This window comes from Xiphias gladius, chromosome 10 (genome assembly GCF_016859285.1).
Source record: "Xiphias gladius isolate SHS-SW01 ecotype Sanya breed wild chromosome 10, ASM1685928v1, whole genome shotgun sequence".
Taxonomy (NCBI): domain Eukaryota; kingdom Metazoa; phylum Chordata; class Actinopteri; order Istiophoriformes; family Xiphiidae; genus Xiphias; species Xiphias gladius.
This window is the reverse complement of record NC_053409.1, coordinates 21,136,369-22,241,682: the sequence shown is the minus strand read 5'-3', so window position 1 is coordinate 22,241,682 and position 1,105,314 is coordinate 21,136,369. Positions and strand designations below refer to the sequence as shown.

The 1,105,314-nt window shown below is 41.2% G+C and overlaps 52 protein-coding genes, 5 long non-coding RNA genes and 1 gene segment (V, D, J or C); 18 read left to right on the top strand and 40 right to left on the bottom strand.

Moving 5' to 3' along the window:
• The first annotated feature begins 2,214 nt into the window (after positions 1-2,214).
• paplna (papilin a, proteoglycan-like sulfated glycoprotein) lies at positions 2,215-30,189 on the top strand. Its single transcript, XM_040136349.1, has 27 exons — positions 2,215-2,296; positions 4,057-4,119; positions 5,071-5,174; positions 8,389-8,449; positions 8,758-8,860; positions 9,098-9,228; positions 11,089-11,212; positions 11,445-11,525; positions 11,661-11,833; positions 12,361-12,484; positions 12,631-12,757; positions 15,159-15,363; positions 16,919-17,095; positions 17,263-17,413; positions 17,881-17,961; positions 19,014-19,209; positions 19,491-19,575; positions 20,187-20,313; positions 20,895-21,411; positions 23,186-23,344; positions 23,453-23,580; positions 25,716-25,770; positions 26,015-26,161; positions 27,615-27,742; positions 27,979-28,087; positions 28,757-28,932; positions 29,456-30,189. The coding sequence occupies exons 1-27, from the start codon at positions 2,216-2,218 to the stop codon at positions 29,614-29,616; spliced, it is 3,774 nt and encodes a 1,257-aa protein (XP_039992283.1). The 5' UTR covers position 2,215; the 3' UTR covers positions 29,617-30,189.
• A 2,900-nt stretch (positions 30,190-33,089) lies between these two features.
• LOC120795118 (M1-specific T cell receptor beta chain) lies at positions 33,090-48,678 on the bottom strand. Its single transcript, XM_040136673.1, has 8 exons — positions 48,592-48,678; positions 48,067-48,369; positions 44,602-44,608; positions 35,560-35,609; positions 34,009-34,350; positions 33,875-33,898; positions 33,553-33,659; positions 33,090-33,420 (listed from the first exon to the last, which is right to left on the bottom strand). The coding sequence occupies exons 1-8, from the start codon at positions 48,638-48,640 to the stop codon at positions 33,394-33,396; spliced, it is 909 nt and encodes a 302-aa protein (XP_039992607.1). The 5' UTR covers positions 48,641-48,678; the 3' UTR covers positions 33,090-33,393.
• A 13,030-nt stretch (positions 48,679-61,708) lies between these two features.
• On the bottom strand, positions 61,709-62,937 carry LOC120795485. The segment is given in 4 exon segments: positions 61,709-61,902; positions 62,083-62,100; positions 62,352-62,675; positions 62,844-62,937. Coding segments are annotated over 4 exon segments (597 nt in total).
• A 4,945-nt stretch (positions 62,938-67,882) lies between these two features.
• LOC120795625 lies at positions 67,883-68,356 on the bottom strand. The gene is made up of 3 exons (XR_005708261.1): positions 68,314-68,356; positions 68,114-68,167; positions 67,883-67,969 (listed from the first exon to the last, which is right to left on the bottom strand). It is a non-coding gene; the product is annotated as an uncharacterized LOC120795625 (long non-coding RNA).
• Positions 68,357-71,671: 3,315 nt separating this feature from the next.
• Positions 71,672-77,366, bottom strand: LOC120795210 (solute carrier family 2, facilitated glucose transporter member 1). The gene is made up of 10 exons (XM_040136892.1): positions 77,352-77,366; positions 76,780-76,878; positions 75,633-75,793; positions 75,280-75,520; positions 74,568-74,730; positions 74,068-74,252; positions 73,600-73,701; positions 73,148-73,249; positions 72,560-72,763; positions 71,672-71,954 (listed from the first exon to the last, which is right to left on the bottom strand). The coding sequence occupies exons 1-10, from the start codon at positions 77,364-77,366 to the stop codon at positions 71,775-71,777; spliced, it is 1,452 nt and encodes a 483-aa protein (XP_039992826.1). The 3' UTR covers positions 71,672-71,774.
• A 7,392-nt stretch (positions 77,367-84,758) lies between these two features.
• Positions 84,759-141,203, bottom strand: smoc1 (SPARC related modular calcium binding 1). 8 transcript variants are annotated; one of them, XM_040136885.1, is made up of 15 exons: positions 140,817-141,203; positions 123,201-123,366; positions 121,466-121,549; positions 118,768-118,880; positions 118,423-118,522; positions 115,862-115,912; positions 115,201-115,248; positions 112,229-112,318; positions 111,643-111,711; positions 103,102-103,294; positions 101,197-101,279; positions 96,372-96,477; positions 95,267-95,511; positions 94,134-94,187; positions 84,759-86,947 (listed from the first exon to the last, which is right to left on the bottom strand). In XM_040136885.1, the coding sequence occupies exons 1-15, from the start codon at positions 140,916-140,918 to the stop codon at positions 86,931-86,933; spliced, it is 1,521 nt and encodes a 506-aa protein (XP_039992819.1). In that variant the 5' UTR covers positions 140,919-141,203; the 3' UTR covers positions 84,759-86,930. The 8 variants fall into 8 exon arrangements, with proteins under 8 accessions (XP_039992819.1, XP_039992821.1, XP_039992818.1 ...); XM_040136887.1 differs by having other exon boundaries at positions 84,759-86,944; XM_040136884.1 differs by having other exon boundaries at positions 94,154-94,187.
• A 10,623-nt stretch (positions 141,204-151,826) lies between these two features.
• On the top strand, positions 151,827-155,828 carry ccdc177 (coiled-coil domain containing 177). Its single transcript, XM_040137790.1, has 2 exons — positions 151,827-151,954; positions 152,619-155,828. Exon 2 carries the CDS (start codon positions 152,631-152,633, stop codon positions 155,178-155,180), a length of 2,550 nt encoding a protein of 849 aa, XP_039993724.1. The 5' UTR covers positions 151,827-151,954; positions 152,619-152,630; the 3' UTR covers positions 155,181-155,828.
• A 3,307-nt stretch (positions 155,829-159,135) lies between these two features.
• plekhd1 (pleckstrin homology domain containing, family D (with coiled-coil domains) member 1) lies at positions 159,136-171,056 on the bottom strand. Its single transcript, XM_040137857.1, has 13 exons — positions 170,902-171,056; positions 169,125-169,218; positions 168,825-168,914; positions 168,316-168,392; positions 167,786-167,877; positions 167,639-167,691; positions 166,928-167,022; positions 166,733-166,826; positions 165,390-165,616; positions 163,347-163,479; positions 161,550-161,694; positions 160,306-160,449; positions 159,136-159,502 (listed from the first exon to the last, which is right to left on the bottom strand). The coding sequence occupies exons 1-13, from the start codon at positions 171,054-171,056 to the stop codon at positions 159,345-159,347; spliced, it is 1,557 nt and encodes a 518-aa protein (XP_039993791.1). The 3' UTR covers positions 159,136-159,344.
• A 2,411-nt stretch (positions 171,057-173,467) lies between these two features.
• On the bottom strand, positions 173,468-181,003 carry slc39a9 (solute carrier family 39 member 9). Its single transcript, XM_040137800.1, has 7 exons — positions 180,409-181,003; positions 180,061-180,169; positions 178,344-178,547; positions 177,810-177,878; positions 177,321-177,406; positions 176,746-176,880; positions 173,468-176,410 (listed from the first exon to the last, which is right to left on the bottom strand). Exons 1-7 carry the CDS (start codon positions 180,502-180,504, stop codon positions 176,177-176,179), a joined length of 933 nt encoding a protein of 310 aa, XP_039993734.1. The 5' UTR covers positions 180,505-181,003; the 3' UTR covers positions 173,468-176,176.
• Positions 181,004-182,951: 1,948 nt separating this feature from the next.
• On the bottom strand, positions 182,952-195,842 carry rbm25a (RNA binding motif protein 25a). Of its 4 annotated transcripts, none has more exons than XM_040137058.1 (18): positions 195,646-195,842; positions 195,237-195,360; positions 194,577-194,626; positions 194,196-194,366; positions 193,668-193,725; positions 193,228-193,388; positions 192,918-193,112; positions 192,706-192,789; positions 188,236-188,510; positions 187,068-187,179; positions 186,838-186,927; positions 186,619-186,692; positions 186,382-186,532; positions 185,110-185,518; positions 184,704-185,008; positions 184,393-184,491; positions 184,091-184,138; positions 182,952-183,406 (listed from the first exon to the last, which is right to left on the bottom strand). In XM_040137058.1, exons 2-18 carry the CDS (start codon positions 195,340-195,342, stop codon positions 183,314-183,316), a joined length of 2,481 nt encoding a protein of 826 aa, XP_039992992.1. In that variant the 5' UTR covers positions 195,343-195,360; positions 195,646-195,842; the 3' UTR covers positions 182,952-183,313. The 4 variants fall into 4 exon arrangements, with proteins under 4 accessions (XP_039992992.1, XP_039992995.1, XP_039992993.1 ...); XM_040137061.1 differs by having other exon boundaries at positions 192,706-192,786; XM_040137059.1 differs by lacking the exon at positions 195,646-195,842 and adding an exon at positions 195,515-195,618.
• A 2,526-nt stretch (positions 195,843-198,368) lies between these two features.
• arg2 (arginase 2) lies at positions 198,369-204,658 on the top strand. Its single transcript, XM_040136834.1, has 8 exons — positions 198,369-198,890; positions 199,009-199,081; positions 201,811-201,985; positions 202,199-202,358; positions 202,899-202,993; positions 203,089-203,193; positions 203,391-203,527; positions 203,649-204,658. The coding sequence occupies exons 1-8, from the start codon at positions 198,777-198,779 to the stop codon at positions 203,837-203,839; spliced, it is 1,050 nt and encodes a 349-aa protein (XP_039992768.1). The 5' UTR covers positions 198,369-198,776; the 3' UTR covers positions 203,840-204,658.
• Positions 204,659-206,034: 1,376 nt separating this feature from the next.
• Positions 206,035-210,413, bottom strand: vti1b (vesicle transport through interaction with t-SNAREs 1B). The gene is made up of 6 exons (XM_040136836.1): positions 210,049-210,413; positions 209,914-209,972; positions 208,428-208,625; positions 207,764-207,937; positions 207,396-207,457; positions 206,035-206,984 (listed from the first exon to the last, which is right to left on the bottom strand). The coding sequence occupies exons 1-6, from the start codon at positions 210,143-210,145 to the stop codon at positions 206,894-206,896; spliced, it is 681 nt and encodes a 226-aa protein (XP_039992770.1). The 5' UTR covers positions 210,146-210,413; the 3' UTR covers positions 206,035-206,893.
• An 815-nt stretch (positions 210,414-211,228) lies between these two features.
• On the top strand, positions 211,229-217,950 carry rdh12 (retinol dehydrogenase 12). Its single transcript, XM_040136835.1, has 7 exons — positions 211,229-211,381; positions 211,983-212,101; positions 213,058-213,213; positions 213,310-213,414; positions 214,206-214,415; positions 214,898-215,087; positions 216,494-217,950. Exons 1-7 carry the CDS (start codon positions 211,308-211,310, stop codon positions 216,594-216,596), a joined length of 957 nt encoding a protein of 318 aa, XP_039992769.1. The 5' UTR covers positions 211,229-211,307; the 3' UTR covers positions 216,597-217,950.
• A 44-nt stretch (positions 217,951-217,994) lies between these two features.
• Positions 217,995-248,224, bottom strand: zfyve26 (zinc finger, FYVE domain containing 26). Of its 3 annotated transcripts, none has more exons than XM_040136831.1 (43): positions 248,120-248,224; positions 246,465-246,746; positions 246,277-246,352; positions 246,037-246,123; positions 245,619-245,771; positions 244,884-245,223; positions 243,764-243,888; positions 243,347-243,511; positions 243,117-243,205; positions 242,840-242,991; positions 242,509-242,721; positions 241,249-241,857; positions 240,834-240,998; positions 240,362-240,513; positions 239,659-239,902; positions 238,346-238,609; positions 238,039-238,158; positions 237,558-237,728; positions 237,013-237,246; positions 236,511-236,616; positions 235,024-235,871; positions 234,462-234,661; positions 234,038-234,142; positions 233,726-233,848; positions 232,879-233,055; positions 231,801-232,050; positions 231,299-231,397; positions 230,740-230,927; positions 230,409-230,545; positions 229,809-229,837; positions 229,397-229,533; positions 228,808-229,028; positions 227,536-227,683; positions 226,502-226,711; positions 225,201-225,416; positions 224,864-225,061; positions 224,074-224,154; positions 223,805-223,932; positions 223,405-223,579; positions 222,900-222,959; positions 222,243-222,425; positions 222,046-222,096; positions 217,995-221,735 (listed from the first exon to the last, which is right to left on the bottom strand). In XM_040136831.1, exons 2-43 carry the CDS (start codon positions 246,647-246,649, stop codon positions 221,523-221,525), a joined length of 7,827 nt encoding a protein of 2,608 aa, XP_039992765.1. In that variant the 5' UTR covers positions 246,650-246,746; positions 248,120-248,224; the 3' UTR covers positions 217,995-221,522. The 3 variants fall into 3 exon arrangements, with proteins under 3 accessions (XP_039992765.1, XP_039992767.1, XP_039992766.1); XM_040136833.1 differs by having other exon boundaries at positions 245,619-245,768; XM_040136832.1 differs by having other exon boundaries at positions 246,465-246,765; positions 248,120-248,191.
• A 1,838-nt stretch (positions 248,225-250,062) lies between these two features.
• Positions 250,063-254,412, top strand: si:ch211-10a23.2 (uncharacterized protein LOC567812 homolog). The gene is made up of 4 exons (XM_040137700.1): positions 250,063-250,196; positions 250,585-250,670; positions 252,266-252,446; positions 253,495-254,412. Exons 1-4 carry the CDS (start codon positions 250,170-250,172, stop codon positions 253,636-253,638), a joined length of 438 nt encoding a protein of 145 aa, XP_039993634.1. The 5' UTR covers positions 250,063-250,169; the 3' UTR covers positions 253,639-254,412.
• Positions 254,413-254,849: 437 nt separating this feature from the next.
• plek2 (pleckstrin 2) lies at positions 254,850-261,108 on the bottom strand. 3 transcript variants are annotated; one of them, XM_040137756.1, is made up of 10 exons: positions 261,011-261,097; positions 260,816-260,881; positions 260,551-260,715; positions 259,510-259,694; positions 259,260-259,351; positions 258,186-258,373; positions 257,905-258,006; positions 256,768-256,851; positions 256,342-256,420; positions 254,850-255,486 (listed from the first exon to the last, which is right to left on the bottom strand). In XM_040137756.1, the coding sequence occupies exons 3-10, from the start codon at positions 260,671-260,673 to the stop codon at positions 255,359-255,361; spliced, it is 981 nt and encodes a 326-aa protein (XP_039993690.1). In that variant the 5' UTR covers positions 260,674-260,715; positions 260,816-260,881; positions 261,011-261,097; the 3' UTR covers positions 254,850-255,358. The 3 variants fall into 3 exon arrangements, with proteins under 3 accessions (XP_039993690.1, XP_039993689.1, XP_039993691.1); XM_040137755.1 differs by lacking the exon at positions 260,816-260,881 and having other exon boundaries at positions 261,011-261,108; XM_040137757.1 differs by lacking the exons at positions 260,551-260,715; positions 260,816-260,881 and having other exon boundaries at positions 261,011-261,091.
• Positions 261,109-264,263: 3,155 nt separating this feature from the next.
• LOC120794948 (tandem C2 domains nuclear protein) lies at positions 264,264-278,759 on the bottom strand. 2 transcript variants are annotated; one of them, XM_040136356.1, is made up of 12 exons: positions 278,704-278,759; positions 277,267-277,358; positions 276,976-277,179; positions 275,651-275,815; positions 275,338-275,417; positions 272,487-272,559; positions 271,817-271,896; positions 270,907-271,029; positions 270,316-270,507; positions 267,116-267,230; positions 266,807-267,006; positions 264,264-265,827 (listed from the first exon to the last, which is right to left on the bottom strand). In XM_040136356.1, the coding sequence occupies exons 2-12, from the start codon at positions 277,331-277,333 to the stop codon at positions 265,717-265,719; spliced, it is 1,410 nt and encodes a 469-aa protein (XP_039992290.1). In that variant the 5' UTR covers positions 277,334-277,358; positions 278,704-278,759; the 3' UTR covers positions 264,264-265,716. The 2 variants fall into 2 exon arrangements, with proteins under 2 accessions (XP_039992290.1, XP_039992289.1); XM_040136355.1 differs by having other exon boundaries at positions 264,265-265,827; positions 271,817-271,917.
• A 748-nt stretch (positions 278,760-279,507) lies between these two features.
• fbln5 (fibulin 5) lies at positions 279,508-292,861 on the bottom strand. Of its 2 annotated transcripts, XM_040138234.1 has the most exons (11): positions 292,440-292,861; positions 292,203-292,257; positions 291,793-291,841; positions 291,293-291,574; positions 285,520-285,642; positions 284,384-284,500; positions 284,121-284,237; positions 283,415-283,537; positions 282,769-282,895; positions 282,386-282,581; positions 279,508-280,265 (listed from the first exon to the last, which is right to left on the bottom strand). In XM_040138234.1, exons 1-11 carry the CDS (start codon positions 292,481-292,483, stop codon positions 280,104-280,106), a joined length of 1,395 nt encoding a protein of 464 aa, XP_039994168.1. In that variant the 5' UTR covers positions 292,484-292,861; the 3' UTR covers positions 279,508-280,103. The 2 variants fall into 2 exon arrangements, with proteins under 2 accessions (XP_039994168.1, XP_039994169.1); XM_040138235.1 differs by lacking the exon at positions 292,203-292,257.
• Positions 292,862-293,126: 265 nt separating this feature from the next.
• On the bottom strand, positions 293,127-316,650 carry trip11 (thyroid hormone receptor interactor 11). Its single transcript, XM_040137222.1, has 21 exons — positions 316,512-316,650; positions 314,458-314,534; positions 312,624-312,734; positions 311,859-312,161; positions 311,148-311,216; positions 310,844-311,009; positions 310,249-310,572; positions 309,956-309,996; positions 309,738-309,836; positions 309,023-309,226; positions 305,565-308,609; positions 305,169-305,309; positions 304,382-304,575; positions 303,195-303,358; positions 302,963-303,066; positions 302,671-302,770; positions 300,157-300,238; positions 299,313-299,427; positions 296,111-296,233; positions 294,835-294,979; positions 293,127-294,705 (listed from the first exon to the last, which is right to left on the bottom strand). Exons 1-21 carry the CDS (start codon positions 316,648-316,650, stop codon positions 294,491-294,493), a joined length of 5,961 nt encoding a protein of 1,986 aa, XP_039993156.1. The 3' UTR covers positions 293,127-294,490.
• A 2,139-nt stretch (positions 316,651-318,789) lies between these two features.
• golga5 (golgin A5) lies at positions 318,790-326,351 on the bottom strand. The gene is made up of 13 exons (XM_040138067.1): positions 326,100-326,351; positions 323,721-324,359; positions 322,341-322,547; positions 322,032-322,251; positions 321,822-321,945; positions 321,484-321,687; positions 321,083-321,253; positions 320,787-320,915; positions 320,544-320,642; positions 320,128-320,350; positions 319,466-319,565; positions 319,300-319,363; positions 318,790-319,214 (listed from the first exon to the last, which is right to left on the bottom strand). Exons 2-13 carry the CDS (start codon positions 324,349-324,351, stop codon positions 319,134-319,136), a joined length of 2,253 nt encoding a protein of 750 aa, XP_039994001.1. The 5' UTR covers positions 324,352-324,359; positions 326,100-326,351; the 3' UTR covers positions 318,790-319,133.
• A 1,209-nt stretch (positions 326,352-327,560) lies between these two features.
• rtf1 (RTF1 homolog, Paf1/RNA polymerase II complex component) lies at positions 327,561-337,144 on the bottom strand. Its single transcript, XM_040137844.1, has 18 exons — positions 336,957-337,144; positions 334,780-334,890; positions 334,425-334,575; positions 333,064-333,265; positions 332,672-332,789; positions 332,262-332,373; positions 332,036-332,174; positions 331,754-331,931; positions 331,503-331,585; positions 331,286-331,373; positions 331,059-331,166; positions 330,899-330,976; positions 330,490-330,611; positions 330,158-330,215; positions 329,512-329,589; positions 329,295-329,396; positions 328,763-328,877; positions 327,561-328,617 (listed from the first exon to the last, which is right to left on the bottom strand). The coding sequence occupies exons 1-18, from the start codon at positions 337,038-337,040 to the stop codon at positions 328,511-328,513; spliced, it is 2,034 nt and encodes a 677-aa protein (XP_039993778.1). The 5' UTR covers positions 337,041-337,144; the 3' UTR covers positions 327,561-328,510.
• ndufaf1 (NADH:ubiquinone oxidoreductase complex assembly factor 1) lies at positions 336,210-340,846 on the top strand. 4 transcript variants are annotated; one of them, XM_040137847.1, is made up of 5 exons: positions 336,210-336,302; positions 338,422-338,964; positions 339,576-339,761; positions 339,960-340,034; positions 340,231-340,846. In XM_040137847.1, exons 2-5 carry the CDS (start codon positions 338,449-338,451, stop codon positions 340,369-340,371), a joined length of 918 nt encoding a protein of 305 aa, XP_039993781.1. In that variant the 5' UTR covers positions 336,210-336,302; positions 338,422-338,448; the 3' UTR covers positions 340,372-340,846. The 4 variants fall into 4 exon arrangements, with proteins under 4 accessions (XP_039993781.1, XP_039993784.1, XP_039993782.1 ...); XM_040137850.1 differs by having other exon boundaries at positions 336,219-336,302; positions 338,425-338,964; XM_040137848.1 differs by lacking the exon at positions 336,210-336,302 and adding an exon at positions 337,185-337,626 and having other exon boundaries at positions 338,425-338,964.
• Positions 340,847-340,926: 80 nt separating this feature from the next.
• Positions 340,927-344,561, bottom strand: nusap1 (nucleolar and spindle associated protein 1). Its single transcript, XM_040137845.1, has 12 exons — positions 344,331-344,561; positions 344,079-344,147; positions 343,770-343,985; positions 343,339-343,522; positions 343,062-343,154; positions 342,828-342,940; positions 342,657-342,707; positions 342,378-342,556; positions 341,951-342,114; positions 341,727-341,843; positions 341,524-341,635; positions 340,927-341,415 (listed from the first exon to the last, which is right to left on the bottom strand). Exons 1-12 carry the CDS (start codon positions 344,403-344,405, stop codon positions 341,328-341,330), a joined length of 1,461 nt encoding a protein of 486 aa, XP_039993779.1. The 5' UTR covers positions 344,406-344,561; the 3' UTR covers positions 340,927-341,327.
• Positions 343,951-347,715, top strand: oip5 (opa interacting protein 5). Its single transcript, XM_040137851.1, has 6 exons — positions 343,951-344,069; positions 344,738-345,077; positions 346,254-346,320; positions 346,521-346,643; positions 346,945-347,026; positions 347,460-347,715. The coding sequence occupies exons 2-6, from the start codon at positions 344,906-344,908 to the stop codon at positions 347,550-347,552; spliced, it is 537 nt and encodes a 178-aa protein (XP_039993785.1). The 5' UTR covers positions 343,951-344,069; positions 344,738-344,905; the 3' UTR covers positions 347,553-347,715.
• A 1,099-nt stretch (positions 347,716-348,814) lies between these two features.
• Positions 348,815-353,365, bottom strand: LOC120795726. Its single transcript, XR_005708272.1, has 2 exons — positions 353,026-353,365; positions 348,815-352,239 (listed from the first exon to the last, which is right to left on the bottom strand). It is a non-coding gene; the product is annotated as an uncharacterized LOC120795726 (long non-coding RNA).
• A 1,293-nt stretch (positions 353,366-354,658) lies between these two features.
• Positions 354,659-361,715, bottom strand: chp1 (calcineurin-like EF-hand protein 1). Its single transcript, XM_040138178.1, has 7 exons — positions 361,279-361,715; positions 360,034-360,106; positions 358,734-358,814; positions 357,963-358,090; positions 357,770-357,831; positions 356,814-356,936; positions 354,659-356,277 (listed from the first exon to the last, which is right to left on the bottom strand). Exons 1-7 carry the CDS (start codon positions 361,343-361,345, stop codon positions 356,224-356,226), a joined length of 588 nt encoding a protein of 195 aa, XP_039994112.1. The 5' UTR covers positions 361,346-361,715; the 3' UTR covers positions 354,659-356,223.
• Positions 361,716-363,647: 1,932 nt separating this feature from the next.
• Positions 363,648-375,464, bottom strand: lgmn (legumain). The gene is made up of 14 exons (XM_040137969.1): positions 375,376-375,464; positions 374,845-375,007; positions 374,491-374,588; positions 371,886-371,967; positions 371,619-371,701; positions 371,422-371,497; positions 370,581-370,643; positions 370,318-370,384; positions 369,539-369,657; positions 368,005-368,094; positions 367,552-367,761; positions 367,240-367,410; positions 365,242-365,309; positions 363,648-364,106 (listed from the first exon to the last, which is right to left on the bottom strand). Exons 2-14 carry the CDS (start codon positions 374,983-374,985, stop codon positions 364,064-364,066), a joined length of 1,311 nt encoding a protein of 436 aa, XP_039993903.1. The 5' UTR covers positions 374,986-375,007; positions 375,376-375,464; the 3' UTR covers positions 363,648-364,063.
• A 1,888-nt stretch (positions 375,465-377,352) lies between these two features.
• On the bottom strand, positions 377,353-415,027 carry pcnx1 (pecanex 1). The gene is made up of 36 exons (XM_040137423.1): positions 414,639-415,027; positions 412,648-412,862; positions 409,934-410,039; positions 408,096-408,132; positions 407,137-407,202; positions 405,304-407,031; positions 402,707-402,836; positions 400,282-400,475; positions 398,362-398,455; positions 396,995-397,052; positions 395,955-396,172; positions 393,865-394,018; positions 393,544-393,576; positions 392,179-392,350; positions 391,389-391,499; positions 391,101-391,192; positions 389,731-389,840; positions 389,179-389,284; positions 388,951-389,043; positions 388,515-388,665; positions 387,961-388,102; positions 386,857-387,034; positions 386,508-386,616; positions 386,061-386,190; positions 385,898-385,956; positions 385,382-385,597; positions 384,754-385,007; positions 384,439-384,669; positions 383,940-384,040; positions 383,517-383,667; positions 383,202-383,432; positions 382,825-383,099; positions 382,498-382,676; positions 380,294-380,724; positions 379,482-379,622; positions 377,353-377,370 (listed from the first exon to the last, which is right to left on the bottom strand). Exons 1-36 carry the CDS (start codon positions 414,789-414,791, stop codon positions 377,353-377,355), a joined length of 6,867 nt encoding a protein of 2,288 aa, XP_039993357.1. The 5' UTR covers positions 414,792-415,027.
• A 153-nt stretch (positions 415,028-415,180) lies between these two features.
• On the bottom strand, positions 415,181-420,602 carry med6 (mediator complex subunit 6). The gene is made up of 8 exons (XM_040136381.1): positions 420,508-420,602; positions 419,450-419,609; positions 419,094-419,185; positions 418,531-418,613; positions 418,316-418,424; positions 418,066-418,181; positions 417,900-417,927; positions 415,181-417,326 (listed from the first exon to the last, which is right to left on the bottom strand). Exons 1-8 carry the CDS (start codon positions 420,527-420,529, stop codon positions 417,196-417,198), a joined length of 741 nt encoding a protein of 246 aa, XP_039992315.1. The 5' UTR covers positions 420,530-420,602; the 3' UTR covers positions 415,181-417,195.
• Positions 420,603-422,913: 2,311 nt separating this feature from the next.
• Positions 422,914-426,634, top strand: LOC120795712 (tetratricopeptide repeat protein 9A). Its single transcript, XM_040137830.1, has 3 exons — positions 422,914-423,424; positions 423,783-423,965; positions 425,902-426,634. Exons 1-3 carry the CDS (start codon positions 422,914-422,916, stop codon positions 425,982-425,984), a joined length of 777 nt encoding a protein of 258 aa, XP_039993764.1. The 3' UTR covers positions 425,985-426,634.
• Positions 426,635-430,763: 4,129 nt separating this feature from the next.
• map3k9 (mitogen-activated protein kinase kinase kinase 9) lies at positions 430,764-443,887 on the bottom strand. Its single transcript, XM_040137695.1, has 11 exons — positions 443,497-443,887; positions 441,830-442,243; positions 437,826-438,006; positions 435,700-435,848; positions 435,303-435,478; positions 434,879-435,119; positions 434,051-434,173; positions 433,729-433,870; positions 433,389-433,501; positions 432,047-432,811; positions 430,764-431,218 (listed from the first exon to the last, which is right to left on the bottom strand). Exons 1-11 carry the CDS (start codon positions 443,885-443,887, stop codon positions 430,764-430,766), a joined length of 3,150 nt encoding a protein of 1,049 aa, XP_039993629.1.
• A 7,113-nt stretch (positions 443,888-451,000) lies between these two features.
• On the bottom strand, positions 451,001-553,309 carry slc8a3 (solute carrier family 8 member 3). 5 transcript variants are annotated; one of them, XM_040137288.1, is made up of 9 exons: positions 551,512-553,309; positions 487,699-487,783; positions 472,591-472,609; positions 459,759-459,776; positions 457,007-457,131; positions 456,512-456,611; positions 455,163-455,165; positions 453,562-453,834; positions 451,001-451,377 (listed from the first exon to the last, which is right to left on the bottom strand). In XM_040137288.1, exons 1-9 carry the CDS (start codon positions 553,290-553,292, stop codon positions 451,001-451,003), a joined length of 2,781 nt encoding a protein of 926 aa, XP_039993222.1. In that variant the 5' UTR covers positions 553,293-553,309. The 5 variants fall into 5 exon arrangements, with proteins under 5 accessions (XP_039993222.1, XP_039993227.1, XP_039993223.1 ...); XM_040137293.1 differs by lacking the exon at positions 472,591-472,609 and having other exon boundaries at positions 457,007-457,122; positions 487,677-487,783; XM_040137289.1 differs by lacking the exons at positions 455,163-455,165; positions 459,759-459,776; positions 472,591-472,609 and adding an exon at positions 472,480-472,513 and having other exon boundaries at positions 457,007-457,118; positions 487,653-487,783.
• LOC120794965 lies at positions 543,232-565,245 on the top strand. 2 transcript variants are annotated; one of them, XR_005708185.1, is made up of 4 exons: positions 543,232-543,369; positions 545,981-546,110; positions 549,846-549,887; positions 550,030-550,567. It is a non-coding gene; the product is annotated as an uncharacterized LOC120794965 (long non-coding RNA). The 2 variants fall into 2 exon arrangements; XR_005708184.1 differs by lacking the exons at positions 549,846-549,887; positions 550,030-550,567 and adding an exon at positions 565,073-565,245.
• An 8,788-nt stretch (positions 565,246-574,033) lies between these two features.
• On the bottom strand, positions 574,034-579,375 carry LOC120795767 (cytochrome c oxidase assembly protein COX16 homolog, mitochondrial). Its single transcript, XM_040137913.1, has 4 exons — positions 579,003-579,375; positions 577,386-577,463; positions 575,320-575,388; positions 574,034-574,588 (listed from the first exon to the last, which is right to left on the bottom strand). The coding sequence occupies exons 1-4, from the start codon at positions 579,060-579,062 to the stop codon at positions 574,475-574,477; spliced, it is 321 nt and encodes a 106-aa protein (XP_039993847.1). The 5' UTR covers positions 579,063-579,375; the 3' UTR covers positions 574,034-574,474.
• Positions 579,376-580,505: 1,130 nt separating this feature from the next.
• On the bottom strand, positions 580,506-675,163 carry actn1 (actinin, alpha 1). Of its 7 annotated transcripts, XM_040137900.1 has the most exons (29): positions 674,713-675,163; positions 673,123-673,266; positions 672,340-672,376; positions 672,024-672,163; positions 670,406-670,535; positions 668,337-668,550; positions 664,342-664,408; positions 663,243-663,370; positions 615,126-615,240; positions 614,078-614,197; positions 608,849-608,935; positions 608,141-608,228; positions 604,163-604,241; positions 603,264-603,345; positions 602,274-602,359; positions 597,109-597,201; positions 595,453-595,683; positions 594,255-594,402; positions 593,792-593,942; positions 593,074-593,182; positions 592,493-592,633; positions 591,363-591,545; positions 589,664-589,798; positions 588,950-589,129; positions 587,217-587,363; positions 584,571-584,651; positions 584,178-584,243; positions 583,631-583,789; positions 580,506-581,915 (listed from the first exon to the last, which is right to left on the bottom strand). In XM_040137900.1, exons 1-29 carry the CDS (start codon positions 674,918-674,920, stop codon positions 581,757-581,759), a joined length of 3,708 nt encoding a protein of 1,235 aa, XP_039993834.1. In that variant the 5' UTR covers positions 674,921-675,163; the 3' UTR covers positions 580,506-581,756. The 7 variants fall into 7 exon arrangements, with proteins under 7 accessions (XP_039993834.1, XP_039993835.1, XP_039993841.1 ...); XM_040137901.1 differs by lacking the exon at positions 584,178-584,243 and having other exon boundaries at positions 580,507-581,915; XM_040137902.1 differs by lacking the exon at positions 584,571-584,651 and having other exon boundaries at positions 581,757-581,915.
• A 2,295-nt stretch (positions 675,164-677,458) lies between these two features.
• pacs2 (phosphofurin acidic cluster sorting protein 2) lies at positions 677,459-741,243 on the bottom strand. 2 transcript variants are annotated; one of them, XM_040137908.1, is made up of 25 exons: positions 740,763-741,243; positions 701,932-702,019; positions 701,119-701,208; positions 700,311-700,436; positions 697,881-698,043; positions 697,492-697,565; positions 697,136-697,216; positions 694,694-694,753; positions 694,430-694,584; positions 693,101-693,191; positions 692,515-692,586; positions 692,012-692,136; positions 691,580-691,712; positions 691,198-691,302; positions 690,899-691,005; positions 690,533-690,687; positions 690,229-690,339; positions 689,908-690,016; positions 688,226-688,258; positions 683,842-683,884; positions 683,651-683,693; positions 683,227-683,362; positions 682,238-682,458; positions 681,743-681,856; positions 677,459-680,319 (listed from the first exon to the last, which is right to left on the bottom strand). In XM_040137908.1, exons 1-25 carry the CDS (start codon positions 740,879-740,881, stop codon positions 680,201-680,203), a joined length of 2,673 nt encoding a protein of 890 aa, XP_039993842.1. In that variant the 5' UTR covers positions 740,882-741,243; the 3' UTR covers positions 677,459-680,200. The 2 variants fall into 2 exon arrangements, with proteins under 2 accessions (XP_039993842.1, XP_039993843.1); XM_040137909.1 differs by lacking the exon at positions 688,226-688,258.
• On the top strand, positions 691,682-701,209 carry LOC120795768. The gene is made up of 5 exons (XR_005708276.1): positions 691,682-691,770; positions 692,104-692,175; positions 699,600-699,700; positions 699,979-700,018; positions 701,125-701,209. It is a non-coding gene; the product is annotated as an uncharacterized LOC120795768 (long non-coding RNA).
• A 3,021-nt stretch (positions 741,244-744,264) lies between the features above and the next one.
• srsf5a (serine and arginine rich splicing factor 5a) lies at positions 744,265-753,784 on the bottom strand. Of its 2 annotated transcripts, none has more exons than XM_040137911.1 (8): positions 753,577-753,784; positions 750,392-750,525; positions 750,220-750,290; positions 748,945-749,061; positions 748,492-748,561; positions 746,922-746,995; positions 746,730-746,834; positions 744,265-745,804 (listed from the first exon to the last, which is right to left on the bottom strand). In XM_040137911.1, exons 2-8 carry the CDS (start codon positions 750,515-750,517, stop codon positions 745,492-745,494), a joined length of 876 nt encoding a protein of 291 aa, XP_039993845.1. In that variant the 5' UTR covers positions 750,518-750,525; positions 753,577-753,784; the 3' UTR covers positions 744,265-745,491. The 2 variants fall into 2 exon arrangements, with proteins under 2 accessions (XP_039993845.1, XP_039993844.1); XM_040137910.1 differs by having other exon boundaries at positions 744,266-745,804; positions 750,392-750,528; positions 753,577-753,783.
• A 1,974-nt stretch (positions 753,785-755,758) lies between these two features.
• LOC120795765 (deubiquitinase DESI2-like) lies at positions 755,759-774,048 on the bottom strand. The gene is made up of 8 exons (XM_040137912.1): positions 773,814-774,048; positions 773,419-773,659; positions 772,686-772,822; positions 771,710-771,805; positions 761,643-761,715; positions 760,229-760,322; positions 759,989-760,130; positions 755,759-758,184 (listed from the first exon to the last, which is right to left on the bottom strand). The coding sequence occupies exons 2-8, from the start codon at positions 773,480-773,482 to the stop codon at positions 757,945-757,947; spliced, it is 846 nt and encodes a 281-aa protein (XP_039993846.1). The 5' UTR covers positions 773,483-773,659; positions 773,814-774,048; the 3' UTR covers positions 755,759-757,944.
• A 534-nt stretch (positions 774,049-774,582) lies between these two features.
• On the bottom strand, positions 774,583-781,257 carry lgals3a (lectin, galactoside binding soluble 3a). 2 transcript variants are annotated; one of them, XM_040136867.1, is made up of 6 exons: positions 781,080-781,257; positions 780,634-780,651; positions 779,814-780,527; positions 778,548-778,636; positions 778,147-778,303; positions 774,583-775,499 (listed from the first exon to the last, which is right to left on the bottom strand). In XM_040136867.1, the coding sequence occupies exons 2-6, from the start codon at positions 780,646-780,648 to the stop codon at positions 775,344-775,346; spliced, it is 1,131 nt and encodes a 376-aa protein (XP_039992801.1). In that variant the 5' UTR covers positions 780,649-780,651; positions 781,080-781,257; the 3' UTR covers positions 774,583-775,343. The 2 variants fall into 2 exon arrangements, with proteins under 2 accessions (XP_039992801.1, XP_039992802.1); XM_040136868.1 differs by lacking the exons at positions 774,583-775,499; positions 778,147-778,303; positions 778,548-778,636 and adding an exon at positions 779,061-779,404 and having other exon boundaries at positions 781,080-781,252.
• A 2,068-nt stretch (positions 781,258-783,325) lies between these two features.
• gmfb (glia maturation factor, beta) lies at positions 783,326-794,858 on the top strand. Its single transcript, XM_040136869.1, has 7 exons — positions 783,326-783,388; positions 786,809-786,905; positions 788,444-788,493; positions 788,592-788,641; positions 788,969-789,051; positions 789,193-789,266; positions 791,203-794,858. The coding sequence occupies exons 1-7, from the start codon at positions 783,386-783,388 to the stop codon at positions 791,272-791,274; spliced, it is 429 nt and encodes a 142-aa protein (XP_039992803.1). The 5' UTR covers positions 783,326-783,385; the 3' UTR covers positions 791,275-794,858.
• A 1,240-nt stretch (positions 794,859-796,098) lies between these two features.
• On the top strand, positions 796,099-803,246 carry cnih1 (cornichon family AMPA receptor auxiliary protein 1). Of its 2 annotated transcripts, none has more exons than XM_040138090.1 (5): positions 796,099-796,300; positions 797,498-797,566; positions 800,427-800,539; positions 800,646-800,789; positions 801,825-803,246. In XM_040138090.1, exons 1-5 carry the CDS (start codon positions 796,220-796,222, stop codon positions 801,850-801,852), a joined length of 435 nt encoding a protein of 144 aa, XP_039994024.1. In that variant the 5' UTR covers positions 796,099-796,219; the 3' UTR covers positions 801,853-803,246. The 2 variants fall into 2 exon arrangements, with proteins under 2 accessions (XP_039994024.1, XP_039994025.1); XM_040138091.1 differs by lacking the exon at positions 796,099-796,300 and adding an exon at positions 796,481-796,667.
• A 1,368-nt stretch (positions 803,247-804,614) lies between these two features.
• On the bottom strand, positions 804,615-810,496 carry cdkn3 (cyclin-dependent kinase inhibitor 3). 3 transcript variants are annotated; one of them, XM_040136384.1, is made up of 8 exons: positions 810,382-810,496; positions 808,419-808,516; positions 808,194-808,249; positions 807,981-808,025; positions 807,075-807,297; positions 806,085-806,116; positions 805,764-805,867; positions 804,615-804,760 (listed from the first exon to the last, which is right to left on the bottom strand). In XM_040136384.1, exons 2-8 carry the CDS (start codon positions 808,496-808,498, stop codon positions 804,671-804,673), a joined length of 630 nt encoding a protein of 209 aa, XP_039992318.1. In that variant the 5' UTR covers positions 808,499-808,516; positions 810,382-810,496; the 3' UTR covers positions 804,615-804,670. The 3 variants fall into 3 exon arrangements, with proteins under 3 accessions (XP_039992318.1, XP_039992316.1, XP_039992317.1); XM_040136382.1 differs by having other exon boundaries at positions 810,285-810,391; XM_040136383.1 differs by lacking the exon at positions 810,382-810,496 and adding an exon at positions 809,933-810,064.
• Positions 810,497-810,601: 105 nt separating this feature from the next.
• Positions 810,602-819,718, top strand: LOC120795566 (rho guanine nucleotide exchange factor 33). 2 transcript variants are annotated; one of them, XM_040137568.1, is made up of 15 exons: positions 810,602-811,153; positions 811,467-811,619; positions 812,164-812,208; positions 812,369-812,533; positions 812,758-812,858; positions 813,323-813,453; positions 813,979-814,099; positions 814,402-814,540; positions 814,656-814,760; positions 814,852-814,941; positions 815,316-815,461; positions 815,624-815,734; positions 816,715-817,393; positions 818,941-819,044; positions 819,305-819,718. In XM_040137568.1, exons 3-15 carry the CDS (start codon positions 812,167-812,169, stop codon positions 819,405-819,407), a joined length of 2,037 nt encoding a protein of 678 aa, XP_039993502.1. In that variant the 5' UTR covers positions 810,602-811,153; positions 811,467-811,619; positions 812,164-812,166; the 3' UTR covers positions 819,408-819,718. The 2 variants fall into 2 exon arrangements, with proteins under 2 accessions (XP_039993502.1, XP_039993504.1); XM_040137570.1 differs by lacking the exons at positions 810,602-811,153; positions 811,467-811,619; positions 812,164-812,208; positions 812,369-812,533 and having other exon boundaries at positions 812,787-812,858; positions 813,269-813,453.
• A 2,676-nt stretch (positions 819,719-822,394) lies between these two features.
• On the bottom strand, positions 822,395-859,243 carry sos2 (son of sevenless homolog 2 (Drosophila)). Its single transcript, XM_040137174.1, has 23 exons — positions 858,348-859,243; positions 844,289-844,414; positions 843,517-843,648; positions 842,967-843,131; positions 842,668-842,874; positions 839,239-839,382; positions 838,305-838,415; positions 832,212-832,310; positions 831,385-831,512; positions 830,530-831,185; positions 830,311-830,392; positions 830,048-830,170; positions 828,272-828,384; positions 827,227-827,449; positions 826,957-827,076; positions 826,674-826,836; positions 825,736-825,853; positions 825,357-825,529; positions 825,136-825,252; positions 824,612-824,876; positions 824,004-824,045; positions 823,681-823,784; positions 822,395-823,564 (listed from the first exon to the last, which is right to left on the bottom strand). The coding sequence occupies exons 1-23, from the start codon at positions 858,429-858,431 to the stop codon at positions 823,058-823,060; spliced, it is 4,002 nt and encodes a 1,333-aa protein (XP_039993108.1). The 5' UTR covers positions 858,432-859,243; the 3' UTR covers positions 822,395-823,057.
• Positions 859,244-860,474: 1,231 nt separating this feature from the next.
• l2hgdh (L-2-hydroxyglutarate dehydrogenase) lies at positions 860,475-866,184 on the bottom strand. 2 transcript variants are annotated; one of them, XM_040136706.1, is made up of 10 exons: positions 865,964-866,184; positions 864,514-864,629; positions 863,556-863,707; positions 862,838-862,969; positions 862,593-862,755; positions 862,424-862,458; positions 862,173-862,340; positions 861,904-862,061; positions 861,570-861,701; positions 860,475-861,317 (listed from the first exon to the last, which is right to left on the bottom strand). In XM_040136706.1, the coding sequence occupies exons 1-10, from the start codon at positions 866,053-866,055 to the stop codon at positions 861,122-861,124; spliced, it is 1,344 nt and encodes a 447-aa protein (XP_039992640.1). In that variant the 5' UTR covers positions 866,056-866,184; the 3' UTR covers positions 860,475-861,121. The 2 variants fall into 2 exon arrangements, with proteins under 2 accessions (XP_039992640.1, XP_039992641.1); XM_040136707.1 differs by lacking the exons at positions 864,514-864,629; positions 865,964-866,184 and adding an exon at positions 864,082-864,506.
• A 92-nt stretch (positions 866,185-866,276) lies between these two features.
• dmac2l (distal membrane arm assembly component 2 like) lies at positions 866,277-869,678 on the top strand. Its single transcript, XM_040136711.1, has 5 exons — positions 866,277-866,376; positions 866,520-866,608; positions 867,733-867,941; positions 868,554-868,725; positions 868,891-869,678. Exons 2-5 carry the CDS (start codon positions 866,529-866,531, stop codon positions 869,003-869,005), a joined length of 576 nt encoding a protein of 191 aa, XP_039992645.1. The 5' UTR covers positions 866,277-866,376; positions 866,520-866,528; the 3' UTR covers positions 869,006-869,678.
• A 538-nt stretch (positions 869,679-870,216) lies between these two features.
• cdkl1 (cyclin-dependent kinase-like 1 (CDC2-related kinase)) lies at positions 870,217-880,375 on the bottom strand. Of its 2 annotated transcripts, none has more exons than XM_040136708.1 (10): positions 880,267-880,375; positions 879,182-879,437; positions 877,525-877,646; positions 874,183-874,255; positions 873,688-873,778; positions 872,547-872,747; positions 872,140-872,222; positions 871,945-872,001; positions 871,358-871,519; positions 870,217-870,415 (listed from the first exon to the last, which is right to left on the bottom strand). In XM_040136708.1, exons 2-10 carry the CDS (start codon positions 879,347-879,349, stop codon positions 870,314-870,316), a joined length of 1,059 nt encoding a protein of 352 aa, XP_039992642.1. In that variant the 5' UTR covers positions 879,350-879,437; positions 880,267-880,375; the 3' UTR covers positions 870,217-870,313. The 2 variants fall into 2 exon arrangements, with proteins under 2 accessions (XP_039992642.1, XP_039992644.1); XM_040136710.1 differs by having other exon boundaries at positions 872,547-872,723.
• A 1,223-nt stretch (positions 880,376-881,598) lies between these two features.
• map4k5 (mitogen-activated protein kinase kinase kinase kinase 5) lies at positions 881,599-917,377 on the bottom strand. 7 transcript variants are annotated; one of them, XM_040137773.1, is made up of 35 exons: positions 917,303-917,377; positions 915,489-915,739; positions 910,741-910,798; positions 904,088-904,178; positions 903,097-903,161; positions 902,957-903,012; positions 902,801-902,848; positions 901,959-902,001; positions 901,780-901,852; positions 901,133-901,264; positions 900,803-900,865; positions 900,594-900,675; positions 899,650-899,766; positions 898,693-898,771; positions 897,906-897,977; positions 896,297-896,355; positions 896,060-896,127; positions 894,694-894,738; positions 894,551-894,593; positions 894,211-894,421; positions 893,834-893,919; positions 893,351-893,392; positions 893,000-893,084; positions 892,829-892,908; positions 891,472-891,532; positions 890,878-890,880; positions 890,483-890,597; positions 890,142-890,200; positions 889,715-889,818; positions 889,182-889,359; positions 888,602-888,670; positions 888,406-888,498; positions 887,976-888,046; positions 885,873-885,928; positions 881,599-882,977 (listed from the first exon to the last, which is right to left on the bottom strand). In XM_040137773.1, the coding sequence occupies exons 2-35, from the start codon at positions 915,594-915,596 to the stop codon at positions 882,890-882,892; spliced, it is 2,703 nt and encodes a 900-aa protein (XP_039993707.1). In that variant the 5' UTR covers positions 915,597-915,739; positions 917,303-917,377; the 3' UTR covers positions 881,599-882,889. The 7 variants fall into 7 exon arrangements, with proteins under 7 accessions (XP_039993707.1, XP_039993704.1, XP_039993706.1 ...); XM_040137770.1 differs by lacking the exon at positions 917,303-917,377 and adding an exon at positions 916,174-916,640; XM_040137772.1 differs by lacking the exon at positions 917,303-917,377 and adding an exon at positions 916,516-916,640.
• Positions 884,350-889,289, top strand: LOC120795685. 2 transcript variants are annotated; one of them, XR_005708269.1, is made up of 3 exons: positions 884,350-884,469; positions 884,917-884,947; positions 889,205-889,289. It is a non-coding gene; the product is annotated as an uncharacterized LOC120795685 (long non-coding RNA). The 2 variants fall into 2 exon arrangements; XR_005708270.1 differs by lacking the exon at positions 889,205-889,289 and adding an exon at positions 885,266-885,716.
• Positions 917,378-918,129: 752 nt separating the features above from the next.
• On the top strand, positions 918,130-927,614 carry atl1 (atlastin GTPase 1). Of its 3 annotated transcripts, none has more exons than XM_040137779.1 (14): positions 918,130-918,411; positions 920,110-920,360; positions 920,849-920,983; positions 921,617-921,721; positions 922,171-922,221; positions 922,515-922,571; positions 922,797-922,889; positions 923,089-923,227; positions 923,989-924,116; positions 924,420-924,476; positions 924,807-924,878; positions 924,968-925,399; positions 926,755-926,769; positions 927,482-927,614. In XM_040137779.1, exons 1-14 carry the CDS (start codon positions 918,378-918,380, stop codon positions 927,593-927,595), a joined length of 1,683 nt encoding a protein of 560 aa, XP_039993713.1. In that variant the 5' UTR covers positions 918,130-918,377; the 3' UTR covers positions 927,596-927,614. The 3 variants fall into 3 exon arrangements, with proteins under 3 accessions (XP_039993713.1, XP_039993712.1, XP_039993714.1); XM_040137780.1 differs by having other exon boundaries at positions 918,378-918,417; XM_040137778.1 differs by lacking the exon at positions 926,755-926,769.
• A 2,346-nt stretch (positions 927,615-929,960) lies between these two features.
• sav1 (salvador family WW domain containing protein 1) lies at positions 929,961-939,712 on the bottom strand. Of its 2 annotated transcripts, none has more exons than XM_040137781.1 (5): positions 939,207-939,712; positions 937,498-938,007; positions 934,232-934,502; positions 933,803-933,958; positions 929,961-931,694 (listed from the first exon to the last, which is right to left on the bottom strand). In XM_040137781.1, exons 1-5 carry the CDS (start codon positions 939,298-939,300, stop codon positions 931,481-931,483), a joined length of 1,245 nt encoding a protein of 414 aa, XP_039993715.1. In that variant the 5' UTR covers positions 939,301-939,712; the 3' UTR covers positions 929,961-931,480. The 2 variants fall into 2 exon arrangements, with proteins under 2 accessions (XP_039993715.1, XP_039993716.1); XM_040137782.1 differs by lacking the exon at positions 939,207-939,712 and adding an exon at positions 938,690-938,940.
• A 1,889-nt stretch (positions 939,713-941,601) lies between these two features.
• Positions 941,602-969,232, bottom strand: nin (ninein (GSK3B interacting protein)). Of its 6 annotated transcripts, XM_040137225.1 has the most exons (29): positions 969,097-969,232; positions 968,887-968,923; positions 965,121-965,333; positions 963,968-964,061; positions 962,436-962,608; positions 960,208-960,250; positions 959,942-960,117; positions 959,368-959,514; positions 958,911-959,078; positions 958,502-958,638; positions 958,137-958,277; positions 957,554-957,728; positions 957,206-957,316; positions 956,965-957,054; positions 956,649-956,784; positions 956,375-956,496; positions 954,803-955,926; positions 950,958-951,056; positions 950,794-950,863; positions 950,518-950,685; positions 950,317-950,433; positions 949,918-950,031; positions 949,567-949,713; positions 948,906-949,085; positions 948,658-948,792; positions 948,457-948,558; positions 948,112-948,204; positions 943,813-943,926; positions 942,497-942,712 (listed from the first exon to the last, which is right to left on the bottom strand). In XM_040137225.1, exons 3-29 carry the CDS (start codon positions 965,310-965,312, stop codon positions 942,497-942,499), a joined length of 4,584 nt encoding a protein of 1,527 aa, XP_039993159.1. In that variant the 5' UTR covers positions 965,313-965,333; positions 968,887-968,923; positions 969,097-969,232. The 6 variants fall into 6 exon arrangements, with proteins under 6 accessions (XP_039993163.1, XP_039993159.1, XP_039993161.1 ...); XM_040137227.1 differs by lacking the exon at positions 968,887-968,923; XM_040137224.1 differs by lacking the exon at positions 969,097-969,232 and having other exon boundaries at positions 968,887-969,033.
• LOC120795359 lies at positions 951,166-952,802 on the bottom strand. The gene has a single exon (XM_040137232.1). The coding sequence runs from the start codon at positions 952,549-952,551 to the stop codon at positions 951,460-951,462; it is 1,092 nt and encodes a 363-aa protein (XP_039993166.1). The 5' UTR covers positions 952,552-952,802; the 3' UTR covers positions 951,166-951,459.
• Positions 969,014-977,792, top strand: LOC120795360 (lysophosphatidylserine lipase ABHD12-like). 3 transcript variants are annotated; one of them, XM_040137235.1, is made up of 13 exons: positions 969,014-969,034; positions 972,015-972,256; positions 973,325-973,427; positions 973,658-973,777; positions 973,966-973,996; positions 974,076-974,121; positions 975,150-975,279; positions 975,415-975,452; positions 976,175-976,254; positions 976,822-976,904; positions 977,109-977,187; positions 977,291-977,424; positions 977,641-977,792. In XM_040137235.1, the coding sequence occupies exons 2-13, from the start codon at positions 972,145-972,147 to the stop codon at positions 977,666-977,668; spliced, it is 984 nt and encodes a 327-aa protein (XP_039993169.1). In that variant the 5' UTR covers positions 969,014-969,034; positions 972,015-972,144; the 3' UTR covers positions 977,669-977,792. The 3 variants fall into 3 exon arrangements, with proteins under 3 accessions (XP_039993169.1, XP_039993170.1, XP_039993168.1); XM_040137236.1 differs by lacking the exon at positions 969,014-969,034 and adding an exon at positions 971,677-971,771; XM_040137234.1 differs by lacking the exon at positions 969,014-969,034 and adding an exon at positions 971,716-971,746.
• A 449-nt stretch (positions 977,793-978,241) lies between these two features.
• On the bottom strand, positions 978,242-989,618 carry pygl (phosphorylase, glycogen, liver). The gene is made up of 20 exons (XM_040137231.1): positions 989,285-989,618; positions 988,610-988,711; positions 988,384-988,462; positions 987,762-987,865; positions 986,770-986,901; positions 986,160-986,271; positions 985,785-985,867; positions 985,373-985,510; positions 984,977-985,069; positions 984,408-984,554; positions 983,863-984,026; positions 983,247-983,361; positions 982,925-983,026; positions 981,483-981,630; positions 980,125-980,183; positions 979,861-980,002; positions 979,373-979,580; positions 979,147-979,281; positions 978,903-978,969; positions 978,242-978,543 (listed from the first exon to the last, which is right to left on the bottom strand). Exons 1-20 carry the CDS (start codon positions 989,525-989,527, stop codon positions 978,355-978,357), a joined length of 2,562 nt encoding a protein of 853 aa, XP_039993165.1. The 5' UTR covers positions 989,528-989,618; the 3' UTR covers positions 978,242-978,354.
• A 458-nt stretch (positions 989,619-990,076) lies between these two features.
• trim9 (tripartite motif containing 9) lies at positions 990,077-1,033,403 on the bottom strand. 2 transcript variants are annotated; one of them, XR_005708214.1, is made up of 11 exons: positions 1,032,555-1,033,391; positions 1,018,644-1,018,739; positions 1,017,138-1,017,260; positions 1,006,416-1,006,526; positions 1,005,156-1,005,309; positions 1,004,076-1,004,221; positions 1,001,000-1,001,138; positions 997,099-997,402; positions 996,008-996,170; positions 994,015-994,638; positions 990,077-990,171 (listed from the first exon to the last, which is right to left on the bottom strand). XR_005708214.1 is itself a non-coding variant. In XM_040136881.1 (10 exons), the coding sequence occupies exons 1-10, from the start codon at positions 1,033,389-1,033,391 to the stop codon at positions 994,561-994,563; spliced, it is 2,151 nt and encodes a 716-aa protein (XP_039992815.1). In that variant the 5' UTR covers positions 1,033,392-1,033,403; the 3' UTR covers positions 990,780-994,560. The 2 variants fall into 2 exon arrangements, 1 of the variants encoding a protein (XP_039992815.1); XM_040136881.1 differs by lacking the exon at positions 990,077-990,171 and having other exon boundaries at positions 990,780-994,638; positions 1,032,555-1,033,403.
• Positions 1,033,404-1,064,037: 30,634 nt separating this feature from the next.
• tmx1 (thioredoxin-related transmembrane protein 1) lies at positions 1,064,038-1,073,082 on the top strand. Its single transcript, XM_040136882.1, has 8 exons — positions 1,064,038-1,064,527; positions 1,064,920-1,065,035; positions 1,067,253-1,067,298; positions 1,068,635-1,068,763; positions 1,069,213-1,069,258; positions 1,070,787-1,070,888; positions 1,071,024-1,071,090; positions 1,071,260-1,073,082. The coding sequence occupies exons 1-8, from the start codon at positions 1,064,349-1,064,351 to the stop codon at positions 1,071,499-1,071,501; spliced, it is 927 nt and encodes a 308-aa protein (XP_039992816.1). The 5' UTR covers positions 1,064,038-1,064,348; the 3' UTR covers positions 1,071,502-1,073,082.
• The last annotated feature ends 32,232 nt before the right edge of the window (positions 1,073,083-1,105,314 follow it).

Sequence of the window (1,105,314 nt, the reverse complement as noted above, 5' to 3'; positions counted from 1 at the left end):
GCAGTAACAGTGCGCTATGGTCATTTCTGTATTTTGTCACCTTCGTCAAATGTGCAAGACCCAATTTATGCCAAAGGGCAGGGTCTGCTTATCCTGAAGACAAGAATGAATATTTAAAGAGACAAGGGAATGACTTTGCAATTAGCAATGCTGCCGACATGACCCGAGGGTCTGCAGTGGCAGGCTCTCGAGTCAAGCCCACCGCTTTGGCCCAGACTGAAATATCTCAAAAACTGGTGGATGGAGTGTCATAAAACTTTGCGCAAACATTCATGATCCCAGGAGATGAATCCTCGTAACTTTAGTGATCCCCCTAATTTTTTTTCCCCTTGTGTCGCCATCATTTCAAAGTTTTAACTTACCTGGTGAAATACTGATACGAATGCTAGCAAGACTAACTACGCTCCCATCGGCCTTGGCCACTACTTTGCGTTCACCAGCTAAAACCTAGCATGCTGGCATTAGCATTTAGCTAGACTACAGCCCGACGGGGCGGCTAGCATGGCCGCAGACTTTTAGTCTGGTTGAAGCATCGGCGCGTTTCCTGGAATTATTTGTGACACTTTGGGACAACTGCCGCGAACAAACCGAACCCACGGTTGACAGCTTTTAAGCATTAATGCAGCAGTTCTCAGAATTAGGAATCCTTTTGCTGCCCTTTAAGACGTCGCTATTTGGGCCACAGTGTTTCACCCCATGAACATTTATTTATGAACATTTATCCCCTTATCTGGACGGGTAACAAGAGCCCGCTTTGTGCTCATTGCTGGATTTTTCGCCAGCTGTGCAGGCCCAGTCAAACCGAAGGGGGGTTGCCACCTCCCTGCTTTAATGCTTCAACTGGGTTCTAAGAAAAGAAAAAGCACATTTGAAAGGGAAATAATTCAACACGTGGATTCCCCTTGAACATACAGTACAGTCCTCCTTTCAAAAGGTAAGGTAACACTTGGGACCCGCTCTCAGCTAAGGATTATAACCCAGCCTGCCCATTAGGACCCGAAGCTTTTTCTCCCGACTCGGGGTGATTAGACTGGTGTTAAATGGCGCGTTGGTCGCAGCGAAGTGGGAATAAAGGTCTTCAGATCCCGCATCCAGGAGACGCTCATGGGGACCGGACCGTGTGTGTGTGTGTGTCTGTGTTGGGGGGGGGTTACAACTGGGGAAATGGGCTGGATGCGCGTTGGTTAAAAAGCGCGGCGATGACGCCGAGGAGGAGGTTTAACCAACAGGACTTTCTCCCCCTTGTTGTCGGTTTCCTGTTGGACGTAAGACAGATAGAGAAAGACAGAGAGGGGGGGGGGACCAGCTAGATAACCCTCATATATCCAGGACACCGCTGCTCTTTTCAGACTAATCTTGAAGCCGGAGCTCCGGAGAGAAACCAGCTGTCAGCCCCGCTGCGACCCGCACGTTCCTCCGCTGGGATCCGGTCCAGCAGCCGTCCGGGACTCCGAGAGAGAGAGACCCCATTCAAAACAGCCGAAGAGGGTGAGGGGGCTTGTGATTTTCACCTAAATGATTACGAGGCTTTCCTTTTTTATGTCAGGCTTCCTTTAGGTGACAGATATCACGAAGGAAATATCTAATGTTTGCGGTCCTCGGAGGAACCGGCTGCGCGGCGAAAACGGAAATATTCATCAGGGGAGATTTAAAAAAAAAAAAAAAAAAAAAAAAGTTTTAGCGTGAGAGAAAGTTAAAATGAGAAAGATCGATCATAGATTAACTGAATCCTATTCCACATTTACCGTTGTTTTACGAGAAATGACTAAAGTAACCGTGTAAAGAAAAGGATGTCAGGACGCAGAGGAACATCAGAGGGAGACGATAGGAGGCGAAGGGAACCTGCTCAATAGACATCTGTGCTCATGGGGATATTACGGAGGTGCCAGATAAAACAGATCCTTGAGTTTAGTCGGTAGACCGCGGTGAGGGGCCCGCAGAGAAACTTCGGGGGATCAAAGGATACAATCGATTTGTTATTGGGTCTTCATAGATGTAAGGTACAGTAATAAATCCCCCCGATGCTTCTGTGGACTGACCAGGTGCCGGTGCATGACTCACCCCAGAGCACACGGGACACAAGACGCTGCTTGCCCTCGCTGGCTGACGAATAATCGTTAATTCGGTTGGATAAAAAGCTCCTGCAGCCCGAGGCGGAGGGAGCTTTATGAGCTGGCACCGTAAAAAAAAGAAAAAGAAAAAGAAAAAGCAAGTGATGCGGGGACCTCGCCGGGGATTTCTCAAGAGCCCAGTGGTCCAAGGTAGAGAACCCCCTCCGACCCGAGGAGACGTCAGGGTGAGTGCTCAGCCTCGGTCCGGGTCGGCGCCGGAAAGACTTGCGAATTCATTCCGAGCAGAAAACGAGAAAAAACAGAAACGGTTGCCGGTCCCGGGCTCGCAGATGTCAGGATACCGGAGGCCGGGACCGGGTTTTTAGTGGCTTCCTTTCACCCTGCCGCGTCCGACGGGGACGTGCCGTTCCACCGTTGAGCATATGCGCTGGATTGGAGGAGTTTGGCTCCGAAACCCGGACTAGAAGCCGAGCTAAACGACGGTTTCCCAACGTTTACTGCTCTTCATTTCGGCTACCGCAGAAATCAGCGATTTGTCGATGGTCCTAAAATGAAAGGACAACATTTTTTATTTTTTATTTTGTTGCCTCGGGTTTATCATTTAAAGTCACGTATCAAGCCAAAACGCCAAACCTCCACTGATTTCAGCTTCTCGAGGTGTTGTCTTGCTGCTTTTCTCTGCTTCATTTGATTGTGTATTGAATAACTTTGGGTTTCGGACCTCACCCTGGGCTTCACTAGGTTCTGACACTTTATAGACTAAACAACCGATAGAATAATTGGGGGTGTTTGTGTGTTGAGAGAGATGGACCGGGCGCGCTGACCGCCGGTCCCCCGTCCTCTCTGACACAGGCGGTCCCCCTGTCAGCCACGGGCAGGGGGACCTTCCTCACAGTGGGGGCATGTGGTGGCCATGGCTACTCGAGCCAACAAACAAACCCCCCCCCCCCCCCACATCCCCACCCCACCACCACACACACACACACACACACACACACACACGCAGGAAACCCTCCATTTGCCCCACTCCACATGCAACAGAAGAATCCAGAGCTGCAGGCAAAAAAAAAAAAAAACAATGTTTTCGTTATCAATTTATTTGTTGATCATTTTCCCCAAGCAACCGATTTATTGTTCGGTCCAGAGAAGACAGAAAATAGGGGAAAACCTCCGAGGGGACCTCTTCAGATGGACCGGCGGTCCGAAGCTTTACTGTCACAGGAGACTAACAAAAGCGGCATGGATGAAGATTTGAGGGTGACACTGTCACCAGTCATTTTTAGGTCACTTATGCTTAAATACGAGAGAAATAGAAAATTAAAAAAAACAATGACATTACCAAAAGTGTTTGCTGATTATTTTCTGTCCATCGATTAACTCAACGATCGACTAATAACTTGCTCCTCTGTGGACTGAGGAAAAAATCAATCTCTATATTTCCTTCTCTCCGAAACCTCCGCGTAAACTCGGCCTTGTGCGGCGGTCGAAAGAAGCAACAGCTGCGAGGTTTTCCCCCTGACACCCACTCTACCGACCAGACACCCCCCCCCCCAGACCTGAGCCAGATCCAGCCTTCTGATCATCCGCTCCGGTTGGTCGGCCGTGACAACCAACCGAACCCCGCAGAACAAGCCGTCGCATCAGGTCGAGTTCGCTGATCTACAATGAATCGTCGCTACGCGCTGATTTGTCCGCTGACTTTTGAGGAAACGCCGCAGGGCAACGACAAAAAGATGTGTCCAGCTGATTCCTTTTTTTTATTCTTTAGTTTTGTTTGGGGAAGTCCTGCAGCCCCTTCCTGCCCTTATACACCTTTTCTCTTTTTTTCTTTTTTTTTTTTTTTGCCCAAGTTGGCAGGTGGTGTCTCACATCAATTACTGTTTCCACTCGTGCTGCCCTGGCTTGCTCCTGAAAAAGTTGCTCAATGTGTAATAGCCTCTACCAGTCATAGTGACTAACTCTGGATTTCTTTCTTCTTCTCCAGGCAACAGTGACGATGCTCCTGCCTCTGGTAATCCTGCAGCTGCTCTTGGCCCCAGCGCTCTCGGTAAACTCCCGGCGGATCCCCTGAAAATGAATACACACGAATGAAAAAAAATAAATAAATAACGTGTGTTGCGTGCAAAAGTCGCCATCCACCAGAACCGCAGACATCAGTGTCTAATATAGAAATATAGTATCCAAACTTTCCTTTTTTTTTCTTTTAAATCAGTGCAGTTTGTGCAGCGTTACAGGGGTAATGTAGAGCTGCCAACAGGTAATCAAATAATCGATTAGTTGATCGATAGAAAAATTAATCGGCAGCTATTTTCTTTATCCGTTAATCCTTTAGGACATTTTTCAAAGAAAAAATGCCCCCCCCCAAAAAAAACAAATGATGGTTGCAGGTTCTAAGATGTGAGGATTTGGTGCCTTTCCTTTTCTTAAAATTGTTGTAAACTGAATATCTTTGGTCCTTGGACTGTTGAGCGGACAAAAGGAGACATTTAACGTCGTCACCCTGGGCTCCGAGAAATTCTGATCGACCTACAGTAATGAGTCATCGAGAAAGTAATCGGCAGAATAATCAATTGTAATCGTAAAAAAAAAAAAAAAATCAGTAATCGTTTGCTGTGGCCCTGGTGTAATGCCTGCAATTCAAATGGTCTGTGAGTGAGATTTCGGCTGAGACATAGTGGTTATATTTCATTACATCATGACAGATATTTGGCTTTTTGTGGAATCACCACAGAAACTCTACACATTGTCGTTGTCAACAGTCCCACCTCAAGGTCCATTTACAAGCCGCTCTGGAGCTTTCAGTCGTCCTCCCCAGCCGACGTTTAGCGTTCAGAGGTTTAAAAGGTCAATTCTTGATCCCCGAAACACCGGTCGAAACTTTCCAACCAGCAGCCAATGTTTGATTTGGTGTGAAGGCAAAGACAACAACTTTATATCCCACGTTCGTGTAGATTTTTCCACTGTGACCTCGTCTATAAACTGCTGTTTTCGGCTGCAGGTGCCTGGCGTGGATCACTGGGACTCGTGGGGTCCTTACGGAGAATGCAGTCGCAGCTGTGGCAGCGGTGTGACCATGAGAACCAGACGTTGTATCACTCACAGGTGGGTCTCCTGCCCACACGGTTATCTGTTTTCTCCATCTACATATGCACCAACATGTCCGCGCACGTGTACAAGCGCACACGCTCTCTATTTGACAAACCCAGCTCATCGTGAGGCCCTGAATTCACACGCACAGCTTTATTTATTATCCCCCCCCCCCCTGTGTGAATAAAGCTAATTGTGAGGTTCAGACTGTGTCTTGATTGTAGAAGAATGCCTTGGAGTCACAAGGACGTGGGCTTGTCTTACATCCAAAACAGATCTCAGGGAGGGGCCCTGTAACATTTAAAGGACCTCTCTTTACTGGGTGTTGCCCGTTGGCTGCTGAAGAAGGTCAAACGTGGGATGAACCTTTCTTTTCTTCGGCTCATCATTTTAATCTGCCGCAGATGTGTTTTTTTTTGTTTTGTTTTTTTTTTTTAAAGCATCACTGTGTTGAATATGGTTTCTGTCCATCTTGGGTTTGGTTTTGAAATGACTCTCTTCTTGCGTCTGACGAGATAGGACAGAGTGAGGAGTCATAAGGACGTGCTTTCGCTGTTGTTGCCAGCTTACATTGTAAATGCTCTGTTCGTAGCTGTTATTGCTGGAATCCAGCCGGCATGTTGCCTCTTGTCACACATAAAGCGATGTGTATTAATGATGTGAGAAGTGGTATGTCTTGCTTTGGTTGCCAAGTACCAATATATTGATGTAAAAATACTCAAGTAAAAGTAAAAGTCCTGTATTTTCATCAAAATATACTTTAAGTATCAAAAGTATTTAAAAAAAAAAACTACTAAAATGGCCCCTGTGAATGGTACATTGTTACATTTCTCTTTTTTAGATTGTTAATACTGAAACATCAGTGCATAAGCGGGACTTTACTCTTCTAGCTGCTGTAAATGGAGCTAAAGTTTCAACAGCTTCATGTACAGTTCAGTCCGGTTCGGTCTGGTCCAGTGGTCCCCGATCTAAGGCCGGGCCCATCCAAAGGGTCACAAGAGAAATCTAAGCTCTGCTACACACTTTTTCTCTATCTCTCTCTCTCGTCTTTGCTTTTATGGTGAAATGTAGGATAATGTAACTTCTTTGGGCCTGAATGAAACCGTTCGAAGTTTAAAGGAAGGACACAAGTCACCAGCCAAAAACGTTGGGAAACAGCGGCTCAATCTTTAAAAAATGTGTTGTGTTTTATAAGCTAAGCGTAAGTGGTTTTTTTTAATGTAAAATCGGATTCTGTAAAGTAGCTATAGCTTTCAGATAATTAAAGTGAAGTCAAAGTACAACATTTCTCTCTGAAAAGTAGCGGAATAGAAGTATGAAGTAGCATAAAATGGAAATAATCAAATATAGTACCTCAAAAGTGTACTTACGTACAGTACTGGAGTTATTGTTCTTATTACTTTCCATCACTGCCGTGAATGTCTAATTAAATGTCACTGCTGCTGTGATTTCTTCCTAAGCTTCCAAACTAATCCGATAATTTTCTGTTCAAAAGTCATCTGTCATTCATCAGCCGCGTTTGCTTTGTTTGCTGCGTTTTCTGGCCGTAAAATGCTCAGCAGAAAGTAGGTGTGCTTCAGTAAGTGGGAAATAAGTCTGAGGGGAATTTGATAAAAAGGACAAGTTTGATTTTGTTTTTTTTTGTTTTTTTTTTGAAGGACGATGCCCACTAGACACAACACGTCTGCATTAACGTTTCCCTAACATGCCCAAACAGTTTTCGGATTCACAATGTTTGATATTTGATGCATTTCTGTGCCGGCAAACCGCCAGAAAATGTTAGTTTCCTGGACAGATCTATGCTCGATGCACGTTTTGATGTTTGCCACCCGTCCGTTTACCCGTGCTCCATTAGATGCTGGTTTTCAACATGTCCATGCAGCCAGCCAGTGAGTCAGTCCGTCTGTTACCGACGCTGCTTCCCCTCTTGAACCGAATGATGAATAATTGGCGAGAAGTCCTGCCCACTCCTACCCAGCCGGATGAACTCTGTCACATCTTGTCTGCCAAGTTTTCCCTGAATTACACCTTTAAATACTATGATTTGACAGGTTGAATCATTGTTTGCTTTACAGGAACTCCCATTTCACCATACATCCACTTTAATGTAAAATACCTCACTCACATTTTAAGGTGCTTGTCAGTAAATTACTGTTGTCATTTAGTCTGTTATGGGCTGTAATCAATTTTTTAAACATTATTTGTGTGATCAATAATTTTGCACAAATATCTGTTGCTTTCTCCACCTTCCCGTTCGGTATCCTTTTAGACTGAAAGTGCATTTCGATGCTCCAAATGTTTTATTTTCCCTCTCCAGGTGGAAAGTTGAGGGCTGGATGTTGTGAACGACTGTTTCCGACGTGTTTTAGTTTCAGTTTTGTTGCGCTGACAGGACCGTGTCTGTGGTTTTTTTTTAGGCTTAAAGGCAGGTACTTTTGGAGGTGACTTAATCGTGAGTTATCAGCATGACTGGAAGGGAGGGCGGCAAAACAATCTGCTGCTTCACAGTTCACCGCTGTGCAAGGGCGCGGATGTCTGTGCAAAGTTCGGGTTCAACAGTGCTGATGTTGAGGCTTCTGCTGTGCTGAGGAGTCCGTTTTTTATAGGCACAGATTAAAGAGGAATGCCTCTTAATGTCAGAGCTGAGACTGGTTATTTCTGCACTCCCAGACGGTTTGTATTTGCATACGTGCGCTTGCAGTCTCACCTAGTCATTAACTGCTTCTGCGTCACGGTGATGACCCATAAAGCTTTAATGCAACGCTAGTCAGGAAAATATGCCAAGCTGGTAGGTGTGGAGTGTGAAAGAAGTGGGCATTTAGGAGGCATATGGGAGGTCTGATTAAAGAGGCCATCCTGCTGTATCATGGGAGATGAACTGTATGTCTGAAGTCCAGAATACCTCAGCCTTTGCTGGACGGATTTTGGCCACTCCTCTTCTAATCTGTCTCTCGCAAGTCCTCCAGCTTTATTTGAAGTACAATGCTAAGTCATCGGAGAGCCCCTTTAAAAACCGAGTAGATTGACATGTCACGTGTGGCTTGTTTTACTCGGACAGTCGGCTCTCGCAGCTTCGTAAAGAATATATCCGCTGGTGTCCGCTTTAGGAGGAACCACTTCATCCCCTGGTTGTTTAGACGATTCGGTAAAAAAAAATCTGCATCGGGGTTAATCTATGAAAACACAGGCCTTTAGTGTCTCATATTCATGCTCAATTTCCTACATACAGGACTGATGGTGGACACAACTGTGTTGGACCAGATAAGTCCTACCGCTCCTGCAACATCCAGGTGAGCGAACGTCGCTGAAAGAAAAATCAACTTCTTTTTCCCTTTGGCACGTTTAAGTGCCAAACTCTGCATCATTTTAGGATCAGTGTGTGGCCTATGAATGTGCCTATAGATGAATGACCGCCAACTTCAAAGTGAATCAAAGAATCATCTGTAAATATTGTACATCTTCCCTATTCAAACAGACCACACATACATTATTTTTTTTACAAGCTCTCTTTATTGGATGTTTTGCTTCATTTTAAGCCTGAAGTCTTTCTGCTTAATTAACCTTTGACCCCTCCGCTGCCTCCCACTGTGCCTCTCAGGACTGTCCAGAGGGATCGAGGGATTTCCGTGAGGAGCAGTGCTCCCAGTTTGATGGGACTGACTTCCAGGGGAAACACTACAAGTGGCTCCCGTATTATGGAGGTCAGAGGCAAGGCGGAGAGGAGTGGACGGTGTTCGGCCGTTGGTTTAGAACTTTTGTACTGACATGACTATAAAGCGGGTAACGTAAACTGCCCAAGATACATGTACGTGTGTACATGTACAAATGAAGCTAAGGTTCCGTGATTACAGAACATAGATAAATAGATGTTAAACAGTTACATTAACTGAAAAAAGAAACTTACTTTCGTTGTAAAAAGATTCTCGTCTCTCTGACAGCTGAGAACCCCTGTGAGCTGAACTGCATGCCAAGAGGAGAAAACTTTTACTATCGTCACCGCAGCGCCGTGGTCGACGGTACACCCTGTCACCCAGGGCGGAGGGATGTTTGTGTGGACGGAGTCTGCAAGGTAGGCCACACGGAAAAATGAAAACGCAAGTAATAGCTGACAAAATGCCGTGAAATAAAAAGTGGAAAAAACTACAAGAAGAATAAAAAAAAATTTAAAAAGGGGGAAGCGAAGAGGAGGTTTCAGGGAGAGTCCAGAGAGGTCTAGTCTCTTAATGTGGTAATCAGGATTTTCTGTATTTCACAATCCACCAATTTCTTGGATCGTTGGCCGAAAAGCTAGAGACAATCTTGCAATGGGATCACACCAGCCGCAACGCCCGCCAACATGTTGACGTTCCGACCCATGAGTGCTCAGCAGTCATTACTGCATTGTTACACGAGTGCTCAGTACTCACGAGTCGGGCTACACCCACCTTCAAAGCCTTCATTTTGAAATCAGCTACACACCTGTAAGGTTTCCTAACTGGCGCGGTGACACAATCTGTGTGTCACCGCACACACACACACACACACACACACACACACACACACACACAGACTCACACTGCTAAAACAGTACCACCCCCACTGTCGCGACTGGTAATAAAAGCTGCTTGTTGACATAATAGTTGCAAAATCAGATGGAAATCTTGGAAACAACCACCTTCAAGTCCACCAGTAGTTAAACAATGTGTATTACTTTACAATGTGACTACAATTACGTCTCGGTTCTTATACAGTGTGTTTGTTTCTGATGTGCACGGTTACCCGACAAAAATAGGATAGGAATAGTTTGAGATTGTGGGAAAATACACCTATTAGCCTTCCCGACTACTTCGTGGTAACTTCCTGGAGTCTCCCCTCGTGTCTTGCCAGCGTCTCAGAGCCAAGAAACAGCTCAGCACATAACCCGCTTTGGTTTTTGTGACGGATTAAACAAACAAGATATAATGTACTTGGTTAGATTCAGAGACGCTGTTAGTTAGATTTTCATACTGCAAAAAAAAACAAACCCATAAAAAACGACCAATTTCCAACATGGTGTTGCAGATTTCTGGACATGATTAGTCTGTTCATCCATATATTTATTGTTTCAGTAAATCAAAGTAACAGGGATAAAATATCTCAGAGGGTGAGTTCACATCTACACACAAACTCCTACTTCACCTCATTAATTGGAGTGGACACAGCCAGAGGAGCTGAGCTGCAGGATCAGAGATTAGTTTCACTATGTGGTAATGTCAAACACTTCATCTGTTCTCATTCTGCTCTTATGTAATTATTTCAGCCACCTGTTAACCTTTTCCTCATGAAACACCTCATCTATTTAACCTCTGACTTCCTGTCTTTAACACCTCCTCTGTGGAGAGCAGCTCTCTGAAATCCACCCTGTGCTCAAGACTTATTTTTGAACGTTCATTTTCCTCTCTTTTAAAAAAAAAATGTCTACAACCTCCAGCCCCAGAATTTTGTTGCTTGGTTTTAGGATTCATACTTTTTTTCCCACTCACATTTTATTCTTATCTTGATAAATCCGGTCTTGTGTTGGTCTCAGTCCTTGACCCTGCAATTCAGTGATTTTACTGTTGCCTTTTGGAAGGTTTATGTTGTAAAATTGACTAAACACCCGCTGAACATTTTAATGTGAAACTTTTATTTTCGTGCGGAAGGTTCCTTCTGGGCCACCTTTTCTTTTTTCTCTTTTTTTTCTTTTCAAAAAAATCCAATGAAGGTTTTAATCTCAGTGGAATAACATGTAAAGGCGATGACGCCGATGCATTTCTTAAGGCCAATACCAACATCAATAAACTGTATCAGACTGAATGCACAAAATTTGACGGATGATATTTTGCACTTGCATTTGATATACTGTACTGGACTTGACAGTTTTCATGTTGAAACCGAATCAGGTCATGCATACCTTTTTTTCCTTCTCCAGCGCCTGGGCTGTGACAACATGTTGGAGTCTCATCAGCAGGAGGACCCCTGTCTGCAGTGTGGGGGCAACGGCCAGTCCTGCCACAGCGTCAAGAACAGCTTTACCGTGCGCGACCTGCCGACCGGTACGATGCAGATTTTTAACGCGGACGCAGTCTGCCAGACGTTTTTCATTCACAAAATTTGTCGCAGCAATCAAACTGCCCTAACGCTGAGGTACCAGAAAGCTCTCACAGAGGCGTCATATTCTAAACTTGTGCCGGTGATTTGGCTCCTTTTTTTGTTTTTTGCATGGGTTTTGCAGCCATTTGTAGTTTATATGTGCGAAAAGAAAGAAATGTCTCATTTTCATCTCAGGCTACAACCAGATGTTCATCATCCCTGTTGGGGCCACCACCATCAGCATCAGAGAAACAGTGGCTACACGCAACTACCTTGGTAAAAGTGTTCGACTTTTTAGAAAACAAATTAGAAAAGTCAACAAAGAAATTTGTTTGAATTAAACGGTATGGACCCCAGTATGTTAGAATATGTACAATAACTGACAGAGGTTTAACTGCTCCGCATGGCCAGCTATCAAGAACCTGCGTGGCGAGTACTACCTCAATGGCCACTGGGTAATCGAGTTCTCCAGGGCAACGCCCATCGCTGGCACCATGCTGTACTACCAGCGAGGTGCTGAGGGTGACAACGTCCCTGAAACCATCATCGGCCGCGGCCCCACCACTGAACCCCTTGTTGTCGAGGTAAGATCACATAGGGTAGATATGAGATTGCCTTTGTCTGTCATGTATTTACAGTTTCTTTTCTTTGTCTGTCAAATCTTTAACTCCGGGTCTCTTAAGATGCCCTAAAGTCCCATATAGACTACAATGTTCATTGCAGCCTACATTATAAAATGCTGGACAGACTGAACAACAAATTGCTGACTTTGATTTTCTGAACATTACCATGCATTGTTTTTTGTAGAAGTGAGAATTTGGGCCCTACAGTGAGACTTTTCTAGAGGTCAGAAAGACACCAAAAACATTAGGAATCAACTTCTAGGGACCATGAACACACACCACATACTTCACAGAAATCTGCCCATTAGCTTTTGAGATATACTGTCATGGGCAAAGTTTTGACCTCAAGGCTGGGTTTAAGAAAAGACTGGGGAGTCAGTCACAACACAAGGGTTGATCCTCTGAGCACTGTTAATCTGAACCCAGGAACATGGCCGGGCGGTCAGTCAATTGATTGTTAATCTTCACGTACAACCCTCTTCTCTCAGCTGATCAGCCAGGAGCCAAACCAGGGGGTGGAGTATGAATTTTACCTCCCAAAGGGACGCTCCAGAGAGGGCTACTATTGGAGTTTTGGATCCTGGTCTGCCTGCAGCAGAGAGTGTGGATCAGGTTAGAGTCTCACACAGTTCTGTCAAAGCCTTTAAACATGTCTGGATACATGTTTAAAATCCTTATGTATTTCCCTTCCTTTCGGCTTTATAATCCTACCTCTTGGAAGATGAGACAACTCAGTTATCCGTCTTTTTCTTCATTAGGCTACCAGTCTCGGTTGGTCTTCTGCACCATTGATAATGAGGCCTATCCCGATTATCTCTGTGCATCTCTGCCAAGGCCACAGACCAACCGTACATGCAACCCCCATCCGTGCCCACAAATCCGCAGGTAAATTACAGTCAAATTCCACTGGTAAAATGTGTACTTTTAAAAGATTTTGGCGCCATCAAAGTTGATTTTTGTTCCACTGTAAGTAACAGAGAGAAGATGAGCTCATTGTTGTCCTTGTTACTTTTTTGTTTGTGCTCCTAAATTTGCTCAAGTGCCGAAAGTAACGTTCAGAGCAGTTTTTTGACTGTTGTTTGGTGTGTTACGACTGTCTGAAAGGATGGCGTACCTGTATCCACCACAGTTGTGGAGACCCTCAGAAAGACCCACATCCTATGTATTCAGGTAACACAGGGTCTGCGGTCGTAGTGTTAGCTTTAGGTGACTGCAAACACGGGGGGAGATCTGATCTGAATCATTACTGTCACTGATCACCGCTGATTTTTCCTGAGCATGCACAGAGGTTTTTAGTAAATCTCATACATAAAATCTGTCCTGTCCTTCACACTGACACCTGGAAAAAAAAAAAATTATTTAGCTACTAGCCTCTTAGAACGTGTCAAAATAGTCAAATAGATGTTGATTAAAATGTCGCAAACTCTCCTCCTTCAGATGTGTTTAACTCTAGTGTCTGTGTTTAGCGCAAAGCCTGTTCCTCCATGTGGGATGAGAACGAAGGCGTGGGGCAACCGTCAAGCTCAGAGATCTCCTTTCATCTTTTTAATGATCCTCGTCTGTCTTAGACACGTTCAACGTCCCTCCCCAGGGAGACCGAACAGTGATTTGACGCCGGGTTTCCACCAACGACCTCCTCCCTCTTTCACCTCCCCACACGTGGGCCCTGTACCTGATCCCTGAGCTGGGCTACTGCCTGATTGCTTTAGCAAACCGTAAAACTCTGTCCCTGTCCATTAATGTAGCTGATGTGCCGTGAGGTGTTCCTAGGTTAAAGGTCGTCATGCAGGGGGTGTTGGGGAGTGTGTGCGTATGAATGGGGCACAGCAGCGGTGGTGTGATAGTGAATAGCAGGGGCTTCAGTCAGTGACTCTCTGGTATTTCCTGCTTCTTTTCTTTGATGCTGCTGCTGCTCAGAAACCTGAGATGTTTATGAAGCTCGGGTGACACTAACTGCACCTTCGCTGTCTCTCGATTTAAAGATATCCTGCATGGAAGACCAGAAACAGTAGTAGTAACAGTAGCAGAAACAGTAATTTGAGCTGTGTGTGTGTGTGAGCTAAATTTGCAGCAGAGATTTGGGTGAGAGAATGCAAGCTTCTTTTTTGTTCTAGCAATTCTTTCCAGTATTTACTGCTTCTAGTAATTAGTGAAACTAACCAGGAGGTGAAAAATACTTTCTGTCTTTCAGCTGGGAGCAACTGGTGGCTGGGTTTCCTGGATTTTCTTTAACACTATAGTCTCCAAAAGGATGTGCTGTTTTTAACATAGCCACGAGTTCGGTAGTTTTATAGTAGCTGAGGATCAGTTTGGTTGAAACGATGCATCCTTTTATAAGCCTTTGCATTTTATTTGAAGGGTTTCATTCCAAAACACTGATTTATATCTGAATTAAGAACAGTTAAAAAATATATGTTGCTAAAACATTTAAATTTAAAATTCAAACTTTGCTGGAATGATGATTTGAAAAATCAATGAAATGATTTGTTGATGGACATATAATTTAACATTTCATCATTTTAATATTTACTGGTTCCAGCTTCTCAAATGCGAAGACTTTATGTTTTTCTTTCCGTTTTATATTTTTGCAAATGAATATCTTTGAGTTTTTGAATGTTAGTTGGACAAAACAAGCAATTTTTGGGCTCACTAGAAAATGCACTCATAGAGCACAGACCTCTGCCAAGGCCAACACCAAACAACATACACCAGACTTCAGAGGAAAATAATCTAATTCATAATAAATGATCCGGATCTGCCCGAAAATTTAATGGGTTCTTCCCTGGCCCATGCCCCATCCCTCCACCACGTTCAGTGCAAATCGGTTCAGTAGTTTTTGCGTAATCCTGCTGACAAACAAACAAACAAATAAACAAACAAACATGGCTGATTACATAACCTCCTTGGTGGAGGTAATCACGAAAATAATCTTCAGTTGTAGCCTTATATTCAACACAAGTGAGGTTTCAATAAAGAGCCGTCTCCCTTCATTGAGATGCTGTAGATTTTCCTGAATTTTCTGAAGGACATTCCCATACTGTGTATTGATGCTGCTCAGATATATTTACCTATAGGAGAAGGTGTCAATTTCAGCACCAAATCCGAACAGCAGCATCTGTCCAGAGAAAGTTGGACTCATCAGAGTTACATCTGTTGTCCCTCTCTCATCAGATGAAAACATATTTGTCTTTTGATTTTTGGAATGAAACCTCTTCCAGCATCTCTTGACTAGTACAACCCCTGACCTCTGCCTCCTGTCCCTCCTCCCTCCTGGTGGGTTTCCCAGCTGGAGAACTGGAGAGTGGAATACCTGCTCGGTCACCTGTGGCGGAGGCTCCCAGCTGCGCAGTGTGGAGTGCGTCTCCCATGATGCCTCGGGGCCCCGCGTGGTGGAGGATGCCATTTGCGCCGCCTACGCTGAGGCACCTCCGTCTCTGCAGACCTGCAACATGCACAAGTGCGCGGAGTATCGTGTGACCAGATGGAGTGCGGTGAGTGAACTGCGCTACTGCAGGCGACCACAGAGAGGTGAAGCAGAGTGAAATGGAATGAAATGCACCTGCAATCGAAATCATGCTTCTCACATGAGCTATATCAAATAATGATGTCAAATTTCCTGCAAAATACTTTTTAAAAAATTATTTCGCAGTTTGCAACTCTGGTTCTTGAACCAAACAAAGATCTCAAATGTAGCAGAACGTTCACAACCTATAGAGTAATCCTTCAGTTTATCTGAAAAAAATCAAACCACCGAAGCTGGAGAGACACGGTTTTCACTAGAAATATACAATAATTGAGGTTAGGTTTTTAGAGATAAATATGAGTCATTCCAGACAAGCAGTAAGATAGGTGACTTTGCTATCGTGTTCTTTCGGCTGAACAAAAGATGGGAAACATCAGGTTAAAACAGGTTAAAAATCGTCTTTGCTGAGCAGGAAGGTCGATGATTTTAACTCCAGCTGTTAGAATAATCCTGGAAATGTCTTCAAAATAGTAGTAAGTGTTTTCAAAAGACCTGTGGGGTTTTCTTTGTATTTATTTTTTTCAGAAATGAAATGCTTTGCTTCTCTGACTCAAATGCAAAAGTCTTAGATGTAAAACCGATAATTGCGTGAGAAGCCAAAGCGAGCCTAGAAAAGTCCTATAAGCCTAAAGCACACCACTAGACGCAAGGCGGGGACATATTTACATAGCGAGGGCAACCGATAGAATTACAGAATCTTAAAACGAAAGCTGCAGATTGCAGTCCAGATTTGTCCTCATTTGTCTGTCATGTTTGCAGCCAACCTTTTCGCATAAACTATGGTTATGAATTTAGCGAATAACGGTTTCCTCACTTTATTCTTCTCTTGCACCTTACTGACATTTCGGATGAGGCCAAAAGTGGTTTTGTCATGCTCACCCGCATGCTTTACGTTTGCCGCAGAGTAAAACAAATAAGCCGTGACACGAGCCGAATGCTTGCTCATTCTGCACGGATCCTCTGAAATGGCCCGGGCAAAATTATTGACACCCTGTGGCAGTGGTGATGAATAAGTGGATTGTAGTGATATTTCAAGCAGACTGTTGTCTTCAGTTAGTATCACAGGTGTCTTCCATCTTATAATCAGTCATTCAGCCTGTTTGAATAGAGAAAAAGTCCCCATTGTGCGGTTTGGTGTCATTGTTTGCACCACAGTGAACATGGACAAGAGAGAAAAAAAGAGAAGACAGTCGTCTGAGCAGATGAGGAAGATGGCAGTGATTGGCTCACAAAGGTGTGCCACAAAATATTAGGTTAAGGGTCCCGGCATTTATGTCCATGGCATTTTCATTTGTTTTATTATTTGAAGGTAATACGTTGCATCAAAAATCAAAAGCTATGTGTCTGTTTATTAAATATGGGATAGAGAATAGTGGATGCCGATTACTTCTGTTAGTTTCCACTTATTAAAGAGAAAATAGTTTTTTGGCCACATCTTTATATCATACAATATAACTCTAAGGTCTTAACATTCGAGAGGAGGTGTAGTATGTGTTTTAAAATCTCTGCCGCCGTCCCTGCAGTGCTCTGTGACCTGCGGTTCGGGTGAACGGACCAGACAAGTGACCTGTGTGGGCTCAGGTGGGACGAGGCTGGAGGAAACGTCCTGCAGCACGTTGCTCCGCCCGCCCGCCGTCCAGCCCTGCGAGATCGCCGCCTGCCCGGAACAGATCAGCTGGCACGTTGGAGAGTGGGGACTGGTGAGTCGGATGGGGAACAGCGAACACGAACAATACGTTGCAGTTATTTTGGCTGAATGTGAAGTATCATGTCATCATTTCTGTTGAGTCATCTTCCCCGCCGCAACGACTTGCGCGTTGAGTCGGACAGTTTTCGTCGGCAGTAATTCCTCTCCGTTTTCCGCCAGTGTTCTAAGAGCTGTGGCTCTGGTGCTCGAGAGCGCCAGGTGATCTGCTCAGACCGGGGGATGAACCTGTACCCGGTGGACCGGTGTAGCGCTCAACCCAAACCCGCCACAGTGGAGCGCTGCAACACACAGCCCTGCTACAGCCCACAGGGTGAGTATATACGAAATTGGCTCCTAAATTCTCATGCTCTATCATTTCTTTTAAACTTTCCCTCAGTCTTTATGGCAAGCGTGCACTTGGTCATGCTGAACGACGCGTTTCACGGGACATTTTCACGAGACCAAGTGTTCATTTACCGTTTACACTGCTCTTAACAGCCATGCAGCCCCTCCAGTTGTCTGTTTGTTAGCGGTTTCTGCTGTAACGATTGAAAACAAAAGAATAACTGAATGAGTCAATAAGAGCTAGGTAGTTAGCATGAACACCAGTGGTCGCATTTGTTGAAGAGACAAAAAAAAAAGAGTTATCACCTGCAGAAAATACGTGAGTAAAAAAACCTCAGTCTCATCACAGCATCATAGTTTCTGTCACTGTCAGCCTGCACCAAGATAAATCAACCGCTCACCTACATTATAAACTGAGCTCTTATTGGTTGTTGGTGTTTGTCCCGTGTGTAGTTGTCCCCAGCATCCAGGACCCACGAGGACATGACAGTATTCAGGCTGGCTTCCAGCCCTACGTGTCAGCTGAAGCTACAGGTCAGTCTCCCTCCTCAGTGTCCGTCTGTCGATCGGTAAGGTTTCCCGGACACGGTATCATTGATTTGTGTGTGAAACTAAGGGTGAGTTCAAAGCCAGCATGTTTTGAGTAGAAGGTGATAGGTATAAGCATCAGCTGGGATTGGCTCCAACCCCCCTGCGACTTTCTTTTTCTACCTCCTGTTTAATAGCTGTTTCATTGCCAGCTCCTTGTCGCTCCTGCTTGCTTTTTTGGCCAGCACAGACAGTTATGCCAGCCACTCTTTGGTTGGGGGGGGGGGTATTTGCTAAGAAGCTACTAACTTTTGTAACTGCAACCTGATCGTTTCACTAAAACGTAAAGTTTTCTCATCATGGTCTGGACCAAAGAAAACCAAACGCAGGTGTCAATGCACCCCCAAGAGTTCCCAGCCTCCACTTCCCCTGCACCCTCCTCCTCTCTGCTAATGTAACTCCTGTCACTTTGTCCCCATCAGCACCCCAGCCCACGCCCCCACACCCGTCCCCGTCCAGCCCCTGTCCCAGCACTAATTATCCAGGCCTGATTGACATGTTTTCAGGGGTCCACGGGCATTGTCGGCCTGATTAAAATATTTCCGAGGCACTGAAGTGTGCTAGTGCTGGCTGTGGTGTTTCTGGCATGTTCTGGCATTTTTCAGTGCCGTGTGCTGTCCCAGTGGTCAGGAATTTCAAGTTTGAGGTCTTGTGTGTGTGTTCACTTCATGTGAGATTATTTATTCTGAGCGCTTGTACTTCTTGTCCCAACGCATTCTCCACTGTTTTCTGCTTCATCCTCCCGTAAACAAATAGGTTGGTGAAGCTTTTGGTTTTAATATTTGTTCCTGTTTGGTTTCTTTTGTGTTTCAGCTTCATGTGAAATATCACCGTGTGGCCTCGAGCACAATAGCACAGACTCTATTGTAAATCTTTAAATCTATGTGTGACCTAGTCTATTGCTCCGTGTTGTCTTTTTCCGTTTGAAATGCGTGAACTGTGGGGTCTAGTCTGCATGTGCAACGTGTGAATTCTCCCCCTGCTTTGGTTCATCTCAGTCCGCAGGCCGGAGACAGATCCGACCCAGACGAACGCAGTCCACGACCCTCACAGCTCTGCCCCTGCCCTCCACTGTAGCCAGTCCTATTATGGCTGCTGCCCCGATGGACGCACTTCAGCTGGGGGTCCCCAGGGCCTGGGCTGCCCACAGGCCCCGGCTCCCACCCCTGTCCCGCCATCCTGCGCTCAGACGAGGTACCCAGCTCCGACCCGTCATTACTCTGTGGTTGAGGTTACGTATGGAGTCAGTTTTAGAGTCTTTGTCTGGGTGTCACTTTTATGGCTGTGTGACCACTCTAACCAGGGACCGTTTCACATTGCGCATGACCACATTAATTACCGCTAAATGACCGGGCTGAAGTTGAGGATTTCGTAGAAATGTCAAGAGTTGCACATTGTTTAGTTATTTTAGGCAGTACTTTCAGTACAAACAGTTTTATCGGTTGTACCTGCTCTCCTCCTGTCCTGTGTGCCAGTTATGGCTGCTGCCGAGATGGTGTGACAGCTGCTCAGGGCCCCAACAAGGAGGGCTGTGTGGAGTTTGTGGCCCCTGCACCCACTGTAAGCAAACACACATGAAATTGTTACAGTGTTTTTCAAATGATAGCAGGCTAGGACAGACTCTTCAAATTTACTGACCCGACCAACTATAATAAAAAAAAAAAGATGCCTGGTTATTGTCTGCTCAGAATAAAAAATGAGTACAAAAAAAAGTCCAGAATTAGATACACTTTTTGGGTACGGACAAATATTTTGCGTATTATTAGACTTGAATCATTTTCGGAGGGAGGGGGGGCATTTTAAGCCTTTATTAGATCGTGACAGTAGAGAGATGACAGAATGTGACAGAGTATGCAACAAAGGTCCCTGACCGGACACGAACCAGGGAGGTTGCAGTTAGGTAGCAAAGCTGAGTAGCAGAGCGACCTTAGCACTTTAGACAAGGTAACGGAAAGTGCCAGCTAATAAACATCAGTGACTGAAAGTCAAATACACAAAAAAGGAACAGCATGGAAAATACTGAGTAAATCAAATTAAAACATTGAGAAGAGATCTTTGAATTTCCTTCTCAGTATGTTTTAGTGGACATAATATTTTCTCTAACTTGTTTAGTGCGATGATTTTTTGTTCTTTTGGTTTTTCTTCTAATCTGTCATGACGCGTATCCTCAGGTTGCTCCTTCTCTCCCTACTGAGAATGCAGCACAGTGCCGAACCACCACCTACGGGTGCTGTTATGACCGCACTACACCCGCAGGAGGACCCAACGGAGATGGCTGCCCTAACCCACCAAACCACAGTAAGGGACTGAGGGAGCAAATGTACAGTCCCACACAACTTCTGGTTTTTTTGTCTCTTTAACCTCCTGTTTGTGCAGCGACGGTTTTTCTTCCTTCTTCGTCTTCAAATTACATTAATGAGCCAGTTCAGTACAACCACAGTCTTCCACTGTTGGTCATTGAGAAGCTCCATTTCAGAGGTCAGGTGTTTTGCTCACATGCGGTATTCCTCTAAAAGGAGAAAGAAATATTCACATTTCCTCCTCAAATTTTTCCAGGTGATCTGGAGATGTAACATTTGATCACCTGGATGTGATTAATATTGATATTATTTTTCTTTTGTAGTTATTTTTGGGGCATTTTAGAAAAGTAACCGGAGAAAGATGTGAAGAAATTGTCTTTTTACTACAAAAACTAAGGCTCAGATCCTAATTCCACTAGATAAAATCAGTGTTAGGAGAATAAATGTGTTAAGTTTTGTCTTTCCTCATATACTGCACAATAACATCATACAAGTCAAACCCTCCTTAAGGTAAAATGAGTGATTAAAAACAGATGAGTCAACATAATGACGACTTCGCCTGCTGTTTCTTTGCTGTAGTTGAGCGCTCGATCTGCTCCCTGCCTCGTGCTGCCGGCTCCTGCAGCAGCTGGGTATCGCGCTACCACTACGATGTCGTCACCTCCAAGTGTGTGCACTTCTGGTACGGAGGTTGCCACGGCAACAGCAACAACTTCATGACCCGGGCAGACTGCCAGAGTGCGTGTCAGGTGCCTGCGCCGAGCCAGCGGGGCCCGGGGCCGGTTGCTCCCGCTGGAGAGGCAACCTCTAGAGGAGAATCTACCCCTGGAAGGACCACATCTGGAAGGGGTACCACATCTGGAGCAGGCAGCTCATCTAGAGGAGGGTCTAGAGCAGGGGGATCCACTTCGGGTGGGTCAACAGGCGGGCAGTCACGCAACATGGGGAGGATTTTCACAGTCCAGGGAGGTTCGACCAGCGGCAACAGCAGACAGGCCACAAGCGCTGCCACACATGCCCACAATGGTAGAGTCTACCTGCGGGGACGCCGGCCTTCACCTGTCACTGCTGCACAGCACAGCGGCCCAGCTGCGAGGTAAGACCCCGAAGAACCAGGGAGCACGGCGAAAAAGCTCATTCCCTGCTCCAACCCTGCCGTCACTGGCCTCACAATGCTGTTCCCACCCCTGTCGAAGGAGCCCCAATCCACACCGCCCTAACCTGATTCTGAGTAGGGCCAAAGAGTGAGCTGAGGGAGATTGGAATACCGTCCGAAGACAAATTATGTGCATCATTCACTCACCCCCAGAATATGATGAATATGAGGTTGATGTTAAAGTTCTTTAATCATGTTTTACATTTGTACAAATATTCACAGCCTGCATGTCAAGACACGACAAACCAGATCTAGGATGCACCACAAACATTTTCAAATAATACAACAAAAAGTCAAAAAATGGAGGATACCAGTTCACAACTTGATTTTTAAATGTCTTCAGTAAAAATTTATCAGTTACTGATGAAGCATCTGTAAATGTAAAAGACTAAATCTTGGCTTCTTTTCCAAGCTTTTGAGACAAAGTTAGCTAACTTAAAGAGTAACTTAACACCCCCTGAAAAGTTTGGTTTAACTGACCGCCGCTGGTTTAACTTCTCACCTTTGCTGCAGTGATGTACAAGTGTACACCGGGACGTGTCAGTACACTGTGAGGCCACTGTTGGTTGTGGTTACACGTACGACAAAAGCACGCCCAGCCACACCCGACCCCACCCACCGGTAATACTTTCCGTGGTCAGAAACTCTGTCTTTCCAGGCTGGTGTTGAGTTACTCTTTAAAGACATTATATTAAACAACCATTTCCATTTTGTATCATCTGTACAAACAGAATATTTCATACGTGCTGTGCTGTATTTTACGCAACATGCTCTTCATGTAGACGCACATCATTCTTGTGATGCTAATATAACCTAAACCCTTGCTTAGTAATCACACTGCAGCTACTTCCAGCTCCACAGACTCTCACTTTCACGCCTGCTTAAGTAGAAACACCTTGTTTTTTCCTTTAACCTCGACAAAATGGCGGGGGACGTCGATAACCTTACAGCGACCCTAAACGGACAGCTCTTCTTTTTAATGCTTCTGGGACTTTTCACCGTCTGTCTTGAGTTAATCTTGGTCGTCTTGTGCTTATTTGCGCCTGCTCCCCTTACTGTGCCAGGCGGTGCCGCCTGTGGGCTTTGTGTTTTCACCTTGATGATCAAACTAATAAAGGTTCTGCTTCATGTCATTTTATGTGTGTCGTCACTAAAACCCTGTCTTTTTCCACCTTACATTTGTATAGTTTTGTGTATTAGCTACATTCAAGGATTAAGCCTTCATTGGGAGACATTCCTTGTCAGCTTCTTGCTGGGAACTCACTGTAGGTTATATTTGGTGAAAGGAAAATTACCCTTTGTCTCTTTGTGTGTCAGCATCACTTTTGATTTTTAACGTTTGTCGATTTGTAGTGTCTAAATTTGTGGGTTTGCGGCGCTTGTCTCGTCGGTTTTCATGTTGCGCGGGCCTTTTGTGTTCCAAAGCTGGGTTTCTTTTCTGTCTTTTCCCTCTGAGCTTTCTCTGACCAACTTCTGAAGCCAGGTTGTGGGCGCTCTTTATGCCTGCTTTGGTGACTAGTAATAAAAGTACCAACAGTAGAGCATAAAGTGACTCTTCTTCATTCTCTTCCTCCCTTCAATCTTCACTTTCTTTGTTTTCCATCTTTATTCCTTCCTTCCTGTTCCTCCCTCCTTCGATTCCTTCCTTCCTTCCTTCTTTCCCTCCTTCATTCCTTCCTTCCTTCTGTCCTGGTATCTCCTCATGTTTCCTCAGTTTGACCCTCGGTGAAGTGACCATCGATAAGACTGACCCCTCCACAGTGGAAGCTTTAGTTGGCCAGACAGTTGTGCTGCCCTGCAGAGTCAGCCCGCCGCCATCCTCCACTGTCATCGTGGCGTGGAGAAGAGATGGTGTCCCTCTGTCTACTAACAGGTCAGTAAAACACACACACACACACACCGTGGCTTACTATACATTTAATTTTGCTTTCTGTCAGTGTTTGTGATTATTCTTTTACGTTTTTATTAATATTTTCGACAGGCATCACCAGCAGCCCAATGGTTCCCTGTTGGTTGGTCCTCTCAATAAGTTAGACTCGGGTTGGTTTTTGTGCGTGGCCACTCGGGAACGTGAGCGAGACCACCGCTACATTTACCTCTCTGTCTCAGGTAACGTTGTACATTTGCATTCATTTAACAAATACATTATACATTAGATTCACTATAGAACATTCCCTAAAGGAATCGCTCTACAGTGAGATCTTACAATACACATTCTGTATATGCACTAAGTCATTTGATTGAAGAGCCAATTATGTTTACATTATTATTTATGGGATTAAGACATTTATTCTTTTAAATTCATGGTCAGAATTTGTGAACCAACTGTAGATGTGATACTTGAGGATATAAATGTTTTTTTATCATTTTCTTTTTATCATCAATTTACAATTTTTTACCAGTTTTTTTTCAGGTTTTAGTTACCAGGTTAGTATACATATATTAAAAAACACACGTAGATGTACAGTGCATTCAGAAAGTATTAAGACCCCTTCACTTTTTTCACATTTTGTTATTTTGCAGCCTTATGCTAAAATCGTTTTGATCCGTTTTTTTCTGTCTTCAATCTACACTCGGTAACCAAATAATGACAAACTGTAAACAGAACTATAAAATAAGACATTTTTGCAATTTTGTTTAAAAGGAAAAAGTGAAATATCACATTGACATATAATTCAGACCCTTTGCTATGACATTTGAAATTTAGCTCAGGTGCCTCCCATTTCTCTTGATCGTCTTTGAGATATTTCTACCCCTTTATTCGAGTCCACCTGCGGTTACATTAGTTTGACTGGACATGATTTGGAAAGGCACACACCTATCTGCATAAGGTCTCACAGCTGACAATGCATGTCAGAGCAAAAACCAAGCCAAGAGGTCGAGGGAACTGCCCGCAGAGACGGGATTACGGACGCCTCCGTAATTCTCAAATGGAAGAGGGGGAGAAGGGCCTTGGCAAGAGAGGTGCCCAAGAACCCAATGGTCACTGTGGCTGAGCTCCAGAGATCCTCTGTGGAGATTGGAGAAACTTCCAAAAGGACAACACTCACTGCAGCACTCCCCCAGTCTGGGCTTTATGGCAGAGTGGCCAGATGATCCTCTCCTCAGCGAAAGACACATTTAAGCTGCTTGTATTTAGCAAAAAAGCACCCAAAGGACTCTCAGACTGTGAGAGATAAGATTCTCTGGTCTGAGGAAACCAAGATTGAACTGTTTGGCCTCAATTCTAAGCGTCACGTCCGGAGGAAACCAGGCACCAATCATCACCTGCCCAATACCATCCCAACGGTGAAGCATGGTGGTGGCAGCGTCATGCTGCAGGGACAGGGAGACTGGTCATAGTTGAGGAGAGCTGAATGGAGCAAATCAGAGAGATCATCAATGCGAACCTGGTCCAGAGCCCTCGGGACCTCGGACTGGGCCAAATGTTCACCTTCCAACAGGGCAATGACCCTAAGCACGCGGCCAAGACAACACAGGAAAGGCTAAGTGGCCCAGCCAGAGCCCTGACTTGAACCCAATTGAACAACTCTGGAGAGACCTGAAAGTGCCTGTCCACCGATGGTCCCCGTCCAACCGGAAAGAGCTTGTGAGGATCTCCAGAGAAGAATGGCAGAAAATCCCCAAATCCGGGTGTGCAAAGCTGCGTCATACCCAAGAAAACTCGAGGCTGTGATCATTACCAAGCTGCTTCAACTAGTGTCTGAATTCTATGTCATTGTGATATTTCAGTTTTTTCCTTTTTTAATAAATTTGCCAAATATTCCAAAATCCTATTTACCCTTTGTTATTCATGATTGGCCTATTGAGTGTAGATTGATGAGGGGTAAAAATGAATTGAAACGATTTTAGCATAAGGCTGCAACATAACAAAAATGTGAAAAAAGTGAAGGGGTCTGAATACTTTGCGAATGCACTTATACATAGCAACAGTGCGGAAAGTCCAGTAAGTTCCAGACTGTATTTATAAAGATTAGAGCGCTGTAAGAAAGCTTCTGGAAACACTTTCACCCAGTGTCCAATCACCTAAATGGGACGAGATCCAGTCAAACCCTCATTTGACCGACTTTGACCCCAATTATTTCTTCACACGTAAATCCCGACGACTGGGGTGCAGCCCTGATGTCACAGATGATGTCAGAACACGCTGAGTCTTTACGCATGATGTGTTAATGTGAAATTATGTTAGTGAATTACGACAGGAGCGCACCCTTTCTGTGTCCAATCACGTGTGTGTCTCATAGAGGGATCACCTCAGCTGATTCCTACCCCGCTCCCCAGAGATGGTCCATTCCCTCGGTAAGAAAAATCTCTGTCGTCTGTCCACACATAAAAGCCTCTCTAAATGTTCCTTTCGTGAAACAGAAAGTGGAGATACTGAAGATTATAGACACACCCACCTTAAGATGTGGACAGTGTCAATGAACCTCAACATTCTGAAGTCTTTCTAGTGTCCTGTCTCACGTACGTTGAACGCGCGGAGCTGTAAATGATGAAGCGGCTACTGACGTCGGCTCTCCGTTCCTGCGGCCCTTTCTCTCAGGTTCAGCATCGACCGCTCGAGCTCATCTTTGCTGGAAATGCGAGCGGGACAAACTGCCAGACTGCCCTGCACGATTGTCCCTCCCTCAGCTCTGCAGTCTGTCAGCATTCAGTGGACAAAAGATGGACAGACCCTCAGTGACTCCAGGTAATTCTCATTCTACTCTACTAATTTATGCAGCTGCTATGTATTTTGGATTCCAAGGCATTGTCAAAAGTCTAAAAAGTAAAAGCAGATATTTTATGATGTGAAAGGTACGAGACGGCAAAAAGATGGTCTTGTAGTCAGAAAAATTGAAAGAAGGTTTCAATATATCCTCACTCAGAGTAAAGGACCCTGGTTTTGCCTCAATTAAAGATAAAAACTAAAAGATCATTACACAAATTTTGGCAATTCTAAATCAGATTTCAGTTGTGATTGTAATCCTTAAAGGTTGTAACTGTGACCCCAAAATAAATGGTTCCGTACATGTTTTTCAACCGGTGTTTGTCAGTCCACCACTTTGGTCCAGACTGAAATATCTCAAGACCTGCTGGATGAATTGCCATGGAATTTTGTACAGACGTTTGCGTTCCCCAGAGGATGAATCCCAATGAGTTTGGTGATCCTCTGACCTTTCATCTAGCAACACCATGAAGTTGATATTTGTGGATTAAGTGAAATGTCTCAACAACTATTGAATATATTGCCTCGAGAATCGGAACAGACATTCATGTTCTCACCTGGATGAATTGTTATAACTATGCTGGTCCTCATGTAGCGCCATCATCAGGTCAGGTCAGAATTTGAATTTATCCAATACTTTGGTTTATGACCAAAAACCTGTAAAATCCCATGGCATTCTCATCAGCCTCAGCCGCTTTTGGTGTTCAGGGCTAATTAACAGATGTTAGCATGCTAAGACTAAGATGGGGAATATGACAAACATTGCCTGCTAACCGTCAGCATGTCAGTCACACCCTCACCGTGACCGTGCTAGCAGGCTGATGTCAGCATTTATCCTAAAGAACCTCTGTGCCAAAGTACAGCCTCACAGACCTGCTAGCATGACTGTAGGCTCTTAGTCTTGTTTTAATATCAATATATATCGTAAAGTAATTGTGACAGTGCAAGAAGAGCCACGGTCGGGTCACGGTATGCCTCTCAGCATGTGTCAGCAGCCCTAGTGTCAGTTTTTCTAAAACGTGTGGCCACTGACTTGTCCTATAAACCCATAAGAGGCTGCTACTTGTCCACAGCGTGTCACTTCTTGAACATTTGTCTCCTTCGTTGTTTTCCTCAGGACAAACATGCGTATGCTTTACATCAGCCCCTCACTCTCGAGGTTTAGCTCCCGTTGTACATTAAAAAAAGCATCTTCCTCCTGTTAGTAGAAGCAGATTATTTTCGTTGTGTCGTCAAAATAAACACGGCAATAAACTACTGCTGTTAAAAACACTCTTTTCACATTAGGGCTGCATGCAATATAAACATTCTAGACAAGCCTTGCTCCTTGGTTGTGCAATAGTAATAATAATAATCATAATAGAACCACAGCGACTGCCCTTTCTGCTCTAGCTGTGAGTGTGGACAGGGGTCCTGACTGACTGCTGTGTTGCAGGTTTACCCAACACTCGGATGGTACCCTGATCTTTGGCGCTCTCAAGTCTGACGACTCTGGCGTCTACACATGCACGGCCTCCAGTCAGCAGCAGCTGGAGCAGAGGCAGCTGCAACTCAGAGTCCAAGGTGTGTTTTAGTGTGACATCCAATTAGCACATTATGTCCACTACCATGTGCCAGAGACGACAGATTGAGCTACTGGACTTTTTAGCTCTACTGATGTTGTAGTTTCACATAGTTACCGGCAGATGGCAGAAAAGGTCATAAGCTAATCATTATAAACGTTTATGAGGGTATAAAGATTTTTAAATAGAAAAGAAAAGTTAATTCTATCTGATCGTTTTTCTGACTTCACTGTCCAGCGGACCTGAGGATCACTACGGCTCCTAATAACATCCAGGTGTCTGAGGGCAGCACGGCTCTGCTCCCCTGTGTGGTGTCAGGAAACAACATCAATATCGGCTGGTCCAGGTAAAACTGAACGTGAATGTGCCTGCAGTAGTTATCTTTTTAGACCTCATGTTGAATGTGACACTTGGAGAGTTTGGTATCTAACAACTGTAAAAGGGACACAAATTTAAAAAAAAAAAAAAGTTTTTAAATGGTCTATATGGTCATTTTTATTTGAAAGATATTCGGGTGATATTTGTCTTTTCGAGATTGGAAAAAAAAACTTTATGTGATTCATATGTTTTCATAAACATTTACATGATCACAAAGTTCATAACTCATAAAGCCCAGTTATAACCATAAGACAAGAGAAGCTTGAACTCACAAAAAGTTATGTAGTCTTTCTGTGGAGTTACTCAAAAAGAAAGTCTAAGATGCTTAACAAGAACGGGATTTGTATAAGTTTTAATTTGTCTTTTTCTTCCGTTGAGGTTGGTGTAACCGGATTTTTGTAAAAAACGTCTGTAAATATTAATTCTAGTCAAAGATGACCCGAGCAGTGCCTCAGTTCTCTTACTTTAATCTTCAGTGTATCAAGTCAGAATCTTGTGGACCTCAAAAAGACAAGCTCGTTTCCAGGAAGAGGAGGATTTCAACGCTGCCATTACACAACAGCAGTTTAAAAAAAGGTACACGAGGCTCTTGTGCCTCAGCTGACTTTTCATTGTTAAACTTCTTCTTTTCCTACAGAAATGGTGTTCCGGTGCGTCCAGATGGTCGTAACATCCTGACCTCATCTGATGGCAGCCTGATCCTAAACAATGTAAAGCCCTCAGATGAGGGCACCTACACCTGTAATGCGTACACTGGCATCTACTCTGTGAGCGCCACGGCCGAAGTGAGGGTCATCAAAGACACACAACAAGGTGAGAAATGATGGTGTACGCATTTAGAAGAAAAAAAAAGAAATCGCTGTTTGAACTAGATTCACCAGATTCCCCCTCCATGCCACCGCACGAACATGAGAAACAATCAGAAAAACGATTGTCTGCGGATGGGTAAAATTTGTTTTAGCTAATGGTTTATCACTTTCCAATCTTCTTCTGTTCGGAAGATTGGAAAGTGCGTGGCGAAATGTTTTCACCGCCCAGGCCCAGCAATCGTACTGACCTGCTCATTCATTTCACTTCATTATTCTACTATTTGAATTGCTGAAAGAAAAAGAAAAAAAAAAAAAATGAAAAAACTGGAGATGTGCGCAGTGATTCAGAAGTCTGCAGCCGGGATAGTGAGGCCCCTGAAGGTGATGTTGGAACAAAAAAGGTGACCAGTGCAGGTGAACGAAGCAGGAGAAATAAAGATCAGCACAATGTTCTGCTGTACTGATCGGATTTTACGAGGCACGGAAACAAAACTAAAGCGGACTGCCTTTCATTACTGCCGTTGCAGGTTTTGATGTGCCGCCAGAATGCGTGGACCAGCCTGAGCTTGCCAACTGCGAGCTGATAGTTTACGCCCGACTCTGCTCCAACTCCTACTACTCCAGTTTCTGCTGCGCCAGCTGTGCCAGGCACTCACAGAGAAACGACAGGTTTGGTCAGCTGGGCTAAGGCCGCGGAGGGGTTTAAAAACTATGGGGCAGGCGGTTTGCGTTATGGACGACAAGCATTTTTAAAACCCCAACTTTCAACTCTGAACCGCTGCATTTGCCAAAAGGACTTAAAAAAAACCCCACTCATATCTGACCAGATTGTCATAATTCAAGGATGCAATATAAAAGGGACTGATTACTGTAGGTGTAGGTAAATCTGTGAACTAGGAGTCGTTCTGCAGTGAGTTCTTTGTTCAGGGAGTCTGTGCCTTAAAATGTTTGTACCATTTAATGTTGTAAAGTCTGTTGAATGTAATGAGGCAGAACTCAGACCTTCTCTTTCGTTCTTCTCTGTCACATTTTTGAAATTAAGTTATTACTCACTGGACCTACTGTACACGTTCTCTGTTTTTTAGAGAATCATATGGCTTTTTCTTTGAGGTCATTAAAAGGATTTAACATATTGTGAAACTACTCCATATCTGCTGTAGTTTTGGCTTCTATTTTTTTAAGCAATATTTTGACACTTCATTGATTCTGTTGCTGATTCTGTGACGTACATGGAGCTCCTACCAGACTGTGTTTATTTTTATGTAATTATTTGATAATAAAAAATCATATTTTGATAAATCCTCCTGGCGGTTTGAATCACTGAATGTCAAACCTAAAACGTGGCTTGCCGTCCCAGCTGGGACCATGAGGGGTCGTTCAACATGACAAACGAAATGTGTCAGAACGTGTGGGTGGAATTTTTTTCTTTGTGTCTGGTTGCTGAAGAGTGTTAACTTAAGGTAATCCTTGATATTCGATACGTCGAAGTAGGGCACGGGTCTAAATGATAAAATGAATGATTCCTGAACTCCGTTCAGCTGCCTCGGTTTCGGGGTCCTGGTATTGTGCATGCTTTCTCACCGTCACACTGTCCTGGCCTAGTGGGACACTTGGGAAGAACGGAGCCATTGCTTATATCATTAGTAACACCTGTGCTTTTCCAGCTCCGACACGTCAAAATGTCTGCCTTGAAAAAAGGCAGCTGACGTCACATGTGTGGACACAGGTGGTTTGTAACACTAATAATTATATAAATGAATTTCCCTTGAAAGTTTCAGGCAGGTATTCAAGTTATTTAAGAATATGTTATTTAAGTATATTTATAGCTTTACACACCAAACATGCCTGCCTGGGTTTCTAGTCTTTGTTTCAACTTTTCTACTTGTTGAAAATCAGTGTAACTTCTCTGTTTTTTTTGGTAATTTTTCATTTTTCATGACAACAGCATCAATACGTTGTAGTTTGGGCTGTTATTTAGCATTAAGGTTCTTGACTAAGGTTTTTTCTCAGTGCATTTGACCGTATGAAGTATTGAACAGCAGGAAGTGGCAGCCCTGGTCCAATACAAAACTCCCATATGAAAATCTTTAGATTTATAACTAACTGTCTTTCAGGTTGCACATTGCTCACTGTTCTTACATCCCACAATACGATTTGTGATAAAATATTGTGTAACATTTTGCACTGAGTTGCTGTTGTCCTGTTTTTATGAATTAATAATATAATAACCTTTCGATTGACCTGTAGGTGGTGGAGGTGTTTTTACCTTCATAACGCAGTTTGAAATTTGGGCATAGCATACAAAATGTGCTCATACTCACAAGTACTGCTTTGTGTTGAAGTTTTAAATAACCCCACAAGCTTTAGTCACAAAATTGCAAGTATGAAACTCTGTTTTCAAAAAGAGATGAAAACAGAAGCTTATAAATTAATCTAAAGGTCAGGGTTTGCAGGTGGAGATATGCTTCTGTTGCTGTCTCACACACTGTTTCCTGTTTATGTGACTCCAGCGAGCACAAACATGTTTTTCAAGGAAACAAATGGAGAAAGGAGAACATGGTCTTCCTCATTTTGAGTCCCGCTGGAGTCTTCACTGGTCAAAAATAAATTCACAGTTTGATGAGAGACTGTTTGGACAGAAGCATTTAGTATATGGCCAGGTTATGTTTCAAATATAGTAACATACAGAATAGTATCTCATATAGTGGTTCACATGGAATTGATAACCCTACAATATAATTTAAAGACTCATACAGACTCTCTTTAAATGAACTGTTGAAAGGCATCTTTACTCCACCTGATAATGTTTTAATCTCTTTGATTGCAGGTAATTTCATTTTACATCTCTCCTGTCACCTGCAACAAAAAACTTTCAAATGCAAATTTCTTCACCAGGTCACAGTAAACCTCTGTTGTTTGTATCTGTGTATGTATGTAATGATTCACATGAAGATAATTTACAGAGATTGCAATGAAACAGCCTCAGTTTTTCATTACTATTTATTAGTGTTGTTTAGTTTGCGACTGCAACAAAATACATTTTAGGTGTTTCTTATTTACTGCAACGTAAAACTTTCAAAAGCAAATTTCTTCACCAGGTCACAGTAAACAACTGTTGTGTGTAATACAACACATACTTGAGTTCTTTCTGGTGCTTCAGTTGACACACAAATGGAAGCTTTTCCCAGCTGTTTTGCGCTGAGATGTGCAGTGTGAGCGAGTTGGTGCAGAGATGCAGGTGCGTTCTGTCAGCCGGAGGTTGTGGTGAAGAGCAAGGCTGCACCTCCGTCTTTTTTCAGCACAGAGAACGATCTGCAGGATGCTCTGTGACCACATCCTCTCCTCTGCTGTTGCTCTCTGCTCCTCTGCACAGTTTCAAGCCCCACTCTGTCTTCTCCCCAGCACCAGCTTTGACCTTCTTTCGTACACAGAGGAGAACGTTGATCTCCTGTTGTTATGTAGTAGACTCACACTCTTAACGTTTACTGTCTTTCTGACAGTGTTTGAACTTTAAGGAAGAATTTCTGTGTTCACGAGGAGCATTCAAACTGTAACGCACTGCTCATGTTTGTGGAAAAACAATATATGACTCAAATAAAGCCACTTTAATACGCTCAAATGGTTTCACAACGAGAAAAAAAATTACATTTTAGTCAGTGGAATTTCATTTAGCAATTAAATTTACTGGCAAAACTTGAGTCACCATTTGGAAAAACTTGTTATGACTGAAATGAATCTGCTTGTGAAGTTTTCCTGAGCTGAGATGTTTCAACATAAGCAGGTGGAAAGTAGTTGGTTTCTCAGAAAACAGGCTGGTTGGTGAGCTGCTAAATATACCTCACACTATCAATTCAGTGTAGGATGAGATATGAGAACAATGAGGAGGCTGGGGGGGGGGCACCTAACTGCATATCAGCAACAATTTGGAGCAACTGACAGATATCGTAATTTATCTGTCTGATCCTTTCTTATTCAAATTAACCACAGTGTATGAATGATGTCTGATAGGAAGGTTGATGTCCATTTCTGTTTTACATACATACTGAACGTAAATAAAGTTTCCTGCTAGAAGATGCCATGAGAATCGTTATCGGGACAAACTACAAAACTCAGTAGGGCACTCAAAACAAACTTTTGAAGATGAATGACAGAACATGTTTGTCAAGATCCGTGGAAATACTTTTATTGAGAAGACAATTCAGCACACAAGCATTGGTCCACCACGAATAAACACATAGAATTATGAAGTGTCTTTAAAAAGGAAATGCCAGTTATAGCTTTAAAAAATCGTAACAAGAATAAGCACAGAACTGTTCATCTGCAGAATTTGAATGGTTCATTCATACACAAGTGCAAATGCAATGTAACGTACAGCTTTACGGAAATATAACCACTATCTTTTCAACTTTATTTACGGAAAGCACGATAATCCGTCTCCCACAGTTCATTTGCCTCAGCTCCACTCTCAGTCTTTCCCCTTTCCAGTTAAACCCTGAAACAGACAAAGGACACAATGTCTTATCGTCATGAGCTCTTTTCATTACCTGTTCATTGAAGGAATAAAATACACGGGAGCAGTTTTTATATCAAGGGCAGTCAATCAAAAGTGTTGGGTTTGACAAACCTGAAGTTTCCACACCAAAAACGTTACAAAGGCTCCATAGATGATGCTCTTGATGATAAAAACAGCGTAGGAGAGTTTGGCGCCCTGTGTAATCTTCAGATATCTCTCTGCAGAAGGTTCACACATTCGGACGAGTTACACGATTCAAAGAGGAAACATCCAGTTCACTTTGTCCAGACAGTTTATGTAAGCAGCTACTCTTGGTTTATATACAGTATATGAGCTTATGAATTCCAAGATGAACACACTAAACCTTTTTTGGTGATAACCTTGGTAGAATTAATGCACTGAGGTGTATAGAACCAAAGATTAATATATTTACCTCTTGTCATGGGGACATCTTCAGCTGATAGAAAAATAAGAGATGAATTAGACAAGAACAGATGATTGTTAACATGTATATTCAGGAGCAAACAGATCAGGTCTAGGTTATTTCGGAGTTCCAAATGAACATACCTTCACCATAAATGACATCTGAAAAAAGCCGCGTTTCGTTCCCAGTAAAGAAGCTGACAGTGCACGTGAAATTATTCTGGGGATTGAACCAATCTTCGGCAGAGACCCTCAACCTGCTGGTGATACTGTAGAAGCTGGCAGCCTTTAGGGCAGCGTTGTCAGTTGCCACACCTTTGGAGACATTCTTCCCATTAATCTGCCAGAACACACTGATATGGTCAGGGTAGAATTTACTGGCCACGCAAAGTATGGTCTTCTTCCTTTCATTGTCCTTCTGGTTTCGACACTCCTTTGATGAAGGTCGAAAAACTTTCACGGTTGGGTCGGTCTTTTCCGTGTTGTCTGCAAGGACGAAGGAAATAAATCCCTAAATTAAAGCTGCCTGTAGATCGATAGGACAACAAACCCACATCCAATACACAACTCTAAAGTACATGTGACTTAGGAGTTGATAGCAGAATTTAGACATGAACATTGGGCTCAAAAGACACGAGAACTTTTTCACACTGAACATTAACATCAAATACAACATGGTCATTACAGGTTACACAACTCACACTGAATTTAATCAGAGAAATGTGTGTTTTAATGAAGCTATTGCAATAATCTTACCAAGAACTGTTAGCCTGGTTCCCTCTCCAAAATAAGCAGGGTAACCGCCAGAGCACAGCACTCACTCACATGTAAAAAACTGACAAAGACCTAGAATACAGGTGCTGAGTGAACCTCCAACTACCTCTAACTTATTTTATCGCATTTGTGAGTTCCAAGCCAGTCCATACAGAGTGAAATCACTATCTCATATGTATCTCACGTATGAACTCATTATGTAATTTAAATACACTTTTTCTCCTCAATTTTTGATGCAAGGGAAGACATCCTCTGAATGCCAACTTTTACAGCTTTAAAATATTTAAATAACTATAACAGTAAGTCTGGTGTCTGAACTTAACAAAGCCTGTTAGCCATAGATTAATGGTATGTATTTAGGTTAAAAATTTTACATTTTCTTTTGCAGTTTTGACTTTAAATCTGCACAGCAACACAGGCCAGCTCCAAAACAACCCTATTTTTTTTCTACAGCCCTAAACCTAACTCAACAATAATTTTTGCACAGTTAGGTTAAAATAGCTCAGAAAACAAAAATTTATGTGTATGATTTTCATAATTTTCTTACCCAACACAGTCAGTTTGGTGCCACTGCCAAAGTAAGCTGGTTCATAGTTGCTCACACTGATACAAGGCTACAGAAAAAACTGCTCAAGCATTCAGCACCGAAAGCCGTGGCCTATCTTTGTGCTAATTTTTCAGAAAAACTAAAAACCTTTTTGCACACAAATGTGTAAAAATGAGACACATTCATAACAAATAAAATTAGATGCTAATGGCATTAAACTTTTGATTTAAGTTCCATTTAAGAGGAGAAGATTAAAAAAACAACAACCCTCAGCTCTTACATGGTAGATATCAAACCAACTGCTTTGCAAATATATCCTATGTAATATTATATCAGTATTGTTTATTGTAACTTTTAATTATTTTCATTCTTACCTAAAACGGTGAGTTTAGTTCCAGCTCCAAAGTAAGCCTCTGCCTGGTAACTCACAGTATTTGACAGAGCTGATGAGAACTCGCTGTGACAGTAATACTCTGGGCGTAGAGCCAGATGTTTTATTGCCACACTACTTTTACTGGAGAAAATAGGCAACGGTCTTTTCTACTGGCATAAACCTTCACCATAACTTCGTTTGCACTTTTGAAAGAGACAATACTTTGTTCAGTAGCATCAAATAAAAGGTCCTAAAGTGTATTTTTAATACGGAGCATTTGTTTATATTACAAGCTAAGAATCATTCTCTGAGAGATTATTTTTGCAGGTTTTCTTACCTATAACAGTGAGTTTGGTTCCAGCTCCAAAGTAAGCTTCTGTGTTAGAGCACAGAGACTTTCGACGGTACCAAAACCTCTTCCTAGTGCCTCTCTTTATCTGTCCCACTTTGAAATTATTCCAACTGTTTCATTCTTTGACATGTGAAAAACTTCCACTTTGATACTTTGAGACAAATCATCCCAGACTTATTTTTAATATTTAAACACCTAGTCACATTTTCTGTGGTTATTTTATGATTATTTATTCTGGTAGTGGGTATAAATATTAGTGTTGAGGAGGTGTTTGAGCCTTAGAGTATCTTTACATTATCAAAAGCATCTTAACAAAACTATACCTTAACAATATTTAATGAATTTTACAATGTTTTCTTACCTAAAACAGTTAACTTTGTTCCTCCACCAAAGTAAGCTTCATATCCAGAGTCACAGTGAACTTCATCAGTGCTCAAAACAGCCCAAGATGCTGCTTTTACTTTGTTAAACCAGACTGCATTACAGTCTGGTTTTTACAAGTTTTGCGTAAGATTCTTGCCAGACAACAGAGCTGCTTGGTTTTAGGTGGATTAATGAGAAGAAAGTTTGGCGTCTTACTTACCAAGAACAGTCAGTTTTGTTCCCTGGCCGAAATAAGGTTCGTACTGACACAGTGTTCAAGCTTAAGAACAAAAAGCTCGGAGCTGAGCTTAAACTATGGAGAGCTTGAATACAGTAAGTTTGTCAAAGAACCACTTTAGAATGTTTTTCACATTTGTTCTGATTTCTTACCATAGACCTTATCATAGACTGTATGTATTATGTATGTTTCTTACCTAAAACAGTTAACTTTGTTCCTCCACCAAAGTAAACTTCAGCTCCACCAGAGTCACAGTGAACTTGATCAGTGCTCAAAACAGCCCAAGATGCTGCTTTTACTTTGTTAATGTACTTTTTGGTTGCTTTTAAATTAAGTTTATTGTCTTAAATGTCACTTTTCTTTAAACCCAAAACATTTGCTACACCACGGTCTGTCTCTTTTTTTTCTTTTTTTTTTTTCTTCCCCAAACGACAGCCCTGCTTTAACTTGTTTTACTTCTTTTAGAGCTGAAATTCATGAGAAGACTATTTGATGTTTTACTTACCAAGAACAGTCAGTTTTGTTCCCTGGCCAAAATAGGCTTCGTAATTGACACAGTGTTTAAGTGTAACATCAAAAAGCTCGGAGCTGAGCTTAAATTATAAAGACCCAAGTTCATCGGGATCCTTAATGCACCACTTCAATCACAAAGCTTATTACATTTGTTCCATTTTAATACCCCTGACTTACCTAGAACAGTCAGTTTTGTTCCTTTTCCAAAGTAGACTTCATTGACATTGTCACGGTGCAAGAATGCTGACATGAAACTCATGTCTTTCTCTACCAGAATTATCTTTGGAAAGTTTTTACTAATACTTCTGTTTACACTAAGACTCTAAAGCAAAGTGACATTTACAAAAGTACAGTAATAAATGGAAATATTTACCTAAAACCGTCAGTTTGGTTCCTTGGCCAAAGTAAGCAGGGTCTGTGTATGTCACAGTGTTCTCTCTTCAGCTCAATATTTCAGCTTTTTCATCACAACAGTTTTTTTTCTTCCCTTTCATACCAGCATTTCTATTTTTTTAAGTTTGTTGCAGTCAACTGAAGTTGGGAGAGCTCCGACTTACCCAAAACAGTGAGTTTTGTTCCCTTTCCGAAGAAAACTTCATTTCCAGTGTCACACTGACGGTCTCCTCTACCAAAACGTCTCAAAACTTTCCATAGTTAGCATATTGAGACACAGTCTAATAATCCAGAGCATGAAGAAGGTTTAAACATGCAGGATGAGCTTCATAATGTCCAATGGTTTTTTGTGTGTGTCAAGTTGAGTAAACGAAGAATCCAAATGCTCTTAACATGATTTAAAAGTCATTTCTCAAACTTTTGTCCAGCATATTTTCTGCATATAAATTGACTTTTCAGTGTCAGTGTCCTGCCATCCTACACACCCTCAGAATATTGATGTTTTCTGATCTACCACGCTTCCCAAGTTGCATGTAGCCGTCTACACAATGGGTGTGAATGGGAGGAGGTTTTTGTACGGCGGCTCTATAGGATTGTATCACCGTGTCCCCCCTGTCCCCACAGTGAAAAAGCATCACACAAAAACCTGAAGTCTTTTTCGTTCTCTCCTCTCTCCTTCCCCCACCCAGCTTCGCCATATCTCAGCCGCCATCTCTCTCTGTGAGAGCAGCTGCACAGGTCGGGCTGACTGACGGCTGAACGGGCTCAAATCTGACTGCTGCTATTTCTGTTTCAGCTAAGAAAAGAAGCAGGACCGAAGGGAAGGAAAAGAGAAACTGGTTTATGTTTGGGTTTTGTTTTTGTTTTTTTGTAGTTACTCAGAGGAAGTGACATCTCTGCTGGTCACACCTCCTTATCCACCCAGTTATAGAAGGAAGAACATTCACTGACTAATTTGACTGATACTGTAGGCAATCCTTAAATTGCTCCGTTTGTCTGCTAATTTGGAGCTCTCAACTGGACACAGCATGAAATTTCCCTTTAGTGAGTAAAAATGGCAAAAACCAATTAAAACTTAACCCACAGACAGTTATTACCTGTCTCTGCAGACCCCCTCAGCTGTATGAAGCTTTTTAGCGTCTTTAAGCTAATTTTTTTTTTTTGTTTACGGCTGAAACTTTAATATTGTGGTCTGTCTCTGCACTCTTGGGTAGCTCTTTTTGGCGAAAGTCCCCTGATAATCTCACTTTGCACTACCTTCCCAGCACTAAACAGAAGACAGTTTCCACCCAGCTTGTGAGCATAGTGGAGCTGAAGACCCAGATATTTCTCTTCGGAGCTGGTAGAGACCAAAAATAGAGCTAAAAGAATGTGAAAATTGGACTCAAATTCACCAGGTGTCCAGAGGCACAATGCCAATTGAATGCTAATGCTGCTCTGTGTCTGCTGGATGGGTAGATAATCAACACTTTTGCAATTTCAACTTTACATGGTGCCAATATGTCAGTGTTGTGTTTACAGCTTGTTCTGTTGCCCCCATGTGGCCATAAAAAACTGACAATACAGGTTTAACAACGAATAAAATCTATATAATGACATGATAGTTGGCATAACAAGTTTTTAAGTTGTGTTGCAACAATATTAACTAATGATGACATAACTGATGAGAGGAAGAATCTTATAATCAGTTATTACACTATTGTGTAATTTAAGTTCTGATGTATATATGCGTCATTGCATCACTAGATTTTTTTAATACGGCTTTGATCTATTTTTTTGAAAAAGGAGTTTTATTACATCTTATTGCATCATCTGTCAATTAGTATATTATCAGAACATAAAGACGGTATATGCATGCCATATTTGAACAATATCTAACTATAAATGAAGAAATCTCTGTCTGTCTTTCTGTCTGTCCTTTGATTTTTCTTGATGACCGCCCATCTGATGGACTTCAAACTCCATGTGCATTGAGGACCCAAAGAAGTTCAGTGTTGACTGTGACTTCTTTGGATGGGCAGTTCCTCGACAAACAAAAAAAGAGAAACATTCAACAACAGTCAGTTAGAGCTGGAGCAACTCATCCACGTAACTGTCGTCATTAATTAGGACAAAGTTGCCTGTTCCCAGTCAAGCATGGATTCCCCGGAAAACAAGCTGCAGCTACAAAACCTTAGACGGTATCATCTAAAGTGTGGGAGTATTTTAGACAGAGACCCAAGCTCTGCAAATTGGAAATGGCTTATCACTGCAGTACACCAGCTATGCACGGTCACTTGGGGCAAAATCATTCTGGAGCACCTTGTTTAAGACGCCGCGGCAGCAAGACAGCACCGTTTTGTTTACTTTATATCTCCACCCAAACATGATTTATTAGGATTATTAACTGCTGGAACAAGTGATTTATTCACCGCAGTTGTAATGGAATGTTACGTAATGTTACACAATACGTCATCTAACGTTGTATATTTTCCATTTCCTTTAACTGCCATATGAGTGAGAAAATGGCCTAAACTAAAGTTACAGACTGTTGTAACAGACGGTCAATCATTTCAGATATTTTCCTTACTGAAGCAAAAATACATTTGCCAGTGATTTTCTGTACTGCATATTACTCCAGTGATGAAATAAATCTGTGTCACACCCATTTTAAGTTTTAAGTCAAGTTCTTCAGTAAAAAATAGTGATTCTCCAGGTCAGGGAAAGGGTTACTATGACACAGTGATTAAATTAATCTACACTCACCTGCCAGTTTATTAGGTACACCTAGATAAAACTGTCTTACTAATATTTTGTCAACCTTATTTCATATAAATGGGACGGACAAAATATTAGGAACACCTCTCAGTATAACCCAGTACAGTTCAACAGCACCACAACTTACAACCTCCAAAATGACCATTAAAATAAATCAACACCTTTTTCAGACAGATTCAATAAGAACTGAACATTATAATCCTTGTGAAAGGAAGATTTATTGCAGGCCTCATGTATTATACTGCATTAATTTTTATGTAGGTGTACCTAATAAATTGGCAAGTAAGTGTATGTGTCACAGCAGTCCTTTTGAATTTGTGGTCCACTGTTTTCTGTTCAGGTATATGACGAATACGGTCTATTATTATTATTATTATTATTATTATTATTATTATTATCATCATAACACAGCAGCGACGTGGAAACGGGAAGATGATGATTATATGATTGAATTATAAATGAGATACCTAGTGGCTGCTGAAATTTACAAAGCTTCTGTTAAGTAAAGCTGTTACATTTTAGGAGTGTTCCCACTTAAGAAAAATATCGTCGGCTGTTTTACCTGAAGACAATGAATTCATAATTTGGGTCATGACAAGTGTCTTCAAACATAAAATGATCGCCCATTAAACTTTTCAGTACTAGGTTAGTTTATTCCACCGTCAGCTTATATCTAAATATGTTTCCTCCAAATTTTATGAAAATATTTGATTTTTTGTTTAACTAAATAATACCTGATCTAAGGACAAGTTTTGCACATGAACATTGATCTTAAATGCTATGGCATGTGGCATTAGTCTGTTCACTGTATAATCTTATATATCTTTTCCTGATATAAAAAAAAAATCTTAACAACATCTCACTCTGTCAATATTATCAGTATTATATTATGGCAGTAAAATGTCCCCTTTTCCTACTTAATGCAGGTAGCTGCATAAAGATCAATGTGTGGACCTATGTCACATTTACTGTTTTACATACATACCACCATATTCACAGCACTATGAATACTAACTATGTAGCTCACTTATGATTTGACTTTCCAACTCTTTTCATGCAGTACTGACCTAACTTTGTAACTACCACACCTAAATGTATCTCACATAAGCCCTGTAGAAGTCAGTGTATGCTATCCTCTTAAATTTGATATACTTTCATCTTGTCAGGTTGCACACATACAATTAAATAATATAAGAAAGTGCAAAGTTGAGGACAGAGTGACACAGTTGAGACACTGTATAGGACAATAATGTTGCATCAACCTTGCCATGTTTTCACCTGCCCCCTTATCTGAACTGATCAGCTTTGTGGTGTTGCAGAAACATCACTGAACTGTGGAAAGGCCGTTCTTGTACCCTCCAATGACAAAGTGGAGTTCATCCAGTTTTCTGCTTTTAGTTCATATTCTATTTGTAATTTCTCATGTCGCATTGGTGCTGCAACTGATGGATATTTTCATTATCGATTTAATCTGCTGATTTTCTCAATGATATTGTTAATTGTTTGGTCTATAAAATGCCAGAATATTGTTTAAAAAAAAAAAAAAAAGCCCATTATACTCTCTTAAAGGCCAATATAACATAATTTGATTGCTAACTTTTTCCATAAGGTAAAGAAACCAGTTAATAATAATCAGGCTTTCTGAACCATTGTGCTCTACTAGAGGCACAGTAATACACAGCTGAGTCTCCAGCCTCGACATGGTGTATCTGCAGAGAGGAGTTAAGCACTGCAGGCCGGGACATGGTGTACTTGGATTCGTTGAAGGGAGCTTCAGTGCTCCATACATCTTTACCCATAGAATATGTTACTAGCTGCATTTTCCCACTGCTTCGTTGTCTGTACCAGCACATCCAGAAATATTGATCATCATCTTGTTCACACCGCAGAGTTACAGCTGTGTCTCCGTCACGGCTAAATACAAATGGAGGCTGGTGAATTTTTACACAAAAGGAGAAATCTGGAAAACATGAAAACACGGAAACAAGTAAACAAACAATAATAGGAGCAAGAAAATCTTTGATGAAAAAACGTTTTTCTTTCAACTCAATTTAAATGTTCTTACTGGAGAAGGTTAGAACTGCAACCAAGAAGATGTTCATTGTCACTGATAATCCAGTTATCCAGAGCAAAAGAAATCAGAGCTGTCTAGCAATCTTCATTGACAATAGTAACTCTGTTGTCTTCTCTCAGACTGCAGGTGTAACTTACTGTACTGCTACAACCAAAAACTCTGAAATAAGCTCCGATCCTCCCCTTGTCCGTTTTTGTTTTACCAGGAACTCTTTGCCCTCATTCATATTGTTTCATCGGTTCATACAGGTTTCTCTGTACAGCTGCAGTCTCCTAGGGGTCACTGAGCAGCAATAGCAGTTATTCAGTTCCTTGCTCAAGAGCACTGTGCCAACAGTTTTTAGGGGTCATTGTTGCTTCTTCAGCGGATCCGACTGTTCAGCGTGAAACAAATTGTCGGATTGCTGCAGCACATGGACAAAAGCTTCTCAGATTGGTACATTTTACCAACTAACCAGCAGATTTCTGTTTTTTTTTTTAAATTATTTTAATTATAATTAAACCAAACTCTGAGTCATACACATAAAAGAGGTATGACAGCAAAGTATTTTAACCAGCTTTGTGATGAGCCTTGCATTAGTTGGGCATCAATTATACATGAGTTAGTTTACATAGTATAAAGTGGTATCTGCACACACAACTGTTGTTATATTGTGTCCTTCATCATAGTTATGGAAAAGGACCATGATCAAACACTCTGTTAGGTGTGGTGTAGTGTAGCATAGTATACACTAACCAAGCACTTTATTAAGGAATGCCTGTGCACCTGCTTATTGGTATAGTTATCCAATCAGCCAATCATGTGGCACCAGTGCATAAAATCATGCTGATACAGGTCAGGTTCACATCAAACATCAGAATGGGGGAAAAATGGGATCCCAGTGACTTGAAATACTCTAACCACCCCCCCCCCCGTGAGGGGCTGGTTTCTAAAAGTAAAACTGCTGATCTCCTTGGACTTTCACGCACTCCAATCCTGTGGAGAGGAACTGAGATCTGAGGCTGCAGTAGGCACAGGTTCACCAAAACTGACCGGTTTTAGACTAGAACAAGGTAGCCTGGTCTGAAGAATTTGGATTTCTGCCGAGGCACACAGATGGTAGGTCAGAGTATGGCGTAAACAGCATGAATCCATGGACCCCACTTGCCTTGTGTCAACAATCCATGTTGGTTGAGACGTGGAATGTTTTCTTGACACACCTTAATTGGTATAATGGGCCCAATCATGGTTTGAATGCCACAGCCAGTATTGTCGCTGACCATGTGCAGCCTTTTATGGCCACAATTTACCATCTTCTAATGGCTACGTCCAGCATGATAATGCTCCGTGTCGCAAAAGTCGTCTAAAAGTGGTTTCATGAACATGACAATAGGTTCAGTGAACCTCAGTGGCTTCCCCAGTCAACAGATATGGATCCAATAGAACACCTTTGGGGTGTGGTAGAATGGGAGACTGGCAGCATGAGTGTGCAACTGACAGATCTTCAGAAATGATTTGATGCAATCACGTCAACGTGGAACAGAATCTTAAAGGAGTTTCCAACATCGTGTGGAATCAACGCCACAATGAACTGAGACTGATTTTAGAGCAAAGTTAGGCCCTACCCAGTATCAGTATGGTGATCCTAATAAATTGCTTGGTGTGTGCAGTGTAGTTATACTACAGTAGTGTATAGTATAGTATATTTGGTATTTGAACTCAGTGGCCACTTTATTAGGTCCACCTGTGCAATCTATTGCAATCCAATAGAACTGTTCCACTATAAAGACTTATTTTATTATACCTTTTAAAATTCTATTTTTTTTTTTTTTTTTTTTTTAACACTGGCATAAGGATGTCAATCCAGTTATACAGTATATTGTCTATATTTAATGAATACTAACTAAAAGCCCTTTATTGGCCCAGTATGTCTTAACCTACTTTCAGCACAAAACTTTCATTATCGTATAAAAACCAAACAAGCCACAACTCCTTCCTGCCTGCATATCATCAGTTACAGGCAGGCTTGTTATTTGTGTGACTGTCTGGTCTGTGTGCATCACTGTGACTGGCAGCACAGTAGTAGGTGCTGCTGTCATTCAGGTGCAGCTGAGGAATTTGAAGAGAGAAGTTGTTTTTGGATGTATCGATAGATGACCGGAAGCGCCCCGCAGTTTCGGCATACTCTTTGATGAGAAACTCAATTGGAGCGCCAAAGTGCCTTTGTCGGTACCACAACATGGTGTAGCTGGCCATGCTGAGCCCTGGACCCATGCTGCACTCCAGCATAACTGTGACTCCCGGGTGAGACATCTGATCTCCAGACTGCAGAATTACAACAGCGAGACCTGCAGCACATGACGAACAATGTTACCTTGTGTCTGTGTTTGATGTACAGAACTGTAAATTTAACACAAATATGTGATATGCAAATGTGAGACATGACCTTTCGAGCACTGTTTGGACAGTACAACCATTTTGAAACAAAACATAAAACCCACCTGAGTATAAAAGAAGTGACAGACAAAGGACGGTGTTGATCATGTTAGTGATGAGCTTTCCTCCAGCTGAATGAAGCACAGTCACTCATCACTCCTATTCAGCGAAGCATGAGGTCACATGATTATACAATTGGAACCTAAGGCTGACTGTAATTCTCATTCGCTGTGTACGAAATGAAACTTTGAAGCACATGAAAGATTAATTTCTCTCTCTTTGGTAAGGACTGAAGCCGCCAGTACTAATGCTGCAAATGTCATATAGCGATCAGTTATTTCCCCCAAAATTTGTATATCTGTCATAGTTGAAAAGTGCTTGAAAGAACATCTACGCAATCATGCAGCAGTAAATTCTACACTGAATCTCAGAGTAATGGGTTTTTAAGGGGTTATGCCCCTCACTCATTTAGTGGTGAAATAAACTGGGGCATATAAATGTATATTTAAATCAAGAATACATTTACCAAAAGTATTAGACCATCAAAAGTATAATTCTGTTAAACACTATAACGGGATAATATAGTTATTACAGTATTATCCTGTAAGGGATGTAACATAAGACATAATTACATTCTTCTTATCCTTCCATGATGTTGAATTATTAACCAATGTAATTAAATCATCATTAGTTAAAAATATGAAACCGTTCTTGTGATGTCATAATTTTCGGTTAATTTAATACAATGCCAAAAACTGATTTGACGTACTTTATTTATTTATTATGTTATATATATATATATATAATGTGTGTGTGTGTGTGTGTGTGTGTGTGTGTGTGTGTGTGTGTGTGTGTGTGTGTATATGTGTGTGTGTGTGTGTGTGTATATGTGTGTGTGTGTGTGTGTGTATATGTGTGTGTATATGTGTGTGTGTGTATGTGTGTGTGTGTGTGTGTGTGTGTGTGTGTGTGTGTGTGTGTATATATGTGTGTGTGTGTGTGTGTGTGTATATGTATATGTGTGTGTGTGTGTGTGTGTGTGTGTATATATGTGTGTGTGTGTGTGTGTGTGTATATGTGTGTGTGTGTGTGTGTGTGTGTGTATATATGTGTGTGTGTGTGTGTGTGTATATGTGTGTATATATGTGTGTGTGTGTGTGTGTGTGTGTGTGTGTATATATATATGTGTGTGTGTGTGTATATATATGTGTGTATATGTATATGTATATATACATATCATTTTATTTAATGTTAAAACAATTAGTAAATCAATCTACTGGTTGAACAACAATAAATTAATCAACAAATGTTGATCATTGAGTAATCAATAAAGTCCTTCTTGAAGCGAAACACTGAGCCTTTACTATTTTCAGTAACTCAAATGTGAAGGTTTTTCTGCTTTTCTCGGTTTTCTGTCATTCTGAATTTTATATCTTTGTTGTCCGGGCAATACAAGCAATTTAAAGAGAGCACCTTGGGCTTTTCTGACATTTTGTAGTTTAATGACCTGATCAAAAAGAACTTACAGATTAGTAGACAATGAAAATAGTAGCAGCTCTCTACTAAACCAAAATTCTATAGTAAAATGTTTTTAATGTAACAAATGTAGCTGAAACGATCTGTCACTTGAAGTCCAAAAAAGCTTGAGTTTTCCTTTCCTGCTGTAGCAGGTTGGGACACTTCTCGAAGACTTTACTCCTCTCTGAGATGCTGAAAGTTAGTGTTTTTCTTCACCACGGAAAGCCTTTCTTTCTTCTGCCAGCATGTAGGGCTGCAACTACAGTCATTTTCATCAGCGATTGATCTGATGATTCCTCTCTGGATTAATTGTTCGGTCAATAAAATGTAAGAAAATAATGAAGAATACCCATAAGAATTTGCTAAAGCCCAAGTTAAATTCTCCAAATAGCTTGCTTTCTCCAATAAACAGTGTGTAATCTGTATTGTATCCTTTTGTTAATTTTGTTTTGTGTGTTTACTGAGACAAATTACTTTAGAGTCATCACTTCACCGTGTTACTGGCAGTGCAGAAATACACAGCTGAGTCTGATAGATTCACACTGCGAATGATCAGAGCTCCTGTTTGGATGTCTTTTCTTGTAATCTCAAACTGTCGAACTGCTTCTCATATTTGGGGTCACCGGCAGTGTTGCTGTACCCATTCATCAAACCTCTCTGCTGGTACCAGAGCATTAAATAAAGGCTGTTATCATCGTGACTGCATTTAATTTCTACCCTGGCTGTTTCGTTGACTATTCTTGGATGGGACGGCTGAAACGTCACACTCTCTGTTTGATCTGTGGGAAAAACAGATTGAAAAAAGCAGGTGATACAGAAGCCATGATGCGAAAACAATTGTATAATTGCCGTAAAAAACCAAAAAAGGAACAACACGATTAAATAGCTGTTTTTTGTGGCTAATTTCATTACATGGAAGCAGGATGAGAAGAAATCCAATCACAGCAGCAGAAACTCTCCAGGTTTGTGCTGCTGCAGGAAAAACGCAACTTACTGCAGTGAGAGTCTGTTTAAAGAGAGATGTTGCCTCTTCTGTCAGTGTCTCATGTGCAGGAAAAAGATCATTTTGGGAGCTTTCATATCCATATCCAATAAGGGTCCTAGACAGACTGTCCTTTCTTTGCTGATACCAGAGCGTAATTATCATAATGGCTGCAGTTAATCTTGACCTCAGTTGCCCTCCTTCACTATCTGGGGATGAGATCGGTGAAATGTTACAGCATTCACCTGACCTGTGGAGAAAGCAGCAGCAGCAGACAAGAAGTCAATACATTGTCTTTTAAATGAGCAAGTTAAACATAACTTGTGATGAGTTTCGTGTAATTCAGGATGAAATTTGAGATCTTACATGAAAACCAGATGAAGGGAGAGCCAAATGTTTGCATAGGTGAAGACATTGTGAAGCACCGATGTCAGACAAAAAGTGTTGACTTTGGAAAAATAAGGCTCCGGGTGAAGAGGGAGGGAGTTGTGTCTGTCAGTTAATTCATCACCTCCGTTTCTTGACAAAAGCTTCATGCCATGTGCTGTGTCTCCACCTATCGGTTGAATCTAATTTGTAATTTGTAATTTGCACGACTGCGGGCAGTCTCTCGTCAGAAAAGGACAAACATGGAATATTCTTATGTGTTGAAACAAATGAACAATCATATATTCTCCTCAATTTTAGACGGCAGTTTATTCCTTATTCACTTTTTCTTCCTTCCTAACTTCCATTAATGTAAGTGAAATGACGTGCAGTAAAAGTCACCGATATCCTCTTCTCTACAGTGTGGTTGAGCTCCTTCTTTCACGTTCCTTCTTTCATCCTTGATGTGGGTCAGGTGTCAGAAAAAAGCCTCTCTGCTGCATGTTTTTGTCACAGACCTCCGCTCTGCCACAGCACTGGGTAGACTGGCGGCGCACAGATAAACAGCCTCATCTTTCCTCTGAACGCTGTGAATTTTAAGAGAATACTGCTTCTCATTCAATTTCACTGACTCAAAACCAGATTTGAATCCTTGCTCAAATTTTGCACTGCCAGCTACTACATAAACTACTAACTGAATATCTTTTCCTCCTAGCTGTCTGTACCAGTACAGATATTGATAGTCAGTGTCATTCTGGTAACAGTGCATTTCTGCCGAGCCATTGGGATGCCTGGAGATATAGCGGGGCCACTGAGTGATCAAGACGGACCGAGAAATACCTGAAACACAAAACAGAAAAACTATTACCAGCACGATTAACAGACTGTAACTGTACTAAATCACTTTAATATTAGCTATATTTTTAAAATGCTTTTATGGTGAAGTCAAAGGTTCAGTTCAGGGGCTACAATTTATTAAAATGTAGGAATATTTTTATCCCAAATTAAATGAGAAAAAGTTGCGTATGTGTGTGTTTTTATCTTTACAGATATTTACTTTACCTGCAGCCCAGAGTGTAAAGAAAGTCAAGGTGGTGATGCCTGGGATCATCTTGACTTTGGAGGAGGAAATAAAGTGACTGAAAATACAATGAGCCGAGACTTCATATCTGAAGGGAGGATATGACATCAGAATCTCCACAGTGTTAAATAGACCAAAGAGAAGGCCATTAGCACTGGGGAGTCATGGGACAGGTTGTGATTGCAGTCTTGAGGTGCACAGCAATGTATATCAGCATTTTGTCTATTTGGAGATTTATTTTATGCCTTGTTTGTCTTCTCATAGAACGGAGGCAGCTGAAATATGCTGCTGTGTGGGGAAAAAAAATGTTTGGGTCTCAAAAAACAAATGTCACTACTTCTTTGTCAAGCAGTTTTTAGGTTGGATGCAGGTGCATACTTGATACTATTGGCCGCCAGCTTTTTGTAAAGGACCCAGAGGAGTTGAAACACTGTGGTAACTGGTTGGACAGAAGTACTCTGCAGTGTCGGCTGGGTTTATGTCGAAGATGACAAGCTGGACTTTGCCCTTTGAATGGCCTGTTATATTGAAATGTACATCAAAGTTCTTCTCCTCAAGGTCTGGTTTTTCATAATGAAGCAGTCCGATGAGGTCCATGGTCCTTTGGCCCCCCGCTGCTGACCTGTACCGTTAAGAGCGTGTAGGGTTAGTTGTTGTCTCCACGGTGACATTCAAGACAGGCCTCTTCTTGTTCAGGTTTTAATTAGGTTTCATACAAAGCAGATCAGACAGCTCTCTGACTCATCTGAGAGAATCTGTTTAACATAAAACACGTTAAAACATTACTTTGACAGTGAAGTAACTCAATATACCCTTGTGACTTTATCTTTAGAGTAGAGAGAGCTCAACAGGGAGAGGTAACATTAATGTTTGGCTGTGGGGGTTATGCATTATTTAAAAAATGTGCATAACATCCAGTTAAAATTCTGCTGATCTCTAGAACCCCTTTTCTCAAACCGCTCTGAAATTATGAAATTATTAAAAGGAAACTTTCACTTTAATCACTTCATTTTCCATTAAAGTTACATTTTGTAAATATATAATCATTACTTTTCTCATCATTGTCTTGATTATTTTCTTTTACTTTTAAATTTACACAGTAAAATAAATCCAAAAAAACATCCTAATGGAGTAACTGATTTAGTGAAGACTGTGTCACATGGTTTCCTGTGGTTTTCTGTTGGTGTGCTGTTATCTGCGACATCATTCTGGAGGTTTTTGTGTGACAGAGTCGCTGTCTTTATTACTGTGCATACTTGCCGCTCCAAAATATTCTCCACTGTCTTCAGGGTGTCTCGGGTTCAGGATGTGCAGATAGGCTGTTTTCTCTCCATCTCCACTCACATTGAAAAGGTGTTCAAATGGACTCTCGACCTTAGGAACTTTATACCTCACATAGCCAATCAGCTTAAGGGAATTGTCTCCTGCTGAGCGCTGATACCAGAGAATCGTGTCATAGCTCTGGATTTTATGAGTGAAGCTCAGGTTGAGCTTAGCATTTGGTTCCCATAAAAGGTCAGTTGGAGTCTGAAACACTTGTTTTTCTTTACTGAGGTAAACTCCTGTAAAGAGATGACAAAACAATGTTAAGTTGTTGCTGTCATTTCTTGCTACTAGTGGATAGAACCCCACTGTGTATTTGAATTAAGTTACTGGGAAAGCAGCAGTAAGAAATAAGCAGTCAGTGAAAGTGGATGTAAATATTACACCTCAGTTCCTCCACTTAAAAAGACTTTTGAAATTTAATTTGCAAAATTAAATGGAAAAGTGGCTTATTGAATGAATGATACCTTTAATCCAGAACACAGTGATGATGGATATGATGAGACGAGATGGCGTCATGTTGAATATGAAGAACCAACTAGAGTCTCTGCTGTGCTTTGTGGATCAGGAGGAGGGGCAGGAAGTGATGTAGATAAATCAGAGCCTAAGTTGACACTAAAAACTATTTCATTTAGTCTGCCTGCCTTTCAGGCAGACTAAATGAAATAAAGTTTTCTGAAATAAAGTTTCTAGGGAAAGGCAGGAAAACTCTGCCTTTCTTTTTCTGTTAAATTACGTTAGTTACACTCAGGAGTAATTATAGAGTCTAATTGCACTAGGGAATTAGACCATTGCACAAACAAAATGTAACTTTATTTGGTCTTTGCTTCATTTTGGATACTACATAAATTAAAATCCATATAGATTGACCTCTCAGAAACACTCAAGTACAGTGAATGCTGTATGTATGTGTGTACATACATCACACACACACACACACACACACACACACACACACACACACACACACACACACACACACACACATATATATATATATATATATATATATATATATATATATATATATATATATATATATATATATATATATATATATATATATATATATGACATAGCCACAATTTTCAGAATTTTGCCTCTACACCACCACAATGGATTTGAAATGAAGCCATCAAGATGTGATTGAAGTGTAGACTTTCAGCTTGAATTCAAGGGGTTCAACAAAAATATCACAATTGTTTAGGAATCACAGCCATTTTTATACATAGTTCCCCATTTTCAGATGCTCAAAAGTAATGCTCATGCCATAACACTGCCTCCACTGTTTTTGACAGATGATTTGGTATGCTTTGGATCACAAGTCATTCCTTTACTTCTCTTTCCATAGTTCTGGTGCAAGTTAATCTTGGTTTCATCCGTCCAAAGAATCTGGTTCCAGAACTGGGCAGGCTTTTTTTTTAGATGTTTTTCTGGCAAAGTCCTATCTGGCCATTTGTTTTCTTGAGTGTTACCAGTGGTTTGCACCTTGTTGTAAACCCTCTGTATTTACATTCATGAAGTGGTCACTTGATTGTATGTGACAATGATACACCTGCCTCCTCGAGAGTGGTCTTCACCTGGGTAGATAGGAAAGAATTCTGCAATTATCCACTTTAGTTCTCTTCCGTGGTCTTCCAGGTTTTTTGGTGTCGCTGAGTTCACCAGTGCATTCCTTCTTTTTAAGAATGTATCAAATTGTTGATTTGGTCACTCATAAAGTTTCTTCCATCTGTCTAATAGGTTTATTTTGTATTTTCAGCCTAATGATGGCCTCCCACATTTGCATCGACGCGTCTTTGGACAGCATATTGAGAGTTCCCACGAACAAATGCAAATTCAATACCTGGAATCAACTTCAGACCTTTTCTCTGATTAATTTGTCGTGAAATAACGAGGAAACAGGCCACACGTGGTCGTGAAACTGATCCAGTCAACTGCCCAATTACTCTTGAACCTCTGAAAATGAGGGACTATGTATAAAAATGACTGTAATACCTAAGCGGTTAATGTGATGTGATATTTTTGTTAAACCCCTTGAATTCAAGCTGAAAGTCTACACTAAATCCATTGTGGTGGTATACAGAGGCAAAATTCTGAAAATTGTGAAAACTGGTAACTTTTTTTTTTTTAATGTTGTGGCTGATCGGTGTACTGCCGAAAGCTGAAATTTTGTTGATGACTGACTGGTTACCTTGTGTACTGAAATCGCATGACGGAGACCTTAACTGCAGCTGGCTGGTGACGGTCTTTTCAAGACTTTATACAAAACCACAGTTGATAAAGGATGGTGGTTATTTTTTGAGTTGTTCAAAGGAGATCTACCAAAATGTGCATATTTAGCTGCACAGTAGTACACTGTGCTGTGCTCAGACGCTTTTAGGTCCACCATAAACAGGGAACCATTCTGTGCTGTATTTCCATTTAAATCTCCAGGGATTTTGGAATGCTCTTTATAGAATTCCTCATAGGCATAGCCACATCTATAATCCACATATCCAATGAGTTTTAGTCTGGTGTTCAGGTGACTGCTGGTACCACAGCATTACTCTGTAGTCAATTTGTCCATGGGTACAGACAAAACTGCACATTATCACCAGCCTTTCCGATGACAGCAGAGGGAAACTGATGGACCTGGACCACCAGAGAAATACCTGCCGTAAGCAGGGTTGGACAGATGATTGATTTAAGACGTGAAGGTAAATACGATACATCTTACTTCACAGTGAAGCGGTTGTTACCTTTCACTAAAGTCATGAGTGAAATGCAATTTTAACTTACGACTAGGTCTCTTCTATTAGTGCTTTCTATATAAACTTGATCTCATTTAAGGAGGAGGCAAATGTGATGTAGACAGCAGTAGTGTCTTCACATGCTTTATCAATATATGGTCTTCCTTTCACCTGATACCCCCCCTCTTTCGACAGATTTCACCACATATTAGAAAATTTACTTGTCTGATTTAATTCATATTAAACCAACAAAAACCCCACATTACATTAACTAATGATGATTTTGTGTCAAACCGAAATCAAACCACAAAAACAGGTGTCTGGCAGCAGTTTATTCAGTGTCTTATTCGAAACCACTAAAGATAAAAGATTATGGAGAGTTTTTGTTAAGTTCAGATGGGATTTTTGTCAACGTGCTTTCATAGCTGCACAGTAGTAAACTGCGCTGTGCTCTTGTGCTACAAGTTGTAATATAAGAGAGCCATTCTTTGCTGTATTCCCACCCAAATCCCCAGAGATATTAAAGTCCTTATTATAGGGCTCTTCCATTTTGACATCGTTGAAGTTCAAATATCCAATGAGTTTCATAGCTGTGTCTCCTGGTGAGCGCTGGTACCAGAGCATAACCTTGTAGTCAGTTTTATCATGGCTGCAGAAAATCTGCACTTTGTCACCAGGGTTTTTGATGAAATCAGAGGGGGACTGACGGACGTCAAGACCCAGACAACCACCTATAAAAAGAGAGAATCAATAATCAATGCAGGAACTGTAGATGAAGTGGTATACCTGAGCAGTAAAAGGGATTACCAATGAGCCAAGATAAGAAGAAAATTGTTGGCATGTTGCCCTCCTGCCTGATTGAACACAGAACACTGAGTGGCTCTAAGTGGTTGACTGAATAAACATTTCACTACAGACTCTTTTATTAACACCCTCAAACATGATTTGTATTCCTTTTTTGATTAAAAAGTTCATTCCAACAAGTTACATGTTTATGCATTTATGTTGGGTAATATTTTAATGTTTTAGCTATTCAGTCATTATTTTCCTGCCCTGAATTTTTTGAATACTCACATTAATTTGCTTTGTGGGTCACGTGTAGATATTTGAAAAGATTACAAACATTAAAATATTCACTTAAGTCCAATGTAACTGAATGATTATTAGCCCAGTTTTGTTGTCAGGATTAGAGACTGTGTGAAGGTCTCCATTAGCCTATGTTTCCATGATGGTAAATACACAAAATGTACAATAAAACTTACACTCTCTCACACTGCACAAAATTAATTTATGTTCTTGTACCTTGAAGCCACAGAGACAAGACTGCAAATGTGACAAGTACTTGAGCGATAATAATGATCCTGATGAAGTGAAACGCTGAATGTCTGAGGCTGCTTTTTATAGTGGGAGGTGTGACATTAACGGCATTGCTCCACGCATTTCTGTGATCTTAATCAAAAGGAATATCAACACGAGTCAGAATGTTTGAATCCCAGGTGTAAGAGGCTGTGAGCTGTAATACAGAGAAAAATAAACCGTGTGATGAGGAGGTTTTTGTGCTGAGGAGCAGTGATAAGCAGCACTGTGTAAACTAGCAGCACAGAAGTAAACTGCACTGCTGTTCACGTTGAGTCCTTCAATTATTAATGTGCAGGTCTTGTCTTTATTTGCATCCCCTTCTATCTTTACATTCACTCCATTCTCCGGCTTTTTATCGGTTAAAAACATGTATCCAAGGAACTGTAGCTGTCTGTTCTTTAATTGCTTGTACCAGAGGATTTGATTATAGCTGTCGATACTGTGTGAACAGTTGATTTTGGCTGTTCCTCCTAGTTTCTTGTAAATGTCAGCTGGAGTCTGGTGGACTTGGTCACTGAGAGAAGAACCTGTAGGAAAGGGATCACAGAAGAGTCAGAATAAAATACAACGTGAGCATAAACACATTGAAATACTGATTAATGTATAATGTAAAATGATGCAAAAACAGCAGCAGTAGAGGAGACTGGCTGTACACAAGCAAATCTATGAACTGATTTTGTTGAAAACGTGAATTAAAATATCTTCTTCACTTTTGTTGACATTACCTGCAACCAGAAGAGAGTTAAAAGTAATGCTTAGGAAAAAAGAAAATAGGAAAATCATTTTGTTACACTGATACACAGTTACACTGATTATTTCCAGCCTCCTCTCTGAGTAAATTCTCCTGTCAGCAAACCAACATGGAGTCATTAGGTGGGTGGTGTGATAGTGCTTCCTCCTCCTCTGAACTTTATAACCATCATGTCAACCACCACCAGGTACCACTGGTTCAGTAGAAAGGTCTGAGTAAATACTGCCACCTAATGAGAGGAAGTAAAACAGGTGTAAGAGGCTGTGAGCTGTAATACAGAGAAAAATAAACCGTGTGATGAGGAGGTTTTTGTGCTGAGGAGCAGCGATAAGCAGCACTGTGTAAACTAGCAGCACAGAAGTAGACTGCACTGCTGTTCACGTTGAGTTCTTCAATTATTAATGTGCACGTCTTGTCTTTACTTGCATCCCCTTCTATCTTTACTTTCACTTCACTCTCCGGCTTTTTATTGGTTAAATACATGTATCCAAGGAACTTTAGCTGTCTGTTCTTTAATTGCTTGTACCAGAGGATTTGATTATAGCTGTTGATACTGTGTGAACAGTTGATTTTGGCTGTTCCTCCTAGTTTCTTGTAAATGTCAGCTGGAGTCTGGTGGACTTGGTCACTGAGAGAAGAACCTGTAGGAAATAGCATCAACAAAAACCACACAACATCACACAATCATGGAACAAGAGGGTGAACCTACATAAATGTAAAAAGTAAAGAAATGTTCAATAGGAGTTTTAGATGATAACAAATAGAATTTCTACATTACCTGAAACCAGTATGAAATTAAAGGTTATGCAGGAGACAATTATCATCATGTTGTCTTTAATGACTGACTTTAAGAACATTCTTGTCATTGGTACTGTGTTTTCACCAGTGTATGCAGTTCTACTGAATAATCCCGTCCCATCATTAAAAAAACAAAAAAAACATTTTTTGGTGGGTGGTGTCGTAATGCATCATCCTCTTCCTGGACTGCCACTACACACTACAGACATACTGTACCGCCACCTTAAGAAGGGAAACAAAATAACAAAGACCTGAAATGAACCCTGAAACTCTGGCATAAGGAGACAGTAGATTATACTATAGTTGTTTGTTGCAAGTCCAGCTCTGAATCTAAATTTTGCAGTTAAGTTGTAATGGAAGAAGCGGTTTTTAGATGTTTGTTTTTGTGAGAATATTACCTTTGTCCTGTCAAACAGGGCCTTAACTTTTCATTACGGTAATAAACCAGTAAAGTGAATGACAATCTGTTCACAATGCAGTAAATGTTCTATGAAGGATCCAATCCGTTATTTTTGACCATATATAGAACAAAGTATGCATACATATTTGGGAGATTCTGGCTTTTCAACATAAAATGACCATTTTTGTGTTTCTCAATTGTTAATCATTCAAAATATTATACTTTCTAACCTTAGTAGTTTAATACCAGGTAAGGCCGGGTCCCTGTTCTGGGATCACTAGGGTGGATTGACCCCTGCATTTAGAAATGTCACAGCTGTGTGGTGTAGGTCTGTCTATTCAATGACCTCAATTAAGCTTCCCTGTTTGAACGTTTCCCTCTTGTCACATTTGATGCATCACCAGGCTTACATTACGGTTCAGATCTTTTCAGTGTGATGATTGTCGTTTGGCTCTGCTGTATGTTAGCTTGTAACAAATGCATTCTTATAAACAATTTAATATGTTAATAGATGTCTGGACATTTTTGGATGTGTCTTTGGAGAGTTTTGGAACACTCATTTGAATGTTACAGAATGATACCATAAGTTTGAAAAAATCCTCTTAACTCAAGGTCCACCTACTAGACATTTTTTCTGGGGTTTTTAACCATATCTTAGGGTCTTAGGTGTAGTGTACCGAGGGTCCAGTAAGTGGCTCTTCATTTCAAATTATTTTATCAAACCACTCCATGGTCAAGAATTAACATTCATGCTTAAATAACATCGAAGTTTTCCAGCGCTCCTTTTTTTCCCGCCAAAATGAGGGAGGCCTACGTTTGACAGTTTAATGGAATTAAAAGAAGGATGGAAATAGAATTCAACATAGTATAAAATCAACAGGTAAATAATTACAATATAACAAACTCAAAGAGCAACTCTATAAATGTTCAGTGAAAGGACAGAGTACATATGGTGTTACAATTTCTGTATTCACTGCCCGTCATGTGTTGTAAAATTATCAGTAATGTAAAAGGATATTTCTTAACCATATGTTGCAACACTAGCAGTAACATCACACAGCCTCGATTAAAATAATACCAAATGACAACCAATATCCATAAGTGCAACTGTAAACACTCGGTCTAGCGCTCGTTCTGTAGCACATCAAGGAGACCGTTGTCTTTTATCAACCGGTAGTTGAGTTTTTGTTAAGTTCAGAAGGGATTTTTGTCAACGTGCTTTCATAGCTGCACAGTAGTAAACTGCGCTGCGCCCTTGTGCTACAAGTTGTAATATAAGAGAGCCATTCTTTGCTGTATTCCCACCCAAATCCCCAGAGATATTAAAGTCCCTTTTATAGGCTTTTTCCATTTTGACATCGTTGAAGTTCAAATATCCAATGAGTTTCATAGCTGTGTCTCCTGGTGAGCGCTGGTACCAGAGCATAACCCTGTAGTCAGTTTTATCATGGCTGCAGAAAATCTGCACTTTGTCACCAGGGTTTTTGATGAAATCAGAGGGGGACTGACGGACGTCAAGACCCAGACAACCACCTATAAAAAGAGAGAATCAATAATCAATGCAGGAACTGTAGATGAAGCGGTATACCTGAGCAGTAAAAGGGATTACCAATGAGCCAAGATAAGAAGAAAATTGTTGGCATGTTGCCCTCCTGCCTGATTGAACACAGAACACTGAGTGGCTCTAAGTGGTTGACTGAATAAACATTTCACTACAGACGCTTTTATTAACACCCTCCCCTCTAAACCCGCTACAATAAGTGTTGCATGTATTTATCTGAAGAGTATTTCTGGAGCTCAAGCACCACCTACCGGGAAGATGTAAGAGTCAAAATTTGGTTTTGAATAAACCAATTTTACAGGCAAGCAGTTTATGTTCAGCTGGTCGTGCTTCTCACATCACTGGGTTTGCTGACGGCACAGAAATACACACCGCTGTCTTCAAGCTGCAGGTTTGTCACAGTAAGAGCCCCGCGCTCAGTGTTATAGTTGACGGCTGAATATTTGGTTTGAGGGGGCCCCCCCCATAGTCTCCCCAGCATAAACCGTGTAGACTGTGTAGTTAGTGTCATGGTCTCCCCTGGACGCTGCCTGTACCAGTACATCCGGTTATGAGTAACATCTTTGTTTGTCTCTGCGGATTTGGACACATAATCCAAGCTGACTGCAGGGTATTGGGTCACATCCTGGCAGTGAACTGTGTGGAGAAAACTTTAAATTCAAACATGATTTGTATTCCTTTTTTGAAAAAAAGTTCCTTCCAACAAGTAACATGTTTATGCATTTATGTTGGGTAATATTTTAATGTTTTAGCTATTCAGTCATTATTTTCCTGCCCTGAATTTTTTGAATACTCACATTAATTTGCTTTGTGGGTCACGTGTAGATATTTGAAAAGATTACAAACATTAAAATATTCACTTAAGTCCAATGTAACTGAATGATTATTAGCCCAGTTTTGTTGTCAGGATTAGAGACTGCGTGAAGGTCTCCATTAGCCTATGTTTCCATGATGGTAAATACACAAAATAACAATAAAACTTACACTCTCTCACACTGCACAAAATTAATTTATGTTCTTGTACCTTGAAGCCACAGAGACAAGACTGCAAATGTGACAAGTACTTGAGCGATAATAATGATCCTGATGAAGTGAAACGCTGAATGTCTGAGGCTGCTTTTTATAGTGGGAGGTGTGACATTAACGGCATTGCTCCACGCATTTCTGTGATCTTAATCAAAAGGAATATCAACACGAGTCAGAATGTTTGAATCCCAGGTGTAAGAGGCTGTGAGCTGTAATACAGAGAAAAATAAACCGTGTGATGAGGAGGTTTTTGTGCTGAGGAGCAGTGATAAGCAGCACTGTGTAAACTAGCAGCACAGAAGTAAACTGCACTGCTGTTCAGGTTGAGTCCTTCAATTATTAATGTGAAGGTCTGGTCTTTACTTGCATCCCCTTCTATCTTTACATTCACTCCAGTCTCCAGATTTGCATCATTTACTAACATGTATCCCAGGAGCTGTAGCTGTCTGTTCTTTAATTGCTTGTACCAGAGGATTCGATTATAGCTGTCGATACTGTGTGAACAGTTGATTTTGGCTGTTTCTCCTGGTTTCTTGTAAATGTCAGCTGGAGTCTGGTGGACTTGGTCACTGAGAGAAGAACCTGTAGGAAAGGGATCACAGAAGAGTCAGAATAAAATACAACGTGAGCATAAACACATTGAAATACTGATTAATGTATAATGTAAAATGATGCAAAAACAGCAGCAGTAGAGGAGACTGGCTGTACACAAGCAAATCTATGAACTGATTTTGTTGAAAACGTGAATTAAAATATCTTCTTCACTTTTGTTGACATTACCTGCAACCAGAAGAGAGTTAAAAGTAATGCTTAGGAAAAAAGAAAATAGGAAAATCATTTTGTTACACTGATACACAGTTACACTGATTATTTCCAGCCTCCTCTCTGAGTAAATTCTCCTGTCAGCAAACCAACATGGAGTCATTAGGTGGGTGGTGTGATAGTGCTTCCTCCTCCTCTGAACTTTATAACCATCATGTCAACCACCACCAGGTACCACTGGTTCAGTAGAAAGGTCTGAGTAAATACTGCCACCTAATGAGAGGAAGTAAAACAGGTGTAAGAGGCTGTGAGCTGTAATACAGAGAAAAATAAACCGTGTGATGAGGAGGTTTTTGTGCTGAGGAGCAGCGATAAGCAGCACTGTGTAAACTAGCAGCACAGAAGTAGACTGCACTGCTGTTCACGTTGAGTTCTTCAATTATTAATGTGCAGGTCTTGTCTTTACTTGCATCCCCTTCTATCTTTACTTTCACTTCACTCTCCGGCTTTTTATTGGTTAAATACATGTATCCAAGGAACTTTAGCTGTCTGTTCTTTAATTGCTTGTACCAGAGGATTTGATTATAGCTGTTGATACTGTGTGAACAGTTGATTTTGGCTGTTCCTCCTAGTTTCTTGTAAATGTCAGCTGGAGTCTGGTGGACTTGGTCACTGAGAGAAGAACCTGTAGGAAATAGCATCAACAAAAACCACACAACATCACACAATCATGGAACAAGAGGGTGAACCTACATAAATGTAAAAAGTAAAGAAATGTTCAATAGGAGTTTTAGATGATAACAAATAGAATTTCTACATTACCTGAAACCAGTATGAAATTAAAGGTTATGCAGGAGACAATTATCATCATGTTGTCTTTAATGACTGACTTTAAGAACATTCTTGTCATTGGTACTGTGTTTTCACCAGTGTATGCAGTTCTACTGAATAGTCCCGTCCCATCATTAAAAAAACAAAAAAAACATTTTTTGGTGGGTGGTGTCGTAATGCATCATCCTCTTCCTGGACTGCCACTACACACTACAGACATACTGTACCGCCACCTTAAGAAGGGAAACAAAATAACAAAGACCTGAAATGAACCCTGAAACTCTGGCATAAGGAGACAGTAGATTATACTATAGTTGTTTGTTGCAAGTCCAGCTCTGAATCTAAATTTTGCAGTTAAGTTGTAATGGAAGAAGCGGTTTTTAGATGTTTGTTTTTGTGAGAATATTACCTTTGTCCTGTCAAACAGGGCCTTAACTTTTCATTACGGTAATAAACCAGTAAAGTGAATGACAATCTGTTCACAATGCAGTAAATGTTCTATGAAGGATCCAATCCGTTATTTTTGACCATATATAGAACAAAGTATGCATACATATTTGGGAGATTCTGGCTTTTCAACATAAAATGACCATTTTTGTGTTTCTCAATTGTTAATCATTCAAAATATTATACTTTCTAACCTTAGTAGTTTAATACCAGGTAAGGCCGGGTCCCTGTTCTGGGATCACTAGGGTGGATTGACCCCTGCATTTAGAAATGTCACAGCTGTGTGGTGTAGGTCTGTCTATTCAATGAGCTCAATTAAGCTTCCCTGTTTGAACGTTTCCCTCTTGTCACATTTGATGCATCACCAGGCTTACATTACGGTTCAGATCTTTTCAGTGTGATGATTGTCGTTTGGCTCTGCTGTATGTTAGCTTGTAACAAATGCATTCTTATAAACAATTTAATATGTTAATAGATGTCTGGACATTTTTGGATGTGTCTTTGGAGAGTTTTGGAACACTCATTTGAATGTTACAGAATGATACCATAAGTTTGAAAAAATCCTCTTAACTCAAGGTCCACCTACTAGACATTTTTTCTGGGGTTTTTAACCATATCTTAGGGTCTTAGGTGTAGTGTACCGAGGGTCCAGTAAGTGGCTCTTCATTTCAAATTATTTTATCAAACCACTCCATGGTCAAGAATTAACATTCATGCTTAAATAACATCGAAGTTTTCCAGCGCTCCTTTTTTTCCCGCCAAAATGAGGGAGGCCTACGTTTGACAGTTTAATGGAATTAAAAGAAGGATGGAAATAGAATTCAACATAGTATAAAATCAACAGGTAAATAATTACAATATAACAAACTCAAAGAGCAACTCTATAAATGTTCAGTGAAAGGACAGAGTACATATAGTGTTACAATTTCTGTATTCACTGCCCGTCATGTGTTGTAAAATTATCAGTAATGTAAAAGGATATTTCTTAACCATATGTTGCAACACTAGCAGTAACATCACACAGCCTCGATTAAAATAATACCAAATGACAACCAATATCCATAAGTGCAACTGTAAACACTCGGTCTAGCGCTCGTTCTGTAGCACATCAAAGAGACCGTTGTCTTTTATCAACCGGTAGTTGGGTGTTTGTGCAGCTGTCCAAGTCACCTGTATCACTGTGTCCACTCACAGCACAAAAAAACGCTCCACTGTCCTCAGGCTGCAGTTTCACCACCGTCAAAGATCCAGTCTGAGCTTCGCTCTTCTTTGCTGGAAATTTCTCCTCACTGAAGCCAGTTTCTTATTTACGTGGGGGGAGTGTGGTCGGCAGCTCTCCTGGCATTGAAGAACCATCGGTGACTAAGTTTTGTCATGCAGGCAGAATCATCATAATTTAATCATTACAATGAATTTGTATCTGCTATAAGAGTCAAAATTACCTTTTTTCTGTTCAGTCCCCAGCGTTATAATGTACAGTACCTGCAATACAGAGCAGAGCTGCAGAGAGTTTGATCAGATCCACTGTGAACATTGTGTTCTAAGCGAAATGAACTTGGAGACCAGAGCCACTGTCCATCTGTGTGATGGGACGTGTGACCTTACAACAGAGATATGAAGGGTTGCAGATGGGGGTGTCGCTGCTGTATGATGTTTTGTGATTGTGCTCGAGGTTCCCCTACAGTACAGGAGCAAAAGATTCTAGTAACAGTTGTGCAAACGGTGCACTGGGGTTTTTGTTCAGCTTTCACATGTGTCTGTATCACTGTGTTTACTAACGGCACAGAAATACAAGCCTTTATCTTCTGGCACCAGATTCTTCACTGTCAACGTCCCACTCTGAGCATCAGGTTTTGTGGCTGAGAATTTCTTTTTGCCTGGAGGTTCAAAGTCATGATCTTTTTTGACTGTTGATGTGAACACTACTAGGTTCATATTTTGTCCTGGCAGCTGTCTGTACCAGTACATCTGGAAGTAGTCAAAACCCTTGGTTTGGTTGCATTCTATTGTTGCGTTTTCACCTTTGTCTTTCCACAGTATTGGTGTCTGCGTGACATCACTCCCATCAATTAGACCTGTGTGTTTAACAATTAAAGTTAACAACTGTAAAATTGTAAAAACATTTTGGATTTGGCTGTTTATCCAAGATGATACAAATAAAATAACTATCAACCATAATGAAATGAAAAACATGGTCTAACGTAAACTTTTATCACTAAACAGTTCATTATATTTTAAATTACCTGTAGTCCACAGCAAAAAGACTGACAATCTGAGGAGGCCTTGTTTAATGATAATATCCATGTTCTGATCAAAACTGCCAGAGTCTCATGTAGTGACAGAGATATGAAGAGCTGTGGGTGGGAGTGTCACTGCAAATTAAAAAAAATTGGTGTGTGTGTGTGTGTGTACACGGTAGTATAACTGCTACTGTAGGTCCCCCTACAGTTCATCACTGCCATGAACAATACCTGTAATTCAGGTCCCTAACATTGACAAGGATGAGGAGGACAGATTTCTTTCATCTGATGTATTTGGTGAATATCTGAAAAGCAGAAAACGGAGGGTATTTCTGTCCTGACACTGCAGTACTAGAATCATGAGTAAAAGTATAACTGGTGATCAAGTCTGATTTTGATATTCTTGACATGGGTGTTTCTTTATCAACAGACTGAAGGAAGCAGAATAGTTTGGATGTCTGAGTTTTATCAATCCAAACATTATGTTCTGTTATGTTATGTTCATTCCAAGGATTACAGTGACTATATATTATATTGGTGGACTGTGGGCCCACATCATGACCTCAGGGGGGGGTCACAATTTTATCAACACAGTCGATAAAATCTTCAAAGGCTTGGATTAGACGGAGGCTGGCTGCAGGTGTTCAAGTTTTGGGCGTTTGGTATTGAGAGTTTTTGTAGTGACTTGAGGGGAATCTGCAGTACTGTGCTAACTAGCAGCACAGAAATACACACCACTGTCATTTAATGAAAGATTAGAGATGGTGAGACTTGAATGTTTTTGGCCATCTCCGTCAAAGCTGATTTTTCCTTTCACGTCGTCCTCGGGGTTTCGGAAGTTCAGATATAGATATCCGAGAAACTGTAAATAGTGTTTGTCTTGTTTGTACCAGAGAATGTTATTATAACCTGTTATGCTGTGTGAACAGTTGATCTCACTGGCAACAGATTCACCAGTTCTCACCTGTGGTCGATAGTAGCTCACAATCCCAGTATAATGAGAAGGGGAGGTGTCAGAGAGGCAGAGCCTTAACATTATCAGCAGGGGGGGATGGTGTAATCTTAATATCGCAGTCAGTGGAAGTGTAGGTTGTTTGGCTCATTTCCTTTGTTGAGGTTTGTTTCCCCCTGCTGGTGTGAAAATACTGTAGGTTGCCTCAGTAAAGGCACAACTTACTATGGCTGATAGTTATTTTTAGTTCAGTGCTGCAGTTTGTGGAAGTGTCACGTGATTGTGGAGCCTTCTCTTCTGGAGATAAGTATCTTTGGCCGGTGTTTGGAATATTTCATTCATTATCAGGGGAGAGCTTGTCACTTACCACAGACACATAGAAATAGAAGCTGCAACTGCTTTGTGTCTCAGTGTACTTTATTGTTCTGAATGTTTCATTTAGTCCCATGAAGGACGACTGTTGAGGTACTTCCAGAGCCTTTTCAATAATTACGCTTAAATAAGTTCATACTGTATGTTAACCATTGTTATTCAAGACAAAGAGGCATATATGGACCGTTGAAACAACTCTGAGCTGATAGACAACAACTATCCTATATAGCTCAATTAGCACAGCGGTCAAATTAGGTAAACAAAAACTCGTCATGACGCCTAAAAGAAAAACAAAACAAAACAAAAGTCTCCAAAACTGAATTTACTATGTTAACAAATCTTACCTTATATATGTTATTCTGCAGTTTCAGTAATAACTGTGTTGTCCTGTAATTACACGGCATTTAGAGAAACTCCAGTACAGAGGTTTTTGTGCAGTCTTGCAGGTTCACTGTATCACTGTGTTTACTAACGGCACAGAAATACAAGCCTTTATCTTCTGGCACCAGATTCTTCACTGTCAACGTCCCACTCTGAGCATCAGGTTTTGTGGCTGAGAATTTCTTTTTGCCTGGAGGTTCAAAGTCATGATCTTTTTTGACTGTTGATGTGAACACTACTAGTTTCATATTTTGTCCTGGCAGCTGTCTGTACCAGTACATCTGGAAGTAGTCAGCACCCTTGGTTTGGTTGCATTCTATTGTTGCGTTTTCACCTTTGTCTTTCCACAGTATTGGTGTCTGCGTGACATCACTCCCATCAATTAGACCTGTGTGTTTAACAGTAAATATTAAAGGTTTTTTTTCAACTCACATATAACAGAATATTTCCAGTGATTTAGAACTCTTGCTCTTTATCCTTGTAATTTAAGTTTAAATCAGTAATGCAGTGTGCTGCTCTTTTTGTACTTTACCTTTTATCCAGACCAAAAACAGCAACAAGCTGACGAGACCATGTTTGATAATGTCCATGTTCAGAAGGTCACACACATAAATGTCAGTGTAGTTACAGAGATGTGAAGAGTTGCAGGTGGGAGTGTCATATATTGTGTGGCATGTGATCAGAATGTAACTGGGAGGATACGTGGTCCTCGAGATCCCCCTACCGTACGTGAGATTAATAGTTTTGGAAACAGTTGTGCCAAGCGTACTCCGGGGTTTTTGTTCAGCTTTCACACGTGTCTGTATCACTGTGTTTACTAACGGCACAGAAATACAAGCCTTTATCTTCTGGCACCAGATTCTTCACTGTAAACGTCCCACTCTGAGCATCAGGTTTTGTGGCTGAGAATTTATCTTTGGTGAAATTTCCAAAGTCATGATCAGTTTTGGCCGTTGATGTGAACACTACTAGGTTCATATTTTCTCCTGGCAGCTGTCTGTACCAGTACATCTGGGTATAAAGATCACCCTTGGTTTGGTTGCATTCTATTGTTGCGTTTTCACCTTTGTCTTTCCACAGTATTGGTGTCTGCGTGACATCACTCCCATCAATTAGACCTGTGTGTTTAACAATTAAAGTTAACAACTGTAAAATCGTAAAAACATTTGGGATTTGGCTGTTTATCCAAGATGATACAAATAAAATAACTATCAACCATAATGAAATGAAAAACATGGTCTAACGTAAACTTTTATCACTAAACAGTTCATTATATTTTAAATTACCTGTAGTCCACAGCAAAAAGACTGACAATCTGAGGAGGCCTTGTTTAATGATAATATCCATGTTCTGATCAAAACTGCCAGAGTCTCATGTAGTGACAGAGATATGAAGAGCTGTGGGTGGGAGTGTCACTGCAAATTAAAAAAAATTGGTGTGTGTGTGTACACGGTAGTATAACTGCTACTGTAGGTCCCCCTACAGTTCATCACTGCCATGAACAATACCTGTAATTCAGGTCCCTAACATTGACAAGGATGAGGAGGACAGATTTCTTTCATCTGATGTATTTGGTGAATATCTGAAAAGCAGAAAACGGAGGGTATTTCTGTCCTGACACTGCAGTACTAGAATCATGAGTAAAAGTATAACTGGTGATCAAGTCTGATTTTGATATTCTTGACATGGGTGTTTCTTTATCAACAGACTGAAGGAAGCAGAATAGTTTGGATGTCTGAGTTTTATCAATCCAAACATTATGTTCTGTTAGGTTATGTTCATTCCAAGGATTACAGTGACTATATATTATATTGGTGAACTGTGGGCCCACATCATGACCTCAGGGGGGGGGGTCACAATTTTATCAACACAGTCAATAAAATCTTCAAAGGCTTGGATTAGACGGAGGCTGGCTGCAGGTGTTCAAGTTTTGGGCGTTTGGTATTGAGAGTTTTTGTAGTGACTTGAGGGGAATCTGCAGTACTGTGCTAACTAGCAGCACAGAAATACACACCACTGTCATTTAATAAAAGATTAGAGATGGTGAGACTTGAATGTTTTTGGCCATCTCCGTCAAAGCTGATTTTTCCTTTCACGTCGTCCTCGGGGTTTCGGAAGTTCAGATATAGATATCCGAGAAACTGTAAATAGTGTTTGTCTTGTTTGTACCAGAGAATTTTATCATAATTTGTTATGCTGTGTGAACAGCTGATCTCACTGGCAACAGATTCACCAGTTTTCTTAATGATGGAAGGAGGTGTTTGGACGACACGTTTGGTGTCAGAGGCACCTGTGGAAAAAGAACAGATGAGATTTCAAATTCAGAAATCATTAACTTTGCATGGTCTTGCTCTGGAGTATTCTTGTTTTTCTCACCCTTACTTCCTGGCAAATGAAGAAAACAAAATATACAGATCATGAAAATCATGTTAAAGAAGTTAAGAGGCGAGACTCTGCTGTCAGCTTTCCTTTCAGGTCCTGTCAATTCAGCACCTGTGGTCGATAGTAGCTCACAATCCCAGTATAATGAGAAGGGGAGGTGTCAGAGAGGCAGAGCCTTAACATTATCAGCAGGGGGGGATGGTGTTATCTTAATATCGCAGTCAGTGGAAGTGTAGGTTGTTTGGCTCATTTCCTTTGTTGAGGTTTGTTTCCCCCTGCTGGTGTGAAAATACTGTAGGTTGCCTCAGTAAAGGCACAACTTACTATGGCTGATAGTTATTTTTAGTTCAGTGCTGCAGTTTGTGGAGGTGCCACGTGATTGTGGAGCCTTCTCTTCTGGAGATAAGTATCTTTGGCCGGTGTTTGGAATATTTCATTCATTATCAGGGGAGAGCTTGTCACTTACCACAGACACATAGAAATAGAAGCTGCAACTGCTTTGTGTCTCAGTGTACTTTATTGTTCTGAATGTTTCATTTAGTCCCATGAAGGACGACTGTTGAGGTACTTCCAGAGCCTTTTCAATAATTACGCTTAAATAAGCTCATACTGTATGTTAACCATTGTTATTCAAGACAAAGAGGCATATATGGACCGTCGAAACAACTCTGAGCTGATAGACAACAGCTATCCTATATAGCTCAATTAGCACAGCGGTCAAATTAGGTAAACAGAAACTCGTCATGACGCCTAAAAGAAAAACAAAACAAAACAAAAGTCTCCAAAACTGAATTTACTATGTTAACAAATCTTACCTTATATATGTTATTCTGCAGTTTCAGTAATAACTGTGTTGTCCTGTAATTACACGGCATTTAGAGAAACTCCAGTACAGAGGTTTTTGTGCAGTCTTGCAGGTTCACTGTATCACTGTGTTTACTAACGGCACAGAAATACAAGCCTTTATCTTCTGGCACCAGATTCTTCACTGTCAACGTCCCACTCTGAGCATCAGGTTTTGTGGCTGAGAATTTCTCTTTGCCTGGAGGTTCAAAGTCATGATCAGTTTTGCCCGTTGATGTGAACACTACTAGTTTCATATTTTGTCCTGGCAGCTGTCTGTACCAGTACATCTGGGAGTAGCTGACATCCTTGGTGTGGTTGCATTCTATTGTTGCGTTTTCACCTTTGTCTTTCCACAGTATTGGTGTCTGCGTGACATCACTCCCATCAATTAGACCTGTGTGTTTAACAGTAAATATTAAAGGTTTTTTTTTTCAACTCACATATAACAGAATATTTACAGTGATTTAAAACTCTTGCTTGTTATCCTTCTAATTTAAGTTTAAATCAGTAATGCAGTGTGCTGCTCTTTTTGTACTTTACCTTTTATCCAGACCAAAAACAGCAACAAGCTGACGAGACCATGTTTGATAATGTCCATGTTCAGAAGGTCACACACATAAATGTCAGTGTAGTTACAGAGATGTGAAGAGTTGCAGGTGGGAGTGTCATATATTGTGTGGCATGTGATCAGAATGTAACTGGGAGGATACGTGGTCCTCGAGATCCCCCTACCGTACGTGAGATTAATAGTTTTGGAAACAGTTGTGCCAAGCGTACTCCGGGGTTTTTGTTCAGCTTTCACACGTGTCTGTATCACTGTGTTTACTAACGGCACAGAAATACAAGCCTTTATCTTCTGGCACCAGATTCTTCACTGTCAACGTCCCACTCTGAGCATCAGGTTTTGTGGCTGAGAATTTCTTTTTGCCTGGATGTCCAAAGTCATGATCAGTTTTGGCCGTTGATGTGAACACTACTAGGTTCATATTTTGTCCTGGCAGCTGTCTGTACCAGTACATCTGGAAGTAGTCAGCACCCTTGGTTTGGTTGCATTCTATTGTTGCGTTTTCACCTTTGTCTTTCCACAGTATTGGTGTCTGCGTGACATCACTTCCATCTGTTAGACCTCTGTGTTCAAAAGCAGAGGTTAATATATGCAAACTTTTATATTCACCAAAATTTTGGATTCTGTTGTTATTCTCCGGCATCACTTCCATTTCCATTTATAAACTCTTATGAATTATAAGAGCAAAAACATGAAAAAAAAAAAAGGTTATTTAAACCTTTTGAAATTACCTGGAGACCACAGCAACAAAACTTACAATCTGAGGACTCCTTGTTTAGTGATGATAATATCCATGTTCTGTTAAGACAGACAGTAACACAGTCTCACATAGTTACAGAGATATGAAGAGCTGCAGGTGGGGGTGTCACTTCTTTTTGTAATCTGATGTAGAGTATAGTAAGTGGTGGGGTCTTCCTACAGTCCATCACTCCCACCTGCATTATTTGTTATTCCAATCAGCAACACTGACAAACTGTTTGTCATGATTTATTTTTTGTGATGAAGGAAAGATGATAGATCATTCTGTGCTGGCAGGAATAAAAATCAAGAAAAACTGTAACATCAACAAAGTTTTATTTTGAGAATCTTGATGCGATTGTGTATCTGTCAATACTTAGACCCGAAACAGATCATAAGAAGAAGATACTTCCGTTTCTGTGTTTTGTCACTTTACTCTTGTTTCAGATTCTACAAATCTTTTAGCTGACGAGAGAAATTTCTAACCATAAACAGACCAAGTGTTTAAAAAAAAACAAAAAAAAACAACCCATTACTTTTGCTCCTTTGAAGCCAGTTTTAATAAGAAAGTACAACATGCCTAGATAAGAAAGTCCTCATAAAAATAAAAAGACAAATACACCTTAGTTAGATCTTTCTTTCAATTGAATTACCTGCCAGCACTGGCAGTAATAAGCCCCTCATTTCCACAGCGACATACTGTTCACACTCACTGTCGTAAATTTACCGTCTTCTCTCAGGCTGAACAGCTGTTAGTGGTAACCTACTGAGCTGTTCAACAAAACAGCAAATCAGCCTCCACATTTGGCGCCCTGAAGTCAGTTTCCTCCCCTCAGTCTGACCGCTGTGCAGTTCACTGAAGGCGCCTGCTCTCTCGCTCACTGAGCGTGGCTGGTAGCGAGGACGGAGGGACCAAGTGTGGATGCAGAATCGCAGAGCTGTGCTGGTGACTAAAGGGAAAGCACTGCAGCCATTTCTGCTTTGACATAGGTAGCTAATTCTGCTGCAAGGCTCCGTTTTAAGAAAAAACATTTCTAAAGGGATCTTAGAAGTCGAAATTGACTTGCTGTAACACAGAATTCCACTGTAGTTTGATTTTTACTGCTCCTATACAGTTTGGTCCAGCAGATGGCCCTGTGTTCATACTTTTGCAGAGAGACAGAAATCCAAAAAAAAAAAAGGAAAGAAAAAACAAAACAAAACAAACCCCAAGCACATGACAAACCAAACCCCTCTGAATCTGACTGAGTTCAGACCTAGGCTCCGTGTCATGAATTATTAGAAGCTGGCTTTGAATGAACAAGTACAGCAATTTACATTTGAATTTAATTCCACCCCCTGGTGTTTTGAAACCCAAACTCTTCCTGTGATCTCCTGGCTCCTCTCTCTCTGCGGTTTCCGCAAGTCACTGTAGATCATTTTGGATGCAATATTTCTTCTCGCAGCTGTGGTTGGTTTTCACAGACATCTTACAAGTGTACATAGTTAAGAGATATGTGAGATTTCACAGACCAGTAATGAACGGGAAGGCTGCTGCGTCTGTGCAGCAGGAAAACCAGATTGTTCCTCGGTGAGACTGGTTCGAGGGGGGATCAGGGACAGCTGTTGGTTTCACCTGACTCTCAACGGGTACTTTTACATGCACGCTTACTGTATAATTCAGTTTAATTTGATCAAGCTTAGATACACTTAACATTTAACGTCTTAACTACGATAATCCGATTGGATCACTCTAAAGATCAATCCAATAAACAGAATCAATAAAACTAAATAATCTCATAAACTCAGTCGATCAATCAAAGCCTTTTTTCATTCATCTGTTGTTATTCAGTTTTATAAAAAGTGAGTGAAGATCTTGGCCCACGTGATGTAACAGGATATTTATTTACAAAAATGACAGGGATATAATGTGGTAGTGACACAAACTAGCATTTCTGGAACGTCTCCGAAACCTTTTTTTTTTCAGGTCAACCCAGCGATACAAATGAGTATCCTCTGGATTTCGGATGAAAATTATGACACACAGGAAAATTTTTCCATGATGTTGTGTTCTGTGCGTCATAACAGTATTTGTGTTAAAAGCCAAGCCAGCTGTCAAATAAACCTTTGCGAACTTGGTTGCTAGGGAGAGAGCAAATCCAATTTAAGTCCTCATAATCTAAAACGAAAAAAATTACTGGGAGCCCCTCCTCGTTGCAGACGGTTTTCACTGTTTAACCGTTGGAAAGTGTCTGCTGTCTGACCCTGACAAGGTCCTTTTGCTTCAAGAAATAACAATACAATGGTTACAAAATGCCTCAAAAGATGCAGTATAAATATCACTCATTGCACACTTCAAGTCTCATAATCATAATGATGTTTGAAAAGCAAATGAACTGGGGCCACGTCAGCTTCTTCACGACGCCCAGAGCCTTCTGCTGTAACTCACTGGTAAAACAACTGTTTGTCCTTTGCCGTTACCATTAGGAAGACTAATGGGTCAGTAAATTACCACATGGAATTTGGTTTTGGTGCAATAGCTCCCTGACTGTTTTGAGGACGGTTTTTGGCATTTTTTTTTTTTTTTTACTTCAGATGCTTCTGAACAAAAAATGACAGTCAGCACAAACAAAATTCAAAAAACTATTTGGTTGAATACCAGTAATATTCGGTAAAACAGTATGACTGCGACCACATTTAGATCGGGCCGAAAGGTGCGTCAGGGGAAAGTGTTGAATCCAGTCTTATGGTGCAAAGGAATGCCCTCTGCTCCTCTGAACTCCTCTGCAATGTCATCAAATGTGCGACCTCTTGTCTCAGGGAGGCGAATCCAGGTGAAGGTGAAGGCGATCAGAGCCATGGTCATGAAGAGGAGGTAGACGTACTCACCGCAGATTTTCTGTTTGTGGGAGAGACAGACCAAGATTTTTTTTTTTTTTTTTTTTTTTTAAATCAGGGTATTTGACCTTTACTTAACAGAGAACAGTCTCTTGAGATCTAAATATTTTTCGAGCGAATTCTGGCCTAAATTACACCACGTGTAGTTTGGGCCAGAAAAAGAAGAATAAGAAGTCTTAGCAGAAGAAAAGAGGCAAGAAAAAAGAGCTCTAAAATATGAAAGGAGAAAAAGAAAAAGGTTGTTTGATTTGGTTCCTTGGTCTGAGGTTCAGGTTGGCTGCCATCTCTGCTCTTCAAGATGTTCAGATGTTTCCCTGGTTAACTGTTAATTTAATCCCTATTATTTAAACCTGATTTTAAGGGATTTAGCAACAGATTTATATATATTTAACATTTAACAGATTTATGCCTTTTTTTTTTTTTTTTTTTTTTTTTACAGTCGATACATATGTATATAACAGATTGAAGAGATTTATAGCCTGTATGCAGCAGCCATGTCTCTAAGGTGCAAGCAAACTGGCAAAAGCTAACAAGAAATCCACCCCTAAAGTTTCCCCCGAAGTTTAGCTCAGTCGTACAGCATGTGGGCCAACAGTATAAACCCACCAGTAATGGAGGAAAGAGGAGAGCCAGAACAAACTTCCCTCCCCAGTTGAGCATGCTGGTGAAGGCCATGGCGATGGGTCTGCCAGGCTGGTCGAACAGCTCAGCAGCGATGAACCAGGAGATGGGGCCAGGGCCCAGCTCGTAGGCTGAAATCAGGCAGAAGACCAGGAGGACCTGCAGGCTCCGCAGCTCTGGGGCCAGGTGCTGCACGGTGGATAGACAAGTTACTCTTGCAAGGATGGTTGTGGATTTGTCACTTTAAACATGTAAATGTGGCAGAGGAAAATCAGACTGATAATATAAATGACATTGCATTCCTTTTCATTTAAATCAAATGTTATGTTGTCTGTTTTCAAAAGTATTATACATTTATTTGAACACTACCTATTATAATTATTATTGGTTCAGACAACCAGGGAGTTAAGTTTCAACAAGGTACCATAGTTTGTTGTAATTTCACCCTTTTAACATTTCAGAAGCAAATGTCATCAGTCTCAAAAGTTGGAAGACTTGTGCATATCCAATATTACAGTAGAACTTTTCCTGCACAGATGAAAATAACGATCGCACTGAATGAAATGATCTTACCAGGACAGAATCGACTATGGTCATGAGTAAGTTGCACACTGCTATGGAGATGAAACCAGTCAGGAGCAATCTCCTCCTCCCTGCCCTTTCCATCAGGAAGAACTGGAGAGGAAAAATCAACACAGCGGCGACTGCTCACATTTCGTCCCGCTTTTTGAATTAAAATGCAACACTATCCTGTTGTGGTTAAAGCTGTAAAATCTTTCATAAGGAAATATTGACAACACTTTATCTTTAGTCCAAGATTTTGGTGCAGTTCATGGAAAAGTCAACAAAGTGGGACTCAATTTATATTTTAAGTAGATGTAACGTTCTTTGATCAGACTCTTGAGTTTATGCTGAGCAGCCAATATAAAAATATTATAAATCATATTGTTACACTTTAATAAAACGCCATATAAGGAGAACGTGGAGCTGTAATGTAAAGGCTGACCACTAGATTTTGTACTTACTGCTACCAAAGTGAAGGTCACATTGACGGCCCCCACGCCTAGAGTCAGGTATTTGGCCTGGTCAAACTTGGCCTGGAACATTCTGGTGGAATAATTGATGATCTGGAAGGAAAGAGCAAAAATTTACTTTAGTTAAGTGGGTTACTGGGACATCGATCTGTGTTTTTTTTTTTTTAGTAATGGAGGTACTGTACTGACACACTGCCCCAGAATCTGAGTGGGAGCTCTGGAGAAGTGGTCGGGTTGAATAATTTATAGAACAGATAACACAGAGCTGCTGAATATTCATCACAGATAGAGCAAGACATACAATAAACTGAGCTTCACTTTGAGCATATCCAGGCCATGGCATTAGTAGTAAAAAAAAAAGAACCAAATTTTTGAATTTTAAAACCTCAACCTTCAAATTCGTGAAAAAATAATGTTTTACCAGTGGGACGTTTGCCACATTCATTTCATACGGCTCACCGCGTTGAATCCGGACAGCTGGCTGCCTAAGTTGACGATGAGGACGATGATGATGGGCTGCCTGTAGCTGCGTTTTTTGAAGAACTCGTGGATGGTGACACCGGTCTGAGTGTGGGCGGCCTCTCCTTTCATCTCTTCCAGCTCAGCGAACACCTTCTCTGCTCTGCCTCTCAGCCTCAGCAGGGCTGCAGGGTTAAAACAACACCTTCTATAAAGAAGCTGTTGTAGTGTATCCACAAAGCTGAAGTGGTAGAGTGCATCAAAAGCATTCTCATGTTTTGATTCCTGGAAGTCAGCCAATGAATCTAAAAGCTGGTATTAAAGCTTCTTCAAGTCCTGACGATATCTATGCAGAAACTCCTCTCTGTAATCAATGGAGCTGTAGGAGGATATTTAACTGTCACATGATAGAGCTCCAGTTTACTGATTTAAACCGAATTAATGTGACCGATAATGTAAAAAGTGCAGTTTTATAAAACTCCAGAGACGATGGCACCCACCAGCCTCTGCCTTGCTCTCCTCTCCCCGGTTGATGAGCAGGTATCGAGGGCTCTCGGGGCAGAGAGGCAGGACCAGGTACTGTGTCAGGGCCGGGATGAGAGACAGAGACAGCATCAGGGCCCAGGAATGCTCTGTACCCAACACTGTCTCCAGACCGGCCACCTGCAGCAAACAAATACAGGATTGTTTAACAGTTTCACTTAGTATCCAGACGTTTGCATGTAATATTATTTGGCGGGGAAAAGATTTAAACAGTCCATCAGAAATCAAAATGAAAAACAAATTGCAAGGGATATTACAGTCGTAACGAATCTAGCTTTGCCTCCAGCTTCAAATGAAGACCAAAAATAACAAAGAAACTTCAACAGGGAAATCAAATGGGAGGAAACCCGAGCAACACAAGTCAGAGAGAGAGATTACTTACTGGGACAGCTGAGTCACCGGCAGTAACTACACATCTTTGTTAAAAAAAAAAAAAATGTTAAAAAAAACCTCTGGGATCTTTTTCCGCCCCAGCTGTTATACTTACAATTATATTAAAACAACACACAGTGAATTATGGAAGACATAAGAATTTGCTGAATTCCTACAAATGGCTTCTCTGTGCCACTTAAGCTATCATATCCTGTTAGACAGCCAGCTAAAGAGAGTAAACATCAACCTCAAACAACTTTTTCAGTCAAAACAGAAGGTTTCCAGCTCAGTCCTCACCATTCCCACTAGGATGCCCGAGGCGAAGGACACCTGATTGAGTGTAGCAAAGGCCCCTCTCAGGTTGGTGGGGGACACTTCCTGGATGTACAGCGGATTAAGACTCATCACCAGCCCACAGAAGAGGCCAAACACCAACCGTCCCAGGATGAGAACTTCAAATGACTCGCTGGCTTTGGATGCAGACATCAGACATGCGCCCACCACGGATAGACAGTTCACTATTAGGATGGAGTTACGCCTAGAGGGGAAGACGTGAAAAATGAAAAGACATTTAAAAAAAAAAAAAATATATATATATATATATATGATGGAAATGATAAGAAAAAACAAGTATTTTTTTTCTTTCGTACCTTCCATAAGAATCTGCCACATATTTCACTCCCAATGAACCAAGCAAGGCTCCAAAGTCCTTAATGCTAACAGAGAGGGACCACAGGAGGGTCAGACTGTGATCTGGCATCGACTGGTTGTGTCTGGCTCTCCAGGTGTGATTGAAGAACTCTTCGATGATCTAATCAACAATTGTAAAGAGAGACATTCTGCATCACAAAATACAGGATAAATACTTCTTCACATTTTTGAGAAATTCACCTTGAAACTGTCAGAAAATTGTTCTGTGTTTTTTTTCTTTCATTTTTTTCAATGAGCAACCAAGCAAGTTTCTAATGAAAATTTTATTCAAAAATCCGAATCAAATTTTTTTACACAGTCATTTAATTCCTCTGGAATGAAAAAAACCTTTTAGCTCCACTCAAAATCGCACTAGACGGAATGTTTTGGGGCTTATTGAAGTTTAGTGAGAATTGTAGAAAATCTGGAGGTTCGTTTAAAGGAAAATTCACATAAAAATTAATAATAAAAAAAAAAAAAAAAGCAAAAGTCAGCCTCACTTGCAAAAGTTTGGTCCAGACAACCTGTGAAAAATCCAAACCCTGCCAGCCCAGGGGAACCAGGCCTGGAGCTGAGCCGGAGAGTTTCAGCAGATTGTTAAGTTTATTCAGTGTTTTATTGAGGCTTGGAGATATTTGTTTGGCGATGAGAAGGTTTTTTTTTAGTGTTCCCCTCTGCATGAATGATATCAGGCTGATATTGTTAGTGCCTGTGCCTTGTGAATATGAGCATGACCGGGTTGTCTGCTGTGTTTATCTATATGATGAGGGTTCCATGTTGCAGTTCTGTACTTCATTTAAAGACTATTGCTCTGTGAGAATGCCTGGACACTTTGTGGGTTTGCTGCAAGGTCTTGATGAACGCATATGCATGAATTTTTTCATTTCATGTAAAGGAATTTGTATTTCTTTGTTGAGACAGATGTCCATGAATTTCTGTTCTGGATGGATCTTAATGTACAGTATGTTCACAAAGATAATTCTAACACTAAAAACACTAAAAATACTCTTAAAAAAAAAAAAAAAAAAGATGAGATATCATGAAGTTTGAAACTAGATACTGCTGAATGTGACATTTCTCCCCGTAGCTCCCGTCTGTCCTGCTCACCTTGGCTGGGGCGTTGACGTTGCCGGTGTGGTAGCCAATCTGCAGGGAGCCCAGCACCGCTGCCAGGATGGAGGTCAGGAGTGTGGCTGTCAGATGGCTCTGTGTTGGGGTGAGTGACATTTATTCCTTTACCTTTTAACCTATCTTAATAAGTAACGAGTTAACCCTTTCAAGTAACATTTAAATGCTTTATTCCAGACACTCTTACCTCTTTTACATTAGCAGCAGTTTGCCGCACAAGACGACCTTCCTCCTTTTGATTTGCGCAACAAAAAATAAAACCACGGAAAGTAAAATGGGACTGCAGCTGAAATAAACTGTCTCGAATTCCACTTATTTGAATTTTCTTTCTCTCTCTCAACACACAGTTATAATCTGCAGTACAGACTTAACCTCATGGTTCCCCCAACATAATCAACCCTACGACTATCTGTATAGCTCAAGGGTGGCAGGAACCACAGTATTTTCACACTCTGGCAAGATGTCCAGAATTGTAATTACCACATGTGAGTGTTAGTGCTCCTTCTGTCAGACTGTGTTCATTTGTAGGAAAAGGGCTAAAACAAACAAACCTCCTGTGATGCCATTTGTTTGGGTGAGACCGGGGTATCACTCCCTCAAGGTGTAGGCGCATTTATTTTCTTCTGACTTCCTCTGCTGCGAATAACCCAAACGATACCAGAATTAGAATGCACTAGGATGTACTGCACTGGATTTTTTTTCATTTACATATGATGACAAAGGTGCTGTACATGTGATAATATAGCAAGGAGATATCACGCACACATTCAATATTTTATAGACTTGTTGTATTTTTTGGGGAATCATTTTTTTTCTTATTTCATTTACACAAAAAACAATTTTTTTTTTTCGCAAATAAAATGCAATTTTATGACTTTATGTCTCGCAGCAGCATCACACGAAAACTTGCCAATTTAGTTTCTTAAATCCAGGTAGAGCGATGTCCTGAATGCTTCAAGACACACAACATGTTTTTGTTTTTGCTTTGTTTTAAGAAGAGATGTAAAAAAAAAAAGAAAAAAATGCTGTGCATATAGAAATCAAATAAATCAGAAAAATTTTATACATGTAATGTGCAGTTTTACTTTATTTTTTTGCAGGGGGGTTGTTTTTTTTTTTTTTTTTTTTGTTGTTCTTTCTTACCTATGCTGTGGAGTAAAGCAGATTGCTCATCTTGTCCGAAATATAAAAAACAAAAAAGTGAAGAAATCCAGTTAGTTGTCGCTGCGAGGAGAAAAAACGCTCCTAAAAATGTGCATTTAACTTGCAGACTCTGACATTGACAATGATAGTGTACCGGTAAATCACATATTTGATATTAAGGTCAGATTAAAATTCCGATTCAACAGGATGTCAGGAGGTTTTCCTCCCTATGTACCTAGTTTCATCAGTGCATTTGAAAACGGGCATCATGGCAGCTTTATTCTTAAACTTGTCCATTTGAATCTTACACATACAAAAAGAACAAGATAACTGAAACCATCAGAGCTTTAGTAAAGTCCTGATGGTAATATATACTAACACCTTTACTGACTGTTATCTATATTAACATCCGTATCTATATACTTTTTCAAGTTCTCACCACTGTTCCTGAGTGTACACGTAGATCCCTTCTTCATCCCTGAGTTTCAGATACGACTGTGTATATTTTCCTGCCTGAACATGCAAACACTACCGCTGGAAACTGTGCACACATACACACACACACACACACACACACACACACACACACACACACACACACACACACACACACATGGACCGGACCAGTGCGTCCAGTGATGAAGTCACACCCAGCTGGTGAATTTATGACAGGCCTGACAGAATGGCAGTCGTGGGCCTCCTGTGGTTCTCATGGGCCAGCTGATCCGCATCCTGAGTTCTCACTGACTGAGGATCAGTTTACCAGCTACATCCAAACATTACATGAACGTTGTTTTAAACAACACAACTTTTCCCAGGCCACCGTTAAGAGCGCTCTCTCATCCATTTGGAGCACTGAATAGATGTTTTGGCAATAACATAGTCACGTGCTTTAGCTGTGTGTGTGTGTGTGTGTGTGTGTGTGTGTGTGTGTGTGTGTGTGTGTGTGTAACTTTGTCTGTGTGCTGTGGTGATGCTCAGTAAAATGAAAAATTCAAGTGTGTCTGGTGACCTCGTATCTCCAAGTGTCTCTCTAGGAACTAAGAAAAAATTGGACCACTCCTTTCTTTATTTATTCAACTAATGCTAAGATCGTTTTATTAACCCAAGACCTCAAAGGATTTTCGAAACCTACTGCAAAACCCTATAACCAAGGACAACATGTGAGAATCAGATATTTAAGTTATGTATTCAGAAAACAAAATTGTTCAAACATTGTTCAAAAACGAAATGAAATGTGTTGTGTAGCTTTTAATCTTATACCACAGTTTATAATCATGTTTGTGAAAGATGAAAAAAATATAGAGAAGCCACTTAGTTTCACTGTATTAGTTAAATAACTAACTTTGTTATTACATTGGCATAAATGTATACGTTATTGCCACTATTCATCTTCTGTAGTATTTCCCAAAAAAAGCAGATCTGCTCATTTCGACACATAATTAAACACCTTTAGCATGTTAGCAACATGACTTTGATCTCTGTGCATGCTAATGCACCAGTGGTACTGACTGAGTGGCAGCAGGCTTAATTGCACAGTGTGGTCCAAGATGTTTGCTGACAGAGATACTGTGTGTCGCTTTCAAGGGTAGCCTTTAAAGACAACACCCATCACACACTGCTGTGACAATTTAGGGCCTCAAAGATTTAACAGACAGCCCCAGGATGAAGCATATGTGTGTGCATACGCTTCCCCCCTCTCTTCCTCCTCCTCCTCCTCCTGTGACGATGATGCTAATATTGGCCTAAAATGCTCCTCGCTCTAGAGAAGCTCTGGATGTATCAGTATCCAAAGTTCAGAGAAAATGATCACATAAGGGGGAACGATGACGCAAGGGTTGAGGCCATCTTGGCCTTATGTCTTTGTATATTTATTACATTTGTTCATGTTCATAGTAGTGAGGATGATCATATGTTTTTATGTTTGTGTACACATGTCTTTCCCCTAAATTTCCCACCTATGAAGTCATACAGTACTTAAAATCTTAAATCTCATGACTTCAGTTTTACGGTTTTCACGCTTTAGTTTCAGCTGATGAATTGCGTGGCCCTGCTGGCATGTCCTGTGTTTCATTGTTCACTTCTTCACGTGGATCGGAGAAGATTAATCCAATCCAGTCTTATCAAACGGACGATTAAACAGTTATGCGTGTGTTTTCGTTTGTGTGTGCGTGCAAATGCGTCTCTATGTATAAGCTATATGTGTGCACATGAGTCATATCCGCTAGTAAAATTAAGGTTATGAGTAAGTCTCAGAAAATGAAATCAAGGTTTTAGATGCACCCACACATACACACCTGCCTCCTGACCAAATCCAAATGGGCAGTAACGGCTTTTTGCCGCCGAGATGCACAAGCCAAATAAACACAAGTGTCGAGGAGAAAGATGAACTTAATCATGATGTCGGGTGAAGAAACATTCCCCGGCCCCACCACAAACCACATCATTTGTGAAGGAAAACCAATCTGCATCATAAAACTTACCAAAGTAAAATATGTAAAAAATTAAATATTAAGTGGCCCCGGAGGCCTGGAAGTGATGAAAAGCAGATCATTTCAATCCACAGGAAAAAAATGTGCCGCACTGACTCATACGTGAAATGCTTCCAAAGACCTCGCCTAAAACTTTATACTTCAGAAACAGTACTAGCTTCACATTTCACATTTTTATTTCTCATTAACTGTATTTTGTAAATTATGCACAGCTTCTTCCAAACTAATGATAGATGTCATATTCTTAAAATATTAGCTATCTAAACTTTTTTACTTGTACTTTGTGTATCATTTTTTTGTAATTTGTCAGACCTTTGAGAACACAAAATAATGTGCTTTCACATCACCTATATTAAATCTGAATCTGTCTGTGGTCTCAAATAAATGATAAATAAAATCCATCTCGAACAATTTCAGCAAACTGGGATTCATTTCTGGTTGTACTTTCTTTACTTGTCATAGTACTATATTTAAAACGAATCCTTAAACTCCTCAGATGTTCTTCTCGTACATCGGAGCAAGTATGAGCACAAAAAAAGAGAGGAAAGAATAGTTAGCATTAGGGGGTAAAATGCGTTGTCCACCTGCAAGCTCTGCTCTTGCAGCTGAGTTCTCAATCAGCATGTGGATACGCCTGCCTGGAACGTGATCTTTGACCCCTGAGCCCCGGCCTCCTGGCAGGCAACTCCCTGACCCTGCGCTCAGGCCGCTGGGCAGGTGCTGCTGCAGGCTCGGAGGGCATCAGGCACAAATGGTGAGCGGTGTACACCGTCATCCCCCCACCGCCGATGTTTAGCCACCACAGAAAACTAATGGTCCTCTCTAATTACCTGTAATGGTGTTTGATCGGTTTCTAAGTGTTTCAATGCACGGGGGGGGGGGGGTTGACTACACAAAATTACTCACCACAACCAAAATGTTGGAAATTTAAAATAGTAGGCCATTGTCCTGGGGAACCCCTACACATACCTATATTACACACCTTTCCATATGAGCTCTGTCAATTAGTTGGATTTTGGTTTAAGAAAAAACTTGTTGTTCTGTACCAATCTATGTATTTATAATCATGGACGCTCATTCTTTTGTTTGAACTGCATCGAAATTGTGATTTTAAGTTTCAAAATCACCAGTTGGTTTAAAAAAAAAAAAAATATGCACCTAAACTCTACCAGGACTCCAATTGCTTTTCAACAGATTTTCATTAACTATTTAACTGTCAATTACTATTTTTATGTTTAAATGATCAGTCGTTAAGTCTATAAAATGTCCAAAGTAAATGACCAAAGCCCAAGATGACTTCTTCCAAATTCCTATTCAGAAAAAAACACAAAAAAACAAATCAATCCAAAAGCATCACATTCACAGTGATATAAAAAGAGATAAGAACAGCAAATCCTCAGTGTTCGGAATTTGTTTTTTTGTTTTTCAGCCTAATTATTGTTTCACCACTAAATTCAGCTCTTACAGTTTGATTAATGGTAGAGCAATATGGTACTATAAACAGGTAGCGCAGACGATACAAACTAATTTATACATTGGAATTTCTGTATATACGCATGCTGGATATCTTTATTCATTTTTTTTAATGGGTAAAAAGTTTTTATATTAAAATCTGTCAATAATACCATGAAAATATTCTCACATTGTGTAAGTGAGTAGTGCAAAAAAACCATTTCAACGACCCCCATCAATGTTAGAAAAAACAAAGTTATAAATCTCCTTAAACAAGATCATGTAGCACCTGCACTGCCCGCATCTCACTTTCGAAACCCAAAATTCCACTCTTCACCTATGAAACCGCTCTGCCAGCCCACCTAACCTCCACCCCACCTTCAACAAAGGAGAAAACACACACACACACACACACACACACACACTCTCTCTCTCTAAAACAGACACACACATGCACCTACATCCCTAAGCAGCTGCGTCATTATAAAACTCTTTTGAACTTCACACTGGAAGTCAAATGCCACATGTGTCAGTACAAAACAGATGTACTGCAGCTGCCTCTTGGCTCCAATTTCATCTGTGATACAACCCTCTCTCCCCTCTCCCCTACCCGCCCCCCCCCCTCCACTTCCAAACCACCCCCATCAGCAGCAACCTCAGCCTGAAGCCCTCCGCCTCCCATCATGCACTGACAACATCCGCACCTTTGAAGTCTCATCACTAAATCAGAACGTCTCACACCACACACAAATCCACGGGCCAACCAGAGTGCATCTTTGTAGTCAAGTTCTGACAGTCAAACACGGGGGTAATTAACCTCAGCTATGTACATAACAACTAGAGAGTCCCAGTTTTAATCATCTGTAATGTTCAGATAATGGTGCCTGCAAATTTCTTGTCAGTTTGCATGCCGCACAAACTTGAAATAACTGACACGTCAAAAAGTGGCATGTGCCACCCCAGAAAATTTGAGAAAATTTCCAAACATAACGTTTCTTCAAAAATATTTATTGTCAGTTCATGAAACTCAGTTGGCCGATGCTGTGTAGTACGTGTGTGTATACCTGGCTAACTGGGTTCAGTGTGTGAACTTGCAGCCTGCAGTGAACTATCTTCTCCGTCAGGGGTCAGTATTGAACCCCCCCCCCCCAGAGGGCTTGTCTTCTGTTACAGCTCTAAAAGCTTTCCCGCTGCACGAGAGGTCCGAGCTGAGCGTAGTTTCAATAGATGTGGTATAAAACAGTGTCAGCATCCATTCCGTTTTGTGTTGCTTTTGTTGTCGTTTTCTAGCATTACTGTCCCACATGTACAAGTGTAACTAAGATGGCTTAATAGAGGTGGGAAGAGAGGAGAAACACTGTGGCTCATTCCAGTTTCATATTTAACAGGCCTCTAAAAGTACTTGAGCATTTGTAGTATTGCCAATTTGAGTGAAAACAGGTAGATGATTCTCCTCGTCTGCCTTTAATTATGACTTTATCCAAGGGTAAGGTGATCTCATCTTTTTGGTCCGTTCTATCGTTTTGTCTTGTATGTCTCTATTGTGACAGAAGTTCAAAAAGCTCAGGAATCAAGGGGCCTGTATTACAGTCGACAAGCATTTTAGTTTTCATTGCAGAGCCAAACAACGGCACCTCAAGCCACGTAATGTACACCGACCGACTGCGACCCAAGACGAAACGTCGTTTAGTTTTTTGTTTCCCAGCAGGTCTCATTTCTTCAGCTATGAATAAGAAGTATTGTGAAAACACCTTGAGATGGTCTGGACAAGCCGGCTGGGGCTTTGCGGCGGAAAAGTGGCGAGCGAGGAGAGAGACAATCGTGGCTTCTTGCTGTCAGACTGACAGTCGTCCGTGAGCCTCCTTCGCTATACGCCCCCCGTCGCAATTAGCAGTGACTACTAGCCTGTTAGGTTGTTCTAGATGCTGCATGTTAATCTGCAGCTCTGCGGCGTCTGGAAGCACTTCAGCAGAAACACACAAGCCTAGTGTTCAAACCTGGACTGAAACAGGCACTCGGGAGAGACTGCACAGCCCTCTTAAGAAAGACAGGTTTCTTTTCTCATTCTTGGCATAACTGTCCAGTTCAAATTAGACGTGGCCGGACTTGTGATTGTAATGGATTAAGCACCAGATACTGTATAAATTCTTGACCGTGTATAGCGACGATGACAGGAATCGTAAAACAAGCCGAAAAAGTCAAATAACCCCACCACAGATAAAATAAACACTGCTCTGAGTTGATAACATACAGTCTGGTCTAAGCATTCAATGTTGTGAATTAGCTACTGTAGAAGCCTAATTTTTGACATGATGTAAACATAGAAAAGTGTATTTTTTTTTTTTTTTTTTTTTTTTTACAATAAGCCAGAATGACAGTGAAGTAAGTGAACACCCATATGCCCCACAATGCAATTTAGTAAAACAAAACAAACAAATAAAGGTTATTGTACATATTTACAATAGGATCCTTTTTTGTCTTGCGTTCACGAGCCACTGCAGTGACTCTTAGGAACATGGTAAGAAACACACAACTCAAAACAAATACACAAGCATTCAGACCACAATAGCGACTCACAATTCTCCTTTCTCGAAACTCAAGTGTTCCCAAATATGAGGAGGAAATTTTATTTTTCACATTCCAAAGCTTGTTCATAAGATCTTTTCCTAGTGTTTTTCGTCCCTGCTCAGTCATGTTCATCTTAATCAGGCACCCTGGGGGGTATTTTAAGGCGTACTGCGTTGTCTTACATAAGGTGGCAAAGCTCCAAGTATTTGTGGTGGTAAGTGTTTCACAGAGCAGGACTGACATCAACTGTTGAAGGACAGACAAAGAATGTGCTTACATACACAAAATGTACTCTGATATTACTGGGCAGACTCAAATATTTATTTTAGGAACTGGCATTTGTAAATGCCACATCTTGTTTACAATAACAGGGATAAATGTGAATATTACAGCTGAAATGAGCTGATTTAATGGGATACTGACCCGTGTAAACATCTTTCTTACTTACATTTACTGGTTGGGTTCAGTCACCTCTTTTTTCCTGGTACTATTAATATTTAAAACTCATTTTCTGGACTGTAATCTCTTGAAAAAATAAACCGGGGGACCACTGACATGTTAATGCCGTTGCCATTTATAATGGTAACCAGTAGAAGCCAATGAACTCTTGATCACCACACACAAAATTCGACAGCAGACGGAATTCAACATTGACATGCTGGAAATACCAGGCTTTGACTGTTTTTCAGGTTTCCTTGTGTAAAAAATGAACATAAACATTAACTCAGTAGAGTGAGAAAACTAGCCACAATGTCTTGTAACTTCACATAAAATTACATAAAATTACACATGCTGTGTAAGATCATTGCAAAAATTGTCACTGTCCAAATACTTATATACCTAACTGTATGTGTAAACCGATGGCCTTTCTTTGTGCTTTCAACTTAAAGCTGCATTAATCAACGTCTTTCAATCATCCCCTTTATTGCTATTTTTTGTTTGTGGCAACTTTACTGTATAGTTCAGTCTCAGCGCTTTCATCAAACTGCAAAATAAACCCACTGTACACTTCCAGCTTAGCAACAAATGCCGGATAGACAAAGACAACAACTAGCGAGTGAACATAGTGGAGCATTTAGCAGCTAATGAGCCAAATATTTTTCGCAGGAGTTGGTGGAAACCAAAACAGAGCTAAAAGGGAGGTGAATATTAGACCAGGGATGGGATGATAATGTTCTATGTCGGCTACATCTCTAAGAAAGCAACTGTTTGCTAACATGTTAGCCATAATAATTTTATAAGGCAATAGTATATAATGGTTGTTTGTCTGTAGTTTTGGAGTGCCTGTCCTAAGCTTTAAGCAGCTTTAATATGTTCATACTGCCACATGTGTATAAGCATGCTCGATCTGCTGGGTGCTGCAGCATAAAGCTGCATTAGTATAAAGCTAGGATTGTGTATATACTGTACCAGTATTGTTAGGGGAAGATAGGGTGTAACAGTAAAAGTACTTTTATTCCAATTTTCAAAAATCTGTTGCTATTTGCATTTCAAATGTTTTTTTGTCCTGAACCATAATTATTCAAAATGTTTTTGTTTTCTTTTGTTTTTTGTTAGCACAAACCTTGTAAACCAGTAGCAAAACAACCTCAACGCATCTTGTGCAGACAACATGCTAATACACGAGAAACCACAAAGTACATACAACATAATGGCTGTGCATTGGTTTTGGGTTGCACAAAAAGTACTCTTATGTAAGCTAGTAAAGTAACTATTCACAGCTAGCTTTCCCCAACACTGGTATTTAGTGAACAAAAAACAGATATAATACATTTCAGTTTTTGTTCACAAACAAATGATTCTTGAGCCAAAATGTTAATGCTTCTAAAAAGTTCTTTTACAGTGCAAGGGGATTCATAAAGCTAATCCTGTGCTGATAAATTACTTTGTGATCACAGTTTAATTCTAATGCATGCGGTTCACTTAATATTGCATGTTCACATACAACACGACACATTCGTTTCAACTGGTCTACATCGCCATAGTTCTTCCTTTAGGACTTTGTGTGTATCAAGCAACATTTGGACTGAATGTGACTCAATGTAAGCTCCTCTTTAGTGGGCTGCCACTGCCTGCATGCTACTATATGTAACGGGACGAGTATGTTTAATTTTATAGCCACCAATTGTGGCAGACTGAACACATGGGGAAATGTGGTAACATGAACATACTTGCTCTTCCAGTGGTGAGCTGGTCATCTCTTTACAAATATATTCTCATTCTTACCTAGACCTTTTCAGTCACTTCAGGAGAAAAACAACACGTACAAACAGATACAATGTCAAACATAGGGAGGAGAAAGTGCAAATATTTTGGCGCCGCTTCGTTTTCTTTTCTTGATTTTCTGTTCATTTTTGTAAAACTCAGGTACTTCTTAATTTTTCTGCTCCATCTTTCTCTTTCCCGTCAGCAAGCGTACAGATGCCTTCCCTCTGTGCCCTCTGCTCTCGTCTCAGCTTATGGATCCTTCTCTTCTCACACCAGACGACCTACTGGGAACAGAAAGACAGGCAGTCGAGGGAGGGAAGGAGGAAGAAAAAAGAAAAGAAAATGTATTCACTCGTCAGTTTTGGTATGCAGCCTGCAGATGCGCTGTTGCATGACAGGACAATGGCAAACCCTTCAGCATGCATAAGCCTACTTGGACGGACCAACACACACACACACACACACACACACACACACACACACACACACACACACACACACACACACACACACACTTTAAATGATGTATGTAACATCTAATATCCATATTTTTAAAAATAAAATTTTCTTTAAAACCTATTAGTCATGGATGTTGTGCCCATGTGGAAAGCAGTTCCATCCTCTGTAGCTGATAATGTTTCTCTTCCACTAAAACTCATGACCTTTCCTTCACTAAGTAGCAACAGAATCATTTTCCTCAGTTTAACAATAAAACAGACTCCAGTCCAGACTGTGATTTTTAGTTTAGCTAAGACACAAAAATGAATGTAACTCTTTAACTCTTTCCTCATTTTGCATTTTTATCCCCCCCCCTATGTTTTTTCTGTCTCTGTGTTACTGACCTTAAAAGTAACTAGTTGTGTAATAAAGTAAATACCGTTTAAAGTAACTTGTTAAAACTTTATTGCAGTAATATGGCTTCTGCTACCGACTGTGTGGTTATTACTATTTTAGATTGCAATTTGTGGCAAAGGGTATGACTGTAAATCAGTAAAAACAGTAAATGTTTAATTTAACGACCTAATCCTTCTTCAACTAATACAGTAGAAGAAGGATAAATTCAGTGGTTACTAAGTAAAGACTGAAGGCTAAGCAGCTGTACACCACCAAACAATCCATGTGTGCCAACATATGTTCTGACATAATGTTTCAACAAAGCTATAACTCAACAGATCTCTGAAGTTGTGTGTTGTGTTGCATTCGTGCTGAAACCGCATGGGACAGTCGGTGTGCTGCACCAGAGAGACTGATTGCTCACTCATCAATCGGCAGGCAGAGGGGGAGAAGGGGAGAAGGGGAGAGAGAGAGAATGCGAGAAAGAAGGAACGGCCTGGGAGAAAAAGAGATGGGTAAAGTGCTTAGATTGCTTACAGATGGCTGTGAGAGGGAAGCAGATATCCTCCTGGGCACCGTGAGAGTTCAGGCTGTGTGTGAGTGTGTGCGTGCCTGTGTGTGCAAGTTTGTATGCACCTCTTGACATCTCTGTATTTGTTGATATGCATGGAAGGGAAAGTGTGTGCATGTATAGTATGTCTGTGTATCTTCATGTCGCATGTGTATAAAGTTGTCTTTGCAAGTTTGTATACATGCAGTATTGTGTGTGGTTTTGTCTAGACTCTCTACAGCCTGTGTGTGTGTGTGTGTGTGTGTGTTTGTGTGTGAAACAGCCTGTTGGGGTGGGGGTATGGAGGTTGCGGTCCCTGTCAGTGCTGGTTATGTTAACCATGAAATAGAGGTCCAGCTGATTTCACTACACACTCTGGATGCTTCTCTAGTCTGAGGTGAAGCCTTTACTCCTGAGTCAAGTATTTTGTTTAAGCTTTAAAGCATCACAATCTCTCTACAGCTCCATAAATCTCATGTTTTGTTCCACATGACTGATTCTAGTAGCGAATGTTTTCACCTAAACCTTAAGTGTATAAGATAAAGATGACAATAAAATATCATGGCCCCCTATTTATACTGTGACTGATTGGATCCAGGTGACTACTGTTTTCAGTTTCATCTGTGACATTTTTATGTAAATAAACATTTCATTTTGCTAATGCATATGTCTGTTGCAAAAAAAACAACAACACTGAATCCACCTGTATCAACACGGTGCAGAAAAGCTTTCACATTATGTGCTATAAACACAAACAAAAAAACCTTACAGACCAGCCCCAGCAACAGCAATTTGTTTGGCATGCATTGCATAAACATACAGACGGGTGAAAAATTAAAGGAAAAACCTGAATAAATGAGTGGAGAAAAATAGCAATGCTCCCACACAGGTGCAGTGCATGGTACAGTTAAGCTATATGGCATGTATAAAAATGCTTAGCAGGCCCAGTTCAGTTTTGTATTAAGACGGCAAGAGGAAAAGTGACTTTGAAAGAGGGTTCATTGTGGTGGTACAATGAACCCTCAGTCGCAAAGACTGCTCAACTGACTGGTGTTTCGAAAGGCACAGTGACTGAAGCGACATCTGCATCGAGATCTACGGGAAAGATGTCAGTAAATACGGACGGAAATTATGCTCGACAGCGCGCATTGTATGACCTTTAGCTCCAGCATTAGTGCGATTTGTGAGGAAAAACAGAAGAGCGACTCCTCCTAAGGTGACTGAGAATGTCAGTGCAGGACGTGATCAGACTGTGTCAGCACGAACAGGCCGTGGACAATTACAGAGGGAGGGATATTATAGCAGGGTTGCAGTGCATAAACCCCTCATTACAAAGATAAATGCACATTAGAGAGTTCAGTGGTGCAAAAACCAGAGGCACTGGTCTACAGAGATGAGGAAAAAAGTGATATGGTCAGATGAGTCCCACTTCACCATATTCCCGACAAGTGGGCGAGTGCATGTGGCCCGAATGCTTGACCCCGATAGCAAGGGGATCCAGTGGCTTTGTTATGCTGTGGGGGGCATTTTGCTGGCATTGGTTTGGGTCCACTTGTCCCTTTAGAGGGAAGGGTCACTGCAAATAAATACAAAGTTGATCTGAGTGATCACCTTTATCCCATAATGAAACATTTCTATCCTGAAGGGAGTGGTCTCTTCCAGGATGACAATGCCCCCATCCATCGGGCACGAGGGGTCACTGAATGGTTTGAGTATGAAAATGATGTGAATCATAGTCTATGCCCTTTGAAGGCACCAGATCCCAACCCAACTGAACAACCATGGGAGATCTTGGACCTACGTGCTACACAGCGCTCTCCACCACCATCATCAAAAGCACCAAATGAGGGAAAATCCTCTGGAAGGATGGGGTTCATCCCTCCAGTAGAGGTCCAAAGACTTACAGAATCAATGCCAGGGCGCATTGAAGCTGTTCGGGGTTTTTTTTTTCTTTGGCCACTCATCTGTATAACTGGCATTTTGACACTAGAAAAGGCTCTTGGGAATTTCTAAAATTGGAAGCATTTATCCCTCATGGATCATGACAACAATGCTCAACAAACTTAACGAAAATTTTCTCCTTCGATTTAGACATTTTTCATATACAAGTAGCAGATTTGGCCTGATCATGGAAAACATTACAATCTATCCTCTGGGGACCATAAAAAACCCAACAAATTCCACTGTAACCCTGCCATGGTAATTTCCAGTATTTGATTAGATATCATGCTCTTAACAATGTTGTTGGCCAGACAGACAGACCAACCGACATCAGCGTCCTTAGGCCTGGCAACTAGCTGGCCAAAAACATTATTTTAGGTGAAAATGGGATATAAAGAATCATTTCAATGTTGTAAGATGTTAATGGATTTTTAAATGAAGGAGCAGCTCAGTACCAGTAACCTTGGTGCTTTGTATATTCACTGTGATTTAGACTGTCATAACCCTGGCAGCATTAGTGGCATGTCCTTCCTGTTAAGATATGCAGTACTGCATTATTTCCTGATACGTCTTTTCAATGAAGTCATGCTGTTCCTCCCCTTAGCTCAGATAAATGTCTCCATGTCTCTGTTGTAAGTAGCTGAGCTACAGTAGTGCTCATGAATCCACTTTGCAATTACCAGGCTCCAGAACGACGAGCAGCCCTCTCCTTCCTCTCCTCCCAGTCACCGAGGACACTGTCTGTGCCATTGACAACACAAAGCCGCCCAGCCTCTCCCTGGACACCCTGGCCCCACTTGTGATAAAGAGCTGTAAGCAGATCCTGTCTAGAAGTGAATTGCCTAGCGTCACCTGGGAGCGGCCAATAAAGACACTTGGCTCGGGAGCTGGGAATTATGGTATACCTGTACGTGCAGGCAACTGAAGAGAAGGACTTGGCTAACAGGACAGATACACAGACTTGAGTTTACTGTTAAATTTTCGTGAAATAGCAATTCAATTTTTTTTTTTTTTTTTAGCAAACTGATGACCAAAATAACAGGTAGTGATGGTGAACAAAGCAAAGCTCGTCTACCTGTAACCGTCCTCTCTGTTGACCTCTTTTACCTTTTAACAGTAGTGTGTCTCGAGCTGATGTCAAAGTAATTAAAACACAAGCGGTGTGGAGTAATTGCTGTTGGCTCTGACAGGACAGGGCTCTGGGCTCTCTAATGGTCCCGTAGCCCTGGGGCCAGGCCTGCCTCATAATGCCCTCCTTTCATTCCTGCCTAATGACGAACACAGCCAGGACAAACAGGAGAGGACGGGTTGGCGAGCAGGAAAGGAGAGGAGAGGGGTTTGACACAAAACAGCAGAAAGGACACAAAAGGCATAACGCGTTGTGCACATCTGACTTTTTGTCAGAGCAAGCCTCATCTACAGAACAGTACAGGGTGTTTAAAATGGCCCATGTCGAGTGATAAATGCGTCTAAAAACCTTCAGTGACGAGATGGCGATATTCATCATATTCCCTCTTAGCCACTGGTACTTTTTACTTTTTACCGTGAAAGCTTAAAGAAAATTTTTTTACTTAAGAGGAGATCTTTGTCTTTAAAGTTTGCTTGTTCCCTCTTCTTACTGTCCCGCAAAAGTCAGGTTGCATACCTCGCTCAAAAACCTGAAAAATTCAAATTGCTTACCTAAACAAAAACAGAGCTTCTCCTGAAAAACCATTATACAACCCATTGTACTCTCTACACTGGATCGTAGAGACGTGCTGGACGCTCATGGTGCTGTCACTACCCTTAAACCAGTGGACGCCATTTACAACATTTGATTCATTACAAGAACGCTCACCACTGTCAGATATATGACAATATTGGATGTTTGTCTCCGGCATCTACAGAGCGTCATCATCCCTGTGTTTCATTTGTAAGGCCTTGCTCTCTAAGTTGGCGATATATTAATCAGTTGAGTTCAAAGTGAACAAGCCTGACACCAGATCCCTGGATAAGTTGGCCTTTTAAGTTCCTCATGCAAGCTAAACTGGGGAAGACTGGTCTTTGGTACCTTGCACTACTGGAATGAACTGCAACACAGCTTGAAGTCAAAGATGCTCAATCCTTCTGAGGGATTATATAGTAATGCTTACGGATACTTTCAATAATACTTGTGATTGCTTCCAGTAGAGTGCATTTGTCTCAATGAGACTTCGTGAATAAATGAGGTGACTGTCCATTCTTGACGCAACGTTTAAGAGTAGCGAGCGGTTCTGTCATCCGCCAGCAAACGGATGCAGTGCTCTGTAAGCAATCATAGCAGATCCTATTTTAAAGCTGTGTATGCCCATGTTTGGTGTGTTCCTGTGCATGCGAGCATTCATACATGCACACACTCATGTGTTTGTACTTATTCAAAAGTGTGTTTATGTCTCTCTAAATAGAATTAAGACTTCTGAAAAGAACGCCATGAACCCTGCTGCCAAAGCCCACAACAAGAGGTTTAACAGTGGCACATTTTTTGTCTTTTTCTCGTCACAGTGAAGGAGACAAAATGCTGGAACCATCCGAGCTACCAGACCTGCTGCTCAGCCTTGGCCTCACTGTTCGAATGGTTTACAGAGAAGACCAATGCCCTGGGCTTCTGTTACATATTTCATCTATAATGAGGTTTCCAGTCCGTTCACAGGATGGATGCCACCCTCTCCAGCAATTCAGAACTCACGCAAGGTATTCAGATGTTTCTCTTTGCTGGTGCCAATGTGTCGAGAGTGAGGAGCCTCATACAGATGTGCTCCGCGCCGCCCCACATGCTCACACCCCTACACCTAAAAGCATGTACTATAAACTGTAAATATGTCCAACAAGACTCCAGTGACGATCCGAAGCCGCGACAGATCATGACAAGATTTAATACCTGGCAAAGGCAGCTTAACTTAAAGGGTTCCAGACCATTAGGGATCAGTTAGGCATACCTGAGCACAATGGCCGTCTATCTTTGTCAAGTCAGAATGCTGCCATATGTTCTTACACACTCCTGCTTCTTTCAAGCAGGCTTTCTGTCTCTCTCTCTCTCTTTTTACATACCTCACTCTGTCCACAATCATCACTAAACTCAGAGTGGCTGAGTGGAAGCATGAGGAGCCGTATAAAGCTGTCAGGCCATTTAACTCCAGCTCTTGAGCATGAAGGTGAGAGATTCAGTGACTACAGAGAAAACAACCGGCCGAGGCTCCTTCCCTGCTCCTCCAATACCGGAGCTGTTTATCCTGGCAACCGTGCCCAGGGTCCGAGAGGCCTGACGTTATGCCCGCTCTGAGCCACTGTGCTCAAGGCACAGCGGGACAGCGCCATGGTAAACACATGACCTCAGTGCTTTGTGGCGCTGAACCAGCCTGGTGGCCAGAATCAACAGCATCAACGGGACCAATAATCACTCAATGGGGGGCAATCCTGACAGATCGAAAAAAGAGATCAAGATGAGAAGGAGACAAAAAGACTGAAAGAGAGCAAGACAGACTAAAAGATAGACAATCAGCAAAACAGTACGATAGCCTCTTTTTTAACATTTGATGGCTCTTGATAATTTCAGACCTGTTCAGCCAACATCCTGTTGTCCCTGTCAAAGTAGGAACACGACAAAGATTTTACAAGTGTCTAGAGGTGAAAAGAATAATTTATTAGTTGACTGACAGAAAACGAAGCGCTAACTATTTTGATAATCAATTAAATGTCATGTCAATGTTTGTCAAAAAAAATCCCAAACATTCCCTGATCTCAGCTTCTCGAATGTGAGTATATGCTGCTTTTCTTTGTCATACCGAGAGAAATCCACAAATGTCATTTCTATCTTGATGGTCATAACGTGAGGAGGAATATCACTCACTGGAGACAAAATCCGAGCCACTCAAAATATCAAAAGAACAGCTGACAATACACCAATACACTCCACACACCTCACAGAAGTACCACTCAAACTTAATTAAGTGTGCAGCACAAATCGCACAGGGCCTTGCGTGTAAATCGAATGCTGCTTTGCCAACTACCTGGAACTACTCCAAACTAGCACATTTCGCCAAAATGCAGGTTAATGGATTACACAATAAGCCAACTACAGCACTCATAGCCAGGGGCATGGTTAGTGGAAGCATATTAGTTTGCCTTACTGAACAAATTTGTCCCTTGCCTTGTCCCTTGGTTGCCACTTGTCGTTGAGCTACCTGCAAAAGAGAAAAAGCAAAGACGATTGATCGTCATGTTTTTTATGACACTAAAGAATAATTATCATAGTACCTTTGCACTAACTATATCAGAATATTTTCATTCATTATTCTTTTAAAATCCTACGTAACCAAGCAGCTTCCCGCAAAAAAGGATTTCCGTCATTACATTAAACACTTATCACCACTTGCGAGTGTCATTTTTCTGTCTTGAACTGAAAGTTACCCCGGTCAATTATATGTTGTATGTGTTTCATGACTATTGGCCTTTTTCCAAACCAGTTAAGACCTTATTTCAAAACCTTTAAAGACCAGTGTCAGCACGGAACATCCTTTTTCTCTTTAATGCATTATATGTGGACTGTAGCCGGCAGCAGCCTCTTACTGTGAGCTCCTTTGACGGTTGTTAATGATCTATATTAGGACCGGTCCGTAAACACATGATAAGTAGTTACAATTTTCCGGCCCAGACAGTGTCTAGGATCCACGAATACATTAGTCTTCTCTAAATATTCATCAGTGAGTGCTGAGTGGAGCAGGGTACCTTATTTAGCCTGCCAACACATCTGTTTGTCACATGCTCCACAGTTACTTCATCCTTTTCTCTAAATAACTGACTGGCTGTGACTGACTAGAGGTTGTTTTTTTTTTTAAACTATGACATTGTGAAAATAATATTAAAAATCTAGTGTGGGAATAAATGGAAATGTCTCTGCGCTGTAGTTTACGTTTGTAGCCTTTTTTTTATACAAATGGAAAATGATCATCATAGTACAAACAAGTACCATTTTTATGCTGGTACATCCTACATTTGGCATTTCTGTAAGAGAACTCAATCATTATAGTTTCACAGGTTCACAATTTACCAAATCTGAACCATTAGAAGAGCTTATTTACCATAGAAAATGAGTTCTGTGTATCTAACTAGCTATTAAAGGAGTCTCTGTATGTGGATTTTCCCAGCTGGCCCGAGGTTAATGCCAGGGTCATGACCCTACTCCGTGACCCTGCCAACCCACTCTCAGCCATCCTGTTTCCTCCCGCCCAGTTTTTCCCCACCTTCCCTCTTCCTCTCTTACCCTCTTTGCTGACGCCCAGGCAGCCTTTCAGCTCCTGCAGAGAAATGGCCCTGTCCTTATTCAGGTCACAGTAGTCGATGAACTTGCGGGAGCATTTCTTGGGTTTGGCTTTCCTCTTCAGGTACTTCTTGAAAGGTTTTAGCTCCTTCTTGTTTATGTCATGGCTGCCGTTGTTATCCAGCTGGGCGAAGTACCAGTGCACCACCCTCTCCTCTAAAGTGTGACTGGGGTCAGGCTCAACAAACCTGGTGAAGGTCAGAGGAACAGATAGAAGGAAAAAACATGGATGTTACAAACCCCAGAATAGTTGGGATAAAGGGACTAGATCTGTGGCTAGATCTGATGTAAACTGCTCGAACGAGTAATTTTAAGTATTAGCTTTTAACCATTAATCATAGCAACTACACAGTCAATTCAATATAGACCAGGCCAAAATAAACTGGAAATACAGAGGAGGATATTCAGATAAATAAAGTAGAGACAACATGTTGAAGTGCAGTTGAGACGGGCTGATAAACAATTCTCAATCCTGCGTCACATACTGCCATTTGATATGTGAGCTCATCACTTCACACTCAAAAAATACTTGAGGTATTTGTGGATTTCTAATGAAATGAAATTGCAACATGATGAGCAAAAAAGATGTAAGTCTGGTTACTTCAGGCAGTTTTGTTTTATGGCAGAAACTGGCAACTTATTTTATTGCAGCTTATCATGCAACAGAATTACTTTAAATCAAATTTGTGCTTTGCTTTGCAGAAGAAGAAAAAAAAAATCACCTTTTTCAGGTAATAACTAGCTCAGTCTACATTGACATATTCCATGATATGGACAGCTGTAATCCAAAATACCTCTCAGTCCCATCTGTATATATATAGTTCTAGCATTGATGGAAAGAAAACACTAAACCCTGTCGGTGTCTGTGCCAAAATCTATGTATCACGTGTCAGAGAAAAAATATTAGCATGCAATTCAAGAAGACCAGTGGGAAGCATTATTTGAGAAAAGCCAGAGGAGATGGACGTTTTGCACGGAGAAGCAGCCGTGGGGTACCGTGCCCACGTACAATACTCCTGAGTCTGCCGTGGTACGTGACACCACTTACCTACCACCACCAGAGGGGGCTGGTGAGTTTATGGCTTGCACCATGTCTGTGGTGAGGGCATCTAACAAGCTTGTAATGAATTCCACTTTTTTCCCCTCCGGGCAGCCTGGCACAAATCAAAAAACAAAAATACACCAGAATTACCTTCCACAACTAATCTGAGTCATTATGGCACAGTGAAGCCGAGGTGCCTCTAAAGCCTCAGCACCAGTGAACCAGCATGACAGATGTCAAACACAAAACGGCTGTTAGGCAGTAAAAGAGAGCAGGCAAACCTTGTCCAAAAGTTCATGAAAAACCAGGTGGATCTGTTAAATGACCTATGTTCACAGTTACTGATGAATCATTATGAATACGTTCTCGATGGAGATAAAATACATAGTTTGGCTGTTTTGTAAGACTTCAGTAAAAACAGAGCTGAGGCACATGGCGAGAGGTGGAACAGAAGTGTGCGGTGATGAGAGAGCTTTGTTGAGCAGTGCAGACCTGTTAACTTTTATGACACAGTTCTGAACACCTTGGGTAGCTCTTTTTAATTGCCCAGATGTATGGTTTTAATAGCATGCTAAACCAGTGCAAATTTTTCCCTCCTAATTGTGTCTCTTAAATGGAAACTTCAAACGCAGCTGCATAGTAAACTAATCTTCTTATTCTGTCTTTTTTTTTCTCAGTCTCTCCCTCTTTCTCTCAAGCCTTCCCGGTCAATCCCCTCCTCCCTTCCTCTCAGCGTTTGTGGCCTCCTCGTCCTCTGCTCTGGTCACTTCTTTTATTCCTTTTGTGCTGGTTTGGGACGTTCTGTGGGAGGTGGTCCGCTGCCCTGCCAGGTGAATCCAATTAGCATTTCCTACGACACGACAAGCTCGGAGAAGCACTGCCTTGCTGTGCCTTAATCCAAGTGTTAAATTGGGGTGTTATGAAGTGCAAACTTTTATGTTGCATGGAGCCTATGTGGCAAGGTGTCAAGGGCACAGTGTGGTGCTGGTCCACTGGCAGTGTCAAACAGGCTCTGGCCCACTTAGATTTTAATCCTGTTGATCTGAAGACTTGGAAACACATTAAAACTGCCCCCAAACGAGTTAAAAATACACATTATCAGGTGTAGACAGACAGAGAGTTTGCTATAAAGAAGAAATATCCCGTTGTGCCAAATCAACGGGTACCAACTTATTTGGCTAATAACCCCTTAAAACAAAGCAATATTCACCTGCAGCACCTTTTCACAAATTACATGTCTATAAACTATGAGTAGTTCAAAGAAAGAAAAAACTTGTGTTTTTAATTTGTTTCATCTGAATTATCTGTAGGGCCCTGAAGAGGTAAAAGTTTTCAGATGAAAAAAAGCACTGATTAGAGAACAGTCAATGTCAAAAAGCTTAATTTTGTGCAGGCAAAATGTTTTCTTCACTCAGAACCCTGACATTTGTCAGGTGGGGAGCCTGTAGATTTGCTTATATATCCAAATTAAAATCTGGAAGTTCAGACTTTTTTACCTAGAGAAAGTGATGAATAGAAATTATTTATGCATTTTTTGCTGAACAGCAGTATATGTCCAGATAAAGCTGGGTTTTACCAGCATTCGATGTTTTGTCTCTTTGGTATAAACTGATCGCAGAGCAGCCGGTTTAGTCAACCATAAATCCTATGACCTAAAACTGACAGGGGCACAGAGTGGGGCAGCCAGTGGGCCCCCCACCCAGTTCCGTTCAAACTACACTGGGTGTAGCGCAAACGTGGATGTGTAATCACACCTTGTACAGTCTGTGAGTTTGTAGGCACATGCAGTCCACAGAAATGAGCAGACGGCAAAATATACGTCACTCTGACCCTAACTACCTCATAGATGTGGAAAGTGTAATTTGGGCTTTAGTGTGTGGTGCAGTTTACAGAGTTTCCAATTTAATTATTTATTTCCACGCCACCACTGCGCCAAGTTCATCTCTAGGCATATAAAAAATTATCTTGAATGCAGCGATTAACATCTGATCTTTATAGCATTATGACCAGACAGAATTTTATTTTATTTTTTTTCTAGAAAACAGTGCCTTAATTTGTTGATAGACTAGATAACACCAAACTCCCCGCTCCCGCTGACAGAGGTGGTATTGTGGCTTTTTGTGTACCGTGAGATTGAACCTGTAGCTGCATGCTGTTAACAGCCTTCCCTCTTAAGCGTTCTTTTCTCCCCCTGCCTTGATGTGATGGCCATGAAATATTGTGCTTTGTTGTGGCAGTTCAGAATAGCCCTCTACAGTACATAAAAATATCTCCACTCAGCAACCCGCAGTCTCCATCACCCCTAGCAGCCCCCCACAGCCTCACCACCACACCCCACAACACTCACACCTACCATAAAACGTACCACACATCTGCTGCGCAGTCAGGAGTCATGCTTGACTCTGTAAACTCACCAGATGGGGAATTAAATAAGAGTTACAATGCAACCTTAAATGATGGGGAAACGGAGGGGCAACAAAAGTAAGTGAGCAGTAACCAGGGCAGAGGAGTTTGAGCCGAGGTTACGACCTCCAGTTTAGAGGAGAGTCTCTGATCTTTGCTGCCAGGGAATCCAACACCACAAAGTGGTTTCGTCGATTGTTAATCAAAATCCCTTATCTGGTCAGTTAACATGAAAAAAGAAATGTATGTACTGTAACAAGTGGGAATAAACACACTTTCCAAGTCTCAGAGCTGTAACGCCACAGCGGACCGTTCTTTAAACCCCTCCCCTGAAGAAAAACTGTCCAATCATACCTTAGCAGCAAAAACTAACCACGGCAGGTCAAGCTCTGGACTTCTCCACACACTGAGGCACTGTGTATGGGGTTGTATTAAGGGAGAAACTCCAAGTATTAAGAGTTTAGAGGATGGTGTCTTTTCTTTAAGCCTTTCGAAACCAAAATTACCAGAGCAAAAGTGTAAGAGATGCATCGAGCAGTGCGTTTTTGTGGTCACGAACGTTATCATATCCAGCTAACTAGATGACTACCTACAGTAGTGAGCTAGTGATACTCCCAGGGCAGTCATGGCCAGCACATTCACCATGTGCTATTTCACCGCTGTGTGGAAAACAGGCCTAGATAGATGCTATCAATGCTTAGGGCAATGTTGGTAGCTCTCTCCCACGCTCTACTGCATTTGGGGAGGTTTACACTACAGCCAAACTTGTTATTCGATTTAGGGGTTCGTTCGCCAAAACATCGGATAGTCCGTATCCTAAAAGTAAAAATTCGTGAAACGTAGGCTTGGAAAATGCAAACAATGAAGCACAAGTCTAACTGTTGTGTTGTTTGTCCAAGTATGAATGCTAAGCAGCCAAACAGGGTTATGTTACATTTTTCCTGTCATACTTATAGGACCACCTAATGCTACACCGCAATATAAGAACATTAAGGCAGCTGTCTCCCAGTTGAATCATCGATTCGTTGGTCGATATGCTCTCGCCCAACTGAATTTTCATTGGTCAGGGATATTGCCGGTCTTACATAGATCAGGAGAAAAGCACTACATTTTAATCCTTCCAGAATTAATGCATTATTTACTGTGGCGGTGGGAGGGACAGACTACCGGTGAAAAACCCCCCGTTTTCACAACTTGCCCAAGCTAATGGAGACTGCTAGGTTTTAATTTACTCAATGTTTAGGAACGTTTACTCTCAGCCGGCTCCAAACTAATTGACATCATGTCGAAGAAGTCGTGGGTGTGGCTGCATTTTGTTACAACGGATGACCAAAAACTCAAGTGTAAACTTTGCAGACAGCAGTTTGCATATTCCAGCTCAACAACCTACACGGCATATTATCTAAAAACGGTAGAGTAACTTGTCTTCGTTAGGATGCTCCGTCAACTTTCGTGTTTAACGCTGAAGGCTTTGCGTGAATGTTCCTCAATAGTTCTTGTGCTGGGATCACCAGCTGAGAGTTTCGTTTTCGGTAATTGTGGTCGTGTTATCATTTCAGTATAAAATAATTTGGTTAAAATGATTTAAATTGATGAAAATACTAGCTTTATTTTTATTCAAAATGCATTTAAGCTAGTAAGGCTACCAGGCAAGAAGGCACTCAGCGCACTGTGGCCAATTCAGTTTATCTAGAAAGAACGTGCAGACCCCCCCCCCCTGCAAACCAATCGATTGGTTGAAGAGTAGGTACGAATTCAGTTGACCAAAATTTTCTTCGGTTGACTACAGCCATGAAGAACATTGCTATAATACCTTATACCGTTAAATGGACCATCAACTGGTGAGGTAGTAGACCCTTTTGTCTGGGGCATGCATTTTAAACATAAGTCTTTTAGACGATATCGTGTATGTAGCCGTCATGTGCATATTTAACTCTTGTACAGGGTTCTAGTTTAAAAACGAGATGGCTTGAAACACTAAGGTCAGCCAGACATCGGGTTCAACCAACCCACAGAGCTAATGTTAGCTGAATCTGCCGACAATAGCAAAAGTCAGCAGTCAAATGGTCATCGGCTAGAAAGGAGAAGCCTGCTTTTCTTTACTAAAATCAAGGGGCCCACGGTAACAAAATTTACTAACAAGAGTAATTAGAGTGGTAAATCTGCCACGATTAACGTTATAAACCAAATTTGTCGTGCAAGAACAGAAAGCTTGACAGGCAGGGGAACAGTAACTAAGGGGGTTGGGGGTTGGCAAACAGTTAATGTCTGACTGATTATTTTTTCTAGGTTTTAGTATTATCCATATTTTGAAGGAGTGCTAGCGAATATTTCAGCCTCCTCATTTGTTAAAAATAAGGTTTGTTAAAAGACCATACATTGAATCCAAGAATATTTCTGCAATCCCAAACCCAAAAGTGGATTAAACCTGTCAGGTCTCTGCCCTGGAAGGGATCTTCTGTGTCTGAGACGCGAGATCGTGCTGTACTGTCGCACTCCGGCTTCTGGTACCTGTTACACAGAGAGGAGAGGACAGCAGGAACATGGCTGCATGAGTGAGAAACAGAAGAGGAAGCTGCAGGAAGAAAGACTAAACCTGTCCTAGCCATGGGTGAAAAGCCTGAAACATTTAAGATGCTGCCAGTCCATGTTGAAAAAATTTGTTCTTCCATAGAAAAATAAAACATATCAAGCGTGGCCTGTGACAAAACCACTCAACAAAACAAAAACACCACAAAAGATTTTCCTGTTTTCCCTCCACGTATAAAACCAACTGAGGTGGAGCTTAAAACCAGGAGATGTTAACGGTGCTGGACCAATTCTATACTGATTATACTGTCACAATCTTTGTTATGATCACTTGCAACCTTCTTATTCTCCAAACCGCAATCTAAAACCTATCGCACTTTGGCTTTAATCCCCTTTCAATCTGTAAAGAATTATTGAAAGTGATTAATCTTCCTTCTGATAAACGCTTAATAAATACATTTGTTTTGACGTGCACAAAGGTTTCTTTCAGAGTCATAACAAACTGTTCTGCATTAGGCGTGGCATGACTCGTTTTCTCCTGGCTTTTGTATCAGTGCTTCTTGGAAAATTGAGCATGTGTGTCTCATTTGGCTTTCTTTTTTTTTTTTTTTTTTCAAAGTAAAAGTGAGTTGTCATTTCTTTTTCTCACAGTCTGCATGACCACTGAACCAAGATGGGATGTCTGATGCATGACTCTGCACATTGCTGTCCAGAGGAAAGAAATTGGGATGAGTGACATGAGGTCCGGTGTAAAATGCAATAAATTCTTAGGTGAAGAAATAATTGCCTCACGGTTGTCATTAATATCTGTGAAATGCAGATGAGAATTTAGTCTGTAAGTTTTACTTCTATGCATTTGATTTATTTAAAGGTTTTATGGGCTGTCAGTTATTTTTGACTTAGCTTAATTGTAAACTGGTATCGTATTTATTTTAAACTAAATTATCTATCGAAGACACACAACATCCAATCCAATCTCTTTCCCTTTGTCTAGCACTGTGTTTCACTTTACGATATTCATGTTCTAGATGCAAATCCAGAAAACCTTTTAAAGAACCAAAACATGAGCAAGGGGCATCATTTATTTAACCTTCTCTATGTTGCCTCATCTCCCTCCCTCTGACATACAGCTCTTGCAAAAACCCATTGTGTCTTAGCCATTTCCCCAAAGGCAATATAAACAGTAGCAACTGCTCTGAAAACAAACGTCATACCAAACACTGATTGTTTATGGCCAGCTAAATGATATTCCCATCAGGGCTTGAGGCTATTTTTCTTTGCCAGATGAACTGGAGACAGCAGCCTGGATCCAAAACTCCTTGAGAAGATTACAGCCTTTGCAGCAAAAGTAGCCTCTAGCCATTGGCTCTAGGGATGGCAATGTTGGTCTGTTATTTGGTTGGTCGGTTAACCGCTTTGGTCCAGACTGAAATACATCAGCAACTATGTGATGGACTGCCATGAAATTTACTGCAGACATTCATGGTTCCCAGAGGAGGAATCGTAATGAATTTGGTGATCCTTTCAACCACAAGGTTCACATTTGTGGTTTTGAGAGAAATTTTTTGTGGGCGGATCGTCGTTAAATCTGGTTCAGAAATTAAGGTCCCCCTCAGGATTAAATCAAATAACTTTGGTGATCCCTTAACCTTAGCACCATCATCAGGTCAAAATTTTGCTTTGTCCGGTACTTTGGTTTGTAATCAAAAAACTACAAAATTAATGAGATTCCCAACCGCCTCAGTTGTACTTTTTGTACAAATGAAACAAAAAAAGTCTGCGTTATCTCTTATAATTATATTACCTGGTGGAGGTGCCAGGAATGGGCCGTCCCGTGTCCACCAGAACACACCAGCAGTAGCCTGTGGACTGGTGGCACTGGACTGGTTTGTAAAGGCCTCCGGGTCCACAGTCTGGGATGAAAATAGCCTCGCGAGGGTTCTGCCGATCCTCGTCCAGGGCGCTCTGTCTCTCCTGGTCACAAGAGGGAACTTTCTCTAAAACCATGAGAAACGCACTCAATACAGAGAGGCACAATCGGGGAAACCAGACACACACTGCACACACACAAAAAAACATCAAGCATCTTTCACAAGGTTAATACGTGACTGTGTAGGACGAAATTAAACCGGGATGATCAAATTGACTCCTTATCAATTAAGAGCTGAAAATGTATAATTGTTTTAAAATTGAAGTATAGTGCTGTGTTTGGTGTACGTCACTGTTTGGAGGCAAGTTGTTCAGCATTGCAGTTGGCTGTCGATCAACTAATTTCAATTGGTTACTGGCCAGCTACTAGTTGATAGATGGTGCTATCGCTATAGTTGTGTAGCTTTCTGCAGAGTTACTCTGCACAACATATATCCTATGGTTGGAAAAGCACTGTATGTGGTTAGAAGGGCAACAGAGTTACGTAGGATTGTAAGGTCTTTTGCTTCAAGATAACTTCTATACTGACTTCATCCCATGGGCATATGCAACTGGATGTCAGGTGTCACTCACCACATCTGTGATATTTTGAGCATGAAAGTTCAGTACTGACCTTGGAAATAGAAGTTTGACACAAAAATCTTAACCTAAGCTCCACTTTTGTGAGGTTTTACAAAGAAAATCTCAGCTACAACCATATACAATAGACATTCCATACTTAGGAGATGTGATGAAAACTGAACCATCTCTTTGACAACTAAGGAAAACATCTGCCGATGACTGTGAGATGCAACTAGGTGGATTTCCATACAAGCTTTTTTTGTCAAATCAGTTTGTGATGGTATCATCCAAGGTGGCTTGTTTTCACCAAAAGTAGTTTGGGTTCCAAGTACTTGGCTTCAAAATGTTCCCTTCAGAAACGTTATGCATTATGTCCATGTTGCTATGAAGTCTATGGATCCACCACATGTAGGGTGCTAACAGACAAACCACGGCAAGCTGTATCAACTAATCTGTATCCGGCAACATGTTCGACTGGTCCTGCTTCAAGCAGTTTGCCTTCAACGTGAAGGACTGCCACGATCTCTCATATTTGTTTGTTCAACAACAGCCACTCAGCCCTAAAGAGATGCACCTTGTCCCACCACGCTGTATTTACATTCACATCCATTTAGGCCATTGCTTACTCTTAAGCCAAGTACAACAGAGCTGCATCCTAAGTTTGTTACCATGGCAATGAAGTGTGCTTTTACCACCCCTGATCCATTCCTCATTTGACATTCAAGTGCACAATGAAGCATTAAGCTACAATAACAGAGTCACACTAACCGTTTGGAGAGTTTTTCCTACAGGGTGGTGGCATGTGGTATTTTCACATTGTGGGGCTGATTAGTGCCACGAAGTGCCGGTAGTCTCAGCTCATACAGTTCCAGTAACCGAAGCGTAATTAGAACAATGCGGTACAGTCACTGTCTGGTTCAAGACAACGTCAGGGAAGGAAGCTTGTGAAATTCGATATTGAACCTCGACTCTTCTACGGAGTAGAAGAGCATATTCTCTACGCCATGACAAGGCTGGAAGAAGGATTCACAGCCTTTACATAGAGCTGCACCAGTCAACATGTTTATATTAACAATAGATCAAATGACGATGTGATGTGAGAAGAGGTCGCTTGTAGTGACGATCCAACGGAGAATTATCCGCAATCTCTGCAGTTGCCCTCCGCTCTACAGGCTCTTTGTGTGTGTTTTAGGGCGTTGTTTTTCTTTGACGGCCCAGAAAGTTACTGTTTCGGTTCCGTCTCACCGCTCTCATCAACCTTGTTTCCGGACGCAGCAAGCAGCAGTTTTTTAGGCAACCAAACCACAGCACTAAATGGCAGACAAGTTAGCAACTAGCTGGTAAAGGAAGTAGAACATTTAGAAGCTAAGGAGACAAACGTGTTTCTCAGGAATTGGTGGAGAGTAAAACGGAGCTAAAAGGAGAGTGAATATTGGACTTACATTCACAAATGTGAATAGGCAGCTGTTACCTGACACATTTGCCATAAAAGCGTTGTAAGGTGCTAATATGATAATGCTCTATCAATAGCTTGTTGCGCTGACCTGAAGTGGTCAAAAAAAAAAAATCAATGAATGCAGGTTCAATTAGGAATACCACAATGTAAAAACACTGTATTAGCAGACTCATACAGTACATGCTGAACAAAAAAAGGAGTAAATCTGCAAGTTATTGTACCTTCGTGAAAATACGAGTTCACACGTCACAGGAACACTACGTTAGTTGATTTCATAATGATGAGCAGCAGGTTCAGCAGCAGGCCTGAGGCCTGGCTGAGGAGGGTGGGAGGTGTGTGTGTGTGTGTGTGTGTGTGTGTGTGTGTGTGTGTGTGTGTGTGTGTGTGTGTGTGTGTGTGTGTGTGGGGCTGTTCATGTGTCCTGAGCATGGCTGCCAATACACAAAACTAAATGTGTCCCTGCACCAGTGAACTTCTTCTTCTGTGACGACACACACTCAAGTGGTCTTAGCGCTGTGCCGTGGCTCTGGTCCCCGCCAAGGTTTCTTCACATCCAAATTATTTAGCACTGTTTATTATACAGAGGTTAAACTGGCGCCAGGAGCTATGATTCCCAAAAGAAAATTGTTTTTATACATATAAATGGAAAAAGGCTGGACGCTTGCAATGTAATCCCGTTTTGTGTGGCCTTGAAATTAAATCTACAACTTCTTCGCCTCCTTTGGATATCTGCATTTCTGCCCTTTTTATTTATTTATTTTTTGGTTTCTTTTTCATTTTCATTTCTCTTCCTCTGGCATGAACTGAATGATGAGAAACACAAACCTTCAGAAAACAAATATTATCTGGGAAAAAAATTAAAAAAAAACTACTGAAGTGGTTGCCAGGAACAGTTGTAACAATTTGCTCATCGTTGTGGTGATTTTCTTAAGGGCAAATTTATAATGGACAAAAGACGACCATCAGCAGTTTCTTTAATGAGAACAGGCCTGCCCCATTTTATGCATTTCGCTTTGGCCCTTGTCCTCCAGGCTCCAAGCCAAGTGAAACTATTTTTAAATCCTTTTATACTTTCCTTATTTCTCACTTTCTATTTTTCTCCCTTTATCATACAACCTCCATCACTCACTCAATCCCTTCCTCCTACCTCTCTAAGCCTCTCATTCCTTCACTTTCCTTTTCTCTCCCCCTCTCTCTGCCTCCCTCCATCCTAATACCTCCCTCCCTTGACTCACCCCCCACCCACCCGGCACTCTCTCCTCTTCACTTCACTCCAATGGCTTTCAGCTGTGGAGTAATCACTGCAATATTGTCTCTAGCAAGCCTTCTCTGCAGTTAAAATAGCGGAAATGTCAGTAATAGGGGAACTCTGTGTGGAGGTATGTAGGTGCATGTGTTTGTCTTTATAACCTAGAGTGCAACAAAACAGAGAGATGATGGAGGGTTCACTCATAAAATGGATATGTAATTTTTTGACATAACTGTTACTTTTCCACACATCGCTCATTAGCGTGTTTGGTCACAACGTGGTGCTCTTGTCACTCGTTGTGCCGAAAAGTAAAACACAAGTGCACACTCCATTAAACTATACACAAAAACGGGATTAAAAGAAACAAGAGTCCCCTTTTAAGACTCCAGATTTTTATACAACATCATGCTCTTAGTTGACATGATTGCACTTTATTCCTTCAACATTTTGTTTTTCTGTTGTTTGCCTCACCAGGGGAGAGGCAGCGGTTAGCGAGTTTCTGGTTCTCTACACTTTTGTAAATGAATTGCATGACAGAGCGCTTCCCCCTCCTTACAACACTGGAACAACAGCACGTCAAAGTCTGGCAACAAAGCTTCTGTGTAAAAACATGGACTATGCGTTGCTTTGCCTAAGCAAACAGGTTTCACTAAAACAATCTCATCATCGCTCTAAATCATAATTATGGGGTATCCAGAGACAGAGAGCCAGTAAATGAAAAGCGCAGTTTATGTGCACACAAGAGGGCTTCTTTGTGAGCACTCATGTTTTCCAGCATGTAGGGAAGGAAAGACAGAGAGGTTCTGATTCTGAGGAGTTTAAATGTCGAGCACTTGTTGCACCAAATCTCTAGCAAGGAAGGAAGAAAGAAAGCTCTGTATGATGATCTGTCTACTTGACGGCTAGCAGTTTCAGACTCTCTGGATTTGGGCACACACAAACTCACACACCGGTGATGGACGAAGTATTCAGAATCGGAATAACTTTAATGATGCCCCAAGGGAAATTGCTTTGTTACAATTGCAGCAGGAATTGAGTAAACATAGTAATGAATAAACATTACTATAAATGGTAATAATAATAAATACTCAGTAAGTGAATAGAAAACTTTACAAATGCAAATAACACTAAACTCACTACACTCACAGAAGTCCCTCCGGTTCCTCACTAGGGCCACTAGCTCATCCGGCGTATTAGTGACGGTACAACTCTCTCTACTAGCATGTTCAGAGAGGGTGCAGCTTAAATAAGTTACTAGTAAAAATTCAAAGATGTATGACAAGAAGAAGAAAGCCAACAAACTGAAAAAAATAAGAAGGCAAACAGGAGCAACGGTAACAGGCTGCATGCACTTCAAGTCCTTTCTTGAGTAAAACTAAATACTATGCTACAAGCAGAAGTCCTGCATTTAAAAGTTTGCTTGAAGCAGATGTAATTGATATTTTTAGAATAACAATGTATGAAAAAGCAATGCGAGAGGGGTCGCTCGTAGTGACGAGCCTACGGAGAATCTGAATCTGTAGTTCCGTAGGTCCCCTCGGCTTTACGGAGTTTGTCTAGCTGTACGGCCGAATCTTAACTCAGGAGCTGGTCGAGACCGAAAACAGAGCTAAAAGAGAGTGAATATCGGATTTACATCCACCAAATGGCAATAAACATGACTCCAAATGCGTAATTATGGTGCTGTAATGCTGCTGCCCCCAAGTGGCCAGAAAAATCAGTTGTTGCAGCGAGTTCAGAAATGTAGGGTTACAACTAATGATTATTTTTATTATTGATAACCTGACAGTTTTTTTTTTTTAATTGTTTTGTCTATAAAATTTCAGAAAATAGACATTTATTGTGATCTCTCTTTTTTTTTTAAAAACCATCAAATTCTCACATTTCAGAAGCTGGCACCAGGATTTTTTGGACATTTTTGCTAAAAAAAAAAAACGATTAATGGTTTTTTTTGTTGTTGTTGTTGTTTTTTCAGAGTGGTTGATTGGTCAGTTTTTTGGTGACCAATTAACATAGTAATAATTTTAGCTCAGAAGTAAAAGTACTGGCTGTGAAGAAGGGTTGGGTCACATTAAAGGTTTCAGGATTTTTTTTTTTTTTTTTTGAAACAGCCAAAGATAGAATGAAAAAAAAGGGGGATCGAAAGCTGGAAAGAGGCATAAAGAATGATTTTATGAGTTTATGTAAGGGTGGTTGTAAGATGTAAATCTGTGAAGTAGCTAACTCTACAGCTATCTTATAATTCTTGTAAAGTAAAAAGTACAATATTTCTTTCTGAAATTTAGTGGAGAAATAGAAGAGAGGTCTGCCAAAATAAAAATGTGGAAATGTAATTTGCAACTTTGAATCTCACACACACACACACACACACACACACACACACACACACACACAACACAGACATTTTCATGTACATATACATATTCAGACACACATGCTATCCACATTACACACATATATTTTCACACAGTCAAAGAAAGAGACATACAATCTTTCCCTTTCATGATTCGCACATCCGCAAACACGCCAACGGACCCTCACACACATACACACACGTACGGTTTGCAATCACATACAGATGCCCTGGCAGGCACACACATCGCTCATGTCTCAAACATGATGACCCCTCTCTCAGTCGGCCTTGTCGCTTGTCCTTTGAGGACACCGGATGCTAATTGGAAACAGGAAGCTGGCGTTTCCACAGAAGCTTCAAAGAGCTGTCACAGCAAATATGTCTCAGCTAAAATAGAATCCTCACTGCTGCCTTGACCACGGTTTCCCCTGCCACATCGCCACCATCCAGAAACTTTATATTACAATCAACTGTTTGTGCGCTCCATTGTGTGGAGGTCCAGCCTGTAAATAGGTGCACGAGGTGAATCTGGAAACAGTAAAAGGCAGTGGGGCCACTTTGAGCCCTGACATAACATGCATACAATAAGAGTGGGCATTCACATTTTATATATTCTCAATATTAATACATACTGATCAAATGTGGAAGATTTAAAATGTCCAGATTAAATCAGATCAAACAAATTAAGTGAAATACAATACACATTGTTTTATGTATTTTTTTTCTCATGCATGCATTGACTGTGCCGTAAATAAATGAAAAACAAATGTTGAAAGGACGATTATTTGTTATTATTATTTGTAGCAAATCACAGAACAGAAAACAAGGCGAGTAGGTGCGTTGAATTACAATAATACCATTGCAGTGTAAAAACTTTTTTTTTTAATTTTTTAAAAAAATTTTTAATTTTTTTGAAGGTCCATCAAATGATCAGCACCTTTATTTATTTTTTTTCTCCCCTTTTCACTTTTTATTTGTTAAGCACTTTTCTTGCTTATTGTAAACTGCTGTGATCAATATCTCTGGGACATAAAATCTGGGTGAACATCTCTTTAAACTGATCTGCAGCTTTTAAAATTTTATGTACTTTCATTAAAAATTAGTTACAAAAAAATGATGAACCTTAATCATGGGAAACAAATGATCTTTTCTGGACCTGCATCAAACATTAATCACATACAGTGAATTCAGAAAGTATTCAGACCCCTTCACTTTTTCACATTTTGTCTTGTCGAAGCCTTATCTTGACTTAATGACTAAGCGAAAACAGAATTTTAGAAATTTGTGCAAATGTATTAAAAAGGAAAAGCTAAAATATCACATTGACATAAGTATTCAGACCCTTTCCTCAATACTTGGTTGAAGCACCTTTGGCAGGGATTCCGGCCTCAAGTCTTCTTGGGTATGACGCAGCTTTGCACACCTGGATCTGGTGATTTTCTGCCATTCTTTTCTGCCGATCCTCACAAGCTCTGTCAGGTTGGACGGGTGAACGAGGTTGATGAGAGCGGTGAGACTGAACCAAAGCAGTAACATTTTGGGCCGTCAAATAAAAACAGCACAACTGCACTTTGTTCTGTTCAGCTCTCCTCAACCATGACCAGTCTCCCTGTCCCTGCAGCCCCACGCTGCCACAACCATGCCTCACCGTTGGGATGGTATTGGGCAGGTGATGATTGGTGCCTGGTTTCCTCCGGACGTGACGCTTAGAATTGGGTTAAACAGTTCAATCTTGGTTTCATCAGACCAGAGAATCTTGCTTACACCCCAATCAAAGTGTAGAAACATCTCAAAGATCAAGAGAAATGGGAGGCACCTGGCCTACATTTCAAGTGTCATAACAAAGGGTCTGAATACTTATGTCAATGTGATATATCAGTTTTTCCATTTTATTAAATCTGCAAAAAATTCTAAAATTCTTCTTTCTCTTTGTCATTATGGGCTATTGAGTGTAGATTGATGATGGGAAAAAATGAATTTTAACAATTTTAGCGTAAGGCTGCAACATAACTAAATGTGAAGAAAGGGAAGGGCTCCAAATACTTTCTGAATGCACTGTATATCAGCTACACAACACTCACACACTCACACACACACACACACACACACACACACACACACACACACACACACACACACACACACACACACACACACTCACACACACACATATACTCACAACCCCCACCACATTCACTCCTTGACTTGTTGCAGCAGCGTCAAAGGCGTCCAGCTGCACAGGAAAACATGTTACACCAAAGGAAAGAAACCAAGAAACATAATCCCGGCAGTGCAGGGCTGTCTTCAAACTGGAAATGTTTTACATTTCGTCTTAAACTGGTGGCTTGAAACTGGATGACACTGGAGACAAGTTGATGTACACTTTATTCAGGCCTTCCTGGTTTAGTTTTCAAAGTCATCTTAAGATCAATAGGTGGCTAATAATTGTAAAAACAATAATAATAATAATAACTGTATCCCGAAAACAGTGCAGTGGTGATATTTGATATCTGAGTAGGTGGTTATACTGAATCAGAATCAGGGGAGAGGTCGGTGTGTCAGTAATATGTTCAAGGACACGATCCCTCAGTGGCTTCCCACACACAAAAACTGCCAATTTAGTTTGAAAGGGCACTGTGTTGATAGCTTACTGCATCTACTGCATCGTAATAATTAGGAACTCTTGACTGTTACTGCAACACCTTTTTGTTTTAAACATTGTTTAAGCGTTAATTTTCGATGCATATCTAGGCTGAATATGTGAGTGTCAGAATAAGGAGGTGTTTCTTTCTCTCACCTTGCTTCCTAGAAGTGGAGCTGTTCTGCTTAACCAGCTGTTTTATCCACAGCGTGGGAGCAGTTATCTCTGCAGTGACAGGAGGACAAGAGGAAACATCAATAGCTGTCACACTTTTAAATGATCTCAACATAGCTCGGCACAGTTAAGTTAGCCCTGGTCGGCTCGTGCCAACACCACCAGTAGCTACATATTTCAAATACAATTTGTACAGCCAAGCTTTGCCCACAAAACCAAAATTAAAATTACATCCAAGATCCCATTATTTCCAAAAGATATCAAATATGTCATCTAGCATTTTTGACATCTGGACTTTTCCATTTGATGTAATGGTGCATTCTTAAGACGTAGCGTCTTGGGTTTCAGTATTAATTTCATAAAATGCTGTAGCTTCACTAAAGTCTTGGAAGAAGTTGTGTATCAAAATCCCAAAAGTACACAAAGCAGAAATAAGATGACATGCAGCAAATGTGAGCCAGCTTTTAAACCATGACGGACAGCCTAAATACACTGTATCGACCTTAGCTAACAAAGTTAATATCTTACCACTGTGCTACAGGTGGAGAAGTACTTAGAGGAGACTTACCATCACCCTCAGGGGGGACGTGAGTCTCCATGGTGGGTGTGGGCTTGGAGCCGTCATCTGGGTTGAGGGTGAGAAAGAAACGGAAAGAGACTACCATTATTGAGGTTAATACAATCTACTCTCCAGAACTGTTGAATGGTTGGGATTTGCACATGGCCCGGCCAAGACAGATAGAAAAACAGACAGAAAGACAGATTGAATTTTACAAAAACAAAGGACGACCACCCACATGACTTCTCTCTCACACACGTACACACCAATAAACCAACTTCTCACGCTGGCACTCTTACACTAACATGATCGGCCTGCACATTTAACACACTCCTTCACAATCGTACTGTAAACAACGCACGCATGCACATACATACACTCACATGAGGAGACCATCCCCCCATCGGGACCCGCATGATTGCAGTGCAGGTGTAGGATGTGTTGATAGGGACAGAGAGGCCTACCCATAACTATTCCAAACACAGAGGTGAACAAGCCTCCGGGACAAATGATAGAGGTCTGAACTCCATTATCCTTCGATTGTCACAATAAGACGATTTGTCGATGTCGCACCGGTCAGTCGCTCAATTGGCTGGTCCCCCCAAAACGCTGGTCCAGAGCACAGGCTCAACAAATAGACGGATTGCACTGAAATTTGGCGGTGTTAGTGATGGTTTCGAGAGGGTCATTTCAAATGACCTTGGTGATGGTCTGACCATTGTTCTAACGCCATCGTCACATAAAAAATTGTCCTTGACTCACGCCTCGGTCCGTCAGAGGGATATCTCAAAATGTCCTGATTTTGCCAAAATTTGTCGCGGATATTCATGACATTCAAAAGATTGAATTATAGTGTTTTTAGTTGTCCCCCTGACCTTTCCTCTAGGGCCACAGTCAGCGTAACATCTCAGCTATTTGTGCGTAATTTTTCATTTTGCAGAGAAGAAATATGAAAACTGTATTCTCCCAGATGAATTAATGCTGCGGGCTTGAACGACCCCATGGCCTTTCTTGTGGCATTACTCTCAGGATAAACTTTGTTTGTGTCTAGCACACAAATACAGAGTCTAGTACTGACTCTGAAAAAAAAGCACTGACGAGCATTCTGCCAGTACCTTTTTAATACAGTGTTTCTCGCCTGTATTTCGCCACATTTGAAACACATGACAAACTGTATAACTGGTAGTAGTACTAGAGATCACTATCTCCATATTCACGAATATTTATTACTATGAAACTTTTAAAAGGCTCTTTAAAGTTTGGCCGAGTTTCTAAGTTGCAGGCCGAATAAACCGTCGCTATCCTTTTCTCACCCTCAGTTTTCTTAGTCACTGTTGGGGAAAAACATTTCATCATCAAGTATATAAAATTATACAGTCCTCCGCATGAATGTTCTCATTTTGGCAACCAAAGACTTATTTGCTAGATGTTAAGAGGGTAAATTTTGGGTGAACTGGCATCTCACTTTGTGGAAAAATAGATAACAAAATTATAATTATTTCGTTATTACAAACCATATTAAATCGTATAGTCCCACTGTGTTGCCCATGTCTTACCACAGCTATACTACTATGTGATAAGAGAAAATTTACGTAACAGATTTTAAACATAATTGACTGTACAATTTGTGACCACTACTGAAGAATCGCCCATACATCACATCTACATTCTAACACAGGCTGAGCTGAGGAAAATATTCAGAGCTGAAAGAATCAATATCCTCCTAAAAATGCATAAATTGTAATCCATCGTATATAATGCTGTGGATTTGTGCTACCTAGAATACTCACCCATTTGCAGTTTTGTCGCTTCTGGAAAATCCCTTTGGAAATAGTTCAATCAAAAGCAAACCACAGAAAAAACTTTGATTGGAGTCATTCTACAAACACTAAAGTAAGTCCTCAAATCAAATGACGTATCAGTATGTTGGAACACTCGAGGTCAAACTGACCTGAGCTGGTCAAACTGTAAATAAAATACAATAGTTACTAGGCTAAGTGCAAACCTGGATCAAACACTAGTCGGAAATACCAGTGTTTCTTTCAACCTACAGATTTCTTTTCGACCACTGACAATGTATAATGTATGCTGAACACGATGGAACAACTTGTATCTTACAGTATTTCTCAATTACCGTTTGATCCAGGTCTGGACTTTGAGCTACAAACTGTGAGGGGAAAAACACAATTAATGTAATCATCGGCAGCAAAGCCCTTCGACTGTCAACCCCCACGGCTGTATATACGATAACACCCTCGGGGCTTGGAATAACTACAGTGCTTTACAATAGAGAAACCCTGAGGGGCTGCACATCTTTGCTCAGTTTAAATAAAGCCCCTCTGGATGTATTTTCAGTACCAGTTCTGAAGCCGAGCCAAAGTTTGACGGATGATCGCGTAAAACCCAGGAAAGAAATCTTTGCATCAGCTTTACTGTATTTTTTTTCTTGAACTGATTGAGTTACTTTTAATAAAACTACAAAACCACAGTACAGTCATTCTTTAGGATTCTGGCACATTTTACAATTTCAGCAGACACAGTACGAAGACATGACTGGAGCAAAAGTAGTGTGCCCATCGCTCAACGGTTCTGCCACTGATGCATGTACCGAAGGTTAACAAATACCTGAGGATTGGTTATGCTGCAGGGTCTGAGGTCTTATACCTCATATTGAGGTGTGATGTCTTACATCGGAAGAGCTCGGCGTAATTCTGACTCGCCAGAGAAAAAAAAAATGCTATTTTCGAGATGTGTTCATTAACTGGGTGCTGTTTTTCATGCACATCCCCTTAATATAACAAGTGAAAGGTCAGTCGTGTACCTTTCTGCTCTGCGCAAATAAAGTATGGACTTTGCACAGAGCAGATGGAGCAAAATCAGGTCGAAAGACATTTTGAACTCGTGCTCTCTTTCTGTCTCTCGCATACAAACAGAAACATTCACACGCATGCACACACAACATACAGCAGATCGCAGCTCACCTTTTCTACCAGAGCTCGATGGCCCAGGTGGTTTATCGGTTACTGACCCTGTGAAGAAAAAACAAAACAAAAAAAAAAAACGTATACAAAGCAAAGAAAGCTGCTCAGGAACTTTTAAGAGTTTGATTCCAGAATGCTGTTCATTTTGGAAACAAAAAAAAAAAAACCTTAAAATTTCCCACCTTACTGAAAATAAATTATCTTGCAAGAGCTTGACTCACTTGATAGCTATCTAAGGATTTCGAATTAAATTTGATAGCTCCAACTGAACACAGAACACACGCCAAAAGAAAAACATCACTCCCGCAGATTACACAACCCACTCATGTGCTGCCTTAGAATTAGATGCTGAGGTTTGTCAAAGTTTGATGAGTACATTCTGTTAGTACGTCATAGGCACACATTGAAACATTTGGCTTGTTGCATTATCTTAGTGTTGATTAACATGAACCTGAGTGATTTGCTACATCTGTGGAAAAGGATCCAAAAAAAAAAAAAAAATTAAGTTTCCAAATCTCATTCTCGTTTGCTGCATGCAGATAGTTGGTGTCATGCATGGATGCACGGAGGAAAAGAGCAAAATTAGACAGTGCCGCCAATTACAATAGAAGGACAAAGGGGAGATATTTCAAGTGAATGCAACTAGAAGGAAATTTACTACCTGACAATCCACTTGTCGCAGCATGAGTTCCCATAAATTCATGGAAGTTTCCTGCAAATGTATGTGAGATGATTGATTCGGGTCATAGTGTACAGGGGTGTCTGAGCATGTCAGTAAAGGTTATTTGTTGTCAGCTGAGAGGGAATGGATTGTACGGAAAGAAGAGTTGGGCATGTTCGACTGTAGCAGCTGTATATCACGTTTATTGTGCCCAGTTTCTGTTTCCAGCGTCATACATACCTTTGCAAGAAACAATGAAGATATTGGATCTTATGCAGGACAGAACAGAGATCGCTACAGATTGTGTTGTGCCTCAAACTATATTTCGGTATTTCATAAGGAGGTTATTTAACTCTGTACAACTGAAAAGGTTTCCTCCATTGAGTGCTGGAAGGTTGCAGGAACAGTCACTGCTGTAGAGGTCAAAAAGTCACCACACATGAGATTAAGTTTAACTTCGGCTTTAAAACTTGTCAAGTGTCTTCATGTTGAAATTAAGAAATTAAAGAAAATCTAATTCCAAAGGTTCAGTCACACCAGCATTTAATGTTTTGGTCAGAAATCATTTCCCTTCAGTGGAGCTGCTGCAATCAGTGGACTCACTTGCAGAGACACAGTAAATTGATGACTTTTGTGCAGAGTTTAACTATGGTAAACTTTCAGACAAAAATTATTGCTGTTGACTAATTGCAAACTATCTTGACAGTGCTTAACGGTTGAGGCGATGAAGGAATTATATTAGCTGATTCAAACAACCCCGTTTCATGTAGTCCTGCTCTCCCAGAGTGTGAACTGCCCCGCAAATTAAATGGTTTACATGCAGTTTTTCTTTGCCAAAAAAATGTTGTATCCTAACAAACACGTTCAGTGCATTTTCTTCCTCATAAAACATTTAACAAGTTCATTTTTAATATTTTAGAGTGCTGTCATCCAGTGGAACAGTGTGAAACCGTGAGAAGGGCTATGTATCACGTTGCTGTGCGCATATGTGTCCTTGTGCACGTAATAAAAACAAATCAGGGCCCCATTTGTAAAAGCCTCGCTCCCACCACTAAAAGCGGTCAAAACTCTGCGGGGTACCTTTAACTGCGTGAAGTCACTGTCCAGTTAGCAACAAAGAGTGCATGTAGTTATGTCAACAAGATTTCAACAGTACCTATTTCATGAAGACGTGACTAAATATTGCTGACCACACACTCTTAAACTGCAGCCGTTTCTTTTCTTTTTTAACATTTTGAAAATCCCTGAACACATTATGCACAAGCTGCCAGGCATTTTCTCTCTTGAACCTGATCATACACTTGTTGTGCACATTAAAGCCACTTTCTACATCTAAAACATGTCGTTTGCTCCTAAAAAGGCTTTATCATATCTTGCAGGAATAAAGAATAACTTGAGATCTGCACTTTTACTACATCTGAGTATGTTTTTCTAAATAGGAAAAATTATGTGGTTTCCTGGACATGCTCCATTTGTGACCTTACTGGATTCTGTTTAAGGGGCTAAAACACAGCAGGTGCTGAGGGCAGCCATTCAGGTGATTAGTGGCACAAGTGGGAAATGCAGAGAAAAGAGAGGGAGCAGAAGATTGAGGCAGAGAGAAAGATGAAGAAACCGAGAGAGGAAAAGACCCAGAGAGAGCAGGAAGCCTCTGGCTGTCTGCTGAACAGCTCCAGAAGGGCATGCGACCATTCTCGCCACACTCTCCGGACAAAATTTGCACCATATGCTCTAGTGACTGTGCAGTCCAATTCTGGCAAACACCCCTGTGTATTATCCTCTGAGGGAAAATGATGGTGATTATCATAAAGTGTTCCCATCCAAAATGAGTGTGCAGAGGCCCGCGCTCTCTCCTCCAGCCTGCTGAGAGCACTCAAACGAGGAGGGGGGTGGAAGGACTGAGGGGCCCCCTGGATGTATGGCTATTAGCCGTCTCGTTGACCTTGCACCTGCTATACGCCACATGACATGTAACACACATGTGCCCATAGTATGGCAAATCAGACCCTCTGTAGCTGTAATCCAAAGGTTGTGTTTTCTCTTTATCTTTCATCAGCACAATCAGGGTTCCTGAAAGTCATTTATTTCAGATTTAGGATCAGTTCACTGATAATTTACTCAATTTAGGTTCTACCTCGAATGTCCTAGTATAACTAATATAACCCATACATTCTCAGTCTTGTCTGTGATAGGGAACTGAGGCTATAAACTATCTCCAGTTGTTTTTGAATTCTAAAGACACTGAAAGTTAATTGGCACAAACCCCAGTGACTTGGCTTCCGAGCACTCTTGGCTCCAAGATCCCACAAATCTAGCCACCATTGAAACTTTTACATGCTTGTTATGCTACTTCTCAAACCTAATAAAAAATTTTCGGGAAAAATCCTTCCCTACTACCACAGTTTTAGTCATACAGCCCGTTAAACGTTACTCTGAAGTAGACCTGCTCTGGTTGCACAAAAATAACTAAGTGCAACCTCGTATAGGACAAACTTTGTAAGATTCTTTGAAAAACTCTGGACATTTCATCAACAGGTTGCCAGGCTGTTTGCCCCCAGTACCTGAACACACCGGGGTCCTGTTTTGCACAGAGGAGCCACTCACTGGCTTGCCATCACTGGTGACACACCAGCAGTAACCTGTCAGAGTATGGCACTGGACCTGCAGAGGCAAAAAGGTAAATAATACCATAGCTTTGTAATGATACGTGATTTTGGTTAGTATGTGTATATTGTAAGTGTAAATACAGCAGAAGGTGAAGAGTTTGGGCAAAGATTTCTGTCAGTTAAATTAGATTATGTGAACGGGGATGGTTCACAAGGGACTGAGGGAAAGTGGAAAAGAGAGAGTGAAAGTAAGAGTAAGAACATGAAGGAAAAGAACTCTGTGTAGGTTCAGAGACAGACCTGGGCAAACGTTCCATCTTCGTTGCATTCTGGGATAAACATGGACTCCTGAGGTCTCCTGGCTTGTTCCAAAGCCTGGTTCCTCTCAGCACGACACTTGGACTGACCTGCATCTGTAACGCATTGACAAGCTGATGTCAAACACTGCACACAAACCTCGACGACTGTTGTTGTTTTTTTAACCGCAGATGCATGTTCTTTTTCAACAGCATGCTGTTCACATCTGAGAGGTGACCAATACATAATTTACTACTGTTGGTCAGTGAGCTCCGTCTGAGGTTTAAATGTCTTACTCAAGGGCACATTTTGATAGTTGTACATGGAGGAAGGAGCAATTATTTATTCACTTTCTCTACTGTTTATTTTTTTCCAATCAAGATTTTTGGGCCATTTTTCCAACTACTAGGCTTCCACCGCTATTTTGCTTTCCTGATAACAATCAGCCTTCAAAGCAATAGTCCTTAATGTTTTTTTATTAAATCAAACGCCATTTTTGATACAATCTACGATCTGAATTTTTTTTGCATTATCCATTCAGTTTATTTACTATTCTTGAATAACCTTTCTATATAGTAATTTTCATCACTAGTGGCAGAGTCCGCCATTCTTGCCCTGGATTCAAATACCGCCATTCTACCTATGCATACCCACACCGTGAGTTGTTTGGTTCCACTGTGAACAGATGGACCATTTGCTTGTCTTTTGTACTTCTGACAAAGTAGCTGCTCGAGGAGCGATGCTTGTAGTATTAAACTGCACTTGCTGTTACCACAATAACCACAGTTTTTTAAGGATTGCAACTTTAACAAGCTTTTAGCACAGGACTACCTGCAGTGATGGTTGCTCATGATTTTTGAGGGAAAAAAAAAACTCTCCCTCCATACTGATTTTAAAAACCTTTTAAACTGCAGATACATCCAGCACAGACAAGTCAGAGACCTTTTATTACACTACTTCAAAATGCTAAAACAACACATTCCTCGACAAATTACACTGCCATTGACCATTGCCAGTGCCAGAGCTAGGCTGTGAGCCGCACATTGTTAGTGTTGAGGAGTGCGTCATGTGCTCTACATTGAGTTTTTGAAATGTCAGTGGAAACTGAGCTTGTGCTCCTGCAGCTCTGATGAGCCAGACCCGCTCTCAGAGGACAGAGATGGAAGTGGCTGAAAGGTCATAGAATGAAGTGGGCTCCCCAGCAGCTGGTCGCTGGTTCAGAAACCCCATCAGCGACTACTGTTTTTATTGCACTCACAGCTCCTGTGGAGCTGAGCTTCATCTTTGATTGTTCGTGTGTACACATTCACACCAGGAAGCTGACCGGGGAAACCACACTCCTCCACTTTTGGCAAACCTTCTCCCTAAATAAATAAAAGTTTTATAAAAAGCCATCTCTGGACCTGAGAGGAGACAGACATGTTGTCTCCTCTCAGGGTATAAAACTGACAGAGGCAGAACTGGGTGACCATGTCATCGAGGAGGACAGACATGGTTACGTGAATTTATAAACGTGGGCTTTATATGGACTGAATATATTTAGTCTTTCTTCAGAGACAAGGCTCATTAAATACTGTAGTGCTCGTGTCAGTCCAATGTCCTTTTGAAGACCCCTTATTTAAAAATTTGACTGATTAACGGGAATGTAAGAACAACTTAACGATCAGAAGCTCTTCGCGATTTCTTCATCATGTCTTGTCTTATGTTTGTCTGTGCTTGTTAGTTATGACAAGGCAGCAATATACGCACGTCTCAAGGTTTGTTTGTTTCTTTTATTTATTTTGTAAGATAAGCCAATGAGGTACTGTTGCGAAAGTCCATATAACCACCATTCGAAAAATCGACCCGTCAAGTTTGATTCACTGCAGAAGACACAGTACATAACCTGACTGAGAAAAAGATATCCCCTGATCATCTTCATTTTAGAGATTTTGAATAACGAGCTGGCTCGTGACGGGTTTATTCTCCCCATATTTTATCCATGTAAATAATGGATAAATAGCTCTGCCTGTTGTAATAGGCATAGTTTTGTGTTTGTTGTTGATTTTGGTTGTTTGTTGTACCTGTTAACACTTTCTGCGCCTTGTAGTCAAATTTATCCATTCTGTTTAATCTGAATGTCACGAACACCTCACTAAGGCCTGGCCAGGCTTTGCCATTGTATACAAGGATTCATCCATGAACTGCCTGCTTAAATAAAGCTGCAGTTTCATTACAACAGAACGGGCCTGCCGCATCTGCAAAGACTGTGCAAGCTTTGCCTGGCTTTCCTTTCCTTGGCACACCACTGATATTATGAAACAAAACCATGTATTACCATACAGAGGGAACAAAATTCACTCCAAAAATGGATTTGGTTGGGACTGCTGTTTTCCTAATGGGCAGGGGGGGCTGAAAAAAAGGGGGGGAAATGCCAAGTTCCAACCTTGACTCTAGACCTATCAATCTCTGCTGTTGTTGAGTGGCTGGTATCCAGAGACTGAGAAAGTGTGTGATCCTGGTCTGTTAAAACTTACACGCCTAAAGAGAGGCGGAAAATGAAAGACATCTTCTCATTCAGTTCCACTTTTCTCAAACTTTCTCGTGTTTTCTCTGGCTCCAGCCTGCAACATCTTAAACACACTCATTGCTTTTTAAGATTATAGTACATAGTCACCAAGAGAAGATTAGATTAGCGTGTCTGAGGTTTCCTGGTCCTTACCTTTGAGCTCCAGGTCTCTCCCCTCAGATGTAGAGGTTGGTGCTGGAGCCACTGGCAATTGATCGATTTTCACCCAGTTTTTACCTGAAAGACAAAAAAAAGTCACATCAAGCTCTGTGTAGTCTGATGATGTGTGTAAAATTTACTGTACCACTGAAGTTTTCTGTTTAATCCAGTATCAAAAATCACTTTCAGGCAGACATCGATCCTCAGCATGCAACCTGGCAACAGTGGCAATCATTTGTTATAGCATACCATATGTTTTTAGGCCCAGGAGGCAGTGGCAGGCAATATGGCAGTGTATACAGTGAGACAATATATATTTGTCGACCATCACAGACTTTAATATAGCATTTATAACATGTAGCTATTCCTTTAATGTCTCTGGAAGTATTGGGCTATTGTGATAAATTCTGGAAATCAGCAAACAGGACTGCCTTGGTGGCAATACTGGATTTTTACATGATTTAAGCATGAATGTGATTAAGTGCTTGGATTTTTCAGGTATTTGCAGGACTAGCCAAAAACACATATTCCTGTGTTGTTATTCCGTCCAATCAATTCTTCAGATAATCTACAGAGTACTGGAGGGATCACATATCTTTGTTAGCCAACCCAGAAGTTAGCGTCACCATGGCCCCCTTGACAGAAAGGCCCAATGGGATTTTTCCATTGGCTTTAGGATTATTGCAGAAAATAAGCTCTGTGACAATCAAAAGTTTATGATGATTATGAATCTTCACAAATGAACGCCCCTTTTACCATTTTTGAAACCTAAATACAATCGCCAGAAGTGAAAAGCTAATGTTAGGCTGTAAACAAACTACACCATGGTCATAGGATTTCAGCGTCACCACCACTAAGCTTCCAATTTGTAATTTGATTTAGCGCGCTTACCTCTTCTACGAAAGCCTTTCCTCTTAAAAAGTTGGTAATAGTTTGCAATAGCACAAGTATAAAAACAACGAGGCCGTAAAAGCAGACTGGTGAGTAAATCGGTTTTCGTGTTCGGTGTGATGACGTTTAACGTCCCCGACTACCTCTGTAGTCTCATTTAACTGCTTGTTAGCAACCGTCTTTTTTAAGACCACGGGTGGGGTATTTACTGAAATAATTTATTTTTTATTTTAATTTTTAGAATAGAACGGAAAAATGTCTTGAGCTCGGGTCCGAAATCCCATTCAAAAAAACCCATCGACTTTGGGACAAGGGAACTGGAAGTGCAAAAATTCTGACTTATTTCTGGGTTTTAGGACTCATTCCTGCAGCAATCTAATATATCACAATATATATTGATATCATGATATCAAATTACCATAATAAAGTATTTTATCGTTCATTTCAACATGTCGTGAAAAATTGAAGACTTAGTTATCAATTTTATCTCTCAAAGTAATATTACTGTCACACAGTAATGCAGCTTGAGCAAAGGCTGTTTGGAAAACCCTTTTTGGTGAATTCATGGAAACTCCACTGTTTTCTAAGACTGCAAGTGCCAGCAGCTGACAACTTTGTATAGAAATAAGACAAACAATGCGCCAACGTGAATTTCATGAAAATGCTAATTTGAATATATCGCAATTTTTTTGCATTAAAAAGTTGCAGATAAATCGTAGATCCGAGTTTCCTTGAATGCACTCTGACAGATTACGCATTACAAAAAAATTTTCATGTATCTGCAGGTAGTTTTTCTTAGGATACTGGCATAGATTTAAAACCAGAGCCCAGTACTTACCTCGACATCGGCCGCGGTGTGCCAGTGTGAGCGTCTTATCCTTGCAGCGCGCCCTCTGCAGTTCACAGCCGGTCTCATAGCTCCGCCCATCCGAGCCGCACACCGGCTTCCCCTGCGTCCGTGAGCAGATGACCCCACAGTGACTGTCTCTGTCTCCAATCAGCCACTGCGATGAGAAATATAATATTTTAGCATAAAAATGGTGCAATACAAGAGAAATTTAACTCACATCAGGTTTCACGTTACACAACAGATAGAGTTTATAGCTTTTTTTTCTCATTCCTTGAAAAATTGGTTTGTTCTTTCTTTTTGGCTCATTTTCTTTTCTTTCTAGTTCCCCTGTGTTTGAACAAAGGCTGCATTCATCTGAATCTGAGATTGTGCCAAACTAACGTACAAATTGGACTCATGGGTCGTTTGCCCATTTTACTCAAAACATTTCTGCATTCCTCAAACACTTGTCGGCTGCTGCCTTCCTTTGTTTAAGCTACTGTAGCAAGGGTGTGAACTGCAGTGAACTGAATCTTAGCCTAGAAGCTAATTTGTCTAATTGGTCTTTGGCTGAAGACAGGTTGAACCTTGATTAAGTTTTAAAGCCAAACCACACTCAGAGCAATGGGAATCCTTCTCCCTCTCCCCAAATCTTTACTCATGATCTATTAGTAAGTCGATTCTACTCTACTGTTGGACGACAGCCTTCTCTCTGACAGCAGTAATGGTTCTTGGCTTCACCACTGCCTCAAATATATTTAAGGTCTAAAGGATTTCAGGGAAGCAGAAACTATGCCAAAAAGATAGAGTTATGAGTTAGTGAGGAGAGAGAGTAGGCGTCCACTGATCAGCACCAGAATCATCTGCTATGAAAGTGGCCCCTACAGCATAACTGAGGCAAATCTTGGTTTAAACCATACACTATACACTACACACACACAAAAAGCCCTTGATTTGACGTATCTCGTGAGTGATGATTAAACTTTCGTGGCTGCTAAAACACCTGCTTCATAAAAGACAAAAAAAAAGGAAAATCTAGCAATTCTCAAGTAGGAAAATACTGCAAGCGAAAACCTCCTCAAATGCATTTTTCACCCAAGGTCTCTCAAGCAATTACCAGAGAGCTGGTTGGGGCCTGAGTCCGACACAGGAGATCTCATTAAGGGCAGGTATGGAGGGAAGAAGGTGTTGGAAAATGAGATGCAGCCAGAAAGGGGCACAGTTTCCATCCCTCTTTTGCAAACTCCTATCAGACGATCTGAGGCCATTTTCAAAATTATCCAGAGTAGAAATGCATGTACACAAGTACAACTTCTCTTTGTCATTCTGCCACTCCCTCCTCATCCCATATACCCCCCCCCCCCCCAAAAAAAGAGAAAAAAACTATTTTGAATAACATCAACAATGTTGCTGGGTGACAGATTTTCTCCAAACATATAAAGAGCAATCAGACAGACCTGAGTAAAGTGTAGATGGTAATAAAGCCAAACCACTGATGTCATGAATGAGCTGGTGCATAACTGGATCTCATATCCAAATGAATCACCAGGAGTTTTCATCTAGCATGCTGTAAACAGACTAACTGATTGGGGCTCTATTTTTTTCTCCACTGACACACTACTGTACATCTATCTGTGCCTAGGCACTGGTATTATTATTATTGTAAAAGGAGCCAGGCTCCTCCAGAAACCTTCACAATCCTATCCTATATGAATTCTTTGCCTTTCCACCTTTCCCTTTATAACTGCCAATAAAATCCTACTTTAAATATCTGCCTCTGACACTGTTTTCCTGGAAACTTTGAGTTTATTAGATCAGTGGGCACTTACACTGATCACCTAGAATCTGCTCTTTACAGACAGAGTTCAGCTAAATGTGAATACTATTTGGAAATATTATTCAAAAGCAAAATTTAAAAAAAAAATAAATAACATACTCTGTATGTTGCGAATAATATAAATTACCAAGACAAAGTTTTGATTTAAGAAAAGGCACAAAATAACAAGTCGAAGCTATGCTAGCAGCTCTGTAAGGCTGTACTTCGGCAGAGCGTCGCTGTGCTAAATGCTAACATCAACATGCTAGCATGCGCACAGCGACAATGCTAATATGCTGATGTTTAGCGAATATAATGTTTACCATGTTCACCATATTAGTTTAATGTGTCAGCATGATAACATATGCTACTTACCACTAAACCCAAAGTACAGCTGAGGTTGATGGGAATGTCATTAGTTTAGCAGGTATTAGGTCAATAACCAAAGTATTGAACAAATTCAAATTGTAGCCTAATGATGGCGCTAGATGAAAAGTCAGGGGATCCCCAAAGTCAGTACAATTAATCCTGAGGGGAACATGAATGTCTGTACAAACTCTCACGTTAATCTATCCGATAATTGAGAGATTTCAGTCACATGATGAAAAATCAGGGGATCGCCAAAGTCATTAGGATACATCCTCTGGGGATGCGAAGGTGTCTACAAAATTTCATGCCAATCCATCCGTCCAATCCACATATCTGTTCAGACCAAAGAGGTGACCAACCAACACTGCCATTTATTGAGCCACGCTGCCAGTGTGGTAGGCATCATACTCTTACTACTTGAATTTTATATTCTTTGTCATATCCTGGCTTATATATATCTCTCTCTCAGAGAACCTGGAAACAAGACACAAGTTTAAACTTGTTATAGCACAAATTACACATCCAAAATGTGGTGAGGAAAATGAGACGCAGGTCAGAAAATAATGTAGTTACAGTCCTCTGTGGTTTTTTGTACTTTACAGATACCAAATAGTTTCTGTTAGCGCTGACAGTTATGACAGTCATGAACATTAATTTCTAAATACCAGTAATTTAATCAAAAACTGAGGCCAAGATTCAAAAAGTGATAAAATCTGCCAACTGCTGAGCTAATATTACACGTGTCCAGTGCAAATTAACTGGTTTCAAGGCTTTCTTTGGATCATTTTCTTCATATTATTGAAGAGAACTGCCTCTTTCTGGCTTGTTTTAATACTTTTACAGAAACAGATGAAGCCTCATTTGGAAAAAATGTGGAATCATTTCACCCAATAGGCAGGATATTTTAACTGTCTCTGAAAACTGGGATTTTAACAACATTATATAACATAAGGTAGACTGTTTGGGATGTGTTTTGCAGTAGAGAAATGATCATGGTAATTATCATGGCTATCACAAGTGTCAGGATAGGCAGATGTTCCATTATCTGTAAAGAGCAAAAGATAGAGATTAGACTCTTCCTGAAATAGAAAAAGATACTGCAGCTTCAGTATCTGCCAGATAAAATCAGGGTGTGGGGTAACAGGGTGGCAGGGTGGTCTAGAGTTTAAGAACGTGTCCCAAATCTGCAGAGTCACAGGTTTAATCCCCATGTAAAACAATATATCTGTTAAAATATCCAAGTTCTGAACACAGAACTCCTCCTACGAAATGTTGATACTTCCCTTTAATTGATTTAAAAAAAAAACCTCATAAAACAAGGTGAAAGGAAATTCAAACAAAGGGGAAATAATACTTTACAGGATACAATGGGACACAAATCCACCTCGCCTTGCCATATTAATATGTCCGGAACAAGCCAAAAAGTTTAAGGTGATTTCAGCCCTGGCATTGAAGCACGGTAGAAAAGCTCTTGTCAGACAGCTCAGAGTAAAACGAAATCACGATGTGCCTCTTTATGAGAAAGTGCAGGCAGGGAGGAAAACATAGCACATCATTTCAGTTTTAACTTGCGTGTCCTCCTCTTGGCTCCAGGGAGGGAAAGGAATAATTCAGTAGTTGGAAAAAAGCATGTAACTGCATCGTATCCATTTTTCTCTTCAGACTAAAGAAGCATTCTGCCATTCTGTTATTTATTTCATAATACAGGCAGTGCCACCAGTTGAACTGTGTAAGCTCAAGTGTAAGAAAAGAACAAAGGAGTTATACGTTGCTTCCAGCAGAAGTGGTTAAAAAGAGTGGACTAGACTGAGCCAAAGTACTGTGGATGGAAATCACTTTGTCTATGCGATGAACTGTTAAATCAGTAAGTCAGTAACCAAAGCAACCCATTCTATAAAAGTGATTTAGGTCTATTCAGACACTCCTCCAAGTTAAGAGCCACAGAGTCTGGCCTCTGCCCACAGACTGACCCATGCTCCCCTTCCCTGACTCACAACCTTTATGGATGCACTCTCTCTACCTCTGCTGTCATAATAAAGCATTAAATCACAGATTTTGAGACTGCATTGTCCGGTAAGTGGAAATAAACACTCTTACCAAGTCTCCCACATGTATTCATTTCTTAGTCATACTGTCCCACCCACAGACTTGTCTCCCATAAAGGTGAAACCAGAGACTCTGGCACGTAAGAGTTTCTTTTACTTGAACTGAAGATTAAAATTTTAATGACGTACTCTTAAAGGGTAGTAATGTCATGTCTGTATGGTAAACATGAAGCTATAGCCAGCAGATGGTTAGCTTAGCTTAGTATAAAGACTGGAAATGGGGTGAAACTGCTAGCCGGGCTCTGTCCAAAGGTAACAAATTTCTCCGGCACCTCTGAAACTCGCAGATTATCACATGATACCCCAGTTTTTAATCCATACAGAAAACGAGAACTTGTGGTTTTTTGGGGAGTTATGTGCAAACGGCTATTTCTTGGAGGAAAAACACAACTTGTCGTTTTAAATTTTGGTTTTTCTGTGGTTTGAACAAAGGACATATTACGTGTTTTCTTTTCGACATAGCCAAGTAAGCAGTGCCCCCCCCAGTTTCCAGTCTTAATGCTAAGCTAGCAGACTGCTGGCTGTGGCTTCATGTTTGCCACAGACGTGAGAGTGGTACTGACTTCTCATCTTACTCCCTGTAAGAAAGCGTAGAGGCATATTTCCCAAATTTTCAAACTGTTCCTTTAAGAGTTGCTGCTAATGGCAATTGAGTGGCTGACGAAATCCTTACGAGGAGCTGTATAACGTGCTGTGTGTAATTTCAGAGAAATATCAATCTATCAAAAAAAAAAACCCTAAATTGCTTGAATAATCGCCAAAGTACAGTTTCAAAATATGACAACACTGGCAAAAACTAAAAACGAGCGTAACAGAAAAAAAATGCTTAAAAAAGTCGAGTCCCCCGGAGAGAATATCAAAAAGCAGACAATATGCTAAACTATCTCTAATCTGCTAACTCAGACTCACTCACAGCCACCTGTCAGGTCTGATCGAGTGTCACAACAGTTGCTTTACATTAACTCCTCACCATAATAAATCCGCACGTGTTTCACGTTTAAATACTGCCAAAATAAAGTTCACTCACACCAGCAGTGAACGAAAATGAGCCTGCATCACATGGTATCTGGAAAACCACTCTCTTAACCAGCAGGGGCAACCAGAAGAGTGAGGTTTGTCTTCTAGCAACAAAGTAGTTTGAAGCCAAACAGCAAACATTTGACAACATTCGTACACTTTTATGTGGTTTCCAGCTTAAGAAGTTTAAAGAAAGCACGCTAAGAGTTACTTTCAGTTAGTGTCTGACCCAGGTCTGTTTGACAGCAATCACCTGCTACAGTATTAACCAGGATGACGGCACCTGGCATTATCTCTTGAGGGAAAACAGCCGACGCTCCCGTCGGGACAATATTGGCTGGGGTTGAGACCCACCCGACATCCCATAATCAAAATCAAACAAACACATCCAAATTAAAAAGACTAACATGTAACAGCAGCTATTGCTGGATCTGCTGAGGAACACACGCTGCTCATAATAACACTAATTACCCAAACCTGTGGGGAGAAACTAGCTCATTCTCCCTTGTTGAAGATCATTATGCAAAGTTTTACATCACAGTGCAACAGGGAGCACATCAAAGTACAGAAATGCCAAAGCACCAAACAACATAATGGAGTATTGAACGCACCCCTTAGGTCACACATTAACATTAACACATTAACAACCGCTTATAGGCCCCTTTCTTTAATTTTCAAAAAGGACACCAAGAATAATTGCATATTTTTATCTCTAATTAACAGGGAGGCAGCTCATATAAATCCCCTAACATGGTGAGGACGTGGTATCCTCCTCTGCCTGATGGCCCACCAAAAGCGATGAAATCAAAGACGAGATGAAGGTAAAACACCAGGGGAGTTACATGATGGTTTGGTACTGATATCTTTACCGGGAAACAATGAGCACCGAGATTCTCACATTTAACAAGCCAAATTCCCCAGCCGCACACAAACACACACAATCACACACACACACACACACACACACATCTCCGTCAGAAGCACACAGAGCCCTGAGCTCTCTCTCCGCCACTCATAAAATAAGTGAAATGCAACCCCCATTGTGCAACCATTACAGCATTAGAAAAATGGTCTTTTTTTACCGTCACTGGGAGGGAATCTGTTCCAGCCCAAGCCACAGCAGTGGAGCAAGAAGAAGGAATATGATTAGAAAATAATCATTTTTATATATATGCATGCCGAACAGGCCGACGGGTAAAAAGCAGGCTATGTGAAACAGAACAAAATAAACAAATCTTTGGATTACATCTACAACAGCAAATGCAATTAAGTTAAACTTTCCAACTGGCTTTATGTGCGTAGGGGTAGACCTAATTCCTTTGGACAGATTTTGAGTAGAAAAAACAAACATATAACACAATGTAAACAGTTGATCCCATTTTTACCTTTATCACACTTATCAGCTCTTGCTTTGGTAGGGAACAGGCTTCCCAAACATCTGCACCAGATACCCCACAGATGTAGTGACAAGAATTGTAAAACTGTGGACAATTAGGCAGCTGACAAAACTAAGGCCCATTTCTCGAGTGAATGCAACACTAGCATCAAATTTATTTAGATTAGCTTTCTTCTCCAACTAACCATGTCGCAAATACTGCTTCAAGTTTACAGTTGCGCAAACTATGCTGTTGTGTTTTACAAAACTGAATCTAATGTTGTACCTTCCAGCCAGCCATCGGTTCTCATCTTTTTTCCGAGTGATATGAAAATCTATTAGCAGGCTTTTGAAACTTGCTCAGGTTGTGTAAGTCAGCTAAGTGAACACCCGGTCAACAGCTTTTGTCATGTAACATTGCTGTAACGTTTATGGGAACCAGTTGATGGCCGGAACAAAAGTTTCTTAAACACAACACCACAGTTTCTAAGTTCGCTGTGATAATTTGCAGCATTATAACGCAAACAAGTTTCAGGAGTTTACCTAGCGATTTTCATTCATACAGAAATGAATGGAAACAACTGGGTGCCTGGTATAGTAGGAAAAAATGCCCAACAGGACCTTAAACTCCATAAACTGCTTAAGTCTACATGATTTGGAGCCGAGGAGCTAAAACTCGCAAACCCACTGCCGCTGGTCCTTCTGATTTAGCATTTGGTGCTGTTAATAAGTACGGCTGTGGCAGCACTGGCAGCTTGAGATACCGTAAGCTAACAATGAGTCATAATGTGTTTTCTGTGTCTCTTTCGGTTATGTGGAAGGTTGTATAAAAAGTCAGCTGTGCCTTTGGAATGCTGGTACAACACTGTTTATGAGCTGCAAAGAGAGATATGTTGTACATGAGGCTGAGGTTGCATTTGGAAATCACTGGCCGTATTGCTGTCACTGTTAAAACTCAAAATTATAGCATACTAGTCCACAGGCATTACAGTTAATTTAATACTTCTGGTTAGTTTTAAAATCTTACTGCCAGACCTCTGAGTTTCATCTCCCAATAACTATAACTGAAGCATCTTTATTACTTAATAACACAAAAATATTTGTGGTGCGTACACTTTGAAAGAAATCTAAGCATAATGGACAAACATTTTCCAGATTGGATTTAATCGGTGCTTTACAGCAAAATTTCCTTTGTTAATTAGGTATTCTTTTTCTGAAGAGCTGTCTGTCCGGTCACGGAGGCGACGTGGCTGCTGTGGGGTTTAAAAAAACTATCATGGAGAGTTAACTCTGATGTTTGCCGCCTTAGCGAAACACTTTCAAAGTTTTAAAATGTATATGCCGAAAAAATACTGTAGGTGTTTTGCTTTGCTGTCCGATGTAGAACTGGACGCAGAACAATACAAATACAGGCCGCAATATGGTCATTATTATAAACTGAAATGGTCCAAAATTTGCCATTGTTTCTCCTGATTGAAACAACATTTAGCTGGAGAAGCCCACTGCAACGAGAAACCTCTCCACTTTGCTCTAACAAGGGTCGACTTAAGCTATTACCCTGACCTGATACCACAAAGAAATGGTTCAATCAGATCCTGTGTAGTGGAAAGAAAATGTCTGTTGCATTTAACTAACGGGAACATGCACCTTGACATGAAAGACACCACTGCTTCTAAGGAAAAGGCTTTTGCATGCACAGATGGAGATTCATTACAGGCCGGACTACATCGATGCGTGTGTGTTAGACAAAGAGACGGAGCTTTGTGTGCCAGCTCTACGCTAACGTGTGATGGGCTCATTATCCCCGTTGGGCCCAGCAGCAACAAACAACGCACCAACACATACATTAATACATACGTATATGGCCATCTAATGCAACCCTGTGTCATTAATCACCAAGCGTATGTGGGAATTCCCACCAGCCAACAAGTGGATTAGTCAAATAGAGGGAAAGGAGGATAAAAGTGAGCCAACCACAGAGGTAACAAGCCAATGAAAGCTGTCCACCAAAGTCAGGGCTAATTGTGTGCTGTTGTATACTTTTAACGGGCCAGGGTAATCACTTTTGTCCGATAATTAGCATTTAGTTTTCAGGAAATCTATAAAGCGAATGCCATCCTTCATGCTGTTTCAATCAACACACTTTACTTAACCGTGTTATAAAAAAAAAAAAAAAAGGGGGAGAAAACAATAAGGAATGTATTAAAAGTTGTGCCCTTCTTCTCCTCCCACTTGTTCCTTTTAAATTTCTAATTGGGTTTTGTCTTGAAAAAGAAACCTGTAATTTAAGATTTTCAAAGTAACCCTTTAAAACCTTTAAAACACAGTTGTAGCATGATGTGAACTGGCGAGCACACAAGGAGTTGGACAACTTTCACACAGGAGGTGCAAAGTGTGTGTGCCCCTCGCAGCAGGAGGGCAGGGATTGGGCTTAAAGCATTAAAATATAGTCCTCTACTCCACCATTTCTTTTAAATTGCCTTTTTAATGTCATGTTTCAGTAGATAAAGTTTTGGCAAAGTAGTGTTTAAGGGTGATTTGTGGAGAAAATGCAAAGCGATAGAATCAAGAAGGATGGAGACTTGAGCACTAGCGTTCAAAGTAATAACCTTTTGTTTTCTTTCATCTCTCCCCAAATAAGATTTCTGTCTTTATGTAACTTAAATGAAGTATCTGGCAATCTTTTTTAGACTCTGCTGATTGAAACGCAAACTCTGAGATTCATCTACAAGCTTAAAGGCCGTATTATGGCGGTATACTTACAGTAATAAATAAATACAAATGAAATAAATACAAATGAAAAATGTAATGGCATCATGAAGGCATAAATGCTTTTTGTGAACTATGCTTCCTTAACTGATTTTTTTGGCCATTTGGGGGCAGCGGACAAAAAGTGGTAAACACAACACTGACATATTCATAACTTTTAAGTGGATACAGCGAAAGTAGTAGCAAACAGTTGCTTTTTTACACGTCCAGCAGACACAGGGCAAACAGTAGCATTCATTTGAAGCTGTGTTTGTGTCCATCTGATGAATGTAAGTCCAATATTCACACTGCATAAACCCACAGTATAAAGCTGAGAGGAACTGCAGAGTAGGGTTTTAATTCTCTGAGGGTTCATCACTACGAGTGACCTCTTTCACATTACACAGTCACTCGATTCACTGTTATCAAATGTTACTTTTAGCAGCTTTAATGGAATGTTACATATTGTTATGGTTATAAACCCCATCAGATTTGATACATCTGATAAAGAGCTGATGAAAAACATTTTCACACCCTGCTGAAATCAGATTTCCTCTCGAGATGATGGTCAGGAGATTTAACACGAGATTGATGAGAAGGATTACTTCCTTATTTTCCTTTTTGAAGTGGTGTAAAGAAGTCAGAATGAAAGTGTGTGTGTGTGTGTGGGGGTCTTCCTTTTCGGAAATGGCTTTAAAACTGATTAACAACATTCCTTGTTTATCACTAATGCCACATCCTGGCTACAGAACAGTCAGCTGTCTCTACTGTTCGCAGGAAGTAAGTAAGTGTGAGTGTGTGTGTGTGTGTGTGTGTGTGTGTGTGTGTGTGTGTGTGTGTGTGCTGTGCTTTCGTGTGCCCATCAAACATCACAATAGATTCCACACCACCATTGCATGCCTAAGCTTAGACCACACACTTGCCCATATCAAAGGAAGTGATTAAACATGTGGCAGAGCAGAGGCTAATCTGCTGAGCTAGTTTGATAAGAAAGAGGAACTGTTTCTGCCGTCATGATAATCTGAGGGATTACAGAGAGCCATAACTCTTTCAACAGGGGAGTATTCCTCTCAAACAAGAGGCTGTATGTGACACGAACCCTCGGAATTTACATAGAGCAAGTTCCCATTGTGGACTAGACGATTACATAAATGCAAACGCACCCCATTAACCATGACTATCCGGAGGATCTGCAGAGAGAAAGAAAGGTTGAGTGAAGTAGCAATGATCCGTGCGTGGAGCTCACTGGCCTGAGGTCCCAGAGCTGGACTTTGACTGCGTTTCGTTACCCTGATTAGAAAGCCCCACAATTGAGCATGAAATGCGTTTGCTGATCACGCAGTCATCAGAGGGAATGGACATATGTAAGCAATTTGATTAGTTGCTTTGTGGAGTCACCCCTAAAGCAATCTGTCAGTGTCCTGTGAAATATAAGTGGAGCCTAGGTGTCTACTCATGTAAGGCCTTGGCTTGTGAACCTCTGATGTTTTTCAGATTAGAGTGTTGTGTTAAAGAGAATCAATTTGTTGACATTTAATCGAATTCAGAAATTATTTTTGGGGTTTAAGTTGTCATTTAATCTCTTAGCGTTCCCCATTCCCCTCAACTTGTCTCATTTATTCTGCTTCAGTTAGAAATTTGCAAAATGTCCAAGAAAGGCCATTTACAACCACAATAGAACAGCTGTTTTTTTTTGGTTTTTTTTCCTTTCGTATGATAGAGTTTTCCCTGCATGATTGTGTGACGCTGCGGCAAAATGTGAGACCAACAAAACTAAGCGTCTACAGCATCTCTGAGAGGCTGTAATGCCCATTGTAAAGAAAAACAAAAACTGCTTGATAGATAAACCATGGTAATGGACAAATGGCATCAAATTATATTGTAATCCATCCTTCAGTTGTCGAAACATTTCACTCCAATCCATAAAATGTCAACCTCATAGAGCTAAAGTCAGGGGATCACTAAAATCAGTAGGATTTATCCTCTCGTAGCAATCCATGTCTCCATGTAATAATTGTTGAGCTATTTCAGTCTGGACCAAATTTATGGACCCAACGACCAACCGAAATTGCCATCCACATAGTCACGCCACTAGCATGTCTAAAACGTTCTTGCTCTTTGACACTGGCAATGTCGATCTGTCTTCCAGTCCAACACTTTGGACAACTACCTGGATTGCCACGAACTCTGGTATAAATATCCCTAATCCCCGGAGGATGATTCCTAATTACTTTTCTTATTGTGACCTTTTGTCTTGCATTCCTGTCAGGTCAAAAAAAATCCTCTCCTCTAGCACCATCAACAGGCCTGAATTAGCACTTGTACACAAGATATAGCAGTACTATTAGACACACAGATATTTACTGGTAACAGTGCTGATACCCAGAGGATAAACCATTTAAATTCTGGACACTACGTTTGCTTCCCTCAAGCACCAACCTTGGGCCATAATGTAAATTTTCCACACACAAGATATTTAAAACCAATAGCCAGATTCGTTTGATATTTGTTGTGGAGGTTCATAATCCCCAGAGGATTTATTTTAACGTTCTGTTGCCCACCGGAGCTTTTCTGTAGTACCAGCCAGAATTTCAACTTCTACACAAGAAACATAATAACATAACATAATTAACATGGATAACATGATTGCATGAGGTTTCCTCTAGCATCTGGGTTAAGTCCATATACTGCCTTTATGCCAACTTTATACAAAAGAAACTTCAAAATATTACAACTAGATTAGCATGAAAATTGCTTTCAATATTCATAGCCTCCAGTGGATATAAAGTATTAGTCTGGCAGTTCAGTGGCTTTTTTTTGTTGCACCACCATTACATGTAATTTCCACATGCACACACAATACTGTGTAATGTAATAGGCTGGTTGTGGAGCGCATTCATGATCCCCAGAGGAAGAATCCTTTTGAATTTTCTGTTTCCACCTTCAGTTTAGTAGAACTATTCTGAACAAATTGGTTCTAAAAAACAGCAGAATCGTGCATATTCAAGTTGTCGTATCAGTGCACAAAATCACACCACCATACAGCAAAAGAACCCAAAACCTCAAGCTTCATCACCAATAACTCTTTGTAGGGTTTTTTTTTCCCCCTTAAGTGCCTAATCAGAAACTGCTGCTGAACAAAAAGTCAGGACAAAGTTAATCTAAAAGGTTTGTATTTCATGACTCTACACAAAAGATGGTGATGCCAAACTATGACCTTATCACTTTGCCAGGAATGCTTTTCCCCATAAAGACTAAATGGAGAAATGTTCACTGCACATCTGTGTGTTTATGGTCAACAGCTCTGCTTCTATGCATCTTGGTGGTTTCAATGGTTAATGGACAAAGCCCTTACTCTGTCCTCTTTTATCTCTCCTCATTTCATGCCACTGTCTACCAAATAGTATGAAATACATGCTACTGGTTATCCTAAACATAGGTTTCCCCTCCACGTACTTGTATACACTCAAGTGCTACTTCAAAACACAACATAAAGCTTTATATTTATTTTTTTTCTGTCTGTTTCTTCTGTGAATCCCTCATTTTTTGTATGAAGACCCTGATTTGTCCCTTTTTTGAAACCATTTTATTATATTCAGGGGTTGAAAGTAAGTAATGACAGCTTCTCTTATTCCATTGAGTATGTAGATTCTAATGTATATATAATTCAGTGTGCATGCATTAAAAAATCAGTAATTCTGCTTTCACTTACAGCAAGTAGAATGTTGCCAAAGTACTGTACCCAGCTTTTTTTGGAAAGGTACTGATTACGAAGAAGCATAGGTAATATATTGTCATGATAAAATAAGCAGAATAAGATCTGTAAGAAAGCTTTCACATTGACTGTATGTAGCTGTTACTCTGAATAGCCTCACTTTTACCCCTTATTATTTCAAAAATTGTTCTGGAGACCTCTCATTTGAGCAGCTGTCCCAGATACAGACAAGTACATTCCCAGCACATTGCAGGAATGGTTAGGATTCTTTAAAAGTCCAGTCCATTTGTTGCATTTCGTCATCATTATATTATTCTGCTGCTGCTCAGCCTGTCGATTGCAGATTGACAACAACACTGCTGACTTGACGGGTTTGTGAAATGCTTCAGATAGAGGCATCGACCGCGTGAATTTGCTGTAACTAAATAATCAATACAGCTACATGACTAAATCTCTGGACACTTGAAATAATAGAAGAAGAAAAAGGGCACTTCACGAGTTTACTCATCATGAGGGGGGCCCCTCAGCCTGTAAGAAAGTTGTGTAATGTCTTTTGTGGCTCTCGAGGAGCTTTGTCTAGTCTGAGTAAATGACTCTCATGACGTCATTGAGGTCATCTCACCTTGAGCTTGGAAACTAAAAATAGATATTATTGATGTCATTGGTTGCATTATGGAAATGAAAGATCCAGTTGACTAAAATACACGATTTTTCAACCTCTGCTGCTTCAATTTTGACCACTTGGTCTCTTGTGAGTTCCTCAACTTGTCTTATTGTGGTTTTTACTGCGTCTATATTTTATGTTTTTATGCTGCTTTGCTGCAAAAATAACTTCCTCTTGTGGGCCAGTAAAGATCTAAAGTGAACTGGAAGTGCAATACTAAATTGCCCCTCAGATTAAGATTATACAATATGTATATCCAGCCCCTCGTAAACAACATTTAAAGAAAATCCTGCGCTCCTTGTAACGCGAAACAGAACGCGATATGGTTTTATCGGTCTAGAAAAAAATACACTTTATTCTGCAGCTACCGTAGGGGGAAAACTGATATCGCTGCTGCTTTTTTTTTTAGTTTTCATGAGACACCAAAACCTGATGGGGTATTTACTGTTGACAAAATTGACCACTATGGCATACCACTAATACCCGTCTTGACCTTGAATTATCAAAATCCCCTTATTATCTGCTGTTTTCGTCTTTGGGTTTTTCTCTCTCACTTAAAAAAAAGAGGCCAGTCCCTAAGCCGCCATTTCTTCATGCACTGTGAGCATAATTAAGAGTCACCGGCAGACCGTACAACAATCACCCACAGGCACCTGCACCCTTACGTTACACGCAGACCACTCACACCTGCACTGTGGCTGTGATCTAGCTCACACCAATAAAAAAAGACTTCCCTGCTTTTGAACCAGGGCTCTACTTTTCCCCAAGCTGAAGGTATGCAGTCTTGGCTGCTTCATCACTCGGGCCCGGCTTGTTTATGTTTGTTTTTCAGTAAGTTTACGAGTCTTCACTGATGCTGTCTCTAAAGTATGCAGGTTGACTGCTCATCACATCCCATCCCTGGCACTAACAGGTCGATTCGGTGAAGGGGATTAAGGATAGGTGGCTAAACCTGGATGGCATTTGTATTTGTCCCCCCTGGTAAACAGATTTCTTAGTGAAAAAAAAAAAAAAAACGTTAGTGGAAACTAGACTTTGCCTGCCTGTCCACCACCTGCCTCATTAGATGGATCATTCCTGGTACTAAGGACCAGAAAACCTACAAAATATCTTGTTGCACTCACTAAGAAGTGCAATTAGATGTGAACTTTGATCTTCTCAGACTGTAAAGAAAGCATCGTTTTTGCATCAAGAAAACGTTTTTTTGGTGAGATCATGTTTTTTCTTCACTGCAATTTAATCTAACAAAAATAATTCCGCCTGTTACTTTGCAAGGGCAAACTATGCAGAGACAGTGTTGCACTTCCAACGTAGGAAAATGTGTGATTACCATCTTTAACCATCATCACACATCCTTATCATCTGAGTGGTGCTGTCCTCCCACCAGATGAAAAAAAAAATCACTAAAACAATAAATGAGACATTAAAGTTAAAGTCTCAAGAATGAGGACGGAGTGGGCAAGACAGACTTATCTGAACTTGCAAACAGCACAATCACAAAGCAAAAAAGTTTGAATTCTCCAAAGCTTTGTTAGTCTCCCAATTACTCGTCTGAGAAATGTTGGACTTGTGCACTTATTGCATCAGTGAGCCTCGGGGGAAATGAGAAAGGAGCAGCGCTATGCAGGGAAGTTAGCTCAGGCTTTCACCCCTGATATCAACGTGGAAAGTGGGGGTGTGAATGCTGGTATTACAGCAACTGTGAGCAATGTTAGAAGCATCTACTGTGGTGTGAGTGGGGTTGCGTAGCAGGCCTAGTGTGACTATTCCTCCAAGGTGCCTAATCCAGGCCAGGAGGAGGATGAGGTGGATGCAGAGAGAGTTTAATTTGATAGGGATAAAGTTAATAGAGATGCTATGATTGTTCACTGAGCCTTGGAAAAAGTTCCAGCATTTTATTGCTACTCTAGTGAAAAGCTTTTGTCTGTTTTTGAGGACTAAAAAGCCTTAGTTCCAAATTGACCGCTCTGTGTTATGGAGTTTATCCAGTGTGGTTTTGAAAGGGTTTCCCAAGGCAGAGGGTGATAGTTCTCAGCATGCAGAGGAGCATGAAATTATTCAAGGAAGAAAGTAGGAAAATGTTCACTACAGCGAGACATCTCTTATAGAACAGTCCAATATATCACGTTTCAAGTGTCTTTTCTTCGGTTTCCTAAACGTCCTAGCACTTGTTGTATTAATCTATGTGGCTAAACACAGACCTGCCACCTCAATCAGCCACACCAGATGCACTTGCATGACGGCAAAACCACACACTCCACTTGGATCTTTTCATAATTTGGCCGGTAGGAAAAAAAAATTATATAGTTATAAAGCGGGCAACAAAGAAGTGATTACACAAAGTATAAATTTCCTGTAACTCTTTCCATAGAACAGTCTTGACCACAGTGGCTTGTGTGGGGGTGGGGGGGGGGGCTTAAAGGCATTGTGAAATCATTCCAGTATGCGAGAGGGTATTACATACCCCCCCCCCCCCGAATCATCTTTCCCCCCTGACCACAAATATTACACTACATCTGTGGCACGAAACAATGCTCTTCTCCTCTGCCTCACATCCCTTATTTCCCTCTCTGTCTGGACACTGCCATGGGTGGTTGTAAAAAAAAAAAAAAAAACCTCGAACAAGAGAGAGAACAAATAAAGCAGTGTGTGTGTGAGAGGGAGAGAGTTCAAAAAAAAAGAGAGATGGAGAGACGTGACAGTGACAAAGATCTGTCCTAGAAAAAGAAGAGGGGACTAGAGCCGGGATGCTGTGGTGGTGAGGGAAATGCCGGGCAGACTCTGGTCAGTGGTCACAGTGAAGAGAATAACACTCATCTATCTTCCATGTCTTCGAGAGGAGCCTTCTATCATATCTTGTACCCTGGTTTCAGTATCATAAACGACATTTTGTGGACTTAGGTGGGTTGCGTCTGGCCCGGGGTCTCTTTTCTCAGATGACTCCGTGAGATCGGAGGAAAACTGTTGGAATAAGTCAAAAATTACAAAACAGCCCAGAGAGGTCATTTTTTTTGGAAGAGTGAGGCGGCCGATCACCGAGTGACTGACAGCATCCATGCACAGAGGCATTTTCTGAAAATAAATGAAATGTGGACCTTGAGGAGTCCTTGAACGTTGGTTGGTCATGGTTTGGGGTTTCAGGGAAAACAACACAAAGCCTCCAAGCATTTCAAAGTGAACAGGCTGCATTGTAAATATTACCTATCACTCATTACTTGCTGCAGCAGCAGCAGGATTTCTTTACTTGACAAAACATCAGTAATGAATGAGCCGTTTCATTTGTGCACGGGCTGGATGTATTTATGTCCCCCCCCCCCCCACGACATGCTATGCTTGAGTCCTTGAGTTTCAGTTTGGAAAGTCCTTGAATTTGACACCGATTGTTGACTTTATTGATTTCTTTGTGGCACGCGTTATCCCGCACAAACTTCCCCTTACGCCCTTCGTTTTTTGCACCTGGTTTGCTCGTGGACAGTCCGGTGAATCGCACAGCGCAGTTCCGCGCCCCGTTTACAGTGACATTTACGTTGTATCCGCGTATTTCTGTGCTTTGTCTCGCAGGACGTGGGGCTTTAAACGTCTGAGGATGGGCCGAAGCCTGGTTCATTTAACGGGGCGATAAACCACGTCGTCAAAAAAAAAAACAAAAAAAACAAACAAACGGCGAGAGCCAATCATCTCTGTCGGGTTACAGTTGGCGTCTAACCGGGCGCGGTAGGCTGCTGCTTGTGTGATTAATCCAAGGTTTATCCTGTATCTAAAAAAAAAAAACCCAAACAAAAGCTAAGCACTGGTACAACACAGGTACGTACTCACCCGTGAACCGGGCTTCTGTGCGGTGACCTGGGGCAGGTAACAGAGAGACAGAGGCGCCCAAAAGTGAGAAAAGGTGAGGACAAGAAAACTGGACAATAACATAATTGAGCGTCGGTGAGCGCGGAGCAGGGAGCGGCAGGTAGCTACTGGGCGCCCGGTGTCCCTCTGTCGCACCGGGGATCAACAGGTCCGAACGGCGGAGAAGACAAAACAAAACAAACGCTCCTTCACTCTCTCCGCTCTGTTTTCCGTCGGGTGACCGTCCTTCGTCCGCCTCGCCAACAACCGTTCACAGCGCCGTGCGTGGGACGAGAAGTCGTGACTCGGCGGTGACCATCGCGACCGGTTTTTTTTTATCCACTGCGGGAGGATCAGCTGTTCATCGCGGCCGCCACAGGTTGAGTCGCGCCTGCAGCCATCGCGACTTCATTTAAAAGCAACGGAGGGAGCGGAGGCGCCGACGGACGCCCCGGCTGTCCAATGAGAGCGAGGCCGAGCGTCGAAGTCACGCCCCGCCTTGAACTGGTCCAAGATTTCGCCCTCCGCAGAGGAGAAAAGAAGAGGAAGAGGAAGAAGAGGGAGAAGAGGAAGAGAAGCCGCTCCGCTCAGTTAAGGGAGAGGAGCCGGAGACTCGGCAGCTGCAGGGACACTCAGTGTATTATCATCACCCTTTGAGAGCAGGGACAATGGCCCAGCAATTGTGAGGTCAAATTTGAGGTTTTCATCCCCATTCAGAGACATATAATGCTGTATAATAGCCTGGTATCCTGCTGCCGTGACATTTAGCCTGTGTACTTGTGGTACAATGAAAAACATCTATTGAGTAAAGTCAATAGCTGTCACAAGCACGGCAGGGGGTCAGGCCTGTGGCTGTGTGTGTGTGTGTGTGTGTGTGTGTGTGTCGGTAGGGTGAGGATTCAGTGGTTGACTGGGCAAAAAAAAGCTGGCTGTGACACTTCTAACCATCTGTTAGAAAAAAATGACTGCTACTCAGTTACTGGTAGTAATTGACTACATTTTTAAAGAGTAAACCCTGTTATCTGGAAGAGGAGGGCAGCTGATCACGCTGAGGAACCCAGTACGGAGACTTTTTTTAAAAAAAATAAACAGTACGTAGTCCCTGAAAAGTCCTTGAGAGTAAGTTGATGTAGTATTTGAAGATCAACAGGTTGCAGTGCAAACACTTTTTAAAGTTATTCGAATGCACAAACTCATCATTGTAACTCAAGTATCCGGATTTCTTGATGTGACAAGATCATCGGCTATAAATAACAATAAAACAATAGTAATGATACATTCATGCTTGAGAGCTGCGTGATATTACCCCACATGGTAATATTTCATTTTTAAAACACCCACATCGGCTTATAATCCACAGTAATTGAATGTACGACTGGAGGATAGGGCCGAAATAAATATCTCATTTTCAAAAAGATTTTTCCAAAATCAGTATATATCACAATACGGCAAATGCATGGAAAAATACACAGAAAATAATTAAGTGAATGAGCGATGTCACAAACTGAGTTTCACTGTTATGTATTACATCAGACAAACCTCTTCTCGTTTGGTAAAACAAACACCTTCATAACTCACTGTGTTAAATTTTAACAAAGGATTTTTTTTACAACAATAACAAAATATGATTATATCATCACAATATCACGAGTACTTTACTTAAGTACAAATCTGATGTACATACTTCTGTCCCACTTTCAGGGGGACATACTGTAATTTTTACACTTTTACTACATTTATATAACCTAGCAACAGTATATAAAATAATTTCAGTCCGCTGTACATCAGCCAACTAGGACAGTTAAGTGATAATTACACATTATACATCAGTAATAATAATCTAATAATAGGCCGTAATATATGATACTCTATCAGTGACACGGTGACCATTTTCTGCATCATGGGTACTTTTACTTTTGTTACTTTATGCTGATTTTGCTGATAATATATCAAATACTTTTGCTTAAATATAAATTTTAATGGAAGACTCTTACTTGTAATGAAGTTTTTGTTTTTTTTTTAATATATGCAGTATTGCCACTTTTTCTTAAGTAAAGGATCTGAGTACTTCTCCTCCACTGATCATGTGGCATTAATGCCCAGCCTTACATCAAAGCCCACTAAATGAACTGGTCCCACACCGTAGTCGTCCTACTGACTCTCAACTTCTGGCTCCCACGTCCTCTTTCCCTCTGGGCTCTCGCTCTTTCTCCGTCTTTCCCCTTTCAGATAAATTGTGTGGCCCATTGAGAACGAGTTAAAAAGAAGGAGGAGAGACCGGAGAGGCTGAGCGAGGGGAAGCAGAGTGTTTAGTGCAGGTGTCCAGCTTCAGTTCAGCAACCCCTCAATCCACAGAAAAACTGGGCTTTTAAGAGCTGAAAAGGGCCATCCGGTCACCCTTTGCTGGAAGGGGTAACACCCCCACCCACCCACCCGATCCTTTTTTCTCAGTCTTTGTCCCCATAGATATTTTTTAATTGTTAGCTATGACAGTTCAGCGGCTTTTTGAGTGCCTCAGTGAAGAGCCTTGTAATTAGAGCTATTGAGCTGCTGGAATTGGCACAATTAGGGTCAGCATTAATGATTTTCTGTTTGAACCAGGCGGTTTCAGTAAAGGACAGTTTTCTCAGAAAGGATGAAGAGAATTCAAGAAGAGGGTCAGGCCAAATGGGAGAGAAGAAAAAGGAAGGGGCAGTTGGACATAAAGGGAGAAGAATCCAGGCCTGAACAAACTCGAGACAGCGAACTATCTGGACTCTGATTTATTAGACCACTGTAGAGGCTCAGCAAAGCATCCACGTAGCATCATTGTCAGAGCTGTGAGAGGTGGGATGCGCCTCCTCTCTTCTCTGTGCCAGCCAGTCCCACTCCTGTCCTGGTGTGAGCGGAGAAATGCTGTGGGAGGTGAGGAAGAGGAGCAGAGAGGGGGAACAGGAGTGTCTCTTGGAATGTTAACGAGATCAGTTAATATCTGCTCTTCCCTCTCGCTTCGACCCTCCACCCCTAACAAAGCAGACAAAGTTTTCTGGGGGTGCAAAGCTGTTGTAGGGAAAGCATGGCTCGACACTTTAATTCTGTTGTCATTTGGCCAAGCATGAAAGAAAACCTCTGACAACAAAAACAAAGAAGGAATGAATGGACACGCTGAAAGGAAATGTACTTCCCAATTACTGCAGCGGACCTTCCAAAGATGCCCCAGCCGCTGTCCCCCCCGCCGGATTACACCAACTACATACGGCCGAAAATTAGCAGGTGTCTGTAGACACAGAAACAGACGGGGCAGGACAGGGGCCACCCAGAGATCTGACGGCCGGGGGGGGGGTAGCACAGATGTTCAACTTGATGTCAGATGTACGAAAAGTACAATTTAGACACACACTCAGAGTTCAGATGTGGTATGCTGCACGCTGTGGGTGATGGTAGAGGTGCAAACTAGCTAGCTGCCCCATTACTTTTTACCACTCTTCACAGTATAACACTTAATTAACTACTTGCTTTTAAGAATGAAAGCTCTATTTACATCTATCCGGTGTCTTAGTACCTTCTTGTTGTTTGTGCATTTTAATCGCTCAGTATGAATTCTAAGAAAAACCTTTGGTAATCCTACTGTGACCTCTACTGTACTTGTAGACAAGGGAAGCAAGGTGTTCTGCAGAGGTGAGAGATCTATACTTAGAAAATCGGAGGTATTTGTACTTTATTTTCCATTTCGTGCAGCTTTGTACTTCAGCTCAACTATATTGTAGAGGTAAAATGTACTTTTTACTCCATTACATTTAGAATTACAGGTTACTGCAAATGTCTTTAAACCTGTTTGACATACAGTATAATCATCTCAAATAATATGATACAATGGTAAATGTACATTAAATTGTAGTGGTAATTATATTTACTCGAGCTGCACTGTATGTACAATTCTATTATGCTTCACGTGGGTATTTCATTTTTGTTACTTTATATTTCCAATCCACTATATTTCTGATTAAAAATATTATTATTATTCTACAGCAGCATTTTTACAGCCGTAGTTACCAGTTACTTTTTTCAAAGTACGATTTTTCATATATATAAAGTAATGGTGATCGCATAAAATATGCGGCATCGTTTTCAATAAAACAACCCCAGAGAGTATAAAGTTGTTGGAATTAGCTCTATTTTGACCAGCTATGGTGTTAAAATGCTATTTACATGTTGATGCATCCTTGCTAAATAATCCAGCAAAATAATAATATAACTGAAAGGGGTCATTCTGAGTCAAAAGCACTTTTACTTTTGATACTTTCACTTATTTTATTTCAAATATTTCCTTCATCATTGACATGAAACTGCATTGGCACTAATCTTAATTGCAGTTTTGAGGTACTTGCTTTACTATTTCCATTCCATGCTACTTTCTACTCCTACTTCGCTACATTTCAGAAGGAAATATTTCACTTTTTTACTCCACTCCGTTTATCTGACAGTGGAGTTACCGGCTACATTCTGAGATTAGAAGTTCACCTGCAAAACATATGAACAGTTTGTAATAACACGCTGCATGATGAGTACTTGAATTTTTGATCCTTTAAGTACATCTTGCTGATAACTCTTTCTGTACTTTTACATGGGTAAAATTTCAAACGCAGGACTCTCACTTGTAATCAAGTACGGTATTTTTACGACGAGGTATCGCTACTTTCACCACTCAAGTACAGTATCTAAATCTTTCCCCCACCGCCGCGGCTCTCTAATGTGTGTGTGTGATGTCTCTTGAAAAGTTATTATTGTCAAACACGAGCAAACACAATCACAGCCCTGAATGAAAGACAGACAGAGGGAAGGGGGCTGGGTGGTGCGCTGAATGGAAAAATCAGAGGTCAGATAGAAAGCCCTCTCCTTTTAAAGTGTCATCTGGATTTCATTTCATAAATTCCACATATTTTACATGTACTGGCCGCAATTTTCACTAGCTCCTGAAAATGAGGAGCTGCGGATAGCCCTTGACTGGCCAACAGTTCTGAACACCAGCAACCTAGCCTCTTATTACCCTCTTCAAACACACACTCGCACATAAACGCACACACACACACACACACACTCAAGCTGGTGTAGAGATATGCCTAGTGACGGAAACGCACAGCAACAAATAAATAAGCCCACAAAGCCGAATTATCCATGACATTAATCAGAGATGTGAGGGATTTTTACATAGCGAGAGAATGAAAGAGAAAGTGGCAACAGAGAGCCACGGGTGTGAAAAGGGCTATTGAGTCTGGACTGGGGTGTCCCGCACCTGCGCTGTCTATTCACCCCACTGTTTACACACTGTCATCCACAATTAATACCTCCTGGGGACTAGGCTGCCTGCCCTAAACAGGGCCCCTGGACCCATCCAGGGCCCTTATGGATGCCTAATTGAGCATACTGCTCTGCTGATTGAATTAACAGCTCTGTCTCTGGGACCTTTTCCCCTTCCACTGAAGAGGGGGACTATTCCACACCCGCATGGGACCCCTGTACCGTCCCAAAGAAGACAGAGCACAGGGAGGGGGGTTGGTGGCTGGAGAAAGCAAAGGGTCAGAAGGGGGAGTTGTTGAAACTGTCCAGAAAACGTGTCCCTTTTTGTTGGCAAACCAAGGCTGGAAATGTGAACGGGGGGCAACGAAAGGTCTCAGTCTTCACAGGACCAGTGAGTTCCAGCGGGGCAGCGAGTGTGCAGGACAGGGCGAGTAAAAAGACTGGATTGTTGAGAACACTCACAACATCATCATGCAATACTAGTCACTCACATTTGAGTGCTTATGTGATGCCAACTTTCTCACAATCCCCATCCATACAGTAATATTGTAGTTTGTCTGTCTGTCTGTCTGTTTGCCGTGCCGGTATTAATTGCTGGATAGATGTGAAATTTGAAAGGAAAGTCTGAAAGAGCCAATATTTTTGCTCCAGTAATCCACTGCCACTGGCTCTGACCAGTTTAGCCGAAGAGTGATTTTCTTCCCTTTTTGTTATGTGAAGAAAATCTGCAAAAATAAGAGAAAACATTGACAAAATAGACATCATTTGGTTTAGCACAAGTATGTGTTTTTAGCTTTAATGTTCTGTTAATCGTCATCCAACACACGCAGCCTTTAAATGAAGACTTGATCACAAAAATGTAGTTAAGTAATTAAGTCATTTAAAGATAAAATAGCAAAAGAAAGTTTCATTGCAAGCTATAGACACTGCCGTGGTCTCTTTATGGTCTAGCAAAAGTGTTTACTCATATTAGAAGTGAATGCCTAATGTCTAATATTTCACCAAAGGCAAATATCAGCCATCCTAAGCACCGAAATGATCATTTGTTATTTATACTTTTCTGCCACTGGATATTAGAAACAGACTGATACATAAAAAAAAAAATGAAATTAAAAAAATTTGACATGAACGAGCCCGTAGAAGTCATGCAAAAATACCAGGGATGTCATCACATTTGGTTCACTGAACTTGTCTGAGCAGCACTATACACTTGCTAAAAATGTTCCGCTCTGACCGAACACCCCTACGGTGTCCTCCTGGCACGACCCACTACAATACTAATAAAATATAATAATGTGGAAAATCAGAAGCCCTCTTGAGAAGTGGAAATGCACTGAGACCGACTGTATCCTCTCTATTTCCAGCTCTGTAAAAGAGTTTGCCATGTCTTTATCCGCACTTGTCAAAGTTCAGCGCACATGTAGAGCTGAGAATCAGATCTGCCTGCTGAGGAGAAATGAAATGGGTGAATTCATCTCAGCTGAGGCTATTGACTGTCAGGGTCATCCAGCCAAAAGTGGTTATTGTCTGAGTTTCTCTCCGTCTTTAATCGCTTGCCTGGATTCATGCGGTGCCTCTATTTAAAAACTGGCTTTCCTAAGTGGGGCGAGTGTCACACGGATTCCTCCAAACCGTGCTGATACCGTCCCAACTTTGTTATTCTAACTGCAGACTTCTCAATCTATCATTTGCTGGTGGATTTCTTAGTCATCTAACAGAGTTACCAAAGAAGGAGATCAGTGTGTATTCCTGGGACACGATAAATCCTTTTTTTTGTAATACCATGCATGTCAGTAATCGTGCATGAAAAAATGTTGACTTTTTAATGATGACGTGCACATGGGTACATTGTACATCTGTATTGTCATAGACGCAACTTTCTCTGTTCACTTTTTTGACACTTTTTGATGATGTACAGTGGGTGACTGGTTCAAGCCAGTTACCCCCTGGGAGGACTCATAAATGCCAAGGTAAAACTTATCTAACTTGGCCGAACTAGATTTCAGAGTCTTGTCAGGTAACTACAAACATATGTACCCTCACATATACTTTTAAATTAAACTTATTTGGATTGTTCATCATCAGAATCGGGATTGCGGCACCTCTAGACCGGTTCCTAGGACAAAATCAGCAGATGAGGGAATGCTCTAGGCCCTCACCCCCGGCCGGGCGTTGCAGTGGTCTCCATGACAGCACCGAGCGGCTCACCTCTCGATGAACCCCCAGTCCAGCTTTGCTGGTGGGGAGCATGCCCTACCAAAAACAAAAACAAAAACAGAAAAATTCTGTCGAGCATACCCCTGCACCAGTGAACTGTGCAGCAACCACACCATGCCCCGTCCCCCTTGGATCCCCTCCTAGACCCCATGCCCCTGGTTAACAAGCCAGCCAGCACGTTCCCTGTTGTCACTTGTTACCCACTGTCCTCCTGATACGGCTCACGGGCGGGGCCAATTAAACTCGCACTGTTCCCCCCACCGGGTCAGGAGTTTAGTGGGTCATCGTCGCTGCGATTTTCACCCAGAGTTATCTAATCCTGATTCAACCGCTCTGACTGGACCAAACCAGACCAGTCTGTCTTCATTAACTGGCTTTCAGTGAACACACTGCATTTATTCATGCAGTGGTAGTGTGAAGTCAAAGGAAAGTCACAGAAATACACCACGGAGGAAACTTCTAACGTTATAACCTCTACCAGTAATAGCAGACCTGTTAAAGCTGATCCTAGCGATAATTGCACTTTTACTGCTGCCGCCTCTTCCGCTAATGACAAGTAATAGATGAAGCAAGAGCAGAAGTAGTTGGAAGTGCTGTAAAGGCGGTAGAGGCACTGTAGCAGCAGCAGTAGCAGTAGTGGTGGTTGTTGGCATTTTAGAGGCAGTGATTGTGACAGCAGTGGTGGTAATGGCTGTAATAGCAGCGCATGTTATAGTAAAAATACAACGGTAAGAGCGTTGGCGGTAGCAACAGTAGTAATATTGGCCTCATTTTCAATGCTTTTAAAGTTTGCACGTCAAATTGCAGAATTAAAAGTGACTGGAGAAGTGTCTTGGATTATTGCTGGCTTTATATCAGAAGCGTAAACACCGCTGATGATTGGACGTTTGAACAACACTGAATCCTCACCAGCTCTGCGGTTGCTGTCCTGTCCGTGACCCCGACCTTTCACCCTCAAGCTAAACCTCCTGCACAGGGATCAATTAAGTGTAGGTTTGTTGCACCGCACATGTCCCAGTGTTCAAGTTTATTAAATAACTTATTGTCTTTTCCAGTTAATTCCTATTCAGGGTCAGGGGAGTTCTGGGGCTGTATCAGGCCTGTGGAAAACTTCGTAGCTCTGTAAGCTTGTGTAATGTTTTAGAAACCACACAGGGTAAAGTTAGTGACTTAGTCATTTAGAAAACCGAGATCGTTCAATAGAAGTCATTTATAAATTTAGAAAACTGTATTTAGACTTGAATAAATCAGCAAAGCTTTACTTTAAGACCTCATATTTAGCACTTATAGGCAGTGTATAAACATTTAATGGTTTATAACACATTATAATGTCGTTATAAGCTGATACGTGTGTTAATGTGTTTGTCAACAGCCATAAGTGGAGGCTGCTGTATAAGCAGATAATGAAGGACAAAATAATAAAACACAGTTGTAATAATATAAAATATGTATTTATAGAAGTTATAATTGATGAAGATGCTGTACATAAATAAACACACATATATCTGCTTCGTCCACATTAAAGTGTGTTATAAACAAATTATTAAACATTTATGTACTGCTTAAAAGTGCTGAACAGGGACACTCAAAGTAAAGTGTTAGCAAGAGATTTTCATTAAGGCAGGAAGTTGTTTTTGGAACACAACTGTTGCAGCCTATCCAAGTATATTCTAGATCAACAACAACAGACAGACAATCACACACAGTCTATGAGTCTCCGCTCCATCTGACATGAATGTGTTTGACAACGGGCCTTTTTTCATAGCAGACATTTTGACTTGTCATTGCAGGAAATGTATTTCTTGCTATTTGTGTGTATATATGTATGTATATATATGTGTATATATGTGTGCCTGTATATATTTGTGTACACGTATGTGTATGTATGTATATACATATATATATATATATATATATATATATGTGGGTATATATATATATGTATATATATATATATGTGTGTATTTGTGTGTGTGTTTATCCAGGCTTCTTTGAGGAGTGTATCTGTGCAGCAGAGATCGAGGCGAAGCTTCCAGCGATTGTGAAGAACGCTGTGTACCTCCACGAAGCTGCTGCTCGCAGAATCCAGAGCTGCAGAGTCCAGAGGAGAGCCTCCAGACGCCACTGGTGTGAGTCTGGAGGCTTCACGCGCTGCAACCGTCGGGACAAACGCAGAGTCGGGACATGTGTATTCTATGACTGAATCCATGTTGAAAATGTCTCCTGTAAAAAAGACTGTGACTGTGATGGCTGCCATGAATTACTGGCTGATTTGTAATTCACTTAAATCAACACTCTCACTCTCACTCTCACACACACACACACACACACACACACACACACACACACACACACACACAAACACACACACACACACACACACACACACACACACACACACACACACAGGAATACAGTACATGTTTCATATTGTCTAGGTGTAACTGCAGTCATGTTTTTCAACATCTATTGACCAAAACCAATGTCTCTACAGTACATTCATCATGAGAGTTAATAGATAGAACTGTAGCTTGTCTATAGAAAGAAAAAGAAAAACAACAGTGGAAAAAAAATGAAACCGGAATCAAAACGGCTGCATTCAAATGTTTTAAAACTGAAACGTGTTATGAGAAGGGGGATGTAGCGAAAAGTAAGGTAGATGGTAAATAGGCTGGGTCTGCTGTCGACGACCGGCTGCGGCCTCCGGCTGCCGAGAAGCCAGGTCACAAATCTACGATATAGGAGTGTCCTCTAGCGGCCGTGTCGGGTAATTACAGCCTCTTCGATTCCACGCACACAGCTGGAGCGGCGTGCGGCAGCTGTCAGGACACCGGGATGCGACCCCTTGACGGGCCCTGCCTGCAAGAAGACTGGACCCGACATTTTCCGACACGCTCGACGCCCATGCAGTCTTCGACACTGTACAGATTTTGGTACAACCTCGCAAACAAAACGCATCAGAAAGTTAGGTTTTGGTTTTTTTTTTACCACATTTTAAGTTGGTAAATAGTGTCGCAAACTGAACAAAATCGTTGTGTAGACGCTCTCACCTGTTTAGGCCCATTGGAGGAACCCTGCTCGAGGCGAACACGCCCACCCCCGTTCGGCCAGTGGTTTATTGTACGTTAACAGCGCGTGAGTGGATCTGGCAGGACCCGGGTTAACATCAGCGTGCAGACTTCTTTTTTTTTTTTTTTTCATCCAAAGCACATTTGCCAAGGGCGGGCGGAGCTAAGGAGGCTGAGATGGAGGGATGCTGCTGAATAGCAGGTGGGGACCGACCGCGGATGTTGACGGGATGCACTTCGCCGAGGGAGCAACGGAGGGAGCCGGATAGGAGACGTTCGCCGATGTGAGGAGGGGATTTCACCCCGGGGACGGTTTCCTATTTCTATTCGGGCGCGGAGGTCGCCGATCTGAGCTCCGACGGGCTGCGAAGGGCCCCGGCTCCGGCTCCGCCTGCGTCTGTCGCGTCGCCGCAGGCTGCGACGATGTGATGCTCCATCGCTGGGTCGACGGCCGAAGCCTTTCTCCCCGGGACCTGATATTATGCAGGGAACAAGGGGGACTGGGCGGAAAACAGGGGAACAAAGCACCGGTTTAGGAAACCATTCGCACACTGGCAGGTTAGTGGCTGTTTGTGTGGTGCGACACCGCATGAAATGCGACCGAGCCACGGGGTCGTCGCTGTAACACCACGGCAAACAGCAGCCGTCGTTTGGACAGATTTTTTTGAATTTTTAGCAAGAGTGCACACATCCTTTGCATGTGTCGAAAGTCTAGGCCTCCGCTGTTTGCGAGGTTTGAGTCCATGTTAGTGAGCAGAGCATAATAGATCCGTCCAGGGCTTGTTTATCAGATGGTATCTCACCCAGGTTTCTTTGTTTTTTTTTTAGCTCAAGCTTTTTTACTATCAGCTGGTTAATAATATATGTTGCGGGGCCTGGTAGGATTCGTAGGTTGAGTGTGTGATGTAGAGTGAAAAATATTGCTATGAGTAATCAAATTCTCTCAGCCTAGTAACTCTGCCAAAAATAGATTCTCTATTAAAGGACCGTGGTGTTTCTTTGTGTGTTATGTCACTTCCCTGAAGGGGAAAAGGTCTCATCTGGCGTAAAAATGAGTGAGTGCATGAATATGTGCTCATGCATGCATGCAGCTCTGAACCCGCGTTACGACCCTCCCCCACAGACCGCATCTCTCTCTTAAGCTCTGGACTGAATGCCATAATCCTCTAATTGAAACCTCTTCCAACTATTTTATCCATCCACCCCCCTCCCCCACCTGCAGCATTTGCCAACTATGGTCGACCCCTCGGAGGCCGAGGAGCAGAATAAGTGTAAAGGTCCAAAGCTCGACACACCAGCTGTGGCCACCGAAGACCCTCGACTGCCGGAGGAGGCCGATGGCACAACCACGGAGGAGGATGGGGACGCCGGTTTTGAGACACCACCCACCGGCAGTTCTGAGCCGAGCCCCCGCCACGCTGCATCCCCGGCGGGGCCAGGCACTGCCTCTCAGGGGGCAACACCACAGCAACCACAGACTCAGACAGAGCTGTCGCCCAAGTTGCACCTGGACCTGTACAACTTTGACTCACCGGCTGCGGAGGGTAGCCGCTATGTGCTAACGAGCCCCCGCTCTCTGGAGGCGTGTGCTCGATGTGGGGTCAAGCCCGTGGAACTGCTGCCCCGCCCGCTCACCGACTTCGCCCGGGAGGCTCCCGGACGCTCCATGCGCGTCGCTACAGGGCTGTTCGAAGTCCACGAGAGGGACAGGCACGCCAAACTGAGGCAGTGCAGGGAGGAGAGGGAGAGGATTGTTAGGGAGGAGAAACGAAGGATTCTGCAGGCGACGGTCAATAGCAGTAGCAGTCTATCATCCGCCTCTGCCGACAAAGCCTCTTCTGGATCCAGTCAGTCTCCCAAATCTGGGCCAGCGACCTCCAGCTCCACCCCTGATGTTGGGGCATCCACTAGAGCCACACCATCAGGTCCAACCTCTAAAACAGGTCCAGCTGTTGTCACTAAAGCCCCTGCCCCCACTCCTAATACCTCCCCTAAACCTGCACACGCAGGATCTCCTAAGTCATCAAAAAATGGTTCCACAACCACCGCGCCATCTTCCAAGGGTGGTGCACAAGGAGCTGCCAAGCATCCTTTGGCCTCATCGAATGAACAAGTAAAAACCACATGGCCACTCTCGTCTGGCCCTCCGCCGGTAGTCAGGAAGTCCCCTGGTGGTAAATCTTCAAACACTTTCCCCAGATCAACTCCCAAACTGCCCGCTTTCCCCAGGGCCAATTCCACGTTAACATCATCGGCGTCGAAGCCTGCAGTTCAGAGCTCTGGGACGCCTCCTAACGGTGTAGCCGGAGGACCGTTCTCTCAGCACAACGGACATCTCGGATCGCATTCCAAGGTGAGAGGTAGAAGCCATTCGCTGGAGTCCTTACAGCGAAAGTTGGATCCCATCTGCTCTTCCACCTCCACCACCACGACTACCACTACATGCACCTCATCAGAGTCGGGTGCTTCCTCCTCGTACAGTTGGGATGGCGCGCGAGATCACTGGGCCAAAGTCTCCAGCCCCCGAGCTCGCACTCTGGCTACTTTCAACTCCCTGATGGGCCGCAGCCTCAGCCTCGGTGACCTGAGCCACTCTCCTCAGACGACACAGAAGGTGGAGCGCATAGTGAAGGAGGTGAAACGTCGAGGCCTGAAGGCCGTGTCCGAGCGCGACCGCAAGATTGCAGCTTTGATGCTTGCTAGATACCAGGAGGAAGACATCATGAGTCAGACCCGCTACGTGGCTCACCTTCAGTGGGACAGTGAGCGCAGAATGGAGGAGCTACGGCGAGAGCAGGAGGAAAGAGAGAAGCAGCGTGCAGTGCTTCAGTGCCAGCGAGTGTGGCAGACACAAGTGTCAATACGTCAGCGAAGACTGAGCCAACAGGAGCGAGAATCAGCAGCCGCCAAAATGCGACAGGCTGAGGAGAACGAGGAGCGATGGAGGGAGCTTGCGGAGCAGCAGGAGCGCAGCCGCCTGCTGCGGCTACAGCAGGCGGCACGAGAAGAGAAGCATAAAAAGGTGCTTCAGGAACAAAACCTGAAGGCTCTGGAGGAGGAGAGGGCGGCCATGCTGGAGCAGGAGAGGCTGCTGCTGAAAGAGAAGCTCACCATGGCTGAGCTGAAGAGGCAAGAGAAGGAGCACCAGGCCCAGGAGGAGAGACGGGGTCTGAACAAAGCAGAGAAGAGACGTCACGCCGCCCTGATACAGGAAATAGCCCGCAGAGAGCAAGAGGAGCGGGAGGAGGCCAGGAGGGCAGCAGACGAGAAGCTCAGCCGCTCCCTGGAGAATTACGAACAGATAGTTGAGCGGCGAGGGCAGGAGCTGAAAGAGAAAGCCAAGCGTGAGGAGAAGCAGATCCAGAAAGCACGCAAGACAGCAGAGAAGCGTGAGAAGCAGCAGCAGCAGCTGCTGGAGGCTCGTGTGAAGGAGGCCGAGAAACGAGCCCAGCAGGCGGCTTTAATGGCCGAGGGGAGGGCCAAAGAGAAAGCTCAGCGGGCCGTCCAGAGCCGACAGGAGAAGGAGAGACTCCAGAAGCTCAACAGGCAGCGCGTGGAGGAGGAGGAGAAGCAGAGGCGCCTGGAGCTGCTCCAGTCCATCGAGAGGAAGCTGGAGAAGAGCGAACAGATCTTCCGAGAAAAGAGGGCGGTGCTGGAGAGCGCTCGCTCCGTGGCCCGAGCCTCTTTTCACGTGCGGGACAAAGTGCGGGAGGAGACCAACATGCGTACCTTTGATAAAATGGCCCTGGAAGCACAGCTGAAAGCCAGCCTGGACGAGAAATAGACCCTCGGCTTCGTTGTCTCTCTACTTCTGGTCGTGTGCTTGGCTCCTGCCTTCATTATGGCCCTCATCACTCAACAGCTTTACCCGTCTTCTCATTAACACCCACAGTGTTATTTTTTCTCTACATATCTTTACCCATCAGCTGGTTTGATCACATTTTCACCATTTTATTCCATCAAAGCAAAACAAATCATTTTGTATCATGGAAGCAATGAGACTACAAAGTATATCATCAGCTGTTATAAACGAACAGTAGAGCCTGTGTGGGACATGCAGTAGACTTGATATTAGACGAGAGCGTAGAGAGAGCAGCCTTGTGCAGCGACACAACCCCAACACTCTCTTTCTCCTCACCCTCTGCGCCCTCTGTCTCAGCTACTGGACTGAAAGCTGTGCTGGAATGAACAGAGTCACTGTTTACCAGGGAAGCACAACTCCATGACAACTGCAGAGGCTTTGGGAAAATTAGGCGTAAGACGAAATCCAAAGCAGAACGCAAACGCTTCTAGAAGCCCAAAGCAAATGAGGGATCACTTTGTGCGCACGCTGGGACACGGCTAGATGCAGCACGGGATTAAAGGCCCGGGCTGGACACTCGCACGTAACCGCTGACAACGCAGCGCAGGAGGACCGTGTGCACTCGCCATGTGCTGATGAAGGATCAGAAGACGGATGCTTCTGTGGCAGAGCCATTCTTCTTCCCTCTCATCTTCTTCAAGGACTCCCTCCGTCTCGCGTCCTCACGTCAGATGACAGTAAACAGTGACCTGCTCTGAGAGACAGCCGCCTCTCGACCCCCCCCCCCCCGCAGTCGATCCGCCACCAGCACAGCCACCTGGTGACCGTGCCAAGGTTGACAGGTACGAGCTTTTTATTGCTTTTACAGGTTACGCAGTGCCTTCTGTTCAGAGCTTGCAATTCAAAAAAAAAAAAAAAAAAATCTACTCGTGAGCCGACATGCAAGCCAACAGCAGGCTTTCAAGGCCTCAGGCTGCGCTAATCCTACAATCTCGCAGATTTAAAAAAAAAAGAAAGGGTTATACACTTTTTTTGCCCTCTGATGTAGCTGTTGCCATAGCAACAGAAATCAGGGGGGGGGGCAAGGGGAAGTGAATGACTGGGCAGAGGGAGACTGCGTGGGAATATGAGGGGGCTGCCTGCAGGGAGCTGGCTCTCTGGCCGCTCGTTCTGGCTCTTTCTTCGCCATCTGTTTGTTATATTTACATCTGTGTTAGGCAGAGAAATTACTGCAGCAATCCTTTAAAACCTTCAGCCACAGTCCCCGCGGCACATCTGTGGCCAGGACGTAGACTGGAATGAGCATTTCAGACAGTCCTGTGTCTGATACCTGCCAGAGTGAATTTGAAATGCAGCAGAGGACTCACGGGCTTATGGCACCGACTGAGCCGCGCTGCTCCCAGCGGATAATCAAGGGGGGCGGGTGATGTAAGGGTGGAGGATGAGACGGCAGATTCGTAGGTGCTTGTGGTGCTGACTGAAAAGATGAAGTCGTCAGTCCAGAAAAGGTTCAAAGTTACATTCAGTGGCTTTTACTACGTTACTGCAAGACTGAATCAAAGTCATGACAAGGTTACATGATATTTCTGTGTGAGCCGGGGACACAAGAACTGCAGACAGGTCGAGGGGAGTGACTCAGCACTTTTAGAGAAACTCAGGTACGTGCTTCATGGCTCCCCTGAAAATGTGAGGAAATAGGGCAGACCTTTCCGAATTAGGCTAATGGCAGGCTCAAAACTCTGTCTATTGAAGCAGACGGAGTAATGATAATCCTTACCATCAATTAACCGAATTTAAAAGAAAGATGGGCAGTTAATACAAGAGCGGATTTATCTGAAAATCCTAGAACTCTCTATCTAAGCAGAAGCCTCTTGTCATATATCTTCGTATCTCCAGTCAGCGAAACGTTACTCTGGCTCAGGCTGTTTTACCTATTGTGAAATGTAGTTTTACATTTTGCATTGAGTGGATTGATTCTGCAGTAAACCTTTAAGAGGCTTTGCTTCACCGTCAGCGCTGTGGTTCACTGCTTTCACACTGCTTTTAAATGACACTGGTCATTGGTATCAACACCCATCATATTTATTTATGTATTATAAAAAAACAAAACTGAAATGAATAAAGTTTATATTTAAACAGTAATAGTCAAGTAATAATTCATGAACCATCTTTTACTGTCAAACAAAATTACAGCTCCCCCACAGCCCTTATACGGTAGATGATGTTTTGTAAGATCTGTATCATTTGGGCACAAGTTAGTGAGACACACACACATGATACTAACTCATCTCTTTAAGATTGCAGAGGCTCTGGACAATGATGTAACACTTTATTCTTACCCCCCACTCAGCCTTTGAACCCTTGCGAGATGGTTTATAACACACTGTAATGCAGGTGTAAGCAGATCCCAGGACTTTTCCACGTCTGTGAAACGTGAACGTGAACATTTTTACACAGCTGTAATCATACTTTGTCTTTCTTGTTTTTACGTGCCGCAGGTCCTGGTGACGAACGGGAGCAGGAGATGTAACCCACAGTCCCCCCCCCCGGACAGAACTTTTCTCCCCACACTGAGCTTTGTAAGTGTACAACAAACGAGTCTCTCCTCTGATGGACATGCATCCATATCACAGTTTTTGCATTTACTTTCCACTGGTCACAGTGCCATGTATCGTGCTGCTGAGAAGGGGCAATTGAGAAAGCCAACCCAGATATGAACCTACAGCCTTTGACCTGCACAAATGAAATGACATTTACAAGGTTCAAACACAGCTTTATTAGCATCAAGGCATGCTGTTCAGTCCATTATATGTTCCCTCTTACCTTACCGTGACACGTGGGCTTCTTTTCCGCATCATTTCTGGTGTTAAGTTACCTAACGTTTGTACATTATCGTAATTTGCTTGCTTCCGTGATTTACATTGAGTTGTTTTGTCAAGAACAGATTTTCACATGTAGCAATAATGAAATGGTCATGGATGATATCGGACACATCTGCGAGTTCACTGTTTTCATCAACCCTCTGTTAAAGAAAAAGGACACAGTCTGGGCAAACAGTCAAAGCCAGAAAAATAAAAACACACATTTTTCAAGATGGATTTGCACTGTCTTTGCTATGCGCTAAACACACCGTAAATCTTTTATAGTAGTGCTGTTTTTCCAGCAAATGGTGAAAACACGAGAAACCCGAGGTACAAGGCTACAGACATCACTGTATGGTCTGCCGTGTAGTCTCGTCATGCGTTACAGTGTTTCTCAACGTCAGGTGACCTCGCTACGTCTTATCAGGTGGGGTCCTGAATGTTCAGCGGTGGAAGAAGCGAAAGTTCTGTTTTTGTGTATGTATCAATTTGTAAGACACATTTTCCTGTTGCAGCTGCTCAAGGTGGAGCCCGTTCGAACCACTTTATATACAGTGGTTCCCAACCTAGTGGTCGGGCCCCGCTGACAGGTCCCCAGATCTTATGTAGCTCTCAAGTAATGTGCAAGTACCTCAAAATTATATTCAAGTATATAACTTGAGTAAATGTACTTAGTTACTTTCCACCACTGCAGATGTTCAAGGTGTTATTCAAATATTCAGTAGTGTGAGTAGGAAACCACTGAGGTACATTGGATTTCAGATCACGTTATCCTCACTCTTTGCCAAATCAAATCTGAAGGTTTCTTTAAGCACTTTCACCCAATCGGTTCCAGGAAGTGCAGGACCACAGGAACTGAAAGGCTTTTAACCGTTTTAGTCATTTCCAGTTCAAGAACTTTTCCCAGAGGAACCAGAGACTATGGACTGATGGTCTCAGTCTTTGGGGCTCTTCAGAGGCGATGGAAACACAAACAGGGACTTTTAGTTCCCGTGGTTCTATGGTTCCTGGAACAAACCATTCAGTCCATAAGGGAACAGAGAACAAGTGCTGTTACATACTGTATATAAGGTTTATGATGGGTTTAAGTCAGTGTCTGTCTGCTACACTTTATTTTGACTCTGGCTGGAGAATCCATCAAACTGATCTCAGTGTACATTCATCTACAACATTTTAAAGGTGGGTTTGGGATCAGGATCTCTACATCACTCACTGTGCGAACTGAGGTAAAGCTAAGGACCATATCTCCTCTGTGACCTCGCTCTCTCTCTCTCCCTCTCTACTCTCAGTCCTCTGTTTTGTGCGTGGCGTCCTTGCGAGCGATGATCTTGTACACGCTCTCTCTGAAGCCGCTGTCAGAGGTCAGTCGTCGGGCCGTCTCCCTCAGGTCCTCCATGCTGCCGCCGTCAACGGTGGCTACGGCGAAGGACTTGGAGTGTTTCACTGCGGAGAGACGGTGAAATGTGGAGAACAACAGTTAATGGAGGGCTTAGGACAGGGGCTTCATTGAGTAACAAAGGAATAAATTAACATACTGATGCTGATCAGATCAGATGAATCGCTTAGTCAATCAACAGATAATTCATAGACAGCGTTTCTGATTATTAATTAATTGTTCTAGTCATTTAATGAGCAAAAATGCCAAACTTTCTCTGGTTCCCGCTTCTCAGATGTGACAATGTTTGTCTTTTCTCTGTTTTTATATCATTGTAATTTGAATATTTTTAACTATTGGCTGTTGGTCGGATAAAATAAGTAACTTGAAGACATTTGGAGCCCTATATATTACAAATTGATGACATACTGTGTTAATAACACTCATCTACATACCACAACTGCACCACAATTACTGCTACTATATCCCCGCCAAGAACTAACAATACTACTGCTAGTGCTATTACATCAACTGCTTCTCATGCTAATAATAAGAACCTCTTTTTTTGTTTTTTAAATCAATAACACAGTTCTTACATAAAATTTAACACAACATGCTTTCGATAACAGCAAATGGATCTTGACAGTCACAAACCCTCAGGCAGACCGTTACTTGGTTTTAGAAATGAACAAACATGACTTATACGTAGACTGATACACCATCTAACCATCTAAACTCTGTGCACTGGCAAACGGCTCAACCAGCGTTTTGATGTGGTCCTTGGGAGCACGGCTGGATTCAGCGATTCACATATGAATGTTGCCGGGCTGCGTTTGTCCCGACGGTTACAGCGCGTGAAGTCCAGACTTACACCAGTGGCGTCTGGAGGCTCTCCTCTGGATTCGGCAGCTCTTGATTCTGCGAGCAGCAGCTTTGTGGAGGTACACAGCGTTCTTCATTATCGCTGGAAGCTTCGCCTCGATCTCTGCTGCACAGATACACTCCTCAAAGAAGCCTGGATATAAACAAACACACAGCATATACGCATCATATATACAGGGTGCTCAGTGTCCCTTTACATTTTCATGTAATGCCATACCAGAGAGCCACAAATTTAACCGCCGTCACCCACTGGTTGCTGCTTTTCCTTACTGAAGACATGTTGATATGTCACAGAAGGAAAAACAGATGTAAATAATAAAACGAATGATGGCCGATTCCATGTAGCTGCTTCAGTTTCAGGGTCCTGGTATTGCTCATGCTGGCTCGCTGTCACGCTGTCACGGTTTCCTGGGACACTTGAGTAGAACAGGGCCATTGTTCTTCTTATTAGTAACAGCTGTGCTTTTTCTACTGTGACAGATCCAATTGAGTCAAAATGTTAGTTGTGTTATAACGAGAACAAAACAGACTCTGGTAACAGATATCAACTTGCTGTCGTTCACTGTTACAAAAGAACAGTGAACCGCTATGTTTCAACATTAAAACATCGGGTCCTGATTCAATGACATGTAGAGATAATAAGTGATAATATTAAGTTGACCAGAGTCAATTCTTACAGTGTTTAATTGAGATTATTTCTTGTGAGATAATTTATAGAACATAAAACTCAAAAATCGAAATTTTGTGTTTTATCTTCTCGAACGCTGAAGGATCCCTCACAAAGAACATGAACAAACACACACACACACACGATATATCTATATCATCGTGGACTGATATAGGTCAAGTGTGATATTATATGAAAATAAACATGTGATACACGTTCTATCCAGAGGGAGGCAGTCGCACAGCAGTACAAAGTGACATCAGATCAGATTATACACTGCAAATCTCTGCTGTGTTTAAGTGTGTTTACATGTGAGTAAATATGCTGAAGTAGAAAGATTCGTATTTGACTTGGAGATACTGATAAAAATCTCTACAGGCACCAACTTTACACCCAACTCCATACAATATTCTGGCAGACAAAAATGTGACCCGAATTTTGCCTGACTGTGTAATCCAATTTTCGTCTTCATTCAATTTTACAGCTCCCACTGAACCAAATACAATCTTGCAGCACATACTGGGTCTCCCACATTCAGATAGGAGGGCGTCAGCGAAAGCACTCACTCCTCAGCTGAGTCACATCCCCCTTCATCTTCTCGTCTCTCTCTTTGGTTCGTTCCAGTGAGTTTAGGCCCTTCTCCAGGTCCTGCAGAGCCTCTTCAGCCTGCTTCAGCCTCTTCTCCAGCTCCACCCGCGACTCTATCTCGGCCTGATACACACAATGGAAACACACAATGTTTGTTTTTGTTTAAAAAAAAAAAAAAACTACTCTGGCAAGATGACTTCCAACTAGGTAAGATCAGTATAATGTATCTGTTTGTGGGTACAGTTCAATTATAGGCAGATATCAATCAGTCCACGTTTCCCCTTGCTGATATAGTGGAGAAAAGCTGAGGATATCAGATTAAAACTGTCTCCTGAGGCTTTTGGTATCAGGAAAACCAACTCAGCTAAAGACACGTCACTTTGTCCGGATCTCAATGGACACCTTTAGTGTCAGATGATGAACTGAAAGCAGCTGTACAGGCTTTTCAACGCTCCAAAGAACAATATGCTCGGGGAAACACCGAAAACATAGATTTAAATATGACAAAGCTGAATTTACACTTACAGAATAAATACTGATTGTTGGCTTTAGTCCAAAAATATAATTGATATGAATATTAGCCTGTAGAACCTTGCTGAGAGCGTATTATTTACGGTACCAGCAGGTCCACGTTTGGGTATTTTGCTCATTTTTGTTCCCGTAAGTGTGAATTAGCTCTTCATGCCAGAGAGATTCAGGTCATCAGAGTGATAAAGGAGGAAGACCTGCAGCGAAGCAACTGAAGGTATCATAGACCTGATTTTTTTTTTTTTTTTTTTTAAATCTGAGTGGATGAGCCCATTTGATAACCAAATAATAAAGAAACAACTATCTATTAGTCCCAGCAGGGCCGTGGCTATCCACTGAAGACAGTGAGATCATGTGTTCTGTATTTTTCTGGGAACTCTGGAGGGAATTCTGGTTTTACCTGAGGAGGAGCTTAAATTCTACGATTAAAAACTACCACATGAGGGTATTTTAAAAAGACTACTTTTGGATCAAAAGGCTTGAAAAGCGCTGAAGGATCTCTCCGTCGACCTGTAGTGTAAAAGACTTTAATTTCGCCAGTTCCACGACCCTGGTTTTGGGGACGATGGCTCACTTGCATGAACGATCATTATTGTTGTTGTTGTTGTTGACTGTAATGCATGTAAACGTCGCCCATTACCAGCTGTCATTACAGTAAAAGTTTGTAAAGCAAATTACAAAGTATGGTGACCAAATCCCTTCAGTCATTTTTAAAAGGCTTGCGGTGGCTCATTAAACCTCTGCGCAGGTGGCGAGTCAAAGACCTCTCGGACTAAGAAGTATAAAAAAAGGTGTAATTAGTCCTGCCCTATCGGTTGGAACCAGCTAACGTAAGAGTCGGGGAGATGTCAGACGGAACTGACAGGAGGTCCAATCAACCTAAACAAGGGGAATCATCTCCAAAGGGCCTTTAAGTCAAATACAGCAGCAGTCACACAGCGGTTACAGGTCGGGCCCCATAAAGTTTCTGTATGTATACGTACATACGATCAAAGACACTGAATGAAAACTCTGTTGGGCGTGAGTAATTTCACGTAGAGGTTGAAACTGAACTAGATGACCTAAACAGGCCCGTTTAACCCATTTCAATTTGATGAGCTTGGGTTTCATCATTTGACCGTACGCTTTTACTTTACATCTTTAAAGACGTACCCCACGGCAGCGGATTAAGGTGCTGACCTCGGAACCGGCCTTTGAGCAGCGTTCAGTTGCTCCGGAGCGAGAGCAGCGGAGTCGTGCTGTGTTACCTTGAGCTCGGCTTCGGTCTGCCGCTTGTCCACGGTGAGCTGGGAGAGAGACTGCTGCAGTGTCCGGGCCTGAGACGAGTAATACTCCCTCTCCTGCTGCAGGACCTTGGCCCGCTGCTCGTTCTCCCTGAGCCTGAACGACAACATGCATGGAGAACATCATGCATCGTCCGTCTCCCAGTGGAAATGTCTACAATTTTGGATGATTTTAATGTTGAATTCCTTTTTAAACCCTTTTAAAAAAGCCCACAAGATCAAACTCATGCCGTTGTGTTGCAGAAATTTTCAGACATCATCGTTTCTGTCAAAGTTGCCCTTCGCAGGCAGGACGAAATAGATTGGCGCCATGCTGTGCTCACTGAGCTCTAAAGGACACAGATGATGAATGCACACACACACAAACACACACACACACCTGTGGTGTCATTTCAAGGTTAAAACAGGAACCACAGAACTCTATCTCAAAGCGACCAGTTGTCTGTGTACATAACATCGGACATTTTGCATTTGTGAGACACCTAAAGGAATAGTTTTGGGAAAACACTTAGCTTTCTGTCAATACAGTGAAACAGAATTTACCACAATGAGATATAGCATGTTAATTAGTGAGCTTTAGAGGATTTTGTTTTTCTTTGGTCAAAGCCAGGCCAAGTCTTTTCCCCCCGTTTCCAGTCTTCATGCTAAGCTAAGCTAACAGGCTGCTGACTGTAGCTTCATGTTTAACGGACAGACATGTGAGAGGTATCGATCTTCTGATTCAACTCTCTGCCAGAAAGCCAATAGGCATATTTCCCAAAATGTCTAACTATTGCTTTATGTTTAATTTCATTTCATGTTTCTTTATTGGTTTGAGTGTCCATGATGTTTGAAACATCTTTTATTGATTCTTAAGCCAACTTAAGCCGAATGTCTGCCAGTTGAGTTACAATCTTCACTTCATTCTTCTGTTGTTCTTTTGTGAACATAATGAGATACAGCAGACAAACTTCCATGTTGTACGGACAATAAAACCGCGTTATAATCTATTCCGTTTGTTATAGTTTGATATATTCTTTCATCGCGATATGACTGAAAGTGCAAAAATCTGATTTACAGAGCGACAACTATCTAAAATTCATCCCAAGTTGAGACATGAAACATATGTGAATGTCATTCATTTATATAATAGTTTGCACACTGTGCTGTTGTATCTTTGCATTATATTGTTGAGTGGAAAACATGTTTTTATACTAAATTCATTGTTACTGCATCATTGAATAAACATGTTTCCAATAGAAATAAGTGTAAACTACAACTCAACTGCCTCGAGAAGTATCATAGCATTGAGTCAACATGCAAAGTTATTCTATATGATTATGCTGCATTTTGTCCACACGACCCAGCTGTGTCTGTCACTGGAAACTGAAGACAGAGCTCACGGACACATAACGTGGTGAGTCGTTTATTTCCGTGATCGCAGCAGAACATTAGTGCTGCCTTGTCAATAACAGCTGCCTGTAATATTCCACTTACTGGTGCTGATTACCAGGCCGGCTGTTTAGGGATCGATGCACATTTCCACTGGCAGCTACATCCTCTGCGCCATTAGCATAGAGGTTCCCCTGGAAGGGCCCGAGCGTTTGGATGCCAAAACCCAATCGCATTCTAGATCTCGAATGTACAGTATTACTCTGCATTCTTACTAGATAATCATGTGGAGCAGGATTACTGGGATCTTGTTGGACAAAGGGTAATCGGAGTTTCTCATTGGACCAGGACAATTATACAGTATGTATATTAACACAGTCAGAAAGTCTTCAGGAACTCAAGTAAACAGCTGTGTTTTTATCTTGATGATGATGTACTAAATTAAAATATTTCAAATTATTATTTTTTTAAACCTGCAACGAACCATGTAACCTATGATATAATTTGAGGAATAAAAAAAACACAGTATGTTGACTACTGAGTACAACAGTGCTGTGCAAGTAATCCCAGTCTGATGTACGGACATCGGTTTGTTTCTGAGGTCTAAACTAAAGCCGAAACTAAAACTCGACTCACTTCTCGTCAGCCTGCTCCTTCTCCTTCAGCAGGACCTTCATCTGCTCCTCAATGTGTCGCAGGTCCTGCAGCAGCTCTCCGTCCCCGAGCTCCTCGCCGTCCTCAGGGTTCCTGCACGTCGCCTCCGAGCTCTCCTCCGCCGCGGCCGCCTCCTCCGCCGCCTCCTTCTCCTCCTGCTCCTTCGCCCCCAGCAGCTCAAGGGTTCGCTGCTTCTCCTGCGAGAGCTCCTGAGGGACAGAGCAAGGGATTCAGGTCCCGCTGAATTGTCTCAGTCTAGAATGGGGAGCATAGTGCTGCGTATTGCAAGTATAATGTCATAACATCTCGTGTTTAATTAATGACATTAACGGGAAGTTGAGTTAAAATCTTAACTCAAGGTCCACTTCCTGGCTTTGCTGTTGAATTTGCCGGAAAAGGCCAGAATGTAAATGGACCCTCGAGTTGTTTTTTTTGTTTGTTTTTTTGTCAAATTAAAAGGAAGGTTTAAAGTTCTTAAAATTTAGCCCTTTACTCTGATCACAAATGTTTGTTTCCATACATTTTCATTTCTTTTCAACTAAAATCCAAATCTGTGAATGCATGAGAGATTGATTTAGAATTTTAGTTTTACTATCAACAGTATACACATACTGCGAGATCATTTATTACATTTGTAAAAACTAAATTTTATAAAGAAAAAAAAGGTTTCTGTCTGAGGACAATTAGGCAAAAACCTGAAGAAAAACCTATCTGGGATTAATCTTAATATTCTGACTTTTAAAAAAGTCATTATTCTTTGCATTAAAAGAACAGTTTTGGGGAAATATTCTCTTTTTCGCTGAGAGTTAGATAAGAAGATCCACTGAGCTCTCATGTCTGTCTGTTAGATATGATAAATATTGGCATAGGGACTGGAAACAGGAGGAAACAGCTGACCTGGCTCTGTCCAAAGGTAACAAAATCCTCACTAATTAACATGTTATATCTTGTTTTTACAATCTGTACAAAAATTAGTTAAAAAAAAAAAAAAAGTGTCTCATTCAACGTCTGGCGAGGGAGAAAATAGCATTTTCCCAAAATGTCAAACTATTTCGTTAATTCTTGATTTTTGTTTATAATCTCAGAGTTCAGATTTTTTTTTTCTCAGTTCTTTCTGACTGAAGTTGTTTCACCTTGGCGATAATCCCAGAATTTCATCAATGTCCAATTTGTTATATCAGCCGGGTAACTGGAACATCAATTTTAAAGGGCTCATATCAGCAGCTGTAACATTACATGAATCAAGCACCGGTGTCCTTCCCAACTCGTCGTGGAGGAGTATCTGCGCATGAGCGGACAAAGAGCTTCTGCGCGACCTTACGTACCTCGATGGATTTCTGCAGCATGACCGTTAAGGTGCTCAGTTCCTCTTTTTCACTCTCGACACCTTTCAGGGACTGAGCTGTGCCGTCCAGGTCTCTGCCATCAGCACCCAACAGAAAACAAATCACGTGGATTTACAGGCTGCTACACTAGGATCAGTGCTGGCAAACATAAACAGACAAGAGCTGAGTTTTTACAGTTTAATTTGCTCCTGTTCTGCCTTCAGCTCCAGCAGCACCTCCTCAAACTTCATTTTCTCCTCCTCCAGAACCTGGTTCAGACGCTCCAACTCCTAAACACACACACACACACACAACTGTTACAGTGCATATGTAGGAACATTTTACTGATTATTAAAATGAAGAATCATACTCGTTGTTATTGCAGAGCCCCATAACTGAATGATGAACTAAAATATTAGTTGGCAGAAAGAAAAAAAAAAAAGATCTGCTTTACAAGAGCAGTGTGAGGGATCTTGTATTTTAATACCTAAATATTAAAAGGTAAAAGATTCAGTGACAACGTACGAATAGAACTGAAACAGTGAATCGATGAATCAACTGGCTGACTGACAGAGAATTATTTGGAACAATTTGGATGGTCGATTAAATTTAAAGTACATTTAAATCATTTTTCGAACAAATTTTCACTTCCAAACTTTTCAAAACTCCATTTTCAGCCTCTCAAATGGCAAGATTTGCTGCCTTTCTCTGTTTTATATCAATTTAAACTGAACGTCTGGGTTTTGCTGCTTGGGCAGAACAAAATCAAGAAAAGTAATCAATGATAATAATAATTGCAGCCAAAAGTTAATGACTATCTGAATGATGATTTGAGTTCAACATACAAGTTCTAATCTTTTTGTTCCATGCTCAAAAATCTCTCTCAACAACTAAAACATGTCTCACCTCTCTCTGTGCCCTCTGATGACTAAGCTCCTCAGTCTCTTCCATCAGTTTATCTGGTGGAAAAAAAACAAAAACAAAAAAAGCATTTCACAGAACCTGCTGTTGTTAGAGAGCTCATTTATTCTGGCGACGCTCCCCAGTGTTTACCCAGATACTCTTGCTTCTCCTTAGCCAGCTGCAGCCCCTGAGCCTCCAGACTCTCGATCATGGCCTCCCCCAGCTGGGCGTTCTTCCACGTGCTGTGGGTCCAACACATTCATTTCAACAAAACCAAGGGGTGATTGGCGGAGCTAGAACATCATGCAAGTAACTGCCCCCCATTATTTTTGCAAGGCTGCAGCTTATGGAGGGAGGGAGCAGTCTCTCAAGAAATTCCCCAAAACGCTCCTGCCTTGGCTGTTACAGAACCGACACGGTTACACGCTACACAGTGTGCTACCGCGACAGTTTTGTTCGCATCAGGCCTATAGCTGCCACATATACTACTTAAAGTCTCTGTGTACGATTTGAACACGGATGACTTTGGCAAGACTCACACTGCTTAATTTTCTGCAAAGAAAGAACCCATCACACCAGAATGGTGCGGTGTGGTATAAGAGTTATCTCCTGTGCCGTATGTGTGATCGGCTTCAGAAGAGCAGCATTTGAAAGGAGAACGCGTGTCATCGAACACTCACACTTTCCCTGACTCCTGGAGCATCTCCATCCACTGGACCTGCTCCTCCGCAGACTCAGCAGCCAGGACTATGGTCCCCTTGGGGACAGATATACAACATTTTACATCAGCATCTTGTCAGTAACGGGCTGTGAAATAGACAGTGGATTTCTATCTTTGGGCGAGAGAAAGAAAGTAAAAGGGGAAGTAACTCGGTCGTGTCCCAGTGTGCCGTTAAATTCCCTCCATTTGTGTGTCCCATTTGTGGCAGGACTAAGCTGATTCCTCACATTATTACAGTTATAAAAGTACAATTTAGGAAGGGCCATTTCAGCTTGGCTCTACAGGACTATTGCCTCTGAGCTGTCATGAACTCACTCATGTCTTTGGATTCATTTTACGTTGCCTTTTCTTTGCATACATTCGGTGTTAAATGTTGTCTGTCTGCAACTTTATGCCCACACCTGTCTTAAAAATGATATTTTAAACCTCTGCAAGGCTGAGAAATGTTCGAGGAGGCCATGTTCTTACAGTGAAATCTTCCAGGTTGATGACGATGGCAAAGGGCATCCCCAAGTCTTCATTAGCAGACACCACACATCCTCCCAAAGGAATAACTCCCTGAGACAGAAAACACGTCACACTGTTGTATACTGTGGTGATATTGTTGGTATGTTTCTGGATAATTACCGCAGGTACAATCTTTCTGTTTATAATGGCTAAAAGTTTGAAAAACACATAATTCTTCACCTAAATTTCCCGACGTGCAGACAGGCGTCAAGTTAAGAAAACAACCACAACTGGTTCACCAGAGAAGATGCGGCCGCTCACCTTGGGGTGGATGTTGAAGTACCTGTTGGTCTCGAAGTTTCTCTTCTCGCTCTCCGCATAGTAGAGCAAGAAGCTGTCTTTGATGATGAAGAATCTTGGTACCGGGGAAGACAACAAAGCAGCAGTGAGTCAGTCCTGCGGGGCTGAAAGGCACCAACGTCTGCTGATGTTCTCAATACAAATCCGATGAGAAGATAACCTGTATGATAATTCGCTGCCGCAGTGAGTACACCAAAGTCCACCTTAGTCTGCTTTTTTGCTCTGAGCGTCTGATTTTTTTTATTTTTTTTTTTTTATTCTGAACCCACTGACACACAGTTTTAGTCTCTTTAGTAGCTTTAAGGGGTTTTGAATCATCTTATTCTGTGGCTTTGAACAATGTTCCCGGTAGCAGCTGACCCGTCTGTGTGCTGCTTCTTGTCGAGGGGTTGAATAACAAGTGACCCGCACGGTTCATCCTGTGAAAAAGCTGCTTTTTGTTCTTTATCTACTGCTACGGTTGCATGTTGTGCTCTACATGACGGTGGCTTTTTCACGCAGAGGGCAGAGGAAGCCACCGTCTAAATGCACGTTACAGTAACAACCAACCGTAACGTTTAATGAAACGAGACAGAGCCTCACCCATATATTGGCCAGTATTTGGTTATGGCAGATATCGTTTTCACAGGCCGAGTCATGCGCTTCACGTCGACCGAACCGGTCTTTTATGTGCGAAATTAATTCCGGTCCTTAAATATGCCGCTATGTTTTGACTGAGGTCACTCGAATCTGCATTTCATCACACTTGTTGGCAAATTTGGGTAAAACAGCTGTGATAGCAACAAAAGGCACTAAATCACCGAGCCTGACCGTCTCCACTTTGGCACCGAAAACCCAATGAGCAAATTCAAAGTCTTTTGACCTTGATGACACAAGCAAACGGGAAAGGTAACACAGAGCGCGCTGCAAATGGACTCTCTGGATCCACTGTGTTTTTTCGTTTTAACTGTTATGTAAACTAAGAGCATTATCCTGACATAAGGTACCAATCCAGGCATTTTAGCATCCAAATATACACTCCTGTCTGGGTATACTGACGCTGGGATGTGAAAACGACTGTGGGTAAGAATATCCTGTCGTTATATAAAGCAATCCTCTAATACACAACATGTCAACAGTTGGGTTTTAAAATACCAGATTTCCAGTTTGGGGGGGAAAAGATGTTTATCATTCAACACCAGAGATCCAGTCAGCCATGGCTACAAGTTTTATCAACTGTTTCCATCAGGAACTTAAGGTACTGCCGTAAACTTCTGTGATTCGTGACATTGTTCTTTGAGCAAAATCACTACAGATGTTTCCAACTACGGCTATAAAGCAAATTAAATTGTTCTGCTCTCTAGACAGTGGAAAAAGGATTTTTCCTACGTGTCGTGTCAAAGAATAGTCAATTTAGGTTTTCTGAACTCTTGTCAAACATATTGCAGAACATAATAGCCTTTTGTTTGCTCTTTAACACTTATTGGTAGAAAAAGCCAACCAGCTACTGAGAATGATCAGCATTTTGTTGCCGTCAGAGGGAAGACTTCAACCTCCAAAAGGGCAACTTTTTACGAACTAAAGAAAAATCTGATTTCCTCCAGGCTTACCCTGATCTTCATCCACAAGCTTTTGAAAAGGTTTTATAAGCTCTATGAAGGCAGAATTTTATCCCCACCAACAGAAATGACCATATGATGCTCGTCATGAAGTTGCGAGATAAAAATGACCTTAGACAGAGGGCACATCTCAGCCTCACCTGCGGGACCATTTGGCCGACGGCCGTCCGAAGGGCCTCTTCCACAGCACGCCGTGCAGCTGCACTTTGGTGCTGAAGTCCAGCGCTTCAGAGTCCGACTGCTCCATGGACGTCCAGGGCGAGAACAGAGTGTTTCTGGACGACGATGAGAACATCCTCTCTGGATTCCCTCGCCCTGGGAGGTGGTGCCAAAAAAAAAAAAAAAAAAAAAAACCCCCAAAAAAATTATCAATAGATTAAAAAAAAAAAAATACAGTCAGTCAATAACAATTAGCCAAGTATCACCCGATAACAGACACACATAGAAGTGCATGTACAGCTGCAGGGACGGCTTCAGTACAAAGCAGGAAAAGCAGTGAACAAATTCCAATAACTCAGCAGGGTGGAATGATGCAGCTGCCAATACGTTCATCAGCTGGAAGCAGACTGACTGCAAAGTACAGCAGAGATGAAATCAGGGATGACGGAGAGAAAGTGGCTGGGCGGCGATGGGGGAGGGAAGGAAGCTTTAGGACTGAGTTGCTAAGTCTGAACCCGGGTCAGTACATTCCAGCCAGTAAAAGCCGTTACTCAGATTACTGTACTCGCAGAACGCAGCAGTCTCCAGCTCTTGGCAGGTATGAACTCTCCGGTCCCTCCGTCCGGCCGTAGTGAATCAGGAGAACATATGCGGCAGAGGCGTGGCTGCGCCACTCTCTAGTAAAGAGGATGGAGAGTCCGAGTGGCTGACGTGCAGCTTTGGCATCGTGTGCATCAGATCAATTTACAGAACATGTGTCGGAGTGGATGGACAGCAGATTAGAAAGATATTAACAGCTCAGCCTCAACAGAGAAGTGCATGAGCGTGCAGGCATTTTTTTTTTTTTTCCGGTTTGCATGAGTAAAATATCCTGTCAGGGTAGAAAAAGCCTCTGAAATTAAATGTTTAAACATTTAATCCAAGAGAAAAGTTGCATAATTTATTTAGAAATGTGACGAAAAGTAACATTAACACTCTATAAATTCTTACCTTGATGAATACAAGACAAATACTTCATATGTGGGAAGAACTGCTGTCAATAAACCAACATAAAGTGCATTAAAACCACAGCTGATGATGTTAAGGCTTAGCTCCTTCTTTCGAAATCTGGGGAAAACGCTAACACAGACATGTTACCGAGCTGCTGCATTTCTGACCGTACACGTGCTTAAATCATCACAATATACCCCGGCATTTTCACCAGTTAAAAAAACTTTAATTTAGTCGTCATAAAACACATTGCTTTACAACTGAACTCCACAATCAAAAACATGGAAATAAGGCGAGACTCAAGTCTGGAATGACAGAAAAATAAAAAATAAAATAAAAGACACACCTACCCCAACCGAAACTAATACAAACATGAACCTGATCCTAAAACTCTCCCGACTGAGAGTGAAACCTCCAAACAGCCCCAATATGTGCCATCATCCCTCTCTCTTTTTGTTTGTACGCAGGAATAGGTCCAGTTAACACTCACTAGTTAAACTACCGTACAGTTTAAAGAGCTTCTGAAGAACACTTTCTTATTTATAGACATGATCAAAGATGTTACATACAGGCATTGTGAAAATGATGTGAATGTGAGTAGTAACTGCATTTTAAAAATATTCCGACGAAACACTACGGACTTCATTATAATGGGCCAAACAACCACTACGAATCTTAAGAGTTAGGCCAGTTTTGAGTATTTGACCTGACACACATTGCAAATTTTGCTCTGGGCAGGTTTACATCATTTTAATTTGAAGGACAGGTAGTCCAGTATTTTGACTGGTCAGGATCTGAGGATGCACCTTTAAACTCATTCGATAAAAACACCTTTACCTATATCAGTAAACACGGTGATATATGTTCACAAACCAGTCTAAACATTATTCCTGTCCCGAAACATAAACTAAACTGTACGAACCCTGTCACTGTGAAAACCACGTATCACCAAAAACATGAACTTTTCTGGAGCGAAGGAAAACAGCCCTGTTTCAACTTTTCTGATACCCTTTTTTCCAGATATTCCAATGGGTTTTATTTATTTAGTTGGTAAGTCTATGAAGTAAATTAACAGCCCCTGAAAATATTGTTTTTGCCGACCTCCCGTACTGGAACTTCCCACCTTGCTGCAGCGATGCACGGGTAAACTCCAGGACCCCGGGACATCCCTGGCGGGTGTGGTTACGGGTGCAGCGGACCTGAAACTTTCAACCAGAGAAGGCACTGACGCGCTTTGTTAACCCGGTGGTACGTTACTCGTGAAGAAGAGTATGACGTTCTCAACCCGCATCACAAAACTTAATCTTTCAGTTCATCGATACATTGGTTTTCTCTGGACAGCGAAATGTTTGTGCCCACCGCTGAGCGCACTATGAACGATAACTTACCAAACCACATTTTAATTTCAATTTATATTATTGTTCAACTTTTATAATTAGTGCCAGAGTTGGAACATTTTTTGGTTATTTCACACGAGAGTTTTTAAAATTGTGTGTTTTTTCGTCTGTGTCTTTGACGTGGGGTTTTTGGCTTATTTTCCAGCACTGTCAGTCAAATCTGATCATCCTGCGCCCACACAGTCCTGATGAAGAAGATTATTTGAGTTTTTGATGCTAAACTCTTCATAAATGAAAGCTGAGGAATGTTTTTTTTCCCCTGACTTTAACTTTGATTGCTGCTTATTTAGTCATGAATATTTAATCTTATAAGGAAATACTTCAGATTTGAAACCAAATTTTCAGGGGCTTTAAAGGCATATTTCCTAATAAATGCAGTTTGGTTAATCATGCACATAACACATATGAGCAACGGGAAATTAATCAATTAGCAAAATTGTTGATTAATTGTTTAAGTAATTTTTCAAATAAAAATTCAAAGGTTCCAGTTTCTGAAATGAGAGAATTTTCCAGTTTTCTTAGACTTGTATGATAGTAAACTGGAAATATTTGGGTTTTAGGACCAAAGTAAGACATTCAAAGACGTCACCTTGGACCATTTTTCACAATTTTCTGACATTATTTTTTAGATCAAACTATTAAACGAAAGAACATTCAGCAGGTTAATAAATAATGAAAATAATCACATATACCAGCGAACCGTGGATTCATTTCAATGGTTTTTGTCGTAAGGGTGGAAAACGTGTAAATGCCACATCTAAGCAGCGATTCTGATTTCTTGGTTAGAAAGATGGAATTGCACATAATGGGGCTGTCCGCCAACATGCCCGGGGCGTAAAGCAACACTGTGTTGTGTTTTTCCCTTTTGTCTTACATTTACAGCGTTCCGTAAAAAACACAGAACAGTCATGCAGCTGCTGGTCTGCACGCGACCCACCACTTTCCTCTCGCATTCACGCAAAGAAGCTAAAACATCACGACGAGTTTCTTCTCGTCGTAGAAGTATGAAGTAATTGACGATGAGAGTGTAAAACCCATTAAGTTTGTACATACAACAGAGACTCCTCAGGCTGTCTGTTGCCCCTTGTGTCTGTACTGCAAACAACAGTCCGCCCATGCCCAAAAAACTCAAATCAAAAAAAATAAAAATGTATGTGTGAGTAAGCAGTTGCATCTCACACAAGAGATCGTGGTAGATTGTGGAAGGAAGAAGTTACTCTGTACAGTATACACACATATACATACACACGAGCTCTGCTGTGAGCAGGCACAGCGACGCTCGCATTATCCGTGCGTCCTGATAGAAAAGGGAGCAGCCTACTTAGATTTTAATTAATCAACCCGGTTAACATTTTTTTTTTTAATGGAGCAGAGACAGGGATGTCGGGGCGAGGCTGCGTTCAGGAGCATCCGTCTGACGGATCTTGATATGTGAATCAAGATCAACAGGTGCTTTGAAGATGAAGGCAAACCGTATGTACCCATTTCAAACTCAGCTGCACTCCTGAAAAAAGAAGTGACTTTGCCCCAGTTTCACTTTTTTTACAATTATTGCTCAGGTATAATTAATTAGTGAGGATCAAAGTAACTCAAAAAAAAAAAAAAAAATTAAAAAAAAAAAAGGTCTGTTCGAATTCTCACAAAGTCTGTAATATGTCTGTCCTCCTGAGCCAATGGTCCCTACACGAGTTCATCCAGTTAATGACCTCTATAAAGGCAAGTCATTCATTCATTCACACCTACTGAAATAACCCTCCACCTCTAAATAAGCTACGTTAACACTCTATAGATCAAAGCCACTTAAGACAATTCTATACAGATTTTTTTCCTGCAATCTCTATGATTACTATCCAGGTAAAACAGAACAGAAATCAACACGTCCCGAAACTGCTCAGGTAAAAGAAAAGTGACACATGTTGTTGTGATACATGGAGGCTGGATGCAGGGCTCGGGTTTAAGCTGACTGGACCATAAACCTAAGCATGTGGTTTTATAGGAAACACACTATCAGTATCCATCATAACTCGGCTTCCCGTCGGGCCAAGAAACAGCTGGTCACAACAGGATAAACCTCCGCTTTGCCGGGCCAACTCACTAGCCAAAGCCAAAACTGTGAGGGGCATCTGGCTGGTTAATTGCGCCGATCCCTCATCCTGCTTCATAGTCGGCTGCGAGAACAAGATCTCTGTCGCTAAGAAAATTAGAAAGATACGTCTTCTACAAACTGTAATGTCCGTGCGGCGCTGTTTCTTTAGGGGTCTGCTTCAAACCTGCTAATATGGCACTTGAAAACTCGTCCAAATCAGTCGGGATTGTTGCTAAGAGATCTGTACAATTACATAAAAAGAAGTTTAGCCTCCTCGATATCACAAGCTTGATCAAGACGACCTAAATCTCACTGTGCAACTGCCATCTAGCAAAACATGACCGTAATGAAATCAGGGTTGGCTCTCTGACTTTGGACAGGCGCGATAATGCAACACGGAAAACTCCACAGTGATCTAATTGAACCGGGCTAACTGTCCTCTGGCCTCTCAGAAAAAAGATCAACATATCTGGTGGCGTAAATGGACACGTACAGTAGCTGTGCCATGTTTCGTTGCCAGCGTCAGGAGGAGAAAAAAAAAAAAAAAGCATTGTTGTGTGCCTTGGTTGTCACTGCAACAACTCTGATTTCCCTAACATTATTCAATCCCTGTTTCAACTTCAGTTTGGGGTCACGAGATGTCCCCCCGCAACGAGCACCAGTCTGGTCCACGAGGTCCATCGGCAGACAAGCAATAAGACATTTAAATCCACAATGTTTCCAGTCTCCGTTTCTGCTTCTTTCCCCTGTACACCTGTCTTGAATCCGTCCTGAACTGTGGTTCTAATGGTGGTGACCGACAGACAGGACCAGAGGAATGAGGCAGCCCAACACCAGAGCTCCCACCTCCACCTTGCTCAGTCCCTTCCCCCCGTTCCCTCCCGCGGGAGCGTGACTGTGGCCGCCACCCCCCACCTCAGGGAGGACGTGGACGGTGGCCACGTAGAGGAAGGTGCCAGCTGAGAAGAGCATGGCGACGCCGGTGGCGTTGAAGTCCGACAGGGCCTCTTTGCTGCTCTGAGGGTAGAAGACACAAAAACGAACAATGTGAGGCAAAATATCTGGGTAAAAATTTTGTTCCCCGAAGAGGCATTTCCTCTCAGATGGATCACATGTTGATGAAATGCATTTGTTGAACCATTTCATATCTTATGTCTTGTAAATGGCTCTTGTAGAGAACCGCGAAGTCTTCCCAGCCACAGCGGTTTTCCAAGACAGAGCACGGACATAGTTGACGGAAGCTCGTTCTTTTTCATTGTTTAACACAGTCTAATAAGATGACAGCTGGTTCGGCTCAGGCCGGTTAACCTTTCAAAGTTAAAACACAGTTATAATAAAGTAATAATATTTACCTGACTGAGGCCTAAAAATGTGAGCATGGCGAGGACGGGTGCTGCCAAGGCGAAGACCAGGAGGTGTTTGCGGATGCGGTTCCTCTCAAGACCAGCATGCATCAGGAAAGACACCAGGCCAAACGCTGCTGGGGCCTGCAGGCGACAAAGCAGCAGAGCTCACATAGTTTCACAGTTAAGGTGTACCGCTGCTTAGGGCGCAAATTATTATTATGTTTAATTATTGATCAATTTGCAGATTATTTTCTCGATTAATCATTTGGTCTATAAATTGTCAGAACATAGTAAAAAGTGCCCATCGCAAATTCCTATATGCCTTTTTTCTATCAGTCAAACAGTGTAAAACTCAAAAAATGATCACTAACCAAATCAGAGACGAGGAAAAGCAGCTAATGCTCACGAATGTGATGTTGGAACAGCTGAGTGTTTGGCATTTTTGCCCGAAACAGTTATTTGTGTCAGCTCTACCGGTGCTACGTACGTTTGATTGGTATATACGTATTCAATAAATCTAAAGTATGAAAAAGGATGTTGAAAAACAACTGTTTGCCGTTCGTGGCATGAGCCACTATTACCTTATGCAGCATGATGGCTACAAAGACGATGAGCTGAACGCTGGTCTGAGAGGTAGAGGCAGCAGCTCCAAGCGCCACTCCATCAGCTGGAGACAAAGACAGCGTCAACGAGACAAGTGTAATCTTTGGTCATTAGTACAACCACATTAACAGAGTCCTATTGCTGCTTAGACTTACTAAATAAATCGCAGTGATATTTTGAATTTTCCAAATTACAGCCATGCTCGGGCTCAATTCACAGTGAGGTTCGCTTGTCGATCAACAAGTGAACTTAGTTGCACCAGAGAATAACTAACATTTTTAACAAATAACGGAAAATCTGAGTAAATGTTCAGACAAAGTCAAACACAACATCTGTCTGATCACACCTATATTGTCCATTTTGTATAAGCAAATCTAGTGGCGAGAGGACCATTCTCTGCCACAGCAGCGGTTTTGTAAGTCTAGTACCATCATGAGACATGAGACAGCGAATGAACCCGAACCCACCTGCAGCGTGGACCACAAGACCCAGGGTGGTGGTGATTTTTGAAGAGGTGACTCTTGCCGACTCTGGGTCTAAACCAGACAAAAACAACCAGTCAGAAAAAAAAAAACTTTGTCATTACCAATTATTATATGTTCGAGAAATATATAAATGTAGAACCAAGCAGTGATTACAGATCGTTATCTCCACACCGAGTAAGAACTGTGTGGTCTCACAGATTTTGTAAAAGGTTTGCAGAGCGTTAGCTGCTCAGATAAGAGCTCTTAAATTGTTTGGCGCTGAACGTGGGTGCATCCAGGAAAACAGAGTTTGCAGTTGAGCAGTCTGGCGGCGTTTTTGGTGTATTTCAGGAAACAATTTTCTTCCAGCGTCATTAGCACTAGTTGAGGCTAATGACAAAGCTGCTGTCGCCAAGCCCCATGTTTCCCAAACTAAGTCTCCACAAAGACGATCGGGACCTGGGTACTGGGAATTTCTAAGAAACAAGTCCTTTGGATGCTTTAATCTTTGCGTTTGTCGCCCCCTGTAATACTGACCTTCAGTGTTGTGCACATGAGAGCTTCCTATTTGGTCCACCAGTAGCATAAAGACAAAGCCCAGGACCAGAGACACTCCGATGCAGGCGTGAAGCTGCTCATGACTGTGCTCATGATTCCCACTGGCGCCAAGGGCGGCTTCCGCTTCACCCTTTGGCTCAGACAACTCCACGGCTCCAACCTGGCCGTGGCTGTGGTGTCCACCTGAAGACACACGGGTCAGGAGACCATCACAAACCCACCTCGCGTTCCTCTTAGACACAGTTACTATGCAAACGATCCCAAAACAAACATCTGTGTTTGACAAATTTTGTTGCATAACAGAAATAGACGTCAACTGGTTGCACTTATCTCTCACCGTACTTTGCTCTGTTTGAATACGATTCAAACGGTTCCAGTCTACATAAGCAAATGTGTGTATTATCTGTAGACGTTCACCGAGCACTTTATTGGGAACAACATACTGACACTGGGTAGGGCCTCCCTTCGCTTCGCTCAATTCCTCTCGACCTGGATTCCACAGGATGTTGGAAACATCCCTTTGAGATTCTGCTCCACGTCATTTCTGCAGATTGGTCGGCCGCACAGTCCTGCACCGAAGCTCCTGACCCTGTAATCTGCACGATTTTATGCACTGCACTGCCGCCACATGATTGACTGATTCGATAACTGCACGAATAAGCGGTTGCACAAGTGTTTCTAATAAAGTGCTCGGTGAGTGAATACGCTCTATTCTTAGTTTTCTTCCGGAGTCTTTCTGGCCTGCGGCACTACTGAAGGCGCCTGGAGCCCTGACAAAGCGCTTTTTTTTCTCTCTTTTTTTTGATCACATACAGTAGAGAACTGACACAAAGTGAAAGGAGAAAAATTTCAATGACACGGTCAACGTCTTTAACCTCTTGCCCACCAGGACACCCACTCTCAAATCATTTTAAATCACAGGACTTTACAGGACAAGAACCACAAACCGATGCTGAAATCGGAAAAGTACAGACGTATGCAAGTATCGTCTGTAACTTATGGAATAAATGAACAGGCTGATACTTAGAGCTGTGTTCAAGAGCACCGTCTGGTATTACTGTGGCATTATCTGGAATCAGCTGGACAGGTGTACAGGGGGAAAAAAGTAATCTATATCCTTTCAAACTGAAATCTGGACACCAGTACTCTTGATCAACAGAAAGTGCAAACAGTACAGTTTAAACTATGTTAATTTAGTTTTTAATAAATGTGCCCAGGAATAGCTGGACAGCAGTACTGATACCGAGCGGATAATCCTGGTGAAATCTAGTCGACTGAAACTGAATTTTTTCCACATTTAGTTTATATGTTTTTAAATTGAACATCTTTTCATTTCATTTTGGACTGTTGGTTGGACAAAACAAGCCACTTGAAGACATTGCTGTGGGTTTTAAACAGAGCTCTAAACTCCAGCAGCACTTGTGATACATTGAACAACTCTACGGTCAAAGTTTTTCCCCTTTCCACGCACCTCGAGGTGGGTGAAGTTTGCCAGATATCCCTACTTTGCAGCACGTTGGCGTTATTCACTGTTTTCTGATGTTTTACAGACTAAAGCAAGGTTCACCAAAAAAATAGGCCCCTCTAGCGACACTAAAACTGTCTTTCCCCAATTTATGCCGGAAGAAGAGACAAACTGTGGGTAGTCCTCATGGAACTGCACCCGGGCGCCCCAGTCTTTTTGGGGGAACTCTACCTTCAAGGATTTCCTCGTAGAGTGCGTGGACCCCTTCAGGAATGATAACAGCGAGCGCGGTCCCACAGAGCAGCCCTGCTCCCAGCACAGTGATCAGCTTCAGCTTTTCCTGGAGAAACAAGAGAGTCACAAACAGAGCCTCGGCACAAGGCAGCCTCATTGTCTCTCAGCCCCCCGTAGAAACAAAATGTCCACTGATAACACTGCATGCTTCATGGTGCAACCCTTGCTTCTGCTTAAAGGCACTGACAGGTGAACTTTTACCTCACTAGGATTGGGGAACGTGGCTACTGACAAAGTTAGCTCCCGGGACGCACCTGTACAAAGCTTCGCACGGTGGAAACTCACCTCTGAAAAGTTGACTGCCAAAGGTATTGTCCCGGCCACATAACATCCCACCAACATCGCAAGAGACAGCAGGCTGATGGAGCTAAAATCGTCCATGGCTGCACTCTCTCTTCGGTGAATCTCCCGCTAGGCTACACCATCAAAGGCGACGTCCACCTATTATTTTCAACACGGACTTTGATTCGTGCTCGTCAAGTTAAGCAGCATGCCCCGGACAGCAGTCGTTGGCTGGCGATGGCTGTTGGTCCTGTTCAGCCCGCTACCACACATCCACGTTAACCAAACAGAGAAGTTGCAGCCTCTGGCCTCGATGGCTTTAGCGAACCTAAGCTAACTGGGCTTCGGCAATTGTCCGGACCTCAAATTGCACAAATTAAAAAGCCGGGAACGCTAACCCCTCGCCCGCAAACAACCGATAACCCGCATCGCTCCTTCGAGATTCAGCTGTCAAGGGCGATATTGCAACTTCCCGAATTGGTCAGCAGCTAACAAAAGTTGCTAACCGAGCATCCTCTTGGTTGGTGCCAAGGAAGAGTGTTTCCGGGTCACGGTTCATCCGCGCGTCCTGCTGCCACGTCTCCGCGAGAGCCGGTGGAGGAGGAGGAGTATCCGCATGTTGATCGTCACGTGTCTAAAACAACAGAACAACATCTTTATTTGATTTTGTTTGGGGGGAAAAAAAACAAACAAACCCTTCATCTTGTAATGAGGAGGATGTGCTTGATTTTCTGGATTTCACCACAGTCAACTCCACCTTTAGAAACTGATTGGATCGGACGTTACTCGCTGTTTCCTTCTACTGCTGTTCTTAAGTTTACCCTCAAACTTTGCTCATTTCATAAATAAATGCTACCGGTGTGGTCATTCATTTACAAGAGAAACTTTAATCCTCAGATTTTTTTAAAATCTGGAACCATGAACGCAAGTGTGTACATTGATATAGATATATATTTTTTAAAAAATATCTTAGAATTATTCCTTACTGATCATATATACCCTCCATTTACATTACTGAAGGAAAATATACTGTTTTGATTCACTGGTTACGACAGGAAATCTTGCTCTTTCAATTAATTAGTTTATTATTTTGCTTAAGTTTTATCTTCTTAAATCAAAATTTACAAAAGAAAGGCCAGATTTATCTGAGCTGATTGTCCATAGAAAACAATACATTTCATCTACAGCTGAACGTACTCACAAAAAAGCTCTGAAAAATATAACCACTATAGACTGCAGTTTAATTTGCTCTCAGGGACCCACCCAGAAACCAACCAGTACTCAAGATATGAAATGATTAGTTGATTTTTTTTTTGACATAGAATTGGCAAGAGTTTTGATATTTGATTAATCTTAATTTACTTAAGTAAAAATGTCAAAAAATTTGCTTGTACCAGCTTCTCAAATGTGAATATTTCCTCGATTCCCAGTTTTCTAGGACAGTAAACTCAGCATGATTGGGTTTTGGACAGGTGGTCCTACAAAAAAGGCAATTTGAATATGTTAATATATCGTTTTTCCACTATTTTCTGACATTTTTTTTACATTGAACAATCAATCAATTATTAAAGAAAATAATTCTCGGATGCACTGATAATGAAAATGATCTTGTTAATGCCTTAAAAGTCTGTGATGGAATAATTCAACTTGCCTGAGGGTTTTTTGTAAGTTAAATACTTGACACACCGAAATTAATTTTTTTTTACAACAAATGCGCTCAAAATAAACAATTAAGGTCTTGAAAATAGATTTAGTCCTTCCTGGAGAAAAAGGCCATAAAATGGGAGTATAACGGACCTGACACAGCTGATATTCTATTTTAGGGGTGCAACTTCCTGACAAATTTACAATTCATCAAACTATATAAACCCAAATAATATAGTATAATATAGTAAATCTGCGTTTTGGGGCCCTTGGGCACTTGCCCGCATCGCCCAAATGTGTAATCAGTAAACATTTCAATAAACATTTCTGATATATATATATTTATCATTTACTAATGTTTAGAGATCAGTTAATAGCCATTAGTATTAACTTATGGGTTGCCAGGTTGTTGAAAATCTAATTATTCTACTAATTTTACACATGCAGAGAGAACACTGAATTAAATTACATTGCAGCAAAGGATTTGTGCAAAAGGTCCCTAGATTTTTCACCAGGCGCTTTGGGAAGAAAAATCGCTAAAATGGTGTGAAAAGACAGTAAATCTAGCGACAGAGACTCTAAGGTGGCAGCACTGTTTGTAAACACATCCCCGATGACGCAATAGACTGCAGCCATACAATTTGGAATCGTAAGGACCAACGGGGGAACTCCGACACTTAGTCACACGGCATCCGGCTGACCATCGGTGCAGCTTTATCACTTACTCATTTACTCAGTCACGGATGTTTCATTCACAGGGCTGGCCCGGCTGTTGCCATCCTGCCGGAAAAGTGAAGAAAGTGAAGAGGAATATAACAAAAAACTATTTCTCAAGCATAATTGCTTTTAAAAACCAGAGAAAGTACAATAGGTAGACAACACATTAAAGACAGACCACTGTCTAAAAAAAGCATATTTATTAGTTCACACAACGGAGCAGTGCCTCCACATGACAACAGTAAATCAAAGCAGAATGTGTCCAACTTATTGGAGAACAGATGGATGAAATGCAGCTGTCTTTTGCCTCAACAGCATCAACAAAGGAAAAAGATACAACCAAAGTTTTATCATGCAGTGTGTTTGTGCAAACCCTTTCTGTTCACAGCTCAGACTTTCCCTTCCAAACACATACACATACAAAGCAGCAGCTCCTTGCTTAAGGAATGGAGGGGTGTACGGGCACATGTTTACAGTCTGCTGGACCAGATAACTGCAGGTAGCAGAACTGTGAGTTGAGGAAGTCAGTCAGAGAGACATGTGGTCTCTATTTCACCAGTCCGATCTTCTTGGCCTCTGTTTCATATATCAACAGCCTCCACATTTTTACTATGAATACTTCTGCTTCTTCATCGAGAACCTAGAAACAAACCGACAGGTTAGACAACTTTTTCAGACAAACATTATATCGAACAGCTCAATAGATCTATGAAATGAATCACACTGGTTGCATGGAAGGTACATGGATTACTTAGGACCAACTATGAATTACTGTTCCAATTAATTTGTTCACCTATTAACACTGCTTCGTCTTACATGAGAGTCTCATGACAGCCGTTCTACTAGTCTGTCAGACTATAATTAGGGACAGTGGTGCTTGCAGCTAAATGCTGCCATCAGCATGCTAATATGCTCACAATGACAGCACTCAAAGATGTTAAGCAGGTATTATGTTAACCACGTTCACCATCTTAGTTTAGCATGTTAGCATGCTAACATTTTCTAATTAAAGCACTAGAACCCAAAGTACAGCTGAGCCTGATGGGAATGTAATTAGTTTTGCAGGATTTTGTCATAAACCAAATAATGGACAAATTGAAGGCACTGAAAATTGATCGGAACCAATAAATTTAAAAATCTATGTCATTTACTATAATTCAACAGTGTGTTTTCTGTACAAACTATCAACCAAACTTTCCCAGAGGAAATGTGTAAATTGAAATTATTTTGAACAAGTGATCTCATCAAGTTCAAATAACCAAAAACCCACAGAAAAAGATACATTTAAACAGACTTAGGTTTGGGATCCAAAATTTCAACTTACCATAGCAACATCATCAAGAATACCCTGAGGGGTGCTGTGTGCCATCACCTAGGGAGAAAAGAAAAAAAAAAAAAACCCATTTGATTACAGTGAGCAACATGCCCAACACTGGAACACCACAAACTTAAGAGGGCAGAAAAAAAAGGACTTAATACTTGGCATCTTCAGAAGAACTAATTTTTTCCAAAAGGAACCAAAATTTACAATACAGAATGCAGTCTGACACTTGAGAAACTTCATATCAGGCAAATTATTTTCTAGTTTTCTGTTCAGAGTTTCACAAAAAAAAAAAAATCACTGACCTTTGAACAGACAAAATCAACCAGAGTGGGCTCCTCCTCGCCGATGTACTCAATGATCTTTTTATTAATCCACGGTCTGATACGGCGATCCATCAGAGTCTGCAGAGAGAACAATCAGAACAACTCATGGTGGAATGTTCAGTTTCTGGTCACATTATGGCAGCAAATAAGCCAATGAATCACTAAATCGATTAATTCAGCTGGGGAATGACAGAATATTTACTCACTTCACTCTACCTTTTAAACAGCATTACAAAATATAGTAAAGTTAATAAAACAGCCTCAAATCCAAAATGTCACAGGCTTATTACCGAGTCAACCATAGTCCAGTCCAGAGGGTAGGAGAAGAGCTCAGGCCTGGCAGTGGGGATCTTCTCAATAAGGCTCTTTATGTGCTTGCGTTTCTCCTCTGTGTTGATACTGCCTTTGGCCCCTGAAATTTCAGCACCGTCCAGCCCCAGACTCTTGTCGTCATCGCCATAGTCCAGTGGAACCAGTTTCCTTTTGCGAGGCTGTTCATCAGCTTCCTCATCATCAAACTTGTTGAAAACACTTTCCACTGTCGCCAGTTTCTTTCGCTTTCCTGCGTTGAGCTGGCTGGGACTGTTGGTGGCACCTGGAATAGAAAAACCGAGGGAACAACTGTTTATTCTGGCACAAAGCAGTAAGGCTAAAGAAACAGATCCTTCCGTGTCCCAAATTTGCTACTGTACTCACCCAGTTTGAGACTGAGACCAATTTTGGGCCGATGCTCCTCGGGAGGTTGGACCTCAGGAGTGTTCTCGCCAGGAATGATGATGCCGCAAGGAGATTCGTTGCCAGGTGTGTTTGGAGTCGCATTCCCACTGGCAGAGGACACTGAGGGAGCAGTAGTGATTGGTCGCATGATGGGTTTGAGTTGCGGCTTGGCTTCTTGTGAGTCCTCTCCATCGTGGTAGTCATCCTCCTCCCCTTCCTCCACATCATCGTCCGAATGCTGTTGAGGGCCTCGAGGCGTCGGCTCCACGGGCCTTACTGACCCTCTCTTCTCCCGATCCCGATCCCTGTGAGCCTTCTCCTGGTTCACGTCCTCCTCGGGCTCAAGTTTCAGAGGTGGCTGTCGTCTGCGCTCTGCCTCCTCCTCCATCTGCACAAACATATATTACACATGAACAATGACCGAGTCTCTTATACATGTCAGGAAATCTTTGGTGACTGGCGGCATTTTAATGATGGATGCACTAGCGTCATTAGAGAAAACAAAACAGGGGTAGAAAACAGGGCAAATTGATGTTCGATTATTCCTTATTAAAAAAAACAAAAACCCACATAGGTACGAACCATTCAAATACCTATTTTTACGCAGTATGTCCATAAGAGGACAAACCAGTACAACAAGAAACATAACTACTTGGGTGCATATTTTTGAGATTTGCCCTCAGGTTGCTAGTGCTGGAATGGTAGGCTAACTGTAGCATACATAGCTTGCATACAACTTTATCTCGAGGTCCCACAATTGCCATCTACTGACCAAAATCTGGAGTATTTCCAAACGGGGCTTTTTAGATAGCTCGGAGTGCAAAGGGTTCTCTTCAGTCGAGTTGAGTTATGAACTCTCTGCCATCATTACCACACGGTTGTTGTTGAATTGTTCCCTCATTTCAGGTTGACCTACATTTAATTTTCAATCAGTGAAAATGACGTGTGATTCCTCTCCGTCATGCATTGCATTCAGTACAGCAGTTCAGACCCATGGGAGAACTCGCAAGGCAGACAGCCGTGGTAGTACTGCCCCCCCCCCCCGACATCGAATATTCATTTTCACAATCAAATGTCTTTTTTTTTTTTAATAATTCGATTATATAATCAAATTTAGAATATTGGTTGAAAGCCCTTATTCCTATAAAACAAAAAATAATCACACAAACATGCTGAAAGAAAATCGTCTGTGCCTCAAATAAAACAGTTCTTGTATGTGAAAGAAAATATATAAGTTCCAGGTGGACTCACCCTCTGCAGCTCGGCATCAGGGTCAGGGTGACCCTCAGCAAGAAGTCTCTGTCTTATCTCCTCCAGCTCCTCCTTCTCCCTCTTCCGGTCTCGCTCGTCCAACTCTGTCTCCTTTTCTCGGTCACGAAGTCGCTTCTGCAAAGCGCTGCCCCTGACAATGAAAATTACAGAAAGTGAAGTAATGTCAAAAGCGATAAAGTGTGCCCCACGCTCCTCAATGTTCGTAAAGAGGGTTACCTGTAGTATTTTGGGTCGTCTCTGTCGTCGTCATAATCTTCAAGGAATTCTTTCAGTCTTTTGGCTTCTTTCATCTGATTTTAAACATACAGTAAACAGTATATGAACATAAATCCAGCAAGTCATCCTCACATATCTGACATTATAACCTGTCTGAAACCAATGACAATAACTACTGGCTAACAATTTGATCTGGGGTGGGTATGTATTCATGTATACCATTTCACGACGCCTCTCGTCCTCCCTATCTGTTTCTTTGCTGTAATCACGAGCTTTCTTCCTCTCACGGATCTCCCAGTTTTTCAGGCGCTATAAGAAGACAGAAAAATAATTCACTGAGTCAGACATTGATTAATTTAATTCGACAGTCATTAATTTTTTCATGTGCAGTTATTTAAACTTGTGCTTAATCCATCATAAGAAAAATTTCAAGAGATTAATATACGTACTTCTTGGTAAGCTGCCTCCTTGTCTCGAAGCCTCCTCTCAAGTCTTCTTCGTTCATAGACGTCCTCCTCATCATCTTCACGGTCCCGTTTTTTATCTTCTCTAGCCCTCTCTCTGTAGAAGACACATTACTGCTGCTAGTCTCGTTTAAATATTATATTAAAGTTAAAATGAGAGGGAAAAATATCATGAATGGCAAATAAAAAAAGTCATGCACTTATTTCATTCATTGTCAGTGTTACTTTGAATGACACAAACTACCAAAGCAGAACAGCATTTTAGAACAGTGGTTTCATTACATTAAAGTTAAATGAGCCTCATCACTTGCTGCCTAAGGTATTTGCTACATTTAATGTAATGCAATACAACAGCTCTGGAATATATTTCCTTTCTTAATTAAGTTTCAAAGTTATTTCTGACCTTGGAAAACGAATCAAAAAAAAGATTATTCAAAGCTCTACAACTGCTACTAAATAGACATTGAGGTGAGTTTGTTTTATCAACTTCCTTTATGAAGACACACATTTTATTGAGACTGTGTAAGAGGACATTGATTGAACACTGGAAGCTGTAATTAAGAGGGGTTCTGTTGATTTGCTTCTATGGTAACCTATTTCTACTATTGTGTCCATCCCCATTTATATTGGTAGGGTAGCTTCATAAGTTTTATAAAAAGTAAATCGGAATTTTTACCGGACTGCATTTGATTTAGCTAGGCGCACCTAATAAAGTGCCAACTCAACATGGAGTATATCATGGTAAAAAAAAAAAAAAAAAGAAAGATACAAAAATGACACTAACTACCAGGGTCACCCTTTATTAATCTGCTTCCAGACCTATTGCCGTTTCCAATTTTTTCATAAGTTGAGATAATAAACGAATGAATAATGAAGTGACATGAAGACCAAATCTCGATTGATTATCAGGCCACTGATTTCTTACACTAAAGAACGATTCCGTTGCTCATAAAAAACGCAGACACCCCTTGGACCAATGTGTAGAAACACATCAACCTCTGAAATTTCATCAAAATTAGACTAGTGAGTAACTGTTCTAAAAATTCTGACCTGTATGAGAAAAGTCAGTACAGTGTCAAAACGAGTCATATGCTTTAACTGTGTGAGGAGGGCAACTGAGCATCAAGTAGGTCATCACTGGCCTATCACTGACCTCGATCTGCTGCGATCTTCACTCACGTCTCGACTCCTTTCCCTCTCCCGCTCCCTCTCCCGCTCCTTCGTCCTCTCCCGTTCGCGATCTCTCTCCCGCTCCCGGTCACGATCTCTGTCTCTTTCCCGCTCCTTGTCCCTCTCTCTCTCCCTTTCCTTCTCTTTCTCACGGTCACGGCGCTCCCTCTCGCGCTCCCGCTCTTTGTCTCTCTCTCTCCTTTCCCTCTCAAGCTCCAGTCGCTCCTTCTCTTTCTTTCCTTTTTCTTCTTCCAGTTTCTGCAGGAGCCCAACAGGAAGAAAGGGGAGAATGGGTTACTGGATTCAAAACATTCAAAACTCCATCATGCTTAAATACATAAATATAAACAGGTTAACAGCACAAGATACTGAAAAATGGTTTAGACACCCTGGGGCAGACATGCTCACATACTGCCATGACTCATTGCTTTGGAGAGGCTGGCTGCTGCGAGTGAGGAAGTCCTCTTAGCCCTGACGTTTCCTCCAGGAAGAGTGGTCCACTGCTTGAGCAGGTTTAATGTAGACACTGCTCAATTCGGGACACACTTACGTAAAACCATAAATTTCAGTTCATTCAAGACACCAAAAGAATTAAGGTAATTTGTGCTTATACGAGAGGTTGCAGCGGGACTAGAAGTTAAGACCATCCTCCGGTAAACTTCTCTGGGGTTTTATCAGCACTTTTTAATTTTAGACATTTACATTACTGTAAAACATTACTGTACACATTATTGTGTAAATCGAAGTTTAGTAGAGAGATCATTTCCTGTCCTGGCTCCAGTATTCAGGATTTGCCTTTTTCACATATGCTACTACTGACTGATTTTTTTCTCACATATGTAACGGGTCAACTTGTCCTCTGCAGTTACTATGTGTTCTATGGTGATGTGAGATTATGTTCTGATGTAATAAGAGGCCATTCCAATAATAAATTCAGCTGTAGGCAAACACGTAATGGTCAAACACACATCTGTCCACTTTCCAAATCAATGTGCACTCAGGCAAATGCAGAAAATTGATATATCTGACCTGGTGCAAGAAGTACAGTACGTTAAATGCATAGGTTTGACACGATTTAGTTAAGTTATGTCACAGCACCGCCATACAAATAAGTGGCAGTGACTACCTCACACTACAGAGGAGATGTGTAATATATATTACGTCTGAACACACATTAACTTAATGCTTGATTCACTCAGCTTTACTGAGTTAAAGGATTTCATTGGAATTGGGGCTTCTCATGCTACAAGCACGCTCATGGGAACATAAAGCACTTAAGATAAAAGTGTCCACCAGGTGCTAAGTCAGCTTTGAACCATCAGGTCAACAAGTTCACTGAGTTCTAACTACATACTTATATATAATACCTTAGTTTGGTCTTACCTATGGGTGCCAAGTGGATTAAAACGAGCCTTGGCTTAACATGGCAAATGGCCCAACTAAGTGAATTACACAATCAGCTCCCATATGTTTTCTACATGGTCATCAGAGAGGCAGGGGAGCAGTGCCAGACTGCAACGCAAGTGCTCCCCTGCAGCAGTGTGGGAGTAACACAGCCAGGCTATGAGTCTACATTTATATTGTGATTTTTTTGGTAAATATCATAATTCTAATACATTTGGACATCATTTTATTAGCATTAAAAACATTAAGCTTTGGAAACAAAGGAATGATGGTACTACTAAGGTGGATACAAATCCTTTTATTTTTTCAGTTTAGAGATTCTGTAGACTACTGTTATGCCTTGAGCATCTCCCTCAGGACAAAAACTGTAAGCTTTGAGTACAGAATATTTCCAATAGTAAGTGACAATATATTTTATGTAAGCCTATCTAGAACGCAGCTACTTCTAATACCTGAGAAGTTCTCTGCACCTTTAAACTGAATGTGAATAAACACGAAATGTAAACCATTTGTCCACATTCTCGCTAGCCAACAGAAAAATCATGGCATTTTCTACAGACCGTTTTGGAGCTATTGGTGTGCAACTTACAGGTGATGAACTACGGTTTCAGCGCTTCTCTCCCCCTACACATCCTACAGGCTACGTGTGGGAGGGAAAGCAGGTCAAGTGTAAAGTCAAAATGATGAAAAATGTCCAAATGATACCTGTAAAGCAGTTTATCTAATTACAGTTCATTCACATAAAAAAAAAAAAAACATCTATAAAAAACTTGTTTTAAATTTCATGGTTGAAACAGATCAGATACTGTATTCCATTTTACCACAAGGAAATTAGTGAAGCAGTCTTACCTGTAGGTTGTCTTCTGGTGTCTCTTTGGCCTCTCCAGCCCAATTAATGGTAAAACAAATCCTCAACAGAGTCAGACCCACTGTTCAAACAGTGCCCTAACTGATTTAAAAAATGTCTAAAAAGCTGTTAGTGTTCAATGCTATAAATCTTGGCTGGTTTACAAAATTCAAACGACACTGTCGGAAATGTAGGTCTGATAGCTCTTAAGCAAAAATAACTAAATAAATAAATAAATAAATAAATAAAAAGAAGGGAAGGATGAAAGATGTCTGAACTACCTGTTCTGCATGAGCTATACAGTACGTTTTACATTGTAATTTAGCTAGACTTGATTCAAATTAGTATTTGTCTGAAGGGAGGTGTTTAACACAAATGGAGAGACCACAAGGTATCTACCAGCTTGGTGGTATATTCTCTAGCTCTTATTGTATCGTCTAGAGCTGTCATCTCTACTCATCCCAGAACTTACCTCATTTTAATATTCCATTGTGAAAAAATGGATGATTTCTTCACTAATTCTGTATTCAGTTAATAAATCACTATTGCAAAACACCCAGAGAGGTGGGTTATATTTTAGTTGAATGCCAATTAGCAACAGTTGTCAATAGCCCACCTCCTATATACGGTGCTTTGTACTGTATACCCATCACATCTTCGTACATACATCTGTCATATTCTTGCTGACGCGGTGCGTTTGCTCTTCTTTGTTGATGGCAATTCTTGTCAGGGGTGTTTTGGCATCTGCTAACGTGGTTTTTATTTTGCCCCTCTGGAATTATTTTTTAACATTGCTTTTAAATATCACATATCAAAGTGTTCACTGATGAGCATTGGACATCCTTTTATACAGTAGCTCTAAATGTTGCTAATTGGTGTTCATCCTAATACGATCCACCTTTTGTAGCCGTGTTTGAAATTGTGATTAGGTTACGAGTTCAGAGGTAAAGTCCAGTTCCACGTTCCACGAGTGTTTTACTTTGTGTACCCCTGTAAAGAAGCTCAATAACCCTGCAGCCTTTTCCTTTTCATTCAAACTCACTCATTTCTTTCCTCTTTCTCTCATTGTTTAACTAGGGGTTGGGGGTGGAGTTACCACGAAGTCACAGAGGAGAAGAAAGAAAAATTAAACAGTTGTTTGAAATCAATAATTGGAGAAAAATAAAAGGGATTAAAAAACAACATGAGATGACTTACCTCATTAGTCTTCAGACCACAGAGTGCTGTGGAGGGGCGCTCCCTGCTTTAGTAATACTACAGGCTGCAGTTCAAATTACTGCAGTGGTTAGGCTCATTCAGTCTGTGTGTGTTCTTCAAACACAACATTCATCATCTGAGGACCTGCAGGGGTTCACTGAGCTTCCCAGCCTTCTAAAACCGGACTGAGTGCAAGCGCAACATGCTTGCTGAAGGGTTTTTCAATGCCGGTTGCAGCACTGATGAAGTGGCACTTTTCTCCCAACCACTCAGTTTCTTTAGTTAAAATCCAAGAACATTTATGACACTGTGGACTTAATCTTCAGGTTTGTAAATGCCAACAATTCTTAAATAAAAGTCAGGTAACTGAATTGAGAGCCAGTTGCCCCTCTGCAAACCCCCCAGAAGGGAGCGCCCAACATGAGTAAAGAAGAAATGAAAGATCATACTTACATCCTATCCTCGCAACTTTTTCCAAAGCAGAGATTCTGAGATTCATCTTGCTCTAGTCACCAAATGAACTCTACCATATTGGTGGGGTTTAATCAATAGATTAGCTTTAGATGGAATTTAACATTGTGTCCATGCACTCTGTGTGAAGAATTTAGCTTGTGCAGAGCTAAAACCTTTAGTCTCAAATCAGTATTATGAATAATAACAGCTCTTGCCCAATTCTGAAGTAATGAAAGATACCATAAAGCCATCTGAATGGCTGATGTAGTATTGGAATCGTTTAAGCCTTTAATAGATAATATAAAATGTTTGAATCAACATCAACTAATTCCTATTCCTTTAATGTTTGAATTTGAATAACTAATCTTTGTGTTAACAGACTACCTCCATACTATGGTTGACAGTAACAGAACAGTCTAAAGGAGGAATTACCTCCATAATCTATATAGATTGCAGCTCCATTTGCTGTTGAGGAATTTCTAATTACAAATGTGGAGGATGTCTCCCCCAAAACTTAAATTACAGATTAATAACAGCAGTTTGATACATTACCTTGTGTGTGTCCCGGAACTTGCTGATCTCTCTGGATATCAGGTCTCTCTTGTCATCCTCCATCTCCATAGCATTGATATCCTCCTTAGACAAAGGAGAGAAAGACAAGAAACAAAACACACTAAGCACTCACTACTAAGAATATGCTACAATCGCAGCACAAGAAAATGTTGCTCGGGGCTTTGTTTACATGTACATCATGCAAACGCTACCTCCTCTTTCTTCTCCTTCCGCTTCTTGTTGCGAGGTTGACTGTCAGGATCCTGCGAGGGAGCATTTAGCTCACTTGCATACTCTCGGATGAGGACGTCTATCGCCCCCTTCACAACCTGGTCCCGACGCAAGGTTTCTTCGTCAAGAACCTCCTCCTCATCCTCATCCCCATTCTTTGAGCCACCACTGGCCCCCTATATGTTAAAGCCAGAAAAATAGAAGAAACAAACTTACAAACCCAATTTAACAAGACGAAAAACATAAAAGAAATATTCGATTTATCTTTTACTCAACAGGTGAACAGTATACCCCATTGGCACTCCTCTTCTTGGCCTTCCACTCATCTAGCTGGGCCTTGGTCTTGGCATCTACCTTGACTAACAGCTTCTTATCACCTAAGAGCAACTCGTGCAGAAGTCTGAGAGCTCGCAGCGTAGATTCAGGCTCCTTATACTCACAGAACCCAAAAGCTTCCGGGAGTTGACAGGAGAAAACAAACAGTTCCACAGATGTTAATAACAAAACATCTTACTTACAATATTTGCTATATGAAAAATGAATGACAAAAAAGCCTAAATCCCATATAATTCAATGCAGTAAAATGTCCAGTGGGGTGAATACTTTTTAATACCCATTATATTGACCCTCTGGTTCAGTATTTGAAGTCTCGAGCTTCTCCTGAGTAACAAATATTTACATAAGGCGAAGATAGTTAAGGAAACATTTAAATGTGTTGCAACCGTTTTTACCTTGAAGTTTTCCAGAGGCACCTTGGACCCTTTTCCAGCTTAGAACAATGCCACATTTCTATATCAAAAGAGGACAGAAAAAAAAAAAAAAAAAAAAAAAAAAAAAAACTATTTAATTTGACATTACAGATGCTAATGATTCATGAACAATGAATTAATCACTGATACGATAGTTCCCGTAACAGTATTTACGTTTCCCTGAGACATTAGTTCCAAGGGATTTGTCAGTGGTTACCTGAGACGAGCTATGACAAGCTACGATCAAAACCAGTGATGCAGGTGTTGTGCAAGTGGTATTCTGTAAAAATCCAACTGGCAGGATACACGGTGCTGTTTACCTTGATGATGTCCTGAAGGTTTGAAATTGTCCTAACTCTAATAAGTGTTTGTCACCTGCGACTTTTAATCTAAGTAGTTCACTATTGCTGCCCATTCTTTTTTCATTCTGCAATACTTATAACTTGAGTGACCACAAGATAGGCAATTCTGATTAACTGGATTATTTCATTTTATGTACGGTCAACTCACCGCTAGAAGCTGTCTGACCAACATGTCAGATGCCTTTTCAGAGATGTTCCCCACAAATACAGTGGTGGTAGGGCCACCGCTGTCCTCTGTATCCTTGGCTCTGAGGGTTCCAGACTCCTTCTTTGGAGCCATCGGCTTCTGTGCTACAGCAACTGTGGTCGGGACAAGAACCTGCAATATTCGCAAACATGACAAGCGACCAATAATAGGTGTGAGGGTCAGTCTGCTTTGGGTTGAGCTGCACACTTCCCCAAAAACAAACTGGACAACTGCGTTGAACTCTTAAGACGTATAAGGAATATGTATTTAATGGCAGATCGGTCACAACAGCCGATGCTTCAATTGGGATGCAGTAGGTAGGAACTCCTGTTTCAAACTCACTGTGGGTGTTGGGGTCACTACACCCATATGAACCGGAATCATGGGAGTACCTGAAAATACAAACAAAATACAATCCTCAAACCATGTATTGAGGCACACAACTACAAACAACCACAGACAATGATATGATATTGTTGTATATGCATTTACCCAGGCTAATATTCAACAAGATCGTCCAAACAAATATTGGCAACAGTCTTGAAATTTGTGTTCTGTAATTAGCATAAATTGTGACTTGATTACTTCATCCGCTAAGAGTTTAATGTTATCTGGGTTTTAGTTTCAAGCATTTCCCCATAGTTTTCCCATTTCAACTTATTTCTCGCTTTGACAACAGTGACGTCGTGTTGGGTAATTTTCAGAGATATTCTACAGTTAACTTTTTTTTTCCAGTCAACTCAAAATATGAGACCAAAAGCCATAGCTTTGTCATAGAACAGTGTCACCTTACTTCTGCACTTTTACTGTCAAAGAACTGGCCTTAAGTTGTTGACGTGCAGGAGAACAAACACTAAACAGGACTCTTGGCACTTAAAAATGTAATTACACCCTCGGGTCCTAAGCGATTTTTTACCTTTAAAAATCCCACCAAGGGACCTAGAGCCTGATCTACAAACACACAGCTGTTACAGATTACGTGGCCACAACGGCGTTCAGTACCTGGCGGGACAGCTGGGGCGAACCCCCCGTACTGTGGAGGTGGGATCCTCGGGGGTAGCTGCGGGAGGCCAATCTGCTGGCGGTTGAGCGGAGGAGGGTACGACATCCTTAAATTTACAGGAACCTACAGGAGAGAGAGAGAGGACGTTCAACTCAAGACCAACGGAACATTGTTTTTCGGGGTTAAGCTGTGCCATGTCAAACTCATCACAGTGTCGAATTTTTAACACGGATAGGGCCACTGGCTGCTTACACTGCAAATTAAGTAGGTTGGATACCTGCTCAGTCTCAATTTGGCCACCCTCCACGTTTAACGTTAAGTAGCTAATTAGCTCAAGGAAGCTAACGCGGACTCTGTGGCCTTGCTAGTTCACATTAGCTGCAGCGGTCAAGTAGGGATGTTACTCACCTGCAGTCGCGTGTGAAATAAAAACCAGTCTCTGATAATCCTATAGATTGTCCAAATAAAAGCCCATTAAATACGGTTAACAGAAAAACGAAACGCTCAAGATTAGCGTTATAATTACCACCGGTGTGAACCCCTATGGATACAAATAACTGGAACCTATTCTTTTCGAAATGAATTATGGGACAGCACTGGTTTGGGTTTTTTTGCTCTAATATTGGTCTGTCAGGCGAGCACTCGCTCCTACTTGAAGGGATTTTTTTGCCCTTTTAATACATACTGACAGTGCCAACTCCTACACCAGTATTGGCATTGTAACTTGATCTTAATAAGAGCTATTGGCAAATGAAAATTAACTTTGCCAGAGAGATTTCCTGAGAAGCTTTTACATTCTAGTTAGCTTTTCCATTTCCTTAATCCTATTTTTTCTGTTAACCAAGTGGAACATAACGTTAGAAAACGTGGTACTAAGAGTTAATGATCAATTCAGGTCAAAACAAATGGTTTAAAAATTCAAGAAGACTGATTATACTGACACAATTTTCCTAAAATTTGCCCACTTGAACTCAAAAAAGCACAAAGGCACCTCAGAATATAGATTATTCATTTGGCAGGTGCGTTTATCCATAGCAACTTACAGTTACACAGACATAAAACACTTCTCTGTATATTGCAGTTCCACAGCACCACATACCAAAGCCTCCAAAATAATCAAAAAGTTGAGTCAACACCTCACTAAAAAAATTATCAACACAAACTGAACATTGTAGACTTCACGAAGGGAGGATTTATTGCAGGACACTTTGATATACACCAGTTACCAGTTTTAATGTTGTGGCTGTATATATGAAGTGTGTGTTTGTGTATAGACAAGAGGAGCTAGGGATGGAGACATCAACCCTGCAATCAATGAACCACCTGCTCTACCACCTCATTATTTTGCCCTATAATGCCCTCTGGTTCTCAGTTGGATGCTCTCTGAGGATTAATTACACCACCCTTCCAATGGCTGGTTCCAATGTTTTTCAATATTTTACTCCATTACTATCCACTTAACAGCACTGCTGTCTATTTTGTATAAATTATGTAAATTACGAAACAATTATTTTTGCGCCTGTCTGCGTTACCATGTGACAGCAAAGCAACACGACAATTACATATTTCCCATTGCAAAACTGGACCAATCAAAGTTTCAAATCTCTCTAGGTCTATCATAGTGGAATAAATTAAAATTGATGGCTCACAAGAATGTATTAAAAACATACAAGATTGCCTTGAACATGGCCAGCAGTTCTAGAAAGCGTGATTTCGAATAAATAGACTGAACATGCAAAGAAAAAAAAAAGCTGCAGTGGTCCTCTGGCCATAAATTCCCTAAAGTGTTTGATTGATCAGATTTTGTTCCAGGTGAGTACGCAGCTGTCTGTGAGGCATTACTCGGGGCAAACTAAAGTTCCTTTTCCATGGTCCCAGCAGTCAATTTTGGCTGGAATTCAGCCCCAGAAAATCGTCGCAACGGAGCAGGGTATGTACGCAGGAGGCGTTGAAGGTGTTGCCTGACATGCTGTACTCAGGGCAAGGAAACACTCCGTGCACACAGTAAATGCTCTGCGTTAAACACGCTGCATTCGTTTGTGAACGCTCGGTGGCGTCAGAATGCCTCCGCCTTGAACGTTGCAGCAGGAGTCCTGTCGGTGGCTCCTCCACTTCCCGGTCCCGATGTGTATGAGCAGAACCTGAGTTTTCCAGCCGTTGGCTGCGTCACGCCACGGAAACATGGGCTCGTTACGTAGGGAAAAAAAAAAAAAAAAAAAAACACTCGTGTGTTCGGTGTTGTTCGGCAAAACCACAACGTTCAGTTCGGGTTCCACGACTGTACTGACGGCAATGAAATGTTATAAATGAGATATTAATGTAAGTACCGAACATGGGTATAACAGCCTGTTACAGTACTCGTATTTGAATTGATTGTTTCCATTCTATGCCATCGTGCTCCGCTTAATTTATCTTACAGCTACAATGGTGAATTAACGTGCAGACTAATGTCACATGCAAAACACTTGAGATCATGAAAAAAAAAAAAAAACCTGTACCGTTATAAAGACCCAAGAGTTTCTAATGTAGGTCAAATACCTGGACCAGATCATTACTCAGTACTTCAGTATTACTGCCATTTCAAAATAGTTGATATGAATTTGGTTTGGTAAGCTCATAATATATATATATATATATATATATATATATATATATATATATATATATATATATATATATATAGGGATATAAAGAATAAATTAAAAGCAACAAAATAATAAATAAGTTAACCCTACTAACGCATTAGTGCATTAGCAATAGTAATCAAACATAAAAAAATATAACACATGTTCTGTATAACGAGTACTTTTACGTTGGTTTCTTTAAATACATCTTTAAATACAAATATGGAGAGGTGGTTACGTCTTTGCGTCTTGCCCCTGCAATCCGATATGTTATGGCCGGACCTCCGGGACACGTGTGAACACCCAAATGCTAAATGCTTTCATGTAAACGAGCCCATCGCGTCCGTGGAAATTTCCACCTGGACGAGACCGCAGTGAGAGCGCCTCACAACAAACGGTGCCAAAAAGCTCGCGCCTACGTCAGGGCCGCGGGCCACGCCCACGGAGCGAACCCACGGATTTCGCCGTCTCCCATTGGCCGGCCCGAAGGTGTGCCACTCAACCTGACGTCAGACGCTAGCCGCGAGACGGGACGTGCGGTTGGTCGCGTAAGTTTATAACACGTTACCGACGCCAAGTATCACAGGTCGTTTCGAAACGTTTTTGTTTGGTTTTGTTTTGTTTTGTTTTGTTTAAAAAACAACAAGAACAACCTTCGTTTTTCCGAGTAAATTACGGCGCGATGATCGGTGCCATTCACCGGACGCCCTCCATTTCCCCAGCTCATGAATATTAAACAGATTTAGGAGGGATAAGTTCGGTCCCTTGCTCCAGCGCGGCCACGTTCAGCATCCAACAGGGCAACATCTCGCGTCGCTTTCATCAGACTCGATCCGTCGGCGACTGGCGTCGGTTTGATTTGGGCTGGAACGTCTCTGACTTTTGAGAAGAAAGAAGAAAAGAAAAGAAAAAAAAATGGCTTTGAGAGGACCTCTCTTCCGTCTTCTCAGGACTCACCTCAGCCACACTTGCCAACAAAGCAGAGCCCAGTCCGTGGCTGTGCTAGGCGCTCCGTTTTCAAGAGGACAGGTAAGAAAAGCTTTCTGTGAACGGGATCTGTTTCATTTAATCACAGTTTTAAACCAGACCCCACATCTCCAACGTCCACTTGACTCCTTTCTGTTTCTTTTTTTTTTTTTTCTGACAGAAAAGGAGAGGCGTGGAGCACGGCCCTAAAGTCATCAGGGATGCGGGGCTCATCGACAGGCTTTCCGGGTTAGGTAGGTGGAGGGAGGCGCGGATAATAATGGAGCAGCCGGTGCCGCGGCGTTATGTAACAGCGGCCGGGTGTAACCTGTGGGGCCACCTGGGCAGCACAGGCACGCATTTAACCCCCACCTGCGGTTTCCAGTCACCCTGTTACATCATCGTGCAAACGTCCGACATGTAGGCCGGGAAAAGTTATTGCAGCACGCAACAAAGTGATCCCCGGTGTTAATAGAAGCCTCCCGTCTTCCTAGCATCACCTTTCACCGCGTATTTAAATAGGATTAAACGCCATCATCTGAATAATGTAAATCGCGGACCCAGTTTTTCTCGTCCCCTGTGTATTTTTCACGCGTAGTGTGACAGCGGAATAAAAACCCAAACCGGGCCTCGCCGAAACCGTGTAATGATGAAAATCCCTGAAGAAACGTTATAATGATGAAGCAATGGCGACGACAAAAACCCGCGATAGAGCTTCATTCACAGGCTCAGGACACTGTGGTAACTTTTTTTTTTTTTCTCATTGCGGGTGGCCACATGTCTGGTTTAGTCATTCTGGTCCCCAACACATGCTCGGAAGGGCGCAGGAAGAGGATGGCTGATGTGTTTCCACTCTGTCGTCACTGCAGACAGACTCATCCGCACTGGAACAGCACTTTTGTGTGCGTGTGAGCATGTGTGTGTGTTCTCAATGGAAACGCCTACGTTACCCGGCGGCGGGGGGGGGGGTCGTCAGAAAAGGGCAGTGCTTCTTTGCAGATGAAAGACGACACCCCAGGCGGAAAACAATCCCTTTCTTATCTCAGTGGTGTAGGTCACTGTGGTTGCATTGTGCCTGGAATTAGAATGACCCGCAGCAAATCCCAACAGTCACGACGGGAATTATGTAATCATAGTCTGCTGAGATTTAAATACACCACTTAGGACGGTAAGGTCGCTCTACAGTCAGCCCAGGCTCCGTACAGTCTGTCTACGGTCTAGACACAGATGCGTCTGCTTTAAAGCACCAAGGGACACTTTAGATTAATTTGGTACCACATCTAGTCCAATAAAATTAACGGGTCTTCAACTAATTATTTGTATTATGATTTATAGTAATTAATTGATCATTTATCTGTTTTTCTGTGATTAATATAATAACAAAATCCCATTAAAAATTATTCCAAAGGGATATTTAATTTGACTTAAAAAAAAGGGGGGGGGTCTTGTTGACTGCAGAAGATTCAAACTAGGCAAACATATGTATGTTAAAGTTGCTATAAATACACGCACTATAGAACATACCACAGGCTAAATATAGGCCTACTATCAAGTTCATATGAATACCACCTAGTTCACCAAGATCCACAGACTGTCAGTTCTTGTATGAATATAACAGAAAAATGTCAGTGATTGTTGGTGATATTTACACACTATGTTGGTGTTCCTACAGGGGGTAATCTAGGTGTGTGACAGTTAAGGACATTAGTGCCTGTTCCTGTGTTTTAGCCAATTAAATAGATCCATAGAGTTCAAGCATTTTCCAGGTAATCCTAGCGTGTCTGGCCCCCGGGCATCGGTTTTATCAGCTGTAAACAAAAGCCGCTGTGCAACGGGCGCAGCCCTCCCCATCTTCATCAAGCGTTCGACATCATTTTGCTTTTCTAAACCTGACACACAGGTACTAATGCATGCGGTTATTAGAAATGTGTAGTTATTATACTGCAGTGCTTGACAGTCGAATGGAATCAAATATTTTCCACAAGATTACAGCACCTAATATGTTAAAATATATTTAGAGTTAGGTTCCACGTGTTTAAACTTGGTCCAGAATAAAGTAAGGAAAGAATTCACTTTGTCATTTATTATAGTAAAAAGGCATTTGTCACTAACTGAGCCAACACCATGAAACCAAATCCTAACTGAACTACATACCATGATGTCTCGAAACCTTTACGCTCTCAGGGTTGCTGTCAGTTTGTACAAGCTGTTTCAATGTGATACTCATACATATACCCAAACCAATAATCACTGGGATTTAACTGCGGTAAACACTTATTACACTTAGCAGTTGTAAACTTGAATTTCACATAAACAGAGGCAGAACTTGCAGTTTTTCACCGCTATAACAGACTTTTTTTTGAATTGTCCTGCAATAAATCCTCAGGGTTGCAATAAGACAAGGGCTATTCCTGTCCTGTCTATGCATGGTAATGAGCCACATCGGTTGCCCTTAGATCAGCAGGGTAACACTACACGGCCATCAAGGCTCCCATGGCCAGACGAACACCCAATATGGTGGATTGCATCACTTGTTTACCTCACAGTCTATGTCCCAGACTAAGAGGACATTTTTTCAGTCTTTAACTTCTGCAACCAGCCTGGCATGATGTGAACCGCACTGACCGAAACCTGAGCCTAAGTGGGAAACGGGGCAAATGGAAAGTGCTGTGTCACTAACGTTCCACTGGCATCGAATGACTCGGTCTCATCAGACTGCGAGGTCGGACAGATGCACGTGAAGTCATGCTGAAGAATGTAGAGACTATGCAGGCTTTTCAACTCAAAGCGGCACCCGCAGTCTTCAAAATACTAATGTTTTTTTTATAAAACAGACATCAGGGCTGTGGTTCCTTTCATGCAACAGCTAATGGGTCCCGGGCTGAAACAATGAACCCCTTGCTGAGTGATCGTAAACTGCACCAAAAGAGTGACTCTGCACAACACGCCTTTATGTAATAACAGCTTGTCGTTGGTTCCCCAGATTACTCTGTCCACGACTTTGGAGACCTTAACTTCCACCAACTTGAGATGGACGAACCCTACATGGATGTGAAGTTCCCTCGCACTGTGGGTGCAGCAAATAAGATGCTGTCTGGGGCAGTAAGCAGAGCTGTCGGTGCTGGACACACCCTCGTCATGCTTGGAGGTGATCACAGGTGATTATCTCAGAATAAGGAATGTACAGACTGCTGAGTGCACTGCACATCAAGACGCTGAAATCATACAGTACAACTACTATAGTCAAAGGCTACTGTATATCATTTTACCGAATGTTACCGCTGCGACTCCCCTGCAAAGACACACCCAGTCCCTGAATTAGACTAATATAAACACCAGATACTTAAAAGGCTGTCCTTGTCCTTTCACAGCCTTGCTATCGGATCAGTGAGTGGCCACGCCCAGCAGTGTCCCGACCTGTGTCTCATCTGGGTTGATGCTCATGCAGATGTGAACACGCCCATGACCTCTCCATCAGGAAACCTCCACGGCCAGCCTGTGGCATTCATGCTCAAAGAGCTGCAAGACAAGGTGAGGAGAAGTATCAACAATATGCCACCCCCGGCGGTTTTCGGTCTGAGTTAATCCAAACAAAAGCTCTGGCCAAGAGAGCCGAGCTCTGCAGGCGCCTTCAGTAATCCATTCATGTACGCAAGTACTTGGATGTAAAAAGGTTCTGGAGAAAACAGTCATGTCAGTTAACTTGCATTGAGAGGGGCAGTTACTTGTAACACCATCCTCTATCGCGAAGGAATTACAAAGTACAAATGCATAAATTGCACAGCAACAGTAACCGGTAGTGTCCTATCAATTTTCTACAGTTATTTTCTATATTTTACTATAAAGCAGTAAAAAAAAAAATCATTATATCTTTTAAATTGAATAATGGAGAGTTTCTCTCATCTTTGTAAAGTATGGTTTGCCAGGTACTTTTGATGTACTAAAAATAACGTAAATTATGGGCTGACATTAAAAAAAGTCCAGACATCACCCAATGGTGGGCTTTTTTTTTTTTCTATCCCCACAGTTATCTAAATTCCATATTAAATTATCTCTTACTGTCTACCACAGATGCCAAATATCCCAGGGTTCTCCTGGACGAAGCCATTCCTCTCCTCCGGGGACCTGGTTTACATCGGTCTGCGGGATGTCGACCCCGGAGAGCAGTAAGTAGACACTAGCACCGATGTGAACGTCATTTTCCAACATGTAAGCACTATGAGAATAGCTCCTCATGCTTTTTTAATTTTGTTTATTGCAGCCATATCCTGAAGAACCTGGGTATCCAGTACTTCACCATGAGGGATATTGACAGACTAGGCATCCAAAGGGTGATGGAAGTCACTCTTGACCATCTTTTGGCAAGGTATGTCTAAGTGATAATGATATTGCCATACTGTTAAACACTTTAAATTATTGTATGATTCTTTTTAACGTGTAATATGCTTAACATTTAGTAAAAGTCAATGGTTTTTTTTAATTTGATAAAGCCAAATGAATTCCCATGTCTGAATAGAAGTGAACTGTAAAGTCACGCTTTAACTTTCTCACCTTCTTGAACAGAAAACAGCGACCGATCCACTTGAGCTTTGACATCGACGCATTCGACCCGTCTCTGGCCCCTGCCACGGGAACACCAGTGAATGGAGGTTTGACCTACAGGGAGGGAATCTACATCACAGAGGAAATCCATAACACAGGTACAAATGGTTGCAACAGTCTAAACAGACTAAAGATGCCTTATTTTTTCCGATTTTCTGTCCTTAAGAGACTTTTATTGTCAGTTTTTAGTATCTAACTTGTGATTGTGTTGATATCCAGGCCTGCTGTCAGCCATGGACCTGGTGGAAGTCAACCCTATACTAGGGGCCAACCCCGAAGCCGTGGAGGCCACTGCCTCTTTGGCGGTTGACGTCATTGCGTCGGCCCTTGGACAGACGAGAGAAGGGGCTCACGCGTCCATCGATGAGAATCCATCCGTGAAGGACGACACAGAGCAGCTTCGCCTCTGAGAGCATAAAGCGAAGCTATGAACTTTATCAACATCATCCCTGAGCATTCCGCAATTTTGAATACAAGACTGCAAAGACTAAATCTAAATATAAGCTTAAGTTTTGAACTTTTTGTTCCCATCATTTTGCTGTTTGGTATATTGTTTAACCATGAAAAAAAAAAAAGTCTAGATTTATAAAACCTGTGGCTGGAGCTTTACAGATTTGTGGATAAAGGTTCAAATAGATAAATCTGAGACAAAAGCCTTGGACATAATTTAGAAACTACTACACTTTTGGTGGAAACAATGCTCATTTTAAACAGCAATACTAACTTATTTTGCTCCTGTATGTACAGTTATAAGTTAAGTGTTAGAGGATGCAGCTGCCATGTATTTATTATGTGGTTGGTTTACAAGAGAATGAACCTGCCTCAGAGGTATGATAAACTAAGTCTGATTTAGTTTTAAGTCCGCAGTCTTAATACGGACTCTCAAAACTGTTCTGTGGCTGTGCTAGTTAGTACAAACTAGTAATGATGTGTTTGCACTTTTTGACCAGGTGTGGTTACTGTATTTTGTTTAGAGTTTACTTTTGTATCTACACCATGAACCTAGCAGTATATGTACTAGAATTTCCTGCGTGTAAAAATATTTACTGACTGCATCAGTATTATTTGGCTTGAAAACTGTAATATCCAGCTTTGCTCGCAAATGCTGGCAAAAAACAATTATTTGCATAATTAATCTGGATTTACTGTCTGGTCTGTATTTGACTTGAATGACTTTTCCTTGTAACAGAGTTTATATTTTGGTCTTCCATAAATGTGATTACATTTTTTGTTCATGTGTACGGGTGTTCATTTTTTACTCTAAATGAATACAGTACAATTAACCGGTGTCATTTCTACAGGACAAATTCACTACTTGAACGAGACTTGACAAGGGCCTGTAGCCGCATATAGCTAGCTCTGTGAGGCTACACTGTTAACGTCAACAGCCTGTAGTGTTGACCGTATTGGTTTGGCATGTTAACTTGTTAACATTTGCTTACTAGCACTCAACACTAAGTAAACCCAGGGGATGTGACGGAAATACCATTAGTTCCGCAAGTAAAGAGTCATAAACCGCATTACAAGACGTTTTCACCAGAACTCTCCGGCGACTCTGTCCGGTCTCCAAACTACGTTTTGTCACACGCGAGAGTTGACAAAAGTGAAATAACGCGATACAATGCGCCATTGTGTTTTGTTTTGTTTTGAATTAACGTTTATTGAGAGACATTTTTTGATTCGTAAACATAAGTCTTCGGGGAATGTCGTAGAATATAGACAAAAGAGTGAAAAACGAAAGAAAAACAAAGATTATTTAGTTCCGTGTCAGAAATATGAATAAAGAGATTACAGGTTTTTAAATGTGATAGTGTTCGAAAATATGTCCTTAGATCTGTTTGTATAAATGTAATATAAGAGGTAACTTCCTCAGGAATTTCATTTTTTTGAACGTAAAATTTGGTTAAACTAGGATTACTGAATGTTAATAACAAATCAGTTTTTAAATGAAATTTCCTTATTAAAATATGTTTAAAGATCCAACTAAAATTGTGTTGTGTGAACCTAGCGTAAGCCATTAGGATTCATCCTCTGAGGACCATGACTGGACTGACCCTCATTGCAATCCGCAGAGTCACACTACCAGCACTGCTGAAAAATGATGCAAGTACTTGAAAAGAAGCCATGGCCAATGTTTAGACTTAGAAATATAAAATTTATACAACTATAAACTGTTATTAGTACTGCTAGTAACATAGTTACATAATGATTAGTTGGATTAATAAAATGTTATGTAATTTACATGAGATTATACTGTTGGTATCTACCCTTTGTACTAAGGAATATCAAAAAAATGTGTGCTTTTTGTCACCAAACCTGTTTTTGTACTTGACATCACTCCAGGAAGGCATGATATCTATTCAGAAGAATAACGCTGTGGCAGATGTGCCACTTCATAAACACATCACTAAAAATAACCTTATCACCTATTAGTTGAGAATTAATTCCATAGTAACAGATGCTGTTTACCCAGCACTAAACTGACCTTGCCTGGGGCCTTAGCCTGTAAATAATTTTGGTGATGTCAGCTCCACAGCAGATGTTTTTGTTTTTAACTCTGGCCTGTTTGGCTGCCTTTCCTAGAAATAATCGATACAAAGGAAAGTGACGTTAAAGATTAGCTTTAATGATGTGAAGACTGTCAATAAGGAATACCTAAGCCCATTTGTAACAGTGATTTTTGTATTATACAGTGATTAGACATTATTAACTGTTAAGAACATTGCATCTGTGTTAAGAGTACTTTATTAAGAGACTAATTATCTCTCAGGTCTCAGTGCTCAGAATTGGAAAAATTAGCTCAACACAACCATCTTGATACCGGGCATGGACATAGTTCAAAAATGGATTTAGCTGCTGCCATTTCATCACATAGTGTTGTTTAGTTTTATAAAGATAATCAACAATACAACTGTCATGAATTCTAACAGAAAAGTATCCCAATCTTAGAATTTATAAACTCATAGAAGTCCTGTGCCAATGACTATCAGTACTGTAGGAGCCAAAGCTACCGTCCCAGGTACTGTCACCAGGGAATCTTCACATGTGGGAGTAAGGAGACCAGACTCTGACATGACTAAAACCTCACAGAGAATCATCTCTGGGATCTGCAGCAGCCAGCACACAAGTCCAGAAAATCCACCCACAGGACATCACTGGCATTAACAGTCTGATAAAACAGTGCAAATCTCAGATCACAGTTTGTCCATGGAGCTCCTGTAGGTTTGGTCCATTAACAGGATCAACAATTTGTTACTGCTGTCAAATGAACTTCACCTGCCCATGGACAGAATCCACTCTCAGTAAAGGTTCACTTTAAGACTGAATCCTCTCATTGTCCTTGTTTGCACTCACAGAAACAGTTGGCTGAATACAGCAGAACAGCATTATTGCTAGTGGATAGTCAAGGGAAACAGACGTAGAGGATCTGGGTTTGCCCTTCAGGTGGTGTAGTTTGCTCACCATCATCGGAAGAACTTCAGGTAAATCACAGCTCCCAGGATGGCCAACTCCATTAAAATGATGACACCTAAAAGTAACTTGTTCGTCATCAGCCTACAAGACATTAAAAAAAAAACAACAACAATAAAAAAAACAACAACAAGCAAAGGCTCTGGTCATTGTTCCACAAACATTTACAAAAAACACGGATAAGACGTCATGATTATTCTGACATTTTATTGATTAAATGATTACTCGAAAAATAATCGCCAGATTTGTCCATCGAAATTAACTATTCACAAATTTCGGTGTTAGCGTAATCAAGTGCACTATTTTTCCTTGTTAATGTACACAGGAGTACGATAAAGTTTTCTACCATACAAACTACAGAGTCAACAGGGCCTCACATGGTGGGCATAGATAACTCAAAAACATAAAGTAAGCATTCATTCATTTAGTGCATCGATAAAAATGAATGCACCGAGATAATTTAAATTTTTCTACCCCCTCAGGGGTAGCACTTACCGACGTGACATGGCACGAAGGATTTTTCGACTTCGACTGAGGTTCTCTCCAGTATTCACCAACTACACAAAAATAAAAGACAGGACAGATTTAACAAAACCATGGTCAGATTACGACACATTTAACAGCCTCTTCCAATACTGACATTATGAAAAACACAAGTAGTCTAAAATCATACTAACCCATACCTTCGCTATGCCATCATGTTTCGCCCCGTACTAAGTAAACTGCTGGAGTCTTTTCACGGATGTCATAAAAGACGAGAAACAGCTGAATCAAGTGACCAACATGTGTCACATATTTAAACTGAAGCTATTCAATCTAACACACCATCACAATCTCATCCCATATAATGATTCAAAGCTCACTTTGTTTCTGCTGCGGTCCAGCTGTTCTCGCTGCTCTCCCAGCTCCTCGATGACTTCTGTACCGATCTGCTCTGTCTCTGCAGCGATGCGTTGGCTTCGTTCAATACTCTGGCTGGCATTGTTCAGAGACTCTGTGCCCTGCAGTAGCAAGGCTCTCTGGGACTGCAGGTGTGTCTGCATGAGGGGGCAAAAATGACAGAGCAAACCAGGATAAATTATACTAATTGTGACAAAAGAAAAAAAAAAAAACTTTTTCCGGTACTCTTACTTCTTTATCAATTACTTTTATAGAATACATTCCAGGAGTCATTTCTCAGCAAAATTTCCATCTTAGTGTGATAACTTTCCCTCCAACGTCTTAATATATTTCTACATAATCAATTTGTTGATTTCCTACATTTCCCCGAGATTTTTGTTTATGGAAAAAGCATAGGACACGTAACATTCTAGCTTTCAATCTGTGGCTGACACAGCTTTTAAATGTCCTTGTCAAAGACTCTGGACGTGTCTCTGCATGTTGTCACATTGTACAATCAGCCACTATTTACAGGAATAAAAAAATATACAGCAAAACTAGAAATACAGAGGAGATAAGATATAGCAGTATTTTGACATAATTAAGGTGCTCAAACAGCATTTATAACATATTTGAGTCCACACTCACACTTTGCTGATTTTGTGTTGAATAGATGCTATGATGACTTCCTCCCACTGGCTGGAAAGAGGAGCCAAAGCTAGGAGCAGAGTTTTTCATGTCCCTCTGCAGCTTGCCCAGATCCCGGCGGTACAGGCGCAGCTTTGTGCTCATAGCATTTCGATAGGAAGAAGGGGCAGCACGCAGCTCTTCTTCCATTCCTTGTAACTGGAGATGGATAAGAAAATTAGGGAAGATTTTCCCTTCAAAATTTTGTGAAACCTGCTTGTAGACATAAACATAGTAAGCGTGGCTTTTCCATTTATAGTGCACTGCCAAAGCAATCAATGGATTACATGATATTATACAGATATCTTGATGTAGACAACAAGCAAAGACAAGAAGACGGAGGTCAGCGCAATTCACTGTGTTTTACTGTCTTGATGTCAAAGGAAAAATTGGACAGTTCCTGTCAGTTTGTCACTATAGTTTCCGAGCCAGTGCTGAAAAGTGCATTGACTGAAGTACTGTTCTTACATATAATTCTGGGGTACTTGTATTTTACTTGAGAATTTATATTTTATGTCACTCTAGACAACCACTCCAATACATTTTTGAGGGAAATATTCTTTTTTTTTTTTTTAACTTCAATTCATTTATTTGATAGTTATACTTATCTTGTACATAGATGTTTTACAAAAAAGGATTATCCATTTATACCCTACCCACATTCACATACATTTGGTGGAGAGAATATAAGAAAGACCTCCCAGTATGATGCAGTATCATTCAACAGCACCACAGAGCACAACCTTTCAAAAATGACCACAAAGTTGATCAAACACCTCTTTCAATCATGACAGCAGGATTTATTAATGTTGTATTAGCCTGAATTAGTTTGAGCTTGGTGTACCCCTTTCTAATGCGCCTCTAATTTAAGAGATGAGGGGCAAAATCAAGTGTTTGTTCCATGCAATAATATACTCCAATGTTGATATGGAGTTAATATGAGGCTTCAGCAGTATGAGTTAATCAAATCAAGTGGGCATCTTCCGAAGTCACAGTCTTTTAAGTCTAAAGCTCCCTCTCTGTGTTTCTCTGTAGAGCTGCAGTGGAAGATGCAACAAAAAGATGCAATTAACTGTCTAACTGAGACTGCTAAATCCTCACATTAGCTTCAGAAAAATTTTGCAATGAATACAAAAGAACTATGGATTTTGTCTCTAATCACTTACATTACAATCACATTAGATAGGGATCTTTTAAAGAATTATTACAATAAGCAAGTTTGAGGACAGACCTGAAAAACTGAACATATTGTTTAACTGCTATAAAAACGTTGGTGTTAGTATCTTGATTCTAACCACATTGTTTTTTAATAAACTGAGCAAAAGTGGGAAAATTCTTGTAAAACAAAATAAGTTTCGCTCAATAACAGTGAATATTACACAGAGCTTAAATAAATATATATAATAAATATATCCCATCCAAACCAAACATAAACAGAGCAGCTCACCACTTCCTCAGCCTCCCCCAGCCTCTCATCGAAGGTTCTCACCAACTTCTTCCTCTCCTCTGCGGACGAGACACAAGTTTCAGTTTTACAGCACATAACACATCTTCTGAAAGTACAACAACGCAGACTGTTTACCTCCGTGGCTTGTCAGAGCTCTGTCTGGCATTAGCTTGAGCTCCTCGTACAGTGATCCGTACATTTCGTGCAACTTCTCGAACTCCTCCGACGACATTTCGCATTACCTGTCCGCTGCCCTTTCTCGAGAAACCACGTTGTCCTTTGGTGTAAAATTAAACACTAAGAAGAGTGAGAACAGTAAATCAGTGCAGTGGTTTTTGCTTTGATGATAATCAGATCCCCGCGACTCTTCCGCATCATGGGCCTCGTGACTAGCTGCCTTAAACTCCAGACCAAAAATCAAATATAAACATATTTCGGTATACTTTTTTTTTACTGAAGCATGGAACGGGTTAAATGTCACATTTCACAAAACAACGCTAAGCCTGTGTAAAAACGACAGAAAAAAATAAAAACACCTCGATAACATTTTTATACAGGCGCTACGCAGACAGCTTTCTTCAGGGGAATGTACGGGAAAGGTTAATCAGTTTGGAAAATGAATATTTCAGTTTCTTTTTTATTATTCATGTGTAATATGTAATACGTGTTTCTACTGAAACTTACGTCATTAGAACGGGTAATACTACTGATAATACTTATTACGCAATGTATGTTACAACACCTAATTTTAGTTATTCGGTTAATTTTTGGTAGAAACTTTTTTTTTTCTTTTTCTTTTTACTAATTTATGTATTATGTGATATTTATTTATTTATTATATTTGTTTTTATTTTTGTCCATGGCTTCTTTTTTTCTTCTTCTTGGGTCTTTGTACTGTTATTGCTAGGAATGTGTTCTTCAAAGTATTCGTATCAAAACGTCAAATTAAGTTTCTGGACAAACTAAAGTTAATAAAAATACGAAATCTACCGTATTAATCAGTCCACAGTCATGAGGTAATTTGATTCACTATACAGATATTCCTGAGCTATATTTGCCTGAGCTATGTATTGCCATACTGAAATAAATTAAATGATCACAATGAATGTTTGCTTAAAAAAAAAAAAAAAAAAAAAAATCTAAAACACCGGGGGAAAAGAAAGAGAAAGATAGAAAGACGCAACGCCAGCATAAATCGGTGTAATCCTGACGTAAAACAATTAAACTGCCTTGTAAGCATCACTTCTTTCCTGGTCAGGCTGTAAAAACTACAATCCCGTGATTCCAGTCGCGGCGTGTCCGCCCCCCCCTCGATGCTTCGACATCAGCTGCTCTTCTCGCAGCACAGCGGCGTCCGGCTCGAAGGGACGGCACGGCGCAAATCCGCGGCTCAAATGTTGCTCCTATTAATTATCGCGGGCCTCGGCGTGGTGACGTTACTCGTGATTCTGTTTGCACCGCACATACGGTAAGCGGCACTTGACACCCGCACTCATCCCGACGGGAATCCGGGGTTTTTGTTTTTTTTAACACACCGCGGGTACAAGCTGTTAGTTGGCTGACAGCGCAGTACGCTGCACCGATGTAATTGTTACGATGAGGTCCATTTGCATGACCAGAGCACCGTACGCCCACTTCACCCGACTGATCCGTCATTTTTCATTTTTCGACCCCCCCCTTATGATCTCTTATTCCGCACGACGCTGGCGGATATTCTGAGAAGAGAAGAAAAAAAAATCAATCTCTCTCAATCAATTCTCCTCCCAGAGAATCAGTGAGACAGAATTGAGCTGCGGGAGTTCTTGCACAGCGGTGGGCCGGGTGACTTCAAGCTGAGCCGCTCGGGCCTATCGGGAGGCTGAGCGTGGGAGGAGCTATATTTGTGTCTATCGCTCCCACAGAGCCTATTGGTTGTGGGGCGTCCCGGCTCAGTGGCGCGGGTCGCGGGACCGGACCCTTATCCGGAGTTCCCCCGTGAATAATTAAGCCACACGTCCCCGTGTCCAGTCTGGACGCGGCGCACGGTGCGGCGCTGTCAGTAGTAACCTGTGGGCCTTGTGTATCAACAGAAAATATGCGGCGGGAGGAGTGTGCAAGTCCGCAGCCGGTCTGGACGGGAAGACCGTCCTCATCACTGGAGCCAACACGGGGATTGGGAAGGAGACTGCCCGGGACTTGGCAATGCGAGGTGACTTTTTGGGTTTTACCTTCCCAGCATCAGAAAAAAAAAACAGTAGTGTGTGATCACCGCTCTCTTGAAATAACTCATTTGGACCACATCCTCTTATGACACGGTGTCATGATATGACCGTGTCTTCACGATACGATTCTACCAACAAAAAAAACCCCCACGATTCTGATATTGAATTACAGCCCGTCCCAAATCTCCTTCCCACTGGATATTTCTAAAAGGCGTTACCTTAATGCATGTGTGTGTGCTGTGCCACTAAAACGTCTCCGACACATTTAGTTGTAGTGGTTTGGAGCTGACTGCTGGTAGTTGCCTGTAATGCTGGTGATCTGTTTGAATTTAATGTCGGTGTCCTCATTGTGGGTTTAGATGGGCTGAGAAAAAAAAATGGAGCATCGGGAGCAATTTTATGTTATTTAAAAAAAACCCAAACACTTTAAGGCTCTTTTCAAAGCTTTTTATTGCATTGCAAGATCAATGGATATAAAAAACAACTTAAGTTTGCTTTGCCCACTAAAGTACATGTAAATCCAGCCTTTGTGTAGTATTGCTTAGTGTATGACTCCCAGGTGAAGACTACACACACAGCATTTAAAAAAAAAAAAAAAAATCAGAAAAATGCATGAAGAATGTTTCAATGGTGTGACCACTTTTTTTTCATCCTCCAAGACCAGCCTAAGGGTCCCTGAAGTCACTGCCTGTGAAACAGATCGAGCACTTGGCCTCTGCCCTTCTCCTAATAAAAGGAAAACGCGTAGGAGTTCAGGATGTTTTTGGGTTGAACCGGCCACGTTATTAAAAAAAAATTTAAAAAAAAGCTGTCCAGTGTTTTACCCAAGGACTGACATAAAACGTGGTTCAGCCGTGAGTAAATGCCTTTTCCTCCACCGCAGACCAACAAGCCTAGACCAGAGAACACCTCAGCTAATGACTGTTTCGTTCACGCGCGACAGGGGCTCGGGTGATCATGGCATGCCGCGACGTGGAAAAGGGCGAGGCGGCTGCGGCCACTATACGAGCTGCGTGCCCCAAAGCGCAAGTGGAGGTTCGAGAGCTCGATTTGGCCGATACCTGCTCCGTACGTGCCTTCGCCAAGAAATTCCTCAGAGGTAATACATACATACAGAGCCCCAGTGCGTTGTTATTCAACGGGCATCGCAGCTGCCATGTTTCTTCTTTTTTTTTGTGATGTTCTCTTCTTTTAGACATCACCAATCTTCATATCCTCATCAACAACGCCGGGGTGATGATGTGCCCTTACACAAAAACCATCGATGGCTTTGAAATGCACATAGGAGTCAATCACTTGGGTAAGACCTCGCAGTAATCTGCCGGAATCCACGAATCATTCGAGCCTCAAACAGGACTGGAGATCTGTGGGATCCACAGATTCTCAGAATAAAACTTCATGCCCAATTAATCAGCCAAATCAACAGAAATGACCGTTGTTAAAGCTACTAATCCTGACATGTCATTTAACTTTCCATGTATGGAGATAACTGTCATTTAGGCAGTGGTTTTAGGTATACATGTACATTTCTTCAGCATAATCCGGAGTCGATTTTTGCTTAACCACCTTTGGATCCTGACTCTGAGTCTTTGACAAGGTCTGCTTAATAGTTTTTTGGTTTTGTTTATAAGACTGGCATATAATATGTGGCTACCTATGATGACACTTGACCAATTTACAGGGGCTATCAATAATGACAAATACCAATGGAATAAAAATAAAAATAAATAATGGTTTAAACTGTTATTTTCGCTCACATATGTTTGATGCCACTTACTGTAAGAAACTATAAATTGATGTCGCAGTCAGTCTCAAAACTGGGAAAACCCTCATTTGGAAAATAAAAATGGAAGGTAAAATGAGTTGAACGAAGAATACGCTCCACTAATTGTCGGCTGATGGGATCCATTGCTAAACTAGAAGATAGGGTTAAATACATGTACATTTTCAAGAGAATTTGAAATCTGAAATCTTGTTTTTTTTTGTTTTTGTTTTTTTTACAGTCCGGTTCAGTACCGGAGATTAGCTGATTAAATTCAGGTTGTATAAGTGTGAACGCTGCTAAGCGTACGTGTGTCTTACTTCTGGCAGGTCACTTCCTGTTGACGTCCCTCCTGATCGGGCTGCTGAAACGCAGCGCGCCAGCCCGCGTAGTTGTGGTCTCCTCTCTGGCACACAACTTTGGCTGGGTCCGTTTCCACGACCTTCATAGCCAGGGCAGCTACAACAGCGGATTAGCATACTGCCAGAGCAAACTGGCAAATGTGCTCTTCGCCAGAGAGTTGGCCCGTAGACTCAGAGGTACACTGACACACGCGTACGGACAAACGCGCAGAGCGCGGGAGGACGGACAGATGACCTGCTCCGGTCTGGCAAACAGAGTAGTAACAGAGAGAGGATCGGCGATGCCAGGGACCATGTAGTACAGAGAAATTTCTCTCTTTCTAACTTGGCGTTTCACACACGTCAATTTTGCCTGAGAATGTGAGCATGTTCTAAGCCCATTAGTTCGATACGAAATTCCAAATAGGACTATTTTCCTCAAATGTCAGATCTCTCTCCAGTCTCTCAAAGAAGACCCACATGGAGCACCAAAGGACTCATGCACATTGAGTTTCAGGCAAATTGTAATAACATAGCAACTTCACAAGATTTACAAGGAGGTGGAAATTTCGGCAGTGCACATAAACAACAGTATTTTCCAATGTTTAGCATGACACTGCAGAAACCACTGAGAAACCAGTATCTCCCATGGTGACCCTGACCTGTACCTGTTCTCACAGGTACCAACGTGACAGTGAACTCAGTCCATCCGGGGACGGTGAACTCTGACCTGACCAGACACTCGACGCTCATGGCGGTGTTCATGACGGTCTTCTCCGTGTTCGTAAAAACCCCGTGGGAAGGAGCGCAGACCAGCATCTACTGTGCTGTGGCCGAGGAGCTGCACTCTGTCTCCGGGAAACACTTCAGGTAGGTGGCAATGTGCTGGAAACGTGTTAGGTTCACCGCAGAGACCTGGGCAAAGACACCTGGAATGCAAAATTCCCCATTTTGTTGTTCTCATGGGGAATTAATAACTGTTACGTTTTAATAGCTGAAGGGAAATGTGCCATGAGGTATCGAATTGTACAACACACATGTGATCCTGTGGAGGCCATTTAGTAATCTGAGCTCAGCTTTTTTTTTTTCAAAATAGTAACAATACCATACAACACATTTAATCTACATCAGTGCCTCTAACCTGGTTTTGCCATTACAGGGTTTGTGATTTTTTTTTTTTTTTTTTTAAATATTATTATATCCCATTAAGGTAGATATACTTCTCCTCCTTGCATTCCTTATTGTTGCTTGCCTATAATATCGTCTACCTAAGAGATTAAGCATCCGTTCATCAAATGAAAATGTAAAGCTAACAAGACTAAGAGTCTGCAGCCAAGCCAGTTGCTCTGTGAGGTTGTACTGTAAATGCCAGCATGGCAACATGCTGACAATGACACTGCTAACATGCTAATGCTTAGCATTAACAGATTTGCAGGTATTTCGTTATAAACCAGAGTATTGCATAAACTTAAATTTTGACCTGATGATGGCGCAGGTGGGAAAGTTAAGGAATTACAAAAGTTATAACGCTTCATCCATAGGAGAACGTGAATGTTGCATCCAACAGTTGACAGGATATTTTACTTGAAAACCACTCGTCAACCTTATAGCAGTGCTAGAGGAAGGGTCGGGATCACCAAAGTAATTAGGATCTATCCTCTGGCAACCGTGAACCGTTATAAATTTCATGGCAATCCATCCATCCGTCCTGGACTAAAGTGGTGGGCCAACCTCCAGATCAACATTGCCATCCCAGTAGCTTAAAAAAATTTAACCCTAATAGCTAATTCGGTTCCGTTCAGACTTTCAAACTTTTCATATTAGGGTTTTTCTGAAATGACTTGAGGAAATTACACTCTGGAGCCAGAAGTTAAGCATCACTGCAAGTTGCCACGGATGGAAGTGACGAATACTTACTTGGAATTTAAACATTCTGTAGGGCAGTAGAGACAGTAAACAGTAGGACAGGTAAGAGGCCATTTTTAGCATGATGTTGCTATCTCACAAGCACAGCTATCCTCTCACTTATCTCCTTCTAAAGTACCCTTTGTTTTTGTTGTTGTTTTTTTTTTAATCCAGCATGTATCTTCAAGAGCTCAAACATGTTTCTGTCCAGTTCCGCCCTTTCCAGAGTGTTGACGGATAAAATAAATTATGATACCAAACGTTATTATCGTGCTCAAGGTGAAAGAGAAGTGAGATCCCTGCACCTAGAGAGATGACTCACAACATCATTGGCCCTCACGTAATAATCCTTCCCCCTCCTTCCATTTCAGTGACTGCGCCCCTGCCTTTGTAGCCCCACAGGGGAGAAGTGAGGAGACGGCGAGGAGACTGTGGGACGTCAGTTGTGAGCTTCTTGGTATTGAGTGGGACTGATGCAACTTTTAACCATCACCAACCCGGTTCTCTAAGGATTCATTATCCGCTCTTTTACCATTCATTTCATTTGTTTCATTATGGTTTTGATGTTCTTTACTTTGAATGATTCTAACCTAATAGGCAGTCAGGTAATTATTATCAGCGGTACTATAATGTGAAGTTGCTTTTTTGTGTAATAATGCAGTACAATAACTTGAGCATTTTGATGCCCTACAAAACCACATAACTGTATCATCATGTACAAATAACAAAATATGACATTATATTTTTGTGACACAATGTGACTACAGTGTAGGCAAAAAAGCAACTTGATGTATTGTAATGCTGTAGGATACTGTGAAGGGTGAAGCCAGGGTAAAAGACCAGCATCTTTATCGAATATTGTTTTTTGATTTCTCCAAAATTTGCAGCTAAATCGCTTGACTTCTGTGCCAGCATTTCTAAACAATTGCAGGGTTTCTTACAGTGTTTCCAGGTTGATTAAAGAAATTAGTGAACTATTGAAGATCAGCGTCAGTCTGAGCCACGATTACCACTTGAATTGCTTAAATGTATTTTGTGATAATTGTAGTACCCATAGGTTCAAAGAGTTTTTTCTATTTTAACCAAATCAGAGTTAGAATCATGTCATTGCAGTATTTGTGAAGATTTTTTTTTTTTTCGATTTCCATTGCCAAAAACAGCACATTCCTGGAGGAATTACAGTTGTGAATTTATAAGGATCTCCCTACTCATGTTTCCTTCCAAGCATTCACAAGCAAGGTTGCCAAGAGTTTACATTCTGTGTTTTATACAAGTGAAACATGCCTTTTACTACACTTACATTCATGTTAAGAGTTGAATGTTTACATCTGATGTAAATAAAACGGAAATATTACTACAAAAGGGGGCTGTATCAGTCCTTTGAAATCGTGATCCAAATGCTGTCAGCGAACAACTGCATTAGTACGCAAACACATTAGATAAAGTTGAATCATCAACACAGAGCAACTGTGTCCAATTTGATCACAGTTTTACAGACAACAAACATGCTGAAAAGAAAAAATAAAGGAAAGTTCCACTTATTGGGAAATAGGCTTATTCACTTTCTTGCAAGAGTTAAGTTAAGAGTATCGAGAGCATCAGTTTTTGTAAACATTAAACAAGATAAAATGTTTTCATCAGTAAGACCTTTAGAGGAAGCTGGACACAGCTGGGCTTGCAGCTGCCCCCGATTTCCAGTCTTTATGCTAAGCTAAGTTACAGGTAGCTTCATGTTTAGCAAACAGACTTGAGAGTGGTATAAATCTAATCATCGAACTACTGACAAGAAAGCAAATAATCATTTCTAATAATGTTGAACTGTTCCTTTAATTTAAAAAAAAAACTAGGCACCATTAAGCCTTTGTTTTATTATTTCATTTTATTTTACAAGGGATGGCGAAATCAATTACATTTCAATATCATCAGTCCCTGCATCATTAAAGCAGTTACTATAGTATTTGAAATTTTTTTTCCCCCAAAAGAAGTTTATTTTTTAAACTCGCTAATATAAAGTGCGGCAGTGATGAGACAACAGTCCAAGTTAAGGAGGATTAGAGTGCAAGAATGTCGTAAGCGTGCATTTCAGCAGTCTAAATTGGCTTCTTTTAATCTCTTGCCAGTCAACACTCACTATCACAAGAAGATCTGTTAGTTTCAGTCTTCAGACTAGCGTAGCAGAGGGGAAGCAAGGCAAAGGGACAACACAGCATCTCCTCTAATTACAGATGTACTTCTTGACCATGTGATCAGAATAGCTCTGAAATACTCATTCTTGACAAGGCAGCTTCAGCAACATGTGTGATTCTCATATAGGTGAATTAAAAGAAATGATTTATGGTGTCACTACGTTTGCACTGTTATCCTGTGTTGGCCAGGTTGTAGGTTTGCGAAATAAGCAGGCAAAAACAATACACAAAAAAAGATAGCATACGGCCACAGTTAAATCCCTTTTTTGAAACATTATCTGTATGGGTTAATCATTACGGATTTATGTAGTTCAGAAAGATATGGGTCATGTCTCCCATGAGAGCGAAGCAAAAAGCATGATTTTAAAATTAGCAACACTCATTAACAAAACATGTGATAGAAGATGAGACAAAAACATAAGCCACCCAGAGACAAAACTAATGACTAGAGAGTTAATTTTCTGGATAATGAATTAAACCTGATCAATAAGCGGATCCCTTTGTGTATCCAACCTAAAATCTTATGGTTTTTGTAAATTTCTCAACAACATCTTAAAATGCCCTTAAAGGTGCTATATGTGAGTTTTTGCTATCACTACATAAGCGACGTTAGCATCAACAGCTGTTTATTTCACAGTCTAGAAGTAAAGTTGCGAGTTCAGTATCAAACTTCATTCCTTTACTCACCAAGGGCTGTCTCCAGCAGGGGAAAGCAACTCTTGTTTTGCTTTTATTTCTATCACTTCTTTTCTGCTAATTAAGTTAGCATGCTAACCAGCTAGTCCCGGCCCGTCTCGTAGCAGTCACTGTAGAGTCCAGTCTGCCTTCAGTCCAACATGAGGGGATGAAGAAGTAGCACTGCTCAGAGGCCGTATCTAACCTCTTGTCTTGTAAACACAATGATGGCTGAAGCTATTGGTAAGTAATCAGCTGTTAATGCTAACGGTGGCTGTGTAGCAATAGCAGAAACTTACATAAAGCAACTTTGAATACTTCAAATTGCTTGATATGAATTTCTTTTATCAAAAGGGAATGTGTGCTGAAAGCTGACCAGAAAATGTGTTATACAATGTAAAACAGATAAACAGCTTCATCAGGATTACAAAAACAAGACAAAACAGTTTCAAAATCAGTTTCTTCAAGGTCTGAACATGTACCATTTTTTTTGCGGAGAACAGATCATTACATATTACGCCTGAATAAGAACCTTATCCACAGACAGACACAATAAGGACATAAAAATGGGGAAAAAAAAGACACACAACATATTTGTCAGAGGCTTTCCAGTCAGTTAAAGATATTTTCCCTTTAGGTTGAGGTAGGAGACAAATTTTAGTCAAATACTGAGTTACTATATAGATATGCTTATATTGTGTAAGAGTGACTGTATCTGTTTACGTTGCAGTTAGCAGTTCTGTTATGTAAGAGTTGTTGTCACTCCAGAGCAGTGACATTGTTCCCTCTCAAATGCTATGCGGATGAGAGATAACAGAAAACGTTTCCGGTATGGAAATAAAGCACAGCGGTGATTCGTTAGTTTTACAGAGAGGAAGGCCGCGCAAATTAAGAGAGAGTGATCATCAGGGTTTCTAGATGTTTCCACTATAATAGTAACTTAACACTTGGATATCAAAATCAGTGTTTCACTGTCCTCTCTGGTTGAAAGTTTTTTTTGTCTGTTTCACCTCTGACCACACCCGGTATCAGTGATGGGTGTGGTCAGAAGTGTGTTTTGTATCACACATAACCACACCAAACATGGAGGTCAGAGGGTCCTGGAGTACACCTGTACACCACTGCAGCAAGGTGAGAATTAAAACCACTGGAGCTCAGGAAAAAGAAAAAAAAAAAAAAACGAGATTTACGGGGGATGTTACGTAGCGCTTCAAAATAACACACATTTTATAAAACTTGAAAGGACTGTATCAAGTTTTGTAATTAATTGACCATTTAGTTAGATTTCAGCATAGATACCAAAATGACTCCAGTGCCCCATTGTGGCTCCTCAGCATACGAAGCTAAATCTGGTATTTTTGTGTCAGATGTTAGCACATTTTACAAATAAAACACAAGTACTGCCGAAGTAACATTGGTTGGTAAGAGGACCCTTGTATGAAGTAGACATAACCCACTGTGCAGTGGATGAAAACCTGGCCGCTCACTGGAAATAGTTGTTAAAATACACCTGGCAATACAGTATCAGATGAAATTAAGGTAAAATAATTAGTTTTTAAAATTTCAGCATCCACAGTCGATATAATACAAGATATTAAAAACTATAGGGTTAGTCTTCTTACTTTGGTTAATGGGGAACCAATTTTACCACCAATTTTACACATTAAATTCTGTTGCTATTGTATAGAGTCTTTTGTGTCTCCAGTGGGAGCTGGTTAAAATCTGACAAACTGCCTTAACTGATGTCACTTGAGTCAGCGTCAGCTGGGTCTGAAGACGACAAGTTTTAGTCAGTTACGAATTAGTAAGAAGTGAACGTACCAGGCCGCTATCGCCCGCTTCTCATCTCTGCTTGCGGCTAGAAGCTCAAGGCTACATTAGCTGCTATTAGCATAACACTTCCAAATCTCTGACTGAACTGTCGGCAGTCGAGTTGCATTGTGGGCAATGTAAGCATCAGGTTTTGACAAGGAAGAAGAATGCACGGAATAAAAAATGAAGATATTCCTGGTTCTGCAGCATCGATTCTGATAATTTAGCATTCTGTAATGCTAAAACGCAGGAAAACTCTTAATGCAAGACTAGATGCTAGCTACAAAGTTTATGCTAGTGTTAGTATGACACACCTGGAGCCAAAGAACAAGTGGGGAACAGTGTGACTACGATCTCATCACATCACAGATGAAGTGAGTTTTTGGCCTTTATCTCTCAAAAAAAAAAAAATTCTTTAATTTTTCTGATTTTACTAATCAGGTAGGTGAGAAATGTGCTGTATCAAATATAATCCACAGTAATCTGCCAAACATATTCCATGTTATGTGCTCCACATAACATGGAATATGTGCAACAGCTGCTCTCCTGTAACATACAACGCGCAGTCATATTGATGTGAAAGCTTACTAGTCACTCACCAGTCACACATTTCTAGAACGGTGTTACATCAGAAACCCTGGATCCTCTTATTTGCGCTTCGCTGGCAGCTCATCTGTTTTTCGAGTTTAAGTGCTTTGTGTAATCCCTTGTTGTCCCGACGGTGCCTTTACCTGGCATTGGGTCGGCCCTGGCGCTGCTGAGATGACTTGTTGTGATGTTCAGACAGCCACTGGCGGCAGATATTTTGCATCACTGAATCCTGTGCTCCCTCCGCAGCCTGAAGGACGTCCTGGACCAATGGGCCTGCCCGGCTCTGCTCCAGCTTGACCGCCAGCAGGTACGCTGGCCGCAGTTTACCGCACAGCAGGTAGGCTTTGATCTGCAGACAGAGGGATGATGTGATGAGAATAAGATGGATTTCAGATTTAAAGATTATAGTTTTTTTTTTTTTCTTGAGTGGGTCATTGTAGTCCACTGGCATTAATGTTGAGAACCTGGAATAACAAGATTAGTAGAAAACCGGCTCCACAGGAAAACAAAGTGATATCGCTGCTGAGGGGGGCGGACAGCAGGAACAGGGGCAGGGTCATTGTGATTTCTAAATTTGTAAAAGATGGCCTCAGGCAGGAAAACTAATGATGGTGAAGGGCAGAGGAGAATAAAACATGATGCAGTCAGTTTTACACTACCTTGCTTTCTGTGCTCTTGGCTTCCAGAATGAGACTTTCCAGCTCCTTTGCCTAAATTAGATAAAGAACAACAAAATTCTGACCAGAACAAACAACAAGGATCCAAGTCATGGTCATGCTTTCTCATTACACTACACTCAATTTCTCATCCTTATCCATCTTCAATTTACAATTCTCCAAATTCTTCTGTTACTCACATCAGCTGGTCCCTTATCTGCGTTGGAGACACAGCTGAGGATGAGGGCATCGCAGTCGTTCTTGGTGGCAGTGCCTGATTCACCGACACATTTGAGCAGCTGCCGTACAGCGCCATACTGCCTCTGTCTGACAAGCCTTTGGCCGGCCCGCATGTAGACGGCCTGGGCCTCCAGCTGGAAGTCCTGAGGCAGGAAGAAAGGGAGAGAGAGAGTAAGACCTTAAAACAGTAAACATATTTTGTTTGCCTTTTGAGGCAAATTTGTGATTTTGGCCAATACAAATAAAATCCACTTGAATTTACTTGACTATATACTGTATCTTCATTGTATCAGATTATTATTGTTGCTTTTTTGTTACACGGAGTTTATCAGTTACTGAAAGCTTAGTCTTGGTGTTTTTGTATGTCTAACTGCAAAGTATTAAAAAAAAAAAAAAGATCACGGGGCAAAGAAGAATTGATTGACTTTGGGCAAAAATCTGGCGTGGAACATACATATGCTGACAAAAGCATATATATTGTGTTGGCATAAGTATGCAGCATTCAAGGTCTAGGTTGCTTTTATTGTCTTAAAATTGAAATTGAAAATTGTATTCAACTTAAGGAATCCAGTTTTGACAGAAAAACGAATGCATACTCATCTCATATATGAACATACCTGTATGACTCTGTAGGCAATGCCAAACCCCTCTTCTATGTTTTTTCCTCCGAGCATGACCTGCAATTACGGGCAAATTACTGGATTTTATGCAAAACACAATCCCAACCGGGCATTTAATATATATTTATACATACAGTATACTTTATTCTTAGTGAGCTCAACTTAAACATGTTCAACAAAGTTCATTTTCATAACCCATTCATTCGTTATCCCTTATATCATCCCATTATCAGAGCAAAACGTCTCACTTCAAGCCCTTAAAATGTATGTAAAACTGATCTTTCCCTGTCACATACAGGTAAAAGCTCTTCTATCAAGATTCATTAAGGCATACTTGTATTATTTTATATAAACCACATCTCTAATCCAGGGTCTTAACACATGAATAAAGTCATTTGCAGGGTAGTGAGGCATTTTAACAACCTTAATCTATTTTAAGGGGCTTACTGATTGTTAAGTAAACGAAAGTTAAGTACTGGAATAATCACAACGGAAACCTCACCTTACAGGCCACCTCAACCTTCATTGGACTTCCCCCAAACAGTGTAGGTGGTGAATTGGATCCAGAGGACTTGGTCGAAGGTGTACTGGTCTGTGGAGCTTTGGAGGAAGCAGCGGTCTCACAGCGGTGGAGAAAACGGGTCACCTCCAGCTGGAGCTCAATTGTGTTCATGTGCCTTGAAAAAAAATGAGACAGCAGAGGTCCTTGCTTTTGGAAAACGAGACCAAAAAGTCTATTTGACAGGTAGTAAACAGGTATGAAGCAAAAGTGGTGGTAATGGAGCACAAAAATGAAGGTCCCAAGATTAAATTATACTTTCTTTTTTCTTTAATCGGTTCTGATAAGTAGGCATGAGCTTAGATTTATTTCCAAAATTAAAATAAAAGATATATTAAATAACCTGGATACATCACTAGACGACATCATCTTCCTTAGTGAGTTGACCTGAGATTTTCTCCTCCCGGCGCCTCGACCTTGCTGCTCCTGCAGGTATGTCCTCAGGTGCTCTTTGGCTCTGACCAACCAGCGCTGTGCAAGGTCAAGGTCAGAAACAAGGTCAAGGGCAGGGTACACTTTCTCAAACAAGCAGGGAATTTTTTTAAATTTTTTTTTTAATTTTTGCCAACCGCATAACTGTGGGGAAAAAAAAAAAAAAAAAAAAAGATATACCTGCTGTTCTCCCAGCTGTAGGTATGAACTGGCTCCATGTGTGAAGAATCGGATACAGGTCATGGCTGCACGTACATGATCCTGTCCAGGTAAAGAACATTTTACATATTACTAAAAAGGTATGGTTTGGTCATCTGTCAGAAATCTAACATCATCACATAGCTGTACAATGCAACTCTTTGTATCTTGTTCTTTTTTGGGATTTGTTTTTGGCATTTTTGCCTTTATTAGACTGACTGATACTGTGAGGCAGCGGTTCCCAACCTGAGGGTAAGGACCCCTCCAAACAGTCACAATGAATCTAACGTGTTCTGACATGACGGGGTAGAAAAGAAGAAAAAACAGAGCCCTGCAACACAAAATTAGCAATTTTTTCAAACTTCTCTCATCTTTGTTTTTTTGTCTTGCATAATACTGCACAGTTTGAACTCTTTAGGACTTGCACTAAGGAGAACCACTGGTTTAATCCATAATTTACGATTATATGGTACGTGTCTTAACCGCTAGGCCACGAGGAAGGTTGGTATTGGATATTAATATGGAAATATGAAGGCCTGTCTGACTGGAAAGAAAGAGTGACACTTTTTGAAGTTTGCTAACGGTGCACTTGTTGAGGCACTGACCCTTAACTTTTGATCTCCTGTTTTTGAATCAAGCCAGGAAATTTAGTTGAATTTTACCCTCTTTGCTCTCTAACCAGTCTTTTTACTGCAAAATGATAATTAAAATCTAAAGAGATCATAAATATCTTGAAAAAAAAGAGATGGAAAAAGCATTAAAAGACAGTAACCATCATGAACTGCTGGAGCTGGTAGAGTGTGTTAAAGTATCCACGCCGCTGCAGGAACTGGCAGGAGGCGATGAGGTAGCGGCTACATGTCTCCAAGCCAGGGTCCAGTTTTTCCAGTATCCCCTGCAGCATGCCAAGACGCCCCCGCTCCAGACTGGGCTGCAACACACCCTCTAGAAACACCTCCTCTGGGCAGTCCTGAGCCACGATAAAACAGGAAAACATACGTCAAATGTGGGGAAAATAGAAGTAATGGTACATCATATTTGGTCTTTTTTGAAGAAGAACAGTGCCCTTTTTCGCATTGTGCTTTCCATAACATTTTTGCCTGTCTCACCTTGTTGAGCAAGAATGTCAGGGCCTCTGTCATGCAGTCATGACGCATATAGAAGCTGATCAGTGCCAGGTGGGTGCCATATGTGTTCAGGTAGTACAGGCACTCCTGGTGGAAGATGCTGCTCTGCGTTTGTCCCTCCGGCTGCTCGACAGGACCTGCGTCACTCAGGGCTTCCTCCAGCTCCCGCAGGGACGCCAAGATGTCCTCGCCAAAAGACTGACACAAACACAGGAACAATCAGAAAACAAATAATCAAACAAAGGGTCGTGAATTTATACTGTATGTGCAGATGAGCGAGTGTGAAAACACTGTGCATATTTAATTCATACTAATTTAACATTACACATCTTAAAGCTTATTGTAGTTGTCCTTTTATTCAATGCACAGTATGATAAGGTCAGATAGCACAGATATCACTCAACCACAAACAGTAGTTTCTGAAGAATGCAGAACCCACAAAAACTTAGCAAAACTCCCTCACTGGAAACTCCCACATTATTCCCGGCCAGCGCACACATGGTATTACGTACTAGCATCCTCTCGATGTGTAGAAGCCGAGACCCCTGGCACCAAACGATATGTGGGAGATTCCTACGGTGTCGTGTACCAGGGGCTGGGGGCTGAAGTAGTATTGCACATTCTGTATGAGTCTTATATGTGCAAACCAGGGGAGTGACTATCTGACCTCTACTATATATTATTAGAAAACTACATTGCTGAAAAATTATAAACTGACAAAAGCGAATACAGTCAAAGATCTTCTTATGGTTTAATTTTTTTAGATGAATTTGGGTTTATTTTTTTAGTTTATTTTTTTAAGTTTTTTTTCTTTCCTTTTTTCATACAGTAAATTTTATACTATTCAGATGCATCAGTCAATATCTGGACAGCTTTAAGTTCCTGTTGTTGTGATGTACTTGGCTCGTACTTGTACGTTGCTCATTACTTTTAAATTAATTTACAAAGCAACAGTGCACACACATTTTTTGCTTCTCTATGGTATCTCTATTTGGTTGCTAGCCACATGAAGACACCACGCTTGTGTTAAAAATACTAGCATTTGAGAATGATGGTGTGGCTGATGTAGCAAAGATGACAGCTGGGAGAAGTCTAACGTGTATAAAGTGTAGAGCTCGTGCAGGATAAATTACGGTAATTACTTAGGGAGAGCAAGACACACAAGAACATAAATTCTGCCATTATAGCATGGGCTATAATGGAGGCCTTAGACAGTAGCATGCCTACCACTGGAGCTGTAATGCAGGTTAGATAACAACGCCTCAATGACAGTGCCTTCCTACCGTGGTCAGAGCGGGTCGCACAGTGGTTTCCAGGTGCTGGACAATCTCTTGCAGCAGTAAGGGACCCAAGTTGAGCTGGTTGCGGTCTAATGGAGCCTTCAGGCAGCGGGAAAACTTCTCCCTTGCCCCGGAAAGGTTTCCTGCCTTCAGAGAGGCCATCCCCCATGCTTGCCACACGCCACCAGGGTCCAGGCCACTCTTGGTAGACACCTAGCGCAGCAGCCAAACAACAAGACACAATGAGAACAGCCATGGAAATACATTTTTTTTGGGAGTTTGCATTTATCTAATTTAGGTTTGGTGGGTTAATAAGCTGCCTGACTAGAGGTTTTCTGCACCACGATGATACCACGATGTTTTAGAGGTTTTTCCACTTTGAAATGATAATAAATTATGGGCAAAACACTCCATTATGGCCCAATACCCTAAATATGTTTGGCATAAATATAATCTTTTTTGAATATCCTGAATGGCAGCCCAAAATATTTGTATACAAGTATAAAAAAAGGTGGTATGTGCTTTCGTAATCAGTACTATACTGGTCAAACTCCAAAGTTACTACACTGGCAACACATTTTTCTTCTACTACAGTATTTTACAATGACATTTCTGATAACCTCCTGTTCTGAAATGATGCTCTGTTTTCTTTGAAAAAGCCTAGAAGATACTGGTCATCTTGCATAAAAAACGTGCCTGGCTCATCAATGATCAACATCAAGTTAATACCAGTGGTGTGGTGTATAAAATTTGAGAACCACTGGGTTAAAAGAATCAGGGTCACCAGCCAATCCAAATTCTTGGCTGGTACAACACCTTTTAATTTGGCCTCTTTAAATCCAGTACGTCTGCATGCCAAAGCTGTTTGCAGCATTAGCTTACTAAACATAACCAGGGTGAGAAGGGTGCTCATATATCGCATTATAGGGCATGCTGCAGTTGGGCAGTTGCAGTTGTATTAATGCATTCTGGTACAGGGTCCGTGACAATAGTTGTAATAAAATAACGTAATATAAATGAACCACAATGTGCCTCACCTCCACTGCTAGCTGGTAGTGCTCGGCTTCAAGCAGCTGATTACGAAGACGTGTGACAGCCGAGGTCTCCAGAATGTCATCCAAAGAAGGAATATATTTGTAATTGGCCGTCACTAGAATCTTAAGCACGTCTACTTTACTGATGTAACTGTGGACAAAAGAGAAGGCAAAACAGTGAAAAAAACAGCGTTTGAGACGGACAGAGGACGAAAGACACTCAAGAGACCTACTTCCAAAATTGCAACAGTGAGTAAATTAATGGTGACACACAGGACCGTTCAATGAGTGATGACAAGTTTACGTCTGTCTCAAGTTTACTCATCTTACTCTCTTAAGTTGGTCACCCTGAGTCCTCCGGTGAGATAAGCACTAACAACTAAAGCCGCATTAATCAACCATGACTCAAATGACTTGGTGTCTGAGTGAAAGAGTGCACTCTTGTGAGCCTACCAAGAATCATCTGCCTCTGCAGCTTTATGGAGCAGTTTAGCCTCTTTCTACCTCATTGTTTACATTTTTACTGGCTCTACAGCAAGTAGATGATGAAGACGTTCAAACACCTAATCAGCTAAAGAAGATATTTCTCTTAGTGAATCCTGCACGTACGTCATTCACAACATGCCCAGAAACACAATTTCTACTGTATGATAATGTTGCTTTGTCGGCCAGATGTGTAAGAACAAAGTCGTTAGCCTTAACCAGTTTATAAGATGATTTTAATTTCAGAAGTGTGTGTTTCTCAGCTTCACTTGTTGTTACTCTACCTGCTAGTGGTTAAAAATTTTAATAAAACAGCTCTAAAAATACCTGCACACCCAGGGTCCACCCACACAGATATTTTTACTCATGTTGCCTCATAAGACCTCTTCTCCAGACCCTGTGCTGTCATTAACAGCTCCCTCACTCTCCTGTTGGTTTTGTTGCACCTGTAAGCGCGGGACAACTTACCCAATTATCGCTATTAATTAGTTCATAGAGATTGGTGGAATCACATAATTATTAGAATACCTGTACCAAATTTCAACCCGACTAGATGTCTGATTAGCAAGAGTAACTGAAAACAATTGTGTGAATGTGTAGGGCCTAGGAAACAGTCACGTGTTTAAATTCCAGGCTCTGAAACCACAGCCACGGATCACGTCGCACTTATATCTATCTATAGCGCACCTCCTTGCTCTCACTCTCACACCGTCTCAGCATTTCCCGGCGTCCTTAAAAGCACCCAAATGCTGCAAACTGTTTACATCACAGTGACCTAGGGTTGCATCTCACCTGTCGCACAACGCAAGATCCTGGCTGCGGCCAACCTTGACAAACATCAGCTTGGCACTGAAGAGCAGCTGCCGCATGATGTCAGTGAGGAGGCAGGCGTCCACCTCCGGGTTGGTCAGCTTACAGGACAGAGAGCGGCAGTGGATGATGAGCTGATGTCCACAGGCTGTTTGGTCACTGTGCAGAGACAAAATGGCCACGCAGAGGTATGCACTGGGAGCCTAGAGGGTTGGGGCAAAAGAACACCGTTAATCTTACTGTGTCCACTGGGCTAATTCTACTAGAAGACAACTGAATAAAAGTGAAGAGTTCTGTCAACTGTTAAGGATGCTGGAAATATGCAGAAAAATAACCTCAACTTTAGGCTTGCTTTACCATTTCCAATGATAGATTCTATTTACTGTTTAAGACAAGGACAACAACAGCAAGGGTGTGGAAACTATATGTGTTTGAAGCATTTAAGCTTTACTGCTGTTGTTGTCGATGCAAGTCACCGTCAATAAGCTGAAAATTACAAACATGTAAAGGCAACCCGCACACAGATCAGTGGCGTCCCATCCTGTGTAATGATAAATGTTCAAATCCAGACCTGTTCATAGTAAAACTCGCTCCGCAGCAGCTGGTTCTCTGCAGGGTTTGTGCTGAGTTGGATCTGTTGCTGGACCACTTCAGGCAGATGCAGAATCCCATTTAAAGCTTCCTCTGTCACCACAGGGCTACCAGCAACTGCACAAAAAACATAAAGAGGAGCAAAAAGGTACATCATAATGACATCTTTACATTACTGATTCGGGAATGGTTGCATTTTGCATGTTTTAGGTTTGCTTTTTCTTAATGTATGTATCAGGATTTTATACAAGGTCTATCCTACGTCCCGTTTTTACTTATAAATCAAACTTTTTTCCGAAAAAAAAATACAGTTTTTCTTTCTATAATATAGCAAAGAGGAAATTGTTTGCATGAAAGCAGCAACATAAAATTTCTGATGTTCTTTCAGTTACCTTCAGCTGGTTCCAGCTCATCATCAGAACTGCAAATGGAAAAAAAAAGCCAAAGTAAATTTCAATTCACAAGAACATGTCTGTTTTATATGTATCTGTTTATATGTACCTTCGTTGCAGGGTTCCCACTACGCTACGTAACATTCCATGATTTTCTATAACAAAGACTAACCCTTTTAAACTCCCAAATTTTATTCTGTCCTGTTGTTTGTCAGGTCAGACACTCTGAATCTGGTATAAGGTCAGGTTTCCAGTATAGCTGGATTTATCCAGGCCACTGCATTAGCAGCATCTACCTGTCAAACGATCTGAATGCGGAAGACAAGTTTTAAAATGAAAGCTGTTATATTCTCCTGAAATCACACTGCAAAGTTCCAATGAAATTTTGTGCCCTTTCTAGATCTTGCCACTGCAAATACTATTGTATTCAAAGCCTTCCAAACTACAGGAAAGCCCTCTCTTTGTTTAGAATACTGTAAATACCTGTGCTGTTAAAAATGCTCTGTAAACTATATTAGTTATAATTTGCTTTATAAACTATATAGACTAAGGTGTGTTTGAAAAGTGAGGTTTGTTGCAGGTAAATGTACAGGATCTTACTCTGGGTGAAAGTAGGTGTAACACTGGTCGCAGACTCTGACGTCGTCTCCTGGGCATCCCTCTACAGGCATCTTACGCTCAGAACATGCGTGACAAACCAGACGACCACATCTCCGGCAGTGATGCCGTCTGTTGAACTAAAGGATGAAGAAAAAAAAAACAAACAAACAAAAGACAAATAAACATTATTTCCAGAGCAAACTTAAAACATTGGAATTTATACTTCTTCTGTTTTTTTGATCTAGGCAGTCAGCCGCCTCACCATTACAAATAATGTGTGTTAGCAAGAAGTCCTTTTTTAATTTATGACCACACCGTTTCACCCACTCACCATGGTGAACCTCTCACGCTGGCAGACCATGCAGACATGCTGCTGGGTGTCAGGGACCCAGTCTTTACGGGCTGGGGGTTGGTCTGGAGGCTGGAACTTGGCAGGCGAGTGGCGTTTTCTCCCTGCTGAGCTTCGATCCCTCTCCCTGTCTGTGCTGTTTGAGGACGGGGTGTGTGTAGGGGTGCTGCCTGTAATTTAACATGAAATAAACAATCAGAGAGATGAAGAACACACACTTTAGACCAGAAAGTTTAAACAACACTGATACACCTAACACAGATTTCACACCATATAAATACATAAAAACCAAAAAAGAACTTCTTCTGAATTTCTTAAGATTTTGAGTGTATTAATCTGCAATTGTCCACTATGGTTTGATAGTGTCCCTGAACTGTGAAAGAAAAAATTGCAGGGTTAACTATTTTTCTGACTAAAGTGTCCTTGAGCAAGAACATATCAATTCCCACGGTGCTATTTTTATGTCTGACTACATACATGGAAATCTAAATGGGCATCATATTATCGTTTCATCACGAATAAACATGTGCAATTGCCTTACTTGTAGAGGGCGTTGGAGACTCGATTCGACTGGAGGACAGGGAGCAGCTGTCTTGAGCAGGACACTGCATCAGCGCTTCCTGGAGGCTGATTACGGAGTCTGGAAAACGAAATGTGATACATATATAAAAACACAGAACTCAGTGATGTGAATGGCTGTGTTGAAATGTGAACTTGAAAATGTTAGAGCATGGTGCATAAGCACATGTTTGATCCCAAAAGACCCCTTTTCTATTTACCAAAAGAAGCCACACTCAAATGTATCAGTGTATCTTAACTTAAAGCAGCCTTACAAGAACTTTTCTTCCATGTGAATTTAGAATTTTAATCTGATTGAAATATAAGTAAACAAGACTAAGAATAGGACCAAGCATTCAATGCCAGCTTTCAGTACGATGTAATTTTAAATTATTGGTATTATGTGATGCCCAGCTTTACCCAGTGTACGTACACATCCGTCTACATGTGTCATTGCCACCGTGTGTTGCGCACTCAGCACTGACCAGATCTAGACCTCTCTCTGGGAGCACAGGAGAAGTCGAGGGCCTTGCAGGCATAGTCTGCCAGAAGCTTATCGATGTCCTCGGCACCAAAGCCGGCCTCCTGACCGACCAGGAGGCTCCGCAGGGTTCGCACTGCCACGTCTGCCCAGTCCACCTTCAGATTCATCAAAAGCTGCTCGAGCATCAGCAGAGGCTCCGACAGGAGTGGGAAATAGTCCTGCCTGGCTGCTGGGGGCAGAGTCAGCAACACCTGGAGGAGGAAACACATTCACTGATATTAACACAAGCTGAGGATCTGAAGCAATTCAACTGCTGTTGGAGAACAACACTTTAATCGTATAAATACTGGCAGAACATCATTTCCACCTCGGCCGTATCACTTTGTATCAGAAGAATTTTCTCCGTAACTACATATTGTTGATGTTTGAACTTCACTGTGCAGTATGATGTATGTTCAGAGTTTGACACTAGAGGAGTGTTTTCACATTCATCTGCTGAAGGAGGAAAGTTATCTGTGCTCACCTTAGTTCGAGTTTAACACGTGGACATATGAACCGGATTTGTGACATTTCAACTACTTGAGAAGCCAGTTTGGGTCCAATAAGGAACTTATATAAGTGTATTGTGGAAACTTGAAACATCCAGTGCAGATACACTGGGAATGGACTATTCAGTGAAGTAGAAAACATCTCGTGTTTAGCTCCTAAAGTTAAGTTAAATGAAATAAAAAGTATTTGCATATCCATAGACACTGGATTTTCAATGAGGGAGAGGGAGAATTTTGAACTTTTTGTGGAAAAAAAACATATCAAACACGAATTATTATGTAAAGCTGAGTATTATTATACTGTATGTTTTCAGACATGTCTGGTGGGAATTGAAAAGTTGCAAAACTAGTTTCCACAAGCACAGATTCGTTTAAGCATGCAAGTTTTTGACCCCTGAACAATGATGACATGAGGTGTGCATGAAGTGTGCAGGGAAATTCCAATTACTGGAAAACACAAATAAGACTTACAATTCAAGTGCAAACTAAATTTTCTGTCCTTTGACAGGATAGTTATATCAGTGCACAAACCTTAGAGCCCAGGTGAAGGGCGTGGATGTGTCGTCGACGCGCTGGAGACACCTGCCTCTGAAAATGCAGGGTGAGGTAGTCAGCCAGGAAGTGACAGGCAGCCAGTCCGGGGCAGCGGTCCAGAGCACGCTCACAAACATCCAGGCCAACCACAAAATCAGAGAGGCCCTCGAGTAACTGAGGAATTAGGTAAGAGAGAAAAAGATGTTAAAAAAGAAAAAAAATTCAAAGCCATGAAAAACAAACCAACAACCTATAGGATTACTTCTGTTTGTCTTATGAACACTTGGGTATGGATGTATGTAGCTATTTACAGAATATGTACACTATCCACCATGTAGTGCTTGTATCTAGATGTGTGTGTAGAGTGAGTTTGTTTGTATGTGACTAGCTATATACTTTATGTTCACGTGTACAAATGTATATTATTTTTCCTTGTTAAAAAAATGATTAAAAAAAACAATTGAGACAATCACTGTTGAAGGGGGTAAATGTGTTTTTAAATGTTAAAGACCTTACAAACTATCGCAAGATTTCCTCCTTCTACATATAGCAGGGCACATTTACAAAGAAATGCTTCTCAAGGTAACTATAAGAGCATATTTCAAAAAAACTGAATGTTCGATTGACGCATAATTGCGGAAGCCAGCATTTCCTAATAACTGTCCTTTGAGGTTTCTTGAACACATATACAATAGCCTACTTCTACTTTTACAAAGATCAAAATTAGATCAAATTAGTGACTCTACGAACTCTCGACAGGTTCTCTGACAATTCTACAAATTTTCTGCACCGCTTAAACAATGGATTACAATGTTAATTTAACCGGAAGTTGAGTGGTCTAGACCTGGAAAGCATCATCTGTCTGCCCCTTCTCCAGCAGATGAAGCAAATGCTCAGTCTTTAGCTTCAGTCTCAGCTGGTCAGATACAGGATATAGCTCCACCCACTGTGCACAAAGAGCAAACTCCTGCAAAAGAAAGCAAAACAAAAAAACAAAAACCAAAAACAAACAAAAGGATTAATTGTATTATAATGTATAAATAAACAAATTTGTATTTTGGGGATTAAGGTGTTGTTAAGTTGTGGTAATACAAAGTTTCTGTTGACAATGTGTGAATGTTTATTAAGTAAACTGCCGCAGGTGTTCTGTACATACCTTTGCCTCCAGCATCATGGACAACATGTACTCAGAGTTTGTCTTAGACTCAGTCCTCAGCTCCTGCCAAGTAGCCCAGGGCAACGGAGGCTGTAAATTCAACATCTGTGACAAGGGAAAGGAGCACAAACAGTTGGCAAGTCGCAATAGAACGTCAAATTATGTAACTGAGGAATGTAATGCATAATCACGCCAGCCTCAGACGCTGTCAAAAACCTTCAAGGACCAACGTTGATACAGAACAAACAAGTCTTGACTTGTTTCAGTCAGTGAAAGCGTGACAGCAGGTATCTGTTACTGAAGCCTAATAACAATGTACTTATCTTTTTAATTAAATCTTAGTTGTTTGCTTTGGTATGATTATGTATAGTGTATTTCTCTCTGGGATTACTAAAATGAATCTCTGTTCAAGTCTAGGAATTACCCAGTGATAGACGTCCAGTTCCTTCTTCTTGAGCTCTAAGTCCATTCTCAGGGACGCCACCGTGTTCGGGTCATTGAGGCAGAACTCGAGCAGCTCCAGGCAGGCCGACAGAGGCCACCGCTCCAGGGCCTGGAGGGCAACACGGGCTCGCAGGTTCGCATCCTGTACACGGAACAGCTGACCTGTACCTTCACCTCCATCTGAACACAGACAATCAGATATACAACAAACATTTGTTACATTGGAAACAACTGCTGCATTAAAGGGATTTCTTTATTTTCCTGTTACATAATTGCGACGCCATTCTGGTTGGGATTTGTTTGAAAAAGGGGTTTAGATCTCAAGAGATCATCGTGTTATATAAAGATGAAAAAGAAATTGTTTTGTATTTTTGCATTATAAATGACTTATGAAGATGATCAATAAATGTTTGTTTAGTTACTTGTACTTGGTTAAGGTTGAGAAAGATAGATCATATCATCATTTATTAGAAGCATGCAAGTTCCAACTTAAGCTTCAATGAGCTTCCTTTCACTAAAGTGCATTTACCAGCATTCCTCACCTTCTAAAGCAGCACAGGCAAGTAGCTGGTCTCTTAGCGCCCCCTCCTGGCTGCAGCCTTGCCCATATAGCTCCAGCAGGCTGAGGGCTCGGCCCAGGTCTCTGGAGGTAAGAGCCTTCTGGAAGGCCTCAGCGGCCACAGCCTGGGCGACTTCTTCCTGTGGCCCAGACAGCAGGAGAGTGACAAGAGGTTGCCCACAAACAACCGCCCCAAGTCCAGCAGAGCCTTCCTCGCTCTCACTTAACGGGGTGCCCAGCACTGGTTCCGCCATGGTGTGAAGGTAGGCCCAGAGAATAGGGAACTCTTTCAGGAGGTTATCAGCTTCACAAGAAATCTGCTCACCATCTAAGACAACTTCTTTACGTCCAGTGCGGAAATACCCTGACCATCCGGAGGATTGTGTCCGGGCAGTTTCTCCTTTGCATGCAGTCAGACACGCCAGTGTGGCCAGTAAAGGCGAGCGTGACTGTAGGAAAGACAGGGCCGATGGCGTGAGGAGAAAAGAGTTCGAGGAGGAGGAGGAGGAGGAGAAGGATGAATGAGAGGGTGGCGAGGTGGAGAGGTTGGTGGGTGTAGCAGAGTGGTCTTCCACTGAGGCCTCAGACTCAGAGCTCGCAGCAGACTGAGGCTCTGTGAATCCCAGAATTGGCATGTGCTCCTTGGCATGCTGTTGGAGCAGGGCAGACAAACTGGCAACGCCGAACACTCCATCATCTTTTCTGGCCTGACTGGAGTCTCTTTCGGCACCTGGACACGACAACCACATAGGCAAAGTCTCACAGCATCGCTGGACAATCACCTGCTGGACACTCAGTCGCAGACCTTCCTGCTGCAGCAGGGACAGCACTCTGGAGACAAAAAGGGGACATGAAGTAGTAAGGTAAGCTGTTGCCTTCATACCACTGAATGGCTGGTTTAGTGTCTATCCAGGGGGAAATATTGAAGCTTAAAGTTGTAATTTTCCCCATTTTGCTGCCCTCAAATGTAGATAAGCCTCTACCGTGTGGCACCTTCTACCTCCTCTCTCCTCGTTCTTGTTGGTAGGAAGCTATAGTATCTAGCAGAGTAAAATGTCAAGTAAAGTTGATCTCGAATGTATTTTTTCTATAACTGGAATTGGTGTATCACAGGTGTGACCCAAAAACCCGATGACCATTTCCGGATAGCATTTAGAGAAGTGTGAAGAGTCTCTAACAAACCGTACATATAAATTGAAATATATATTACAGAGTTTGGATTTCAGTTTTATTCATGGAATCTGTAATTGCAGTGTACAACAATTTCTGCACTACATAGTATTTCTTTTAAACACTGACCAGCTGCCTTTCAGCAGAGCCATTCAACCTTCCACTTAACTGAGGGCTGTGGGCCACACGTATTACCTTCCGTTCAGCTAACCTTGCGCGACGAGGTCAGGACTAACGGCATGCAAACGACAGGCTTATGCGTCCTTGTTCATACTGATGGGGTTAAACCAACGTGCGTACCTGTCAGGAGACACCTGTCTGTCAAATAGCACGTGGGAGAGAAGCTGAAACGGGGCTTGAAGCAACACCAGCAGTGGATTCCCAAGCTTCACTTCACTGCTCTGGTCTAAGAGAAACAGTAAGAGAGGCAAGTCAGAACAATACCAGGTATATGAAGGAAGAGAGTCACTGATTGTCCTTGGTGACTGTACAGTAGCTTTGTATAAATGATAGCTTATTACCAAGTGCCTGCTGGTTTGATTCCCAGAAGCAATTGGGATAGTGTAGGTTGGGGTATGAGTGTCAAGATGCTATGATTGAGATGGGGATGTCTGAAAGTAGCAAGAATTTCTAATCAAACGGCGCTATGCACTTAAGCTAATTAAACTTTTGACAGTTGCCACCGTCTAATGGGTAAGTCAGAAGAAACTAAAAACTGCCACTTCTGTTTTTAGATCAGCATCCCTTTCACAAAAGGGACACAAAAAGCACATCATCTCTCCTCGACGACAAATCATTTTACCTTCTGAACCAAGGCTGCGCACCAGTACAGATGCTAGTGTGTTAACGTAGTCGAGGAAACTCCGCACATAATCTGATCTGGCAAGATCTCCGTCGGGCTCAAAGGGGCAGAGCTGGTCCAGAGAGCGAAGCAGTTGTTTCATGCCGGAACGCACAGGGTGAGCGTCTAGCTCTGAGTGCTTCAGACTGGCCTGCTCAGCCAACAGTGCCAGAATAGCGCTGCCCAAACTGCCCTCTGTCATGAGAGATAACATCAGACATACCAAACATTCGGACTTTCTCATAGAATGTTAAAAGCACTATGGTCGGTACAACTCTTCTGCTATTTATAAGCTACCAGAATCGCATCTAACATTACACAAGATGTGCCAAACAATCCTTACTGGTAAGCATACACCAAAGCTCCAAGACATGTAAATGTCTGAAAATACTTTTATTGATAGGATTAGGTTAATAGTATCGTTCAACATGATAGAAATCTGACTGGCAAAACAAAAGAAAACGTTAACTTTACTGCATCTGGAAAGCCACGGGGGCTGTGCCGACCTGTGCCATCTGTAGCAGTACTCAGAATGTGCAGGGTGGTCTCCAAGCGTTGAGCCAGACTGAGGCGAGCAGCGATGCACTCCTCACTCAGTGTCGGGTGGCAACACAGGAGCACTTCTTGAATGCAGCAACCAAATGGGCTGGCAAATACTTGGTCCTCCCCAACAGCATCTTTCAACAAGAGCGGATCAGTAACAAAGAAACTATTCAGTGGATTCAGTTCATTTTTCATATTAAATATCTGGTCACGAGAATAATTTTGCATCTGCAAGTATTTATTTGAAAGGCTATTTCCATCATTTGACCAGACCAATAGACTTAATTTCTTAATTTCTATAATTATATTCTCTATTGGCTAACTGTAATAATGGCTGGTGGGGTAGGGAAAAAAAACTCATTCTCAACCCTTCACAACTAACTGACTATTAATAACAATTTTTTCGTATTTTCACAATGAAAATGTTTGAACATTTGCATTCACCTGTTTTGACCAAGCCCTTATTAGTAGCAGAGTGGCTCTGGATCTTGTTGATCTGTTGTAATACCATGGGAAATCCACAGATCCCCTCGGAATGAGGAACCTTGGGGTCAACTCCTACTCCTGGAGAGGCAGACAGGGATTAAAGATGAAAACCAAAATTACTACCTGTGCAAAGCCTCTAAAAAACACATTAAATTGTAGCTGCTCTTGTTCCAATCTCCATGTTAGAATAAATCTGTTCTGCGGCCTTCATCATCATTCCTAAGAATTCTTCCAAAAAAAAGACCCTAGTATTCAGGCTTCATACCTCGAGTCTCCAGGCTGCTGTTGAGCCTACGCTCTGCTGTATCCAGCAGCTGTCGGGACGTCTTCCAAAGCTGACAGTGGCAGCAGGCCAGGTCAAAGGCAGCCATGGCTGCTGGGTTGAGCTCCTCCAGCAATGTGTAAAGGAGGCCAGATGGGTCCGAAGAGCAGCAGCTCAGCCAGTAGCCTTCCTCCAGTGAGGGCATCGGGTGAGCAGGGGTGCTGAGGAGACGGTCTGCTATGTCTGAGATGGAGTAGAAAGCCACACCTGCAGGGAAAAACACACAAAGTCACATCTATGAGTCATCTACTATACATGGTACTGTATTTTCTTTTGTAAATAATACTAATAATAATACTAATACTAATACTAATAATACTAATACTAATACTAATACTAATAATAATAAAATAATAATATAGAAAGTATTTAAAATGTAAAAAAACACAGTTTAGTATATGATTGTTCATATAATATATACAAATATGTATAAATAAATATGACAATAAAATTAAATGATCTTAAACTGTTATCCCACATCATATTACAGGAAATCAATGAGGGATCAAAGCAGTGAAGGCCAAGGAGTTAGATGTCACAGATCACCGTATCTGGGTCTCTGTAATGTAAAAGGAAATATCACCGGTAAACAGTCCAAACACCTTGCGATTATCGGCCCATTTTGTTGTTCGGTGGTGTGATGGGTTTCTCTGAATAACTAGCCAACTTAAACAACGTCACATTATAATGTTTCCAGCATAGCGACATGTTTGATAATTTTCTGCCGCCAAAACACAGTAAATGTCATATTTTAGTGTCTGCTTCTCAGAAGCAAGGAGAAGAGTGTTTTCTACCGTAGACGCGTAATTTTTGAACAAACACAGAAAATGGCTTCAAAGATAATGCTTTGTCCATCTACAGTTCCCGAGACGAGGAGCTCAACTTCTTCTGGCTCAAACTCAAATTTTTTTCTCAGAATTCTTGCAGTAACTACTTGCTCACTTCACCTACATGTCTATTCCACAACTGTCTACAACAGCTTTTTGCTTCTTCTCTGGGCATTTTTTAAAGAAATTCTGCTGTAAATACTATATAAAAGGGTTCAGCTAGACCCGTAAGCAGGTACACCAGGGTCCAAGCACACAACACAGCTCAGAATGCAAGGCGAGCTGATTTGGGGAAATGAGGAGGATAGGGCCAACGCCGAATAGGGCTTAAACTGCTGGTTTAATACAAATTTTATGCCTTAAATTAAGGGCAACATAGTTACCCGATAGTGATGAGTGGTAGGAAAAAAGAAAAGCAGAACGTCGAACCTGCAGCGGCAGCACTTCCGATGGCCTGCAGTGTTGACCGCCCACTGCTGCCCAGCCGAGCCCTCCCCGTGCCTGACACAGCTGTCGATCCCAAGCCCTCGGAGGAGGACGACGATGAAGACATAGACTGGCTCTCCATCTTCTGCTCCACCCGCCCCAACTCCACCAGAACTTCTTTGTAGCACTCCATGAACACCAACTCACCACAGCAGGCAGACGCCCCCAAATCGAACACCAGAGACACCTGCAGAGCAGCCAAGAAATGCACAGGACTCAGCTAAGGACACACACTTTCACAGCTCACAACCTGTCATGCTGACTAATAAATGTTAATCAATGTTTGCTGCAAAAGGTTTTCAAAATACAAGTAATCAGTCAATCTAATTTATACAAAACTAAACAACGTTAGAGATAACTATACTCTCCATACCTACTAAGTAATAATTAATCGTTTATTTCTGCCTTTTTAATTCTAGCTACTAATTTTGTTTGTACCATAACTTGAGAGCAAATAAACAATACTGATTTATTACTTGAAAACAGTGATGCAGAACATTTTCTAAATTATAATGTGTAAATTATAATGCAGTATTATGTAATGAGAAGTATTTTAGGTACCATTACAACTGTTTGACTGGTAAAAACCGAATAGTCTTTACACAAACACAAGAACAGTTTTTCGAGTCCAGTTTGCCACACAGACCTGATGAGCCTCCATGAAGTTTCCTCGGCGGATGCAGGACATTAGCAGAGACTCCGGAGGGGACAACATGGCGGGCACCAGCCAGCTGTGGGGACCCCTGCATGGACAAACCTCCAATTCCACACAACCGGCTGCTGTCCCTCCTCCACCATCTGGGAAAGGACAAACGATCATAAATCCACAAAAATAACTGACATCTTCAAAAAAGTTACTTTGAATTCCCCTAAGGGGCAAAGGCCCAGATTGGAGTCATCAGGATGAAGCACAGACGTCATCAAAAAAACTGGATTCACTGCCCCTAGAAGAGGAATTCACATCTTTTCTCAAGGAAGATGAAAGCAAACAAAATTGTTTGTGACCTCCGCTTTCTTCTGTAAAGCGAAAAGTAATTGGTGCAAAACACGAGTGCTTCAGTGTGACTTTAACAAACCAAATCGGTCTCCTTACATGACAGACAGTGTTTACGGCTTACCTGATGCACTCGTGCTAACTTCTCCATTCTGTTTCTCTATGGAGCTTTTTCTCTCTGTAGCATGTCTCCCTTGTCTCTTCCTCCTTCTCAGACTCGAGCTCTTGCTGCTCCCCAAAGACGGGGCAGTACAGCTGATCGCTGACATTTGGAGGGGGGTTTCTGAGCCTGCAAGTGAACTTACAATCAAGGCTCAAAGACTTCATACCTAACATCTATCTGAACTCCGTCCATCCCTAATGCTAAGTTAGGCATGGACACACAGACACATGTGCTAGGTAGGATATTAAGACAAGCAACCAGTCAAATGTTTGTAAATTTTAGTTGTAGTTGATTTTCCTTTGTTAATGTATGTCTTGCCTGTAGAAAGGTGAATCAAAGAACTGAAAATAAGGTTCAGGAAGCTTGTGCATCTCACCACTTCCACTGCCCTGGTTGCTGGTGATGATCTGCAGCCTCCACTGAGCCTCCGCAGTGCGTTTGGACAGCCTTTGCAGGCGAGCCCCAAATGTCTCAGCCGTCACCGAGCAGCCCAGACTTTCCACCGCCTCGGCCTCTCGTGGCAGCGCTCTTCCCGCCTCCTGCCCCTCCTGCTGACCCACGACGCACATGCCCTCCAACCCTTCTTTCAGCAGCTTCAGAAAACCCTCCATGGCTGTAACATCAACCACAAAACCCCTGCAGCCCTGGATGAAGTGTCCCAGGTCCAGTTGGCCACAGTGGGACGAGGTTAGTGAACTTGCATGCTGCCTCCGGCTCTCTTTCCTGCTGTGATCAGTCTCATCTGTCTTTGCTTTGGCTCCGAATTCTACATTTGTGTTTCGTGTATCTGATGAACAGTCTTGACTGACATTCACTGCGTTCAGATTTGAGTTTGTGTCTTTTTGAATCGGCTGCGCAAAGTCAGCGGTGGACAGAAAGAGAAGGGAGAAGATGTTCTCCAGGAGCTCTAGGCGGAACATGGCTGGCACAGCCTCCAGATAGAGCTGACACTCTGACAGGTAGTGCTGGAACTGCAAATGGTAACCTGGAAAAGACAAAAAACAGAGAAGAACGAGGTCGGGTCAGAATATAATTCAGAACTGTAAAGGCATAGAAAGGTCAATAAGCAAAGATGACCTTGTTAACTTTAAAAAAAAAAATCAAAAGATTCTTGAAGCACAATCAGTAAGCTGAAGAAAGGGGAAAAGTCATTATTAAAGAGTTTTGAATTGTGTCTAGGTGCTGTGATCAATTTCGTGTCTTTCAGCTATTAAGAGATGATTTTAATGAATGTTGTTTTGAAGTTTAGAAATTAAAGAATGTCTTGATCTTCTATTTTTCCTTCGTGTTTGCTTAGCATCAGTTTGCTGTGCAGATTTACTTAATTGGAATTACATGGGGGGGGTTAGGTCCAAATGATGTTTTTAATCTTACCTAAACAGCAAATTACCTGTTTTTGTCTTGCAAGTTTCGAGAGTTAGAAATGCAGTATATTTTAATTCTGTGTTGTTTTTAGTGTAATGCTATGTTTTAACAGAGCCAAAACAAACGACTCAGATATTAAAAGCGTCAACACATGACATCAGCGTCTGTTCTTTCTGCAAGCTAGATTGTAATCAGCTAAAATGAGGAAACCTTTCTACAGTCGGTCATCAAACTAAAACTTCCCTGCAGAAACGAAAGACAGCCTCCATACCTTCTGAGGAAGTTGAGGTTTCATTTTGGTCTGTTTCTGCTTCACTGGGCCGGTGCCGCTGCTGCTGCATGGACTCACACTTGGTGCAATTTGAGTATTTATGTACATTCACACAGAGAGCATAAATGGCATATTTCATGGCACAGAACCCCTGGAACAAAACTACGTTCCTCTGTACACCATGGCTGAGAGTAATGATGGCCTCAGTGTCCTCTGCAAGAAAAACAATAAGAACCACAGACAGGGCAACGTTACTATGAAACATCACATACATGGTTCTTTCGTGCAAGGATTTCAGAATCCACTGGACACACAAGTGGATGATGTAAACCTGTTCTTGGCGAATTTGGCAGTTGCTGCAGCAGATCCAGTATCCTGCGCTCTTCAAACTGAGGCAAAGCAGTTAGAGAATGCAGAATATAGAGAGCTGAATGATTGTCCAGAGTGTGAAGCTGTGTCAGCAATGCCTCCATGGAAATACCTCTGCACAGAGGAAAAAAAAAAAAAGGGAATCAAGATACAGATGAAGTAAATATTAGAAAAAAAAAAAAGATTAAGATGGAATTAAATGCCAGTCAAACGTCAAATATAAAAGAACAGAGGCTTACGGATTGTTGCTTTTACACCATTCAAGTATTCCAAGCTGAGAGGACAAAAGATTGGCGAACTCCTGCAGAACAGAGTCACTGGCTGGTGCCTAAAAAGATAATAAACGCTATCAGCAAAGGACTACACTTGAATGTTGGAATTATCAACCAGTGTTTCCACTAAATTACACTTAAATAGCCGCGGGGGGGGGGGGTGTACAGGTAGCTGTCTGAACAGGTTCAGTTCTGACCTGCTCACGGTGAAGGGTGCTAAGCAGCGTTTGAGCTGAGCTCAGACTGCGACACTGAGTCCATCCCAGCAGCAGCAGCAGACGAGACAATGGCTGGAACTCCAGCTGCAGTAAGTCTCTCAGCTGAGAGAACTCCTCGTGCTTAATCAGGTCAAGTGCAGTAACCTACAGGAAGGATCCAATCTTATTACATGATTGAATTTCATCACATGCGGCTGCTAACTAAGTTTACTTGAGGATTAGGATCTTTTACTAATTACAAATATTATACAATTACAAAGCTACTGACAGAGGACTGTCTACACTTTATTACTTCCTGTTAAATTTTGAATCTGGTTGAAAAACAGTGACTCAGCCCGTCTGAACTGTACATTTCAGTCAGTATTGAAATTTTTCCAGTGGTCTTGGTCCACTTACCAAGACCTGCTCCAAGAAGTGCTTCCCACTACTAAGGCACTCGAAATAGATGGTCTTCCAAATGGATGGACGGTCCTTGTGGCAACATAAAGTGAGAGCCAGCCTCTCTGCCTCAGGGAGGTCCACTACGAGGGTGATAAAAAAAAAATAATAATAATAATAATAGTCGAAACACGCCAAACAAAAATGTTGCTAAAACACTACTATTATTTTAAAAACAATGAAAAACTTTGTAAGGTAAAATAAAGCAAAATGATTCATGATGAATTCATAAAGAATAAGAAGGGACTGGAAAACTATTTCAGAAAAAGAAATCCCGTTGTTGCCTCTTAGAGACTCCAAATAATGTGACTGTATGGGAGACATTCCAGGACAAACTATTGCCAAACATACATTATGAACATTTTGGGTGATCGTTTTTTTTTTTACACCTTTTTCCTTTATACATTATATGATCTATCTGTGTCCTTAGTAAAATTTACCAGGTTGGACCAAGAGTCAATGATATTGATATGTACACGCTGAACCATAAACCACTCATTAATCACTGTTGGCGTTATGACATATTATAAGCAAATACACTCTAAATTTGGTGTCCGAAAAATGATCATAAGAAAATGAAAGAACGTCTGTGTAAACAATGACTAAACTAAAGCTTTGACGTGTACATTTTCTTGACACTCAGTAAAAACTGCCGCAGCTTTACAGCCACAGAAGCAGAAGTGTGATTATAACAGGAAAGGAGTGATGCCAGCGTTTCCCCTCTAGAACTGTGAGCAAAGAAGGACCAAACTCAGACTATAAATATCTTATCAATATCACTTCTATAAAACAAAAGTAAAACTGACCACAAAAACTGCTCAGAAGAGGAACGGATTTGTAGGAATACACTGCTGTTTAGCAAAGCAGTCAGTTTGTACTGATGAACATGAAAATCGTTTGCAGTAAATGGCCACATCACATATTCTAACTGAAGTCTGTAGTTAACTTCAAATATCTGACTCATCCTAGTGATCTCAAGATAATTATTAACGTCAAATAATGCTTAACATTTCTTTGTTGTGGTGGTGGTGCCCCACGATGCACTTCTCATTACCAGAGCTGAGCACACTCAGACTACCTTGTGTGTCAGGCGTGCTCCTCAGCAGATGATCCCTCTGCAGCCTCAGAGCAGTGGAGCAGTACACAGAGACGAGAGCGTCACACTGAGGGCGAAGCAGCGCGCTCAGGATCCTCTCCTCTTTCAGGGGTCCGTCTCTGGCTGCCCACAGCGCTTCGCACAGGGCCTCAAACTGCCCACCGCTTCTACGAGAGCTCCATGGCATCACGGCCAACACCGCGTAGATCTCCTCCACCCACTCCTCCAGCTTCTCCGGCATCCTCTCTGGCCGTCCCAGTTTCTTCATCAGGTGTCGGATGAACGTGTGCTGCAGAGTATGGTCCTCTGTGGATGACTGGTCCTGCAGGAGATGGGGAAAAGAAAGAGGGAAAATGCAGTTCATAGAGCTGATACAAGGAACAGCCCGTATTTCATAACCCATTGATCGTTTCAGTAGTTTTTCAAGCAAAATTTAATAAATTTTATATTATGTCCGTTCTTATACATTCAACTTAGCTCTGGCAGAATACAGTAATTATATATATTTAAACCCACTTAATATGATTAAAAAAGTCCAACTCCATCAGATACACTACTGTGTAGATTGTGATGGGTGCATTTTGTCTATACTTACTTTTATGACAATCAAAAATGTATATATTCATGTGCACACTGTACAGAAAATAGACAAGTGCCCTATTTACCCTACTTCATAACAAGTCTTTTGTAATTATGATACTCAATGATTGACTCTACCTGTAAGAAATGTGCTAGAGACTGGGCCAGTCTGGGCTTCTTTTTCTCCAATAAGGTTCGGAGGCAAGACTCAACAGAAGCATCTGTTGCCCTCGAACGTTCCGCAGCCTTTCGGTCACGCTGGATGTCCAAGAAGGCCTGGCGCAACTCCTGCTGAAAGGTAATTTATCTCAGTCCTATATTCTGTCCACTAACGAGGCACTCACAACACGAAATAAAACAGAACAGGTCAACTTAATCATTCTTGATCTGTGAGAATGTTTTTGTTCGCACAGGTCAAAAGATGACTTTCTAATCTTTTAAACCTCTCGTTAGCTGTGGAGTTAAATACTTATTAAGATTAAATACTTATTTAGTTTTTACTACTGCGCAGTTAACTGCGGGTTTGATTGCTGACAAGAGTAAAAATAACAGTAACCTTGAGGACAGTCTCTGTTATGCCCTCTGAGCCCAATTCCTCCAGGAGCAGCAGGAACTCCAACTCTCTCCTGATGTTAGGAGAAACCTGAAGTGAAGGGCAAAAAAGTGTTGGTCAGTTAACACAAACAAAGATGGTCTCAAATACTGTACCAGCATAATGCTGGGGGATGACACGACTGAACATGTTGTTTCAGAGTAAGTCGAAAAAGTAAACTAAAGAGAGCTGAATACTTGATACCTTCTCTTCTGTCCATTTCTCCAAAACCTGAAGCCAAAACCAAGCCAGTTTGTGTGGACTGCCCAGTAACTCCCATCTATGACATAAACACACGGTCATTGAACCCACATCAGAAATAACACGCAATTATATTGGTTTATATATAGGAAAAAACTGATGTCTTGTGAATGTACAGCTGCGTGGCTCACTTTAAATTGTAAGGATGGCAGATGATAGCTTTGATTATGTCTCGTAGGTTTTCTGAAAGTGTTGAGTTCACCAGCTGTGGCACACAGGCACTGGCCAGCTCCCACTCTCCATGCTGCAGGCACCTCTTGAAATATTCAAACAGGTCCTGAAGTGAGGTCTCAGCCTCACAGCTGAAAGGATACATGGCCACTTTCACTGTGACTCTCCTCTGCTCAGTGGTCACAACTGGAGAGGCACCTGTACTAACAAGCGGCCAAGGAGCGCCCTGGAGTTGTTTTCACCTGAAACAGAAAGACAAAGCTGTCGGAGGTTATATAGTTTCACAAAACAAAGAAATGTACAGTATACGTCATTTGAAACAAACAGAATATGGTGGTTGTCCTTTGTTGAAATTTTTGAAATGAAATATATTTATTTCTGTAAATAATCATACAAACAATTTGGGATAAATGACTAAGAAACAAACTTTCTTGAGACCAAAAAGGTGTAGGCCAAACCTACAAGTAAATGCGCTTTTTACCTTTTTGACAAAACACTGCCAATTCGACGTCAAAAGTAACTTCAGATAAAATTCAAACGCTGTCCCTAATATACTAACGCTTAAATGGCATTCTGGTCACAGATTTATATATTTGTCCATTATTTTTCAAGCAGTTTCTAAATATATAAAGCGTGCCACACTTTCTCAATTCGTCACTACAATTGTTCCAAATATTCACCCCTTTAAAAGTTTTTTTTTCCACTGGTCCTGACCCTTGGTTTCTCCTCTCAAATGACATTGACATTCTCCCTTTTTGAAAACTTTTGGATATGGTAAGGTAATAATTACGGTAATTATTTGTTTTTGACCTTATACATGACCTGTGTTGTTTTTAAAATCTGATTTGAATTTTTAGAGCCTTTAATCTAATAAACTGTGGGTTAGCTGTTTCTTTATATACACTTTTGTTTAAAATTCTTTTAGCTCTCTTTTGAAGAATAAAAATAGTTTTGTTTTATATGTATTTCCTCATATTTCCACACAGTGACTCATGTAGGTAGTAAACAGTAAGTGCACAATACAAAGCGTCTATGACGCTTGATTTTATAAGTCTTTATAAGTCTGTTTTTTACAGTATTACAATAGACTATCCTGCACTGACATTATTTATATGGTTTTCAGCAACAGTGAATAACTGCAATGCTTTGCACCACTTTGCTTTGTAAATTTGTCACACGATTACCAAAGATGATGAATTTAGTTTAGCTGTCACAGAATTTTATCGATGCGTATTTACTGACCCACCAGGCCATTCAGAGGCAGGATATTCAGGATGTAGATGTGAAAATGTTACACAACTTATTTCTACCATCTGTACCTTTAATTGTCTGTGCAAACAAAACCACGCACGTTGAGACAGAAACATGGAACAAAACAACTGTCAGCAGTGAGAAACGCCTTTCAACGGGCTTTTAAAATGCTAATGTTTCTATCTTCCCCGTTTGTGTCTTCTCAGGTTTGACAGCTACCCTAATGTTGAGTTAGCATTAGCATTAGCTACAATGGTACCTACTTGCTGTAGCTGAAACATTAAGTTAATTAGTTAAATTCCGCGACAACCATGTCCAACATGAAGCAGTTGGAAATTATCGAGTATTCAACATTGTCACTTACTCATTTCTTAGTGTCAGTTTCCCCCCTCCCGAAACTGGAGATTATTGAAACTCCTAGCTGCTTCTTTCTGTTGACCTGTTTTGTAAAGCGGCGGCTAGGTGTATGTTAACCAGGGTCATGTGACAAAATCAGCTGATTCTCCAACGCTGGTTGGTCAAAGGTTGGCACGAGGTGGGCGTTCCAGAACGCCGAGGAGCGTTCTTTTCTTTATTTTTTATTTTTTTTAATTTTTTTTTTTTTTAATTTTTCTTTATTTATTTATTTTTATTGCTACCTTCAGGGGCTGTCGGAAATACGAGAGACGCGAAGATTACTTAAAAAAAAAATGGTAAAGTCGAGACAACTCAATATATTTACAGAGAACTTTTAAAAATAACAAACGTCGACCAAAGGGCTTTACGGAGAGATTTAATCGCGTAATTATTTGTTTGATGGTTACAATCAAACCAAAACACACACACAAATAAGTAACTTAGAAAAACCATGGAACATCTGGATAAAAGCCTAATGGAATGGAGAGCAGTGATTGGTCGGCAGATCTGAGGGGTCTGGAGGGGGAATTGGGGGACGAGCAGTTCAGAGATAGAAACTGGTGCCAGGTTTATACTTGTATGCAAAATACATTTATTAAAGTATTTCAGTACAGTTTGGAGGTTCTTGTACTTTAATTACGTAGTATTTCCACTGTATGCTTATTTATACTTCTATTCAGCTACATTTCAGCTGAAGAAAGTGCAGTTTTTACCTGATGACATTGATTTGACAGGTAGGCTAGTTATTCTGAAAAGCAGTAATTAAAACTCTGCTTGGCCTCCATATTAATGACAATCCAATAATAGTAATGTAACACTGACAAGGCCCATTCTGTTGCCTGATGAATACTTTTACATTTTGCTGTTAATATATCTGTAGGCTACTTCTTGAGTATCATATATTGGACGCAGGACTCGTGGAGTATTTCTAAATTCAGGTGCTTCTGATATTGATCCAGCAGAACCGTGATGTGTGAGGGCAGCATCAGGTGTATGAGACAGGGGCTCCGAAGAGGCATGTATGGGGAACCAGCTGTGGCACACAGGCACACACACACACGCACACACACACACACACACGCACACACACACAACAGGCAACAGGCAACAGACAACAGACAACACTATCAAATTCAGAAACAAACAGCAAATACAGAAAACACAACCAAATAAAGAAACACACAGCAAACACAGAAAACACAACCAAATATGGGCCGGAGATGCAGAAATAGCTCAGACTACAATGGAAATATGGTCGGGACACACGAACATATGTGGGAAAGCTGTCAGTGGAGTTGTAAAAATCAGTCAAATTGACGTTTTTCCCCCTTTCAGATCTCTTCCCACATATTTGCTGTTAACCCTGCAGCCTTTCTGTATTTGGTTGTGTTTTCTGTAATCACAGCTAATTTCTGTCTTTGGGTCTATGTAGTTGTGTTTCTTCACTTTGCGAATTTTTTCCTAAACGCTGCGCATCTGTTGTCAAATTAGTGAAGATGTTTTCTTCATTCGCTTTTTTTTGTTGGTTTGTTTTGTTTGTTTGTTTGTTTGTTTGTTTGTTTTTTGTCTATTTGCAAGTGTTTAGTTAAGTTGCAGTGCGTTGAGCTCTCGGGGCCACCATAGGAAGCGCGGAAACGTGTGCTTCGTCCCCAGGCATGGGATGCAGACTAACTGGACTTGCCGAAGTCCAGCGACAGAGAAGCGCTTGCGGGCCACAGACTGTCGTGTGGGCTGAGAGGACCGTGAAGGGACGCAATCAAAAAAAAGGCAGTCGGCTGGACGCGTTCACATACTAGTCCCCCAAAAAAAAAGAAGAATCTTGACATGTGTCTGTTCCGGCTGTCCCCCCCCCCCCAATCTCTCTCTGCCGCTCTCCTACCACCATCATTACCAAACTGGGAGCCTGTCGCTATGACAACGTACTGCAGGCGGGGTCTTGCCAGCTGGAGGCAGAGTCAATCAGTCCTCAGTCGGCATCACAGCTCGAAACCTCCACACTGCATCACGCCCTGAGTGGAATGGAAGAAAAGGACAAGAAAGAAAATGTATGTAGCCGTCTTTTGTTTGCTTAGCGCCGCATGCATCGAAACGTTTTCTTATTTATTTATTGGGTTTTTGCAAAATTGTGATTTCATTCAAAAGCAATTTAACCGTTCAGCGTGGTAAAAAAATAATAATAATAATAATAAAATTAAAAAAAAAACTAAAAATCCAGAGGCATAGCCTGTGCAGCTGAGTCACTGGTTGCTGAAGATCCGAATCAATAAGGCTATTGTTCCCATCGGTGCCGTAGGCTCCAGCGCACCGCAGACTGCATGATGAGGGGCCAGCGGTTATTTCCTCCAATAATAAACTGTCTTGTCCCGTTTGGCCGCAGGCCTCATCCTGGACGACCGCTGATCTGTACGTGTATACGTCTCTATTGTTTCACAGGGGGAGTATATCGGAGAGATAAAGGGCGGGCTGCGGCCTTCAATGAAACTGGTTGTTATGGGAATTGTTAACAAGAAACCCAAGAGGTGAGTGCACACACCTGTTTCCATTCTTCGATAGAAAAGCGAAATTATGCATTGCTGATGTACTGTTGCACACTGGACGTGGCGGCCGGTCAAAGTGGCAAAGATGCCAGTGAAACAGAATTCCAAAGCGGACTGCACAGCTGCTGTCTGTGTTTGAGTGCGAATGCGAACCACCCAGTCAGTCCCTGCTCTGGGAAAATATCTCAGTAATACCAGTGCGTTTCCTAATTATGGGTTAGTATGTGAGTGTGCGTGGGAGAGCTGCAAATCCCATGAAAACCAAAGAGTCACCCTGGAAATTCTTAGTTGATAATATCATCTGGCTATTTACTCATTCAGTCATCAATTATGTCCAGTAAAACATAACAATTAGGTCACGCGAAAACATAGTGTGCAAAAATAAAACTTTGATGGAGAACTTTTTTTTTTTTTTAGTGTCAAGAAACTTATTTTTGGCTGCAGAAACATCCGGAGAGTTTTTAAGGACAAATGCTCTCAAAGGGCCCATTTCCTAGATACTGAATGTAAGAGGACAGTGTTTATTTTAGAAATTTTCGTCTCCATTTTATTCCTCTGGATTCAAGAGCAAGTTCAACTATAAATCGATCAAAACTTGACAGTGTCATCAAAAATGTGCGGCCATAAAAAAAAAACATTTTCTTTGTCAGCCTGGTGGGCAGATTGGGTTCAGATAAAATGTAAGTTAACAAATCCATAGTAATGCAACGCCAGTCGCCGACGTTACCAAATTCCCTGCAAAATGGAAAATTTGTGCACACATTTGTTGTCTGTAATGTTTTAGCTTCGCCGGAATCAGGGCCAAAGATAGAGCTGTGTTCATGATCAGTGTAAAAAGAAGTATTCAAACTATTTATTTAAGTAAGAAAAGTAGTTGTAAAAATTCTCTATGACAAGTAAAACCTGCTGGGTTCAAAATGCTACTTAAGTGAATATAGAGAAGAATTGGCAACAAAATCTACTCATTATTATTGACGCAAAATGTAAGAAGTATCCTTGTGTAGTGGTTCATCAAGACAGTTTTAACTTACACTGATTATATGTTTTGTTTTGTAAAATCTTAATCTATAAAGTAATGAGTAACCATAGCTGTTAAAAAAATGTAGTGGAGTGTAAGTATAAAGTAATATATGGAAATACTCAAATAAAGTATGACTACTTCAAAATTATACTTAAGTATGGCACATGAGTAAATGTACGCAGTTATTTTCCAGCGCTGAAAATTGGATACAGAAGTGAAGAGTATGATAGATTCTCATGCAGGAATAAGCTCGTTCACGCGTTTTTTAAGTCGAGCTCTTTTTCTCTCTTGATGGTCACAGCAGTGTGTTAAAAAGTCACCAACACTGATCGAGATCATTTGATATTCAGTCTTTGTGAAATGCCTCATTATTACATGACAGTTGTCATAAGCACCAGAAGATGTCACTGTTCTCTGAAGAATCCAGAAAGGCTGATAACCCAGTTTAGCCCAGAGAGAAGGAGAGAAAGTAAAAATCTAAGTGCCAGTCTTTTCCTTAAATGTTGTATTTCTGCACCGCTCTGGCTGTCCCTGATCTCTGTGTCGGTTTTCACAGCATTGAGGTGACTCTGTCCAGTAAGCCTCAGGAGGAGGACACAGAGGGCGATGTGGGTCTTCAGCTGAAGGTCAGCTTCATGGATAAGGCCGTCCAACGCAACGCCCGCCTGGCTGGAAAGTGGGGTCCGTCTGAAAACACCCTCTCCTTCTTTCCCTTCGCACCTGGAGAAGCCTTCAAGGTACTTTAATGGTCTCTGACATCTCTGGCGCTTAGACTGTCGGCACTGAAGTGACACTCCCGTGCGGAGCAAGTGACGTCCATTGGAACAGTCGGATAAGCTTGAACTCCTACATTGCAAACATTTCAACCAGACAGATGAGGGGCATTTTTACGGGAGTTCTCCCTGTTAATTCCTTGCTGTGTCTGCTCTGTCTTTTGGATGATTGTGATGTGTGTGATCCCAGAGTTACCGTTGGCTTATTTTTGCAGTCACACTCGCTGTGAATCACCCTGTAATACTTTCAGCATTTAAAGCTGCACTATAAGCAACTTTACATGTTTGGTTTCCCCAGTAATAAGCTATTCTTCGTCATTGTTTCACTGGACAGAGCACTAACTTGCTGCTCCTTAGAAGATACATCCATACTGTACATTTTAAAGGTGCCCTGGGAAGTTTTCTTGTAGACAAAGTCATACAGTATTTACATTCTGTGTTTTGTGCCTAATAAATGTGTTGAATGCATTTCTTGTCTTGTGTAGCGGTAGGCCAGTGTTACTCTGTACATACTTCCTGCCTCATAAAACATTTGCTAGCTGCACAAAAACCTGTTTGCTAGCTTTCAGTCTTCCCCTTTCCTGCCTCTGCTGGTGCATTACTAAGTTTCTTGGTGCGCGACTGCCACTGACTATTGATTGATGCAAAACCGTAAGCAGGAATACGTATTGCGTCGCTGCATGTTGGCGCGTGTGGATGACATGAAAACACAACAGGGATCCAGTCATGAAAACGTTGCTCCGTAGTGCTAATAGTAGCCTAAAACTTCACAGGGTACCTTTAAGTTGCATAATACTACTATGTTTTGGCAATCCCCGCACTGCAAAGGCAAATGAGACAAACCTATGACTTCTTATTTAGTATGAATGAGACTTGACTTGTTGACTTCCCTGTTGCAGGCCCAGTTTGTGATTTAGGCCTTTTTAACGTGCATTTTTGCATAAAGTTTGAAATGTAAAACGTAAGCATAAAAACTGACCCTCACCTCCTCTATATTCCCTCTGACTCTTAGATGGAGATTGTTTGTGAGCACCAGCAGTTTCGTATCTTGGTGGACGGACAGCCTCTGTGTGGCTTCACCCACCGTCTCTTGCAGCTCGCCTCCCTCACCGCCTTGCGAGTCTTTGGAGATCTACAGCTCACCAAGGTGGCCTAACACCGGCATCTCGCCCACAGATCAATAACATGAGGACGTCCTGGGACAGTGAACAATTAAATACGATTAGAATAGAGCTACGTCTTGATTGAATAAATTGACCCCGTGATGGGGATTGTTGTGTTTCCAGTTCCAAACAAAGTTTTACCTGCCTCGTAATCACGTGTTAAGACAAAGTGCCTTCACTAGATTACCTGTCTGGGGACGTGAAGATACTGACTGAATGTAACGGTCATCAGTGTCTTAGATAAACTGAGGAATGTGATTTGAACTGATGTGAATTGAGTTTTAAACAATGTGGTCTAAGCTACAATATTTTCCCTTGATGAACATTTGTACAAACATGATGTGTCACTACAAAAAAGGAGTGCGGCATCGGTCTTTGTTCACTGAAAAGAGATTTCAGACGTTTGGCTTTAATTTCTCTGAAGTTAACCTTTGAAAGCACTTACGTTTACGAGCGCCTGCATGAAGATGAATGTTTCTAAAATCAATTGATTGTCATTCTGTGGCCGACTAAGTACTGTAACAGGTGTAATAATGTAAAACAGTTTCAGTAGCCTACATTTGTGCATGTCAGTAATACACGCAGTGTTTCATTCCCCTGAGTTTGCCCCCAGAGTACAAACAAAGATGGAAGGATTAGGTCATGTCGCACTTTCTGTTATTGTACCATTATCTACTTAAGCTTTGAAAAGCTACTAACGCCCACTGTTTTCTGTACTTTTCATTTACCGCTAGCACTTTTTATGTGAATGTTATATATTGACTTTACTTCACTGCAATAAATCACTTTTGTTGTTGTTTCTTAGTTGTTTTTCACTTTGTGGTCATGTGACTTCTACTTGGATTTACTCCAGAGCCCGTGGTATGGCGTGGTTTTCATTTCAGGTATTGTGTCACTCACGATTTCACCGGAATAAGGCTCAGCTTGTGTTATTCAGATAAAAGCTTGGCTCAGCTTGCTGAGTGGGAGTGCCTGTCCGTGATTGCAGGGAGCGCCTCCGGCAGCCAGCCAGCACTAAAACTCGATGACTGTTACAATTTCCTCCTGAGGCTTTTCGTGTCTTTACTTGTACTTCCTCTTGCTAGCAGATCCTTTACCTAGGTAAAATTACTATGTAAGTCCATACAAAAATACTCCGACCGGGGTTTCTGAAGGTTTCACAAAGTAAAGTTTAAGACTTTTTAAGACCCTTTTAATACCACGTAGAATACAATTTACATGCAAAATATGTTAAACTAACACTACTGCGTGATGTGCGCAAAAGAAAATATTCAAGGCTTCTGTAAATGAAATGTAAGACTTTTTAATATATTCTTAGGCATTTTTGGTGGAAAATAAATTCAATGCTGTTTGAGACTTTTCAAGAGATGATGAAATCATGTTCACTATAAGTAAATGTCCTGCATTCAAAATCCTACTTAAGTAAAAGTATGTAAGTATTATTAGCAAATTGTACTTAAAGTATATTAAAAGTAAAAGTTTGGCTGAAAAATGGAAGTGCTAGTGCTATGTTATTATATACAGCACTGCATTACTTTCCCTTTTGGAAATTAGATGAACAGAAATGTTATGTCCACTATTACTTTCATTTCGATTGCATGGTCCCATTTTGTTACTGCAGTACATTCATGGAATGTGTAAATTCAGTCTTCTTCATAGCAGGTTAGGTGGTCTAGTTGACGTGTTAAAAAGTTTTCACTTGAACCTGCTGCTCTATGTCTGCTCTCTGATCGCATCTATCCAGTCCATCTTCTCCTGGTGGGTCGGAGCCTGGATGAAGTAATGTGTGTCTGTCTGCGTGATGATTTTGAACAGGTTTCCTTGAATGTTGCCTTTCACACCTGCGGAGGAGAAAAAATGAGGAGAGGGATGCTGATCAATAAAGTACAGCTGAATTAAGTTAACGATTTATAAAACTTGATTGACAAGGAAGACAAGTAGGTGAAAAGTGTAAATCAAAATAGAAACTAGAATGGCACTCAGTAGAGCGCATACCTCCGCCACGGCCAGAGTCAAAATTCAAATTCACAGTAAATGATCAGGATCGGCCCAAAAATTGAATGGGTTCCTTCCTGGCCCATGATCCATCCCTCCACCAAGTTCGGTGCAAACCTTCTCAGTACTTTTTGCGTAACCCTGCTCACATAATAAACCAACACGGGCGAAAACATAAAACTCCTATTTATCTCCCCATGGTTATTTCAGCAATTAATAAAATAAAGTAATTTAAAAAATGAAAATAATAAAATATTTTCCTATAACAGCTGGGTACAGTAGTTTTCAGCAAATGTAACACTGATTAAAACCGTGCATTTGTTGGGGACTATTTTCAGATGCGGATTGACACACATTTGGTGTTCTAGTGAGTATTTACAGCAGTAGGATGGTGTAAGTGTGACTGAGTCAAAATATACTACATCTTAATAAGGGACAGTGTGGCCCATTGTGGGTTTGTAACAGTTTTTGGACAACAATGCAGCTCTATGGCACAGAGGAACAAGAAATAACAGGTTTTTTAGATACACAGACAATACGTATGATCAGTTCGTTGCTGGTTTTGGTTTTTTTTTTACATGAGATAATAAGAAGTCCACCGCTCTCCCTTCCACATCCTGTCTTGCAACTATTTGTCTGAAAAACATTAAGTAGAAACGCAGCGGTTTCTGAGGTCACTGGAATTTGAGATGGTGACTCACCTGAGGGAACTCCATTATCATCCAGAGAAGATACCAGACAGCTTCGCAGCGAGAAGCCGCCAGCAGGGCTTAGGTCATCCTGACGAGTGATATAAGACAGGAAGTGGATCAGACTGACTCAGGATTGCGGAAGAGGATTACTGAGAATTATGAGTATTATGAGTAATGGCATAACTGGCCTGAGGCATAAGTAAAACAAAACAAGTGCTTTGTTTGGGTTAGGTCCTACTCTGTTCAGTTTTGTCATCATTTAAGTGTTTACTTAGGTGATGAAAACTTATGTCTTTATCCTGTTTATATATCTGCTCTGTCAATAAATTAAATACACTACGTTTAAACCAGGTAATTAATTTACTCTCCTGAAGTGATTTTAGTTGTAGTCTATTGCCTGGTGCTGGTCCTTCGTAGCATGGCCTGTTCGCTCACCTTAGTGGGATCATAGTAGTGAAGGAACGCAGGCTCCGAACGCAGTACGAAGAGTCGCACCTTCCAGTTCTTTCTTCTGTGTCCCTGTGTTTAAGGGTTATCCATGTGTTAGTTTGAGAAATTCAGTCAAACTTGATGACAACAAACACTCTGAAATACACTTCAAAACACCTCAAAGTCATGGTCCCACTTTCTGATAACAAGATTAGGTCAAAACCTAGTATGTGGCTGGACCGCCCTTTATCTGTTTGCTTCTCTCCTACTCTCTGTGCTCAAATATACAGTCATTTAATACAAACAAATTCCGAGCTGCTGCTCTGCACTGCTAAAATCCGGATTTTATAACTGCGTATGGTGTCTCGAGAAGTCACCATACGCATAAGATAAAGACAACGCCTTTGCTGTGATTTCGGCTTTATTTAGATGGAAATGATCACTCAGAGAGAAAGTTAGAAGCTCATTCACGTCCACGCAGTCCAGAGGTGTGCCTGCTGAGGGAAACCCGACCTCGCTAGGGGCTTTGTGAAGAGAAGTTGCTAAGAGGGTCTGAAAAGTCTGAAAATCTAGCGACAAAGGCGCTAAATTGGCAACACTTCCTGTAAACGACCCACTTATGACCAATAGAAACTGTTCAATTCACTTTGAGAGAGCAACGACCAATGGGGAAACTCCAACACTCGGCCAGCTGGCCAATGGTGTAACATGGGCACGCAGTCACTCGGCATTCAGCTGACCAATAGTGTAACTTAATCCCTCACTCAGTCACTCACTCAGTCACTCACTCATTCACGGACATTGGCGTTTATAGCCCCACTGTTACAGCCCCGCCAAAAAAGATTTGGATTTTTAACTAACAGCTTTATCAATAGTTAATAAAACATTTACTACTGTACTATAGAGCAGTTATAAGCCATTAATAAGAACAAATGTTTCTGAATGCGATTAGTCGAAGAGGCCAACTGGTCAAAGGTGTTTTTGCTCTTAAATAGCAACCCAAAAGATTTTGTTATTAATGTTATTAATTATAACAGATCTATTTATTAACCATTAATTATGCCATTAGCTATAACTCATTTGAAAATGGCACTAAATATTATTATCAGCATCTTAACACAGGGTTAACACAGTCCTGTTTACCTGTTTAAGCAGATATCCTCTCTTTATCACTTTTCCACTCAGCTCGACTGCAGACAGCGACGTCTCGGCCTTCACACTGCCTCTCTTCTTCAAACTGTCAGACTGTGGTTAAACATAACCAAGTTGTAAACCAGGTAGAACTACTACCTGCCATCTCAGATTAATGCAAGAAATGGATTAACAATGGAAACCAGTGTATAATGTGCCTAAATATTCTTAGCGTGGCATTCACCGGCACTGAGGTGTCAGGGGTCGATACGCTTAAACTCAGCGGTACTCACAAAGCTGTACAGCGCAGTGGAGTCGTCCATGAACTGCTCACTGAGTCCGGCGGTGCGGAGGGCCTCCACGCTCTTCAGGCCAACAGTCCGCAGGTAACCCTCCTCGAGCAGGGCTGAGGCCAGCGTCACAGCCTCCACACGGTTCAGAGCCAGCTGCATGAACACCAGCCAGTCCACCACGGCTGAACCTGCAAGGACATCACATGTTTATACAGTAGCAATACGTATACACATAGTGTATTCTAATATTAACATTCACACAGACAAGGAATCAGGCATAAAGCATACAAATAAATCCAGTAGATAGATGTAAACGTGCATTGGGATAGTTTGGGACATTAAAATAGAAATGCTGTACAAATATAGTAGATACAGACAAAGACGGATGGTGAGAAAAATCTATATATTTACACGTGAGTATTCATAAACACGTTGTTTACATAGGCTGGCACTGATATAGACAGTAGGTGATACAGTGGGTTTGCATAGATAGAGAAATATAGGGACATATAGCTATACCGTTTAAATACTGTAAATAGACAGACAGATAAACACAGAGATTCAGACATTAACGCAGTTAATACACAGACATATACAGAGCAAGGCATATATACATAGCAAACCGGAAATTATTTATCGTTATCAATTAAATTAAATGTAGTTCAACTCAGTTTTTTTTTAGCTTAGTTGGGAGAAGAACTGCCAAAGTAGAAGTAAAACAAAATGTATTGTATTTCCTGTCCTGTGTGTGTGTCTGTGGATAAAGCGATTTTTTGCCTTATGTATAGGATTTAGAGTTGTCTCTGTGTCTAAATGGTAGTATACAAATAAAGTCATTTAAATAATAATGATTGCTAAAGATGCAACATATGCTGTAAGTGACAGCAGGTCCCAGTTACACAAGCCTATAGGTTGTATGTTAACCAAAGTGACAGTAATCCAGATGGGAATACTACTCTACGGATTGGAGGCGATAAATTGATTGGTTTAAAACGTGTACAAGCAAATGTCATCTCAGATCAGATTAGACAGAAAAAAGGAGGAGAATATAGAGTGGACGTTTCAAAGACTCACCCGAGAAACAGTTGCTGTAAGTGTTGCCCTGCTCTACATGGTGGCTCATCTTGATTCCGCTGTGGACATCATACATTGAGTCCAACACTTTGCTTTAAGAAAGAGGGAGAAAAACCGGGGCTTAAGACAATTAGACAGAGATCTAAGTATGGTCATAAACAAACAGGGTGAGGCAGTGGAAACACCACAGGCTTAGGCTTGTGGACAATGCTGTAAAGTCTGTGGGAGACGCTTTGTTTACAAGGTTTACCTGAGATCGATGTTGTGTAACTGGGAACCAGAAGTGTCTTGCTGGTCCGTCATCTCCCCACCAACGGCCGTCCGCAGCTTGTCGACGGCAGCGGTGATTTCAGCTGCCCACTCATCTCGCTTTTCTCGGGAACAGGCCTCCAGAAAATGATCCACCCCATTTGCTGTCTGGAGCTTGAACACCAACTATAGAAGAAAAATAAAGGAGGGAAATTGATTTTTGGGGTTTTTTTTGTTGTTTTTTTTGCCAGAGGACATTTAAAAATCTAAAGAACATGAATAATGGAGAAGAAATTGTTCTCCAAAGTTGCTGGATAATGGAAATCAGGTCCTGACAAAACAGTAACCTGAGGCAATGTATTATCTCATCAAGCAAGGTGTGAGAGGATCTGAGAGCCTCCGCGGACGAGGCCCCTCCTTCAGTGTGGTTTCTACCAAATAAAAGATAAACAAAGGAAAGTACCTGCATGGAACATGTCCTGCATGCATGTTATAGCCAGCAGCCAGGACTTGCCACGGCGTAAAGTCGTCTATGCATTCAACAATTTCAATTCAAATCTGTCTCCATGTGTAGTGTTTATTTTTTGCAAGTATGTTACGTACCGGATCAATTATATTACAAAACCAAAGAATCAGATTCAAATCAAATCATGGAGGTATATTATTTAACTGGCTATTTGATGAGGACTTACTTCTTTCTAATCATGTGGTGAAAAGGGTTTTGTTATTTTTCTCCTTTAACATGAAAGTTCTTGACATAATTTTGCCTTTGGGTTTACCCGCTGATTTCATCAATGAAGACATCAGACATAGAAACTGGAAATGTCTGTATTGAAGTGTTTTAAACAGCAAAGGTTCCAAGGAAGAGCTGAATTTAAAGCCATGTAATTTACAAGGGGATGGGGGAATTACTCGAAGAGGACAAATTGAACTTTAACTCATTACACTGAACATTTCTACAATGTTTAGACTTTCCAAAATCAGTGATCTGAAACCCGCTTTTTTGTAATCTTGCAAAACGTTTGAGTCTGAAAGAACTCACCGGTCGATTTTCACACTCCAGAAAAGGACAAGTAAGCACACAGTCCCTGAGCAGGATTTTCCCTCGCTGACATGAGTCCCTTTTACCTCCTTCGTATTTGTAATACAGCAGCTTGTCTTGCATCAGCACAAACCAGCGTGCCTTCCAGTTGTGTACAACATGACCCTGTCATCAGATAAGATAGAACAGTTGTGAAAACTACATTTTGTCAGAGAGATGTATATACTCCTTTCTCCTTCAAAGACTCTGCCCTTGTATAACTTACATCAGGAGGACACCATACAGTGTAAGATACTTGGATTTCAGATCAGCCTGAGAAGTAGCCAAATCTCTGTTCCACAGATAAAAACCTGGATGAGTTTAGCCTCTGCTACATCCATTACTACATGCCACGCAGACTCATTGAAATCCCTATTCCACAGCATTTGCATTTTTATGTATTCCACAGAAAATACCTTACCCTTTTCACCAGGAATCCTTCTCTTAGAATCGTGTTTTTCTTGTCTGTGTTCATATTGTTCAGTGTGATCTTGGCAACTGACCGTTGCCTGTTCCGGCCTGCTCAGGTTTTGAACGTTGAGGGGAGTTTTTTTGGCTCATTCAATGCGTCACTCTGTTCACACCCAAACACACAGACACACACACACACACACCTTGCTCAACACCAAGTGGCCTATCCAACCCTGCGATTTTTGCCCGCTATCACATGAGGGCGCACTGACTCCTTCAGAGACCCAGCGCGGGTGAGGATGTTTTGGAAAAGACTCATGATTTCAGGAATGTTTTTTTAATCCACAACGACTTCATTCTCCATCATTTTCAGTATGTGAGGAATTTGCATCCTGGAGATGAAGCTCTAGGAAAAAACATCCCTTTTTTAAATCCCATTTTGATGAGAAACCAGCAGCTGCTGGTCGACAACCGGCCTTCTCCTCTGTAGCAGCTGTACACAACAGGAAAACAGCTGGGTTCAAGACTCCTTCAACTGTTAATTCCTGCAAAGTGCACATATACCCGCTTAATGAGAATACTGGGGTTGGTGTGCATGAAAGAGGATTGTTATTGAGACTCCTGCTTCTGCAACCACATGTGGCCCTGCAGAGCATTTTTCTGTGCTCCGTCTCCTTTTCCTGGTTCCCGGTTCTCACAAAAGCAAGAAGAGAGGAAGGAAGAGGTTACAGTCATTACTTTCAGCGTGATTAATGAAAATGACTGCGGCATCCTCTCAGCCTCCCTACTGATCTACATTTCTGATCCATATTTCATTCTTTCATTTACACTGCTGGAAACATGGTTTGCTTTGGAATAACTGTAGGATCGCCTTAATATAAAATAAAAACATAATAATAATAACAATATCTACGTGTTTTAAGTTAAGTATATTGTTTTTGCATTTCAAACTAATCTGAACAGCAAGCAGTATGGGACAAATCTAGCACACGATTCAGATATCATCATCACTGACAGGGAATTTAAAACCGAGGTGGTTAATCTATAGTATGACACCAGAACCGGGAACGCTTTCCATAGGCCTGTTTGTGAGAAGACTTTTTGACATGTCACGGTAGGGAAAGCACGTGTAAATAATAAAATTCATATTGGCTGAAGTCCATGTAGCTGCTTCATTTTCGGGGTCCGAAAATGCTGGCTCGCCGTCACACTGTCATGTCTTCATGGGACACTTGAAAAGAACTGAGTTGCATTCATTAACGTTATTAGCAACCACTGTGGTTTTCCCACTACGAGAAGTAAAAATGTCTGCTGCAAAAAAAGGCCTGTTGCTCTTGTACTGTTTTGGAGTGTTAATTACAGCTATGGCTACCATATAATCTCTTTTTCTGGGTGTTAAAATATGAACTTTTCAATTGAAAAGAATACTGTAAGATCCTGCAGGATTCCTCTATGGAGCCTTAAAAATCCAGCAGGAAAACGACTGTATAGATTATCTACCCAGAGAAATGTATGTGAAAACATAGAGCTACACTGATAAATTGGCCCAGCTGCTGTATTGTCAATACTAGCTTACTGCAGATGCATATGTAATTGTCAGCCAATAAGTAAGTAGAGTAAGTAAGTAAGTAGTAGTGCAATATAGAAACATCAAAGATGTTAGAGGTAGGTTCCACTCAGTAGGCTACAGAAAAAATTGTTTGTGCTGATATGTTATTATCAGATTTGTTCAAATATCAAAATCAGCGTCAGCGCTACAATTCCAGTATCAGTCAGGTTATGTATTCTTCTGCAGGATCCTTGCAGGACCTGAGGGAGGATTTCTGAAAAGATTTCTTGATTTTATTTTTCCTCAAGGACTTGATTTTTTTTTTTCCCCAACAGGCTGTCAGCGAGATTTAATAAACTCAGGGCGTCGCATGTCATGTAATGTCATATAAACCTTTATTTTGGACGAGAAACCAGAAAAAGGGTTCTCATTTGCTGAGAGAGGCGTGAATCTGACAGCTCTCGTCCCTGCTGCAGACTTCCGTAAGCTCTCCACTGTGTCTCCGAAGCGAAGGAACCTGCACATACAAGCATGCGGTCACGAGACAACTGGAATGTGTTGCGGACTCAGCGTGGCAGACAGCCAAATAAGTGTCAGGAAAAGAATCTGTCACACGCCTGAAGGAAACTGACCCCGAATCCTGCTTCGGAGACTCAGGGCACCTGTCTTGAGTTGAAGTCAAACAAAGTCCTCTGAGCTGAGAGCTGAGTTTTAAGTCAAGTCACAGGTTAAGGTGTGTCTTGAATGCCCTCTGTGTAACATTAACCATAAATCAAACATTTATTATGTAAAAAAAAAAAAAAAAAAAGACGATGGTGTTTTGGCACGCCAGGATATGAAGGGCTCTGACGCAGGTCAGCTCACGTGGAGGGCCCGGTTGCCCTGGTCACACAGACTAAAAACGCAAACACTTGCTGGACTCTGTTTTCTTGGTCCACAGACTTATTGTTCGCTGGGTGTGTGTTTGCATGTCCACGTCCACAGCTGGTTACACAGAGCTTGTCGCTGGTCAATCTCATCCTTTATGAGACCGCAATGGAGACAGGAATCCCTCTGGGATGACAAGCCTGAGGGCTTTATTCCCGAAAAGTACAAATTTGCCTGTCGAAATGTTTCTTTACGTTCAAAAATTATCATTTGGGAAGCAAAGAAGATTAAAAGAAAAAAAAAAAACTTAAATGTTTTGCTCCCAAAGAAGTAAAGATTCCACTCGTAGTGGATAATGACTAGTATGTGTTGTGTTTTTAAGTGAGGGCATTGCAATTTTCAAAACGTGGAAACTCCCCAACTTTCAGATTGCTGAAAAGGAGTTATTTTGATTTTTCTACAATCAACAAATGTCTTTTTTCTATAGTCACTCCTCAAAGGTTGAGGATGTGATGGCCCGTGTACGGTAGTTACATTAAATTGCATTTAAAATGAAAGGTAAAATGGAAAAACAAGATGTTCCCGAGTCGAGGAGGAGAAACACTGTGGCAGATTCTCTCGCTGTTTCCCTTGAGATTTCTCAATCTGTGGCCTCTTCAATAAAAACGGACATGGTGACACAGTGGTTTATGGTTGTTGACCTGTTTTACAAGCGCTGCAGACAGTGTGTTGGGTACATGCTGAAGAAGACCTCGGCCTGTTTTCCTTCCATGTGGCACTTTGACACAATCAGGACACTTAAAAAAGACCAAGCATTACTTGTTTTTAAATTTAAACTCTTGCAATACCAGAGATCCTCTTGTTTACTGGATTCAGTTGAAAATCAAAGGGCACCTACGGAGTCCTGCTCAAACATTTTATTTCACATTAGCCCTCTCTCCACTTCTTTTAATAAACACACAGACTAACTTGACAATTCCAAAACCTACTCTTAATCACTGAACTTTCAACATTAAACATCAAATAAATAAAAAATTAAAGTGCTTTTTATCAAAAGCGAACGTCTAAGGCTTGATACATCTGCTGCAGTATTGTACAGTAACATGACATCCTCTAAAGTTAAATTAGGGATAAGGGAAAGCCTTCTAGCTCACCTTTTATGGAATTAAAGGATAATTCTGGTGATTTTCCATATTTTTCTTATTGTCGACAAATCCCATGAAAAGACCAAAACCAACAGTGAACTGATCCTACTAACAAGGATCTGTTAATAAAAAAATAAAAAAAACTGATACAGCTCCTATATTTTATTGATCTCCATTCATTGTTGTCCAAAAACTATTCAAACGTATCAGAGAGAAACACTGTTGCAAAGGGTGACATGCTCCTTTTATTAGAAGAAGAACACGGGCACCGTAGTTTTTTCAGCCAAACGCCATCCTGCTGCTGGAAATACTCATCACCAACAGACCAAACGTGTATTCGTCCGCGTCTGAAAATAGTCTCCAAAAATACACAATTTACCCCCGTTCGAGGAATATTTGCTGAAACAATACACTCCCTAGCTGTTTTAGAAATTTTCATAGCTTTTTTAAAAACAAAAATTAAACTATGTATTCATGACCCATTTTTTAAGATTTACGTCTTCAGTAGGAACCGCTGGGGTTAGGCTGACAGCCAGAAACAGGATAGGAAAGTCGAAAAGTATCGAGAAATAGACTAGCAAATTGATGGTTTTGGTCTTTTTATGGTTTAGCTGATAATAAGAAAAATACAGAATTGATAGCGTTATCCTTTAAGATGGGATTTATTTACAGACTGGTAACTTGAAGTTTTTAATGCAGTACATTTGGCTGTATCATCACTTTCTCTGCCTGTAAACTTTCTATCCAGCTGAAACAAAGTGACATGGTTTTCACTAAAAAGCAGTTATATACACACGGCACGTGACTTACAAAATATAGCATTATATACAACTAAATGCTATGCGGCTCAATTATTGTTAATTAAGCAAAAGCTCTATTGTTGTTTCAGAAAAATCCTAATTTTCTGCACAAAAACCACATGAAAACCTTTTCCAGTACCTACACTTTGTTCAAAGCCCCTATTCACAAACGCTAACTGACCACCTGAACCATCTTTTGCTCTCCCGGTGCTTTTCAGAGCACTCTCAGTACTTTACAGTCCAGTCCATCAGAGTCAACTGTCTATCAGCGTACAGGACTGTGGCCGGCCGACTGGACCTGCAGCGCGAAAGCATTACATCCACCGTACATGAAGAGGGAGTCGGGAGAAGAGGTTTAGGTAGCGCTCAGCCTGTGCCACGCTGCCACCACTTTCTCTGGGTGAGCCATCGTGTCCTTCCACTGCTCCACAGCCTCGGGGACGGGGCTGTCGAATCCCAGCTGAACCTGAGAGAAACGTTGAGAGGGAGAACATTTCCTCAGTTTGTATCATTCAACCTCAAAACTTCCAATCTTTTCTAAAGCCGATGTCACAACATGTTTGTGTATAGATCTGGGGGTTGAAGGAAGAAGGAGGAATACGGAACTTTTAAAAGAAGAGATAACACAATCCTCTTCTTAGAAAACAATAAAACACATTCTCGATCAGTTTCAATGCACTCAGGGGTTTTGCTGTGGCAGCCTTACTTGGTCTGCTATGACCAGTAGCTCATGGTCGGTAACGTTGGCTAATGTTAGCAAACTTTAGATGGACGCTGCCGACGCTTTGTGCAGAAGGTCACAATCTTAACATCTTTCCACTTGAATGCCAGGAAGTTCGTAAGTAAGCTAGTCTAATAAGTAATTTCTTTGTTCCTGGATGGGGAAAGTCTTTAAAACCACTTAAAATAATGAGGTGCTTTCCAGTGTATTAGCAGCCTGGAAGCACAAAAACTTCATATATTATAGTCTTATTAGGAATTGATTAACCAAAAACAGTATTTTGCAATCAGATGAGTGAATAAAAAGCGAAAATATCAGATTTACAGAATTATTTTCTTGTTACTCTTAAGACAAAAAGTGGTTAAAGGTTTCATTTAAAAAAAATGGAATTTTGAACATCTGCATGACAATTTGACAACTGCTGATGAAGATCATGTGATATGACCGAAAGCTCCAGAACAACTACTTAGTGGTCCTTGAGGCGAGTCCGGGGCCATTAAGTAGTTAACAAGTAGCCACCGTCAATGGCAACTATTTAGCTTTGGTCAGGAAGAAACCTCCTCCACCCTCAGCAGTAATGACAACCCAACTCCGTCGGACCTACATAGTGAAATATTATAACAATAAATAGCAGTAAAGGAAGAAGTAGTTTAAATACATCATCACTGAAAGACAAGACTGGGCTTCATCTCTTCTTTTATTTCTTGGTGTCAGATGAACCCACCTGTCCGAGACACTGCTTCCTCCTGACCGAGCTGCGACTGTAGAGTTTGACTGACATCCAGCTGGCGTGGTCTAAAGCGGCCAGTTGGAAGTGAAAAGTCTCCGCCCACTGACACTGACCCCCCGAGGCCTTCATCAGCCGAGTCTTCTTCTTCATAATCATCTGCCCCAACTGGTGAATCTCCGCCTTGACAAAAAACACTTCGGAGGGGTGGAGCAGAGGCAGTCAACGACAGTAGTTGCCAACACGAGCCACACAGTTACTCGTTTTAGTTGTAAGACTTTCGAGACCGTTTCCAGTGCCGCCTACCTTGGGTGAGTGGCGAGGAGGATGCTGGGAGGTTTTGGGCAGTGAGGATCTGGATCTGGATGCGGCCGTTGACCGGCTGAAAGCAGGTGGTGAGATGCAGCTCAGAGTGGAACACCTGAAAGAGCATATTCAACTATATCTTTAATTGTGCACAGGAATCTCTGAATTTTTCACGATACAAAAGTCTGTTCTCTCTCTTCTCTCATAATGGATATAATACGATAATTTGCCCAAATTCAGAAAGTTTCACAAAGTTTTTTTTGGCGTTTCTCCTAAAAAATGCATTCGATAACAGGTGTACAGTGCGGAAACTTTACAAAACATTCAAACTCTTTTTGATGTTTATTATAGCGCTGGCTTAGGACATGTGTCGTTTACTAAGTGTATTTCCCTCTGGTATTATCAGGACTGTTGTTTGGTGTCGAATGGAGCTCTACTGCAGGAGTCTGCGATTTTAAAGCTACAACACAGTGACCTTAAATTAAAAGATAAAACTATGGAATTATTTCAAAAGGCCAGAGGAATATATAAAGTGCATCAGCCGTCCAATGTTTTGTCATCAGAAAAGCAGCTTGAGGTTATTAATATTGTGAGTTTTAATCTCGGTACCCGACCAGGCAAGTTACTGAATTTTCCTTAACATCAGGACAAAGTGGAGAAATGTTTGTCTCCAATTTGGACTGGTGATGTCTGAGTAATCACCTTAACTTTTAAAATGAATAATTACACTGTAGCATCCAGGTATGATGTATTCATAAAATAGCAATTAGTTCATTCCTGAAAATGTTATGCTCATGAGTTGAATTCACATTTTAAAATTTCAGAATTAGGCAACTGTCTGGTCTGTATTTCTAACAGACATTACACAGAGCAGATTAACACTGTGTTGATCATACTAATATACGGTATATTGTTTTTAGCCATACTAGCACTGTGGCTCTTGGTCTGTCGGTGGGGCCACCACTTTGGTCCAGACTGAAATATCTCTACAACGTTTTGATGGATTGCGACAAAATTTTTAAACAGACATTCACGTGTCCCTTGGTGAACTGTATTAACTTTGTTTATCCCCTGATTTCTTATCCAGCATCGGCTGGTCAAAATTTTAATCTGTTTTCTTTTGGACAAAAAAATATCTGCAAATCTAACGACTTTCCCATCAGCCACAACTGTAATTTTGTGTTTTGTGCTAATTAGCAAATGTTAATACCTGGGAACATTATACCTGCTAAACATCAGTACGTTAGCATTCTGATTTTTAACTTTAAGCACCACACCAAAGTACAGCTTCACGGAGCCGCTAGCACTGCTGTAGACTCTTAGTCTTGTTGTATGATTCATCTTAGAACACCAGCTGCTTCTTTTCCGCTGCTGATCTTCTTCTTATTGTAGACTTCCACAAATTCAGTTGTCTTGTCCCTTAAGAGCCTCTATTGAGTGACAGTGATTTGGGCAATTTTGGTCTTTTGTGTCCACCAGATGGGTAAAATAACTGACTAAATAAAACTGTCCTTCTGAAAACCTAAGGATGATTCACTGTCTGATCCCCTAAGTGCAGAAAAAGTTCGCATTTTACTGTCACTGGCCAGACATGCATCCATTTATCAGCAGAACCACTCTCTGCTGTTGAAATGGTTTGAGGTTTGACCTACTTTCCAGGTTTCATTTCCAGAACCTGCACTCTGGTTTCTTTTCGCCAATAAAAGCCTGTTTCCAAATTTCCCTTAATAATGAAAACCCTTTTTCTTTTTCCTGTGATTATGCAACAACATAAAGTCCGCATCAGCATTAATATTACCATATTAGGGCCAAGAGTGTAGTACATGCCAGTGGGCTACAATGCAACATAGGGACAGTTTTATGAGGAACACACAGTGCTTTGTTCTTATTTACTATGCAAATACAGAGGGGTGATAAAAGACAGCAGCCAACAGGGGAAAAGCTGGGGAATAAGCAGTAAAAGTCTGGAATATTCCCACACAGAGAGTTTTTCGTCTTGGGCAACAGCTGGATGGCAGGTATCAATATCAGGTGCTGCAACCAAGACTATATTAGGTCCATTGACAAGCAGCCATTAGGAACGTTGGACATCAAACCGAGCACTGATTATTTAGACTGGTTGACTTAGACTGCGTGATCATCATCAACATCATTCATTACTTGTTCCTCTGCATTTATTTTCTTACTTTCAGTGGAGTTAGTTGTCATGCTGCCATCATGTAACCCAAAATATGACTTCACTCTTTGCATTTTGAAGATCAACTTCCACGATCGAGATCGAGAACTAAACTGGGTAAATAACAGGTAAAGACTAAGACCAGAGGAACAAAGCTACTGTGCGTAGATTTTAAGATTGTCGGGTGGTCACTTGGTTGGTCCTGACCGAAATATCTCAACTAACAACTTATATGAATTGCCACTAAATTTTGTAAAGACATTCATGGTCCCCAGAGGATGAGGTGTGCTGACTTTGGTGATCCTCTGACTTCTCCTCTAGTGCTATCATTAGGGTAACTTTGCCGATCCCCCAACCTTTCACCTAGTGACATCATCACGTCAAATTTTCAGTTTTTGCAATATTTCGTTATGACCAAATCTGCGAAAGTAATTGCACCCACTGGCGTGGCTCTAGACAGTTTTAAAGTATTCGGATTAATTTATTTTATTTGCATAAAGTGTCAGACGGTGTCTCCTCTGATACTACCAGTAGAGGGTGCCAGAGTTGGAAGTTTTCAAGCTTTAGGATGTAGTATAAAAAATGATAAATGAAAAATTAATATACCAGGGTGTCCAGTATACCAATATCAGTATCGCCAATATCAAAACAATCAATAATTTAAAAAAACTTTTTCTGTATGTAAAAATAATGTATAAGGACTCTCTGAAGGATGAACACATGTAGATCATCGGATAGAACATGTGACCGGGGGGTAGACCAGGTTAAACGTTGATATTTTTCCATTGCTGGACTGAACTAATGATTATACTGATGAAAAGCCTTAAATAACTCCATTTTACAAATTGTTCCTGGGTTTAGACAATAATTCTTTCATTCCTGGTCATCTTTTAAATGTTCTCAAGCTGTGTTTACTATTTGAAATGTCAGTGACAGAAAAACAAGGTAATGGAAACAAAAAAACGGCCATTGTGACACCAAAAACAGACGTTAATGCCACAGGTCTGACTCACGACACACTCACAGAGGATTTGGACGGAGGGTTGAAGTCGAGCCAATGGTCTGTCTCCTGAGGACCGAGCTGTCGTAGGGAGAGGACACACTCCGCCACGGTACGTTTCCTGGGGTTGTGTGCCTGCAGCCGCAGCACTAAGGCACTGCAGCGCAACTGCTGGAGACGGAGCGCAAACACAAAGGTCTCCATGAAGGACACATCCTAAAGGGCAGAGGGAACAAAGAGCAAAGATTAGACTGTTTTTAACGCAACTCATTCAGGAATGATACATCCGTCTAATGAAAACTATGTAGCTTTTCCAACTGGAATGATAACTCTGGAAACTTACTCTCCCAAAGGAAAAGTTAATTTCATATTACTCTAAGAAAGGAAATGAGTAGCTAATAAGAATGTAGACTGTCGGTATAGAAAGGTCAAATTGTGATAAGTCAAATCTCGTCAAATTCTTGTTACAAAACTGCCACTTTAATCATAAACCTTCATCTAAAACCCTGCAGTTTTAAAACTAAATCTTTCACCATAAACAGAAAAAAAATTCAACCTTGAGATATCTCACGGAACATTTTGGCATTTCAAACGTGCATCAGGTTTAGAATATACCATTGCCCGACAGTACTCCTTGACTGAGCTCTTGAACTGGATGGGTTTGGGGACGGTGATGATTCCTTTAAATCCAATCTTTTGTTGTTCCACTCCATCCGGAGGAAGGTTGATGTCTGAACACTGATAAGAAAAGAAGAAAAAGAAAGTGTTAGTTGAGGCAGGTCAAATCTATTCATAGGCTCAAGTACTCTCAGGCAAACAGGTCTGGGACAAACTGCTCTACTTAGCAAAAAGGACATAAATACAAAAACACAAAAGAATCCAAAACAACAACATATCAATCATGAGTCCTTCCGCATATGTGAGATAAATGTTTCACTGTTATTGCTTTTAACAAAGTTAGAAAAGGCTACTTGAATGTTTCTTTTTTTAAACCTTTATTTAAGCAGAATGTACTCAATTTATTCTCTAGGAAAGGCTAAACTTCTGACATAGTGTCACACAACAAGGGTATTTGTGTGACCCCGATGCCCTGCTTGTTCAACCAAATGTTCATCCTAAAAAATGAACCAAACCCTAACCAAAACCGAAAACCTCATCTTGGGTGGGAAAGAGGTGGGCCTTTTCCATTTATTCCCCTGTTCCTTGAGGAATTAGAGCACGTCTCTGCATTAAAACCTTAAAGCTGTAAACAAAGATGTAACGTACAATGCATACACACTGTCGGCGTTGCCTTTTGAGTGAATGCGCACTATCTCAGGGTACACTTGAGCACTGTTTTAACATCAGCCAGGACATTTCTGTTCCTTAGAAATCAACTGAGCCAAAGGTTTATAGAGCAATGAGAGAAGCTAATACAGACCTGTATTCTGGACAAACAAAGGATCCATTGAGAAATGTCACAGAAGAGCACAACGGAGGTTTTTGTCCCCCTGTGCTCCCCTCTTGTCTCGGCACGTAACCTTACCTGGACCAGAGTGATCCAGACCTGCTCCAAAGCCTCCTGGTAGCTCAGACGGATGCATACCTTCCCCAACTCAGGTTCATCTGCAGGCAGGGTAATGGATTCTGTAATGTTTAGGAGTCCAGAGGACAGCAGCAGAATATGAACAAATGACATGATATAGTGTTATTACATAAATACGAGCTCGTACAGTGGGTATAACATGATGTTCCTAAGTGTTTAAAAAGGATTTAGAGGGAAATTTGAAAGGCTTTGCAGCGAACTTTATCTATAATGCAGGATTTCAGTTTTCTGATGTTCCCCCAAATGTGTTTATCTAACCACTCTTGCAATCGAAAGAAAAAAGAAGTTTATCTTTACTATAACAAAGCCGAATCTCTTCATTAAGTATACAATCTTTATGTAAGAAGGCTTATCTCTGAGACTGAATGGTGGACTGTAGTGAAAACATTTGGACATGATAGGTGTGTCTGCCTTATCGTGTTTGCACAATTAAGGGTGATCTTAATCACACTTAGTCATGTAGGGGTGGGGGTGTGTGGAGGGGGTTAAGAGGCCTTTTTCTTTTTTTTTCCTGAAGAAGAAGATGAAGCCTGTAGACAAAGGAGATCCAAACAGAAAGTTTGTAAATGAAAGTGTTGAGGAGATAAAGTAAAGTCTGTATTTCATTTACCCACGCTGCTTTCAACGGAGCCCATCACTGAGGACGTGCTGCTGCTGAAGACACTGGAGAAGGAGTCAAAGCGCTGCGGAGGGAACCAAACACACACGTAGAAAGTCAGAATGGGATGAAAGGTTCACTCACTCTTTCGCACTGAAACTCAAAACTTCATTATTTAACAAGACTGACATCTAGAGTCATCCCAGCATCCCCGTGAGGCTGTACTTAGACACAGCGGTGTTGAGCTAAACGCTAACTTCAGCATGCTAACACACTGATGGTAAGTAGGTAGACTGTTTCGCCATCTTAGTTTAGCATGTTAGCATGCAGGCATTTGGTCTTAAACCAGAGTACTGGACAAAGTAAAATCCTGAACTGATGATATTTCTAGATGAAAAGTCAGACGATCCCCACAGTTATTACAATTCACCCTGTGGAGGACATGCCTGCCTGTACCATGCCAAGCCACCGGGACATTTCACTCAGAACCACAAATGTGAAGCGCATGGTGGCTCTCAAGGAAAGGTCAGAGGATCACCTAAGTCATCAGGATTCGTCCTCTTCTGAACACGGATGTCTGTGCGAATGATAATAATGAAAATCCATCAAATAGTTGTTGGGAAATTTCAGACCGGCCAGAACGGCGGACCAGCCAACATGGCGATCCGTACTGCCACATCAAAAGCATGGCTAATAAAAGTCACTTAACCTCCTGTTCCCTTGTTTCCTCCTCAAGCCTGCCACAACTTTGAAAACACCATTTCTCCCCGGTTTTTATTCCTCTACCTGCACTTTTTATTTCACATGTTCATTCTGGAAACCCCCGGTTTATTTGTTTACTATTAAATGTACTGCCAAGGTGCTGTACCTGTCGTGCTTTTATTGTTTACTACTGTTTGCTCACAATGTTGGCGAGCTAAACGTCCGAAACCAATTTAACTGTGAGTGTGCACCCACTGCACGTTGCTCCGTTGCTCGCATCGACGCGAAAGTTGAACAGAGGTACTGTACATCCGTGTCGGTTCAGAGCACGCAAAACAGTGAGTGTGCTGCTGCAACGTTGCTCTGACCTTTTTCACAGTGTGGTCCCCAAATGAGCTATTGTAATGTTCAAAAGGCTTCTTCGTCAGATGTTAAGTAAAAAGGAGCTTTATCTGTCAAAGAAATACGCCCTTACTTACTCATTGTTTCCCTTGGTGTGTTACTGATTAAATACAACCTCATCCAAGAAAATCAACAGGTACCTTCGTAATCAGAAAGGCTGGAGCTGAATCACACATCGCAAACAGAAATATATTCAGGGATAGCTGCTTAACTGGAGAGCTGAATCTGAAATTGATCTCCAGTGACCTTGTCATCATTTTTAAATTGATTGCCATAATACTATTCACATCAATTTCAAAATTAAAGACGTGTATACACGGAAATCCAAATGAGAAAGAAAGCGGTAATAAACTTCATGAAAAGTTGTATGACTGAAAACATTTATCGATGACTGAATGCATCAATAAATTACAGTTATATAATTAAAATAGAGAGTAAAAAGACATTGTTTTAAAAAAAAAAAAAGCATTCCATCAAACTCAGATCAGTTGGTAAAAAATAAATTTAACTGATCTACTTATCTTTAAAGGAAAAGTTCAACATTTTGGGAAACAATCTTATTCGCTTTTTTGCTGAAAGTTAGATGAGAGGATTGATACCACTCTTACACCTGTACGGTAAATATGAGTTAGCTTAGCTTAGCATAAAGACTGGAAGCAGGGAAAAGTAGCCTGGCTCTGTCTAAAGGTAACAAAATCCATCTACCAGCACCTCTAAAGCTCACTAATTAAACATTATATCTCGTTTAACCAATACAAAAAACACAGTACTATGTGCCGGGGTATTAGCAAATAACTTACAAATAACTCCCCATACTGTAAAACCACAACACGTCATTTTTACACTCCTTTTTCAAATAAGCGAGATACATAATGTTAATTATTGAGCTTCAAAAGGTGCTGGTAGGTGATTTTTTTTACATTTTGAACAGAGCCACACAGGCTGTTTCCAACTGTTTCCAGTCTTTACGCTAAGCTAACCCGCTGCTGGCTATAAATTCATATTTAACAATCAGATATGAGACTGGTATTAATCTTGCCATCTAACTCTTCCTTAGAAAGGGTGTATTTAAAGAGAGAAAGTCTATTTCCCGAAATGTTGAACTATTCCTTTTAATCTCAAAATTGCTTTAAACTGAAGAGGTTTTTCATCTACCTTCAGTGAGATAATAAAATATATCAAACCTTAATTTATTTTACTCTGATTTTTTTTCCAACTACTTCTTTCTTTTAAATTTTGGGTCTGTGTACATGCTTATACACTTATTCCATGTTTTTCCCATGCAAAATGTCTTATTTTCCTCAACATTTCCAGTTTTCCCAACTTTTGCTTTATGTCGCATTTGGGCCCCCATACAGCCTCTACGCAGTTATAGTGAGTTATCCTACCAAAGGTACCACAACTTCTCGTGTTACTCAAAAAGTTTTTACTATCAATAAATAGTCATTTTTGAATGCCAAGAATGGTTTCAATTTCAAAACTTTCACATGCAGCTCATCTCAAACATTTTACAGATTATTAACTCCGTCCATAAAGCAGTACACCTGCCTCTGTTTCAACTCTTCAGGGCGAAATGACCTCCACACTCTGCCCCTTAAATCAAAATACCAGCTTGTGTGGCTTGTTTGCAAGTTTCCACCATGCCGCTGAGGACAGTGGAAACTAAAACACTATATTTAGTCTTGGTTGACACAGGGTAAAAAAACAAAACTGTGTGAAAAAACTGTGTGAACACAGATTAGATTGAGAACAGTCTCACCTGCATGTGACTCTTAGGGCTGGACAGATCAAACATGGAGCTGCTCAGGCGCTGCTGGCCGCCCGGCTTCAGAATCCAACCTGGGAGAAAACAATCGGTTTATAATAAGTTTATAAACTGATTTAATTAAGCTCTGTTATTCATGATTTTGTATTTCCATCTGTATTTATGTTATGAATTCAGGGTTACATACTCTTTCTTATCCCTACTTTCACAGCACTTTTCTCTCTCTCTGTTTGGTTGTGGATATCCAGACAAAAACTGAGAGGTATGGATGTAGTTGTGGTTGCTGCTTACAAATGGTCTGTGCTACCTGGGCTTTGTGGGCTGTAGTTCCTGTTCTTGTCGTGGCAGATGGAGCCAGGGGAGATGTTCTCGGCCATCTCACCCTGATGGAAGCTGGTCTGTGGGCTGTAGGTGAAGTGACTAGAGCCCAGAAGCTCTGCCTTCTTCTCTGCGTATGTGCACCGGGCTGAACCTGCAGACAAAAAGCAGGGCCGGAGGTTAGCACGCTTCCATTTTGACCAAGTCACGCTTTCAAGTCAGTAAACTGAAAGACTGCAGCTATTCATTTGGAAACAGGATATCCTGCTACTTGTCTCCTGTGCAGTCGGATAAAAGCTTATACCTCAGTAGCCTCTGAGCTGATTTTAATTAAACTTTAACGATGCATGAGGCGCAACTGCAGTTGAAACTGTGAGTCTTCACTTCATCCCGTGACCTTGGGTTGGTTTAGGTGGAGTAAAATGGGTCAGCCACTCTAACCTTCACCTCAACCCAACCCTGTGTTGAGGCAAGATTACATGTGTTATTCCAACCTAGTTTAACTGCGTGTTTGTGCTTCAGGCCGCAACATGAAGGATGCTTCCTGACTGACCTATTGTATATTAATTACATGTCATAATTTTCAAAATTTCTCTATTATCTTTAGCCTGACAGGATTCGGAGAGGCTGTTTTTGGAGGCTCAAATTTGATCCAGCCCAGACTCATGGATGGCTGCCCGAATTGGCTGGGATTTGAGTGAGATTTTGGGCCGATTTGAGGTGAGAATCTTTTAGCGGCAGTCGTTCAGGCCAGCCTTGGGCGTGTGTTCATATCAAGAATCAGACCATTGCACAGTGTACGCCTCTTCCGGCGAGTCACGAGTCATAGCATTAAGACTTATGTCACTAATGGGCCGAGCCTTTTTAGCTACCCAGGTTCAAACTGAGCCAGTCACCCCAATCAAATGGCTTCAAGTGTATGTTGCAGTTACGGTAATCTGGCAATCTAGGGATGACACATCAGAGAACGGTCTAATGTTTCCTGAGGTTTTCTCTTCCCCGATTTGACTAATTTAGCAGGACAGAAAACAAAAGTTTAATATCATTTCCGGAGAATAAAGTACCAGTTACATGTTGCATTCAGTGAAGCTTGGATGATGGGACTGGCATCACTTACCAACCCAACCTTAAAGGCAACGGTAACATCTAAGACTGGTCTCTACGTCGTTGCTCACCACCGCTTATTTGGATATGATGGTTAGATTGTGTAAAACCTAACAGAATTTAAATCTAAAACCTGATAATCGTTTGGCATCCTTAATGTTAAACAAAGGGAGAGCAGCCAGTCGATGTTGTTTTTCAGCAGATACGTACTCTGCAGCCCGGACTGAAAATTGGGGTAGCGGGAGCCTCTGGGCTGGATGTAGGAGGCCTTGAAGGTCGGCAGGACAAACGGCACCTCTCTGCCATCTGGGGGCAGCTTGGACAGGAGGTAATCTTCCGTCACCCCCCTCCTCCTTTCATTTGACTCCCATCCTGAGGCCACTGGCTTGTTAGGAGGCATCTTCAGTTTGATCACTTGAAAGCCGAGGAAAGTACACAATCAGAAACAAAAGGGTCTTTCAAAGCTGTTTGATTTGCTGCTTTGCCGAGGCATCAGTTTACCTTGGGTCTCCTGCTCCCTCCCCTTTTTCTTCATGAAGTTCTTGCAGCAGCTTTTGAGGCACTCCATGGCCGCAACTGGAAATATTTCCGAGCTGAAACAGTGAGTGGAGATTACAGTTCGCGCAGTAAACTGTGGTACCAACAGGGTACGAGCGGTGACGACACTCCAACCCCCAAAGTTTTTTTGGCGCCCTGTTAAATCCGGTATTAACCCATAAAATGCATTATTCGTTATAAACTGCTATAGTGCTCCCACATCACCAAAGTTTGACATAGCGCCCCCAAAACAAGTCAGTTGCTATGATCTCCTATTGTCCTCCAAAAATTGTGTTGGTATCAATAAAAGAGTCAGACTTTGTTCTTGTTCCCCAAAAGCCTAAAATTCTTTTTTACAAAAACCCAAAATTTGCTACGGTTTCCCAAAATCCCCCAGATTTGGTAAAATGCTCCAAATGTAGTTTGATAAAATCCCCTGATCCTAAAGTTTTTTTATAGTGCCCCTCCATTGCCAAAAAGTGGTATGCTCCTCTAAAATATGTCCTGAGATAATCCTAAAACTTGTTCTATTTACCCCTAAATAAGGTATAGCGTCCAGATAATTTGTTGTTATTGTGCGCCCCAGTCTCCAAATTTGGTAAACTGCCCCCCCAAAAGTTTTCATTTCATGCGATCCCAAACTTTGTTAAAGCGGCTTTAAATATTGTTCAACGGCCAAAATGTGTTGCTGTGATCCCGCAATCAGCTTCAGTGCTCCGAGACTCATCCAAAAACCTGGTGCGGTGCCACCGAAATTTCGCTGAAATCCTCCGAGCTCGGCAGCGTGCCCGCACCGTTGTTGATAGGATCCCAGAATTTGGCATCGCGCTCCAAAAATATGCTGGTGTACTCCCAAAAATTTGTTAAATTATTCCAAACCCCAGAATTTATAGTTTAAAATTTGATACACCCCCCCTCCAAGATAAGTATAGAGCCCTCAAAACGTGTTTTTGTTTTGTTTTGTTTTTATCTAAAATCTTGCTGTAGTGCCCCAGCATTGGCCAAATTATGTTTATTACCCCAAACATATCTTGTCATAACGTCAATTTCTTTTTTTTTAAACTATTGTTCTCCTAAATCCCCAAATTTGACACAGAAATGTACATCTGTTATAGATGTTTCTATATTTGGAATAGCCCCCAGATGTTGTGTCTTTACAAATCCGCATTGTCAGTTGTCTGTCCGGGGATCAGCTGGACGCCTGGCAAACACTCGGGTGCAAAGAAAAAGTGATCCGGGGTACGAAATGTTTCGTGAGCCCGCGACTCACTCCCGAACAAAACACGTTTGACCGAGCAAAGGGCTCGTTTCTCCGCGGGGAACCCTGGGATCCCGGCGTGACCTCGCCACGTTCAGAAAACGGGCGGAAAGTGCTCGGCTCGGCGGGAAACGCACACTCACCCGCGCGACGTTGTCACTGGCAGAGGGTCGGGTCCGCACGTCCGGCGGCGCAGCTCATTCTCGCGGGCCGACTGGAGAGAGAGAGCCAGCGAGCTCCGGTTTAATGGGCGCTCCAGTCACAGGTCTCCCGCCCCCCTCCCCCCTCTCCCTCTCCTCGTCCCTCTCTCACTCCCCGAGACTCTCCAGTTCCCGGACTCTGCTCCGTGCGCTGCCTTTCCCCCGACGCCGATGAGAGCACCGCTTCCTCGTTTTGATTTTGGTTCACCCCACTTATCATTACTGAGGGCTCGCTAACACCTTCTTAATAATAATAACCGAGCTCCTCTGATTTCAGCTCCCCCACATCCAAATTTCCATATTCATCGCTCAAAAATGTGTTGTCATAATCCAAATCGCCCAAATTCAAGTTTGTTAACTGTTAAAATCTTAGAGTAGAGTTTGCCAAGGTCCCCCGAATTGGGTGCAAATACTCAGTCCCCTCTATTAATAAAAAAAAAATTGCAATAGTGCTGATAACATCCCAAAATATGTTACAGCACCTCTACATCCCCAAAATATAGTGTTCAAAAATTCATTGCTATAATCATGATAAGTTGTTACTTATTATTACTTATTGCAAATTTTGGTGTGGTATCTCCAAAATGTGTTATTTGGTTTAATTAGAACCAAACTTATTATTTTTATTATTATTATTATTTTATTTTTTTTACGGTTTTCCCAAAAAATGACATTATGACCCCAAAACCTGCCGTAGCTTCAAGAGTTCAGGAGCCTGCTCACGCCGGGGACAGTGGTGTGGTGAAGACATTTATTGGTCTAAAAGAAACTGTGATCAATAATTCAGTTAATGACTGACTGTTACATCATTTCAAATATTGACACTCAAAATGCACAGTTACACTTCTGCTCTCCTCCTGTCTCATTCAAAAAAAAAAAAAACAAAACAAAACAAAACACATTGCTCAGGGGAGGCGCTCGTGATTCAATGACAGCTCTTGAATTCAGGCACATTCACAGCTTATCTGAGGGGATGGAGATTCACAGACAACTGGGGAAACGTGAGGACACACTGATGTCAGTGAGGGTAATTCCCATCATTTTCAGGTCATTTTTCTAAATACAGGATGTCAGAAGAAGCACGCCATAAATATCCCTCTGCGTCGAAAGTACATATCGCAGCCATAAAAGCTCAGTGTCCATTAAACCGGGGTGGGGATTCGAGCACGAGGATGCTTTTCCCATCAGTAGAGTCTTTATCGGACGTGTCTTTATTGAGGATGACATAACGTTTAAAAAAAAAAAAAAAAAAAGTGATGAGCTGTCTCAAACAACAAAGCATTACATCAGCTGCAGTCGAGCGCAACTTGATTCTTCGGGGCGATGAGGTTCGTTTGGGACACTCAGAACGGGTGCTCCGAGACAAATATCGTCAGGCGAATGATGGAGCTGCCTCTGAAGTTGATGACGTTGTTGACGGTCACCATCTCCAAATCCAGCACCACCTCCTTCGGCCCCTTGATCGGCCGCGACAAGACGAGAGTGGCGCTCACGTTGCTGGTTTGCTGCGAGAAGAAGGAGGAGGAACGTGAGGAGCGAAGACAGGGGACGTTTGTGAAATGTGACAGCTGCGTGATTGTTCGAACCAGCGGCTCGTTGAAACAAGGGTGGCCGAGGAACTCGGCAAGATACTGTGAGATCTCGTGCTTTCATTGTATCACACCACACAGAGTCTTGACACTCTGCTCCCCGTGTCTGTATATAACTAATGTGGGCAACAGAACCAACCTCCCACACCCGTTACACACACTAATTGCTCCATCTACTGGCTGCGCACTGCACAGGAGGCTTCATACTGCACCTCTTCTCATTTGTTTTTGTTTTGTTTTTTACAGCCACTGAGTCCCATGTACAGCTGTGTTTACCTGGTGTATGACAGGTTTCCACAGCATTCTGACTCATCATAGTAGGAGAAAAAAAGGTGTTACTAAAAACATTAACAACGTCAGTAAGTGTCCCAGTAATTCAGTCTTCATTATTTCTTATCATTGACCCCGGTGCTTGTCTGACTGTCAATATGTCTTCTGTGAAAAAGGCCCACGGTTACCGTTGGTTTACCACGGACGTTAGAGCTGAAGAATTTACATTTCCTTGGTCTCTATTCACAATCCGTTCATAATCACACGTTTAACAAAGTGTTTTATCTCAAAACTTGATCTAGGATCAAACAACTGCCAGCTTTCATTCCGGATGTGGGCTGTATTAACTCGAATCTGCTCAGGTGTATAAAAGATGTCACGGTACGGGGCGGACATCTCGTGATGCAGAGAGATTCAATATTCGGCTCAGTGATGTTGACACGAAGACGGATAGTGAGTCCTCCGGGGATCAAACGTGTGACCCTAAATGGATAAACCCATTCCTAAACTGTGTGCTTGGTGACACAAACAATAACCTAACACTCCCTGGAAATCTTGCTTTTTGCTGACCTGCGGCGGTTTTAGCCTCCCGCCACGCTGCGGCGGCGTAGACGTGTACCCCAGGGTGTGTCAGTACACTGTGGCGTCACCAGAGCCAGTGTGTCCGCGGGTGCAGCGGAGCAAACATCTGTCCGCACACCCATAAGAGGTGAAACAGATTTGAAACTTTCAGCCATAGGGGCAGCAAAACACTGCTTTTTCAGCCCGGCGTCACACTGTTGATTAGAGCAGGACTTTCTGAGGTTTTCATGTGTTTCTCATTCACCACAAAATTCACTTTGGCTCTTTGGAGTAGTCGCACACGATGTGGTGATGTGTGTAGGATTCGGTCTGGATTTCAAAGGAGTCTCATCCACGTTTTAGACTTATGCTGACATAACTGGATCACTATTAACCTTGTGAATAAGCACATGGATCATATAAGACTGTTTGATGATTTTGGCAACATCTTTGGTAACTAATCACTACAGGTTGAGTAACAATCAAACACGCGTGCAATTTTCTTTCCCGCTCGATTCTGCAATTTACTTGGATTATCTGGTGATTGAGTTTCTGTAGGTTGCACTGTTTTCTTTGTCTGTCAGTCCATGGTAGCTCATGCTCCCAGTTGTTACTGTCTTTCTTGCACATAAATTGCAGTTATTTTCTGCTGTTAGAAACAGAAAAACCATCGTTTTATACTTTAACTTCCCCCAATTTAGCATTTAATCAGTATATAAACATTCAATAAGTAGTTTCTAACACACTATAATGTAGTTTAAGCAGAAATAAGGGCATTTAAGGGTGTATTGATGTACACAATTTGTCAGCCATTATAGCTTCTCCTATCTATAAGGAAAGATTTTATATCATTACAACTTTGCTGAACTATATTGTCATTCATTACTTCTTTATATAACAGCCTCCACATATGTATGCACACAGGGGGAGTTACAGTTGCTGACAAATGCATAAATAAACACTTATATCGGCTTACAACTACATTATAGTGTGTTATAAACCATTCATTAAATGTTTGTTTACTGCATCTAAATGGTAAATAGAGGGACTTGAAATAAGGTGTTACCTACAAGAACAACTCATTTAATTCCTCTCAGGTGTTAATGTCTGCTTGTAGCATTTCAGCGTATTATACCTGCATTATGTTACATCCCCTTCGTATCTACAGGTGAGTGGCGTCCTTCATTCGTCCCAGAAGTACTCACCCGCATGTAAAACTCCCGCCCCTCGTTGCCCGACTTTATCTGGAAGATGTAGAAGGCGCCCGGGTAGCGCGTGGTGGCCTGCATCTGGAAGATGTCTGCAGGCACACTGCGCCCCGACGACAAGTCCATGTGTCGGTACAAAATGGTGAAGGGCTTGTCCCGGCAGGCAGGGTTCTCAGCTGAACACATGCACTGACTGCGGAGGGAGGAGACACGGGGCTGGTTTAGCTTTTCAGGAGTCGAACGGATCAGTAACTGATCACATGTAACTTTGCGTTAGGTACGGCCGAGTGATAACGAACACAAATGTGATGGAACACAGATGAGGGTGCATTCGAAGGATTGAAAACAGTTGGGACGGACACGAGCGGTGAAAAACTCACTTGTCACTAACTTCAATGTAAGGGGAGTGACACTGTAAAGGATCCAGGCATGTGTAGCCTCCCTGGAAATTGAAACATACTTGTGCTGTTGTACAGGTGTTGTTACCAGTGTCACATTCATTGATATCTTCGAAATCAAACACACAACAGTCAGAGTCAGTTAAAACATCATCAACATCATCAACAGAGAAACAACAACAAGAGAGAATCAACAATGCAGTTAGTGAGAATGGAAAAAAAAACAGAGAAAGCACGTCATAAGTCTAGATGTAATACACATGTGCAGCTAGTTCAAAGCCAGCTTAATTTTCCTTAAATGTCTTCAGGTTAGCTTTGTAAGTGCAGATGTGCCATTTTAAATGAGACACATTTTAGGTGACGGATGAGAAATTTTCCTGGCTAAACGGAACAAAGTAAAACAGGATTAAATTATGTTCAAAACTCGCCTGATAAATACATAATCATTCTACGCAACAAGACAATTCACAGCAGCCTTGTGAGTAATGTTTCCATTCAGATTTGCCAAAATATTTTTCCTCTGTGACACTGGATCTAAACTGCTGCTAATAAAAAAAAAACGGACATCTATTCAGTTCAGTCACCGCACAGAAGTGGCTGCGTCATCATCTTCCGTCCCGAACTTTACCTTCACAACTCCTGCCGTCCTCATAGACATAATATCCGGGCGGACAGATGCAGGAGAAAGAGCCGGGAGTGTTCACACATCTGTGCTGACACAGAAACTCAGAGAAGCTGCACTCATCCAAGTCTACGGGGAATAAAAGAAAAAAGGCAGTTTTAACACTCATCGGAAGAAGACTGCGAGGACCCTCTCAGTGTTCGGCACTACTGCCAAACATCGACAGGGTCTTGGGTTTGAACCCAACCAGGTCAACGGAGTTTGCCGCGTGGGGTTTCCTTTCAGGTGCTCTGGTTACCTCCCGCTGTCCACAGACATGCTGTTTTATACACGCTACAGGTGTGAATGTGTTGTTCTGTCTGAGTGTGTCCGCCTGTGATACACTGGCGGCCTCTCCAGGGTGCACCCCTGCCTCATACCCAACCCGAGCTGGGATTGGCTCCATCTCCCTGTGATGCTGCACAGGATAGGCAGTTATGCAAAACAGATGAAGGGCTATTACATAGGAAGTTATATGTGAAGGGAAAATCTGAATTTGAACAGAATAAATCGGTTTTACTCTACTGTTGGTCAAACTTTAATGCTTGCTGTATGGAGACTACACCAAGCATTAAGGGCCGACTGCATGGAAGTCATAAAATGGCAACTGAGTGTTTTGAAATGCTAAGATTAGACACCATCGAAATACAAAAACTCGGTCGGCTCTCCTTACCAATGCAAGAAGTGCCGTCGGATGCCAACTCGAACCCCTCGTCACAGTTGCACATAAAGGAGCCGTAGGTGTTGAGGCAGCCGTGACTGCACGGTTCATCTTCACACTCATCGACGTCTGAAGGACAAATAGTGGACAGTAGTAGTAGTCATGTGCACGCATTTGCTTTGCACAGGGCATTTATTCTGCTTCTGTGTTTCTGTGTGTGTGTGTGTGTGTGTGTGTGTGTGTGTGTGTGTGTGTGTGTGTGTGTGTGTGTGTACCTTGACAGGTCCTGCTGTCTGGGTTGAGGATGAAGCCAGGGTTACAGGAGCAGGAGTAAGAACCGGGGACGTTGGCACACAGCTGTTGGCAGTAACCATAGCGACATTCATCAATATCTGGTCAAAAAGAAAAAGACAGACTGGTTATAAACCAAAACATATATACATATACAGAATGTATACTGTTATATGAATAAAAACCCAGACTTACGACATGAAAATTGCGAAATCGCCTTCATTTTCTCATCGTGACAATTTATCATTTTGGTTTGGCAAGTTCTCCGCTCAGCAGAGTTCTTGCCAAGCCAAATTACAAATGACTGCTCTTCTAAAGGAGAGTTAAAGCGTTCAGAGGCCGCAATGGCATTTTTATTCAAAAAATACAAGAAGCAGCACTGACATTGTTACATTATCCAACACTGCTTCCTAATTTTAGGAAGCACTTGCACCGATATCCCTACTTGGACATGGTCTCATGTGTTTACAGTAACCACCAAAGTGTAATAGACCACTTTGCATGGTTTGGGGCCATTAACTACAAATCATGTACAATCTAGTTTAGTGCCAGACCCATCTTGGAGCTTCAAGGCTGCCATTACATTCACTGCAGTATTGTTATAAAAACCAATTTGTAGAAAAAAGAAAAACCTGCTTGATTGATATAATCCATCAAATCAATAAATAATTACTCCACATAATATTTCGCCACTTACTTTATTGTCACCAGGTTATGAAACTATCAGCAGGGGGTGTTATGATAACTCTTTCTTGTAGGTAAATTTGAAGGAAAACATCACAGATTTAAGACTAAACTCACATTATCATTTCACATTTTCATGTTTTCTCACCGTTGACCTTCCAGATTATATTTTCCAAACAACATTGCTTGTGAGTGCAAATGTTTGACTTTCAAACGTCAGCGCCTCCTTAAACGCCCACACGGTTTTCAACAGTTACTGTAAGTCACTGCATTAGTATACAACGACAATGTGGATTAGCTTCCTCAAGCTCAAATTCTCTGCGAGCTGATTTTCACAGCCTCCCAAGGGAGTGACTGTGAGGTCAACTCTGAAGTAAACTGGCTAAACGTTCACAGTTCATTTGGCAAACGTATAGAAATGCGACAGTTCGCTCACCCTGGCACTGTCCACCAATGAGCCAGTATCCCTCGGTGCAGGAACAGGTGTAGCCACCCGATGTGTTGATGCAAACCTGGGTGGGGTTACAGTGATGAGAGTTGGTCTCGCATTCGTCAATGTCTGCAACAGAGGAGAGGAAATGTTCCTGTAAATCATTTATTTTCCTGTCTTCGGTAAATTGGCTGATTCCTGAGAGGAGATTTAATCCACGGGGAAGGTCAGAAGTCAAAGTGTGCGACAGCCATTAAACCTGGGACTCGACATTCTCTAACTACTGAGGCATCAAATTAGATGCATACGGAGATAGAGAACGTTATTAACGCCGAAGCTCTAAAAACATCTATTACAGCATTATAATATACTTTTATGTCTCAGTGTGATTATATTAGATTGCACACATGGTTTTTCCGTTTAGGTTTGACAGACTATCCTTAAAAGCTACGCGATAGCGACACCTGGTCGACAGAGTTACTAACAAGACAGAAAAATACTTCATGTAGTCTTCTTTGATAAATGCATGAGTGAAAAGAAGAACATTGGCGATATTGATTTCCATGAGGGCGTGATGCTTTAGTTCTTTGTCTCTTTTTCTTTTTTGCTTTCATTCGAGGCAAACAGAGTGAAGTACCCACACACCGCATTCTGTATGGACTTGATGTTGTTTCGAACACAAATAGCTTTCCCTGGGAAGGACTTTATTTTGTTTGCGCATCTCATGCACCTGTAGTACTTTCTGGATGTGCACTGGCTTCATTCTACGCGAGCCACTTTGTATTTTGGTTGACCCCTCTACTACTAGCCTACGGATGTCAACTCCATTGCAGCAGTTGAGGGATAGGGGCCTTGCTCAAATGCACATCCACCAGACTAGATTTTTTTTCCTGCTGGCTTAGGGACAGACACATGTCCCGTCAAAAGTTTGTTTCTCCAGCGCTCAGGTTTTCAACACCCTGTATTTAAAAAACTCTTAACACAACAGTTAACATCTCAATCCATTATCAATTTACAATTGTTTTTGCACAGGATCAGAGATTACTCTGATTACAATCTGAATTCCTTGGACGCCCCTGGAGCAGCTCAAACACTACATCATAATAGCCACATTTCCTTATGAGGATATGACAAATGAAAAATTCCACCCTCTGTTTATGGTTCTCAGACCATGAAGTCACCGATCTCTAGAAAACCGGTGGGGGAAGTGGGTGGGGGCCTGGCTTTTTGTTTGAACAGGCAGCTATGATAAGCGATAACGTCTGTTGCTGGGACCGTTGCCCTTTGTGCCAACTTGGACCACTGGTCCTCCACGGGGGTGGAGCGGTCGGCCACCGGCCAACAGCTACAAGGCCCCAGCACCTGCTTGCTGTTACCAGTCAAAACCTCTCTGAATGACCCCTCATCTGCACCCCATGTGTAGCCCTACTCCAGATCTCCAACATACGCACACTACAGGAGCATTTCAGTTCAGCTCCTTATATAGACTGTTTCAGGAGCTGCCCACGAGCATCGGGGTTGCCGCTGGCAATCCTGATCAGCTTCAGAGAAGACATGACAGACGGGATTTGTTGGAAATGGCTGAATTGGAAAACTGAGAAAACTTAACAGTTGAAAGCTTTTGATACCAAATTTGTACACAAAGTGATTCCAACTAATCTCCATTGGCTTTAAATGAGACAAGGCCAGCTCCTCTTGGTTACACAGACATGTCAGCTAAGTTCATCATCTCCTCTAAAAGTACATGGAAAAAAACTGAACACTGAAAAGGGTTTATAAGCAATTTAAAACTGTAGAATGAGAAATATGTTAAAGTCTCGTTTTCAGATCAACTATCATGCATTTTTGAGTTTTTATCCGATGGGTTTTTATAAGCCCACAAATCTGGAAATGTTTCTCAAGCCACAGAGGAGCATGTAATCCTTCAACTCGATTAAAAACACACAAAAAAAAACCTACAACTGAGGTTATGAGCGGAAATGAACGGAGTCCCATGTGAAATGAAAAACACAGGACGAGAGTATCTGTACTCTAAAGGCATCATTTGATGTTTTTAATTTGTGAGACTGCTTCTGAGACGTGTGTAAACGTGGGCCTGATCAAGCTATGACCCACCTGAAGGGTCATTTCACCCGAATCACAAAAACATATTCTCTCTTTCCTACCACTATCATTGTCTGCTCACGCAAGTAGTTTACAGTCGAGTCTATAGCCGTACTACTGGCTCTGACGCCGTACTTAGCACTTAGCACGCTGCCATGCTGATGGTTAGCAGATATAATATTTATCCTGTTCACCGTCTTAGTTTAGCATGTTAGCATGCTAACATCTGCTAATTAGCACTAAACACAAAGTACAGCTGAGCCTGATGGAAAGGTTATTCAGTTTGAAGGGGGGTTGTCATTAAAAAAAGTATTGGACAAATTAAAAAGTTGCCCCGATAATGTTGCTGGATGAAAAGTTACAGGATTACAGGAACGTTTTTGCAATTCGTCCCAAGGGGGGACATGAATATGTGTACCAAATTTCATGGCAATTCATCCGACAGTTTTTGAGATATTTCAGCCTGGACCAAAGTGGGAGATGGACCGAAAGACCGGCAATGCCGTTCCTCGAACCACACCACACGTGCATAGCTTTAAAAAACAAAAACAAAAAAACACCTCAACAGCAACATTTCTTTCCAGAAACATTGTCATTTTACTCATCCAACAACTTTGGGATGAACTCCAATGCTGTTTTGACACCATGTCTTATCACACACCATCACTGGCCAACCTCAGAAATTCTCTTGTGGCTGAAAATCCCTGCAGCCAGCTTCAGATCAGAAATGTCTTGTGAAAAGCCTTCCCAGAAGAGCAGAGGTTAAAGTTTGTCTGCATGGCTAGAAACAAATCAAGGGAAGATTTTAAAAAAAAAAAGACTTTTGTGGGTGAACTGCTGCAAGGATGGATTATAGAAATCTGAAAAGAGAGGGATAATACCGTGACACACCATAAAAGAGATCACAGAATGCAACTCATAAAATGCCACACATGCATAAACACACACCCGAGTGCTAATTTCTTCTGCCCCCGGTGACACTGTTGGAGCATAGTGCCGGTAACTTAGAGACAAAGCCATGTTTGTTAAAGGTTCAGACAGGATGTCACAGTCTGTGTAGTTTCTGCCCCATAGCTGCATCATTCAGCAACTCATTACATCATCCTTACACACACACACACACACACACACACACACACACACACACAGGTGCACGCACGCACACACCAGCCTTCAGGGGTGTAAGGGCTCATTACGATTGGCCCCCACAGACGCATTGCCTGTTCTCCAGGCCTGGCCCGGGCACAGGTTTGGCAATAAATGACCTCATCTTTGGCATTGTGATGATGTAGTTTACCCAAACATGATTGTGATTCGATTCCCTGACAGGATTTCTCCCTTGCAAAAGAGAAACAGTCTGTATTTGTTCATTACCTAAACTCTGAAGCTCTCTTTAGAGGGAGAAAACTGTTCTGTGTGTGACTATTTTCCATTCATTACAGGGTCACGGCTGATTTATCCAAAATGACAGAAAGAACACCCCAAATGGACTGTAAGGAGGCCATTTTCAACAAGTTGTCCCTGCCGGACACACTGGGGTAATTATGCTAAGATGTATTTCAGACAGCTGGGGGGAACATCTGACGTTTGGTGTTTATCTGACAGCTGGGATCTCTTGTGGCTGCGAAATGCAACAGAATCAATCAGACAGTATAAATTTCCTCACTGTGAGGAGTTAAAGGCCTTTGTGCTCCAGCTGGTTGACGACACAGAGGCCACTGCACCGAGCATCAAATAACATCTGTCCCTGTGAACCGATGGCTTCGTGCGTTCCCCGCGGAGTTCAACCCTAATCTTCACTGACCTACGCTGAATTTCTGGCCTCTATCGCCTTTCCCTCTTGTCCCCACGTTCATCTAGTTTCACTGTGGCATCCGATAAACAGGATGCCACATCTCCGAGCATTCACATCTTTCAAGCAGAGTCACTGCAGAGATTTCAGGAAAAAAGGGCTGGAAACTGCAAACAGCTGCAGCAGAAGACAGACACCTTCCACCCTGGCATCTCTTGCAACCAACTGGACAATAGTACGTTTCTAAAAGGGCAACCAAAGGGTTTTAAGACAAATCTGAGGGGCTTATGAGATGATACACGCTAGAAAAAGAAGAGAAAGAGTTTTTAGCCATGGTAGCAGCTTAAGTCCGAACCTAAATATCAACAGATACTGGATGGATTACATCCTACTGACTTTGGTGCTCCCATGACTTTTCCTCCAGCGCCACCGTGCGGCTGACATTTGAGTGAAATATTTGACTGTCTGACTTAACTATCAGACGGATTTGCCATGAAATTCACAGGCATTCGTGTTATTAAAGTCTAATAACTTTGGTCCCCTGATTTTTCATGTAGCGCCATCATCAGGTCAAAAGTGCAGTCCGGTGCTTTGGTTTTCGACATTCCTACATATAACTTCCCCATCTTTGCTCAGTGGTAATCAGCAAACATGCTAACAGACTGAAATGAGATGGTGAACATGGTAAACATTATATCCTCTAAACATCAGCACGTCAGTATTTTGCTCAGACACTACTATGTACTAAGTACAGCCTGACAGAGCTGCTGGCAGATCTGTAGACTCTAAATCTCACCGTCCTTGCCAATTTTCTCATGAGCCATTGGATAGTTTTTACATGTTTAGGCCCCTAAAAGTAAAATAAAACTAGTCACCAACTGGTGAGGTATGCAAGCTGCATCAAAAAGGGTTGTAAGGAGACATAGCCTCATTTTGAGGGGGTCAGAGTCCCCCCTCCGCAGCCACTGTGGCTGCAGCAGTATCAAACTGAATTCGGGCTCATTGGCTGCGGTCACCGGCTGTGATGAATGGCAGTGCAAGCTGACCCACTGTGAAGAACCAAGCCAGGTCTGTGTGAGGCTGGTACAAGCAAACAGCTGAGAACAATGAGCAGGGCTTTTGGAAGAAAAACGTCTGATGACCGACGGATTTGGCCTCGTTTTGTATTTTAAATCTGCTCTAAAGACAAGAAAAGGGAAAGTTTGCAACACAACGGGATGTAATGACTGTTTGTAATGCCTGTCCTGAAGCAGTAGACTGGGACCATATCGAACATCTGAGGAGGTTAAAGCAAAGCACTCGGTTGCATAGAAAGTAAAAGTGCACATTTTATCAAGTACTCTACTTACGTACAGCATTGAGCTACTTGTGCTTTCCTTCTGCGTTTCCATTTTATTTCTACTGGACTACATGTCAGAGGGAAAACTTTTATCCGGCAGCTGGAGCTACTGGTTACTCTACAGATGAAGATTTTACATCAAAAACATGTTATAAGCCTATAAAACACTATGTATCGTTAAAAAATGAATACAGTTGTTCCCAACATTTCTGGCTTGTAACCCCTTAAAAGGGTCTAGTTGGGACTCCTTGGGATGATACAGATGTGTACGGCTTGTGAGCAGTTGCACCAAGGAGCCATGAACTCTTTCGGATGGTGCCATCAGTCACAGGGGGGAATCTCTCTGCAGGGCAAGCGCCTTTACTTTTGAATCTTTAGGTGCATTTTGCTGATAATACTTCTGTACTTTTATTTAAGTGGGATTTTGAATACATTGCTTACTTACATAGAGTTGGTTATATCGTTATATTTTTTACTCAAGTAAAGGATCTGAGTTCTGCTTCCACCACTAAAATCAGCGGGCATGTCTGCACACTCGGCCTCACCGTTACAGGTGCCATCCTCTGCTGGAGTATATCCCAGGATGCAAGGCGCGGTGCTCCTCACTCTGGGGTAGCTGGGCTCCACAGATCTGGGAGGACCGGGCAGGAAGGTGTCCGAAAGTCCAGCCGATGGGTCCGGGTAGGCTGGCTCGGGCAGAATCGGGGTGTCCGGTCTGTAGGGCTGGTTGTACAAGCTCCTGGGGATGCACAGGTAGCCTCCGTTCTGGTTCACGCAGCGCATGTCTCCTCGGCAGGCATCTGGCAGGGTACGGCACTCATCCACATCTGGGATACAGAACGGTGCACTGATAAGGACATTCCTGCATCCAGAACATCTGTTGGCTTGTGATTCATTTACCCCTCACTTTTAGTGTGGAAACTTATTCCGCCTCACACTTCAGTTTTGTTTTTTTTTCCCCCCAATCTGGATAAGATCGCTGACTACTTATACCAAAATGCAACTTTTTTTCACATTAGAAGACAGTAGAAGTCATGTTACCTACCTATACACTGTCTTGCCCTGCGGTCATATGCAAAACCTTCTGTGCAGGTCTGTGGAAAGATCATCCAGGGGTGGTTTGAGTGTGTTTTCCCTTTAAGCCATAATTCACGTTATCTGGAGCTGTTGAGATTTCTGACAAATTAACTATGAAGCTACTCATGAAATATGATTATTTATGAGGCAAAACAGCAGTACAACCGGTACAAGATTTATCTGTTTCATCCTGCCAAGCATGCGATTTTTTTACATATTGACTTTCTGACAGTTTAATCGCGGTTTTATTTCATCAAAGCCGTGTACTACATCAAGGTCAGATGGCACGACAACATTTGCAGGCTGTGACCATGACCTTGGGCTATATGAGTGAAATCCCTGGAAACGTGACTCCAGTGAAGGGAGGTGTTGTGTTACCTGTCCGTGTCCAGGCTGGACACAAAGCAGAATAAATACCAGAGCTGCCAACATCCTGCAAAGAGGGAATTTCAAGTTTTTAACCTCTTCTGAGAGAGCGTCGCTGAAAAACCAGGGACTCAGCGCGTCCCGTTGCATATTCATTCAAACACAGAACCAAAGCAAAAACAGCTCAACCAAGTCCGGCAAGCAAAGAATAAACCACGATTAAGACCCAAAACAATGAAGATTACTGACCTTGCGGAGGAGAAGAACCTGCAGCCACGTATTTCAAAACGCATGGTTTCTGTTGAGGTCTCTCAAAGGAATGATTTAGACAACCCGTAAATTCTCCCCAAATCCCCTCGCCACAACCCAGCGGGGCTCTCACTACCCCCCCGACTATGCGCCTTTACGCGAAGGCCGACACCAGCTTTTCATTAACCGCTGTCTGATCGAGCTGAAGCTTCGGTACATTGACCAAGTGTTGCAGGAATGCCTTTTCAAAATGGACTGTTCCGTTTCTGCCCTACGCTGTCGGCTCCACGGATTATTTAGCAATGCAAATTGACGGGCCCCCTTCCGAGCACTTCCACAACAGCTGGATTCAATCAGGGAGAGCCAGCCCCCTCCGGTCAGAGCGCAGAGACAGCGGCGCACTCACTCCACAAGGCAGCTACTCCTGGGCTGTTTGGGGGCAAAAAAAGGCATAAAGCATAGACAGTGAGTGTCTTGTTTTCCAAAAACAGACACCCACCCCCCCCACACACACACCCCGCCCGTCCTCCTCCTCCTCCTCCTCCTCCTCCTCCTCACAACTCCTTCCCATACAACCGAATAACTCTGAACATCTGGCGCGGCCAACGCAAGCTATCTGCGCAGTAGTAGCCACATCTGGCTTGCATGAAAGCGCGTTACTGAAAGAAATGACAAAATTAACACCAGTAAGGGGTCAGCAGTACCTTTATTTGAATTGAAATTCCAATTAAGTCACGGGTACTAACCTTGGTTAAAGATCATCCAAGCTCAAGTTAATCCAACTCCTTTTAGACACCACTGAGTTTCAGATTTGACATCTACAAAATTCTTTTACAGTGAGGATTTACAGTTTATACATTTTATCAATACACCTGGAGAAACGCTGCAACATTCCTTCTTCAGCAGCTGATTGATGTGCATATAAAAATGTAGAGCAGCTCACCTTAATGCTGGTCAGCTCTGGTCAGGTAAAACTTTTTGAATGTGCAGTTTTTACATTTTGTAAATATATATATTTATATCAACCATTTACAATCCTGATTATACAACTAATTAGCAAAAATGCAGGCACTTTACTTCCAGAACTTCCTCAGTGCCTATAAATAGGAAAAACGCCACCCATTTACATATATATAACTATATAATAGTACTGTACTTAAACAATGGAGCAGTCTCAAGCCTCTGATCAACTACAGTCAGCAGTTACAGCCATAATTACAACGCTTGTTGCATATCACAGTCTGTCTGGAGGACACAAGATTTAGCAAAAATGTCTTTATGGTTTTAACAGATGTACTGACCCACATAAAATCTCTACACGGGCTGCTGCCAGAGCGTTTTCAGGCAAGTCCTGGATCAGAAACAGTTCACTGCATTGTTGGAAAGAAAAAAAAAAAAAAGACCAAAAAAATTAAAAAATTAAAAAACCTAAAGAACTCAAAAGCCAAGAAAATAAAATTAAGTTGAAGGATGAAAACAGAAGGACATGAGATGTTTCCTCTTTCAAACAGAGGCGACGACTAGACTCAACTCACATGTATTGAACTGCACACAGTGAGTTTACAAGGTCACTTGTGTTCAGAACTGGTGCAATGGATAAAAATGTGAGAAGTAGCTCATAATCAAAAGGACAGTCTCTATGAAAATCTACTCCGTTGCTCTCTCTCTCTCTCTGAATGACCCACAACTTGAAAATGTTCTCACTCTGCCTCTTTTTTGCATGTGGAGTCATTTCATTGATCATTTCCAACTTGTATGTCAACACCTAACAATAATGTTGAATAGGATACATTTCCACCGATGTCTAAAGGGGGGGTCTGTTGCGTAGAACAGTAGTCGCAGGGACAACTGATTCTAAGAAACAAAATTTAGTTTCAATCCACACCCAAAAAAGGGAATATTAAACCTTTGTGTGATCATTTATTTTTGCAGGAAATTAAAAAAAACAGTAGGAGTTAAGTAGCAGACCTGCTCAAATATCTCAGTCTGTGTAGTGTAAAAGTCATGTTGGATGAATTAAGACGTCTAACTGGCACTCGTTGTGGGACTGATCACTGCTTTAACAAGTCTTTGAGCACAGTTCCAGCACTGGCCTCAGCGGAGACGGGCACAGGTGTGAAGGAGGGCAGGGCGTCCGAGATGGGCTTCATCAGCAGGTGACCTCCTGAGCCGCCGGAACCGGAACCAGCAAGCAGAGGCACCGCTGCCGAGCGAGGGGCCAGGAAAGGATTGGACTCGCCGGCTCGCTTGGTGGCTGCTGCCGCTCCTGAGAGGAGAGAGGCTTAAATTTGAATAAGGTTTGATGTGTTCGGGGATGTTAAGAGAATGAACAACAGCTCCTGGCTGACTGATTAATCACGTCCCGGCGGCAGTTATTGCCAAAGAGGCAGTTTACCTGCAGTGGTGCTGGAAGCAGCACTGCTGGGTCTTCTTGGAGGCGGGGCGCTCAGATGCTTGATGTCATGGACATGAAGCTTTGGTGCGGGCAGCGAGGGGGTCGATTCCATCTCCAGGAACTTTACAAACATCTCTGAGAAGGACTGCAACAACAAAGGACAGTTTGTGGTGCTGAATTCCTGAGATATTTTACCGATCCAAGCAGCGTAAATACCCTTTGTGCCCTAAACCGGGACTCCAGAGTGAAGAGGTAGCTTCACAACAGCATCCTGGTGAGGAACCAGTGTCTTGCTCAAGGATACTTCAGCAGAGCACATGCTCGCCAGTTGAAGAACGGTTCCTAACCAGCCACTCTGCTGCAGTAAATGTGTATCCCTGCACACTGGGATACACACTGGCATACATAATGGCCAGATGGATTCAAATTCTCTGCGTGCCTAGTAGTGTGTATGTTGTTGCCGTCTTTTTGTCATTTCCTTTAAAATGTGTAAATTCCTGTAAAATCGTATGGGGGATTAATTGGAGACTTTTATTATGAAGGATACATATTAACACATAAACAGTGACATATTTCCTATGTTTCCTAAAGTGTTGTTACTATATTTTTATGGACGTAAATATGTTGCAATGTACAATTCTTACACTTTTCCTGTAATATGAAATGTGCTGTTCAAACAGGAAGTGTAGCGCTTGTTTTATCTTACAAACCGCTCCGCTGTGTTGCACTTCTGCTTTACTTGCTTTTTCGTTCTGGACTTCTTGGACAGGTGTGCATTTTTCTTCTCTTTGCTTACTTCCAGTCTTCTTGGTGTAAAGGTGAAACTAAGCTAACTTAAAGAACTGTATACTCTCACGTCTGCTCTCTGCCTGTGTGACACCATAAAGAAACACTGTGAACGCCTTGTTTCGCTACAGTCGCAGGGGTGTGAGGTAATGTGTGGCTATTTTTTTTGTTGTTGTCTTTCCAGAAATAATGTATTTTTGTTATATTTTTATTTATTTCCTGAGAATTGTTTTCATCTTTTTTGCAGTTGTCAGTGTGCGTATCATGCTCTCTTCTCTTTTCCCTCTGGACTTTCCCCTGAGAAAGCACAGACACCCTGTAAATACTTTGTTCCTCTCTAATTGCAGGGAAGCTATGCTGATGCCATGTTCGGTGCCTTGACTGCTCATAGGCAGTCCCGGGAAGTGTGATCCTTGTACATTATACAACACAAGGCACAATATGAACTGTGTGCCTCTTTGGTAAAAGAACTTGATGTGATGTATATTACCGAGTTGAACCCTTGGCCACTGGTGGGCCTCTGTGGAGTGTTTGGGACACTTTGTGCTCCTCTGCCTCCCAGCAAGCTCGACACCCATCCAGTAACACCGTGTCGTCCATCGTCCTCCAACATCTGCACAGACAAGAGGTAAAGAAGTGCAGACAAAGGTTACGGGATTTCTCGGAGGGAGCAAAGTCTCCAAAAAGTCTCAGACTCCTAATATTCTATGATAAAATACACAACAGAAGTTATTTATCCTTACTTGACCAAGAAAAGCTAATGGTTCTGTCTCATACTGTTCATTCAGACTCTTTTGAGGGGTAGATAGTCTTCTGTTTTCAAAGAAGTGGCCGGATTATTTCAGTTTTAATTGCTCTCGGTTTCCTTTCTGCTTGCCACCACTTTCTGGAAAATGATTTTTTGGACCCACTCACTAGTTAAACTCATGTACAGGCAACTCTGGTTCTTTTCTGACAGCCCACACTCCTGGAAGAAACTTGTGGCTTTATCATTTACGGTCATTCATACTCCCTAATCTTCATTGTCATTTGCTTGGCAGGATTCAGCTGGATGGACCTGATATATAGAGTGTGTGAATCACAGCTTTGGGTTTAAAAAGGTACTAGAAGGGGGATAGAGGACGATTCCGAAAAGATGGCTGGTTTTGTGGGACACTTGGCACAAGTGGAAGTGGAAAATTTTAAATAGCATTAACAGGAGATGAGGGCGAGATGAAAAAAAAAAAAAAAAATGTTGAACAACCTCCAACTAAATGAAAATGGCTCTTCTGAGGAGTTGTAATCGCATTTGCCCCTCACCCTGTATCTGTTTTCCTTTAAGAGTGTTGGGTAATTTACTTTGGAATCACAAGGCTCCTGCCAGAAAATCTGCATAAGGAAACTCTTTCTTTTTCAGGTCTGAGCTCTGAGAGGATTCTCAGGGGCTGCTGGAGTGTAAAAGTAACTGTTGGGCAGTGAGTTTTCTGGTTGACTTTCTCTCAAGGATAACTAAATAAACATTTCAAAAACTAAAAAAAAAAAAAAAAAAAAAAAAGGTCTGTTGTCTTATATTCAGAGAGGACTGTGACGGTCAGATTACGTGAATAATAGAATCAAAGGTTAAACTAGACAAAACTGTACTTACTGTATTGGCAGGTGGTAGATTTCCTCTGCACAACCTTTTTAATGGTCATTGTGTCAGAAAAAATGCTAATGTGATGGCCCTGCCATAAATTTCATGGCGCGGGTTACACTTTCTATTATTACCCTGCCACAGCAGTGTTAATTTAACTCTGTAGTATTTCTGAAACTCAACTTTTGGCAAGAGAGCTGTCAACTGGAGACTTGGACTCAGGTTGGACTTACTGTAACTTGATTTGGTCTTAGCAATAGTCTAGAACAGAGTCTCCTGTAAAGCCACAACTTGTCATGTTTTTTCAGGATGTAACAAACAAGATGTAACGTGCTAGTTATCTAGCTGGTATGTTTAGCTTTCGACAGAGTCAGGCTTGCTGTTTTTCCTCGCTTTACGCTAAACTAGGCTAAGGGTCGCCAGCTTCATATTTACCGGACAGACATGAAAGAGTGGCGTCGATCATCATCGTCTCACCTAACTCTTGGCAAGAAAGTGAATAAGCGTATTTCCCAAAAAGTCTTAACTATTCCTTTCAATGCTGTGAGACTTAACCTACTTGAGGCCTGACCCGTTAAAGAGCTGATTTGGCATTTAAGGCTCCAGTTTCTTTGCCTGGTAAATATAAGACAGCAACTGGCAGGCCTTCCGTGGCTACACGGCTTCAATATTTAAATCTTAGGTCTACGAATCCGAGGGCCTCTGTCACTAAACTGACACAGCTTTAAAAGGAAAATGTCCAGACACTTTGTCAATATAACGGTCAACACTCAAGACCGAAAGACCTGAAAAGACTAGCAAACTACTTATGACTTAAAAACCGCTCCGTCTGCCTACTATTCCCACTCAGCGTCAGCCTGCCACTCTTGTTACTCTTTATACAGTTTGATCTGTGCTGCCATGACTTCTAAGACTTTTCTCTTTGATAGAACGAAACCCTCGTAGGGACTGATATGAGCTTATCGCAACCATATCGGTATTGGCATGCACATACGGTGGCTGATGGGCAGCAAGAAACTGGACAGAAATCCAGAGATTTTAGCCATCGCATAGGCTGTCCGAGATGTAATTGGCTGATGTATCGTTATTGGATTTTTTTTATCCCCTCAAATATCGGTATCAGCCTATAACAGTCGAGCTGTACTTTTTCATATTTTAAATGATTTCACAGTTTTGCGACCAATGTACCTGCAATTCAAACCCGCATTTTTACAGGGAAGGCCATTGAGATCAAGTTCTCTTTTTCAAGGACGCACTTATCGCAATACAAATATACTAAATAAGAAACAATAATCCACAAATGCAAAAACAATTATGAACGGATGAGCAATAAGCAATATAAAGTTTAGGGAAGAACAAAAGAAATATATAAAAGAAATAAAACACATAATATAGGACACATTAAGGCGATAAAAGCAAAATATGCATATAAAAGTTAAAGCTCAATTAAACCAATTCAGGCGTTCAGTGCTTTGTTGCCTAATATTACATGCTGAAAACTCACATTATTGAACTGGTCAGACCTCCTCCATAAGCTGATGTCAGCAGTTGTTGGTAATTGTGACGTGTTGATTTCGAAGTGAAACTGCTTTTTAATGTTGTGTTTCCATTATTTTGTCCACCACCTGCACTTCTTTGTAAATTAGTACATTGTGCACTTACCTACAACATACCTACAGTATATAGTGCCTAACTAAAGATACTAAAATAAATCTTTGTACTTATAATGTATTTGGTATATACTCAAAAAATGTGTATCAATAAATTAGTCATATATATTCTTTACAAATAAAATTAAGGTGCTAATAAGAGAATTAGAAAAAGAAAAAAAGAGGGTCGAAACATGGCTAATTTAAGGCAGATGTGTTTTTTTTTTTTTTAGTGTTTTTGTATTTACTAGTTGGTGATATATCATGTGTTCATTCCCAGTATGGAACAATGCCACAGACATTGCTCACTGACTGTTTAAGTCATCATACCGCAATCAAATATTGTATTATTTATACAAACTGCTGCCTAAACACATAATCCTATGATTGCTTGAGCAAATTCTTGGAATACAAGTCGAGAAATCACTCACCTTATCAACATCTTCTCGGCCCAGTCCCAGAACACTTCCCATGAGCCTCAGGACATCGGCACGCTTGGTTTTAGGTGTGTGGAAGTATCCCAGGAACAGGTTACGCATTAGGACTCTGGAAACAGAACAACACGAATACCAAGGCATGATGTAATTCGAGGTTTAGAGGATGAGATCTCGGTCCAGTTTTTATACAGCTGCATAAATTGTAAATAGACCCAAAGTGGATGAATTTGAATATTTGTTTACCTTTGTTTTTCCTGCGAAACAGAGGCCCATTAAGATTTACTTCTAGCGATTCGAACGCTTTACAGCAGTTACTTAAGGATGGGAAGGTACATCTCTTTCTTGATGCTGTCCTGTGAAAACCATGTGTCTCCAAAATGTCCACTTTTAACGTGCCAAGAAACACAGCCTTGCTTTCAGCTTTGCGACAATGCATTTATCAGGTATTTAAACGGGGTTTTCAATAGTTTATGCAGCTAAAGATGCAGGAACAATAACTCAACCCGTAAAAGGAACACTTAATCCTTCACTTTATCTGAAAAAAAAAAAAAAAAAAAAAAAAAAAATCTAAATCACCAAATTAAGAGATACATTGTTTTCATTGGACAGCAACAAACTGCCGAAGTTTGCTCAAATCACAGGCGTCAACACTTTGATGAGGTGATGGGATCGCATTTCTATATTGCACTGTTTTTTTTTTTTAATAAGCCCTTGAAACTGTGGGAGATTTGTCTTAGAAATGTTTTGAGTGCAATGAAAACCATATGAGTATTTAATCACAATCTCATTTAACTGAATAAAGGAGTGTGTGATTTAACCCAAGCAGGAATGAACTTACTTGTCTATCTTCCCCTCTGTGCTGTTCAGAAGGTTCATCAGTTTCCTCTGCGCCTCCTCCAGCATCTCTTGTCTGACATCCACTGCAGCGCGCGCACACGCACACGCACAGGCACACGCACAGGCACACGCACAGGCACACGCACACACACACACACACACACACACACACACACACACACACACACACACACACACAGTGAAGTGTTTTTTTTAACCTTTTTAAAGGTTAAGGTTCATGTCCCTGTTGCGCATGGCCCCAGTTTGTGCCTTTCCGGCATTACATTCAACTCACAGAGTTAAGCATCCGATCTCATGAACGATGAGATCTTTGAATAACCCTGAAGATCATTTAACAACTCTTACCCTTGTTCTGAAGGTATTTTCAAAATCTTCAAAAACTCTTCTATAACCATTTGAATGATAAAATATTCTGTCCGCTGCACAATAAAGATCATCTTTAACCTATACCTATACTAGAAAGTATATCAGTACATCAATATATACCAATACAGACTACCGGTCAAAAGCTTTAGACCACCCCCATTTTTCTAGTTTTTTTTTTTTTTAATGTATGCATTTCAAGTCCTTTGTACCTTAAATAGTACAAGGGTCAGTGGTAAACTGCACAAAGTTAAAAAAAAAAAAAAAATTCAGGTCTCAAAAAAACTGAAAAAAAAACATGTTAAATTCATAGAAAACAAGCCTTTTTAACGGATTGAGAAAGAGGTGAACAGCTTTCCTGCAGCAGTGGAAGTAATTTAAGCCTTGAAAGTTAATGCAAACAATTCCTACAGGTGCCCAAACTTTTGTTGTTTACTTAAAAACCCTCTGCCTGTACAAAGGTAGTGTTGGAACAAACTGTGTTGCTACACCCCCTGATGCATTATTAGGACAATACTGTACTGCAGGAATTAGGACTGTACATTGCCATCAGAATGGTGAGAAAAGGCAAGTAACAAAGGAAGACAGACTCGCTGGTCAGGGGTTTGTCCTAAAACCCAAAAATAGACGGTGGCTTCACGTGACGGAAGACCAGCACAGTCTCCAGCCTTGAAGCCCAGGGAGCTGGTTTGAGAAGAACTGCACAGAAAGTGAAAGCAAAGCAACCCACAATTGCAACACATTTGTGGGAACTTCTGAAACAGTGTTGGGAACAAACTTTCTGAGTAATATTTGAGCTCCATTGAAGAAAGAAACGCCACAGGTGCGTTTGGCTGCTGGATGAGTCAAAAATTCAGATTAAATGTAGGATTTAAGATTCCATGATTCCTTGATTTTAAAATCAACAGTTGTTTACTTCTTCTATGCTTTAATTTCAGAAACACTTTGACCTTGAATTATGCAAATTTAAATAACAGCTGGAAAAATGAGGGTGTTCTAAAACTTTTGACCAGTAGTGTAACTGATTACTAAATTCTTAATTTTGGTTCATGTTGTACAAATTAGGAAAGAGGATATGCAATTTCTCCAATCAGGAAAAAGGGGCATAACATGAGAAATGGGTTAAAAACCTTTTTTATTATGCAAGATGGTTTATGTTACTTTCCAATATGTTGTATTTTCATTCAAAATAAAATGTTAATATTTTGCTAATGTCATTTAACTTCCAGCTAACTGGGTAGGAAATACGATTAAAATTTGAGGAACAAGTTAAAAATCTTTTTTTTATTGTGCAGGGAACTGAAATTTTTTTCATCCAGGTGGTTAGAGGAGTCTTTGGGGATTCTGGAAATACCTTCAAAACAGCGGTAAGTGTTGTTAAAAGACCCTGGGTTTACAAGGACTTACAGGTATTTACTTTACTGAATATCAGATTCTTAGCTCTGTGGCTCAAATGTAATGCTAGCACACGATAAGCACAATGTTAGTCTCTCATTGGTAAGACTGTGGGTCAGCACATTCTCGCAGGTAATCAACTATTAATAGACCCAATGTAAATTTTCAATAGGTGACTGAGTGGTAAAGCAAATATGTATATCAGGCTTATATAAACAGAGTAAAAAAAAAACAGTCTAAGCATTTGCGGTGATGTAATGGTCATATCTGAGAGTGATAAGGGTGAAATCCGCTGTGTGACAAGAAATAATACAGGAGACTCTAACCAGTGAAGTTTCAGGGGGCTTATAGGTTCACTTATTTTGTCTGCTATTCAGCCTGATAAGAACACTAAAATAGAAATATGACCCTGGGAGAAAAAAAAAAGAAGTCCATGTTCAAAAGCTGCCAAGCCATCGAAAGTGACAAAGAATGACAGATGCTTTCCACAACCTTTGAGATAAATGGTCTTGAGTAGAGCCGAGGACTTTCAACCAAACAGACATATATCATCTTAAACGACATTTTTTAAAGACATATGGACATATTTTATTAAAACCTCATGAAGACACCTTTATTCTACTGTAAAACTGGAAAGCTGAAGTTTATGCGGAGTTTTCTATGAAAATCCAATCATTCCCCTTCAACGTTTGTAGGGGAAAAAAAAACCTGTGTAGATGTGCAGACGTTGGCTCACCTTGTTTTTTCAGGTCTTCGATTTGCTCCTCCTTCAGATCGAGCTGATCGGTGAGGCGGGACGCTGAATCTAGAGCAGCGTTGGCCTCATCAAGGTTCATCTGTCAGTGAGCACAGAACCGTTAAAGAACAATCGGTTATAATGGCTTTCATTCAACTGCAATATAAAACTGTCATCAAGAAATATGTAGGAATAGGACTATGAATTCACTTTAAGGTCTCGCTGTTGACAGCAAATGTTTGATATAATTACATTTAATGGATTCTGTTATCAGTTATTCATTGTTGTTCACCTGAAGGGCAGATGCTTGGTCTTCCAGCTTCAGAGCTTTTCTTCTCCACTCCTCCTTCTCCCTCTTGTGCTTTTCGAGCTCTGAAGAGTACATGGCTTTCTCTTCTGATAGGGGAAAGAGAGAATACAACTTTTATTACAATTAACATTGTCCAAAATACCTCAGCATACAAAATGCTATTAGACTGCTGGAATCATGCAGGGAATTATGAAGTTGAAGCCTGCCAACTCGCCTTGTTGAAATTGCTCTAGCACCATCTGCAGGTTGGAGAGCGACACTGCATACTGGTTGACCTGCTCCTGGGAAGTTCTGAGCTGTACGAGCGCATCATCCCTCTGCTTCACCGCTCCGCTCAGCTGCTCCTGCAGAGACTCCACCTGCATGCTAGCCTGTTGGCTGGAAGACAAGGAGAAACACAGGACAAATGACCTTAACAATGAAAAATTATCTTTTAAAAATCAGTTTAAGGAAACTCATCAACTCAACTCATGTGGCTCGAAATGTAAGTAAAAGTTAAGTGTACGAAAGCCATTTGGAAGGAGAAGGAGATAATTACAAACCATTAGTGAATAGGTGGTCATAATCAGACTGGATTGGAAAAATCAATTCTCATACTAATATGCAACCAGTGGAACACAAGGACCTCTTCCTCAAATCATTCAGTTGAAGGAGTTTTTTGACACCCAGTACGACTGTCAGAGAGATACGACATAATCCAGGACATTATGCAACATCTGTAACACTATGCTTTAGCTGGACATAACAGTCTCACGTCGTCTGTGTAATAGTGGAGTTCAGTTTTGTTATATTCCCCAAGAAGCACATATAAATGGTGAATAATATGGGGCCCGAGACAGAACCTTGAGGGACCCCAAAAGAGAGTGGGCTATCAGAAAAGGAGGCTCCCTATACCACAACAAATTAATATCTAGTGGACTGGTATGAACCAGTATAGTGCCACACCAATGATGTCAACAACATTTTTCAGTTGGTTCATCATAATATCATAAGTCAAGGAAATCAAAGCCAAGAGAGAGATCTCTATGTATACTAATAAAAGAGTTCCCATCAGTGATCACACCATAATTTCATGCAAAGAAAAATGTGTGATCCTACAGAATACCTAGATACGGCTGCTATAAACTCCTGTCATTATTTAGGGTAATAACAAAGTGTGATTCTTCAACCTTGCAAGGATACCCTGATGTAAGATAGTGACTAATATAAGGTTATTCTAGGTATTTCTGCCTCACTTTTCTCTCCCAGTAAGACACTGTAACAACGATTTAATCCAATTCTATCATTCTCAATTGAACGTGACAGGCAAACCCTGTATGTTACCTGCCTCTATTTAATATGAAACTGTTGTATTTCGGGATTATATCTAATACACACACTGCGGTTTTATTTTATGCTAACCTGGCATTCTCCACTGCACTTGAGGAAGTAGCCAGTTTCTGGTCCAGCATTGCCACCCTCCTTCGCAGTTCAGTCTCTCTGTCCTGTGCAGCCAGAGCTTCCCTCGTGTATGAGTCCTCGATCTCCAAGAGGTGATTACGCAACCTTTCCAGCTCCAAGTTGAGACGCTGTTCTTTATCCCTCGTGTGCTGAAGCTATGAAGAAAACAGAAACACTGTTACATGTGTAAATCTACGAGGATACCACAGCAGGTTTCAATTCCTTCGCAGTAATTCTATACTTCACACAGGCTTAAGTGTGTTTTCTGGATTTTAAGGTTTTGGAAAATATACAGTGTGATACATGACGGTATATTTATGCAGCTAGACAACACGATGAAGCATTATCACTTGATACTTGTGAACTAAAAGTATATTTACTGTGAACTACCCTTTTGAAAAATGGCCATCTGGAAATTAATAAATCCTCCATATTTTTGCCAGACATACTGTAAGTGGAAATCCTGAACAATATCAAGCCTATTTTATTTTTGTACTGGTATTTGGTGTAAACGTGATACAATAAAATATGCTATAATTACATAATATATAAAATATATATTTGTATTTGAACTTGACTTAATATTAAGTACTCTGCCGTCTGCAAAATAAATACTTAACAAGAGATAGTTACTTGAACTTGCATCTAATTTGTCCTGCACATAAAAGCCTAACAGTGAGCAAACACAGATGCAATGCCCACACAGTTAAAAGAAATGCTAGCAAGTGAATACTAGCTTTCCTCCTACCTCAGTCTGTACAGCAGTGGTCTCCATTTGTTTCTGCTTGAGTGCCATCATCACCTGATCCCTTTCATGCTGGAATGCCACAGCTTTCTCCTGCATGGACTTCAGTTCATTCAGGAGCTGATTCAGCTCCCCAGACTTACCCTGTGTCACATCATCAGAATAAATCATAAATCTATAAAACTAGTTGAGGAATAAAGAACAACACAAAATCAGTTCCCAGTTTAAAATGACATGATGGGTGCATTTATTCATCAGGAAGCATGAGTAATAATCATACCACTAACCCTGAAAATGTCATCTTGTATTGAGCTACAGAAGACACACAGTGGTTCATTACAAAAAAAAAATTATTCAACTGGAAAATAGTCTCTCTTTGAAGTCTTGGTTCCAACTGACCTGCTCTTTGTCCTTGAGCATCCTCTCCACAGTTGCAGCCTTCTCACTCATTGCACTCAGTTCAAACTCCTTCTCTCTGAGGAGGAGGGAGACCTGCATGTTGGTTTCCTGTAGCGCTCTGAACTCCGACTCTTTTTCTCGAGAGCGAGCAGCTACAAGCTCGTTCTCCTCCTTCAGCTTCTTCACATCCATTTCCAGAATGAGAGCACGCTCCTTCAGGTTGGTCACGGCCTGCTTCAGCACCTCGTTGTCATTCTCACGGTTACGTAGTGCCTCACTGACGTGAATTAGTTGGTCTCCTTTTGTTTTGATGAGCAGGTCTTTCTCCCTCACCGATCTCTGCTGAGCATCCAGCCTCTCTCTGATCTGCCGGACCTCCTCAGCATGACTTCTCTGCTCGTTCTCTGAGGCAGATGCTGAGTTGGAGAGCCGGTGGTTGTTCTCCTGAAGAGTCATGATCATGTTTTCCTTCTCAGCCAGCTGTCCTTGCAATCGTACAAGTTCCTCCTGCAGTTTCTCATTGTTTACAGGTGAAGCTGTCTGTCGGCTGGGAGCATCGGCTGTGAGAGAAGGTTCACTAGATTGAGCGACTACAACTTCAGGAGTCTGTGCTACACTGCCCAGTTTACCCAACAGGACATCTTTGGTGGAGCTGAGCTGGGTGATGGTTTGCTGGACCTGCGCGAGTTCCTGGCTCAGACTTCCCAGCCTCCTCTCCTTGTGCTCATAGCTCTGGATCAGTCGAGCGTAGTCCACTGACAGCTTGGAGCTACAGTCGCTATCAGCAGAGACCTGACCCTGCAGTTTGACCAGCTCCTCCTGCAGCTGGGCCGACTCGTGCTGCATGTTCTTGACTGTTGTAATCACCTGCTGCTTCCACTCTTCCATCTTCTTCACCTGCTGCTTCAGTGTGTCCCTCTCCTGCAGCAGCTCCTCAAACTGGTTGCTGCTGACACCTCCGGAGCCAGCACCAGACTCTCCTCCTGAGGACTGCAGGACGGTCACCAGGGTTTGGCACTTCTGAGTCAATGCGTCAATCTCTATATCCTTCTCCCTGATGATGCGGGACAGGTTCTGGATGGTCTCCTTGAACATCTCATGGCTTCCTGAGGGGTCACTCATATTGGAGAGGCGCTGATTCTCCTGCTGAAGCTTCGACAGAGCTGCCTCCTTCCCTGCCAAGATATCCATGAGGCGGTGATAGTCGGAGCGAAGCTGGCTGTTCTCTCTGGTCTTCTCATTAAGCACGGCTAGCACTTGCTCTCTCTCCACAGCGTAAGCCTGCAGCTGCTGCTGTAGGAACATGACATCCTGGCTGTGCCCGCCACCTCCTCCCATGGAGACTCTGGCATGAAGCGCCTGGATCTCCAGATCCTTCTGCAGGATCATCTGGGAGAGTTTACCCACTTCGTCACGAGACACCACCAGCTGATCCAGCTGTTTGGTCAAGGAGAGGTTCTTCTCATTCAGCTGGCTGATCTCAGTTTCCTTCTCCTTGATGCCTTTTACCAACTTTTCTATTTCTACCTTAGATAGGTCATGTTTCTCGTTGCCATTCTCCTGATTTAGAGTCTGGGTCTTGTCCTCCTGCAGGATGACCTCTCCCTGCACAGGTGGAGAGTCAGCACGGCCCTGACTCACACTGAGCCGATCTACCATCTGCTGGAGGCGAGCTATCTCTTCATCTCTAGCATGTATTAATGTGTCATAGTTAAGAGTGGTCTGCTGATGGCGAGCATGAGCTTGCTCAAGTTCATTCTGCTGAGCCTGGAGGGACTGCTGCGACAGAAGGAGAGAAGCCTGCTGCTCCTCCATGGTTTTCCTCAGAGTCTGGACCTCTTCTTCCAGGCCATTCCTGGAGGACTTGAGCTGGGTGATCTCCGTTTCCAGCTCTGTCATAATGTCCAGGGTCCTGGGCTCAGCCAGAGGTTGTGGTCTGCTCTGCTGATCTCTAAGGCGATCAATCTCTTCTTTTAAATGGCTGTTTTCCTCCTTCATACCCCCCAGCTGTTTATCCTTCTCCTCTAGTGCCTGTCTGAGAGCTTCGGTTTCTTTGGTCGCAACTGAGATACTGTTCTCCATTTCCATCTGTATGTCTGCAGCATTTTGTTTTAAAGTGTCCATGAAGACGTCCTTCTCTTGCAGCAAATCCGTCAGTTGCTTCTGCCCCGCAACTGTGATTGAAAGCATCTCATTGGTGTCTCTGTGATCAGAAGCCAACTGCTCCATGTCTCTCTTCAGCTGTGCTATCTCCATGTCTTTCTCCTGGTTGAGTTTGATGGCGCGCTCATGATCCATCTGTAAAGCAGAGGCATCCATGGAGCGAGCTCGAGTCAAGTCCTCAATCGTCTGCTGGTACTGTTTTGCCTGCTCAGCCAGTGTCCTCTCAGTCTGCCTCAATTCACCATCCAGCTGATTTTTCTCCAGCTTCAAGGCTTCAATACGAGTGTCCTTTTCTCTTACTGTCCTGTTCAGAGCAGCCTGGCTTTCCTTCATCTGCTTCGTGAGTTCCTTTACTTTACCCAGAGACTGCTCACTCTCCGCCTTCCACCTCCTGTTCTCCATCTTCAACTCATAGTCCGTGGACATCACCTTCTCTTGAGAGCTCCTCATCTCATCCAATTCTCTCCTGAGGTCTGACAACTCCCTCTCCTTTCCTGCTAGGTCCTCTTTAGTTCCCTGTACTTCAGTTCCTCTCTCCCCTGCCTGATCCTGCTCTGCTTTAGCAGTAGACAACAGCTCCTCTTTCTCCTGCAAAGTCTTCTTCAGCTCAGTGATTTCTCTACGTGCCTCCCTGCTCTGCTCATGTGCATGTCCAAGTTTGTCTTTCAGCTCCTTCACTGTCCGCTCCAACTGCTGTTTGCCCATATGCAGGTCATTAAGGGTGAAAGCGCTCTGTCTCGTTTTCTCTTTTTGGGTCTCCACCTCTTGCTCCAGTGTCCTTTTCTGGTCTTTGGCTGTGTTGAGCTCTGCAGTCAGCCTTGTCAGCTCTGCCTCAGACTCCTTCAGCTGTCCAGAGAGCTGCTCCTTCACTGAGATCATATGCTAGAGACAAGGAGAAGGTAGAAACAAAACCCAAAGTCACTAAACTGTTAAAAGGCTTCTACATATTTTCCTTTAAAAGTTCTTACTTTTCCAAACCTTAATATTTTGTCTTGATTTGAAAGGCTTGGTCATTTTTGATTGACATGAAGTGTCGATGTGCCAGAGTGCCAGTGGACTATAAAAAAAATCAGGCAGATTATGTATCGTTTAATACTTAAATATTACCATAATGTGACAGATCACAGTGGGGTTAAAACCATAAAAAAAACTCTGGTGATATGTACAATGGAAAATATTTTCTGCCAAATATTTGCAGGGTCTTTAAACCTGCATGTGAAGAGTAGAGAAATGACACGATATGCCATAATATCAGTGACATAATAAACAGAGTGGGTCACCATGATTAGTCAGACCTGTGTTGCCTCCTGGTTTTGCCGGTCTAGTTCTTCCAGCTCAGACATCAGGGTGTCCCGTTCCTCCTCAGTGGTTCTCAGGGCCTTTTCTCTCCTCTCCAGCTCTACCCTCAGATCCTCCAGTGACTCGGATTCCCCAGAATCAGACCCATTATTGCTAACTAACTGTTCCTCTGCCACTTTAAGTTTCTCTTGCAGATTGAGCTGTAAAAAAAAAAAGAAAAGAAAGAATTACCCTTCAGGATCTGATATAATCTAATAGACCTTACTTATCTAGACTGTGTACTTTTCATATCACACTGTTAACATCACTACATCAGGAGCCAGCAAGTGTAACTAAACTAATCAATACAATTAAAAAGATGTTTCCCTTTAAGTAAAACCAATATTTCACCTCAGTGGACACTAACTGGTCAAACTCCAACATTCGATACTCTGGAGGTTTATATTCTCTACCTGAGTTCTGGCTTTATTCCTGTCTCTAAAATAACTTTATACATGCAAATGTACTTTAAAAAAACTCAACAGACAAAGTAAAAAGTATTAACATGTTCTATATTGCTGCTGTATATGTTTACAAGTGACACATTTACTTTAAAATTAAGTACATATAGGCATTCAGTACATACAGTAATTACATTAATGAAGAAATTACAGACATTTTAGACACACAGTGGTAAAAACAATCTTAATTTTCTGCAACACATCAACAAACCTTTTCTTGTTCTAGGACCTCCTTTTCTTGTCTCATCACCCCAATAATGGTGTTCAGTTCTAAGATGTCTGCATGCTCAACTTCTTCCTTTGGTTCGGCCTGCAGTTAAAAGAAAAAATAAATTAAACTAGGGAGAAATATTAATAAAAAAACCTACCAGTACATACAGTATAAATATTTAACACTTTGTATGGTTAAGGATTTATAAAAAAACCTACTTCAGTCAGGTTTTTCAGTCTCTCTATTTCTTTTTCTGCAGCTGGAAAGTAGAAATTTAAGTTAATATGCAGGTTGATTATAAACGAGGACAATGTATGGTTTATAGTAAGGCGTCAACGACAATATTCTGTGTCTATACCATATTGATTTGAGGTTACTATAATAAAAAGAAACCAGAATCAGCTTTAGCAAAGTGAATTTCTGACAGCATTAAGGAGCTTTAATTAAGCAGATGAGAAACAGCAGTATTCAGTAGCTCTATTCAACATGAATCAAAACAATGACAGTATACTTGTAAGGTTTTGTCTCAACACTTGGATCTCGTGGTCTAGCTGGGCTTTTTGCAGAGCCTTCCCCTCCTGCTCTTGTACTCGTGTCTGGAGCTCGGCGACAGACGCCTGCAGGCGCATGTAATTCTGCAGCAGCCCGGCGTTTTCTTCCTGGGCTTCATCCCTCTCCAGCTGCAGCGAGGCCTGTTTCCGCTGTGCCTCCTCCAGGCTGGCAGACAGCTCGGCCAGCTGCTTCTCCCGCTGCTCTTCTGCGTTCTGCAGGGACCGTACGGTTTTCTGGAGTTCAGGCAGCGAGGAGGAGTCCGACGAGGAACTGGTTTGACCACCTGCAGAGAAGGAGGTGGAGAAGAGAGCTCATTGTTCTGTTGTACCTGAGTAAAAACAATGAGCTGTACTGTAACGCATTTGACAAAAGTGCCTTGTTATAACATTTTGTCTTGCAATCTTGGTTACAGCTGACCTTTGTAACAACTTTTGGTTTCAAATGTCATTTTTGGTTTCAAAGTCACAATTTACTCTCTTAAATCTCTGAACTTCTACACTGCCACGAGTTTTGATTTCTAAAGTCACAATAACAAATGCTGAAGTGAGGCTAACCACTCTGGATCTGTTCCTCCAGCTCCTCTATTCTCTCCTCGTACTCTGCTAGCTCCTCTCTGTGTCGCCGGGTGATGTCGGCCATCTTCTGCCGCTGCGCATCCTGCAGAGCTGCCAGTTCATGCTGGTGTTCATCCACCTCACAACTCATCTCCTCTCGCAGCTCCTGTTTCGGAGCAGCAATGACATCAACGTTAGAGTCTCAGTGTCGTTGCTGTATGTTGTGCTCACAGAGTATCTAAGATTTACATTCTGCTTGAAAACATGATTTATACTGGCAACGATAGGAATCCTTAATAATTACCTTAATAGTCCTTTGAAGTTTGAGGATCTCCCCCTGGTCGCCATTACCAGCTCCTGCCGCTGTGGATGCCTGTAATTAAAATGCAGGTATGTGACTCCCACTGATATAAACTTAATAGATTTGTTGACATGAAGACTTTGCTGGTCTGGCTTAGTAAGTATTTCTTAGCATTTATTTTAGAGTTTTTTATAGTATAGTTTTGTTTCATTGGTCCAAATTTTGAGATATTGGCCTCTGATATTACTGCCTCCACCCAAAAAAAAAAAAAAAAAAAAATCATACTTAAAGGTAAACAACTTTTCTTTCCAAAAACAATATCTGTTACTAGTGGTAAGACTTAGGTAAATAAAACCAAAACTGTCTGTAACTTTTTTTTAGGTAATTTAAAGAAAATCAAAAATTCGGAATTGATTTTAATAAAAATGCCTTTGCAATTTTTAGTTATTGCAAAATACAGTACACGGAAAGGGAATTTGAAATATTCTCTTGCGATTGTCATCTGAAACTGTTAAAATTAAACCAAAGAATTGCAAATGTGAGACTACATTTGGTCGTCTGTAATAACTAATGACTTCTTTATATGCTCTACTTTCAGGGCATCACGATGGCCAAATGGTTATAGAGATGGTTCTTCAATAGCATGACCCAGGTTCAACTCTGGATCACAAACTATCTGTTCTGCTAAATCAATCAATTCAAATTGTGTTTTACCTGAGACACTCGCCTCCAGTGTGCCACCTCCGCCTCCAGACGCAGGACTTCTGTCGACAGCCGGTTGATCTCCTGCTGCGACCAGATGACGTCACTGAGGTCCATTTCGTCGCTGTGGAAGCCCTGGTGGGGCCCCGAGGGCCGCGACAGGTAAGACGCAGCGGAAGACGAGGTAGTGGCGGAGGAAGTAGTGGGGACAGGCAGCGCTGCAGAGCCGACGGAGGCAGACTGGGCCGACTGCTGCAGATTCTGGACTTCTTCCTGGAGTCCACTCTGCCGAGCTTTCAGGTGACTGATCTCCACCTGGGAAGACACAAATGATGAATGATGACAAATGATTTTCGTGATGATTTTTGTGATTTCTGTTTGTCTTCTGAATGTTTATGCTTAGGTTTGTTCCTGTAAATGTAGGTACTACATTCAAATATAAAACACTACAATTCCACTATTTAAAGTGTGACCAACTCTAACCACCTCTTAAGCGGGTGTATTTATATGTGAAATTCTTTTGCTTTTTCTCCTATTTGTTTCCACTCTGATGACTTAATATTCATTAATTGACAGCGGAAACTACACCACTACTAAATGGTAATCAGATAACATTCTGATATATCCAGGCATAGTTTTTATGTGGGTGCATGCTAATACTCCATAACACAATTTCAAGTTACCGTGGATCATGTGTCCTGAATATTCCAGTTAGTGGAGATGACCTCAACAGAAATGTCATCTTAAAGCTTTAATTATAAAGACAAATGTACATACATCTTTCTGTTGCAGAAGAGTTCTGTATTCTGCAGACTGTCGTTTATTCTGGATCTCCGAAGCCTCGAGCTTCTCCTCAAGCTCTGCATGGGCCTTTCTTAATCTGTCATACTGCAGCAAAGCGAGAGAAATGAGGAAGTAAATGACACAGAAATATGCAAGAAATTAACATTTTTCTTGTCTGCTTTGCAGAAAGTTCAGACACCGTGGTCGTGGTACGAAGCAACCCTTGAGCTAGAAAGGACTGAGGTGTTCAGGGGGACTCCAGCAGGATGGATGCTTGTCAACAGGGGGATCTGCACCAGTCTTAAAGAATAAGGTTGACGTTATCGAGTGTTTTTCTTATGATCAACAAATATCATGAAAAAAGACCAAAATGTGTTAGTCCACTTCTCTGGCCTTGTGGCTCCCTGTGACTCCTACTGGGGCTTACCCCCTTATAGGACAACCCCATTTTTGTGCACAAGACCGAAAATAATGCCCTCAAAATAAAAGGATTACATGTTCTTCAACCCTTTTGATTCCATTAATAACCCTGGTCTCCTTTGAAAGCTAACACTTTGCATTTTACAACCAAAGAGGCAGAATGAGTAAAAGAGATATTGAACCAAAGTTACAGAGGCACAAACATGGTAGAAATGTAAGGTTTTTAGCCTTGCCTATTTTTTCTGGCATAAAAAAAAGGTATATAAAAGCCATATTGGAGCCATAGCCACAAGTCTGAACTGTTTCTGTGTCAACAGCTGTTGCAGTAATATGGCGAATCCTAAAACGCTTTACACAGATAGAATCAGCAGACTTAAAGCTTTCATACAAGGTATAATTTGTCAAGATCGTGTGAAGATCGAGTCTAGTACAAACCAAAACACACCTAAAGTAGCACTACCAAGGCCAACGTGTCCGATGGGTGGGGCAGTGTATCTTAAAAGATTATAATGGGTTAAAATATATAGTTTCATCTATAAAAGGGCTTTGTAATTTCCCCAAAAACTGCACTGGGAGCTGTAGTTTTTCAGCAAAAGTTACTAAAACAGGAGTAAGTCCAATTGCTGGGGACTATTTTTACCTGCGGATTAATACACAATTAGTGTTCTTGTCAGCATTCATAGCAGAAGGATGGTGTATGTGGGGGAGACTCAAAAATAAACCAGCATTCATGTTCATCTTAAAGGAAAGAACATATCACCCAGTAAAACAGTGTGCCTCACCGGTGTGTTTTTAACAGTTTTTGGACAACAATGGAGCTCTATGGTGCAGAGGAATAGGATACTGTACATCAGGCTCGGGTACAAAGACAATACTTGATAGTGGGTTTAGATTCATTGTTGCTTTGGGACTTTATATGGGACTTGCTGGTTGTAAGAAAAACTGTCCTTCTAGTGGTCTCCTTGCTCGTTAAACCACAAGATTTCAAAGCTTTGCAGTAACATGCATTATTAGGTGGAAACTCCCTTTCACTGCCCTTTACATTACTGTAAGTGCAAGCACTTTTTACAGTACACTTTCCAACCCTTTCTCACCATCAAGTTACACAGGAACTACTATAGATCTGGACCGCACAATCTTGGGGTTGGGTTTTATAGGGCGTTTTTCACAGGAGACACTTGACTTGTCAAACAATTCTGTAAATAATAACATTGAAATGGCTCGATTGTTTCGGGGCCCTTGTATTGGGCGATACCGGCTCACTGGCATGGCTTTCTGGGTCAAGGCCCTTGTTGCTGTTATTAGTTACCCCTGTACCTTTCCTATTATGACAAGTGAAAAGGTCTATGGTGAGAAAAAGCCCATAGTTCTACCTTTTGACCCGTGGTAAGCGAACAAAGGAACTAACCTCAGATTTCTGGGTGGAAAATGAAGCCTCGACTTCAGCCAACTTGGAATTGGAGACCTGCAGTTCTGTGGCAGCATCTGCAGTTACGTGGGATAAAAAACAGCGTTGAGAATATCACTAACAGGCATTAAGAAAGTGAGAATATTATATACGCTTGATTGATATTTAGAAGAAAAAACATGCAGCAGGAATTAAATGAAAGAATAATCAAAATACTTGGCTTATTGTTTCGCCATAAACACAGCAGAAGAACAATAGAGGCCTGTTTTTTTTCTTTTTTTCCAGATTTCTGATAACATGAATTTCAAAAAAATAAATGCTCTTCAGGTTTATTCACCATGGCACAGAGCACAGATAATAACTGGTTATACTTTTTCTCCCCATCTCTATCTTAGTCACTCTCTTACACACACACACACACACACACACACACACACACACACACACACACACACACACACACACACACACACACACACACACACACACATCTGCTTAGTTCTGCTGACATGACACACAAACATGCACGGCTGAGCACGCCAACATTTCTAGAGATCTTGTCTGAGCTATGTGATCTTAACAGCTGGAATAAGCTCAGCCACCATTCAATACTACGCAAACTAAAGCGAAGCATACAAGCAAATCCAGCGCCAGCTAATGTTGGCTCTTTTTAAAAGCTTACGTAAAACATGGGTTTAAGGCCTGGTATGTAGAATGCTGCACAACTGGCCCAGAGGTCCCTACGCAGTGTTAAGACTTCATAGTTTTTCTGTTTTTTTGACTGGAGCTGTGAGTTGGATATCTGTGGCCAAAGTTCCCCTTGCGTCATTGCTTTATCGCTCATCGTCTGTTTGCGTTAAAGTGATGCTCATAATATACTCACGAGCATCAAACACTAGAATCAAAACCAGCCGGTTACCGGTAACCGAAAAACCTTGGGACTCAAACCGGTGACGTATTCAATGTATAAATTTACATTACATTACTGAATTAAAGAACTCAGTCATATCGGATCATGAGCAAACTCTCAAAACCTGAATCATACAAACCGTCTAACCTGTGTTACCATCAGGCTGTTACCTACTGCTCTGCTGACAATGAATAAAAGAGGGACTGCAAATACGGAGAATGTTTACTTGAGATTTTACACCCAAATGAGGGAAAAGGGAAATGTTGCTATAGATAAAAATGTTAGACGTTTTCATGTAGTTCATACTTGATAAAAAAACAAAAAATAAAAACAAAACAACAACAACAGACTGAAAAAAACCCTCTAATGTGGAAATGTAATTTGGACATTTCAAGTGAAACCAAAGTACAGTATGTGGACCAGACTGACATATTGTTGGAATTGGGGTTAACAACGGCACATCAGCGTAAAGGTTGTAGCCTTGCCACGAGAAAAACAGCAAACATAAACAAATCAATAGAGGGACAAACAATAATTTGACTAAAAACAAAAGCAACTGGTGTTGTCGTGCATCCTCGTAAGAGCATCTTAACACTGCCGACCCAAGCAGAATGTCTTCTGCCTGCGTTGCAAATTCATTCTCTGGCACTATACAGTAAAGTGACCTTAACTGGAAAACACTGTGGAACACTGTTATGTGGTGTAACCGACTTGGAAGAAAGATATGCAGGGTATGCATGTCGGACCAAGACATTCAAACATGTCAGCATGGGCTTGGGCAAACTGCACTTTTGGAGGTTCCCTTGTTTATAGACGCCTGTCGACAGGTAAAGCGACTCCGCTCCGATTTTGGAGTAAATGTAAATGCAAGTTTTATGGGGACATTTTCCTCGCAAGCTGACAGCTGTATCTTAGTCTTCTATAAGAAAAAAACTCTTGGTTTTTCAGGCTTAAGACATAAACTGAGGTGACAGAGGGAACCTTAATAAGCGTTTTAGTGAAGGCAGGTACACTGGGACTATCAACCAGCCAATGCATATGTTTACAAAATGCAACACAGGTGTGTAATTTTAAAAAAAAAGCCCTGAGCCCGGTATTCTGAATGATGATGTGGACGGAGATAAAAACGTGAGCACACACTTACCTCCGACTTCTTCCACGCCTTCCAGTAACATGTCTTTGGTAAAGTTTGATATCTGCCCGGTGAAAGACGACAGGCTCCCGCCGACCTGGCCCAGAGACTGACCGAGGCCGGAGCCTATTCCACCCAGCCACGATGACATCCTCAGGAGGGGTAAAAAAAAAAACAAAAAAAAAAACCCAGACCAAAACAAAGCAAGGCAGGGGCCGTAGAGGACGAGGCGGGGCTAGCCTAGCTTTGACTCGAGAGGGGATAAAGGTGATGAAGTCAGCTCGGTCATCAAGCTCAGCTGTGAACCCTAGACCGCAGAGGCGCTGTTAACCTGAAAATCCACTTTTAATCCCCCGTAACACAGTCGCCTTCCAGGCTGAGAGACGCTCATGTAGCACAGACCCGGCTAGTGACAGCTGACCGTTTGCCTGGAGGAATTTATCGAGGCGAGCGGCCTCGGCGACATCATATCACAGTCAAACGGCTAAAAGCTCAGGCGAGGGGCCTTTGAGTTGAGGTCTGTGTCATCTGCGGTGGACGCGGGTGGTGTTCTCGGCAGTTTTCGGCCAGTCTAAACAACACAGCGCACAGAAAGTGCCACCTCAACTGCAGCCATTACCAGCTCGGCTGTGGCGATGGCTGTCAGGTTTGACGTGGACACAGAGCAAGGCAGTGGGGCATTGTGGGATACTGGAGGACCAACAACATCGAGAGGCGTTCAAGAGCCCCAACTGAGAGTCCGGAGCACTCTCAATCTACAGTTAGGATTATCATCTAGAATTGGTGTAGAAACCGTTTAAGATCATGAATGGTTTACAGTATATCCCTATGAGTAATTTTAAGACAACGTTTAAACCTCATTTACATTTACGCAGCTACTGTACAATTTTTAAGTACTTTTTACTTTACTTTTACTTTTTTTTACTCTACTGCATTTATTTGATAACCTTAGTGACTATATACTTTTCAGTTTCATATTATTAATACACATATAATAATATCAAAGTAATGTACACATCAATTCATCAATAATTATAATCCAATAATATAAAATACATTATTCTGAAATGGGCAGTTCTGCATAATGAGTACTTTTAATTTTGTTACTTCAAGTATATTTGGATTATAACACTTTTTTTTTTTTTACTTTTACTTAAGTCACATTTGGAATAAAGGACTTCTACAGAGTATTTCTATACTGGGGTATTTTTACTTTTACTTAAATAAAAGACTTAAGTTCTTCTTCCACCACTGTTGTTCATTTCATACTTTCATTTTCATGCAGTATGATGCAGTTATTCTGGATTGCTTTGAATAATTAGCTGATGTCAGTAGTTCCACCCTTCACCCTTCCCATTTCAAGAAATTATGACGGTGAAATTCTTCCAAATAAACTTTATTTTAGAAAATGATTAAGTTAACAAACTTACAGTATACTGTTCTTTCTGAATTTACATATTCCACTTTAGTTTTCCTCTTACATTGCTAATATACAATATGTTTATTTATATATATTACCTTTTAATCTTGTAAGGTTAATTAGATCACAAATATGACAAAATGAGTATATATCTAAATTAAACTGAGATTAGTTTTGGGAAAAAACAATTTCTAAATAAACCGCATTGAACCCATATGTTATATTTATAGTGTATATATTTTTAGAGTTATAACATTTTTGTCAAAGATTTGGAAAAAATATACAATATTAGACTTGGGAGTCAGTATATATCTTCTTATATTGGCTAATCTATCCTCACATAAAAAAAAACAACAGTACAAAGAAAAGTTTTTTTCCATCTGTTTGTACACAGTCTTTATTAGAGTGACCCCAGCAATTTATTATTGCACTTCAGTAAATTTGGGGGACTCAAAAGAGACAGATTTTAAAAAGAAAGGCAGGGAGGGCTGAAATGTCCTGTCTCCTCCCCCTGCAAAGCTGAATCCCAGAATAGACCCTCCCTGTCTGGCAAAAGCCTGTGTCTTTAAAACTCCCCGCCATCAGTTTTTCTGTTATAAATTTTTTAGTCTCCAAGCCCAAACCAACATAACCCGCTGACATTACTACAGCATCGGCAGCAGCTACTTTTTCCAAATTGAAAAAAATCCCTCAGAGACACAGAAGACAAGTTTCCTCAGACTGAGCAGTACTCCAAATGATCTAGTAAACGTACTTTTGTGTAAAAGCAATGAAGATCCTCTTTGCATTGTTTTACGACCTAGAAAATCTCAGAAAAGTGCCAGGCTGTGTTGTTTCTCCTAACTTGTTTATTAAAAGATTCTTTTTTTTTTTTTTACATAGTGTTAAATACAATCTCTTAAGGTATCAGATGGCTGAAAGCAGGTGATAAGAAGAACAGATGTGAGATCATGTTTGATTTAATGTCCTTTCAGCATACCAACAATACAATACATCACTCTGTAATTATTTTAAAACTCAACCCAGCCATCAGCTATCAATCTTCAGTTGGAAATTATAAAGAATCAAGAGCAAATGTCTTTAATTCATAGCATTTTTGTGCAAAACGGGGAAGGTGAGGTCCCAGATCCCATATTCCAGCAGCTTGTACCATCCTCACATTGAAGGCAATAGAGCTAACATCTTTAAAAACCCAACTGTTAAGTTCAAGCCTTCTATCTTCCGTCAGGATGACCATGGTGCATTTCTGGTGTGTAAGTCAGAAGAACAATCATGACCCACAGGTGCAGTACTGCCTGTAAAAAATTAGTTGAAGGGTTGTTAATTTCTTTGATTAATTAGTGTTCATCAGGATGGGAAATCTGTTGAATAAAGACCCACCATGTACAGGATAACGAAAACTCTGGCCATAGGGTAGCGTCTCAAGAAGATTCCCAGTCTGATGCTGAAATGACAAGATTTTTCTATTTATCGCTGGGGAAAGTATTTCCCCATAGTAAACAATGCAATTACAGTACCACAATGATAACAAAAAGTGACATCTTACCTGAAACGGTCAATGGTGCTGGCTGCCTTACGCACTTTTCCATACACACCTGGACTGTCCTGATCACTGAAGAGGACTGGTGTGTGTCTTTGCCGTGCTCCTGAAAACACACAGAGTAAAACACACATCATGAGTAAAGAAATCAGTGGAGCCAGAATGAAATCTGATCAACTTTTAAGCCTAATAAAAAACAAAAAATTGGATTTGGGAAACACTGAATTTTAAGTCAATAACTTGGTATATTCCATTTCGTTTTGGAGTCCACATGAAGCAGAACGGGGGAGTGACTTTTCAAAGTAGGACCAGAAATGCAAATAGCTGCAAAGAAAGAGGGAAACTGGATCAACTGTACCAACATGATAAATCAACTGCTATTTCAGAATTTTTTGTTTTTTCATCAAATCTGTTCTGCATGCTTAAATGACAGCTTTAGAGGGCTAATAGGTAGGGCTTCATAGAGGCCCTGAAAATGAAAATATTCAATTAGTATTGAAAGTCAAAATTGTGGTCTCATGACATGACACTCATGGTCTCATGTTATTAACTAAATGTCAGTATTCCTGTGGGGGAAATTTTGATCAAACTGCCCCATAATCACTTCCTCCTTTATCATCTGTCTTGAAAATGCCAATCATGTTGACCCTGACCTTTGTCTTGCCTACCTGGTCCGTCTAGGACGCTCATGTTGATGGCTGGCCCTCCGCTTTGTCCTCCCTGAGCGTTCTTCAGCTGCTGCTCCAGACGCTCCAGCTGGAAGACCAGGGAGTTTTTTTCTGTGCCCAGGGCCTCCAGCATTGTCTGCTTCTGGATCAGCGTCTCCGTCAGCTGGTGGAGACGATTTTCCAGCTCTGTTTGGCTGCTGCTGCTGAGAGTCTTGTTGGTCAACTTGAAGAACAAACACACACCAGGAATATGGATCATCAAAGGTGATTTGTCTCACAAAAGCATTCTTAATACAAATTCTTCCCAAAGACTATTTACCATCAACTACGCTCTCACAAAGAGGCATGTTGTCCAAGCCGTGACCCAGGAAGGGGGCTCTGCATTTACATGCCTGTATAATCATAAAGCGACTCACCTGGTTCCTGAGTTTTTGGATTTCATCTTCTCTGTCTTTGATTCGACTTTGCAGAGTCGTTTTGGCTCTATGTTGCTCTTCCTCCAGGTACTGCAGCTCCTATGATTTAAGAAAAATAAGAAAACAAAAATTAAGAGTTTGATCAGACATGGAACAATAATGAATGTAGTTTCAAGAAACATATCTGTGAAAATTTTTAATTTTTTTTAACTGCCATTTTTAGAAATCTTCACTCCCCGTTACCTGTTTGTAGCGCTCGACCTCAGCCTCCACCTCTTTTTTAACTCTATTCTGTAAGCACTGTTGCTCCTGTAACTGCACCTGCTGCTCCCGCCATGCCTCTGCCTCCGTCAGGGCCTGATTCTCCAAATCCTGAAAAAGAGAAAAACCTAGCTCACGTTAGCAACAGAATTGCCAACATCACAAACACAAAAGACAAATGCATTTAAACCTGCGAACACCCCAGTGAAGCCATCACCTAAGATTTTCCACACAGGACCGACATCATTTTTCTTTTCCTGCCATTTACAACATCTCACCTGTATTTCTGTTCGAAGCGTGTGCACTTGCCCCTGTAGTTTTTGGATCTCCTCCCTCTGCAACTCCTTCTCGTGACGCAGTTCCTCCAGCTCCAGAGCCATGGCCCCGCTGCCATCCAGAGTGTCGAGACCAGATCCCTCCTTCAGACTGCTGATCAGCTTCTCTTTGGACTTAAAAAAAAAAAAAATTACAACATTACTAAAAACAGTTCAGAGTTATCAAAAGAAAGCTAATCACAAACAGTGAGTACAAAATTGTATTTAAAAAGAAAAAGTACAGCTTGAAAACAATGGTAAAGCATTCTTGGCCAAGGTGTAAATTTTAGCCTGGAGAAACTCAAATAAGTGCTGATGCTACCTATGAAAAAACTGGTTTTCTAGTGATCCTCCTCAAGTCTTACTTGTAGGATGCGTGAAGCTTTGTGCTTGTAGTCTTGTAACTCCTGCTTGCCGGACTCAGCTGCAGCTTTGGCACTTTTCAGTTGCTGTTGGAGGTCATCAACCCTGACCTTCTCCTCTGCAGCTCGTCGCTCTGCCGCAGTCAACGTTTCTGCAAGGGTCTGCCTCTCAGCCTCCAGTTTGGACAGTCGACCAGCATACTCACTCTGCACAAGAAAAGAGGATTAATAAAATGTTACCATTTGCATAGGCACACCTAATCACTAACGGCAAAGCTGGCATGGGTTTTCTTAACTATCAATCATAAACATAGCAGAGCAAATAGCATCATACTATGTACCTGCATCTGCCGGTAGCTGTCCTGTTCCCTCCTGAGAGCCAGTTCAGTCTCTCGCAGCCTCTCCTGTATCGTATCGAGAGCTTGGGACTGCAGGCTGCTCCCTTCTGTGTGGTTTTGCATAATTCTACAAAGCAAAATAATACTATGATATCTAATTTTATAAAAAGCTGATTCTGATCTCTACTTCAAAAGATGGTCTCGAGAGTGTACCTTGACCTTTCATTCTGTGCCTCTTCTAATGCAACACTGCGGGACTTCAGCAGCTGATCAGCTTCACTGAGTCTGACTTTAAGGACTGCAAGTTGACCGTCTTTGGCTGAGAGAGCCTCCGTCAGGTCATCAACCTGTGACCGAAATTCCCGTAACGTCCGGTCAGTCTGAGACTGCTCCGAGTTCCATCTGTCTGCACGTAGTCTGGCCTGGTTCAATTCTGCAAGTGTGGAGAACAACTTAATCGATACAGAGGCAGATATGCAGAAATGTAGGCCATCATTGTTCTCGATTTATCTTTTTACTTGCCGTCTTGCAAGTCTTTTGCTCTCTGGATGATTGAAGCCATCTCCTGGTTGAGGGAGGCCACCTCACTGCGCAGCAGCTGGTTCTCCAGACGCAGACTGGACAAGATCTGGCTCTGTGGCTCCTCTGTGGGGGGAGGAAGCTCCTGCCTGCTGGACTCCTGAGGGACGGCCAAGCCTGAGTCTGAACTCTCAGGTGTGTCTGTGGCGGCTGAGAACGGGTGAAGAGAGAACACACACAAAAAACAAAAAAACCAAACAAACATTGAGATGTAAATGCCTGAAAAACAATACAATTTATATAAACAAGGCAAGAGAAATCTGGCCACCTGTGTAACTCTTGTTTTTTTTTTTTTTTTTTTTCTCTTAGTGCTAAAAGGCCAAATATTCTCCAGGTTCAGCTTCTCAAATGAGATGATCTGCTACTTTTCTTTGTCAAATATGACAGATTGATTGAATATCTTTGGGTTTTGGATTGTTGGTAAGACAAAGCATGCGAACTGAAGACATCACCGTGATCACCGAGAGCTTCTGAATGGAATTTTTTCAGAGTTTTGAATATTTCATGGACTATAAGATTAATTGTTTAATCGAGGAAATAATCAGCCGATTAATCAATAATGAAAATAATAGTTAGTTGCAACTCTGGACTGGACAGTAAAAAAAAAAAAAAAAAGTTTAATATAAATGAACAATATATCTAATCAAAATAGCATCTTTTAATAACAATACAATAGAGTAGCAGTATCTAAAGATCATTGAGTACATCTCTTGTTTCAGAATCTGCCATTTGACAGATATCATCTTATAAGTGAAGGAAATCATGCAAAATGAGCACTATATATCTGGTGTATCGTGAAAACTAAACATCTGCATGTAATGTTGAGATACTAAGCCAATACTATAGTTTGAATTTTTTAAACTGTTCTGCGAAATGGACTACCCAAAAAAGAACACTGAAAGTAGTGGTGGAGAGTAATGTTTAGAGAGTATCTGTTACTCTCTACTTACAATACAATTCTGAGCAAAATGTTACTATAAGTGTTGGACACCTTATGCATGTAATATAGATTGTCACTGAAAAAAAAAAGTTATAAAAACAAGTGATCGTATTTCAAACTTGAAAAGAAGACAAATAGCTAACCAACAGAAGACTAATTTAAAATCAGTGTTCCTATATGTGTCGCTTTAATATATGTAATTTAAAATAATTATATCCTTAACTTAAGTTGAATTTTTAATGGAAAAATGTTGCTATTACCAGAGTAATACTATATCCTAGAATTTCTTCTCCTATAAGTGTAAAGGAACATAGTACTTTTTCCATCGCTTACTGAAAACGATAAGATAACAACTATAACATGTAGGGTCTTGATAATCATACCTTGGCTTTGCTCTTTTGCAGAGCTCTCCTCTGATGTTTTGATGCTGTGAGCAGACAACGAGCTCATGCTTGAGGCCCTGGATACACCGCGGGTTGAGGGGGGCGTGGACGGGGCTGAGGGGATAGTATGAGGAGTGGTGGAAGGGGGAGGTGTTGGGCTCCGGGCCTCTGTAACTGGGACTACCACTTTCACAAGTTCCCGTCTTGAATCCCTCCTGTTGCTGGCTGGAGGGTCTGAGCTGTTCAGAAAGTCAAAGAGCATGTCATCGTCCACATCCTGCTCATTCTTTTTGGGTCTCACAAAGCCAGATGATGACTTGGCAGAGTTGGAAGCGTTGCTGCCAGAACCAGAGGGAGTACTGGCCACGTTGGCTGTACCAGCCAGCAAGGTTGCATTGGATCTCTTAATGTTGCCCGCTGCTGCAGAGATAAAGCTTGGTGCATCGTGAGATGATGCATAGGTATGATGTGTCACAGCTGCGTCAGTCCCTGCAGTGTTGTACTCAAGTGTGACAGTGGATTCTCCTCCATAGGGTAAGGACTGGTTTTTGCTGAGGGCAGTGGCAGCTCCCTGGTCCACTTTATTCAGGAAGTTCTCGGCTTTCCCAGCCAAGTCAGAAAACCAAGACATTTTGCATCCTGATGGCAGAAATGACAGCACAGTTTGAGGATGAAAAGGCCCAATTAGCAGAGTCCCATCACAAAAAAGTTTCCAGATGCTATGGTTTAGGTTTTTAAAATAGTAAAAAAAATAGTAGATACGTGCTGTATCACTAGTGCCGTCCTAAAGGATAAAATACGTATGTAATTCCTCAATCATTTGAAAGTGTGATTTTCCACCAGTTCAGGTTTCCACAGGTTCTTATCTTTCCTTTTAACAATATAACTAAGGGGCAAATGTGGCGTAAAGCATGCCACTTAAACGTCTGCACCGGGGGTATAAATCTGGGTCGGGAAAGTGATGGAGCAGCGCTTGCCCCTCCCTCATTTCCCCGACTAAGATCCCCTTGAGCAAGGCACTTAATCACTAACTGCTCTAATGGAGCTGCTCAGTGGCCAACACATCAGAATTTGGCTGTAGTGGGTGAGTTCCAGTTGTGAGGGTGTGCAACAGTGTGTGTGATAAGGGCTTTGCTCACGAAGAGCACTTGGCTCTCAGTGAAACTACCCTGAATAAATAAAGGTTATAATCAATGTATGCAAATCAAGACAGGTTGTAATTTCTTTTGTTCATATTCATGTAGAATATATATCCATATAAAGTCAGTGAATTATGATTGCTGCAAAGTAACAACATAGTCTTATGGGTAAATTAACAGTACACAGAGTCTGTTTCAAGAAGGGTCTTCTTTACCAATTATGTAGGTAAAACATTTAACAGCCTTCTTGCACAATGGCTGTAGTCTTGGACAGTCACTTAAAAAAATGTAATACTGTACCTTTTTCCTCCGTGCATTTAACACAAATCTGTGGAACATCGGGGAACACATGAGTTAGTCTGAGGGGAGTGAGATAACCATTTGTACTGTAGTACCTGTTCTCGTCTGTGGTTCCCTGATGGTGGAACAAGCTACCAAATGTTCTCAGAGCAAGGGTGTCCCTGTCTGTCTTCAAGAACCTCTTGAAGTGGTTAAAGTTTTTAAAATGAAAAACATTTACGAATTCATAGATTCTCAATTTTTCAATGAGGGAAGAGGAGGTATGGATGTCATTTCAAGAATTTCTAACCTGATAATTGAAAGAAGAGCAGTTTCATACATCTCCAAACATGTCTGTAGGGATCTTTAAATTTCGTAATTATTGACTGTGTCTCTGCCTTATAACATGCAATTTCCCAATCTGCTTCATGCACATAATCCTTCATATCTATTCTCCGTGCATTTAATTGTACATTACATTAATTGGCGTATACTTTTGTCCAAAGCCTCTTACAGAAACACGTAGGAGCAAGAGCTTCCGCAAAAGCAGAGTTATCCCTCTAAATAAACAGGATGCCAACGACAGGCGGCAGATAGTTAAGGTTAAGATTACATTAGGGCCAACGTCAAAGTCATAATATAATAATAATCTTCCAGTCATTGTGAGCAGCCTGAGAGACTCGACTCAGGACTGAAAACGCCCCCGTCCTTGCACAATTTCTGCACAGCTACCATGCTAACACAATAACTCAACAGTCACAGCCGGCTACTTAGTTCGCATACCGGCACCGTATTGTTTCTGGCTCAGATACACGGAAAAAATGGATTTATCACAGGAGCCATGGGCAGCTGGGCTCCCGTCATCAGAAAAACTTGTGTAAACACAGTTAGTTAAACATAAAGTCCATCATCGCTAAAGCTAACGAGCTAGCTGGTTACTAAGAGAAAGCCTCTAAATTACCGTTTGAAACGACGTCCAAGTCTCAGAATATCTCCGGTCACCTGGCTATCCCCGAGGTTTAACTGGTGAACATGAGAGAGAAAACCAGTTTGGATAAACACATTCAAATGTCATTATCTGTCCGGGGTTATGTTGGTGATATTCTCTATACGTGGACCAGGAAGTGCTGCTGGCCAGGACCCCACAACAGAGCGCCTTCAGAAGGGCCTGATCAAAAATGAACGAACGCACCGGCATCCTGCTTGTTCGCGTACTACAGTCACAACATTAAAACCACTGGGGTGCAGTGAATGACGCTGATCATCTCTTTACAATGGCACCTGTCCAGGGGTGGGATATGTTAGGCAGCAGGTGAAAGTCATAAGTCGTAAGTCATACAAAATGTAACCAAATAAACGGGTAAATTATGATGTATTATTATTGATTAAGATAATACTTTATTGATCCCCAGGAGAAAATTTTCCAAACTACGCCGAAATATATAAAGGAATTAAAATTACCCCCATCTTTACCAGCTGCAACATGAGAGTGATGAACACATTTACACACAATATTTATAATCTGATAATATATTATTCTGAAATAAATAACCATTGTGCATAATGAGTACTTTTACTTTTGGTACTTAAAGTATATTTGGATGCTGTTATTATGGTACTTTTACTTAAGTAAATTTTTGAATGTAGGACTAAGACTTGTAATGAAGTATTTCTACATTGTGGCATTGCTACTTTTACTTACATAGAAGTTCCTGGGTACTTCTTCCGCAAATAATAAGCAATAATAAACAAAGCTGATTTACTATTTAGTGCATCTGTATCTAAAAACAAACAAAAAACAAAAACAAAACAAAAAACGCAGATCCTTAAAAAAAAAATTCTTTTGTTGACCAATTGGTAAAAGAGGTTATTTACATTTCCAACAACTGTTGTCAAGTGCCATTTAATGGAATTAACAGTGGTAGAATAAGTACAAGACCTGTTGCAATATCATCATACACCTTTTATTTTAAAATTTCTTAAAATATACTTGAATAAGAATGAGTTGCCCCTTTCAGAAGTTCAAGCTACATTGTTTTCAGTGGCAAAACTGGAAATTTCAAAGTAAAGCATACAAAGTAAAACCAGAGCACTCTCTTTTTCTTCACTGATAATGTGTTTCCACACATCTATTTTATGACGCTTATGAAACTAACTCTGGTACTGTAATAATAGAAGCAATGTTACCTTTAGTGAGGTTAGGCAAAATTGAAAAAAAAAAAAATCCCAAATTTGAACAAACATATGCAAAAAGGTAATTAAATTACACGAATATGAGTAAAAATAAAATTAGGTAATTTCAGTCTGGTTAGTTATCTTCCATGCTTCCATATTAAAAAGATAAAATAACATCCTCAGTTAGTGACTTGTGTTGCTGCAGTCTCACCTTTAGATTAGAAAAAGAGACAAAATGACACAGAAGTTATGAAACAGTGCCTCTTTATTTTTTCCGCACTCACTCCAAAATGCATATTTACATGGCATGCCACATCAATACAGGAACTGACTATGGACACAATCGATAACACGTAGAATCTGCTCTGGGAGTAATTAAGGGCAAGGGAATCATCCCATGAACAACCAACCAATAGATAACAGAAATGAAGCAACACTTGTATAACCAGACCAGCCATAGAAAAGGGTTCCTCTTAAATTGGGTTGTTCCAAAGACTTAAAAAGTGATAAATGTCCAGTTGACATGTACTGAACTTTTCACATTGGTCATGGAGGGCCGGCGTCACTATCCAGTCAGAGATGGTGATCATCTACACTCTGCAAAAAAAAAAAAATACACGAGGCTGTTCAAATTTAGGATGGACTGCAAGGGCAGATGATCACACACTCTGTTGGGAGGGGGGGACATTTACAACAGTAATTCATTGCTGGTCAACTCCATTAGTTGTCCAATCTAAGTCCTCTAAAATAGTGTCCTCCTTGTTTAAAGTAATAATCCCCAAACGCCGTGTCCTTTTGAGAGAGAGAGAGAGAGAGAGAGAGAGAGAGAGAGAGACAGGTAGAGACAGGGAGAGAGAGAAAAAGGGACCGACTCCAGAATATCCAAAAGAGGGGGAGAGTAGTTAAATACATAAAAACACAACTCAATATACGAGTTTGTGTGAGATAATGCGAAAATAACAAAACAAGATTCTTCTGAGAGAGATCCATTGAGAAAAATGTTGTCTTTGCACAATCAGTATTTCCTCTGTGTTTGGATAGACAGTCTGTTGTATCAACATTCAAACACACATCCTCCTCCGTGAGTCATTCACACACACAGTCATTCTCACTCTCTCTCTCAACCACACACACATACTCTCTCTTGCACAGCCAATTACACATGCAGTGTGGTTTCTGAATAATGGGCTGGCCACATCAGATCAGCCCCCTCCTCTTCTTGTAGTCCTCCAGGTTGAGTGACCTGCGGGGAGCGCCGTCCTTCACCGGCAGCGCGTTGGAGCTCACGGACAGAGACTTTGCTTCTGCAGAACACAAACAGAAAATCAATATGTCTGTGCTAAATTACTATGATTGACATCAACAAGCACTTTGTGCAGCCATAAAGTAAATCTTCCTTCCATCATAATATCTTCTGAACCATAACACAAATGGGAAAAATCATCTTACCTGCATTGGGAACCTGTAGGTCAATCTTAACATCAAAATCATGAACTTTAAACAAGTCCTCTGAGAGGTCAGTGGTTGGCTTGGGGACATCTTTGTCTTTCGGGTTTGCTTGTCCCTGTAACAGAGAAACACACAACAAAAGATATTCAAACTCCTCAGGGTAAAGACGTACAAATCAAGTTCTTAGTGATAGCGCTAGTTTCCGATTGGACATTTCCCTCTGCAAAATGAGTTATTTTCTGCCTTACATTTGCACATGGTCAATAATTTAAAATCAAACAGACTAAGGAAATGTCTTTCCATTTTCTGTTGGCTGAAGACAAAATGCAAAACGTGTCGCAGCTGGAGCAACAGCACCGCAATGATGCAACGAGCAGGCAGTTCCCTGTTTGCACTACGTTCCACTTGAACAGGAATACAACCAGGATTTGGCATCATTTGCAGCTACCCAAACAAACTCAAGTGAAAGAGGTGAACAACCTATGAGGTCAATCCATTTTTACTGTGAGAGCACAGGGAGTGTCTTGCTTACTAGTTTGTTCTTCTCTGCACTGGAAGGATCTGGTGTTGACCCAGAGCCGTACTTCTGGTTGAGATGAGCAAGAATAGCTGCATGGACTGACGGGTCTCTGGCCTATAGAACCAGGAGGGGCAGAAATGACAGATTAGTTTAACAAACTTAGATTCAACAGTGTTTAAATATGTTGTACATCCAAAAATGGGCCATTAAGTAATTATAGAAATCTTACATTTGACACCATGGTGGGTTTGCACTGTCTTCGTGTGAAAGGGTCCATTTGTTGGTTTTTGGCATTTTGTCCTTCAGCCTGTGAGAGAATACGGGAATAAAAACGGGGTTATTTCAACAGCAGTATAGCTCGATTAAATGTTAGAAACCCCTTATTTTAGCGGCGCGCTTGAACAATGTTATGGAAACTAGTGGGGGCTCGTGTAACCGTGGGACACAGAACTCTCATCTCTTCACATGCACTGCTTAGAGTGGCCTGAAGCGAAACACAGCGTGACGGAACACTGTCACACTGGAGCGCTGCCACATTAGGAAAACATCTGAAGTGTGGCAACCACTCAACAAGTTGGAGGAGATTAAAGATATCATTTGCAACTAGTGAAAAAAGAGACCGTTTTTTTTTTTTTCTCTTCAGAAAACACAACCGACTGGTAAAGGTGGAGTCTACTTGTGTCACGCCCTTTGCTGCATACAACAAACAAAAACAACAGGATGTGAACAGGGTGCCACATGGATGTTTTCCACAAATCAATTTTCAAACACTTCCGCGTTCAGTATAAAAGTGCTAATATGTAGCCTATGATTGTGTTACAATTTATCAATTGCAAGCAGACGTATAAAGGGTGTGAAAAGAGGTGGACACTTACCACGAGAGCTTTCTCAGATTCAACGATATTCCAGCTTCTGTTCCTCTGATTAATGTAGCTGGATAATAAAAGATTTAAAAAGAATTCTGTCACAAAAAAAATTACCTCCAAAAGCAAATGGTGATAATGTTAAGGACTGTTAATTTTAAAATATAAGACGATCAAACAACTATGTTCTATCTACAATATAGATACATAAAGTGTCCTTGAAGCATAAAACTGATGCCACAAACTCCCCCAGGTTTTATCAAGAAGTCGCTGTAGTTATATAAAAAGGTCTTCAAATTCAAATAAAGTAATATAACAATATAAAATAAGTGTAGCTTGTGTACCTGATGGCAGAGATGTTCTTGGTCCTCTGTCTGTCAAGTGCTTCTGCCCTTTCCTCGAGCTCGTTCAGCTCGTCCTGGATCACTTTCACTTTCTCACCGTCGCCGCTCTCTTCTGCCATGGCCTTCAATCAAAACAAATAAGAGGAACATCGGTAAGAGCCTGACAGACAGACACAGATGGTTATATATTTAGAGGCACTACACATTCTGGGGCAAATTTGTGATATGTGCTTTAATGATTTGTGAGTGCGTTTCGGTCAAATGTTACCTGGTTGGGTTATTTGCTCACAGCTTAAGTGAATCTAGCAGTTCAATATCTTGACATTCAGCACATCATCAAACAACATCTTTTACATATCAGTTTCCCAGGTGCCAGAAAATACTGCAACTGTTCTTTGATTTCCTTTACCTTATCTTTGAGTAACTGCGTTTTCTTCATGGCATAATTCGGTGGTGCTTTTCGGAATCTGTCCTTCTCTTTCACAATCTGCAGAAAGTAAAGAAACAGAAATGTTTTTTTGTTCCTCTGCGTAATGCGCGAAGAAGCTGATTTAAAGAAACAGACTTACATCCTCTATGTCTTTGTCATTGAACTTGTAGTTCAGAGCTTCTTTGATGGACTGCTCCTTTTTGGTGATCTCATCCAGAGTTGGGACTTGCATCCCGGCAACCATCATCTGCAAAAGAGAAAATCAACACACAAAACTTTTACCTCACAGCCTGAATCGAATGTTCCCCTTTGTCGGACTTCACCGATCATTCAAAAAGAGTTTTCCCTCTTTTTGAATCCACTTACTGCCTCCTTCCACTTCATGAACTCGCTTTCTGTAAACTCCTGATTTGAGACAAACTCGAGCCTGAAAACCCGCGTGTCACCGCCATGCCTGAGGAAGATAGACAACATGGAAAGGGCCCATTTTTATTGAGCAGCGATAATGGAAAAAAGGGTTCTTTTAAGTGATTCTTGATCACCTACTTTAATATGTATAAGGTATACGTAACTGTTTACCTACCTTAATTGTAATCCCTTGTTTGTTCGCGTTGATCCAAGTTGGTAAACTTTCGCTGTCTCCACCACATCCACAATTTCAGCAACCTTTCAACAACAAAGGAGGACTAAAATTAAACCAAACTTCACTGATCAGCCATTATTTAACTAAATCTGTTTCTAAAGAGTCCCAGATCTTCCCCAACACCATTACACAACAGCACATTGCTGTCCAGTACTGAACAAAAAAAAACTTTTCCCAGAAGCCAAGCTCACCCTATAAACTGGTTTACTGCTGCTGTTCCCGATCCCTATCCTCACAAAGCAGCCGGTCACAGTCTTAGCAAAGAAGGGCATGTGGCACCAACGCTCCAGCTTGTTTCTGGACAGGCGGATCCGGTTGAGCTCATCTGGTAACGAAACAGGCTGCGACTTCGGTGGAGTCTCCTCTTTTCTATTAGCAGAAATGTAACGTAAAGAGTTAGGTGAAAAGCAAGAGGAAAGGTTAGTCTCAAGGTAAATCTTTTATTGCTTAATTATGAAAAGCGGGATACTTACTCATCATCATCATAAGACGATGAACGCGAACTCCGATCACTTTTGACTGACGACTTGTCATCGTCTTCCTCCTCTTCCTCCTCATCATCAGAATAAACCTCGCTGGTCTTCAGGGGCTGACGTTTGGCCAGCAGTTCCGCTGCTCGCCAAAGAGAAGCGGCGTCAGTATTGAGAACTGAATTCATTGTCACAACAATCACGTCACGAGCAAGTTAGAAACACCCACCCGTTTTGTTTTTCTTCTTCTCACGTTCAGCCTTCAGTTCTTCCATGGCCTGGGACTTTTTGTCAAGTTTTTCGTCACGTTTGGATCGTCTCTCCTTGTTGTGTGACATGACCTAGAGAGGGGTGCACATTAGAATCACACACGCAATGACATCAACAAACCAGTGTGATGCTGCAAACCGTACACTACATTAACCTGTAACTTTAATGTTGCTTTCAGTAGGAACACTGAAAAGAAATGGAGCAAGTGCAACACAATCAATATTCAGTCATAAAGTAATCTTAAAAGGGGTTGATAGACATAACCTGAAATTTTCACAAAATAGGTTTGTGCAGAGAAGATTGTACACTAGAATTTATTCTTTATTTTGATCTGGTATGTTTTAAAAATAACCACGAAACTGGACTCACCACTTGTGTGTCTTGAACCTGAGATTGCTTCCTTTTTTCTTGTTCTTCCTCCTGCTTCTTTTTCTTCTCTTCTTTCTCTTTCTTCTTTGCCGTCTTCAGCTTCTTCTTAATTTCAAACCTGCCACAACAAACGTTGCCTTGAATGAATAAACAGTGAGCTCCCAAACAGCAGTGTAAAGATGCCAGACTCTGACCAATGCATGAATGTTTTTGCTTTTTATTGCAAGGCTGCTGTTGAGAAATGTGATGAGGGAAAATGCTAAGGGTGGGGGTTAAAGTGGGATTTGGCAGCTGGGGGAACCTTAAAATTCAAAAACAAAGCACTAACTATTTAGGTATTGTATGCGATGTACCATTTTTGACATTTTTCCTCCCACGTTATCGCCACTCACCTTCTCTTTAGCACCTCTCTTTTCTCAATTCTGTTGAACAGCTCTTGCTCTCTCTCCTTCTCCGTCATCTGCTCCAGACGAGCTCTGTCCTCCGCGTCTCCCATCAGGTCGTCGTCATAACCATCCCTGAACACCTCGTCCTCAGAGGAGTCCGAGTCTGAGCTGGAGGAGGAACTGTTGCTCTCTGAATCGGACACCTCGCCTGATAAAGAGCAATTTATTGACACAAACAGGAATCAATCGGCTGGCTTCAGATCATATTCGGAGCAAAGTAACACTAAACAAGAACACTTAAGTGTGGGTATGTACTGGACCCATCTGTAAGTTGGTCTCAGAGCCGATCAAGACAATTATTAATTGATCAGTATTGGCTACATTAAGCTTGACCACATTCTATACCTTTAATTTAACCCACTGTGCTCTCCCTACACCGATTTTCAAATGTCTCCCTAAAAAGATTATGTGTATAACGTTTGGCAGTGAAAAATGTGTTTTAAAAACTTGAGTGGCTAAAAATAGGAGAGAAATGGAACTGCTTTTAAACTGGAGAATGAGCACAGCCTAACTGCTTCTTGTCATGGTTACAAGATCTAAGTTTCACCAAATGGCAATAACAACTTTTTTCAACATGGCTAATATGATAAAGTATCAATATAAAGTACACAATGAAGGTAATTTAAAAGTTATAATCTCAACTTTTTTTATATTTTGCAGAGCTACCCATATTTAATACTTTGTTTACTTAATTTTTTTTAATTAATGAAAGCAGTTAAAGAGAGGCTGTGATGCAGGCTATTTCTTGCTTTCTTGCCAAGCATATATTTATCATCGTGTACTGGATTTTGACCAGATTTCCGGAATTTTCCCCAAAGACTTTTCCAGTTTTTCCAAAAACTTGTGAGCCCAATGCAGGACAATGTAACACAAATAAACAAAGAGCAGCTGAGACGCTACACCGTGCGCCAGCTGGGATAAGGGGGATGAGTGAGTGAGTCACCTAATCACAGCCGCCTAAAATACCTGAGGACATGGCACCCTGTGACGTGTGTAATCACCGTTCAGAATATGTCTGGCCATTCTGCTTTGCATTTCTGTAAGATGCCGTTAACATGAGGATGTGTGTCGGTTTGTTGTGTGAAACTGAGCTGCTAGTTGACATCTGCACAACTTCCTCCACGACAAGTTCCTGAAATGTTTTATCAGAAATGCTTACTGAGGCAACCAAAGCAGCTGTGGCTTTTGAGATGAAATGGTTAAACATTCTTTATTGAAGACGCTTGTGGCAATGACAAAAGAGGAAATTAAGAAATCTTGCTTTCAGAGAATAAAGCATTTTCTCCGTGTATACTGAAGACACCTACCCTCCTCAGGTGCAGAGCTCTCAGCTGAGCTGTCTCCATCAGAGCTGCCAGATGCCGTTGCTTTATTAACCTTCTTCTTCGTAGCATTCTTCTTCTCAGACCCTTTCCCTTGTTTAACCTTCTTTTTGCCTTTGGTGCCACCCACAGTCCACTGGACAAAGGAATGAAAATAAATAAATAAATAAATAAATTTTGGTTGTCAGATAACTGTAACTGGCCAAAAATGGTGGCCTATTCTCTTGTGCCTGATAACAACGAGAGAACTCTGACATGTCTAAACTGTATTTGAAACATTTTTTAAATCGCAGACTGAAAAGAGTGAAGTCTTTTAAAGCAATTACAAAGGCTGTCATACCTCATCATCACTGTCAGATGTCTCGGAGTCTGTAGAAGCCGCAGGTTTGCTAACTGGCTCTTCCTGCTCACCTGAATCAACCCTTTTTCTCTTTGCCAAGGACAACAGCTCCTGAAATTGAGAGCACAGTGATGTGGTTCAGCAAGAACATCCAGTAAAACCACAAAGTTCAAAAAAATTTAACTGTAATGTCCTGTAACTGTAGCCTTGCTCATATGCATCATGAGAGGACATCTTTAAATACATGTGTGTATAAACCCAGACCGCACGGAGAATACACTGGGATCCAATACTGCAAGCTGCATTCAGACGTGAGATGCATATGACCTCATATACAGTGTGAATGTGTCCTTGGTCAACATTAAGGACTGACTAGCCAGCTTTGCAATGTGCATATAGTAGAAAAAACCTCCCACACACAGCTGATAGACTAAGACAATGGTATGAAGGTTGTACCTGTGGCAAGCTTCCAAAGGACCCCACAGCTCTTCCTGACCAGCACTACAGGCAGGAGCAAGTGTGTATTTTTGTTCAGCGGCAGTCAGTTTCCCACAGGTAAATTAACATGTGAGCAAGGAAGCAAAATCTTATCACAAGTGGTCATCAAAACACTTTCTGATGACGCAAATAGCAGAAATTAGTCTCAACTTGATTTTCTGTAGAACTTTAATTGAAGATACTAGCTTTAACAGGGCCAGAATGCATTTGAGCAAGATCGCACACAAAGGCAAGAATGTGAAGCTGCAGCCATTTCTGCTCTAAGAATGTGGAAAAGCACTGATCCTTGTGCACCGTATCGCATCAGCACTGCTACTGAGCTTATTAAGCTAATCGATTAACCGCCATGATGTAACCAATTCACATAAAATACAGTTTCTTTGCCTCTTTCATTATAAAATTCAGTGTCTCTGCTATTAGAAACATTGTATTTTGGGGTGCCGGTTTTTAGTGTCACAGCAATCCATGGCCTCATGTTACCTTTCTTAAATATGATGACAATTAGTTCCACACAGTGAAGTTTACAGATTACAGATTGGGGGAAAAAGATTTGGGAGCACTGGTATCGGACAGGTACTCGGTATGGCAGAGTTACAGTAGTGGAATCAATAGTGGGAGAGAAAAAGCTGGATCCCTACTTTGGACTCATAAGTCTGATCTTAACATGTGCAGACATCTGATATGCATTGCTGGCTTCCTCGTGGTGAACTTAAAACGCAATTGTAGAGAACTGACCAGCTCTTGAGACAGCAAAAACTGCTCATGGTCTGAGCATCATCTGGTCATCTGTTATTCCCTACGTGTGCATGAGTTGTCTCTGAATTGTCTCTTTCAGGCAATGGACATGGAAGTTCACTAGTGATCAAATAGACAAAAAAAAAAAAAAAAAAAAAAGAAATAGCCCGACTGATGATTTGAGAAACCAGGGCTCTCTGGACTCTGGACTTTTCTCTGTTCTGGTCATCTGCAATTCACTGCATGTGTGGGTTCGCTTGAGCGTCAACTACTTGGCAGTGCACGGTCAGGTAACGGACATGGGGGTTTTTATTGAAGCAGCAGTCCTGTGCAGCTCTTCGGACTGACATGCTATAGACCGCAGAGCTCCTCCGTCAACTTGCCAGCGCTTGTTTGACAACAACACCGAAATAGCAGTCCAGCTCATTGACGTCATGCAGGAGATAAGGTTCTCCGAGCTAAATCAAGTGCGGCTCCACTACGGTCTCTGTTCCTGCAAACACGTCCCAGTCTCGTTTGGTCTCAAAGCTACCTCACAAATCCCCAAACAGCGTACTACTCGAAACCAGAAAGAGGCCTATGGCGCGTTATTTTCGTGGCAACACTGCACGACTGCTAGCGTTGAGTGCATCTCTCGGAATGTAACCTTACCGTTAGCATAACTTAGCTGCCTGATGCTAAGACACTGCTTTCCGTACTACCTCAAACACTTTACCCGCGTGCCGAATACCTCACAGAAACACTTGAGAAAAACCTAACATTTGTTTGTCTTTGGGAATGGCGTGTTTACTCAGAAAATGAGGCAAAGATTGTGAACAAGACAGGCCTATTCTCAGCGAGGCCATACACAGCGCAGTCAGTTAGCAGGCATTAGCTTCACCTCAAACTGTGTGCAACTTAAGACGCAATCGCTTCTATCAAAATCAGAAAAAAAGCGCACCTACCTGATCTAAATTGTCGTCGCTAGCACTGTCTTCTGAGTCAGAGTCAATCACGACCCGACCTTTCCGCTTCTTTACATTCACCATGATTAGCTGCACGGCTAACCTGCTAGCTACCTCTGTGTCGTCTAAATGTTTGAGGCTAGCCGTTGCTACTACCTAGCTAGTTGGCTCTGCAGTCAACCACACAAAGGCACTACTGAGCATGCGCGCCCTTATTGATACTCTGGTTGCCGCTGGATTTTACATTTCTGCCAGTGAAATAAAAATTATAAATATGATGGTAATCGTCATGTCTTTTTATTAATTCGATCGAAATACAGAAAATGAAAGAGTGGCGTTCATAGTTAACCGAGATGGGAACTACGTATCTAAAGTGAGTGCATCGGTCAGGACAGTAATCTTTGGTGCACTAAGGCTGCACTCAGGTCCGCGACGATTGGACCGTTAACTGTTGTGTAGCATTTCTGTGTGAATGTGTGCTGCGCGAAAACCGAAACGCCTCAGTTGGATTTCCTGTGTGGACCCGGACAACCTTGGGTTTGTAAGCGAGTGCACAAGGGCAGTGTATAAAGTTGTTTGTGAGTTGTAACGGCGCTATAAAGACATATCTTTATGGCGTAATCAAGACGAACACGAACAAAGTCCTGCAACCCGGTACACCATGGCCAGAGTAAGTGGAAACAGATTGTGCCAGCCGTTTATTCGGTGTATCATATATCTTCAGAATAATGTGAATCCCCTTTATTGTAATGTATGGTAACATTGGCTATGTATTTTAGCCTTTTCAAAAATGTAGCCAGCCCTAAACAAGTGTTTTCATTATGGTTATCCCATTACCGTATAATAAACTTACACAACAGAGGTGTCAAAATGAGGATAACGCTCATTCAAAAGCGAGTGTTACCTGATTCAAAAACTGCTATAGTCTTCTTAATTAGTTATTACTGCGAAACAAAGAAAACGAAGCAACTCTGTACTCTTTATGTGTGAATTTAACTATTGATTAAGTACAACAACTGGAATAGATTTACAGTGTCGTCAGTTTTTCAGCAGCTGCGGAGATGGTTATGGTTACCACCAGAGGGGGGAGCTTGCTGGCGCAATAAACAGCAAAGAGACACAAGTCAGACACACGATAGATGACATATGGAAACATACTTATACCAACAAACAAGCTGACGCATATTTCAAGACGAAATCGGTGTAGCTGAAGAGCCTGGCAAGCCACTGAGTCAAGAGATAAAACAAAAAAGCAACTGATCATTTACTAGAAGTCCTATCATAAGTGATGCACCTGTGAACAGGACCAATAAAATAAGCAAAACACAGAATTTAAATATTGATCACAGCCTATAAAGTCAATGAATACATTTTTTTTTAAATCCAAGAGACTGAATCTTGATTATTCATTATCACCCGGTAACTCTAGTGTAATGACACCACTTTCCTATGTGATGTATCCCAGCAGTGAATCATCCAGATCAACGCTGAAATGTCCCTGCCAAAGACGACACGTCTCCCCTCACTGAGGCTGCTGAGCTCCATCCACCACCACCAGCAGCGGCTCCTCCCCTCCATCACCCCTCTCACTGTGCCCAGAAGAGCTGTGATCCAGGGTGAATACCGACGGCCCGGCCAGCCCAAAGAAGACAAGTTTCCATGGCAGAAGATTAAGTTTGACTTTGTGAAGGGTTTGGAGGGAATAAAGAAGCATTTCACGCTGCTGAAAACGGAGTTCTCTGACCGCTGGGTCGGTCCAGAGGGCAAACCAATTCTTGAGCACATGCTGGAGCAGAACAGAGTGATATGGGAGTTCAGAGGTCCGGAGAGTCTGGAGCAGTGGACGGTGTCCTCAGATCGTGAGATGGGAGGCCAAAGCGAGGTTTACCTGAAGCTTGGCAAAAACAATAATACCTGTTTTCTCTATGGGACTCTGAGCTCAACTCCTCCAAGGGACGGAGAAACACGCTACAGTGGCTACTGCACCATGCGTTCAAAACAACCGCTGGTTAGTATGCTGCTGTTCTTCCCTGTCTGAAGTTTGGGGAACGATACATTCACTTTTACTCAGGGTGGGAAATTAATAGCATCCAGGACCATAGCTATGATAAGGACACCGACCTTATGTCCTCTGTGTTTTGGGTTTTTTTTTTTTTTTGAGCAGTGGGGGGCAGCATCCTGCGAGATGTAGTAATTGTTTGACTTCTGCTTAGTCCAGTAAATAAATAATAAAGGTGTCAGTATTTCCCCGACCGGAATTGTATTCTTGGCCATTGAAGAGAAATCTTTGAAAACAGGCTTTGGAAAATAAAATTTAGAGAAAATGTAATTCAACTGTAAACTGAACTTTTTTTTTATTGCAATGGATTTGCTTGTAGCTGTGAAATCTTTCAGTCCTAGCAGAAAAAGCCAGGAAATGTATCAGTATTTATCATTTATCATTGGTCATGTATGAGTTTAAAGATTTGTAAATATTGCCAATCATGATGTTTTTTATTTTTTGTGTGTGTATGTAACTTCTCTGTGCCCAATTGTCCTTAAATTCACATTGTTGGGAGTTAGATGACTACTACAGCTGCACTAAAAGTTAACCACGCCGGACATTTTTGCCTCTCCTAGGCTTCGTTTGATAGGAAGAAGCACTACGACTGGACCAGCTTCAACACGCTGCATTTGCGTGTACGTGGTGATGGCCGTCCATGGATGATCAACATCGCAACAGAGACATACTTCTCTCACCAGAAAGACGACATCTACAGTTACTTTCTGTATACCAGAGGAGGACCCTACTGGCAAGACGTCAAGGTATGATGTATAAGGTACAATGTATAGAGCAAAAAAATATAAAAAAAAAAAAGTCCTGTGTCATTCATATGGGTTCTGGTGAGAAGATGTATGGGAGGAAAGGTCTCAGAATTCGGAGCACATTGTTACTGCATTTGCTGCCCTTTGACTTCCAGGGATAAGCAGTGATTCTAATGCTTAGGTGTTACTTATTTACAGATACCTTTCTCCAAGTTCTTCCTCACACATCGTGGGAGGATACAAGATGACCAGCATCCTCTCTGGCTGGACAAGGTAGAGCGAATTGAAAATGACAATAAAATGGCACCAAAGACATACAAGTAAACTAAGCCATGACAAAGTTACATGGTTTAGTACATTTGCATCATTGCCTAAAGATATTTTTAACCTGCAACCATAGCATTCTGATAAATTTTGTTCCCTTATACACCATTTAGTTTTGATTTACTACGTCTGTTTGTATTTATAGGTTAACACCATTGGATTTACCCTGGGTGATAAAGCAGACGGTCCGTTCCAGCTGGAGATTGATTTCATTGGCGTCTGTAAGGATTATGCACACACTGAGGAGTTTGCCTACGAGGTGTACAAGAGGAATCCTGAGGTTTGACGGCAACTATTACAGTACTGCAGGTGAACTATCATTGAATAAGAGCTGCACTCTTCTGATATTATAAATAAAGAAATATACCACACTCCTGCGGTGGACAACCATTTACACCCCACCCACCACTCTTGGAAATAAGACACTGTTTATCTGTATTCTAATACATGTACTGTGATACCTCCCTATCAGCTATTTCTTACTTGCAGAGTTTAGTAAAACTCAAGAAGTGCATTTCTGGTTACATGTGGTAAACTCTGACTGAATCAAACATTTACATTGTACGGTAATGGGGAGGTCCTTTATCCAAAATTACTTAAATTGATTGTCAGGGCTAGGTGAAGGAGATAAATCAGTCTTAGCTTAGATGACACTGTACCTTTAAATTACAGGACATTAACAAACGTTTGCTGCTTGCTCTCTTCATACAAAAAAAATCAAGTTGTTTCCATGTCCTGTATTTGTGACATGTTCCATTAACAATAAAAATATTTTCCATGTGAATTCTGTATTTTCTTCCTGTTTGATATATTTTGTTACAAAAATCAAATATTAAAAGCATTGACTTTGGAAAACTGCAATAGCAAATTTAATTGGAGAATGCAGACAAGAAAATCGTTTGCATTAGTGTTTGCATCATTTTAACCGAAAAGTAAGAAACAAAGCATCAAATTTTTAAGAACAAAAATTACACATTTCAAATGCAGCAAAAAAGGGACATCAATTCTCTACAGGTCAAAGTACGTAAATGCATCATTCAGAGCTAAAAAGTGTTTCAACTAATGCATGAGTCAACTTTAAACATTGCACAGTAGGTTGATAAAATGATAAAGGAGCTTGTCTACTTTCCTAACAGTAGGCTAAAAGAGACAGCAGACATCAATTTGCCAGTTGCAAACGACAAAATATTTACAGTGGAACAGGCTGTACAAATGTCTACAAGCAAGTTTGCCATGATATTTTTACATCATGGCGAGGCCTCTTCTTGCCCCAAGCATACCCTCTTTCTTTTGCTTCCGGTCTTCCATGTGTTTTGCTCTCCTGTCCTCCCTAAAATAAGATACAGAAACATGCGTAAGAGACTGGTATTGTAAGAGTTAATCTATTATGGGAGACAAATCAATATCCGAAAATGGACGTTTTTAATTTTCTACATACCTTGTTTGGACTCTGTGCTGTTTATAGTTTTTCTGATGCGAGTTTGAGATCAGAGACTTGTTTCCTTCTTTTGTCGGGTTTTCTTTGGTATCTCCAAAGGGCTTCAGTTTACCTAAGAAATGAATTTTTAGAAAATATCAGGGGTTTGTCTGTCTGATACTACAATATATTTCAGTTAAACGGAAACTGAAAACCATTTGTACCTTTATGAGGCTTGTAGGTGAGGGGACGAGACAGACTCGCCTTCAGATCAAAGCTCGGCTTCGTTTGTGTTCCAGGGGTTGTTGAAGTGCTTGTGTTACCGGTGAAAATGAATGGCCCTTTGGGATTCAGGAAAAAATTATTTAATTACGTAATTAAATTGAATCTATACAGTCTACACATGTCTAAATTCAGATATCACTCCAAGGATTTAAGGTTAAAGTACCTGGAGTTTTTGTGGCAGAGAAAGTTGAAGTCTTGACATTTTTGGCCTTTCCGACATCAGAGGCCTGTTTTTGTGGGGTGCTCGAGGTCACACAGGGTGACATACGTGCTGGCGTCTTCACCAACGACCTCTTATGCTCATTGTCAGGAGTGGCTTCCAAGAACCTGTACACAAACACATTTGGCTGTTGTAGTGTCGCATTACGTTTGACGGAATTTTTTACTTGTAAGGGACAAAAGCAAATATTTCTCAATTAACTAGAGTGGCTGAGGTCCAAAGCTTTACCAGATTGTCAGTACCGCTTTACCAACTCACTAGGCTAAACAAAAATGGCTGTATATATCTCAAAAGTTACAACAATAACAGTATTTGGCTACAGAAATGATTTCTCTCCTAGCAAAAGCCTGAGAAAGAAAGGGTAACTCACCAAACATTGATCCTGCGAGTGGAAAGGACAGACGGTCTGAATGGACCATCTTCCTTCCCAGCAGGTTTCTTTGGAGGAGCTTTACTAGCCGAGAGCAAAGTGTGTCTGCGTTTGTCGGCAACTGGTCTTTTATTCACTGGAACAGGACTGAACATGGAAGCACGACTATGACTTGCCCTCTGTAGAATAGATACATACTTATCAACTTCAGTGCACTCTGGAAGTAGTCAACTGTAGTGTCTGTACCATTATGGATGTTAAATAGGTGATGATACTTGCCGCTTGGGTTTTGCCATCCACTTGCTGCAGTTTAGTTTTTTCTGAAAGCTTCTAAAAAAGAAAATGGATGGAATATTAAAAACAAACAAACAAATAAAAGTTAATTTACAATTTACATATATACAGTTTTCTGAACAAAGTCAGTCAAGACTGTTTAAAGCTTCTGAGTACCTTCAGCTCTTTAACCGAATTTCTGTAGGTCTCCATCTGCCTGGTCTTCCGCTGTACATATGAGTCAATGGACTCCATCTTGTTAAAATGGGCCTCATGGAGTTTTTTGAAGTCTGAAAAAGAGACATAATTTAAAAAAATATTTAAGTAGCTTGTGATAGATTGTGGAGGAAAACGGCATCCTTACTGGATTCTTTTTGTGTGTGTATGTGTGAGAAAGAACAAAGAACTTACTAGGAGTAACAGGCTTCAACAACTGCTTGTTCTTCTGCTGGAGGCCTTGGTAACGAGGGATTTTACCAGCTTTGGCCACTTTTGTTGCCTTTTCTGGACACATATTTAAAATGTATGTAAAATAAAGGGAAAAAAATTTATCATAATTTTAGGTTAAAAAGAATCTCTGAAGGAGACATTACATCTAGGGCCGGAAGGAAAAGGCTATTCAGCATTAGAAATAAACATATAAAACAGTAACAAGTTTGCATGCTCTTTCACCAACAATGATACTAACCTCCATCACCGTGCACGGGTGCTTCACCCGTCATGTCAGCCCGCTGCTGCTCGCTGCTAGTGGCCCGGGGCTCCTCAGGAAGCTCTGTCTCCGTTTTGTAAGAGTCTTTCACAGAAGACACTTTTCTCTTCTTTGCACCCCGAGCACCACAGGCTGCATTGGATGCAGCCACTTTGGCATCAACCTGAAAGGAACAACCGTCGTTTAAGTCTTCAGTCCTCCTGAATATAAGGAATTGATGCTGCAGCACAATAACCCTGTGAATAGGGATCCTAGCACCAACTTTGCATATTTGTACCAAAGAGGAGTGGGGGTGCACATGCACAAAAACATGCACTAGGATGCGACCTGGATTATTTTTTCGTATTAAAAAGGTGCATGTTACACACTATTTAGTTGTAGTTCTGTCACTATGATATGATGTGCAATACCTGTGCAACACTTGCAGGTAACTTAGCACCACCCTCGGTCTCTGGCGCAGCATCAGAGATCTTTCTCTTGGTACCGTTTCCTTTGCCTCGACGTGTGTTCACAAACACGGCGGTGCTGGAAGCTTCTTCCTTGCAAGTCTCCTCTTTCCTCGCCTGAGCACTCTCTTGTCCTGCATTTTCGTCTTCTTGGACAGCAGCTGCATCCTTGTCTTGTCCCTGAGAAACAAACAAGATATTCACTTGAAAAAAAAGCCACTGCTTAAGACTGTTCTTGCAACAAGATAGAATCATTGGCCAGGAGTAAGTTACCTGCTCTTCCTCCTCCTTGTTCTTTTCTTGTTGGTAATGCTGCTTGATAGTTTTCAGGAGTTTATCAGCCTGTTTTCGAACAAACAAGGGGGGGAAAAAATAATCAGTTTAATTGAGTATATTCTTACCAATTACATACAACTACGATCATTAGCTTACAGTTACCGTTAACGTTACTCAAGCCTGACAAGCTACCGTTCAAAATAACATCCAACTACTGCTAGGTCCGTTGAAAAAGTGCAATTCCGTTACCTTCCCGGTTACTTTAATCCCGAGCTCCTTGGCGAGGCTTCGCAGCTCTGCATATTTCATGGAGTCCAAATCCATGTCGATGTGTTAGTATATCCCGTTCTGTGAGAAGAAAACCAGCATAGGCTCGTTTCGTTTCTGCCGCACCGCGAGCCGTGGAGGCGCCCGACGGTTAAAACTACCCCCGATTCAAAACACAGCGGCTGCGGCCGTCTGATTGGCTCCTGGATGAGACCGGATGTGTCACGCAGCCAACCAGAGTGAAGGGGCCCTTTGTCGGTGTTCTCCCATTGTTACTCAACGTTTTCGCTTGAATTTCGACGATGAATTAAGAAATCGTTATTTCCCGCATGATATTATTCAACATTCACTTGTTGATGAAAGTGTTTACAGCGAACGTTCTTCGGCAGTATACCGGCATTTCTCACGTCACTCCAGATGGTGGCAGTGTTACGCCGAGCAAACGCCAACGCGAAGAGGTAAAACTGAAGGACGCGACGTCCTGCCTCTGCGACGCGCGGAGTTCAAATTCACAGGCGGGACAACCGGCTGGCTGGACTGCGTGAAACTTCACCAACATGGAATATGACGATAGCCTCTTAATGCAACGGATCGACGATGGAAAACTGGCCGCGGAGGCGGTACACGGGCAGCAGATGACTTTCCATTGCGCGCAATGCAACACTGTCCTGGCGGACTCCCTCGGCGTCTGTGGGGAGATCGAACGTATGGACTCCATCGTGTGTCTGAGTAAGTTCAACTCATCTCTCACCGATTATTGTCGAGTCAGAAAATAGTACAACAGTTGTTTGCGTGTTTTACTTATTAAGAACTCCGCTAATGTTGGTAAATGTACCTGTGTTGTGTCTCCTGAGTTTAGCATAGTGATAGTTGGGTTTATGGTGGCCCTGAGATCCAAAACACAATACTTCGCGAAATACATTAATTTTTTTTTTTTTTTTTTAGAAATTAAGAAAATAGAGAAAAGTGGCATTTCACAGAACAGAATGTTAAATAATTTAACAGATGCAGACAAAATCAAGGTCCACCTATAAGCTTTTTCTGGACCTCTTCACCACATCTCACGGTCTTCCCTCAGTGATGGAGTTTAGTTAGTTAGTTAGGTAGTTAGTTGTCATGACCTAGTTTTCTAACACCTAAGTGGTCTCTAAGAAAATTGAGCAAACTGTCTGCTGTCCAAGACCTTATGAGGCAGTTGACAGCAATGCAAAAAAAAAATACTTCGCCCATGTGTGTGTGTATATGTATGAGTGTGTATGTGTGTATATGTGTGTGTGTATGTGTATATGTATATATGCATGTGTATGTCTGTGTATATATAAACAAATAAAATAGTTGTGAATAGTGCTATCATTTGGTAATGTTTTATGATATTGTTTTACTTTATGTGAATTGTAATTGGGTTCTGCTGATTTGTTTTTGCTGGATTTTATTTAAACGGTGCTGATTTGTTAATTTTATTTTCACACTGACATTTTAAAAAGGTGCTATATAATTAAAGTTTGTTGTGGATATTATTATAATTAAATGTTATTTTGAATTAACGTGGGCTAATTTACTTCCTAGCATGTTCTTTAATTTGTGTTTTGCAGGGCTACTGTTCACTTATTAATCACAAAATATATGAAATCTGCTAGATTTTGCACGCTAGTTTTACAATAATGTATCACAATATATGCATGGATGAGGAAAGCCTGCTGCATGACAAAATATTTAAAAATACAAATTGGTGATACATTTAATAAAACAGAGGTATTTGATGGCATCAGTGGTAGTGTATCCATAACAGTGTGATATGAGAATATATCATTCTGTATTGTTATTATTGCTACGTATATTATTTGTCCCAGCCCTACAGTACTTGATATGCACACATGCTGACATTGCTGCTTTGTCTCTCTTCAGGAGTAACCAGTGATGTGGTCATCAGTGATGCGATGGAGTCAGGACATAAAGGCGAAATGGGTAATTGGTGAGTGCATGCAGCAGTGGAGTTTTTGGTTTTTGACAATTTCGCAAAACGTTTTTATGAGCAAGCCGCTATCCTTTCGCCGTCACCCAATTGTTATTGACTGTCATTAGGGGACGTGTTCCCGGTCGGTTTGTTGCACGCTCATGGCTGAAAGGTTTCTGTCAGTGACCTATTTGTTGTCACTGCTCCTGCTTCTACAGCATCTACAGTTCTCTAAAATGTCGTGGCTGCCGCTGCGCCGTGGGCAAAGTTATTCACTCAGCTCCGTCATGTTTGGCCACGATTCGCTCCCTCTTTCTCCTCTACAAAGCAAACATCAGTTGGTAAGCCCTGCCGCTTCTGCTGAGCACACAGGCATATTGACTTTTTGTGTACAGGTTTACTGCTGTCTGGAGAGGCTAAAATATACAAGTGCCTTGTGAGTGTTTTCTATTGCATGAATTGAATTTTTTTTTAAAGCTGAGCTTAGAGATGAAACACAATCGATAAGTTTTTTTTGTTTGTTTTTTTTTTTAAATGTGACTGATTTCCTTTCATTCATTCTTCGGATAGTGATAATATGAAGTCATTGTAGGGTGCATTGAGTGATCTATCGAAACTCCCTTTTCTTATTTTTCTGTGCAGTTACATCCTCAACAGCAGCTCAATGGTGAAGGCATCCAAACTCACATTTGATCTGAAGCCCCTCAGAGAAAACATGAATGAGGTGAGACAACAAAAGCTAATACTGTGTTTATTCTGACGATCATGATTAACACCTGCATGTACAATTGCAACAGTTCATTCTTTTTTCTTATTTTCACATCATAATCTGAGTACTATCTGTACTTTAGTGACACATGATAAGCACTTACGTTTTCTATAAGTTAATTTACTTGACATGACCTGGCCATTTTCGAACGACTAATTAAACAATTGTAGATAATAAACAGATAATTAAGTGCGACCTTCTGGCCTGTGGGTGGCGCCAGAGATCTTGGGTTAAAACCCATCCGGTTCTGCATTCCAGCAAATCTAGTTGCCTTGATTTTGTAAAGTTTAACTGAACAAATGATGAGTTTGTTAAAAAAAACAAACAAAAACAAAACCAATTGCTTTCTACCAAGAAAACCAAATCTGTTCTTTCCTTTTGTGGGCAGATGAGACAGCACTTTGAAGAGCAGTTGGATCTGATGTCACGCATTAAGAGCAGACTGGCCGACAGGAGTGTTACCTGTGTATTGGATAAGTAGTATGCAAGAGCACGCTAGACTGTACCTTGTCCTGGGATTAGGGACCATGTGCTCTTTAATCTGCTACCTCCTGTAGGTTAGTTTGTGTTGTATGTTATTTCTTTTTCTGTGTTTTTGTGTCTTAATGTTTTCATTAAATGTTTTTTTTTGGTGATGCAGGCATTGATGTCTCTGTATATGTCCCTGCAGCTGGAACACTAATCTCTTATTTATGTTTTTTTTTTTTTTTTTAAAGATTCCGGCTTGTATTTAAATTGAAGTACATGCTTATAGTGGACAATTCCACACGAGCGATTTATGTCAAAATGGGTCTACAGTTAATATGAAATATGGACAGTAGTAATACAACCAGAGATTTCTGATTCCAGATACTGTCAAATATTTTAAGACCTCCATCAATCCTTTTTCAACTTTGCCAAATCTGTGAAGGAATGCTGGTAATGTTTTGCCCATTTGGTCCAGTACGTCCATCTGGAAATATCTTGACAGATTTTGAACAGACTGACGTAACATTAAGTACATTTAGACATTAATGGTCCCCAGACTCACGAGATCCCCGTGACTTAATCTAGCGCCACCAACAGGTTTAAACTCACATTTTCCAACACCTCAGTTCATGGATGCCTCCAAAACTGTTAAGTTAACGTGTGTAGGCCTCAGCTGTACTTTGGACACATGGTAGTGTTTTTATAATTTCGCATAAAGACATCTTCGCTAACTCTCAGAAAGAAAGTGCATGATTGTATTTCCCAAATTGTTGGAAGTGTTCCTGTGAGATTTCGATTCAGTTACGCTGATATTCTGTCCCCACCTTCAGAACAAATTACATTATTTTGTGCCCCACCAGTGGTAAGGATGTAGGAATAATGTATATGCTCTGCTTTTACTCAATATTTTGTTTTCTAGCATGTAACAATAGACTTTTGCTCTTGTTTCAAAAATGATAATGTACATTGTGTTATTCTCTTTGTAACTCCACTAAACAAACACCCAGCCATCCAATTGGCACCATGCTGCATTTTATTGCTGAATTTCTGATACAGATCCATATATATATATTTTTTTTTAGTAAATACAAAACCAGACAAGAGGCTCACACATAATAAGCATGCCCACTTCCTCTGTCTAGAGTGCATAGTTTCTACACAACCCACCTCAGTGGAAAAGTTGATCAACAAAGTAATGTCATTAATCTTCTTACCTAGGCTTGTGTGCATGTTTTTTTTTTTTTCCTTTTGTGTTTTTTGTTCGTTTTGTTGTTGTTTTTTTCTTCATGGGAACAAAGGTTGATCAGTGTTTTTTCAGCTGCACTGTGGCAGTACTGCCATGGTCTTGTTTGACACAACAGAGAGTGAGAGCAGGAACACTTAAAACTACTCTCCGTTACATCTTTTTTGGTGCTGTTTAGTCTGTAAAAACCACAACTGATGATCAAAACTACTTCAACATGCTTGCTGTAGTGTCAGAGGACCGTCCCCAAGTTGTCACAGAACATCTCATATGAACATTTCAATATCCTAATTATACTCATTCACATTACAAAGTTGGATTATTGCATGCAATACAAATCATTCATTATTTTACTAAGTCATGCATATTTTTTTAAACCCATATATTCATGTTGCTAGATGCCTACTTGCTTATAAATTGTGATTATAAATCCCCACAAAGAGCATTACAGGGTTTTTAGAACACGGTATTCAAGACAGGATGGTGATGATGATGGTGCAAGTCAGTACATAGAGAGAAAGTGCTTTTCAAACAAGTGTCAAGTTCGTTCAGTAAGTACTTTGCAGCCACAGAGTTACTGAAAGTCTACATTTCTAAAGGAAGGGGTGGGTTCTGAGGATGTAAAATGCTACGAGAATTGAATTTCAAAGCATCTCCCATGTACTGATTGGATACAAGGCAGGGAAAATACTCTCTGAAAAATAGAAGCATTTAGTTAAATTTGTCAATGTAATACCATCATGCTACAGCAGTCCTCACACACACACACACACACACACACACACACACACCTTGTTCTGCAGGAAGTATCCTAAACCTTCATAAGTAACACTGTATCCTAAAGCCAAATATTATACGACTCCCCAGAAAAGTGACCAATGGATAGCTAGCTACTATAAGCGTAAAAGGGGGGGGCGGGATCCTTTCCACGTGACGTCACAGAATCCTTTTAACACTTACACCCTGGCACTAAACTCATGCATTATTGTAGATTATTGCTTCTAAAACTCTAATCAAATACAATTTTATGGATTAAAATATAACGCTCTGAATCCCAAAACTATTATGAGGTATTATGTACAATGCAATGTCATGGTGGGATCTTAATTCTAGGACTCATACACCACGTCGGATCCCTACCAATTAGATCCGAATCCAGGATTAAAGTACTACTGTTTATATAACATCTCTCTGAAGGTTTCTATCATTGTCACGTCTGAGACTTGTTTCTTGGGAGCTTTTTTGCTGTCACTTAATAACTACCAAATTCTTTTGATGCTTGAGAGTGCACGAGTACCTTTTGGACATTTCTTAAGCTTTTTTTTTTTTTTTTTTCTTTCAAAAAAAGACAAGAGTCCTAAGAATATGCAGCAGGTCTGAAAGAAAGCACTAACTTATGCTGAGCATATACGCCTTTGTAAAAGGACTTGAATCAATACTTATAACTGCATATCCTGATTGGTTCGTATTTCATTTGTATTTTCATTACACAACCTAGATGCGGAATAAAGAGGAGATCTTGCACTAAGATTTTAGGGCAAAGCTGTATCTAGACGCGGTGTATTTAAAAGGTCGAGTACGTCAGCCTACTACCCTTTAATTTTACTGAAAATGGTTTCCACAGTTTTGAGCTCCGGCTAGAAATCGATTTCACTATTCTTTATGAAGCAAGCATCACTACTGGTCATGCATGGCTACTATAATGTTGGTACCACAGTCCCGCTAAATAAGCTAATGCACGAGTCTATACATATCTTAATGGAAGACATTGGTGATTTTGTTGCTTTCAAACAACTTGTCACTTGTTTATACAATATACAGTTTGGTCAACAACATGACAGTTAAGATCAAATATTGCACGAATCCCGGTAGATGTCTTTTTTTTTTTTTTTTTGGTTTAAAATCATATAAACGTTATCTAAGAAAACTGAAAAATGAGATCAGGGTTTCCTTCAGATAAGGACAAATACAAGGACAATTAAAGCTGATATTTCAGCACTGGTGTCTCTAAACTTATTGGACACATCGAAACAGCAGGTCAGAGACAAAAAAAATGATGTTTTTACTAAATTTTTGGATTATTTTGTCTCATGTTTCATTGAACAAAATCAATCAAACGGTCAATTCTGTCTCTACTGGCAGCATGTAAAAAAGGTCTGTTTATACATCTCATATGGTTATAGAACATGGACAAATGAAAGCTAATGTTAAGGGGGGGAAAACAACAATAATGGGAACATGTTAAAGTATGAAATGGATCAAATTAGACTATACGCAGGGGAAAGGGGGGAAGACAGACCAAATGAAGAGTATTTTAAGGGAGGAAAACTGGACTAGACTTTTGTAATAAAAGACGAACTTTAAATACCTTAAGTTGCCAAATGTTTGGGATCTCAAACATTAAGTCACAAGGGAAACATTAGCTATTCTGTCTCTACCTGCAATTTGTGAATAAACCTGCAGACTTGACAAAGGAGAGCACTACAAATCCGAAATGCAAAAATGAGAGCATGGATTAAAAATTCCATATCGTGACCTTCCTTTACAACAAATGCATAGGAGACCACAGTTTGAGTGAGTCAGTGTTTCTGTCAAAACGGCTGAACTGAAAGTGAAATGTGCATCGTGTGCTTGTGGGCTGACATCCCCACCTATTGAGCCTCTAAAACTAAAACCAAAATTCCTCCCGGAACAATATATAAAACTGCTGTGGCGCTGGACAACCGTTAAGCTACTTGTACTGATCACACTCCCTTTCTGGACTTGTTATGGCAATGAGGTAGTGCAAAAAAAAAAAAAAAAAAATTAAACACCCTTTGCATCTAATTTAATCACAGGCCTTGATCTTTGCTACAGTATCTTGTGTCTTTACTTGCCTCCCTAGAAAACAGGAGCAGTTAATTTGTTCATTATCAAACAGCTTTGATCCTATCCCAAAGAAAGTGGGGATTTTTTTTGTACTTACGCAAGAAAAATCAGTTACTACGTTTACATGCAGCCAGAAAAGAATCTAACCCAAACCTGACTGAAAATGCCCAAATCATGGAGACTTTCAGACAAATAGAGCGAGTGCAGAAACCCCGTGGCTTTTCAGCCAGCGTTAGGCTACATCTAGACATAGTCGGTGTGCGCGCGTGATGGAAGTCAGACTGGCCCAAAATCTTGGAAGATGTCCTCATTGATGGTCATGTGGCAGAAATGGGGCCAGGACAAGAGGGGATGCTGTGGAGGCAAGAGGGCCAATGTCCCAGCGACAGCAGGAAGGAGGACACCCGTGTCCCAAAACCCCAAAAGAGGTCATCTTCTCGATGACTCTTAGTTCTTTACCGCAGGTCTGGGTGGTGGTGGTGGTGGTGGGGGCGATCCGTCAATGGCGCCGGGGCTGATCTGAAGGGAGATGTTCCTCCAGTTTGGGCTTCAGCTGGTTTCCCGACTGCATTGACTGGAAAACCCACCCCTAGGATAAAAATGCACACGTTACTTCCATATTATTTCAATGTTCTGTTTGCAGATTGTAAATATGAAAATTCCAGGCGGGGATGATGAAAACTGAGCAGCTGAGACACGGGACCACGGTATGTTGAGGATGTCAACCAGGCATCTTCCTATAATTTTTCCAACTAACTGATTAAACTTTGGTCTTTAAAATGTCTGAAAATAGTGAAAAACGCCTGTTGAGATTTCCTAAAGCCCAAAGTGACGTCTTCAAATGTCCCTTTTCGACCGATAAAACGGAGAAAAAAGCCCCATAGTTACTGGAGAGCTGAAGCTGGGGAAGGTTTGGGGTATTTGCTTGAAAAATGACTTCAAAGCCGTTATCCGAATTGTTGTCAATTATTTTTCTATTCACCAACTGATTGATTGATTAATTGAATAACTGTTTCATCTCTACTATAAACGAACCCTGGACCTGCTCCACAGACGCTGATTAAAGCAAATAACTCCTCAGACAATTTGACAGAGCTCACTGTGATTTAACTGGAATATGGGGACATTCATATACACAAGATGTGACCTAATGACATAATAAATTCAGGTCTTTGATGCCTTGCTTCCGGCTTAGAGAGAGAGTTGCCTTGTTTTAGGGAAACTGACTTTTACTACCCAAAAATGACTGAATTAACACAATCCACATTCAATTTCTGGACGTATTCACCCTTTAAACTACCTTGCCAATTTCCAAAATAAGAAAAACGTGCAGGGGAATCTATAAGTTAAAGCTGGCAAGTAAAGAAACACTGACCTTGGTGTGAGTTGATCCGAAATGATGCAGGGACATTTCGGCTGTGGTTTGAGCTGCAGCTGCACACAATGGTAAACAAAAGCCGGGGGGGGGGGGAGTCTTCTTCTACGGTGACACATTTAGGTCTCCCAAACTGGACGTGTACCGGATTTATTCTGTAAAGAGGGACCGCGCCGCGCTGGGGACACATTTAGAAAAGAACAAACCGAATACCTCCGGGACCCCCTCTCTCACCCCCTACACGCCGGAGAGGAGAGGAGAGGAGAGAAGAGAAGAAGGTCCCCTCGTCCCCCTCGTCCCCTTCGCCACACACCCTCCGCTCTACGCCATTTTCGCTCTGCTACTATGAGCCAACGGAAGAGTAGGATTGTGCCGGTGACCTGTCAATCAAAGTTGGAGCCCGCCCCGGATGTGTTTTTTTTTTTTTTTTCTGTTCTCCAAGCGGACGTCGATCAAACTAATTAACCGCCAAGGGAACACAAGCATGACCAGAGTCAATAGAAATCCCTGAAATAATCGATCTAATTTAAGCAAAGGGGTTAAAATCTAAGTAAAAATATATAAGAACTAATACCAACACCCACTTAATTATCAAAAAAGTAAATCGCGATTTTTACGAACGTTAGCTAAAGAGGTATTACTCAATTATACGTTATGCTCGGTGGTCCAGCTAACTGCTCCAAATCAGTGCCAAAGCAACCTGTCGATTAATCGAGTATTTGATCAATAGGAAATTAAGTATACATTTTTCAATGAAATTCATCTTTTAAAAAAAAAAAAATCATTCTTAAAGCAAACGTGTCAACTTTCTGCTGCTTCCCGCTTCAAATTTGAGGATTTGCTGCTTCCGCGTAAATTTCTATCATGTTGGACTGTTTGTCTGACACCTTTCAAATGTTTACTGACTAAAGCCATTAATCAATTATTTATTATGTACAAAAAAAATCAATATCAATAACTTAGTTGCAGCCCTAATCTAATTCAATCACATTTCATTAATTTGTTTTTTCACGTGAAGTCTAATTTTTCGAAGTCAACTAGTGAGCAGCAGCAGAACTGGGCTAACGTGGATTCCATCTTTTCGTGAGATTTGTTGAACATAAGAAAAAGTCAAATTACACCAGCCTCACCGTTTAAAGACCTGTACGTTTTGCTACGGATGAATTAAATTGTTTAACACTGCAGTTACTGTGGGTAGAGTATTGAAAAACAAGTTATTTCATATTTCATTTGTATTTTCTCCTACGTCTTCCTTGTCATTCAGTATTTCTAATTAGTCAGTTTGCACTGTAGTAGTCTTCTTACAGAGTATTAAGTACATCATCTTCCTCAGAAGTGTAGTGTAGCTAAAGGTATTACTATTAATAGGTCTACTTAAGTACCATAGTGCTAGGTAATGGGTAAGTATTGAAATTGGTTTAATTTTGTTATGTATTGTTTCTTTATTTTGCAAGTTGGATTTCTCATATCCATGCTAAAAGTAACAGATTTAAGTCTCAACCTTTGACTTGCCCCTGACATGTTAAGAGTTCATACAATCAACTGGAATAAACCCAGATACAAAGGTAAAAAGTAAAAAAAAAACAAAAAAAAAACCAAAAACAAACTACAACTTCCCAATAAATGACACAAAGAAAGGATAGCACTTATTTTATTCGAATCAAATTCATGAATCACTTTGATAATACCTAGACCAACATCACATAACATGTGAATCATATCTGATTGATAATCACATAATGATTGACAAGATGGTTGAGCTGTATTTCCTGCACTCAGCTGCTGGAGGGTGTTCTTGTAATGATTTAACAAACTTAAATTAACGATTAAAAGGGTCAGACATAAGCACTCCAATTCATCGTACACTAGCCTGCACAGAAAATACACATTAATGCATCGGATTCTCTTTTAATCATATGGATCTGCTCAGTGGCGAAATAAAATGCACGACAAATCATGAGCAGCGCATAAATTAACGAAGACTTTTTTTTCCTTAGCCACAGGGAGACTGATCATATAAACAGAGGCATAGCACGTGATCATGAGTTTAACTGTTCTGAGTCAACAAACTAACTGGTCCACCGCCCAGTTCCCACCACAGGGCCTGATGCTGTTAGTCACGGCTTTATTACGTCTCAATCAGGAAGAAAAGACTGTTGAAAGCAAGCCCCAGTGGCAGTTAAATCCTTGTAACATTTTGCAAATATACTATCTTTACCTGTCAAATCCGGTGCAAGTGGAGACTTACATACTAGCCAAAGACATAGCGGCATTTTGTGTGAAACTTTCATTCTTGCCGCCACAATTTTAGCTTTAAATTAATAGGCAGTTCATTATATACAACATAACAAACAAAGAGATTCAGCAGTGCCTCCAACAGGCCCCGGGTGGTTACTGGCTTTGAAGGAAGGTCAAACTTGCTTTGGTTTTAGTCCAACAATTGAGACAGGTATTTAAAATCTATTGGAAGTAGCTAGGTTAACTCATGTGAAAAACAAAACACACAAACATGGCCATCGGTTCCTGTTTACTGTTGAGATAATAACTTACAAAGGAGAACCAAAGCCATTGCACTTCAGTGAGTAAAACACAAAAATCTGTGGAGCAGGTGCTGCTTTGCTTCAAGGGACAAACTTAGAGCTGGCTGGTCTAACTTGCTCTGCCACAAGTAAAAAAAAAAAAAAGGAGTCATAAGATCATGTTAGCATTAAAAACACTATTTGTTTTGAAGTGGCATCACACATCTTACAAGTTTCACTTTGAACAATTGCATATTTGTATGGACAAAGATGCAGCTTGTGATAAGTATCCATGGAACAGTATGAGTAAACGTACTCGTTGCAATAGCAAAAAGATTTACCATACTGTGCTATAAATCCTATTAATGTAAAAAGTGGAACAGTAGTGTTACTATCTCTCCATCTCTACAAGTTTTCTCATAAATAATGTTCCATTACTCGGAAAAAAATACATAGTGACATTGCATAAAACAACCCAAGGCACGCAACTTTTCCCTTTGTTTATAGAGCAGTGCAAAGGCAGAAACTCAAGATCTTTGACATTATCTACCTAATGCTTGGTCTGACAGTGTTTACTCATGGTGGGGGGGTCACAGCAGCCTGCAGAGAAGCAGGATGAGGTTGTGTCCTACATCAACTGACACGTTGAAGCTCCACTCAAACTTAGAAAAAATGAAACTCAGTGCAGGAACCGGATGCTCATTTTCTGCTCCACATCCACCTTCTCCAAGACCTGAGAAAAGGATCAAAAAAGATCAAGTTCAGCTACTAAAAATAACACTTTTATGTTGTGGTCCTGTAATGTTTAATAGGCACAGCGTTGCAATGTCACACACAAAAACAATGTATTTCTATTAACTCAAACACACAAAACATGAAATATGTCCCCCTGAAAAACCAGGGCTTGCATTAACTTAGAGGTATTCATCCTGTGTATCTTGCTTTTATAGTAAATAAACAAGGATACAGGTTCTCATTGAAAGCCATTCTGTACTTTGTAAAATATGTCCTGTGGGGAATATATTATTTTCCATTTCTGTGGACTTTCCAGGTGTCCACTAGGGCTTCTAATGCATAAAATGTACAGCATGTGCTCATGGTAGTGGTACATGGTCAGAGCTTTCATGAAGAGCGCACTTCACATAGCATTTTTTATGTAGTTACTAGTTTAGGTCAAAGACCGCAAAGTAAAGAATACAGTAGCATAAGTAAGTACACAAGATAGTTGTATATGTAAGATGACAGATGCCCTCTGACCACCAAACTTGCCTTGATGAATTCATTGAAGGAAATGGAGTTATCCCCGTTCGTGTCAGCCTCCTGGATGGTCCGGTCAGCAATGCTGCCAAGCTGTTCATCTGAAATGTTTACGCCAACCATCATCCTCAAGACCTGTAAAGAATGAACAAAAAGTCCTTTTATGGTTAAGGAATTCCAGTGAAAACATCTCATGGTAAAGATTAAATACTAATCATGATGGTTGCCCAAACAATATGGTGAACTGTTTTGAAAACAATGTTAATACTACAGGTATTTAAGACCTGCCCGAGATAATTTGTAGGTATTTCAGTTAAATGCCAAGCAAACCGCAGCCACACTTTACTGTAAGAATTACATGATGATAAATAACAGTGAACGCATATTTCCTGAAAAAAAAACAGGCAGACAAACACTACTTTGAGTTACATGTTTCGAGCCTTACGGGCTGGTGCATCACACGGAGAAGGCGACACAGAAGTGTTTTGCGCAAAACAAGGGATCTGTCTGAGTCATTTAACCCCGAGCTTATAGCAATTACAGGTCACACAATGTCACTGAAACCGAGAGGGCTTCCCGGAGGGACAACAAACAACACGGAGGGAGTGCAAAGGATGACAAAATACAGGATATTAGACTGTCTGGGAAAAATCAACCTGTAGTTAAGGAGCAATGTCACATCATAATCACCACAAGGGCAAAGTCCTCTCATTGACATCAAAATCCCTCTCTCTGTGGAGCACCTTAAAATAGATATTAAACAGTAGCATTTGTTCCCTTGTTAAGAAAAAAAATGAATAGCAAATATTTTCAGAGGTAATAATGGATTTCCATGAAGAAAAGAAAAGATGTCTTTAAAATGTAATTATTCACCATCTGGCCGATTGAGTTATCGTGTGAAGCAGCCGTTTCCACAAACCGTACTGTGACTCGGAGTCTTATTTACATGAAAAAAACCATCCACCCACCTGCAGCAGCTCATCCCGAGAAATTTTGTCATCTCTGTCAAGGTCATACAGGCGGAAAGCAACTGGAGAAATATAAAAATATGGAAGTCGTAAAAGACACAGTAAAGCGCATATTATGTAATCCTGGGAATTTTCATGATATTGGTCATAAACTCCACCCGGACACGCCTGTGTGACCGAGCTCCACACTCACAGAGCAGTTTGTTTGTCCTGCTGTTGAGTGGCTCGCTGGCAGTCGAGTTCTTGTTCTTCTCATTGTCCTCAATCGGTCTGAAGTGAGCCAAGGTCCGCATGAAGCCCCTGAAGTTTACCTGGTCCTCTCTAAAAATCACAGACAAAAAACAAACAAACAAAAACAAAAAAACCCATGAGATAAAGAATTTAATCCAACCTTTTGGATCTCAAACAAACACAAAATAAACTGACACTGATTCTTGTGTGTTGCCTTGCTCAGATTACCTTCATACTTGAAATAAACGTTGGCTGTGTGGGAAACACAATGAAAACTCAAACAAGTCGTAACCTAACACCATTTTACCAAGTCAAACACCCTCCACTTCTATTCTCAAGCTCTTCTAAAGCAAACAAGCCTAAACCAGAGCAACAGGAACCCATCCGAAACCATTAAAAGCCATGGCTAAAATTACGACGCCTACACATGTGACTTTTTGGGAATTTAATGATACATCTGCGAACATCTGGTTTTCAACTTCCAGACTGATAAAACAGCCAAACAACTGCCAAATATACATACAGAACCTGTGGTGCACAAAAACCCAAGTTGATTTTTTTTTTTTCTACGGAGAATTGGCAGAAAAGACCGAGCTTCTTAAGTCTGCGGTCAAGGAGCCACGACTAAAAAGCATGATGATCTGGTTCAGCTTTGTGGTGTCTGTGACTCAAACACAACCTGCGCAAAACAAAATCGCTCAAACACTGCAGACCAATAACCGGGACAACTCACCCCTCAGGAAAGAATGCATTGATTATTCGGTCTCCCAGAGGATTGATGGCCAACTCTGGGATCCTCTGGAAATCTTCTCGACTGCAGACATCAGGAGATATAATGGAAGTGAGAATGCAACATAACATATTTTAACGCAGGACATCAAAAGTTTAACCATTAAAAAAATTAAAAATGACAATTTACCACAGATCTTCGACTGTCATCTACTTTAAAAAGAACTGACACAGGCCATGTCTTCATTATAATCTAAAATCAGACTTGATTTGACTGCAAATATGAGAACAGGAAAAGGTGAAAAGAGGAAATAAGGATGTCAAATAAATCATTTTGATTTTTAAAATTATTTTTTGTCTGGGAAAATATATCACATGAATAAATCGTGAAATTTGAAAAAGTTTTTTAGTCCATCAGTGGGACTGGAAGTTAGCCTGCCTAGACATATGTTAAATTTGACTGTTGTACCTCTGATGGATAATAAGAAAGTCACCTTGGACATATATGACGCTGTACCTGACTGTGTGCTGTGACTGAAAGCAATGGAGCAAGAACAAGTGAAGCCAAGAAGCTGTTATGTGTAAACACAACGTCTCTCAAAAGAGTGAGTTCTGTGAAACCTACAAAACTGTATATAGATTATTTTATTTTATTTTATCCTTGGGAGGCTGGTCTGCAAATGAATCCTCTTTGCCGAATCAAAGGGCTGGGTAAAACTAAGTTTCAATCTAAAGTTTTAGCAGCTTTAATGATTACCAATTTCTTCACCTATTGCTTGTTCTGCCCAGACTGTGACAAGAGTTAACTAGAAGTTAATCAAGCACCAGAGAATTATCAACCTGAGGTCTCACTGAATACTGAGTTCAATAAGACTTCCTGTGAAACCCATTTGAAAATGAATGATATTTTGCAAAACTGTGGCTGACAGCCTTTATCAAACGACAACAGGTTGTCTTCAACCTTGAAGTGCATTCACAGAGTAAAATTTGTTTTAAAGTGCAACATAAAATGCCCAACTCCAAATTAGTAGAATCTATTTACAATCAAGGTCATCAAATCCATTGTAATATCTTTCATATTTGTCTTCAATGTAATAAGTTTACCACTACAAGCAGTCCCCAAAAAAGTGAGGCTTTTGCAAAATTCAATCACTTGTCATTTACCTAGCCAATCTGACCTGTATAACAGTAAATGGCTGGTCACCTGCCAAATTGCTGGGCAAAGGAACCTAACTTATCAGCCACATCTACTAGTTGGTGTTTAATGGGTTTATTCACACAATGGTGGTTATATTATTGCTTACCTGAGAGTGCCGTTTTCACCTTTATCCAGACTGGTGAAGCGACTGTACAGGCGAGTTATCTGACTGTGGGAGACTGTGGGTAAGATAACAAAGAGACATACGTTTTTACTACCAAATGACCAGAAGACAAGAGATATAGACTGCTTCCGGAAAAATAACTTTCCACCTAAATAGTCATCTTAAAAAGTCTTCCTCAGGGGTTGTATGTTTGAATTATTGCCCACAGTGGTGGAAGACGTACTCAGATCTTTTTAGTTAAGTAACACTACAAATATATTAATGTAAAAATACTCCATTCAAAAACAGTTCTTAAACTATCTAACTTAAAAAGGTCCTTGTGACTGATATATTATTATATATAACATCATTAGATTGTTGTTATTGATTCATCTGTGTTTAAGCAGTATTTTACTGTTGTAGCTGCTCGATGTTGAGCCAGTTTTAACTACTTTATATACACTTAGGTAGGGTAGTTCAGTGGTTCCCAACCATGAAGTCTAAAACAACAGTCCTGCAGTACATCCAGCCATAATTGAAGGTTATAATGTTCAGTTTTTATCCAAACTGTTTTAGAGAGGTGTTGGTTCAACTTTATGGTCATTTCGGGAGGCTGCATTTTGTGGTGCTGCTGAATGGTACTGCGTTAAATGGACAGGTTTTTCTGTTCTTTTGTCCAACCCATTTATATCACTGAGCATTGGCTAAATTACAGGAAAAACCTCTCTGTATAATCAGGAACACAAATTACATCCTTCAAATTACTTCCGTGGAGGTGGGATTTACTGCAGGACTGTTGTATTAGACTGCATTCATTTTATTAGGCTAAATAAACTGCAGACAGATACGTGCATATCGGTCATATAAATGTATAACAGTAAAGAGTACAAAATTTCCCTCTAAAAGGTAGCGGAGTACAAAGTAGCAGAAAATGGAAATAATCAAATAAAGTACAAATACCCCAAAATTGTACTTAAGTGTGGCAATTGAGTAAATGTATTCTGTTATTTTCCTACACTACTTGTCCAGTTACGGAGCTGAGAGAAAAGGCTCAGCAGCAATGTAAGTCACACAATCACCGCCACTGGCGCAACTTCCTATTGGTAAGTGATTTTGGGGTTTAACATAGGAAAAGAGAGGCTTTCAGTAACAGGCTAACTGAATTGAATGGCGTTAATGCTTAAGTACGGTGGCTGATAGTTTAGAGTCTTCATCTGCATCACGGGAATTAGTCTGAGCTCAACTTACAGCCGGTCTCCTTCTTAATTTCTTCAATTTCCTCTTCTCTGAGTAACGATGACGCTCTGGATCCCATGATGAAACGTTAACGGGGGTTTAAAACCGAGCAAAGTAACTATCCCCTTTTGCGCAACCAGACCAACTGTGAAAGAATCTCGACCCGGACCGACGTTAAAGTTAGCAAGCAGGCTAACTTAGCGAGCTGAAAACCTGCTTCCTGCCCTTTGGTCGTTCCGATATGAAAAAAGCAGCCGGGAACTAACGCAGCCGTTTTCTGTCCTCCTGTCGATGTAACTCTGCGGGTATTCTCTGTGCTAGTATTCCCTTTCTCTCCTCTGTCGTGTTTTCATATTACAACGACGGGGTTTCGGTCAGGTTGTCTTCCTGCTTTGTGAAACTGGTGGGCAGGTACTGAACAAGGCCGACCCCCTACCAGGGCCGCCCCCCGCGCAATTGGGTAGCAGAGTTTCCTGCCTGCTCAAAATTCAAAGATAATGTCTTGCACGCAAGTATTTTTCTACTCAAAATACAATTTTAGTGACTCTGTTAAACAAATAAACGTACTACTTATAATTCAAAATAAAGCTAGCGGACATCTATTATAAAGCTCATGGATTCCCTCCAGTCATGCCAAAGAATAGCTAGCTGCGACGGGGACCATCCTGCTACGGAAACCATCTCAACCGTAGCAGTGGGTGAGACGCTGAAAGTATTAAAATTTCCATAGAGGCCAAAAACGGACAAAATGTTGTATTGGGTCATTAGACGAGTCAGAAAATACAACTTAATACACTGATAAATAATATTGCTAGATAACTGTTTTATTGTTAGGTTTTTAAAAATACATATACGGTTCCTTTAACCTCCAATTATCTGTTTGAAAATTTTCATATTTTTTCCCTTACCATTAATCAGTTAAATAATAATAATAATAATAAATTAATTTCTACTTTAACAATTAATCGTCACATTTAATGATAAAATCTGAAATAATATATGACAGGCACAACAATAAATGCGTATATCATCAAAAAATAAATAATCACAGCAAATAGCAAAATGTGCAATGATTTGCAAAACATTGCAATAAATTCAAAGCCAAGTGTTATATAGAAAAAAAGTGTTGTAAAAAACAAAACAAAACTGTAGGTCAAATAATGAAAGGTCAGCTATCAAATGATAAATGAAGAGGTAGATTATTAAATAAGATGTAGCCCCCCCCAAACAACCAAACAAAATTTCACTCCTATGTAATACAGCTCCACGCTTAATATGTAAGTCAACTTTTTGCCACTAGATGTCGCAATTCGTAATTTCCCTGTCTCATACCGTTTAACGCAGTAGTCCTCGCTTGACGTGGTGGTTTCTCGTCCGAAGTCAAACAACAGAAACCCCCTGCCCTTTGCCGGCCAGCGGGATCTGTGGCACCGGGGCTGCGCGCAAAGCACGGCCGAGGCTGGTGGCAGTGTCATCGGTTTGGCACTAAAGGAAAAGTCGGTGAATAACCAAGGGTATTAGGATTCACCATTCCTTTAGCGCCATCATCGGGTCAAAATGTCAGCAGGTTCAATATTTCGGTCTATGGCCAAATACCTGCAAAAACTAATGCCATTTCTATTAGCTGCTAATGCACTCTGGGCTTAGTACTGGCTAGCAAACACGCATACAAGTCAAATGAAACCCTTTTAACATTAATAATATTCCCTGTTATTCATACTGCTGGTTTGACATCAAATCACTAGCTGAAATTTAAAGACAAATCCCCTTTTTGCATTTCCATCTCTCATTTTCAGTGAGCAAAATTCTCAAACTTTTGAACTTAAAAATGAAATGCAACAGCAAGAGAGCAAAAGTCTCAACTGTCTTGTCTGTCATTTGAAAAGGCCTCCTGTTATACACAGATATTTGCTAATATGTATTCAAGAAGAGGGAAAAAAAAAAAAAAAAGAGCACGATTCGGTTTTCCCAACTTGGGACAGAGGCTAAATAAAATGCCTAAATTCCTTCTTTTGGAAAGAACTATCATCCTGTTAAACGTACGAAGAAGCTCAAAGGGAGATCAAAAATCCCCGTAAAGCTGACACAGGTTCAGGTAAAAAGAGGATGTGTGTCGGTGTGCATGTCTATCAGGTGGCGGATTGCACACTTAAGAAGGGTTTTTGGTCATAGGAAAATAGGCTTAGGTAGAACTATTGGGACACCATAGAAATCCTCTTCTGAAGACTAGCTACTGCTAATGTGTAAAGAATACTACCATGTGAGAAAGTGTTTTTTTTTAAAAAATGTGTCCTTTTGACATTAAGGAAGAATAGAAACCTGCGCTGGATATCAACAAGAGGTAAAAACATTGGAAATAAGAGTCGGTTTTTTTCGGCCGTTTTGGTCTGTAAGATTTTATTTCAAGATCCCTGTGTTACAACACAGTCGGCTGAGGCTCAAACATTCAATATTTAGTGGTATGTCCTTTACATGTCAATCAAACATTCATGCCAGGCCTTTTGTACCACAAAGCAAAATTACATGATTTTACAGGTTTTATACATATATAAAAAAAAAAAATTATATTTTTATATATATCTCAGAAGCAGTAAAACATCACCCACAAATCATCTACAGTGATAGTGCAATTCATCATAAAACACTTAAAATTCTCGGTAAAAATTTAAAAAAAAAAAAACCAAAGTGTTATAGAGTTTTTTTTAAAACAATGTCAACTCCCAAGTCAGATTGATTCCTAAACTGTGCAAAGAGAAGCAGTCTAATCTGAGACGTTAATGGATTTGTAGAATGTCTTCTACTTGCTGAAATGACACACAGAGTCCATGGCAAGCTGGATGCTGCAGAGAGAAACAGGACAATATGACTTCAGGATCAAATAACAAAAAGATTTAAAAAAAAAAAAAAAAAGAAAAAAAAAACCTTTCAAAATGAGACAGTTCCTTTTCTCTTCACTTAACTGGGGTTACATTGATATTTTGGTAGAAATTAAGATTAATACAGGGCTGCAACTAGTCTGTTAGTGTGTACAATTTTAATAACTGGTAAAAAATGTTCCTATAGCCCAGGATGACATCTTCAATGGCTTCTTTTGTATAACCAATAGTCTTAAACCCAAAGATAATCCATGTACTGTGGTATACAGTTTTTAAAAAGCAGCAAACCCTCATATTAGAGAAGCTGGAACCAGTAATTGCATTTTCTAAAACACTGTAATTTATATGGGTTTTCATGCAAAAGCTTAGCATTATTTAAAGGAGGTCCACATGCAGTTTTAGAAGCTTTGCAATTATAAATACAAATTTGTGACTGAAACGTTTGAAACTTCTTCACACTCAAGTCTCTCAGGTAGATCCAGGGTATTGTACAGTACATGCAGTTTGTAACTTTGTAACTCAGATGCGTGTGTACAGTTTTTTTCTACACCTCTGCGCCTCACTGTGTTTCTTGCTGATGTAAAACTTCACACTTAATTTAAAACGCTTAGAATCAAAAAAAAAAGTGTTAGCTTATCTTAAAAACGGTCAAATAAATAAATAAATGCATGGATCATTTTTGCCTAAAAATATTAAATATATCAGCAATGCACTCTGAAAAGTCCATACTGGTCAAACCTTTTCCTTACAGGATAAGACATATTCCACAATTTGCTGTATATTTTCAATACACGCTTTGGTTATTGTCAGAAAAGACTAAAACCAGCTGATATGAATGTGGGATTCAAAATAAACTACAGTGTGTGTGTGTGTGTGTTCATGGTAATGAAGGAACATGTCACCCAGTGCAACAGCGTGGCTCACTGACATGTTTTCAATGGTCTTTGGACAATAACTGAGCTCAATGGAATAGAAGAATATGATATGTCAGGCTTTGCCCACACAGACGCTTGTTGACATTTCTCTTTTATGGACAAATAACTACATTTTCTGTTGCATAAACTAAAAAAAGGTTTATTAAGCAGGAAGTAGACCATACCTCTCTGCGCGGTATCCTCTCTCGCACAGGTTCACCAGAGCGTACAGATGTCTCAGAGCATATTCATACTGAAACACAAGAGGGCGTCACATGTCAGAAGAGTCACCACGGTCTGCGTTTCACAGCGTGCGACTCTTTAAATGTTAATGACCAAAGTTTTATTTCCCCTATGGTATTTGTGGCGCCTGTAATGAAGATTTACTGAATTAACCCATACAGCTGCGTGAAAGTATCTGGGAAAATACTGTGGGGTTTTTTCATACAATCAAGAATTTCTCATCAGACAGAATGAGACTAACAAACACCCCAGCTTTTATATACAACTTCCTTTTCTGGTCAGAACTGCACAGCTTCTCTCAGGCATTTCATCATCATACAGTATCTTATCTTATTCCGGATTCACAATCATCCCTACCGGGGATACTCTGTCTGATCTTGTTACTACTGAACTACTTCTAACATCTCTTTGACCGGGGGCAACCATGGGGAACAGAGCAATAACAACACCTTCTGTGTGGTTTTTACTTTTGTGCCTCGTCTACTTCATCATCACTTTTTTGATACAAGATTTTCACTGATTTCTTTTTAAATGCAAAAGCAAACTCTAGATCTGCAACTAACGATACTTTTCATTATCAGTTAATCTGCTGTTTACTTTCTTGATCAGCTGATCAATCGTTTGGTCGCTAACATGTCAGTGAATAATTAAAACTGGCCTTCGCAGTATCTGAAAAACAAAGAACGATTTCACATGTCTCATTGTGTTGCACCAACAGTCTAATCCCCAAAGATACTCAGTTTACAGTGATATAAATCAGAAAAAAAAGATTTTATACTGGAGCCGCTGGAACCAGAGAGGGTCTGATGTTTTTGCCTAATCATTTTAGCTCGACCAAAGCCACGTATCAGTTATATAGTTGCACTTACATGAAATTTAAGGGACTTGAGAGACAATGAATTCATAATGATTATTGTCCAATTCTGACTGTTTTCTGATCGACCAGGGCATACTTACTGTCTACGTTTCTCTCATATTTCTCTTTCTCCTGCATCGCTGATCTCACATGATCATCGTGGGTAGCAATTGGCCTCATGAACGTTTTCATACTAACAGATCTGTTCTTAGGTGCCACGTATGAGTGATTTAAGCAAATTCGTGGCATTTATTATTTTTTCTCATGTGTAAAGAACAAAATCAGCAAGTTGTCAGAACATGTCGTACGAGTTACAGGCAGACAGTCTGCCTCTCTCCACAGAGGGAAGAAAAATTCCTAGTTTGAAGAATTATAATGCTTTAACTTGAACGAATTTGGAGTTTAAATATGTTTCAGTTTCAGGGTCCTGGGATTGTTCACGCTGGCTCACTGTCATGTCTCACTGGGACACTTGAAGAGAACAGATTCATCGTTAATGTTATCAGTAACAAATGTGCTTCTCCATACTATGGAGTCTATGGCTGCTGAGCACAAGGCCTATAAAGCAGAATGGGCAGCCTTTTTATTGCTATTTGTGGGCGTTGGTTACGCTAATTGTGACATTTGTGGACGTCCAGCCCCCTCATGAGCAGGTGCCATTCATCAGGTTGAAACAAGATTAAAAATACAAAAATTATTTTACATGAGGCCTAATGTGTTAAGGAATAACACTTTAGAATATTGTTTTAATAAATTAATGATGTAAGAATTCAAGTTTATTCTGCTCTTACTGCATACTGACACTAATCTCTGGATTAGTTTCAGCTGAATGCAAAAAGGCAAATGAATGTAAATCTGATACCTACTTATGAATAGCATAGAAATAGAATGGGAAACAGATCTGGTGTTTACCCTTTTTCAAAAGCAGAACCAGACACTCGGCACGCGAGTAAGTTTAAACCATTAGCTACATATGAATCCTAGAAAAACTGACTAATCAACCGTTGCGTCAACCACCGACACTTTCTGAATTTGGACAGGACATCCCCAGTCTGATTTCAATGAGGAGAAAGCAGCTGTGCACCTCAGTTTTGTGCCAGTTGAAGCAGTTGTGTTTGTAGTGGTCGACTGCAGCCTTGTAGCACTGATGCTGGGACAGTTCGGCTCTGTCGTTGAGAACCTCCTCGGCCTTGAGCTTATTACCGGTCACCCTCTCGACCACTTGGTGCATAGTCTCAGCCAGCATCTCCCTGACCTGAACACACGCAGGTTCACACGCCGTTAGAAATCTGTAACGTGACCAACTGTCACGTCAAATGTTTAGTTCGTGCAGTTAAATCTTCGCGATAAATCTGATTTGCATGACCCACTTAAAGTGCGCTTTGTCACTCCTCACCTTGAGGTGGGCACTGATCTCCATCAGCAGGCCCCTTGCAACACTGATATCATTGGAGGCCATCAGCTTCCTCTTGAGGATGGCCAGAGGAACGTCAGGGCTCGGGGTCAGATCCAGATTCGTAACTGGCTGCAGGGTCATCGGAGGGGTGGGGGGGCTGTCTGCTTTGTGGTTACCCTGAAATGCTATCACTTTCATGTGGGCCATTGTCTATACAGAAAATAAGAAACTCAAGATGAGTAATTGAATAAGGGCAGGAAACAAACATTTTTTCACACAGTTCTCCTTCCCCATCACTATTATGCCAGTCATTGACATTTAAAATAAAGCCGTACATCCCCCAAAATGTTTCTTGGTTAGAAGAGACAAATTCTTTTGGTTCGTAATAGGTAGTTAACTCTACAGCCCCCCCCCCCCCCAAACAAACAAACAGTGTTCATTCTTTTCCTTCACCTTGTTCCCGTACTGCTGGACGTGGCTGGTGTTTGTGTGGCTCTTCACAATCTTGAACTGCCGCAGCAAAGTTTCTTTTGTCAGGTCCTCCTGGAAGCACGATGTCAGAAAATAAATAAGTAAAAACAACATCACAGACAGAACTGTTCTAAGCAACAAAACATTTCCAAAAAGATGGAATAATAATCTGTAAAACTGTACATTGCTCGTGGATTACAAATTAAAACACTGCGGCTGGTACTTTGTTTTGTTTTTCACTGATGAAGTTCAAGTTTCTGTTTTGTGATGCTCATATATACACGCACACAGTATTGTAGGCCCACAGGTGCTATTACATGCGTATGCAAACTAGCCAAGTCTTATTCTGTTGCTGCTGTATGGAAACACTCACCACTTCCTTTTCCTGCCTATTTGACACCAGGTGTTTGGAACAGCAAAGAAACCTTTATTGGACTACATATAGTAAGAGTAACTATTGTACTGTTTAATATCAGTCAACAACAGAGTGGTAAAATTACCAATAAATTGTATGAAATTACAGCTAAACTACAAGAAACTACACTTTCTGAAGAAAAATCGAATTTGCTTGCTTCCTGAAATTGCTCACTTACGCAATAAATTGTATGTGTGAACAGTCTGCACAGGTTTGAATGTCTAAATTGTTTTATCGTTGCATGCAAAAATATTGTGGGAAAGCAGCTGAAGTGTCAACTGAAGAAGCGCTGAAGGGGCTTGAGGTCTCTTTTGCACTGTAATCGCTGAAAGGATCTTAAATTTTGTTTCATGTTTAGGTTCCTAAGTAACCCCAGTAGGCACTGAATTGTAGTTTGTCTGTAAACACTGAAAACAGCTTAGGTAACATCAATGTCTAAGCCATAAAAGCAGCTCAGTTGAAGTGTAACAGATGAAAGCGGTAGTTTGATGTCTTGGAAAATCTGCTTATTTGCTTTCCCGAAGAGAGTTAGTTGACTTTTAAAATGTTATATCTTGTTTGATTAAATTGGTACAGAAACCAAAAAATAGTCCAGCGCATAACCCCTGCAAAACCAAAAAATAGTAATTTTAACACTTCATTTTCCATGCGGAATATATAAACAAGATGTCGTGTGTTCATTAATGAGCTTGAGAGCTGCTGTTGGGCGAATTTTGTCACTGCTGGGACAGAGCCGGACTAGCCCCGTTTTCCCCAAAAGAGTGGCATCCATCTTCTCATTTCACTCTCACCCAGAATGCATATAAGCATATTTCCCAAAATGTACAGCTATTCCTTTAAAGTTTCATTTAAAGAGTAAGAAATGAAAGCACTTGTAAGGTAAATTGAAATCCTCTGAAACTGAGTCACTGTAAAACATGTTACTTATTGTTGATGTCTCACAGGACGAGTTACTTTACTCTCATTGCATTCATCAATACAACTGTGATGACTTTAGATTTCAATTTTCTTAAATTTTAACAACTTTTTTTTTTTTTTTTTTTTTAAAAAAACATACAGTAGATGTCATGATTTGGATACAGCAGGGGAAACACCACCCACCACATCGGAGTCCTCCATCCAGTTAACGCTGTACCAGTCGCCCAGGTATGTGTCTCTCTTCTCGTCATAATAGCAGGCATAAGACGACTCGTGAGAGTTGGCTGCTGTGGTGGCGTACACTGAAAAACACATAGACATCCTCCTGTTAATGAGCATAATCGTTTGGTAGAAGGTTACAATTTGCCACTAGGCAAACCTTTTCATGACTCACACGTGTGCTTGACAAAACTACTTCAAAGTCAACACTTGAACCTCTTAAATGACCGATATGAGGTCACTAAGGGCTAAATGCAAATTAAAAAGTCAAGACTTTCTATATCCGAGGTAGGCACTGAAACCACAGAGGGAAGAGTGTAAAACAATGGGATTAAAAAAATTAAAAAAAAACAAAACAAAAACCATCTTTGATTACACACAATAAAACCAGAACTTTGATCTATGTCCCGTGCAGGTCCAGTTATGTTTAACATGTGAGGTCAGGCACATGACAGTGAGTTGGCCTCACAAATTACCAGAAGTCATAATGCTGACCATAGCGTTTGTAGAGACATGACAAAGAACTAAGATGAGAACTATGTCCACAAACCACAATGCTGGCGTCAGTCTGGTCTATTCACGACAAAGGATGTTAAAAAAACAAAAAACAAACACACTCTTCACCTTCTTAAGGAAATGACATGAGTTTATACTGTTTATGACACTTTTTTATTGATCTGTGTAGGTTCATTATCTCTTGGTTTTACTGGAAAGTGAGTCTGATGAAGTAAAGTTCAACTCACCGTCAATGTCAGCAGGCAGATGGTTCATCATTGACCCAGACTCACATGCCTCAATGTAGAACACCATCTGTGAATGTGTGTGTGTAGTTGAGAAAGGAATGGTTTTCATGGAAGATTTAAAAAGGACAAAAACAAGTGTTATGATCTGATCCTTCAGCACAGCTGCATCATCACCTGATTGGCTTTTATGACTGACCTACACACTGAAGGGCACGTATACAAATGTAGGCTAGAAGATTACACGGCAGCATGTTGCTGCGTACCTTTCTGTATTTCTTGTTTTTGTGCATGTATTTAATGGTTTCTTGGAGATCTTCAACATGGAGCTAGAGAGAGGGAGAGAGAGGGAAGACAATTTTACTTTTAATTTTACAGTTTCGGAGCAGGAAAACTTTATATACTTTGCCCATTCAGATGGATTCTACTTTATATAGAGACACATATAAAATACATATACAGTAGTAGTTATAATCATTCTTATAGTAATTATTGTCCGTATATGCCCTTTGAGCATCTCTGCTTAGAAATTAAGACAGGCTAGTGAACTGACCACATATAAACAGTGCTGGGTATCAAACCTTAATACTTCAAGGCACCGAGTATCAAAATCTGTCAAGTCCTGAAAGCTGGCACTGGTCAGATTTATGGCGGTATTTACTTATTCTTGGATAGGATACTGTTTTACTGAAGGATACTGTAATATATTATTATTTGACTCATAATTTTGCCATTTTGTCCAGACAAAGTTGTTGTACAGCTGTTTTCGTTAAGACACTTAAAATCGGAGAATTTTGGCTTCATTTGGTAAATGAACACGAGAATGGAGTCTACTCTCAAGCACGTGGCTCTGCAAGGCTGTTCCTGTGCACAGTGGTGCTTTGAGCCAACTATAGCATGGCCTCACTTCCTTCATACTTTATGGTGTCATATCAAGTATTAAAAAAAACAAAAAAAAACAACAAGAACAACAAGTTGAACAACTTAAGAAATGTTAGTGTCTGGTTCCTTTTTTACGGGCAAGACCCAGCTCATCTGTGTTTATTGCGGTGAGCTCATGACACGAGCGAACATTAGCGAGAGCAGGATGTAAAAAAACGTGCTCACTTCATCATTAGGAAAAGCCAGAATACCAGGTGCCCCGTGATCGGTGAAGTACACAAACACATGATCATTGGGGCCACTGCCAAGAGAAAGACAAGGTTAGAAAAGAAATAACTTGATAAACCAGATTTTGTGCTGTTCTAATGTCTGGAGTCAGATTCACTGTCCCCATCTCTTGTTTTTTTTTTTTTATCACTTGCCTCCTCAACACTTTTCCCGAGCCACCTTTGATTGCTGAGGAGTCACCTTTCAGCACTGCCAGGAAGTTTTCTGGGGTCACATCCTGCAGAAAAAAAACAAAAAAAAAAGACAAACCTAAAAAACCACCCAGTCAGAAGTCATTAAGTTTGCTTTTAATGTTAAAATCTGTTCAAACAATCTGCCTGAATGTCAAGAGCAAAAGCAAAATACTGATTAAGCGGCTCTGATTTGTACTCTTGTAAAAATATTTGCGCTGAAGCACTCACTTCCCCGGTGTAATCCTTAGGGACTCCCTTGTACACATCTGAGCCATTCGGCCTGTTGATCAGTATCCCAGGGGTGGGGTTTCTGGACACAATACGATACAGATTTACAGAGGGAAGTGAAAACGGCTGACAAAACACTTCGACGTGATGACAGGGAAACAGAATGAACAGCATGATTCACCGGTCAGGTGACACAGCCAGAAGCTCCACAGCACTTCAGGTTTTTCCCCCTTTCACCGCAGAATCACTTTCTGTAACTCTCAACAACAAGGCCCTTATCATATACAAGACTGCTGTGTTACAGAGTGAACATCATCTCCGTCGCAGAAATCAATATTTTGCAGGAAATCGGGGAAAACTGGAAATAGCTTCTGCTATCAGTTTCAGTGGACATTGATTCGTACAGTCTTTATGAGAAACTATGTCAGCTGCACTATTGTTTGCAATGTTATAAAAACAAGTTATTTATTAACCACAACCACATTCTGATAAAAGATGTCAACCGCACATGAGTGCGATACGGATATACGGATAAACAATCAATCTTGCATTACTTTTCTCCAAAACTTGACCTACATTATGTCAAGGTATTTTAAGACGTGATACGCCGGTCAATACTGAAGTGTGTAGACAGTTAGTAACAGCAGAATAACCATATTCCTCAACCTGTCATTGGTTATTACAATTAAATTAACCTGCAGCCTGAAAAAGCTTTCGTCGGTTCCCATCTAAAAAGTTTATATGTTTACATTTCTTTTGCTTAGCACATATTATCAAAATCATATCATAAAGCTGGCCGTCACTAAAAGCTTATGTTGACTGTGGTGCTGAAAGACACAGACTGTTTGTCGGACAACACAAGACATTTGAAGCCGCCAGCTTAGGTTCTGAGAACTATTGATTGGCTTTTCCCCACTACTGAGTAATCGGAAAAACAAAAAAACAAAAACTAAATCGACAGATTAATCAATTATGAAAATAACTGTTAGTTGCAGCCCTATCTAAGCATTTGGAGCTGTGTGTTATTAGCAAGCTGAATTTCCACTTTACTCTTCTTTTGCCTCTAAATTCCACTGGAGCCTTGATCCAGACAGACGATTAACTTTTTCATACATCTGAACAGGTTATCTTGATGAAATTTAAGCCCTAATATACATTAGCATTAACTCTGACTGAAACTGGTGGATGTGCTTAAACTAATACGCCTCTATCCAGCCGTCATGTCAGTAATATAACTCCATTTCAAAGTCCTGAAGGGGCACTAAAATTAGTTCCTTGTGACTCGTCTCAGTGGGTCTCCATAACGCGCCTGTTTACAGTGCTGCCTGCTCTGAATACCGCTGCTTCTCTGGCGATGTCCGACACGGGGCCGACAACCCACAGCGACGCCGGAAATGCCAGCATGAGTGTGCGATTACTCTGTGCCTCACAGACATGACTGCAAATTATTATTATTATTTTCATTTCGGTTTTATCTGCCAATTATTTTCTCGACTGATGGTCTGGTCAATGAAAATACGGAGAAAATGCCCATCACAGTCTGTTAGGGCCCAAGGTGACGTCTTCAGATGTCTTTTTTGTTCGTCCAACGGTCCAAAAGCCATGTCATTCAGTTTACTACGGTGTCAGACAAGGAATAGTAGCAAACTCTCCCATTTAAGAAGCCAAACTCAAAATTGAGAAGCTGGAACCACAAAATTATGGTATCAAATTAGTTAACTTATATTTTCTGTCAATAGAGCTGGAACCAATAAATAACTGACATTTCTCCTCAAACTATTGTCAAAGCAGTTACAGATTAATTAATTGTTTATCAGCTAATTAATTTAAACTATGCATTTCACCTCTCCTTACAGATGATCAGAACTTATTCGAAATAGTGAAATCATTTCAACTCATAATTTTCATGCCCTGACCCTATGAAAAGCTCATATTCGTTATTCACCAACTTTAGCGCTCAGTGCTATTAGGGCAGTGTGGAAAGTTTGAACAGTAACATGGCTTGTACATAATGACCAAAGTTGGAGCTGAAATGATTAGTCGATTAATTGAGTAGTCGAAGGGCAGAGAAATAAATGGCAATTATATGAAAAAAAAAAAAAAAGAAAGATAATTTTTCCACACATTCTCAGGTTCCTGCTTCTCAAATGGCAGGAATTGCTTTTCATCCTTGTCATGTATAATGACAAACTGAATACCTTCGAGTTTTGGACTTTTGATCAGACAGAACAAGCCATCTGAAGACGTCACCTTGGATTCTGTGTAGATGCGATGGGCGTTTTTTTCCACTAACTTTTTGACATTTCAAACAGCCCGAAAGTTTGAGATTAAAATCATGTAATCACACTCAACTGAACTTAAAAATGCAATACAGCATTTACAAAACTGAAGATTTTGTCACATATTTATCACATATAATAAGTGTGTTCAATGTAACAAAGGCTGACATTTATATAAACATTTGCAAATAGGGAAGAACGAAGGTCAAGAACCATCATTGTAGCGCTGTAAAGTCCAATGGGGATTGTTTTTAAACACTGCAGGGGAAAGAAGAAGTCACTCTATCACAAAGATCTGCCTCAGAAATACAAAGATGCCAACTCACTCTTCATTCTGGGCCAAATCATCGTACATCATAACCACTATCTGCTCATCTGGGATGCCATTCCTGTGGACAATCTGGTATGCATGGCAAGCATCGGCCTGAGAGAGAGGGAGAGCAATGAGTAGAGGTCAGCAGCATATTATCACAGTCACCCTCCGAGCCTTTTAAGAGGGTGGAAAAACTCCCGGAAAGCGCGCACTGTGAAGGGGCAGTGACTTATCTGTGGCTAAAGTAGATCTTATCTAAACCAATGCGGATTAGAAGAGAAAACAAACGAGTCATGAACAGTTTGCACTTGGCAAAGTGACCATGCGGCAGCGGTTTCGTGTGATTTCCCTGGTTGACACCTCTCACCTGGTGTCTGTAGTTGTACCAGCCGTTGGAGCCGGCTACGATAACCACCCAGCGTTTCCCATTGTCCTGCTGCTGGGAGGGGAATGCGTTCACCAGCCCGAGACTCAGGCCGAGCAGTGCGAGGAGGGCTGACTGTTGCATTTCCTCGCCTTCCGCGGGATTCCTGGAGGGGTGACAGGGAGAAGAAAAAAAAACTCTGCTAACACACGTTCGCTCATTGAAATAACGCCAGGTTTACGGGCTGGACTGTTGGGCGGCACCGAACAACGACGAACCCATCACGAAAACACCGCACACACGCACATGCCACCTGACGGCCTGGATGTCACATGACGATGATAGCCATTCCCGAGGACCTCGCTAGCCGGCAGCAAAACAAGCTAACAAAACGAGTGACTTTTTAACAGCAGAGAATGTGTTAAAGCTATAAAGAAACACTCCGAATAAATCCCAACGGAATTAAAAACCCATAAAGACAATAGACTTTTTTTGTTCCTCTTTCTGTTTCTTTTTTAAAATTATTATTTTTACCTTTTCTTTTTTTTTTGTGGTGGTGGATACGGCGCTGAGGTGACTACATCAACATCCTCCGCAGGAGTTGGTGGGACATTTATACGTGACGTCGGGAAAACCGACGTCGATGGGTATTCTCGCGCGGCAGCCAATCAGAAGGGGCGCGCGCCGAGGGGGGCGGGGCCTTACTGTCAAACAGCAACAAAATGTACGAACCTGTGAGTTTGCCGAAGATAGCGGGATCTAGATTATGATTCCTGTGAAAGTTAAAACTAATACAACAGTACTGCAAAAAAAAACAAAAAAAAAACAACCTGCCTTCCCGAAGGTCGTAATGTTCAGTTTGTGCTGAAATCGTTTTAGGGACGCGCTTCGCTCAGTGATAAAAGAAACACAAGATAATAGAAACACCTGTCCGCACAGTGCAATGAAATTCAACAGCGCCACAAACCGCAGGATCCAAAATGGCCATAAGGTTGAATCAGGACACTTTCAAGCTTCATGGAGGATTTGGGGTTTTACCGCGGGACTGTTTATAATGGACTGCGTTACTTACAGCTGGGCGGACCTAATAAACTGGTGTTGCCCTTTGGGGGGGTCAGGAGTAACTGGACAGATACACACCAAGTCAAACAAAATCATCATATTTGATATTTCGTGGCCTTAAGTCTTCGACCTGTAGACACCGGCCACCTCCAGCTCTCGTTTGTTGTGGGGGTTCGGTCAGCTGAGGATACTCCGCCTCTGCGCCCTGAAAACACCTTTGTTTGCTTTGGCTGGATGTTTAAGATCGTTGTCCTGCTGAATGATGAAGTGTCGTCCAATGAGAATGGATGCATCAGGCTGAATCTGAGCAAACAGGTCGTTTGCCATTTTCTAGTTTTCCTGTCTGCACAGGTCTACTTCTTTTTTTTTAAGAGTGTACCACACTGTTGATTTTGGCATACCAACTTCCTTTGATATCTCTCTGATAAAATTTTTTTCCTTGAGCCTCATTATTCTCTCCTTCACTCTCTCCTTCCACTTCAATCTAAAAGGCAATGATCTAATGTTGAAACGACTCACAGCTGCCCCAGAAACATTTGGCAGCCACGTGTCCAATTACTTTTGAACCCTTGCAATTTGGGCACTGTGTGTTAAAAGGGCTACATCTCACACAGTTCTTTCAATATTGACGTAAACCTGAAAAACAAAAAAAATGTCTGTCTGGCATACCTCAAACTTATCGGTCAAAACGATGCACTTGAAAACACAGTTTTGAACCTGAGACCTTAGTTTGGATTCTTAATGTGCTTTCAATGTGGAGAAAATTCCCTTTCTGTTCAAAAAGAAGGTCAAAATCTATCTGAAGCTAATATGAGGCTTCATTAGTCTGTATTAGACAAATTACGTAGAGATATTCCAACTTTTGTCCCCCATCGCTTGCTTTAGAACACTTTAGGAAAGAATCTATTAATGTCCAGTATGAACAGGAAGAATGATCACGGCAAACAAAAACTGTTCAGGTGTTCATATGGGCACCTGACTATAGACAGCCTTGAAAAATTGTGAACTTATCCTATAAGCTAGTATCTGTTAATTCTGTGTTCAGAGCTTGCAGGCGTAATCGAAGTCTGAACATTTAGTTCTCTGCCTGTGTCTGTTTTTACAAGTTTGTGCATTCAGTGCTTGGAAAACTTAATTTTACAAACTTTGAAGAAAAAAGAATATAACTCAACTCACAAAAGGTTTTACGGTACCACTTTCTAATAAGGCACAATTTATACAGGGTTTTATACAGGCTCAAGTAATGGTTAATACATAATTTACTAATAATTTATAGTTTGATTATAAGCCATTAATAAGAACAACTTTGAAAATCATATCAAGGAATTGTACTGTATATAGTTTATGCTGTGTGTTATAGGTTCTTGATTATCGTGACAGACAAATTAAAATCTGTAATTATTTTAATTACCTTGTACCATTTCCTACTTAATATTTTCTCATTTTGGGTTATTTACCAAAGGCAACCTAAAAAATACATAGGGGTCAAAAACAATTGACTGATAAAGCATAGTGTGGTAAATTCTGGTAATGGGTAAGTGTGAGATTAGATTTATTTGTAACTACAGCACTGATATTGTAATATAATTAATATTATTGAAACCAAAATATGCTAAAACCAATAAAAACGGTAGTATCAGGAAATATACACATACAGTGAAACAGTTTTAAAAAAGGATTGATGGAAGATAATGTGCTGCATGTGAATGTCATTATTCTTTGGATCTGAAGATTCTTCACACATGAACAGTGAATGGCTCCAGTTTTGCAGCACGTTGTGTAATAGCTACACCTAATAAGCTATTAAAAAGGGCATAGTACGGAACTGTCATATGATTTACTCTGCCATAATCAAATCTTACAGAACCACAGAAAAAAAAGGATCATAAAATACCGTACCTCTTCACTGCCCCTGCTAATCACAAGTTTCATAATAAAGTTCTTCTGTTATGCAACATTTTGTACATTTACCAAAAGTCCCTGTTGATGACTCCGCTTTTACTTCACCAACTGTAAACCCAGGCTCAAATGCTGACTAACACAACGGCAGCGACCGTCAGACATCAAAAATGACTTGGAGGGATCCATCAAACAATGCATAAACAATCAGAAGAGGCGCATTAAAGATGTCAGCAATAAATCAAACTTTTATTTCTCCATATAGAAAAGAATTAAGTTAAATAGTGAAACAGTCCATCAAAAATCTGGCATCTTGTTTTCAACCAATGGTCCTTAATACATTAACCTTTGTCCCAAAATTAAAAAAAAAAAAAAGATGTAGCAAAGTGTAAATACCATGTTCACAGTAATAAATATTGAAAACAAAATCTTTTATACATTTACATTATATATATATATTTGTGTAAATATATATATATATTATATAGATATAGATATAATCATACACAGTAAAAAGTTATTTTCAAGTTTATCAAACATAAAATAGTAAAATAAAATGGCTGAAAACAGAATGATTGCATTTTTTTCATTCCCAAGGCATCGGTAACCATGGCCATTCAGAGTCAGTAATAAATAAAATGTGATATTATCTAAAGATTGTAGTGCATCACTGTAAATTAAACAACAAACATTGTAGTGCAAGTTTTTTTTTCTTTGCGCAAAGTAATCTTGCAAATTTCAAACTAATCAAAACGGAATGACAACAATGTAACAGAGAAGTTCGTTGAACACTGCACCGTCAAGTCTCTGACTTCAGTCTGTTCCGCACCACAACTTTCTCTGTTGTCTTGGCAGCGAAAAAAAAAAAAAGCTTTCACATGTATGAAACCGTGGCAGATATTCAATACCAGGCTTATTTGGCAAATTATTTAAAGACCAACAAAACACACACAAGAAATTCTCCAAATGCTCATTACACTCAGCTTCGTCAGAATTGCCAACAAAATAGTCGATGAAATGCATAGAAATTAATTACCAGTAGCAAGAACTAACTTAACTTAAGGGTTGTTTCCTGTCATGCAGCATTTCTGAGACGCAAAGCAAGGCAGATACTGTGGATGTGTGTCGATGCAGTAAAGGTTGCTGGATGAATGTAGGCTCTGCCTCTGCTTGCACTTTTCCCTGGCTTCCTTTCCCCCTCAGTGATAAGGAACGGGGGAGGGGGGAGGACTCCCGTTTCCTGTTTGTCTGCAGGTTCCTGCATCCTGCTGAAAGCCAGAGAAGGTCTGGCTTCGTCTTCACACAGCTGTGTGTGCATGTGTGTGTGTGTGTGTGTGTGTGTGTGATGCGATGCGTGCGCTCGCTTGTCTCAAACCTCTGCACCCAACTCAATGATCCCAGTCTCAATAATGAAGCATCCAATGATATTCACAAAGCATTTATTATGGAGCTAGTAGGTCAAAGAGGGTGTTACAGGCCGAAAAACAGGACGGAAGTAAGAACAAGATAATCACAGCAACATCACATTCATAGCATAAGAGGTCAGAGACTGAGTGAGCATGTGTGTGTGCGTGCGCTGAATGGAGGTGACAAACTACAGCAATCTATTTATCTATGCGTTATATGAAAAGGTAAGCCCCCTGATATTGATGTGTTAACAACTGTAAGGAAGTACTTACATGTCCTTCCATGCCCTCTAAAGGGCTCCAGTCCCTCCAGCATGTCCGTCCTGCCCTCAGTCTCATTGTCTCGTCAGGCCACTGCAGCTCCTTCCTCTTCGACAGGTTGATGTTCTCCAGCACCTGACCCACGTCCACAATCTGGACGACATTATGGAACCACAACAATGAAATTAACGCCACGGCATTTCTGCGGGTTGTTGTTCAAAGAGATGACTGATATACAAATATATTTTATGAGGACAAACTCGGAGGTGTGGAGGCAAGTGCAGCTGGTTCGTCTATTTTAAAACTTTATTTCAGGGCGTCCTGGTAGCCTTGTGATTAAGGTGACATGCACCCAAGGCAACAGAAACGAGAATACAAATATACTAATACTAAAATGATATAAATATATAAAAAAAATACATATGCTTGATCAATACACATGCTTCTGCGTAGGTTTGTTTGTATACTGATATTTTTTCATTAGCTCAGTTCTTTGTTAATTTAATAATCTAAGTCAACAAGGTAAATTGATTTTTTTAAAAGTGTACACATTGCAGTTGTATGTTGTGACTGTTGTCCTAAATTTATTTAAACACATTTTTTTTGAGGTAACAATGCTGCTGCTGGTGCTTTTTACTGTAGGTCTATGAGCTAAAGATCTGAGACAGGAAAGCTAAACTGACAGACTGAACTGAGGGGAACACTAAAGTTGTCTGGCACAGCTTTCTGATTGCTGATGTGGAGTCATGCTATTTAATTAGTGCTCTTTTTGTTTTTCGTGGCAGGATTTCCTTCCAGCTTCTTTTTCCATAATATTTACAAACCTGCACTCTGTAGGAGATGTCATCTCTGCGCACGGTGGAGACGGTGGGGTTGTGCGGTTGTGGGTGGTGATGATGGTGGTGATGCTGGCTGAGGGGATCGGTCACGGTGCTGCACAGGCCGTCGTTGCCCAGGAGGCCCACCAGCGTGTGGCGTTTGCAGGGAGGGATGCTGTGGCTGGACTGGGAGGCGGAAGGGCCGGCGGGGTCGGAGGTGGAGCCCAGCCGGAGCTGCAGGGAGGTCGGGAGTGTGCGCAGCGACAGCTGGCTGGTGGAGGAACGTCGGCAGGGCTCCAAGCCTGTGGTGGAGGTGCGCAGGGAGGAGTGACGGCTGCTGCTGTAGCGGTAAGAGGACGACTGGCTGGCAACAGAGGCTCGGGCAGGAGAGTGGCGTACCAAACCCGACTGAACAGACTGGGAACTCTGACTGGTGCCTGACCACAGAAGAAGACGTAAACCTTATGAAATTAGACTCAAGGTTTGGGTACTTACGACAGACAGATTTCCCATAGTGTAACTCAGTAGTCTCTTTCAACACCGTAATCTTTATAACTACACTTTCCAAGTTCATCACACAATCTGAAATCTCAAGTCCAACCCAAGATATCCTTGATGGCATCATCAGAGTTAATTTCTCAGACTTCAGGGAGCTTTCCCAGAGCTACAGAATACAACACACAACTGTCTCTGCAGGCTACGCCACATGAGTTAACCAAACTTTATTTGCAAAACCAGCAGAGTTTTCCTTTAACATTGATGATGGCATTTTTAAAGCATAACTAGGTGGGAATTTATGTCTAAAGAAAAGACACAAGATCATTTTAAGTTAATTTTTTTCAGACATTTGTCTCCTTGAGTCATGGATGTCACACATAAAAACAAACTTCAACATTTCTAAAATCTGTCACATCTTGTCTCACCAAGATGCAGAAAAACCAGTCCATGCTTTTGTTACTTCTAGTTTGGACTACTGCAACTCTTTATTATCCGGCTGCACCAACGAGGCTCTAAATAGTCTCCAGCTGATCCAGAATCCTGCCGCAGCATTGCAGTACTGACAGGAAATAGGAAAAGAGATCACATTTCTCCTGTGTTAGCTTCTCTGCATTGGCTCCCTGTAAAATCCAGAACAGAATTTAAATCCTCCTCCTCACCTACAGAGCCCTTAATGGTCAGGCACCATCATATCTTAAAGAGCTTATAGTATCCTATTACCCCACTAAAACACTGTGCTCCCAGAGCGCAGTCTTACTTGTGGTTCCTAGAGTCTCCAAAAGCAGAATGGGAGGCAGAGCCTTCAGTTATCAGGCTCATCTCCTGTGGAACCAATCTTCCAGTTTGGGTCCAGGAGGCAGACACCCTCTCCACGTTTAAGAGTGGGCTTAAAACCTAACTCTTTGATAAAGCTCATATTTAGGGCTGGCGCAGGCTTGGCTTGAACTATCCCCTAGCTATGCTGCTATAGGCCCAGACTGCCGGGGGACTTCCCACGGTGGACTGAGCTCCTCTCTCCTCGTCTTCCTCTCCATCTGTACGCATTCATATTCCATCAATGCCTGTTACTAACTTGTGCTTTATCATCTCTCTCTTCTCTCCTCCTGTCGCTTTTGGCAACAATTTCTGCCTCTGGAGCTGTAGAGTCTGGATCTATGAAACCACTTACTGCCCCCATGATCCTGCTCAACACACACTGCTACGATTATATTGTTATTAGTCGTATTATCATTATCATTATTATTATCATTATCATTATTACTATTATTATTATTATTAGTATCATTATCAGCATTATTTCTCTCTCAACCCGACTGGTCGAGGCAGACTGCCACCCACCCAGAGCCGGTTCTGCTTGAGGTTTCTACCTGTTAAAAGGGAGTTTTCCTTGCCGCTGTCGCCAAGTGCTTGCTCATGGGGGAGAGTTGGGTCTCTGTAAATATAACTATAAAGAGCACGGTCTAGACCTTCTGTATATGAACAGGGCCCTGAGATAACTTCTGTTTGGATTTGGTGCTATATAAATAAAACTGACTTGATTTGACTGAGGTTGGCAAGACGTACATTTCTTCAGATAAGTAAATCAAAATGTGTGTATGCAGTATACTGCAAAAGTTTTAGGCACTTAAATATGTTTAGATTCAGAACTCAAAAAAATTCAATTTGGAAAAGTATTCTTGTTATTAAGGGTTATCAGATAGAATAGTTCTTACCCAGAGGGTGTGGCTGGTACGAGTAAGGGGGGACAGGTCCGGAGGTCCCTCCCTGTGACACTGAGCTCTGCTGAGAGTCGCCCCCTGTCCCATTCCCACTGCCACAGGACAGCCCCCCCGCATCTGAATCCTCAATGTTCCCTCCACTGTTACAACCTGCACCACAGCCTTTTCGTAACCTATGAGGAAAAATAAAAATATAATTCATCTAAAAAGATGAGTGAAATTCACAGGGGACCCGACCAAGGACGAAAATGTCCATTACCACTTAGTTTATGTTTCTACGAGCACCACACTTTACCTGCTGAACTATACTGAATTACACACCTGTGCCAGGTGCTGACGACAAAGTTGCGGATATTTCCGATGCTGATGGGGCCTCCCAGGATGTGTCCGAGCTGGGGGTGTGAGTTGCAGTAAGAGGTGGTCAGTGGAGATACATAGATTGGATAACCGATGGGCTGGTCGCAAGAAGAATTGATCATGTTACGCAGAGCCTGCTTGGCATTCTGGATGCTCCCGCGCTCTGGGTTTCTGTTTCTCAGGAACACCAACTCCTGCTGCTGCCCTGCCCAAAGACCTCGGACACATTCTTTATTTACCTGCAGCACAAGAGGTAAGTTCTCATTAAATATTGTGTCTTAAAACTAGCGACAATCAATGAATCAGACTTTGTCATTTTTAAAATCTCTCATAGTGCCCACCTTGATAACACGGAAGCTGAGGTATCGTCGATTGAGCATAATGATTTTGTACTCATTGGTGCCTTCGTCGAGGACGTGGCGCAGGGCGAGGAGAGATGGTGCGTTGGACAGCACAGCGCTCCTCCAGGCGGGGTCGCCCTCATGAGCGATGACTAGGTTCTGCTGGTGGGAGGAGATGGCTTCGAAAAGAACCGCCGGCTCATCGTACTCATCGGGGGATGTGAAGTGGTCCTAACCAAGAGTGGACGTGAAGCATTTTGTTACAGATCAAGTTTAAGCCTGAGAACGAGGCTAGAGTAATTAGCAGAGTCTTACCTGGTGTAATTTGAGAGACATTCGGATTCCAGGCACCACGACTTTCCTGAGCAGTTCCATGTCTGCAAAGATCCACTCATCTCGTACTGAAGAGATGCGGAAATCTCCTTTAAATAATGCATGAAGTCCATAAAGGAAAGACTCTAGATTGCTGTGATGAAAAGAAAAGAGCAAAGACATACTAAAAAGGTTACTAAAACTCTTTATCCAGAGCACAGACAGAAAGGAGAGAAGGAAAGAAAACATTAGGTAAATGAGTATGCATCTGCATCTAGGTTTTGCACAGATGAAACAGTCAGGAAGGCGAAGTCCTGTTGCTGTTCTGTGTCATGGTTGCTTGTTTGACCTACATAAGTGAACTTTCTCTAAATACCTCAAGTACTATAAAAGGTTGAATTATTATAAGAAAGATCACTAAATAACCTGGACATGTGATGGGCCGCTGTTCCCAGAGCTCTCCTTCCCAGCACACACAGGCCAAAGCAGAGTAGCACCAGAGCTGAATCTTTCTCGCTGTCCAGTGGCTACGAACAAAGCGATGAGAAAGATTCGTGAAACTCAAATCCCGTCTTTACACTACTATGAACATTTTGATTTATGAGTGAAAACTTAACCTTTGGCTCAGACATTTTTGTTGCCTTTCTTCACTCATTAAAACATGTCAACTGATAACAAATGACCAAGTACAGCATCTCTTCGGAAAGTAATAAGATGTATCATCCTTGAAGTTTAAAAAAAAAAAAAAAAAATCAAACTGAATGAAAATTATTTAAATGGGACCAGAGGTGTCAGAGACATGGGGAATCATATTTTAACATATTTTAATTATACCATCCATAATAAGTCAGACTGTATACACAGCTGAATGAGTGTAGCCTGTTTTAGCGTCAGTTAAACTCGGGGAACAATAATCCAGCATTACCTTGGCCCTCCGAGAATTGCAGTACTGGATCCAGCCCAAGTAGACCCCACAGAAGCTGTCCCTGGAGATGCCTGCGAGCCGATGGTCATAGTCCTCATCGATGTTGGGATTGAAGGTGGGATCCAGGTCAACGTAGTTCCTTTCACCACACCCTCTTAGGCCCTCTTTCATGGTCTCATTAGCTAGCCACTCTTCCAGTTTGGGGGAAGCGATCACATAATAGATAATACCCTGCGACCAGAGGGGGACGATGCATTTTCATCATGTAAAGATCCTGCAAATGTGCAAAAAATATTCCAGTGACACCCGACTAACCTTTACATAGTAGGTGGTGAGGATGCGTCGTAGATCAAACACCTGCAGCATTGAGGCGGCGCTGTTATCGGTGATGCTGTAGCCCTCCAGCACATATTTGGTGACCAGCACCTCCCACGCCAGCCAGCGCTGCCCAAAGGCAGCATTGAAGGACAGAATGTGAGGGAGGTGGCCCGGCTCACAGCAGCAGCAGCCCTCATCTTCCTCCACCCCCTCAGTGATGGCCTCCACTTCCCTCTGCTGGCAGTAAGTTCCTGAGGAGTAGAAAATCAACAGGTTGACAGTACAATACAGCTTTTTTTTGGGAACCTCAGGTCATTTCTGTAAACTGTGTAGAGACAAGTGAAAGGGCTGAACTTGTCTGAATCCATGCAACTCTTTACTGAGAGACAGAAGAACTATAAAAAGATCATTTTGGTTTTGTGAGAAAACGGTTAGATTCATTGTGAAAACTAAAGTTGCTGACAGACTACTGATGATGGGTCATGAGGAGCATCTCCAGTTCTGTAAAAAGTTCACAGCGTGTCACAGGTCTGTTGTATAGCAGCAATATTGGCTGGACTACAGAAAACAATGCCGATAAAGCACAAACGCGTTTGTTTCTGTGTCAAACTTGTTCTCTTCTCACCTCTGAACTCCAGCCCTCGCAGCTGAAAGGTGACAAGGCCGTTGCCGATCTCTATAAGGTGCACCAGAGCGTTCAGGTAGTCAGAGGCCAGGATAAAGCAATCCCCAGTGCTAAAGTTTCCCCAGCGGCCCAGGAGGAGGTCTCCACAGAGGCTGTGCTGCAAGGAGCGGGTAAGGTGCTCATAGAAGATGGAGTTCAAATTGTTGTCATCAGAGCCTGAAGAGGGAAAGAAAAATGACAAAAAGATTGGTGTTGAAACTTGTATGTTTAGTCATGACACCACTGGAATAGACTGAGGGTTTAAAGCATCCTCTTGTAAAAACACACTTGTTCTTTGAGCCTAAATCACATAGGACTTTAACAAGAGCGTCGATTCTCCACATTTGTCTAAATGATTCACAAATGACCAAAGGAAGTGAGGGATGTAAACTTATAAAAGAGTAACAGTGCAGGGAACAGTTGTATGTTGCCAAACAAACTTAAAAGGGAAAATTAAATTGAATATCATGTCATCACCTGGATTTCTGTCTAGCTGAGAGGCCAGGCGAGTATTAGAGTGATCCACTCTCTTGGTACTGCAAAAAAAGAATTTTAAAACAACACATTTAAGCAGCATATTCACATAAACTGCATTAGATTTGAGCATGGAATAGTATTTAAAATATTTTTTTCCCCCTACTTGTAGTCTCTCTCCCAGAACTTGACGGGACGGACATAGGACGTGATGAAGATGGCACTGCCCAGGAAGGGGTTGAGGGGAGTGGAGAAGACTGTTGACACTATGGCCTGGACAAACAGCATGGCGGAGTCTGGAGGGGCTCAGGTCAAGGATGACTTGAAAGATATGCATGTTCTTCTTCATATATTGTAGTATGTGCTATCTGTGTATTTAAGAGGAGCTTGATAAAATATTGTACATTTAAATACACTTAAAATACCATTCCCGACACATTGCACAAGTTTCAACACCTCTCTGAAACAATGTCAACACAAAAACTTGTCCTTATCAGCTTCACAAAGGCAGGATTTACAACAGTGCTGTAGTAGTGCAGGTGTGCCCATGAAACCGGTGACTCACTGTGCAGTATAGAGTATATTGCAATAAAAGACAGCAGTGAAAGGATACGAGGCACGGCAAAGGGCTGAGCAAAGGCGTGGAAAGCTGAGCCCCATGTGATCTGCCAGGGGGCGATGTAGGTGTAGACAAAGTGCAGCTTATAGAACAGCTCCCACAACTGTAAAAAGCAAAGAAACAGTTCATCAAAAAGGAGACACAGTGAACTTCTAAATAGTTAACTGCACGGATACCAGTACCACAGTACCATATACTTTGACAGTATAAACTGGGCAGTATGATTTATTTGTATAAAATTATAATGAATATTACAATAATTTAAATGAGTTTAAATACGGTATATCTATAATGTCTCGTGGCAGAATCAGAATAGTGCAAGTTCATTATATATTCCTCTCACCTTGCTGAAAACAATAGACATGAGGAAAAGGTCCAGCAGCAGTGTCTCAGACAGATGGCGGTAGTCGAAGGTGAAGAAGAGGATGGTGAAGAGGATCGTCACATACTGGTAGGTAGGACTGCTGTAGGACGAACGGAGCAGCTTCAGGCCTGCCACTGTGATCATCAGAGCGCCGACCCTGGAGGACATTTTAAACAGAGAAAAGTCTATCAGTGTGTGGGAAACATCAAACATGATAAGTGTGCATAACAGTTTACAGTAAAATCATGATGAAACCATTTAAGCATAAAAATATAATATAAACTATTCTTTACTATTTACATGGCTAGTTGTAAGCTAAACATTTGGGAAAAGGAATATATGTTTTCTTGCAGAGAGTCAGATGAGAAGATCAAAACCCCTGTCATGTCTGCGCGGTGAATATGTAGCTTGAGCAAAGCAGCTGGTTAGCTTAGCTTAGCATAAAGACCGGAAACCGGGGGAAACAGCTAGCCTGGCTCTGTCCAAAGGTAACAAAATCTGCCTACCAGCGCCTCTGAAGCTCACTAATTAACAATTTATATCTTGTTTGTTTAATCTGTTCCAAAACCAAAGTGTAAAAACGACTAGTTGTGGTGGTAAGGGGGTTAGTTGCCAGGCAACCGGTGGAAACTCCTACTACTTCTCCCAGTGAAGATATTTTGTTATCTTCAGACAGAGGCAGGATAGCTGTTTCCCCGTTTCCAGTCTTTATGCTAAGCCATTCTAACTGGCTGCTGGTTTTAGCTTCATATTAAACGTACAGACACGAGTGTGGTACCAATCTTTTTATGCGTCTCTTTGTGAAAAAGCAAGTAAGTGTATTTCCCAAAATGTCAAATTATTCCTTTATATATGTTTCAAAGGTATGTTACTCTTATTTGTAAAAGACAATTTAATCAATCTGCTTTACAGTTTTTGGGTTATCACACTATGAACTAAAAATCAGGTAGAAATATTGTTAGGAATGCTAGCAAAGAACATGATCAGCCTCTTCGGATTATATTTAAATATAAATTTAGAGAAAATAAAAGAGCACATAAGGGATTAGATAAACAGATGTTAGAAAATATTAAGAATACTCACTCTGTGTCAAGCCTCTTTGGGCTGGCGAGCTCTCTGGCGCTGCCACTCAGCTCATTAAGGATGACGAGAGGATAGAGCACATTCTTTTCCACAAACAGCAGCCACACATGAAGCTTCTCAAACCACATCACATGAGCTGCATCTGACGAGACAGACAGGTGAAGTTATGAGAAGTGTAATTATTCTACATCTAGTCAAAATCAATATGAGATACAGCGTAGTAAAGAGACACAAAACTATAAGGAAGCAATCGGGGGGAAAAAAAAAAAAAAAAACAGACAAAGAAAAACAGAGTCAACATTTTCAATCTGCTTTTGCTTTGTTCATATTGATGACTGAAATAACACCAAAGGAATTGTTCCACTTTTCATTTGTAAGTCTCGACACTCCGGTTATACATTATACATTTCTTTCCTAATGCAGCATAGCCGCTGTGACTGAACAGATGAAGAAAAATACATCTACAAAACATATGGCTTTTACATTCCTTTAGGTGTTATTTAGTGACAAAGTAGTGATCCTGAGAGCCAAGTTTCTGTTTCTGATGTACCTACCCCTGACTTCAAACTGATAGTACTCCTTTGTTTTGAGCAGCGGGTGAGAGAAGCAATACCAGGGCAGCTGCTTGCGGACTTGAGGCAGCAGGTAGTGGGTGAGCAACCCCACCGTCCCCAACAGAGCATACAGAACATAACTGAGGAAAGGCTAAGGGTCACAGAGACAGAGGAAATGAATCCTTAAACACATTGAGTATCTTTCTCCAAGCATAAGACCAGCCTCAAAAAATTTTCCATTTAGCAACCAAGTAAGTATGTAACCATTTGCTATTACTTTATTGTCTCTCGTCTTTTGTTTCTCAAAGCAGCAGACATCACAGTTGATCTTTTCTTGTTTTCCAAGTGTCACTGATCAATATAGAACAACTGAACATTTATATGAAAAATAAGACTGAGACTCAGCCTTTTAATGATAAGAAATTATTTCCTATACCTGCAGTGCAATGAACACTGTGCTGACGTGGATGGCAAAGTAAAGGACAGCAATGACCACACAGACGATCAGGTCAGACTGCAGACGCTCATTCTATAAAAGGAAACGCTGGGTATCAGATCAGCTTTAGGACGGTAATTGCGTATCTGATCATTTTAAATGACCATTCTTGTTCTGGTAATTATCCAGTCCTGGCTTTAATTAGATAAAGGATGAAGGTCGACTCACCACTGAGGCCCTCAGCTTCTCAGGTAGAGGATCCTGTACTTCTGACAAAGGGTCCTCTGGGTTTTTGTCTTTTAAATTGGGCAAAATCTTGGACTGTATCAGCGAGCTGTAAAGCAAGAAGCAAAAATATTAGCTGGTTCAAATACCATGATTCTCCTGTGGGCGATTTATCTCAGAGGGACTGCATAATCACTCACTGTTAACACTACAACCATTGTGTGAAGCTGGTTCAAGCTATTTGAACTGAGCCTTTTTGAAATGCTTAGAAAATCCCTATCTGAGATAATCCAGAGCATATCTACGAGCAGTAAAGTCACAGATTAATCCTTAATATGGATTTCTCTCTGTCAGACATGGGTCAAGCAGTTAATGGAAAATACTTTTGGTGACCTGTTTTTGTCAACACATATGGCCATCAGTGCCCGACTTTTTATACATGCTAAGGCAAGTATTTGAAACTCACTTTAATATTTATTTCTGTGTGAGTAACTCCAACTCAGATACTACTAAGACAATCTGCCTGAGGTCTGTTGTGCAAGGCTGTAAACTTACAGGAGGACAGAAGGGTCGCTGCTCTGCCTGCTCAGGTGGTAAGACACTGCCACCAAGAGGCCGCAGAAGACAGAAAATAACACAGGGATGTGATGAGGCTCCCAAGTCTCCTGAAACACAGATAATGACGAGGTTTAAACAGATTTATTATTTTGTTTTTTTCATTTTTCCACCAACTGCAATGAATTTAGGAATTTATCATGCTGATGGCGGATGTGTTATGATATATGGTTAGTTTCCAGAGCATCACTGTGCAAATTCACACACTTAAAAAGAGAAACAGGCTGCATAAACATATAAATGGATGATGCAAGATACAGAAATGTCCACAAGACCTGTCATACTATGACTTAGTGTCTCTCAAGTTTCCTGAAAGTAGAAGATCACTTTTGGAGGAGACACACGGTATTAAGAAATGTTCTAGATTTTATTTGCAAATTTTTTTTATTAGCCACAATGGTGAGGGGGTTGGTCCACCAATTTGGGTCCAAACTGAAATACTTTCAATACTACTGGATTTGGCACAAAAGTCTGTACAGACATTCATGGTTCCCAGATGATGCATCCTAATGACTCTGGTGATCCTCTGACATTTTAACTAGCGCAACCATGAGGTTGACAATGTTTCGACAACAACTGGATGGATTTTCATGAAATTTGATTCAAACATTTATGTCCCCCATCAGGGTGAATTGTAATAATTCTGTTGATCCCTCCACTTTTCATTCTGTGTCATCATCTGGTCAATAGATTAATTTTGAATTAAACTGTATTTTGCTTTATCCTCAGCTGTAGTTTATGTTTAGAGCTTATTGGCTAACTTTTAGTGCACTAAAACCCTAAACTAAGACAGTGACCATGATAAACATTATACCTACTACACATCTGCATGCATTTTTTTGGGAAACAGTGGTTTCTAAACCATAATCTAACAGAATGAATAGCTTAGCTTTTGTTTGCATCCACAGTACAAAAATTTACATCAAAGAAGATCTTGCTGGTGAGCAGACACTGCAGGTTTTAGGTGATAAAGAGCTATACAATATGCTGGTAATAAACTGTTGCTAACACTCAAAGGACCAGACAGAGTGAATTAAAAGAAAAAAATCTTATTCTCTGCCAAGAATATTTCTTGACTACAAGTTTCTTCTCCATCATTAAAGCAGCAATACTGAGGCACGTTTGCTGTGTTTCACGGACTTCAAACATCTTAATTTTTAATGCTGCTATAATGTTGAGGTCCTCTAATTTCATACATAGGACGTAGTTTTGCAGTACGATCAAACAGTTTTTTTCTCTCCAGAGTACTTTTTGATTACAGTTAGATGATATCTCGATTAGATTTAGAGGTGTGTTGGCTTTGCTCTCACCTTCAGAGCTCCATAGCAGAAGCCATAAAGCAGAGCGACTGTGACGATGCTGCGCAGGGTGCTGTATAGCGCTGACAGAAGGCTAGTGGAGGCTGCAGAGAGCACAGAGAGGATGTCAACAATGAGACTACTCCAACCGACAGGCACCAGGCAAGGCAGAATGCAAATCAGCACTTTGCCATATCATAATATATAAAGGTCTAAGAGTGTCTATGAGTGTCTGTTGTCTCTTGCTGTAGAGGTCAAAGTCACCCCTGCAGAGAAGTTGTGCATCTGCAAGTCACTCACCATTGCCCCCGAACACATGGACGTCCAGCTGCTCGAAGAGGTACATGACGAAAGTGTTTACTTGTGGTAGCAGCCCCACGAAGAAGATGATGGGAAAACACAGAGTGAAGACTGCAGGGAGACACACACAAGGTGACAGCTTGATAAAATTAAACATTGGTCAGTTAATAGATTTTTTTTTTTTCAATTCTCTACTTTTCCATATAAGACAGTTGACAATGACTTGGTGTTTATTGTTCAACATCTTTGACATTCCAACCATTTTGGTGGATGTTCTACTGATCTTGTAACCGAAACTCAATTTCCTCTCTTGTGCTGAGCAAGAAATTAAAGTTGAGGACTGAATTTTTTCATGTATCTTTTTTTGCGTGTTTTCAGAGCAAATTCCTAGCCTTTACTGATAGCCAAGAAATCTCCATCCAAAATTTAGGAGTTATCTTTGATTTGAATCTTACTTTTAATCTAATAATAAAAAAGTATAAGTCTGTTTTATCAACTTCAAAGAATAGATCATTTTTTCATCATTCTCTGACTTGGACAAAGTTATTTAGGAGATTTGCATTTGCTGTCAGGGCGGCTGAGTATACATGGGAACAAAACTGGGTTCCCTCAGTGGTACAGTGTAGACAAGAGGAGCAGATACAATTATGTTTGTTATTTTATTGTTTTGACATGTTTTTTCCCTGTTTTTCTGTACTATACAAATAAAGAATGCCGTTATCAATAATATCACTGCACATAAATGTCACAGGGGAATATGGCTGCCTTAAATACTTGGCTACTTGCTTACCTATGACAAGGTCCCTAGCAGAGGCCAGTACCAGGGAGCTGGTGAGTGCGACTCCGTACAGGGTGAAGCGGGATGAAGTGGTCTTCAGACTGCCGTAGTGGAGCAGCCAAATGAGGGCACAGCACAGGCAGAAGTAGACAGGCCGGCTGTACGCTATGACACGATTATGGCCCTGCAGGGACAAGGGTGTGATGATATAAATGGTTCATTATAATAGCTGGGTTTTCTCATTGTGGTCCAGTGCAGCTCAGTATTCAGAACACAAACCCTGTATATTAAAATAAGGAAAAAGGGGCAAACACTAAACTGCAAACAGCCTTTCTTCAAGTCTATTGTACCTTTAAGATAGAAAGTGGCCTCCCTCCTCTAATTTTGGAGCATGACACTGCCAGAACAAAGTAAACCATTCCCACCAACCCCTACCTTACCAGAAATGTGTGCCTTCACTGCTAATGAAAGCATGCAACAAATGACATTAACTGCATAATGCATTAAAATGGTCATTCTAATAAAACATCATCCCGAAAGAAATTCAGTAGTATTACTGCCATATGAACCACGAGGGCAGTGACACAGGTATAAACAGAAATAGCATCAAGTGTTAGGTTTCACAAGAGAGAGAGAATGCACGTCTGCTGCGAGCAGATTTCAGCTATGAGGCTATGAGCTGCCCTGCTTTTTCACCAAAGGGAGCACTGGCAGTTTACGCACCAACAATCAGATTAAATAGACCAGGTTTTCTCAAAATGTGTCAACAGTGTCTTGACAGAGGAAGGGGAGGATGTCCTTGTGGTGAGGTGAGGTGAGGTGAAGGAAAAAGGGGATGTCACAAGGGGGAGAGGTGGAAGGAGAGGGAGAGAGAGGGAGATACAGAGGAAGAGCAGGAGAGCGAGCTGTGGTCTAAACTCTGGGCAGCTATTTAAAGCTTGTGTCTGCAGCTGAGTAGGAGCTGCATTAATAAAAGACGCTGTTTCAGAGCAGGCTACTGACGCAAGAGAGGGAGGAACACACAGACTCGCAGGGGAAAAGCAACATCATTTTCAACAATAGACAAAGAAAAAAAACACTCATTAAGAACTACAGGTCATATTAGAGATGAAAGGACATTGATTCTCTTATTGTCGACCCTCAGTCTAACGTTAAGGTGTAAAGGCCATTTCATTTTCTTTTGTCTAAGTGCTATTTTTTTTAACATTTTGCACCACTGACTGGAGGTTGTTCACTGTGTGGGCTATCCTGGAATTTAAAGTTAATTACTCAGAATATGAGCATCAGCTTTAAGCCACAAACTCGCCAAAATGTGGATCCTTTAATGGCACCAAAAGTGTCAGAATGAAAAATGATTTGTGAGTAGTAATTACTTACATGTCGAGGGGAAGAGGAGTCCGGTTGGACACTCTGTCAATAAACAAAGATGCAGGTGAATTCACTACTATTGTCTACTATTTTCTTGGTAACAAAACTGTAGTACTAAATGTTTGTAAACAGTTCAAATGAAGTAAAGCATTAAACCATTTCTGAGCAAGAGCAAATCGCTTAAAGGCACACCAAACTTTGGAAAACCCGATATCATGTGTTTAATCACGGAAGTAAAAAATTCAATTGCTTCTTTGTAACAATGGTTCTCTGTTTCACTTCTTAAGGTCAGGTCTAACAAAGTGGTGCTGTTAACTTCCAAGTACTCACCTTTAGTAAGGAATACTGGCAACTTGCAATGACGAGGCAGAACTGAAAGACCCAGATGTCAGTGAAGAAGCCGTGGACCAGCAGCACGGAACCCAGAAAGGCCACCAGGACAGCCAGCACCACCGCAAGCACGTTCTCTAAAACTTCACGGTTCCTGTGACAGCAAAGGAAAGGAGTAAGTTCTTTAACATAAGGCACAGTTTCCCCAAAACTTACAATCAGGTTAGGTTTGAAAAAGACCATCTAATACCCACAGAAGTAAAAAAGAAAAAAATAATTCGTGAATTTTAAAAATATAGAAGCCCGATTTCACAGTCTCCTTCCATAGTACAGACAGCGCACAGTATTTGCAATCATGTGGTTGTGATAACATTCGTAAAGACTCAAATGTTGTTCTAAAAATTGATGTTTAGACTGGATTTACAAATGTCCATAAAAGGAGAAGATTTAAGGACAAACTGTTCCAGAATCTGGGGATAACAATGACAAATGCTCAGTCATTCTTGGATTTTAGCACAGAGCATGGAGTGATTGGTCAGTATGTCTGAGGAGATGGAAGGAAGAAGCTGAGGAGGTCCGAGATATAAACTGACACCAACACATGCAGTTCTTTAACAAAAAAAAAAAAAAACCCCAAAAAAAGCATCCTAAAATCAAGTCTGTGTTTCCCTTGTTGATATGATCTTTCTCCTTGGTGAGGAGTGAGGACTGTCTCGCCTGCAGCTGCATTCTGAATGAGCTGCAGGCGAGACAAGGATAACTGGGTGACTGACTCCCACATAAAGACAATCACAGTAATCAAGTCTGGAAGGGACAAAAACAAGGTCTTCAAATTCCTTAACAAGACAAATGATTTTAATTTTGCAATAGAGCTAGAAAACAGGGTTGAGCTGCTTGTCGGATGTTGAACCAGGATGAAAAATGACACCAACATTCCTCCTACTGGAGTTTACTATTAACATCTGAGGACATCCAGGGGTCCAGTAATGTTGGTTAATGTGTGGCCAGAATCTGTGGTGCCACGCAGCTGCGTATTACATGTCTTGTGTAGCTGCATGTACTGTAGCTACAAGCAGTGTAACAGAGTGAATGTTATATTTTCAAAAAAATAGAACTCATATAAAAAAGAATGAAATGGGGCCTAGGATACAATGTTGTGGTACTCCACAGGAGATAGGTGCTGAGGAAAACTCATTTGTTGTTTTAGGCAAGAGGCAAACTCCTGCATAGCATTACACCGATTGCCATAAACATGCATTACATATAGTAGAAAGAGCTTCGCCAAAGCATGTTTGTTTGTGCCTCTGAGTTTCAAATGCACACAGATAATGTCCAAAATTTACACAAAGGAAGGACAGTATAATCCAAAGAGTGATTTCTGATAAATCTCCCCTAAAGGTTTTTAAAGCTCAGAAAGAAGTGGATAGAAAAACCTATATTATCCCATCCACCTCTACATTCAATAGCCTGCAGGGAAATGTTGACATTTAAGGAATCTGTACAGTCTTGTGGGTTTTAAGTGTGATTGGTGAATCTTTTAGGATTTTGTTGCCTTAGGTTTATTTCGCTGTCTCATACTTCTGTTTCTCTTGCTCTTTATCTGTCTGTTACTGTACTGCAGGTGTCTTGGCCTGTCCTTGATTTCAGTGGGACTGACCTGCTTAAATAAATGGTTAATGCTGTGCTCAACCATGTAAAGCATACTGGAGCTTTGTTTTGAAGAGTGCCGTGTTAATGAGGTTTATCATCGTCATATTACTGTTATTATCCAAACAAGACTAGATAACTTGCTGATCATGTGCAAATTAAAAACTTAATGTAGGTCAAAGTGTTACAATCTGCTAACTTGCTAATTACAAGCAGCCTGTGGTCGAGTTGAACACTTACAGGGATGATATGTCACCTGTACTTCTACTTTTTTTCTTTATTTGACATAATTGCAACATATGATGGAGGGGCAATGAGTTTGGCAAACTGAAACTGTTATCTCCCGCTGCTACGTTGGGGCACCGCAGCATAAAATTACCTGGCGTTTTGTTAAAATATATTGAAATAAGATGACGATGATGATGACAGCGGTGCAGCCTTACCTGTCAAACAGTGCCAGCAGTGTGAGCCGGTCAAAGTGCAGGCCGACCCACAGGTAGGGGAGAAGCCACAAGCGGTAGTACTGCCTGGCTTTGCCAGCGGCAGTTGTGGCTACAGGGTCCTCTTGGGCCAGTGGTGCATCCTGGAGTTCTGGGCTCAGATCTCCATCCTGCTGCTCCAGCAGCTCCGGGTCCATTGTCAGCAGACGGTTCAGACGGATCTGAGGGAGGGAGATCTGTCTCACGGTTAGTCAAACATATTTATTCTGTATTTTGACCAATGGGAAAACTCAAAGCACTTAAACACGATTTTAAGTAAGAATAGTACACATAAATATTGAAACAGAGACATAAAAAGACTGTGATACAAAAACAGTCAGTTCGGTTGTAGATACAAACAAAAAGTATAAGGATACAATTTTTTCATTAAATAAGATTTGATTTTGGCTGCTACACAGAATAATGACTGGACCACAGCCACCCCACCCACTCCCCACCATCTGGATTCTCATTGCAAAAATGGTTAAAAAGCATGAGCCAGATTAGCGAAGATTTCTTTCTTGCTCACATAAAACCAATATATCAGATAGGTGCCTAAGTGCCAGGCTATAAATGGTTTTGAAATTCAATAAATAACTTTTAAAATTTGTTCAGGCGCGAACTGGTAGGCAGTGGAGGGATTTTAAAATTGGTGTTATAGGATTTGTTTTTGGTCTGAGGTAAGAAGAAAGGGAAAGAAAAAGGAGAAGGGGACGACAACTGACTCAACAAGAAAAGTGTTCGAACTAACAAGCATGAACGCCAAAAATAATATGCAGAAATATGCAACGGAGACATGCAGAATTAAAAGGACAATGTTGTCTTTGTTTCTGAATGTCCCCTGTTTCTGTCTGTCAGTCTTCTATCTTTCTCTGCAAGTCACGCTCTTTCCTTCAAAACACACACACACACACACACACACACACACACACACACACACACACACACACACACACACACACAAACACACACATATAACAGCAGCTAACTGGTTGAGCACTCACCAGGTCATGAGGGTAAAAGCGAACTGAGGTAGAGCTGGAGAGGTGGGAGTCAGTGTCCCTGCAGGGCATTAGACAAAATGAGAACACTGATGAGAGAAAAGACTCTGCTGTACTTACTGTATTAAATCATGATTCATTTCCTGGTGACCTCAAACTAAACAGCCAATAGGCTATTTTCTTTGCTTTTGTACCGTACGGTTATACTTATTTTAGTGTTTCGTTAAAAAGCTATGTCTCTCAGTCATGTCACAGACCAGCGGAGCCAGTGGAGAAGTGACTGCACAAAGACTTGCCAAATACGCAACACCACATTCCAGAAAAAGATAGAGTGCCTAACTGGATAACAGATGATCAAAGAACAAAGAAATTCGGTGCGCATGTTAATGAATTTAAGTCAAGTCGATTTGTTTATAGAGCACATTTAAAAACAACAAATGTTAACCATGCATCATTTAAACATGCAATATGGCCTCCAAATCCTTAACTGACTTTTAATCTATCAATTTAAGGTGGAAGAAGCTAAAAAATGTTCATTAAATTTTAAACCAGAATCAAAGATGTCATCTTGATTTCTTGCATCTAATTTAATTTCAGAGACAGTGGCCCAAGAATGTCGCTTGGAGTGCTGGAAGAGTCTGTGGGGCCAAAGATGAGCGTCTCAGTTTTATTCTCATTTAAAGTTTTTTGCCATCTAGGATTTGATGTTCAGCACCATTCTCCATTTTATTCTTTTAACAAAATTTAAATGGGTTCTAATATGGAACCTTGCAGTCCTCCACAGGGTGCAGAGGAAACAGTATCAGCTCGTACCAACTGAACCACTGTTCGGCAATGATACAAACAGAAGTGAATAGTCTAAAAAGGGTATATTTGGTCTCAAATGTAAAGCTGTGTGACAGAGTCTTGTCTTGTCTTATCTTTAGGTCAGTTCATTTCTCCCAAATACTGAGTCTAGATAAAGTTGAGTAATTGTAAATAAATAGTTAGCTAGTTAGCAAGCAGACTAATTCAACTAAGCAACTAACAGCATATGCAACCCCTGGCAAAACTACTATCCTCTACTATATGCATAACCTGACATGCCTTACATGCTACTGCAACAATGATGCATAGCTGACCAGATACGATGCTGAACTATTTAGCCATTGGACAACATCTCAACACAAATTTACACGTATCAGTGATTAAATGATCTGTTCCCAGTCAATACAAGAACAATACAGAACTAAAAAATCATTTGTTAAATTTTGGAGAAAAAGAGAAGTTGTCAGAGAAAACACAACAAGCTCATAACAGCAGCAAGAGGTGTATTTTGGCATCTGAAATCCCACTCAACAAATCAGATGAATTATCATTTTGACACTAACCACACGTTATTGGAGGCTCGTCTGGTTGCAGGTTCAAAATTGACCAGGGACATGTCACATCCACCAGCCTCATATAAGGAGGGAGTGAGCTTTCCTGGAAAAACATAACCACAGAGAGAGAAGCACAGTCATTTCATCGAAATCACAAGCAAAGCTTGACTTTGTCTACTACATGTTTGCACACAGGGAATTAGATGGCTTTGACAATATTACTGTGTTCACCTGAGCTAATGGGATTATTGAGTGAATGTGCTCTTTCCCAAAGAGGCTATAAGCAAGTCAGTCATTTCCCGCTTGTCTTGAAAAGAAGTCAGGTTGTTCTCAATGTATTTCTGTTGCTTCTGTGGAGATTTATTCCACTTAATCCTGTGATGAGGCATTAAAGTGAGATACAAACGCAGTAGCCATGAGGCTCAACAACTAAAGTAAGACAAAAAACCTTGATAGAAAGGCTTACTTCAAGGGTGTCCACAAATCCTACAAACAACATCTCACAGATTACAAAAATAACTGAAGTGACAGAAGCTGTGACTAGTTGCACAGAATTTCCCCTTTTGACTTCTCTTACGATATCATTTTTTCATTTCCAAAGATAGATTGTAGATTGTAGATTAATGGATTCCTAAAAATCTTAAAACACTGCATTATTCCTCACAGTCAAGGAGGATATAAAAAACCTGCTACAGTTACATCTATCCCACTCAGGTTAAAGTAACCTTGACTGTAATCCAAACTCTTTATGTTGTTTCTGTTTTTCATAGAATGGATATTAAAAAAAACGACGGGAGGATTAGAAAAAGCAGGCAAAACTCTAACTACCCCTAACTGTTGTTAGTTACATAAATTAACAAAAGAGATGTTGCACAACCAAGTATGACCAAAAAATATTGTCCAGTCTGAAGTAACAATTATGGCAAGAAGAAGTGGACAGAAAAAGTATCCAAGGTGTCTGCCTCGAAATATTATTTTTGGTACATTTTCCCCTTGTTTATCGGTTAAGGAAAGGAAGGTTTATTTCCTTATTTTTGTTGCTAGGGAGGTCTGTGCAACAAAAAATGGACTTTCAGGAATCTGTTGGAGCACTCCTATTTATTTAAGGATATTTGATAAAGCAGGGCCCATTGTGCAATGAATTTCCTATGAGAAAATCTTCAGAGAACCACAAAGGAAAATATTTTCTTGCTTTATGAAATTGGGGACAGGTGTTCAGTAAAGCCATGTTCACCTAATCACATGGACATCAGTGGTGCATGAAAACTCAAACTCTGTCAGTCAAGTTAAGTCATTCACGGATAGATAGATTATTAACACTCTGAGATTACAAGCACGGAAACACACACTCAGACCACTGAGTCTATCAAAACAACAATCAGCTCCAGGTCAAATTATGAGTAGTAATCCATTTACCACTGATTCAGAGGAAGGGTGTCATACACAACTACAAAACTGGAATTTTTCACAATCATGTACATTGATGTTTATGTATATGCATCAAGAGCAATCAGCAACACTCTGGCGTCAGTGCTGTGACCAAAGGGTAACACCTACATCCAAGTGAGGTCAAGTATTGGCTACTGACACAATATCAAAGACAGAGATAAATGGAGCATGGATAATTGTGCTCGGCTTTGACTGATTGCAACAGTCCACCGACCGTGGAAAATAGTGCTCTGCTATAACGTACTGCAACAGTCATATCTGTGACCAGCTCTCTTCAAGCAATTCAAGATCATCAAAGCCACTGAAGCAACTTTCTAACCAAAACATATAGAACCAGAACACCAGCCAAAACAACAGTCCTGTGATAAGACATTCAAATCTGCCATATGGAACCACCTGCCCACAAACTACTAGTGCAATACTCTTCCGTGAAAAATTCCTTTTATCTTAACATCCCGGCTCTCTTCAAGCGCTCCCTACCGAAGTCGTCCTGCAAGCTGGTAGCGCCAACGGTTGAAGCCTTGTCCTGAGAACCCTCCAGGTGTGTGCTTCCATTCCTGGCCAGCAGGGAGGTGCTTGCGCTCAGCACGGTCACCTGGGACGGGGTTCGGGATGGCTGACTTTTCACCTGGGAAGTAGAAGGCTGGGAGGCCTGGCTGAGAGCCTCCTGAAGACTGTTGGAGGAGAGGGGAGAAGGGAGAAGGGGAGGAAATGAGAAGTGGTGGAGGCCGGGGGGCTACTGTTGATATGTCATCACAGGGGGAGGGAGATGAGACAGGTAATTTCACAATTGAGGGATTTCAGGTGGTGTGATGAACAAGTTGGTTGCCATAGTGGAGGTCCCCAGCTCAGGGGCAAAAATGGCTGTGAAGTCAGGCTGACATAAGTGTCTTCTAATATTAATTCTTGACTTCTTTTAATCATTTAAGATTTAACAGACATTATGACCAATTTCTGTGTGATTTCTGAAAACAAATTTATAATCTTATTACTTTCACTCAATTTGTATCATGTTGGTGGTTTCTAGTGTTCACCACGATGCTTTAAACAGCCAGTTTTCACGTTAACTGCAAATTTTACCTGTAGTAGAGGCTAGAGGCTACAGCTTTTTCTCAGTAAGAGAAACTAAAATTTACCTATAACATATCACAACAACCTTTATCACTTTTGTTTCTTTCTAATGTTCCGCATTAAACCATTATTTCTATGCTGCAGATAGACCTCCATGATGGCACTAGACATGGATGAGATTTGTGACACGGAGTGTAAAGGCTACACATGAAATATTTAAGAAGCCTTTTCTTTTACTTTTATAAGATATAAAGCAAATATAAAGTGGTGCAAAAGTGACTAAGCTCTTCATAATTTTGACTAGAACGTGTTCAAATGAAAATCTACCCAGAGTGTATGTCCCCTCAAATTTTAGACTGCGCTAATCCTCTATGATGCTGATAAATTCCATCACTACTGGATCAGTGAATTCAGAGGACTTTCATCAAAATAGTGATACACAGATCCCTTCCTCTTTAAAATTAATGTATGAAGTTTATTTTAAGTAGTCATAAGACTGAAAAACTATGTGACAAAGCATAAGGTGTCCAGTTCACCTCTAAAAAGGTAAAAAAGTATAGGGAGTGAAGGGACAGGGGAGGGTGGGGAGATTCATGGAAGAGGGAATGATTTTGCATTTTTAAGTCTATTGACCCCTGGCAGGCTGCACATTTGTTTTCCTTGATAAACATTTTTCAAGGCTCAGCATTTAGAAAATGTGACCTTGTGAGATACATGCAGGAAAAAGCAGAGCCTTGGCTAGAAGTGTATAGCTATTGGCAGTTGAACAACAGAACTGGAGGAGTTACACAGACCTGAGAGGAACCAGATATACATCCACGGCATAAGATCAGTCGAACATAAGAACTGAGTTTTTGAGATATAACTCTGAGGAGTTTTACGCATTCTTTCCTAACTTCAGAGGAAGGGACACACACGAGCTGTTGCCTGTGACCTTCCAGTTATGGCAGGGTCTCTCTAATCAGGCTACAATCTCAGGAGTGACAGTTCATTTGATGTATTCTGCAGCACAGCAGTCAGGTCACTGTCATCTTGGATAGCAGAGATTAAAACACAACTGGTTTTCAAAGTTAGATCTGACATAAAGTTAGTAAAAGGACGGATAAGGGCCTAATTTCAAACTACACTAAACTGGTGTAGTGAGGCATTAACAGAACATTAGAATGACTGAAATGGTCTCACACCATTATTAATTTTTGAAAAATTTATGTTGAAAAACACTAGTGTCTGGAAATCTATATGTATCTTTCTCCTGCTAGTTATACTATTTAATTTATGCAAAATATGGGCTCTAAAATCTACTGCAGAGCAGCTAGGGACTCTCAGCTAAAAACAACAGTACACAGTAAATTCCTGTGGGGGAAGACTGCGGACTTAAACCTTTGATTTTTAAAATGATCAATAACATCTTCATCTCTTTCCTTAGAGGGGTTGCTCAAAAGGGCAAAGCCATGTGATACACCACGACGTCTGTATTATTGAACGAATCATGCACAGTTCTGAGAGGTGACGGTATGCCAGCCAAGTAGATTAGTCAGCCCGTGTGCTTTTGAGTTTGTAAGGACTCCATTCTTTGATCCATGCAAAAAATGTGGAATTTAAAAGATTAGATGGTATGATAACAGGATGAGAAGAGAGAGGTCTTGAGAAAAGGAGGACCAAAGACATCACATGGAGAGTGGAAACACCCATCCAGTGATAGATGATGTCTTGCTTGATGTCGTGCACAGCGGAGGACGCAAATTGGTGGTAATGTGGGACAGGAAAGAACGACACCTGGTAACATGCTCATGCCAGGCAACACAACTGATTCCCCGCTCCATGCACGGCGTACCTGAGAGGAGATCCAATGAGAGAGGTGGGTGGGGTGGGGTTACTCCCTGCGTTGTGTCGCCGCCGCACTGCCTGCCGACGAAACGTGCTACGCTCACGCCGAAATATGACCGTCTCCTCGCTCCCTGGGGCTGTTATGGTGAGAGACATCATTGGCCAGTCAGACTGGATGTTTCCTTTTTTTCAGACCGTTATGTGGACACTAGTGGGATGTGATAGTTCCATAAATTATTCTGGGGCTCAGCTACATTTAAAAAAACAAAGCAACAACAATTCGAATATCTGCTGCTTGAATTTCAGACCACTAATGAAGAGTTTCACTCCAACATGGCGGCAACCATTTAAAAATAAGACAACCACTACAATATGACTGACTGAACGACACTAAAACGTGGTTTACTGGTGGCCTGGTGGTTGAGACATGTGCCATGACATCCCTAATTTCATTCTGCTGGTCCTTTGTTGTCTATCATGCCCCTCCCTCTCTCTCATTATTGGCTGTCACTAACTCTACTGTTTCTATCAAGCAAAGGCAGCCCCCCCCCGAAGTGACAAATTTTCCACAATAGATAGGCAGCATTTAAAGCAAACTATTGTATTGTAACTTTTACTGAACAGCAGCCACTGTGGCCACAAGTGGATCTTGGATAATGGCACACTGAATTCCCCCACAAGAAGCCAGTAGCTTTAAAGCGAGACTATGTAGGTTTTGAATGAAGAAATAACACATGCTTCGTCTTACAAAGAAAAAGTTTAATTCAGAAGCAATAAAACACAGCCCTACTCAATTCACTACAGACAGGGGTTTTGCTGATACAGCTTTACTGGGTCTGGTATGACCAGTAGGTCATGGTGGCTAAATTTAGCTCATGTTAGCACACTTTAAATAGAAATTGCTGCATATACGCCATTACTGAATACTGACTTTGTGACTCTTCTCTACTTGTAATTCTGTTATGCCACATTTTTAGCATTTATCATAATAACATAACTTGTGACCACAGTGGCTGGTGTTGAGCAAAAGTTACATTGTCTCAGTGTAACAACATTAGCATTTGGCAGCCTGGAGAAGAGCTAGTGGAATACGAATGTGAGCACAGAAAAACAAACACGTCTGCTGGTGAGATACAGTGCGTTTAGTTCATATTTCATTCTTATGATAAAACCATTCACGCAATCTGTGACATTCTAAAATGCAGGGTAAGAGTAGCACAAACAGAAGACTATTAAAAGGCCACAAAATGACTCAACAGTCTGTATCTGAAGTTAGCCAACTCTAGCTGAATTTAGCTAACATTAGATACATTAGTCACAGTCAATAAGTGAGACTACAGGGACAAAACCCGGAAAAAAAGTGTATTAAATTAGGAAGGTAGTTAATTTGCTTACCAATTTTAACTTGTATGGGAAAGAATGTACTATTTATTCACTGAAAAGATACTTAAGCTTACTGCAATAAATGAACTCTTCAGTACAACAATCCCAAGTGGTGTAAGAATGAGTATACAAACATTTTCCATGTCTAACAAATACCCACCAATAACCATCACTGACAACTTTAAGTGAAGGAAGATTTTTACCAACCAAGTAATGCTATGATAGATTTTAATGTCAGTGAATGCACTCATATGTTTGACCGAGTTGACCTCAGACTCAGAGTGTGTGTGTGTGTGTGTGTGTGTGTATAATCCAAGCAGGGATCCAAGGGGAATAAATGACTATGAGATCTTTCTGGACAACAGCTGACATGTCCAGGCATATCCTGCCTCTAATATTGTATATCACAGAACGTGTACACTATAGAAACCTTAGAAACAATAAGCGCCAACAACATAAGAAATGTTAAAACAGAGAAGCCAAAGAACAAGAACCAAGACAGACAAGAACACAACAAAAGTGCAAGATATTAGCCTGCAAGTTTGAAGAATGTGGGGGAGGGAATGTCCATTAAACTCTGTGTGTATGACACCAATAAGAGAGCTCCTGTTTGTCTAACCTCAGCACAAAGCACACACTGTGCCATCATGCTAAGAGTGATCTACACAGGGAACACTATGCTTGGGTAAGGACTGTCACTCCATGGAAACTCACCATGGTTACACTGAATGAGCGAGGAAGGCAACATTTCTTATGCAGCCACACAGCCACACAGCCACACACACACACACACACACACACACACACAATGCAACGGCTCCTGCAATGGCCGAAAAGCAGTTTTCCAGTAAAGTGAGCATAATATATGGTTTCCGGTAAATGTATGCTGAATACACATCCAACGCATCATTCAGTTATTGCTTAAAGAATCCCAATAAAAGCAAGCAAAAAAAACATACCAGACTAATAATAGTGGCTGTACTCCGTCAGGGACCATATCAATAGAATACAGTTCTGCTGATAATTCACAAAAAAAGAGTGCATGTCTAACCCAGTGGAGTAATCTGTACCTTTAAATGTGGATAGGGCTGAACACAACCTTTCTTGTGATTCACGTCACTACATTGACAACAAAAAATGAGGACTAGTCATCAAACACTAGTAGTAAACCAGACATAATAACTGTGTATACTGTGTTAGAGAGCTGTGTGTGGTACATACCCCGCAGGGAAGCAGCAGTAGCATCCTGAGGCTCAGCGAAAGCGGCCTGGTTGGGCAGACTGTTTCTTGAGCGGGTCACCGACTCCAGCTGGGAGGCCCGACCCAGCAGAGATGCTGCATCAAGAACTTCCCCTTCTTTGGCTTCCAGGTCCGACTTGGAGGTGGTAAGAGGCCGAGGCCCAGCTGGAGCTCCTAGGCGGATGGGATCATTAAGGCAGGCAGCTGTACCACTGTCCAAGCTCAACACTCTGGCATGTGTTTTGGCACTACCTGTGCTGGGGGTACGGCGTGAGGTGCGACGTTTCCCTCCAGTTCGAACTCCTGCCTCAGATCCTGCTGCAGCTTTTACTGTGGAGGAGGAGGAGGCTGCACTGGCTGCAGTCTGCTTGGCTTTCAGGGCCCTGTAGCGGCCCTCTGGTGAGTGGCAGGAGCGGGAGGTGGTACTAGATGAGCTGTCTGTGCTTAGGTGGTGGGTGGAATGGAGACTGGAGGCACAGCTGAGTTCACTCTGATCACTGGAGTCCTCCTCTCCACCCCCAGTAAACACAGCACTACAAGGCTTAGCCATGCCACGTAAAGACATGTAGTCCCGGTGACGGCTGGCATCAAAACTGCTTGCCCTTTTCTTGCCTGTCCGCCGGCGTCCACTGCGCCCTGTTGACAGGGAAGAAGTCCTCTGAACAATGTTGGCTGACTTTGGTTGAACATCGACTTTCACCTGCTCCTGCTCCGTGGCTGCTACACACGTTGAGCCATCAGCACTGGTCCTGACGCCAGGCTCTTCCTGGCACCTACCAGGTTCTACCAGCTCCTGGGTTGCAGAGGACAGTGTGTCAGCAGGTTGTTTAGCAGTCAGCTCATTTGCATGAGGGTTTTTATTGGCCTCCCTGGAGGGAAGGTTGCTGAGCCCTCGAGAGTTAACACTGCCAAGGCTTGTAGTCCTGCCATCTGCAGGAGCAGATACAGCATCTCCTCTGTCCCGTACACGCTCATCCCCTGAAAGTGAGAGCAGGCTCTCCACATGTGTAGAGCTGGTCTGCTCACTGTGAAAGCTGCTGACAGTGCTGTTGGTGTCCCTGTCTGTACCACTGCAGTAGCTCTCAGTGGAGCCACTACTGCGAGTACTCAGGCTCCTCAGGCTATCAGCACTACGCTCCCCTCTGTGGGACTTCCCTCTTCCACCGGAGCATTTCCCACCTCCACCAACCTCCACCTGATACAGTCCTGAGCTACCTTCCCCTGCCTCCCTGGAGGCTGAGTGAGCAACTCTGCGTTGTTCTTTGTGCCTGTAACAATCTATTCCAGAGGTGGATGGCACAGCTTGGTCCTGCTGGCCCCGCTCGCCCCCCTCTGTGTCACACACCCCTGACCTGTGCGGTCTGGCAGTTTCCAGCTCGCACACAGGATCAAGGCCACCTCTTCTGGGTGGAGGGTATAGAGCAAAGTCGGGCAGACATGGGTCAGGGAAAGCAGAACCTGCAGAGCTAGAGGTCCGAGGCAGGCCCCGAGAACGGAGCTCCTTCCTTAAGTTCTGAGATTGCATGGATGCATGAGTGGTCACCTCTGTGTCACAGGATGAGTGTGACATGCTGAAGTGATAAGCAGCAGAGTTACAGATATCAGCAGGTTCCCTGGACAGCTCTGAAGGACACAAGGAGGTTGATGGCTGCAAGGAGGCGAAGGAGTCATTGGGAACAAGGCAGTACATCTTCGTGTCTGATAGTAGATCTAAATGGACACCGAGAAATTAACCAATAAGGGAGGGTGCAGAAATGTCACAGTCACTAACACAAAAAAGCTTCTTGCTTATATGTGAATGCCATGCATGTTTACCATGATCATGACTGCAGCTCTCAACAAGAGTCAAACTGATGTCATCTGAGGTCTTTCCCACATCTCCTGCAAATATAGGAAGAAAGAAATTAAGAGACGACAGGTTTAATCAATTATTAATACATTCACAACCACTATCCCTGGGCACCCATGCATAACTGGCTTCGACAGTGGATAAAGAAATAGATACCCCTTCCATCTCCTAAGAAATACTAGTTCTGAGAGGTGGCCTCAGTTGTAAACCTGGAACAGACAAATATAATGCAAATATAAGCTGTTCTGAATAGTTTCTTTGAATGTCCTGATGGCTGCAAAAGATAACCTTCGAATAAGGTGTTTTTCTGAGTGGTCATACTTTCTGGGTGTTTGTGATGGGCATTTTGAGTAGATGGAACCCTTGATGGGAAGAGGATTAAAAAGCTAAACCCCAGTAGAGCCTTTGTTCCAATTCACAACATTTCCTGTCATCACACGTTCCAGCTAATTAGAATGGCATTGAACAGACTCACTGAATTATTCAGACAACGCAGCCGCCTCACTCTAACACTCGCTACAACGGACCTAACGCAAAGCTACAAGTTCATTTATTGTCTTCTTCTAAGCATTCCAGTAAAGAGTTCCTGGAAAATGACTCCCATGCTGCGTCTTACAGTGTTATTACTTTTTCTTCCACACTCAGCACTGCCTGTCTAAAGCTGCCTCATCTTGGTGTGACTAATGAGGTCACGGTAATGCTGAGTCGGACTCCATCTCCTGGGTCAGCTGGGATCGCACGGTCAGAGGTGTGATGATTCAGAAAATAGAGAAGGCATTACAGGGTTGCAAAGAAGATGTGTAATGTGCCTGTAACAAGTCAGTCCTTTTCCCTTTAAAATGTGTGGAGTTACATAGGCATAGAGAACAATGATTTCGCAAATGATTTTAGCATAGATGACAGGGTAGTAGGTAGTCATACTTACCTTTGGCAACTGTTGCTCTTCCATGGGTGGAGGCAATCTGAAATGTGAATAAAAAGACAAGTCAAGACCTTTATCCTTTGAAAAAAAGTTGGTCTTGATATCACTAGCAAATTTCTGGAGCAAAATGTTCATAAAGGCAAAGTGACAAGTTGTGTGATCATTAAAGAATACAACATCCCAAGAAGACACTATTTGTGTATTATAAACAGCTGTCAGAAAGAAAAGTTTTGGCTTCCCTCCCTACTCGGTAACATGCTGGCTGATTAGCAAGTCAAGGACCCACAGTACAAAGACACGGCACCCATGGGGATTCAGAGGTTAAATATATCTTACAGAATAAAACAGCTAAATAACTTTGCATATTAAAGGAGAAATCTCCTGTCAGCAAGCTATGTGAGGATCATACCTAATGTAAACACCCCCCTACACACACACACACACACACACACACACACACACACACACACACACACACACACACACACAATGGCTCCTGCAATGGCCAGAAAGCAGTTTTCCAGTAAAGTGAGCACAATATATGGACTTTTACTCCTTAAGTTTCTCTTAGCTATTTGTGTGCACATTGGATGTGTTACAGTGAGCACAGGGCACATGACACTAAAATGGGGGGAGGTTTACAACCTGTCAGAACTCAGGATATGATGCTTGTTTGTGGGAAGATTAAACACTGTTCACCAGTAGCATTTCGCAATAGTTTACTGATCATTTATCACTTGTAACACAAGTGGTGGTTTACACCAACAATGTTGTGAATAAACTGGTGGTATCATCAACTGAAGGGTTTGAATGATTTAGATGTAGTTCAGTTTGAAATGTACAAACAATTTTCTAGTATGTACAGTATGTCGTCGAGTCAGTTTTATTTATAGAGCCCTTTATCACAGATCCTGAAGCCTGAACCAACAGATTTTTTATATCTTCCTCTTGATAAATGACAAATGATTAATCGATACTTTACATTGTTGCCAAATAATTTTCTGTTGAGCAAGTAATCAATTAATTGACTGAAATTTTCAGCACTATATTAAAAAGGTATCAATAGGTGGCAGTAATGTTCCAAGATGTGCAGCTATGAACCAACAAAGGCAAAGAAGAAGAAGAGTGCTAGCTAGCAAACATGGATGTAAACAATGCTGGGTTCAAACATTTAAGAAAAATCAGCTTTGCAAAGGTTTTAGGAGGAAGGAAATGCACTCGACACATTTGTTAGACCTCAAGGATACACATAATGCAATTTGGTGAGTAACACAAATGCAAATCCTAACTTTTGTTTGTTTACAAGGAAATTCCACTGCGTGCCTTTTAATAGGAAGTAATTTTGGACACAAACTTACAGAGTACAAGCCAAAATATTACAGGACCTAATTTTTAGTGGAGAAAAGATTTACTGTTTGACAGTAAGCTAACAGTAAATGGACAGTAAATACAGTGATGGCCTGAACATCAGATTTTGATTTATTCCCAGTAAATTAAATTTGAAAAAACTGGGTTATCTTACATTCGACAATCTCACCCTCTCTCTGTTTGTCTTTCTTTCTCTGAATTTTCACTCGACACTTTAAAGAACTGGTTAATGCTGATTCTGTTTCATATTAGTAAATGGAATTAGGAATACCAGTAGGCTAATAGTTTGGCATGTTTGCTGTATTTTATTTTAATTGAGTCAAATTTAAAATATGATTACTTATGTTATATTTTTGTATATTTGCCTACTCTTCCCTAAAAAGGAGGAGGAGGGGGGTCGTCTAATATTCAGGATCATATTATATTCAGCCCAGTATGGTATGCGGCATGCAGCACACCAGTGCTCTGCTTACCTGCTGGTTAGACTCCATCCCAATATAGGAGTTCCTGGAACTGCAGTCCACTGGCGGAGTCTCTTGCCTGATGAAGTCTGCCATCTCAATACCCCCTCCAGGGTCCCTGTGCAGACACACAAACACATGCGCACACTTGTATTAGCAGCACAGGCACGGTGCACTCCCTCCCCTAAATATGAATGGATGGTACAGAGCTAAATGTGCCACTCATCCTGCTTAGATCATTGGTACTCCCAGCCCTGTTCCATGTCATTTATCTGCTTCCATTCGAACAGTCAAACTGACTCAAGAATAAGAAACACATTAAACAAACAGACCTCTATTTTACATCCTTTATAAGGGGATTGAAACTCAACTGAAGGAGCAAAAACAGATGAAAGCATCCATGTAGATTTTCTCCAAGCCTATATTTAGCCCGGACGTGCTTGTTTAACCACTTGGTATGTCGAAACAAATAACTTGCCAGGGATTGTCTATAAATCATTTCCATATTCCTAAAATGTTTCATAACGGGTCAAACCACAACGCAAAGACTCCAAGAAATTAACTACAACACGTAGCGTGGATGAATGAAGACTGGAAAAAGGACCAGTGAGAGGAAAATGAGTGGGTGGTGGCGCAAAAAAAAAAAAAAAACACCTTAATCAACTTTAGCTCGGCTTGTCTGCTCTACTGTAAACTCAAACAACCTGGAATGTGACTCCAGATGTGTGGGCAAAGCTGCGACTGTGACTGCTCCTGTGGTCGAGAGCTCTCATTTTTCTCGTTGCCTTTCCCCTCTCTCAGTGTCCTGCTAAGCACTCCCTCTGGAATGTGAATATGAGTCACCTCTTCAAGTCACGGGCAGTTAAATGCCAGAACCTCACTGGCTTTTGTTTGTTAGAGCTAAACCTCTCTATTAAAAAAAGACATAAGACTGGCAGTGAGAGTTGGGGTACTGCATTGTTATGTACTTTGTAATATGTTACAGTACTTGACAGCACTTGAATTACTTTTTCAACTAATGGAATTAATTATTAGTCATTAATGTCATTGCTCTCTCATATTGTTTCATTTTGTTAAATGAAACAGGAGGCACCTTAGCAATTCTGAGTCCTGCAAAACAATGGTCATCCTAAACATAATCCTAATAATAATCAGTTCATTAATTTCCCTAATTAAGGCATTAATTAGCACGTTTCACACTTTTATAATAAGTGGGTTGCATATTAAACTCTATATCTTTGTGCGTTACGAATATTATGGTTTCAAGAAAATCAAGAAATCAAAAGAACAATTTCTCTAATAAAGATATTAATATTGTAAGTTTGATGTTTGCAGGTGCAAATTAGCTGATGAGCAACCCCGATACATTATCATTGACACTGTTAAATGTCAATGTGTTGATTCGTGTGTACTGTCCCCTATAAATACAATTGATGCAGTTAATTGTTATAAAATCTAGTCAGATCATCTGTTCTATAAAAAGGTATGACAAGTTCTAACATGTAATTTTCTGAGTTCATATTCATGTGTCTACACATGCACTGGGACATAAGACACACTAAAAGCCCTCACAACGTAAGGTTCTGCATAGCATGCACCATGGCAGCAGATTAGTACATAAAAGCTTTGTGATACAGTGCTAATAAATGAAAATCCAGTTGCATATTGGGCAGAGAGCATGCCTCCAACTGAAAGGAAAATTAACTTAGAACGGTACCCTGTGGAGTTTTTGACCACTAGTAGCGCTCAGGAACGATGTCTTTGTGAGTGGGCCCCCAGTTGGTTTGTTCTTATGCACAAGCACGTGGGCGACGCGATATATGTTCCTGCCAACGGGTTTCGCACTACAGTAACTCACCAGTCTATAGGTTGTGGTAACGCACCAGGAAACACAGCAATGGGCCAGCAAAGGTTTTATGGGGAAGGAAATGCATTCGTATGGCCTCAGTGATACACAGTACGTGTTTTGGTGCGAAACACTGAATGTAAACAGTGCTTTTGTTTGCTTACTAGAGAGCCCCACAGGGCATGATATATGCAAATGAGAACAGCTTTCCGTGTCAAAACCAAGCATTGATCTTGCAATGTATTTTAAAACGAAGCTCGACAACACACTGCTTATTACAAGCCATACTGTGGACAAATAAAATGTAATTTAACAAGTAAATAACAGATTACTTTGAAAAGTAATTTTCCCTGGGGGTCCTTAGCGGTTCTGCTTGCATGATGTATATCATCTAAGAACCTGAACTGTATAAAATGTATGTTACATTTGATACCTATCTCTATTTTGCTCCAAACAAGAGGTTAAAAGTAGCAAAAATAGAAATCTGACTAAAGTTGCTTTCCCCATCATTACGGCTGCTGATACAGCTGGACTTGGCCTATCTGGAAGCTTTTAAAGAAATATATCGATTTTCCTTGTAGCAGCCTGTGTCTTTTCACACGTCACCACTACACAACTAGACCTTTGACCTCAGCTCCAATGGACAACTCCAGATTACATCACCATAAGTGACTCGATTGCACTCCACAACCACGCTCCATGCGATCACTGATCAGGAAGCATGAGGTCCTCTACCTACTACACAATACCCCTACACAGACTTTACAGAATACTTTGTCTGTTTCATCATCTGAGCAACTTAGTCACACTCATGGAACGTCTTTGTCGTACGTCTCCAGATATCAAATCCACCATCAGGCTGTATAAGTCGTGAACTTACCCCGGGCCATTGCTGTCCTCCCGACGGGTCACACCTCCATCATTAGCCCCCTCAGTGCCACCTCTGCTGCCCTGACTCTCCTTGGCCCGGTGCTCCACCACTTCCCCCTCATCCAGGGCATGGTGGAGGCGGTAATTCACCGTCTTCAGCAGCAGAAACATGGCAGCAATCACACCACAGTAGATTCCCACTATTACCATGGTTGGCGGCAGAGCCTGGCATTAGAGAAAGAAGCAGAAATTAACTTATACTGTGTGTCTGACATTGTTGAGGAAACAGGTTGATGGTTTTATTATGCTATAATTTAGGTTTCTTTGCACCCTTTTTTCCTTCATGTTGTACCTTATGTTTATTTTCCTTTTCTTTAGTTATCTCAAGCGCCAAGGAGTGATATTGTAATGTCATATTATTATAATTATTGTACAAGTTTCTACTTTATTTTGTTAGTTTTAAATGACAGTAATAACAGGTTTAAAAGAGGAAGGAAAAGTGCATTTTTAAAAGGCCCTAACTGTTTTCTGACTAATGTTTTTATCCAAAATGATAATAAGAAAATATATAGGCAGATTAACAATGTCTTGCTAAAGGACATTATTTCATGTGTGACAGTCAACATATCAGGTGCCAAAGATCAGTCGATTAATCGATTAGTCATTCAACAGAAAAATATGTGCAACTATTTTGATAATCAATCAACTATTTTGATAATCACTGCTGAAAAATAAATGAATAGATTACTGGACCCATTACACCAATTATTTATGCCACATACTGGCAGTGGTTGAAAAATGGCTGTATTCATGTTATCATCTTAACATATCTTTTGATGGAGCCGCTGCCAAGGAAGCTACCAGCAACCACCTGTATGTTTATAACAAGGTGTCTGAGCTCCGGCTTCTGCGTGTCCGTTGCCCTTGAGACATCCCCCTGCATCTGTTTGCATTTTATTACAAACAGCAGCACCACTCTAACCTGTGGCTCAATATAAACCACAGACCTGACCGACATATTTCCACTTCAAGAATAGAACGGAAACCACAAACCGATATGAAACATCAGCTTCTCTAAATAGAAGTTAGTATGCTCGGCAAACAGCTATTTCCTGACATGAGAATATTTACAGAGATGTAGCTGAACAACACTATGATTCACTGACATTTGAACTTGTTCTGGATTACACATTTTGGTATAATGTTGAAATCCTTTGACGATCAGTCCATAAATAACATGCACAAGTGGACTATAACTGGAACTGATGTGTCAAGTCCTTTTTGGACAGTTTAGAGTGCAAAAGTAACCACAAAGCTATGCCTCTCGAAAACAAACGGGCAAACAAAGACCCCTTGTGCCTAATGAACTGAACCAATAGCCAGCCAGTCATTTGAGTCTGTTTCTTGGACATTAAAACTGCCAGATTGCTGTTACATCCTGGTCAGCTGTGCTCTTGCAGTCACAGCTGGTAGCCTCTATAAAACTGGTGATACCGCAAATCACAAGCGACAGGAGGAAAACAAGTAGATACCGGGGGTGGGGTGGGGGGGCAGAATTAAATTTACTGATTACAGCCTGGTACTGTGTTATCAACTGTTAATATCCTAGCGGATCTTAACTGTAGCACTGAGATAAACACTGAATTCAGACAAAAGAGCATTCTGGTCCAATCTAGTCTGTGGATGCTACATTTGAAAGGGGAGGCATTTAAAGATTATCCTGTTCCTTTCTTCACCCAAATAAGCTTTATCTGCTGAGAAATCCGAGAATTTGATGGGTTTGTAGGATATTTTTAGTGTAGTGAGGAAATTCCGTTACTTTCATGGGACGTTACATTGTCTCCGCTCCAGATAATAGACCGAGACCGACCGTTAGTATCCTGTGACAGCTAACCTAACGGACACTTGGTTTGTTAACTTACGTTGTTGTTAACAGTTAACGGCAAATGCGTCGAGATGATAAGGTGGTAAAAATAAATAAATAGATACAACACCGCTCACCATGTAAAGTGTGAAGGGGAAACATAGCAGAAACAGCCAAATGTAGAGATGTAAAGCGTTGACAAATGTATTCTGATCGGGGTCGTAGTACCATCCGCCTGTGACTGAAGCCCAGACCCCCTGCCTCAGGATCTGTAGAGTCTGCGACCCCATGTTCGTTTTATCCCCCTCCGACGAATCCGAGCGGAACCGACCGACGGAGCAACCGGGCTGACACGCTGGCTAGCGGTCGCCGAACATGACAAACGGTGCTCTGTTTTCAGACACTGGCCCGAAAATCCCCTCTGCAGCCATCTTCTCTGCAGCTAGCCAGCCAGCTGGGGCACTGTTTTCAGTCCTCCACCGAGGAGACTCCTATCCCACCACGCCCTGCGAGGAAGTTCTTCTTCGTGGCTTCGGTACGTGGTCGCCATGGATGCAGCCACTGTCTGTACTAAAGAAAGAAATAAAAAATAAAAATACATCGTTGCTTTGCGCTTTAATCCATTTTATTGTCCGCCTCCTCGCCTCTGTGAAAATGCACATTTCCTGAGTGACTGGGCACATCTGACCTGGACATGACTCAACACAGCGATGGCAGGGAGCACAAATGCACGAAACGACATGTATTACTAGGCAACCGGACCAAATGTGACCAAATGGCGACACCTCCCGATGAAACTCTCCCGTTTTTAAAATTCATTTGCTGCTTTCACGGAGACCATGAGATACGCCCATGACCATCGGAGCTGGAGGAGGTACTCAGATCCTCCGTTGCTACAGGTAGAAGTACCAAAACAACAATGTAAAAATACTCCAAGTCCTGCATCCCGGGCTCTCCGGAAGTAAAAGTGCAATATCAGCAAAAATGCACTTCAAGTATCAAAAGTAAAAGTACTGTTCTGCAGAAAAAAAAATCCCCTGTGACTGAGGTATTAATATATATGACATTTTAGACTGTTAATACCGATGCATCAGTGTCTACGCAGAATTTTATTGTTGTAGCTGTAGGCTGAGTACTTTTTATATTCAGTTTTGGTAGGCCCCATCCAGTGGTTAGCCAGATTGGTCGTGAAATGAAAAGTGGTACAGGAAAGAATCAAAAACAATGGTTCATGTTTTTTTTTGTATTCCCAATCTCTGCTTTTGTTGTGAAATATCAGACAAATAGCAGTTATCTCAAAGAAGCCTTCTGAGAAGTTTAGAGGGGAAATCACTCTTTGGTAGAATTGCAAACAACTCATGGACATCTGAAACATGACAAGGGGCCCCCACTAGAAACTGCTTTGTTTTTTTATAGAAGGGATCACAAGCCAAAAACGTTGGGAACCGCTGGATTCATTTTTTTAACAATGCATTGTTTTAGAAACTTGTCATGTGCTTTTGTAATGCAAAATGTCTGTTTGTAAATTAGCCAGTAACTCCAGCTGTCAGATAAGTGTAGTAGAGTAAAAAGTACAATATCTCCCTCTGAAATGTAGTGGGGTAGAAGTATTAAGTAACATGAAATGGATTTAATCAGGTAATGTACGAGTACTTTAGGAAATTACTTAAACACAGTAGTTGAGTAAAGTTGCTTTCCACTACTGAAACGGGCAAGTCAACAAGAGAGCCAAACAGCAACGGGGAATAAACCTTGTACTTTTCTTTCCATCTGCAAACAGATTACAGAGGTTTCTAAAGGAGAATCAGAGATGTAGATGTATCTGCATATCCGCTCGGTATTCTACCCATCGACAGCCAATGGATAAACGAATACAAGTTGGTTAATACATTTTGGTTTGAGGATAACTACAAACAAAGTCCAGGCTACCTTTAACCACAGGTAAAAGAAAAGGAAAAAAGCCATGACATGTATAATAAAGGCTTTGAGTTATGAGTTCTTGATTATGGGTCAAGAAGAAAATGAATGCTCTCGTAATAGGAAAAACTGATCAAGCAAGACTGAAAACTGTTACTTGTCATGAATTAAACACATCAGGATACAATAGCTGATACATTTTAATACAAAAACCCACAAAAGCAGAGTGTTGCTTTCAGACACCGATGAAAGTGTTTGTAATTAAAGACAGGAGTCTGGGTCAGGAAGCCTTTTTCTTTTCAGATGAGATGATGAATTATGACACCCCCCTGTGAAGCAGACTAGGAATTAAACTGTCCTCTGAAGTCACTAAAACACAAACATTATGCTGATGTCAACAGAAAGCTGACGCTGACGCTGATGTCAGCTTATCATCAAAAAACCTCATCCACTGTGGAACTTCTGCTGCCATCAAACAGTTAACCCCTGTTCGTAGTACAGCTGCCTGAAATGTCCGTGACTCCAAACCTATCAAGTATACAAGACTAAGGTTACAGTGAGGTAAAAGTAGTCCTGGCACCGACGCAAGCGACTGACACTTTTGTGCCAGTTCATTCTTAGAATCCTGTAAACTGATCAAATGAGCAGAGCAGCAAACCATCTTGCAATTCTGGAAATGGAACAGAAACACTCCCAATCCTGAACTGTTTTCCAGTTAGTGCTGTGGGACTTTTCACTGCATTGTGCCATCTTATCGGACTATGAGAGGCGTGGCTGTCACTGTAGCCTTGCTCTCTTCTCAGGAGGCGGTTTGCTTGGTGGAGCTGGGGCAGAGGACTTTGTGGCTGGTTCCCTCTCCTCTTGTTTTACAGTTTCTGTGGGTGGTTCAGGCTCCTTTTTCACCTCAACTGCAAGACAAGAACATATGATTATGGGAAAACTCTGGGCTTCTGTCTCCACTCCATCTACATTAAAACCTGAATACTTTATGATGTTTTGGATGTCATATTTATATTAATTCGTACTCTGAGTAAAGGTAAGGCAATATTCTGAGCGCACAGCCAGTTGTATACAGACCCATGATAAGAGTGTTAACGTTCCCACAAAAAGCACATAATGAAATATGGAAATAAGGTAGTTTAACTTTTAGTGTTTTTATCCTGCATCATTCTTCAATTTTATGCAATATACTATGTTTTATATGTTACTTACAGTTTGCTTTATTTTTTTTCATGTTGTGATTCTGCATGTCCATGTTTCCATGTCGGGCTGAATTTGTGTCTTTTTGTTTGTTTGGTGAACATTTGTACAAGTGTGAGTAAGTTGTTTTATGACGGAATAAAAATCAAACCAATAGGGGATGAATCTTATTTGCATGTACATTCGGTTCAGCGTTAAGCAAGCATTGATGTCCAAACACTGACACTATTTATTATGTAACTTTAGGATCTGAATATAATGTAATGACTTGAAGATCATACCTGGAATAGGCTTCTCACCAGGCTTAGGCTGAAATAGAAGAAAGAAAAAAAATTCTATTACTTGGATCCCATCTCATGAAAGAATTCTAATTTTATAAAAAAAACTTAAATGAACAGACCAAAATGATTCTAAATTAATAGCTGTTTTGAGTCAGTGTAATTGTACCTGGTAAAACGTTGGTGGAAATTTTGACCTAAGGTCCAAAAGGAGTGTGTCCACACGTTGCCTCTGAAACAGTGAACTTGGTTCCTCTTTCTTCTTTGTCTTAGGCTTGGCTTTTTCTGTAATAAAGCATTTTTGTCAATTAGTTGTGTTAAATATTTGTGATCTTGTTATAGGAACTATTCCACTGCTAATAAGAGTACTACCTCAGTGTCTAAACTCTAAAAATTTAATGAATTGCCAAAAACCTAACCTCGCTCCTCCTGGTCCTTGAAGTGCCACCAGTATCCTTTGGATGGGTGGTATCGGCAATATGACATGGCCTCATCAAACGCTGACTGGATCCCATGGACGGCAGAGAGCTAAAACAGATATGATTCATGTCACTCACAGTAAAACCCTTATCAATCCCACACATCAAAATATAATACCAAGGTTATTTTATAGGCTCATATCATAAATCCTCACCACTCTGGAGCTGATCACTGTTCCCAGGTCTGGGGCCTGATACACCACTCCTGCTATGATGTAGTAATCAGCCAAGGGTATCACTGGAGAATGAAAACATTCAGTGGAAGTGGGAATTAGATCTTCAGATAGACCCATAAATGCAAGATTATGTGTATATAAACATTTGTTACTTTTGATGCCAGTTATGTGTAGAATCACAAATCTATCACTGGCATTTAAATAAAATAAATATAACAGTTCAAAATGTTAACTCTTCCAGACTTTAGAAAAGGTCCAGACACTGACTTTCTTGTTACCAGCCACCACATTTATGCAGCTGGATGATAGAAAAAGGAGACATTTAGTCAGTCAATGCTGAAGTACTTTTAATTCAATTTCCCCTTTATTTCTAAGTCATATACTGTACATTGCATAATAACGTGCATAATAAAAACCACACCTACCTGTGATATCAAATCTGTGATATCACAAATAGATGCAGTGCACGTTGTCCAGTGACTCACCAGCATGCTGCAATATAATTATTCATTGAAAATTTAATCAGACGCTGTACTGCTCACCATGTGTCGGTGTCTGCCTCTGTTGTTTACGGATTATGTAAAGAATTGGCTCCTGAGCATGAAGAAGAATGTACTCCACTCCCACCATCTGACTGAAAATGAGAGTGAAACAATGTTTTTTGCTTTTCGTTTCGCAAATGTCACTTAATATTACAACTTTGCAGCTACTTACTGAATATATTTTTCCTGTATCTTGATTAGCAGGTCTTAACCATACCAGCTGATGACAATACACACAGTACACACCGATTACCCCCCCCCCAACTCTTGTCAAACTTTTTTTCATCTGTATTTTCATGTACATGCAACTATTTTTTTAAAGTAACACAAAATCAAACCGTGTAAGGTGAACTTACTTTAGATGTTCCAGAGTGAGCCGCTGCATCTTCACTACCTCATTATTACAGGTTCGGTCATAGAAAGGGTTGCTTCTCTCAGAGAAATAGTCCAGCACATTTCCAGGATTAAGGATCGGCACCCAGCCGCTGTCCACCCAAGATATCCCAAGAAGGTTGTCTGCAAATTGAACAAAAAATGTAATGTAATGTCCTGGGCTGAAGGCTGGTCAATTCTAGTAAATTTACAGTAACTACATGAGGCACTAATGTTATATACATCGTTATCATCACAGCCTCGAGTTTTAACGACTGGCTGTGTTTTAAAAATGATAATAAAAACCAGCTTCAATCAGGGCTTTAAGACCAATCGCACCACTTATTTAGCCTGTTTTAATATAGTTGGGTTTTTTTTTTATTTGTTTTGTATTGTTATGTTTTGTGAATATCTGGATAAGTGTGTTATGTGTAAGTTGCTTTTTGACAGAAAAAAAACAAGTCAAATCAAATTTTGCTTTGGATTTAGGTTTTTCCAAATTTATTGCCTTTGTTGTTGGCAGGAAGTACACAATTTTTATACTAGTGTTGGGTTCTGTATAAATAAAAGACTATTTCAAATGATGGTGCCTTCGAGATGAGAAGTGCTTGTAATTTTTCTTCGTACACTTCGGACTAGCAAACACTGATTGCCAGTTCACCATCAGTTGCTACAAACTACGCAACAATCACAGAACGAAAGGCGAATCATTTTAACAAAAAAATAAATAAATAAAAAACTGTATTAAAAGGATATCTTATTACTCTTTAAGTGAAAGTACCGGAGCTGTTATTGTCCATAATGTTAAGTGAATCGGACGTTTAATCAAAGCGAAGGAGATGCTAATCGTTGCTAACGTTAGCTTCTAGGTTAGCGCTAATACGTATACTTTAAAGTTGCCAACAGCGAATTACCACAACAGCTTTATATCGAGGGTTCAAATATAACACGTCAGTTGTTGACTTGTTAAATATGACTTCATATAAAAAAAAAAGTCCTGGAAATAACTTTCTAACAAATAATGAAACCCTATTTTATCTACCTCTGAAATCCACCGCCGACATGATGTCAACAAAGTGTCTCACAAAGATTGCGTCTTCACTAGTCTTCAGGTCGTAGTTTGATGACGTGTCTTGATCGCCTTAATTTGTTTAATCGGAGTAAAGTGTAGTAGAGGCATTTAATAAAACAAGAAACACTGTTGTTACTATTTTACCTCACTATCTTATTATGGTTCTTCACAGTGTTGGAAAGTAAATAAGTATATTTACCATTTACTCAAGTACTGTACTTACACAGCTACTTTATACTTCTGCTCCACTATGCTACATGTCAGAGGGAGTACACACACGCACACACACACACACAAACAAACACACACACACACACACACACACACACACACACACACACACACATTTATATATATACATAAATACAGTTTGGACTATTGGTTTAACAAGACAAACATTGGGAAGGTGGGCTCTAGGTAACTGTGAAGGACAATTCTATTTCACTATTTATCTATTTTCTTAATTTTTACAAACCAAATGATTGACTGATTAATCAAGAAAATAGCCAGGAGATAGATCAATAATGAAAGCATTCATTAGTTTTGTATAAAATATCTACAAATGAGCTGCACCTCAAGTAGCTACAACATTCAAATTCTGCATATACATTAATCCATCAGTAATAATCTTTTTGTATAATTTATAATAGTATAATGCTCACAAGGGATGTTTTTCTGCATTGACTACTATTACTTTTATCACTTTTTAATACTTTTTTACTACTAAGTATAATTTTTTAAATTACACTTATGAACTTTTACTTTTTAACATTTTGAATTCGGGACTTTTACCTTAAATAGAGTATTTTTACAGTGTGGTATTAGCACTTTTACTAAACTAAAGGGTCTGCATACGTTCACAACTGGTCTTTTACATTCCCATAGGCTACACATGTAAACACAGGAATCCAAGCGCATATTGATTCAAAATGTCCAGATTAATCTAAGTCACATGGTAATTTTTGTACCTAATCAGTCGATATTGTATCCACTTTTTCATTTAATACAAACCATTGAACTGAACTGTCTTAGGGAGATGTACTGTTTGTGCGTGTTTGCATCGTTCTTGGCATCACATGTTTACCTTGAACCCAATTGAAGGCACGTGATATTATCCGTTAGAGCATTACGCAACCAGTCCCATTTAACAGCTTTCATGGTTCGTGGTCTTTATTTCTGATCAGCGGCATTTGGTCGGGAGAAGCTGAAATTCCAGAGACACACCCAGACAGCTGAGTTCCCTGCCCTGTGAGCGTGACAGAACAGATGTGTTTAAGCATGGATGGATAAACAAGCAAACGCGCGCACACTCACACGCGCGCACACGCACACACACACTCACACACACTCTCAGTGTTGATGATAAAATGATAGTCAGAATGAGAATGACTCCTAACACCATTACCCTGCATCAACCCAGGTTTGAATGACATCATAGCCTGTCATCAGAGACCGTATCCTGCCATGGGTCTGTCCAAAGTGGCTGCGCAGTAAGCGAGCAGCTCGGGGGGGGGGGGGGTTGGCTGGATGATCTAGGCTATATCTGATTCATCTGAGTAGAGATGACTGCATTCCTTCAATCTGTGATAAGAGCGAGACACTGGCAGGAATATTTAAGAGGAAGGTGGGGGTTGATATTCGCTGCTGTCAAGGGCTCCTCTTGCTGTAAGATAGCCTGTTCAGTTTCATGAGGCCGAAATATTGGAATTTCCCAAATGAGTATGCATGGATGGCCCAGAGAGACATAAGTCTGATTAAAAGAAAAAAAAAAGATTCATTATCAGTAATTATGCTCTTCAGTTCAAAAACGTCTGTGGCTTTTATTTGGCTATAGAACAAAAATAATACAAGGCATACCAGAGAAGGAACACAAAATATACCGAGGTCTATTGATGCAGGTCTATATTTCTCTGAAAAGATTTACAATTATAAAAACGAATAACTCGCGAATTTTATGTCCATTAAAGACAAAATACATGAGTGTAATTTTTCCCTTTGTGAATAAAACATCATCCAAACCATCGACAAAGAAAAGCATTTCAAGTAGAACAGTGTCCAGTTTGCAAACTGATGATGAAATGATCTCCAGATAAACATCTAATGAAATCAAACCTCTCCTCTTCCTGCTGGATGACCCCCGTGGGACCGTTGGCCCTGTATTTTTCTACCAATCGGCTCGTCTGAGGGGAGAAAAATACGAGACCAGGCTACAACGGAGGAGCGCGCATCGAGCAGGGTTGCGCACAGAGAAGACGTAGCTGCGACACTGGCGAGGCGAAGACGCGACCGCGGCCGAGAGGATGCAGTGAAGGTGCCTCGGCTTCCCAGCTAATTTACGGCCGGGCGTCAGGGCAACGATACTAAAATAACGTCGAGATGAGCGTGATCCAGGCCGGGCACGACGGCAGGGTGGACGGCGGCAGGGGCAGCCTCGCTGACAACGGCGGAGGCTCCCCGAAGCTCCAGCAGTGCGTTCAGCCTCCCAACAGCAGCAGCGGCGGCGGCAGCGGCAGCAGCCGGACCAAAGATGCCAAGTACCAGCAGCAGCAGCTCCAGCAGCAGCAGCTCCAGCAGCAGAGGCATCATGGTGGGTCGATGTGGAAGCAACCATCCCACAACGAGCCAGCAGACGTCGTGAGGCGGGCGCTGGACTTCAAGAGCCAAGGCACCCAGTGCTACAAGGATAAGAAGTACCGAGAGGCGATTGGCAAGTATCACCGCGCTCTGCTGGAGATCAAGGGGCTGTGCAGGGTGCTGGGGGATCCGGACACCAGCTCCAAGTCCCCGTCCTCCCTCCTGCCGACCATCAGCAAGTCCACCACGCTGACAGATGAGCAGAAGGGGGCCATGGAGAATGCAGAGCTGGAGTGTTACAACAGCCTGGCCGGTAAGCGAGGTTTCTCTCTCACACATTTCACACACTCAAACGAGCTCACTACACTCATCTCTTCTCTTTTCAACAGGGGAAGAATAACCCAGAGCTCATGAATGATTCATATAGAATATGAGTCATTCTAAGGCTTACCCCACTATCCCCCTCACTTTCTTTTAATATTCACTTTATGTAGACGGTATTTATTCGTCCCTTGGCAAATTAATCATTACATCAGTTACTCAATAAAGATTTAACCAAAGAATCCTGACAGGACACACATTAGTACTTCTGCTATATGATGAAATCCAAACATTGGCTCATGCAGTGTTTTCGGTAACTTCACTCTCCCTCTTGTCTTTGCCCATTCTAGCCTGTCTTTTACAAATGGAGCTGGTGAACTACGAACGAGTGAAGGAATACTGTCTGAAAGTGCTACACAAGGAGGGAAAGAACTTCAAAGCTCTTTACCGATCGGGAGTGGCGTATTACCACCTAGGAGACTTCCAGAAGGCCCTGTACTACCTGAAGGAGTCACACAAACAGGAGCCATCAGGTCAGGACCGACAGTCCGCGGCACTCAGCTCCAGTATCTAAGTAGTCCTCCCGACCTCACTGCACTGATTGTTTCCTTCCATGGCAAACACACACAATTATAAGTCAGTGGCTCCTGAACTTTATTTATGCCAAAGGGCCCCCAAATAATGGTTGGATTAAACCCCAGACCCCGCATTTGATTACATGGTCTGTTTGGGCAGTTTGTTGACAATTGATTCGTTAATTGATTGGTAGTAAACTACCGCTAGGTGTGTTTGGTCATTTATAAAGTAACAAGACTGAGAGCCTACAGCCACACTGGTGGCTCTGTGAGGCGTTTACTTAAGCACTTAAAATGCTCACAATGATCATGCTAGCATGCTGATGTTTAGCAGGTATAATGTTTACCATCTTAGCTTTGCGTGTTAGCATGCCGACATTTGCTAATCAATACTAAACACAAAGTACAGCTGAGGCTGATGGGAATTAGTTTTTGCAGATCACGAGTATCCGATGAACAGACATTTTGACCGTGAGTTGTTTCATTGGAAAAACAAAAATGCAATCCTCATGGCGGTACTGGAGGAAAAGTCAGGGGGGACCACCAAACTCATTAGAATACATCATCTGGGAACCATGAACGGGTACAAAATTTGGTGCCAATCAATTAGATTTTGAGATATTTTATTTTTGAACAAGTGAAAACTTTGACCTGCGCGTGGCACTAGATGAAAGATGAGGGGATAACTAAGTCAGTTAGACTAATCCCCTGGGGGGAGGGGGAACAAATCCTACAGCCCAGTGTCATACCTGGGAAGGTGCAGTGTCGACCCCCCTGGAGCAAGTGAATATGAATGCTCAGAGAGGCAGGTAAAGGGCTCGCGTAGCGGGCTTGCTGTCTCTACTGTGTAAGAATGCCTTCTGCGAGAAAGAGCCGTAGACGAGCTGGCGGGGACCTGGGGGAAAGAGACAGGCATTTTATGCATGGGAGCTAATTAAGGGATTGGAAACAGATGATGACTGACAGTTGCAAACACTGGGGACTACTGCGGGACGGGGAAAAAACAGCAGGCTACTGACACACAGGAAAAAATGATGCAAAAATATAAAGAGTTAGTTGCAGCCTTGGCGATACCTTTAAAATAATGCTTTTCATGGCTTCTTCTTCTGCTGTAACATCTGGAGCGGATATTAAACAATTTTCTATTGCGGGGGGCCTCTTAGAAACCTCTTAGGGACCCTTTGTGGTCTTAAGGCCTCATATTGGGATATAGCAATGAGACACACAATGAAACTATGCTTGGCACTTTCAGTGTGTTACTTTTGATTAATTTAAACCACAATGTTTGTGACGTGGTCGCTTTTGAAGTACTACAGTGAATGTAAGTGCATTTTTTTGAGTTATCAATGTAAGACTGTGTAGTTTATTCAGAGAGATGGAGTAGGATCTATCCACATAAGATCTAGAAATGTGAAGGTGGAATTAATCACCTTGGGAAAACATATCTGTGATAAATTATTTTCAACTCAAGGTTCACTCAAACTCAAGGCTTTGGACCCTATCCCACAGCCCTTTTCAGCTCAGATCCTCAAATGGTTCATCTCTGTGCAATGAGTGCCTTGCTGTCGTCATATAAATGTCCAACAACTGCAGATTTGTTCATGTTTATGTTTCGCTTGATTTATAACATAATTGTCTTCCCGTGTTGGTCCTGTTAGACCATTTCAAAACCCAACAGGATAAGCTAAAAAAAAATGCTCTCCATGTGGAAAGAAAAACTTTTTTTTTTTTTTTGCAGTCTCTGAAACAATATTTGAAAAAAAAAAAAAAATTACTACAGCCACTTAACTGTCACACTGAGTTCAGTTTTATTGGATGGTTTATGAGCATATTGATGCACCATTTCCTTTCTGAGCAGGAAATAAATCAGAGTTTTCCTGTCTTTGTTTTCCAGACACCAATGTCATCCGCTACATTCAGCTGACAGAGATGAAGATTCGCCGGAATGCCCAAAGGGAAAAGAAAGAGGCGACATAAGCACTCGCTGTCTGATGACTTCTCACTCGTCATAAATTGCAGCCCTACTGTGTGCCAGTCAGATCTTACACGCCATGAGTCAGAAGCCTTGGTGTGAAACGATGTTATGTTTGCTTTTGCTTTGCACAACATCCGGCTGCCAGTTATGTGATTGAACTTCACCATTGTGTGCTTGAAGCATTTTTTAAAAATTGTACCAGATTTTGAGTTTCTGTCTCCAATCCGCCAAACTTATCCAGTACGAATCCATCTCGAGTATGTTTTAACCATTACAAACTGATGCACTGCCAGTCCAAACATTGCACATACAGGCCAACACTTGTGATAGAGACAGGAGCAACAAGTTCCACAGAGTGAATCCATCATGTCTGCAGGCAAGCGTAACTGTAAATTACCACCTGCCCTCGCACAAGATGTCTTTTAAGTGGCATGGAGTAAGTAACAACCACCTACACTTCTGTCACCATACTTTGATTTTGAAAGTACAACAAAAGATCCGGATTTTTTATTTTTTTTTTATTTTTTTATACTTTCAATGATATCTGAATAAAAGGTGCTTTCACTAAGTAGGTTTCTAACTCAAAATGCATAGGGAAAGACATCAAGAGCACATGGTTGCTAATTGCAGTATGAAATTTAGAGACATATCACAAAATGTAAATAGGCTACTTTATAGAAATCGCAAGAAAATATTATGAAGAGGCAAGCTACATGTGTTTAATAACGCCAAAACGAAGCACTTCATTCACAGCATTTACTGTATCGACAAATACTGTATGTTTACTGTAAAGGTATGCGTGTAATAAATGTGTCTATTGATTGAAATATTTTTTTGTGGTGCTGCTGCCGTGGATTTCCCTTCAGATTTTAATTGTCCTCCTGTGTTCCTCATAAGCTAAAACAGATCTGTGGCGAAATGCTGACGAAAGCATGGTGTAAATAAACAAGTGAACTGAAGCCGACTGAAATGATTGTGGGCTCTACCTTTTTCTCTCGGTAGTTGCCATGGTGAGGCCTTGGTAATAAGTTGGGTCATGGAGTTGATTTTTTCAGAAAATTATATAATGAGGCATGGTGGCATGAGGCAGAAAAACATCCTGATATAACACAGGCAATCATTTAAAACTGGTGGAATAACTAATACCTTAAACTCGCAATAACCGATTTTTTTGGCAACTTGGTGGCAGCGCAAACAAGCTGTGAATGTCACGCTGACATATTATCATGTTTTAAGTTGATATGGGGAAGTTGTTAGCAAACTGTTAGCATTCATTTGTAGGCTAGGGATCTGCATGATTAGTTGACTAAACGATTAAAGATTGCTACCCTTTTTTTTTTAGTACTGTTTTAGGTTTCCACCGGCTCTTGAGGGAAACGTGAGGCTCTGTAGCTGCTAAATGCTCCGCTATGTTCACCAGCTAACTGGTGACTATGTCTGCTGTTTGGTGCTGGATCGCCCCAGTCCCTCTCATCTATTAGCTTTAGCTACATTCAAGTCAAAGTGGTGGCTATCCGTTTCTAATCCAGATAATTACTTGGAAATGTTTAAAAAAAAAAAAAAAAAACCCCAGGTCATTTAACAACACTTACCACTGCTCTGAAGGTATTTCTATAATCCTCAAAGACTCTTCAAACCACCTGGATGAAAAAATATTTCGTCCACTTTACGGCTAAAACAACTTTTAACCTGTTTCCCAAATTGCGACTGTTTCCTAATCCAAGATGGCAGTCGGCTGGTTACCTGGACAGAAAATGGAGTTACACAACAGCATAAAAATCTTTTTTTAATTGAGCAGGGGAAAGAAGTTTAGTTTATCCACATGGTTAGGCTCTTTGAAGAATCTGGAAATACCTTTGGAGCCGCGGTGTCTCTTGTTAAACCAACCTACAGGGTTTTTAAAAATTATTTTACAGAGAAATGGATGCTTTGTTCTGTGACTGAACTGTAATGCTAATGCTAACACATGGGTGGCACAAACGGTTGCTAGTCGCTGACTTTGTGTGTGATCTGTTTGGTGTTTTATCAGAGCCCTTTTTCTGAAAAGAGGTGGCCTGCTGCTGTCAAAAATTACCTCATGAGAGCAGGCAGAGTGCACCAAAATAGTAAAGTAGGGGGTTGGAAAGTCAAAACATTGAGCTTAAAGGCGCAACAAAGCTCCTTCTAGCTGAGGGGAACTGCAGAGTAAGGTGATCAATCCGTTGTGGATTGATCACAATGAGTCACACCTTTCACATTACACAGTCATTTGATCCATTACTATTATAAACATATCGATTATAGCCGCTATCACCCTGTTACCCTTCCATTTATTACGGAAACACAGTCTTATAAAAGAATCTGTGACCCCGTTGGATTGTTTACTATGATTTTACTCAAATCAGTGTGTACCAGTGCAAATACAAGTCAAGTCAATAAGATATTATTCCCAACCTGAACAATGTCCATCAGCAACAGTAAGATAAGCTTATTCGTGGTAACATTTCAGACAGATAATGACACCTGGGCTACACCTCAGAGGGAGAGCTTTGCTTCAACTAACAGCCTCAGTTGAAATACTGTGTTTATACATTGAGCATGATCACATTCTGCACATCCTCAGAGAAAAAGCATTCACATTTACATGTATATCAGGTCACACTTAGGATAAAGACGGATAAAATCCTAGAGGATGCGGTTCTCCAGGCTGAGAGGTCACTTGACATTTGAAAATGAAATGAGCGAAACAGGCATTAGACCATAATGTTTCTATTTATTATTTTCAAATAACTGATAATTATCTCTTTTTACCTGCTAGTTTGACAGTTTATATGTAGGAGCTAACACCTCTTTCCATAATTCCCCTAATAGTAAGTATTTCCCTGGCAGGTAAAAATTATTTGAAAACAATAGTTAACGCCAATATGATCCAGACGAACCCAAGTAAAATGTGGAAACAAAATGAAACCCAATTTGCATGCCTTTAGCTTGATAAAATACATTTTTTGACAGTTTTTCTTTATGATTAATTTTTCGATTATTTTCTCGATCAAACATTTAGTATATAAAATGTTGGATAATAATGAAAAATGCCTGTCACAGTTTTCTAAAGCCCAACTTGTTATCATGGACTTGCTTGTTTTTTCTGAAAAATCAAAAAAAAAAAAAAAAAGTCAAAACCAAAAAAACATTCACTTTACTGTCAAATGAAATAAAGAAAAAAATGTTCTCACAAGTGAGAAGCTGGGACCAGGGAATGTTTGGCTTGTTTTACTTAAAAAATGACTAACAACTATTAACAACCTTTAATCGATTATCAAAATATCAATTAATCAACCAATCGCTTCAGCTCTAGCTGGATTGAGACTACTCGCACCCTTGCTGAAGTAGTCAGAAAAACCCAGAAGAAGACAAAACAAAATAATTCAATATTCAGTGAAACAGACAGAAATTAATATAAAGCAAGTCAAATGTGGCTGCAGTCATGAAATCTATTCAGTGTTGCATTTTCAGAATCAACTGGATTTTTTGTGCAAACACTCAAAACACTGTCAAAAATCAAGGCGAATACAATGAATTATAAAAATAAACCATCAGATAAATTAATCAATAAATAATATTAAACAAATCAATACAAATATAAATAGCAAGGACTGAACTTCCACATGCCACCAGGGCCTGTTTTACCTGTGTGCCATTCAACACTCATGCAGTTTATCGCTTACATATCCTAGAACATACTTTATATCCCTCATCCTATCTTGATCAACAATTTATGAGGCAGACAATTTACAGAGTTACAAATACAAAGTTCCCTTTTTTGTTTGGAGAAACGTTTCTAGACTGGTGGCTCGGGATCCAAACAAGCTTCTCTGTCGGGGCCACAATCAAATAATGAGGAATTAATGAGTTCCTTGATAAATTGTGACTTCCTGGCAGAGTTTCAGTCCCAATTCAAACCCGAGCTTTAGTGACATTCCTTTTTTTTAGTATAGTTCACAGTACAGAGCTCGAAATTATGTCAGACATTACTGTATTGACACTGTTTCAAGACTGTAGGTTGCAAATGCAAAGAAGTGCTCATATTATACAACAGCATCCCCCGTCCCTGGGATAGAACTCTGTACAAGTGATTGGTGATGACAAGTGCTCGGTACAAAACGGGAATTCATCAGCTAATAGCACAGGAGTTAGTGATTGATTAAAATAACACAATGCTTTTACAGACAAATTACAAATAAACAGAGACAGCGTTTTTTTGGAAAAAACCTGAAGCTTTACATTCATGATGCTTTCCAAAAGTGCACTTCATTAAATGCACAATCTTCAACTCAAGTTTAAAATTAAGAAAAGTATGTAAAGCTTTGTCAAACTGTCAATGCCATTCTGCTACAAAGCCGTTCATCTGTTTATTCCCAAAGAGAAAAAAAAAAATCCTTCACATCTTGAATGACAAATGACAGGGTTAAGAAAAATGGTTAATCTGCCCTTCTAATGCATTAACAACCAGACCTGGGTCGAATAATATTTTTAAATACTTCCCATGGTTTGTTTTAGCAGTTTTGGACAAATGGTAAGACAACAAATGTCAGAAAGGTAAAATATTCACAGTAAATGTCTACCTCTGATTTACTGACAATATTGTAGATGGAGAAAGGTGAACCACCACCATTATGTACCGATTAAAGCTAAAAACAGACTCAGGTTTTAAGTAATAAATGACCCAGACCTTTAACAATCCAAATGCTAACAGTAAGGACAATCCCCTCCTTGTGAAGGACCCGTGAAGGGTTGGGGCTGAGTTAGGACCAGAATCCAGGTCTGTAGCGGTAAGGTGAGTCTTTGGGAAAGCTGATCTCCAGTTTGCAGAGTGGGACGGTTCCATCCCGGTACTGTCCCTCATCCTGCTGATCCAACAGGTTTTCATTCCTGCGGGGGGAGTAGGGCGTCGGGGCCTCCATGGGGGTTGGCAGCACCGCCGGTTCTCTCCCAAACTCAACAGTGGGGGGAGTCTCTGTGCTGGAGGTGTGGGCAGGGGACTCGCCGTTACCCGGGTTTTGTCCATTTCCCCTGGGCCTCGCCTCTGCCCAAAACGCATCACAGCGCGCCCGTGGCGAAGGCCGAGGCCGAGCTACAAAGTCCAGGGTTTTGGGGCGTTCAGGAGCGCAGCGACGACGAGGTGTTGGAGGGAACACAACATTGGGATCAGGGAGCCGGGGGACCCCGTGACAGTCTTCTTTTAGGCCTCTGATACTACCTGTTGTAGTAAAAAGAGAAGAAAAGGGGAAAGAAAAACATTAAGAGAAAAGCCAACATCACATTTCCAGACTGGCTGTTATCAGTACAATATTGGCGATTTACTAAATATCGGCCACTAAAGTTGCACACCATTAATACTCTATGACTGTGGTTGTGGACACTTTTGGATTTCCACGATAGTTTGAATGCAGTTTCAGAAGTTTCAGAAGTCCAATAAGACCAATAAATGACAAAGAGTCTATGCTAGCAGCTCTCTGAGGCTGTATTTATGCACAGCGGTACTTTGAGCTAAATATTAATGTTAGCATGCTACCATTCTCACAATTTCATTGCTAACATGCCAATGTTTAGCCGGTATACTTTTTATCATGTTCACCATTTTAGTTAACAGCCTAACGGCATGCTAACATTTGCTAATTAACACCATACACAAAGTACAGCTGACCCTGATGGAAATGCCATTCGTTTTGCAGGTGTTTGGTCGTTAACCAAAGTCCTGGACAAATTGCTCCTTTGACCCGATGATAGAGCACCAAAGATATTACAGTTCATTTCGAGGGAACCATGAATGTACCAAATTTCATGGCAATCCGTCCAGTAGTTGTCAAGACATTTCAGTTAAAACCAGAAATATGAACGTCATGGTGCCGCTACAGGAAAATCACCAAAATCAGTAAGATTCATAGTCTGGGGACCATGAATATCTGCACCAATTTCATGACAATCTATCCAGTAGTTGCTGAGATATTACAAACCCCAAACTGGTAAAAACTCAAATTCCAATGACTATGCATCTATCTGAAATAAAGGAGACACAAGACTTTACCTGTGTTCTGTAATGCTGTTTTTTCGGGCAATGGTTCCAGATTATTAGGAGGGCAGCTTTTCTTGATGGCTCCGTCTGACGGTGTTCGATGTAGGCTACGTGAGGAACTTGGGGCGCAGGGTAAATGTGTGGGTGTGAGAGACTGGCGGGGGTTACGCTTGAAGCTCTCGAGGTGGGTGTTGACCAGCGGGTTGACCGGGGTTTTGATGGCCTGACGCTGCAGTTGGAGGGATGGCTGTGCGGGCGGTGAGGCAGGGCGGCAGACCAGCACCTCCTCACTGTCCTTGCGCAGCAGGGAGCGGGTGGAGTTGCAGTCAGACACTGATGATAAGGACAGCAGTGTGTAAGAAGGGGGTAAGCCTCGCTCAGGTAGTGAGGGTGCGGAGGTCTTCAGCGGGCTTTCCCGCCGGAACAGTCTGCGAGTGGGCGGGCTGGTGCCTCGCCTCTGGCCCCCTGTTTTGTGGAAGAAGCCCTCCCATCGTGATTTGATGCTCTCCTCTGGCTGGGCCATAGTTAACAAGTTGAAGCCCAGTCCGACGGCTGCCAGAAGGGCTCCACAGCCTAGCACCACCAGATCAGAGCGCCGACCCCCTCCCGGGCTCTTCCTGCACGGTGGTGTTCCTGGCGCCTGGCCACTGGGGCAGTACCCATCTCCATCACTGTCAGCAGTAGCAGCTGAGTGGCCCTCCTTGTGGAAGGGGATGCAGAGGTAGGACTGAGCAGGAGCTTCTCCTGGCTCAGTAGTGAAGCAGCAGTCTTCATTTTCTGAAAACAGGATCAGTCGCATGTTAATATCAATTTCGTTGTCCTATAAAGCTTTTGCGCTGAAGCACAGACATATCAAACCAGTTTTTATAGATACATTCACTCACACACACACCCTTGTTTTACTCAATTCGTGGGGACTTGTCATTGACATACTTCATTCCCCATAGCCCCTTACCTTAGCCTAAACCATCACAACTGAATGCTTAACCCTAACCCTAAAACCAAGCCTTAACCTGTAAACAGACATTTAAACTTTAAACCCAGCATTTTGGTCCCCACAAAGCTGTTGGACCCCACAAGTATTGTGGACTCCCAGGTTTCGGACACCACGAATATGGAAAAACAAGCCCATTCTCTCTCTCTCTCACACACACACACACACACACACACACACACACACACACACACACACACACACACACACACACACACACACACACACACACACACACACACACACACACACACACACACCAGTCTGCCACTTCTTGCCCCTTAAGACTATTTTCTATATTATCAAGTAGCGTTTTTTTATGCCACACCCACACAGACCCACTAAACTGGTCCTGCTTACCCATCTCCACAAGGCTTGGCACTCCAGGCACTGCTGGACTGTGTCTCGGGGATCTGCGAAGGTTTGGGGCGCTGCAGGACCGCTGCCTGCTGCCCTCATGGGGAGGCTTCACACTGTCAGGAGGAAAGGGAAGAAATAATAAACACCAGGCTCAGATTTTGTTTTCAGTGACACTTTTTTCATTTTAAAAGCAACAGTATGTGATCTAGTATATTAGATTAAAACATTGACATAAAAGATGAATGTAATCAGTAGAAGGTGGAGTAGTACTTTTTCTAGACTCAAAATTTCAGTAAACTGAGTGGACAGTTGAGTTGGTTAATATCTCCAGTCCTCTCACCTGGCATCAGCGCTGTGCTCCCTGTATTGGCCACACCCATGGGATCTGCCTTTCTTCCTGGACCCTTTCCTCTCACTCTCCTCATCATCCTGCTGAAAACCTGTGTTGCGACCCCAGGCTATGCACCCCTCTCCCGGAGTGACTGCAGAACAAGACCAGGCCAAGGCCAAACACTGAATTGCTTATAATGAAAAATAACTGTACAAGAAAACCCCAATAAATTTAGGCGTCCTTGGAGAATACACAAATTCTGCGCTCCTTGGTAATAATGATCAATAAAAATCAACATAAATTTTAAATATAAGATGATAACGGTTCTTACGCTGGATGGCTCTCAGGCGGGGCAGTATCGGTGGGCTGGTTGGAGGGCTGGAAGTGCTGCTGAGCAAACTCCTCCGCCGATCGTGGGAGGGAGATGCCTGCACTGTGATTTTGTGCTGAAAATCTAAAAAAAAAATATGTTAAAAAAGAAAACACATTAGCTTCTAAATTTAGGAATCTGATTAGCACAAGAAGAAAATCTAAGAGAATGTAATGCAATGCAATTATGTAACTTTTTAGTAAAATATAAATTAAATTAAATTGCATACTGTATATTATAGTAATTAGAAATAATGGTAATTAGAAAAACAGAAGAGAAAAGCTAAACGTGAATCAGATGACTCCTGCCCAAATTTATTTTATTTTTTTAATTTTGTCTTTATGTATAAAGGACAACACACATTAATCAACTTTTTTGTAAATGTTCAACTGTTAGCCAACCAGGAAATTTTCAGCTGCTGTCTAATTTTCAGTTGTCCATCTACAATGACAAATTGCCTGCATTCACACCATCTACATTTTTAAATTACAGTGTTACAGTTGCCAGGTACCTAATCAGGCGAGAGTCTGTTTAAAGGTGGACATACAGCTGATCTGAAATTTGATATAGAGCTTTTATACCTTTCTTCAAAGCTTGGCGACACTGACAAGCTCAAATATCACAGTGTTTTCGGATCATTTCTTTCTTGACATACAATATTGTAGGTATGGGTGTTGATACTCAAAAGGAAGTTCAACTCAAACTAGGGATTGGTGTGATATGTTTCTGAGAAACTGAAAAACTTGTGTACACTGACAGACACCGTGGCACTACAATTTGTTTGAGTACCTGAAGGCAAGCTGATCCTGTTCCCATCCTTGAGTTTAAGGCGGTTGCGGCGGAACTTGCCCTGCCTGCTCTCCACGTGAGGCTTTTCCTGGTAGAGCTGGTGAATGATGATGTTGAGCTCTCGCTCCAGGATGTGGATCTCCCGCTCGGCTAGTTCCTGCTCGCGCCTTCTCAGCGCCTCCTCCTGACACTTCTGCTGCAGTGCCGCGCGGGTCAGCTCCTCCTCCCACGATCGAAGCTCCTGAGGAAACAAGGAGAAGAGGCGATGGAAAAACCAATGAAACTCGTGGAGCACCTGCATTCAACTCCAAACCCTAAACTTCCCCAACTTCCTCATGCACATAAATTCTAATATATACGTCATCATAGAGGAGCCTGAGGTTTAATTGCAGGTTTTTACATCAGCTCAACCTCTCATGTTTACCTTTTCCTTGGTCCTCAGTTGATCAAACATTTCCTGGATTTCCAGTTTCCAGTCATCCTGCAGAGAGTGGAAGGATTCCGCTGGCATTTCAAAAAAGCCAGACTCCTCAATGGCCGTCAGATGGTCCAAAACAGATGTGAACTGTGGCCGGGAGTGAGGGTCTGGGCTCCAGCAGTCTGTGTCAAAAGATGAGAAGCAGTCTCAGGCCAACTTTCCCTCAAGCAAAAATAATTTTTGACACTTCAAATGGCTCCAGGAAAGTACTAAAATAATCTGTTTGGTAATTTGATGTAAGTAATTATTTATATTTCAGAGGCCTTTCTTTCTTCTTGTGGATACTCATCCTGAGGATAATAATTGCTATTGGGCAGGAAATATTTATATTTTTCTGTCTTACCCTCCATAAGACGTGCAAAGGGCTCAGGACAAGTAGAGGGAACGGGTAAAGCCAGTTTGTTCATCGCCACTCCATAAGCCACCGCAAGACCATCGATGCCCCGAAAAGGAACTTCTCCAGTCAGCAGCTCCCACAACAGCACACCGTAACTTTATAGTTAAAAAAAAAAAGGGGGGGGAAAAAAAACATACTAAATGATGATCTGAATGAATATATGAATGTCAAGCAGGATGTTTGCTGAAAAAAGAGTGTGAATGTTCTGCAAATCTACTGTATTTGAATAAATGTGAAAAAGGGATTAGAATGGCTGTACTCTGGTAAATGCCAAGATGAGACAGAGAAGGTCAAAATACAGAAAAAAATAATGCCATCAGAGTAGTGCAGTATCTGACAGATTCAGGACTAATGCCAAAACCTCCCACTGATGAGCTGTGGTAAATGATCAAGAAGACAAACACGTCAGGAATGAATGTTACAGATTCTCTATGGTGGGTTACTATACTGTCATATAAAATCATTATCCAAATTCTGGCAAATGCGGCTAGTCAAAATGACAGACGTAGATCAAATAGCACTTGGAAATAACTTAAAAAAATAACATTCTGATGCTCTGATGGGACTGCACTTCCTGTTGTACACTGTATTGTCTTATGCAAACCTCACCCTATGAAATTAAAAATTATTTAACATTATTGTTTGACCTAGGTGTATTCTTTTTAATCTTTAGTAGTGTACAAGCATTGATTAGGGACACAAAGTAGTTCCCCCGCCCTGGTTAGCACTCCTGATGACATTCACCTTCCTTTCATTAGTGCTTGAATGCACGCTGCCTTCTCTTGGCTCTCTGACTGATCACACTTTAATCCTGTTTTAGGGGGAAACCCCGCATTCAGCCAGGAATAGCCGGGCTGGACCGTTAATGCTTCTGCATGTGTGAGGACAACACAGCAGATTGTCAAGAGGAACAATTTGAAAAAAAATGACACATGGCACTGAAGCAAACAAATTATTAATCTCAGAGCACGACTGCAGTGTGAAACTGAATCACATTGGAATTACATACCTACATTAGATATTCATATAAGCAAGTGCATCTTTACTTTTGTGGTCTTACAACAGGACTGTGCAAATTCTTACTTCTAAAGTTGCCAAATATATTATTAGGATATGGGGTTCATATGCAGAGTAAACGCTATTTGGCTCCAGTGTTCTTAACTTGTTTACAGCAGGTTTAAACTGGAGTTATTGCTGAAATGAATGGTTATTAACATTATTGATTAACGTGCCAAATATTCTCACAAATTGTTGGGTCTATAAAAGATCATAATTTCTCAGAGCCCACGGTGAAGTCTTCAACTTGCTTGTTTAGTACGACCAACAGTCCAAAAACCCAAAGATATTCTGCTTGCTATACTGTAAGTATAGATAAACACAGCAAAGTTTCACATTTGAGAAGCCGAATCAATTAAATGTTTGCCATTTTTTGCTTGCAAAGTAACTTAAAAGATTAATAGAAACAGTTGTCGGTTAACTTTCTGTTGGCCGACTAATCGATTAATTGAACAGTCTTTCAGCTGTGCTTTCAGTAATAACAAATGAGATTGAAATGAACCAATCTTTAACATATTGCAACTCAATCGATGTATAGACTATGAAAGTGACGAATATAATATATGTGTACATCTGTGCTGCTATGAGCATTGACTATGCAGAAATTTTTTCAAATGTTGACCTATTTAATATAATTAAATTGAAGATGTCCTCTTTGAATCCTTTGCACTACCTTGCGCATTTGCATTTATAAAATTGCATCGTATAGTTTGCCATATATAGTCTCTTTACATTTTACATTTTATTCTTATTAGTATTCTTTATTGCATACTAGCCTTTTCAGTACCAACTTCAGTGTGGTATACTTAAGCCTACTGTAGTTTTGTACTCATCTCATAAAACACAATATTCTGTCCTTTTCTGTGTCTGTGCTTTGTTACTATGGAAACTGCTGCCAGAGCTGAATTTTTTCCTGTGCCTGGTGGATAAACTGCTTGTCTTTTTGGCTCAGTTTTTAGACCAGTTTTACAGCCTGGTGCAGTTTGTTTGCTGCATAAACCCCCTCCTCTGCCCACCTCCAAACGTCGCTACCCTTGGAGAATGTAGACGAGCGGATGACTTCAGGAGCCATCCAGGCGTAGGTGCCGGCGGCGCTCATCTTGGTGGTGCGGTGCCACTCTCGAGCCAGGCCAAAGTCTGTGATCTTCAGAGTCTTGTTGCTGAGGTCTTCCATCTCAACCCTCTCAAGGATTAGGACTGGAGCGGGTATGTGGGTCGGCAATGGTGGGAGTGGGAGGTGATTTGGGAAGGGGTGGATTTCAGTTGGAGGATGATGAGGAGGTTGCAGGATGTGGGGAGGGGGGGGATTTGTGCAAGTTGGCAGGAGGGTTGACGGTAAAGTAAAAGGTTTCAGGTGATCATCACCAGGATTGAAACGTTGGGAAAGGCAGCGGCAGGAGTCCAACGGTAAAACACAATGCACGTGGAAACGCAAAAAAATCAGACACATGGTGGATGAAAAAAACAGGATGCGGTTGGTGGGAGGCCACGATGAAAGGATTGGAAGCATAAAAGCAGAGTAGAGAAAAAGAGAGAACAGAGAAACCAAGAAACAGTCAGCCACTACAACACAGCAAAACAGAGATGAAAAACACTGACCTTGATTAATGCTAATGATCTCACTGCGTATTTTTACAGTAGAACATCTCAAACAAACACTGATACGACAGTTAAACTACTGAAATAGCCTGCTATGACACACCCATTTGCTGTAATAGGCTCTAAAAAACAACCCATTCCCAACATGCACAAGTAAAGCAGGACTCCTCCTAACCACATGCTCTCTCGCCCCCATTCAGCTCCATAATGCTGGGCCATCTGCTGTGGCTGTGCCCAGTGGAGAGGGTGTGTCTGCAGGCTGCGGTGCACATCAAGTGCCCCTTCATCAGCTGCTCATGTGGCTCTAATGCTACCGAAGAAACTAAACCCAAACATGTAACTAATGTAAATCCTGCTCCTGTGCAGCTCAGGAGGTACAACACGAAACAAACACAGCTGATTCCCCTCGAGGCCAATCATGCTCCAAATGTATGCACTCAATGTAATGTACGGTGCTGCAGATAAGAGCATCTGCCAAATGGCATGTTATGTGAAAAAGAGGCAGTAGAGATAGTTGAAAGGGTGGAGGTCAGTATTTCTTCACGGTACAAACAAAACCGTTGTGGATTAAGTGATTATGACTGCAATGTGACAAATAGCTGAGTGGGTTACAAATAATAACTGAGAAAGATAAGTATTAATCTGGTTCTATATCACAATTTTTGTTTCTGAAGGATAAATCAGAATAAAGTTGCAGGATTTACTGCAAAATCGACCAGCAGCAAAAGTCGACATATACATATATAGACAATGACCATGCTGCTGAAACAGATCTTTACCCAGAAAATGTCACTGCAATAAATCGAGTCACATGTTGATCAGATTAGGTAAAGTCGAGGGTATACAGCGTGTACTGCAAACGCCACTGTTTCACAGGCGGACCACGGTGTGATGTACTTATAGTACGAAAACTGCAGCTATGCTAGTGGCTCTGTGAGGCTTTACTCAGGCAAAATTGCTAGCATTAGCATGCTAACAAGCTTCAAATGACCATGCTGACAGGCTGTTGTTTACAATGTTTTTGAGCACACAAGCATTCAACCCCTAACTAAATAAACTATTATAACTATGAAATGTACTTTTATGTAGATTTATCCACCATGGGTATTTATTTCTGGTGTTTTTAGTAGTCGGTGTTGGTTGATTTGGATGTGCGCACTTTACTTTCAATTATTTTATGACTGAATAAATTGAACCTTGAACCTGAACTCTAACATTTGCTAATTAGAACTAAACACAAAGTACAGGTGAGGCTGATGGGAAAGTCTTTAGTTTTGAAGGCATTTGGTCAGAAAACCAAATTATTGGACAAGTGAAGATTTTGAACTAAAGATGAAGAGTTCAAGGATCACCAAAGTTATTACAGCTAATCCTGAGGGCAACATGAATGCCTGTACTAAACTTCATGGCAATCCATTCACTAGGTGTTGTGAAATTTCAGTCCGGACCACGTTGTCGGCTGCTTGATATTGCCATCCCTAGATCCACAACCCTTGCATAGCTATAAATGAAACGGTTTAGTGGGTAGGTCCCTATTTCTGAGCCTTTGAGAAAAAAAAGATGCAGAGATGCAGGACAGAAATCTTGACTTTCGTGTCTTTTTTAGGTACTGAGCTTCATAAATCTACCACAGACCATTTCACTACCACAGCGATGCGTCACAGGGTGGGGTATCAGTATGCCCACATCCTCCTCCTGAAAGCAAACGTGCGTCCTGAGCAACTTCTGTAACCACTGACTAGACCAGAGTTTCTTGAGTTCAGGGACTGGATGCCATAAGGTCCTGCTTAAAAATAAAGTTTCTTAAACTCAAATGCAAATCAAACAAATGTGAAATATATCACACTTTCCATATATTGCATTAAGAACTCCCACGATGCTCCAGTAAACAGAAACAAAAGAATGACATACTGTTTATAACTTCTTACAGTATAAGTTAAATATAGTGTCGCAGACAAGAATGGAAAGGAAAACTCTGGATTAGACACTTGCATGGATAGACTGGCATGCCGCACTGTCCCGCACTCCTCCTGTACTGTGAAGAGGGCATGGGTTTTCCCCACAGAGCCCAGGAGGGCAACTAGTTAGACCGACTTAACACTTTAAAGCAGCCTATTGGAAGTGAAGTGCCTGAGCTGATCACCAGGGAACGGGCCAATGGCAGGAAAGAAGCTGGCTGTATATGTTGGCGGAGCCTCCAGTAGGGAGGCTGGGGCAGAGCATTGGGCAAATCCTCAGTAATAGGCTTGGGAATTAGGGGATCCAGTTGGGTAAAATGCAAGATTACAGCTGCTCCACAAACATACATGCAAACGCATTTTACTTTCTGCTCTAATTTCTGAATGATATATAATCAGTGCAAATCACAGCTAGCTGAGCGTGGACTGAGCATGGTGTGATATATTTTGTTGCAATACGTTATTTTTGACTGTCCCATAGCCCAAAATGACCATGATATATCTGTGCAAGGTTGCTGTTTAATACCAGTGAGAAAGTCTTTACTATTCCAGATCATGACATTACTGGCTTTAAAAACACACACACGCACGCACGCACACGCACACACACACACACACACACACACACACACACACACACACACACACACACACACACACACAAATTTAGCCTGAATTTGGTTTGGAAATGACCTTCCTCCCTGCATTTAACTACGGAAAAACAACTGAAACTACAGGCAGCATTAAAAACGCTAAGAACTAGAGGCACATATAACAGTTATTATTATTATTATTGATCAATCAGGATGTAATTTTCCTTATAATTTGACAAAAATAGTGACAACTGCCCATCAGACATTGCCAGAGACCACAATGGTGTTTCAAAATTGTTTGTTCATGTCTGACTAAATACCCACAGTATATCTACAATGATGTAAAAACAGTGAGTAACACACAATTAAAGCTGAAACAATTAGGTCATTAATCCATTATTCAGTTTAAAGAAAATTTATTGGCAAATTAAGGGAAAAATTAAGGGAAAAATATCAAACATTCTCTGGTTTTCGCTTCTCAAATGTGAGACCTTGCGGCTTTTCTCTGTTTTATACCATTGCGGATTGCATATCTTTGTGTTTCGAATTGTTGGTGGGACAGAACAAGCACTTTGAAGACATCTCCCTGGTCTTTAGGAAACTGTGATGGGTATTTTTCACTATTTTGCTGTTTATTTTTACACAAAAATTGAGAAAATAATCACAAATTTGATGGATAATGCAAACAATTTTTAGTTGCAGACCTATATGCAACTCTTAATAAAATACTCATTGAAATTGGAAATGATTAATGCTCTGTTGACCCTAAAATCACTGAATCATTTTGGGAGCTCCCACTGAGATAAAGAATTTTCTTACACTGCAGAAATAACCATGTGACGTCAGTAACACGCAGATAGGGACTCTTACTGTTGCTGGACTTGAGGTCCCGGTGAATAATGGGGACGATGGCCTGGCTGTGGAGGTAGTGCATGCCCCGAGCGATCTGCACAGCCCAGTCCACCAGCGTGCAGGGAGGGATGCGTTTCCCCGCGAGGGCCCGGTTGAGGGGGCCACCCCGGGCGTACTCCATGACCAGGCACAGGTTGGGCTCCTGCAGACACACCCCCAGCAGAGCCATGATGTTGGGATGGTTGAGCATGGCGAAGAGCTTGGCCTCTTGACGCACACTCTCCAGAGTTTGCTCGACGTCCTCATCGGGGTCCCGTCGTGCCGCCTTCACGGCCACCTCTGAGCCCCGCCACACTGCGCGGTAGACTTTCCCAAAACCACCCACCCCGATGATTTCCTCCAGGGTCAGCTCTGAGAAGTCAATCTCCAGGACTGAGAGGAGATGCAAGAGAAGAGGACAAAGTGGACATTTAGAGCGACAGACAAAGAAAAAAATACAAAGCTGACATCATTTTGATCTTTAAAGGGGACTTCTACTTTTTGCTCAAAGCCATCCGAGGACATCAGAGGTCAGGGGCAGCCTGTCTGGACCTGGTAGGAATCCACAGTTTTACTCATCAGCAGGGCAAGTGCTTGCCAACAAGGATCTCTAAACCGGGTCATTCAGTCTAAGGATGCTTTCTCAAAGAACTAAGCCACACTGCTGCCCCAAACACAGAATCTGGTGGAACTATCCCTCCTGGTATTACACAATGGGGGAGCATCCCTCCAAAAATCTGGCAGGCACGTTTGGAAGAGCAAGGAAGGATGGGTAGAGAAGACGCAATGCCTTCTAGTGAGTGTTTGTGTGGGGATGCGAACAGGAGCCTCTGTGTCTTGTGTTTGGACTGTGGCTAGAAAAAGGCTCCTGTTGTGGATTCCTGTCAGTCTCCTAAGCAGACTGACCTTGATGAATATTTCAGGTGGGGTGGTATGTGAAAGTAGGCCAGCTGCCTCCGAGTACGAAGCGATGAAAGCCAACAAAAGCCCTGAGACAGCCAACAAAGACAGCTGAGGCGCAGTGGTCCACCCAAAGAGCTGGGTGTTAAAAGCAGTGAGAAGTAAGAGTGTTTTCCCTCGGGCCTTCGCAGTGCGGCCTGTTGGCATATAGGGGCTTTTGATTCTGCTTATTGTATCCAGCTTTTGGGCCTCACACTGGGCTGCAGGAAGCGTTTTCCTCTGCAAGCACTATCTGACACTTCTTTCTCTCTTGCTGCACGGTTTTGGTGCAAACACTGTCAGTCCCCATGAAAATGAGTTCAGACCAGGCCAATGGATCTCAGCACAACAGAGATTGGTGCGATATCTGACGACAATAGGCCATCGCATGTATAGGACTTGCGGTTACGTGCTCCTGCACACACTGTGCGCGGTAATCTGAGCACTGAGGCGGGGTGACCGCGGGCTGGCTGTTTGCTTGACAGGCAGTGGTGGCGAATAATGGTCCTGAGGCTGCGAGGATGCTCGGACCAGCCTGACTCTAGGCCAACGGGGGAGCGCTGCGCCTATCGTGACACAGCAGTCTCAACACGGGTTTCTCTGGCCTTCTAACAAAAGACGGGCGACGACGCTGCCCGCCGCCGCGATTTCCCGTGACAGCACATTAATTTCGTTAGCACAGTCGCGGAGCACAATGGGATACTCACGGTGCAGAGGAGGCACCGAGTAGTGCTGCTCCGAGGTGTCCCGCATTTCCTCCGGAATGCCATTCCCTTTGCTCACATAATTGGAAGGGAAAATGCCGACCCGGTCTGCTATCATACCGGTCCACCAGCCCTCATCCCCCGACACCAGGGAATCCTTGGACAGGACCTCCACCAGGTCGCCCCTCCGGAGGCTGAGCTCGTCGTCCGCGGTCGCCTCATAGTCGAACACGGCCGTCCAGAAACCCGGCGCGGCGGGTTCCGCATCCGGCGCGGCGCTGATGCCATTCTGCGGTGTCGGCCAGCGAAAAACATCTGCCTCTGCTTCTTCCGACGAGGAAACGCACGCCTTGGGACTCAAACTACTGTCCAAAGCGGGTTTGAAGACATCCATGGACGCGATCCATAGGGGCGACCTGGATCACTGCAGGCGCATCCACCTGACGCGGCTGGCTGGCTGGCGGGCGGCTCGGAGCGCCCCGCGTCTGCACACACACACACACACACACACACACACACACACACACACACACACACAAAGCTAAGTATCGGCTAATCCCACACACAGACCCTGTAGGAAAACGGAGGCACCATTCTGCTGCATCGTCTGCCTTTCAGTCCCCGGCCGGCCGCCATCAAACGCACGGCTCCAGCCTGGTGATTTCCAATGCACGTTCCCCAAACCCAGTCACCGCTGCAACTCCTGGGACCCAGTAGTCTTTATCTTAAGCCAATTGTGCCAACGTGCGAATCGTCGCCGTCTTCCTATTGGTGCACGGGCACGTCAGTAACAGCTCGACTCCCACCCTCCCCTCAGCGTCAAACGCCGGGTCGCCCATCTCACGGCGTGAACCTGCTCCATGCCAATTAAACACGTACAAGGAAGCATTTCTTTTTCTTCAAATTGTCTCCTTTATTTAGTTATAGACCCCCCCCCCCCCACACACCCACCCCCACCCACACACAAAAAAAGTAAATAAATAAACAAAACAGAACAAAATACTCAACTCAAGGTTAAATTCCATGCACAATTTCCCCGAAATAAAAACAGAATTCATAGCAAGGAGTAAAAAAAAAAAAAAAACAGTCTACACAAACAATCAAATGAACAGTTCCCACTATTTCAGAGATGTGACGAGAAGATGAAGTGCGTGTGGATGTGTGTGTAGTTGAAATTCAATCAATAGTCCGGCCATACTTGTTTTAAAACGCGATCTCAAGTGATTCCGTGCATCTAAATTTTCTTTTCACTTGATTAAATTTCAACTTGTTAATGAAAAAAAAACAAGCAAACAAAAAAAAACAACAACAACAAAACAAAACAACAAAATAAGTCCTAAATGTTGTGTTGTAAGACGCCAGGAATATACTGCAGCTTTGAGGAGAGATTCACGCCAGACGCACTATACAGAGAGCGGATGCGCAGCGACAGCGCTTCCGCATGTTTAGTCTGTGCGAGCGAGAGTGATCACGAGTGACACGACGTCCGAAACCCCCCCACCGTCACTTCAGTCCACCTCGGGGATTCGTTTTTCACACGCGGTGCCTGGGCGTAGATACAGATACTGTTATCTCCATGTCTTTGTGCACATACAGAGGTGGTGACAAAATAACATGTGGATTTGGGAAGACGATGACAGACGGGGGGGGGGGGGGGTCTGCGGAAGCACGTTTCTGCCAGGAAAAAGAAAGAAGAAAGAAAAAGATTTTGAAAGAGTTTGTCATGATCAAAACAAAGAGTCAAAATTTTTACTTCGTCAAAATTATAACTTATTAGGTCAAAATTATGAAATAGTAAGTCAAAGTTCTGGTATATCAGGTCATAATTTGACTTAAATTATTGAAATGTCAAAATTATGAGATAAAAAGTCAAAAATGATAGTTTACTAAAAAGAAAATGATATGTGGAATTTTGTGACAGTCAAAATCTTGACTTAAATTATGATAGTAAGTCAAAACTTTATGAACTTTAACTCAGACATAGCAGGTCAAATATGTAATATGACCTTTCATTATTATTATTCTAAGTTTTTAAGGTATTTGTTTCTTTTTCTGGCAGAAACGGGCTTCCATATGTGGGACATCGGAGGGCTTATGTTGCTTTTTCTTTGAGTTTTAATTCCAAAACTTGAATATTAAGCTCTTCTATTATTCAACAGAGTAATGGAGGTCATTTTTAAAAGGCTTCATTTATTTCTCCATTAGGCACCAAACAAAGATTTTAGTGCTCTTATGAGTGTGTGAGAGGAAAAAAAAAACTGTGTATTAAAGTGGAAAAGACAAGGAAGAAAGGTCGGAAAATGCCCTTTGATACTCAATTAAGCTTTAATGTACCTGAAAATGCCTGAGTAAAATACTGATATCAACAAAAACATCCATCTAAAGTTATGTTTCTGCAGTTTACAGGATCATTGCCTCAGTGCTGTTTTTTTTTTTTTTTTTAAATGTCAAATCTGAATTTGGAATATTCTGTGGTTCACAAAATGTAAACAAAGCAGTTCCCCTGCTTTGCATGCAGTCCAATCAACAGACATGGAGATAATTATGATATAAAAGTATGAGACACCAGACAGTGGACTGGTTTCACAGGAATGGAGCAAAATGTAGCTGCATGCTGAGAAAAAGACATTTTTCATGACACAAAGTGACTCCTTCACTTTGCCTGGGGACTGGATGAGAACACAAAAATGAAAAAATAGGAATCAGGGGTCATTTCGAATAAACATTTCTCCAGAACATGTCCCCTAAAAACAAATCCACACCTCCAGTTTGGGCTTGTGCTTTTTCACTGCAACACACAAGATTTTTATAGCAGCATGTTCTGCCACATCTCTGTTGTTGTGTGAAAAACCCTAATAACGCCAGTTTTTGTCCTGGCCGGAAGTATTAGGGTTTGTTTGTGAAAACTTTTTTTCAAGACCTGTAATGACAAAAATACAATGTGGTCAGGCAGTAAACGAGTCTGCTTTCCTAAATACCTGAAAAGTTCATTCTGTGACAGTGGCAATATGATGCAATTAACACAGTTTTTCTCAAAATCTGCAAGTAGACACATAGTCAGGCTTGATTTAAGTCAGTGAAACCAGTGTTTGCTTATGAACCAGAAAGTTGCTTTTATTCCACAGTAAAAGGACAAAACGGGTTGATCTCAAAACATCGTCAGCTTTGGAAATTTGCTTTTTTATTTTGACATCTCATTGCAGGCCAGGAAAAACATACCTATCCATAAAAATGTGCCCCTTTTCTGTTTCACAAAAAAACAAAAATTAAAAAAAAAAAAAAAGTTAATAGAACATTATTCACCTAACCACTGACGTTTTCCTCAGTGTCTCAAAAATTCATCAACCACAAGTCTAACTAGTGTACGGTGATATTTCACTTCCATCCTGCAGGCTGAGAAAAAAAAAAATAAATAAAAGTCTGGTGTTTGGAGAAGTGATGTGTGTGAAAAATGATTTTTTTTTTTCTTCTACGGAATTAAGACATGTATTTTTAAGACAAAATGACAGAACCGATTTATAGTCGTGCCCCTTGTGAAGACCAAAGACTCCGCCCGTGCACATGAGTGCAGAGAGGACGCACAGCCTGGCTTCGGCAGGCAACATGCACGGCACACAAACACACACCGGCCGACGTTCAGCCCAACGCATCCCGGCAGATAAAATCAAGAACACAACCAAAGAAACAATACAAGTAGCCACTAAAGGCAAAGATAAAAATTAAGAACACTGGCACTTCCTTGTCATTGTACTGTTAATACCTGCTGAACTCAAGACTCAAAGTATTTTCTGTCGCAGGATTTTAGCAAAGGAAAGGGTGACATAGTGACTCAAAAAAAGTAAAATAAAAACTTAAGAACTTCACACTTCCACTGACACTGGCTCAGATGAAGCGACTGCAGATAACCTGTAGATGAGATGTGAGAGTTGTGTTGACCCCCCCCCCCCTCACAGGACACCTATAATGTGTCTATGTAAACATACACTGAAAAATTATGTACATAATGTGGGTTTGTGTTGCCTCTGAATGGGACGGTCAGCCGCCCGACTGTCCTCCCTCTTATGTAGCAGTGGACCCGTTGTTCTACTCCGAATGTGTGGTGTGTGCGTGTGTGTGTGTGTGTGTGTGTGTTTATATATAAAAGAGATAGAGAGGGATAGAGACAGAGTGAGGTGAGCAGGTGTGGTCCGGGGGCCAGGAAAAGAACATCCCATTCAGCCACGAGACGTATTTACAACACTGCTCACCACAAAGGAAGAACACTGAGGAAGAGGAGGAGTGCTAATAGAGAAGTGGAAGAAGGGACGACCACAGGGACTGGAGACTGACGTCCCTCCTGTGGAAATACAGTGTCACTGCCACTTACTGTCACTTCTTTTTTTTGTTTTTGTTTACTTTTTTATTTTTTTATTTTATTTTTTTTAAACAGATGCTGCATCCCACCTCTTTGGTAATCTCTTGGGGTGATTTTTAAATTAGCCAAGAACTGACTGATTATATACTAACATACACATTATGCAAATTAAGTAATAATCACATTGTCTACTGCTCTTGGGAGTTTCAAACGTTTTCAAACGGAGTTTAAATTTTTTTTTTCTTCTCATTTTAAAAACAAAGCACCAGTCGTGTGTTAAACGGCATTCAGTATCAATATCAGGTTACTTTCAAATTTAACCTGGAGCTACCCGCTTCTCTGACACCCCCACGCCGGCGGCTCTTGACACTGCTTCTTCACTGAAGAGTTTCAATCCGAAATGGGGCATCACTGAAACAGATCTACTTTTAAAATAATGACCAGAAGCAAAGTTGTGATGAAAAATCATGGTCAATTATGAACATTTCTGATGATGTAATCACCTCGATTCTCTGCATTTATTTTACTCTGTTAATGCTACACTAATTGATTTTTGAATATTAACAATAAATCAAATATCTATGTATAATGATGTGAAAGTGGTTGGTCATAGTAGTGAACTGACGGAGAATTATTACCCAACTCTGCACTTACACTCAGCTGTAGAGAGCATTTAGCCTCTTTTAGCTGATTGTTTTGGACTAAAAGTTAGCTAGTCACAAACTTTGACCGACAAAGTTAGCAAAAATAGAGCGAATATTAGACTTAAGTTTATCGAGTGGCCACAAAAAAAACTCCGATTGGATGCTAATGTTGTTCCATATCTACTAAACGTATACAGTAAATAGGCGTTTGCTAACACATTAGCCATAGCGACTTTACAGAGAGCTGCAGTAAAACTATCACTATTGCTCTTGTAATAATGCAAATTACTTAAACGTCCATGTTGATTAGCGTGGCTGGAGCTAGCTAACACATAGCTTTAACAACTGCAGGACAGAAAGGGGCCCAACAATGTAGTCGCTTTTAGATGGCAGAGGTTACAACTAAAGAGCTGAAAAAATTACATTATAAGAGAATGTGTTTATCATGGATATGGAAGAAACCAAGTTGCAATGACGTAAGCTAACGCAATGGTACATTTTTGTTGGAGCCGTAGCCTCTTTGCATGCTACCAAATGAACTGTTGTTTAAGTCTGTTAAGATCAGAAAAGAGTTCAACTTAGTAGATACACTTTTTTTTTTTAAAGTGGATAATGAAACCCAATATAGATGAAAGAAACCTTAAATTAGATAGCACTGAGATACAGAAGCTAGTAGAACAGCAGCTAGCAGTTTGTGGCATCAGGACTTTGGCTTTATATAAGATTATAACATGGCAGTTGTTGTGTTTAGAGCTGCAACAATTATTCGATAAAACGATTAGTTGATTGACGGAAAAATAGTTGGCAACTATTATGATAATCGATTAATAATTTGACGAATTTTTCAAGCAGAAATGACATAATAATTGATGTTTTTAACCCCTCATGTGGAAAGATTTCCTGCTTTTCTCTCTTTTGAGTTACTCTACACTGAATATCTTTGGGATTTGGACAGTGGAAGACGTCACCTCGAGCTGTGGGACACTGGGTTTGACATTTTTCATAATTTTCTAACATTTTACAGTCAAAGCCCTTAATGGAGAAAATAGTTGGCAGAAAATTGATAATGAAAATAACTGTTAGGTACCACCCTACTTGTTATTTCAGCATGTTCAGCTGTGGCCAAAAATCTATTAATGGAGCTACAAAAACGTTTATCCACCGCTTTGGAAAGAAGCTCTTCAGTTTTTCGGCGGAGCGAATAGCTGGTCAGTGTGGGCAGCTGCAGCAAATGCCTCTACCTCCACAGGCACTCTGTTTCGTCCATAGTGACCCCTGTTATATTGGCCTTTTGCACATGAACAAGTAGAAGTCTCCATAAATAGAACTATACAGCAAAGTGCATGGATGGAACAGTACAAAAATACCTCTGAATTTATCTCTGCAGCAACACGTTGTTTTTTTTTTTTTTTTGTTTTTTTTCGGATTTCTGATTGAAAAGGTGAAAATTCGAGTGAGATCAAGATATCAGTAAATAAATAAAATACAATGTCATACTTTTACCTAGGCAAGATACATAACTCTTAGAAATGTGAAGACATCTTTCCAGTATATAGTTTGACCCCCCCCTCCCCCCCGCTTAGCCACAGCAATCCTCTGTTGTTAGAGCAGAAGGTGACCACATTTAAACAAATATTCAAAATATACAGAAAATATGGAAATATATTATATATAGATACGTATAGAGTACGGAAGTAATGTTCAGGGCAGTTGGACCATGTTCACTGTGTCCACCTCTTCCTCCTCGCCTGTTTGAATGGTGATTCGTCTGCCAGTATGAACTGTCACTGTCGCTCCTCTTCTCCTCTGTGTGATTTCTGAGAACTCTGCAGTGCTCCTTAGGAAACTATGCAAAAAACAAAATAAAATACTATGACTCCATCCCACTGTCACTCAAAAACATATCTCCATTTACGATATAATCTTTTGTTATCCCTTAACATAGATCAGAAAATAGTTCTTTGATTCCTCTTTTGTGTGGGTGTGTGTGTGTGTGTGTGTTTTGTTTTGTTTTTTTTTGTTTGATTGATTTTTTTCGTTTTTATCCCCAAAATACTTTTTAAAAAAAGTCGTTCTCGTCAGATGTTGAGAAAAATATAGACCTCTGATTAACTCGACTCTCTCCGGATATAAGACTGCAGTCTCTTCCAGTGGAATGCAGGACCACCTCTCAGCATCGGCATCTCCTGGATCTGGTGGTGACCCAATCCCAACTGTAAGCACACTCGCACGGGCTCAGGACAGCTCTCCTATGAGCCGGGAAGAACAGGCCTGTCGGCACTAGAGGGCAGGATACACACCTCCAAGCATCCTTACAGAGGGGGTTGAGGGAGAGAGAGAGAGGGAGAGGGAGGGAGGTGTCTGGGAAAACCCCGGGTTTACCTCTCCTGTTCTTCCATACCATACAAGACTGACCCAAATTCCACAGTGAGAATTCACTCTTTTACTTCTGAAGTTGTACTTTAAACCCTTTATTGTTTGTATTCTCTGATGCTGAGGTCTTTTCTGCTTAGAAGCCCTCTATATGACAGTAGGCCTCCAGACTGGAGAAGAGGATGTAAAGGAACCAGAGGCTGAAAAGGAAGGCTGATGTGGCCAGTCTGTGTCCCCGGGGCCCGCCCAGTTCTCCTCCGATGTGGGCCCGGCGCCGGTAAAGCAGCACCGAGATGGCCAGGAAGGCGAAGATGGTGAAGAGAGTGACAGAGAAGGCCAGCGAGCCGGCTTCCACCACGAACGGCTTCCCTTTCATGTGCCAGTAGATGGCCGCCACCGACCAGGCCATGCCGATTCCCAGGAAGACGTTGACGGCGTTGCTGCCGGTCACATTCCCGATGGAGGCGTCTGCGTAGGTGTCCTGGACTGCTGCTACCTTACTGGCAAAAGTGTCTGGGGGGGAGAGAAGTCAGTTGTCATTACTGTTACAGACTGATCAAATCATTTTAAATGCAAGCATGAAGGTTCATCCTTGTCTTTGTGAAAATAGTTTGAAAAAACAATCTTAGTTCAAGGTGCAATCAGTATCTCTCCATCCGCTGATGAAGGCCGTGGAATGTGGCTGAAAGCTCTAAAGGGCTAGAAAGTGGACTGGAGGGTAAGAATCTTTCGTCAAGCTATTTCAAAGGGATTTCTAATATATTTCTCACGAGATATGTTAGGGAAAAGTACTATTTATAAAAGTGAGCCTGGCACACATATACACAGATTGATTGTATAATATGTAAAAACACATCAAGGTGTAAACTACAGTGTTTTTAAAGCCCCAGTGTGTAGGATTTTAAGTTTTGACTCTGGTGACTCCTAGTGGTAGCCAGTGTTGGACAGTAATGTATTACTTAGCAAGGAGGGACAGTAATGTGATTACTTTTTTCTGCAACGAGTAGCGTAAGGGATTACAATTTGTAAAGCAGTCATTACATTACAGTTACTAATCCCATTAACGCTCTGGCACTTCAACATTTGGGGGCGGCCTGTTCGCTGTCTTACTGGGAGTCTGACGGAGTTTGGGCTCTCTGTTCAGTGGACAGTCTGGTCCGGGAATTGGTTGAGGCGCAGGGTAGACGGTGGCCTCTACCAAAAGAGGAGAAATGCGACTCCAGGTAATCCCCGAGTTGTCCTATTTATTCACCGCTTTTTTTAGAGTTGGAGGGTGTGTAACCGAGCGTCTGAGGTCAGGGCTTCCAGAGCACTGTGTGCAGTCACCGAGGCTAAGCTAGCTCCTGGATGGTCAGTAAATCCCTCCAATTTGTAGGACTCCCAGCTTGTTAAACTGCAGTGTCTTGGTTTCTATTTCTACATGTGTTAAACAGAATCAGAAGATGTGTGGGTGTGGACAATTTGGGGCCGTAAAAAGGCACCTTTGACAGTAATGAATGTGAGTATTTAAAGTACAATAATGAGTAATGCAACACATTTCTTTTGCTGCTGAATAAAGTAGGGAAAGTAATTACTCATCAATTTTATTAACTTTTTACTTTTTCAGTGAGTAATGTGTGATTAGCAATGGATTACAGTTTTCAAGTAATTGATGGTGCTACCAAAAGAGACAGAAAAGCTTCTGTCAACAGAACAAAAGAGATTTGAAAAGAAGGCACAGTCACATAGAACTTTTCTTCATGGGGGCTTTAAACATCAGATTATCGCTTGTTCCTCCACAGAGATACCTTGCAGTTGGTTTTTTTTGTAAACATAGGAGACAATTAAGATGATAATGCCACATTCGTGTCACATCTTTTAAACTGCAATTATGAGCAGCCCCAAACTGTTCATATCAGTCTTTTTGTAATTACAAGTCGGAAATATCAGGTATTTTTGACAGCGAGAAGAACTACAGACATGTCAACAACCAACAACCTGTGGAAAAATGGCAGCAAAGCCACCGCTGCAGGCAGTCCCATCGAAACAAAATCTGACATTAACACAAATACAAGCGATTCAGTTCATTTGAAAGCAGCCGAATCCTGTTTGTATCTGGTTCTACCTGTTGATGAACCAATAGCAATATAGTATGTAACACCCCAAACTTACTGTAGGTAATTTAGGCTGTTTCTCTGGTGTGACTACAAGGCTTGCAGTGGACTAACCAAAATACTCCATATCTTCCATTTCCGTCCATTGCCAAATCTGCCCGTTTCTCGCAAAGTAAATTGGCGTGTGAAGGCCAGCAGTCTTCTGCAATTTGGTCGTGCTTGTTCACAATATTTATAAAATCTTTTTTCCCCAAAAAAGAATGAGTAAAGATGTATTAATGTTGCTCATAGGACCTTTAATAACAGAAAATGCTGACAGAGTCAAACTTCTTGGTGACATATTATTCCTGTCGAGGGAAAGTGTCAGTTTGGAGGAAACAAGAATATCGGCCATCTTGATGACAAAGCACGTTTTCTGTTCGAAAATGTATCGAAAGCTCATGAAGTCAATTTTTTTTTCAAACTATAAAATAAATCATTTAATCCATCAACTGAAACAGAGAAACACTAACAGACCGATAGACTTACAAGTTAAAAACAGAAATGTATTCAAAATGACGTCTCCTTTTCAAAAAGTGTCCTCTCCTACCGCGGTTGGACTCACCTGGGACAGATGTACCGAGTGCCACAAACACCACAGCAGTGACCGAGTCCTTGAGGCCAATGGTGCAGCCGAAGTGAGACGCCAGGTCGCCGATGACGGCCGTGAGCAGGCCAATGATGATGATGGAGACGGTGAAACAGGCCCAGCCGTTCAGGTAGTCCGTGGGAGGGACGCAAGCGAACAGGACCTTCCAGAAGACGGTGAGGAAGTGCATGACGTAGTCGAAACAGGATGGCAGCCGTTCTTCCCCTGTGTCCTCTTCGTCCTCATCTCCTGGCGAGAAGTGGGGCCAAGTGGGGGGGAGACGGCGAGGGAGTCGGGGCGGGGGGTTGAAAGGTGGGAAAGATTGAAGTGTAATGGGATGACAGGACAGAGTGGAGCAGCAGAGGGGATGAAGAGATAGCAGAATATTTGGGCAGTGATAAAGAGAGAGGGGTGAGAGAGGGGAAGTAAATATTAAGAGACAGGACAGGGAGCAAGAAAGAACAGGGAGATAGAGGACGAGGAAGCAAAAGAGAGTATGACAAGGAAAGAAAGGTGACAGATGATGAAGCAGAAATTTTAGAGACGGCAGAGAGGGTAAGGAGTCAGAGAAGAGTTGGAAAACAGAGGCGAGATAAAGGATCGATAAAGGAGATAAGGGATGACGGAGAGGGGAAGGAAGAGAACAACTTCACTTAAAAAGGCACATTGACTTATTTTTCACTGTGAGGTATCATACAGGATCACTTCAGCCTGAGGTTACTGTTATATATCTTCAACACTGAATGTCCTACAAATACGCATCTAGATTAATAACGGCCTCAGGGAATGAGATGTTTTTAATTAATATAAGGGCTGCATGTTTTTGTCAATAGACAATGACAGAAATGAAGTTTACAGACAAATAAATGTCGCTCTTAATTTAGTTTGTAGGTTATGAACTTTAGTTTACTCTTTAGTGTACTAATTCATTATGAACGCCGGGTTTGTAAACCGGTTTCTCAAACGCTTCTCTATTAACTCACTTTGTGGGTGAACATCTTCCTCGGCTCTAGGCTTTTGGCTTTTGGCTCAGTTTACGGGTAAACAACTCTCACATTGTTTCCCAAATCCAAACTACAAACTAATTTCAAGCGGGTTCGGAGAATGTTGTGTGTTTAAACTGGAAAAGTGACTAAATCAAGTGTAGTCGAAGCAGACAGTATGCATACTGCAATAAATACGGGCGATTTTAGCGTGTGCCGTTGATGGACACTGTTCTTAGGAAAAAAATTTTGATGTCTGTTTGTGAAGTTGCATTTGCAGTGATGTTCCAAAGTTTATGATGTTGCACGTGCTGTATCATTTCCTTTTAGTATAAAATGATTAAATATGTTGATTCCTTTGTAAATATACTGCTAAAATGGTGTACTATGACGATTAGTATGAAGGTTATACTGTACACAGTTAGCAGGTGGTATGAATTTGGGATACAGTCTCTGTTTCTTCTGGCTTTAAGGCCGAGTTCACACATTTTGCAGTGTGATACACCAAACTGATTGCAGCAATTTGACGTACTTGGTGCACCTTGTTGGCAGGATGACCAAGTGTTCCTATAGGTACAGATTTAGTCCTTGCACCGGCTGTTTGTTCTGTCAAACTGCACTCGAGCACTGAGACCCTGCTCACTGTCTGGATAAAAGCGTCATCCCATGCCAGCTGAAAGTGGAAATGTAAATGGTCATTCTCCTCATCTGGAGGTGTCGGGCGTCTTCTGTGTCCCAGCAGCTCGCAGGAAACTCAGCAGACAGGCAGGGGAAACAGTGCTGATTCAAAGTGTCAGGCCATGTGAGCTGCATGCATTTTTCAACCACGAGTGGCTCATGAAAAAATAAAGCGCACCGCTGGATTAAATATTTCAGCACCCGAGTGGCAGACTGAGGCTTTCACGATGTTCACTACGCAGTGGCTGTGACTGCAGCGGCCGCTGCACTGCAGGCTGCAGGATGATCTGATGCTGCTGCCGCTTGACGTGATGGTTGAGTTTTCTCTTCCATACGTGAGATTATTCCAGAGCTTCAAGACCTTTGCTTTCCAGGAGGACTCCGCTGATATGAGTTTATGAAGGCTGATACTGGCAACAGTGTTTTTGGACTGAAGATGGTGATAGCCACTATTTTGAGCTGATGACACTCTATAGCTGTAAGTTTGACAATTATATGGGAAAACTGTTCAGTCCTTGTAGTCAAACTATTCGCAGTTTAGTGAATACTTTGGGAAATACACGTATTCACTTTCTTGCTAAGAGTTAGATGAGAAGATTGGTACCACTCTCATGTCTGTACAGTAAATATGAAGCCACAGCACGGAGACAGGTAGCTTAGTATAAAAATGGGGGGGTGGGGCTCACCTGGTTCTGTCCATAAGGTAAAATCATCAGCCTGCCAGCCACCTCTGAAGCTCACTAATCAACATGCTACTTGTCTTGTTTGTTTCATCGTTACAAAAAGTGTCGGTCTTCATTCTAAGCTAACCGTCTTTGGGCTCCACCTTCATATTTAACGGACAGACACTGGCATCTTCCCATAAGTGCCAAAAAAATTCACTCATCCTGTGGGATGATCACATTTTCCACGATAAATGCTATTTCAGTAAATAAATGAATTCAATGTACAAATAAAATAGAGCTAGTTTCCGCATTAACAGTGGTCATCATGTTGGCAGAGGACAAAACTCAATATTTACAAGATTAGTAACAACAATTTCAGCAATTTTTTGATAATAAATAACACGCCAAGACATTCTGACCCATAAATGATAAATGAATATAAACAATGACATGTTTAAGTGAGGAATATTGAGGGGCCTTCGTGGCCTAGAGGTCAACTAACTTAAACCTAATTTAAATCTCATTTTATGCACACATTTTGCTTTGCTATCTGCTGTAGAAAGGAGTCAGAGCGGAAAACACTGTGGATTTTTACAGTACCTGCGCTGACTGTAATGGCCTCCATGAACTGGTCCCTCCAGGAGTTTGTTCCCACCACCAGTGCCAGGTTGGTCTTCTTGATCAGCTTGTCCACCGTGCTCTGTGTGAGACAATGCCAAGAACAAGAATCCATCCATTACTAATTCCCAGTGTCTAGAACCTCCATTCATAGAGACTCCCGGGGAGAAATACATGAGCGTCACCACATGATGGCAGTGACATCCAGTTCCAGGCAGCAAACAAATATGGTGGGTATATTTTCTGGTTGAGGAGGTTAGACGATGCATATAAGCCATTTCTCATCCAGCAACGCAACTATGTGGGTTGGGATGCCTCTGAAGAGCCACAGTAACCCACTGAAATTAGAAATACGCTCTTTCACGCAAGGTGGCAGCTGGTTGGAGATCTGTTATCTGTTTGAAAACACTGGTTTCAGCTGTAATTATCAGGCGTCTTAAGCTGTGTTTGCTCTGTGTGAAGATGAACCTTTCCCACCTTAAACTCATATGATTCCTCAATAATGACTTCCAGCTTGGAGTGTTCCCCCAGCACCGGTTTTCCCATCTCTGCGATCCGCTTGGCTTCCTCCTCGTCTGATGTCAGCTTCCTGTCTGGCACATCTGAGCGGAGAGGTCGAGAGGAAGCAAAATAATAGGAAATCAAAAGCGAGAACGATGGCAATCAAAATAAGAGGATGCTCAGCTGATTATCATGTGTTTTACTTCACAGCGTACGAACAAAACATCTGAAGGTTGCCTTGTTGGTGACAGTTTGAATTTATTCAGCCTTTATAATGATCAGGCTTTACAAAGAGACGAGATTTTTCATTTATATGCAGTATTTAAGACACTTCTGTAATAGACTACAAGATTTATTGTAGTAATAGCTACACCAATAACACTTCAAAAAAAACTTTTACTGGGTCCAGTGGTTTGTTTGGCGTTCCAACTTTTGTTATGTCAATGTTAGACAAACTTGCATGCTTGATTGATCAAACATAAACACAGCGAATGCAAATATTGGGTGCAAATCTTTTTCTTTCTGACTTCCCAGTTTTCTATTTTTATCCACAAATGTTGGAGTTTACAAGGACTTTCGTAGCTGGCACGTTTTAGGCTCAGACATGACACTGCTTAAAAACGCAGGTCAGGCTGAACTTCTGGAGAAATCCGGTTAAAATCATTCATTTCAAAGACTCAGTTCATCCAAATCGCAAAAATACATGTTTCCTCACTCTTCCTAGTTACATTTAAGCCTACATTTTGAGATGCCACAAACCAATAAAATGTAGTCTGCTATTAGACGGAATTTTAATTTTGTTTCACTTCATTTATTCAGTCTGACATTCCATGTGACCATGTTAGTCAGTTTCTTGTTGGTGGGGAGTTCATTTTGTTTGTTTTCTCCGAACCAATCAGTGGCATGTGACTTAACTTTCCCGCCAACATCATTTCCGTTTTCCTCATTAATCAAAGAAATATGTTGGATTCAAGAGTTTTTACTTTCCGTAAGGCAACTTGCAACATTTCGTGCAGATGCATGGATCTCATCCACGCTTGTCGCCATTTTTCTGTCGCAGTTTTTCACGAATGTGAGTAGCTTGCTATGTAGAAAGATGGCGTTACCAATCTTAACCCCGACCCTCTGACTGGTCCACTGTTCCTCCAACCAGCAAAGCCATTTAATGGACACAACACCGGTCCAGACAGATGAATGGCTGAACAAACGTGTGATGATATGGGCAGAGATTCAGTGGTCTGGAACCAGGCAGTACATTGGAGGTGAATAGAAATGTTCTACTTGCGAATCACAAAGCACTGAAAATGTGGCAAATTAATAGACCTCATGGTGATATGTCTCCATGACAACTGACCAAGCTCCCCCTGCTGATGAAGTCCGTGTGATAAGGTTGAAAGCTAAAAAAAAAAAAAAATAGTAAGTGGAATTGGATATTTTGTCGAGAATGAGCTTTCATGCATTTGGATGAACTGACCCTTTAAAACTAATACTGTACCAAAATCACTCGTCACCGCAGGTTTTTAGTACAGGTCCAAAGCATTAATGGTAGGACGAGGCTGAACCATGCTGATGAAATTAGGCGTACTTTCAAGGCCTTCCAAACACTGTCAAAACTCTTTAAGGCCTTGTCTCAGTTTTTGCATATTCATGCTGATTTCTGAGGACTGTGGAGAACCCCAATCAACCCATCTATCTGCTCTTCAGACGTGTCCTGTGCGGCTCTGCCGTGGAAAGAAGCCACAATGCCTCACGGAGTGCCCGAGTGCACTGCAAACTGCAAAGAGCCCCATAACATCAATTCTGTGCTGTCGAACTGTATCAAGAAGAAGATGCGGCTGCGCATCCAAGGGTCTCTCATGCTGCTCCGTGTAGGACACCCGCGCCGAGCCACCTGGTGTAGAGGCCTTGTCATCTTTTATACGAGCCCCGGGTCCCTGCCTGCTGCTCTTTGCTGACAACACGCTTACCATTAAATATTAACACTGCCATTAAAGATCACAGCCAAGTCCCCTTGATAGGAGGACGTGTCGGCAAACGCACGACACACACACACACACACACACACACACACACACACACACAGAGGCATGCATAATATACCAGCACATGAGTGCCTGCATACACACACTTCTAAGCTAAATCAATTACACACCCAAGACAGTGTGTACCCTCAAGTCCTGATGGGATTTCTTTTTGCTCATGTTTAAAATTTGATTATCCAGCCATGCCCCTGCTCTGTGCTGCACCGCTAGATGCCAAAATTTCCTTGACAAGGATGGTGAAAAAAAATAATAACACAATCACAAAAAGGTAATTAAATTTCTAATTTCGGAACTGCAGGTTTTTATCTTGACGGTCATCAAACGTTTGTACCTTGCTCTAGATTTGAGGACATAATTTATGGATTTTATGATGAATTAATCCTCTGATTAGCGTGCAAATCATCATTAAGTGAGGGGAGAGAGCAGCAAAAGAGCATGTATAGTTTGTAACAATGTCAGTAGAGGAAGATAACAGAGTTGGCATGCAGTTTATTCATATCTAACCTCTCAGAAACATCAGTACTGATTTAAAATCTTCATCTGCACCAAAACAAACCCTCTAAACCATCGCGGATTTTATATCATGCACAGAGGCCCTCAAATTTACGGCCGATGTTTCAACCACACCATTCACGGAGGAGGTGATGTTAGTGGAGATGCTTAAAGAGCAGGAGTGGACAACTCACCGTCAGCTAACAACAGGGCTGTGGAGGAGAGGACACAGGGAGGAGGCAGAGGAAGAGGGGGAGGGAATGGAGGAAATATAAAAAGCAATGAGCAGTGGAAATGGAAGAAAGAAACAGTGATAAGGAGAAAAGCAAGTTAAGAAGAATGAAAGAATTGTGACGGCCTCAGAAAACGGCTGTGTATTGACCCCGAGGTGTAATGTATATGGCAACGATTATTTAATTGGCTGAAGAAGAGGAAAGAATATGGTATTTTGTCGCTTTTTATGGGCATGAGGGCAGAATCGAGGTTTATTAGGGGAAAAATGTCCAATAGTAATCAACAAATGGTAGAATATTTTGCGTCGTGAGCTCCAGCTAAGAGTATGACACTAATTCAAAAGTTTACTTCTCCCAGCTGAGTCAGATAACTGAGTTTGGAGGTAATACTTACACATAAACCCTTATTTAACAAGTTCAGTATGAAGTAGTGTTGGACCAATATATAAGAAAAGAACAGTTACTTTTATTTCCCACCCTATATCAGACACCACTTGCATCATAATTATAATATATAAAAAAAAATTCATAGTATTTGTTAATGCTATAATGCAGCTCTGTTATTTTGAATACATCTACTCTTATTATTAACTCACCTTATATCTGTCTTTTTAAAAATAAATTTCTCCCTTTTTTTATCCTTTGCAGTTTTTTCTTTTGCCCTTTTTGCTTTTTTCTTTAAGTTTCTGCTTGTTGTTGTTTTATTCCTGCAGCTGCATCTGTAACTTCTTTTTGAAAACTGCTAGGAGCAAATTAAAAGAAATATATAATAAATTGACACGAAAAACCAAACCAACACAGAGCTTGTGTTTAAATTAATGAAACCCTGAATGTCAATAGAGGAAAAAACAAGATGAAGCACAGCACAAATAGTATGATAAAATGTAACACCGATGACAATATAAAGTAAATTGCATAATTAAACAACTCACTCAGATCTCTTTAAATAACCCCTGAAGCAGATTAATTACATGCATACATTTCTGATTATTAATAAGATTAGCAGATTCAATTCCCGAACCCAGTAATCAATAATTACAAATCTGGGAGAGATTTGGAAAATCTGAATTTATGTATATGAAATACACCAGAGAGAATCGATGAGTTAACAGTTACAGTGATGTATTTTCTGGTTCTTGTTTTCATTTTGTGAAACAACTTTCTTAGTGTCTGCCTCAATTGTATAATTTGATTGCACAACAATTCTCCTGCTTCCTCCAGAGTGCTGTTGGATAAAAACACGTTTAATCGGGTCTTCTTCTTCGCTGGGGGCTTCTACAAATCTTGAAATTTAACAGGGTGGGCTATAAACTCTATTATGTATTAAGGCTGAAGATTTGTCTCCTTTTATTAAATCAAAATGACTTTTTTTCTTACACTGCACTGTAACTTTTACTCTTGTATTTCTTATGTTTTATTTTCTATTAAACTTTTTAATTTCTATCTAAATGTTTGGTTTTTTTGTCTCGTCGTTCGCTGCTTTTACATTTTGTCTTGATGCTTATGTAAAGCACTTTCAATTGCCTTGTAAGAGCCAGAGCTGCTACTGTCAATATGGCGGAAGTGAGGATGACGAGATTTCATTTGACAGCTTCAGTCGGGGGTCTGTGTATAAACAACAACAAAACCTGCTTCAACCCGCGGTGAATAGCTGCCAGCCAAACTGAAAACCTTGTTAGCATGTTAGAGAGTTTTAGTGTCTTGTGAAGGCCTAAATGCTGCTTGAGTGGCCTTTCTATTCAGTATCAGATTCATAAATAGAGCCCAAAATATCTGGCAAATAGTAGCTATTGGAAGCTGCTCTTAGAAGTCAACAGTCGAATCAGCTTTAAAAAAGTCAGTAAAACAATAAAATAGTCTTAATTACAGTGGGAAGGAACGTCTAACGCATTCACTCAAACACGCACACGCACACGCACGCACACACACACACACACACACACACACACGCACCCACACACACCCACACGCATACTTGCAAAGAAATGCTCAGCTCATTTGATTTGGGCTATATAAAGAACAGAAGAACATAATGCAATGCAAGACAAAATCTTACAGTGAATCACTGAAGAACAGGTAACGGAAGAAATCTGGGCACACTGACGTAGCGAACGGAAGTAAAATTCGACAAACCAATAAACACAAAAAAAATCCCCCCACAAATAAAATACAACTAAAAGGGGGCGTGCTTCTTATAAATTAAAAACTGAGATCAAACTTCATAGAAATCTCCCTGTTCATTGTTTGTCCTTTTGATGAGATATTCAAAAGCAAATCCAGGCTTATATCAGACAGTTAAATCAACACCTCTCTAAACCATTGTCAACAAAAACTGAACATTAGAACCTTCATGAAGGAAGATTTATTGCAGGACTGTTGTATTAGACTGCATTAGTTTTAGCTAAGTGTAATAAACTAATAAACTGGCAATTTAGTGAGAACTTTCTCTTTATTTTGTTTTATTCTTTTTCTCTTTACTTTTTTCACCTAAGTACTTATTTTAACCCAAACCGGGATCTTTGCCAAGTTGTTGTTGTGCCTAAACCTAACTAAACCTTTACCATAGCATCGTAACATTTTTAACAGTTCATCTCCTGCCTCTGCTAATGCCTCTAATTCAGGAAATGCTCCCATGGGTCATTTCAGAGAGTAGGGACGAACCTAAACCTCTTGGGTGGTTTACGTTGGAGGGCTTGTTGCGAAGCTGAGGGGATCTTGAGTTTGAATTTCCTCTGTGAGGTTTCTTCAATTTTTTTTTATTTTTTTTATATCCTTTGGGTTTTTGAGGAACGTTTTCTGGACTTTTGACTTCATGACTTTTTCAGTGGAGCAATCTGAGGTTGTGACTGAAAAGTTCAATTTAATGGTAGGTATTCGGCGGGAGGACTGATTTCTATTCACTCACTCAGATTTCCCATGCTCATCTGGTATTCTGACAACCCGTCACGGGCGAGGCTGCTAAACATCCAGCTAGAACCGGCCGCATACATCCACACAAAGAGAAATAAAATATGCTGATGATAAACGTGCCTCGTGTAGACGCTCAGAAATATCACAACCCTTTCTCAACATTTTGATTATTACTCTGCCCGATTGTTTATCTGCATGCTGCAGCTGCTGAGCAGATCAGAGACACAGCACAACACGCTCAGATGCCCATGGCAAAGTGTAAACCACAACTAAACGATATGATTAAGACTAAACAGAGGCTCAAAAAGTCATCCAGCGAGGGAGATAATTACATGACAGGATACGCCATAAGTGGATGAAGAGAGAGGAGAAGGGCTTCTCAGGCCTTTCAGCCTCTGGAGATTCACATTGACAACTCTTGCTTTTGACGTCTTCATCATCATTTCTCCTTACACTCATAAAACAAGGACAAAAACTGCCTAATGGATCAGAGGCTCTGAAGGATATAACCAAGCTGTTCGCATCCTCCGTGGATGGACCGCCTCCTTCTGAAACCTCTTTCACCGAGACATGATACTAATTAACCTGTTTGTGTTCGGAGGCAGCTTATCAACTTCCTAAATCAAATGCAGCCCACAGTTAATCATCATTAGCAGCTAAGTGCATTAATTGCTGTGGGAGACTTGCTTCATTATCCTTAGTACTAGCCGAGCCGCGCTGATCTGAAGCCAAGTGTGGTGTAAATCCAGCTGTGGTGAGTCTGCGTGTCCACACCCCAGTCAGTAATAGCAGCACGTCATTTACCAAAAGGGCTGGCAAGTGAGCAGCTAACGCATGCGTTGAGATAAAGAGATACAAAACCACGCAGCTCTGAACATACTGTATACAGGAAAGGAAATGGTGACCGCTGTGCGTTCACCTATTCACGATCATTCCCTAACCTTAAGCAAGTAGTTACAATAACGATATTTATATATGTAATATTTTAACCATGACAGCCAAGGTTCCCTTACTGTCAAGCGGCTAAAATCCGTAATTTGGTTGTCTCCAAATGAATGCTAACGTTGCGCTGTTTCTGCTGGATGTGTAAACTAGAAAAACTATTGATAAGTTCACTACATCCACACAAAAGGTGTGCTTACAGCTGGTTTTCTGCTGCCCCCAAGTGTGCCAAAAATCAGATACTGCAGGTTTAACAGAGTAGTTAACTACAACCCAAACCCCAATGTTCATCGAACCTAAATGGAGTGATGTTGTTTCTGTAACCCAGGAACAACATCCACAAACCTGACCTATGGTTAGGCACAAACCTAACCATAGCGTTGTAAGATCAAAAAACGGTCGTATGAAATGTTTGAATGTAAACATATTTCAGTTTGTGTGCAAGAAATCTCCACGAGGCACCTTTGATTTTCTGTGGACTGATAATCAAACAACCAGCTTGCACACTTGCACACACTTATGTGCCCAGACATACACTGAAACCAGACAAGAACAATGCTGGTAAAGGAACAAACCCCCCCACACACACACAAATCGACACACACATGCACATTTAGACAAACAGAGGTGTTTCAACGGCAGACTTATAGTACCGACTGCAGTCACAATCCAGAAGGTTGTCATTCTGCCAGCAGTACAATTGCGATAGGGAAGATTAACCAAAGGGATGTAATTGGAGGGGTGGAGGAGCGTGTGTATACATGTACATGTGTGTGTGTGTGTGTGTGTGTGTGTGTGTGTGTGTGTGTGTGTGTGTGTGTGTGTGTGTGTGTGTGTGTGTGTGTGTGTGTGAAGGGGTAGGGTGGGGTGTCAGTGTTTAACCGTTGTCATCATCAGCGTGTTCTCCTGCGCGCTCGGCCTAATCAGATCTGTCTCGTTACAAAAGAGTGAGTCCCTCTCTGGCTCTCGCACACAGCCGGGCCCTGAGTCACAGCGTCAATACGCAGCTAAATTACGCCTTCTCTCTCCACAGCTCATTAAGACGGAATCATCATCATTTGACTTATCAGTGCTATTCTGGTCGCCGAGGCCCGGGGCGGATCTGGGCCCGTGCCGGGAGCGGCGCGCGCGGAAGGGTGGAAGGACGGATGGATTGGGGACATAGGTACGGAGGAAAAGAGAACCTGGTGGGTGCAGAAGACGGCTGGATGGATATATGGAGCAAGGGAGGAACAGAAACAAGAACTGATGGAGAGATTGCCAGAGAAAGGAGGAGGAGGAATGCAAGGGTAGGATGTCAAAAGCAATGGAGGGATGAATGAAAGGAGGAAGCAAGGATGGAATAGGGATGAGGTATGAAAGGATGGGATGTGGAAGAGTGGATGGATGGACGCAGGTGTGGATTGGGAGGATGAATAGAGGGATAAAGGGAGGGGGCCAGTGTTTGTAAGGAGGAGTGGATGGATGGATGGATGGGGACATGTGCGAAAGAGGTGCAGAAGAAGGGAAAGTCTGGGGGATGGAGGAAAGGAGAAATTGATATATGGGTGAAGGGGTTTATGGACGGACTCAGCAATGGACCGATGGCGGGGTTGGCACAGGCAGGAGATCAAGAAGAAGTTATCGAAGAAGCGAGAATTGATGATGGGAGGAATATTAAAGAAAGGATGGGATAAGGAGGAATGGAGAGATAGCGAGTGGAGCGATGGTAAATAGATTCATGGAGGGATAGAGAATAGCAGCATGGATAGATGGATGGATGATTGATCGAGAGATGGGAGGATGCGGGGATCGGTGCAGGTACGAGGGGAGGAATTGAGGGATAACGAGCTGGGAGGAGGAAGGAGTGATTGAGTTATGGAGGAATGGTAAATGGACCATATTTAAATAAACTAAGCAGAAAAGTGCTACAAAGTGCCTGATATTCACCCATTCACACACACTCACACACGTACGGTGGAGGAGCTGCTGTGCAAGGAGGTAGATTAACTGTCAGGAGGAGCTCGGCGTTGCAACCCTGCAAGTATCGAACAACATGCTCCACTGTTTGAGCCGGAGCCGAAGCAAAGAATAGGGAAGGAACATGAAAGAAAAGATGGGATACGGAGGAATGGAAGAATTAATGAATTGTTGGGCACGAGGATAGAGGGATGAAAGGACGGACAGATGAGAGCTTGTGGGGATTAGGAGGATGGATAGCTGGATGAAGGGACTAGTAGATATATAGAAAGGTGGACTGTAAAGACTGAGTTATGCAGGAATTGGTGGAAGGATGGATGATGTGTGACTGGATGGGATAATGGAGTGATGGATGCATGGAAAGACGGGAGAAAGATGTATAGAACAAAGGAGAGAATGGAGGGAAGGGAGAATGGAGAGATTAGGTCAATAAATTTAAGAATGAACTGATCCATAAATTAATAGATGGATGGAGAAGTTGACAGAAATGGAATATGGAAAAGAGGAAGGACTGCAGGTTATAACAACAGAGGGATGAAATGATGGAGGGACCATTGGTAAAAATAAAACATTTTGGAAATCCACCCAACAGTTGTTTAAATATTTCAGTTTCGACCAAAGACGGGGTCCGACAGACCGACCCTGGCTGAAAAAGGAAGGACAGCAGGATGTGAGAAAGGAGAAGGAAGAGCGTGAGCGTGGCTGAATGAGATGATGGCGACGTTTGAAGTGAGGGATGGACAGATGAGCAGACAGAGGATGGATATGTGCAATAATGGAAGGATGTAGACAGAGAGATGGCGGTATGAGTGATGCTCCTCTGTTGTCTGCAACTGTCCAATCCAAGAGTCTTCATCACAGAGACATTATCTGCTGCACTGAGGATGTGCCATCAGTCTTCATAAGGAGCACACACACACAAATGCATGTTGGATGACATTTAGACTCCTACTGAACACACACACACACACACACACACACACACACACACACACACACACACACACAGGCTGTGAGTGAAAACACACCGCACAGGGACCTTAGCAGACAGTCACAGTGTTTCCTGCAGCTCAGAGTGAGGCGTTAGATAACAGCAGTTCAGAATTGCAGCTGAGCGGCTGCCGTCTCCGGTCCGCACTGCTGCTCAACTCGCACCAAACACACACACACACTGACAGTTGGCCCGTTAGAGAGGCGAGATGACAAAGACGGATGCTTCGGCTGCCTTTATTATCTTTCAATATGCAGGCCGTGCAACGCGTCCATCATCTTGTTATGCTGTATCCATGTTTCTGACGGCGTGGAATCGGAAGGAGTCAAAATGCTGAGTACACGCCGTGCTTAATCTTCCGTGGCAGCGCCGCTAGACTGAATGAACTGATAATTTCACTGAATGCTGGATGATTTCACTCGAGTATCCTGGTGAAGGCCTTTCACGGTTGAAAAGTCATGTTTTTAATCTTGCTAAGCTAATTAAAGCCGCTACGTGTAGCATTTTGACATCAATAAATCTTTAACACATTCATTTTGAGATATTAGGGTGATTAGTGTAAACAAATACAATCATTGCCAAGAAAATTGGCAGACTCTTCCATGCACAACACTGTATTTTCATATTGTGCACCAGTGAATTGAGTTTAGCTGGAGATCTGGTGGTTTGCATCAGGCAGGAAAAACAAAAACTTTTTATTTTTATTTTTAGAGTTTCTCCACTCTGTTTTTTTTTTCCTAATATGACCGAGAGTTGCTTCTCTTTTCTTGCACGACTTTCCTGCGGCTGGTTTCTCTCAGCTTTGGCATCCCTCTCAAAACAATAGTTTGAGATTTTGGGAAATATGCCTATTTCCTTTTTTTTTTTTTTTTTTTTTGCAGTGAGTTAGATGAGACGAGTTTCTCTCTCTGAAAAAAGGGGAAAAATAAAATGTACCAATAGCTATCAATCTGCTATTAGAGTCCATATTTGATTTCATCTTTGATGACGGCTGGTTGGGAAAGCCCTAAAAAACCCTGACAGACAACCTGCCTCTGGACACACCAGAGACTCTCCTAATCCGGCCATATGCTGCATTTCACTGGAGACAGTTTCTCACATTAACTGGACTCTGATTCCTCCTGCTATTTCCTCCCGACTCTCTGGTGCTTCTCCCTCCACGGCCTTTACTTTTGTTTCACTCTGGATCTCTCCCTTCATCCTCCCTGCGCCTCTCTCTTATTCCTCTATCTTTAGCTACCGCTCTCTGTGCCATCTCTGACTTGTCATTCTACTTCGTGGACCATTGCTGCATCTCATTCCTCATCTCTCTCTCCCCCATCGTTTCCTGTCATCTCAGTATTGTCAATAACCCATAATAGCTAAAAAAAAATGCCCAAAAATGCTTAAAAAAGGGACTAACTTTGGAAATTGTGGGCCAAATATAATGTTTTCTGTCCTGGAACTGAAAAAGTTTGAGGGCCCCGTGACCCTTTAGTCTGACATCTTATTTGAGGTAGATCTGCTAACAAATGGACTTTTAAGGATTGTTTGTATTGTTTAAATTAAGCTACTTTCCCCGAGATAAATCAAACACAGTACATTACTACATTTCAGCATAAAACAATAACAGGGCCCTGAAATTTTTCTGCCCCGTGCATTTCTGTTTTAGAGCAATATTCTGTCGTCACATATCAAAAACAAATACTTCCCAAACTCATTAAGGGTGTTCTGGTTCTGGCCCATCTAGTCAATGTGATTCTTTGTAGAAATGTATCTTCTGTATAGATAGATAGAGTTGCAGCAGCCACTTCACATAAATCAGAAACAGTGAACACTATGCAATTAAAGGCTAAATTTTATATAATAACTAAACAGACTAGACTAATTGTAATATAATATACTATAATACACTGTACATTACTGCAAGTTGGGTGGATATATATATATATACATATATATATATATATATATATATATATATATAGAGCCTCACAAAAAAGCTGAGAATAATATAATATATAAGAGATGTGATACATAATGTGATGAATAAAACAGTCCAGGTGAGCAGTTGAGCAGTTGATGGCATCTGGCAGGAATGACTTCCTGTAGCCTTCCTTGTCACAGCGGAGCTGAGGAAGCCTCCGCTGTTTGACCAGCAGGTGGTGGAGGGGATGCGAGATGTTCTCCACGAAGTTCAACAGTTTCGTGCAGCAGCACCCCCCACCCACAGCCAAAGATCCAGAGAAGTCCCCAGCGCAGAGCCGGCCTTCCCGATCAGTTTGTTCACTTTGTTGGTGTCACTGGCTCTGATGACTGATGACTGATGACTGATGACTGCAGCTAATGGCCACTGGTAAGAGATCCGCAACATCGTGCTGCACACATTAAAGGACCAAAGCTTCTTCTGGAAGTGGAGTCTTCTCTGTCCCTTCCCATAGACAGCCGCTGTGTTGCATTTCTTGTCCAGTCTGTTGTCGAGAGTGTTTAACATAAGGTAAGGTCATCATCTTCAGTCCACTTGGTGGCTGACTCTCCGAATCTGCCATCATCCTCTCATACTCTGTGCTTGTGTATCTATTTCTGCAAAGTTGCTACTTTTACATACAGATACACAATTTACGGGTAGAAAGAAACCAGATTTATTTCTTCAATTTGACTGGTTTTCTGAGTAATTCAACTCTTTATTTCGAGGAAAAATTAGTGAGTTGAATATATTTTGCAATGGAGTAATGAAAAAAATGAGGTAAATATCACAATATATGAAATCTGTGGACCTTAGCACCACCTCTGGTTTCTTTTTCTACATTTCTTTCGGTCTGTCACATGCTTTACTCCCCACTTCTCCCTTCTCTCTGCCTCCCTCTCCTCTCCCTCCATATTTCACTGCAGGTTTTATGCATCCCTCATTCCCAGCCTCCGCGCCTTTCTCTTGCCTCCTCTCTGTGATTCGTCCAGTCCAGATGTCACGCTGTGCTGCGTGGATCAAGTGGAGACGAGCTCCCTCTACTTGTTAACAGCCTGTTTATTCTGCAGCCATATCAGCCTCACTGCCGTGTCAGCAGCAGGCAATTACAGAACAGATCACCAACCCTGATAATGTCATCAGACTAGGCCTTACACACACACACACACACACACACACACACACACACACACACACACAAGTACATTTACTACTAAGTACAACTTAACAACTGTGACTTGTTACTTCTGTTTCACTACATTTCAGAGGGATGTATTGTACTTTTTACTCCACGAAATTGATTTGACAGCTGCAGTTATTAGTTACTTTTGAGATTCAGATTTTACGTATAAAGAATATGACCAACTGATAAAATCCGTACAAAAATAACATTGTTTTTGGAGCTTGACCCATACCAGGGGCAAAAATCTGAATATTTTGACCTCTGGTGCATCAATTTAGAAAAAAAAAAAAAGAAAGTCTGTGTCTTGGAAGTCATCCAAATTTGGATGACAACAAGTACGATATTAAATCAATTCAGTAAAACCAAATGCCCAGTACTCAGTGTGGGTAGTATTTATATACTGTATTACTGTTGGGTCACTGGATCAAAACAACCCTCGGGTGATTTTCAACGCGTTGGCACTGCGTAAAGATAACCTATTATAGTGTGTTGACCCAGTGATTTTTAGTGTGCATAAATTTGGGCGCAAAAATGACTTAGTGAGGCTTAGAAAAACTCAAGGTCTGTGTTAAAAATTACTACTTCATTAAGGTTATCGGTTTCGTCTTCATGGTTACACTGATAGCCACAAGGTTCAGGTTAGGGGATGATTGGAGTCATGGGTAAAAAGAAACAACACTGACTGTCAGTGGGAAACAGGAAACAAACAGCGATTTCCTTTGTTAAAGTCCAAGGTTTTCTTCTGGTGTCCTCCCTTTGAAGACAACATCAAACTATTTCCTCCTTTGCACCCAACAGACAAGAGTCATAATGACTACGGCCATCTAGAGGGCCGTCATTTGAACGAAAACACGTGTCGTTTTTGGCCATTTAACCGCCAATGCTCTCATTTTTCTTGTGCGGACAGTCCTTAAGAAACATGCACACACACACACACACACACACACACATACACACTCCAGCAGAGGAGTTCTCTCTGTCGAGACACTGGGCTGGACCTGCGCTGAGTTCACCGGGGTAGGAAGCGTCTGTCGTCTGCTCGGCGTGATGTATCGTGGCCACTGTGCCGACATCATTGATGTAACCCTGAGCGCTGATTAACGGCCCCGCTTGGTCGAGGTGCACAGATGGAGCCACGGCCGCCTCTGAGTCATCTCATTGGCTTTTCACAGAGGCAAAGCCCCAAGGATCCTTCTGAAGCCCCCAGTATCCACTTATCATACGCAACATTAATATCTGAAACATTATTATCCATTTTCCACTGAGGACTGCAGTGGAAGTAACTTTTTTTTTGTTTTTTTTTTGTTAATACTTTCATTTCTTACCCTCTGGGTACAAGACAGCCTGAGCATGAATATTTTATCATGTGTATTTAAAGAATTTTGTTCCTAAATGAGACATCCTCCAGAATGGCTGTTAACACAAAATTAAAACAAATGATTCAGCGATGTACGTCTTTTGTTGACACAAAAATAACCGCTTTCCAGACTGAAAGCTACTGTTTATTCTAGAAATATTGAACAAATACTTTCAGGTAATACTGTTCCATAGCGTTTGTCAGCAGGGGAAATAAACTCATTCATTCTTTCTTCGACCCATTTACAGTACTGCAGTTCACATGGTCAGACTATGAGACTATGGGCCCCTGGTCACAGACGTGTAAAACCCCTCTCATATAGGGGCAAGACATCCACTGATGTCTGTTTTGCGTCTCTTTCAGGGTGAACCTGAACTCTTTAAGTGCTGCTGTTGGTTCAAAAAACTGCACCCGAACCTCAGCCTTTGGTTCACGCTAGAGATGAAGAGAGGCAGTCTGACTGCTGATCAAAGCGTCCCGCCACATCGGATCCACAGTGACACTCCTCTGCACATACAAAATATTACGGCACGCTATACAAAATACTACAGAAGTGAGAGAAAGACTGAGATGCAGTCAGTATGCTGTGCAGCTGTGATATGAAGAAATAAATTATTAACAAAAATTTTGACCCGGTGATGGTGCTAGATGAAAAGTCAATGGATTATTTGAATTTTAAAAAAAAAAATGTTTAAGTTATAATATTTAGAGATTTGATGCTATATCTGTTTGGCGACTGTAAGGATTAGGCTTACGTTTTATCTATTTACATTCAGTAATTACCTCTCTATATAGTAGTTCTCAGTGTTAGTGGCGGATTCCGCCATTCCCACGCTGGATTTAGATTGCCTTCATGCAAGAGGGATTTAGGGGACATGAGGCATGTATTACTTTTTACTTATAACTGATATGAATACTTTTAACTGAGCTCCGTGAGTTTCCCACAAGAGACGTTAACAGTCATTTCAACAATCCACCCGCTGCCGTTCACAACAACTCAGGCAAACAACCGCGCACACTCCCAATCCACACCTCTGAGGTGCCTGCTGAGAGACCCAGAAATAAAGTGTTCTGGTCAAAATAGATCAAATCATCACTCGAAGCCTTCCAGAATGATGGACCGTCACTGCTGTAAGAAAGATGCAAAGCACCCGACTGGCCCCTCCCCAGATCATGGGGTGTGTCAGCGTGGAGTGAAGTTGGACGAGAAGGTCGTCACTGGCACCAACATTAATGAGAGCCCACATAGAAGGTTGGTGCCCCCTGCTGGCCCTCACCTGCGCGTTAAGACAGGCCTGACGCCGTGGTGTGCCGCTGGCATGGCAGGTAACTGTGCGGCTCATCCATATCTCTGTGCTGAAAAACAGCCCCCACACACCTCTCAGGAACAATTACTGCTCTTCCAGCTCCTCATCACAGATGGTGAGGGCTTTCAGAGCACCTCCCCCCTCTCCCTCCTCTCCCTCCTCTCTCCCTTATCTGGGTCTCATTGTCTCTTTGGTTGACTGTGTCTCCCTCTCTCCACCTCTCTCTCTTTTTTTTTTTTTAATGCTCAGACTATTTCTGTTGCTCCCTCCTCTCTCCGTCTCCACAGCCATCCTCCTCCTGCCGCACCACTTCCCCCCTCTCTGCCCCTCCCAGCTCAAAATTCAACAGTTCAATTTAAATCCATTACACCTAAGCCCCCGACAGAGTGTTGCATCCATGGTAACCGTTACCAGACAACAATCTTGCTGCGATTCTGCTCCCACGGCGAGGCCGCTGGTGGCAGGGAGATGCACTGAAGGCATGTGAGGTGGTTTTGACGTGAACGCTTGAGTCATTCACTAAGTGACGGGTCCTGTCCTTCAACTGAAACCCCGATCTGGGATGGGAAGGGCTCGCAACATAAATCACGTCAGGCTGACGGAAAGAAACGTATTTGTTTAAAAGCGGCATCGTGGTGATTCAGAGCACAGGAATGAATCTAATTTGATAACAATACGCCAGCCTTCTATTGCCATTCCCCATGCATGGCTGCCCCTGTAACCCTCCTATCGGCTGTGCATGATGCTATGTAAATGTGGATAAGAATGCAGCAGCAGTGGCAGCAGTGATGGCTGAAGTAGCCCTGCTTCATGGCTCTGTCCTTGAAGAAAGAGTAAAGACACAGTAAATCCCCAACACGGCGTCTCACATCCTACACTAACTACTGTACAGCAGCAGAGTAATCACAGCAGAAAAAGTCAGCTCTGACCTCCACTCTCAGGAGGCAGTGCTGTAAGTATACACTGCAGCGCCACCATTGTCTTGATTCATGGAAAGTTTGGCAAACAATGTACACAAAGATAAAGATGAACAACGAAAATATGCAAGCTTATAATCACAATCAGGGATAATTGAAGGGACTGTTCATGCAGTGCTTCCCACAATAACACTGCACCGCTGAATTACCATTTAATTGCATGTTGATACAATCAATGCTGCTTTGACAGTTAGCTCGGTGCTAGCAAAGGGGGAAAAACATCCCGTATGGAAAGACGCTGCAAAACAAGACACCTGCCTTTTAAAATAAGCGACAATGACTTTTGAAAAAATGATTGTTGCAATTAAAGCAACACCTATATTTGACCATTGCTGAGGTTATAAGATATCTAAAAAACATTTTATAATGTTAAAGTTACGATCCTTAAGATTTTCATGAACACAAACCCCATTTATGATGTTATTTATGGTCAGCAATTTGCCTGAAAGGGTTAGGGTTAGGCTTTTACATTCAGTAATTACTCCTCTATGTTGTACTTTTTATCGCTAGTGCCTTCACATACAAGGAATTCACGGAAGGGGGAATTTATCTCATTGATATGAGCTCTGCAGACCTTAGCAGTGCATCTTTCCGTAGTGAATGTTTGGTGGCTCGTTCAAAAAGCTAATGTGCAGGACAAGACATGTTCACGTCAGTAAGTTCGATGAGAAGGAGACTTTGGCAGGGAAGCTAATGTGGGTTGTTGTTCAGCCTGTAACTTTCGTGTCGTGTAGCAGGCTGCTGTCTGGCTCAGTGTGACTGTCGGCCTGTAACAGAAAGATGAGATTACTGCTTTGAGCAAAGACTTTATTGGCTGTATGGAAACAAGTTCTCCAGAACTTGTGGTATTCCAATGAATGACGGCAAAGATAGGGGGCGGCACCGAGAAACCCAAAAATATGATACCCTGTTGTCTCAAAGGAAACAAACAGATAACAGACAAAAAAAACCCCAAAATAACTCAATTTAATTTAAGCTGGACTTAAATGCAAACATAACATTTTCTGCTGCTGCTGCTTCACATTAAAGACGTCCAACTGGTTCGCAGTGACCACGTTCGTTCTTTAGAAAAAGCGTCTGTAAAACAAGGTGTGATTTTTAGCCTTTTTCATCAGTTTTAAATATTGCAGGGAGTGATGGAACAAGACGGAGCAGCCACAGTGAGCCGTCAGATGAACTCGGACTGTTCGCGACATGATCGTGTTTGTTTGGCTGGACTGCAAACATATATACCAGCTGCCCCTCTGTTGAATGTATGACAAATTAGGTGTTTAAGGAGTAGATAAGGAGTTAGATATCTGGGACCCGTAGTATTGAAACCACACTTGCTGATACTACCAGTAACCACGGGTGTTGCCAAATTACCCATGATTGACATTTTAAGGATTACAGCTTTAATAACTCAAGGTCACAACTTTTAAATTACTATTTTTCAATCAAAGGAAGTCCAGTAATGTAGAAAGTGCATTAACTCTTCATGACCTTCATTATCATGTCACACCCTGCCTCTGACATTCCTCCTCTTGACCCCCAAAAGAGTCAGAGCTTTAATGAAGTCAGGGTCTGCGAATGCATGAATAGCACCGGGCTCCCATTTGAATTAAATCTATTCATCCGTGCCAGTGTGATTTCTCCGTGGTACTGAGGCAACCGAAGGCCCTCCGAGTCGTGACATTTGTGCCGTGGCTGGTGGAGCAGGCGGGGAGGTGAACACCCATCTGCCTATATCCCTGACCACGGATTCCAAACCCAGTGCAATATGAAGCCTTTGACTGGAATGACCAAGGTAAGAGGTAAGAGAGAAGCCTGCAGCGAAAGTCAGATGTGGTTTTCCCGCAGATATTTATAAATTCCCTATTAGGACGAGTAAAGAGAGGAACAGACAGCTCTAGATTATGCAATTAAACACACGTGCAAACACAGTGTCAGACACACAAACAGACCTGCATCCATATCACGGACCTACTGAATGAATCCTGCAGGTCAGGTCCCCTGTGACACACAGGCCTTGGGGCGCATTTTACGATTACAAAATAATCTTTAGTTTAATCTATTTCTTGCATTGGGAAGAGTGCAAGTGTCACACCGTTCTAACTGACATATTAAGGTAATCCCTCTCAGCTATCCTGTGTCTATGCTTTGAGTCTTGAAAGTAAGCCAAGAATGAACCCAGACACTTTGCTGACAACAGAGGGGGGATTTAACAGATTTTTAGACTGGGAGCAAACTTCCAACCCCTCCCACCAGGACAGACGCAAGTTCATGAGGCAGGTGCACGATGCATAACACAGATCCCCGGCAATAAAGACGAGAGGAAATCGTGCATCAGAGATGTTCTCGGAGCTCGAGCTCACTTCTCAAATGTCAAAGTAGTGATTAAGAGAAAGACTAAGGCAATGCAACACAATACTCAAAGCACTGAATTGTATTTCCATTGAAGCTAATTGTTTTAAAATCTATCTCTACACTGGCCCCTGGTGTATTGTATTAAGGTTTTGTATCAATGGTGTACAGTGCAGACACGGTATAAACAGTAGAGGTAAAGCGACCAAATCCAGTGAACTAGAGGCTTCCTTCAAACCACAGACCTTTATATGTAACTCCAAATTGTGTCTCTTAATCATTTAATCGAGGACTGCTCATATTAATTCATATCTGACACCAATTCGAAGCAAGACAATAATCAAAAGAAACATTCACAGAGCAACAGTGATGAGAGACATTAATATTTGAGCCAGCAGCTGCCTGTGATTTGTTCTAACGTGAGCATCTATTTTTGACTGAACTAAGATGTCTGCCCAAAATACTGATCCAGTCTGTTATCTTGTTTAGGTACATTGTTTTATCTCATTGTTCCTATTGCAAACGCTGGGTCTGCCGAGCTGCAGGAATGTGCGAAAATTATGACTTGGATATGGCAAGTGGATATGCAGAACTAAATCTGATCCTGAGGTGGGTATTTGAATGCTTTTATAGTTTTACAATCAACATGGGAAAGGCGCTTATTTGCTTTCTTGCAGAGAGTTAAATGAGAAGAACAGAGCCACTCATGTCTGGATAGTAAATATGAAGCAACCAGCCAGCAGCTGGTTAGCTTAGCTTAGCAAAAAGAATGAAAACAACTGTTCTTTTTACACTTCAGCTTTTGTACATTAAGTAAAAAAAAAAAAAAAAAATATATATATATATATATATATATATATATATATACATAATGTGTTAGCTAGTGAGCTTTAAAGGTGCTGGTAGGTGGATTTTCCTGCTTCTGTGTCAGATTAAAAGCATCTCACTGGCGAAACATGGGGTTTCTTTTATTTTGAAGAAGCCCCAAGAAATGCTACGTATTTTGTCACCACAGCTGGCCCTGACCACAACGCCTCCGTTTTTGTGAGGATTTAACAAACAAGATATAATGTGTTCATTAGTAAGCTTTAGAGGTGCTGTCAGACGGATTTCAGTACGTTTGGACAGAGCTAGGCTAGCTGTTTCCACCTGCTTCCAGGCTTTATGCTAAGCTAAGCTAACCATTTGCTTGCATTAGCTTCATATGTAACGGTTTAGTTATGAAAATCATATCAATCTTCTGACCCAGCCTTCAGCAAGAAAGCTTTTTGTGAGCCTTTGGGGAAAAAAGATGCAGAAATGCACACAATTTATCTTGAATTTTTAAAGCTGATTTGCTGCTGGATGTGGCCTTACATTTACTGTACAGATATGAGAGTGGTATTAATCTTTTCATCTAACTCTCAACAACAGATGTTGAACGTTCAAATGCAGGCTGCCTTTACGTCACCTGATCCGGGACGTGGTCCATATTAAACTGTAAACATTGCTTAACTTTCCAGATGCCTTCTGAAGTCTTCAATGTCAGACCACTGTCACCATCCATCCTTTTTTTTTCTGCTCTTCCTAAACTGAGCTGTGGTTACGAAACAGGCCGAAGTCTTGGGGTCACGTCCCTGAGTCGCCTGCCAACAGGTGGTGAGGTTGCCGCCTCTGCGGGGAGCGACAGCTGTTCCCCCGGTGCTCGCTCACCCGGGTCTCGACGCTTCTGCTGTCAGTTTGCCGAAACAGAGGCAGAGCTCGACGAGCCTCTGGAAAACCGATTGGAAAAGCACCAGGAGAGCGCTAAAACGACAGGTATTAGCAGATCAGTGGCTCCTGTGTGTCATTAGCTAAGGTAATAATGGATTGCTTTGTGAGAGGTTCTGTTGTGTAATGATGCATATTATGGCATCGGCCCTCGTTTTAACGACATATTAGGTCTGTACTGACTACAGTTTAACTGAAACCCACGTAAATGGCATTTAATCCACAGATCTTTAGATTTTCACTTCCTTTCTGTCCTTGTGAGGATTGCAGCAGCTCGTTCTCCTCGTGACTCAGTCCACATACAGTTCCTCGGTGACGCAGGGTAACAGATGTGTCCTTACGTGCTGGTGCTGCTGTGGGAGGTTCCACTGTACAATCAAGCAAATGGCAGCATAATCCATCCCATACACACCTATACAGTACAAATGATTTTTTTTTTTTTTTAATCTCAATGGTCTCAACATGAAAAAACAATAAAGGATTGAGCATGAGGGAATTTTTCTGGAAAATCTACAGCAGTGAATGAGGTCAAAATGATGCTGAACAGACTAATCCAGTGTCTGTTGTGTTGTGCCGCGTTGCCGCTGCAACGTTTCTACACTGTAAAATGTTTCATAGAATGGTTCAGTTTAAAATGTACATTTCCCTGCTGCCTTAAAAAAGCGAGTTAACTGAAACTCAACACTAGCACTGTTTTCATTAATATGAAAATAAAATACTTATCTTAACATGTGTTAAAGATAGACAGAAAGTTTTCAGGGGGGTTTCTGAGTTGTTTTAACTCTCAAACAATTCATGCCGGAAAGTCTGCCGAAAATGTGCTGATCACAGAAACTCTCAGCAGTACTTTCATTCACATTTATTTACTTTAAATTAATGACAAAATATGAATTGATTCCACTAGATTTCTACATGATGTTTTACAGCGGATACTTCTGGTGCATACGCAGCAAACACTTCCTCCTCCTTGGATTACAGTGAAATTGGCAAAACCATCAGCAGCTTCGCTCTGACCTACTGGCACATCCACTGGGAGATCCCTGGTGCCATCTGTAATGGCTGGTGGGGCTGGTGATAAGGAAACGGAGTCTTTATCTCAGCCCAATTAGGCAGCTAATTGATTCAATACCAGTCATTTAGAGTTCCTCCGAGCCCAGGATTGAGCATCTCGGCCCTTTGAACAGGCGCGAGGACCCTTGAGGAGAGCAACCAGGGGGAGACTGTGTCCGACCCCACAAAGCCAGGGGATTACAGCGATCAGCCACAAAGTTAAAACAAGTTGACGGTTTTGATGTTGTGGCTGATCGCTGTATACTCCGGAGAGAAATAATCAGTTCAACAATACATCAGGGGTCAATCTGTCAAGAAATGGACTGATCGCTGATAGTCACAGAGTTCTCTTACCTATCAAATAGTTCATTTATTGAAGCTGTGTGTACTGAGGTAGCTTTCGTTTTCAGAGCTTTAACTAAAGCTTATTTTTTTAACTCGATCGATTATTGTTAAGTTTATGAAACAAATAAAAATAGTGAAAAATTTCCATTAAAACTTCTCAGAGGTGACCAAGACCGGAACCCAATGGTATTTAGTTTAAAGTGATATAAAACGGGGAAAAAAGTAGCAAATCTTCACACTGGAGAAGCTGCAACCTGAGAATATCTGAGTAATTGGTTATCAAAATAGTTGCTGATTAATTTTAGTCAATCATCTAAGTGATTATTGGAATAACGGTTGCAGCTCTGATCATTTTATTGATTGGTTATATTGGGCCACTTTGGCAAACCAATCAGCAATATTATGGAATTATTGGATTCACAGGATTTTTGTATCAATGTGATGATGTTCCTTAATTTTTTAGATATTTAATTCACTGGATTAACCAAAAACAGACAATCCCATTGGATCATATCATCTTTTAGAGTTTTTCAGTTGAATTTCTAGGATATTTTTGGTCCTGTTGTATTTTACATGTTCTGTAATTTTTGAACAATTTCCTCAAAAAAAGAAACCTGTAATTTGCTCCTGCTTAAATGGAAAATAGAGACAATGTTCTGAGAAAGTAAATTTAGTTACTTGAATTAAGTCTCTAATGTAGAATTATGATCAGTGGAAAAAAAATCCTTCGAAGAACTGCTAAAATTGTAATGACTGGAAATCCATTTAAACCCATGTAAATTTGAATTTATTACTGGAAACTTTACTCTCCATTTATGCTGATCTGTATGTTTGCCTGCAGACAAATTTTACACTTCCGCGCGTTCAGCTGATCTGCTGTGCACTCACTAAAAATAATCTCTCGGTTATGCCAGAAATTCATTTAAATTAATTAAATGAAAATGTACCAACACTGTTTTGGTTTTTTTTTTTTTAAATATATATATAATTAGTACCAAATTACAGATCACCAAATGTTAAGCCTTTTCCAGGAACCTTCCTATGAATTTAGACCAACATATCAGTTCTTAGGAAACTGTTAGGAAACTACGGGATCTGAAAAATAAAGTGTTACTAAATAGATGTTTACTAAAAGTGGTGGAATGCAACTAAGTAGATTTACTCAAATACTGTGCTTAATATACAAGCTTTAGGTACATCTATTTTACTTGAGTATTCCCATTTTATGGGAATCATATCCTGGATCCCTTGCACAAATAACTGGACTCATGCAGAATTAAATTTAAATTTTGTCTTCATCAAAGAAGACTATTACAAGCAGACATATTTTTCTAATGCCAGATTTGTGTTTATATTTTTTCCAAATCACCATGTCATTAAAAAAATCTGTAAAACCAACTAATTAACGTAAAAGTTTATGGCACATTTTAGGCACTGAGCTGAGGTATCGAGGCCGTATTTCCATCCACAGATGTGGTGCCATTTACAACGGTGGCTGTGGCCTTTCATTTCCCGTGGTGCTAATCCGCCACTGCCTCTAGCTTTCCATTTCACTGTTCGGAGGAGGCAAATAACACTTTTCACTCGGGTTTGATTTCATTCAAGGTCAATTTCAGGGTGACTGCTAACAAAGGGATGGTAAGCTTGACTTTTAAAGCAACACAGAGGGCAGGCTCATGGAAATCACTGAGTCAGATTCACGCCGCCCGTGACACCGACAAAGGGAATGTAATGAGCTCAAAGTTCAGGTGGCATGTGCTCCTGGTTCTATCGGTTTGGAAGAGGCAGATATTATTCATAAGCTGACGGAGAAGACCGTGTGGAGGTTGAGACTAAACCTCCAGTGGTTACTCCAGGTTTCATGTGGTTATGATAGTAAAACAAACCTCAGAGGGAAGCCGCTTTAATACTTAATCAATATTTAATACTGAAATATACATGGAAAGCCCTCCTCCCCTTCATACACACACTTACTCTTGTTCACGCGTGCAGTGAGGAGAGGCAGTCACTCCCTTGTACACATACACACTGATGCTACCTTCCTCCAAGTTGCATTTACATATACTGCATCCTATTCGATATACAGCGTAGCTTCCCCTCATCAGCAGCAGCGGGCTATCGGAGCCAGTGACGGAAAAGCGGGAGATTGCCTGAACTCATCCTCAAATGCAGTGGCTCCTAAACGTTTTGACCTGTGACCCATTACAATAAAGCAGTGTCTACTTTGTGACCCCCACGGAGGGTTGCATATGTTCATGAGCTGTGAGAAGTGACCGTTTTAATTTTTTTTTTTTTATGGGGCCCAACGGGTAAGAATCTCACGGAAAAAAAAAATAATTGAAAAGAATTAATTTTGTGCATCATAAATATGCTAGGTATATATTTTTCTTCCCCCTACACTGGGTTTATTATTGTCAGATTTTGAGTTTTTTCAACGTAAATATTTCACTTCAATAAATGATAAGGAACACTAAATGAAACTGGAAAAAATAGTCATTTTAACTTAAAATATTGAGTTGAATCCCTGGACAAAGACTTGCTTTAACTGTGGACAAATAACTTAAATTTTAGTGTAATGAACTTCAGTTGTTACTTTTAATCTTTTTCTAATTGTTTCTCTATTATCAATTACCTTATTTAATGCAGTTGCCCTAAATTTTTTAAGTGCAAGTAAAAATAGAGTATATACTTCTTCTTCCCAGGAACCCCTCATATTTCTCTTGTGACCCCTTGAGGAATCCCGCATCATAACCTTTTTTTATGGTTGTGACCTCTGACTTCTCAACAGAGAAGTCAGAGGTCACCAATACCAGTGTTGCGGTCCCATCCCTGGTTCCCCAGAGGGAATCTCCTCAGTTGCTTTTTTCTAGGATCTTCCACCAGTAAATTGATTCAATTGACGAGGTCACAGCCAAAGATCTTACTGAAATATAGCGTCTGCCGTTTGCCTACATGTACTGCTACTTCCGCAACTGTCAAAACAGACACTACTACCCACAGCTAGCATAACTACTGCTACACCACTACTTCTACCTCAGCTGTCCCTGGCACTGCTCCTGCTACGGCCACGACTACAGCTGTGCTACTACACTAGAGTGACTCTTACTACAACAAAAGCTGCCGCTGCTGCTGCTCCATACCGGCAACACCAGCAGCAGGAAGGAATGAGGCTAGCAGACGGAAGCTGGACCAATCAGCGAGTGTGTCTAGAGGCAGAGATGATGATGACCGTGAGCAGCACCATATTTATATACATTTTTAGGTGAGCACTGTATTTAATTTGTGGCTCAGACTGATTAAAGGCCAATCTAATTTCCTGCAGAGTAATTTTGGTCTATGCCCATTTACGATTCCCCACACCTAGTGGTACCAATTGGATACCTATTTTTACTCAACGTGAGGATGTAACGCAGTATAATGAAGACATAGTCGAAACATTTCATTTTCTCGTGGTGTGTTTTCAGTAACGTCCTAAGTGGTTCATTCAAGCTTCATCTCTCCTGGCCGTGGTGCCAATAGAGGACTGAAGAGTTACTTTGGTTTAAGCATCCCTCCATAATATGACTCACAGCTCATGTGGAGGTAATGAATGTGTGTGTGTGTGTGTGTGTGTGTGCGCGTGTGTGTGCCTGATGAAGAGGACTGGGAGAATGACCTGGCCTGGCTCAGACAATAGCATGTGAAGTGCCCTTAGATGCCATGAGAGCTCACTCCGAGCGGGGAGGCTGACAGGTGGCACATTTCCCCGCGCGAGGCATGATCTGAATGGAAAGTGGCAGGGTGGTGGGAGATGGAATACCACAGGGGCGAAAGGGGCCTTCATCCTACAGCCACGCACGCACGCATGCACAAACACACTGACGCATCCAGACACACGCACATCTCATACACGGAATACTCACTTTGGTGCGCTTCCTCATTCAGTTTTATGCACACATGGAAGAAAGACGCTCGAGTGAACAAGCCCATGCAACACAATGTAACACACCACCGTACATGAATGATGCAGACGCCAGCGACGGCTTTGCAGTGCACTTCTTGCAGTGTCACTTGAAGGTCTCACGCTTCCAAGCCTACCCGGTATCCCCCCGATACGTTCCCCTCCTCTCATCTAATGATTTTTTTAGACACTTTGGAGGTGATTTGGGTCTCCTTCTAAATCTCTCCAATCTTTTCACTTTTTCAGCACAAGTGTGTGTACTTCAGACCTCGCTATGACAATTTTTAGCCTGGGGAAGAAGACTCTCCGAGGCTCATCATTTATTTAGTATGTCTTATTCTATTTATTATCCATTACTCACAACAAACTAGAATAATAGGTAACTGGTCATTCAGCAGATTTTTATCTAGCCTGCTACTAGTGCTGAAAAGAGTGGTTGATCGATCGATAAGTTGGTCGACTAAGTCCTTATCGAGCAAAAAAAGCCAAACATTCAGTGGGATCAACTTCTCAAATTAGGGGATTTGCTGTTTTTCCTGATTTTATACGATTGTAATGACGCTGTAGACCACACTGCTCAGTGCCACCCAGCTACAGAATGACATGGTATTCATTGATTTCTTTGCAAGGTGATTTTGCTTCTGCCCAACAGAGAAGTCAGAGGTCACAGTCAGACACAAAGCGACCCCCCCGGAAGGGTACAGTGACCTGGCTGGAGGCACCTCAGCAGGATAGATACATGCTGACATCCTAACATGAAGTCCGCGTCCCTGGTTCAAGGATCATCCCTCATTGTGCCATCCTGTGTTAAATAAATGTACAGAATGACATGGTCCATGGTCCTTCTGTCCTTGTGCTATTTGTGTCAGGATATGGGACTGATCTAAACTACTAATCCGAACACAGCCACGCATACAGTTTTCCTTGGTTGACACCTTAACGGCAAAGTTTGGTAGGTTTAAAGTCAAACTGCTGCATTGTGAGAAAACCGGGAGTTGTAAACAAAAGTGACGTGGTGTCACAAGTAGCTTGTTCCTGAGTTTGATGATCCCTCCGTTCAGTGATGAGTTTACAGTACTTCCCCTAGTTTCCATTCCTGTTAAGAACACCTGAAAAAAATATATGAATATAAGCAGCACTGCAGACTTGATGTCGTGCTGTGTGTTTAAAAGTCGCACTATGCCTTCCAAGTCTCACAGTTCGAATGAACATCAACATGTCTCATCACCCCAGACACCAGAATAAATCCTGCCCTGTCCCTCGACAGACTCGCCTTGCAGCAGCAGCGGCAGTAGTCGAGTGGCTCGCCTGGCCACCTCACCAGAGGTGCTAATGGTATTGACCACTTCAGTGTAAGTTAGAGAAGGGCATAGCTGGAGCCGGCGGTAAACAACTCCAGACTGACAGGTCAGGGTGACTGTTGGCTTGATTGCTTTCATTACTCACACACTGTCCAAAGTCAGACCTGCCAGCCTGGGACTCACTCACATCTGCCAGACCCTGCTCTCAGCATCCCAGGGTATGAGCAAATCTAGAAACGCTGCAATGCCTGATTTAACTGCTACTAATGAATAAAAAAATCATAGAGTTAAAATGAGATCTGACAATTATTTTTGGGTTCCTACTTTGATCATCCATAATAGAGAGATAATAGGTAAAGAAACAAGGGTTAAGTTTTTTTTTTTTTTCGTTGCAAAATACTGTTGGTGAAAAGGCTGCTCGGAAAATAGAGCAAGGCAACAAAACAAAACAAAGACTCTCATAGAATATTCATTAATTCTGCTCCTCCACTCTGGCTTTAATAAGGAGAAAAACAAACCCAATCAGCCCCACATCAGTGGTTATGAACAACAATATAATTGCCACATTATATATGAAAAGTGAGAAATTATCATATCATTCACATCACTGCGATCCTGCAGCACCTACGGTGCAAACAGGAGAATGTGTGTAACCCCTCTGCTAAACACTGGCTTGTTTTTTTTTCTCTCATTTCAAATCAAAGCGATTTCATCAGCACGAGCACATTCATAAAAGATGATCCTGCATGGGAAATAATACTGGAAAGCTTTTTCATTACCTCCTCATCATATATAGATCAAACATTTATTACCTCCTGCATTTAAAAAAAAAAAAGAAAGGTAGATGAAGTAGATATTTCTCGTATTACTCATTGTCAACGCTGTCTCAGATTTCATTAGCGGCACAGTTGACGTTTTTCTAGTATCAGAATGAGCAAAATTTTAATCAGTTTGTTTAATAAATATACACAAGTATGTCAATAGGGAAGCGGTGCAGAGGTGCATCACCGACAGATAGATTAAAAGAAAAACAGCCTTCACTGTACATAATATATGTACAAAACGTAGGAAGTTACAGGATGTTCTGAGCTGTTGGAGACAGAAGAAAACAGAGGGTTTCACTTTCTTTTCCCTGTTAGTGTGTGAACCAAACAGAGCAGCTGTTTGATCTCTTCAGACCAAACCTGGCCATTGGCATGAGTCTTCCTTAACTCCACCTGTCGTTACCCATCCTCATCTTTCCCTCCGTCTGAGCAGATAACCCTCTCCCTCCTTCACTTCCCCCGCACCGATTCTGTCTGTTACAATCCTGACTTGTGTTCGCCGCAGTGAACTCAACAATCCTGCTGCAGAAACCTCGATGGCTGCAAGAAATGAAGGACACGTATGAAGAATGAAATGTGTGTGTTTGCACTGTATGTTTTTTTGTTTTTTTTTTGTTGGCACCTGCGGATGCAATGCAATTGTTTCACATTTTGATTGGCCCAAACAATATTTTCGGAGCGTTTTTTTCTGGGGCTACTGGGGAGAGACCGCAGGGCTACTCAACCAGCAACCACCGCACATACGTCCTCACGAGGGTAGAACGATGAGGAAGCTTTTCTTTCCTAAGATTTCAGAAAGCATTTGAAGGGAGCTTATGACTGTGGCTGAAATCACTCTCTCCTCCGCTCTTTCACCTCTGCCGATATAACAGACACTCAGTAGTTTACTTGATAGTGAGATTTCAGACACTTACTAACTGTCAGAATTTTGCATTGTCGCTGCCAGGTAACGCTAATTTTCACATCTACAGAATCCAGCCCATGGCATTGTGGGATTGTTAGCAGTTTTTATTTTTGCGATAAAACCACCCCCATGTTTATCTGTGACATAGCAACCAGCCATATCTGTCTAAAGTTTGTTAGCTAAGCTACTTGTCATGCCAGACCAAGTAGGACTTAGCCAGCAAAATCCCTGTGTGTGTTGTATTGAGCAATTGTGCGTTTTATTAATTATAGATTCAACTTTTCATTTCCTACAGGAATGGAGTCTTATTTTTTCTCTCAAAAGTTACATCATCTTTAACTTATGAGGAGAGTTCGTGTCTGGTTAGATAGAGACTTGGTGTTAGGGTTAAGATCAGAACTAAACTGAAGTTTAGCTCAAGGTTAGTATTAAGGTTGCAGTTAATTGCAAGGGTGTGAACACACACTAGTCACTGAAGATGCTAAATACCTTTGTGCATTTATAGGTCAGTATATTTGCAGCCGTTGACATAGATTTAGAGAATTTAGCAGCAAATGCTACAGTGAAATAGGTTTCAAATTCATGGTTCTGTAAGGCTATTACAAGCAGCCAAAATGAGATGTGTGACAGACAGTTTGTGTGTGTGTTTATCAGCATGTGTGCAGGTAAAATCTGCGCCAAATCGAGGGGGGGGCGGGGCAACCCAAGAAGTGTCATAGAGCAGCGGAGGAGTGTTTGGAGTGATGCAGCTGTCACTCATAAAGACCTGCACAGTAACCGCTCTTCATCATAACTCTGATTCTGAGACCACAGGGAGCCGGCACCACTCAGACAGCGCTGCCAGACCCAATAACGTAAACATAATGAGCTGTAGTGTTTGGAGGCAACAGCCAAGTGTTAGATTCTGCACCCTCCGCACCAGCTTGTGAGGCTCTCCCGTCCCCTGGCCCCGAGCGTGGTTACATAACACTGCATCACAGTGCGCGAATCTTAAGAAAATGCCTGTTGGCTTCTTTCCACAGACATTACCAATGACGAGCTGGGAACAAGACAACAAACAAAACTTATGATGAAAACTTGCTTTGATTTGAATTCTTCTACGTTCCTATTTTTATTTTTATACTCACCTTGCTGCAAAAAAAAAAAAAAAGCATAAAGACAAGCTAGTATAAATACAGTCTTGCAGTGAGTAACATGGACCCTGCCAAACAATACATGACCTCAATATAAGCTGCACACCAGATACTATCAGAAAAAAGATTCTGTTCTAGTTTCTATACAAACTAATAGATTCAAACAGCCCTTTCAGTTATACGTCTAATAAAACAAACCAATAATCTCATTTCACCAACAGCAATTTGCTTTCATTTTTCACCCAAGCAGGCGCATATACCATATGTAAAAATAGCTACTAGTCTCTGCATTTAGATAAAACGTGTCTTTACATAATAATGGCTACTTTCTCCGTGCAGATGGTAAATGATAGCAGCTCTTAGACTCCGTGTTCTCTTTTTATGCAGATGACAGCGCCGTCTGGGGAGACTGTCATTACGACGGGAATCATTTTGCAGGAGCTTTAGATGTAATATGAAAGCTATAGCCTAGCTATGAGAAAAATGATTCTCAGGTGCACAGAGGTGTAAAAGGAGAGGGTAGCAAGGGGTGAATAGGGCACCATACAGGGCAGCAGAGTAAAAGGTCAGGTAAAGGAAGTGGACAGAGAAGAGACAAAAAAGCCTGGGGAGAGACAGAGGCTACAAATAGTGAGAAAAAAGACACTGACAAAGTGTGAGAGTGAGAGACAGAGAGAAAGAAAGCGATAAAAGACAAAGAAAAAGGTTCAGTACTGCACCTTTCTGCAGACTCATGTCTACCATGCGCGGCTCGGCCAGCTCCAGGAAGAAGTTCTTGTTTTTCTCATACTCCTCATCGTCAATAATTTTCACGTGAATAAGTTTGCTGCAAAGGGAGAATAACAGGGGAGGAAAACGGGAAGGGGCGTGAACAGGAAAGGGACAGAGAAGGAAGGAGAGGGGGAAGAGGGAGAGAGAAGAAGAGAAAGGTTAATTTGCAATGGAGGGACTCAGGAAGTGCACTGTAAGTAGGATTAAAAATCAGCATGGAAGAAAGGTTAGGAGGTGAAAGGTCAGCTTGCTCTGGACCGGCCTTGTCTGTCAGCAGCTAGACTCAACACACCGACGGGTTCCAGCGAGCTCACTGGCTGCCACGGGTGTCATGACAACCACATTTATCACAGCGTCTGATACAAGTGGAACGGAGGGTGAAAAGCGCTCCACGGCGGGGCTGATAAAAGAACACAATGAACTGAAAACAGCAGCGTGTAATCAATCAGGTTGTAAAATGTGTAAACGGACATTTCACAAGGGCAAAAAGGTGAGTGAACGATAAATGAAAGAAACTGTCGCTATCTAAATCGATTTTTATGGCTCGATGTTTCAGTCAGAACACTTTCAATGAGACGGCTGGATGGACACTGCGAGGACTCCCCCTCCTCTCCGGGCACAGACGAGGTAGATAAGAAAGAAGCAGCTTACTGTGGAGTTTATTGCTCCCGTTTGAGGAGGACACCCCTTCAATGAAGTCAAATGTCTGGAGGGGTGAGGCCCTTTCTCTGGGAAAGAGCCGCGTCTGACATCATCACACAGAAACAGCTCAATATGGCACCTCAGCCCCAGCGGCGTTCTCACCACTGATCGCCCTAATTGATCTTTTTAAAGGGTTATTGACGAGTGCGGGCAGTTAAGTGGTCAGTAGGTACCCAGATGTCTCCGTGCCTCACCATGTCACAGCGGGGACTCCTCGAGGGATGGCTTTGTGGAATTCGACTGGACTCATGCAAACGCCTCACCACGCCACCTGCACATCAGGCGCATCGCACACACCTGATGCTGGAGAATGGAAATAGACCGGCGATGCTCAAGGGGAGTCATGACACTCGCTACATCCGCTCTCTTAGGCCTCAGAAAGCATTCCCTGCAAGCTGCAGACGAGTCAACAATAGTCGACAGCAGCGCAGCTAGCCCTGAAATAGGGATGACATACTTTATTATGGGTCTGACATCTCATGGGAAGACTCTTTTCCTCTTCACCCAAGCAAAAATACAATTTTTATGCATGTTATTTTGGAGAGCATTTGGAAAGCAGGGGTTCGGCTAATAAGATAAGTGGCACAGCGGCATTGCTTATGGATAGCTGCTCATGTATCATGTATCGAGTCAAAAAGCAGCTTGTTCCCTGACATCCCACTGATGTACTTCTGGCACCGTGACATATAGCGCGGCTTGCGTCCGTCAAAGCACCGACATGCACTTTCACACACTCACAGGCGTGCCCACACACACACACACACACACACAAAAGCACGAACTCGGTCTCTCATACACCCACACACACACGGATATTTATACACACAGACACTCATGCTGCACACACCATGTATATAAAAGTATTAATCCGAGCATCTCCAGAGGAATTAAAATGTATTTCTATCGCTGCTGTAATGCATAGCTAGATCCCTTTCTCTGGCCGGTGTACTGTGTATGTAGTTGGATTTGAATCCTGCCCACCGAGGGGGAGACTACTATCTAAGATCCCGTTAGTACACTACACGCAGCAGAACAATCCATCTCTCTTTTCTCTCATCGCATCCCACCAGCAGGGCTTTCCTCAGATTGCTGGGCGAGATGTCTGGATGTGCCGCCGCCGCCGCCGCCGCCTGGAGAAAGAACCTCGCTTTTCATCAGGAACGAGAAGAGGAAAACACTGGAGTCTAATGGACAAATGGGCTCAGGTAAACACGCACAACACCTAGCTGTAGTACTGAACTGCGGCCTTGCCTGACAGGCACATAGGCACGAAGAATCCGAAAATACAGCCTTTATGATAATGTACACATGCAAAATACAGCCATGCACATCACAGCGTGGCTGATTAACCTGCTAAGGTGCTCTAGGGAAAAAAATGCTGCTGCTGGACCCCTGTCCCTTCTTCCTTTCTGTTCAATATGTACAGTTTTTTAATAAAAGAATATAACCTGGCCTCAGTCTTTCAGTGTGGTAACTCGGATAAGCACATTAATTTAGGTATACGCAACAAACGGTCTCAAAAGTACTTTTTGACACGGGCATGTATCGAAATGAGTGATGAAAAAAGATTTTTAGGCGACTCTGGGAACAGCACAAGAAACTGTAAACACAACATTGACATACGGTCTTATCACCTTATCAAGTTGATGTGGTGAACATGCGTGCAAAAGTTGTTTATTTACACATTCAGAAGACATGAAGCAATGTTAGCATCCATTTGGAGTTGTGTTTCTAGACATCTGGCAAAAAAGTCTGATATTTACTCTCTTTTTAGCTCTGATTTGGTCTCTATCACTTTCTTAGGGAAATGCTATGTCTTTGTCACCTGTTTGGTGCTGGGCAGGCAGTGTACAGTGGGTTTTTCTGAGCTTTCTGCTGAAAACAGTGCTAAAACGATGCTGATGAGAGCCATATGACTGAACTACAACAGCACAGTTACAAGCTATAACCAAAACAATTGCGCTGAAAGATGCTAAAATGCGCCATAGAGCTGAGGGAAACGGCAGAGTTGGGTAATAGTTCTCTGTTAGTTTGTCAGTAAGGGTGACCCCTTTCACATTATTGTTAATATAAAAATATTGATTAAGACAGCTTTAAGACAGGGCCTTAGGGTTGGGTAATAAGGCAGGACTCACCTTGAGGCCCTTATCATGTCAATTAATATTGTAATTTAGTTGTATACTGTATATTACCAAACAAATTTTCTATAAAATTGGCACACACTAGTTAACACAGTAAACCTGGAGCTGTTGGTTCCCTTGGAGTTCTTGGCAATGGGGACAGTTGCCTGCTTTGATTGCTTAGTAATCTAACTAAGTTCGGTAACAATATCTTAGAGCAACATTTTTGAAAAATGTGATGTCATTAAAGACCAATTAGATTTGATTTTCTGCTAGAGTTTGGTTAGGCGGCCCTAATTAAAAAGGGACTCGTGGAAGTCAATAAAAACAATTAGTAAAAACCATCAGCCATTTTAGCATCATGGAGACGTTTGAGCAGTTGCACAGTTTACCAACACATATTGTTAATTATCTCTGGAGGTTGACAACATATTAAATGAACTTGTCACCAACATTTTACACTCTGGTGTACATGCAATTAGTTCTCGTGATATACAGTGAGCTAATGGGGCTCAGTGTTTCTGTAATTTTAACAGATTGTGAAAATAACAACAACAACATCACAAATATACATATTTTGTTTGTATTTGACACAAAAAAGTTAGATTGGCTTTACATTTGAGTACATGCGTGTTAAAATAAAATGCTGAGCAGTCCAGAGAAAACTTTATCAGTTGTGTCTGATGAGTGTAAAAGCATAAACAGTTCAAAGTTGCTGCTTTGAGCCTTTACGTTATTGTAGTGAATATTCCCACATGACATGAACGCAGCCATAACTAGCATTTCATATACAAAGAAAAAGGAAGGTACTGTGAAAGTAACTGTGACATGAAGGGAGAAAGAAATAAGAAAGAGAGGATAGAAAAGAAATCTGTCCACATCATGATTTTGACTGTTTCTGTTGTCAAAAGATTGCCAAGAGAAATTCCACCACATCCCCACACACACACACAGAATAGCAGGTTATATCCTGGATTTGTTAAGTACAGCTGTATTCTACAAAGTTGACCCCTTTTCTCTGATTCATCCTGGACAATATTTGCAGCCCTGGCACACAGACGACTGCTAAAAAGGACTGTTACATACACAAAGAGACACACACTCACTGACAACATGGACGTAACCACTGACACAGTAGCCATAGTCACAAACGCCCACAAACACACACTCACAAACACACACATGGAGCAGAGCGTGGGGGACATTAAGCAGCATTTGCATTTGACTATGACGATGATCAATAATTCATCCATCTATCCCAACATCTGGCAAGAGCCACTCTAAACGAAAGGAGAGTGTATGTTTGTGTGTGTGTGTGTGTGTGTGTGTGTGTGTGTGTGTGTGTGTGTGTGTGTGTGTGTGTGTGTGTGTGAGAGAGTGAGAGAGTGTGTGTGTTTGTGTGTGTGTAGGGTGTTAGGGACACAATCAAACACCTGCTGTGTACACAAACACAAACCAGAGAGTGGTGTTTACAGGGACTGTCCTGCCGTCGGTGGTGCGGATGGGGGCGTAGTATGGATGGTTTCACTGTGGTGTGTTGACAGAAAAGACACAGAGGGTGTGACAATGCTGCCTTATATACACACACACACACACTGACTCACAGGTATACACGCGCAAGCTCACATGTCTCCGCCGCACCCTTTTTATTTACGGTATCTCGATATGACATTGTTTTAGCTGTTGTGTCTGAGCTGCCGTGATATTGGTTCAGGGGTGTAACACGACCACGAAATGGCATCTTTACTTCTTTTGTATCATAAGATATGATAAGATAAACATTACTGATCACACGCAGGGAAACTGAAGTGTTACAGAAAAATGCTAAGTATATGAGAGTAACTATATTCTAACACTATACACATTATAATCACCTACTGTATTCTAGATACTAATGAAGGATAAGAAACAGAAACAACAGTACTAATTACTATATACACAAAACTAAATAGTAACTCTAAAGTGCATTGAGATAAAAATAGTCACATGTAAAGTGAGGAGACAAGGACACTTGAGGGAAAGGAATCAGGTGGTGGGTTAAGTGTCTTGTGTTTGCAAGTAGCGGGACGAAATACAGTTACTGCACTTTTAGCAGTGAAAACAAAGTGTGCGAGATGTGTGTGTTGTATCGTGAAGACTGTAGCGCAGACGGTTAACAGCGATTAGTGTGATTGACTTACACGATTTAACTCCTGCTTCAAAAAAAAAACCAAAAACAGGATGTTGCGGTAGCATAATCAGAATGGTAGGATGGCTTGATTCAATTTAACGATCGCACCTACTTGAGCAGGACTAACGACCTACTTTTTTCAGGAAGTGTTTTTTTCAGTTTTGTAGGAGCTTAAAGTGTCAATTTCATGGTGTCTTTAAAGCTCTATGTGATAACTTGTCACAGTAGTAACAGTTTAGAGGGAAGGTACGGCAGGACTTCGTAGCTGCACTCTGTTGCACTTTTGATGATGTTAGACAATAAACAGGCATGTGCTGCCTGGTGCTTGCAGACCACGGTGGATTGAGAAACTAATACAGATTGGTAACAACATTTAAAAACAAAATTCCTATTCATCACATCTACTAGTGCACCACTGATTAATTTGGCAATCTCAAATTGAGCAAAATGCTTATTTACACCCTGTATGAGCAAATTACAACAGTGGTAAGAATTAAAAGTGAAAATTTCACTAAGAAAAACTGATCACATTCGAAGCAATAGTTTGACATTGAGAAATACGTTTATTTGCTTTCTTGCAGATCAATACCGTACCAGATCGATACTTCCATGTTTGCATATTGAGCCGGGAGGCGACTAGCTTAGCATAAAGGCTGGCAGCAGCTAGCCTGGCTCTGTTCAAATATATAACAAACCAGCACCAAAAACTATGTAATTAACTCCTTGTATCTTGTTTATCTGATCCACGCACAAACAGAAACGTAAAACTCACAATTTTTATGTGGTTTTATGGAGAGTAACCCGCTGTAACTGCTGAACTATGGATAGAGTCAGGCTAACTGTTCCCCAATGCTTCCAGGCTGTTTGCTAAGCTACGCTAACCAGCTCTGCACTTAACACACAGACATGAGGGATCTAACTCTCGGCCAGCAAGCCAACAAGCGTATTTCCCAAATTTGTCCAACTGTTCCTTTATGGATGCTATGTGTAGCACTTTTGGAAGTTTTGGTAGTCCCGTTGATTGTTGCTATGTGTTGCAAAGAAGAAGTTGCATGCCTTCTCTGTTCTTCCTCTCCGGTAAGTACACTGTATTTGCATTGAGGGGTAACATTGACATGAGCCAGTAAGCCTCCAATATGAAAATCAACACAATAAGCTGAGGTCGAAACCCAACACTCTTCTGTCGCATAAAGCAGTCTCCCTTTGCGCAGTGGAAGTAGACTACAGAATAAATCCCAAAATATCCAACCTCCAGGAAAGTAAGAAGTACGTACAATGACGTCTTCTCACAGGTGTTCTCATCTGTTAAATTGATTTACACCAATGTGTCAAAATTAACGTGCTAACGATTTATTGATGCTAACATGCTAGACATAGCTCCGCCTAAGTTGAGTATCAGTGTGGGAAGTGCCACTGGGTAATGACAGGCGATTAGAGGGTTCACACCTCCGCTGCACTGGTCCGCCTGCAGCCTGCGGCCCTCTGCCTTCCCCAAGTCCAGAGCAGACGGGGGAGGGAAAAGAAGTGATGAAAACAGTGAAGGGAATGAGACATGAAAAGTGGAGGTGGTGCAGGGAGCCAGAGAGAGAGAGAGATGGAGAGGCAGATGCAGAGTGTCTTTGTCCCTCTGTTCTGTGGCCAAAAACCACACTGTGGCTGAAATTTGCTTTAGCTCTCCGCCTCCTCTCCACTTCCCCGTGACTCTTCTTCGACAGCAGATTTACTGTTTTGGTCTCCTCTCTGGCTTTCATTCCACAAACTAAATAATATAAGCGCTTGAAGTGTGAAACCACTGTGGTGGTGTAACACATCAGAGGAGGTGATATGTGATCGGTGTGATATCCAATCTCCGCTTCCACTTTTGTCTGTTTTGTCTGTTGTTGCAGACTGACCCTCGAATTGCTCGGCTTTTGCTCTGCAAAGTCTTAAGGTTTTCACAAAAAGCAGGAGGACTTATTGTAGGTACTCCACAGGAGCAGGAGCTAAAAGGGCTGCAATTAAATACAAACTTTCTCTCTCCCTCTGTATAAAACACCTGCTGCCACTGACCCGGGCCCTGGGCTTTCTGGTTTGAACTAAACAAAACCTTTCCAAATTCTCTTGAAAGTTTCCTCTGCCTACATCTCTTCCCTTAATCTACTGAGTGCTTTTCAGTCGCTTTCCACCCTCACGCAAGACTGCTTTTAACCACTGCTAAAGCACACTTGGAGGGACTGAAGCATGGTTTTTAAACAGCACACATTACTTCCGCTTCACCGCAGTATGGAGGCTGTGATGGTGGCGGGATTACGAGGGGTTCTGTTCCTAAAAATTTTCGGTAAAAAAGAACACAATCTGCATCTGGCTTGAAGTAAACCAACCTGAACAGATGGGCAGGAAATGAATTACAGAAAAGAAAATGTGAGATGAAACAATAGTAAGGATGATCAAAAAAAAAAAAAATCTCCTTTCGTAAGCCTGCACCATTTCATCCGCTTTCAGATCATGGGAACACCTCCATTCAAATTCCCAAATAAAGTCAAGCCAATAAAGAGGACAAGGGGAAAGAAAAGGCCCAGTGCCTCGTGGGAAATCAGTGCCTTAATTAAGCAGGCCTGGTTTCTGTCACCAAGTGCAGGGATTATGGGCCTCGCTCATTATAGTCCTGATTATTGCCTTACCCCAGCAATCACAGGAAAAAAGCCAGTAAACACATTTGTCAATGATTTCTTGTCAATCTGATCAGATTTAATATTCCACACCCACAAAGCCTATATGTCCCTTCTTCCCCTCACCCTCATCTCCTCTCGCTCCGTGTCCACTTTATTTCTTTTTCGTCCGGTGAGGCAACGAAAACAAAGCATACTTGACCAGCTAACAAGGAGCTCAACGTTTTATAACTTTTATAAACAAAAAATAAATATATTTTAAAAAATCCCCCTTGAAAAACGGCGGCCGAACTGCTGTAGACATCAGTATTACATAAACCAAGCTCTCCATTTGACGACTTGCAAATTTGCTGTCCAAGCTTGAGCCAGATGCAGTGGCTATGATTGCAAGTTGTCGAGGGGGAAAAGCATGAGAGTAAGTGCAGCGGTGCCAGATGCTGTTTGAATAATACATGTCTGCCAAAGTGAGTCTCAGTTTGAACACTCAATCCAGAGAGAGAGAGAGAGAGGTAAGCACCATGTATCCCAGATCTACCAATATACAAGATGCAAGCGCAAGAGTTCCTTGTTATGTTCAATCATACCGAGGCGACCGAATGGCCTTGTACCGGGAGAGACAGTCATTCATCCAGAGGACCCAAATTCAAGCCCCCACTCTGGCAAGCACCCTCCCCGCTGAAGTGTCCCTGAGAAGCTCATGAAGGGTGCGATCACATTGGAAGCAATTTTAGAAGCAGGGGTTTTTTTCTTTTTTTTCTTTCCTTTTTTTAGAGGGAGATTGATTTGTGCGCCGTTCGTGTACCTAGAGTTTGGAGAAACGCATCAGTTCACAGTCACTGTTGTTTTGTTTCCTGTGTCCAATCAGATCAGGTGACAGATGGGACTTGTGTAATGATTTAGAAATAATAAAACTGGAAGACAGACACAGGGTCGCCGTTAATGATGATTCATAAGTTACATTAACGTTAATTGAACTACGTGACAAACATTCACTTCATGGCTTCACCAAGAAGAGTTAGTATGATCTAAAAGAAAGCAGCACACACAGAGTTGATTTTAATTCCTTTCAATTATTTAATTATATATTTCTAATGTTTAGTGAGCAACATTACAAAATTGAAAGGTTAATATTAAGATTGTTTAATATTTTAATGTTCATGGCCTAATTTCTCAGTTATACCACTCTTAGTATGTCCGTGCTTTCAAAAAGTTACTAAGGCAAACTCGAGCCAACTTCTCAACAAAAAGTAATACATTTTTATGACAATTATTGCGTCACTTTATTTATGTCCAATTTTTATTTTTTATTTTTTCTAAATAATAAAGCCACAAAGAAAATATAGCACTGGGATAAATATAGCAAACATTTTCTTGTTTTAGTTTCTCAATTGTGAGGGTTTTCTGCTTTTTTTCTGTGTTTTAATTCACTGTAACTTTAGTATCTTTGGGTTTTGAACAGATGGTCCAACCCTATCGACATGATAAGCAAGAAAATAGACCTGATTATATTCACCGACAACATTTTACTTCCAGTGTTGCCATTTTCTATATACTTGCTTTCCACTCAATATATACGGTTGGGTTAAGGTAGCACAAAGATTGCAGTTCTAGAAAATAAAACATGGTTATGATAATTAAAAAAAAGGAAAATCAGCTGCAGGTCTTCGATGGGATGCGACCATCCTCTTCGGTAAGAAAGTCGGACGTGCTACTCCCTATCCACCACCCAACCATCACGCCCTTTCCTTACCACACACATTAAAAGCACTGTACACCGAGACATAATACCGAGGGGATACTGGGCGGGATGGTCGGACAAAACAAGTCATTTAAAGTGGGCTCTGGGAAACTGTGACTGGCATTTTTGACACATTAACAGATAATTAAAATAATCATTAGAAGTAGCCCTGCAATGAGCTCCACTCTGGATTCACTCTCTCCACCGTGCCTGTGACCTTGGCTTCACTTTGCCTGTTCTGGCTCCAAAAAAGCTGCCATAAATACCGTCTGCTGGCTTCAAGACAACCAGTTAGAAACCAGCGGTTGGTGTCACTCTCACCTCGTCCACGATCACTTACTGTCAATGGCTTCAACAGAAAAACGCGCTGTGTTCAGCCCCCAGCCTCGGCGATTGACCCCTTAAATCGCTACGAGCTCAAGGGACACAGAGCTGTGGTTGACTCTGGACGAAGGGGGGGGGTCACAGCATCAGACTGATCAATAAAGTAATATATGACTTCACAATATCAGTTAGAGGACATAGGCGTTGGATGGCTCATCAGCGGAGGATACTCACATAAACACTCAGATACACGCCTCCAGATGGAAAGGTGAAGCCTTGTAGTAAAGTGTGTGCTGCTGCGACTGACAACGTGTAACTCATGACGAGAGCTCGCAGCGAGAACCCGGCCAGGTTTATTAATACCGCCGCGCAGAGGAATCATGGGTAGTCAAGAAGCTGAAACATGGAGTCAAATTATCCGAATGCCACGACAGGACTGCAGCTGTCCCTCCTCGGACCTTTCACCTTTTTCAATGCATGTCTTAGACAACCTGCATCCATCTCTGTGGGAACAGTAAATCTCTCATGCAGCTAACCTAGTGGGCAACTGGTCAGATTACAGTGTGTGTGAGATTTCACCGAGGGGGAGCATGATTGAATGTGCCCTCAGTGACAAGATCACATTCTCAGGTCTAGGACTCGAATGTCTAATGCACCCAACCCGCTCCCATTTGCTGCTCTCGCTCTTACTTGTTGTCATGGATACAAAGCCCCTTTCACCAGCTCTTTTTCAGCTCTTTTCTAAATGCGACACATGACACACGACCACTTTCGGTAAAACTTCAACCTTTTTCCATTCATTTCTAGTCCTTCGGCTGCACCGAGCCAAAACAGCACAATGAAACCGTCCCTGGAGGGAATAAGGAGTCCTAACAGGTTTACCTCTGTCTGCTGACACACTGTCTATTACCTCATCCGTGTGCTTCTCTGACATGCACACACATAAACCTCAGCGGCTGATGCGCGCTGCAGGTGGAGGAAGCGGCGACCAGGAGATCACAGAGACACTGCACGCCTCCTGTGTCCTTTCAGATTCCACCGTTACTCCAGCCCTTAAACCCATTGTCCGAAGGAGCCAATAACACTAGAGAAAGGCTACATATGCCACCCTTGTGCTGCACCTGTAACTTTCTCCGGGACATCCCTTTCACTCCAAAGATGGATCACACCGTTAACAAAGGGATGCGGAGGATAAAGCCCTCTCGGCCCTGCAGAGGGACGTCACCAGCAATGACAAGTACACATCCTGCTTTGGATCAGCAAAACCGTGTTTAACAGTAAAAACAACACCCATCGGGTTCACTGTTTTGTTTTGTTTTTTTGTGTTTTGTCCTAACAAACAGTCATACATTGATCAGTTGATTGACAGAGAGTTAATCAAAAACAATGTTGATATAAGTAACTGCATTTTCATTTACATCACCAGATGATCTGTTAAAATAATTTAGAAGATGGCGAGATAAAATATTTTGGATCAAATTTCCCCCACTCTGGAGCTGCAATGATCAATCAATTAGTCAGTCTACAGAAAATTAATCAGCTTCTATTAGGCAAAAATAAAAAAATTTTTTTTTTTTTTTTTTTGCAATATATTATAGTAAATTGATTATCCTTTGGTTTTGGGCTGTAGGTCAGACAAAAACCAAAACAAAACAAAACATTTTATACTATTTACTGAAATTTTATAGACAAAAGGATGACTCTATTAATTGAGTAAATAATCAGTAGATTATTTGATAATGGAAGTAATTGTTAGCTGCAGCCCTAGCCCACTTATGTGAGATTCCCTCATCACTGAAACACATCACCTGATCCTTTGTGGCAAATACCTCCCATCTGAAATGAAGTGGGTTGAAACACACAATAACAATTATTTTCCAAAATAATTCAAACAGGAAGGCCAGTGCAAGAATTTCGGACAGAAGTCAGAGAAACAGAGAGCTCTGAGAAACCAGGAATACTAAGGACATAAGGGATATTGTTGAGAATAAAATGTACTTTCTGGAGAGGCAAGAGACTGTCACTGATCTAGACAGAGGCTTGGCTAAGGGAGGAGGACTGGAGTTGGTCGGTTTCACTTGTCATGCACCCTCGCAACACTGTCTCCATAAAAACACGCTGACTGCCAGGGCTGAAGGAGAAAAAGACAAAAGGAGAAGATGAAAAAAGGAAGAGGACACTCAAAGGTAAGGGAGAGGACAGGGGATGCAATTGAAAAAACAGACAGCCATGCTCCATATTTTCTGAGCCAAGAGCAAGGCGAGGAGGAGGGGTAGGAAAAGTGAGCTATATATTTTTTTCTTTTTTTTTGATGTTTGGAGCGAGCCCAAAGGTCCTCTTCTACAAGGACACAATGCAATAAAACACTCAAAGATGAAGTGTTTGATAGGGGCGACAAGGGAGGGAGAGGAGGAAGAGAGGGAAGTAATAGAGGATGCAGTCAGGCCTCCAAAGTGAAAGCTAGAGTAGCATCCTGTTGGGGATGAAGGAAATGTTCTGACTGAAGGCAAGAGATGCATGAGGGTACTCTGGGTGTTGGGCGTGGGTCTGTGACGGGTTAGAGAGTCGGATCCAGACAAGTCACACCGCCCGCAGCCAAATAACAAAAACGCCATCATATATGAATGACTTGGGAGAAGGACAAGCTCCCCTTTGCATCAGGAAACAGTATAGCTTAGAAATGTAGTGCACTAAAATAATAAAGCATAATTCTTCTTGTCATGTACAGAAACAAGGCTAAGTGTTGAAGGTCCAGAAATAGAAAGCTAGCTGTCGGTGTCATGTTCTACATGGACTGTAGGTCTTGTCCACGGCACCGGCGGCGTTAAAACTCTTTCCGTGGGTGGGAATTTTTCTTGCTTCAAACCTAAACATTTGCTTTTTCTGGTACCACTTTAAAGCATCAGTTCACATTTTGGGAACAACGGTGTATCAAGTTTTGTTACTATGTGTGTACCTGACCGCTTAAGTGTAAAAAAAATGACATGTCGGTGTTTTGGGCTGGACTCCAAAACGAGATATTACATGGTACTTCGTAAGCTTTAGAGGTGCTGGTAGGCAGAGTTTGTTGCCTTTGGACAGGGCCAGGCTAGCCGTTCCCACCCGTCTCCAGTGTTTAAGCTAAGTTAAGCTAACCACCTGCTGGCGTTAGCATACTGACAAGAGAGTCTTCTCATCTAACTTTGCAAAAAGCGAATAAATGTATTTCCCACAACATCGAGCTATTTGTTTAATTAAACCCTGCTATTTAAGATTTATAAGCAGTAAATGTGTATAACAGACTTTAATATAGTTATATCTGTATATAGGGACATTTTTTAAGAGTTTATTCCTTTATTTCAACTATTAATCTTCATGTGGAGCATCTGTGACGGGTGAAAAAAAATCAATGAATGACAATATGCAGTAATATAAGGCAAAATATTTTTTATATGAATAAAAAATATGGCGTAGGTCTTTATTATGTTTAATAATTATATTCATTTTATGAATTATGTTAAAGGTATATGTTGATTATAGTCTTTTCTAGAAATGCTAGAAAACCACTAGTTCATTCGACGTTTTGTTCCGACCTTGCTTAAAGGTAAAAGTGTTTATAGTTGTTCCGAACGGCCTCGCTGGAAGGCTGGTTCAAAGTCGGCTATGACAGAAAGGGGTAAGATGTGATAAGCTTTTAAATATGTGCATAATGGCTCACCTTTAAAACAGAAGTTCCTGGAAGGCATTCATGGTGTTGCACTTTATCTCTCTTCGGACTTTATTTCTTCAGAGCTTTCTTTCGTCTTCGTCATTTCTAACAGAAGAGTGAGTTCAACTTTATACATGGCTTCGAGTCTGAAGTCTGGAGCCCTTTGCTTGATTTCTAAGTCATATCTACTCCTTGTCAGGCTGTCGTACGAGCTCTATTTGAACAGTAAGAATTTTAACATTATCTTACTGTTCATTAGCGTCGAAGCTCTATCAGCTAGTTTCATGGATTTTAATTCATTCTGCACTTTTTATATAAGGACACAGAAATGCTCTACACCATGTACAGTCATTGCTGAAGACGTCGCAGTTTCTCACTCCACCGAAATGGTACAGTGGCTTATTTCACTAATTAATTACTTTTTTCCTGTGTTAATTAGTTCAATGAGCTGCTGTAGTGTTTGGGTGGAATATAAATCTGTGGGCTCTTGGGCTTAAACTCCACATGATTGAGAATCACTTCTCTACACTGTTGTGGTCAGTATCAAAGTTGTCAGACCAGATAAAAGGTAACTCATTGTCTCAATAATTCATTTTGACCCGCAATATTTCATTGAGATTGACCATAACTGCCTATAAAACATTGCTGTACCAAGACATTTGACTTCCATTGCACAAATCATAATTTACAAAGCAAATAAAGGTCATGATACTGTCCACAGGGGATAAATGTGATACATTATGGATGCCTGCGCAGAAACTCTCTTTTCACCTCTTCTCCAGGGAGAACACGGCAGAGGGTCAGCCACGGAGAACCACTGCAAGTGCAGGGAGGCAATCAGCGACTTGTTCAAGGACACTCAAGATGTTTTTCGACAAGGGGCTTGAACTTTTACGGCTCATTGTTTCTGTTAGTTTTTTCTAATTTCACAAAAAAATCCCCAGGTTTTTTTAAAACCAAATTTAATGTCCCCAAAAAACACCAATTTTAATTTCCTGTTGTGAGAACACGCTGACCACAGAAATGAAAGAAAAATATTAAATGAAAGAGAAAGTGCAAATATGCTGCTAGTTATGAACCAGAGTCCATGTAATTAAAAAAAATCTAACTTTTCAAATGGCACATTAAAAATCCTATTCCACACATTTTTCTAGGTAGCATTAAAAATGGCAAAATCTTGTGGCAAAATTATTTAATTTCTATGAAATTGGACTCGCTTTGTGAGGGTGAAGTAGATCCTCTGCAAATTTTTTGGTGTCAAATTCAACTTGCAAATTTGCGCTGTTGACCATTTGCAAGCTGTCACAGCGCTGACCTTTGAGAAAATACAGAATCCAACATGGAGGATGCTAATGTAGTTTAATCAGCTACGTTGCACCATCCACAACAAAGGAGTTGTTTCCAGACAGTTATTAGACAGGAGTCGGTGGTACAAACACGTCTTTGGGATGAACTATGTGAACTTAATGAGCTCGCTAGCTTGGACAGTCTTTTTTGATAACTCTTATCATTATGTGCAGTCCTGAGAATGAAATCTCTGGGGGGGGGGAGTATACAGCACAGTACAGGGAAAACACAACGAAGCATGTTCGTGGTTTGTTAGCGTGTTAGCCATTAGCTCACTAGCGACAGTAGTTCACCAACTAGCCCTGCAAAAAAAGTCCCCTCTTCACCAAACCTAATGCAGCGTCTGATGAATTTTGCTGTGCCACTTTTTCTTGTATGACCGGGCCTTTATACTTTTTTTCATTTATCAGAGTTTCATAAGTTTAATATACGAGATAAAAAATAAAGAACAAAAAATGGCCCAAAACCTGGGTCATCAAATTAAAATCCTCCGTAATTCCCAGGAAATCATTTCATGTGAAACGCTATATTCAGTATACTCTGTTATGTCTGAATTAGAGCTCACTGTCCTATCGCTATCTCCACTGCTGTCTGTCACGTTGGTCTCTCTGTGGCTATTTTGCTCTCCACAGGACCCGGGCAGCTGACCAACCCCCAGCACATGTTTCACGCGCTAGGCAGCCTTTTTCTCTGCTCTGCTCCGCTCAGCGCAATGGTGTTTCTACAAATGCGGCTATTATTTCTGCATTTGCAGACAGGAACAGAGGAAGGGGGAAAAAACAACAACAACAACAAAAAACAAAAAAAAAACAAAACACAGTGTCACGCCTCAGTGAATCTCTAATCAAGCAACAGGAAGCCCATCTATGAGTGTGACTATGTGAGTTGGTGCAAATGTTCATGTGGATTATGTCTTTTTGTGCTTTGGGCTGATACTCACTTGTTCAAAGGGCCTGTTTGAAGACTAATGTCACATTCATGTCAGACCAGGGTTTCCGTAATTGGTTCCCAGCTTGTTAATCAACAGCTGAATCGTAATTCTGATGGAGAAAGTCAGATTTTTATGAAAGCTCTGATGTATCCGACTTGGCTCTTAATACTACACAAGGGCCCTGAAAACCAGACAAACAGGGAAGCCTCACATCAACCAAAGTTATTAGTTCAAGGTAATTAAACCTAAATTTGATTGATATATTACTATTTTATCCACACAGAAGTTTTAACCTTCATATGCCGCACTCTCTGCAATCATACAACTGTCTTGAGTTCTTTGATGTAAATGTCTATAAGACTTGGTTTCAGGGTTAAGGTTAAAATCAGGTTTAGCGTGAGGCCACATTCAGACATTCAACATTAGAACGGCTTCAGAAAAACGCAACGTCCTCATTTCTTTCATTGTAGCAACTCAAATGACACAGCAACGCATTGCTCTAGCCGATCAAATGTGTGCACCATTCGCTTAGTAGCATGAGCAAGAATTCTCCTGTTTACCCCACAGTTGCCGAGAGAGGGGACAAAAAAAATATTGCTGCAGTGATAACTTTCTAAAGTTGTAAAATCCTGTCTTATGGTACTATAAACCACTCTGCAGCATGCGGTGATGACCGAGGGGTTTTAGCGGCGACCATGAACCATAACATCCAGGGTGCGCGCTCGGTCGTGGATCTTTGCTGGATGCCGCGCCCCATCGCTCTCATATTATTTTCATCATTTATATCCACAATCATAACACTGTTTTCACCATGTTAAGTACTGGGATCTGGGGATGTGGCAAGATCAGAATGGGTCATGGGCAGTCAGACGACCATACAGTGTTAAAACAAACCCAAAGAGACAGTGGTGAATGGTAAAATATTTACCGCAACTGACCGTTTACAGAAAACTTCCTGGCTTAACTTGGACCTACTTACTGTAGCGTGCAGTACAGTTTTTCCTGTGCACTGAGGGATTATTACCGAGGTTTTGATGAGCTCACTTTGAGTTTTACCTCCAAATAAAGACGTTTGGGACAGCGGTTCCCCACCTAGGGCTCGAGACCATCAAAAGGGTTGCAACATGAATGTGGATGAATAGTCACAATGTGATTACAAGGATAATAAATTCTACAGCAGAAGATTTACTTTTTTTCAGACATCTGTCTAATCTTCCTTTTTTTAGATTGTGAAATACTTTACAGTTTTACCACGGCAGGCCGATTATTCATTTGAAGTGCTTATAACCCATAGACACTACTCAGACAATGACGAGTGGTTGACAGTAGACAGGACATTGCTTTGTATTAAGAGGTTACAGGCAAAAAACATTGGAATCGACTGTTAGAGAGGCTTTATATGAATGAGGGTCCTCACAAGTACTGTATAGAATGGTAATGTATACAATTGTGTGTCAATGTACAGAATGCGTATTTGTGTGTGTGTGTGTGTGTGTGTGTGTGTGTGTGTGTGTTTGTGATTGGTTGGCAGCGGGGGGTATATTCAATTTGCTGCAGACACAGAAAGACATGACTGATTAAGAGGTAAATGACATAGGCAAGATGCATACAGCTCTAAAAATAGTCAGGGACATGGATTTTCTATGGGGGGGAAATTTGAGAATGTGTGTGTGTGTGTGTGTGTGTGTGTGTGTGCGTGCCAGCCAGAGACCTCGGCTTCTCTGACATTCAGGGGCTACAAGCTACAATATACTACAGCCACACACATAAACACACACTGACGCAAACACTCGGAAACACACCATGAAATTATGATCACTATTCACAGCCTGGGGTCCCGTACACACAATGCTCCCCTACACACTCCACAATACACATACATATCAAGCCTATAGCAAGGTTTTACACTGCAATTCTCTACAGTACATCACAGTTTTGTAACCTTAGGGCTGGCAACCAGTGTAGTGTCTTCTGATGTTAAAATGGGTCCCTTGATAAATTCCTAATTATACAGAAATGACTGTGGAACGTCTCCCAATGGCCTTTGGGCTGCATAGAGCCACTATAAACGTCACTCGGCTTGCCAATGATTTTCCATTGAGCGGCTTATGAGAGCAGCTTCATTTCTGTCCTCTGATGGATTAAAACACTACATGCAGACTACAGGCTCAACCTAAACATTTCCCCGTATAGTTATAGGGGTCAAAGGAATTTTTCTGGCCCCAACACATGGCTGCTTGCCAAAAACAAAGGTTGTGAACTCCTGCTTCATGCTTTACATTAATTTACACCCCCTGCTATTCATTTCTTAAACTGTAGCGCTGTGTGGCGTGCAGGCGCAAGGTCGACCGTTTTGTCAGTGGGCAAGAGGGTTGGGCAGAGGAATGGGGTGTTAACAACAAGGTTAACCTTCTCTGAATCATTCCTCCTCTATATTATATATGTTCTTGTGCCAGCAGGTGCTCAGAGATGAATCCGCAGGAAGAAGTCATGTCAGATGGTGAGTGAGAAAAGCTGTCGGGTTTGTCTCTGAGGGGAAGTACTGCAGGTAGCTGCAGGTTAGTTTAACCTTTTCAACTCTTTATTTTTCTTTAAATTTACTTACTTTCTTTACATTTCTACAGTATGAGGGTTTCACATACGGTTTTTATAGGTGCACAACATTTACCATATTACAAAGCAGGCATGCAATCACTGCAAATCCTCAATTAAAAATGGACATTTGCCACCCAATAGCAATAGTCATCATTTGCCACAACAAGCTAAAATAGAATGAAATTTCTCCCCTCAATATTCAGGGTTAAACTGACTCCAAAACACACTGGAGGCTGAGTTAATGTCTCCTGCTTCTTTTCGGTATTCACGTCAACCGGCGGTAGTGAAGACAACTGCTCTGCACTCGGCTCACGACCACCTGCCAGCTGATCACTCACAGGTCTATTCCACAGGTAAGACACAGTCTGTTGAAACGGCAGCATCGCTGATACACGTTAGATATAAGATTCACCCGTCTTTGAAAACTGGTGAAGTTACAGAATCCAATAGAACAGGTGATTATTATCATGTTTTCCAGTTATTGACAAGGGGGATTGCCCTGTGATGATCACTGTCTTCACTTCATAGCATCACAGCGTGCAGTTTTGTACACTAACAAGCCTTCAATTCCCTTCACACATTCACCTTACATGTACACTGTACATCTGACAGCTCCCTTGACACATTACACCTTTCTTTAATGCAGTGAACGATGCTTGCACACACACACACACCCTCAACCCACACATACAGTGAGAGGGAAAAGTGGGGTGGGTGGAGGAGTAACAGGAGAGGAGAGTGCTGAGATGAGCCAGGAGAGGAGGATGATTCAACATGTAAGGGAGGATCTCTATTCCATCACAGTCTATGTCCTCTGGTCTCTGATGAGATTATTGGACGGCTCCTCCCTCCCTCCTGGCCCTCCGCTGTGTTGTCTTAAAAAGATTAACCACACCATTGTCTCAACCAATAATGGCGGGATAAAAGGGCCACTGCCTCACAGGGAAAGTTTAAATGCTCAGCGCTAATTCCATCCCATGGAGCGTGTTGCCATCACCCGTCCCCTCCAATCCTCATTACCATTAGCTAACAGAGCGGGAGATGGGATTGGATGCTGGAGCCATGCAATCTGTCTGCTAAGCACAGATCAGGAGGGAATTTTCCAGTATTTTACCTGTTAAGAAAAAGCCTGTGCCTCTTATCTAAACACTATCAGCAGGTGCAAACAGTCGACGGACCACAGCGTTACCAGTATAGCCAGCAGAAACTCGGGCTGATTAAAAATAATTAGCTGCGTGGGCTGATAAGCTACTGATATCATGAACCTTCATCACAGCTTATCATAATGCCATGTCTGATTAGTAAAGTTTCAGTTCACAAGTGAGATCCAACAGCCTCTGGACAAAACAAACCACATGTGCCATTGCAGGAAAACTAGGTGCAACATTATCTTAAAAATAAGCGAACATGCCTCCTATGTCCCATCACTTACAGTACTTTATTTAACTCTCAAGTGATTTATTTGATAAAATCCATTTCCTCATAGATGGGAAGTGAAAATGATTAAAGAAAGTTGTTATAGATTACTATACTGCTGTCATTAAGATGACAGGAGATGTGTTCAACAAAGCCTCATTATATGAAAAATATGATAGATTACAGGTTCAAAAAAGGACTGAAGTTCTAATATGGATGTAAAACCTACATAACCCTAAGTTTCTGTGGGATTCCCAGACATCTAGCAAAAAGCCCAGGTGTCCATTTGCTTTATCACTCTTTCATGTGGACCCACTGCCGATTCCTGAGCATTAAAGCCTTCTGACAACCTCCACTTTGCTGCTGTTTAATGGAAAGTGCACTAAAAGGCTAGCTGGTGTGCAGCAGGACATCTAAAACATGCGGCCATGTAGAGGGAACATGCAAAGGGCAGGGGGGGCACAGTGGAGGAATTGAGGGGTGGTGGAGTGGCGAAGAGGTCTAATGCTGCTCTCCCTGCCGGAGGGTAGATGGGAGGCGCAGATCAGCCAGTCAGTCAGTCAGTCAGTCAGTCAGTCAGTCAGAGGGTGGTTCTAGTTGAGCAGCATTTAGGTCCTCTGGGACAGAGAAGGGGAGGCATGAATGGTAGGAGAGGTGGAGGAGGGGGAAGAAGCAGAGGGAACCAAAATGATCGATCGTGTCCTCCATCACTCTCCTTATTCACTGTGACATTTGTTGAAAACCACTCAAGGACGATCTCTACAGCTGTATGTGCCTATTCAGTTAAGATGCCTGCCTGATCCTTTTCTTCCATTCACCTCTGTTCTTCCTTTAACATCCCTACAAGATCTTCATCTCTCTTTCCTGCATCTCCCCAGTTTATTGCTCTTGTCTCTCCCCACCAAATTGTTCCAGTAGCTATATTCAGGAATAATTGCTGTTTGCCTCTCTACTGGATAGGATTAGGTAAAATACCATTTTTTTTTTTTTTAATAAAAGACAATACCTAATCACTTTATTGTTTTTTGTAATTTACTATTGTGCGGCACTGATGGTCGAATGGATGTGTAAAAGAGACCATAAAACAGAAAGTAAAGATGCCCTTTTTAAAAAAAAAAATTGTATGATGAAGTTTTGAGTATTTTTTTTCATGTTTTACATCTTAACTGCATTGAACTAGTCTGCAGATAAAGTTCAGTTTTGTTTTGCTTGCTTTCTCTCAGTTGCCCAACTACTATCTTTTTTTTTTTTCTAGAACAGTTACTAAATCTACTTTATAACTTTGTTTAAAGGAATAAATGAACATTTTGGGAAAAATTTCTATTAGCTTTCTTTTCAGGAGTCAAATGAAAAGATCAATACCACTCTCAGTGTCTGTGTGAGGCTACATCACGGAGCTGATTAGCCTAGTTTAGCTTAAAGACTAGGAAGAAAAGAGTTTCACGGTGTCACTGTTTCTTGACGGAAAAACAGTTTATCCATCCATCCAGTACTTTTGTGCAGCGTCTCCACTGGTCACCGTGATGACAAGACTCCAGCATGTTAATGCCCTCTGGTTATTATCTACCAAGAAAAAGTTATAGTGTGCAATTCCCCCTATAACCACAAACTGTCATTTTTGTACTACTGTTTGCATACAGGTTAAACAAACAAAGTGCTAATTAGTGAGATTTAGAGGTGCTAGTAGGTAGATTTTGGGCTTTGGAGAGAAAATTGATGATAAGCTAGTTAATAACCTCACAACTCTAGCTCTGTATTTAACACAGAGATATCAATCTTTTCAACTAGTCTGGTAACAAAAGCAAAAATGTAGATTTCCCCAAATGTTGAACCCTCCATTCCTTTAAACATCAATAAACATTACAAGATATTCCTGTTCCTAATCATTACGTTGATACTAATGGCAATTAGTGCTAGCTCATTATGTGAATTACTCCAGTACATAAGTAGCAGCCACCTCGACATCTGTGTTCGACTAGTCAGTGTCGTTTAGCTGCCAAATTGGCCCCCATAGCTCTTGGTTTATCAGGAAGTTATACCCACTGAAAAGACATTTTCTTGGGGGCAACAACTAAATATAGGTCGTGGTTCCTCTTACCGAAATGGAGATATAATTCCTGAGTTCTTCGAAGGGCTCCTGTGTTCCTGGAGGTCAAAAAGGGCTATCTGCTGCCTAGCATTTCAGTTACAGCATTGAAGAGTTGCACTTCTCTGCCTAAATTTATTCTCATGGTACTCGAGCAGTCTTCCACCCATCGTGCAAGCTAAAGCAAACACTAGGAAGTTTTGGCAAATACTGTCTGACCCAGGTCCGACGTTCTTTCGTATTCATGCCCCTCTTCTACTGTTTGAGCTAATCCCTCTTCAAAGTATGTGTCGTCTTCCTTCCTCTCTTGTTCGTCGAGTTTCTTCTTTGCCCACCCTGCATGACCGTGTAAGCCAGCCTGAACAATAGCTCCTCTGCTTTTCCCAATGTCCCCCCTACTGTGTTTGTCAGGAATACAGTGTGTCAGCGCCGGGGGAAAGTGGAGGGGGGGGAGAAAGGCACGATGCCTTAACAAGGTGTGGCAGGGACAATCATGGGAGATATGGTTTGCCTCGTTCAGCCAAATTGTCCTTTTCCTTTTTCATCCTCATCCTCTGTATCATTTTTCCCTCTACCTCCTACTCCTCCACTCCCTCTCTTTATGTATATCTTCTAACTTCCTCCCCCATCACATCCTCTACTTAAGCAAATGCTTCTGCTTGCATTTACTTTATTTTTCCTGTCCACCCACCGTTGTTGACACTGTTATTTTTAGACACTCTTGGCGGTGTGTAGCTATGTTTGTGTGTGTGAGTTCGGGACGCTGACCTGATTTCCCAGTCATCTCCATGCCAACTTCATTCCCGCCATCTCCTTCAAGAGCGGCCCCTGACAGGGGAATAACACCTGTTCACGGCCCCCTAGGACTGCCAGCTGGGCCGAGTTTCAGAGGCTGAGCAGGGAGAGGAGGGAAATGTGAGGAAGGAGGGAAGGAAGGAAGAGGTTGGGAGGAGAGAAGTTGAGGAATTTGGTGTCCTCCAGCTGCCCCAGCCCCTCCACAGTGAAACCCGCCACTCAGCTGGAGATGGCTCATTCAGTGTGCATGCTTCAGGGATTAACCTCTATCAAAAAGAGGTCGATGTCAGAGCCACTGGAACAGCGACAAGAGTTGAAAATAAAGTTGTGGATTTGGGTTTATTCCTAACTGACAGCGTGTCCGCTGCTGTGTTCAAAGTCACTGGCATCACAAGACATAAATAGATGAGTCATTTTTCAAGACTAAAATTCCAGCACTGACATTTAGAAATGCCATTATGTACCATATGAGACCTTTCACACACTTTACAATTTTTATTCTGAAAGTAAACACACGGTTTCCTATATACTGCTGCCAAAGAAAACTAAAAGACAAACAATTCAGCAAAACCACGAATTACGAATAAAGGCAGTTTTAAAGGCAGTTCGGAACACACATTGCTAATATTTTTAGCCATGCTTTCAGCATGACTCAAGAGGTTACAATGTCAGTCGGTTGGTTGGTCCACCACTTTGGTCCAGACTAATATAGCAGAACAGCTATTGGACAGATTAAACTTGGTACAGATCTCCAGGTCTCCTGAGGATGAATCCTGATGACTTAAGTGTTTTTCCGACTTTTCCTCTAGCTCTTCTTCAAGCTTGATATTTTGGGTTTTTCCAGAAATGTCTCGACATCTATTTGATGGATTGCCATGAAATTTGGATTCAGACACTCATGTCCCTTTCGGCATGAATTGTAATAATGTTGATGATCCCTTCGACTGTAGCGCAATCCTCATGCAAGCCACAATTTCAGTTTGTCCAATACTTTGGTTTTTGAATTAATAATTGCAAAACTAACCACAATTAATTTTTAGTGCCATTTAGCAAAGAAATAAGTTGGCATGCTAACACACTAAACTAAGATGGTGAACAATACCTGCTAAAAATCAGCATGTTACCATAGTAATTGTGAACATCTTAGCTTGCTGACATTTTACCTCAAAGTGCTGCTGTGCCCACTTAATTAATCATCCCTACAATACTCTGATATTGCAGTTGCATCATGGTTAAGGTATGCTGGAAGCAACTAAAACTATTACTAAGTTAGGAGAAATATCATCATCATGTTAGATAATTTTCTTAATAAGCCCACATACACGTTGGTAGTCATGAGTGAAACTGATTAAATGTCTTTGCCCCGCTTAATTCTGTTTACAGTCTCAGAGGCAGGTGGGCATCCCGGACAGGTCGACAGTCCACTAGAGGACTAACACAGGGAGGCATATGCGATATAGAGTCACTGATCCCCTCGACCTGCATGTCTTGCATCAGAATCCTTAAATAAAATCGTTAGCCTTGAAGAAGCCCAATGGGGAAGGAAGCGCAGGTGTACAATTTCTCAGCATTTTAGGAATAGGACCAGCTGCTCTCATGACTACCACTTAGATGCATCCAGGCCAGTTACCACAGTTAGAAACCTAATCAGAAAGGACTGTTCAGCTGTACCATGGTTCCTTTTTGCAGTCGGTACTACCCACTAGCCCAGTAGAAGATGAATTAAAATTAAAAGAAAAGATCTAAGAATAGACCCATGTCCACGACAGAACAGACCAACATCATTTTGGTCTCACATCAGGACAGATCTCCTGGAGTATAAAATTGCCTGGTGTCCCTGACCTCTCATCTCTTCCACTCTGCACTGTTTCCTTCCATCATCCCAAACCACTCTTTCTCCAGTGAGCAGCTGTTCACACATCCAAACCTCCTCCTCCTCCTCCTCCTCCTCTTCCAATCTACTAGGGAGGTACACAGACCGCCTGCCTGCTGTATGCGTCTGGCATGTGACGGACGCTTGGATTCTCCGCTCCTCGCTCACACTCACACGCACACACGCACACACACACAAACAGAGCCCTAATTCATTCAATTTTAGCCAAATCCACAACCAGGCATCTTTACTTATTTACCATTAGAGTTATATGTCTGTCTCTGAGCAGGAGGGCCGCCAGACATAGACTGATGTAAATCACCACAAACAGGGATGACATGTGACAAGGAGCATAGCAGGATAAAATGTGTCCCGTGGGGAAGAGCTGGCTGACATGTTTTAAATGACTGTCATCCGATCAGGGCGGAGAGTTTGTCCTTCAACATTGCTTCCCCCTTGGACACAACAGCGCTATGGATACCGAACAAACATGTTTAGTGCATTCAGTGAACAATTCTTCCAAAGTATTGTCTCTTACGAGCAGGATGATGGTGATGACTGTGGCTCTGCCGGGAACCCAACTCAATGGTCAACACGATCCAACAATGGCAGCATTGTTATTATACACTACACACTGAGATACGTAATCACATTGGCATAAAACCAATATTAGGTGGAAAGGAGTTTCATTCCTTCTTTATATTACAAATGTTGTGACTGGGAATGTATTATTTTTGCATCTCCTGCTGACACTAACTAGGAAGATGCAGGTCACCCTGAAGAGAATAAATTCTCACTGCCTTGCACAAGAGCACTTTATTAGAGATGCCTGTAGTTTTGCAAAGTTAAAACAGGATTCACATAATTTGGATTCAGAATAGAAATCCACACTCTCAACTCACTCTCCTTACTCCATTTAATGTAAAAGACAACCAGAGAATTGTTGTTGTTTTTTTGATAGTGTTTACACACTGTTTTCATAGTTTGTCTAATTTTATTTATGAAAGAACTAAATAATCACACACACTCGTTTACGATTTTCTGATCGTCAGATTTCCATCATATAGGATACAGTATGTAAACACAGCTCAGGACAACCTGCCTCGCTGTTCTGTAAAGAAAAGGTACGGGCATGGAATTTGGGCGGGGGGGGCAAAAAGCATCTGAAGGCCAAAAAGCAAAATTTACATCAAATGAAAAAAACAGTTTACATTTGAAAACCCTCCATCTTTAGTGCAGTACTGTTGACCACCATTACAACTTTTAATCATAAAAAAGAGGAAGAGCTATATTAACCTTTGTCGGGAATAATTTACCTTTCTCGTTATTATTTATGTGAGTTCATTGTTGATGTTTCAGGTATTTTATATATTCGAGTAAACTCTTTTCCGTGAGCTGTCCAAATCATCCATAATGTATGTTTAGTTGTCAGGTGTGCACTGTGTTTGACCGGGTCTGGTCTCCATGCTCTCCCCTTCCCACTTTGATGCAGCTTCAGCCAGCTCAATGCAGACAACACTGCACATCCACACACGTTGCAGGAGGACAACTTCACTCACTCACTCAAAGAAGGCTGGGTCGCCCCTCTCTCTCTCTCGCACACACACACACACACACAACCAACAGATGGCGCATTTCCTATCGTCAATATTTATGTCCACCTTTTTTTAGCCTGAGAAAGCAAAGGCAAAAAAAAAAATGCTCTGGCATAAATTGTTAATATAACCAACAAGATATGAATGAACGTTCACTGGGAGCCTCCCTCTCACAGCTGAACCAGCGCTATTGTCCACATAACCAAGATCTGAGCAAAACCACCATGACCACATGGACACCAGGGCTCTTATCTCTGGCCTCAGTGAAACAATCAACAACAGAACAGCACCTGGTGAATTTTAACTTTCTTATCCACAGTTTATGACACAAGTTGTGCACCAATATTTTGTCCTTTATTGCTATCTGACTCCACTTTATGACTCTTATTCAAAGCTAGGCAAGTCTATCCATCAATATATGCAGCCCTAAAACCTTGTTATTACTCCCGGTTTTCCCCTTTTTTCTCCCCACAGTCCTCGTCCCTGCTAACTCCCTTAGTTGGGCTGACCTGGTTGAGGAGAGCCAAGTGTATCGGTCACACCAGCTGCTTCTTTTCACGCAACAGTGAGGAGCTTTTACCAAAAGGATGTGACGTCCTCTTTAGAGGCAACCTGGCCAACCAGTAAGAGCTGGTAGTGCAGCAGCAAGAATGAGATCCCTCACTGGCTTCCCATCAGCAAACGCTGCCAACGGTTCTGCAAACCTGCGCCACTCTGGCGTCAGCAAATATGGAGGATGCACTTTGCAGCTCTAAACCTAGTTTGCTGTTTTGTTATTATTTTTCTCCTCATGAATACAAACGCTGATGACGAGGTAAAAAGATATTTCCAGAACAGTTACAGTGGAGTCAGACAGAAAAACTATCAAATAGTGCACGTACCAGATTATAAAAAATAGGCTAAATGCCAAGTTTTGCTTCAGAATGAAAGAGCTAAGGTGTCTTTCCAGACGAGCGAGTCTAACCAAGATCTTAAATTCTCCCCTGACAATATGTTCATTTGACCAGAATGCCAGCCACAATTTCTGTCTTTACAGACCTGTTTTTTCGAAAAGTAATAATCAGACACAGAATATCAGATCATAGTGCTCTTTTCACTCACCAGACATATTCTGCTATTTCCGCGCTATTGCTCTCCCCACCGACATTTTACATTGAACATATTTTACAGAAAGTTGTTGAGGTCCATTCTGGAAAATGTATGAAATCACTTACTGAAGGAGAAATACAGTAAACAGGGCGATTTGAGGGAAAGTGGGTATAAATCACAGATTAAACCATATATTACACTGTAAATATACAATGTTTTTTTACTTTAAAGCTGCACTATTCCCTGCTGCTAAAGTCAAACGTCGTGTGGGCCGCTGAGAAAAACTGCAGAAAAAGAAAAAATAATAAGCTAGGCAAAATGGTCATTTTTTGCTAATGACCAGCAACAAATCTGGCTTGGGACTTCACATCCTGACTCAGAGGGTGACACGATGTCATGTGACCAACAGCTAAATGGTAAAGAGGGGCAGAAGAGAGAGGAAGGCAAAGAGGCGGAAGACGAAGAGGTGAGGGTGGATGATGTCACTGCTAGTGACTTTTCTATTAACAAACATGAGCAATGGACTGTGTGTCTGATAATCCGAAGTAGAGATATTTCCAAAAAAAACACTGACTTAGAAGGAAGCTGAGGGGCCGGAGGTGGGGAGGTTGTTTCTTTTGACCAAACTCTGTGCAACCATGCGAAAGGTGTGCATGCATGATTATATAAGACTCTCTACTTGGGCTTACTTGTCCATGTACATACAGTATCTTCGCCTGTGTGTGTGTGTGTGTTCATGCTATATTCATTACATGAGCTCAGCAAGGAGCAGCAGCATAAGAAGACTCATTAGCATAATGCAGGATACAGGGAGAGATGCCATGTACTTCATTTTCTTTTTCCTGATCCTGTCTGATGGTATGTGTCATATACAACCCCCCTCCCAATCCACCCAACCCAACAATCTCTCACTCACACACACACACACACACACACACACACCTATCCACCCACTTTGTCCTCCCTTAGGTCCGGTCCTCTTTTCTTTCTTCTCATCTGTCTTAACATCCAGTAAAAACTTCCTCTCCTTCGCTGCTTTATTACTTCTTACTTCCATCATTCCTTCCTTCCCACCTCAATGCTGAAACAATTAGTCCATTAATCGATTTACAACAAACAACATAAAATTAATCATTGTCATTTGTCAAGTAAAAATATCAAATATCCCCTGGTTCCAGCTTATTCAATGTGGGTATCTGTTACTTTTCTCAGTTTAATATCATTGTAAAATTATTACCTTTGGATTCTGCACTTTTGGTCAGACAAAACATCCATTGTCATCTTGGGCCCCGGGAGCATGTGATGGGTATTTTTTTTTTTTTCCACATTTTAAAGATTAAAGGACTAATACATTAAATAAAAGGTACAATAACAACATGAAAAGCAACAGACAGTGGTAGAAGAAGTGTTGAGATTTTCACTGATGTGAAAGTAGCAATGTCGCACTATGAAAATACCAAAACAACATAAAATAGAACAAGTACAAAAGTATAGCAGCAAATGTAGCCTACTTAAAGTCTGAAAAGTAAAAATAGGCTTCAGAGTGGGGTTAGTCAGTGTTATATTATAATACTGGATTATTATTAGAGATATTAATAACAATATTATACATTACTGGGTAGTTTAATCTTTAAAATTGCATCATATTTTAAAATCTTCTCATATTTTGTGTGTCAAATGTTGATTTTCAAAGTAACCAGTATCTTTATCTCTCAGATAGATGTAGTAGGTAAATAGTAAAGTAGTTCTCTCTGAATTGTGGGGGAGTAAAAGTACAAAGTACCATTGAAATACTCTATGGAAAAAGTACAGAATTGTACATAACAGAACAGTACTGGAGTAAATGTATTTAATTGCTTTCCACCACTCATGACAGTTTAATCAATAATGAAAGTGATCATTGGCTGCAGGTCTAACCTGCCTGCCTCTCCCTCTTCATTCTTGCCTGCCACCTCTCCTCCTTCCCTCCTGTCTCATCCAGGGTCTCTTTCCCCATCTAATTTCCCTGCTTCCTCCACCGCCTGTCATGACCCATCTTTGTTATTAAAAATTAAAATGTTGTCTGCCTTTTTGCTCTCATTAGACAGTACGCAGTGAGACAAAAAGACAAGAGCGAAGGTAGGGACACACAACAACAAACAGCCATATGAGCCTGATTTAAACCTGCAACATTGCAAATACATGGCATACGCCTCAGTTGGCTGAACTATGAGGACACCCTCTCTAATTCCTATTGCTTCCATCGCTGCCTCCCGTGGCCCCTCTTCGTTATTAATCTGACACTTTCCTTCCCCCTGAGTCAACACTTTCCCCGCTCGATATTGCCTCGCCTCGCAGCCAGACTAGAGGAGGGAGAAACACACATATGCGCTTTGAATTTTGACAAAGGATGCCATCCCAGACCACTCACGTCCAAAATATTAGGTCAGCCCTGCTTGAATAAAAGGCTGGAAAGAAGAAAAACAGATAACAATGTCCTTGTGCGAAAATCGGGGTGAGAGACAGGAGAGACGTGTAGGGAGAGTGCTGCTGTGGTGGTAAACTGCCTCATCCATGTCCGTCACCAGCATCAATTTATGGTATTTTAAAGGAATGCTTTGACATTTTGGGAAACACGCTTATCGGCTTTCTTTTCCATAGCTGAATGAGAAGTTTTATACCACTCACATGTCTGTATGAAGCTACAACCAGCAGCAGGTTAGCAAAGCTTAGCACAAAGTGCACAAAGTAACAAAATCTACCTGCAGCTCTAAAACTCTAATAATCAAGAAGTTATATCTTGTTTGCTTAATCGGTACAAAAACTGAGGTGTAAAAATGACTTGAAATGAATTGTAGTTATACTGGGGGGTTATGTGTCCTTGTTGCCAGCCTTTATGCTACGCTAAGCTAAACTAACTGGCTGCTATCATATTTACCCAGGAGTGAGAGTGGTATCAGTCATCTCAGTTTGCCCTACTCTTGGAAAGAAAACAAACAAGTGTATCTCCAAAAATATCCAACTACTCTATTGAAATTACGTATGAGAGTACCTTTGTATTAATGTCTTTGTGAATCATCTGTTGTTTGATGCTTAAACCAGCCAGTGACAAAATGTAACTTGTGCTGTTAGCCAGGAACCTGTCTACATCATGACAACAAGGCGAAATAAATTTGTTTTCTGCTAACTTTTTTAACCCAGTTATCTATATCATGTGTAATGTTGATGACGTTGCAAGTAAGCCCTCAGCTACTGTCATATGTTTACAGCAAAGTGCTAGCTTTGTTAACATAGTTAATATAGGAGCTTGGTGGTTTTTTGAGGTAGGTAGCGGTTAGCTTGCTACTACTACCTCATTTGACCCCGACCTCTGTAGCTGGATACAAACAGGTGAAAGATTAAAGGAGAAACCTGAATAAATGAGTGGAGACACATAAATGAAGACGCTTTAATACAGATGTAATGCATAATACAGTTAAGCATTTAACATCCTGTCAAGCTTTGTGACATGTATAAATAATGGTCACCAGGGCCACTTGACCTGGATTTTGGATCAAGATGACAAGAGGAAAGGATTTAACGTAAATGACTTTGAAAAGGGTTTTACTTTTAGGGCACGAAAGGCAGGAGCTTCAGCCACAAACACTGTACTAGATTACAAGATACTAGACACCAATGGGAGACTTTGGACCAACATGTTAGCCAATGCTGTCCACCACCATCATTGTCAAAACACCAAACGGAGAAAAAAAAAAATGGTTTTCATCCCTCCAGTTCTTGTTCTTGAGGCTTGTGGTAGCCCAATACTTTCCTAAGAGATTTTTCTGCAGAGAAACGACAGACAGCCTACTGTGGTAAGAATCTGTCTGGTGTTAACATCATTCTCTAGTGTTACTGTATTTCAAAACATCAACTTCTCATTAAACAAGGCGTAAGACCATATGTTTCAACTTACTATATGTGTGCATCTCTGTGCATTTGTGGATGTGTCTTTGTATTACAGTACAAAGCAAAACTAAATGTAAAAAGGGCAAGATGGCTCTGGGATTCATTTGCCAAGGAACTATACAGTGTGTGTGTGTGTGTGTGTGTGTGTGTGTGTGTGTGTGTGTGTGTGTGTGTGTGTGTGTGTGTGTGTGTGTGTGTGTGTGTGTGTGTGTGTGTGTGTGTGTGTGTGTGTGTGTGCATATGGCCTAACCACTCATAATACACACATCAAAAACAGTGGTGAAAGCTAGAGGAGGCATGAACTGAGAAAGATCATTAGGAGCACATCATGTAGAGTAAATAGTACAAACACAAAATGCACATGAGCACATACATCCACACACACAGCTGCATTCACACACATACATAGACTTATACACAAGTACACATGTGCAGAGAAATCAACAGCAGCACAAAAGGTCACTGTTGCTTGCACTGCCTTGAGCAATATGTAATGATGTGTCACTGAGATGTCAGGCTCAAAACCACAGCCACTGGAAAACCCTCGCTGAGGCTGCCTGTCAGTCCCCCCAAAAAGACACGTCTGAGCTGCACAACAGCTGCACTCACAAACAAACAAAAAAAAAACACATTCATGCATTTTGCATAGTTTTTCACCATGCACACTTAAACCACACATGCATAATGCCTCGCTCTCCTATGCATACATACAAACACAGCCTCATCTGCAGCCGCCTGTGACCAAACATCACTGTGGAGCAGTGGAGCGGTCCCTCCATGACGCCCCCTAACAGGCGGTTTCCCTCGACTCGGCTGCAACACTGAACATCAAACCCAGCTTCGCACAACAACTGTGTGCACAACCTAAGCCAGAGCAGGGCTGCCGTTACCAAAAAGCTGTATCAACAACGGAGCATTAGGTCATCGCTCTGCTGCCTCTATCTGTAATCCGAGATCAACAATAATACTACACTGCTTTGTCCACGCCTGCCATCGTAATCCCTGGACAGGTTCCAGATGTAATTTCCTGATTGACCTGAGACGGTTTTCCATATTATCAGATTTGAGAGCTCGGGACAAGCATGCTAGGTTTGTACATTGGATGAGGTCAAGATAACAATGTTGAAACAGGCAGGTTTCCAAGCCTGCAATGCAGGAGGACAATCACGAGACCAGGTGGGATTGTAAACCATTTTAACTGAATTTACTCAAAACAGAAAAATGAAAAACCTGACTAAATGTACAAAGGAGCTGGACACGTGTTATTTACCTTTCAAAAGACCTACTTCACAACCACGCTATCCAGGATCTGCATGCAAAACAGACTGTATTCCCTGCGCTGCATGAGGCACAACTGCAATGGCTATGGAGTATCACCATGTGGTAGGAAGATGTCTAAGATAAGACTGGACCTAATTATGGTTGAAGAATAAATGTTTTTCAGACACCATAAGTTACAAATAACTGTTATTCAAACAGTAATTGCTCTGATTATATTTCAACTTGTAGTTAGGACCTGCTTCAAATTTAAATACAGTCATTTAAATATTGTTGAAGCAACAGCTATGTAGGACGTTTTTATTTTTATGCCTCGACGCCGCCAACAGCCATGGCCGGTGGCATTATGTCTCTGGCTTGTGCATATATTATATGAGCCTGGACAGACCGTGGATTTAAACTGCAACGTGACTGGGTGGTGGAGGCATACAACTGTCAGGTGGTAATTCTAGTGTTACTTTTCAAACAAATTTAGAGTGTGAATTGAGGCTTTAGAGGAGTAGTTCATGGTAGTAAATTTTGGAAATAGAAATACTTATTTGCTTTCTTGCCAAGAGTTAGATAAAAAGATCATGTCTCTGCGTTAAGTATGGTGCTAAAGCATTAGAAAGAAAAAGAGGGGGAAACAGCTAGCCTGGCCCTCCCCTAAGACCTGAAATATACTTACCAGCGCATTTAAAGCCTAGCAATTCACACACTTTGTCTCGTTTATGTAATTCATTCGCAAACAGAAATTTGTTGTCTGATGGGGAGTTACGTGCTGTAACTATCTGAAATTCTCCTAGCGTGTAACCCCCCGAAGAACGACGGCCTCAAAGTTAAAGCTTTACTGACCTGAACTAAAGTCATGTTGGACTTTTATGGAAGGTCATTTTATATGCAGGTTCTATGGCTGATACATATTTTCAATCATGCTGTACCAGTACCGCCAGTCTGTGTCAACCATCATTTGCATTGCTGATAAACTTTATTGCAACCACTCTAAAAGTAGAGGCCATTGTGTTTAGAACACTATATTAAAAAAGTATTTAGGAAGTGGGTAAAAGTGGGTATTGCTGTAGTTGGTGAAGAAAAACACATTTTCCCATGGTCTTCATACTGTAGATCTTGCAGGTATGGGGGGGTGGTGGCAGGTAGCAGCAGATTCTCTCTCCTCCCTGGCCGGGCCTGACAGCCACAGAGGAAGTGAAGTGAAACATGCTCCCTGAGGTGCCGACACATTTCTGTCTCAGACCTGTGAAGTGCTGGACAAAGCACACACAAACACACTCACAGATACAGTAAGCACAGACATGAATGTACGCAGAAGTAGACAGACACGCACACATTCGTACTAACTCCTGCTGATACTTACACACACCTGGATCTACACAGCGGGACATTTAATGCCCGCAGAAACACATAACACTTTTGGGAGCAGATCTAGCTTCTGCACAACAGGAGGTGCTATTGGTAAGTTTTAAAGAACCTTCTGGAAGTTTCAGAGTCCGTTCAGAATGCCTTGCCTGCGTCAATCCAGCTTGCAGCTTTCCTGAGAGCAACATCCAAACTACTTCACACTCGACACTCAACTTCCTTTGGTCCTTGGCAACACACCCACCATGACATAGTTTTGTCCCCCAGCAATGCTAGAGTAAGCACATCATTTCTGGAGTTGGCTGCTCCGCTCCGCTCCAATCTAGGTGATGGCGTTGAAAGTCGCAGTCAAGTTTCACCTTTCGTAAAACCCTGGCATGTGCGTGTTGTAAATTGTGCCGTTGCTGCAAAGCCCTCTTAGTCTAGTTTTGCCTTTTTCTTCACATCAAGTCTCATGTAGAAGATCGATGTTTGAAGGTTTCTCGAGAGCCACTCAGCCAAAAACTTCAGAGTTGACACTGCACTTCCTTGGGTCCTCAGCATTACAACCGCGAAGTTTGAAGTCGATCGGATGAGCGGTTGTTTCGAAAATCAAAATACAGACAGACCGATAGCTATTCCTCTGTTTACAGTTAGATAGCTTGCATGGTGGAGAAGCATGGCGAAGAATCAACAAGCGACACTTTAGATCACAGATAAATTAGACCTACAACAACTCTGTCCAAGAAGCACAGACCTCTGTATATACAGTGATTGTTTGTGAAGACATCTTTTATTACCACACGTAACTATGCAATTCAGCCATTTTGAATAGCTGCACATCAGCAGCTGCTTTACAGTGTTTCCCCTAACTACAGTGTTTGACTTCACGCGGGATAGTGGCACCACTGTGTGTCAAGCAAAAGTAATTAGAGGTTATAGCGTAAGCAATTTTCCACAAGGTAGTAGGATGCTCTAAATACAGGAGACACCATTAACTTTTTGATGACTCTTCAAGTGTTGCATTCAGCTTGTGTACCACTTGATCATATCAAACACACCTTGGCTATACATTACAGCAAGTGCCGGCAATCGGGAAAGCAAACCCAGACGTTCATCCATGGAGAGGCCATTTATGAGTGAAGCTGTGATTTCCTGAATGTAACAGGAGAAAGGCCAAGTCGGTCATTACCATTGCCTTGGCAGAGGGATTCCCGAAGCCCACTCCGCACTCTCCCACTGAGTAATCCTGAAATGTCGTCCATTCTCAAGTTACCCTGAGGAATGGGCCAACACGGATGAAGAGGGGGAGGAGGGAGAAAAAGAGGGGCTAAACAAGAGTACGGAGCAGAGCCCACGTGGGGATCAGAGTCTTAAAAGCAGCGAGGAAGCCTGTCCTAGAGGATCCCTGGTCTCCTCCTTTGGGGAGTAGAGCTGTCTCCCTTTATGCACTCTCCACCTCCCTCTTTTTTTCTGTCTGTTGTTATGTTCCTATCTCTTTACTCACCCGTTTCACTCATTACTTTCTCTGTCCTTCTCACCTGGTGTCTGTCTCATTCTCTTACCCTTATTTCGATGAATCTTTCACCCACTTTTGTTTCCACATTTGTTTTCTCTGTCTGTCTGCCCTCCCCTTTTCTCTCTTTCCCCTCCTCTCGCTGTCATGGCTGCAGAGTGTCATGGCAAAGGGAGATGGAGGTGAGGTTACAAAAGAGGAAAACAGATGACGGGTGTGGGAAACGAAATGAAAAAGGAGGGGAGCAGCAAAAGGGAAGCGAAGATGTGGAGTTAGATGTATAATGAGGCAGGGAGCACCAGGGAGAAAAGACAGCGACCGAAGAGAATGAAAGAGGGGTTGAGAAAACAAGAAAATGTAGGGGAAGAAAGACAGAAAGCAAGAGAAGGAAAAACAGAGAGCAAAAGCAGCAGATAGAGGGTAAAGGAAATGCAGGAGATGTTTTTTTCCCCTTCCTTTTATTTCCCCCCAGTGTCACCCTGATTATATAAGTGCCACGTGCTAAAAATAAAGCCCGCAGTACAAACTGTGAATGTGAGGCTGTGTGTGCGCGCGAGTGTGCATCTCCCTCTCGCACACGCATGCCTGCACTTGATGCTCATACAGAATCACACTCAGATACACACTCACGCATACACACTCACCGAGCGACAGTCACGCATCAGATGGAGGCACACATGCAGCGGCGATGAGCCGATGTGTTCACGCAAAACACACTGATGCATGCGCACGTACAGCCCAGCCCGGCGAGCCGGGAGACGGGCGAAGATTCTCTCCGGTTGCCATGGCGACATAGCCTCCTTCAGATGGAGAGGAGAAGCGGTATGACTTCCTGGAGGGACAGAGCAGAGCAGAGGCGCTCCCACAACCAGCTTGCATCACATCATCCTGCCTGCTCTTCTCCCCACTCTTCATCTTTTCTCCTCTTTTTGTTCTGCTCCTCTCCTCTCTCTTATACTAATTTCCTCCTCTCAAGCCCTCGCCAGGGTTTCATTTGCCTTATTTTCCTGCGTGTGTGTGTTCACTTGATCCCCTCCCTGCTTATTCATAAATCCCATCATCAGCCCTCAGGAGGGGCCTCGCTGGCTCGGGGCCGGGTGCCACAGGTCTGAGGCTGTGGTGCCACCGGATGAGGCTGCTGAGGCGGCCGCTCATCCCCCCCACACCTTCATCAGTAATCTCCTCATGTGCTGCTTGTGATGTGCTCCCCGTAATCCATCTCTGTAAGCGCCTGGCAGGCAGGAGACAAGGGCCCTTTAGAGCCGGTTTCATCTGTTTTAGCAGCACCACTCCTGTGGCCGAGGACCACATCACATCAACTTCCATCAGGAAGACGCCCGGGGAGAACGGGGGTGTGCGGAGGCTGAGTGGGAAGGGTACTGTTACTAAAAACATGTGATCCATCCTGCTGACATTTGAAGCTGTGGCGAAAGAGCACCGACCCAAAAACTACCTGGGGCTCAGGTGATATTTTTTTCCCAAAACGAGGGCACGTGCGTTCGCACAAGTGCCAACGCTCACATCAGTTAAACAGTACAGGTGATGTGCTGCATGTGCATTCCTCATAATAATGGTGAGACACATACAATAGATCTCTCACACTTGTTCACTCTGTCTCACACACTGTCACACATAGCCTATATTTACACACACACACACACACACACACACACACTTTATAGAGGTTTTGCAGTTACATAACAGATTCCCTAGCAACTACTGCTGTGCTGCTGCCATCATTGAGGTGCACTGGAGAAGTAGCTATGCTCAAAATAATGCCTAAATATATTAAAACAAAGCAAGAGAAAGGATAAATGTTGTAGTGTAGCTCAATTAACAATTTTTTCACTTTGCTGATTTAGTGGGGAAATCCACACATTTAAAGAAAAAGTCCCCTAATATTCAATATTTTTCTAATGGTCAGCAAATAAACTGCTCAGCCTGGTAGAAAGTAGTTCATTCCTCTGTGCCATAGAGCTCCATTGTTGTCCAAAAATACATCAATGCACCACCTTTGCACCGGGTGATACGTTTCGTCACTATGGAGAACATGGGCACTGTAGCTAATTTTGATCAAAGTGCACAAAAACCCTCCTGCTGCTGTAAATTCTCACTGGAGCACAAAATGTGTATTAGTACGCGGCTAAAAGTAGTTCGCAAGAAATGCACTATTTAGTCCTGTTTAAATTTAGTTTTCTGAAGACTACAATGCCCAGTTGTTTGTGTGGTCAGCTGTATTCAGCTTGGATGCACTAGATAAAATGGATACCAATGGCAACCCAGAGTCATGAAAATAGTTATACCGAGAGTTATACTGTACCTAAACAACAGAAAAGCGGATTATGCTGCAGGGATTGTTTTGGGGAACCTTCTATGGAGGCTTAGATACATTTTTGGCTGGACCGTAACAGCAGGGCCAGCCCTATAAACACGAATGTCTGTGACGGACTGACTGAGTGCTGACGTTGTACCGTTGGGCCGTCTGCCAAGTTCATGGAGTTTCCCCGCCGGCCGTTGCTCTTTTAAAATGAATCGGCGCAAACAGTTTCTACTGCGTAATCAGGGGCGCGTTTACAGGCAGTGTTGTGAACTTAGCGCCCTTGTCGCTAGGTTTTCAGACGTTTCACAACCTGTTATGGACTTTTCTTCACGAAAGCACCTAGCGACAACTCTAGAGACTTTTTGGACAAACTTAGCTACTTTCTGTGGAAGAGAGTCGCCAGTACTGCCCCGCGAGCGCGAGGTCGGACAGGCACACCTCTCTATCCGTCTCACTCAACTGACCACCTTCTGACACAGATGTGAATGAGCTGCTAACTTTCTCTGTGAGTGATCATTTTACAGGTAAATATAGCCAAAAATCCCAGCACAGCTGTTGTCTTTAACTAATGCGTGTGGGGCGATTTTTTCAGACAGCGTCGTGGTTATAAAATAAGAATTTTAGCAGTGCAGAGCAGCAGTTTGGAAATGGCTCTGAAGTGAATGCTGGTTAACATGTAGTCTTAATGGACAGCGTTTCAGTTACTATTTAATGCCTGTTCCATTGTCTGACAACAGCTTTATTGGGAATGTGGTTGAATTAAACTACTGTATATGTGAGCACAGAGAGTAGGAGACAAGCAAACAGATAAAGGGCGGTCCAGCCACATACTAGGTTTTGACCTATTCTTGGTTCCTGTGGGTCACCTTTGGCCACCTCTGTAACTGCTCTGAATCCAAGCTGACTGCAGCTTCCATACTGTGTGAATGAGCAATCTAAAAAACGTTTAAGAGCTCCCTTTCAAGGCTACAGGCAGCGAGTTTTTGGTGCTCCAAAAATAGATTTCTTTTAGTTGTTTCCTTCCACCAGATACAACAGTTTGCATGGTACCGAGGTGTAAAAAAGAAAAACATAAAAAAAGTGATTTTTACTTGGCCAGTTAATAGGTAGTTAGCTAACATTGCTAACAGGGTAAGATGATCAAATCAGCACTGATCAGATGTGTCAGTAGCAAAATGAGCAGCTCCCAGCTAAGTCAACACAGAAATTAGCCAATTTCAAACACAGTTTTCCCCTCAGACAGCCATGTCTTCAGTTCGGAAACACAGTCTGACATTCGCAGTCATTGTTGCCCGAGACCTTAGGAACCCATCATGGTCCCCAGGGAGGACATTACATAATTTGAAAGCCCCCTTATAAAGAAATGTTCAAATATACAAATCACAGAAAAATTCTGTCTACTGTGATATAGCCATTTCTATATGAAGGCTTTTTAAAACCACCATTGCTCACTGCTCACTCACTATTCGAGTCCCGCATACCACAGATGATGTTCATTGTGTATAATGTATCCTGGGGTAACATGATTAAGTCTTGGCATGAATCCAGACTGAGAACTCATCCACATATGGTCACGAGGCGACTTTGGACAGCTTGTAACCCTATAGCCTCCGAGGCGGCCCCTGGGCTATGTTTGTGGAATGTGCTGAGTTGACTCCATATTACTCCACATTGTAGGTGCGTCTAAATATCTATACCGTAGGCATTCACACGCGTGTCTTCTAACTGTAACCGTGTAGCTCACCTTGCAAAAAATCCCCTTCATCTCTTGTCACCTGAAATGAAAGCCTGGATGGAATCTCACATAACAGGTCAACTACATATTTTAATGCTCATACCACTCATACTACAGTCCGCAAAATGCTGCCACAGCAGCAAGCGCAGACAGAAATACTCGCAGGCCATCGGGGTACTTGCATCCCACAGCTCCTCGTCTCCTTCTACGTCTGTTAGTATTACAAGGCTATTCATTCAGAATTTTTCACAGCCTTTGAACAATGCAGACAGCCAGTTATGCATAAGTTGACATGGCTTGGCTGACATTATGACAGCCTGACAAAAATAAAGGAAATAAATGATCGGATTTTATTTACAGAAGGTCTAAAATTACCTGATTTGGCATGGAAAGCTTGTACCCCACCAGCAGGTCTTATTTTTCCTATCTCTACGTCTCTGTGTGCCTCCATCACATCACGTATTTCCCTCTCTCTCTCCCTGTGTTTCCCACTGTGTCACACAAGCCTGTCTCCAAACCAAATCAAGAGGCTAGAGAGTCCCATGAGCTTTCGCTTGTTGTTCCTTCCCTTTTGTCAATTTCTCCAATTATAGCCATGTTCAAAGACTGGACTCTCCACACAAAGAGCACTTTATACACTTTCATTTTCCATTCATTTTTATCCAAAATGACTTTGTGGCCCGTGAGATTTAACTGGAAGTCTTACATGTTTGTTTTATTCTCTTTTCCTGTGTGAGACAGAGAGCGCAAGTGGGTGTTCAGAGAAATGAAAACAAAAAAGAAATATGTGTGTTACACTGTATTTTTTGCTTTTATGTAGAAGTTTTAATAACAAGATGCCACATATGGGGAAGAAATCATCCCAATTTTGTGCGTATGATATCTTTAAAAACTATGGATGTCAAAAATAATGAGGCTTATGTGGTTAATACTGTTTCTGCTCACAGGAATAAATGCAAGTTGCGTTCACTAATTCATAAAATGAAAAACAAGAACATGGTGCTTGAATGAATGTGTTTACAATGACTGCAATTAACGATTATTTTCATTATTGATTAATCTACCAGTTGGTTTTTTTTTTCAGATTACCAGTTAATTGTATATTGTATAAAATATTGATAAATGCTCATGAGAAGTTTCGGTGAGGTCATGTCCTCAGAAGGTTTAGCAACCGTTCACCATGTTTAAGTTTCAGTTTTGGTGGACATAGACTGCCAGGAGAATGGTCACTGACTTAATCAAATTAAATTTTAGCATTTAGGGCCCTGGCTTGTCAGATTTTGCGGTATATATGGCCATGTGCACGATGGCCATATGAGAGAAAATGGTGATAGATGCTATATCTGAAAAATCTATCAAATAACTTATCGTCATCTTAGTTTTAAGGTGGTTGCTTTCTTTGCTTCGACGCACATTTTTAAAATAAATATCATATGTCAAAAACCATTAAAAATTAATTTCTTAAAAAAGAAATTTTTATGAAATGCGTGAAGAAAAAAATCAAACTAACTTTTTAAACAAAATCAAGAAATAAAACTCATCTTATCCATAAAACCACATACTAGACGTATGGCCTCATTATTTTTAAAATCATACCTGCAGCCCTGCTTCAGATTACTTATTTTGTCTGACAAATAGTCCAAAACCCAGTGCTGTGTACAGTTTATGCAGTGTATTAAACTGCAGCTTCATTAAAAGACAAAATTCCTGAACATTTACTGGACCTCAGATCTAAAACAGTAAGAGATAAAGTGATTAGTTGATTAAGTGATCTGTCTATCAACGGGAAATAAATCTGCAACTACAGTATGTTATGTTGATCAATTTATTGCAATTTTTTTCCGGCAAAAATGTCAAATATTTTCTGTTTACAGCTTCTCAAAAGTGATGATTTTCTGTTTTTCTCTGTTTATATCATTGTAAATTGATTATCTTTGGGTTTTAGACTGTTGGTCAGACAAACCAAGATATTTAAAGATGTCACATTGGGCATTATGACGGGTGTATTTTAACTATTTTTTGAACTTTCACAGAATAAACCATTGATCAATGGATCAAGAACATACCCGGCAGATTAAATGATAATGAAAGCTCATTACTTGCAGCCCTAGAAACAGTGAAAGTCAACATAAATCGTGAGCCTAGTGTATGAGCCGAAATCAAAAGCAAAACGCTTCCTCAAATGAACACTTGAGCTAATTCTCATGCATCGGCTTGCTGGAGATGAATCGTTGACACTTCAAAAATAACTTGTGTTTGCAGTTCACAGTGAAGATTAAACCACACCATCACTTTCAGCGCTGACAATGAAATTCATCAGCCTGCGCATTCTTGGGGTGGCAAACACCTGCACTAATCCAGGTCTGAATGATGTCCTCCATCCATTATACGATGATTAAATCATTGCCCCCACCACCACCCCCACCCGGTCCCCCAGTCACATCACTGTTATGAAGCAGATATTCATCAGGGCCTCATCGCTGTTTTTTTGGCAAGAAGGTGAACAGTGGGAGGCTGAGGACGGGGAGGAACATCCCTGCCGCACAGCCGAGCAGCTCCATAGAGACCCAGTGACCCCTCTGGCCACCGGTCATATACACTGGCCAAAAGAGAGGCCAAAACCCAGATATGAAAAAGTAGTCAGTGTTAAAGGGTAAGTTCACCCAAATTAAAAGAAAAAACATTTTATAAAAAAACTCAAAAGCAGCATCTTTTTCTAGAAACAGACATAATTTGATGTTTTAAGAGTTTACAGCATGGTGTCATTACTTTTAGCCTTTACAAAACCAAAAACGCAACAGCAAAAAGGCACGGAATTGATAAAGTGTTTTTATTTGCTCTAACATAAGCTACAAACATTAGCGTGTCCAAACTCTTTATTTGAGATGGCATTATGTTCACCAATCACATTGGTTAGTCCTAAAAAACCTCCTTTGCAGCTCTAATCAAGTTTATATTTATGACTCCTTAAGCAGCTGCAAATATTAAAAAAATCATCCGGAAACAGCTTTTTCCAACCAACTCGTGGAGCCAACGTTTGCTTAATTATTTGCTACAGTTGGTAAAATCTGCTAGCGACGGCCGTGGCCGCTGGCTAGAAAGGTTAAGCCGGCTCTTGTTTACCTCTGTCTAAAATCAGGAACCCACTATGATGACTAATTAGATCATGTAAACATTGCGCTGGGCCAGAACGGAAAGCTGGACAGACATAGCAACAGGGGGCAAGACTTAGCGGCTGGTTAAATGGCACTGGGGTGGAGGGCAGATAGCTCAAAACCAGGGCAATTAAAACCCAAAACTATCTGCAAGGCTAGACATCTCGTTTTTTTTTTTTTAATATTGTGGTTGAATCAACTATTTAATGTTAAAGTTCATTGCTCCTGTGTTTTTAAACATTGCGGATAAGACTTTTTTTTTTTTACAAAACAGCGATACAGCGTTTTGGAATGAAGCCTCTCAGCTGTTCCAGCTTGCTGCCACTCCCTTTCCTGCCTCTGAAGGCAATTAAAGCAACCCATCTCACTGAGGCTCCTGTTCAATACCGGCTCTTCCACAAGGCACTGCTTTGAAACTGTCACTACTCTGTGCGTGTGTGTCTGTCTGTGTGTAGCTGACAAAGACTGAGACAGACCGAAAAAAAAAAAAAAGAAAAAAAAAAAAACCCCTGAAAGACATTAAGACAGGCAGAGAGAGACATAAAGAGGAGAAGAAGGAGAGACAGAAAGTCTAGCCAAAAAGAGAGGGAGAAAGATCTCAGACAGAAACAGTTTGTTCGGCTTCACAACGGGGGGGGGGGCTGCTCTGCCAAAGGTGAATCCCTATTTATGGGTTGCAATTATCATTACATAAGACCTCAATTATTCAGCTGCAGTTCTTCCAGTCTTTCATCTATTAGTCATAGGCAAAAGAGCCCTATCAGCCCTCACACACATAACCGGTAAACGTCTGAGTTTCCTGCGTAGCCGTGGCCAAACCCTGCCGGTGCATCTGAATGGTAAACATCGGGGGTGTGTGTGTGTTTGTGTGTTTGTGTGTGGGTGAGGGCGTTGTGTAACTCCTCTTGTGACACAACTCTGTTTCATACCTGCAGCTGGAGGGAGAAAATCTACAGCTTCTTATGAAATCTCATTCCCAACGAACAATCCCTCATCAATCTATATCTCCCCCAAGTCGGAGCCCGCCTTGCCTCCCCCCTTCGGGCACCACATTTGTTCTGTTCTCCTTTTGCTTCGACCATGGCTGCATTCATCAGTAGGCAACAGAAATTCCTTACCACTTCTTTCTTTCCCCCTTATTGACATTCTGATGAAATGGCCTGGCCATAGATGACAGGCAGCAGATTCCCATTAGTCGGAGCTGCCATGCAGGGCGCTGCTTCCCGAAAGACAAGATATACCGTGTTTAACCCATCAACGGAGGAGCACCTCCACCTCAGCTGTCTCCCTCTCAAACACACACACACACACACACATTTCTATCTCAGACTTGCACTCCATCTTTAATCAGGGATGACTGAGAAGCAGGCCAAACTTCAAACATCATAAGATTAAAAGTGTCTGCTTCTGCCTTTATCTCGACGCCAAATTACCTTGTCAGAGTCCGCTTGGTGGTTCGCTCAAATGAGGCACCAGATCACTTTAAACTTATGGGGGGGAAACCAGTATAACATTACAACTGTTAATTTTGACAGATCGACACTGCAGTAATTGCTCAATTAACAGTGTCATAAATAGTGGCAAAAGGAATTAGAGCAATTTTGAGGATGTCAAAACATCAAAGGACTGATTTTCACAAGAGGAAAGATGAAAAACAACCCAGGCTTCAAAACAACCCGTTTTAAATATCTCGGAGGATTGACGCTTGCAAACCAGAGCACCGAAAGCGGGAGGGAACGTAAAGAGTGAAGGAGGGGAGGGAACATGCCCTGATGCCTGCGTTTCTCCTCGCTTTGATGCTGACATCTATAAGTGAAACAGAATGTGGAGTTTTTATCTTTGGTGATTGAGTGAAATAGTGAAAAAAAATTGAGTGAAAGTAAAATAACGGTTTGCCGTTCTCTAATTTAATCCCTGAATAATAGCCATGGAAAAATTATTTCGTATTCTGATCTATCATGTAAAGTTTGAAGTCTAATTACAGAATCCGTTTGAAATGGCCATTGTTCACAGAAAAAAGAATTAGCATCATTACTATACAGCAGGTTTGGAGTGAGTTCACTGTTCGGTTTAGGAAGTAAATTATCATCTGTTTAGAAACTCCTGAAGTTGTAATTATCATAATCAATTTAGAAAGAACTTACAATTAGTACATTGATTCGATTTTTGCAAAAACCAAGGTTCTCTGTCTTTGTTGCACTTAGTACAAAACCTTCAAAACCGACATTCACTTTAAAGGAATAGACTAATTTTTTGTGAATACTTATTTGCTTTCTGCTGGAGCGTTAGATGAGGAGATCGATAACACTCTCATGCAGTAAATATGAAGCTTCAGCCAGCAGCCAGTTAGCTTAGCTTAGCACAAAAAAAATCGAAAAACAGGGGGAGACAGCTAGCCTGGCTCTGTCCAAAGTAACAAAATCTGCCTACCAGCACCTCTAGAGATTACTAATTAACATGTTATAACTTGTTTCCACGGTTCAGGTTGGGCAATTTTGCCAGGCTAACTGTTTCCCCCTCTTACCAGTCTTCGTGCTAAGCTAAGCTAACTGCCTGCTAGCTGTAGCTTCATAACTAATGGTCAGACAGGGGGGTGGTATCGATCCTCGCAGTTAACTCCCTGCTAGACAGTGAATCAGCAAGTTTCCCAAAATGTCGAACTACGGCTTTAAGTCGCAGGCTCTCAGCCTTGCTAAGGAGAAAAAATCATAAGCTAACGTTAACAGATATACAGTGTGGATGGCTCTTTGATGTTGAAAGTATCCCAAGGGTCCTGCTCAAACGGATAAAAACTGGCGATACCGGTCTCTGAAAAAACGAAATAGAAATAGTTTTTACACGTGCAAAACTGATCCTTACAAATCTCTTCCCCAGAAAGCAGACTAATTCCTACTATGAAACTTGCTCGAATTAATAGAGTGACATACAGTATACCCATGAAACACAGTTACATCATATCATTCTGACGAAAATGACAATTAGGGAAAAGATACTGAAACAAAGGGAAATAGTGGGTTATAGGACAGAAGTACATAGGGGAATACAACACTGAAGCCCCTCCAATGGGACTGTGTAGAAAGATCAAAGAGAATTCATAGCATTGGAAGTTTTAATTAGGGCTGTCTAAAGCCTCGGTGCCTTCTCTTTATGAGGTCTTTGACAATGAGAAGAAGAAACACGTGCTGCCTGTCTGTTTCTGGTTTCAAAGACCTGGCTCTTCCCCGACACCCACGTTGGTACAGTCCTGTATAGTTCAATGGGAGGCAAGCCGCATTCATTTCCCACCGGAGCCACTTGTGGTACAAATGAATGCGCTCATGGCGCAGCGAGGTGCTGTGGATAAAACTGTCAACCCAATAACATCTGTTATATCATCTGTGTGATCAGCGAGAGGCCGCTGATTGAGGCAAGACCGAATCTCACATCCTGACTAGGTGGTTCGCAAGAAATGGCAGCCTCGATGTTAGGAGAGTGACGGGAATATGTCTCCTCCCGAGGATATATTTAGAGATGCAGACATGGCGAGCAGGCAGTTTAGCACCGAAACAGGCCGGTGAGGGAATATAAAGCCATGGGGGTTCAAGAGGTGAATGGTTTATATCTTTACCTACAGATCCAACAAACGGACAAATAAGTTCCCTCTGTAATTTCTCATTTTTAGCACAAGATTTAGCTAAACCGTGCCTTAACAGTTGTTTTAATTGACAAAGTCGCAGAGCTTAAGGCAAAGCTTTAGTGCTACTGTAACCTTTTTTAAATTAATTTAAAATAGGTGTCAATGACGGTTGATACTTTGACTTGTGATATGCATGTGCAGATTTTTGCGAATGCGGCGAAGATGAGATGGGCAGAGCATCAATAGCTTAAATTCGCCTTACTGCAAAGGGTGCATTTGACATATAGTAGCTTGCAGCAAGGAGAATATTTCCCGTGTAACTGTAGCAGCAAACACAAACTCACCACATTTACTCCATTTAATCCGTTAATTTTTATGTAAAATATAAACAAGTAAAATAAACATAGATGTGTTTTTATCTTTTCAACCAATAAATTGATCTACTATCCACTCCAGATTGCTATGATTTATTCCAACGCTATCCATCATAATATTAAAGTTCCTTTTTTTTCCCAAACGATATACGTATATCTAATTTTAGAGCCAAACTCCCCTCTCTCTCCGACAATCTGAAAAAAGGCCAGCCGAGTTTGAAATGTTGCTGAATAAATAACAAGGGGAGCCTCAATCTGGTGTGCAGGTTATTGTTTTGTGGTTTTTTTTAATTTGTCATCTACCAAACAATCTCCCACACATTATCTCGCTGATCTGGCCTGACCGCCTTCTTTTATCTCCTAACAACTGGGGATTTTCATGGCCTTGGCTGCTATAATCAATGCTTGTCGTGAGGTAATTCAATCCTTTCCACGGTAACCAGGCCCCTGCCTTCCCTACCTCCTCCTCCTCCTCCTCCCCTTCCCCACACCTGGTCAAGCCTCATCAAATCTGCCAACACTCTGCACAGAAATCTGGGGGCCTCAGCTCTCATTTTCTCTCTCATTCCTTATTCACTCGTTCTTTCTTCCACTCGTTTCCGCCTCTCATTTTGTCCCGTCCATCTCAGACGCTGTTTTTCTCAGACACACTCCACACTTTTCTCTCCATCGGTTTTTCTCTGCCTCTCATTTTGTCTCCATCATTATCTTCCTGCAGCTCGTTCCCTCTGATGCCGTCTCTTCTTCACACATCCTCTCCGCCTCACCCTCTCCGTCCCTTCTCCCTCTTCATCTGTCTCCCTCCTACTTTACCCGTTTTCCATCTCTTTTTACTGCCTGCATGTTTCATTTCACCACCACCTCATCCTCCCCGCTGTCCTGTTGCTGCATCAGTTGGTGGCATGTTGAAGAGCGCTGCTACAACTAGTTGGATGAAATCTAACATGACAGGTGCCACGACTGTGGCAAGAAGCCGAATGTATTTTTTGGAGTTTACATCCAGAAATGACATCCTCTCATTTCCTTTGACATTGGTCTGAAGGTTAGAAAGGTTTTATTCCCTATAAATACTGCTGTTCAAAAATAACCTGCACGTTCATAGGTTGGGAACACTTTGCACTACCCGGCTGTGTGCTGGCACATCATGTGTCAGCAGCTTTATGTCCTGTTAAATTTTACATTTTGTGGGCAGAATGGTGAAAGAGAGAAGATGAGCCAAAAAGAGGAACTAGATTTACAATTTAATAGATTTTAATGTGATTTAAAAGTAGTTTAACCACACCAAATTGTAAATTAAGAATTGTGAATTAGAAAAGAGTTAACGTTAAACTTCTAAATACATCATATCATAGTTTTAAACTATTGAACTTCTGAATTTGGAGCTGTAAGATTCAGAGTTGTGAAGAAGATAGTCCAGCTAGTCATTCTGTTGAGCTAGTGTTAACATTATCTTAAGCAGCTATCAACAGTTCTCAGCCAGATCTCAAAATATTGTCAGGAGTGACTTATCAGCAGTTTATTATCACCATTGGTGGTCAACTATGCAGCCATTATCAATAAATATGATGCCATTTTGAAAGTCATTATCCCATTTAAAGGTTTAGTAATGTCAAGTACTGTAATATCCTAATAAACTGAAAAAATGCAATTACATATTTTTTTCTCAAACACAGTTCTATGATTAATCATTTAAGTCATTTATGGAGGAGAAAGGCTGTTTTTTTTTCTGTTATGTGACATTGTCAATGGAATATTTGGTTGGAAAGGAATGGTAATAAGTCACCTTGGGCTATGGAAACTTGTGTTGGGCCTTTTTTCAGTATTTCCTAATATTTTAATGGCAAAAAAAATTAAGCAAAATACACGTTACCGAATCATCAGGACCTCCTCGGTAGGACAAGGTATTCAGTGCAATATATAGCAGAATATACATGCTACTCTGATCATGAAATTAAGCATTCTGTTAAATGTGCATAAGCAGTTTGAACCCCCAACTCTGACACCTCAACTGCGGCGCTGTGACACTCTGATGGACGTCGGTCCGGAGTTCTGAACAGCCCCTCAATCGAAAGCACAATTACAGGTTGAGACAGAATTAGGCCAACGTCTTTAAAGAGGGGAAGGCACATACGGACGCACTGCTGAAGGCTTAAATAATAAATATGAAGGATGGTGAAGGAAGAAATTAAACGGAATTAGAACAATTCAAATGAAAAGAAATTAACAACGACATAAAGGGGATGAGGATGGAGAGAAAATAGAAACAAGGATAAAAATCCAAGGGCGGTTGCTTGAAAATAGGCTGGGAGAGATAAAACCAAAACAAAAATGTGAGGAGGGGGAAAGCCAGTAAGTGAGCCAGGAACATAGGCCCCCCACACGATAAGAGACAAAGGAAAAGAAAAGAAAAAAAAGAGAAGGAAATTAAAGGGGAGATAGTGGAGGAGATTGAGGTTGAGTGTTAAAAAGAGAAAGAGGTCCCGCAGGCCTTTGGCAGAGCTGTGATCCCAACAGCGTAACCTCTTCATCTTTCACCAGCTCCCGCGACATGACAGCTCTACCCATCTCTGGACCCCAGAGGGGCAGTGCGGGCACATTTGTTTGCCAAAATGACCCTCCGCGGCCCTCCTACCCACACTCCACCTCCATTACCGAGCTTCCGGCAAAACTGCTCTTCCTACATACAGGCGGGCTTAGGTTGGCCACCTGCATGGGTCTAGCATGGGCCTGGATCAAAACCACTGCACTGTCAATGTGCAAAAAATGTGCCGGAATCTGTCATTTGAGATCTATTAACAGCTAACGTCACACACACTGACAAACCAAACCATATTAATGGATTAGACAATTGCAACAACAAAAAAATTGCAATTGGCTCTAAAGCTGCTTTAAATTATTTTAATTTTTTCCCACTTGATGCAACAAGCCGTAAACAAATCTTTGAAATATTTTCACCTTAGTTATTGTTATGGTGACCACACTAGGAAAACATTAGCACCATTAGCATTCATTTGAATAACATGTTTCTGGCCCCCTGATGAATTTAAGTCCAATATTCACTCTCCTTTCTGCTCTGGTTTGGTCTTCACCAATTTCTGGCAAAAATCTATGACTCCTTAAGTTACTAATTACTCCGCTATGGTCACCACCTAGTTCTTAACTTTGTATGGCTGCTGTTTGGCTGCCAGGGCTAAAAACAACACTGGTGAGAGCAGTGAGAGTGAACCAAAGCAGTAAGGTTGTGGGCCAGACAGCTAAACAAGTCAAAATTAAATGCAGCATTTTAGCATTCAGTGCAAATTAGCATGTTTCAATTTTTTCTGTAAAGTCAGGTTTTATTTTTCTCGATTGCGATGCAGCAACCTGCCTTACTATTTCTCTTTTAAAGATGCAGACCTTCAAGGAAATTCTTGAAACAAGAAGATTTGAATTGGACATATCCCTGCATTCTTTACTGCACTGGTAGATTAATTCACCTGTTTGAACAAAATAAGGGTTTAAGGACAGAATTCTTGTCAGAGATGATGTGATAGGAATTTCTTTTACAGTGCAGTAGTCAGATAAATTCAAGGTGCAAGGTTCGTTGAATGCAGAAACCCACACATTTGAATTGAAATTGTTGCAGGTAAAGTGAACAAATCTGAGGTCTTGGATGCTTGTGATATTGTATTATTTGAAAAATAAAATGCAGGGGGAAAAAAAAAGAAAAAACAAAAAAAAAAACAAACTCCATGGGTAAAGTAAAATAAACCCGAAAACATCCCAAAAGAGAATACACTAAAAGAAGAGGAAGAAGATCAGACAGGGACCAAACATACACTCTATCTCTACAGTTATACATTGAACATTCAAGCACTGTTGAATGTGGACTCGACAACCTTACGTTCACCAAAGCTTTCTAAACCCTGGGGCAGGTGAAGCAGATAAGACGTCTAATGGCTAAGATCGTGCAAGTCTTTGGAGCGACGGCTAAAGACGCATAAATCAGGAAAGGAACAGAACTATAAACTCTACAGGTGGGACAAAGAAACGCAGCGGGAATTATAAAAGGCAGCTCACCCCACAAAAGAAAAACTAAAACAAAGATAAAACTGACATCAAAACTCAACAAGGGCAAGAACAGAAAACCCAACAAAATGTATCGATAAAAGTTGAGGGGACTAAAAGAGACAGGACCGGATCTGAAGTTGCCTGGATTTGGACAGTCTCCTTCCTCTTACGCAGAGCTCGTGAGGTAACCTTTAACTTCGGCTTGTTTAAGCCTCCCTCCGGCTTCTGCTTACGTTCTTCTGTCAAGACACCGTGAACATCATCCTGCGCTACACTTCTCCTGCCATGACTTCTATTCTGCTTTCTGCCAAAATCCTCGGGGCCTGGATTTATCAGACATCATTCCCCCTGTTGTGAGCGCAAGTGGGAGGGATTGCTCCACTATTACCGCATTCATTTTCCGCGAAACGGAGGCACCCTCCTTTTTCATCCTCTGTTTTGAGTTTGACGTAAATATCATCATCATCCAGGAGAGCATGGAGTAACCCTTCACCTGCTGCATACGAGCATACGTCACCTTATAAGTCTGCCTCTCGAGTATCAACGGGGAGGATTAGATGGAACGGAAAAGATCCATTTCCCCTCCCGTGTTAACCCCTCCCTCCCACCAGCACAGATGAACACACACACACACACACACACACACACACACACACACAGACAGACACACGTAAGCATCCGATATGTGTTGAGCATGCAGCTTGGGTTCCACTCTGTCCTCGAGGCACCGGGGAGAGAGTTCGGCTAGCTGGTGCCTCAGGGGTCTGACTGTTTTCCCCGGGGAAGCAAAGTCGAGACAGACGGAGAAAAAAAAAAGAAGTCGCTGATGGAAGAGGGAAGATGTAAAATAAAGATTCCCCTCGACTGATTACAGGAGTCTCTGCACTGAGATTCACCTGCCTCTCTTTTCAAGACAAACCATCACACGAGCTCGTCAAAGTTTCTCCAGTCAGCAACTGGCTTTTAAGACAGGAGATGCTGCTCAGCAAATACAGTGAACCCATGATAACGGTATCTGAACCAAACATCCATCTATTTTTTTCAGCTTATTATTTATTTCTTTATAATTGCTTGTGCAGTGGCAGTATACAAAAATAATCTTACAAATGCAGCGGCAGAAATTAAGACAAAAAAAAACAGGAAAAATGTATTTAAAGAATAGATAGTAGATGGGTTCATTATGAGCAGAGTTACATTATGACACAACACTAATATTCACTTTTCTGTTTCATTTTATCCGTCTCGTGGGCCTGATGCCACGTTCATGTCATACTGGAATTATCATAATTACCACTTTACAAGACTACTTTATTAGACTTGTAAATAGCATTCGAGTCAACATCCAATTCATAATTACGACCGGGAAAGTCAGATTTTTCTGAAGCTCCGATATATCTGTCTCGGTGCTTCCATAATATGGACGTGCCGGAACCCAAGCACAGAGGATGCCGCACGTCAGCCAAAGTGCCTTGTTCAACGAAATTCAGCCCAAAATGAATTGATATAGCTTTACATGTTTTTATTGCACTGTATTTTTACCTCTAACATGACCAATTCTGCTATCACACAACTGTCCCCGAGTTATCCTGTGACGTGACCGTTTAGCAAGTCGTAACCATGGGAATCTTTCCCATCCATTTGACACGACACGAACACGGCATACGTCAGCATTTTTAATGAGTGGGTGCTATTTTTTTTCCAAATGTTTTTGTCTGTAGTTTCGGTCAGTAGGTAAAATTTTCCCATTTCATACACGTCCTTTAATCTGCTCGTCCACGTTTCTGTAGGAGGTGCATCTGCCCTGAGCCAGGGTCCACTTATACATTTCCTTGCGTAACCAAAGAAATTATTCATTAAGTATCATAGTCTAATTAGAGAAACTGCATTGCAAATAAAAGTACTTTTTTTAAAATCAAACTTGATTTCAGAGTTCCTGCTGGCTCCGTAAAAGTGCTCTTGCAAAGCGAGAGACACTGCCTAAAGTAATTTAGCTTTGAAACCCAAACCAAGTTATTTTTTAAAACAGATGATACATAATTGTTGAGGTAACACCTGCTTTTGCACCACACAGCTGCTTCCAAAAGAGGAAAACAATGAGAAAGGAAGAAGGAGGAGGAGGACGACGAAGAGGAGGCATGGGAAAGAGGACAAAGGGTGGGGGTGACGTGCAGGGATAGGACAGGAAAGGGTAGCGAGGAACTACTGATGCATTCTAGCGCATTTTCTGCTGCAGCACCCTGGGAATAATACGGAGGAGTGAGTTGCCCCTAAAGGAGGTCCCCTGAGCTGCCCGCAGAGCATGCTGGTCCGGCCTGACGCACGGAGAGAGAGGAGAGGAGAGGAGTAGCCCCGGGACTGTGGAGAGTATAGAGTGAAACTGGAGTGAGATCACAGCGAGTATCGGTTCCATGTGTTTCAAGAGAAAGAACAACCCCACTGCAGGGACGGAGGGGATGTGTGGAAAGAGGAGGCGGCTACAAGTCTGATAATCAAAGACGGGGGAAGAAAAAAAAAAAATCAGACTTGGAGCAGTACAAGATTTTGATTTACAACTGAACAAAGCGAGGAGCCAGTGACTCCTTTTCTTTGACTTCAAAACCCCACTTTTGTCAAGTCCACAAATCATATGTGGAAAAATAAATCCAGAGTCACTTTGCAGGGCCGAACGGGGAGCTTCTTTTAGATGCCGCACGGATTCACCGATTCATGACAGGACGGCACTTGTCTGAGGTCAGAGAGCGAAGAGTGGAGGGCATCAGCTGAGGCTCTGCCCACGTTCACAGCACCAATGCATGTCACTGAATGACTGACTGACTGACTGACTGACTGACTGACTGACTGACTGACTGGACCAGATGAGAAGAGTGATGGATTAAAGAGGACAGCCCTAAAAAAAAAAAAAAAAGAACAAAGCATTTCCCATCTAGAAGAAGATGGATTAGGGTTGTGAGGCAGCCTGCCTCTAAAAACCAAACTTCCTTACCCTCCCTCCTCTTATAAGAAAATGAACAACTGATTAATTGTTTGGTCTATGAATTGTCATTATCACCACTCATCAAAATTCTTGAACTGCGAATGACTTTTCTGTCGATTAACTGACTACTTGTTTCAGCTCTACTTCAGATGTCTTACTTTCAACAGCCGTTGGGACAGGTGATATCTGGGAAGTGTAGTGCGAAAAAGATACTGCAAAGATGCCATCGTCACAAGTAAAAGCTTTTATGGAAAAGGTCGTAAGGGGTCAACTTTAATGTTTAAAATAAAAATACCTCCACTTATTCATTCATTCAGCTTTACTGATGCTCATCTTCCATCAGGGTTGCTCAGTGAAACACTGTGTATATTGGTCAGACGTCAAGTGCCGTAAGCCGAAATCACTCTACATTCGAATAGCTGCAAACTCACCCCACACCCTCATATGCTTTTCTATTATTGTTTCGGGCCTGACAAATAAGACAACAGCAGAAAAAAAAAAGAAAAAAAAACCACCTAAAACTTGACAGCTTCTCTCATCTCCTGTAGCCTTTTGCAAATCCCCCATCCCCGTGCTCGGTGCAACCTTAGCTCCTCTCGCTGTGAGCTGTATCGATTACTAGTCTCAATGCGGCTGCGCTGTGCATGGAGGAAGGTGCCGTGGAGCGGGACTGACCTTTATCAAAAGCATGCAGATGCTGGACCTGGGTTCAGGGGCAGGAAGGGCACCTCTACCGGCAGCCCAGACCGTCACCCTGGCAGGCGGGGAATGCAATGAGAGCAGCAGCCTGTATTAAACCCACCACTCTTCATCCATCAAGTGCAAGCCTACAGCCAAGACCTTCGTATAAACAAGACGAGCTGTTGCGTGAAGCTAAAGAGACAAAGATAAAAGGCTTGAGGGCATCAGATTGGTAAAAATATAGTACCCATTAGATGATTGGTAGTATTTTAACTATAACTGTAACTATTTTGATAATTTAGTTAATTTGTCCGGCACAAATGCCAACAATTCACAAGTCCCCGCAGCAGGATCGGCTGCTTTTTAGTCATAAATTGAAAAGAAAAAAATAAATTGAAATTTCCTCAAAAAAGTAAACAAATATACCAAAGTTTTAGGTTTTGGACTGTTGATCAGATAAAAAGCAATTACAAGATATCACTTTTTATGACTTTCACTGTTTACTGACATTATATAGACCAAACGACCAATTACTTAGTCAAGAAAACAATCAACAGATTAATCAAAAATAAACAGTCATTAGTTGCACCCCTTGTCCTGATTATTTTCAAACTGGGCTTTATTTTAAAACACTTTGCCATGATGCTATTACAAAAAGTATGGCTGCAAGTAACAATTATTTTCATTATCAATTATTTACCTCATTAAATTGATCTGTTTTTCTATAATCTCTCCGAAATGTCAGAACATTGTGAAAAAAAAACCATTACAGAATTGATGTTTGGTATTTCTGTGACTTCAACTAACCGATTATAAAAAGTGAAAATGACTCTGACTATACAGCTACACACCTTTCTTCGTGCAGGCCATACGAGTGCATCAGATAATTTTAAGAAGCCACACAAAAATAGCTGTGAATTACTGGCTCTATCAATCTATCAAAATTTGCTTTTATTATTGTTGTTTTTTCATTTGTTACATTGTGCCCTGGTTTTTGAAAAGTGGTACTCCAGCAACGTAACATTGCAGTATTTCAGTAAATTGGGGAACTTTTTTTTTTTCTCAAGGACAAAATCAAAGTAGCAGAGGCTGAGATATCCTGAGCTTGTGTTCTCGGTATGGCTCAAGCTTGCAAAAATGCTACATCCTACATTTTCCCATGACGAGTAAACTGACCTACATGCGTAAAATCAGTGGAATAAGACTTAAAATGATGATTTTGAATGTTTTTTTATTTTATTATTATTATTATCATTACTTTCCTTGGTTTACCATTACTGTTTACACACTTCCACAATCAGGCTGTGGATATCACATCCAATAAAAAGTTCTTGTCAGCTCTAGGAGGCAGACATGAAAAATTTTTCCCGGCAGGCAGTTCCTATTTACAGCACATCTGATATGACTGAGGGCAGCATTAGAGTACTTGAAGTGTCTACTCACAAACTAGCTCGCACTCATTAAAGACACATATGTAATTCCCCAGTAACCTCAGGTTTCAGGCTGCAGATGATCACAACGTCAGCTGTAAGCAGCTCCCTTCACTGTGCGGATGTTATAGTGGTGAGTAGGACACATTTTGGGGGGATCTGGATTTTTGTTTGTGATATGTAGAAGAGCTTTGGATTCCAGTGTCTGTAAAACTGAGAGATACGGTGGGTTTACAGCAAGAATGGGAACAGAAAATTAATCGGCAGGACGGCAAAAAATAGGAAAATAAAGCAAATGTTTATTATATGAACAGAAGCATCATCTGGAGCCAATCACAGTTTAAAGAGTCGGTTCACCCAAGTTACAAAAAAATAAAAATAAAAAAATCAAATACCACCCTAGCCACGCAGATAACTTTGGTTTAAATTGCCCGCTTTTTAAAATACAGTTTGTATGTCTCTTGTACTTAGATCAGGTCTGAGATTTTAGCAGACAATTACTGTAACTACAGCTAAGCACGGAGGACTTGTCCCAGTAAGGACTCATTTGGTGATTTGCAGATAAAAAAATATGTCTAGAAATCTCAATTAAAACAAGGCGTAATTTGGTGGGAAAATTCCTGTTTTTCGGCCACCGAAGTTACATATAACTGTCTTTTCGAAGGCATTTAAATAACTATATATTATAGTCAGGCTTGTCAATAGTTACATTTGTCTTAAGTCTCTAGATATTTTACACTTTTCAACTAACAAATCACCAAATCAGTGCTTACTGGTGCCATTTCTATCTGGTTTTCTTACCTGGTAAGGACATATGAAGACCGAGCTGATTATGAAGTGAGGAATTAGTGGGACCAGTAGCCTACAAGCCATGGGGGCGTCTCTGCGGCGACGAACCTAGCACAGAGATGCTTTGAGCTAAATGCTAACGTCAGCGTGCTAATATGCTGACGGTTAGCAGGTATAATGTTTACCATGTTCGTCATCTTAGTTTGGCGTGTTAGCGTGCTAACATTTGCTAATAAGCACTAAACACAAGTACAGCTGAGGCTGATAGGATTTTCATTAGTTTTGCAATTAAACAAACAACATAAACCAAGGTATTGGACAAATTAATATTTTCACCTGATAATGGTGTTAGAGTAAAAAGTCTGGGAATAACCAGAGTTATTTCAATTTATCCTGTTTTTGTTTTTTGTTTTTTTTGTTTTTTTTGTTTGTTTGTTTTTTGCTTTTAATGCTACATTATATGGAAACCATCCCCTTAATGCAGCATTCAAATTCTCTAAAGGATCCAGCCTGGAAAAGCATTGAAAGTACTACCATTTTGTCAACTGAGCACTTAAAATAACTCACTTTACCAAGAAACTTACCGAAAGTTTGCACCATCAATCACTTTTTAAGAGCAGGCGTCATGTTATCTTTTCCAGAATCAAACCAAATTTTAAAACAGTGCAGTGTTTATTTGTTAAAACATTGTAGCTAAACACTTTGACAGTCAAATGGGTCAAGCTGATGCACTTACCTCTACCCTCACTATATCAGGCCTGAGAGACTGTCAGAAGTTTGGAGAGCCTGAATATATGATCCTCAGTCAGATTTACACACAAACACTCAGGGGGAGGCTCGGAACTGGCGACACGCCCTGCACTGAATTGTGTTATAAATAAGCTTTAACTTAATTGCATTCCCCCAACTGGGAGGAACAAACGCAGGGCCAGCATATTTATTGCCACTCAACCTGTCCATGAGTTAGTGCGTGTGTGTTTGTTTCTTTACAGTATTTGCAGGCAGGAGCCAAAGTGCACAAGCTACAATAAGTTTGCAAAGATAAGAAATGTTCTCATGAATCTTCCAGTACCTGTATATCCCTGGATGTGTTAGGTCCTGTTTCAAACAATCCTTTATATATTTATATCCATCAATCCATCTATATATATACCTATATCTATATAAATATATATCTATATCTATATATAGATATATATAGATATATCTATAGATATATCTATATATCTATAGATATATATATATCTATATAGATATATATTTATATAGATATCTATATATCTATATAGATATATAGATATATATAGATATATAGATATATAGATATATATAGATATATAGATATATATATCTTCATGCCATTTTCATGCCATTTATGGCCAGTTACTGCTACTAAGGATACATTCACTCCACCACAGAGGGTTTATATTTAGCCATGCTAGTAGGGTGGCTCTATGGTAATGTTGGTCGACCACTTTGGTGAGACCGAAATATTTCAACAACTGTTGGTTGGTTTGCCGTGAAATTTGATACAGACATTCTCTAGTCCCCAGAGTATAAACCCTACTGTAGTGATCCTCCGATTTTTCATCTAGTGGTATCATCAGGTCAGCATTTATCCAGTTCTTTGGATTATGACATTCCCATCAGCCAACTTTGTGTTTAGTTACCAATTAGCAAATGTTAGAACTGCTGTGTCTGAGTACGAGCCGTGCTGGCGGCTGTGTTGACGTTCAGTCTCGTTAGTTATTCATATGATATTCAGCTTTGAATGAAAATGTTTTAGGCATTGATGTTTCATGTAATTGTTGTTTTAGCATCATTTAAAGACCTATATTTAGAACCCGTTTCACTATGATATATAGTTATTTAAATTCTGTTTAAACTATGGCTAACATTAATACAGTATAAACCTGGTTTTAACCTGGGTTTTTGGCCTTTTTTTTTTTTTTCAGCATTTTCATCTTCACCAAATCAGGTGATAGAACAGATAAAGACAGAATGACAATGTGGGGAGAGACAGAAGAGTATGACAAGCAGTAAGAAAAAAGCCACAACTGAACCAGGGACCTCTGCAGTTATACGGTATGCATCCCAACCACTACGCCTCCAGAATGCTAACAACATGTTGATTTTTTTTTTTTCTTTTTACCCTCCTCACGGAATAAGGCCATCATGCTTAGCTTTGGTTACAGCAACTGAAATTTGATTTTTTACCTGCCAAAATCTCATACCACAACAAACCATAAAATGAGCCACATGTGAGTCAGTGTGACTTTTGTATACAAGCCCTGGTTCATGTTTATCCAAATGTAAATGAAGCAAACATAAAAAATACTATAAAACAAACTTCACCGCACAACAAAAGAAAACAAAGTGAGATTGCACCCCGAGGCACGGTGGAAATACAGAGATGCAATTATTGAGAGAACAGAAACTATGATGCTAGCATGAATAAAACAACAAAAGTCCATTGAATGTGCTTAGCTGAGCTGGAGATGATCCTGACTGTGTGAGAGAGCTGGCTGCAGGGTGGTAAGGTAAACCTCACTGGTCTATTCCGGGATGCCTGAGAAAGTGCTGGCAGGGGGAAAAGCTGAGCGGTCAGCAGGATGAAGATCAGCGTGGACATGTGTTCTGTCAGTCATGACGCCCAGCGGGGTGACAGTGACACATTCCTGAGATACTAAGGAAGAGGGTTGGGTGAGGGCCCTACAAGAACCGGAGGACGTGGGGCAGATAGCAGGGGGGGAAAAGGAAAAGCGTGTGCATCATATCATGAGCACAACGCAACCCCCTGCATGATGCTATTTATATAAAAATATAAGGCAGGTTTGAAAGCTCAGGCGAGTCATGCTCATACAGCATGACCACAGTGGCAGTTAGTTTAGCTGATTCTGGTCACACCACTCATTTGTTTATGAATCCATCAGTGCCTAGCTAAACATCCAACTCCCTGGGGATGGAGCTTCTCCACCTCACAGCTGTGTTATCTTCACTCGGTCAAAAGAAAACAGAAGCCTGCGACCTTTACCCAGTTAATATGCTCAGCAGGAGAGTGAGTATATACCAGTGGTTTCTGACCCCCCCCCCCCAAAGGGTTTCAAGATAAATCTGAGGGGTCACAAGAGGATTAAAACCTTTTCCTTTAAAAAAAGTGCTGCGTAGGGCTGCATCTAAAGTTTATTTTCACAACTGATTAATATGCAGATCCTTTTCTTGATTCGTTTTATCTATAAAAATGTCCATCAGAGCTCCCCAGAGTCCAAGGTGACGTCTTCAGATGTCTTATTTTATCCAAATAACAGTCGAATTCAATGTAAGTTTGTAGAAGACTAGGGAACCTACTATACCAAATAATCACATCGGAGAAGCTGTGACAAGACAATTGAGGCATTTTCCTTGAAAAATTACTCAAAACAATTAATTGATTGTCGATCAATCGACTAATTGTTGCAGCGCTATTACTATTAGACACAACTGGCGTTTTTGTCTGACTTTTGTCTATTCTTTATTTTTTTGGCTTACTTATTGTGAAATACTGGATTTTTTTTTTTGTTTTTTTTGTTTTACCTTTTCATGCCTCTGAATATCTTTCAAGTTAAACAACACAAGAAAGAAAAAACATTCTCATGCAGAAATGATTAAGTCAAGTAATTGATTAGTTGATCGAAAAATAAATAAATAAAAGGCAACAATTTTGGTAATTGATTGATAATTTAAGTCATTGTCCCTGTGTCCCTGTTAGCCTAACGTAACCTAGTAGGGAGCACTTCATAGGTTTGACTGCCATAAAATGAACATTGAAGAAGCTTGTGGGGGCCTAGATGAAGTTCATAACTGTTGGCTTGGAGCAGAAGCATTGCCACCAAAAAACTATTAAACTCCATCCTTCGCGCTGAGAACTATTGTCTGGCTAAGAACTGGGGTGATGTATTCCAGAGCTCCAGATTAGGACTGTAATAAATTTCCACTCTAGTTGATAACAATGGGCCCGAAGTGTGTCAAAAGAGATTGAGAGTCAATGCCTCGTAAAACAGAGTGAGAGAGAAAGGACGTGCGTGAGAGCCGAAGTATTATGTGGTCTAATTGACCTAAAGGACATCAAAAAAAAAAAAAAAAAAACTTTGCCCTTTTGACAGGGAGCACACCCTGCCCTCATTTAGTCGCCACAATTAGCACTGAATTAGCAGTAAGAGGGAAAAGCTTTTTTTTGTGCCAAGGAGGGAATCCTTATGTAATTTTAACAGCTATGCAAAGTGGAAATAAACATTTTCATTTTTCAATTTCCATACACACCAGTGGTGGAATATGAATGTGAAGTCAGCGAAGGCAAATAAATTCTGTATTTTTTCATGTCTTGAGCATGAAAACGACCCTGAGGAGAGCTTTCAAGGCAGCGGAAGAAACATCATTGTAATTATGCCTTTAGTGAATATTCTACACATTCATCCCCTTTGTTTTGTGTATGGAAATGTTCTCATGAATCTTCTAGTATGCTTCTGGATGAAGCTGTCACTTCCACTGCTCCCCTTTGTCTTTTTTTATGGATGCACAAAGAATCTAATTCATCACCATCCGAGTGTAATTATGGAAATTTCTGGAAATTTGTTGGGAGTTCTGTAACAGTAGCATGCCATTTCGACAAAAGATCCAGAAGTCTTTGGAAGGGGGAAGGGAAGACTCTCATAATAATATGCAAGCGTGTTCATGAATATGAACAATCTTCATTGTTTTAACTGCTCAACCGAATAATCTCCTGTATGTTTTTTCAGTAATCATATAACATTTATCATTACTCTATAGTGAATACCTGAATCAACACTGACTACTTGAGTGACCACTTGTGCTGCCCCTTTGCAGTAAAAGTCACATTTTGTTTATTTTGTTCCCTGTCTGTCAGTGTGGAAACTGTAAATTGGCAGCATGACTGCACATGTGTCAACAAGACTATTTATTTGAATTTGATTCCACAGATGGTGATTCTGACACTTATTATGTAGTTATCATATCATCTTTTTTCTTTGCAAGCACACAGCCTCCTCTTTTGAATGTCACTGGAAATGTCAGAGTTTGCATTTACAAATGATTTAAAAGCAAAACCATGATTTTATTTCTTGCTCAAAGGACCAAAGGTCAGACCTTATGACCTTTGGCATGACCCTTCACCCAAGTCTTTCAACTTAACAATTCAACTGCATGCAGTTTTTTTTGATTAAACCGTAAATCTCCACCAACCCAGCTCGAAATAGAGGTATGTTTCTACAACAAAAAGGACTGGAGGAGGTTCAGCCTAACTCTGCCTCATATGGCTACTCCATGGTTTGAGATGGAGAAATTGATTATTTCTTGGTCCAGTACCAGTATCTTCCCCGGTCTATGCTGGTTGCCTGGCAAGAAATAGCAATATTTTTGTATGAATTAAACAAATGAGATAAAAGATGAGCTTAAGCACTGCTGGTGGGTGGATTTTGTTACATCTGGACAAATATTTTCTACTTCTCTGAAATTAATGGTGAGGGAATTGACATGACTGAATAATAGGGCAGGCTAAATCTCTTTAGGGCCGGCCCTTACTCCTCTATGAAATGTTCAACATCAATAATTATTTGGCCATAAAATCTGATTCTTCCCCCAGATCTGTAGTATTTATCTTTTTCTTTTATTTCTCATAAACGTAAGATTAAGAAACTGACAAAAGTTAATAATCTCTTTCACACAAGACCTTACTGTTATAGTAAAATGTTCTGAAGAAATAATTATTTGACCATACAGTCAGATTTTTCTCTCAGATCACTGCTTGTATTTATCAATTCACAGCATGTCAAGTCGTGCACTCTCACGTCGGAGCAACGCTGCAATGTAAGAACATCCAACTCGCAGCACAATGCGCAACACAATGAAAAGATCGATAGACCAGCATTCCCTCACAATGCCAACAACATCACAGCAGTCTCATAATAATAGTCATTCTCCACATCTCTCCCCTCTACTCCCCTGGCAGCCTTCAGGCCCGGCCCAAAAAGCATCTCTCACATAAATCAAGCAAAACCCCGAGAGCGCAGCAGGCCCCAAGAGCATGCTGATCACCCCGACACTCATTCCCCTGCCACCGGTCTCCTGGGCTGCCTAAGCCCACAGGAACCCACACCCTGGAGCACAGACCCTGCCAGTCGGCAACAGCATGCAGAGCGGGTCCTGAGTGCTGGGGGATTGGGATGTCGTGGACGCATGTCACTTTGATTCAGTGCCTACAGACCGATGTTTGAGATGCAGAGAAGCGGATTCAAGCTGTGACATAAACAAATCAATATTTCTCAAGAGGCGCAATTCTCTACACATGCCAGTCTCCCAGAGCACTGCCTTACATGCATGGGACAAAAGGCTGTAGTGTCATACAATAAATGGCCCCGATGCTATTTGCAGTACCGTACAGTATGTGGCTATTATCGCAATACTGCCAAACATACCCACTCAGTTGTAAGTCTATGTGTTTTTGTAGTGCAGTATTATACACAGACGGTATAGTTGACAAGGCTACATTACATACGCAATTTATATAAGACGTCAGTACTACTCACGGAGGCTTACCACGAAAGCTTTTGTAGCATGGCTGTCCCCAGAAGGAATCATTCATCTTGACACAGTCTACCTACTGATCTAAAAGACTGTCATGTACTGATTATTACATGAACCTGACCCCGGCCTTTGACCTTTGTTGTAATTCTCCCACTCTTTTAATATCCTGTTTCTGTTCCCCCCTGCTGCTTTGTTTCAACTGAAGTACGCGTGGAACACAAGCAAAAACTAAAGAAAAAGAGCAAAAATCCAAAGTTCCACAAAACGAAAGCAGCAGGGATTAGAGAATCAAGGGGAGGGTTACTTGAGGACTTCCTGTTTCCACGGTTGTGTGACGAATCCCAAAGTTGAATCCCTATTGCATGCGACACACACAGGATTGCTACAAAAGCTCTCTGATGAGAGCAAAATCTCTTGACAGGAAAACAAGGGGATATAGAGTGCACGCTCAGATGAGACAGTACGCTGCCTAACCATCTGAAGAAAAAAGCATTTAAAATTCACAGAGTGATGAACACAAACATAACATGAACAGCTTACGAAAGTATGTTCTAAATTAAATGATGTCAAGAGGCAAAGAAGGCAACATATTTATATCAAAAACAAAAGAGGTATGTATCTGGGAGACTATCAAACAGCTTTGAAGCTAGCTATCATATCATATACATGTACTGTAGATGTCATTTCTTGACAGGTTTAGCACCATCAAACTGCAATTGTAAATCAAAAAAATACAAATCAATGGGATGCAAAAACAAGGACACAAAGAAAATAGCTCATTAATGTCTCCTGAATTCACCTCATTTTCAATACCCTTTGGTGATTAAAAATCAGATATTAGCCATATTAACTCATTAATGAAAAGCAACTTCCCCGCAACCATTAGAAAAACGGAATGCTGTCTTACCACGTCTCATCGTTTTTGAACTCAAGCTCTCCGTAGGTGTCTTCAAAGTCCTCTCCTCCTCCTTTGGCGAGCCCCTCCGTGGTGCGAAAAGGCACAATGACCGTCCCCCTTGCTCCAGAAGTCCTCAGCACTTTCACCTCCATAATACCGATGCTCTCACTGACATGCACTGAGTTGCTCTCAAAGGTGAAGATGCCCGAATGATCATCATCTAGAATGGTCACAGTGGCCACTGTGGGGAAGCCCAGCATGGCCTTTGGGTACGGGAGACTGTTGGGGGACAACACCTCGTCCTCAGTCTCCAGAACACGCAAATTACTGAGGCGCACAAAAAAGTGCTCGTCCTCTTCAAAGATATCATCGTCTATGATGCCAATGCTTATTTCCTTGATCATCTCTCCTGGTTTGAACACTACTGTACCCTCTGTGAACTCGTAGTCGGCCCCAGCATTAGCCGAGCCGTCCTCTGTCTTATAATCCACGTAGATCGTCTTGTTGATGTCGCCACCCTTTCTGGTGATGGTCAGAATGGCGGCACCACAGTTCTCGAGACACTGGTAGACAGCAGGCTCAAAAGTGATCCGAGACACGTATTCTTCTGGCTCTTCCACATGCACCTCCTGCACGCTGGCGCTCTTCTTCGCCTGTTCCGAGACGTGTTTCTTCAGGATATTTCCAGCGCCTGTCATCATGCGTGTGGCTTGGATGCGGTAGAAGGCACGGCTCTTTTGCTGGTGCGAGAGAGCATAGTAGTTGGCCATCTCAACCAGTTGATCCAACTCTTTCTCTGGGTGCTTCTGCTTCAGATCTTTCAAGATCCGGATCATGTCTCGCCGGGACTCATCTACCTCTTTGCTCTCAATTAAACCGATCAGATTGCTGGCCGCACCTCCATCCATGAAGTGAGAGTTGACCATCTTCCCGTCCATCTCAATCCCCTTGGAGCGTTCAGTCTCCGTCTCGATGATGACACCCCTGTGTTTGTCAGTGCGATACTTCTTGTGCATGAACTTATAGAAGAGCAGTCGTCTGTCTGCCACCCAGGCAAGGAGAACGCATATGGGGAAGAAGGCCAATGTAAGTAGACCCTCCCAGACCTGGACTACGTTGGGAGAAAACACAGCCAGGATCATGTAGAGCCAAATGTAAGCAAAGATGCTCCAGCCCGCAGTGACAAAGAACACTCTGAGGTGTTTGACCTTGCGTACCTCTCCTTGGGGAATGACAGACACACAGAGGCCAATGATGACAAACATATTGAAGGCTGCGCTGCCAACAATTGTGGAGGGCCCGAGCTCACCAGATTTGAACTCATGTCCACAAACCTCAATTACAGAAAGCATAATCTCAGGGGCAGACGAGCCTAAGGCCATGAGGGTGAGGTTGGAGACCGTTTCATTCCACACCCGGATTGTGGTGGTCGTCGTTTCCCCATTGGGCCTTTTGATGACAATTTCCCTCTCCTGGGAGGTGATCACTTCAATGGCCGCCATGAAGCGGTCAGCAATGATGGACACTCCGAGAAACATGTAGATCAGGGCCACAAAATACACAATGACCCGTGCGATCTTGTCTCCCATGGAAGGATCCTCTGGATACCATATGGGCAGGATGATCCCCGCATGACACTTGGAGTTCCCCTCGCAGGTCGCATTGCTGGGGCTGAGCTCAGGGCTCGGAGTCGTCCGGGCCTCTGTACAAAGGAAGGCTACAGCCACAGAGACCAGCCCCAACCAGAGGCAGGCTGACGACTCTGGCTTCACAGGCCTTGAACCCTCCATGCACCCTCCTTCGTCTTAAGGGTCCTTACCACACTGACAGTCCCTCTGGGATCCAGCACTGGGCTGTGTTTTTTCTTCACCCACCACCTAAAACACCAGACAGAAACAACAGAGATTATATGGATGTTATATTATATCTTTATTACAAAAAAAGAAAGAGTTTAGCCTCAGATGTTAGAAACAACATCCAGACGGGGACAACAGTGATAAAACAATTGCATCATGTTGCTTTGGGTCTTCCTGGTAGATGAATGAATGCATCTATTGCTTGATATATATTTATTGTACTTAGTTAATGCATTACTAATTAAAACCAGGTGCAATGCATTCTTTTTTTAGTCACATAATATTTCAATACTAAATACAATCACATAATGGAATGACTTTCCCACCTCGGGGTATTTCCACATTGTTTTAAATCTTAAGTTTGAGGAGTAGTAGTTGTACAAGTGTGTAAGACTGTGTGTTTGCATTTCACAGAGAGAAACACACACTGTGTCTGAAGCAAGAAAGGAATTTCTCTGTTTTATACAAGTGCACAAATTTAAATGATCCTATTATTCCTGTAAGAATTTCTGCCTCCTACTTTACAAACAGCATAGTCATGAGACCTTTGTGTTATCTAAGAGAGGTGGGCTGTAAAACACTTCCTTATATTCAGAAATCCATGAGATGTTCAGGCCTTTAAACCACTATGTGAACAATGTAGATAGCATTAGTTTAATAAAGTCATAGCCTTTTGGCTCATTCCCAATCATAAAGTTTATTCTCAGTTAAGATGTGGATATGTGCGCCCAATAATGTGGATCTGAGCATGATTGTCTGAAATCTCAGGTGTAATACACAGCTCTCAACCAAACAGCTCGCTCAGCAGGCGTGAAATGTTGCCAAACTAAGCGCTGTCCAAAATGTCGCATTGGCAAAAAAACAGCAGAGGGGGGCAGGAGACCGTCAAGAGGCAAAATAAAACAAAGGGTACAGATGTCCTGTCCAAATTCATTATATACTGAGGCCTAAATGCACACTTAACACTTCCGCAAGAGAGGGAAGCATTACAGTAACAATCTAGACATTGTCCGAATTCATAAAAGCTCAAGCTAAGCATCTTATGCCCCTCTTCGGCTCTCATGAGATAGGACTTGACAATTCTTTTGATCCTAACAGCTGAGGCCAAAGGCAATGGGAGCTTGAAGAACAGTTAACCACCTCAAACTTAGAAGATGTAACACAGGGGATTTATAACTGAGGCTCTCTTTTCAGTGGTATCTACGATAATTTAGTGGTTCAGGAGGTTGGGTGGGGCCATTCCTCAGCCTTCACCACACCTTTGGGACCCATGAGGCACACAGGCAGTTTAGTCTGAATTAAAATTATCTCTTCAGAGAGATACAGACAGTGGAGTTAATCATTCTGTCCTGAATTCACTGGAGGATTACATTTCTTTTATTACTGTCACATTAGTTTCCCTTTGGTTTTTTTGAGCTAAATGTATTCTGAGTCTTTTTTACATTTTGTACCAAAAAGTGCATTCTTGTGTTCTGATTTCTGGTTAAAGGGTTGATTACCTCTGAGGCTGCCCACTCTAAAATGTGTACAGTATGTACACATGCTACTTTAAGGCAATTTGGATAAAAGCACCCATTAAATAGCAGATGTTATGTTTTGTAAAGCAGATGTCTTATTTGATTTAACTATTACTTACTACACTGCATCTGAAGACTTAGAATAAGTCCATCTACTAGAACTCCCAGGTGATATTTTTGGAACTGATATCTATCACGCAGATGGACCATTGGCCAGTTTGGATAGCTGACAGAATTTCAAAGGAGGTGTGGATGGTCAAACAAGAGCTGGCATATTTGCAGCACTCACACATATTTAAAGGCCAAATATTGTCTCTGGAACCTGAGCAGTGTCAACAAACACCTAATGTCTGAACAAAAAACTAACAAAGTTTCCATCAACATCTTGTGTGCAAACTCAGGCATTAGCAAAACCAATTAATCTATTTTGGAATAAATTATTTCTAATATGTTCTAATTTAATGGCTCATAGGAACAAATAATTTCATCACTTGCAGTGTTATTATGATGCCTTTTGAGGGATCATAACCACAATAGCAATCAGAGACGTATGTATTCCCAGAAGTGCTTTTTTTAGAAGTGATACAACATAAAAAGGGAGGATATCTCAACTTGAAATTAAATTCCTCAGATGTTAAAAAAAGACGTAGATTGCAGAGCAGCACACTGAGCTGAAGGAAAGAAAAGGGGATGACGGCAAACGGCACCAGAGACAGAGACAAAAAACTTAAATTTAAACAAATCAGCAGAGCCATTTATATGGACACGAGCCAGCTATGCAATCCCTGTGAGAACCGACAGCGTTGAGCACAAACAAAATCAAAAGGGAAATAATTGAGAGACGAAGTTGCAACTTAATGAGAGAAAAGTTGAATCTGAAAAAGAAGGTTTTGCACTGGTTTCAGATTTTTATATCAGTCTGAAAGTTTAACACAGCAACTCACCTAAAGAGTAAACTTTAAAAAAAACCTGTGCATTGCCCAAATTACAGTTATAAAACACCATTAACATGTACTGTAAAATTTGCAAAGATGAAAAACTGACAGCAGGGATAAATAAGATATTGTAGGCGCTTGGAGGCTAGCGGAACAGCAGTGCTGGTGACCGGCTAGCTTCTCCGTGTCTTTTTTATTTCACGGTGGCTAGCCCGGTAGGATGGACAGAAACTGCAATGAGGCAGAAATAGGCAAAGCGTCCAGGATTTAAAGGCTAGGGAGAGCCGCTCAGTATGTTACAACCGGGGGACGGGAATGATTAAACGACTGGTCATTTAATTGTTAGGTGGTATGCTAGTGGAGGGGTAACCTGAGTGTAAAGTGTCAGGTCGAAATCAACTCGTACATTTTAGACTTACCGAAATTATGTCAGCCCAATGTTTTAACCTGGGTCCACCTTTCTATTTTTATACTAGTCAATTGAAAAGCAACATGACTCAGGATTACTGCATTAAACTGGTCATTTTAAGTTGGTATGTTAAACTTGTTAGCAAACAATTGCTAATATACACCAGCAGTTACAAAGCAACATTATCATTCAGTTGGAGTCGTGTTTCTGCTGACCTGATGAATGTAAATCCAATATAAACTCTTTTTTAGCTCTGTTATGGTCTCCAGCAACTCCCGAGGAAACAACTATCTGGCTCTCTAGCTGTTAAGTCCTGCATTATATTTACCAGCTAGCTAGCAACTTTGTCTGTCTACCACTTGGTGCTGGGAGTGTGGTGTGCAGTTCTTGGAGCTTAAACAGCTTAAAACTTAAAACAGCTGCCTGCCACAGCCAAAAACAGCACTATGAGAACAGTGAGAGTGAACCAAATCAGTCAAGTTGTGGGCTGAAAACCAAAACAGTGAGCCGAAAGATGCTACAAAGCTCTGTCAAGCTGCGGGGAACTGCCGAGTCTGTGGGTTCGTCACTAAAAATGACCATCTTCACATACAAACAGTATTGTTAATATAAAAATATTGATTATGGTCGCTTTAAATTAGATGAAATTCCCTTATCCTTTTAACAACTCACTGTGATTCCCTGCAGCTTTAATGGAGGCAGAAGGAGACTCTTGTGTCTCCATGCGTGAATGTGTGTTATCAGAGTATCGGAGGAGGACGGTGATGAAAAAGAGTAAAATGAGCTCAGTCAGCCTACCCTGGATAAACAGAGGTAAAACAAAATGGCAAACAAGCCAAATACCCATGAATCCAAGAGCAAACTACCGGAGTTGTACAGAGAATTTTAAAGATATAAGGCCGTACAGTAACACTGGACAGATGGAGTCAATTGCCTGGTAACTACCTCCTGCCTGGTCTCGTTTCACTAGCTGAATAAAATCATGCTCAGAAAGATTATTTTGAAACTGTAAACTATAGTTTCCAGCTCTCTCAAGAGACAAATTAGATAATTAACACTATTACTTATCAGAAGTAGTAGTCTTAATCATTTTAAAGATAGTGTACCTGATAAATTTATTCCTTGTGCGTGTAAAATGAATTCCTCATCTTTTCAGTTTTTTTCTCATTGCAGCCCTAATATTGATATCACTGTACCGCTACTACCTCCTCTGCGACTGTTATTACCAAAAGCATTCTACTACATACCGCCCAACTAAAACTACTGAAACTACTACTACTTCTACTACTCAGCCATTACTGCTTCTACTAATCCTCTTACAAAACCTACCATGGCCTGAAAAGACAGCAATAAGGGGGTAATACAGCAAATAAGTATTTCATAGCGCTTCCGTAACATAACTTGCATAACAACCTCGTCTCTGAGAAATTACATTTATGTACTGCTAATCTGAAACAGCAAATATATATTAAAGAAAACATAATGCTGCCCGGATTACATCGTTTGTATTATTTAACTATTTTATGCTAATGTTTAGGGACTCATGGTGGCTGGTTAAAGATTGTGATATTGGAGATTGTGATATTGGAGAGACTCGCTGCTGCAGTTTGGTTAAGTTAAACAACTTTTAGTTGCAGTTAGCGTTAATAATTGATAACATACATACGAGTTGGAAGAGTTTTGTTTATTTACTGTAAATGCACACAGGTAGCATTAACAGGATTATTGTAGTAAGTTAAGTACTTATTGATTTCATTATGTATCTGCTTTATGTAGCCTACACCTTAATAATTTGGGAGGATAATGAAGCATATTGTTCAATTTCCACTGGATACCAGTGTATCATGTTAGTGTGCCCTGTACTATTGTGGTCTGAAAGGTCAATACTTGAAAACTTGAAATACTGGATACATTTAAAGGTAAAAAAACAACACTTTGACATCCTGGCCAAAACATGGCCAATGTTGAGGGGGGTTTAAAGGCTTCTGTGACCCAGACTCATTGAACAGCCTGGCATCAGTGCAGAGATATTCCCTTATAAATTTTCTGAGTGAGTCTCGGGCCTTCTGGCCAGTCAGACAGGGCCAAAGTCAGGGGTGGGAGCTCACGACCGTCAATCAATTCGTGAACACGCATTTGGTCTACGACTCCTCTCGCAGTGAGGCTTCGCGCTGCTGGATGTCGTCGCTACCGCTGACTCACGGGCCAGCGAGCTCCCGATTCCTGCGGGATGTAGGTGAAGGGCCGGTTGGAGCGTGACGGAGCAGGGAGAGGGAGGGGTAGGAGATTAGCCTGATTTCCAGAACTTGCATATTGTAGCTTTAATTTCCAGGAGACACTGTCGTCCGTAAAATTGGGGGACTTGTGAGAGACATATTCCTTTTAAAAATGGTCCAAATCAAAGCAGCATCAGACAATATATCTTGACTTAAAGGCCCCATCTATCACCTGGTATTAACATGTTATCTGTATCTGGATACATTATCTGGATAATAACATCTGATCCACGGGCCTTTGCATTAACGCCTGGTGTTCTCATTATCTTGATTCTGACTTTCACTGGGATCAGTTCTCAACGCTCAAATCAGCGAGGCAGGGTTGGTGAAGTTGTCGACAAACATGGCGTGTCCCAGATTGAGGAAAGCAACGCCATGGATGGGCATCATTCAATTTTAAGTCACTTTTTGTGAGGAAAGACTTTCTAGCTACTGCCACTACTCATAGTTTATGCCGGGCAGCTTGAGATAGGAGGAGGAGGTGGAGTGAGGTGACCCTTTTAATTAGCTTTGTTTTCTCAAGAACTTAGTCAAACTGTACAAACTGCATTTACACCTGACTGAGAGCTGATCGCAGTATGAGCCAGATCACCTCTTGATGGGACAATTCATTCTTCGTGCATTTACACTCCGCATCAAAATGCGTTTTTCCCTATCCAGATATGATATGCAGATGCAGATCACATGTTGGTGACAGTGGTAAATGGGGTCTAAAGCCGCATTTAGAGTCGACTCAAGGGGTTAAAAGCGACTGTGTTTAGATTCTTTCATTTACTTTTTGATACAGAGCCATGGTAGGTTACACAGACAGATTTATAGAACTGGAGTTACACCCAGGTTACTTATAATGTCATTTGCTGTATCTCATTAGGGAAAAGGTGACAATCACTGTGTTTAAATCCGTTTGGTCATGCAGAGCAGCAATCGCCGTGAGCAGAGGGTTTGCAGCGTAATCGCTTTGTTCAAAAACTGAAATGGGGAAGACTACCGAGAGTCTCTCTTTAACTTCCTTTAACATTGCCTTTGCGCGAAACGAACTCCGCCGCCATCAGAAGCATGAAAAGGGGATAACACAAGCAGACGATCACAGTCCTGGCAGCTCCCACGCCAGTCTCCGCTGATGACCATGGCCCCGCACGTCAGCTGCGGCGTGAGCCTGGAGCCTAGGCACGTAGCCCCGGTAGGTGTGGCGTAGCCCCCTACCACAGAGGCATACACAGTGTCTATCCGCGGCGTCTTTCATCAGACCGGAGAATGCCCCCCCCCCTCATCTTACAAACTCCACGCCCACAGTTCGTAACACAGGATGTTTGTTATACACTCAGTCCCAGATAACCCTGCTGACGTCATCAGGGTTAGATTTTTTTCGACTTCTCCTCGGCAGCCACAGAAGACACTATATGAGGGTTCTCGCAGGCTGAGTAAGACTCCTCGTGATGAGTGAACTGACGTAAAATAATCCTTTAACAAAATCGGAATAGTACACAAACGCTGGCAATACAGCCAATAGGGATTGATTGACCGATCGACTGATTGAGAAATCACTTAACAAACACAAAATTTTTAGGCAATAATGTAAACTCATTAAAAAGATTGCATTAAAGTACTCAGACAGACCGTCCAGGTGTATGACCTCACAAGGATTTTGTATTGATTTTCTATCTCCATATCGATTTCCTATCTCCACACAAATTGCACTGAGTGCTGTTTGGCGATGGAGAGTGAACAATTCCATTACTCTGTGTGTATCACCATCAGAGCCATGACCCCCTAAATGAGGAGCAACATAAAACAATTTGCATACTAATTACCGTTTTAAGGATTGTGTTTTTGTGTTGCGAATATAGCGACGGACTGCCACTGGAATTTAATCAAGAATTACATTTCTGAATCCTGATTTAATTCAGAAGCAGCTGCCCAAAAAAAGTATTCAAATCGACTGAAAAGACAGGGACTTAAGAGCCATATTGCAACTGACATATCTAAATTGAGGGTGAAGTTCAGCTTTGACATGTTCCAATTAAATCCGAGACCTCTTGAACCACAAATAGTTGAGGGTGAACCTACTTAAACTCAATTTACACAACTTTTAACTACATTTTTCCTTAGGAAATGTAAGGAAGTAGAACTCAGTGATATTTACTAAATCAAACATCCCGGAAATTTGGCTAAATGCCTCTTCATTTAACATCCAGTGACATATATGATGACTGCTGAGGCCGACATGCAGAATTTAATGCTAAACCCCGGGGTGGAGGATGGGAGGGTGGAGGTCCCTAGGAAAATAACATGGTGTGGAGACGGGCAGTCAGAAGTTACCGTTCATTTTAACCCATCTATAACAGCGACCATGTAACAATGTTCGAATGACAAAATCCCAATATCTAGTTTTATATCACAATATTGATACTACTCCTTATAATATACTGTGTCTCCCAGCTAATAAATCCAACGGATAAAAATTCATTAATAAATCGGTTTACTGATTTTTCTTTTTTTTCCAAGGAAAAACTACAAACATGCAAATTCCAAAAACATATTTCGTGATTTTCCTGACTTCTTTTCCTGCCAAGGTGGGAAAAAATCCTGAAACAGCACGCAGACCACCGTCGGGGGGGATATCAGCACCCCCCTCATTTAAATCCAGACTGATGCAATACCTTCGGGGTTACGAGCTCTTAAGGCACTCTTACGCCATGAGAGCTCGATTTCTGGTAAATATAACCCTCGGCGAAGATCGAAGAATTTATCAAATGAGAAAACGCAAACGGGTAAAACGACCAGCCAGAGAGCTGAGTGAGTGAAGTGTGTTGGGAGGGAGACGGTGTGTTGCGAGCGTTGCGGGCTTCCGTGATCGGGGAGCGACCTCCAAGAAATCAGCTGGCCAACAGAGAGGTTTCGAGGCAAATATCACACGCTTGTCTGGCCTAGCTCTCGGGCGACTAGCAGATCGAATCGATTAGTCGATCGACAGATGATAGGCAACTGTGACGATAATCAATTAATCATTCAAGTCATTTTTTTTTTTAAATAAATACATAAATAAGATGAAAATATATCCGGTTTGCTTTTTGACCGTTGAACGAAACCAGCTCTTTGAATATGTCAGCTTTGGCTTCGGAAAATCTCGAGGGGGGGCATTTTTATTATTATGTGACACTTTACGGGGCCGAACAATCGACTGATCTTTAAAAAAAATAATAATCGATAGACAGGCAGCCTTAGTTTTTGCCCCTGATCCGTCAAACTCTAGAGGACTTACCACGCTAAGATCGCGGATTTGAATGAAAGGCGCACATTAATGTTTCGTTTAGCGCATCTTGAGGCTGATCGCCGTGCCCCCCCCCCCCCCTCTGTGTTCCCCGGCCGGGGCTGCGACCGGGGCCGGGAGGAGACGGCGGCTGCTCTGCTCACGGATCTCTTTCCTCTCCCCCAAATTTGGTGAGAGGGTCCTGCTCAAGGAGCAAGACTCAGCTGCCGCTGATCAATCACCGTGAGGCCGTTTCGCTCACCATACCGATGCAGGGGCTACCTGAGGGAGGGAGGGAGGGAGGGAGGGAATCCCCGCCGGAGCACCCAAAGGCCCGCAACAGTAACTTATAGGCCTGCGTGTGCAGATGCTTTTATTATGGATGTGCTGAAATTAACATTCATAATTGAGCTCGGGAGACACTCGTCTCCGGGAATCAGCTCTCGACCGTGGCGGGCGATGCACGGGACACCGCATGTAAGAGCAAAAATATGCCCAGGCTCGAGATTCATACATAAAAACTGGAAACCCAGGTGCTCAGCCAATCAGCGGCAGGACGGGCTCGGCGGGCTGCAACAACCGGCATCCGTTACGTGCGCTGACAGACGCCAATTATTTTAATGGCACACCCATTAGAGACGCTCTCACGGATCCGTTTCGGCCGGTTGCAATGGATCGTGTCCGCAGAGGGGCGAGAGAGGGGGAACGGGAGCGGAGGGGGGCAGGTTAACGGACGCCCCGGAGTGACGGACCACATCCAGACCCCATCGGTTAGGCTGTCGACGGGGCTCGCGGCCACGCGGATCTTGAAAATGCGTCTGATGCGTTTCACCAGAAAAGCCCGTCTGGGATCGCTCATTAATACCAGTGAGTTTGCATCGTGCGTTAGTCCTTGTAACCTACCTGGATCTGTATTCCGGGGAGTTTATGTAGCGACTGCGAAATAGCTCCTGTCCGCCCCCTTTATTATTGTTTTGCCGCTCAGATCAGCCTGCCCCAACAGTCTCAGCACGAGCTCGCCGGTCGGATCTCTTGAGTCGAACGTGCTCCTCGGACTGAATTCCCCCGTCGGAGCCGCTGTGTCGTCCTCATGTGCGGAGAGGCAGGTCCCCAGCCCGCTCGGTACCGGCGATTGGATCCAACCGGCCAGAGGTGATCGCCTTTCGTCCTCTCCTGCCTCGGCGCCCTCCTCCCCAGATCCTCCCCGTCTGACGGACTGACCGGGTCGCAGAGCTGTCAATGACGAGGGAGGAGGGAGAGGGGGGTGGTGGTGGTGGTGGTGGGGGTGGGGGTGTCGGTATTTTAAGGTTGCACCCTTGGTGGAGATGGATCTTCCGAGCCCGTCCGCACGGCTCTCCCTCCTCCCGCAAGCCGTGAATCAGCGCTCTCCTCCTCCGCCTCTCTCCGCTGCGATAGCGCAGGAAAAATCTGGGATGTCGCCCTCGTAGGCAGGCACCGCCGAAAAGCTCCCGTGCGCCGGCGCCTCTCCACACAAATGCCGCGCCGCGATTAAGACGAACCACCGTCTTCCCTAAGGGGCCGCGCTCAGCTGTGCACACCGCTTTTCTTTTTTTTTTTTTTTTAAGTTGCCACGGCTGTCCGCTCGGACTTTGCGCACCGCCGGAGTGGCCACGATCCGTCTCCTCTGCGCTGGCTGCAGGTCCGTCTCTGGAGCTTTCAGCGATTGCCGGAGAGGAGCTTCATCTATGAACTGTCATCCTCGGATCATCATCATCATCCTCATCATCGCCATTATTATTATTAATAATATTAGGCCTCTTCTCGCGCGGTGGAGGTGTGAAATGGTTGCGCCCTACAGCCCTCCGCCCCCCATTTGTAAAAGTCCCATAGACGGGCTCGGTTGGGCGCGCAGCTACGTCACCATCAGCTGAGAGAAGAAAGCCTGCAACGCAAACCCTGTACATCATCCAGGCCCTCAGCCCACCACGACAACTGTTCAGAATGGGGGGGGGGTCCTAAACTCTGTAGGTCTGAACCGTTTGACACATGCTGCTAATTCCATAAAAAACTAAGTGACAGCAGCACGATGACCCACTGACATTTATTTTTGGCCACGGGCCACAAACACCACAGACTGGCAATGTATGAGGCTGCATAAATGCAGAGAGTGGGTAAAGCCAAGTGTAAGGTTTATTTAAAAAAAAAAAAATAAATGCAGCTAATGACTATGATACTGGAGGCCTATGATTCAAATGCGTGTGGTATGCACAGAAACAAGGAAGTAGAAGTATGCAACTTCTTAAAGGAACTAACAAAAACAAAAAAACTAAATAATGGCACATTTATGAATCCATACATAGATAGAGTTTTTGGGGATTTTTTTTTAAACCACAGTGAAATCAGAACATTTCATGAGTGCTGCATCTTTTGTAGGATTTCATATGATAAGCTCTGCTCATCGAGACACATTCCACAGCACCAACACCAGACCAAGCCCGTGGTGGACAGAGGGGTCAGTCCATAAGGGAGCGGTTTCTGTGATCAAGAACCTAAATATCCCTCAATAATATTTCATTTTTTTTTTTTTAGGTTAGCTCTCCTCTAGTGTTAGAAATGTGACAAATAAAGTTAAGCTGTGGGGCAAAAGTCGAACCTGCAACACGAACAACAAGCGCGGGGCTGCGCACGGACAGATCATGAGAAAATGGGCCCCTGGCTTCTTATGAAGGACCCCCAGGACTGAAAGTTTGTGCCTCTTCATAGTCAGATTGCGTTGCTCTGTGGTCATTTTGCCTCTCTTTAGGATTGTTTAACCGACCTCTATGGCTTTCAAACAAGAAATATTAACTGTCCCTTCAAACAGAGCCTCTGATCCAGGGGCCCCCTGACCTCTTTGGCCCCTGAGCCTGTGCGGTAATGCTAATGAATCATCATAAAGCCTTTACAGTAGTTCATTTTTTAACATTTTGGGTCACATGCTTATTCCCCCTTCTTTTTTTTTTTTGCCAAGACTCAGATGAGAAGATATGATTCTCACGTCCGTCCATTAGATATGTAGCTACAATCAGCAGCCGGTTAGCTTAGCTTAGCACAAAGGCTAAAAACAGGGGGAAAACAGCTAGCCTGCTTCTGTCCAAAAGTAAAAAAAAAACACCTAGCAGCACCTGAAGACTTTAATCGGTGACGTTATATCTTCTTTGTTTAATTTGTACATGAACCAAAGTGTAAAAATGACGAGTTCATTTGGTGCCTTGTTTTTGACAAGTTGCGGCTGATTGCCTGGCAACCCAACAATGACTACAAGACTCCGTAACGGGCACCTCCTCACCGGCTTGTGTGTCTCTCTGTGTGCCCCCCTTCTTGCAGTTGCATTGCACAACCCGATGATCTTCCATCCCCAGTTGGATGCACTGCTAGCCAGCAGATAATGAGCTTCGCTGGGCACACACTCCTTGATGCAGCACAGTCACCCATAACCACTGCTGACGAGACAGACAAAAGCCCCAGAGACGAGAGCGAAGCAGAGGATGTTGACACTGCCACCACCTCTAATTACAGCATCACACAGGCCTGAAGAAAAAAAAAAAAAGAAAAAAAAACAGGGCAAAGCAAACTGTATATAAAATTAATAAAAGTATTAAAAAGCCTCTTAAATTAATTAGCAATTTATCAATAATGAATTATCATTAATCCACGCAGAAACAACATGGAGAGACTCGGAGCAGTCTTCTTATTGCAGTGAGCAGAGTCTCTTTTCTTTTGGGATGGAGCCTATATGCATAACAGGAAAAAAAAAAATCACTTGGGTCCGATTTTAATTACGTAGGCCGGCACTGTGGTACAGAATCTTATTAGCCTGTTCAGATTTCCATGCTTGTTAAATTCAAATATGAAATTCAAAAACAATCTCTTCCCAAATGGACGGGGGGGGGGGGGATTGAGCTGGGCCAATCTGGTCAGGCAGCAGCCCCCAACACCACCACCACGCCCATCCACCATCCTCCACTCCTCTCCATGTCATGCTGTAATTAGTATGGAGAATATGGCTGGATGTTTTAATGAAGTTCCCTTATCCGCAGGGGAAAGGGTGGGGGCAGAAAATGCACTGGACCGATTGGTGTGTGCCGGCTCCTCCAGTGTACCTGCAGCCAGCATGCATCGCGTGATTGGAATTCGATGCCGGCTCTTGCCTCTCTCATCAAAGTCCCGCATGCGTTCAGTGGTGATAAATGGATTATAGTTGTAATCAACACACCAGGGCTGCTTGTGCTTCCCACTGAGAGGAGCAGCACTCACAAGGGTGCGAGGCTTGATGGTCGTGGCGCTGGAACTGACCGGTTGCATTGATTCTCTGAGGGTAAAGTGGCTTCACCTATCCTCCGCCTCCAGTTTTTTCCCCCGCAGTACGCCTGACGGCGGTTGAGGCCCTGGATCACTTCCATTAAAACGCCTGGCGTGGCGCAGAAGCAGAAGCAGAAAAATCTGGAGCAGGGAAAGACACAGTCTAGTACGAGGGAATAGTGCTGCACTCGCAGCTCTCCGTGCCGCGTTCGGCGCTCTGCACATGCTGATCATTCGTAGGCTCAAGTTGCAACAGCTTCAGTGAGAAAAAAAAAAATAAAATAGTCAGGCAGTGACACAGTGGCCCTGGCTGGTGAGGGGGGGAGGTCACGAGGGGACTTAACACCGACATCACCCCTGGGCGACATCCACTAACGACAGTCGGTGATGAATGGTGAAGTTGTGAAATGAGAAAGGTAAAGAGTCACCTCACATCAGGATCTAAAGATCTTGAGGCTGCAGGGCCACTTCCGATCACCAGTGGAAGAGTGTGTTGGGAGGGCGGTGCGACGGTGGGGGGGGCAGACACAGAGCAAAGCACCAAGCCCCTTGAGGACTCAGTAGAAGAGATGCACGTCTGTTCATTCAAATTATACGAAAGAAAAATCCTCACTTACCACTAGTCCCAGCCGGCCATGCAAATGGTTTTGGTTTTATTTGCTCAGGTTTTAAGATATGGGTCTTAGACATCTCTGCCTTTACCCCAGTGTGAAGTTCATATGTGGTGTTCACAACTCTGAAAAATTAAAATTGAAAAACCTCAACAGCAAAATCTCTTTCCAGAAATGGCTCCTGTTACTGTGGGACAACGGTTCCCGAAGTGATATACAAAGCCATGTCTACTTGCGACCCCTTATCACATCTATGAGTTGTGAGCAGTTCAATAAAAGAGGGATTCCTCCTCTCACGTCGGTTAATTTGCAAAGGCCTCAAGTTTCAAGGCCTCAAGAGTTAAACTGCTGTCAGATGTCACAAGAGAAATGCAAAGATTATTGACAAGTCTGGAAAAATAAACCTGATTTTGAGGTGGAATTTTGTTTTTTTTCTCGTTCCTTAGTGCTTCATCAGCCCGGAAAGTGGCACAGTAAAATTCATTCGTGCATCCTGGTGATATACTGTAGATGGTGCTGGAAGCAGCATTGACCATCTGTGCTCTGGTAACTAACTGGACAAAATGTTAACCCTTCTTGCTTTGTGTTTGTACCATTGACTCCCGTGTCATAACTACTGCAAACCTTGCTGCATATCTTTGTAGAGCATTTCATACTTCAGCAGAGTAGGTTTATATAAGATGGTGCGACGCAGCTCATGCGATAGCATCCTCGACTTTTTGAGTCTTCAGTTCCTCTGTTCCCCTCAAAGGTCAGCACTGCCAATGACAATCTGCGACTGGCCAGTGGCACAAATTCTCATGTCGAAGTTCACCCAAGTGAAACTACATGAAAGCTCAGATTTAGCTTTGGATCCAAATCACTGAAATGAATTTATCTTCACCCTGAAAATCCAAAGCTAGGATGACCGGGCCCCTTATTCCGGTAATCACTTAGATTCATCTCGCATCCCCTTGGGGATTCCCCATCCTCCAGGCTGAGAACCCCAGCTCTGGATAATCCACAACGACATGATGTCAACAGATTTCACGGGTACCATTTCTTTGGTATAAACTAGTTCCAGCTGGGACACCGTTTCGGCAAAAACAATTTTTCAGTGCTTCGAGGATGGCAGACAAAACTCCTTTGAACTAGTCTCGGGGTGGCTGCAGAAATCTCAGAGAGAGAGAGAGAGATACCGTATCTCAACACCTGGATGATTAAAACCCAGAACAAACGAAACCAAAAACAGCTACCAGTGGGTCACTAGAGCAGCGACCAAAGTAAATCTGAATCTTCACAGCAAGATTATGAAAAGAAAAAAAACTTTCCTTCACACAAAATTATGTTTATTTTTCCTTCAAATCAAACCAGGAAAGGACCTATGAAGAGGACTCACAGAGCAGATATTGCTTCATTTTAAGGGGTCAGTGGCCAAAGGGGTTGGCAACCACTGCATCACAGCATCACTGCCCCCCCCCCATCTTTCAGACCTGTATTCATCGCCTGGACGAATACAGGGAAAAGTAGCTGGTCATTCTTCATATAATGCTACATAACCTTGACTCGCCTGCACCAACTAACCCTCTCGTCAAATAAAACCCAGACAGTCCAGAAACACACAGGGAAATGCGGATAGAAGGGAGCCCTGCGCTACGCTCTCACACTGTGCGCACTCTCAGCTTAAGTAGTATCCGCAGAGATCGGTATCTGCACACATAGAGCGCAGCTTGTCTACGGAGAGCGCCACTTCTGCAGCCGCGGCTAATAGGGGCTGAGCATTCAGGGGTTCGCTGGTCTGGAATTGATTTGCAGCAGAAGATGGGTGAGAGAGGAACACCCACACCGACTCCATTACATCAGAGACACGGCGCGCAGGGGCAGAGTGTGGGACGCAGGGCTCCGCGCTCGTCCGCTCATCTCCCCCCCCGTGCCTTACGGTGCTGAGTGAGAGGGAGAGAGTCAAGAGTGAAGGATGGCGAGAGGACGGGAGATCGAGGCAGAGGGGTCAGCTCGTCTGAGGGTGTCGGCTCGCGTGCCCCCCCTCTGCCCATCCGCCGCGTCTCCGTGGCAACGCCTCGGTCCTGGGGAGGGAGGAAGTGATGGCAGCGCTCTGCGCGCGTTCCGTCTGGCTCATTATGTGGGGAATGGAGTGAAACAGCCGGGGGGTGCATTTGTTCTGCGTGGACTACCCCTCAGCTGCCAAGCGTCTCTCTATTTATAGAAATGAAACGAGAAAGAGAGAGAGAGAGAGAGCCTAAATAAAATACACACAGGGGTCATTTCCCCGCTAACTTTCCTGCCTTCATGTACAATAAGTCTATTTTTTTGTCATCTGATTCTGTAGCTCTCTGTATGTGACATTTCAGTGAGTCCGTAGGGTAGTGGGGGTCGAGGCTCTCGCTGATTGCAGCTTCTGCGGCTGTGGTTTTACTATCCGGAACAAGGGCCTGATGAAAATGACACAAAAAACATACACGAGGGCTCCGACTAAAAGATGACTTTCGTTATTGATTAATCTCTCAGTTAACGTCCATTAATCGTTTAGTCACAGAAAAATGTCACAGATGTTTTAAAAAAAATATGTCGTGAACTCATAGAAGCCACGGTGAAATTGCTCTGTGTCTCTGAACAACAGTCTAAAACCCAAAGATATATTATCAGCAAACTGGGAACAATCACATCTGAGAATCCATAATCAGCCAATAACTGATATGTGAAACACTTTATTTTAAGTCCCTCCATTTAGCATGTAAAACCACTATATGAACAATAAAAAAAATGGTTTATATATCAATATCATGTGGTAGTAAGCAGTAAGAGTTTATTAATGTGTTTGTTAACAAGTATAGCTCCTCCTGTGGGAACCCATAAGTGCAGGGGCACAGGATAATGCCTGGGAATAAGAGAAAACACTGTTCTAATGCAAAATATGTCTTCATAGGAAAAGTTATATTTTTTACTGTGTATTAATTACACAATGATAATTTATAATGCCCTTATAGCTGCGTACAACTACATTACAGTGGGTTATAAACCATTTATTTACTGTTTGTGTACATCTTACAAATGCTAAATAAGGTCACTTAAAGTAAAGTTTTAGCACTGACATTTTTAACTGATAAATGACGCAAATGATTTGAATTGTCGTCGCTCGACTAATCGACTAATCAGCGCTTGTACCTTCCTGTACACACGTGGGCGCACTTAATTCCTAACACCTGGTCTACGAACTCTTGAAATATGCCCTGTGATTACTGAAACGTGCGTATGGCGATGACATCGCCTCCGTGATAATACAAACAAGTTATTCTCCCATGTTTTTAAATCGTTTTCCCTCCAGCCATTAGGGATTTGCCGCACGCCTTATAGCGGGAGTCGAGGGGTGACTGCACTATTAAAGGGACATGTTGGGGACAAGACAAAACGGGAGGTTCCCACCAGTATTAGACCGTGGTGATACTTCGAGCTAGACCGGTAAGTTAGCAGATATTAGCTTATTGCAGATGTGACAGTATCCATGTATATGCTGGTCGATAAATACTGTAAAATGTCCCACTCAAGATATTGTATATCTTGGCCTCAATTCTTTAAAAAAAATGTAAAAAAAAAAAACGCTACGGGATGAGAAATGTGAATGTATGTGTTTATGAGCAATGTCTATCAGTTGATACACCAATATTGGATTCTTTAAAACTCTTAAATCGGGATCAACTTGAATGATCCAGTATCATTCGGGCTGGTCCCTGCGCGCAGGATTTGAAACTTTCTGCCTTTGGCGGCTCCTAGCGTCGAAAAAAAAAAAAACAGAGGCGGACGGCAGCGCGTGCTGCGTCCCACTCCTCTACCCAGCGTGGAACCAGAACAATGAGAATCAATATACAGACCGGTTGTCATATCGATTGTAAAATCTGCGTACATGCAAAAACGTACGCCATCAGAATATTTTGAAAGATGCTGTAAAGACCAACTAATCGTAAGGATTAAAACTTTAAAGATCAAATGAAATGCATTTGCTAGAAATCCGGTGTGTATTTTCAGTTGTGGGCTTATGTTGCGTTTAGTGGGTGTGACTTAAAAGTCCAACTAATAAAGTTTTGGATAATCTCACTTTTCTGCCTAATAAATACTAATATATGGAATAAACACAGCGTTGGCTGAGGAATCACCAGGAAATCCTCAGACAAGGCCAAGAATATTTTCTATTTCCTCATGAACTGAATGATCATCTCTGTGAAAAATGTCTCGTGAGATAATACTAGTAATTAATCATCGTCTGGAGTGTGTGTGTGTGTGTGTGTAAGTGTATTTGGGAGAGGGGGGTTCATTCATTGAGGGCCAAAAAGACTGAGCGCTGACTGGTTCTTCTGCGGAGTGTTTCCACATCAGAGCCCTGATGATCTGGCAGCAGCCATTTGGTTCGACTCGTGAAAAACCTACTTACAGGGTTGCAGATCGAGGGGGGGCGAAATCTTCCAGGGGGCCTGATCCAGCTCCGGGCCCGCTGGAAGATGCTAAGGATCATTTAGCGTCTCAGAACCGCAGTGGTCACAAGGCCCAGAATTTCAGCCAGTTACACGATTCTTGTTTCTCGGTCTTCGTTAGTTCTCACACTCATAGAACGACCTAGTAAATATTGAATTTCATTTCCCCTTTTTTAGCCTTGTACGATGAATATTTAATTTCCTTTTTTTTTGCCTTTTCAAATGAAAAATTTAACGGCATGTAAAGGGGTGTGCCTTTTTAAAATTAGGACTCCAACTCATCATGCGCCCTGGCAGGTCGTTTACAATAACAAGGCCCTCTGCATTGACCCATTTGGGCCTCTGACGACTACACCCTTGGTGTAGCTCCAATCGGGGTGTGCTGCGACATATCTTTTGCTGTAGCACTCTCAAGTCTCCTCCGCATGGTTCATTTGAAGCGGGCTCTATAGAGAAGATGTGAGGCAGTACAGCTTTGCCCAATTAGTGAGGTTACAAATGGTTCAAAACACACACACACACACACCATATGATGTACATTTAACAAGGAGTTTGAAGAGGAAATAAAAATCAAAAAATGACTAGAACAAGAGGAATATTTAGTTCAAAGCTCTAATCATTTTGTCTGCAGAATATGGAGTGATGACGATTTCAATGTTGAAAACTGTCACACGCCATAATGGTCAGTTCAAATCATCAAATCATCAAAAAACAAACGCCCTGTCGCCAGTTTTCATTGGAACTACTTTCTACCAAAGAAACAGTCCCGATGAGAGAGAATTTCTGCTGTGTATTATCCAGAGCAGTGGTTGTGACACAGTGAAATGGAGGCAACTGCTCCCCCACCCTCTCCACAGGCTACATTTATTTACATTTTGGCAAATTGGCACCATTAAGAAAGTATGCCAATTTGCTATTAGCAGTTCTTTTTTGCAATTTACCCATGGATGCACAGGCGTAAGCCTAAAAATCAAGATGCTTTTTGGCCGGATTCTGGAGTTATAAGGAGCGCCAATTTTCAACGATTTTAAAGTGGATTTTACGGATGTTTATTCTGAGAATATCAGGAAAAATGATTTCAATTAAATTAATGGTTTTCCGAGAGTAAAACTGATGTGTGTTATGGTTTGCCGCCTTACAATAGCAGCTGGCTGACTGTCAAGATTTATCCACTTCCTCCAGCACATCTGAGTGCATGCTAATAAAACCTGTCACCATTTCAGAGTCCAATCTGTTATCTGCGGTTTAAGCCCTCTCACTGCGTTGCTTCATCAAACTGAAAGTCTGATATCACCAGAGGGAAATTAAACCACTAACTATCAGTTCATAACTGTGGTGAAAACATGATTAACTCTGGGAGACGTCCAAGTAACAGTTTGTCAAATATTATTGTACTTGTGAAGAGATCTGGAGCAGATAAGTGACTCTATGTACAAGTATTTGCTTAATCCACAAAGCTTCTTATGCAAGAAATCTCAAAAAAACAACTGAAATATTGACTACTGTACCAAAACGCTCATTTAACCTGCCCCATCCTCCCGCACAGAAAGGACACTTCAGCAGGTGGATTTCATGGATCCAGCTCCTAAAATGGGAGGATTTGCCGCTTCTCTTGTCAGTGACTTCATGTTTCAACTACTGGTTTGACAAAACGAGCATAGTGAAGGTTTCACCTTGAGCTCTGGGTAATTCTGCCGGCCATTGCTCACTATTTGCCAAGTTTTTAAGTTCATTTTCGTGATTATATTTACATACTTTCCTGCATTCAATGTAGGATATGCTTGTAATTGAGTGTATTTAGTGTGGTATTATTAGTATATTGAGTAAAATATCTGAGTATTTCTTCAAGCACTGCTTTTGCTTTTAAGCTTCAAGATTGTTCCTCTGATAATACTTTTATACTTTTAAATAAGTAAGATTTTGAAGGCATTACTTTTACTTTAGGTGGAGTACTTTTAAATTGCGGGATTGCTACTTTTACTTAACATCTTACTACTTCTTCCACCATGGCAGCTAACATCACAGTATAAGCCACGTCCTCCAAAGTACAGTTCAGGTTGGCTATCGTCAAACTCAACATTTCTTCCCTCCCACAGTTAGAAACCGCAGCGTCCTTGCAGTAAGTTTGATTATCAGACATGTGACTCCTCTAAATTTAGAGAGGCTTCTTCAGAAACACCAGACATTTTTATCAATACACAGCTTGACAAGAAAGCCTCAGTGTGATCTGCTAATCCTGTGACAAAATACTTGATTTCTCCGCTATGTCATTCAGCTCTGTTTGGTGGAATAGAGGCATTTGCTACTTCATGGCAGCTCTGCTCGACCCCGAAACAACCAACGACGAAGCGACACACACACCAAAAATAAAAAAATTTTTTTTTAAAAAAAAAAAAAAAAAAAAAAAAATAAAATCCTCACATACCTTTTGTTTCCCGTAAATATCTGAGTCTGACTCAAATATCGCAAACATAAAAAAATGCGATTATAGAAAATGTATCCCAAGACATTGTCACACAGACCTTTACACCTGAAGAATACTCATTACATCCCTATTTCAAAAGCTGAATGAGGTGAGGCAGAACATACATTGTCTGTCGCTCACACGAACATTACTTATACATACTGATGTGAATACATTGCAGCATGCATCAAAAATCATGTTCTGTTGTTTTGTAGGACAAAAAAAAAAAAAGCAAAAAGGTAATACTATTCCCATTAGAAACATAATAAATCCACCGCATTGCAAAGTAATAACTGTCAGAGAAACAGATTACTGTCAAAACCTATAAAGCCTGAAGAAAGGCTTGACTATGGTGTTATTTATACTTCTATACTTTCAACTGGTAAATCAATGCAATACGGTTGTTTAAAAAAAAAAAAAAAAAAAAAAAAAAAAAGACCCACCACATCTACGAGCTTTTGTCAAAAATAAAATTTAAGTAAAAGTAACAATTCGGATCAATAGTAATAATTTATTGAGACATGGATCAAAAATCGAAATCTATATTTCCCTCCTTGGTTTCTGCCTGCAAGGTATGGTTCAACATGACACAGGTGTGCCACCTACTGGTTGTTGTTATTACACACTCCTGATGAGACTGGACAACAACCAACCAACAGAAGACTGCCTTATACTTTTGTGTATAAAGCTACAAGAATCAGTGCATATTTCTTTTAAATTTAAGGCTCACCTTGAATTTATTTCAAGGTTTTGAGCTCATGTGGCATAATTTTAACCACTAGTAGCCCATGCCCTGAAGTTGCAGCATTGCCACAGACTCCGTCCATTTTTGTCTTGCATGTCCTGATGCAGTATGTGTGCAGGCTGTTCAGCCCGGCGTCCCTGAACTTTAGTCTTTTTTGCTCTGCTTGGATCGCTGCTGCTCCTGATACTCTCTGGAGTCTTCCCAGGGACGAGGACCACGGATGTTCTTCCACTCTTCCAAATTCAACTCCCTTATCTTCTGCAGAGAGAGAGAGAGAGAGAGAGAGAGAGAGAGAGAGAGAGAGAGAGAGAGGAAAAAAAAACAAGGAGATAAGGTTTAAACATCAACTAAGACAAAGATTAAACAGTGTCTGAAAACTGTACAGGATTTTTCAAGTATCATGAGGGGAAAAAAGTTTTCATAACACAAGACGTTGCTTCAAAGTCAATTTAGGAATTCTTTTCTGAGTTCACTTGATGTACTTTGAAATGGCCAGATGTAGAAAATTCTGACCATCTGGTATGTCACGAAGGAGAGCAGAGGCAAGAATTAAGCTGCCAGGGTGCTTCTTCAAACCTGCTTGTCACATGGTCGAACAGCTTTAGAAACCCCCTCCCCCTCCACATCTTTCCGATGTCGGATTCATGTCGGTGCTTTGTCCGAGCGTTTCTGTAACTTTCCGAAAACAACAACCTGACACTCAGGCCCTCCCCACTTGCTTTCCAGGAGGAACTGTCTGAAAATGTGCACTGCTATCCCCATATCGTAACGACAATGTGTCTCCCCCTTCGTAAAGACAGCCAGCTTTTCACTCCGCATTTCATATTGTGTAATAACATTAAAAAAAACAAAACTGTAGGATAATATATTTTCCCAGTTGTCTAACAACTTAGGTACAGGCAGGTTAGGAAAGTAGTGGTTAGTTTCCTTCATCTACCCCCCCCACCACCACCCACACCCCCTCAAGGTCTCAACCTGTCTCTCCTTACCTCGTATTCCTCCTCCAGTATGACTGGCTGCCTCTCGACGTTCACTCTGGCCTCCAGTGAAGGATCCAGCTGAGAGAGAACAGAGAAGAAATATTGTAAAACGCATATGGAGCTCTCTGGCAGGGCCTCACAAGTTTGCAACATAAAAAGAAAATGAAAAAGAGAAGAAAGGCAAAGATGTGAAGGGGCTCCTCGTTTGAGTGATGAATTTGGTGCGTAGCAAAATTAAAAATCATTAGTGTTTGGAGAGAAATGACATAATGAAACAAGGCGGGAGAGGTTTGTATGGTTACAACTTTCAACTGAAGGGAGAGCAGCCCCTTCTACGCAGAATCACCCATCTTCTCCTTCATGTATTACTTCTTTAATGTATAAAAGGATGACAGCTGCAGAAGAGGTGAAGAAGTCTTCTTCCATAACCTCGTGTGGGAGACATAAGCACTGACGTCTTTTTCTCACCAGTGTCAGAGTCGAGCCTCTCCAACCCCACAGGGAGAATCTCATTTTACCCTATTTTATTCCTCGATTTAGCTAAACATCACCACGTTTAGTAAAAACGACACTAAATCTATGTCGGGGGTTTTGGGAGAGACAGTTGAGCTATCTGGGTTTTTCAATTCAAACCTATTTTGCCCAAGAACAGGACTGAAATTAATCCCATTCTGAATCATTACTTTTAATGAGTTCTAATATTTCATAGCAATAATGCCGCAGTTACGGGTGACTTGTGAGTTTCATAATGCCATGATTGATTTTAAATTAGACCTACACTGCTACAGCAAATACATAATATATAGAATATTTTGCAGCCTTCAGACCAGGGAATTAATGGGGAATAAGTAAGTAGTAGGATACCTACTGTGGAGGTGTAATAAACGCTACAATGCCAGTAGCCTGAACCCAAAAAACAAACTGGGAGCACTCAGAGGTGAGGAAAACTCACATAGAACCTGGATAGTGAAGAGGAAAAGGCCTTGCAGTTCATACCTGCCTCCAGGCTAAATTATATCACTGAAGAGAAAATGCAAATTGGATCACACAGTGACTTATTCTCAGACAGTGGTTTTAATGATTTAAGTAGGCAGATATCAGAACGCACACACACACACAAAAAATAAAGAAAGAAAGAAAAGAACTGGCTGTTAACAGCCCAAAGTAAGAACCGGAAGAGTTGTTTTAATCATGTGCATTTTCACAACCGTTTAGATAATCCATGCTCGCGCACACACACGCTGGGCAGGGTTGAATCTGTACTCCACGGGGCCTGGGAGAGGAGAGGGGCTCGGTCTAGCGCATGGCCCTGTTGGAGGAGAGCGAGTGGTTTGGGGGCAGCTACACAGGCGTGGTGCCAGGGGCATGATGGCCCCCTCCACCACCGTCATCCACAGTATAGTGCCGCCTCACAAGTACAGTAATAAGAAAAGATGCCCCTGCCATCTGGCTCCCACCCAGAGGACGTTTATCGGCATTTGTCCCGGCAAAATAGCACAAAACAGCTACTCCCCCACGCAGCAAGCTCATCAGATTATAATGGTTTCTAATAAAGGGTCGGTCTTCTTTCATTTTAATGAATCGGGTCTGTCATTTAATGAATTATTAGAGCTTGTTCTCACTTCTTGCTCTTGTACTGACTCACTCTAAATGGGTTAGAAAAATCTCTGTGACGTGTGCCTGCGGTGTCCTTCTGAAATGGACACACATCTTGTATCTAATTCCAAGTTACCCTAAAACAATATTAGAAATACGCCTAAATCTACCACACTTAACCGTGAGATTCGTACAGTCCTCGAAAATGTAGAAACCTCGCTACATGTGAACTATTTTCAGACTTCACACTTGGTGCACTCTCCGGTGCAATTAAAGATCTAACCACCAGGAGGAGTTTTTGCAAACGTACACAGTACTGTAGAAAGACTGTTGCCCTGAGCCTTTAAGTGCTTGTGTGGCAGGTCTTTTAACTGTTTTTTATAATGATGTAAGATCTGGGAACTTAAAGTTGATTTATTGTCTCGTTTATTATGCGAGCCTTGACTGGATATGGAAAATTTCATTAATTTACTACAAACCTTTTTTCTGATCTTCTGGGAATCATATCGGATTTGCGTAAACTCTCGCAGGCCAAAGGAACCTCCAACTACCAGCAACTGAAATAACACCAAAAATACCTGTGGTTAGTTAATCAGAAAAATATTTGGATTAATTACGTCAGGACGATGTAGAGCACTTTTCAGAGAAGTTACGCAAGCTACACAGGCATATAAGACTTAATTATCGTTACATGATTCTTTAGCCCCAAATTTGCAATACAGTACAGTAACAGCACCACATGCTACAACATTAACATTGATTTTGAACAATACCTCTGCAACCAATGATTATTTTGATTATCGATTAATTTTACCAACTATTTTTTGAACCGATGGATTGACAGTTTTGTCTACAAAATGCCAGAAAATAATGAATAATGGCTGAACTAATTTCCCACAGACCAAGGTGACGTCTTCAAACATCTTGCTTTGTCTGACAAACAAAACCAAAAGATACCGAGTTTGTACGACAAAGAAAAGCATCATATCCTCACATGTGAAAAACTAAAAACAGTAAAGTATATTAATTTTTACTTTAAAAAAAATTATATGTTGGACCGCATCAGCTTTAGGTGAGAGTACTTAATAAACTGAAAATGCTTTGAAGCCTTCAGACATGCACAGGATTCCTCAACAGACAAATCCCGGTGCTGATCAGTTTACAGTGAATGACAGTCTGTGTCAAGACGCTGCAACTAAATATCATTTTCATTATTGATTAATCCGCTTATTATTTTCTGATAGTAAATTTGTTCTTTATTTCTTATAGTAAATTTAGCCAATCCTCCAAAATCCAAAGATATTCAATCTACTATCATATTAGACAAAGAAAAAAGGAGATAATCCTAACAAATGGGAAGCTGTAACCAGAGTAGGTTTGGCTTTTTTGCTTGAAATATAACTTCGATTATCAAAGTTGTTTGCCGATTAGTCGACTAATCATTGCCGCTCTAGACGAGATAAGTCTTTAGTCCATAAACTTGTACTTCAGTTAAAGAAAATACTGTTAAGTTGTATTGCTCAGAGCTGAAAATGGTAGGTTAAGGAATAGTAGCAACCAAATAGTGCTTTTAAACGTAGCTTAATATACGACGCTCAAGTGTCCAATTCAGCAGTTAAAGGGAAAGTTAAGTAAAACCTAAATTATAATACTGAGCGACTGATTCGCTGTATTCTGCACCTTTTACTGTCGTGAAAGGGTGTCAGACATTGTTGTTAAAGCCTTAACGCCGTTTGAAACCCACTCTTTTTTTCCTTTATTTAACCATCATTGTATTTGTGGAAAATTAAAAACTAGCGATTTTATTGTTTTTTTCCACATTTAGATCAAAAACCACTACAATTAGACTGGTCAAAGTAAATTAAACTAAAGCGAAAGAGAAAAAAAAAAAACTGCCACTACTTTGAGTCCCTAACGACCAAATTCGACCATTATAGCCAGAATAAAAAGGTAAAATAACTCTCTCAGACATTTGACAGTAGCATTGTGCGTTCATGAAACTGCTAGCTTGTTGGCTAAAGTGTTAACTAACAGGCTAGGCACTGCTTATGTGCCGTTAGTATTTACGTTACCAACGTGATATAAAACTTACTTACGAGCATAGGGACTCCATACTTGACTGTTTTGTTTCTCTGCAACACCTTTATGTTAAACATGACTCTTCCTTCCAGCTAAAAGTCCATTTTACTGACGCAAACAACAGGGCAGGTCACAGCTGGGACGCGTTTCCTGAGTGGGTCCGACGCTCTAAACCGTCCGGAGTGGGGAACCCGTCCAAGGTTCCGCCGTGTAACGTTCTCGTGTGTATTATGATGGGAATGTAATTTTTGTGTGTGTATTGTCCAGAAAAAAATAAGAAAAGAAAATTAAAAAAAAAAATCAGGGAAAAGTGGATGGTATTTTGTATCAGACCCTGTCTCGGTGCTGCTGATTCCTGCTCAATACTATTTTGTTAGTGTCTGGTCTATTGGCGGGATTGTGTTCTCTACAATAATACCAATCGTTCACTATGGCTTCCCGTCGTTTCCTACAGTCTCTCGATCACCTCCTCCACCTTCCACGTTGTATGTCTTTGCGTGTTTCCGCGCTTGCACATGCATTTCACCCCGCTGCTGACCAGCTCACAGGGCACACAATAATTTTTTTTTTTTTTTTTTTTTGATGTTTTCCTACCACCTCCGCAGCCGCTGGTCTCAGCTCACACCCTTGTCCTTCGACCCGCCAGGGTGTTTTCACTTAATTTGCCTGATCAGAGTTATTCTCGGCGCTGTGTGGGCAACGTGCTCCGATCGCTCGTGATCACCGTGAACCTTTAATCCCATCCGAGCTGGACGTCGTGTATAGGTCTCGTGGCGTGTGACAGCTGTCTTTGTTTGGTGTAATTGTTTTAACAATGATTTTTATTTTTTATTTTTTAGGTCTCTCTTGAAAAGGAAAATTTTTCAAGGGGACTTTTAACTGGCTTAAATAAAGGGATGTGAGTCAGGCCGCGGGCAGGACCATGTACAGTAAAAGGAATTGGTGACTTAACACAAACTCCCAACAATGCTCTAAACCAACTTAACCAGAGCAGAGGTCTGATCAGCTAAAACTGGGAGAAACAAAAATGTGCTGGTGTGTAAGGCCCCTTGAATAACCCATAATGAAGACCCTAAAGATAGACAACCTTCTCAAGTGACCATGAAATCCCTTTTAGTTCTTGGTGATGTTGTCATCGTTTGATATGCACTTTTTCGCATGACTTGACAGAAGAAGAAACAGATGTGTAAATAGTAGTGGCTGTGTTCCATTTAGGTTTGATAGTTTCAGGGCTCTGGTATTGTGCGTGCTACCTCACTGTATGACTTACTGGGACGGAGCCGTCATCAACAGTGGAGGAAAGTAACAAGGTACATTTACTCAAGTACTGTACTTAAATACAATGTCGAGGTTACTTTTATTTTTATTGGAGTAAAGTAAGTACAAGTATTTGTTTACTTGGGAAATTACGATTATAAATTAATTAAAAACATATAGGCAACAAATAGATTATGATATATTTTTATAGGTTCAGACTTTATTAATCCTTGGTGGGAAATTCACAAACGACACCTTTACCAGCTGCAACATTAAAGTGATGTACACGCTAATGTATCAATAGTCATAATACAGTAATATATATTATTCTGAAACGGGTCACTCCGCATAACGAGTACTTTCACTTTTGGTATAATATTTTTGGTCTCTAATGCTACTCTTACCAAAGCAAAATTTTTGAATGCGCGACTTCTACTTGAAACTGAGTAAAAGATGTGAGTACTTCTTGCACCACTGCTCACTGATATTAGCAAAAGGTCTATACTGCAGGTGAAATGATGGATTAATTTAAATTGTCTGCACTGCATTACCACGCTGATAACTTACAGTAAACAAGAAAAAACTGATATGATGTTCGCTGTAGAGGACTTCCTTGACTAAGTTTCTATCCAAGTTTTGTTATATACTCACATGAGGTTTTGGAAACTAAATGGCTGTTTAACCACCATCCAAAGTCTAACAGGTGCGGTTTAAATGTTTGAAAACTGGAAAGTAATGTTAAGTATTTGACCTGTGGAAAATGGATAAGAGACGCAAAACCATTTATGCATGTATCACCTCCTCTTAATGCAGGTAATCACAACCTTCAGGTGGGAGTATTTACGCCGCCACATCCATGTTAACGAGTGTGGGTTCGGTTCTTACCTGCTTTTCCAGAGACGTAGGGATGTATACATACAGTTTGATGATATACGCATTTACTTTTCCTTGTATCACTGTCATTGTAAGTTGTTCTGGATCAGAGAGTCAGCTAAATGCACAAACTGTTGATGTAAATCTATGAAAAAACCATAATTGAGCCCTGCAGCAAACAGAATAAGAAGAGAAAGTATAGCAATTTTTCTTTATTACAATTTTTGTCTCTTATTTTCAATCAGGTGAAGAAAAATACCTTTTTTTGTTCAGTATAATAAAATATGTTAACTTTATTCATTTTATGAAGAAAAACAATGACAACAAGAAAATAAAAACAGAAACAAACATTTTTTTCTCTCCCTCTTTGTAAACCTGGAGAGCTGCTGCATTGCGTGGGAAGCAAATACAACTGAGAAAGAGTGTGAAGAAGCGGTGAAGAGGCTGGACAGGCGGGAGGAGGCAGAGCAGGTGGAGGAGGAGGAGGAGGAGACAGAGGATTATGACAAAAAGATAAGGCCAGAGACGTACAAAAAATGAGCGCAGTAGGACAGGAGTGTGGTGACGGGGCAGTCGGTGGACGTGGGGGTGATGGGAGCAGGTAGGCTGGTGGTCCCAAGTCAGGACAACTGACAGAGTGTTCAGAGGTCGCTCTCTCCGTACAGAGCGGTAGAGAACGACATGTAGTCGAGGGCTCCCGGCACGCCGTCAGGGCCGGTGTAGGGGGCCATGCGGGCGATACAGTACTCCGCCTGGTCTGGAGGCAGCTCCCGGCGCAGCTCGTCGGCTAAAATATAGTTCTGTTGAGAATGAGAAAAACAAAATTACATTCCTTTATGTTAGAATAGCAGCTGTTAGTAAGCTATAAATGCTTTGTGATCTCCGAAGCAGCAAATGGGGAGAACTTGGCGAATTAAATGAGTTATTATAAAGAGCAGAATCTGGATTTTGAATTTTTTGGACACTGATTTAATTTAATTGAATTATTCATTATTTATTTTTTTCTTTTTATTCTGTACATGAAAGTTGTTGTGTGAATAAAACTTATCAAATCATTATAATGTGAAAAAGTTTCTACTATTGCCGATCACACTCAGAATCAACACCCAGTCAGCAGCTCAATGCAGCTTTTTGGCCACTTTCAGCTCATTGTTTACTTTGTTAGTTTGTACATTTGAGCCAATTGTAGAAATGCTGAGAGCTGGAATAAATGAGTCACTCGTAAAGAAATTCAAATGTTGAGTGAGCCAAAGATAATCAGGTATTTGTCTGGCAGACTAAACCAGTGCTAAAATGGGAACACACACTGGACTTGAATTGAACAGATGACAAGGAAAACAGGAATGCCCGCGTCGCTCCATTTCTGTTGGATGTGTGCATAAATCACATTCTGCCCTTTTGTGGCCAGAAATCACTTTTTGTGGCTTTGAAGAACACCAGTGACTGCAGTTTGTCAGCTCCAGAGGTTTCTGGCTTCATAATCTCTCTTTCTGGGTGCTGGACTTTTAAAATCCTTGGTTGTGAATACACTCAAATAGACTACTCGAAAACATATTTATTTTTGCCAGAAACACAGAAAGATTAACAAACATAAGAATGGTATGATGCGCAAATTAGGCTATGACTACAAATAGTGAAAATCCATGCAATTGTATAATAATAATTATTTTTAACTTATTTTGATGTGTTTTCTGTGCTCTCATATTTTACTTTACAGGTATATATTGTGAACTTTTGCCATAGCACTTTCAAGACTGTCATCCGTACATGATCTCTAAAGTTAAACCGTTTTTTTTGGCTACTTGGGGGCAGCAAACAAAAACTGTAAACACAACACTGGCATGAACTTTTAATTTGATATCCTGAACTTCTTCAATTGTCTTTTTAGATATCCAGCAGATATAGAGCAACATTATCATTCATTTGGAGCCCTGTTTGTGTCCACCTGATGAATGTAAGTCCAATTTTCACTCTCTTTTAGCTCTGTTTTTGGTCTCTACCAACTCCTGAGAGGTATATCTGGCTCTGTAGCTGCTAAATGCACCACTATGTTCACCAGCTAGTCGCTAACTTTGTCTGTCTGCTGTTTGGAGCTGAGTAGGTAGTGTGCAGTGGGTTTGTCAGAGTTTTTTCACTGAAAACAGGTGACTGTCCACAGTCAAAAAAAAACGCCGATGAGAGCGCGGAAAGTGAACCAAAACAGTGAAGTTGCAGGCTGTAAAACCAAAACAGTGAGCTGAAAGATGCTAAAAAAAGCTCAGTAGAGCAAAAGGGAACTGCAGAGTCTGGTGATACTTCTCACTACAAGCAGCCAACTTTCACAAACAAGTAGTCATGCAACCATTCTTAATATAAAAAAAATAGATTATGGTGGATTTACATTAGTTGTTTAAAGTCATTCTGTATTTTTATTTTTACCTCACATCTTCATCTTTTCTCTGCTTTCCTACAAGTGTTTTAAATGCTCCTCTTTTTGCCAATGGGGATATCTATTGTTACTGCATTTTAACCTTACCTTATCCCCTGCCAGAACCTTGAAGGAGGCCATCACTTGGTCGGCAGTGTCTGTGTCGGCTGTCTCGCGGGACATGAAGTCGATGAAGGCCTGGAAGGTAACGATGCCCATCCTGTTTGGGTCCACTATGCTCATGATGCGGGAGAACTCGTTTTCACCCTGGATGCAACAGAGAGGAACTGTGAAGCTGAGTCGCCATGGTGACAGTCCCCATGGCAATGCACTAAAGTAACATAGCAAATGACTGACATCCTACATATGGTGATATACAGTAACTTGGTCTAACTTATTTTGGTCATTACGTAGTATGAGAACATATTAAACAAGTGAGTTTTAGCTTATTTTGAGGTACTGTTGAGAGAAAATCTTTGAATGTACTCTATGTAAAATTAACCATTTTGCTAAATCCAAAATAAGATATACAGTACACACATTGTTTTCAAATTGAAATAAAATTAAGGTTACATCTATTTATTACCATTTCCGGTTGGTCTCAATAATCACACACAATCATATTTTCATACTTGAAGAGTGTACAAGGCTTTACCAGGTTGTAACCCATGGAGATAAGGCAGGTTTTGAAGTCTTCAGCATCCATGATTCCTGTTCTCTTCTACAAGGTCAGCGATGGACAAACGAAACCAGGAGGAGAAGAGAGAGATGGAAAAGGAGAGGCAGGGATAGTGGAGGAAGTCATTGGAAGAGTAAAGGATGAACAAAGAGTAGATTTTGGGAGGAAAGCCGCAACCATCCGCAAAGGGGATGTTGCAAGATGTGGGAAATCGAAAAGGGAATTTAAACAGGAGGGATAAGCAGTAAAGGAGGGAAGAGAGGGAGAACAGGGGAAAGGAGAGAAATACAAGGGGGGAAAGTTGCAAAAGAAAAAAAAAAAGAAAAAAGTTAAACCTCTCACCGCTGGGGTGTGACTATGTTTAAGTACCTGTGCATCGTTGGCGATATCGAAGCCCAGGCTGATCAGGCAGGCCTTGAACTCCTCCGCGCCCAGAGTGCCCGAGCGGTCCTGGGGTGTGGGAGGCCAGTGCCAGGCGAGGCGTCGGGGGCCACAGGCCATGCAGCAACACATACAGCGGTGTCAGTGACGGTGAGGGGGGTGGATGGAGTAAGACGAGGAGGTAGGTGAGGTGGTGTTGGTGGGGGGAAGGAGTAGGGTGGAAGGAGTGCACCATGCACGGGGAGGGGGGTGGAGGGGTGGGTGGGAAGGGAAAGAGGTGAGGGGAGGGGACCATGCACGAGAGATAGAAAACAGAGAACACAGTGCATATTCATTAGGATCTGGCAGGTGAACACACGGTGGCAGCAGTGCTGCCATGCTGGGCGAGGGCATTCAGAGGCGTTAATGTGCAGTGTGGCAGGCAGACTACTGGGCCCTGTGGTGAGGTTATGTTATTCATATCGTCGATGGCACTCGTACTTAACAACACAAAGTACGCTCTTCTTAGATGCAAAAGTGTCTCTTTACCTCTTCGCTACAGGGAAACGTCAGAGCGAAATGTTTGAGAAAACACTTCCCACATTCACAATCACATTCATTTTCCCATATACTCATATAGCGTACATGTATATAAACAGACTTGGGAGGCAGCTAATGATTATTTTCACTACCGATTAATCTAGCAATTATTTTCTTAATTTACCAGTTAAACGGTGCAAACAATACACATAACAAATTCCCGGAGTATAAGGTGACATCATAAAATGTCCTTTTTTGTTTTTATTATCATAGAAAACTAAGACACAAGAAGAAAATCATATTTGAGAAGCTGGAATCTGCCAATTTTTGCCAGTTTTGCTTAAAACTATTTGACAACTGTATGATTATCAAAAAAGCTGCAATTAATTTTCAATCGTTCTGTTAATTATTTTCATCATTGATTTATCTGTTCATTAGCTTTTGATTAATCGAGTAATTGTTAAACATAAGTTTACAGTTTACAATTATATGTCGTAGAAAAGCACGTGTGAAAAAGCTAAAACTAGCAAACGTTTGACGCTTTTGTTTGACAAATTACTTAAATGATTATCAACAGCTGTTGATGAACTTTCTGTCAATGGACTAATCAATTAATCAACTAATTGTTTCAACTCGGCCACACACTTCCATTGATCCACGATAACCTTACCACATTATTAAAAGGTATAATTAAACTTTTCCCCCATGTCGAAGAATAATTGTCACACTGAAAGCTTCGAAGCGTGGAGGCTTCATCCTAATAAAATATGAAACAAAGGCACAAATTAAGGTCCACAGTCGACTCCCTCTTGGCTCCGATCGTCCGCCTCAGATATTGATTAACAATAGGGCAGCTCTGGAAGAATGCATGAGGTAATGGTGGAGTCCGTGGGAGAGCTGGGGTGAGGAGGAGGAGGAGGAGGGGCAGGCGGAGAGGGAGCTAAATAAAAACTCATCCATAATTGGTGCTGTTCCTGACATGGTGAGCCCTGTAAACACTAAGTTCTGGGGGGGGGGCAGCAGCCCTTCAGTGGGAAGACATTGTGTAGCTACCTGTGCTATAAACTAGATTCTCAATTTCCATTCTACCTGCTCTGAATTTAATTTTTCATTTTTTTTTTGCATTTCACAATAAAAGGATTTAGCTGGTGCATGAGGCTGATTCTGGCTCCCTTCCTCATTGCCATGCCTTAAAGCTCCTGAGCTTTTTTAACATGAATATTGAGTCACTGAACTTTAAGTCCCTTTTTGGCCAAGCTGTAAGCTGACTCCACGTCCTGATGCATTTCACACATAAACTGTACACTCTACACATCTGGTCAAAGGATCGATAAAGGATTACCATCAGCCACACCTCGGGCAGCGTGACATGACGGGAATGGACTCAAACCCAGAAATGATATATATTCTCACTTCAACTTCTTCGCTTTACTGATGCAGTCTAATTATATAAAAGACAAACTCGTGACTCCACATGCCGTAAATGGATGCGTAAGTCTTTAAAAGGATAGTTCAACATATTGGGAAATACACTTATTCGCTTGCTTGCCGTGTATTAGATGAGAAGACTGATACCACTCTCGTGTCTGTACAAGGAATATGAAGCTTAGTGTAGCTTAGCACTTTGCACTCACGAAGCTCACTAAAAAAACCAGCAGAGATTCCTGGAAGTAACTGCTCCCAGCCAGGAAATAGTCTGGAACAAAACCCCCTTAAAAACTACCGATTGCTGTTCTTACGCAGATCAAACAAACAAAATTCAACTTGTTACGTAGCTTTAGAGGGGCCAGTGAGCAAATTTCATTGCCTTTGGACAGAGCCAGGCCAGCTGTTTGCCCCTGTTTCCAGTCTTTATGCTAAGATAAGCTAACTGTCTGCTAAAATGGCCAGATATGAGAGTGGTATCAATCTTGAATTAAAATATGTCCCAAATGTCAAACTATTGCTTTAACAACATAAAATCTTTTGGCTCCTATTCCAGTTTCACTCTAAGGCTTATCCATTTGCCAAAAACCAAATCCAAACATCTGACTGTAAATGAGCAGTGTGCATACCACAAGACCTCTCCTCTCCTGCTGTTTTGTGTCTGCACAGTGACTCAGTACGACTACTGACCCTGTCGAAGTGGTTGAAGGAAGCCCGGAACTCGTTCAGCTGCTCCTGGCTGATGCCCTTGGCGTCCCGCGTCAAGATCTGGTTCTCGATTTCATTGATGGTGCGGGCGATGGTGGTGAGTAGCTGTTCCCAGCCCACGCGGATGTGCTGCAGAACAGAGAGAGAGACGAAGGCAGAGGAAGTTTAAGGAGGGCTATGAAAGAGACATATAGGAAAAACAGGCCCAGATGCATTACTTTAGCTGGGATTTTTTGGGGGGGGGGGGTCAAACAGTGGTTGCAAATGATTTGTTTGTTTTATCCTACGTGGAGGAAGAGACAGATAAACCTTTCTGCTCAGGACTGTGCAGATATGTCTGACATGACCTGTAAAATATGCCTTTGGTGGATAAAATAGTCATTACAACGGCAGCTAGTAAACATTTTAAAAAGTTTGATTCTGAAAGCTATGATTATGCGCAGGTGTTTGGCTGTTCTTGTGCTTTGTCTCTGATGGCCTCCATATTCCCTCACGGAGCAAAATAATTCGAAGAAAAAAGATGAGCCTGTTAGTCAGCTGTGTGTAGACCAGAATCCTATAAACTGCTGTTTTCCTCCTGTCAGAACAGCTAAATAATAATGCTGGCAATATTCTATATTTTTGTCTACAAATCCCATGAAAAGACCAAAACCAACAATATGTTGTTTTTTTTGTCTGTCTCTCAATACTTTTGGACTTCTCTACAGCACCTTCTCTGTGGCTCTCAGCTTCAAACCCATTTGTTCCTACTAAAGACATAAATCTTTAAAAACTGGTCACAATTATTAACTAAAAATTGAGCATATTTCCTGAAACAGCTGGGCACAGTAGTTTTTTTAGTCAACTTTAGTCAAGCCAAAGTAAATATTGCAGCTGTTGGAGACTATTTTCACCAATACGTCTAATACACATTTGATGATTTATTGAGCGTTTACAGCAGCAGGGCAGTGTATGCGGCCATGTCATTTATGTGTTTTAACCGTTTCTGTAGTACATTGGAGATGGGATTTGCTGAAAACAAGAAAAATCTAGAATATCACAAGACGTGTGCTTTAAATGGCCTGACACTGGTTAAACCACAGCAGATAGGGCACACGAGGCCACCAAACAATGTGCAGTATGTAATGCAGTCATAAATATCACTTTTTAATTTCATTTAATTTAAAATTAAAATGTTAAAGCTGCTTTTGTTTCTTTACCAGAGTCTTCATACATCAGCTGATTCCAGACACACCCACGTAACAGCTTTGAAAATGGTTCTGTTGTTGTGCAGGATGTCTGTAAAATTCATATGAATTATTTTGGCCAGTAAAAACTATTTTGGGCAGGAAGGGGTTTATAGTTTAGTACTTGGCTGATGAGCCAGAAAGTTAATTTCGTACACTGGAGACTGGATGGTGAACTGCCATGTCAGAAAAGTTCTGTATAAAACCCTTGAAGACTTTCGAGTGGTTGTCTTAACATGCTACAACCCATTGTTTTGTACTTTGTGGTAAACCACGACCACGTGAAACCGAGGCGCCATTCAACAAAGCATAAAGTATTTGCAGGACACAGCCAGGTCAGATGGGCAATGTCAAACACACCAACGGAAGTTGTATTTAAAAGTGAAGGTAGGAACATTAAGTTAGATAAAGCAGAAATCTCAGCAGATGTGTTTTCTTTGACAAGTTTGGTTATTACTTTGTGTTAAAAACTTAAATCCGGGTTTTTACCTCCATGGTGTAGTTGGTGTGCTTGTTGTCAAAGATGAGCGCTTCCTGAATGAGCTGGTGGTCTCCCTCCAGCTGGTCGATCTTTGGCTTGTAGTTGACGATGCTCTTCTCGTACTGGCGTAAGTGTGTCAGCTGGTCCTCCAGGGTGCCGTGCATCTCAATGGAGATGCGGCCAATTTCCTGCATTGACATACACAGAGGTAAAAACATCCTAATGAGTCACTGCAGACTGGAGGGCATGATCGGAATATACAAAAATGACCAAAAACTCTCCATTCCTGCCTGGTATTTATCTATGTAGCTCAGACTACCCTGTCATGCAGACATATTCTTATCATATTTAATTTAGGTATTTTACTTGCATGCTATACAAGTAAGGGTACAGCTGCAGTCAGTGCAAATCTGGCAATTCTGCTTTTTCAGTAGCTACAGTATGAATATGAACTGCCTTGTTTTCGCATTGAGTGCCCTGCATTTCCAGTTGATCAAATCTGGCGTTAAAAGTGTATCATTAACCCAAATATAATTTTCTGGACATTTAAGTAAAGACATGAGGGTAACAATTACAATTACAATCATCAAACACTGGAGTCAGAAAGTTTTACCGTCTTAAACTTTGGACAGGAATGGACTGGTCGGTGATTAAACTTACAAGTTGGCCTCATTCTGAACTTGTAATGTGGTCATTTGAGTTTTGGGTGGGTTCATACTGACCTCCATCTTGTTCTGGATCCAGGGCCCGATGACATTGGCCTGGTTGGCAAACTGTCTGCGCAGACGCTCGTTGTTCTGCTGCCGGGCGTGTTCCTCGATCAGAGCCTGGTCGCGCTGAGGCACCAGCTGCCTGACCTACAGCAGAGCGATGGAAAACCCAAATGTGTAAATGCACATTGATATGATTTTAATGAAGAGGGAAGAATGACACATATAATGAACAAAGAACATCGTATTTTGTTTTTATTTTTCCCATTTTCCACAATGATGATGACTCAAAACAGTATCCCTTTAAAAGTAAAATGAAATCCTCTCTCCCACATTTCACCTTTTTCATAATACAACATTCTGCTTCTCTATTAAATCTGAAAACACCAAACTAAAACAGAGTTTGGGCTGGAGTATACAGAGTGGTTTAAACTCAACACAGAGACTGCTTCCTTTAAAAATATGATATCTAGAGTCAATAATGTGCAAAGCAAAGCAAAGCAAGTCAAATCTGGGATAATTTTCTAACATACATGAGGATGCAACATCTTAAAGAGAGAATGGGATATTAGTTCAATGTGCTTTAGTAACTATATGTGTTTATTTGAGTTCTTGCCGAGTCTTACACGACAAAAATCGTTACCACTCATGTCTGTAAGCTAAATATAAGTCTAACACCAGGCAGCTAACTTAGCTTAGCACAAAGACTGGAAACAGGGGGGAACTGCTAGCTCAGTTCTGTCCCAAGGCAACAAAATCAGCCTACCAGCACCTCTAAAGCTCACCAGTTACTCTTATTATATCTCGTTTGTTTCATCCGTACAAAAACCGAAGTTGAAAAACAATAATTTGTCATTTTACCGGGGGTTATGTGCCCAGCTATTTCTTGGCCAGGACACGCTTCCAGGCAAACAGAGCCAGGCTAGCTGGTCAGTCTTTGTGCTAAACTGCGTTAGCCTGCATACTTGGCGGTAGCTTCATATCTAGTGTACAAACATGTGAGTGATATCTGCTCATCAAACCGTCACACTCTCAGACTTTTAAGAACATAGGAGAACAACAGCGTCCTGGGGTTAGTCTGATCCACGCAGTTGGTTTTGTTTATACAGCTGTATATTGATTTTTTTCCTGCAGCCTCTCTGTTATTCTTTCTTTCTCATTTTAAATACCTCTGTATTATTATGCAAGAGGATTGTGTCCAATGAAATACGAGTTTGTTTGTTTGATTTATGAATGTTGTCCAATGTCAAATCGAATGAAAAATATGAAAACAAAGCAAACTGATCCTGCTCCATATGCTCTTCACCCACCTGTTTTTCATGTTGCAGCAAATTCTCAGGACTTGAATGCTATGTTATACCTCATCCAAAACTTAATCTTCCGTATCGTTTCTATCAAAATCTCCCATGAAGAGTCTCTGTGGCCTGAGGTTTGGTTTGACTGATGATTAGTGGAAGCTCATACGGGCTAGTTTGAGTTGCGAAACCCTACGGAAAGTATTTGGCACTATCTATATCCCACTGCCATCAAGGTGCTGTGAAGCAAGGCACTAAACCACCAATTTCCTCATTCAGCTGCTAAGTGGCCAACAAACCAAAGGACTGTGGCTACACTGAGCAGACAGAAACTGCCAGATTAAATCTCTCTTGAATAAATAAAGATTATAAACCATCTTGAATTGTATGTCCTGGCTAGCGATTGATTTTATTACCTTGTCCCATTTGGCGTTAATCTCCTGCGGGTTGATGGTGGTGTAGGGGTTGGTGCCAGCCATATTCACATGATAGGTCTGCACGATCTTGGCAATCTCATTGTGGATGCCCAGGATGGCCAGGCGCTCTTTGTCTGCCTCTGGCAGCGTGGCTTTGAACTGCTCGTGGGCTGTGCTTAATCCCTGAGACGAAAAACATCAATGCACAACATAAAAATATACACCACAACAATAACATCAAAGGTTTTCATCATTCCATCTGAAAGAGAAACTGGCTTTTAACGACAGTCTGTGGTTTTCTCTCTTAACGTCCCAGTGACAGAGAACTAGTGTATTTATTTGAAAATCCCAAGGACAACTCATCTCAAAGGGGTCGAATCTTACAGACTAGTAACATCCGTACGTAACTACATGAAAAGTGAGTAATCCATTTCTTTCCCATGTTTCTCTACTTTACATTGGACTTGAAGCAGAAAGCAAAGTTTAAAGTTTGACATTCTGGGAGATATGTTTATGTGTTTGCTTGCCGAGAGTTAAATGAGAGGATCATTATCACTCTGATACCAGTCAGGAAAATGCACGGCTAAAGCGAAGACGGTAACACGTTAAATCTTAAAGTGTAAAAATGACAAGTTGCAGTTTTACAGGGTGTTGTACCAGAGTATTTCTGGGCCGGTTGTATTTACTTAACTTCCTTCCTGCCGTAAAACCACAACTTTGTCATTTTTACACTTTGGATTTTGTACATATTAAATAATTGATTCATAACATCTTAATCATTGAGCTTTAGAGGATCTGGAAGGCAGATTTTTGTTACCTCTGGACACAGCCAGGCTTGCTGCCCCCCCCCCATTTCCAGTCTTCATGCTAAGCTAAGCTAACCAGCCGCTGGCGCCAGCTTCATATTTACTGCACAGACTTGAGAGTGGCATCAATTTTCTCATCCAACGCCATCAGAAAGCGAATAAGCGGATTTCCCAAAATGTCAAACTATTGCTTTAAATTCACGGCAACACATTTTTGTATAAATACCCTCACAACCATTTACATGCTTCATGTTTCTGCTTTTATTCATTCTAGCCTGAATAAAGTTTCCTCTATTCTTCCCTGTGAGTTCTCTCCGTGCTCACCTGGATTTCTTCGATGGTGTGAACGATAAAGGTGTCCTGCAGGTCTTCCATGGCGCCCTCCATCCAGTTGTTGAATGGAGCCGCTCTTTTGGCAAACTCAAGGTACAGTTGGTCAATGGTTTCAAGCAGCTTCTCAGTTCTCTGTTGAGCATTAAAAAAAAACAAAGTTATCCCACAGATGCAGAGGCTTTTTATTGACCTTCAAAGTCTCGCTGGGCGAAATTCAAGGATTCACAGATGCTTCATTTTATTCACGATCTTCCAAAGAGCCGGGGCACATAGATGGATTTAGGGGTGATATTTTTACAGATAAAATCTCCAAATTTCAAAGGATGCTCAAGACCAGCAGGAACCCTGAAAAACAAACAGTCTCTTCACCGCCTCTCACTGTGCGGGAAAACACTTTCATGTCTAAATGTGTAATTATCTCTGCTCCAACCAGCACCAAGAAGGACAGAGGGGATTTAAAAAGAGGGGTAGCAAAGTGAGTGACTTTAGAAGTTAGATATTTGACTCTTCAGTAACTCGTTTATTTTCAATTCTCTAAGGGTTATCCCAGAGTCTCTTTTAACCCTTCTCACCTGCAAAGCCTCACTGCGTTTCTGGGTCAGAGCTCCCAGTGTGTCCCACTGATCACAGATCCGCTGGCAGCGAGCGTTAACACTGGGGGAGTCGTAGTAGTCCAGCTCACTGGAGCACAAACAGACAAGAATGGAAGAGCTTCATTATCGTTATCACAGTTTTAATTCACAGTAATGCTAGCGTATTCATGTGCTGTTTCATGCTGTTTCTGTACCATCCTCTTTTTCTGATGCACTTTAATGCCTTTCTGATCCTGCCCTGACTTTGTTTGTTATCTTGATTTGTTTGTTTTTTTCCTTTTTTGTGGTGTGAAATATTTTTATGGCCCCTGAAGGGGTTTCTTTGTGTCTCTCTTAAGGTTTGTATTTCTTTTCTTCTTTTCTTTTTTTTTTTTTTTTTGGTGTTCCATAATTTGAATCTGCTAATTAAGTGAACCTAAGCTCAAGAGAGCAACTTTTGATGTTTATGATTAAAATTCTGAAAATAATCAAGTCTGAGATCACCAGCAAATGGGAAAATAATCACTGTGTGTATCTGAATCCATTAAATGTCCTAGATGCAGCGCCTACCCTCACTTTGCAAAAGTTTCCAGTGCCATTATTGCCCCCACAAGCAACCATCAGTCTATCCTAATCAATTTTAGCCTTGATTGATCTATAGAAGGCTGCAGCTTAATCTTTCTACCATCAACCCCGGCCTTGTTTTGTCGCCTCTTACTTTAACTCCTGTGCGATGGCCGCGATCTGCTCCACACGGTCCTGATGTGCGGCCAGGTCACTCTCAAAGGCCTCGTGTTTCTTCAGCAGGGCCTTGATCTCTGAAAGAGAGGCCGTCTCGTAGTCACGCTTCTGCAGCATGTCCTCCTTACCTGCAGGGGGACACACAGAAAAAAGTACCAGTGAGGTTAAAATTTAAAAAAGTTTTTACCTCAAACCAGTCAACAGTGACATTTGCCTTGACGTTGAACCCTTCAAAAAGGTTCTTAGGTGATACTAAAACAAGACAGAATTGCATTTTGCATTTTAACAAGCCGACATCTCAAACATTTAAATTTTTATAGGCTGTAATTTCTATTTTACTTCACTGTGGCCTGAGGCACATGACACTAAACACCGGAGCCTGCTGGATCGTTATGTTAGAGACAGTGAGCAGTTCTCAGCTCCGTTAAAATGTTCAGTACCTTCAGTCCAAGCTTCATGGATAGCTGCTTTCTGGCGGAATTTCTCCGCCAGGTGGTCGAGTCTCTCCAGCCTGCGAATCTCATTTAACAGCCACTCTTCATAGCCCTTCTCTGCTCCCTCTAGATTTCCCCACGCGTTGTTAATGTCCTGTACGAGGCAAGGCACAATACTCAAGGACTTACTCTTGCCAAAAAACGGGCAGAAATAAACATAAGAGTGGCATCATGTGTAAATTAGGCAATGTCCACAAATAGTGGAAAACTATTCAGTTCTGTATGCAAAACAAAATATCAGATGTGCATGTCTGCTGAACTTAAAATAAAGGTAAACCTGCTTTAACAGATTTTTTGGCCACTTGTGGGCAACGGAAACAAGCTGTAAACACAACACTCACATATCATCACGTTATTAAAATTGATCAGGTGATATTTTTTGCAAACAGTTGTATATTTACTCATCCGGAAGATATGGAGCAACATCTGCTTTCATTTGAAACAGTTTCTGGCTACTTGATTAATGTGTATCCGATACTCACTCGATTCTTGCTTTCACCAAGTTCTGAGAAAAATATCCGGCTCTTTAGCTGCTAAATTCTCCACTATGTTCAACAACTAGTCACTACATTGGTCATTAGATTTTGGGACAGTTTGCCCGCTGCGATGCTTGTGAGAGCTGTGAGCCAAAAGTGACCATAAAACTATGAAGATGCAGCCGGTAAAACCAAGCAACCATTAGCTGAAATATACTAAAATGCTACGTAGAGCTGAGAGGAACCGAGCCGAGAGCTGGGGGACAATTTTCTGCCAGTTCATCTCCAGAAGCGACCCTGTTCAAATCACACTGAGTCATTTGATGCATTGCAAATATAAAAACACTGATTATCGCAGCTTTAAGTTGGATGTACGTTACAAAAACTCCTACAAACAATTTCTTTTGTTTACATTTTTAGACTTCGGAAAAAGAATTATGAACGTGCAATCGTTTAACTGTATGCATACACAACTACATACAATTTCAGTCTTTGGTTAACAGGGTTAACAGTCTGTTGGCCACATCTCCTCCGGTTTCATCTATCAAGGTAACAGTGCTCTAGGTCATATTTGGGCAGTACTGTAGAAAACATTTCAAAGCAACCAAGTGAGACACGGGTTAAATATGGTGTGTGAATTTGTACTTTCACGCGTTGCTGTGACCTACCGAGACCATCTTTCCCTCTGAGGGCATGAAGGCGGGCCTGTTGCTGAGCCTCAGTTTGGTCTGCAAGGTGTTGAAGTTGATCTCCAGCTGGCACTTTTCCTGCACTTTGGGCGGCTTGTGGAGGCGGCGGTAATCTCTGAAGTCCTCCAGCTTCTGCTGCATGGCCTGCATGGTGTTCTCGGGCATGCGGTTCTCCAGCCAGGGGATAGTGCGACGGATCCACTCCAGCAGCTGGGGTGTTAATGTTGGTGTGTTGGCAAGTGTGTGTGGGTTCGTGTGCGTGTGTGTGTGTGTGTGTGTGTGTCGTAAAGGGTGAGAATAAGAGGAAGAAAATGGAGGAAAAACAAGTTCAAGGAAAAGAAGATGGTCGGAGAAGCAAAGGAGAATCATGCATATAAAATAAAAATGCAGGAGTAAATGAGGTGTAGTGGATGTGATTAATGTGTGGAAAAATAAAGGTTGAGATAATTGGTTAGCTTTTTTTTTTTACTCATTTCTTGCAATCAAATGTAACTCTGAGAACATTTTATGTCTGATTTAAAGGCCCGTAGCTGTGTTTTTGCATGTTTTAACCCAACAACATTTACTTTCAAACTGTAGCCTGACATATACTCGATTTTTGAGGAATGACACAAATATTAATATTTACAAATGTTAGTAATCTGATAAACATATATTGGTTAATAAAGATTCCTTAAATTTGGTTGTAAAAGAGTTGTGACCGAGTTATGCACTGGAAGGGATATTTTACAGTTGAAAAATAAACTGGTCAGTTCCCTATGGTGGATAAATTATGTAATAGCGACACTATTTCAAAACCACTTCAGAAATATTTTTTGCATTTCTCTACGGAAATTTTTTATTTATCGGCTGAGATGTACAGCGATACTGATACAGTACATCTCCGATAAACTAATATAAACCGAAAAAAATCAATGTGCAGATTTTATAAACATGCTTGTAAAAGGTAATCAATCGCATTTAAAATGTATGTGAAATGTCTGAGCTTCCCACGGTACTTGAATATTTCACACTGAAGTATTTTCAAAATAATGGACTTCCAGTGATCGTAAAAAGTTATAATGATAAGGTAACTTTTAAGACATGACGAAAAAATTTAACAACCAAATGCTCACTACCACTGAATAACAACTACTGATGATTATTGTCATTACTGATTAATCTGCAGATTATTGTCTCTCTTCATAGATTAATTGTTTGGTCAGAAAAACTGTAATACTGACCTCCGAGTCTCTACTAGTCAGTTTTCATACTGTAATGACATGAACTGGAACCAAACGCTGCCTGAATGGTAGAAAAATTGCCTTATCAATCTTATCAGTAGAAAATAAGTTGAAGAAAAAGTATTAGCAGTTTGTTTTAAATGAGTTGAAACAGGCAAAAACATACGTATAGTCCTATAAAAATGACTTTTACAATAATATTAAGCTTCGAACAACGGCGTTTTCCTGGCTGCCTGTTGATCTCGATCTACCACGTTTGTGGTCTCTAGCCCTGAACCTGTACGGAGCACAGACACCCCTGGGCTGGGAGGCGAGGGAATGACTCAAAAAGGGAGAGAGGGAGAGAGAGAGAGAGAGAGAGAGGGGACAGTGGTGGTGCAGGACAATTATAGGAAAATCGGGGTGTGCTCACATCACTGGCCAGCTTCTCATAGTCCTCCATCAGCTGCTCATTCTCTTGGTTGACAGCCAGCACCTTGCAGATCCTGTTGGCCGCCGTCTCTGCCTGGATGACGAGGGCGAGGGGAGAAACATGGTGAGACGCAGAAACGGAACTGAGCTTTGGTGGTGTTGGGTCATCTATACAGCACAATGCATGTGTATGCGGTGTGTGCTCCATGAAGTTAGAGTGATAAGATACATGTATTTGATTTACATATATCCATCTAGACTGCCTACACAGGATTTCCCAAGTTAGTCATTTTTGGGAATTAGGCAATGGATCAGCAATGACGCTGCAAACAGGTAAAAACAGGGCAGCTTAGTGTAGGATGTGGTCTGATTTTGTAATAATGCCTGGGCTTGGGTGTTGCACTGTGAACACCAAAACGTCCAAAGATTAATAGATTAAAAGATTTAACAAGGACGCATCCTATTGTACCTGTCGTCAGGTGCGGGTGCACCTTTCCTTCTGCGCCTCTGTCTTTTTATAGAACAGCAGTGTACCATGTGTTATTTTAGCCCCTCGACCTATATACAGAGGCTGTTTATAATAGCGAGGCTCCCGAGAGAATAAAAACAGCCCGGCATGGCAAACGGAGGGGCTCATCCATGACACAACACTTCTTTAACATGGCCTGCCAGTCTTCATCACTGGGCTGGTGATGCACGACGGAGCAGAGTTGCCATGACAACATGTAGATGAGTGAATGTGGTCAGGAAAGCTCATTGAAAACAAGAGAATAGGATTTATAGAGAAAATACAGGCAGAGATTTAAGCAACATGCGTAAAGTGGAAAATATGCAGTGGAGTTTAGCTTAGAAACGTAACATATTCAACCAGGAGTAAGCTTTTCAACCAGTATTTTATATGTTGAAGTTAAAGCAGATAAGATGAAAATGGAAAGAAATCCATCTGGGACTCTAATGAATCTGCTTAAAATGCACCGCTATCAATATCCCTCTAAAAAGCTTGACAATGAAATGAACTGATTGGATATCAAGCATAACCTTGCAGCAGTGTCCTTTTAGAGAGGACAGACACAGTAAGAGAGACTTGAATTTCCCTCCCACCCCATTTCATAGCTAAGAGACTGGCATCCCGCACAGGGGACTGCTTCCAGCCTCCTTTGTTAAAAGACCAGGGGGAAACTTGGCTCAGCCGGAGGCATGCTCCAGGGGCTCCACCGGGTGCAGCAGGCGATCTGCCTTAAAAGGAGAGCCAGGATGTGCAGGTCGTGCTTCTGTGAGCAAATGTTTGCACATTCGGCCTGTTTACTGAAAGCGCTGACAGCCAGGACCTCTTTTATGAATTACTTTGTCCTGACATCAGAGGTACAGAGAGTTCACTGGAAGGAGTTCATCTGTGAAGCAAGCGTTGACATTGCCCCAGTTTGTGTCTCTCGTGTCTTATGATCACTGAGCTAAGCATGTTTTTTTTTTTCTTAAAAATAAAGAAATATTAAAAAAAAAAAAACAAGGTCATCTAACATTTAACATATTTTCAGTAAAGTTTTATCTCCCTACATGATTGTGAATGTTGTTTAAAGCCTCGTCTACACTGCCAGGTGTAATGAAAACACTAAATCCCTTCATTATATTTTAATGAATTAATAAGTTTTTCCCCCCCTTAAGTCAAATGTTGAGCAATTCAGTCTTAAAATAAAACTGCTTTAAAACGCCCTACATGTGGAACATGTTTGTGAGTGCAGATTGTAAAATCTACCACAGGTCTTTAAACCCCCTGCATGTTCTCATGTCAACTGTTGCATTACATACATTCATGTTATGTTCCTTTGCTTTAAATTGCTCCAAAAGGTTTTTGTTGCGTCGCACAAAATCGTAAAGGAAATATGTTACTTCTGACTACCATCTTTTTTAGATTAGGGAAAGCTATCTAGGAAAACAACTTTAAACATGTTTTATTGTGCAGCAGAATAATAGTCTTTGAGGAGTCTTTAAATACCTTAAAAACTGTAACCAGATTATCATCAATTTAACTTTGAGGAAAAAAAAACAAACAACTGTTACATTTATGACTCAAGTGGACAGATAATACATGTGAGTCACAAACTGTTGCTAACAGGAACCTCTGTTTGTATCGTTAAAGTTAGGATTTTCAAGTCCACATTCAGCCAACAAGAGAAACTGAGGGCGCTGCTGTTTATGGGGACATTTCTGCGCTGGAGGGTACAATCTAAGGCGCTTGACAGTGGAGGAGTTAACTGTTCCTTCACCCCATGTTTCGGTGTGGAATCCATGCCAGCACAGTAAAACCGGGTGCCAGCCGGCAGCGGTTTCCGGACTCCCTCTCCTCAGGAGGTTCCATAGCTCCATTAAGAAGGGGATCCCAGTAAGTACGGGAGACTCGGTGGATATCCTGTGTGTGCGACAAGTCTCCGTTATTCTCTGCGGAGATCTTGAGCAGATGTGGCACGTCTCTGGAAAAATGTGGCACGTCTCTGGAAAAATGTATTCCACTGAGAGCGAAAGAGCTGGAGAGGAGAAAGGTGGAGTGCCGTCAAGGATCAAGGATCAATACGTTGCTGAGTGAGCGCAGATAAGGAGGTTCTGAATAGCTGAGGGTTCTGTTTCCCACCGGTGCCGCCCACAGTAAAAATGTATGAAGTCAAAGCTCTTCAAGGTTCATAAAGTAAAAAAAACTCTTCAACAGATCTGCATGGAGATCATAAGATGTCAGCATTTGTCCTTGGGCTAGTTAATTGTAATTATTATTATCATTTTTTTTAAATGAGCTTGGATCATCCAGAGATCCGACCTACTGCAACTTTGACCCCGTTCACCACCATTTTATCTGGAATCGAAGAAAGTTGTTCCTCGACTTTAAACACTAGCTTCTCTTTTTTCCCACAAGGTCTGTTATTACAGGAAAAAAATGCTTCAACCTGCAATACCAGTAAAATCAGTTGCCCATTCACACATCCAGCAGGTACGCTGTGACTGTCTGCTGTTCGGCGCTGGACTCGTAGCACACAGTCGGTTTTTGGAGCCTTTTCTTTGAGACCTGCTGCTCGCTGCGCCCGAAAAACATCACTGTGAGATCACCCGGAGTGAACCGAGATGCTGAGCATAAACGGTTTCAACTGTAAAACCAAAACAATAAAGCGAAAGATGCTATAAAGCTCCGTAGAGCCTGGAGGGATAATTCTCTGCGGGGGTTGTCACTATAAGTGACCCCTTTCACATACAAGTAGTCATTTGGTCCACTCTCCGTTCAAAAAAAGAAAAAAAAGGCTTTAAATTACAATACCAAGCCCTCAACAGTGTTAGATATTCAGATTTTTATATCCAAAAACATCAGTGGAATTGTTGACAAATGAGAAACGTGAATTCCAAACATAAAGCATCTTTCAACCTTTAGTAAAGATGTATTTAAGGTGTATTGTCTGATACTATCATTTTTGGTGTTTTATATTGTTGTAAGATCAAACTTCTCACAGGAGCAGTGAAAAACAAATGTTGGCAACGTCAGACTACAGCCGATCTGTCAGTCGCTGCCAGCCACATTGGCAGGTATCCGATCATTGTTCTTTTTTGTTTTCTGTTTTGTTTGGTTTTTTTCTCATTTCATTTCTCACCTTCTGCTTGCCTGAGAACGCGTGGTAGTAACACGACACATAAGTCATGACGGCCTTCTCATCTGGCCTCAAGGTGCTAATGATATCTGCCCAGGGAACAGAGGAAGGGGAGAGAGGACAGAGAAGAGAAAAATGCACAAGAGTAAAAGTGTGGAGAGACACCAGGGCCAGCAGGGGGCGTATTCACAAGAGGAGGCAGCACTGGGGGCACAAGTCATCTCCAGTCTACCTGCGGTTGGTTAGTTTTTCCTAAGAAATCTTCATTTTCCTTAAAAAGTATCAGAATGAAAGTGACAGAATTTTAAGTGGGAGGTGGGCGGACGAAGTGAAAATATACTTCTTTTATTTCCACATCTTTTTAAAAGTATATTAATATGAATGTACATTGGAAGTTGCTGGGAAGCCCGAGCTCATCTCAAGATGTAGTTTAAATAATTTCACACACTGAAGCCAAGTGCCTCTAATCGTTCATCCAAAATACAAAGCCAGAGATTTGGTATCAAATATCAGTGATATCACTAATTTAATAACTTTTCGAACTTTTAAACTTTTTGTTTCATTGTATTTTGTAACTAAATCTAGTCTAGCTGAATTCAGGAACCGACTGTCTCCCGTCCTACACCTCTCAGACCTGTGATGCAAACCAGAGTCGAACTGTAGTTTTGATGAGGCAGACCACGCCTCTCCACTCCCTCCAGTTATAAACACAGACATTTTTGCTTGAACAGCTGTGTGGAAATGCTCTCTCTCTGCTGCTGGGCCTCTCGATATGAACCTGGCTCTTATGTAACTTCGGCTACGTGATGCTCTGCTTCTCCCTGGCTGTCTGAGAGGAGGCACCGCACACTCTCATGGTTCCTGTTGTGCTTCAAGGTAGCTGTCAAACTAACGATCATTCATTCTCCTACAGAGAAGGTACGATACGGACCTTCTTTCTTGCAAAGAAACAAGGAAACGGAGTCCGCACTTAAGCGGAACGGCACGTAATCATTAAAAGAAAGCGTCAGCTTTCTGCTTGACGTTGAAGAGCCGGTTTTAATTTCATTCATTCCTCCACCCTCCATTCAATCTGTCGCTCTCAGGGCGGAACATAACCATCCATTTAAACGGTTACATCTCCCCCACCATGCTAGACTTCAGGCCAATTGGTCTCTCCTCGTCAGCTACCGTGGCTTTCATCACAGGCAATCATCGTCATTTATCAGATAAACTTCGCCGCACCTCCCACTCCGCTCAGCCTCTGTTCAGAGTAACAGAGCCCTAAACAGGAGTGAGTCTGAGGGCCTGCAGGGCCGTAACAACGAGGTAGACTGGAGACACACTTGTGCTCATTGCCTCTAAGAACAGAGTGTTGTCGTCCCATCATGCATTTGGTCGTGTGAACCATGCGGAAAGTGAAGGAGAGTGACCCCTGCAGGGGGGCGTTGTGCACTGCAGAGAGAGAAGGAGCACTGTTAGGAGAAACTCAAGGAGGCAGAAACAAGGGAGGAGGGAAGTGAGGTAGAGGAGGATGAGGAAGGAGACGCTGCATCCAGGATACCTTCTGGGCGCCCGAGAAGGCGTGGTAGAAGCTAGAGACGTAGGTCATGATCGCCTTCTCGTCCGGACGGGCAGTGCCCACAATGTCTGCGGGGAAGAGAGGAGGTCAGGGAGAGGGTGGAGGGAGAGGGGGGGGTAGGAGGTTGTTAAACAGAGCGCAGATAAATGAAGAATCAGGAAGTAGAGCTGGGGCTGAGCTCTTCGCATAAACAATATCCAGAGTGGAAAGAAAAACATGTTGTATCACAGTCCAGATGTGCTTAACGGGGAGGATTTGCTTGGTCTGTCTTAAGCACAGAAACACTGATGTCTACATCAAGTAAGACGTCTGGCGTTAAACAGGACGTCTAAAGGCTTTCATTTATCTGTACAGAGAGAACTGCATATTTACTGCATATAATAGAGAAAAAGGATGTTTGTCTGTTAAAGCCAAAATATAGTCTCCCAGATCCCTGAAAAGCCAAGTTGTATAGACTTTCCTAATGTAGAGCAAACTTTAGTTCCATGTTATCAATAAATAGGCTACAAAAAACAAACAAACAAAAAAAACGTGGTGGAAAAGGGAGAGTCTGTCTTTCCTTCCGCCCATATCCACTCTGGACTGTTATTCAGAACTTCTTCCAGATTTTGACCATTTTTGGGTCAATTTTCCGGAAGCAAAAGATCTCTAAACACCGCCAACACGGCCAACTGGTGTGATTCAGCAGTAAACGTGTAAAGTGACGTACTATAAGTCGGAATGTGAGGAATGTGGAGAGAAAAATGTGGAGCTCACACCTTTGCACACCTGGCTAATCACTGCAGGAAAGCAGATGCGGCTGTGACATTCTTGGTTTTCAGGAAGTTACAAAACTGGGGCGGTGTAGATCAAATCCAACCCTTTCAGGCTGTGAGAACAGCACCTCTGAGAGAGTATATTTTTGTCTTTGAACGCAGGAAAAAGTCTGTTCTTGTCATCATCATTTTACTATTTTCCTCCCCGCCCTTTTACCTTCTGCGTCCAACATCTTGGGGATGTCCAGGTACTTCTCTGCCACGTCGAAAGCTGTGTTCAGGTTGGTCATGGGGTCATCCTGTCAACAGCAGACACAGTGGACCATCAAGACCCTTAGACTTAGTATGTCACTGCAGTATCCTGGTTCTAAAGTGCTGCCATTTTACAGCAGCACACTGTCTTAACAATCACTGTATGTGCAACTAGAGGGTGAAAACAGATGAGAAATCATCACAACACCATAAGTTATTCGTCATCAAGGGTTAAATATTGCTTTTATATCTTTCGTTGCCTGTAAAAGCAGCAAATTCTCAAAAAGCTTCTTTGTGAAAAAAATCATTTAAATTTAAAAGCACCAGAACATTTTTCCAAACACCTATTATTAATACTTTATATCTTTTGCCACTTATAAAACAATAAATTGAATAGAACTATTTCAGTGATCGATTTATCATTTCAGTAATTTTTCTGACAAAAATGCCAAACATTGACGCTTTTATTTTCTGTACGTGTTAGTAAACGTTTGCATTCGTACATGCAGACATTTTATAGATCAAACAAGTGCCTGACTAATCGAGAAAATTACTGACAGAGTGAAACCTCATCGATTTGCGGCCCTTTAATTGAGAACCAGCAACATTGGTATACATCTCTACTCTCTAAATACTTCAACCAGTTTATCACAAAGAAACAAGTGTTTACATCTACTGTTTCACCTGGTTTAGTCGTCGTAAAACAGTTCGCTTCCTTTCTTCCCGTCTGCATGAATATTTGTCCGCTTTGCTTAGAAGCGGCTCATGGCGACTCCCATCAGTATTTGTGGTTCAAGGCCTTGGCGGCTTCTCTATGTACAGTGTGTGCGTCTGTCAAGCTCATGTCAGACAAGATACGCTCACCTTGCGAAGTTTTCCATAGTCGATGAGCTCTGGACGGTGTCGATGAATGAGTGCACAGAAACCCAAACCATCTTTCCAGCTGAAACAGAGAGAGGGAGAAGCAGTCGTGATCAGGGCGAACGTGAGGGGAAACGTAATGAGACGAGGAACAGAAAAGGAATTTGACTTTAATCTTTCATCGAAACTATTCTCCTCTGTCTGTATCCCTAACACACTCACCTCCTCCCAGCAGCACGTGGTGTGTTACTATAACACTGCAGAAACTTACCACTATCAGCTTAAATGGGGATGACAGGTTATCTAGTGTACCACATCGTCAAAGTCCCCAATTAAAGATAAACCTCAAGGTTTAAAGCTTGAGAAATTACATGTTTTTGATCCTTTGTCATGACGAGAAGAAGTTTTTCTCACCCTTAGATTCTTTTCTTCTGTCTTAAGGGGGGTGGGGGTTCTGTGCTTTTCTAAAGAAGAAAAAGTTGGAAACCTGGAAACAACTTTGGTGAAAAATGACCCATCAAATTATTTTCAAGGACCAAAACAAAATTGGTAATCGCAGTCGGTTTTCTTTTGAGGGCCAGATCCTAGCTCGAGTTCAGAGAAGAGGAAATTTCTGTTCGGTTATTTCTCTAAACTGAACAGACATGGTAATTTGGTACTGGTTTTCATTAATTTTTAATGAGTAGGTTTCTTGGCAACTGGTCTTAAGGCTCCACACTCAAGAGAAATTACTAGAAAATACTTAGTTTTTATTGAGTCATGCAAGTTTATTTATATATTTAATTACACTTTTAAAAATGTAAATGTTAAACATAAATGCTACTATTAGCCGCATTTGCCAGATTAAGTTAAAGACGCAAGCTGCATCTTGCTGCTGGTGCAACATAACGTTGACATATTAAATTTTGTATGAAGAAGCCTGTCTACAAATCCAACCAACAGAGCGACACTAGCTTTAATTTGGAGTCGCGTGTCTGTCAACCATTCGGGTTTCACTCTCCTTTTAGCTCTTATTTGCTCTCGACCAGCGCCTGATGGAAATATCGGGATCTTTGGCTGCCAAATGCTCCACCATCTTCGCCAGCGAGTCGCTAACTTTCACCAGGCCGCCGTTCGGCGCCGGGCAGGTAGCGTACGGCGGGTTTGTAAAGCATTTTCGCTGAAAACCGCTGCCCACCGCGATCAAAAACAACACTACGGAGGTGAGAGGGCGAACCAGAACAGTAAAGTTGCTGGCCAGAAAACCAAAACAAAGAGTTGTAAGATGCTATAAAAGGTCAGTAGAGCTGAGGGGAAAAGCAAGGTCGGGTGATAATTCTCTATGAGTTCATCACCATGACTGAGACCTTTCATGTCACAAATAAGGATTTCATCCATTGTTAATATGATATTGGTTATAGCAGCTTTAAGATTTGCTTTAAAAACATATTTTCTTTATATGCAGCGAGAGACATGAAGATAAAAATGTACAACCTACGCACTTGTTCAATAAACTCAGTACTGAAGAGTGCATATGTGCAAAATGTAACATCTAGTACAAGGTTTAAGAACTTTACAGTTAGACTGAATCTTGTCTGTGAATCAATGATCACGTGTCTATCTATCTGGAGGATATATTTTTTTAGTTTAACCATCTGTGCTTCATAGATCGGTGGCCTTGATGCTGAAAGCAGGCCGTCTAAACGCAGTGTGATGGGATGGTGCAGTGCTATCTCAGTCTCAATTATGAAGAGTTGCGGAGGATGCACCGGTGGCAAATTAGTGAGACGTGTTGTTTAAGTGTACTACTTGCCACAAAAAGTGCCTCTAATGCACAAGAGAGGCTTTCACAAGGCTACTCTTATACCTGATGCTGCAGCACTTGAGTGCTTGAGGAAAAACATTTAAAAAATCCCTACTTTTTCCTCGTCTGCCTCTCATCTTTGGACAGAGATGTACTGCTATCATCTCTCACAGAGAAACCACATCAAAGGCCTGGCCTCGGCTTTGACAACCCCCCCCCCCTCCTCCTGCACAGGGATCATCAGGCTTCTCCTTTTACCTTCTCCTGAAATGACCTCACCTCCACCTTTATCCTCGCCTCAGCTTTCATCTACATCTGAGGATCACAGTGGTCTTCTTTCAATAATTCAACACGCATGGAGTCATCCTATGATGTGGATTCAGGACTAACTAAACCCACTCACAGAAAAAACGTCCAGACAGGATGCTACAGTAACTCATATCCCCATACTCAGGTTCAGCACTTTGCAAATTCAATAAACTTGTCTGCATGCAACAAATCTACTGATATAAATCTTAAGTCACTGGCTGGTTACTGCCACGTCCTGTCCCTCTGAGCTGGTTTGGTTTATGAGAACTGGTCTGCCGGTCTGTTGTCAGTCTGCTTAGGGCTGTTCTGTTCACCATCACCGCTGTCTGAGGTCACCAATGTCAACTGTGCTGTGTCAGGGACTCTTTCTGAAAATTATATCTTCATGTAGTCCTGGTGTTCTAAAAATTCAATTTCTCATAAAATCTTAGTTGATTGAGACGAGCCCACATCCACGTTTGACCTCATAACAGTGTCTTTAAGACATTTTTGTATTCCAAAGCTGTCCAGAGCTACTGGTATGTTGTGTCTGAAGCTTAAATTTAAAGTTTTCTGTTAAGAAGTTATGGCAAAAACAGCAAGATACCATGTGGGGACCGCAAGAACTGTGATTGGCTGCTTGTGTTTTATCCCACAAGTTTCTGAATCCCGAATGAATTACAGATCAATTATAAGCCACCGATAGGAACGACTTTTGGGTTTGCCAGGTTGTGAAGGCTGCCTCTTGCAGGTTTTTGTCTTCCACACAGACATGTACTGAATTTCTAACTTTTTAATTCATCTGGAAAAACACAAGGAGAATCCTGACCAGAATCCATTTATTAACAGTTTATTAGCATGTGTAACTGAAGAATAAATGGCTTATTAGAAAGTGTAAAACCCAAAAGTGTTCTGATCAATTACCAACATTGATTATGACCAAACAGAAAAGATAAATACCAGCTGGAGGGGTTTCTCACAACCTGGCAACCCAGAAGGTTGTTCTTATTAATGGCTTATAACTGATCCATAAAGTATTAGTCAATTATTTAATAAACATAAAACATTAGTTATAACTTATAACCCTCTTTGGGGTTAACCCATTAGGGTGATTCATCAGAAAGTGGAAACGTTTTTTCCTTTTCGTGTTATTTCTTTGGCCAGATGAAAACATCATTAAAACTCATGTGACCCTGAAACTGCACCAAGATGCCAAAAATATGCAAAAGTCTCTGTCCCCCTTCCATCAAAATGCGCTGTGGTGCATCAGGACCGACAATATGAACAAAAACCGAACCTAAAATCCAGGTTTTACATCTACGAGAAAACAGATCTGATACTTGGCGGTTTATCAAGTTTTAAAAGTCTGGAATGACAGACTGAACAGGGGGGAAAACCCACAGTCTGGACTGATGCTCGTATCCCAACTCGTTCTTCCTGTCCTCTTAACTGCTATGAACACCAGAGGGAGTGACATAATGCAGAGGGTGAGTGGGCTAAGTCCATTCTGCTTCGCTTAAATTACACTACAACTGGGTTTGTCTGGACGCCCCCCCCCCTTCAGCAAACTGTTGAAGCTTCTGGGATGACAACTAACCACAAACTTTTGTTTACAAGCCCCGGTTCAGATATAATTGGGTGGTGTAAAATACAGAAAAGCCAAATACGAAAATGCACCAAAGCGAATTTTCCACTGAGGTTCAGACCAAATACACACTGACTTTAGGCAAGGTGATGGCATCCCTGTTTATTCACATTCTTCAGCCTAATTTTCCCTGCTTGAAGCAGAGATTTTAACCTCCTGACGGCTTTCTTCCACAATCTTATATTATTAAACGTAACTGCATCTATGCGTGTAAGTAAAATGCCCTTTTTAATTACCTATCACGTTTTCCTCCCTAAAGCCTTACCTGATGTGAAAGTTTTGGATGTTGACATTCTTGTAGGGTGCAGTCTTCCTCTGGCACCACAACAGGAGGCCCTCTTTGGCAGATGTCTCTGCAGTTGGGAAGAAGGGATCATTGTGAAGTTGGAGAAACTCTCAGGCTTTTACTTTGACCGACTCTCGACTAATCCCTGTTTAGTGGTGGATTAAGTGGAGGTGAAGTGAATGGGAAGCATGTGTTATTGCTCGGATGTTTCACGCTCTCTTGTTTCCAGTGGATACTGAGAGGTGTCTCGCATTCTGTTGTACCTAGAGAATGAAAGTACCGTACTCTAAAACACGCTGTGTTGAAATCTAAAGCTTAAAAAATATAAAATAAAAAAATCAAGCCTGATCACTTCTGATATTTAGATAACATGTTAAGTGCATTAAATACATTTGCCAAGGAGAGGAGCATATCATAAACATTTCCCCCTCCAAAGGAAAAGAGTATTCTCTGAAACATTCATATTCAAATCAATGTGCATTAGCTCAAGTCTATATCTGGAGTTGTGCAGTGTTTTTAAGCTCGGTGAGATGCGTGACAAAGGTCTTTACGCTGAGACACCGTGTCAATGAAAAGTGCTTTCAGTTGCAAATTAAGACAGTGAGCAAGAGTTCTTTTCAATAAAGTGAATGACTAAAAAGTTTGTGGACAGGCTCCCACACACACACACATACACACACACTGTACCTTCCACTGAAATGTCTTGGATGGCAAAGCGGAGGATTATGGTCCAGATCATTCCCAGGGTCATCTTAGCATTGCCATCTACGATCTCTGAAAGAAGGGAAAAGCAACAACGTTTACATTTTAGAATTTACATGCTTAGCAGCCACTCGTAATTCACACCTCTGACGTCTGGCAGGCATTCCCCATAAGGAATGATGCTGCGATTTCGAGGCAAAACGCTGGCTTGATGTCTAGGTTAGAACTGGGCTAAATTTGGCTGAAAAGTATAAGAGAATTGGTCAAGCTAGCTTCAGAGCTCTATGGCGATGTCGGTCTGTCGGGGTTGGATGGATGGCCATATATTTTGCACAGACATTCTCGGTACCCAGATGACGAATCCAACCGACTTTGGTGTTCCTATGACTTTTCCTCCGGCAGCGCCATTAAGTTGAAGGTTGTGGTTTTTAGTGAAATCAACAGTCTCAACAGTTTTTGAATGGATTGCTATGAAATCTGCTACCAATATTCAAGCTCCCCAGAGGATTTATCCTAATAACTCTGGTAACACATAACCCTTGTTTCAAAAAAATTGAAAAAGGCACTATTTCAATGTGTAGTTAGGACCTTACATTGAATTAAAGTCATTTAAATTATGTTTTAATATGTAGAAGTTCTAAACTAGATGTCTACACAGCTTTTGACCTGCTGCTCCAGTGCTCACTGGGCTGCTATCAACAGAGATTTACAATATGTACAGTAGCACATTTTTACTTTCCAGTGTTAGATTTCCAATATTACAAATCGTCAATAACAAGGAGTGCAAGAGTTAAAGAAATGATGCCCTGATACACAATTGTTGGCATTCAGTAACATCTGGAAAGCGAATGTGATGGAACACACTAATAGACACTGACAGACCAAAAAAAATATTTAAAACTACAACCATGTTTTTAAAATATGCCATATATGATAAATATATAAATATTTATAAAATATTTATAAACAGCTTTCGTGGGCCTTTGAGGTCAGGAACCCATTTGGACACATAAAGACCAGATAATCTGCTGATTCAATGCCAAAACTCCTGTTTAGCTGACAGTATTGCTAAAAGGGGAAACTGAAACAGTGAGTACTAAACCCTTATGAATGAGACGTGTGATGATTCAGTCATTTGAGCCTGAACGTGTTAAGCTGTCAATCAGCTGTGTGCCTGTAGCTAAAGGCTGTGAATGAACTGCCTGTTTCCAGTCCTCTCTGTATTGTCGATAATGAAAATCCCCTCCACCAGGTCACCCTGTTTGCCTGCCTTCCATAATCATTCGTTTCTCCCTCTAATCCAATAAGGCACAGGGCACAGCAGCGCCGTGGCTGCTCGGCTGTGACGGACAAACTTGGACTGCGAGATGTCAGTCAGATGTCTGTAGATGTAACGCGGCGTGAAAGACGGCTCGGATTGAATTAGGAGGCGGAAAAAGCTGAGCCCGGTGGTTGAGGCTGACACATGTAGGTACATGTTGAGAGTGGCCCTAATGAGCATGACTGATCAACCTGGGGGAGGAACACAAATCCTTTTAATTCCCTTTGAAACTACACCCCCCCCCTCCTTCATCCCCCACCCACAACAAACCCCCCGATGAGTCGCATGGATCTGAGCCTTGGACTAGTCCCATCCCATCACCACAGTTAGCAGGGCCGCTCGGCCAGGAGGGGATTCCAGTCAGCTAATCTGTCTGGAATGCTGGTCTGGCTTAGGAGCTTTTATACCGGCCTCTGTGCACTGCAAAAAAAAAACCCCAAAAAAATCTCCATCTTATAAAGTAATTTTTGTCCTTCGCTGAGGCCCAAGTATTGTTTTCCTCAACAAGTTAAGAAAAAAATCTGCAAATGCAGTAAATGAATTACAGCTAAAAAGATTAGTTGATTGATTAAATGATAGGTAATGCTAAAAAAAAATTCTTTGGTTCCACTGTGGTGAAGGTGAATATTTGCTGGCGTATCTTTGCTCTTATAATATTAAACTGAAAATCTTTGGGGTTTGGACTCTTGGTCGGACAAAGTGACTGAACACGTCTCCTTGAGCTCTGAGAACACGTGATGGTCATATTTACTATTTCCTGACATTTTATAGACCAAACGGTTAATCAGTTAGTAACACTGATTGATCCTTGATTGCTCGGTGAAAAATTTCTGACGAAAAAAGAAAAACTGCTAGTGGTGTAAGATTATATCAACTTGTTTAAGAAAAGGTTACAGTTAATTGATCATAGTTTTGATAATTGATTAATTGTTATTGTGTCTTCTACAATAGTACGTGGAATATCTTTTGGTTTTGGACTGCTGGTCAGACAAAACAAGGACTTAAAGACATCTCCTTGGCCTTTGGGAAAATATAATGTGCATTTTTTCACTATTTACTGAAATTTACATTATTTTACATTATTATGCAGCAATGAGCCACCCTCTACCTTTTGTCAAGATGTGATCCCGATTCTGTTTCAAACTTTTCAAAATTATTACAAAATTTTAAAACAAACATTCATTAAAATTTAGACATTTTATTACAAAACCTATTTTTTAGTGAACAAAAGAAGGCAAACTTCTTTTCAAATGTTACATGTTGTCAGTACACAAACTACTATACATGAACATACCCTTTACAAAATCCTGTCTAAAATTGGAAAAATCGTGATTTAAGATTTAAACAAACACTCTAAATCAAACATTAAGCTACTACTCTATGGAGACATCGTTCCTCTTCTCTCCCTTACCTTCCTCTGTTCTTTCCTGTCAACTCTCGACTGTCAGCTCTGTAGTAAAGGTTTAAAAAGCCAAAAATACTATTGAAAAAAGAATACAAGACAAAAAAAATCTGTTTTCGAGTCAATATCGACTTTTTGTACTTGACAGATGACTGGTGCTATGAATGGATTTCAGTCGGTACCAAAAAAGGAAAGAGGTTCAAAATTCAGCCCTAGTCAGGGTACTGGCGTCTGTCCACCTTTAGTAAATGCAGGTTGATTTGTTTTGGGAACTGTTTCAAATATGAATAAAATAACGATTTTTTAGGAATCTATAATAAAAATGACTTGATAAGAACAATTTTTATAGTGTGTGCATTCACCACAGAGCCGAGGGCAGGAGCAGAATGCGAAGCCAAGAAGTCATGGAGAGGCGGAAAGATGTGGAATCATTACTTTAAGGATCCACGTTCATGGAGATATAGCTGGATTTTACACTAACCAAATGAATTATTTTATTAAAACTTTTTCCTACCTTTTCCTTTTCACATTTTTGTGGCTGACAGTGAATGACACAGAAAAAGCTACCGATGGAAAGCGTAGAGGGGCTGAACACAAGGGGTCAGGTGGGTCAGAGGTTGACCTTATTAGGCGTTGGGGTGAGGTCTAAAGAACAGGCCCGGGCCTTTGAGAGAGCCAGATCCCCCGTGTGTTTAACCTGGATTTGACTCATTTACAAGGGTTCATATTCTTGAAAGGGTCGGTTTTCCAAAAAAAAAAAAAAAAAAAATTCAAAATGACATATTTTCTTTCTTACTCCCTGTGGTGGTTGGCCATTCAGACAGTTTTGTGTGCTTAAGTTCTGGGATATTTGCCAACAAAAGGGGGATAAACAGAGGGCCCTGAAAATGACATTTGTCAACAGTTTTCATGGGAACTATTATTTCAACAGAAAGTAGCTCCACCAAAAACTGTTGACAGTGAGTTTTTTGGATGATCCAGAGTAAACAGGATATTTCTGGAGGGACATGTTGTTGAGTTTCTTGAATGTCGTATTTCGGAGCTTTTAGCAACACAATCAAATTTTTGTTCCCCTTCATTGGATTGGGACAGCAGAAGAAATCTCAGAGACAGATATCTCAACACCCCTTGCGCTCAAAACTAAAACGATCTGCATGGCTAAATAGCACAAGGGGGTTGTAGAAAAAACATGCGTATTTGGTGAACTGACACTTGATGATCCTTCAAATATTTTGAGATCACTTCGTGGACATAGTTTGAATTTTCTGTTTGCAACACATGTGCAAACTCCGTCAATTCCAGAAAGCCCCAGAGGGGCAAGTTTTTTTGTGAAAGAGGAAAATAGATAACTATTAAGGGAAAGAGAGTGAGAGGGAGAGCAGAGTGTTTACTCTGCTGAAGACTTGTTTACTCTCGGATGGGAGGAGGACAGACATCCCCGAGTTATTTGTACTGAACAATGAGCAGCCTCAACCCCGGAGGGGATTGCTGATCTTAAGATCTACTCCCAGAAAATGCACTGCAAAGCACAACCTCCACCGGAAAACTCTGAAATAAGGATCTCATTAACCGCACAGCAGTCAGCGGCACTGCCTTGGTAACGCAAGAGAGAGCGAGAGGGCCAGAGAAGAGACATACATACATAACTATTCACAAGACAACAGTAGATATTGATTTGGCTGATGGCCTATTTAAAATCAATGCTCCCCAATGTGAGATGTAAACAAACTTAGAAAAGGTCAGGTGTCTTTGTGGTAAATCCCTGACCTTCATCGTCTGGCGGAAATGTCAGTAATACAGAGATGTGTCAGCACTAGCCAGTGATGGAAAGTAACTAGGTACATCTACTCAAGTACTTTACTTATGTAAAAATTTGGTGTACTTTTACTAAACTTGAGTATTTCCATTTCATGACACTTTATACTTCTACTCCACTACATTTCAGAGGGAAATATCGTACTTTTTACTGAGCTACATCTATCTGATTACTCACTTTACAAATTAAGATTTAATGCACACGACATATGGAGAACTTTTAAAATACGATGCACTGTAAAAGATTTACCTACCCAACAGTATGAAAAAATTTGAGCTCAACTGGTTAGTCGATTAACAGTCAATTATCAGAAAATTAATCCGCAGCTGTTTTGATAACTGATTCATTTTGGACAAAACAAAACACTGTGAAGGTTTGACTTTCACTTTTCACTATTTATATAAACATTAATGCAAGAAGTAGTCATAATCTAATGATGTAATATATTATAGTAAAACAAATTAAGTGTAACTGCATTGAATACTTTTACTTTGATACTTTAAGTACATTTTCCTTATTATAAATTTCCAAATTTTAACATACTTTCATTTATAACATAATTATACTTAAGTTAAATTTTCAAAGCAGGACTTGTAATGGAGTATTTTTACAATGTTGTACGGCAATTTTACTTAAGTAAAGTACTTGAATACTTCCTCCACCGCTGTCACTCACCCTCTGCACCAATAGACACCAGCTTCACTCCTTTGCTGGCGATAAAGTCGAGTGCCTTGTTAACGTTAGAGATCTTGTGGACTCTCATCTTGCCTCTTTCTGGTTTGGCCAAGCGTTCACCTAAACAGGAAAAGACAGAAAATTTGAAACAGGGGATGATGAGTATTGTTTGGCAGTTTTCTCTAAGATCTCACATTTAAAATAAATCAATTCACTTGTAGATGAAAAGGTTGATACCACTCTCATATGAGTCCAGTAAATATGAAGCAACAGCCAGGAGGGTGCTAGCTTAGCATGAAGAAATGGCTACCCTGGCTCTGTCCAAACTTTGGACAGAGCCAGGCTAGCTGTCCCGCGCTGCTTCCATTCTGTGTGCTAGCTGGTGGTTGTAACTTCATAATATAAGACACAGTTAATTCTAATAACTGTTCAGTTATCTTTCAGTATATGACATTTTTCTCTTTTCTCTTTCTGTAAAACATTTGAATATTTCTAATGACTCATCTTGAACTTGGGGATGGTTACATGAACTTCTCCAATCAAATGTGATTTGGGGCAACCAAAAACTAAGGAGAATATATATAAAACTGCTCTTGACTGTTAGCTTGTGAGCTGTGGCTAGCAGAGAGATATCCTATCATAGTAGGAGATGTATTTGTGGATATCAAATGGTCTCTTCTGTCTTCCGACTCGGATTTAACAAGACCTCTGTATTACTTAACCGCTTTTTAGCAACACAATCAAATTTGAAAGATTTAATTTAAGTCTCTCTCATAACTAGACCCTGCCCACATATTCCGTTTCACTTACAGAAGACAAAAATGTTCTAACTTCTGTTTCACCGTGACTTTAATGATAAAACAGATATGAGAGTGGTATAAATCTTTTCATCTAACTTTCAGCAAGAAAGCATATAGGTAAGTGTATTTCCTAAATGTTGAACTCTTCCTGAATTGTTGATCCTGGTATCCAAAATCAACATGTGACAAGTACTGCCCATGTAAACTTTTTTCATTCACTTAATCCTGTTAAGTAAGGAGCTTTTTACCTGAGATGACCTCGAGCAGCAGCATGAGTTTCAGTCCATCCCGGAAGTCCTCCTCGATGTTCTCGATCTGCGTGCCTGCTTTCCTCAGGTGAGAGTTACACCAAGCTGTAAATGTCTACAGAGATGGGAAAAGAGGACAAAAACCATCAGTCGCTGCACTTACAGACATGCAATCTTCTGCAGAACGCATACCGCATGTGTATGTACTGTGTCTAAAATTCCAACATGAGCCACCCAGGTGCTTGCAGGGTAAGCAACTTTGCTTGTGAAGCTACCAGAGTCTCTTTGTGTTTGTTCATATTGCAGAGTTATTAAATTCACACTATTTTTACAATCTGTTGGCAGTGGCACCAGTCCAGTAGATTAAACCCAGCAAGGCTAATATCAGCACAGGCATAATTATATTTTCGGCTGGGTAAACATTAGAGCAGCAGGTTGATATGTGAAGAGGTGAGATTTTTTTTTCCCAACTGGATGATGGAGGTCATTAGGTCTCTAAGGGTCTACAACCACGCTAAAACGCTCACAATAACAATGCTAACAGGCTGATGTCAAGCAGGTATAATGTTCACAAACTTAGTTTAGCTTTTTAACTAATTAGCTAATTAGCAGTGAACACAGAGTATGCAATGTCGAATTTTTTTGTTCAGATATCTGGTCATGAACCAAAGTATTGGACAAATAAAAAAGTTAAGGAGTCACCAAAGTAATTACAATTCATCCTTAAGGGGACATGTATGTGCATGCCAAATTTTATGGCAATCCATCCAGTAGTGTTTGAGACATTTCACTCAATACTACAAATGTCAAACTCATGATAGCGCTAGAGTAAAAGTCAGGGAATCATGAAAGTCCTTAATATTCATCCCCTGGAAACCATGGATGTCTGTACAAAATGTCATGGTAATCCATCACATAATTTTTAAGATATTTGAGTTTGGACTAAAGTAGTGGACCTATAGACAAACACTGCCATTCATAAAACCATGCCGCTCACTACAATCTGTGTTTAATGTGTTTGTGAGGAAAACGCTGAATCACTACCAGCTCTGTGTGTGTTGTTTTGTAGCCAAACCCGACCTCTGACCTTTTGGTACAAAGGGGAGGTAACTTTCCTACAGGGACCAATGAGATGTGAGACCAGACCCTTAAAAATCATATTTCAATAAAACTCTGTGGTCTCTAATAAAAGTGTGTTCTGTTGGATTATTCACACGCGCCCACCCTTCGAAGTTTCCCTGTACTGCTAACAAGCTTATGTACTGCATTTTCTCCACGGAGCCCCAACACACTGGAGCATTGTATACTGTATACAGTAGGTGTAGCAGGCCTTGGATTCCCTGGCATTAACGGCATGCAAACATGCTAACGGAAAACATCTGGAGCAGGATCTCAGCCACCCAACGGGAGCTGGCACAAAGAGTGGGCCCATCACGCGCGCTTCTGTGAACGCCTCTTTATGAGTTCCTGGGTTAATTACACCCGGGGCCCAAACATCAGGCACCATGTTTCCACAGGGAGCAGAAGGAGGACCTGCAGGAGCAGAGCCAGGCGTTTATGAAAGCCAGCACTGTCTTTTCACTGGCCTGCCTTCCACTGCCGGGGAACAAAAGCCACTTAAAAGTCACTGGCGAGCTGGTTCGGAGCATTAGTGGAACTTCCGCGATGAAGTCACTCTTAAAATGGAGTGGCATGAGGTTTACACGACCATCAATAAACTAAAGTGTGGAAGAGCCGGGTTTCAGATGTGTGCGAGTTTGCTGGCAAGTGGTGGAGTTTCAACCAATGAGAAAGCTGAAGGAAAACTCTGCGGATACTGCAGAAGATGTGGAGGGAAAAGAGCAGATTATATGGTGTTTTATCTACAAAGGTAGAACTGACAGAAAAAGACCAGCCGTGAAGATTTATGTGCTACTGGCAGGCACACGCCCTCGGCCTCTAAGATACTGAAGTTATTCTTATGAAGTTAGTAAGTCATGATTTAAGTCAAGCTCTAACAGGCACTAAGATATTTCAATTAATGCTAATCAATAGTCCCTGTAGACGCCTGCCAAAGATTTAAAAACCGTTGAGGCAGGGCTGTGGTGTCAGCAGCCAATGTGAATACTGTATAATTTAATTAAAGTGTCAAGAAGAGCGTCTGCTGGCTCTGCAGGTTCAGGTTCTCACTGTGTTGTGGGGTTATTTTTCCAGGATGTCATTTTTGAGAAGTGTCATTCCCTTTTCTCTTCCTTCCCTTTTTTGGGTTACTTTCCCACCACTTAATTAAACACTAATGTCTTCAAAAAAATGACGGAAAGAGAACTTTAAAGTTTGCATGTTTGCAACTCCGAATGGCAGCAAGAGGTAACTGAAAACTTTGACCTTTAATGTACTGATATTATGTTGACAAGTCATCGGCAAACTAACAATTTCACTTGGGAAAATGGGGCTGAAGGGCAGAAAATTTCAAAGGGGGATAGGACATGTGTTTTAAGTAGATAACTGAATGCATTTTTACTTAAAACTCCTGCTTAGTGCAGCTTTAACAGGACTAGACAGCTGAAAATGTCAAAAGGCTTTGAGCCAACCCGCAAAGAGCACAGTTGTGAAAACGACTAAAAGTTCACAGAAAGAATGTTAGCTTGTTAAATGTGCTGGAAGAAGGATAAATGTGGCTGCTCGGGGCTGGACGACAGGCCTCCCCCTGACAAGAATTAGCCGGCCCTCCTGCAGTTCCTCTGACTCTCTGGGTTTGGCAGCAGGTCACAGTCCAAACCGGCAGCCACCTGCACTGTCACATGACCCGCTGGCTGTGTTATGGTCAACACTCCCAGGCCCTTCAGGTGTTCTGGGGCTCTTGGCAGGGCACGACACTGAGTTACCGGTCCGCTGGTCACAGTGACAGATTACTGCATGAGCAGACAGTCAGATAGGCGTTCAAACGAAAACCTGTGGTCATTATACTCTAACGCAATCTGTAAATGATGTACTCCAGCCAAAAAGGTGTGAGAAATATATATATATATTAAACTAGAATTACCACCTTGTGGGTTGTATGCCTCCACCGACCAGTCAAGTTGCAATTTACATCCATGTCTGTCCAGGCTCATATAATACATGTAGTGGAGACTTTGAAGGAATTTAATAAAACGTATTAAGTGTATTTTATCATAATTAGCGCATGAATTCTTGAGTTATGGCCAAAAATGTGCTTTGAGAGATTACAATGACCTTGACCTTTGACCACCAAGCTCTAATCAGTTCATCCTTGGGTCCAAGTGAGCGTTTGTGCCACCTTTGAAGAAATTCTCTCAAGGCGTTCCTGAGATATGCGTTCGCAAGATTGGGACAAACGTCAGATCGATCAGAGTGACCTTGACCTTTGACCTCCAAAATCTAATCAGTTTATCCTCGAGTTCAATTGAATGTTTTACGCCAGATTTGGGGAAATTCCCTCAAGGCATTCATGAGATATAATGTTCACGAGAATTGGATGGACGGACGGAAAGACGGAAGGACGGACAACCTGAAAACATAATGCCTTCGGCCACGGCTGTCACTGTTGCAGAGGCATAAAGAAAAAGAAGGAAAGAAATTGCGTTCACTCTGTGGAAACCAGTCCTACATGCTATCAGAGTTTAGGGTAATGCTAGTGTTATTGAAAGTTCACCAGCACCAGCATTATTACCCGAGATAGTGTTAGGTTTTCCATAGAGTTTGTTTTGTCCTCATCCTAGAAGTCTTTTCCCTCATAATGTCGAAATTGAAAACACGCTGTCCAAAAATACAAACAGGTATATAAGTTAAAGTAGCCAAACAAGGAGTTAGAACAAAATAACAGTTTGATCTTACATTTTTTATGATCATTCATAAAATAGTAAGTCTAGCTAGATCTACACTGCTTTGTACTAAGCTAACACAAATGGCTAAATGGATACTGGAGGTAGCTTCATATTTTAAGACAAAATTAAATAAAATATACCCTTTCCAATAACTGTTGAGTTGAGTTATCTTTCAGTATACACTAAATATATGTCCCAAAAAAAAAGATAAAGATTTATTTTGGTGACTCATCTTTAATGCGGGGGATGGATCTTTTTGCCTAGCCTCAGTCATTTCGCATAGTAACACACGGTTCTAATTTTAAAACAACTCTGGAAACATTAAAAGATAGCCAGGGACAGAAACCAACTCATGGAGCAGGCTAGCTACAGCTGAAAACATCTGGCAGCGGCAGTAGTCATTTCAGGGAAAATCGCAGTTGTCTGGTTTTGTCTACCAGTGTCTGAAATCCGGGACCTATTGTTTCAATGATTAATAAAAATCTGCTACCATTATTATTGTAAACTACAGACAGCGTGCGCCAGGCCAGACTGGAATGGAAAGCACAGACACAGAACCAAAGGCGGGCGAGGCTTAGCGGTCAATTACCGGCATTAGGTAGTGGCAGGTAAAATGACCACTGTGCCTTTGATTTCCATATGACTCTAGTATGGCTTTTGTGAAAGATTGACAGAAACTCAGCACAACATAATTAACTGTGTTGGTGGACCACTGAAGGAGCTAACAGAGAAAAAACGTACTCCTGGGATTTCAGTTGCTATAACTCCAGTGAAAAGTGAAGACGTTGGGTTTTCCCGGTGCGGAGGGGCGGCGGTATTCGTAGCCAAAGGAGGTGGCAGGATGAGCAGCATCATCACAAACATGTTCTGAATGAGTACCACTAGTGAGCTTCCCCCTGGAACACTCTTACAGCATTATCAGATACAGTACCAAATTTTGCTTTTTCTATTCAATCTGCTTTTGCTCAGCCAGCTTCATCTACTTCTCTGCCACACTGGAATTTTCCTTAACGCCTCGGAATGACTTTTTGACAAACTCCAGATCTGAGAACTGGTGCTAACTTGTTGCATTCCTCTGCTGATCATATGGGTTGCCGGAGAGTGGGTTGTGTAATAGCACAATATGAGCACAAGAGGAGAATTTTTTCCACTGTAGCTGCATTGCTCTGTAGTTTACTGAGACTGCTTTGGAAAACTGTGATGGGCCTAATTCATTATGTTCTTATAGAAATCTGAAAGAGTAATTGATTAAATAGACAAAATAATTGATAATGAAAACGATTGTTAGTTGCAGCCCCACTTTTCACACTAAAATGAAAAAAATAAAAAGCAATAAAAAATGCCCATCACAATGTCCTAGAGCCCAATGTGACATCGTTAAATGCCTGTTTCGTTCGACCAACACTACAAAACCCCTAAACAATCGATTTGCCATAATGTAAGGCCAAGAAAAAGAACAAATTGAAACATTTCAGACACATTTCCTGAACTTGGACCAAGAGATTGTTTGGCTTTTTTGCTTGAAAATGACGTATACAATTAATTGACGATCAAAATATTTGCCAAATAATTTTCTTTTGACCCACAAATCAATCAATCAATCAAATCAACTAACTGGTGCAGCTTCACTATGTATAATTGTCGAGAGGTTTGTGCAAAATGGCAGGTCTCATAAGCTCTTTGCTCTTATTCTATGGGACTGACACAAAGCTTTTATTGGCTGTATCACTGTTTTGGATTAACTGTGAAACCCCAATGATATTTACTTTATGCTGTTTATCTTAAATTGGCCAGTTACCTCAAAACAATTAAATACACCCTAAAATGTAGCGTGCATCACAAACTGCTGTTTAACAGCTGTTTCAGGTTCTGTCTTTTCCCTAAGCATCAGAACAGTTTACAGACCGTAAATGTAGAGTGATACATACAGTTCTTTGCTGTGCATACTGTAGTGAGTTCTGTATGTTCCCCGTGCGCTCCATGTGTGATTGTGTTGTCCTTGTACAATTTGTGTCAGTACAGCATGTGCTGCGGATTTCTGTAAGCTGTTAACGTGTCTGCACCGGAGTCCTGGAAACCAATTCCTGGTCGTCATGAACAGTAAAAATCACTCTCATTACCGCAGTTCAAACGCAGTCTGTTTCAGCTTCGGTGCGACATGTCGTGTAACGGAGTAAAGTGAAAGCGCGAGTGACTGGGCCTGCGGGGGGAAACTGGAGGGTTGTAAATTTTGAGGCCCCCCCCCCCTTCTGCTCTTGTCTGCCTCCTTTCTCTCTCGGCTCAGCCTCCCAGAACTGAGGCGGGCTGTAAAAACAACAGGGGTCAAGAGCGGGAGGAATCTGCTCCACATCAGTTTCAGGGAAAGTGGCCTGACAGCCTCATTACACGCAACAGTCTTCCCATGGTAACCGCTGAACGCGAAGCTCAGCGGGCTGAACTACCCCTGAGGCGAGTGTCTGCCTCTGTGGGTCACGTGTGTTTATTACCTGTGATGTCACCGAGGCACCATTTTGGAGGTGGTGTTTACAGTGAGCGATGCGGCGAAAGTATCAAAAAAGGAACTTTGCCGTCATACTCTTTGGTAGCGGTGAGAGCAGGGAGAAGCGGAAGCAAAGTGAGAGGATACCATGCTGGTACACGCGGTTGTACGTCACGTGTCAGAGACCGACACCTACATACTGTACTCTCTGGTGTGACTGTGGAAAAAAATGAGGAAAACTAGTGAGTTTTACTGCCTTTTTATGACCTGTTTTTCAAGCTTATATAACTTATTTTTTTAAATTAACTGATTCATTGTTCAGACTATGAAATGTCAGAAAATAGTGAAAATAGTGCACTATATAATCTCCCACAGCCCAAGGTGGTGTTTTCAGGTGGCTTGTTCTGTATGAGCTACAGTCCATAAACGACTATCAAAACATTAGCGCAATAGTTCGGCGTTTTGGGAAATGCACTTATTCACTTCTCTTGTTGAGATTTAGATGAAAAGATCAATACCATTCAAATGTCTTTCCACTGGACATTAAGCTGGAACCGGCAGCCCGTTAGCTAGCACATAGAACAGCAAATAACCCTCATAGAACCACAACCTTGTCACTTTTACACTCTGTTTTTTGTGTGGATTTAACAAACAAGATGTTACATGCTCATTTGTGACCGTTATGGGTTGCTATTAAGCAGATTTGTTACCTTTGGAGAGAGCCAGGCTAGCGGCAGTCTTTAAGATAAGCTAAGCTAACAAGCTTCTGGCAGTATTCCATATTTAGCGTACAGACATGAAAGTGGTATCCACCGATCTTCCCATCGAACCCTCAGCGATAAATTGGATGAGCGCATTTCGCGAAATGTCAAACCATTCTGTTACGCATCGTCAGGAGGCACATTCATTCCTGACTATCAAAATAATAATCCCAACTCAAAGTCCATTTACTAGCTTTTTCTGGAGCTTGATCTTCAAGTAATGTGATGGAGTGTGCTCAGTTGCCATGGACATGGATCTCTTGAAGCTCATTAGCTCTTACGGTTTCATCCATAGCACTTTTAGGACCTCTCGTCCTGACTGGCTTATAAATTAAGCATTAAAAGTCCATTCTTGAACTTTCACCTTGAAGACCTATAAAGAAAGCGTGACACGGTCGAAAGCTCTGGAAAAGGCCGTGGATCTTCGCAATTAGTCGACTCAACGATTAAATGTTTGCAACTTACGCTAGTCGGCACCAGAAATACCAGTTTTACCTATTTAGTTGTTGAATCGAGTGCTCAGCCATTCGCTGTTAGCACAAATAACTATATAAACCGTCCCTAACAATTAAAAAAAGCTTTACCTCCATGACAGTAAAGTACCGCATAATCTCACTAAACTCTGATGATTAAAAAAGTGCTTCATGAAACATAAATAAAAGCCCTAACCCCATCTCAGAGTTTTCTTTTTAAGAAACTCACTATCTCTCCTTGCTCCTGTTCCTTTCCCCACCTCTCACTCGTACACCCCCACCACCCCACTCCATCAATCAACCTCAGTTAGGAAACTATTTCCTGCTTCTCTGCCAGTTCCATATTAGTACAGTTCTTTTGCTGAAAAAAGCCAGCTCATGAGTGCGAGCCCCTGCCATATCCGAACACACAGGCAGGCAGACAAGTGTAGAGGAGAGAGGAAAGGCAGATTGCTGGCAGGGCATCCGACACAGGAAGGCGGTTTTCAACACCGCAGCTAGTTTCTCAAGCCCGAGTCTCCAGCTCAGGGTACCAGAGGGCCTCTCGTGTCCCGATGAAACCCCAGAAAGAGGCAAATAAATTGCAAGAAAAACGTCAAGCGAAATATCTTTCCAGCGTCTCCTCCAAAATGTTCAACGAAGATGGAAAGAGGAGCTGAGAAGAGGTTGAAGGAGGAAACCATTTTCTTTTTACAATCAAATCCACAACATAAAAACCATAACGCCACCCACAGCTAAAGCTGTAATAATAATGAAGTCTATCTGGATGAATTGAGAGGAAATGGGCCTTTATGGATCCCAAGGAGGTAAAAGTGTAATTTCTCTCTTGCAAAGTTTGTTCCCGCTGCCTTCGTTTCACTCCGACTTGTGGGGGGGGTAGAAGGTGCTGGTGGAAAGTGTTTCTTGTGCCAGGAAAACAGAGCTGCTAACAGCTACAGCACCTTCCTCTTTCTCAGACTCCCAGATGATTTCCTCATGTGTGAAGGATTAGGGCTTTGCGTTTAACCAGACGAGTTCACTGAGAGCACGCTCTGATTTAAAACTGCACCCTGGAGGGACATATGTGGAGGAAGGGAGCAGATGCCCTGCTCAAGGGTGTGTCAATGGGAAGTGATAAAGAAGGAGAGAACTTTTTCTAATTTACCGTTATAGCCCGAAATATAGGGCAGTATTTTTATAAGTGGTGTTAAAGTGTTCACGACGTCACATATTCGTCTTGAATGGAGGGAGTAACAGTGTAACACAGTCTTCTACAGAGAGTGCTGAGTTATGTGCTGTTTGTAGCCGTAATGGTGCTGGGCTAGAAAGTGTTTTCAAGCCCATTTATAGTGAGTCTCTCAGAGACAGTCAGTACTAAAAGTGTTTCATTAGCCCGGTTAACCTGCATGGGGTTTTTCTGAAGCCTCGTGTGATGTGTTTTGCTGCGACGACAGAAAACGAGGTCATAGCGTCTCTGGCGTCATAGCTTTACTGCAGAAATGAACCGGGGGGATGGGGGGGGGGTCTGTCAAACAGCCAAGAATTACAGCTGTTGTAGATGATGAGCAAAAAACCTACAGTTTGAAAAATGCAAACTTTCAAAAAAAAAAAAAAAGATTCTGACAGACGAGACAGTGTGAGTCTATGACTGGTAGACAAAATGCACTATTGTGGGTTTTTTCATGTTTCACTTATACAGGAGAAAAAGCTTCAGTGATGAGTGCTCTCTTCCCCTTGGATTAATGGTGTCTTACAGAAGTGCTTTTTTTTTTTTTTTATCCTCAAAAAGTGTTTTTTTCTCAAAAACAGATGTTGTAATAGGCAGAGTACAGAGAAAATAAAAAGAAGCTTGAAGAGCTATTGTGACTATAGTGCTAGCATTCCCAGCCTGCTAGCGTGTTGGCCGCGGCTCGCCGGCTACGGCAGTTCACAAACGAGCCCTGCGAGTACTCACTACAAAGGGTGTGACATTTTATATTGTTCATGATAATACTGGCGTAAACCTTAAAGTGATTTTTTTTTTTTTTTTTTTTTTGAAATGTCATACCATGATATTAATGCTCTGCTGTGGTTTGGAGTGTGTTTGAAAAAAAGGAATGACTTCACCAACATGAAAGTGTTTTGATGACATAACCTTGGGAGAAAAAGAGCAGAAGGTCTACATCACGCAACAAATATTTTATAATATCATCATAAATATTGTTAATGCAAAAATACCTTGAAACGCAATGATCGGCTACAGTCACGACATTACCAAGCCAAGTTAGCATGATGCCGCAACTTCTTACAGCGTTGCCAACTTTTTAGAGTGATAAAATGACATCATTTAAACAAGCCAATCTGAAATGCCCCTTAGTATGATGTCAAACTGGAAATACTAATAACATTCGGCATTTGACTTTTCCAAACTGGGGTCTGAATCAAGTTTCTATACTGGTATGATGGTACGGTTGGATGTTGCTATTCTTACGCTAATACGCCGCAAAAAAGTAGAAGTGGTGTAGAAACTGACCACAAACATTTTATGAAAAGAGATGCATTCATGTGCTTCATAAACACGGTATCAGAAGTTATACCAATTTGTGCCAAAAACAGAAAAATCGCCCCCTTTTAACTTGTCCAGATGCACTACAACAGTGTTTTTCGGATGACACCAGTCCACAAAAAAAAGTAATACGTGTTAACCATTTGTATTAGCAGGTATTCAACCTACACGTAACTCGTATTTGAGTGCCCAATCTGGAGTTTGTCAATATTGCCATGACAATAGGTACATTTTCAGTTCACCTGAAAACAGCTGTTGCAACTTTGAACAACAGCACAGGACGACAATGGAAAGAAACAGGTAAAGGATAACTTGATCTGTCTTCAAAATGATGCCTAAATTTGGTGAAAAAGTTGCAAAACATTAACGAAAACTTTTTTTTTTTTTTAAAAGCCCAAAAGTACAGATCCTCTATGCATTTTCTGATACTAAGTCAGTTGGTATTGGTAACAGATATACATTGCATCCTAAAATAAAAATGAACTGTCATCCAAAAAATAGAACTGAGAGGTGAATCAGAATTGAGAACTAAGGTCTGGCAGAGGGAACGGAAGATTCAGGTTACCGCTGCATTTAGTTTGGAGGTAAAGCAGGGGAAATAAAAGCCAACCCTCCACCGTGAAAGTCAGAGGGAAAACACAGCGGGCGACGCGGACACGCAGGACAGGCAAAATTGCTGTCTGGATGTCCCGCAGACTGCTGCACTGGGGCTCTGGGCATCTGACACGCAGAGAGAACACAGAATCCATCTCAGCAGCTGAGTGGGAGGCAAGAGAGCGGAGAGATGTGATGTGAAAGTCTGAAAAACCTGATTTTGGCGATGTGCATGCCCAGGGACAGAGGTGATGAAGACTCAGACAGAGGGAGACACGGTCAAATAGACAGAGAGAGGCAAAACAGAAATAAAGCAACAGGAAGACCAGGTGGGGAAGATGTATTTCTGAAGTTTTTTTTTTCCTGCCTTTTTGAACCGCCTTTCTGTTCTTTCAAGAGCAAGATATTAAGCCCTGAAACAATACATTTGCCCTTTTTATTGGTTGACAAGCAATTCGTATACGGGCCCACTCACAGCAAAATTTACGGTATAACAATAGAATTTCAGACCGAAGCCACTTTATTTCACTGGACTCACCACAATCAGTGGATTTACTGGCACAGGCCACGTAAATCCAGTGCCGGGCTGAGCTCAACTTTGGTCCACTTGACCAAAGGTATACATTGTGTGGAGCAAAACCAAATGTGTATGCTTTTATCTGTAACCCTGCTCTGCCAAAGTATGACTCGAGACAATGGATGGTGGCAGTAGTGAGACTGGAGTGAACGGCATTAATACATTCTCTTGAATTCTCTGTGTAAACTAACTGTCTGTAGGTTAGCAAGCGAGGGAGCAACCAAGGTTCCAGCAGAGCACATTTTTCTAGTCTAACTGGGATGTAAAACTTTTTAAATATGAATTAAAGTTAAACCATCACATAAACAGGGTAACAATAGGGCAGCTAAACAGACATTTTCTGCCACAGGGAGCCATGCACTTGTTTGTTTTCTTGACCAAAAACCGTTACATTTTCCAAGGACAAGCTGGAAAGAGGCTCCTACAAATTGCCTAGGGTGGCCCAGAGCGGACAGCTGCAGCCTTGAATATTGACAACAACGAAAAAAACAGTGAACTCTGTGAAAACTGTTTATCACCGAGGGCATTTTTTTGTTAAAGGATAATTTAGTTGTTTTTTTGTTTTTTAAACACTTGAGGTCTATGGCGACAGTTCTAAAAGTAAATCCGTTCTCGCTTTCAGTTTTACCTTCAGATAAATTGGTTTACATAACCTGGCTACACAGCCGGCTCGTTAAGCTATCTGACCTTTTCCTCGCCTTGACGGAGAACAATATTATCATAACCGATGGCCAAGACTACAAGAATGACACAGAAGTTGTAATCGTCCATTCATTTCACTGGTATTTTAGGGGGCTCTGATGCCCCCAATCACTGGAAACAAACACGAAGAGTTCACCTGACATCCACAGAAGCACCTGAACATGCAGACATTTAAACCTTGGGCATGAACGGCACGACACCGCCGCATAAAAAGAACCACTGCTCCGTCCATCCTGCTCAGAGTGACTCATGCACAGGAACAATATGACCTTTCTGCCTGCTGAACCTGTTGGAAAGATGAAGGGGAAATATGCGCGTCGCTCTCTCAGTTACAGCCTTCCCTATGCTCTCTCACCCCAACAGAGGAAGGACAGGAGTCTGGGGGCCTGCCAACTAACAAGGGGAGTGCGCTGAGGGGGTCACAGGTCACCATTCATCCCCGTCTGTCTCTCTACTCTAAAGCTCAGTGGAGGATATAGCCTGACTACCCACACATACACTTCTCTGACTCCAAAAACACTGACCAAGGCTCAGCTGAGGCTGCCACGCAGATGTTGTGTGAGTGTGTGTGTGTGTGTGTGTGTGTGTGTTTGTGTACGTGTGTGTGTGCAGGGGAGATTGACATGGACTGGGTGGACCGTTCTACTTCCTTGCTGCAGCTGGTCCAGTTTGTTGAGCTGACACTTACCAGTATAATCCCGGCACTGTGGCTTCCCTCATTGTCCCCTCAAGTTGGACCTCTTTCTCACTTTTCTTTTTCTTTCATTTTTCTACCTCTTCTATCACTTTCTGTAGATTCTGCCACAACTTTGGACTAAAAAGTGTGAAAATCTTTTATTTTTCCAAAAAGGACTGTTTGAAATTTTTAGATATTGGTGCAAATATGATACCTGAGTTTTGGTACTTATATCAAAAGAATATCTTTTTGATACGTTTGTATATATGACCATGTTTTAACCGTTTTTAAATTTAATACAATATGCCAAGCTGCTCAGTGCATCAGTCTTAAATAAAGAACTTTGCCTTCATAAAATGTATTTTATTGTTAGAAAAGTTTTCTGGTTTATATTACGAAGTATCTGATAAAACACTAAGTAAACAAGCTAAAAGATCTTACCAAGCATTCTATCAGAACTGGAACTTTTATTTAAATTATCGATTGATCTGCCTATTATGTTCTTGATTAATTGATTAGTTGTTTTACCTATAAAATGTCACAGTTTCTCAGATTCCATGGTGGCATCTTCAAGTGTGTCCTTTTGTCCAATCAGCAGTCTAAAAACTCAAAGATATTGAATGCGTAAAAAGATGGATAGAACACAGAGGGAAAAAAAAATTCTCACAAATGTTTCGGTATTTTTGCGTGTAAAGTTATGAATACGATTAATTATCAAAACAGTAGCCAATTAATTTTCTGTTGCTCAATTAATCGTTTCAGTTCTGAAGTCTATGCCAACATGTAAATGTCTTTGCCACGGACACATGTTGTTTGCCCTGTAATTTTTAAACTCATTGATTTTTTTTAACCCACAGAACTTCATGTTGGATTCTAGCCAAGATCTCAGGGTTTTTCTCAGGGTTTTCTTTTTATAATCAAAAGATTTAGAAATTTTATGCAGATTAATGGTACAGCTGTAAAAACTGGCTTCTTGGATTGATGAAGCTAGTTAACGTTCCCATCTCAGTTTAGACCTTCCTCTCTCTCCCACACACAATGTCCCGTGGCAGCCTCCCTCGTGGCCCACCAGAGAAGAGGAAGCATTCTTTCGTCCAGCCTTGCAGCCATGATTGAGTGTTCCAGTCACTCAGGTGCACCGTCTATCCGACCGGGCGCTCCAACAGGCTGTTACTGTAAAACCGCCGACTCAGCGCAGCCATCCCATTACACTTATCTATCGCCTTGGCTGCTGCCTCAGCACACACACGTGTGCACGGGGTCGAGTGCACATAAGCAAATGCACCCCGGAGCGTGAATGCGAGTATAAAAAAAAAAAATATGCTAACGCAGAAAAAACACACACAGCCTGTCTGCATACAACCTGTGAAAAAATGCATGTGTGCAGACTGTTTTACCCTAGATGCAAGCAAATGCAAGGGAACACACTTCAATACGTGGACTTTCACACATGCGTGCACACACTCTCCACAGTTCGAGCACGTGCTGACGGAGCAGTGAGCCAGCCAAAAAGTGCAGATTGACGAAGAATAGCAGCCATTGTGACCAGTCCACTGATATTTACTCTCTTGTGGCCCAAAGCGGCCCTGATGCATATTCATGTGTGTGTGTGTGTGTGTGTGTGTGCGTGTGTGTGATTGTGTGATTGTGTGTGTGTGTGTGTGTGTTTTATAATGAGAAGTCAAAATTTGGTAATAGCTCTTTATTCAGCCGAGTTCATTTGACAAAGAGTGGCTCGTCTGTGAAAATGCCGCAGACCACCTAACGGTTGCTATGACAACTACAAAAGCCTGGAGACCCACAAACAAACAGCTTGGCTTCGCCGCGGCTCTTAAAACCCACGTCCACGACTCCCCGACCGCTCGCTGGGATCAAACACACACATTCACACACGCACACACACACACACACACACACACACACACACACACACACACACACACACACACACACACACACACACACACACACACACACACACACACACACACACACACTCCACAACAAAATCATCTGTGGCGGAGAGAGATCACTGGGTAATTTCCTCTATGGTCCTTGTTGGCCTTAAATTCAATGACCCTCAAGGCGTGGTTCGGTGGAACCCAAGGATTTCCAGTTAAGTCATGTTGCTAAAATAATTTAAAAACAGCTGTTGGATGAAACATCCATTGTACTTAGATTTTCCAAAGGTTAAAAAAAACGAACAGTCTTGGAATGTAAGTAAATACATTTACTTAAATACTGTACCTCAGTATAGTATTTCAATTTTCTGTTTCCTTCTGTTTCTACTTTTTTTTACATTTCTGAGGCAAATATTGTACTTTAACCTGCAAAGCATTCAGCTGACAGTTACTAGTTACTTTACGGATAAAGATTTTACGTACAAAACATATGATCATTTTATAATAAAGGATTTATCTACCCAACACCATATAAAGTCGGCAAAATTAGCTCTACCTCAACCGGCTACAGCATTAACACGCTGCTTACAAGTTATTAAATAATAACAGTCCAACAATACAACATATACTAATATAACACTCTGAAATGGACCATTTAAAATAATAAGTACTTTTATTTTTGATATTTAAAGTACATTTTGATGATGATACTTTAGTAGTCCATGTCCTGACATATGTCTAACTGAGCATGACACACGCTGGTAAGAAGATACAGCATTTTAGCTGATCTCACAGCACACAAATTGGATGCAAATCCTTGAGCAGATGCTATTCAAATACAGCACAGGCATCAAAGAGGCCATGCTGAGCAACAAGTCATTCAAAAGCCCAGTGTGAACATGTATCTCCCTGCTTCAAGGGCTCAAAGCAGGAGTGTCCCAGCGAACAAAGGCCAGACTGTAGAAAATCCTGTCCTCTGTACTGTATGTGTCAAAGCTGAAGCTACAGCTCAGCTTTATGTTAACGAAACAAACATGGAAGACTGTGTACATACGGGAACATATGGCTGCAGGGAAAAAAATGACACAACATACTTAAAGATTTCCCTAAATATTATCAAGCCAGTGTAGGTCTCTGGCAGATTGACATATTCATACTTTACATACTTAAATTAAATTCTAAAGAAAGTCCATTGATTCAAAAGTGGTTTACTCGATGTCCCATACTGTGAACTCAAAGAGATTACGTTTTTCAGCCGTGTCTGTTTGTTGGTTTATTTGTCAGCAGGATTACACAAAAAGTACCGAACCGATTTTCACCGATCTTGGTCGTGGGATGGGCCTTGGGCCGGGGAAAAGCCCATTAAATGTTGGGGCCACTCCGGATCATTTACTATGAATTTGTATTTTTTTCTCTGAAGTCTGGTGTATGTTCTTTGCCATTGGCCTAGGGCGGAGGTACGCCCTCTACTGAGTGCCATTCTAGTTTAAAAATGGATGGTGCCCGGTGCACAGCAAAGACAAAAGGATTTTCTTTGCATTCAACGGGAATAAATTTGTTATCATAACGACTCAGCACAGTCAAAAGTCCTGAGTCATGCCTGAGCTGTTGGCGCTCTCTGACAACAGTCGGACGCCAATCTAAACAGTATGATGGGAAGTACAGTGGCCCACTTCACCCGAGTCATAACACAGTAGTCATGAGTCAGCTCGAGCTCGTGTGATGGGAAGCGTGTGGCTCGGTCCCGGTCCTGCTTTGTGCAGGAACAGCGTTTTTCACTGCTGACCGTCACCTGACTCAGAGAAATGCTGAGCTGGGAGGAGCCACACTGCACTCGAACAAAGGACGATTTCAACACATCTACACATCAACTGTACAGTATGTGTCCTGTTAAGGTCATTGTACTTATGTACGGCATTTCTATCCAACAAACTGGCTATTATCAGGACTAGAGACGCAACATTTTCTGCTAAGTTTAAAAACAAATACACATTCTGTATCATGCCTTATATTTTTCATTAACATGATTTTCTTATATCAGGACATCTCGGTTATCATTCGTTAACATATCCAAAGTAAATGGTACCTTACAAACATGTATGACTCATCACATCTGTTATTGGTTTCTCACTTATTTTGACACTTCATATCCTGCTTCATTCTTAAAAACCACGTTGAAATAAATTATTTTCCGATTTTTGTAGTACAGCTCTATTGTGACTTCAGAATGAGAAATCAGATAACGGAGAGGAAACAGCTCAATGCCATGACGACAACAACAATAATAATCAATTCCTAATTTAATGCAGCCATTGCTAAAAAAAAATAAAATAAATTTGTAATTTTTTTTTTTTAATAAAACCTAGTATATGGTGGACAGTAAACATGCTAGCAGATTAGCTCGCTAGCAGTAGTGCTAGCTTGGCAACCTTTGCAGGTTGTAGCAGTGCCTCGAGTCTCCCAAACTAAATACGGCCTAACACAACAATTTAAAAAGATGTTTTTAAAGGCATGTAATGAGCAGCTAGTTATTGAAGAAGTACAAAGCGGTCTGTATACCAGAGCCGGGCCGATTTATCGGTTGGCGGATTTTATCGGCTGATATTGGCCTATCAGATATCTATCAGATATATTGGTATTGACGTGTATGTTGTTCGATGTGAAAACTTTTTTTTTACAGAACATAATGCGGAAAAATATGCTTGGGTTAATTTAGAAATAATGGCATCACATTTGTGATGCCCCCTTCCACTCCCTCGTTTACAGTACTCTCAGCACTGTCTGCTATACATGTAGCAGAATACGCATCACAGCTGAGCAGACGGTGGCGCTGAGTCAGGCGTCGTCTTCACGGTATGTCGCTAACTAGTTTGAGAGATAAATTGCTGGAAAGTTAATAAACAATGACGCCCATGATTTTTCCTTTTGAAAACACAGTACATGTAACTCTGACATAACCCTGTCCTTGACAACCGTCATGTCGCTCATGCTTGTCACATCTGTTTGCTATGTTGGCGAGGTAGCTGGCCAGCCGTGGTTTGTCGGTAACGTAGCGAATTGGAGGGTAAGCATCAGAGCATCTCTAACCAATGAGATGCAAAGAGATGTAAAGTAAATAAACAACGTCCCCATCTTTTAGTCCCCTGTGACAACCGTCACTCGTGTCGTTTGCTACATTAGCAAGCTAGCTAACCACGTAGCAACTTTCATAGCTTGTCAGTTGAGTGGAAGCTAATGTGTGAGCAAACAATTTCAGTCGTTGCATTTACAAAAGTTCAAATTTAAAAGTCTGGTTTTCCACCGGACACGTTGAAAGTTTCCCCTGAACGTTTATAGCAGAGGCGCGGTTCATCTATTGACTCAGCAGCAGCGAACCATGAGTATGTGCGGAGTATGTGTTAAAATGGCAAAACCCAATAAAATCAAATAAAAATTAAAAATGACTTACACATACAGTAGATGTGAAATCAAATCTCACCACATGTTCTGCAGCTTTCAAACGACCCTCGTCAGCAGATGAGGAATTTAAGACAACACAGAGAAGAAGTCCTTAAAGTGCTCAGAAAAAAAAATAAATTATTTGAACATCTACAATTCTACTGGGAAAACTGTATCCGCTGATAAAGATCATGTGATATGATCGAGAGCTCTGGAAAAGCTTCTAAATGGACCTTGTGGTGAGATTGTTTTCTCAACTGGTCAAGAATGAATTGAACTTTAAACCGCAGAAGTGACATTTAGCTGTTATTGTTAATTTATATTTATTTTGGATGCATATCTTATGACACATAATTATAGAAAATTTCTAAATGTTCACATATGGTTCTTTGCTTCCACACATATTGTTTTGGAAAGTCAAACAAGATGTTGATGTGCAGATAAATGAAAATATATTATGTGTGTTTGTGTGGGCCGGGCAGATTGACTTGGATGGGGGGGGGCTGCAGCCTTTTGTTGTTTTGGCCTCAGTGTTGTTTATACATGGGATCCTTTTTTAGCTTCAAACCCACAAAATTAAGCTTCCTGATCATCAGTTCCACGTGGGAGTCAAATAGAGAAGCGGTAGCATTCTCAGTTCAGCAAATAAACCTGAAATGAAAGCTAGTTTCAGGATACATGACCATCAAAAAAAAAAAAAAAAAAAAAAAGTCCATGTAATATATAACCTGAAAGCTTGATCGCGTGTCAGGTGTTCACTTCAGCTCCAGAGGCCACTTGACTTGCTCTGACCTCAACATGAAGCAGTCTTTCAGAGTGGTGTATTTATGTCACAGAGAGAAATCATGAATGACGCGCACTCTGCAGACCTGCTGAGTGGAGGAGTAGCTAAGATGCATCTCCTAGATCTTCTTCCGCTTTACACACATATCAAGGAGTTGGAAATTCCTGCTTCCTGCTAGAGATTCACTGGATTTCCGACTACGATCCCCAAAAAAACCCATGGGCTCCCCTTCCAGCACTGTATGAGCGCCATCTTTCAACACTTCTGTATAATTAAAAGCTGAAAATAAAACCGAATTGGAACTTACATTCACATTACTAAGGTTATACAATATGCCAGGACACCCATGGCTATGTTTACATTCAGAGAGTTAATCTCTTAATCTGGTTTTGGATCGACCTGCGTAAATGCCAGAGGTTAAACAGAATAAATCAGTTAAGCTTCTACTCCTTGTCTGAGAAAGAGGCCATGGATGAATCTAAGATAAAAACATACTTTTAGGACTTGTATTTTTTTCAATATGTGCGCAACACCATTTCTATATTTTGAAGTATTATTACAGTTAGGAAGATAATTTCTTTCCCTTGTATTCAAAGGTATAAATTTGGTTCCAAATGTGGGGGAGACACAGTTAAGCCGGGAGTTCTTCAACAAATAAAACTAAAAGAAAAATTAGAGGACGTTTCTTCATTTATATAATCTATTTATATCAACCTAACACATAATACATTATAATGATTTTGGTGATTGTGCTTTAAATAATAATGGTGGTATACAAAAATAGAAATGCTATGTAAATTGCTGCATTATTAAGGCACTGACCCTATAACCACATCTAGTTTCCTTGATATACTGTGGACCTGATACTTAATGATAAATAATGTTGTATTTCCGCAATTCCAACAAAGATCATTGTCCTATACTGCATTATTTTGCACTAACTTTTAAAACACGCCTCTTTTCGGGGACTACGTTTTCTGTCACCATTTTTTTTTTTTTTTTTTTAAATCGAAAATCATGCAGAGGAGGTGGCTGTACTTTTTTCAGCCGTGAGCAGAGACTGCATTCTTCGTCTCTTTCTGCATATGGACCCAACAACCCCCGCCAAGATGATATGCCAGGCAGCCTGAGAGGCGAAACTTGGGCTTAAAATGTCCACAAAGCACTCACTGCTGCTGGAAAGGATTAATTGCTGTGAGCAAAAAGTAATAACTGAAGGTCCCTCAGATGGGTGAATCAGCATTTTTATTAGCTCCTCTCTTTTCTCATCTGGATTTTGGCCCTAGTTTTTATTATAATTCATGTATTAGTGTGTAGTTGCTGGAACTGTTTAAACGATCCATAGGTTAAGATAAATATTTCGTTATTATATATATAGTTTGGTGAACTATATAAACTTGAGTTCAGGGTGTTAAATGTACGTGCAAACAGCTTTCTCCAAAAGAAACCTGACCCAGAATATGGCCAACAGCAGTAACTTAACATTAGGTTTTGAAAAGGGCAATGTACTTTCTGCAGGGCAAAGAAAAATCTTGTGGGCATCTGTGTTTCTCCTCTAGCTTTCCCGAGCTGGATCAGTGGAAGGTCACAGAGGTTGTAATTACGACGAGCGAGAAAGGAAGAAATGGTTCATGGCAAAGTCAGAGAGAAACAAAAAAGAAGAAGACCATGAGAACAGTTCAGAAGGACACACAAACATCGGTCCTCCGTAGAGCTCTTCACAACCTTTGAACTTCAGCATTCTCTATGTGACCACAGCTCTAAATAAACTGCACAATCAGCTGCGACTGGCAGTGCCGCAGCCTCACCCTCCCTCCCTGTCTGGGCCCGTCCACCAGCCACAGCACCTGCCAGCACTTCACACAGCTCAAGCCACTCTGCTGCCCTGCCGCTCTGCCAAGGGCTCTCCACTACACACCAACAAGATGCAGGCCGGCTCGCCTCTTGTGCTGACTAACCAGGGGTGGGGCTGTCGAGGGGAGGTGTGCGATACAACTTGTAATGAGCTCTGCCCATAGCACTTCAAAGCGGCAGTGCTTGTTTACTGTCGCAAATGAAGTAACGCCGGAAGCACGCAGACTAATCCTGCAGCGGGAAACTGTGACAGAAAAGTAGTGCAGGGGTAAGAAATGTCGGTCAGTGCTTGTTGCTGCTACAGAATTTAATTGTGCCGACTGTATCACAAACAGCACATAGTCATCAGTGCGTAATGCGACTTGCCTGCAGGGGGTCAACTCTAACTGACCATGAGCACTGGTGGAAAAGACAATCAATAGAAGCCGCTGATTGAAATTCAGACGTTCAATACTTGTCCCACTTTAGAAAAGTGGAAGAGCGCAGCAGAAAAATAGCCTCTGGCCTCGATTTTCATCAGAACACTCTCTTCCCAAGGACTTACTAAAACGGACTGATGGATTGATCTATTTCCAACCTAATCATCAAATTCAGTTCACAGAAACATTTGCTTTATCTTCTTTTCATACAGTGCAGCTCTAACTGTTGCAGTCCCTACTTGCCTCTAAGTAAGGCCATCAAGGAAGGCTGACTCACCCAATTGAATTGAACTCCTTCTGAATTTGACTTAATTGCCTACATTGTAAATAAAACCCTAAGAAACATCCTGTCTTAATTGTTCAAATGCTGCAATTGCCCATTTATTACACACAGAGCAAATAAGAGTGGCGCAGAGGAAGACAGGCTTTCCGATTAGACTGGAGGGAGGTTTCAACACGCTCAGGCTAGGAAAAAACTTTTTCCTTAAAACCATCGCCACCCACTCAGTCACATCGTACAAAAGAGGGGTAGATAAATGGTGGTTAGAAAGAACAAAAGGAGACAGGAAAGGAGAAAAAGGTAGAAGCCTTTAGTCAAGAAAATGTATCAAGCTTTTATTATGGGGAGCTCTTTAGATTTTTAGTTATTTCTGACTATAACTGAAAAAGCACTAGTAACAGCACTTTAATGCAGGCAGATCTCTGTTTTCTAATTATGTCCCTCATTTAAATAACATAATAGCATTTTAACCTCCACTCAGTCCATCTCACTGTAGCACTTGCAGTCCTACACTCCCAGTGTCAGCTACAGAAGCCCGTTCTCCTGCCACATGGGAAGTGATGTGTTGATAAGTTTCCGGCTGAAGCAGCAGCAGCTGATTTTGGATAAACAAGAAGAAGAAGAAGAACTGGGTAGTTAGTGGAGCAATGAGGGCTGTCATGGACATATTATTAGGACATATTAGCTTAGCACATTAGCTGGAAGTGTGGGTTGGTGGTTAGCTTTGACCAAAAGAGGAGGAATATGATTCCTGGAAAATACAAAATTGTGTAATTTCCATGTTGTGCAATCTTAGCTGGCTGTATCTGCCATGCTAACATTAGCTACTGGTAAGCCAACGTCCTGGGTTTTGTTCAGAGGTTGTGTAAACTTCTCTGTGAGGACGGGACTTTTGAAATACTACATGCAGTAACTGGAGCTAATGTTAATCTAGCTGATGGTGGTCAGTAAACACTTTAACAAGATGCTAACCCACTGTTTTGAAGCGCAATGTCTTGTTCTCTGTTTCTACATGTGCTGAAGGAATAGTTTGACATTTTCAAAAATGGGTTTATTTGCTTTCTGGAGGAGACTTGGATGAGAAGATTGATACCACTCATGTCTGTGCGCTAAATGTGAGGATACAGAGAGCAGCCAGTTAGCTTAGCTTAGCATAAAGTCTGGAAATACGAGGAAAAAGCTAGCCTGCCCACTCCCACCTCTAAAGCTCATGGCAAGTTGTTGTCTTTCCGCCTTTGTTTTCTTACAAGACACAAACAAAATATAACAGGTTATTTAGTAAGCTTTGGTTAGTTAGTTAATTTAGTAGTAGGTAGGTTGATTTTGTTTCCTTTGGTCAGGCTAGCTGATTCCCTCAGTTTCCAAACTTTGTGCTAAGCTAAGCGAGCTACTCGGGTTGTAGCCTTACATTTGACTGACAAATATGAGAGTTGTATCAGTCTTCTCATCTAACTCTCTGCCAGAAAGCAGACAAGTGTTTTTCCCAAAATGTCTCTTTTTTTAAACTATTGCTTCAAATACTGAAAATGTAATGTGTGGGTGTGGAAGCGCCGGAGTTGTTTAAAGGCACCTTAGGCGGAGCTGTGCTGAGCAAAGTAATGTAACTAATAACTTTTGCTGTTTAATAAATAGTAATGTATTTACTTTTTTTTGATGAGTAATATGTAATTGATTACATTTGTGAAGTAACTTGCCCAGCACTGTTAATGACAGACCAGGTATGTTGCACAGGGGAAACACCCTTTAAGCAACTGCAGAGTCACTTGATAGCTCATACACCATCCTGGGTGGTGAGGATAAATTATTGACTCCAGGTTGACAACATGACAAAGGATGGCCTCCTGAGCACGCCCTCTTTGTGCAGCGACCTGAAAGCTCCTCTGTCTGAGCCTCTTCTTCCACTCACTGCTCCTCCCTCCTCCCTCATCTCCTTTCTCCCCCCAGAGCTCCACCCACACAGCTACTGAACGGAAAGGTGTGCCTGCTGCCTGCCTTTACCTCAGTATCTGTTGGCCCAAAACTGCCTTTACTTAAAGGAGACGCGCCGCAGCTACTCCTGCGAGGAGGCTTACAGCTAATACACTCACATGTTCAAACACTCTCCAAGTACAGTGCAAACCCCCCTTGGCTTCACGGAGAGGCTTCACAGCGACCACGTGCACTTGAGAATGCATGTAGTTTGATTAATAGCATTAGCGGAGGAAAGACCTGACTACATCATTCCCATGTGGTGCCGGAAAATTCCTTGGAAACATGCAGACAAATCATGTATAAACCCCCACTGGGTTGTATGCTATTGAATACATGTGACCGTAAGTGCATAGTGGTTCCAGACGTGGTTGAGGATTCAGCAGGTTTTTTTGCCCTGCCGTCTTTGCTCCACAGGAAGTGCACCCTGACCCCAAATCACATGGTGGGTGTTGAAAAAGACGCCCCGTCTAGCGTCTCAAATCTGCTAACCTTGCTGCAGATACGACACCAAACTCCGGTCTGTGCAGGATGAATTGTCAAATATATAACTCCAAATGAAGCAAAGTAGTCAAACACATCCAAACCCCCCAAAACTAAGTCGTTAAAATTCATTGCACAATTGGCCTTGAAACTGTTTTAATGACCTACAACCACAGGCTTGGAGCTGATTTCTGTATATGTTTCTAAATTTGGAGCATGAGCCTGAGAAAATGAGCTATGCAAGAATTTGCATCAGGGCCCTGGCATTTGGGAGCTGTTCAGATAAGAGCCGGGTAATTGCTCACATTTGACTTTTCAAACAGTGAATTCTAAAAAACCCAGATGCAGTATATAACCCGATGAGGAAGAATTAGCTTTCACCTTCCTGAAACAAATAAAGGAGAAAGTGTTCAGGGACAAGAACTGCAACAACAGCATGAAAATGTTTTCCAGACCAAGAAAGGATGGGGAGTTTTACTGTGGTTCAACCTTCTCCCTTCAGCCAGCTGGGAAAAGCTTTCTCAATCACTGGCACTGCAACAGGTATTAGTGCAAAAAAAGTTGCATTTCGAAACACAGAGGAGATGCAGTTCACCAATAAAATATGCAACGTATCTTAAATCTGTTGCACGTGACTAATCAGTTGCTAAACCTAGAACACAACCTTCGGGCATATGAGGAAAACCTGTATCCAAGTGAATATACAGATGGAAAGTAACAACTAATCCAATGAGCAGTAGTTTTTACTTTTTGATCAGTTTCATATAATCAAGATTATTTAAAGGTTATTTTATTTTCTAACAAGATCAAGAGTGTACAGCCATGTTAGCAGCTCTGTGAGGCTGTACTTAGGCACAGCTGTGTTTTGAATGCTAACATAAGCATGCTAATAGGCTCACAACACTAACATGTTGATGTGTGATGTTTACCATTTTCACCATTCGGAATCAGCATATTAGTATCCTAACATTCACTAATTAGCACTATAAAGTACAGCTTTTAGTGCTAATTAGTGAATTAGCACTAATTAGAGCTGCAAAAAAGCTAATCACATGGGAATGTGATTAGGTTTGGTGTTTAGTCACAAACCAAAATATTGGACAAATTAAAATTTTGACCTGATGATGGCTCTAAATGAAAAGTTAAGAGAACGCCAACATTACTATAATTCATCCTGAGGCTGACATGAATATGTGTACCAGATTTCAAGGCAATCCATCCAACAGTTATTGAGACATTTTACTCAGAACCAAAAATTCGAAAAGTCAGAGGATCGCCAAAGTCATTAGCATTCATCCTCTGGATACAATGAATCTTTGCACCAAAGTTCCTGGCAATCTTTCTAATAGTTGCTGAGATATTTCCGTCTGCATCAAAATGGTTGACTGCGATAAAGACCAATGCTTACCATCCATACAGACATGCCTCTATCGTGGCTAAAAATCGAATGATCTTGTTAGCACGGTGAAAAGAACCCAATATTTTCACTAGTGCGTGTTCAGTAAAACAATTCTCTGAAGGATCAATCTTTGTCAGCTGTCACACTGACTTTTCTTGGGTAAACACTGCCACCGGTTCTCCAACAACAGCCACAATAGAGAGCAATAACCCCTCCCTGAGACCTAGAGTCGGGTTATGTAAGAGTAATTAGACACAGGTCAGTATCCCCTAACACATCGTACATCAGCCAGCAGCTTCAGGCTATAAAGAGTAGATGGCTTCCTCCTGACTGAAAGCTTCTCATTAGCAGCAGAAAACAAGATGTTTCGGTTGATTATGAAACATGCTCGATCAAACTCCGACCTTGTCCACGCAGGATCAGCTTACAGGCCGGGAAGAAAAGACGAAGGGAGGAAGAAGTGGGCAGAAAAGTGAGCTTGTTTGTGGCAGCTTTAAAGGTTTCAATCCCAGAGAAAAACAGACTCTCCCGAACTAAATTCCTGGAGTACACTGGTGTTTAGAAGTTTGGAATCACGCTGAAACGTTCAGGCTCCCGACTGAAATTGATAATTTTTTCCTCCAAGGCGGCACTAAATTGATTTAAATGTATAACCAGGACATTACTAATGTTGCAAATGATTCTCATAAGACAGCTAAGCTCCATATCCAGCAGCCATTAGTTTAGTGTCCTGCTAACTCTTTTAGCGCAAACCCTTATTTTTAAATGTTGAATAAAATGAATATTTCTGGGTGATGTCAAACTTTTGAAAGCTAGTGTAAGTCCATAACAGTGTCAACTAAATGCAGATTTAAAAGAAAACAATCTGAATCTTCAATGGACACTTTTTTAAAAAAAAAAGTGGGACTTTAATCGTACCCACCAGGCTGCGCTGGGAGCACACACATAAAACTTCCTGTGATGGGGCGGATGCTCCTGGGCCCTCTCAGCCGGGGTGTCAGGGTGTGACCCCATCAATCAGGACAAACGAGACAGAGCCCTGACACCGTGACCGGGGCGGATGATTGGTTCGCTGGGGAGCTCCTGTTGGGATTTATAGTCCAGCTGTTTTAACCACGACAGTGAGCGGACACAGGATTTCTATTAAGACATCTTTCAATTTCCTGACTTTATACTGTTTCAAAGAGAGCAGCAGCCACCATGACAGATGACGAAGTGACTGAGACACGGATACTGGACCGTCTCCCGCCAAGGACCAGACAGATGGTTGCTCATTTCCCCGAAGCGTCTTCCATTCAGACAGAGGTGCCATCTGAGACATGAGGCTGCTTCGCTTTTTCACCTTTCCTTAAAGGAACATTTGACATTTTTTTTTTAAATACGCCTTTTTGCTTTGGGTGCAGAAAGTTAGATGAGAAGTTTAATACAACCCCCATACGTGTCTGTTAAAAATTAACCTAAAGACAGGAGATAGTTAGCTTAGCTTGGCATAAAGACTGAAAATGGAGGGAAAAACTTAGCAGGGCTCTGTCCAAAGGTAAGCTGCATTTTGACCGGAAGTTATATGCTGTCCTATTTCTTGGCCAGGATTAGTGACTTCCCTCAGAGCTTTAGAGGTGCTGGTGGGTGGATTATTTACCTTTGGCAAGAGCCAGGTCAGCTGTTTCCCTGTTTTCAGTCTGTATGCCAAGCTGGGCTAACGGTGTCCTAGCTCTAGCTTCATACATAACAGAGCGGTACGAGAGCGTGATCATCTAACTTTCTCCTAGAAAAAGGGAATGAGTGTATTTCAAAAAATGGTAAAAGGTGAGAAAGTGAAGCAGCCCAATTTTCAGCAGCCTTCAACTCCCGACAAGAAAGTGAATATACGAACCTGTCGAACTATTATATTTTGTTTTCTTATGATGCAGGGCCACTGTCAATCAACTTTAATAAAACCGCACGTGCACAGTCCTGATGGAGAATATTAGCTTTTGACTTTTAAATTCATATTAGACAGTAACTGAGGATTGAGCGTAGAGCTGCATCGGTCTGTCGATAAATCGATTGGTCGACTGGCAGAAAGCTGAGCGGGAACTATTTCCATCATCAAATCTTTTTTTTAGCCATTTTTTTATGCAAGAGTGTCAAATATTTGGAATATTTTTTTCTAGCTTCTCAAATATGAGGATTTGATGTTTTTTTTGTCTCTGTCGTACATGATAGTAAACTGAATATCTTTAGCTTTTGGACGGTGGATCAGACAAAACAAGACATCTGAAGATGTCACCTTACTCTTCAGAAAATAATGATGGCTATTTTTAATATTTTCTGGCATTTCATAGATGAAGCAACCAATCGATTAATTGAAAAAACAATCGTCCGATAAATAAATAATGAAAACAATTGTTAGTTGCAGCCCTAGTTGACTGTTGTGCATTTTGTAAAGAGTACTTAATGTTAAAGACAAATATCTAAGGTTTAAAAATGTTCAGAGGCTTTGAACGCAGCATTCGAGGGAAGAGAGAGCGTTAATTCTGCATCAAACCTTCTCTCCACTTTCCCTGGGGGTCTGAACTGATGACCTGCAGATAACAACACTATCTCTCTTATAAAGTTATATTCAAAATTGTTGGCACTCTGAACTCGCATGGCAGTAAGTGCATGTGAGTTAAATGATATAATCAGCTGCAGCTCTGGGTGACATTAGCTAACAAGGCCCAGAGTCAGGCTGTAAGATATAAAAACATCACATGACACGGCCAGACAGTTTCTTGGGTATTGGGGGGGGAGAAAAAAGTGACACATTCTTCATGTTTTATGAAATGTTGCTTTTAAAAGCAACATTTCAGCACATAACGCCTTCACCACGGTGGAGAGCAGAGCCGCCTGCCACAGACAGCGAGAGAGAGCGAGAGGGAGAAAGAGGGAGGGGAATTCATTCTTTTGACATTCCCTGCTTTGTCACCGGCGTTCTGTGACACTCTTCTTCTTTTGTTAATATAGTGCTTGTGCAAGGTGTATCGTGGGAGCAGAGGAATCTGATGACAGGAAGCATTTTGTGAGGGAGTCAGAGCTGACGGTACACATCCTTTTATGCAATCTAGTAAATAGCTGCAGTGCTGGAAAAAACACGTAACTCTTTTTGGTTTTCATACTTGAACTGAAACGTCACGCAGTCATTCGTGCGTTGAGTCAGCTTCCTGATACTGTAATTTAATAATTCCTGGACACAGAAAAACAAAAGCAGGCTTGTCCTCCCGCCTGATAATCAGACTTTTTGCATTTATGGCAAGTGTTACTTTCCCCAGAAGCAGTGAAATGTCAGTTAGTGTAGATGTAGGTCAGGATGCTGGGCTTGGACGTCTAATGCCAGCGACAGCCCCGCCCAGGGAGTGCTGATTAGTCAAAGTGGGGAGCGTAAGGTGGTGACAAGTCCGATGACTGGCTCGCTTAGTGGGCACTTCCTGCATATCTGTCGCACGACAAGACATGGTCCTGCATACAGCCTGCTGGCCTGCGGGGTGGTTTTAATTAAGTCCCCGTATCGTGATTCGTAGAAATGTATTGACCAACAGCTGCTACTGCCCGGACCTGGATTACACTCCAGAAAATAAAAATCTATAGACTCAGTCAGTAGGTTAAGTGAAGAGAGACACACCAGATATTTCATTATTCATGAGACACATGACTCGGCATGAAGAGCGGCACGGTCCACGTCTGTCAGAGCTGATCATTTTGAGGCCCAAAATCGCCACCCAAGACAAAGGTTTTTTTGGCAGAAACAAAGAAAGCATGAAGTCAGTCGATCTTATCTGTGACCTGGCTTGTAGCGTCGGAGCAGGGGAATGTGGGTGTGGGTTGGGAGTGTTTGGGAACACGGAGGTTGGGGTGTGGGAGATGGGAAGCGGGAGGCGGGAGGTTTTTACAGGCAGGGCCTGATCGAAGGTACTGCAGCTTTTATCCTTATAAGGACAAATTAGCTACGGCAGTTAACACCTGAACTCCACCTCCCCGCTATGTAAACAGGGGCAAAACAACCCACCAGAGTCTGAAAAACACACGAGGAGTGTGTTTGTTTGTTTGTTTGTTCAACAGAGGTGTGATGTGACGAAAATACACGAAGTCCAATGTTGTGTGGAAATGTGTGGGAGCTGCAGCTTTAAGTAACCTCTGGCACACTGCGGCTGAGACACCTGGGTCTCCAAGGGCATGATTCCGAGATAAGAGGATACCAGCGCCTCTATAACTGGGGGTCAGGTTAAGACTTGCACCGGACTCGAAATATTTGAAGCACTGTCTGACACGCTGGGTTTGTGTGCGTCAGTGAATTGCAGGATACGGGCTGAGAAATAGTGTTCAACTTTTCAATATGTGCTTCTCTGTTTTTTTACTGTTAAAGACTTTTAACGAACCAAAAACACTCTGCTTTGGCCGTCTTGTCGTCTCTGGGACCCAGACGGGATCACTGTGGTGTCAAAATGTTCGCTGTCCAATTATCGCTTCTTGACAAACAAATGAATGGCTGCGGGGTTTCCGACAACGCACAACTGTGAGCTACTGTAACTCCAGTTACATGCCTACGATTGCTGACTTCTGAGCACAGTCCGCACTGCAACAGCAAAACCTTACAAAATGACCATCTGTTACTATTTCAGTCTTGTTTCAGTCTTGCTTTGTGCTTTTCTGGCATGTTTGTTCCGTGTCTCACTTTTCACTGCTTCTTTAAACGAACTAAACAACATCTAGAAGGCTAATGGAGCACTAAACAGATCCGAATAATAAATATGTGAATAATAATGATGGTAATATTTTTCTCAATTGGGAAACACTCAGCAAACACGAAAGGCTGCCAGACTATTTCTTCATCAGCAGCAAAAGCTGTCTGTTGATGCTTGGAAGGAATCTGGTCAGTGTGTGTTTGTGGTTTCCGTGTGTTTTCTGTGTGCGACAGTTAACTCTCCCTGAGACAGGGCTGCACGCCTGCCAGGGGGGGGCCAGCCTGTAATTCTCAGCTAATTCAGCCATCACTGCTCCCTTCGCCAAGAGGAGCGGACCAATCAAACGTCCCTGCTCTCTGCAGGGCCCTGAGACCAGTGAGGGTCATCGGAGGGAAGACTCCAGGCTGGTCGAGGATGTCAGGTGTTAATGCTTCCTTTAGGCCTGTGCACGCTTTATCTTAGTTGGAGGAAGAGCCTTTAGACTGAAAAGGCACCGAAGAAGCAGCAGCAGCAGCAGCAGCAGCAGCAGCAGACATTGTCCTCCTCTGATGTGCGAGGAAGCACCAGCCCGCTGCTCTCACCTGACCTCAGCCCCGCATACCTTCCCCTTTATTTCCCCTCGTTTGCTTTCGACCGGTAGCAGCCTGCCTGATGACATAATCCAGGAAACTAGAAGCCCAGAGCTTCGCCTGTGCACGAGAGAAACTTGGGGGAAAAAGTTTTCCAACAGCAGCGAGAGGGGCCGATTATTACCATTTTTGGGCACGCTTGCTCCCATGCAAGCCCAGCCCAAACCACAGCGCTTACTCAGATTCCACAGCGCTTTTTCTTCCCCCTTTTTTTCAAAGCGGAGGAAAAGTATGGGGAGCAGGAAAGAAGAAAAAAAAAAAAAGTAGCACCCCTTCTCGAAACCGACCATTCATACTCTGTCTGGAAAAAGAGAAGCAGCTGTGGAACGCGTGTGGGAGATCCGGGCTTGTTAAGACACTACACGGGCGTCTCGCAGGCTCTTTATTATAGAGATGACCCCCGGGAACACGCCGGTCTAACGGGGCTCACACTCATCCGAGCGGAAAAGGTGAAGCGGTAATACATTTAGAAAACTGAAGGGCCGGATAAACCAACGTCCAGACCGCGATCAAAGAAGTTCGGGAGAGACTCGATTGAAAACCCGACGCGTTCCGCTCGGAAAAAGTCAACGCGGCGCGGCGCAAACCCTCGGAGCCGTGAACGCGTGAAATCGGCGAGTAGACAAATAAGAGGGACGCGAAGTGAGTAACGGTGGGTTCGCCCCCCTCCTCACGCACCCGGACACGCACACGCACACTCCATCCCGCGGTTGTTAAGCATTGCCTAATCCACGTCGCATCATAAACCAGATGACAGGAGGGGTCGGTCACACACCATACGCAGCCAAGCGCACGGCGGACATCTGTTGCGCTGGAAAAGGGGAAAAGGTGGGCGTCCTGTCCGGATTTTAATTGTTTTTCACCCCCCACACACACACACACACACTTATCTCGCTCTCCTCTACTCTTTCCCTGCGGCTGCAAAGATAATGGGTGGGCCTCCTGCGTTGTAATTGCTGCTACAGGATATTTCATAACGCTATAACAGGATATGTGCAAGCGTGTGCGAGATCTGGAGGCGAGAAGAAGAAGGAGGAGGAGGAGGAGGAAAGGAAGGGAAAAAAAAAAAAAAAAAAAGTTTGGGATCCGAATCCTGCTCATGTAAAAGTCGCACAGGTGACCAGCGAGGAGACAACGAGCCCGGTAACTCGGTCGGTGTCTGCCGCCGCTTGCCTGCCTCCTCGTGAGCCGACGGACCAGTGTGCTGTCAAAGTGTTCGACCGCACGCAGCTGCGATAACAACAATAATCATAACAATGATCATCCTAATAACCCGCGTCATTATTATCATTACCGTCAGTATCATCACCATCATCACACGCGACAAGCCCCACTTCCGCACCTTTACACCGAAGGTAGAAGGAAGTCAGTGTCTCACCTTTCTCTGCTGCTTCTCCCATGCAGGGTCCAGGAGCAGATCCCGATCCCAGTCATCTTCCTGATGCATATAATCTTCTTCTCCATCATATTGATCCATATTATACACGTATTTATAAAGCTTTAGATAGATAGATAGATGTAGACGCTCTCTGCTTCTCTCGTACGTCCCCCGGTCCTCGGCGAGGTGATGTCTGTATAGCAGGGTATCAGCTCACGCTGCTCTCCTCCACGCATGCAAGACGGTGTGTGGATGAAATTAACGGTCCACCCCCGGCTTCCTTCTTTCTCTGTCTCTCTCTCTCTCTCTCTCTCTCTCTCTCTCTCTTTCCCCCTCCAACTCTGCCTCTTTTCTTCCTCGATCTGCTCTATTTTTTTGCCCGGCAGGAGCACTCGGCGGCAGGCAGGCAGGCAGGCGGGCGGGCGGGCGGGCGGGCAGGCAGGCAGTAGGCAGGTCTAGTGTCGAGGAGCAACAGACGCAAAAACTTTGCTTCAGACAAATTGAATCGATTACCGACCGCGCGATCTGATTGGACGCCTCGGGGGCTACAGGACCCGCCCCCCCCTCTTGAAGCGGATTGGCTGGTTTGGCTGTCAGTGCCGAGGCTTTATAGCCAAGGTTGCCAGCGTAGGTTGATCCAAACGTCTGAGCGTTTGACTGCGGGGATACTTAGGAGCAGTGGTGGGGCAAATGGCGGCCCGTGGGCCAAATCTGGCCCTCAGGCGAAAATATTTGGCCCCAGAACAAAAGCTAAAGTTTCCCTTTTATGGTTTGCACCAAGACTTTTTGAACAGTTGTTTTGTTTTTTTTTCCACAAATCTACTGTAGGCAAACGTAATGTAAACACAAAACATGAACATAAACATGACCTTGTAACTTCTCGGTATAATAAATGACTTTGCATCTCAAACACAAAGAAGTGACGATGAAAGATCCCGTGTGGGAAAACCTGTTAATCACTTTTCCAGTCTTGTAGTGCAGCACAAAGCACACATTTGTCTATGCGAGTCCTCTAGCTGGATTTCATTTCATTTCATTCCTTTGCTTGGCTCGGTACCGTTTCAGTTTCCGCGTACACAGCCCGTGACTGAAAAGGAGCAGGGAGAAGAAATTCGTATTTATTGCCTGCCCCTTTACTCAAAACAGAGATAAACAACCGAAATAGATGGTCTGTCAGCTGTAGTTACTTACAACTGACATGAGGAAAAGATCAGAAGCCAAACACAATAATTTACTATGAACTAAAAAAGAAAAAAAGCTGTTATTTGTCAGCTTCATATATTCTAATTATTCTCTCTCAATACAATTTCTTGAACTGAAAAACATTTGAAAACAACCCTTTAAATCATTCCCCAGAAATACTGAAATGCACACCTGCTTCAAAGAAGTCCATGCAAACTGATGCTTAAAATTAAAGTACCTGCTATGGTCCTCGTCCTCAGAGCTAGAAAACAAATGACTTGCATGTATTTCCTGTCAATACTCTGTTTTTTTCCCCCGAGCATGACTAATAGTGTCTGTAACTCGCCCAGGTCCTTAAGTTCCTGTACGTTACCATGAATCCACTTTAGGTATCCTTCTCACTGTCCTTTTCTGTGACATAAAGTGTTGACACGAGCTGCTGGGACTCTGTCAAGGGAAAAATTACATCTGCCCTTGGACACAATTTTAAAACAACCAGTTTTATACATTTTTAAAAGACCTAAAATGCTCAAAAACAAAATCCTCTAAGAAAGAAATGTCAACATATATGGCACGAATGGAACGGATGGCCCCCACTTTACACCGTAATTAGGATAAATGAAGTTCAACACGTTACTTTACATGATGCAACTAAAGCTCTAAAACTGGAAAATTTTAGAAAACTAAAAAACTTTTTTAAACTGTCCTGAGGAGGCGGTTTAGTTACTGTCTAGTGGGTTTTTAACAGTGGTTCAAGATTTATCTAGATCCTTTACATAATCAATAAATGCGCTCTGGTATATGTTAAAATCCGGCATTAAAAGTAAAAGTAGAAGTAGTGGTGTAAAGTAACTAAGTTAATTTACCTCCAGTACAAATTTGACGTACTTGTATTCTTGTGTTGTAGTTTACTTCTACTCTTCTACATCTCGTCCATGAGATATTGTACCACTACATTTGTTAACAGCTCTAGTTACTTTGTAAATCTAGATTTTACGTACAAAAATACTGTATAAAATATGATGCATTCCTATAGACATAATCCAACAGTATGTAAAGTAGTTAAAATCAGTTTCACCATGACCCACCGCAACATTTAAGGGCTGTTTAAACAGTAATGCATCAGCATTAATATATACATTATGTACTTGGGTTGTTCAGCTTATAACAGTGCATCACATTGTATTCAGTTATCAGATGTTTTGAAATAAAATTTCAAAGTAAAAGTATGCAAGGCTGTTAGATAAATCAATAAATACAGATAAATAGAAAAACTGCTGAGAAAATGACAATATTTCCCTATGGAATATGGAGGAAGTATGTCCTGTAACAACATAAAGTGTAATATATAAAGTATAAGTACCTCAAAATTGTATTTACATACAGTACTTCAGTAAATCTACTACTTTCCACTTTACTGTCAGATTCTTCAGTTACAATGAAAGCAGCTGTGCCACAATGTAAAATACTTCATTCCCAGTAGAAGGCCTGCGTCCAAAAATATACTGAAGTAAAAGTACTATATTGGGTGTATTATCAGCTAAGCATCATGTAAATATGAAAAGCCTCAATACTCGTTGTGCAAAATGACCTTTTCATGATGTTGTATCACATGTACTTTTGGATTATTATTATTGATGGTTTGTATGTGATCTTAATCTGCAAAGCATAATACAGCTTTAAAACGTGCAATGGCGTAAAAAGTGCAACATTCCATCTGAATATTTTATGCAAAGTAGCATAAGCATTGAAATACTCAAGTAAAGTACAAGTACCTCAAAACACAACTTAAGTGCAATACTTGTACGATACTTGAGTAAACACACTTAGTTACTTTCCACAACTGTCAGAGTATTGACGTAAGTAAAAAAAAATATTCATTATGTATCAGAATTCTGTATTATAATGTTGGCTATTATATTACTGAAGTAGGCCTATAATTAGTGTTGTATAACATGTAGGCAGCATCTTAATGTTGTAACTGATCTAAGGGAACCTTTTTTACTGTACCCGAGTAGAAAGTACGAAATTTCGTACAGCATCAAATTAAAATACTCAAATAACGCGCAAGTACGTGTAGAACTGTAATTAAGTGCAGTACGTAGTTAAGTGCTTTCGTTGCTTCCCCCGTTTTAGACACGATGTCATAGCTCTGGCGAATGTCCCCAAGTCACAGAGGAGTCATAACTATCAGTTTAAAGTACAGACTGAGACCAGGTTCTCACCCCTATTTTCCATTCTGCAGCACATTCCACATTCCCCAGCAGGCAACACAATTACAACAGCTGTCATTTTTGATAATTGCACTGTAGTATCTTGTACTGCAAAAGGAATAACTCGCCGTCCTGCTATGTGCTCATAGACGGGTCATTATGTACAGACAGGCCATTCTTTAATACAGAGCCATTGCATTCCATGCAGATACTGTACACTACCGGTGGTGGAATGTAATTATAGTACATTTTCTCAAATACCGTACTCAAGATCAAATTTATGGTACTTATAATTCTTTTGAGTATTTTCTTTTCATACCACATTATGCTTCTTCTCCACTACATTTCTTAGACAGCTATAGTTACTTCACAGAAGTAAGATTTTACATACGAACCATATGAAGAGCTTATTAAATGTGATGTTTATATGTGTAGCATATAAAAGAAGCGGCCATTTAATTGATGAGCCAATTGACAAACAATTAATGCTTTCACATCAATGCATGAGCAATAATAAAATAATGATATGATATATAATAGTATAACAGTCACAGGGGCTACTTTTCTGCCTTGAATACTTTAAGTACATTCTCCGGAGTATACTTAAGTAACGTTTTCAATTCAGGACTTTTACTTGTAATGGAGTATTTTTACAGTGTGGTATTGGTACTTTTACTGAGCCTAAGCAAAGTACCTGAATACTTCCTCCACCACCCTGCGCTGCAGTTTGTTACTGCATTGCACGCTACAGGATCCCAGTCATTCAGAAAGAAAAGTGAGTCACAATGCGGCTCCTGTAAACACGTGAAGCGATGGCCAGGTCTGTCTGCCTTGTAAGGTAAACGGACTCTCTCCATTTTCTCTCTCTCACTGTCTCTGTCTCTCTCTCTCTCTGTCCTACACACGTTCACATTCACGCACACACACTCGCACGCGCACACACACACACACACACACACACACACACACACACACACACACACACACACACACACACACACACACACACACACACACACACACACACACACACACACACACACACACACACACACACAGCAGAAAAGATGCCGACACGGGATAGCCCTGACAGTCAGGAGAAAGTGGAGTGCTCTTCCATATATGGACAAACTTCCAACGGTGGATGTTTGGGAAAGTGATGTCACAGACCGGGAGCAGACTGCCAGCTCACCGCCTGGTCCCTGGTTAAAGGAAGCCGGGTGTGCCTGCTGTGCAGAGGTGCAGCGAATACAGAGCAACGGTAGCTCTGTGGTGATGAAAGTCAGCGGTACCGCTTTCTGATAAGGCACAATTTGTAAAGTTTATAAGTAATCAATGTATCGATTACTGGTTAAAAACTCATTTACTAATGCTTCATAAATTGGTTAAACATGATACTTTAGTATTTGGCTTGACACCAGACTGTCATTAAAGATTCTTAATCAACAAATGACTCAAAATTTAAAAATTATCCTCTTTACAGGATTAAAGGTTGTCTGTCATTTAAAGACTGTAAAACTATTGTTAAATTATCTTATACTGTATGTCTACACTTGACTATGGAGATGTTTTGTGTTGTCACACTGACCCATCATTACTTCAGCAGCTGAACTGCTGTATATCACAGTGAATTACTGAACGGGGACACCGAGCGTGGGCCCAGAGGCCAAAGGTGTCAGGGGGCCCCTTGGCCAGAGCATATCCTTTAGGGAGGGTCAATCATATGACTACAAAGAGTCATAAAATTACCAAAAAGAAACACAAAACTACTACAAAGAAACACAAAACTACTACAAAGAAACACAAAACTACCAGAGAGACAAAACATCTACAAAGAGACACAAAACATCTACAAAGAGACATAAAACTACCACAGAAACACAAAACATCTACAAAGAGACACAAAACTACCACAGAAAGATACAAAACTACCACAAAAAGACACAACAGCTACAAAGAGACACAAAACAACCACGAAAAGACACAAAACAAAACAACCACAAAAAGACACAAAACTCCTACAAAGAGACATAAAATAACTACGTAGCGACACAAAAATAAAACTACTACAGTGACACAAAACTACCGAAGAGACACAAAACAACTACAAAGAGACACAAAACAACTACAAAGAGACACAAAACTACCACAGAAAGATACAAAACTACCACAAAAAGACACAACAGCTACAAAGAGACACAAAACAAACCACAAAAACAGAACAACAAACCTACAAAGAGACATAAAAAATAACTACGACAACAAACAAAAAAAAAAAACTACTACACTGACAACACAAGACAGAAGAGACACAAAAAGACAAACAAAAGACAACAACAAACAGACAGAACAACCAACGAGAGACACAAAACATCTACAAAGAGACACAAAACTACCACAGAAAGATACCAAACTACCACAAAAGACACAACTACAAAGAGACACAAAACAACCACAAAAAGACACAAAACTCCTACAAAGAGACATTAAATAACTACGTAGCTACACAAAAATAAGACTACTACAGTGACACAAAACTACCACAGAGACACAAAAAACAACTACAAAGAGACTGAGACAACTACTAAAAGACAATGTTGTTTCATAATCCGTCCATGATTCGCTTCATCACTAATGATAAATCTTTTACTCATCATCGCTCTGTATCACAAAGTGGGATGGACTTCTTTGCCTACGAGAAGGACTACGTGTCCCTTGATATTCCTCTATAAAGCCTTACTGTTACAGCTCCCAAACTACCTCACATCTCTCCTCTCAATTAAATCTTATAACTGCAATATGCAATTCACTGCTACAGTGACATATGACCGCACTAACCTTGGCAGGAATACTTTTAGGTGCTATGCATCTTTTAAATGGAATGAACTGCAAATTTAATTTCTCTCTTAATTTTTAAACTTTTATCATCTGACGTTTTATATGATCCATGAAATTGTTTTTGCTAATTTTGTGCCATCTGTGGGTATTTGTCTGCTTTTGTTTCCTGGTTGTATATTTCTGACTATGAATGTTTTTGTTCTCAGGTCTCTCTTGAAAAATAGATTTTTCTGAATAAAGAAAGTTTATATATAGTTACAAGCCATTAATAAGAACAACTTCTGGGTTTGTTGAGAATCCTCCTCCAGCATCACACTTTGGTCTTTTTAGCTCTTTACTTCATTATGGAGACCTCTCCAATGGACTGTTTGACCACTCACCTTTTGGAAAAAATCTACACTAAAAACTATTCATAAACAGCTTATAAATATTTATAACTGCAGACTTGATGGTTAAAACAACCCGGCAACCCAAAAGTTGTTGTTATTAATTGATTTAAGCCACTAGTAAATTACTTATTAACCATGAATAAAGACATTCATTACAACTTGTAAAACCTTTATAAATGGTGCCTTATCAGAAAGTGGTACCAGGTAAATGATAGAAGAAAACCAAAAGTAGTTGACTGCAGCTTGTTGGTAATGCAGTCTGTAGATGATTATACACTTTTTCATTTGGTAATTAGCCTCAGTTGAAAAACAAAGTGAATCATCAAATTTACATTTAAATGAGGCAAGTCAGAAAACGACTTTTACATTTACTTTTACAAAGTTCAGTATCTGTGCCAATTCTATTTTGTTATTCTGTTAACTCCACTAGTGGCTCTGTATTTAGACCAGTGTTGCTTTGGAACCAATTTGCAATGTTCGAGCACTAACATGCTCACAATGAGAATGCTAACAGGCTAGTTAAATAATCAAAAAGGCAGAGCTCAATTCCAAGAATATGAATACCCAACAAAGAAGGAAAACAATTAAATAAATAATAGACAACCAAGGTTATCACAGTTTACCCAGTTTACCATTGTAATCACCTTAGTTTAGCGTATTAGCATGCTAACAATTGCTAAGCAGCACCAAACACAAAGTACAGCTGAGACTAATGGGAATGTCATTAGTTTTCTACTCAGTCTTTGAAAACAGTCGTGTACAGTCACCCGTTTCTCTGTTGGAGCTTTCTGAAGTTTTAAAAAAGTTACCCTGTTAATATTATCGGGGTTGCAAACTGGACTTGTGGGGTTTGAAAAAAGTGGGAATTTAACAAGCAGGGAGGATCTAATGAAAGATGCTATTGAGCTTAATTATAGGAAACGTAGGCTCCAGTGTTTTTGGGGCTTGGCCCATATTAGGCAGTAAATGTCGGGATATCTTGTCCTGTGCAGCGTCAGTGTTTTTAATTTGGCACTTGTGAGGTCGCCAACTTCATGAAAAGCAAAATACTAAATTGTACCAAATTTCATGGAAATCCATCCAATTGTTGTTGAGCTATTTCACTAAGAAACAAAAATGTCAACCGCATGATGGCGCTAGAGGAAAAGTCAGGAGATCACCAAAGTCAGTAGGGTACATCACCTGGGAAAAACGAATGTCTGTACCAAATTTCATGGCAACGCATCCAATAGCTGTTGAGTCATTTCAGTTTTGACCCAAGTGGTGGACCGACTGACCTCACCGTCCCTAAAGCCATGCTGCTAGTGTGGCTAAAAGGGCATTTAATTTGTTTTGTTTTTCTTGTAATTTGCTAATGAGTTTTTTCTATCATTTATCTCTTTCATGAATTTCCCCAGCGTCCATAATGCAATTTTAACACAGCCAGCATATTACACTAAAAACCCACTGAGCAGCAACAGGAGCTCTAATTGGCCGACTGACAAAAGAGACTCGTCCTCTCAAAGCTCCAAATGATGGCTTATTAAACGCATGAATTAACTCATTAACCACTGAAATGTGTATAATTATTCTGGTGGCACACGCCAGACTGCACAGTTGGTTTGGGTAGACAGGAGAATTTCTCCCCGGTCCAGCTACTTGACGTCAACATAATACTATTCAGCAGAATCCCAGAATATCTTTTGAAGAGTCATTGGTGCATGGAAGCTCAGCCCCTCTTTCTGAGCCACATAGGTCATGTGAAGAGCTGGTACATTTGGCTCTGTCTGGTCTCTGGCAAGTGCCCAAAGTATTCCAGTCATGTTGGGAGGGGAAATCTTAAATAGCTGTCTTTGCTGTTAAAGCTGAGCCATGTATGGGATACTAGCGAACAACCATGATAATCCCACTGAACTTTACATGTGTTTGGATTTGCGGTCAAAAAAAAAAAAACTTGAGCCAAAACACCATCTGGGACCAAAAGGATCATAGTGTAGGCACAGGATGTCACGACTCAATCTAAAAGGAGAGTTTTGCTCTTTTAAAAAATAATGCAGCAGTGTGTGGGGAAACTGGCTTCAACTGGAGGATCAGGGGTCAAATACAGGATCTGACTTAAAACTTGGCTTCAAATCTTAAAGGGAAACTCCACAGATTTTACATAGTCTGTTACATAGTCAAAGTCTGTTTTCAGTTCTTGGAAGGCGCTACTGCATACTTTATGTGATGAAAGTTGTATAAAGTTGTGGCTTCATAAGGGAGCTGAAAGAAATCTGATGGGACTACCCCACATGATGTCACTCAAGCCAGCGTCAGTTGGGTCCGAAGAGGAAGTTAGAAACAAGTGATCTTACCAGACCTCATTAGCTACATTAGTCACTAATAGCACAACACACCCTGATCTCCATTGTGCGTAATGCAGGCACCGGGTTTTGACAAGGAAGAAGAATACATGGAATAGTTTCCATCCCAATTTGCCGCAAATTTTAACCAATTTTTTTGGAGAAATTCACCAAAAGAAAATGCAAATGAATGCGTGTTTCCATCCACTACCGTTATGCGAGTATTAGGATTTGGTTCATCGAGGTAAAGAGCTGGTAGCTTTAATTTCCCAGTTGGGTGCCTTGGCAGGATAAGAGGGCGCAACAAGATGACGCCATTAGGAGAAGCCCAGTCAAACTTCAGATGCTGGAAAACACTGTTTATTTCATGTATTAAGGTGAGGAAGGTTTTCCGCATCAGATCTGATGGGGGTTTTTTTTGTCTCTACAGGAGACGTCATGATTTATTCGCCGAGTCTGTTTCCATTGCACTTTGTCACATTTTCCTTTCATTGATACACCAACTTTCCCACCTCATCCGAGCGTGAAACCTTTCGTAGTCATTTCAAATGTTTGGCATTTTTTTAACGCGCAAATTGAAAATGCACATAAAAAACAGGTGGATGGAAAACCCGCCTAATAGCTCTGGTTCTGCTGCATCTGTTTGGTTACTTTTTTCAAACTGAAACTGAAAAAGTTATGGTGGGTGTCCCCTCCCAAACCCCTGCTCAAAGGATGTGGTTGCACTGGGCTCCTCCCAGTGAATGTGACCTACAGCATGAGAGAGGGAAAGCGCACACACAACCAGTTAACCCTGCCTGAATAAATAAAGATTAAAAGAAAGTCCATTGTAAGTTCACTAATGAGTGCCATTCTCTTCTAATGTGACCAGCTAAAGACTCTCGAGCTTTGTCTGCTGTAACTGTAAAACAAATGTGACGTAATTATTTCAGGGAATTTGTCAAATTCACCACTATACATAAGTTTGATTGATGTTACAACTGTAAATCCGTATTGTTTGCTGTTTAAAGAGCTGACACTCTTACACCGCTGCATCTGTAGCCTGTAATTAATCATTAAGCCGTATGCACCCCAGCAGGCACACTCCAGTCAAAATGTAAACAACCACAAAGCTTACAATATGCCTATTTGAATACTTGTCCCAGGGGGAGGCATGGGGGTTAAATGAAGGGTGTCTACTTCCTGAAGATAAGTGACAGCCACGCTTAAAAGTTCTAAGAGGTAGAGGAAATTATTTTGACAAGGGAGCTGTACAAACAACTCGATAACCCTCAACTGCATGTCTGCCTGCCCTGAGATTACCACTCCAGCGCCTGCTCATGAGGCCGTGATGCCATGGGTGTGTTTTCTTTTGTAATCTTTCCCGACAACTGCTGGTATGCCCTGTAGTAAGTCTGCTTTGTCTGGCAGAAGAGTGCCGTCGTTCAAGTGGAGACAGGAGACAACTGGCAGGGCAGTTTCCTCAGAAAGTGATGACATCATGTGCTTCGTGGACAATAATCACACTGTTGGTGAATCTGAGGAGGTGTGGCAGCCTTCTGCTGAAAAGCCACTCATCCATTTATGGTTATTCACCTCTTGACGGGTCTTTTTTAATATATATATATATATATTTTTTTTTTTTAAAGAAATATCTGATTTTTTTTGCCTTTGGTTTACTTTTTACTTTGAAAATTTTCTGACAGCCACCTGTTTGTTAAGAGGTTAATGGCAAACTGACAAAACACTGGATATCTCGGCAGTAGCTGCCATTGATAACAATGAGGTCATGTCGTCTGCATTTTTTTTTCCAAAGTTAAAAAATTCAACATGATGGGCATTTAATTGGGGGATTCCATTATTTGTAGAGGAAATAAATTTAATTTTTGACTAATTTTAAGTCAACAAAATAAATAAATAAATAAATAAATAGATAAATGATTGAGAATCTATCCACCAGAATGGCATTTAGACAAATGTGTTGCTAAATGATATTTACAGAAAATATAACTGATCAGTTGAATGCATTAAACATGATAGAAATCAAAATTTCTTTTTGTCGTTAACCTGATTTTTCTGAGGGGGAAAGAGGGGATACACTGGGGCACCTCGTCTTTATAATCTCAAGTGTGTCTAAATCCTTGGCTACGTCCCTGGCGGACATGATAGCTAAATTTACTGTTGCTGTAGATTGTTGCAAACTATTTTTTATTATTTTGCTTATAGTTTTGCATCATCTTAGAGTAAGAAGTGCAAGTGCAAAGAGTCTTTAAATCATCTTTAAAGCTACCGAACACAGAAAAAATGGAATATAGATGAAGTCAAAATAATGTTTTTAAGTTGTAAGGAAAAACTGCTATAACTACAGTTAAAGTTGAAACTTTATTCCTGAACTTGGAAACAGTATTTGCAAAAACAATCGCACCACAAGGTCCATTTAGTAGGTGTTCTGCAGCTTTCAATCATACCACACGGTCTTTCTCTGCAGATGGGGTTTGTCCAGTTGTTGTGAAATTGTAGATTCTTATATTCGGATTTTTCTTGAGATGATATTGTTTTGTCGACTACTATTTCCATGTCAAGAATGAATTTTCAATCTCATGGACATTAACTATTCGTAATGAAACTCTATCACTCTGTGATATTTTAATCAAACATTGTAATTCTCAGTGATGTGAAAGTTTGATTATATGAGTGTCAGACTGCTAATAACAGCTCAAACTATTTGCTTAATGAAAGCAAAGATGGATTTTTGGTCATATCAATAAAATATTCTACTCTAACCGAAGCCGGTTGCTCAGGGTCAGGGCCAGATGAACAGGCTTCACATTTATTTCAAAGGAGAGTTCAGGCTGTGTTGCCATGGCAACTTGGTTTAGTACTTGGTAGTTGAGGACCCATGTCAGCAATAAAATGACTTGTTTTTCATTATTCCAGATAGTCTTATGATAGAATATGTGAACATTTCCCCAATCAAACCTTTGTTTTTTGTGAATCCCTCAGGAAAGCCTCAGGAAGAAGTTGTGGCACTGTCACTGGAGAACAAATTATTCTTTAATTGCAAGAAAACAAAAGCGAGCTGGCTTGTAATGGTACCCAGGGGCTGGATAATGAGACAAATGACAAATTGGTAGAGACACTGAAAGCATCAATTCAATGCACAGCTTAAAACAAAATGGTGCTCCTTAGGATTTCTTCTGAGACACAGTCAATTCTTCAGGCAACCTGAAGCAGTCTCAGCCGAGAATCCCTTAAAATTGTGAATAAGCCCAATCAGATTTATGCTCAGTGTGAAAACACAGAAAATGAAATGCTGCAAAGCTTTTGTCCTCCATAAGACCTTTTTTGTTATCGTTGGAAAAGCTCCAAATCCTGGGTTGAGCTTTCCGCAACAACCAGAGCATGACTGAGAAAGAAACACTGATGCTGCATGAAAATAAATGAGCAGCCATTGCATTTCACTTAAAATACCGTTTTTATCAACATTTACCTTATGTTTTATGTTTCCCATCTTTTAATTTCGTCCGTGGTTTGACCTAAAGAATGATTACACTGTCAAATTACTTTGTTCTGAAACAAAAATTAACCACACTTTCTTTTTTAGATGCTTAATGTCTTCTGCTAATAAGCAGTGCAAGCTCATATTTGTCACATGACAACAAGACGCAAAATAAAAAAGCTGAGTTGTAAAAACCCATAGAAAACCCAGTTCCTAAATTAAGTCTGTTAACAAAAATGGTTTCTTTCTGAGATGAAAAGACATGTCATTATGTTTTTAACTTCTTTTCTGACGGTGAGGAGCCTGATTCTCCCTCTTCTGATCCCACATGAGTCCGTTTCAGAGCGCTCTGTGCTGGGCCTTTTTCTCTTCGTGGCCTGGTGTCTTCAGGTGTAACGCCAGTCTCTCCCTCCGATTCTGAGGAGGCACAGAGGTTCTCACTCACGTATGATGCCACAGTCCGGTGTTGCCCGTTTACTCCAGGGCTACGTCGGCTCTGGGAGTTACTGTCTACAGCTGTTGAGCTGCTGCACGCCTCTCCACTATCAGAGCTGTCTAAAGCCGGCTCTGTAGCAGCCTTCCCTTCAGTCCTGTGTCCATCCAGTGACTGAGGAGACCCAGCTGGATGTCTGTCCAGCTCAGTCCTGTCACTCCCTTCCTCATTCTCTTGGCTCTCCGGGGACATTACTGGGCTGGAACACACAAAGTCAGAGGGGCTCAGACATTTTTCCTCCTCTCCAGCGCCACCAGTTTGGGGCTTGATTCGTTCCTCGCCTGACGAGGAGGAAGACAGGTCATCGATTGAGATTGATGGGTAACTGCAGGAGTCAATGGCTGAAAACAAAGCCTGTACAGACTCAGGTCGATCCCCAGCTCTGGAGACCACATGCATGCGTCGTCGCCTCATGACATTGCGCCGCCTCACTGCGCCGCTCCTCATCATCACTGCTGGAGCTGGAAGTGGACGTGGAAGAGCTGGAGGCTCCGGCAGGAAGCGAGGGGGAGGAGGTGGGGCTGGACAGTGTGGAGTTGTCCCTGGGGCTCGGTGAGCGAGGCCGGGGCATGGGGTCGAGCCAAAACTCACTTGAGTCCGAGTCTTCGTTCACCAGAAAGCCTGATTGATGCCGCTGATGCCTGCTTCGTCTCCTGGGCCGCTCCTCCCCCTCCGCTCTGGCTTGTTCTTCCCCTCCTGAAGCATCAGGTCCGGCTAGAGATGAGGAGGAAGAGTTATCAGAGTCACTTTGGTGAGCAGCAGCCGAGGCAGGGGTGGGAGTTGTTGGTGTGGCTCGTGTAGACCGGCGTCCACGGGCGTGGAGCTGCATAATGGCCTCCTCGCTCAGGTCACTGTCAGAGTCAGAGCTCCAGCCTTCGATCTCCCGACGCACCAACGAGTCAAAGAAAGCCATCATGCGCGGGTCCTCCTGGATGGACTGGCTGACATAGTCATGGGACAGTCCGCTGCCGCTGTTAAGCACCAGGCTGATGTACTCCTCATGGGTATAAAGGCTGCGTGATTTGTCCTCCACACGGCCCTCTAGGTCACCTAGACTGTCAGGCTGCTGGTAGGGACTCCACACCTGGGATGGACGCAGAAAGAGTGGGGAGGAATGGCGGGGTGGGTGGAGGAATAAAGTTAAAAGGAAAGGATGGAAAAGGGAGATGATGAAGATAAAGAAAAAAAGGAAAGATTTAAAGGTTGGACAGATGGGAAAGCAGAATGAAAAATGGATGGAGAAACAATGAGAAGCCAGAAGGGAGATTGGAGAGGCCCAGGTCAGTTTGAAAGACTCCCTGTTATTGATAGTCTCACTGCAGAACACCTGGGCCTGTATCACCTTTCAGTCTGTACAGTAAAATGTACAAAACGGAGAGCTTGTGTAACTGTACTGAGCAAAAAGAAGCTAAAGCTTTTGTCATTGTCAATGGGAATAGTTACTTCTGCTAAATGGCATTTTGTGACAATGTTTACGTGCACTTAAATATTCTGATATTAACCTAATTAAGAGAAGAATCCTTTATTGATTTCCTTAAAAGGGTGCCCTGTGGAGTTCACTTTTAAACAACAAAAAGTTATGTTTACATTCAGTGTTTATGAATGCAAAACAGATGATTCTTCATGTCTAAAGAACATGTTAAACGCATTTCCTTCCAACGTCTGCAAAGCTGACTTTTTGAATATTTTAACTCCTGCACGGTTTACATCCATGCTAGCTTCCAGTCTTCTTCTTCACTGCCTTTGGATGTGCACCGTTGTTCCGTTACTGCCACCGACTGTCCCCTAGGCGGAACAGCAAGAAACCCGCGGCAGGGAATTTGCATCATGTCACCCGTGTGTTTAAGTGCGATACAAACAAAATGGGGTTCTGCTCATAAAAATGTTGCTCCACAGCGCTACTAGAGGTAAACAAAAACAAAAAAAATCTACAGAGTAGAGATTTCAAATTAAGACAATATTACAGAGCATTTTAGATGTGTACACACTTTAAATAAACAATAATTAACAGAGATCTTGTTTTTGAGGTTTTTTTTCTTTTTTTACACAGGTGGCAATCACAGTGCTTGCTAACACATGCTGCTTCATTTAGCAACTAAAATACCTTGAAGCAAAGTATTTCAGTTATATTTGTACAGATATATCCACTGGGGTAATCCACAAGCAATATGAAAGGAAGATGATGCTGAATACCAGAAGGAAACATCCTACATCATGTATAATCTTAGGTGTGTCTTCAGTCATTAAACAGGCTATGGTCCGTAGCATGGATGCCTAGAGCTGGCACACCATGTCAACAAGTATTAGATGTTAACATGTTGATGTTAAGCACGTAACATTTTACATGCCATTAGAATTTTAAACAACACAGTCTCCTCAGATTATCAACTGTCTAGCTGAACTGATAGAAAACCACAACTGAAGGGAGTGGACTGCTTACTGATGAGTCAAGGATAGTAAAACAGCTTGGGATCTGTTTTCACAAGCACAGGCAAAAAAAAAAAAAAAAAAAAACGGCTGATGATGAAAAGCCAAGACAGTCGAAAACCTCTGAGACATGAACTGTAAATGCTGCCTGGTTTATTCATAAGGTCAGGACAAGGACGAAAAAGTGAGTCAGAAAGTTTGCACTGAATAAAACTTATAATACAGGAATCCAGCGGCTGTGTGCTACGATGGTTTGTTTTGATTTTTCTTTTTTTAAACTGCTCCGGTCAAAGAAGTCAACAGATCTAACAAAGGACTTGAAAAAAAAGAAAAAAAGAGATAAATTTGTGAGATTTTTACCACATGACTTCTATTATGATCCCGTTAACTACAAAATAAAACTGATGTTGCAGCCCAATCAAGATTTAGCTACAGTGAAAGCTTTGAAAGCAATGTTTTTTATGTAAGCCTATAAAACCATTTGTATTCGATTCAGGCTCCCTTAAACTGCTGAGACTTTTGAGAGCCTGGTAGTTATCATAGCTTTGGTCTGGTTTCAGAAATACTGTGTCTGTGCAACCATTCCTGTCTCCCCATGGCCCAGCTTTTGAAAAGTGACCACCGTCATCTGTTAGGGAGGACAGTCACTGATAGAGGAAATCCATATTTTTTCATTCCCCACTCCACAGAGGGAAGTCCGGGCTCCATCAGTTACTGTGTTGTGTCACTCGAGATCAATGTCTCACTTAAGGGCACATCTACTGTCTCAACAGTGGACAGTCCACTTACAGAACAATTTCTCTAACCGCTACATCACCCTGCCGCTGCAGTAGACGGATTTACCTCTCTGTAACTCACCTTTAGGCCTAAATCCAAACACAGATTTCTTAACCTTCTTTCTTAAAATTACAGCACTGATATTCCTTCACTAACCTTGATGACTTTCTCCACACCGGATGAGCAGATCATGTAGGTGTGAGGGTTGAAGCGGACCTGGTTCACTATGGAGCGGTGCCCCTTCAGGACCATGAAAGCCCCGTTCACCACACGGCCAGGGCCTCCTTAAAAGGAAAAACACAATGTGGGTTTCTTAATGTGATACAGGCGGACAAAATACATAAGCTCAGAGTCACAGAGATGGAAGATACTGACAAGCATTCATTAAAACAAACACATTCAGCTATACAAAACGCAGCCGCAATCATTTAACCTGGACCTCAGAGGTTGTCAAAATACAGTGTGAGAAAAACAATGGTCATAATAGCAGTAATGCAATCCTCATAATATGACATTAGTCTGACACCAAATAGGCCCAGTGCACATATTTTCAGTGTGAGTAACTCCAGGGAAAATAAAATCCATAAATGTGGCAGGTGGTGTCACAGAGCTACAAACAATCACATTCTTGGGTTATTGCATTTTGGGGATTTTCTTCCCAAAGTAATTAGATCAAAAAGACTTCATTCTTACTTTTTCAGCATTTATCCATGCGTTTTAGTTGGTTTGAGCAGGTGCAACATTTAAACTCACAAAAAAAAAAAAAAAGGTGCAGTTTGATACAACTGAGAATTTAACCTGAACAAAGACTTAAAAATGGAAAGTATCGTGCCTCGGCGGTATAGTTTGATCAAACGAACTGAGGGCAAACCACAGTCTGGGCTGAAGCTCTTGTATAAAGACCATAGAGCAGTCTACTATGCTCATGATTGCGGTTAAAACCTACAAAAACTGAAATTCGTGTTTGTTTTGCCGTCCCGGATGCCACTGAAATCTTCGACCTTGAAGTTTAAAACGTCACCAAAACTGGGTCTGACAAACAAACTCCTTTTGAGTCACGGTACATCCGTTGACAGGGCCCTCCTTCGCTGACCATGAACAGTGTGAACTTAAACAAACCAAATACACAAAGGAAACAAAGTAGAATGTTCCACCGTTGTGCAGTGTAGTCAGAAGAAAATTAACTATCTCACTACCTCTATCAGCATACGTCCACATAGATATGCGGTCAGAGCAGACAGGTTCAATAACTCACCTGCCTCTGGATCCTTTGGGATTTTCCACATGTAGAGGTTGAAGTCATCCGACCCAGACAAGATGTACTGAGGGGACAAACAGAGGGATGTTTAGACATTCAAGTCTGCCCAATTTTGTATGATAAAACGTTCCTGCAAGACCTCACGGGAAATTAAATCTTTATATATGTATACACACAGTTTATACACTGGGGGAAACAGACCCCCAGTGTATAAACTGGGGGGCCGGGTATGGCACAAAACCACCAGATCTTATCAGAGCGCTGTGTCTCATAATACGCGATCAAACACACTCTCGACATGACATGACAGTCTGACCCCAATCCAGCTCCTGCTCCTCGTCTGACTCTGTAAACACATGGTTCCACTTAAACCTGTCGCTTAACGTACGTTTTGACAGGGCCAGAGTGGGGGGATGTTCTCGGTTCTCATAAATACATGTGTCCTAAAGCTACAGGTAGAAAACCCAGAATTATGGCTCCGCCAAACAGTCAAGCTGCAGTTTACATCCATGCCTGTCCACAGGCATATAATGTATGTCGTGAAGGTATTAGGTGTATTCTGTCATAATTAGCGTATGAATTCTTGAGTTTCGGCCAAATATGTGTTACGTGAGGTCACAGTAACCTTTGACCACCAAATTATAATCAGTTTATCCTTGAATTTATCAGCGTCGGGTGGGAGGTTGATTATACAGTGGACGTTCACAAGCATTAACATACAAATATTCATGTGAAGAACCGGATTGTTTTCCTTGTTTAAAATATATTTTCCTGTCTTTATACCCTGCCCTGCTATGTTCTTTTCATTTTTTTAAGCTAATTTTCAGAATGTTTTTCAAGTCTTATTTTACCATCTGGAGACACATTTTTGTTAAATCATTTGCAATTGTTTCTAGGCACTGTCCCGTACTGCTGGTTTTCTGATATTGTGTCAAGTTGTGGAGTATTTTTGTGCCAATTATTTGAACAAATGTCTTCAATTTCCTCCATAAATATTCTGCTGGCCTCTGTGGGTACATTTATCTTTCAGAGACTTGCTCAAGAGCTTCACTTTTCTAGCCCCCCTTCTATATTTTTATTTATTTATTTATTGTGAAAACTAGCAATTGTTATGTCTTCATCTTTAAGGCGCCAAACAAAAAATGCTCTGCTGTGATGAAATATCATTATTCATTAAACACAGACTGTAACTGGGTTCAGTTTAGCTCCAGGGCACATGAACACAGTCTGAAATGAACACCTGGGTGCTGCCCCTCAAGTTCCCACAGGACACGTCGAGCAGGAATGTCACACCCACAACGCCCTCCCTCTTTCCTTTTCATCAATTTCATCTGGTAAGTTGCCACTCTGCACCTCTGCTCTTGCACCTCTGCTTTCGCACCATTCTGAGAAAAATCCTTTAATAGTTGTGGCCGTGGGTGCGTACGAAGAGATTTCTGAAAGTTGGACTGCTGTGAGAGCAGTGGTGAGACTACTGGATAAGGCGCCTAATTAAACATGTGAAATCATCTGGTCATGTGTTTTGGTTTCTCTGGCCCTCTCTTCTCATTTCCTCTAAACAATGCTCTATTACTACAACTTCCACCATGTATGTACACTCTTTGAAATAATCTGCATAAAAAGGTCTTACGAGTACTGTATTTTAGTTTTGATAATAACCTGAATGTGCAGGTCTCAATGGCTCCAAATGGCTCTCACAACCCCCACAATAAAACTGCAGACAGTTGTTCACTGCCCATAAACTTATATGCAGCACGAGTGGGTGGTATGAATGAAAGTCTCACAATATATGTACAGTATGTTTACATTGATATATATTGTAATATAGTACATTTTCTAGAAAATCATTATCTGAAAATGAGAAACTGTTTATGGGCATTAAAAAAATAAATGTGTCTTCTGGCTAAACCCGTTAATTGAATACCTGACAATTGAAAATGCTTCCTCACATTGATGCATAAATCATATAAAAATCCAATATTGCCATAAAGCGGTCTTTGTCATTGAGTTACAATATTGCCTACAATGGTCCGATTCAACCATATATATTAAAGGAATGCCTACCATGTGGTATAAATCATATGGCAAAATCTCTGGTCGACAAATTTACATCATGTGACGGTATACACTTGGTGGTCATGTTGGTAAACTTTACAACGCAGCTGAGTTAGTTTTTCCTGTCTAATGTCTAATGCAGCTTTAAGTGTATAACCAACGATAAAAAAGTCATTATTAAGTCCAAAAACCATCAGTAGGAAAAGATTAAAGAGTAACTGAACTGAAAAGCAGTGTTTCCCTTTCCTCCCTAACTGAGAGTTTCAAGCCTGCTGGGTGTGGTTGGATGTGGTCTCAGAAATGTGCTCTGTTTCATCTCTAACCATAAACCACCGGTGATGTCACAGCGTACCGACACACCCGGCAGTGCATTTCTACATCACTGCTGCAAGGTGAGTAGTCTAACCGCTGGTTAGTCTAATCCTTTCACAGGGAGTTACATTGCTCTTCAGATGATCTCAGCGCTGAGCCAAACTGTTCGTTTCTATGCCTGGTTCGAGGATTCGTCATCCACATTTGCATATTCGTCTCGCACATGTGGATTGACTGATCATTACCTAATCCAACCCATCCCAATAACTGCAACACAAAGCTCCGTCCTACCGAGCCACAAAAGGTTAACAAGGGTTTGATTATGATGAAACTAGGGCCGCCACACTTTATTCAAAATTTGAACATTCATTTTTTGAACGTGGGAAACGATTAATCATTCGCACTGTAACGACCTGTTCAGATTCATAATTTACAGTCTACAAGTGCATCAGACCGTTTGAAGTAGTTTCCTTGTGGTTCAGCAGAGGGCACTCTTAAAATTCACAACCAGCTCGAGCTATTGCTGCCCTCCTGACAGATCAGTAAACTAAGCTCCTCAATAAAAATTGGGGGAAGGACACTGCCGAACAAAGGCGCACTGATTGGATAGTTGTCACTCGGCATCCGAAGAGCAGTCTGTGGAAGTATTTTGGGTTCTTCAACATAGAGGGCAAATTTACCAACAAAAATGAGACTGTTTGCTGGCTTTGTCGAAAGCGCTGCCTTACTCTACGACGACGACACATCAGACATCCAACTTGACTTTTCTATGGCAGCTCCAGATGAAAACATTTTAAAAGCAGATGCTTTAGAGGTTAAATGATCCAAATGCAAACACGAATTCAAAAAAAATCTTCAATTGTCTCAATTTCTCAGGGATCAATGGTCTTTCTCAAAAAGCTCCCTTCAGCAAGCTTTGTTAGAGTAAATATACCGATTGACATCTAGTTTTTTTTTGTCCAACTTGGCAGCAGGTAAAGAGATTCAAACCAGCGAGCTTCTTCTACAGTCCTGGCCTGATTCTATAACCTTTAAACCAACTTCTTCACCCATGTAGAGGAGGATCATCTATAAGCCTTCATGAGCTCTACTGACACCCGAGGATAATGTTAACATAATAAACATGACTGTGGGGTGATGTCATGTCTGAGGAGGACCAACGGGAGGACCCTTGGCTGAGTACAAGGGCTTCTGGTGTTCCTCCAACACTCAAAAGTCCCAATTCCAGAGAAGTAACTAATATATTCGTCTATTTTTATTCTTTTTATTGATCCCACATGTTCCCAAGATTTTTCTTGAGTTCCATTTAAAGTAAATAGAAAGTCAGATAAAACAATATCTCCACTGTTTGACATCATTTCTACACATTTTCTGTATGTGCTTGCTCCATCACAAGCTAAATCACACTCTTGGTTACAATATATTATACTCATGCAGTGCTTTTATGGCTGCACATGTACATGAAATGGAAAGTTTTAGAAGTCTTGTATAACATTTCATACATACAGTGTATTTTCCTGTATATAAGGTTGATATACATCAAGTTTCTAACATATATTCTAATAGCTGTAATAATGGTAGCAGCAGTAGTTTTAGTTTAGTATTCGAATAGTCTGATGACCAACCTGATCTCTGTCCCCAGCGAAGCAGCAGCTTTTCATGGTGCAGGAGTTGAAGTAGCCCTGGTTGTCGAACTGGAAGCTGGGCAGGCGGGAGTGCAGCTCGTAGAGGACGGGCGGCAGGCGGCGACGCAGCGCCAGCAGCTGAGTGCCGGTGCTGTTGAAGCGAACGCTCATGGCGCTCTGTAAGGACATGCTGCCTCCGTAACGCAGCAGCGAGCTGAGAGAAAAGAGGGAAAGGAAATACCTAGGTAAGACTTGCCTGAAACGACTTCAGAAGAGAAGAGCATCCTAGCTGTAACTGTACGAGCCAAAACTGACTACAAATTATAGAGTTGGGGTGACTAATTGTGAATAAATTATTAGAACGATTCTGCTTTTTTTAAGTGGAAAATTATTAATATAGTTTAGAAGAAAGCTGTTTGGCACTTATTTATGACTGAATCACAAGGCATAAAGAACAGCGAATGATAGGTTTGACATTTCCAGATGTTCCTTAAGAGAAGCTAAAGTGGGATAATTACCTTGTGGATGGAAACTGAAAACTGGTGTATTATGGGGGATGTTAATAAACTGTCAAAACCAGATGACTGTATCTCCACCCTTCTTTGAGATGATCAATTATTAACAATAGAACAAGAGAAGTACTGGGTCAAAACAAGTCAAAACGTTCTACCCGACTAGTTTTCTAAGAGGTCTGGATTTAGGTCTGAATTTCGCCCCTATACTAATAACTAAGACATCACAGTTCAGTTTTGTTGGGTTAAAATGTAGTTCTAAAGCTGTGGATGGACCTTGGCCTGTCTAATCACATACTGGTCAGGATGGGAAACATTTCTGTACACTGATGTAAATACTCGAAACCCTGTAAAGCACGTTTCAAGACAAAATTAATACTGAATGTCATCCCATGAAAGATATTTGATGCAACTGATGTAACATTTTCACAAGATATAATGTGATATGTAGATAAGATTAAAAAGGTGTTTAATCAAAAAGGTATTTCATTAAATGAACTTCAACTGGATGCTATTTTTAATCTCAGTATTGAACTGAAAGACTTTCACCCGAGTAACTGTAAATGTAACCACACCGCAGAGAGGCAGAGCCAACAGTGTGGGAATTGAAATGACTCAGTGCTCGCTTTTATTGTAAGTGTTGTCATTTGTGTACTACCGACTTAAACCTAAGCTTACCCGAGTATTTTAACACACGCTCTGCGCAATTCGGTAGTTTCACAGAGTCATTTTATCGGTATAAACATTTGTTTAGCTTAGTGAGACGGCCCTGCAGCCTGCAGGGGAGCGGCAGTGATGAGTTTAACAGTAGGACAACAGCCCCACCCGGTGGACATAAGCCAGACGAGCAGCATCAAGAGAGCAGAGGGGGACGTTTTTTCCTCGCAGAGAAAACAGATTAAGCACTGATTTTTGCTTAACAATCGGGCAACTGCAAACTGATTCTGCTGATACAGATCGATTAGAAATTGACTGACAGTCCAAAGTAAAAATGAGTAACAATACTTTTCAAGTTACAAGTGATGACCCAGGTTCCTTAGTAACACAATAAATACACGTGCACACTGAATCCTCTTTGTTTTAGAGAAATGAAACAATGACTTCCCGGTAAATTTCCTTTTTTTCCTGTTTGGATTATGTGTACAGGTCTTTAGCTTGTAACCTATCAAATAGTTTTCGATTAGTTGCTTGGACACTGCATTTGCTTACTTTTGTTTCAAGACAATTAAAACAAATAACGGATAAAATAGAGTATATCACGTGAAATCCTCCTAACGATGTACATTAATTTACAGACATAAATTATAAACTCTCAAAACTTCTGAAGCGAAGACATAAACAGCAGCATACATTTGCAAAGCCTCACAATTATTTTAGTCTATTTGAGTCCTTCAGTTGCTTTCACCGTTGTTATTATTTCTAATAATCCTTATTGTTCTCCCTGTTTTTATTATCTCTGGTTTATTTTACTGCTTAATTGTCCCCACAGGGAACAATAACGTTTCATCTTATCCTGAAAATTGGGTCAAGAGATAGAAAGCAGGAAAAAAGTCTAACCTGCGTGGCTTGCGGATGTCCCATAATCCCACCCCCTCCTTGGAGTTGGCTGTGGCGAGCAGCCTGGGCTCCACAGGGTTGAACATCACACTGTGGAAGGCTGAGGGGTAGCTGGCCAGGCAGAACGGCTCTACAGGAAGAGATTTTAAAAATAAAGAAAAGAAAAAAAAAGATTATTAAAAGTGATGGATCTTTACACCTATTTTGGTCAGATTCTCAACAGAAAAACATTCAGATTTTTTTTTTATTTTATTTTTTTTTTTTTTAAACAGATTTTACACTCCAGTCGCACTCCTCTTAAATACCAGCACGGTGCTATCAACTCAACAGCCACTTTCACACATCACTGTCCCGAGGCAGTTAACAATTTAATCAAAACATTTTTCAACCGTTAAGTGTATTTACTTATTTTAGCCCTTTGAATTTTTGGCTACAATAGAACTGATAATAAAACACCACATTTAAAGGCATTTATTTGCAACTTTCATTTTTCAATCAAGGCCTTCAATGTTGTAACCTGCCGACGTAAAAAGCCTTTTGGCAGAAATGGAAGAGCGATTACTGGTAAATGTATTATTAGGTCAACTTGGTCACAAGGAAGGCTTTTAAAATAGAAGGATGTGGACATCCTGCCAGATGATCCACTGCATTTTTAAAGCTATCAACAAGTCTCCCCAAGTACAATAATGAAGTACTATACACACGTTTCAGTCCAACACAGCCACTTAAAATACACTGCTAACTGCCTATGAATAGCTTTTTAATTGCAGAAAAGAGTGAAGCTAAGAGCAGACATGCTTTAGATATGAGCTCTGGTTGTCATATTTATACTATCACTGAGACAACTGTAGAGGTTAGTTTTCATTTCATAAAGGTAATTTTATGGACTGATCCACATTGTTTTTTAGCAGCCTGAGCACCAATCCTGTAACTTATCAATTTATCTTCCAGGACAGGAAATTTGATAGTTTGCAGCCACATGATTTTATCTTGTTTTTTTCTACAGCAACTTCTTAACCCATTGTAAGGCATCCTGCAGTGCTGAATTTCAGATTTTCAGAAGTTATATCCGTGGCGTTTGATTTAGATCTGCAGTAAGCCAATTAGTAGATTGACAGAAAATCAGCAACTATTTTCACAATCAACTGTCATTATCCTCATTAATGTCTTGTTTTTTTGTTTTTTTTAAGCAAAACCAACTATTCTCCAATTCCAGCTTCCCTAGTGTGATGATCTGCTGCTTTTCTTTGTATCACTGTAAAGTGAATATCTTTGGGTTTTGGACTTTAGTCCGAGAAAAAACGACATTTTAAGACATCACCTTGGAGTTTGGGAAACTGCGATGGATGGGGCTTGATTTTTTTTTTCTTACGTTTTGACATTTCATAGACTAAACAATAAATATGATGTTTCTTCCAATTTATTCTTGTTACAGTTTTTTTATTTTTTTGTTTACAGAGTTGAGGGTCTGAAATAGTTCATGTAATTTGGAAACTGCTTTGATCCTACACGCACTGAGGGCCTAAGCATAAACTTTATACACCGCATCACTATGCATTGCTACATGACGTTTTTATTACTGTCACAGTGCAGGAACATACATGGCCCTTCCGCTTACCTCCATGTGGCGGCTCGCGAGTGTCCCAGATGAGAACCCGTCCGTCGTCAGAGGAGCTGGCAAACACGTTGTCATTTACCGGGCTGACAGACAAGCTGTACACGGCATCGATGTGCAGGAACACGTTCAGAGTTTCCCTTCTGTAGAAGCAACATTCATCCAAATATTAACTGTTTTGTTACTGTGAGGGTAAGTACACGTATAAAAACAGTTTAACCACTGGTCTGCCGGAAAAAAAAATTTCATAATAGCTGTAAGTATACCAAAATGTTTGGTGCTAGAATTATGAGAATTAATTGCGTTTTTTTTTACCCACCTCTCCACATCGTGAAGAATCACCTGTTCATCGTTTCCTACAAAACAGCAGACAGACAAGCTGTGAAATGAAGGAGTGCAGCTGTGTGTTGAACAAAGGCTTTGTGCTAATCTCAATGCTGAGATGCAAAATAGCTTGTTTAGCTAAGGTGTGTATTACATAGTGCGGTTTGCTAATTATTCATCAATGAATTACCGAAGATTTACACTGTACAGATTCATTTGCGTAGCAGCTAGACTGTGGTCAGTGAGCAGTACTCACCATGTGGCTCCTAAACATTATAATTCAGCAGATGCAGCATCCCAGAAAATTTTCATTTTCCCATCCATAATTTATACGCCACACCACTCATGTGCAATGAATTAACTACACAATTTCCACAACTGCTTAAATGCACGAAAAATACCATTTGGACATAGGACATCTAGAATCTTGTTATTCTAATGATGTTGAAAATTATCTAGTCTATGTCTGTAATGGATGGTCTCTTCCCAGTACTGTTTGTCCTCAGATTTTTTTTTTTTTTTTTTTAAACATTTATTTCAGTGTGCTGCAACTGCAGTGTCTCTAATGTCGATGCTTTTTTTTCCTCCTGCACATCAAAGCTTCAAGATTACCAAATTTTTCTCTCGTTTAATCAGATTTACCTTATACCCCTAGCCCCTATGCCGATAATCTGCAACAACATTTGCATTTCCAGGTCAAGGACTAAAAAGAGCTAACGGCCTTCTTGTTATGGTGAAAGAGTCAGCAGAGATCAGATGGACGTTTTCTTGTTCTTACCACCAGAGAAGACCTTTTTGTTGGTACTGTCAAAGGCCAGGCAGAAGATGTTGGACAGGTGTTCCCCCTTCAGTTTCACAGGCTTGGACCGAGCATGGATGGCCTTCTCCATGTGCCACAGGAGCACCCGGCGGTCATCGCCTCCTGCAGACATGGACAAATGGATTTAAACTTCACAAGAATACAAAGAAGCTCAATCAGAGACTGATGCTCCCTTCACAGATTGGTTCATTTTAATAATTTTTTAAGAGACCTGCGGCGGTAAAACTACAATGATTATTCATCCAATCGATTAGCAGATCGCCATAAAATAAATCAGCAACTATTGTGATAATTCATGAATCGGTAGTCGTTTTTTTTTTAACAGCAAAAACTCCAACCACTCTCTGGTTCCAGCTTCTCCAGTGTGACGACTTGTTGCTTTTCATTGTTTTGTATCAGTGTAAAGTGATTATCTTTGGGTTTTAGACTGTGAAAACAACACATTTATATACATCACCTTGGACTGTGGGGAAACTGTCATTGCCATTTTTTTTTAATACAACTTATGTACATTTCATAGATTAAACGATAATAGCTTGATTTACGGTTAATGAAAATAATAGTTAGCTGCAGCCCTGCACAATATGTCGGTAAATAAAAACTCTTTCGCTCTTCCTGATGTTTCTGCCATTTTTTCGAGGGCCGTTCCAAAAGCTTCAGCTCGCGTTTCCTGAAGTATTTCACAGTGGATTTTGAGGTCTGCTTTGGATCTTTGTCCTGTTGTAGAAGCCACTTTTGCATGCAAAGTTTCCTGTGCTATCGGCTGCCACACAACCCCAAGGAATAATATTTCCACCCCCGTGCTTAAGGGCTGTCAGGGGGGGAAGGGCCCAAACTTTTAAACATGCCACAATTACTGTGTAATTTGGTTCTATTTTTTCAGGTTTATGAAGTAAGAAGCAACAGTGCATTAATACTGAAGAAAGGCTATTTCTATATGTCTGTTTGCTGCAGGGGTTGTTTTACTTTTTGCACCTCAAAAATCAACAAAATGTGTAATTTTCCCAAACCTTTGCATACGCCTGTATACTCAATTCTCCATGAAAATTGAATATCAGTATATCTTTCAGGTGGCACAGTTAATGAGGTGCATCTGCATAGTTCTACTCACCTGGTCAGGTGGAACCAAGATCATAGGTTTAATTTAAGTAAACTGCAGCTCTATTGTGTAAAGTAAACATCCCTCAGCAGACCAAAAATGACAAGCCTCGGGCTGCCACACTAGGCCAGATGATTGTTTTTTAATCCTCTCAGGACATAAATAGCTTTGAGATTCCCGGAGGAAGCCATGATTAGACGCATCTGAGCGATAAATGTGCGCTTCACTGGGCACAGGGCTCATGTTATGGACTGACATATGGGACTGGTCCGGGGCTGCTGCCCTCTGAGCCGCTGCCTGTTTGCTTTGACGTTAGCTAGTTAGCAGGAGAGAGTAGGCTAACTTAGCATAGCCAGGAGGGTTTCAGCTGACTGCCTGGTTAGCTAGCGCTAGCATGCTAACAAATTAAAACAGTGTAAGCTAGGGGGAGGGAGGATTTGTCAACTTACCAGACACCAGCCATTCCCCGCCGTTGTTGGAGAACTCAATGGCGTTGACACAGCCAAAATGTCCGAGCATATCCTTCTTGTAGAGGCTGGTGCAGCCGGCCAGCCTGCGTCTCTGGAATTCCTCCTTCATGAGCGGCTGCCCAGTCAGCTCTCTGCGGGACAGAAAGCCCACCGAGGACCGCATACCGCAGCCCTTCAGCTCCTTCATTTTCGCCGCGTAAAAAAAAAAAAGAAAAGAAAAGCAGAAAAACACGACCCGGCTCTGCTTTTGTCTTCACCGCTGCAGCCTCGACACCTGCTCGCGTTGTTCGGCGGATGTGGCACACGGCTGGGTCTACATTATGGTGGCTCCCCCGCTGCCTACTGATGTCGACGTTGTTTCGTACCTCCTCTGACCCTCTCGGCAGTCCCGGCAGCAGCTTCCTGCTCCGGCGGAGGATCTCTGTGTCTCTGTGTGTGTGTGTCTCTCTCTCCCTCTCTCTCTCTCTCCCTCTCTCCCCCTCTCTCTCCCCCCTTGTCTGTCACTCAACGTCAAACTTACAAGCCTCAAGCCAATTTAATGTTTCACAATTTACCGGACCAGCGCCAAGGAGCTTCGGCGGCGCGGAGGTTTCCGAAGAGTAAACCTACTCTGAAATTCGCCATTATTTACATTGTTAGGTTGAAACATACCGGTATAACATAAACTGGCGTAACTTACGCAAAGGCTGGGTATTTCAAAGAGGACACAAAGTTGTTTATGTAAAAATATTATGGTTTTATTCGGGTTTCAGCGGGGGTGTCACCAGTGGTAGAAACTAAGAAGTGCTGTATGAGAACCGTTTTGTTTTTTAGGTACTCGTACCTGAGTATTTTCATTTTGTGCTGCTTCGTACTTTTACTCCTCAACATTTCGGAGGAAAATATGTCACTCTGTGCTCAACTACTTAGATTTGTCAGCTAGTTACTTTACTTTAACTTTACATACCAAATGTGTGATCCGTTGTTATATAGTTGTATGCAAATGGACGGGGCCCCCTCGGCATATCACCTATTTTGATGACTTTTGAAGTGAAAAGAAGTAAATACAAGTGTGTGTGTGTGTGGGGGGGTCTACCGAGTACAGGCTCAGTAGGGTGCCCACAATTTTGCACATGCCACAACTAGTTTAATTTTTTTCCTATTTTTTTAAGTTCATGGAATAAAAAGTAGTAGTGCATTGCCATTTGCAGGGATTCCAAAATCAACAAAATATTAAATTTGCCCGAACATTTGCATACAACTGCAGATTAAGCTTTTCTTATATATTTAAAATAATAATAATTTAATATATAAAGCAGTTGAAATTAGAACCGCCTCAACCTGTTACGAAATTAAAATGCTTCTTACATATTAATCAAAATTGGAAGTTTAATATTGGCTAAAATAATATAACACTTTGGAAAGGTTCATTTTGCATAAGTACTTTTACTGTTAGTACTTGAAGTAGATTTTGCTGATAATACCTTTATACTTACCTTGGTAACTACTAAGTAAGATTTTGAGTGCAGGAGTTTGACTTTTCATAGAGTATTTTTACATTGTGCTAATGTTACTTATGAACAGGATTTGAGTACTTCCTCCACCACGCCTGGTATCAAACAGGTGTAGTTTATAGAAGTGTGGTCAGAGGTCTGTTTAGTATCTGCTCTATAGCTTTTGGTTATAGCACCCGATTTTCCTTCAGCAGTTGTAAATGTTACAATTTCCTTTTTTTTTTTTTTTTTTTTTTGAGCACTTTAAGGACTTTTGGTCCATGTTAGATTCAAATCTGAGATTCAAAGTCTTGCCAGTGGAAACAGCATTTGAGAAAACAATCAAAACAAAAGGTCCATTGTGGCTGTTCTGTTGATGAAGATCATCTGATATGATTGAAAGAGCTCCAGAACAGCCACTAAATGGACCTTGTGGTGAGATTGTTTCTTCAACTGTTGTTCCCAGAGTCAAGAGTGAACTTTGAATCTCTTACGTAACTCCTGTAAAACTAAATAAACATAATGAGAGTAAATTAGTATTTGTATAAAACTGCTTATTGCTCTGAACTGGAAAAAAAAGCGATAAGCTAAATATTTATTTGGGTCTGGGTTAAAAAGTATGTCTAATTGTATGAGACTGAAACAATAAAATAAACTTTAAGGGAGAACTAAGTGTTTTGAAAGAAATTTCAAAACCACTGGGTCATGTTTGGATGTAAATGTAATGGTATATCTTACAAGATTTACCTCATAAAAGGTGACATGGCTAAGTAATTTATTTTGTTTAAATTTTTTATACAATATTTTATATATAATATTTGTTCTATTTTGTATATGTCACTGTTGTTCATAATCCTTTTTTAATATAAATGATTTAGGTGTATGTAAAAAGAAAGAAAAGTAAGAAGAAAGAGGGAAACGGGAGTGAATGGTTTTTTCTTTTGGTTTGTTTTTTGCCACATTCTGATTTTTATATGCACTTAAAAATATATGATGGGCATGTGTATTCTTTGGAAAAACTGGTTAAAATATATATTTTTTAAAAACTCTCAGGAAGTAATACAGTTTTGATGAAAATGTGACTAATTTTGTTTTTTATGGTTGTCCTTTCTCGTGTTACCTTCACTGACCGGAGTTCATATTGCTAAATCACCTTTATATTTACCCCAACAACACTGTTTTCATCCAATTCTTCAGTAGTAAACTGAGAATAGTAACTCAAACATGGAAACAAAAGTACATTTTAGTGCATATAGTAGTTTTATTACTCCCAGTTTTTGGGATTACAGTGGTAGTCTTTAGGGGAACTTTCAGTTTCAACAAGCCTTTCTCTGAGACAAAATGAAAAACAAAAAAAAAAAAAAAAACAAAAAAAAATAATCTAAAACATCTTTTACATAGAGAATCAAATGTATGCTCAACATGAACAAACTGTAGTATAGTTTTTATTCATTCCAAACCCATGTTTGAGAGTCAACTGGCCAGAGTGCGTTTTTCCCCTCCCTCCAAATTAACAGGCTTGACTGCAAAATCAGTGCACTGTGTTGAGATATTTTTATTGTTTTCGGACCAGACTCAGCACCATGTTAGCCAGGGATATTTATTTATATTGATCTGTCAAAATTAAGCAATTTAGGCACTTATCAAGAAATTGGCAAAGGCTATAATGAAACTGCTGCTGAAATAAATTTTATAAGCAAAACACTTTTTAGTTGTATGCTTAAAAGTCAAATGAAGATTGGGCAAAATCTACTGACAGAACATTTTTTAGAAATTGTTAACATCACATAGCATACACGTTCTAGGTTAACCTTACAGAACATTAAACTAAAATCTAACATAGTCCAACGAGCGTTCACACTGAGCATAAAGTGATATTAAACAGCACTGAGAAGATAGAGATGCTTGGTTTACTTTGCATATCGACTACATGCCATGTCACCACTGCTTGTGCTGTTGTTGACCTCTGGTATAATGACGAATACAGTGTCTCTATGTGCCTCTGTGAACCAGAGCCAGGCAGACCTGCAGGTTCCCGGGGCCAGGTTTAACACACTAAAATCTATAATGGACGAACATTTAAAAGTGCTTTACATTAAGGTACCTTCAATACATTCACCTCTACGTTATGAAGTCATCTATAATACCACACAGGTAATGAGTGAGCTGCAGTTGATGAGTATTTCCTTTGGCAAAAGTAACATTTGCTTTTAGCAAAAGATTCGGAGTGTGGTGGAGGACTGTGGGCCTTGAGGAAGAAGAGTTTTTCTAAAATATACATATTGGGGGGGAAAAACTGCCTAATACAGAGGAACAACTCTGTAAAATTTGTATCATTATACAAATCGAGCTTGAAGGAACAGCTTTTATTTAATTTCTTGCTGAGAGTTAGATGAGAAGACCAATACCATTCCCATAGCTCTAAACCGTTAGCCTAGCCTAGCAAAAAGAATTGAAACAGCTAGCCTGGCTCAGTTTTGTACTAATTAAATAGAAAAGATATATAAGTTGTTAATTTGTGAGCTTTAGAGATGCTGGTAGGTGGGTTTTGTTACTTTTGATCAGTGCCAGGCTAGCTGGTTGCCAGCAGCCAGTTAGCTTAGCTTAGTATGAAGAATGGAAACGGTGGAAACTGCTAGCATAGCGCTGCCTGAAGGTTAAAAAAAAAAAAAAAATCTCTTTTGTGTAATTTGTACAAAAACTTGAGTGTAAAACATGACATGTTGTGGTTTTTCAAGGGGTAATGTGCCCAGACGGTTTCCTCAAAAGTCCCATAGAAGCCCAACTTGTCATTTTAGCCCTTCAGTTTCTGTACAAATTAAACAAATAAGATATAACATTTTATTTAGCGGGCGTTGATGGAGCTAGTAGGCATTTTTTGCTGCCTTTAGACAGATCCGCGCTAGCTGTTTCCCCCTGCTATGCTAAACTAAGATAACTAGCTGCTAGCTGTGGCTTCTTATTTACTGTACAGATGAGAGTTTATCGATCTTCTCATCAAACTCTTGGCAAGAAAGCAAATAAGCAAATTTCCCAAAGCATCAATATGTTCCTTTATGTTTTTATTACCATCCAAAAAGGAGTTTATTTTGTGCTATTAATCTTTTTCTAAAAAGGAGGTGTTTTTGACTTTCTTTCCTCAGTTTTTTTGGTCTAATTTTGGAGCAAAACTCTTCAAATCTCAAGCCAGTGTACCAGGACGAGAAAGCAAAAAAGAGAGGGGATTACCTAGAGTGAAATTCACAACTAAGAGCAGTGCGTAATCTTCTTACAGTGCCAGGTTATTATTCTGAATCACATTCACACAGTATTCAGTCTATTGCACATTAGACTTCTTCAATTAGTGCAGGGGGCCAAAGGCCACGGGCCGTTTCTTTTTTCTTCTTCAGGGTTCAGACGATGAATCGACAACAGTCTCTGAAGTTGAGAATCCAAAATTTCTTCATCATAGTTAGAAAATAAGATAGCCATCACCTCTTCCACTTCATTACAAGGCAGCTGCTCTTGTTTTTTTTTTGTTTTTTTTGTTGTTTTGTTTTTTTTATATATTCTTGATTAATTGTGCTGGCCAAGTGCTTGAAACCAACCTCTCCAAATAAAAAAAATATGATGGCAGAGGGTGAAACCTGGGCACTCTTACAGTATGTCAAAGGTTAGAAATCCTTTCTAATTATTATTTAATTAGGCTTTTTTTCTCAAAAGTCTATAAAACATCAGCAGGATTTTTCTTTTAAAAAGCAGAGTAAAGAAATATTCCCTTGGCAGCCTTGCCTTGAGACGTTTTTACATAAATAGAAAATTAAAAAAAACACGCAAAAGATTAAATAATCGGACAAATGCAACAGTGGAAAGCAGGAGCTTAAATTAAGACAGCAGAATAGAAGACGTGTGCAGCTGGAAAGTGGGGTGGAGGGGGTTAAAAACCGTTGGCACGAGGGAGAGGGAAAGGAAGGGGGAGCTGTCCTCTCCTCAGTGTTTCAGTCTCTTAGGTGCTGCTAGTACGGGCCTTTTGTGTGTCCAAAGATCCCGATGGGGAAATGTTTAACGTGTGAGGACCACTGTGCCGCCAGCTGGAAAAACTTGACATCGTTCCACTCGACGCCGTCAATCAGCACTGCAGAAGACAAAACGTATATTCCAATTATTACTGTTAATTTACATTACATTACTGTTTTCTTTTCCCCTCAATTAACCGAGTGATCATTGAGTCTCTGAAATTTCAGGGAGCAATGAAAAATCCCCATTACATTTCCCAGAGACTAAAGTGACACCTTCGAACTTTTTGAACGACCCACAGTCCAAAACCCAAAGAGATTCAATTTACAATGATACAAAACACAGAAAAGCAGCAAATCCTCACATCTGAGAAACTGGGCAAGTGATTGTTTGGAGCATTTTCTTGATAAATTACTTAAATGATGAACCGAACATCAAAAAATGTGTCAAATCATGTTGGTTGCAAAGTTGACTAATAGCTTCAGGACTAGTTTTGAGTACGTAGCACATTCACACTAAGAAATAATAAAATTAAGTACACTTGTAACAAAATAACAACATTTACCAAATATGCATGTACAATATGCTGGTTTATAGTACGCTTATTTAATGTTTTTTTTTGTTTTTTTTAAACCAGGGGGTCAACAAACTTAAGCCCAATCTCTTTTGTTACGAAGACCTGAATCTTTCGAGTTTTGAGCATGGTGGTAAAAGACAGTATTTCTGCGACAATCCAAGCAAACACTAGAAATGGAGGAATTGCTAATGGCTGAAAAAAGGGAAAAATGGAAGACAGCAGTTTAACAATTTCCACAAAAGCTAAAACGAAACATTGGAAAGAAACTTTCTTGCTCATGATAACTTTCTTTTTTCTATCTTTAAATTAAAAAGATATTGATCATTTCATGATGCGCTGGTCGATATTGTTCTCAAGTGGCAGCTTGGCTCAGTGATATCAACTGACACACATCTTTCATCAATTCCTTTTGGTGGACTGGTAAGATGCGGTTCTCACGTGAGAAATATTTATATAAGAATATGATGTGTAGTATAGAAGAAAAATAACAAATGTGGCACATAATATATGTAAAAAATTGAAAATTGTCTTTAATTACAGCATTATCAGCCTAAAAAAGTTAATAATAAATAATTTTAGTTTTATTAGTTAGCAGAAAGTGAGGAATTAAAAGGAATGGCCAGTGTTTTAAACCCCGAGGCTACGGGGACAACTATGTGTTGTGTTTTAACATACAACAACACAATTCAAAAACATAATATATCTCCAAGTTTCATCACAATTCTTCAAGTGGTCTCTAAGACATCACGTTATATTATGAGACAACTATTGCTTTTCCTTTTTCTTTTTGGAACTATTACTATCGCAACTTCTGCTATCCTTAATTGCCAGGTTGAACTAAAAACAAAAACTGCAGATAAAACTGAACCAAAAAAAAAAAATCTGCTATCTCTTTGAGGGTGTTTGGACTGCTGGGGGGGGGGGGGGTCACATACCAGGGCAGGAGGTCTGTGTAGAAAATTACCTCTCAGCATGGTCTGCTGGTGCTTGGCAGTGCAGATGAGCCGACTGATGCCCTCGATCACTTGACTCTTCGACTCCACCTCCTTGTCCTTGCTCTTTTTTGGCAGGAACATGACTGGCAGAGGGGAACGACAGAGACGCACGCTGTGAGTAAAATGAGGGATTTTTCCTGGTCCTTGAGGATTAAATTGTGATGACGTTTGGCCTTTTGGTGCAGTGTTTGAGGTCAGACTGTAAAAGACTGGATGTGATCAGATCACATCCAGCCCTGTGGATATCCTCTGATGTGACTCTTCCAAACTTTTCTCCCTAACATCTGTAAATTGTGCCTTAATGACAATGTCCAGATCATATGAACTTTTTCAAGGTTTCTTTTGATGTGAACTACCCCTTTAAGGCCCCCACAGTGATCAAATAATAGTATCACAGTGCAAAATCCAGAGAAACACGCACGTATCGTTCCACCTGGACAATACCATACGGGCGTACATCTTACCCTTCTTATTCTTCTCCTTGGTCACCACTGTCATGGACATGGTGGGCTGGGGGCTTGGCTCAGCACCTCCCAGTGGCAGCCGGCTGACCTGCAGCGAGCGGAAATTGCACTTCAGAGTGTTTTTGGAGGAGGAGTCCCGCTTCTCCACGTCCTTCTTCTTCTCTGTCGGAGCCGACCAGTAGTCCACCTGAAGGCCCATCAGCTCCACCTGACCGCCAGAACTACGGGGAAAAAAGTCAGTAAAGTGAACACTCTGCGAGTAGTTTTGTTCTGAAATTTTAAAAAAATGCATGGCTAAGAGTTAAAGCTGCTAAATCTGAGAGTATGTGGTGGAAACAGCACTGAAACTCAATAATTAAAGAAAACCCATGTTCCCACTCTCATATATGAAAAGATGTGCTTCTACCTTGTTAACTAATTTTCCATGGCATAATATAAATATTTTGGTGCAATATATACCAAAAATGGAAGCAAATATTTATTATTTTTCCTCCCTGGAAGAAAAATCTCATATCATGACACATTTTAGAATCAGTTTTTTTTCCACATTTTACATTGTTTATTTACCTATACATGCTTAGATTTTAAATTTAATAAACAATTGGATCCACTGATTCAGCAAAAATTTGAACCCGTAGATTCATCTACGGGTTCATGAAAAGATTAATGGGATAGGAAATGATCAAAAACATATTCTGCTACACACAATTATGTTGAATGATGTATCTGCAAGACTTTTCTAGAATCACTGTATTTTTCTTGCGACATAGTAGTTAAGTTTATTGCTTCAGCCTTCTATACAATTTTCAAATTAAACAATTTGAGAGGGGAAAATTATTTCTAAGTTCATACATACTGTATTAAACCTATGACAACGGGTCACAAGTTGACATTTTAAGATTTGAGGGCACAAGTCGAAGAGCCTGGGAACCACTCATTTAAATCTTGCTCCATTTTGCTGATATTTTTCTTTTATTCCTAAGTTATACCTGTAAGCACAGAAGCTGGTATTGACGGAGGGAGAGGAGGGCGGGGTGGGCGACGCCTCTTTGAGTGCAGGTGATATTTGTGGAGGGGTGGAGGAGAGCAGCGAGGATCCCAGAGGGGCTGCATCATCAGAGTCCCCTGAGGGAGGAAACAGTGCAGAAACTAATTACAAGACCAAACTGTGAGCAGTGGCAGGCGATGTACGGCAATGGGAATAAACAACTTTCTGAATACACGCAACTCAAATCTTCCGTTCAGACAAAAATTTGCATGAAAATGAACAATCTGGATCTCCCAAGCTTTCTGGTGCAGCTTTAAGAGTCTCTAAAAGAGGGTTACAACAGTGTGCAACCTGTGCAAAAACAGTGTCTTGTATTTTATCTTTTAAATGTTAAACATGCATAAACAATCCAAACAATGGCTTACCTGACGTTGCCGACGTCTGCTCCACGATGCCAACCTTCACCATCTGAATAATTAAAAAGGGAGGAGAAAAGAAAAAAAAAAAAAAAAAACAACTGTTTCTAACAGCCACAAAAAACCTACAGATAAAACATCAGCTGGACAAAGACTAAAACAAAGTACAGTGGAACTTTAGGGAAAAGGAGGATAATTACCCCAATGAAAGGGATGAATTTCTGACACGAGTCCTCATCGGGGCTTTGGAGAGGCAGTGACGAGGGTGCGGAAGGAAAAAAGATGCAACAAAAACAATAAACATTTCATGGAAGAAAGAAAAGCAATTGTAAGTGTTTGTACAGATGAAAAATCTAACTGAAAGTAAAAGAACAAACTCCTACAAGAATTTTAAAACTATTCAGTGAAAAGTAAAAAATTATAATGTAAAGAAAAGGCATCTAAGGTTAGTAACGCTAAGATCAACTGTTAGTAACTCGTACGTGTTGACTTTTGATCATTGTTTCACATCTGGAAATACTATAGTTTCCCATTGCATAGAAAGTATGCAAAGTTATGACAACCTAGACAGAATCAACAGAGCATGCTGCACTTGCTGCCGGGCTTTAAACCTCGACTCAAACAGATCCACGTCCCGCCTGCAGGCCCCCGATTGTTGCTGGATAACCAGGGAGAAAACATGCAAAATATCGGCGATCCACCAAAGCCATCCAATCATTGCAGAGACAGGCTGGATCTACCAAATTAAAGTTAGAGGGGCATTCTGGAGGCAGCAAGTCCATCAAGGGGAACAACTCAACTACTGAACCATGAAGAAGTGGATGAGAAGGAAGAGCACCAACATAAATCCAAGACCTGTCCGGTCCCATGCACTACCTGTGAGCGGCAGTGCATTACTACACTTACAAGACTTCTACGGTATGAACTATTTTCCTGGCAATGACCAGAAAAATAGCCTGCATGGAGTTCTGCTGTACTGTAGTTCTATGTTTTCTAAATGGAAGGACGTTTTATGATGTGAGAGGTTGTTGCTCTTGCCTTGAAGAAACCTGCCATCGCCCCCCCAGGGAAGAAACAGAGAGACTACGGAGGAGGGGAGAGAATAGAGAAGACAGTCTACAGTAGTAACCACTTTGTTTTCCCAATACAACACAACTCTGCTGTAATCAGTCTCAGAGCAGCCAGAGAGAGGAGGCAAGATGTCTGCCTGGTACGTGAGTGATTTATGTTCATGTCACCTTGCGGAGATGGAGTATTACAGACCACATGACTTCCGTCTAGCATATTTAATCCATCCATTGGCTTAAATGTGTGGTGTAGTCAGATAAAAGAAGCACATGCATGTCAATCCATTTAGATGGACAGTACACAGAACTACAGACATTATACATGCAATTTTCAGATAAAAGTCAAGGCCCCTAAAAGGGAAAATTTGGACTTTTGCCACCTACTAACAAACTTAACAGCAAAGATATTTATCAAATTTCTTAAATTTAAAAATACTCTTAGATTTAACAGAGCTCCAAAGGTCTCCTATGAATAGGGTATAAAAGATGTTAATTTTAGTGTCCTATCTGCACTTTGACAGGATGTCACACAGGATGCCACACAAAAAGAATAAACCTTACGTTGATGTAATTTGCAATCACTTTCCATACATCTTATCTGTCTTCGCCCATGATAATAAAATCCTCTCATTATATAATTTCTCTGTTGTACACTAATTATAATTCCTTTAATCCCTATTCATGAAACCCATTCTTATATTATAAATAAATTAGATTATTGTCAATTTCATGTATTAAGGATGCATGTGATCACTGGAGAGTTGCTCTTTAAGATTACACTCACACTTTGCTGTAGTAAATAGGTTGAGTGGCTTGATTAATGTGATTTATTCATCGCCTTCAGCAAAGAACCTTTTTGTTTCTAAATTGCTCTTTAGAGCATTTTTAATTGTAATTCTGAAATGTTTGATAATTACAGACCCTGATCTAGCTCTGGATCTCTGTCTAAACTATTTTTTAGGTTGGAATAAATGTTATTATCTTTTTAATATTTGTATGTCTGTACCTAATAGAATGCAGTATGTTACCATTTTAATTGTTTTTAAAAAGAAGGCCTAACTGGAGCCAATAGTTAAACCTTTGTCGTAGTCAGCTATTTTATCCCTTACATTCCTACAGTCTAACATTATTAAAAAATTGTCTCCTTAGTCTTATTATTTACATCCCATTGCCATGTTTTGCCTGTTTCTTAACTCTTTTTTTTTTTTGTAGCCATGTAAAAGAATGCTTTATTTTGAAGGTCCATAATAATGTCCTAATAATTTCCAGTGTGTCCTGCAATCTGGTGCTAATTATAAGGAAAACAGAGACCATGTTTAATTAATCTGATCAATTAATTCCAATTAATTGCTTGTGTTACCTTGAGAATATTTTAGTGAGAGCACAGTAGGTCAACTGAATATGCAGAAATTGAAAATATAATCCTTAAAGATAAATAAATAATAAATAAATGCGTTTATTGCTTTCATTCCTATTTTTCCCATAATTAATACCAGATTTCCAGAAAAATACTTTGAAATTATTAGATAAATATTTGGAAATAAATGATAATACTTCACTATATGTGATACTTAGTCAAATAGACAAATAGTACCACACGCCAAAAATTTACTTAGCTCTGTCACATTGCTTGTAATATATGTTTATAGACTTTATTTAAACATAAGAGGTTTGTGTATATTAGAAAAAAGGTTTTTAAGGTCATTTTAAACCAGGCCCAGTAGCACTGAGGACACTACAGGTGATCATGATACTTTGATGTTGACATGACACCAGATTACACCAAACATGTAACTTAAATATGTTTATCCTGGTGGGTGAGGTTCATGATTAAATTAAAGAAGAAAGAGTTAATTGAACTTACTTTACCTACAATGTGCAGGTTTCCTACATCTAACTGGACAGATAACAGACAGACATGGATGGACAGAAGCACATGGAAAAGATGAAGAGGAAACAGCAGGGAGGAGGAAACAAAAACTCTCCAGAGGACGGAGGGCAGGGCTGATTGTTTTTTGGTCTCCTGCCACTTTATCAGCGTATTTTCCCTTCATCAGACATTTGATATTTTATCAGTGAGAAATCAAAAACTATCAAAACTGAGAAGTTAGAATGATCTCTCTTTGGAATAATAACAGGAATGATAAATATTCAGAGATTGCCTGATAAAATGAAATAGAAACAACAAGAGTACACAGACATTGAGTTGAGACTATAACACACTACAGGTTTCTGACCAGATTTAGCATTGTTTGTACAAAGCACACATTTAGAAGATGTGCATCAAACTTCTGCATGAGGCACTTAAAGGAACAGTTCATTTTTACATTTTTGGAAAATGTACTTATTCGCTTCCTTCCTGGGAGTTAGATGCCAACAGCCTGTTATCTTAGCTTAGAATAAAGACTGGACACAGGGGGAAACAACCAGGCTGATTTTGATTAATAGTGTATATGTATCTACCTGCAGCGCTAAAGCTCACTAATTTAAATGTTATATCAGGTTTGGTTAATCCATACAAAAACAGAAGTATAAAAATAAAAATGTGTGGTTGTATGAGGGATTATATGTGCGGGACTGTTTCTTGGCAGGTAGCAGCAACTGAAACAGTTTCACACATAACGACGATTAAGACCCCAACTTGTCGTTTTTACACTTAAAGTTTTGTACAGGTTAAACAGAGAAGATATAAGGTGTTGATTAGCGAGCTTTTAAAGTGCTGTGCCATTGGGCTTAGCCAGGCTAGCCGCTGCTCCCTGCTTCCAGCCTTTATGTTAAGCTAAGCTAACTGGCTGCTGACTAGTTTCATATTTATTGTACAGAGTGGTATTGATGTTCTCATCCAAAGCGAACAAATATATTTGCGAAAATGTCAAACTGCTCCATTAAGAAATATACATCTTTAAATATGGAGTACTTGCTGTTTTGGCAATCGTAGCTGCACCAGCCAATTTTGGATTTGGCAGCTAAAAGAAAAATGCAGAAAGACATGAATTTCACTACCATGAAACCGTGTAACAGGATACTAGCGTGGCTGCTTTGTAATCAAAAGCTCTCAAAAAAGATGAGAGGCAGGAAATCTTCCATGGGTTCAGTTTTGTTTGGATATACTGCTTTTAGTGCTGTTGACTAGACAGTTTTCCTCTCAAATGTTCTTTTGGACAAAAAGGAAAAAAGCTACTGTGTCTCAGTATGGATCAGACACTCTTCTTTATGTGTCTCTTGTGTCTCAGTTTAAAAATACCTGTTAAAAAAAAAAAAAAAAAACTTTACTTGGTGCAGCCTTAATACAATTAAGAGATCTCATACTGTGTCTGTGTACTTCTGTTCTCTACAACTCTGAGCTGCGGTCTGGATGGCAGAGATAGATCTTTTCTGGAGAGTAACTTTGTAGGCCACTGATAAAGTGGCAAGCTCCAGCAAAGACTGAGAGGGTTCAAGGGGAGGTGGCTCCAACACACAGAAAGCGCATGAATCACCAGGCTACGTGAGAAACAAACTTAATCGACCACAATACCTTACTGCAAAATCAAAATGAAAGCTCTTTTTCCTTCAAAGAAAGAAAAGAAAAAACATACAACAAAAAGATAAAACATGTTATTCACACACAAAGTGATGGAAAGACAGTGATGTTTAGAAGACAGACTTCTCCACGCCAGACACCGCCACTCCCACACAGACACACACCATACCCACAACATTGGTGAAACTTTGGCCTCAGTTTTTGTTTTTCAAAAGGGGATTCAACACAAGCAAATGGAAAACAGAAATTGTAGCGTTTCTAATGTGTGTACATGTGATTTCACATACTAATACTAAATGTATTGATCACTGGTTTCAGTTGAACATTCCACTACTGACAAAGTTCCATGGCGGTTAACTTCATTGCTACATCCACCATTTTGTCAGATCTGTGAAGAAGCAAATATTTTCCTTTACTTTCTCCCCAAGTGCCTTTATTTGAGCATTGTCTGCAGCTACTCTTTTTCATCATAGCTGTTATGTGATTGTTGATTTTTATGATTGCTGATTTTGATTTTTTTTTGTAGTGTTAGTTATACTAAGCTAGCTAGCTAGCTCTCTGAAGCTAATGTGTTGCTAATACAACCTTCTAAGTAACTGCTGGGGTAACATTTATGAGTTTTTACTTTTACTGTTTTGTATGCTATATGTATGTTTACAAGATTATCTGACTGTGTTCTACTTCTTTGACATTTTAGAGTTAGATGAGTAGATTGAGATCACTCTTATAACTGTCCTTCAAAAACAGCCAAACCAGATAGCTTATCTTGGCATAAAGACTGGGAACAGCTCGCCTGGCTCTTTCCAAAGCTAAAAAAATCTGCCTACCAGCGTAGTTTAAAGCTTACTTATTAACATGTAATGCCTTGTTTTTTTTTTAATCCTTACAAAACCAAATTGTAAAAATTACAATTTGCCTTTTTACGCAGGGTTATGTGCCACACTACCTGGATAACTACCTGCTAAACTAAGCTAATGAGCTGCTGGCTGCAGCTTCATATTTAACAGATAAATATCTTCTCATCTAATCCTTGGCGAAAGTGAACAAACAAATTTCCTAAAAACTCAAGCTCTTGCTTAAGTTAACCTTCACTGGGGATACATTTCTTGAAAGAAATCATTCTTGAAAGGCCAACTCCTGTCTTCATCTTTTGTTGGAAGTATGTTTAGCTCGCTGCATAGCTGTGCACCTACACGCATACTGAGGGCAGAGGGTCTATTCTGTCTAATTATAAAATCGCAACACAAAGTTTTCATTTTTTGGTTTGCGTGAAACTCTTGCTGTATATTCCTGATTGCAAGCTATATGCAATGATTTATTGACGTTACGTCCTTGTAATTTTGCCTGAATTTGTAAATAACTTCCAAAACTGTATGTAGTGCATTTTGAAAAGCCAGCTAAATGTAACACATAGATTGTTTTTAGAGTTAATCTTTTACACATCAGTTCAATCCCCCTTTGAAAAACCGATGAAAGCTCTGCATTAGAAGCATTTGTTAGAGAGGACCCTCAGATTTATCTAAATTCAAACATCAGTGTAGCTTCCACAAACACATTTCAGATCTCTGTGCATCAGTGAAACTGGTGGTAACAATCGGTAGGAAATTGTCTGGTTCTGTTCTGCTCTGTTCTGGTCTGTCATTAAATGAGGATGAAATCCTGAAAAAAAAACACACCTCTTCTGTTTGTAGGTGAGCATGGCCTCTGCGATGGGGAGCTGGTGAGCTCCGTTTGCCCCCACCATGTACTGAGTTACCCTCGATACCACATCCGGGTTCTCCTGGGCTGCACAGGACACAGTGATTAATTGTCCTATCCAAACACTGGAATGCATGGCCATGAACATACAGTATATAATCTCATATCTCTAAGTTTTAAATTTATATTTTCTACATCTTGGCGGCAAAGGTAACATTCACATTATTGTAGACGCTCTCTGAATACCTCTCTGAAATTGTGGTTTGTGATTTAAAAGTCAATAAGACAAAACAGCCCACCAACAACAGGAGCTTCTGGCTTGTGAAACAGGTCTCTCCAAGCAGCATCTTGGAACAAACTGTTGTATCGATAGTCAATAGTGCCGAGATATTTGGAGACTGGGTGAGCACCTAAAGGGCAATCAAAATGTGAAATTAGGCAACATACATTCAGCTTTTAAGGTGCCAGGTGTGGCGTCTTAACATCAGTATCGTTACCATGTTAATCCTTAGGCATTACTGCAATTACTGCAAACAAATAAGTCCAATACTGGTCTTATAACACACACACAAAGAGTAAATTTGGGGTTGGACTGTTACCAACCTAGAGGGATGATGAGGAACCTCATGTATCCGAGCCAGTCAGGGGTCTTATGGGAAAGGTGGTCCACAAAAAGCCTCAGAACGGCACTGAGGTAGTGCTGCGCCCCAGCCACGGCTATCTTTATGGGGATTGGCGTCTGGGAGTTACAGTTACAACTAGGGAGACAAAACATCGAGACACAGTGACAACTCACAGAGTTTCGCAGAAATTGCTTTCACATTAAGTACAGGGAAACAGGACTTCACTCGATAAACTGTTCGTGTTAATCACCATTTACTCCCACAGTCTGTTGCTGAGCGCTTTCGACTGTTACACAGTAAATATATGTTGGTTAAATCAATGGCAGGATGTGAGAGGCAGACTTACAACCGCTGTATGCGGGAGACGATGGTGTTGAACGCAGCTTGGATATCTGCCGTGGTGCAGGTGCACACCACCGGTAGATGGTGGTTTTGAAGCCTATCTGACAGATACTGAGACGAAGCAAGGAAAGCAATGAGTAGCAAAAAGTGAAACTGAAGCGTGTATGACTGCATCGTAAACAATACAGGCTGAAAGACGTTTTAACGTCAGAAATTTTTTTTTTTTTTAAATCATTTATTAACAGCTATCCTTTCACAACCCTAGTAATTAAGATTTAAGCTTGCTGTTCTAGTATTTCTTACCTGGCCCTGCCAGTCTGAGGTGTTGATGAGGATGATGCTGTCAGGGAGGTGGTTATCAGACACCAGGATGTGGTTTAGTTGGTCATATACTGTCTTTCTTGGGATCTTAGGAGGGAAAATGAGAAACCTCTTGGTGAAAATAAGGACCCGTGTTTCTGAGTCTCGATTAAGGAACCCTAAAATGTTTTGGATAAAATTGTCTTCCGATGAATCTTCCAACACTTCAGTTCGTCAAATCATTGATGTCACTAAGGTGTCTTGCCTGTAACCGGAAGATTAACCTTCGAAACATCAAGGTCATTAGAGAGAGGCTCAGCTGGCAGAATCCACAATGACTTCAGTGTGATGGTTTCTGGTGTGTCCTGCAGCTCTCTCCTCCTACCTGCAGGTGGCATCGTGTGTCCAGGGACCGTTCGTTGTCCAGGCTGTTGGCCCTCTCGTTCTGCGGCCTGCTGGGCTGGCGCTCCTTCAGCGACGTGCTCCTGCCTCGCCGGCCTGCCAACTTCGGTTCCTGCCTGAAAAACGAAAACAGCCGAGGAAGAGAGACGGAGGACGGGAGTGTTAAAAGCCGAAGTAATAATTTAATCAACCACAAGGAGGCTTAATTCATCTATGTTAATTAAAATCATAGAACCAATTCATTATTTTTCCCTTTTAAAAACACCATTTGCATTGCTTTTACATCTTTTTTGATGCAGCTTATCTGCTCTCTTTGATTTTCATCATCAATATTCATGTCAGTTTTAAAAGCCATCTTGCAGACAAATATCAGAGATTCAAATAAGTGGATTTTTCTTGCTTATGTGTTTTCTACCTGTTGGATGAAATGATGAGGGACTCTGTCTTGGTCATTTTGCCACTTGGTGGCAGTCTCTCTAAAAACGTGTCCATGTTGTCCATCTCCAGCTCGGTGGTCGGAGTCACCGCCTCCGGCTGCTCCTGTGGGAAAAATCAAAACAGAGAAAAAACATGAGAAGGGTTCGTAAGAGTTGTTTATGCATTTTTCTTTTCAAAAAAAACATACTGAACTTTTCCACACTTTAAACGTCTGCGCTGTCCTTGAGGATTTCCAGTGTTGTATTTGGGTGTTTATGACTGTCAACTTCCATTAACAGTTCAAATGGTTTTGTTTTTTCTAGAGCACTAGCTGTACAGAATATACAGTCACACGTAAAGGAACATAACAGACGAGCAGTTTCTGCATTTTTAAAAGCCTAGAAGTGCAAATTTTTCTGTGTTTTTCCTCAAAATATTGAACTTCATAATAACACTGATGCCGGTTACTGATCTCAGGCACCTTTAAGAGTCCATACTCACAAAGGAGACATTATCAGACACCATATCATCTGGAAACTTGGCTCCGCCACACTTGGTATTATCTGGGTCAATCTGGAACGAGATGGTGCGAGGAATAATAAACATTAGCCGGTTTTGATGGGAGTCCAGGGTACTTTTATTTCACAGAGATTAAGGCGTTGTTTCATTCAACATCACGTGATGGATTCGGAGTTCAAGGGAAGTCCCGCAGTTTCATAAACACACTAGTGATCACATTACCTGCAGTGGAGGAAGTGAAATTTTACTCTTGTGCACTCCAGTGAAAGTTGTCCCTGAGCAGGACAATTGGATGGGATTGGATTTGCTCATCAGCTATCAGTGCAGTTCACTGGTTACACTGGTCTTCCTCCAGCTGTTTCACCGTGGTATTATGAACCCAGTTTGTTTAAATAAATATACAAGAAGCAGGGATTTGGGGCAGGTATGTGATAAGTAACACAAGCACGTTGAAAACCGCTGATCCCTTGAAAATTATTTTTCAAAAAAACGCAGAAGGAAACCCACACCCCCGCTGAAGATATTTGGGACCGTGTGTTACAGTGTGTTGGAGAGGCTTTGGTCTCACCGGGCTGGGAGGCTCCCTGTGGCTCCGGCTGCTGTGGATGCTTCCGATCTCAGTTTGAGAGCTGGAGAGGGAGAGTCCCTCGAAATATGGCCTGAAACAGTTTATAAAAAAAAAAAAACAGTCTGGGATGAAGTAAAGGAAAAAAACTCGAATCGCTTATTGACACACATGAGGAGTCTTTTCTGGGCGGGTGAGTCAGTTTACACTGCAGTGTTTTACATTAACATTCAACAGAGTTACATGTGCATCCTCAGCTCTACTAACAACAGTCTAGGACTTCACGCTTTAATTTGTATTCATTTGGGTTTGATACCAGCATTTTTAAGTTTAGATTTTTTTTTTGTCTCCCTGCTTCGTTTTGAACAAAACCAAAAAACAGTTTGCCCCAAACAGTGGTGTGAATACTATACTTAATATATCAGTATGCTGATCTAATTTTGTTCCTTTTGTACGTAAGTATAATGCGGTGTTGCTCACGGCAGATATAGTGGCGGTAAGTTTTACTGTGCCGCTTGAGCTGTGTCAGTTTGTTAAATCCAAAAAATCAACCATCCGTCACGAGCAGCTTTCACACATCGAACGTCCATTTGCTAGTCCAGAGGATCACTACTCAGCTTGCGAAAACAGTTGTATAATGTCTTCTGCTGCTCTGGAGGAGCTTTCTAAAGCCTGAGAAAAAAAAAAAAATCACTCGAGACACATGACGGCTTGGGCTTAGAGGCTGCATATTTTAAACAGAAATGAGATGTGGCGTTTGAAAGACATGAAAGAAAGACACTGCTGAATTGCATCATGGGAAGCAAAAGATCTTGCATTTTTGGAGCACTACCTATACTAGGGCATAAAAGTCCGGATATCTAGGGGGCTCTGCTCTATTAATTTTGATCATTCTCTTTTTAATCTGGCTCTTGAAAGTACCCTGACTTTATGGAAGTGCAACACCAAATTGTTGGAGTACTGTTTTAAGTTTATTAGTCAATGTTTTCATAAAGTTTCAGAGAGTTTGCTACACTGTAAAACATGAAACCCTAGAGGAAACCCTAGATATTTGCACTTATATTGTGTAAATACTGAAATTACAAAATGCTGAATATTTTTTACTAAATATTGGCAATATATACCTTTAAAAACTGGCTAAAATTCATCTTTGGTTACATCAGACTAAATCTGCTGCTTAGAGCGTCCAGAACCAGTAAATCCATGGATATTTTCAAAAGAGTCGTGTAACTTAACACTGTTATCATTATTTGGCTTGCAACAGCAACGTTAATAACCCATAAACGTTTCATAAAATAAAGACGCACACACTCATCAGCGAGAGGCACTCACTTGAGTTTGGGTTTTGGCGTACTGAGGACGCTGTCATCGTCATCCAGCTCTGGGCCGCTGTCACTGGGGTTCTCAAACTCCACACTGTCCAGGTCCAGGTCCTCCTCCTCCACCTCCGGAGGCGGCTCTGCAGGGTCCTGCTCCGAGTCCAGCACCTTCACACGTACAAAAAACAGGCATGGCACGAGCAGAGGCATTACTTCTTCAGTGGCTCAGTAGTTCCACAGGAAAATTAGATGCAGCAGCGTCTGGAGAAACACCCACCTCATCCGAAACTCTGAACCGCTTCAGAAGAGCCACCACTCGCTGCTTGAAGTTCTGCTGCTAAAACACAGGAGAATACACACACAACCACAAGTCAGTTTGTGACCTAGTTGTGATTTACTACACTGTGATTTACTGTGATTTACTCCTCCATTTCAGTCATTTTACTGGCTGTAGATACGTTTGCCGTGTTGGCTGTGATCGATATTTCTGTGTATGCTCATGTAAATCAATAACCAAGCAGCATCATGCCTCAGCGGCAATTCTTTCAGCAGTGTGTTGGTTTCTTTTTTAATTCATTCAAACTATAAAAATGATTTACAAAACGTTTGTTTAATTGGCAAATATAATTTTTCCCATTAGTAAGTGAGGGCTGACAGTGTTACAGAGCTTATATTAATACCGATTTGACAAAAAATTTACTTAAACAAAATGTCATAAAAACGCCATTTCTGTCGGACTATGCCATCTGTAAGGCACAATAGAGACACAGAGAAAGACACAACTCTATTACAGTCAATTTAAGGGATGCTTGTTTCAGTCAGTTGATTTGGATGTTATTTATTTTTGTGTGTTATTCATCTGATAGATTTTCTTCATTTTAGCACCGAGCCTGGTGCAGCACAAGACACAGTAGCCTCGGTTTGCTTGCTTCCATTCACGTCGGGGCAGTATTAGATGATATGAGGTCATATTTATTGGGAATTACATGAAACTATATTTACATTGGTACCTAGAGTAGAAAAAAAAAAATCATATAAAAGTTTTAACCTTTTAAAATACATCGTCCCACAGGTGGGACGCTTGGTAGTGCTACTTTACGTGTGTTTTGTTCTGTACTGGACTCAGTCATCACACAAACATGGCAAATTATCCATTGTTTGAAAGCTCCAAGTCTCCTGATTTAAAGCATTTTAGGATCCACATATCACAGAAATGTTTCAGACATGCGGCTATGGCTCCAAAGGGTTTTCCATTCAAAAGGTTCTACTGCAGGCCTCATATTCCCTTTTTTTTAACAGGTAAATGTAAACTATGAAAGGGATAACTTCATCTTTGATCAGGTGGCCATACATTTTTGCTGGTGGGGTGGATTTGGCCCGTGTACTGGTATTTGCCTTCGACTGCCATACACAAACAAGGTCTGTATGGTGTGTGTGTTTCTGTGAGGTGTTAAGTTACACTCAATGTCCCCGGAAAAAGCTGAAAGTCAAAGAAGGCTTAAAATGTACTTCACAGTGCACCAGGTAAGAATAGGTCGGTATTTTCTTTCCTCTGTTTAGAAGAGGGCTGACAGCATTACTTGCACGCATGCTCTTCCTGGATTACAGCTCTGCCCTCAACACCATCGACCAGTGAAGCTGACTGTGAAGCTGGCAGACCCTGGACTGCCAACACTCACCTGCAACTTGATTTTGGATTTCCTGACAAGACAGACCACAGGTGGTGAGGATGGGAAATAAGATCTCTGCTGAGCTCACAATCAGCACAGGAAACACCCGAGGGCTGCTGCCTCAGCCCCAAACTCTGAGCCATCAGCTCAGAGGACCCATTGAGAGAATTCTCACCAGCGGCATCCCTGCGTGGTTTGGCAACACCACCCAGGCTGAGAGGAAATCTCTTCAACGAGTCATCAGGACCGCAGAGACAATAATCGGCCCCGACATCCCCTCTATGGACTTGCTCTACACAGAACGCTGCAGGAGAAAAGCGCAGACCACCCTCAATGAGCCACGTCACCATCTGTTCCGGCGGAGGAACTCAGGATACAATCTGAGACACCCCAGGCATCACTACTCACAAGGCATGCTTCTACAACAGTTTTTTTCCAGCTACTGTCAAACTGTTTGCAAAGGACATTAAATCACTTAAGACCTCACAAAAACTCACACACCTTGACCCTGTTTTTGTATTCAAATAAACCCCCTCCCCCCAGATTACAATGTACCTGTGCAAATGGCAAATAAATCTAATCTGAATCTGAAGCTGAGTCATGGTCACACACAGCTTGCACAGCTTGCTCGAAATGAAAATATGCAACCGGTTGACAAATTAGAGAAAAAGATGAGTAAATGAGTGGAGAGATAAATGTCATGAATGCAGATGCTTCAACACAGATAAGCAAGGCTTCGCTGAATGTTTTGATGAGTGTAAAACCGATGAGTCATACATTATGGCCTTCGCAACCACCGGATCTCAACACATCAACGCACCAAATGAGCAAATGCCTTTTGGAAGTGTGATGTTTATCAGTCCGGTTGAGTTCAAGACATTTGGACAAAGTCAAGCTGCGCTCAGGCCGCTCTCGAGGCTCATGGTGGCCTGACACCTTGCTAAGATACTTTACGTGGTCACCCATCTGTGTGTAATGTTTCTTCCGCTCTAGTTGAGGGTGAAAATGGATTTGCTTCCTTTAAACCCTGCATGGTTCTCGTCTCTTACTCTGGTGATGGAGGGGGTCCTTACTATCGACCTCCTCTGCTTCTTTGGCTTTCTCACATCGTACTCGTCATCCTCAAGATCCTGAAAACGTGCAGGAGTAAAGACGAATCTTGGTTAAAACACAGCCCCCCATAAAAAAAAAATTTTTAAAAAGCCAATGCATTATTTACACTTCTACATCTTTACGTTTTCCTTAGCAAATTATGCAGTGCAATTACAGATGTTTTAGTCCAACCTCATACCCCAGCTGGGCGCTTAATTATTAACCTACTTGCCACTCACCAGGATGATGTAAAGTGATTTATCTCATGAACCTGAAAAGTCTCTTTGCGTCAATGATTTCCAGTCGGACTCACCTGTCCCTGCACGGCGTCATCGCTGGCCTCCTGCTCTGAGGAGAAGCTCTCGTACTCTTCCTCTGAGTAGTTATCTGCAGCGGAGGAGAAATCAGGAGATTAAAGGGCTGGTGTGTGGAAGACGCCTCATACATATTTCAGCTACCCTTTTAAATTCGACGTGCTGCCAGGTTCTGAGTATACATGACTATCCGTACACACAGAGCTGTACGCTACCTGAATCTTATTGCTTTTCTGCATAACAAGAGGAAGAAAAAAAAAAAGAAGAAAGACGCCCTGAAACCTGTGATCCCTGCTCTGTTTAGCCCCTCGAGCATATTAGGTGATTATGATGGTTTTGTGCTGTTTTAAACATCAGAGCACCGGGGACAATGAGAGGCAAAGTGTACCGGAGCATTTGATCTTTTGTCCTCCCTGCAGGGCTGCCTCTTCATGGTCTATCGGCTGACTGGACAGGGAAAAGATCCAGATCTCTGCCACCTTGCCCAGCATGTCTTTCTGGTTGCTGCAGAGAGGGAGGACCTGGCCTCCCTCTGTCGGGTGCTGCATCACCTGGGAGAGGAGAAAAAAAAAAAGAGAGAGAGTAGAGAGAGGGGAGAAAGTGTAGTGAAAGGAATGAATCACTTCGGTGAGACTGAGTGATCTGAGCGGTCCAAAATTGTCCAATACCGGAAATATCCACCCCTTTAGAGACTGTTAGAAAAATAGTCTTTGTCAATCTACCTTGCATTTCGAGGACCATTTTGTTGGTTCTCCATCTGCAGTAAACTCCATATACCAGAATGCATTTCAGACTCAAAGATACTGTGCCTAAATGTAGTGTTCAATTTTACTCAAATGAAAAAGTAAAAACTCTTCTTTCAAAACAGTAGTAGCTTTGACTTTTTACTGGTATCCTGACTCTTTTAGAACCATATAGTTTAAACTCAATTTCTAAGTATTTTTATAAAAAGACAAGTCCCTGTAGAAGTCACATTTGTAGCCATCTTAAAGGAAATTTTTGGAATTGTGCTTATTTATTTTCTTAGCTTAGGGTAAAGACTAGAAACAGGGGAAAAAATTTGTGGTTTTACGGGGCTAATGTGCCAGGGGTTTCCTGGCTGGGGCGCAGTGTCTTCCTGTAGTCTCTGCTGGTTGGAAGGAAGTCACTGGGCTTTGTTGAGCTTTAGAGGAGCTGGGGGGCAGATTCGGTTACATTTGGGCCGAGCCCGGCTAGCTGCTCCCCCCTGTTTCCAGTCCCCATGCTAAGATAGGCTAACCATCTCGTCTCCTGGCTCCCACTTCATATTCAGATTAATCTTCTCACTCAACTCTCGCCAAGAAAGCGAGTAGGTTTTTTTTCCAAAATGTTGGGCTATTCCTTTTACATCCTAACGTGAATTGGGGTTTTAGGGAGTAATCCCGACTTCAAATCTAGGAAGAGAATCCTCAAATCCAACTTCAAACTGAATGCATTGCAATTAGGGGGAACAGATTATACTGTTAGAATAGTAAATCACCAGCTAAGGTGTAGTAATTGTGAATGAGGCAGGTGGGCACGGCTAAGTCAATCACACACTTCATTCTCTGACTTTCCACTTTTAATTACCCATGTTTTGTTTTTCCCTGTGAGCTCAGCCTGGAGGCGGTGGGCTCTCTCTGCAGACTCTTTCCGAAACACCCAGTTTCACATTTACACGTTCACACCTGTGTGCTGCCCTGTTTCACCACCCACTGTTGTCTGCTACCAGACTCTGACTGAGAGCAGGTCGAGTGCCTTGCTCAGCGGCACGTTAGTAGGGCGAGGAGTGTCTCTCTCTATTATTCCCTAAACACACTGAGCTAGTCACTACGGGGCTTCAGACTCTCATCCCCTCAAACCCAGGTCGCTTCAGGACAGCGCCGCCCCTAATCTGGATTGGCCTCTGTGTTCTAGTGCAGTCGTATGAAACCATGTCCGGCCTTCAGCAATTTACGCTGTAACTCGTGTAGCACGTTGGGTGAGAGGCTCGTTTTAACCGTTCAGCTGAAAACGCAGGAGCCACTTCTTTCTCGTTGTTAAGTACAACTCTGTTTTTTCCCCTCCCAGGTGCCAAAATGTTTGTTTTTTTTGTTTTTTTTCCCCTCAGCTGCTGAGATGTGACCTTAATAAGCTCCACTGAGCTTTGTCAGCCATGAGGGAACTCCTTGGTGTGTCAGCATCATCTGCACTGAAAAATATCCATCTGAAGTGAGTCATTTAAACACGTCTTCAAGGTTTTCTTAAAGCACAAGAAAGAATCTATCTGTGGGGTGAGTTAGCTTTCGTTTTTCTGTAAATATTTTTTTTTTCTTTAAAACAAGGGAGTTTCCTTCCTTTTTTAAGGGAAATTGTAACAAAGCAGATTTGTACTGAGAAAAAGGGGAATTATCTTTCGTCTTTCAAAAGTGAAAGCATTATTTTCACACAAATTAGGAGACCAAACCGCTACTCCATGAAGGCTTTTCTTTGTACTGTGTGATTTAAAGAGCCGGGAGTTATGGCAGAAGAAAGAGAGCCAGATCCCAGGTGAGGATGAAATCTTCTACCGAAACGTCAACCTGCAGCTCCAGCATCCACCATTTTCTCATTACATGTTTGTGGTCCTGACACTAACAGCCTGCCAGAGCTGATGTAGCTCTCTACTCTTGCCCGCCCTGAGACTTCATAACACAACACAAAGTGCGACCGAAATAAGCTCCAACCTTGTTATCTTCCACATACTCCACACGCTAATAACGAAGCCTGTACTGTATTACGCTTCATTAAATCTGAGGTAGACAACAAGAGCATGAATGCAGGTTTTTTTTGCGGCGCGTACCTCTGCCATGTCAATAGATCCCACTGCGAGAGTCTTGTAGCCCAAGATAGTGCGGTTCTTGTATCTCTTTCGCCGTTGGAGCATGATCTGCAGCTTGTTTCCTTCTCGTTTTAAGAAGTGCGGGTACTGAAAGTGGAGGAAGGAAACAGAAAAAAAAAATGACTGACTCAGGATTTTTCCCCGTAGCTTAAAGATTAGGTCTGGAGATATCCTACGTTTTACTCATTGTCAGCAAATCCCATGAAGAGACCAAAACCATCAATGAATTGACCCTTTTAAAAGCAGGGACTATGTGTCCAAAGCCTGACATACTGCATCTTATTCCTTTGTGCCATGTGCCACTCTTCTTCATAAGCTATTAAAAACACAACAGAGACCCACACAGGTGCACCTAATAAAGTGACAACCAAGTGTCGTTAGGTTTCTTTCAAAACGAATGTATATACTTCTGACTCGTGAACGTGACAAGTTTCACGTCATCCGTGGGGCACCAGGGAAGCTGGGGAAAGATTGATGGGAGGAAGAGCATATTGCTGAGTTTAGTCTTTTCACTGGGATTTTCTTGACAGTAACAAAAATATAAATAATTCAGCAACACACAAAAAAGATGCATCTCCGTGCAGTATTACAGCAATGCAGAAAAGAAAACTTCACTTGTCATCAACATCTAATATAGGTGTGAACGGTTACCGTGGCAACGCACGCAATGACACTCATCCCACACATTCTTAATTGTATGTTACTGATTATTTGGCGATCAACAAAACTGAATGTGAAACAAACAGCGTCATGGTGATTTCTCTCCTACCTGCAGAGAGAAGGTGAGAGCCAGATCAGTCTCCACAGACCCACTGGGTGGCAGCACTATCTCATGGGACCTCAAAATCCTTTTGGAGCCCTGTTAAATAAATAAATAAATAAATAAATAAACAAACGTTTGTGTTTCATTTAGTTTGCAGCCTTCCCCTCTAAGTAATACTGTATTTCTGCTGCTGTTATTCGCTCTGCAGCAAAGGTGCAGGGCATACATTATTCAGCAGGATCCTTTCACAGGTTGCCAGTGCTTTTGCATATTTTTTTGTTGGTTTTTTTTATTTATTTTTTTATTCTATTTTACAAATCTCATGTTCTTTACAGTGTATTACAATTTCACAAACCAAACTAAAGAATTTTACATTACTTGTTTGAATGCCTTTTTCCTATTTTCTGCACAGCGACTGGGTAAATTAATGTCAAAGTTAAATAATGGCCTCAACGAGAACATTTCTTTGAGAAAAACAGAACCAGATATGATGTCCAGTATACTGGAACATCAAGTCTCTGCAGGTTTATCAAACAAGTCTCTGCAGGTTTACACTTACACCATATGACATGAACCAAAGCCAAGGGCTAGCTTGAAGGTGGAAAACAGTATGACAGAAAAACGAAATAACAAAATATGGATTGAAAAATGGTCAGCAGTAAAATATAAACCAGTGTTACGCTCTCCGTCAGGGATTCAGAGATATGTAAATATGCCTTTACTTTCTTTAGCTTATTCAGGTGGACATACTGTTTTTGTTTGTTTGTGTGTAGCAGGTTTGTACATGCCTGCTCTGCCGTGTCTGTTTATGCAACATACCTGGATTTTAACCGCTATGACCACAGAAATCAGCTCTTTATCAAGTTCTCTCATCACAACCAGCTTCTTCAGAGTCAGACTGCACAATCTGCCGGGAGAGGTGGCGGAGATGGATGGAGGGAGAATGAGAGATAAACGTTTAGTTTAGCAACCCTGGCGCATTTCTTAATGTGCACAAAAAGATTAGTCATTGATAAAAAAAGGCCAGAACGTGTATTTATTAAACCAGTTTCATGACCCAGTGCTAGTGTGATACTTTCAGTTTTACATTTCTGCACCTTGCTGGGCAGTTGGTGTTAACTTGAGGCTCTTATGCTGAGCAGGTAACAGTGTGTGAGCGGGCAGAGGTCACTGATATATACAAGCATGTTACACAAGAACCTGACAGATACTTTGGCCTGGCTGATACCATCTGTGCATTCTCTGATATTATAATATAGGTTGAAATGTAAAATTAAAAATAAGAATAATGTTGACGTTGCTGATTCTGCAAGCCTCAGATCTTCAGGGAGGGAATTCAGGGACTAAAAGCCAGGACTTGGGAACAACCAGGAGGCCTCTGTCTGAAGATCTGCGGCTGCGCTCGTCGGGGAGCAGCAATTGTGCAATATGACTGGAGGCCAAACCGTGAAGTACTTTAAACATGATCAGCGAAATCTTTAAATCAACTCTAATCGGCGCAAAACGTAGAGCACCTTTAAATAACAAATACTGGCCAATATACCATCCGATTTTTAAATTCTCAAACACCGATATCAGTACCAGGCCATAAAATACAGTATTGGTCAGGCTCTAACTTTTGCAAGAGAAACGTAATCAATCAAACGTGTGACCTTTCAATTATAAAGCAGCCGGTGGGATAACTTGCTGCTGGCAAAACCTCATCTAAAAAAAAAAAAAAAGTTTTCCCCTGGAGGAGGAACTGGCTAAGGATCACAGAAATGTTTCAAAATTCCCACAGTTGTTAGTCTAATGTGAACCGAGGGTGCCGAGGGTGCCCCACTGAGCTGAATCCCGCCACCACTTCGTCTGAGTCGTCCAGCAGTCGGGCCCCTGCCAGAATAGTAAGACTGAAGCAGGAAGGTGGTGGGGCAGCTGGGGGGTGGCATTGTTAGGGTATTTGAGGGGGGGGGGGTACTTTAACAAGCCTGTCACGATTTTTTGAGACACTTCCTCACAAGATGAAAGTGAAAAAGAAAAGTTCTTTTTTTTTTTCTTTAAAGGAACTTTTGTTTTCAGGCTCTCTTTCTTTCCTTTCATTAAATCATTCAGAAGGGCTGCTCAGAACAGGCTGGCTGCTCACACTGCGGAGGCCAATCATTCATCGTCCCGCTTCTCCCTCTTTACGGCAAAATTAAAAAGTGTTAGTGGTGCTGCCGGTTAGAATGACATCACTCCTTAATTATTCCGGGGCGTAAAAACACGGCATTGAATGTCGTTCAGCGGCAGGGGTGGGCTATTCAGCGGCAGCGGAGGTTTACTGTCGCACGGAGTAAAAAAGATGTGGGTCAAAACTGCCACAGAGGAGAGAGAAATGCCTTGAGTGCTGAGTGGAGAAGGCCCAGGGAGGCGACGTTAATACACCAGTATCCACTGTCATTTAATGTAAAGACCGAGAAGCTGACCTTGGATATAATCTGACTCCTCTCTGATTCTAGTGATATTTTGAGAACAGGAGGTAAAACACCTACGGGTAGGTTGAGGCGCCGAACACAAGCAAACAGCAAAGCGAACAGTCAAGGGCTTTCAGAACCACACAGCTTGCTGCGTGACGTGATGCTGTGTCTCTGCGGCAGAGGGGGTATCAATCAGCCACGAGAGAAAGGAAAACATTCGGACAGAGAGAGAAGCAGCGACGACAATGGCAGGTTTGAAGAAGCCCCGGCGGGCTGAATGACGACCTTTCTCTTCTTTAGCTGAGACGCGACCCAAGAAATTCCAGGCACAATGGACACAAGCCAGTGAAGGCTCACATTGTCTTCAGCCTGCGCTCACACACACACACACACACACACACAATACGAAGCATTCTTGTACTCCTGTTTTGTATTCTGCCCTTTTTCCATCAGTTCCAAGCCCACAACACTATTCCACGACAGTTATGCTAGGTGGCTAGAAGTTGGTTGGTGTAGGCGGAAGGAGCCAAAGGATATCTGCCACCCAGACTACTTTGCTCAAAAATCACATTTAGCTTTCGGTGATTTTTTATTTATTTATTTTTTAAAATCCGTCACAATGGGTTTATTTTGGAATATGTGCTCTAGGAGCTAATCTGCCTAAAGGAGCAATGCTGAAATGCTATTTCTAATGCAACGGTACTTAATTTGTAAGAGGATCTGTGTTGAGCCATTTCTCATTAGTTGGTGACCTATAATTCTGATTAACAGACACAGTTCGAACTTAAAAAGGGGATATTTCCTCTTTTCTGGACAAATTGTTCTGACTTTGGCGAATTTTTTTTTTTTTTTTTTTTAAACGAAAAGTGGTTGATTTTCACCAAGATCCACATTAGTTTCCAGAGATTCACGCCCCCCTCTACTGAAGCGATATGTTTAGTGGGCAACATGTTGGTCAGTAGCCTGGACATCCTCTCTGGTCCGTCCTGGATACATAAAGAAGAAAAAAATATAAGAGCAGTACGACCAAGTCCTGAGGTTTCACTCAACAGCTGCTGCCTTTTTCAATCTGAACTGAAGCCGAGGACACACTCAATCCCACCAGCTAATGTGTGTGTGTGCACTGAGCTTCTGTCTGTGCGTTCATAGACACACATTCAACACACAGAAAAAGCACACAGCTGCTGTCTTGGCACTGCGGCAAAGAAACCTGTACCCTGTCCCGTCCCGTCTCCGCAGCCCCAGAGGGACTCCGGTCTGCCAAAACACACGGCCTGCCGCCTGTAGTGAGGCCCTGCCAAATCCTGATCCCGCGGCCACCTGAGCAAAGGCCGAGGGGGAGGACCAGCAGGTCCAGCATGGCGCTGGATTGCACTATCGCAATCGGCTCATCTGCCGAGAACAACAACAAACCAACGGGAATTTGTTTTGGTGTCGGTGAGGCAGAGGCGTAACAGCACCGTTATGGATGTAAACACGCAGGAGAGGAGCAACAGTACCTGATGAAATGTGTCAGATCATATCAGCACTTCACACTACTAGAACCAGTTAAAGCATGTAAATTCTGCTACTTTAATCATTGATCTTACATTTTTTGATCAGGAAACCTGCTTTTTTATTTATTTATTCTTTTTTTTTTTTTTTTTTTAAGCCCACAGCCAGGACGGAGGCTCTGTGAGGTTGGGATGGTCATTGTAATGAAAACCAAACTGTAAGATGGATAAAAGCTGAGGTGCAAAAAATTGTAAAAGGAGTCGCTGCTACTTAATTACTACTGCTCATGCAGCCATTGCCACATTTGTAATACTACTTAATTTACTCAAATTCTGCACTATAATTCTGAGTACGAGTATTCATTTTTTTGCATCTTTATACATCTATGCCACTGCATTTCAGAGGGAAATTTTCTATTTTTCTATTTTTTAATCTACATGCAATCTAATTTATCTAATGCTTGGAGAAATGCCACTAATACTAATTTTAGTACATCTGTTGCTACTCCTCTCTGTGTGCAGCCACTGCTGCTTCTCTGGTATCGGGGTTGATTTCAGGAAGCCAGAACCAGGTACAAACATTTTCTGACAGCACCCTCCCCCCAAGGGGCGAAGGTTTGATTTCAGAAGTGGGGAGGACAAAATGAAGTAAAAAGCAAAACAAGCAAGCGGATAAACAGAAACAAAAATATTTAAATCAATCATGCAAAAAAACAAACTATGGTAAAATTTGTTATTGTGTTCCGTTATATGGACTGTTCAGTTCTAGCAATTTTTTTTTTTTTAAGTCTTTGCTGGTTTCCTTTCAAGCTGCATACTGCCCCAAACAACCTGGAGCAAAGCTCCTCTCTGTGACTCATTGAGCGTTGAGTGCTTGGTAATAATGGAAGGTGCCTCAGGACGAGCGTATCAACACCGTTGTCAACTAAAATCTTTGCTCATGGGGGCTATAACAGCTGGACAGTATCACAACAGTGATTTGCGTAACAAAAAAAATCAACCCCAAATCTATAAAATCCCCGGTGGAAAGTCTGCCCCTTGCCCTGCCCTAACATATGGAGCAAGAGAATGGCACAAGACAAGTCAGAAAGCGAAGGAAAGTGTCTAGTGTGTGGAGCGCTCAACACAAAAACATCCGAGGGTCTGTTACACCACCTGGATTTGCTCCTGTTAATAGTGAGAGTGGCGCAACCGGACACTGGGAGCCGCGCTGCACCAAGCAGCAGGCTGCGTCGATAATGAGATTTCCATACTTCATACTGCCACTTCCTGCTCTTCTGCCCTGGACCTCACCCACACACAGAGGCTCTTAAAATAGATGCTAGGACACAAGCGTAAGAACTGAGTTAATAGTGTATCACATATCATTAGTGGAGCCATCTTAGGGCTCAACCTCAGACAGACCGATGCATTTATCGTCTGTGAGAGAATCCCAGTTGTGCATCTGGAGGGAAAGGGTTTCATTTCAGGACCTTTGCGCTAAAAAGCAATTTGAAAAAGACGCAAAAAGAAAAAGCGCAATTATTACAACAAAGAAAAAAGAAGGATAAGGGAAAGATGCAGAAAAACCAGTCTGCTTTTCTGAACTCTAACAAACTGATGATACACTGGTTTTATCGGACAGCAGCAAACCTATACTGTATGTAGCTTATGCACAGATTGAGTTTGAGGCTAAATCCATAGGGCAAAGGATAAACTAGAGGATTTACCATTTGCTCTCCCTGCATTCTTCTTGATTACATGTCCCAGCCCAGCTTGGACAGAGCTCAAAGGTGTTATTTAAAATTACAGCTCAGTCTCTCTATTGTACTGTAATAGTGCTGCTTGAAACTGAAACTGTGACTATAATTCAGTGGTAAATCAAAAAATAACAAAAAACAAACAAAAAAAAGGCATTCAATCTCATCGTAAAACACATGACACGTCATGCTTTCCGAGACTTTCAATCTCTGAAAGAAAATCCAATTTCTGAATCTGCTGAATTAAAATTGTAAAAAGAAGAAAATTAATTCAGAGCGGTGAAAAGCGCAGTAGTCCTAACTCTCCCGACCTCAGGCGCTCTCGCTTCTTGCATAAATTTCAATCTGGCTGAGCTGGCACGGCAAACTGTATCAAATTATACTGTACCACCTTGTTATGCAAGTTCACTGTTATTCTTCTGTCTCTCAACCTGAAATCTGATCTGGACGTGTTCACTAGTGTGTAAAAAAATACAATTGTTAGTACTTTCTGACAGTCAAATTCTCTCAATATTTGTTATGTCCAGCGTTTGCGCTGTCTGGTATCAACCGTTCAGGTTGGGTTCAGGCAGTCTCGTGATGCTTTGTAAAATTACAATTTATTTTGCCTTCTTCCTTTTTTAAATACTCCCCGATATGTTCAGTACTCTGGAGACTCACTACAGATTTCAGCACTTGCTCTTCTTTCCTAGACTACACTCTGTACTGCCACGGCTTCTGCTCTCTGCAGAACAGGAGGCTAAGAGTAGTTGAGACTCTGTACTGTAAAACACAATCTTAGCAGATCCCCAAACGCGGACTGTTCCATCGCCCAGGTTTGATTTAAAGCAGCTATAATCGAGATTATCAGCGTGACAAGGTGACAGTAGTCCCTCGTAGTGATGAACCTACGGAGAATAACCCCCTGAATCTGCAGCTCCTGTTGACTTTATGGAGCTTTAACTCATGTTTAAATGTCCAGTCCAAATCTTTACGGTCCTGGTTCACTCTCACTGTTCTCATAGCGCCATTTTTTAGCCGCAGCAGGCAGCTGTTTTCAGCGAAAAAAGCTGTAAAAGCCCACTGTGCACTACCTGCTCAGCACCAAACAGCCAACAGACACACTTGACGCTAGCTGGTGAACATAGTGGCGCATTTAGCAGCTAAAGAGCCTAAGTTTCCCTCAGGAGTTGGTGGAGACTCAAAACAGAAGTAAGAGAGAGTAGATAATGGACTTACATTCATCAGGTGGCCAGAAACACAAATCCAAATGAATGATAATGTTGCTCCGTGTAAATAAACAACTGTTTGCTAACATATTAACCTAAAAGTCAAAACTTGTTTCTGCTACTCACAAGTGGCCAAAAAAAAATCAGTTATTGCAATTTTTTATGTGCTGTTGCATTAAACTCTCAGTCTCATAATAACATTAGCTCTCTGAATGCTAGGTTTCGGTGTAATGTGGTCAAAGATACTCATTTGTTCATACTAACGGTAGCATGCTACAGTGCTAAACGTTTACATGAAACACCAACATGCTCAATGCTAACTTGTTACTATGCTTACAACAGACGTGTTAAATGCTAACCTGATAAATGCTACATGCTAAACGTTTGCACATCCATACGCTAATGTTAGTAAAGTTACATTGCTAGACGTTAACTTTAAGCCAAGACTGACATTGTGCAGTTCAGACTGATACATGCTCGTCAAGAAATATTTACACCACACATCTCCCTCTAAAACCTGAAACTGTTGTTTTTACATTTGTTTGTGTACAGATTAAACAAACATGTTAATTAGTTAACTTTAGTGGGGCTAGTAGGTGTATTTTTAAAATTTGGAGAGAGCCAGGCTAGCTGTTTCCTCCTGTTTCCAGTCTTTATGCTAAGCTAGGCTAACAACCTCTTGGCTCTAGCTCCATACTTAATGCAGACAGCTGACACCAATGTTTCTCTCCTTATATAACTCTATAAGTGTATTTTCCAAAATGTATGACCTCTCCATTTTTCATAGACTAATTTTTCTAATCTTTCTTCAGTTTTCGATGTGTAATTGCCATTTCTACCGGAGTGAGTCAAAAACATGGCTCTATAAACTTTGACTCTTGTTACAACCTGTTCAGGGATTCACACCAGTGACCTTTAGGTCACTTTGAAGTTACCATGCTTAACCGTTCCAGGCAGGCTGAGCCAAGCTCAAACCGAGAGGAGCAGAAGGATCTGATTACCTCTAATATTTGAAACACGAGGCTAGCAGTAAATCGACAGATGCTGCACACAAAGCAGTCACACACACACACACACACACACACACACACACACACACACACACACATAACTACACATACATGAACGCAGGACTGATGGGAAAGGGCTCGGTGTGTTTTAGGATTTGTTAATGTGTGGCGAACAAATTAATGGGTCCAGACTGACCACAGACTGAATAATGCTATAAAATTCAGACATATTGGTTTGATGAGCGTACGCTGCATGGATTTCCAGGGTTGCCATGGAAATACTTTTTTCTCCTCCTCTGATGTAGGTTAAAAGGCAATCATCAGTTATGAATAAAGTAGAGTACAGTTAGAGTGTTTTTTGTGTTTATGTGTTTACGTGTGTGTGTGTGTGTGTGTGTGTGTGTGTGTGTGTGTGTGTGTGTGTGTGTGTGTGTGTGTGTGTGTGTGTGTGTGGTGGAGGGGGGGTTAGGTTTATGTTAGGGTTAGGTTTAGGGTTAGAGTTAGGCTTTTACTTGTAATGGTTAAGGTTAGGGCAAGGGGCTAGGGGATGCAATATGTCGACGAGTGTCCTCACAGCTAATGTAAGACAAGTGTGTGTGTGTGTGTGTGTGTGTGTGTGTGTGTGTGTGTGTGTGTGTGTGTGTGTGTGTGTGTGTGTGTGTCTGTGTGTGTGTGTGTGTGTCTCTTTATAGGCTGAAATGCATTAAGAGCCAATTTGATGCGCGTCATATTGATGCACTGGTTATGTTCTGACATTTGAGTGCACCACAGTCAGGAGAGCTGAAGCATTGAGGGACCGGCTCAATGGAGTAATACAATTCACCACCACATTTATCTGTTTTACATAGTAATTTGTCAGTTACCCGCTCTTTATCTCAGCAACACTAGCACCAAGCACACCGACAAAAATTTGGGATCCACATCGTCTCTTTACAAGTGTTGCTCCTGGCTTTGCAAGCCTACGCTGGCATCTAAACATTTTGATGTTGATTTTGAACATTTCCAGATTTTTAGAAATGGCACTCCTTAAGTTTTAGTTGGTCTTGTTGGTCACGACAGTCCCTCCCCCAGCCCGTGACATAGGCGGTTCTTGGTTCTAGACCAGCAAAGTGTTGGTGCCTTTCTCAAACCAGTTTTGGCATAATTAGAAAAAAATGATGCAAGTCAAATTTACTTTTAACGCCTTTCCCCTGAGGACTACTTTATGTGTCGTGTTTCTGTTATGGTGTGTTCCTTTCCATCTGTGTTTGTGATTGAGTACACACGTTTATCTAAGAAAAAGTGTGTTTTTGTGGTTAAAAAAAAATCTTCAAATGCAAAGTCCCTTCTCTAATCCGGCATCTGAATGTGTAGTAGTCAACATCATCATCCTGACTGGCCAAGCCATGCAGCTCTTACGTTTTCCCAGTGTGCGTGAATGTTGTGTGCCAGAGAGCTGGAGTGAAGTAAATTCTCACTTCTCTTGGGGTTCTGAAAAATCCACATCCGTGTGTCTCCGTCCATCTCTCTGTCAGTCTGATTCAAATCATCTCTTGCTTCATGACTCACTAAGAAAAAATGTGAAAACAAATCTACGGAGACACTTCCAGAGAACTCAGCTGCAGATAGTTGAGTGTTGAGTGTATTTTGAGAAATGCCATTATTTGATGGACTAAGGGGAAACCTGGAGCTCTTCTGCAGGAAGACTATTCTACGGGAAGAGTACTTTTCCCTGCCAGACCGCAGATCATTCACCTGTCAGCGAATGAAACAAAAAATTAGGGCAGTGTGAGATTTTCGTGCAGAAAATGCAACTTAACTTTCTCCACTGCACACAAACTTTCTGTGGAGAAATCTAGGTTGCAAATGAGAATTTTAAGTGCTGTAAACAAGCATTACAGAGCTGAGGTAACCTATCTGTAAAATGTTAAGAAAGAAGAAAAAGCACCACTTTTTTTAAAAATGGGAAATAAATTGGTACATAAACATAACAAATGCAAATGATGTTTATGGATGTGAGAGGAGCCGCAGTCTAGGTACAGTGCGTTCATCTTTCTGACAGGCTACATCAAAACCTAAAACCTTCAGAGCACTTAATTTTGCTTTTAATCACGCAGTTAAGTTCTGTTAATGTAACAGGTTAAACTCCTGTAGCAGCTCATATGTACATCACCTGCCATGTATTTCATCGAAGTGAACCCACCTGCTCACTAATTTGCTCTAAACGCCAATAATGTTTATATGTAACTGCCGTTAACTTTCAGAAAGAAAGTCAATGCTCTATTATTTTCTGTTGCATCCTACACACACCTGCTACCAAATTATGGCCTTCGTAAACGCGCTGCCTTCGTGCATCATCTAAACATTTAAGATGTGATTGTAACTGCTGCTTTTTTATCTTACCATCGAGGTGCACAGCCTGTTCACACATCTGCGTTTCCTGTGTCTGGTGAAGCAACATGGCTTCTTCATCACAGCCTTTCACACTTGTGGTTACTATAGGAACTAGGATTACACGTGCTGCAGCTAATTGTACATATATATATATATATCGTGCATGTAAATACTGAAAGGAGATCTTTTTGCATGCTGCGACATCAAAGAGGGAAGAAGAAGAAGCAGCGGTCTCATGGGACATAGTGTCCTGCCTGCCCGCCAGGCTCAGACTGAAACCTGAGAAACCTGCAAACATTACAGGGGAATACTGTCTTCCAGCTATTTAAATACACCCTCTACACACACTTAAATCTGTGCACACGCACGCACGCACCCACACACACACACACACCCACCCACAGACACACACACAATCACACTCACTTTGTCACACACAGCACACTCACAGTTGTCACTGCCTCAGAGCCGGTGGCATCCTACTCCAAACATGCCACACATACTCAGCGTGCAATGACCAGCGTGCCGACACCTTCTGTAACACCACCGCCACTAGCGTCTCCGCCACATGCCTCACCCGCTGCAGAGAGAAGCTGAAGTTGGTAAACAAGACACATGACTGAATCCTTTCTTTCGAGACATCTCTGCTTTGGTGAGCATTACAGAGTGGAGAGTGGCAGGGGAGGGGAGTGAGAACAGAGCGGGGGAGATCTGAAGGGGTCAGAGGCTGCACTTGAATGCACACACATCCCACATCAAATGAATGCACTTAACTGCTATGGTGGAGGAAGCACTCAGATCCTTAACTTTAATAAAAGTAGCAATACAACACTGTAAAAATACTCCATTACAAGTAAAATCCTGCATTCAAAATCTAAGAAATGTACTTAAAGTAATGATTCTGCAGAAAAATGGCTGCTTTGACTGATATAATCATACATATCACATTATTGTTAATACTGATACATCAGTGCATCAGTATTAACAAAAAAAAAAAGCGAAAACCCTAAGCGAAAACCGAAAGTCATGACCCTCAGGACAATACGTTCACACAGTTTATTCAAAACACATATTTGTATCATTGACTCATGTCAAGGAGCAGATTTTACTCCTACACAGGAGGTTAAATAAAAGTCAATGGTGCAAGACAGCTAATAAGCTACAATAACTTCCTCCATTTTGGACTCCCTGTCTCTTTGTCCCCTCAAAAGTCAGCACCGTCAAGACAGCTTGCTTTTGGCCAGTGGTGCAGAGGGTCACAAGATAAATCTGATGGGTCGTGCTGTGGTAAATGGGGTAGGTAGGTTCTGATCCATAATTTGTATTCATTTTTCTGACTTTTTTTCTAATCTTTGTCTTTGAAATATTGGCCATTTTTTACTCTTTGGGCCTAAAAATGTTAATTAAAAGAACCCAAAACTTCCTTTCACCTCTATTTTATGAGTGACATAGAGACCATGTGACTCCTCTCCAAAAAAGGAGGATTTCTGGGGAATTTTAACATTAATGCAATGCAGGCAAATATATGCAAATAAACCAACAATTTTTCTGACTAACTTAATTTGATTCGATTAGTAAACAATCCATTGAACAAGAAGTTCTGAGAGTGATTATTAAATCACTTAAACATGAAATGGACAAACTTTATTACATTGAGTTAATAGTAAAGAAACGTTTATTTAATGTAACTTATATTGAGATTTTATAGTGCAACAATAAAGTAGACATCGAGTAAAAATTGGTTTTCATCAGTTTGCCAACTACAGAACTTTGTCACTTTGCCATAAATCACAGATTAACATTCAAAGTTATTAGGCCTCACTCACTTTCATTCAAACAAGAGACTAGTTTGACTTGTTGACACAGTTTCGAGTGTTACTTTAAACGCTAGTAATTAAAGTTTCTACGGACTACTGAAAACAGCTGCCCCCTGCCGCTGGAAAAATTGTTGGTGAAAGCGAATATAGTGAATCAAAAAGTAAATGCGGTAAAAAACCAATACAATGAGCTGAAAGAAGCTAAAACGCTTTGAAAAGCTGAAGCGGGACTGCAGACCTGGGTGATAATTTCGGGTTGGTTGCTACAAGGGACGACTTTCACATTTCAAATACGTATTGATTATTGCAACCTGTACATAAACAAACATGATGCAATTTAAACTTTTATATTTTTCTCAATAGAGCAATTATTTTCAAATCGTCACTGTGACAGACTAAGTCAAATTTGCTGTTGAGGCCCAAATTCTAAATGGAAAAAAGTACTCGACTGGTGACGCTGATTTTTAAAGTAAAGTTGGGGTTTTCCCATTGACCTCGATACATTAAATGTTTTTGAGGCCACCATCTATCGGCCATTAGCAGAATTGCATCTTAGGCTCTCCTTCCACACGGGCTATAAAGCAGTAGTGGTCGTGACAGCTTGACTCCCAACACAACCTCTGCTGAAATCAAGCCTCAGCATGGTGTGACATTCCCGAAACAGTTATAGTGCGATAAGCTACTTCACAATGACCTTCCTGGCAATATAATCTAATCTAAACATGTAAAAATACTGTGCCAAGTTTAAAATGTCCCGTCTACATCATGAATTGCATGGGTATAAGAGCATAGTACGAGTCAGAACAGATACATTTGATCATTACTTTGTACACGTTGAATTACTGTGAGTCAACATTAATTTCTCTCAGGTTTAAGTACACATCTGTACACTAAAATGTGACCAGCGTTAAGATTTTAAAACTGCCACTGAGGGTTTATCCTCCAGAAAGAAGCATCTGCTCTTGTTTATTGTTCTTATTTTTTTTTTTAAATCGCCCAACACGATGGCGAGGCCAAGCACTGAATTTGTTAAAACTTTAAATTGATTCAAGTCGAGAACGGTTCAGAGTGATGATCAAGCACTCTTTTCTTGTTTTTCTTCCCTCCTGTGGGCTAGTATTTTCCTGGTGGAGTGAGGCCAACGGAGAGATGCCAGGAGGCCTTGGGATGGAGGGCAGGGAAGTGGAGGAGGGGGAGTTCTGGGCCGGAGCAGTGCCCAGACTCCCCCCACCCCTCAAACCACTGATCCTACATCCCTGAGCTCAACTAACATACATGAGGCTGGAAGTCTGTGACAAAGACTTGAGTCAGCTTATATGTAGAGAGACCACACAGAGAGAGGTAAGACACGAGGGAAATGAAGAAAACAGAAAAAGAAGGAAGAAAATGAATCAGAAAGTGTTGAGAGGGTGAGTAAAAGGAGAAAAGTGGAAGCTATATAATGAAAGATCACGCAGAAGACAGAAAGAGAAAGAGAGCAGCACTTGCACTGTCACAGCCCGTTTTAGACACGTTTGACAGCCAGACCGTCTTTGTCATGGTTTTGGTTTCGTGTGCCCACTTCTGCCAGCCAACAGCTCCCAATTACTGCTCCTTCCTAGAGAAGTATACTCACAGCAGCAATTCAAAAAAAAAAAAAAAATCGTCCAACTCTAACTCTAACAAGAAAAGGTTATTTTTACTCAGTAAGGGACTTACATTATTTACTGGTACTGTTATGGTTGTTGTTTTGGCACTTTAAGACAACAGAACTATAAAATCTGAAAGCCTCAGACAATTTCTGTGCATCTACTGGTCTGGTTGAATCAATCAATGAATGCAGTCTAATACAAAAGTCCTGCAATAAATAAAACTGTCATTAGCTTATAAGGTTCAGTTTTTTGCTGATATATGAAGAAAAATGAGCTTTAAATATCATAGATGCTTAGAAATTACTCCAGTGGTTCCCAACCAAGATAACACAAATTCGATAAAGTAAATGAGGTGGGTAAGTTCTCCTACGCGATTTTCTATTCATTATTTGGAATTTTCTCTAATCTTTGCTTTTGAAATGTTGAATAGTTTTTCCTCTTTGGGCTTGAAACAGTTGTTTCAGTGAAACCATCTGAGAAGTTTAGAGAAGAAATGTCTCTTTGGTGCAACTGTTAACAAGTAACAGACATCTGAAATGAGACAAAGGGCCCAACAAGTCACAGATTTTGTATTATAAAGTTAGGAAACACTGCTTTAACCTTTTAAATTAATTGTATTTTACAAGCTTATCACAGGAGTTTTCTATGTAAAATCTTAATCTGTAAAGTAACAAGTAGTAATTATAGCCATCACAAGAATGTAGTGGAGTAAAGAGTGCAATATTTCCCTCTCTAATGTAGTGGAGTAGGAGTATGTAGGAGAAAAAAATGGAAACCTCAAGTATCTCAAAATTGTATTTAAGTACACTACTGGGTAAATGTACTTAATTGCTTTCCCACCAAAGCACAAATACACCCACTCGAACAAGGGTGCAGGAGGGAGAACCAACATGTCTCAGGCTGTTGCGTCAAAGTGATTCTGATTAGACACAACAAACTTTGACACGCCTCAAGATTGAACTGACAGTGACTAAGCCCTCGACATCACTAATTCAGGCATCACCTGTCAACTACTTAGAAAAAGAGACAGCTTTATCAGTTAATTAAGAATCTGTAATAGTAGCAGAGGGCGACACCCTGGTGCTCCAACACTGGCTTGTAGCAGAGTGACGCTTATTCATCCTTTACAAGCGCGATAAAGTGCGAAAACATCAGTGCAGGGATGTGAGAGTATCATCAACTCTCATTCTACAGACAGTAAGAAACTGAGGGGAGTTATCTCTCTAACGATTCATGTCAAACCTGATTTGGACTGAATGGAGAAACGCTACAGCTCATGCTGTACAATCCCAGAAACCTCACAGGAAGCCGTGATGAGTGTGTGGGCCCTTACGGGATCTCATACAATTTTTTTTTTTCAGCTTACTGTATTCTGTGCCCACTGAGCCTGGATGTAGTGTGAATCCAGCCCTGCGTGGGACAGATGTGGTTTCATTGCTTCTTTCAAACGTAAATGAGTTTATCCAGAGTGCAACAATGTGCCCAAGGCAACAGCAGAACCATAAAAACCAGAGGCAACATCAACAAAAAACTTTGGAAAATGTTGGTGTATTTGACCTTGGATAAGGTTGTAAGGTAGAAAACTAGAAAATGCGCTTAGTAGAGCACAGACCTCCGCCAAGGCCAATGTCAAAGAACATACACCAGACTTTAGAGGAAAAAAAATTCAAATTCATGGTAGATGATTGGGATCTGCCCCCAAATTTTACGGGTTCTTCCTTGGCGCATGCCCCGTCCCTCCACCAAGTTCGGTGCAAAAATCGGTTCAGTACTTGTTGAGTAATCCTGCTGACAAACAAACCAACAAACAACCAGACACGAGTGATTTCATAACCTCCTTGGTAATAAAACAGGAATTATATCGTTTACATGCAGTGAAGTCTCAATTGTTTTGAAATTTTTGAAAGTACCTTTTGACTTTCTTCCTTCTGCCCAAAGTATGCTGGATTACACCACTGCACTCCAGGAGTTTAAATTGGGAACTGTTTTTGTTTTGGGTTTTTGTTTAATTCCTTTGTAAGATTTTCTACATTTTTTTTCTAATTTGTTAACTCCTGATGGATAATTAAATACAACAGCTATAAAGGACCACTGACCCCACGCGTTGTTCCTGCATCACAGTCATGAAAACATGCATGACAACAATGGGCTGCGTCAGCACACTTTAAATTAGGCTGTAATTTATTAATCCCTGCTGGGAAATCTGTCCTTTTGACCCCTCATATCTATGTATTGCAGTCGGCTGCCACTGTGCAGTTCCCAGCTTCAGGTAAAAGTATTCATAGTACCTATCAAGCAGTGTTTTTACCTAACATCTTTTTTCATCGTATCCTTGTTTTTGCCTTTTTAATCCTATTTTAATGTATTTATCCTTGAATTATTTTTTTATTCTAAATGTCATGAATCTTTGCTTTTATGTAAAGCCCTTTCTATTGCATTTTATAAATCAACTGCACTATGGAAGTTTATTATTATCATTATCATATAATATCTTGGGAGTTATTCCAGAGGTTCCTGAAGGGACAATTTGAAATATGGATTTGAGTTTACTACTTGCTCACATCTTTGTCAAAGACTATCTGGAAAATCCTAACTCAAAGTCAAAGAAGAGGAAACTTGGGTGTAGTGAGTTGGTACAATGAAGTTGCAACCACCGTGGCTCACCATGACAGGCTGAGATATGTAGCAATCAAGCAAAAACATACAAACATACTTTTTTTTTTTTTAGCATTAATAAAGACTCCCGCTCTGCTTCCACCTTAGCTTCTATTCACTAGCTTTTGGTTCTCAGTGTATTTTGGTTTTCTTCTATTTTTCTGCCTGAAAGGCAGAACATACTGGGGTTTTCTATCCATATTCTAGGCTAAATGGGCATCTACTAGAGCACTGGGCAGTACTATGAAGCACTATGTCATTTTAACCAATATAAAAGAACAGCTTTTCTTTTAGCTTTCAACTGCTCCAGTGAGTCTTAGCTGCTAGCTATACATCAGGGTCACTATTGCTGTTGAATGTTCCCAAAATAATCGGTTTTATCTTAAACAACAAGGTGCTCATATGTTACGATCCAGTACTCATGTTAACTTAGATTACCTATAGCAACTTTACATATAGTAACTATCGTATTTCATCTTTTTAGAAAGGTAGACAAAAGAAACTCTCTATGGCAAAATACACTGTCTGGCTAAGGCTAGCAGAACAGAGGCTATCTTAAAACAGGGCCAGGACTTCAGCTCCTAAAATGACAAGGCGCTCGTATGTTGTCCAGTACTGTAATTGACGCCAATTTAACTTTCTGCACAGAAACCCCCTGTATCATTCTTCTTTTACAAAGGTTAATAGAAGAAACCTTTTATTGTAAGACCAGGAGCTAACTAGGGAAGGAGTTTGGTTCATAATATAAAAAGAAGGAGCTCTTACTGTTGTAGAAACCATTTTAATTTAGATTACGTGCAACCCCCCCCCCCAAAAAAAAACCCCAATATCATATTACTTCTCTATAGATAGGTTGACAAAAGAAATTCTCAATGGCTAAATAGCTGAGGCTAATGGAAGAGAAGCTAGCTGGAAACGAGGGGAGGATATTGGCTTCCTATATCTCTTTAATGGAACAACAGTTGCTAAAATATCCAATAAAATACATATTAAAATGAATAAAAGATCTATTGAGTCTCTAACTCCTTGTGGAAATGCAATATATCCTGCTCCGATATTTACCACTCACCTATCTATCCATGCAAATTAAGCTGCAGCCAGGAGGTTATTAGCTTAGCTTAGCATAAAGCCTGGAGGCAGGGAAAAACAACTAGCCTGTCCAAAGATATGGACTAAACAAATGAGACATAAGTTGTTTATTAGTGAATTTTTAAAAGGTGCTGGTCGGTGGATTTTGTTATCTTTGGACAAATACAGGTTTGCTTGTAGTCTTTATGCTAAGCTAAGATAACCAACTGCTGGTTCCAGCTTCGTATGGTACAGAGAGATATGAATATTCTCAGCTAACTCATTTCCCAAAATGTCTTTTCCCTCTGAGTGCTGCACAGTTCAGTCTGAATTTTGGAGTACTAAAATGAGCACATTAGCATATAGTTGAGTATTCGTGGTCCCAAAGGGACTTGACCCATACCCACTGCGGTGTTAGTAGCCTGATCTACTCCCTACGGCCTGCCACCACCCTGATAACAGAGTGTCAGAAGCACACATAGTCAAGTTGTAGCAGGTGAAAAAGGTTCAAGCCGAGCTTCGCTGTGGTAGGCAAACCAAGCAATCATACCACACACACATAGACACACACACACACACACACACACACACACACACACACACTATAATAAATCTGCCATGGTTCTTTCCCATTATTCAGACGTGTGCCGGGGGCTCTCCAGCGCTCAGCTGCTCATGCAATATTCAGCTCTGGGATTTACCGGCTGGCTGGGGAGATGGCGTAGTGAAGTGACAGAGCAGAGCCTGGTAGGGGTGTGTGTGTGTGTGTGTGTGTGTGTGTGTGTGTGTGTGTGTGTGTGTGTGTGTGTGTGTGTGTGTGTGTGTGGGTACTGGTCACGAAGCTCAGGACACACCAAGCCTAAAATAGATTTGAGTTTAACATGTCTGACAAGAGAAGACAGCTTTGACAGGAAGAGTACAAGTCTGTGAATGAATGTGTTCTGGAGTGCAGTGTCCACGCACACAAAAGTACACAAACACATACACACTTGAAGCAAATGTTCAATATTTTGGGAATGTTTATTCCCTGTCTGGCAGAGAGTTAGATGAGAAGATTAATACCACTGTAATATCTTGTTGTTAAATATGAAGCTACTGTCAGCAGCCTGGTAGCTTAGCTTAGCATGAAGACTGGAAACAGGGGGAAACAGCTGGCCTGGCTCTGTACAAAAATCTGTTTCCAATGTGTAAATTACAAACAGGAACTACTAATGGCCAATTCGGCATACCTTTAGTGGTGCCAATCTTCCAAAATGTGAAAAAAAAAAATATATATAGGCTACAAAAAGTGGAACTCAATTTGAAAATGCCTGGATTAATCTAAATGGATTTGTTCCGGTTGAACAGAGCCAGGCTAGCCGTTTCCCCCCTCCTCCCAGTCTTGCTAAGCTAAGCTAACCTAACCAGCTGCTGGCTGTAGCTTTATAATTAACGTACAAATTTGAGAGTGGCATCCATCTTCTCATCTAGCTCTTCATCTAAAAGGAAATTAGCTTATTTCCAAAAAATGTTGAATTATTCCTTTAACATGCTGCCACTGAAAGATCTTTTAGCTTGATAATGCCTATTTCTTAGGAACTGAGACATGTATTCAGCATAAAAATACACATTTTAGAGTTTATCCAAATATATTTTGAACATATTGAGGGGACTTGAATTTTCTTCAACTCACATTAAAGCAGTTAGTCATTCATTCGGAGTCAAAACGTAAAAAAAAAAAATGTTAAGGTCAACAAAAGGCATAGGTAAACAGCATTTTGCTGCATAGACACACACACAAGCAGCATTACCGCACAGAATGGACTCACACATACAGTACAAAACAAAAGCACACACGCACGTACTTATACACTCATGCACATGCATCCCTTGTTTGAAGTAGCTGAGGTTCATTCAAATACCATCTCTCTCTGTTGCTCATGAATAATAAACAGACGACTGGAGGCAAAGTCTAAACTCTGTCCTGATCGGTGCCCCTCGCTTTTCTATAAATCACGCTTATATTTGCTCAATGAATCTGTGTCAGTAGATCATTAAGCTCTGAAGGCCAGTGGAGTGGCAGGAGAAGGATACAGCTCAGCTTTAGCCTCTTCACAGCTCACCACAACAGTCTCCACAACAACAAGCTTCTACCACGAAAGGAGAAGAGGGGGAAACGCAGGCTGAGGCTTTCCTCCGTGCTGCCAAAACACAGGAATGCCATTACTTGTTAGATTGAGGAAAAACAGAGTGAGACAGGAGAAGAGATCACTTCAGATTTTTTATCTTTACAGCACAGAGGAAAAAACTTGGTATTTCGTAATTGGCTCAAGGGGTGGATGGGGGGGGGGGGGGCTGGGGCTCTGCAAAAAAAGGAAGTCAATGTGTGAATGAATATGTGCACATGAAAGATGAGAAGGGAAAAAAGAGGAGAAACATTTAACATCCAAACGACTGATATACGCTGAAATAAATAATAAACAGTGTAACACTTGTTTATTTTGCTGCACACACTAAATCATAAAATACTAATTTATGAGACTTAGCAAAAGGGCAAATGAAAATATGAAAGATATTTAACATTTTTATGACATGCATGCACAAATAACAGTAGGAAAAGAAGAGAACATCAGCTGCATTTTAACATAGTATTCCTGTAATTGGTTCAGTGTAAACAACCTACGATTGTGTGTGTGCGCGTGCGTGCGTGCATGCATGAGAGAGACAGAATTTAAATTTTTAATTTGCACAGCAGGATAGGAATGTGCACGAAAAGAAACTGTGCAAGCTTCAAAAGAATAACCCCCGGGGATGTAAAACATAAAAGGACATCTCAAAATGAGAGTGAAAAATGAAAAAAGACAACAACCACAGTTAGATGACAAAAATAACAACAAAATTGGATTATAGACGGAAACTAAATGACAGCAAAAGTCAGCCAGAAAAATAGAATTACCGCCTCGTGCTTATTCGGCTTTGCCAACCAGTCAATATGCAGTTTACATCCACGTCTGTTCAGACTCATATAATGTATGTAGTGAAGACTTTGAAGGAATTTAATGAAAGGCATTGAGTGTATTTGCAGAACATTATGATGTCACAGTGAAGTTGACCTTTGACCTATTGGATATAAAATGTCTTCACTTCATCATTTTATCCTATTCGACATTTGTGTGAAATATGGTAATAATTAGCGTATGAATTCTTGAGTTATGACCCGAAAACGTGTCTTGACCTCCGACCTTCGACCACCAAGTTGTAATCGGTTCATCCCTGGGTCCAAGTGAGCGTTTGTGCCACATTTGAAGAAATTTCCCTCAGGGTCGTTCCTGAGATATCATGTTCACAAGAACTGGACGGACGCATGGACAACCCAAAAACATAATGCCTCTGGCCACAGCTGTCGGCAGCAAAGAGGCATAAAAACAACACAAAAAGGAGGGAAAAAAAGGCATCGCCTGCAGTATAAATCTGGTTTTCTTGACTGGTTTCATAAAAAAGGAGAGTCTGCGGGTTGATTTAAGGACTAGGTTTTGCCAGCTGATACCTTGCAGCCAAATTTTGTGTTTTCACGGGGAGAAATAAATTAAAAGAGACAGAGGAAGGAAAGAAATAGACAAAGAGATGGAAAAGGAGGCAGGGGAATAGAAAGGAACAGACAATAAGAAGATGAGTTAAAGACAAAGTGATATAGGTGAGGGGTGAACTGGATGCGGAAGGTCCTGTCCTCCCGAATAGCTCCTGAGACCAGGAACATAAAGACCCCGAGGATACAGCCCGTCCCACCTCCACTGAAACTCAACCATGAAATCCCTCACACACGCCTCCTCGACTCCCCTGCTCCCTCGCCACCCCAGCCCGTGTCGCCCCCAACGTTACTTTGACAGCTCAATAATTGACTGCTTATCTTTTATTAATAGAGGAGCCATTAGGCCACAGAGCCGTGTCTGGGGTTCGGTCTCCAAGACAAAGCACTGCCAGCCCTCAGATCAGACAGCTCCTCCTTTCTTTTTGGCATCTGCCCGAAGCTTCACTGTATCGCGGCCTCTTAATTAGCCTCGTACACAACAGAGGTGTCCTCGGCATCACTGCGGTGTTACCATGTTACCCACAATGCTTACATCACAAAGCATCAGAAAATGAATGGGTTCTTTCCAAAACCCCCTCCTGAAATGTCTACTTTTGGGAGAAAAAGATGCTTTAAACTTACTTTGGAAGACTGCAAAGGGTGAGAGAAGCCTCTGTAATCTTCAAAGAGATTGTAAAAATCAAACCATATCAAATAGTTTTCTCATGATCATAACTGAAATATCTCATTATCAAAATATAACAGATTCAAGGCCTTGCCAGGATCCAAAGTTGATTGCTTCACTGATGTTGCCTCAGACAAAGACAGAACTAGCATGGCACTCATAAAGTAAAGCATATACCTCCGCCAAGGACAATCAACCATACACGTCTGACTAGCTCTTATAATAGAAAAACTGAGAAATTGATTAGAATGTTGAAAAAGGCCCTATCTCGCAATGTTAAGGAAAGTTATGAAAAAATATTCCTGGATCCACCCCTTTACCCGGATCTCCACCAAAATTCAGTGGGTTCGTCCCATGCCCCATCTCTCCACCAGGTTTGGTCCAAAACTGTTTGTTACCTTTCGAGTAATCCTGCCGGCAAACAAACCAACAAACAGACACGAGTGAAAACAACATCTCCTTGGCAGAGGTAATAAAAGAAATTCATTGATCACAGGATCGGATTTTCCTTTCCTTTCCTGATACAGACTGAAAGACGAGATTCAAATGGGATTCAAAAAACAAGACTTTTTAAGTCTATGTGTTTAAAGTTTCTTTAAAAGTTACTGACTCAGGGCAACATAAAAGAAATGTATTGCCATGATATTATATATATATATATATATATATAAACATAATTATTTCACAGTGAAGACAAAACAAAACCTGAGAAATTACTACGTACATGTCCTCTCTGACTTTTTGCAAACAAGACAAGTGTCCACAGCCACGCTACCGAAACATTTCACTGAAAACACAACTGTCTATGTGGTGCTAGAGAAAAAGTCAGAGGATCACCAAAGTCATTGGGTTCATCCTCTGAGAACCAAGAATGTCTAATGTGTATCTCTTGGATAGATTTTTTACATAATAACAACTTCTTAGATAGGTTTATCTAAGATGAAATTATCTCAAGATAATGAGCTATAACGAGGTACTTGGAAGGAATGATATGAAACCTAAAAGACAGCAACTTCCTAGTATGAGCAAATAATGCATGACTTGGCATAAAAAAGACTTAATTTATTGATTCATTTTGATTGGTTTCCGAACTAACCACCAAAAGTCAATAAACTAATGTTTTTTAGTTAATTTAAACAGCTGTACTGAACAGGCTAACCTTCCCTGAACGCTGCAGTGAAAAAAAAAACACCGCGATCAATACCAATGTCCCCCACTATCTCTCAGTCTGTGTAAACTGGGACTGATTCTGACAGTGTTTTATGACTTTTAGTACATCCAGACACCACAGCTGCTGAGTGAAATCCCATTCAGGCACTGAAGGGAGGCTCTTCCTCCCATAAAAGCCCTGCAGGGGAGATAAGAGTTATTGAAGGTGCTCTCAAGCAAATGCAGACCTTCAGCTTTGTGTTTCCTGTCGATTGGCCTGCAGAGACAGAGACATTTTAAAGAGGAGGACAGTCTGAGAATGAGCTCCAGTGGGCTGTAAATAAAGGATTTAATTTTAAATTTTAATATATGGATTTTTGAAAACATCTTCTCTGTAATATTAATTGTTGACTGTTGTTTTATAATATATCATCTAGACTGTTCCATTTTTTTGTCACGCTAGTGGTGAGGCTCCGGGGATGGCAAAGTCGGATGGTCCCCCACGCCACGGTCCAAAGTGAAATACCTCAGCAACTACTGGATGGATTGCTGTGGAATAGATATTTCTGGTCCACAGAGGATGAAACCTACTGACATTTATCATCCCCGGACGTTTCACCACCAGCAGGTCAAAGTTTGTACTTATCCACTGAAATCTCCATCTTGGCTGGAGGATTTGGAAGATTTGGGGGATGTATCCTAAAGACTTTTTGTTGATCCCTTGACATTTCATTTAGTGTCGTCATCGGGTCATTTCATTCTGTCAGAGATGCATTCTGAACCTGGGATGTTGTGGTTCATGGTTGGTAACACCTAAGCCGTGGGGGTGCGCCTGTTTTTGATTGAAGACCAAACACTGGTGATATTTGACGGGCACGCATCTGAACACGCATCGACTCATCAGAAAAACACCAATTTTATCCCATTCGCTCAGATGGATGCGTCTTGGTTGCTGGTGTGCGCCAAAGGCGTTACACATCAAATGCATGCACAAAAACAAACACCTGAGGCAGAAATTTAAATTTGGCTGGATATATTAGCAACTTGCATCTCTACAATGCTCTTTCGGAGCTGTCTGCTTATTAAAAACAACACATTTGTAACTATGAATAAAAGAGAATTATCCTGAAACCTTCAGGTTCCGTGCAGTGCATAAAGGCTGCCAGCGCAGCCAATAGCTTTTTCTATTTTGTGAATCTCAACGAGAGTTTTTATGATCCCGTTTTCACCTGTCATTAACATGCATCTTGGGCGATAGGCTCAAAAGCAGACAGGGCTAAATACAAGTGTAAAGGACCACCATGACACATTCCGATCCGATCCCTCAAACCACCTACCGAGGTGGTCTGGGATGCATTCAACCGCATATCTTTTGCAGTGTAGATGCTAATGCGCCCCGATGCGTCCATGACAAGGACGTAATAGCAAAATTCGTCATCAGTGCAGGACGTCGTGATTGTTTTGGTGACAGCGCGCCAAGCCAACACCCGAAAAAATGAAGCACCGATGTACGTGGTTGGAGTGCAAGTGAAACCAGATGCCTGGTCTCTATTTGGGAAGAAGATTCAGTCCACATAAAACTAGACGACTCCTATCGCAACTGGGCCGTTAACAAGGACGGAAGTGACGTAGGCGTTAACGAAATCCAGACACAAGTGGTCAGCTCGACACTTTGGAGACGCACGATAGAAACAGGTGTAAACGGCGATGTGTTTCAGCTTTGCACTTGTGTTCAGATCACACAAGATGCATGTTAATGCCAGGCGTTAAGGGGGTCATAAAGACTCAAGGTCTAGAATCTACATTTTCAATAAAAAAGGAACCAATTGCCTAATTTTTTTTTTTGGTCCCCAATAAAATGATAATAAGGTAACTTTAAAGCCTGGGTACTTTTTTGACTTTTTTATCTGCATGACCCAAAAATATCCACCTTCATTTCCTCTGACTATTAGACATTCATTCATTTCACACAGCTGACTTACTTCTGAAGCTTACTGTGGACAGCAAAGTGTTCTCTCCCACAAAGAAAGAGCCTAATAATCAAATCTCCCCTATTTCTGCTCTGTGCCAGATACCCTTGGTCATGACATTTTGATGCCAGAGTGACGGGCAGAGAGAGAAAACACTGGAGTAGCACCGACGTAGAGCTACATTCACTAAACCAGAAGGAGAAATCTTTTTTGTTAATCTATAATGAATGCAACCCATTAAAAATGCAGGACAGGGAGATATGAATTCTATCTCCTCTATTGGCTCAGAGTAAGGGTGACCTAGAAACAATTAAAACCACAATGGATACTGAGACCAAGGAGATTTATACGTGTGTGTCTATTGTTACACGAGAGTATCTGCACAAGTAAGTGTTTATTAGAGAGAAAGAAAAGGTAAATATGTGACTTTTGAGTCGGCACCAGGGTCTGCGGTTGAACCAGCTGACGAAGAACAGAGGAAGGCAGAGAAACATCTAGCAGCATTCCAAGAGCCAAGTCATCGTTTTATGTCTCGCAGCCAAAGTGCAGAGAATCTTATCCACTAAAAAGAACACAAAATGATCCGTGCCCTCGCAGAGCCCCCGGGGGCCGCAGCAGAAACCGGAATACAAATGAGAGCTTTGTATGCAGCGATCTGCAGCACGCTGCCCTAACTCTGCTCCACCCATGATGCCAGACTCCCAGACACTCACTTTAATCATCTGTAGGCTAAAAAAGAATATACATTTCAGCTAGTCTGTGCACAGTGTTCGTGACCGGGACTTTTGACATCATTACGAAGCAAGGTGTTCATGACTAGTCACGTTGTTCAAGCTGAAATATTCAAACTGTTAGATAAAAATACTGATAAACATTTGCATATGTTTGCTCCTGAAATACTGGTTGGTTCAGTGGAGCATACTGGTATATCTCTGATATGAAAAGTTTATGCTATGGGTACATCTACACGACATGACACAAACATTACACTCATATGTGATTGTTGAACATATCTTTTCAAAACTATGGGAATGAATCCGCTACTATAACACTCTCCTCTCTGCAGATGTTGCATAAGATTTTGGAACCTGGCAGCAGAGATTTGCTCCCTTTCAGCCACAAGAGCAATCAGTGAGGTCCAACACTGATGTTGGGCAATAAGGCCCGGCTTGCTGTTGTCCAGATTCTCCCAGAAGTGTTGGATATGGTTGAGGTTTTGGCTCTGCGTCAAGGTCTCCCACACCAAGCTCAGAAAAACCATTTCTTCTTAAACCTTGCTTTGTCCATAGGGGGGGTGGTCGTGTTCAAGCACTGGGACCTTCTCCAAACTGTTGGCACTTTGTTGGAAACATGCTATGGTTTAAAATATCATTGGGAGCTGTGATTGACATTTACCCTTACTTGCAGCTAACAGACCTAGCCCCTACCACAAAAGAAAAGTAAAAAAACACAAGTGAACATGTGTCCGCATACTTATGGCCATATAGTTTATCACAGCACCTCAAACATTTGTAAGAAGTTCAGATACAATTTTAACTTTCAAGATTCATAAAAACTAGGTAGGTAACTCCAAAGTCAGAAATTTTAACTCTAAATTTAGCAGGAGCTGAAATGATTCCTCGATTTATTGACTAGTTGATCAACAGATAAATCATCTGCAACTATTTTGATAACTGAATAATCATTTCACTAATTTTTCAAGCAAAAGTAGTGAAAAGATTTAGTGCTCATCTTTGTCATATATCAAAGTAAACGGATTACTTTCGAGTTTTGGACTTTGGCATTTGAAGACATCACCTTGGGCTCTGCAAAGTTGTGACGGGCATATCTTTTATTATTATCTGACAGTTCATAGACAAAACAATTTATTGAATAATTAAAAAAATGATCTGCAGATTAATGCATTATGAAAATAATCATTAGTTGCAACCCTAAACGTCATCTCCACCAGACGAATCAGTGCATTTTTAGAAAGCTAGAACACAATGCCAAAACTCCCCCCAGGTTTCATTTGTGAGCTGTAGTGTCTGATCTTTACAAAAAATTAGACTAAAGATGGATTAAACAAACAGCAGACACTTCAGATCCCATTACACCAGGATCTGAAGTGTCCTAGATAATGATTTTCATACCAGTCAAGAGTTTGTAAACAGGACACGTAATTGCAAAACAAAAAAAGTTGGCCTAGCTCTTTTGTCTAAGTAATTATAGAGCAGCCTGCAAATTAACTGTAAAGTCACAACAGAGAAACCACATCTGCGCTAATCTCTGCGTCGCTGCTTGAAGAGCTCTTCGGCGGGATCTCTCGTCATTGCTCTGACAGGTTTCTGCATTATAGGGGTGGCTGAAAATGGACATTTAGAGCACTCTGTCCATTTATAATCAGAGTTTATTGACTGATGTGGCTGAAGGGGTCACATTTCAAAACCCCTAGACTCGTAACTGTTTTAATCCGATGGTCTGTTAAAGGTCTTTATGAACCGAATGCGAGTATGAATTTTGTGGCTGAAGTGGATGGTATACTTAGTGCAGTATGTTTTAAAGCCCATCTTAAATTAATACTCCAAAGAAAACCTACGTTTTGAAAACCAAAAATTCTCACCACCTCTAGGCTTGAAAGTGAGAACATCAAGCAGCTTGGTCCATCATGGAAAGTTTCGCAACTCACTTTGCCAAAAACGTCTAGTTTCTATTGTGTGTCATCAGGGAAAACCATTATACGCAAACTTTTCACATCTCAACGAGATATAATCAGGCATTTTAAGATGTTAAACGTGTTTTTACATGTTCATTTATAATCTCTTAACACCTTCAAAACCGAGAGCATGGGTCTCATAGTGCCATCCCAATGGCATACAGAAGAATCAATCAATACAGGTGTGATAACGTGGTAAAATTCAAACTTATCGACAAGCTTTGAACATCCTAAGGTGCCAGATTATAACTTTTTAAAAATGCACAAATTTAGAAAAGAAAGAAATAAGGATCTTCCTGGATAAGACACATGAGAAAAAAAAAGATATCTTTGGCCAAGTTGCTACCTGTAGTTAGCTTGGGTCCAGTTTCATGTGAATCCGGTTTCATGGCGAAAACGTCAGGCAATAGAACCTCAGCCTCATTCACTTCTCCACTGTCTGTCTGTTTGCTCACTCCCTCAAGTATAATAATACTGATTTAATAATTATAGTAGTAGCAGTTGACAATAGCTAACCACTAATTGCATGAGTGACATTTAAAAGCTGTGAATTCAGCCATAGAGTATTTTGGAACATACTAAACATTTGTATTTGAAGAGTTGGATTATGTTGAGAGGTTTTTATGGTAATTTTGGTACCGTGTTTTTTGTTGTTTTTCTCCCACCAGACTGGGTTGCTATTAAAATCCTCTGTAAATGTTGTGAGACGCCACAGCAGCGAAATCCACTTCGCCGTTGTCCGTCTGTATGCTCTGTATGTTATTCATAACATACTGAACATATGTGTGGACAGAAACAGAGGGGTCTGAGAGAATTTTTTAGGTTATTTTGGTCCTTTTTTTTTTTTTTTTTTTAAACGGCAAAACTGTCTGGCCCCTGGAATCCACTGTAACTGAAATAGTAGCAGCATAACAAAGCTAACTGCTGTGACAATGAGAAGGCTCTGTATTGAGCCATATTTTGGCAACAATATGATTATCTGGAACATACTGAGCGTATGTATGGACAGTAAAGAAGTACATTATGCTGCAGTACTGGTTTGAGAGCTTTTTACATTCATTTGGCTTATTTTATTACCTTTATTTTTTTTTTCCCGGCCGAAACTGGGTGGCTGCTGGACTCAGTACAACCATTGTTGTACTGAGCAGCACAGCAGCAGCTTTATCCAGTTCTCTGCCCAGTCTGTTCAAAGCAGTAATATATTCAAAATATACAATATACTTTATACACAGTTTATGTTCTTTGCTAGCAATTTTAGCAGATTACATTTGTTTTACTGTCAAATGGTGAGCTAACGTAGTTGTGTGAGGTTAACAACTGCACTAATAACAACTGGAGGCCACGTGTGGAGCCATATTTTTTCCCCTACATAAAGATTTGAAATATACTGAGCATACAGTAATAAGTCCTTGTTGTGATTTTGATACATAATCCATTTTTTCTCCGTCGTGAATTCAACCAAAGGGAGCGGCCTTCCTCTGCAAAAAGTGGAAGCTACAAACTCTCGGGGCTTACAAGCCTACGGGTTTTCGGACGAGTAGTCCTTTGAAATCTTGTTTTTGTTTTTTCTTTACTGAGACAGTGCGAAAGCAGTGAGCAGGAGAAAAAGTTGCACCGAGTGGACCCCAGTACGCTTGAGATACATGCGGTGCCACAGGTATGACTGTTAACCACTGCAACACTTCTGGACAACGAGCTTTCTGACCAGTTTTAAGGCTGAAGCTCTGCTGCCTGTAGTTGGAACAGATTATTTCTTTTATTATGGTCACACATCACACTGTAACCCATTACAAAGAGAAAGCCTGTCTATTTCTAAGCTGTAACTGAAGCTTTAAATATCCACTGTCTGCCCAAAAATATATGGACAGTGAAGCTCTATTTTACAGACAGTTCAGGCACAAAACATGCTTCCTTTCTGGACTGGATTTGTATAAACTGAGTTCTCAGGGAATTATACACAGTTACCCGACTGAATGTGAGGTGTGTCTGAATCATCTGAGTCACATATTTCCATCAATCAAATTCTCTGCGACTTAGGTCGATGTCTGTACTGCAGCAGATTAGCAGGACCACAACTGCTGTGGCTCGCTCAGCATCTGGGAGGCCCGAAGAGGTTATGTTTACAAGCTTGTAAACCGATGCTTATTTCTGACTGGCAGCAATGATGAATGCTCATTTCTACAGTCGTCCAGGGGCAGAGATGAAAGGTTTTATTTTCCGGTGCCAACCTTTAGGATTTTTCGCTGTGTCCATCTATCCAGCAACACAGTCACGGAGGAGTCCGGTGGAAACACGGACGGGGTCCTATGACTCAGCCACCCAGGAGCAAGATGCCAGGCGTGGCACAGCAGCTTTCCTAATTACAACAATATGTTAAACCTTCTAAGCTCTCATGCTCACCGCAAGTTTTTCTAAAAAGGATGCTGACCTACATTTTCTCCTCCATGCTCTGAATTCAGAGAACGTTCTTTAAGCCCCAGTGAACAGAGAACTGAGATAGCAGCTCCCTCTTTTCGCACTGGCTGCTGCAAGAGGCAAGCCCGCAGTCTGGCCTACAGGGCCTTCCTGCAATTAACCAAAACTACAAGAAGGAAAAGATTTATTCATTTGAAATTATACAAAATGAAGGGGTTAGATGAGAAACAAATTATCAAGAAAGGCAGTCGATAGAATTCATTACCGATACTAAATGTGTGACAGAAATTACGACACACCCCAGCAAAATGGGCATAGCATTAATAATCAACAACCATTTCTAGATATAGCGGATGCTTTTACCATTGCCACTACCAAAGTGCAAAGTAATAAAAACACAGTTGCTATGGAAATGAGTGACTAATGTATTACAAGGATATCCCTGGAAGTCACTGTTTGGACACACAAATCAGAAACACGGCCGCACTGCCAATACGACTGCGGTCATCCACAATAACTCCACTCAGTGGAGAAATTCACATTTCCACAGCCTGGCCCAATCAATATGAGAATGAAGGAACAAATCAAGATGTCTGGGAATAAATAAAAACGAGGCACTCGCGATGAATAATAATGGTCACTAAACGCCCTGAGTGCAAAATTGTAAATGTAAAATTTATCAGACTCACTTCACCCAATTGAGGCTGATAATACAGCAATTGCCACACCAGTGAGGCATAAAATTTAATTTCGGCCACAGACAATCAGCCAGGAAAAGTCCAGGTTATTAATTTTCTGTGCATGTGTGTGTATATTGTGTGACATTAAAGATTAAAGGGCCATTTCTGGCAATGAAAGACTGCAGGAAAATGTCCATGCGATGAATTTTCTTAACATTATTCAACTCTTAAATATGGAAAATAATATTAACCAAAAGTAATCTTGAAGTCTGAAAGAAACTGCAGTTAACTGAAGAATAGCTCTCAAAAACTCATCAATATTCCCCTTAAATTTGTCAACTGGACTACAAAAGACACCTTTCAACATATTATTCAGGCTCAGACGAGGCAGCCAGCACACACAGCTCTAGAAACGTCACATTTCCTTTTTGACTAAACTAAGCCTCAACTGTCCGCAAGCTGCCGTGATATAATCTCATCTACATCTGGCACAGAGTTTTGACACATGTCTCTGTCTCTCTGCCTTTTCAGCTCATTAACCTCATTTTCTGCATTGCCCCCAAAATTGCTGGAACATGGGACAAGGTAAACAAGCCCCAGGATGCCCAGTTTAATCACAAAGCTATTTGGATAATTTGAGCTACATTTGGAAACAAGGTCACCTCTGCAGCCAACAATCACAGAAAACCCAGTTTTTGACGTGACGACGTTCTTTGGAAATGGAATTTATCAATTAGCAAGAATTGAGATGGAAATGAGATTTGTAGATTTAGGTTAAAAAAAAATGGAGTCGAAATCATAGCTATCGTGACTAAAGGGAAAATAATCTGCAGTTATGTAAGGGGGAAATAATGCGTAATGAGCAGTGCAAAATTGCTTAAGGTCCAGATCCAACTTTTTTTTTCTTTTGAGTTAATTCTATGACAACTGAGCAAATGCATTCATGAATGAAGACAGGGAGATGTGTTTGAAAGCTCTGGAAAAGGCTTGTAAGTGGAGCTTTAGCTACAATTATTTTTGTCCAATTTATTTTCATTATTAAGTCATCTCTCATTCATTTTTTGGATGACTCAATAAATTGTTTGCTCTTTAAGCAGAAAAGAAAAACAGTTAAAATACCAGAAAACTGGGAAATTGTGCTCATCACCATTTCCTACAGCCCAGAGTCACATCTTCAAATTGCCTGTTGCCCCAAAATATTCAATTACAATAATTTAAAACAGAGAAATGCATCAAATTTTGACATTTCAGAAGCTGGAACCAGCGAATATTGGGCATTTTTGCTTGATAAATACTTGAAGCGATTCTTTGATTCTCAAAACTGTTGATGATTAATAGTCTAGTGCAGTTTTAACTGAGGAAACCACAAGCTTTCAACACACTCTATCAACATGGCCTCGCTTTGTTTTTAATGGCCAAACAACAATCTTCACTATGCTAAAAATGAAATGTGCACATAGATTTTAATCAGTCCCCGCTGATACTGGTAGCAAACCAAAACTGAAGCATTTTACTGAGCCATTTCTGCTGAGTGACACTTTTATAGTTCTTATGTGTTATGACCTGTTCTTATCTGGATGCCATTTAGTCTGCTCTCCATCACGCTGAGGTCTATTTAGACTAATAGACACACTGAGGAGGACATTATGCCCTTGGACTGAACATTTGCACTGAAATGCGGATTTGCAAAAGTCGGTTTAGCTGTGCTGCATCGGAACTGACATTTTCTCCCAGTACATAAATGTGCTGCGGAATTGAAAAAGAAATATCACGGTCGACTCCATGTGTCAAGTGGCACACGTGCTTGTCCTTTCTCCCAGTTAGCGTGAATTTAATTTAGGGAGCATATGCCAACAAAACATCAGCAGTGTAGATGCATGTAGCATATTGCACAATGACAGTTTTAGCTCCTGAGCAGAAAAGTTATTAAACTCCTCAAACACAAAAGCTGTGTTTCATTTTTCAGCAATTTTCACAACCTTTATTCACCCAAAGAAGATGAACTCCTTTCTATGTTGCTGTGTTATTTCTTAGTAGCTGCTTATACGCAACTAAATACATGAAAACATCCTTGACACCACACATTCGGGTTGAACCAGGCTATTTACATTAATCTGGTGTTTATGTCTACACTTTATCAGTTGCATAACATCCGTCGGACTGCTGCAAGCCTTGACTTTTGACTGGAGTCCCTGTCACAGCCTTGTCCCTTCTGAAAGTTCAAGTACACCAGCTAAATTCAATGAAAACAATACCAAATTGCACTTGTCGGTTTTTTGTTTTTTTTTGTTTTGTTTTGTTTGTTTTTTAAAGTATCTCAGGTTGTTTGTGGACACAGAAAATACACAGACTGTCAATAAAGCCACATTTTTAACGCTCCTGATCTCATTCTGCAGAAAGGCAGTGGATTCAAATATGAGACGTACAGTATCATCAACACAGGGTCCTTAAAATCAAATACTGTCGAGGGGAAATAATAGAAGAAGACCAAAAGCAGGCAGTCGGGCATGGTGCTGGGCACTGAGGCATGAGGAGAGTCAGCTGGAGGCAAAATTGATCAGCCTGCAGAGTCACAAACCATCTCAAATGTGTGTGTGTGTGTGAGGGTGTGTGTGTGTGTGTGTGTGAAGTGACGAGGCGACTGCCCTTTCCTGTCCGGCCCCTGTCTGTCCTCCAGGATTTGCTGCATCAGCAAGAAGGGGGGGTTGTTGGATATCTTACATAAGGCGCTCTGACTTGACATTCAAAGAACATGGTAGAGAGATTCATTTGACAAAGACATCTGTATTGAAAGGCAGGAGCAGTATGAAACCGAGCGACATGGTTTATGAATTTGTATTTTTAGCCAGGGCCATATGATCAATTATTTATCAGACTTTAAAAAAAAAAAATGGGGGGGGGGGTGACCTCAGTTTCAAATATAGATAATACAATCATTCAGCCAAAGTGAAATTGACAATTTTCCAAAAGGTTGAGACAAAGAAAGGACACTCCCAAAACATGATCAAGAAGGTTCCTGGGACATTACCAGAGCAGTGAGGGCCATTATAGTCTAAGGTCAAATCGATTTTTATAACGTCTATATGGTGTAAAATAAGCTCTATGAATGACTTTTAATTAATCAAATTATAAGAATAATTCTTTAATGAAGGTTTAGGTTTGACTAAATTATGTCCCAGTCCAAAAGCCACAGCTATGTGGATGACAGTGCTGATTAGTCGGCCCACCTCTTTGGTCCTGAACTATCTGAACAAATAATGGGTGGATTGGCATTCAATTCTGTACAGACAATCATGGTCCCCAGAGCAGGAATCTTACTGACTTTGATGGTCCCAAGATTATTGCTCTAGACCCACTGTGAGGTTGACATTTTGGATTTTTTGTGAAATGTCTCAACAGCTAGTTGATCAGTTGCCCTGAAATTTTGTACAGACATTCGTGGTCCCCCGAGGATGAACCTTAATGAATTTGGTGATCCCCTGACTTTTCTTCTAATGCACCATTAGGTACAAAATGTTCACTTATTCACTAAATTTTGTCAATATCTGCTGAATGAGATGGAACAAAATTTTGTACAGACATTTACTGTTATAGGCATTTGTGAAAGGACTGCCATATAATTTGGTGTAGATATACATGGTCCCCAGAAGTTGAATCTATTGACTTTCATGATCCCTGGACCTTTCCTCTAGCACTACCAACGCAGGTTCAGAGTTTACACTTGCTATCCAGAGTGAAATGATCTTGACATCTTTAGGATGAATTGCTGTGAAATATGGAACCGATATTCAGTGTTCCCAGAGGATGAATCCTAACCGCTCCGCTGATCCTTTAATCCTTTTTTATGCAGCAAGCTTTTCCACTTATCCAGTGAAATATTTCAACATTTACTTGATGGACTGGCACAAAGTGAGGCACAGACATTCATAGTTCCAAGATGACGGATCCCACTGACTTTGCTGATCCTGTGACTTTTTGGACATTTGTATATTAGATCAAAATATCTCAATAACCATTGCATGGATTACAGTAAAAAAAATAAAGTAAAAAATAAAAATTCTTGTGTCCGTCATGATGAATTGTAAAAACTTTGGGGATCCCTTCACTTTTTCTGCTAGCACCATCATCAGAACAAAAAGTTTATACTTTTGGTTTATTACCAAAAGAATGACATTTCCATCAGCCTCAGCTTTCTTTTCAATGCTAATTATCAAAGGTTAGCATGCTGCACACCAAATTAAAGTTGTGAACATGGTGAACATTATACTTGCTAAACATCGGCACATTAGCATTTATCGCTGTGAGCATTTTAGCAGGCTGGCGCTAGCATTTAGCTCAAAGCACCACCAAGTACAGCTTCACAGAGCTGCTGGCGTAGCTGTAACTCTTAGTCTTGTTTTAAACTCCCAAACATTGGTACTGAACAGGCACTGAGTGCAGGACAACAAGAACAACAAGGGGAACATAAAAACAATGAAAGGCTTCAACTGCCTCTCATTCATCCTACTCTAAATTCCCTTAGTGCGAGCAACCCAGGCGGCCAGGGGACAAAAGAGCGAGTGTCTTACTGTTGCTCAAAGCGACATCTCAGCACTCCAACAGGCCCAAATATGACAGCCTACTGGATCCAGCTGCCACTCGAGGGCCCGTTCAATCCCGGCTCTGTCTCGGAGATTGGCCCCATCTCTCGCAGCACTTACCCTCATGCCTGTGGGCTGATGTGCAAGAAATGCATATGATGCCCACTTCAGAAATACCAAGATGAAACACAGCTCCTTGCCCTCGGCTCTCAAGAGCAGAGAGCTTAGGTGGTCACACCACCAGCGTGAATGATTTCGCAGGCAGGATAGAGGAGTGAGGAGGCTCTTTGAAGACACGGCCATCTTTAGACATAAGCATGCGTTTATTGTAACACACCGACACACCCTGAGCGCACATGGTGTTCATTCAAACGCCTCGCACGATGAGGAACAGAACTTAAGAGTAAATTTCACATTCACACTCAGGATGTCAGTCAGACACTTAGGCAGGCTGCTGAGGAGTGTCATAGGGACTCCCTAAGCGTACCCCTCAAGTACTTCATATCCTGGCTTATCCCCGGCCAGTTCTTTTTTTTTTTCTTTTCTTTTTAAAAAAAAACATCTTGGAGTTACACGCATCTGAATCTGACATCTGAATTTCCAAAGCACAGGCAATTATCATACAACCGCCCTCTAAGTTATGCGATTAAAGCCCCTCCCTCACCTATGATGGGTGATTAGTAAGCATCTCAGCGTTGAGTGGCACATGTCCTGATGTGACTCTGGGAAACGTGAGATCATTGCTGAGGCAGCAATTCTATAAGCCTCCCGGCCTAATAGCCTTGGGCTTCAGAGACCTCCGAGCCACAGCGAGCGGGGTTTATGGAGGCATGAAGAAATTACAGGATAAATGGACAAAATCAGGAGGAGGACACAGTGTGCCGGCTCAAAATTAAAAATGCAATGGCAGTCCCTTGTGATGTGCAAGTAGATTTCGCTGAGTTACAACAGTGATGAACCCATGCAAGGTTAACAGATACCAGGAACAGATTAAGACACAAAAAATTCCTGTCAACAGCACGGATCACTTCTAAACTCTCATTTTGGCAACAAAGCAGTACGGTTGCAGCCTGGCTCTTAGAATCAGCACCACGGGAATGGGAAGATGTTACTAGCCCGCTCCACTTTCAACCTGCAATACATTTTCCCGTATGAATTACAAGGCAAACTGCATCTGCAGACGACTCTGTGAGATGTGTTTGGAAGCTCCCGAAAAAGTTAGTAAACTGACCCTGAATAAAATTGATTGTTTTTGTCGGACGATTATTCTCTTACGTCAAGAGTGAACTTTGGTGCTCAAGATTTTCCCATGTCTTCCCAACTTACCATACCAGTGTCATTAGTTACTCCACTATCCAGTTACTTAAGTCTTACTTGCCTTTGAACACAGCCTTAAAACAGTCCATGCAGTCTTTTGTTTATTTTTACACTAAACTAAATGGCTTGCTGCTCTCTTATCCATGACCCGACAACTTGCACTTGCTTACTTAAAAGGAAATACTTCCACACTGTGTTAAATATGCTTATTTTTTCTTGCTTGCCGAGAGAAAAATCAATACCACTCTCATATCTTTCAGTTAAATAAAAAAGCTGGAGCCAGGAGGTGGTTAGCCCAGTTTAAGCGTTGAAACTGGAAACGGGGAGAAACCACTAGCCTGACTTTTCTCTAATGGTATGCTAACTACCTCCTGGTTCCTGCCTCAGGTTTGAAGAGAAAGATACAAGACTGGCACAAATCTCCTTTGCTAACTCCCAGCAAGAAAGCTGATTGGCATATTTCCCAAAATGAAAGTTGAACTATTCAACAATTTAACACAGCCGCACAGCACTTATCGAGGCCGCTTTTGTCACAAGGTGCACTCAGACACACTACAACGTAATTCATTCAAGATCGTTTTTAACATCTTTCTTTTTAATTTCTCACCTCAGACTGAGGAGTTAGTATGTTGAAGGACTAACAACAGATTTTTAGAGTACACTAGATGTGTGAAAACACTCATTGTGCACTATTTTCATGCCTAACTTCTAGAAAGGTATGCTAAAATCTGCAAATAGATTCTCCCGTGTTTCCGCTCTGCTGACTCCCTCTAAGTTCTCCTCCTGTTTCAATCTAAATAAATAAATAAACACTAGGAGAAACGAGCAGACTCAGACAGACAGACAGTTTGTCCTCCGAAGACAGGCAGTGGTCAGTGTGTTTAGCCACCTTTTGAGAGGCTGATTTCACAGGATGAGGCAGCTGATGTGACATCTGGTTTACAGGGCGAGCTCCACCAGCCTAAACTGACGGGCGGCGGTCAATAGCGAGCCGCAGCTACCTTGACTGGCACAAGAAGCAGCGAGGTCGCTCCTCTGGGCCTCCACTCAGACAAACTCGCTGCGTGGTCGACTAACACATTACATAAAGTAGATCCACGCAGTAAAGCAGCTTTATATGACAATCTACACCTGTTCACGTTGCCGGCAGACATCCGGGGTCACAGGGGACTAAACCTGGGATTTTTTAGTTACAGAAACCTTTTTTTTTTTTCATCCACTTGTCCATTCTGCTCAGTAACAATCACAGCTATGCTATTCCTGGAAATGAATTAGTCTTATTTCAGCTAAAAGCCATGCAATGTAATACCCACTGAAGGTATTAACTTAAGAGGATAGAGAGGGGCTAAGGAGAGGCAGTCATCAGTTTAAAAAATTAAAAAAAACAAGAACCACACATCTACTGCCCCAAACTCCTGCATTAATTAGAGCTTTTTTTCTCCCCTGTGGAACACAGCTGCTGGCCAAAGTCTGACAGCGGGGTTTAGTCAAGTGGAGTTTAAACCCCTTCACTTCTGGTATCGGATGAGACTAAAAATGTGCATTTACTCGTGTGAGTGAGAAGACAAAAATGCTGCATATTTACCAGATTTCAACATGATGCGAAAGAGCTTGGATCAGATCTCCAGAAACACTACCAAAAAAAATAATAATAATAAATTGAATAATAAATAATTTTCTTCTGGTCTTTTTTTTTCCCTGACCACTTCCACTGAGGGTTGTGTTATTACTGCTGTAGAAAGAGCATAGGGTAGTTTTACAGACATGACGTGTAGTTGCGAGGTTACTGAAATTCAGCAGCGATGAAACCCACAAATTTATTTAAATAGACAATGTTTCGAATCCAGTTGGAGCTTTGTCAGGTGGAAAGGTTTAAAAATGGATACCATACCCACCCAGAGTTATGTTTTTACTGCTCCCAAATGTGACCAAAAGCAGATTTTGCCTTCACATCTGGGGTTTTTTTTTTTTTTTTTTTTTTGGGGGGGATTTTGTTTTTAACTACAGCATAAATAAAGTAAAAACGTTAAATCCCAAATTTTCAAATTTATGTCTGATCTGTGGCAATGTCACCGGTGTCTCGTGGAAAACGACGAATGCAACCTTTACGTCCTTCTGGTGCAACTTTTGTTGTGACCCCACATTGCACTTCAGGAAAGATAACTACTATAACTATAACTGTTCAGTCCTCTATAGAGATGTTACTATTGGTTGAATATTTAGTTAAGCCATTGATTATAAAACACATTTGTCAAATACTGTCTGACAATCTTTTGCTAATTCCGGCTTCTTAAACGTGAATATTTGCTTTTTTTCCCCCTCTGTTTTACATTATTGTAAAATGAATATCTTTGGATTTTGGCGTGTTGGTCTGATTAAACAACTAGATGGGCGTTTTCCAGTATTTTATTACATTTTAAAGACTAAACCACCAATAGATTAATACATTATGAAAATAATTGCTAGTTGCAGCCCTACCATTGATGAAACCACATCAGCTTCTGAGCTCACGTGCAAACAAACCCATTGGCATGACATTGATGAAGGCTGTGTGACACAGTTACAAGGTCTGGGGGGTGGGGGGGTTAAGTGGACCATAAATTGGGATTTGCTAGAACTAGTCTAATAATAATATCTAACCTAGACAGTTAAAACGGAATCCGGCACTAAAGACCTGCAGTGTGAACCCAGCCTCCGAGTCTCTGGGGGTCACAGGAGCCCGAATGGTCTCCATGGTGCAGCCTGGCACGATGATCTGGCATAAAGCTGGTCGTCCGTCGTGACAACTGAGCGGGTGATTACTGGCATTCGGAGCTTTCGACACAAAGTGCATCTGCAGAACACACACCTTGACAGCCCGTTTTAATGCCGCGCCGAGGCCGAGGTGTCTGCGTCGGCGGCTGCCCGCCAAGCGGTGCCCGCCGCCCAGAAGCCGCGTATCCGGCATTTACCACATCGTCCGTGCAGTGCGGACGGCAGGACGAGCGCTGCGCCGCCGCGGGGCCTGCACGGGCATCCGCTCGGCGAGGCGGCGGGGCGGCTGGCAGGCTGGCTGGCAGGCTGGCGCCGCGGCCGCTGCAGTCTGTCAAATGACTGCGCAAGCTCGCGCGACTGGCGCATTGGAGACACCCGGGTTTTTAAAGTTTAAAAGGACAATGAGATGCCGTGCGCGCGGTGACTAACCTCGGGATGCAGTTCGGGGAGGATCCGTCTATCTCCCATGTCGCGAACAGGTTCATGGGCACCGGTCTGTTGAGAGCCCCGCTCCCGGGGAAACTCAACCGGCCACTTCTCTCCGCCATGGTCCGGGCTGCGGGCGGGACTGTCCGACTCCGAGCTGGGGGACTTGTAGACAGCAGACCGTTGCGGGTCCTCTGTATGTGTTTGTTTGGGTGTGTGTGTGTGTGTGTATATGTGTGTGTGTGTGTGTGTGTGTGTGCGTGTGTGTGCGTGCGTGTTTGTTTGCGTGTCCGTGAAGTGGGGCCGTCACACGCTCACGTCAGTGCGATGCGAGCGGCGGAGGACTAGCTCATGTCTCCGTCCTCGTCGAGCCGGGCCGGTCGGCGTGGTCCTCTGTGCCAAGGGAGGAACTGCAGTGGGAGCAGCGCAGGAGTGAGCGGACCGACCGCCGAGCTTGTTGTGCCTACCACGCTGCTCCCAGGGTATGAGGGGTGAGTAGTGCCGTACGAGCCCGAGGAGGGGGGCGGAGGGGGGGGCAAGCCCGTTCTACAAAAATACTGACTAAAAAATTGGTTTCGTTTCCTCATCGCATCTTATCGCATTTCAAAAAGCACTACCGGCCCAATAAGAAATAAAAAATGTATTTCGTATAAGAAAAACCTCAGCGCTCAGGGCCAAGGTTCGTGCCCCTTGCGTATTAGCGTTAGCATCTTATTTTTCTAGAAGATCATAACGGTAAGGTCATTCAACAAGACATTTTCTAATTCCAGCTTCTCAAATGTGAAGGTTTGTTGCCTTTAGCTGTTGTTAATTAATATATCCGAGTGATTTAAAGACGTCGCCGTGAGCTCAGGGCGACTGTAAGGTCATTTTGCATTATTTTAAAGACTAGAAAAAAAAGAAGCGATGGATTAATCGATAATGAAAATAACTGTTAATTGCAGCCCTACCGTGAGTGAAATTGTAACAGCTTTTGAGCTCAAGTTAACAAATTCAAATCACTGCGGGTATAGAGGGTGATTAATGCTATTTTTTAATGCTATTTTCTTCAAAAATGTTGTAAAAGACAAAACCAAAAAAAAAAGGCTTTATTCCTGTATTGCACTGTATTGCAATTTAAAAAGTACTCATTAAATAATAAATCAAAAAATATTTTATCTAGCAAAAAAAATTCAATACTATTCCCTCTTGAAAATGGGTGTAAACCAATTGTTAGCACAGATGTTATTAGCATTAGTGTTACATTTGACTCACAGAGCTAAGAATCTGTTTCTCAAGAATTGCTCTTTTCCATGTATTAGTATTTTCATGATGATACAATATCATGAAGGACTTTCACTCTCTTGGGACTTACTGGCTTGATTGTAGGCATTAGCACCATGACGTGCCAATCACTATAAATAAACATCTCTACAATACCAACGCCCTCTCTACCCTGATATAAAATCAGCATCTTCACAAGTTTTTTTTTTTTTAATCCAGTTTTTCTGGCTAATTAAACCTCTTTTAGGGTAAGTTGGAAGGACCTATACTGGGGTTTTGCTGGGGTCATCAAACTCCCTTGAACTCCCATAGAAGAATCATAAATATGTAACCCCCCCCCCCGAAATCCATTATACCGGAGAAAGTCAGGTTAAGGCAGAAAATCTGACAGCATATTTACATGATCTACAGTAACGTGGTTACTTTAAAACCTGGGCCTCATCACAGCCAATCAGTAATCCGAACTGTTCCCCACAGGATTCATTACTTGTGAACCAAGGCTGACATAGTCGTGGGTTATTGGTGATATGTGCTGAAAATTTTCTCTTTTTCCTTTCTTGGATGGAATATTTGGTCCTTTCATGATCTCACTACCACACTAAGATTTGGTCAATACAATCATAAACCGAGCATTTTTTTTTTTTTCTCACAGTGGCACTAATTTCCTGCCGTACACGGCAGCTGAATGACACAGCTTTCAGTTTCTTCGTCAGCCGGTTTGTCTTGCGGCACCAACAACCCCCCATAGCTTCCTCCCAGGAAAAACGTCACCGAAGGTCTCTGGACGGCCTTGGCAGGTGCAGACGGTGCAGGTCTGGGCGGATCCGTGAACTCGAGCCGGGTCGGTTCGACTCCCAGACCGCGACGCCGCGCCGCGTCCCGGAGCATTTAGGGTCCGCTGCTGCCAGCTATGGCACCTTTACATGTCCCAGTGCTGCTCATAGGTACAACCCTCAAGTAGAGAAGTGGAGGCGTTTGACTTTCTCCCCTTATTTTGCAATATGTTGCATTTGAATGACCCACTCTTCCTCGGGAGTCCCGATGTCACCTGGGTTCGTTTCCTTTATTGTGATTCAGGGGGCAGTTCGTCACCCGCTCCCCTGCTGATGCACCTGTGAGCGAGTCGCCAACCAAACCACACACAGAGAACAACTGTCAGGTCGTGACCGGGGAAAAACTGGTGTTTCAGTAGATTATTGAACACTGGTCCGTCATATCCATTACGCACAGCCGTGCGTTCTCCTTAATGTATAGCGATCCGTCAGTGCGCCACAGGGAGGCACTGCCACCATGTGGCGATCAGTGTGGCCCGGGCTGAACATCCTGGACGAACCGAGTGACCCTCTGTTCTCCGGTCCACGATTTTGTGGAACTAAGTCTACTTTAAGTTTTTTTTTTTTTTTTTTTTGAACAACTAACTAAACACGCCTGACTCGTGCCTTTTGGGAAGCGCGGCCATTCACCATCAAGGTTTTTTTCAGAGACTGCACTGCCTGCATTTTAAGGGATTAGTATGAGCTGAGGGATAAGCTGTCATCGTGTTAATCCATGGATAGCTTGTTTATAAGTATTATTTTTTCATCAATGGCCACTCTGCTCTTATACTACTGTTGAACAAACGGAAGAATGTACAGCTTATTTTTTTCAACGCGGTCGCTTTAAGTCACGCATGTACGAGGAAACGCACTAAGCGGCGTCCTAAGTGTGTTCGTGAATCAGATTCCCTTGGATCTCTCCAAACCGACTCCAGAGTCCGAAGAGTGGATTTGTTTCTCAGCGCGGACAAGGAAGAAAAATCACACTACTTCCTCGGGGCCGGCCTCTCCAGAAAACATGCTGAGCTGGGGGGTTCCTCCGGGTGAGATGGCACCAGGATCTCGCCAGAGTCACTTCCTGTGGACAGTAGATCGTTCACAAGCCCCGGATATTAAAATGCATTTCATCTGAAGACGTCAAGGTACAATATTTCACTGCTCTTCTTCTAAAAGTGTGGTTTTCATATCCTGTCTTTTCTTGTCTCACCATCTATTGAACAACCAGTATAATTCTTCTAAAACAGTGTATATTTTATTTTAATCCAATGTGGTTGTGTCTTAATTACAACTAATGATTTTGTCTTGCAACATACTTGTCTGTCATATTCAGGGCATTTAGATATTCTCATGATCGTCTATATAATTAGAGAATTTATCTATAACCCAAAGCCATAATAATCTTAAATTTATTTTATGAAATAGGAACAGAGTAAATGGATTAAACAACAGATAACATTAGGTTTTCATACTTGAGTTGATTAGTATTATTCAAAGACAGATAGTATGTAAATCAAAATTTTATTTGTGACTGTACCTGGGGTTTAGTTACATGATATGCTGTAATCATAGCACCACAGAAACAAATTTGGCTTTAACAGTTTTTGAAAGCTTTATTCAGTTCAACTACAGAGACTGTATTTAATATGTATGAGAGTCTCTCGACCCGCATTCACTATATATATATATATGTATATATATATATATATAAAAAAAGTCATTGTTCTTTCTGGACGTTACTAAAAAACAAATGACAATACGCAGTGAGTTTTATTAGTATCAAATCAATTAACTTATTTCTTCCTGCTGAAACAGACATACTTGTGTTCAGACCCACACCACAAAAGCCAAGGCTGGAGATAAAGTAAATAAAAATAAAAGAAAATTAATCACCAACACGGGACAAAGTCTTGATACAGCAGTGTTTAAGAAAAAAAAAGGGGGGGAGGGGAAATTAGCGCCAGATTCCATTATCATTAAACAAGAAAGCCGAAATAAATCACCAGCTGAGATGTTTGCAGTTTTGTTTACATACATATCAGGGCAGTGAATGCAACAAGTATAGAAGTACCTGTTACGGTGCCTAATCTGAAGCAGAATCACAGTTTCACAGCAAAGCCGGGAGCTTGCATTACAAACCAAAACATACTCACTGACATTTTGGGGACTTCAAACCATTCCCACCTAACCTTGAACACTCAGGCAAAGCACAGAAGAGCAGATGGAATCAAAACATGGCAGAGAAATACCACAGGCTGCAGGAGTGTGATCATCACCGATCAAAACGTGTTCTGTCATTGGGTATTTCATCAAAATATGAAGGGTTATTAGAAGAGGGAAATGTATAAATCATGAAGTGACAGGATATCCAAAAAGTGTTTTCCTTATGGAAGCACATCCAAACTAACAAAAACAACAAAAAACGGAAATCAAAGTCTAAGTGGGCACATTAATAACTGAAGATCAGATTTCAAAAGAAGCCATGTAAAAGGCAGTTCCCTCCCCTTCATTTAAAAACAAAAACAAAACAAAAAAGACAAAAAAAAAAAAACAAAACAAAAAAAAAAAAAAACAAAAAACAAAAACAAAATCACATGTCACCATGTCACATGGTGAGCAGCTACCAGTCTATTTCACGGCCTACAGGTGTATCGATCTCAGTGTTTGCTGTCTGCAGAGGCGGAGCGGGAACGTGAGCGGGATCGGGAACGAGAGCGAGAGCGTGAACGTGAACGGGAGCGAGACTGTTTGTTCTGAGCTGGGGCAGGTGAACGTGAGCGAGACCTGGAGCGAGACTTGGAGCGAGACTTGGATCTGGAAAGGGATCTGGCTGCGGCCTTGCCCCCTCCTGACGTCTTCTTCTCTGGGGTGCGGCTGACAGATCTGGAGCGGCTCCTGGAGCGGTTGCGGCTGCGGGAACGACTCTTTGAGCGAGAGTAGCTGCGGGAGCGGGAGCGGCTCTTGCTGCGACTGTTGGGAGAGAGAGGGAGAGGGAGAGGTCGTGTTTAACATTTCCCATGTTATTGTGCAGTTTTACACAATACTAGAAACAATAACATGATAAATCTTCAAACTGTAATAAGAAGGATTTTAAAGTAAAAAATGTTTAAAAAAAAAATCGGTGTCTCGAACTCTCTGATACATAGATTCGCTCTGTTTCCCCAAAATTTTGTTGGGTTCTGTTTGATGTGCTGGCTTCGATCACTGGTGGGAAAACACAACCAGGGTCCAATAAGTGATTAAAAATTTAAGCTGAAGAGCAAACAACCAGGCAACGTCATCCTGAAAAATATGGCCTCATCAAGAGGAACAGATCAACACTTTTGGAAGTACACTTATTTTCTATCTTGCCGAGAGTTGGATGAGCCAATCAATAACAATTGCATGCTTATGCGCAACAGCCAGCAGGTAGTTAGCTTAGCATAAAGACTTGAAGCAGAGGGAAATAGCAAGCCAGGCTCTGTCCACAGGTAAAACACTTTGACTGCCTTCAACTATTAACTCTAATTAAAATCTTATTTCTCATTCTTGTTGTGGTGGAGTAGGCGGAAGAGACCGATTGATTTACACTTTGGACAGAGCCAGGCTAACAGTTTCCATCTGTTTCTAGTGTTTATGCTAAGCTAATTGCTGGCTCTAGGTTCCTATTTAGCGTATTGACATTAGAGTCGAATCAATATTCTCATTAAACTTTAAGCAAGCAGCAAAGAAGGGCATTTCCCTAAAAACCGTTCCTCGTACCCTGTGCCAACCACCGGTGTTTACTCATGTAACCGATTTCTAGTTCAGAGAATCAAACACTTTTCTTTTCCCGGTACTTTGGGCTACAACAGTGCAAACATACAAAAAGCAGTTTTAACACAAGCCTTCAAGAAAAACAGTAAAAACAAATCACCTTCTGCTGTCCTCGTAGATTTTCAACTTGCGTCCATTCAGCTCTGTCCCATCAAGCTTGGCGATGGCATTCTTCATATCACTGCGAGATGCAAACTCAACCACCCTGTATTCAAGTAGAAACATTAATTAGGACCAAACTCTGACAACAAAGACCAAGTGAGATCATCTGACCAACAGAAAAACAACTCACCCTTCATTTTTGTTGGGTCTGTGAGCGTCCACAAAGGTAACTTCACCTGCTTTTCTCATCAGGTCTTTCAGGTCCTGTTTGAAACCATAATGTAAGATTAATTACACAGAACAGAACACGAGGTGCCAGTGAGAGCCTTTTCTGACCTGGAGGGAGAGAAATGAGCAGGCAGCAAGAAACCAGCACACACAAACACAGGTTATCTAATGCTGACTTTTGTCACTTTGTGATAAGCTCCCATTTCAGTGGAGGGCATCTAAACAACGAGAGCCACTGAAAATGCTTTGTGAAGAATGGACAAGTGTTGCTTTTTCTCAAAAATAATTACTATGTCCCATTAATTTGCTCCATGAATTCACGTTTAGTTTTATTTATTTATTTTTAGCTCATCAGCAAAAACCAAATCCAACTCCACAGTAAGACACCTGAGAGGTAACACAGCAGTTAGGGTTTTTATGTGTCAATGGTTACGACTTAATGCATTTCTGTAAACAAATCAATGCTAGGTTTTTTTATGTCTGCATGTGTGAGATGAAACTGTATTTATTAGGGGATGGATGACAATAGAACTATGAGTAAGTGAACAAAAACCTGATGAGGAGTGTCTTTTTGTTCATATAAAAGTGATTTGGATCAAAAGAGGTAAAGTGTTTACAAAGTCAAACTGCCCCCCACCCCACCCCCCGACTTCCCATTTGAGACTGTAACTCTACACCCCGTGTGTCTACACCCCACCCGACCCTGAACAAACCCAATCACATGAGTTTTATGCTACTTACCGCTCCATACCCAGGAAGATATTAGCATAGAGCCACTTGTCCAAATAGCAAATGGGAACCAATGCAGTGTTAAGCCCTTGAGAAACGACCTCGGCCTTGACTCAGCATCCGGCCTCCACAAGTAAGGAACCACCAGAGAGCAAGTAGGGGGAGGGGTGTGTGCCCGACTCAACACCCCCCCCCAGCTCCATCAGCAACAGAAAAAGACCCAAATGGGAGAGTGTAGGGACCGTGGATTTGAGGGGGGTTACAGCAGTCGGGGATGCCAGCCCACAGAACCTCCAGACTGTGGCTACGGACCTCCTAAGGCTACCGTATCCTGCGCTAGACCACTTTCACCCGCTACGGGGCCCAGCCAAGACTTTAGACCGGCGGCAACTGCGTGTAAGGAGAGGCACCAAATGGACACTATTCAGAAAAACAACCAGGAGAGGGCGCTAAACACTTCTGACACCTCCATGGAGGTTGTGCATTCACCTCTGATGTAAAGGAAACCATATCAGAGGAGCTGTTAAAAATCAGTTAAATGTTTTTGGTTAGAATGCCCATGAGCAGCAGTAACGTGCTTTTGTGTGGAAAAAACCTAGATGGAGGTAAACTAAAAAACAAACAAACAAACAAACAAAACAAAAAAACCCTGGGGCTTTCTATTGTAATTAGCCAATTAACTTTTGAGTACTTAAAAAAAAAAAAAAAAAAAAAAAAAGTAATCTGACTAGAAAAAAATTGACATCTGCAATTTGAAAGAGTTTGTGTTGTAAAACAGATGAGAAAGTTTAGTTATCTCTTACCTGCCAGCTAATCCGTGAAGAGAGGTTCTCTACAATGAGTCTATGGTCGGTCCGCACAGGAGGGCCATACCTGTACAGGCAACGAAAAAGAGCCTTTAATACAACATTTTTGTGAAAACAGGGGAGGACAAATGTTTCCAGATCAAATAGGAAAGCCCACAGTATTAAACGCAGCTGTAAGATTCACGTGAATTTATTTTCACAGCACAGCAAGTTTCACTTTGTCTTTACTCCTGTAGTATTTGCTTTGTCAGCCTGAGAGCTGTGTCAATATTTTAATTTGATTCAAAGGTGGAATAACAGGCTTTCATTTTCCACCAGCTTTGACTTTATCTCAGTTAATCCTGCTTAAAAGACTGAAGTCAAATATTTTTTTGTACATAAATTTTCTGCCACATGCGCGCAATTATATTTTTCATCAGTCTTAGTTTTGAAGACCAGAGACTAATGTACCTGGATCCACTGCTGCGAGATGGGCGATAGCTGCTGCTGCTGCTACTGCTGCTGAAACGTCCCATTCCAGGGCCACCACCTCTTCCTCTTCTGGAGCGAGCATGCTCGATAGTGACCCTGATAAAGAGAGAGCGAGAAATTCTTCAGATTATACATGAATTAGATGAGTAACAAATTAAATGTTACCAATATGACTAGGAAGGAAATGTAGGTTGTTAATTTTTAAAAAGGCTCTACTAGATTTACAGTCATGTTCACTATTCTGTGTGGGCTGACTTAAAATAAATCATTTACTGGATTAAAGTTATTGTTTTATCAACACTCCTGCTTTACAGAAAACAAAGTGTGTGGTAACTGCAGAGACAAATGCCCTAATTTATGAACTGACAGTGAATAATCAAACATCTATCAGGCCTCCCATGAAACACATGCTGGTGATTTTACTGCGTTGTTGATAGATTCACAGTTGCAAGCCCTGCATTTAGGTAAAAATCAATCAGGACAAAATATCTCAAACAAATAATAAATTGAAGCACAGATTGAGTTACGGACATACTCTGAATAGTGTCAACTTTTATCATTAATGTCCTCTTGTATTTTCACATTACGTAGTTATACATATATAAAGTTGAGGGCTGTAACTAATAATTATTTTTACTATCAATTAATCTACCAGTTATTTTTTCAATTAATTGATTTATCGTTTTGTCAATAAAAATGACAGTAAATAGCGAAAAATGCATGTTAGATTTTCCCACAGACCAAGGTGACATATTCAAATGTCTCGTTTTGTCTGACAAATAGTCCAAAATCCATAGACACTCAGTCTATCATCGTGTGTGACAAAGAAGCAATAAATCCTCATATTTGAGAAGCTACAAACAGAAAGTTTTACATTTGTTAAAAAAAAAAAAAAAAAGATTATTATTTGATTACCCATATAGTTTGATTCGTTTTCTGTCACATAACTAATCGCTGAAGCTCCAATGAAGTTAAACCTGTATGAATGTTTACTTCTTGTTTTGAGGGACATTTGAGTCCTTTCTGCTGCTACTGTGACTCAAAACTGCAGCACTGTAGCAAATCCAATTCTGATCAGACTCCTACACAATACACTGCTACTTTAAGTAGCAGTACACTCATTGTGTAACCTTGCTGTGATGGTAGTCAAATTCTGCACTTCTCTTTGGTTACAAACCTGTCATTTAGTCTGTGTGAACATGCCAGACCAATGGGCTCAGAACACAAAGACGCCACCCAAGATTAGATATTTACCTTTCACTGCACAACTCTTTGCCATTCAACTCGTACACAGCATCATCTGCATCTCTGTGGTCATCAAACTCCTGTAAAGAGGGCAAAGAAAACACCACTTATAGATGCAAAAAAATATCTAGACAAGACAATCAGAGATCGTAATTCACACCAAGTGGTCTGTGACACTGACCACAAATCCGAATCCGTTCTTTAAGTTGATCTCCCGAATCCGTCCGTATCCCTTGAAGAACTTCTCCACATCTCTTTCTCTGGCGTGTGGGCTCAAACGGCCGATGAAGACACGACAGCCACTCATAATGTTATCTGCTGAAATAGGAAAACACAAGATATGGTAAACATTTAACCCCAATGGAATGCAGGAGGAAAAGCGGAGTAAAGACAGCTTAATCATTGATATTTGTTGGTATCCTGAGTTCACTTGGTCGACAGTTCCTTTTAAACACATCGCCTCATGTAGACTCACATTCGAAGATTAATTAGTAACTAATATATTACTGATCAGAAATAAAGTCAAGATGGCAGAAGCTGTGACATTAGTTTTGAATTACTTTCTGACCATAGTTACAATAGTTTATTTATAAGTCTTGAACCTTGTAAGGTAACTTTCACTAACACCTAAAAGTCAATACACTTGTCTGCAATAAAACATTAACCTTCACTGAAAAACAGCAGAGAGGCTGTTTGGGCCGCAACTAACAATGCTTTTCATTATTGATTAATCTAGCAGTTATTTTCTTGATTAATTGTTTAGTCTACAAAATGTCAGAAAATGGTGGAAAAATACCAAGGTTATGTCTTAAAATGTCTTGTTTTTTCCAACCAACAGTCCAAAACTAAAAAATATTAAATTTAATAGGATAATAAAACACAGAAAAACAGGAAATCCTCATATTTGAGAGGCTGAAAACAGGATTTTTTACATTAAAAGGTTACTTTAACAATTTGATTATCAAAATAGTTTATTTTTCTGTCCATTAATCAATTCATCATTGCAGCTCTAAATGCTATTTCAAACAGCAAATTCCATATATTTAATGAGTGTGGTTATTGTTTATCATCTTCCACCAACTAAATTGATGATTAGATGTTCCTGCTGGCTTTCCACCTCGCTCAACACTTTCCTGAATGCTGTGCATGTTACATCTTCCTTTGTGCAAGCTTTTGTTTACTTGTGAATAAAGTTAAATAAATTAAGTCTGGAGTGAAAATCACTAGCTATAGTGAAACTCAACCTGAACAGGATCAAAGCCACATGATAAACCAGTTCTGGTTAAACCGGTTTCAGTACAGTTATTTACTTTCAATCAGAGTCTGGTTTCACAAAAAGCCCCAAGATCTCACAAAGCTGAAACTAATAACCTCCAACATTCAGCCCTCAATTTCTTAGGTACACCCAGCAACAATTAATGCAGCGTAATAAAACAGGACTTCAATAAATCCTACCTTCATGAAGGTTATAATGTTAAAGTTTTGTTGGGGCTGTCTCAGAGATGTGTTAATTCAACATCCATGATGATTTTTGACTTTGTGCGGGAGGTGGTGTTGAATTGTCTTACATTTGCAAGCGTGTCTAATGTTCTCCCCCTCATTGTTATAAAAAGAGTTGACAGTATATTAATCTCAGTAATACAATTCGACAGTCCCACAATCTATAGCCTCAAAAAAAGGGGCCATTAAGATAATTCTACCTCTCTAAAACAGTATCAAATGGCATAAATTGGTCCGTTAGTATTTTTGGTACCTCTAAGCCAATTTACAATCCTTACGAACTGAGTTATCTCAGTTTTAATCATCACATCAGCAGTGTTGAAATATAACTAAGTACATTACTTCAAGTGCTGTACATAAGTACAATTTTGAGGTGCTGGTACTGTACTTGAGTGTTTTCTTTTCAAGCAGCTTTCTACTTCTACTCCACTACATTCAGAGACAAATCTTGCACCTTTTAAATCCACTTTATCTATCTAACAGCTTTAGTTACTGGTCACTTTACAGTAGCAAGTAGAGCTATAACACTAAGTGATGCATTAACAGACAGGAAATTGATTGGCAGCTTCTTTATGTAATTCCGTAAGTCATTTCATGGTTCCAGCTTCTCAAATGTGAAAATTTGCTGCTTAAAATTTTGATTATTTAGTTTAAATTTATAAAAATGAATAAATTAATCATTTGAATTTTGGATCATTGCCTGAACAAAACAAGCATTATGAAAGTGACACTTTGAGATCTGGGTATTTGTAACATTATTTCTCAAAAATTTCTTAATTAAAAACAAACAAACAATCAGTTAATTGAGAAAATAATCAGATTAATCCATAATTAAAATAATTATTCGTTGCAGCCTAATGATACCACAGTGCATTTCCACACACTTCTAATACTAGCGTATTTCCACAATGTATTGCTATCGTTCACTCACGTGGTATATAATCGGTAAAATGCCCCCTAAAGTCGAACAACTCGGGAAGTCGGAGAAAATTTTGGTACACAATTTGCCGAGTCGTCGACGTCATACATGCAGAAAAATGGCGGACGAAAGAAAGACATTTTGAACTAGTGGTTCAAATTCACGTATTTTTTTTTTTTTTTTTTTGGGGGGGGGGGGGCTAAGACTTGCTTTGCAATATGGTATTTGGATGCAACCGTTAGTTGCTGTCCACTCAGAGTAGCCTACATTAGTTGCAAAAAATTATTTATTAGCAGTAAATCTCATGAAAAGACAGGTAAAGCAATATTTTAATGGTTTCGACGCAAATGTGATGTCGCAGCAACAACGCTGGGACGCTCTGACCAATTTAAAAAAAAAAAAAAAAAAAAATCAGCTTTTTAGCGCCAATGTTGTATCTACATTCCGATTTTAAAAGTACCTGAACACCACCGGGGTCGGAGGAACGATTTCCCGACTCGGGGAATGGGACCATCCGAACACGTGAATGCGACATTAGTTAAGTAATGGATCTAACTAAGTCCAGTCTCACTACACCCTCCGCCACCGCAAATCAGTCACCGCTGAGGCCTAATATTAGCCTGAGGACACACCGTGATAAATTCCCGTTAAATTCACGCATTGTTGAAAAGAAGAAGTTCAAGATATGTAAAATGAACATCCGTTAAAATATAATCATAATTTAACTGGTTAACATTAAGATGAAGTAGGCTTTTATTTAACCCGCTTTAAAACGGTTTAGCCTGGTGCCTCCGTAACGGTTGTAGCTCGCCTCGAGGTCGGCTTCAGCTACCTACCGTTAGCTACAAAGACATCACTCACTGTTCGGAAAAAACGAACCCCACGGTTAGTTGTTTAAAACCGTCAAGTTAGTGCGTTCATTTAACGCCGATCCTGCAGATTCTCACCTTAATATTCTCCTCAAATCGTCCCCGGTGCTGTTGCTTGTGTCGCTGCTAAGCTACTACCAAACGTGCCGTCCACTCGACTGTAGCAAAATGGCGAGTGAGTCCAAAGAGCAAAAGAACAGGAAACGCTGCTGCCTTCAGGGTTGCCAGTTCGGGCTTACTCATTAACTAAAGTTGACGACTTTACCCCGTTTCCGTCCGAACAAGCATTGCATCGGCTGTACTAATTTATCACAGTGGATTATGACGTAGCCTCTCCAGTTGAAACCCACTAGGATGTCCCTTTAATTAAGAAAAAAAACAAGCTAACTTTCGGGGTGTCCCCAAAGGGGGATACGACACGGATTTGGCATCCCAAGTCAGAACTTAGTATTGTGTATTGTAGCGAAACTAAATAAATAATACCACCCGAAACCCAGGTGCTTTGTATGAAGCAGTTGTTTCTTCTACGTGGTAACACTAATAGCGCAGATAACACATCACTTTGCTTTAGATTACACTACTTTAAGTCCCCCTATTTAGTATTTATAGGAAGTATATAAACATTTAATAAATGGGTTACAACACACTTTTGTGTAGTTGTAAAACAGATGTACACTCTGTTGTCAGTATATTAAAACTAAAACATACACTCTAATACAACATTCCTGCAATAAATCCTCTCTTGGTGAAGGTTTTAATGTTCAGTTTTCATTGAAACTGTTTCAGAGAGATGTTGATTCAACTGCAGGAATTGTACTACATTATACAGAGATGTTTTTCTCTTATCATTATCCAACCCTCATGAATGCAAATGGTTAGGACAAAATAATGGAAACAGCTGTCCGTATAACGCAGTACAATTCAACAGCACCACAAACCGCAGCCTCCAAAATGGCCATAAAGTTTAATCTGTGAAACAATTTCAACACAAGCTGAACATTACAATTTCCATGAAGGTAGGATTTATTACAGGACTGTTGCATTAGACTGCATAAGTTTTTAGCTAGGTGTTCCTAATAAACTGGCAGCTGAGTGTAAGTGTTTATTTATGTTATTGGCTGCACTGTGTGTATGTGTATTTGTTAACAGCTATAACTCTTCCTGTGGGCAATAATTAACCGGTGTGCTAGTGTATAAACAGATAAATAGATAATGATTGACAAAGTTATAAAACACAGTTGTAGTCATCAAAATTGTAGTACTGAGGGGAAAAGTGAAACTAAGTACTCAGGGCCCGAAATTTTAGCTTATTAGCATTATATTATTATAATGCACTTATTACACTCACCACCGAATAAATGTATACAGTATATACACATACAATATCGTTCGTCTTGTAAAAGTATAATACAATTTTAAGATACGTGTAATGTAAACTGTTTCTTAACTAATTTTTTTTTTTTTTTTAATCAGTTTTACTGTGTTTACAAACATTACTGATGAAAATAAACCCTCCAGCAGCATCAGAAAAGTCGAACAACTTTGACTGAGTCATTATTTCATGTGAGTCAGTTTGAGAGTGCTAGCAGGTTCCAATTCCTGTCTTTTCAGTTTTAATACTAGGTCTACCTTTTTTGCCTGGACCGCTACAGAGGGGCCATATCTAAAAACAAGAACTTTTTTAGACTTAGAGTCTTGTTATCACCCATATTTAAAGGTACATGGATCAATATGGATTTTTCAGGTCGACACGATATTGACTATTTAAGATATCCAATAATGATACATTGTCAATTATCAATTGTTATACATGAGAGGACATAACGGGCTCTATTAAATTTGGTTGTGACCAATGTATGAACTAAGCAGGATATTTTAGAGTTGAATAATAAACTTGTCAGAGCTCTCTAGTGGATATAAACTTGGAAATGGTGACATTAAACAAATCTTTGGAATTTCCCTTCTGTATTTTCTTGTTAGTTATTGGCCGACATGAATGCAGATACTGATACATTTGCAGTAAGCTAATAACGGCAGATAAATCGACCCAGTAGATTTATCGGCTTACTTAGGGGTGGGCAATAAGTTCCTCAAAGACGGTAGATGTAGTTGCGCGTCACAATCTCAACATATTTTGTGAGATTTTCTGGAAAAACAGTTTAGAAATAGTTGTTTGATAAAATAGTTAGACATGAATGCCTTAGCGTTTTGCCATATTTTAGACTAAAATAAAAGAAGCAAAACATTTCTTGGTTATCCATCTCTTTATTCTAGTACTATATCATCATTCTTGAAATTGTCTTGGGTTAGGAAAAGGAAATACAAGGTTAAGGTTGACACAGTACAATAGAAAAAAATACATGTCTGGTTTGCTCTGTAGAAAGTGCCAAAGACTTTTGAGCGTAGAATACTAATAACTGTACAGCCCCCGTCAACTCAAAATATACCAAAGAATCTGAACACGATACACTTGGTGAAATGTAGGACTACATCAAAAATAAATAAGGATATAGCTTATTTAAGCAGATGAAGAGGAAGTCAAATGATTCATTTGAACCTTCAGCCGCGTTTGACAAGCTGTTCGGCAGGAACGAGATGGCACTATTGCAAGTCATGTGATTTCCATCCTGAGAAAGGGTAGTGTTAATGAACACACTACAGCAGGAGGGATGGGAAAAGATTCAAATCACATGCGGCCCCGTTTACTGAACTCTTACATTAAGAAAAGCAAGCAACACTGAGCCGATGTTTGTCATCATTATCCCTTATAATCACCACCATCGTCAGTATCAGAGGGGGAAATAAGCATTAATGTTTTGTTTTTTGTTTTTTTTACCGGACTGTATTATGCTAAATCCACAATGATTACAAATAACTTCATGACATCATATTTTCCCATCACGATAATCTGATCTTCTCACTGCAACAAAGACAACCTCCGACATTATGAGTCATTTCATAAAATGGTTTGTTCTCTATCCTTGAAAAGCTTCATATCTGTAAACATGTCACCGTTCAGTTCACAGTTGAAATAAATCAAACATAAAAATAGGGCCTTAATTTGTCATTTTGGGAAATGCTCGTTCTTGTTAGTTAGAGAAGACTGATTTGGGATATGGGAACATGCCAATTTGCGATGTTTACAGGTGCTGGTAGGCAGATTTTGTTACCTTTGGACAGAGGTAGGCTAGCTGTTTCCCCTTGTTTCCAGTCTTTATGCTAAGCTAAGCTAACCGACTGCTGGCTTTAGCTTAATATTTACCGTACCAGAGAGTGCTATCGATCTTCTCGTCTAAGAAAATTAACGCACTTCCCGAAATGTTGATCTTTTCCCTTAAGGATTACTGTAATGTAAAGGGGAAAAACTGAAGTTTCTGCTTTTCTTTCTCATGAAAGCTCAGTCTTCACCAGTTTAATGTTGAAGAAAATGATTAGACCAGTGCTACCCAGGAACAATCTCTGGGTGTAGATGTACATTTCCCAGCTTGGAAGTTCTCGCACCATTATAATATAAATACCATTTGGATATAAAAGCGTAGACAAAAATTGTACTGGGTCACAAAGTAAATAATAGTCAGTGTAGCAGCTTGACTTTCTTTGTGTTTGTGTCTCTGAGATGTTCACAGATAGTGACGGGGCTGCCCGAGGCTGTATGAACAGCGAAAATCTAAACTGAACAGTATTTGCCCTTGATTGTTTCACTGTCGGTGAACTGGTTACACTGGCAGCTAAATGTTTAAAATGAGTCCCAGTTAAGATCGTTTCTTTTACAAAAGGGAAAGGAGAAGAAATACTTGCCGATATGATCAGAAGTGTGGCGTCTCAGTCTGGTTTGATGTTTTATCAAATTCTTTCAACATGCAACATTTGAACTCAGGGAACAGTCAAATCCTCTCTACCCCGCTAACCTTCTAAAATGGCCAAAGTAAACTATTAAAGCTCCACACAAAGAAAGCAGAGTCAACAATATCAACTGAAGGCCACATAGAGGTTATTGAACGAGAACTTGTTGAAATTGAGCAGATTAGCGGTTTCCTCGTAATGTTACTATCAGTAGTCTCAGGTGTCTATCTAGTTATTCTACAAAAGCAGCTCTGAAGGCAGGGAACAAGGCTGACAAAGGTTTAAAAGTTCATGGAAAAGACTAGTAATAACGTACTACAAACTTCAGATCTACAACTGGTCTGAGCTACGCTTCAGTGCTCAGGTCAAAGTTTGCCTCTGTCATCCCGTCATCCGTAGAAAGGACAGCAGGGTCTCTGTGCTGTAGGTCTGAAGTCTCCGGCTGCAGCTCTCTTCATGAAGAGAAGACTCTTCTTTTCCTGCCTCTTTACTCAGAGGACAAACAGTATGAGGTCAGGTGGTTGTTCAAGCCTACTAATGCCACTTGAGCCACTAGCAGCGGTGGCAGGAAGGTCCAGAGGTCAGTGTGTTTGTGGGGGCAGTTCACACCCTCGTGTGGCGACAGCTGTGGGAGGAGCCGGTGGCCGCAGCACCGGGCGGGGACGTGGGGTCCTCGTCGCTGGACTCGTTGTGCTCCTCTTTGTGGAGGCCGAGGCTGATGTGGCTCTGCAGGGCGGCCGGGGTTAACCACTCCTTGGGCAGGCAGCTCTGCAGGAAGGGGATGCAGGAGCTGAAGTATGCCAGTCTGTTCACCCAGCGAGGGATTTCACGTCCACACAACAGCTGAAAAAAGGCAAAAATATGAGATATCCAACATATTGTCTTTGCTGATGTTGGAGTCCAAACTAAGACCAGGGTCATATCACTCCAGTTGTCAGACCTTTACAATGACTTTGTGTTTATTAAAGAACTGCCTTTAAAATGATGCTGTTGGTTTTTTCAGACACTAAATGGTTTAGTGCCAAAATACATTTCTGATCTGCTGCTTCTGAACTGTCCAGACCTCTCAGATTGTCTGGGACTGATCTACTTACTGTCCCAGGAGTCAAAACTAAACATGGAGGAGCAGCATTCTGTTTTTTCTTTTTTTCTCCACATCAGGAACACATTCCAGATTCAGGACGCAAAACGTTTCTGTTTGCCACTGCATTTTATTGTGTTAAAGTTGGGACTATTTATTCATGTCTTGCACTGCAACGTAGCTTCACTATAATTTTTATTTTACTGTTTAATCTATCTTATTCTATTTTATCTTATTTATACTTTAATATTTCATTTGGTTTTACTCTCTTTTTAAATCCTATTCTTTTTATATTGTCTTTTTATATTTTTTCCTAATGCCTTTTTGTCTTACTTTAATCACTTTGAACTGCTTTGTTGCTGAATGGTGTTGTATGAATAAACTTCCCTTGCTTTTATTTCCATTAATGTGTGAGACATTTACAGAAAACGGAAAATTTTTGTCTAGAAGGAAACAGCAAGTCAAACCAGCGGATGTGATGGTTTAGTGGATGCACTAGATGCTTTTCATTTTTTAATAAGTTTTCAATACATTTTAGTGAGATGCAATTTAGTACTGCACTTCTGTGAAGTCGAGGGACTCACAAGAGCCAGAATAAAAACACAAAGGTCAACGTCAAAGCAGCAGAGGCTGAGATATCGTGACTTTTAGACCCTGATAAAGGGCATGCTACAAAAACACGGTTTCCTACATTTCCTATAATGCAGCTGTGTGATGAAATGTAATGTTTGCTAAATCCTCTCTGCTGGTAAATGTCCATGTCTTTCGAACTCCACACTCCCAGTTTGTAACACAAGCTTTCTGTTAACAAGACTAAAGCTGTGTCCCAAATTCATGCTACATACTAATTCTATAAATGTATACACTGCATACTAATCATCAAAATACACTTTTTTTTAGCAGTTAGTTTTTAAAAAAAAGCAACATACTTAACCACTTTATACTCACTGGGGATGACACAATACGTTGGATGTCAGACGTCCATCAAACTCAAAAATCAACCGTATTTAGCATGCCCACTGTCTGTTCTGAGTTTACTTCTTTACTAGTGTGAAAAACACTACATACTAAAAACCCACTTAGGGACAAGTCGTAAGGGTCTTCAGCCATGTTAGCAGCTCTGTGAGGCTGTACTTAGGCACAGTGGTGCTTTGAGCTAAATGCTAACATACTGATTTTAAGAAGGTATAGCGTTTTTCAGTGTTCACATCTTAGTTTAGCTGGTGGTGCTAGAAGAAAAGTCGGGGGAATTCCTCCTCTGGGGACCACGAACGTCTGTACAAAATTTCATGGAAATTCATCCAATAGCCGAGATATTTCAGTCTGGATCAAAGTGGTGCCACGCAGCTGGCACGGTTAAAAATCTGCAGTGTGTTAGCTCACACCAAGATAACCCTGATGACATAAACAGGGTTATTTTTACAGATGACATTATACGACTGTTTTCACAGGCCGAGTAGGACTCTTCGTGACGGCTATACCGACATTAACGTGTAAAATTGGTGGAATGCCCCTTTAGGTGTATTTCAGTGTATAGTATAGTATATAATGCATATATAGACTGACCTCAGACAGCGAGGAGGAGAAGTGGTTGCAGTTTTTGTGCATTAGATGGTAGGCGTTCCCTTTGAACTCTTTACCGAGCTCCTCCATTATTTTATCTATGTCCTCCTCTGCGAAGTCTGTGGTGCCCAAAACAATGGCCTCTCTGTTGAAAGCAGAAAAAGACACGTCAGCACACTTTCTCTCCATCATTAACGATAACAACATCGCAGTGCATCGTGTGCTGAACTCGAGCACGCTCACTTGAATTTGAACGTCTCTCCCAGTTCAGCAGCATTGCCGGGGTTGATTTCGAAGATGCCACTGAAAGGGTATGGGTGACCCCCGTATGCAAATTCTGTGTGGACAAAGATGCAAAACATAGATTAACTCTTGAAATAAAAGCACTAAACAGCTGTAATTACAAGGGAGCAAGCAATTAATCACAGTCCCACTGTACTTAAACCATCAGGCCTGGCTAATTACAGGCCTCCGTGCTCTGTATTTACATTAACCGTGACGAACACCAGGGCCACAGCAGATTGAGTAAAGTGCCTTAAATTGTTAGTTATGTTGGTTAATGTGAATTTATACGTTTTTAACAACAAACACAGAGCGCTGTTTCAGCCATATGAGAAAGGGACAGCTGCTCTGTTGTAGAAAAACAAATGGTCAAGGATGAAATAAGTATTTTAAGTTATTTTATCAATAATATGTTAAAACAGTTATTTGTGCCTTATACTCAGATGTATTTCACTGTTGCCGTATTAAGATCAATGGTGGAATGTAACTAAGTGCATTTAAGCAAGTCCTATATTTCTTCTTCTTTGTATTACTTCTACTCTGCTATATCTCAGAGGGACATTTATCTGACAGCTTTAGTTACCATTTACTTTAGAAAATTACCATTTTTCATACAAAGCAAATGACGATCTTATAAAATATGATGCACTGCTACAGATTAAACTACCCAACAGTATATGAAGTGGTCAAAACTAGACCCACCTCCACCTTCTATTACAGTAAAATTACTTACACGTTATTGCATCAATAATAATAATCCATTATGTAATATATATAATATAATAGTCACACTCACAAGGGGCATTTTTCTGCATCATGAGTATTTTTGATTCTTTAAGTATATTTTACTAATAAGACTTTTTACTAACGTGAAATTTCATTGCAGGATTTTTACCTTTAATTGTGTATTTTTATATTGCAGTGTTGCTATTTTTTCTTTGGTAAATTATCTGAATACTTCCTCCACCACTGATGGAAACGTTATACTTTTGCCGATATCATGCTTATCACGCATGTATTTCCACTATCATCATATTTCTCGGTGTGCAGAGCTAGTATTTCTGGTTGCACGGGCATAATGGAATTCCCAGTGTTCGGCTTTCACGCTGGTTTCTGCCTCTCTTTTTTTGAACCACAAACTCACACATACACAGTGAGTCAACGGTGACTCAACCCAGAGAAATGGGGTCACGTTATTAGGATCACAAGTCCATATTCCATTTTTAAAGCAGGATTTCATCTATGTCTGTTAGAGCAGCCCTGCACAAAATCCCACGGTCAGACGGTGACGCACAGGACCGAGCCTGGCCCCGTGTTGTTCTGCCCAGACAAACTGTGATGGGATTTCCCATAGATAGAAGAAGCCCCTTCTTACCTCTGCCATAAATCTCAATGCCTGAGTGGAAGACTCCAATACCCAGATTGGAAGTGTATTCGTTTATCCAGTACTGCAGAGAGAGAGGGACACAAAGGGGGTTAGGCGGGGGGAGGCATTTAGGATCAATATCAAAAAAATGTAGTGTTGTATCAGGGGAAAAAACAATGCAGCAGCTTTGCAGAAAATTTAGCCTTGCTACTTTCAGCCATTCAGTTCAATTTAAAGCACTTTTGGACAATAGTTTGACAGGTATTCTCTTTCTTGCAGAGAGTTAGATGAGAAGATCGATACCACTTTCATATCCTCGCGCTAACTATGAAGCTACGGCCATCAGCCAGTTCGCTATGATAAGGACTGGAAAGAGGCGGAAACGGCAAGTCTGGGCTCTGTATTTACAAAAATGCTGAACCGCTCCTTTAAGGCCTTCATCTGTGGCAGTGGCTTGCAATGCAACCACTAACACACAAAATCTAAAAAGGTTTAAAATACATCTAAAATTGGATGAACTCATTACCTTCCAAAACACCAGACAGCACTGCAATACTGTACATCATCTGTTTAATATAACAACTTCTGGATAAACCAATTTTTCTGGCTTCAGTAGATATTTTGGATAGAATTTAATGTTATTTCTATGCATTGAAACCTTATTTCTTTTTCACATCTGTACAAGCACAGGTGTGCTCTTGTATACTTTAGGGCTTTAGACGGCTCTTGGTGCCATCTAAGGTTGTTTCTACAGGATGTGAGCTTTGATATGATTCTTATTAGCATTTTTTTTACATGATTCTTTAATCTCATTTTGTTTAATTCTGATTTATTTTGATGTTCTGATTTCATGGGGTGGATTGTAACAGCAGGAGCAGCCCAGCATGCAAAAAAAGAAGAAAAAAGAAAACAAGTGAAACACTCAGGACTGATCCATCACAGGGGCAGATACACAATCAGTCAGCCTCTGGTGTTTCAGACCTGCAAAGCTTTGGACTGTGGGAGCAAATTTCACACACAAGACAATCCCAGCCATCAAACCTGGTTTGCGCTGCCACCCCTCACTGCAGATAGTGAGGAGATTATTCATGGCAGGGCCACAGCCAGGCCCCCCCCACCCCACACACACACACACACACACACACACACACACACACACACACACTCTCCCACTGACACCCCCATGTCTTCGGACACCCGTGAGGAAACACGCTAAGAGCTATCCACGCTGCCCCAGCTGTCCCCCTATTAATAATAAAAAACATTTCTCGGCCCAGAGTGATACAATAAAAGCTTTTTCCACCACCCTACTTTGTGTCAACAGAGTCTTCTCATGTTTCTGCATTAACCTCTACTCTATTGACTCTCTGGCTTTTGACATTTCACACCAGGAATGGATGAAAACCTTTTAAGAGGAGCAGCCTCTCAGCTTCCCTGGAAAGAAACCATCTACAAGGACAAATGCGCCCACACCTAAGTGAGAATAGATTGTGACAAATCAAATGACCTGACTTTTCCCTAACAACATTAGTGAAGCTTTCAGAATCACAGATATTAATCTTCCTTCCTCTGATGATGCACCTTCACTCTCTTGCTTTTGTGAAATCATGTTGCATGCCAGCGCTGCTGCAACGATCCATGCGGTCTCCCCTACAGTCTCCAGCCTATGCAGATACAGCATGCGCCACTACTCGCATCTACCAGTCACTCTGATTTCACATGGAAGAAGATGGATCCATCAGCATCCCTCCTTGCATGATTCATTTGCGTGTTATCGTATATGTGAAACGCTTAACTTTATCATAATCGCTGTCATGGCAAACATCTGGCCTGTCCTACATGGGATTACAGGTCAACCCCATTTTAAAAATATGCATCTTCTGGATACATATACAAAAAAACAAAACAGCAAAAAAAAAAAAAAGTTATAACATTATAAGCGCGTCTATTTTCTTTCAAATAACATATTTATGGGGAAAAAAATCCAAATGAGCTGTTCACTGAAAAGAACTGCCCCGTATCTATAGTTCATTCTGATAAGAGGCTATTTTTTCTCATGGCCTGGGCCTTCTCCAAGTAGCTGCTGATTTAAATGTTTTTGTGCCAAGCAGCCAACTCAGTCTTTGTGCATCATCCATATATACAAAATGAAATGAAATATAAAGTGTTTATTTGTTATATTTAGTTATAATCCTTTGTCATTATATCAACCCTAATCTTTGATGCTATTTATGGTAGGCTTTTTTTCTGCTCTGGCCACTAAATGCATCCACTCTCATTAGTCAAACCCCCCATATAGTAGTTTTCATTGTGGCTGCCATTCCCGTGCAGGACTGCAGTGGCGTGCATTTGTATATATTTGTAAATATGTTTGTAAATAAAGTATTTAATACCAAAGATTTTTCATACTCTTTCTTTACTCTCGTGACAAGGTACAGCTAACAGCTCTGGAGGAAATCTGTCAAGTGGACCTTGAGTTCAAAGTTTTTTTGTGAAGCTGCTACAGCTGAGGTCTCGAATGAACCCTGAACCTCAACAGGTCTTAGTGAGCTTTGAACTAAACTATATACAGTTTTAAGATCACGTTGAAATCACTTGTACACTTCTATAAACAGTTTATGAAATATTTTATGATACACTATAGGGTCATGTCAGTAAACATACATCATTAAATATGATTCGATTTTTTTTTTGGTCATTTTTAACTGTTTATTAGAGGATGAGTGGAAGTTGTAATGGTTGCAAATACATTATCATACACTCAACATGTCCTTATTTCTGCTCAAAACTAAATTTTAGTGTGTTACAAACAATGTATTGTGTGTTTATATACTGCTTGTGAATACTAAATAAGGGGAGTTGCGGTGGAGTGTTTCCGGCAGAGGTACACTTGACAATATCACAAATGCTTAGCTGTAAATGGAGTAATTCTGTGCATTTACCACAACATGTTGCATAATATTCACACAGGAGGCTGTTCAGTGGTACAGTACGTGAGGACCAGACAGTGGGCACATGTCTGAATGAGGACCCTTGTCCTTTGCTGATATGTGTGGGTTTGTGTGTGTGCGCGCATGTGTGTGTGTAAATGTTTAGTTTGTGTGAGTGCATCATGTGAGCCGGGGGCACAGTGACAGAGTTCAGAGGGTTGAGGGAGGCTCTTGTTTCACAGGCCAGAGGTTGGAACATGACACTGAATTTTCTTATGTACTTTCTTGATTCTCTACTTTATCTTTTTAAATCCAAATATCACTGGATGATCTTAACTTTTCCCACGAGCCAAACACAATGATACTGTTTAATAATGGCTGAACTAGTGCATAGAATAGAGTTTGACTACATAACACAATGCATGTCTGCAGCAAACCCGCCTCTTCCAGATATAGTATTGCAGTAAACCTTTGAACATGGGTGTGACTGCTCACCAAATTACATAGAAAATTCTTTTAATTTAACACTAGGTCCACATGGGTAGTAAAAAGACTTTTGCTGCCCATTTTCCATGTCATATTTGAGTCCAGCTGGGCTCTGTGCAACATGAAAAGAGCTGCGAAGTGCACAAGTGAAACAGGTGTGTAGTGGGCCTGCTATTTCTAGTGTTGCATTCGCTTCCCAAGTTGGTGTCTGATTACGAATATTCGCAGCCAGAAACAGAAAACACCAGATTAAAGTGAGTAAAAAGTGAGTGCAGTTTGGTTGAGATGGACCCTTACCATATCATACACGTTAAGGATGACAGGTTCATTGGCCATGGTTTAAACCTGAGCTGGAAAGGCAATCGTCCCCCACCATCCACGTTTTAAGGTCGTCGGCAGCTCCACACTACGCTGAAGTCACAGGGCCACACGGCGGACGACAGCGTCGGCAGCGGCAGCGGCAGCAGCAGCAGCAGCGGCGGGCTGGAGGGATGGAGGCTGGTCGTTCCCCCGCGGGGCAACGGCTACCGCATGGGAAGCAGCTCTGCGCGTAAAGCCGGGAAAAATGTCCTAAAGCGAACCGCGCAGCCGAAGCTTAGCGAGATGTCACAGAGCCATTATCGCAAGTAAGGTCAGGAAAAAATGAAGCCCAGGTCCCTGCAGGGCAAAGCGGGGTGCAGCAGTGGACGCGGCCCATGCCCCGGCTCAAAAAAAAAAAAAAAAAAGTGTGTGGTGAGGTAAACCGATGCAGGCAGGCAGGCAGGCAGGTGTATTTGCGAAATAAAAAGCAGCCACGGGAGCTCAAACGATCAGATCAGAGGCGATGGTGTGATCCACAGCAGACATAAAGGGCCTCCAAGTGTTGAAATCTGAAGCAGGCGCCCTCCTGTCATCGCGGGCGGAGAGGGGACAGCTAGGGTGGACGGACGTCGAGGCCATTTTCTACGCGGAGGATGTTGGTGCAGCTGTGGGGGAGGACTCCTGAGCCATGGCGGTTAATTACAGCTGATAGGGGGGAGTCAGCGGCGGCCGGCGATGCTGCCGCTGCCGCAGCTACTGCTGGCCCGCATCCAGCGCCCTCTTCGTCGTCGGGAGGAGTGAAGGCTGGCCGCCGCGACCCTCCGCGACATGACTCCTCCTGCAGCCACCGAACCGTTCGCCCAAAGCCGCTCGACGGAGGTTTCGAAGACGTATTTCAGGAAGGACCCAGGCAGCGCAGACCCATCCGTGCGGCGAGGTTGTCAGCCGGTCCGTCCGGCTCCGGCTCTCTCTCCCTCTCTCTCTCTGCCTCACTCTGTCCGGACACGGGGCTGAGGCGTTGGATTACATCATATCTGCCTCCGAGGCAGCATCCTCCAACAGCTGATGTGCGACGGGGCTGCCGGTGGGTGTACCGGAGCACATTTTGTTGCAAAACGCACCACTTCACCAGTCCTGTCCTCCAGCTCCCCGCCGCAACACGCTCAATTTTCCGCCTCCGCGTTTTGTACGAGCCGCCCACACCGACCGTTAAAACCCGTTGCGAACGGATTCGACGGAACGCTTTTATTCAAAGATCCGTTGGCGTAAAAAATAAGCATTGTTTTGTTCGTGAAAGTTCATTTTTTTAACCGATATGTAATTGAACTATAAAACAGGTTCCGTGATTTATTTTGTGATACCAAATTAGCTAAAATATGAGTCATGCTAGTCTATCACTTATCATTAATTTGTTTTTTTTTTAACCTATTTTTGTGCTAATAATAAACAGTATTAGACATATGGCAATGACTCATTGTTTTCCAAAAGAACCCCCCCCCTTTTTTTTGCATTCAAGCAAGTGTTCACTTTTATTTTGAAGGTAAATTGACAACATCCCGCGTCGTGCCTGTCGCCTGCTAACTTGACAGATATGGGCCCTTTGTCCAAAAAATAATAGTTAATAAACACACAAAATAACTGTTAGGCTTTTTTCTGAGTTAAATTTATAATATGTACTGAGTAAAAAGTCTGAGATTGAAAATCTAAATTTCCTTTTACTGTGAAAATCATTAGGATGTACATAGTGTCTCATAATTTTGACTTAATTTTTCCTAATTTTAATGTGTAAATCTCAGTTTTAACATAGTAAATCAACATTTTGACCTGCATCACAATTCAGATTTATTACCTCATTAAAAAAAATTTAACTCGCACATAATTTTGACTCAGTAAATCGCATTTTGATGTAGTAAATCAAGATTTTGAATCAGTATCTCATAGTTTTGACTGAGATGGAGAGAAAAAAAAGCTTACAACCTTCACTAACTCATAATTTAGGTTACTATCTTACAATTTTGATTTAGTAAATTACATTTTGACGTAGTAAATCGCTGCTTTGACTCAGAATCTCATAATTTCCTGCCTCTAAATTAAAAAAAGCCAAAGCCAGGTGAATTCAACATGAATTTTAATGGGGTGCTTGGATGTCAAACACACAGCATTTGCATAATTTAGTAGTGCTTCCTATCTACTTTTCTGCCATACTGCATATATTCACAGTCCCAGTCAGGGGAGCGACGTGCAATGTATTTACAGACAACAAAAGCCACATAGAGTCAGAGACAATTACATGATAGATGCACTGCAGACTAACAAATGCTGACAAATACAGCCAGCCCACACAATTCATACAATTCATCTGCTCTAAGACCGTTACTGGAGGAGTTCCATGATTGTGGCTAGTGCAAAAAAAAAAAAAAAAAGAACATTTAAAGTCGTCGTCAGCCACTCGTCTCTCAGACAACTGTCCTTTAAAAAAGGGAACTGGCTCAAGCTGCTTTTCAGGATTAAGCCGTTGGTCCTGCACACTAAAGAACAACTCCTTTCCTCTATTACAACATACTCCAGTTTTCATATTCTCCCCGCAATCACTTAGCGGAAGGTGCGATGTGATTACAAGCACTGGCATGGATCCAAAATTAGAGGAATGTTTTAAAATGCCCGTGGCACGAAAATTGCAGCATATCTCAGGGAGTCTTCAGCCTTGACTGAACATTAGGAAGTGGACTGCTCACCACACAATATACATTTAATGGTTCACCCTGAGTGAACATCCTACACTTTATAGTAAACTCTTAAAAGTGTAACTAGTTGGTGATACTTTGAACAAGGGTATTTTTGCTTTAAAGAATACATCTGGTGATAATCTACGTGTTTCTTACTGTCAACTAATCCCAACAATGAATTGATTTTATTAACTACTATTGTCTGATATGTCTTATTCCTGTGTGCCATAGAGCTCCATTGTTGTCCAAAAACTATTAAAAATGAGCCGCAAGATTGCAACATGTCCCTTCATTAAGATAAACATGGGCACTGTGGTTTATTTTGACTCACACATACACTGTCCTGCTGCCAGAAATACTGACAAGAGCCCTGAATGTGTATTAATCTGCAGTTGAAAATAGTCCCCAATAAATGCACCATTTCCTGTTGGTTTAGTAACATTTGCCAAAACCTACAGTGCCCAGTTGTTTTATGAAATTACTGAGCTGTTTTTAGATATTTAAATCTTGAAGAAATGGGTTTGTGGCTGACCAAGTTAGTAAGTAGTAAGAGACTGACTAACTCACTGTTGGTTTGGAGCCTTTTACAGGATATGTTGACAGTAGGAAAAAGAAAAAAAAAAAAAAAAAAAAAAAAATCGCCAGCCGTATTATTTAATTTAATGGTATAAATGGACGAAGTGGGTTGACTTTCATTTTGATCAGTGATAAGGAGCAACGGGAACCAACTACTTGGAACAGACACAAAAAGGCACTCAGAAAGTCCATTACGAGACATAATTTATCACAATAACCGCAGGCTCTTTCAACCCCCTGCTCAATCTAAGCAGCACAGCAGGATGCCGCTCCTCCCGTTGTCCTGTGGAACGGAGCAAAATAAAATCCAACCCAGTCACGAGAACTTCGAACACCGACAAACTGAAATTACAGTATTGGGTTCCTCTCACGTCGCCCCTCAGTAAGGTCTGTCTGCCAATCAGTGACGGAGGTACAGCCCCACGAGTGACTGAACGCAACACTGACTTTCAGTTTGTGAATGGACCCTGAAGCTTGAGTCGGTCTGAGTTGACCCAAGGCTTTATTAGTTTTCTGCATACAATCGCTGTGTTTGGGAAGCCGTTTGTTTCTGCCTGAGCTCAGCCCAGCTCAGCCCAGCAGCAGGAATGTCATGTGTACATCCTTCTTCATCTCCTTACCATCGCAAAATTATCTATTAGAAATAATCTCTGTGGAAAGAGAGCATCCTTTTGCATAGGAAGGGTGTCGAGAAGCTACCATTAATCACATAATAAACATGAAGATGGACGAACTCATCAGTGACTCCAACACCTACTAATCAAAAAATATGGTCTACTGTTTTTTTCCCTCTTTCAATTCTTTGGCCTTTAACAAAGTTTTTGATCTCAACGATAACATACAGACATCACCGGCTTGGTTAGAAGTGTTTCCTAATGTGCCGCATGTAAATGAACGAAAAGAGGATGGCAGCTCCCGCTAAAGCAGCCAGTATTCCCAGAGAAAACACAGGAGACTGGTGTTCGGGTTGCGAGCCCGAGGGTCCGTTCATGTGAAGGGGCGACTGCAAGACACAGATATGAAAACAAAAATAAGCATTAAAAGCTGCACTGGAGGGGACATTTATACAGAAATGCACTGGTTGTTATCTATTAAAGTCTGGATTACATTGTTGGACAAACATTGAGTTGGGCCTGCAAGTAGCGATCGTTTTCATTATCGATTCATCTGCTGATTATTTTTGTGATTAATCAATTGTTTTGTCTACTTAATTTCATTAAATTGTGAAAACGTCTGTTAGAAATTCCCACAGACTAAGGTGACATTATCAAATGTCTCGTTTTGTCTGACCACCAGTCCCAAACCCAAGAGTATTCAGTTTACTATCATGTGTGACAAAGAAAAACATCAAATCATCCAATTTGACAAGCCACAAATATTCAACGTTTTTTGCCTTAAAAATAACTAAAATGATTATTCAATCATCAAAATAGTTGCCAATTTTCTGATGATCAACTAATGGATTAATCGACTCAGAGTTGCAGCTCTATTTTCATTTTCAATAAATCTTTTAAGGAGTGATTAATCAAATTGAAAACACAGGGGGTTTCTGTATGTTTTAGCCAATTACAAGTCACGAGCGCTTGATTTTACTTTTAGCATACCTACATAGCACAAGAATTGATTTCGCCACTGGCTTCAGTTAATGCCCGTACTGCAAGAAAATCAGCTTGCACATACATTACTTGAAACCTGAGGTTGGACAAATTCATTAACTCTGAGGTCCCCTTACTTTGACAGAGCTTTAAACCACATGTCAAATTGAAAGAGTTTATCTTTAACTAATTATTTTGTTGTTAAACGTACTGAATGCAATGGTTAACATAGCAACTGTGGACACTGATACTATCACTTCTTAAATTAACATGGTTGCAGTTTGGCAGTGATTGGCATGTCATTATTAATGCTTCTGTCTCCTGATCCAAACACAAAACTCTTGAAGTTCTCTTCTTCTGCTCTCAGACAAACAGTTGCATGTTAATAAAATTTCTCCTGCCTGAATAGAAAATACATAAAATACCAAGGGGGGTGGGGTGTATTTTAAGAGCATCGCTGAAAGCGCAAAGATGGAAAAATTTTCAAACTCCCTTCCCCGAAAACTGAACTGATCACTTAGTCTCCTAAACACCAGTGCGTGAGATCTTTCTATAAACGGCTGGACTCGCCAAACCTGCTTCCAAAAATGTTTTATTCATTCTGATAACTTCACCAAACCAAAAGCAGATACGAAAAAAAGAAGAAGCCAAGACAAGTTCGACTGCGACTGGAAGCATGGGTTCAACTCGCTGGCAAAACGCTAGTGAACCCAAAGACAGCACAAGTAGCATTACAGCACTGGAAGAATAAAAATGCATTTTTTTTTATACCACAAAGAAAAAGGTCCATATATATGGCTTAGTTTTACAGTTTTACAGACACAGTGCTTTGTTGCTGAAGTGTAGCAGACCTCCATCTGGTTGTTCTTAGCAGAACACTACATCTTCTCTCATGGTGCGGCAGCAGTGAATTAGTATCAGGTGCTCAGTGGAATTAATTTTATGAGGAAATGTGGAAATGCGGAGCACTACTGCCTAGAGGAAATACAGTGGCACAAAATGTGGAAACTGGATGTTGCCCTGACTTTACCTGTAATCCTTAGCCAGACATGGTTCACTGATATCAGGTGACATGACGTCTCAGAGCTTAGACGTGTGTTCGGCAACCAAATATATATTTAATTAAATCTTTAACTCCAATTGCAATCAGCATTTTAAATCCGAAAAAATATTCCCGTTTTAAACTCTAATTATTTTTATTCAATTATTTTTAACTAGTGAACTATGATTTTTACTTTAATGGTGTTTCGTTACTGTGTTTTATATGCTGATTTCTCTTGTGCTGCTTTAATGGAGTGGTGACCTTAAGACAATTTTCCATTCTGGTGGACAAAACAATTAAAATTAAAAGTTGAGAAAAAATTCCAAACTGCTGACAAAATAAATACGAACCAAAAAAAACAACAAACCACACAAACATTTGAACACTTGGAAGAGGGTATTTAAAGCATCGTGCCTCCTACCTTTTTCAGAACACGGAGCTCCACGTCCTCCCCTGCTGTTCTGAACAACTCCACTGCAGCTTTATGTGTCCGATCCTCCAGCTTGACACCATTGATCTAAGGTATACGACCCACACGAAACAAAAACTTTACTTAACTAATCAATTTTTAAGGTTGCAATTTCCACTGAGGACTTTTCGAAGTTTACTGAATTTACTCAGTAAGCTCTATCTAAACAATGTCCTCTGACTATCTAGCTGTCAAACACTAGATTTGACAAAATCGTTGATACCTTCATCTTAGCTTCAATTATTAACATATGCTTCAAGCAGTAAACTTTAACAGTAAAAGGAAATTGACTTGCTGTCCTTTTTTTCTGGGGCTTTTCGCCGCTCAGGCTACATACAGGCCGCCCTTGGGAGGCTGTTGGGGCTGTATGCAGCCTGAGAGGAAGGCCACAGACACTAATCAAGACCGGAGAGTGTCACCGTCTCTTCATGTTTATCAGGTGATAAAATATCTCATGTCTGATTTGATTAAAAGGCACTAGGATTTACCTGCAATAAGAGATGAGGCTGTAAAAGATGCAATATAAACTTATCTATCAAGTCTCAAGGAAACTAAATGGGATTTTAAGGTGGGTTAGTGCTTTAATAATGCAGCACAAAAACTGCATTTACTTTCTTGATATGCTACTATTATTATGGAAATCACAATGACCAATTTCTTCATGATTTGTTACTTACTAGACTGATATACTGTAAATGCATTTAATACAGGTAACAGCATTCACAATCTTTATTTATTTTTTTGTTGAGGAACCTCCAAAACTCTGCCCATGTTTCAATCAGTGGATAAATAATCTAATAACAAGTGAAATTTAGTGTGCTTTCACCCGGGGATCTTGTGAGACCAGAACTATGCAAAGGTTGTGGAGGTGACACAAGCATCGTCCTCTACAAGCTGCAACTCCTGGATAAGAGTCAACATTAATTACCGCCAGGATCTTGTCCCCCTCCTGGAGTCTTCCATCCAACGCTGCAGCTCCATCTTCTTTTATTTTGGACACATATATGCCACTGTCATTCACAACATACTGCTGGTCCACGCCCCCAATTATATTGAAGCCCAAGCCTTTAAAAAAAAAAAAAAGAAAAAAAAAAAGCATTTACTGGCATGAGAGAGGGTTTTTGTGTAAAATTCAACAGGCACAAATCCCATTGTTAACAGGGCAGAGGTTGTTGATCTGATCACGACACATATCTCAGTGGATCAAAGTACATGAGAAACCCTTCCAACACTGTACTGCTACTCTAAAAGAAAAGCAAGTTCACTAAATGTTACATAACAATTTCTAGGTGTAAACCAGACCTTACTCTCTCTTTGAGCTAAATAAACTGTGTGAACTGTCCAGCGCCATTGGCTTCAATGAAGAAACAGCCTGTCAGTTTGACAGGCCGTTACTTTTAACGATTTTAACACATCGTCGAAGTGCAAAAATCAATGTCTCTTTTTTTTTTAAGTTAAACTGAGTTGTTAGAGCTCAACGGCTTCCACGACCTCGTTTTTTTGTTTGCAGTAAACGACAACTCATGTGGGGGCGAGGTTTTGTTAATTTTTGATTCGCCAATCAGCCTTTAGCTTGGGGATACAAACTTAGCTTGGGAACGTTGATTTTTGCTGCTACGTAGCTAGCTACCTGCTAACCGCCCGTTAAGTTATCTTCTTACCTGCCGGTCCCCGCTTCAGTTTTATGTCCACCACGCTGGACGAGGAGTGCAGAGAGCCATTCATTTTGTCAAGACACCAAACGATTAAAATAGGTCTCCAGAGAAAGGCAGGGGAGGGGGGGGACAAACTATTTATCTGAAGGTGAACTCATTGAGGAGTTTCGATTTGCTTCCTCCGGCACAGTCGGTAGTTTGTGGTCGTGCTGCCCCCCGATGGGCTGAGACGGAACTGCAGGCTGACCTTTGAATTACAAAATCAGAGAGCACAGATGCGAGATACTGCAAATAATTGTGGTCCCACATAATGTGTTACTACTACTACTACACACTATAACGACTTACAGTAATTATAACTTTTATATTACATTATCACTGTACACTCACTGAGTTCTTACTTTCATACTAATACTGGTTAGAGCTTCCCTTTGCTCCCAAAACAGCCTCAGTTCCTTGTGGCGTTGATTCCACAAGATGTTGGAAACATTCCTCTGAGATTCTGCTCCATGTTGACATGATTGAGTCGCATCATTTCTGCAGGTTTGTCATTTGCCCATCTCCCGTTCTACCACATCCCAGATGCGTTCTACTGGATTCAGATCTGGTGACTGTGGCTGTGGCATTCAGACGATGATTGATTGGTATTAAGGGGCCCATCACTCCACCGACGCAATCACCAGCCTGGACTGTTGACACAAGGCAGGTTGGGTCCATGGGTTCATGCTGTTGATGCCAAATTCTGTCCCTACCATCTGAGTGAGACTGCAGAAATAGAGGTCTACAAAGACTCTGTCATGGTTAATTATACTACATGTTACCTTTCGTCTCAGGGACGACCATCTGAGGCCTTTTTGTACTCAAATCTGATTTACTACAGGGAGTGCAATCAATGACATACACTCTATTAGTGTAATAGGTCCCAAACACAGTGGTACGCCCTAGAAACCCTGACATTTTCACTGCTAACAGAGGACTGGCTTTCTGCTTATACTAATGCTTATTACCTTACATGAGGTAGCTCATGAAACGTGAAACAATATTCTGAATAAAACAGCAATATCAGTCAGTATTTGTCCATTGCCCCTTTATTTATAAGCAAACAATCTCAAAATACTGCACCACTTTTATCTTTGGCAACAAATCAGAGACCCCATTCACCCCCCCTCCTTTTTTTTTTTTTTTTTTTACATTTTATTTAAATTCGAGCCTCACTTTTTTAAGAATTAGCGTCGACTTCAACATGAAATCATAATTTGCAAATCTTTATGCGACCCCTCCAGTCCACGAGCTCGGGAGGATTAATACTGAACAAAGGAGGAGATCAAAGTCTGTATTTAAATACGTTTTAAGAAACTTCATTATGAGCCTGCTGTACGTTGGCCAGCACTGAAATAAGACTGTGAAGAGGAGACCGACTTGATTTTCAGCATCACACTCTCATGCATTACAAAGGCTTATCCAAGATTTGGATATAAAGGAAAGAATAATAAGCATACACGTACTGTAAACAAAATACAGCATACTAGTGGAAAATATATGAAATGTTTGGGACACGTCACACTTTCCCACTTTGCCTACAATCTTTTCATCAGGAATAAATTAGTATTTCCTTAATATATGTTTTAATAGCACTTCACTTCATTCACTACTTAGGTTCTGTTATGTCATAAACTATATTGGATTGTGAGTGGTTTAAAAATGAGATGTCATCCAGTAAAAAAGAAAAGAAAAGGATTATAGTGAGCAGACCTGGGTTAATCTGCCATCTGTTTTGTAATAAATGATAAAGTGCCAGGAAGGCAAAGACTGCACTTCGCTGACTATTGTGCCTTGCAAATTCCATCAAATGCATCAAAGTATTTGAAGGGATTTCAAATACAGTTTGACCTAGGTCTCCTGTACACTGTGTGGTTTTGTAGCTCTGAGATTTAGATCATGCTCGGGGCTGCGCTGTAGAGGATGACGTCTCCGACGACCCGCAGCAGCGTCACTTCCTCCAGCCCACCGACTCTGTGCTCGTACTCCAGCAGGTGAGTGCCGTCCACGGCCACTTTAAACATGTCATCCTCCACGAGGATCTTCAGCTGCAGGGAGAGAAAAACAGCACCGGTCAGGACAAGTCAGCTCATTGTGGGAAACGCAACTAGAGCTGAAACAATTAGTCAGGCAACAGAAAATTAATCTCCATTTAATTTTGATGATCAATTAATAAATTAAGTCCTTTTTTAGGTAAAGATGGCCACAACTTTTGTAGTCCCAGATTCTCAAATGTAAATATTTGCTTGTGTTGTTTTTTTGTTTCCCATGAAATCAAATTAAATTTCTTGGGTTTGGGATTGACTGAAGAAGTCACCTTGGGCTCTGGGAAAATGATCAGCATTTTTTCTTTTTGTTTTGGTCTATTTTATAGACCAAACTGTGAATCTGCTGGTTAATGGATAATGAAAATAATCATTAGATGCTGCCCTAAATGCAACATAATGACAACAAGCTTCAATAGACAGATTGTTTTGGCAAAATTTCAGTTCAAAATACGCAACATTTTTTTTAAATTTATAGCTTTAAAGCTCTGTTAGCTAAGTTTGAAGGGGATCTGGAAGATTAACACCCCTTTCACATCGATATGAATGGGTTAAAGGAGTTTGATGGGTAAAAATACATTCTTTTATCCTGATGCTATATTATGGAACAACCTTCCCTTAAGCCCAAAACTGATCACATCAGTGTGCATTTTCAAAGTGGCCTTGAAAAGATGCTATCTCAGTAATTTGCTACGTTGGTGGCTACAAGAATAACATTTGACCAGTGACCATTTTCAGTGGTGTTAAAATGCAACATTACTGTTTAGGACAAGGATTTACACATGGTCTGGTAGAAATTTATGGTGTTGCACCGATGTGTATTTAAGCAGCTGTGGACCCAGGTGCATAGGAGCAGTGCTGCTGGAACGCACTGGAATGATGCTCCGCCACTTTTTTCCTCCAAGTGAGGAAAAACAGAATATTCGCAGTTCGCGTAATCCAGATGAAATTTACATACATTTTTTTTTAAGCACCTGAAAATCCAATCATCACTGAAGCCTATGTAATGCAAGAGAGCCAATTAAAAAAAACAAAAAACTGAATGGTCAAAGTTGTCGTATCGATATTTAAGTTGTGTAGATTAATTCACGGCATGCACTGAATAACATGCAAGAAAAATTTCCAATTTAAAAGTTGCCGGTAGCCTTTAAACTGCGCAGTGAATTCAATGCTTTTTCTCTAGTCTATACGTAAAGTAGTAAAGATGAAAAGGCAGCAAAATATCCTTTCATTTTTTTGGAACAGCTAAAAAAAAAGTTACTAAAAGTTTACGATGATGTAGCTAAACAATGATACAAACTGTCGGGACTTTGCTGAGACACCACCAATCAGCTGAGGACTCAAAGACCGGGGTAGCAAAGGCAAAACCAGCTGACCTGGATCCCTTCTGGAAGTATTTGTGAACTGTTTGCTCAATCGTGCAAAGTGTTCAGTAATTTTATTTTTCTAAAATTAGTTTAATGAACTGATGAGCACAGATATTTAAGCATCTTAAATAGACCAGCCCTTCACCCTGTGTTCATAGTTTTATAAGTTGAATTTGCTGAATTTCTAGTGAGCATTTGATTCACGTGACAGTGTTTTTCTATTTTAAATAGGCCACTTGTTCGCAGTATTAAGTTATTTTTCTAATTAATTTTATGAGCATTTTATTCTTCATTCATTAAATAAAGTATCACCGACTAGTGCATCAACATCAACATCAATACTACTACTACTACTACTACTACTTACAATAAATTACAAAATAATACATTTAAATATCTATAAACTAATTTTAAGTCTTTATGCCACTGTGCCTCATTCATCACTATTGCCAGAGTCCATCAGTGTCTAACAAAGCCGGATTATGACTCATTTATTTAAAAAAAATCGGATTAATTATTGGCTTCGCAGTCTGCCATGTAATAGTCATTATGACTGAATAACAGGATGTTGAGACAATATGGACGTTATCCTCTAGATGGCAGTATTAACATGTTATATTCATAAATAAATGTGTTGCAACATGATGCCTTAAAGAACTATTCATACAGTCAGTCTAACATTTGATCGTGTGGTCAGTTACAGCTGACTAATGTATTTAAACTTGCCACCGTAAGAAAAGTCGTTACATGACCTTAACTGGGCCGGGTGTTGTGTGTATACTGAGGTATGTACCCATGACTAACAGTCTTCATGTTCACTGTCTTGTGTGACACACAGGGACTTGCAGGGTTAAGAACGCAACTAGCAATCACTATCGAGCTGACTGACGACTGGGAACAAAGTTCCCCTGCTCAAACATTTGCCTGAATTAGTCATTTATCCTATTAGTCATTTAGGATGATTGATAAAAAGGTGTAACTAGTCCCATAATTCTAGTTTAATCTGGGACCTTTGTTGCCTATCACACCCTTAATCTAACCATCAAATAAATAAACAGGCAAAAATATTTAAAAAAAAAACAAAACAAAAAAACAACACACTATAGGAGAGATGTTAAGTCAAGTCTAGTCTGTACACAGCACAATGAAAAAGTGAAAAACACCTGTGTTGATGAACCACTGGTGTGTGAGACACTCACATTGAGAGGCTCAGTTATGAATAACGTATTCAAGCTTTTGAGTTTTCTAATCTTTGCCGCAGTTCCGTGACCGTAACACTTTACCTCAAAACGCCGTCCCTCAACAAATGGGAAGCCTCCTTCCCGCTCCTCCGGCCCCCAACTTCCACCGAGGTTGGAGTTTCTAACAATAGTTTGCTCATAAAATCGAGGATTGAAATGAAAGACGACGTCTTGACCTTTGATGAAGTCGACTTGGAACCTGCAAAAAAATAAAATAATAGTAATATAAATAACTAAATAAAAATGATCATAATGATGTGCGTTAATGATGTGCATTAAACAATGAGGATGTTTGACCAGTGTGAACTGTATGTTGACGATGACAACATTGCCATGATCTGGATTAGGGCTGATGCAGGGTTATTATGAGGTATCAGTTATGTTTCTTCCCCAAACACAAAGCATCACTGAAAGTAGGACTGGAGGCTGAATCTTGTTCATACCTGTCTGCACCAGGTATGGGTTCCCCGACTACTGTGATCAAAAGTCGTGGCATAATTCCAGCATGAAGAGGGAGATCATACGGCACCATCTGCAGGAAATATCTATATTTATTTATGATGTTTTATTTTGAAATGAAGTTGATTTCTGCTTATGTATTTTTTTTTTTTAAATCACTCACTATGTTAATTAAGCAAAACATGGAAAATGCAAATATTGTTTACCCTGCTGATTATATCCCCTTGGGCAAATGCAGAAAGGCTCACAATAGTCTGAACTTGGTAATACACAGCGAAGTGCCTTATGTCATTGAAACAAGTGGGAATCTTTAGTTAAACATTCTTCAAAACTTTGACCCTGCCCACATTCCTACAGTAACACCCCTGTGAGTCATCACCTCTTTCCACTCTTACCCAATTCACAATGAGTAGTTGAGACAATGAAAAAGTAAAATCTGTTTTCAACATTTTTACAGCATCAAGGCATCAACTGTACAGAGGGACTTCAGAGCAAAGTGACAGAAAACAACAAACACCTTTTAATTATAATCATGTACAAAAGTGACAAGTCAATGTGGAAATAATGATAACGTACAAAGTGATTTTAACAGAGAATACAAACGTGTCTTAACATGTTATATGTATTAGTTTTGTGTAAAAGTGTAATTTTAAATCATATTGCATTAAATTAAAACATTACATCCCCCTGGTGGATTAAAGAAAAACTGTAAATGTATACTGTGTATATATTTTCAGTCTTTGGCACTAATCAAACCATATGTTGAGTCTGGAAGTGACGTCCTTGTCCGACTGAAAAGTTGAGTTCATTGCTTTCAATTATATGGTGGATTATATCTGGGCTGAAAGACAAGAATACATTTTTTGATAACTACTTGTGAATAGTTGTTGATTCTACTTTATGTTTTGCTTTGCACCTCAGCAGAGCCAAAGACACAGAGAAAATATTTCCAAATGCAGCCCTGACAGAAAATTCCCCATCCTGCAGCAATTACCCACAAGGCCGGAAACCTTCCTAGAGTAGAGCTGAATATCTAGATAGCAGGTGACCTAATAAAGTGGCTGGCAGTGTTGATGAACTTGACAGCCACAGTGAAAGATTTAAGTACATTTAGCTGGTAGCCGGTTATAATTTCCCATCCCAAATCCCAAAGATTGCCACACCACTGCACACCAGAGCAAAAACACAGCAGCAAGGAAATGCAGCAAGCAAGCATTATAATGTTATTTGTAAGCAGCGTTAGTACTCACCAGCATGCCTCCTGGAGCTGCAGGCCCACCATATGGACCCATAGGCCCAGGGGCGGGACCAAAGTGGCCAGGAGCAGGAGGGAAGCCTCCACCCGCAGGTCCCCATGACCCAGGGGGTATTGGGGGAAAGCCTCCAGCAGGGAATGCAGGGAAAGAGCCGGGGCCAGCTGGTGGGGGGAATCCACCTGGACCACCTGGTCCATACATGCCATTGCCTCCTCCTGGCTGGCCACCTGGGTAAGGCACATTTGGATAAGGCCCAGGGGGAGCTCCAGGGCCAGAAGGAAATGGTCCACCTGGGTATGGAACAGGGCCTCCAGGTAGCTGTCCCGGAGCTCCTTCAGGCGGGTATTGCCCAGGGAACTGCCCAGGGGCTCCAGGGCTGGAGGGGAACTGCCCTGGTGCTCCTGGTGCAGGTGGATATTGTCCCGGTATCCCATGACCAGGGGGGAACCCACCGGGTGCTGAAGGAGGTCCTGGGTATTGCCCTGGTGCTCCAGGACCAGAGGGGAACGGGAACTGCCCTGGCGCTCCCGGGCCTGATGATCCGCCAGCGAAGTCACCCGGAGCAGAGGGCTGGGTGGGAGCTCCGGGGGCTGAACCAGGCCATCCTGGATTTGTAGGAGGTGGAGGATTGCTGGCAGGGGCCGACGGGTTAGTGTTGCCTGTTTTCTTTGCCTGGCCCAGGGTGTCATCTCCTAAAGCATCTGCCAGCTGCAGTAGGGGACAATGGAAAATTGACTCTCTCCGGCCACAGTACTAGATGCCTTTAACCACTGGCTACCAGTAAATAAAAAACATCATAAAATGAGGAACTCACCGAGAAATCTGCCATGATCTACAAGAAAACAAGACACAACTTTCATTAGTTTAACTAAGTGGCTATAACAACCGATTATAACAAGCTGTCAAACACTGGAAGGCATGTCACACAGAGGCTCTGAGTAATGGCAGAGTAAATCTTTCCATCCCCGACTGCTGATCGACAAAATCCATTTGAGCAGAGTCCGAACGGCTTGACTTAACTGGAATATTTTTACGACAAGCTTCACAGAAGCTACGCTGACTTTAGCTGCACATTGACGGGGATTTAGTTCTTAAAATACCTAGTTAACTGGTGTTACACAGTTGGCTACGGACTTAGCTAACAGCAGCTAACTGTAAGTTAACGTTCAGATGGTTAGCTCGTTTGTTTATTTTAGCTTCACGGTGTCAGGGGGGGTGTGGGGGGGTGTAAAGTAAGTAAAAGCTGATATTTCATGCTACCTCGCCAGAAGACGGACTCCTTTCAGGTGATGGTAGCGGGTTACAACGATGATTTATCCAGCTGTGGGAGCCAGTTAGCCAGCTAATTTAGCCTGCCGAGGGGACAGGACTACAAGCTAACGTCAGATCTGATCGCAGACACAACTACAACTCATGAAGAGGAAGGACTGATGACGTATTCTGAAAGGCGCACGCACGCACGCACACAGACACAGAGACACAGACACACACACACACACACACACACACACACACACCGAAACACTAAAACAACAAGTCATATAAAGTACAAAGAAAAGTGAGAGCATGACACAAAACCGTTTTTAGTGGATGGTCTAGATGGGAAGAAATCAGCGAAATTTCATTTTAGTTTCATTTTCACAAATACAATAACAGGTTTCACAAATCTGAAAGCGACTTTCAGACCAAAATTTCTCTTTCGGTGGGAGCAGGGTGTGGGGAGTGGTGGGTTTCTTCTTGTTTGTGCCTAGGTATGTAAGTGTGTATGTACACTGCGTGTTCATCATCCATCATACACTGTTTTATATCCAGATGTGCGCATACGGCGTGTGTGTTTGTATATATGTAAATGTGGGACTAAGTACACACATTCCGATGTATGTATATTATTTTGGCCTAAAGCACATTTATAAAGAGTTTATAAGGCCCAATTAATGGTTTCATCAATGGTTAATACATAATTTACTAATGATTTATAGTTCAGTTATAAGCCATTAATAACAACTTTTGGGTTGCCAGGTAGTGAAAAATCCCCCTCCAGCATGACACTTTGCTTGTCTTTTTAGTTCTTTAATGCATTAAGGAGACATCATCAATGGACTGTTTGACCGCTTACTTTCTGGAAAGGTGCTGCAGGACATCTGGACCAAAGTCAATTTATAAGCCGTTTATCAAAGTTTAGAGCTGCAGACTTGATGGATTGTAGATATTAAAAGATATCAAAGATTTATTAACATTTATAACTGTAGACGATTGACCAATTAGAAATCGAGCCGTGCTGCCTCTACACAAATTGTAATTAATCAAATTACCACAAGCTACCAGTAACTGCCTGACAGTGGGGGACCTAAAACACCTGCTGCTCTTCCCTGTTGGTAATCCAGCCTCGATTCTACGAAAAAGGGGAATGAAATTAAGGGCATTTTGGTACAGTTTTTGATACTGATTACAGCTCTAGCTACCATCGAATATATTAAGGTTATGGGCTCTCAGATATTTTTGTGATTTTTTTTTTTTTTTGGGGGGGCGCTCTAATAACATGAAGAGGAATTTGTATTCTGCAATTGCGCACATACTCACGTTGGAGCTTTTTGATGCTTTTCTGGTATTTTTTTTGGAAAAGTAACTTCTCACAAGACTAGTGGAGCTATTAGAGTAGGGATGATGGCTGGGACATGGCATTCAGGTGATAGTGCCTGTCAGAGGGGGGCCAGCCATGGCAGTTTAGCCTGAGCAGATGCAACGTGGATATTAGGCCCGGTCAAGCCTTGTGTGAGAGTAGGAGTTAAAGGTAAGTTAGATCAGAGCCAGAATGGCGTTGCCTGTCTTGGGGCCCAGTAGATTTGTGATGGCGTGGCTTGATACTGACTTCAGGGCCGTAGGAATGCTCTCCCAACTTTACTGTGTATCGGTAACAGTGACAGACTAAACGCCATAACATTTGACAATTTGACTAAATAATTTAAAAATTAAAAAAAAAAAAAAAAAGGGACTGAGTTGTCGCTATCCAACCAAATTCACAAAAATTAAAATTGAATGGTTAAATTAATTAATAAAAATGTGAAATTTCGCGATATTTATTGATAAAAATACTCAGAAAACTTCACAGTTTGGTGTCAATGGCTGGTCAAATTCACAAGTATTTTTAAAAATAATGTCTAAAGCCCAGGCACAGACGCTTTGTTTTGTAGTCTATTCATTTTTTAGAAAAAAAAAAAAAGAAAAAAAAAAAAGGCTGACATTGACAGGTTTTCCTTTATTTTGGGCATCGTTTTATTCAGTCTCGTTTTCGTCACGCAACTGCAAAAATATTATTGCGCGTATATTTATGAGGCTTTTCGTCGATTTAAAATGTTTTTTTAATGAAGTAATAAGACCTTAGGACCGTAGTAAGGACAGATTTATGACCAACCTTTGACGGAGGGGGGGCGCTTGCCTCGTGTGGGATTGGCCAGACTAGTCACGAGATGATGTGAAGTTAAAAAAAAAAAAAAAAAAAACATTGAAAGCGTCCCTACCATTCAGAGCAGCAGCTGCAGCTTCAGGGAAAATTCAGCCCTACGACAATGGTAAGTGGTTCGGTGTTGCCGCAAAGGCAGCTGTCGGCATTTTCGTCTCTGCTTTGGGGTCGTGTGCTCTTGACTAAATGTTAAGGTTCCGGGAGAGGAAAAAGTAAGGTCGCTGGTTTGGCTAGCGTTTAGCCTGCTAGCTTAGCATCAGTTCCGCCCTCTGCCCACTGTCATCAAGTTAGTCGGAATAGCACTGGTGGTTTTTCCGGTGTTGGATTTCAAAATTAAAGCCCCGCGCTCGAACAGATGCTGATTCGGTGAAAAAGGGGCAAATTAGTGTTTCACAGTCACTTTGGCGGTCGTTTCAGTTGCCAAAACTCTTTACAAAAAAAAAATGTACTCCGAGTTTTTGTCATTATATTCGGTACTTTAGTAGATACATTATACATTAATAGAATATATTATACATGAAGTTTCTCAGAGCGTTATAACACTGTGTATATACACATCATTTCATTTTGATCGTAGACATTTTTATTTTAAAATATCAATTACTGCCGTCAAACAGTTAAAAAAAACAGTCTTAATTGATAATTTCCTCATAATTAGCAAATAGCACTGAGAGTGCAACTTATGCAGAAGCCAATGTCTCAAAGAAAGTAGAGCAAGAACTTAGTTTTGGAAACATACACTTTATTTATGGATCATGCCGTGTAGATACTGGTAAAATGATGATTGGGACTGCACTTTACAGCACTGGTTTGTTTTTTTTCCTGTTCCATTTTGACCAAAAAGTTTGTATTTTATTAAAAAACATACAACATTAGATTTTTCAAATCGTTTATAGGATTAATCATCAGATATAAATATGGTCAGCTACAGTAGGTCTGGAATGCTGGAAAGCATAGATCATTTCAGCAAACCACAATTAATTTACACTACAGTAACAAAAACTAAATATTTTCCAGCATTTTGACTGTAATCGAAGTAAAAGAAATTCCTTTTTTGTTTCCACTACTGCCATAAATATATTCTTGAAGAATTTGAGGAAAAATGCTTGCTTATTTAAAAATAAAGCATTGGAACATGTGCTAATATGAGGTGGATGCATTCTTAGGCCTGAGCCTGTGTTTTGTACTTTGTAAGCACAGCATTTTGTGTTTAAATGGAAGAATTTAGCAGTAGTCAGTTTGACTCTTTGCGTTACGGGTTTTGTAGGGAAAAATTAGTCAGCAACTTACTGGCAAGTGATTAATATTACAGGTCATTTTAAAGTAAAAGTTCCAGCCAAACATTAACTAGTTCCAGCTTTTCCAATGCAACGATTGCCTCGTTTCTGTGTTTTATATTATAGTAATAGAATATCTTTTGGGATTGGGTTTGGACAGACAAGACATTTGAAGATGTCACCTTAGGCAAATGTGATGGGCATTTTTCCTCAATTTGTTTTTTGTGTTTTATGGACAAAATCAAGTGTCAAATAACTGTGAATGAAGATCACAGTGACAGATCAGATACAGATCACGGTGTAAAAAAAAGGTATCGGCTCTGATGCATCTCGTCCGCACGATCGCTACGTCTTTGTCATGTCGCGGGCGTGTTTTGCATGCTCTTATTTTGAAGACCAGACGGGCGGCCTTCCTGCAGTAATTCGGCTGGCGGTGGTGTTCACCACGTCTGGGTCTCGGGGAGCTGCCCTCATGCTAGCTCGCCTCGATCCCGATGAACAAGGGTTCTCCCCCGGGCTTTTGACAGCGTGTCAACACATCCGAACCCCGCACGGCACCGACCGACGTCGGGCCGGTGAGGGCGTCTCGTTTTCACACAACGAGACGCGTTAAACTAAGACAGGCGCAGTTTAAGTTTCCCCCCCAGGAATTTTGACGAGAAGTAAACCTGTGGACACCATCCGGCTTTTGTTGTCATGCCTGTTCCTCATCTCTTTCCTATGCATCCTGTTTTTCGAGAGTCCCAACCACCGTCTCTTTTTAATCTGCAAAGATCCCTCTCTCCCTGGGCTCAGTGAAAATCCCGACTCCCACCAGCCATCTGTTCAGGAAGGTGCAATCAGGGAATTCAGAGACTCCGCAGAGACTCTTGAAGAGTTTATGTCTCTGTGCTGGAGTTATGTAATCCTGTGTTTGTGTGGACGTGACAGGTTCAGACCAATGAAATCTTGTTGAGACTGGTGGCTTTTTTTTTTTTTTTTTGGGCTGGATAAAGCCTGCAGATCAGTTTAGACGCCTGCAGAAAGATAGTTTAAAAGAGGTGAACGCTCAATGTCAAGTTACTGCAACGATAAGCAAGGGCATTAGTCTGCTATCAGAAGTGGGATGGACACAGTGAAGTCAGGGTTTAAAAAGACAAGAAACAGGAAAAAAAGGAAGGGGGGAAGTGACTTACTATAAGACAGGGCTTTAAGATCACGTAAAAATCCATATGTAATACTCACGTTGATTTGAAATATCCTGCATATTCTTGTATTCTTTTAGACTAAATGCCATAAAATGTGACTGTTCGCCCAAATGATTGAAGAATAAAATGGATCTAGTTGTTGCAGTCCAATCAAATCTACAAAAACTATAATGGAACGGTTAAATGATTGAATAAGACCTGGCATTTTGTGATTTTAAAAAAAAGAAAACATTGAGACCATATTGAAACCACTTAAAGCTGCAGACTCTGCAGCTGTTAACCGTACATATAAACCCTCGGCAGGTATACTGTACACTTTTAGCCAGTTATTCATACTGTAATAGTTATTTTTCTGTGTTTCCCAGTTCATTAAGAGTATCTGTTCTCCTTTGCAGACATACACACGTGTTGAGACACGTTGTTTGCTTTACACTCTCGAGTTGTTTTTCTGTGTAAACGTGTGGCCAGACAGGAGGGAATCTGTCCATTTAACATGGATGACAGTAAATCAATCACAACCTTCCAGTCCCCTTTTTCATATCAAACAAAGCCATAACAGGGGTATCATGACTTCCAGCACATTTCTGAGACAGTCTGGTTCACTTTCTTTATAGTGCTAGATAAGCTCTATGTAAAGCTGAATTAGTGCATGGTGAGGAGGGGAGAAAATAATTTAGTGCACGTTGTATAGCTGATATAAAGGATGCGGGCTGCCGGGAAGAAGTGAAGTTAATTCTGTAGATGCGTGGACACACTTTCTGATACAGGTGCGGTTTCGCTGGCAGCTGAAAGGCAGAGGAACAAACACTTTTCGTACTAAATATTACAAACGTTCACCCGTGAATCAGACACATTAGGTTAGTCCGGGTGAACACTATGATCTGTGCGTTTTAAATCAAAAGCTCGAGGCTTTGGTTTGTCAACTCTGTACTTAAAAAAATAAAGAATTGTGCAGTTGGATTTTTTAAAACTCAATAACTTCTGTTGTTTATGAATTTGAAATTTAAGTGACCACATCAGCGTCTTTGCCTACCCCCCCCCCCTTTTTTTTTTTTTTTAAATCAGAGTGAATCACTGGTGGTGTGTGACGTGGATCAAGATCTGGTTAAAAAGCTGAGGGAGTTCCGTTTCCGGAAGGAGACCAATAATGCGGCCATCGTCAGTGAGTACAGGCAACACCTTGTGTGTCATTCAGTTGCCTCTCTTGCACATTTATTGATAATATGTTCCAGGTCAAAAAGTAATCGCGCAGATAGTGCGAGGAGTCACAGGTGAAAGTGGAATCACTGAAATATTAATGTGCCATTATTACAGTACAGGATGTGGATTATTGTTCGTTTTTATTTCTGTGTTACAATGTGAATCTTTGTTTTTGTGGAGTCAAAATCCTTAGCAGTTTGCAGAATTGGGTTGCCTTCCAAAATGTGCCTTCCTTAAGTAAAGCCTAAACCATAAGCCAATACTCGTGGGTTAAATGTATCATTAAAGCCGGCACAGCAAGCAGACTGGTCACCGCCTCCTGCTGTGTGGAACAAAATGGAGGCCGACACGCTGCCTCTTTAAAATTCTGCACCAAATTAACGAACATTTAAATTAATCCCAATTCAGCGATTCGGCGACTGCATCGCGCACTTCTTGCCTTTTCAGAGACAGGTTTTAGTTTCTAATCAAGCTGCTTTGTTTATTGCGGTTTTGAAATCCAGGGGCGAGCTCACTTGTGTCCACAGATGTTCTGCCGCTGGTAGCTGACATTTAAAATGGAGAATTTCACCAAACTCCGGGGTCTTACTGCTCGGATTAAGGCCAGGCTTTACTCAAAAAGAACTAGTGCACAGAATGTGTCGTCTGACCATGTAGGGCAGCAGAAGCGTTTACGTCTGTTTTCAATGGCCACACCTAAAGGCAGGTTAAAAGAGCCGGCCGTCATAGAGAGGGATGAGACAAAGTAATCTCTTAAATATGACTATGCCTGTCGACGACCTTAATGTGCAATTGTTAGCCCTTAAAGGAACAGTTTAACATTTAATTAATTTTATTTACTTTCTTTCCAACAGTTAGATGGGAAGATTGATATATGAGCTAATAAGAGTATTTCCTAAAATGTAACTAACTAACTAACTAACTACTCATTTAAATGAGTTTGTTTAATGCAAAGCTCTTTCATGTTTGGACTTAAAAGTCTTCCTAGTCTGCTCCAGCCAACGGCTGAAATCAGATGTGTTATCAGTGAACACACGCAGTCAGACCTACCTACGTAATGAAAAAAAAAAAAAAAAAACAGGAAAAATAACTTGATATTTGACTAGGATATGTAAGCCAGCCACAGTATACAGATAGAGGAATGCTATCAAATACAGCAGGTGGTGTGACAGCGTAGTGTCGCATCAGCTTGAGCATCAAACTCAAGCTTAAGCTTCATCCTCCACCATCTGTGTCAAAATGTCATTGCTGCTAGATTGGATTATTTTAGGAGTGTGTGTGCATGGCGTAGACTCTGAAGGCAGAGACACCAAGCACATTTGCAATGCAAAATATGAACAAAAATAAAAACTTATTTTTTTCATTCTTTTCCTCTGTATTTTATTCTCTTAAAATTTTGCACTTTTAACTCACTTAACCACTACTAAACTAACGCTAAAGTCTCCACACTGCTGGTGAGTTAAACATTGTTGATTTCTTTTTTTTTTTTTTACCCTTCAGTGAAGATTGATAAAGACAAGCAGCTTGTTATTCTTGACGAAGAGCACGAGGTAAGTTATCTTTCGCTTATTCTCCCTGTCATTATCGTATGATTTACTTACAAATACAAATACGGCCTGTTTCGTCACGTGTGTCTTGTTTTTTTTAGGACATTTCTCCTGACGATCTAAAGGACGAACTGCCTGAGAGACAGCCAAGATATCCTTTGAATGAGTGATCTGTCTTATTTCAGCAGTATTTAAATGATCCCACTGCTCAGTCGGTGACGTTACTGTAGTTAGTAAGTGTTTTGGTGTTCTCACCTTCCTGCAACATGTGGAGTGTATATATATATATTTTAAAATTGTTTTAAGGTGGATTTTTGCAAGAGGAAGATCATTATTATTTGGGGTTATCTACACGTTAGTTTATTCTGTTCCTTCATGTTATATGAATTAAACTTTTCTGTTTTAGTCGTTTTCTTTCTGTGCTACATCTCAGTGAGTCCTGACGTGTCATATGTGAACTGTCCTTAGCACCAGAAACATTTATCGTCTACAGTTACAAGTACCAGCATGATGATGGACGTGTGTCTTATCCCCTCTGCTTCATCTTCTCCAGTCCAGTGGGTAAGAACATCTCTGGAATTACTTTTAATTATAGACTTAGAGCAGCAAATTAAAAACTATAATTGGTGCGTGAAATGCACTTTTACTGCTCTAATCACCAAGTAAAGCTTCTATAAATGTCAGTTTATTCGTGTTTGGCAGGTTGCAGGCCAGAGCAGCAGATGATGTACGCAGGAAGTAAAAACAAACTGGTGCAAACTGTTGAACTGACCAAGGTTAGTGAACTGCGTGTGTGTTGCTCACACTGATGAACTTATCTATTGCTAAGATGTAATAAAGTAGTACTGGGGTGTAATTAATGTGCTTTGTAATATTTGCCACATAAGTGCTCGAAATCTAATTAAATGTCACAAAGTTGCATATTTTTTAAAAATAATGTAACACAAGTGACATTATTGTATTATCTGAGGTAATTAATGTAGTGATCTAATATACAATGGCTTCAGGCGCCTTGACTCTTTTTCGAACTTTACTGTGTTGTACATTTAATTGTAAATGGATAAAAAGACATTTTTTGCCCATCACGCTACACTCAACAATTCATAATGACAGAGTGAAATCATGTTTTAGAAATTTTGGCAAAGCTATTAAAATTAAAAGCATGAAACGTCTAACTGACAAAAGTATTCAGACCCTTACTTTGGTACGTTGTAGAAGCCCCAATAACAGCCTCAAGTCTTCTTGGTTAAGTCTCTACAAGCTTTACACACCTGGATTTGGGCAGTTTATCCTGTTCTTCCTGGCAGATCCTCTCAAGCCCCCGTCAGACTGGATGGGCAACGTCTGTTAACTGCCAACTTCAGGTCTCTCCACAGAGACGTCAGATGACGTTTGCCAGATGTCGCGTTTCGAGTTCTGCCCAAAGATTTTAGTTTTTGTCTCATTAGACCAGAGAATCTTTTTCCTCGTGAGTCCTTTAAATGCTGTTTGGCAAACTCCAAGCAGGCTGTCATATGACTTTCACTCAAAGTAACTTCCGTCTAGCCGCTCTATCGTAAAAGGCTTGATTGATGAGTGCTGCTGAGATTTTCAGCCTCTTCCAGCAGATTCTCCCATCTCTCCAGAGGACGTCTGAAGCTCTGTCAGAGTGACTGTTGGGTTCTTGGTCACCTCCCTGACCACGGCCCTTCTTACCCTGTTACTCAATTTGGCTGGACGGCAAACTCTAGGAAGGAGTCCTGGTGGTTCCAAGCTTCTTCTCTTTCACAATTATTGAGGCCACTGTGCTCCTGGGAACACTCAGAGCTTTAGAAATGGTTTAATATCCTTGGCCTGATCTATGCCTGGACACAATTTTATCGCAGAGGTCTACAGAGAGTTCCTTGGTTTTAATGGCTTGGTTTTTGTCCTGAATTGCAGTGTGACTTGTGGGACCTTTTACATACACAGGTGTGTGCCCTTCTAAACTGTGTCCAATCAGTTCAGTTTGTCACAGGTGGACTCGAGTCAAGGTCTAGACACGTCTCAAGGATCATCAAAGAAAACAGGATGCACCTGACCACAATCTTGAGTGCAAAAAAAAAAGGGTCTGGATACTTTTTTGAAATAAAAGAATTCAGTTTTTGATTTTAATAAGTTTGCAAAAATGTCTAAAAACGTGTTTTCACTTTGTCATTATGGGTTATAGAGTGTAGAGTGATGGGCAAAAATGGCAATTTTATCCATTTAAAATTAAATCTACAACACAATAATGTGTGCAAAAGGTAAAGGTCTGAATACTTTCTGAAGCCTCTGTGATTTATGCCATTTTAATCCATTCAGCTCAGTATTTTATTACATTATCTAACACATATTGCATTATCAGTGGCCGCCATGCTTCTTCCATATTGTAGTTTATTAGTTACTTTATTTATATGTGCAGGTATCGGAAGACAAAAACTGTAATACATTAAAGGATTAAAAAGGATTGTGCTTGTGAGATTAAAAAAAGCCCAAATGGGCCCAATTGCAATTCGTTAAATAAAGGTAAGATAAACTGAGGTGAAGAGTTAACAAACATTTGAGATGAACCAAACCACTGATTTAATTGATAATACCTTAGATAACAAACTGAATTGATACATTTCCAACACAGTTTTTCATCAAGTAAAACACAACACGTTCAAAGAAAACAGTAAATCCCACTCTTTGCTCTTTTTTATGTTTTTCCAGGTGTTTGAGATCAGAAACACAGAGGACCTAACAGAGGAATGGCTTAGAGAGAAACTCGGGTTCTTCCGCTAGAGTCTTCCCCTCATCCAGAGGTCTGGGATGAGAGGAGGATCCAGATTGCACAACTTGTGTCATTGCTGGGGGAGAACACACCGCAGTTCATGTTTCCCTCCTCTTTGTACCAGTCCTGATTTAAGTTGTGTTTGCAAACACTTTCTGTTCTCAGTTTTAGGCCTCTTTGGTGAAGTTTACAGTATATTACAATTCAGAGTTTGACAGAAGGTTCAGACAACCACAGGCGTTTGGATACTTTTCTGTGACTGTCAACATCTGTGGCACTAGCTAAACCTCACCCATCTGGCAGCCTAAAACTGAAAATCCTATTTGACGCAGGTCTGCTTTTGTCTCCCGTACAATCTCTCCATGTGGCAGTTGTGTGTCTGTACTGAAGTAACACTCCCGTAGCTCTTGAAGTGAACTGAAGTTGACAGTACTCATCCGCCCTTCCTAAGCATGTTCATTCAGGAGAATTCAAAGGCATTTTAACGACAGTTTCTGTTTTCTTAAGTAGTTTACACTAAGCGTTTTTTTGCAACTCTGAACCTCCCGAGTTTCACCTCTTTATGTTTAATAATTTTTCATAATTTGAGGGAGTCTTACTTTTGTTTTAGTTTTTTTGTTTCTGGTGTAACTAGGGTTATGTAGGCATATACTTAATAGCATTCATTTCCTTTTTTTGTGAAAAAACAAAAAAATTCCTGCCAGAACATGCGAACAATCACAGCTAAAATTCAGTGAACAACTACGAGTTCTGGTTTGGTCAGTTTCTCCTTCAGTATTCATTTAAGGGCATTTAAATTATAATTTAAGTAGAAAGCTCTAATCGTTCCAGTCTGCAAAAGACAATAACACAACAACCCCTTGACAAGAGGCCTCCTAAGACTTACAGTATGTATGATATGTTGTACCTTCTCCTGTGCACATGAACAAGCTGACAGAGACCCTGAAGTGGTGCTTATCACGCTGCAGAGTTACCATTGTGAGTCTGTCATCAGATCACACGTGTTCTTCTCTTTTGAGAGGAGAAGCGGCGTGGATCATGGGTAGAACTGTGTTCCGCCTTTGCCCTGCATATTTGTTACACTGATACCACACTCCAGGAAACAATATTTCCACTGAAACATTCCAGACTGAACAACTTATACAAGAAAAACCTTTGTATAGTGACCATGACAGTCGCACAAGGCAGCGTTACCTGCCGTCTTTTTAATCTACCGGGCTACTCTGTATTAGTGGGTTTCTGTGTCTTTTTAGGGAGATTGCTAGCTACTATTGTGCATTATAGCTGTTATTAGTGTTTATGAATGTTGTGCTTAATTCTGATGTAAAGCCACTTCGATTCATTAGTGGTGGTCACAGCTTTGAGAGTGACGGACGTGACTTCTCCATACGCCAGTTGTGCTTAAAATTTAGACTTGCTAGGTAAAGGACAGCATCTGCGCAATTTACATTTTCCATACAGAACAGGGTTTGACCAATATAGATTTCCGAAGGCCGATATTGATATTTGTGAATTGAGTGTGCCAGCAGCTCATAACTTGTGCCAATGTCTAATATCTTAAAAGAAGTCCGTAAGTACTTATACAATTACGCTTTTTTGTTGCATATGACCTGTATTCTTTCATACAGGGTTTGTAATTAAACTGGATGGAGGTTAAAATGCCAAATTCTAGCTTTTAGCACATTTCATATTCAGTGTATTAAGAGTACACAGTAAAAACAACAAAGAAAGTGTCACTTTCCACACGCTTATGGACTTTATTGTATATTTTTTTGGCTATTTTCAGAGCGCAAAAATGATAATTCCTCCTTGTTTCCTGTTGAAAACCCTCTAAAACTGCATGTAAATCAGCGCAGCGCACTAAAACACTAAATCAAATCTACTAACGCTTTAAGGATTAGCAGCTCTTAACGGCAGAGTGACCAACCCCAGATAGTTAAAAGCAACATAAAATGGACTAAAAATCTGCAAAGAACATTGTATTGTAGGTTCTGCTTAATGGTTTTACGTGACCAGTGAGAGAGAAACCTCCATTATAAAGGTCGCGCATGACTCAAGAAGCAGATTTCTGAGTCTTAGTAAGAGCTTAATATCAGCTCAGTATATTGGTCTGACCCTAATAAAGAATAGTGGGCACAAATGAATTTCACACATTCCCTCATCAGTGTCGTCTCTTATTGAGAAACTTCTACTTTGGAAACAGATAAGGGAGGGTTGTGGCGGATTTAAAGCCCCAAGGCAGGAAATCACGACATAATGTATGATGTCTTATTGCTAAGTTTACCATACCAATGCCTTGGCTGATTTTTTTTTTTTTTTTTTTTTAGGGTCATATTTTATCTTTGTTAAAAACCATGAGGCTAAAATTAAAACATGACATAAATATGTTCTGTGAGAAAAATAGATGGTGATTGAAAAAGCTTTTGTTGGTTGGGGATTTTTTTCTGACACTTTTTTTTTTTTTTTTTCATAAGCTTTCTGATCTTTAAAGTCCAAGAGACATCATCATCTTTCTGTCAAAGTATAATCCTGGTTATATTAAATAATAGAAACAGTTTCTTTTTCTAAAGCTCTGACTCAAAGGCATATACGCACAATCACAGCATTTCATGTAAATCATGATGTCAAATGTTATCAATATTCATTTATGATCTACATATCAGGCAAGGTTAAATCCAACAGGTACAATGGGATATAACTGTAATCACTTGTTTTGCTGTCTACTAATAACATCGAAGCTCAGATTTACACTATCAGCTTGATATTGTGCTGCTGTAGCAACACAACCCCTACGTGGGTAATTATTATGTTCGTAATGGTTTCTGTTCTTACTGGAGCTGAAGTTGTACGCTTTCCTCTATGGGTATGGGAAATTTTACGTCCCTGAATTGCTAAACCCTTTTACATTTTCAAAAATGCACAGTCAGCCCGAAATCAAGTGTCTTGTTGACTTGAATTATAAGGATTGTTTTGACAAAAGCAATACAAGCTAACTCTGGAACAGTCTTTGTATTTCACTTGAAATTTGTGCAATGGACTGGTTTCAATGTGAATACATAAAAACATCACCTCTAAAATGTGGAGAGCTACTTCATAAGAAGTGCATGCTGAAATGTATGCCTGAACAGTTTTTATAAGTCTGACAGAAGCTTCCTAAAGACATATTCAAGAATTTTCCGGTTTTGTTGCATGCATTCTTTCAAAACACACGAGGATTAATCTTAAATTATGAAGTCAATTTGATGTGAGCGAAAAAGTTGCATCTCAAACATCTGGTCTCAGCTGCGTTCTTACTCTTATATAAGATATTTACCTACAGACAACCTTCTTCTTTATTATATTTTCATGGAACTGGGATGTAAGAGGCTGTACATTGGTCATGCATCAAAAGCAATTTTCCCAGTTCAAGGTCTGTTGAAAAATATTGTTCCCTTTGGTTTTGAGCCATGCATCTGGTTATGTCCTGTGGATCTAATAGCTTTCCCTACTATGTGGTGAGCCTGTTCTATATTTGGCCTCTTTAGTCTTTTTCTGTAACCTGCAAATGTGTTGTTCAGCTTTTGGTGTCCTCTCTGAATAAATGCATACTCTTCTATTTTCTTTCCTTTTTAATAAAAACACCTGAAACATGTATCACGATCAGCCGCCTCAAGGCATCAGTGAAAGTTGAGATATTTGTATTTTCCCATACTTTATAAATTGTCTATTGTCCTATTGTCCAAATAAAATGACAGCAACGTTTACCTCTCTGTTTTCAGGTGACTGCTTTTTTTCAAACTGACGTATATGGTTGTATGATGAGCATATGTGTTTGTCATACTTGGTCCAACATTGGCCAGAAGACAACTCTGTAAACCTTTGCAGTTAGATGCTGCACTGAAATGGAGAGACCGAGCTGTAGTGCAGCAAAAGGAGCACCATTTTTCATGATAAATAATTAACAGAATAAATGCTGTATGGGTAAAGAAGTTACCCTGTATTCAGTATGTTCAGTTGGTTAATGTACAGTACTGTGCAAAAGTTTAAGGCATCCTAGATGTTCAGATTCTTATCCATCACGCAGTACCATCAGGGAGGCGTTTGATTGGTCCCAAATCCATCTCTGCAACATGAAAAGCTGCCCAAACATAGAGCCAGAGCCAAAAAACCAATCTTTAGAGACAAGAAGAACAAGGAGTCCTGCAGCAGATGGTTTGGCCCCCCCGCAGAGCCCTGATATCTACATCATCAGTCTGGGATCACATGAAGAGACAGAAGACGCTGAGACAGACTAAATCCACGGAGGGACTGTGGAGTTCTACAAGATGCTTGGAACAACCTACCTGCTTCCTATCTTGAAAAACTGTATGCAGGTATAGCTCGGAGAATTAGGGCTGTTTTAAAGGCAATGAGGGGTCACATCAAATATTTATTTGATTTAGGATTTTTTCTGTTTCCTGCACTTTGTATGAAGTTAATTGATAAAAGACATTTACTATCTTATCAATTTTCTGAAAACTTTTAGTGCCTAAAACTTTTGCACAGCACTGAATATAATGGGATGTCGTAGTACTTGTATATTAAAAAGTAATATGTTTAATTTGTAAGTACGGTACATGTTTTGGTAATAAAGGGACAACACATTATACTGTTTTTTTTTTGTATAATGTTAGTACCTTTAAAAGGGAAGCTTCAATGTGCTTAAGCGTAAAAATGACTTAGCCTAAAACAGTAAAACAAGCAAAGTGTTAATTATGGACGATATAGGAAATTGAGCAATTGAATTTTGGGAGCCGGCATTGATGAAGACTCAAACACTGAAGGACGAAAATAAGTCCAGAAGATGGCAGTAATGCAACAATAGCGAAGCACTCACTGAAGAAGAAGACACACTGACAAATCTCAAATCGGTCGCGAAGCCGCCTGCATCATCCGCCAGCCGAGCCAGGAACCGACGAGCAGAACCGGAGGGAAAAAATGGCGTTCACATTCGCGGCCTTTTGTTATATGCTTGCCCTGCTGCTCACGGCGGCGCTTATCTTCTTCGCTATCTGGCATGTAAGTACACGTTCAGACGACTTGAGACGAGAGTGGTGGCCTGCCAGTCCCACGGCGCCGGTAAAAGTAGCCGAAAGAGCGAGGAGGGCTGGCGAACAGCGGGCTAACGGTAGGCCAGCGTCGTAGCCGCATATCCGGGACGCTCTCGGGTTTTACGTAGCCGGGTCGTCGATCTTGTCAACGTCTGGATGGAACGTATCCAAGGCAACTCCATAGAAACACCGCGCTCGGTGCCCGGTATATGTGACCCATTCATCCCAGAACGGCTGTGTACTAGAATGAATGGAACACACCCAGCCGTTGATCAGGAGGTGAAATTCGGCGGTTTGAAAACCAAGGCACTGTTTTATTTACGCGTCGTGACATGGTAATCTCTTTCCATTGTTCAGCTTTTATTAACCGCCGTCCAGTTGCAGCAAACGTCCATTGCCATGCCAGGACTGTCAAATTATTAGTGTTCAGCCGGTAGCTAGTCAGCTAGTTAGCAGGCTTAGCTAACTAACGGTAACCTCCGATCGTGGAGGGGACAGACCCCTTTCGATGCTGCCGTCGCTCGTTATCTTGATCTCTACCTGTCTCCTGACATGTCGCATTTCTTCGTTTAGTAATAGCGTTAGCTTTACTGTCAGAATGTCGACAACAGCAGTGCAGAGTGTAAACTTTTCGGTAAAGTGTCCATGACTCTAAAAGTCGTCCTATTCAGAGTGACAAAATAGAATGAAATAAATCTAGGGACATAAAACTTAGCAATGTAATTGGTGTAACCTACTAAGAAGGAGGTAAATTGGGGGGGGGGGGGTTAACGTTAGGCAAAGAGTGTATTGCTTTGTATTGTTTCTCTTTTGTATGGTGATAGTTTGGTCAGACACATATTATGAAAACATTACCTTGATGCTTTGGGAACTTGATATGCGTAGACTAAACGAGGAACAAAAAAAATTAGATCAAAGCAAATATCCAAAAGGATAACAGGGTGAGTTTGTTGTGTCAGAGTAATTGAAAAGTTTCGCAATACTTATATGGCACGTATATTGCACATACTGTACAAAGAAAGATAATTTCCCTTAAGGAAGTGATTACTCTTCCATCTAACTGACTCAACTCACAGCTACCCAAAGTCAAATTGCATGTAAAACGTACATTCATGTTGAGCTGCTCTCCATTCATTTCTGCATTGTGGTCATCTCGTTCCTCCAGATAATAGCATTTGATGAGCTGAAGACTGACTACAAGAATCCTATAGATCAGTGTAACACTTTAAATCCGGTAAGTGACACCACGGTACCCTACACACCCTCCTTGCCTCTTTGACTGCATGCAGATATGCTCTGTTGAAAGTTATTTCATTTATTTTAGGATTTTATCCGCCTATCTGTCTTTTTCAATCATTTCTCTGCACTGTTATGCTAAATAACCTGCCTGTTATGAATTCAGTGATCTTGTCAGCTGTCAAACTCTAATGCCTTTTGTTTTGTTTTTTCCTAATCTGCTTTTTTTACACTTTGTTAACGGCAAAAAGACAGTTGAAAAGGTCAAAAAGATTAAAAGAGTCAAAATTGCATTAAAGGTTTGTACCAATCTTTAAAATGCCCGCTCAGTTCAACTCAGTCTGCAGTCTTGTCATTTTGCACGGGGAAGTGTTTGCAAATGTCTTTTCAGTTAACTAATCTCAGAGTTAAGGCCAGAGTTCAGCTCGGGATTAGACAATGTGCCACCTGTGACCCAGGTTTTCTACTGTCATGTTGTAATTTCTTTTATTTATTTTTTTGTAATCATCCTTTTTTTTAAAAATCTTTTTTATGAGCATTTTTTTGCCTGTTGTGGATTTCAAGAATATTACAGTTACTCTTTCTACTCTGCAAGTCTCAAAGTGCACCTTTTTAAGATGTAAGCATTAAAGCACTAATATACTGGATTTTGCTTTCTATTGTCTGTTTTGTACCTCATCTAACCAGTTAAATTGATGAAATGTTTTAAGCTTTGTAATAGTGGTTTTGAAGCATAGAGGCCTTGGTGCTCATGAGAAGCATTAGAATATGAAGTAGCGGGATAACAATATTCTCCTGGATGAAATATCCATTGTTATTGATTTATTGATACAGCATAGCTGTTAACTGAAAAGACTTGCAAATGCTCAAAACATGCATGATCTTTATTACAACCTACCCTTTGTTTGCATATAGTGTTATAGTTACTGGTACGGTAAATTCCCAGTAAACTCAGAAAGTCAGGTAACTTGTCTAGAGTTTGAGACAACAGTGACATGACACCAGGCCTATACACCGTCCTGACAGGGCTTTTACGTAATGGTGCTCATAGAAATCATGTAAAGAAAAATCAGGTAATTGGATTTCGTGGCAAATCCTTTTGAACAGTGGATACTTTGAGCTGTGGATCGTGGTGTTGGAGGAAACTGATTTTTATATTCCAGCTTTAAATGAAACTCCTCTTAATACATATCAGAATCATTTCACTTTTCTATGAGGAGGAGGCTGCAGTTTGATTCAGCAGTTAGCAGAACTAAGCTGCTGTATATGAGCTCAGTGTTTGGCTCTAACCTACATCACCTGTGGTTCAGAGCAGATGGCTGCAGAATCCCAACACTCTCCAGCTCAGCAATATTCAGGACCACTGATTGGTTCATGATTTCACCAGGAGGAGGATCTACTTAGTTAAACGTACAGATTCCTCTATCTGTGATCCATGATGCACCTTGCACTACGATCTGCTGTTTTGACCATGCTAGTCTTTTTGCGTGTGGAACGCTCAGCTCAGTTGGCAAGTTTTTTTTGTGCTGTGATCAGTTGTTTTGTATTTGGCAGCACAGTGCAGGATTTCAACACATTATAGCCACTCCCCCTTCCTCCACCGTCCTCTTCATACATGTCCCTCACCTTTCCATCTGTGGGCTGTTGGTTGCCCCTCCACCCTCTGCTCTTTTTGAATGCATGGCTTCCATGTGGTGCCTCCATCTGCCCCCCTGAACCCCGCACCAGTTCGAACTCTGTCAACCTGAAGCCGGCTGCTACATCAACACTGCTAGTGCTCACAGCATGGTCTTTCTCCAGTGTGTCGCCCAGTCCATTTGTCAGGAAGTGGGATGATCTGTAGGTTTGCCCTCGCTGCAAAAGATGTTGATGTTGAGATGCGCAAACATTCTCCAGAGCAAGTTGTTGATGGGTTTCTTCTTTCACTTGTGGTCAGACTTGATGATGCATGACATAAAAGCAGGGTGGGAAATTAATAAACCTTTTCTATCCACTTGAAACTATACCTGATAGACTCCTAAATTTTAAAGATTTACCACGTTATAAGTCAGTGGTAAAGGCTAAATGCTATACATGACTTGGCCGCATGGCTGAAAACAGTCAGGTATTTTGCCTTGCATATTAGTTTGCCGCAGCAGATGTCTGAGGACAGTGAATAAGCCTCACTGTGGTAGCTTAACAAACGTCAAACGAGTGGGGTCTTTTTGTCCTCAGTTTAGGCGAGCATTTTAGTGTTCAAAAGCACTCCAATTCTGCAGGTGGCATGCCTTAATTTTTCACCCTGTATGTGTTACACATTATGTCAGATCAGTGTGTGATTTAAGCACCGTTTTTGTATTTTACCTATTGCTCACTGTGACATTTTTGTGCACATGTAATAAGACATCAAGCTCAACCTGGTAGCTTGACACAAGAGGCTTAACTGCACAGAAATGTAAGAACATATAGGAATATAAAATGCATATTTAAGCATAATCATCTTACTTCACTCATTTGTAATTCACTCTTTAACTTGCTGTAGAGCTGGCTGCAATTTTTAGTTGTCTGGCTCTTTAAATAGCTCAATTTTGGCTTTGTAAAATGGCATCATTGCCTTTGAGGCTTTGTAACTTGTGTGTGTTGTATTTCTGACCCATGAGCTTTAACTTCTTACAGCTCACTGCATTTATTACTTGTGACTCCACACCTGGTGATTATTTTGTGTAGACAGCCAAAGAATTAAATTTTTTTTTTTTTTTTTTTTTTTTTTAACATTACAGTCAATGAAACCGCATACAGGCTTATGAGAACAAAGAAGTTGGACTGGCTGTTCATTTTAAGAGGATCCTGAAATTTTTGTCTAATTCTTCTCTTCGCAGCTGGTGCTTCCAGAGTATCTCATCCATTTCTTCTTCTGTGTGATGTTCTTCTGTGCGGCTGAGTGGCTCACCCTCTGTCTCAACTTGCCACTGTTGGCTTATCATGTCTGGAGGTGGGTGTCTTGACAGAGAGGAATCCATTGTCTACTCATTATCGTGTTCGGTCCATCAATAAAACAATCTGACTTAATCCACCACTTTTATTTCACTGTGATGCAGGTATATGAGCAGACCTGTGATGAGCTGTCCAGGACTCTACGACCCGACAACCATCATGAATGCTGACATCCTGGCGTACTGTCAAAAAGAAGGCTGGTGCAAACTGGCTTTCTATCTCCTGTCATTCTTCTACTATCTCTATGGGTATGTATGCATTTTTATATCTTGTTTCTCTGCACTAAGAATAAATGATTTGGTTCTGATCTTCACAGGATTTTTGTGTATCGGGGGATGTCTGATTTGTAGTAATGAGGGAGAGTTTCGGTAACAATATCTTATGCAAATCTGCAATGTTTAGAATTGAATAGGTCTAGTGTAAATAATCTAATTTCATAAAGATGGTAGTTTCCTGATAATACTGATCTTGTGCAAATTTAAATCTAATTAAACGAATAGTTTCGAATTTTGGGACATTGGATAAGTAATTTTCTTTGCTAGAGTTAGATGAAAAGACCGATACTATATTTGTTTGTTATAATAAAGCCTCAGCCAGCGGCTGGTTAGCTTAGCATTAAGAGTGAAAAGAGGTGGAAACAGCTAGCCTGGCTCCGTCCAAAAGTTACAAAATTAACCTACCACCATCTCCAAAGCTCATTCATTAATATATTATATCTTGTTTAATCCATACAAAAAACCCAAAGTGTAAAAGGACAATTTGTGGTTTTATGAGAGGTTTTGTGCCAGACTTATTTTTGGTTGTGGGCAGCTACTCCTGGCCAAGTCACAGTCAAGCACACAGTCTCCACTAAAATTGCAAATTTTTTTTTTTTTTTTTTTTAAGTACATATAAAACCATCAAGAGACGACATATTAATAAGTGGGCTTTAAATGTGCTGGTAGGCAAATTGTCACCTTTGGACAGGCTAGCCGTTTCCCCTTGTTTCCAGTCTGTATGCTAAGCTAACTCTCTCCTGGCTGTAGCTTCATGACTGTAAAGCTATGAGAATGGTATTGATCTCCTCGTGTAACTCTCGGTGAGAAAGCAAATAAGCGAACTTTCAAAAATGTTAAACTATTCCTTTAACTGCAGCCATATTTTAGGTCATATTCAGCTCATTTAAGAAAACATATGAATATGTAAAACCCTGTAAAATTTAACATAACTGTGGGTAATATTACTGCAAAACAATGTCAGACATTCAATAATAGTCGATCCACTTTCTCATCTATTTCTAACAGGATGATCTATGTTCTGGTGAGCTCTTAAACCAGACGATGAAGGAGAAGGACCTGCATGTACAGTAGATGACCAGACACTACGATCTTAGTGCTGGAACACTGGACTGCTGGAGACACCGTTCAGCAACACAAGACGCCATTTCAAGTGGACGAACTCTCGAACCCCCACACACAGCGCAGAGTGTCATTTTGGAAACATTTAGCCCGTTGTAAGAGAATATCTTGGTCGCAGCATTGTTTTCATAACACTATAGTTTAAATTTTATGGAAAATAAGGACAAACCTGAATGGACAAGTTTTTTTTTTTTTTTTTTCTCCATTATTTTTAAATGGCGTGGTGATTTTTGATGCTTGGGATTTAAATAAAGTTTTTTTTTTTCCCATCTTGGTTCCCAACTTTTGAGTCTCTACAGGTTAGGCAGACATTATATTCAGGTATTAATTGATCTGAGAATCTAAGCTGTGCGCTGAATTGCATTAGCTTTTTCTGCAAATTAGATTCTGGGCTTGAACACCTAATTTATACCTGCCACGTGATTCATCACCATCACTAAAACAAATAGCAAAGTGCAAACCAGACTTCTGTTCTTGCCCACAGATACATAAGGTCTTAAAATTACCATTAAAGTACAGCTATGTGCCGTGAGGGCTGGAGTGCATGGTTTATTATCACTTAGTGAAACATGTTGCACAGGGACAATCATAGTCTGGTTGTCACAACAGCAGTTTTCAAACTGTCTGATGTATTCTTTCCATACTTCAGACCTATCTATCACATTTAAATCGTGTAATCCCTGTTGAAATAAATGGCAATATTTGTTTTCTTAAATGTGAATCCAGAGTAGAAAGCAAAACGTGTACGTGACCTGTATTTCTGTAGAATCGCCCTTGCAGCTATTGATAAATTTAAAAGGTAGACTCAACAGTACAAGAATATTTTCAGCATTAGGAAGCAACAGTACTTTGTAATTCTCTGCTTTCTGCATTTGAGCTTTGGTAGAAAAACTGCTGATATGCCATACTGTTGAATGTACCTTTTCAGATTCCTGATTGTTTTTGTCATTGTGGATTTTTGTTCATTTCAACGCCAAATATTCCACATCATTAGGCAACCCAGTGTTTATTTATTCAGTGTTTTAATTTTACTTTTTATGTCTCCACAATATCAAGCACTCCTCGCAGTTTTCCAGAATCAAAATCTGGAAAGTGATGTCTGTGCTTCTTTAGAGTCAAAGCCATCAGACTTAATTTTTCAGAAATTCTAGAGTATATGCCATTTTCAAATGTGTAAATTTATCAGGGAAGGGGATGATCATTTGTCACATAAAAATAGAATTTTTATGTATTAGATCCCATCATGTCACATCTAGGAAATGAAAACTTGAGTTTCTTTGAATCTAAATAAAACTATCCCACTCTTAATATGGACTGGAATTTTATTTTAGATCTTTTTTTTTTTTTTAAAGGAAATTAGAACATAATTTGTGGAAACAGTTTTATCTCATGGACTTCATGATTTTGTGTCATGTGGGACATATTTAGGCAAAAGACTTCATACACTTTAAAATACTTTATTTAACTGGAAATCTTTGGAAATATTTTTTTCTTGGTGTAGATTTGAATGAGATCAAAAGCGGCTATTTATGAAACAAATCTCTTCGCAGCAGATTGTGTCATAATGAAACCAGCCTTTCCCCTGACCAATGCATAAAACTTAAGGAATCTATTTTAAGACTCACTTAATCATCTTCAAGATCTCAAATTATTCAGAGTTAAATCAAAGCTGGTTAAAATGAGGTATCATTTTAAAAATCCTCATGAAATTCTTTTGAAACAGATGCACTTTAACAGAAATTTTATTTTTTTTTAATATATATATATATATATTTTTTTTTTTTCCCTTTTAGCATGTGAAATGGGGACACAAGGAAAATGATAAAAATTGTCAAATTCACTTTTTCCTATTAAGTCCTATCTAGGTTAGCGTGATGTTCTAAAAGGCTTCTTTTTTGCAGTCCACAAACCTTCATAGATTTTCAACAAGCTCCTAACGTTCAGGTCCATTGACTAACATTAAAGAGCACGCCGTTATAATGTCTTGCTCAAGGGTACTTTCCCTGGCTGAAAATGCAGGCCTGGACAAAGCAGCTACATGTGACGCTACGTGAGAGGTATGATTGAGAAATAGTATGTTGCAAGAGGGAGTGGTGGTTTTCTAACAGATTTAGAGAAGAACCCATGGAGCCGGGCACTAATTCAATGTTATCGACTTTCGGTGGAGCTGTATCTGTGATGATAGAAAATTATGTTGTTAGTTAGTCCAAGCAAAATGTCATTAAAAACATTATAAAATTCGTTATTGATGTTTTTATTTTACTGGTGTAAGGATGTCTGTCTGATGCACAATAGTGAAACACAGTTCATTGTCTTAAAATCACTTTCATTAAATCTCCCTTGACTCAATATCACAATATTAATAAGCACATTTCAGTATCGCTACAGTGATGTTGGTTCTAGTGAGGTTTAGAAATTTAAAGCTCCATTGTTACAGAAGTTTGCTTTTCCCCATTAGATGAACAGAAATCTCCATTATTCATAAACGTGATGTAAATACCACGATATATTTTGAACTAACTGCCAACGCACCCACGGGATTTCCTCATTATGCCTTTATTTGACTATAACGAGGATGAGAGAAAGCAATATATATTAGTGTATTCTGTTAAAGTGCAACCATTGGAGAAGACAATTAAATCACACACAATCAGAAAAGAGTCACTGACACATGAGCAAGTTTGAAGCAATCAATATTTTCACGGCTCGTGAATTGAAGAGCGAAGCAGTCATCACCGTGACACTGAGCGCTCTGTGGAAACCTCCCTCCTCTCTTGGTACGCTGTGTATCTTTCTTGAAACTCGTGGAGGAAGTTGTATTGCTATGGAAAGTAAAATTAAGTACTTCGTTAACATGTTTGTTATTGAAATATTGAAGCACAAAACCAAGAGTTCACAGAAATGGAGCCGCAGTCAAGCATACATTTAAAACAGACATAAGCGTAAAAGGATCATCCTTGTGGTTTTGCATGTTTTAGCCCAGTAACTATTAATGCAGACACTTTACAAAGTTTTGTCATCAGTTTTATTTTGCATTCCCACCGGACAGACTGCCATTTCAGCGTGGAGTAATGATCGACTTCCAAACAGTTGAAATTTGCTTGACCTGGGTTATTCTTAACATTGGCCACAAACATTGTCGCTTTTACTTTTTATGGTTTCGCTAAAAGTTACATTGTCATTATATAGTGATAGTGGTAGGGGTAATTTTAAATAGAAGATGTTGCCACACTCATTCCAGAGTCTGACCAATACTGGAGTCCTTAAACTAATACCAACTTCGATAATTGAGATTTCAAAGAACTGACGTTATATTGGCATATATTAGTTTTTAACATAAACATGAAAAAAAGACTGCAAACACATTTTTTTAGCATTTCCGCAATAAAATTTCCTGTTATTTATCAGCTGACATAAATGGCAGCGCAGATATGTCTGTATTAAGCTAATATCGGCCAATAATATCGAGCGACCAGTTCACCATCATCCTTCTCACGCCTGCCATGTTTCCTCACTGCCTTAGCTCATGGGCGCTTTTCAGCAGCCAAACCTCTAATGTCGGAGCGGCCTTAAACGCAGCACCATGGAAGCGCTTTCAAAACAGAGCCCCGCTCACAGCAGCCTGCCTCATCACATGACAACAACAACATCATCACTGAAAATGAGGCGACGAAATTTTCTGCCTTGAGTCTCTGCACATTCATTTTCATCCATTTAGATTACTGAAATGAACGTGGAATTTAAGTGAATGGGGTAAAACATGCAAATACACCATTGCCTCTCCTTTAAAACTACACATTCAGAGGAAGAACAGTAACCTCTCACCTTCACTGTTTGTATCGCCCCCCCTCCTCTGTGCTCCCTGAGGATTTCGATGGCTTTGTTTGCTGTCATTGTTGAAGAGAGCTGAAGCAGCAGACAGGCAGCGACTGAACGGAGGAAAACAAGAGACGGTCATGTGATCAGAGCAGTGACATAAAACTAGTAAGAGAGCATTTAGCGTTTTTGAAAAAAAGGTGAAACTTTTTGACGTATTTAGTAGATCAATTGTCACAACAAAACACACAATGAAGCTGGATAACACTGACGTGACACACAGAACAGAGCGTAACTTTCAAAGTAAAAGTAGAAATAGAGCATTCTTACTTAATGCAGAGCGTCCGAGGCCTCCGAAACAGCTGAAGGGGAAGAAGAAAAAAAAAAAGTGCAAATTCCCATCAAATGCACGGCTAAAAGCTGAAAGCAAACTGCTCAGCTGTGTAAACGAGAGGTGTCCCGCGCAGAGCTGTGAAAGTGGATGCCCTTGTGGTGAGATGTGCCCTGGTCCTCTAGGGCTGGCACTTAATTCAAAATTTGAGGATTCAAAATGTTTAAAAATACTTCAAATATTAAAAAACAAAGAGTTTAATTTGTCATAGAAAGTTTAGCTGCATCTATTTTTTAACCTTTAATTGTCCTGGGTTTCAGCGCAGTAGCTGTAGCGATTCCCGCTAACTTTCTCTGTTCATGTACACACACTTGAGTTTAAGTTTTTTTTTGGATTTTTACAAATCCTCTCTCAACACATTTTGTTCTGTTAGTAGTTCATCTTTATAAGGAAAAGCATCTTGAAATAAGGGATGTTTAATAATCTGGGTAGAGAAACAGAAGGCATACCTTCTGTACAGTAGTTCAATCTACAAATTGTAGGTATTGTAAGTATCTACATGTGTTGGTTTGCTGGAAAAATATGACAAACAAAAGTGTGACCACAAAACAAGGTTCGTGATTAGTGAGCAACTGATTTTACCAGTAATAATAGATTTAGAGAATCCAGAGAGCCATCATGTGCATGTCTTTGCTGTCTCTTTTTAAAGCAAGGAACCAAGACAACTTGCAGGACAACTCTTATGTCCTCTTTGACACCGCTTTGAGACTGCCTGGTAAAATAAATCAACCGCAGGTGTCGGACGCCATTTTCTGTTCCATTTTTATCCTGAGCAAAGAGGCAGATATACTGGGAAACGTGAAATACTCTATGTGATTAGAAAGGTTCTCCTCGTATATGTTTTTTTAACACTGATGCGACTTTTTAAAGCTTTTTTTTTTTTTTTTTTTTAAATTCTGAATCTCAGTTTGATGGATGATTTCACTCACTGGATCAGTGTCCTCCTGTTGCTGTCGAGGCTGACCTGCAGCTCCTCGAGGATCTGGCAGCACTGCTCCAGCTCAGGAGCGTCTCCGTCTAGGAAGGGCATGTGGTGAACTGCGAAGCCTCGCTGCTCGTAGACCTCCAGCAGGGAGGGGACCCTGTACTTGTTAAGTTCCCCTCTGGTGCAGAGAACAAACACGTCTTGTACCCCCTGGTTCTGGAGCTCCTCTGTTAACAAGAAGAAAAAAAAAGGCAGTGATGATATAAAGTCAGAACTACATTATCAAAACCCACACTTAAATCTCACACTAAGAAAAGCATCAAATTCTGACATGAGAAGCTGGAATCTGCAAAAGTGTCTCATTTTTGCTTGAAAAATAATTAGTTATCAAAATAGCTGCCGATTAAATTTCTGTTGATCATAGAATCAATTAAACAACTACGTGTTGCGGCTCTACAAACAATGAACCTGCATTTTATAAATATGGTTTTCTTACATCAACAAAATAATTCATGGCTGGATATAGATTAATTTCTGTGGAAAACATAATGTGTCTAAAGCAGTTTAGAAAAAAAGAGAATAAAACCTTCCACAGTCAAAACCAGAAACATTCAGACGTATTGTAGCTCACACAAAATTTAAACAATGACAAAATAAGAGGTCAGTGGAACATCTTGAACCATGACTATTTATACAAAGGTGTCGGTCACAGAGAGGTACACTGAATTACCGTTACCGAATGTGATTCTCTGAACTCATTCTCAGACACTACGTTTCCTAAATCTACTGGTACGAGGTGTTCCAAAAAAGTTCAAATAAAAGCTAAAATCTACTTGTGAATGCAAATTTGAACCAAGTCTGGCAACATCAGTCAGTCCCAGAGTGTTGTTTTGGATCAAGTTCATCTTACCAACGTCTCTTTGTAGACTCCTGCGGATCTCTTTGTATTTGCAACCTGAAGTCAGATGAAAGAAATATATATATATATATATATATATATATATATATATATATATATATATATATATATATATATATAAAATTTTTTTTTTACATTGAGATGGACAAAACCTTAGAAATAAAGTAAGAATAGCAAGTGTAAAATGATAAACTGCAACTTTACCTGGTAGCGCACTTATCCCAAGAAACTGCGAGCACTCCACTATGGCTAGAGGCAACCTTAAAGCCAATCAAAATACAAAATACATGTGACCAGTGAGGCCTGTTTCCCATTCACCATTCAAAAACAATCTGAGCCTTCAGAATACGACCAAACACTTATCACCTAACCCTGAAAGAAATCCCACACATTTTGGTCGAGACAAAAGCAAAACCGCAAAAAACTTACCAGGAGATGTGGAAGGGCGTCAGCTGCTCCTCTCCAACCTCCTCGTCTTCAGATGAGGAGTCAAACTCACTTGTCCTCATGGCTTCAGCCCAAAGAAACTGTAGAGAAAGAACGAAGGATACCGAGAGTCAGCGCTCAGAGTCGCAACACAGACTAGCTGACTCTGTAAAACTGTTTTTCTGTTGATGTTTGTTTGTTTTTCTTCTTTATCTCCGTACTTCACACAATGTGCACTTTTACTAGTGGTGATAATATTCAAAACTATATCACGATTTTAGATTTTTGGATGCATTTCATTATTGATTCCTGTGATGTATGAAACTTGCTTTAAAATAAATTACCCATCACTTTTAACATCACATTTACCATTATTTCCACCCAAGTTGTGTTACTGTGTGTGTAGTTGTGCAGCTGAAGGTACAGACTGACTAGAATAATCTTCAGATCTCACCCTTACCACAGCATCATAACTCTAACAACAGATATGTGATGTACACCATGGATTATTCATCATTTTCAATCAAGTTTAAAATCTCTGCACATTGATTTTTTTTTTTTTTAATTTACAGAAATAAAGTAAGTGGACCCCAATGGGGACCAGCCAAAAATCCGCTCCAAATCCCCTTAAAGCAGTGCAGAGTGTAAAAACAGAACACAATACAGGTACATTATATCCCAGCACAAGGCAATATCCCGGCAATAAAAACCACTATTGTGAAAAATGATAACATTCAGTTTTTGTTGAAACTGTCAGAGAGACGTCGATTTAACTGAAGTAAAAGAATTTTGTTTTGTTCACTTCACAAGAAGGCTGTGTTCTGTTTCAGGACTTTTGTTTTGGACTGAATTCTATTCTGCAGGTCTTTATTGTGTTGTGTGCTGTTCCTCCATACAGTATATCGTCATATGATATTGCACTATGTGGCAGCAGTGGGAAAAAAAACTAAGTACATTTACTCAAGTACTATACTTAATCAGTTTTGAGGTACTTCTACTTTATTGGGTATTTCCATTTTCTGCTACTTTATACTTCTACTCTACGACATTTCAGAGGCAAATACTGTACCTTTTCCTCAACTGAATTCATTTAATAACTTTAGTTACTTTGCAGGTTAAGATTAGTAACACTGAAGGTATTTAACAAATAAATTATGATTATTACTTATCATTATTCTCGTTATTATTATTAATATTATTATTTATTGATTAAGACCAGATAACTTCATTATACTCAGGGGAGGGATTCACAAACTACCCGGAAGATTCTAAAATCATTAAAATTAGCTCCACCTTTACGAGCTGCAACATTACAGTGATGCATCAATAATTAGAATCCAACAATACAATATACAGTGGCTTCAGAAGGTTTTCAGACCGCTTCACGTTGTGACAGTTGAAAATTAAATCTACAAAAAAACAAAAAACAAAAAAAAAGTGTGCAAAAAGTCGAGGGGTCTGAATACTTTCTGAAGCCAATGTACGTTGTTATGAATCGTCTGCTACTTCACTCATACTTCGATGCTAACGCTGGTCGCGTGCCTCTTCGACCTCGGTGGGCTAGCATATGCCCAAGCCACGACAGGTGTCGTCATTTAAATCAGCCCGGCCTCACGCCAGCCCGTCGACTGAATCAAACGCGACGCACTCGGGCTGGCGGCAGCCTTTTTCCTCCACTGTCCGAAAGGTAACGAGGTAACGAGGTAACTCCGGTGAGGGCGACGCATTATTTGACGCAGTACTAACGTCGGCATCAGCGCCGAGTTGTTGTTGTGGTGGTGGTGGTTGTTGCTGGTAGCTAACGTTAGCTGTGCGGCTCATCCGTCTGGACGACGCCGAACGGTGAAGAGTGTAATTTTTTATCTTTACCTGAACCATATGGGAAAATAATACGCGGCTTTTTAGTGCTACAGAGACGAATATATGCAATATACGGCAGGTTCGTGTCGTTTTCATTCCTTCTCACCAGTTACGCTCTGTTCCCGTGCATATTTTTGACAGCTCCGTCAGCTTCAATTTAAAAACTCAATGAAGGCAACAGCCAATCGGATTCAAGTACTGGCCCCTCTCCAAAACAACGCAGGCGCGGGTGCGCTCGATTTTTCTCCGAAGGTGGTCCACACGGGCGGAGTGATGGCAATTAAAAAAAAAAATTTTTACTTTTTCAATCCATTCATACAGTCTAAGGTTTATTTCTCAGTGTTTTAATTTTTTTTTGAATATATAAGACAGTAGCTCTTTATCTGTTTTCTCACGTCTAATTCAGGTTTTGTACGAAATCAACTGACATTTCCACTTTGAAAACCTTTAAAAAATAATAATAATAATACCCGACTGCGTGAGCAACATTTTTAAGTGCTATGTGAACAGAATAAGTAGTAAAAACAACAACGAAAACAACAACCTAAACACGTGGGGGTAAAATAACAGTCGGATGAAAATATATTGACATAGACGCGCAGCAACGGGTCCACCGCCGTAAGTCACTCCGTTCGGACATGGACGTGGATAAATCACAGCGCCGCTCCCCGAGCGTCGGGCAGGACACCTGCTGTCTTGCACAGAGCAGCGCGCAGCTCGGCACCGGACCGCACCGCCGCAAAGTGTCCGGGGCCAAGTTCGACCACGGAGGAGTGGGAACGGGAAATCTGTCAAGGATTTCAACCTTCACCGCATCTTGGGGGGAAAAAAGAAAAAAAAATGTCTCGGAGAGGCGTTGTTGAGCAGCCGTGACTGAGGTGAGTGCGTTGTGGCTTTCTTTTTACATCTTTTGCCCCAGCAGCCGGTCTTTGATTTGAGATTTCTGGAGGGGGTCCTGGGTATTTGGGCACCACTGGCATTATCATTATGTTTGGAAATATTAAAAGATGCTTTTAAGTAGCTGGCATGTACATCACAGTCTTGCCACCTACTACAACAATGGGATTTCTCCACATTTTGTTCTAAAATGCAGACCTATGCAGAGCTACAGTCAAACCACATCACAGTAATCTCACCTGGATTATTTTAAGTTTAAAATGCGAATCTTGTGACACTTTTGAATTTTGCCAGCGTTCTTTGCTGATCCGTGCCTGCCCTTCTGTCAGGACACATCCGAGGAGGCATCTTGGCTCCTGCAGCCTTTTCCCCCGCGGGGCTGAGCTCTTTGGCTCGCTCGCCACTTCCTCAGCACAGGGGCTGCTGGCAGGGGCAACATCTGAGCAGGTACGACAAACAAACAAGAACACAGACATGAAAGTCGTTGAAACGGGCTGGAAATGTTATGTAAACTCCTCAGGTGCATGTCTAAGCTTTAATTCACTGGTAAACGCAGTAGATGTTGACAGAATTTGCATTTTTGTGCTTAAAATCATACCTAGTCAAACCAAATTCCATGCAAGCATTTAGTTTTTGTCTCTTTCTTATAATCTCTGTGAGCTTTTGGTTAGAAGGGGGTTAAGGATTCACATCACTGAGGGTAAAACAGGTTGACCTCTCCGCTTTGTTGCTATTGTGCCTCTCCGGCTCTGTGTCTCTGCATCTGTATCTCTGTCTTTATCCGAATCACACAAGAGAACGTGCTTTTCTGCACACACTCGATCCACTTCGGCGCTCTGCTTTTCTCTTCATAGTCTAGAGACCTCACTTACAGCTGGGGGGAAAAAAAAAAAAAAAAATCATAAAGCTCACATTGGCTGCACAGTTTGTGAACGTTAATCACCGAGTGTTTGCAAACAGGCTTGTTTGTGTGCTCTCTGTCTCTGCACAGGCCATGAAGCCTCAAGAGGCAGAGCTTGTCACTGAAATCTCCAAGGTATTCTGCACCTTTCCCTCATCAGCCAGCCTGGCTTTGTTAAAGAGACAGTTCACTTTGAATTAAAAGCTCTTGTTAGTCGCAAAATTAGCGGTGAATCAATAAATTGTCAATAAATCTAAAACTTCTGACTAATATATCACGCCCGCTGTCCCGTCAGCTGCAATGCATGGTCTCGGAGCTGAAGACGGGCTTCACCGGCGCCCTGCTGGAGCTCAGTCAGATCCAGCACGGGGACACGTTCCTGCGGGAGGAGATGGAGGAGAACAGGAGGAGCTGCCAGAAGAAAGCGCTCCGTCTGGAGGCTCTGGTCGAGTCGCTGAGGGTGAGGCCCGAGAGATCGGTTTTAAACATTCAGTATTATACAAATCAAAAGGTGAAAAGTTTGGTCACATACACACAACAGCTACACAGACAGGCACCGGAGACAGTTTGGAGAGTATTCAACCTCTGACTGCAGGGAATACATCCATAACGGATCCATGATGGTGCTCAGTTAGTTGCAGACAGTGAAGCTGTATTTCGTCTCAGTGCTTTGTCGTCCTACAGGAAGAACTCGGTGTGATGCGGTGTCAGGTCTTGCAGCTGTACAGTGACGGACAGAGACCTCAGCAGGGCGGAAAGAGCTCCACATCGAAACAGAGAGAAGGGTAAGACACACACACAGTTTAAACAGTAGAGTGAGAGGGCAAACGTTAAGGGAGATGTGTGTGAAAAGCCAGAACTGCTGCGAAAACCATGCAACATTCACGAGTGAAAAGACAAACATTAAGCAAACGCACTCTGGATGTGGAGCTCGTCTCTTTTATATGTGTTGTGTTCTTAGGGGCCACCATACTGCTCTGTGCCAAACAAGCCCAGAGCTGTAAAGACACTGGGCAGATTTATACATCAAATGCAAGATAAAGGCTGAAACCTTCTTCAAAGATTTTCTTGTTTGTTTACGGACAGAATGATTCATGTAGTCACGATATCATGACACTGATTACATGCATGGTATGATAGAAACACACATCACATCAACGTGTCCCAGCATGTTATGCTTTATAATATGACCTAGAGGCGTGTAAAACCTGCAGACAGACATGTTGCCATCGTGTCCGTTGTCGTGCAGCAGCGACGCAGCCGAGGCGGCCGGCGGACGGGGCCAGCGCGCGTCTGCTCCACCCGCCTGTCCGTCCAGAGGAAAACTGCTCCTCCACTGTTTCCTGCAGGGACTCAAAGCGGGACTGAGTGAAGGCACAGGTGTGTTACAGAAACGTATAACGGCGAATTTCCTCAAACAGTTGCACAACAACAACACACGTCAGGAACAAAATCACCGTAATAAGGGATTTGTTTGCTTTTTTTTCTGGAGCAAGCCACAGTGGTTTCTTTTCTGCAATATATAGAAGTAGAAATGTTGCATCAACCTCAGCAGCGAGAATCAACATCACTGGTAACAAAAAAAGAGAGAATACTTACTGAAACTTTAACTTCGCTTACACATAATCAAAGGAAGGACTGAGCTGTTAGATTGGCGAGTGCTTTCTAAGAAGTGCAGCTAAAGACATAAATGACACGAATCGCCACTTTTAACAGATGAAAAATTCATTTTAAGGTGTTGGCCACTGTTCAGTACCTTGCTAAAAAGCACCGGGGCGGCAGATGTCGGCCCATCAGACTGCACACGAAGCTCGATCATGAACCAAGGGCCGAATGCCATTTGAAAAATAAACATTCCAGGTGAAAAGCACATCTGTGCGGCTAAATATTATCCTTCCTGTACAGATGCACGACATCAGGTGGCGATGCAACTTTTGCATTCGGAGTGGGAGTATGTTTCGACCTTAAACCAGCTCTATGAAAAATACAAGACGCCACCTGCTCACCAGATGACGGTGGAGCCACAGTAAGTGCTGAACAGTGTATATAACTTATCAGACTGTAACTAGAAAGGGAAGAGACATCAGACTTTCTCCTCCCAGCAACTAAGGCCTTCAACTGCACGAAGGGAGCAAATGTTTCGTGGCCCAGTAATTCTGCAACACAGAGGCAGAAATTAAAATGAAATGATCTTCTATCTAGCATCAGCACGATTGTCCAGGTTTTACATAAAAAAAAGACAAAAACAAGAAATTCAGAAAATGTTCTCCTCCTCTATTTTACATAACATAAGTCTTGTTTTTTTTTGTTTTGTTTTTTTTGAATCAGTCAGACATATCTGAAGTTTGTGGAGCAGCTGTTGCAGCGACACCTGCTCTTCAGAAACACCCTGCAGGAGCGACTCTCCGCCGAACACTGGAAATCTCTGGTTGGAGACATCCTGGTGCAGCTAATCGGCCAAAATGACGTAAGTTGATGCTCTTTTATTTTTCTATTACTACTTTTTTTTATGATTTCAGCCCCTTTACACTGAACGTCGAGGGACAGGATGGCTCATATTTATCCTAATTTGGGTTGTCCAGGCAGCTTTTTCAGATACGTACCTTGGATACACGGCCACCCTGGCGTCCTTCCTCTCACTGGAGTTCAGCAGACTGAATCGTCCTGAGAGAGGCCACAAAATGCAGGTACAATAAGCGACACAGCAGTAATATAACTCGCTCGAAATGTACTGGCCAGGCCAGATATGCTGATGGATAGTTTTCTCTGACTTAACAGGGCGGCCAGATGGAGAGGGAGGAAGTGAAACTGCTCTCCCTGCTGTTGGCACCCGTGTCTCGCATACACGGCTACCTGAGTCACATTCAGGTGAGTCAGCAGCCGCAGCCGCCCAGTGTGCGGAGCTGCGGCTACACAAGAGGCGACCCGACGGGGGACCGCAGTAACCCCTAGAGTTGAGCAGGCCGAGCCGAGGGAGGGGACGTCCAGCATCTGAAAAACACAAGCGCAAAATGATTCAGATGAGAAAATAAAACCCATGACGATGTTTTTTGGATGATAGTTGGAGACTTTTAGAAACATTAAAGTTCTACTGACACTTTCACTTTTCAGTAGGTTTAGATACACTTGGAGACATTAAAGGTCAAATACATATTAAGTTAATTTCTTCTTTAATTAAATTTTAATTCTGAAAATTGTATCCAACCACTCAAAATAAAATCACACCTATTTTCCCTCTGTAGAGCTTGTTGCAGTGGACGGGCAAAGAGCATCCCGACTGCAGCCTCCTCCTGGGCACTGAGCGAGCGCTGAGGAGCCTTTTGTCCCGCTGCCATGTGATTCTGGAGGAAGACGTCCGCTGGGAGGAAGGAGAAGGGGCTGGACCGAGGTCAGAGCTTGATGAGGGGCAGGGGATCCAGTATGTGACTGTGGGGCAGCTGCTTTTTCAGAGGACAGCCCTCGGTCATAGTTTGATAATCGCAGCCTGTGTTTGTTCGATTCTAACCAAGGTTCAGGGTTAAGAATGTCTATTCATCCTTTGCATGAACAGCAGCTGCCCTGATGCTGTGGCCGGTGGATCCTCTGCAAGCTGTTGCACAAGGAGCCAACAGGCCAGAGAGTCTCAGAGGGGCTGGAAGGAGTCAAACTCCGCTGCTCACAGGTGAGTGTCGCCCTCTGTTGGCCTCCGACCACACAGCGGCCAAGAGAACGCCTGCGGGAAAAACACAGTCAAGCTCAGACAAGTCGTTTTCAGTGACATTTGCATGCAAAAACCTTGGAGCCCCATAAGAGTTTTTGGGCAGGCTTTAGCTCATGAATTTTAATTCTCTACTTTGCATTTCCATTCAGTTCGGTACAACATGAAAACCAGCTTGCCGAGACCTGAGCATCATGCAGTTCTGTTGCATTGTTGTTGTGTGGTAGTGACAGCGAAGTCTGACACATGCAGTCACGCTGGTGCGTTCATGATGTGCTGGTGGGAAGTCCCAGCCTTCTACAGTAACATTTGCAGACTGTGCTCGCAAACATTCAGTGTTACCCTTTTGTGCTGAATGGGCCATAGCATGCGGAAGATAGCTGAAAATAAATGAAGTCTGGTGCGCTGGATGTTTTTAATGTGGGTGATGTGTAAAGCAGCGACGTGCAACTCTGCGCTTTGAGGTGGGAAGTGTTAATTCTCATCCTCCTCCCTCTTTTGGTGCTCAACACAAGTCCTTACCCACGTTGGCGCGTAGCTCACACTGAACAGGAAGATGTGAACGCAAACACTTTCCAGTAAATAAGGCAACAAAAGCATCGTTCTGATGTTCCCCCTGCGTTTTGCAGCTGCCACATTAACCAGGTTAAGTGGCAGAGTTATGGAAGGAGCACCCTGATCCTTGGCTTAGGTAAAAGTGGGAAAAAAAGGATTTGCAAGCAAAGGAGTTCGAGTATCTGAAAGCAACAGAAAAGGAGAAATAACAGAAGGAAGAAAGGAGGAGACGATAGGAAAAAGAAAAGCAGCAAAAAAGAGGACAGAAGGAAGAAATGTTTAGGAAATAAAGAAAAACGATACTAATATGAGCTTATCTCATGTTGAATGTAAAATCTGAATCAGCAAAGTAACAAGTAACTAAAAACTGTCCACTGTCCTTCCCTCAGAGACGACCAGCAGGCTGTTAACCTCACAAACGGGGTGGACGGCCACCACTCGATGCGCCTGGAGTGCTGGTCCTGCAGCCCGGTGAGGAGGAAGGGCTGTGGAAGAGACCAGACTGCTCTGACCCAGCCGGCCCTCGGCTGCGGACACGCCTACTGCTCCCTCCTCACCCCGGACGCTGCAGGATGGGGAGAAAACAGCGACTCGGGCCAGGGGACCTTCAGCCAGCCCACGGGCCAAGGCACCAGCGAGCCGGAGGCACCTCCTGGGAACCGCAGCCTTGAGGACTGCGAGACTGACCCCGACGACACCTCGGCCTTCGACTACTCCTCTGTCACCTCCTGCAGCCCCGATGGCACCCTGCGCAGGGAGATGACGGGCAGCAACAGCGGGGATGATGAAGAGGAGGACAGCCAGGTGCCGGTGCTGTTAAAGCCCTCGTACAGCCAGCAGCAGCAGCAGCAGCAGCCGCCCAGGGAGAGGACTGTGTGTTTGAGGTGGCAGATCCCCAGATTAACCCCTCATCCTCCTCTGAGAAACAAAGCCGGGTCGTGTGTGGACGGGCCGACGCCGTGTCTCGTCAGCTCCTACGGGAAGAGGTTGGTCAGCGTCAGGAAAGGGTCGCCGCCTCTACATCCAAAAAGTGCCTTCAGGCCCATCTGGGATGACCCGTCCAAACAGGTATTTACGTTTTTATTACACACGCATACCGTACTGGTCCAGAGCAAGAGGCTTCTCGTCTCAGGCTGATACAGAAAAACCTGTACGTGTATTTATCTCTCGGTGCGATGCCCTCCTCACTTCTCTGCCTATACGGACTGTGGGTCGGCTACGGCTAAAACAAAAAGCTGTCGTCCCGACAAAAAAGAGCAAAAATTGATCATATTACATCATATTACACCTGCACGTAGATCATCACATTGGCTTCCATTTAGTTTCAGAACTTGGGCTGCAACTTACAATTATTTTCATTATCATGTGGTCTGTCAGTAAATAGTAAAATAAATAAAAATAAAAAATGCCCAATTTAATTTACCAAAGCCCAGCGAGATGTATTCAAATGCCTTACTAAACTGTACTAAACTGTACACACACACACACACACACACACACACACACACACACACACACACACACACACACACATACACAAAAAAAAGAGCATTTTGCTAAGGCACAAACCTCTAAAAGATGCTATAAATGTATATAAATTCTACTTATAGTGGCTTTAATAGAAGAAAATGTTGAGACATGTTCGATGTGTCACAGTGATCGTGGGAAACATTTGCCACATTTGTTTATTTCCTGAGAAAAGAGGAAAATGTGCCCTGCGTGCAGAATTTAAAAATTTGACTTTGGCACCCCCCAGTGGTAGACTGTTGTAGAAACACATGGTCTGCACCAATTCTCACAGGGATGTCTCTCTTTTTTTACCTGAAAATGTCATCAAAACAATTATTAAGATGCTATAATCAGATTTTTTTTTTTTTTAAATGTATGTACATGCTGTGGTTCTGATAGAAGAAAATGTTTTATCTTTTTGTACATGCATTACATTTTCACACTGAATAGAAAATACTGAAAATGTTCAAAAATGCCCTTTTTTAAAAACCTTTGATCCACATGTGGCGCTGCACCAAAAATGAATCCTCTGTTCTTTGGCTCATGACGTAACTTTTCACCAAATTCAAATTCAACTACGATGGCACTCATCGTAGTTGAAACAACATACACCAGACTTCAGAGGAAAAATATTCAAAATTCATAGGTAATGATCCGGATCTGCTCCCAAAAATGTAATGGGTTCCTCCCTGACCCATGCCCCATCCCTCCACCAAGTTTCGGTGCAAACCGGTTCCGTACTTGTGGCGTAATCCTGCTGACGAACAGACGCGGGCGAAATAAGAACCTCCTCTGCAGAGGTAAAAAGCTTTTGCAATCACTCCAGCGATTAAGTATCGCACTTCCATAAAGTCAGCAGACTCAGAAGAGACACATTTCTAATAGAAATGTTAAAAAAAAGAAAAGTTTTTGAAGTTTAAGAAATTTGTAGCCAGGACTATTTTATGACTCGACAAAGCTCCTTGATAACATCTGCTTTTACAGGTTGTGTAGTACAAACCATGACTGGTATAATTATTTTCGTGTGAAGAAAAACAAAACAATTTTCTTTTCATTAATGCTCTCCAACACGCTCTCCTGTTTATCCACATCGCTTCACGAACCAGGTTGATTCCGCTCCAGAGAAAGACAGCAGACCAGGCTTCGTACCGATCCAAGCTCCAGCGAGGCCGAGCTTCCAGAACTTCAACCCGAGCAGAGAAAATCTGAGGCAAGAGTCTTCGTCAAGTTGAGTTATGACAGGGACGACCCTTGAACTTCACTGTAATCACAGATAGGATGGTGATGAGGCAAGGCTTGCACAGAACATGAACGCATCCAAACCCACAGCGGGGAGGATTTACTCGCGCTGCAGCCCGTCAGTTACGCTGTACAGTAACACCATTAAAAAAAAACGGTATTTGAGAAATGAGAATACGTTTGTGAGAATACCTGCCGCTTCTCTGAACGGGGTCATCTGTCTCTCTTCAGACCAGGCCCGGCTCAGCAGCGAGGTAGCGGTGCAGCAGCGACGAGCGGCGGAGGACTGTGGGACGACAGTGAGGACAGCGAGGGACCCTGCAGCACTGTTTGACCCCCGCCGCCCTCCTCGTGGACAAGAGGACTGTCGCGAAAAACTGTTGCACAAAGAACTTTGAAGTTACAACCAAACCTGAGCTGAGAAGTTGTGACTTCTGTGGTTGAGGAGTTTGTTTGTTTTTGGGTTTTTTTTCCCCCAAAAGGCCGTGACGGCAACAAAAGTGCATGAATGACAACTCGGTGAAACAAAAGCCTGAAAACGGGGATTTTTCTTGATTTTCTGTTAAAGCTAAAACTTGCTTTAACACAGCACAAGTCTTTGTTTGGCTGTTTGGTCCTTCAGGATTACTTGTATGACATTGGCATTTTTTGAAGGTTTTGAGTCTTAAAAAAAGAAAGAAAAGAAAATAAATAAAAAAAAATCAGTAACAAATCAGAAAAAAAGAATATTACAGTCTCTGAGCACAGGTTAGATTAAATACTGAAGCATTTCCCAGCAGACTTCCTTTAAAAAAAAAAAAAAATCCCATTTTAATATTCCAGACCATATGTTTATAACATGTTTATAACATGGTTATAACATGGTTATAAATGGTGGTGGTGATGAGATGAGATCAATATGTAGTTAAAGATCTAACAAATTTTACTTAATAGGTTTAAGCACTTAATTTTAATATTTGAACTTTGTTTCCAGTGTGTATGCTAAGCTAAGATATTTAGGTGCTAGCTGTATATGTTTAAAAAAAAAAAGTAATATCAATCTCCTCATCCAACTCTCTGCCAGAAAGAGAAGAAGTGTATGGTATTTTCACAAATGTCAAATATTCCTTTAAATCTTCATTCTTTTCAACTTCCAACAGCTACGAAAGACAGATTTACAGTAACAGAAAAAATAAAATGAAATAAAAACCAGGGAAATGAGTAGTTCAGTACAAAATAAGACTGGGTGATTTATTAATCTCATCAAGACCATTAATACAAAGCAGTTAAAAGGCCACATACCATCAAATAAACCGACTGCTGGATCAAGCTGTTACAGTGCCACTGGAGGAAAACCAAGCTGTTAATCTGTTGAGGCTGGGGGTCTTAAAATAATAAACAGAGACAACAAAAACTTTTTTTTTTACTACAAAACTGACCCCGACAATACTGACTTGGGAAACGGACAGAACAGGAGCGAAGACAGTGAAGTGATGCGACTTCAGCTGTCCCCAAAAAAAAATAAAAAAAATAATTATCCTCCAAAACTCCCCCTCTCATCTCTAGATTAGGAGGGCTCTGTTTTTTCAGAGTGAAGTGAGGAGAGAGAGAGAAGAAAAAAAAAAAAAAAAAAGGGCACGAGTGATTTTTTAAAAATCTGCTGAGATCCAGCTTGTGGTCACCAGACGTCCTCAACGTGTCTCCGCGTCTCTTATAAACGTCGCGGGGATCGAAGTGAGACGGTAGACTCGTGTTCTTCTGCCCTGATCCGTGTAGAAAGTGAGTTTAACAGCTGCATAGGACCACTGCATTTACAAACGTGACCTATAACAGCCGTGGCTCGTCAACAGTACAGCCTAAAGTGCACAAAGTGTGTTTCTCAGAAAAAAATGTCCAATTCTTCACTATGCTCAAATACTTGCAACTGAATATACGTCTTTATATATTCAACTGCAACTTTAATACAATTCCAACCTCTGTTTAATGAGTGTTAGCGTTAAAAAGTCTTTGAAAAGGAGAAAAAGGCAATTAGTAGGATGTACAAAGTGAAGCACACGTCTAAGTAAGTGCTTGGCATATTGAACTGTATATATATTTTTTTTTTCACTGCTTTAAAACAGCTATGGGGCAGGGAAGAAAAAAATGGCTTTCCTCAGTTAATACTCCCAGTGTTTAAACTGGAGATTGTCTGTAAGTAAGTTAGTGACAGTGACCTGTTTTTTTTTTTTCTTTTTCTTGTTTTGTTTTTGTTTTTTTTAGTTGTTTTTTTTTAGTTTTAGTTTTGTTTTTTTTAATCCGACTGTAGCAGCATTGGATTATTAGGCAATATTTGACTGTACAGATGCGGATGAGGGTACAATACAACGGGGGGGAAAAAAAAAAACTTGTCACTTTATACAAATTATTTAGTTAGTGTATACATGTTATATATACACAGTATCCACAAACATGTACAATTTCATAGTGTATAGCTTTGTTCTAAACATTACATAGGCAACTTTATTTTTTAGCATTTTAGACACCATTTGCTTATTTCTGTAAAGTAGAAAACAAAATAAAAGGCACATCTGAGCATGACGCAAGGATTATTTCAGTCTTTCCAAAGTGAAACAAAAACGTTTCAAGCAGAAACAAAAAGAAAAGAGAGAGGGGGAGATAAAGATGAAGAAGTTGGGTTAAACAGTTCCTCTTTTTCATGGTTGTTTTTTTTTCTTTTCTTTAGGTATTAGAAGCAGCCACTGGGGGGAGCTGACCCAGCTTTGGTGGGAGGCTGCGCCGCTTCCAGTGCCGAGTTTGAATACCAATGAAGAAAAGTTGGTCATGAGGGCTTTTGGAGAAGAGCACAGTGTCAGACAGCAGCGCACGTCAACAAGGGGGATCGGTTAAGACATCAGCTTTCGAGGAACTGGAGAGAGAAAAAAAACCTGTCTCTCTTTTCTCTCTTCGTCCTGGATCGGTGCTGTTTGATATCGTGGCTGACCTCCCTCTGTCACATACCGCAGAGGGATTTTTTATTTTTCCTGGTAAAACCCGCTGACTTTGCCTAAGCTCGATGTGCAAATGGAGTGTTCTTGGCTCTCGTTTTCCCATCCGGGGCTGAGAGGACTGGAGCCTGGGGTCAGAGGTCACCGCTGTTGGATTTTTTTTTTTTTTTTTTTTTTTTTTTTTTAAAGGCAACGTTTTGTGGCTGCGGAGAGGCCTGTCTTCAGACAAAAAAACAATCAGACAGTTTGACTCACGTCTATACAGTCACAGTGTACAGTTGAGATACAAGGTGGGGGGTTCAGTGTCGCCTCCTGTTTGTGTTTCTTTTAATGTCACATTTGTTTAAAAAAAAAAAAAAAAAAAAAAAAAAGAAAATCCCTTATCCCCCTGCATAAAATAAGACTTTGGCAACTGTTTGTTTTCATTTAGTAGGAAACACAAGGCAATGGAAATGTCTGCTGCCCACACCCACCGTGACAGAGCTACGTCTAACTTGATCGTTGAGGAGGAGAGGTCGTAAAAATCCGCGGGCTGCAGCAGGACTCCAGATGATGTCAATGCCCAAAGAAACAAAGCATGACAGTTAAGGCTACAAAGTCCTAGGCCCCCCCCCCCACATTCACCCCACCCTGGTGACGGGGGAGTGGGACGTGGGGTAAGTCTAAGTTAAGTGTGTGAGGGCTGAGAACTTTTATCAGGTACAAACATTCTCGCTCCGTGCAGAACAGACAGACGCAAACACTCAACTCCTTGTTGTTTATGAGCTGGCACACCGGTGTGGGTTTCTCATCGGCAAAGAGGGTTTTATGACGAAGGCGGAGCTACTGATCCCCTGAGAGGCACAGCGGGGGTGTGACGGGTCGATGCAGAGGGCGGGTGGGTGGAGTTAAGAGTTTGTTGAACGGTGTTATTCTTTCTGATCAGTAGCTTTGAGTCCACTGTGTCGTAGTTTGCAGGAGACAGTTTGAAGTTTGCATTTCAGGGTCACTTCTTGGTGCTTAAAAATATAACAAAGCCGACTCACTGGCTGCTGTCGGTGTTCTCCACCAATGAGAGGCCTTGTAGCGGCGGCTGCAGCAGCAGCTCCCTTTTGTATGTCTTTGGCGGGAGTTTGGGGAGTTGTGGGCTGGAGTTGTGGCGAGGCGGGACAGGTGGAGCGGTGATGGGAACAGGTACAGGGCAGAGGCTGTTCTGGCTGGCGCTGAGCGGACAGCTCCGCCTGGGGATGCGGGGTGACGGCGTGCTGGGCGGGGTGTTAGGGGAACTGGGGGAGCTGCCGAAGTCCCAGTGGTATCGGCCCACGGGGGAGGGCTGCAGGGGAGGGTAGTTGATGAAGATCTCCGGAGGCCGCTGGGGCACCGGGGGAGGCGTGTCGGGCAGAGGGTCGCGGGGTGGTGGCGGGGGCGGGCTGGGCAGGGGGCCGTCGATGGGGGGGCCGTTGTAGATCGGCGGGCGAGGCTGGTTTCTGGGAAGAGGAGGGGGCAGCCGGGGAGGAATGGCTGGAGGGCTGTCGGACCTGGAGCTCAGCTGAAACACAGACACGGCAACAGATCAGAACTGTGTCAAAACCTGATTCATGTATCACTAAACATTTTTAAAAAAATAACACATTAGTGTTGGAATTATTGGTACAATGCTCTTACTTTGGCTTCAGACATCGCATCCTTCCTTCGTGGTGGCAGAGGTGGCGGCTTGAGCAGCTCCTCCCCAAGCTGGTGGAGGCTGCCGCAAGACACCGACTGGAACTCTGGGAAAAAGAAAAGACGCTTATTGAAATAAAACTAAAAAAAAAATGGATATGGATAAAAGATCAAAAACATGCCCTGCTCAACAATCACAGCTTGCGAGCAACAAATTAGTATAAGCACAATTCCTCACAATACTGGCATGAAGCAATGGCAGTAAAATAGAAAACAATTGGGAACAAACTGCAAAAAAACAAAAAACAAACAAACTCCACACTCACTTGAAGGCGGCGGAAGAACCGAAGCAAATATGGAGTTACTACCTGTAAAATTCAAATAGAGAGAAGATGAAGATTTAATTTCCCAAAATAGGTGCATGCTTAGGTGCTCTGAACACAAACATAAAAGCGGTGCCCGTGTTTAAATGTCCTCAGTTCTTCTTCTCGATCTCAGGACTGGATCAACACTAGAGTTAGTTTTAATTGTTCAGAAAAAGATGAATGCCAGTGTTTTGGGAATAGGTCTCTCCATTCATCCAGCCACAGATTAAAGATTATTTGTTGCAATAATAAAATTAAAATTAAGTAGGGCATCCTTGGGAGTTAAATGCACTGACCATATAATTCAGACGTCCTCCATTCAACATTTGATGTCTAATTAAGACATGAAATGCCCCAAAAACAGTAAAAACCGTGTAGTGTGTAGTAAAGTATAACTGAAAGTCATTAAATACACTGATGCTTGTGAAATTCCTTGATATTGGCACATTCTTGCAGAGAGGTTAAGAAACTCTCCCTGTCTTGAAAACACGTGTGAAAACATTCCCTGATATTCCACCAACCGAACGATGATGGGATGCGCGCGGGACTCGAGCATCGGCTGAACTCACCGCCGTAGGAGCTGCTGAGGTCGTGCTCCACGAAGACTGAGCTGAGGTCAGAGGAGGCCGACTGCGGAGGGGTCGGCGTGTTCGGGGAGGTGGGCACGGAGGCCGACGCCGGCGTCTCCGGCTCGGTCTCGGCGATGCTCCGGAAAGTGATCTTATGTGGGGGCTCCCTCTCCAGGGGGACGGGGTGGCCCTTCAGGGTGCCAGAGGTAGACGTTCGCACAGGCCGGATCCCTGGGGATTTCAGAGTGTACATGGTCTTCCGGGGCTGCGGGAGAGAAAACAGCTTTTGGAGCGTTTGCAAAGAAAAGCCGCCGAGTCCAGCTCTCAGGCTCATTCCTCATTTGAGCTACTACAGCTGCTGCTGCTTGAGAATCAGTGCCATTTAACACAGACATCATTAAGGATCACTCTCATCTGCAGTAGATGTGTATTTGGGACTACAACAAGACAAAGAATTGAAACTAAAACAGCACTAAACACATGAACTTCACTCCTGCTGAAAACACTGCAGTCTAAACACTCACAAATCGGGGAGCCTGCCTGCAGTTCCGTGGCTCGATATCCATAGACATTTTGAACAGGTAGTCGGCGAACTCCTTCTCGCTCCTGTTGCCCATCGGGTTCAGGTTCTCAAAGAACCTCTGTGCATCAACAAGAAAAACAACCACAAGTTTTGAGTTCAGGATCTGTGTAAAACCTGTTAAAAGACACCAGAGAGACAATAATTATGCGAGTGAGTTCTCACCTTGATGTCGTTCTCCACCTTCAGACAGTACGGCTGGTTCTGATACTGCTGGATTTCGCCTGTGATTTCAGCCACTTTCCTCCGCTTGCTGAAGTTGATCAGCTCCTTGCTGTGGCGTTTGAGGAAGTCCGGGTTGCCTTCCTCTGTCTTCAGGATGTTGGTTAGATAGATACCTGAGGATCAAGGAAAAATTTGATGGCGGTGAAGAGAGCTCGGCTTGAAACGTAGCCGCACAGAAACTTAAAATGCTTGCTGGTTTCCTATTAAATGATGGTGGCTCAGAATGTACAAGATCCCAAGAAGACAGTTATATATATATAAATATTTTGTGTCTCAGATCTTTTGTAATGTGTCTGTAGTAACACTGTAGCTGACTTACCAAAGAAAGGCACACAGGGTGGGTTTATTGACTTGAGTTTAGCCAAGTATTTCTTAAAATGGTCCTGGCTTAGTTCCACAGCTTCTTCCAGGATTTTCTTTTTTCTCTCTGGTATTGCCTTTGGGTAGAGGAGGGGGGGGAAAAGTCCCATTAATTTGGTCCAGCTTTAGACTCAACGCTTGACAGAACCAAAAATGCATGTCGAAGTGAAAAGCAGCTCTTGTACCAGTGAATTTCTCAGCCAGGCTCGGCACCATATGGACTAAGTCTTTGCCCCTCAGGGCTTGTGCATTATACAACAGCTGACCAGGAAACACAAGCTGGCAACATCGGAGTCATAGTTAGAATCATATCCGAGTCCTGCTTTTGCATACTTGCACTGTATTTTTGTTTCCTGTGTACAACCTTTAAGTCAGGCTCCCTCTAGGGCTTTAAGGATGTTGTTGGTTAGTCAGTCAACACTTTGATCCAGAGGGAAATATTTGAACTACCGGAACATTCAAGGTCAACACAGTATGAATCCTAATGAATTTGTTGATCAACTGACATTTCACCTGCGACCATCAACGGGTCAAAAGTTTCACTCGTCCAACACTTGTGCTCACGACAAAACACCAGTAAATCCACTGACCCATCAGCTTCAGCTGAGATTTATGCCAACATAAAACAATGTCATGATGCTCTGTGCGGTGGCTATTTTAGGACATTTTCAGACTCAGCTTGTGTTGTCAGACTTTGTTTCATCAATCCCGGCTGTGTTTAACTTAGGCCTAACAGGACACTCTGGTACTGGAATTTTTGTCTGATTAATTAGTGGGATTTCTTGTTTATCTAACAGGTACGATCATAAAGGGAGTCAACCACTTGACACTCTCTGGTGAAAATACAGTATGCAACCTGCCGGCTTTTGTTCTAATTGCTGTCACAGCTTGACTCACCTCGAAGGTGTGGTCGAGCCTGTAGACTGGGACAGAGTTGATGGCGCTGACCACCTCCAGCACGCCGTTAAAGTTGTTGAGCTCCTGAAAAACCTGCAGAACCTCTATGACCCGGGATAATACTGCCACCCTTTCTTCCAGGTTCATCGTCTCCACAATACACCTGAGAACAACACACGCGCACGCACATATGCACACACAGAGTTAAAGATACGTTTTTCTCCAGCCAGGACTCCGCTGTCAGCGTTTCTTGTGAATGAAATATTTGCATCCTCAGACTCACTTCTCGAACCACAGTGTGAGGTTGGTGGTGTGACGGATCATACGGAGCAAGTTTGGTGAGTTCTTCTCTTTGTCCTCTTTAGTCCAGACGCTGCCAACCAGCTCGGACGGCCGGACAGCTCTGTGGACGAAGCGGGATATTCATCTTTCAAACAGGCAATACCGGACACCGGCACAGTTCAAACGAACTGATTACCACACGCAGATTTAGATTTAAACTGCCGACGCTCCAATCACAAGCCTGCCTGTCTAACCTCTAAGCCCCACTCACCTGTAGAGCTCAGACTCGAGCAGAGTCAGCTGGCGAGCAATCTCTATGGGGTGAAGGGTCATGAGGTCAAATGAGTCCACCTGTCCTGCTCTGCAAATGTGCCACTCGGTGGGAGGAGGCAGGCTCTCAAAGGTGATGTTGTGACTGACGCCGTTCGACTGTGTCTGCAGCTTCCTCCTGATGATCTTATTGATGGACTCGACCCACTTTCTCATGGACTTTCCTAAAAAAGAAATGTACAAAACGTATACCGTATATCAAAACTTTACTTTCTCAAGTTTCACACATTTGATGTTGCAAGAAAATGCTGATTATGTATCAATCTTATTAGCTACTTTACACTGGCATCAATATACAACACTTGATTCATATGTGATTTTGCCAGAGCAGCATGAGCACCTAAAAACACGTTTGTGAATTTAATGGTCTTATTTCTGATGCGGGCCACACTAATATGTACTGACATACTTCATGCAATCTCATCCTGCAAACCTTTTTCTTAAAACTGATGCCTGGACTAAATTCTAACTTTCCATTCACCACAGCCTCTCTGTGTATCTAAAACATCTTACTATTTGTTGTTTCCTCATGCATGTGGTTTGTTTCACAAAAAAAAAAAAAAAAGATGTGCTTTGATTGATTGCGGGCATGGATCACTAATCAAATACGTGACATAAGTATGTCAGACGAAAAATATCATGCGAGCAAAACGTGGAAATTAAGCACGGAGAACTGTGAAAAATTGTTTTATCCATGATCCAGTAGGATTCTCCTGACAGACAATGTCACTTGGTCAGTAGCCTGTGTCAGTGCTTATGTGACTTTTTAAAATGTTCATAATTTTATTATCAAACAATCAATCAAAATATATCTATCTATCTATCTATCTATCTATCTTTCTTTCTTTAGTATGCTTAAGTATGCTTTGGCAGAAGAAGAGATGAGATTCTATAAGAGGCAGCAAAGACAACCTTCGGTACTGATGGTACAAAGTTAAATATCTCTGTTTCCAGGAGGAGTGGTAGATCCTGTGCCTCGGACTGACCTCTCAGTTGAATTTTGCTGGTGATGTATTCCTCTAGTCGACTTCTCAACTCCGGATCGTTCTCATAGTCATAGAAATGATGTTCAACCCACTGACGGAAAACGTTGAGAACCCTGTGAGGCAAAAACATGTTACAGTATTAAGTGATTATATGTATTGTCTTCCACACGTATTCCACAAACTTTCAACTGAAAATATCTGTGGGGAAATTCAGACAGCTGTGCACACTGAAAGCATTTTTCCATTTATGTACATTTGTTCAGTAACAAAACAGGGAACAAACATTTCAGTTTCAAGGGGTGAGACATTTTTACTGTTTTACCAACCACATTTTTTCAACAGATTGTTTTTTTTTTTTTTTTTTTGGCATTTTTGACTTTATTTGACAGTTGCTGGTGAATAGGCAGACAGGAACTCAAAGGGATGGTAGATTCCCTGACAAAGATGTTGGTAAAACAGACATTTGGCAAAACGGCTGAACAGTTTTTGGCTTGTGGCCTGTGTGTATTCCTTACGCTGGTCAGTTAACATTTCTGAAGAGTGGAAATTTAAAAATAGAAACAGCAGAGACATTTTGTGCTTTAAAGGGCTAAAGTAATGCTTGAAGAGGTATTTTCAACTCCTTTGAGTATCCCGGTTTTAAAATAAACGGTTGGACCACATCACAATGTTTACTTAACAACAGAGACCACCCAAACTGCCTGACAAGTTCCCTTAAATTTTGTTCCAATCTATCCTTCAATACTTTATTACTGGTCTTTGTAATGTATGTGTGTTGCAGACACTATTTTTTATCCCAGTCTGTCAACTGTGCCTTCATTACTGACAACCTTCCATGTCTTCGTGCTACCTACTTGTGCTTTAACCGTTTCTCTGACTAAAGTTTATTGTAACTGCCCTTCACTACGGCACTACTGCAGTCTGATACTGAGAAGCTCACAGTTTTTCATGATACTTAAGAGACTATTACAGACTCCGTTGCTCCTTATAAGGATACAAAGTCTAAGACAAAAGTAATTCTGTGGCTCAGTGAGAAAATTCAGGCCTTAACAGGAGAGTGTCAAAGAGCCAAACAACAACACAGGACACAGAGACACGAAATCTTTGTGGCCTTTTTTTAAAAGCCCTTGTTAGGAAATAAAAGGAAGCAGTTAAAGATGCTAGAACAAGCTTCTACAATTTATCTACAAGTTTAAACGAGGCTGCCCAAATATTAGTAAACAATGGCCTAATTTCTGCTGAATATTAGAGTAAAAGTTTGTAAAACTTTCATCTTCACAAACATTAGTCAATCATTTAACACAGCAATTTAAGTTGAACACTTTAGACTGAGGGTCTGCTGGGCAATAAATCTGCTCATCTCATGCTTCAAATTTTTAAAACCTTTTATCTTTTTTTGAGTTTTTATCTTGTGGTTCCTTTTTTGTTGTGTTACTTTATGAATAATTTGTTTGATTTGCTTTTTCACTGACACTAAGTACTAAACCAATTGAAAATTATTCCTTGATACAGCATTCCTTACAAACACAATTTGTTCCCAAAATTCAAATAAGTGCTTACGACTTCTGGACCTACATCGTTGTCAACTCTGACATTATTTTCCTTTCCGTAGTTTGAGCATGCCCCTTGAATTTTTTGGAGAATCGTTTCCATTTCTAGTCCCTGTTATTTCCCTTAGATTTTACTATTTGGGCAGTTGCTGCTATTTGTCTTTGGGGAGTCTTACAGGAGCGATAAGCTGAGACAGCATCGGCTCTGACTGGACAGCTGTCGTACCTGAGTTGGACCGGCTGCACATATTCCTTTCGGAACCTCTGGAGCTCGGCTGCCATCGGCTGATCACCGTTCCAGAGAGCCTGACGGTCCTCCTCAGTCGGTTCTGGCTCAGGGATCTCAATCCTGAGAAAAATAACAGACAGACATGTGATATTTAATATCCAGGTGAGGATGATTAACCTTATGGCTCCGATAGTGGTACATTAAACAGCTACTGCAATAAAGATACTGGGGAGAGGAAAGGTGTTCTGGCTTAACCATACCTGTCTATCAGCAGGGTGAGAAGCTCCTGTGGTTTGCAGAATGATCGGTACGTGGTAAGAAACGTGCGGACAAAGTTAGGATCTGAAAACGGATGAAAAACATAAGATAAAATAACAGAGATAATCATGTATCTTTGCAAAATAGACCTTTGAGTTTGCCAAAGTAAACTGAAATGTGTCAAATGTCGTTCTATGAGTAGATGTATTGCAGCTACTTACCAGCATACATATGGTAGGTGAGCCTCTCTATGAGCTTGACCACCGTGCCGGCCTTAATGATGGGGATGCCTGTTTTGCTCTGCACTTTGTCCTCAAACACTATATTCTCCTCAGAGTCCTGCACAGCAAAGCGGTAAACCTCCGGGGAGGGCAGTCTTAGAGGATGTGCCTGCTCCTCGTGCTGCAGCACTGTGTCCAACATGCGATCCAAAGTGGAGCGGTACTGCAGAGTCACCAGCGCCGCCATCCACGCTGCCTTCTCATCTGCTGTCCGTGCACAGAAAACTGCACAGTTTTCATCTTTGCCTATCAGTTCAAAGGCGTGCCGCAGCTCCGCCGAGTCCTCGCGATCCACGATGCGGATCTTCCTCAGCACAAACTTCTCCTTCAGGCGGTACTCCGCCCCGCTGCCGGACCCTGGGAGCCGTGAACTCTGATTGGCCTTGCAACTGATCATCAGGCCATCAAAAAGGAAGTTGTGTCTCTCATGCTTGGCGCCCGCTCGCAAAAGCGGCCCCTCGAGGATGAACTCGCTGCAGCACTGACCGATATCTTTCCCCTCCCAGCCGTCGATGCTTTTCTGGATCTCATTCATGCGTTTGATGGCTAGTTGTTTGCTACGAACCTGCCTGCTGTACAAGCGGTACATGGGCTCACTGCGGGGGGGGATAACGCGTGAAGTCAGAAAACTCAAGCCACCAATGCAAAAATGAAACATTAAACCACTGAGTTATCACTACTACACAAGTATGTGCAAAGCAGGGTCTGCACCAATGCAAATTCATTTATGACTGAGCTCTTAACAAATTTGAATGAAATATTTATTACTCATAAATAGTAGTAGAGCAGACGTACCCAGGTTTACGGCGAGGTTGGTGCTTGGCATAGATGCGCTCCACGCTGCACTGAAGGTTGAGCAGCGCTGTGATCGCCTGTTTCAGACATTCTCTGTCATCTTGGTCTTCACTGCGCTCCTGAAGTTGCTGTGAAAAACAGAAGAGAAAACACACACATCAGGTATGTTGCTACGGTATATCATATAATACAGAAACTTATAGACGTTTTTCACAGCAGATATTTTGACATGTCTAGCAGGACTAGCACAGGTTTAATTAAATGAGCCCATTCCACGGCGCCGCTGTTGTGCAACAATGGGACACTTAACGGAGGTGAACCATCGTTAATGTTATTAGTAACCCCTGTGCTTTAACAAATCAAAATGTCTGCCGTGTTAAAGGTCTACAGGAAAGCTGCATTTCAGTAATACAAGTGAGATTTGACTACAGTGTTGAATGCCAGGCCAGTTATATTTTAAAGACAGATACAGAAACAAAGAGTTTCAGTGTAAACCTCAGGTAGCCTATATAAGAAGTTAAATTCACTGTAGTTCTTTTTAGAAGATATTCAGAGACATATGATATGGATAACCAAGAATCAAAGAGGCCCCGTTGTTTGTTCTTAGGGCAATGTTGGCAAAAGCTTCTCTAACCAACATTTTCAATCTGGCATCATGATGACGATAATTCCACAAAAATTTCAATACAGTATGTTTGTCATTAGCCACTAACCAGGGATCAGCAAAATAAAAAGGAAACTAAAAGAAAAGAAAAACAATCATCTCCCTAGAAAAACTGAAAACAAATTGTATCTTTGACTGGATCTGTCCATGTGTCAGGACATACCTGTAATAGCTCAAAGTAGTGCATACAGTGGTATAGTGGGACCATCATCAGCTGGGGAAGGACATACTGGACTGCTTCTTTGAAGCCTTCTGCAACTGACTGGAGACATAAAGACGCATCAGACCCGTTAGTCATCAGTGTGAAGCAATTGTGAAACAGATTTAAACCAACCAGCTTTTGATTAAAGAGAAAATTCCCCACTCACACATTTTCTGCTTACAAAAAAAATCCGTGGCAGAATTTTGATAAACATTTAAATAAAAGAGGTTGATTTTTTTAAATCCAAAAACCTGAAACAAATGTCTATTCTCATAAAAATTACAAACAGCATCAAAAACATACCAATTCGCATACAACTTAAAGAAATTTTAACTTTCATTTTCACTTCCAAATAAATGACTAGATGTGTTTAAATCTGTGTGAAGCCTGTGTTTTGTTTCCCCAGTAGAAGCCATTGTAAAGATGTATCTAATTATATTCAAAGCCACTGAGTAAAATATGATCGAAAGTGACAGGGCACCATATGTCCCAGACTGTAAAATAAACAAAAAGCACAATAATTCAGAACTAAAAAAAAGAGGCGTATTCCTCACAAAAATACAGCTAAATAATCACAAATGGTAGACAGACCACAGCTGTGAGGACATGGACATTCGAAATGCGCACGTTTCCGTGTATAAAACAGGCCGAATCAGATCAGTCAAGGGGCTACAGGGTGACAAGTGATGTGGGGAGGGAGGGGGGAGCGGCTGACCCGGGCAAGGCTGCAGGGTAACCAGAGAGGAGGCCGTCATTGTATCCATTTAAAATCTCCTGTTCCCCTGATAGACGATTCAGAATCAATATGCTAGTACTCAAGACTCCACAGCAGTGGCCACACTGTCTGCGTGGGGGAGGCAAGAGGGTGTGTGTGCATGGAAAAGAGAGCATCAGCTGCCTGACGCACACTGATGGACAGCTGTGGAACAATGATCTAAGTTTAGATCATGTTATTGATATGTCAGCATCCTGCAGATTCACAAATTGTATATGCGCATTAGGGCTGCACATTAGACGTATAATAATCATGATCATGATTTGGCTTTTATTATGGATTCAAGTTCACTGAGTTCAGTACTGGTGCTACCATCGTAATTTAACGTTCAAAATACATCGCCCCACCCGCGGGGCACTTTGGCCTTGGCAGTGCTACTTTAGGTGTCTTTTGTTCTGTACTGGACTCAAACCTCATAACTTTGACAAATTGTACGTTGTTTTGAAAATTTCAAGTCTCCTAATTTTAGTATCCCCATATCACTGAAACTCAATATTTATCATATCAAAAAAAAAAAAAAAAATTACCGTGTTTGTGCTTCTGTAACTTTGGGATCGGTCTCTGTTATACTCATTTTGACTTTTTGGTTTTAAAATTTTAAGAGTTTCCTTTCAAAGGAGACCAGGGTTATGACTGTAATCAAAAGGGTTGAAGAACAATAACCTTTTTATTTTGGGTACATTATTTCCAGCCTTGTGTTTGGTAACAGGTTAAAGTGCCTGCTTTGGGTGCAACAAAACAAATGCTTCCTTTACAAAAGTAAACTAAGAGTTTTTTTTCAGATGTTTTGTGATTAATCTGTAACTGTAAAATGTAGTTGTTGCTGCGGGTGAGAACATTTTCACTAAAGGAGACAATCAGCATGTGTAATGTAACTGCATGTTCTATGTAGGTATGAATGATTTTTATATGGTTTTGTCCAATCTTTATTTATAGTTGGCTTAAAAGGACAGTGGGGGCATTTCAATGTGCTCTTATATCCCGGTTTTAAATCTTACCGTGGTTTTTATTATATTACATTTACATGGAACAAGAGAAACCTGGCTATTCATGTCCCTGTATACTTAATTATAACAGAGTCCAGGTCTCTGACTATCTCTCGATTCCTCAACCTCTAATTTCCTTGCTGATCAAGTTACTCAAAAGTCGAGGATGAACATAGTTTGGTTTCCTAGCTGTATTTTCCGCCGTTGCTTAATTTGGCTTCTCTATCTGATCACCATTAACATAAAACAAGAGCGACAGTAAACTTTCCCTTTGTTCCCTTTATCATCATCATCACTACATCATTTACCCACATATTTTATGTTTTTTTTATTGAACGCGGAAAAGGTGTTAACGTTCCCTCTCTCAAAGATGGTATAAGAGCTTATTCAAGTTTCTAAGACAGGGATAATGATGTTTACATGGGCAACATGTAATTCCAAAAACCCGATCGTAGCTAGGATACCAGTGCACATGTAAACACAAAGTTCTGATGGTCTCTCATTAAATGAAAACGGTATGTCAATTTGAAATATCAAAGTACTCCCAACAATAGCTGAATATAGTGCCAAATTGTTGTGATGCCAGTACCGGGGTAAAATAACTGTGATAATCCCTCTAGTAGTAATCATGCAACCCAGACATACTTCAAATTATTTTGTTTGTTTGAACTAAGATGGTTTGTATTGCATTACACTCTCACCATGGCTGAAGTTAGCAAGGTTGAAGACAAACCTGCTGGTATTAGATGAGGATTCATGTATTCTTTGCTACAAACTAAAGCAATTGTTCCCAAATTTAAAAGCAAGCAGTCTCTACTTGTGACCCCTCAACACTGGTGTTGCATATACCACCAATTTTGACCACCACCCACAACTTTTTTTTTTTTTTGATTAATTTTTAGTGGTCTGAAGAGGTAAAATTATCTGGCAACTCACAAGAAAAAAGGAAAGATTAGAGGAAAAATAAACACAATGTAGTGTAGCAGAGATGTACTTTTCTGGTTTCCTATCTTTTATTGTGACCCCTCAGATTTATCTTGCGACCCCGTGTGGATTTGGGAACCACTGAACTGGAGACTGATATATTGGTAGGCCAACATTATCCGCTGATCGTATCTCAGAGATGCATCGGTTTGGGCCATTGCTGACTGCCACACAAAAAGGAAAACTGCAGTACATTGCCGTTTTATAGGCTACAGTTTTAGTCAAAGTGGATCCGCATTTTTCTCTATTTAGTTAAATCTCTTTGTTGTGTGTGTGTGTCTGTAGCTACCTAGGGCTACAACAATTAGTCAATCAACTAGTCGACTATATGAATATGATGAATAAGAAGTTCCACAGGCGTTTTTTTTCCTTTGATGGTGTGACACTTGCCCCCACCCCCATGATTTTTTGAGGTTGAACACCCAACTGGAATGCAAACTTGTTTCCCCTTTTTTTGGATTGGCTATTTTTGTTGTACTATATATAGAAAATTGAATATCTTTGGATTTTGGTCTGCCGGTCAGACAAAACATGAAATTTAAAGACATCACCTTGGAATAGGATTGTGATAGGCATTTTTCTCACAGGTTTTTGACAATCATGACTAACGATTAATAGGGAAAATAATAATAATAATGTTATGATTGGATAACATGTAAAAACACAAATATTCTGCATCGCTGTGGTAGCAGTTTAAATATAAAGACACAGTGCAGTAAGAATAAGGTACATAATGACTATGAGAACAACATGTTCCTATTTCACAGAGGTACAGGGCTGCTTGAACCCATGTCACAGTCTTTTGTCGTCTTAATTCAAAGCTTATTTTCAACATGAAATGCGACTTGCCCCCCCCCCGCCCGCAGGAGAAAAGTGGCCTGCAGTGTGACTGCCTGTTCTATTTTTAAAAGGCGATGTAATTTACCCACAATACCAGACGCTGCTGAGTGCAGGGGCTGAGTGCTCGAGAGACAGATCTATCTGACAGAAAGGGAAGGGGAAAGTCAAGAAGGATGCAGTGAGAAAGATGAAACACAGGCAATGAGACAAAAGCTGAAGGTAGAGCAGAGGCGCTAATGGTGCCAGTGCCGGGGGTTCAATCCCGCTGTAATATCTATGCGTTTATACCAGGAGTCCATATAATGGTTCATGTTGCTCAAAGAAGGCTGAGAGACGAGGGGACGAACATCCAGTCGCTCAGAGATGAAACACAAAGTGAGAGATTCTAAAATAAGATTAGCCCACGGTGCAGAAATGGGGCAGGGGCAGTCAGATAAAAGGGGTGGAAGGTGTTTGTGTTGTGGGGCTGGGCAGTTTAAGAGGGGAGGCTGAACCATTACACCATCTGCCCCTGGGACTGCTGATGATCAAAACACACATACACACATCTGTGCTTACATACACTGGTGGTACAATAGCTGAGCTAAATGAATTTTGCAAGGCAACATAGTAAATACCACTTTTTTTTTTTCTTTAAAAAAATGTTTTTTTCCACAATAACAACTACCATATGTTAACCAGAAAACATGTTTTATTACAAAAATACACTCATAATCAATTTATGTGTTTCAGAGTTTTAGACTGAGCCCAAATAGATCCAATAGTTTTCCCCACTGCCTTTTCTTTCGTGGTGTTTTATCTCAATGACCCGGTCAAAGATTGAATCACAAATTTTCCATTTTCCCTGAGCAATCTAAGGATTTCTTATCCATGTTGTCTTCAAAGTTGACATTGAAACAATCAATCTGGAAATAATTAATTAAATTCAGTCTCCACTTTTAAGCTAAAATGGGCAATATGTCCTTACATTGCTCAGGAAAAATGGAAATTTTTCATTTCTCGGGAACTGTGCAAACCCCATCTGCTGAGCAAGATCATGTTAGCTATCTCACGTTTCTAAAAGAGTGACTTATTGAGCCAGTTACAGGCATCTTTGTCTATTGTATGCCATATGTTTCTAGGAAATAACTATGCAATAGTCTTTTAAAAGAATAGCTTGATGTTATTAATACAGTACACAAATAAAGCTTTATTTTTAAATCCGGTGCCCTTTCCTCCACTCTCTTACAATGAGTATATGAAAATAAACACTCGGTGTGGCTAATTAGAAGACAGTGCCAGTGGTGTTGATCTAACTAGGGTTAGAATGGCGGTTCGAGGGTAAACAGCGAGGCCTCAGCCTCAACCTCAACCTCAACCTCATGTACAGTCCTGCAGGGCGGTCATACGATGTATACAGTAGGTCTATTGGTGTAAAATTTTAATATCCATTCAATGAAACAGGACTTTGGTGTTCAAATTCTTGAAAAGTAGAGACGAAAATTGCCTCATACAGTAAATACTGTTGTGAGTTGGGAGCTCTGAGGTTGCTTCATGTGAACAGTCAGGCTCGTTGGTCTTTGGCCTGAGAAAACACCAGCAAATATTTCATCTACAAAGGCTGCCAAACTGCACCCCACCGAGCATAATTCAATGCTATTCTTGTGAGGAATGTCCAAATAAAACAATGCAGCAGCAGTGAATAAACTGTACACAGGACGCTGAATATGTCATGACATGCCCTCAGACGATATTGAGAGGAATTCCACCGGGCACACAGGTTAACTTCAAAGCAAAACAGGAACAAATATTTTAATTCTGTTTGCTTGGTGTAAACACATAAATGACCTACTTGTACCTTCATATTAAAAACAAACCCCCCTTTTTCTTTTTGGCTTTCACTTTTATGGCATTTTCCCTTCATAAGAAAGTTTACATTTGAGAATGACAGGAAAGAATGGGAGTGGGAGATATAGCGGCTATAACTGCCATGAATTTTCGAACCCATAGCATGGCAGATACATGTCACTAATTGTAACCTACCAAATAACAAGACACCAAGTCATAGTTTAATACAAAAAATATTATATACGGTTTTTAGTAAATTAATATCAACCTTTTATTTAATAGAAGGATGGGTAATTACCCGTAATCATTCATCAGTGAAGACAGGGTTTCTGAACATTTTCAATTTGGAAATTCCACAGATTTTATGCTAATTTTAAGAGTCTGGTAAATTTTTCTCCATTTCTGTATGATAATAACGGCTGGAAAAACCTAAGAAGGATGTGTCATCTTAGTCTTTAAGGTTACAAGTGACTTACCCTAAAATGTGAAAATCATGCAAACCTGAACAGAATACTTCTTTCTATTGTTTTTTTCTTCACTTTTGGTGTATATCCCAAACGGGAACCAGATCTGGATGCCACGTTCCCATTTTCTACCAGCCCTTCAGGAGCCAATGCATCAAATGACGATCGGACAGCTTACCTGGAAGTAGAGGCCAACAGTCGGTCGTGCCATCAGGTTGTCGAAATGCTCGTGGAAATCCCTGCTGAGGATATCCTGAGACAGTGTCTCGTAGGGGTCGAACGCCTGCTCCTATACACACATGGAGAACAATCCAAGGGTTAATATTGACACTCATGACATACTATTCTTAAACGATGATGATGATGATGATGCTCAGATGCACTCAGTGTATCAGATACTATCTCATTCTCCAATCAAGCAATAATTTATACAGGGACCCGACTAATTAACTAACAATTTACAGTAACTAGTGTCTTATTTAATAGATTTTTAAACTTACAAACTCACCGGTTTTGTGAAAAAAGTTTTCTGTTAATAAACTCAGAAAAAAAGAGTAAACCTGTTCACAGTATGACTTATATTGTATTTTAATTATTAATGTTGGATGATGTAAATAAGGAGCAATTTAGTAACAGAGTACGTGTTAAGTGTGGGTTTAGAAGACAATCAAAGACTTGCTGACAAACACAGGACAGGAGCAGAGCTTTGCCAGGTGAGGCAACTAGTTTAATGTCGGTGCAACATCACTTAAATGGGATATTAGCGATTTGCTAGCTTTACTTTACATTTTTTAAGTAGTACAGTGTACTACAGAATTTATTTGGGCAGCCACCTCAAACAGATTTTCCCCCATGAAAAGGTAATAAAAAGGAGTAAAAAGAAGTACATTTTCAACTTGTGGAAAACACTAGGAGTAAAAAAGCACCTGTGCAATTGTTTACATCCCTTAGAAACATTTCTAAACGTTACTAATACTAAAACAAAAACTGTGAATTTTATACAAGCAATTCAAGCAATTCATATTCAGACCAATGGGAGGTCAGATAAATTTGGCAACCGATGTCTGGGAACTGGTGAGTTTTCAGTTATGTAAATCAGATATTCTCCGTACCTCTGCTAGATCTTCGAAGCAGCTGCCCACCAGCGGATGAGGGCTGCCATCAGCTGTCATCTCCACAGCATCCTCGATCAGTCCAAGCAACTTCACCGTCAGCTCGTGGATGTCCAGGATGTTACTGAATATCACCTCCACATCCTGCAACGTGACAATATGAGACAGGTCGCTCAAAGGTTAGAAAGGCAGGTTTGTGACCAGAGGGTTGCTAGTCTGAATCCTTCAACCAGCCAGGAAAGTCTGTTGTAGGTGCCCTCTTTACCACCTTCAGCTTTGACGAGGAAGAAAATGTGTTGAATAGAAAAAGACAATATCTCTGTTTCCTATGAAAATGTGCTCAACCTACTCAGTGATTAAACATTTATGTGCACACAACTGGAAAAATTTAGCAATCTCAAAAAAAATAAATAAATAAATAAATAAAATCAGGGATTAACACTGCATTAACAAAACCCTGCAAAAAAATCATGATTTTAAACTGTCTTTAATGCAGCTGGAGGGTGATCAGTTTTTTTTGTGTCTCTTAGTTGGAGCATTTGGACTGACAGTGTTGTAAGAAAACACAGCTGTGTAAACTGGCTTTTTTTTTTTTTACATTTTCTGTTTGTGTTGTAGTTACAATTTTAGTCAAACTCTGGCTTTAATTATTTTGGATACAAAAATGCACAACTATGATTGAATACCTTTCCTTTCATCCGACCACACTGCTCCCACAGATATAAATTTCCTGTCCAAAGTCTTATTCAAGCACATTCATGCTTATAAAAACCCTTTTAGAAACTTGGTTCAGCATCTAGATGACCAAGAAAACTGTGTGTCCTGCAAATATCTAGCCCCTTCACCTATGTTACATACACCATACACATACTTTTATTTTCAGTCTAACTGACACTTCCCACGGATATAATTGTCTCCAATGTCCACCGTGAATAAACGTCCATTAATTTCGTTTAGAGATCATAGAAAAAAGACATTCCAGAACTTGCCTCTTCATTGCATCTTCAGAATCAAAGTTATCCAGTGATCGCTATCTGTAACATCCATGGGTTCAAATGGGACCTTCTGATAGCTAATTGGGCATTCTTTTAATGGTGCCAATTTGCCAAAGTGCAAATACAGTTTTGTTTTTTTTTTGAATTTTTGTCTGAGGAGGGCTTCACAGGGTCTTACACTGATAAAAGATAGAAGTTTTTCTTTAAATGATGTTCAAGAAACCTTGCCACGGAAAACCAAACATTAACCAGGTTAAATAAGTGCATGTAAACACCATGGATGTGTTTAACAATGGGCGCGTAAGCAGGGTGTTGCTCTAAGTGCTCCCATTCTTAGTCTACCTCCCTTGGATAAATAAACGCTACAAAAAAATAAATTAATTAAAAAAAAAAAAAAAAAAAAAAGTGGTGACAATGAACTCTAAACAACAACAACAACAACAACAACAACAACAACAACAACAACAACAACAGACTCAGTTTGCCAGAGGAAATCATTAGTCAAGCAGATGAGAACCCTAAAATAGCACGGAGTCATTATTGACTGCTAAAGTCTGAATAGAAGTACAGTCTTGTCATTATTTGACCGTAACACTGTCTTGGCATCTCAGAGTAATTTCAGATTACGCTGCGTTTCAACAGACATAATTGAGGTTATTTTGGCGAGGGCTGCAGATGTTGTTCCTGTCTCAACATAATTACATGTTCTGCATTCCACTGGGCCTCACAAAGGTTTATTCTCCTCACCCAAATGATACCACAAATTATCCAACCCAAAATATGCAAAGCCACAGCGACCAATTAAACTCAAATTTCCATTCACTTTTTCTCAACCCATAGACTCACTGTTTTACTCCGTAGTCATTGCCATACTTTTTCCCTTTCTTTTAAGGGAATTTAAAGTACTTCATTGGCATATTAGACACATTGTAATTTGTAATTTGTTTCTTTGGTTAACCCTCTGAGACAGATATTACCGCCAATTTACTGTTTACTGGGACAGAGAGCGTGGGTGGTGCCTCAGGAGATGGTACAAAATTGTTGGAGCCTTTTTTTTTCAGGCATGGACACATTGGCTGCTCCAAGGGACCTTCTGCATACAGGATGATTTCTCTGACTGTCAAGTCATCCATCAGAAGAGAGAACTGTCTCTAACCACAGATGATAAGAGAATAATTTAGCATTGGCCCAGTTCTGCTCCATGACGCTGATTACCAGTTAGCCGATTACAGACTTTCAGTTGTAATCTTTAAATGTTCTTATCCTGGATTTGGCTGAAATGGCTTTGTAATTAAGTTTACAGTCAGAAACATGACTGTTTGTTTATGAGCCGGCTTTAGAGCAAGCTGGCCACAGCTCCGGTATTTCAGCACAAGAGTTGGAGTACGTCTTTACACTTTTCACCAGTGTCCAACAACTTTGGGTGAATATAGCAATTGGGGATGATGGAGGGTCGTCTTACTACAGGTTGCTGATATTCCTTCTAATCTATTTTTAAATCAGATAATAAAATCGTAGAGCAGCCGTTACTTTACACTTGTTTCATGCGCAACCGCCACAGTTTCTTATGTAGTAAACTACTCTTACTAGTCTTGCGATGCAGTACTGAGCTTCTGTGAGCATCCAGAAAAACTTTAAGGTTAATTGTTGTCTTTCCTTGTTGTCTTCTGATCCGCTCTCCTTCATCAAGCACTGTCTAGTGGATGATAACAGTCCTTTTTAATCCACAAAATGTTTCTACTCTGTTCCAAATAAGAAGTGCTAAAAAGAAATCTAAAGATCAACTTTATTGAGAGACAGGTCAAGCTTTTAATAGCTCACCTCACTAACACTGTCACAACTTCCCATGGTTGTTGCACGGTACAGGCCTACACCTCTGCCTTGACATTAAAACGCATTTAGTATGAAACATATTCAGGATATGATGTGTTACTATCAACAGCAGCTTTGAAATTTATCTTAAGCTTATTGCAGCAAAGGAATAGTGTATAAAACACAGTAATTTGGTTCCAATGTGCTGTTAATATTGAGGAATGGGGCAAAGTTTGCACGGGGGTTGCTGGCATCACACCAGAATAAATGCAGCAGAGACAATGTTTATCCCACATCTATTGTAAAACTGGTGATGCTGGCAAAACTCAAATTACCCATGAGAAGATGACTACTACACAAAGCCAGTTAGTGGTTTCAGTAGCTGGCAGAACCTCTTTTCAGCACATGGGAAAAAAAAAAACTGTGTGAAAACAGGATGCTTACGATTAGAGTTAACTCTCTATTCCATGAACTGTGATCAGTGATTCTGCACCACAGCATTTTTAAAGCATGAGTGACAGGTGTGAAATAATTCCTCTTTTGATCAAACTCTAATCCAGGAATAAACAATATTGATATTTTGACAGCTTTTTAATGAATTAACTGTGCAGGCCTTCCCCACCTGAGGCGTGAAGATTTTGGGGTTGGACAGGAAGTGATGGCGGAACACTTTGATGATGAGGTCGAGCTCTCGCAGGTACTGCCGCTCCTCTGCGATTTCAAGCCTCACCAGGTCATCGTACGTGAGCTCCCCAGAGGAGGACGGCTCCTCTGTGCACTGAGACATCAGGCCGATGTCTTCCTCCTGGTCAAACATGTCCATCAACACCTGGAAACAAGCAGCAAAAAATAATCATCAATTAAGACGATCAAAAGCAATGGTGTCTAACCTCATGATGTTTGACAGCTTCAGCTTCTCACCTTGTCTGCACACATGGACACCTTGATGTCCTGTTGGTTGATTTCATAGTGCCGAATGTTGCCGACATAGTTTCCTGCCAGTTTCAGTATGTCTGCTGATATGTACTCAAGCACTGCCACAATGTAGAGGGAAACATGGTAATCAACTTTGTAGCCCAAAACCTCCTGTTGAAAAAAAGCAGGATAAAAAAAAACAAAACATATTAAGTATTACAGAAGGGTCAAACGACAGCTCAAAGTCATTTCTGTTGTCTGAACCTGCATGAAAGACAAGATCACTTCAGGGCAATTCTATTAGTCTGAACCATGCTGTCAAAACAGTATGCTAAATTAAATTATAAATATTTTACTGGCGAAACTTTCTGGCATTCGCATCAGAGTTGATTAAGTTTGATAAGAACATAAATACTACTGCTGTCCAATATTTGTGTATTGAAAAAAACTGTATTTTTCCAAAGTTTATTACAAAAAAAAAAGAAACATTATTATGTGATATATAATGATTCATATCTTTGATGGAGAGACTGGTGGGCTCTCCAGGAGTCTTTACCTTAAGCAGTGGGTGTATCTTGTCCACAGGGAGAAGTAAAGGGTTTCTCCTCTTGCGTTTCTCAATAGCTGACTGGGCGTCGGCAATCGCCCACTTATCTATAGGGTGGGGAAAGGTTTTCTGGACACGTTCCTGGAAAAAGGGAAAATTTATTTCTCTTTTAAAACACTTCAGAAATTTGGTATCATAAGTTGGTTGCATAGCACAAAAGTAATCAATTAGTTGCGTGGAATGCTGTTGCAGCAGGACATGTTTCCTAACTAGAAAATTTTAGAAGCACAGACAGACAAAAACGACAATCAGGACCAGTTAAAGTGAGACCATGTAACTTTTTTTCTGAATAAAGGCCACTGTGGCAGCAAGTTACAACTATGGAATAAATTTGGGTAATATTTTTAATGATATAGTGTAACAGTAGGACAAGAAGAGTCAAAATATTGAGAACTGACTGCAATATCTAGCTAACATTAGCCACGATCATCTGCTGGTCATACCAGAGCAGGTGTATTGTACCAGTGTATTGTAAAGTGTATTTAATTGAAAAAGGCTGCATGTTATTGCTTATGAATTGAAATTTTCATTTATAAGAGGAAGATCTTGTTGTTTCTTCTTTCCAAAAAAAAAAAAAAAACTGCAGTCTCGTTTTAAAGCTGCTGACAGTTGAGCTGAATCTCAACTTTCACACCTATGCATTTTCTCAATTTCTTGCTATTCATCTATACTAAAATGCTCTGTTGTGCAGAGATACCAGGGGTAATAGAAGAGGCCTTACCTCTACATCCTGCACAGAGCGAGGCTGGGCCACACACAGCATGTTGAGCAGCTGCAGGATCAGCTCCTCGATGTGCTGCAGGGCGTCCTCCTTCGCTGTGAGGTTTGGGTGGACCTGCTTCTGTACCTGAATGTTTGAGACAAACATATAAAAACAGACAGCAAACCGGTTGAAAGAGAATCCTGTAATTTTAAGACTAGAAGAAGTTAAAAAAAAAAAAAAAAAAAAAGACTTTCTCCTGCACCATTCACGTGATATCAACTGAAACTGTAATATGTGAATATCTGATTGTAACACCTGGTATGATGCACCTCCGTTAGGCCCAGGTCACGTTCAATGTCGTCAAGAAACTAAGAACAGACAATGACTGACTGAACACAAACACCTTTTTTGGTCTCAGGGGGTCATATTCATGTTTTTTTGTTTTTGGTTTTAGTCTTGTAACTTCAAATCACGTATAATTTTCATTACAGCTAGTCATTTTCCAAAGTATACCACATGTACAGACCATTCATTTCACAAAAGTGTGTACGCTGACTTGCAGCGGCAGGAAAGTTGCTTGATTTAATCAACTCATCCCCCCTGAACATCTAGTCACTTTTTTTTGTCAGTTTTACACTATTATCATTTGGTAATATAATCTTAATGTAGATGGGAGGATTTAATTGACTTTTTTTTTTTTCGCTGCTTTCAAGGACGCTCATACATCTGACAGTCAAAGAGTCAAACAGCAACCTTTTAAAAGAAACAGTGAAATGACAAAAAAACATTTCTCAAGTTCTAATCCTCTGTCCCTTTTTAAGATGATCTGTTAACTTGTTATATATCAAATATATGAAAAAATGCTCCTCTTTTCTCTCCCTCTAAAACGTTAAAATGTTGTAAGGACGTATCCTATACATGTATTTATCCAATCAAAGATGATTTTGGGAAACTACTTACCTGCCCATCATATAAATCTGCTCTTGAGCTCATAGCTCGTTGTAGCTAGCAGAGCGATATCATAGTAGGAGGTGTGTGTGTTTGGAGTTCAGCTGGCAAAAACCTTGTTTATATTTCCAAAGAATGTGGCTGAGATTTATTTTATTCATTTTTCCCCCCTTCCTCCTCCTCCTGATCTAACATTGCAGGTGAGGGAGGTGTGGGTGGAGGCCAACAGTCCTCTGCAGCTCCATACTGTGCTATATTCACTAAATTAACTATACTCTTCTCACATACTGTATTTCACTAGTAACAATGAAATTCACTATTTCCATGTTGTCACTTCTGGACTTGATTCTGCGTAAATGTACTTTGGGAATGCAAATTAGAAGAAGCTGCTAAACAATAAACCTGTCAACAAATACCATCTCCCAAAAAAAAAGGCAAAAAACACAAGCATTTAAAGCTCTCTTCTGCTGATTTATTAACTCATCCAGGCTTCCTGATTAGTGGGACGTCTGAGGGTGGAACCAGCCTGGCAGAAGGTATCGTCTTAGGTACAGACAGCGGAGAAGGTGTGGCTTCATCAGGCCTACAAGTAAGAGAAGTAAGAAAGAGAAGAACCCCCCCCCCCAACCACCCTCCAGCCTCCCAAAAGTTGTCGTCATTTGGGCCGTGCCCTCTTGCAGGAATGCTGTCAGTTGAGATACTATTATAGCACCCAAAGCAGACTTGGTTAGAGGGGGGAGGGAAAAAAATGGAGGGAGAAAAGGAGAGGTGGATACAAAACAGAGGCTCACATTTACTCTCCACTCACAAAAGCATGGCCTGTTCACATGCTAGTGATGGAATTACCCTGCCATATAGTAAAGTGGGGCGTTATGATGACAAAACATTGCCCCCGGATTAAGGAATGTGAGAGGAGAGTTAAAAGGTCAACGCAGACCGGGCTTCATGCATTCTTGTGCTCTGACTTAACAGAGATGCAGTGACAGGCAGGATGTCCCTTCTATCTCAAGTTTGAGTTCATTTGTTCGAGATAAAATCCTAAATTAAAGAAAACAGATGAAGCAGAAAAAGTTAGGGGGTCTTAAAAGATCCCTTTCCAAGATATGTTTTGATTCACATTCTGATTCATTAGCAACATTCAGATGCTTTTTAAAACAAGAGCAGCTGGAAAATCTGAAGCCACAACTTGGTCTCAATTATGCTTATGTACGTCACTTCTGTTTTGATGCACACTCACAAGACTTAACAGTTATAAATAAGGCACAAGCTCAAACTCTACTCGGAAAAAATATATATCAAAGCAGAAGTAGGTTATGAGATCTATATCCTCTCCACCACAAATAGGCACTTGACCAAATTCCACAGGACACCAGGAGTTGTGAGTCACCACACTGAAACTACGGGGGTTTCCCCAACTCCATTCACAGAATAGTTGGCCCGTTTCTGAGAGGCCCACATCCAACAAGTATCGTCTATCTCCAACAATGTCAGGATGGGGCACAGAGCAACAAAAATACACAAAAATGAATGTCATTTGAATATAAAACATAATAGAAAGTGAATTCAAGTGCAATGCACATAACCGTTATGCCGCTAAAAAGGCACCAAAATGACCTGCTGCTGTAGCTGCTGAATCCTTTTGTTGTACTACAACACAAGAAAGTCCTGTGTAAAACCAGTATGTTTTGTGCATGTAGCGCTGAAGCAATTAGTCAATTATTATTCAGGGTTTCTTAGTCTTCTATTATAGTAAACTACATGTCTTTGGGTTTTTGGATTAATCTGCAACAATTTTGGTAATTAACTATTGTAAAAGTAATTCTTTTTATTAGTATAAATGCCAAAAATCACCTGCTTCTAATCTGTAAAAATTTTGATAATCACTAACATTTAAGTCTTTTTTTTTTTGGTGACAAAGTGACAGAAATTCAGTAGTTCCACTTGATAAAATGTGAATATTTTTGAGTTTTCTTAGTCTTCTGCAATTGTAAACTGAATATCTTTGTGATTTGGATGAATATTTTAATAATTTTGATACTCAGTAAATCGTTGAAGTAATTTTTTTTTTTATATAACAAAAATGCCAAAAGTTCGGTAGTCCCACCTTCTCAAATGTGAATATTTTCTTGTTTTTTTGTTCTATATGACAATAAAGCAATTTTTTTGGGGTTCTGGACTGTTGGTTTGACAAAACAAGACATTTCAATACGTCACTTTGGAGTCTAGGAAACTGTGAAGGACATTTGTCACTATCTTATTAGGTCAAAACATTAATCAATCAATTGAGAAAATAATTAGAAGACAATGCATTTATAAAAATAATCATTAGCTGCAGCCCTACCTGCTTTAAAGTAAATAGGTTGGTGAAACACACTTTATAGAGAGCAACCGTAAACAAATCATTTTGACTGGCTGAATCTGTAGTTTGTAATGACACCTTAAGTTTACACATAAGTGAGCTGCTCTCAGCGAATCTGTCAGTTATACTTGGTGAGGACGTCTAAATTGAGGAGTGAAAGCAGAGCAGGGCCATGTTCAGGTATGACTGCAGCCCTGTGTATTTACAGTACCACTGCAACTTGATCCTAATGGGTGATGGATGTAAAATGGTGTGATATAAGTTGGCAGCAGATGCTGAAGTAAATGGAAGCAAAGTGAAAGCAATTGAGGGGAACTCCTGATTTTGAGAAGTACTCTTTTCAAAATAACAAAGACAGGAGGCACTGAGTTTCTCGTGGTAGGAAAAAAAAAAAAAACCTTTTCCATTCAAATCAATCTCCCTCGTTACTTTGAATGTGCACCAACTCTTATAAGCTCAAGATAACAGATCACCACGGAATGGTGTCAAAATGATCACTTCTTTCTTGTGGAAAGTAGCAACGGCTGGTGCTGAAATGATCAATTATCCAATCGGTCAATCAACAAACAATCAAAAAAACAAAAAAAAGAAAGAAAGGAAAAGACAACAACTTTTATAATCCATTAATTGTTTACGTCATCTAATCAACCAAAAATGCCAAATATTCACTGAATCCAACTTCTCAAATCAGAGGTTTTGGTACTATTCTAATGTTCAGCACCCAAGGTTAATTAAGAAACTGTTCATGAAGAAATAAAAAACTATACAAAATGTATATATGTCAGGTATTTAATTTGCAAATAGAGCAAATTAAATACCTGACACATCAGAGCACTTCATCAAATTGGTGCAAAAAAATCCAATGTTGTCCTGCACATTGATTTGAAACACTGTCCACAAATTACCTGATAATTACCTGAAAAGATATGGCGAATAATCTACTTTTTGATCGACAGAAAAGTAATCAGCAACTATTTGGATCATTGAAAATTTGTTTTTGTCATATTTCAAGCAAAAATGCTAAATATTTGCTTTTTACCTTCTCAAATGTGAGGATTTGCTGCTTGTCTCTTTTTCTATATGATCGTGCACTTAATATATCATAATATTTCACTCTTTGATTTGGTGTGTCTGATATTTAGAAAAAAAATTAATCATCTATTAGTAGAGAAAATAATTCGGATTTGTCAATAATGAAAATCATTGTTTTTTGCAGCCCTAAACTGGATGGCATAATCTCTCTAGTAGAGAAAGTTACATATATTGTCTCATGGAATACACTGTCATTGAAATGTAGTAGTCTTTAGGTTTAAGATGTCACCTGGGAATAATGGGAAATTGTGATGTTTCACAAACAAAACAAATCAGTGATTAATCAAAAAATATACTAGAGACAAATTGATAATCAAAATAATACTTGATTAAATTCCTACTCTACCACTGGATGTAGGCAAAGATATTAAAACGAAAAGAATCTTTATCATATGTAAGGTTTCACGCACATCCCCCTGTTCCATGTTAAGGTGTTCAGTTTCATGGGTCAGCTCCATTAAGAAGGGAAAGGCTAGTGTACAGGAAGTCCCAGCGCTCAATCACTCTCACTACCCCCCCGGTTTTCTACCGACACAGAGCGATGCCCCTGAGGAGAGCAGATCATAGCAGCAGGCTGAGCGGTATTGATGTGCGTGCACGAGGAGGCAAAAGCAGGAGGCTCATAATACACACACAGACTGGACGAGAGTCAAAACCGAGGGAGGGACGGCCAGGATTCACAGACAGAAAAATAAATAAATAAATAAACCCACAAGGAGAAAAGGTGCATCAATGTCTAGCAAAAATACAAATAACGGAACACACACACCAACTCTGATGCAATTTTAAAAAAACTGACCCATGAATGTACTAAAATTCATTGTCAACAACATTACACACAGAGCTTTCCTTAAAAAAAAATAATGGACCAATACCTCTGCACCACCAACAGTACTGCAGTGTTATTAAACTAGCGAAGAAACAAGTAGTTAACTAATCGAATCTGCCAATTGATGAAAACCGTATGATAAAAATTTTGATTAGACCTGCAATGATCAGTCGATTAATTTATTATTCCACTGACAGAAAATAATCAGCAAAGTATTTTCATAATCGAATAATCGTTTCAGTAGATTTCCAAGCAAAAATGCCAGATATTTGCTGGTTCCAGCTTCTTAAATGTGACGATTTGATGTTTTTCTTTGTCCTACACGATAGTGAACTGAACATCTTTAGGTTATGGACTGTTGGCCCGAACAAAAGACATTGGAGGACATCACCTTGGCCAGTGGGAAATATTGGAAAATAGTGAAAAATGACTGTTACAGAGAAAACAATTTACCAATTAAATGAGAAAATAATCAGCAGATTAATTGATAATGAAAATAAGCAGTAGTTGAAACCCTAATTTTGTTCAAGTCTTGTTTACTTATAGCTTTTTAAAGGTGAGTGTAGGGCTACAATTTATGATTAGTTTTGCTTTCGATTAATCTGCAGATCATTTTCTTATTTAACTGATTATTCGTTTAGTCTTCCCCAGTGCAAGGTGAAGTCTTCAACAGTCTTGTTTTGTGAGACCAACAGTCCAAAACCAAAAGATATTCAGTTTACAGTTAGTGGTTTGTAGTAGAGAGGAGCAGATGGACGAGCAGCAAATAGTCATTTTGGAGAAGCTGGAACTAGGGATTGATGAACTTAAAACAGTTAATGAATTATCAAAATAGTTGCCAATTAATTTGATATATTGTAAATTAAATGTCTTTGGGTTTCTGATTGATGATCAGACAAAACAAGCAATGTGAAGACCATGATCACATGCGTTCTAGGAAATTGTGATGGCCCCTTTTTTTTTAAAAACTATTTTCCGACATAGCACAGATGAAATTATTAAATAACTGGAGGGGAACAAAAAAAACAAAAACAAAAAAAAATCAACAGATATACTGATAGCAAAAATTTTAATTGCAGTCCCCTATAAGCAAAAGCACAAAAAGTAGACTAGATAAAGAGCAGAAGTGATCCAATGTCATTTTCTAAAACCGATCCAAGAAATTACTAAACTGTGTTTACTGACTTTGTTTAAAGAACAGGCGTTGCACCATCTATCCACCTGCAAAATATCATGCAAATCAGTGTTGGACTGGCCATCAGGGATATAAAGGCAAATCCCGGTGGGCCGCCGCATATGTGGGCCAGTGGACCATCAAAACATCCATGAACATGAACGTGTTAGTTACGTACTGTATATTCACACAGTATTTTAAAAATAACATTTTAACATGTTCAGCCTCAACACACTGAATTAATGAGATATGAAATCAAAACAATGGAGCAGACGGTGTAGCTTACAAGTGAAAGTCAAGGGAAAAAAAATCTCATCGTTCAAGTCGAAAAGCACACACAGCATTTTTAGCCAAATTATCCAAAACCACAGACATTTTACCTCGAAAGACGATTTTATTAACCCAAACTGCAATTTCATTAAAAGTATCGGATATGGAAACTGACAGAAAATTGAGGCTGTCGAGTACCTGTACTAAGGAGCTAATAAAGAGTAAGAAAAATAAATAAACAGATTTATAAAAAATGTTATTTTTACCCATTAGGTACTGAGTGCTAACAGAGTTACAGCAGCTTATGTTACTGTAAAACTCATTTGGCACAAAATATATATAAACAATTATTTCCATGATAGATTAAACTGCCAGTTATATTCTCGATTAAATAAATCAGTAACTTTGTCTATAAAAGAAACTGCAGAAACTGCTCGAGCCCAAGGTGACATCATCAAATGTCTTGTTTTGGCTGGCAAACAGTCCAAAACCCAAAGATACTCATTTAAGTGTGATATAAAACAGAGAGAGGCGTCACATCCTTACATTTGAGTAGCTGTTTGCCATGATTCAGCTTTGACTCATACACACAAATGTAATTGTTGGATAATCCACACTCAGTAAACAGTGACCTGTTCAATTTGTGGTTTGATGGAAATACTGTTACTGTTTTTTATGGCCGGAGAACAATTTTTTTTTTTTAATTATTTGAGACGCAAATCACTGATTATACTTACTGTTACAAGGTCATGTTTATCACTCAAGACTGTTACTGATACTGTTACCAACAGTAGATTTATGGAAAAATTAAACAAATGTTTCTGATGCAAACTATAAAAAGGTAAAACTTAATCTTTCATGTGGGGGCCGTATATTTTTGTTGGAGGGCCAGATTTGGCCCACATGCCACTATTTGCCTACCATTATATGTCAAGGGACAAAGAGATGCAGGTCACCAGTACACAGTCAGCTTTTTAATCAGCTTGCATCCTGTTTCATCAGAGGGTGCCGCACTCCTGAGCTTTGCACGTCTCAACCGTAACACAAAGTGATCAGGTGTTGTTGCGTGTGCCGGGGGTAAAAGAACAGAAAGGCTGGAGGTAATAACGGTGCCGGACGGTGTTAATACAGGGTTAACATTTCTAATTCAATTGATTATTCTCCTGGCTGTGTATATGGGGCTGTATCAGGCTCAGGTTGCAGGTAATGTGGCCTTTGTGTGCGTGTGCGCGTGCGTGCGTGTGCTTGTGTGTGCGTGCGTGTGCGTGTGTGGTGAAGATGTGGGAGTGGGGCTTGTTATTATACCCGAGCATGTGTCACTGTTTGTGATTCATGCCATGACATCATCTGCCATTACAACCAGACTGTCTGGGGAACCATAGGGCAGAGATCAGCTCTGAGACAACAGGCAGGCGTGCGCACACGCACGCACACACGTGCGCACACACACACACGTGCACACACGCGCACACACAAAGACGCATGGTGAAGACATGCAAGACACATACACACACAAAAAGAAAGAGACATAAACAAAGAGTGCTGCATCTGTGTTTCTATTCCTTCGGACACAGGAATAGAAACACAGATGCAGCACTAAACGCATGCACCAAGCTTGACTGAAGATGACAAACACACATGCACACAACAAGGAAACAGAAATTCACAGCCTTAAACACACAAATACACTAGTGACATTTAGCTAGCCCTCCTCACATTCATGAAGACAATAGCTGGTTGACGTGCCGTCGACAGCATGTGGCCCCACTCTGACCTGACCCAGTGACCCATGTCCACCCATCCTCTGTCTGAACCCCATCTGAGGACGAACTGATGTTCACAGACCTAATTCAATATTCTGGGAAGGGTGGGGACCTGCGTATTAATCAGCCTCATCCTTTCGCCTGCGCTCCTCTCTGTGGACGGCCCGGGGCTGGTGCACAGGAAGCGCAACCTGTTACGAGGAACATCCTGTCGGATCCACACAAAGCTCATTCCAGAGACCAAGTATTAAACTGATGACGTGCTGCATGAGACCGACAGGGTCCAGCTTATGTCAATTACTGTGTAATTTGTTATTCAACTTTATTTTAAAGGGTTGATAAAGGTTGACGTTCTGGTGTTTACTGTCTGCATTGGTTGTCTCTTTTCATATATAGGTTTTCCTTTACGTATTTATTATCTTTACTTTGACTCCTTTGCAGAAAATGCAGAGAAACGTGTTTATTTTCCCAATAATCAATTTATCATTTTGTCTGTAAAAAAAAAAAAAACCTCACATTTCACAAGGTTTACCAATTTTTGTGGGAAAAATTATGGAAATGATTAATCAGTTAGTTAAATAATAGATGATGAATTTCTGTTGGTTGGCATTGTTTCAGCTCAAAAATAAACACAGGATAATGACAGTGGTATGCTGCTCTAAACAAAGCTGCTGCAATGACATCTGTTCAAACTTAGTCTAATGTCAGCAGAGACTTAATGTTCTGTCCAAGTGGAGAGATGTAAACAATACCCAGGTCAACAGGAATGCCACATATGAACATATGGATTTGCAGTGACAAGACTGTTATTTGACTGTAGCAGTAGTCTGTGAATGCGCCAAATGTAATTTCTTTTAGTGTATAATACTTCCAGGTTAGCACACAGCAAAGTCACTTGAGGTCATCAGGTCAGTCACCTTCTATATTCAGCTTGATGACAGCTCAAAGTTTAGATGGATAATGCTACTAAAAATAAACTGTCACACAAATAAACTGCTATGAACTTTGCAAGACCAGTTTCTGCTAATGTCAACGTTATTGCAAGAGACAGCAAATCATACTGAAATCTTGATTCCTGGCCTCTTCCCACTGAATTTAAAAAAGTGACGATCAAATGTCTGTAATTCTTGCATGCATTTTTTTTTTTTAAATAGAATTTTTGCCCCTTGGCTTTTGCTTGTGTTTTTTGACTGCTGAAAGTTGGGACCGAATTATACAGTATTAGTGGATTTTTGTCATATTCAGATATGCTTTCTGAACACTGGATTTTCTTCAAGAACTCTTGATTTAAAAAAAAAAAAAAAAAATTCTCACCAAATAAAACAATGTGAAAATGAAATCTCAGCTGTACTGGACATAACCGCAACTCTCTCAAGCAAAAGTGCCCAAGGAGACTTACTGATAAATTTAACTATGTATTTTTGTGTGTCAGTTCCAAATCCTAACCATTCCTGCTGGTATGTGTGTCACTGTGCTCATACACTACACAACAAAAGTTTGCTTCTTATATAACAACATTGGGCTTCATGTCAGAGTGACGGTCATAAACTCAGCAAATCAAATTCTCAGCTGTTTGTTATTGTATATTGGTATCAGTTGGACTGAACCTCATACAGTAAGGCACCGGAGTGGAGGCTTGAAATAAATCACTGTGTCTGATTCTGAAGTATCTCTGTCTAGCCTGAATAACCATCTGACTTAAAATAAAACAAAAATCTGAGCTGTAAGATTTGGCCTGTCGTGAAGTCATCCTTTCAGAATTTAACGGACTGCTCAGGTTGAGAGGATAAAAGAGGCAACACACACAAAAACAAAGCATGCTTGTAACCTGACCAATTCCAGCTTTAAAAAGTTGGCCCGCGCCTCATGGAGCAAAGCCCTGTGAACTCAGCAGCACAGCGCTGTGCTAGCTCAACATGGCAATGGAATGAAACTGTACCCAGCAAAGCTCTGGCCTTTCTATCGATGCCAGTGAAACAGCAGACCTGGGGAATGCACAGTTATTATTAACACCAGCATCTCGGAGGCAAAATGACGCTCTTGCATAGCACCAGGCACGAGCCGCAGTGACCAAGAATAGCCAGCACACACAGACGCGGCCAGGAGACAAACACTAGACTCATCCGTGAAATGTCACAGTTAAGATCAACGACACAGACAGAAACAAAGGCTTCTTCTTTACCACGCGGGCATTAAAAACTTTTAAAAAATTACTTTTCTGCATCTAGGAAATAACAGGAAATGATGAAGAGAGATGCAACAAAAGTCCCTGGCCAGATTCAAACTATGGACATTGCAGTTCATGGTGGGAGTCTTAACCCCTAAATTACAGTGGTAACCCAGGACAGTATAAACTTCCAAGTCTCAAGGGCTTCACACCTTTACCAGGCACTTCATCATTCCACATTTCTTACATGTGAAGAGATTACAGTGCTCATGGTTATTAAGTACGATCATCCAAAACTGCAACTATTACTTTAATTATCTGTTGATAAAATTTTGTTCAATTAATTATTTGTCAGAAATGTCAAAAAATAGTGAAAACTTTCCAGAGCCCAAGGTGATGTCTTCAAATCACTCGCTGTCTGGCTAGCAATCAAAAATACAAAAATATTTCATTTTCAATGTTATAAAACAAAGAAAAGCAGCAAATCCTCAGAACTGAGAAGCAGGAACTAACAAATGTTTGGCATTTGTGCTTGATTAATGACCTTGTTTCAATAATTATCAACATAGTTGGCACTTAATTTTCTCTCAATCAACTTTCGTTTCAGCCCTACTATCATTAGTCTGATTCCAAGGCAATTTGTCAAATGTCAGTAAATATAGGCTGTAGCTTGATAAGTCTGTCTCACTTATGAGGCAATTCTGCAACTGATCAGCCACCACCTGCAGGTGTGACTGTCCAGCTGTTTGATCATAAAGTAACCTATCTGCTTTGGCTTTGAAGAGTGTTGACTTATCAACAGGTTTTCTTTAATCCTGCCTCTAAACAACAATCTAAATCATTCTCAGGGGTGGAGTCATCCAGCACAGCTCCCTCTGACAAGGAAACCCCCCCCAGTGGACAGCTGTGAAAAACAGCGAGTCACAGTCTGTCAAAACCATAACAAACCTCTCTTGCGTCAATCTCTGACAGGCTTTCCCTCCGGCAGTTGTGTAACAAGTTGAGACAATGAAATCACGGCACCGCGGCCCACCACCTGCTCTCTGTTTCACCTGATTCATCACACCATCTCTACTGCGCTATGGACAGCTGACAGAAAAAGGGCTGTGTTATTTATAAACATGATTTTGCTACATGGCTAATTCCATGGCTGGTTACCTCTGTAGACACATAGAGTTACTAAAACGAATGTATCAAAAGCCCTGCCCTACCCTGCCATACCAGGCTCAGGGCCTTGTTGCCCAAATGGACAAAGCACTGTTTTTAAATTAGATTTGAACAATTGATAGCCAAATAAAGAAAAAAATAATTAAAGAAATTGATTGTTAAAGCTTGATTAGCTACACTTAAGCCAAAAAGTAGTTAACCAAATTTCATCAAAACACAGCACAAAAACTAAGTAGTACTGAGAATTCTATCATGAGGTACAGACATGCATCTTCCATGCTATGAAAATAAACTTAGTCTGATCACTTTCATCTATTTTAAGAACACAAATGTTTCAGTATTTCAAACAAGATCCCTTTTACAAAATAGTTCACACGCTGTGAGGTTGCTACTCTACTGACTCTGTATTTTATACGAGTATGGTTTTGGTTCGATTACACGATCGACAGAATAAAAATGGACAACTACTTAAATAAATGATTAATTGTTTAATTAAAATGCCAAATATTCCCCAGTTCCAGCTTTTTGGTTGTGAGGATAGGCTGTTTTTACTTGGCTTGTGTGATACTTAACTGATCATTTGTTAGGTGTTGGACTGTAAGTTGAACAAAACAAAAAAAATGAAGCTGTCACCTTAGGTTTTAGTAAATTGTGATGGTCATTTTTATTTATTTTCTGAAATTTTATAGACTGATCAATTAATCAAACGAATAACTCTCAGATGAATCGATAATGACAATGGCTAAAATGTGGCCCTAGCAATAAACATTGGTCAGCAGCAGTAAAAGGAATTTTTTTTTTTTTTGGTCAAGGGATGAGTTTTAGTTTGAAAGGGAAGCAACACAAATGGAGAAACACCAACGGTAAACTGGCTGGATAAAGTGCTGCAGCTGTTTGAGTGAATTGAAACCTCCTGCAGGTCTCGAAGGTGAGTAACACGGCTTACTGTGCCAGCCTAATGTACCATTGCATTAAAATCTTGTATTACAGCTGCTGAGAGCAAAGCACAGGTATTCCCAAACATTACGGAAACGCAGCAAAAAACGGTCCTGTCTCTACTTTGCACGACAACACAGCTTTTCCACCACAGTCTATGTCCTTCTCCTAACCCATTAGTGACTCTTTTGCGCTCAACCACAACAAGACACGTAAACATATGAAAGGATCTTGACAGGACCTTGAGGGTTTCCACACAGACCCATTACAAAGGGAAAGTAGCATGCAGAGCTTTGCGCATGGAACAGCAAGGCAAAAAGTTAGGAGTAAAACCTAAAATATCAGCAATAACTTTGTGTTTTTGGGTTAGCTCTCAGTACCAGAGTGTCATGAGTTTGCAAGTCTGAGCAGAGAGAGTAAGTGAAGCGAGGGTGGGGGGGGGGGTTCAGAAAACAGAAAATGAACCTAGTGATGAGTGGGAGAAGCCAAGATGATGCAAGAAAAGGGAGAGAGAGGGACAGTCCAAAAGGAACTGATACAGGTCAGTCCTGCTGACCAAGGAAATTAAAATTAAAATGTTTCCTGTCCTTAAAGTTTCAATTAGACTCATGAGAATGAAGTTGCAAAGAAGGAAAACTCGACTTGTAAGCAACACAAAACAGCCGCAAAAGGCCTGTCTGCTCTGCAAGGACGAGACATATGTGCTGTTACATCAAATGAGAAACAAATAAAGAGGTGGGCAGCAAATCACACATGTCAGATGATGTTTGAAAAGACCTTTCAGATACAAAGGAGGAATCCCAGCACATCCGTATTAGTAATAAACTTGGAAGTAACATCAAAACCTCCTGAGTTATTAGCACAGCCAGTTTACCCTCAAAATTATGAAACACTAGTGATGGATCATGTTACTGTAAAAACTGGTCAAAATTGATCAACTTCTTTAAAAACATTATAGGGAACTTGGGTGAGACTTAGTGAATAAACACTGCAGACACGTCAACTGCCACAGAAGATTGGGACAGCAGTTTCAACATTGGCAAATGTCTGCAGTAATGAGTAGTGATCAACAAAACATTCAATACTTTAACTCAATTTGATTTTTCAGGGATTATTGGTTACACGGGGAAATTAGCTTGTATTGGTCGTAATACCAACACTGATAAAAGAGATACTTGGTGGTTTTTGACTAGGATTAACTTGGCAACTTGAGACTAAGGTCTGTGTTAGTAAAGTGTACGTGCAGATGAAACCAGTATTCTGTATCCCTCACAGATTAATCTCCGGCATGGAAATGCGTGTTTTGACAGAGACTATGATGATGGTTCAGGGCTTCGCGAGGGTTAGATAGTATAGTAAAAACCAGTGTTACCTTTCGTAAAGCTTGCACGAAGAGGCCTCTCCATTTGTGACTGTTCTCGTCACTTGAAAAGTCGTATATCTGCTGGGGCTGCATTGCTGTAGCGGCTCCTGGCGTTGCCGTGATCCGGGCTGAACTGTCAGCATCGGCCCCGGATAGAGAGTCCTTGTGGGTGGGTCAGTCCAGGGCAGGCACGGTGGAAAAAGTCAAAGTGGCTGGCTTGCAAATATGAAGAGTATCGCTAAACTACACTGCGAGTCCGGGGTTGAGTCGGGTTAAACGGCGAAAAATCAGCTACAAAAGAAAATAAGCACATGTAGCTATAAAGTTAACTCGCTAGCTTGGTGGCTAGTGAGGCTAGCCTGCTGCTGCTGTAAACACGGGACAGCGTCTGACTAAAAAGCTAATGGCTAATAACAATGTTGCTAAGTGTTATACTTGCTACTTGGCGTTTGCTAAAAAGCTTATAACAGGCACATTAAGTTCAGTTTTAAGTCACGACATGGGAGCCCAGCTTGTCGCCAGCTAACTACAGCTACAAGTTGCGTTTGGTTTATTTTCTGCCTGAACACCTGTAACGTTAACAGGCTAGCGTTAGCCGACCAGCTAACCAGTGCTACAGGCTGCCGCTGGCCTTGATGCGCTCCGAGTTTTATGTTGTGGCAGACGATCCGTTCAGCTCCGAACAAGGCACACTTTCTCCTGCGCTGTTTGCTTCACATCTAGTCATCTTCTCCGCGGCGATCGGGCGCTAAATCCGACGTAAACCCCCCCCCCGCAAACCGCGACCGGTCCGAGGCATATCTGTGAGCGGGGCAGCTTGAGGAGCAGTCGAGGTGCTTTTGGCTCGTGAAGTCGAAGATGTTCGTACCAACTCCGCTGCCTGACTGTCTGCCGCCGCTCTCTGCGCCGCGTCCGCTGTCAGGGACGCACGCTGCGTAATTTCACATTTTATTGGACGGGGAGAGAAAAAAAAACAAAACAAAAAAAAAAGCAAAAAAAAAAAAACAAGGCAGGGCTTTCTGCCTCATTACAATGAAGACCCAGAGTGTAAGCAGAAGATTAACAGTTTCACGAATATAGATGGGGGTCATATAAAACCAACTTTTACTCATCCACTCCCCTGTTGGAACCGACCAGTGTTTACAAAAACACAACTGAAACATTATCAAATGCATTTTATTAGACCAGTAGGCATTTTTTTAAGCAAAGGCGGACACTTTTATTTTTACAGCATTACACGGGCATTAACAGCACGAACGTTAAGAAGCATTGGCTCGAAAGCGGCATCTAATTTAGATGCGTTTTGTGCTCACTGTATAATGGAGCTCATACAGTATGTTTGTTGCTGTGATTCTGCCTCCCAGTGGACAAAGTGTATAAGTGCTTAAATTAACTTAAAATTAAAAAGGTCAAATCTCCGGCAACACCTGTACCATAAAGAACAACTTAACACAATTCATTTTTCCTTTTACCGTTTTCTGTTTCCTTTCTCTGGGCATATTGGAAGTTGGTGAATTTCTGCCAAAATTTCCTACTTTGTTTATATTATATATATATTATAAAAAATAAAAAAAAGATTTATATACCAAAGAATATGCAGTACATATTTGAAAATATAATGGCAACGCAGAACGCAAACGTTGGTACATCTGGAATTTAAAAAAAATGCATATACATCGTTAAAATAAATGGGTTGAAATAGCAGTAAGGGATACCGATTTTATAGGAACATTACCTGGACATTTTTAGCAATATGTGAAGGCTCTGAAACTACAACAAAGAGCAAATTGTAGCAGAATGACATGAAATCCCCTCCCCACAAACACACATTAAAAAAAAAACCATATAAAAAACAAGTCTTCCTAGTTTGCCTTATTTTAAATATGACATAAAACAAAATTATTTTGGCAGCCAAAACTATCCAATCCTCAAATGAGGTGAGCATTACCCATCTTTCTCTGTAAACTGTGCGTTCTGTAGCTATAACTGTGCGTTACATGATGAGTTTCTTTCCAAAATAAGATAAACCAGTAATAAAATAATCCCAAATGTCCCATATGAGTTCTTGGTAAAAATCAGGGATCATTAAAAAAATATATATCATCTTTAAATATTAAATTTTTGAGTGTGGAGGAATTTTTTTTTTTTTTTTGCCTACAAACTTCCCAAAAAGGATTTACAGCAATTTGGACCGAAAGTAGGCTTTACAATAACTAAATGACAGAGACAAACCCTTCTCACAGAGTCGGTGGCTTAGAAAATAAACAACACAAATGAAGAAAAAGAAGAAATTTCATTCCAGAATTATATTCTTAAAAATCCCCAATTTAAAATGGTAATTTCCCCCAAAAGAGTTGAGTTCACATTCATTACAGTATATCTGTGCATTTCTGCATTCCTATTTTAATCTTTCAAACTGATGGTAAAATCATTGGGGCTAATAACCTCCGTTCTATGCTTAACACTTTGCCTAGGAGTTACTGATGATATATTTTGTTTTTGGACGGAGACGTAGCGCAGAAAAATGAATTTTTATGTTGAAATGTGGTGGAGTAAACATATTACACGACCTGAAATTGCAATACTTACGTAAAAACAGTCTTAAAAATGTAATTAAGTCAAAGATATGTCATTTTTTCCTCCCTAAATTAAGGCTTGACCTGTAATAAAATTGTCTCGGTGATGCTGACTTAGCGTCATCTTGATACAACACTGCAGTTTCACTCGGTGTCATGAAGCTGAAGTTTTTTTTCCCGTCTTCCGTCTGCGATCGCCGTGTTTCTCTAGAGCGAGAAGCGGCTCTCCACCTCGTCTGCGACCATCTCAGCGATGGCGAGGGAGGAGGTGGCCGCCGGCGAGGGAGCGTTACGCACGTGGAGCACCCGACTGCCCACATCCCCGACCCCACCATCAAAAACAAAGTCATCCACGAGGTTCCCGTCCCGGTCGAGGGCTTGAGCTCGAACTCCTGCGGGGCCCCTGGAGAGGAAAACAACCAGGGTTACAGAAATACTTTTGAATAAAACCATTGTGCTGGAAAACTTGAGATAGTAATTTAATTAACTGAGTTTTTACATCCAGAGTTAAATGCATCTAATAAAAAAGAGCTAAGTATTTCTACAAACCAGGAGATACACTGATATTTAGATCGTATAGATCTAGATTTCTTACATAAAACCAAAAGCTTGAAACAGAGAATATGCAATTTTAGGTCTCGTGTCATTAGTCTACCTGAGCACGTCACTCAGCGAGAGTTCAGGGATGTACTTCTGCAGGATTTTAACCTGAGCACCAATGAATACGCCTCGATACATTTCTCCAATCCCATACGTTATGTTCCTCAACACCAGCTTCTGAAGGCCCCTGCAGCATAAAGAGAACGAAGACCAACTATTCAGTGGGAGTCACCTACCATGCAACAACTACGCTACAATTAGATCATGTCAGAATATGTTCGAATCATCAGAGTCGTCATTACATTCATCTGCAGAAAACTGTTCAAAATACAGTTCCAGGACACTAACACAGATAGGAAAATAAGAGCAGATCAAACTTGATGTTGTACCTGAATGAGAGTGCATCTGCAAAGTCTCTTGCATTGAAGTCGAACACTTTGTATCCCTCCCTTTTGAAGGCGAGGACTGCGTTGGGACCGAGCCAAACACTTCCATCCATCCTTGGGGTGAAGTGAACTCCAAGGAAGGGGAAACGGGGGTCAGGGACCTGTAAAAATATTTAATAAAAACAAAAGCAGCATATGATGAGAAACATCTGCAGATCAAACCAATTATGTGGATGTTGACTTGTGAACGTATGGATCTTCGGCAGACTTACAGGGTAGATATTTCCTTTGACCAAATAGTGTTTCTCTGGCTTCAGGACCAAATAATCTCCTCTGAAGGGGACGATGCGTGGCTCCCGGCTGCATCCAGAGATCTGCGACAGGCGGTCTGAGTACAGGCCTCCACAGGTCAGGACATAACGACACCGCACCTCGTTACCCTGATAAAGCCATACAATGCAAAGAATGCAAAGAACCGAGCACAGTCTCAACATTATGATGCTCTTTTGTGTCTGTGTCTTACCTTTTTGTCTTGGATTGCGATTGGATATTTCATTCCTGCAAATGGAATTGAAAAAAAAAAAAAAAAGAAGACATACATATAAAGGTAGACTTTAAATAACTACAGCACTTATGTAATTATAACTGTGTTGACACATTAATGAACAGAACCGTTTTTGGTTTTTTTTAACCTTCGGTGCTCCCTGCCGGGCTCTCCTTGGCCATGGAAATGTCATTGACCTCATACTCGGTTACCACCGTGCCGCCTGCCTCCTCAAAGTCTGTGCCATACCTGAGGGCCACCATCCTCCAGTCTACAATGCCGGTGTAGGGTGAATCCAAGGCCATTATACCCTGAACAGATGACACAGCGTAAGCCTCCACTGCAATCTTTCTCTTTTGCCTGACTGAAAAATGTTGTCTTGAAGTCTCTTACTCTGCAGTACGGCTCTCGCTCCCGGATTCCCTTGGCATCAACAACACTCAGGTCACGCACGTTGTTCTTCATCCCGCGCTCATACAGAGCCTTAAGTCTGGGTATCTCCTCCTGCTCCACAGCCACAATAAGCTGCCAAAGCAGAAATCCAGCGATCAACACTGAGACAGACGCAACGCCATGATCCACGTGACAGATATTCACATCACCCGGCATCCAATCAAGATTTCAAGTGCTCAGATTTTTTGTCTTCTTTACTTATTAAAGAAACTGTCTGATTAATGATAGTTTCCGTTCTCTCTCTGCCAATTTTCTTGTCTTTCTCAGGACCGTCAACTATTAAATAAAAAGGCAAAAAATGCCAAAAAAACAAAACAAAAGTTATTTATCCTATCTATAAAAAGAGTTGACAGTAAAATTTACTCAGCTGTGTGTTCAGCTGTGCTGAGTAAGAATCTGTAACATGTGCTCTTACAGCAAAGTACTCTGATTCTGTGGATTTCTTTTTTTTAGTCATGAAAATCATGCAGTTTATTTACCTGTCAACAAAATGACAACGCCCCTTATTAAAAATCTGAGTTTTTTCACAATCCCTGGATTGCATGAATGTATTAATGTAATGTGTCTTGCAATCCCAACTCAGCCGAGCACCTTGAGCGGATCATCCAAAGTAAACATGCTGTGTTACGTCTTGTCTGCTTAAAACACTGAGGCAGACCTTTCCGCATCTCTTGTAAGGGAGTCCTTTCTTCTCGCAGTACTCGTAGGCTAAAGTGGCTCCTCGCACACACAGGCGGGCCTTCAGCGACCCCGGCGTGTAGTAGATCCCGCTGTGAATGACGCCACTGTTGTGCCCACTCTGGTGCACAGCTGGTGAGTAAGAAAAAGAAATTGGAGAACAAAAAGAATAGAAATAAAAGGACGTTTTATTAACGCCCACTGACTTATGCTAGTTTTCTAGATTCTTGAGTTTAAAACACCTATTTGCTTTCTTGCAGGGAGTTAGATGAGACTGACCCCACTATCATGTTTATACAGTAAATATGAAGATACATGCAGGACACATTTTTTCAGGGTTTACCTTAAGGGCCACAAACCAAATTTCAAAACCACATAGTGCTCCCACATGAGACCAGCAGGATGTATTAAGTTAGATCAGGTATTTCATTTATGCTTTTAAATGCTATCCCATTGCTTTGAGAACTGCAGTAATTAGTGCAGTCTCTAAATATCAGAACACTCACACATTCTTTTATTGCTTTGGCTCTGTGCCCCTGCACACTGGATTTAGAATGAAACGACGACTCAGAAGTTAAACGGCTTTCGGGTTTAGGGGCGCTTGATGGGGTTCAACGGGTGAGGAGTGTTGGACTCTGCCCAGGAAAAATGACAGGATTATAATTCCTACGCTGTTCAGCCACCACATTTGAGTTCAAGCTGAAACTTGGCACTTAACCTCCATAGCCATTGTGTCTGATTCATTGTGCTGGAGTACAGAGGCAACACAGCAATAAATGTGTCATTTTCCAAGTAGTCATCCACTACGCTTTGTGTCTAGGTTTATTCACTGCCACAGGAAAAAAACAAAAAAAAAAGAAGAACAACAACAAAAAACTTTTTGTTCTGCAACACATGTTGTCTTCCTTCACAAAAACAGCTGCTAAACCTCCACCCACCGAGCTCTTTTTCTTTTTCCAACAGGATGAAGCTGAGCGACGGGTGTCGCAGGATGAGCTCTCTGGCTGTGGCCAAGCCCACGATGCCGGCACCCACCACGGCCACGTCATACGTGCTGAAAAGACGGACAGGAGGCGAGGTTACGGGCAGATCCGGTTTAAGACGGCTACTGATAAACAACTGGCTTCACAGGTTGCAAAAGGCAGAAAGTAGAGCAGAATATTTAGGTCGGTGGTTCAATGTCCAGCTGCACAGCACTGTACGAGCCACCAACAGACCTTTGAAACGGATCACTGGTGAAACCCCTGATACAAGTGCTGTAGTTTACAGACTACTTGTAACTACAAAGACAACATCCAGCTCCGTCACATGTTTTTCTCTGACGAGTAAATCCATTTAAAATCCCAACTACCACAAGACTACTATCTGGTGGGAGGGCCTAGAGTGTTAGCAGCAGTTCCAGTATATCCAACTTGTCCACAATCCACCATAGGGTTTCACATAGTGAGGCGCTTGCAGAGAGCTGTAAGAACACAATGTACAAGTCTGGCAGAAGATTTTTTTTTCTTTTTCTTTAAGTCTCTCGTGAATGCACGGGACACTGGGAGCAGTCAACATCTTGATTTCATTGCTGAAAATTGGAACCAGGCTCAACGCTGGGTGGAACCACGACGTTCCTGGGGAACATCACAGCTCGAGTATCTGCAGCCACAGGCGGGTCGCCGTTCGCCAGCGCCGAAGGAAAACCTGCCAAAGGGGCGAATATGTTATAGAAAGACACTTGGCCTCAGGGGCCACAGGACTGTCAGGAGTGGCAGAGGCTATAGGTGTTCTTGCGCAAACCTGAGGAACATTAAATCCGGCAGTTAATCCCTGGTGAAACCGGGTTCGGATCTCCCGTCGGTGTCCCTCAACAGACCAGAAAGATTAACAAACTGTTGTGAATCAATAACTTTGGGGTTTACAACATCAGCTTACTTGAAGCGGGGGGGGGTCCATTATATAAGATGCGTGCCATGCCGCCATATTAGCCTGTGGATGGCATAGGTAAAAAAAAAAAAAAACGCGCTGCAGACATACCTGCACACAAAGCGTCCGACAAGTGGGAGTTTAAAAGCAGGCAAACGCGGTTGGAGCAGGCACAAGCGTGTTGTTTGCCTAAACAATGTGGGTGAGCAGATCAGGTTATGCAGAGAGCGGAGAGATAGTTGTGCAATCCGGTTCTTGGTGTTGAATGTCCTTGGTAGTTGCCGGGATCAGTTAAAAGTTGGTTATTCAAGCTTCTCTGCTCCTTTTTCTTTTTTTTTTTAAACTCATCTGTGCCATGGGTTAAAATTAAAACATGAAGTAGACAGAGGAGCACTCACCTCACTCCTCACATGGAACTTAAAACTAGACAACAGCACACCGCCAGCAGCAGCCTACCCCTTCCACCACTGTCGCCCTCACCTGTGCAGCTCCCTGCTCGTAATGCCCCTCGGCAGGTTCGGCCGCGCTGCTCCGGCAGCCCTGAAAGACGCGCCGCTCAGTATCCGGATCATTGTCGGAGCGTTGGGAAAAGCCACCTCAGAATCGCTCCTTCATTGCACCACTGCCCGACAGAGTTCCCCCCGGAGGTTTCTGTTCGGCGTTTCCCCCTCCTCTTCCTCCTCCTACTGCTCCTCCTCGCGCCGCCGCCCCTGTTAGCTCCCCGTGCTCCTGCTGCTCTCTCCCAAGAGGCGTAGCCACGCCCCTCAGGCCAGACGCTGGTCACGTGAGCCCGCCCAGCCAATGGCACTGCAGTATCTTAACACGTCAAAGAGTCAAAGGTTACAGCGATGGACGCCACCCAAATGTAAACACCCTGTTCTGTTGGAGGACAGGTGAGATTTTATTTTTTTTTTAAATCTCTTTCTACAATGTGTCCCAGTTTCTCCAGTTAGTTTAACTGCCCCCCCCCCCAGTAACAAATCCAGTAACGGAGCTAACTTTGTGGGGTTTTTTTTATTTTTAATTTGTTTTCCAGCTCACGGATATGAGGCTTTTATCGAAGGCAGTGCAGGGAGCAGTGAGCCGCAGGCATTTCTGGGGATGGCTCAATGCAGTTTTCAACAAGTGAGACCACGTTAATTGACCTACAGACGAACAGTGTACTTGTGCTAGCCGCACAGCAATGCACGCAAAGGCACGCTAGCAACCTACAGACACACACACACACGCTCAGTGGCCACTTTATTAGGTACACCTGTGTTATCCAGCGCAGTCCAATACCACTGCTCCGCCATAACGTCTTGCCTGTAATGTTCAGTTCAGTCTCTGTCACAGAGGTGGCGATTCATTTATGTGTTTTAGCGCTGAGGTCATAGTTAAACGTGCCGTTAGAATGAACTGCATTATGTTCAGAGGTGTTTCCAATACTCTGCCCCCCCCCGTCACGTAAATAGGGAGAATAAAAGATACAGTACAGCAACTTTTTTTATTTTTATTATATTTTAAATCACAGACAAACCTAATGGGAAAAATCAAAACTGTTTACTTACAATATTGTTAATGTTTTGGTCAGGATTTATGAACAAAATAGGGACAAATGACCACTATTAAAATGGTTATGATAGGCAAAAACAGAGACGAACACTTTATGTTGCCATTGCAACCAGAAAATGACAACATCATGATAACCATAGTTTCATATCATATAATCTGGTATTCACAATATTGATATCCTGCCCAGATCTATGTTGCTGCATGTTGAGTAGAGATTTCAAGTCAATTGTTGTCAAATGTATACATCTGAAGTCAATAATTATTTCCATGATCTATTCTATATTTTTTTTATAAATGAACCATTTAGTCTATAAGGAATTCAAAAAAAAAGACAAATGCCCGCACAAGTTGTCACATCCCAAAGTTCTCTGTGGTCTTGTTTATTTAGTTTGACCAACAGGCAAAAAATCCCAAATGAAGTCAAACAAGTTTTGAAACAGAGAACAACAAGCATGTCTTCAAATTTTAAAGGAGGTGACAACGAAAATGTTATTTTAACCAAATAAACAAACAGTGGTGCTTTGCTAGGGTTAAAACGCTAGCCCGCTGGACTGGTTGCCATTTGGACTTTATATTGTGCTACCCTTTTTACTCCTCTCTTCTGGCCCCTTCTCTGCAACAACCAAATGTGATCCATCCCACTACATGTCATCAGCGTGCACTGTATTTTTGATTGTTTGTTGGTCTTCATCCAGGGTGGACTACGAGAGGATCAAAGCTGTTGGCCCGGACCGAGCCGCAGCAGAGTGGCTGCTGAGATGTGGTGCAAAAGTCAGGTTCCAAGGTTTCGAACGCTGGCATCACGACTACAACGGACTGCCGACTGGGCCTCTGGGCAGATACAAGATCCAGGGGATTGACGCTACCGAATCCTGCATCATGTACAGGGGGTTTGACCACCTGGGTCAGTGTTAGAGTGTTGAGAATATTATGTTCTTGTCCTTGTGACTTGTCCAATTCTAGTCATGTAACGTTAGCATGTAACCTTCAGGAAATTGGGGGAATCAGCAAAGTCATTTGAATTCATCCCCTGGGGACCATGAATGTTTGTACAAAATTTCATGGGGATGAATCCAGCTGCTGTCGACATATCAGACACTGAACTCAAGTCTTGGATTAACAGACCAATGAGGCCCTTATTAAAAGGGATTAAAATCAGAGATTAAAACCATCTTCTGAAAGTGTAAATTTTACATGAACTACGTCAACGCGAGCTTGACTTCGGCTGTTATCCTGAAAGTGATAACCCTCTGTGTTAACAAGCAGAGGTGAGGGTGAAAGTGCAGTCTCTCCGCGTCTAGTTATCCAAAAGTGACGCAAGTGACAGGATACTTTACACTGGGCAGGCCCTGATAGTGCACTGTCTCTGACCGTGTTGGTTGCAGCACTCCAAACTGTGTTTCTTTTTGGTGCCAGAGTCCACACTGAGTTATCGTGGTGTAAAATACTCTTTCGGCCCATCTAAATTAAATTAATAGAGAGTGTGCTGATCCTGTTTTTGGTTTAATTTTTCTAGATGGTTTGAAATACGTGGAGGAAATCAAGTTGAACAAGTGCATCTACATTGAAGACGCCTGCCTGGAGAGGCTGAGCTCAATAGAGAATCTGCAGGAGAGCTTGTACATGATGGAGGTGGTGTCGTGTGGAAATGTAACCGATAAGGGCGTCATCGCCCTGCACAAACTCAGGTGAGTGTTAGAGGTAAATTTCAAAGCCTTTCTGTCCATTTATTTATATTTATAAAGGACTCTACGGTATGTTTAAATGAAGTAGATTCATCCATTGTGTTGACAAAAAAGTTTCATAGAACTTCTGAGTAATTCATGTAGTAATCCAGTATTAATTCCACGCAGGAATCTGGAGTATCTGTTTCTCAGTGACCTGCCGGGAATCAAAGACAAACAGACGACAGCCGACAGGCTACAGACAGCACTTCCACGTCTGGACATAGCGCTGGACCTGGACTGACAGCTTCTTGCTTTCTAGAGCACGTTAAAATTGTAATGTATGGACGCCGTTGAAAGATTTCCAAAGTAAAAGACCCCATCTTGTAGAAGGAAAGACTGGAGTGTGTAGGGCTGGGATCGTCCAAGAAGCAGATCCGTCAGCTCAAATGTGTGAAGTGTATTTACATGCAAATGTGATTATGTGCGCCATTCATTATGTTCAAGTCTTTCTTCAAGGAGATAGTGCAGAGCAAGGTCTGGGTTAATGGGAAATATTTAATATGACTGAGCGTTAAAGAAACAGTCCAGCAAAGAGAGAGGTCAAAGCACTTTATATTGTTGACTCCATTTTTTTTTTTTTTTTGATAGAATAAACCTTTCTTTACTTTATTATACTCTCAACATTCAAGGTAATAAAAATGACTCCATATGGGGGTACACAGAGAAAAACGATTTGTGAAAATGCTGAAGATTTCGAGGATTCAAGAGTCTTTTAAATCATTTCTCTTTAGATTAATTTGGCATTTGTACAATATCTGAGGACAGACAGATGGCTGAAAACATCCTTAGCACCAAAGTTCCAGAGATAATGAGTACAACGTGGTATTGTTACTGCTAAATGCTAGTGAAGGTAGGTTAAGGGAATGTTTATGACTGTATTCGCTACTGACGTCAATAAATATGTTCAGAAAATGCTCACGAGTCATTATACATTATGACAAAAAAAGTCACGGTTTGTGTCCTACACTATAACTTACTGGTGACTGTCGACTGAGCAACATAAAACTCACTACCGAAACATGTCACTCTTACAGAGTCCATCGTTATATAAAAATAACATTTGGCAAAACCATGCAAGGCAGTACGTCGCAGTTTTGCCTTCCGTCTACTCAGCGACTACGAGCAGAGCAGCACATGACTCCTCGTCTTTACACATCTGTACAAGATAAAACCAAATCAGCTTGAAATGTGGGCAACAAACATAAACCAAACACGCCTGAGTCGACATGGTGGGAGTAGTGCATAGACTGACATCAGCATCGAGACACACTCGAAACACCTCATGCTGAAAACAAACGTTTAAAAAAAAAAAAAGTGGTTGAATCTTCCTGAATGCTTTAAGAACCAAGGTGCTACCGGAATTTGCTTCATTTCCTGAGCTTTGTCAGAAAAAAAAAAACGAAACTTGAATTTTCAGGGTTAATCATCAAGGGATCAGCGCGTAAGAACCAAGGTGCTACCGGAATTTGCTTCATTTCCTGAGCTTTGTCAGAAAAACGCTGAAACTTGAATGGATTTCAGGGTTAAATTTCAATGGGGATCAGCGTGTCTAGATGTTTGGTAGGTGATAGTTGAACTTGCGCAGGTTGTTGTAGTACTTCTTATTGTCCAGGGCTGGGAAGATGCTGCTGCCGGTCAGCTGCGGCAAATACTGGGGGGAGAAAAAAAAAAAAAATACAGTCACGTTTCAAGGACAGTTCTGGGGGCAGTTATTGATTTTAACATGGATGAAGTTCCCTCTGGTTGTGAAATTCTAACCACATTTTGAGCACGTGGGAGTTAAACATTGAAAATATAACAGTGAAATATTGAAAAACATACAAGGGTACACAGTAACCGACTTTGCTTTGCAACTAGTTTCGCACGTCCGTTGGATTTCATGGTGGTTCCCAGTGGTTTCGTTTATTCTACAGCAACACATCATCTTAGAAACCAGACCGTTACCCCCTTTAGATAAAACTAACAGGATATATGAAAAGCAACAGCGCAGACACTGATATTTTTCCTCATTTCATCAGCTAAAATGTTTTGCGAAAAAGTTGGGAGAAAAAGTTACGTTCTAGTCCATCTGCTGGCTGGAGTAGGGACTGCATGCATTTCTGACACGCAACAGAAAAGGTATCAACAAGCAGCTCCGCAGCTTCAACTGACTCAGTCCTTTTTTTATTGGATTTTTCACCAGTATAGTGTCTCTCTTAAATTTAACATTGGTTCTCTTCTACTAATCCACTTCTATTTAGACAAATTTTCAAGATAACTATCGATAAAGTAAGCCAGTGTTCCCAAACTGAATGTCACAGGACATCTGGAAATTATAAAACCAACAAAGTACAACAGGACAGAGACGTTCCCTTTAACTTGACAGTTTAACATTTATGGGTCAATGTATTGTTCGACATTTTTTTCTTTTTTACTCGTGAAAATTACATATACATCAATTGTTTGTCCCAGAATTCCTTCAAAAGAAAACACAACGTTGCTTGCAGATTTTACCGGTGAGGGGTAGTTGACACAGACTGACTTTAGCCCTGAATATGGCAGCACATCAGTGTGGCATGTTCAGTCATTGTTCTTCATACAGAGGGCTCCTTACCCCAGGGGGAAGGTGTTTGCGAGGTAAGCGTGTCCTCTTGCTGCCGGAGCGGTCCTGCTCTCGAGACGTGCTCTGGCCTTTTTCTCGCAGGGTGTCGAAGTACGGATGCCGGAGGAGCTGCTCGCAGGTCAGCCGCTCAGACGGGTCCATCCTCAGACAGCCCTAAACCGTTGACGGGGGGACAGGTGACAGGTGACAGGCTGGGTTCAGGGCCATATAGGCCATTTTACCCATGAGATCAGCTTTCGTGAAGATTCTTCAGAGTAATTAATCTGGTTACTTTGGGAACACACAGCGCTTTTCAGGTAGTTTCTGAATTGCTGTGCACATAATTGAATGAAAGTTTTTTTAAATGTAAAAGTCTGTTACAGATCTTTGGTTTCAAAGCACGGTTTTCCACGACTGACACACAGTACATACTGTATATCTTCAAACAGTAGAAGACACATACATTTATCTAGATTAAAATCCAAACTTTAATTTTAGCAAAGATTGTGTAGCTCATGTATTTTATGTTAGAAATGCATTTGATTTGCATACTGCTGTATTAAAAATTGATTCTTTTAAGTTAAAGACGAGATCTTTACCTTCATTAGACTCAGAGCTTGATGTGAGAGGTTCGGATATTTCTGCTCCAAGGGCTCCTACAGAAACAGAAAATGACAAAGACGTAACATTACTTTAACGTTACTTCTCAGAATAGAGATCAAAAATCGACAACATCCACTTGTGTGATGGAGGCGGATGGAGCACATCTAGACGGAGCAGGTGGTGTGTCTCACCATCTCCTGAGGCTCTGGGATGGAAACGCCGCTGAAGAACTGGTTGTTGCTGAAAACCTGCTGATGTCGAGGGATCAGATGTCCTGCAGAGGACAAGACAAGTGAACGTGACACAGTCTGAGTCCATCAGTTTGGTTTGTTGTCGTTTTAGACCATTTTTGCTTTTCTTTTTTTTTTTTACTGGAAATGTATTTGAATTTTTTTAAGGGTAAAAATAACGAGCTCGGTATTATTATTTGTCCAGAATTTTATAGATATTTTAACCATATTAATCGTGCACATAAAAATCATCACATAAAATAAGTCCTTTACTGTAAAAGGGACTATTTCACACTCACTACAGCTGCTCATGTGTGTTTCCCCGGTTCCTCCCCGGCCCTGACAGCGCAGCAGCCGACCGGTCTTACCGAGAGTCTTTCTGATCTGGTGCAGCTGGTCCATGTCGGACTTCCCGGGCCACAGGGGGATGCCTGACATCAGCTCGGCGAACACACAGCCGATCGCCCACACGTCCACCGGAGGGCCGTACTGAGTGTCTCCCACCAGCAGCTCAGGGGCCCGGTACCAACGGGTCGCCACGTAGTCTGTGTAGTAGTCACATGGACCGGCTGTTGGCGCACACCACACAGGAGCACATGACGTGGCGGACGTTTAAAATTCATTTTCCTCGGGTCATGCTGAAGACATTAGAAAATGTAGCTCGCCTCTGATATAACGAAGGTTTCTCCCTCATCACTACTGTAAAAAAATACCGTAAATTCGTCTGTACACTTTGTGCATTAGTTACATAGATACTTTCGGTGTCCAACAGGGTTTTAAATCAACAACACGATCAAAAAAACAAAACACTCTCCACTGACGACACCTGGTAACAGGTGACGCACGATTATGGGATGAGAGAAGTCCAACCCTAGAGAGAAATTTCCCTTCTCAGATCGTTACACTTGAATCATTTCAACACTAAACGGTCGAGTCTTTCGCAGAATAAAGTGTAGCTCGGGGAAAGGGAGGTATCCCTATCTTTATAATCATATTGCGACCCCTCTGATTGATCTCGTGACCCCGTGGAGGGTCCTGAACCCCTATGCTGGGAATCCCGGCTCTACATTCATTCATTCATTCCTACATTCATTTTTGAAATTTCATCGTTTGGAGAGTTGTCGAGTTCTTGTGTAACTTTTTAAGCATCGAGGCAGCTCCTAATGACACGGAAAGTGATCATATAAAAAGTTATCGACAGGTCATCTAAGTAACTTGTTGTGACATCAACGGGCAACCGACTGAGGCTCCTCCAACCGGACAAATAACTCACTCGGATTTTGTGACTTTAGAGAAGTAGACGTTGTAACACACTGACTATGAGCTGCTTTAGTACAAATACATCAGAACTTTTCTTTCAGTGAAAAACCTTGTCGGCTGCAACACTTTATTAAATGACTGGAGCCTTGAACATACTACAGAGACAACACCACAGAGTATAACGCCAAAGGACAGCCGCGTCCACCAGGTGGCGTTGTCCAATACGTTGATACAGTCTTAGAAACTTACTGAGGATCCTGGCAAATCCAAAGTCACAGAGTTTGATGACTTGGTGTTTGGTGATGAGAATATTCTCCGGCTTGAGGTCTCGGTGAATGCACTGCAGGGACACAAACGGTGAAATGAAATCACCACCTGAGGGTAAAAACAGGCCCCCGAAAGCTCGATAAGGTGTTGGGGGGGGGGGGTCGTGGCCGTGAGACGTCGAGGATAAGAGGGAGGGGAGGGGGGGGGGGGGGTCCCTGGGAGAAACGGTAAAAGGGAGAGAGCGAGCGCTCTCCGGATTTCATGCCACCCCGTTAAATGGGGGGCCCCTCGCAGCGTTTTGTTGTGTCTAGGTGATACATTAACTGTCGGTCAGCCAAGGGGAAGGAATTCTTGTTAAAGAAAAAAAAAAAAAGAGCAATAAAGGAGAAGGCTCGGTGTGAGCTGGAGGAGGGAGGAGACCGGAGGAATTCAAAAACAAAGTGTACTGTAAGAGCAGAGAGTGTGTCAATCACGTACGTTTTGTTTGTGACAGAAGTCGACAGCTTGAAGCGTCTGCCAGGTTATGCTTCGGACAAGGTGCTCGGGGACACTGCAAGACAAAAGGGAAATCACGGCGTTAGGCTCGCAAAGACTTGCCGATGGAGTCGGTCCCAGCGGATCGACAGACAACAGTCGAGCTGGGAGCGTGGAGGTTCATCACCGACCTCGGGGGGGGGGGGGACCCCCCAGCAGTTTGACAAAGGCTCACGTACCGGAAATGAGTTACAACTCAGCCGCCTCCGTGAAAACTGAGCAAACGCCGTCTGCTGAATAAAGGCCATTAAATGGCGTTGAAAGCTTCCAGTAGAGTGAAGTGGATCTTGTGCTGAGTCCAACCATGTGATTGTTTTATTCGTTTAAAGAAAATCAACATCTGTAGATAGTTGACTTCCTTTAATTTGGTTTTATATCTTCCCAAAGTCATTTCTTTCTTTGTTTCTATACCTGTCAAACAAAGGCTGGGTAGTTGGAAGACATCGCTTGGGCATCTCGTTAGGGATCTGTCCTTATTGTTGACATTTCTTACAGTAAATTCTGAATTAATCGACTAAACAACATGTCACGGTGCATTGATCGCATTCACCCTATCAGTTAGATGAATGCGAACCCTAACGAGCTAACGATTATTTCAAGTACTCTGATTTTAAGCCCAGGTTTGTACTTTAGGAGTAAACCCTGTCTCTTCAGCACCTCACGGTTGCAACTTTTTTTTTTTCACCTTTACTGGATCATGGTGATCTGCTCTTTATGAATTGCACCTGCACGTTATTTTTTAAAAGAAAGACATTGGATCGCCCGTGTGCCGTCGCGCTTTCGACGTTCCACCGCTGGATGTGCTTCTCCCTCTGCACCGCTGGAGTCTGTGCTCTACTGCCCGGTGGCCGTCGCTTTGCGTCAGCGGGCTGGTTCCCACCGGTTCCCCTTTATCTGTGCACGTACACGCGCAAAAAAAGCACTTAAATGTGCTGCAACTTTCTCTTCTTCTGTAGGTTGTACGGAAGAACCTGGTGTGTCAGAGGCGATCGGTGTTGGTGAATTTCCTAACTATACACTTGAGTACTTCTATCACAGTTGGGTTGGATATTGTGCTTGTTCTTCATTTCACTCTGAAACCAAAAACGTCAACCTCCCGATGGCGCTCGTGGAGGTGTCAGGGGAACCAGCAGACTCAGTGACTCGGCGAGACTGATCTTCCGTGGGGACCGCGAACGTCTGCACAAACTTTCCTGGCAATCCGTCCAGTAGTTGCTGAGATATTTCGGTCACGTTTGCAGCAAGGCTGAAAATGACACTGTTTATTTGCTGCGGGACTCGTTTCGTTTGGGTTACGGGAATCTGGAGGGAGAAATTGGATTAACATATCTGAGCAGCTGAATCTAATTAAAGAAGCAACGGGTGGAGAGATAACTTTGCTCTCGGATAAAGGGAAAGCCAAAGTCGATTCCTCTTTCCGTCGCCTCTGGCCTTCCTCTCCGCAGATCTGTGTTTCAGACCCCTCTTCCCCCTCGGACGGCGAGGAACAAGTCCTGCCGTTTCCATTGCGGGCCCCGATGCCCTCAACACCGAGGCTTTGTTCGCTCGGGGGACCGTCATCTATCAGTGTTGCCGGGGAAATGGCTAAATCGAGCCTCGTGACTGGCAATTAAGAGCAATCTCCGCCCCTTCTCCCCACGTTGTTTTCTCTTCTTTTGGACCCTCTGTGTCCGGGGGGGCACAGGCCAGGACCAGAGGAGGGGGGGGGGGGGGGCAGACAGCGAGAACACTCCGTATAAAATGCAAGGCATTCTGGGAGAGCATCGCTGTAAACATTCCGCGGCGAGCGGGTCGGGCCTCCCCGGAGACGAGCGTCGTGCCCGTCGGAGGCGCACAGAGCGCGGCGTACGGCGCGGCAGGGATGTAATGCAGGGATAATGGAAAGCGGGCGAGCTCAGATCGATGCTCGCGGTGTGTCAGTGCGACAGGGGGGCGAATGTGCGCGCAGTCAGTAGCACTGACGCAGCCGGCTGCGTGCATTTCACGTGATTCGGTCCTCGGGTGGATCCTGTGTCTGGGAACGGGCTTCACACACGGGGCTGAGTGATATGGCTGAGACCATCATCATGATGTTGGTCAGGATATTTTACAATGTAGATAAAGTTCTTTTTAGTTTGTTTTTTTTAAAAATCCTGTCTCATGCTTCATTTTTCTGCACCACACTTCGTGTTATTTGCTCTTCGTTCCATTTTGCAGTTTGTGTTTTTGCACGTCCACGTTTCACGTTGTGTCTTTTTGTCGATTTTTTTTTTTTTTTACTTTCTTTGTGTGAAAAGATCGCATATAAGTTTCATACCTTCGATACCGAAATCTCACGCCTGATCTCGGAAGCTGCAGGGCGACAGCACAATCTCACCACCACGTCCCTTTAGTAGCCGTTCCGGAGCTTTCGACTGTATCGCACGACCTTCAGCGGGGTAGAGTTTTCAAGCGAGCACTTCTTAAAGTGCTCGGGACAACGGGATTTTGAACGTCCACGATTGAAGTGACAACTGGGCAGACTCTATCAGCTGATGAAGACCATGTGATAGGACTGAGAGCTCTAGAACAGCTACTAAATGGACCTTGTGGTGTAGTCAACAATCTCCCCCACAAACTTGGAAGAGTAACTTTGTTAGGTTTTAATTACAGCATGCTCGGATTTGGACAACATTTGTGCCCGAATCCTTTCGTACGTTTCCACTGAAAGTCAATGACAGATATTCCTGAGTTATTACACATCACTTCTTAGGCTCATCATCAAACATTATCTGAATTGCTGAAAGGCAGGGAGACGTTGGCAGCCAGATTTGGAACAACGTCGAGCACTGTCTTCTCCCTCGTCTTCATTTAGATGTTGACAGCGGAGCTGGCTTTCGAAAGGCCAGAGATTTAATGGCGACTTTTCATGCTACCACTGTAACCCAGAACCAGACGGTGCACGGACGTGAGCTAGTCAGAGCCGAGCCGAGCTCAAATCATCTCAGTCTACTTGTGTTCTGTCGTAAACTTGCACGAAGGCCTTGGACCGTGACCATGTTGTGAAGGGATTTTAATTAGGCGCTGACAGACTTGTATTGTATACAGAGGATGGTTTGGACCTAATGTTTACTCTCCCACGTCAGGTTGTACTTTATGGGGCATGATTTAATGCAGTTGTCATTTAAGGCCTCCTTTCCCCCTGTCAAATACACGCAAAGCAAAACAAAACACCCCAACGTTACACAAAAATCGCATGTCATATTTGTTGTATTGTAACATTAGAGTGAATAAACCAACTGCAGACGTTGTTGGTCAGTCACCCACCCTCTGGGATGCCGGTCCAGCTCGTTGAGGACCGTGTGATCACAGTACTCGAACACCAGGTGGAGCTTCCGTTTACGTCGAAAAACCTCGATCAGGTTTACCAGGTTGGCGTGTTTCAGTTGCTGCGTTGACGACAGCAACAACGACAAAACACACACACACACACACACACACACACACACACACACACACACACACAGAAAGCATGATCAAACTTGCACCTGAGCAGGCAAAGTCTGCCGTTTAGAGGACCGCACCACCTCCGGTTTGCCCAGCCGGTAATAAACATGCCGTCGCCCCTGACAACCGGTCCCCATCCCCATCCGGTCCTATTTATGAGCTCCCGGTGTCCGGCGGGCCGCAAACACTCCCGCCCACCGCACGACTAATTAAAACCACGCCAAAACAACGGGGACAGTACATCTTGGATCATTGTTACGCAACCTAAAAACGAAACAGAAGAGGCAGGTTTTGGGGCATTTTGTCTGAGAAAAACTGGGCAACCACTGCTGTCGAAGTTTCTGTTGTTTATTCAAAGTCTCCGTCGGCCAGGAAACACTGGTCGCTCAGCACTTCAAGACGAATTAACCGACTGCTGACAAGAATATCTGTCTTGAGTCGTGAGTCTGAGATGCCGATTTCCGGCTAAACGGCTGAAAACAAAAAGAAAAAAGAGAAAAACACACCGCAGCAGCGATGCTCAGCCGATGCCAAAGCCTTTTGAGTCCTTAAAGGTTGCAGCATTTCCAGTGCCCTGTTATGAAAACACCCATCGCAGGGATTTCGCGTTTTCACTGAGGGCACCCCCCCCCCCTCAATTTGATTACAAGCCTCCAAACCTCTTTTAAATGAGAGTTTCTCTGCGCAGCAGCTACAAAAGTGCTTCCCCTCTGCAGAATTTATTGCACGGTGTCCCTCCCTCTGCTCTGCACAACAGAGAGGAGGCTGTATGTCTCACAGCACTGGAAGCAGGATTTGCATATTTCAAACACCAAATCAAAAAAAGGGGACTAGGATTTCATTAGGATTTTGTTCCACTGCGCATATTTAGATTATTATTTTTTCTTTTACTATTGTTCTTTTCTTGTCCTCTACTGTGTATTTGTATATTTTATGACTAAAGGGGAGTAAACTTCATTTTACACTTAAAAGATGCGTGGAAAAGGTCAAAGGTCAGCTTCTCTGACGAGATTCAGTATAACAACATATTTGTGTGGTGGTGGGTATTTGGACTCTGTTCTCAGTCTGTTTGCATGAACCTGAAGTGTCAGACGAGACTCTTACGGAGGCGAGGAGGAGGGAAAAGATTTGCAGGAAAGTTAGTGGTGATAAAAACAGAAATGCTCTTGGTAAATCAAAATTAGGACTTGGTTTCACTCAATAAGCCAGGATTTGACTCACTACCACGTCATTTTAATTCAATAAGTAAAAATGTTGACTTTTCGTTTCATAATTTGGACTTTTTCTCTCATAATTGTGGCATGTAATTAGTAGTTTTTAATATTCTGACTACTTTTCATCATAATTTTCTTTTTCTGCTCCTTAATTTAAAGTCGGGCAGTGTCACAAACCTACGTGAGAAGGATTTTTTTTTTTAGGACAAAAGACACGAAGAAGTTGAGGATAACAACTTGAGCATGTGTGTGTGTGTTGCCACCTTGAGCATCCTGATCTCCCTCAGCGCAATCTTTCGGATGACGGGATCGTCCTCCGACTCCATGAACCTCTTGATGGCGACTATCTGCCCCGTGTCCTTGTTTCTGCACTTGAAGACCACGCCGTAGGAGCCCTCCCCGATCTTCCCCATCTTCTCGTACTTCTCCATCCCCCGGGGGATGGACCAGCACTCGCCCAAAGGTGAAAACACTTTTCCCCCCGAGAGGTTCCCGGGGAGGCAGCGCTGTCTCTGCGGCCTGTGGGAAAGCGGGAGAGGACACCACGAGAGGGGTCCAGAGCAGGGGATATGCAGAGAAGAAAAGTGAGGGCAGTTTGACCACAGGCGTCACCCAGTTCAAGTTGGAATAACTTAAGGATCAAAAATGGGTAAAACTGGGCCTTGTCATTATATCAGGAATGTTGACGATTTGGCACAGAAAGGTGCCACGCGTAATGGTCTGAACGCACCGAAAAGCACATTTAAAAACTTTGCATTCATCCACTGATTCAGTGGGAACTTTCAAATACCTGCATCCGAGCTCAAATCGGGTTTAACCCCTTTGGATTTTGGCGCCCTAGACGCGGAGGTACCCTCCTTGAACCACTTCCAGCAGAGCGAGAGATGTAGTCGCCTGAGAGGCAACGGTGCACCTGTCCCCGAACAGCGACTTCGCGTAGCGAAAACATTTGCAGTTTGCAAAGTTACATCAGGTCATTTCCCCGAGGAGGGGGGGTGCGGAACGAAAACAAATGCCACGGAGCGAGGTAGGGCCGGGGGGGGGGTGAAGTCGAAGGGCTGCCCCCGTGAACAGACCCGCAAAGAGGTTTTAAATAAACGGTAAAATCAATCGATCAGCTCGGGCTACGTGTTTATGACTGACGCCGTAGGTTTATATAGGGTGGGAAAAACAAAACAAAACAGAGTTTCTATAGTCCCGAGGTCCGAGCAGAGCCGTCCCGCGAAACCACCTGTCCATCAAGTACAAACACTTCAGTATCTTCCCTGAGAAATATTCCAAAAAAAAAAAAAAAACAGGCATAAAACACACTTCCCGTTAGTTACCGAAAGGAATTGTCTAAACTCACGTTCAGTGGAAACGTCCGCGGGTGTTTCTCAGCCAGAGACACGGAGGCAGAGAGGGAGGTGTTTCTTTCCCCCCCCCAACCCCTCCCCTACAAGACACCGGCCCGAGAGGTGGACGATCCCGGATCAACTGTCCCCTGCAGACGCGGCAGCCTCCTGCTTTAAAAGACGGGACCTCCGACAACCGGCCCGGCCTTTCAAAATAAAACGCCAGGTGGGCAGGCAGAACTTCTTTCAGCAAAGCAAGATTTTTTTAAACAGTAACCCTCGGTATTATAGTAGTTCAGTTACTAGTTACTGGAGGTCGGCGGCAGCATTCAAAAAACCCCAATTTAACTATGTTGATCATAGTAATATATATATATTTACTGTCTGAATCTGATCATGAAAATCAGGGTCTTCAACGCGGCGTTAATGATGATGATACCGGTGCTTAAACTACTGATAACTAGAAGAGTATTATGTATACACACTGCACCTTTATTTAAACACTTTAAAATAAACATCATTTTGTGCACAAACCGGAGGGACAAAGCCAAAATAAAAAGGTTCTGATTACATTTGGTCGTAAATCTTTGGAGTTAACTACCAAACATGATACTGAGCTTTATTTACACAGGCACAAACATGGTAAAATGTAAATATTTATTTCCCTTCAGTTTCAAGTTTAAGTTCAAATTGAAGTTTAAAATCACAGTTTTTGTGATCTTGAAAGAGTCACGCGGCTTTGTACTCTGTACTTTGTCAAGACTGAGTGAAGATTTAGTTGGATGCCATCACAAATCAGGTAACTGTTTGTGAAGGAGTTCTGGTGATAAAGTGACTTACATTGAAATTAAATTGAACGAAATAAAATAAAATAAACACATAATAGAACATAGGGAATGCCAAGACAAAGACAGAAGCAGCAGCAAAAAGGAGCTAGTAAAAGCAAAAACTATAACTTTTATTCATGTTTTTGTGAATGAGCTGATGCCTTCACTTGAGCGAAACTGGCGATAGTTTTATTCTGAAAGTGAAATCACCTGTCTTCCGGTACTATCCATTGACTCTCTCTCTGTCTGACCCAGATGACATATTTCTTCCTTTTCCACCATAGTCCCCATAGGAACCACTTACTCCATCTCCAAAAAAAAAAAAAAAAAAAAAGAGAGACTCCTGTGGGGTTTTTGTAGATGTTCACACCTGACAGACTGTTTATAAAAAAAAATAAAAATAAAAAACAACACAATGGAGCAGGTAAACCACAGCCTCCTCCTGTCAGTAAAACGTAAGAGAGAAAAAAAAAAAAAACCCACAGGTAAATAACTCAACTGAACAGGTTTTTCTTATTTCAGGATTTATTTCCTACACATTAAGATTCCATTTCACGTTTTTTGGCGCCCTTCAAAACAACCAAAACCCCAAATCCGTCATTCCACATGACAGTGAGCTACAAACAGGAAAATTGAACCCTGACGCGTGCTCCTGTCGCAGAGAGGCCAATTAGTGCAGGCTGGTGAAGTCAGAGGAATGGCAGACTAAATAGGGAGATAATGGAAACTAATACTCACTCGTCTCCCCCCTTCCTCCCATCAGAGACTCAGAGAGGAGTCACTTGGTGCATCACCAGCTCACAAACACAAAGATATACCCGAGTCCATTCATGTTACCTTGTTAACAACAGCGTTTTTTTGTTTTTTTTTTATTACAAAAACAGCATACATTAAACATTTTGCGAAGGGAATGCGAAAATGTTAACAAAACCTAGCATTGTCCCTCATTTTGTCATTTTGTATTTTAAATTAAAAAAAATGTACAAAAGTGCTTACATGGTGCAAATAATGAGAAGTAAAAGGTCTATAAAAGAAAAGAGTAAAGGAAAAAAATGTACATTATATCCAACTTCTAAAAATGCAGCCGAGCAGGAGAGATTTGACTATATTACATAGCAGTAAAAATAACCAAAAGCTGCTCAGGAACTGTTCACTAGGTAGTTAATCCTCACACAGCAGGACTGCTCTGTCACTGTCTGTAAATCCAACATACCCTACTACTTAACATGAGGTTAATAAATATTGCTTAAATAACCCACATGGCTCATGGGTTTCTGTTTCAACTGATCTATTAGTTTTACTACAAAGTTGTAAAATCTCTTTTCAAGCCTAATAATGTTTGCCATGAGCAGTGATTATGTGTGACATGTTACAGACAATAACACGATAAATCTCCCATCGTTTGCTAATACAATCACAAATTCTTGTGAATTTAATGGCACTTTTGTCAATAATACCTCTAGATAACTTGTTTGTAACTCAGTCCACAGTACAGAAAAGTGAGGAAAAATGCTGGGGAACAATGTTCATTTGAGCTTTTATTGTTTCTCATAACAGTTTCCTCGTCGCTTGTGATGAGCGGAGCTACAGTGAACGTGTTGCTGGTGTAAGGCTACTCATCAATCCAGTCTGAAGAGGCTCCGGTTTTACTGACCTGTCAATCCCGTGATCAGTAACAAAAGCTCCAAATAACTGTTTTAAACCAGTTGTTTCTCATGACACTGAACCTTAGGGGAAAGTCTGAAGTTTTCTCCCAAAACTGAGGCATCTTATCCACATTTCTAAGACCTGTCCAGTCTCTGGCAGAGGATCAGTAACTGTTCTCATGACCTGCTAAAATGTAGAGGTTGCTCAGGGCCGTGGGGTTGTCTGTGGGCCGGCTCTCCAAAACCACCACCCTGCGAAAGAAACACAAGAACAGCAGTTACAGCATTAGCCAGAAATAAGGTTGCACCTCAAAAAAACTTTAACGTCAATCTAGCAACTATACAAAGAAAGCTGCTATTTTCAAAGACCATTATGTACTACAAATAGCATGTAAATTAAAGAAACTGTGTTTTTAAGTTTACGACAGAGCCAGGCTAGCAGATTCCCCTCTGATTCCAGTCTTTATGCTCTGCTAGGCTAAGCTAATCCTCTAATGGCTCTAGCTCCATATTTACCATGCAGGCAAGAGAGTGGAATCAATCTTCTCATCTAACTCTTAACAAAGATAAGAAGCCTATTCTCCCAATCGTGAACTACTCCTTTAATGCTCACCCGTTTTCAAAACCGTACCATAGCTTTTTAGACGGCTGTATCCTTTTTTCTACCTCCAGGCAGCCTTTAGTTTCAGTTCATGGCAGCGCGGCTTGCAAATAAAACTCCAATGAACACTTTGTCAGTGTTGTTATTGTAACTTTGTCAAATCAGTGGAAACCGCTGGGTGCTCAGAGGGTGGAAAATTGACCTTAAAACAGATGGGCTTGCTTTGCAAAACAGTGTTAAATAATGTGAATTCTGCAGGTTTTATAGTTGTGCTTTTATAGTTAGGCTTAAAGATCTGCCTAACACAACAACTCTCTCTCTCTCCAGGACTAAGACGTTGACGAAATGTTAAGAAATAATATGAAGTCAGCTGGTTAACTGCCAATAGCAGCCTCTAGAAATGTTCAGCTTGTTGAACATTGTGGTGATTGGTATGCAACTCGATAGGAAACTTTCCAATAATTTAAACGCACTGGACAAGGACAAGGCTCGTAGCATCATGTTAACGGTATCAGTCTGCTCAGAGGACAGCGCAGTCACAGAGTCGTGCATGTTACATGGCGCGTTAAGCGACAGTCAGATGCAGGGTCGATCAGGGCGGCCGTGGGTGCATCTTCCGACGGCACTCGTCTCATGGCCATGACAGGTGAGCAGGGAAGCTACAGTCCACACGGTCTGTTCCATCAGATGAAATTACAGAGGCATGGAGAGACACTCAAACCAGGCTGGCGGTGCCTGGTCGGCAGTGAATAAAACATTGGTGAGGGTGGGGCTGGGCAGAGAGAGGCCTTGCTCCAGTGCCAGAGGCAGGGCGGCTCCATCAGGAGCCATCACACTGACTGAGCTACGCTGCTTGGAGAGTCTCCAACACTGAGCATGCTCTGTGTGTGTGTGTGTGTGTGTGTGTGTGTGTGTGTGTGTGTGTGTGTGTGTGTGTGTGTGTGTGTGTGTGTGTGTGTGTGTGTGTGTGTGTGTGAGCTAAATCACATCCGGCTGTGTCTGCAGCTGAAACCAATCATGACATCAGTCTAGAGCTGAAATGATTCATCGATTAGTCGACTAGCAGAAAATTAACTGTCAACTATGTTCATAGTTGATAAATCGCAAACAGGACAAACATGATCTGGTTCCAGCTTCTCAAAAGTGAGGATTTACTGTTTTTCTCTGTTTTCTGTCATTGTAAATTGAATATCTTTAGGTTTGGGACCGTGGGAAGGACTAAACAAGCGTCACGATGAGCATTTTTTTCCATCACTCTGACATTTCACCGACTAAAAGATTAACTGTTGCTTGCAGCCCTGCATCAGTCTATGTAGGAGTAATGATGCTTTGTACACTGCATTAACCATAATTTGCAAACAACTGTACCATTATTTATTTAACAGGTGAATGTTATAGTGCTTAAACGATTAGTCGATTAATCGAATTATTGATTGGTAGAATCTGTAACTATTTTTATAAATTACTTAAATGAATAATTGATTATCATGCAGAAATACCACACATTCTCTTCTTCCAGCTTCACAAATGTGAAGATTTGCTGCTTTTCTTCATCTTATTTGATCATAAATTCACTAACTTTGGTTTCAGACAAATCTGAAGGCATCACATTGGACTTTAGGTAATTATGATGGTCATTTTACACCATTTTCTGACATTTCATAGACAAAATGATTATTGGATTAATCTAAAAAATAAACTTAATATTGAACATACCAAACACTGTCTGGTTCCAGCTACTCAAATGTGACGATAAAGTCAAAAAGCTTAAGAAGTCAATAGATCCATCCATAACAAAAATAATCAGAATTTGAAGCACTACTTTGTGATATAGCAAAGAGTTTGTCTTGAGCAATGGCACACTGCAGTTTTGTTATATTTCATGACTGTAGGTGAGATTGTCAGCATTTTTGCTATGCCTTCATGTCCCTGCCACCAGATCCACTGAGGCAACAAGCATGAAACAGACAGAGAGACTGCGAGCGTATTCAAGGATGTCATGGGTGCATTCAAGTGTAACTGGGGTCAGATCCATCAGAGAGTAAAATGCAGGGAAACAGATTGAGACAATTAGCTTGAGCAAAGATGAAAAGAGAGTGAGGAGAGAAAAACATGGCTGCAGCTCAGGTGATAGACAGAGACGCCAGCACAGTGAGAGATCTATCAGAGACAGCAGGAGGTGAGGAGGTTGTTTGCTGGTTTCCAGGTTATAGGAAAACACAAAGACCTGAGGGAGGACAGCCATAATAACTAGTGCCGGGTTTTATGGAAATAATGGGGCTGAGGAATTATACCAACAGTCGTGCTGGTGAAAAGATAGATGACTAAGAAAGGTGAAGGTGTAAGAAGAGATTTAAAATTAAAATTTTAAATTTTAAAATTCAAAATGAATCCAGATTGGTTGTTCTTTTCTTCCATGACTTCTTATTAGATGAAGTGTTTTTGTAAGTCCCCTGAGATTTTTGTGGTACCTGCTCCTCCACTTGTTGCATTTGATCACTCATGTGCACCGATGTAGCAAAAGATGGAAATATCTCTGTACCAACCTGTCAGATCCGAGGAGACGGAAGACTCTGCTTGGATCAGAAATCTCCTGGGTCACCTATGAATGGAAAAAAACAAAAACAACCACAACTGATTTAAAGTGACAGCTGGTTTTCTTTTGTATATCTGATGCTCTCAAGGGTGTGTGCTGCTGAGGGGGGCATCGAAAAGCACTAACAGTGAAGTATCGTTATACTCGTGCCTGGTATGACAGTTTCACCAAAGCAACTTACACTTCAACGAAGACACACATGTCTTCGGCCTGTCAGGGTTAAATTTAATCCTAACCAGCGCAGTGTCAGCCCAGTATTAGTGCTCTACAGTTTGCTACCAGCTAGGTTATATAAGGGAGGGAAATATATACATGTAAATCTCACATATACAGTATGACTGCAAGGGATGATTTTAACTTAATAATTTTAAAAAAGCATTTTGTTTAACTGATCATAATTGAAATGCTGCTGCTTTACTGCTGTGTTTACAACATTACGGACATGAGTAAGTTCCAGTCTTGTTTTAATTTTGTTGGTGGGACGACTGTTTGAATTTGGATCACATATTGTGCCTTTAACAACAAAATGTCTACATGTTTCTTAAGAGACTGTAGTTAACTGAGTGCTGTCTCTAGGGACTCACTGTGTCAGTGTTTACAATCCTTGAGCTTACCTGTTTTAGTCACAAGATGTAGCCTGACACTTTGCATTGAAAAAGACAAGGGCCCTTTCAAAACACACTCCTATGTGTCGACATGACATGAAAACTTGTCAACAGATGCGACATAGTCGGTGGGTGACACCTGCTAGGTGTAAGTCACTGGCCTTGGGAGAGATCTGATCTGTTTAAGTCTAAACGACAACAAGGTCTCGGGTGTTCAGAGGAGCACCCACCGAGACAAGCACGGATCAATAGGCCTGCCCCCCCATGAATGCCTTCGCTTTTGAGAGGAATCATAACGAGACAAGACTGAATTATTTAGCTGTGCTCCCTGTTGTGCGACGGGTTTCGTTTATGATTGAGCATGAATTTTGCATGGCCGCTGACATTTCAAAAATCCTTGCTATGGGAGAACTGTCAAGCTGGGCTTGGCACAGACTCAGCAAACAGACCTTCTGTTTCATCTGAGTGCTGCTGGACGACGTCTGACACAGTGAGCTTTCAAAAGGATGGCCCCTATCAACATATCACTTTTCATATTAACAGGATGCTTCACCTCCCTGCGATCTCTTCAACTTTTATTGTGCTGCTGACCTCGACTCGTGATCAGGTTAACATGGAATCCCTTTGTGAAAGGTGGACAAATTCATTACCTCGGCCTGACACAAAGACACTTTGTCTGGCTCCACCTGAGGGCTAATCTCCTGGGATCCCCTACAGTGTAGGTAGCCACACATACAAATGGACAGTACTCAGGGTCTTTGTTGACCAGAGGCAGAGGTGTTTGTTCATGTGCAGAACAAAGAAGCTTGTAGTCACGGAGGTGACACAAACTGCATTCAGAGATTCTACTCTGTAAATCACTCGGGACCCACAAAAACCGATTCTGATACTGAAATTTTGATATCAGTAAAGTTTTTAAGTATCAATCATTTTCAAAAGGGAGGATGTTTTATGTTTAAGGGCAACTACACCTTCAAATTCGGCTAGAAGCCTCTCTCCTAGCACACATAATTTAAAAAGGTAACAGACCTCGGAGTCTATCTTTATTAAGCCAATTTACCTGAACTGAACAGAAAAAGATGGTTTTACACACAATATTAAATTTTTGTTGGAAAATCACCTGTATCAACATCATATGCAAACAACAATCCATGTGATTATGTGTGGAGTGCAAAAAAATAATTTATGTTGGGTTCTTCTTTAGGTTTTCTGATCGTAATGGCATCATTACTTGAGGAAATCCAAAATGTCATCTAAAAAATGTACAAACTTTACAATAAAAATACTTATGGAAATATACTTAACTGCCCAGAGGATAATACTTTTAACAATCAATGGGTATAGTATTAAAAAAGAAGCTTTAGGATTCCGTATTTAAATGTAACATTTACAACCAGTATTAGTACACTAAGTTTTCACCCAGGTCTAGTGGTTACGGTGTATTTTACCTCATTGGACTTGAAGCTCTTTCCCTGCATGCCATGTTTCCAGAAGGCCAGGACACTGTCCTGAAGGCACACTTGAACAATAGGAGAGGCAAGAGGCCATGTGTTAGTGCACAAGGAAATCACACTCAAGGTAGCCAATGCAACATGGCCAGCTCGATTAAGATGAACAAAAAGTATGTGTGGGAACTATAGATTTCAGTTAAAGTTTACAAAAAACACTTTCATGAATAAAATATTCACCATTGCTGGATATATGATAGCTTTTCTGTAGATCTCTCAGCTTTTCATGCTGGGATTTTTTTTTCCTAATACATCCCTTTAAAGTGAGGGATTTCAGTTTTTACACTGACATAAAGCATACTCCGCACTGATGTACTTCTATTTCTTTACGCAGATGCTAAAGCGAGTAAAGACTTGTCAGAAAGCTTACCGACGGATCCGATGCAGAAGTCAAAGCTGAGCTCAGATGCCAGCTTCTTGTTAGACTTCAGCCTGCCCTGGAGATTAACAATCTTCAAATTTTCTGCAAAATAAAACAATAAAATGCTGTTAAAATGAACAAACTTAGATACCTAAATATAGACTGTAATTACAGGTAGAAACTGTTAAAAAGAGTTGGCACGTACGGTCCAAACACACCAACACTGTGTCTCTCTCCAGCTGGGTGACATGGATTGCATCCACCTGCTGATTACCTGTGGAAAGGAAAAGTAACAGTAACAATCCTGTTCTCTAACATCCCAGGCAATGTACCATGTACAATATATTTCTTACAAGTAATACAAATTTTATTAGTTTCATTAAATTAACATATAATTAAACACTATAGATTAATTTACCTCCTTTTTAGAAGCCTGTTTCTACTACTAGGTGGGTTCTTTGTGCAGTTTATGTGCAGGGGAAGCAACAGCACAGTATTTTAGGTCTCAAGGGGCAAGAGTAAACAGAAAGCAATGTCATAGTATGTTGTGCCTGATTGTTCAAACTGAACAAAAGCCTTCCAAGAGGATGATGTATTTCACACAGTATCAATGAAAGAACCACAAAGACGGTGGTGCGTTGTACATTATTTGGGTTACTGTTAATAGAGAACTAGTTTCTGCAGAAGTCATTATTCATCCCTTTCATCCAACACAACAATACGCTCTTGCGTTGGTCCCACGGCATTCATCTTTACATCAGAGTACATTAACATGTTTGACTTACTTGTTCCCATCTCTGTGAACCAGGAGGAGCAGGAGTTGAGGTTGATGGTCTCAAAGCGGACCACCTGGCCCGGCTCTGTGCCCTGGCTGATGGCCACACACACCAGAGGATACTCCTGTTCTGGAACCACCAGCATTTCAAACACCTTCAGTGGGCTGGGAACTGGGAAATCAAAATGCTGCCGCCGGAAGAGAGAGAACCAACACAAGAGATTAGTGTCGGTGTTTTCTGATAATAAATGAGCCGAATAATTTATTTTTCACAGGTGCAAGGAGCTACATCAGTTTACTAGTATTGTGCTTATAAACATTTCCTGGGAACATAAACAACTTGGGTTTAAGAGCAAAGGAGTGATTGGCATTTTTTGGTTATTCGAGTTACCATGATCCTAATCTCCTTACACCACTACAATTACAGACATGCTCCTTGAAGAAACAATGTAGGACAGTGATTCAGAAAACAAAATAGCCCTTCTTGGGAAATTTGTAGGGACAAAGTAATGCTTCAGACAAGAAAGAAAGTTCTGAACTGACCTTGATGAGCATAAACTTCTGCATGGGCTCATACCACTGCAACAGGACAATCCCAGACTGCAGCGCTCCACAAAGGTACTTGTGGCCTGTGTAAGGGTTTCTCACTGTGAAACAGAGGAAAAGAGTGTCAACAAGTATAGCTAGACTGAGCTGTGCAGGTCCTCTATGACAGTTTATATCAGGAGGATATGGTTTAAAAGTCTGGAGAAACCCATAGTAATGAAAAATCTGAAAAGTTTAGTTTATTCAAAACCTCACTCAAACGAATGCATAATAGGAAAAACATAATGGTTTACGGAACAAAAATGTCCAGTAACATAAAGGAGGACATGACTATAAGGAGATGTTTCATGTGTACTGACAAAGTTTAATATGAAGGAAGGATAAGTAAATAAAACTAAGTGGTTTGGAAGGAAAGGCCACTTACCAATGCAGCACTTGTGACAGCCCTTTGTGTCAGGGATCTTTGTTGTCAAGGCAAACCTCCTGAGAAGAGAAAACAGTCAAGCTGTTGTGTCACAGTCTTAAAAAGAGCCAATGACGTCTACAGTGAGGGAAGTTGGCCAGTGGTTCTCCTTTTTCTCTGCCGCATTCATTTGTCATGATGGTAGACAGTTAAGAACTAAAAAAACTGCACAGCATGAAGTGTAGCAACATGCTGAAAGTTAGGAAAGCAGAGTTGTCACCGGTATCACAAAAGTGAATGGAATGGAAAATGGAATTTTATATATGAGACAAGATTCGGAAAAAAAGGCCCGATGATCTCACCTGGGTAAAATTTTGTCTGGGAAGCGATGAGTCTGGAACTGAGCAGCCAGGCCAGGCTTCTTCAGCTGTTCAAATAGGCCAATGAGATTGTGGGAATATAGCTGGAAGGTTTTCCCTAGAGCAGAATACAGTATATTCAATCATGAGCTTCAAGGGCAAAAACAATGAGTAGTATATTAGTAGTTAAAGCCAAGATTTAAAATGTACTGATCTTAAATATGACAGACAAGAACTGAATAAATGTTTTCTTCACATATTAAATATTTTGAACATAATTTCTCAATTTTCTCAACAAATCCTGCATCGCATGAAGCAGCTTTCACATGTAGAAAGGTTAGATGTGGACAGAGGTAAAAATAAAAAAGAAGTGTGATGATGATGTGAAGCATGATTACCTTCTGATGAAGCCAGTTAGTAGAATATCAAATCAAACCAGGCGAGAGGAGGATGGACAGTGTCCAAGGGAAGAGGAGAAGAGAACAGAGGTTTAGTATACCAAGGGGCAAACTGCTGAAGGTAAAACCGAAAGAAGACCTCACACTTTGTAATCCCATCCTCAACTGTTAAACTGAGAGAAGGTTTCAGTTGTTATGACAGCCAACTGAGGACAGTATGGTTTCAAATGATAGATGATTTGAGTTTCCTGATAGCAAAGAGAATTTCTTTGTTTTTATTATATTATATGAAACAAACTACACTGGCTTTTGCAGCTAGTGTACATTTTAACCTTCAAAGATCAATATATGAGTGGTTCTTCAGCAGAGGAACAGGCTGTGAAGTCAGATGTGTCAGATGTGTGATTCAATGTGCTACAAGGACACAGTTCTTACAGAGCCTTTCTCATGGCAGACAAAAGAAACAGTTATTTTAGGGCTGCAGATATGAAGTGACTGTATTGCCCTCAGGGGCAGTCAGATAACACAGAACAAAGAAGCAGCAGGTTATGACAGTGGTCAGTGAAGCAGGAGCCTGATAAGTCCATCGCTTACCAGATAAAGACATCAGGTTGTTGTTGATAACGTACAGCCATGTACACTTCCTTGGGAAGAGCTAAACGGGGAGTTAAACAAAGACGGCACAATCAAAAGATTAAAAGGGGGTGAAAGAACATTAATTTGTCAATTAAATGTTTGCTGAGCCCCTTCCCCGGATTGTCCAATAATAGCTTAGCAACCGTAACTAGGCACAGCAGGTCCGTCGAGCTTTAGATTTCTCCACATGTTGAAGCAGCGTACATGGGGCTCTAACAAGAGTGACACTGTGTATCCAAAGAGTTTGGAAGGTTGCGTCTTTTTTCAAACACTTCCAAAACCAAAAAGGCGAGAGCAAAAGTGTAAGGAATGGGATAAAACACTGTTTTACTAGTAACCGAGCATTACAAGGCCAAGGAGCACATCATAAATTGACCACATCTGTATGTGGGTCTACAGGCTACATTAAAAAAAAAAACAAAACAAAACAAAAACATCCAGACTAGCACATCCCCTAGGTGTAGTATTTTCACAATGTGTGGAAGCCAGTCCTGGATGCTATCATAGTTTAGAGTAATGCTAGCAGCTCTCTCCTGCTCTTTACGGCATTTAGGGAAGTTTACACTCCAGCAACCCCAGCACCATTACCTGAGACTGGGTTACGTTTGCTAAACATGCTGGTTAATCCTCATCCTAAAAGTCTTTTCTCTTAATAACGTTAAAAGTGAAACGTAGTGTTTGAAAATACAGTCTAATCTTACACTTAACACTCCTTTTTAGATTTATCCTACTGGGACTACTAGCTCTACATGGTGATACAAGAGTAATGCTGTTTATTTAGTTACAAGTAATTTCCATGGATCATCAACTGGTGACCCAGCAACTTTTTTTCTGGGACATGAAGCTTTAGTCTCAGTCTTTTTAGCACAATATAATGTACGTAAACAGATTATTGTATTTAAAAGACTCAGCTGGAACCATTAAAGTCAGTTGGGAACAGTGTTTTTATCCAACTCATGGAGCTAAAGTTAACTTAATTAGAAGCCTAGTTATGACTGATGGTTCAGCCAGGATATTTGACAGTTGTTGGCTAGAAATGAGAAGTCTGCTTTTGTCAACCTCTGTCTGAAATCAAGGACCCATTAGTTCAAAAATTACTAAAATTTGAGTGGTAAATCTGCTGATTTTACAAATGTAAACTGCGTATGCGTTGTGCCGGAATGGAAAGCTTGATAGGGGTAGTAACAGTGACTATGGGGGGTGGGGCTTAGCGAACAATATATACATCCCATGTACAGTTTGATGAGGATAAACAGTCAGTAACTCTTTTAACAAACACTGGTTATAATAATTGATTGATTTTAGCTGCTGTTACCTGCTCCATTGTGGCTTCGTGCAGCTCGTTAAGATTCAGCGTATAGATGCCATCCTCTGTCCCAAAGATTAGGTACTGATCTAGAAGAAAACAAAAAAAAGACGTGCTGGCTTTAATAAAACATGTTAATTTTATTTGTTTGTGTATGGTGTTTATTTCATGAACCTGTACCTTTGGTGTCTGGATGAATCCATGATGTGGCACAGTTGATCTTCAGTGGACAGCCATCAAAGACTTTGGAGAAACAGGCTCCCATCTGCAATGAAAAGAAAAAAGCTCAAAACCGACAGTCTCTGGATCAGTGAAACGCTAAAATGTCAGCCAGGGTTTAATGAGCTAGAGCAGGAGCAGAGCAGAGCAGAGCAGAGCAGAGCCAACCACAAAGCAGAAAGCTCTGTGGACCCCAAATATCTACAGAATGTACAGCAGAATTTCAGACAAGAGTTTAAAAACAGTGCGCATCAAACCAGGCCCGCAGGGAAGAATGAAGACTCTGAGGGACAATGCAGATGATTCACTCACCAGTACTTTAGGAGTGGGTGGCAGGCCGTTGATAGCTGGTTTCTAAGGAGAAGCAGAGGAAACAAAAACCATAAGATAACGTAGATGGGGCACACAGACAAAGCAACAGCAATTATTTTAAATTTAGCTGCCTAATTTAGTTTCAGCCTCAACAATGACCCAAACAACAAACTATATGGACTGTTTTTTTGTGTGTGTTCTGTCAAAGTCAATTAAATTTTCAGCATGAGTGGATGCCAAATTTCCCTCTTTAAATATCAGTGTTCAGATCTTACAAAAGGAAAAACATCATATTTGAGGTTTCAGTGCAAGATCAACCAGATGGAGCTATTTGGAGACATTCCACAAATAAAGTATAGGTTCCAAGATCATAGATAACTTTTTCATCGTAAAACCCAATGAAACTAAAAATGAGAAGTGTGGTAGTCTTGTTTGAAATCCATACTGTAACCTAATGTATGTGTGAAATGTCTTTAAACTCACAGGAAATTCCTTTTTCTCTTTTCGGTGTTGCTGGTTGGGTGGTGGCTTGGGACTGCCTCCATTCACACTGCCCTCCGAATCATTATCTGTCATGAGAGAGTAGGCAGATGGAAAGTTACATTTGTAGCATAACTACTAATCATACTGTCAAACATACAGAATCTTTATCCAAAGTTCAGATATATTTACATCAGACTCTCTTACCTTTACTTTCAGATTTACTGAGAGCTTGTAAAAATAAATAAAATAAGTGCTAATTTAGAGTCCTGCTTGATTTAAGAAGGCAGGCAACAATGGAAGGCATATTATCAGGCCATTGCGCATAAAAATAGGTAAATTCTGACACCACAACTTAGGAAAGAAAAGCAGAGACTCACCAGGATCAGAGGCATGAGACAGAAGGCCAGGGCTGCTGACGCTGGCAGAGAGGAAGTCTGGAGACGAGTGCTCCACCTTGTTGCCCTGCTCAGGCGTGCTCTGTCTGCGAGCCACCTGGCTCGGTCCGTTCTCTGAGTTAGGAAACCTCCGCACTGTCAGAGACCTCTCTTCGTTAAGGCCGAGCTCCTCTGAGGAACTGTTTAATCGTGGCTGAAAATAAGCAAAAGAGTGAAAAATGTTTGGTCTTCATTCTAAGCACTGTGCAGTACAAACACTTCTAACATGGATAACTGCAAAAATGCAAATAGTAAGAGACTATTTTATAGTTTTGGGGCTCACCTTTGGGGGCAGAGGAGGAGGAACCCCTGGCTTCAGAGTTGAACTGGAATAGAGGCATTTTTTTTCGTTTTAGAAAGATGTAAACTACAGCTATGAATGTTTGTGTGTTTATGATGAAATTTTAATCTATTCATGTCACTTACAGCTCTACTTCTTCAAAGGTCTCTTCAAGATGGGCGATGTGTCCCCTGCAGGAAACGATCAAAATAATCAGTGTGGAAAATAAGACCCATCATAGCTCAGGGGGGTTAATGGTCCGACTGTTTATGTAAAATCCCTCCCTAGACATAAAGAGAGCAAGATTCTAAGGAGAGTAAGGGGTTTGTATTTGTTCTATTACTGAACCCTAAGTGAACAATACATTTCTGGAGATGGATTAAAAGGTGTTGTCTATCTTAACACAAGACCTTAAAACATCTCTGAGGTCCATCATCACTTAATATATTTTTCTTACTTACATTAGCTTGAAAAAATATCACTGCGACCAAAATTTAAGATCTGCAGACAAATTTCAGAATTTTAAATGTGGTCTCTTTCATCAGTAATCCGTAAAATTAGCTTCGTGACCAAGTGATCCAACTTTAACTAAGTTCTTTGAATAGAGCCAAAAGTATTTAGAGACTTATCAGTGGCACACAGGTTTTAAAACGGCAGTGGGCATAATTGTACAGCCCTGTCCGTGAGGGGTTGAATCTGCAAAAACGAGATTTTATTTGAATCCTGAAGGTTGATATTTAAGCATTTTCCTTTCTATTTCCACATCCCACTGTCCTATCTGCCTTCCTTCCGCAGTGGTACACACAGTTTGGATATACAGCTATCATCAGACGTGGTAAATGGAGGGTTGTCAGGGAGGGTGATTTGTGAACATGGTGGTTGCTAAACTTCACTGCAAAAATGGTGACCAAGCGAGGGGTGGGGTGGATGGCGTACAGTACTACAGCACACACACTGTTAATGTTACCGTTGGAACAATTCATCCTCAACGCTTTTGAGAAGGCTCCTTCGACGGACAAGACGAGAGAGAGGCCGACAGCCAAAAGAGGACAGAGAGAAGTGGAAGGAGAAAAACAGTCAAAGCACATGGACAAGTGAGAAGGAACTTAAAGGCCAAAGTGACATTTCAAACAGCAGATGGAGGAGAGTGAGTTCATGCAGACACAGGTTAGCTCCAGTGAGTACGCAGGTTAATGCGAGACACATTGAGGAGCATCCAGAGCATCCATTAAAAAAAATGACAATGATACAATCTGTGTCTTTCTTTTTCTTCGGAAGTCTTACTTTCTTGAACTACCCAACACTGTCAAATAATCATATTGAATTTTGTGTTTTTGAAGAAGTAAAATAATACAAACGCAAAACTTTAACCACATGTTTGTCTCCACTCTCTGGATGAACCTCCAGAGATGCATCCATCTAATAAATAAGCCAGGTAAAGAGAGAGAGAGAGAGAGAGAGTGCAGCAGGTAAAGAGGAGCAGTTCCCATGACAACAGTTTCCATGGATTACCTGGTTGTTATTCCTCCCTCTGCAAAGGGACTCCAGGGGGAAGGGAAGTCATTATCTTTACTCACATCCTGTGGAAAGGCACAAATGCACAAAAATAGAAATTTTAAATACCTGCATTCTTTAATTTGCAGATATATATTTTCTTTTTGTACATGCACATAAACTTAAGTGATGACAAACAGGAACAGAAATTAGCACTTGAATACTAGTATTGATTAAACAGAACACGTTTATCACCATTTCAGAATGAGCCTCAGTTTCCTTCCAGAATGGTGGTTCAAACTGGAGCTTGTCGACTGTGAATGACAAAAACTGTGTTCAGTCTTTTTTTTCTTTTTTTTTTTTCTTTCTTACTCACATCTTTAGCACTAGAGGGCATCAGTATCCAACACTTCAAGACACACAAAGCCTTGGGAGTAGTACCAGGAACCTTGGGAGAACACTCAGAGTCCATTCTAAGCATTAAATCACGTGTAAGAAATTAACCAAAAGCAGATCAACAGCTTCCATTTCAACATACCTCTGAAAACACTACAAGGACGCTTCATTGATTTATTGTGCTATCTTGTGAATGTTTGGTCTGAGTCAGTCACTGAAGACAAACACAGATTACAACTGACACTAACCAGATCTGTTAACTGTGGGGGAATATTGGTTAGAGAAAAAGAATTACAAATAAATCATGGAAGAGATTCCTCTTAGTTTAGGTTTGAGGTCACATTCTGTCAAACTGTTGATCCCATAGAGGAGACTGGTATAGTGTCCAGGATAAACATGATGTGATCCTGCCGCAATTATGAAGGCAAAGAAATCAACTAACCTGCCAATAAATACTCCCACATAATCAGCTTGTCATTAACAAAGAAACTTTGTATTCAGGAATTCAGACTATTTTTGTTGACCATTGTGTTTTTCTGCTAGAGGTACACTACCGGTCAAAAGTTTCAGAACACTCACATTTTTCCAGTTTATATTGAAATTTAAGCTGTTCAAGTCCAGTGAAAAACCTTAAATGGTGCAAAGGTAAGTGGTAAACTGGCTGATGTATTAAAAAAAAAGGGTTTAGGTCACCAAAAACTGAAAAGAATGTAAATTTAATAGAAAAAACAGGTCTTTTTCTGGGATTAAGAGTGGAAGCAGTGGAAATAGTTTAATTCTTAAGAGTTAATTTACACAATTCCTATAGGTGCCCCAACTTTTGTTTTTCTTACTTACAAACCCTCTTTCTGTACAAATGTAGTGTTGGAACAAACTGTATTACTACAGCCGGATGTGGATTTGTCAAAAAAATTTGTTTATTTTTTCTATGCTTTAATTTCATAAACACTGAGATACTGAATTATGTACATTTAAATAACAGCTTGAAAAACTAAGGTGGTCTTCAACATTTGACTGGTAGTGTAAGCTGATAATGTGGCGGCACCACCACAGTATCAGCTTACGCTAAACAGGATAGACTACAACACAGATAACAGAGAGGAGGTGAGTCACAAAACAGACCTTTGTAACCAACCTTCAGCAAAACATTTGAGAAAGTGAGATTGAGGAATCAGAGGAGACGTACAAGTCACACTTAGCTTCCTTGTTAGGATCTGATTAGTCATCTACAATATTATTTTTGACAGTTTGGCAGGAACTAAGACGTCACAATTACCAAATTATTCAACCTTATTCAAACCACAGTAAGTAACCAACCCATTCACAGGAACTCACCTTAATACCGCCACTTTAGTCTCAAACACAAAGTTCTGTTGTCTGCTACAACATCTTCCTATTTCTAAGGAAGTTGTAGGAGTGAGCTAGGGATTCATAAAAACACACACTGTCTCACTACACTGTCACTAACCTGCATCCCCCCAGTGTCCCTCAGTGAAGCTAGGACTTGAGCATGGCCCTCCTTGGTGTGTCCCATTGTTTGCTTCATGTAGGAGGGAAAGTCAGATTTAATTGTGAGAAATACAGATGAAACCAAACAGGAGGTACATCTGGTACAAACGATCACATACAAACAGGGACAAAACACAATGAAGCACAGCACGTAGCAAATGTGCTACAAATGCGTATGATAAGGACACACCTCACCACTGGACTGTTACTACATCAACCTGAAATGATTAAATGACAGCTTCCGTACAACAACTGAAGACAACACAGACACACAACAACTTCCCTGAAGGGTTGCAAATTATTAAATAAAAATTTGAACACTCTAATAAGCTGCATCCTCTGCCAAATTCAGTACCAACAACTGTTTACCGAAAACCAAACTCCTCAAAAACCTCAGTGACCCTTCAGACAAGCTATTTCACATTATTCTTTTAGTAAAAGATGAGGGACAGTTACTTGATACTTAAAAACAACACATGCTACACAGAAGCATCATGAACTCTACTACATCCACTTTCTCTTCCGTGAATCCCCAGGCTACTTTTATACACACTACCACATGCTGTGTTCTGGAAAAATGCCAGCCAGTGCTGCGGGATTAGTGGGATGACCCTCAAACAAGCCGCTGGACCTCTATCGACCTAAACAGCCAGGCTGACTGACACACAGACCAGTGACAGGACAGAATTCATGGGAGGGGGTTGGTCTTGGTTTTGGTGATGGGTTTGTGCTCATTGTTCACTTACAGTCTATCTCTGAGCGTGTCCTCTCAGCTCTGGCTTGTTTATTGGTGGAGCGTATGGTGTGTCTGACTGCAGAGAGGGGCTGAGAAAAAACAAGAGTGAAACTGATTTCAAGATTAGGAAATAGGTTTTAACGCCAGCCAAAGCACTTGACAAGACACATGAAGAGTAGGGTAAAACGTTATCAGATTATTACAATGCTGACACTGCACGCCCTTGAGTCATTTGGCACAATTATAATGAAATAATCTGTAGAAAGAAATTTGAAACTTGAACATCAAGATAAAGCAGATCTGAGATCTATTTTCTGTACTGTGTCTTATGCATCATCACATTATCATGCATCCCAGAGGCTGTTTGTTTGCAACAAGCTCCATTGCTTGCAGTCAATAGCGCTCAGGGTGTTTTTCATTCATCACGGCCAAGACAGTGCTACTGCTGTCAGGGTGAGAAAAGCACAATGGTCTTTTAAAAGGCACTGGTACCACCTCTTTGTCATGGCGAGTCCCGTTGGAATAATAATGTTGATGGAAAGAATCAAGAAGAGTGGGAAGGGAAATTTCAGGGGGACACGAAAACACACTTCAGCAAAGCTCACCTTTTATCTTTTATTTCCAAGTTGCTGGAAAAACATGCTGCGATAATATTTACATTTACTGCTGATAGTGTGTCAGTATTTGCATGAAAGGCTTTTTTATTACAAGATTTGGTAGCATGAAAATTTGATAGGCCCGATTTTTTTAACCATGTCGTTGTTTTGTAGCGTTTTCCTGCAATTAAACTTTCAAAGACACCCAACAACTGGACATTTTTCTTTTTTCCAGGCACATTCTTCTTCTTCTTCTATCTGTGATTACCGCTTTTTGGGGTGTGTAATCTTTCAATTTCCTTCTCGATTTCTCAAAGTAGAGGCAAATTTGCCCTTTATTGTGGGGTATATGTGATGGAATCAGACATTACCTCAAGGTCATCATCATCCACCTCACTGTAATGCTGGTGGTTGTCTGGGTTGCTCATCTTATCTAGGAGGTCGACAGCGAGCCTCCTTGTCAAACCTGTCTGGGCCACAAACACATGCTGCAAGAAAAAGGACAGGTAAGCATGTTACCATAAACTTTGATAACACAATTTGATAATAGTTTGTACCAGCGTGTGACATCCCTAATCTGAATTACAAAATAATTAAAAACTAGGTGTAGAACCATAAACTCCTTGCAGAAAGAGAGATTTAAGTCGTATTTTCACTGCTGTAGAGTAATTGAAACTGTCTGAATTAACCATAGGTGCCACAGCTATTAGGCTGGGAGTATCTTCTAGAGACATGCACTGTGTTCATGATAATATAAGAGTATATTTTAATAAACACCAGAACTGTATTTATAGTTTGACTGAGACCTGAAAATTAACAACAGTTGCTAACTGAACTTTTCCTTCCTCTTAAATAAGCTGAAGCACTTTAGCGACGACATAATTAAAAAGCTTTAACAAATAAATAAAAGACATATGTAATTATTGAACTATGAGCAACAGTTCAGGGCCAGAGTCAGACTGCAAGCCAAACAGCTAGAAATTCAGCCAAACCACAAAAAAGCTAATCGGGCCAACTGAGATCCTGCTAGATTTTGTCAGAATGAAAACTTCTACTTGTTTGTCAGGCCTTTAGGATTTGGAAATGGTAATAGTTTAAAATGCAAAAACGTTATTTCACACAATTCTAACAAAAACTAAAAGATGAAACTGCAAAAAGGACAGAACACAGACATGGCTGTCACTTTGCTAACATTTCCTATTTTGAATAGGTTCAGCTCCAAAACTGCAATACATTTCTTTGTTTTGAACATTTCAATCTCTCAAAGACATGAAAATGTCTACCATACATCTAGGACAATAACAACATTTATTACCGATAGAAGTTTTTCTGCAGTGGGCCTCTTCTTTGGATTCTTTGTCAGAGACACTTTGACAAAGTTATGAAAGGCGGTGGACCTGGGGGACAAGATAATTTTGTTTTAATCCAGTGATCATCAATGCTATTGTCTAAGACCCAAGCAAACATTAGCATACTATTACTGTCTATTATCCCAGAGAAGAGCGAATATTTTGGGACCCTCACCACTTGTTTTTGTCTTTTAGTTTGGGAGGCTGGAAACTACTCTTTGACATCAAAAACAAGGCCCTGGAGAAGACAAAGAAACAAGCATTAAACTGGTGGTTTAGACAGACTGAAAGAGGGAAATTTATTTGAAACAGGTGACTAAAAGTTATGGAATGGAAAGGCCTGCAACTTTTTCTAAATATAAACCGTATTTTGTATGAAACAGGATGACCATTCAAGTAATCAAAAGGCGTGATGAAACATTAGAAGAACACAAAAGCAGGAAGCAGCCTAAGAATCATTTGAGGAAGCTCTGACTGATCATTTTTGAGGAAAGTAAAAACACACCTCATCGGGTGTAAGTCAAACATTGGAGGCTGCAGCTCGGCCAGCTCTATGGACGTGATGCCAACAGCCCAGATATCACACAGCTGGTTGTAGCCACCGTTCTTCTCCACGGCTGCTACTTCTGGAGCCATCCTGGATAAATTCAGGACAAAAATTAAGTGACAACTCTCCAAAAATAAAGATGAAATGTTGGTTAGGGGGGCCTCTGTGACGTCAAAACCAAAACAGATATTAATAATGAGTTACTATGTTGATCTTTGTAGAAAAAATTATGTTTACTTTTTTTCCTTCGACAGTGTGTTTAGAGGTCAGGGTCAGTGACCTAACAGTGGCCCTGGGGCCAATAAAGATTCAGCGTCTTTCTCAAAAACTCTTCAGCTGCTGTGGGAATTTGAACTTTTACTGTACCTTTTAGTTGAAGCATCTGTCTAACTGTTAGTACACTGTGTCAACACAAACTAGATTCTAACTAGATAAATGTGGTGATACAGACAGATGACAGGGAAAATGTTTTAGTATCTGAATAAAAATATTTAATCAAATTTTCTTTGTATAAAACTAATTCCAAAGAAAAAGGCATGGTTCCTGAATCTATTCAGCAAGGCCTGAGGGCCTAAAGGCTCATTTTATGAGGGTAACACACTCACCAATAAGGTGTTCCAATGAAGGACTTTCTTTTGGCAATGGTGGCTGTTATTTTGGCTGCAACTCCAAAATCAGCTGTAACAAGTATTGACAGGGCTTTTCAGATTATGTAATCAACAAACAACTCAAAGCTACTGAGGAGTTCAAGTCCTTGAGAATTAAGACCCAAACAGCAACTTACCTAACTTCACATCTCCATTGTCTGTTAGAAGTATGTTGGCACCCTGTTAAAAAGTCCCATAAAAGTTTATTTTTTATTTTTAGTTAAGAGAAAATATTTTGAAAAGACCATAACAACATTTTAGTACCATGAGTCTAAGGCCTAAAATATTGAGCTGGACTGATGAGATGCAAAACTGGTCCATAACAAAGTGCCAATTATGTGTTAAATTTTTTCGGTAACATCTGGTCTGGTTGAAACATTAACTGTTGGGATCTGTTACACCAGTACCAAAGTTTTTGACAGTCCCACTGACAGTGTTTCTGTTGGCTGTGACTGACAGTCTCTCTGGTGACATCCTGCGGTGAGAGTAGAGGAAACAGGAAGTGCTCACTCCGTAGAGCTGAGTAAAGATAATAGGTCCAGCCCTGACCTTCTGTGATAACACGAGACTGAGGCTCCAGCCTGTGTGCATTCACCAAGCCTGATCAACTTTGGCTCAACCTCAAAAGTGCGGTAAGTAACACCATCGGTCACATGCTTCTGAGCATGCATATCCCAAGCTACACTTTTCCTGTGACGTCAGTTAACACCTCTGCAGTGCTGATTAACCAGAGAGGTGTCAGTCTTCTAAACTGTTTAAAAGTCGACAGTTTTTGCCACTGCTTCTCCTTTTTGTCAGTCTCACTCCTCTGCTTTTCTTTTTTTTCTTCCTTTTTGTCAAATGTTTTGAGATTTTGTTGTAAATCTGTCTGTGCTGGCTGGCATTATGTAAGGTGTCTGTATGTGGCATATTAGAATTGGTATGCCCTGGATAAAATTAAGGTTAAAAGAAAACAAAACAAATAGAAAAGACATGATACCTTGATGTCACGGTGCATCTTGCCCTTGGTGTGCAGATATCCCAAACCCTGTAAAGAAGAAGGGGGAAAAAAAAAAAAAAAGTATTCAGTACAAATTAAATTGAAACTAAAAACTCTGAAATGCTCATTTAAGATTTATTTAGAAAGTAAAATTACCTGTAAGGTCTCCCTGCAGACGTATGCTATCTGCAGCTCCGACAGAGGTCCTGTTACTATAAAACACAGGCAGAGATTGATTTACCATGTGCACAGTATTAAATACCATTTTATGACTATGTCTTAAAAATAAAGTTCACCGTGATAAATGTCCTGCAGAGATCCTCCACCACAGTACTCCATACATATCCAAAGCTTCTCTCGACTGAAGAACGGAGAGAAAATATGTTAGGAACTGTTGCATTGCCAGTTAACGAAACAGATTTTTTTTTTTTAAGTTTGTCAAAGGTATCTTTTTGAACAATTTGAGCTGTATAAATTATCAATCCTTTCTCCATTAACTTCACTAAGAAATGCTAGCTAAACAACGAATAATCATGTATACGCCTGGACAAAAAGCTAAAAATAAGACTGGTGTAACCGTGATAAAATTGCATGATTTCAGCTGTCACAGTTGGCTAGCAGAGGTGATGATACTATACACTGCCCTAGATTCCCAATCACAAGTGTGATACTTTTCACATCCTTACGCTGGATGTGGAAATTATTTAGGTCAGGAAACAGGTCTGAAAGGAAACCCAAACTTCCCCAAATAAAACTGTGGTTCTTCTAATAGAATGAAACTAGTTTTATAGTAATTAATGCATGGTTGGTTGCTCATTAAGGTTTTACAGTAACCATTTGTTCTCTGTGTGGCGAGACTATACAAGACATACCTGCTGTGATAAGACATGAATCTCTCTGGACAAACAGCCATATGAAACAGATCAGAGGCTCATATTCCAGTTAAACCTGCTGGAAGTCTGAGGCAGCGCTGGGCAGACCAGGCCTACTTCCTCTCAGATACCAGCCACAAAAACATAGGCTCCATTAAAACATGAGAGCTGCATCCTGGCACTGAAGGGCCTAGTAAGCACCGGTCGGCCCAGTTAAAGACACTGAGTCATACTTTCACACACAGGTGTGACTACGTAATTAAATACGTCTTGTGAGTTTCAGGCAGTGAGTCGTTCAGTCCCTTTGACAGTAGCATATGACTTCCATAAATGTTATACCTTGAACTGGCAGCAAGGGAAGAGAAAATACTGAAAATAACATGACAAAGCAAGACTATTTTGAGCTGGCTCTTACCAGAGGTAGCTCCCAAAGTAGGCCACAATATTGTGGTGCATGCATTCCTTCACCATGAAGATTTCCTGCTGTATGATGGAAAAGTCATCCCCTGGAAACAGAGGGAGAAATCACACAGACACATGGACACAAAATTATTTTTTTCCATTTTCTGTACAGGGAATTGCTTCATTTTAAATAAGATTACTTTCTATTTGGAAATAAAAACCTCACAAAATGATTGCGGGTATGAAATTAAAACAATTTTGGTTATGATTCATCTGCAAAACCTATACAATGAAAGTAATGTTTTTGATAATACAAAAAATCTTGAATTTGAAATGTTGACAAAAATAACCACTCAAAGCATTTCCGATGATACATAGGTTGAGCATGAATAAAACTTCGGCTTTCAGAAAACGCTACAATCTTTCCTTTTGATTTTCCAAACTAAAAAAACCACAGAACAAAGTCTTCCCGTTTCTCCCTGACTATATTGTTCATTGTAAATACACCAGATTATAGACCAGATAGTAACAATAAAAAGAACACCTTGTACTTTTTATAGTATATGTGGTATAGGATAGTGTTCAGGCTGCTTTCCAGTTAAGCCAAGCACTCTAACACATCCGACCAGTAGGAAGTAAGAAGACAAAAATATGTAAGCCCAGCTGCTCCCAATTGTACAGAGACACGGCCCTGGAATACATTAACAGGAGGTTAAAATCTAGCAGACTCTGCCAGCTTCAGTGCTCTATCAACGGACTGTCATCATAGGCAACAGTCCAGATTAAGCCCATTTAATGGACACAATCTCTGCCAAAAACATTAAAATCAAAACAGCAGGCCGCACATTACTTGTGGTGGAAATTACTGTAAACAAACCAATTTTTTCTTTTTTTTCTGCATCAAGTGTGTCAATTCTGCTCACCAATGTGGCATGTAAACAAGGCTTATTTGATGGTTGTATTTTGTTATAAAAATCAGCTGGTTGAAAAAACAGTCAGAGTGTCTGGCAAAAATTGGCAACTACCACCGACTGTGGCCTGAGAACAAAAAGAAGTGTCTTGATCTGCATCTTACCATCGTACGTAGCTCCAGACACTGAACCAGTGATAAAGGAGCAGTTGAAGTTTGGAAGAAAACAGGATAAATGGAGATACCTCCTGGGCCAGAGAAGCTCTTACCCGAAGAGGCAGTTGCTCTACATCAGTCCTGTTTTCTGTCAATGAGGGGTTAGTCTCTCTCACGTGTGAGCCTTAAATAAAGGCTGGTTGGAACGCCAACACCTGCATAACTATCCAGCTGATAAGCAACAAACCAGAAAATTTTCATGAGCTTTGAATTTATACCTGCATCCTTGTTGACTACATTGGAGTTTGATTGGAGTTGGTTTTACATGTAGCTTGGGATGCTGCCATTATTTTTATATTGCTTTAAAGAGCTTGATTCAAATTTCTACTCAAATTCTTTTTAAGACATCTCTCTCATTGGCTCAGCACCCTGCCACAACCTACAATGATGTATTCCAACATGCCAATTACTTCCATTTTCTTAATCTTGTTACAGATGCCTGATGAGTCTGTAACAAGAAATATATGAACTAGGCTCCAGAGTTTCATCAGGGGGTATGGTGAGGTGCCAGTATTACCGAGTTCAGAACCCTTCACTAGTTGTGATTTTCAGCCTTGTGTATTGTTTTCCTGTGGCATAATAAGGAAGGTAATGAATGTCTAACATGACTACAAATGCTAGTGCTTCACAGCTTTAATAATTGGCTTTAATGACGATGAATGTGAAAATTATTTCCAGTCTCAGTGTGTGTGCCGCATTACAAAATACTATGAGCAAGTGGCCCTTAGGGGAACTCATTAATTCGTTTACAATTACTTTTACTGCATCTGTATTTACAGCGTTATTCATTTTATTGTCATTTCACATTAGGAGGAACTACTGTTGATCACAGTCATTTTCAAAAATATATGTTGACAGAGGGAAAATGGTATGCGGACCCACAAAAATTTGAGCAACGGTAATTTCAGTGACATGACTCTGTGCTTGGGCAAAAAACAAAAAGCACCCATAATAAGTCCCCCCACAATCTTCTTCTCTTGGTGAGTTGACGCCTAAGAGTGTAGCCACTTCCTCTCAAACTGAGCGCTTCCCTCTGCTTTCTGAATATACACATCTTCGCTCATGGTTTCAAGTTTCAATTCATTGTGTAGGACGTAACTAAATGTTGAGTCTTGACCAATCTCATGCCAAGTTGATTTCATAGATGTTCTGTCAGCTTTCTCATAAAATTACATCTTTGACTTAAAGAAGTTTCTTTAAACTAAAAATGGAAAGTGTATCAAGTGAAAACTTTGAAAGCTTTTCAAAACGTTCCTGCTTCTGTTCCGACGTAACAGCTTATAGAAAATAAACTCAAACAGCATGCAGAGTTGAGAGACGTTGTTTCCACCCAAATGGCCTGCAGGTGAATTTCTAATGGAAACTTCCAGGAGGCTGGTGCCTATTTCTCAGCGACAGAAACAAAGAAAATTTTCGATAATAACCGTCACAAGAAGAAAAGAGGGATAATTAGATGAAGTAATAGTGTTTAAAAGAAGCAGCTACTAAAAGTTTCCATCAATGGTCTGTGAGTGAAGACCAGCACTAATTTCATCTTCACTGGTCATTTAGCCTCCAAATGATCAGATTAACCTGCTCTGCACACCACAGTCCCTTTAGCCAGGGGGCTTCACCACTCCTAACTCCTTTCTCTCTCTGTCCCTTGCTTCATACCAGCGTCATTCCTCCTGGTCAAACCTGTTTGATTCTACGGTCCGCCCAAAGCTGTTTACCTCGAGCACAGAAAGGAGTGACTCTTGCAAAAGCGGGAGTACAGAAAAGAGAGTCCTGATTAAACAGGATGACCTGGGCTGGGTTTATCTTGGTTTCCTCTCAAAAAAAAGAATAAGCAAATATGAATAGAGCAAACTTATTATGCCATGCTAGCATAAGAAGTTTGGGCACCCCCAGTCAAAATTTCTGTTACTGTGAATAGTTAAGCAATAGAGTTAACGGTGAAACATTCTTTTCAAGGTTTGAAGCAAGATTAGTGTATTATTTTAGTTTTGTACAATTTTAGAGCGAAAAAAAAAAGGAAAGGAGCAATACACAAAAGTTTGGGCACTTTCAGATAACTTATACCAAGGTCTCAGACCTTAATTAGCTTGTTAGGGTTATGATTTATTCACAGTCATCGTTAGCAAAAGCCAGGTAATGCAAATGTCAAAGCGTTATAAATCCTCTGACTCCCGAAACCTTGTCCCAACAATCAGCAGCCGTGGGATCCCCTAATCAGCTGCCTAGTACTCTGAAAATTGAAATAACTGACACTCACAAAGCAGGAGAATATTATAAGAAGATAGCAAAGTGTTTTCAGGTAGCCGTTTCCTCAGTTTGTAATGTAATTAGGAAATGGCAGTTAACAGGAATGGTGGGTTCAAGTTGAGGTCTGGAAGACCAAAAAAAACTTTCAGAGAGAACTGCTCGTAGGATTGCCAGAAAGGCAAATCAAAACCGCTGTTTGAATGCAAAAGACCTTGAGGAAGATTTAGCAGAATCTGGAGTGGTGGTCCATTGTTCTGCTGTGCAGCGACACCTGCACAAATATGACCTTCATGGTAGAGTCATCAGAAGAAAACATTTCCTGCGTCCCCACCGCAAAATTCAGCGTCAGAAGTTTGCAAACGAACAACAGCCTGATGCATTTGGGTAACAAGTCCTGGGGACTGATGAAGTTAAAATAGAACTTTTTGGCTGCAATGAGGTATGTTTGGAGAAAAAACGGTGCAGAATTTCATGAAAAGAAAACCTCTCCAACTGTTGAGCACAGGGGTCAATCAATCATGCTTTGGGCTTGTGTTGCCGCCGGGGTACAGGGAACATTTCACTGGGAGAGGGAAGAATGGATTCAATTAAATACCATTAAATTCTGGGAGCAAATTACACAACATCTGTAAAAAAGTTGAAGATGGAAAGAAGATGGCTTCTACAACAAGATAATGATCCTAAACACACCTGAAAATCCACAATAAACTACCTTGAAGGGTGCAAGCTGAAGGTTTTGCCATGGCCCTTGCATTCCCCCAACCTAAAACATCATCAATAATTTGTGGATAGACCTCAAAAGAGCAGTGCATGCGAGACGGCCCAAGAACCTCACAGAAGTAGAAGCCTTTTGCAAGAATAATGGGTAAAAATTCCTTAAACAAAAACCAAAAGACTCCTAGTTGCTATAAAAAGCAATTTCAAGTTGTGATACTTTCCAAAGAGGGTGTTATTAAGTACTGACCATGCAGGGTGCCCAAAATTTTATTACAGGCCCCTTTCATTTTTTGTTATTTTAAAACTGTAAAAGGTCGAAATAAAAAAGTATTCTTGCCTAAAATATTAAAGAAATGTTTCACCTTTAACTTTATGCCTTTTGGAGATCAGGTCATATTTTACTTGCTTAGCTATTCATAGTAGAAGAAATTTTGACCAGGGGTGCCCAAACTTTTTCTGTGTGTGTCAGAAAAACCTGCCCAGGGTTATGCTGCTACTGAGGTACATGTACAGAAACATGAGACAATTTTTGCATCAACAACTTCAAAATTAGTAATATTTTCTCTGTTAAACAACAATACTGCTGTTTTTTTGGGGTTTTTTTACTTTCTTAAACCTTAACTTCACAATGGCTCAATTTTCATGGCTTATCTGTTACTCATTTCATTACTCTTCGTTCATCTTTTACCTGTCAAGTTTGCAAGTTTCAACTAATTTTTAGGGATGGGTATTTTATTGCAACTACTACTCTTTTTGATATGCTTATTGGTCCAGTATTTTATCAATACTTAACAATGCTACTATTTTTTTTATTACTGTGCAAGAAAAATAATAAATTCAGAACAGGATTAGTATCATTATTAAAATATTTTGAGAGCACTGACAACAATGTTTAGAAAAGTTAAGTCATAATTAGATAAAAATATCTCCCTGGAAACAAGATCAATTATATTTTCTAAATTAGAAGACTGAATAAGGTTTAAAAATAATGAAAAACATAGAAAATAGTCACTATCACTCATCTGTCATCAATCCTGTCCTTCTAGCTCTCCCTCCCACTGCTGATGTGGATTCACTAGGCACGTAGAAGGAGGACGGGCTGGCTTGGGCTTGGGAGCTACCGTCTCAGACAGAAAATCGATAACAATTAGCCAAAATTTAAGACGCGTGGCTAATTAGGCTGAACAGTTAGAATACAAACAGTCAGCTTTACTTTAAGCTTGTTCAATACAATTTGCTATTAGCCTAAAATGTGCATTTTGGCTAAAACATAATGGCAGTCGATGGGAGACTGTAAGCAAAGCAGTTGAAAATATTGCTTTTCTGCAAATGAAGGTTTTCTTGCACTTACAGTAACAAGCGTAGATGTCTTCAACTCGAGTAAATGTGTATTTTAGCCTACTTTAACCCAGTGTCATTTTCTCCTCCTTGCCTTCTCTGCTCTGCATGTGTGTGGCGGGAATCAGTGCCCGGTTTTCTTCGAGTACCAATTAAAGAGCAGACAATTTAGAGCTGGGTTTCAGGGGTCATTCCTACAAATGATATTCACTAAGATTACACTATAAATCAGCGAGTATACATTTAGAATTTCTATTCATGAGAATCATAACAGCACGAAAAATGTATCCTTTCTCCAGGCATTCTTCCAACTTGCAGCTAAGCCCCACGATCTTCTGCTTCACACACGAACACACTCTAATCCCCTCTCTTCCTATATGCCAGCAGAATATGTCAAGGCCTTATATTAAAGCTCAAGACCTCTACAGTCTGATCGGAAGGGGGCAAAAATGTATTTCAGACAGATAATCTGGAGTTTATGAATGAAACACTGGACAAGATGACACCTGAGAAAAACCACGTGTAAATCTAAAACAAAAAAACATACCATTAGTCCCATATCCTCTCACTCCCAGCCTTACACCAACATTGACACGATGAATGAAAGAGAAAATAAACACAAGTGAATCTCTTCCTTCACTGACTGGTAATCAGCTGAGCTTTGTCTGGTTGCCAGTGCTACAAAGCCCTCTTCGTAATCCCACTAATCTGGATCGCACTAACTCTGTCACTAGGTCATCACCAACACAAACCTCAGAGCCGGGCTCTGTCAGAAATGTCCTCCTTCCTCTCCTCCTTCACTTACACAATCTAATGTCACACTGCCCTTGATATGCTCTGATAAGACTTTTTTGTTTTCCAAATGACGCACTTTTTGCAGAGTTTGGTTCAAATTAAATGTAGAGTGCAGGACAGTGGCTACATAACTGTAACTATAACTATAACTAGTTATAATAACAATTAGTGTAATTAAACATGAAAAATATAGAAAAATGTAAAACAGTACTGGGTCTATCAACACAGTAATATTTAGTGTTAATAGTTATACACATTGGCATTGTACAACAAGATTTTTCAGTCTCTTTAGTCCTTTTTACGCATTCCATTCAAAACCCTGGAAAATGACAGACTTATTTTTCCAGATCTTATTTTTCAGCTGTGACAAAAAAAAAATCCGAAAACTGAATTTTTTCTCCTCACTATGATGAGAAAAACTGAGATAATAAGATCGTATATCTTACCTGGTTCCAACTTTATGATCTTCACAGCAACAAGCTCTCCTGTTTGTATGTTTCGAGCCTGAAAGACAAAAAAAGCACATTCGTCAGCAGGGCTACAAATGTCACAGTACTGTTACTATTATTTCTTTAATCAAAACTTATTCAACTGTTAATTCAAAGACAAAACTATGAGATTTATAATGCTGAAAAAAATCAATTAGTCTAGTGGTAGAAAATGAATAATTACCAATTAGGTGGTATAGCCTAATTAAATGTAATTGAGTAGGTGTTTAAATCATTTATCAAGGAACAATCAAATATTTGTGGGTTCAAGCCTCTCAAATGTGAGAATTTGTTGCTCTTCCATCTTTTAGGGTGGAAGCTGTTAGTCCATTGAGAAAAAATAAATAAATAAATAATCGGCAACTATTCTGATTATTCGTTTAAAGTAATTTTTCAAGGAAAAATATTGACAAACATTCTCGAGTTCCAGTTACTCAAATGCAAGGTTCTGACGCCTTTGTCTGCCTTTTTTGATGTAAACTGAATATTTTTAGACAGCACCATAGGCTTTAGGGAACTGTGATGGACATTGTTTACAATTTTTAGATATTTTAGAGACCAAATGATTGATCAATTAATTGGAAATTAACTGAGAGGGAACATTATTATTAGTTGGAGCTCTACTTTCTTTTATATCAATGTAAATTGAATATTTTAGAGTACGGGACTGTTGGTCAAACAAAAAAAGCAGTTTGCCAGTGTTACCTTCAGCTCTCAGACCTTGTCACTGATGTTTTAAGCTTTTTCACTCATTTTTCACTATCATTTATTGACGAAACCAGAAACGAATTAAAATAAGTAATTGTAGGAGGAATTGATAATGAAAATAATAGCTACATGCAGCCCTAGACCATTACATAACATGACACTGTATTTTGATGGGAAATCAGTTACAGATTTCGCCTAGATAGGCATTAAACAAAAGACTGTCATTTGGATGATCCTCCGCCTCTGTGAGAAGTGGACTGAAAATATTCAACTGTACTGGATGTCAGGACCTCCTTCGGACAAATTCAAAATCATCGCATTCTGCCTTGATGATTGTTAACCTCTACTATATTTTCACACTGGGCCAACAAAAGTCAAACCAAAAACCCTCTTAAATAAGTGTCAGCCCAGAGGTCATTAGGTCAACCTATGGACAGTGTTAGTCAGCGGGGAGAGGCTGGACACTGTCTGTCCACGACTATGACTATCAGTAAACCTTTTAAATATCTCTGCTGTACATGACTTGAGATTTAGTCAGTCTTAGAGTTGGATAATTAGTTCATTATTGTTTCTTCTGTATATTTGTACAGTACAAGCTTAACGGTGTCATCTTGTATTATGCCTAAAAATACGTCTGAATGTATAGAAATACATTTTAAGAAGTATCCATCCATCGTTTGTGACATTTCTATCTCAAACTACGTTGCACTGATGTCCAAATCCAGGTCAAGACGGGATGCTCCCTAATCCGTGGGAGTGAAGTAATGAGACGAGCAGCTAAATCAACCGGAAACCATAAAACCCTCCAGCATGGCCACCTCTCAGCACTGGAAAAGTGCTGGTGATTCACACATATAAACAATAACCAACACAAAGTTGAACCTTGTTCTGAAGCAGCAACCACACGTGTATACACAAAACAACACATAACAGAAAACAACTAAACAAATAATATTCCGCAAAACAGGACAGCTTTTCTGCTGTGTGTGTACTGTTCTATGGCACATTTGTTGCTCTGAGATTTTTTAAAATGCTTATTTTCAACTGTGGAAGTCTATGACTCTCCTGCCTTGAATTATGTGTAAGTAACAACGAAATATTTGGTTACAACTTGTGTCTGGCTTCCTGAAGTACCTAAAGCCAACCTGAGAATTAAACACAAAAAGAGGAAGTTTTAAGCTCACACTTCAAATACATGATACAGCAAACAAGACAGCTTTAACAACCTTAAACAACTTTGACTGAAGAAAGGAGGAGTCTGGCAACGTAACAGACGTCTAAAGTGACGAGATCTGACACAAGATCAATCATCATGTCAGACTCAGGGAAAAACAGGTACGCCTGATGTCTACATGGATCTAAGGTAACTGTAGTGACGATGGGGACACGAGAAACTCTTTACAATAGGGAAGAAAATATTTCCTTACATCTAAATTTTAACAACTTCAACAAAGTTCTTGCACACTGTGAAGGATCAAAATCACTTGACATAAACATTATTAATAAAGTGGGTACAAGTGACCGACTGTGTAGGATTCTATAATATATATATATATATGTCGGTAAAAGTAATTAGGCTTTGAGAAAGATTTTAGCACATAATGTGTAGTAACATTTAAAAAGCACTAATTGTAATCAAAATACAAACATATAAAGGCATTCTAACAATAAGCTACACTGAGCGCCAAGGGTATGACACTATAATGAAGATAAATGAATCATTATCACAGTAATAACAAAGGGCAAGAATATGTGACTCCCAAACTAATATAATCAGATGTAATAAATCATCCAAAGCGAGGAATGCTGTGCACGTTAAAATTCAACTGTGCACAGCAGACCAAATGAGCACTTTTCCCACTTTGAGGTGTTTCCGCTGTCAGTGTGGCGCAGAACACACCCATACTGAAACGCATGTTTAGACAGGGGCCTGATCATATTTCAGCCCACTGCAGCCCTCAGCCTGCGAGCTCTGGGAGAATACCAGGCGCAGCATTCCACCGGTGGCCTGCCTGGGGGTGGGGGCTGGCCAGAGAGGCTTTGTATGAAGGGGGACCATGACAGGCTGCCTGAGCTATCACACTCTGGTTTAGATGGGTCATCTGTTTGTCTGTGGCAGATGGATAAACAAGAAAATTCTCCAGTAAAACACACCTCACTAGAGCCAACACCTCACTCCAGCCAACAGACAGTGGGATAAATCTGGATAAACTACGATGTTTGGCTAAATAGTTTCTGTGTAGACTTCAAAAAACAGATTCATTTTTAGTGCGTTGCAGTAGCATGGTGCCTGCTATCTCTCCAGTAAATGCAAATGAAGGATTTACAATAATGCCAGTAACTTTTCTTCCAAAACTACATGCAAGTTGATACTAATGCAGTAATAAAGCAATACTGTCTTGTGTGATAAAAACTGCCCTCTTCCCTAGTTTGATTTCAGGTGTCTAAAATAACTGTGTGAAACTGGAAGGACTTCTAAAGGCAGCAAATAAATTTAGTATATGAGTTGTTCATTCTTTTATCGCTCAAGTCACACAGATATCGAAAGGCTCTAGTTGATAGTTTGGCGAGAAAAATATATGTTTACAGCATAGTTGCCCACACCATCATGTCATCAATATTGAGGGCAATATGTAGACCTAAAGATTTTTTTTTAGAGAGTTCAATATCAGTAATTCTACTAAATACCAATGGTAAGCCAGTATTCATTTACATGATCACTGCTGCTTTAAACTAGGAATGGGTAACGTGGTCTCCACTGCAAAAAGAAAAAGTGATGTGTATAAAATGGACAAGCAAGCACAAACATTCACTGTTCATTTCACTCAGCCTGAACAGCCAAACAAGTTCAGGAAATTGTTTCAGTTAAAGCACAGGAAAGGACAACATCTAGGTATAGCACAACATTACCAAACTCAAAGACAACAGTAGGGATGAACCATTATTTTCATTACTGATTAATCTGCAGACTATATTCTTGATTAATCAACCAAACATTTCGTCCATAAATGTCAATAAATAGTGAAAAATGCTCATCATAGTTTCCCAGGGGTCAAAGTGATATCTTCAAATTGCTTGTTTTGTCTGTCCAAAACCCAAAAATATATAATTTACATATATGACCAGCAAAAGTAGCAAATCCTCACATTTGAGATGCTGAAACCAGCAAAGGTTTGGCCTATGACTGAATCAAATACTCGATTATATAAATGGTTGCAGGATCATTTTCTTTTGACCTACTAATTGATTTATCACCTCATCACTGCAGCTCATATAAGACAGTTTTCTCTTATATCTCACAATTAATATATTATAGAGCTGAAACAATCAGTCAATTGATCGGCAACTATTTTGATAATCGATTAATCATCGAAGATGTTTTTTGAGCAAAAATGCCAAAAATTCACTGGTTGCAGCTGCTAAATTGTGAATGTTTGCTGGTTCTTAGTTTTCTATGACAGAAAATTGAATATCTTTGGGTTTTGTACCATTGGTTGGACAAAATAAGACATGTGAAAACCTCACCTTGGACTCTGGGAGGTTATGATGGACATTTTTCAGTTCTCTGACATTTTATTATAGAAGTGATCACTTAATTGGAAAAAAAAAAAAAAAAAGATCAACAGATTAAACAATAATGAAAAAAAAAAAAATTAGTTGCAGCCCTAATATATTACCCAGCTTGTTTCATGTGACAGCACTGTATGGTGAGAGACATGATCCCCATCCTTAGCTCACTGTATAATGTCGTATCAGCCAGGTTATGTCTGCCAATAGGGATATTTTTGTAGCTGTAAAGGACAACATGAATGCATGCAGAAACTGGCCCTTCATTGAACAGCTACGGTCAAATTTGCTCACCACATGTTATCACGACTTAAAATACAAGCAACGCTCTGCCTTAAATTAAGACTATGGGGTTGATAAATCATCTGACGGTAAACGAAGATATCGCCAGCTCTAATGACAGGCTGTGGGAACCAGTAACTCCACTGTACCTTGTACACGTCTCCATATGTGCCACTTCCCACCCTCTGAATGAGCTCGAAGTCCTGCTGAGGGTTCCTCCTCTGGATTTCGCCGCTTGGCCGGCGGAAGATATCCATGGTAGCTTGAACCAAACGACGCTTTTACATTTAGTTGGCTCGATCTGGTCTGATGCTGGTTTGATGACGCCGAGGTCCCGGAGAGAAGTTAATCGCTGTTACTCAGACGGTCCTTCCCCGTGCTCCATGTCCTGATAGAGAGGCTGAAGAAAAAGTTTTGGAGGAAAAGCATTAGGAGACCATAAATGCAAAATAGGTCCAACGGTAACACGAACATGACACGTTTTTTTATTTATGTTCTTCAGCGGTAACACAACTCACGGAAATATGGATGTTTTGTCACATACCATGACATCTGTCAGACCAATAACTTCGGTACTTATTCTCTCTTAAACCTACCCTCAAATTAAACTTATTTAGGGCTCACACTCACGCATATAACAACCAGAGGCCACTAAAATAACATTAGCTTGAGTATAACGCTAGCATGGACAGTTGTCATTCCAGCAAATAGCCAGATCCAGTTCTGACATTACTCTGGATGTGGTGAGTTAGGGGCTTAGCATCAAGCCAGCTAATGCTAACTAGCTAACGTTAACTCGGCTACGCCGCTGGTTCTAACTTCAACTGCGCCTACCTTTTACAATACAAACACGGTGGATGGGCGCGTTTTGCATTTTAAATCTTTTCCAGGCTTTTAATTGTACGATGGCGTCGAATAATCGCACAAGAAGAGAAAAGCGGTCCCCCTTTGTTATCGAGGAAACAGTAGTAAACTTCACTCGGCTGTTGCTGTTTGCCCTGTCTCCTTCGGTGCGAGGGCAGCACAGACGTTAGAGTCTAGTTCAGTCCTCGCAACAATGCCAGCATTAAGTTTAGCCGCTGACATGTCATTTCCCTCTGTTGGCAGTTTTAGACGAGCGTCAGGCTCATCTGTAAAATATTAACGTCAAGCGACATAAATAATGTGAAGTATTACTCTTGAAGGTACTCCCAAAAAAAAAAAAAAAAAATCTCCCGAAAAAGCAACAGTCTGTCCACCGCTAATCTCTGCGGAGTCGCAGTTACTGGATTCTGATGCTGCATTCAGGAGCTCCTCGTAAAATCTACACTCTCGGGGAAAAACGAGCACAATACAAAATGTCCGGTCCCACGACCACATTTAAACACTAAATAGCGGAATAATTGCGACATAACGGGGCATGTAATGAAAGTATTTGTTATTAGAAAGAGGGAGAACCCCTTTGTAGATCGACAGCGGCGTAACAATGATAAAATATTTATTCGGCAGTCCTCAGTGATGGATTATACGTAAGTACAATTACTTCAGTTCTGTACAGTTCTGAGGTAATTGAACTTACCCTTAGTATTTTAATTTTCTTCTACTTTGTAGTTCCACTCAACTACATTTTTCTTGCAAATAACTTTGCAGATTAAGATTTTAAAAACTCATAAACAAGCATATAAGATATGATGCTTTGCATTTTGTGAATGTAGCGGGTTGAGGTGGAGTAAATTTTATTTGCGTTAAATATTCTTGGAGAGTTTAACCTATAACAATGTATAGTATTTTATAAGATTGTGTGTTTTGTATGAAAACGCTTGACCTTCAAAGACCCTAGTGACTAAAGTTGTCAAATTAATACAGTGGAATTTAAAAAAAAAACGATGTTTCCCTCTAAAAGTGGAGTAGGAGTATATAATGGACATCCTCGAGCAAAGTACAGGCACTTCAAAACTATATTCAGGTAAATATACTTAGTTACCTTCCACCATCTGCTGCCTCAGTGGGCCCCTTTCCTCTTTAATACATCCATTCTTGCGTCTGTACAAGTAACTGACTTGACAAGTAAACACATGCAGCTGTAGTGGTTATTATAGTAATTAGAGTAATCAGTGAATACGTGTTTCAAACACATTTAAGACAGTTTTCCTTTTTTATTTTTGCAAAATACTCTAATTACTTTGTAAAGCTTTCGCTTTGAGGTTTTACGACATTGTAGAACTTTTTTTTTTTTTTTTTTTTTTAAAGTCATTATACGCTGAACATAAGACAAACGTGGAGAGCCATTTTACTCTGGTCCCCTGCGCCGAGAAAGGTTTGCTGCATTACTGCATTTGTCTTTATATTTTCGCCGCAGTGGCCTTTGCAAACTGATTTTACCGTAGAGTCTTTCAAATTATTTATTCAACCACCAGTAACAGCCTTCAATGCTGATATGCTAAAATTTTTAAATTGTAGATAAAAACATCCAGTTTATGTCCAGGTTTTTTTTTTTTGTGGGCCCTTCTCATGTCGGGGCCCGGGGTACTTACTTCCACTACTCCCCTCACTACTACACCTCTGCCGCTTCTTTATACCATCATGCAGCAGTTAACTCGTGTTCTGGTATTTACGACAGCGCTTGGAGGCGACACGTATTCCGAGCTCTGTGTAACCGGCGCCACCTACCGGCGGACGCCGGAAATGCGCGTAAGGCATTTGCTTAACCGGCTGAATGGAAAAAGCGCCTCGGTATCAGTTTGCGCGGGGGCCGTTCCCGGTGGTCGCGCTGATTTTAACACGACGACCGGTGAACCACGCGCACACGCACGCGCGCACCCCTCGCGGCCCGCGTTATTAGCCTCTGCTACTTCACGGCCCGGAGGAACAACAGACAACAGCGCCACCTGGCAGCGCCTGCGGCCGCCGCATCGCGCTGGGAATAATAGCTCCATCATCCTCCTGCGATAGGAGCATCGTTTCGGTGGAGATAGGGCATCCTCCCCACCCACGACACTCATGACTACCGACTAGGGCCGCTCATTAACGGACGAACGGAGGGATATAAGGACAGTATTATGTCGAAGCACCGTAAAGACAGAGACAGCTGGGGTGAGTGTACGTACAGCATTTGATATTTCATGCTTTCCTTGACGCACATCCCCTTTTTTTTTTTTTTTTTTTTTAATTTATTATTATTATTCCCGACGAGGCGAGGGTGTAAGCAACGCAGCCAATTACACGTTTGTCATAGACTCCACGATGAAAGGCTTGTCTTCATTTGTTGTGAGCAGTTTATTCTGATCCGGATTAAAATAATAATAATAAAAAAATATTTTAATGTGTCTGGCCGTGAGAAATACACCATGTTTGTGTTGCAGGACCCATCGGTCAATCGAGCATAAGAAAGCAGACATTTTTTATTTTTTATTTAACACATGTATAAATATGTCTTACCATGAAATATCCAAACTGTTTTCGATAATCTGCACACAGGAAATGCCCCCTTGTTGCGGTCCAGGCCATAAAAAGGCCTGAAAATAACCTTCTGCTATTATCGAGTTTATCACTGTGAGCCTCTCATCATGCTCTGTGGTGCATCTGCCATGAAATTATGTAATATCGCATCAGTAAATAGCTTGTCGTCACCCTCATCACCATCCTTCTACCCCTAATCATTATTGCTATCATCATCATCACCTCCAGCACCGCGATAATGAAGATAACCGGCATCCTGGTTGTCAGTGACATCACTCTGTGGCCCATGTTATGTTCAAACGCAGGCCGAGCGAGGGGGGAGAAAAATGACTGAATGGCTGTTTCAGGAGTGAAGGGAGAGAAAAAAAAGGGGGGGGGGTTGCTGTTTGTCATTAGAGAGTTTATCTGGTCTGACCCACTTCAAGCAGACCGTGCTTCTGACGTCTTCGGCTGTTTTAAGGCCAGCAGCAACATGATCGGGTTAACCAGGCGGGCTAGTGCCGGGGCCTGTGGGTGAGGCCTTTTTGCAGGAGATGTGAAGTCAAACTGAGAGTCCTCCTCTGGCCCGGGATGGAAACCTTGCTTGATTCCCCCCTTAAATTATTCACTGTGCATTCTTGGCACCCTTGCATTAATCTTTTAGCACGCCCTGAAATTTCTGCCTGTCACTGTGCCTTTGTGAGACTTATAGCCATGCTTACTTTGCAATTACATTCTAAACGGCAGCATCGCAGCCACTGAGATTGAAGTGGGTGAGGATTTTTTTTCCCCCTCCCTTGTTTCCCAAGAGATCTTATCCCATGCTTTGTAACACCTTACATCGTCTGATCCAAGTTTGTCGTAGCAAAGCGCACACATCACAAGCGCGGGGGTCTGGGAGCTAAAATTTCCCCGATCTCTGCCTCCGGATGGTCATGCGGCTTGCACACTGTACATGAGACAGCGGAGACTGAAAACACACTGAGTCACCGCCTTGGAAGGTCCGGAAAAAGCTGTGGGTGCACATGATCTCATTGGAGACAAACAGATGGGATGGATAGCATGTCTTAATTCATTATTATTGTTATGAACAGGCTTGCAGGCGAAGCTACTGATCTGGGGCGAAAAGGAATGAATAATGGACTCAACTTTCCTGACTGCTCGCCTAATTGAGCACTGAGGGTGCTTATCATCTCTGTGAATGTTTTACCTGACCTTCCGGTGCATATTATTAGTAATTATGTGGGAAAATATCAGTTTAGTTAAGATTAATCTTTTCCCTCTCTCCCCTGCCTATCCTGAGCACTAATACAAGTTTTTAATCCCCCCCCCCCACTCCCACTTGTCCTCCAGGGTCCCTCAGTGACAAAAATGTCTACGACTGGAGCTCGGAGGATGAGGAGCCCGACGGACGAGCCCGGCCCGTCCAGGTGCTGCTGGTGAAAGACGACCACACTTTCGAGCTGGACGAGGCGGCACTCAGTCGGATCCTGCTGGCGGAGGAGGTCAGAGACCGCGACGTGGTGGCCATCTCTGTGGCCGGGGCTTTCCGCAAGGGCAAGTCCTTCCTCATGGACTTCATGCTGCGTTACATGTACGACCACGTAAGTATCCGGTCCGGGGCAGGAGGTGGAGTTGAGCTTTTTGAACCTCAGTGTGACTTTGGCCGTCCTACCTCAACAAAGTAACAAAAATTATTCATTTTTTTTCCCTGCTGCACGAAGATAAACTTTAAATGTACGTTGTTTAAAAGAGGGGTTTGACTTTTGCATATTGGGGTTTGACCAAAAGCAGCTTTAATATCTGATATTTTATTTTTACGGAAAAGATAATAGTCATTCTTCTCTCATGAAAGTTCAATCTTTTCAGCAAAAAACTGCATTTAAATGTATCGCCTTTTTTTTCAGTGATGGGATATTTAAAAGGTTGGCAAGAAAATAAATAGGATGCAGTACGTAAATGACTTGAAATAAAGAATCAATTGGCAATAAAAGGATATGTACATAAATAGTTCAGTATTCAGTATTTAAACAAAAACAGCATGAGATTAACGGACCCATTGAACTTACCCTTCTGATCTCGTTGTGCTCAGGCATCGGAGAACTGGCTCGGGGATGCGGACGAGCCTCTGTCCGGCTTCTCCTGGAGGGGGGGCTCCGAGAGGGAGACCACCGGGATCCAGATCTGGAGCGAGGTCTTTCTGGTGGACAAGCCGGACGGAAGAAAGGTGACGTCTTAACTGTGCACCACTCGCTAGCTGGACAGAGTGGACTATCACAGTGCAGTGTGGCACAACGTGACAAATGACATAATTCAACATGACGCACTAAAACGCTATGATAACCTTTTCCCCGATGCTTTGAAAAGGTCTCTTTTATATTTTTACTAATATTGGCAACAGGTTTCCATAAGACTACTCTCTTTCACACTTAGACGAGTAAAACCACAGTTTGGTCGGGTAATTCGGAGGGAAGTCATCTTTTGCATTTAGACACTTCCAACTAACTTCTTTTACGCCTTTTTTAGCCTGCATTGAAGGCAGCAGCCAGGCAAAAGGAGAAGCCTGAGTGCTATTGGTTCCCATCTTTAAATTTTAATCTCAGTATAATGATATAGTACCACTACTGTGTCTTAAATACAGCAATGGTTTAGTCCTTTTAGGGCGACATTCAAAACGAGCTCAGGTAGTCGTTTTACTCATTTTCTTTGCCTGTATGTTCCGTCGCGTTCAAGCGCTCCTCTAACGATCCACACACTACATGACAGCTCGCTCTACTCAGCAGAATAGAGGCAGGAGAAACGTACAGACTACCTTGACCTTGCAGCTCAAGTCAGTGTGTTCATCTGTCTCATTACACAGGTCGCTGTGTTGCTAATGGACACCCAAGGCACGTTTGACAGCCAGTCGACCCTGAGGGATTCGGCCACCGTGTTCGCCCTGAGCACCATGATAAGCTCCATGCAGGTGCGCCGACTTTGACCCGTCCGACCCAGCTTTACTTAAGTGATGACTATGCACATTTATCTGAAAGAATGAGTAGGGGTTTGTATTTTTAGCCGAGGTGGGGGCGCGTTCCTAGGGATGGCGACAGCGCCCTGATCGGTCGGTCTGACCCCCGCTTTGGTCCAGACTGAAATATGCCAGCAACTATGAGATGCATTGCCCTGAAACTGGGTGCAAACATTCATGTTCCCCTCAGGATGAATTGTTACAACTTTGGTGAACCCTTAACGTTTCATGAAGCGCCATCATCGGGTCAAAAGCCTGACTAGCACTGACTGTAAACTCTTTGTTCTTTGACCATTATGTTTCCACGCACTAAAATGGTTTTATTGATTAGATATACTAAATTGTATACTTCCATTTGGAACTGCTTTAAAGGGATAATACTGTAAATTAATGTTCTTTTTCAGGTTTACAACATCTCACAGAATGTACAAGAGGACGACCTTCAGCACTTGCAGGTAACAGTGTCAAGAGTCAACACTAACGCATTACGGAGAGCTCAAAGAGCGAAGGTCCAGATTTGAGACCTGCACAGTATATATATATATCAGTAACTGGCTAAATTCCGTGGCAGAATCTTAACCAAACGGTTGTAGTTAACACACTGGTATTCAAATTCTGATTTTTATGTGCTCCCACAGACGTTCTTAAGCGTCCTAGCGGCTCCTGATCTCTCATACAAATGACTCTGGTGCTTGGTCAAAGCGTTTCACATCGTCACTGATTTTTCGTCTTATCTACTTTATTTCAGCTTTTCACTGAGTATGGCAGACTAGCAATGGAGGAGACGTTCCTCAAACCATTCCAGGTAGAGTCTCGCTTGCCGGAGTTGCGACAGTGTGCTAACTGAATACAAATAAATGACATTTAAACATTATCGCCGGTATTTATTTTGAGCAGCTTGAAATATTGAATTGAGGTTTGTTATGTAAGACAATTTAATGAGCAATGGGAAGTTTAGATAGTCACGGAAAAGGATTTAAAAGTGAACAACTGGCTGTAGACATGATTTGACCAGCATTTTCTCTCCTAGTCCATGATTTTCCTCGTTCGAGACTGGAGTTTTCCATACGAGTTTCCCTACGGCCAAGACGGAGGCATGAAGTTCCTCGAGAAGAGACTGAAGGTCAGTCGCCACTGATGTCACAGGGTTCGAAGGTCAATTCACTTTCACTCTCGTCAGTTTCCGCAACTGTGCATGTTGTACGTCTCGCTGATAACGTGCGGCTCGAAGGATTCGCTGAGCAGATTCGCATGAGGTTAACTAAACCAATCTGAATCACGGCCTGAACTTGATACGTGTGTTGGCGGTGTTTGTGGCGCAGATCTCCGAGAACCAGCACGAAGAGCTGCAGAACGTGCGAAAGCACATCCACTCCTGCTTCACCAACATCTCCTGTTTCCTGATGCCTCACCCCGGCCTCAAAGTGGCCACTAACCCACACTTTGATGGAAGAATTAAAGGTACACCCCAGCCATCTCTTTGTTTTACAACATGTGGTTCTTTCGTTAACTCTTTGATGAATGGCAGTGATTCTCGGGTGATCGTCAAAACCAGGACTGAAATGCAGGCAATATATCGGAAAACAGAGCAGATCAATGATCGTACCAGAACTGCCGTAAGTTCCGATAAGTGTTTCGCTTATTGGGCCCCAACACAGACTAAATAGGAATTTGCTGTTTTCACAAAGTACCTTTGCAAATACAGATAATCTGACTTGATGGGTTCCTTCTGTGGGTCAAGTTAAACGTAAAACGAGACAAAAATATGAAAAAAAAATCATGTAAAAAAGCAGGATTGATCTCTTAGACAGCATTACGCTCAGTAAGTGTAAACGCACTAGTTACAGTACTAACTGGATTAAAAACAGTAATGTGTAAAGAAATAAATAGAAATGTAAGAAATGTTATGAATATTTATGAGGTTGCAGGATATAAAAGAATAAACATATACTGCCTGAGGTGTGTAGAGCCATACAGCCAAACAGCAGGGTTGCGTATATACGAGTTGTGGAGGAGCAGGTGGTGCACTGGAGTTTTAGAGTAACTGCACTCAGGGGAAACAAGCTGTTTTGCGTGTGCCCGTGTCTGTTGCTGATCTTTCCCCACTTATTTCCTGGACCACAGTATACCAGCAGGTACTAGGTACAATTGAGCCAACACTGTTGAATTTGCAGCGCTTACTGCACGCGCTCACCGGCCGTTGTCTCTCCTCCTCTGTCTAGAAATCGATGGTGAGTTCATCAACAACCTGAAGGTTCTGGTCCCCTGGCTCCTCAGTCCTCGTAACATAGACGTGAAGGAGATCAACGGCAGCAAAATCACCTGCAGAGGCCTGTTGGAATACTTCAAGGTCTAAAAAAAAGGATCATGCCACTATGAAACACACAAGTCGGCACGTTGGAAGCCACTCGGGGTCTATAAATCAGACTTCTGCTGTTAAATACTTCGATACTAGAGAACCAACACAAATGCAAAATATTAAATGTTGGTTGTACATTTGCACATTCATATTATCGACGTGCCTTTCCCCTTGCATTGGATACAAAGTCACATATTGTCCTTTTTTAATGTGTCACAGTAACTGTAAATCTCTCTTTTTATCTGTGATTTAATTTGTTATTCACTTTATTTTTGTCCTCACTGTTTATTGCAGGCATACATCAAAATTTACCAGGGTGAGGAGCTGCCACATCCAAAATCCATGCTACAGGTACATTCTTTTCCTCATTGTTGTGTTAATGCAGAGACCTGTGTGTGTTTCCATATTGCTGACTATTAGTTGATAATGCTGTATTTATTGCAATTTACTTTACTTCCTCACTTTTATTTGTCTCAAGTAGATGTTTTGTATACAGTAGATGTGTATATAACGTATATAATACTGTAGTTTTAAAAGGTTTTTTTCAAGTTACTTACCTATGCCTCTGTTCTTGCACTTCTGACGCTGTGACACTTGAAATTTCCTCTGTGGGATCAGTAAAGTTAATCTTATACTATCTTAAAAAAAGTCAACACTATTTTTTCATGTGCTTCCTCTCAGGCCACAGCAGAGGCGAATAATTTGGCAGCAGTCGCAGCCGCAAAGGATCTCTACAACAAGAAAATGGAGGAGGTAGGTGAAGAGGACTTTCTCTTAAATCCCAGACCGTTCGCCAGCTGTAGCACCCCTCTTAAATTTGTCCGCTCTTTTTCCGTCACCAGGTATGTGGTGGCGATCGGCCCTTCCTGGCCCCCAGTGAGCTGCAGGCCCGACACAGCGTCATCAGGGAGGAGGCGCTGCAGGTGTTCCGGGGCGTGAAGAAGATGGGAGGCGAAGAGTTCAGCCGCCGCTACCTGCAGCAGCTGGAGGGAGAGATCGACGAGGTCTTTGTCCAGTACATCAAGCACAATGACTCCAAGAACATTTTCCACGCAGCCCGCACGCCGGCCACCCTGTTCGTGGTCATCTTTGTCATGTACGTGGCTGCGGGCATCACAGGCTTTGTGGGTGTGGACATCATTGCCAGCCTGTGCAACATGATCCTGGGTCTGGCGCTGATCACTCTCTGCACCTGGGCCTACATCCGGTACTCGGGGGAATACCGGGAACTCGGCGCCGTCATCGACCAGGTGGCTGGTGCACTGTGGGACCAGGTAAATCTACGAAAAAACACTGATGAAGTTAAAAACAAAGCTGGCTGTCTGGCTTTTTCAGTACTTGAATCAATACTCATCAAGTTCAGGTTCAGTTAATTAATAATGCGAGAGTCTTTGCGCAATATACGAAAAGATGAAAAACGTTTTTATACACGTATATGGTTTCATATCAGGTACTGGACTGGAGAAAAGCAAAAAATTATTTATTCTACATGCAGGACTGCAACCGAGCAGATCCTTTCACACACATGACTTTTTTTGATTAATCAGTTAGTCGTTTGGTCTATATATTGTCACAAAAAAAAAAAAAAAGCAACAAGTGCCTATCAGAAGTTTCAAAGTTTTCACTTTACAACAGTGTAAAACAGAGAAAAGCAACAAACCTCACATTGGAGAAGCTGACCTTTGTTAATCTTTGCCTTTTCGCTTGATAAATGACTGAAATGATTACTGACTATTAAAATAGATGGCAATTATGTTTCTGCTGATTCGCTAATCGATCAATTAATCGTTTCAGCCCTATCTAGAGGCCATAAGTGTGTATATCAGGGTTTCAGCATTTGCTCGGGACAAAATGCAACAAAACCTGTCTGTTTTCCGCTGATTAAGGGAAGCAACTTTAGTCACGAAAGATCGAGTGGAAGAAAAACTTTTCACAAAATCTTGACTGTGCAATTTTATGAAATCGGTTTGTAGTGAAGTCAAGGGTATAGGACCAGTTCTTACACTGAATCAGTGGTGAAAACAACAGAGAGCTACAACTAACAATTACTTTCATTATTGTTTATTCAGATTTTTTCCTACAAAATGTTATAAAATATTGAAGATACTCATCACGATTTTTCCCAAAGCCCAAGTTGGTCTATTCAGATTGCTTGTTTTGGTCCAAACAATGGCGCAAAACCCAAAGAGATTCAGGTTACCGTTATAGAAGACTGAGAACACCAACAAATATTCACATTTGAGAAGCAGGACCCAGCGAATCTGTGGCATTTTATTAACAATATGACTTAAAAAACTAATCTATGATTAAAATTGCTCCCCGTTCATTTTCTGTTAGCTGACTTATCGATTAATTAACTAAGAAAAAAAAAAAAACTACCCAGAATGCCCTGTGTTCAGCAAAGATGAAAACTGTACACTGAAGTACACACCTCTATGGTTACTCGGGTTGTACGGTATCTTTTAACCACTAGGAGGCAACAATCTCCTTTAGATCAGTGGCAGAGAATCCACCCAAGCTCGGATCCATTACAGCAACAATGAACTGTGTAGACCCTGTATGTGTTATGTTATATATGCGTGCATTCGCTCACACTATGTATATTTTTTTCTTTTTAATGCCTCTGCAGGGGAGCACAAATGAGGTAAGTGGAGCAGTCCTGGTGGGAATGTTTCTAACGGCAGAGATACACATAGAAAGCATGGACAGACTCTCAAAACCTATACTTTCACAATAATAGGAAACTCTGGTTGCCGAGACATGTTCGAATAAGTGTGTCACTCTACAGGTGACTTTGCTGCCTCTTCCTGTCACCATTATCCAAGACCAGATTACAGACTAGGCCACGGCCCCAGGCTTAATTCATGTGTTTAATGTAATTAAAACGAAGAAAATCTGGGCCCGTGTAATATTCCACCACAGAAAAGTGTTGCCCCTCGCTTTTCAAAATCCTGATTTTGCCCCCCCTCGCTTTTATTGTTTGATTTTCTTACAAAAGTCTCTCTGAACATTGTTCTCCTGCTGTGCCACCACCGAAGTTTGCCTCTCAGGCTACATACAGGCTGCCCTGTCTTTTTGGCAAAAGGTTGTTAGGGCTGTATTTTTTCATTTAGATCACTTTATAAGCCAGACCTACAACCTCGGAACAACTGTTCACGTTGCATAAAGAGTGGGAGGCGGGGGGGTTTGACAGGTTCCCAGCACCTCAGTGTTACCCTGAAGCCCAGTAGCAGATTAATCCTGCTTCCCCCCATCACTTTTCCTCCCAGCTGTGCCCCTGTCATGACACTTTTTTCAGCCATGCTGATGAGTTAAAATTTCTGCCTGTAACCACCATGTCCGTCTCTGCTCCACAGGCTCTCTACAAGCTGTATAATGTAGCGGCCAATCACAGGCACCTGTACCACCACGCCTTCCCCGGGCCTCAGGTGGAGGAGGTTGCCGAGGAGCAGGACAAGAAGAGGCACTGATTGGATAAAAGACAGAGCACAGCAGGGACTTCCTGGTGGCGGACCGGGTGGGGGGGGGCGGGCGCGGCGCGGCAGAGGAACATCCTCACCCATCAGGCACTCTTTTATCGTGGTATTGGCTGGTGCCGCCCACCAATACACATTCACTACTTTAAACCTACTAAGGGACTGTGTAATGTTCATGTATAGGCAACGCCAGAGCACCTCTTCACCGGGTGCCCGCTTTCAAGCGACGGATGCCATGAGTCATTGTCTCGCACTTTTCGTCTGTGAAAAAAAAAAAAAATTAACTGTACAGATACTGTAGGCACTCTGCCAGAGGAGACCTCGGCATATCCAACTTCCTGTCGGCTGTTTATTTCATATCGGACGGGGTTTTTCTCATCATTTGTCATTGATGATGATTTTCAAAGTATAGCCTAATCTGTGAAATCCCCACTTGTGACAATTGTTCCGTTCTTTGAAGTTTAGTGCTGTTTATAAGAAACAATATCTACGATCTGCGATGTTTGAAAGCCAAAATGTGTATTGTATGTTAAATAATGAAGCGTTAAAAGCATCATCAGCATGGTAAATGGTTAATGTCTGTCATCTTTAAGCTCTAAAACCAGGTATACTTTATTAAAAAAAAATTGAGTTTGAGTGGTTGTGACAAAGTGGTATTGTGCCATCACACGTAAAAAAAAAAAAAGATTTCGCATCTACCGCAGCCTGGCTACACGCAGACACCGAATGGCACATTTATTAGTTGTAAACACTATGTTTGTTTTGTTTCGGAGGTTGGTGTTACTTTTGACAGAGTTCTGGATCACGGAGTAGCTTTGTTCTGGCACGCACTTTGAAATAACAGCAGTGGGTGGGAAGGCAAAAAACACAGGAACAACAGTTTGAAGTTTACACAACATAGCTGACATTATCTCTCACTTTGTAGTCCGCTTGCAGTTTTGTAATTTCGCCGAGTCCCGGTGATCCTCTATACGTGTGTTAGGCCTTTTGAGGTTGAAGGGAAAGAGTGCGTTTAGTTTCCATTGTGATGTAGAGGTGGTGGGTGAAACCATTGTTGTGTTTTCTCACCGAATGTTCGAGCAAATCCGAGGAATGTAGCTATTCTGCGGCCACCGAGGAATCAAAGTTAGAGGATATTAGGCAGGGCTACAGGCCCTCTAAAAAGAATCCCCGTTCCACATCTTTTTCCATCATCTTCACACGCTTCAGTTGAATCATCTGTGAAAAACTGTTGCGTGGTGAAAGAGGCCAGACCCTGACTTTTTTTGCGTTGCGAAAACAGCTTGCGTTTGTAAACAAAAGGCTTGCATCGGTGACAGCACTTTTTAGTGTTCGAATACTTCACCTTTGTATAATTGTGGTCATCGTTTTTAGCTTATTCAATAACCCAGAATCATAGCACTGTAACATGTCTGCATCACATAGAGCTGCTGCATCGAAACGTTTTTTCGGGTTTGTTTTTTTTTTTTTTTCTCTCTCTCCATGTAGATTCTGGTCACCGACAGTACAGGAACACTGTCATGCATATTTAGCAAGTTTATACTGAGGTCTGACCTCAAGGGTTGAAAATTTAAAGGCATTGCAGCAGAGTGGCTTCTTGAGTCTTCCACAATGTATAATCAACATCAGTGAGGCCTTCACACAAAGAACCATCTAAATCCAGTTTAAGATTAGTGAGGTTTTAAAATCCCATTTCCTCGTGACTTTTTTTGGAGTGTTGTGTCCATTCATAAGTCAGAAAAGTAGCATTTGTTTACATTGTGTTGCATTTACACTCCAAATTAACTATGAATTGAATATTCTGTCTGGCAGAAAAGAGGGGGGGAAAAAAAAACGCATACTTTTCTTGGATTTTTTGTATTCATTCCTCAAACCGCCCTCAACGACACTTAAATAAACTCCGGATATAGTGGGAGCCTCAGTGTACCGAAAGGTCAAATGAATCAACCTCTGGGCAAGCTCTTCCAAGTCAACGCTGCTTAGTTTCAGCACATGCATTGCAAAGTTTCAGTTACAAAGAAATGAATAATAAAGTTGGACCAAATTAATGAAAACTAGGCTTGAGTAATTTCTTTAAAGATTCCCTGAAGATATGTCTTAAGATATTAAAATACTTTGAATAAGAGGTGTCCCCCCCCCCCCCCAAAAAAAGGTCAATTAACTTGTTAAAAATTATTAAAATTACATCTACTCTTTCTGACTCCCTGAAAGTCCAAAAACAACCCTATCGAGAAAAGTCGCTTTTAATTATTTTACATCTCAAAATTAAGTCTGTTTAAGGCTCCGTGTGTCCACGCTCCGTGTCGAAGTAAACGGGCAGCAAAGAGGCAACAACTGTAACGTCATAAGTGTATTTTTCTTCACTGCAGACTTTATTGCTTATGTCCTGTATTTGCAATCCACAACATGAGATATGTACAAAATGATGACACCATTCTGAAAAGATGCGATCGAGACCTTCTTGCATAGTGAAGAACTCATTGAAGAGAAGCCCAAGGTTCTTTACCAACCTATTCTACTGTTACCTAAACACACACCCTTTTACGACATTCAGAAGTGTATGGATTTGCATTCACTCATATAAAACTCCTATAAACCAGTCATATTTTCGCCAGCTCCTGACACCTTTTTTTAAACGTTAAAGTGTGGTAATCGATTTATCTTTCCTAACGTTATCAACGCAGTTATAGAACACTCGCACCAGTCCCTACTAGACAAAACCTCAGACTTTAAGACGTTTCTGAATATCTTAAAAAGGTTTAATTTATTGCTAATCAATAGAATATGGTTCCAAGAACCTGTACTTCCATGTAATCCCAAAAGAGATATGTCAGTCCATAAAAATAAGGCATCACCAAGGCAAGAAATATTCAGAAAGAATGAAACAAGAAGAAATTGAATTGCACTTGTTTGGCAAACTTAATGTGTCTTCTGAAGTGTTTTAAAAAGTTCCAGTAGCTTATTTATGTTTCATTATACACACAAACACAAGAATATTCCTGACTTACAGTAATGCCAAAGAGCCGAGAGATGCTCAAACCACTGCATCAAATGTGATGCTTCATCCATCAAAAGGTTTTTAAATAAAGACGTGTTTCATATCAAAACTTAAATATCCGTTAAAGTTTTGGTGGATTGTCTTATAAAGCATACAGTATGTCATAAAAAAAAAAAAAGAAAAATACACACTTTTTGTTTAATGTAAAAGAGTGTGGTTTCAGTTTATGAGGGTAACATAGCAAAGGAACAACAGTCATGAAGTATTTCATACGCTAACAAATTAGAAGAAGCTGCCTGTCGTTTTCTCCCACAGGAAAAAATGACGGAGTAGCCGGTGTATACACGATATGAGCAGACATTTTAAAAATGCTGCGTTTTATTTATTAAAAAAAAAAAAAAAAAGGCACAATCTCAGGGTGTTTTTGAACGAAAATCCAGAGTTTTTCAGACTCTGTTCTCCTCAGTCTTAAAAACAGAAATCCATACAGCAATTCAGTTCTCAGGGCAGTGGCTGTAAATGGCACCACAAGCAGTCTCCCCAGATGTAGCACATTATAGGTTTCTTTTCTTCATTGGAGTGTTTTTCAGTCACACGGTCATTCATAAATTGAGTGAACTGAGCGTAACGTGGGGGGGGAAGAGGGCCCCCCCCCCCGCCAATGTGCGTCTCAACTTCCTGGCTGATATATTTGGATCAAGCGAAGGCACAGATGTGTTTGGTAAAGAGGCAATTAAGAGTCAATCATGATTTCAAAAGAAACCCTGACCGCTCCCAAACTGTGGAAACCTCAGAGAGGTGTGGCAGTGCAGCGTCCCTGCCGCACACACACACACACACACACACACACACACACACACACACACACACACACACACAGATCACATGTTCCCCATGAAGTTCTTGTTGGGCTGCTGGGCGTACCACTGCTGCCGCTGTTTGCGAGCCTCCACCTCGGACAGCAGCGCCTGTCGGTACGCCTCGTAGGATTTGACAATGTGTTCCAGCTCCTTCATGAAGAGCAGCTTCAGCATGCCCTGATACGTGTCCAAGTCGGCCAGCTGGAACAACTCCCATTTCAAGATGTGGTCATACCTGATGTAAAAGGGAAGAGACTGACTGTAAATTATCAGCACGGTGTTTCTGTTGCCTATGGGCACTGTAGAGCCATGTTTTGATGAGAGATCGCTTTATTAGGCTTGAGATACCATGGCTTCATAAAATATTCAGACCCCTTCACTTTTGGCACATTGTGTTGTAAATTTCATTTTAAAATGGATACAATCTTTGCTTATCAATCTACACTCAATCACCCATAGTGACAAAGTGAAAACATGTTTTTAAAACATTTTTGCAAATCTATTAAAAATCAAAAAAATGAATTCTTCAGACACTTTTCTGATTTCCAGCAAATTGCGATCAGGTGAATCCTGATTTTTTTAATGATCCTTGAGATGTGTCTAGACCTTGAATGGTGTCCACCAGTGGCAAACTGAATTGAATGGACACAGTTTAGAAAAAGGCACACGCCTTCGATAACATCCCACACTTCATACTGCAGGTCTCAACAAAAATCAAGCCATGAAGCCAAAGGAAGTCTTTGTAGACCTCTGCAATAAAATTGTAACCGTATAACCAGGACTCCTTCCTAGAGTTTGCCGTCGGGCAAAACGGAGTAACAGGACAAGAAGGGCCGTGGTCAGGGAGGTGACCAAGAACCCAACGCTCGCTCTAACAAAGCTTCAGAAGTCCTCTGGAAAGATGGGAGAATCTGCTGGAAGAGGCTGAAAATCCCACGCAACTGGAGACTGGGGCGACAGTTCACCTTTCAGAACCACAATGACCCAAAGCATACAGCCAAGACAATGCTGGAGTGGCTTCAGGACTAGTCTCTGAGTGTCCTTAAGCGGCCCAAATCAAAGCCCAGACGTAAACCCCATAGAACATCTGCGGAGAGACCTGAAGTTGGTAGTTAACAGACGCTGCCCATCCAGTCTGACGGGGCTTGAGAGGATCTGCCAGGAAGAACAGGATAAACTGCCCAAATCCAGGTGTGTAAAGCTTGTAGAGACTTAACCAAGAAGACTTGAGGCTGTGACTGCTATCAAAGGGGTTTCTACAAAGTACTGCGTTAAGGGTCTGAATACTTTTGTGAACGAGAGATTTCAGTTTTTTTTATTCATTTGCAATAATTTCTAAAAACATGTTTTCACTTTGTCATCGTGGATTGTTGGGTGTAGATTGATGGGCAGAAAGGGCAATTTTATCTTTTTAAAATCAAATCTACAACTCAGTTAAGTGTGCAAAAAGTGAAGGTGTCTGAATACTTTCTGAAAAAATTGTATATTTCTTTTACCAAAGCATAAGACATGTGGCTGTGACGAGAGCAGCACTGTTCACCTACTTGCCTGCATAGGATTTAAAAACTTATTCCGTTAGAAGGCAGTTAATGGCTGAACAAAATATTTTCCTCATCATCTCAGTAATACCATAAACATCATTAAACATGGCGACACTCAGGTAGATTGCCATATTGTAAATGTTATGATTAGAGCTGCATCTCGAGATTAAGTTGTTTTTTTTGTTTTTTTATTTGTATCTTTTACTATCATGTTTTACACCTGGATCATATTTTAATTAATTAATTAATTGATTAATTATCATCATCATCATCATCATCCTATTAGTTTTCTTTATTATTCATTTATCTTTGCTTGGAAAGACTGTTGGTTTATTGTGTATTGTTGTTGTTGTTGAATCTTGTTTATGTTGTTGTGTAAATCGGACTCAACAGCCTCCTTCAGCACAATTCTCTGCTACAACGATCATACTTTTAGTTAATGTGTATAATGTCTCCCAGTAGCCTACAATCAGATATAAACAACATTTCATTACGTCTACGGCAGGCAAGAGAAAATAAACATTACAGGTCTATACATTAAATTTACAACTTTTTAATGCCGTCTAAGACCTTCTTTTTTTTTTTTTTGAGGAAACTACATTCAGTTTTTAAGAACTATAGATAACCTGATTATATATGATAAATCTTTGGCAAGAAACTTATTCTTTCTCCAATCTGCGCTATTCAGATAATCAATAACCTCATATCCCAATGTCCAGAATTCGAGACTTTCTGTATAAAACTCCTCCATTTATTCATTTAACACTGAATGTAGTCTGCGTGTTGTATGCGTAGTACTCACTTTAGTGGTGCACGGGCGTACACCTGCAGCCAGTCTGGGATTTCGGCTGTGTGGTATGGGTTAGCTGGCACAAGCACCGGCTGGTTCCTCTCTGTGGGACGTGGCTGATAGGTCACAGGCGGTGGTAGTGGTGGGGGCTGATCATAGCGAGGCACGCTGGAAGATGAAATATAGTACTTATGCCTTATTTTATCCCTATCAAACACATACTTACAACTCAACAGAATGGGCTGTTTACCCATAAGTAAGCAGCTTTCTGGTGCCATGTAAATATATACCAGCAGGGACAATTTCTAGTGAGTTTGAATAGCTTCGGAAATAGTAGTATTCAGCACTTATAAAAGAGAAGCAAGAGCATATAAAAAGAGCAGAGGTGGAAAACAATGCAACTTAATTTAACACAGAATTCTTCACTTTTCAACATCATACCTTGGAGCACAGGGGTGACGATACTGTGCCCTCTTGTTGATGTGATCCACGTAGTAGACCCCAAACTCAGCTGACTCCACCTTCTCCCAGCCTGGAGGGAGCCCTTCCCTCTCCAGAGGGTGGCTCCAGTGTGTAGTATTAGTGTTGTGGTCAATGTAGTACTTCCTGCCACGGATGGTCCAGTCAACGGTCCAGCCGGCCGGAAGTGGGAGGTCCTCTCCCGTTATACTGGAGAGGTTCCCCAGGGACTTGGCCTGTATTCGACCTATGCCTGAGGAAAACAAACATTTCTTTTTAGAAAACCTAGAGGGAGAGGGAGAGATGTCTGTGCAAACATACAGCAGAGCAGCTGCCAACTAACAGTGCCTATGGGAAAGACAAAACATTAAAAAAAAAATTTGCTTAAAACAGCGTGTGTGGGAAAATGTCATCTAAAGGAGAGGAATGTACAGCATTTAAAAAGGTCATTCTGATATGGCAATTGTACATGCAGCAGGATAAGAGAGGAATGCAATGAATCACTTCTTAAAAGCATGACTGATGCCGTTTTCAGTACTGCAGTGATTGTGAACAGGATTGCTTAATCCCCATGACTCTGCGACTGTTGTGACGGAGCATCTTACTCCGACCGACATGATTTAATGAATGGTAGGAAATGGGAGTGTTGGTACTTTTGGACAGGAAGGCAGAGATCTCTACATGGCCAGACATACACATGAGGGCTTTCACTGGAATAGAACAGACCGCTGAACTCCCAAACACTCTGTAAGAGCAGACAGCCGTGTGGGCTCACTCAACAGGTCCTGTACTTTTACTTGTGAATCATGTCAGCGAGGAATGTCGAACCAACAGCTGCGAGGATATGCTAGACTAAGATAGAACTATCGTGACTCCAAATGTATGATCCTGCAAAGACCCAGCAAGGGTTGAAAACACAAGAGAATGTGCGGGGAATGAAGTATCTAAGCAAAATGGCGGCTACAATCTGATAAATTCTGCACGAGAGTGACAGCAACAGAGCTGGAGCTCTTTGCCAGCTGCTGAGTGAGGGGACGGAATGTGCGAGCGCTCTGCAGAAATGCACTTCTCCTCCTCCTCCTCATCCACCACCAACTCATTAACATCATCATCGTCGTCGTTGCCCTTTTCTACAGAAAAATGGCAGGGCGCCATACTCACTGCAGACCTAAAGCTCAACGCATCACCGGAATTTCAACTGGATACAGTCAAATGTAGACTACTATATTTTCAACTGGTGATACAGTAGTTAAAGAAAGAAAGAAAACAAAGTTGGGAACTTGATGACAAAGTCAGTCATAACAGAATACATTCATTACGAAAAACAATTTATGAAAACAAATTTTTACAGTCATATTATTTATAATATACAAGGCTCATTGATTTTTAGATTTTACCTCCTTGTTAACAGAAAAATTCCCAAATTAGTTTAAACAGATTTTTAACCTGCACTTGATGCCTCACGCATTCAAGGTTTGTTGTGTTTTCCTCTGCAAATAGCCACTTTTCCCTTTTACCGTAAATACTTGAGCTAGACTGATAAATTGGGCAGGTCAGTATATCCTCTGATATTATCTTATTGCAGATTATAAAGATTCTGGTGTATATGTCGGCCAATAAGTAACAAGGAACTGCAGTACAGAAATGTCAAACTAGGTTTGACAGTGTCACCAGTACATAGTTTGTCTACCAGAGAACACGGACAAGTGTATCTTTTAACTGTCCTGTTTACTATGTATCATCTGCGAAACGTTATGAAAAAAAAAATTCAAAATATCTGTATCAAGATAGTTTGTATGTGTCATGTCTTTATATAAAAACATAAAACCAAAAAAAAAAAAAAAAAAAAAAAAAAAAAAAAAACAACAACAACTTTTGGCTGGTATTTCATTATTGGATAGAAAAAAAAAAATCCAGCATGTAATGGGCCATAGTAAACAGGGATCTCTTAGCAACAACCATAGCTCGGAAATGCTTCTGATAGATGAAGGGAAAATATAGAGACAATGCAAATGAGTGGCTAATCAAATCATTAATGCCCACGGTGATTACATGTAATCATCAAAATAGAACAACAAACGATACAATCACATAGTGTTTGTGGTGCAAATGGTATTTGTATTATACAGGTTTTACCCATACTCTAGCGTTTATTAGCCAAAGTTGAGCAATTCTATTCTAAATAAACACTAATAAAATGTCAGTTATTTTTAGAGAAAAATGACTAAAAGAGGGCCAACATATACATATTAAAAGTAATTTTAAACCGCATCGTATTTTCTTTAATAAATACCGATTGAAGCGTCGGCTGATTGTAGATGACTCTTCCAAAACATCTCTGCTTACATCTCATTAGCCTTACGAGTGCAATGTAACTATACAGAGAGCAGTACCTACTTACACAGATGATTCATGGTAGTGAGCAGGCTGAGGCTGAGACATTTGACTGGGGGCGGTCTGCAAATTACTAGTTTGCCAGAAGAAAGATTCAGCAAACAGGGAGGTGAAAATGCAGAACCCCTAATGCTTGTTTAACTTCACTCCAAACAAGGCTCCATGGTATGTGATAGGTGGGCCAGACATAATACTAAACCATATACACGACGTTGACAATTCAGCCACAAAGTAGAAGGTTCTCCATCATTTGGGGTGGCTGGAAAATTCCTACGACCCCCAAAACATTTAATCTTATGTAAATTGCACACTTATGTCATGCTAATGTTTACAATGTCGAGCAGTAAGATAAAAATATTTGATTCCTCAAAAAATTGCTCTGTTGAGCTTTTCGGTGACCACCACCAGCCTGCATTCCTTTCAGAGAGGCATATGTGTGGTCCCAAACCCATCCAAAATACTTAACTCTACATCAACTGCAACATTTTCTCTGGACCCTAAAGTTGAAAATGTTTTCTTAAATTTTTCTCAAAAAAAATCTGACGAGTTGTAGACTTGCTGGTGTGATTTTACTCATACCAAAACACGAACGCTCCACTTTCATACCACAAAAGTTGCAGAGAAAAAGCCATAAAAACACAAATTTTAGTCCCTCAAGAGACTATGACTGCCAGCCACGTACTCTCCAAAACCATGTGTGCAGTTCAAGCATGCAATTCCTGACTTTTGTAAAATCTTGAAATCTTTCTTACTTCTAATTTTTTTTTAAATCACTGCCCATTGATTACTTTTCTACAAAGAAAAAATATCTAAACCAAAACTTAAAAAACGAGCAAAACACATTTCATCTTTACCTGAAGGGGGTCTGCTTGGAGCTGGGGGAGTGTGCTGTCGGGGAAGTCTTTGGAAGTTGTGTTCATTGTGCTCATAGTATCTATAGTCCTCAGGAAAGCGGTCTGGGACCCTCCTTGGCTGACGCTGCTGCTGCTGCTGCTGCTGCTGCTGCTGCTGCTGCTGCTGGCTGTCATAATAAGGTTCAGAAGGGTAATAATAGCGGGCAGCATCTCCATTCTCAGACATGGGGCTCACGTCTGTGAGGAAGGACTGTGAAGAGCCTCCATACTCGTGGGGCAGGTCTCCCAGACTGCGAGGCAAGTATGGGGGTGCTGACATGCGGTGGCTCTCTCTGCGGGCCACCTCATGAGGAGGCCTCTGCACAGGGGTACGGAGGAAACTCTTGTTGCGCGACACCACGGGCTCCCGGCTGGGTGCCACAGAGTAGGCAGAGGGCCCCATATCTGGCAGAGGGACCTCTGTGCGTCTGGGAATAGTGGGTCCATGGCGGATGAATGAGGGCATAAGATCTGCAACCAGATGAACAGTGCAAGTGCAAATGTCAATATTAGTCAATGAAGAAACACAGTGGTGGCACCAATGGGCAGTGGAGGCATCTAAATATACATTTACTCGAGTACTACGCTTATAAACAGTGTGGAGGGACTTGTACTTTACTCCACCACATTTCAGAGCAAAATACTGTACTTTCTACCCCACAGCTATCAGTACTGTAGCTACAGGCAGATAAATAGTTAACATACAAAATAAAATATGTTAGAAAATGTAACTTACTGTGATAGTGTATACTTATTGTATATGTATAGTACCCAATAGTATAAAGGGTAAAGTAGATGAAATTGGCTCCACTTGGAATAACCGCAATATTAAAATTCTGCTTGTGCTTTAATGCATCAATAATAAAATAATAATACATTATTACAATGACAGGGGCCATTCTTTCTGCACGAGTACTTTCACCTGACACTTGAGTACACTCTGCTGATAACACTTTCATACTTTTAATTTGTAACGCAGGACCATCAGCTACAAGGTAGTAATTATATAGTACTGCTATTTGACGTTAAGGAGATGATCATAATGCGTCTTCAGCTGCTCCCGATAGGTACTGGGCACCAATTGAAAAAAAAACAGTGATGATATACCGCAAATTACATGTCAGTTAAAAAGGAACTTTTTTTTTTTTCTTACCAACAGCCTATTTGTCATCGTTCAGGCAGTCCTGAGCAGATGTCAACACTCATTCAACGTCTACCGATGGACAAATGTAGGCTGACCAGCGACAAAACCTGACTTTTCGGTAAACCACTCCTCCGATTATAGCGCCAGGAAACAGTTGCAAATGAAAAAGCTACCGTGACTCCAAAAGATCTTTAACCGGGGAGTTTCCTGTGTATACACGTTATCGTTATCTCACGACTTTACCTCAGCGCCGCAGCTGATGTTAATGTAGCAATCAGATGAACACTTAGCTAGCGAGGCACTAGTTATCAGGTTAGCAACTTGTTCGGTTAAAAAAAAAAAAAACAGCCATTAAAAAGTTGGTTACGAGCCTATTGGCCACAATAACGAAGAAAAATGTTTCCACGCATTCACGTCAGTATTTGGGTTAATGTTAGTTTGGTATTTTTTAGTACTAAGTTACGTTTCGTTAGCATGACAAACGATGCTAACTTGAGCTAGCTGGCTAACTACTTGTTGCGCTTACTTCTCAGGAGCGGCGACGTTTCCTTCTTCACATATTTCCCGTGTACCTCGGCTGGTTTCGACGCTTCGTTTTTACTTTTCTTTCGTGAGAGCATAACTCAAGGCTCGGAAACATCAACAACACGGCGCTGCAATCTCATGGCACAATCCCTCGACTCTGCGACCGTCCCGTTCACTTTGCAAAGCGCAGAGAGACGACATTTTAAGCTTCCGATCAGCTAGCGTCAAGTTAGCCAGCTAACTCGAGCGACTGGGAGCGTCTTTCCTGCGGCGGTCCAGTCCGCTCTGAGCAGCGATGCACTCCCACCGCCGTTCCTCACCGGGAATGGTTACTGCGCGGTCCTGCCCCTTCTGCGAGCGGACCGTTGAGCACAAACACAAATAGGGTTGACTGAAGTACACAGCTCGTCCACCGACGCAACGCACAAGCGACAGCAAAATTTAACAAATGCGTACGAGTGCCTTGACTCCAAACCGATCACAGGAGATGTGAGCTCTGCACACGGAGCAGCAAAAGTTGTGCAAACGTATGGCGTTAAATAGCGGTTGTTACATTTGGTTCTGAGTGGGAATAATGAGTTCCAAGTAGACCTGCATTGAAAATGTCCCCAAGCACGCAAATATTTAAGAGCAAGCTGTTTAAAATGTATCAAGAGTGCACACTTAGCAGACTGGCCCCATGCCAGTGTTGTATAAATATATGATTGGCTCTTTATTGTTCATAAATCAAAGTTTAACGTTGAGGTGGAGCTCGTTTAAATTGCTTCACATACTACTAGGTAACATATTCAGTGCAAAGATCATAAGCTTATATCTGTATATGGATGTAAAATACAAGTTAAAAAAAAACAAAACAAAGTACAATGTTTACCTCTAAGATGTACTGGAATAGAAATGTAAAACATGCTAGAAACATGCAAGTGTTTTACCTTGAAAAATGCATTCAAGTACAGCACTTGAGTAAAAATATCCTTAGTTACTTTCCACCACTGCTTGAGGGAAATGAATGTCTTGTATCCTATTTGTAGGGTCCACGGCCATCTATAGATGGATAAACCAGCAGGGGAGTGAGGAGATTATCGTTAAACAGAAGCAACAAATTAATCAAATACCAAATCAGACCAAACACAATTTATGTATTTTATTTATACTGAAAACACAAAACATTACCCTGTTTTACACTTTAGTGCTTACTCTGCAGCAGTTACAAAGACAAGGTCCTCGATTTGAATCACAAACATTCATGATGGAATAATTTTCAATTACAGCTTTACACATTCTCACTTTACATATTGCAACAGATCATAGGATTTTATTCAAACATAAATACCAAGTATTGCGAATTGACAGACATGTAAAGTGAGCATAACTCAAGGCTCGGAAACATCAACAACACGGCGCTGCAATCTCATGGCACAATCCCTCGACTCTGCGACCGTCCCGTTCACTTTGCAAAGCGCAGAGAGACGACATTTTAAGCTTCCGATCAGCTAGCGTCAAGTTAGCCAGCTAACTCGAGCGACTGGGAGCGTCTTTCCTGCGGCGGTCCAGTCCGCTCTGAGCAGCGATGCACTCCCACCGCCGTTCCTCGCCGGGAATGGTTACTGCGCGGTCCTGCCCTTCTGCGAGCGGACCGTTGAGCACAAACACAAATAGGGTTGACTGAAGTACACAGCTCGTCCACCGACGCAACGCACAAGCGACAGCAAAATTTAACAAATGCGTACGAGTGCCTTGACTCCAAACCGATCACAGGAGATGTGAGCTCTGCACACGGAGCAGCAAAAGTTGTGCAAACGTATGGCGTTAAATAGCGGTTGTTACATTTGGTTCTGAGTGGGAATAATGAATTCCAAGTAGACCTGCATTGAAAATGTCCCCAAGCACGCAAATATTTAAGAGCAAGCTGTTTAAAATGTATCAAGAGTGCACACTTAGCAGACTGGCCCCATGCCAGTGTTGTATAAATATATGATTGGCTCTTTATTGATCATAAATCAAAGTTTAATGTTGAGGTGGAGCTCGTTTAAATTGCTTCACATACTACTAGGTAACATATTCAGTGCAAAGATCATAAGCTTATATCTGTATATGGATGTAAAATACAAGTTAAAAAAAACAAAACAAAGTACAATGTTTACCTCTAAGATGTACTGGAATAGAAATGTAAAACATGCTAGAAACCTGCAAGTGTTTTACCTTGAAAAATGCATTCAAGTACAGCACTTGAGTAAAAATATCCTTAGTTACTTTCCACCACTGCTTGAGGGAAATGAATGTCTTGTATCCTATTTGTAGGGTCCACGGCCATCTATAGATGGATAAACCAGCAGGGGAGTGAGGAGATTATCGTTAAACAGAAGCAACAAATTAATCAAATACCAAATCAGACCAAACACAATTTATGTATTTTATTTATACTGAAAACACAAAACATTACCCTGTTTTACACTTTAGTGCTTACTCTGCAGCAGTTACAAAGACAAGGTCCTCGATTTGAATCACAAACATTCATGATGGAATAATTTTCAATTACAGCTTTACACATTCTCACTTTACATATTGCAACAGATCATAGGATTTTATTCAAACATAAATACCAAGTATTGCGAATTGACAGACATGTAAAGTGAACGCAACTCCAGGTGGTGTTACACGAAAGCAAATACCTTAAAAAGGTCATCAGATTATTTGACTTTTCTCTTTACATGATTTCACTACTGACTTGCTTCTGTTTCTTCTTTACATGAGGGGCTAGAGACTTAAAGGACAGACAGATGTACACAATCTCTTTGACAACAAAGACAAAAGAACACTTATATAAAGAGTGCACTTCAGTATTGCGTCTCTCTTTTGGGAGAGGAGTATAGTGTCATGGTAAAAATATTTACTCATTTACTAGTAACAGCTACTGCTTTGAAAAATATTTAAAAAATTATAAATAACTGTAAAATAGCATGTTTTCTTTACAGGCTAACCTTCACATTTGGTTCCTCATAGGTCCAACACATGTAAGATCATTATTGCTTAATATAAAATGAAAAAATACTGCATATTTAACACCGTAACATTTAGGCTAAAAACAGGATAAAACATGGCAGTGGACATGAAAGGAAAAAAAACAACTTTTTTTCCCTGTCCATTTGGTTGGATCTGTTGCAGGAGGGTTCAATAAGAAATGTATTTTTCAAAGACGGAAGAAGAATTTGCAGTAAACAAACAGTGCAGTGTATGGTTGACTTTGGAGTGCTGTTGATGCCCTGAGCACGTATAGGTATTTTAGGTGATGCATTATGAACATTTATAGTGGTACGGTAGTGAGGGAAGGGGAGATGGGTTTAGGTCTCGCACTATCTTGTTAAGGCTGGAGATCTTCTCTTCCAGCAGGTAGTTCTTCTTCTCTGCGATTTTATGCCGCTGCTCGGTTATCTCCAGAGCTTTCAGCAGCTGGGCGTTCTCCACATACAGGTCTTTGATCAGCACATCCGCTTTGCCGTTCTTGTGAAGCTGGGAAAGTCAGAGAAAGTAGATGATGAAGGTTTCGATCCATAATTAATCCCATTTAATGTTGCTATTAGAGCCTGAATGAACAATTGGCTGGCCAATATTATCAGCTAGCATTAGCTTGTTGTGATGTATTGCTATACTGTACGTTGACCGATATGTAGCAAAGAAATTTCAGTACAGGGAGGCAAAAGATATGTCTGCAAAAGATATGTCTTTCTAACTAAAATATCCTGCTCAGGACATACAATGTCTTGGTCACAATTCAAGCGTTGCTTCAGTCTGAACACGGGGCAGCAACCTTAACACACTTTTTAAAAAGGAGGGAAACTTATTGGATCTACTTTTGACAGAACACTTGGTGGTGAATTGGTAATTCACTTTTTGCTGCGACATGTTGTTGGGATGTTCCCCATTTTGAATTTGGTTGCTATTTTCCTCTTGCCATTATGCATATTGCTTTCTCCTCGTGAAATATTTGGATAATTTCTCGGGGTTTTTTTTTTTTTGACTATTTTACTTGTTTGATAAGGATAATTTTATTTATTATTATTGATGTGGTAATTGTCTCAGGAGATTTGGATCACGTGTTTTCAGATTTGGTTTCCTTTTTGATTGGTTGCTACAACCTCTGGCTTCAGTTTAAAGATTTAGATTTAGTATTCCCACCATTAATTTGATACCTGACATTTTTTCGTCTCAATAAAACTCAGTCTTGACAGTGCGCTGGAGTTCAATAACACTTCATTCAAGCTGTTTTGTTAAGAGAAGAGAATATCGGCCCATATATGGTAATCGGATTTTATATCTCTCAAATATCAATATTGGACTCATCAATTAAGTATAGGTCAGGCTCTGTAGGCTACTAGATCTCAGAGAAAATCCAATTTTTCCTCCATACTGGTTTTTCCACTTCTAAAAATCGAATTAAAATCTACTGTGGCCTTTTATACAAAAACACTTCCAAGTTCCATAACTGTAGTACTTTTGAAAATCTTTCAAAATTATGTATTTGATATATTTTTGAGTACAATTTTTTTCCCCTTTAAGTTGATTTTACAAGAGAAGACGCTGAATTATGGATATGAGCTTTCTGAACTGACCTGGTCTTTCAGCTGAGCAACCTTCTCTTTGAGCAGCAGCTTGACGTTATGCAGTGACAGTTCAATTTCCCTCATACGCTCCTCCATATTCTTCATCTTCCTCTCTCTTTCATCCTGGTGAAAAGACAATGAATGATATCATCAAATTGCTGCAAATGCAATAAAATATAATGAAATTTGAATGATCTTGCCTTTGAGCGGGTGTAAACTATAAGACTCTGGGGTGAGACAATTCAGAAACAACATACAAACCAAATTCTTGTGAGCTAGGTGCTTTTATTTTCTCTTGATTTCTGCATTAAGATCTAGTACATTTGTAAAGAGAAGCAAATACACTAAAAAAAACAAAACAAATATATATATATATAAATAGGTATAAAATTATGCCATGTATTCCAGATACCGCTACAAAAAATAATTTAATGCATAAATAAAATAAACCCTAACATGATTCTCCTAAAATAAATAACAAAATAATAAAACAAATAAAATACATTTAAGTCTATACATGGTGCAAAAAAGAAAAACAAGACTCACTGCATGATTCAAAAACCAGGACAGATACAATAATAACAACATATAATTGTACTATTGTAGTAATTGTACTAAAAACAATGATTTGGTTCACATGGAATTTCTAATAATAAATACCAGATAAATATGGAAAGTTAATAGTTGTGTGACGTGTTTAACGGTCCTTATTTACGGAGAGAGAGAGGAAAAAAAACAAAAAAACCATTACCCCGAAACTTTTGATTCACTTTGGTTGTGCAGCAGCAACAAAAACAGCAACACACAGACCCAGAACTCAAAATTAACATCAACAGGTAGCTTGGAGAAACATTCAAATATGTGCAGTGCCAAATAGGAAATACAGGCATAAACAAGAAAAAGACAAACAGTGAAGACTCTGTACCTCCATTAAGAAATCTCCAGAAACCCTGACTGGACACAGGCAGTAACATCACCTGACAACAACAGGTTGAAATTGCTTGATTGTTAGAGAAGGCTCAGAAGGCTGTCAGGCACTAACCTCGCCTCAACATTAACACTCCTTGATGATCATAAGGCAAACTGTCAAACAAGATTTAGCCTCCGAGGACATATATATATATATATAAATGTATGTATTTATATATACACAACCTGTCTCAGACAATGGTAAATGGTACAGCAAGTGCAGAACAGAACATTCCCAGAAAATACTTCCTGCGTTAAAAAGACTCCCTGTGATCAAGAATTAAAAATTCCAATAATTCATGTTTGTCAAGATGCCACATTGTAGTCTTTACATGTAGATGTTGAATTTTGTACGGCATGTCCTACAAACTTTGCATTTTCAATGGTAATGTGACTACTTTAATTGAAATCCCATTGGGAAAAACCACCGGGGGTCTTTTCTGTGTTTTCCTGCCACCTAGCAGAAAGGAAATACAATTACACAGCCGTGCCTTTTGGATCAGGCAGAAAACTTGTTCACAATCTCCTATAAGGATGCAGAGAAGACGGCATTTTGTGCTACAGTCTGATTTTTGCTCCAAACAAAGCAGAGGAAGTGCAGAATACGAGCAGAGCAGTCTTGGAGGTAAAAAGAGGATAAAGTGGAGAGCGGAGAAAGACGCTCGACGTTACAATCCGCCGATCCGCCGGTAGCTGTCTGCGTGAGCCGCCCGCTGCTCCGGCATGGCCCCCTGGAGAGAAAAGGCAGGTACACTTCACCAGAGCTCTACCCTCTCCTCTAATCCTAAAAACCTACAGAGGGCTGGTCAGTAAGCAGGCCTATTTATGGTCAGTACATATTGAGAAGTGTGTTCAGCACTAAATAAATAAGGATGACTTATGAGAATGATAAGAATTATGAATTAATGATGTACATAAATACAGACAAAAATACACAACCATGAAATTGTGAAATAATCCAATATTTTTCAAGTTTGTCTTCAAACAATACCAGCATGCCAACATGTACACTGAAAGAGTTTTGGGTTGCTGCAATCATTAGTCCTGGTCCATACTGGCTATAAAGAGATGTCTTCCCAATGCAGAGTAAGGGATGTGGGACAAAATAAAATGCATTCCAAAGTAAACAAATCAAATGGATATCTTCAAATTGAAGTCTTTTTAATAATAACAAAAGAATCCTCCTTGTGTTATCATCCCTCCCCAGGCAACACCGTGTGGGAAAACAAAAATGGGAAATTTTGCACTAAAACAAACAAACAAACAAAAAAGACGAACAGATTGTGTTAACGTACATACAAGCATGTGAGTACTGTTTTAAGTTTAAATAAACTTTGAGTTAATTGCAAATTTTGTGGCTTTATGAAATAACCAACAGGACAGATCCAGTTATGTGATTGGGCGTTGCTTCAGTCTGAGTGAGTGGACAGCCAATCACATAACATGCTGACTATTACAAAAAAAAAAAAAAAAAAAAAAAAAGTTAGATCTTGTCACAATTTCATGGTTACATTACATATTTTGTCCGAATTTATTCATATATTATTTATTTCTTATTCATTAATTTAATATTGAACACTTTGGGAGACTATTTACCTGAGTAGACCCAAAGTTACTTCATTCAATAACTGATGTTCACTGCTGTAGTGCAGAACAAATGACCTGCCAGCTGGTAAACATTATACAGTAAAACCACCACCAACATAAAACTAAAATCCCACTTTATATAACAGTTGCGTGTACAATAAATTTATTCTATGGTTTAGAAAAGTGCATTCTTTGTTTGTTTTTTTAAACGGTTTAAATCAACTTTTTCAAAGCTAAATAGGACAAAAATAACTATAGTGGATAAAAACCTCAGTTAATATGGCTTGAATATGGATTTATTTTGTTAGGGTTATATTTCTTTATATCTGTACATTATGTTTATTTTTGTATTATGTGAAGCTGTGTGCATTTATTTATCTTATTTAATTTCCATTTCCATATATCATCATGTTTGGTTTGTTGCTGATTTACGTGTCTGAATAATCCCACGAGGTCATGTGAATGACCAGACATATAAACAAAACTGAGCTAAGCTGGCAAAAAAATCTTAACATAAATGTGTGGTATATACAATGAATGTATTAAATGAAGGTATTAAATAATTGTGTTTCCTTCCTTCCACTATATTCATGGTAACCTATTGATAACTGGGTGTCCAGCTGCAGATTAAAATGACACACCAAGAGGTCAGATGCTGTTAAAATACACTAACAGTGAGATGACTCCATTTACAAAAAAACCTGGACAATCTACATCTACCTGTTGGGAAGAGACAGAAGTTTGTGCAGTGCGACTCCGCAAAAGGTGACAAATGGAAAAAACAGCCACAGGGACCACGCCCAGTTGTACTGTACCTGCACCACTGACTTTACTTCAGTCCCGAGATCGAAAATTAAATAAAGACAGTGAACACAACGAAGACACACACAGGTACTACAGGCTAAATTCCAAACCCAAAAAGTAAACACTACACACGACTTAAGGAGATGAAGACAAACAGGTGCTGAGGTGGATCTGCGACAATCACCAAAACAAGGAGCACAGCAAACCCAGCATTCAAACAAAAAAAAAAAAGGGAATGGAAAATAAAGATAAATGATGACTCTCTCAACTAAATGACACTCAGCTCAGGTGTTTGGAAAATTAAACTCTTAAATTAAAACATTGTTGCTTTTAATTTTTGCTTTGATCTGGAAAGTTTTTGTGATGTAGTTTTTCTCTTTACAGCCACAAATCAAATGAAAAGAATATAAAATAACATTTTTCAGCACCTGAAGTGAGCGATTTATTTGAGTGGGGACACATTCTACACAAAAGTAAAAGAAATACAATGGGTGTAAATACATGTAACTCCCATTATAGCCCAAAAACATGTCCAACATGAGATGTAGTTCATAGTTTCCTTCTTATAGGCAATAATGATGAACCTGTGATTATTATGAGAACAAATAACCACAATGTGACAAGGGAAAATAATGATGGCAAGAAAAAAAATGGCAGGAGATGAATATAATACCAAACCATGCAACATGATGCAATGGCACTAAATCTTCAGGTACTAAACTGTTGTTCAGCTTTAACTGTACTGTAGGTCAACTCCAAATTAGACTGAAAAATACTGGTTGGAAACACATGCAAAAGCCCTCATCTTCAAAGTGACGATATCTCATTTTGCAAGCCTTCCAATAAAGCATTTAGCCATGCTTATCTGATATAGGTCAAATATTTTCCAATATAATCATGTACACTTGCCCAGGTCTGCTGTCAGGGAAGGTTCAGGTTGTACTGTACCTGCATGTTGTCCGGATCTTCAACCCGATGCTGTCCTCTGGGCATCCTGTGAGGCGACGGAGGCAGAAGTCCAACCAGCTGAGCCTGAAATGTCTGGACAAAGTGAAAAAACTGTGAGGAGAGAACTATGGCTAAGAAGTAGCTAGAAATATGTAGAGTATGAGGGAACTAAGCAGGTAGTAAAGCTGCAGTTACAAACAGTGACTATAATCACAAAGAAGGCCAAAGCTTAAGTACTCTAAATTACAGGCAATACCCAATTTACAATAACACAGGAGAACTTCAATACATTTTACTCTAAAATCCAAATAAAGTAAGACGAGAAACGTTGCCATCACGATATACCTCTAGCAGCTGTGTAGACAGTCGAGCCATTTGGGCCTTGAGTGCCTCATTTTCTTGCTGAAGGCTCTGCAGCTCTGTGTGTCCTTGTCCCGCTTCACAGCCCTGAAACCAAAGTACATAAAGTAATAGGAATTTAAGAGGGTACCACAAAAATTAACAACACGACAAAGATTCAATGGTTAGATTTACAAAACGTTTTACCTTGGTCAGCTCCTTTTGTGCCTCGAGCTCCTGCTTCAGAGAGGCGTTCTCCTGTTCCAAGGCCTTCACCAGGGAGGACTGACTCTGTTGTTTGTGCTGCTTCAAGGACAAGATGGTAGCATCGAGCTGACGGACCTGGAGCATAGAATCAAGGGGCTTACAGTTTAGAGACAGGGAGAGATATTATAACACTAATATGCCTGTCGGCTGCTAAAGTTAATTTCAGGTTGCTGTAGGCCTCAGCTCACCTTTTCTCTGGAGTGCACCATGTCTCCTTTGATGTTGTGCACTTCTGCCTGAAGCCTCTCGTTTTCCTGCCTCAGCAGCTGCTGCTCTTGTTCCATCAGCCGAGACATCTCATCTCTGTACAGCTTTTTACTCTGAATCTGCAGACCACTCGATTGCAGGGTCATCTCTAAAACATGGTTCTGGGACAAACAAAGGCAGATGTCAGGTCCACTGATCTTGTATGCACAAGGCTACTTCATTTTCCTGTACAATTGAACATCTTCAAACTTTACTCGCAGACTAGGTCTAATTGTGCTTTGTCACTCTGGCGATGCACTTCACTATCATTTAATTTAAGGATGCACCGATCCCATAAATATAAGAGTATCGGCTTTATGATGTGATTGATACACATTAAATTCAGTTTCTTTGTCATTGTCATTATAAAAATTCAGTGTTTCCGCTATCAGTTTCATATATTCAATCACAGGGAGCATTCAATGCCACACCATCCCTGATTTTGTGTTACCTTACTTAAAAATAATTCCAAATAGTTTCATGCATTGAGGTAAATAGATTTTAAATTTGGGAAAAAGACAGCTCTACATATGGATAAGGTTGGATAGTGTGCCTGCCTAATTTTATTAGTCTGATAAGTGACAAAGATCAGAAACGTCCTACTTTATCGTCTGCATGCTGCAGCTGTTTGTGTAGGACTGCAACTTCATGTTTGAGGGAATCCCTCTCCTTCTGCAAAACACGAACGTCTGTTTTAAGACGAGCACTTTGATGGTTCACAGCCTGAAGAGTTTCATCCACTGTCTTGGCCTAGAGTGGAAAAAGGATAATTTTTTTCTCCTGATAGACTCAGTAACTTAGGTAATAAAAATGGCGAATGTGACCACTTGTAAAGTTTGATTTATTTTCATACCAAAAACCAGAAGACACTACTAGTTTTCTCCAGCAGCTGCTGAACTGAAAAAAATAAAAAAATTTAAAAAATAAGATGCTGTGGTTACAGTAGGCTCTTACCCTCTCTTGAGCTTTGGCCAGCTGGTTGCGGAGGCCCTGAGTCTCCACATCCACACACAGCCTCTCCTCTGCCAGATGGCTGAGCTGATTCTCCATAGAGTCCAACTTGACCGCCTAAGAACAAGACGACAACTATTGCTGTAATAAATATTTACTGCTGAAGCTAGATCACACCTAAATATCTCAGTATATCACAGGTGCTTCAAGACTAGAAAATACTTCTTTAGCACTATTTCTTTACCTTCATCATTGCATGCGAAATTCTTCATAGATATTTGTCTTCACTTACATTCGCTGGGTCATTTTATGAAACAGGTGCTTTTAATACTTTTTTTTCTTTGCCATGCTTTGATGGAGTTGATGTGAGATCCATTAAATTATCCATGGCCTCATTCTCACCTTCTCTCTGAGGCCAGACAGCTGCTGTGACAGCTGGATATTTCTCTCCTCCAGCTGTGCAGTGTCCTCCAGAGCTTTGGTCAGCTCTACCTCCAGAGCAGACACACAAGCTGCCAGCTAACACAAAACAGCCACCAATTAACTACCCACTACGACCACAACACTATGATGACCATCAGTCTGTCACGACATATTGTTTACCTTGTTTTTCTCTTCAGCAGGGAACGCCTCCCTCCTCTCGTTTTCCTTTATCAGCTCTGCCAGCTGCTGTTGCAGGTTCTCCATATCAGCAATATTTTGGACATTTTTCTCCGACAGCATCCCATTCTCATCCTCCAGTTGCTGGCTCTGAAAACGCAGCTCTGAAATCTGCAGAGGAGGAAACCCATTAACATTTCATGACCTGTTTCTGACTGTAGAAAAGACACAGAGCAAGCTGTTTCGAAAACTTAATTTATCAAGTGACATGTAAAGTACCTGTTTCCTGAAATTTTCTGCTGCCTTCTGAGCTGCGCTCTTCTCTTTTTTTAAGTACTCCAAAGTTTGTCTAAAATGTAACGAGCGGGGAAAATATCCATTTAAACGACAAAAGTAAAATGCAGTGATATGATTCATTGAAAATAATAGTTGGTGTTTCTTACATCAACTCTTCCTGGGCCTCTTTCAAGTCCTCTTCCTTCAACGCAGCAATCTTTTGCCTGAGGACAAGGTTTTCTTCAGCAAGACGACTGGCCTCAGATCTATAGACGGAAAAAACTACATTAGACAAAGTCAAAAAATAGATACTTAAAAGCTACAATCCACAGAATACACGTTTAAAATACATCAGAATTGTTCAGAAATGCTTTGCTACATATTGATTAAAAGAAGCTTGTTCTATGAATTACACACATTAAACTTGCTAGTATTTGCCTTTCTACTGGTGGTCCACAGGGATCAAAGTACCACAAATGTTGATCAAGATCTGTTGCACCGCACAAAGGTTTAGGGGCATCAGGACGGTAATCACATGTAGGACATACCGCACTATGTTGTGCTTGGGAACAAAAGGAGGAGCACTCTTAAAAATCAAAGCACCAAAGGGTAGGGACAACGAGAAGCCACGGGAGACATGGGAGGACGGGATCCTAGTTTTTCTCCACGTTACCTATGGCTCTGTGTTGTTTCATTTAATGTCTGCGACTTGTCCTGGAGGTCTGTGACGGCTCTGCGAAGTTTGGTGTTCTGCTTCTCAAACTGTTCACAGCATTCCTCGAGGTCACTCGCCGTCTGAACTTTAACCAGCAGCTGACTGGTCAGATCCACCAAATCCTCCTCCGTGGGGCTCTCTGACTGCCCAGCGTCTGGATGCACGGCTGAAAGAATCTCATCATGCCTCTCCAGTTCACCGAACAACTCTGACAGCTTGGTGTTTTCTTCCCTCATCCTGCTGATCTCATCCACAAGTGAAATCTGCTTATCTTGGAAATTGTGGAGAATATTCATCCTGCTTTCAAGGCTCCAAACCCTCTTTTCAAGTTCACTGTTTTGATCCTTAAGTTTGGCATTTTCACACATGCAATCTTCATATCGAATCTGAAGATCTGTCATTTTTAAGGCCTTTATCTCTAGCTCTTTGATGTGCTCCATTAACAGGATCAATTTAACTTTTAGGCTATAGTTTTCCTCCAAAATCTGGTGGCCAGTTTTGATTTTTTCACTGTTATGAGCCAGAAGATTCTCTAGTATTTCTGTCTTCTGTTGAAGCAGAGAAATCTTCTCATGTAGGAGAATGTTCTCCTCTGTAGCGGTGTTATACAAAACCTGTAGTTTATGGAGAGAGCGATCCTGACCCTCACAATCACCATCTTGATCCAGATCTTCCAGACAATCATGTGCGCAGTCGGCATGCTCATCCTTTAATATACCAGTTAAATTTTCACAGTCTGAGTCTGAAACCAATTCAGCTTCCTGGTTATGGTGGTGAGAGTTATTTAGTAAACAATTAACCTCAACATCCTCCAGATACAGTTCACCAGGGTCACCCGTCTCCTCCAGCACTGATGGATAAACCACAGTCTCATGACACGGCTCATCTTCAGGGGAAGAGCTTCCAGAGTTCAAAGTGGGTAAATCTCGAGGTTTGTACTCATCCTCACATGATTCAAGAGCTATTTTATTCTCACCATGTGTTGCATCTTTATCAGCACCCACACCTTCAAACACCTTAAGCGATGGGAGTGGCTCACACTCCATCTCTGGGGAAACAGATTCCTCAGTGTTTTCAATTTTCTTTGATTTAGTGTCTTCTTCATGACAAAGTCCAATTTCTGTGGAACAACAGCCAACATGAGGGCCTTCTTCGGGGCTTGAAACTCCAATTTGGCATTCAGAAACAGTACCTATTTCATTTTCACATCCCTCACCAACACCACTGGCGTTTTTAGACCATGTGTTATTATTCTCAGTCACAACAATTTGATTGTCATGTTCTCGGTTCTCAGCGTCATCCATCCCTATTTTTGGCATGTTGACAACTTCATCATCATTGGTAGTAGGAGCCTCTTTATCATATTCATCATCAACATTTATGATATTTTCAGGGCCTCCATACCCTGCATCCGGGGTATCCATTACTTTCCCTGCATCAATATCTTGTTCAAGCAGAAATGGTGACAAACAAACTAGTTCCTCATTAGAGGAATCTGTAGGAATAACAAAATCATTGATCCGGATTTCAGGTGCCAAACGTGTTTCCTGTTCTTCACCGGACAAAGAAATACATTCTCTGGTGTTTTGCACCTCCTCTGTAAATGTTTTTAAGTCATTTGATTCCCCTATTTCTTTTTTCTCAACCTTTTCCCTAGAGGCCAAAACCTGATTGAGTTCCTTCTCTAGCTCTTTAATTCTTACTATAAGCAGATCTCTCCCTGCTATAAGCTCTTCACTGTCACTCTCAAGATTATCTTTTAACTTCTCCTCAAGAATAGAAGTATGTTCCTGTAACTCCCTCCTCTCGAGTTCAAAGTCCACTACTGCCTGTTTAAGTAGCATCTCCAGCTCCTCAATCTTCATCTTTAAATCATCTCGCTCTGTTAACAATTCAATCCTTTCTTTTATCTGCCTCTCAGACATCATGAGGATCTCGTTGTATTTTGCCTCGAGTTCTGACTGGATACTCAGATATTCTTCCCTCTCCTGTTTAAAATCTTCCACTGTTTGATTTAACAGGAGCTCAATCTGAAATGCTTTGTTCTCAGACTGAGCAAGAAGCTCGTCTTTGGTCTCCAGGCTTTCCTGGAGACGGTTATGGAGGTCATTCAGCTGCCTACTGAGCTCTATCTCTTTTGTCTGGGCCATACTAACGAAATCATCCAGTTGGTTCTGCAATTTCTTGTTCTTTATCATCAGTTCTTCCAGTTCTTCCTTGTGAATACTTTCAAGCTTGTATTGTTCTTTTGTCCACTCTTGATTCAGGCTCTCTTTTTCCTGCTCCATGGACTCTTCTATCATTCTTCTTTGTTCCTCAGCATTCTCAAGAGCCTTCTGTATCTGTGTCTCCCAGTGGAGCTTCTCCTCACCATGGCTTTTAACAAGCGCCTTCAGCTCACTTTGGTAGTGCTGTTCCAGTTTTAAAACATCAGCCTGAAAACGCTCTGCAATAGATTCTTGATCACCTGAGAAACGATCTTCCACTTCTTTAATTCTTTGGGTGAAGCTGATCTCAATTTCCCTCCTGTACATGGTTATTCAATGATTGTTATGGCAACAGTTTTGAACTCTTACTAGTACAAGAAATTTTAACAATCCTGACCAAATACAACTTTTTTCTTATTTTAAAAGGAATAGTTCAACATTTTGGAAAATCCACTTATTCGCTTTCTTGCCGCAAGTTAGATCAGAAGATCGATAGCACCCTCTGTATGGTAAATATGAAGCTACAGCCAGTAGATCTTAGCTTAGCATAAACAGTGGAAACATGAGGGAAAGAACTAGCCTGGCTCTATCCAAAAGTAATAAAGCCACCTACCAGCACCTCTAAAGCTCTATAATTAATATTTTATATTTTGTTTATTTAGTCCACACAATGCTTAAGTATAGAAATGAGAAGTTGTGGTTTTACGGGGAAACAGTCTGACACACAACCCCCTGTAAAACCACAACTTGTCATTTTTATACTTCACTATGGATTTAACAAATAAGATATAACGCGTTATTTGTGAACTTTGGTTCAGGTGAGGTCGTGGACATAGCCAGACATTTCCCCCTGTCTTTAAGTCTTTATGCTAAGCTAAGCTACGCTACGCTAACTGGCTGCTGGCTATAGCCTTACATGTACCCTACAGCTGTGCGAGAGGTATCGATCTTCTCTTGTAACTCTCGACAAGAAAGCAAATAAGCAAATTTCCCAAAATGTAAAACTATTCTTGTAAATAATGCACTTTTAAAAAAGTTACTATGACATAAATGAAATTCTGAAAAATCTCTCAAAAGTCATGGGTCTCACCTCTCTTGAGCGATTTCATCTCGAAGTTTGTCCAGCATGCTGCTGAGTGCGTCCCTCTCCTCAGTGTGCTTTGCAGTCAGTTCCTTCACGGCCTCTCGGTGGCTCTCCTCTAGACGAGCCCTCTCCTCTGATGTTAAATTTTCTAGTCTCTTCTCCACCTCCTCTTTCTCGGTCTCAAGCTTCTCCCGCTCTTCATTCAACCTGTCCTGGAGCATCCCTTCATAATCCTCCTCCAGCTGCAGTCTCTCCCTCTCCCACTCCTCCTTTAAGTTTTTCTCCCTCTGCTCAAACTGCTCTTGTAACTCCAGTCTTTCTTGAAGTATTCTTTTGAGTAAAGTGTCCTCATGATGGTCCTGAAGCTGAGCTCGTTCAATCTCCCACTGCTCTCTGAGCTTGCTCTCCTTCTCTTCTTGTTCCTTGACAAGTCTCAACATCTCTTCCTCCAGCAACACCTGCAGAGACTCATTATTCTGCTCATCCAGCTGAGCCCTCTCTTTCTGCCACTGCTCTGTAAGTCTCTGCATGATGTCATCCCGCTCCTCCTCAAACCTCAACTTTGCCTCCTCTAGTTTAGACTCCAGTTCAGCCTCGTGGCTTTGTTGGAAAAGTTCCTTCTCCCTTTCATAATCATCTAACAACTTCTTCTCCAACTCAGCCTTTTCTTCCTGCAATTTATTTCTCCCCTCTTCAAATCTGGCTTCAGCAAGTCCTACATGTTCCTCCTCTAGTTTCTTGACCTCCATGGCATGTTGTTTTTTCAGTTCCTCCATCTCAGTGTGAAGGTTTTCATCCATCTCAGCCTGTTGGGCTTCAAGGGTCTTCAGCTGCTCCTCAAGGTCTACAGTGTAAGCGTGGGCCTCCAGCAGCTTTTGTCTGAGGTTTCCGACTTCCTCCTCTTGCAGATTTTTGAGCTCTTCCCTCTCCTCGGCCTGCTTCTGCTCCAGACAGGTCTGCTCCAGCTCCGCCTGCTCTAGCTGGCTCTGGAGCTCCTCTACCTGGCTCTGAACGGTGGCCATCTCCTCCCTCAAAACCTGGACCTCCTGCTGGCACTGGACAGCTAACGCAGCCTTCTGTTCCTCATGGGTTGCCCTCTGCTTTTCTACCATCTTATCAAATTCACTGATCTGTAGCAATAAAAAAAGTAGAGGAATTAAAACGAATAGTTGAACATTTTGGGAGTTACATTTATTTGCTTTCTTGCAGAGCTAGATTTGAAAATCAATCTCTCTTTTCTGTATGGTAAATATGTAGCTACAGGCAGCGGCTAGGATGGCTCTGTCCTATATAACAAAAACTGTCTACGGTAAATAGGAAGCTACAGCCAGCAGCAAGTTAGCTTAACGACTACTTGTAAAGACACATCTCACTCTCAGCAAGAAAACTTCAAAAGTACTTTGAGGCACAGGAACCAGGAAAATCCAATTAAAGTACATATCAGTGGCTAAAATGCCACATCATGCCTCAATTCACAATACTGATACTGCATCTATATGTCTCTTCTCAGTTTGTTTTTAATAATATAATTCACAGATGTTTGAGAAATGTGAAATATGTGCTATCTAGTAGACTTACCTTGCTTTCCAGTTGGTTTCGCAATTCTTCCATTTCCTGAAGGTGTTGCCCCTTCAGCTGCTCTAGCATCATCTCTGCCTCCAGGCTCATGCTGAATGGCTGAACCTCCTCTGAACCGATGCCTGCAAAAAAAATCAAATTAGAAGTTTGTGGCTGGTGACTTGTTTCAGTGCAAAACATGTGTGTGTCATGAACAGATGTAGTTAGAGCTCTGTGACGAGTTCTTTAAGGATTCATTTTAAGTATAAATGATATAAGTATTCATTAAGCCTACCTGGATCAGACTCCATGCCTGGGCTTTTACTGTCCAACTCTTCAGAGAGAGGTTTGTGGCTGGACTGATGAACACGACCAAGACCGTGGAACTCTTGCAACTCTGACTGCAGCTCATCAATACGATCCTGCAGCTCCTAGAAAAAAAAAAAAAAAAGACAATTATGTGTTAAACATGTTTTATTCATTTAATACGTAAAAATAATGAATTCTATCACTACATACAGTACAGGATTGTCTTTTTCACCTACAGTTCAATTTTTCAAGGTATCTCAAACCCAGTTTGTAAAGCTAATATCACTGTCGCCACATCTTACCCTGCACTGAGCTTCATAGCCAATGCGCAGTTGTTTAATACGTTCTTCTTGGAGGAAGAAGTCTGCACTGCCAGGGTCCAAGTCTCCAAACTACAGAAAATAAGAACATACATAAGTCAAGTAGGCTTATATGGGTTCTTCCCAAAGCAGAAAAACAGCATGATCCAACACCCATAACAGAAAAAAAATCAGCTTTATGTAACGCCAAACTCTCATGTATAGCCACAGAATCCCTTGGTACCTTTTCTTTCATTATGTTGTCCAAACTTGTCTGGAGTTTTGTAATATGGCTTTGTGCCTCCAGTAGTTTTTCCGTGCTGTCCAGCAGCTCCGTTTCAAGACGTCTATTTTCCTGAAAGACACAAATAAAAACGACATAGGTTATGTTTACGCAAATCAATCAGTTATTCCCTTTGGATAAGCAGATGATAGTGTAATGTATAGTGAGAAAACTGATGTTAAGATTTTTACATGGAGCAATTTGGTCACTGAATACTTTTGTTTGTTAATAAATATAAATGCATATTTTAGCAAAGATGCACAGTACATTATAAACATCACAAATTATAGGAAAAAATCCTTCTGGTACCTTCACAGAAATGGAGAGGTGGTCTCTGAGAAAAGATTCATCCTCCCTGATCTTCTCGATCTGTGTCTCCAGTTCCTCTCGCTGCAGGCCCGCCTGCTGCTGGATCTGGTCCATCTCCTTGATCAACTCTGATCGCACTGCTGCTAGCTTCTCTTTGTGGTCCTGCTCAAGCTTCCTGTAGACATTCATCCACAGAGAATACAGAATGTTAATGCTTAAATATTGAAAAGTACAATAGTATTAAGATAGTAAAATAGTAATATAGTAAGTAAGATAACATAATGCTGACTATAATTACAAATATGGTTTTATTTCTGTCAGAATTTAGCAGGAAACTACATTTAGCTGACCATATGTCTCCACAAACTTGTAAATTATTTGCTTCTTAAAGGGGGATTATGTATTTTGAAAAAATAAAATGAACTCCATATATTTTTAAATGTAATCTCATATACAAAACTAATTAGGATCAACTCCAGTCTCTATGAATGGACTAGATGGATAAGGGTGACAGTTGTAATCCCTGAGCATTTTAATCCTTAAAATCCACCTCAGTAATGAGGCCAAGATAAAGGAGGGTTACCTGAGCTTGAGGTTATTCGTTTGTTCAATTGCGGAGTGATGCTCGTCCACCTCAGTGGCGAGCTGAGTTTTCAACTTTTCTGCTTTTTCCAGGTCAGATCGGATTTTCTCTTTCTCCCTGAGTTCCCTGTCTACACGCTCTCTGACAAGAGAAAACAACAGGGATGATGATAATTGTACAAAGAGTAATGTAACATGACAAATGACAATAAAACAAACCAACAAATCATCTCGGAGGTTCAGTTTATCTTGTTTTGTTTCAGACTAATCAGCAGCTCTATAATGATTCCAAATATAGTTAATCAAATATAAACAAAGAGTACTGAGATCTGAATGAACTGCATTATATTGATGAGTCATACTCACAGGAGGTGTCTAATCTCAGCTTTGAAGCTCGCCAGTGCTGCTTGGTGAATCCCATTCTTAGTAACGAGCAGCTCATTTTCAAGTGCCATGGTGAGATCACTAAGACTCAGTTTGCCATCTAGGTTGAAATTCAAAGCCTGCAAAAAAATAATTATGTATTTGTCTTTTTGGAGTTTAATTAACAAATTCTTTACTATTTGCACTGTGGAGTAAAGCAAATGGAAAACTGTCTTTTGAAATTTTGTAAATAACTTTCTCCTAAACTGCACAAACTCTGTGACATCCTGTCTGCGATCAGCTGTCTGTTTTAAAAATGTACAAATGTATTCCATTCACACATTTAAAAAGCTAATGATAACTAAGACTAATGACCACAGTCATAATTACAGGAATAAGTATACTGCTGTACCTGCAGGATCTCATTGCTGTTTTCGATACCTTCTTCTATCCAGGCATCCAGGATGTATTCAACTGCAGTGAAACCAGTACCATCATCAAGGGTGGAGAAGAGGCGCATGCCAATGGTGCTGGTCAAAGCAGAGGGGGTGGCAATCCTACGGCCTCCCTCATCAAAGGGCTGTATGGAGTGAAAATTTTATTTATTTATTTATTTATTTTACTTGCGTTAATCTCCAAAATTCTACTTAATGCATTTCGGGGGACCAAATGCAACCTGAGATCTTGCTTTCAAGTACTCTATTACAGAGACAAGAATCTTTACCTAACTTTTTTCATATCATGGAAATTTGCGTAGAAAACTCTTTAATAAAGCTAAAACAAATAACCAGTAAAATTAATTAATAAACAACAAGGGAATTGCGCTCACATCCTGTAACCAGGTAGAGCTCAGCAAACAAATGCGGCACCTGAGTGGAGTGATGTCGTTTAAGCTGCCTGTAGGGTGTGGAGGCGGATGGTGTGGGGGGTTTGTTGTGGTTTACAACCCTGGATACAAACTCCTGAACGTTCATCACTCCATCGCCAGTTAGACTCAGGAGCACATCTCCATTTATCTGAAAAATAACAGGATGTTTTTCTCAAAGTAACATTTCCTAAAGAGACAGTTGCAGCCATATATGTATGTATATGATATATGATCAACAGTGTAACAGAGTCCTTGGGAGGCAGAAAACATACTTACATTTTTGTGGACTGAAATTGTCTAAATGAGCTATGTAATCAGAGTAAAAACCAGAAAAACGAGGCAATGCAGGAATGCATGGCTATTTTCCATCAATAAATTATGATCACATTCATTTAGAGCCATAATCCTGTTGTTTTGCGAAGATGTATTTTCCATTGTGTGCCAGAGTGCATTGAAATGCAGTGGGATTTTGTAGAAACTCAAATTGATTTCAAATCATTTAACTCAAGTATTGATAATGAGATTTAAAAAGCTGCCCTGAAATAAACAGTTTCTCCATTCAATATTTAACTAACCTCCAGGCCCAGATGCTCACAGAGAGCAATTAGTTCGGTGTGACTGGCACATCTGTCCCATGATATGGCCAGCTCCTCACAGGCTTCCTGCAGCCTCTCCTCTAAATGGGTTGACAGAGGAACGATGGATCCCCGAGGTGTGCTTGGCTCATCGGGGTTCCAGAGATGCATCTGGCCTACACACCAGATAAAAGACTGTGATCAGTTTCTTACAGAAATCTTCAGTATGAAGTACTTTTCTAAAAAATAATGCGACTTTGACGTACCTTCTGCCTCATACTCTGTGCTTGTTTCGTGAGCATTCCAGCGCTGTTAGAGACAAAAAGAAATTGAAATTAATGTCACAAAGAGCCTATAAACAGTCAGCTCAACAGCTTCACTGGTATCAGTCTGGCTCTCCTTTAGCATCACTTTTAAACAATCAAAATATAGAAACTCATCTGTGACAAAAAGAACCATATTAATGTGGTACTATGGCCAGCAGGCAATTTTTGTCCTGTGACAATCAGCCGTTTATAAATTCAAACATGTTTTTAAATTAGGCAAGGTTGAGTCTGGTTGCAAGGGGGGCTGGAGTGTCTCTCACAAAAAGAAGAAGAAAAAAAAAAAAAAAACACACACACAAGAGAGCTTTTGTGATGGCACGGGCCCTAAGGGAGGGTCAGTGGGTAAATCAGGAATGCTGGCAATAATAGACATATGCGTAGTAGATGCATCAGAAAAATCAACACCTTGTCTTTTTTTGCTCTTAACAGACTTTGCACAAACTCTCAAAAAACTCAAAAATAATTTAAGTTCTTGTGCTTTTCAAGAAATGCCAAAGGAGGAGGGGGTTTCGTTGGGTGTGACCCACTGTTCTCCAGCCCCAATCCCAGCGTGGCCATCTATTGTTTGGGAAGCAAACAGTGAGGGAATGAAGAACAGATGGGATACTGCAAGTGGCGTTTTGATACATGGTGTATAGGAATCTGGGAGGGCGGGAGTAGTGGGGCTCATTGTTCCTCTGTCACAGCTAAAACTCCCTCCTCCTCCCCAAACCCCAGGCCTGCAGTCTCTGTTGAGGAGCACCCCTGACCCAGCCCCATCTGCTGGTCCCCAGGCCGGACATTATAGAATTGTTGCGACCTAGATTAGTCAATGCCAAGACACGCTTCAGTTCAGTGTCTCGAAAAGCATTTGTCTTGTCACTGGCAGGCATTTGGGCTGGAGTCACAGACAACACGCAGAATATTAACACATCCATCCACACATAAGCTGGACTGGCCAACATTAGACCATTTTGGTGACCAGTTGGAAACTTTTGTTTGTTGTGATTTATTCTACTGTAACACCTCCATGCTTGCACGCTCAACCTGGTATTAGTATTAAAAAAAATGATCCTGTTGTCCCAAGGCCACAGCAGTCAACAAATCCTATCCTTTATTTTATTTTAATTTATTAATTTATTTATATGAAAAACTTTAACATAGGGATGCATCTGACCATTATTTATTAATCTGTTGATTAAGTTTTTCAAATAATCAATTAATCATTCAGTGTATAAAATGTCAGAAAATAGTTTCACAGTTACTTAGGGCCCAAGGTTATGTCTTCAAATTGCTTGTGCAACCAAAACCGAAGGATATTTAATTTATAGTCACATAAAACAGCGAAAAACAGCAAATCTCCACATTTGAGAAGCTTGAAGTAGTGAATTTTGGCACTTTTTCTTGATAAGTCACAAAGAGCACAGAGTACTGATTATCCTTACATATGTCAAACAACTCTCTATGTCAGCAGTAAAGGCAGGATTATCCAAGAAAAGGATCTAGAACATCAACCAGAGGAGCCAAGCAGAGTGTTCAGCTGTGCCTGGCCAAGGCTGAACTGATGTTGTATAACGCCGTCACACTAAAACCTGTTGCACTGAAGCCACTGCAATCCTGTGTTGACTTAGGGAGGAATCTCATGTCAATTTTAAATAAAGAAGAACACTTGACAGCAAATGCTGAAGAAACTGACAACCATAAACACTACAATGTGCACCTCTCTCTCTTTTTATCTGCTGAAAAAACTGATACGTTTGGACATGATGTAAATTCCTTGTCCAACACATTCACAGCCAGGGCAAAGTTCAACTTGACACTGAATTGAATCATGAAACATTAAACTGGAAACACTGCATGATGCTACACGAACTTTGCGGGTACATCTTGATTAGCCAAAGCTTATTAAAGAGTAATTATTCTCGCAGTGTTATTTACAGACAGTGCTGCTTTGTTATGCAATGAACAGAGCTTTCTGAATCCTGCGTTTGATTGTCTATATTACATCTCAGGATCTCTCCTGAATGCCACTAAGCTGATTAGCTAAGAATAACACCTCGCCACCGCTCTGTGGCTGCAGAGAAACACGGTACTTGTAAGGACAGGAGGCGATAAGGACGGCAACTGAGTGTCTGGAGGTTCAGAACAGTGCTGGAAAAACTCAGAGGACATCAGTCTTAGCCTTTTACCTCACGCTTTCTGGGAACTGCTGAGTCATAGATGTCCTCCAGATCCTCTCCCTCTGCCGGGTTTGCATTGGTAACTTCGGATAAGTCTGAAATAGGCTCTATTAACTCTGGCGTGGAGCGGCGGCCATAACGTTTACTGCCCTTCACAAACTTTGGTTGAATCTCTGGAGACTCTGTGGGGATATAATGACAAGGAACTGTAAAATCATATGATTAGTGTGACATCTACTTGCAAAGCCTTTTTTTTTAAAAAAATTTAAATATGCGGAAGACTGACAACATGGTTAAACTGGGTTTCTGCAGTTAAATTTAAGACATTTTACGACCTTTTGAATACCTCATAGCATGCAAATTAAAACCTATTTTACAGTCATACCGTCCAAAAAAATTAAACCAATAGGGACAATATTGCCTAGAATTTTTTATTATATGCATTTTTTCAGATTATAACAATAATTCCTAATTATATAATTAATTTAAATAATGTGATCTAGACTTGGATAAGCAGCAGAAAATGGATGGCTAGATTAACCAATGAAAAATGATTCATTAATTTAAGTTAATTTATGTTTTTGCTAAAATCCCATTATGAGAGAATGAGCTTCCTAGCTACTGTGACTAGCAATAGTCAAAGTGATTGCTGTGATTGCTATGGGTCTGACGGTGCTGACTGAAAGTCTAGGAAAAAAAGGATTTTTTTTAATGAAATTTAAGACTTTTTTCTATGGCCTTTTTTGAAGGAACTAAATTCAGTGCTTTTTAAGACTTTTCAAAACCTGCAGATACAGGAAAAAAAGTTCAATATGTACCTCTCTGAAAGCACTAACCAAAGAATCTTAAAAACAAACCTTCCCATTTGTTTAAATAAAACAGAAACTACAGGTCACCAGTGTTTCAGGTGCAAACTTCAGAGAAATTGAAGGGAACTTGGGTTTACTACACTTTATGCTTCATTGACAGTAAGACACACATGCTGACAGTGAAATATTAACTTCAGTTCACATCACCTCGTAACACAAATATCTTGCATGATATAGTAGTGAATAGTCTGTTAATGTATTTATTTACCATAAAACCTCTCAGATTATTCAAACAAAAAGAAGGATCAAGATATTCAAGTGGATCGTGACATTCAACAACTTGTGAACACAAATATATTTTTTCAAGAAAGAGCTTAGTATTTAAGCACTCACTGACTCAGCTACACCGATAAAATACCAAGCCATGCCAACCATGACTGTGCAAACAGTTCAACTGTCAGCTAATTGGCTTTAGGTCTACGCTTTTGGCTATGTGCCTCTGTATGCAGGTTTACAGCATGGGGGCTGTTCCAGTTATTACGCTTGCACCGTCACCTTCTCCGCTTGGATGGCTTGGTGAATGGACACGGCCTTCTTAAGGTTCCATATTAAACTGATACTGACATGACACACAGATTAGGTTAATGATGCGGCGTCACGCTCTGTACTTGGTTTCAGGCTGATGCTGCAGGCATTTTAAAGTCATTTGTCTGTGTAACATTTGTCCGTTACCTGGTTTTTGCAAGGTTTCCTGTTCTGCTTGAGGTGGCTCGATGGTTGATGACAAAATCAGAATCAGTGCATTCTTGAAATCGTCAAAGTCAACCTGGAACAAGAATTTAAGAAAGAGATTACGCACTGGAGTATAGTTCTAAATAAATGTGAGACTTCTTTGTATAAAATGCAAACAATGCTTCGTATGTGAAGCAAAGCAAAAACAAAGCAAAATTTCACGAAATTCCTTAGACTGGGTGTAATGCCCTGTGTGCCGGATGGCTGCCGGGTGTCCCTGGGTGTCTGGGCGGAGGAGGGTTTGTCAGAGCTGGAGCGGGGAGGTCACACTTCAAGAATCAACAGCTGCTAACCCTAAGTATGGTGATTTCCTTTGTGCTTCGGAGGCTGGCAGCTTTAGGTGGGGGGTTTTCTTTTTGACCTTATTGTTGGATACCATGGGCAGGCAATCAGTTCACTGGCCCCTCTGCTAACATTTACCCTGACCACACACCCCAGCACTCGCAAGACAGTAGCCATCAGTCTGTGCACAAGTTTGTAGAAAATGGAAACTTGATGCAAAAGTTTGGAGGTAAGCATATTGTAATTTATGCCATCCTTCTACTTTAGGCCGAAAGGATAAAAACTATGTACCAGGGATCTGCTGAATGTACAATGCAGTTTTTACAAATTCTATGGTTTGAAGTCCAATTGTACACATCTGACCATTGTCCCCTCCATTTCATACATTTCCACACGTAGCACCCACAAACGAATGCATCTGTGGATGGTGATTAACTGGATTGGTTGTCCTGACAACAGACACATGGGATGAGGGCTGATGGGGAAAAATTTTCTCCTCAACAAGGCGACTAATAAAGCGCCAAAAAGCCTGGAGACACAAAGACCTGAAAGCCGGAGTGGCTCACAGGCATCTGCCAAAATCAAAGGGTGCAGAGGACCCCATGCAAAGGAAAGCCAGAAGGCCACGACTCACATGAACATCAGAAAAGGAACAGTAATTCTCTTATAAAAACAACTTTTCTGAGAAAAAGCACTCCAAAAGTTGCACACCACAACATGCCAGAAATACCAAGACATGCAGCAACCGCTTTTTCCACAGTTTCAAAGATTATCACAGCAGCTTCTTTCAGGGGCCGCGGAGTAAACTCACCCTGGCAGTGAGGTGGTCCTGGTTCTGCAGCAGTGCATGGAGAAGAGCTGGTGTGGCGTCATCCAGTTGCAGCGACTGGCAGAGGTCAGAGAGTTCCTCTGGGCACAGAGAGCCACACCCGCTTGTGTCGAAACTGTTAAAAACTTCTTTCAGGCGCTCCTCGTAGTGGTCCTGCTCTTGGGCGTCATCCATCCCACAGGACAGCAACCTGCCCTGAAAAAAAAAAGGAATAAAAATACTTGTTTTGTCACATTTTCCTTTATATTTTCGCTGATATCCACAATGATATACCAGAACATTACTAGCCTTCAACTTCACTGTTACAATTCAGAAAATAAAAATCAAAGCAGACATAAGAGGTCAAAATATCTTCACTCCACATGTTCAGCATAATATATCAAATCACTATGAAACATACTCACAAACAGGGTGGAAACATCTATCTCAACAGAATGCGTTCCAAACAGCACCTTCATCTGAAAGTGTCACTGAACGACTGAGCTACCAACGCAGCGCTACAGCGTCATTTGTGGCGGAGGCTTTGGCTAATCCAATTACAGTGATTAGACAATCAGGTAAATTGATAGACATGGCCAAGTCTGACACTGACCATCATTCTCTCCTAACACTGTGCTCAAACATAAAGCACCAGCAGTCCACGACATGACAGTGCCATACGTGACAGGAACATATAAACTTTTATGTAGTTTATACTTTGATGTGGCTTAAACACATTTCAGAATTTTTATAAATAGTATCAATGAATAATATGTTAATATTTTAGAAAAGTATTTGTTTTTTTTTAAAAAGCTGACAAAATAAAAATCATGAAGTTGATAATGATAAAAATGATATAAGCAGCAAGTTTGAAGTTTTTAGACTAAATGCTATGCATTTGGTTATAAAGACCAAGGACAAAGACAACAACATGGCAGTGAACCAAGTGGAACAAGCAGCCAGGGACTAATTGAGAAGGTTAACCCAGAGCCTTGTGCCAACTCTTATTGCCTGGTGGCATCAGTTACAGACACATGGAGAAAGTTTTTGTTCTTTCTATTGGGTTGCATCATTTCCGTAACTGAAAAACAATAAGAACCAGTTGACGGAGAGCGAGGCCTTTTTTTGGCCCAAAACAGAAGGCTTGAGCTCAGCACAGTAAATAACTGCTTAGTGCTTCTCTCAAGCAATAAGAAAAACCCAAACAATGAATCCTGGGTAATTATCTAGGATGATAGTCTATTATTTTAAGAGAGGTGAATGCGAGAGGTCGTCATGGGTCAGAAAAAAAAAAAAAAAAAGATACCATGTATCTGACTTTAGTAATGACATAACTCATAGACGCAATAGCCCAGGTCAGCCACCTGAAGCTTAAGGAAGGTAAAAGTCAGTTAACATGACTGGAAATAGCAGCTGAGAGCGAAAGCACTCATCTACTTCTATTTTTACTCACAAATACTTTCCACAAATTTTATGTCTGACTTCTGCACCACTTCATCTGATGAACACATTTCTGCACACTGTGTAAGTGCTGGGACTGTTGGGACCAGCACTATGTTCATATTGTGTCATTTTTTACTTTGATTTCATGTATTATCATTAAAACAATAAACTTAACTAATATTAATGTTAACTGTACTTTTAACTGCCTCCTTGAATGCCTGTGTGTATTTGTACTATAAACTTTTTTTCTTGCCAATTTCTGCATTTTATGCCCCTTTTTCTAACATAAGCGTTACATATATGCTGTGTGTGACACCTTGTAGAATTACGTTTGAAATTAAGAGCATACATTTATATTTAATGAGTTGAAATTTCCGAGTTTGGGCCCAAATATATCTATACAATGAGCACCCGACTGACCCCCTGCTTTTCCAGCTGCTCTCAGGGCCATCATCAAGCACTCGGCCAGGTGTCCCCCACACCCCAGATTCGGGGGAACCCATTCACCACAGACAATAGGCTGTTCACAAAAAACCAAATCAGTATTCTGCATCTGCACATTTGAGCAGCTTATGAAATGGGGGAAAGAAAAAAAACAAAAACATGGCTCAGCAGTATGGCAGCTTATCAAAAGCTGTCATGTTTAGTAAGTACGCAAAGAAATTGTGCGACAATATCAAGAAATGATCAAAACAAATGCAGAAAAATTGCAATACATAACAGATCCATCCTGACCATATTTCAAGTTTTTACTAAATGAGATTTTCTCCACGCACTTTGCTCATGTTTTCACACTAATTCAGTTTGGTTTCTGCAAGCAGCCTCTGAGCCCATTATCCTGGCAGCCCTCCTGCTCGGCCTGGTCACAGTGGCTCACGGTGTCCGTGGGCTGACAGCTGCTGAGGCTAAAGAATCACACCAGTTCAGGTCACAAGAATGAGGTCAATCCTCACACCATCCCAGCATTCACTGGTACTGATGTGACTGGTAATCATCCCTGGCAAATTTCAATCTGGAGAGTAAAAATTTCAAAACTTTTCTTCTTTAACATCGGCCTGATGATACGCTGGTGGTCTTCTTTCGGAGGGGAGAAGAGTGTGGAACAAAGAGTCCTCCATCATTCATAGGCCTGGGGGTTATTTTAACATGGTCACCTGTTGTCTTTTAATACAATCATGTTTGGAAGAAATAATGCCAATGAGCAACTCCGATATGCAATTCTCCTCAGTCTTATTTAATAAATAAAAACACACTATTAATGATGTAACATAATGAGACTATAATAGAGAATATTCAAGAATGTCTAACGTTTGATCTCGCATAAGTGTGCACATATTTAAGTATCTTTTATAGGTGATATATTTATTCTGTTCAAAGTGTCATGCATGATAGGAATCTGAATATGTTGGGATTATGGAGTGTTGGTCAGACGAAGCAAGACATCTGAGCATGTCACCTTGGTCTGTGTGACATGTATTTTTATGATTTACTGTCATTTCATCGATAACATAATTGGCAAATCAATCAATAATGAGAATAACCCCAACATCAAGCTGCATATCACTGCTGTCACAGGGATACCACGCTCCCTTGGTTCTCAAATCAATTTACATTTCAACAGCTTTCACATGTCCCATTAAGTGAACCTGAGAGAAAACACTGCTCGACTTGGGCTAAATGACTCATTTTCAAAAATCAATAAATCTTGGTGAGATCATTTGCACACTGCTGCGCAGTCATCTGTCCACCACAGCGTTTCCCCGACGATGTGAAAACTACGTTTTAGTTTTAAAAATCGACTATTTTCAAGGCCATACATCAGTTCATAAAAACCGAAACGGCTTTTGTCACTACATCCCTAACTCTGAAGGGGGGTTGGGTCGGCTGTGAAATCCCGTATACAGGAAAAGCAGAGGGAAAAATCTGAAAATAACATCTCGTCTTACCAGTACTTAGTCATCTTGTAGCATCGCTCGTCGGAGACTCTGTCAAAAGTCGCCTTAGCGATGCCGTTTGCTCCACTAACTGACTGACTGCACCTGTTTAAAGCTCAAAAAGTCGGCTGTGAGCACGATATTAGCCCCGGCCCACCGAGAAGTGGTTTATCTATCTCAACGAGTCAAAGGGGACATCCATAGGGAAGTGACGGGCTATGCTAGCCGGGCTAATTTATCGGCAGGCGCGCTGGAAGTGAACGGTCAGTCGGGGTTGCCGTTGGCTGACTTCATCCCTAAAGATTTTACGTTAAAACACGGAGGAGGAAGCATCCGGCAAAGAAACGACTTGCTTTAAAACTGTCAACAACAACAAAAAAAAAAACACTCACCGAAGTGTCAGAACTTGGCTCCTTTTCCAACTGAAATCTGCCGATTGAACGCAGATTTTAAAAAATAAAAAAAAGAAAACAAAGGAAAAAAAAAACACCAAACTTTTACAACATTTCTCTCGCCGTCGCGTCGTGGTTCCCTGCGCAGGTAAATCAACCTCTCCCCAGAAAAAAAAAAAAAAAACAAACCAAGAAAAAAAGGGCAGTTACTGGGTAGTTTGGCTTATGGAGGCTTGCTAGAGACGTTTCATTTGCACACAGCACCGGAGAGCGTTTTCCCTCTACGGGGTATGGTGGCTGCTTTGTGTCCTCGGCCGTGTCATCCTCCTCCGGCGTGTAGCGGAGTTTGAAAAGCGGCCGGTAGAGGAAGGGGCGGTGACCGAGAGCCTGCGACGGCCTGACTGGCCGCAGCCTGCCCCCCCCCCCACCGTGGCCCAAAACCAAGGGTGAAATGAACAAAGCTTTAAAAGACAACGGAAGCTTCCTGTTATCATTAAATCTACTTGGCTTTTGCTCATCCGTTCATCCGTATTCAGGCATAGAGAGGAAACTCTTTTTTCTGGCACCTAACCAGTAGCCGTTGTTTGAACCAGTTAGTTGAACTAGGATCCACCCATCCTTCCCAGTTAACCCTTCTGTTTTGCACTGTCTTGCACAAGGGAAATTTGTGATCTGATGCTACACCGCTGCACCGACTTCAGTGCTTTGGAGATGTTAAACTTGGTATTACATGGGCCTTTCTGTGAAAATGATGACTGCCAGTTTAACTATAACAATGGGGTGTTCCTTCACTCACAGTCATGGGAGGAAGGGACTGGTCAAACATGTTATTTGACAGATTTTAAAGCCCCCCCTCCCGTTCCACTCAAAAATGTGCTTCGATCACTGTTGCTTCACGTGGATGTGTGAGCTTCGCTGGGCGGAGTGGTGTCTGCAGAGTTTCACAGGTTGTGTGTCTCTGTGCTCAGCTTAAACCCGACGAGTATGATTTGTGACACTGTGACAGGCCAGAAATGATCCGACATGGCAACTTACACAAGTGTTTTTGGGGAAAACTTGAAGCCTCTAACGCACATACACTGAGAATGGGCTTTTCTGTCCAATACTTTTAACTATTGGACACAGGAGACATTTTGTGTCCAAGAGTTCAAACATTTTAATAAAAAATATTTACATACCGGTATTTACTCATGGACTCTTTTGACACTTTTTCTGTTCGATTTTTTTTTTTTATACTGGTTTACCTTTTCGTCTAAGAATAAGCACCATGTTGTCCAATGAAATAGTAGAAATATCAATAGTAGATTTTGACACGAAGCCCCTCCTCAAGATTAGGTAAAATTGCTGGAACTACTCTAGCACCCTTATTAGTGTACATTTTTACTGTGCTTTAGTGGTGCATATTACCAAAAAAGTGCCATTAATTAAATCCACACAAAGTGATCGCCACTCAGACCACCTGGGGGCCTTTGCCCCCCTGCCGTCGACTCGATAACCGAGTGAGATGTCGACCATTCCAGATTTCGCACCGCTCCAGTGCTTCATCATGATTTGAGTTGTTCATTTTTTTTTATTCACTTGCTGTACGTGATTGTTCGTATTATCTTACTATTGTATAGTTGTTTTTACTTTTGTACTTTTTACTTCATCTTTCCTAACTGCGTAATGAGCAATTGTAACAAAGCAAATTTCCCTGCGGGGACTTAAAACAATAGGGCAAATTGGTCCGACTTTGGCCACTGCTGCGGAGCATCACCATGTCACATGACATTAAAACCTCGCAGGATGCAGGCAGCCACAGTTTTCTGAGTCTGGGGCCTGGGAACCACCTCTGCGATGACAGAACTTTGCCCTAAGTGGTTTATCTTATTGGTTATCGCTACCAAAGGGGATTCAATTTATTTGATCTCCTTCTGGCAGCTCATTTTTTTTACATATGGGCACCATACACTCTAGTTTTAATTTCTAGCAAGAAAGCTGTAAGAACAGTTCAGGAGTTTGTTATTGTAAATGAAATAATGCCCTTGTAGGTCATATTTTTATCTTTTAGATTTATTTTCTTCTCACTCTTCTGGCATTATGGCCGTTATTGATTTTTTTAAGGTGTTGCTCTTGCAGGTATGCCATGTGTGAATGTACCCCCCATACGCCTTGACCCATGGCCCTAGATGTTTTCATAAAACATGACTGAGATTTAATTTCATGTGTGTCAAAAGACTAATGTAAACTTGTATCTGGCCTGAAAATTTTTTAGAACAACTTATTTTTGGGTGAGTAAACAGTGTGTATAGGTTCTGCGAAACAGTCTGACATATTGAGGGTGACACTCGTGTTTTTTAAATAAAAAAAAACAAAAACAAAAACGAAACTGCTGTGCACGCCACCAGATCCGCCATTGCTACGGGAAGCGGAATGTGTCCGACTTAACGGCAGTGTTGGCATACTCCACCGCCGCAGTCATCAGCTGTTCGCGTTCACCGTCAAGTCAGTCGAAGTCAGCCGACGTCAACCGACGTCAACCGAAGTATAAAACGAACGCAACTTCTGACTCAGAGTCTGATCTGGGACCCTGTGGCAGTTGTGCACTTTTTTTTTTTTTTTCGTGGTTGATAATTCAGCCTTGGTCAGTCCAGCAACTTTAAATCTACTAGATAGGCAAGAAATATAATTTTAAACATATACGGGAGTGCTACTATGCTGACATTAAACGAAAACGTAACCATTTGAACGCCTACGGTTCTAAAAGTCAAAGAACATCAATACCCACAATGCCTTGCACTGTGGTGACCTTTCAGCTGGAAGTGTTATTGTTTTTGTTTTTGTTTTTGTGTTGTTTTTTTTTGGGAGTGGCAAATTACCGGTAGTAGGAGCATTTTTATTACCAGGCATGGATTTTTTTTTTTCACCAAACCCGTGTGATTTGTTGTCATTGTGCTTGAGTTAAAAAAAAAAAAAAAAAAAGACTCTCACTTCCTTGGCGACGCTTTGAACTTTTATCAGTAGCCTACGTAGCTGACACAATTTCTCCTTTCCAGCATGTCTGAATCACTGTATCACATGTTAACCAATAGCACACAACTAGTCTCAGTTGAACGTTGACCGCCTTTTCCTCTGTATTTCCCAACCAGTCGTTTCACCAGGAGAGGAGCCTTCAGCCGGGTCCGCCCTCAGTTCACGACTGTCGCAAGCAACCGGGGGCACACCGGTTTCGGACAGCGGGCCAGATTTCGTCGCTGCACAGGGGATCGGGTTTCGATTATGGCAGGAACGAAGAGAGCCGTGTCATTTCTGATCACCGTCTACGTCTCAGTCCCCGTGTTTCTCTACCTGTTCCCCTGGATACTGGGCCACGCCATATATGCCCACTTGTGTAAGTAATGTGTTTTTTTTTTTCCCCAGTCCGTAGCGTTTACTGCAAATAGTAAGCTGCAGATGTTGACATCTTAAATCAATATTTGTGTATTCTGAATTTCAGAAACACAGAGTGGGTGACAAGTCAAAACTGCTGCTGTGCAAAAGGCCCCATTGTATGTTGTCGTACTTTATTGTAAAGACCCATGAGCCTGCAAACATTCACAGTTTGATGTAATACTGTATATTACACTGATGTTACGGTTTAATGTTTTAAAAACGGGATTTCCAAAGAGAATAAATAAATAAACAAAATAATGCTCAATTTTCAATGAAAGTAGAGTTTTGACTGATTCATTTCCACTAGTTCTGTCAGCAGGATAAACAAACAAAAAAACAAAGCAGTGCTTTACTATAAATAAAAAACAACAACCAGATGTAGTGGCAAAAACAGAATATCTCTGACTGCAGCACTGAGTTGTAACTCACAACTTCAAACGATACGACACAATACTAGGGACGAGCGATATAGTTGAACCCAATAGATGCCAAAGATTTACCACGTCACAAACATTTTATGCTCATTGCACTTAACTGGCCTGCACTTATACAGCACTTTTCCCATCTTATTGGCCACTCAAAGCCACAGCCATCAGGGGTATCGTGCACAAGACCCCTTTTGCAATGTAGACTGGAGGAGCCGGGGAATCGAACCTCCGACCTTCCAGTCAGTGGGGGACCCGCTCTACCTCCTGAGTCACAGCCGCCCAATTCACTGTGTAATGCATTAGTTTACACAAGACTCTTTTCAAGCATGAAACAAAACTAGTACCTACACAACATTCTGTCACTCATTAATCAGAGCAGCTCAAATTTTTAAAACAGTTACGGAAAAATTACCATATTTCAATATGACTCCACTGAAAGTAATAAATGATAATACTGAAGTACTGCACATGCAGCTCTATACGAGACGATATGATACAATGTGATAGTACAATACAAATAATGTGGTACATCATGATGGGATATAAAATATCTAATATACAAAAATCATACTGACCTTGTGTGCTCTCATGTGCTGCAGTGAGGTTTCCATTGTTTGTGGATCTTGGCAAACCTGAAGATGTTCTGAACCACACATGCAACTTCTACCTGAACACAGAGGAGGGCATCTCAGTGGGAGTATGGTAGGTCATTTGTGGATTCCTTTTGTGTCTTTTGAGTGCATCAGCCCTTGAAAATACCACAAGCCCATGCACATTTGGTACAGGTGGCTCCTGAGTGAGTAGGACTGCGATCTACTCATTTAGCAGCACGGGACCAATCAAAAACCTACTGTATGACTTAAAACACAAGTGTATTTGTTTGTGATGCTCTGGCTTTCTCTTCACTCCCTCTTTATCTTTGTGTCTCATAGGCATACGCTACCTGTCAACCAATGGGAGGAGGCTGTGGGAAAAAACCCCGAGTGGTACTGGGAGACTCTGGGAGACGGCCATCCTGTTATTATCTATCTCCATGGAAACTTAGGAACCAGGTGGGACTCGAGCGGCAGGATAGAAACCCTTGAACTGATCCTAATGGAGTCTAGTGGGTATTGCATGACTGCTCAGACCCCCGGGTTTAGCCACAGACACAATGCGCACGCGGATTTGTGGATCAGAGTAAATGAGTCTGAAAGCCCATTGTTTGTTTGTATTCATTGCTCTCTTGTCGTTTGTGCAGGGCGATAAATCACAGAGTAGAACTGGTGAAGGTAACGTTTATGTTCTAAAACTAATTTTTGGTTTTGACATTAAGCTTTAAGATAAAATTCAGATTTTTGTGTGTTGCAGATCTTAAGTACCGCAGGGTATCATGTCTTATCTTTAGACTACAGAGGTAAGATGCTTACTGTTGCTCTTCAGCTGATCCTTTTTTCTGCCAAAGACAACTGAGATTTTACAATGAAATCCTTGTTGTTTGGGGTCCTGGACACCTTTGGTCCTCTTTAACAGCTCAAAACACACTTTTAACATTGGTTTGCAAACTTGATACTTCAGCATGATATTGAACTTACAACATGTGTCAGAAGTCTGCTACAGAAAATGATGCATCACTTCTGTTTCGGGTCTTGGAGACCTCAGCTGTAAAACATGGTTAAATACAATGGACTTTGGTATTGACAGTACTTTTTACGCAGCGTTATCCCCGGTGCGTTTGGATTTTTGTGAACGGAGTTTGATAACGTCTTTTTCATAGGAGGTCAAGAAACAACATACTGTGCATTTCATTGTTTGTTACTGACTTTTTTGGCAAACAAAGGGAATATTTATTTGTTCAGGCATAGCTCATATAACCTATAAAATCTTAAATAATTCCTTATTTGGTGTAAAAACAATACTTTATATCATTTTTCATATTTTGTCACTTTCTGCCACAACCCAAAATTATTATTATTATTATTATTATTATTACACATACAGCAGTGGAAAGAAGGCAGTGACACTTAACATAACTTTATATAACACACTAATGTTGTTATAAGCAGATATAAGGATACTGTAAGTGTTTATTAATGTACAGTATTTGTCAATAGTTTTGTCAACTTTTTTCTTTTCTTTTTTTCTGCTTATACAGCAGCCTCCACTTATACTTACATCTGCTTACAGCTACATTATAGTGTGTAATAAACCATCTATTAAATGTTATATGCTGCTTATAAATGCTAAATAAGATGACTTAAAGTAAATTGTTATTAGTAAAGCCGGTGTCAGTGAAGCACAAGGGGTTAAAAGTGGAAAGTTTATTCAGGTGTAAAACAGAGCATATGTCATGTTTTTGATGTAAAGTTATTGCATTGTCACTCAAAATACATTGTTGTCTGGACAGGATCATAATTTTGAGGTTGTAATATGTCTGATAATGAGGTTTTGGAGACTCCAGTGGGGAGCCAAGCGAAGCCGGATTGACCAGTGACGCCCTCTACCTGTACCAGTGGGTAAAGAAGAAAAGCAGAGGGAGTCTTGTCTGTTTCTGGGGACACTCACTTGGCTCCGGGTTAGTTTCTCTCCAGACACTTTGACCAGTAACGTCCGCCGTCCATGGCACTAATAGAGATAACTGAAAAGATCTGAGTAAGAAAATTGATCACAAATGTTTACAAGCTATTCTTTCTCATTTTTTTTTTTCTAGGGTGGCAACCAATGTTGCTTTGAAACTGCAAGAGCAAGGTGAGTTAAAGTTTCTAAAGGCCCTGCACAGTTGTGATAAACCCACTCTGGTGATTTTGATTATTAATTTTGGCTGATTAGAACTTCCCAGGACTGTGTGGGCGTGTATAGACTGTTCTTGATTGGCATCCCCCTATTCTCCTGTTGGCTTTGCTGTAACTGTTAGTGTGGGACAAATTGCTGGCTACCTTTATTATCTCTTATTACTCTTGCTGTCCAGTGACCCTCATGGGATAGGACTTTTTCACAGACGGCATTTTGACCCATCACAGCGGGAAAAGCACAGGGGCAAATAATGAAACGAATGATGGCTGAATTCCAGTTAGCTGCGTCGCTTGAGGGCCCTGGTTTTTTAGCATGCTGCCTGTGCCCTAAATCCAAACGGCATGATACCTTTCTAATCAGGTGCCTTCTCCTGGTTAAGTTTAAATGACAGTGGCAATTTAAAGTCACATTTTAAAGTGGTTAAAATATCGTATCATTTCCTTTTATCATGAAACGGTTAAGTAAGTTAATTTCTTGCACACAAAATAGTATATTATAAAGATTGCTATTGAGGGCATACTGTTTACAGATACTACTGTATATAGTATGGAACTGAGACAAAATCGGGTCATGAGTATAGTGCCATGTAGTCATGTGAAATTTTAGATCTAAAGTTGGTACCACGTCCATTCATAATTATTCTTAAGTATAATTTTGGTCACTGTCTTTAATATCAGGGTCTGCCATTGATGCTTTAATCCTTGAAGCTCCATACACAAGAATGAGAGAGGCCGTAGCCAACCATCCGCTCGCTAAGGTGAGGCCAGCTGTTACATTTCGGTCTGTCTGCAGCCCCTCAGCGTGTTTACCAATCCATGGAAAACACAGCTGTATAAATTTTGTCTTGTTTCAGTAGAAAGTAACGCATGGAAATACAATTAAAACAAAAAAAATGCTGAGCCAATTTCAGAGACAGTCAAGACTAAATAAAGAGGCTGAGAGACTGGATAGACTGGGGGAAAGAGAGGTGGATGATGTGCAAAAAAATGTGGAACTAGACTGGAATTGAACCCACAAAATGGTGTTTACATAAAATTGATCCAAGACCACCGATGCAACACAACTCATATTTTACTTCACAACCCCCTTTTAAACTCAACTGCTACAAATGTAAAGTTTAGCTATATTAATAAAGCCTCAAACAGCTCACTTAACACTTACTCTATCCATACTCTTCTATTACTAATTTGGTAATATTGGTTATTATTGCTATATGCGTGATCACGATTAATTTTATTTGTATGTATAAAAGTACACAGGATATTGAAAAAATAGTTTTGTTTTGTTTTTTTGTTTTTTTAATTTGGAGCATCTTTTCTTCCAGATGTACATGTTCCTTCCAGGATTTGAGAGCTTGCTTTGGAACATATTGGAAAGGAACAAAATAGTATTTGCAAATGATAAAAAGTAAGTATGTTCGAAAAAAAGAAGAATCCTGTTTTATTTTACTTATTGGTTTATTAGTTGATTAGTTTTCTTTTGCACAACAGTGTGCAAAAGAATGTGATAAAACTTTCATATCACAGCTTCTGGTGTGCATGATTTGGGTTTGTTTACTATTTTATTGAAACCATCTCTGACTATAATTATTTAACCCCAACACCTACACAGTTTAAAGACCTTGACCAGTCCACTTCTTATACTGCATTCAGAGGACGACAATGTTGTACCTTATCACATGGGTCTGAAGGTACAGTAGGTCTTCATTTCATGCTTCTCCCTCTCTGCGAAGGTAATTTCCTACCGGACGTTGCTGCCTCTTTGCTGAATTACTCATTTTTTAATGTCTCCAGCTGTACCAGATATCCCTCCAGGCTCAGAAGAAATACAACACAGACGTTCAGGTCGAAATGATCTCTTACAGTGCGAACCTTGGATTCTCCCACAGCAACATCTACTTAGATCCCAATCTGTCAAAAGTGGTTAGGTAAGTTTATAGTTAAAGTTGACATAGATTTCATGATGCGTGTTCGTGCAAAAAAAGCTTAGATAGATCATTTTTGTCTGTGGTATATGCTGTTTACTGATCATTTATATGTTTTTGCAAAAGTTTTCTGTGTTGTTCCTGCAGACACTCTCCATAAACAACATTTCCCTCAGGAAATCTGAATCATTTTAATATTCCATTCACTTCTTGTTGCAGGGGATTTCTACAAAAGCTGAGACAGTAGAGTGGCTTGGGAGAAGTGCGTCTGTTTTGCAGGTTTTTGTTGTTTTGTTGTTGTTTCTGTACTGATAAATTTTTGTCACAAGTGGCTGAATGTCTAAAAACTGAAATAAAACTACTTGATATGATATTACATAGAAAGTTTTTATTCCAACACTGGGAAGAAAGACTGTAGATCACAAATCAAGTGGGTATGTATCTTTCCTTAACTAAGTTCTACTGATACAGACACAAATAAATCCTAGAAATTGTTTCAGACTGCCTGGAGTATAGGTTTTTTCACTCGGTACATACAACATAAACTTGCAGGAATGTAATTAGAAATTCAGTTTAGTCATCTGCTGTGACCGACATCCTACTGAATTCCTGAAATGCAGTAACCGCCACCCATACTGTACACCAGGAATGTTAAATCTGAGCCAATCATTTGCAAATATTTGACCTCGCTCTCCGCGGTGACTCCACATTTACTGTATGTGTTGGTGCTAAAGGATTGTAACAGACAAGTTTCAATGCAAGTGCTTTGACAATTAAAAGTGGTCAGAAAACAAAAATGTGCAGATGTGATTTCTGAAACACTCAGAAGTTCTTGGAAAGTCCAGTGATGTGGTACTCGAAGGGTAAAAGGCACAGAAAAGAACAGTGAAAACATTGTAAACATAAAGGCAGGCATTTGGTTGTAAAACAGCCTCACATTTTCTTCAGAGCTTTGGCCGTTTCTTCGATGGCCTCTCTCGGCTCGTTTGGCGCCGGTATTTTTAGGTCAGTCGGCTCGACGCCCCACACCTCGGTCGCATACTCTGTGATGGTTCTGTCGCTGGAGAACTTGCCTGTGGCTGCGATGTTCTTGATCACCATCTTGGTCCACTGTTTTGGATTCTTTTAGAGAAAAATTAAACATTTTATCGTAGGGTTTTTTAAATTCATTGCTGCATTCCTGCTTCTGTAGGTTTGTTGTCATCCTATTCATAACCCTCTTGTTACTTCTGCTTGACCATTTTGTGCTTGTTACTAGTCCTTTCTTTTGACTCTTTCTTGTTTTATACCACCTTTTGCATAGCGAAGAGTGTTGCAAAAGGCGGTTTTGCTCTAAAACTGCTTTTTAAATATTATATCAATACTTCTATAAAAAATAAAGAAAAAAGAAACGAAAGGAAAGGGACAGGGCAGACTAACACAAACCATGAGAAATGTTCGCAATTACAACTTGATCCAGGCCTATCTGAGGCAAACGTTACCTGATAGAGCTTGCTGACTTTCTCTTGACATTTCATGTAGTCTTCAAAGTCTGCAAACACCTTGAAACTGAAAAGAGACAAGAGAGTCAAATCTGACAACTTGAACCCAAAACCGGAAAAATGTGCAGACGCGAGACATCCATCATTTGAAGAACGACGTCTACCACTGAGTAAAGATAGAAAACAGTTTTGGAGAAGAAATTTACGACATAAAAAATAAGGAATTTCAGTTTATGTTGCTCACCGGTCGTGTTTGAAGAGCATGTTGGTGACATCTTTGAAAAGCTCTGGATTCTTGGGGCTGAAAAATCCACTCGTGATCTGGTCCATCACTTGTTTCAGCTCAGGAATCTTCTTGTAGTATGACATGGCATCATATCTAACAAGGAACAAATGAAAGGTAGTTTTAACAACAAATTAAAAGACCCAGAAATGATAGTATAAAATCTAAGAAAAAGAGACCCCTCTACCCCTTTTTGTCCATTTCAGCCACATCCTCCACCCTCATGCCGAAGATGAACAGGTTCTCCTCTCCGGCTTCCTCGGCCATCTCCACGTTGGCTCCGTCCATGGTGCCGATGGTCAGAGCTCCGTTCAGCATGAACTTCATGTTGCCTGTGCCTGAGGCCTCAGTGCCAGCAGTGGAGATCTGCTCTGACAGATCCGTGGCAGGTATCACTGAGGAACAACAGATACTGTAGTTAAAAAAATCAAAGAGGAAAATATACCTCACTGAAATTTGGTGAAACCTTCCTTTTGATTTGAGGTAGATTTTTCCTTTCAGAAAGGTAATTATATTGGAACAAATCCCTCCGAATGACACTTTGGCATATAAAACAGAGCCTTGAGTGTAACGATTGCACCAAGTTAAGATACAATTGTGTTTTGTTTTGTTTTTTTTAATTTGTGGACACCGATAAAAATGTCCTGGTGTTATAACGAATTGCCTGTATGGTACCTTTCTCTGCTAGAGACACCCTGTAGTTCTCCAGGAAGATGACCTTCAGCTTGTTTCCCACCACAGGGTCGTTGTTCACCACCTCAGCCACTGAGGTGATCAGCTTGATGATCATTTTGGCCATGTGATACCCCGGAGCAGCCTGCAGAGGGCGACAGTGGATGACTTACTGTCAAATAAACAAAAAAAACCTCTTACATCACTCTCGGCCTGTTTATTCATCTGTGTTGTTTGTCATGTTTGCTTTGGCCCCAGGGCTGGTACCTTTCCACCGATGATCACCGTTCGCGGTACAAAAGGTGCGTTGGGGTTCTTTCTGATGCCTTGGAAACATAACAGAAGAGACAAACTCATTACGGGTGATGGGATTTTGAAACAAAAAGAAATGAATATGAACACATTAAACCTGGACTCAGGTCTCTGAATTGACTGCAGACAAGTCAGGGAGTTGATTTCAACATGCTGTGACTTCTCTGCAAATCAAATCTGCTTTTCATATAAATCACTGACATGCTCAGAGATTAAAACTCTGACCATGTTCAAATCTAAATTTAAAACTTTCTCATTAAGTGTTACCTATAGTTGAACTTTTTTTCCCTCTTTACTATATTTTCTCTCATTTTATACGTGTTGTTATTTTTTATCCAGATTGGCAGAGTGGCCCTAAGGCAGTGTCAGCTCGTTGGTGGACCGAGCGACTTTTGTCCGGACTGAAATATCTAAACAAAGCTTCGATGAATTGGCATTAAATTTGGTACAGGTATTCATGGGGCCCAGACGGTAAACCCTAATGACTGGTGATCTCCTTACTTTATGTAGCACCACCGTCAGGTCGAATTTTTTCACTTAGCCATTACTTGAATGTCGAACTTCAATGAAATACAGGATCTCAACATCTGCCACACTGACTGGCACATTGTACAGATATTCATGGTTCCCAGAAGTTGTATCCCACTGATCCTGTGACTTTTCATCCAGCACCACCAGGAGGTTGACATTTTTCATTTTGAGTGTAACGTCTCGGCAAGTATCAGATGGTTTGCTAAGAAATTTGGTACAAAAAAAAAAAAAAAAACCCTTGTGGACATAATGTACGTCAACTGCAACTGCAAGATAAACATTTGCACAGTTGTTGACCTTTGGGCTTGTTTTCTAAATAATAATAATAATAATATATATATTTTTTAAAAATCTATCCTTACTTCTGTTGTAAATCTTTGAAGCAGTCTAAGGACACTGAATCTTTTGGGTTTGCTTGGGGGATCTGGAGCCTATCACAGCTGACACTGAGTATGAGATGTACAACAGAAATACAGAATATGGCATATTTGCCAGAAATGTACCCTTGAAAGGAAAATTTGGATGCAGGGACAGCCAGCATTAAAGTAAACTGCTGATAAAAACTGCTGTCATATTTATCCCAGCCCGATGACGCATGGGAAATTCCTAAACTTGATTTGTCATTCTTAGTGTTTGTTTTAACTTGCTCGGAGCACCAGTAGGGTGGGAGAACTTCCACATCAGGAAAAGTCAGATTCTGTCAAGCCACGAGTGAATAAGACCTATGATGACTTGTGCATCCATCTGGCACTTAGTTATTAAACAAGAGTGATTTCACGCACGGTTGTACATGACGATGATGTGCAGGCAGTTGAGGATCTGCCGCTTGTACTCGTGGATTCTCTTCACGTGGACGTCAAACATGGAGGAGGGGTTTATTTTCACCCTGTACTCTTTCTCCAGGTACTGTCCGAATTTCACCTTGTTGTCCTGTGAGAAAATCAGAAATGCGTGACTTGGCAACAAAAGGAGTCATTCAGTGAGTTGAAGTTGCTGAGTCACAGGTGCGGACTGTCCGGACATGTACTGGGTTTAAAGCAGCATAATGCAATGTTGCAATGCACAAAATTATCAGATTTTAATGCCTTAACCTGCTTTGACGTGCAGAGAATAAACACACGAGAGACGGTATTTTGCCCCTCGTGTTCAAATGCAGTGGACTGATGGTGCAACAGGACATTTCGAACAACAACATCCAGTATGAACATCAGGTAATCATTAGTATAACATGGACACAGTGACTAATATGCCATGGAAGACTTATTTTATTAGTTTATCAGTACAGATAAACTGCTTCCATGTAAGATGAAGCCTCTAAAGCTATTGATGCGCCTTTTTTGTTAAACTTCCTTTAACAAAAGGAAGTTTAACAACTTCCTTTAAGCCAGAACAGCTGCCTGAGCATAGTAAAAATGCAGTACCAAACAATCAGCACGTTACTGAATCGGTTTTTATGTCATATCTGTTTTCTGTCATTCATTTTGTCATTCACTACGGAGGAGTGGAAGAATTACACAGCTCCCTTTCTAGCATAAAAGTACCGGTAAACCAATTACAAACTACTCAATCATATTTAGAACTATTGCATTCATATTCTTAACTAAAACTACAAAAGTATTATCAGCAAAGTGTCAAAAGTAAAAGTATTCATTCTGCATAAAACTGGTCCCTGTGATTGTATTATTATACATGATATTATTAGACTGTTAAAACTGATGCAACAACGTGTTAGTACTATTTTACTGTTGTAGCTGGTTGAAGTGGAGCCTGTTTTGACTACTTTAGGTGATTTAGCCCAGTGGTGTCCAACCTAGGGGTCAGGTCCCCTCCAGTGGGTCACCAGATAGTCTTTGCTGTTTGTTTGGGGTTTTTTTTTGTTTTGTTTTTATTGTTTTTTTTAGATGTCGGATAATTTTATCTCTTTGTGCCTCAGACAGTTGTTCAAATGAAACCATCTCAGAAGTTTAGAAGGAAAATGTTCCTTTGGTGGAACTGCTAACAACTCACAGGCATCTGGAACAGAACAACTACAGCCTACGTTTTTTGTAGGAGTGACAGTCTGCAAAGGTTTGGAATCACTGGTTTAATCTTTAACAATGCATTGAATTTCATACGCTTATCATGTGTTTTTTTTATTTAAAGAGTTGTTATGTTGTAATGCAACCAAAGTACAAGTGCCTCAAAATTGTTCTTCATTATTTTCCACCACTGCTCTGGACTCTACCTGTTTCACTTTGGAGACGTCTCGGATGAAGGCAGCATCGTCAACAAAGTCGTTCAGCTTCTGGAGCTGGCTGAGGTCCTTCACATAATCCTCCCCGATGACCTGGGACAGATATTAAAAGGTCACAATAAAATGTGTGTGTATATTTATATTGATATTTATATTTGGAAACAAAGGCTGTAAGAGTCAGGAGAGAAAGCTCTGCCGAGATGTGATCATATGACAGCTGGGGAATATATTGTTGAGGATTCAGGGATCTTAACCACTACACTGTCTCTTGGCATTTGATCATTCAGTTGTTGCTGCAGCAGCTCAAACAGACCTCAGCTATAAGCTCAGCCAGCCCGGGGTTGCAGAGCAGCAGCCAGCGTCTGGGGGTGATGCCGTTGGTTTTGTTCTGAAACTTCTCCGGTTCCAGTTCACTGAAATCACTAAATCTGCAGGAGGGAAATGAGACATGTTCTTGAGGAGAGATGAAATGTGATGTAACAGGGACAAAATAACAGAAACACCTATATTGTACATACAGTACACGGATCGAGGAGTTTTATCTCCTTAACAATAAATTGTGTCACTCTTGGTGACCATTTTAGAATACACGCTACAGCTACAGATTTTTAACCGTGCTAGTGGTGGGATTGGAAACGTCGGTCTTCGTCTTGTTTGGATGTATTTTTCCTAATAGTCTACTCAGCCACTGGTTTCCATATTGTAGTTTAAGTATAGATTGATATGAAGAGTCTACACTGCACTACATCAAAATGATAATGTAACTAACTGTGGTCTGTCAATCTGAGTTGCAGTTTGTTCATGTTTTTCGACCATTGGAGCTATAGGTTGGGCTTAACCTAAACAGTTTTGATCTACCGCAATTGACTTTTCTGCGTATCCCTTATTATTCCCACAGTTGCATGTTTCGAATCTGCAGACGGGCTTACACTTTCGTCTTGATGATGTTGGAGTGTATCTCGGCAACTCCGTTAACAGCGTGAGAGCCCACGATGCACAGGTGAGCCATGTTCACCCTCTTGATTCCGTCTTCTTCAACCAGAGACATTTTCCTCAGTCTGTCGACGTCTTTCGGAAAGAGGGCTGCGATCCTCTGCGGTAACACAACAGACACGGCCACATCTTTAGGGCATCCGATTCATAAATCACTGATGCGGTTAGTCAGTAATGGACACATTATTTTCTTTTTCTTATTGCAGACAGAAATAAGACTCTGCCTTCTCATCTGTTTGTGATTACATGCAGTTTCACAGTTTTTTCAGTATTAAAAAAAAAAAAAAGTTTGAAAAAGAGGAAGTGGAGACCATCAACTGGATGACTGTGGGTTTCTGAAAGTCAGTTTTGTGTGGATTCGGGATTAGTCTCTTTCCTCGTGGAGTTTTAAGTTTTTGAGATTAAAAACATTTAAGTTTTGGGATTCCTTTAGGACTACAACTACCAATATGGCTGACTGTCTATAAGCCCGAGTACGTACTTCGAGGTGGACCTGGTTGATCTGGTAGATGATCTGCAGGTGTCTGGGCAGGAGCGTCTCCAGCAGCTCCACAGGCCAGCGCTCCAGAGCCTCGGGGAGGACTGTGTGGTTGGTGTAGGCGAAGGTGCGCCTGGTGAGATCCCAGGCCTGCGGAGGAGGGAGGAGTTTCTTTTTTGTCTCATTCAACATCCCATTTGAGCTTTGTAGTTGATTACATATAAACAAGGGAACCTTCCCTACGTCCAAACATTCCCTACTTTCTTGATATTGTCCCTTCTCCCCTCCATAGCTTGTGCTAATTTACATCACACATTTTGCGTTAGTAGACTACATCTGCCTGCCTGGATTTGATTTCTTAATCTGGCTGGCAACTTTTCCGGTTGCACGTGAACATTATGCAACACAGAAATATCTGTTTCATTTGCATTGCTCTGTGGTTTTGACCTGCTTTTTGTTAACATGCTTGTAGTCCATGATTTCCAAATTTAAGCCTGTTGCAGTTATTGTGAGTCACTCTCCATAAGCAAAATGGTGGAATTCAAATCTGCACAAATCCGACTTGCACCGACCGTGTCCCAGTCGAGTTTCTCAATGTCCACAAAGATTCTCATCAGCTCGGGGATGGCCATGGCCGGATGAGTGTCATTCAGTTGGATGGCGACCTGGAAAACACGACATTCTGTGGTGATGCTGCTGTCACCTTCTTATTGACTTGTTAGCACATATAACGATCCTACTGTTGGTGGACAACAGTGGGGGTATTAACAGTGTGTTGAATGACGTTGTATGGCGTAGAAACAGTAAAAAGCTGCCAAGATCTTGTTGCAATTTGGCATCTCGCTGGTGGCCAACGATCAAAGTTAGGAAATGACATGAAGTGAAGTAATATACCTCACTTCCACTGAAACAGGCACCAGCACTTTGCCTTTTGCAATCACGATTAAAAGACCGATTCTGAAGCTTACTTTGTCCGGGAAGCTCTCGAAGGAGGTGCGAGCAGCTGTGCCCTTCTTGGTGGTCTTGAAGCGGCGGATGATGTCTTGGAGTGTGGCTGCCACGACAAAATATTCCTGCTTCAGACGAAGCTCTTTTCCTTCAAAGAACTAAAACATATAGTAGAGACCCCAGAGATTGTTAGGACCTTGATTTTAGCACAATAGAATTTCTTTTGGACAGAAGAGTTTATTAGTGTGTCCAAAACCAGTGGAAAAAAAAATTATACATTTCCTGTTAAAGCAGATGATCTCGTGACACAAAATATTAAGGCATCAATGACAATATTAGGTCGTCCATCAGTATCAGCCCAAAATATATTTAGCGTGTTGCTGCAGTCGTACACACACCAATATGTGCTTAATGACTAAATCTTGAACTTACATTGTCATTGGGGTAGAGCACACGGGAGATGTTCTCTGCCAGATTTCTGTCCAGCACGGCCTGAATATAATCTCCAACATTGACTACAAACAGTTGAATGCATTTTAGTTACACTGATACTATATTATATACATATTAAATATTACAGTGATTGTGATTTAAAAAGGAAAAAATTAAACTCTGCAGGAGAGTAAGAAACTACTGCGTTTTGATTATTTTGCAACCCAAATATCTTGTTGCATGCTACCAGTGTTGCAGCAGTTCCCGTTTTTCTTGCAAAGGTTTTATGTCGAAAAGCTAAAATGAAATGCAGAGTCTGTTTTGCAAAAGTGGGCTTTAAAAAAACAACAACATAAAATTGGCTTCAGGACTCACAGTCTCGCAAGTTAAAGTCGTTGGGGGCGCGCGCAGACCAAAGCCTCATGGTATTTACAGTGTTGTTCATGTAGCCAGGGATGGGTGTGTCGTAGGGCATTGCCAAGACTACCTGCACGGGGAAAAAAAGTGAAGGCGGATTTAGTAAAAAATTGTGTGTGCCTTGCTGACTTATTCGTGAATAATTTAAAACATATGAAATTTAAAATACAGGATTGAGTAGGATAATGTGGTAACACTCGACTTTGATTCACCATTCATCATTTAGAGGGAGTTTTTAAAAAAAGTTGAATAATTTTTTTATTGAACAGTACAATGTATTTGTAAGCAGATATGAGTATTTATTAATGTATTTTTCAACAACTATAACTGCTCCTGTGGGCACCAATATGTGGAGGCTGGTGTGTAAACAGCTTATGAACTATAATGTAGTATTATATTAACAATATGTAGTGTATTGTGTGTCATTAACAATTTAATTAACATTTTTATACTGCTTATAAATGCTAAATGGGAGGGTTAAAGTAAAGTGTTATCGCTAATGTTTCTAGGAGTTTATAGAGGCTTACAAAATAAAAGCCAGTAATCTCTTGTTCTGCCTAATCATTACCTGAGTGTTGATCCATTTGGAGCCATCTTTCGTGTCCTCTACTCGCCCATAGAAGTGAACTGGCAACATGTACTCAGGACGTGCCTTCTCCCAGGGGTTTCCATGTCTCAGCCAATCATCTGCCTCCTCCACCTACAGCAGGCCAGACAAAAAGCTTTCATATGATCCGACATGTTGGGGCAGCATGGGGCTGAGAGGGAAAGAGGAGTCACTGAGCAGTAACACTAAAACGCCACCTTATCAGACCTCTGACCTCCTTCTACAGTAGACTGAGGTAAGAAAAAGAAGGCCCTCCCTCCTGTGATGAATCAACCCAGCCCAATCTGTTCCATGATTAGATTAGATTTTGTGCGAAGTGCTGAATAAAACGCATCAACTTCCACTACATTTTCTATCCACCAGCAGCGGCGATTAGACGCACAGGTTCATCCACCTCAGTGAAAGAACACTGAGCTTAAATCCCGTTCAGTGTCCAGAAGTGCATGTTTACACTGAGGGGTTTGAACTGCAAATAACCAGCAGAATTCAAAAGGGCAAAAGCCTTCCGTTTTGAAAATCTCTTATCACTGGACTGTTTATTTTGTTTTGTTTGTTTTGTTTTTTTCCCCCCCATCGAAAACCAATCACCATCAGATTCTGCCAGGCGCTCACGGCACTTCACTGGCACTAACTTGGGGGCAGACCAAAAGCTAAATTACGTTTAATGATTAGCTTGTGATGTAGTCTGACCCAATTCACGCCTACTTTTACACCGCTTAACTTTGACTCCCAGCAGCATGAACATGGGCCAACAGGAGAATCCTGAATTTCAAAGTAAAAGATAAGAAAAGGATTTTTGATATATATACTTTGGTGTGTTTATGAAGAAACTGAGCTCCATCTTAATCTTTGCCTAATCATTTTCGTGAAAATTAAGCTGGTAAGATTGAATTTTGAAATTTAAAAGACAGATGACGGAACTGTGTAGAAAACAAGCGGGCAGCTGCAGTTACCTGCCAGCCGTCGCTCATCTTCTGGTTAAAGATCCCATATTCGTATCGTATGCCGTAACCATACGCTGCGAGACCCAAGGTGGCCATGGAATCCAAGAAACATGCTGCGTGCACAAAAGTCATTCACAGTGAGGCATACAATCAAAAATTCAAACTCTATAGTGTTGAATGGAGGAATTAAACGCTGGTTCATGGTGCTGGTGGGGAACTTCACTGTTCATTTGCTCATTTAAAACAGCCCGTTGCAACATTTCTGTGGCTGCAAGTTGCTTCACATGTTCTTTAGGCACACAGAGGTATTTGAAGGACAACTGCCAAAATAGGATAAATTATATATATCGTATCCATAGCACTAAATTATAATGGAGTACGGTTGTAATGGAGACAGTAGTGTTTACTGCTAGAAGTGTTTGCATACAAAAATGACTGGACTTTCGTACATTTGCTGGTTTTCCAGAGCAAGTTTTGTGTTTTCATTGTCATTTTGAAAGCAGAATGTAGTCATTTTCTGTTTCCTGTCCTTTCCTGTAACTTCGGATTGTTTAGAACAGCGAGGATATAATAAAACCCTTCCTCTCTTTCTCTCTCTGTCCGTTAGGCTCACACATCTGCAGCCTTTTACCTGCCAGTCTGCCCAGACCTCCGTTCCCCAGACCTGCATCCTCCTCCATCTCCTCCAGCTCCTCCATGTCCAGGCCGAGCTACAGGAGAGGGGGACATAGAATACCGCTGGTCACATTTGTATGAAATAGTAAAAGGTCACTAAAGATACCACAGTCATTTATGTGTTGTCAACAGGTGTGTTTGTGGTAGCTGAAGCCTCTGTTTCCTATAAACTTCAATCGCACCTGGTAGATGGCTTCATCGCAGGCATTCTGCAGCCCCAGGTTGATCATCGTGTTTTGGAGCGTCCTGCCCATGTAGAACTCCAGAGACAGATAATACACCCTCTGGGTGAAAAAGAGAAGAAAAAAAAAGTTTGTCTTTACACAGACTACATCTTTTCAGAGACCGTATCTAAGATTAAGTACGAACAAATATTTATGTTCTGCTTTGGTTGAGTGGGACATGAAGGCACTAAAGCAGCAAATGAATGAAACTGGAACAAGCAAAGAATTTCCTGGACAAGATAGCTTTGTAAACATGATGCAATGACCCAAAAAAAATACTTTACCGTATTTACCGTAGAATATGCCCATCCAAAAGAGAGGCAAGCCATGTAGGCATAAAATGATTTGAAATGTAGTTTACTTGAGCAAAATATGTCTTATATGTACTTGATAGATAGAACAGGCCTGTCTTTTGTAAATGAAGTGCGTCTTCTGCATCTAACAAACATTTCAAAGTGGACTGAATGAATGAATTGCAAAGCGTCTTAATATATGTACAGAGAAATGCCATCTACATGTAGAGATATGCTGAACAATTTGAATCTCGCTCTGAAGTTTGTGTGGAATGTGTTTTTACAGCATGAGATAGTAGTAGTTTAGTTTCACATTGACATGGAAGCCTCTGATCTTTACCTTTGGGTCTGCTTCATAGTAAAACTGCTGTGTTCTGATCCATCTCCCCACCAGGTGATCTCTCACAGTGTGGGCCAGGGCAAAGTAATAATCCCTGGGGGTTGCAATGTTTCTGTCTTTCACCAGAGTGAAGTGCAGGTGTCGATTGAAGCCCTTCTTCAGCTCTGCGACGTTCTCCACGCCCGCAATCCCCCTGATGCTTATCTGCTTGCGCTTTTCCTGGTCAGTGAGAGGCGTCGCCATGCTGGGAAGGCAGGTTTGTTCTTTAGTTGGTGACTAGCTGGCCTGGCTGGAAGTGAAGCTGACAGGAAACATGGTGGCAGTTTTCATGCAGCAGTCTCCGCCTTTTGCTGCTTCTCATTGGTGGCTGCAGGGGGAGGGTGTTTCCCTGTGTGGCTGCTGCTCAGCTGCAGAGCTGAGCAACAGGGGAGGGTGAACAGGAACACTACAGATTTGAAGGCCTGAAAATTTTTTGTAATTTAGGTTGGCAAAGATCTCTATGGTTTCCATTTATAGGTCATATTTTATCATATATTATAAGTTCATTGACATTGATGTTGGTTATATGAAAACAAATGAAACAATGTTATTCTGAAAATAAAATTCACTTTTAATTTTCCTTTTTTAAAGATAGATTGCTAGATAGACAGATAGATAGATTGATTGCTCCAGATGGATTAGGCCAGTGCTTTTCATGGTACCTTGCTGCCGTTGTTCTGTGTGAATGGGTGAATGGGAGGCAAACTGTAAAGTGCTTTGGATAAAAGCAATTTATAAATGCTGTCCATTTACCCTCACCACAAAGAGATCGTACCCGCAGCGAAGCGTGCTGGTGGCAGCATCACGTCGTGACACATGCCGTGTCTCTGCGGCAGGCCCTGGAAGGCCTGTGAGGGTGGAGGGAAAAATGAATCAGCAAAATAGAGAGAAATTTTGGAGGAAGACCTGAGACAGTCTGCAAGGAACCAGTGACTTAGGAGAAGATTTTGTTTTCCAGCGAGACAGTGAACCCATGCATAAAGCTGAAGCTGGACTTGAAAAAGACTTGTTTTCCGTAGTTTTGCACAGAAGGATGGGGGAAATTTGCAGCGTCGAGATGCATTAAGTTGATAGAGACCTGCCTGAACAGACTCAAGGCTGTAATTGCTGTCTAAGAGATCTACTTAGAACTCACTTGGATCATTTTATGGAACATTTTATGCTTTTATTAGATAGCTGGAAATAGATAGGTAGATAAATAGATAGTTGGAGAGATGACAAGAAGTGAAGGAGAGAGATGTAAAAAAAGAAAGAAAAAAAAAAGAAAAAAAAAGTTCCCTGGCTGGATCTGCTTAAGATCAGTGTCGTAAAAAGCCACATTAAATCTACTGTAATCGGCTTTTATTAAAAAAAATAAAACATGAAATGTTCCGAGGGGCACCAGTAGTGGACAGACAGAAAGATAGACAGATAAATATTCCAGGCAACATCAGACACCTATTGTTGACACCTATTTATTGAATATTCACACATACAGCAAACACAGAGCCTCGTATTACACTTCAAATCATCATAATTATAGCAGTACTGTGGTAATGATAGACATTAATTATAACAATCATAGTTATCATACCTTGTTAAAATCATAGTAGTAACAATGTTCATTTTATATTCATAAAATTCTCCATACACATATTTCAGTATCACTGTAAATAATAATATTGAGTGATGGCATTCCAGCTCGGTACAAACAGGGCAAAAAGAATCACTTTGGAGTTAAAATTAGGTTATAATGCAGGTAACACACACTCACACGCACTCAGTCACACACACGTATGTATGTACATTTGGAGATATAACACCCAGTGTCGCCCAGCGACTGTGTGTAAGTTTTCAATAATTCATAAAAGTTTAAAGAGGCTGTATGATAGACTTCTAATCACCCCTGGGTCCATTTTTAATATCATTAAAGTGTATTCGGCTGGTTTAGAAATAATAAATGTTACAATCACACACTTTTTTATGTCAGCACTCTCATGTGTTCGGTACAGAAACACACATTTTCTCATTTTTCAATCAAAAACGTTCACATTTTCACACAGATTATGTTAAAAGAGTATTTACCCTATGTTAAAAAGTTAAAAAAAATGTGTGTGCGTCTTCTTATACAGGACATATGGACCTTTAATAAACTGCTTTGCTGAATTAAAGTGGTTATTGTTTATTTGTCCTGGAATCTGAGGTTGTGTAATGCTGTGATAATGGCCGCACTTGTCCGTGTATGAGTCAAAGGAAGCTCTCGCTGCTCAGTGACCCACTGTAGAATGAGCTGCTTTTGTACTGTAGCATTACAATTACGGCCGGACAAAAGGCTTGCCTCGAAAAACAGCCAATTAAATGTTGTGTAAATCGAAGCTCGAATTCGGCCTCGCAGCAAAGGCTGTGCAACTTGCCGAAAGCTGCAGTAGCCGGGAGTAGTTAATCGCTGTAAGCACACACGCACATATCATACCGGAAATTGTAAAGTTTACTGTGTGCGGCCATTTTAGCGGCCATGTGATATCAGATGATTTACAATCTGTTTAATCCCAGGGGAAGAGGAAAAAAAAAAAAAACATCAGACAATTTAAAAGGTTAAGAAAACACACCTTGCCATACCTGACTGTAATATTCCCTTCAATACTGGGGTTATTATATCCTTAGCAATAGAAAAAATATGTAGCAGCAGGTGAAGTCAGGCATCACAGATGTTACAGTTGGCTCTGCTGAAGCAATGAATCTAGTTTGTAGCAAAGTTTCATAAAACTTTTGGGTATCGAAGAGGGGGGGAAAGGCACACCCACGAAGCTCAAACACATGATAGCACCTTATGTAAATGCTAGACATGAACTGTATGTCTCAGGGCTACGATCTTCAAGAGGCAACAGTTCCCCTCAAACTGACCCCTAAACATTTTAACTTCAGTTAGGATGTTAGGAAACATTTTTCACCATGCTAGCTGTGTGGTAACGTTGGTCCACCGCTTTGGTCCGGACTGAATTATATCAAAATCTACTGGGCGTGTTCCTACGAAATTTTGGACAGCCATTCACTGTCCCCTACTGAGTTTAGAATCCTCTGATTTTTACTCTAGCGCCACCATGAGTTTAAATTTAGATATTTATTGAATGTATTGCAACAAAATTTTTCATGTTTTTTCACGGCTCCTAGAGGATGAATCCTCATGACTCTGGTGATCCTACGGCTTTTCCTCTGGTGCCACCATGAGATTTACATTTGTGGTTTTGAGCGAAATATCTCAACAACTATTGGATGGACACACATGAAATGCGGTACACACATCCATGTCCTGCAAAAACTTGGGTGATACCTTAGTTTTGTCCTCCGGTGCCATCATCGGGTCAAAATTTCAAGTTGCAAAACTGATGACACTTTGTGTTAGTGCTGATTAGCAGATTCTAGCATGCTAAACAAGGATGGTGAACATGGTAAACATTATACTTGCTATTTATCGGCATGTTAGCACTGTCACTGTGAGTATGTTGCCACGTTAGCATTAGCATTTAGCTTTAAGTACCGCTGTGCCTACGCACCGCCTGACTGAGCTGCTAGCATGGCTTAGTCCCAAGAAGTTTCTGACTGTTCGTCTCGCATCGTCGCCAGTCGGGGAGGCTGTTGCCCAAATGTGACGCCACAAAAAAAATTCCGGTGCATCATCACGGTTCCCGTCTCTTTTGTAGGACATAAACTGGTTCCCACGGCATCTGAAAAGCCTCTTCAGTTTAAGAACAAACTCCGAAACTAAATTTTTAAAGCGACAAAAAGATTCGGGTACTTCCTTTCTGTAATAACTATACATCAAATGAAGGAACAATGATGAATTCTCATTGAAAAACTTTGAACATCAATAACTTATTTAACTATACACCTCTTTGCAATAGATCATTTCAATAACAATATTACAAAACTACCAGGATTCAGTCACCTACAGTAAAAAAAAAAGCCAGAACTAAGCGAGCTGCTGTAGCACCTTGTTCAAACAGCTTCACAGTCATCATCTTTAACTCACTTCAACATACAGTTTCGCCTGCTTTTATGATACATTAAACCAAAAATCCCTCCTGTTTTGTTCTGTAGGCTGCACTGCAGAGGAAGCCTGCACGAAGGCCTCGCTTCCAGCATGATTATTTCCGCCAATGCTGTGTTTTTGTTTTTGTTTTGTTTTTTTTAACAGACAACACAGAAGGTTCACGTGAGCTAAGCCACTAAGAAAAGCGTCTCATTTAAACGGACGAGGATACGACAGTGACACGGCTGGGAGATGGGGCTGTTGCTCTCGTCCAGGTGTCACTGCAGCTGCCGACCGGTCTCGACCCATCCATCCACCCGCCCCCACACACGTTCGCACAACCCCACAGAAAAGACGACCCCTCGTGCTCCCCCTGGTGTTTTAAATTTGTGCAGACGTTCTTGACCGATGGCAGGGAAACATTTACACGTGTGCCTAGTACTTGATGGCATGACGGGGGCTCCTTCTTCTAAGTCAACTCATTTACGAAACCGCCTCCTTCGTCAAAAGGGATTGTTTGACAAATTGGGAAACATTCACTTGGATTGATACCACTCTCATGTGTGTAAAATGTGTGAAGCTGCAGCAGGCAGTCAGTTAGCTTAGCTTAGCATACAGACTGGAAATGGGGGAAGCGACTAGCTCTGTCTGTCTCTGTCCAATGGTAACAAAATCCACCTACCAGCCCCTGATACATGATTCTTTAATGAGTGATCCATAGAGGTGTTGGTAGAGGTATTACAGAGCCAGGCGAGCCTTTCCCCCCGTTTCCAGTCTTTATGCTAAGCTAAGCTTAACTGGCTGCTGGCTGTAGGTAAATATTTACCAGACACACGTGAGACTGGTATCAATCTTCTCATCTAGCTCTCAAAAAGAGAGCAAGTAAGCATTTTTTCCCAAATGTAAAACTACTCCTTTAAGCGCATATCATGATGAATGTACATACATTTATAACATTCCAGATCCATCGGCTTGAGATCACGATTACTTTCCAGCAGGATTTCGCCTCCTTCATGTCGAAATACAAAGTACAGATGGTAAAGCAACCGCTTTGACAGTGTTCTGCAGCTGGTCCATGTGTCCAAGGTTTAGGCATGATAAAGGCATGGCTCAGCGCTGGACGGGGCCTGTTACAGAGAGTCACGGGGTCAGTAGGTCAGGGAGACAAGAGGAGGGGTGAGATCATAGTATGTGACTTGCAGGACCAAAACTGGTTGGTGGTGAGTCTCTAGCACACAGAGCCAGTCGCATCTGCCTCCCCAGGGGTGTAGAAATCAGGGATGGGTAGACCAGTGTGCAGTGTGACCTGAGGAAAAATACATTTGCATAAAAAAATATGGGTTAATGCGTTACGGTAAAAATGTGTTTGATTTATTTTCCTGCCTGCAGGTGGAGCTGTTGAACTGTTTACTCAGTGAGTATTTTGTCTTGGAGGCAGTTTGCTTTCATCACCCAGAAACAGCGCTTAATATGAGAAAACTGGCTGAGAGCAATAAGAAATTCAAAGCGACTAACTGTTGTTAGGTCTTTGAAGCTTCCCCTTTCAAGGTTTAATCCTCTGAGCCCACAGTTGTAAAACTTGGAAAGGGTTTTAATGAATAATAACTGTACTCATGTGATACTTTATTGATCTACAAGTTTTTGCTTGCAGTGTCACTCAGTGTGCTCAGCGAGGGTGAATCTTTTGCACGAGGAGCCACCGCCTGTTATAAAACAGCTCCAGGCAAAGCTCGCAGGCTGATCAGTTACTGTAAATCAAATGTGGTGCTGGAAGGTAAACCAACTGTTGTTAACTGTGGTTTATTTAAGAGTGTACAGTATTAAAAATACTTTATATTGCAAATTTGTTGCTAAATAATACAGTAAAAATACAATAAACGGAAATACTTTATGTAGATTTTTTTTTTTTTTTTCCAAATATTTTAGATGTTGAAACACATGGTGACCTTTTAAAGTCTAAGAGAATCTCAGCTTGGGCATGGAGATATCAACGGAAGGCCTGGGTTACTAACTGGGGCATTTATCAGAGCGATCTGGTCTTACCAAAGATGCTAATGAGTTGAATTATAGGATAGTTCAACCTCTGCTGCTTTGTGGAAGTGCACTATTAAATCCATATTCCTTTAAATCATAATTTTATAATGTGCATTATATTTTTGGGGCCAGCAGCAGAATGTCATATTTTAATTAAATTTTAAACCTTTTAAGAAGCCCTGACCTGTCAGTGGGTCAGTCATTTCAAACTCATACTGTGCAGCCGTGATGCAAAACGTTATCTTCAACCCTGGTGGAGAAAAACCTAAAGTTTCCAGAGATATCAAAAATGTCAGGCTGAATTTTTGGGAAATGTATGCTGACTTTAAGAGAACACATGCAAATAGACACAAAAACAAGCAAATTGTTTTCTGTGATTGCTTGTGTTGTGTCTATTTGCACGTGTTGAAATGTGTATAAAATGATGCACGAAACATCTTGAATATCTCCATTTTGTCAAATGGTGCCTTAATGAAAACTATCTATCTTCAGGTTAGAGCAACCTTAAAAAGAGTTATGCAGCGGGGAAAATCTCTATGTTAATGGGTTAATTTGCCAAAAATAATTAAAGAATCTTCCCCTTTAGAAAGCGAAGTTATTGAAATTAATTTTGTTGATATTTATACAATATCAGTCTGTACCTGGACATTTCGGTTGAGGCTGATAGCAGGGTAATAGACGCCCTCCAACCCTTCGAACGCCACCGGACCCTGCTGCTCATCGTTGATGAGGAAGATGAGGATCCTGCGTGTGAAGTCAAGCAGCACTCCTATTGTAGCTCCTTTACTGATGCCACCGTCCGTCCTGCGTAGTCATACAGAGAGAAATTAACTGAAGAGACAACAGACATTCGCATAAAAGAAAAGCCATTCTCAGCAAAATACTGCAGAATATTTGCAGAAGTCCTCCCATCTTGTAACTGCACTGTGTTAGCAGTGGGGGAAAGTAACTAATTAGATTTACTCAAGTATTGTACTGAAGTGCAATTTTGTGGTACTTGTACACTAGTATTTTCATTTTCTGCTACTTTATGGTTCTGCTTCACTGCATTTTATTGGGAAATATTGTACTTTTTATTCCACTACAAAATTCAATACATTGTCAGAGATTCAACCATTCCCAACCTTTCTGGCTCCTGACCTCTTACAAAAAAGCAGTTTCCGGCTGGAGCTACACGTCCCATGTCTTTGATTTCGCCTTTCTAATATTTTTAAAAAGTCCAAAAAATTAACACACGTGTGTGTAGCAGAACTTTGTTTTTTCTTCTTTTGTACCTGATTAATCATCTTAGGATCCCACAGATTGATTTTGTGACCCATTCGATGGGCCCGACCCCTAGGTTGGGAACCACTGGACTGAACGACTATATGATGTAGTTAAAATGAGCTCCACCTCAATGAGCTGCAACACTAAAATGCTGCTTACACATTTATGCATCAGTGGTAACAATCTAACAATGTAAAATATAATAATACATCAAGCACAGGGGCCATTTTCTTGATTTTACCTCTGTATTTAATTGTAATGGAGTATTTTGACATTGTTGTACTGGTACTTTTTACTTAAATAAATGATTTAAATACTTCTTCCACCACTCTGTGTTAGTGTGACTTTGCCAAACACCTATACTCATCTCAAAATGATAAAAAACGATTCCTAAAGCTTAAGACTTTATACATCCTTTCTTGAATGAAACTGGATTAGTATGTTGAGGATCACTTTGTTCCCGTACCTGTTGGTGTGCGAGTTGTTGTGCATGAACCAGGAGCGGTTGTTGTCCACGTACATGGCCCAGGCCTTGTCGTCCTTCCCCAGCATCACGTCCTTCAAGACGTCACCCCGGGCGACCCCGAAGGCAGGGTCTGGGTGGTTGTCATAGCGATCGATGGTCATCTCCCAGTAATGCACGCCACGGGAGAAGGCAGAATTACCCATGACCACTCTGTCATCGTAGCTGTTGCACGTCACCGTCAGGTTGTCGTTGGAGAAGATGATGTCCGGGTGAGCGGAGGCTGGGTCAAAGGTGAACCAAGCAACTGGGCACAAGAATAGTTGCACATACTGTTGTTTAACATCAATAAAACATCTCTAATACAATGATCACAAGCATATTGAGTAGACTTTACAAAGGTGACGTGGATTTAGAAGTTGGAGGTCAGATGAGGTGAAGTTACACTGTAAAAGTATCTAAATTAAATGAATAGCACACATATGAAAAAAGATGATGAGAAGATTTACTGTCACTATAATGATGCCGTGAATTAATAGTCCTTAGAATCATACTATATAATAAAACATATAACTTTATCCTAATAATCTTAATAATATCACACCTGTGTCAGACAGGCTGCAAACAGTAGTTGGCGTTTGTTTTCACCTGCTTGGAACACCAGATGGGTGGTGTTTACAACATCTAGATAATTCAGCCACAGCTGAGTAATTTTTTAATCAGAAAAAGTACACAAAATTGACTTCAAAACACATTCTCAATGATTTTGTTTTTTTTTCCTTCTACCATAAAGGGTAAGTTCACTCAAAATACACAGAAAAAAAAGGAGTGTGAATCGCCTGAATAACAGGGCATTCTGCGAAGACATGATGCTGTCAAGTTTCTTTTAAAGGTCCCTTTTAAAGCTGCACTTATCAATATTTTTATATTTAAAATGGGTGAAATGACTCTGTGTAATGGAAAGGTATCACTCATGGTGACAAACCCACAGAGAAACATCTCTTGACACTGCAGTTCTGCTCGGTAGAGCTAAGGGGAACTGCAGCAGACAACACCCTGATAAACCCACTGTACACCAAATGCCCAGCACCAAACGTCAAACAGACAAAGTTGGTGACCAGCTGGTGAGCACAGTGGAGCATTAAGCAGCTAAAGAGGCAGATATTTCCCTCAGTGATTGGTGAAGACCAAAACCAGATTTAAAAGGAGAGTGAATATCGCACCTGCAGTTGCCAGGTCACCAGATACACAACTGCAAATGAATAATAATGTTCCAATTGCCAAATCAACTTCAAGGGGATAGTATGTCAATGTAACACTTCCCCCAAGTGACCAAAAAATGGTTCTGTAGATCTCAAAATCTCTAGGGGTTTTTCTGAAAATATGCTTTGTGGTAATTTAGGTGAATTGTTCCTTTCACTTTCTGTGATCTGTCGCAGCACATTACACTCCAAGCAGGTTAAATCAAATGCTAACAATAATTTTTGGAAACTGTTTGACTCAGGGTTGAAGAAAAAAGTACCACAGCTCTTTACTCTATACATAGAAATGTGGGCGTTTAACAGGCAGACGTCTGCACTTAATATGGGCTCCACTGGACTATTTTGTCCACAGATTTTACTGGTGTTACTATGTTTCATTACAAAATTTTATTTCCCAAAAGAAATAAAACTAAGCCAGTATATTAGAAGCCTGTATTGAACATTTAATAAGTGCAGCCCACAGAGCAGCAAACTGCCCACCTGCTGGTTTGAGAGTGAGGACTGCACTGATGAAACAGGCAATGGCCAGGAGGGGATTAGAGGGGAAACGGTCAGCAATGAGAGCCGTCCATACCTGTGCCTATAGACTGAATACCGCATGGAGGGAGTCCAGCTGAAATGTGAAATGAAAAGGGGAAGAAAAAGAGGGGAAAGGGAGAAAGAAAAAGATTGGAGGAGGAGAGCGAAGCGAAGCGTTGAAGCAGACAGTGTAGAGGGATCAGGAGGGGTGGCGGAGAGGGTAAAAAGCAGGTTTGATCAGGGAAGCCGGTTTAGCTCAGTGGCCAAAAAATCAAAGAAGAGATCCCCCCAAAAAGAAAACAAAAGAGCTCTTAGAAACAAATCAAGGGAGAGTTGAAAAGAGCAAGCATGAAAACAAAGAGAAAGACTGAGAAATGTTCCTTTCTTTCCGTGGGGGAAACAAAACCGACAAAATCAAAGCACAGTCCAGTCAGGGTGAACGATGTCAGTGCTCTGCAAAAACACTGGAAACGTCTGAGTGGTTAGATCACTTTGTACAGCCCCCGACAGCTGCTGGGCGCTCTCTCTGTCAGGTAGGGAGGCTGTCTGGGCCCTTTCAGGCCCACTGATGGAAGACAAGCTTCCCCATCTATGCAGAGCAGCATTAAACTAATGGGAAAGCGAGCACATGGGTGGATTATAGGCGAACCAGCTGCTGCTGGACGTACCTGGTTTAAAAGCTCAAACACACTCTTAAACAGAATGTACATCCTGTGGCTGCTTTTGCCTTAAAACCTTGCAACGGATATTTTGTAAGCTTTTACTGTTATTATTTTTGTGTTTCATGAAAGATAAAACAGGTTGAGGAAGTTTGATGGGCCCCGGGGTCCTTAAAATCCCTTTGAAACTCATAATTAAAAAATCAAAATGAAAAAGGCTTTAATCTGGCAGCAGCAATTTATTCTTAAGATCCTCCGGGGTTCACTCAGGATTTATTTGCTTTAAAAACGAACATGTGGCTCCCAAAAGAAGAAGGACACTGAGCCGAGACTCTGTTCTGTGATCTTATCAAGTGACAAACACAAGAAAACTACTCTGTCACTCTTATTAGAACTGTGATAGAATACCTGCCAGCTGTTTGCTAAAGTACAAAGTCACGGTCACGTGATCAGGTTATATGAGGGTTCGTTTGTCTGTTTATTAGTCTCCCAGGCAATGACTACAGTGCCAGAGTAGCGATTACTCTTCTTGGGTTCGCACAAAAACAATCTCGGTTCATCATGTACAACTTTGGTCCATATGACAACATGACTTGCTAAGTTGTTGCCATTTTCTTAATGACAGACATTAGAAACAGTGAGTGATAATGAGCAACAATCTGCTTTCAGTGTTGTCAGTGGAGACATTTATACAATTGCTTTTGAATGACTTTGAAGAGTCTCCGGCAAAGTTTCACACATTTTTAAATGGCATCTTAAAACTCAACAGTTTTCCTTCTTCTCTTTCTTTTCTCTTTTTCTTGATCTGTACACTTTGTTCGCTTTGGTCCAGACTGAAATATCTCAACAACTATTGGATGGATTGCCATGAAATTTTATACGGACAATCGTGTTCCTTGGAGGTTACTACTGATCCCCTGACTTTTCCTCTAGCGCCACCGAGAGATTCACATTTGTGGTTTTGAGAGCAAGGTCTCAAGAACAATTCGATGGATGGCCATAAACTTTGGTACAGACATTCATGGTTCGCAGAGGGAGACTTTTATTAACTTTTGGGGGATTAATTTTTCATCTCGCGCCGCCATCAGGTCACAATTTCGATTTGATCAAAACTCCTATTCATGACCAAATGCTAACACATTTCCTATCAGCTTCAGCTGTGCTTTGTGTTTAAGGCTAATTACCAAAACATAGCATGCTAACATGCTAAACTAAGATGGTGAACATGGTGAATACTGCATCTGCTAAACATCAGCATGTTAGCATGTGAGCATCACTGTGAGCATGTTTGAGTCTTGGCTCTTTCTGGATTTTAACTTTATGGGCATGAGCAACTTTATCCCAAATACTCACTGGGTCACGCAAGATCAAAGGAATAAATGGATGGATTCTGCTTTAAGAGTGTGTTTTTCCTTATAGATATACAGTCATATAAGTGGGAGGAGGAGCTGGTGCTTGACGTACTCTCAGATGTCTGCATGATCAGTGTCTTGCTGTACTGGCCCACTCCGCTGGCGTTAAAGGCCTTCACTCTGGACTTGTATGTGCTGTTGAAATGCAGCCCGTCCACTGTGCAGATGGTCTCCGTCCCCACGTATACTTCCTGTAAAGACACGGCACTTCCTGTTAAACTGGCAGCTACATCAAGTGCGTAATTATGACACAAAACAGGCAGAGAGTCCCGCTTTTGTATCCGGGCCGCTTCCGCTTCAGAAATACTGTCCCATTTGGATCTGGCAGCGAATGTAATGAGAGTGTGAGATTGTACAACTGAGCGTGGGCGAAGCAGCCCACACCGGAGTATAAATAGACATGGGGACACAACTTGCCAGGCTCAGCGTGGCGCTGCGTTGGCGAGCCTCAATGAGTCAGAAAAGTAGAAGAGGAAGAAAAAAGTTCCCTTCACAATTTGGAAAACAGTTGTTTGGCAAAGTATAGGCTCCGGCGCAGGTTTGAATTAAAAAAGATCTGAGTTCAAATTAAAGAGATGCACAGACCGAATGGCAGATTGTAAAAGCAAAAAGAACTCTGACATGTTCATTTAAACACAATCACAATAAACACAACATCATATAAAGTTCCAAACTGTGCTCTTAGATGCTCTACGCTATTTCTGTAGTGAATCTCAGACTAACAGCAAAAACTACAACAACATGTCTCCAGGCTGTTGCACAATTTGGCATCAACTGCCTGCCAATTAGCACTTAGCGGATGCGGTTGGTGAATCTGTTGGCAGACTGGATGTAAATGATCACCCTCTTGTGGAAGAGCTGGAATTAAGACGAAGGCTCGATGAAGGCTCGTACAAACAGACATTTGCAAAACGAATTTAAAGGGTGAGAGATTACAGGCCAACTGGTTTTAGCTACCAGCAAACTGCATTAAGGTCACTGCCTGCTTTTGCTAAATTAAAACACGGGATGCCTCTACAAACAGCTGCTGGAGCTTTCACATTACACAGGGAGTGTCTAGCTGATGCTCTTGAGTCTAGAGGAGCAACTGTCGTCCCATTTCAGCCTCTTCACAAACCACCAAAGTCGACAGGGTCGTCTATTTACAGGCATAAAAAGTCTAAAAGTCAACGCAACACTCGCACAAACAGAATATGCCGCTGAACTGTGTACACCATGAGCAAAAAACGCCAATATTTGGGGGTCTCTCAGTGACAGGCTCTGGTGAGTCATGTTGGGTGTGTGTGTGTGTGTGTGTGTGTGTGTGTGTGTGTGTGTGTGTGTGTGTGTGTGTGTGTGTGTGTGTGTGTGTGTGTGTGTGAAGCATGTGAGCATTAAAGTTGTGAAAGGATGGCGACAGTTCGAGAGAGAAGAAGGGAGAAATTGAAGTATGGGGGATACATTCGGTGGCTCTACTAAGCCCTTGAACCACTGGCTCTCTTTCTCTTGATTTAGAAGCTTGTGGCATTACCAGTACACGTCTTAGCCAGACATGTCATACATCATTACACTCTATTTTTCTCAATCACATTCTTGCACTGAGTGATGGGATCCTGCATGAACACGGCCAGAACAGTTTTGGTTATTCAACATGAGAGATCTCTGTACTTGCGCAGGATTCAGTTAGAAAAAAAGGCACTGTCACGAATTTCCATGTCCCAACCAGGATGCGATGGCCGTCGGTGGGTTGTTTGGGCACTGTCAATCAAATCTGATCAATCCCACACCCACACAGTCCCGATTAAGCAGGTTAGCAGAATTTTTTGAGTCTTAAACTCCTAATAAATAATACTTAAACATGTTTTGTTTTTAACTTTGATTACTGCTAATTTCGTAGTAAATATTTCATGTTAAAGAGAAATACTGAACAGTTGGAGCCAAGTTTTCAAGGGCTTTAAAGATAAGTGACACTACTCTGAAATGCATTTGGTTCGTGAGTGCTACTATACATGTAATTTGAAATGGTTTGGGGCTCTTGGCTTCCCAAGAACTTGCAACACTGTGGATTGCTCCCTTTAAAATGTTTTACTTTATTAAATCCTAAAAACAAGTATGTTTCAAGCCCATATTGGCAATTATTATACTTACTGGATGTTTTATCTTGTGCTTCAAGAGTAGGAAATGGGGGAACAACAATTTTGTCTCTCGTCATTTACTGTCAGTGCATGGAGAGGCATCTCAAACCAAAAATAGTCTTGGTTTTTCTCCCTTGACTGGCAAACACTATTTTCTTCTTTCCCTCTTTGTGCTGAGTCTGTAAAGTCTTAGCCTCAGGGGTTTGTCAGATATAAAGAGTAAAGTGGCATTTTCCTCCCAAAATAAGAAACAGGATTCATTTGTTTCCCACCCAGTGAGCACGGGAGCATCTAATAAAAGATGATTTCAAATACTTGAGCAACATCCCAAAGTTTAACACCACTTTAAAAAGCCGCACAGATCTTCCAGATTGATTGTTAAGAGAGTCAAAAGGGCTACTGTGCTGTATATTGAGGAGTGGCTCTTTACAGGTTTAGAGGTCAGACACGGATATCCTCCGACATTCTACTAAGCGAACTGTTCAGGAGGTATAAGTTGTCATTATAACAAAGCAGGGGCCTCAATGTATGGAGCTGGGGGAGGGTCTTATGAGGATTGATTACATGGTGAGCCTCTGCGAGTCTCTGAACGCGGCTTTGATCCCGGATCACGCTTCCTGCCGGATCATCCCAGGCGAACAGCTGCATTACAGACCTTTTCTCCTGTTCCTCACTACGCTCTGTCACTTGACCTGCTCTCATATCACTCAGAGCTGTGCAGCGCGGCCGTCACACATCGAGTCGACAAGGCGCTACTTTCACATTCCCCTGGCTTATCTGGTGTCCTCCCTGGCACCAAATGAAGGAGTTTTTGTTGAGATAGAAGGGGAGTAGTGTTCTGCAAAGGTGAATTATTACTCTAACTCGTCCCGTTTTTCACTTTTTATTTTGTAATCTAAATGCAAATCTAACAAAAGTTCCCAGTCAAAGGAAAAGTAATGTTCACATCTATTAAAGTCGAAGGATAAATCCCAACTCGTAGGGACAAAGGAGTACCTGCAGAGGGAAACCTACCCTGAATGGCCCCCCGTTTCCATCGTCCAGCTCCAGGATGTATCCGTCCACGGCGATGGTGGAGAGTGGTGGCTGTTTCCATGACAACGTGGCACTGTTGTTCTGAGTGCAGCATTCCTCCAGCTGGAGCATCGGAGCAGCTGGGACTGAGGAGGGGAAACCAGGCCAGATTACAGCCCACGGAAAGATGCCCACATGTGCGCTGACACACACACACAAACACACACACACACACACTCCTCTCAACTGGATCCGACTCTGCAGTGCACAAAGCCCTGTCCGATATTTATCATTTATAAATTTCACTATGAATTTATGAATTCATAACACATGAATCAAAGGCCTCCGACTTATGAATATCAACAAACCGAACTTCTTTGCCTTTTTGAGTAATTTATAGAATATTAAAGCAAACACCTTCAGCATTTAAATATAAAGCAGGTACATACATACACAACCACAAACAAATTTTTATGCATACATCCTCAGTACCAGCACGTTCACCCACTCCACCATTGCTTGACAATTCTTTCTTATGTTTACCAGTAAAATCATTTGTGATTTTAATACATAAAGAGGTTATATGCAAGAACAAGTTGTCTTTAAATTGCAATTGTAAACCCAAGGGATTGCTGTCACTGAAAAAGGAGGACACTCCTTTACAGAGAAGGAACGTTAGTTTCCATAATACACTTTAGGAAAATACTACATATACAGAAATGTCAGAGTAAAATTAGGTTTTGACATTCTTATTTTAACAGTGCCACTGGTAGGTCAGTACAAAAGCTTTACCATAGACCAATGATTTGGGACTGCAAATGCTGCAGGAATATTTATAGTGATTTTTCATAAGAGAGAGAGCAGTCTGACTACAGAGCAACTCCTTCACAGGATTGTACGGGTTCACTGTCCTGCTCAGAAACACTTCAGTAGAGGAGGCATTAGCTCTCCAGGGGGCTTAAACTTTCCTCTTTGAGTTTAGCAAAGTCTCCTCCTGTGCTGTACCTGCCCCCCTTCTTCCAGCCCACTTTTGAATAAATCCCTCAGGTGTCTCAAACCGTTTTTTCTCCTCTCTTTCACCTTTCATCTGGACAAAGTCCAGCTGGTGGATTGTCTGCAGGAGGGGCCCGCTGTCCAGAGTGAGGTCAAAGTCGCTGGTCATCCTTGGAGTGAGGGTTCCCTTCCCCCACTGACTCTCCGTCATGTGTACTCTCCGGATCAAAGCATCAGAGATCTGAGGGCAGCACAGGACAATTTGATCCACATTAAAACTCTGTTAGTCGTCAATAACAAATACCCCACCGGGAACCAGACAATCACAGAGGATCAGAAATGTATCTATGTCATCTGCTCTTTATACCATCCTCTACTTAAACAAGACATTAATTTGGGGATCATTGGGAAATAGAGACAATTTTCATTCAAGTATGCTTTCACTGATTAAATTCCAATTAACTGAAGGGTAACCGAGAGAGTCAATTTGTATTATGTATCCCAAAATCACATATCACAAATTTGCCTCAGATGGCTTCACAATCTGCACAGCATACAACACCCTCTATTCTTAGACCCTTGGGTTGAAGATAAGGAAAAAAAAAACCTTTAATTGGGAAATAAAGGCACGTCAGAAGGTCGGCTGAACATGCAAAGATGTGAAATGTGTCTTCAGACAAGCAAACAATTCAACATATATAAAGACTAATATAATAATAAGCTCGGTTTAAATGGATCTGCTTTTTTTTTTTCCAAAGAATACTAATTTTCCTTCTGTCTATTTCCAAACTGCATGCCTATTTCCATGGAACTTCCAAGGAAATTATTAGGAAATTTTGCATCTATTAAAGAAAATGTTGCTGACATAAACACGACACCTGTGTTCCCCCTATAAATATTTTACCATGATGGGTAAAATAATTTTGCTCTGTGCTAAAAAGGCAGATAAAAAGAAAAGATAAAAAAAATCTAAATTTCATTTTGAAATGTCTGCTCCATGCAGTTAACTCTTGTGCTTGCCACTATGGAGCATATCTAGCAATATACAGCGTTTGCTCATCAGCTCCTGACATTCAGCGCTTCAGTCAGAGCGACCATCAAATTAACATAAGAGCAAAGTTTTTTAGGCATCAAACTGGTAAAACAAGGTGAAGCTGCTCAGCAAAGGCTATGATAACCAAACTGTAACTTCACTGTATCTCTCAGTTTAGTTTTGGTTGTAGTTATTTTTCATGTGGATGTAGAGTCAACTTTATCTAAAATGCAGTGGGTTCTATGTAGTTGTAGTTGAATTAAACATTGCCTCATTTTAAGGAGCCGTAGCTTCCAGTAGAAAAAGAGTCTTACCTGGAGGAAACCACTGGGGTCATTCTCCTTGATCACCTCCAGACAGTACTCCATCAGCCCCGTGGTCTGACGCAGCTTCACCGTACAGTGGGAGATCTGATCCCGAACCACCTGGAAAAAAAAGAGCGAAAAGGGGCAAAAGAAAAAAAAAAAAAATTTTTAAATTAGGGATGATGGAAGAGAAAAGAGGGAGAGGAAAGAAGGAAGAACCAAGTGGGAATCGGGCTTTGCAAGTATGATACACTTATACAACAACAACAAGCATGTGGAAGAATTGTATGTTAATCATCACCCTTTTTTCCTGTAATCACTCCGGAGCGGAACATGAAGGAAATGCAGAAAATAGGGTTTAATGAAGTAGGTGTGAGCGCCAGAGGATTACCAGGGCTGAGTAGATGGAGGAGACTGGAGATGCAAAGAAAGTATTAAAAGAGTAAATAAGGCAAGGGAGGTGGAGATCATGAATGAGGGAAGGAGAACAACCAGGCAGAGCAGAGGAGAGGAAGAAAAGCACTGTGAGGGTGAGGAGGATAAAGAAGAAAAGGTAGATGCTGGGTGGAAGAAGGAGGCCACTAAACACAGATTAAACAAGGCTGTAAATGGATAAAGAGAAGGTGAATGAGACGACCAAGGAATACCAATAATGAGATTACGAGCAGGTTTGTCAAAGTAATTTTCCCCCCTTGAGACTTAGACACAGAATGAGGGAGGAAGAGGAGGCTGAGGGGACATCGGCAACTGGTCTCGTTATTGACGTTAACAGAAGGGAAGTGACACTTTGTTTTCACACGCAGACCACGCAAAGAGTCATCAGCCTTAGCTGAGACGGGGAAGAGACGACCCTGCTCTAAAATGCTCTTTCTGGCTTCTTAAGATATGGCATTTTTACTTTGTAAATTCACTTCAGAATCAAAACATACAGATGGTTTGTTATTTCTGGGCACAGTCACTGATTTTAGTCTCAGAAAACACATTCGATATCACGAAAAGATGTTAAAAAACACGAATGTGATTCATACTGTTTAGCCCCTATCAATCATTATATACAGTATCTTCCCATAACATGATCTGACCACATAGAAAACATAAACCCTCCTTGTTGCACATACAGTCAGATAACTGATTTCTTTGATTTGATATTTGATAGATGTGACTTGGGAGATTCCCTCTGTCTCACTGACACTACTGATGTCCACAGAGCCCCCCCCCCTCCCTCAACAACGTGAAATCAACGGAGGTGCTGGACCGATGGTTGCTAGGTAACAGAAACTTCACTGCTGCTGTCTGAGGGGCTCCGAGGCTGAATGGAGAGGAAAATCCTCCCTGCCCGCTGCTCGGAGACAGACAGACTGTAGACGTGAAGATGATTTACTGATGACTGCAGTCAGAGAGCATCAGTATCCAAGTATTGTACCACTGACACCAACAGCAATGACTTCTATATGCTTACGGCTGATTGTATTCTAATTCATTGCACTTTCTCAGATTCAGTGGGCCCTGGAAATAAATATTCACATATCACTTACTGCGATTGATAGAAAGCAACCGTTACAGAAAAGTGCAACTTGCAGTATATGTAGCATTAAGACCTGCACCTACACACACATTAAGTATGCGGCCTTCTTTCTTTCATTTTAGGATTGTTTATAGCATCAAGTATGAGCGGACAATATGGATAAAATATTTTATTACAATACATGTCATTTTATATTGTATGAGCAGTATATATAGTGATAAATTCAATTATCTGGAAATCGAATTAAAAATTGAGACACATAACTTTGTGATCCCCGATGCAACAATCTTGAAAACCCAGTCATGTCATAAAACAGTTGTGCTTGCCAGTGATTAGCTACCACACAAAGGTGTAACCAGGGGGATGAATTAAAGTTAGCGTCTGAGCCTTGCCCACCTCCCCTGAAACATTTCACACTTTGTAATTTTACAGCAGTCCAGCGTGTCAGATGGTCAAATCACATGTTGTTCTGTGCAGTCTGTGCGGTAAATGGATAGTCATTAATATGCAAATGAGTTCATCGTGATAAAACACTTTAACTATCCTCTTTGCTGGACAGACTTTTTATTCTGGCACATTATTAACTGCGCGTGAACATGCTTTCATTTGTCCTCACAACTAGTACTTAAAATGTAAGGTCAGGATGAGCCGTTGCCATGACAACGGGGGTAAGAGGGGTCATGCGGGGAAGGTATAAAGCTTCAGTCGTGGACAAAGCTGGAAAAGACATTTTTCAGGTGGATAACATCGACATTGCGGAGTAGAGAGAGCAGCACTACAGGTGCAGCTGATGATGAAGGATGCTAATGCTACAGCTGAAGCTGGTCCCTCGGACTGATGTCACATATTAAATTTGTGACATAAAGAATATCACATGATGCTAATGTGAAAGCTGAGCAGTTTGAAACGATTCTCCAGGGCAAAGCGGAGGACAGATCAATGACCCCGAAAAGAGAAGATTAAGAAGTTGAAGAAAAGATGGAAAGACTGCGGAGTGTAGCATGCTTTATTCAAGCTTCAGAGAACTGACAGCTTCTGTTTCATTTTGGTTTGTTTTGGGCATCTGAAAACAATTTTAACTGACCTCAGATGCCTTCCAACAAACTGCGAAAATACGCTTGAAAATGCAGATTTCAGTCATGAACCATCGGAGACTCTCAGTCTTCCCTTTTTTAGCTCTTTACACATGTGCTTTTATCTGCTGTGAGCACCAGGGAAGGTAAATTTAAGCAAAACTCTGCAGACAAGTCAATCGTGTTTAGCTGAAGTTACTGGGTCTGGAATCACATTTCTTTTGACCTTTTTCCCTCAGCGAAAATAGCTGTGGTTTTGCATCCCGCTGAGATGACAGGCTGCAGGAATGACTGAATTCTTGCTAAGCCTTGGTCCATTCTTACTTCTGCAGGGTGAACTTAAATGAATCAAACATAAAAATCCAGCTTCTCTTTAAAGGTTCGGACCAAAGCAAACAAATTGTAGGTCCGACTGCAGTCTAAGGGGATTAAATATTAAGAAACTGAATATTTTAATCTAAATTAATATTTATGGAGACAAAGCGAATCGTATTGTAATTATTCCCCCGTTTTAGTGTTGTAATCAATCAGCCGGAGCACCGTCTTTAACCTCTCTTCCCATACAGTGGGAGGAGGTCTCACTCCAGCTCTGATGATTTGGTCTATATTTCACTGGCTGAGGCGCGACCATCACCTGCTGTGTCAAGCCTGTAACATTCCCCACCCCTGCAGTGGCCTGGCAGGGCTCCAGGAAGAGTTTGTCACTGCCGTCGCTGCCTGTTTAACAATCAGTCTCGGTGTCTGTCGTCCGTACGCAGCTGGAATTACAACCTCTTACTTCAGTACAACGCATATGGAGGAATCCGACTTGAGGGTGCAGAGAAATGCCAACGTGTTTCATCATACCTTTCTCTTTCCCCCCCTGTTCCTCCCTCTCAGGTTCGACACTCACTGCTGCTAACTGAGCAGCTTCCTCATCAGTCACCTTTCCTGAAATCTACTTTAAATCAGCCTGGGAATGAGATATAAAAAAAAACTGCCACCGGCAACACCACTCTGCCAGATGATGGGCGGATAATCAGTGTACGGGAGATTAATTCCTCTGAATTTAACACGGACGGGGACAGCAGCAGCTAGAGGTGGGACAGTAGCGGAGGAAACTTTGCAACTTGACGAGCGAAGTGGGAGAAATGGATTAAAAATTATGAGAGTGACATCAACAGAGTGCGGGACGGTGGTAGAGGGCAGAGCTGGCTGTGTAAGAGGGCCACCCTTTTTGCAGCGGCGGAGATGGCCAGGAGCTCACGTCCTCTGTCCTCGCCCACATATGTGGCCGGCATAGTGATTAAGCACGTCGTCACACAGAGTCCCAGCAGCTCCAACAGCGCTGCTAAAATAATCCCAAACAGAGGGAGGGCGAATATGTAAGAAATTAATACGCAGAGCGCTGAAACATACAGTAATACATCCCTTAACAGTCATCATTCATGTTCTACACAGCAGGTTTCCTTTCAGTTCCTCCTCTCGGGACCCAAATGAGAACTCTAGTCTGTTGCCGTGGGACACAAACTCATTAAAGCATGTTACTACTCTTGGTTTACAAGGAACTGCAAATATCAAGTGCATTCTGGATAGACAACATCAGTTTAAAATGACCTGACGGCAGATTTTTAATATTTAAAGCTACAATTACTGATTTTTTTTGGCCACTGACTTATTATCGCCTTTTCATTTCATATGGCAGATTTGTTTGACTAATTTATTCATATGTTTCATATAGAATTGAGTTTGTGTCCATGTGATAAATGTAGGTCCACTGTTCACTGTACTTCTAGCTGCTGTTTTTGGTCTCCACCAGCTACTGAGGGAAATAGGTGACCCTTTAGTTGCCAAATGCTCCACTATGTTCACCAGCAAGTCTCTTTCTTTCTTTGCCTCTCTGACTTTTGGTGCCGAGCAGGTAGCGTACAGTGGGTTTTTGGAGCCTTTCCTCTGAAAACCTGCAGTGGCTGCAAACTACGCTATGATAGCATACCAAAAACAATAAACTTGTGGCCCGGAAAACAAAAACCATCCATCCATCCATTTTCTGCCGCTTATCTGAAGTCGGGTCATGTTCGCAGCAGGTTAAGCAGGGCAGCCCAAGACATCCCTCTCCTCGGCAATGTTTTCCAGCTCCACCTGGGGGATCTCAAGGCTTTCCCAGGCCAGATGAGATATATAATCTCTCGAGCATGTTCTGGGTCTACCCCGGGGTCTCCTGCCAGTTGGACGTACCCGGAAGACCTCTATTGGAAGGCGGCCAGGAGGTATCACCTTGCCCGGATCAGGGAAACCGGCTCACCCTCCTGGAGCCAGACCTGGGAGGCGAGCCTGCCGGCAGGCCTGTGGGTCCACCACCTCCAGGGGAAGGCACCGGGGTTGGGTGCATCGTGAGCCGGGTGGCAGGCTGGGTCTGGGGCCTGAACATGCCAGTCCCTGACGTTGCAGAGTAGTGCAGCATCAGCAGGAAACAAAAGCACTGAGTTTAAGATGCTAGCTCCATAGAGCCGCGGGGAAACTGCAGAGATGGTCATAATTCAGTGTGAGTATGCCAATGTGAGCGACTCCTTTCACATTACAGTCATTTGATCCATTGTTAGTATAAAAAAATATTGATTATAGCAGCTTGAAAGACAGTTACACAAACACAAATATTGTCCCCAGCACTGACTACAGGATATTCAAAAGGAGCCAATATTATATAGTACATTTTACTGTTTCTGTTGAAATTATTAGGCCACTGCGGCACTTCTGACCTTGCAAAATACTGTGGCTGCAGTCGCCTAACCTGCTTCCATTATCAACTGATCTTTCAGCTGTTTAATCAATTAATCAGTTAATCGTTTAGTCTGAAAATTGCTCATCCCCATTTTTAATTGCTCAGGGTGATATTCTTCAGTTTTTCTTGTTTAGTCCAACCACCGGTCAAAAATGATGTAAATCAGACAAAAGTAGCAATAATCCACATTTGAGCAGCTGAAAGCTGAGAATATTTTGCATTTATGCTCAATAAATGACTCAAATGATAAGAGTTGAAACAATTAGCAGATTAAGAAATTAGCCAATTGGCAGAAAAATAATCAGCAACTGTTTTCAGTCACGTTTCAAGCAAAGTGGCCAAAAAATCCCTGGTTATACCTGCTCAAATGTGAATATTTTCTGCTTTTCTCTGATTTATAAAGCTGTAAACTGAATATTTTTGGGTTTTGTTGCTCAGATGAAACAAGACATTTGAAGACGCCACCGTGGACCCTGGAAAACTGGATAAATGTAGTGGTGAATAATACCCTGGTACGGGATTCAGCAGCAGTCTTAATATTTCATGTACGTCCTCCCGTAACACACTGAAAAACAAGTCTCCACTGCAGATCCCACTGCAGCAGTGAAAACTGTCGATCAACGTCAGAGAATTAATCATTTGATATTTGCCTCCAGTGTTCTTTATATTTCCTGAGTTCATCCATGAGCCACCCTACAGTCCAAACGCTCTCATGTTTGAATGTTTGAAAGTGGAGGAACCCGGGGAGCAGGGATCCCCTGGAGCAAACCGCTTCAACAGGCAGGACAGCAAAGGGCTTCAGTGATAAATAATATAAAAATAGCTTCAGTACAGCTGTTCTCATTAAACGACCCGGGCTGGGAGACCAGGGGGCGAAGCATCCGGTGGCAAACTTCGCATCGAGTGGAAGAAGCCGCAGATTGACTTAGTTCCTGATTCACTTTGTGTTGCTCTAATCAGCCCTCCGAAGAATCCCCCATCAGTTCGCCGTTGAGCCTGTGAGCTCCCAGATGAAAGAGACTGAGAGCGGAAGCAGCGCGCCTCTGTTTGATCATATTTAATACTTCCTCCATGTTGTGTTCAAGGACTATACCGAAAGAGGTGATTTATCATGGCAAATGTAATTACATTTATGGCTTTGTCAAAGTTACACTTTTGCTTAGAAACTGTTTAAAAGATTCTCCTTTCTGGTGCTTTCAAGTGCTTGTGGGAAGCACTCACACCTGAGACTTTAGAGTCCGCTGCTGCATGGCGACTTCTTATTGCCAGAAATGTCAGAAGTCACAGTTTCTTTTCACAACATCCATGTTTCCTAACAGATGGTCTGACGTGCTTTTTCTGACAGGAAAGAAAAGCTGTTCTTTTGTGCAAACTTTTAACAAAAAAAAGAAGCCTTTAAAACGCTTACTATGATGGATTATCATTTCAACAAGTTTAAAGCCTTTGTAAGTGGATTTCCATATCTTACTGTCAAAAAGTGGGGAAAATTGATGCCTGGAAAGCAGGGAAACAGTCTAAAAACTTTGAAAATTGCTTCCAGTGTAGGATTGCGTATGCAATTTTCGGTTAAGGGGCCTAATACATGATCCTTTAAGCCATGAAGAGGGTTGCAGCCACCATTAAGTACACCCAGGTCAGGTCCTCAGTATTATGTCTGGTGGGAATTTGGGATTTTTTTTTTTTTTTCACAGCCCGAAGAAATTACATGGAGCCACCACCCTGTGGGCTCCCCACTTGCAGGGGTAGGCATCTGTTTGGAGCGCATTGTGAGCCGGGGGGCAGACTGGGCCGGGGGCCTGGTTGTGCCGATCCCTGGCGTCGCAGACTAGCCCTGGGGACGTGGAATGTCAACACCAAGGATTTAATAATAAATGTATTGTTAAATTAATACCTGGCTGATAGTGTCTAGCAGAGCTGGACATTGTTGTCTTTGAAAAGGTTGAATTTGTGGCAGAACAGTTGTACTTGTTGTAAAGTGACCACAGAGTGTATATCTATCCGAACGGTTCAATCACCGAGTAAACTGATAAAACAATCTGAAAGGTTGAAAGGTTTTTTTTGGTGGTTTTTGGTGGTTGGTCACAGTTGTTTTAGTCGGGTGCGGTGGCATCTCTAGGCATTTGGATTTGACCTCAGTACTTGTAAGATCCTGGCTACAGGCCTGTCCACGAAACAGCAACACACCACTGTCTGGATGTTTGAGTGAGACTGAGTAAAGGGGCTTTTTCTCTGTGTGACAAACCACCCTAAAACAACCTTCCGCCTCTGCTGTCTCTCCACGCAAACACATGGGTCAGTCCTCCTGATGTGCAGACAAAGAAATGAACCTGACTCATGTCGTGCAGGACTACATCTCGCCCCCGCAGCTTCAAACAAAGTGTCCCGGTCACCATGGTGACAAGGAGAGCAGCAGGAAGCTCCGTAGGAGATGCCAAGTCAGCTGCTGCAGCCTCTGTTCAGGCTGGTTTTATGTTTTCTCTGCTTCTTTATGGCTTTAATGGCAAGCTTCATGTGACTGATTCAGCAGCATTAATCAGGACACCTCATTAGTTTCTTAATTGGACACGTATAATACGCATAGCTGGCATTTTGTTTTATGCAACAATCTGCTTTTAATATGCAAATAAATCCTATCAGAGATGCTACATCTGGAAAACCCAAAAAGGACAACATTATGATCAGGAGTGCAACGGGACATAGATGTGTCTCATTCAGTTACGGCTGCAGGATGACCTCCCCCACTGAGCCACATGTTAATGAAACAGAAAGCATCCCATTGACCGTCCATGTCAGACGGGCTGCAATTATTGGAGATAATCTTCAGAAAACAAGCAATGCCCCCAGTGATCCCTTTCCCCCGCCCTTACTCCGTATCTACCTAAAGTGAGCCATGAAGCCCTCGGGGAGTGAATGTGAAATAAAAAACACGTGAAACAGAGGAAACATTTCTTGCATCACAGTCTCTGTGGGAAACCCCAATGGTGGAGGCAGCGTCCCCGAGTGAGCGAGCTGCACAGATTCAAATGAGAGTTCGACACCGAAAGCGCAAACAGAATATAAGATCTGTCATGGAGGAATGTTTGTTTCTTGCATTAGGATTCAGTGAATGCCACATGGAACCACCAATCTGTTGGCTGACAGGAGGGATCAGGTCTGCACTGAGCATCATTAAAACTCCTCCATCTTGGACTTGTGAACGTGTCCAGTGTCTCTCTGCCCCTCAGAAAAAACCCGTCCATTACTAAACAGCTGTCAGTCATTACCGGAACAGATTTAGCATTTTTTAGCGTGCACAGTACCAAAACCAGGCACTGCATCTGGGCAAAGCTGCAGTTTCAAAACCTGCTCTTTCAGCCCAACCTGCGTCAATAAAAGGAACCACAGTAGCAGTCTAGAACTGCAGTTGTAGCGAACTACGGGGAAGAACACACACTGTTCAGGGTGTCACTGTGTGTTCTTTGTCCTCCAGGACTGTCCTAGTTACTTTGCAGAGGGAGGAATGGTGGTCTTAACCTGATTTTTTTTTTTTCTTCTGTTTTTGTTGGAAAAAAACAAAAACAAAAGAAAACTGTAAAAGAAAAATATCAACATAGTTAAAGCTATGTCTTTGGTACTAAATAGTGGCAGCATTTGGCCACAATTTTCTGATGGTCAAACGCCAAAGCTTAGTCGCAAAAAATGGTTTGATATTTTAGGAAATATGCTTATTTTCTTTCTTGTTGAGAATGATTTAATAGTTAATTCCACTGTCATGTCTATACAGTAAAAATGAAGCTACAGCTAGCAGCCAGTTAGCTTAGCTTAGCATAAAGACTGTCAAAATTGGGAAACAGCCTTGCTCGGTGCAAAATTTACAAAATCTGCCTACCAGCACCTCTAAAGATCACTAATTAAGTTTTACAGATGTTTGTGTGCCTGACCAACCTCATGGTAATGACAAGACTCTGTCAGAATGATCTCGAGCTTCTCATCTATCGCTTGGTAAGTAGGCAAACAACTATAGCTTTCTATGTTAAGCCAAGGTTACAAATGTTTAGAAAGAAAAATAAACGAAACATTCAGTTACGAAAAAAGACAAAAGACAACATGTAAAGCATAAAACACAAAACAGAAAAAAATTCAGTTGTAACACTCATTGACTGCAGGTGGCGCAAAACTGCAGCAGCTATTACTGTCCTTTCCTGTGGGTGGTTCAGGTTGACAGGTAAAGAACCGGCAGCGATCGAACAGCTCCCGCTTCCTACAGAATCAATCTGCTAAACGTAAACGAGTCTGTGTGTGATTTATAATCCGCATCCCATCTAAATATTTCATATATGGAGAAAAGAAAGGAAAATGAGTGTATATGTATGTAAGTGTATGTGTGCATGTGCATGTACTATATGTGTATGTGTGGGTGTTTGCGTGCGTGTGTGTGCTTTTGTGAAAGTGTGTGAGTATGCTCACATATTGCCATGCACAGACTGTGTTTCTCAAACCACCTACACGTGTGAAACCTTGATTCTACAGACTGTCCAAGTGTGAAATTGGATGCTTTACAGCACAAATGTATCTCTCCCTCCTCCTCCTCCTCCTCTGCTGTCAACTCCATCTCTCAGTTATGTCCCTCGTTCAATGTGTCGCAGATGGTTTAAAGAAAAGTGTGGCATTTTATGCCTCTGAAATCACTGGAATGGAGTTTCGTTTCTTATTAAAGCCTGATTAAATCTTTATGATCACCCACTGATACCAAAAAATGTGCTTGGTTGATAAATCTTAAACCTAAAAATGCAATTAGGAACATTAAAGGGATGCAACTGTAGTTTTTCATTTTAGCCAATTAAACTACAGATAACACATTTGATATTAAAGCCAACCACTTTTAATATTTATCACTTGCATTGAGATGAATTTTAGTCCCTCGAGCAGGCAGTGGTTTAAGTTCTATGTCACGTCAGTATGAGATTTATTTCCTTACATACCACTGAGCCTCCAGTTTCTATTATTTTTTTCATTACAGTATGAAACTCAGCTGGCAGAGATCTATAGCTTGCTTGAGGTGCCTTATCCATCAATCAAAATCTCTGCCTTACTTTTTGTCAAACACACATTACAAGGCTACACAGTTGCCGACAGGACTGTTTTAAATTTTTGCATCCTGCTCCTGAATAGCAAACTTTTAATGCAAAAAAAACCTACCGAATACACATTACGATTTTATTTATCCTCTGCCTTCTTGGTTCGCTTCTCCAACCATATGTGGTAACTCATGAATAAATTCGCACCAGGGAGAGTTCTGATAACAGACCCAGCGTGATATCCATCTGAAACATTCAGCTGGATATTCAGAGACTGTAAGTGGTCCCGGGATGGATCTCGTCATGCTCAATTACCTTCAGCTTGTGTTCGTGCTCTTTGTTTACCCGGGCCAGCAGCTGGGCCTTACGTCGGTTCAGGGCGTCGATGAGGGCGTCGCACTGAGCCACCAAACACGCCTCGAACTCCACTCCGTTCTCCTGCGGAGCAAAAGCACACAGAGGCTGGAAAATGTCGCGAATGGCAGAAATGTAGAGCATCTTGAAGGAGCTTTCAAACATACAGCATGCAAAACCAAACAGAAGAGATATAATGACTGACGTGGAATTTAATTGCAGCATTAACCCAGAAATATATCAAGATTTTAAGATTTAAGCATAATGTTTGCTTTAAGAAACTGAGTTAAATGTGGGAAGCATAGTCCTTTAAAATTCATTCAAAATTCACACGTCATCTCCAGTTGGATCATCCATCAGATGAGGTGGGTGGGAAAATCAACCTTAAACATCAGCACCATGGGACGACTGATTAATGTGCATACAATTACGCCTAGTACGTCCCAAACTTCCAAGCCTCCTCCTCCTCCTCCCTCTTAACCTCCTCCCCTCTCCCCCCTAACTCATCTCCAGGGTTTCCTGCCCTCATGTCTCAGGGTCTTCCCCGAGCGTCATCTCGCTGTGTGACGATGATCAACGGGGGCATTTAATCCCACCTTCGTCCTCTAATCAGCCCCTTAAGCTGACCACGGCTTTGCCTCCTCCCACAGCCGAAGGTTGGGAGCATCTAAATCTATTCCTGGTCTACACGTGATGCCACGGAATGTGAATGGACGGACATTTCCACTCAAATCAATATCCTCGCTCACAAAGACACACACACACACACACTAACAAAATAAAAAAAACTTTCCAACCACTGAAACCTGCAGCAGAAAAAAAAGGCCTGCTGTTACTATGGTAATGCATCAGTTTTATTGAATGTAACCGCCTTCACTGTTTCCAGTCTTTTATACATCCTGACAGTCTGTGACTAATGCACTGTCCACAAATGAAAATAATAATACACTTCCTCATAAACATACTCCAGAGGCTTCATTTTAGAGTTGAATATGCTGCACATGAAAAATGCCCATTATTTATTTTGTGATGCTGGGTTCATATTTGATGTGTTTAAAATCACCGAATTCAATAAACACAGAGGGCTTTAATCCAAATTAGAGGGTGAAGTAAGAATTTAACAAAACATAGCTCAACTTTGAGTTTTGCGAGGTAAGTGAGGTTTGTTGTTTAAACGACATAGTGTCACACGCAGCGCTGAAGCTGGAAGATGAAGGACCGAGCCAGGGATTAATAAAATGTTAACAGTGACACTAGAAATAATACGATAAGCCTTTTTGTTTCTATGACGTGCTGTGGATAGTCTGGGATCACAGAAGGGGATAAGAGTTTGGTAGCAAAATGCCAACACAGATCAGTTGGGTATTACCGGGATTCAGGCATTTCATATAGTTAATGGCTGACAGCAATCAGGAAAAAAACGACAGATTTCTGCATGGCTGTGTGTTCACGTGCGTGTTGGAGCACCTGGATGTGCTGCACCATGTTTCTCAGCTGGACCAGGAACTCCTTGGCCTCAGTGGCTCGGTCTGACAGGCCGTTGAGAGCCTGGGACAGCTGACCCTGCAGAGAGCACAGAGAGGGCGTTAGAGATACAGCAGCGGCAGCACTGCAGTTGTAAGGGTTTGTAATCAAATGTTCAAATAACAGTAAATCAAAACACACTGCTCCATTATGTATCGATAGGTGCTGAATCGGCTGAACCGAAAATAATTCCAAAGTTTAGGGCAGACATGTTTCCGCAGCTGCAATCTGTTCATGTTACATTCAGCTATATGGCATAATGAAACACAACAATATAGCCAATATGAATCACCCTACTCCAAACAACAATCACCAAAAGCTTGTTGTGGTGATGAGGTTAGATCCTACAACTCATTATCCAACACAGATGCATGAATACATCATGATATACATTATTTACATACATTTCCCCAAACAGTTCCTCCCGGAGGTGGACTAAAAGCCAGACAAGCTCGGACTCTGTGTGATATTGGTGCTATCAAAGTGAAGCCCCTGTAGCTTCGGGGTGAGCATGTCAATCAAGTACTACAAGAAGCGCGTCCGGGGGACTTTCTCGCACCTCTCCGTCCCTCTTGTCATCCCGCTGCGGAAATAACAAAATTAAAAATGCCCAAAGCGTACTTTTAAAAAGGATGCCATTAAAGGTTACGTGAGATGAAAAAGACAACGTTTTATGGACATAGCCCAAAGTTTACTATCCCTTCTGTGACGTTTGTCACATGATGCAACCTTCTTCTCCTTCTTGCCAAGTGGAAACATTTTAAGAGTCATTTTGCACACAGGTGCTTTGTACTTTTATCTAATAAAATGTGACCATAGGTTCTGGGGCAACTGAGCCAGCCCCCTCCAGTCTTACAAAACCTGCAGGTAACATGGTTTATCAGCAGCTCTCTTCCACTCCACAGACTCCACATGAATATGTACACACATGGCTTGACAAACAAGACAGAATCAGATTCCCCTTCTTTGTAGTCCCTCGCATCCCTTTCTAAGTGCGGGTGACAGAGGACTACTGTATATGAGACATTAACCTATCCGGCATATTCATTGTATATAGCCGTCACCCTGTGAAAAAATCTCCTAACTCTAATTTTGGCAGTTTAAGTGTGGGATGAACTCAAAAGTGTACAGCAGTCAATGTTAAAAGAAAGCCGCCTTATAGCTGCTGAGAAGCTGACATTTTGAAGTGTCACAATTTTCACCCCTGAGACAAAATGCATTGTCAGCCTTATTCTCACACGCAAACTGACATTTCCAGCTAAAACTAAGATGATCTATGTACAATAAAGCACTGATTGTTGCGTGGTTTCATTACTGGATTATCGCTCCTGGGCTGATGGGAAATGCCATCGCTTTGGATGTGTGCGATGACACACAAATGCCTCTGTTTGGATAGTGGGGAAAACAGACGCAGCGTTCACGTATGTGAAGCGGGGTTGTGTGAACAGGGAGGTGACAGAGCGAAAGGACGTGGCCTGACCCTGTGGGAAACTCGCTCGGTTGAGTGACCCAGACGACCGTCAACTTGGGGAGTGTATTGTCTTCTGGGAGGAAAAGAGGGTACTGGGCGTTATCTGGCAAAATGGAAAAAAAAAAAATCACTTCAACTCCGGAAGACGGTAATAAAACCAGCAAAAAGCTGATACAGTGGAAAACGCTGTGAAAACAACATCATCATAGGCAGTCTGCTCCTCTGTGTCAAGCAGCCTGGTATCTGACGTCGCTTGGTCAAATGGAATCTGCTTGCAGGGGTCAACGGCTGACCTTTGACCTCAGCGTTTGGGAAAGCATGACAGCTGTCGCTAATATGAGTCTAGTGCACCAAGGGATAGTCTGAGCCGGTAACAGCTGAGCAAAGACTGAAATGTAGACTTTCCAGGATTGTGTAGGACCTCGAGAAACTTCCTCTTTGTTAACTTGGGAATCATATTTCAACGTCCCAAGTGACCTGCACAAATGAAAAGACACAAAGTGTGTGTTTTCTCCCATGTTAGTTTGTTTGTCACAACAGGATCGATTTCCATGACATTTGGAAGTAGGCCTTAAAAGATGTGGAATTTAGGGCAGTCACTATCAATTATTTTAATTATTGAATAATAATTTTGTCTATGACGTCTGAATTTCTGATTTTGTCCAACAGTCTAAAACCAAAAAAAATATTCAACTTATAATGATATAAAACAGAGAAATGGAGAAAATTCTCACATTTAAGATGCAGGAACTAGCAAATGTTTGGCAGTTTAGCTCGCTGAATGACTTAAATGATAAAGTGATCACCAAAATTCAAGCTCATTCTAGTGAATTCTTGACCTTTGGCAAAACTAGAAATACTATTACTAAATAATCTAAGCTGACTGCTGTTATTAAAGGAATAGATAAAGTACACATCCTTGCCTCCTGATGTATAGAACGATCTTTTTAAAGTGGGACCCCCCTCCTGCATCTCTGAAATCGATCGGCTCCCCTTAACTTGGATCGCTGAGCTGCCACCACCACTTTAAGACCCGGCCAGTCAACACTGAGCCTGTCCCCGAATGTTCACTCAGACTCTGGTGGTTTCACTACACATCAGCGACGTCACTCACACCTGCCTTTCGGCTGTCCTAAAATGGAGTTCACTTTTTCTCCCCGAGTTTTCTCATCTTCCACTCCGATACACTGACGTTGACGTTGAGGGAGCTCCTGTGTCTCCTCAGCCGGTTAACAGTCCGTATGCGTGCAGTGACAGAGCGGATGAAATGAAAAGCACTTGACTGTCTGGAGGCGTTTTTCCGCAGTGTCTGTTCGAGAGCCTGCAGAGCTCAGTCTTCAAAACCAGGTCAAAACGTGCCATGAAAGTAAAGGATGCTTTATTTCTGCACAGCTCGCGGCTACTTCCTGCTCAGCAAAGACCACAAGGCCGGCAGGTCAGCACATGGAAAGACAGACTTTAGCAGCAGATGGGTTGAAGAGCACGATGGGACTGAGACCAAAGCTTTACAGTTTGAGGTTTGGAAACTGAGTGGAACGCATTTGACTCTTTTATGAATTGGTTTCTGTTGCTAGGCCTGTCAGACTTTCTGCTCTTGCACGGCACATACACAGTTTACAAAGACAACAGTGGAAAATTTCCCAATCGAAATTCATAGTTATTTTTTAAACCATGAGCCTTTGATTTCAGACAGATGACAAAAGCAGGCTTCTCATTTCTAGCCAACAAATATTGATTCTGTTGACTAGAAATGACAATGTGACAATTTTTCCGAGCACGTATTAGCTGAGTTACTGACAGTGAAGTTGATTGAAAACTTGGTCTTTTTAGCTCATTCTAGCTTATCTGTAGTATTAGAGCACAGTATTATAAATAAAAATGTTACTGCTGTTTGTTCTGTCAAAGCCCTGTTTGTGTGCTCACTGTGGGAAAACACAGACAAGCAACACCAAGGTTAAATTCACTGTGTGTGTTATTTATCATGTTATAAAACATGTATGTTCTCTTTTACAGGATACAGGGCTCTGAGGGTGGGGACTAACTTGAGTAGCATCTCAGCTCACACATAGAGGATGTTACTGTCCTTAAAAGTTTACTAATGTAACCTGAAATCCCAAAAAGGCAGGATAGGCGCGTCCCCTGGACATGCTAACAGTCACAATCTAGCACACAAACACACTGATCCATTCCTCATAATCAGGCTCTTCTGGTTTGACACCAAACTCATTATATAACAAGTATTACTACAGCCTGGGGCTTCTTTCTAATGCAACTCGTAACCCCACAAAATAATGTAGTTAGCTAATGATGTGTTCCTTGAAAAGAATGCCTGGTTACTACTGATGTTAGTGAATTAATTAGCCGAACATGCTAATGATTGCAGCTTACATTAGAGCTGATAAACACATTTCTTGATCCATTCCTTGCATTTTTTGCTCTCGGGTTTTTGCTTTTGGAAAGGCTAAAAAATAACACCGTGAGATTTCCATCATTTCTGGGATGACTGATGACAACTATTAGCGATAACTTATCATGCATGATATTTACATCTCATCATATTTGGATTTGCATTTTCATTTCTTGCCGTGGGATTTTACTGTCACGTCATGAATCATGGTCTCGTAATTTCGGACCTGGCTGGCACAGCAGGGGCTTTTTTAAGTTTCTGCTCAACAACTCTCCACTTGCATTATTGCAACACGACTTCAAGCCGGATAACATACATCTTGCTAAGGGACTGTCAAAATAAAAGCATCCTGCAACATTAGGCTGGAGAAGAGGATGCTGGAAAGTTTGAGCTTCAGAGGGTTTGTAGAGGTGGTGGGCTTAGGATGTCCCCGCTATTCGGGAGCACTAATCATCTCAGTAATTCAGTAATTAAGATGAGTGGGAACACGTGCATGAAATGAATAATGCACCAGCAGCTCCAGGGCCATACTACGCGTTTCATTTCTCTCCCCGGCTGAGTGAACTAGCCAGTCTGTCACAGGAAAGCGTGGCTGTCAGAGAGGCGTCACAGCCAATTTGGATTAAAGCCCCCAATAGGAAGTGGGAGGTGCAAGGACGGGAGGTGGTAGGTGTAATGTCACTGCTAAGCTCTTAAAGCCGCAGCAAAGTAAAACTGCTCCTCTTCAAGCTAATTATCAAACACAAACACATAACCACAAAATGTTCCATCACTTCCAAGGCAAGGAGCCTTCCAAGGCTTTTGAGTTCCCATAACCTACTTTCAAAAAGCCACGTTACCTCTCTGAGAAAATTTTTAAGTACCCCGCTTTTTCTCAGAGCGCCAGGGTTAAGTACTTTCTCTGGCGTTCTTTAAACAGTCTCTTTAGGCTCGCTTAATCCTTCGTGTAATACACAGTCATTTGGTTACACACTGTAAACAGATGTAAGCTGAGGGTAAGGTCAACTTTTGCTGAAAGAAAACACCAAACAAAAAGAAAAACACACTTCCCTGCGATGAAAGAAATTGAAATTAATGTAATTTTGGAATTTTTGCTTGATTACTGATTGTGTTTCCCCCTGCAGTATCAGCAACCAGAGACTCTAACATGAAAGGTTGTGGTTGTTTACATGAACTGCCAACGCCCGGGGAGAATGCATTTTGAAATATTAAGCGGGCGACTTGATAATATTTACTGTCTTGGGAACCTCTCTGTCGTTAAAAATTAAGCTCTTACATCTTCCAACGAGCTGGAAGAGCTAAGACTTGGTCAGACTGTGATACTCCTCCGTGCTTAACAAGATCCCACATGAAACCATCTTCCACAAGCAGAACCTAAGTGACTGGTGCATTATTCATTGCTTATATCTGCTGTCATCAATAATGCATAAGAAGTCATTAGCTATCCACACACAAAAAAGTGTGGAAACCCCGATAATAACAATGAGGGCCTCTGAAAGTTGCCACAGTTTCTTCATGTGAGAAACAGTCCTTATTTGACAGACACCTGGGACAGCATAGTAGGAAATGGGGCAGAAGTGATCTATTCTTGTCAGCACCGGATTTATCTGGCGAGGGCATCATCTCCAGCGGATGATCAAGTAGCCTGCCTCTAGTTCGAGTGTGTCAAATACTGTAGACGACACCTGGTCTGGAAAAACGTCTCAAGAACAAACGAACCGTGTTGATGCTGCTAAACCTGTGTAAGAGGAAGAGGAAGCAGTGTTTTCCTAAAGGGGCCTAGTCACAACCTGGGGCCAAATCAGGTCAGTCAGTCAGCTGTCTTTGATACTTTCTCATCACACGTGATGGTAATTTGGCAGCATCTACCTTATAAAAAGGAGGGGTACAGTTTCTGCTGTTCTTTGGACTTAATATTTCATCATCACACATGATTTGAAAGATTTCAACTGCAGCAATCTTCACCTCCCCATTTCAACCTTTTCTCACGCAGCTTCTTGCAGGATTCCCTACATATATATATATTTTTTTTGTCTCTGAGTGAAAATGGGATATAAGCGGATCTGTCGATTTTCCACCTCAAAACAGTGTGAAATCCACTTTTGCAATGATAGCAATGTTAGCCTAAAGATTCCTAGGTCAGACACAATAACAGCAGACTCTTGGGCTAGACTTTTTCACTTCAGATATAAATGCGTGTAGGGTGGAATAGCCAAAAATTTCAAAACTGGTGAGATAAGGAGTCTAAAGGTCTGTAAGTTGAACTGATTCCTAAATAAGGAAACTACAAGCTGTCCCAGTGGAAATTAAGATGCACATTAATAATGGCAGAACAAAAAACAGATGCTACTTTTGTCATGTAGCCTAGGTTAAAGGCATCCACGTGAACATGCAGGAAAATTTGACCGACAAAGCTGTAAAGAAGGTGAGCAGGTTATCTTGAGCTCAGACGATGCCACTTGCCTTGTGCTCACAGGGCTCGGTACCGTAGCTGGTAGTTTCAAGGCCAGAGACATGGAGTGGCCCTGTGGAGCACCTGGAAACAGGCTGGGACAAGGAGGAATGCACAATCATCGTTAAGAGTTATGGGGAGAGATCCGAAGTTGGAAGAGCCAAAAAAATAAGCTATTTGCCACCGCTTGACCATGTGAGCAACAATGCATGACAAGGTGCATGAACATAAGGAATTAATGGACAGTGCCAGTTGTGTCTATAATGAAACATTTCACAGTACAGAATCATACTGACAACACAGTCACTTGACCAAGAACAATACAAGAAAACTCAACATCTGCATAAAAATTTTGATGTTGATAGAAACAGGGTCGCTGCAGGATTTGACCCGTCCTCAGCCTCTGCTGCTCAGATTTCAGGTGGAGCCCACTTTCTTGTTGCAATGGTGTCCTCATTTAATGAGGGCTGGCTGTGTTAGAGCAGCCACACGTGACAGAGCGTAATAAGCTATTCCGTTTGAAAGTGCAACAAAGCCCCTCCAAAAAAATCTGACAACTTGTTTTGGTCGGGACTCATTTATGTACAGAAAAGTACCAGTCAGACCACAAAAGAAAACTGGCTTAGCACAGTTTTGGAGCATTTATCTCTGTCTAGTTCCACGCCTAGAGCGAGTTCAAATATTCAGCCGGTTTGAGTTCCCACCCAGAAAAGTTATATAAAAATATGTCTAAACAAAAATGCCTTCAGCGCATCAGCCAGTGTTTTCTGTGTGGACCCGAGATGCAGACTGGACGTGAAATACTCTTGTCTTGTTAAGACTCTTGTCAAACTGGACTCAACGGTGAGACATTCAGCATCGCTCTGCCTCTCTTTCCCGCTCAGTCTTTGTTTCGCTTCCTCTCTTCGGGCATTCTGGGTCATTCTGTCGCACTCATTTTCCTGTTCTTTATCTCCTTCTTTCATTAACATTTACACAGCTAATCTCTTTACATGGCAGCTCGAGGGGTAAATATCGCCGCCTGTAATGGAGCGGCATCAACCTGAAGGGCTTTGAGACATCCAAGCCCCCCCACCGTGAAATTCCAGTCTCTTTAGACCTCAGTCCTGCCTTTGTCCTACGTCCTTATCAGTGAATTACAGTCTGCTATCACGAACAGTCAAGGAACCGTGTCTTTTATCTGCGAAGAATCTCTTATAGGGAAGATGACATACTTACAGACTGAGTCCATGGTATCACCACAGGTTGCTGGGGCCTTTATTGATCTGTCATTATGGATGTACAGAGAGGTGGCAAATTAAGGGAAAAACCTGAATAAATGAGTGGAGACACGTAACGAATGCAGATGCCGCCACGCAGGTGCGCCGCTGGGTTCAATTAAGCAGTTAACACCCAATCAAGCCGTGTGGCATGTATAAAAATGCTGAACGTGCCCACCTGATTTTGATTTTGTATCAAGACGCCGAGAGGAAAAGATCTAAGTGACTTTGAAAGAGGGTTCATCGTTGGGGCACGAGTGGCAGGAGCTCCAGTCACAAAGACTTGCTCAGCTGGCTGGTGTTTCAATGGGAACAGTGACTAAAGTGACATCTGCATCTTGATCTCGGGGAACGACGTCAGTAAACAGGGTCGGAGGTCGTGTTTGACAGCGCACATTCGATGACCGTGATGCTCGCGTATTAGTGCAACATGTGGGGGAAAAACGGAAGAGCGACCCTTCCTCGGGTGACTGAGAATGTCAGCGCAGGACGTGACCAGAATGTGTCAGCACGAACGGTCCGTCGACAATTACGTAGAGAGGGATATCCTAGTAGGGTTGCAGTGCATAAACCCCTCATTACAAAGATGAATGCACATTGGAGAGTTCAGTGGTGCAAAAACCAGAGGCACTGGTCTACAGCGATGTGGAAACAGTGATGTAGCTAAAAATACTACAGTTTTTAGTGGTGGCTACCAGATTGATCAGTATTAACATTAATTAAGCTTGCCTAAGATAACTTTTGACAACCTGTAGCTCCAACCTGAAAATAAGCCGAGCAGCAGATGGCATGAAATGTTGATTATTGATTGATATTGATTGTTCTGACACGCTGAAATAACAACTGTGACGCATTGACGTTTACATCTGAGTTTACAAAACCTAATTGATTCAAATAATGGAGGTCCCCATTCAGAGCTACGAGGGTAAATGAGCTAAAATATTCATTTGATTCACAAAAAGTTGAACTGGGAGACTCTCGTGAATTTAATGTGCTGTGATCAGCTGATCATTGCTCCAGAGAAAAGTCTCCTCTCTGTTGAACTGAAAAAAGTTCACCGTTGCAGAGATGTGTGTCTTTTCACTCACAAACGATATTTGGCAGAGTACGGTCCGCAGCTTGGAGAGGGCACATTAACCAACAGGCAAAGGTTCCAGTGGGGCTGTTACGGAATTAATGTTGATTAGCTACAGCTGATACAATCCACCCCCACTGATGTTGGTCATTTTAGTTTTAATGAGAAGCCTGCTGACGTTAACCTGCACGTTTTTAAATACTGCTCTTTTCTAATGAAAAACAGCGAGAGATAAGAGATTCGCAAGCGGTAGAGCTTAATGAAAGCGGGTACTTTGCCAAGTGGGAACAGATTCAAAATGGAACCGACTATCGGAAGCCGGCCCTGTTGGTCAGTGACTCCTAATTTCATTATCAATAAATGATCAGTCAGCATACTCACTGTAGTTATGCAGTTGTCAATGGTAACGCAGTTATCATGCTGAACACCTTAAATATCTGTATTTTGCATCTATAAGTAGCATGGCACATTTCGTCTCTTCTCTAATGATCTTCGTATATCTTCTTTTATGGGACAATTTTCTGCTGGTCTTCATCTGGATGTCCTGAGTGTTACGCAGTCACACAGCAGGACCGGCTCAATTGAAATCAATGAATGCAAACTGACAGCCAGACTCATTGCTGGGGCTCTGCAGAAAGGGAGTTAAAGCAGGAGTGCGTCTGACTTTTCAAGGCTCTTCCTTTGCTCCCGCTGAGTTCAGGCAGGACGGCAGGTAGCTCATCCAGAAATGAACATCGAACTCAAGATTTTAATATTACCTGCTCCGTCTGTCCTCATTAGCTTGGTTTTTGGGGCATCTTGGATGACAGCTTCCAGATGAACCGTCTGTGTTGACTTTGGGTCAGGGTGTGCAAGGCCGTCTGTTTATTTCAGGACGTTCAGCATCAAACACACGGGGACATTACAGGGTTGGACGTGCACACTAGAAACGAAAAATTCCCTGAATCACTTGCGAATTCCTCAGATTACTCACTTCTACAACCGTTTTCTGCTTGCATGAAGAGCTCAAAGGGAAACTTTCAGGGTCGTCTTGGTTAAAATCCCCTCTGCTGCCTCTGATTTATCTCTCCCACTGTGGCAAGAGGGCAAATTACTAATATTCTGCTACAATCTGCGACTTATTTTCTGCACCCCCACACATCTTCTTGCATTTAAGCTTCCATTTCATTAATCACCCTTAATTGCCACTGAACAGAGTGAGGTGACAGAGCGTGACCTAGTTTGCATTTGGGGTCCTATGACGTCCGTGAAGAGCCGAGGACCGCTCACTATGTAGAGATTTAACACGCTGACGATGCCCCTTTACACTTTCTAATGGGATATAATGAGATTAACACAGACATACTGTCAACACATAAAACCTTCTGACACAAATCTGAAGAGGCAGATGAGAGCTGGACATGTCACTCTATGTAGTTCTTAAATTTGTGCTCGTCTTTTGTAACTGAAATTGACTTTGGAGACATGAAATTGATTACCATCGTGGTTTAGTCACAATCCAAAGGGGGGAGGGGGTTAGAGATAAAACACGGGGGGTTTTTATTGCCTGTGAGACCAGCAGAGAAGTCAAGGGAAGAGATGCGTGAGCAAACGGCAGAGAAGGAGCATGAAGAGTGGGAGTAATGATATGAAGCAGCATTCATTTTAGAAAACACAGACACACACATGTACTGTAGAGGAAGGATGGGGAGGCAGAACTGCATCTGGGATGGATTCCTCGTGGGGTCCAGTATCTTAGAGACCTCTGCTGCTCTGCACAACATCAAGAGGGAACCGGTTGCCATGGCGGCAGGTGGTTCAACTCTTTTTCCATAAAGAGAGAAACGTTTCAGAGAGACACAGAGAGAGAGCGCACAGTTTGTCCCAGTGTACCAAGACGACGACGACGATGGTACAGATTATAAACCTTGAAGAAAATCCCAGATGGAAAATAGAGGAGATCTTATTAAATGATAGAAGCATAGAAGAGTGTGCTGCCAAATTGTCAGCTCTGAAATGTAAATGCTGCAGGTGTGGGTTCAAGGTATATTGCTAATAAACAAGGTTCAAGTGTAGTACTTCCCGCAACAACATTAAATGCAGCAGCCAAGTCACAAAAGCTCACAGCTCCAACAAACAACAGCTTTGATCAGTTTGAGTACAAAGGGAAAAGCAAGGTGTTTGTGTGTGTGTGTGTGTGTTTATGTACATCTATGGATTTTTTTTTGTGGTTGTGTGAGTATTTGGAGGAGAGCATAAATAGACTTTTTATTTGAATACTGGATTGTTTTGTATATGGCCAAAGCTAAACTTCAGAGACTTTGGATCAAATTTTAAATGTCAAAGTGTTGCTTGTAATCACAAACCCACAGAGAATTATCATCTGGAGTTCTGTTTAGCTCAGCACCACCTTTTAGCATCTTTCAGCTCACTCTTTTGGTTTTTTGGCCAAAAATTTTACCGGTTTGATTCACTCTCACCGCTCCCACGACTTCCAGCAGTGGCAGGCAGCGTACATCCAACGTACTTTACCTGCCCAGCACTAAACAACTGACAAACAAAGCTAGCGACTATCTAACACAGCGAAACATTTTGGAGCCAGATATACTTTCTCAGGAGCTGGTGTAGACCAAAGCAGAGCTAAAAGGAATGTGATTATGTTTGTCAGGTGGCCGGAAATGCTCTAAATGAATGCTAATGTCGCTTCATGTCTGCTAGATGTGTAAGCATGCAACTGTTTACTAACAGGTTAGCCATAACAACTTCATAAAGTGATATATATATATATATATATATATACATGTTGTGTTAACATCTTGTTGCACCGCTCCCAAGTGGCCAAAACGAGTCAATTCATGCTGCTTTAAAGATGCTCAGGCCAAGAAAATAAACATAATTGACATTGTACATTGTGTGATTTGAAATACCAAACATTTGTATTTTATATCTGTAGCATGTGTACATTGTATGTACAATGTATCTGTGAAGAATTGGTAAATGCAAAAATAAGCAAAAATTAAGTGTAAACCAGATAATTTACTGTGAAAGATCTTGAAAACATTAAAGTATGCCAGCATGTATTACACGTACCAGGTCTTCTGACCATTTAAAACTAGCACTTTATCAATTTGGAGATAAATTGATAAGTTGATCTACACAAAATTGAGCAGATATTTGCTGTTTCCTGCTTTTCAAAAGTTGGAATTTGCTCCTTTTCTCTGTTTTATATATTTGTAAACTGTATATCTTTTGAGTGTTGGAATTTTGGTCGGACAAAATAAGCAATCTGAAGATGTCACCTTGGACCCTGAGTATTGTGATAGGCACTCTTCACTATTTCTGCCAATTTACAGATGAAACAATTAGGTGGAGCCCTACTTAAGACAACAAAATCTTATGTTTTTCATCTTACATCAGATTTCTGGGGAGGCCAGTGCCGCCACCTTGAGTTTCTACACTATATTCATTATGCAAAAGTACAATTGATGCATGAGAATCGACCGTATATCTGCCAGATATGGAATACAGTCTCATTTATTCCCAGATGAACTCTGTGAGGAACAACCCGAGGCTTCAAAAGATGCCCATTCTCAACCCTCAACGCTGCCAGCTCCGAGCTCTCAGCCATCTGTTACAGCTCCGTAGGCAGCAACTTCGAATCAACGGTCAGGAATAAGCAGGTGCCATGATAGAAGCCAAAAACGGGGTGACAGGCTGGATATTGGCACCAATATATCTGGTACCATTTATTGGATTCTAAAAATACTCCTTTAGCCCTTTTTTTTCATTTCAGATCCAAGAAAGAAGAAGCAGAAAAGGTCAGCAACTTTTCAAGCGATGGCAATTAGATGTGACTGAAATGTTTGACCCCCCTCTGATTTTTCAATCAATTTTACAATTGCCCCATGCATCTGAGGGGAACCCACTATCACACCATCATCTAGAAGAGATGATTGGACTGGAGGTCTGCTAAATGGCAGTTCTGTGTCATACGAGACCAGCCCTGGCGGTAAAACACGAGGACAGCTTATCTGCACCTGTGTGGAGGTAACAGTGTTTGTGTGTGTGTGTGTGTGTGTGTGTGTGTGTGTGTGTGTGTGTGTGTGTGTGTGTGTGTGTGTGTCTGTGAGAGAGTGTGTTGTTTTGTGCACAAATTCTCAGTGCATTCACCTTCTTTTTGGTCTTCTCGTGGAAACCAGGAGACACCATCGCTACACATCACACTCCCTGTGTGTGTGTATGAGTGAATACTGGAGAGTTTTTATATCTAGCTCTACATCCTCTCTCTTAAATGGGAGCTGGAGTGTGGAGGCGAAGGTTGCTGCTGCAGAGGCATAGAAATAAATCCAGCTCTGGCCTCTGAGGTCTGTGCCTCCCTGCCCACAACAACTCAGCTTCCAAAATAGCATCTCCGTCCACACTACAGGCCTGCCTCCGTGCTTCACTGCTGGCTCTTATTAAAGCATAACTCCCATATTAGCCGTGTCTAATGTTCTGTGGTGCGCCTGTGAGCCGCCAAAGCGCAGAAGGGAGCGGATCATACACAGAGCGAAGGAGTCCTCCGGATGGAAGCTCGGGAGACAAATGGTCAAGAGTTGAAATCATGCCAGAATTCACGTGCAACTTAAGTTGATCGCGCAAAGTAGAAAAGCAGGTGTGATAGGAGCAGTCTCCTGTTGATGAAAGAGGCCCGCTGCTGGTTGCCCACTCGTGAACAGAATTACAAACAGAGCTGCCGCCTGATAGCTTTGCGCACCAAAGTCAGTCAGAGTTCCCAGTTTGGAGACGTGCACTTTTCTCCTCTGTGCCCCACGAAGCCGACTGAAACGTGAGCCGGAAGCTGTGTCCGGCTGGAAAATTCGCCAGAGTTACTACAATGCGCATTATGTAAAGCATTCACTTCTATCCAGTGTGACGGAACCAACATCCCCAAGGCTCTGTACATCTACTGCTTGCTAAGCGGAGCTGACAAGACGGCGAAAAATTATTTTCAAGGCGTACTTGTTGCTCAGCTCAGAGGATGATGAATCACCGTGCCGTGATTCATCACCATCATCAATGTAAAGGCTACGCGCACGCACACACACACACACACACACACACACACACACACACACACACACACAGATAAAGACAGAGAGAGAGAGAGAGACAACGCACTGGTAAACAACAAACCAGAAAAATGCATCTTAATGATTTTTACGCACGTACCTTGTGCAGTTTCCACATTGCGCCCAAAGCTTTGACTTCGTGTGTGCCGTGTTTCCCTTCCTCCAAGCACTGATAACATACAGGCATCTTACACTGTACACAGTACATGCTTAGATTCTCCAGTTCGTGCTCTGTGCAAGTGGAGATTTTGCGGGGGCTCGCTCGGCGACTTATCCGCCCCTGCGCCGGGGGCACCAGGCGATGCTTGGCGAGGGGACCGCGGGGAGGATGGCACCGCAGGCGACACGGGTCGCAGTAGAAGACGTCGCACTGCTCGCACATTACCGTGGCCTCCTTCGGACTCTTCTCGCAGAGCTGGCACTTGAGGGCGGCCGCTTTGCTCTGCTGGTACCTGTCCACAACCCCTTCAAGCACCCGGTTCTTGGGGAATCCGCGGAGACCCCGGTCGTCCAGGATGAGACTGCGGTGACACTGCGGGCAAGTGATGCAGGAGTTGCGGGGGATCGGGGGCAAAGAGCCGGGCTGCGGTAGCAGGTGCTGTTGCGGAGGAGGCTGGGGGACAGTCGGGGGGAAAACCCGCACCCCGTTTGGTGATTTTTGGCAAGGGGTCGTCGGAGCGCTGACGAAGCCCCCATAGGAGCCATAGCCACTGTCCGCCTCACTGTAGAGACTCATTTTATCCAAATCCAGGTAATCATAATCGGAGACGCCGGATCCGGAGGCTCGGCTGCTCTGTGGAGACTCGGCATCGGGGGTCTGCACAAGAATGTTCCGAGCACAAGCCAGGCAAATGTTATGGGAGCAGGGCAGTATGATGGGCTCCCGGAAAAAAGAGCCGCACACGGGGCATTTCAACTCTTCCTCCATTTCATCCATGGCTGCTGCTGCTGCTGCTGCTGCTGCTGCTGCGAGGCGAGAGATTCCTCCGTGGCGTGCAAACACAAGCAGGATAAGTTCCAGCGGAGCCGCGGCTGATCAGTCTGTTGCTCTGCCCGCGCGTAAACGGAACTCCGGTCGCGTCTGCTGCGATTCGCGCAAGTGCAACCTTGACCGGGGGAAAAGGCATCGGCGCCGGGGAGGCACGCTAACCTCGCCAATAAGCAAAGCGGCGTCAGCTCAGACTGGTTGCTATTGGGTAACCGGCGGAATCCCGGGCAGCCATTGGTCAACTCAACTGTCAGTGCGGAGAGGGTCCGTTAATGAGCTTTCCAGCGAGATGCGACAACAGACGCTCGCGTCTGTAGACGTTGCTGAGCACGTACTGCCAGCCTAGTTGTCTAGGAGATTATAAGGAACAATGCAAGACCATCGCTTTAATACCGAACAATGAATACGACGCGACCCTGCAGACATAACAGATCATTTGCAGATTCTTTCTCGACTCGCTTATGCGTAAACAGCCAAACCAGAGGGAATATGTTATGTTGTTTTAGAAGAGGCTCTATCCGGCCGAGTGGTCCAGTGGTGGAGTCAGCAAAGCCTCAAGCTAAACTTATTCAGTCAAAAGTACGTAAAAGTATAAAAGTGCGAAATTTCTACCGGCAAAATGTTCCCAAACGTGAAATTACTCATGATTACAGCATGCTACTTTATTCTAAATCATATTATTGTGTTATTGTCACTGATGCATCATTTTTTAACTTATTTATATTCAGTTGGTTAGTTTGATTTATACAAATACAATATATTATAAAAGCTCTTTACTTATTTTTTTTTTTGAAAGCAAAATCCCCATTGGCAAAGTAACCCGTAACAGGGCTGCAACTAATTATCATTTCTTATAGCATTTTTACTGTATTGATTAATCAATTGACGGTTTTGTCTATAAATTGTCAAAACCTACTGAAAAATGCCCATTGCAAGCTCAACGCCCAGGGTGGCACCTTCACATTACCTCATTTTGTCCAACCCACCGTCCAAAACTCAAAGATATTTCATCCATGATCATGTAAAACCAAGAGAAGTAACAGGACATCACATTAGATGACCTGGAACCAAAGAATGTGCTGCAGTTTTGCTTGATAAATTACCTAAACGATGAACTGAGTTTTTCAGACTTGTCATTATTAATTTTATGTCAGCTGACTAAATGATTAATTGACTTATCATTTCAACATTTTACAGCTCACCGATACATAAAGTGGAGTAAAAAGTACAGTATTTCTATGTGAAATGTAGTGGAACAGAAATATAAAGTGGCATAAAAAGGAAAGACTGACATGGAGAGGAAAGACTGTCTTACACTAGGATCTTCATATAGAACCCCAGATGGCTACGCACTGCTGCTGCACTGTATAAACTCGCAGGATTCGGGTTGTTTGTTGTTTGAACGAGCTTCTCCTCTCAGCTGCTGTGGGAGCCAAGATCACTCCTGGAGGAGACTGACAACATGGAAGCTTGACACCTTGTGAGATAAGGTAAAGCAGCGACTCTCCGCTGCACTCAAAAGAGGCTTTTCTTTGGTATCCAGAGCCTCTCCATTTCCGTGCCCAAATGCCTCAGTCATCTCCGAGACATCCATGGCAACGTGAGCTCCCAGTTTTTGGTCCTCGGCGAGGCTGTTGATAGGGAAATTAAATGAAATAATCCCATTTAACGGAATGCCTGTTTCTCGGATCCACAGAGGGCAGAGTGAGGCCACTCAGTGTGATTACATTTGCATACCTTCTAAAGCGGTTTTAAGAACGGGAAGAACATTAATATGGACGTCTGGGTCTATTCTTGTGTTAGCATACATATTTCCATTGTCAGTACAAATAACAATCACCTGAATAAAAAAGGAACTGTGCTGTTGATTTTCACTTCTGAAACACTATCAAAGCATTAGGTGTTTAATTTCTTCCAGGGCCTCTTGTGCTGATAATGTTTCTGGTCATTATTCTCTAAAATGTGTGGGAATATACAACGAACGGCGAGTTTATCCATGCAAATGTTTCCCTGAATTAAACCAAATAAGATGTTGATTCAAATCAAGTGATTGTAATACGACCATCAACTATTTTTGGAATGGGTGCCTGCTGACGCCTCCATCATGATGACATTGATCTCTATGTAATCTCCTCAGTTTGGGGGCACACTTCAGCTTCCCGTTTGCCGCCTTTGAGTAGACAAGTGACCGATCCTGCTGAATCTCTATTTCGTCTTCTTTTTTTTTTTTGTTGCAGCGCCAACTCTCTCCTGCTGCCAGGACGGACAGAGCAGGCAGCTCTGAGAGAAGATCTTCGCAGATTTCTTTTTACTCTTCAGTGGTCACATCCCTGGATGCTCCTGAGCCTGCGATGAAGCTCCTGTTTTTGCTGACCCCATGTGCAGTAACGTAAGGGAAGAGGTACCGTGAGGACAAATGGAAATAGCTGCTGACTCATGGTTTGTGCCAAGGCAACTGTATAAATGGACACAGGAGCCGATCTAAAGGAAAAGTGACATTCTTGCCAACTGGTAATACCTTAAAATTTTAGTCATATAAAAATCCCATTATATTTAGGCTACTACTTCCGTTAGTAATGGCCTATCCCCCTTTAGTTGCCATTGCCACACACAAGATATCCGTTCTCAAACGGCTAATATGCAGTTTTAACTGACAGCCTGACAGATTTACCCTCGAAATTCTTTGTAAGTTTCTTAACAATGGGTCCTTGATTTTAGACGGGGGCAGACAAAAGAAGCGTTCTCATCTCCAGCCGGCAATCATCGGTTTTGCTGGCTGAATTGACAGCTGTTGCCGGCACATGTTAATCAGCTATAGCTTGCTAGCTAATTAAGCAGACATTGGCTACATTACTCGGTTCAAAACGCTGTCTGTGGCTTATTTTTTCAATCTTTCCAGCTAGCTCATTTTAAAACAAGATCCCCGTCAACCTCAAATCCCCATATTGAACAGGCCCTTGATGGCTGTATTGATATTTTGCAAAAAGACCTGAGGCTAAAGCTAACAGGTCCCAGGCAAAACAATCAGCACCCTCACCAACTGATAATGGAAATAAATAAACATCACTGTTCTTAAAGCTGCAGTTTTGAGCTAATCATGTGTACGAAGGGGGGGTAAGATGGGACTGTTATAATTGCAACATTCCCTGTTTAGCTACTTGGCGAACATACATGGACAAGCAAGACAGAGGTTTGCTTTAATTTTATAATTTCATACAGTATGTTTCAGTTTTAAGGTTACAAGAGAAAAGGCTTTGCGGATCTAACCAGTGTGTTTGTGAAACGTTAATGCTTACCTAATATCTCACATAACGAATGATGAACGAGGCTTTTTTTTTTTTTGTAGTTAATGATGCGCTAACTCTTGGCTAATACTGTAGGCAGTATGCAAGTTAGCTGGATGTACTAACGTCTGCAGCTTATGTTAGAGCAGATAAATACATTGTTTAACACATTCTTTACACTTTTACTCTTTGTTTTGGAAAGGCTAAGAATAGGACAATCATATTTTATACTCTTTGAATGCAGGGTATCTGATTTACTGCAAACTCAGGAGCAGGCATTCTGTTTATTGCAGGTTTTAGCGAATGTCATGTGCCTACTATGTACCAGTAAACAAATCTGTCTTTGCCTTGAAATAAAACTGCCTCTACTATTGGTTTCCACTTTTGATTGCCCTTTACCTCTATTGTGCCCCAACTTAACATCATATTTCAACAGGAAATCACATGTAGGAAACAAAATTCCCCCCGAAAAAGAACTACAGTAAATTGTCGTTGTAAATTTCATCACAGTACCTTTAATACCAGGATCTCCTACAATACCAGAGAAAGAAAATGTTTGTTAAAGCAGTATTCAGCTCACAGTTCAATCATCCTGCTTGGAGCTCATATAATTTATTGGAGTCGGCCGCTTCATCGATAAGGGATAAAGTCGACTTTGTGTGTTGCACTGAGTCTATTAACTCTTGTTACCACGGACTCCCTCTGCAGCCCAAGAGGCATCAAGCCATCTGTGCAAAGAAGTACACAGGCTGCCGGAGCTTTACGTTCACAGCTCAGGCTAGATAGGAATCTCTATGGGACACAGCCGTGATATTGTCAAGATATGAATAGTAGTGGCTAGTGTTTTTGTTACTAAGCTCTGGCTTAAGAAAAGTTTAGTTGTTTTTATAACTCTCTAAAGGATGAAGTTACTGTAATTTTGGGAGAATGGGAGGTTATACTGGGACCAGAATTACGCAGCAAAGAAACTTTTTCTCTAGACAGACGTTGTAAATTCTTTGGTTTTAAGTTGAAGATAGAAAAGTACAATTGACATTGTTTTTTTTTTTTCTCAAAGTATACTAAATAAGAACAGTCAGCTGCTGGTAAGAATGGAGGTTGTTTTGCAGGTCAAAAGATGTCTAGACATTTAGGTCAAAATTGGGCACGTCCTTCCAAAACTGCAGGCTTTAATCTGCTGGTGTAACAGCCTCCACTCTTCACTAAAAGTTTTCCTACCAGATTTTGGAAGACGGATTTGCTCCCATTCAGCTACAGGAGCATTAGTGAGTCAAGTTCTTCCACACCAAACTGGGAAAAATATTTCTTTATGTATTTCTTTGTCCTAATGAAACAAGAAAGGGCCATCCCCAAACTGTTGCCATACTTCTGCATAACCTCGAGTTACAGTCACCGGCCAGAGATTTTCATGTCCCATGTTATTCTCACTTTTTGCAACATCTGTTTATGGCAACAGTGTGGTTAATGATTGTGGTTACGGCAAATGAACAACAAGTCCTTCAAATTAAATAAAAAATATGTAATTTGTCCATGTCTTCTAGATAGATTATATACACTTTTAGACTATTTTGCTATGCCCTCCAAAACCATTATAAATCACAGTTGGAAAATAAATGAATTATGTGATGCGACAGCCGTCTGGTTAAGGTTTATGCACAGAAAAGACTTGTTATGTTGGGGAAACATAATGGTTTGGTTATTGGGTTAGGAGACCTTTTTCGTCATAGTAGCAATAATAAACGTGGTTAAGGTTTGGGAACAATCATGGTCATGGTTAAAAAAAAAAAAAAAACGGGAAAATGAACAGCGGTCAGCTGTGATAAAGTCTGATGTTTTGTTGACACATGCATCCATCCCCACCAGCTCCTTACATCGACAATGTCACCTGACTTCCAGCTTTGCTCCAATCATAATTACCATGACTGATAGAGGTCTCAGTCACCTGAACATAAATGTAACGGGGCATGTAATGGGGCGCTTGGTGAAACAACTGATGCCGTTGCTCTTCTTGGGAGGACATTCCCCAAATTAAATATGATTAAGGTTAGGATTAAGACACTAAAACCAAGTTTAAGATTCGGGAATGATCATAGTTATGGTTAATAAAAATACTAATGTAATTGCAGTTCTGTGACAGGAGGTAAAGTCCAGTTCCCTGCATGAAAGTTGGACTTACCACACACCCATCCACCACCCCGACCTACACACCATTACTCTCCACCTTGTGCATACATGACACACTTCTTCCAACCTTGGCACTGGTGTTGGATCTAAATCGTGACAGGCAGAATCGTCCAGCATGGAAGAAATCCCTACAGATACTGAGCTGATACAGTTCATTCCCGGTTGACATGTTGACAAGTTCATGGCTTGACCTAACCTTCAGAAACTACCGAATCACACTTCTGAAAGTGCATCTGCTGTTACGGTTCTCTGCAGCAGAACAGGCACCTTGGGTGACAAAAGCCAAACGTCACTCCGCTGACTTCCTGACATCCCAGAGCAATTCAGCATCTTCAGCTCCCTCGAATGAACTCATGTTTATGCATTTAGTACCATCTGTGCCCTTCCCAGTGACCTGAAAAATGTATTTTCCCGATGCAATATTTTGCAAATTAAGCCTTCAGGGAGAAACCAGTGATGATGCCTTGTGTTTATGATTCTTATTTCTAAATTCAATACGCTCCAGAGTTAATGACAGTAAACACAATGTCGAGATGTTTTTTCTGCGGTTATTTAAGTGTAAATATAGTCTCAAGATCACTATATCCTGAGGAAAATGTGGGAGGGGAAGGAGAATGAATATGCAAACGTGGCCTACAGGAAAAATGCAAAGTTGCACAGGTCACATGGGCTTTTTGCATTAGAATACCCATCCGACCTTAATTTTAACAGAATATAGAAAGATTTTACAGGTCGTTGTGTGTATTAGTTTAGAAAACTTGGAAAACATCTGCAAGTGGAGTGAAAATTTCAATTTGTACATAAGATTCTCCAGATTTTCCATTCAAGTCTATTAACAGGAGACCTTTTGATCGCAGCATTGCTTCACTTCCTCTGATGCAAATTGAATAAAAAGAAATCCTGGGATCATAGAGTATGGGTTCACATTCATTAGTTTGTTGTTTTGAAGAATGCCACAAAAAATAATAATGCTCACTGCCAAGACATGCAGCGTTACTGATACCAGGGAATGAGCGATCCTCTGAATGTAAAAGAAAAATTGTGTCTTTCACTGTATGTTCATCTTTTTGCATGCTGTGTTTAAATATTGCAGTTTTGTGCACGGAATCGGCACAAGAGGAATGCCATAATGATGTGTTTCTTAGCCACTGATTTGGACTGGAGCTTTGCCTCTCAATGCCATGTTGTCAGTGAAAATAAGAAAGCCCAAAGCAGCTGAAACTGCAACTTAAATCCATTTAAGTGCTCCATTGTGTGCTTGATGGTTACTTTGTCTCTGCCTGTTTGCTGCACACAGCCTTCTTTAAAGAGGGGCCAAGGCCAGAGTTTTTGTGAATTTCCACAAAACAAGCAATCGACAACGCACTGCTGCATTGCTAATGCAGAGCAACACCAGAGAAAGTGCAATCGTCATTTTACTGTATGTGTGGGCAGCCTGAAGAGACATGTGAGCAGGGAAAGGCCTCCACGTGCAGCATCGCTTTTCATGTCTCCAGTGCAAACCATCCGTGCTCTGCGGGGAATCTGTGCTGCAATTAATAGCCTAATGGTTTCTTTTTCTAAGCGGGTTGGGGATTTGCTACTAAACCTGGCTCTCCTGTTGCACAGGGACTCGCACAATGTTCTCCGTACCCAAAGCAACCTGAGGAATTGAGCACAGAACAGAATATACTGATTCTTTTTCGGTGTCTTTAAACATGCAAACAGTCAAATCCAAGTGTTTCTGAGCTGCTGTGGGCTAAAGCATACAATTTATGTGACATGTGGTTTTAAATTAGTTGAGCCACGAAGAAATCAATGTGTCCTCAGGGATCATTTCTTTGAATAATACAGTTGTGTAGTTCAGGTAGGCTCCATTGTTTAGAGTCCTTTTTATTGAACACCTCCAATTTTCCCCTTAGCCTTCAAGGACTGACTCTGACTAAATACTCTCAATAACCCAGAAATGTCAAAAAAGTTAAGGATCATGGTACTGTACAGATGGATTCTCAAATGGAAGACATATTGTTTCCCCCATTCTCTTCTCTTCTCTTCTCCTTTAATTTTGCCCAGCACCTTCAACACCACAGTAGCAATGTGCTTCAAAAAAAGTCTCAATCCAAACATTCAGTCCCTCTACCAACCCCCACCCACTATCCAGCAGGGACTCCCTGCTAATGGAATCAGTATTTTTTTTTTTTTACTGCCGTCTTTGTTACCAGCCTGAAGACTCCTTTGTTTACCCCCAATATAGTGAAAACAGAACAGGTACAGGAAAAAGGGAGCACAAGAATAAAAAAAAACGACTGTATGCTGATACAGCCAATGCTATTTTTAATTTGTGATTAGGAGAAAGATGCCAGGTAACTACAGGGGGTACTGTATGCTGCTTTTATAGGCCATGTTTTTTCTAAAAAAAAAAAAGATAGGAAAGGAGAAAAAGAAAATTCTGTTGCAATGAAACTTTGATGACGATTTCCATCAGTGGACATAAAGCAGAGCAACTCCATTGGGAGTTGTAAAAAATGGAGGAAAAAGAGCCCTTAACAGCCGTCAGTGAAATAAAGCTCCCCTCTGCCTCCACAATGTAAAACCTCAGAGATTATAACCCATGATGTTATTTCAAATATCCGTGACTGAGGAGGCAGTATAGGAAGTCATACGCTCAGTTTTTTGCAGAATAGCTATTCGTTTGTAAATTGGTCAAGTAACTACAATTTTTTGCAATATCTACTTACTTAGGTTTTATGCGAAGTGGCCATGCTCAAATACTTTAAAAAGTAATATTCCAGTGGTAGCTACAAGTAAATTAACACCAATGTGAGGATTAAAGAAAGAGAAGGGGAAGCTTTTGTTGATCGGCATCTTAAGGGTTTGACCATGGTGTCCCCATAGTCTGATGTCCAAAAACTGTCTGATAAAATCCATACAGTCTGCATTTGAGTGAAAATACAAAATAATTACGAATTTGCCACGATATTAGGCTTCTAATATACTTTAGATTTATTTCTTGCTAAGTCCATCCTCCCTTTTCCATGTTTCTTTGTTTCCTTCTATCCCTTTTCCACCTCCCCTTACATTTCTCCCCGGTTTCAGTGACAGCCACACCCAGGTCTCCCTGTAAATCTCTGCTTTCTGCCATTGAGAGATGACCTCCCACAAGCACAAGATAAGGACAGAGAGATTGACTTGGTGACCATTGATCCACTGGTTTGCTCACCGGCGCCACCCCCCATCTCAGCGGCGGCAGCAGCAGAAGCCCCCAGGGGAGCAATAAGAGGCTCAGTGGTGAACGACATCGCACAAGTGTGGGCATTAGAGTTCTGGATAAATGAGGATATGGAAGCCCAAAGTGTTTAAAAAGACACCATGAAATAAATAATCAGTTCTTCACAGCTCTGGGAAGAACAAAAGGGCAGACAATCTCTCTTAATGGTCACTTAAGCCAACAGGAGCTAGCGAACACTGCTAGCACTGTTTCTTCACTTGGATGCTGAGTAATAAGTTGCTAAGACAGCGCTAGCTAGTTAAGCCTTGTTAAACTCTGGCTTAAAAGCTAAAGAGGTTCATCATGACATGAAAACGACATTTAAAAAAAATGAAAAGTGTAATTTTGAAAATGGTATTACAAAATTAACACAGTATGTTATCATAAAAGATTCCAGTTTGAAATAAAAACTATCTTTTGAAAAAGGACATTTTGAAATAAAAATGGTTTTTAAATATCATTTCACATTAATTTCAGTTTTAATTATTTCTTCAATTATTTCATAAATTGATGGTTCACTTATATATTTAACACAATTAATTGAATAATTAAATAATTGAATTTTTTAAATTATATAATATTGACCAGTTTGGGCTTCCATAGAGGGAAGGGTCATTATTGAATGGTTGAATTTATGTTTTTCTTGGAGAGCAGTACACCTCATGAGAGGCATAAATCTTTGGCTTTGCACAATTACAAACACAGATTTTTTCTGTGTGTACTGTACACACATACATATATTCCCATCACTATTACTAGTAATTTTGAAAAAACAAAAAGAAAATGCAAATTTTAAGGTCATCTCTCATAATATGAGTGCAAAAATGCTTTTGTAATTTTCCTGTATTTATTTATATAGTCCAAATATGACAAATCACAATTTGCGGGGCTTAACAATCTGTGCAGTATACGACACCATCTATCCTTAAACCCTCGAATCGGACAAGGAAAAATCCCCCCCAAAAAAACCTTTCATGGATAAAAAAATGGAAGAAGCCCCAGGAAGATAAACAGAGGAGGGATCCCTCTTCTAGGATGGACAGACATGCAATGGATGATATTTGTTAAGAATAGAGCAACATAGATTTACAGCATCGACAATCAGGATGACAGCATCATAGATTGTAAACATTAATGAACAATAAGATCTGGGAGGATGTCAAGCAACTTCCAGGTGCCGCCAACAGATAGGACCTGAGCCACACAACCTCATCTTCACCAAGAAGACGTGGAAAGAGGGAAAACTACACCGACATAAAAGAGGCAAAACCAGTCATATTAATCACACGTATAGGAGACGGAAACAAACACAAAAGGAGGAGGCTGGACTCCTACAGGACCAAAACCCAGATATGAAACATTTGGAATGAGGCCAGGAAAGGGAGACAGGTCCCAGGACACGGTATGCCAATGTACTAGTGGTTACTTTTGTAATAGTTTATTATTGTAGTTGCAAAAATCGCACAAAAGTTTGAGCTTAACTTATTGAAACTTTTTACTCTTGTGAGCATCATAATAATCACACTCTTGGCCTCAAAACTGCTCAGTGTTTCTTCGACCTTTTGGGTCTGTTCACTAACTTCAGGATTGAACCCACAACCTCAAAATTTAAAAAAAAAAACAAAACGAAAAAACAAAAAAAACAACAAACAAAAGACCACGAACAACCTGAGCCATGTAGTCAGACACTCCTTACTTGCATTTCTTACAGAATTCAACTCTTTGGAACTTCAAAATTCACTGAGCCTCATAAAAAACGAATCCCAGCACTTCCAAGTAGTCCTCTAACATGCTGAGGTGTTTAGTTACGGATTTATTCACTCTTTTTCTTAGAGCGTTTGACTCATTCCTTCGGGTGCTGTCCAAAGGAAATGTTGCGACCCATTTTGGCAGGTCATGTTGGCCAAGTGGAAAGGCATTGGAGCAACACTCAGAAGCTCTGAAAGAAATACAGTAAGGGTGGCTAGTGAGATAGCTAAGGGAGTGTTTGGTAGCTTTAGTGTTGTAGGTTTTATTCCTGTGAAGTGCATTCAGTCTAATGTTCCAAGGAAAGAGTCAAAATCTCTAGGAAATAGCGCCTTAAAGTATCTGTTCAAATATCTCAGGGGGTAAGTGGACTACTCTGGAGGTTTGAGGTCTTGGGTTCAATCCTTAGGACCTGCAGTGAATTTTGAAGTCCATCACCCAAAGTAAACATTCAAAGGCTCTAGGAAATAAGGCTTTGTTGTCTGAACAAATAGCATATGGTTTTAGTGGACTGCTTGTAAGACTGGAGGTTGTGAGTTCAATCCTGATGAGGATGAGTGAATTGTGTCCAAGACCCAAAGTGAAGACTGAAAAGTTCTCAGAGAGAACTACCCAGTGTGATGGGGACTTGGTGGCGCTGGGTTTTGGTCTTTGATTGTAAAGCGCCAGTGGTGCAGTGTCTGGTTCGAAACTTGCCAGTTGTAGGTACCTGAAGCATCATAACCAATCCCACTTCAGAGGTTGAAGTAGGGGGCTGCCACACTTCCTTACCTTGGGCCTGCTTTGGCCCTGCACTGCACCACTGCCCCATTTTGTTGACATTTCTGTGGTTATTTTCCCCGAGTGGGAGATACATCCATAGCATCACTGTCAGAAGTTCCCAATATCTCTGACTTGGAACGACAAATACAAGGCTGACGTGAACAGCTTTTCTGACGTGGTTACTTGGACATACTGTACTTTATGATGAGAAGCGGCATATGACCCAAGTTGAAAAAATACCGTCTTTAGCACACTGAGCTACAGAGGCCCACTTTACCTTTAAAAAAAAAAAAAAGGTGTTTTACCTGACCTTTTTCAGTGGATATGTGTTTAAAAATAGCAGCTTTAAAATGGGCCAAAGGGAGTTCACTTTGATGGAGAACCTCCCTGTTACTGCACTATAAACTACTACACATAACATCACTGAAAGCTAAAAATGTCATCATACAGTAGGTCTCCACTGGACCAATATTAGACCCCTCACACTGTACTACAGAGAGACACTGTATATTTTTATATACTGTATACCTCTAACTGCCATTGAGAGTTGTTTTTATGGGGTTTTGTTAATGGACATAGACTATTCTCATTCATATTTCACTTGCTCCTCTGTTATTTGTGTCACACCACAGGTAAGAACAGCTTGTGTACATCCAGTCCAACATTCCTATATGGGTGTCTAGTTGTAGCTGTTTGTTTAGTTCCCTTTGATGTTATTTTTATCTAATTCAACTTTTTGTCATTATATAGACAGAAACAGTAAGGAACCGTTGATTTTCTTATGTCCATGCTTACTTCTGTAGATATATAGAAATCCCTCGATAGCATATACCTGTAGGCTACATGTACACTCACCAAGCATATTATTATGAACACCATACTAATACTGGGTAGAGTCTCCCTTTGCTCTCAAATCAGCCTCAGGTCTTCGTGCCATGGATTTCACTAGATGTTGGAAACTTTCCTTTGAGATTCTGGTCCATGCTGACATGATTGCATCACATCATTTCTGCATAGTTGTCAGCTGAACATTCATGCTGCCAATCTCCCATTCTACCACATCCCAGTGGTGTTGTACTGGATTCAGATCTGGTGACTGGGGAGGCCATTGAAGTCCACTGAACTCACTCTCGTGTTCCTGGAACCAGTTTGAGATGACTTTTTCTTTGTGACATGGTGCGTTATCATGCTGGAAGTAGCCGTTAGAAGATGGGTAAATTGTGGCCACATAGGGATGCACATGGTCAGCAACAACACTCAGATGAGCTGTGGCGTCCAAACCATGATTGATTGGTATTAAGGGACTCAAAGTGTGTCAAGAAAATATTCCCCTCACCATTACACCACCACCACCAACCTGGACTGTTGACACAAGGCGGGTTGGGTCCATGGATTCATGCTGTTGATGCCAGATTCTGACCCTGACATCTGCGTTACTCAGCAGAAATCCAGATTCATCAGACTAGGCTACGCTTTTCCAGTCTTCAACTGTCTAGTTTTGGTGAACCTGTACCCACTGCAGCCTCAGATCTCTGTTCTTGGCTGACAGGAGTGGAACCCGACATGGTCTTCAGCTGTTGTAGCCCGTCCGCCTCAAGGCTCGACGTGTTTTGCATTCTGAGAAGCTTTTCTGCTCTCCACAATTGTAAAGAGTGGTTATCTGAGTTACTGCAGCCTTTCTGTCAGCTGTAAACGGTCCTCTCTCATCAACAAGGCATTTCCGTCTGCAGAACTGCTGCTCCCTGAATGTTTTTTAGTTTTCTGCACCCTTCGGAGTAAAAACTCTAGAGACTGTTGTGAGTGAAAATCCCAGGAGATCAGCAGTTACAGAAATACTCAAACCAGCCCGTCTGGTGCCAACAATCATGCCATGGTCAAAGGAACTGAGATCACATTTTTTCCATCAATTTGAAGTTTGATATGAACATTAACTGAAGCTCCTGACCTGCATCTGCATGATTTAATGCATTATACTATTGTCACATGATTGGCTTGTTAGATTAGCAGGTGCACAGGTGTTCCTAATAAAGTGCTCAGTGATATCATATTGACATCGATCTTCTTCAGTCATCTGTCCTTTTTTTCATATTTGACGGGCATTTCTAGCTGTCTATACAGAGTTCAGTATAACTAAAATTCACAGTCCTCTTTCAAGTGCAAAGGGAATCAGAAAAAGCCACACGGTCCATCATGGCTGATATTTTTAAAAATTTATAGTTGTGGTTTGTCTCTGAGACGAACTGGGATTGCAACAGATTGCAGCAAAGAGGGAAAAAGGAGAAAATAAAATGAATGACAGACTGTGGCAGCCTCATGATAGATTTAGCTCAACCAACTGGTGCATTTTGTCATGTCATTTTGTTTTTTTATGGTGAAAAACATCACCATGAAAAATGGTATTTGTTTGGTTTGTACTCCAAAGTTTTGCTGTCAGACATGTTCTTCTATGATTGTAGTAAAAAAAAAAAGACTAACAAAAACTATACACTGTTTCAATTAAAAATAATAATTTTGTTATGATATTGTTAAATTATTGTGTGTCAGTTTTAGAAATGAGGAGAAGGGTAATGCTGTAAGGGACAAGCGGTTCATTGGTTTTTTGAACGTGTATACACTCCCGGATTCCCAGTCACATATTATATAGTTCATGTTTTGGGCACAGAATATAGTTTGTTCACACCAGAAAAGTTACAACGTTTGCATTCTTTAAAAAAACATCAAGCAAACTACAATTACCTGATTTTTGAGTAAGATAAGAAATAAGATATACGTTACTGTCCACTTAGGGAAGGTTTTGTTGTGCTCAGCATCGATGCATCACAGAGCATTCCCTGCAGACATGATTCTACTGACAATCACTCATAGATTAAAATACATTTTTTTTAAAAGGCCAAAGTTCATACGTGAATCAGTAAAAACCAATAAGACCAATCAAACCCATAATACCAATAGACTGGGCTTTTCACAGACAGTGTTGGTAAAATTAATAAATAAATCAAAATCTATGGAAAAAGCGTTTTGGTTTAACACTTGTTAGTGCACCCTTCTGTTACTGTGGTACACAATACACCGATCAGCCACAACGTTCAAACCAGTTACGGGGGTTAACGTTGTGGATTGATCGGTGTAGAACATTTTTAATTTCTTTAATTTCTTGCATATTATCTACTAAAATAGTGCACTATAATGTATTAGTAGGTATAGTGCACTAAGTGTAGAACATGGAATTGGAAAGTCCTGGTAGGCTTGCCCGTTTTGGTTTTCATAAATTATTTCAGAATCTTTTGATATAAGCTCATGATTAATTAGAGAGCTGGCTGGCTCATTTCAGAGCATTAAAATCTTAATTTTGGGATTTTCTGAAAAGTCTGTGGAGATAAAACAAACGTGCGATCTTCCTCCACAGAGCCATTGGCTGAAAAAGTGGGTGGGCGTGTTTCAGGGCAGAGGAAGTGCCTCAGAGGCATCTTCATAAATCAACAAATTACTTAATGTGACAGCCAGTTCTAGTGCACAATGCGTTTGGCATCTTGACAGCAGTGCAATGCTCAATATACTGAGAGGTACAATATGACAAGAGAAATCTTTTACGTCACATCCGAAAATGTGTCTGCTTCAAAGGACATGTCTGTTTTTGTAAAGGAATAGGATTTACTCATGTACTTTGCTAAGGGCATGAAGCCTGTTACGTAAATACATTTTTAAGGGTTCTGTTGAGTGTGTGTCTGCGTGGGTGTCTTTCCGTGAATGATATGCCACTGTGTGCTGCCCACCTCTTGCTATTCAGGCCGTTGCCTCACACTTGCCTGTCGTGTCCTCCCACCGCTTCCGACAATCCTTCCTCCCTCTCAGACACCAGTAGAGGTTTGTGTGAGCATCATCTGTCACTGAGTCATGAATGATTGTACTTACATGGGCATTGGGAATTCTTAGAAACAAGGAAATCCACTTTATGTAAGAGTCTCTTTCTGTTTATGGATGAATAAGAGCAGGATTGATGGTATTTTAGCAACACAGGCCTGCGGGGAGTACAAACAGCGTAAGTTGTTGCGTCTGTGTTTGCTAAACCATGAGAGCATAGTGAGCTGAAGATATTAATTCCAGTGCTAGAGGAAGTACTCAGAGTTAAGGCAGCTATACCAGAAGGTAAAAAACACTCCACTGTAAGTACAAGTCTTGCATTCAAAATGTTACTTAAGTGAAGCTTCTACGATGCAGATTGGGCCTTTTGCTTAAATTTATGTACAGATGGGTGACAAACTGAAGGAAAACGGCCGTTAAGAACCTCTTTTCTAAAAGATATTCCCATGTTTGGTGTTTTTAATGGTGGTGGTGGAGAACGCCGTCTAATACATTGCTCCAAAATCTCCCACAGGTTAAAGCGGGTTGAGAACCAGCGACTGTTCGTACTCAATGTACACCATTCAGCGAACCCTTATGCCCTGTGGACGGGGGCATTGTCGTAAAGACACCAATCCCATCAGGACGGAAAACTTTCATCATAGGATACAGGTAATCACTCAGTCTTACTTAGTTACTAATTATTCTCTCTAAGCGGACAAGTGCTGTTAAAGGCAGTTCAATTTCACACCCAAACGGCAGAACAAAACACAAGGAAACATCTTTTTTTTTTTTATGTATTTTTGAAGGAGACTGAGTTTGTCAGTTCCATTACGCCTCAACACATTAAGTCTTTTGTGTGTTTCAGATGTCTCGTCATTAAATGTGCCATTTGCGTTAAACGAGATTCCAGAGGATGCCATTTGTTTAATTGTTTTTACTGTCACACTTGTTCAACGCCTCGTCTTCGCCTTCAGATCTGGAGTGGCAGCATTAATGTGAACCTGTGTGAACGTTAATGGCCTCCTCAGAGCTCTTAGTGTTAATGCATTTGAACTGTAGTTTGGGTGAAGGCGGGGAAGTTTGTTCGCTAATATTTGGATGAGGGAGAATCATCCACACTGAGTCACAAATAAAACAAAACAGACAGAGAACACATCAGCCATTGAAATCATCCCTGCTTTGAAAATAGATTGGATGAATATTCAGGTACATTGTGCGCAAAGATTAGGGCCAAAATAAATAAAATAAAAGCTATTTCGTGCTACACTGCACTCAGAAAGTAGCATAACATGATATGTTTTTAAATGTGTTATTTATTATTACCGCCTGTACTCTAACACATTTGCTTTGAACCAAATGCTAACATGGTTATGTTTAGCAGGTCAAATTTACCAGTTTGGCATTCTAAAATTTGCTAATTAGTACTAAACACAAAGTACAGTTGTTGATGATGATAGCAATATCATTAGTTTTAGAGATATTTGTTTCTCCTCTGGGAAACATGAATGTCTGTTCAAAATTTCATGGTAATCCATCAAATAGTTGTTGAGATATTTCAGTCTGGACCGAAGTGGTGGAACGACCGACTCACCAACATTGGCATCCCTGGAGCCACACCGCTAGCCAACAAGTCCTCCAAATTAAACGGCAAAATACTTTGGTCTGTCCACGCCCTCTTGGACGACACATATGCTGTAAGTGTTTTCTGATAGGAGGCCGCCAGTGGCAGGACAACATTGTTTGGCTATGCCATCCGAAACCGTGACCGAAAGTCCTTCGTTGTCATGGTTACCGTAATAACGGGGTAAGGTAAGAGTACAATCGTGGCCATACAAAACTGTCGGGAATCTAACAGCAGTCTCAGGTGTTAAAAGTCCGATGTTTCGTTGACCCATCCACCCTTCCAGCTCGACCTCATTCCTACGGGGACTCGCTCTATAATAACTAATCACATCACCTTACTTGCTCCTCTGTTCCTGTCATAATTACTTCGGCTGCCAGAGGGCTTTGACACTTGAACGTAGAAATATGACGTTTTGTGGCACTTGCTGAAACAACTGATGCTGTCATTCTTCTTGGGAGGACAGTCTCCTGCTAGCGTGACTAAAAAGGGCTAAAGGTTCTACATTGTCCATCTGACGTGGATTTGAGGAAACACCCTCAAATTAAAGCTGAGATTAAAGATTAAAGCTGATTCTTGGATGATTCTTTGGTTTTGCTCCAGTGTGGAAGTAAGGGAATTGTAAATGTCGAACAATAGAATGGACTATGTGGTTGAGTAGAATAAAGTCTTTGTTTCCAAATGAATCCAGGCCTTCTTCCACACATGTAAATCCAATTACAGGGACCAGAGGAGCTGGCTTTCCCCTGCTGCCTCCTGACACATTTACAGAGCCTCATAAAGAGGCATCCCAGGCTGCACACTCAACACTCCTGAACTAATCCACGCCATGCAAAACTCCAGTGAACCTGCCCCTGCTGCTTTGCAAAAAAACCAAACAGAATATGCAAATCAATGTACTCCTTTGATTTTCATTAAGTGAATGGACGCCACTGCGGATTTTTCTTTTAATTTAGCACACTTGCTCTACGCAAACAGAAATAAAACAGACATAAGCAGGGCAACAGATGAAGTCATTATCATTTTAAAATCACTGACCTTGTTTCCTCCCCAGCTAGACATTTCTGTAAAATGCATTTCAACACTGCATGGGCTCTGTCTTCTCGCTCTATAACAGAAACATAATTGCAGACACACATTAAGGAGGTTTTACTTTAGAAAAAAAGTATGAAAACTGGAAAGAACTGTGAAATATTATCTGGCATCAAAAACTGCAAACTAAGTGAAGGATCAAGGGTGATTCAGGATCTTTGATGGCAAGTCATACGTAACGGAATAAAAGTTAATTCACTCTGGAGAACTCTTTGCAAGTTAATCTTGAGGCACTGACACATTCAATTACTTTTTAAGCAATATTTTTCGCCCTTCACAGGCTTAGTTGAAGTCACATAGTGCCAATAAAGATTACGACTCTTAAATCTGAAAAACTGCTGGCTCATGATGAGTCAAGGCATCGAGACGTAAGCCGAGCTCAGCAGAATCTGAGGTGCAACCCCAGCCCAGTGACCCACTGTCCGACTGACCCAGCTTTAGCAGCACCTCCCCCTCTTAAATCATTCAGTGCATCACCCTTCCCCTCCCCTCCCTTTCCTTTCCTTTGCACGCAACACGGTGACATGGCCACTTTGCACCCCTTTAACCTCAGAGCGCTGCAGTGACAGGCCGGGAGAATCCCGCATTGCAAAGCTTCACTGGACTCAGACACACACACACACACACACACACAGACATATACATACATTAAGAAAAGACAAACACAAAACCATTTAGATAACTGATGACATGGGTAACCATGTAGCTAAAATGCACACACACAGAGGCTTAAACAGACACGCGAAAACACTCATGCAAACAGCCTAAAAGAGACGCGATGACATGCGAGAAAACGCGTCATAAACCAACCATTGCCTGTAGCTTGCATTTTCCACCATGAGACAGATGCATGTCATGCTACTTCCCAGTCGGATTAAGCTAAACCTCTAAAGGGTATCAAATTTAACACTGACCTGTGCTCGGCTGTGGCACTGACCCAAAGGCTTTCTCAGCTAATCTCACTGTAGCCAAAACTATGTTAGAGTGTTGGCAAAATATTATTTCCCCACACCCGTAGGTGATGGATTTCTCCATCCTTGCGTCTTCCTGGGTGGCTGGCAGCGTAACATAAATTTATTCCACGAGATATCACACAGTGCATTGGAGCATTCACCATTTTGTAAAGTTCTCCAGCTCCTGAATTTATGGTCATCCATCAAATTTAGGAACTGTTTTTTTTTTTTTTACTGTTCACATGCATTCACTGAAGACTAATGGAGAGCAATGGATCCCTGTACGTAGATATTTTTAGACAGTAATTCCCATCCTGGGGAATTTGTACCCCAGGTTGTAATGGATAAAAAGTTGAAATTGTTGAAAATGAAAATTATGGTTTGATCAGATAAAAAAAAAACATTGTATTAGAATGGAGTTAAAGTAATGCATAAATGACTGAAATAGATAGCTACAAATAATGGCTAAACAGTTTAAATAGTTAATTAAAGTAATGTATTATTGGTTGAAATAGTTAGCTACCAGTAATGGATAGACAGTTGAAAGTAGACGTACAAATGACCAAACCAACCTAAACCTTGACCGTATGAAACTGTATGAAAACATTATTGTTTCATATACTGGGTTGAAGGGGCCCTATGATGTTTTCTTGTAAAGGAAGTTTCTGTTTACACTCAGTGTTGCTCACTGTGAGCAACTTGTAACTAGCAACAGTGATTAGTGCATTTCCTTCCTCATAAAATATTTACAAATCCAATTTTTCTCAAAGGTTTGGCACCTGCATTGTTCACTTCCATGTTTCCCAGCTGCAGTCCTCTTCTTTCCTGCCTTTGTCGGTGCATTAGTGTGTTTCTTGATATGTTACTGCCACCTTGCATCACCCGCGTGCACACGCGTCTGCAAGTGCATCCTTTTGCACACAAAACAAGGACCCGCACATCGAAACATTGCACCATGGTGTTAATAGGGGTCAGAAGCTGAACAGGGAACCTCGAAATAACACCCAGTTTAAAATCTATTCAAATGAACACATTTGAAAGATGCCAGCGAAGGGAGACGTCAGCTAATCTGATAGTGTAGAACCAGTGTATTAGGAGACCATGTTGGGGAGGCGAATGAGGTTGAAAGCTTATCAGGAATTCTCATCCATTTTTAAGGACCTTTCACAGCTGGAAAAATACGATTGTTACACATCCCAACGCTTCAAGTGAGAAATGCAAACAACTCCTCTATTTTAATGCAATTTCAAAGGATTTACCAAGTCGCCATTGATGAATTCTACATGTTGCTGCGTCGGAGCAAAGAGTGTTCCTCGGAGAGGTGTATGGTAATAAGTAGCGCGTATCTCGGTACCATCTGAGATGATTAATCAATGCATACCCTTAGGAAAAACAGCATCCATCATCCAGTGTACAGCACATCCAAATGTGGCCATTTGGGTTAAATCCAACATTGTCCCCTCAGGCGACGGAGACATGAAAATAAATGACAACTCAGTGGCACCTTTACGAGGGCTGCGGGTTGCGGGAGGAGAGAGACTCATTAATCAGTGCCCAGAGGGTCGAATAGCTTGACATCTATGACACTGGGCGGCGGAGCCGAAGACTGCAGATGCTGTTTGTACTGTGACTTTACAAATGAGAAAAGGCATCGTGCTGTAGAGTCCCTGATGTGGTTTGGGGACGCAGACTGATTTGCAGTTTTTTGAGACACGCAGGAGTTAATGTGGTTTTGATTTTACACTGAAGAGGAAAACTCATAACAGCATAATGTAAAAAGAGGGAAATTTTATAGAACACACTAAAATATTGATCAATTCTTTAAATCACCCTTTCACATCCTTACACCCAGCTCCCATTTCACACGTGGCTCTCTAATGGCACTGTGCATTGAAATGAGGGGATAAGAATGACTGATCACTCATTGTCTGCAAGTTTTAGGAAGTTTAATATTTTTTCCCTTTTGAAATCATTTAGAAATTTCACTTAGCAGAAATTAACCTCCCACATGGAAAACAACAAAATCTCAAGCACAATCCCAAAACTGCTAAAACTAAATTCTAAACTTAAATCTAAATCTACATTTATTGACATTCAAAACCTCTTAGGGCTTTGGATTTCAATAATTATATTTACAGACTTTCAAGGTGGAGAGCAGAGTCCAGGTTTCTCTGATTTATCTAAAACTATCCCAGAAAATTACACTATAAATGAATTAATGGCTCAATCCGCACCTGGTTGCTCTTACAAGACAAATTACAACCTAACTAATATCAAATGTAGTCATCCACAGTAAACTGAGTGATGTTGATGTAATGTCTTTTGTAACAGCAACAGCTGGAGTGTAACCACGCTGCCTGAAGCCAATCTGTGAGCAGTTGGCAGCGAATCCCTCTGGAGAGTCTCAACCACAGGAAGTCCTCGTTGTAAGAATGAGTAAGATGTATGAGAGGACACAGGGCAAAATCTGAAATCTCACAGGTAATTAGGACCGCTCCGGTGGCTCCAGATGTTGACGGGGATCCTTGAGCAGCTGGTATTTAGCTGTAATTGCCGCACTAGGCTTCTCGGCTCTCGGGTACCGCATGTCTGGTCTTCCTCATCGGTCCCCTGGAAAAAAGACTGTCTGAGTCATTCAGCTCGTCCCCTTGATTCTGCTGACACAACGCCATTTTAAAGAGGGACTAAGAACAAACACACTTAGGGTAAGTGTTTCTGTATGTTTGAATATGTTTAAACTGTTCGGCAAACATCTGCAGACTTGACGGTCTTCAATGTGTTTTTTTTTTTTAATTTATTGATTATTTGAGTCAAAATGTGTTGATATCTGATTTTTAAATTCATACAGCTTCTTGTAAATGACGATAGACAAGTAAAATGTGATTATTTCTGAAAGACATCAGACTCTCCTCCTCTTCAGAATATATTACCCGGGATACAGATTAAAAGGGGAAATAACAGACATGCAGAGAAAAATATCTCTAAAGAATAAAGAGAGTTGTCAATGGTTCAGACCTCGAGATCCAATTTGATGGTGAATTTAAAAAACAAATAAAATCTAAAACTTGAAACTTGAACCTACTGAATGTATTACTTGTCCGTCCATTTTGGTGTTAAACTGCAGTGATGTTGAGATTGGGTTTCAGATCAGTCAGATCAGCTACAGCGTCCAATCACCCCTTTATTAGAGATCAACAGAATCCAGTAATGAGAAATGATAAGAGAAAGAAAGTGTGAAAGAGAAAGACAGTGGGATAAAGAAAGATTGACGGGGGCATTACTGAGGCTTTGAACTCCTGCGCATCACGATTGAATTTAGGTGGAAAGACAGATACTGTAAATATGAGCGAGTGAGATTTTTGGGGACAGACAGAAGTGGAACACCCAGAGAAACTGACTGTAAAGTGCTGTGTAGTGCAGCCTGAGTTCGAGAGGCTCAGCTGTGATTGGAGTACGTGCTCGGCCTCCTCCCTCCCACGCCGTGCCACTTCTGGCTCATCACTCTTGAAACCTTGAAATTACTGGAATCCATCGCCTGTCACGTGGATCCTAACAATCTCTGAGAGCTGTATGACAATACAGTAGCACAAAAAAAATGGAGGGCTGTCCACTGATGACCTTCACATCAGAGCAGAGTTACAGCTGTACGGGCCTACTTTATGAGTGACAGCCTGGTCTCCAAGCTGTCGTAGTGTAGGTAACATTGAAAATACTGAAAAAGGAAATATGTCATCATATGGCATTTTAGTTCAATTTCCTTTGTTTCTTAAAGATGAACTAATCGGTATTTTTTAATGTTAATAATCAAGGGAGTACTTTCCAGTGGGGATGGAGGGGGCATGCCCCCTTCACTTTTCCAAATTCCATTTTTGTCATCCGCACTTCAAAGGTTTCAGTTGGATTTACTCACCAAAATGTCGGTGATCTGCCAAAATCCAGAGGAGAGAGGAGAGGGGTTGATAAATTAAGTTTTTATGTTCATCTAGATCTCTTCAAATGATCTCAGTAATTAAGCTGCAGCAGCAAGTTATTTGCAGACTTTTTTGTTTTGCCCTACCCTACCCTACCCTCTGAAAGCTCAAAAATACATGACACTGCTCTGTACTTTCCCCAGGTAAGAATAATAACTTCATGCATGTTGTTATTTATAGTCAATATTCTCCTTAAAAAAAAAACACACAAAAAAAACACAAAACAAAAAAAAACAGATAAGGCAGTAAAGACAGTGGTTTTTATAGTAAAGAAGGGAATAAGATATTTATCAGAAAGTATCAGGTCTCTATTACCAAAAATATTTAAGTAGTGTTAGTGTATTAAAGTAGTAGGAAAATATTAAATTTCTGTTTTCTTCTTTTTTTTTTTATTAGACTACTATTAATGTGGGAAGCCTGATAACCAATTTCATTATGTTATTTGCTACACCCTTATTAATAACAGATCAAATGACTGTATAATGTGAAAGACGAAGCTACAGTAGTAGTGATGACCTATTATCCAGCTGTTTTCAGCATAAAAGCTTTAATAAACCAACTGTGCACCACCCGACCAGCACCAAACAGCAAACCAGACAAAGTTAGCAGCTAGCTGGTGAACATAGTGGCGGGTTTAGCAACTAAACTGGAGTCGACCAAAACAGAGCTAAAAGAGGAGTTAATACTGGAAACACAACTCTAAATGAGTGATTATGTTACTCTGTGTCTGCAGGACGTTTAAACTGTTTGCTGATGCTGTTGCCTTATAAACTTTAAGAGATGATAATAAGACAATGTTAGGACTCCTGTTTGTCCATCTACCCATGACTCACCCAAAAAAAAAAAAATCAATTAGCGCAGCTTTAATTCGGTAAACGTGACGACACGCATTTATTGGATTTATTGTGTATTATTTTTTGTATTTCCTGGACATCATCCTTGGTAAGAGAGCTGAATCCTTTGTCGAGGATATAAAGTTAAGAGATCACTAATTCAACATCCATGTGTTTCCCACAGTGAATAGGTCACATCAGTTGCTTATACTCAGCTCACACTAACACAACGGCCAGCACGCACGTACAAAGTGATGATCCCAAGCTGTCACATTTTTCCTCATAATATTTCATTGCATGGCACACGGGAGAGACTCGAGATGTGCTTAAAAATGTTAATCAGCACCGAATTTAGAGAGCCACGACTGCTGCTGCACTGTGCTCTCTGTGGGCTGAGACTTTCTAGCAACTTGCCCTCGTGGCCACAGCCCAATCAGTGTTGTCACAACAGGTGTGTTGCCACTAACTGCCGGTGTGAAACACCTGCTGTGACAGCAATGACGTGAGGCCAGAGGTGCAACGGTGGAGCTGTTTTTTGTTTTTTTTTCCTGCGTGTGCTGCTGTAGGTAGCCTTGCTACACTTTGTGATGCTACAGTAATCAACCTTGGATGGATTTCAGTTTGCAGTAATTAGTGTGTGCCTCTACATGATCCCAATTCTGGCTACGCACCAAAGCAGAACTCACATGGACTTATAAAGTGGACTCATTCCATTGGACTCATTCTCTGAAAACATTTCTTGGACTTATTCTATTCGGCATCTTGTGTTGGATTTTTTTAAATTAGTGGGACCAACTTTAGTCCTAATCCTATTGTTAGATTACAGTCCCATTGTTGTTTTTTGAACTCTTGCACCTCCAGCCGTCCGAGCAGAAGGGATCGCTCTTTGAATTTCCTCTTCCGAAGTTTTCACCTTTTCTTCCCATATGTGCTAAGGGTTTTGTCCTCTAGGAGCGCTCGGTTTGGTCAGAATGGTATCTTGGACGTAGAGCCTATTGAAATATTGTATGAGATATTCGGACTACACGTTGCCAGACTTGACATTATATTTAACAGAATATTGATTTGAAATTATTAAATTACAAAATCAGGTTACAGTTCATTCTTGAGCTTGGAAACAATCATCAGCAGATGAAAATGGAGTTTGCCGGTTTTTTTCTTGTCCATGCTGACTTAAAAATTAATGTTCAAACTACAGTCTTTACCTTGGAAACAACAAATGACGAAACGAACTCACCACAAGGTCCATGTAGTGGCTTAAAATTGAAATGAGTGACTTTTCTGGCTCCTTGGGAGCAGGAAAAACAAGTTTTAAACACATTATCACCTTTAGTTGGTATGACAAGCATGTGAGCTAAAAAATTTCTATCACATCCAGCAGATCCAACATTATCATTCATTTGGAGTCATGTTTCTGGCCATCTGGCACATGCAAGTGCAATATTAACTCTCACTTTAGCACTGTTTTGGTTTCCGCTAGCTTCCTGGGGGGAAACCTGTCTCATAGAAATTCTGTTTATGTACGTCTAATTTGCATCAGCAAATACGTTTTGAAGGAAGGTTGGTGGGAGCGGTGAGAGTGAACCAGAAGAAGTAACACTGCAGACAGTAAACCCAACAATGAGCTGAAAGACGCTATTATGCTCTGTGGTGTGGAGTAGGTGGTTAGTGTCTGCACGTTCATCACTATGAGTACACCTTTAACATACAAGTAGTCATGACTAACTCAAAACCTAGTATATGGCTGGACCGCCCTTTATCTGTTTGCTTCTATCCTACTCTCTGTGCTCTTTAATGCAGCTGAATTCCCAATAAAGCTGTTCTCATTTACATGTTTTCACGTTTCTGTTGTCAGACAACGGAACAAGAATTAAATAGTGACGGAAACGTGGCCCATTAAGACTACATGTTAACCAGCAGTCACTTCCAAGCCATTTCCACGCTGCTGCTCTGCACTGCTCAAATACTGATTTTTTATAACCACGACGTCGTCTGACAAAATAGCCACACACATTAGTTTAAGACAACAGCTGTGTTGGGATTTCGGCTATATTTGCCTGTAAAATGATCACTAAGAGAAAAAGTTATGAGCTCATTGACGTCTGTGTCAGCACCGTGCGGTCAACTGAATGAGACGGATAGAGAGGCGATCCTGTGGAGGGAAAGCCCGACCCCGCGCTCCTGGGACAGTACCGGAAACTCGATTCTACAGAAAGTAGCTACGGTTTGTCCAAAAAGTATGTAGATTTGTCGCTAGGTGCTTTTGTAAAGAAAAGTCGCTAAGGGGGTGGGAAAAGTCGGTAAATATAGCGACAGAGGCGCTAAGTTGGCAACACCGCCTGTAAACGCCCCCCTGATAGAAACTGTTTTTGCGCCTATTCATTTTTAAAGAGCAACGGCCAATGGGGAAACTTGGCACTCATTCCTGTGGGTTGACCAATGGTGCAACTTTATCAGTCAGTCACGGACATTGGCATTTATAGGGCTGCCCCCCCGGCCAGAAATATGGATTATAGCAGCTTTATGTTATTCCTAAAGGAAAATAGTTTAAATAGAGAAATAGTTCAAGGACTACAGCCCCAGAAATGTCTGTAACTGACACTGTACACTAGCAGAGAAGTAACCGTGGCAACAACCAGCCTCTGGCCAGCCATCAACACTCTAGTCAACAACAGATCAAATGTAAAATTAGAAAATCTTCCAGAGCTGAGAGTGTGTTCGTGGGTGGGAGCAACATCTTATCACGTCATTGGGTCTTTCAGGTAAACTCTTATCATGAACTCACTGGAAAGCACCATTGGAGGTAGAGGTGTGGAAAATCTAATGAAAAGTCAAGTTGTTACAAGAGTAAAGTCCATCCAGGACTTTGAATGCCTGTGCCAAATTTTACGCCAACCCGTGTGATTGTCACGATATTTTACATTGGACCTGGTTGTTGTGCTGACAGATCGAACAAATAACATGTCTAAGAAAAAAAAAGGGAGAAAATGGCACAATGTTGCTGCTTTCAACCAGCAGCAAACCGAGCGCCATAATTGAGTTTGAGAAAAAACAACACAACACAAGTCCCCAGTCTACCACTTATTTTCCTCCCTGCCACATTAAGTTGAAGGAGAAGAGCAGATGACTGCTGAGCGGGAAGGAGATTCATTTTGCGCTGTAAGTGGAGCAGAGCTGATGGCTGGAGAAAGGGGGCGATGGTAGGGGCACAAAAGGATGTCATCTGGAGGGTATTTTTAGAGTGTGAGGTGCACTGATAACTGGCTGCCGTTGCAATCTGCCTGCAGGTTCCCAGCAATAATAACTGCTCTCATTCTGCAGATTCACTCTGAGTGAAATCCTCTCATGCAGAGAAAACACAGGCGGGCTGAGTGACTCTCTGGCTCTTGTACTCACACACACACACACACACACACACACACACTGGCATGCACTCAAAAATATGAGTGGCAAACTAAGTGAGGACAAAAAACTAATTCAATCTGCAAGATTTGAGAGTGAAGGGCAGAACATGTTTTAGGAGCAGCAACTGTTGCCATCAATTATGTTGATGATCTTTGGGCAGTGACCAAAAGAGACACTTCATGGATTAAGTCGTTAAGATATTTTCCCTCTGCAGTGGGTCTTGGATTTTAGGGAGGGGTTATGTAGCCCCTTTGGCACTTCAAGGGGGCTACAAGACAAATTTGACAGGTCACGAGATGAGTAACAGAGGACGAAAGAGGAGGGGAAAAAAAAAAATTTGTTCCACGCAAAGTTATTTCTTTCCTTTTTTTGTTATATATTAGTGAATAGTTTTACTCTTTGGGACTCTAAAAAGAATTGTAATAAAGCGAGGAAAAAAACTGTCTGATTGAACTGGTGACAACTGGGTGCCATATGCAACCACATTGCTTTGTTTTGCGTGGTCACAAGCAAGAAAGATTGGAAACCACTGGGTTAAAGAGCAGTTCAGGATTTTTTCAAGTCTGTCGTAGCACAATACTCATCTGCCATATGTACTTTAAAAGAATTACTGGTTGCCTTAATCATTGAGGACCAAACACACACTCGTAATACTGTGAGAAACTGTCTTCCAATGTTTAACTGAAGCTAACGTGAAGCTGCAGCAGCTTAACTCAGACTGCTGAAGCTTTATACTAGCTTCAACTGAACTAAGTATTTTGGTGTTTTACATGTACTTGTTTTAATTATGTAATAGCTATTTGTTTGCATAGAGTTTTATCATTGATTTATGGTTGTATTTTACGTTCTGTTTGCGTCATGTTTTTATATTCAAATGTATATTATTGTTTTTCAGTACCTTGTATTGTTTTATATGTATTCAGGTCTCACCCGGAGATGAGATCTCAGTGGTACTTACCTGAATAAATAGGCAAATCCAACTTAAATAAGGGATATATTTCTGTAAGATCGACTATCCTTTAAGAGGTCAGAATCCGCGCTCTTTCGCAATAAGGAGCTAGTTGATGTTGTTCAGGCATCTGGGTGCAGGATGTCTGAATGTCAGGGTTGCCTCCCTGCGGAAGCATCCGCTGGGCGGCATCCTGGGTGCATCAAACTCGGAGTATACCCCGAATAAAACCAAGAACTCAATTTAGGAATTATATCCTGTCTAATCTGGGAACACCTGCTAGAGGACATGGTTTTAAAAAGCAGGATGTCCACTTAATCTTCATCTGCTGCCACCGCAACCCAGAAATATGAAAGGAAATGACCTAACCGATGGATGGACATACGTGCGTTTTAGCAGATTCTAAGTACTTGAGAAAATGTGAGGAATGTGGAAACAATTTTAAACCTGCTTCAACAGGACATGTATGCATCTGGCAGTTGGGATCCTGAGAAGTAGTTTGACTTTACTTAGAAGGCAGGGTCTAACAGGATTGCACTTCACCTCCAAGTCAAATCAAATGCATTTTGCGTGCGACGGGCAAAGGACACAGTTCCCCCTCGGATCAAAAGCATTGATTACTCTGTTCTGTTTTTTACATGTTTAAGTTTAGGGTAACCAGTCGTCAGTAACCATATCATGTTGTGTATGGTGTGGTGTAGTTATGACAGGGGTCTTCCACTCAAAGGGAGCATTTATCCCTTAAAGTAAGGTTCTCAGGCCTGCAGGTAAATAATTTAGTAAAGGTGACCAGACCCTCATAAACAATTCGTCATTAACACTGTTCGATTAAGAGGAACTTATCGAGAGGTTTATAATAGCCTCCCTGGAAGGAGGGCCTAAGAGGAAGAGCCCAGGGCCTTTCTTGATTTTCATTTTAAACATCCCGCTGACTTCCCTGGAAATAAATGCTCAGAATCTAGAAATTTGTTTAAACTCCCAGAAGCAGTGGAAATATGTCCCCATATCTGAATGGCATTTAACTTATAGGGGATTTATTTTGTGCAAGGTAACAGGAGTGATGCAGCCTGTGAAGAATCTTGCACTGAGCCTCCCTTGTTGCACGGAAAAGTATTACTAATCAGATCTGTGGCCACCTGCCAGTCGTCATCGATATATTTCTTGCTTAAATCGCTTTCCATTTGTGAGAAATATTTAGCAGCTCATAATATACAGCCCAGTGCGTACGTATATGGACACTCACACATTTTTTGCTCTTCATGCTCTGAGCGTCAGCACATTCAATTTGAAAAAAAACAACAACAAACAAAACAACCTATACTACATTAGTGCCAAGTCTCAGCTGTAATTTGAGTAGGTTTGCATTAATATACAAAAGAACTGTGACCCTCTAATCTTTCATGGGCATCTGGTTGTCGTTTAGTTCGTGCACAAAAGAGCTCACGTGGCTCAGAGTTGACTGAAGTGGAGTTATCGCTCAATGTGAGGAGTAGTGAGTTGACCGTGCGAGTGAAGAAGAGAGTAATGACGCTCCAAAAAGATGGAGCAAAATTCTACCAGAGAGATATCAGAGGTAGTTGGTTTGGCAAAATGTACAGTTGGTTACATTCTAAAAAGTCAGCAGTCTTGTGGATGGGCAGAAAATCATTTGCATGGTGAAGAAGTACCCCTTTATGACTGCACGTTAAGTCAAGAACGCTCTCCAGGATGTAGGCGCACACGTCTCCTTGTCAACAATCAAGAGAAGACTTCACGATCCCAACCTCAGACGATTCACCACAAGATGCGAACCCCCTGGTAAACCTCAAAGACGGAAAGTCCGGGCTGCAGTTCACAAAAACACACAAAAGAAACCGGCAGAGTTGTGGAGAAAAGTTCTATGGACCGATGAAGCAAAAATCAACCTCTGTCAAAATGATGGAAAGAGGAAAGTATGGAGAGAGAAAAAAAGCACACCGCCTCATCTGTCAAACATGGCAGTGGTGCTGATATGGCTCGGGCATGTACGGCTGCCAATGGAACTGGCACACTGGCATTTATTGATGATTTCACTGCTGACGGAAGCAGCAGGATGAACGCAGAGGTTTACAGGAGCCTTCCGTGTGCTCAGATTCAGCCAGACGCGTCAAAACTCACTGGACGACCCAAAACACACGGTGGTAACTCCTTGACTTGGCCCGAGTCAATCGCCTGCTCTCAGTCTGGTTGATCAATGTATTCCGCCTGCTGAAGACCAGGCTAAAGGCAGAGAGGTGCGGCTAGAGCTGGAGGTGGCTGCACCGAGGGGCCTGGGAGAGCATCGCCTGGGAAGAGCCGAAGCATCTGGTGATTTCTACACGTCGAAGACCTCAGGCAGTCGTTTTATGCAAAGGATTTTCCACAAAATATTCAATATGCTGATTTTCTTTGACTTCACGCGCATCTGTCCAATTACTTTAGAAAACCCCCTAAACTCTAGGAAGTGTGTGTTTGAAGCCCTATAATCTCCCACACACAGTTCTTTTCTATACTGATGTAAACCTAGTCAGACTAAAGCTGAGATTTGGCACTGATGTAGTTAGAGGCCCAGAGCCTGAGGAACAAAACACGCGAGCCCCGGACTGTGGACTTCATCTCTGAGTTATTTTAGGGGCAACCGCGCCACCTGCTGGTGCTGAAGGTGCACAATGAAGGGGAATACACAGGCTTGACACGCATGATTTGACCTACCGCGATTGGTGGCGATAATTGAAGCTGCATTTTCTTGAAGAAGCGGTGGTGAGTCAAGAGGAGAAGCCCGGTCAGGGTCACGAGGAAGTCTGCCATTTTTTTCTGCACAGGTCCGACTTGAACGGTTTGCTTGTCTGCGCAGCTTTCAGAATTAAGCAAACGGCACCCGATTACTGTCCATTTGAATCTGCATCTGCTAAAAGCAAACTCGCTCAGACGCCCACGTCCCGCCACCGGTTAAAACCAACCACCTGACTCGCACGCTCGGACGCACGGCGGAAGTGAGTCTCCAGAAGCGCAGACGGTCATGGCGAGCAGCCGCCCGGGCACAGCAATGTTGCAGCGAAAACACCGCTCATGGATGTCGTGTTTACTCCTGGTCATGCAGCTAACGTCGCTGCCGGTGCGGGCCAAGCCGGATGGCCTGAAAGAAATCACCGACGGGAACTGGGAGGGAATCCTGACTGGAGAGTGGATGATTGAATTGTCAGTGTCCCGCTGCTAACCGCTAACCGGCTATCTAGCTTGACAGTTAGCTGTTTTAATCTTGTACAAAAATTGGGGCACGAGTTCCCATGTCCGGTCAGCTTCAAGCCTAAATCCTTTTTGTTTTGTTTATTTTTTTTCTTTAAGTCTGCTTATTATCATGTCTGCCTTTATTTAGTCCTGCCAAATTGCTTAACTGTGTATGTCTATGCTAGCAGCTGCCATCTTTTAGCCAGCACAGGCTAAGAAAAGAGCATAAACAGCTAATCAGGTCATCAGTACATTTCCGTTCGTGCTCAGGGAACATCTACACATTGGTGCAAGTGATTTGTGCAGTTTATCTGAGGCTTTGTATGTGAAACTTAATACTACCCGCCCACCCCCTCCCGCAGCTACGCACCCTGGTGCCCAGCATGCCAGCAGCTGCAGTCGGTGTGGAAGGAGTTCGCAGAATGGGGGGAGGACATGGGGATCAACATAGCCAAGGTGGACGTGACAGAGCAACCAGGTAAGCCTGGGTGACCTTTACCAACTGGCAACTTCAACCTAATTCTTCTATTCAATAACACACCCGAGCTCTCAAGCCGGTGCAGGATGTCCACAATGTACTAAACAGCCAAGCCCTTAGCTGATGAGTGTGTTGTTGTTGTTGTTGAAGCTGTGTGTGTCTGTCTGTCTGTCTGTCTGAGAGTGAGTGAGAGTTATTGGCTATATTCCAGCAGAGGGTCTCCTTGTGACCACCGTCTCTGCTGCCGCAGTCGGTGGGACATTATGTCCAACTACTGCAGTCCAAGGCAACAGTCCCGCAATAAATCATACCTTCACGAAGATGGGGATGTTCAGTTTTTGTTCATTTAATCAGCAGATATTATCGGAGCTGCAGACGTCTAGTTGATGAACCGATTAGTCGACTGACAGAAAAATGAACTGGCAGCTGTTTTGATAATCGAATCATCGTTTAAGTAATTTTTGAAGCACAAGCATCAATCGTTCTCTGATTTCAGCTTTTCAAACAGGAGAATCTGCTGTTTTTCTTCATCAGATATGACAGTAAATGTTTCTTTCTGTTGGTTGGACAAGACAAGCATAGTTAAGATCCCCATTGGCTCTAAGAAATTGTGAATGTTTTTTTACATTTCACAGGCTAAACGATTAATAAACAACACTATAAATAATAATAATGAATATTATAAAAAGTGTTTCTAATACCTGTTCCCCTCTATTTATAGAAACGAGCATAGACTAAATTGGTGCCAAAACAATTAGTCGATCTTTTGATCAGGCGATTGGCAGAAAATTAAGACAACGATGGTCATAATTAATTGTCACTTTTCAAAGAAAGATGCCAAACATTTACGTGCTCCAACTCCTCCAATGTGAGGATTTACTGCTTTTTCTCTTTTTTATATTATTGTAAACTAAACATCTGTGGGTTCTGGAGAGTTGGTGGGACAAAGCAAGACATCACCTCCAGGAAATTGACATTTTTCAGTCTTTTCTGATGTTTCATAGACTAAACGATTAATCACTTATTTTTAGAGAAAAAAAATAAATAATAAGCTTTAGTTGCAGCCCTAAACTAAATATTAAATACTACCCTCAGTATATTACTCTACAGCCTTCATGAAGGTACTGTAGGATTTATCGCAGGACTGTTGTTTTAGACTGCATTAGTTTTAGTGAGGTGGACCTAATAATGATAAACTGGCAACTGAGCTTTTGCTGATGATACACAAGCAATTCAGTTATTTATGAACTTCTTCTTAATATTACAGACAAAAAAAAAAACAGCCACAAAGTGAGACTTTAGGTTGTTTATCATTTATACCAATTAGGAGTGGGCGATGTGGTTAACATCCTCCATCAGTGTAATTTTATAACACAGTATTTATATTGATTTATATTTGCAAACTCTGCTGGAAAATCTATTGAGAAAATGTTAAAGTTAGACTGGAATGTTTTTTTTGGTTTATCCAGTGACTTGAACGCCTTGCAAATCAAAGCGCTTCATCACATTGTTGCAAAAATGACATAGAAACCCTTTTTTGCGTTTTCCATAATGCTCTAAAACAACCAGAAATATTAAAGAAACAACTGCCACACTGCGGATCGTATGGCAAAATCTCTCATGGTTGAAAAATGAATATTGTCTCACTATTTATAACATGACATAGTCCAATGCTTATGCCCATGAACAGTATGTGTCAGGTGTTTAGAGGACAGTGTTATGAGTTCTCGAGGTAAACTTATCGAGGTACAAAGAGACCAGATAGTTGGTACTGGGTTTGTTGATGCATCAGTCTCATTCACTGCAAAATTATGTGATTTGGTAAATTGAATTGTCTCATAAATCCTGACAGCTTGATCGTCTGTAGGGAAACTGCACTGGTACAAAGGAACAGTGGTTACATGCAGACTCTCTGAAAGACCGGATATTGGCTCAACAACGCTACAATTTACAGCCTGAAAAGATACACACAAAAGGACAGTACAAGCTTTAACAAAGTGGTATTCACAACAGGGGAACTGTATTTTACTGTATTGTTTGTTAATGAGTTTTTTTCCGGCCCCGAAACGTCAGTATTAGTGTTAGCCAGTGGTGCTCTGTAGCTGTTGTCAGAGACGAATTCAGCCCGTCTGCCGAATCTAAAATTCCTGAGTCTAGCGATGAGTCAAAAATGTTCCATCCTGCACACTGACAGTGCTCGTCTCCTCCCCTCTCAAGGTCTGAGTGGACGATTCATCATCACCTCACTTCCTACCATTTACCAGTAAGTCTTCAGTTATTTTGTGGTATTTATTTCTTCCTCTTTCTTGTGACTGCCTCTGTTTTTTTTTGAAAGAAAATGGTCTTTTGGATTTACTTAGTTCAGAATCTATAAGTAATATTGTTGCAACAGAGCTGCAAAGATTCATTGACTAGTCAATCAACAGAAAATGTATCTGCAAATGTTTTGATAATTCATCATTTGTTGTTTTTTAAGTAAAAAAAAAAAAAAAAATGTTCTCAAGCTTCTCATGAATATCTGCATTTCCTCAACATTTTTAACATTAAAGCAAACGGAATATTTTTTTATGTTTTGGCTTTGTTGTACAGACATTTCTCAACAGACCAAGCAATTAAACGATTCATTGAGAAAAGAATCTACAGATTTATAGCTTGTAACATTTTGATAGTTGCAGCCCAAATGTCACACCAACTTTTGGGAAGTAGGTATTCCGTTGTTTGCACAATCATCCCCTCCCTGATGATTATATGTCATCAGGGAGGGGAGTGTGCATTTTCGAATTATGTCACATTTTGTGTTTAAAAATGTTTCCTTCAAACCAATTGAGTGAAGGGAGCATAGTAACCTTAGACTGTCTTTCAGATTTAATTGGTTGGTTATTTGACAAAATGTCAAGAAATGGTGAAAAATGCCCATCATAATTTCCCCAGAGCCTAAGGTAACCTCTTCAGATAACAACTAACTGCCATTTAACAAGATAGGAACTAGTGAAAGATCTCAGTTTTTCCTTGATAAATAACTTAAACGGTTCATCAATTATCAATTAACTCTCGATGGCTCTCTTGACAAGTAACTTCAGCACAACTTACACTCGGCCAGAAATCGTCTTAGCTAATGTAAAAACAGCTATCATCAGTCTCAGAAAACCAAGTGCTAATCCATGTCTGAAAGTGGGCTGTGTAATAATACCACCTTCTGAAGCCTTTTGTTCGAACCTTGCGGTGGCAGAGTTGTGGTTTTTCGCTGCTGATGTCATGTTTGATCTTAAAAATGCATTTTCAAATCATTAGCCACAAATTTGCAATCACCAGTGCGTGCCTTCGTTCTATGCATATTTGTGTCCTAATTTGGATAGTTTATCTAATGCTTTCAAATTAAACACTTCATTGCAGAGAAGGTTTTGTACTTCATGGCCTGTCGCCCGTTTTGCATTCCTATCCTTTTTAGATAAAAATGCAAAACATCACTCACCATTAACTGTCGGCAGCTAAATACTCACACATTTTTGATAGTGTGCCAATCGATGAGATGTTCCCAAGGAAAACGTAACTCAGTATCCGTGTGTGTGTGTGTGTGTGTGTGTGTGTGTGTGTTTCAGCTGTAAGGACGGCGTCTTCCGGAAGTACCAGGGAGCTCGCACTAAAGACGACTTCCTCACTTTTGTTCATGAACAGAAATGGAAAGCAGTAGAGCCGGTCTCATCTTGGTTCGGGCCGTCCTCATTTTTGTGAGTTTCTAGCTTCAGCAAATAAACTGTGACCGTGGGGGTACATAGGCCTGGGCAATAAATAAATCATTTCTTGTAAAATATTGTAAAAGTTTATCAACATTGCGAGAAGGTTTTCTCATTTTTGTTTATCATCCACAACTCCTCTATTTTTCAGGTTGGAATCTGCAGTTAGAGCAGGAAATTGAATTTTCTCATTTAAGCATCAGTCCAGTAATAGTGCATCACTGTTCTACCTCTTTACTTTGACATATCAGAAAACAACATGAGGTGCCTGACCCGTTAGCTCTATTTTTAGTGTCTTTCTTCTGGTTTGAAGTCACAACCACAAACAAGTCCCTCTTCTTCCCTACTTTTTTCATTTTTCTGTGTTCAGCCTTTTGTAGTGATTTTACAATTTGACAAGTCCGTGTTAAATTACAAGCTGTCGTCTCTTCCTCTTTTGGCAGAATGAATTCAATGTCTGCTTTGTTCAAGCTCTCCATGTTTATCCGGGTAAGTGAGGAGTTCTCTCTTGGGAGCGCTGTCGGTCAGTATGTTGGTTATTTATATATAGTGAGATATTTTATACCATTTCCAACGAGCCGTTCAAAGAAGAATGTGCTGCCCAATGTGAAATTGGATTAGGAAATCAAACTGGCTTTAAGTGCAAAGTACAATGGGTGTCCTCAAGTTGTAAAGGATACAGAGCTGATTCAATAATAGACACAGAAAAATGTGTAAATGTACCTCCCGTATAGTGCAGACGATTGTATGACAGAAAGCTAAACTTGCGGGAAACGCGTACAGCTGTTGAAGAAAATCAGTCTTTCCAGTGTCACAAGTGTTCAATTCAGATTTTTGACTGCACAAAATACCTGTGTGGAATTACTCTATATTTTTCTTACAGTCAGCAGATCCCATGGAAATACCAAAACCAGCAATGTCCTAGTCCGTCTCCCAATATTTTGTGACTTCAATGCCCTTTTCGTGGCTCTCAGGCCCAAGCCCGCTAGCGCCTACCGAAGAAGTAATCTTAAAAAAACAGATCATAAATATGTGTTTTTAATATTGTTCACTGATTTCCTCAAACGGTTAGCCGAACATCACTACAGTAGCAGTAGCAAACGGTTCATTTGTTGAGGACTGTTTTTTTCCTAGACATGGAATGATACACATTTCGTTCTCCTGTGAGCATTTACAGAAACCGGAGGGTGTATGTGGGACTGACCCAAAATAAACTGCAGTGCTCATTTTTATAACAACATGTCACCCAGTGCAACAGTGTGGCTCATTGGGTTGATTTTTAAAAGTTATTTTGTTCAACCACAGAGTTTTATTGCATAATACTCATCATTCGACTCAGCTCATCGTGGGTTTTGGACTTTTTATGGAATTTGTTGGCAGTAGGAAAAATATAGAATCTCGTCAGATTTATCCTTAAAAAACAGGTCTGATGATGTGCTAAAGCTATTAGCAAAAAAACAATACTCTCAAAATCTTATTAGAACTTACAGGTTCCCAGCTCTTTGTACAATCCAAAACCACTGCTGTAACATTCAGTTAGTGTGATGTGCAGTATGTGTGTGACTAACTTTACAGTAGCACAATAACACATCTTATAATCATACGTTGTTTGTACATGTAAAATGTGCAAAAATCTGCTTGCGTCACTTGAACAGGTTAAGAGAGGGCTGTAATTTTGCGGCTTGGTGTTATCTAAACAGTACTTGAAATTCACAAGGTGGCCTGATGGAGGTGCCAGAGGAGAGGCCGTAGAATCTCCTAAATCTACCGGTGTCCTTCTCTTGAGTTAGTTAATGTGGGCCTCGTACAAAACAAATAAATGGACGCGGGAGATTGAAGAACATAATTGATAATCAATGAGTACATATGTTTTTAATGTAGGTAAATGGGATATATGTGATTAGAGTCATTAATTGTCTTTGAACATTTGTGGAATTTGCTGATCAACAACGTGTGCAGATGTTGCTGTAAGAGCCTCCAGTAAAAAAAAATTATTATTTTTCTTTCTTTTTCCCAGCGTTGTCATAATTACATGACAGAGCAGCTGGGGATTCCTGTTTGGGGTTCGTATGTTATCTTTGGCTTGGCCACGCTGTTTTCGGGCCTTGTTCTGGGACTGGTGAGTAATTATGCTGCCTTTTTAATCAGTTTTCTTTAAGAGTGAAACAGCGCTGAGTGTTTTGTACAGCGTTCGTCAAGCGTGAACACAGTTATTAACAGTGAATTAATGGTTATCCTTGTCTTGTCTTTGCAGTTACTGGTGTTCATTGCAGATTTTGTCTTCCCCTCTCGACGGTTTTCTTCTCCTGAATACTACCAGAGTGAGTTTCATATTAGAGTTTATTGATTGCTGCTTAACTAGCCCTCATACATTTATATTATACATATATGACATTAACAAAGCATAGATTAGATTTGCTAGTAGTCAAGGTCTGTTTGTAGCCGGTTCATAAATGGTCACTGATTGTTGTCATGAATGTGACTCTGCAGAGAAACAGGCGATGGAGCAGGCGAGGTTAATCCAACAGCAAGAGGACGAGCACGAGGCTGACGGCGAGGAAGACGACGACGAAGAGGAGGAAGAGGAGGACGGGGACCAGGATGACGTCTGGAGGAGAAGAAGAGGATCCCCCGAGGGCCGCCCAGAACCCAAGGGACAGGGTTTCTCCGATGAAGCTCTGAGGAAGAGGGTGGTGTGCAGCCGTGAGGAGGAGGAGGAGGAGGACACCTAAAGCGTCAGTGTGGAGCTTCATATGGCCCCTACTCCTTTTGAGAAGAGTGCTGTGGAGTTAGCAGAGTTGGAGGAGCTTTGGTCCTGAGCAACAGTGTTTATAGCAGGGAGGCCTAAACCTTCCCCCCCCAAACCTCCCCTCCTCCTCCTCCTCCTCTTCTGGGCCTCCAGAAACACCTTGCTTCTTTTCTTCTCCTTCCCTTGTTTTTAATGGGAGCGCTTGAGACTCTCACCACCGCTCTCTCCGCCTGAGCAGCAGGCTCCACCTGGAAAAGCAAAAACACTCCTGACACCTGTTTTCACTTGTGGAAACTAATCACCTGGCTGAGGTTTAGGTATGACGTGCAGTGGAGCTGGGTTTTGCAAGGTTGTTTATGCTATGCATCGTTTTTTAAAGATTCGTGTGTTGTTTTATGTCTATCTCTGAGATAATATACCAGGCTTGCATTTGCGGTTTATGTTGTTGAATTTTACTCTTCAGCTAATGTATACATACATTTATTTTATGTTGCATTTATTTTGCAGACTCTGACAGCTCGACCTCGACGTAACAATGTTCACAAACCAATCCACATACAGTGACTAATGGAGAAACAAATGGTTCCAAAATGTTACAGTACTCAAGATTTCAGTCCTGGTGTATTTGGCAGCGCCAAGGTTTCATATTCGTTCAATGATATTTACCCGCACTCGGTCCTGAAAAGGGCAACGATGTGGCGTTTCTGATGCGGGAAATTACAACATGGACGAAAGCGACGCTACGTTTTGTCGTACGGTATTGTGATGATATATAAATACAGTGATTAAACATAGCAACTAGTGTACAGTATCAGTGAAGAAAGTTAAAAAATAGTAATCCTGGATAAAATACATCTCTCATTTCCTGCGGATCCCTAGTACTGATGAAGGTAATTCAAGTCCAGCGCGGGAATGGTGGACTCCACCACAAGCAATGAGGGAATTACAGAATATAAACATATTTAAAGGCTACTGCCATAAATATCAAAAACAGGATTTGATTTCATGACAATCTTAAGGATTATAACGTTAACATGATTCATTCATGTTTGCGGGGCAGGAACCATTTTTATAGCAGTCGTGCTTTGCTCGGCAGTCGCACCCAAACATTGACTCTGACGCAGCCGCACTGTCAGTTTGTTGAAAACTGGACCACCTGAGGTAGATACGGACCATTTGTTTAAAAAAAAAACTAAAAAAAACAACTAACAATGCGCTTCAATTAAAAGGCCTGGTGAATGTTGTTTTGTAGATCGTCTATTTTCCCATAAATATGTCATATTATCAACAATTACCAACAATTGTTGATTATGAACAATCTGATAATCAACCGGTTGTAATTATTAAAGGATGTCTACTTAATGGACCGATTATGTATTGTCGACCTGTCGGTAGGTCCACAGTACAGTATATGCATGCCATAATATAATTAAAGAGACGGGGGGGGGGGGTTGTGGCATATCCGTCCTAACGCTGCTCTGATGTGGAACAGTTAGAGGACCTTAATGAAGCTGTTTGACAAAAGGAGGCATCATTCAGGCTACTGGGTTTTTTTTATTTTATTTTATTTTTTTTTTAAAACACTTTAAATTTGACTTTCTTTGGTCTAAAGCTTGCAACTTAAACAACTTCTAAAGTTAATCTATCTAAACAAGTTTCATTTTTCATTTCTTCTGTCTCAAACACTATCACTCATACACACAGCCTGTGTCCATTCCAGTTCTGTAAATCAAAAGGGAGCATCGTGTGTGTGTATGATCAATGTTTGTAATACACACTTCACTCTGTTGTTTTCATTAGGCTTGTGATAGACTTTGATTTTAATGCTGTTTTTTTTTTTTTTTTTTTTAAACTTCCAATTACTCCTCTCGGTGACGGTTAAAACAGGTTGTAAATTAATTTTTTTTTTTTTTTACCCGACCACTGTTTACAGCTTGTAGCATTCACACTTTACTCTGAGCCAGCTGTGCTCCTTATTGTTTGAACATTTCTTTGAATAAAGGATTAATTCTGAAAGCAGTCTCACTTGTACTGTCTGCGTTGTTTGCGGCAGTCAACTGTCACAAATACGAACCTACACTAGTTGCTCACAGCTGGAAAAAATAAGAAAATTGTAGACGGTGCTGAGAGAGCTCCAGGAAGGTTCTGAAAACCAAACCAAACATTTGGAGAAACACTTTCCAAAATAGCACAGGGTGAAAGCTGCTACATTCTGTAGCAGTGATGGAAGAAGTATTCAGATCCTTTAAAAAAAAAAATAGTACCTGTGCAACGTTACAAGGAAAAGTCTTGCATTCAAAATCCTACTGCGATAAAAGTGCAGAAGTCTTACCAGCAGAATGTTGTTAAAGTTATGAGAAGTAAAAGTACTGGTTCTGCAGTAAAATGTCTCCTGTGTCAAGATAACCAATAAATTGTCCCCAGATTTTAGGAGAACTGCGTTTTTTCCCCCTGGTGGCACAAGTTGGTTTTTCCATGGCTAAGCAGTATCAAAGACTTCTAAACCAATGTCCAGCTGTAGGCGCCTCACATCTTTTTATTTGCACATGACAGTTTTAACTCAGGTGGAAGTAGTCCAAGAATAAATACCATACCAGGCAACCTAATTATTTATTTTTTTTAATAATTTTTGGGCAGCTCCAAAGGCAGTGGATCAATGTGCCTTCCTCCAGGCCACGTTTAATACAGAAATCAGGATTATTATTATCACACCGATGTAGCAGGGGTCCAATTAAATTGTATTGTATTACACAGTTTACTGTATCATACCTTAATCTAAAAAAAAAAAAGTTGTGGAGTAAAAAGTACAGTATTTCCCTCTGAAAAATAGTGTAGCAGAAGTATAATGCTCTAGCAAAGTTCAAGTACCTCAAAGCTGTACTTAAGTACAGTACTCGAGTAAATGTACTTGTTACTTTCCACTGCTGAGTACTTGCATCATACAGTACAGTTTACTGTGCAGTCAGACAAAGGAAACAGTTTCCACACACAGAAGAACAAAACGCCTCTTCTGTTTTTTTCCTTTGGTGACACACTCGACACACTCAGATTCACCCTTTGTTTTTATCAGCATGACTTTAGGTCATAAGGTTGTAAGCAGGTGGAAGAAGGCGTGAAATGTCAGCGCTATCGTTCAGAATTCTTCGGAAAACAGGACAATAAATGGTGTGTGCACGCCTGCGTAGTAGTAGTCTACAAATTAAAAAAAAAAAAAAATAGAATAAATGAAACTATACATTGATGAGCTCCAGTTGAATTCTTGCCAGCAGATGTCCCTCTTGCACTCACTCTGAGTGACAGACGGCAGACTGCTGCGGGTGTTCTGAGGATCACATGCTGCTCCTCACCCACCTCGGGGCCTTTCGGTGTGTCGCAGCATTTACACCACACTTCAGGGAGAAGGTGGCGGGAAACGCACGGCAGCACTTGCTATGTGCTGGAGCAAGATTTCCTCCCATTTGCTCTTCTCCCGGGGGGCTCCTCATTTCCTAGGCGGAGGCTCCTCCTCCCCTCTTGAGCGGCGGTGTTACTCCCCCTGGATTAAGTGGGGAGTCGGTCTGCGGAGTAGATCTCTAATCACTGCTGTCACTGAAACTTGAGTAGCTTTCTGCACATGCTCTGTTTAGCTGGGGTTAAGCTTTCTGAAGGGGGGGGGGGGGCGTTGGAAGGGATTCCCCTGTTGTATCAGCCTGCTGCAGGCCCCTCTGATGTTTCAGTGCAGAGAGGTCGCAGTGTGTGCACATGGAAAACACTGAGCAGATGCTTGATAAAAGCCAAATCCTGCACCCTCACACGGTTGATGTGAGGGTGCAGGGTTTGATTTATCGGGCACATGCTCGCATTCCTCTGCACTGGATAGGCAGGCGGCTGTTTTACTGTAAAGTGAACGCAGATGGCATCGCCGCTGGTTTAGCGGTTTGTCGTCTTGTTCATTTAGCTCGCTCTGGTCCATAGAGTTTCCCACTGTCCTTGTTTTCGCTTGAACAGAAAAGTTCTCCTGAAGTGCCATGTCTGCAGGAATAGAAAAATGCTGGATTTCTGTGTGAGGACACAATTCAGCTGAATCACCACATTTGTAAAGAGGATTTTTCATCCAAAGCCATTTGATGCTCCTTGTTTTTAGCCGCCCTCTTGTCTCGGCTGTATGAATGGTCTGCAACTTGGTTTAGGCTGAAATGTCTTAGTAAGGATTGCCACGACGTTTTTCCCGATGGCGATGAATCCTACTGACGCCGGTTGACCTTCGTGGATGGATTTCCGTGAAACTAGCTACAGATATTCAAAGTCTCCAGCGGATGAATTCTATCAATTTGGTGACAATATCTGACTTTCACTCTAGTGCTACCGGCAGGTCAAAGTTTCCTTTCCTTTTGTTTTTTTTTAGTAAAACAACTTGACATTTACCAAATGAGATGGCACAAACATTCATGATTCCCAGAGGATGAATCCTAATGACTTTGCTGACCCCCTTCATTCCTCGTCCAGCGCCGTCATCAGGTTCAGATTTTGAATTTGTCCAACACTTTGGTTGGTGATCAAATACTACTGTCATCTCCGTTCCATGACATTGAATTTTGTGGGTCGCTCGCTCTCAGAGGCCTTCAGTGTTTTAATGGAGCTCAGTAGGGGCGATTTTGACAGCTGTCATTCCAGGAGCAAACATCTGGATTTAGAGCCGATATGCTAGCTATATCCAAATGCCTGGATTTACCTGCCTCGCGACATCAGTGACATTATGCTACTATCGGGGCATCCTAATTGTTTGTTATTATAGGCTTTCTTTTGTTAAACCTACTGACTTACTGCCTTCATTACTCGTGTTGAGCCATGTAGGCAGGGGCCCCCTGAAGACCACCTGCATGCCTTATGTCTGTAGCCGGCCCTGGTCTTGCTCTTGTTTAAGCACTACCACTACCATCGCTGCTCTATAAACTGAGCTGTTTATACAAACTATACATTTCTTGCTGATTTTCTGCCGCCTGGCACATGCTCTCACGGAGCGGAGTGCTGGATTTGATTATTTACCTTCACTCACCCACCTGTCTGTGTCCGCATCAATCATGTTCTGGCTCTCCAAATGGAAAAATGTGGCCGCACGCTCACAATCGCACAATGAGAATTTGTAGCTGTGGTGGTTGGTTGTGATCGGAGAAAGTGAGATTGATGGCACTGTCGAGCATGTGTGAATTTTATTCTTATAGCGGTTGTTTTTTATCTTTTGTTTAAGAAGCAGCGGCCCGTAAATGAATCAGTCATTACAACCTCAGCAAACATTATTCAAACCCACGGAACTTTATGTTAAATTCAAGCGGAGATGTGTCAGGCTGAATTTTGGGAAAAGTGCATAAAATGATGATATGGGCTTCGGCTGGATTCAGAATAAATATGATTCTGTCAGACAATGTGAAACATCATCATTTCAACGATTGTAAAGCCACAGTGCATGTGGGGAAACAAGAAGTTTACGCAAAGGAATTAAATCTAGTGTGTTGTCACGGTCGTGGGTGTGAAGTGACAGTTTTGCGGTGCGAACTCGCAACGATTTTCAGATGAGGGGAGCGTCGGTGAAGACGCCCGAGAGAAACAGAGAGATAGTGTTTGGAAATCTCCGTCTGCTCCTCGGATTTATTCGAGGGGGAATGAGACGGAGGAATTTCGCACCGTTATGAGGAATAATTCCACTGCAGCGAGGGTCTGCAAGGCTCTCCGTGAGAATATCAGGTGTACGTTCTGTGGTCAGTGGTGGAGGAAGTATTCAAATATTTCATTGAAGTGAAATTGGCAATAACCCAATGTAAAAACACTTAGTTACGAGTAAAAGTCATCCTGAATAAAAGTGCACAAGAATGACCAGCAAAGTGGGCTGTAGTTAGATTTATGCATTAGCCTAAAAAGTGCATCTCCATTGTCTCTGTGTTACATTGTATTGTAGGACATACTTGAATAAATGCACTCGGTTACTTTCCATTAGAGAAAGGATCTGACGGTCTGTCTACTGCGGAGGCTCCTCTTTATCTGCAATCTTGGTGAGAAGACGTCCGTGGCCTCAACCTGAGTCACTTTTTCCACCTCAGTGGCAAGCAGCCGACCACAAACACAAACAGAAACGTTCAGGGTCTGGTTTCCCACACGCCTCCTTTCTGTTTCTGTGCTCAAAGTTCATCTGATTTATCGAATTCTCACTAGAAATCACGTTAATCTCCATTTTTGGCGACGACATTTTTTTGGATCTCATAATGATAATGGGAGCTTAATCCAACAAGTGATGAATTACAGTATATGGATTTGATTGGCAAAGTGTCTCTCTGGCCTATGACAAAGTTTTATGACTTGAAAATGGAGTGTCTCCTCAGTGTGCAGGATGAGGCAGAAGCATTTTTTTGGATTGAACTTTGAATTTAAATCCTCGGGCCCGTGGCCAGGAGGGTTTTCGCTCGAACCGCAAAAATCCTTGAGAAAAACAAGGCCGTGTTATATGATCCTGCCTCTCTCGCCGGGCTACTGGACGCCAGCGAGGTGCGAGCGTGAGCTTTCAACAAGGCAGCACTTGTTTTCCAAGCTGCTGTGTCCCCTCAGTGTCCTCCATGTGGTTAGACCATTAAATCCCACAGAGAAGATGAAGAGATTGAGATTTCTCTGTTTGGGCTTGTAATGATGATTTATTCATCAATCTGAAATGCTGTCGGGGATAATCAGGAGGCCAGGACAATGGGGCTGGAATTGTTTTTGTTCTCTCTGCCTCCCTTTGTTCGAAAACAGCCCCCTGACATGTATCAGACCAAGTCCCAGATAATGTACTACAGCCTCAGCTATGAGGACAATTAGAGCAACTGCGTGGAGTTCGAAAGCATGAAAATTCATCAAACCATCTGGACTGCATTCGGCAGCTTTGAAAGTTTAAATGTAGGTTCAACTGAGGAGAATCCTTTATACAAGACAAACAAAAGTTGAGGTCAGTCACTCTGATTTATAGTAAAACTTTCCACTCTTCCGTAGTTTGTTCATAATTTGCCAAACAATACCGTACACCATCTTTTGACGAAAATGTATGCCTGTTACACGCTAAAGAAAAGTCTGGATCTATACGCTACTCTGACCATTCTCTTCATTTTTACCTAATTAATGTGGATGCATGTAGAGGATACGGGGTAATTTGGTTTTTAAATGCAAGATTCCTCCAAAGACCCGAGTTTTGTGTAGATTTCATTGGGTGCAGGAGGAGGTGTTTACACTGCAAGGACAACCATGATGTTTGGTCTAGTTTCCATTGATTTTCTTTTCTTTCTTTCTTTTTTTTTTTGAAGAATGAATCAAACATCAATCAGTCGAACAGGTACTTTATGTCCAGTTCCGTCATATTCAAAATAACAGAAAAAGAATAAACTGTTCAAACTATTTTCCCGGTTGTTGCCCTGGACCTGCCATCCGAATTTTAAGACTCCCATTTTTTTAAACCCTTCACGTGGTGATGATTTTTTTTTCCTGAGCAAACTGTAAACCTTCAGACTCACCCATTTTCCCCTTCAGGACTTACTTGCTAGTCTGGAGCCCAGGCGCCATATTGCAGCTATAATACGTCTGTCCATTGTAAACCATTCCACATTAATCAGAAGGCCTGACTGTGTAGTGACTAATTGCTTCTCCACTGTGATTACAGTCGACCAAAATGATTTATTTTCTCCACCCTCTGCCCACCCATATTTACATCTATGAGCCGTGTGTCACTTTCTTTCCGGCCGGATAATTACATGGTGGCTCATTCAGAAATAAAAAATGAAACACAAAGGTTTGTTGTTGTGTCTGTCCCCCAGTCTGCAGCAGGTATATTTTCGGGAAACCATCGTGGTCACGCCAGACAGGAAAACCCTGCCCCTTGTCTTTGCCTGGATGCAAAGGTCTTTCTTTCACTGTATGCACGATACTAAAATAGCAGCCCACTGCAATATAAGCGCAGAAAAAATATAGCAGCTGGGTTGCTGCAATGCGCAGGCCAGTCCAGAACCAGGGCCAAGATCCCGGGAGGGCGAAAAAGAAAAAGCAAATGGAGGTCCATTTAAAGAAATAATAAAGGTAATTGACTCTCAGCTTTATGACTCATGCAAGTATGGAACTCCATTAAACTCCTGCTGCTAAAGACGAGACACTCAAGGCAAAAACACGGTTTTTTCATCCACTGCTCAATTTTGGGATTTTGGGCTATTTTGCTTCCATAACATCTCTTCTTTCAGAGTAGTGGAAAGAAAACATCCAAAATGCACATTAAGGTGTTTATTTTACTACACCTTGTCTATTTGCATCTGTGGATTTCAATTACAGTACATGTCTTTAAAGGTCGTTTCTTTCAAAAGGAGTTTCTTCTCATACACCGAGCCAGAAAAATCACCATTTCAGTAGCACGCACATACACTAACCTTTCCAGTGTTAGTCCTATCTGCACTCTGAAGGTTTTTACAGAGGGCTTTCATTCATAGCCTGATTTATATAACTTTTTTTTTTTTCTAAAAACATAGCAAATATGGATTTTTTTTTTAATGACTGTTGATGGTATTTTCTGATTTATGGAGTGATACAAAGAGAAAATCCCCTCTGTAAAAACCTTTGGCTCTAATGTGTCAACGAAGTGAAGCAAGAATTTTGAACCTGGCTTCATCCAGTGTTTAGATTTCTGATCTGGAAATGGATGCAAATTAGCCCTTATTTAATTACACAATGCCTCATTTGCATATTTAATAATAACATTTCATGTTGATATCTATTAGTTAAAATTTTCATCCTATCCACCTGTAGTGTCTTACCCACAGACCTCTGGTCATGTAAAATCCTCTGGTGAACTGAGTTATGACCAAGTTTAAATGAAACATTACTAAATATATGATAACTGCAGGTGTAAAGCTATAAAACAGGACTTTCACTACTTGAATAAACCTGCAATAACTGTTTTTATTTGGCCGTCTGGGGGCAGCAGAAACAAGGTATGAACAACAACGACGTATCATCACCTTTTACGTTTATGTGGTGAACTTGTTACCAAACAGCTGCTCTTTCACACATCCAGCAGTTGTGGAAAAACATTAGCTTTTCACTCTGGCCAACAAGCGAATCCAAGTCCAATATTCACCCTCTGTCAGCTCAGTTTTTTGGTCTCTGACAACTGCCGAGGGAAATGTCTGGCTTTTGAGCCGCTAGATGCCCCACTGTGTGTCCGCCAGCTGGTCTCCGACTGCTGTTTGACTGCTGTCCGGTGCCGGGCAGGTAGGGCACGGTGGGGGTTTTTTTTCAGAGCTTTTTCGCTGAAAGCATCCGCCCGCTGCGGCCGAGTGGACCACGACAGGGAGGCTGCAGATAAACAATGAGCTGAAACTCACTGTAAAGCTCCGTAAAGCCGAGGGGAGCTGCAGATTCAGGTCATACTCCTCTTTAGGTTCATCACTATGACCCACCCAATTCACACTGTACATTGTTGTCACATGGTCATTTGACATATTGTTACTGTAAAAATATTGATTATAGTTGCCTTAATCATGACATGCTCATAAACAAAACCTTTTCAATACACTCCTTATTGCTAGAGATACATTAAACTTGTAAAACTTTCTGTAAAATGGTTGAATGTTACTGTTTATCTAAGTGCCACGGTGTTGATGCACTCCTTTATGTGCCTTATGGGGTTTGCGTTAGCGTTAGTGCAGAAATTCTCTGGTCAGGAGGAGGTTGATGTCTACGCAAATCCTAAAGCTTTCGACCAAACTCAGCGAGGGGTACGGCAGTTTCCACGGGTCTGAGGGGTCTGTTCTGGAGCGCGTCACCTCAAGCGAAACTCACATCTGGTCTTCTTGGACCAGCTGAAAGTCCCTAAACCAACACATGAAACACAGCCCCCAGTTTAAATATTATCACAGGTCGGCAGAATGAGCAAAATCTGGCCATGAGTTTGGGAGTGCATGTGTGTTTAGACATCTGAATTCCTTTCTCACACATCCATGTGGAGGGGGAAAAAAAGTTTTGTACGCCTTAAATCTCTTCACAGGAGATGGACAAAAGGAAAAGGGAAGGGCTGGGATGTTGTTGTGACACAGAAAAAATGTCCTTCTTTCCCTTTTTTCAAGAGTAAAAGTACTTGGTCTGCAGTAAAAAGCCCCCTGTGACTGTTATATTATTATATATGATATTATTAGATCGTGGGTCTAGTTTGAACTAATTTGCAGTCAGGTAGTTCGGTTCAGTGGTTCCCAGCCGAAGGGTCAGGCCCCTCCCGTGGGTCACCAGATAAATCTGAGGGGTCGGGAGATGATTAATGGAAGAGAAAAGAAGAAAAAACTAAGTTCTGCTTCACAAATCTGTTTTCATCTTTTAGGACCTTTCTCTAATCTTTGCCTTTTTTGTGAAATGTTGGATAATTTTACCTCTTTGGGCCTGAAACAGTTATTTAAATGAGAAGTTTAGAGGGGAAATGTTTCTTGGCTGGAACTCAGGGACAACTGAAACATGACAAGGAGCCACAGTTAGACACTGCTCTTTTGTATAAAAAGCACCATTCAATCTTTAACTATGTATTCCATGAGCTTACGATCACGTTTTGTATGTTGAACGCTAGTCTGAAAAGTAACATTAGCTGTGAAGTAAACATCGTGTAGTATATCCTTTACTTGTCCTTTAGTATCAGTACCACAGTGTAAATGCACCATTAGCAGTATATTATACTTTAAGTATCAAAAGTAATAGTACTGACAATACAGTATCCTATTCAGAGTGCAGTAAATACGTTATCATATCATATCATACATAACATATATCGTAATATATGTTACATTATTGGCTGATTATTATAACAGATGCACCTACAAGTACGTAAGCGGCATTTTACTGTTGAAGTTTGTCGGGGTGGAGCTAGTTTTGACTTTTAACTTACTTTGTATACAACTGGGCAGTTTAGTCTATAAATAACCATCATAATTCAGAGGACGATCATTCATTTTATGAGAATAAGCTTAATCTGCAAGGTAACTAGTAACCGTAGTTACTGTAGATAAATGTAGTGGAGTAGAAGTTACAATATTTCCCTCTTAAATCAAGCAGAGTAGAAGTATAAAGTGGCATGAAATGGAATTTATAAAGTGAAGTACAAGTACCTCAAAACTGTACTTAAATACAGCACTTGAGTAAATGTACTTGCCATGAGGTCCTGCCAGGTCTCTGAGTATCTTGAGCCGATTTAGAGACTGACACTGTGTCAACAGAAGCTGCATGTCCGACCCATAAAAGCTCATATCGGAGGCTCTTGAAGAAAAGCAGCTCACTACAAACAGCCCCGATAACGGCTGGGTCAGGCCTCGGGGCAACAAGGCTGGCATGTTCCTATGGAGGTTAAGTCTCCGCTGTAGGTCGGGGTTAATATGTTTTCCCTTTTCAGCTGGAGTTTGTATGCTTTAGGCTGTGTATAGCGGGTCTACAGCCACCGTATGGCAGCCCAAACAAACAGAGTTTACTTCGCTGCTGAAGTGAAATGTCAACTTATGGATATTTGTTATTCAGGAGCACCAGTGAGACAGTTCTCTGCCAGCGCCGAGCAGCGTAGTCCCTCTGCTTCACTGGGAAAAAAAAAAAATCTATACTGACTGGTGAAGCAAAGCTTTAGCGGTTACATAATCAGGGGGCTGGCTATGGTGATGCCCCACAGCGCTGCGGGTGATCGTCGTGCGTGGTATTATAGTAGCACAGTCAGATGTAACATCAAAGCATTTCCTCTAACCAGTAGCGACAGGTAGTTCTTGGCCTTTAGCCGGTAACATTAGTTTTACCTCTGTGTCCGAGGGCAGCTGCTGAGCAGCGTGTCAGCTGGAAACAAGAACCGGAGGAAGTCCGAGAACTCCGTTGACCTTTTCAAACCTTTAACGAGTAAAATCACCTGAGAATATGATATGACTTCCAGCAAATGGCTTATATATAGCAGTGGCAAGTCGAGGAGATCTGATTTAACTCACACCTGGTTAGATGCCAAAGAACTCTGCAGCCGTTTTGGTTGTTCATCAGCATTCCCCCGAAAAGCACCTCCAGCCTTTGCAACGAACACACTGTTTAATCAACTTCGACGGACAAATCTACACCCATATTGAACATGTAACAACAGGCTGGAACACACCAGGTATGCAGCAAGTAATTACACTGATATCCCAAAAATTCATGGCTTGGAGCAAACGATCTCTTCTTATGAAATATTGCGTGTGTTCATCATCAGGCCAAAGATATACATGCTCATGGTTGATGCCGTATTGGGTGCAGCTGGGTGTAATGTTTTAACGCTAAATTAATGTCACAAAAGCATGTCAATGAATGGAAAACAAGTCCAGCCACAGCAAGAAACATCAGTACACAGTAAGACTGTTAGCAGCCGGCAGACACCAATAGATCAATCACATGCAGATCTGCAGGAGAGAAAAAAAGAAAAACATCTAGCAGCCTCAGTAGCCACACTACATTAACACTCCTGCTATAAATGCATATTTCAGACTATAACCAAGATGGCCAACAAAGAGAGTGTTTACAACAAGATAATGTTTTATTTGGGTCATATCCTCCCGAAACCCGGAAAAGTCTGGGTGTTTCAGTTATTATTAGTCAAAGTAAGTCTATTCTATAAAAAATGTTTATTTTTTATGGTATGTAGGAAACTCTTTGCCTTTCCTCTCTGCAATTTTGCATTGTTTTTAATTGAACTTTTTAAATACCACTTTTTTTTTTATCAATGATCATAAATACAATTCCCAAAAAAGCTGTTGTTTTTTTTTTTCTTGGACACATACAGAGACACCTGTTGCATTTAACACACTTCACCCATATTTATTTACCCACTGCATCCCACCTCATTGCAACACGACTGATATATACCGGATTTTTGAGGCCGAGGCCGATATCGAGGCTGACATCTGACAGTTCAAAACGCCTGATAGAGTTATATTGGCAGCTTTATTTTTTTTTCTTTTTATTTATTTATTTATTACTGATAAGGATCCCATAAATTTGGTTCTTAAAGAGTCGTGACTAAAATTGTGTACTGAGCAGGAGATTTTAAAATCTAAAAATAAAGTTTTCACTGCTCTCTGGTGAACAAGCTACTGTGTCTGATAGAGAAACTGTTTCTAAATTTCTTTCAGACTATCAGCTTTTCGCAACCATGAACTGACCTATAAGCTGACACTGATACAGTATCTATCTATAAGTTAAGCATATATCTATAAGTTAATGTTGAAAAGTTAAGTGCATATCCTTAAAAGCTGTTCAAATCTTTATTTAACTAAACCAAAATGACCTTTAGCTTTAGGGACGTCCTGAATTCATGTTTTTAAGCACTTACCTCTGTATCTTGGCCCCATAAAATGTGGTTGCCAAGCAAGCAGCCAATTCAAAAAAGCAGAACTCCTGTCACGTTGGAGACGCCCCGTCGCATGAGACGTCACTGGAAAGGCAAGGACGTCCTCCTGAAGGTGCTACAGGTTTCAAACACTGTCTGCAAAATATCTCAGGAGGATATGTCACGGGAAAGCGCATTGATTTCAAGTGTTGTCAGTGTAAAGATTTTTCATTAGGGGTAATCCACCACTTACATGTATTTTAATCAATGTCAAATTAAATTCAAGCTGCTCAGGACATCCAAACAGACGACCTTCCAGTTAAAACCTTCTTATGTATCCTGCTGCTGCCCCAGATACTCCGGGTTGCTCCTTGTCTCTTTGGATGATAACTGACATTCAAACAATGAAAAAGTATAACAATACCTCTATTAGCCACTTAACCAGCGTGTAGAACAGCCAATCCTCTGATCCCAGCCACATACAAATGGCCTCGACACTTCCCTAGCCCTTTAGTACATACTTCCTGGCCCGATTTCTGCCACACAGCTCATTCTTCCTGTTTACATTTGAAACAAAGTGTCAGGAAAAGGGCTCCGGGCGCAGAGCCTTGGAGCAGCATTATGTCTCCGGCGTTCCTCTGGAGAGAGCGTGGAGGAGAGACGGGCTATTTCTGTAGCCTCCTGACAGCCTCGCAGAGAGAGGATGCCTTGATCACCATGAGGTAATTACAAGGTTTATATGGCAGGGGAACAATTGCTGAACTTCGTAAGCAGCAGTCACTGTGTCTCGGAGGCAGAGGCTTTTTAATTGCTGGGCTGTGGTGTTTGTCAACATGTATTTTAAGGGGAAGGCTCAGGAATAATAGAAGGGTTCGTGTGAGTCTATAGGATGTCTCAAATCCATAACTTGTTGAGCCCAATGGATTAGGACACAGTGTTTGTGTCCTCTTCTGTCACTTGCATCTTTGCATTGATGACTTAGAGGATAGTCAGTGGATCTGAGGTCAATCAATGTAATTACCTGTGGAGGTGTCCATGCACGGATACTGTTTCACCACGTGTTTGATCCTGAACCAGAGAAACTTGTTGAAGGGTGACTTGAAAGGCAAACAAATTGCTGCCACCTGACTGGTCGACGAATCAAAATCGGACCAACTGACGGTGTAACATGCTACACACCAGTGCACATGGTTCGTGTGTGTTTGTGTGGGTTTAAGAGTCATCTGCCGAGGCAACTGCTTGGATTCAGTATATTGTGGCCTTCTATCCTTGCTGCGTCTTTTCTAGTATTTGCACAGACATGCTTGTTTTAAAAGAAAAAACTGCCAATATTCTATATTTTTCTTATGGTCAATAAAACCCATGAAAAGACCAAAACCAACAATGGGTTAGTCCATCTCTCAATACTTTCCGATTCCCTTACCCCGGCTTTGGCTCTCGGCCCTGAGCCCAGTTGATACAAATCTTTAAAATCAGGTCACAAGTATATAGTTTCAGCTGGGCACTGTAGTTTTGAGCAAACAATCCTTGTTCAGGAGCAAATGCTGGATTTGTTGGGGACTATTTTCAGCTGCGGATTAATACACATTTAGCGCTCTAGTGAGTATTTACAGCAGCAGGATGGTTAATGTGGAATTGTTCCAAACTAAACAACAGTGTCCATGTTCTCTATAATGAAGGAAGGAGGACAACAATGGAACAACTTACCCTTTAAGAAATGTACATACAGTATATGCATCTTATATTTTATATTTATATATAATATATTTTATTTACATTGTAAATATGTAACATATTATTGTTCTGTCATTTTTATTTCTATCACTGTTTTTCTTAATCTTTTAATATTTGTTTTTATCTTATAATTGTTTATAATTTACCTGCATGCCTTTTTTTTCTTTATCGATTACATTTAATATCAGCTTTTCTAAGGTGTGATGTATTATGTTTTTTGTTGTTGTTGTTATTTGTCTAAAATAACCAAAGTAATGCAACGCAATGTAACGTAAAAATAGTTTGGCAAAGTGAAGTCCATTTACCAGCTTTTGTTGGAGCTTTTTTTCACCTCATGGATGCTGGAAGCTTGAGGAAAATCCCTCTGCTGATCAAGAACATAAACATGCATTTGAAAGACCTGGGATGAGCTATTGAGTGATCGGATCATGAGTCAACATTATTTCGTCAAACTACTGTTTCCAAGGTCATAAAAGAGATTTAACGCTAAACTAAACTAAACATTTTTATGGGCAGAAATGGGGCTGTACAATGTAAACAAGCAGTGCAAAAGACAATAAAAGATAATATGTGATGTATCAGATGCACAGGGTCACGGTGAGTCTCAGAAGTGTACTGTGAAGTAGTTAGACTGTGCAGGATGAATTATGATCACGAGAGCAACAACATTAGGATTGAAAAAATCCACCGGTCGACGAGCTGAGACTTTCTTTGCAGGGAGGCTGCAGTCGGTCATCCAGTCTCTGACCATGAGGGAGGACATATTTTATGACCTGCTAATTAGAATTCAGAGGACAAGCACAGGCCTTAATTCACCTCAGTAATGAAGTTCACAGAGGCTGTACTCATGTTTCATGTTGTCTGAGCTCCACCGCCTCTTTGGCCTCCTCCTGCTTGTCGCCAGCTGATGAATATTAAAATGAACTCATTCTGCCTTTTGACATATTCAGTACTTTCCACCCGTCAAGTATGGATCGAACCCTGTATGGACATGAGGTTATATAACACACTATCGTCTTAAATCTTTCATTTCGTCTTTGTCCCTTTAGGGACGCCGTGTCTCTCAGGTAATAAGTCAGAACATGTATCAAACTGGCCAAAGATACCAAGCCTGCCGTACTCTGAAAGATAATATTGTTCAGGTGGCAGTAGGCAAGTTATTCAGAAAGTGTCAGGAAACGATTTCAGCCATATTTTATGAATTATATAACTCTAAAATATCTGGTGAATATAGAGGAGTATAAAGCACAGTCTGTGCTTTATAATATGTAGAGGTTTGCAGGCTGAAAATTGGGCACACCAGGACCCAGTGCAGCAGCTGGTCCTCACTTGACTAAATATATTTGATACAGGGAACATGTTTGCAAACATTAGCTCTTCTTTTACTCTGTTTTGGTCTCCACCAACACCTTAAAGAAATATCTGGATTTTTAGTTGCTAAACGCTCCACTACGTTCACCGGATAGTCGCTGCCTTTGTCTGTCTGTTGTTTGGTGCTGGGAAGGTGGTTTACACTAGTTTTTTTTTTTTTTTTTTTGGGGGGGGGGTTAACTTAAAACAGTAACCTGCTGTGGCTGAAAACAATGCCAGGAGAGGAGTGAGAGTGAATCAAAACAGTAAAGTCAAATCAAAACGATGAGCTGAAAGATGCTAAAATGCTACGTATAGCTGAAGGAAACTGAGTAGCTGGGTGATAATTTTTTGAGGAATATCACTAAAAGCATCCCCTCTGTCATTACAAGTAGTCATTTGATGAATTATTAATTTAAAAATATTGATTTGACAAGGTTTAACATAATGTACTAACAAGCATTTAACTGAAGCAGCCCATGGAAGGTATACTACAAAATACTATACTATAAAGTATAGTCCGACAAATCTGCAGATTTCTGGTAATTTAAATAAATAAATAAATAAATAAATAAATAAAATCATGATCATCATATTATTTCACTATCACTATATCAGTGTATAGAATCAGACTAAGAGAGATAATGAAGAAGATAGAGAGAATAAAAATAAACAAATAAAGAGATAATTGGCGTGCTGATACTGATACAGTATATCTGATTTATAATTTAGTGTATTTTTCAATTAAACACACAAAACAAAAACACACAAATGACAACACACTTGTATGAGGTGATGTGTTTAACTTCATTTCTTTTTAGTCACCGTTCAAAAATGGCTTTTAAGGATGTCTGTGTTGCTATTAGGATGGTGCATTTGTTGTAGCAGTATATTAATCAATCAATCAATGCAATTTAGAGGCATTAAATCAGACAATATAACAACAGACTTTCAGTAAGGGTTACCTTGAACTTACTTTAAGTGCAAGGTGTGATGTGAGGTGATGAAACAGTTTTCACTTCAATATGAAATTCAGGACCATCATCTGTGTGTCTGAAGTGCCATCGACAGCTTCTGCAGCGACCTTTTCTTCCTCAGTTGTCAATCATGAACTGCAGCCATGCTGCTTCAGAGGTTTTGCACACAGAGATCATGAAATGTGATGCCGACACGTTGTCCGGACCGCAGGCAGCGCTGACACTGATTCGACTGTGCAGGACATCAAAGGACCCCAGTTTTGTCGTCCTGTGAAGTTCACAGACTCTGCGGTTTAAATTCCAGCCGCTGTTTTACCGAAAGAAAGAAAAAAAGAAAAAAGGGAGTCAGGGGGTTATAAAACTCTGCTAGCAATCCTTGATAAGACTGATGTCTGGGGTGATTTATTAGGCACTTAAAAGGTCAAAAGTGGATTCCTCAATACCTGTATGTTGTGTAAAGCTAATGCTTTTCATCCTGTCTTACACATTCATTCATTTACACACAGATCGAACAATTACAGCAAAATACTTATTATTTTAGTGGTTTCCTGTTTGCGTTGCAAGGTGATCAAAACTTTAAACAAACTTTTTAAGAAACATTGATCGCTTCCTGAGTTAGGTTCAGGTCTACTCTGAGTCGGTGTTTGTTGAGAATAATTCACATCCACTTTGAGCTGAAAGAGAAACTTACAAAACTACACACAGAGGGCAGTGAAAAGCTGCTTATTTACAGCTCTTAACCTCCCAACAGGTTTGAAAAACCCTCATTGCAGGTGACCATTACGAGACAAGGTCTCTTTCACTGTTGAGTCAAGCATCTTCTCGTAGTCGATGCGCCTGCAGACCCACTTAAGGAGAACTGATGTCCTCCTCAACATACTAAAGGGAATTTCACAGGTGCCAAAATTCCTGAACTCCCAGGAGGGAACTCCGGACCGTCTGGACAATGACATTCCTCCTGCAGCATGTGGAAGATTCATTTCCCCTGACCAAAGGGGCTCGCCTCCAGCGCTCCGATACCACAATCAGCTCGACGGCAACGGGTGAGGGGCAGTCAGCGGGTGAGAGGGCAAGTCTCAGGCAGCTGAGGTCGGGAGGGCGCACGCCATGATGATTGTGGTTCGTCTCCTCGAAGAATTCCCTCGTGTCTGAAGAGCAACTCAGGAACTTTTACATTACATTGGATTTTTTTTGTATGCCTTAATCTATTAATGCTACTGTGGAATTTTCCGTTATTGTACTGGCTTTCTTTATCATATACAGTATACAATTTCACATTTCTTATCATAATGGCATTTATGGTCTAATGTGCTGAAGCTGCTACTGACAAAATAAAACAAAGCAAACCAACAAAATTGACAGTATAATCTTCACTGAAGGTCCACTTACTAGCTTTATCTGGAGCTTTTGACCACAGTGATCCACCGAGTTCACTCACTGGTTGAAGGTCACTAAATAAAAGCATTCCTTTAAAAATCAAAAAAAAAAAAAAAAGTAAAAACATGGCTATGGGATTAAACTTATAATTTATAGGTATATTTTATTATATTTTTAATTAAATTTCAAGATATTTCCAAATATTAAAAGTGGCACTAACAGAAGTTAAAGTTTGGCTTGGGAGGGAAAGTCTCAGAAAATGAAAAAACAGGTTAATATGATGAGACATGTCGAAGTCTTAAAGGTCGTCCCTCCCTATATCTAACAACACATTTTTGCAACTCTGTCTCCTACAAATGAAGCTTATATACAACTGATTTGCTAGAGCAAATATGCTTTGAACAAAATGTAGTTGTGACTGGATTATGTTTCTATTACCAAATTTTGTTAATTTATGTATAACATTTATGTACAACATAAATTTATGTTGGCAAGGCGCAACATTTTTGATATTGAATGTATCAGTAAAATGTTCACAGACATCGTATTTATGTTCCACCAAAATATTCAATCTTACAGTACAATATCCTTGTACTGGACTTTGTTTAGTAAACATAATCTGTAAGAGACAGGGTTGTGTAATCTCATGTTATTGAAAACAAGTTGAACCCTTGAAAAATAAAGATGGAAACTGAGCAAATGAACAAATAAAACTCTCGAAGAAACATAATGTGAAAACAGATATCGAACTTTTACGGGTATTGAATCCCGACCTTAATGTTTAAGAAACATCTGTTCACATCCTGAGTCTCTGTCAGACCCACAACTCACGCACTGCTTTCTGTTTATTATTCTCCTTCGGCATACCTGAAATTTAACTACCACAGTCACAATATTACCACTTCCAGACTTAAATCTGACTTGAATTTCACCCCTCAAAGATTGAGACTCTTCCCATCTTTCGGTCATCGTGTTGAGCACACAGAGCAGATTGCATCGCACAGACTTTTACGCTCCATATGGAGACACATTCCTACATGTGAGCTCAGAGCCAGCTCTCTGAACGCAGGACAGGCCCTAACCTGTTCGCAGCTCTCCTGACATCCTGCTCCCTCCCTGACAGCACAACAACCCAATCGCTCACCTTTTTATAGGTCACACTGAACTGGCTTTGTGCCACATAAAAATCAGTTAAGAAATGCATAAATTCCCTTTTTTAGCTTTTATCCTTTGGCATGCCAACTGGGTATTTTCCTTCTTTTACACTTAAAAAGAAGCACTTTGTAAACACAATAAGTGTTTACAGGAGCTTCACTTGGATAAATCCCAAAAGTCAGTAGTTTACAAAGAAGAGAAACCACACTAAAACCAAACCTCAGACTACTTTTGTAGCTTCGTCAGAGCGCCTGTGATTGAGGCAACCCGGTTCACTCCTTCAGTAAAAGCCACATGTCTGCAGGTACGGACACGTTGAGCCAACATACAGGTTAAACAGATCGCTGCACTACTGCCAAGGATGCACTTTGACAGTAGTGCAGTATTAGGAAAACCATCAGTCATATTGTATTTATGTCACTGAGAATTTGCTGTGTATGAAGCTCCCGTCCATGTCTACACTCAAGCATGTACATGCATGTGTAGCTCATTAACTGCAAACACTGCCATTTCTATTTTTATATGAAGATAAAAAGTCGTAGTATATCGCTGTTGACCTGCAGATTTAGAAGAATAATGGTCCCTTAATCTGGCGGGAGATCTTGCATTTCACACTATTTCTTAGTTGGCTACTAAATTTGCTACGTGGGTGAAAATTCCAGACCAAATAACTGGTAATAAGTAATCTGAAGAACACCAACATCCTTGGATAAAACTCCGCCCGACCGAGTTCATGCGGTTCATCTTTTTGGAACAAATTTTTCCCACTGACGGCTCTTTTGACAGCGCCAAACTGGAGCCCCTCAATTATCCCCATCAGGAAAAGAAAAACAAAGGTCACCAAATGCAAATTTATATTTGCATTACATACGACTATAGTACATTTGAATATGTAATGTCTAACCAATTATTCAACTCACAAAAATGTTTTTGTCTCCACCATACATAATGGCCATACTTTACAGGTATTATGAAAATATGGATTTGTTATTTAATAAAGGTATTAACAATGGTTTCAGTTAGTTTTGCAAAACATCTGAAAATAATCTCTTGTAAGAAATGTTTTATGTTACACAGAGTTGAAGAATAAAAATCACTTTTTAGGAAGCTACAGGATTTAAATACAAGAAAAGTCCAAATATCGGGATATCTGTCTCAATTAACCAACCATGTTGGTGCAGTGGTTAGCACTGTCACCTCATTTTTTCAACCTGTATCAGCCTTCGCAGACTTCTCTCATTGAGTTTCCTCTTAAAACCATCATTTATTGGTTAATTCAGGTCATGTGAACACTGAAAATTAATCAAAGGTATGTCTAAATTCATCAAATGGGTGCCAATAATTGTGACATGAGTCCTTTTTATGTATTTATTTCTTATTTCAATATGGGAGCATGTTATGTTGTTGTTGTTGTTCGGTAACTTTGGACGTTTTATATAATATTCTTTTTATAATCTATTCATAAATTATACAAAATTGGTTGATTTGTATTCATTTCTGGAGATATTCTAAAATCTGTAATCAAAATTCAGGGGTATCAGTAGTTTCAACCAGGACTGAATGTTTATTTGCAGTTTGCCTACATTCCCACATTAAATGGTAAGTAGGAAATTCCCACTTCTGCATCTCATCAAAAGCCTGCAAATTTAAACATCTACTTTAACGGGCAGCTATTTTTAGGAAAGGAATCTGGTTCTCTCTGTGGGCGATCCAGAAAATATCAAAGCCTCAGCATGCACGACAGATGCATGAGATGTTTGGGCGCCAAATGACTCTTGTTATTTTTGTTGTTCTGTGGTCCGTGCCAGCACAGTGGAATGATAATAGAGGGTTATTTGAAGATTTCTGCATCAACCAGTTTGGGCCTTGGCTTAACACAGAGCTTGATCAGAGTGCAGCGGGATTTGTACAAGGCTAATTATTTGGCATCACATTTGCATTTTGGCCATTTATCTCATAGCTGTTGACAGACATATCTGGCTGTGGTGGGGAACAAACTTATGACCCCTGTTGATGTGGGACGATGTACGGTATCAGCCCTGCCGCAGTTATAGAAATTAAGTGTTGTTATTGGTTGTCTGTCTCTGACGATGAGGGCAGAACATGACGAGGACAAATGGAGGACAGGGAGGAAACTGAGAGAGGCTTGTATTCCTTTTCTGCACTTCCAGCTTGGTTTATAGGACTCTATTTGACACAAGATACACCATCCAATGCTTATTTCCCACAGAAACCATAACTGCAATTTTTTCTTCCCTTTCATTCCTTTGGTGTCCAACTTCTAACAAATTTCACATTTCCTGGAAATTTTTAAAGCTCCTCGATTGTCATATGTCATCCAGATGGCTCTCTCCGTATTCAAATTACTGTACATTACACAGAAGGTCAGTAAAGTCATTTTAAGCCTGGTCAGTCTGAGCCTGTTTAGTGAAAACAAGCCTTGGTATGTCTGCTGAACAGCGGCTGTTGTGGCTAGAAGTGATCATTACTGGATAATGGCACAAGCTTTTCTCAAGTCAGTAACTTTACTGTATACTTTTTATTATATTAGTGAAGTTACTGTATTTAAGGTCATATTGTACAGACCATGAATATAAGCACTACGGTGGAGAAAAAAACATAGCTAGTTGCAATTAGAGAATTATCATCTGCATCTGCAGCTCCCCTCAGCTTCAGAGACCAAAAACAGAGCTAAAAGAGAGTGAATACTGGACATACTTTCATCCCAAACACGACTCCAAATGAATGATAATATTTTGCCTCTTAACTGCTGGATGTGTAAATAGTCATGTTGTCATATTAACTTAAAAGATAATAATTTGTGTTTACAGCTTGTTTCTGATGCCAAAAAAAAAATCAGTTATTGTAGGTTTACCCGAAATCTTAGTCTCTCCCTAATCTTAACCAGTCTTTCAGTTGCCTAAACCTAACCACACGGGAGTTGAGCTCCAATCTCAAGCGTCAAAGTCCAGCACTTCATACACCCACCACTTACCCCAACCAATTCCTATTACTTCCATGTAGTGGAATAATGTACTTGCTGGACTTGAAAAAGTGTTACCAGTGAATATAATTCAGGCAGTAAAAGCTACATAGGGATATAGAGACATAGACAGTAGTATGTAAATGTAATTTCTGGGAGATAGGGTTGGAAGAAGATTTCACAACACTGAGAACCGGAGGCGCTAATGACAGTCCATAAATTTTGAGTTCAAAACCTGGATGGCTGTCTTGGCAGGGGAAACGTGCTTTTGTTGTAACTCAAAACTTGGGCTGGGGAAGTTTGGAGAGGCAACAACTTTGCTGGATTAGTCTCCATGGCCCATGTATATTTTCACTGAAAACAACAGATTTTCACATTCTGCAGCATCATTTATTCATCTGACAAGCGTTATGGTTTCAAGATTGAATTATTAGATGATACAAAACAAGCCAGATTCTGAGTGGAATCCAGTTCCCAGAATTAAATTTTGAAATAAAACGTGCATCCAATTCGTATGGACTTGATGGGTTCCACCCTCCTTCTTTGGGAAGAAACCGGTTCCATTCCCTCCACATACAGACTCGCCACAGCTCAGGGCCTGCTGTTACACAACCAGTGGGTTGGAGCGCGGCCCTCTCACATGCTGATGTTAACTACATACGCAGCACTTTCCGCGGGTCAAACCCCAGCCTCCAAACCCACAGACTATCTATTAGACTCGAAATGAAGCTGTTCATTTGTGCTTGTGGTACAGAATTCCATTTGTATTACAGTAAAAAAACTTTAGCCTTGTCATGGTACAGTAGACCGTGAAGGGACTGTTCCCAGTAAAAGCCATCCTTGTGACTCATACAGTAATGTCCTGCTCTCTTTGTAATGTACATTTAATATTTTTTCCTTTGTGTACAGTAACAAGTCTACATACGGTAAACCCTGTGTAACTGAATGAAGAAATGGAAATAGCACATTGTTTCCAAGTGGTCTTAATTGGTCAGGTATGTTAAGTGGTGATGTTAGCTAATGGTAAGTTTGACCAACTTTAGCTAGATTCGAAACTGAGTAGTGAGACAGTTACCTCACTTGATGATTCTCATGTACTTTTGCTACTGTTATGCTATGTTGTAGCAGGTCAGAAATAAACTGTTTCAAGTTAATATAACAGAAGAAGTCAACACACAGTACTCACATTACGCTCACCGTCAGGTAAAACCAAATTTCCCCTCAGCCTAAGCATTTTAATTAGCACTTTGCATTTAGTGCTAATTAACAAATGCTGACAGCTAACACACTAAACTAAAGTGTCGAACATGGTGAACATTGAATTTACTAAACATCATCATGATAGCACTGTCATTATGAGCATGCTAGCAAGCTGACATTAGCATTTAGCTCAAAGCTCTGCTGTGCCTAAGTACAGCCTCTCAGAGTCACTAGCATGGCTGTAGACTCTCAGTCTTGTTGTCTCTTATTTGTGCTTTCACCATGGATGCAGGTTGTAATCTTAGATTGTCGTCCAGCAAATATGCAGGTCAGATTAAAAAAAAAAATTAGCTCGGGCCAAATCGAGGCTAAAGCAAGCCTGATTACGCACTTCTGCTTAAGTAACAGACCTTGTAGTCACCAGGTCACTTCAAAGACCTCACTTCAGTCTCTTATAGCATTGACATTCTCCAAATGAAATGCGTACACTGCAGAATAAAGGCCTCTCAGAATAGGAAAAGTTGCTCCTGTGAGGCACAGGAAGAGAGCTGTTTTGCTAAGGCCTAAAGCTGGAGCTGGTTTGCCTCGGTGACGCTGGGGATCAGCCCAACCCAGAGCGGGATCACAGCGCTCTCCGGTTCATAGCTGGAGGAACATCTGGTTCTGTTTAGGCACAGTGTTTATTCCACGCGTCGTTCCAGGGGCTGTTTGTAATGTGTTCCTGTGTCTATAGAGTCAATGAGGTCTCAAAGACAGGAGTCCAGCCATGAGATAGCAAAGTTAATGCTCCCCCCTCGTCTTCAGTACCGTCCCTGAGCCTAGGCTGAAATGGATTTAATCTTCCTTATCCTTGACCGTCAGATGAGATTTAGTCCCTTCTTTGCTCAGTCTGCAGTTTCTTCTTACTGTCGTATGGCTGTGTTTAGCATTTAAGCAGGTGGTTTACTTCTGCGCTTTGACCGGGTATTTCCTCATCCAGCCAAGCAATTGGGACCACTAGCGGATAAAGCGACCATTTAAAAGCAGGGTTTTGTTTTAGGAGAAGAAAATTGCACCGTTAAGGCCCTGAAATAGAAAAGTGGAGGGCATGACACACTCTCATTTCCGTTGCTCAAAGCCTATTTTGTGTTGCTTCAAAAAAAACAAATAAAGTCACAGAGCTATACCGAGAACTCCGTGCTGCAGGTTTTATTTTAGGACAAGTATTGTGACTGAAATGTGGATGGAGAAAGCTGCACCATTCCTCCTCCTGTGCCCGTTCCCAGAGCTATTACCACGGTTTCCACTGCCACTATCATTTTCAACTCCGCCTCCAGGTCTGACCATATTCACAATCCCCTTTGGCTCTAGATCCATTCAACACTCCCAGTGTACCAGTTTCCTGGCCAAGTTTATCACAGCTACCACACTGATCTCCTTGACAATCAGCAGGAAGTAGATGACCTCAGTCAGCTTCAGATCAGACATTGTGACCTATAGCATGATTATCAGGAGCAGCAGGGACACAATGAACTGTTTTTCAAGGAAAAGCCATAAACATATCTACGGGCGCGGGTTGTTTACAGAACCCGGACGCCTCCAGATCTGGTGCCAGACTAGCCGAAGGAAAACAGGCAGACCTAGACGAGAGTAGCCTGGAGCAAATGTACAATACTCCTTACCACATGCTGAGTTGTGGTGATCGAAAGAAAACATTACAGGCAACAGTGGTAGGGTGTCATTGCCAACAGAGTCTAAACAGCATAGTCTGAACAGATTGACAGTTTATGAGTAATTTCAGATTTACTTTTAGACCGTAAACCTGCAATAACTGATTTTTTTTTGGCCACTTGGTGGGAGTGGAAACAGGTTGTAAACATTGATATATCATCATGTTTTACGTTGATATGGCAAAATGGTTAGTAAACAGTTGCTTTTTTTACACGTCCAGCAATTACAGAGCAACATTAAAATTCCTCTGGAGTCATGTTTCTGGCCACCTCACTTTTAGCTCTGTTTTTTGGTTTCTACTAACTCCTGAGGAAATTAGCTGCCTCTGTAGCTGCTAAATGCTCCCCTGTGTTCGCCAGCTTGTCTCTTAACTGCGTCTGCTGTTTGCTGCTGAGCAGGTAGTGTGCAGAAGGTTTTTAGAGCTTTTTTTTGCTGAAAACAGCTGCCTGACGCGGTTGAGTGAACCAGAACAGTAAGGGTGAGAGCCCGACGGCTAAACTGTGAGCTGAAACTCGATATTAAGCTCTATAAAGCCGAAGGGAGTTGCAGATTCGGTTGATGACACTGCATAGGTTCATCACTACGTGCAACCCCTTTCACATTGTACATTGTTTTCACATTTTTCATTGATACCTCATTATTAAAAAATATTGATTATAGCCACTTTAAGTATTTCATAAACAGTCTCTTGAATCATTCAAAACTAAAGTTTACCTTCTAAATGTTGAGATTATTGTAGTTGTGGAAATCTACTTTGTGTTAGAGATTACAATTTTCATAACATTGTACGTTGGAGTGAACCATTCAAGTAACGGAACTGTAGTTAGTTTTTCAACTCAAAACTATGTTATACTTCCTGTTAGTTGCAGTAAGTTGACAGAACAAGGCTGGTAATATTCTATATTTTTCTAACAGTCAACAAATCTCATGAAAAGACCAAAACCAACAATGAACTGATGTACTAGCAAGTATTGTCTTTGTAGCCAAAGCCTGATTTATGTTATTCTTTTCTGTCATAGAGCTCCATTGATGTTCAAAAACTATTAAGGACGGATCCATGATCCACACTGCTGCACTGGGTGACATCTTCCTTCATTAACATGGTGAAATCATGGTGCTCAAAATACTAGTGAACATCCATAGCTGGAAATAGTCCCTAAAAAACATACTTTTTACTCTTCTTCGAGTAATGTTTGCTAAGAACTACAGTGCCCAGCTGTTTTAGAAAATTATTTAGCATTATTTATGAATAAAACTTAATATTTGTGTCCTGTTTTTTAAGATGTACATCTTCAGCAGGAACAAATGGGCTTAGGGCTGAAAGCCATAAACAGGATAGGAAAGTCAGACATTATTATTATTAAACTGTCAGTATTTCATTGCTTTCATGTAGTTTAAAAAAAAAATCTAATTAAGCATACAATTGAAATGCTATCATCAGTAGATTAAGAAAATAATTACTCAGAAATGTACTGTGCTCAAATGCCTTTGTATCTAACAGATTTAATATTAACATGACATAATCCCACTAAATATTGTTCACATAATCTTTATTTATGTGTTTCCTGTGTGTCACAGCATTTCTTCTTCTTCTACTTAATCTGTAAAGGAGTCATTTTCCACTTTTGTAAAAGGTGAAATAGAACAGAAATGGAAATAGATTTTCAAAAACTGAAGCTCATCCTTTAGGTGGTTTTCCAGACTTCAAAGGCTTTCATTAATGCACCCACTGCACACTGGGAAGGAAAAAAAAAGTCTGAAAGCCAGTAAGAATCAGCTTTCAGACGGGACAGACAGACTAATGTGGTTGTGAGGAGGGAGGAGTTGGTCTACAGGTGCTTTGAAGCCGACTGGCTGACTATGGTGGTGGTGGTGGTGGTGGTGGTGGTGGGGATGGGGGCGTTAGTTTGATCACTGAAGTATTATATTGATGGTAGCAGGGGGGAAATGCATAGCCTGAGATCACACAGTTAAAGCCGGAGGTGAAGTGGCTCCCAGAGTGGAAACAAGGCACCCGTTGATCATTGCCTAATGTGTTTAAAGAGGAGAAACTATAGCAGACGCTTGGATTTCTTTTGTGTTTGAGGTTTCCAAAAATAAGGCAGATAAGAGTGACGGATCACAAGTAAATATTGTGGTGTCCTTATATTCTAGTGACAAGGTGTAAGTATTTACATTCACTTCGTAATTTCTGGTCAAAATCAACATGGAGAAGTGAAAAAAAAAGATGTTTAAAAACTTACCAAAAATGCCACTGAAGGAATTTTCTTTTGGACAAGAAGACTAAATAGTAAAATGTAAAAAAAAAAAAAAAAAAAAAGGGTAAAATTTAAGGATAAATGGCAAATACACAGAGTACTAGTCCTAATGTGTTCTGATATAGACACTAAATATAAAAAACACAAGTGATATTTCAAAAATAAAGAATTTTTGACCAAATTTCTCTCAGTATCAGTCAAGATGACAGTGATGATGATGCTGCAACTGCCGCTAATCTAGTTGCTGCTGCTGCTAATTTCCTCTCGGTTTCTAATGAAATGTTTCTTACCACTGCTGAATGTTTTTGGCTTGACTGAAACAGCGGGGACAGCCCTATAAACACAAATACCCGTGACTAAGTCACTGACTCACCGAGTGCGTGTTATGTTACACCATTGCTCGGCCGAATGCCGCCCAACTGAATGCTGACGTTACACTATTGGTAGAGTTGGAATTTCCCCATTGGTCGTAGCTCTTTCAAAGTGAATTGGCACAAACAGTTTATCTTGTGTCATCAGGGGGGCGTTTACAGGCAGTGTTGCCAATTTAGCGCCTTTGTCACTAGATTTACCTACTTTTCACAGCCCTTTACCAACTATTCTTCAAAAAGGCACCTAGCAACAAATCTAGCAAATTTTACGACAAACTTTAGCTACTTTCTGGGTTTTCCGTGTGTTTGGTGATTTTGTCAGATGATGTTGCAGTCATAAAATCAAGATTTTAGCACTGCAAAGCAGCAGCTTGGAAATGGCTTGGAAATGACTGCTGGTTAACATGTAGTCTTAATGGGCCACATTTCAGTCATACTTGTTCCATTATCTGACAACAGAAACAGAAAAACATGTAAATGAGAAAAGGTTTATTGGGATTTTGGCTGTATTAAACTGCTGTATACGTGAGCACAAAGAGTAGGAGAGAAGCAAACAGATCAAGGGCAGTCCAGCCATGTCCTAGGTTTTGACCTTGTCAGGTTTACTAACTAACATTACTTACTGGGACATTTCAGAGGGTTTGAGTCATGATTTACATAATTTTAAAATCAGGGCACTGCTGCCTCTTCAGAGACAAAACTGCTGGCTTGAAAACCTCTCCTCATAATATTGTTAGAGTGGACTGTTTAATATTCTGAAAATCCTCGATGGAAACCCGGTCTAGTAGTTTGTTCCACAACATTAACATGAAAAAAAAAAAACTTCTTTGAACCCAACATCCTAATATAGACAACAGGTATGGTTCACAGTATGGAGCACACAAGGTGGGTGGCACTCCCACGGGTTACTGTTCTCCTTAATTAGCCCATTACTGGATGACAGAGAAACAGACCGACCTGTGGGGGATTTATTGCTCACAAAATTCCCTCTGTTGATCTTTGTATCCCACCAAACACCAGCCTGCCAGATATATTAAAGCACATTTTTACAATGGAGTGCGAAGCTGTAAAAAAAAAAAAAAGGCTTTAAAAACAAATAAACAGTTAGCAGGGCTGTAATTACAGTCAGTCACACATTTATACTGGAGTCTATAGTGTGTCTGTAGCTTGTGAATAGAATATGACGTATGAATGATCAGCTGGCAGGCACAAACAAGAACCAGACAGGTAAGCATACTAATGGAGACAGACATTTACCCTCTACTGCTGAATCATAAACGTCGATTTAAATCTGAATACTACCAACTGATTCAAGGAGACTGTATCTTCTCCTCTCATGTCTTGTCATGTTGATGTAAGTCAGAGGAAGGATACTCAAAGCTGTGTCACTGGGACAAAAAGTGTGGCGAGCCAATCAACAGCCAGGATATGCAGCCCGGTAATAAACACCTGATGAGCCTGCAGGGCTGACTCAACGCCAGGATGCTTTTTAATCACGTACGGGGAATGTACCTTCAGGTGTGTTTTTCTATTTTGAAACAGGGACCACCCTCCTCTGAGTCAAAAGGCACATGACCTCAGTCAGTGATAGTGTTTTAACCTCAGCACTTCTGCATTGTTTTTTCCAACTTTAAAATTGTTATGATCAGTGTTTTTGTATTAATAGTGGATCAAATGGCTATTTGCAATTTCTTGAACCCTCAGAGAACTATCACCCAATTCCACAGTTTTCCTCAGCTCTACATAGTGTTTGTAGCACTAGTTTTTAGCTTTAATTTTTGTTTTAAGTAAAAAAAGTTCATAAAAAAGTTCATACATCCACTGCACACATCCTGCCCAGAAACAAATGACCAACAGTTGGCAAGTAACTGGTAAACATTATGGAGCCTGATATTTCTTTTAGGAATTGGTGGAGACCAAAACAGAGCTAAAAGGACAGCAGATATTGGACTTACAATTGTCAGGTGGCCAGAAACATAACTTAAAATGAATGCTAATGTTACTACAAGTCTGCTGTATGTGTAAATAGGTAATCGTTGCATCGTTTTAAAGTCAGGAGGCTGCTGTTTGTTGAAAGACAAAAACTCTGAAATGGATTTGACAAAATAGTAGCAGGTTTCTAAAAATCCTGAATGGACACAAGCTGAATTTCAACTCATTTGTAAAATGAATATGTAAATTGAAAACATTACAAAAAAAACGCCTGTGTCAGGAGTTACTGGAAAGTTAGAGCTAATCTTTAGGATGACAATCTGTCCTCCTGATAGATTTAAAAACAAGTGGCGTGTGGTTGATATACACTGTGTTATGGATGTTCTTTAGACAGGGAGACAAGCAGCTGGGCGAGCCTTCTTCTGTTGCCACTGATGGAGGCAGAGCACAGCATGAGTCACACAACGCTCATTTCATTCACTTGAAGAATCATAATTCTTATGTTTGCTCACTACGACTGACGAGCAGCCAGGAAACTTCCACTCATGAGTTTGTTAATCGTGCTCCCTTGTCATGAACAACTTGTCTTCTGAGGCCTGTTTCTCATTTATATGAAGCAAAAAAAAAAAATCTTAGATCAAGTCAGTCAATGCAAAGGTCTTTCAAATGCGACGTGATATTGACTTTCTTTCAAACAGGTCTTCTGGGAAATTTGAGTAAACAGGGTAAAAATGAGGGTAAGATCTCACACAATGGCACGGAAAATGGAGTCCAGTCAAAGACGGATTTATTTTTCAAGCACTTTAAACAAACATCAAAAAGAGTTTTACAAAGAACAAAGGCTGCTACTAAGGATCAAAACCAATGATAAAACCACAAGACAGAACAGGCACATCATGAACTCTCAAGTATGAAGACCCAGAGTGTGTGTGAGTGTGTAAAAGTCTCTAAACGAGTGAAAAGCTTATCTTTCCCAACCATTAGCCCTATTTTTTGTACTAATAGAGGCACCAAGTGAGGGAAATGCAGATTAAACGGAGTTCTATTTGTGCGGGTAATGACAGGTGAAATTACTGATGGCAATAACATCCCACATAGAAACTGAATCCATTGGAACAAAAAAAAAATGTTCTGTTCTTCTTTCTGTGTCTCCTCAATGTATCCTCCATTCTGTTCTTCCAAAAGGTTAAAGAGCTTTCTGAAAGCTAACTATGAATAATTAAAAAAGCGATTTCCCAAATTGGGTAATTTCATTGTTAGATGACATTTACTGCATATGAATACAATTATATGCCTACATTGAACTGTGTTAAACAAAATGAACTACCAAAACAGGATGATAAATGCTTTTATTTAAAGGCTCCTGCTACAGAATGTCAAGCCGAACAAACAGAGCATCTTTGTGGAAGAAAATAAAAGTTATACAGAAGATGAAGCTGAAGTAAGAGCCAGAAAATATCAATGAATGCAGCTCTCAAATCTTCCCCCTCTGCTCACACAGACAAATCTGTTGAACTGCTCAAAGCAGAATAACTTAACTCTGCAATCTCGCAATTAGCAAGTGCAGTGTTTGGCTGCCGTGAACAGTGGATCGTTTCAAATGTGACCCCAAGTCTGACTCATTGAATACAAAGGGCCTGTTTATGGTACATTCTGTTCCTACGAAAATTCCCTGTTCATTGTTGCTAATAATATATGAATTTGCTGTTATGACAGTAGCAAAAAACCCATCCAATGATTGACATGAACCTAAATGTTACATGCATAAATGTTGTCTAAATGTTAGAGCATGTCAGGTGTTTAAAGGATAAGGCTGGTACCAATCTATGTTTTTCTTACTGTCAACAAATCCCATGGAAAGACCAAAACCAATGATGTATACGTCTGTCTCTTAATACGTTTTGACTTTCCTACAGTGTCTCTGCCCCAGGCTTATTTATTTCTTCTGAAGACATAAATCTATAAATACAGATCACAAAACTGTAGTTTTTAGCTAACGTTATTCAAACGTTAATAAATAGTGCATTTGTGGGGAACTATTTTCAGCTGCGGATTTATACATATTTGGCGTTGTACTGAGTATTTACAGCTCAGATTGACTCAAAATTAACTAAAGTGTGTGTCTTCACGGTAATGAGGGAACATTTCACCCAGTGTAACGGTATGGCTCCCTGATGTTTTTTTAGCCAAACGTGGCGAAACGTGGTAATATCTGTGGTCGTCAATCCAAAATGGTGGTCCTAGATCGCACTGTGAGACACATCCACCAGTTTGGAGCTTTGGTGACCTAAGGCAACCAAATTCAGTCAGTTCCAGAAATTTGGGAACAAATTCTTACAGTGTGACTGCTGCTATGCATTCATAAACAAAGCAATCGGACTACGACATGCCTCAAATTGATATAAGGTCTTTCACTGATTCCGAAGGATTTCATGAGACCCATTCCACACAATGTGACATACAGTAAACTGTGAGACAACATGACCGTTGTTGTCACACAACAACGATTAAAGGCACCTTAATGTGGTGACATGATAAGTATTATACCTGCTAAACATCAGCATTTCTGCATTGTCATTGTGAGCATGTTAGCATGCTGACAGTAGCATTTAGCTAAAAGCGCCACTACGCCCGAGTACAGCCTCGAAGAGCTGCTAGCAAGGCTTTAGATGCTCGTTTCTGTACGACAATAGAGGATGAACTAACAAGTGTAAATAAAAAACCAGAACCCCTGATAATGATGTCAGTCATTATCTCGCAGATGACCTGTGCATCCCATTTGCAAAACACTTTGGCGAATGATTTGAGCTTATGTAACATCCTGCTCAGTAAGTGAAACCTTACCTGAAGGGTAAAAGCAGGCTCAAAGCTGAGCTGCTTTGGCTGCACTTGTATTTTATTGCCTCAGTCAATCTTGAGATTACTGTCTGTTTTCAAGGCAGGGCAGGCGGCCACAGAGCAAACAAAGCTGTTAACTTTGACTGAACTCTCTTTGCAGTTTTTTTTTAATCATAACATAGAGAAGGACAGAGAGACAGTAACAGAAGCAGAAATAGAAAGAGCTGAGGGTGAGCTCTTTGCCTTTTCACAATGGCCCCACAGTTTACATTGTAACTCACAGCATCTTGGGTTGTTGTGTGGACAGTAAGCCACCGCGGAGGGCCAATCATGAGAAGACGCTGGGATGTCTCACCAGTCCCAGTGGGAGATGATGTAATCAGATGGGGATGTAATTGTTGGGCAGCAGGGGGGCAAAGTGTAAACATTAACCCCTACCATCACCACCACTCCCTGATGTCAAATGTGACCCTGCACTCTGTCAATGTCAGGTCTCCCTACAATTACTGACTGTAACAAACCATCAGGTCTTTACTTCACTAAGGGTTTAGTGTACTCAGGAT

Excerpts from the sequence above, each read along its gene's own strand:
- rdh12 (XM_040136835.1), top strand. The coding sequence starts at position 211,308 with ATGTTGCTCCTATTAATTATCGCGGGCCTCGGCGTGGTGACGTTACTC. Across the intron at positions 211,382-211,982 it reads CTGTTTGCACCGCACATACG|AAAATATGCGGCGGGAGGAG; the intron begins GTAAGCGGCACT and ends GTGTATCAACAG. Across the intron at positions 215,088-216,493 it reads GTCTCCGGGAAACACTTCAG|TGACTGCGCCCCTGCCTTTG; the intron begins GTAGGTGGCAAT and ends CTTCCATTTCAG.
- atl1 (XM_040137780.1), top strand. The coding sequence starts at position 918,378 with ATGTCGAAGCACCGTAAAGACAGAGACAGCTGGGGTGAGT. Across the intron at positions 921,722-922,170 it reads CCATGATAAGCTCCATGCAG|GTTTACAACATCTCACAGAA; the intron begins GTGCGCCGACTT and ends GTTCTTTTTCAG. Across the intron at positions 924,879-924,967 it reads ACAACAAGAAAATGGAGGAG|GTATGTGGTGGCGATCGGCC; the intron begins GTAGGTGAAGAG and ends TTCCGTCACCAG.
- rtf1 (XM_040137844.1), bottom strand. The coding sequence starts at position 337,040 with ATGGTGAATGTAAAGAAGCGGAAAGGTCGGGTCGTGATTGACTCTGAC. Across the intron at positions 330,977-331,058 it reads ATGACAAAGACATAGAGGAT|ATTGTGAAAGAGAAGGACAG; the intron begins GTAAGTCTGTTT and ends TACTTTCTGCAG. Across the intron at positions 329,397-329,511 it reads AACCCACCATGGTGTCAAAT|GCCAGAGACCCGTCAGTCCA; the intron begins GTAAGATTTCTA and ends CTGGTTCTATAG.
- vti1b (XM_040136836.1), bottom strand. The coding sequence starts at position 210,145 with ATGTCGTCGGAGGAGTTCGAGAAGTTGCACGAAATGTACGGATCACTG. Across the intron at positions 209,973-210,048 it reads AGCTCTGACAAGCCACGGAG|AGGAGAGGAAGAAGTTGGTG; the intron begins GTAAACAGTCTG and ends TCTCGTCCGCAG. Across the intron at positions 206,985-207,395 it reads CTTCGTGCCATGTCACGTCG|GCTGATGACGAACAAGTTAC; the intron begins GTAAGTGCTACC and ends AATGTCTTGTAG.
- trim9 (XM_040136881.1), bottom strand. The coding sequence starts at position 1,033,391 with ATGGATGAAATGGAGGAAGAGTTGAAATGCCCCGTGTGCGGCTCTTTT. Across the intron at positions 1,018,740-1,032,554 it reads CAATGTGGAAACTGCACAAG|GGTCAGCTGTCCCAGGCTCT; the intron begins GTACGTGCGTAA and ends TGCTCTCTGCAG. Across the intron at positions 1,001,139-1,004,075 it reads GAAACGGGGGGCCATTCAGG|GAAGTATACGTGGGGACGGA; the intron begins GTAGGTTTCCCT and ends GTGTCTTTACAG.
- sav1 (XM_040137781.1), bottom strand. The coding sequence starts at position 939,300 with ATGCTCTCACGAAAGAAAAGTAAAAACGAAGCGTCGAAACCAGCCGAG. Across the intron at positions 933,959-934,231 it reads CGTCACCCCTGTGCTCCAAG|CGTGCCTCGCTATGATCAGC; the intron begins GTATGATGTTGA and ends TTCATCTTCCAG. Across the intron at positions 931,695-933,802 it reads TACGCCCGTGCACCACTAAA|GTATGACCACATCTTGAAAT; the intron begins GTGAGTACTACG and ends CTTTTACATCAG.
- dmac2l (XM_040136711.1), top strand. The coding sequence starts at position 866,529 with ATGAGGCTTTTATCGAAGGCAGTGCAGGGAGCAGTGAGCCGCAGGCAT. Across the intron at positions 866,609-867,732 it reads CTCAATGCAGTTTTCAACAA|GGTGGACTACGAGAGGATCA; the intron begins GTGAGACCACGT and ends GTCTTCATCCAG. Across the intron at positions 868,726-868,890 it reads ATCGCCCTGCACAAACTCAG|GAATCTGGAGTATCTGTTTC; the intron begins GTGAGTGTTAGA and ends AATTCCACGCAG.
- slc8a3 (XM_040137289.1), bottom strand. The coding sequence starts at position 553,292 with ATGGAGGGTTCAAGGCCTGTGAAGCCAGAGTCGTCAGCCTGCCTCTGG. Across the intron at positions 456,612-457,006 it reads AGGAATCATATGAGTTTAAG|AGCACGGTGGACAAGCTGAT; the intron begins GTGGGAAAGGTT and ends TGTCTCACACAG. Across the intron at positions 453,835-456,511 it reads GGCCATTACAGTCAGCGCAG|GAGATGAGGACGAAGAGGAC; the intron begins GTACTGTAAAAA and ends ACTTCTCGCCAG.
- LOC120795210 (XM_040136892.1), bottom strand. Across the intron at positions 75,794-76,779 it reads ACGTCAACGCCCCAGCCAAG|ATCATCGAAGAGTTCTTCAA; the intron begins GTGAGCAGGACA and ends ATTGTTGATTAG. Across the intron at positions 72,764-73,147 it reads CCATAGTCGATTCTGTCCTG|CACCTGGCCCCAGAGCTGCG; the intron begins GTAAGATCATTT and ends TCCACCGTGCAG.
- pacs2 (XM_040137908.1), bottom strand. The coding sequence starts at position 740,881 with ATGGCGGAGAGAAGTGGCCGGTTGAGTTTCCCCGGGAGCGGGGCTCTC. Across the intron at positions 691,713-692,011 it reads CTCATCATTTCATCCAACAG|GCAGGAACCGAAGTTGGCAG; the intron begins GTAGAAAACACA and ends TTCGTTTTTCAG. Across the intron at positions 691,006-691,197 it reads CCTCAGACTGGCAGGGCCAG|TATCTGTCAGATAGGCTTCA; the intron begins GTAAGAAATACT and ends GCTTCGTCTCAG.
- LOC120795360 (XM_040137235.1), top strand. The coding sequence starts at position 972,145 with ATGGCAGGAACGAAGAGAGCCGTGTCATTTCTGATCACCGTCTACGTC. Across the intron at positions 974,122-975,149 it reads CTTATCTTTAGACTACAGAG|GTTTTGGAGACTCCAGTGGG; the intron begins GTAAGATGCTTA and ends TCTGATAATGAG. Across the intron at positions 976,255-976,821 it reads CCAACCATCCGCTCGCTAAG|ATGTACATGTTCCTTCCAGG; the intron begins GTGAGGCCAGCT and ends CTTTTCTTCCAG.
- rbm25a (XM_040137058.1), bottom strand. The coding sequence starts at position 195,342 with ATGTCGTACCCTCCTCCGCTCAACCGCCAGCAGATTGGCCTCCCGCAG. Across the intron at positions 192,790-192,917 it reads GGAAGGAGAAGAAAGAGGAG|GAGGATATCAATGCTATGGA; the intron begins GTAGCGTTTGCA and ends CCTTTGTCTAAG. Across the intron at positions 184,492-184,703 it reads ACTGGACTATGGTTGACTCG|ACTCTGATGGATCGCCGTAT; the intron begins GTAATAAGCCTG and ends TTCTCTCTGCAG.
- oip5 (XM_040137851.1), top strand. The coding sequence starts at position 344,906 with ATGGAATATGACGATAGCCTCTTAATGCAACGGATCGACGATGGAAAA. Across the intron at positions 345,078-346,253 it reads GGACTCCATCGTGTGTCTGA|GAGTAACCAGTGATGTGGTC; the intron begins GTAAGTTCAACT and ends GTCTCTCTTCAG. Across the intron at positions 347,027-347,459 it reads TCAGAGAAAACATGAATGAG|ATGAGACAGCACTTTGAAGA; the intron begins GTGAGACAACAA and ends TTTTGTGGGCAG.
- cnih1 (XM_040138090.1), top strand. The coding sequence starts at position 796,220 with ATGGCGTTCACATTCGCGGCCTTTTGTTATATGCTTGCCCTGCTGCTC. Across the intron at positions 800,540-800,645 it reads TTGGCTTATCATGTCTGGAG|GTATATGAGCAGACCTGTGA; the intron begins GTGGGTGTCTTG and ends ACTGTGATGCAG. Across the intron at positions 800,790-801,824 it reads TTCTTCTACTATCTCTATGG|GATGATCTATGTTCTGGTGA; the intron begins GTATGTATGCAT and ends TATTTCTAACAG.
- tmx1 (XM_040136882.1), top strand. The coding sequence starts at position 1,064,349 with ATGGCGAGCAGCCGCCCGGGCACAGCAATGTTGCAGCGAAAACACCGC. Across the intron at positions 1,065,036-1,067,252 it reads GGACGTGACAGAGCAACCAG|GTCTGAGTGGACGATTCATC; the intron begins GTAAGCCTGGGT and ends TCCCCTCTCAAG. Across the intron at positions 1,069,259-1,070,786 it reads AGCTCTCCATGTTTATCCGG|CGTTGTCATAATTACATGAC; the intron begins GTAAGTGAGGAG and ends TCTTTTTCCCAG.
- nusap1 (XM_040137845.1), bottom strand. The coding sequence starts at position 344,405 with ATGGATTTGGACTCCATGAAATATGCAGAGCTGCGAAGCCTCGCCAAG. Across the intron at positions 343,155-343,338 it reads ACCCGTGCACGGTGATGGAG|AAAAGGCAACAAAAGTGGCC; the intron begins GTTAGTATCATT and ends ATATGTGTCCAG. Across the intron at positions 342,557-342,656 it reads TGGATGGCAAAACCCAAGCG|AGGGCAAGTCATAGTCGTGC; the intron begins GCAAGTATCATC and ends TCTATTCTACAG.
- actn1 (XM_040137900.1), bottom strand. The coding sequence starts at position 674,920 with ATGAAGGAGCTGAAGGGCTGCGGTATGCGGTCCTCGGTGGGCTTTCTG. Across the intron at positions 672,377-673,122 it reads CAAAAAGGTCTTCTCTGGTG|GAAACGATGAACAGGTGATT; the intron begins GTAAGAACAAGA and ends GCTGTTTTGTAG. Across the intron at positions 614,198-615,125 it reads GCTGCTCGAGGTCATCTCAG|GTGAACGCTTGGCCAAACCA; the intron begins GTAAAAAGCTCC and ends TTTCCTGTTTAG.
- si:ch211-10a23.2 (XM_040137700.1), top strand. The coding sequence starts at position 250,170 with ATGGAAGAAAAGGACAAGAAAGAAAAT. Across the intron at positions 250,197-250,584 it reads AAAAGGACAAGAAAGAAAAT|GGGGAGTATATCGGAGAGAT; the intron begins GTATGTAGCCGT and ends ATTGTTTCACAG. Across the intron at positions 250,671-252,265 it reads GTTAACAAGAAACCCAAGAG|CATTGAGGTGACTCTGTCCA; the intron begins GTGAGTGCACAC and ends CGGTTTTCACAG.
- cdkl1 (XM_040136708.1), bottom strand. The coding sequence starts at position 879,349 with ATGGAGAAGTACGAGAAGATGGGGAAGATCGGGGAGGGCTCCTACGGC. Across the intron at positions 877,647-879,181 it reads GGGAGATCAGGATGCTCAAG|CAACTGAAACACGCCAACCT; the intron begins GTGGCAACACAC and ends TCGTCAACGCAG. Across the intron at positions 870,416-871,357 it reads GCAAACACCTTCCCCCTGGG|TATTTGCCGCAGCTGACCGG; the intron begins GTAAGGAGCCCT and ends TTCTCCCCCCAG.
- arg2 (XM_040136834.1), top strand. The coding sequence starts at position 198,777 with ATGGCTTTGAGAGGACCTCTCTTCCGTCTTCTCAGGACTCACCTCAGC. Across the intron at positions 199,082-201,810 it reads CGACAGGCTTTCCGGGTTAG|ATTACTCTGTCCACGACTTT; the intron begins GTAGGTGGAGGG and ends TTGGTTCCCCAG. Across the intron at positions 203,194-203,390 it reads CTTGACCATCTTTTGGCAAG|AAAACAGCGACCGATCCACT; the intron begins GTATGTCTAAGT and ends CTTCTTGAACAG.
- plekhd1 (XM_040137857.1), bottom strand. The coding sequence starts at position 171,056 with ATGTTCTCATCGTCGTCCAGAAACACTCTGTTCTCGCCCTGGACGTCC. Across the intron at positions 161,695-163,346 it reads AGACCGAAGCCGAGCTCAAG|GCCGAGATAGAGTCGCGGGT; the intron begins GTAACACAGCAC and ends TGTGTGTATCAG. Across the intron at positions 160,450-161,549 it reads GGATGTGACTCAGCTGAGGA|GCTTCTTTGAGGAGTGTATC; the intron begins GTGAGTGCTTTC and ends GTTTATATCCAG.
- pcnx1 (XM_040137423.1), bottom strand. The coding sequence starts at position 414,791 with ATGGGGTCGCAGACTCTACAGATCCTGAGGCAGGGGGTCTGGGCTTCA. Across the intron at positions 383,668-383,939 it reads GCGGCCCATCACATGTCCAG|CAATCTAGAGTCTTTCCTTT; the intron begins GTTATTTAGTGA and ends TTTTCATCACAG. Across the intron at positions 383,100-383,201 it reads TCAGCTTCCGTGTTATCAAG|GTAAATAAAGAATGTGTCCG; the intron begins GTGGGCACTATG and ends CTTGTGCTGCAG.
- l2hgdh (XM_040136706.1), bottom strand. The coding sequence starts at position 866,055 with ATGATCCGGATACTGAGCGGCGCGTCTTTCAGGGCTGCCGGAGCAGCG. Across the intron at positions 863,708-864,513 it reads GGAAAAAGAAAAAGAGCTCG|CTGTGCACCAGAGTGGGCAC; the intron begins GTGGGTGGAGGT and ends CTTACTCACCAG. Across the intron at positions 862,341-862,423 it reads TCGCAATCCAAGACAAAAAG|GGTAACGAGGTGCGGTGTCG; the intron begins GTAAGACACAGA and ends TGGCTTTATCAG.
- lgals3a (XM_040136867.1), bottom strand. Across the intron at positions 778,637-779,813 it reads CAGCTCCAGGAGGCATGCTG|ATGGTGCCGTATGATCTCCC; the intron begins GTGAGTACTAAC and ends TATTTCCTGCAG. Across the intron at positions 775,500-778,146 it reads TTGAGGGACGGCGTTTTGAG|CTGAAGATCCTCGTGGAGGA; the intron begins GTAAAGTGTTAC and ends CTCTCCCTGCAG.
- ndufaf1 (XM_040137847.1), top strand. The coding sequence starts at position 338,449 with ATGTCCCTGCCAAAGACGACACGTCTCCCCTCACTGAGGCTGCTGAGC. Across the intron at positions 339,762-339,959 it reads CCTACTGGCAAGACGTCAAG|ATACCTTTCTCCAAGTTCTT; the intron begins GTATGATGTATA and ends ACTTATTTACAG. Across the intron at positions 340,035-340,230 it reads ATCCTCTCTGGCTGGACAAG|GTTAACACCATTGGATTTAC; the intron begins GTAGAGCGAATT and ends TTGTATTTATAG.
- map4k5 (XM_040137773.1), bottom strand. The coding sequence starts at position 915,596 with ATGGATATCTTCCGCCGGCCAAGCGGCGAAATCCAGAGGAGGAACCCT. Across the intron at positions 902,849-902,956 it reads TCTGCAGGGAGACCTTACAG|GGTTTGGGATATCTGCACAC; the intron begins GTAATTTTACTT and ends TCTTCTTTACAG. Across the intron at positions 902,002-902,800 it reads AGATGCACCGTGACATCAAG|GGTGCCAACATACTTCTAAC; the intron begins GTATCATGTCTT and ends ACTTTTTAACAG.
- nin (XM_040137225.1), bottom strand. The coding sequence starts at position 965,312 with ATGGATGACGCCCAAGAGCAGGACCACTACGAGGAGCGCCTGAAAGAA. Across the intron at positions 959,079-959,367 it reads AACGACATCACTCCACTCAG|CCCTTTGATGAGGGAGGCCG; the intron begins GTGCCGCATTTG and ends CACTCCATACAG. Across the intron at positions 958,639-958,910 it reads ACAGCAATGAGATCCTGCAG|GCTTTGAATTTCAACCTAGA; the intron begins GTACAGCAGTAT and ends ATTTTTTTGCAG.
- paplna (XM_040136349.1), top strand. The coding sequence starts at position 2,216 with ATGCGGGGACCTCGCCGGGGATTTCTCAAGAGCCCAGTGGTCCAAGGT. Across the intron at positions 11,526-11,660 it reads GGCTACACGCAACTACCTTG|CTATCAAGAACCTGCGTGGC; the intron begins GTAAAAGTGTTC and ends CCGCATGGCCAG. Across the intron at positions 19,576-20,186 it reads TTGTGGCCCCTGCACCCACT|GTTGCTCCTTCTCTCCCTAC; the intron begins GTAAGCAAACAC and ends GCGTATCCTCAG.
- gmfb (XM_040136869.1), top strand. Across the intron at positions 788,642-788,968 it reads CTGCCTGAGAGACAGCCAAG|ATTTATCGTCTACAGTTACA; the intron begins ATATCCTTTGAA and ends AGCACCAGAAAC. Across the intron at positions 789,267-791,202 it reads AAACTGTTGAACTGACCAAG|GTGTTTGAGATCAGAAACAC; the intron begins GTTAGTGAACTG and ends ATGTTTTTCCAG.
- LOC120795359 (XM_040137232.1), bottom strand. The coding sequence starts at position 952,551 with ATGGAGTGTGAGCCACTCCCATCGCTTAAGGTGTTTGAAGGTGTGGGT.
- cdkn3 (XM_040136382.1), bottom strand. The coding sequence starts at position 810,371 with ATGAAAACGACACGAACCTGCCGTATATTGCATATATTCGTCTCTGTA. Across the intron at positions 808,250-808,418 it reads ACGCCCTTCCACATCTCCTG|GTTGCCTCTAGCCATAGTGG; the intron begins GTAAGTTTTTTG and ends ATTGGCTTTAAG. Across the intron at positions 807,298-807,980 it reads GAGTCTACAAAGAGACGTTG|AGGAGCTCCAGAACCAGGGG; the intron begins GTAAGATGAACT and ends TCTTGTTAACAG.
- LOC120794948 (XM_040136355.1), bottom strand. The coding sequence starts at position 277,333 with ATGGAGTGCCTCAAAAGCTGCTGCAAGAACTTCATGAAGAAAAAGGGG. Across the intron at positions 275,816-276,975 it reads TTTTCAGTCCGGGCTGCAGA|GTTCAGCCCGGTGCACATAC; the intron begins GTACGTATCTGC and ends TTTTGTCTGCAG. Across the intron at positions 270,508-270,906 it reads AGGAGTACTGTCGGGCAATG|GATGTGTCCTTCATGGAGAC; the intron begins GTATATTCTAAA and ends TCTGCCCTTTAG.
- lgmn (XM_040137969.1), bottom strand. The coding sequence starts at position 374,985 with ATGCAACAGTCAGCCCTCCTCGCACTGCTCGGCCTGAGTCTCGGGCTG. Across the intron at positions 367,762-368,004 it reads TCCAGCAGTACGGGAACAAG|ACAATGGCCCACATGAAAGT; the intron begins GTGAAGGAAAAG and ends TTTTCTGTATAG. Across the intron at positions 365,310-367,239 it reads TCAACTGGCACAAAACTGAG|TATGAATATGCTCTGAGACA; the intron begins GTGCACAGCTGC and ends CTTGTGTTTCAG.
- map3k9 (XM_040137695.1), bottom strand. The coding sequence starts at position 443,887 with ATGGATGTCTTCAAACCCGCTTTGGACAGTAGTTTGAGTCCCAAGGCG. Across the intron at positions 435,849-437,825 it reads AAGGGTAGCGACGTTTGGAG|TTACGGTGTGCTGTTGTGGG; the intron begins GTGGGCAGAGGA and ends TTAACTATAAAG. Across the intron at positions 432,812-433,388 it reads GCCAAGCCTTGTGGAGATGG|AAAATGAAGACTGCTGCTTC; the intron begins GTAAGCAGGACC and ends TCCTGTTTTCAG.
- srsf5a (XM_040137911.1), bottom strand. The coding sequence starts at position 750,517 with ATGAGTGGCTGTCGTGTCTTCATCGGCCGTTTGAGCCCACACGCCAGA. Across the intron at positions 748,562-748,944 it reads TCTCGCAGCAGTGGATCCAG|GTATGGCCCTCCTGTGCGGA; the intron begins GTACATTAGTCT and ends TTGCCTGTACAG. Across the intron at positions 745,805-746,729 it reads ATCTACGAGGACAGCAGAAG|TCGCAGCAAGAGCCGCTCCC; the intron begins GTGATTTGTTTT and ends CTCTCCCAACAG.
- med6 (XM_040136381.1), bottom strand. The coding sequence starts at position 420,529 with ATGTCGGCGGTGGATTTCAGAG. Across the intron at positions 419,610-420,507 it reads GTCGGCGGTGGATTTCAGAG|ACAACCTTCTTGGGATATCT; the intron begins GTAGATAAAATA and ends TTCAATTTGCAG. Across the intron at positions 417,928-418,065 it reads TTCCACCAACGTTTTACCAG|CCTAAGCCTGGTGAGAAGCC; the intron begins GTACAATTACAC and ends CTTCTATTTCAG.
- sos2 (XM_040137174.1), bottom strand. The coding sequence starts at position 858,431 with ATGCAGCCCCAGCAGATATACGACTTTTCAAGTGACGAGAACAGTCAC. Across the intron at positions 843,132-843,516 it reads AGATACACCCACTGCTTAAG|GAGGTTTTGGGCTACAAAGT; the intron begins GTAAAGACTCCT and ends TTTTTTCAACAG. Across the intron at positions 831,186-831,384 it reads CAACCTCGCCGTAAACCTGG|TGAGCCCATGTACCGCTTGT; the intron begins GTACGTCTGCTC and ends CCCCCCCCGCAG.
- zfyve26 (XM_040136831.1), bottom strand. The coding sequence starts at position 246,649 with ATGTATCCTTTCAGCTGTGAGGCTGAGACCTCACTTCAGGACCTGTTT. Across the intron at positions 237,247-237,557 it reads TACTGCTACAGATGGCACAG|AGGGCAGTTTGGGCAGCGCT; the intron begins GTCGGCACAGCC and ends CTCTCATGACAG. Across the intron at positions 223,933-224,073 it reads TACAGCTGGGAGAACAGCAG|CGCTGGTTGGTCAGAGCCAA; the intron begins GTATATCTTTTT and ends GACCTTGCACAG.
- slc39a9 (XM_040137800.1), bottom strand. The coding sequence starts at position 180,504 with ATGGACGATTTTAGCTCCATCAGCCTGCTGTCTCTTGCGATGTTGGTG. Across the intron at positions 178,548-180,060 it reads CTACGAGGAAATCCTTGAAG|GTGGACACCACAGCCACGGC; the intron begins GTAGAGTTCCCC and ends GTGTGTCTTCAG. Across the intron at positions 176,881-177,320 it reads TAGCCATCATGCTGCATAAG|GCCCCAGCAGCGTTTGGCCT; the intron begins GTAATAGTGGCT and ends TGTCGCCTGCAG.
- golga5 (XM_040138067.1), bottom strand. The coding sequence starts at position 324,351 with ATGTCTTGGTTTTCTGACTTGGCTGGGAAAGCCGAGAACTTCCTGAAT. Across the intron at positions 321,688-321,821 it reads ACAGCTACCGGCAGATGCAG|AGTGAGTATGCTGGTCGACT; the intron begins GTACATAGTATG and ends TTTCTTGTGCAG. Across the intron at positions 319,566-320,127 it reads GAGCGTCCTAGACGGACCAG|GAGCACGGCAAAGACACACA; the intron begins GTAGGCAAGACA and ends GTGTGTTTTCAG.
- LOC120795767 (XM_040137913.1), bottom strand. The coding sequence starts at position 579,062 with ATGTTTAACATAAAGGTGTTGCAGAGAAACAAAACAGTCAAGTATGGA. Across the intron at positions 577,464-579,002 it reads AGTATGGAGTCCCTATGCTC|TTGCTGGTAGTTGGAGGTTC; the intron begins GTAAGTAAGTTT and ends GTGTTATTTCAG. Across the intron at positions 574,589-575,319 it reads TACTGGAGGAGGAATACGAG|AAGATAAGGGAGTTGAATTT; the intron begins GTAAGGAGAGAC and ends CTCTCTCTGCAG.
- pygl (XM_040137231.1), bottom strand. The coding sequence starts at position 989,527 with ATGGCGACGCCTCTCACTGACCAGGAAAAGCGCAAGCAGATAAGCATC. Across the intron at positions 985,868-986,159 it reads CGACTTTAACTTGCGAGACT|TCAATGTTGGAGATTATATT; the intron begins GTGAGTCCTGAA and ends AACTGTTTGTAG. Across the intron at positions 979,282-979,372 it reads GCTGAAATGGACAAAAAGGG|ATATGATGCCATGTCATACT; the intron begins GTAGAGGGGTCT and ends GTTCCTTGTTAG.
- plek2 (XM_040137755.1), bottom strand. The coding sequence starts at position 261,064 with ATGAACACAGACAAGAAAAACACGATTCTAAGAGAAGGATTCCTGGTG. Across the intron at positions 258,007-258,185 it reads CCACTGCGCTGTACAGCTTT|TCTGACAGTTTGAAGAAGAG; the intron begins GTGAGTACCGCT and ends GTTTAACCACAG. Across the intron at positions 256,421-256,767 it reads ACTACTATGATCCCACTAAG|GATGACCTAAGCCCTGCTGG; the intron begins GTGAGCGAACAG and ends ATCACTCGTCAG.
- trip11 (XM_040137222.1), bottom strand. The coding sequence starts at position 316,650 with ATGTCATCGTGGCTGGGTGGAATAGGCTCCGGCCTCGGTCAGTCTCTG. Across the intron at positions 308,610-309,022 it reads AAAACCAGGAGGCAACACAG|CATATGATCTCAGTGAAGGA; the intron begins GTCTGACTAATC and ends CCTTGTCTCTAG. Across the intron at positions 305,310-305,564 it reads TGCTCAAGGACAAAGAGCAG|GGTAAGTCTGGGGAGCTGAA; the intron begins GTCAGTTGGAAC and ends GATGTGACACAG.
- ccdc177 (XM_040137790.1), top strand. The coding sequence starts at position 152,631 with ATGGTCGACCCCTCGGAGGCCGAGGAGCAGAATAAGTGTAAAGGTCCA.
- fbln5 (XM_040138234.1), bottom strand. The coding sequence starts at position 292,483 with ATGCGTTTTGAAATACGTGGCTGCAGGTTCTTCTCCTCCGCAAG. Across the intron at positions 291,575-291,792 it reads CAGGGCAAGACAGTGTATAG|ATGTGGATGAGTGCCGTACC; the intron begins GTAGGTAACATG and ends TCTGTATCCCAG. Across the intron at positions 285,643-291,292 it reads AGAGGATGGCACCTGTAACG|ACATTGACGAATGCGAGACC; the intron begins GTGAGGCCGAGT and ends CCTCTGTTGCAG.
- LOC120795712 (XM_040137830.1), top strand. The coding sequence starts at position 422,914 with ATGAGCGTGATCCAGGCCGGGCACGACGGCAGGGTGGACGGCGGCAGG. Across the intron at positions 423,425-423,782 it reads GTGTTACAACAGCCTGGCCG|CCTGTCTTTTACAAATGGAG; the intron begins GTAAGCGAGGTT and ends TGCCCATTCTAG. Across the intron at positions 423,966-425,901 it reads ACACAAACAGGAGCCATCAG|ACACCAATGTCATCCGCTAC; the intron begins GTCAGGACCGAC and ends TTTGTTTTCCAG.
- smoc1 (XM_040136884.1), bottom strand. The coding sequence starts at position 140,918 with ATGTTATTGTCCAGTTTTCTTGTCCTCACCTTTTCTCACTTTTGGGCG. Across the intron at positions 118,881-121,465 it reads GAGAGACCTGGAGCTCAAAG|ATGCAGGTCAGTCCAAGTGT; the intron begins GTAAGGACCAGG and ends AATGCGTTACAG. Across the intron at positions 94,188-95,266 it reads CCTGGGCGTCAGCAAAGAGG|GTAGCTCAACGACAAGTGGC; the intron begins GTAAGAGAGGAA and ends TCTCTTTTGCAG.
- LOC120795118 (XM_040136673.1), bottom strand. The coding sequence starts at position 48,640 with ATGATCCCAGGCATCACCACCTTGACTTTCTTTACACTCTGGGCTGCA. Across the intron at positions 34,351-35,559 it reads AACTAAACTCACCGTTTTAG|ACAACACGGAAAAGACCGAC; the intron begins GTAAGAATGAAA and ends TCGTCCTTGCAG. Across the intron at positions 33,899-34,008 it reads AGATGTCATTTATGGTGAAG|CTGAAGATGTCCCCATGACA; the intron begins GTATGTTCATTT and ends TTTTTCTATCAG.
- LOC120795566 (XM_040137568.1), top strand. The coding sequence starts at position 812,167 with ATGAAGCCTCAAGAGGCAGAGCTTGTCACTGAAATCTCCAAG. Across the intron at positions 812,859-813,322 it reads ACATCGAAACAGAGAGAAGG|CAGCGACGCAGCCGAGGCGG; the intron begins GTAAGACACACA and ends GTTGTCGTGCAG. Across the intron at positions 814,541-814,655 it reads AGCTAATCGGCCAAAATGAC|GCAGCTTTTTCAGATACGTA; the intron begins GTAAGTTGATGC and ends TGGGTTGTCCAG.
- LOC120795765 (XM_040137912.1), bottom strand. The coding sequence starts at position 773,482 with ATGAATGGCTCTCTGCACTCCTCGTCCAGCGTGGTGGACATAAAACTG. Across the intron at positions 771,806-772,685 it reads AGGGGGACAAGATCCTGGCG|ATCAATGGTGTCAAGCTGGA; the intron begins GTAATTAATGTT and ends CGTATACCTTAG. Across the intron at positions 760,131-760,228 it reads GGAGAGACGTTCAAATTCAA|AGAGGCCATTGTTTTGGGCA; the intron begins GTGAGCGTGCTC and ends TGCTTTCAACAG.
- chp1 (XM_040138178.1), bottom strand. The coding sequence starts at position 361,345 with ATGGGATCCAGAGCGTCATCGTTACTCAGAGAAGAGGAAATTGAAGAA. Across the intron at positions 358,091-358,733 it reads AATGCATTCTTTCCTGAGGG|AGAGGACCAGGTAAACTTCA; the intron begins GTGAGTTGTCCC and ends TGTGATTTTTAG. Across the intron at positions 357,832-357,962 it reads CAGGACAAACAAACTGCTCT|TTGCTTTCCGCCTGTATGAC; the intron begins GTGAGTGTGGAG and ends ATATTTCTCCAG.